The 1,153,433-nt window shown below is 36.4% G+C and overlaps 1 protein-coding gene and 1 long non-coding RNA gene across 45 annotated transcripts; one reads left to right on the top strand and one right to left on the bottom strand.

The window, feature by feature from the left end:
- The first annotated feature begins 194,920 nt into the window (after positions 1-194,920).
- On the top strand, positions 194,921-1,144,784 carry SOX5 (SRY-box transcription factor 5). 44 transcript variants are annotated; one of them, XM_070271072.1, is made up of 21 exons: positions 194,933-195,318; positions 332,367-332,448; positions 361,196-361,272; positions 368,910-369,014; positions 386,883-387,007; positions 444,350-444,446; positions 508,500-508,566; positions 806,092-806,218; positions 856,733-856,943; positions 933,844-933,930; positions 947,290-947,462; positions 952,141-952,209; positions 1,022,459-1,022,579; positions 1,042,263-1,042,348; positions 1,073,264-1,073,410; positions 1,100,586-1,100,763; positions 1,112,273-1,112,418; positions 1,128,863-1,128,971; positions 1,131,694-1,131,867; positions 1,137,736-1,137,952; positions 1,139,859-1,144,784. In XM_070271072.1, exons 8-21 carry the CDS (start codon positions 806,093-806,095, stop codon positions 1,140,160-1,140,162), a joined length of 2,148 nt encoding a protein of 715 aa, XP_070127173.1. In that variant the 5' UTR covers positions 194,933-195,318; positions 332,367-332,448; positions 361,196-361,272; positions 368,910-369,014; positions 386,883-387,007; positions 444,350-444,446; positions 508,500-508,566; position 806,092; the 3' UTR covers positions 1,140,163-1,144,784. The 44 variants fall into 44 exon arrangements, with proteins under 44 accessions (XP_070127172.1, XP_070127165.1, XP_070127156.1 ...); XM_070271056.1 differs by having other exon boundaries at positions 806,092-806,323; XM_014740657.3 differs by having other exon boundaries at positions 806,092-806,323; positions 1,022,456-1,022,579.
- LOC111774060 (uncharacterized) lies at positions 646,321-737,156 on the bottom strand. Its single transcript, XR_002808905.2, has 4 exons — positions 736,937-737,156; positions 684,334-684,456; positions 659,394-659,731; positions 646,321-647,002 (listed from the first exon to the last, which is right to left on the bottom strand). It is a non-coding gene; the product is annotated as an uncharacterized lncRNA (long non-coding RNA).
- Positions 1,144,785-1,153,433: the final 8,649 nt, after the last annotated feature.

Genomic DNA, 1,153,433 nt, shown 5'->3' with positions numbered 1-1,153,433 from the left:
TGAGGAACTGATTCCTTTTTAACTATCACCAGAACGGGGAAGCAGCTGACCCTTTGAGGAGATCATTCTATTGTTTAAAGTGTCAGGAATTTCTTTTTCTCTAAAGTCTAAATCCTTTTTGCTGCCAGTAGAGATATTTTCATATTCCATCTACAGACAGACATCTAAAAACAAGAATAATTTTCCCCATATCATATCCTTCCATATGATAGAATATTATTATTCCGTTATCAATAATTTTCACTTCTCTAGGTGAAGTTGCAATTCTCCTCTTTGTGTCTCATTTCTTCTCTTTAACTTTTGTGCTTGTTCTCTTGAGCCTTTCAAAGCTCTCAGCTTCTCTCGCCCTTCAGCCTCCAGACCTGGACAATGAGCTTTAGCGGCATTCTGGTCAAAGGAGTGGACACAGTCCTTTTAAGTGGGATTCCTTTTGTTCTCCCCGATGTGATGCTCATTGCACTACATTACTTTACTCCTCCTAGATAATCAATTGCAATTACTTCTTCTGTGTTTTTTTCTTTTCAGCCATAGTGATTGTCCCCACTGCCCCTCATCACCCTTAAGATATTTTCTCTAGTTCGCCCATAAATATAATTTTGAGCTCTACTTCTAACTCGCAGATGTTCCATTTGCCACTAAAATGAAATTTAGTGTTACCAGTGACTAAATAAAGAGAAAAATTAAGGAAGTTGTGTAATGCTGGGCAACAGACTGAAGTCAAGAGTTCTGGATTTGAGCTTCTGACCCCCTATCTCCTCCACCAGCTCTGCCAGCTGGCTGCATGACCTTGAACAGATTAACTCTTCTAAAAAGAAGGGCTTCAGTTAGTTGATCCCTACAGTCCCTTCTTGTTCTGAGCTTCCTCGACTCTGAGAAATCTGTCATTAGTGGACTCAGTCTTTTCCATGCCTCCCCCTCTCCTTTAATTTTCCTATTTTAAGAGATCTCTTGCTTAAAAATTGCTCTTAGAAGAGAATCTGAAGGGAATCATCTACTTTTTAAAAAAGAAACTATTAAGAAATACACAAAATTGGGGCCCATGATGTGGTGGTTAGGTTCAAGCACTCGCCTTCAGCAGCCTGGGTTCGTGGGTTCAGATCCCCGGTGCAGATTTGCTCTGCTTGTCAGGCATTCTGTGTCAGTGACCCACATATAAAAAAGTGGAGGAAGGGGCTTGCCTGGTGACAGAGCATTTAAGTTCATGCACTCTGCTTTGGTGGCCTAGGGTTTGCTGGTTCAGATCCTGGGTGCAAACCTACACACCACTTATCAAGCCATGTTGTGGTAGGTGTCCCACATATAAAGTAGAGGAAGATGGGCACGGATGTTAGCTCAGGGCCAATCTTCCTTGCACACATACAAAAAAAACCCACAAAATCCAAAGCATTATACAGATTAACACCTTTATCATCCAAGCAACCACCTCTCAACTTTAAAAAATAAAACTTTACCATTAAAGTCTAATCCTCTGGGATTGCAATTCCCTCTCTACCTCTGGGAGGTGACCTCTCTCCAGGACAGTCATTCAGTCTTTAATGTACATTTAAGTCATAGTGTTACCCCTATAAGGGATATTGTATTCAAGCATAATCTCTAATAAACTAAATAATTTACATATACCTTTAGCAGAATTTTTGGCAGACAGAAAAGACGTGAGGAGAAGAATATCCTTCCTAGGGGTAAGGGCTGGCTCTGAGAACCGTAACATACTTACATTTTGTCCTATGTTTATCAACAAATGGATTTTCCTTGTTGCTGGTGCTTTATTTACATATGTAGGGCTCTCTCAACAGTACTAATTCTGATTTTTCTTTCCCATTTTGTATTCACTTTACCTCCTTGTTCATTAGCTTTCTCTTTGGAAATTGAATATAGAAGAATACGGGAATAATAATGTTGTCTACAGCCGAGAGACAAAGAACAACTACTTTCAGTTCCATTAGTTCAACAATAAAGTTGTCCAATTTAGAAAAAATCTGTAATTCTGCCAATCCTAGCTGACAGTCACCTACAACAACACTTGGACTTACTAGGCTTTTGCTCTGCCCACAATGTTTCCAACATCATCTCTTGCCTATTCCTTGCTCACCGCCTGCCAGCCCTACTGGCCAACTTCCATGTTCTCAAATATATGCAGAGCCACCTCCATCCAAGGCCTTTTGACATGCTGTTCCCTCTGCGTAGAATGCCCCCATCCTGCTCTTCACAATGCTAGTTGCTTGTCTTCCTTCATCTCCTCAGATGACCACCTTGTCTAGAGTGGCATGTAGCACAATTGCAACTTTACTGTGTCCTCCATTAAAATATAAGCACTATGTGGGCAGACACATTTTCTGTCTTATTTACCAATTGCTCACTGTAGTCCTTAGCAATAGGAGGGATTTAATATTATCTTTTAAAAGAAAAAAGGAATAAAAAGAAAGAAAGAAAGAAAAGCAGGAAGGAAGAAAGAAAGGAAAGAAGAAAGGAGGAAGAAAGAAAGAAAGGAGGTAGGGAGGAAGGAAGGAAGGAAAGAAGGAAGGAAGGAAGAGGGAGGCAGTGGGTGGGATGTGGGGTGGGGAAGGAAGAAGGAAGGAAAAGAAAGAAAGAGAGAGCACACACTTTCTTTATGCATAAGTCTTTTGCCAATTTTAAAAATTAACTCATGGGGGGCTGGCCCTGTGGCTGAGTGGTTAAGTTCGCGTGCTCCCCTGCGGGCGGCCCAGTGTTTCGTCGGTTCAAGTCCTGGGCACGGACATGGCACTGCTCATCAAACCACGCTGAGGCGGCATCCCACATGCTACAACTAGAAGGACCCACAACGAAGAATATACAACTGTGTACCGGGGGGCTTTGGGGAGAAAAAAGGAAAAAAATAAAATCTTAAAAAAAAAAAATCAACGCATGGAAATATTCCTTGACTGCTGTTCTGAGTCTTTGCCACAATGGTTACTATTGCATGGTAGATTGGACATTTCTTCGTTAAATGATCAGTTTGAAAGAGAATCTTGGTGTTTTCAAGTCTTTTAAAAAGATGCAAAGCACTAGCACTAGCACTAGCAGCCAACCATCTTTGGGATCCAACTGTAGATTAAAAAACAAAACCAAAAATTTTAACTTCAAGATAATTATAGATTCACGTGCAGTCACAGGAAGTAAGTCACAGGAATCCTGTATATCCTTCCCTCAGTTTCCCCCAGTGGTAACATCTTGCATTACTATAGTACAACGTCATAACCAGAAAAACCATTGTTTTTAACAAAGTGACAGGTTTTTTTTCAATTCCAATTCTTTATTCATTCTCCATCTCTTTCGCTAAAGGGTTTGAGGTAGTTTATAAAAAGGACAAATATAATACCATTATTTTAAACTTGATTACAAAGGAGAAAACCAGGTTAATAGCAGATAAAATATGTTAACTCTTGGGGCTAATTCAAAGTTTATAACCTGGTTCTCTGCAAAGTCAACAGATTCTAATTAATTTACAACTGGAAACATACCAGCTCTTCAGAGGGAGACAAAGCCTTTCTGAGTTCCTAAAACAGTAAAAAGTTCTCATAAGGGACAACAAAGTATGCTTATAAGAGAGACAGTTTTTACCACCTTCCTTGAATTACAGTGAATGTGACAGGTAGAGAACCACAAAGTTAACTCACTAACTAAATAGCTCTCTCCCGCATGATATTACACCTTATCGTAGAGTTTCAGGGTCACTCACATACAGTTGAAATACTCAGTGCTAGATTCTCACACTTCAACAAACCACACTGCATTATTAAACTCTTACGGGTCAATCACAGGTGATAGGCAGTATGGTAATAATTAGAGCTATTCACAAATATTCTGGCTTTCCTCATTCTGGGCCCCTGTTAAGACTGCCATTTCCCGCCCCCTTGTAGTTAAGCTTGGCCAATGACTTGCTTCAGCCAACGAAATGTGAGTGGAAGTGACATGTTTCACTACCAAGTGGAAGCATTTAATTGGTGGTGCTCAACTGCAAACATTTTCCCTGCTTCAGTGATCATGGGATCATGAGTTAGCATGAAGCCTCTGTCATCCTGGGGCCCTCAGAGACTAAATTAACTGGAGACCCTTGCTGATCTATGTTGGACAGACATGTTGCCTGAATAAGAAATAAACCTGGATGGAGTCATTGAGATGTGGCAATTGTTCATTATCGTAGGTTAACATACCCCATCTTGGTTGTTAGAGAAAATGAAATCCTTTAAAATATATTTATTTGATTATTCTATCAAGTCAGGTTCTATTTCCTGAGGCTAGATATGTCCATTTCCTCCCACAGATGAGTGTGCAAAAGGCAGGTTACAGTATCTATAAATCCATCTCTCCACCAATTTAGCCGTAAGTGTGATTTACCTCTTGTTTGCTCTGAAAATAATACTCCCATGACACTCTACTAAAAATCTCTAGCAACACATTGAAACTTTGGGAACATCTCATGACTAGTCCCATAAGAACTAGATAACCAGTTAAAGGAGAATAGCAGGTCATTAAAACCCTAACCTAGAGGGTCAAGTGACACAATAGATGGAATGAAGTTGGCTGTGCTTGCTTTTGGTATTCCTCACATCTGCCATTGAGGTGGGCTGCTTCCTACCCTTCATCCTTACAGGCACTGCACACTCTTTGGAGATAAAAGGAAGAGGAGAAAGGTACTCACACGAAGCATTTTTAATTATCTGTTAATTGGATGAAATGGCAATTAAAGCGCCTAAAGGCCCAATGCATATTCATAGATTGTCTTCAAAGGGTACAATTACCAAAGCCGATGAAAAAGATTAAGAGTTAATATTGGATTGTGATTTGGGGCGGAGGAGGGTGAGGCACGTTCAGATATCTTCCTCCAAAAAGCTGCTAAGATTAATTTGTCTCTCTGCTTTTATAAGATAATGTGTGGTGGTACAATTTGCCTGGGAGCATAGCGTGTTTGTCAAAGGAGCAAGTTCCACAGTGGGTAGTCATTGGCAATTTTCCTGATTGCTCTAGGTGTACAATACTCTAGAGATGCAGGATGAATTTTTACCCAATGTAAAAGTTGAGTTAACATTTTCCATGATATTCATGTCTAATATTATTTCCATCAGAAATAAGTATTTCTGCTTGTGGTAGAGATTAAATATAATATTCCCTTTGTGAATTTCCACGGGAACATAAAAACAATATTTTTGAAAGCAGTAGCAAAATTTTCTTTCAGAGCTGCCAAAAAGGGTATGGAAAAGAGATTTTGGGATACCATGTTGAAGTCCTCCCTTTGCCTTGAAGAATATTTTGACATTTAAGATTTAATGATCAAGTGACAATGCAGTGAGCATAAGTTCAAATTCCACAGGGCCCAGCAATGGATGGGAATTACAGACACTTTATTCTGTCTGCCCTTGTTCTGCTCAGCTGCTGAGGTCAGTGCAGGGGAAGATGTGGAAGGGAAAAAAAGCCACACACATCCCCAGGGCACCCTCTAAGTGCCTGAGTTTTTGTCACTATTTTCCTGCCACTTCAGATAATTTAAGGCAGCTAGTGAAATAACAAATGCTCGGTGACCACAGTTTGGAGATTTCCAAAGATAAAAGTATTTTCAGTTGCTTTGTTCATTGGGTCTGTCTGAAAGAGCTATTGACGTTTTAGAAATTATTTTTAAATTAATAGACTTTCTTTTTTAGAGCTGTGTAGGTTTGCAGAAAAGTCAAGCCAAGGTATAGAGACTTCCCATACACTTTCTCCTCCCGTTCCCTTGTTATTGACATATTGCAATGGTGTGGTACTTTTTGTGTTATACAGTTTTATGGATTTTGATAAATGCATAATGTCATGTATCCACCATTATAGTTTCCTATAGAATAATTTCACTGCCCTGAAAATCCCCAGTAAGAGACATTGACTTTTATAGCTATTTTAGAAGTGTGTTGCCAGCCTCATTCCCCTCGGGACACAGTCTAGCTCTACCAGGCTGTATGTTGTGTACTGAAACGGTACTCTGAAATGATGAAAGACGTGTGGCATGACGGTTAAGTGACTTGGCCCTGCTTTGCTGCAGCCAGGTCCTTTAGTCTCTCTCATCTATGAAATGAGCATAAGAATAGTCCTTAATACATGAGTATTAAATGAGATTATACATGCAAAGAACTTAGAACAGAGTCAGGAAGATAGCAGGTACTCCATACATTGTAGCCAAAATTCTTATTCAAAAAGGAAGATAGGTACAGAACTAAACACACACCCGCAGACGCGCACGCACACACACACACACACACACACACACGAGTACAAGTTAAATTAGGAAAATCCGAATAAGATCAGTGAACTGGATCAATGTCAATATCTTGACTGTGATAGAATCCTACAGGGTCGCAAAATATTGCTTATCATTGGGGGAAACAGGGTAAGTGTACCCAGGATCTCTCTGTATTATGGCTTACACGTAGCATGTGAATCTACAATTATCTCAATAACAATTTCAATTTAAAATAATTAAAGCAAGCACGAGAGGAAGAGTCACCTAAGATTCACACGGCCGTTAGATGTGACATCGTTGATCACACCCTGGCTGGGAACCAAAATCGGCTGTCAAGGCCTTTGGGAATACTTGGAGAAATTTGAATATGGAATGAGAATTAAATGGTCTTAGGAAAATTTCTTCTGTATTTTTGTTAGGAGTGACCCAGGTATTGTGGTTATAGAAGGAAAAAAAATGAATTTAGTGCCTCAATTCTCAATGGCCTGAACTTATAAGTCTGTGACAAACCGATTATTAGAAAACCTCTTTATGTAATTCTTTGCTTTAGCGTTATTATAACCACCACCACATTCTCAATGTATGCTCGAAATTTCTAGAGCAGAGACTCAGTAAGCCACAGCAGGCTATTGTTTTGCCCAAGACCTAAGCCTTTAGATACAGCAGACAAAACGTCTTTCTCTAAGAGGGTCACCACCTCTACAGGACGCATCTCAACAAGGGATTATTAATCATACATTATGGTCAGGCTTTCTTCGCAAACGAACTACCCAGATAGAAAATGGAACAGCAGGCTCGACTGAGGTTCAGCTTCCTTGAATTTAAATGCCACAGACGGGTTTCCAGCAAGAAAAATGAATGAGTAATTAGTACTCAGCACAGTGATGGCCTGTATATTTCAGACAGCTTCCTTTCAACTGCACTTAGCAGAGGCGGTTAATGTCCCTGTTTGTAAAACACTGTTCACATAAACAGCTGTATCTTGGGAATTTCCTTATTGTCCAACTTTCTGGTTCTTGCAGTTGATGAGTACATTTCCCAGTCTGAAAGTTTGGGGTGTGCCTTTTCACCTATTGAAGATATTCCATTGCTTAGAAGTTTTAGATAAAGAACCGCTCTATCTTAGCTTCAAAGAATTGTAATAACATAGGCCTCTTTTTTTCCCTCTAAAGAGCTTTTTGTCGACCAGACTCCTTTCTCCTTGATCGTTTCTGACAGAAAGTTACCAGCATGAACATGCCTGTGGTATTCCTGGAACTGTTCTGTTACGCCAAACTTTTAAAGGTATTTTGAATTCAAATATGAGAATAAGCTCCTGTGGCAAATTTTTACTGTGTATAAATATATATATTTCTAGTCCTATTTTTAAAGACATAAAATGTGTTTTTAAGTGTATGCTTTATAGTTCAGATATTTATGAAAGTACCCTCCATACTCTACTCAATGTGGAAACTCCGAACGCTCGTGGAGTCATTTTTAATAGACTAAATAGAACAGTTAAATCACATACAAGTAACCCAGACCACTGAATTTAGTTTTTCTCTTGGTTAGCATTGTTTCTTTCAGCAGCTTTACCCATGTGCTATGGGTTATTTCTCATTTGTTCTCAGTGAAAATATTGTCTCCTGCATTAAGGTTTTTTTGGTTTTTGTCTTTTTTTTATCCTAAGGATGGGGAGGCGTTTGTTCAGGTGATGGTTTAGCCGTCACAATTTCTCCTCTTGCAAAAAAAAAGAGGGGGTGAGAAGTTATTAACAAGAAATCTCTAGGTCCTCTTCAGTTTCCACATTCTATGAATCAATTCACTGTTTGTGCAGACGAATGTCAAGAAAACTATGGTATCTATCTGATATCTGTTTAAAAATGATGGCTTCTATCTTCCCAACTACTCCTCTCAACTTGAAATGTCCCACTTGGTTTAGCTTTCCCCAGATTTCAGTTTTTCCTGGCACAAAGTTAAGGCTATTTTGGTAAATTTCAGCTTACTTTGCCTTGAAGTCCATTGAAGCTTGAAGGCAGTAATTTTCAGGTAAATAAAATTATCATTTTTTCCTAGGAGTAAATGGACATGAAACAATGAAACATTACTCTGAGAGATGGAAAAGGTGCAACCTACAACTGTATTATGTCAAAAAAGCTTTCAATAAATTGCCAAATGATGGTAGCAGCATTAATTATGCTAGAAAAAATACGGCTCTTTAGGGTAAATCTCCTACCTTTGGACGTTGAAGGTAAGGAGGTTAACTCTATAGTTTTATCTTAGATCTTCTCATTTAGAGCATTTAATTTGAGTTCCTTCCCTATACACACACACACACACACCCCTTCTGTAGTATCACTTAGAAACTAAATATCTTGATTAAAATGTATCAATAGATAGATAAAAGGTAGATGGATAAATAGACGGATAGATAGATAGATAAAAGATAGATGATATAACCTAGTAAAGTGTCATTTATAGTTTTAAAAATATGGACCATATCACCTATACCTTAATAAAAAATAAATACATAATAAAAATATATGGACCAGTTTGTCATTCTGTGTTTAATATTGACTCTTTTATGACTTTAGTTGAACTACTTGTTCTCATTTAACCTTTATTTATTATAGCTATATGACAGTCATACACAGGTATTATTAGGTGGATTTTTTTTTCCCATTGTGTCACTTTTACTAGGTTAGTTTGGTTTGGTTTTGGAGGTCAGCTCCTAAAAGCTTGTACTTTTAGCATGGTACTAAAAAGTACCATGTTTAGGGGCCAGCCTGGTGGCATAGTGATTAAGTTCACACATTCTGCTTTGGTCACCTGGGGCTCGCGGGTTTGGGGTGCAGACCTACACACTGCTCATCAAGCCACACTGTGGCGGCATCCCACATACAAAATAGAGGAAGATTGGCACAAATGTTAGCTCAGGAACAATCTTCCTCAAGCAAAAAGAGGAATATTGGCAAGGGATGTTAGCTCAGGGCTGACATTCTTCACCAAAAAAAAAAAACCTACCATGTTTAGTACTACTGTAGCTTATCTCACAGCTCAGTATTTCAGATTTTTTAAAGGTAAAAGAATAATTTTGTTCTCGTCAAAAAGCAAAATCTGTCCTCATACAAAATCAGTCCTTTAATGGAGAAATCTTCATTCTTTAAGGTGGGGAAAATGAATGTTTCTATGGGGTATAGTTTCTGTACCTTCTACCATAAGAATTTAAATTAATGTTTTGTCCTGCAGCCTGTCCAGGCAACCCCTGTTATTTTCACTTTCATCTTGTTCTTATTTTGGCTTTTCTAAAATCGAGTTTTCATTGCTTGAGTAGCTTGAGCATACATTTCCTGATAGAATGCACTTTCCAACTCTTACTCATTTCACTTAATGTTTAAAAGTTGTCTTGACTCAGTGATTAGAGAGGTCTTCATTGATTTTGGCTGCCAGAATCACTCCAGGTTGTTCTGTACATCAGATTTTGCATAGGTTTTGTTGTTGTTGTTGAGGTAGACACAATTACTTTTTTCGCTTTCGAAAACCCATGTAGGCCGTTTCTTCCTATCTTAAATTAGCTTTGAGGTCTGACTCATTTCTCCCCAGTACAAAGGAATATTGCTCCTGTGGTATGTTTTCATGCCTTCTAATCAGCCACTTCCCTCAAAATCCTTTTTCTATCTTTAAAATTGTAGTCCTTGACAGCAAGTCCCTAAGAATTCTTACAGTCTGTTAAACAGAAAATGATGTCTTTTCCTCAAGAAACTTATGATTTTGTGACAGGAAGAAGGGTAGGGGGAAGTCACTATTACCTTAGCTTGTTAAGAATGGGGAGGATTAATTTGAGAATGCTTCTTAGATTATGTGGATTTACAGCTGTAATTTAGGACTATAGCTGGATGGATAACTTCCCAGAGATTTCTGACCTCCTCATAATGTTAGAAGACTTATTGAGCCTATTTCTTATGTTTATCCATATTGACTTTACAGCTCTAGTATGGAACTGGAGAGAACCAAAATGACTATAGTCAGTGAGTTTGTTATGGGGACCTTCTAGTTTAACGTATATGCATACTTTTTTCCTCCTTTGGGAAATGCAGAGAAGTTCAGAAAAATCTAGGTTTATCATGTCATTTTCATGTTAATTGAGAATAACTCCCTTTGTTCTGGGTTTGAATGAGAGGTGATTAAGACAGAAAGGAACTGAACATCTGAGCAACAGATGTTCTATGTGAAATTCTCAGCAGTAAACGAGTGAACACAGGAAGGTGTCGCAAGCAACACCCATAGGTGGTATGAAAGAACAAATGGATGCAAGAGAGGGCAGAGGAGAAACGAACAACGGGCAATAAAGAGGTGGGGCCAAGTGTGTGAATAGAATGTTTCGAAAGGGTGGTTGATGGATTTTAAAGAGAAAGTACTTTTACTTTTTCTTAGTTTAGTTTATGTTTGGGTATTAACCTAATTATTGTTTACTTTCATGCAAAATAAGAGAGTAAGTCCTTGCACACAGTTTGGCCAATACCCGTAAGACTAAGTTTTGTAAAGTTTTCTGGGTAAGTATTTAAAAAGAAAGTATTTTCTCTAATGAGTTTTCGCTAAGAGAGTGTTTGAGATATATAGGGGTCTACTGATGGAGATTAAAATATTTAGCATTCTTCTCTCCTTGCGTCTTCTAAGTCCCATACTGTTTTCTTGACTCACTTTTGGGTACCTTCTGCACACCAGGTATTGAACAAGTCCAAAGCTCATACGTATATGATCTCTTTCCTCCAGCGGCCTTAATTTTGTGCTAGTTTTTTTTATGAGTAATTGAATCATGAGGGAGTTTTAGAAATATCTCAACTAAAAACCAGGAAAATTGACTAATTTCTGGAGGCAGAGAAACAGGACCCATTTGACTACTGTTAAGGAAACATTAGGGATTCCTCTTTGTTTACCAAGAAGTGTTAATTTTATTAATTGAAATATAATTGACATACAACATTATATTAGTTTCAGTTGCACAATATAATGATATATTTGTATACATTGCAAAATGATCACCACAAGAAATCTAGCTAACATCTATCATCTTGCATAGTTAAAAAATTTTTTTTCTTGTGGTGAGAACTTTTGAGATCTACTCTCTTAGCAAGTTTGAAACATGCAATACAGTATTAACTATAGTCACCATGTTGTACATTATATCCCCATGATTTATTTTGTAACTGGAAATTTGCACATTTTGACCCCCTTCACTTATTTCTCTCATCCCCCAGCCCTCAACTCTGGCAACCACCAATCTATTCTCTGTATCTATGAGCTTGTTCTTTGTGTTTTTGTTTTTAGATTCCAGTTTAAATGAGATCATATGGTATTTGTCTTTCTCTGTCTGATTTATTTCACTTAGTATAATGTCTTTGAGGTCCATACATGTTGTTGTAAATGGCAAGATTTCACTCTTTTTTTCATGGCTGAATAATATTCCATTGAATGTATAAGTGTATATGTATATATATGTATATGTACATGTATACCACATTTTCTTTATCCATTCATCCATCAGTGGACACTTAGGTTGTTTCTATGTCTTGTCTATTGTAAATAATGCTTCTGTGAACATAAGATTGCATATATCTTTTCGAGTTAATGTTTTCGTTTTCTTCAGATAAATACCCAGAAATGGAATTCTTGGAAAGAAGTGTTAATTTTATTCATTGCAATGTAATAGCCACTGTCCCAATTAATGTAGAAATAAACAGGAATTCATTTTAAAATTGAAATATTGTGTATATACATGATTTTACTTACAAGATTCAGTATTTGATTATTTTTGAACTAAATTTTGATGATGTAGATACCAACTTACATAATATCACTACACTTGTAGAAAGAGAAGGGAAAAAAAGCAAATTCTAAGAGAGTGATCATTCTTCTCAAGTGATTCGACAATGCTTAACCTTTGGGGTGAAAACAAGGACAACTTGACCAAAGAAAATGCCATCACCAATCTCCTCTGAAGCAAGCAATGATTAAATGCAAAGGAACACTGTTCTTTGAATTTAATTGAAGAATGCTGCAATTTTTCTTATTCCAAGACTTTAAACATTTAAAAATTAACATGCATTCTTTGTTGCTGACAAATAAGAATTAGATCCTTTGAATCTTCCTCTCACCAACTGGTTTTCAAGATATGTGTGTTCTCTTTTATTGTTTCATTATGCAGCATTTAAGTCATTTTAAGGTAATTATTCAATCTTTTAATTAGATGCAGCAATTTGAAACATCTCATATGAGGTTATAATTTTTTTTGTAGTTTTAGTGCTCAGGCTCCATGGGCATATGTCTCTAGAAGTACCTTCTATTTTTGAAATATTTAGTGAAAAAGTTAAGAAAAAATCTACCTTGGAAGTTTTATACAGGGACATTTTGGACATTTATGTTCATACGTATATTTGAAACTTGCTAATACTGACACGGTTTGGTTTATCTTCTCTCATGGTTTTATTTTTTATGTCTATAACCTGAACTATCCATGGGGAATTTGTCATTTCCCGAGAGGACTTAATTGCCAACTGATTACCTAAGTTTGCGAATTCCTAGCTATGTTTCTAAAATGTCCATAGTACTATGTTTCAGTAAGTACCGCAGTCCTTTTCCAAAAGGGATGCTGTGTCAATTTAATTCTAACTCCATTTTGTTTTAGAATATGCACCCAGCGACAAATAAAGATCTGGACTTACTTTTAAAATCTTATGGAGTGATAATGTCTCTCTCATTTTCAAACATGACTGCTTTGGTATGTATTTGTGTAATGATGGGGCAGGGCAGATAGAGTATAAGGGAGTGAGTTAAGTTAGTACCAATTACACACGGGTCAAGGAACCATCGGCTCCTATATTTCAAGTAGCCCAAGGCAATGTTGCTATAACATTTTCTCAAAATGGACTTCTCTTTACCTGAGAAGAGTAAAACAATATAAAGTAAGTTAGCTGAGGAAATTACTATGTGCCCATGAGCCCTGAGAGAAATCAAGTTTTCTTCACAGAAATCAGATAGTGAGTCCTTATGAAACCTATTGTGGTATTTCATGCTTTTCACTTACGTTCTTGCCAGACTTTCGTGGCATTCACATTTGTGATAGGTAATGTGCAAACACTTGGCTGTGGCAAATTCTGGACTCTTAATAGCCTGGTGAGAACCAGCAAGAGGAGAGAATATGGTGGGTGAGTGAGCAGAGTCAGAAGACATTGCAACATGGGGAACTGACTTGGGGACACTGGATTGTCTGTTAGCAGCTCAGCTTCACTCCTGTCCCATTCTATATGGTCCTCCTGCACGGGAGAACTCCGGAAATACAATTCTCAGAATCCCTTTCCACTGTGTTTCTAGATTAGATTCTGCTAAATGATAGACATTTACATGAAGTTTGGAAGGTGCAGAAAGGGAGAGCCATTGTTCTCCAGTGGCAGCTGAGATATCCATGGTGGTTTCCTTTGGCTTCTGGGGTCCTCCTGGCAGTTGCCCACTGAGGTGCTACGGGTGGCTGAAGATCCTGTGATCCCTGTACTTCCTTAGGTCCTGATTAAATAACTTGGCCAAGGTCAAACATGTAAGTGGGTGAGCATGAATTCAAGCTCAGGAATCAAACTCAGGAGCTCGTCCTTTAGCTACTCCCTGTAGTGACTGCTGGGCAGTGGAGATGGGATGCTACTCTGCTCTCTTCAAGTGCACTTGTCTTTTCTTTTCATTTTTGCCAAATCTTCAGGCCAAGCTTTGGTCATCCTTTAACTGTATAACTTTAACTTTTTCCATTGCCTCCGTTATTCCATTAAGGCTAAATAGAGCAACAAATATATCTTTTTTGTCAGCGACATCAACCTATAACATGGCCCTACTTTGTTAAATACCTGAAGAGGTACGTTATTGGTAGACTTTATGCAACAGCCTTAGCTTGAGAGCTTGCAGTGGGTAACTTTGTTAGCCTTCCCAAATCTCGCTGTGCATCACAAGCCCTAGGAGGGCATTTCAGTAGTAAACATTCCCGCATCCCACATCAGACATACTGAATTGGAATCTCTGAGGTTGGGACCTGGACATCTGCTTTTTTAACGAGCATCCCCAGGTGATTTTCCTGCATTCAGGTACATGCTGATCTCCAAACCGCAGTCTGAGGAGACTGAGGTTTCAACAGAGCAGAGGTTTATTAGATGATGGTCCACATACCCTGCTTCGAACAGAGCAACTCCATTTCTCGCTCTCTTCAACTTTCCGTATTTTCCTAATTCCTCAGCAGCAGCGCAGAGTTCCAAGTGCTTTTCTTTTCCGGCTCGCCAAGACATTGCTTTCCATTTTGCATCGTCTCTCTTCCTGATTCTCATAGGTAACTGGAATTAGCTGGAAATACCCTCAATTAGGCATATACTTCTTTATTTTCCTCTCAGCACTGAAATCATTGCATGCATATAATTATAAAATGGAAACACTAAAAAAAAACCCTCAGTTTTTCTTTGTACAAATTTCCATATATCCGTGTGGTCTTGTTTATGTTGTCATTTATATTAATATGTTCTGAAAACGAAAGATGTATTTAATTTTCTTGATATAATATTCAAAATCTGAGTCATGTGTACTTGGAAGCTGAGATCACTGTGATAAAGTTTGGTTTCTGCCATTTTATGAAACTATTAGTTTTTTTCCTCTGGTGTTTAATGATTATAGACTATATCCATAATCTATGTTTTTAGTTTAAGGAATTAACTAAGGAGTGTGTACGAAATAAGAGTGGACAATATCAAGTACAAATTTCTCGTGATGGCTAGAGATGTATTTCAAAGCACTCACCAATAATATCATGTTCACATACATAGCACAAGATATTTCAGAATTTCTGCCTGATGAAAATATGAACTTGAAATAAAATATATATCATCTTAAAACTATAGCATGTGTTTGTATCACTTTCATATCTATATACGTATTTGAGAAAACTTCAGAAACTCTGAAGTGTTTTAATTTCTCAACTGATAAACTATTGCCACCCTCCCCTTCCCTGTGCACCAAACTCTGCACCTTTTACCCACCATCTGTGAAGAATCGTGCAAAGCACTTCATGTGCATCATCTCAAACCATCCTCAATATAACGACAGGATGTAGCTATCAGATACTATCCCATTGTACAAATAAGAAGGCTGAGACCAAGAGATGTTAGGAAACTTTCCCAAGGCAACACTGCTAAGAAGCAGAGGAAGTTGGATGTAAACCCCAGCAACGTATCTCTAGAAGCCAAGCGCCTACCATGATACTCTTTTGCCCCATCCTCCAAGTGAAATGGAAGTCAAAAGTCAGCTCACTAATCATTAGCCAAATTTCTTATCCTCTACCTTTTCCTGTTTCCTCAAGATTCAGGAGACAGTGTGCTCTGATGGGGTAAGCACTGCCTCTGTTACTTTAGTAGATGTTTGAACTTGGCAGATATATTCAATTATTTCACCTCTGTGAGCTTCAGGTCCTCTGAAAAATGGGCACACCAACCCTACAGGGTTGTAGTGAAGATTGAATTAAATCATATGTATGGATGTGCTATACCCAGAGCCTAGTCAATGGGCATTCAATAAATGCTAGCTTGTCTTCTGGCCTACTTTCCTCTTTTTATCTTTGTTATTAGCCCTGCAAAACAAACAAACAGACGGACACTAAACCCCTAAGCTGCTTGTTATTCTATGTTCATTGAGTCCCCATAATTGGAGGTGATCAAGGGAAAAACGGATGACTCTTTGATTAAATGTTGTGGCTGGAATTCAAGCCATCTGGGTGATTGGCTTAACCAACCCTTAATTCATCTTAACTCTCTAATTCTATGATTCCACAGCAAATCACTGATCTGAATATGCCATTTTATTTTTAAAGGATTTAGTTACAGATGACTCTTTATTTTTTTTGGCTTATAGTGTCAAAAATAGAGGATGTGAAACAGAATGACCCCAACTCAGCCACACAAAGGTTGCGGTCAAATGAGTAGTAGTGCATTAATTTAATAGCCTGGTATTAAAATTGATGATAATAAAGTAGAATGGAAATACATGTTTTTATATATATTCTGGTTTGGCTACTGCCCAGATTGTGATCAATAAGCCATCCAAAGAAAGTCTATGTTGCAAGAATTTCACTTAAGTTTATTCGACTAATTTCTCTGTTATTGGGCATCTAAATTTTATATTAGGGTCAACTATGGCTGCCGTACCATAAAATCTGTGCCTTAATCCAGTAAAAGTTTATGTATTGCTTATATGAAGCATAATGTGTACGTTCCTGGTCAGGAATAGTCTTCCACATGGTTATTCCTGGGAAAGACTTAGATTTCTTCCTTTAGTACTTTATCATCATGTAGGGCTTGACGTTTCTTCACTAGATTCTTTGTATCTCACCAACATCAGGACAAGAGAGCATATGGAGGACAGCTCAGGAGGTATTTATGGACTAGAACTTGAAATTCTTTGTATCGCTTCTGCCCACATTCCATTACCCAGAACTCAGTGCTGTAATCATCTCTACAGCAGAAGAGGCTGGGAAATGTAACCAACCTATGTGTCCAGGAGGCAGGAAAACAGGTTGTGCTGATATCCAGCAGTTTTTGCCGTAGGTTACTTCCAATTTATTGCTATCATAAACAACACTGAGATGAACATTTTATTTCAATCTTTGTTCATATTCTTAAACTTTTCCTTAGAATACATTATTTAAAGCAGAAATTTTGGGTCAAAGACTTACTTTAAGGCATGCCTTAGCATTTTGATATAGTCAACTGCCTTTCTGAAAAGTTGGATCAATTTGCTGTACATTAGAATTACCTAGGGAGTTTTTAAAAATCCCAATGCCCAGGTTACACCATGGGCCAATCAAATAAGAATATCTTGGGGTGGGAGCTAGACATCAGTATTTTAAAAAATCTCCAAGTGATTCTAATGTGCAGCAGAGTTTGGAAAACACCGCCTTAGGGGTTCCAGAGCAGAACTCTGAAAAAGCCTATGTTGCTAACAGCACAGCAGTCCAGGACTACCTACAACAGGGCCATCACATGTCAGAGAAATAAACTTACAGATTCTAGAAACTTCTATAAACCTGTTATTTGGAGTCTCATTTATATCCACTGAATCTATAGACAAACTAATAAAGATAAGTCACTGTTATTAAAACTGACCGATTATATTTCACAGAGAAAAAAAAGTCCTCCCCTACCAGCATTACATAATAGTGATTGTTTCTTCATATCTTTGTCAACGAGTATGATCTTTTAGAATCCTAGGTGATTAAACATGAGCATTAGTTTCCTCAACTGTAAAATGATGTCTGTCCCATAGGGTTGGTGTCATTATCAAGTTAGATGGTTGTGAACATGATTTATAATTTATAATCTCTGTATATATTCTAATTATTTTTAGAATGATGGTGTAACGAGTGACTATATTAGTTTTCAAGTCATTTAAAAAACTCAATGGCTTTATTTTATTACCAAATTTGAGAAATTATAAAAAAGACTGCTATTTTCAAGAGTGGAAAGTGTCCACTCTTCCCATCCTGCGGTGAAGAACATCGAACACACCCCAGAGTGAATGTGGCCAGAGAAAACTATTTTCTAAGTATTCCCCTCCCCCAGAAATCTTAAAGCCCAGGTTATAGATCGGTAGGACTACAAACAATGTTCTCAGCCAAAAACTGCCTTCTATTGCCAACTGGCACCAGTGTCTCCTGGTCAGAAGAGGGAATGGGTTTAAGATGGAGCACATTCCTCTAGCACCTGTCCTTTGCCTCTTCTTCTAGATTCGTCATGAAATGCCAGCAGCATACTGAGAGTCCAGCAGCTCATGTGTCTGTGTTACCCTTATCAATACAATAAAACTGGATGCTGAGTATTGATCATCAAAGTTGTCTATCAATAACATATCAATAGGGTTACTATTGAAAATAAAGAAGAATAACTAATCACAAATGGCATTTCAGTGTTGTAAGGTAGGTAGGAATGTTATCTATATGTTCTAAAAGAGACATTCAAAGCAGATCCCCTCAGTAGAATAGACATTAAATGTTAGAAAATAATGACATTTAGTGAGTGTGTTAACATCTGTAGATGCTTGTGTGCTTCTAGGTGTACACACGTGCAAGGGGGTGACCAGGTGGGAGAGTGGGACAGGGTGAAGGGCAAAGGCTGGGTGTTGAAAGACAAGAAGAAATGACTGACCCTTCTCTAGGGAATATTAACCTTAGTTGGGAGGTTCTTAAGAGATGGCCATTTTAAGAATACTTACCTACCATGCATTAGTAAGAGATAATCAACATTGTAGACTGAGCTCGCAGAAACTAAAATGACAAAAATGACAAATGTTGCAAGGACTAGAGTGCAGCCTTCCTCTCCTCTGCCCCTGATGTAAACGCTAATGTACTACTGACTCCAGCAAAGGTCAAGGACTTAAATTTTGGATATTGGCACAAGGTTTTTAATTAATGCTCTAACTCTTAGACTCTCTGGTAGGGAGAATAACGACTCCCCAGAGATGTCTGGGTCCTAACCCCTGGAACCTGAGAATACGTTACTTTACATGGAAAAGGGAATATGCAGGTGTCATTACAGGTAAGGACCTTGAGATGGGGAGATTATCCTGGATAGATTGAGTGGGTAGGTCCAACCTCATCACATGAGTCCTTAAAAGTACAGAACTTTTCCCAGCTGAAGTCAGAATCAGAGGGGATGTGACTATCAAAGAATGGTCGGAGAGATGCAACATGACTGGCTTTGAGCATGAAGGAAGGGGGCTGTGAGCCAAGGAGTGTGGGTAGCCTCTAAAAGCTATGCCCTCTATAAGCTAAGAAGGCAACGAAATTCTCATCTAGGAAGGAATCCTGTCCTCTGATGCCTTGATTTCAGCTGAGTGAGACCTCTTGAAGACTTCTAACCCCACAGAACTCAAAGATAATAAATTTGTGTTGTTTTGAGCCAATAAGTTTGTGATAATCTGTTACAGCGGTGATTGGAAACCAAAACAAAACCTCTCTTTAAAAGTCCTGCCTCAAAAATTACTTGCCCTTTATTTACTGTACAGTTGTTTTGTTCTTGAACAATAGATGGTGCTAAGCATCCATGTTTCTAGTGTTGTCAGCCAGATCCTCCAATTTAAAATAATTAGGACCATATGACAACAGTTGAAACCGTTACTCATGAAAGTCTACAAATCACATCGTTTCAGATTCAGAAAACCTTCATCAGAGTAGTGATGAATGCCAGGATGTTGGAGATTTGGTTGCTATAATTCACAAGTAACTACTTATTAAAAATCCAGAGAACAATGAAACATCTTTTCTGTTTGCTATATCGAATTGCTTACATCCCTTTAAAAATATTAAAACACGAGCTCCCGCCCCTCTTTGCAAACACTGAACACCTTGGGGCCACACAGTATATGAAAGTGAATTGGAGATTAGAAACTACAGGGAAAAGATGTCTGTGAAAGAAATTATGCAGCTGTTGTTTGTTTTTTCATATGTCGTGTGGTGCGACACTTAAGATAGGCAGTGAAAGATGGCATTCACGTTATTTCTTGTAAATTATTCACCACGTATATGTGTTCTTATTAGAACGGACTTTGAATAAATGCAGCATGGTTTGTATTTAGCTCCTAGGGGGCAAGATTATATCTGTTTGACTATTTTTTAATAGTTTAAGTATGTGTATATGTAGATTTTTGATATTTGATTATTATAATTTTTAAAAGCATCATCTGTGCTGTGATAATATTTTTGACCACTGTTCTAGACTCAATTCTCTTCATTCTAATTTAATGAAATGGGTGGTTGACATCTTGGATTTGATGACTAGTGTCGTATAATGTAGCATTTGGGTACTCACGTAAACCCATTATAATGAGAGGGAAAGAGGGTGCTTTCAGGGAACCGTGTGTTTGGAAAGATTTAGGAGCACTTGATGATCTCAATATCAATACAATCACTTCTTCCATGCCTTTCCTTTTCTAAACAGTAAATTAAATATGCTCATTTTCTGAATAAAAGTAAACACAGCCCTGAAAGATGAGTATCTTTCCACTGAGACTGAAGGCAGGCAATACAGATCCACTGAGAAAAACCACAAAATCATGGGGACTGAACATTGAACGCTCTGAAATTCTGAGACCATGGACTAGAAATATAGAAAATAACAGAAATGTCAAGGGGGCAACGTATAATGTTAAGGCGACGTCTCATGTCTGTTTAGGTAAATAACTCCTTAATCTCCTCCAAGCACAATTCAAGACTTTATCTATTAGAAAGCCTCTTCCTTCACTCAAGGGCCAGTCTCAGGAAGACTTTACTCTTACGTAGGTGAAAATAAGGAGCCAAGGGAAAGACCGTACATTTGCACAGGGACTACCCCAAGCCACTCTTTATTCTGAGTACAATTATTTTCTGCTTGGGCTCTCAAATTAGTGAAATTTAAGAAATGTTTAAAGGGCCTAAATCAGGTCTGAACGGAAATACAAGTCATCAAGGGCCATGCAAATGAAGAAAAATATTCTTTACAAATTAAAATTAATTTCTAAAATCTATTTAAGGAAGGAAGAAGCCAGAGCTAGGATTTCCAGTTGAGGAAGCAGGGAACTGGCAATGGACTTAACTTTCAGTAGTGACCTAAAAGGTGAGAGCATTTATTTGTAAATCCAATGTCACGGGCAAAATGTTCTTGCAAACTAATACTAGGAGTTTATAGAAATTATTCACATTGTGTTTATATGCTTCATAGGAACGGGGTGAGGAATTGTGTGCGGCAAGGCGTAGGGGTGGCATAAGGTGGATGGGGATGGGAGTACAGAGATGAGAGGGTGAATGAGTGAGGTTGGCGGCTATGAGGGGTTATGAGAAATCTGTCTCATTTAAAACTGGCTTAAATGACCACCAGAGGGACTCCAAACTTCACTCATCAATACTGCACTTCAGCAAGAAACACTTTAGAAGATTTAGATTTGTGAACACACCATGTTCAATAGTTAAAATGTAGACAAAATACAGCAATAGGTATTAGCCATTAATTCAGAGGAAGAAATTCAGATCCTTAAAATTGAGAGCTTTCAAAAATCACCAGTGGAGATTTAAAAAAGTCCCTGATAATTGATATGAGAGATTTGTTAAATAGCTAAATTTAGTCTGCGTTCCTTGCTAGCAATTTAAGACACTGTTTGGCACTGTTTTATTTCACTAGATTTCCTGTGGCTCAGTTCTGCCAGAAGATGTTGCTATAATATAGCTGGGCTTGCAGGACAAAGTAATGTGGAATGAAATGTGGTCAGACTGGATAAAAATGTAAACCATATAAGTATATAGAATTCAGGCACAAAGATATCCATTATATGGGGAAAAGAGGGCTTTACTGTAGTATGTGCCCCCACTATAAATAGTTCTGCAAAATGTAAACACGAAATATTTCCCCAGTGATATTCGCAGCCATATAAACAGTAAGCCTACTTTTCATTAACTCTCATTTCTTAATAAAGGGACTTCTGTAGGGTGAAATTTGGGCAAAAATAGCAATGATCTGTAACTTTTTTATAACAGGGTATAGCATACATGGAATAAAAACTAGAATTTAAAACCAACAGATTTTTTTACAAACACGGCTTTGCTTTAATGTATAAAATCCCATATGTTATAGAAACAAGCACAGTGGGTACATGAAGGAAGACAAACTAACAAAGGATTGAATAAACTAGAATACAGTTCCCTTTTTAAAAAAGTTAGGATTTCTTCCAATATTGGTAAACAAAACTGAAATGGAATACTTTTAAAAATTTCACACAATCAATCAAAATTTTTAAACTGATTATTAAAGTGAATGTCTTTTTTTTGGTAAGGAAGATTGGCCCTGAGCTCACATCTGTTGCCAATCTTCCTCTTTCTTTGCTTGAGGAAGATTGTACCTGAGCTAACGTCTGTGCCAATCTTCCCCTATTTTGTATGTGGGTTGCCACCACAGCATGACTTGATGAGCAGTATGTAGATTGGTGCCCAGGATACAAACCTGTGAACCCCAGGCCACTGAAGTGGAGCACATGAACTTAACCACTATGCCATTAGGCTGGCCCCTAAAGTGAATGTCTTTTAACCAAGTTAAAATGTATTTTGGGGCCAGTCCAGTGGCATAGTGTTTAACTCCACGCTCTCTGCTTCAGTGGCCTGGGGTTTGCAGGTTTGGATCCTGGGCACAGACCTACGTACTGCTTATCAAGCCATGCTATGGCAGGCATCCCGCTTATAAAGTAGAGGAAGATGAGAACAGATGTTAGCTCAGGGCCAGTTTTCCTCAGCAAAAAGAGGAGGATTGGCGGTGGACGTTAGCTCAGGGATAATCTCCCTCAAAAAAAACCATGTATTTTTACTCAAACTTAATCCAGACTATTAATTTTACTCTCAAAATTCAGATGAGGGCAACTAATTTTTTTATACAGAAATTTATACCATGGGAGGCAAAATGAATTAAGCATTTTAAATATAGGACTATAGTATACCCCAAGTTAACTTAGCAAAGGTGGACAAACCAAAAATAAACTGAGACACACAGGTAACCCAGTCTCCTTTAAAATACTCGGTATCAACTTCCCTCCTCTCCAATTTTTCTTTTTTTACCAAACTGGTAAAAATGAATCAATAGAATTCGTGAATGCCCTTTCCACTTTCTTTTGCCTGGCTTACACTTCACTTGTACTGGAAATTTGGCCCAGGTATGATTTTGTCCAGAAAGTTTTCTCTGAATTCCCGGGCTTTGGAGCTCCAGTGGTGCAACTGGTTAGCACGAGTTACTTAGTACTCATTTGCATTACAGATCACCCTGTACCTATTTCCGCCATTACACTTACTGTGCTCAAAGCAGGGCCATGCCTTACTGGTCTCATGCTTAGCACTGGGCCTACAAGTTGGATAAATGTTTGTAGGACTGAGCTGAAATGAAATGAATTCAGACAAGATAATCTAAAAATAGTCCTTTGGCAATGGGTTTTGAGTTTCCTTCCATCCCCAGTTGTAACGAACTCTGTAGAGCTTTGTGGAAAATTGAGGATTCTGCTCCTTAAGACAAAGCAAAACAAACCCTGCAGGGATGGCCCTGATTAAGGAGGCCTGCACCCAGATGTGTCTGAATACTGTGCTGTGGCTCAAATGGCTGTAGAAGAAGTCAGCAGGATTGTGTCTAGGGTGTGCGATCTCCTTACTTATTTCTTCTTTAAGGGAGAATGAAAAGAGGGAAAGTATCAGGGGTAAGAAACATATTTCAAAGTGCTGAGAGTTCCATGGAAAAAAGCACTTTAGAAGAGTGTAAAATACATTCTAAGAACAAATTTACCTTCTTTTAAATCTTAGATTTGTGAGTAATGAGATATAGGGAAGTACTCATACTGTGAACTCAATTCAAGAATGTTAAGCAAAAATCCTGTAAAATTATCATAACAGTGTTTGCTTGTAGAGTTAAGAGAAGTAATTATGAGACTTCATACAATCATTTTTTTCAAATCAAAGTCAGAGATGTGATTTATTATTTTAAATGTTTTGCTTTCTCCATCTTTTTGTTTGTCTAAGGCACTTTATTTTTTCCCTCTGTCATGGCTATATTGCACACCCTTATTTTTATCATCACCTCTGATATGTATGGAAAGATTCCTGACTAATCCAGAGAAAGTGCAAGTCCAACTACTAAGTCAAAAAGCATTTTAAAAGGAAATATTTGTTTTGTTTCTATTTCATAAGTAACCATTTTCTATTTTATGTGAACAAGTTAAAAACTATTGTATATTCTCATGGCAGCTTTCATTGATCCAAAAATAAACTCAGTAGTGGATTTGATTCTGTTTGGAAAGGAATGAATTGCTTATTTTAAGGATATTTCCTAACTATTTCTAGGCCCGTAAGTAGTGGTGAACCAATGGTGTGAACAATAAGCAAGCAATACTTCCCTCACTGTGGAGACTAGGTCCTTAAACTAAGGAAGCAGCCAATGGAGCAACTTTCCCATATACGAGAGAGATTAATAAATGCTAAGTCTGTGCAATACATAGTGAGATGGAGTTTTACACCTTGTATCTTTATTTAAGAGAGAACTCTGTTTAGTAATTAAGATTGTGACCTGAGCTCGCTAAACTCTATACACGAACTAGATTAAGTGAAAAACAGGCAAATTTGCACCCAACTTCACATTAGGTCAGCACGGACTATTCACTCAACAATTATAAACTGAATGCCTACTTTGTACCAGGCACTGTTCCAGGCCTTTGGGATGCATGTGTGAACCAAACAAAGACTCGTTCCTTTGCGGAGCTCACATTCTAGCAAAGGAGTCAGGGGACAGAAGCCCTAGGGTGTGAACTGGGTGAGCCAGGAGGAGGGAAGTAGGAAATAAGGTCAAAGGTGTTTGGGGGTGCCAGTTTACGTGGGCCTCAGAGGCCATTGTAAGGACTTTCATTTAACTCTGAGCAAGATGAGAGTCACTGCAGTGACTCTTTGAGCAGAGGGGTGACACAATCTGGCTTACTTTTGCAAAGGATCCTTCTGGTTGCTGCCTTGGGCACAGACAGGGAGCAGGCAGGCCTGTTAGGAGGCTGTTAGCAACCCAGGTGAGAAATGATGATGCTTGGACCAGGCTGATAGCTGTGGAGATGGTAAAAAGCGTTTGGATTCTAGAAATATTCTGAAGGTAGAGCCAATAGGATTTCCTGCCAGGTTAGATAAGGATTGTGAGAGAGAGAGAGTTAAGGGGTTTTTTTCATCCTGATCAGCTGCAATATGGAGAATATGGCAAATAGGAAGAAAAGAGTTGATGACAATAAGTATAAACATCTCTTTTGGGCAGTATTAGTAAAGAGAGAAGCAAAGAAATGGCATGCTAATCACAGGAGACATGGGCCAGGCGGCCATTGTTTTCCGTGGGAGAAATAACCATGTGTTAGTAACTGGTGGGGATGATTCAGTACAGAGGGAACATTTAAGGATGCGGGAGAGAAGGGAGAATTTCTGCAGTGATGTCCTTCGTAGGCCAGAGGGACTGGAATCCAGGGTCCAAGTGGAGGGTTTGGCTTTAACAGGCAAGTGGACAATTCATCTATGGTAACCAGCAGGAAGGCAGCATATGGACTGAAACCCAAATAAAGATCTGTCGGACTCAGAGCTCGAGCTTCATCCACTATACCACATGAAAGGAAGAAAAGAAATGGAGCTAAACGTGGCATTAAACCACCCACTCGGATGATTTATATACCCTTCATAATCGGTGAAACACAGAGAAGCATCACAAGGTGTTGGAAAGCACAGGCATCATGAGACTTTGTTATGATCCTCCTTTGGGTGTGTGATTTACCATTTGTAAGATGAGAATAGTATTGCCAGTAGTACCCTTATTTCGGGGTTGTTGTGAGGATCAAATGAAACATCATCTGTGAAAGTGTTCCAAGCTCTAAAGAGCTATACAAAACATGCTCTAATACTCAAGAGTATCAACCTCCCCAAGTCCTTTACACTTCTTGTTCCCTATGCCCGGAACACTCTTTTCCTAGTTCTTTGCACATCTCCCTTCTCTTTATCATGGTTGTCTCAGCTCAGAGAGGTCTTCCTTGACCACACTAAAGTGGTCCCCACGCCCCACACTGACTCAGTCATTCTCTATCCCATTGCTATACTTTATTATCTTTTTAGCACTTAACCATCTTTGAAATCATCTTATATAATTATTTGTTTGATTGTGCATTGATTACCTGTCTTCCTTTGCTGAAATATAGACTCCGTATAGGAGGGCAGTCTTGTTTACCACTTTTTCCCGAGAGCCTAAATCAGTGACTTGCACATATTGCGTCTTCAATAAATATTTGTTGAATGAATGATTGAATATCATAATTATCCTAATTAGAGATGACTTTCCAAAATAAAATAGCAATTTAAAGAAAATGCTGAAAAGTTGTTACCATTTTAAGTTTCATTATTTAACTGCAGAGCAACGACGAATGACTCCAATTTAGTGTAAGCATTCAAAATAGTTTCCTCCTCTTCTGTGATTTCCCTCCAGGAGAAAAATCTTATTTCATGTGCTTAACAACAATATTAATTCATCACCATGACAAACAAGAGAGAGTTGCAGCAAATTGCACGTCTTAGGAAACATTCAATAAATATTAAGCAAAGAAAGGAGACCTGTCTCTTATTTTAATAGAGTTAGAATCTCTCTTCTTAGGGCATGTTAAAGCCCTTTTAATTTTTTTGCTTGACAATAGTAAAGAAATGCTATGATGCAAGAGAATGCTTAAGAAGGGAGATGTACGCAGGGTCTGGGCCCAAGACACAGTGGGCTGTTCTCTCTCCTGGAAGGACTTTCAGAGAGAGTCTTTGGAGCTCCTTAATCCTTCCCAAGAGTTCACGTGATTGTGCATGACTTCCACCATCCATGTGAACCATGCTCTCCAGAATGGGAGAATTATATGCTGTAGTCATTAGGCTTTTGCTTTCAAAGACTTGGTTATTTTCCAGTAGGGCTGGTGTGTTCCACACACCAGAACTGGTCACAGAAAAATAACACACAGCTTTCACTAATGTGTAGACAGACAGGCAAGGTGAGAATTGACCCAATATATTTAATAGTAGCTGACTGCCCACTGATAAAGTCAACTTATGGAAGGACTGTAGGCTAGCTTTTACTCTCCACATTTCTTTACTTCCTGTGTTAATTGATGTTGTGTGACCTGTGGTTATTTTTTGTAACAGAAAAAGAAATTTATCTTGTTCCGAATACTATAGCTGTCTTGCATGCCTTTATTTCTTCTTTACTCCTGCCCTCCCTCCTTCTCTTCTTTTCTTCCTTCCTGTTTTCCTTCTTCCCTCCCTTCTAGTCTTTCTCAAATGCTTTTTCTGCATAATGAGGCCTTTCAAGGAGCCTTTAGTCCATCCTTCTTAGAACTTGCCCAAAAAAGGGGGAATAAATCTAAAGTAATAGAAAGCTCATCACCTACATTCCTGTTAGAAAGAGATTTCCATCATCGTTTGCCTCCTGTGTGAGCATTCGGAGACCTGTGTGCAGCCGCAGAGACGAGAACTGTGAGTTATACTGCAGAGTTGAGTCTGACCACGATGATGGCCGGTGAAGCAGCCATGTGAGCAAAAATCGATCATTTTTCTTTTCTTCTGTACACTAGGGCATTGGAGTCTAAAAAGGTAAAAATTCTTATTGAATTCTCCTAATTTACCAAGAAGATATTTCCGAGGAAAGCCATGTGGATTTCAAGCAATGAAAATCAAGTTCATTTTCTCATGGAATTATAAAATACAACTGCCTGATCATCTATCATCCATATTTCTAGTCTTTTGTACATCCTATATGTGCCCTTATCTTTCTGATTATCACTGAGTACTCACCTTCCTCACAGACTATGAGTTCTTAAAGAGCAAGGTATCTTTGTTACTTGTGAATTCCCAGCATATACATAGTATGGATCACAAAATAGATGGTGAGTAAATGTTTGAGCAATGAATGAATCCATGAATCAATGAATGCATTACATTAGAATATGCTTCTTGTTGTATTCTGTGTTAAATCTTAGGCTTTTTAAAAAACCACATAATTTGTCACTATGCCCCAGGACTGCTTGACATGGAAAACTCTGTATTGCCTTTTAGGAGAGGGTGGTGTGCAAAGGATATGAACTGTAGACCAATTTACATCAAGTAGGTTTGCAAGAATGCAAAACTATCAACAGGCAGTGAAGAATTCCAGAAAGAAAATTGCAAGTACATTTACATGGAACATTTCAAACTGCTTTCACTTAAAAGAAAAGTGTTTATGCTCAGGTGTATATCAATATGAATGACATATTCTTGCATAAACACCAAGCTGCTGATGGCTTCTCCTTCATTTTAAATAAGGAAAAGTGAAGTCAAAATGATTTATATAATTCTTCCTGGACGAGTCAGTTGTGGTTGATGCCTAGGACACACAGTTTCTGGTGATGGAATTAGACTATTAGAACACAGGGTAGCTGTGATTCAGTAAAGTTTACTATTTCACCAGTTCTATTCCACCTTCTAGGTTTGAGAAAGGTCACTGCTTGGACACTGCATGAAATCAGAACAGAATGGAAGAAACTGCTGGATGAGTGTCAATAGTATGGCCATGCTTTTTCTTGTCATCAAATAGCAGTGTTTGGGTCCAGTCTTTGTATTTTAAAGAGGAGGGGACAAAAGAAATCTAGCACCAATTTACAGTGAGCTCATAGAATATCCTCAATATGTTCATAACTGGACCTTTCATTTGTTGCCTGATCTCGGCAACAGGGGCTCAATCTGACTCCACCTCTAAGTCTTCCACATTCAGAGGATGCAGGGGCGGACACATTGCTAACCATATAAGGAATAAAAGTAATGATGTTAAATTTTTAAAAGAGAATGTATTGTAAACTGTGACTTCCTCCTTCTTTTCACAGAGGGTTTGTTTATTTGTCACTCCTCTCCAAACAAAACAAAATCCAAGCCAATGAGGATGAGGATGGAAGTCTTGTACAAACAGTGCAGCTTTTCTTGAACTTCAGTAGGGCAAAAGCAACCTAAATCTCCACGCCAAAGTCGGAACTTACATCTCTCTCATAAAATTTAGAGAAGACCTTAATTTATGCAATGCAGATTATAAGACTAAATGAAGGATGATGAATCAGAGAATCTGTCACAAGGCATCCTGGGGAATAGCTTAATGGGGATAAATTGAAATTCTATCACATGACTATGAGTTAAAAATTAGTTTAATTTGCTTTCACTCATCTCTTTTCCTCAATTTCACCTTGAAATAGCAGCAACAATGTTTATACCCATCTTTCCTGAAGACAGATGATTAGTAAGGGAAAGAGTGTTCAAATATATATAATTATGCAATTCGAATGCAATGAGTATATTTCATGTTTAGGAAGAGCCTTAATTGTGGTGGTCATTTCTAAAGAAATGTCTCCCCAAATCCTCCAGGAGAGAGCGGCAATATACCCTGTGTCTATAACTTTTGGATCAGATTTGCAGGGAAGTTAATTTTATGTTAATGTGGCTCATATAGCCAAAGTTATCCAGCTTACTGAATCAGCTTTCTATTTTCTTTTGCCTGAGAAATAGGGCAGACTCTTGTAATATGGCTCCCCTTGAGCCTCATAGTGAGTGGGTTAACTAAGTGAACAAAACACTCACCCCCAAGTCCCAATGGCTAAAATGCAGTTTTGTAGACTTTGGCAGTGGCATTCAGTTATACTCAACTCCTGATTGGCCATGTGAGTAAGAAATACTGATTAAGGTTAAAATTATTTTATTTTTTTCCACTCAAGATCCTTAATCAGAGAGAAGAAGAGAGCACGGAGTTTAGAGCATGGTCCAAAGTAGCTACCATAAGAGAGACATTTTTGACATCTTCTTTTAATTTAGTGTGTAAGAATTAAGCTTTCCAGTCTATCAGATATCTGTTGGAACTTCAATGTTTTGAAACAGACAATTGGATTTCTTTAGTTTATTGCAAAGTGCTGTGCAAATGCAGCTCAGGTCCATTCTTCCAATCAAATGGCACCCCTTAAGCCCAAAAGCAGAGCCTGAGACAAGGATTTGGGTACAAGTGGTTTATTTGGAAGGTGAGAGAATAGGGACAGTGAGAAAGGAAGGAAGGAGAAAAACCAAGAAAGGATGCATCCCTGAGCTTCTTACTGTTGCAGGCAACTGGGGTTCAACCCTCTGCAGAACCATGTGTTATTGCTACTCAGAATGGCTCCTCTGAAGGACAGGGAGCTGGGGCACTTATCCCTCGTTAGTTGCAAATTCAGCCCAAAGGCATTAACTCCCTTCCACTTCTGGTTCTGACCTACACACAGTTTGAGCAATTTCCTGAGGCTTGGTGAAAGGGCTTGCAACAGAAACTTCAGAGATGTGGTAGGCACTCAGGCTGGGATGCTGTTAGCTTGCATGAGAACTGTCCTTCACTGTTGTGGTGAAACCTGAAGCAGGTTGAGAGGACACACTGCAGAATACCCAAAGCATCTACTTCATCATGCTATGGAGGATTTTTGAAACATAGCTGAATAAATTTTATTTTAACATATTTTTCTCAATGAACATTCTAGTAAAAATAATGCTCCAGGAAGCGTGTTTATCCCATGGTGTTGAGTAGTCCTGGCATACCCTTTTAGAAGTCCAAAAATAAATGCTAATTTGGAAATTGTATAGTGGGAGATATACAACGTGCCTAGGAGTTCTCTAGCATGTGGGGACAGGCAGCACTCAATGGTGCCTAAAGAAGAGAAGGTAGCTTCATCCGTTCCCTTAGCTTTTCCAGATTATATTAATCTCTCTGTTTTAGCTCCTACTGTAGAATGGAATCATTATATTTTCTTTATGTAGTTATCACTGAGAACTCCTAGGTGCTTGAGATATGACTGTAGATCACACAGCTCATAGGAGAGCAGAAGCTTGGCCCAGCCTGTCTAATTCCAAGCCCAGTGCATTTGCTGTTAACCAGTGCAACTCTGGAGAAACAAAAATTTGCCAAAAGTTGGAACTTATGTCTAGATGAGGGTCTATTTGATCAAATAGTGTGTTATGCCCATTACAATTTACTCACAGTCTGGAGAGCTATGTCGAGAATAAAGAATGCAGAAAATGAGTCTGAAGAAGAGGCTTTGGATCTGATCTCTATCTCTTAAGGGCAAAGAAAAAAACATTTGTTGAGTATTTGCTCCAAGCAAGGCATGAACTTAAGCCTTTCGTATACACTTGCTTCTTGTTATTTGCGGTAGTTATGTTTTATAAAGTTGCCATGAACACTGAATTAGTGAATACTGAACAATTGCTCCTGGGAGAAATACAAGGTTAGGTTCCTACAAGCCTCTGGTCACAACACTTTTGTCAACTGATAAATACATAACCTTGTTTTATGTGTGTTTCTGTTTAAAGACATCTTATTTAATATATATTGTTGATTCATGAGCATTGAACTCAGGGTCAACAGCACTATAACTCACGCCCCAGTGAAGCTCATCTAACACGTGTTTTCTCTGTAGGGTATATGTATTTTTTCTGTAAGCTGTCTTGTGCTTTGGAATGTTACCACTTCAGCATTATGCTGGGGGACATTACAAACAGTGAAATTATCAATAAAAATACAAAAAACATGACATTAAATAGACCATGAGAAGGACGCTTGTATACAGTATGAGAGCTGAGACAAGAAGGCAGAGTGTCACCTGGTTGGGCCTCAGCTGTGAATACACACGCGCGAGGTGAATTGATTTTTTGCTGCTCTGCACAAATAATAATCAATGCACAAATAATACAAATAATAATTACAAATCTGTAAATAATCACCAAAGCACCACAAGTGTTGATTTCAGGGTTACAAATACATTTTAGCAAGTAGAGAATTCACAAATAGTAAGGATTGATTGTACATATCTCATTTAATCTTCACAAAAACTTTGGACAATATTTTGCATTTCCCATAGTTTATAGGGAGAAGAAAGTGAGATAACCAGCCCAAGTCACAAAGCTAGTGTGTGGCCAACAGGAATCTTATATCTGTTGTGTTGGGGTTTTTTTCAGTTCAACTGTATCTTACAGATAATGTCTCTCTCTTTTGTTTTTTTAGTGAGGAAGTTTCACTCTGAGCTAACATCTGTTGCCAATCTTCCTCTTTTTTTGCTTGAGGAAGACTAGCCCTGAGCTAACATCTGCACCAATCTTCCTCTATTTTGTATATGGGTTGCCGCCACAGCATGGCTTGGTGAGTGTTGTAGGTCCTCACCTGGGAACTGAACCCGCGAACCTGGGCCACTGAAGCGGAGCGTGCAGGACTTAACCACTACGCCATGGGGCTGGCCCCAGCAATGTCTCTTTTAAAAACATAAACAAAATATCATTATCATACCTAAAGTAATTAGTGGTTCCTTGATATACAAAAAAAGTTACTTAAAATTTCTCCAATTGTTTCACAAATCGATTTTTACAGTTGCTTTATTTGAGTCAGGATCCAATAGGGTGTACATGCTGTGTTTGGATGATGTGTCTCTTAATTTTCTTTTAACCTATAAGTTCTACCACTTTCTCTTTTTTCCTCCCTTGCAATTCATTCATTAAAAAACCACCATTTTTTTTCTCTTTCCATTTTTTTCCCTAACAACCACAAAACTCATAAAAATTTGAGGCTTAACTTTAGTAATTATGAAAGATCTTGTCAACATAGTTAACACTTATACCTGTTTTCTAGTTTACTGTCTGTTCTCAACTTTCCATTCTACTCCAATTGTCCCTTCACTGAATTTCTTTCAATCTATTTATATTTTTTCACCATGTTGTACTGCAAGTATTATTATAAACCATCTCAAAAAAAATTTTTTTTAGCATGTGCAAGGACATTTCTGCAGATATGGATATATGGAAACATACCTGAGTCGGCTTGGCTCTAAAGCCTGTTTTTCTATTCTGCTTCTTGTCTACCTCTAGGCTTTATTTTCCCTCCAAGCTCATCTGGCAAACAGGTATGCTAATAATATTTGCTCTTCTTTCAGAGCTGTGTTTGGGAGAAACGACATGATATATGAGCCTGACATTCATAATTAAATAATAAATGCTTGCCGTATGAGTGACTAAATGCATGATTAAATGGGAATGTTTCCTAAACCGTAAAAACGCCATATAAACGCTGCTAAAAATTATAAATAACTGGATGAAACAGTCTGAATAGAGAAAAAAGAATTCTCTCTCAGGCTAAGATGTTTTATTGCTCAGTTGTAAAGCTAACTTTATTAATCAAGTGGATTATTTAAGGCTCTGGGTCCTTCCCTTTCTCCTTCTATCTCTCTGGCTGTTTCCCTTTCCCTGTTAATACCAACTGGAGAGGATGAGCAGGGAAAGGAGGTGAAAGGTCAGCTTGCTTTGAATTTTTGTTTGAGGATCTGGAAGGGAGTTTTGTCAGGGAAAATGTACAAATTTATTGAGATTATTTGTTATTTCTTTCTTTGATTTTCAATTATCTTTTTTTTTTTTTTTTGCCCTTCACACCAAAATGTAAACTCCATGAGGGTAGAAGTTTTTATTTTGTTTACTGCTCTATTCTCTTACATAAAATAGAGTCTAATTAATAGGTGTTCAATAAATATTTGTTGAATAAATTCCTACACATCACTGATACATTGACTAGAGTTAGATTTGGTTCAGAAATGCTGTCTTAGCTAGTTCATGCTAGATTGCGTGGCTTAAGCAAGAAACATTTATTTCTCAGCGTTCTGGAGGCTGGGGAGTCCACAATGAAGGTGGTGGCAGATCCTGTGTCTAGTGAGGACCCACTTCCTGTTTGCTGATGGCTGTCTTCTCATTGCATCCTCACATGGCAGAGAGCACAGAGAGGAGCAAGCTCTCTGTCTCTTCTTATGAGGGCACTAATCTCATTCATGAGGGCTCCACCCTCATGACCTAATTACCCTACAAAGTCCCCATCTTCTGATACCATCACCTTGGGGGTTAAGATTTCAATATATGAATTGTTGGGGGACACAAACAGTCAGTCCATAAAAAATGCAATGGACAGGCTAGTCACAGTGTCAGTCAAGTCTGTCTTCCCTTCTAAGAGAAATTATCACCCTCACGGCTCCCCTTACCAAGAAGGAAACTTTGAGCTTTTTGTTAAGCAGGGGAGGCCATGTTTTATAGCTTAGATCTCCTCCATCCTCATCCTAGATAGACCAAGACAGGCACTTCATCACACGTTAACCAAATCCACAATATTGCCAGTGATAAATGAGATGATGATCTGGCACAAAAACTGCCTAAAGAAGATTGATGGACAAACCATGAAGGACCAAGAGAAAAACCAAAGCTACGAGGAAACCAAAGTTACGTGCATGCAGAAGTTATCAAAAATGGAGCTATGAGATAGAGAAGAAACAGCCTTTGCTCAAGGGTCACAGTTTAGGTTGGTAATGACAAGAACAGAGAAAGCAAAGACAGGGAAAGATTGAGTGACTTACGGCAAGCCTTTGATAAACTTCTGTGCCTGAGGAGGGGTCTTAGGTCAGTTTCCCTGGAAACAGACCGAGATGGAAGTCTGTGTGCAGGAGGTTTAGTGGGAACAGTCCTGTGGGAAAGCAACTGTAAGGGAGAAAGAAAAGCAGGATTAGGCAGAGGGAGAGATTGAACTCAGATGCAGTGGCACCAGGGCCTCACTTCCAGTGAGAGCTCTGGAACTGGGATGGCCCATCAAAGTTGTGCCTGAGTGAGGCAAGAGACAGAGCTCCTTTACCCTCCCATAGATCAGTCCTTGCATGAGAATATGCAACTTTGAGCAAGGTGGCTTCCTTTCACCAAGGGCAGTTCTTGGAGAGGGACTCAACTATCAGTCGTCAGCAGGCAACACACAAGGGGGATGGGATGGAGTGGGAGTTGGAAGGGTGGGGAATGAGAATTTCTGTACTAAAAGGAGAGTCTGAGCAGCGAACCCTGGCATTCACAACATGAAGTGACAAAATAACTCAATTTCTACATCATCTTGGATTCTTCTTGTTCTTAAATTATGCTTTCATTTCTGAGAAGCCCAGATAGATGGCTTTTCTTGGATCCCCGAAAGATTTTTTGCATATATATCTATATATCTATATATATCTATATATCTCCATATAACAGCCTCTCCTGCCATTTCTTGAGGTGGCTTTATTCTTTACCTAACCTGAAGAGAGAACCCACTCCGTTGAGCACAAAGGGGAAGCCCGTGAACATTAAAAGACTAGTGCTGGAAGAATACAATTAGTCAGCTTTAATATTAATAGACCTACTAACATTAAATCAATATTGAACCTTGCTATTTATGAATGAATTCACTGAAAGCCACGAATTCTGTACCTACATAACGGATATTGATTCTTTCTTTATGAGAATTTCAGTGTGGAGTATCCATGGGGGCGAGGTTTGAATTAATTTCTGTGAGTAAAAGAGAGAATTCCAAGAAAGTTGCCAAGTCCCTGAAGATACACAGACTGAAGTGACAAAATAATTTTAGGAGAAGTCTGTCATTATGCCCTATTGACACAAGGGTGACATTCAGATCTAGGAAGGCCCAGGTGTGACTTCTTGTTCTGCCCACTGTGTTCCCTTGGGCAAGACCCTAAATCATTCTGAATTTCTCTTCTTCATTTCTAAAATTGGGATTGCAATACTTTGCTCGAAGAGTTGTTGTGAGAACTGAATGAAATCCATATGAAATCTACGTTAGTGCTCACTGTATGGTAGCCAGTCTGCACATGGTAGCCATCCTTTTATGTTTCTTATAGCCACTTCTTACTGACTGCCTGGAATCCTGATTCATCTTGCTGGCAATTGAATGTAATTAATCCTCATGGAATTGATTCTTCCTTATCCTGCAGCCAAATTCTAGGCTTTGGGAATATATGGGGGAAAAAACTACCACTGAACTAGAATCCTTACTTTAGCCATGCCTTCCAGTAAATCAATCCTGGTCCAGGAATTACCTTGCCTGGAGCAATCTCTTAAAATCAGGGGGACTGGCCCGGTGGCGCAGCAGTTAAGTTCATATGTTCTGCTTCGGCCACCCGGGGTTCGCAGGTTCAACCTATGCACCGCTTATCAAGCCATGCTGTGGCAGGAGTCCCACATATAAAGTAGAGGAAGACGGCCATGGATGTTAGCTCAGGGCCAATGTTCCTCAGCAAAAAAGAGGAGGATTGGCAGCAGAAGTTAGCTTAGGGCTAATCTTCCTCAAAAAAAAAAAAAGGGGGATCAGACTGAAGGCCACTGTCAATAGCTCAATTCTAGGAGGATTTGGTTAAATTAGCATCACTTGTGGCATATTATGGGTAATCAAAACATTGGATCTCCTTTCCCGTCTTTGGTCTAGGTGCATCTCTTGAACTCTTCAGAATCCCAGGAACATTCCTTGAAATTTTACTGAACTCACAGGGAGTTCCTCAAAGCAGTATACCAATGATTGATGGAAATTCCATAAATTGTCAGCTTCTACTTTCCCTGCTGGGCCCTTCAGGTGCTAAATTATTACAGTCCCGCAGTCAGAGTTGGATCTCAAGGAACGGGAACTTCTGTCACAAGTTCAGCTCCTAGGAATAATATTTCTGGTTTTAGGTCAGTCCTGTACCAAAAACTGTAAAACCCCCACAGAATGTGGTGGCAAACGCCGGCACTCTGGGGAGCCATTCCAACTGCCTGCGTTCAAGTCTGTGGTCTCCAAGCACAAAAAATAATCCTGAATTTGATGTGTTCTTATAATCTAGGGAAGGCCTTTAAAAAAGCTTGGAACAAATAGTGTCCCAAATTGGTTCCGTAATTAAGGTATGCAGAGCTCGGCTTCAAAGATCCCTTACGTCTGTTTTAAGGGATGCTGTTAGTGAGCAGATAATTGTATATAGTAGCAGTAGAGCCATTAGAGGAGCTTAATCTGTACAGAAAGCTTGGATATTAGGTGCTTCTGGGACATCGCTTCTACAGTAATGTCTCATCTGCAGATATTACCTCAAATGTGCACTTTTCTCCATTATATTTTATTTTTTTAAAGCCAGAGAGTTTGCATTTGGGTACAGTTTTGCAACAGGATGAATAGGTACCCAAAAGATACTTTGATTGCTGTGAAAGGTAAAAACATAATGAGAAAACTAATAAAGATCACAAAGATACAATTCTCATGACCTGTTAAACTTGTGTGTGGGATGAGACGCAGTCCCAGGATAGGCCCAGAGAGGGAATATTATATTTGGTTTAGAGTCAACTATGTCCGAGACACAGTTTTAGGCACTTGATCTTATCCTCAAGAAGTCGGGATAGTAGGAGGAACAAAATTCAAAATGAGTCTGGGAGTTTTGTTTTCCATAAGGGTTTTGGGGGGAGAAGATTAAACATGGGAATATGGCTAAGAGAAAAATATGGAGGACAAGTATTCCCTCTGGAAAGTCAGCTTCCAGCCTGTATCAACCAAAAATCTTTCTCTGTGATCTGTAGTAAATATACTCTTCTAAGTAATAATTCTCAAACAACTGAAGAGTAAAACCAAATCATCTCAAGCAGTGACAGGGTTAACGAGAAAAAGAATTCAAATTCCTTGCTCAGCCACTTTAAGTAGTGTAAGGATTATTATTATTATTAACTCTTTTTTTTAGTGTCTACTCCTGTTCAAGGTCCTCCCCCCCCCCCACCGCCGCACACACACACTTTTAACTTTTATTGTCTAATCTCTTGCATAACGGACCACATACAAAGACTTGGTTAAAAAACCTCCTCCCAGCCTGTTGCAATATTTATAAAACCCTTGCTTTTTAACACACTGTGAGAAGGGCTTAGTAAAACAAAGGGCATCATAATTTATTGTTTTAAGATTATTGATTCAATAAATTAACAATAATTTCCATGAAGGGTAGGAACCCTGGTGCCATAAAAGTTTATTTATTCCTACTTTAACTAGCATTGATTAGAGTATTCAAATTGTCCCAGTGCTCTATAATCACTCTTTATAGGTGAAATGCCCTCCGCTGTGCAGGAGACAGTAAAATAAACATTCAACCAGAAGTGACAATGGCTCCTTTAAAAACCAGAAACACTAGATTTTCTTTCAAGAGGGGAGGAATAGTTCAGATAGTGCTTTTAATATACGCTGTGTGCATGTTGGGCCCTGCTCCCTGACTTATTGCAAGGACGCAGTTTTAAGAGGCTATTGCAATTGTCAGCAAATGGGTAGGATCTAAACGGTGATATTTATACCCCGTACCTCAAACAAAGAGATCTTTCTGTTGTTGCTGTGGTTTGGTTTTAAAGTATCATTACATATTGAGCTTATGATCTAGGTAGATTTTGTGTGTGTGTGCAAGTATTGTTTCAGTGCTTTTGTTCCTCAAATGGTGACTAAACCTCAAGGTGACTTGGTGAGGGCATTGTAAAACCGTTAATAACTTAAACAAACAGGGATTGCTTTTTATTCCATAGCCACAGGGCAGATTAACTTGAAGTAAGTATGTGAAGAGATGAGAACAATGGACAAGCCAGCTCACTAGGCATGGTAGACCAGCACGTGGGTTTCTCCTGTCCTCAGGAACAGCTCCCCTTTATGGCGTACCAATCCCATAGGGTCACGTTTCACTTTCATATATTCTCCCCCACTGTTTCCCTCCTCTCTTTGGCATCTGGGTAACGTGTTTTATTTTCAAGCTTAATGCTCTGTTTTCCAATGTGATTCCTTTTCTTTTCCACCACCAAGAAATCTCCATGCTGAAATGTGCTTTAGAACCAGGCATTTGCACTAATTAATAAAATGAAATGAAATAAAATACAATAAACCTCTTAGTAACCAAAGGCTTATGATTTACATAGGCTTCAAATGATTGTTGGTGTTAAATAGTTTCTCAGAATGCGACTCAGGAATTTGAAGTTGTCAGATTAACTGCTGTATTTACTGGTCTGTTTGATTAGGTGAGCATAGTTTATATTCCCTCTTGGAGACCTAAATAGCAACCATTTCCTACCAAAACAGCGCTGAGAACAAAGGCCCCATTCACAGGGCAGTAGGCATTGCTCTATAGGCCTTTGTATCTGAAACAACACGGTTACTAAGCACCTCTAAAGGAAAAGGTGCAACTAATTTTTTAAATGTACACGTAACAGGCAGAAAAAGAATCACAGTGCATACCAAACAAATATATTCTATCCCAAATGAATGGAGAGTCTTTTTTGTACTGCTGGCTTTCTTTCCAAGGCTGTAATAAAAAATTACTGCGGCCATTTTTGAAGGACACTGGACAACAGAAAAGCAGTATCGGCAGGGATAAGCTGGTCTCATCATTTTAACTACTCACAAACACTCTTTTAATCAATAACCATCTTTTTGAGGAGCTTCCGTAGACCAGGCTCTGTGCTGGGTGGGCATGGGGGGCATAAAGGCCAATAAACTCCCTCTCTCCCCCACTCCTTAGTCCTATCGCTCACATTCTAGAGCGTGGACGGTATCATGACATTGATTATTTCAATGTCGAAGATGGAGTACAGAGGAAGGATGGCTTCTTGGAGAAGATGACCCTAAGCTGAGTCCTAAAGGCAGGAGCTGGGGGAGCAATTCCAGGTAGAGGCGATTACAGCAGCAACGGTTGGTAAATATCGGGATCTGCACAGGAGGCTACAACAGGTTCCTGAGGCTGAATCGTCAAGTGTAGGTTAGGACTGAAAGCAGATGGAGAGGAAGGAGAAATCAGGATCCACAGAGCACTTCCTGTGCCATGCTAAGCAGTTTGGACTTGATCCTCCAGGAGACTGCGAGCCTCTGAAGGATTTTGAAGGGTAGAGAGGCAGAGAAAGCTGGCCAGTCTGTGCAATTCCAACTCCAAAGTGATTAATTGGTTAGTTGTGCATTTAGGGTCCCAAAGCGAATCTCATCGCACTGGTAATATATATTTTCTTGACCTGCCTTTCCTCACTTCGTTGTCTACAGTGTTTGAATTCAGCAGATAGACACTGAATATTTCACTTTTCTTGGAAAGTTAATGCATCATTCGTTGAGAGAAGTCTTTTGTCGCCCACAAAGACACACATCAATCATTTGATTGAAGGACTTTCAAAAGGATAAATATGTGATAACTCCAGTTCCTGGGCTTCTGGAGAGTGGTAGCCTGGAGGAGTTTACAGGAAACTCAGAAACATCCCCCAGGGCCGTAGGCGTAATGCAAAATTTCACAACGAAATTTTGTTGTTTTGGTCAAAAACTAAATAAACACAGCCTGGTACCCACACCCCTCACCATCTCAGCTGCCATATTCTGGCAGTTATTTTTCCTTTACAATGAATTAAGATGAAAAAGATACTTGGGTAAAGCAAATGCTCTTCCAGTTACATATATTGAAAAAACACATTTTCTTTACGTATCTGGTATGTTATTCAGATGTAAAGTATTTAACTTTTGATCCCAAACTGATCACTTCAGCTAGTCTAGTGGCTTGGCAGGACTGCTGTGTGCATCTGCCAAGACTCTACGTTTTTAACCTCCGGGGTTGAGTGATCACTCTACAATGGGAGAACTACACATGGGGTGGAGTGGGCAATCAGCATATTAATTGAAGCTGGACTCAATTTACCTCTGTCTCATAGTTTTCGCCACTTCTTTGAGGGTACGAATCATCCCCTTGTTTGTTAGGTGTGCAGATTACAGACATGCCCTCTGTCAATTTTGCTTCAGTGGGGCTGGTTTGGGGTCCAGGAATCTGTTTTGTCAAGCTCTCCAGGTGTTGCTGATCTTCAGGGAACTTTGGGAAACCTTGCAAAAGTAATTAAGTAAATTGAGTAAAAGAACATTCCTCTAGTCACCATATATTATTAAGCTTTAAGAGGAACACTATAATATAGGACCTTACTGAGCATCAAAATAATGAGGAAATAGTTGGGGTTACACATTCTATAATTTTGCAAGCCACTTTAGTAGAAGGAATGATGGCAATATAAAAAGGAACTGTGCCAAATTTTTTATTGGGTCTCCAGATTACTAAAGTAAGTACTGCCAGTTAGGTTGGGGTAAGAAAATTGTGGGTCAGACTATATTTTCTTTTCATTACAAAGTGAAATAAATTTGTTATTAGTGCTTCGGTTAAGAAAAATAAATCCTTTGTTGCTTCTAAGTACACTTCGTTACATGCTATCACAATGGAGGCCTTCTTTTGGGTCTGAGGTACCTGCCATGTAATCTTCCTCATCCATACCATCTCTCCACACAAGCCATTACAAATGAAACTCACTTAAGACAGAAAAACATGCTTTCCAGCAATGGTTTTCAAACTGTTTTTCTATCAGCTGGACACTTTTTCTAAACCCCCAGTATATAAACAAGAAGGAGCGGCTATGTTTTCAGCAGGGAATAGGGAAGTGTGGGGGAGGGGCACACCTCCAGGGTCTTCTCAGCTCTAAATCAGCACCTGCCTAATTCACTAGCTTCCCTGTGGTAGGAGAGGAGAGTTCAAGGCATTAGGATAACAAAGAATTGATGTTATATGAAAAATGATGTTTTGGTAACTCCTGAAACACCTCCACAGACAGGGCAGAAGAGAGTTTGAAAACCTCTGCGAGAGTTTTTCCTCAAGGATGATAGCCTGGGTTCACTCAGTCAACACAGTGCCTACCACATGCCAGATACTAAGGAAATGTTTATTGTGAGGCGTTTTCATCGCATGCTTTCTCAGAGATTTTCAGAGTTTATACCCTTTTACAAAGAGTGGTTATGATTTTAATAAAGCACATCGGATCTGTGGATGGAAATGGAAGAGAGAATGTTTCTACTCAATTGATAAAGTGTGCATGCACTTTTAGATTAATGTCCCACCAGTAACGGTGATATCCTAACTTGGTGTGTGGACAGCCTCTGGTGTGCGGCAAGATGGACTGGAATTAGAAGGCATGACTGTTTCTGTTTAACTTGCTTTGCACAGTATTGTCTGCAGGTGGGCACGCAACGAACGCTGCCAGTCTTAGCATCCAGAGATGTGGTTGTGATCAGTCATCATATTATTAAATTATTCATCTCATATTAAGTGACCACAATTTCAACATTGGCTTCTCTTGATAGATATACAATTCATACAGACTATTGGAACTATATTCAGTGCGTGCTGTGATTTCATTTGCAATGCCACTCAGAGTGGAAAAAATATGCCACACTTTTTTAAGCAAACAGGCTTCTTTTCACAGTGGACAGAGAATACTGTTAAACAGAGGAAACACAATATCCCTTTTCATAGCAAGAGATCAAATGTCTGCAGAAGAGTTTAATTTATACTTCTCCATGTGCCAGAGCCCAGTCTGAGACATAGCAGCATTTCAGTACTTTCAATCAGGTCATAGTTTCCACCCTGGATGACTTCATCCCTCTTAAAATAGAATAAATGGAATTCCACATTATACTATGGGTAGGGATTATAGGAAATTAAAAGACGTATAGTGCTCAACACACTAAATAATTGTGACATTGAGCTGGGAAAATAACACTTATGCAGCAAGTTCTTCTTGGGTGTTATTTGTTAAAGAGGTTTTGCTCCAGCTTTCCAGGAGAGCGGACGAGAAGTACTGCAGTGTGGGCCAGAAAGTAAATTCTCTGCTGTTCTTGCTCAAAGTTTTCCCTTTTGAAAATATATGTAGGCATTAAGTTAGATCAGAGGTGTGACTTGATTTCATTGTCCACCAGCCCTGTGGTCTGACTCTCTCTGGGTTTAGTCCTCTGGTTTTACTGTGTTGGCGATGAAGTCCATACTGAATGCAGTCCAGCAGCCTGCAGCTTGGGTTGGGTACAACTAGAGAGGTGGGGAGGACTCCTATTCAGCCAAAAGAAGGCTCTGAAGTTAAAATACGAAACCACACTCTATGAAAGCCCTAAAACGTAATCATCCTACATGAGCTGAATTGTTACCATAAAAACCAGAGGTTTTTGTTGTTTTATATAGAAATTACCTGGAAGAGAAAGCTATGATGGTCAAAAGTAAGAGGGCGGCAGATTCTTCTCTGGAAGACGTTCCTTCACAATGTACTTTTTTGGTTGACTTTTGATCTTATTTAATATGGTTTTGTAAGTGAAGTAATTTGATGTGTTTCCTGAGCAAATGAATACACACACTAGACCAGCCTGCAACGGGTATATTGCACATAAGCCTTCTGTTGATGAGTGATGAAAATACAATATTTTCATTCTGTTGCGCTCTCTTTACAATCACGTTTGTGGCGTTAAATGGTTGCAGTGTTGAGATTTGCATGCCTTTAAAAAAGAGCCCAGTGTGCAGGTCTTCCCTTTGGGAAGATTACTGCTGGAAAAATGGGGGTTCTGAGAGAGAATGAATACAAATCCATTGCAGGTGAGCCAGCACAATTTAATCACATAATATATTTATAATATATCCCTAGGAATTCATGTTTGCTTTGAGTCTGCCTACGAGATAGGCCACAAGGAGATAGAAATGGCTTCCAGTGGTTTCTAGTGCCTAGCGCTGAGTGTGTGCTATGTTTCTGTTCACACATAATCAACAAACAAAGGAGAGGCGGCAGCTGCTCAGAAGACTTCAAGGGAGGGAGATGTACAGGTGGGAGTTTTTAAAACTTGACATGCTGATAAGATTTCAGCATGGCTTCAAAGCTTGTTCAAAAAAATGACCTACATTGCCAGTATTTCTTTGAAAATCCTAATCTGTTGCTAAAACAGAGCAAACCAAGTTCTCTTTTGTAAACTTGAGTAAACACATTCTTCATCACCATCAAAGATTGTGGCAAGAAGAGGGAAGGACCTGCCTTTGTGATTCAAGAGTCCTCGACGAGTATTCTGTGCATATTTGTGGGTACAGTCATATCTTTCAAAGAACAACCCAGACCAAATACTTCTGGTAATCTCCAGGCTTTTAATGTGTGACAAAGCAGGGCAATGGGTTCAGGCATGTTTTTCAGAGCCTTTCTTGTGCATGTAGTACCAGATCAATACCACACTTGCTCTTCGGGGGCACCTGCTTATGGAAAGAGTTCAGAATATTGGAGAAATGAGCATTACACAAACAGATGGGGAAATTAAAGCAATGAAAAGCTCTTGACCTGGCCAAAGTCAATATGACTTGTCAATAGAGGAGCGGAGAGCAGAGAACGTGCATTCCCAAGCTCTCTGTTACAATATCATTTACAGAATCTGATGCCTTTGGTTGGTGAAAAGGGTGATCATGGTGAGTCTCGAGGCCATAAAGACTAATGTGCTCCACCGCAGAGAATGGAGTCTCTCTATTTACCCAAATTACAGTTATTCCTACTCTTTGTGAAAGTTTAAAACAAGAAAAATGAGCCTCAGTCTTGTTAGTAGCTTCTATGGAACTCGTAAAAATGGGAAGTCAATTGAAAATGGGTTAGTGACGGAAACAGTGTTAGTCAGAGAAACAGAACCAATAAAATGTGTGTGTGTGTGTGTGTGTGTGTGTGTGTGTTTGTAGAGACAGAGAAAGAGAGAAAGATTTTAAGAAATTGGTTCATGCAATTGGGGAGGCTGGCAAGTTCAAAATCTGCAGTGTAGACCAGCATGCTGGAGACCTAGGGAAGAGATGATGCTTCAGATTGAGTCCAAAGGTAGTCTGCTGGCAGAATTCCCTCTTGTTTGGGGGACATCAGCCTTTTTCTATTAAGGCCTTTAACAGATTGGATGAGGGCTCTCTGCATCTTGGAGGGTAATCTGCTTCACTTAAAGTCTACTGACTTCAGTGTTACTCTCATCTTAAAAAGCCTTCATGGAAACATGTAGAATAATGTTTGACCACATATCTGGGTACCATGGCCCAACCAAGCTGGCACACAAAATTCACAATCACAGAAACCAAGCAGCGTAATTATTGAGATGGAGACTCCCTAGGGATGCTGGGTGCTAGAGACCTGGTGGCAGTTACAGACCCTGATCTGATTACACAGGCTATCGGCAAATACATTTTCTGATGGCAACAGATACGTTTCCTTTTAACTGACTAAGGTGGGAAGTTTTCTGAAAGTCATTTCGAGTAAATTTCATACCCAAAAGAAAGTAATATCATAGGAAGAAACAATGTTGAAAAATTATCATCAGAGAATGATTACACACTCTCAAATAGTGTGCAAACACAATTAGAAACTCACAAAGCATTGGCCCCAAATTTGAAATAAGCCATATCCAAATGAAACCAGACAAGTGAAAAAATAAAATTCAAATAAATATTCAAAACAGATAAAAATCCACTAACAAATATGTAATTGAGCTCCTACTATAATGTGACACATTATCACGTCCTGATCAATCATTCCGTTTGACAAGATTGGCAAAGTTTTAAAGATTTTCTTAGTGTTGTAGGTAGAAAGATGAACTTTGGAGATCATTATTTCAACACATTCCCGCAGGTAGATAAGCAAGAGCATCGCTGTGTAGATGTGATCTACATATTACCTTTACATCAAAAGCTGGGTAAGCCACAGCCACTATCTCGTTGGGTATGGATGTCTATGCTTACACAGAAATGTACTTTCTCTTTCTCTTACACACGCAAATCCATATCCATATACATACACGTGAGGATATAAACTTGGTTTCTATTGTGATAATACTAATCAATCAGTGACATTTTTTGAGTACCTAGTATGTGCTAGGCCCCGTTGCTAATCTTTAAGAATATAAGGAACACGATGGTCAAAGTTTATCTTATGTACAAACTGGAGCATATATTCTGGTGAAGGAGGCAGAAACAAAAAACAGATGAATAAGTAAAATAGTTACAGTTAGTGTTTAAGTGTTATGGAGATAAGGGAAAATAATTTGACATAGAAAATAAGGAGAACTACTTTAAATAGAGAGGTCGAGAAGGAAATCTCTGAGAAGGTGTTATTTAGCTTGAAGCCCAGAGGACGAGAGCATTCCAGGCAGAGAAAAGAGTCATTGGAAGCATTTTCAGGAAGAAACACGTGATACATTAAAAATCTGGGATACTAAAGGGCAGACACATACTGAGAAAGAGCAGGAGCAGAATAAGGTGAGACTAGGGATGTGAAGAGGACCTCACAGGTCGTGAGAAGGGCTTTGGATTTTATTTCAAGAGCTATGGGAAGACGCTGAAGCAGCAAAGTGACATCAGACAAAATTTATGTTTTAATAAGATGACTATTGCTGCTGTATTGAGCATGGCTTGGTGAGGGGTGGGAACGGAAGAGATGAGATCAATGTAACTTAAAATAGTCCGTGCAATAAGATGACGGTGAACTAGTCAAAGGTGGGGGCAGAAGAGATGTAGAAGAACAAACTGATTAAGATGTATTCTGGAGACAGACTTGACAAGACTTGCTGTTATGTGGGTATGGGGCATGAGGAAAGGCAAAAATCAAGATGACACCTATGTTTCTCACTTGAGCAACTGAGTGGTTGGTGGTGCCATTTCCTGAGAAGAAGACTGGAGCTTATGATGTGGGAACCAGTTTGAAGAGGAAATCAAGAATTCCATTTCAGATTTGTTAAGTTTGAAATATCTGCAAGGTATCCTATTTAAATAAGCAATGTTGTGTGTGAGTATGGAGCTCAGAAGTGAGGTAACATTTTGAAGTCATCAGAATTAAAGTGGTGTTTAAACCCATGCGAATGATGAGATAACCGAGTATACTATTTAGCAGAGATAAGACGCTTCCCATTTGAGCCTTGAGTTCTATTTAGAGATTAGTTATAGGAGAAGGATCCAGTAAAAGAGAATGAGAAGGAACACCCAGGAAATTAAAAGAAACGATCAAAATAATGCAGTATTTCCAAATCCAAGAAAAAAGATAATTTCAAGACAAAGGCAGTATTTACCTGTAAACAAATACTGCTGGAAAATTGCAGATATTGAAGATAGCAAAGAGTCCATCAAATTGGGAACCATAGAGGTCACTGCTGATGTTGACAAGTGGTCATTCCCTTCCTTTGAAAGTGCTTGGAGCAGAAATCAGATTGCAGAAAATTAAAGTATAGATGGGAGGTGAGGAAGTGAAGGGCATTGTACATAGCTCATTCTTTTGAGAGATCCAGATGCAAAGGAGAGCAGAAAAATGGCGTAATTGCAGGAAAGAGATGCATTTTCATTAATGGCAGATATCAAGCATGTATGTTTTCTGATAGCATTGACTTCTGATTCATAAGAAATTACAGCTGAAGGGACCAAGAAGTAATGCTTGAGACTGAAGAAGAGAAAGAATCAAGAGCACACGTGGATAAATTGAATGGCAGTTTGTAAAATGACTCATATGGAAAAACCCTGTAATCAACATTCTAATATACTTCTCCCTTTCTAACTCAAAGCCATTCTAAACAGATTGTTCAAAGTTTAATAGAATAACTCAAGCCACAAAATGAATTGATGTCATTGTAGTGTAACCTTTCAGGGAAGGAGAGATCATTATTGAGAAAATAATTCAACTACAGTATTTCTTAATACTATATATTATATATACATATATAGCATTTCTTAAAAAGAAAATATAAATGTATCTTTAATTTCCTGATTCTTTCCTTGTGAGTCTGGAATGCCCAGTTAATCTGCCTCAAGAGGCACCCATGGCAGAAAAATCTCTCTCCACCCTTGTAAAAACCAACCCCACTATAGCTTGTGGCATTCAGGATCTCAGGCTCTCATGATTTCATGTGTGATTTTAAAATAACTCTATATTAGACAAAATTTCAATCCCCGGACTCAGTGCTCAGTCAATGTGACTTTGTTTAAAACTGAAGTTGATCCTTCCTTTGAACAAAAGGCAAAAAACTTAGTCAATTCAAGGTCTCCTCCGTTAGCTTTGGGGTTGTTTTTAAGATCTAGAGGGATCGTATGGTGCCAAGATGTGGGGATAGAAGCAAATATGTTTTCCTTTTCTTTGCTATTTATCCATGTTGTCATCTGCTGAGGCCCCTTTGTTGTTTTCTGGGCTTTGGTCATTAGTCCACTCAGATTACTGCTATAAACTCCCTGTCCCTTCTAGTCCCTGGGCTTTTTGTGCAATGTCTGAGCTTCTCTTGGATGTTGGGAAACATTCCACTGATGTTATACAACTCTGGGTTAGTAGCAAACTCAGTGAGGCTGTCTCCCTGCCAAGGACTCGGACACTAGTCTAGGCCTTTCTGCTCTGGAGTTTCGGCTACAGGAAAGCAGAAAGCAGGTTTCTCTCTGTTCTCACATTCCTCAGATCTGTCTGGGAATTTGTACCCACTTCCTCCTAAGAGTTGGCCTGTGGTTAGGGAGGTGGACAAACCAGGAGGCCCCTTTCTCAAGTGCTCTACATCATAAACTCTGTACTTTGGACTCTTCTCTTTCCCGAGTCAGAAAAATATTTATTTAGTTTGATGCAGGGTAGCCTCTTCTTCCAAATCTGTGGTTTATGGCCAGATCTAAGCTTTGTAACTTATTTTTAAAAACAACTTTATTGAGATATAATTCTGAGACCATACAACGCATCCGTTTTCAGCATACAATTCGATCATTTTTAGTATATTGGGGAGTTATACAACCACTACCACAATTTCTAACTTAAACTTTTGAAACTTTGCAAAGCCAAAGGTTTGATTCTTTTTTCATTTCTTTGCATTACCTTTCCTGAGGCATGGAAATGTGCCTGAATGGGGAAAAGAATAAGCAGTAAAAGAAAATACTCATGGGGGAACTTAATATATCAAAATGTTAATTTGCCACAATGTATGGGTCTCAGTGGTCCACAGCTGGACATTTCAGTATTCTTCAGTGTGGTGTCACAACCACGTTACTACACAGTGTTACTACCTGTGTAACACGGATGTAGAATGCTGCATAAAGCATCGTTTGGCTTGTGTGCAAAAGATCTTCATCTTTCTCTACTTTTGCTCCCTCCAGTTTTAAGGTTATAGATGTTTCTCTTACATGAGTCATCTAAATTCAGAGAATGAAGCTGCACAGTGAAGCTATCACTAGGTTATTTATTACATCTGCAGATTTCTAGAATGTTAGCCCCAGTTTCATCTCACATGGAATTTGTTCCAAATTCAAATTTTAACTGTCTGTTCTTGTCCATCGAAGTATTGCCACCATATTAGAAAATCAGTTTGGCTTGGGGCAAGTTTCACCTCTGTGATAAGGATTTGTGGAGGTACTGCTGGTTCAAGGCACAGTAAGATTTCAGGAGCTCATGAGCCATGAACTCACCACATATGTTGAAAGACATGCCTGAAAATACAAAGTGATGTGTTTTAGCCAAGCAATTTCACGCTATGGTTTAATCATGAAGAGCCAAAGCAGGAAATCTTGATCCTACCTCTACAATTTGTTAATTTTCGTAGATACAGGCAAATTGCAGTACAGATCTAAATTATCTAGATTGCTTGATGATATAAAACCAAAGAACCAGAATCTTGTCACAAACTCTTGCTTACCTGGTCTCCCATCAATATGTGGCTGAGAAAAGAAAAAAACAGGAAAGGAAAAAACAACTACTTTTTATGAAACGCAGGCACTTATATTTCTTATCTTATTTGAGAAAGGGAAATGGAGAGAGAAGTGAAAAGAAATACTGGAAAAACTGCCAGCCTAACGGTTAGCATTTTCTTGGATTCTAAGGAAACTTCTGGCCACATTCAATTTTTTGTTTTGGTTTGTTTTTGTTTTTGTTTTGCTTTTGTCAAAGGTGACGGCCAGCATTGCAGGTAAAATATTTCACTCTTTGTTTTGCCAATATTTATTCCTTCTGCCTGTTGTGCCTCTCTGTCATATCTCAGGATAGAAATTCCCTTATGAGCAACATGATTAGAAATGCAATGAAGACTATTAAATCTATCTGAATACAGCCAGCAAAACTGCCACGCAACCCATCTCAGGAGACCGCCCAAAAGCATTATGTGTGTGCACGAATGAATCCTGCCGATACACACTCCCTTCATTTGGTCCCCTATTTTGTCCTTCTTTTCACAACTACCTCCTTCAGTCTAAGTTTAGCCTCTGAGGACCCCAGCAACCTGACTCCTAAACTTACGCCAACACCAGCAAGCAAACACAGATGGGGGAAGTGACAGGGTGAGAGGGAAGAATAGGACAGACCAAAAGAAATGAAATGAGAAACAAAGGGAAAACTGAGGTTTGAAAGGCTTCTTTCCTCCAGCCTTTTTGGAGACAAGCCTCCGACACACATAACTACTCTGTAACTGAGGGTTCAACTTTCACCAGTGAAAAGAATTGCCAGCGTACCTGTGGTTATTTGAAGATTATACGTGCTATTTGGCCACCTTCTAATATGGGTAACCAAGATTCCATTTTTTATAAACCCCACGCAATGGAAAAATCCACATTTTAAGTTGAAAATTTCTCAAGGGCAATAATCCAATTGTAACAATAGCTAATATTTATTGAGCGCTTACTGTGTGTTTGCCAGAATACAATGACCCGCTGACTCTCCTATTATCTCACTTAATCTTTACAGCAATCATGTGAGGAATATGCTCTATAATCCTCCTCATTTCACAGCTAAGGAGATGAAATCTTCTGCCTGAGGTGACAGTCACTTAGAGGTTCTGGAGCCTACGTTCGTTACCACTTCCTCTTCATAGCCAACTGCTTCTTGTTCTGAAGAATTAAACAAAAAAAAAAGAGGAGTATTCCTTTCAGTCAAAAGTATTACAGAATGAGCAGTATAAATTCCTGGAATGAAAGGTTTTTTTTTTGTTTTTTTTTTTTAAGATTTTATTTTATTTCCTTTTTCTCCCCAAAGCCCCCCTGTACATGGTTGTATATTCTTCGTTGTGGGTCCTTCTAGTTGTGGCATGTGGGACGCTGCCTCAGAGTGTTTTGACGAGCAGTGCCATGTCCGCGCCCAGGGTTCGAACCAACAAAACACTGGGCCGCCTGCAGCAGAGTGCGAGAACTTAACCACTCGGCCACGGGGCCAGCCCCTGGAATGAAAGGTTTTTAAAAGTTCTCAATTAATTTTTCATTTATTGGACCCTTCAGTGCCCCATCAAAACCCATAGCATGACAAACTGGAGTCTTCTTTTGGGAGAGTCAGCAGGGTCATCGTCCCACCTCTGTCTGCCCATCCCTCAGGGCACAGCATGGTCTGTCCCATTAGAGCCTGTGGACAGCCAGGGACGGCCCTTTTGAAATCAAAGTACTCTTCCCTGCCTGTACTCGGCCCTCTTGTGAGGTGTTAACATAACATAGCTTCATTATTTATTTAAAAAGTGTTTGTTTTTTTTCCCCAGCAGAGGCCCAGACTTCGCAGGCTTTGGGGCAGCTGAACAACTGAATCTGTGTCCTCAGAGATAACATAAAAATTTGGGTAACTGGGTTTGGAAGTGTGCGCACATGCTCCCAGATGCTTCGCCTTATGAAAGTAATCTCTTATGAGCGTCAGATGGTTGCTGGCCAAGAGAAACAGAAATGAAGAGGTAACTAGGACAGGTAAAACTGAGCTGCTTACGGTGGACACGTATATGTATATTTATTGAAAAATGTTCAGACCATCTCAAGGTTGTATTTTTTCGTTTTTATGAAAGTATGATATACGTGCAAAAAAGTACATAAATCATAAATGTACAGTTTGACAAATTTTCACAAAGTGAACAGACCAACATAACCAATACCCAAATTAAGAAAGCAAATATTACCAGGGCACCAGAAACCTCCATTTTTCCCCTCCTAGTCACTGCCTACTCCCAAGATAATCATGCTCTTGACTTCTAACCCGTAGATCAGTTCTGTTCATGTTTTGACTCTACATTCATGAAATCATAGAGTATACTTTTTTTGTGTGCCTGACTTCTTTGGCTCAACATTCTGTCTATGTACTTGCATATAGCAGTAGTTTATTCATTCTCGTTTCAGAGTATTTCATTTGTAAATATACCTCAACATATTTATCTGTTCTGTTGTTGGGAGACCCTTGGATAGCTTCCAGTTTGAGGCTATCATGAAAGGGGCTGCTATGAACATTCTCGTACATGTCTTTTGGTAAACATATGTTTCTACTTCTGTTGGGATAGCCAGAAATGTTAAAAACAGGTTTCTTACCTGTTTTATACTATTTCTGAGTGATATTTACCCCATGCATTTCTGACTCTATTATTAAAGCAATACAGTTGTATTCTTTTCCTTTTAATCTTGCCTCCTTTTGAACTTTGTTTTCCCTCTTCCTGAACTTTCTTTCTTCCTAAAACAAAACTGACCTCAGACACTGGGAAAATCTAAAATGCATCGCTCCAAGCTCATCATCTGAGGATGTAATAATGAGTGTGTTGTTTTAAATTACTTTTCATCATGGTCCATGCTGCCTTCAAAGGTCAGGCCTTCATCCCTTGTGTGTTCCGTGGGAGTACTTGGTACATGTGACCAAAAGTAGAGTGGTTTCCAACAAAATTAAGACAGGTTTCTACTCTTCTCACTAAAGATTTTTTTTTAAGGTAAAAGAATCTACGTTTGATTCTCTGAATCTAGCTCATTTTAATATGAGACATTTTTGTATGCAAAGGACTGCTGACACCAGCAAGTTTTATAGTACTGATTACTATGGAAACATTTATCTATAAATATAAAATCCTTTAAAGCTTAGCCTTTTATCTTTATAGAAAAAGGCCTGTTTATGTCACTTCTAAGATTCCAGCTTTAATGTAGACATGAGCTATTCTAATGCCAAACAAGATAACCTCAGTGTTGGAGCCATGTGAGCTTTGAAAAGTGGAATTTGTGCTAAAACTATTATTTTTTGATAAAATATTAATAATGAAATAAAAATATTTAAAGAAGCTCGCTTAAGCCTAAAGCTCTGGTATATTGAATTCTTTTATTGAATTTAATATTGTGAATATGTCTCACATTTTTCCTATTCTAATTCATTGTTCTCCTCCATTTTTTGTGCATGTGTATGTGGGTTTGTGTGTGTTTGTTGTAATGATGGCCAAGACGAAAGTGATTCATTCATTAACCTTTTCCTTTGCCAGATTTATAAATTGTTCTCCTCAAAGTTCATGTAAAATCGGATATGATGATATAGTATCTTTGTATTATAATCACTTCCTTTCTTTTTCCTCTTTTACTAAAACATGTCGCTTTAAATAATTAGAGATTTATAAGGGGAAAATATTGCAAAATGAGAAGAGAGAGATTGCCATATGGCTGAAAGAAGGGCACTTTATGCTTTCCTGTTTTTCCTCATGGGCATGGGTAAGTGAATCGAGATGGAAGTAGGAGAGGGTTGTGCTCTGTCTTCCTCCAGGTACATCTTCATTCAAACAAGGTAACTTTTGTCCTCACATTTTTTTCCATACAAATTAGAAAATCCAGGAGTTATGGGTCTTGCCTAAAGAGAACATCCTCTCTACCTCCACACAAACATCTGAATTTACCATTATTATTTCTAAAACGTCTTCATGCCTCAAATGTGTCTCTAATCTAACAGTTTCAAGCTATGTCCAAATAATTGCAGTCCGATTAGTTAAAATCCTCTGAGACACTTCCAAATCTCCAGTGACTAATAGAACCCCCTATTCTTACAAAATGATAAGACAACAAAATATATAATTGTCAATCTTGCAAACAGTGCTTTCTCAATGCGTTTTACAGAACCCTAGAAATGACAGAAATAAAGAGACGAGGAGCAGAGAGATGCTGAGGTGCAAGAGAAAGGCATGTTCTGCAATCTTGTGGGCCTACCAGTTGTCACTGAAGAGTTAAAGTGCTGTATGACAAACTCCAGAGGAGCCGCTTCTCATCGTGGCTTCAAGGATGGGAACGAGATGCTAAAAGAGTGTGGCTGTCACAGCTGACCCAATTAACTTGTTAATTGCCAAATTCCTACTTATTTATCTTAGTGGTATATAAATAGAGATTAAAAAAATATTTTTGAGACACCATCAGTTTAGGCATTTTAGATGTTGTCGGGATTGACTCCAGTTGCTAGATAAATTTTCAGTGTGAAGGAAGTAAGAACTCATTGACAGAATATAGGGGAAATTATTATGGCAACATAGAACTGTAGAATCACAGGGTTGGAAGAGGGCCAGAGATTATCTATTCTGACCACCCATGTCTTAGCCATACTTTTTAGACACAAAAAGAAAGAACGTATTTAATAGATACTAAACAATAAAGGCCACAGAGTCAAATCTCTTTTCTGCATCTTCCTTTGATCTGCTATTTTCTCATTTCTTTGAGCACCAGAAAAAGGAATTCAAATGTGGAATATTTGTTTAATGCTTCAGATAGCAGCAAGACATATAGACTATGTGTTATATTAAGTGGCATAGACAGGGCTGACTCTGGGGGGATTATGACAGAAGGAATGTTCGCTGGCACACTCCTACCTTCACTATATCTCTTTGACCTTTCCCTCCACACTCTTCACCAACCCCCTTTCTCTACTCCACACCACGATATGCCTTGCCCCTTGGCTTATTCCAGCCTTGGCTCCTTCACCTATGACATAAAAATAATGACTTTACACATTTCACAGTGTTGTGAAAATTACATGAAATAATGTCTATGATGTCTTTATTCCCATATCCAGCACCTATGAAGGCCTCAATAAGTGATAGCTTTTATTCTTTGTGCTAACTGCTAAAGATGTAACTCATCTAAGGATATTCAGAATGTAAAATAGGACTTGAAGATGGAAAAAGCAATTAATGGATGAGATTGACATTTGCAAGCAGAGTGTTGCCTACTCAACAATTATTTATTGGGCATCTACTATGTACCAAACCCTCTGCTTCAGGTTGGAAATAGAGGATGAAAAAACACTCATTTTTCTTAACTTCATGGAGCAAAGAGTCTAATGAAGGAGACCAACTGTGAGCAAGAACCACACAAGGGTTTGTATAATTACAATTATAATAAGGGCAATAAAGGAAAAATAAAGGGAGAAACGAGCATGCATAATATGGGGATATAATTTCAAAAGAGAAGATCAGGGAAGCCTGCCTGAGAAGTGCCATTTAAGTTGAGTTAGGCAAGGAAGAGGTGGTAGGATGGGGAAGACTTTTCCTGGCAGCAGAAATGGGTATGCCTCTTGGGAGACTGGCCTTGGGTAAAGTGGGAGGGATTGTAAAGAGAAGAAATTGGCCTGTGTGGGAACACTGCCCATCTTCCCTCTTCCTCTACCCGTCCCCCACCATCTACTGCTTCACCTTCCAGGAACTCAGGTTTCACAGTACAGTGACTTCTCAGGTTGAATCGCAGGGGACTGAGCCATCTTTTCCTTCTCACAAAGCAGACCACCACTCCCTTTTCATCTCTTGCCTAAGAGGTATGGGGTAAAACTCAGCTAGCTGTTTCTTAGCATGTGCCCACCCTTATGAATCTCCCAGGCCTCTGAGGCCAAGATTTGACCTGAACACACCTTTCGATCCCAAACTGTGAGAAACTGCAAGGTTTGCTAAATCTAATATGAACCTGAATTTACTGTTATTTTTTAACTGAACTGTGAACTGAACTTAAACCATTTCAAAGAAAACCTGGGGAGCTTCTTTGAGCCAGACCTAAGCTCATGTGTTTTTTCTCAAAAACTAATACACCAGAACTAAATCAGAACAATGAAATATTTTACAACCTGAATCTAAACAATTATTTCATTTAGTTTGAGCACCCATGCTGAAGAAAGAATATTAGTTATGGGGCGCCTGAAAGATTTTTATGTTTGGGTAAGTTGCCATTCGAATCATGCTACTCAATGTTTGGGAAATTTCAGAATTAGCTTTCATTTTTCTGAAGAAATTTTTGGCAAGGAGTATGTACTTCTTGTTGTCAGTCTAGGAATGCTACCTTTCCCCTGCAATTTTCAAGTACCTCTAATCCCTGTAAAAACCCCCAAATCGAGATTTATGTGAAAGTTAAAAAATAAAAATTAAAGGTTTGATTCCTTCTTGGTGCTCCCTCTTGCTTTCCATAATAATTTTGTTTCGTTTTAAATCTAGTAAAGGAAAAAAAGGATTTGGGAATGTTTTATTTCTAGTCAAAAGATTCTTTTATGTGAGAAGACATGGAAAAATCAGATGAGATGGCAGTGTGGCATCAGAGTGGCAGTGTAGTGATATAAAAAAATTTTGACTGAAAACATAAAGTCCATCTGAGAAGGTGGTGACTGACAGTCATGGCCCTTCTGGGTCTAGGTACCAGTGAGCAGTATCTTCTCCCTTCAGTGCCAATAAGAGTTAGTTCTCCAGGGTCAGTGATTTCCACTTAATGCTTCATCGCTGTGAGGCGTTTCATAACTTGACTTCTGGTTTTAAACCTTGAATCCTGGGTAAAAGCATGTAATTTCCCCTTTATTTGAGCTCCAGTTGAACTGAGCCATTGGCTTAATGACAACCTCTCAATTAGTAAAGCTAGCAAAGAAAATTTCAAGGTGAGTTACTTTGTGTTTCTAACAATCTGCACTAGTTTTTGACTTTTGACCTAAGCAGAGTTCTGCGTGGGATCTTTCACAGATAAATTTAGATTAAATCGCAAACAACAAAACCAGTTACACAAATATAACCCTTCTAAACCACCCCCATTCTCCCCACAGAAACATGCCTTCTTTTGGAAGAAAAAAGCATTTTTGAGATCCTTAAGTTCCAAAAATTTTTTACATTTTACTATTTAATCCTCATAATGATGCTGTGACATGAGTTTTATTATCCCAGTTTTTCAGATGAGGAAACTGATCTTGCTTTGGGTGCAGTAAGTCTTTTCCTATCACACGGCTAGTAGGAGGTAGAGCCAAGATTTGGCTTGTTTTTTCTGACTCTGCAGTTTATTTTCCGTGATGCCGTATGTACAGATAACGCTAGTATAAAACAGCATAGAAACCCTTTTTTTTTTTAAAGATTTGTCAATTTTTTTTTTAAAGATTTTATTTTTTTCCTTTTTCTCCCCAAAGCCCCCCAGTACATAGTTGTATGTTCTTTGTTGTGGGTCCTTCTAGTTGTGGCATGTGGGACGCTGCCTCAGCGTGGTTTGATGAGCAGTGCCATGTCCGCGCCCAGGATTCGAACCAACGAAACACTGGGCCGCCTGCAGCGGAGCGCGAGAACTTAACCACTCGGCCACGGGGCCAGCCCCTAGAAACCCTTTTATTAAAAGCACACCGCCATCACGATTGGGTTCTCCATCTGTAGAATGTGGCATCCCCACAGCACATTGTGTCGAGTTGGTTGGGAGTGATGGCAGGGTTGAACTTAGATTCCCTCAGTTATTATCTTCTGTGATAGGAATGACCAGATTAGGACTCATTCCTATAATTGTCGTCCTTACCCACTCACTCCAGTTTGAAACTGGGGCAATGACACAAGGAGGAGGTACTTGGATGGGGATATCAGTGTTCTGGGATAGGGAACTCTGAGGGCTTCTCTCCCTTTGGTCCCAAGCATCTCTGAACCGTGCCATCTGCTTATTTTTGGACCTGATGAATCATCACTTTCTCTTTTTCTCCATCTCTTAAATGAGGGCCATAGGGGCCAGCTCATGGCCGAGTGGGTTAAGTTCCAGCTCCGCTTCGGTGGCCCAGGGTTTTGCCGGTTAGGATCCTGGGCGTAGACGCAGCACTGCTCATCAAGCCATGCTGAGGCAGCATCCCGCACACCACAACTAGAAGGACCCACAACTAAAATATACAACTATGTACTGGGGGGATTTGGGGAGAAAAAAGAAAAAATAAAATCTTTAAAAAAAGAAATTAAAAGAAAAAAAACGAGGGCCGTACTTTTTAGGCCTTAAGGTCTTAGGTTTTAGGTCTTAGGATAAACTTTAATTAGCCAATATCTATAAAGTCTTTGACTGTCTTAGGGAGAACAAATTTAACATTTTATTAAAACTATTTCTTTATTAATTAATTTATTGATAATTTATTAATTCTTTATTAATTAATTTATAAGGCAAAACTTAATATAATAATCTCATGGCAATCTTTGCTCACCTACATTAATGAATCCAAAGTTTGTATAAACAGTTAACATCAATTTTGCAAACTCAGAACTAAAAGAAATTTAATGTATGCCATTCTGGTCTTTGTTGTTTATGTTTGTAAATCCAAAGTTATAGTGATTGGAATGTAAAGTTCCCAGCCTTAGTAATGTTTGGGTTAAATCTTTCTTCAGTGACTTTTAAGCTACCACCTCTTTGAGATGAGTGAAGTGGGAGGACAATTCCTGCTTTTACGAATTTAAGGTGGGGATATTTACATTAAACCATCTTGAAGGATTGTTCTGCATGCATTCATATGAAGTGATTACCATTTCTCTCGTTAAGTAATTTAGATGTAGCTTTTGAACTATAGCTCTGAGGCAACCAGGAGAATGGGCCACCGCACTACCATCGTTTACACACACATGCATACGTGTTAATCCCACTGGAATAATGAAGAGTCAGGGGCTCAACTCAGTAAAATGTAAGTAACGTAATATAAGTAATAGCATTGCCTTTCATTTGGTGTTGCTTGGTACTTTTCCAACATCACATCCCCGTTAGGAACTAGTCAGAAAGAAAGTATGAAGAATCTAGTTTTTAAGGACCAAATATAATCCTGAATTCTAATTTGCACATCCGGTCACCTCCCATTCAACTAACTTCTAAAGTTCGGAGAGACACAATAATGAGACAGGAAAATAAAACAGATAGTGCCTTACACATATCACATACTCAATAAAAATTGTTGAGTTAAATTAAATTGAATTACACGGTGACCAAACTAATCCAGATTAAGACATTCCATCCTTTAGCAGTTTCATTTTTGTTGTTGTTGATTTTGGACCCACTTCAGAGAAAAAGAACAAAGTGTCCTTTCAGGAACTTATTTTTTACAGTCTATTTTGGTTTATTTTAAATCAAATGTGGAGCCTAGAGGAGTTTGAAATTAGGCTTCTATTGCCTTCAGCTCAACAAATGACAAATCACCTGATGAGAAATCTATCAAAACCACCAAAAAAATCCCCTCTCTTTATCATACTTCCTCTTTCCACGTCTTCCTCCTTCACTGCAACGTATTACTTCTAGTCTTTATGGAAAAGACTTCTTCCTTTTGAAACAGGTTTAGTAGTTTGGGCTCCTATCTTAAGTAGAAAGAACATAAGGCATTTCATATTTCTAAGGAAATTATCTTAAAGAGAAGAAAATACAGTGGCCAACATCACTGGAATTGGCTCTGGTGCAGGGTAGGAAACGAGGCCTTGAGCCTCAGTTTCCTCATCTGTAAAATGAAGGCGTTACAACAAAGTCTGTTCAAGCCTTAGCATTCAATGAGGTTAACTCAAGATTGTGAAAACCCGAAAGGCTGAAGTTCAAAGGCCTCCCCAGGGAAAAGTATCCAGAGGAAATGCCACTTGGTATCCACGGTCACCGCACTCCTAGAAGGGAATTTGTTAGAGTATTGTTTGTTATTGGAAAGAAGATTGTGGGACATGGGAAATCTCAAAGAGATCTTAGGTCATATCGACACACATAGTTGGGTTTTTTTAAGTGCAGAACAGGGGTTTTTGTTAGTATGTTTTTTTTTTGTAGTGCAGCTCGTCTGCTATGTAACAGCAACTCCATGGTTTGGCTGAAATGTTCACTTTTCAACTGATTAGATGACATTGTGTGGACATAACCTTAGACCTGACTAATTAAGATTTGCTTTATACAAACAGCTGAACTTTTTAGTTGATCCTTTGCACTTTATCATGTAAGAATCTTAGACTGTAGGCGTTGGAATGTACCTTAGAGATTTAGTTCACTCCCATCATTTTCTAGTTGAGGAAACTGTCAAGAAAGAGAAATAGAACTTAGATTTTCTTTGACACCAGTTTTATACTTGATTTTGTAGATGACTTTGGCAACACGTCTTAGGTTTATGTAACTATAATAGTGGGAAATTCTCATCTCCACAAAACTGTCAAATTAAAAGAAAACAACCGTCCTTGCTTTAGAAAAATGAAATTCTCCATAGTGGGATGTTTTAGTTGAAACTTTCTGATATTTAATTCTAGTAATTAACTCCATCTGTCTGTCATCTATCTATAGTACTTTGATGATTAAATGGGATCACATTTTTAAGATGTCTAATAGTAGGCATCCACCATGTGTAAGTTTCCTCTTTCCTGCAGCCCCCACCCCCCATGCCCTATCATGTGCAAATGACTATGTTCCCTCCCTACCTTCAGTTGAAACCACAAAAAAGATCTTCTAGTTCTTAGTATCATCATAAAGACAGTACCGCATGTTTAGAAAAATGCTTCAATGGTAGCTGGCAGAGAAATGCATCTGTGAATTGATCACATTTCTCAGATACCTTGGGGCTTCATTTTGTCCTTTTTGTGTGTGCAGTGATTGTGGCTTGCACAAAATTTAGCGTATGCTTTTTGATTCGCATGAAAAAATGTGTAATGGTTAATTGAAGAGTCTCAAATTGTTGGGGTATACATACAGAGCAGTTTTATTTTGCCAAACCTTGTCTTTCACTACACTATAGTAATTCCCCTTTCCTATCCCTAATAGCATCTTGGGCATAGTGTACAATTAAAATTCGTCCAAAACTATTTAAAATTTCAATCTCCTATCCAATTCAAAGCTCTTTCTCTCCTCCCTGCAGCCTAGATTTCTGAAGTAAGGAGTTTCAAGTAGAGAGGAAGGCATGGTGTGGCTCTGGAGAGCCTCTCCCTCTCCATTTCCCAAGTTTAGCTCCTTTGATTTGTATGCAGTAAGGAGGGAGCAAGAAGGGGGAGAAGCAACTTTTCACTTCAGTGATCTCTCCGTGAGGTTGACTGTCCATGCTCTCCCTTCATTTTCAGGCATTTTCTTACGTTGACTGTGGGAGGAGGGGTTGTAGTGGTGATTGTTAGTAAGAGGGCCAGTTCTGTCTCTCCTAATACATCTGACCCCAGTTGTTGGGAGCTTAACAGCAGCTATCTGTGGACCGAAGGGTATTTTACAGCCTTACCTTGAGCTTGGAAACTTAGCTGCAATTCTAGACAGCAAAAATCCTGCCCACAACATCCTAATAGAGCAGCAAAGTAATTCCTGAGACAAATTGATATTTATATGTGTACCCTGTGGATGTCTGTGTGTGTGCTTGCAGTGGATTTTCTGTAGCATAAAAGCATCTACTGAAAACCCTTGCTGAGACTTTGTCACTGACGACCATATTGCATAAGAAGGACAGTACAAGATCTGGACATTCATTGGGTTTCCTGAACAGAGTATTTCCTATAGTTCTTAAGCTTTGATTCTCCATCTTTCTCTCTCTCTCTGTCTCTCTCTCACACACACACAAATACACACACTCCAAAACTGTTCCTTTCCTAGGTTTTCTCTTCTTGGAAAATAATGCCACCATTCATTGTGACTGGCCACAGCCACAGAGTTTCAGAGATGCAGCAGTAACATAAAGTTCATTGAACCTAAAGAGAATTCTGGGGCCATATTTGATACCTACCCACTCTTCCCCAAATTTTGGCTACTTACATGAAGTTGTTTTACCATAATGTATAAGAGAAGCCTAATATATGGAAATATATTTATATCACCTCTTATGTTTGAACAGATATTCACATTTTATATTTAAAAATATGGCAGAGAGACTTTCTGAAAATCAAGAGAATAGACATTTTTAGTTATTGACATGGCTGGCATCAAATCCACAGCAAAGCTAAAAGATATTGGGCCACAAAGTATTACACGTAGGCTCAAGGAAACCATTGGTTAAGGAAACTTTCCATTGTTTTGTTTTGGTAAAGCAAAGCATTAAAAGAAAGTGTGTGTTTAAGAGACAGTTTGAACATAGAACTCAGTCTGATGTGTCCTCTCTGCTATATTGAACTCAATTTGAATCAGCACATGTTTACTAAAGTCTACTATGTGGAGAGCTCTATTGTTTTAATCTCTGGGGGAAAAAAAGCTTACTAGGTTTAAAAGATTATTTTAGAGACTGTCTTTTCTGATTATCTGAAAGAAATGTATTTTTGATACAACTCAGTTACAGAAAAATGATAAGATTTCTATGACAGATCTATAAACTTATTCCTTCTCGCAGTATTTTTCAAAGTTTCTAAGCCATACTGTATTTTATTTCTACTCAGCTTGAAAAAAGTTAAGTGACTCAATTAGCAATTGTACTAATAGACTTAAGTTCATAAAGTTTCAGTTATCTTAACTTTGTCAATTCTTAAGATTAGTCTTTCAAATGAAAGCAAGAAATGTTTATTGAAATTTTTCTTAAAACTGGACCTCTAGATTATGTCATTACTTTAAAAGCGAAGTTGAAGGTGACAAAAATGTTTGGACTGTCTGCATTTACCACATAGCTCATCTTCAAAATCTGGTCAAGAGTGGTTCTTAGGAGCACAGTTGAGAATGTAGTAGGTTCATCTCGATGAATGTCCCAGCACCTTTATATCTACGGTCTCTGTATAATCTCTAGGGAGGTGGAAACAGTTTATCTTTAGTGACTATCCACTACTATTATTTTTGGTGCTTTTTCTCAGCATTTTTTTCTAAGTGTGTCTTACAGTTATACTGCGTGCTGGCTGCCAAAGCCAGGTGGTATCGTGCAGGCTAAATGTTACTCTAGTGTTACTCTAGTCTTTTCCTTTTGTTCTGCCTCCCTTCACTTATCCCTCCATAAACCCATTAAATTATCTTTATTTCTGGGTGATGGCTCTAATTAGACAGAAAGAAGAAACTGTTTTGATTACCCTGAAGTGTGACTGAGCCCTAGTTGGCGTAGTGCAGTCCACTCCCAGGAGCACTTGTGTTTACAAGTCAATTTTTTAAACCTAAAACAGGAAAGCTCAATGGTGGCTTCTCAGGCAACAGAACAAGAAAAGCTTTAATCTAACTCCAAGAGAAGAGCTGTAGCTCTGTCATTTTTCGTTCTGCCATTTTACTTACCGTCATGAAATCTTTCTACCTTAAATGTTTTTCTAGACAGTGGGAGAAAATACACACATAAAGCATGCATCTATTCAAATTCTTAAATCCTTACAGAAGGTCGTAAATTTGTCTCTTGTGTTGGAGAGGAAGGACAATTTAATACTCATAGCAACAACAGAAGCCAGAGCATGAGCATTTTTGCATCAGTTCTCTGGTCCCCAATTCCCACAGAGTGATGCAAAGAGGGCCAGATGACACCTTCAGGTCAGTGGGTTGTGTTACAGGAAAGGAGCCTGCACATAGAGAACATGGATCTTTTATAATGGGCAGTAAATATTTATGGTCTTTGTTCTGGAGGGAGACATTATCTTTATTATGCCAAGCTCATAGCTCCACCAAATGCGTTTCTCCTGTTTTTGCTATACCAAAAACCCTATGTCAAGTGGAAAGACCATCATTACTGGTACCTTCTATTTCAACTTTGGGGACCCTGCCTTTGTAGCCACCAACGTGTTGGTTTCCAGCTGGGGCTGCAGGATTTGCATTCTCTGGATGATTCAGGCTTGACTTGCACACTGTCAACCTTCTCTGAGGATCACTCTTACTCTGGGGAAATTGCTGGCTTTTACCAAGAAAGCATCTTATATTCTTGCCCAGGGTCATCCTAAGGGCTAGGGGAGTTTTCCAAGACAACAATACTGACAACAAGAATTTATGTAGATTTCTTTGAGTCAGCTTCTCCTATTCCAGTAGGTCATCGTCAGCAGCATTGTAAAGCCAACCAGGGCAAAAAGAACCCAATTCTCCTGAGATTCTGTCTCAGGGGGAAAAGGCCAAAGGTCCCTTTTATCAGACAGGACCTATCACAAAAGACTCTGAGACATTTACGGTCATCTCCAAATAGACTTAAGATTGGCATGATAGCAGAGCATGAGCCATCTGATGGGCGAACTGTTGTCATTCTTCCTTAGCAAGGATTATGCACCCTGCCCCCTACATCCTAAGCAGACTAGGCCAAGATTTAGTGATGTATCTGGTTTCTATCCATATAGTCAAAATTTTCTCTCCTTTCACGCTTGGTGTAGGTGTTATGTCTCTGCAGCTCTTGTCTGAAAGAGGGCACACCAGGATGAATCCTAGTGCTATTTGTTACAATTTGGAGGACCTGAGGCTGACTACCAGATTGGAAAGAAACCCTTCTCCCCTACCCCTCCCCTGACTCCCACCCCCACTCCTGACCTAGAGGAGAGTTAGCAACACGTGTTTGTCTTTGAACTACTTCCTATATTCAGCCTTCAACCACTTTCCAAATGCCTCCTCATTAACAGGCAATAAAGATGAGGAACATTTATTGCCCTTTACATTGTACAGTTTGGCCAACATGTTCACTACTGATTGTATGGACTCTCTCAAGTCCCTTTAATTGACTTGTGAGACCCCCATCCTTCCTCTTCCGTGAAGTCATGTCACAGTCACCTTCCCATCCTCATTTCTAAAACTGCCAAACACTATGAAGGGTCTGGGATTTTACCCCACTGGCAAGCGAATAAGTTATCCTGCTACAGGATCATGGATGCTGGCAGAAGATACGAGACTCCTGGATCAGAGACAAAGAACAATTTGTTACTCAAGCAATAGAAGTAGTCAGAGTATCAGGATTTTTGTGCCAGTTCCTCTAGCTTCAATTTGCACAGGTTGATGTGAAAAGGACCAGATGACACCTACACACACAGTGAGTTATGTTACAGGAGAGGAGCTTAGGGAACCAAAATCTTTTATAATAGTAAGCGTATCTTCTCTTTGTTCCAGTGGGGACCACTATTTCCATCTTCCAACGCTATTAACAAATCTGCTCTGTGCTCTGAAGAGAGGCACTGTGTCTATATTCAAAGCTTGTTTGTGATACAAACTTCCTTGAAAAGACAGTCTGGAACAAAAGTTAGTCAATGCTTCCCCTTCAAGATATGAAGAAATACAATAGACCCACAGAGAATTGTCTCCCTACACTTGGAAGGAAGGGGGAATAATGCAACTACAAGTAGTCCTTGTTTCATGATTATAAGGACCCAATTGAAAACAATAGCACGGGAAAACAAGCTTTGGAAATAGCAATGATTGAGCTTTTGTTTCTTTTTTGATAGTTGGAGAGTGTGTTTCAGTGAATAATGTGTTTAGCAGTTCATCAAATGTTATATTAAGATTACAAGATTATAAAAGATGTGCACTGAGATTTCTTCGGAAAGTTCTCACATGACGCATTCTCATGAACTCTCCCTAATCGGGGAGACAAGATCATATCATTTTAGTGAATGGGCCTGGACTCAACCCATTTCAGTATATACCTTAGCTTGCAAACAGCCATTGAACTTCACAACAAAAGTGAAATCAGTAGATGCTTTGCGTTAGAAGTATTAAATTGGGTTTGTAGGGCAGTGGTAGAAATGTTTTATTTTCCTCTTAAGAAACAACATAGGTTACAATTTTACTTGTCAATTACACCTTAATAACGCTGGGGGAAAAACATGATAGGATTTTGTCTTATTAATAAAAAGGAACAACTCCTTTTTCCTCACCCTGAGACCTCGAACATAATTCATGTTTCCACTCAGAAGGATCTTCCCAATAACTGGAAAAGTCTGTCAAGATTTGGATAACGGCTAAGTGTAAAGCAATTGTTTGTTTGCTGTATAGGTAGACATTATTCCCACTCTAGTTACATTGATTATAGGAAATTTTCCATTGCTGGTGTAAACTGAGTTAGTCTTACTAACTAACTTACTAACTGGCCTTGGGTCTTTCAAATTCTGACACTCCTAGTTACTATGTAAACTTGGGAAAGTTATGTAAGCCCTGAGACTTCATTTTTTCCTCTGCAAAAACAAAAGACAAAAAACTCACCTATGAGCAAAATTCTAAGGTCTTTTGGGATAAAATTAAATAAAATACCTTAAAAAAAATCCTTGTACAGTGCATAGTACATAATAAGTTCTCAATAATGTCTAGCCCCTTCTTTCCAATGTGGTTTGACTACATATGGATAGAAAGTCCTTATTCTTCATTGTCATGTTATTTATTGGTTCACAGGTTCCTCATTGATACAGAAATTAATCCTCCCTGGAGGACCTCGCCTTCTTCTACCAGAGAACAAACTTCTCTGCTCACTTGCTTGACATTCTATTGTTTATCGTGACCCCCCCCCCCAGAACGCATCCAAGTTTATAATGAAGACGCACTATATAGACACCAGACAAGTCCTGGGACTGGTTCCATGTGAGAGCTCCTAACAGAGGGGAGTGTGTTAAAAAGCTAAAGAACAGATTTGAAAAGCCTAAAATCCTTAGAATCTCAGCTTCAGATCCTGGCAGGATTGAATTAGCTTTTTCTCCTCTGGAGTAGTTAAACTTAGTTTCATGTGTTTTGTCTGCGTACTGCGTGTGGGAGTGGGAATCTATATCATTCAGATGGAAGCTTTCATCTGTTTCAAGCCTGTATGTATATTAAAACAGCCATGAAATTTTATATGTGCTCAAAGCCTAAAAATATCAGCACAGACCTTAAGAGAATCAGACAGGGGGCTGAAGAAAGATTTAATATTCAGTACTTCTCCTTTCTATTTCTTTTTGCATCATTTTTATGAAAAGTTGTGCTGACAGGAACTCAAAAAACGTACTTTGAAAACTGAGCAATTGTCCACTTAATGCATTCTATTCAGATGACAATTACTAACACTTTAGAATAAAACAAAACCACAACCTTTTCCTCAATAATAGGGTTTTAGGGCCCCGTTTGTCCAAATGAGAGCCTTAAATCTCCTTTTTATTTAACTTCTTTTTTTTTTTTTTTTTAAAAAAAAACACTGTTCCAGTAGTGTCGCCAATGTAATCTTGAGTTCTTTGGTCTAAACATACAGGGAACAACAGAAGGAAGTAAGGATGCCTTAGAGGGACAAATGGCATCTATGGATGGGCGTCTATCCTGAAAATGGGTGGTGTTGGGTCTTACATTGAGGGCATGTTTCTAGTTCACAGAGTTCTGTATCATTGGCACTTTAAGCGATTTATCAACTTCAGGGCACCTTGTTGGCTAAAGACTAATATAAGGATCTGTCAATCTTCTAAAGCAATAAAGCTTGCTTTAAGTAGAGCTGAATGCATGTTTTCCCAGAACAGGATTCCACTACTCTGGAGAGCCACTTTTTCCCATCCAAGGCATCCTGGAGATGAGTGTTGGGCTCCCAGGCTGATGCCTCAATGGCCAAGGAACTGTGGATATGTCCTTGAACTCATCCATTCCTTCACTCCATGATCTTGAGAAAAACATACCTTTGCTGCACTCAACACCACAACCCCCCACCTCTCCCCCTTCTATCCACTTCTCCACATGAAAGTAAGAGCTAGAGCATATGAATACCTATTTTTGGTAAATGTCATGGTTTTTCACATCACTGAGTAAGCATGAAAATTTCTCTCTAAATATTTGAATCACTTCATTTATAGTCAAGGACACTTTCTCAAAATGAACATTTTAAAGCCAACCAATTTGACTATACATCTGGTTTTGACCCAAGAGAAGCAGAAACACTATAGTTAATCAAACTAATTTGTATTGCTATTCTTATCTGGTGGTCTCACTTTGAGGAAACCACAAAGATGTCCTTTGGGAAGTCACAGTTTTAGGGGTGGGGCTGGGTTGGAGGTGCTGGATCTCTTGGTGGTTAATGATTGTATAAAACACAATTGTAAAATTATGAAAAAGATTTTTAGTGAACTTTTTTTCTTAACACATTTGATTTTTTCAGAGCTGTAATTTTGAACTATGACAATTTGGAAAGAATGCATGCAGCGTGACATCATGCAAAGAACAGATCACTGAATTTTAGGGATTAGAATAAACTGAGACCTAGTCTTGTCTATGCCATTTTTTAGTTTTGTTGTGTTGGGCAAATCACATATCAATATGGTGTCAATTCCTTCTATATTAAATAAGGAATTGGCTTAGATTAGAGATCTCAAAATTTGTACTTTAGACTTGTGAAATTGTCTGTAAGAGTAAAATTAAATTAAAATAAATTGGGAAATGCTGCATACTATGCCCTCCAAATTTACATTTCCACATTAAGGGCTGTAAAAGGTTTTACAGTTAAAGACCCCAGCTCAGCTTTAGTACAGTATTTTCCAAAATTGTTTTTCTAGTGATGCATCTTAATGTCTTTTGGAAATAGAGTACAACAAATGTCTTTTGGAAACTGTGGCTTCAATAATCCCTAAGACCCTTTCCAGCTAGCATTCAATATATCAGTTACTCTACTTTTGTTATTTTTTATATTTTGCCAAGAAGGGAGTTTTTCTTTGTTGATTTTTGGTAATTTCTCAGACAAAGAATAACAAGAGATGAAATAATTTAGTCACCTAAGGATTCATTAGAATGAGTCATTGGTCCCTCCGCCTCATTTAAGGTACTTTCCAGTATTAAAGTTTATGATTCTAATATTCTAATTTGAGATCAGGGACAATTCTTCCTATAAGAAAAATTATTTTCTACCTTCTAGAAAGCCTTATGTTACTTTGTACACCTATAACCTGCACAAATGTTTGTTTTTCCCCCAAATTAGCATCTCAACACAATGACAGCTTTATCTATCAGCAACAGAGACATTTTGTAGCCTCATGGCTAATACTGTTAATGTTTCTGAAAAATCATGTTTCTCATTACATAATATCTTTAATCTAATTAAATTTTAAGCTATATATTGGGACACATTTACACAAGTGTTAAAATTTCTGGTTACTCTCCAGGACGTTACATCAGAGTAAATGTGTTGTTGACTTTATTTATTGTTTGAACACTTCTTTTGTCTGAACAATCTACATCTTTTGTTCAGACAAATGAAAAGGAAAGAGTGCATGCCTGCATCTTTAGGTGGATGTTCAAGTTCATTTATAAAGAAGATAATCTTTGTTTTAAAACGTTACGTCCTCCTCACCTGCAGTTTATTTCTTTCATTAAAGTGGTTCAAGATATATTCTGGTAAAAAAAAAAAAAATGCTTCCAACAGTTCCAGCATCAAAAAAGAAATACCATGTGTTTTATTTATCATTAAAAAATTGTGAAAAATTTTTCCAATCACTCCCTCTCTGATTGGTCACATTTTCTCTAGATATACATCAAGGATGGTAAAATACTCCCAATACCCACAAGGTGGCATGGCCTTCTTGTATAATTCAGTTTCATTTGGTTTATCTCTGCTTTAGCTGCTGCTGTATTTTAGATTGTATTCTTTTGTTAAAGTTTTGACTTTCACTATATGGTTTTATTTTTCCTCACTTGCAGCCAATGTACAGGGCTTGCATTCCTAGAGTGAGACATATTTTTCACAAACAGAGCTATTCAAGCAAAATGCTCCAGCCTTTTCTGTTGTTTCAGTCCACTTTGGAGCTGATTTTAAATTATTTGACTCTGTGTGATGCCTAGTGCCTATCACAATGCCTGATGAGTAGGCACTCAATAAATATTTGCTGTGGAATGTCATGACTTGCCTTATTGAGAAAAAAGTATTCAAATAGTATTTTCAGAAAAATTTATGGATACTTTTTATCGTTCTACTTGCTGGTGAAAAAGATCTTCCTCTGCTGTCCAGGAAATACTATTATTTTATGATATTATGAAAGTATGTTATGGATTATGGTGAAATGGCCGTCCTATTTCAATTATAAAAAAGGCATGGCTAATTCGGTTTATCCATTTATTCTTCTCCTTGGTAAACATTTGTGGATGCTCTGTCTATGCCCAGTGCTGTGCTAAGTGCTAAAGAACATGCGAGAATGAGTAGAACGTAGATAAGCCAGTAGGTATACAATTGCAGTAGAGTAATAGACATTCATTTCATTCATTCGACAAAAATTTAATGAATGTTTACTGTGTGCCAGGTGTTCTGGATGGTGAATAGTGAATAAAATAGTTAGAAATCTTACATTAGAGTGGATAAGACAACCAATGAACTAGATAAATAAGTAAGATGAGTGAAATACATAGTATGTTGGACAATAATATGTGCTAAAGAGGAAAAATAAAGCAGAGCAAGGCCCAGGAGGGAGGATTGAGAGTGGGTTATACTTTTAATCTGAGTAGTGGGAGAAGGCCTCTCTAAGAAGGTAGACTTTGCAAAAAGAGCTTAAGAAGGGACAGAAGTGACCTATGTGGTTATCCAGAGGAAGAACATTTTGGTTTTGGAGACAGGAAGAGCAAGGCTCAAAGTGAGAGTGGGTCGCTACTTTCATGTCCTACCACAGGGTCTTGTGTGAGGTGAGACAGGAACAAAGAGGACTGAGGGGCTCCTTAGGGGAAGCGAAGGAGGATTTCATAGAGGAAGGGTAGTTCGCCAAGGATCAAGTGAGGAGAAAGACCCCTCTGGTGGAGGTAACCGCAGGAGCAAAGCCATGGAGGCATGAAAGCTAAAGATGTGTTTGTGTGGGAAGCGAGAAAATAAGACTGTAAATGGGGCCAACATGCCGTAGTCTTGTATGTACAACTCTATTTTCTATCCACTTGGGAGGACAAATAATGATCTTACCAGACTAAATTTGAGGAAAAAAAATTGCTCAGAATTTTAATTGAGGCAAATCATGGAAAAAAAAATGGACATTTTATGTGCAGAGTAATCTTAACCAATAACGTAGATCTGTTTTCTGTTCCCAAGAAATCTGTGTTCCTTGTCACTGGGATTAGGAAAGTTTGAGTTCAGAATGCGTAAGAGGACAGATAGTAAAAGTTTTGAGCCCGCTGTATTTTCTAGATGTCAGTTCTGCTTTTGAGATAAGGCCCCCAGTATGCAGTCCACCTTGGAATGCACTAAATTTTAGATATCTGAGATCCTTGCAATGGATAGCATAAGTTTCTTTTATGGGAGGTTTTACCAGAAGGAGAGCTCAAGTGATTATATCTGATGGATTTTTCTAGGTTTTAAACCTTTAGTAGGCGTCAGATAAGGGGATGGAAAAATCTCTCATGATTGTTTTGGAGAAACAGAATCTGACACATTCAACTGTAACAACTACAGTTCTCAATGAGCGTTTACATCTGCCATTACAGTCGTATTTCCTTTTTTTTTTTTTTCAGATAAAATGGTGGATTTAAATCTCAGGCTACAGCTTAAGGTGTGCACACCACCATTTATTTTTCTAAAATTCAACTTAGTTTCTCCTTTCAGACATCTTTGCACTGGCCTGGCAGAAAACTTAACTTCGGGACCCTTCCTTCCTGAAGTTGTGGGAAGTGTTTGAAGGTTGTGATGAAGTCCATGGCCCTGCGTGGGGTGAGATGTCTTCCACAAAGACTGCCACAGAGGAAGTGTCAACCATCTGTCCATATGGCACCTCAGGCCTGTGGCTCCCCTGTTGGGTCTGTGAGACCTTTGGGGGCAAGAACTTGCTGCTGCCTCCCTGGCATGCCAGGACCATGAGAATCTTTGCCCCATACACTTGAATGCTTATTCTCTGCCCAGGTTCGCATTATCCCTCCTGGGCTCTACCCTAGACATTGTTGGCCAATATCCCCTCAGGGTTAACTTGTCCTGTCTATCTCTCCTCCTCACAATCCAGAAGAAACTTTTTTGAAGTCTAGAAGGGAAATCTTTCTGCCTTTGTGCTTCTCCCACTAGCTGTCCTCTATCCCGCGTCACCAATATTCTCCTAAGAGTTGCATTCTGGGAAGCCAGGTACAGGAAGATCAGAGGATGTTTTCTCCCCTTCATGTGGCCCTTCTGAGCTAGTGGCCAGAGATTGATTCTCTGTTCTAACCAGTGAAGGGAAAGAGAGAAACACCTGAAGAGGAAAAAATTTATTTCATAAATATTCACATAATTTCATACACAGAAATGCTGTGTTCATAGTCAAAGTATTTATTGATGTGTGTATGTGTGTCCTTTGTGGGAAGGCACGGTTATTGGTCTCTACTGGGAAATCGTAGGCAAGTCCTTTAACATCTTAGAGCACTGGTTTCTTAGCATATAAACAGTGGGCACTAGCGTGCAGTTCCTAACTGGAGGATTGTCACAAGGATTAAATGAGGCAACTGTATGAATGTAGTTAACCATTATGAATCTATACACGTCCGTACAGCACCAGAGCACATTTCTGGTTTTAGTTCAAAATGCTGTGTTTTGAATTTCAAGTCATCTGTGTTCTCAAAAGTAGTAAACCTAGTGATGACATAAAATTAGTACTTATTAGATAAAATACTAGTTTCTGCTCTCTTTCCTAAGAAGAGTAGGAAATCTCACTATTGTTGTAAATCCTCCTCTTTGCCAAAACCATAAATCTCTTCTATTCTGCCTGTTTCCTTCTCAGCACAAGTAGCAGCTTCATGAGGACATTATTTTGTCCACATCTCTAAGAAGGTTGCAGCATACTCAGAGCCGAAGGACGGGATGACGTGTGGAGGTTTCTGTGCCAACCTTTGTCGAGTAGAGGAGATGGGGTCGGGGCCTTGCACCTGCCTTGAGACTTAGCACAGCACTGAGTACAAGGCAGCTTCCACATTACTGTTCCTCAAACGATAGGACCTGGAAGGTGGAGCCCAGGACATCTGAATGGATGCCCACCCAAAGGGGCAGCAGGAGTTGGGCAACGATAGAGGGCCAGCATCCCAGGCATGCCAACCGCTGCTCTGCTTCCTGGCCCTTCCTCTGTCTATGTTCCACCTGCCTCTCAACAGATACACAGACACATACAGGCTGGGTCCTGTAACCTGGATCAAACAGACGAGCATTTTCAGACACTATTAACTCCCATGTTTACGAACACGGTACATTTCAATTCTAGTCTTATGTCTTTTTCTTGTGATGCTACTTAATTACTTCTCCCTTATACCATTTCTCTGAGAAAGCTAGATGTGAGATTTAGCTGGGTTGTTTACGTAGAAAAATAATAACTGTCATTTATTGAGCACTTGCTATTTGCTCAGCATTGTGCTGAGCACTTTACATTCATTATGTCATTTGATCCCTACTACAAATCTCTGAGGTAAGAATTATTTCTTTTTCTTTTCTTTTCTTTTTGTGAGGAAAGATTGGCCCTGAGCTCACATCCACTGCCGATCTTCTATTTGCGTGAGGAAGATTGTCTCTGGGCTAACATCTGTGCCAGCCTTCCTCTATTTTATACAGGATGCCGCCACAGAAAGTCTTGATGAGTGGTGCTAGGTCCACCCCTGGATCCAAACCAGCGAACCCCAGGCCGCCAAAGCAGAGCTTGCAAACTTAACTACTATGTCACCAGCCAGCCCCCAAGAATTATTTCTTTGTCTTGCTTACAGATGAGGATAATGAAGCCTAGCAAAATTAAGTGGCTTGCCCTGAAATCACACAGCAAGTGGCAAAATTATTATTTTGAACCCAGTGGTGGACTTTAGAGTGTGTGTTCTTAAACACAACAGTATAGGGATAAGGAAACTGAGGCACAAAAAGATTCCAGGAACTCATGCAAAGTTCTCAAGTGAAATCTAATCATAAAAAGTATTTTCTCCTGACCTCCAAGCCAATATTGCACCCCACTGTCTTGGGTCAAGTCTAAATGCAAACTGAACTGGGAAGAACCAGCTCTCTGCTGGAGCACACTTTGTACAATCCCATCGGATCGCGGGGCCCTGGTTTCTCAGTGATGAATGAGGACATGCTGCAAACTGCCCCTGATCAAGTGCCTCTACTGTCTTTCCACTTACTGTCCTGAAGGGGCGGCTCCATGGGACCTGAAATAAACATTTTGGAGGGACCACTTTTAAAAATACGCAATTATGGACACAAAGTTAGAAAAATTTATTTAAATATTATTTATTTAAGTATTTACTTATAATGAGAAGTGAAATCATATCAAATAATGTCAGACAGCTAACAAGTACCACAAATATTCTAAAATCTATAGAAAGATCTAATATTTTTTGAATGAACTGCCTAAAATCTCCACAATGCTTTGTTTCCCTATATTTTCCCCTACATTATTTGGATTGTATTTTCATATAACAACCAAAAAACAAGCCAATCATTTCTTTAGGATGGTTGATAATTTTTTTTAAAATTAATACTTGAGATGCACAAAATATCAGTGACTTTACAAGCAGACATACTCGCTTTGGATAATGTCACGACAGGTTTGTGCTATGCAAACACAGGAATTCCGACAAATATATTTCATGAAATTCATATCAAAAAAGAAAAAATGTGTAGTGCATTTGTAATTGTATACAACATTATCAAGTATATTCTTGACAGGAAAGAATTTTTATTACGGCTAAGCATCAATGAGAACTCAATTTCCTACTTACAAATTTACATGTTACAGAATTATTCACAGCCTAACTTCTGATTCCACACATTTCCAACATTGGCTGTCCTTTGCTTTCCACACGCTTCCGGTGCTGGGTGTTGTGGGACATGTTTCTATATCATGATAGAATCTCTGACCCTATACCTTCATGACACAAAACCAGGAGCATCAGCAGAGTGGGAAGGAGGAATCCTGGAAGCCAATACCACACTAAGATGGCTGGCAGGATCCCAACCATACACAAATGTGCCTGCAAACCACATCCATGTATCCCACTGAACCAAAAAACATGCATGGCAGCCCAACCTCAACTTAGCAAATCAGAGAAACACCCATGGCCACGCCATCATCTGAATGGAGGAAAGTAGGACAGAAAATTGAAGGGGAAAGAGACAGCTGTCTTGATCAAACTGTCTTCGGTTAATATCTTATTTTTTCAAATTTTGAAAAAACTCATGGCCCTGTGAACACATGTCTATACCCTCCCGCAGAGCCTTACATGTAAGCTGTATAAGTGAAGAGCCCTAAAGCTGAAACTTCACGGGCCTTGTTGGCAAAGGAAGACTTTCCATTCATTCTAATGTCTCTTGTTTCCATGTGAAATAGACATGACTGTATTTCCCTTTTGGACCGTGTTTAATTATCAATGTTTCAAACTCCTTTGTAACGTAAGACTTGAATGCACAAAATTTATTGGTACTTAGTCTTCCATTAGCTACAGAGGTTTTTTTTTTACATACTTTGAGATTATGAACATAGATAGCTTCATGAGAATTAAGTAAAGAATCACAAGACCTTTAAGCTTCTCAATTTATTTCTCTGACCCTAGGTTTCAAAGAAAGCAGAGGAAGAGCCGGAACTTGGCAAGCAGAAAGCCACAGTTACAATTACAATACAATTTAATTATGCCATAAAAATGCAATGAGTCACAGTGGGACACCAACCTAACTTATTAAAAACTGAAAAAATTCTTGACCAGTTATTTTGTTTTCCCACACAAACGATCAGTTTAATTTTCGCATTGGATAAGTCTAGAACTTTTCTTATCTGTAAATGAACATAATCCTCCCTCCTTCCAGATTGTAAGCTTCATGGAACAGAAACCTTGTCTATTTGGCTTATTCTTAGATCCTCAATTTCCAGTCTTGGCAAATGGGTGGCAGCTATCATGGAAATATTTGGTAAATGAATAAAAATTAAAGGATATCAATTATTCAGCTTCTCTATGGCACATACTAATACAAATTTCTTATTGCTGCTGTCAGCAAATTACCACAGACTCAGTGGCTTAAAAAAACACAAATTTATTATCTTACAATTCTGGAAGTCAAGTCCGAAATGAGTCTTAGGGGGCAAAATCAAGGTGTCAGCATTCCTTCTAGAGGCTCCAGGGGAGATTCGATAGCCTTTTCCAGCTTCTAAAGGCTTCTTGCTTTCCTTGGCTCATGGCCCCTTACTCCATCTTCAAAGCACATTACTCCAACCTCTGATGCTCTTGTCCCATCTCCTTTTTCTGACTCTGATCTTATTGTCTCCATCTTATAAGATCTTATTGTCTCCTGGTGATTTCATTGGGTCCACTGAGATAATTCAGGATAGTCTCCCAATCTCAAGATCCTTAACTTAATCCCATCTACAAAGTTCCATTTGCCACGTAAGCTAAAATGTTCACAGCTTCTGGGAACTAGGACATAGACATCTCTAGGGGCCATTATTCTGTCTACCACACATAGCAAGAAAATCACTCCCAGGATATTTGCTTTTTTGGAACCATTACTGGAACCCACAGAATTTAGACCTTCTGACTTCCGGGCTAGTTTTTCTTCATTGAAACGATACTGTCACTAAAGCAGAAATTTTTAAAAAGCATTTTAGTGTCCAGAAAGATTTACTGGACACACAGAGCACAAAAAGGTCTGTATTCACACCAAGAAGTAGTGGAGATGTTGGGAAAATTAGCTCTGTGGGAAGGCCCTCTTTATTTTAGCAATTAATAATCTGAATGAGTGGATGCATCACAGATATTTGATTCTCACCACGTCTCAGTTCTTTCTTTATTGCTTATTCAATTCTGGGAGACACTCAATCTGCTCTATTAGTAAAGACTTATTCGCTTTTCTCCATTGCTTCTCCTCTTGTCTGTATGAGTTACACAGAAACTAACTTGACTCAAGTGACAAGATTAAGATATTTGTTTAATGATGCTTTCCAGAGAGCCCATAACAACTTAATTAATAAGGGTATATGATAATAACGGAAAACGTTTTCAGAAGAATATGGGTTGCAGATGGCCTCAATGTGAACTAATAAACAGCAGATTTCCTGACACATTCTAGGTGTTCAATAAACATTTTTTAGGTAATTATGCATTTATAGATAATGAGGACGGATAATGGGAGGATGATTTCAGTTCCATAGAGCAGCTAACTTCTTGTAGACATCCTAGCTGGGACAGTGACTCTGAAGGCACAAATTCCACAATTAAATGATGAAAAGAGAAAAATGGGAAGGAAGTAGTCCAGGGATCTGGTGAGCACCTTGTGGACAAAGGGTGTAAAAAACTTTCTTTTGAAATTTGGGGTCCACTATTGTACACTGAAACATCACAGTATCAGTTCTCAGGCCTGACTCAACAAAGTGCCACCACTGAGTCATCTGACCACTTCCTGGGTTTTCCCCCTCAAAGCCTTCACGCCCAGGGTCTGCTTGTACCCCACCCTGATGGGGAATGATCTCAACAGGATTCATCAACTAAAGTCTTGACAGACCCTGCTTATGTAATGGTCCCTGTGGAAACCAGGATATCATCTCTAGAGACTGACATTGGGGAGGGTTTAAACAACAGTAACTAGTTGGGAATTTTCTCCTACGTGTCATCTGTGAGAACCATCTGACCTCACAAGCAAGACTCTGTGGTGAGAAGGGTGGTATATGTCTTACAGGAAATGCAAAAATGACTTTAGGGCATTACATACATGATTAACCAAAGAGTAAATTGTAGCACTGGACTCTTGCTTTAGATTTTTAGAGTAGAAAGAAAATCAGGGGGAAAGAAGAGAGGTCACTGATGAAGGGTGGGGTTTGTGATACAGTCTATGGCCTTACTCATTCATTCAGTAGAAATTTATTGAGTATTCGTTATGGGGCAAGCCACTGTTCGGGTCCCTCCTCACTCCAATTTTCTCTTGCTGCCAGCTCTCTTTTTGTTGTTCCCAATTTGAATATTTTTCATACTCGGAGCTACATAAACTTCTCTTCATCACCGGATTCTTTGATCTATGAACAATAGCAGCCCTTTGAATAGGAGTATTTGTTTCATAATTCCACTTTTTCTGGAGAATTTGGAACATAACCGTGTCTGAAAAATTTAAAGTTGGAGGGTTCCCATGGTTTGACCACTCCCTGACCTCTTTTTGGTCCTCTTATTTTCTTTTCGTAGTGTTTTCATTTTTCACCCAATTTGGTCACACTCTTTTGAGGCTAATTATATACTGGCCTTGCAATCTTCACAAGATTTGCACATGACAAGTTCTGATTTGCTTGTTAGTCAGTGAAGGCAATCTTCAAAATGAAGCTTCATAAATAACCAAAAGGAAGATTTTATACTCAACAGTAAAGCTAATTTATACTTACAAGGATTTTTCCATGATGCATTATACAGTGTTAGGCATAATATTTTAATCTCCTACACTTTAACACACATTTCAGCCATCCTGACTTTGATTGACCTATGGCGTCTGGATGCTTCCTAATGTATCATGAGACATACTGCACTACATTATATTATGGGCTGTAATGTGTTATTATGCAATCCCTTAAGACTCTTCCTCTGTTTCTTACACACATGCATGCTCACACACACACAAACACAAACACACTTTGATGCTTATATTCAATGGTCCCCAAGCTTAAGTGATATTTCTCTTTCTTCTCTTATCTATTAGTTACTCTGTTAGCGGAATAAAAGCAACTCTGTTCATTCCTAAGAGATTCTAAAGAAGTGTTTGTATAGATAGCTACACATGCCAACAACCTAAATACAGGATAATTTTTCCTAGGGTTCTCTCAGCACTCATCATAAAGTACCACGAATAACCCAACCAATAAACAACCTATCAGGAGAAAATGTGTGCAATAAACAAGGTGCACAGAGATTCTAGAAATAGCTCAATTACTAATTAGTATTGTGACCTTCAGGAGATCACTTAACCTTTCTGAACATCATAAACAGACTATTTATTACCTATCCTACCTACTTCTCGGGTTATGAGGACAAACTAGGGTAATGGATGTGAAAGCAGTTTAACAGTTTAATTTTCTACGCAGACAACTTTTAAAGTCAACTGTATCTAAGTTTGTAGAGCTGCTTTAGAATGAAACTGCTTCTCCTGTGCTTAAGCATATCAGTTGAGAAACCATTTAAAAATGGGGATTGATTAACTTTTAAGACAATCAATCATGCTTATTACAAGAAACTGTATGAGCCACTACAAAATCCTTTTGGTTTACATTCCAAGATTCAAATCGAGGCTCCTTGTGTAACACTCAAAACTCTTCACCTCTGCATCTATTCAGACTTGGACATTTAACAAAATACTGACAACTTGCGATAGATGTAAGTATATCTATTCTTCGAAAATCCAGGTGGACAGAAACTTAGCTTTTCAACTGATTTCCTACATACACAACCAATTAAGAGATTAAAAGGACATACTAGTTTTAAAATTTGTTATTTACAGACACTGGCAGTGTGTTGGCATTGTGTTTTGACTGTGTTTGACAGGAGCATATTTATAGGCAAGAATTCTACCTAGACTCTTTTGTTCAGCTCATTACAATTGATTTGTTCCTGGTATAAACTCAGGGTTATTATAATAATTAGCACAGACATTAATGTAACAAAATGGTGTTTTCCAGTTAAAGTAACAACCAAATGCAAGCCTGGTTTCCCTCCACGGCTAGGTCCTTCCAACACTGATACCAAGAGGTTCTTAATGCTCCATATTAAGTGAGATTCCTTTACTTTGATTCGTTTGGTTCCCCTGTTGAATCTTTCCAGGTCACAATTACGCTTAGTTTGTATCATTCAATGCCAATGAGGTGGCAAACACTCTCACATAAGTCAAAGGCAAGATCTGGAGAGTGCAGGTGTTCGGGAGATTGCACACCACGCAACGTTAGACTGTGGGATTCATTACAGCTTATGGGAAGACAGCAGCTCTTGAAGGACTCAAATGGCAGAAACACATTTGCAGCTCGCTGCCAAGCCATACAGATGTGGAGGCAATGTTTAAATTCATCTAATAGAGACATGTTCAAGACCACCTGAGCCACCTCTGTGGCTTTTGTCCCTAGTTTGTTAGAGCCACAGGCTTACACACCTGCCAAGGAGTGTGAACACCCCTCTCAGTCTTTGTAAAACGCACCTGTGTGCAACTTTTGATAGCTTTTACAAAACACGCGATTACGGCTCAGATTAAGTTCCCTTCGGCCACTTTTCAGTCAAGGGCAGTAGGTGTAAACATTTCTCAGTGGTCTGGAATTCCAAATGCCACTTGGATCCTGGACTTTGGGCCTTTTTATATTGTCTGTGCACGTATTCCAGGCCTGTTCCAGCTGTGAAGTTTAGGATTCAAAAGACATTTCGTCTGCAAAACATCACAGGCTCATGTTTAAAATTCACCTTTGAAATAATTTTGGGAATGGTGATTTGAAGTAAGCAATAATAAATCCTTCAGTTGTGGTGGAGAAAATGTGGCAATACACTTTGATATTCCTATTTATCAATATCTGTTGCCTTTTTATGGAGAAATGTCATGAATAAGGAGATGTCTTGGGGAACTGGAATGATATGTTGAGTGGCAAACTCCTTAATGCTTGGCTTTTGAAAGGAAAGAAAATGGTATTAAGGTGGTGGCAGCAGTCTTTGGGGTGAAGAGAATGACAGTGCTTAACACAAGCTTTTTCTCCTGTTGCCTGAGGCCTGAGACCCTGTGACACCAATACCATTCTCCAGGACAGTCTCCTGCCAGGCTGGCCGCCTGAGCTGAGGGATTCTGGGGGTGTCATAGCGTCAGATGCTTTGGAATTGCAAATCAAATTCTTCACACTCGGTCATATAAGAAACAGTCATCAGCTTCAGAAAAGTCGAGCACGAAAAATGGCAACTATTTTATAGTAATCTATTTTGGTCTGTGGTTAATTAATTACCCGCTTCTCTTAGCACTGGAGTCATGGTACCATGAATCCTTTCTTCTGTTGCACAAACTCTCTTTCCTCTTTCAACCCCTGGCTTGGCTCTGCCTTTTCTCAGAAGTTCTCTTGTGGGCCCTCCTTTCCTGCAGGGGCTGCTCTGTGGTGGCACCGGGGTTATATTTGCACTCAGGTTGGAGATGTGAGGGTCTTTTTTTTTTTTTCCTGGCGAGGAAGACCAGCCCTGAGCTAACACCTGCTGGCAATCTTCCTCTTTTTGCTTGAGGAAGATTGTCGCTGAGCTAACATCTGTGCCAATCTTCCTCTATTTTGTATGTAGGTCACTGCCACAGCACGGCTTGATGAGCGGTGCATAGGTCCGTGCCCGAAATCCAAACCAGTGAACCCCAGACTGCTGAAGTAGAGCGTGCAAACTTAACCACGATGCCACTGGGCTGGCCCGGAAGTTCTTTCTTAAGGTTCCAGCCTTCCCTTTTCTCCTCTCCCCCTTCTTCTAGGAAGTCAGGGCTTGCAATGTCCTCTCAGTGCAGTTTTCACAAATCACACAGCTAGAGATGGGAAAGAATAATTAATGTACCAACCAGATGTAGTAAATGATCACAAATATAAAAAGTGCATAGAGAATCCAGCTCAGGAAATACCTTACTTAGAGATGTTGTTCTTTTCTCTGTTTCTTCCTCTTTCCTTCATTCCTTCCATCCGGCCTTCCTTCTTTCTTTCCTTCACTTCTTTCCTTCCTTGCTTTTTTCTTTTCTTCCTTTCTTCCAAAATTTCTACTAAGTTACTTCTACGCGCTGATATGTCAGAAGACAGATAGTACTTTTAAATGAGGTGATTTGCATTGAGTTTAATAGAGGGGAAATTTACAAAGGTATGGGCTGGGATAAGAACACTAGCAAGGTATAGTAGAAATTCTTGGTCTTAGTAACAATGGGGAGCCATTACCACCTCTACGCCTAACAGGTGACACTCAGGAGAGGTTACTACAAGCCAGAAAGGAAAACTGTATGGACAGGGTCACCTGAGAAGAGTCATGGCCTTAAAGAGAGGGACACAGGCAATTCACAGCAACTTGATTTATTTTCAGATCTTATGCTCTTCTTATCTTCCAGTCTCCAGCAAGGCCCTCCCATAAGCTCACACTACTGAGCCAAATACAAGAGAGCCCACAATCCAGCCTCCCAAGGCCCAAAGCTAGGAGGAGGTGAAAAGTGGGTGGTGGGGGACAGAGGATGTGCAGCCCAGCTGGTCACTGGAGTACCTCTGGTGATATAAACATGACAAGGGCAAAGCCCTGCTCCTCGGGAATCTCACCTCCTTGGTGAGGGCAATAGAAAACATAGTGGAGGATTACAATGTGAGCACAGGGAAAAGACGGAGACTTAAACCAGATTGAAAGTGGCTGGCAGGGGAAAGGGGGACAAGCTTGGGAGCACGGTCATCAAAGGCTTCTCGGAGGAAGCATAGCCTCACTGAGTCTTTAATAGGATGTAGGCAGAGATGGATGAGAGAGTATTAGAACAGATGGAGCAGCATGATGAAGGCCAAGAAGTGAGAGACTGAGTATATGTTGCAAACACTGGATCATATAATGGACAGGACATGTGGCTGGAGATAGAGTTGGCAAAGAGGACAAGGGCCAGGTTGTGGACAGATATGCTTAGAACTCAAACTTTATTCTACAGACAATAGATATCCACTGAGGTATCTTCAAGGCAGCAAAAGCCACAATCAAATGTCACTTAAGAAGATTACACTATGGGTGGTAAAGCAACATATTGCTGTCTGAAGTGAGGTAAATTTGGAGCCTGGATATGAGTTAGGAGTCTAACATAGTAAAAGAGGGCAGTGAGATGCAAAGAGAGGAAAATACAGAGCATTTTTGTCCAAAGGCCTAAGTCCCATTACATCCATTCTGGCCTGTCCTTTCTGAGTCCACAAAATGTACATATTCTCTTCCTAGTCTAAGCTGCTCCTGCTCCTGATCCATGCTGAGAAGGAGCTTGCCTTCCCATCAGTAGAATCTTCCAAACAAACGTCTTTCTTCCTTTCTTCCATTACGCCTCTGTCTCTGAGAAGCCTGGGCTGAATGTCCCCTTCTGGGCACCTGAAGGACTCAATCAATACCTGTCTTCTAACATTCATTTCACTATAATGAAATGACCTGTTTATGTCTCTATTTCACCCACTGAAAAGTGAGGTTCTTCAAGACTGACCTCATTCTACCCACTGTTGTGTCTGTGGTCCCTGACCCACAGTAGCTTTTCCATATGTATTTACTGAATTGAGTTGAACTGAACTTCGATCTCCTTCTTGTCTAAGCTCCCAGTTTTTGGAAGAATAGAGTTGGGATTGAGAAAGCGCAGTCTCCCGACAGTCCAGGTTCACTGAATCAGTACTGGAGCACAAAGTGGGGGCAGATGGTGCAACCAGATCACCATCCCATTTGAATTTCCACCCAGATATCTGGGTTCTCAAAAACTAACCCCAGAGATTTTTTTTGTTTGTTTGTTTGTTTTTAATAAAGACCCAAGAGCAGCATCAAGTAAAATGGTATTCTGGAGAAATTTGTAAACTCTAAGGAGACATACGGCAATAATTTCCCATATATCTAGCTATGTGTAATTAATAGTTAATTTCTTGCATACTTAGCTATAGTCGGTGTACATATGAAAACGGGAAACACTTAAAAAGCATGCTATTGAGATCAGGCAAAGTCCCCAGTGAAGCCTGAAGAGTGTGAATACAAATCTGCTACACGTGCTCTTCCACTCTTTTATCCTAAGTAATCCTTAAGAAGAGATGAAAGAGGGGCCGGCCCCATGGCCGAGCAGCTAAGTTCCCGCACTCCACTTTGGTGGCCCAGCAGTTTGCCACTTAGGACCCTGGGCGCGGACATGGCACCACTCACCAGGTCACGCTGAGGTGGGTCCCATATAGCACAACCAGAAGGACCTACAAATCGAATATACAACGATGTACTGAGGGGCTTTGGGGAGAAGAAGAAGAAGAAGAAGAAGAAAAGAAGATTGGCAAGAGGTGTTAGCTCAGGTGCCAATCTTTAAAAAACAAGAAAAGAAAAGGTGAAAGAGTGCAAATAGCAAGGCCTGGCAATCCTAAGGGACACAGTAGTAGAAGGATGCATCATAAGGAGACAATTGCTAGGAAGGTAAAAGAAAATTACAACAGTTACCGTGTACTGGGCATGTATTGGGGCTAGATAGCTTATGTACACTTCCTTTAATGCTCATGATAATCCTGTAGGGTTGATGTAATTCTTATCCCCATTTTATAGATGGGTCCACCGAAGTTCAAAAGTTCAAAGCAGTTCTTTCAATCAGCAGACATTTATTGCATCCCTACTAGGTGCCAGGCCCCGAGCTAGTTCAGCACATTTTCCAGAGCCACTCAGCACATCTGGATTCTGAACCCTCATCTGTCTTGAGTCAAAAGATTGATTTTTTCACTGTACAGTTTTCCTTTTCCAACCCACTTGGTTGTAACTTTGGAGCAATATTTTCTTGACTCTGTTGTATTAGTTTTGGAACAACCATTCCTCGAATCTATTGTATTAGCATAATGGTAACTTTTTGGAACACTGTGTTGCTGCCATATTTTCAGACTTATAGGATTCAGACAGCATCTAACCTAAACGTCCTAGCATTTTAACACCAAGCCTGCTGAAGCTGCACACAATCAAATCCAGTCTTGAATGCAGTTCTCTACGTGGGCAGAATGCATATGTGAAGGCTTCCAGTGGGAGAGATTTAATTCTTAACACTTTTAGTTATGTTGTTACTGGGACTTCAATATGTCTTGAGTTTTGATATAGCGATTCTAAAGTGCATGTTAGTTATTTCTGTGACGATGGGTGCCTGAATAAACTTTGCTCTTCTTCATACTGTACTAACCCCAACTCTCCCCTTCATGGCTCCCTGTAGCCTGCTTCAAGGCAATTAGTAAGAAAAACGTATTCCTTTCTCTCATCTCCCACATGTTTTTCTGTGAATGGGACTCCCACACCAGGTGGCCGCCAGCTTCAACACTGCTCCATGCTATTTTCAAAGATGGTTGAGGAAAGTTTGGAAAAAAGGTCACAATGCCTACCACTGCAAGCTTAGCGGCATATATGGCCAGGCCAGTAGAAAGAACATTTTTAAAGCAAGCTCCAAGAAAGTGAAATATTAGGTTTGATGGAATCAAAGATAGCTGCTTCTCCTTCCTGGAGTCTCCACCCTCCCCTACTCCTGTGCCACCACCAAAGATAGCTCTCTGTGAGCAAAGCAATGTGTTTTTTGAAGCCATAGTTGGAGAATTAGATTATTAATTAATTTGGGTTTGTTTTAAAAGTGATGGGAGATGAAGAACTGATTGTCAAGAAAATTAATACGCTGACAGAATTTGTCTTCAGTAACCCAGCTCCCTTAAGATGTCCCCAGGTACCTTGCTCCAGGCATCCTTCACCCTGGGATTAACCTCCTGGACCAGAGCTTCAGGAACTCCGTATCTTGTCATCACTATGTTGCTTCTTCTTCCCTCTCTTTCCAGCATGATCTTTTATCTTACCCATAAAGTTACTATTCTCAAACTTATACCTTTAAGCTTCCAGTTTTTCTATGGAGTTGCTTGACAAAATAAAATCTAATTATAAAAGCAAGAACTAACTTTTTTGCTTTATTATTGAGTATTTTTTAGTACTTACTATGTGGTAGATAGCATGCTAAGCAATTTATATGCATAATATTGTTTAGTCCTTATAACAACTCCTGTACTGTAACAAAATTCAGCTGTTCATTCATTCAGTAAATTAGTTATTCAAACAATATGCCCTGAGTGTCTACTATATGTGAGGTTGTGTTCTAGGCCCTGGGAATACAGTGTTTAATAAGACAGTGGTCTGTTTGAGCTTAACGTCTAGATGAGGAAATAGATAACGAACAAGGAGGAAAATAATAAATAAGATCATTTCAGTTAGTAATAAGTGGCAAAAGGAAAATAAAATACATAGTGCAATAAAAATGGACATTAAATAGGGTGATGAGGAAAGAATTCTTTGAGGTAGTGATTTCTAAGTTGAGATCTAAATGATAGAAAAGTTAGACATACAAATATCTGGGAGAAGAACAGTCTAGAAAAAGGGAACAATGAGCATAAATGTGTGTAAATAAACTGAGAGAAATAGGAAGAAGCCTAATATGGCTGGACCATAGTGAGCAAAGGAGAGAGTATTAGATTAGAGGATGAGGTCATGGCTAGGTGCCCTCATCTATAAAGACTTAGAGGCAATGGGAAGGAGTTTGGATGATATTCTGAGAGTCAGAATAGGAGAGTAGCATGGTCTTATTTATAAGTTTAAAAGATTATCATACAGAATGGGTTGTAGGAGTCCAAGACTATAATTAGGGAGACATTATAGGACTATTGAATACTCCAGAAGAAAATGACAGTGGCTTAGACACTAGTGGTGGAAGTGAAAATAATTCAATATCCAGGCCAGATTCAAGAGAAGTTTTGGAGATAGACTATTAGGTATTAGGATGAATGTGGGTGAGGATGATGAGAAGAGAAGTGAAGGACGATTCGTAGTTTTTAGCTTGAGAAGTTAGATTGTGTCATCATTGAGATGGGTATGAGTGGGGAAAAAGCAGGTTTGGAGGGGTTTTCTGACGGGGATTGAGTTGAGGGAAATCCAGAGCTTTGACATACCTTTCAGACATCCAATAAAGATGTCAAGTTGGCTATATGAGTCTAATGCTCAACAGAGAAGCCAGGGTCAGACGTACAAATTTGGGAGTTATTAGCACTTTAACTTACAGGTGGTATTTAAAGTTTTGGGACTGAATGAGATAGACTTCAATACAGAAAAACAAGAAGGGAGAGTTCAGGTCTGAGTTCTAAGTCATTCCAAGATTTAAAGGTTAGGTAGAGAGAGAGGATGTAGCAGAGGAAATTAAAAGGGAGTGGCCAATGAGGAAGTAGGACATTAGAGAGTGGAGTCACAGGAAGCCAAGTGGAGAAAGTGCTTCAAGAAGGAATAAGGAATTTCCTGTGCCAGTTGATGTGGAGAGACGGACTAAGATAACAACAGACAATGACCACAGAATGACATGGAAGCTGAGGAGACTAAAACTTGATTAGGGAGAACTGGGCGGTGAGGAAGTGGAAATAACCAAAAAATTAAGGCTAAGAGAGATAGGATAACTTGCTCAGAGTTTGAACCTAATTCGAGATTTCAACCCAAGGAGTCTGACTTCAAAGCTAGATTCACAACTTACCTCTGTGTCAGGGAAAAGGATAAAGGCGATACCTAGTCATACGCTTCCTTCTTTTCTGAGTAACCAATGCTCAGTGACCTCAGGAAGCCAGTGATGTGTGATCCAGATGTCCTGGATGTCTGGATGTCCTGATCCAGAGAAGGGCTGTGATACTAGAACAGGCAGGCAGTGTCAGGGGAAGAGAGTATGCAAGGAAAGGTAGTGTGAGGGGAAATACTTTCAGAGAATGTCTTTCAAATTACAGTTTAATGATTTACATATGCATAGTCCTTTACATTTCATAAAGCATTATATTATATATTCTTTCATTTGATTTCCAGACAAACCCCGTAAGTTAGAAACAGGTCTAATGTATCAAGAAGACACATACCTGTACGGCAATTCATGAGGAAGGCAAGGCAAGAATTATAGTTACAAATAAATCATTTGAGAGATTAAATTTTTTTATTTAGTTTTTAGTTAGCATAGCTATTTGACCTCTGTCTTCATATGAATGCTTGAAAATCCTATATTATACCATCTATCCATCCATCCATCCATCCATCCATTTATACATTCATTCATTCATTCATCAGAACTACAATGCACACCTGGTGTTAGGCTTGTCACAGGGCCTTCATCTCCAAATCATGAGATTTATCCTTAAGAAACGTACGTTTGTTGGGATGAAAAAGTCACAGAAGTACATACAGGCAACATTTTCATGATAAACATACGTAAGTGTGTTATATTTCATAGGACCAGAGTCAATACATATTGGAATTTTCTGGTCAGAAGAAGTGTTATAGGGCTCAAAGAAGGAATTGGTCAACTTGCTCTAATGACTTCATAGAATGAGTAAAACGCCTTCATAGAGGTGTTGCCAAATTGGGTTGGTGGATTCTAAAGTAAAAGAGTAGGAGCAAGGAAGGGAGAGGGATGCAAGATATTCAGGACAGATTCTTCAGGCAGAAGGAGTGATATGAGTAAGGGCGTGGGGGGGGGGGGACAATATTGGTATGCTTGTGAAATTGCAATTAGCTTAGTGTGACTGAGTACAATTTGGAAATAGAAGGTGGGTAAAGTGAGAAATAAGATTAGCTAGGTATTAGTAATAGCTAATTATTATAAGAAAGAATTATTTCTTTGAAACTTCAAACAAATCTAATGATATACGTACTATCTTTATACAGGTGAGGAAATTGAGACACTGAGATTTTAAGCAATTTGCCGTAGATCATAAAGCTCGTAGGTGGCCAAATTGGGACTTGAATCCAGGCAAATTGGCTCTGATTCCTATGCCTCCAATGCCACATTGAGGGCCTATTATGCAGTTCTAAAAAGTTTAGGCTTTAATCTATAGGAAATGGAGACCTGTTGAAACTTCATATGCCGTCACTTCTGTAGAATCTCGTGGTTTCTTGTATAGAATTCAGTCATTAGCTGGATAGAATTCAGGGGCTCTATGAGTTTGGATGCATCTTTACTTACCCAAATGCCTAACTGTACCGTAGGATTTCCTTAAATCATGAATTTAGGTAACAAACCTCAATAGTACCTGTGGCTGAGTATTTTCACATCACATCAAATTTGTTGCTGGCATCTCGAAATATCATTTACACTCATTGCTATTCAAAATTACAATAGCTATTAGACCTGCTGCTAGATCTTATTATCTAATGCGTTAATGAAGACACGCATTTATTATATCACAGATTTGTTTTTTAAATTTTGATGACTGTCTTTCAGTATCATTGGTTCCCTTTGTAATGCTCTGCATTTAAAATCATTAGTAAGAGAAGGGAATCCTAGGCTTCTCCAGACTGCCAAAGGAATCAAGGTACACACACAAACACAAGGTTAAAAACCCCTGATCTAGCTCAAATTCCCATGTATTATAGGAATCCTCTTGGTTTCATTACTCAGAGACAATTGTTTAGAAGTTGTTCAATATTTACAGTGATAGGGGAGTTCACCATCCAGTAAATGAATACTTTTGTTGCTTTAAAACTCAAAATGTTTTAAAGATTCTGTTTTATATTGGAAGTAGTAACTGCATAGTTAAGCATTCTCCCCCCTCCCTCTTTTCAGCACTACCCTTCCCTCTTGAGCTACGTTCCTTCAAAAAAATGTGAACTATTTCTGTCTGGTTTCTTTAAAATCTGTTTTCCTGAAAGCCAGGGTATATTGATGACTCTTCCCAGAATTCCCATCCCTCACTCTTACAAATTTCCAAAATATTGGGGTAATCGTCTCACGAGCTTCCTGTCACTGACACGCCACCATCTAGTTCTTCCCTGAAATTCATAATTGAGTCGCAGTTCTCCTTATCGTTTCCTCAAACATCTGAGGGATGAAACTATAAGTAAAGCAAGTCAAGAATTTATCAGATACATGCTTTTAGCAGAGTGGAACTTTCAGCAACTGCCTAGATAAAGGCCCAGCCCTACCCCTTCACTTCTGGATCCTGTTTCCTTGTCAGTGTTATTAGCTGCATTCAGAAAACATGATGCATCTCCTGTCTTTGGCCATTTAGTAAAGTTTGCTTTAGTGATGTTTATTTCCACAATAATATTGATTCTGTTTCTCTCTCTTTTTCTCATCAATGGCCAAATGGTCTCCACCATATTTCTCCACTTTGCTTCATGAATTTTCACACAGGTGTGTACCTTCCTGACAAGTTAGATCTATTTCTTTTGAAAAGTGTAGCTTTCCACTGCCATCTTCCAGTTGGCAATTGTCTCCTTCTTCCCATCAAGTCACAGTGATTTCTGTTTTCCTTGGCTGCCACTGCAAATTTGCAAAAAGGAAAGAATTTGCAGTTCCTGGGGACTATCTATGCTGCATTGGGTGTAACCACGGAGTTAGAAAGGACCGCGGCAGGCACCGCTCAAAGGAAACTTGGCAACAGAAATCCGCTTCCCATCCCCTTCCCACAGCTGTGAAGGCCATTGTCAAGCAATTTATATCGAACTTCAAAAAAGTGTTTAAAGACAGAAAACTGTAGTAGGAGTTGGGACAGTCAGTGCTGTTTTTACACTTCTCATTTGTTCTTTCGTGTCTGAGATATAAGTTCGCTCAAAAAAAAATGTTAAGAACCAGTTTCACTCCAAATGCCAAAAGAACAGCACTGTTAGTTATTTTCTGACTACAGAGGACTAGAATATTATATAAAAGGAAATTCATCAGTATTACTTCTTTCCCTTCCCCAAATGTTTTGTCTCCATTTTTAAGTCTAGGATCAAATCTTTCAGGAAAAAAGAATAAGAAAAATGAAGGGTGGAAATGCGAAGTATCCAGTTCTGGAGTCCCTGACCCTAAGAATATACACTTTTTTCATAGTATTAATAGTATTCCATAATATTTGTGAAGTTATATTTCCAGAGAACAAATCCATTCATGACATAATACCCTTGGCTTATGCATTTGTTTGTAGAGACTGGGATAAAACTAGTATAACTTTTAGAAGTTAGGAGCCCAAAGCAGTAAGAGATCCTATGGTTGAAAATGCCTACATGACTGGGATGTTTGAGCATGGAAAGTAAGTAAAGATTCTGCAATGCTTCTTGTCACTACTGCATAAAATTTTGCGATAACTTATTTGGAAGGCAGTAGGAAACACAAGCCCAGTAATCATCAAAGAATGAGTGTTGGATGACCCATTTGCTCTGATACTCACATTTAAATTTAAAGGTTTAGGGATCGTAGATATCTTCTTGTCTAACCTGCGCATTCAAAGGCTGAGAGCTGCCCGGCCATAGAACTAGATGGTTGTGAAGTGAGCCAAGGGTACAAGGCTCGCACCTGTCAGTCTCTTGCTCACACTACTGCCTTGAAGGAAATGCTGGATTTGACGCTGTTAATTACTCTCCTCCTCTCCTTTCGTTTCTACAACACCATTCCTTCTTGGGTTTCCTTTTGTCTTTTGACCATTTTCTCTAAATCTCAGTCATTATTTCTTCAAGCTTATACTCCTGCTCCTTAAATGTTCACATTCCCCAAGTTTCCACCTCTGGGCTTCTCCTCTTCTCAATGGACACGCTCTTCACGGGCACACCTGTCCATGGCCATTGCTTCAATTACCAAGGGAGATGGCGAAAGTGAGCAACAGTGTCTAATGCAGCAGATTCACTAAGGATGGGAAATACTCAAAAAGTTTGGCAGAAGGGGAGTTATTTATTACGAAATTTCAGTAAAGTGGTAGGTCAGAAGATTAAGGAGAATGGGGGCAAGTAAGTGTGGGCTCTTTTCAATTTAGAGAAATTTGGAAGAGAGAAATGTGGCAGTCAATTCAAAGAGGAGATTTTTTGTTTCATTTTTAGGATGAGAAGTATTTGAGCATATTTATAGGCTGAACGTAGGAGCTGATTATGGGGGAGACCAAAGATGTGAGAGTGAGAGAACTCATGGAGTGAAGTTGCAAAGAAGTTATGTCCACTGGCTCAAGGGGACAGATGGAAGGCTAGGCCTTGAAGAGTAAAGGCACTTCATCCTCTGAGAGTGAAGGAAGGAGATAACAATGTGTGAATGTGAATTTACGTATGTGGAGGGGCTGAAAGTGAGAAAAATCTCAACCCCTACATTTGAAATGAAGAGACCATAACTAAGAACACGTGAAGAATTAACACGTGGCACTGTAGAACCAGTTGAAGCTGGGAAGATTAAATTTGTAGTGCCTCAAATCTGCATGCTGAATTTTTTCCATCCAGTGGCGCTTATTTGACTAGTTATAGGAGAAAAAAATTCAAGTTATTGATCCAGCATTTTCCTGAGAAGATTTTGGTGCAAGAGAAGTGCGCTAAAACCGAAAGAAATTTAAATAACTCTCACACATCCAAGGAGCACAGATACCAGAAGACTTGAAAAGCATTTACATTCAATGAAATGTACCCACTCAAACACCTCTTTTATAGATTGATGAGTTTTACCAAACATTTACTCTCGTGTAACCTTCACTACACCAAGGTATAGAACAATATCAGTCCAAAAATGTTCTTTTTTTTTTTTTTTACCTTTACCATATATTTATTACTTACAGCACTCTTCATTTCTTTGTGTAGATGTTTCCACGTGGTGTCGTTTTCCTTCCACTTAAAGAACTACCTTTACTATTTCTTGTAGTACAAGTCTGTTGATGACAAATTCTCTCAGGTTTTGCTTTTCTGAAAACGTTTTATTTTGCCTTCACTTTTTGAAGAATATTTTCACTGGATGTAGAATACCGGGAAAGTCTTTTTTGTTGCTGTTTTCCTTTCAGTGCATTAAAGATATTGCTTCATTGTCTTCTGGCTTACAAAGTTCTGCCAAAGAATCCATGGTCAATCTTATCTTTATTTGTCTACTCTGACTTCCTTTATGTGAGAAGATACAAATAGTGTGTCTTGTTCTTTAGCTGCTTTTAAGATTTTCTGTTTATCTCCAGATTTCTGCAATTTAAGACGTGCTTTGTTCTGCTTTCTTGTGCGTTTATAATGGCTGTGGCCTCTATACTTCCCAAATCTGTGAGTTGATAGCTTCTACCAAACTTAAAAATCTTTCGACCATTCTTTAGTCAAATATTTTTCTGCCCTTCCACCCAACACAAACACTTCCTCTGAATTCCAGTTGCACATATGTTAGACCATTTGATATCATCCTATAGGTCACTAAGCCTCTGTTTTTTTCCAACCTTTTTTCTTTTTGTGTTTCATTTTGAATTGTTTCTGTTGATATATCTTCTGGTTCACTGACTTCTTATTCTGTAGTGACTAATCTGCTGTTAAGTTTTTGTTGGCAAAGTTTTCATTTTAGATACTGTGTTTTTCATCTCTAGAAGTTTTATTTCATTTTTTTGATATTATCCATTTCTATTTGTTTTTCTTCAAATGCTTTTAACATATTTATAATAGCTCTTTAAACATCCTTGTCTGTTCATTTCATCATGTTGGCCCATCCTGGGAATGCTTCTATTGACTAATTTTTCTTCTGATTATAGGTCACATTTTCCTGTTTCTTCATATGACTAGTACTTTTTTGGGGATACTGGATATTTTTAATTTTACATTGTTGAGTTTCTAGACTTTACTTCTTCCTTTAAATAGTGTTGGACTTTGTTCTGTTGGGCAGTTAAGTTTCTTGCTGGTCAGTTGATCCTTTTAAGATTTATTCTTTCTTTAGTTTTAGAGTTGCCTATTCTCTAAGGATAGAATATTCCTATGACTGAGGCATGAGCCTTCTTAGATCTCTAAAAGTCATGGGCTTCAACCCTGTTTGAGTTCTCAGAATTATTTAGCAATTTTTGTTCTCTCAGCCTCATGGAGTTCACCATAAATATCCATAGCTTATATGCAGCAACTGACTCAAGGAGAGCCCCACTCCTAAAGATTTCTGGAACTATTTCTCTGCGTACTCTCTTTTAACCTCTAATTCTCTGATTCACAAATACCAGTTGCCTTAGCCTCCTTGAACTCCAATGTCTGTCTTCTCAGCTCAGCAAGACCACTGTGCTTTGTCTGGATTTGCCCTTCCTGCCTCACTGTCCAGAAAGTATCTCTAGGCAGAAAGCCAAGGCAATCACTGGGCTCATCTCATTTGTTTCCCTCCTCTCAAAGATCACAGTCCTGACCCGCTTGCTGTCCAACACCTGAAAACTCTTGTTTTATAGGTTTATCCCTAGTTGCTCATCATGGGGGAGTAGACCTGGTTCCATGACTAGCAAAAAAAGTCTCAGTACATGACATTTTTGAAAAAGCAATTTTGACACAGCTCTCTGAACATGATAAAATATTAAATCATAAAAATTATAGATTGCTGTCATTAGTTGAAAATTACCAACAGGAAGAATTAAACAGCTTCTCCCCATCCTGGACATTCCTTCGATCATATCCCTTGTTACTCAACAGTAGGATGCCAATGGCTTGAAAAGTGGGGTGGGGATCAGAGATAGTGTGAACAATGGAGTAGGATGTAAGCAACATCTGGCTGATGAACCACATCTAATCAAAAGTTGTTTATGTGCCAGTTTTGCTCATTTAATAAAGTGTCATCAATCTCTCTAAACTTTTTATTAATTGAAATATAATTAACATACAATAAAATTAATATTTTTAAAGTCTACAATTTAGTGATTTTTAGAATTTCACAAAGTGGTGCAACTGTCACCACTGTCTAATAAAGAACATTGCATCACCCCAAAAGGAAACTCAATACCCATTAGTGGTCTTTCCTATTTCCCCTCCCCTCCCAGCCCCTGAAAATTACCAATTTACTTTCTGTCTCTATGGATTTGCCTATTCTGGGCTTTTCAGATAAATGGAATCATACAATATGTGACCTTTCGTCACTAGATTCTGTTGTTTACCACAATGTTTTCAAGTTTCATTCATATTGTAGCACGTATCTGCGCTTCATTCGTTTTTATGGCTGAAAAATATTCTATTATATGGATATGCCACATTTTGTTTATCCATTCATCATTGATGAACGTTTGGATTGTTTCCACCTTTTTGTTTATTATGACTAATGTTGCTATAAATATTCATGTACAAATTTCTCTGTGGACATGTTTTTATTTTCTCTTAGAAGTGAAATTGCCAAGTCATATGGTTTCTCTATGTCTAACTTTTTAAGGGAACTGCCAAATTGTTTTCTTAAGTTGCTACACCATTTTATATTCTCACCAGCAATGTATGACAGTTCCAGTTTCCCTAAGTCCTTTCCAACACTTGTTATTGTCTGTCTTACCAGCTATAGCCATCCTTGTGTGTGTGAAGTGGTATTTCATTGAAGTTTTTATTTACATTACACTAATGACTAATAAAGCTGGATGTCTTTTCAATGGCCATTTGTATATCTTCTTTGGAGAAACATCAATTTAAATTCCTTGTTCACTTTTCAGTTAGGTTATTTATCTTTTTATTGTTCAATTGTAAGAGTACTTTATATATTCCGTATAGTAGTTACTTATCAGATATAGGATTTTTAAACATTTTCTCGCACTCTGTGGGTTGTCTTTTCACTTTTTTGGTAGTGTCCTTTGGTGCACAGAAGCTTTACATTTTGATGAAGTTTGATTAATCTATTTTTTTCCCTTGTTCCTTGTGTTTTTGTGTCATATTTAATAAACCATTGCCTAACCCAAAGTAATGAAGATTTATACTTGTGGTTTTTCCCAAGAATTTTATTATTTTAGCTTTTACATTTTCATCTCTGTTCCCTTTTGAGCTACTTTTTGTATATGGTGTGAGGTATTCTCAAAGCGTTTTGAATGTTCTACATTGCTATAAGCCTTTTGGATGGTCTACATCTTAAATACTCTGATTTAGCTCATAAAGTTATGAAGATATCACTTTACTTTCAGTTAATACATAGATCTATCTGTTTAATAATCAATTTTATTCTCCTCTCTCTTTAAAAATATAGAGAACAGAGAACAGACAACTGCATTTTTTAAGCTTTCTTTTTTTGGTATTTTTCTTTTTTAGATATATACTAAATAGTAGATCTGGCCGTGATATGTTTCTTAGTCTCAATAACAGGAAATCCTCAATTAAATTTTAAATAGCTCTCTTAGAACTCTATTGGAAGACAGATGTGATAATATTTATAGAACCTAGCTCTAGAAGACTGTTGCACATATAATTTTTCTGGATATAAAGGTTATTTATACACCAATAGGAGTCAAATAATTGAAGTGGAAACTCCAAACCTCCTTTAATCAGGGTAGATATTAAAAATGAACAGGACCATTAGTGTCTACTTTAAACATTACTAGGAGATTTTTTTAAAATGAATTATTTTAAATTTGCTTTTACCATAGCTACATCAAAATGGCTTTGTGAAATATCCTTCATTAGCAATAAGACTTTCTCCAAATGTTTTTTATGAAGCTCATTTTAAATGGCTTTAGTATATTCAATCAAGTGGACATATCATCCTATACTTAATTATTTTCTCTTTGTTTTACAATTTTGTGCTTTAAGTGGATTCTAAACTGATTTATCTTATTCTGTACGAGTATGCCCAATATTTGGGCTCCCTCCAGCCCAGTTTATTGGCTAGAGCTGTAGTAGTGTGTTGTCTCTCTCTCGTGGTCAATTTGTAGTGCTCTTTGTAATAGGTAACTAATATATATCCAAAGGATCTTTATCTATATTAAAAGAGCCGTTTGTAAAAGTTATTTTTCTAAATGTGAATTTCTATACAGTTTCATTTAATCACTTGTATTCTTATTTTCCAAAGTGAGTGAACTAGATGGAGAAGTTCAATAAAAAGTAGAACTTCCAGCCTAAAAGAGCAAAAAATTATTTGTCTGCTGAGCAAAGGGACATAGAGATATTGTTTATCTGGATGAGGTAGCAACCGGTGAATGTAAAATAGTGATTTTTTTGAAAGTTTCCGCAAGATGCCATTCATTGTTCTCCCTTACTTTCTGTCGGGCTTTCCCGTCACATTGACCTTCACACTGGTCTTTGGTCCACAGTGCGAATTCTAAGTGCTGGGAGAGATTGCCCCATGAAACTATCTCAGTAGAAAGAAAGCAGTGTAAATGTCTAATACATGGACGGGAAAGAGGAAAAAAATACTTAAGCTCTCAACTTAAAATGTGCAGGACGTTTGCTTATTTGCTTTGTCAATATTAGAGGATTTCATGTTACAGGATATTAACTGAGGTTGAGAGGCCTTAACAGGCCCAAGTAACCTATTAAAATCAGTTAACATTTAAGAATCATTAAGAGTCCTTTTCCCTATTTTTCAAGGCATATGCTAATCATCAGTTGGAATCAAGTATTTCCTCTCATGGAGTACTATTCCTTAGTTAAGTAAAAGATAGGATTTCCTTTGAAGTATATGATCACTGCTTATTATAGGGAAACTGACAAGGAAGGGCATTCATTATTTTTTTTCCCCTAGGACTGTATTTTCATTCACTCTTGGTATATTATCTATTATTTTATTCAATCATTCAACTCTTTTATTTAACTCAAATTCTCTCATTCACTCAATAAGTTTCCTCAGTGAGCATTTATTGAGTAGTAATCAGCACCAGACACTGGGGGCCATGTTACTCTCTGAGAGAGAGACCCTTGGGTTATTTTGGGGCTTAACAAGCAATTCAATAGGGGTATAATCAGCCACTGTATTCAAAATATAGAATTGTGTGAGCTCCTTAAGGCAGGGCCTGTACTGCCTCATTGTATCTCCAGTTATATTATAGGCGCTCAATTATATTTTTGTCAAATTGAATTGAATGGAATCCTGGAGTGTTAGATGTGGAGATGTGATGTCTAGGGGGCTCAGAGAGGTGCCCCAGACATTGCCACAAGATAGCATGACAAGGCAGATTTCTAGGAGTTCCCTACTTAAATTTCAGCTAGAGTGGCCTCCCTTTCATCTATTGGGCTTCTGTATAAGGTTTCATTTTTTTTTTTTTTAAGATTTTTTATTTATTTTTGTTTGTTTTTTTTGTTTTGTTTTTCTCCCCAAAGCCCCCCGGTACATAGTTGTATATTCTTCGTCGTGGGTCCTCCTAGTTGTGGCATGTGGGACGCTGCCTCAGCGTGGTTTGATGAGCAGTGCCATGTCCGTGCCCAGGATTTGAACCAATGATACACTGGGCCGCCTGCAGCGGAGCGCGCGAACTTAACCACTCAGCCACGGGGTCAGCCCCAAGGTTTCATTTTTTTTAAAAATGTGTCTACTGCTAAAAAATATTGGAAAGCCATTGGTAATTCAATTGTCTTACTTACAAATGAAGTAAGTCTATTTTTCAGCAATCTACATTAGTTACAAGTTATTTCATCTTTCCAAACAACAGATACAGTTTAGATCATGTCCCTTGCCCTTCCTTTCTTTCTTTTCGTTTTTTTTGCTTGTTTAAAAAAGAAAGTAGGGGCAACGGCCTAAAAATAATTTTCTCAAGAAATGATGAAACAGTAAAGTACGAAAGCCTTTGAAGGTCTCTAGCAAGCTATGTCAGTGTCTGTAATGTGAAACTGCTTGAGGTCTCTTCAATGGTGTGTGCCTTCACACTGTGAATGAATTCATTAAAACAATGCAGAATTCATCTGGGGCAGGAAAATAAGGAAACTAATTTTTAAATGACTAAAGACTGAGGATAAGATTCTCATTTAATTTCCCTGGCCTAATGGAGAACACATACAGATGCTATCAGCTCATCTCTATCATTAAAAATAAGTTAGAATCGAGGGCATGCAAATTCACACCGAGCCTTGTCAATTAAAAGTCAAGCCAAGAAAGATGTTTTGGAGATTACTGAGTCTGTCAGCTCCCACCAAAAGTGAGAGGAGATCCAGAGAGCAAAGCATTGGTTAATGTTGAGATCTTTGTTATAAAACAGAGCAAAATTGCCTCTTTCAGGTAACTTGGCGTTGATATCATCTGCTTTATGAGAATACTTCCAGATGATCAATCTGATTATGTGTCATAGTTACCCTTAAACTTGGGTACTCTAGGCGTAAGTCAATAAGACTGACTCAGACACATGAGGGCTAAATGTCATGAGAGTTGTGTTTCTCCCTTTTGAAGCAAGAAATTATAGACAACGCTCAAGTTTTTTTCATACAACTGAGATTTTGGATTTTTTTTAACTTTGAAGAAGGGACTGCAATCTTTGATGGACTTTTTTTTTAATTTAGGTATACTTTTTTTTCTTTTTTGGGTGAGCAAGACTGGTCCTGAGCTAACATCTGTTGCCAATCTGCCTCTTTTGTTTTTTCCTCCCCAAAGCCCACTCATAGTTGTGTATCCTCATTGTAAGTCCTTCTAGCTCTTCTGTATGGGATGCTCTCACAGCATAGCTTGATGAGCAGTGTGTAGGTCCATGCCCAGGATCCAAACTGATGAACCCCAGGCCACCAAATCAGAGCATGCGAACCCAACAACTACACCACTGGGCCGGCCCCCTTTGACGGACTTTTGTCTTTAATTTTCAAAACTGTTTCATAAACTGATAATTTCAAAGACACGATTGAGAATAAGTGTTATTTAAAAATTCCAGGGGCCAGCCCAGTGGCGTAGTGGTTGGTTCACGTGCTCTGCTTTAGCAGCCCGGGGTTTGTGGGTTTGGATCCCAGGCGTGGACTTACACACTGCTCATCAAGCCATGCTGTGGCAGTGTCCCACATACAAAAGTGGAGGAAGATTGGCATGGATGTTAGCTCAGGGACAAGATTCCTCAAGCACAAAGAAGAAGATTGGCAACAGATATTAGCTCAGAGCCAATCTTCCTCACCAAAAAAAAAGAAAAAATTCAAGAAGCCAATGAACTTCCTTTTCTCTACAAAAGGATCATATTGAGCCCAACTGAATATTTTGAGCTCATGTGTCCATCAAAAATGTACATAAAATAAATTCTAAGAAGTCAGCTGAGGCCACATAATTGTTTAAAACACAATACAGAAGTAATGAAATGAAGGCAGTCCTCATGATACCTTGTGAAATGACAGGCCAACCACGCCATTCCAATATTAAAAAGTCAGGATGATGAAGTAAAAAGGTTAGGTAGACTAGCAAAACAGAAGAGGTCACAGGCAAAAGCAAATATTATGAGTCTTCCACAGACATAAAGAGAAGGCTGCCAAAGTGGCAAGGAAGGGTGAACAGCATGTTGCAGAAGCAGAGCTAGAGAGTTGTTGAGGCAGGAGGGGGAGAGATGGAGGGTGAAGAATGGATGCATGGCTGGGGACAGAGAAGTTGAATTGTGAAATAAGAGATCAGAATATATAAGCCATAAAGCATTCATCCAGATGGAATTGAGTAACACAAGTCATAAGTGGCAGGGGAAGAAGATGAGCTAGTGTAGACCCCCTCTCTTTATTGGGCTCTGTCCCAGTGGAGGGTAAAATGATATGAGTGAACTGTTTCCTGGGCTTTAGTGTGTGTGTGAGAGAGAAAGACTGGCCCTGAGCTAACATCTGTGGCAATCTTCCTCTATTTTATGTGGGACACCACCACAGCATGGCTTGATGAGCAGTGCTAGGGCCATGCCTAGGATCCGAATCTGTGAACCCTGGGTCGCTGAAGCAGAGCGTGCAAACTTGACCACTTTGCCATTGGGCCAGCCCCATGAATTGTTATTTATAATGAAAAAGAAATGACCGCCTTTGCAAGGTATTTGTTTGCTGTGAGTGTCTAAAATGTGCACTGCATGTGTCCTGGGAAGAAAGAATATCTTGTCCTTGTCTCTTAAGTACATTATAATTCTAATTATATTTATTGCAGAAATATTCCTTAAAAGAAAATGCCCTTTGGTTGCAGAGCCATATTCTTTGAATTTCTCGTTAAGATTTGTTTGAGTTTTATTTTGTGTCCTCCCCAACGGTGATCATTTTGTAAAAATAAATTTTTATACTTTAAAAAGTTACATAGGTTTATAACAAAGCTTAAAACAAAACAAAGCAAAACAATGTCTGCCATATTCTTTCAAACTCTGCTTTCTACAGTTGCTGGAATGGGAATCGATGGTTTTTTCCATATGAGCTATATACCTGCTCTTAGAGCTCTCTCGAGATGCCGTTCTGCTGAAGAACTAGAAAGAACACTTTCCTCATTTCTCCAAGTGTTCTCCTGATGTGTGGAACCAGCCCAAACAGATCCAAAAAGCACTGTGAGCAGAACATAATGCTCATAAACCTGAACCCTAGACACAGTCTCCAGCTTTTCGGGGAGAAATTTTAGATACTACTTGCTAATTTGGATGATGTTATTGTTATTCAGAGTTCATCCTTCTAATTTGAGTCACATCTGTGACTGCTTAGCTGAACTGGATCCTCAGCATTAAGCTCTATCTCCATTTGCTCAGGGGACACATGGTGTGTGTAGGAGCCATCATGCTTTGTTTTTACAAATCAAACTCTTAATTAATTACTGAACATACTGCAATTCACTAATCAAGCTGTATTTTTGAGACATTTCTGACTGATAAATATCTATTCATCTGGCTTTGCAATATATCCTCTTGTCCTTGCTTTAGACAAAAATGGTGGGAGTCATCGGAAATGTTTCTTTTTACATGCTGTTTGTTCATCATCGTGCACAAGCTTGGAAGAAAAGAATTTCCATAGAACTTTGTCTGTATTCTTCTGGCCCACATTAAGAGGCAGAGTTTTTGAGCCAGAGTGGGTGCTGGATGCAAAATCGTAAAAGACCTGGGTTCAAATTCTGGCTTTGCCATTTCCAGCTGGTTGATCTTTAAGTTTCAGGTTCTTATTTGTAAAATTTATTTGAAAAATTAAATGAGAAAAACCAGATAAGCACTATTTTACTGGACTTGGCATCTAGCTGGCAGTGAAGTTTCCAATCACTCATTCATTCACTCACACCCAAAAATATTTATGGAGTACCTACAATTTGCTAGGTCCTTCAGCATGCAGAAAAACACCGTGGGCAAGATAGACATAGCACCTCTTCACATGAAGCTTAGACTCTGGGGCAGAGGGATTCACAATAAACCAGAAACAAACAAATAAGCGAAATAACTGCACATATAATAACTCTCTCTTTTTTTGTTGTTGTTTTTTGGTGTCTGATATTGGAATATGGCTGTTGTCTTTTTTTTTAATTGAGGTTATGATAGTTTACAACATTGTGAAATTTCAATTGTACATTGTTATTTTTCAGTCATCTTAGAGGTACACCCCTTCACTCTTTGTGTCCACCTCCCACCCCCCTTCCCCTGGTAACCACCAATCTGTTCTCTTTGTCCATGTGTTTGTTTATCTTCTGCATATGAGTGGAATCATACTGAGTTTGTTGTTCTCTATTTGGCTTATTTTGCTTAACATAATACCCTCAAGCTCCATCCATGTTGTTGTGAATGGGATGATTTTGTCATTTTTTATGGCTGAGTAGTATTCCACCATATATATATACCACATCTTCTTTATCCAGTCATCAGTCGATGGGCACTTAGGTTGCTCCCATGTCTTGGCTATTGTGAATAATGCTGTAATGAACATAGTTGTGCCCGGGACTTTTGGAATTGCTGATTTCAAGTTCTTTGGATAGATACCCAGTAGTGGGATGGCTGGGTCATACGGTAGTTCTATTTTTAATTTTTTGAGAAATCTCCATACTGTTTTCCATAGTGGCTGTCTATTTTGTTTTATAGATAATTGTGTACACATCTCATTTTCCATTATGGCAAGTTTTGTGAGGACAGTATCTTGTACCCTCTTCGGTATCAAAATCATTATTGCACATATTAGGAAACATATATCTCTTGAGTGAATAAATGGACAAATGTAAGACAATTTCTAACCTGTCTATGCATCTAGAATGGCTTATTGTTTTACAGGAATATTTTAGTAAGCACATCAATTACAAAGAGATTTCCTGGGTTCAAATCACAGTGCAGCCAGTTAGTAACTGTGTGACTTAAACTCTCTCTGCCTCAGTTCCACCACAAGGAAAATGTGGATAACAAATAATATGGCTGTCATGCAGATTCAGAGTTATTTCTTGTAGAGCATTTAAGAACAATGACACAGGGCAAGCATCGAAGAAATGTTAGCTATTTTTCTTCAACAAGAGAGTTGTTTCTCAAACCGGACTCTATAAGCAAATGGGAGTTCTTAGAAATATACTCAAGAGTCTTCTATTTTGTATAAGAATTTTAGATTTTGTATTTTCTTTTTGATGAAAAATTTAAAAATATTAGTTAGCTTATTTTGGAATATCTGCCAATCAATTTCAGTGCCCATATTTACACTTACACTTAAAATTGCTTTGAGTGATCACCTGACACTACAGTGTTGAACTTTCAGTTTCTCACACTGGGATTCCTTATATTTTTGGGAGTTTAAAATTTCTCAAGATTGAAAAATACCATTTTAGAGTATCAAGAATACACGTGCTGTAGGCCATAACATAAATGTTCACAATGCAAAAATCATTGGTCATTCAACACACAATTATTGTGGCCATTGTTCATGCTCTCTCCCAATTCTTTTGGGTTCTCTGTCTGCAGGGCGCATAGCAGGATTTCACTTCTTTGCCTTGTTTGTGTTTGGATGATGAGGGGACCTGTGGCTACTTCTGGCCAATGAGTGTTGAGCAGAATTGACATGTGTTACTTCTGTATCAGAGTGTTTAACTGCTGATGCAAAACCTTCCAGAACCCACTTTTCAAGTTTTAGCTGTTGATTGGCTGCAACCCAGAGCTGCCTCACCTACTTACATTGGACACGTAGCGTGCATGGGAAATAACGTATTTGCTGATTCAAGCTATTGAAATTTGCATGCTGTTTTTCACCATTGCATCCTGACTAGTACATACTCTTATTGCACCTATGGTGTCCAGGACATGAGGATAGTTGACGTATAAATCAAAAGTCAGCCAATTTCCCAGCACACACTTTCCTCTCAGTTCATACCCTGCCAAATGATATCCTGAGAGCTGAGGTAATGTAAGCCTTCCAGTACCTTAAACTTTCACTCAACTTGTAATTCCTTCAGGTTCATATTATTCTCGCTCATCAATGAGACGATAATAAAATGCCTACTGTCTCCATCCTTCTCACCAGATGCTAAGTAAATGGTAAGGATTTACACTTTATTCCCCCAAGAGAAATGGAGAGCTGCCATAGAAAACTGAGTATTGCTTGGCAAGGTGGTCTCTCTCAGCTTGGTGTGCTCCTTCCAGACCGGATCTCAGTAGGGTTGCCAGTGGTGGTTCGCAGAAGCAGTTTGAGGCAGATCCAGAGGGCAGTGGTTTGTGTTCATAGTCCATTTCCTGGTCATGGTTCTCAGCAAAGACTCAGAGATCCTTCAGAAATCATATCTGCCTGTGTTACTCTCAGTCAGTCTCAAGACCCAGCTGAGTCCACTGGAGCCAATTTGATGTTCTTTAAAAGAACAGATCTTTTAAAGAATTGCCTATAGCATTGCTCTGGCAGCAAGTGTAGGTCCAGTGAGCTGGTGGGGAAAGCAAATGATCTTCTTACTTTTATTACCACGCAGTCTAATAAAATCTCTGCACTGTCCTAAAATGAATCGAAGGCACGGTGTCCCACAGGCTCTTCTTTATCTCCAAGCATATTGTCCAACTCCTTCAGAGATATTTTTCCAAGGGTTGGAGTTTATAGCCCAACATTTTCTTGTGGCAGGACCTGAATTCAAAGAAAGAGACTTAATCACAACCAGAATATCTACTTCATAAACCACCCCCTCCCATATGTTCAGTCCAGATTAGGTACTTTAAAAAATTTCCCCCAAGACATAAAAAGAAATCCTAGCTCATATTTAAAACACTAAAGCATGAACTTTGAAGTGAGATACTTTCTCTTTTAGCAATATTTAGACCTTATGCAACATTGATTAATACGTTCAAGAAATTTCTTCTGGAGCACTGGTATGTGTAAGTAAGCCACCATGTTGTACAAAAAGGGGAAAGTGGAAAGAGATAGGGCTGGAACGTTTTTATGGGAACACGATCATGAAGGATTTATAAGACATGTCAAAAAGCTTGGATTTATCCTAAGGGCAATAGAAAGTTATTAAAAAATTTGAGGATGGGTAACATGGTAAGATCTGCATTTTAAAATGATCACTCTAGCTACAGTAAAATGGTGAAATCAAGACTGGGAATGAAGATAAAAGTAAAGAATTTGTTTCAGACATTTGGACAAGAGAGAGCGGTGGCTTTGACTTAAAGATCACCAAGGAGATTTAGCATGAAGGTACTAATTTGGGGGTCAACATAGATATAGGCATTAAAGCCTCATGAGTGGTTGACAACACAGATCGTATGGAGAAAACAGGATCAAGGACAGAACCAAGAGGAACACCAATCTTTAAGGGCTGGGCAGGAAAAAGAACTCTTGAAGAAAACTACAAAGTATCAGAGAACAGAAATACTAGGGAAGTATGGTATTACAGAGCCAGGAATAGAGATTATTTCAAAAACTAGTGTTGTTAAAAGCTTACATATGTTAGGGACCAAAACCTTTCTATTAGATTTTATAACTAGAAGATTTCTGTTGGAGCAAACAGTGCCAAAGAACCATCGTAGGAAAAACCAGATTGTGGTAGGTTAATGAGTAAAGAAAATTAAAGAAATGAGGAGAATAAATATAGATAACTCTTCCAAGAAACTTGGCTTTGAAAGAAAGCAGAAAGAAGAGAATAGCTGGAAGAAGATATAGGCTCAAGGAAATTTTCTTTGGTTTTACTGCTAATTTTAAGGAGACTGGAGAAAGAGGGAGGTAGAAGACCTGGAGGAAGCAGATGGAAGGATTTTCTTAAAGAGATAAGTGGGAATGGGATCCAGGGTATGGGCAGAAAGATTAACTTTACACATTTGGGACATCTTTTCCGTTGTAATTGGAGGGAAGCACAACATACGGCTATGGAAACACTAAATTTCTAGGTTGGGAACCATGCGGTTAAAAGAGTTCTCATCTCTTGGCTATTTTCCTTTTGGAATTGGAGGTGAGATCATCTGTTGAGAATGGGCGGGGAGATTGAGGTTGGAAGTTTGGGGAGGGAGAGCGGAGATCCTTTGAAATGACTGCTATAAAAATTAAAGAGAGAACTGATGATGGAAATATAAAAGACTTCCTTTCCAATATGGGGATGATTATATCTTGCTCACAATTAGGGGGTTAAATGAGATGATATATGAAAAGTTGTACGTGGTTGGTACAAAATAATTCAATAAATAGTAGCTATTATTATTAATAACATCTTCATTTTCCTTCTCCTGTTTTGTACCACAGCACGAATTGTAGCTTTTATTTATAATTCCACCTCTTCTTTGAAGTTCCATCTATTTGCCTTCTCTTAGCTTCCTCCTCCACTCCCCTTCCAGGCTCTTGCTTTCGTCTCTTCACTTTCATCTCTTTCAACTCTTTCAGCCCGGTGGTTTGACAAGATGCCTTCTAGATACTGTCCCTTCTAAGATGGCCTGGCCCCCAGCATATCTCCTTCTGATTCTTTCCCTGTAATACAGCTCCTGACCCCTCTCCTGAGCCCATCATCAGAACTCAGTACCGAGGCCATGAAAATCCGTGAGCATTTTGTGGTTTACCAAAGGTCATTTTCAAGTGAAATCCTAATAATGGCCCTGAGTTTCAATAGTATGATTCTATAAAAAATAATCTACTAGATTAGAGGATCAGATTTACCTATTTATAATACTATAAGCCTTGGAGATGTTTATGATTCTAGTATGCAAAACAAGGTAGTTATTTTGTTTTATATATTTGCAGTTGCCAACGCCTATCTTGGGTCAATTTGTCTTCAAAATCCTTTTTTCTGTAACAAAACAAAACTGGTCTCTTTGACAATTCTGCCTCTTCTACTGTTTGAGCTGCTGTCAGAGACAATGCTGTCCATTTATCTAGTGCGTTTCTCCCCAACTGGAGCTAACAGCTCTAGCTTATGATCTTTACTCCATGCTCCATGCCTGAAATCCTGGTGTCTTGTCTCTGACTTTTTTTAGTGTGCAGTCTGAGAACATGGCACAACCATTCTGCCTTTCTCAACTCCTCCTCATTTATTAGAATGGTTAAGTTGTTCCCATCTCCCACCCCCAGAACCCAGCCATGTCCTCCTTATCTATTGCTACTACCAAGTGAATAATACGAAACTGAACACTTTATAAGTGAGTGACAGTAAAAAGACCCACGATAGATGATTAGGGAACACCATGGAGAGACTAATCTCCCTCTTCAAGAAATGATAAGCTTTTCTCATTGACTCCTGATCCAAAACTATATTTCACAAGGTTGACTGTGCACATATCAAACTCTAGAACTCTTACAATTCATACCTTGACTGCATTTTCAGGAGTATTCAGTATATATGTCAATCTGATTATTAATGCAGTGCAGCTTCCTTGCTGCTCACGGCACAGGAAATCACATGAAAGTCTGCTATAATTCTAAAAGTATACAAGGAACATGTTTTGCAGCCTGGCAGAGGGCACATGTAGACACACCGGAAACGTTATCAGCACCTCCGTCCCAGTGAAGTTTGTGTGAAAGAAACTGAGGATGCAGGTACAAAATGGCTGAGTGATTTTTTTTCTGACCAACAAAGCTGCTCGTTAGCAACTTGAAAGAACGCCTAGATCCAAAATAGTATTAAACAAGTGTTTCTTCAATATGAGATCATTATGTTTCTCTTCTAAATCCAAATACTAATTGCAACCTTGCTGTGAGCATACAATATTAAGGCCATCATAGCCATGGCAACAGAATGCAACATGAAGTGGAATCCTATCATCTGCACAGCGTTGCTAGTAGTTTGGGCGGCAGACGAGCACTTTCTTACAACATCCCTAATGTTCAACTCCAAAGAGGGGATTGCATTTCATACCTTTAGGCAATTTTGCCATACAGATTCTGTTATCTTTGAACATTTTGTGTATCTCTGTAATTAATTTCGATACAGGATGGCTTGTTAATCCATAGACAAAAATACAAGCACAAATTAAAATTTCAACAGGCACTTTACAATGGCCATTTACATTTCAAAATTAAACCCATAATAAAATCTTTTGTGTACTTATAATTGGACTGATTTTTAACACCCAATGATAAACATCTATGTAAATAGCCTCCCAAAGATTTTACACTTAAGAAAAAAAGCACTTTAAATGAGCTGCTTAAAGTCACCTTCTCTGCTTTGCATGATAATTATAATGCAAAATAATAAACAGCACAGGGCAGGAGTACAACACTTCTAGGATGATAGGGTGCCATTTATATGAAGATAATTAGGCATTTAAAACCTACCAATACCAATTTAAAAACCTACCAATTAAAAAAAACAGTGTGCTTACAGTAAACTCATTGAAATAAATTTCCATTCGCCTTTGCTGTGCTTTCATTGCAAATATGTCCACAGCTTGTGCAGCCCCAAGGACTCCTTTTTTGTGTGTAGGAAGTGAGGTGCAGATTAAGAGTTCATAACCCAGCCTATCTTTCTATAAAAACAAAAACGTATTTCGTAGAGATTTGCTGTAAACATATGGACCATATGCCATTGTTAAAAAGAAGGGAAACAGTTGTGTTGGCGGAAAGACTTGTTACTATTAAGAAGATTGAGGCGTGAACAGAACTCCATACTCATTTTCTCCTAGATTATGCAGGGAAGAGCAAAGGAGACAATGGGATATGCCATCAGTATTCAGAGGCAAATCCACTGCACTTTGCTTTCATATTTGCCTTCTCAAGAATTTACCTGAAAATAACCATGAAATCCATGTGAAAGCAATTAAGAGGTCATTTAGCTTTCCCAGATATGCAAAACATGACATGTCATTTAGACTGCAAGAAAATTTTAATACTTGTGCAATAAAGAAGCTCATGGCAGACAGATCAGTAGATATTTTCTTACTGTTATTAGTGCTACACCCATCCATCCATCCATTCATTCATTAATTCACTCCTTCATTTATCAAACATTTATTAGTCACCTACTTTGTGTCAGGCACTATACTAAATGCTGGCAATTCAAATACAAATTCAACTCTCAAAGAGATAAAGTATGTAAACAAGTAATTTCAATAAAGTAAGGAAAAATTATGAGCGAGTTCTATGCAAGATGCAATGGAAGCAGAAAGAGAAAATGATGGTCTGCTGCTAGAAAGAAAGAGTTCATTATAATAGACAATGTTTGAACTAAGTGTTGAAGAATGAGCAGGTTTTCTTGGAGGATGTAGAGGAAAACAGGCAGAGAAATCTGGAAGGGGCTTTAGAAGCTGGAGACATCAACGCGTTGGATTTTGGTGGCTGCAAGTAGTTATGTCTAGAACGTAGAGTGTTTGTTTGAAGGATATCCAGTGTTTCCCTATTTATCTTTCCATTAAATCTTATTTCTTCAAGTTGGTCTAGAAGCCTTTCATACTAGTTGAGGGTGAAAAATTGTTGACTTCAATAATTGCAAAACCCAAGAGAATTATTTCAGGCCTAGCTGAATTTAAGTGCTCTGAAGACTGTCTCTATCTCAAATTTGCTTTCCTCAATGTTGGTTCGATTTTCAAGGTTACACTATGAGTGAGCCTAGCAAATTCAGCAGAAATTTGGATTTGTATAAGAGATGATTTTTCCCTAAGGAAAAATTGGGATGTTCTCCCTGAATTGTTCACCAATTTCCCAGAACCATTTATTGAATGGCCAAAGTTTTTTATATATATCAAAAAATTGGAACAGCCGGTCTTCTGGACTATATATTTGGTTGAGTTCCTGATTAAATTTATTCAATAAGTATCTACTGGATGCTTACTATGTGCCAGACACTGTTCTAGTGATTTGTGTATATATCTTTGACACACATTCATTTTTTAAATCTTTGCAATTTGTTTTATCATCTGTTGAGTCAATGTTTCCCAAAATGTGGAACACATACTTCTGAGGACACTGAGGTTATTTTAGACCCAGAAATAAAGATGTTGAATCAAGCAATGCAAATGTTATTTTCCTTTTCAGTTCTCTTTTAATCCCTTTAATTATGTCAATAGAAAGTCTGTCTAGTACCTGGGTGTCTGGAACACCCTTCTTAACAAAGAGAGCTTCTGATAGGCTCATTAGTTAGCCAAAATTTAGTGGCAGTTTTTTATTTATTTTACAAAACTTTTTCCTATACTACTTTTATGTAATTTTAATATAATTAGTTTATCAAAGTTTTAGATTAAAATAATTTTTTATTTATATAATTTTATTCTATTAAAGGCAAAAAAGTTGCTGATTTTCTAGTTACACTACTGATATGAAGTTTCTTCTTAAGTAAAGTTGTTTAAGTAACACATGCAAACTGTTTAAAAGAAAGATTTGAAATAATTTTATCAGTGATGTGTGAGTAGGGTAAAAATTGTGGGGACAATATGTAAACAACTGAAATTTGGACTATTTTGTAATATGGCAGGATCTTCCTGCCATTCTAAAATTTCTCATATATTTGTATGTGTTTATTCATTCATATGATCTTCCTAATAACTTTGTCAAGTTCTAAGAAACCTCACTGATTTTTATTATAATTTAATTATACGTATAAATTAATATAAAAAGGGAAATGTCCTTTGTTACATTCAGTCTTCTTTTCCAGGAACATGGCATAGTTTTTCATTTAATCAAACTGCTTTTGTACCTTGTTAAGATTCTATCATTTTCTTCGTTAAATCCCATATATTTTCTTTTAAACATGTATTTAGGTATTTTATAATTTTGTGGCTATTGTTAAAGGAATTTTAAAAAATATGTTTTCTATCTAAGTATTGCTTGTATATAACTATTGCCTTTGCACACATTTGTATCAACCATCCTTCTAAATTACTGTGTTAGATAGGATAGACGCTTTCAGTCTAATTTTTTTTCTAGGCAGACAATTTTATAATGTACAAATGATGATCGCTTTCTCTTTTTCTCTCCAATAGTCACTACTCTTATTTCTGTTCTGTCATACTGTCTAGAACTTTGAAAATACGTTTATTTTGATGATAGCAATGATGATAGCAACTATACATCTTATCTGCTTTTAATTTTAATAGGAGGGCATCTTCTCTTTTTTTGCCATTAAGTACCACGTTGAATATTGGTTTAAGAGTTGTTTTTTTGTTTTCTGTCATTTAAGGAAATATCATTCTATTTCTCGGTAACTAAGAGTTGTAAAAACATACTTTTCTATTTTTAGAATACAACTATAATTTAAGTTTTTAATTTGTAAAAGTGTTGTGTTTGCAGATGATGCGGACCAGAACCAAGATTCTGGTTGAATTTAAGTTGGTGGTAGAAACTTTGTTTTCAAAATAGCCAGTTTGATTGCATTCAACTGTCTCCTTCTTTACTATCCCAAACTAGTCTTTATGTGTGCTAAAACCAAACTTAGTAGACAAATATTTAGTTTTTTCTCCTAATATTTTACTATGAAAGTGCTTACACTTTGACAAAAGACTTTTTAAAAAATTACAATATATACCCACCATCTAGATTTAACTATGGCTAACATTTTACCATACGTATGTTTGCATAAATATATTTTTTCTTTCTAATTGACAAATATTAGTGAAACATAATTTTTCCAGATGGCCACTCTGGGAAATTATATATCAAGAAGATAGAAGTTCTTCACTTCTGAAAAATCAGAATTTAAAAACTAGATTGGAATTTACAGATTACCTAGTTAAACCACTTATATTTTGCTAGTAACCAATAGAGTCCTGTGGAGATTAAATGACTTTGAGCAATATTGTGGACACTGATTTATTTTTAAGATTCGTTTGCATAAGTTGCCACTTATGTATGTATTTATTTATTTAGTATTAGATAAGGAAGAGCAAAATTCTTATTCTTCTTTTTTTTAAAAATTAATGTATGTAAAGTTCAGTCAGACTTTATGCTTCCTAATTTCTATTTTACTATGCCATTATTAATAGTTGGGAGAATAAAGTGAGGAGTTTTGTCTTTGTTATCCTGGCTTTGAGGTGTTTGTAGACTATTGGGTTTGAGATAATATGAGTTGTCAGAAGCTCATGCACATGAGTAAGGAGAGAATTTGGAGTTTGGAAGAATCTGTGTAGGAAATAGAAGAGATAAGAAAAGTTAACGGCTTCCCTCAAAATGAAGGGGCGATGGAAAACAGCCTCAAAGTGTCTATCACCATCAAATAAGTGGTTAAAATTAATTAAGAAATTTTTATAATTAAAAAATATGAAAAAATAGAAAGTCATAATAAAGAGGAAAATGGCCACTTATTTTCTTCAGGTATTTTTTTTTTAATATAAAACATGTAGGCCTTTAACTAATAGTGTAAAAAAAATCACTGTCAGGCATGAAGGTGAAAGAAATTGACTTTTTCTTCCCTGTGTGTCTTAATGCCACGTGCTTTACTTTGGCCTTTTTTGTTATGTTCAAAATTAATGCCTACTGAGTAATAAATAATATATCAGACAAATAGAGAAATAAATCTTGACATACCAAAAAAACTGAACTATTTCTGCTTGCCAAAATATTTGGATATTAACAAAGCTGTAAATATTAAATTAGCAGGCAATAATAAATTGATTCTACCACGATTTACTTAAATTATTTTTACATCTCTTCATAATTGTACTCCAAAGAGGAAAATAAAGGACACATTAGAACTGGAAGTTTTATTACAATGTTAATAATAGTTCATATTTAATTGAGATCACATCTTTAATCTTATCTTTCTCCCACCAATGGCTCATTTTTATTCTTATTATCTTGTTTTCAGCACAGAATTATCACCCACTGGTTTTCAATTACAGAGATGCCCATATTGATTCTAGTCTTGATTTTAACTCACAACTGAAAAATTACTCATTTAATCCTATAAAGCTGTATTCTGTGGCTAGTTTAAGATCTTTTGAAAAAAATTATGTGGACTCAAAATACAGAAAGACAAAACTCATAAACAGAATTGTTCAGTTCTCTGAAGCTATTGGAAAACAGACTTTGAATGATTTTAACTCAAGTCACTATTAAAATGTAAGAAGACAAATAGTAATCAAAAATGTCATCACCATATGGAGGAAAACTTGATGTCAGTCACAGCATTTATAAAGAACAGGTGGCGCTTAAGCAATCAGAAAGCCCTTATGGAATTATACAAATGTAACCTAAATTCCATAGATCTGTCGTGGAGTGATGTACATAAATTAGACAAAAGATCTTTCATTAACACACACATTTTAAATTGTTTGACTGTAATTTCCAAAGTTTCAGAAGGAATGAAAATATTCTCCTGCACATCACATTGTTTACTTCTGCATTTTCTAAGGAAATAATTGCGTCCTTTGTTTCTTGTTAAAGACCATGCATATTATTCATTTTAGGAGGAATCTATGTCTCTAAAACCACCATAGGTGTTCTAATCCCCTCTGTCCCAAGGATCTGACAATGGGAATGTGGGGAGGGAGAGGATACTGGGGTGGGTCTGGTCTTGAAGACCAGCAGCTGAGACGTTTAGAGCCTGCGAACCCCTAAGCATTCAGCTAGAGCATCTACTGTCCAGAGAAGCTGTTTGGAATCCCCTCAGTCTGAGAGCAGTGCTGAGCTTACAAATCCTAAACTAGAACCAATTTTTTGGAACTCAAATTTTACACGATTCCTAGGAAGCAATTCGGGGGATAAAGAAAGCTGTTTAAAGCAAGTGAAAATGTTGAAGTAAAACCATAACTTCAGAATGTTTTGAGGAAAAGCAGATTGATAATTGTGACCCATGCTTTTGTAGCACTCTCATAAGAAAATCTCTTTACACTTTGGGACTTCCAAATAATATTGATGGTGATGCCCACTGATAATGGGAATAAAACTCTCATTTTGGAAAAACATCCTGGGGTTGCATGACGTTTGAGGTTGCCTGTCTGGCTTGAGGAGAGCAATTAGTGGCTGCAGATTTTCCACTGTTAATAGGTGAGCCTTGTAATTACCCCCGAAAGGAAATTCCCCTTTCTGAGTTCTTCCCTATTAATCTAATTTCTGGAATTGACTGAGTACTGCAAAATCCCAGATGGCGAACTAGAGTGCTACTGACTCAGTTTGTGTTTCACATTTTTATTCAGGATTCACATAAATGTCAACTTTCCACTAATTTTTTCCTGTAATATGAAAAGAAAACTCAAGGTTAAATTTTTTTGAAGAAAAGAAATTGAGTTTCTTGCAACGGCACAGATATACTAAGCACAACTCAGGCATAAAGATCAGAACTAAGCTGCTTCCAGTTTTTATGCATTTTATTGCTTTTATGTCCACCTTCTTTTTAGAATGTGTTAAAAAATATGCTAGTTGCTTTGAACTATCTGATTTTTTTGATAGCTTCTCTCTGCTTAAATTATGTTATACCCAACCATCGATTTACAAGGTAGCTGGCATCAATACAAGTTGCAGATTCAAAGTTATTTCCCACATACAAAATCACTTTAATCATAAGGCGTAATTAATATTAACATTTCCACATACTGATTCTTATAGCGCTTATTCTGTACCTTTCTTGGGTCCATTGCCACTTTCTACATGGCTCAGTGTACATTTTCATACCTCCAACTGAACTTCTGTTAGTCCCTTGAGAAAAGGATCGAGACCTTCCTTATTTTTCTATCCCCCATATTGTGTCTCATGGCACCTGGCATGAAATGAACTCAATAAATATCTGCTGAATAAATAAAAGAAAGGGCCAAGGAAAATATGTTACATTAGCTTCCTGATATTTTCTCTAGGCTTCTATTTTAAACATTTATCAAATCAGATACAACTATTCCTTCAATAGTGCATGGGTTTGTTATTCAGCTTCTGATTTGGGGATAACATTAAATATCAGTATTTAGGGTAAAAAGTCTTACATCAGAAATATCTTCATTCATGTTTCTAGATTTATTTAGGTAGATTCAGCTTTAACATAACTTTTTAGTCAGTAAAATGAGTATACTACTTCTTACCTAACATAGTCATAGTAAGTGAGAGACAAGGGCTAATTTCTAAATTACATCAAGCATCTTTAAATACAATTTATGGTGAAGGAAAGAATTGTTTTTCCGTTTTTTCGGACTATTCTAGGATGCACTGAGTTGTTAAAATATAAGTAAGTGAATATAAAAATATAAATATAAATTATATAAAACAAAACAGGGAAAACTGGAGACAGGAATATGGATTCTCCTGGTGAAACATATGATAACGAAAAGACTAATAATTGTCGATGCTTATTTTAAAGTTTACAGTTGTTTAGAATACGCTGTGCTAAGTACTTTATATGCAATTTCCAACTTAATCCCAACAATCATCCTATGCATTAAGTACTCTCATTAGTCCTTTTTTCCAGATAAGAACACTGAGGTTCATGGAGATTAAATAACATGTCAAGGGCTATAGATGATAAGCAGCAGGTTAAGGATTCAAATCCAAGTGTGTCTCACCCAATTCCTTCATTCTTTACTTTATTGTCTAGTCCCTGTATTAGTGTGTGAGATTGTTGAAAACACAAGCATGACCAGTGGGGGTGTATATCTAATTAAAGACACCTATGCTTATTTCCTATGTTAAATCTTTTCCTGCTTCATTCACTCATAAACATAGGGCAATCCATGCCCTTCGACTGCCAGTGAAATTTCAAATAAAATCTCTCTCCAGAAGTGTGCATCAAGGTAAGAGATTTGAGTGTCACCCCCTCACCCAGAAGGTGTAGAGCTGGTGCCCTTCTATAAGAAGCAGGAAGAATTTGAATCCATCTGCAAAGTAATCTTTTTCTGGTAATCAAGGGATCTTCCCCCACTGGGTTCAAAGGGCTTCCCTCTTCTTTGTTGTGCAATTTCTAAAGCATTGTGCAATACGTAAAGAAAAGACCAAGAACATATCATTGCCTTGGAAACTGCTATGGAATTTGACAGACTGTAGGTTGTTGAGAGCAAATGTTCTGTTGCTGCACAGAGTCCGTGCAGCAGCAATGACTGGCAAAGTGGCTGAATGCTCATCTGCTAATCTTGATGTCAACTTAATTTGTCATCCCTGCCCTGAGGATAGGGCGGGAAGTTTGTCTTGTTTTGCTTTCTTTAAATAAGGACATTTGAATTATTTCATTCCCAACTGTCAGCGATGAAATGCAAAGATAAGGGCCAAAGACAAAACAGCAGCTTTCTGGGGTAGGTATCCACAGCTCCTGGAGATGAGAATTTGCAAACTAGGTTTTTAATAAATGAATTCTAACTGCATAATCCTGGGAAACTATTCTACTTCTTTTAAATATAATTGTGACTCTTACGCTGCATTTATATTAGCAAAAGGTAAAGGAAAAAACCTGGATTCAAAGAATGCCACTCACTGTACTTTCTAATGAACGTCTGGGAAAACAAATAAAACTCTGTATAAAAGAGGAGAGAAAAGATTAAGCAAGAAATGAAGGTAGGGAGTCAGTCCCTGGGAGCTGTTTCTCAAGAAGCAAATGTGACTCTGGCTAGTTGCAGTATTTTATTTATTTGTTTGTTGGTAGAAAGACTGAGAATAAAAATAAAAGTGATCCTTTTGTGATCCTGTTTGGCCGTGACAGATTCCTTCGGCATTGCCATAGTAACTGAAAGAAGTGCATTTATGAATAGACTTAGATTTCTAAGGCTTGAGTTTCCTGCCAAGAAGAGAACACAGGGTGGAGAAAACAGAGGAAAGTCAAGGCGAAGGGAAAGAAAACAGATTGAGGTGTTGATTTCCAAGCTCTCTCTTTGGAGCATGCAGACACACACCAGGTCAAGACAGTTTCACCTTCTTGGGCCTCCTAAGATTTTTAGATGTTGAAATTAGTCCTCTTTCAGTAGAATAAGTTTAGACAATTTCTTCAGCTCTTTCTGATGCCAGGAAGGGGAAAGCAATACTCTGGATTGTCAAAATGTGTACATAAGAAGAAGGAGAGTCCCCTCAGAGGTGGTTAGGTAAGGATGTGGAACAGAGACGGCAAGTATGAAGTTTACTGGGCTAGGCAAGTAACAGTCACACTTAGTAAGTGGAATGACCTCAATTAAAGAAAAATCACCCAGCTACCTTGTCCTACTTTTCATTTACAAAGCATCTTGAGAAATATTTCTCTAAACAATAATAATAAAACGAACAATGAAAGAGAGGGGATAAATGATAATCGACATTCAGTTCTGTCAGAGAGAACAGAGTGGTGGGGACAACACAATGAAGAGCACAGGCCTAACATGGGCAACTACTTCGCAGTTCCAGCGAGTTCCCGGCCAGAAGCAGTGTGAGCTCAGTGTCGCCAGATCTCCCTATGTTTCAAGAGAAGCTGGAAGTCGGGATTTTACATGCAATCTTCTGATATTTTAGTTATGCTCAAAGATTTTTAAATACCATTAGGCCAAACAAAATATGCCTAGAAATTACACTTAGTTCATAGATGACCAGTTCATGACTCCCAGAGTCTGGTCTAAACCCACAGTTGTGTCTCTAGAGCATGAGCCAGTGATAACAATGAAGTGGCCGGAGAGGCGAGATTTAGGAGATGGAGATGGGCCGAGGGGATGATGTCATATGAAGCCAGGAAGAGCTATGACCGAATTGAGAAGAGACATTACCAATCTCCAGGACTTGAGGTAGAAAGCAGATGCTCTGGGTTCACATTTTAGTATCCAATATTCTCAAGTGTCTGCTCTATTTTCTGAAGTGTCTTCAGAAAATGTGCTGAACAGGAAACTTCCCTAAACTGTTTGGTTTTCCAGCTTGACTGTTTCACTTGTGATAAAATTTTTATTAAGAAATAATAAAGATATATAGGATTAGACATATTCCCACATATAGGATTATATATAGCATAGACACAAAAATTAAAGAATAGTAATAAAATGAACGTCCATTTATCCACCTCCCAGTTTAAGAAACAGACCATTCTGAGAATTTTTGAGGCTCTTCCCCACTTACATCCCTCTCTTCTGCCCAGGTATAATTGCTATCCTGAATTTTGTGAAAATAACTCCTTCACTTTTTTTTTCTTTTAGTTTATACATTCTTGTGTGGTTGTCAATATCTATTTATATATGGTTATTTCTACTATAGTTGTTTATAGGAGAACATAATGTATATGCTATCTATACATACACTATATATCCTATGTACTTTAATATATATAATATACATTATACTAGTGTTAGTAGTATAGTATTATGCACATAGGATATATTTGTTTATAGTTGCTTTTATAAGAATTTCGTTTTCCCCGTATTTGAATTCTATGTAAATTGACTTATACTTTCTATATTTTTTTAGTTTGCTTTTTTTCAGTTAAACAATATTTTGAAATTCATCCACACTGACATTTATAGCTATAAGTACTATATTCTCATCACCATGTATTCATTTCATTCTATTATGGAATATGTATATCCGTTCCACTGTAAAGAGCCATTTAGAAAGTTTCTGGTTTATTCTGTCATGAACTTTGTGAGTACGGGCATTTTCATCCATGTTTCCTGTATTTCTGAGAGTTCTCCAGAGAAACAGAACCAATAAAAGACATACACACACATGCGCACACACACACACACACACAGATTATGAAGAATTGGCTTATGCAGTTGTGGAGGCTGACAAATCCCAAGATGTGCAGTCAGCAAGCTGGAGACTTGCTGTGTGCGGCTCCAGTCTGAAAGCTGGCAGGCATAAGACCCAAGAAACGCTGCCGATGTTTCAGTCCATGTCTGCAGGTGGGGAAAACCAATGTTTTAGCTGAAACAGTCAGGCAGAAGAAGTTCCCTTCTACTCATAGGAGGGCCAGACTTTTCATTCTATTCAGGTCTTCAACCGATTGAATGAGGGCCACTCACATTAGGGAGGGCACGGTGCTTTACTCAGTCTACCAATTCAGACGTTAATTTCATCCACAAACACCCTTAAGACACATCTAGAATAATGTTTGACCAGACATCTGGACACCTTGTGGTCCAGTCAAGTTGACACATAAAATTAACCACCATTTCCCTGATAGCTAATGATGTTGAGCATCTTTTCATATGCCTGTTGGCCATCTGTATATCTTCTTTGGATAAATCTCTGTTCAGATCTTTTGCCCATTTTCTAATTGGATTGTTGGTTTTTTCGTTGTTGAGCTGTATGAGTTCTTTGTATATTTTGGATATCAACCCCTTATCTGATATGTGGTTTGCAAATACCTTCTCCCAATTGTTAGGTTGTCTTTTCGTTTTGTTGATGGTTTCCTTTGCTGTGCAGAAGCTTTTTAGTTTGATGTAGTCCCATTTGTTCATTTTTTCTTTTGTTTCCCTTGCCTGGTCAGACATGGGACTTGAAAATATGCTGCTCAGTCCAATGTCATAGAGCGTACTGCCTATGTTTTCTTCTAGAAGTCTCATGGTTTCGGGTCTTACATTCAAGTCTTTAATCCATTTTGAGTTGATTTTTGTGCATGGTGTAAGGGAATGGTCTACCTTCATTCTTTTGCATGTGGCTGTCCAGTTTTCCCAGCACCATTTATTGAAGAGACTCTCCTTTCTCCATCGTATGCTCTTGGCTCCCTTGTCGAATATTAGCTGTCCATAAACGTGTGGGTTTGCTTCTGGGCTCTCAATTTTGTTCCATTGATCTTTGTGTCTGTTTTTGTGCCAGTACCATGCTGTTTTGGTTACTATGGCTTTGTAGTATAATTTGAAATCAGGGAGTGTGATACCTCCAGCTTTGTTCTTTTTTCTCAGGAATCCTTTGGCTATTCGGGGTCTTTTGTTGTTCCATATAAATTTTAGGATTCTTTGTTCTATTTCTGTAAAAAATGTTGTTGGAACTTTGATAGGGATCAGGGAAATGCCAATCAAAACTACAATGAGGTATCACCTCACTCCGGTCACAATGGCTATAATTAACAAGATAGGAAACAACAAATGTTGGAGAGGGTGTGGAGAGAAGGGAACACTTGTTCACTGCTGGTGGCAGTGCAAACTGGTGCAGCCACTGTGGAAAGCAGTTTGGAGTATCCTCAGAAAATTAAGGATAGATCTACCATATGATCCAGCTATTCCACTGCTGGGTATTTATCCAAAGAACTTGAAAACACAAAGGCATAAAGATACTTGCACCCCTATGTTCATTGAGGCATTATACACAATAGCCAAGACTTGGAAGCAACCTAGGTGCCCATCAAGGGACAAATGGATAAAGAAGATGTGGTATTTATACACGATGGACTACTACTCAGCCGTAAGAAATGACGAAATCCAGCCATTTGTGACAACATGGATGGACCTCGAGGGTATTATGCTGAGTGAAATAAGTCAGAGGGAGAAAGTCAAATACCATATGATCTCACTCATAAGCAGAAGATAAAAACGACAAAAAAAAAAAAAACTACATAGCATTGGAGATTGGACTGGTGGTTACCATTGGGGAAGGGGGGGAGGAGGGAGGGCAAAAGGGGTGATTAGGGTCACATGTGAGGGGATGCACTATAATTAGTATTCGGGTGGTGAACATGATGTAATGTATCCAGAATTTGAAATATGATGTACATCCGAAAAAAATAAAAATTAAAAAAAGAAAATTAACCACCACACTTCCTAATCCACTTATGCAAGAATTTCTCCAAGAAATATATACAGGAATACAATTGCAGAATCATTGAGCATGTGCATAGTAAACTTCAATTTGTTTTTCAAAGTGATTGTACCAATGTACCTCTCTACTAGAAATCTATAAGAGTTGCCCTTGTTCCACACGCTTGCCAACATTTTTATCAGTCTTTTTGACAATGTGGTGGATGTGAAATGAAATCTTACTGTGGTTTTCATATACATAAGGTAAGCATCATACTAAGAATGTAAAAAAAATGCAAAATAAGCCCAAAGAAAATTAAATGAAGGAAATGATAAACATAGAAGCAGAAATCAATACAATATATTTTTTTAAAAGATACAATACAGAAGAAACAAATTCAAAAGTTGATTCTTTGCAGAGATGTTCAAAAATATCTTCCAGCCAACATCATACCAGAGTCCCTGACCAACAGCGAAGGCAAGGAAAAAAAAAAAGACTCAAAATGTCAGGGAAAATAACTGCTGTTACTCATATATGATTTGATTATCTACATAGAAAACCTAAAAGACTCTGTGGACGATTTATCAAAATTAATAACAGAGTTGGCAAACTTTCTAGTTGTAAAACTAACTCATAAAAGTTAATTTTTGTTCTATAAATTACGTAAAAATACCTAGAAAATGGAATAAAATAAGAAACTACTTAAAATAGTAACAAAATTGTAAGCCATAAAGAAATAAACCTAACAAAAAAGTTCAAGAATTTTAAGTAGATAAAATTTAAACTTTATTTAAAGACATTAAGGAAGATCTAAGTAGCGGAGACACAGCATGTTTTTGGATAGGAAGACAATATTCAATATATGAATTCAATGTTGTTTCAATCAAAATTCTGACAGTTTTTCATAAAACTTGATAAACTAATTCCAATACACACACACACACGCATACATACATATATAAGAACAAAGGGTCAAGAATAGCCAAAACAGTTTTTTTTGTTGGAAAAGATTGGCTCTGAGCTAATATCTGTTGCTAATCTTCCTCTCTCTTTTTTCTTTTTTCTCCTCCCCCAAACCCCAGTATATGATTGTATATTCTAGTTGTATGTCCTTCTAGTTCTTCTGTGTGAGCTGCCACCACAGCATGGCTGCTGACATATGTGTTCATAGTTCTGCACCTGGGAACCAAATCCAGGCCACCAAGTGGAGAACGCCAAACTTTAACCACTAGGCCATCATGACTGACTCAGCCACAAGACTTTTAAAATGACTTTCTTCACCAGAAATCCAAAATTTTTATTACAGAATGGCTAGCATGTTCTCCACTCTGGCTGATCAAAACTTGAGTGTCTCCTAGATGTGTTCAAGCTCCAGTAATATTCACGTCACAACTTCCCAGTGTTCATTCTTTCCCTGGCCTCCCAGAATTTCACTCTATGCATATACAGTTTCATATTCAGTCAGAGACTCAAAGGCATCTCTAAGCACATTTCTGGAGTTCTTTGTCTGCTTAGCTTCTCTCTGGTACTCTGTCCATCAAATTCCAGTTTTTTCATCTGCCTAAACTCCAATCCCTGTCTTTTGAGCTGAGAGAGACTTCTAGGCTCTTCTTGGACTCCCTTTCTGCACTGTCTCTGGAAAGTGCCCCTAGACAGAAAGCTTGAGAAGCTCACCTTATTTGTATCCTTCCTCTGAGGACCCAATCCTGTGTTGCCTGCTGTCCAATGCCTGAAAACAGAGGCTCAAATATTTGTGTCCTGTTTTTCGGTTGTTTATAGCAGGAGTTTTAGTATGATTCCAGTTTGTACCTCATGACCAGAATTTCATGATTCCTTTTGACATGACCCTGGAAATCTGAAGACTTCCTTGCTAGCTGGTATGACAAGATGACCCAGGTTAATCTTGTACAAGTTTTTGGCAGCAGATCTGGCATGAGATTTCCCTCTAAGGAGCCCTGGTTCCTTTTATGGGAAATGGTATTTGAAGACCACCATCAGGATCCTAAAGGAATTCATTGCTACTGAGCTATTTTTTGTTTCTAGATTCTTTCAGTTGCCAGAACTAGGATTTATCTAGATCTGTATCTACATCTACAACTACATCTAGATACACAATGAATTCATACTATTCTCTCTCTATCTGCTCCATCAGGTTTTTGCCCTAACTCTCTACCAACACATATTATCAAGATCACCAACGTCCTTCCATTTTCTAAATCCCATAGTCAGTCTTCAGTCTTTTATCATTTTCAACATATCAGCAGTGTTTGATCCAGTTGATTCTTCTCCTTCCTCTTCGAAATACTTTATTCCCTTATCTTCCAGGACATATGGTTTTCTACTCAACGTCTCCACCTGGATACCCCAAAGGAGTCTCATATTTAACATGTCCAGACCCAGACTCCCGATTTTCCTTTTGAAATTTTCTCCTTATGTAGTCTTCTTCATCTCAGTAAATAGTAACTCCACCCTTCCAGTTTCTCAGGTCAAACCTTGGAATGAGTCTTGACTCCACTCATTCTTCCAGACTCCAAATTTTGGCTCCATCTTCAAAATCTATCTAGGATCTGACCACCTCTCACCACTTCCATCAATACATTCCTGGTGAAAGTCACCATTATTTCTCAACTGGATTATCACAATAATCTCCTAACTTGTCTCCCTGTTTCCACACTTACCCCCTAGAGCCCAAGCAAGAATAAGCCTATTAAAATGTAGGTCACTTCATTCCATAGCACCACTCAAAACTCTACAACATCTTCTTATCTTTGCAGAGTAAGAGACCAATGTTAATAAAATGGCTCACAAGACTCTTCATGTATCACCTCCTCTGACTTTGCCTTATGTTACACCAGCCACACTGTCTTCCTTGCTATTTCTTGAGTATGTCAAGGATGCTCCTGTATTAAGAGTTTGTACTTGCTGTTCCCTCCACCTTCAGTACTCTTTTCCCAAATATTTTCATGACTTACCTCCTCCTCTTTAGGTCACTTTCTCCAAAACATGTGTCACTATCTGTGATTGTATGTGTTTTACTTATTTACAGGTTTATTATATATCCTTGTCACTAGATTCTAAGTCCCATGAGGTCAAGAAGAATGCCTAGAATACTGCAGGAATTTAATAAATATTTTGTTTAAAGAATGAACAAACAAACATTTGCTGAGCACCTGTTATATGCCAGGGACTGTGCTTCTTGGTAGCACATGTATGTAACATACAACCCCTTCCCTCAACAGAAAAGTGAGAGGCAAATGGCCAATGTCCACATAAAGTCCATGACACTAGCCTTGCACTTCCATGCACCTAGTCTATTCCTATTCCCACACATTTCTTAAAGTTTTTTGTGTGAGCATCTTTGATATATTTTAACCCTTTGACCTTTGAGAAAGCCATGCTCTAAAAATAGTCTAGAAGGTCAGCTCTGAGAAAGCCAAATTAGGAATTGATGCCTCCTCTCTTTGTGGCTTTGGGCAAATCCAAGAATCTTTCTGCTTCTGTTTCCCCAGCTGTAAAATAGGATTAATAGTTCCTGCTTCACAGGAGTCTTTTGAGGATTCTTTCATTCATGTAGTAATATTTATTGAAAATGGTAAGTGCTAAGTGGTATTATGCCTAATTAATTAGGTCCTCATCTCCCTGGTGTGGGTTATGGTGTCTGGCTGGTCATTAATAAAATATGCTGGAAGCTTTGCAGATTTCCCTTTCAGAGCTCTCGTGATGGCTGCATAAGCAGTGCACGAATTGGGCATCCAACCTTGTAGTTAAATACATACAGCTGCTTGAGTTCTATCACACTCACATTTATTTAGTTCTCAGACAATACAAAATTGGAAGGTGCTGAAAACAGCAGTTGAGAAAGAGAAATACTACAAAGGATCGTAGGGTGGTTTGTAATAAAGCCAGGAAATAAAACTAAGACTCAGTTTGGATTTGCCAGATAATACCAATGGGAATCCTAACACCTTCTCTGAAAAATTCAAGTGGGAGTGAGATAATAGTGAAATAATAAGTAATATTATAACTAGGTGACGTGGATGACATTATAGAGGAAATTACACAAGATGTAGAATAAGATATCAACAATGGATGATATTTATATTATGTATATATATATATCACAAGAGAAGATTTTTTTCTGAGAATATACTTATAATAAAACTGCTATAATCTGAATTTCCCAGAAAGCAAAGTTTATGTGCTCTTAATTTACAATTAAGTACAATCCCAGAGAGCAGGAGTCAGAGACAAGTGGAGTAACGCACAGAAGGAAGGGAAAGCGATACTAGGATGTGTTACTGAGCTGCTCATTGCTACATGTGTTTGATTGTTCAATACATATGACCACGTCCCTCTGGTCCTTCTCTGGAAACATAGTAAGATTGTGAGCTCTCAGGACTTACACCACATAGTCATTCAAATATTCACACCTCCCTGAGCCTTCTAACTCTTTCTTCCATACTATGCCAAGGAAGGTCTGGTGTCTTGACTTCAGTTACTATTGGCCATCATCCATGTTTCAAGGGGCCATTCCAATAAACTATTAGGTCTGGTTCTAGGAATCCTTGACAGAATATTGAGTCCTGAGTGCCCCCATCAATAAAATCTCTGTCCAGCTGTACACTCCACCCCTTCCAACCCCCTTTCTCTCCCTCTGATTCAGAACATATTGTCTTGGAGTTGGAAGGAGGGAGTGAAAAGATTATTTAACCCGATCTCCTGCCTAGTGGAAAAGTTCTTCCTGAAAGACTGTTCAATGGCAGTCATTCAGTCACCGTTTGCTTGATTCAGTGACAGTATGTTCATCTCATAAGGAAGCCTGTTTCCTTTTTTCACTTTTCCTATTAAATAATTCTTTATATTGAGCAAAAAATTAATCCACCTATGATTTGCAACCATATTCTCACTGTTATCTTTACTGTTCTTTGTTTATTTGACTTCCCTCCAGCTTTGCACATTAGGTCAGGATTTTTTTCCTTAGAATTCTACCCACCTGCAGCTTCTGTGATATTTCTCCTATATCTGTGGCTAATTTTTATCAAATCTCCTTTGTCAGTTCCTCTTCCTCAACTTGTCTATTAAGTGACCATATTTCCCAGGTTCCTTCTGTGGTCATTTGATTTTTTCCTTCAATGCATAAGTCCTGTGTGTCCATATCTGAACTTCTGACTTCAACTACCACCTCCCAATACTTTCTTTCTAACCCAGGGCATTCAGAGAGCTCAGCTCTGTGATTTCGGTTCTCTACTGAACGTCTTTACTTGGATGTCCCATAAGCATCTGCAAGTGAATGTGTCCCAAGCAGAACTCATCTTCTTTTCTTTCCCAACCCCTTCTTCCAGCTGTTCCCCTGTCTTAATGAATGGGCATCAGGCAGTCATTTACACAAGCCAAAGATCTAAGAACAAAATCTGGATGCTTTTATTCCATCACCAGTCTGCCCTCTATGTAAACCTCCAAGGGATTTTTTTTTTTAAGGAAGATTAGCCTTGAGCTAAAATCTGCCACCAATCCTCCTCTTTTTGCTGAGGAAGACTAGCCCTGAGCTAACATCTGTGCCCATCTTCCTCTACTTTATATATTGGATGCCTGCCACAGCATGGTTTGCCAAGCAGTGTGTAGGTACACATGCAGGATCCGAACCAGCAAACCCCAGGCCACTGAAGTGGAACGTGCAAACCTAACTGCTACACCACCGGGCTGACCCCTCCAAGGGATTTTAATCCTTAAAAATCTTTCTATTCAACTAGGTCAGCGCTTACCCTTCACAAAGAGTTCTTTAGGAGTAAATTCATTATGCCTCAAAAACCTATTTTTCAAGTCAATGCCCAACGCATAGATATCTCTGATCCTCTGTCTAATCAGCACTCTCATATTGCTTTATACTTTCTTGAGCTAATCCAGATCTCCACTTATACCCTATCCTCTAAACCCTCCCTCAATGCCATCTGGACTGAGTGCCATAAAGAGCTAATTGCAAAATATCACCAAACGCTTCTGGAAGTGTTTTCTACACCTCCTTTGCCATATCTGATGTCTATCTCTTACTAAAGAATACAACTTGCCCTGTAATTCTCCATTTACCCTGCAATTCTCCCTTGTCAGCTGCATACCTCAGTGTTCAGAGGGTCTACCATATCCTTGGTTCTTAGCACTAAACTTTGCACACAGTTAAAACTTAACAAATATTTTGTATAAATGGACCCATCTCTTCCACCTATGCCCACTGCTGTGCCTTAATTCAGGCATTCATCAGTGTAGCAAATTACTGTAAGTACAGTTGGTCCTCATTATTTGTGGATTCTGCAGTATTTGAAAATTTTCCTACATGCTAAAATTTATTTCTAACCCTCAAAAGCAATATTCTCAGACTTTCACAGTCATCCCTGAACATGTTCAAAGTGGTGCAAAATTCAAGTCACCCAGGGAACATGTTCTCAGCTTAGATTGAACAAGATGACACTCTACTTTCTTGTTTCAACCCTCATATTGTAAACGAGCAACCTTTTGGCGGTCTGTTTAGTGCTACATTTTTTTCTTGCATTTTTGTGCTTGTTTTTTCTTTCTTGGTGATTCTGCTTTTAAAATGACCACCAACTGTAGTGCTGAATTGCTGTCTAGTGTTCCCAAGTGCGAAAAGGCTGTGATGTACCTTACGGAGAAAATGCAAGTGTTAGACGAGCATTGTTCAGGCATGAATTACAGTGCCATTGGTCATAATTTCACTGTTAATGAGTCAATAGCAGAGTACATTCAGAAAAAAGAAGATGAAATTTGTTGATCTACACATGAGGCACTCCAGAAAGTGGCAAAGTAACATCTATAGTACGTAATGAAGCTATGGAAAGGTGGCCAAATTTGTGGATTCATGAGATGATGACCAATAAAAAAAAACTGTAGTGGACAGCAATATTGTGAGGCTGAAAACCAAAGAAATTAATAGTCACATTACCCAGAGTCAAGGCAATGTTAAACCCTTCTCAGCTGGAAATACTGCATATAATTATTTGTAAGATATGTACATATATACATATATAAAAGATAAAGGTGTCTTTAAATACAGATTCACCTAAAGCAAGGTTATTTGATTGATGAAAATGGTGTGAACCTAACCCTGTGCTGCCCCCAGAGGCAAGGACTCAGTATTCACTAACTCAGGATTTGCAACGACTTTAGAGAGAATAACTACCGCAAATAATGAGAATCCACTGTGCCTCCGAACCGGTCCTAATGCCTCCAGCCTGGCCCCACACTTGCCTGAGGGAACTTTCTAAAACTAAAATCTAATCATGTCCTTGCCCAGTTTTGAATGCTTCGAGTTTTCACTTTTTTCTGGATAACGTTCAAATTCGTTAGTTTCGAATACAACTCAGGCCTCATTTCCTATCAATGCTCCCACACACGTGTCCTTTCTTCTAGTTATCAGAACTACTCGTGTTTTCAGCAATTCTTTTATGCCTCTTTGATTTTCCGATACATTCACACATGCTGTTCCCTCTGCTTGGAGTGTCCTTGCTTCCTCCCCCTGTTTCAGCTAGTTAATGCCTATTCATCTTTCTATTCTTATCTCAAGTGCACTTTCTCTGGGACCTTTGCTGACCCCACAGTGTGATCTGTGTGCCCTTTCTCTGTGCCCCAGGAATCTCTCTAATATAGCACATACTATGATGCTTGATTTTCCTTGTCTGTTTCTTCACTAGAATACAAAGTCTTTCAGAGCAGGAGTTACATCTTTTCTTATTTTTCTTCCTAGTACCAAGGACAGTGACTAACCTACTTAGCACAGAGCAAAAGCTAAATATACATTTATTCAATGAATTCAGCATGAATGAATGAATGAATGAATGGTTTAATGAAGTCTGCTTGAGGAATTTGCTTAAGGAATACTTGAGAAATTTGCAGGATAACACTCTAAGTTCATACAACTCTCTCTCAGTGGACAAGTTTTCCTGAACTTTTCCACATCTTGTCACCAAGATCCATCCTGGGTCACATTCCATTTTTTCAAAAGTTCATTTTAAACTGTGGTACATCTGGAACGCTGTGACCCATATATGAGATACTTATGAAGTGTATAGAGTAAAATGGTCTTCTGTTTCCTTTGATTAGCACACAGCAAGTAGAAACGAATGAATGAATGAATTAGTACTAATGCGGCCTTAAGATTTCTTCCTCCTTCCCTTCTTTTTGTCCACATATCACTCTGCTGATTCCCATTGAGGGTGCTATTAATTTAAATTCCTATGTCTTTTTCATATATATTGCTGGTAAACCAAATATCCCCAGTGTATATTTAGGAAGATGGTATTTTTTTATTCCAAATGCAGGATTTATCATTTAATCCCTATTTAAATTCACCCAGCTAGCTTTGGTCTATTGTTACAGATTGTTCATATTTTTAAATATGAATTCTTTTACATAAAGCATTAATGATCCTTCTTGACTTCCTGCCATATGTCTTTACCCAAGTCATTGATAATAACATTTAACAGGCCCAAGGCCCCTGACATTGGTTTTATACCTTAAATATATCAAAATTCTTTTAGTACAATTGTTTACCTGCTTAGAAATTGTCTTAACCATGCTATCAACTGGCACAAATGCACACATCTGGTTCCCAATGGAGGCTGTGCTGTGTCGTGAAGAGTTCAGATTTAGAGTAGACCTGCATTCAAATTCCACCTCCACCTCTTACCAGCTGACAACTCTGGCAAATTCCTTAGCCTCTTTGTTCCTCAGTTTTCTCATCTGTAATTTGGAGATAACACACCAAAACAGGGCTTTCATAACCATTAAAGATAATGAACATAAAATGCCTACCACAGTGTGTGGCACATAGAAGACTTTGAAAAATGGCAGTAGTTTATAAATTACTAAAATGAGAGACTTGTTAAATGCTTTCTTGAAATCTAGATGTCTACAGCATCATGTTGAACTTCAGTTGGTAAGCACATCAAAAAACACTAGATGAGGGGCCGGCCTGGTGGCACAGCAGTTAAGTGCACAAGGTTTGCTTTGGTGGCCCAGGGTTCACCAGTTCGGATCCTGGGTGCAGCCCTACACACCGCTTGTCAAACCCTGCTGTGGTAGGCATCCCACGTATAAAGTAGAGGAAGATGAGCATGGATGTTAGCTCAGGGCCAGTCTTCCTCAGCAAAAAAAAAGGAGGATTGATGGCAGATGTTAGTTCAGGGCTAATCTTCCTCAAAGAAAAAAAACTAGATGATTTTAGCATTCAACCTCTGTCATCTTAATAGAAACTTGCCTCCTGATTAGTTTTTGCTACTTCAAGTAGTGCAAAGATCCCTTTTAGCACACAAATTGTAGGTTGAGTGATTTACTGCTCTGGTCTAGTCAATTGTTGTTTATTATTCCCAAAAACTAGTCCAGAGAAAAATGTGCACTTTGCTCCACATTATTAACACGTGATAATGACAAGGGATGGTGTGCGTGTACTAATCGATTCTTCTGAATTACTGAGAAATATTTGCATCCACTGTTTCCAGTCTGGCATTAGCATACTTTTGCGTATTCTAACATTTCCTGCTAGAACTCCCCCAGAGCCTTTTATCTTTCTATCACTCAAGTTGCCTGCTTTCTTTGTAGTTCTTTTTTCTCAGCTCATCCCAATTTCACCATTAGCGAACAGATATATACAACCTAGGGGCAAGTACAAATTTGATCTTCCATTTTCGCCCCCTCCCTTTCTTTGCTTCTTTAGATCATTATTAATCCTACTCCTTCCCTCGTCTTGTTCCTAACAAGATGCAAGAGGCATCTTGGTGTGCTCTGGTCTTAGTAAATCCATACTGATTCCCGAAGATTGCCGTATTGTTCTCTATGTACTTTCAAAACAGCTTTTTAATGAAATACTGTGTCACTTTTCCAGGGGTTATTGACGAACACAGCATTCCATTTGGTTTGCAATATACCATCTTCCACTTCAGAAAATCAGGACATCTACCTCTCCCAGCCTTCTGCCATCACAGCTCTTCCCCATAAATACTCCAGCCGCTGCTGACAGTGTTTCTGAGATCACACCTGTAAATTCCCCTGGTTCCTGGGAATAATTGCCCTGAATCTGGGGATTTGAATTCATTCAAAACAACTAAGAGCACTCTCATCATCTCTTCACCTAATTTGGGCATCATTTTCCTCTTAACCATGTTTGTTCTACTCTTTTCAGTTTGGAGATCATTTTCCTTGATAGAAAAAATAGAAGCAAATTAGGAGATGAGTAGTTTTTTCTTGCTGTAATCTGTTACCAAAATAAGATGAAAATCAAACACTGAGCTCGTTTTTACTTTGTTCCTTTTTACTCTAAGAGTGCTTTAAAAGTTTTTTCCCTCTGGCTTCTGGCTATTTTACACACTCAAACTTATTCTGAGGTTCCATGTCCTTGATAAAATTCTCTAGCTTTATTTTTCTCTTTTGTTTTCATTTCCAGTTATGTATCCTTTTCTCCATCCTGTACATGTGTTCTTTTTAAACATGAACCCAACAAAACTCCCGAAGCAGCCTAAGTAGTTTTGTTCCGTCTTTATCTCCTTTTTGTCATATGTGGAGATGACTTAAAATTAAATTTGAGATTTTTATATTTCAGCGTGTCCCCAGCCCCACTAACTCGAGCCATAGAAGCAGATTGATCTGTGGTGGGGCTGCCGCTAGAAGAAGTCTTGTAAGTTAGCGTGGCGAGCCTGCTAGAACTCTCTTTAGTGAGAAGCTGAAGAGCTTTGTGGCAGAGAAAACCTATGAGGAGACAGAGACAGACATGTCAGCTTGGCCCAACAACAAAACCTCTGATGAGACAGACTCTGTTCAAGAAAGGCAGAGTGATTTTGAGTATGATGTGGGGTGGTGGCTGTCACTTGAATTCATCCTTGTCCTTGTCTAGTTCTCAGGGAGAGACAGAGCTCTTGGCTGGGGCTAACAGATATATAGATAAACTTGGCTCACATTGTCAATTCCATGACACGAGAAAATCCAAATCGCTCTTTTTGATTTCTGTAAATTCCCAGAATTGGGTCATTTTCTGAATCCTCCAAGAAGCGTGTGTGTGCGTGTTGGGGGAGAAGTTGCAGAGTCTGAAATCTTCTGCAAGCAGCTTAGAGGCCACAGCCAGGGAAATAGGAGTTATTATCGTTAATATGATACCTTTGAATTCACAACGTGGTGAATCTGGGGTTGGGGGAGTTCTTCCGTTTTTTTTCTTTGACCTTTCTGAAAGTCTTCAAGGATAAGGTGTCTCTACACACACACGTAGAGACACACACCTGGTGAATAAGCAAATACAGCATACAGTAGGTGCTGGATAAATATTCCCGATTTAATAAAACCATTCAAGTGGAGGACATAAATAGAAATATATCTAGCACTACTTTATTTGGTTGTTATGCATCTAAAATGACATAATTCTTTTCTCCCAAATTCCCTTTGATGCCCACCTAACCAAGTAGCTTTGCCTTGTACTCAGAATTAATTTCAGAACTGCAGCTCCCTCTGTCACTACCTCCTCTTTCTGTGAAGTGACACAGTTAGCAGGCAAGCCAAGAAATTATCAGACATTCCACTTTTAGCAGAATGATTTTCCTAGCAGCTCCCTTGGTAATTGAAGTCTCTCAATACCACTATATTTGATCTCCTTGCCAATTATGTCATGTGAGTTAGAATTACATTCAGAATCACATAAATGATTATAATATATTAGAATTAGAAAGATTTTTATTTGTCTCTATTTTTCTTTTTAATCCTATTATGTTGAAAACAACTTCCTAAGATCATTTTTGCACGTAATCCTATAAAATATTGACTGTTCCGAAGGAAATGTCCAGTTCTCTACTTTGCACATTTCTGCCATATTCTTAACCAGAGAGTAAACTTCATATTGGAAGAAGCGCGTTATCTTTAAGAGCTTTTATTGGTCTTCCTAATTTACCCAAGTCCAAAGATAGATATAAACGAAATTTTGTCCTTCACCACAATCCCTCCCCTCTTGCCTGACAGACTTAAGACCCACCGGAACGTAAGAGGCAAGATGTCCTTGGTGAAGTCCTCCTTGTACTTCCTCTGAACTAGTACTCATCCTTGTACATATTTCTATTACAAGACCTTTCACATACATCGTGATACCTTTTGTGTTAGGCAAAAAATAGCATGTAAATAACTTTAGCCTTTTCTCCACTCCTGGCTGCCAAATAGATCACTGGCCCAGCCAGATCTGTTTCTTCCCTTACTCGTAAGATTCTCTTGGGCAGGCTGAAAGCAGAATCAGGAAATAAGGATGTTTTGAAGCAAAACTTCATGGGGATTATGGAGTTATGGTTGGGGGAGAGAAAGAAACATTGGAGGAGTTTGGAAGAAAGGCAAGAGCAGCTGCAGTGAGTAAAATGGATGAGGAAGGGATTTTTAAAAGAAAGATTGTACTTCATTTCTTAGAGTTTGAGAACCACAAGTTGACTTACTCCAAACTTTTTTTTCAGTTGTCTGACTATGCTTCCTTAACAGCTCTGAGACTGGGCCACATGAGATCACGGTTTCCATAGGCTCACATTTTGTTTACTCATCTCTCTGATCTCTTCTGTAAGCTCCTTGAGAGCAGGGCTATGCCATTAACTTCTATATCCTCAGTTTTTAGCCCGTAATAGGCATTTAATAAATATTTGTTGAATGGAAAATGAAAAGTGTTTCATTTAACAGCTGAGGAAGTCAGGAGGTCCCCCAAATTTCTATAGCTGTGTCCTTTAGCTATCTTGAACTTTTAATGCCATCAACGCTTAATTAAAAATTTCTTCTTGACTAATGCCACTTTGTTGCTGCTGATTTTAGTAGAAAATAAATCAGACGATCTCCCAATATGATACAACACCATGTCACAATGGGCAATTGCAACAGGAGATTTAGGGAGAGATATACGAGACTTTCTGATCCTGGAGCTAGTTAGATATAATTGTTAAACATATCTGTCATATAACATACTGCTCCCTCCTTCCAGGAGTAGTTCTAGTATTTAAATGGCGTTTCCAGTCAGTTCAGGAGAGGGCCTATGCGCTAAAATGCTTAGAGTGACCCTCTCCCCAGAAATATAATTCAAAGATTTTTAAAAGAACTAAACTGAAAAATAAAAGGAATAATAATAAAGTTCTGATCTTTTCTGTGATGTATATTTGAAATTTTAAAAGCTATCAGGTATAAAAATCTTTCACAAACTTATTTTCTTATCCTTTTGATCCAGCTCTGCTAGCGCCCTCCCTGTGAACATGCAATTTTTCCGAACTAAAGATGGCAAATGTTCATCACAAAACTAACTTCCTACCATCTTCTTATTAATGAAGGAATGGCAAAGTTTTGTGGTGATGAGAAACATGTGCATTTGAGTTTTAGGGACTTAAATACTTTTTCCGGTGAAGAATTTGAAAACTAACGAGCCCAAGGCAGGTTTACGTCAAATGCCATCAAGTCTGTTTTCAGAAAAATAATCCAGACTTTTAGACTCCCATTCTAGTATTCTTTTAGCCATACTCAACATTTCAATAAAATCCTAATTTTTCCAAAGTAAAAATGTAATAAAAGGCTTCCTATACCTTCTTTGATGTTTTCCCTTATATATAGTGAGAGGAGAAAATATTAATCACTCAAGTGCTTATTGAGTCTCTACTATATATTGAGAATTATATGAGGTGTCATGAGAAATGCAAAAAAAAAGGAGGAAAGAAAATGTTGTTCCTGCCAACACTGAATTTATTGCATTGTTGCTATTGATTATAGAAAAACTGTAGCTGTTTAAAGGTTAGAAATAATAACTATGCTAATGATCATTAATTATAATAACCATAATGCAAACTCTCATTTGTATAACACTTTAGAGTTTACGAAAACATAATCTCATTTATCTTCATAGCCCTGTGTAAATTGCTATTTCTTTCCTTTAAGTCGTGAGGAAACAGGCTCAGATCATCTTGAGGTAGCAGAATCTTTGAGTGACAAAGGGAAACAGGCTAATCAATTCTTATTTGTACAATAGAGTCAACATAAGAAAATTGTTTGAAAATTAGAATTCTTGTAGTAAGTTCAACATGGAAAATCTTACAGTAACTTACTATTGAAAGGTTGTAATGTACAGAAGGTTGGATGCAAGCAAATACACAATATTAAAATGATAGAGTGGTCAACCAAAGGAGGAATCCTTCACTTCATTTTTTAACAGTTTTATTTTAGTGATGGCATACCATAAATTGTGCATATTTAAAATGACAATGAATGTTAACTAGACTTATCGTGGTGATCATTTGGCAATAATTCAAATATGAATCATTATATTGTACATCAGAAACTAATAAAATACATCCATTATGCCTCCATTTAAAAAGAAATATAGTGTAGGATTTGATGAGTTTTGACATATAAGTACACCCATGAAACCAGCACCACAATCAAGATAATGAACATATCTAACATCCCCAAAAGTTTCTTCCTGCCGCTTTGTAGTCTCTAGTTTCCGCCTCTTCCCACCTCTATCTCCTTTTTCCCAGATAACCACTGATCTGTGTTCTGTCACTATAGATTAGCTTGCTTTTTCTAAAATTTCATATAAACTCAACCACACACTATGCATTCTTTTTTTCCTCTGGCTCGTTTTACTCAGCATAACGATTTTGAGATGTATCCATGCTGTGTCACGATATGTCTACTGTGATATATCTATACATCAGCATACATCAGTAGTTCATTCCTTTTTATTGCTGACTAGTGTTTCTTAGGATAGATATAACACAGTTTGTTTATCCTTGCACCTGTTGATGAACTTTCGGGTTGTTCCTGTATTTCAAATACTATAAATAAAGCTGTTATGAACATTTGTGTACAAGTCTTTATATGGACATATGCTTTTATTTCTCTTGGATAAGTATCTAGGAATTGAATGGCTGAATTAACTTTTCAAGACACTGTCAAACTGTTTTCCAGAGGGATTGTACCGTTTTACTTTCCCACCAGCATTACCTGAGAGTAGCTGTTCCTTCACATCCTCGCCAACATTTGGTGTGATCAGTCTTTTTAATTTTAGCCAGTGTAATAGGCGTATAATAGCATCTCATTCTGATTTTAACTTGTCTTTCTCTAAGAACTTACGATAGGAGCATCTTTTCTTCTGCTTATTTGCTATCTCTCTGTCTTTTTTTTTGGTGAAGCGTGTGTTTAAATCTTTTGTCCATTTTTATTGGATTTTTTCGTTGGTGGGATTTTCTTCTTATTCACATATCAATTCTTTATATATTCTGGATACAAGTTCTGTATCAGATATACAATTTGAAAATATTTTCTCCCAGTCTCTGCCTTGTCTTTCCATTCTATTAACAATATCTTTCAAAGAGCAGAAGCTTTTCATTTTGATATAGTCCAATTTATCAATTTATTCTTTTATGGATAGTGCTTTTGGTGTCACTCCAAGAAATATTTGCCTAATCCAAGGTCACAAAAATTTTCCCTTATGTTTTCTTCTAGCTGTTTTATAGCTTTAAATTTTACGCTTGGGTGTATAATCCACTCTGAGTTAATTTTTGTATATTGTGCAGAAAATATCGCTTTAATATTATAAATTTTTCAATTTGACTGTGGGATAGTCTGCCAAGAAGAGTTGTGGAAACTGTTCTGTTGGAGTCATTTTCAATACAACTGAAAAAAGCATTAAGAAGTTGACTGAAGAAACAGCCCTGCATGTGCAGAAGTTGGTACCAACTGGGTGTGCTTTCCATTATGCCATTTGCCTATTTTCTGGTTCTTTGTCTGCTTTTCTGAAAGAATTTTGATCATATCAAGGAAAGTAAAATCCCTAAAATTTACAAACTGATGAATTTCACATAATTTAAGGCTACTGGGTAATATTTTCATGCATGTTCCAACTGCTACTCATTTTATCTTCTTGAATACAGGAAGCACAGGTTTCTCCCCAATCCACTAGAAAATTCCATATATCTCCTTGGAGTTGTGGCTCTCTTCTATTTTTGTGACATTCTCATTGATGTCTGGGGTGATATTTTAAAGTTTTCTTTAAATTAATTTACTCAGCTTTTCTAGGAGAAGATTTTTTTGAGTATTACCCTTTATATTGGGTTTTAGCTGGGAGATAGTATCTTTTCAAAAAATGATAACTTTACTTTCATATCCATTGTTCCACAAAGATTTTTTTCTTTGTAGTTTAATCTTTATAATTAAACTTTTAACTAGGTGAAAGATAGGCTACCAGAGTTCTATTTAGAATAATGACTAATGCTGTCTTTTCAAAATTGGGGTCATGACCGCTAGGAAGTCCTAGAGAGGTTTTTGGGAAATATGGAACTTTCCAAAAGTATCTCAGAAACCTGAGTTTTGTAGAGCATTTAGCTAGCTTTCATGTAACCATGAGGCTTATGTGCACTTGGGAAAAAGATATCCCCTCCCATCTCTAAGGTCTTTCTCTGCCCTTCATCATTCTCTGCCTCGAACACACGTTAAGATTCAGGTACAGATCTCGGAATCGAGACATTCAGTCTTATCCTGACTAATACTTATATCTACAAAATGAATTGTCTGATTTTTGTGTAAGTAAGATGACATGAAATGAAATGTGGATTAGAGGAGGAGGGAACTTTACGGGGAAAAACTTTAGAGTTAAATTTTTATGTACAAAAATTCTTTATGTACATTCAGGATTACCAAACTAGCATCAAGTAATTATTTCTTCAATTGAATTAATTTGCCCAATTAAATTTCATTTAATTTTGGTAGAAGTTTTATTGATAAGCACAGTGGTGCCCTGTCCACGATTCCCCTGCTCTTCCCTCACTCCAGGGCTAGCACAAAGGCACAAGGCACACCTCAGCTATTATTTCTTTATAACTTTTTCGGGGCTGCCAATAGATATTTCTGGCAGAGGCTACTAGATGCTACCCAGTATCTATTCTCCCTTTCTTTCTTAGTAAGAGAAGCTCAAGTTTTTCAGGAGAACAATGTATCCAGCCAAAAGACGACATTTTCCATCCTCTTTGTAGCTGAGTGCATCTATGTGGTCATCTTCTGTCTAATGAGATGTAAGCACCGTTGTTTTGTGGGATTTCTGAGTGAGCAGTATAGAAATTGTTTGCACCTCCTCTTCCTTTTTATGAGACAGCAGTAAACTAATTTGTTTAAATCACTGCTGTTTGGGGTTTTCTGTTATGGGACGCTGAACGCAATCCTAACTGATACAATGCGGCATGACGATAACACGCAAATTCTAAGAGGAGGTAGCAGAAGGGCAAGACCAGCATCTCAGCGTCTCCTGGGGCATCCCCGACAACCCTCTTCAACCTGAACGTTCGTTTAAACGAAATGTGAGCCTTTCAGGCCCTGTCTAGAGTCAATCAAGAGGAAGTATTTTTCTAAGGAGTGTCTGCACAACTCTTTATTGTAGAAACAAAGCTTATCACATATTTTTCTTTATAAAATTAGTGCAGGTTCATTATAGAAAATGTAAGAAACTCAGAAATATAGTGAGAAATGGAAATGGGGAAAATAACCCATATTTCAACTATCTAAAAATAACCATAATTAATATTTTGATATATTTACCTGTGGTCTTTTTCTCTGCTGAGTTTCTACAACATAGGAACACATTGCATATATAATTTTGTACTCTGCTTTTTTTCCTCTTAAAGGATGATAAGAACATTTTGATGGTTATATTATATTTTATTGAGTGGGTCTAGCATCATCTACCTAATTATCCTCACACTGTGGATATTTTGGTTTCTAACTGATGATGTGATCCAGCGATAGGAAGGGTTAGGTGTTTAACCCTATTGAAATCATGACTCACATAGTTTGGTCCCAGTTCTGTGGACATTTAGAGAGGTACAATCCTAATCCTAATGCAAAAAATAATTGGAAAGATATTCCATGCTTTACTCATGTCTCTTAAGGCAGTGCTTCTCAAATGTACACATGCACAAGCGTTAAAATGCTGATTGCTGGGCCCCACTCCCAGAGATTCTAATTCAGTAGATCTGGATGGGACCCAAGAATATGCATTTCTAACACACATCTAGTTGATGCTGATGCTTTAAGAATCACAGTCTTAAAAGACGTTAAAAAGGATTAATTCATGTCTTCTCTAATATTTTCATACTTCTCTCCTCTCCAATTCTCAATTCCTAAATTCTCCAGTCTTCCTTTTGCTAATATCCTCCCCAAGACTTTTAGGATCCTCAGACTCTCCTCTATCTGTAAGTCACATGGCTTTTACTCTCTGCCAGTCTCTCTCTTCATCTCCACTTTCCTGCCAATCTCCAGTTCTTGACTTCTCTTACTTCACTCAGATTCTGTATAACATTAGCAGTCTGGCCAAGATAGACTCATCTCAAAGGTTGGGAGCAGAGATTGAGCTGGTAATGACAGAATTCTCTTTACACTGGGGGAAACCTAAGAATTCTCCAATATTAAGAAAATTCAAGTACCAAAAATTATTTTATTAGAATAGAGTCCCTGAAGCAGAATTGCTGAGTCAAGAGGCATGAGCTGCTTAAATCTTAACCTAGATTGAGAGGTTCAGAGCGTAGATGCTAAAGTCTGACATACATGAATTCAAATCCCACTTCTGCCACCTGCTAGTTATGTGATTTTGGGAAAATCAATTAACCCTACCAAGTCTTAGTGTCCACATACCTAAAGTACAAGAGATTATAGCATCCAACTAACAGAGTGGTTTTGAGGATTATATGTGACAATGAAGCTAATGCTTAGCAAATATTCTGGCACTTGGTAATAACTCGATAGATTGATGTTATTATTGTTCTTGCTAAATTACTTATGGAGAGTTTTCCAGACTCACACTTCCATGAATAATGTAGCAGAGTGGTAATTGGGTAGTTATTAGAGTCTAACTACAACACACAGTCTTCATGTCTATGTGGAGGGTGAAAAGAAGGAGTTCTTCCTAATTAATTAAGAAACTCTGTCTACTAGAATTTGAAGGAAACAGTGGAACTAATGATTCACAACAGAAGAGACTTACTGACGTTAATTCACATTTCATGCATGAAATGAAGACAAATTGGATGGATAATTTCCTATCCACTACATTATATCTTTTTAATAATTTTTACCATACCTCTGGTCAGAAAGTTCTTCATAGTTTTTAACAACAGTTAAGACCTTAGCATAAATGGATCCTGTGTGGTTACCAACATGTGAAGCATAGCATGGCATGCTTCTGTTTTTCTCAGCCAAATGATGCCAATTTTATTGAATCTATTACTACTTCCTTATAGCTTTTGTTTTCCAACTATATACTCATTATTGTTGACTTAAGTCATCAAACTGGGAGTTTTATTTTCAAATTTTCTGTCACCTTTATGTGATGCTCAGAAAGTAAGTCAAATTCCTAGTGCCTCAGTTTACATTTAGCAAATATGCACATTTAGCAAATATGTACATAATAAGAACTACTTCGTGGTTGCAATACACCTGAGTCTTGTGATCCATGAAAATAAACTTTCAAACTCTTGGTGAAATGCATTATAAATTGCAAAACATATTTAATCTTCCACTTATTATTGATGAAATCCGAATAGGTTCAAAACCACAAACAGGAATTTGTTTCAGGAATGGCAAGTGTGGCTTCTATTGCATACATTAAAGTCTATTATTCAAGAGAAACATAAAGTAAATCTTGTGTGAGCCGAGTCGATTTTTGTCTTAGCACACAAAAAGGCAGCTGGATAAAGAAGATGACCTTTGTTAAAAGGAAAAAAACTTCAATACCTGGTGTTCACTGCCAGTGGGTGTTCTGGTGTTGGCTCTTAAAAGAAGCAGGAATCCTATTGTCATTTCTTCTAGCTTTAATGATGAAATTTACTTTCAAGTTCATGTTTAGTCTCAGGCTATAAAAGTTCAGTACCTCCCCAGCACTTGATTCTGGGTCATTTCTTGGGGACCCTCACCATACTCCGAGACAAAATAAGTGGCTACAGATAAAAAAGCTTCAAGCTTCTGCGCTGAGTGCTGAAACTGGTACAAGAGCAAGGCTGTTAATAGCAACCAAATTGATTTTGAACTTCAGGAGATTTGCCTTCCTCCTGACTCTCAAGGCTTGGCTCTGACTTAGATTAAAGCTCTTTCTATTTAAATAGACAGAGAGCGTACTGGAGGAGAGGAGGGTAGAGAGAAATAAATTATGAACTACAGAAGTAGAAATACACATGCAAAAGCAATCAGAGGCTGTGAGGGAAAAGTACAATTTATAAAACATCCCTAGATATTATGTCTATATTATTCTTGAGAATTTTAGCAAGTGACTACGGTTGCGTTGACCCAGCTTATTGGCAGTTGAAGGCAAATTAATACCCTTGGTCTAATGAAACATTCATGACTCTGGATGACTATATTTCAGGAAGGAGAAGGGATTGTTTAGTTTGCAAAATGTTGCCCAATAAAGACATTAATGTTCTAGGACCCTCATAATATATAACTAAAAAATAAAAGATCTTTCATAAGACTTTTAGGATATCACTTATGGCTTCTCATCAGGAAAACATTGGTGAACCCTGTTGGGTACACTTCATTCTCTCTTTCAGGATCTCTTTTTTCCGTTTTGCAAATTGCTGAATTAATACAGTAATAACTGATTCAACTATCTTGTGAGTTTCCAGTATGTATTGGTTCATTCATTTACGCATTCATTCATCTAAATGGATGATATTTCATTCACTTAATTAGAGTCATACTTTATTAAATACCTGATACAATACCAAGGGCTGGAGATACAAATATAAAGCAAAATCCTTGCCCCTCAAGGAGTTTCTAGTCTGTTGATTACAAGGCCAGGTTTTCCAGCTTATCTACCTCAGAGGTCCCCCAAAGGTCAGTGATGCTTCTAGTTCATGTTCCAACCATGCAGATTAGGAATTAACACTCAGGCTGGTTTCTGTAGCATAGGGACAGCTTTTGCTTAAGAGTTTACTCATCTCATTTTGAAGACAGCCTAGCTGAGAGGAAAGAGGCCCTCCCCTTTTCATCCATCTCCACTGCCACCTGTAATGCTCCTACGTTTGACAGATAGAGTTCAGATTCTCATACTAGTTGTCATAAGAATTTAGAAAATGAAACATGGCTTCTCTTTAGGAAATGACTGGGAATCTCTGCTCTAGATTCTACTTTGTCTTCCCCTCCTCATTCTTTTTGTATAAGAAGTGAAAAACACTTTTTGAGTCAAGTAAGGGAGTAATTCTCAATTGTACAGATAATGATAATTAGATATGAATGACATAACCCAACATCTTGTCTGAAACTAGAAAATACTATTGGGCATTGCTCCCATTGTAATTTCAAGATTTGATGATGGTAACAAAATAAAACTTTAAGTGCTCTAGGAGTTGTATGACTAAACCACAATTTGGAAAATCTTTTTGGTATTTAGTTAAATTTCAGTGTGAGCATAACTTTCCCAGTAGAGGATGGAACATAAGCAATTGGTAAAACATGACAGTGATAAGATTATTCATAAGATTTTGGATTTTGGCAACAAAATGTATTGTTTTAAATTTAAATAAGTAATGAAAAATACATGCATGTTACAAAAAATTAAAATTAAAATATACAGAAGTATTTGGAGTAAAAATAAAAGACTTCCATCACCCCTACTCCAAATTATCCCCCTTCTCCTCCCACTGCCATTTTTCACTTCCCTTCCTGAGAGGGAACTGCTATTAACAGTGTGGGCTACATCCTTTTCATGGCATTTATACATATAAATAAAGTATAAGTGAAGATTTTTTTCTCATAAACGAGATTATATCATTGTGCAATTTGATTTTTTCACTTACTTGTGTGTCTAGGAGATTGCTAAATGTCAAAACACATGTGTCTCTATTCTTTCTAACCTGTGCATTGTATTCCATACTATAGAATATATCATAATCTACTTCATCATTCTTCTTAATATAAACATTTGCGTAGTTTGTTGTTTTTCACTATTATCAGCTATGCTGAAAAGAACACCTTTGCACATTCATATCTGAGTGTGTGTATATATATATATATATATATATATATGTATATATGTATATATATACATATGTATTTTTGTGAGATAAATTATAAAGTAGAATACTTAAATTAAAAAATACCACCAAGGGGCCAGCTCAGGGGGTGTAGTGGTTAAATTTGGTGCACTCTGCTTCAGCGGCCAGGGGTTCATGGGTTCCCATCCCAGGCATGGACCTACACCACTCATCAAGCCATGTTGTGGCAGTGACCCACTTAAAAAAAAATAGAGGAAGTTAGCTCAGGGCCAGTCTTCCTCAAGCAAAAAAAAAAAAAAGCAACCCACCAAAAATCTACCCAAGATGCTCTCTCAATTTACCTACAATGTATGTATGTTGGTGTCCATTTCTATCTTTATCAATACTAGCTATTATAATTTTTTAAATTTCTGGCACCCTGGAGATTGCATATACATATAATTGCTTTACCTAAATTTTCACAATTACCAATTATGATTTATTTTTACATTATATCAATACATGTTTTTGTCAGTATACACAGATACACCCACGTTGTAATGTGCTTATGTGTGTTCTTTTCCCATTTTTCTACTGGACTGCCTTTTCATAATTGATTATGGCCTTTAATGCTTTGTGGGTTATATAGTTCTATCATGTTTTCCTACTCTGTCGTCTGTCTTTTTTCTTGAAGCATGGTGTCAGGGCATACGAAAGTTGAGTATTTCTATGTAATCGAATCTGAGACGGTTTTAATAGCCTCTGGATTTAGCTGTTGCTTTTATAATGCCTCCATCACACTAAGATTATAAAAATTTTCTTCTGCACGTTCTTTTAATATTTTCATTATTTTACTTTTTTTCGCTTAATCCATTTCTAATTTATTTTCATGTATTTTGATATGTAGGGATCTAACTTAATTTTTTATATAAATTTCCAATTTCCAAACATTGTATATTAATTATTGCATAATTTCCCCTGATTTCTAATGCAGCCATTTTTATAATTTTTTTTTTTTAGATTTTTTTTTCCTTTTTCTCCCCAAAGCCCCCCAGTACATAGTTGTATATTCTTCATTGTGGGTCCTTCTAGTTGTGGCATATGGGACGCTGCCTCAGCGTGGTCTGATGAGCAGTGCCATGTCTGCGCCCAGGATTCGAACTAATGAAACACTGGGCTGCCTGCAGCGGTGCGCGCGAACTTAACCACTTGGCCATGGGGCCAGCCCCTAATGCAGCCATTTTTAAATGTCTGTAGATGTCTCTCTCTTTCTGACTTCTCTATTCCATCTAATAGATAACTGTTTATCTATTTGCACAAGCTACATTACTTGTGTCCATATTTTTAAATTTTGCATTTGTACAAAATAGGTCAAATTCCCGGTACTGATTTTTCTTTCTTAAAAGTTCCTTGGTTATTCTTGTACATTGTCTCTTTTTTGTGAATTTTAGGATTAGTTTGTCAAGTATAACAAATTCTGTTATACTTTTTGTGTTCTTTATTAATCAGAAAGATTGGGACCTGAGTTAGCAACTGTTGCCAATCTTTTCTTTTTCTTTTTTTTTCTTTTTTCTCCCTAAATCCACCCAGTACATAGTTGTATATTTTAGTTGTTGGTCCTTCTAGTTGTAGCACATGGGACACCACCTCAGCGTGGCCTGACAGTGCCATGCCCGCACCCAGGGCCCAAACCTGCGAAACCCTGGGACTCCGAAGCAGAGTGCGAGAACTCAACTACTCCGCCACAGGGCCGGCCCCCACTTTATCCTTTCTTATTCAACATAAAAAAATCTTCTTTAAAAAATCATTTATAGGGGCCAGCCCGGTGGCGCAGCAGTTGGATTTGCACGTTCTGCTTTGGCTGCCCTGGTTTGCTGGTTCAGATCCCGGGTGAGGACCTACCCACCATTTGTCAAGCCATGCTGTGGTAGGTGTCCCACATATAAAGCAGAGGAAGATGGGCACAGATGTTAGCTTAGGGCCAGTCTTACTCAGCAAAAGGAGGAGGATTGGTGGCAGATGTTAGCTCAGGACTAATCTTTCTCAAAAAAAATAAATAAAATGAATAAAAAAATAAAAAATCACTTATAAGGGCCAGCCCCGTGGCTGAGTGGTTAAGTTCGTGTGCTCCACTTCAGTAGCCCAGAGTTTCGCCAGTTTGGATCCTGGGTACGGACATGGCACCGCTTATCAGGCCATGCTGAGGCGGTGACCCACATAGCACAACCAGAGGCACTCACAACTAGAATATAGAACTATGTACTCGGAGGCTTTAGGGAGAAGAAAAAGAAAAAAAAGATTGGCAACAGTTGTTAGCTCAGGTGCTAATCTTTAAAACAAAATGATTTATACCTTAAAGGAACTTAAAATGTAATTGGCGAAAGCAATGATTTCTACAAACTCTTTATAAGCAGTTTCCTAATAAGGTCAAGAGAAACATTTATCACTTGCTTCAAGATCACTTAAGATACAAGAAACATTTTCAGTGGTAAAGTAGAAGTGATTTTTGAAAGTATAGCAAAACCATCTCCAAATAGCACCTTCACTTGGGGAGTTTTAAATATCCTGAGGAATAACATGGTATAGGTTCTCGAATACTATGAAGTGCCAAGTCAGTGGGACCATGTTAATGGATTAATCATTTAATAATAAACAGGGGCCGGCCCCTTGGCTGAGTGGTTGGGTTCGTGCATTCTGCTTCAGTGGCCCAGGGTTTCACTGGTTGCAGATCCTGGGTGCAGACCTAGTACCACTTGTCAAGCCATGCTGAGGCAGAGTCCCACGTGCCACAACTAGAAGGACCCACAACTAAAATATACTACTATGTACTGGGGGGCTTTGGAGAGAAGAAGGAAAAATTTAGAAATCTAAAAAAGAAAAATTAATAACAAACAAGAAGTGTGTGTGATCGCTGATTTTTTTTTAAAGTTGCTGAGTAGGAGACTATATACTCCTACATGAAACAACTACGGGCTTAATGTTTCAACATTCTGCCAAAGATTGGCACATAAAAAGATTCCTTACGCTGTGCTTTAAAAGGCAAAAGAGGGAGAAAATTCCAAGATGACTTGTTCCATCATATCATACATTTTAAATCATGTAAATAGATTCAGATAATAATTACCATTTTTCCAGTCCCCAAGTGACCCTACATAGCCTAATATCTGCAAACTATATCCCCATAGCCACCCACACACATACATATATTTTTTTAAATAGACAAAGATTTACAGATGGACATATATATATACATATATCAACACACAAATATATGCTTCACCACATGTACTTGCATACATTGGAAAGAGTAGAGCAAACAAACAAACAAGCAAAAATAAAATCAAAAGATGAAGATACATGCAGAAAACGTTGAAGAGGGAACCATGGGTGCACAGTGAAAGAGACTAGATATATGTTCTCAATGGAAGAGAATGGATATACATGGAAAAGGTGGGGAGTGGTGGCGAGAAAACTGTACAGCAGTCGAATCATTTAACACAAAATGCAGCTACATCAGCAAGTATTGTATCTGACCTAGATTGTCTCGACCTTCTCATCTTCCAAGATTAAACGCAGACATAGGATTTCGAGAAGGGCCATGTATTTTTCTAAAATTGCGTCTGGAAGGAAACTATTAAGGTTATGAGATCTTCCTCATTTGGTAAAAATGGATTCACATGTTTGTTCCAAATAGGTGTAATATACATACCAAGTATGAAGCAGACTTGTTTTAGAACATTGTTCTATGTATATAAGCGAGTAGAAAAACAATATTTTTCTCGGGAAGGAAGCATAATGCACAACATTTAATGTCAGAGAATCGTATCTAAATTTTCTTACTTCCAAATGATTTTTCTTATTAAGAAAAGAAATACTTTTATCAAGGTTGCCTACAATGCAGAAAAAGGCACTTAGTTGGGAAATAGCGATATCACTTCAATAATGGGCTTTTACACATTTAGCTCACTATTTGTCTACATGATAGAACCTCATTTTGGATACCTGTGAGTACAGTGCTTTTCTGAGTTAATGCAACCTGATCTATACACAGTCATTCTGGAGGATACCTCACTCCTGGGATAACACGCTGTGGGAAATGTGCCTCCTGATATATTCTTCAAAGGTGAAGCCTCACACAAATAAGACATCCAAATTAAGGGGAAACCTTTGGCTAACCACCAAAATTTATCTTCTAAAAATACTTCTTATTGATATGGCAACTTGCATAAGAAGTTAATGAAGTGGTGGATGATCATCATGAGGCCCTCCATGATTCTTTTTGCTTTTTTCCCAATAAAAGGTAAGAGAATGAGGGTAACGTGATGCAGACAAGGTGGGTGAATTTCTCACAATGCTTCAAGAATTAATTACTATATAAACTCCTTATTGGCTTTCCTCCCACCCCCACCTCCTGTTCACTATTTCTGAGAAATATGGAGTAATCCAGGCATGTTATTTGCCAATGCATGAGGCATACAGATTTACTGTGGTCCTTCTCAGTCTTCATTTGGGGGCTGCTAACGAGGAGGCAGGTCCTTGTGCACAGCTCTTAGCTAGATTTTTTTTTCAATTTATAACAGAAATACACAAATGTGGCTCTATTGGACAAGAAGGAATCTCCTACTCCCATTACCTCATACTATGACATGAGGGGAGGGCTTATTTCTGGGTAACGTGAAGCATTTGTCATCATTTTTCTACCAGAAGAGTACAAAGTAAATCTAGAACCTACAAATTCATTGCTTCCAGGACACCGCCTATCTCTGACAGCTTTGTTTCCCAGAACGCAATGACACACTGTCCTCCCCTCCCCTCCCTACTGGGTTGAGCTGCAATACTGGTAATTGCAGACTTCTAGCAAATGTAGGAAGAGGACTAGAAAGGAAGGTAACAGGAAAAGGAGTAGCCTCTTCAGAAATCAGTTCCAGGACATAGCAGGGGCGTGGCTGCCTCATTTTCGAAGTCTATTTTAGGATGGGATTGGGTGAGTAAGGACTTCAGTGAAGCTTCTTTCCATCTTCTTTTTTGATTCAGTTGTTTCAGAGATCATTTGATTAGTGGTAATTTCATACACAACCTCACTAGTTATTAATCATTGGTTAATTCAACACATATTAATTGTTGGCCTACTATGTTAGCCACTAAAAAGCCAATAGTTTTGATGTTCAAGATATTGTGTATTTTGTGTACTTTCCTGAATACTTTTATGTGAAGTTAAAAGAGGGAGATTCTAGTCTCTTAGCAATTTGCCACTCAAATGTAAAAACTCACCATTTTATCTTAAAAGTCATTTCCCATATCATTTCATTAGATACCACAAATTGTCTGGTAAAAAATGGCTTGAGGTAATGCAATAAGACTAGAAAAAGAAACAAAAGATACATAGGCTGGGAAGGAAGAAATAAAACTGTATTTGTTTGCAAATGATATGATTGTCTACGCTAAAAATCTGAAAGTATTGACAAAAAAACTCCTGTGACCAATAAGCAATTATAGCGAGGTTGCAGGATACAAGGCTAATATACAAAAGTCAATTGCTTTTCTATATACCGACAATGAACAAGTAGAATTTGAAATTAAAAACATTGACATTTACATTAGCCCCAAGAAAAATGAAATACTTACATGTAAATCTAAAAAAATACAAGATGGATGTGAGGAAAACTACAAAACTCTGATGAAAGATATCAAAGAAGAAATAAATAAACGGGGTTTTTTCATGTTCATAGATAGGAAGACTCAATGTTGTCAAGATGGCAGTTCTTCTCAACTTGATCTATAGATTCAACACCATTTAAGTCAAAATCCCAGAAAGTTATTTTGTGGATATTGACAAACTGATTTTAAAGTTTAAAAGGAGAGGGAAGGGGCTGGCCCCGTGGCCGAGTGGTTAAGTTCACGCGCTCCGCTGCAGGCGGCCCAGTGTTTCGTTGGTTCGAATCCTGGGCGCGGACATGGCACTGCTCGTCAGACCACGCTGAGGCAGCGTCCCACATACCACAACTAGAAGAACCCACAACAAAGAATACACAACTATGTACCGGGGGGCTTTGGGGAGAAAAAGGAAAAAATAAAAAAATCTTTAAAAAAAAAAAAAAAAGGAGAGGGAAAAGACCCAGAATAGCCCACCTCAGTGTTGAAAGAGAAGAACCAAGTCAGAGGAATAACATTATCTGACTTCAAGATTGACTATATCGCTACAATAATCAGGACCATGTGATATTGGTGAAGGAATAGAAAAATAGATTGATGAGAGAAAAGAGAGCCCAGAAATAGACTCATATAAATATAGTCAAGTGATATTTGACAAAGGAGCACAGGCAATACAATGGAACAAAAATAGTCTTTTCAACAAATACTGCTGAAGCAACTGAACCTCGACAGACACTAAAAATGAATCTAGACAAAGGCTTTACATTCTTCACAAAATTAACTGAAAATGGATCATAGACCTCAATGTAAAATGCAGACCTACAAAACTCCTTCAAGATAATGTAGGGGAAAATCTAGACGACCGTTTGTATTTGGATATGGCAATGACTCTTTGCATATAACACCAAAGACACAATCCACGAAAGAAATAACTAATAAACTAGACTTCAGTAAAACCAAAAAATTTTGCTCTGTGAAAGGCACTATCAAGAGAATGAGAAGACAAGCATAGAATGAGAGAAAATATTTGCAAAAGACACAACTGATAAAGGACCACTATCTAGATATACAACAAACACTTAAAATTCAACAATAAGCAAACTAACAACCCAATTAAAAAGAGAGTCAAGACCTTAACAGGCATTTCACCAAAGAAGATACACAGATGGAAAATAAGCATATGGAAAGATACTCCACATTATAAGCCATCAGGGAAATGCAAATTAAAACGGCAGTGAGCTACCACTACACACCTATTAGAATGACCAAAATTCAGAACACTGACAACACAAAGGCTGGCAAGGAAATGAGCAAGAGCAACTCTCATTTGTTGCTGCTGGGAATGCAAAATGGTACAGCCACTTCGGAAGACAGTTTGACGGTTTCTTACAAAACTAAGCATACTCTTACCATATTGCGTTCCTTGGTATTTACCCATGGAGTTGAAAATTTATGTTCACACAAAAACCTGTACATGAATGTTTATAGCAGCTTTATTCATAATTGCCAAGATTTGGAAGCAATCAAGAAGCAACCTAGTCCTTCCGTAGGTGAGTGGATAAGTTAACTGTGGTACATAAGGACAATGGAATATTCAGGACTAAAAAGAAATGAGTTATAAAGCCATGAAAAGACAATAGCTTTTAAATGTATATTTAAATGCATATTATTAAGTGAAAGAAGCCAATCTGAAAAGGCTACATACTGTATGATTCCAACTATATGACATTCTGGAAAAGACAAAGTTATGGAGACAGTAAAAAGATCAGTGGTTGTCGTGGGTTGGGGGAGGCAGGGATGAATAGGGAAATCACAGAGGATTTTTAGGGCAGTGAAACTATTATGTATGGTACTATAATGGTGGATTCATGTCATACATTAGTCAAAATCCATACAATGTACAACACAAGAGTGAACCCTAATATAAACCCTTGACTTTGGGTAATAATGATGTGTCAGTGTTGTTTTATCAATTGTAGTAAATGTACCACTCTCGTGGGAGATGTTGATAATGGGGGAGATTGTGTATGTGTAGGGTAGGAGGTACATGGAAACTTTCTGTACATTCTGCTCAATTTTGCTGTGAACGTAGAACTGCCCTAAAAAATAAATCTCTTCTTTAGAAAAAAGAAAAAGCAAAATTAAGATAAAAATTTTCTCTATCTAACTAGCAAACATTTTTTAAAAAACAAAGAACAGCCCATTGATATCATCCACAATGGTGCAGCAAAATGGGCATATTCATGAATCATCCATTGCTGATATATTTTTCTTTATAATTTTCTGTTTTATCATTTTCAACCATCCATTGCTGAGATATTTTTCTTTATAATTTTCTGTTTTATAATTTTCAACAAGTAACATGAAAAACTGTTAAAAATATTTTTTTTAAATGGCTTGAGGCAGAGAAATAAATAATCTCCTGAAAGTCATGTGATTATTTACTATAGAACTGAGACTAGAAACATATTTCCAAAATGGTTTCCACAGTACCATTCAGGTCTCAAATAGTCCAACAATGGAACAAAAAGAATTCATAGCAAAGAGAAGCTCCTTTCTCTACTAACTAGTGTAAATGTGGTGAAAATATATATTTCTGGCAGATGTGATCAATAGAACCAAGACACAAACACCAATAACAGATTCTGGAAGATGGGAGAATGTCATGTTCTCACACACAGTTATCCAGTCCATGCCAAAACCTCAGGCTTTAGGTGACCGTTGGTGAACGTTGAAAGTCTTACAGTAAAATACACTCCAGTGTAGGTCATTCTGTTGAAAGCAAAAGTGATGTGGTCCAAATATGAGGCTATTGGTAATATTGAGCTCAGAAAGTTTTGGAATTCCTACCGGAGTGACTTGATAGATTGTTTCTCAAGCTAGGATCCTTAAAAACAACTTCTCCTGCCAAGGCTTTTGATGGGCACAGAGTATAAGACAGTGAAGTTATTCCCTCTAGCAAGAACCTAGAATAATGTTACCTTCATTGCTGATCTGGGGCAGAGCCTTTGGACATCAAACAAGCAAGTAGTAAAATTAATATTCTATCATGAAAACTAAAAAATCTAACAGAATTCATTCTTGCCTGAATAAAAGAAAACCGCACTTGCACATGTAACCAATATAAGGGTTTTCCCCAGAAAGTGTTCACCAGAGACCACAGCACTCTATCTGGAGCACACAGCAAGGATTGTTGGAGCCTGAAAAATGTTTAACAAATTTGATGAAGTGGTAGTAGGCATCCTTCTAGCCATAGGATAGCCTCAATAACCCTCATGGAAGAGTTCTGTGTGACATGGACCCTTGACATGCCACCAGACAATAATTGTAAATAGCAAGCCTACATCATTAAAATAAACTGCTACGTGGAGTTTTGTATATTTACCTCCAGTGTGTAGGAAACTATCCACCAACATTATGTTTGTTAGATAATACTTGTTATAATTCTTCTTCTTGATAATAATTATATATTAGAACTATTTATCTCTCTTTAGATAACATTCCTGATTAATTCTCTACCTAAAAATGAATAATCATGCTATGTACTATGGCAAGTATCCAGTTCAACTAAAATCCACTAATAGAGAGAAAAAAAATGAGAGTAAAGTATTTTTGAAGACTTCACATTTTTCTTTGTATTCTTCTCTAGCATCTTGTTTCCTGCTCGGCTTGGTATCTCCGATCACTCTGCTCTTCTGCTCTCCTCTGTGCCTACCTAGACCTGACTTCCAGTTCCTCCTCTAACATCAATCCTGTTTGAGTCCCTCACTTGCCCAGCAACATTCCATTTCCTTAACACTTATGATATCAGCTAATCCTGGCAGATTAGATCATAAATTAATTCATATTAAGGTATAAATGCCTGATAAAACTAATTCTCCAAGGGGACACTTGCATTTTAAAAGAAGCATTTATTAGTTTAAACTAGTTTCTAATTACTAAAATCCTTAGAGAATGTACTACTTTGAGCAGCAGCTTTTGTCAAACTATACTTCCTCACTCTCCAAAACCATGAAATCGGAAGAATATTATCTAGAAATCCTACTTTTTATTTTTTTAAAGATTTTTATTTTTTTCCTTTTTCTCCCCAAAGCCCCTGGTACATAGTTGTATATTCTTCGTTGTGGGTCCTTCTAGTTGTGGCATGTGGGATGCTGCCTCAGCGTGGTTTGATGAGCAGTGCCATGTCTGCGCCCAGGATTCGAACCAATGAAACACTGGGCCGCCTGCAGCGGAGCGCGCGAACTTAACCACTCGGCCACGGGGCCAGCCCCTAGAAATCCTACTTTTGAAAGGGTATAATCAAACATGTGAGAATTGTCCCAACTATGGTCTTCCTTGTGCCAGTGAGCCACAAGCAGATATTCCAACAACCCACGCTCCATTAAGATCTTGCGCCATAACTTGAGAAGGTATATCTGAGAGCGTTCCAAGCTAAAAGTTGAAAATAAGCTATTTAGTTATATACAGTCATGAGCTGCCTAAGATGTGTTGGTCAACAGACCACATATATGATAGTGGTCCCATCAGATTAGTACCATATACTGTAGGTGTGTAGTAGGCTATACCATCCAGGTTTGTGTAAGTGCACTCTACGACGTTCACACGATGATGTCGCCTAACGATGCATTTCTCAGAACGTATCCCTACAGTTAAGCCACACGTGACTGTATCCTACAATAATCAAGCTCACGATGACATGAAGGTAAAAAGAAAAATTACAATTTTATTTAGCGACAGTTTTGGTAAGGTTAGAAAGCCAAGCCCATAATTTTTTTTATTGAGATATAATTGACATATAACATTATATTGGTTTCAGGTGTGCAACATTATGATTACTTATATACATATATATACAGAAAGAGAGAAACGATCAACACCATGAATCTAGTTAACATCCATTACCTTGCATAGCTACAATTTTTTTGTTGTTGTGATGAGAACTTTTAAGATCTACTCTCTCAGCAACTTTCAAATATACAATACAGTATTATTAACTATAGTCACCATGCTGTAAATTACATCCCCAGGACTCATTTATTTCATGATTGGAAGTTTATACCTTTTTACCTCCTTCACCCATTTTGACCGACCTCCCACCCCCTGCCTCTGGCAACCAACAATATTTTTCAGATTGCACATATAAGTGAGATCATATTGTATTTGTCTTTCTCTGTCTGACTTATTTCACTTAGCATAACGTCCTCAAGGTCCATCCATGTTGTTGCAAATTGCAGGATTTCCTTCTTTTTTATGACTGAATAGTATTTCGTTGTATACAGATACACTACATTTTCTTTATTCATTCATCCATCAATGGACACTTAGCCAAACCTATAATGTTGATAAAGCTTTCATCCAGGAAGTTGGATCCATACTGCCAATATGTATAAGAATCACAAGTAGATTAATTTTGAAAAATAATTTGTGAGGCCGACTCGGTGGCATAATGGTTAAGTTCACACTCTCCACTACAGCGGCCTGGGATTTGCAGGTTTAGAATCTGTGCAGGGACCTAGCACTGCTCATCAAGCCATGCTGTGGCGGCATCCCACATAAAATAGAGGAAGATTTGCACAGGTGTTAGCTCAGTGACAATCTTCCTCAAGCAAAAAGAGGAAGATTGGCAACAGATGTTAGCTCACAGCCAGTATTCCTCACATGTGCACACACACACACACACGAAATCATTGAGGTTTCTTCCTAAGTGTTAAACAATAACCTCAGATGAATACCCAGATTAAAAGTAAGATTCATAAAGAAAGTATGTGGTGTATTTTGAGATAGGTTTTTATCATTAATCTTAACCTTTCTCCCAGGCTCCAGACTCAGTTTTACAACTGTATGCTAACCTCCCCTTTATTCTTGCCTCCCTCTTGACCATCGTGTCTACTAGTTGCAAACTTTTATAAATTCCACCTATGTTAGATCATTTAGATCCACCTGTTTTCATCATTGCCACCCCCCTATTCAGGCCAGTTTTATCTCATTCTGAGACTATTCTAACAGCTTTCCAAGTGGGTGCCTCCATGCCCAGTCTGGACTGTTGTACACACACAGTAGATAATCACTCTCCACATGATTGCCCAAAACACAGGATCCCAATGACCTCGGAAGTTAAGACAAACACCACGGAATAACATTTGAAGCCAGATTTGGTCCTAAACTACTTTTGCAAATTTTTGCCCACATTTTTATCTCTGCTTTTCATCCTTTTGGCAGCCAGATTAGACTCAACCCTGCTTCTGAACAGAATTTTTCCCGTTGATCATTTGCTTGTTCTCTTCCACCCATGCTCCTTTTGTTATTTTTCCATGTTGAAAATATATATCCTTTAAATTAACTCTCAGTTCTTAAAGCCCTTTCTGATACCCCTATTAAGTTGGAGATCTCTCTTTATATTCTTAAAAACTTGACACCTAGTCCTGTAGAATTAACATTTTGATTTATTCTTAGCTATTTGTATACTTCTAGTGATACGGTAAGCTCTATTAGAGTAGGAATTGTATTTTTCTTGCCTTTCCACTAACAATACTTTATACAAAGCAAAATCTCCATATATTAGAATTGAAATGAATTAAATTTGACATATTTCTCTGATTTGGCTTCCACTTGTATGGAACTTTTTTTGAGTTCCATGTGTTGTCTTGAGAAATTATATTCCTGTCATACAAACTCAAAAATAAATATAGAATTTGACATTTTGCCTCCTTTCTTTCTTCCAATGATGATGTGTATTCAAAGATGTTAATTCTTATGAAGGTAAAACTTTGATGGTGTCCTTGGAAGCCAAAATTTCTCGAAAGATGTTGCAAACATGCAATTGTCTTTCTTTACTATTGAAAGTAGATCTGAGGTTGAGGAGAGTGTCTGCATTTTAAAAAAAATGATATATTTAAAATAAAATATTGAAGTTAGAATAGTCTAGTGCAAAAACAATTTTTTTCTTTCTCTACAGCCATCCTTTATAACATTCTTCTTATTTCTGATAAATTACCACTTTTCTGCTTTTTAATTTAAAAAAATGTGTCCTACTACACATAATCTTTCCCTCTTGGAGTGATAGATTGAATTTGTCTAAATGTTCTAAGAAAGAGTTCTGTGTATTTGGCCTTATTGCAGCATAAGTAGAAACTACTACTTACAGACACTGCTATTGTTATCTTCAAAAAAGAAAGAGAGGAAAGAAAAAAACCTTTGTTTTAAAATTTGCTTGGACCGAGTGCATGGACTCCATTTCCTGAAGTGTAGAGTGATATAGAGTGCTACATAAATAATGAAAGTTACTGTAAAACCTGCGTCCCGCTAATACTCCCTTGATATTAAACAAGAGCAGTTCTGTCTTTAAAATACTAACCACTTATTCTTATAACATTCAATCTCTTCTAGGAATTTCCATTGCTTTTGAACTTATAGATTGTTTCGGATTATTCACAGTAAGTGGCCTGTTTCTCCCGGAGTTTCTTTGAATTGAGAAGCCCCCCAGGGATGCCACAAGAGAAGAGAAAGGAAACAAACCTAACTCACCATAGACCAGTTAGTCTACAGTTTAAAGTGAGTAATGGAGCTGTGTGACCAGCAGCGTGACCTTCAACTAGTAAGCGCTCCTCATGGACTTATAGGTAGGAGGCTTTTAATTCATGTTCCAGTCTTGTCCAGCATAAGGCTTAATTAATCCCTCTGTCTTTTTACAGCCTAAGTTGGAACAATAACACTAACAACTTCTGGAGACACTATATTGATTTAATCAACCATGGTCTGCTAAATTTCGGCATTCAAATATATTAATGTTAACACATTGATCCTATTTTGGGGGTGATTTTATATATATATATACACACACACGCGAATCTGGTATTATTTTCATTAAATCATGAAATTTTCACTCTGACGTGGTTTTACTCTTTATTTTAAAAGAAAAAGTAATGAAGAGTTTAAAATAATGTTATTTCCCCCTTGCGCACAATAAAACTAATGTGAAAGAAGGCATACAATCTTGCCTTAAATAACTATATTGGCTAAGGGCCAGTTAGGATAAGAATATTAAATCTCAATCACTCAAATGGCAAGAATTTCCTCGTCATTCAGCTGCAGAGGCTGGTGCTCAGTTCCACTGGAAAGGATGTGGTATTAGCATCATCTTTTGAGAGCATCCACTAATTTTACACAGAATTACCTGCGTATAAGGAATTCCACTGGAAAGACAGAAAAATAACACTGTATGAATACCGAAGCTTTAGGAATAGTTATTCTCCATTTCCTCCAGGTTAAATAACAATCTATGTTTACGATCTGAGTATCTCAAGATTAGTCTAGTAACATTTATCGAAATTTTTAAACTGCTTGGAAACGACCATCAGAGGAGAACATAAGAGAACATGATCCATGAGTTCAAGTGTCTCTATTGAAAAGAGACAAGATCTTTTGAGGCTGCTCCAGGTATGTTCACTTAATGCAACAGTGTTTCTAGAAAGGTATATGTAAATTTATAGTTCTACAAATTGAGTCAGATTTTCTTATTTTTTTTTTTTTTTAGATTTTCTTATTTTTTTAAATGTAATCTTCATGTCTGTTCTACAATAGGATTCTGTCTGTCTGTTCAAGCAGATTCCTTAACATTTCAGAATCCAGTGATGGAAAATCATTTCAAGGTACACAGAACAACTACTTCCATCACAGTTGTGATGAGGTGTGGTGAGCTTGAAAAAAATTATAGGATTTTCCTAGTTCGTTTCAGAAAACAATCTTGAAGAGAGTGAATCACTCGTCTCACATTTCTCAAAGTCAGTGTTTGTTTGGGTGACACTAGGCATGGAACCCCTCCTTGGGTGAGCTGTTTGATACACACCTCTGAGGTAGACAAGTTGCTTCCTGCCAGTTTTATTTTAAAGATTGGCAACTAAGCTAGCAATTGTTGCCAATCTTTTTTTTTTTTTTTTGCCTTTTTCTCCCCAAATCCCCCCAGAACATAGTTGTATATTTTAGTTGTGGGTCCCTCTAATTGTGGCATGTGGGATGCCGCCTCAACATGGCCTGATGATTGGTGCCATGTCCGCACCCGGGATCCGAACCAGCGAGACCCTGGGCTGCCAAAGCAAAGCATGTGAACTTAACCACTCAGCCATGGGGCCGGGCCCCTTCCCTGCCAGCTTTTATATGGTTGCTTCTTCTCTCACTACAATCCACTGTGGCTATGGTCATGGCTATCTCCACCTCTCCAAGAGAAACTGAGCTACAGCAACCAAAGTTGGGACAAGAACAAAGTTAGACCCACTTTCTCCAAAAGGTCCTCATCTATAGGCATCCACTATGATTTCATGAACTCCTCCTTAAGTCAGAAGGCATATCACAAAGCAAAATGTCTTGTGAGAGCACAAGGATGTGTGCTGGATATAGATTCCCTTCTCATCATCTGGGAGCGGGGGGGGGGGGGAGCATCTCTCTCTTCTTACGATGGTAAGAACGATACGGCTGGATATTGCAAAATTCCAGGTCTCTAAAGGGGTGCTCTCACTTCTTCCAGTCAGTCCCTCACTGAGGGAATACAGATGCCAAACAAGATTGAGGGGACAAGGCTTTCATGAGATCCCCAAATGTTTGGCTTTCATAAATAAGACCTAAATCAGAACACTTCTAAGAGTATCTTCTATTTGAGATAACAGTATTTTCCCTGAGTGGAGAAAGAACACATTTTAAAATACTTTTTGAGCTCTGGTCAACTTAACTAAAAAGACCTTTATACTACAAGACTTTTTAACACTGGGTCTTACTATATTTTTACTTAATGGGATTGACTATGGAGATTTCCCCAAGCTCTGTAACATGCAGGTAGTAGTCAGGGAACAAACACTTAAATGGAAAGAGAAGTTTTGCAAAAGGGATCCACTTTTTGAAGAGGGAATAATTTGATCACTTGCAGGAAGCATCTAGAGCAGGAATCTAAGTATGAAGTGTCTGGGCTCTGGAAGGGGCATCATCAGAGAAAGAGACTGATCCAAGAAATAGATGAAGTAGGTGATAGAACAGCAGAGGGAAGTGCTGTGATGAGAAGAGTGAAGATTCAAAATGGACTCAAAACCACATGCAAAAGCCAACTCAGGGTGGATTACTGAAGAGAATTGCCATAAAGGTAAAACCTAAAACTACAAAAATTCTAGAAGACATAGTAGAAAATTTTTGAGACCTTGAGCTAGGCAAAGATTTCTTAGACAGGACACAAAAATCACAAACCATAAAAGAAAACCTGATAAATTTGATTTCATCAAAATTAAAATCTTGGGGCCAGCCCCATGGCTGAGTGATTAAGTTCGCGCTGCGCTTCGGCGGCCCAGGGTTTCCCTGGTACAGATCCTGGGCGCGGATGTGGCACTGCCTGTCAGGCCATGCTGAGGTGGTGTCCCACACGCCACAACTAGAAAGACCCACAACTAAAATATACAACTATGTGCCAGGGGGGATTTGGGGAAAAGCAGGAAAAAAAAAGAAAAAGAAGATTGGCAACAGTTGTTAGCTCAGGTGCCAATCTTAAAAAGAAAAAAATTAAAGTCTTTTGTTCCTTTGAAAGATATTGTTAAGAAAATGAAAAGTTAAGCCACAGACTGGGAGAGAAGTTTTTAAAATCATACACAAAGAACTTAAATCCAGAATACACAAGGAAGTCTTAAATCTTAATAATAAGAAGGCAAACAACCCAATTTATTAAAACGGGCAAAAGATTTGAATAAATATTTCCCCAGAGAAAACATGCAGATGGAAAAGAAGTGCAAGAAAAGATGCTCAATATCGTTATTCATTAGGGAAATTAAAACCACAATAGGATACCACGACACCTTAATTAAAATGGCTAAATTGATAAAGATTGACCATACTAAGCTTTGGCAAGAATGCAGAGCAACTGGAACTGTCATACACAGTTGGTGGGAATGTAAAATGGTACAACCAATTTGAAAAACCATATAGCCGTTTCTTATAAAGGTAAGCATACACTTAATATACAACTCAGTAATCCCACGCCTAAGTTTTTGCTGAAGAGAATTGAAAGCCTATGACCACACAAAGAACTGTACATGAATGTTTATAGCAGCTTTACACATAATGACCAGAAACTGGAAACAACCAGGTTCATCAACTGGTGAATAGATAAACAAAGTTACGGTATATTTATACAATGGGATATTATTCAGTAACAAAAAGGAACAAACTACGGATGTGTACAATGTGGTTGGAAAAAGCCAGACATATAAATCTACATGCTGTAAGATACCATTTCTATGAAATTTCAGAAAAGACAATTCTATAGTGAAAGAAAGAAGAGTAACTTCTATGGGGCTAGACTATAAAGAAAGGGACATGAGGGGACTTTATTGCAGTGATGAAAACTTATGATGGTGGCCATACAATTGTACCCATTGGTCAAAACTTATCAAAGCATACACTTAAAATTCATTAACTTTAATGCATGAAAATTATACTTAACTAAATCTAATCATAAAACTAACTCAAAATTGCTAAATTTAAAAACAAGAACAGTGAAAGAAGAAATTAAAGAGACCAGTAAAGACATTGTTTTTCTTTAAGTTGAGGGAGATTGCATGCTGGAGAGAAAATATCATTGTCTCACTAATTCAACAGGTGATCTTGGACAAATCACATACCTCTCTGACTCTCAGTTTCCCCAAACGTAAAACAAGGAGGCTGAACAAGATGACCCTTCTTTACAGCTCTGAAATTGACAAAAGGTTTTGGTGTTTTTATATCAAGGATAGCCAGTTTTGAGGAATATCTAATCAAGAATTTTGGTTCCATTTTATCAGGCTAGATTAATAAAATTGAAAAAGGAAACTCTGATTTATGTAGTTTGACAGTATTTCAAAACAAGTTGAAATAGAAAGGTTGAGTAAGCAAATACAGGAAAGAAAGTGGCTCCCTAAATAAAGTTTTCGTATAAAAAATTCCTCTGATGTCCCTCTATTTGCACAGAATGTTTTAACAGTTCTGAGGATTAGTCACTATCAACACAGACGAGTGGAGTTTAGGGTATCAGAAACACATGAGGTTATTAAGTGGTAGACTTGAAAATATCCATTGGTGCTTGTCATTCAGAAAAAAAGAAACAATAGATGAAGTGTTAAAATGGTGGAAATGTAACAGGGAAACCTTGTGTTTTAAGAGCCACAATACTGAAATAACTTCAAGGCATTGGCTTACACTCAAACAGGAAATTGACCAAATCAACATTTGGCTTGAGATAATGAAGTGATAAAAGGAGCAGTGGAGGGAACACAACTGTGAGTGAGAAGCAGGCGATGGAAGTTGTGTGTTAAGCTACAGGGCTGTTTCTGAAAAGTGTTTTTAATTAAACCTCTCCATCCAGTGTTCATGAAACCCAAATACAATACTGAATTAGTGCCATTGGGAACAGGTATAATATTAAAAAACAAAACAAAACAACAACAACAACAACAGTAACAAATTGGACCAGCAAATCACTTCCACCTTTTTTCAGACTAAATTCGACACTGTTTTCCTTTATTGATGGTCCTATTTCAGGCAGTAACAAGGCAATTAAGAAAACAAACCTATTGTGAAAGCAGATGAAGAAGGGACCAAATTGCACAGAAACACCTAAAAATAAGGGTTACTGTTCCCCAATTCCTGCCTCCCCCAATCTCTCTGACTGGGATTGGAGCTGAGCTCAGCTCTAGGGGTTGGTAACGGGAACTTGACGTTAGGGGGAAAGGTCCGGTAGCAGGATCCAGGACCAAATCATGTGAAGCAGCTAGCCTGTGAAGCAACCCAACCAGAGTTGAAGAAGTAGATGAGGAGTTAAACCAAGCAGACTTAGAGTTCAAAACAGAGTTAGTCAGAAGCGCAAACAGCTTAGGAGAGACCTAATGCGGATTTCAGAAGTTGTACCAATACACCTAAAAATATTCTCAATCTTCCTCTTTCTCTCTCTCTCTGTCTCCCCTCTCTCTCCCCGCAATTATTTATTTCTTTATCCAAATCTGAAACTGAATTGACACAAATCAGAGTTGCCTCAGGACTTTAAATGGCATAGGGTATTTTAGTTTATACACTGGGAAGTCTTTGAGGTAATAAGCAATAACAATGGCTAACATTTATAGAATTTTTTCAATGTGCCTGGCCCTGTCTTAGCACTTTATGAAACAAAACAAAGCAAAAAACTTTATGAGATGAGTATTGTTATCATCCCCATTTTACAATGACACAGTTTAAGTGACTTTCCAAATGTCAGAGCTTGAGATAAAAGGGCAGAGCGAGAATTAAAACCCAAGAACTCTGGTTCTGACTATTATTAACAACCACAGGCCAATGAAGAAGCCTGGGAGGAACCTAGAACCAGAATGAAAATCACCTTTAGGATGGAGCTGATCCCTAAAAGAACAGACCCAAATGCAGGTGCAGGGAGGAAGTTCAGTCCTGTGGGCAGAGGATGGTGTCCAGAGGGTGTGGCAATACTTAACAGGCGGTGGTACAGTCCAGCAGTCAGACCTAAAGAGGTTCAGCGTGAGGTTAGGGTGTCTCAACAGGTCAAGCAAGAACACTGAGAGGAAATTCAGAGAAGCAATTGTCAGCAGAGTCCCTGGCAATGGTTTCAGGACAGTCCCTGTTCTGGAACTAGAAATACTAGAAATGGCATCAAGATAAAACTCAAGCAATGAAAACAAGAATGGAATCTAGTTACCCTTACTGAGGAGATTGAAGCCATCACTGTGTTTGCATCAAGACTCAACCTCACCTGGTCTGCTCCCAGTCGATGACTGTGTTCAGCGGGCATACGAAGGCAGACCATGTTCTAGGACATGTGGCACTCCTTTTATGAGCTGCTTTGGTTTGAAAATGCCGGACTTTCCTTAGATGACCCAGTAAGCTTCTATGCACCACTCCTTCCTTCTCTTATTCACTCAGCATCAGTTGCAGTCTGACAGCCCTCCCCGACCCCCCTTCCTCCTCATTTCTTTTCACAGATGTTTCCCCTAATAAAATCTTTGCACCTTTAGTCCCGTCTGGGCTTCTGCTTCTTGGAAGACCCAGACTAATAAAAGCGTCTTATATTTGTATAGCGCTTTGCAGTTTGCAAAGCATTGTTACCTATGTTTGCTCATTTGACCTTCCAAGAGCTCTGAGAGATAAGCAGAGTATGTACAATCACACCCATTTTACAGGTTTGGAAATGGAAGCTCAGAGACATCAAGTGCTGTATCTGTGGTATGCAGCCTCTAAGATGGCCCCTGATAATCTCTACCTCCTGGTATTCACATCCTTTACTCCCCTCCCCTTGAGGGTAGGCTGGACTTATTGCTTGACTTATAATGAATAGACTGTGACAGAACTAATGGAAGGTTGCTTTGGAGATTAGATTACAAAAGACGTCAGCTTCCACCTTGAGTGCTCTGTCTTGCTTTCTCTTGAATCATTTGCCCTGAGGGAAACAGCTGCCATGTTGCAAGGCAGCCCCATGGAGAAATTCATGTGGCAGGGGACCAAGGCCTGCCAACAACCATATGAGTGCATTTGGAAATGGATCCTCTCCCTTCACCCCCAGTCAAGCCTACAGAGGAGACCACAGCTCCAGCTGACAGCTTAACTGCAACCTCATGAGAGACCTTGAGACAGAGACACCCAGCTAAGCCAAACTGGGATTCCTGATCCACAGAAACAGTGACATAATAAATGTTTACTATTTTAAACTGCTAAGTTTGGCGATAATTTTTAATTAGCAATAGAAGACTAATATAGTATCCAGTGTTCAGAATGAGTATGTAGCAGAATACACCATTGAAACTTATCCTCAAGCTTTGTCTGGCTGCATTTTATTCTTATCTTTACCCCAATTTGCAGTGCAACTTTTCTACTTTCTTTTTGGAAACAATCTTGAATCACCAGTTCTTTTTTTTTTTTTTTTTTAATGTTATGATCTAGTAAACATTTGCCATGGTAACAAACATCCCCTAAATCTCAGTGGCCTTCAACATTGGACATTTATTTTTGGTTCACAGTTCTGTCTGTTGGCTGTGGCTCTCCTGGACCCTTCTCGGGTCTATTCAGCTCTGCTCTATATATTTTCACATCCCAGGCTAAAGGGCTGAGGGTAAAGGAGCCATCCTTATCTGGAAATGCTGTTCTCATGACAGAGGCAGGAACACAAGAGGCCAAACTGAATCATTCGAATACAATTATAGTTTCTGCTCAGAAGTGGCACACATCATGTCCATTCACATTCTTTTGGCCAAAGTAAATCATTTAGCCAACCCAACAACATGACAGGCTAGTATATACTGCCTAGAGAGGTGTGGGAAGTTACAAGGCAAAGGGCATGAATTTATAATACACAGGAACTATAGTTGGGAAGAATGATATAATCTGCTACATATGATAATGAATGGTTATGAATTTAGATCATCTCAATGGCTTATGGATTTAAAAAGTTAAAGCATTAAGTGTAACAAATTCTTCCCCTTAAAGTATGTTATGAAAACACCAACACTCACTGAAACCATTGAGCAGAAGGGTAGAAAATACTAGACTGTCATTTGAAAGAGGAATTTGCGGAGAAACTCTATCCACAATGGGTGGCAATAGTTTCGTCATGATATCTTTTCAGTTATAACTTTCGGAGTTGGGAAATTTGGTTTCTTTCCATACCACATTCATTTAAGAGATATTTTTCTACTCTGTTTTTAAAATACGCATGAAGTCTTGCAGGAAAACATGTGAGATCTCTTGCTTAATCCAAGAAAAGGTTACCTCACCCTATCAACCCTGAATTGGCCAGGAACATTATTAGAATTTCTGAAAAGTTGTTAACACTATCCCTTGAAGGAAAAAAAAAAGAGAGAAAGAAAAAAAGAAGATGCAAATCTCTTTTTTTTTTTAACAGCCAAACGTTCCGGTAATGATTTTCCACTCTTTGCCTATCTTGACGCTTTATATAGATTCTAGGTTAAAAATATCTGCTATAATAAAATAAGAAATAGGCAGCTAGCAAATTAGGAAGTAGGCAAAGCTAATTAAAATAATTCTGAAGACTATTGAAGGCACAGTCCTACTAGATTTTTTTCTTTTCTTTTTTTTTAGCAAAGTCAATGTTTCAACTTTTCTGGACAGTATTTTCACAGCTGACTTTGAGATTAACTTTGATGGCATCCTCACACTTTCAAACAAATATTTCACAGCAATGATATGTGTTGATGTCTGGCCATCGTGCTTGGGCTCTGGCTATATGCTAAGCACATCCCCTGTGCTTTCTGACAGCCCTATACAAAAAGTGCCCTAGCAAGCACAGTGGCCACAGAGGAGAAAACTAAGGGTTTTAGTGGTACACCTAAATATACAAGGCAAGATCATGCTCCTGCAAAGGGAGAGCACTAGGAGGGAAGAGGCATATGGCAAACTCTATTTCCTTTCACCATAGGCTACCTAAAGCTGAGAGAGACTAACATTTTCAGGTTTGTAGGTTTTAAGCTTAGTTTCCAACTTCCAAGTCAAAGGTTAGACCATCATTTATTTGGTCTATTTTGTGTGTGTGTGGTAAGAGGAATAAGGAACTTCAGTTTTCAGTTCTGTGAGCTACTTCTAGCCTCCAGTTCTTTCAGAGCTAATTCATCTGGGGGGAAAAACACTTAGGGGTAATCTACCTGTTTATGCCCAAAGTTATAAAATGGCATTGTTGTTTTTGAGTCAGTATAGCAACATCCTAAAACAATGCAGTGAGAATTATTTCCTGAAAGTTTCTTAAGGTGAGTTGGTCACTCTATCTCTTTTCTACATCCTTCTCCAAGTCACTAGATCTTTAGCTTTCCTTATGTTTTTATTTCCCCCACCTGGTCTTACTTTCCCTATATATATATATAATATATATATATAATGTTTCTTACACTTAACTAGCCATAAAATTGGAAAGCATTTTTATTTATTATACTTACTAGCATTTCAGGCTCTTTTTTATAGAATCGTAATGCAGATAACTAAATTTTCTCTTTAAATGTACTTGTTTTCCTTACTAATGTACCTCATTTTTTGTTGTTGTAGTACAAGGGCCCTGGTTAGTAGATTTCAACATAATAAAAAGACCCTCTACTGTTTGTATAACACAACGGGATTAAATGTCGAGATGTTGACACTATGGACCTCCAATAGACACCTTTATAAATACCACTTAAACATTGAATGTTTTAGTAGGTGAGTCCCATATTAAACGAGATTAAATATGTTCAACTGAGTATTTGATTCCATAAAGAGCCACACAGCTACCAAATGTTTTAATAGAATCAACACATAAATAAAAATTTTAAACTATTTTAAAATTGGTAAGTCCATATAGTGATTTTGGGGTCTCTCAATATATTTATCTGTGAGGTACACAAACTCTAGGACTTAGTTTCCTCATAAAACAAGATGACTGACTTAAACAAACTTCAAGTTCTATGAATTTATTTTACTTACATATTTTCCAAAATTCATTAAACCATCTTAAGCAAGTCATGTGAACTTCAGTCACTCCTTTTTTAGGATTTGTGATAGGGAGAATTATAATAAAGCCTCAGATATTAAAAAATATTCATAAATTAAGTAAAACTGTGTATACTTTTTTAAAAGTACCTAAAACGTATTGCCAAATTGTGTTCTAATATTTATGGTTGTGATTTCATTAATTAATATTTTGTTATATTTGAAAATACAAACATTGTAATTTATCCAGTTCTATTAAACACATTTAAAATACAAATAAATATAAATAAATGTGGTGTCATACATAACTTTTGAGTTATAAAACCCACATGTTAGTTTACTGTTCATACTTTTGTACTCATTCTTTTGGAGTAGAAAATCTAAACTTGCACATATTTGGATAGTAATATTGTATCTGTAGACTGTTCAAAATATGTGAACTGACTATCTTAACCAAGAATATGAGTAATAACAACTAGATAGTCACCCAGGGAATGCCATTAAAATCTGAGATAACTAACAGCAAAATTTCATTCAAATTCTTCAGTGATTCAGAACACTTGGTTAAAGTTCTTTCCGTCCTCTTGACAGTGCTTCCTGTTCTTGGCCAGATGCACAGCCACGAGCCAAGCACTGAAAACTCTGAGAAAAGCCATTGTTCAAAAGAGCTGGAAACTGAGTCATTCTCCCAAGTCTGATAGCCACACATTCAAAATCAGAGTGATTCACAGACGTGGAAATCCCTGGCTATCCATTAGAACTGTGTTTCCAAATATTTAATTATGCATCTATCCATCACTGATTATAAGAAATGTTACTGAAATGTTTATATGAAAGCACTAAAAGTCAGTGACCAGTGACCAAACATTATAATTTATTTCTATGTACAGTGCTACTAACAGCACTTGAAATTTGGTTCCATTTTTAGTCAAGCCTCTCTCTTTAATGACTAACTCAAGCAACCGAAGCCCTAATTAAATCATCATATTGGTGGTCTCTGGCTATGCAACTTGGCAACTCTGACAAGGGCAGCCTCCTGGCATACTGTGTAGACACAGGACAAAATTGACATTCACATTCAATCTGATGCTCAGGTTGCCTATTGTAAGATGAGCTATTAAGAGTAGAACCATGTTTTAGGCCCAGATAGTGATACTGAATTAATGCTACACATTATACAGAATTTTCTTTTCATGTCATATAATTTCATTTCAGCAGCAATTGTTAAATAGTGGGTGACAACCAAAATGAGGACCCCTGTCAAAAAGAGCCAATCCCATGTGTGGATGACTGTCTTTATTATATGATTCAAAGTCATAAGTGGAGGCCCTTGCTGTCAAAATTCAGTCTTCACTGTTGTCTGAAATCTGTCAGTAATAATTCCTTCCACTGGAGTACATAATACTTCTCTGGGTGGCTATTTTTCAATGGAGATAATTTGGGGGAGGGAGATGCCCAAATTAAATATCCAAAATCTTAGAGTGGATGAATTTGTCAGATTGTTGTGTCCATTCATTAGTTTTTTTATTCATTCACTCATCTCATTGATTCCTACAAATGAAATTTATAGAGCACCTTCGACATGTCAAGCACTCTTCCAGTTGATGGAAAATCTTGAGGAGAGCCCTTGAGGAGCTCACCTCCAGTTGGCAGCAGAGCACCGAGCTGGTGAGAATACCCAAAGTGGGGAAAGAAGCACAGAAAAGGATTCACCAAATCCAAGTCTGGTACTTCACGATTTTGCCTAAAGCTGGCACTGGTGGTGCCCACAGGTGTCCAACCTCAACCACAGCTGGTGAAGTGTGCAAAAGCTCTTAAAAAGGGGAAGCTGATTTCATAAATACAAGATTCCCTAGAGTCCATGATTTCATTGGTGGAGAACAAGTTTTCCTTAACATTTAAAAAATTTTATACAGTAAATACTTTAGTGGCTGAATCCAATTAGTCTCCCAAAGAAACTGCCCAATATGCTAAGATGTGTATGTTCAGCAAATCTAAAATTGAAAATTTCATCTTCCTGACCAAACTAACTCCCCGATTTTTGTAAATGGTACCAGACACAAGACTTGAAACCACAAAATCACCTTCGACTCTCCATTCCAGTCCTCTTTCCCGCCTTCCCCACTGCATTCTTGGGCATGTTCTTTTCACTCTTCTTTTATAATCCTTTCCTTTTTCCCTCTGTTCCACCTCAATCTGAGCTAATCTGTCAACAATTTAACTCATCTCCCTGCCTTCAGCATTTTCTTCCCTTCTATCCGTCCTGAAAGCTGCCTCTATAACATTGTTTTGACCATATTGTTCATGCCTTCGGTGCAATGTAAAGACACCTAAAATTTAACTTCAGGCCCTCAATTAAATTTGTGCTACAACAGACCTTTAACTCTGTGAGCTTCAGATAAAAATCTGAACTCCTTAGCTTGGTATTAAATTTGTCCTCAACCTACCTTTGCCATCTTAGGTATAATTACTCATTTTAAGGCTTCTATTTCAGTCCAAATGGTTTACTCATCACTTCTTAATTACTCTTCATTTTTCCACGTCCATATATTTACTCATAAGGGTTTTACACACAGACACACACTCAGAACTAAAATTTTAAGCTTTATCCTGCTTCTGATCATTCTTGGAACTTCGCTGAGAATGATTTTCAACTGTGAATGAAGTCTTATAATATCTAACCTCTCAACCTTAAAGGGTCTTCATGAAGATCAAGGTTATTGACTCCTTACGCATCTCTTTGCCTGTTTTAATAAAGTAACATATTGTCTTATTAAAATATTCCAATGATTCTATGATCTATGTGGGGCTTATTTTCTTTTCTCAGATAAGGAAACTGAGGCAATAATTTGTTTGCGAATACTTCGCAAACTGAGAAACAACTATAAAAATGTGTATTTTTGTCTGTTTGTGACCTCCTATCAAATCTTCTATTTTATGCAATCCTAATATTTTCTCCAAAAACATTTTAAGTTATTTTAAGGTACAAATGACTTTATGTATTTTTTATCATATATTCTCCCGTGATAGTTGCTAGAGTTAGTAATTTCTACGTAAATATTATCAGATTTATTTTGATATACAGCTTATGTGATAGTTAATTGATGACTTTACTTTTCCATCACAGGAGATTTTTCCTTCCTCTGTTTTGCCTATTAGGCTATTAGCTGGCAGCCACATACTTGATAAAGAGGCTATGGAAGGTTTATCAAGGAAAAGAGACAAGTGTCACTTACGTGGGCTGCCTCAGCGTCTGCATAGTATGTATAAATAATATTTGTCCTGCTTGCAAATATTTCAAAATATATTTAAGTGAGTCCATCAAACCTGACCTAATGAAGAGGAAAATAAGAGTAATTCAAAACCATTCACAGCATATTTTATAAAGACCTATTAGTGATGAGGCAACTGAGGATAACTTCACTTCGCTAGCGATAAATACAATAGGCAAGATAATGACAGACAGTCATAAGACACTGGCTTTGAAACTTGGCTTTGATGATTTAAGTAGAGAAAGTAAAACTAGTTTATACTCGAGCAGGAATTTGTTTATTCCATTTATCTGAAGTTAAAGCCAACCATCATAGTTGGTTGAATGACCTTGAGCCTCCATATTTGAGCAGAACTTAATAGTCCATTTGCTGATAGATGAATTCCAGAAACTAAACCAGCTTCCAAAATTATGTTTGCGCGCATATATGTACTATATATTATGCTACTCAACTTTAAAAACAAATGTGTTTCTTTTGTAGAAAATTTTAAATGATAGATTCTAAACAACTTCCTACATAAATAAAGATGCTAGAGTCAAAAGGCTGGCTCATTCAGCTTAATAAAAAAAAATGTACTTTAGGTATACCTAATGATAAAAACTTCTTGGTTAACAAAAACTCTGAGTTTGATTTCTGCTATTTTTTTCTTTTCTCTAATTAGGAAGAACATGTTTTTATGGTGCTTTGCTCATTAGAAGTAAACATTTTAGCATGGCGTCCTCTAAGTTTTTTTCAGTATGAAACAGGATGCTTGGCATGAACTGTATTTCCTGTATTGCACTGTGTTAAATTCCAAATACAGTTATACATCTTAATATAAGAAATATGTGTGACATAGCACCTTTTCCAAGATGATATGCTTGAAATGAAGTATGAACTAGGGAAATTAATCCATCAACCTATTAGATGATGACAGTTTAAGGAAACTCAGTCTATCTTTTCCACCCATCAAGGCCATGTGTTTTGCCTTTATCCACTAGAGGGGGTAATGTTCTTCCATCCTAAAAGGACTTGGAATTGTGCCAACGAGATTTAAATGCACATAGTGACCTTATTTCTTTTGAAACCAGGTTAATTAAATAATATAATACAATGGATGCCAACAATATCAATGAAAGTTGCTTCAAAAACATTCCATGACACAAAGATCAGAAATAGTTATTATTGTTTTTATCCATCCTAAAATTTTGCAAAATCCCTGGTTGTAAAGATGGGCAAATTTGTTTTAGTTGAGAGAGCAAATTTTCTCTTACATAAAGTAATTTTCTATGACCATTTCAAAAAATACCCTGTACTTTTTCATGTGATTAATTTCAACTTATTAGAGCTGATAATTGGATTGTTGTCTCCTTGGTTCAGCAAGGAGGCAAATCACCTCTTTATTTTTTAAGGATGTATTTAAGAAATAATGGGAGAATTAAATAGATTTATATAAGTTTATAATAAATATCATAAACACATGAATTAGACATGATATAACATGGTTGAATACTGATACAGGTTTTAGAATACTTGAAGATCAATAACATACACATAGAACTGGTTTTTTACATATAAATATATAATTGTCACTATTTATCATGGTAACGATTTTCCTTTAATAAATTCCAAGTCAATAAGACAAGAATGGCTTTTTTCTTTAAACCTACTGAAAAAATAGTTTGAATTGCAGAATAGCCAATCATATTTGGTTGTTAAAAGATAATCAAAATAATTGGTTAGAAATAACCAGTTGCCAAACTGATGAGATGTCATAATTATAATTAACTGTGCTATTAGGTCAGTTGTTTAGTTATTTCTATGAATAAGAAAAAGCCTAATCAAAATGCAGAATAATTAGTTCAGTTGAAAAGAAGAGGTATCATTTGCGAAAAGCAAGTATATTACACCAACCGTATTTTTCGTAATTCTAATCATTTTCTAAAATAAAATATATTTCTGGTTCCTGGAGATTATTCCCCTTGAATAATAGCTGCAGTAGTGGTTTCAAATGGTGAGTGAATGAATACCAGATTCCCCATACAACTTTTGCAAATATTCATGCCCAGACACCCCCCATCCTACCCGCCCCTCCCCACCCAAGAAATGCTGATTCAGCAGGTTTGGGGCAGGATCTCAGCAAGGGGACTTTTTACAAGTCTCCGTATTCTAATCTGCAGGCCTGGCTGAGTGTCACTCACTGCATGAGGAGTCAATTGTACTTGACTAGGTTTTTCTCCTTGCTTTTTGACCCCTAGAAGGTATAGTATGAAAAAGTCTTTGGAGGCAAAAGAAGAAAATCATAGTGAATTATTATGACTTTTGGGGAGGAAATCTCCTATTGTATGAGTGAGTGTAAAGGCCTCAAAATACCTATGTGTGATAGCGAATTCCACATTAGAGTGCAAATAAACGTGCTTTTGAAGTCCTGTATTGTTTCTTAGCAATTTGTGCTGCCTGGAGATCTTCCAAATACAGCTAACAAAGGCTTGCAGAAAGAACTTACAGCATCATGGAAAAATTTTTGCTATAGACAAGAACAAATATTTATAAACAATAATTCCAAATAGACCAAAAACCCTATAAATAACTATTGTGTCCTTGTAAGTATATTACCATAAAAATACAGTTATTTAAAAAGTGAACAACATATTTATCTACTATATACATTAAAACAAATTATAGTGAGGTCACATCTCAAATGGAGATTTTTGTAACTCAGAAGTTAAATTATATGCATCTAAAAAGAATCAGCCAGTTTCACAATGAAATGCATGCCATTTATAATTTATTTTACTATAAATAGAATATTCTCTATATATTATAGAGAGCTATTATTAACTTACAGTCCATGATTTACTTTAATCAATATAAGAACAAATTTACTGTAAAGCAGAAAAGATCCATTTTTGTCTTCTAGAGAGTTTTTTCTACCCCTTTTTTTTAACACTTACTGAAAAACACTGTGTCTACAAAGAGCAATAGGGCATAGCTCACAGGCCAGTGGAAGGAATTAGTATGTATCCAAATAATTGCAATGTAGTAACACATTCTGCATGTATTAAAGATGTTGAGAGTCCAGCCTGGTGGCGGAGTGGCCACATTTGCCCACTCAACTTCAGCAGCCCAGGGTTTCGCCAATTGGATCCCGGGCGCAGACACGGCACTGCTCATCAAGCCATGCTGAGGTGGTATCCCACATGGCACAACCAAGGAGCTACAACTAGAATATACAACTATATACGGTGGGGGCTTTGGGGAGAAGAAGAAAAAAAAAAGAAGATTGGCAAGAGATGTTAGCTCAGGTGCCAATCTTTAAAAAAAAGATGTTGGGAGCTATGGGTTCCCAGGAAAAAAAGTGTCCAGTTCTGCCTGTAAGAAGTCCAGAGGTGGTGAAGGTGGTAGTTGTGGACAATTGTTGACAAGTCAAAAATAGTTCCAGGATTCATTAATTCACTCATTTCATCAAAGTGCCCTGCGCAGACACAGCATTTTCCTTGAAATAATCCCCAAGAGATAGGTCCAAAATGAGCCAGAACAATAATGCAGAGGATGATGAACGACATGTGGAGGTGGAAAGTGCTGTAGAGGGTTGAAAGAAGGAAAGACCTCCAAGAGGTATGTGGCATGAAATGGACCTCGAAGTCCAGGTAGGATTGTTCTGGAGAAAGGAGTAATATCAGAAGGCAGAGGCAGGAACACACGGGCAGGGGCCCTTGTTTCTCCAGTTTGCTTGGAGAATGCATTTTGTCCACTAAGCCCAGATCACATTCTCCACTGCGGGAACAATTCCTGAGCTGTTCTACTCAGATCAATATCGGAACTTATATTAGCTTCATAATTAATTGGAACCAGTCAAACATTTAATTATATGCTCTTTTGCATTGTTTTCTAATTGTTTATTGTATTTTTTAACTTCTTAACCCTTTACATTGTAAATCTTTTGAGGGCAGGGATCGATTTTTTACACATGCGATGTCTTTCACACTGTCCACTACACTATTCAGCCACACAGTTCAGATTTAGTAAGTATTTGTTCATTAACTGATATTATGACTAAATGCAGTAATGGTAGGCTTGCCAGTTAAAATATGGGAAACCCAGTTAAATTTGAATTTCAGACAAACAAAAAAATTTTTAGTATAAAAATATTGATGGGATGGATTTATTCTAAAAAATCATTAATTGTTTATTTGAAACCGAAAATCAAATTTAACTGTTTATATACATACATATATTTCTTCTTCTTCTTCTCCTTCTTTCTTAAATCTAGCAGCTCTGGGTAGTGGTGTATTTTTTAAGGCTTTGTCAAAGTTTCCACAGTACTGAATATCAGTTCCTGACGTTTCATCCAAGAACAAACTCACTTACTTTGTTGTTTAAGGCTAATTCTTCCCTGAACAAGTGAACTTCACAAAATAAGAGGAATGAAAGAAAAAATCAGACATTTTTGAACCAAAGCGCATTGACGGAAGATGAATGAATGAATGAACAGAATCCAGTGATTGAATCAGAATGGACAAACATGAGACTACACAGAAGACAGGGGGATGATACAGACTGGAGGAGAAAGTTGTCTGAAGACATCAATAGGAAGACGAGTTGGGAAACAAGAAAGTTAAAAACAGGAAGAGACAGGAGAGGCTGGTTTAAAAAAAAGCAATAAAAGAATGAAAAGAGAAGAAAGGGTGAGAATGAAAAGTTGATGAAAGTAGAATAGAAAAAAGCAGGAGATGAAGAAATAGAATGTAGGCTGAGGAGATCTGAGGAGCAACAGCAGAGCCCTTCTCCTCCCCGCTTCCCACCTGTGCTCCCCAGTGACTGATCTATTGCTGCTGCCGCTGCTGTCACCAGTCATTCTGGGAGCACAGAAAGAAGGTTTCACATTGCTCTTCTCAAGGATGGACGAGGTAGAGAAGCTGACCAACAGTCATAGGGAAAGGCAAGTCAAGTGGAATGAAAGTAGACAGCACTACAGAGAAGGGGCAGCAAAGATGGATGTGTGTATACACACACACACACACACAGACACAGAAGAGGAAAAACACCTGATTATTGGGATGGTGGATCAAACCTAAGTTCTAGGGAAGAAACACAGGCTAAGAATAAAAGTCTTTTAAAAATAAACTAATATTACATACAATGGATTATTATTCACCCTTGAAAAAGAAGGAAATTCTGCAATAAGTGACAACATGGATGAACTTTGAGGACATTAGTGAAACAGGCCCATCGCAGAAAGACAAATTCTGCATGATTCCACTTACACGAGGTATCCAAAATAGTCAGATTCACAGAATCAAAGAATGGAATGGCGATTGCCAGAGGCTGGGGAGAGGGAAGAATGGGGAATTACGAATCAACAGGCATAGAGTTTCGGTTAAGCAAGATGAATAAGTTCTAGAAATCTGCCGAACAACATGGTACCTGCAGTCAACAATAGAGTATTGTGTACTTAAAAATTTGCTAAGAGAGTAGATCTCTTACCAAAATAAAATAAATTAACTATATCATAATATCATGAAAATTGCAGTCTGTGAGGAAAATTTTTCAAATTGATGACAACTGATTTGTATTTGTATGGTAGCTCTTTCTGAATTGTTCCGAATTGTTTCCAAACTACACAGGCAAGGATATAAAATACTGAACGTCATTTCACTGGCTTTTCATGGACTGGGAAACTTGTTTTTTCTTCCTCCACCAGTGTCAAGGCATTAGCCAACCATGAAACAGGCATAGATAAGTAAACCTTTAATTCCTCTAATTCAAAATCCTCTGACATTTCCCAGAATCCCAGATAGCTGCTTGATGAGCAGTTTTATAAGCCATGAATTTCCTTCCAACTAGTTCTCTGCCCAGTTCAGTGGCTTCTCGGTCATATCACACTGAGAAATGAGATGAAATTTTTAAAAATTAGAATATACTGAAAATAAATTTTACTTAGAACTCTTGATTCTTAACAAGCATTTTGTACATGCGTGGGAGGGACAGAGGGGAGTCCACTGAAAAATTTTATTGTTTTGTTTTCAAAACTGATGAAGAACAAAGAAACTCTGCCCTGATGGCCCGGGTTTGTTTTCAGTTCAACTTCAAAGAGGGAAAACCTGCTTTTCTCGGGAACTGTAGGGGGGCTGCTCAACTGTCCTGCCTTGAAACCCATCTCCCACATAAATCAAATGTGTTGACAGACAGCACTTCCCTGTGAGAAATCACCATTTCTTCCTCTGCCTCCTGCTTATCTTTCATGCATGGCACTTATCAAACCTAGACAGAATGAAGAATCATGGGCTACATATGTGTTTTTATACCTTATTAGTTGTAAGTCCAAAAAATAGGACTGAAGTTCTTATGTCAACTTAGAGGATGGCCTCTAGAGGCAAGCCAAAGGGCTCTATTTTGTCCAGTTCATCACTTTTTTTTTGTCAGAGACTTAGATGAAAATATAAAGTAATACTTACCAAATTTGCCTTTGAGCATAATTTTGGGAGTTGAGAGAATTCCACGTATGATAGAGTTAAGATCCACAAAGGCCAAAAGCAAAAACTCCAACATGTGCAAAGAAGGGTCAGATCTAACAACATGAAACTTAAAATGGGTAATTTGGTACTTAACACTTGGGTCTCTCTGTCTCTGTCTCTGTCTCTTTCTTTCTTTCTTTCTTTCTCTCTCTCTCTTACACACACACACACACACACACACTCTTGTAAGCTGAGGCTTATCGGCATTTGTATAACAAAGATTTGTAGATTTTATTTCAGTAAAAGCCAGCAGTATGATGTGGCTGCTGAGAAAGCTAAGGCAGCTTTCAAGTGTGGTAATAGACCAATAAGGTTTGAATGAGGGAAATGGTTGTCATGTCCTGAGAGCTGGCTGGAACAATCCTAATGTGTTCCATTCAGCTCTAAGGATTTGGGAAACATAGACAAATTAGACTATATTCAAAAATCCTTGGATGAGGAAACTCAAAACAATTTTCTGCGAGTTTCATCTAAAGGAACTGGAAATATTAGTCTAGAGAAGAGAAGATTCTTGGGCAATGATAGTTAACTTCCAATTATTCATCAACTATCTGAAAGGGTATTAAATGGCAAAGACATCAGACACATTCCTATGAATGCTAGAGCTACAGCTAATAAGTTGATGCTACAAGGAGATATTGGCTCGTTATAAAGAAATACTGGCTGTCTGAACTTACAGTAGGGTGTTTCAGAGGAGTTCTCCAATTGGGGAAACTCAAGAATAGGCTGGAAAACCACTGGATTGCATGTTAAAGAATTCAACATCAGAAGGATAAATGTATTAGACAATATTTAAGGCCTGGGAGACAGTATAAATAGCCAGTAAAGTTACCTTGCCTGAAGTTAAACAAATCAGATCCAACATTTAGAGTCTATGTGACACTGAGAAAAGATATAGCTTCTTTGTTCCCCAGTTTCTTCACCTATAAAATAAAAATATTAGAAATTAACTCAGGATTATTGGAAAAAATAAGTGAGAAATGCATGTACAATGATTAGTACAGAGTAATTGTTTAATAAATAATATTTTGTTTTACTTTAAGATTTAAGTCCATTCCAACTCTAGCAGTTGGAAATCATTTGTAACAGCAGTTTATGTTTGACTTGGGCAATCTTTGTTTTGGGTCCTCTTTCAATATTCTCTACTGCTACCATGCTTGGTTATCTGTCTTTCTATGATATTTATCTAACTATCTGTCTATCTATTATCTATCTATCTACCTATCTATCTATCAATCATCTATCTATACCACTTAGCATGGTACAGAAGCTATGAAGAAGTGTGAGGACTCATTCACACTCTGCCAGCTGAGACCAGAGTGTAGTTATAGACTATTCAGTGCCTAGAAAGTTTTTATTTCTTGTGAGTATTAATGTTACCTTGGGAAAATGCAGAAGAGAAAGAGTAAATTTATAGGTCTTGATTTCACGCTTATAACAAACTCCTCACATATAATTTGCATCCCATTAATTAACTTAGAGTGTGTTTTATCATTGCTTCTGATGTGGTTTGTTAGAACATACAGAGAACTACGTGGAGGAGGGAGAACCCTCAAAAGGCAATGTACAGGCAATAGGAAGGGGCATCCTGATAAGAAGATAGGAACAGATGATAAATCCAGGCTAGTGAGCAAGGAAGGAGTGCAAGGTGATTGGCACACAGGGCATCGTAGCATTCAAGGATGGAACCACATCTTTTTTAATTTTTTCACTTTTTGTAACGCTTTAACGTTATAAGAAGATTTTACCACAAGACAGTGCACAGGAAATCATAATTTAGTACAGGTACTATTATCTTAAAATACTACTTACAATAAATATATGAAGTTCTGTGATGAATTTGACCTTTCATGAAGAAAAAGCAGGACATCAGGAGTGCTTCCCCTTAGATCTTAACATATTGGCCTATTTTTACCAGATGTTTTATTTTAGTGATTTTTTTGTTGTTCCACATGAATGACAATATTTTTCTCCAACTGTAAAAAAATGAATATTTATGGAAAAAGTAGGTTGTGAAACATTACATTTGGCATTTCTTTTTTCTTCTTTTTAGCTGTTATTGGTGAGTTTTATTTTTTTATTGTGGTAACACTGGTTGAAAACATTATATAAATGTCAGGTGTACATCGTTATATTTTTATTTCTGTGTAGATTACATCATGTTCACCACCCAAAGACTAATTCTAATCCATCACTATATACATCCAATACACAGATTAGAACCATATCTTTGTAGTATGCATCATACTCTTCTCTAAAGATATAATCCTCTCATTAAAGAAAAAAATATGTATGTCTATGTACATATATATGTGTGTGTGTTGGTATAAAGGACCGGCTTCATGAATATGCTACCAGTACAGTTGATCAGCGCTCCATGCTTAGAATAATTCCGCACTTGGTTTAATGCTCTGCTATTGCAGTATTAAAGTTCTTAACTTTTGAACATAGAGCACACATTTTCATTTTGTGCTGGGTCCCGTCAATAAGGTATATATATATATATAGATATACGTATGTATGTGTCATCTTAGAAGTGGGAGAGACCTTACCATTGGTCTAATTGAACATTTCTTCCCACCTCCACTTCTTCCACTCCATGTTTTTCTGTAACATGAATGTCTCATTATTTATTGTTTTTCTTTTCATTTTTCATTTTAAAAATAACACCAGTAGTGACTGCTTGATGTACATCTTTTTGGTTATTTTTAAATGAATATAGATGAATACATATGTAGATATATATTGCTGCTTTTTTACATATATAAGATCTTGCAATATATATTCACTCCTATTTCACTTCATGACATACGTTAGAGAGCCTTATGTATATGCATATTTCAGTCGTCATGATTTCTGAAGATTACTAGTAATAGTTTAGCAAGCTATCCATCAGTTCTTGTGGTACCCTGGATTATAATTTATCTAGACTGGAAGATCTGGATTATTTTAATGAAATAATTACTCTCCAGTTATTTTTGCATATTTTCAACTTCAGCTACCTTTAGGCTGTGGTAACCCTATTCTTTCCACTTTTTAAAGATCATTCTTTTTAATAGAAAGATGGAAACAGTATAGAAATGATGCCCTTCTCCCCTCACTCTCTCATCTGTCAGAATTATATTAATTATCTTGAGCAAGAGATCTAATTCTTCCTTTTTATTTTCTGCTCAGTAGCTAAAAATATTTGGTTGACTTCAAGATTTTTTCCTTTCTCAATAATCTCAGCTTATTCTGGACTTTCAATTTTTCCCACACTATTTTTAAAAATTCATGTCTTTCTTTTGTATGCATTCTTATTTCACCTCCTTTGTGATTTATGCTTTTCTTCTTCAAATTTGAGCTCATCAGACAGTTCCCGGGGTGACATTTTATGCTTCCCCTGCTTTATCCTCACTGAAATAAGTAAGGTGAGACTAATTAAACTAAGACTTTTAGAGAATCCTCTCCCCAAGCCTACCCCTGAATATTTTATTAGAATCTCTGATAATTGATCACTTTATTTTCTTTGATATCTAAAATAATGTGTTTTAATTCTTGATTCACATACCCAAAATAAGCATAAATGAGATTTTGAGGATATATCTGTAGTCTAGGCATGTATAAAAGAATTACATGCGCCTAACTCAGAGCAGGTCCTAAGTAGTCTATTATTGGTAACGGTATTAATAGAATAAATGAATAAATGAATGAATGAATGCATATACACACAAATTTAAGGCCAGGGCCATATCATATTTTCTCCTTTATAATAAATATATAATTAGTTAAACTTTTCAGTTGTCATTGTAGAATTGTTTTCTTATATGGTTCCTTTCTTGCATTTCAACCTTGATCAACCTATGGAGTAAAATACTAAATTAAATGTGAAATTCATACATTTCTTTGAAAGGATATAATTCTTTTTGTACATTTTGGATTCAACTTCTTAATATTTTGTTGAGGGTTTTTGCATCCATGTTCATGAGAGATGTTGGTCTGGTTTCTTTTCTGGTCATGTCTTCATCTGGTTTTAGAATTAGGGTGATGCTGGCTTCATCGAAGGAGTTGGGAAGTCTCCCCTCTGTTTCTAGTCCCTGAAGATTGTAGAGAACTGGTCTTATTTCTTCCTTCAATGTTTGGTAGAAGTTGCCAATGAAACCATATGGGCCTGGTGCTGTCTTCTTCAGAAGGTCAATTATTGATCAATTTTTATAGTAGATATAAGGAGCTTCAGGTTATCTATGTTTCCCTGTGTGTGTTTTGGCAGTTTTCACTTTTCTTGGAATCGGTCCATTTCATCTATGTTATCTGATTTATAGGCATATAGTTGTGTATGGTATTCCTTTATTATCCTTTGGTCTATGAGATTGGTAGTGATGAGGCCTCTTTCATTTTTCATACTGATGATTTATATCTTTTTCCCTTTTACTCCCTTTTACTCTTGGTTAGCCAGGGCAGAGGTTTATCAATATTATCGATCTTTTCAAAGACTCAACTTTTGATTTCATATATTTTCTCTATTGTTTTCTGTTTGCATCAATGTGCTTGATTTTTGCACTAATCTTTATTATTCCTTTTTTTCAGCTTGGTTTAGCCTTCATTTTCTCTTTTATTTCTAATTTCCAAAGGTAAACTGAAGTATTGAATTTTATATATTTTTTCTTTTATAACATATGCATTAAATGCTACTAATTCCCCTCTAAGCACTGCTTTTGCTACACTCCACCAGTTTTAGTAAGATGTGATTTCAGTTTCATTTAGTTCAAAATGTTTTTTAATTTCTCTCGAAACTTCTCCTTTGACCTATGGGTTATTTAGATGTGTCTTCTTTAACATTTATATTTCCAAATATTGGGAGATTTTCCACCCATCTTTCCTATTATTGATTTCCACTTTAATTAAATTGTGGTCTGAGAATATATTTTGTATAATTTTTATGCTTTTAAATTTATTGAGATATATTTTATAGTCAAAATGTGGTCTATCTTGGTGAATGTTCTATATGAGCTTGAGATGAGTGTATATTCTGTTGGTACGTTGGATGGAGTATTTTATAAATGTCAGTTAGATCCAGTTGACTGATAGTCCTGTTCAGGTCATCTATATCCTTGCTCATTTTCCCCTTCTGGAATAATCAATTACTGAGATGGTGAAGTCTGCAACTGTAATAGGGGATTTGTCTAGTTTTCCTTTCAATTCTATCAGTTTTTGCCTTAGGTATTTTGACATTCTATTGTTAGGTGCTTACACATTTAGGATTGTTTGTATTTTTGGAGAATTGACCCCTTTATCATTATGTGGCACCCCTATTTATTTCTGATAATCTTGCTTGTTCTGGAGTTGGCTATGTCTGAAATTAATATAGCTACTCCAGTCTTCTTTTGATTAGTTTAGCATGATTTATCTTCCTTTACTCTTTTACTCTCAGCTTAAGTCTTTATATTGGAATTGGATACAATTGTATCTTCTTTTTATCCACGCTGACACTATATATCTTTTAATTGGTGTATTTAGACCATTCTACATGGAAGGGATTATTGATATAATTGGATTAACATCTATCATATCTGCAACTGTTTTTTAAATTTTGTTCTTTGTTTCTTTCCCCCTCCTTTTCCCTGAATTCTCTGAGTTAATTGAGCATTGTATTTGATTCCATTTTATATTCTCTCTTAGCATATCAACTATACTGTTTAAAAAAATTTTTTAATGGTCTTCTTTAGAATTTAAGATACGTATTTCAAACTAATCTGAGTCCACCCTCAAATAATACAATAGCCCTTCACATGAAATGCAGGTTTCTTAAAACAGAGTATTCCCTATTCTTCCCTCCTGTCCCTTATAACATTGCCCATTTCATTTATCCATTTGCTCTAATCTCCCAATACATTATTACTATTACTACTTTATACAAACAGTTATTTTTCAGATAAATTAAGAATAAGAAAAATAAAAGGCTTTATTTTACTTTCATTTATTCTTTCTCTAACTCTTCCTTTCTTTAGGTTGTCCAAGTTTCTGACCCATATCATTTTCCTTCTTTTTTTTTTTTTTTTTTTTTTTTTTGAGGAGGAGGATCAGCCCTGAGCTAACTACTGCCAATCCTCCTCTTTTTGCCAAGGAAGACTGGCCCTGAGCTAACATCCATGCCCATCTTTCTCTACTTTTATATGTGGGACACTTACCACAGCATGGCTTTTGCCAAGCTGTGCCATGTCTGCACCCAGGATCTGAACCAGCGAACCCCAGGCCGCCAAGAAGCGAAACATGTGAACTTAATCACTGCGCCACTGGGTCGGCTCATATCATCTTCCTTCTGCTTGAAGAATTTCTTTGAACATTTCTTGGAGGTCAAGTTTGCTGGCAATGAGTTCCTCAGTTTTTGTTTATCTCGGAAAGTCTTTATTTCTCCCTTTTTTCTTTCTTTCTTTCTTCTTTCTGATGAGGAAGATTAGCCCTGACTTTTCTCTTTGACTTTGATTTTCTGGAGTTTGCATATGGTATGCTTAGGTGTGGATCTGCTTTTTTTTTTTTTTTTTTGAGGAGGAGGATTAGCCCGAGCTAACTGCTGCCAATCCTCCTCTTTTTGCTGAGGAAGACTGGCCCTGAGCTAACATCCATGCCCGTCTTCCTCTACTTTATGGACACCTAACACAGCATGGCGTGCCAAGTGGTGCCACATCCGCACCCAGGATCCAAACCTGTGAACCCCACCTGGGCGGCCAAGAAGTAGAACATTTGCACTTAACCACTGCACCACTGGGCCGACCCCCAGATTTTTTTTTTAAATATTTATTCTGCTTGGTGTTATCTGTGCTTCCTGGACTTATGGTTTGATGTCTACTAAATTTCTGGAGTTTCTATACAAATCACCACAAACTGGGTTGCTATTAACAAGAGAAAATTATTCTCTCCGAAATCAAGGCGTCAGCAGGGCCATGCTCCCTCTGAAGGCTCTGGGAAGAATCCTTTCTTGCTTCTTCCAGCTTCTGGTGATTGCCAGCAATCTTTGGCATTCCTTGGCTTGTAGCTGCATCACTCCAATTTTTACCTCCATCTTCACATAGCCATTTTCCCTCTGTGTGTGTATGTGTCTTCACATGGACTTCTTATAGGGACAGCATTCACTGGATTTAGGGCTGACCCGATTCCAGTATGACCTCCACTTGATGAATTACATCCACCAAGACTCTAGTCCCAAATAAAGTCACATTCTGGGGTTCTGGGTGGAAATTAATTTAGGGTGGGACACTACTCAACCCAGTACAGTGTCTATAATTAGTTTTAGAAAGTCATTGGCTGATATTATTTCAACATTATTTACATGTATTAATTATAACATTATATTACTTCAATATTATATTACTTCAATATTATTTCTAACATTTCCTTTTGATTCTTTCTTATAAGTTTCCACATTTCTGCTTCCATTACCCATCTGTTCTTGCTTGTTGTCTACTTTTTCCATTACAGCCCTTAACATACTGATCATAGCTGTATAAATTCCTGTCTGATAATTCCAATATCCCTAATATCTGAGTCTGATTATGATGATTGCTTTTTCTCTTCAGACTGTTTCTTCTTGTCTTTTGGCATGCCTCGTAATTCTTTGTTGAAAGCTCGACATGTTGTGTAAGATATTAGAAACTGGTGTAAATAGGGTTTTACCATGAAGATTTCTATTAACATGGCTAGGAGTCAGGCTGGGTTTATGTTTGCTGTAGCTGTAGGTGCTAGAGGCCTGAAATTCCTCTAGTGCCCTTGTTGTTATCTCCCCTCCTGACTTTGGGCTTCCTTAAGTACTCCTCCTCAGAGAGAGTCTGCGTCTTGCACTTCCCTCAGCTGTGATCCACTGTTATTATACTGAAGCCCTGCTACAGTGTGGTGAAAAAGGAGGCGGGGTGGGGGGGGAACATTCTATAATCTGATTAAATCTCAGGTTTTTAGTGGGCCTGTGTCTTGGGGCTGGGCTATGACCTTCACAAGTGTTTCTCTTGTGGTATAGCTTTTCCTCCCAGGTCCCTACTCCCTTCCTTGGCTTCAGGGCTCCCCATCTGTTTCCTTGAAGACCTGTTGATTATGTTTTCCCCTCGTAGGTGAGACAAGAAGGCTAGAGGGCCTGTGTGGGAGCAATGCCCTTCCTCTAACTGGAATAATGCTCTGGTAAAGTCTTTTCCCCTGGATAGTAAACCTTTGTTATGGAGAAGGCTCCAAGTGTATTATTTCACAATGATTACTTATCTCCTTTCCCCACCAGAGCCATGAGGCAATGGATCTTCACCACGAGAACCTGGTGGGGTTCCTGTAGGCAAAGTCCCCCAGAGTGGGGTGGGGGTTATTTAAGATAGGAGTTTCTCACTCTCACACTCGTTCACATACAGCCTCCAGCAATTCATCAAAATTACCATTTAAGTGTTCGTACAAGTTTATGGCTCCAGCATCTTCCGATCCAGGTAAGCAGATCTTGGCTATGACTCCTGGGATGTGCCCCTCTATCCAGATTCAGGTGTGATGGGTTGCTATGTGACCTCAGTTCTCCAATGGTCCAAGAAAGTCACTGAATTTCAGTTTTCCCAGCATTTGCTTGCCTTAAGGATGTTTGGAATGATGACTTCCAAGCTCTTTACATGCCAGTGCTGAAACCAGAAATCCTTTTGGAATATATTTAATAATTTATTCCTACTCTCAATTTCTTTTTGTTTATTTATAATAGCAGATTTTAAAATCTTTATAAATATAAAATAACTCTTTAAAATTTTCTTCGCATATTTGGTCCTGTTCTTTTGGATATCAATGCATACCAAGGTTTGTTGTTGTTTTTGTACTTCCCAGTATTTTAACTTTTTTAAAGATTTTATTTTTCCTTTTTCTCCCCAAAGCCCCCAGGGACATAGTTGTGTATTTTTAGTTGTGAGTCCTTCTGGTTGTGGCATGTGGGACACCACCTCAGCATGGCTTGATGAGCAGTGCCATGTCCATGCCCAGGATCCAAACTGGCGAAACCCTGGGCGGCAGAAACGGAGCGCGCGAACTTAACCACTTGGCCACCGGGCCAGCCCCCTCCCAGCATCTCTATGAAGTAGATATTAGCTGTGTGACCTTAGGAAAGTTACATATCCTTTTCGTGCTCCAGTTTTCTCATTGGTGCTATAGAGTATGAATAGCGCTTGTCTTTTTGATTATTATGGAGATTAAATGAGATAATGTATCCATGACAGCTTAGCACAGTAAATAGTTGGCACAAAAAGTATTCTCAGTAAATGTCCACTTCTTATTAACACGTTTGTTGTCCATCTCATTCTCCAGATAGAAAAAATGAAGTAAAAATGTTTTTTAAAAACAGAATTCTCACTTCTGGGATTTTTGTTTTAGAATTTTCTGCACTTTGACCTGCAGCTGTGGTAGAGATGTAGGAGATACAGGCCCGACCACACTGGAGCTTAGCCAGGTGACGTGCCATCTTAAGGGTGTGCTAGGGCCAAAGTTCACTAAATTAGTTCCTCTGAGCTCTCACGTCCCTTCCCACTGGCCGGCAGCGTAACACAGCACAGACAACTGCTTCAGATCAATCCAACAAGAAAGAGGCCCCTGGAGAAAGGCAGTAAGTATTCTTCTTTGCTAGTCTCTTGCCAAATTCTGAAATTTAAAAAAAGAAGCAGGTTTTTAGTCTTAATGATAAAAACGTTATATTTTAAAAGATTTCAATGATTTACTTCATTTTCCTAGGAAGTCATTCTCTCTTTTTCAATTTTGCTAGTATTGTATGGTACTGAGGTATTGGTGGTGGACGGAAGACAGGGTGAGCAATTTCGAAATAGGTCTTGTGTGATTCAGAACTGCATAATTTGTAAGCTCATTTCGAAAACTCCATTTGCAGCAGGGGCCAAGGCTGGAAGTTCTGACAATGCCTTAGGGGAGCCTTCTCCCTGGCACCCTGTGGCATTGAATGATGACGAACACCACTGCAAACCAATGCACAGTTCAAGGAATTCAACTCTAAAGGATGCCTGAATCTTACAAAGTCTTTACATGAACTTTTAATAAGCAGGTTTTCTCCATTTACATGTAGAAGAGAGAAGAAACCTAGTCTCTATGTCATAATTTCTTAGCTTCTTTGTTACATTCAATTCTTTGAGTCTAGTTCACTTTTTATAATCATATCATTGCCTTTCTCTTGAAATTATGGTAAATTTTCATGCACACATAAATGTTTTCATGTTTAACACATTTATGCTATTAGTAGGACACTTGATAGGATAGTAAAGTTTTGTCTAGTCCAGCTGCTAGTATTTTCCAACCTACTAGTTTATCAGACTGATGGTTCTGTAGGTTATATTCTATAACCTCTTTATTGTTTCCATGAATGCATAGCATCTTTAATTTGGACAAATTGTTTTTATAATCCAACAGCATTTGTGATCATCTTCGAAGCTTGCAAAATACATTTGTAACCATCGTCTCATTTGATCCTTATAACAACATGTGAACGAGGGAGGGCAAGCAGCTGCTGCTAGAATTCTGATGTCACTGAATCTGCATGCTTGTCTAGAACAGTGGTGTAGCAAAGCAGTCTTCCGGGAGGAGTTTTTACACAAGGGTCTGATGTTTCCTAGTGACATGCACAGAGGGTTTTGCATTCTGTGTCCTTAGGAATTTCACTCTCAAAGAGGAAAAGACTAGTTTTGCCCCTAAGGATGGCTGGATGTAGGGTGCCCCAGAAAGCAGGAACTGACCTTGAACTAGGAGAGAAAAGTGACATTAGTCACCATTTTAGGAAGGTCTTTCCTAATTAAAAGCAGTTCCTAGTACAGAGCAATTCCCTCAGTCAGTGGTTAGCATTGTACATTCTTTTAATTTCTTTAAAGCACTCTCTGATATTTTTGGTTGTTGTTATTTACTTTCTGAGCATTTGTCTTGCTCCTGGAGAATTCATGATTTGTTAGAGCAGGACCTGATCTTGTTTGGTTAGCACTGAATCCACAGCACCTAGCATAATACCTGACAAACAGTAGGAGCTCCATAAATGTTTCTCCCTTGACATTAGTTCCAGGTCTGATATGAATAAACTATGCTGGTCATCTAAGAGTGTCTTAGTCCATTCAGGATGATATAACAAAAATATCATAGGCTGGGTGCCTTAAACAACAAACATTTATTTCACTCAGTTCTGGAGGTGGCGAAGACCAAGATCAAGGCGCCGGCTGATCTGATGAGAACCTGCTGCATGGTTCACAGATAGTGGTCTTGCTGTATTCTCACATAGCAGAAGGAGTGAGAGAGCTCTCTGGAGTCTTTTTAATGTCCTTGTAAGGTCATGAGGGTTCCATCCTCATGACCTAATCACCTCCCAGAGCCCCACATCCTAATCCTCTCACCATAGAGGTTCGGATTTTAACATAGGAATTTTGAGTGGACATGAACATTCAGTCTATTACAGGAAGCTTGTTCTAATTCCTATATAAGTTACTATACCTCTGCATATGACAGAAGGTGAACTTGAACCAACTGGAGCAAGATAAAATTCATAAACTTTATAGGAAAGATCCTAGCATGAATCAAAATTAGAAGAACGAAAGAAGTGAACAATAGAAACTAGGGTGGCTCAGCTGACCCCTCAGGCTGGAATAGCGGCCTCAGATGCCCTCAGAACCTTTCTTAGCCTCTTTCTGCATGTCTACCTCATTGTCTCGGGTTGGGTGGCACCACAAACTTGTATTCATCGCTGAAAGCAGTTCCTAGGCTTAAATTCTCACAAAGGAGTCCTGAGGAAAGAAAGGGCTATTCTTCCCAGCTATACCTGTCTCCAAAGAGGTGGACTGTGGAAGAAAAGGGCCATAAACCAACGTGGTAGGGAGACCTGTTCATATAGAGAATGGAGAGCAATTTCCAGAAGATGAGAAGAATGCTGGACCTAAAGAAAAATGTTTACTTAGCAACTGAACTCAGTTTCAAATAACAGAAAACAACAAAATTGTGGCATAAAAATAAAGGTTTCATTTGTCTCACACAATGAGAAACCCAGAGGTAGGCAATCAAGGGATCTTGGGGAACTTCCTAGTCACTTCTAGAACCAAAATCACTTCCTTATTTCTTCTGAGCTGTCCTTAGTATATATTTGTCACTCTTGGTCACAAAATGGCTGCTCCAACCTCTAACATCATGCCCACGTTCTAGGTCATTCCAGTCACAGATGTACTATGACATCTGATTTAGATCACCACTACATTGTTTTGTTTAGGCCACATAGGCAGTGTCACCAAGTAGTTGCAGCCTTGATGTTTGACAGTACATAACCCAAGGAAACTAGGGCATGGGGAGAAGTATATGAATTTGTATCAGTCAGAATGAAACAAGGTTGTGTCAATGCACCTGTCTGTACATATTTGAGAGTAGTCAAATTTGAAGCTGCTTTTGACGGCATCAGGCACAGCAGAATAGCTTGGGGCCAGCCAGGTCCACGTGAGTTTTCCTGTTTTCATAGCACATAGATGGGGATCATGAGCCAACAGTGGGTCAGATTTCTAGCTGCACTGCTTTCCCAGACTGTGGTGCTGGATCTAGAAGACAAGGAGAGCATGAATTGTTTCCCACTGCACCCTTAGCACCTCCACAGGTCGAAGTTGTTTCCTCTCTGAATGCTGGATTGTTGTTCTCCTTCCATAGCCATGAAATTGGTGTGTCCCCCCTGGTAGATATAACTTCACCTTTTTAAGCTCTGACTTGAAGCTAGATCTTCTGTCTAGAAGGGTGAAGTGAACGCGAGACAAGGCATTTTAACAAAACTTAAAGAGACCCACCATGTCCCCAATTTTGACACATGTGGGCTATGTAGGGGAGCTCAGTCAGCAATGTACTAAACCAAGTGGTCATCATCTTAATGATCTGGGACCTTGTCAATCCCAAGAGATATTCTGGGTGGCTGAACCAGAATTAAGTCTGAATTCCCTATACCCAGTTTTGTCTGGGCTGCCATTTAGAGTGACAACTAGAATGGCCCAGGGTTGTCGTAAGGGAAAGAAAGACTCAACATGCCTAGGATGGGTCAGGGTTGGATGCTATGCACGCACGGGGTTTGCATGGCAGTGAGGAACACTGAGCTTGGAGAATCTCCTGCTTTTATAACAAGCAGCAAGTAAACCTACTCTTCGTGTTGGAGGCAGACATTTCATCCCTCAAAATGTGCTTGTTGGAAATATAACCCTGAGAAATGGCCAGGGTAAAGAGTGGTCAGGCTATTTCATTCTTGGCCTACTCCGTATCATCTATAGGAGCACGAGAGATCATGGAAGAGAGTCTCTCCCAATAGAACTATAGGAAACAATCCTCTGAAATGCATTACTGTCTTGGCTAATAGGAAGCATGTCCTAACATTACTCCTTGAGAAGAAGACTCCCCAAGAAAAGTTTATATTTGGTCTTGATGTGCACAATAATTAGGCTTCTCCCTAACAACTGTAAATATGGAATTGGACCCTTTTTCTTTCTTCTTGGCTGCTAGAGAGGGAAGAAAAGATTGAAATCAAACAGGCGCAATCTCTGCCACAAGGAGGTCTTCAACAAATAATGTTAATGAAGGATACAGAACTGTGAAGTGGGATGAGCATTTGGGGAACTCACGACTGGTTCCATTTTATTCCCCTGCTCTTTTATCCCTTTATCTCATTTTTCTTACCTAAACTTAAAGTTGTATCAAAGATCCATGCCTTTTATTTTTATTTTTAATTTCTTTTTTGTGTGTGAGGCCTTGAGCTAACATCTGTGCCAATCTTTCTTCATTTTATATGGGACGCCACCACAGCATGGCTTGATGAGTAGTGCTAGGTCCGTGCCTGGGATCTGAACCTGTGACCCACCTGCCACTGAAGCAGAGCGTGCAGACTTAACCACTATGCCACCAGGCCAGCTCCTCACACCTTTTATTTTTAATAAACTGGAATTTAAATCCAGGTTTTCGAATTCCAGTGCTCTATATTGTGTCTAGTTCTATTGTCTTTGAAGTTGAAGAATAGCTGGTCAATAATTTTAACTTAAAAAATTCATGAGGAAAATTATTCAATCCCCCATCATCTGTCTCCTCTTCTATCACTACCCTGTTGGTTCTGTCTCCAGTGGTTGTTAGTTTTGTCATTTTTCTGTGTATTCCAGACTCTCTCATGTTTTGTACACAGAGACTCAGACCCTCTGATGATAATGTGAAGATTTCTTCTTACCTTTTTCAAGCCAGTTCAACATGCTCAGACCTTTCAGCGTGTATATTACTGGATAACCATCTTAAAGCTCTTCTTTTTTTTCTACAAACAATACCACACTCAGTTATGTTCACTGTCCTTCATCCGGCTTTGGATAGATCATCTCACTATTTCTTTCATTTCTTTTTGGAATGAAAAATTTGTGAGGCTTTAGATATTGTAATTTCCAGCTATAGGAAGGCAGAAAAGTACATCATGGGCTCTAGCTATGTCCAGGTAAACACTCAGCATGCAGAAGCTGCTTATAGAAATAAAACATTTTTTATTGTATAAATGCTTGATCATTTACTTGTTTATGCAACAATAAAAGTAGCTGAAAAATTAATGGACATATTGCACAAAGAGGCAGTTAAAATAACCGGAAGTAGTATGACCAAATTCGACCACTGGGATAGTAATCCAACTGATTACTCTGTCCTGGAGCAAAGTTACCTGGAGAGTAGCCATTTTGAGTATGCAAAATAGTTTAGTTTAGAGTGCAATAATTTAACATATTCTTTTTTTAAATCAACCTATAAATGAAATTCTAAACTTGTTTAAGTGCATCAGCATCAATGAGAAGGTGGGGGTGCAGGCATTGAAGCCCCGGACACCTAGAGATTGAAATTTTATTTACTCCTTCAAATAATTTACTGGAATTTAAATAAGAGGACATATTTTAGTGATTTTTTGAAGCTACTCTCTTTGCTTTATGTGCTTTTGTCAGTCTTTCATTTTGTTCGTTCTTTCACTTGCCCACCATATTTCACATATCATACAATGCAATTAGCAATATAGTACCAAAAATCTGAAAGAAGTAACAGAAACAGGAGTCATCATGAGTGCGTAGACCCAAATACCTAAGCCTCACTGGGACTCAAGCTTAAAACATTATTGCCTTGCTTGACAATTATTTTTGTTACCAATTCTAAGTCAGAAAAATATATCAGTCATTACCCTTTTCCTTACAAATAAAGACAATGTATCTCATTGTATGTAAACCTCTATATATTTATAACACAAATTTTGTGGCAGTAGAGAACACAGAGAACATTGTGAAAGCTAAGCCTGAAAGAAATCCACATACGAAAAAAACTATTACTACATAGTTAAATCCCCTCACCTTGTATACTCATTATTTAAAATTAAAGGACAGAAGTCAAATTGAAAAGTACTAAATTAAGAGACAAGATGTGGGGACCACAAGTTGCTTCACTTGAATAGAACCAATCTTGTTCTCTCTGGTTATTCTCCCAGGAAAGGAAAATTTACCAATCAGAGTAATAAACACAGTTCAGTAATATGAACAATGCAGTGTGGTTTTGGTTGTGTAAAGTACCTGGGTTGTACACGTTATTTCCCCTTTTCAAAACTATGGCTGAAATATTAAAAAAAAAAATCATCCTAAATACTTACCAAAATGAGAAAGTTTCAAAAAATTAGGATTCACTTTTAAATGTATACGCTGCCTCACATTTCAGTCAGCTTTGGCAACAAAACCAGTGTTGGCAGTTTTACCAACTGTTTTTAACCAGTTCAGCTCGATCTGGCTCTCAGCTGTTAATATAGTACTACCGAGCCTTAATTTGTAGAACCACAGGGGAAGGTTTAAATAAAAGAACACTCGATTTCATAGTAGTTTTTAAATGAAAACATATGTATCTGTAATAGGGCTTTAAAAGTTTTTTTCAATAAGAACTTAATGTGTGGCATCTGTTAGGTATAGGGTGTCTTTTTCAGTTTTTCTGAAGAGGTACATTAGACCCAGTAAAATTAATAGTTTGGATGTCAGTATCTCAGGAGTTATCAGGATTAAGAGCGTCCAAAGAAGAAAGATTGTTGTCAGTTATTTTTCCTTACACAGATAATCCCTTATATTGTATTTAGGGAGAGAAGCAGAGAAAAAGAAGACAAGCTCAAAATACTTTCTCAAAGCTGGTTGACTCGGAGAAGCTCACTTTTAAAATTTGAGATGCATATTATGTTTGGTGAGACAGGTAAAAATAGACATGGGATAAACCACTCATATACCTGGGATTCTTATCAAATATTTTAAGGTTCCTTTGAGTGGTCTCAGTGATGGAGTCCATAATTACTGAACTTAAATCATCCTTTTATAATACACTCTTGAGAATAGAGTGTGGGTTGACAAACTACCCTAATTTTTTTATAAAATGGAGAATTCATCGTCATTAAGATGACATGACATATTTGGTCTTTTGCATCACCTAAATTTCTCTCCACTTCTCAGGTCACAGCTTTTAATGTTTATTATTATTCCTCTCTACCTTCTTTAGGATTCCCGAGCACCCTGTCTCTGCTATTGTTAACATACATAACCAAATAAATCCAAAATAACCTTTGTGCAAATCAACTAAGGTGAAATATTATATACTCCTAATATTTGCTAGCATTCTCTCAATATCTCCAAATAGGTTAGGGTGATTGAGATCGTCTCAAAACCTTTTAGAGAATCTTGAATACCTTGGGCAGATGTAAAACCCTCTTCCATCAATAATATTTCTAGTTGTCTCAGGATGCAGCTAGAATATGGGGATGCAGATTGATACAAATCCCAGTTGATATGCCCATATTTTGAGAGCTATATATAGTATATATCTGTCCGTGAATATATGTCTGTATATACGTCTCATTATATATATTGAAAGGTAGCATAGCAAAGTGGTTAAGAGTCTTAAAGCTAGATTACTTTTGCTTGAGTCCAGGCTCCATCACCTGCTCACTGTATAACCTTGGACAAGTTCTATGACCTCTCTGTGCCTCAGTTTTCTTATCTGTAAAATAATATAATAAACTTATGTACTTCGTGGGGTGGTTGTGAGGAATAAAGGAGCTTATACACATAAAGCACTTAAGAACAATACCTGTAAAGTTGCAGGGACTCAAAAACTTGAGTAATTATTATTATTATATACATCATATGGATATATACATATGTCAATATGATATATAATTCTTAGCCTACAAAATAAGACAATTTCATATATATTGCTAAGTATCTTTTATATTTGATATATAGTATATATGCATGCTCCGTATATGGCACATTTAGATCTTCTCGGAAATTTCACATTTCTCTCATGACTGATGTGAATGAGAGTACCCACATAGCTCATACAGTCTGGACTGTACATAGTATAAATTTGGTGTTTTAAATCTAGCCATTTAATGAAATAATATTTCTTGTTGAAAACTGGCCCTAACACAAAGTGTAAGTGGCACGAAGGTGGAAGAGCACAGGCTCAAAGCTGGAGCAGGCTGGATTCACATCCCAGCACAACCACATAGAAGCTGTATGATTTTGGGCAAGTCATCTAACCTTTCTGAGCTTTACTTTTTTCATCTGCAAGACAGGGAGGTAAACATTTCTTGCAAGTTTGTGGTGAAAAGGAGAGATGAAATACATTTAAAAAAGTGCTTGGCCAAGAGCCTGGTACCTAGTAAATGCTCGACAAATAGAAACACTGATCTTTCATGTATCAGTCCCACTTCAAATGTGGGTATTTTTTTAAGCCCAACACAAACAAACATCCCACTGGAAGTTTTTGATCAGCTGTGCTGTTGCTATATAATGATCCTGCGTTAGTCTTGAGGACATGTGGTTTCAATAACCATAATGGTTGGAAGTTCTGCTGCCTGTAGGAGCAAAAAGGAGGAGGTTGGTGTAATTCAAGTTTCACCAACATCTCACCAGGTAGCTTGCAATTGTGCCTCTGCTCTCCCTCTGCCCAGCCTGGCCTCTGCTGCCAGTAGGAAGCCTGCTCACCCCAGACGCTGACACTGAAGAAGCAGTAGAAGCTGAAACCTTGAGGAGGTGGCACCGCTCTGCTTGGTGGGGTTAAGCCAATCAGGCACATTTATCACCCACTGGCCAGAGACCCAGGCGGAAAGGACTCACTCTGTCCCTTTATTATTACTGAGTATCATCTGAAAGAAACGGGTTAAAACCTCGGGGAAGGTCACTGTTAACAGCAATCTCTTTTCAAACGTTCTGTATTTTCAAATAACTGGTAGTGAGGAGCCCTTTTTTTGTAGTTGGGCCTGATTTGCCTCCTGCACATTATATAAGGACCTGGGCCTGACACAGTAATAACTAATTGTGAAAAGCAACTCCAGATGGATTATGAGAATAAATCAATGAAGGTATGCTAAGAACTCTTGAGAATCCAAATAACACTTAAATTCAAAGTACAGTACACTTATTGATGAATTCTTATGAATTCTTACATTCTTAGTACGCAAATGGCTCTGCTTTGAAGCTTGCATGACACAGGAACTGTAAGGAAAAGTAACATACAGGAAAGATGTTTCATGCACACATGCAGAGAATTTTTTCACACAGTGAGGCCACAAGGATCCAGCAATTTGAATATTATTATTATCCTGGTCTCTCTCATTAAATACTTAAGAAAACACAGTAAAATTGTTTAAAGATACACATTTAGAATGCCATATCCAGAGCTAGATCCAAGCCGGCAAATGATTACACTGCTTATAAATTCCAGGCAGATGATAATTTAAAATTCCCATGAAAGCCCTGAGTTTATTTGATTGTTCTCTTAATTACTGGGCTCTATGCTATCAAATATTTGTGGAAGAGGAAGCTTGTCTTTGTGGCAGTGGATAATAACTGTGCTTACACTTTGAAATTTTTGCTTTGAGTTATTAAGATTTGCATTTCTCACTTTTGTTCCAAGGAAAGGTGTTTAGCCATTTTTAGAAAGCAAATACCAAAGAATCAATCAGCAAACACCCCGGAAAGTTTCCACTCCAGACAAGTGCAAAATCTCACGTATTAGCAATACACCTCCAGAAACAAGTCTACAAAGAGTGGAGAGGGGGAGATAGGATGTATCACTTTTTCAGGTGAATATATTGTGATTGGTATGTGTTTCATGCCTTAAGAAACTATATTTGCTTACTAGCTAATGTTTAGAAACCGGTCAGAAAAAGTCTGAGACAGATCGCACAGACAGGCAAGCCCTGAGCCTACCTCCCATGCTGCTTCAGTGCCCTGCTCTTCCAGGCGCGTGAAGAATAAACAGACTGTGGTCATTGATCTCCTGGTGGTGATGTTGCACTCTGGGAAATGCTGGGGGTGCCCAGGGACGCGCCTCAGTCAATAGATGCGCGTCTGAAGAAAATCACCGAGATGAGGGAAGAGAACATGCAAATCGGCGTAAAGCTAGAGAAGAAAGAGGGAACGGCGAGAAAAAGAAACATGTTGCTCCGTGTTGTTTCTGTTAGTCCCCTTCTTCATCACTCTCCTCTATCCCCGCTGCCTCCCTCGTGACACCTCTCTCCTCGCCTCCTTTTGGACTCCACTTCTAGGAAGATCAGTTAAGATCCCCGCCGCTCCACCCTAGTTTGAGATTTAATAGGATTTTTTCTCCCCCTAGCAAACCGGCAGCTGTTTTAAGTCAATGAAAGTAAGATTGGAAAAGATAAGCGCTGGTGCAGCCCAGGAGCTGTCAGAGCACACACTTAAATCAGCCCCACAGCTTCTGCTCAGGGCATTACCTACGGAGTTTCTTCCGATGGTGATGCAACTCTGAGGGTCTCTGCCTTGCCTTCACGCGCCGATTCAAGGGACGCACAGAAGGAGTCGAAACCCAGCGCCGAGCCTTTTTCCCCCTAAACAGCATTGCTTGGTTTTTGGGCATTGGGTTTTTCGGCTTCACCCACACGAAACAAAACCAGTTCAACCACCCTGGAGGCAGAGATGAGAGCATCCCAAAACTTTTCTTCCCCCCTCCCCAGGAGTAGGTGGGTGCAAAGTGCCGGCGGCGGGGACCCGCAGGCGCGGAGCCGGTCTCGGGGAGGCAGTGGTCGCTTTAAAAAGCGAACCTCTTGCTGCTCCAGCCTTCGCGCTGGGCAGACGGCGGCTCGCCTCCCAGAAGGTTCCGCGGACACCCGCAGACCCCCGCGCGCGCCCTCTGTGCGAGCTTTACTCTGTGCAAACAGGGGTGGGGGGTAAGAAGGGGCCCAGGTAATGGTTTCAGGGCAGCGGGTGAGGTTCCAGCGCAGGGAAGAAGTTGACAAAGGGGACTTGACTAAACATGAATGCGTATTTATAGACGCGAGCTCCGTCGAGATCTAGAGATATCCCACTCTCCCTGCCTCCTTCCCTTCCTGCCATTTCATTTTATCGCTCCTTTAAGTGGAGGGCAGATTTCTTTCTTTTCTTTCTTTCTTTTCTTTTCTTTTCTTTTTTTTTTAACATTCCTGCACGGTGTGGGTAATCAACGCGTTATTTACAATCTAGTTACTCTGCAGCAGACGGGGAAGCAAACTCTGGGGCTCCTTCCCTTCGGATGGACACAGAGGGCAGCCGGGCGGCGAGCTGCAGGAAGGAGGTCAGGGTGGGTTTGCGGGAGCTCAGGGGCGACCTGGAGGGAGCCGGAGCCCCCGGCGCCGCCCCCGCGCCCGCCCCCGCCTCCGCCGCACCCCCCGGGGCGGGCGCCGGGCCGCGGTGACCGCCGGCTGGTGCGCTGCCCTCGCCTCCCCCATTGTTCCTACTGTCTTTTTGCCTTTTGTTATTTGCACTCGCATTGTGTTGTTTGTCTCTGAAGCCGCCTCATGACCAGCAAAGGGATTTCACCTCGTCCTTGAGAGCCACACGGGGAGCGCGAGCGAGCGGGAGACGGGGGGAGAGGGACACGCGCGCGCGCACAGACACACACACACACACACAGACACACACACACACACACACACACACAGAGTGAAAAAGGCGAGCCACCAAAACCCATCTCCAGTCTCCTCCCGGGGGCCCCCAGCCCGCCACTGTGCCACTTTGCATCCCACGCCAGAGGAGACATTAAGGAGACCCGGTAAGGTGCGTGAATCGCAGCGTTTTAACTTTGTTGTTCGTCCCGATGTTGTTGTGGGCAGACCTCCAAGGCGCAGAGCTCCCCTCTGCCGCTCGCCGGGCCCGCCACTCAGCACTCGTTCCCGGCTCCAGCTGGAGAGCCGGCTGAGGAGGGAGGGGGCCGCCACCGGAGTTTCCTCAAGTACAGAGGGAGGGGGACTGGGCTGGGGGTGAGGGAGAGGCGGGAGGCGGCTCGGGACTAGAAGTGGCCCTGTCATCCTCGGGGGGCGGCTGGCCGGGGCGAGTCGAGTGCGGGCTTGGACCCACTTCAGGCAGTGAGATAACTTTATATTTTTGTTGGGGAGCCTGCGTGCTGTTGCCGGTATTGTTTTGTAAGTGGTGGCGGTGGAGGTGGTGATGAGAGCTGAGGGCAGGAGTGCAGCGAAAATCCTAGGCTCGTCTGTGCATCTCGGCTAACGCCAAACGACAGACCCCAAAAGTTGGACAAAGCTCCTTGCCCTGCCTAGAATATAAACGCGACCCCCAGCCCACCCCACGAGAGTAATATTCCCCCTTTTCTTCTTTTTGTTTCGCTTTCTGCAATCCCTCTCCTACCACTCCCCCTCCCTCCCGCCCGGAATTTCGGAAACCAGTCTCATCCTTCAGGATTCTAGGGATTTCAGAGACCGGAAGCTTTAATTTTAATTGCAGCGACTTTTCCCCCACCCCACTCAGTGTACAAAGTGAAGACCACTCACGTGTTGTGTCACTTGAAGCGCGGGTTTGGGTATTCTTGCTTGCACTTTGGGGCTACAGTAATAAGCAAGGAAAAGAGGTTGTACGAGTTGGACTCAAATTGGATTTGGAAATGTTTGCGCTTGATAGCAGCAGTTTCTTGAGTATTGATCTGCTGGCATCGGATGCACACGAAACACTGTTGAAGTATTTTAATAGTAATTTTCCTTACACTTTGCAAAGCGAATATATTAATAAATAGATTGACCCTGGTGAATATCTAAAGACGCTGGCCTCTGACTAAATTCAGAGTGCGCGGAATGTGAATTCATTTTAATGTCTTCCCTTCTTAACTAAAGCAGGTCAAAATGAGGAATTCTGTGAACATGCAGAGCGATATTCTCAGTGTCAGCCAGCCCAGGCACTCTGGGTGGCAGTCAACTGTACCTCTTAGAAAAGTTTAGGGATTTGTTCTCTCCCAGTAGTGATCCTCACAATATCCAGATAGCCAAAGTATTTTGTCAAAAAAGGCATGAGCCGATTTCCCCGGAGACTGCCTTCAGGCTCAGCCCATTTCTGTCGTGAAGGGCAAGACCAAGGGAGATCTGTGGGATTTTGGGTAATAACTGTGGGAATCTGCAAACGGACTAGACAGAGTGATTTGTTTCCTTGCTGCTCATAAATAATGGCCCCTCGTATCCTTAAAAAAAAAAAAAAAACCACACAAACAAAACAGGCCAATGAAGTAGGCGCGTGGGAGATTTGTAGGCAATGGACATTTCAATCAGAAGAACCAGAGCAGAGTTTTTGATCAGGAATACAGGAGTGAGGCCCGATTGCCAAGACTGATTAGGTTAAGGACCAGATGGTTTTAAAGTATACAGAAATGTTTTTTAAGTTTGACTTTTATAGAATTTAAAAGGAGGACGATTTCTTAGAGTCTTTACAGAACTGCTGAATTTTGATCTGTCTAATTTTGAAGGAATTCAGCTGTATGTGAACTGCTGTTAGCTCTGATAGGGAAGGAATCTGGTTTCAAACGCAGATACATGGGACAAAGTTTCTGGGGGTGCTTCTTCCTGATTTAAATATAGCTCAAAGGCTAAAGCCTAGATAAATTCAGCCACGATGATTTAAAATCATAAGTACTTAGACTGAAAGTTCTCTTAGGCGTTGTGCAAAGTTTTCCTGCAAATTATGTCATCAGCTGTTTATTCCTCAGAACTATACGAGATAAAAATCATAGCATCACTTAAACTGATGCAATACAGCCTTAAATCCCTAAACTGGTAGGGATTGCTTTTGTTTGCCTAAAAGGTAGATCTTTCATCACATGAGTTGTTTAAAAACATTTAATTGTGGGGGTGGTAAGGGATGTGCATAATTATTTAGTTATTTGTGTTAATTATATAGTAGCATACTCGCTTGAAATTCTTTCTTTTTTTCCCTCTCTTTCCAGTGGTCTTCTAACAACCTAGTACATGAAGAATTAACAGAGTTTTTTGTTTGTTTGTGGGTTTTAAAAAATCTCTTTTTGTAGCCTTTTGGAATGGACAGTATTGAACCAATCTAACATAGACTTGAAAGAGTAAACTCTTAATACAGGAAAAAATAGCTACAACTCTTAAGACAGAAACCCTGTATTAGTTTTGTTGTTGAGCTTAAACAGTTCTGGTTGAATGGCGTGTTATATACAGGATTCAAAACTCTCAAACTTATTTGGTAAATAACCAGGCATTTGAGATCCAGTGGTTATTTCAAGTTAACTTAGTTCTATACATGTAAATGCACATCCTGTTTAGACTGACACATGGTTTTGTAAAAGAAGAAAATGAGTATACGCTTATAAAGATGTTATCTGTGGAGTGTGTGAAGTAAATAGTAAATAACAAGAGTGAAATTTATACTCAGGTATGACAGCTTTTTTTTTGTCCTTGTTCAGGGGAAGGCATGAGCTATAGGGACAGTTTAAAATTTCATTTTCCAGTTAAAAGAACGATTTTGAATGCTCGAATAACTTTTTTTCTTACAAAGCAAATGAAAAATATGATATAATGGTTAAAAGAATATACTGCCTTCTTGAAAAAACTCCATTCTTTTACTGAGTGATAGGCAATCATTGTTTTGAAAGCATGAACAGATGATATAAAGAAGGAATATACCAGGCAGGAGAAAACTTGTTTTTAGTAATCTAAAATACACTGGATTTCAAATAACTTAGAGCTTTAATGTTGAACATTATTTAGATTTCCATCAGGTAAAACTGTTGAATATGATTGATCGGCATAACCTGGGTGATTCATCCAATATCTAATCACTCCAGTGGTAGAAAATGCTATAATTAGAGTTTTGAGAGCAACCTGGAAAACTTATTCGTCTAGGCCTGAAGTCAATGCATTCCCTCACACACCCGTCACAATTTTTTAGCCTGAGAAATGTAGATTTATTTTAAAGGCGAAGAAAGTGCTTGGCTGTTTCAAATACTCTATATCCTGAACTTAGATTTGTAGATAGTTAATAAAATAAAAGTCCAATTTTGTTCCAAACATTGTTTTAAAACACCCATTTGTAAATTGTCTACATTTGGTTTTCATATGTTAATGATTTGGGATCTGAAACTTCTTTCAGAAAGGCATTTTGGTTTATCTTAAAAAACACCACACAAAACTGTCTAAACAACTCTGTAAATAAACTGTTCCAAATGCCTCAATTTGATGAATGAATTAAAGAATTATAGTTCTTAATCCAATTATGATCAGTCTTGTTCTTCCATTTCCCATTTGGGGGATCTTGGGGGAATGGTAAATGATTCTCAAATGTGAGTGGGGTCTTTCCTGTTTATTTTCCGTGTGTGATGTAAGATAAATAATTACTCATACCTAACATTTAGGAGAAGCATTTTAGATGTAGAGAAGTTGTTTAATGATCTTGAGTTAAACTAAGAGTTCATTTGCATGTGAAGTTGCTCTTAATGGAAGAGTAAAATGAAAATTTTAAGAATGGGAAGAAGGGACCTAACCTTTTGCTTAAAAATAGTGAATTTTTATATTTAAAAGGGGAGAATAGAGCCCTTACAGCTTAGTAGTAGGGTGGACCCTTAGGCAGTTTTAGTCACTTTCAGCTGGGCCATATTGGGACATTTCTGTGGTACTATTTAATAAACTTTACTGTATTCAATTTCCTTGTCTTTCACATTAAGGATAATATGCTTTTTGGGTTGTTTCTCCAAACTCCTACCCGTTTGGCTGTCTACATGGGTACTTGTGAATGCTGTCCTGATTGGGGCCTGCACTTTCGGATGGGCCTTTGATGACAGCCCAGTTTACTTTGAAGGACCCTTCCAAATTCCTGCCCCATTTGCCCAGTTTAACCTCTGGCTCATAAACTCATTAATTCAAAGATGTTAATAGCTCATTATAGTTTAATTCTCTAGATGTTGTTGTTGTTATTATTATTACTGTAGTTTATTATGACCATCTAATTCCTTAGAGAAAGACTTCTGGAGATGAAAGTGTCAGGTGGAGCTGCCAGGAAGAAATAGGGATTTTTTCAGTAACATTCAAATCGTACCATATAGAGAAGTAATCACTCTGCTTACAGGAAAGAATGACATTCAGTCGGGGCAGCATATTGATAAAATTATGGGGAAATGAGTATGTTTAAAGAATACGTTAAATAACCACCCTTACAAATTGAGCCTTGGGGCTGGCATGGTTGCGTAGTGGTTAAGTTCGCGTGCTCTGCTTCTGCGGCCTGGGGTTCACGGGTTCAGCTCCCAGGCGCAGGCCTACACTGCTCATCAAGCCATGCTGTGGCGGCATCCCACATACAAAATAGAGGAAGATGGGCAAAGATGTTAGCTCAGCGACAATCTTCCTAAAGCAAAAAGAGGAGGATTGGCAACAGATGTTGGCTCAGGGCCAATCCTCCTCACCCTCCCCCCCAAAAAGGAAAACATGGATAAAAATTTAGCCTTAAAAGAAAACACCCAGGAAAACAAAAATGTGTCTCCAGGACTGGTGGTGGTGGTGGTGGTGATGGTGGTATTGAATTCTACAGGTACAGGTCCATTCATTCTTTATTGCTTAAAGTTCATTATAAGTTAAAAACCAAAAAACTCCTGGTTATATCTTTGATGCTCGATCACTTGCCATTCGGTTACTCCAGGGTTATATGCCATCACATGTCCAAGGGGAACAAATAGTGCCGCAGTCAAGGGGATGGGAGGACTCTGGTTTGACCTCCAGTTGGCATTCCCTGGAGGTCAGGTATTGTGTCATCACGGTAGCACCGATTAAACTCTTGGAGGTCTGGAATTCAGGAAGGAACCAGGGTGTGAAAGAGGTGATCCCACCAGCTTTTGGAGCTTCTTAGTTTAGATCTTTATCATTCTTCCAAGACTTCCCTTGGTGTTCTGAACATTCAGTGCTCTGTACCTTTTCTCAACCTCTGAAGCTGGAGCTTATAATGCTTTTTCTTATAGGGATATTGCATGGATTACACTAGATATTGTATGTCAAATTCCTACCATAGGGTCTGTCATGAACTAGGTGCTCAATAAATGTGAGCTATGCTCTTCTCTCCCTCTAATTTTTGATCATTAATAATGTTTGGAGCTTTATTTTGTACTTGCTTTGAACTTATTTGAGTCCAAGAAGAAAAATATATCACTTTCTTGAGGCTGAGATCAACACTTTAAAATAGTGATTCAGTTAACGTCTATATATGATCTCTGACAATGTGGTTTTATTCAGATGCTGTATTTGGTGCAAGTGTGAATTCTATCTTTTATTCATATAAAGTTCCTTCAGTAATTAACATTTTATCCTACACAGTAGGTAAAGGCAAACAAAACGTTTAGGACCTAACTGTAGATCTCGCTTCCTGTTAACCTTTTTGATTTCCCGTTACAGATGGAAACTTTTGAAAATTTATTGTGATTTTATCCATTGGTAGACATCCACTTCTGGGTTATATTAAGTTATAGTACATGTGGACAGAGAGAAATTCCACTTGGAAAAAGAAATAAATCTGACTTTTCAGTGTTTTGCTTTATGGAGTCAACAGTTCCTTCAAAGAGAATCTCATAGGTTTGTTTGTTTAAATTGGGTGTAAAGAGAAAGGCGTAATAAATATACCATTGCCTGTTTGAAGAAGTGACGTAGAGTAACAAGGAGATATTAGTGGTTGATTTCTCTTCCTGATGATACAGAGAGTTTCTCTGTAAGTACAACTGGCCAAAGATAAAGGAAAGACTTTAGAAAAGCAAATAAATGACTGGGTTATTGCGTTAATTTGGGTCCCTCAAGAAGCAGATGCCAAGATGGGATTAGACTTGTAAGAAGCTTGTTGGCGGAGGGAGCAGGAGAAGGCTGGGAGAGCCTTTCAACCATGATCCAAGTTTGACGCTTATGCAAGGAGAGACGGAAGGGAGGAGAATTGAGTAGAACGAAGCGCCACTGTAGCACAGTCCAAGAAAGGTTTGGTTAGGCTGATGAGAATTAGCCATTGGAGGAGTCCTCTGTCTAGAAGGACTGGCCTGCATTTGCCGCCATCACCGTGCTTAGTGCTTGGCCAGGAGCAGCCCTGTGGAAGTGTGGCCCTCATGCACAAATGGTGCTGGAGACGAGGGGCAGCAGGTGGGGCACTGAGTCTTATATTCTCGCAACGGGAGCTCAGGGAGGTAGAGTTGTTGTTTGGCTGTATAACCCAGAGGTTAGTAGCAGTTGCCCTGGTCAGGTCCTTCCCACTGAGAAAAGACCTAGCAATTTCTTTGAGCTCTTTGATGCTTTATTTTCCTCCACTGTAAAAGGAGCACAATGATAATATCACCTCCCAGAGTCTTAGTCAAGATTAAATGAGGTTATATGAGATTATATATAAATCCATAGTGCTGTGCATGGCACACAGGACATGCTCAATATATATTGCACTCTTTTGTTTCCCCTACTTTTTTCTCCCCAAGTCCCCCCAGTACATAGTTGTATATATATATATGTATATATATATATTTTTTAGTTGTGGGTCCAATTGCACTCTTTTTACTGTACTCATAAAATGCGCTGAGAGGTATAGCTGAATTGTATCAGATTATAAATATATTGAAACAATAGATATCTCATGTAATTAGAAGGCATTGTTTATGCAAGCCAGCATCCTTAATGTCGCCTCTTAAAAATAGCTCAGTTTCTTTCTCATGCTTCAATCCCTATTTCTATCAGGTTATAAATCGTGCAACAGATAGACCAACTGACCTTGACCATCTTCAGGTAATTTGCCCTAAAGGATGAAGTAGACCGAACGCTCTCTTCATTTCCTTACCCCCTCAAGGCTCCCTATTCAGTTGAGAAGCAACTTGCACTGTAAGTCTGCATTTCATCTTGAGCCTCAAACACCTTGTGCGTCTTTGCTCCCCTATGTTACTGTTCCTAAACCAACTTGCCGCGCCACAAAGCGCTGAACTCAAGTGGCCCTCAGCGCGAGCTCCTGCTGTGATGAGTCACAGAGCCACCAGCACTTTGTTGCGTTCGATTTGATCACTACCATGAGCAGTCCTTCGATTGTCAGCTAAGAGACCCTTCAGGGAGTTGTCCCTTAATAGAAAGTCTCTTTTCTTCCCTCCTGTTGTAACTTTAAATTAAAAGAAACTGTAGAGGAGCTGGTGGCGTGGCAGCAGTTCATTCTTCTACCCACTGGGAGAACAACATCTGAGAAAAGACGTTATTGCACTGAGAATTGAGTTGTTGCTATTTTTTGGGCCAGCATTGGGGGGCAGGGGCAGTGCAGGATGAAGACCATGTCGTTTAGACTCAGACTGATGCTCAGTCGTGTAACAGAGAGCAGTCTCCTTCTGTGTGGACCAGGGAGCATTATTTTTGAGTGTAAGACCTCGACTCAGGATATTAGTTTCAAGCGGGATTCATGGGACCGCTGGTATTTTGCCCCCGATTTTTAGGTGCTTCTGTGTGTTGTACTGTGGGAAACTGGCACCGGGACAACTTCAGAATCCAAGGAAGATGGGAGGCAGGAAAAGAGAGCTAATTTTTGACACATTCCTCAGACGAGTGACCCCTCTAGGGAATCTGTGCCCAGGATAAGGACTGCTTACTGTGAGGCTTTTGGCATAGTTGTCTCCAAGTAGTGAACACTGGTTACTTCGATGTCTCTGGTTAAAAAGGCTGACGAACTTAGCATTTGTGAGAGGAAAAGAAAAAGATGTTAGTGCTTCTGACGGCGTGTTTCCTAGAGGCCGTTTCTCACTAAACTTCTCATTTAATTCTCTGCTGTGCCAGCCTTTCTACCCTCTATCGTTGCTGGTCCATTCCCATTCCTGGTTAGAGCCTGCTCCCAAATCTGGTGTCTGCTAAGATTTCCTGCTGTAATTCATGGCTACGGAAAGCCGAAGTTGTTTGATGTGTGACTGAGGTTTGCATGTAAGTTCTTGTGATGCTTGGTGTTACTATGCAGTATTGGCAGCCTTTCACGTGTATCTGGCACAAAGCATCTCATTAATTTACTCTTACACTGGGAACTGCTTTTCAACAAGTGCATACTATTTCTTATACTTCTGTCTTGACTCTTCTTCCTTTGCTCTCTCAGCCTCATCTCCACCACTTCTCCTTGACTAGCACAATAGTAGTGTCTTTTCTAGTTTAAATCAGGAAATCAAGTGGTAATTTTAATGCACACTAAACGAACAAACAAATCTATCAGTACGTAAAGAAACTTAATGGGCCCACTATTTATTTCTAGGAACATCGTTGGCCCCCCAAAATGCTCTTCCCTCCTTACTTGCCTTTCCCTATCACTGCTTACTGGGTTTTTCTTAATCTTTCTCCTACCACCAAGTCTTTATTCTCGTGGCACCCTTGACACCCTGCCTTGTGTTAATCTCACTGGATGAAGTGAGAAGGGGAAGGGGTGCTAAATACATTGCTGCCTGGTTTGAAAGGGGTACCTCTAGGATGACACAGCATTTCCCATTGGACGATAAACTCCGTGAGGGCACTGTGTTGATCCCTAGTGCAATCACAGTGTCTGGAACAGAGCAGCAACAGAATGAATGATTGCAGAGCCAACATATCTTGCAAACTGAGCCTCCTTTTAATTCAAGGCAACCCTGCAGGATGGGGAAGTGGGAAAACTAACAGCAGTTGAGCATTGACCATGTACCAGGCACGGTGCTCAGCACTTTATGTGGATAATCTTGTTTAATCTTCACCACCTTCCTTTTAGGTGGGTATTTTCCCCTTTGCATAGATGGGCGAACAAACTCCAGTAAGTCAGGTGCTCGCTCATTTTCCTCAGCTAGTGAACAGGAGAATCGTTAGCTGAATTTCAGTCTGTTTGACTCCACCACTTGTATTCCTTTCATCATGCTGTGGCCAAGATGCTGGTGTGGGCTTCCTATCCACAGAATGCATACCTGCCTGTCTACGACAGGAGATAGGAGGAGCAGGTGAGAAGTGGTCGCTGAAAGTGAGGCCTGAGCTGTAATTTCCAAATGTCAGTTATTGTTATCAAGTACCTACTGATCCATGTATTAACCAAAAAATATTTATTGAACACACAGAAGCATGTTGCTTAAACTTTACTTAATAGGACATATTTTATGGTTTGAAGCAGAGATTCTGAATACGTAAAAACTGACATCAAAGGAAATCGAGAACAGTGTTTCTCAAAGATGATCATCTAATCGCCTAGTTGAACACCCCCTGGGATTTTTTTTAAAAAATCTCCTTTCTGGCATCTACTCAGATGTGGGTAATCTGAATCTCTGTGGTCATAGCCCTGTAACCCTGCCTTTTTAACAAGCATGACTGACCATTCTTTTGCACGTAAAAGTTTGAGAACCAGTGATAAAGTACTGATTTGATTTGGTAGTAAGTTACATATATGGCTACAGAATTAAAGTAAGATGCTCAAAGAACCGTGGCAGTGCCAAGATAAAGCACAACTGATTGTTGGATTGCTGGGAAGGCTTTTTTTGGTGATGTGGTTTTAGGAGTTTTCAAATAAAATTTATCCTTTAGTAAATTTGAGTATATAGAACATTGGCATGCTTAAAGTCAAGAGTGGCGGGACCTGACACAAAGTGGGTTGGTGTCTGGGGAAGGGTGGCAGTTATGTGCATTCTAGACTTGGAAAGAACTTTCTAAGAGGACAAATCTAAGGTGGCTAAGTAAACTGAAGACCAGGGAATGATTTATTTGTCCAGCTCTGTATCCCAAATATTTAGAACAGTTTCTGGAACATACTAGGTGCTTAAAGACCTTTATTTAATGAATGAATAAAAACAGGGAGAGAGTAATATGTGGAGAATAGATTAGAACAGCTTGATTATGATTATTGTGGATAAAGAAGTTGAGAAAGAGTATGCTGAAGAGGTATCCTAGTGAGATAAGATAAGGACAAGGTTTTAATTAGACTAATATGGTCCTTACAGTAAGTGCCTTCATACAAACAAATAAGCAATGCAAAAACAAACCTGAGGTTTGTATGGGATCCAATCATCAGACTACTGTTGGTGTGTATTATCTTGGAAGCAGCAGTTACTACATGAGGGTAGGGAATGAGTGCGTTTTGTTCTCCATACGATCATAGTACTCGATAAATATTTATTGAACAAATGACAGAGTTTCCACATGGACTGGAAAAGAAAACTTTATATGGTACAAAAATATCTTGTAAAAAGAGAAAAAAAAATCTTTACAAATGCTAACCGATAGATTGGGGATCATGAATAGCAAATCTTCATGTTCTTAGACAGTTTGTTTAGAGTTTAGTCAAGTCTCCTTCTGATTGTCTGTCACCATGCAGTGCTTTGCTGCTAATGCCACTCTCATTTTACTGTTTCCAGAATCCTTCATGGTGCCTAGCACAGTGCATTGACTATATTAGCTATTTAATAAGTATCTGCTGAATAGTTCAATCAGTGAATGTAGAATATTGACTTGGGCTTGCGGGGGAGGTGGGAAATGGAAAGCAGATGAAGAAGAGAGTTGCCCTCATTCACTTAGAATTCCCAGAGTGACATGCGATCCAGCGACCTTGAAGGAGGCACATTTCCCATATAGCTCAAAGCCTGGTTACTGGAATCTTGAAGGGAAGGATGTTTAAGCTAAGGCAATGACTGCAAAGATGGGTTCAGCACTGTTAGAAGAGGCAAACCATTTGATGTGGAAAGTCAGGCTGGAAAATATACTGGGGGAGAAAAGGTAAAAAGTAATTCTAGACCTAACAGGAGTTTCAGGAGAAAAATGGCTCTAATTCAAGCAGTGTAATGTTAACATCAATGCATGTCTCGTGGCTCGAGCCCCGCATACTGCTTTGGAAATAAAAGGAGATTGTGTAAAGAATTAGCAATACAAGGCATTTTTAAGTGCTTTATTGCAGAGGCCTGTGATACTCTGTGAAATCTATGCAGCCTCTTTCTTCCTGCTGTGCTTAATTTCAGAATCTGATGCTATTACCTATCCTTGGAGAAAAAAAATCACTCTCTGTTAACTCTTAAAAACCGAGTTTAACATTGCACTTGCTTTCAACATAATCTTTCTGACATTTCTTGGGCAGAGAGAAGTGTATTTAGCCACTGAGGGTTTGCCTCCAAGTTTAGTATCTGGGAGTGCTTCTAGGGAGCAGCATTAGAGGAAGAGGGGAGGTTGGAAATAGATGTTGAAAGCATACGTTTAGAAATGGCTCAAGCAGCTTGAAGAATCAGGTCCCTTAAAGAATCAGCAGAGATTGTGTTTGGCATGAATCCAGAAGCCAGAAAGCTACATGCGTTATAAAGGAGATCAGGCAGAAGCCAGGACAGGAGTTAACTCTTTACAATATAGGTGGCTATCTTCTTGTGACGTGAAGACATGCCCACCAAAAATAAATTCCCTGGCATGCCATCGCCGTGCCCCTTCTCCTGCCTAGCTTGAAATGACAGTTGATGATTGATAGTTTACTGTTGCTAGGCATTGTGCTAAGCTGTTTACTTTTATTTGTATTGATTCTTGCCAGTAACTCTCTGATGTAGATACAAATGTTGCCCCATTATATAGATAAAGAAACTGAGCTTGCTTGAAGTAGCATAGCTGGTAAGTGGTGGAGCTGAGACTTGAACCCAGAGCGATCTGATTCTGAACCCTGGGCTCTTTACCCGTTGTAACATAGGAAGTATATTTTAAGTCCTGTTGAGTCATTCCTCAAAATGACATTTGTATTTTCCACTTTCTTTATGTACACACTTCTATCACTCTCAAAGGGCTCTTTTTAGCTTATTTCTAATCTATCGCAAAGTTCCTCAAACTAGGATCTCTCCTTACCATTTGCTTTATTTACCACTGTCAGGTCAATCTTTCTGACATGCTATTTAGATCATGTTACCCCTTTCTCAAAAATTCAAAGTGCCTGCTTACTACACACGGAGGGGACCCAGACTCTTAAGGCTGGTTTTTAAAGGCCTTACGGTCTAAGTCTTCGATCTTTTCAGTCTCATATTTGAAACCTTCTCTTTGAGAACAGTTTGTTTCTGATCTGGATTCAAGCTGAAAACAATTTCCCAGCTGACTCCCAAACTGTCTGCAACACGTCAGCCTTAGGAACTCTTTTCAGGATGCTCATGCCAGAGGCCATGGGCGTTGCATAAAAAGGCACTGCTCACACCTGAACCCTGTCTGACTCAGGGAACTCTTCCAGAGTTGTTTTTTCCATCTTCTTCAGACTTATTCCTCAATGGACTTTCCTTGGTTCCCAAACCACTTGACTCTGTGTTTTGGCTTTCTCTTTTTGTTTTGTCCCATCATTCATTTAATAATCAACAAATATTAGTGAGCACTTTCTATAAGCCAGACACCATGTTAACTGCTAGAGAGTGAGTGATGTGTGGAACAGGCACACACCTTACACACAAGGATTTAAAGACTATTAGGGAAGATGTACTTTAAGTAAATAATTACCTGCATTTATGATTGTAAATTGTGGAACTATCTTTCACAGAAGTATATACAACATATAGGAGAAATATTGGATATATTTGGGGGGGTAGTCAGGAGGCTGCCATGAGGAAGTCACATTTGAAGGAGGGTTAATAAAATAGAAAGGACAAGAGCAAAATCTTTTGAGACATAGGGAGTAGCGTGTACAAAGTTTCCAAAGAGAGAAAGGAAAAGGATGTATTCTTGGAATTAGTAGGCCAGCATGGCTGGAGTGGAGTGACTAGGAAATGGATATAGATGATGCTCTAGAGGTAGGTTGGGATCATATCATTATGGCCTTAGGCGCCATGTTAGAGAGTTGAGTCTTCATAATAAGGATGATAAGAAACCATTGAATGGTTTTAAGCAAGAGACTAATAAAATTGGTGGCTATAGAATGTAGACCAAATTTAAGAGAGGCAGGAATGGATCTGGGCAGGGTAGTAAGGAGGCTTCTGCAGTCATTCACACAAGAGAAAGATGGCGGCTTGGACTTCAGCCTATAGCAATAGTGTTAGAGATGGAAACAAGAGGAAGAGTTTCAGAATCAAACATGGAGGGGAAATCACCCAGTTTCAGGTGCTTTTTGTAACTGCTCCCCCTACCCCAAACCCCTCTCTACCAACCTAATGGGATATTTCCTCTGGTAATTACCCATTGTTTCCATGTTTCACAGGTTCAGAAAAGAGATGTGTAAGTCCATACCTCTCCCAGGGACTCCACTGGCTGGATCTGTATCTGCTTTAGCCCTTGAGTACACAGGCACAGAGCTTTGACCCAAAATGTATAGTGCCTCCTGGCTACATATATGTTTTTGTCGTCATATTTCCATGATTTCCTTTTGTATATATCATCCCTTCATATAGATTTCCTAAAGCCGTACCCATCTCTTAATTTCCAAATTACATTTAACTTTTTTTACAGCATCCTCACATAATCTACTGACCAAAGATCTCTCCTTTTGATCATATAATATTTACATCTAGAACTACTTTTATGGCTTTAGCTGTGTATTGTACCATATTGTAAGCAGGTTGTGAACATCTTATCCTTTGAGGGAGATTGTGAGCTGTGCCTGGGATGTGGATGCTGTAGTTCAATGTTATACTCCTGTTTCAGATCATTATTAACCTCTTTCTAGTTGGGCAATTTACTTCACCTATCTCAGTCTGTGATTCCTCATCTGCAGAATGGGGATAATTATATTTACCTCACAATGCAGTTGTGCAGAATCAATGAGAGAAAGAATGCAATCCTTGGCACATAATGGACTCCACCATGTGATGACATTTTATGACTATAAATGTTATTCTTTAAAATCACAAACCTGTATCTTATTACTACTTTTGTCTACTTGGAGCTTACTAAATATTTATTGAATTCAGATTTGAATTTAAATTTAAGTATCATTTCTGCCAGGGGATACAAGTATAAATAAATCTTGGTTCTTGTCTGCAGGAGCCTGGATTTGATAGGGGAACTCATAAAATAGACTGGTAATTATATATCAGTGTGATAGGTATGGTGATAGAGTATTTTGAAAGCACAGAAGAGTGGCTGGGGAAGGTTTTCTAAGTGAATTGATGTATGAACTGAGTATTAATCAGTTAAATACATATTAAAGTAATTTGTGTACATAGTATAAAACTCAAAGCTATGTAATAAAGTAGTACTCCTGTCTTACTGATGATCGTGCCCACCCCACTCCTAGTACTTTCAACTATGTATTTCTAAATAAAATATTTACTCATTATTTTTTCTTATTTTTCAAAAAATGTGAGTTATCAATTGACTTCCTACTATCTGACTTTGTTATGCTACTCTTTACTTCTCTTCCCCTAACCTGACTTCCTAAAACCACGTGCATTTCTTTTCCTGTTGTCCCAATATAATTTCATCCTTCTTTTGGGTGGAGGGGGAGGTTAAAGCAGTTCAGTAAATGCAGTTACTTTGACTATATAAATGTTGTTTATTGGTGAGAATATTATATTTTGATTACTTTTACTTTTCATACAACTTTTTTGGTTTTCCTCGAGTTAATAGTGGCCTATGTTTAAACCTACAAATTTTACCAGAAGTGCTCAATGTTTACTGGAATTCCTGAGTCAAGGCTTAAAACAGGTGAGTGGCCTATCCAGGGCAGGCCTTGGGGGCAGACTACTCTGGTGGGAAGGACCATTTTATAACTGACATAATGTAGAATTGTTGGAGTCAGATGATAATAAAAGGCCTACTGACTTTTAGTCAGTTATATTATGCTTCTTAAAATTTCTGCAGACATTGTACCCCCTTATTGCCTGCCCTTGGGAACCCTGCTCCCACCAACCTGCCCTTGGTGAGGGTCTGAGTTAAGCTAAGTAAGGCAGAGGGTGGTGTTCTGAGAAGGGAGGAAGGAATTCCGAGCAGACAGGACAACATGAGTAAGAAGGCAAGGAGGTGAGAAATAGCAGGGTGTGTTTGTGAAATTACAGAGAGTCTGGTGTCAGTGGAACATAAAGCACATGATAGGGACCAGCTGAGATGAGACTGTGATGGTTGGCAGTTGTCACATCGAGGTGATCTTTTTATCATAGACTCGTATGCACCAGATTCTGTCTTGTAGGCCATGGGGAACCTTACAGTGTTGAGTAACGTGGTCTGCTTTGCTTGTGAATGAACTAATGACACATTAGCCAAAAACTGGAAAACTGGCTCCTTAAGTCAGCAGTTAAAATGCTGTCTTTACATATTTGATGACATATTAATATTTTAGGGGTATCCCATTGGTAAAATTTTTAGAGCACACAATCCTCCAGAATGCGTGTACCTGCACACACACACGTACACACACATATTCATAATTTAAGTACATGTGTTGTACTTTAGCTAATATTCAGGGCACAGTAAACACTTAGAGCAGGGTTCAGTTTAAATGATAGTAGAAGTAACAATGGCTTTATATCAGTTCCCTGGAGACCAACTCTGACATGTAGATTTGCATGCAGTGGGTGAATTGGGAGGGCTCTTGGGGACAACACCTGCAAGGGGCTGAAAGAAGCAGGATGGCCTGAAGGAGAAGTTGACTGTGATGCAGCTGGGGTGTCAGCTAATCTGCGGGGAGCTCTGGAACTGCATGGTTCCTCGGAGAGGTCCTGCCTTTGTAACCTCACATTGGTGTTGGATGTGGGCCATCCCTAGGGATGGGGGGGAACCGTGGATGAAGACAGTTCTCAGGACGGGGCTTAGATATGAGCCTTCAGCAGCCAACACTCCTGGTAGCTGGGAAATGAGGAAATGAGTGCTGCTAGGTAGCACACGACAACATCCTCTAAACACAACCTTCCTGAGAATTTCTTGCTCTAGTCTTTTGAATTGTCATAGATTTTCCTTGAAATATGGCTGATGAAGAGCTAGCAATGGGTCTAAGAGATATAGTTCCTCCATTTCCCCATGTTCACTTATATTTGCATTATTTATATGACTTGAAAAATCCCTAGTTTTTTTTGTTTTGTAGGAAATCTTTTTTAAACCACTTGTCTACTTTATAAGGGTTAATTTAGCTAAAAATTAGACAATGTAATCCACTTCCTCAAGCATATGAAAACTGTAATGTGTGACAGATTGGTGAAACAGAGAGAGAAGGGCATTAACATGAACTTCTTCCTGTTGTGAAATGAGAGCCCCAGTGGCAATCTATTAGAAGTTAGATTAAAAAAGAAAACCATGTGGATCATCTTAAACTTCCAGCTTTGGAGAAAATTTCTTTATGGAATGAAACCAAGGGAACATTTTAATTGAGAAAGCACAGCTGATTGGATGTTGACATGTGGTGGTGGTGACGGTGTATGGCACGTTGATAAGGAAGGAGGAGTTCTTGCCCAGTATGTGGACAAGAGTGTAGGCCTAGGTTTCAGGTTCCCAGATGGTCATCTACGTCAGTGCTCTCCTAATTTTTTTGGTCATGTATATACACCGTCAATAGAAAAAGAAGCTATTACCTTACTAATAGTTAACACACAAAAATAGAAATTAAAAGGGACGAGATAAAAGGGAATAAAGAATATATAGAGAACAAGAACTGTAAATGAAGGTTGTAGTATTTTCTTCTAGCATGACAATAGATTATCATTATTATTATTTTTGCACCCACTTTGAAGACTTCTGAGCTAGATTTCTAGATCGTAAGTTGTGTACTAAATGGGGAGAATATGCACTGGAGACAAATTTTGGCAATTTTATGAGTTTGACCTATGCAACTATTTAAATGAGATAGTATGAACGCCAAGTATTAAAAAGTAAATAAGGTTTTAGGATATAGTTGTGATGCTTTAAATTTTTAAAAAAATTATGGAATAATTGTGTGTATGTGTGCACGTGTGTGTGTCTGTTTGCATGTATGCAAGCTAGCCAGGGTCATAATGACTTAGCATTTCCTCCTGTTTAGCAATTCCTCATAATTAACTAAAAGGTTGGGGCCACACTTGCACCATTGCCTCTCTGTTTATCTGGCTCTAATTTATGAGCCACTTCCTGCCTTATATTCCAGAATGCTTTTTGAATGTTCTCTCATTGCTTATTTTTCCTCTGATTCATAAATTTATAAATCAGTTAAACGCAGTAATTAAAAGATATCTTTATTTGTGTCGTCTCAGCATTAGAGAACCTGAAAAGACAAAACCTTTCATAAATGCAGTAAGTTCCTTCATGTCCTTTTGGAATTTTAAATGTTTGTATGCATTTTTCTGGCAAAACTCGGCTTGGCTTAAAAGAATATCCCAGATTCATCTTGTGCCTGTACTTAAGATGTCTTAGCTGCCTTATTAACATCTTTTATTTTGTTAATAAAAATTGGTCTCAGTTGTGTTCTCATTTTTATATTTAACAGTGCCAGCTCACAAGATGTTAGTTGCTTTGAATTTCTTGGAAGGAAGGGGGTAAATACATTTCAGGTATCATTATTATTACTTTTCATTACAGATAAAATTAAAAGGTAGCTGGATTTGGAACCAGTATGCAGAAGTTTTAATAAGGATATAGTAATCATGGTTGCATTCCTAAGGAAACCTAATCGCATAATCTTAAATATAGTTCATAAGTTAAAAGGCAGAAACCTGGTCATGTCAGAGGGTATTATTTTTTAAAATAATAAAAAATTAAGATTCTTTTTTTCTATACACACAAACGATCTTTCCATTACTGAGTAAAGGGTGTATATTGTCTCAAAAAATACTGTGCCTTGAAATCTTCAGATGATTCCACCCGTACTTGTTCTTAGCCTCTTTATGACTATTTCCATATTGATCTTAATAGTAATTTAAAATAAACAATGTTGTTGTGTTTGACAACCTTAACGATTATTCATTCATTTAAAATATTTTTATCGTGGGGCCAGCCTGTGGCGCAGCAGTTAAGTTCACATGTTTCGCTTTGGCAGCCTGGGGTTCGTGGGTTCGGATCCCGGGTGCGGACATGGCACCTCTTGTCAAGCCATGCTGTGGCAGGCGTCCCACATATAAAGTAGAGGAAGATGGGCATGGATGTTAGCTCAGGGCCTGTCTTCCTCAGCAAAAAGAGGATTGGTGGCAGATGTTAGCTCAGGGCTAATCTTCCTCAAAAAAAAATAAAATTATTGAGAGTCTTGTCTTTGTCACATATGACAAGTGTTGAGGAATGGAGTTACAATGGTAAGCAAAAGAAATTTGGTTCCTGCTCTTATGGAGCTTCCAATCTAGTGAGACAGCTGGGGGTTACTTAGCTGATTGTGCCAACAAAAAGAACAGAGACACCTTCTCCTCTCCAGTGTAATTGTGACTGGTGGCTGGGCTGTTAATTTAAAAAAAATGGCTAAAGCCTAGAATCTTAAAGAAATGATATCTACCTTAAAAAATTAGGATTTAAACATAACGTGTTTTATCAATTTGTTTATCATCGCTTCGTTGTTTATCAATGTTATCAATTTGCCAATTTAATTGATATATAGGTGAGTCTTTTAAATATGGGTCCCTGAAGTGATGATCCTTGTTATCTTCTTGGGTAAGTCACACCCATAATCTATATTCTGTGGTTTTTGATTTTGATTTGCTAAAAATGACGAGAGAGCTTAAAGGCATTTGACAAGCAATCTGGCTGCAAGATTTGTCTAGTTTTTAAAAGTTTTTTATTCCAATTTTATGAAGCTATTTGACACCTAATTTAGTGGTTTTAAAAAACAATTTACCTTTATTCTTTCCAAAGCATTCAATCTAGTGTCATTAACAACCTTCTTTTTTGCCCTTATAGTTCATTAATTATGTAAATTTAATGAAGTTACACAATTACAATAACAAACAGAAATGACATAAACGGACTTGGAATCCAGTAGACTAAGTGGTTAGAGTGGAGGGCGTGGGAGTGCTAGGGGAAGTCTTTGCCATTGCTGTGCCATGGCCAATAGTGTGTTTTAGAGCGAGAATGCAGCACGTCAGTTACTCTGGTGACTTGGTGAATGTAGGTTGGCTAAGAAAGTTGTATTCTACTCCCAGTAACAAGTACCATGGAGGAAGAGTATAGGGAGCTATAAGGAGATATTATAGGGTAGCCTGATTATTATGGAAGTCGCAGAAGGCTTTCCCAAGGAAGAGACACTTGGGCTGGGATACGAAGAGAAGTAAGGTGAAGAAGGCATGGGTGAGTATGGAGTAGAGAACAGTATATGCAAAGCTCTGAGGTGGGTTAAAGCTTGGAATATTGAGGAACGAAAGGAAGCCAGAGTGACTGGGGCACAGAAAAGAAGGGCAAAAGTAATGAAGAATGAGGCTCGCGAAGGAGGAGAGGGGGAGGCAGGAGTCGTCTCATGCACAGTCTTGGGGCTGCTAAGATTTTGGATTTTTGTCATAAAAGCAATGGCAAGTAAGCAAAGGATTCAGATTTGGGGTTTAAAATGATCACTCTGGCTATTCTTTGGAAAATGGAATGGAGGGGGCATCAGTTATGTAGTGCTTAGAGTAGTTTAAATAAAAATTGTTGTCCTTGTCCCAAAAAGTATTCATTCTACCATTTTGGGGGGCCTTATCCTGCTACATTACTAAATGGGTCCTTGAAATACTTGAGGAAAGGCAGAATCTAAATTGATCACAGGTGTAAATCCTTTCAATCCCCAGGAGGAGCTGGACCAGTATTTTCTATAGTGCAGTTTGCTTACCATTTTCTCCTTTTCTATTTGTGTTTATATTCACAAGTTCAGCACAACATGTTTTCAAGACAATAGAAAAAAAGCAAAAGTCGTTCTTTTAGGCTTGTACCATGTTATTGACTTTCTTTGAAAGGACAACAAATGTGTTTATTTTATCACTATGGGTCTAAAAATTAACCGTGAAACATCAGTCTCTACTTCTAAACTATGTGTAACAAAGAAATGCTTTATTGCAACTTCATCAATAATTCAAATGCAACTTAAAAGAAAGTAGGGCAGCATAAGGAAAAAAAGCACACTTGTTCCGTAATTGAGTCGATTAAATAGTATTGAGCACCGTTGTTGTATTCATATTGATGAAACAACTTTTATAACTACCAAGAGCCTAATAAGAAATAAGACCTCAGAATTATGAGGCAATGTCATAGACATTTCTGTGGTTTTCTTCTATTGTAAGATGCAAATAGTGAAAGCAACCTTTTACTAGTGTGCAATAATGAAGGAACAGCTTTTGAAAGGTGTTCTTATTGGGATTTTAGTAGTTTTCAAGGCTGTGCAGTAATAGCCCAAGCTATTTTGGAACTTTGCATACATTAGTGTTCTGGTGTGGCATGATACAATAATGTGTGAAAAAGTATACGATCGCACCTTGCTTAAATTTGCAGTTTTTGTGCATAATCCCACATTGAGCTCTTGTCAGGTTTTCACTGTATATAGGAGAAAAAAGGTTTATAGAAGCCTACAGATCGGGGTTGGATGTAAATATCTGACTGTGAAAATAAAGCTTTTTTTAAAATTGTACTTTTTTGAAAGATCAAAAGTGATAAGTTTATATTATATATAACATTTTGCAGATCAACCTATGTTTAGTTTACCCAGTTGAAGCTTCAGAATGTACATATATAACCATCTAAATGAAAATGTGTATCTCCTCTATTTCATATTAGCACAGGATGAGTGAAAAGTACAAAGTCTAATTTTTGAAAACCATGATCGCACTATAATTTATGCATTCATATTAATGTTGTTTTCCAAAATTGTCATCCAGAGAAGCAAAACCCTGATTCCAATGATGCCCTTGTTCAAAACATTTTGGAAAACTTCCTTTCAGCACTGTCTTTTGAATCATTTGCAAGCCTGACTAAAACATCCATCTCATTACCTTCTATTCGCATTTTATACCAAGATTCATCATCCTTTTTTTTATTCACCAGAGTTGGCTATAAATGTCTCTCTGAAATGATGAAGATGGCTAAAATTGACTTTCAAATTATGAAATTTGTCACCAATGAGGATATTTAGAAGTGTGTATGCGTGTGAGTGTGACTGACTTAGACAGCAGTTTCAAAAGGAGGTGGAAATCCTGTGAGTAATGGCTAATCTTTGGAGTAAGTGACTGGTGTTCTAAGGGGACCAGTATGAAGGGAAAGCACATTTGGATGGCATGGTGTGTTTGTTTGAAAACCAGTCACATTACTTTTTAATGACACTGTATATTAGTTTTTACAACGTATACAAAGAAAAATGCACATATGTCTTTTGGAATGCAAGGCCAAAATACCTTACACAATTAGTAGCACATTTTATTATTAAGACAATTAAAGGATTAAGCAACTACAATACTAATCCTGTGTTGGCAGATTCTTCAGATAATGGTCTTTACATGGCAATGTCTCTGTATAATTTTAATTTAAATACTGCCATTTACTATCTGATCTATAAGTATGTGCATTTCCATTAGCATCTGACATAATTCATCCTTATTTTCATGTCATTTGGAGGTACTATTTGGTAGCATTCGAAGTTTTCATTTTGGTTGACCTCTTCCTGTAAGTAATTGACCCAGTTTTTAAACTCTTAGTGCTTGTTTTCTTAACCATCAATATAGATCCCAAATAGGTACATGTGCTTGAAATGTAAAATAATTGCAATGAGTTCCAAATATTTTCTTAATTTAAGAACTCTTTGGCCTTTCAGTACAACTCACAGAATGTTTATGTGTTGAATGATTTATGAATAGAATGAAAATGAAGTGGTAATGTACATACGCAAAACATTCACTGTTTATCCCCACTTTGAACATCTTTATTGTGTTCTTTCTTAAATGGGTAGGAAATGAAAGAAATGATTGCCAGACTCAGCTGCCTAGTTTTTGTTTTCTGAGTATTAGAGTTGGAATTAGTGCTTTCTAATAGAAGGAGAGCAAACAGTTCAAGTATGATTTTGCTGTGATCCATTTTTGTGACCCTGTACTCTGTAATTTCTGACTTCCAGCTTTGGGCATTAATAGTAGGGGTCAGACGCCTGTATTTTGAGAATGTCATTGGTAGCTCTTTGAAAATTGATAGATTTAAGTGCAAACCAGCGTTTGAATATGAAGATCTGGGAAATACTTTTGTACCACTTTTCAGTGTGGCTAACTCACCGTTGGAGACAGTAAAGACTTCTTGTTTAACATGGTAAGTAATTTGTGTAGACTAATTTGTGTCACTTTTTATCCTAGTTAACTGCATTAACATTCCTTTTTTTTGATTTCGTACTACTAAATGGATTTTCTTTTCCTGAATGCCTTTCTCTTTGACTACTCTAAAAATTTTAAAGCACAGAGTATATGCAGGAATCGTTCCAAACTAATAGCGACGTCCTTCTTATTAAACACTTTGGTTTGTATTAGTAAAATTGGGTGCTGCTTCACTTTTGCAAAAAAGTTTCGTTTTCTAAAAGACGGAATAGTTTTGAGGGACTAAATCAAACTGAAATGTACTACACCTTTAGGTCTTCAGTAACTTTATTTTACCCATTAACTGTCATAGCTTTTTGACAATCATATTTGAAATTCCATTGAAGGAAAGTATAATGTTGTGATCATGTTCATTTGCAATATAATTGTTTGTTGACAATTTCTAAAATCTGTAATAGATTAGAAAATAAAGTCCCAGCAGCTTTTTTGTTCCTCATTAAGAAAAGGAGATTCAGACAGCTTGTATTATAAATGTATCGTAGGACTGCTTACCAAAAGTTAGGAGTTTTATTCTTGTAGGAGTTAGGCTAGTAAGTCATGTTTATATAATCCTGATAAACATTTCTCCATGACTGAATTTTGAGTGGAAAACTTTGTTTCCTAAAAGGCTCTAAGTGAAAAAAAAAATAGGGTCTGTCCTCTGATTGTGTGGAGTGTGTGTGTGTGTGTTTGTGTTTAGATCCAGCTTAATACCAACTAATGCCAACATCTGGCAAAGAGATGGAGATCTGGGAATTTGTTGCTGGAAACCCTGGGACAAAGTGTTCTGATCTGACCAGCAAACATAGCTGTGGACTTGAACTGGAATCTTCAGGGGCAGAAACGTCTTAAGTGTCTGGAAAATTGGCCTGTTGAGTCACCATGAAGGCACTAAAACAAAACTAATTTTAAGCAGGTCAAAGTTCAGTGATTCCCTCTGGAATTCAAACTTTTTTTAAGAGTCTCATGTTTAAGTGAAAAGGGTCAAAGTTGATGCACTGTTACAATGTTTTGAATGCTTTCCCTTAAGAACAGCCACCCAAGCTGGGATTAGCATGGGGAAATGCAAGGCTGGCACTTCAGCGTCTGGGTTAAAAATATTTTAAAGCAGTAAATGCAGTCAGTACAGAGAGATCCCTGGGAGCCTTTCTATTCAAAAATGTGTGAGCTCAGGGCAGCGGCTGCAATGTAATTTAGGGCAGTGTATGCTTCATAGCTTTGGAGAATATTGCTTCTCGCTAATGTTCCATTGGAGGATGGTAGGATAGTAGTAATTTCAGAAGGTGGTATTCCTGTTTGTCTTAGATTGAAAACTTGAGAATAAATAAAAGGACACATCAACTGAACAAGAAATGTAACTGTGGAAAAGTACCAATGAATCTAAATTTGAACTGAACAGATACAAAATCAGCATGGGTGTAGGAATATTTTTAAGGAGGAAGCTACTGCAAAAGGAACTTCCCAGGGAATGGACTGCACAGGTATGTTCGGTGTGTGACAAATAGCCTGCGGAAACTTTCTAGAAAGTTCCTTGTCAACAGGGAGGTGCTTTAACTGTGACCAGATGTAATACTGTTGAGTATTTGAATTGAGGAATGATTTTAGAAACTGAAACTTAGGAGATTTAATTTCAGTAGCTGACATTCAGATGATACCTGGATATCCTGAGGATGTCAAGTAATTAGCTAGTCAGAATTCTTGAATGAGATTGTACTGGGATCATATGGTGGCCTAACCCTAAAGTGGGTGATTCCAGGACTTTTGAGGTTAAAATGTTCTGCACTACAGCTTAATGCAATTAACTAGGCATTTCCTCAGTCTAAAGATCTTGTTGCTCACTAGAATGAGACCTAAACAACATTCTTAGACATTAAAAAGAGCCTATCATTTTATGGGTTGTGTCTAGGAAAAGGGGAGAGGAACATTTACTCTGCCTTCAAATTTAGAGAGACTCAGTTAAAAACTCTGTGCAGCTATGAAATTTGGCTGGTATCCATAGTCTGCTAAACTCCCTATAAAACTTTGGTTGTTCTTATTAGCTATTTTATTTTTCCACGATACCAGTTGCAGAATAATTCTGTTGTTCTTCATCATAAACCTATAATATTCACTTTGAAGAAGCTTTAATTATTTAGTTATTCATTCTATAAATATCAGTTATTCCAATTTGAGGAATTACATTTTGGATTGTGTTTACTGTGTCTCAAGAGATATGAACTCAGTCGTGTCTGTTTATTTTAATGAGATAAGCCAGGCTCACGTGATAATTTTTTACCAAAACACAGAATAAAAAGGCATGAAGAAGGAGAAGCTGAGTGATTATTGTATAACATGATGACTCTCTCTTAGACAGTTTTTAATTGGAAAGTGACCTGCGTTGAGCTGAGAGACGAGATGTCATGCATGTTCTGTGTGTTTCCATCACTAATATAGGTTAATAGAAAGCGGTCTTTGGTTTGGGTTGTCGAATTCAGTTTTGTTTATAATTAACAATATTACGAATGCTGATTATTTTAATGTAGTGGTGAAGAAAGAAGCATAAAAGAGAATCATCTAGTACAAAGGTTAAATTAGAAATAGTAAAAGGATAAATGTGTCTGAGAAGTGGTTCTAGGGTTTTAATGCAGGGGTATCTTTAAAGGAAATCTTAGATTTCTCGGAATCTCACTTGTGGACCAGAAATTTAAGTTTTTGAGCAGGGAATTTCAAAAACAAAACTTATGTACCATCTGAATGGAAGAAATAGAAGCATTAGTACAGTCAGTATCCTAACTTCTTTCAACGTGACTACTTAATAGTTTTATCACAAGAGACCTTTAAAAAAATACTTGTTGCTCTGAACTTTTGCCCCTCTACGTATCTTTGCACGGGGAGCTTTGGACAAGAGTCTTAAATCTGTCTGATAGTAAGATATCCTGATTCATTTTCATTTCCCTACATCTCTGGGCCTTCTCAGCTGTTAAACTTGTGCTGGCCGACTGCTGGCTCCGCACGCTGTGCTGATCCTTTTGTTTAACTGGCATTTCTCTTAGCTTCCCCACTTAAACTAGCTATCAGAATCCTATGGGTCAACCAGACAGTTTGCCTTATCACAAGCTCACCTGAAACATCTTTTGAGGTAGGGCCTGTGATTTCATGACAAATAGTCACCTCAGTGGGGAGCTACAGAGCTCACCTCTATCTTCCAAGGGTTAACGGTAACCTATAATAATAATTTGGTGACACAAAATGCTTCTTTTTATGCATTACCTATTTCCAGAGGCCTAATTTAGGTTTGTATCAAAATGGATGTCACAAACAGTACAGCTTCCTGCTGCGAAGCAAAGTGCTACTGAGAGACATTCTGTTATTCTTTCGGTGGCACCTGGGAGGGGCGAAGAAACACTGAGGGGAGTGAAGCAATTGTCAGTCACTTATAGTGTAGCTGGGACAAGCCCGTGGTGGAGAATGGTTTTCCAAGGTGGAATAGCTTTATGGAATTGTTATATGAGAAACTGAAGTTTCTTCTGCTGCAGTTGATATGAGGCAAATTTTAGAACAAGGAAAACAGCAGAAGTGGTTATCACAAGGTGCCTTATTTTTCTGTATGATTTTCATACTTCATGCTCTAGCAACAGTGACAGCGCTTACCCAGGTGTAAACACAAACATAATAATACATCCCGAGAAAGTTTTAAACTTTGTCTGTTGAAAGTCTTAATTCCTCATCACGAAATCCCTGGCCGTGCGAGAGCCAGTCCATTCGGAAAAGCAAGCAGAGCTGATCTGTCAACGTGTTCCATCTTTAACCTTTTACTCTATTTTTAAATCGCTAGTACCTACCCTAAACATTCTAGGCTTCTCTATTGTCCTAGTTCTTTCCACAAAAGAAAGCAAACACAAATTTCTCATAATTTTTCTTACTTAACTATTCCCAGGAGTATTTGTACTTTAAATAGAAACTTATGAAGGCTTGTTTTTCATAAGTGTTTAGAGTTAGAATTTCTGGCTATGCTGGTAGTGAGAGATGGGAAAATATGGCAATGTTATTTCACAGAAGGGGTCTTCCAGGGAGCCCCCAGTGCACACCCTATAGGCTAAATTGCCCTTACAGTTAAGCCGGCAGCTGATTTGAGCCCAAATATGGGGTGGTAAGTGACCTGCGTTTTAGAATTCAGTGATGGAGGCATTTATGTATTTCCATGCTTTAGGCTCTGTGGGAGCATCCAGCTTCGGGCTTTGCCTTGACTGTGCCTGATTCTCGTACCTGGAAAAGGGATGGGAAAACCTCAGGGAGCTGGGCAAATTGTCAAGAACTCCATCCCAGAGGTTGAACTCCAGCTCCCACTTCAGCGTTTTGCTCTTGCATGTTTTCTGAGAGTGCAGGGTTTTTCTTGGCCTGCCGCTTCCCCAGTGGCCAGCCCTCGCCTCCTTGCTGTACTCTGGGGAGGTGTTCTCAGAATGCCCGTTTCCCACCCGCCCCTGGGAGCACCACGAAGGAGCAGCTGTCCTTGCTTTCCCACTCCCACTCCGAGGAGAGGCTTGGGTGCACCAGCTTCTGCCACATACTTAATTTGTGCATCTCAAGCACAGCTTGTTGCACAGCCCTGCATTTTTGGCTCAGTGAATGTGTTGAACATGTTCATATAGGTGTTCAACTTGGGGTACACACATGTGGGGATAATGGATATGGTCTCTGTTTTCAAGGACTCAGTTTTTAAACGTATATAATGGCTATTGGAAAAAAACATTGATTTTTTTTTAATGTGCTGCAAGTAACATGCTCATGACATTCTTTTTGCTTCTTTAAAAAGCTGGGTAAAAACTAGAATTTTAAGGGGTTTTTACCATAAAAACTGCTTTCAGCCACATTATATCTGTTTCCTTATTTAATTGACTATAATTCATTTTGTAATGTTGCTCATTCAAAGCAGGAAGACTTTCTACTGCCATGGTCTAAGAGTTTGGTCACTTTTCTTAGGGATTGCTCAGATCTTCCTTAATAGCAGCTCCCCAAAGAAAACCAGAGAAAAGAAAGAACGTTAAGCCGTCAACTGCAGCTTTTGTCCTATTTAAATTGCAATGGGTAATTTTGAAAAACTGTAAGTGGGGTGATGATGTAAGATGGACTTTTAGCTTTCTTTTCAAAGTTTCTTCCAATTTTTGTGCTTATTTCAAAACCTTTACCTAGAATGAGAATTCTTTCATGTTGGTTAATGTCCTTTGTTTTCATGGTATTGTTTTTTGTAATGATTCGTGGGTAGAAATGTGCCAGGGCCATGCTTTGGGATCTGAGCCTCCTTTGGACCCCATAGGATGTCAATGGACTCATTAGGATTTAGCCAAGTTTTATGCATTATTCATAATATACATTCACAGCGTGCGCACTAACGACCGTCTCCTGTGTCTGCTTAGTCAGAACCATTTGCATGCTGTATTATGGAACCATAATACAGAATGCATTTAGCCACATTTTCTGTATTATCCTTAATACATATTGTCATCATGTTCTGTTATGGGATATGTGGTGAATGTGTTTAAACAATAGCATACACTTGTGCATTATGATACCATAAAAACAAATGTATAATAAAAGTCTTGATGGAAGTAATTATTGCATATGTGCAATAATAGTTTCTAAAAAAGCCTTCATATTATTTCTAGTTTGCTTTTATTGTTTGATTATCTAGTTATTTGTTTATGCCTTCTGGACTGATGTCCTGAAATTTTTTAATTTTGAAAACAACATACCTTCTTTTTCCCTCTCATATCTTACCTCATTAGTTTCCCTAAATGAGTATTTAAAAATATAATATTTAAAAGAGACTCGAAGATTAGGAAAAGCATGTTTCCTAACTACCAATTAAAGATCTGTAGGGTATTTGTTATAAAGAGCCTGTGTTCCATGTAGCAGCAAGAACTGTGTTGTACATGTGAGAAATTAACATCAAATTATTAACATCAAATTATCTTCCATATCGAGGATAGAGAGGTTCTGAGTTCTAAAGTCAGCAGTGACTCTAATTCATTTAAGGAATTGGCACTTTATCTTTTATCTCTGACATCTTGCTTGCAAAATGGAAATGGCCACTGTTTAATTGCAAAAGGATGCCAGATTCCTTATATCTTTTTCTAAAAGAATATTTATTTGAAATAGAAAGAAAAAATCTAGAAATATACCTGTGTCACAAGTGTGAAGAAAACAAAGAATTTATTTAAAACTGTAAATGATAATTTGTTGAAAAGTTATGTTATGATGGAAATCTTAAGTACAGAATACAGTAAAAAATTCATTGAAATTGTAAGTCTTTTGAGAGAGTTCCTGGTGGTTTTCAATAGTTTAAAGTCATCTGGTTTCTGGTTAGCTACTAGTAAACTCATTTTAGAATGTTGCCTTTGAAAACTCTACAGTGCATTTAGCATCCTCCAAATGTTGCGCTTTTATACCTGACCACTTCTTATTTCATTATGAAACTGTATAGGAATAGATTTAGAGGGAGTTTATAAAAGATAGTAGTCTTAGTTGGAAGGGTCATTAGTCTTTTTATTGATAATGACACTTTCATCGGTAATCTGTTTTACCTGCAATCAGTCTTATGAAATTTATGTTTTGCTAGATGTTATTGGTGAATTTGTTTCAAATAAATGATCTCACTGAAAATCTGAAGCGTGCCCATGGTAATGTTGTAAACTATCCTTCTCTTGTCTCTTCTTTTCAGCACGTTTGTTGTTATGCATCTAGATAAAATGGCTCTTTTCTTTGGGAATCTGCAAGAAATATAAACCTGATGCAAAATCAGAGTAATATCTTTTCTGCCTATCTCAGTATATTATTCTCTATTTCTCTACTGACATTCACGTAGTTGTTTGGGTTGTCTGCATGTTGAGAAGGAAATAGATTAAAATCTTGTGGTTCTAGATATAGTCCAAATGTGATAGATTAAATTACAAGTAGCCAGACCTCAAAATAGGACAGAGAAGGATATGGTACTCATCAAAACCTAGACATTTTGGTTGTCTGGAGTAATAGAGTTTGTCGGGGAAAGAGAGAGAAATTGAGTGTTAGAGAGGTAGACAGAGGGTGCACCCCCTTAAATGAATGCTTTTCTGCAATATAAGGAGGGAAAAAACCTCAGTGGCTCCTGTTTTAACAAGCTCTATTCTTTCCACTTTCATTTGATATTTCCTCCCAGTAGGCTTAGTTAACAGTTGATCACCCTGTCGGACTTTTATTGTCAATTTAAATAGTTCCTCTGCACAAAAAGTCCTCATGTTAATTTTGGCTATTTTTTCAAATTTTTGGAAAAGCTGTTGATCCTTAATGTATATGTCTGGATGAAATGGAATGCCTAAAAATGTTTTGTTTATATTTTAATTTATTAAGATATGTTTGTAAATCAGATGACCAGAAACTAATTCAATTTTTTTAAAATAAAAATTTTTAGGGGCTGGCCTGGTGATGTAGTGGTTAAGTTCACACACACCACTTTGGCAGCCTGGGGTTCACGGGTTTGCGTCCCAGGCATGGACCTACACACTACTCATCAAGCCATGCTGTGGTGGCATCCTGCATACAAAATATAGGAAGAGTGTCATAGATGGTAGTTCAGGGACAAATCTTTCTCAAGCAAAGGAAGGAAGATTGGTGACAGATGTTAGCTCAGGGCCAATCTTCCTCACCAAAATAAATAAGTAAATAAATAAAATTAAAATTTTTATATACAGGAGGATTGAGTCTAATTCAGCATAGTCACTTTCAAGACTATATACTTCTTTCAGTGATGCTGAAAGTGCTCAGACTATTTCAGAAACGTCTCCTTTGGAGCTGCTGGAACCTGAGGCGTACTCTTTTGGTAACTTCAGTGGGCAAATTTTCTAACTTTAAAGAAAGGATTTATATTTCAAAATAATCAAAAGATATGTTTGAGCCAAGTCTGGTGAATAAAATAGGCGGGTAGTCAGAAGGGGAGTGGGAGTGGAGGGGAGCACGGCTGTGGAACTAAAAGTCTGTTTTCTTGGGTCAGTTATAAATTAGAGGCTTACAAAACAGTGGCTTCAAAGTGTTTTAAGCAACAGTAGCAACAAGGAGATGAGTATATAGTTTCTTAAGTGTAATTCTTTGAAGGACCACATTTATTTGTCAGTAAAGGTTTAAAATAGATTTGAAACATGTTACATTAATTTATAGTTATACCTTGCATAATCTCAATATATTTTAAGTCTCTTTCGTGTTCATCTATTATAACTGACATGCAAAAATGTGTCCATTTTTAGACTGGGGTGCCTGCTGTTTCCAAGGTATGAAAAATGCACAGAGTCCTTCAAAACCATTAATTCTGAGCTAAGTTGTCCAAATGGAAAAATAAGTTCTATGTCTTTTTGGTTTTTTTAGATTAATTTTTCAGATAATAATTCAATATTTCCAGAGTCTAAGTATCTTAAATGTAGATTTAATTTTTTTCTACTTAATATTGGTCAGAGTTTGCTTCAATATTCATAGTAATAAAATTTATTTCAAGGAGTTTCTTCATTTGAATTTATTTGTTGGCTCTTCAAGACCAGTCTGGCCACTTGTAGACTGGCCCAGTTGCTTGCAAATAGATTATTTCCATAGATAAACAGGAAGAAACATACACAATTGTATATACGCATAGAGTTTCATGACTAACTTCCAAAGTAATAAATTTAAAAAGACTATAATTTTGGAGATTTATTTAATAATAAAGTGAATATTCACTGGACCATATGATTTTAATTTTGGAGTGGATCTTAGATATCACCATGTCCAAATCCCTCATTTTGATACCCCTGAATTCCTTGGAATGCTCCAATACGAGGAATAATATTAAAAGGGTTGCCATAAGCAAGGGCAGATTCAACAAAGAATGTTGGATTAATAGAAAATAGTTGAGTACTATTTTAGCTTATTGCAGATAATTTGAAATCTCAAATTACTGGGAATTGCTATTTCTTGAAGAGGGTTAAGAGATGGAACAATTTCCTAGTGAGGTGACTAACAGGGAAAATTCAAATAAATGTGTATACTAAAAGTAAGGTTTGGATTAGTCTGGATTAGGTATCAGTTTTTTTTCCCAAATTTGAATTAAATTGGATTTGGCTTCGTGAATAATTTTTGTTACCTGCATAATAATACAGTGAGTTTACCGTAGATAACTTTTTAAAAGTACCATGGGGGGGCCAGCCCGGTGGTGCAGCGGTTAAATTCACACGTTCTGCTTCAGCAGCCTGGGGTTCGTCGGCTTGGATCCCGGGTGGGGACACGGCACTGCTTGGCATGCCATGAAGTGGTAGGCGTCCCATGTATAAAGTAGAGGAAGATGGGCATGGATGTTAGTTCAGGGCCAGTCTTCCTCAGCAAAAAGAGGAGGATTGGCAGCAGATGTTAGCTCAGGGCTAACCTTCCTCAAAAAAAAAAGTACCATGGAATCCTGGCAGATGTAATAGATATTAACATTTTCGTCTTTATCTTAATATTTCTGTCTAAATTTCCATTACGTATTTTTTGTTTAACTTTTAAGCCCTCACTCTTTAACCTACTGTGTACAATTGCACATGGCAACCACAATCTCTGGTTCAGAGAAGAGAATACATTCATTTAGCTAAGTTGGGAAATTTATCTTTGTTTCTCTCTCTCTCCCTTATGTCCTTCCTTTCTCCCTTCTTTCTGTTTTTCTTGTACTTTAAATCCCAAAGTTAGCTCTTATTGCATATTGGATATAAGTGGAGAAGGGCAATAAAAATTGGCTTTGTAGGAAAGTTCTATGTTATTTTTGTAAGACTTCACCTAGTTCTTAATGGCTTACATATCTGCACCCCTAGTCCCATAATACACCCCACTCAGTGAACAAATCTTATAAACTATAACATTCCAATAGATGTTAGTTGTTCATTCTTTGATTTGGTGAGATGCAGAGCAGCCAGGACGGCAGCTAGAATTGCAGCTATTTTTGTTGATGGCTTTATGACTTTTTTATATGTTGTATACCTTTTGATGAAGTTCAAACTTTATCGCTTTTCAGCTGACATGGCACTAGTCCTACAAGTTATAACTCCCAGAAAAAAAATACGAAGTTTGCTTTTGGATTATGTTCATCTTGGTTGTTTTATAATTGGAATAAAGTTTCTGATGGTCCCACTGAGTGTTGACAGTACCTCCTATGATCTTTATATGTGAACTCTCCTAAGATTCTACTTCTTGTTTTCTTTTTCTTGAGTAACGTAAATGTGAATTTTAGTTCAGGCCTGGGGGATGATGTGTATATTTTCTTTTTGTTAGTAGGTATGTGGTATATAAATTGAGTATTTATATCTCATTATTTTGATAACATGCTACAAAGATCCCGGTAGCTGTGTTTAATATTTGTTTTAGGAAATTCGCCACTGCAGACAAATTTATTTTAGACTGACTTTTCTGAAGAACAGTGAATTAAATGGTGGGGAAAAAACCCAACGTGGTAAAGTAAATGTGATCTGTTTTCTGAGTTCATGGGAGACCTTCGTAATCTTTCTTTTCTCAGGATTTTTTCTTTTCTATTGTCTCCAATTCATTGCTTGTTTCTATTTTCTGTGTAGTAACTGGCCTCTAGATGCGGGCTTGTACTGATAAGTTATAATTCCAAGTGAAGTGATAGGGACAAATATTTCTAGGTGTTGGTTGTGGCACCTCCATTCTGACCTTAGACAAGTCACTTCATCTCTTTTCTCCGTCATTCTCTTTCTTTCCTAGCTTGTCGAGGAAACAGTTATAACAGTTCATGAGGCTGCTCAGAGGAGTAAATGAGATAATATAAATAAAAGCTCAGATATTCTAAAATTGAAAAGGGGCCCACTTATACCAGCCATCAAAATACTGAGTATTTGCTTACTGAAAGAGACAAACGATAATGCCCAGGCTTTCAGGAGTGTTTTGCCAAATTTCCCTCAAGATTTTAAATTGGCTGGTGGAAACAGAATTTTAGAACTGGGACACTGTTCCATACCCATAATCCCTCCTCCAAATCAGTGAAGGAAATTGAGGTCCAGGGATACTGGGTGAGATGTTTAAGGTCACATAGATAAGTAGGGGAATTGATCATAGAACCCAGGTCTCTTGGCTCCCACAATGAGCCATATTCTTCACTCTGCCATTTGGCCTCCTTTAGCATTAGATGTCTTTCAAGTGAGAGTGAAATAGGATCAGTAGCATCCACCCTTCTCTCAGAAATAAAGGACTCTAGAGAGGCATCTTCCTTTTGCTTTCTTTTTCCCCTTGTGGTTATTGACAAAGCTTGGGATCATGTTGAAACTTGTTGCAACCACCAGGAAACTCTTTCAACTTTTAATAGTTATCACCCTGCTCCTAATTAACAAGTAGCAAGCATGATTATGCTCCAGTAAGTTGGAAAGACTTGTCAGACTTTAATATTTAGATGAGGAATAGACCTCCAGCCATGAAAAAAAATCCCTGTTGATATTTTCCATAAAAGGGGACGTACAGTTCAAAACCAGCAGAGCCGACTCTGCCACTTTGTATAATGAGATCCTGAGAAATGGCTATGAAGAGAGCATGTTAGTCACGGCTTACATTAACACACAGTGTCTCCTCGAAATCGTTGGCTTCCTTTTCATGGAAATGCTGCATAATGAGCCATAAGGAGGTTATTATTTCTCTATATTTTGCCCAGAAATAAAACAAAAATAATAAAAATTATTAAACTTGAATTTATGGAAGTGTGTGATGAGGACAGCTTTTTTTTTCCCCCCGAGGAAGATTAGCCCTGAGCTAACATCTGCCAATCCTCCTCTTTGTGCTGAGGAAGACTTGCCCTGAGCTAACATCCGTGCCCATCTTCCTCTGCTTTATATGTGGGACGCCTACCACAGCATGGCTTGCCATGTGGTGCCATGTCCGCACCCAGGATCCGAACTGGCGAACCCCGGGCTACCGAAGTGGAACGTGCGCACTTAACTGCTGCGCCACCGGGCCAGCCCAGAGGACAGCTTTTTGTAAATGAATCTTTTGCTGGTGTCATCCATTTCAATCAAATAAGTAGTGTGCCCCATAGGAGAAGGAACTTTTAAAAATCATGTACACTTAATTCATTTCCTAAAAATTGACATTTACACTTACCTCGGGTACTGACTGACTCTCTCTCTCAAGGAAAAAAAAAAGTTTGTTTCTTAAGAAATCAGCAGGACGTTCAGCTCCCCTGAGAAGCTAGGTGGTTAAACGCTCATGTCTGTGTTTCCCCAGCTGCTCCAAGGTGAAGAGTCGGACCTCGGTCGTTGAATATGATGCTGGGTAATGTGACCTGAGCTTCTTGCAGAATGTCAGAAAATTCCCTTTATTTTCTTCTGATTATATTTTGCCACATTTAAAGAGACAAAAAACAATCTACAATAGAGAAAATAAAAAGAAATATAGAAGCAGAGTCCCCATTACCAGTAGTGTTTTCTGGTAGCCTTTGAAAACTGAATTGTTGTCTCAGTGTCATATCTAGAGGTCAGTTCAAGTCATGTCCCAAACCGGGTTATAACTAGTTTTAGTGTAGACAGTCTCAGCAAGGACATTGAGACAGCAAGGTTTAACTTTGCTATTCAAGTAATAATCAAAATAGAACTAGATTTACTATTTCATCTCTCTCTCCTCAGATGATTTATTTATGTGGGTTCTCTCCATCTAGAATCAGAGTATAGAGAGAAACCTCCTCTAAGCGGATGTCCCAAGTGAACAACATTTTTCTGGGGAGGTTAAAATCTCTCTAAATGTAGGCCATGGGTTGGTGAATGAGTGCCTATCACATGCCCAGTACCCCTTTTGGCATTGAGGATAAAACAGTAAACAGAATAGACAGCTCTTGCCCCAAAGGAGCTTAAAATCTAGACGGCATGATAGAAAATAAACTATAAATAAAGAGATATGACAATTCCATATGAAGAAGAATAAATAGCATAAGATGATAGACAGTAGTTCCCAGGATCTGCTTTGTTTGGGGTGCTCAGGGAAGAAGATGACATTTGAGTTGAGATCTAAATGATGAGAAGGATGAACCTGTGTGATGATCCAGAGAACAGATTTCTCATAGCATATGCTGTGGCCCAGTGACAGGGGAGAGCCTAGCTTGTTCTAGGGGGAGAGCCCACTTTTCTCCTCTCTTCTCACACTTGTTACGCTTCTCATGCCCTTCTCTCATCTGTACTCTCAGTTCATGATCTTGCTTCCTATTTCTCCTAGAAAATTAAAGGAACAAGAAGAGGGCTTCTCGAAACTTCTATCATAGCTGTGCACCTGCCTGCCTATACTCTGCCTTATCCTTGTTCCAATGTATAAACTGTCGGTGATCCTAGGAAAGGCTGACTCCTCCACTGGTGCACAAGATCCTGGAGTCTCTTCCCTCAGGCCTGCTCATACATACTCCACTCATGCTCCTTCCTCTGTCCTACATCATCACATTTTCCCTCTCTACCAGATCTTTCCCATCAATCTACCATCAACATTTTCCTTTTCAAATCTTATTTCTTCCATTTTAAGAGGACACACCCTTTTTCAATGCCACTCCTCTCCAACTACTTCACATTTGTCTCTAGCTGCTTAAAGAAGAATTCCTTGAAAAAGTTGTATAAATTTTTTTCTTCAAATTCTTCCCTCTCCTTTTCTCTTGAAACCACTCCAAGGAGGCATTTGCCTTCATCATGCTGCTGAAACTGCTCTTTATTCAAGTCAACAGTGGCCTACATGTTGCTATGCCAATGATCAATTGTCAGTCCTTGCCTTACTTGTCCCTCAGCAGCATTTGAAACTGTTATTTACTCTTGTCGCCTCATAAGACATTTTTCACTTGGCTTCTGTTTTCTTGATTTGCTTTCTACGTGCCAGCTGCTGCTTTTCGTTCTTTATTTGGTCCGTCTTCATCACTGTAATCTCTAAACATTGGCACACCCCAATGCTTAGTTCTTGAACCTCTTCTCTTTTCTCTCAAAACAAAAATCTTTGTTAGTCTTCATCCAGTCTAATGGCTCTAAATGCCGTACATACACTGATGACTTCTAAATGTAAATCTGGAGCCCAGAACTCCCTCTTGAACTTCAAGCTCATATATCCAACTACTTGATGTCTCTTCCTGAATGTCTAATAGGCAATTTAATATAATAGGTACAAAAATGAGCTCCTGCTCTCTCCCTGCCCCATACCCCGTGCTTCTCCTACAGTCTTTCCCATCTCAGTTATGGCAACTGTATTCTTTCAGTTGCTCAGGCAAAATCCTTGAAGTCATCTTTACGCAACTCTTTTCCCAACAGCCTAGTTTCTCGGGAATCCTGTCTTGTCTACCTTCAGAATATATCCAAATCCTTACTGTTTCTTACCACTTCCTAAGCTACCACCATAGTTCAAGCTGTTATCATCTCTCATCTGGATTAATTCAATAGCCTTCTAATTGGTGTCCCTGCTTCCACCATTGCCCATCTCTAGCCAATTTTTAACACAGCCAGAATGACCATGTTAAAGTGTAGACAGATATTACTCTTCCGTTCAAAGCCTCCAGTGGTTCCATTTCTCTCGTGGGTCAGTAGCCACATTAGTAAAATGGCCTACAAGGCTTAACGATATGGTATTCCCCCACCTCTCAGACCTCATGGCCTAATACCTTCCCTTTGCTTAGTCTGCTCCATGCACGCTTGATGGTGTTCAAATCCTCCTTGCATTTTCCCACCCCAGGGCTTTGGCACTGCTGCCCAGAGCTCTCTTCCTCCAGATAATTGTATGGCTTGCTCTTTCTCCTTCTTCAGTCTTTACTCAAATGTATTTTCTTAGTGAGTTTTTCCCTGGCCACCCTATCTAAAATATCCCCCTCCTTTCCACCTCTCTCCAAGAACACATACGCTCCCTGCTCCCTCTCGGGCCTTCCTACTTTATATTTCTCCTTAGCTCTTATTACCATTTTGAATTTACTACATGTTTTCTTAATTTCCTTGCTTCCCTCCACTAGAACGTGCGTTCACTGAGGAGAGAAATATTTGTATGTTCTGTTCATTGCTATATGCCCAGAATTTAGAAGAATGTTCAGTAAATATTTTAAAATGAATGAATGAATGATTGGATATAAGAGCATACTGAACCAGAGAAAGAGTAAGGTAGCAAAAGTTGTACAATGTTTTGGGGCTGGCCCCGTGGCCGAGGGGTTAAGTTTGCGCGCTCCGCTGCAGGCGGCCCAGTGTTTCGTTTCGTCGGTTCGAATCCTGGGCGCGGACGTGGCACTGCTCATCAAACCACGCTGAGGCAGCGTCCCACATGCCACAACTAGAAGGACCCACAACTAAGAATATACAACTATGTACTGGGGGGCTTTGGGGAGAAAAAGGAAAAAATTAAAATCTTAAAAAAAAAAAGTCGTGCAAAGTTTTAATGAGATAGAATTTTACTTCTAGGGTTCTAGGATGCAACGCCATATTCAATTTTCCAGCTCAGTGTTGTTTCCTGGGCATAAAACCAGTTTTACTTTAAAGAAGAAAAATTTTTTTTTACAAAGAATAAAGATTTTTAAATCTTCTCTTGGAAGTATAATGATCCTGAAGATCTGACATACTCATACTTGTTTTAAAGAAGTTAGAAAATACATAAAGAACCATGGAAGATTTCTGTATAGGCTGCAGAAGTTTTGTTTCCTAAATATTAATACAAATATCACGTTAAGGAAGTAAAACAATTTAAAGTAATGGTTTTTAAAAAAACTTACAGGTGTAAAAGAGAAGCATATGGCTGAACAGAGATTGCCAATGAAATTGACAGATGATTAACATTCATTAAAACTTTTAATTAACACCTTAGAAAATTCCATAAAATGATACTGTATGTAAATGACTATGTGTGATATCTTGGAGCATTCTCATACCTTTTTTACAGGGGGGAAAAATGGATCACAGAACTGCTTATGATAACGCTTTTCCCTGCCCCAGGTTTGTTTCGGGTGTTATCTACTTGTGTCAATCATGCCGGTTTGAGCTGCCGATATTCTGAGTATATTTGTCTAAGATGTAAGTGATTCTCTGTATTCATTGGAGGAAAGAAAACCTCCCTTTTAGTTTCTTATCATTTCTTTTTCAATATTTTCTGATGAAGTAACTAGGGGAGAATTTGAGCTTTAACATGGAGCTTCTCCAAGCTGATTTGAAATCCAATTCATTTAAAATCTGGTTAATAAAATTTGTGATCAATAAGCCATATATAAAATGACACGGAAAGTTGTGAGAAACTGACTTTGTGAGGATTCAAAACACTAAATTGCGCTTTGTTTTCTTTGTTGGGACTCATTTTCTATTCAGTGTTGGCGGTGAAATGGGAGTGGTTTTCTGCTTGAAAATAGTGGTAGTTGGTAGTAAAAAGATTTGAAAACTTTTGCAGAGGTACAGTTGCTATAGGATTTTGTTATTAATTTTTGAGTTCCGATAAAAGACAGCTTCTTAGTGTTTTGTTGAGAGAGTTGTGGTACGAAAATAAGCTTCCTTACCTCTTGCTGATTTCTAGACCTGGGGAGGAGGATGGTAAAAAACATAGAAATATCTTTTCTTTGACAGAAGTGTGTTTCAGTTGTTGTCAGATAACATGCTTGGTCAGGGTTAAACAGCCACTGGTGGTCCAGGGTAATCTTTAAGGACATGAATTATTCTCCCAAGCTGTCATCTCTGGAGATCCTCAAGGACTGTGAAGGATATGTGGCTCTCTTTTTTCCACTGTCTCCTTATAGTTAATTGCATTTAACTTCCTCTGCTCTCTTTTGCCTCTTTCTCCCCCTGGGACATCCCCTATTTTATTTCTCTCTGCCTTTCTCCAATGAGTTTTCCATGCTTCTCAGCTTGGTGCCTATTGACTTGACTGTTGGAGCCACACTCAGTGAGTGATGGCTCTCCTTGTATGAGCTGCATGGCTGTGTTGAGTTATGAATGACTTCAGGGCTTCTTGGAGACTTCATTTTAAAATGCTATTCAGAACTTATTAATTGGCTTCTCAAAGTGTTGGCTCTTTGGTCAAAAGGCAACAAAGCAAGGGAGGTAGAACTAGATATTGCAACTGTTTTAGGTGGCTGAGGTTTGCAGAACACTTGCTACATAAATGAGGCATTATTATAATTTAAATTACCAAGTGTGATTTTAAAAGATCAGTTATAATATGCCTGCTTTTGAAAGCTAATGTGTATTTTAGGTTCAGTATTTAAGTTCCTTAGAATAATTTTTTATTTTCTTGTTTATTGGTTGGTAAGTATTAAGATTTTAAATCATTCTACAGATTAATTTAAGCAGTGAAAGCATTGGAACTGAAATATAAAAGCTTTAAAGATACAAAGGAACAAATTTATATTATTATTTTTATCTCTTCTGGTGTTAGGAGCCTAAATGTTTTGAAGCTGAAACATAAAGAATGGAGGAAGAAACAAAAAATTGCACTGAAAATACCAATTAAGCATGAATGTTGCCTGATTTATAATTCTATGTAGAGATTATAAAGAAGAAATATAGCTCATGAAGGATGAGATGCTCTAAAATTGTAATTCTGACTATATAATTGAGAATAATCCTGCTGAGAAAGAAAAGGCGTTAAGTAACATGTAACTATATCAAGAGCTCTTTGATAAGCTCAGAATTTAAAGGGGTAGGTGTTAAAGATAGAAGGAGGGGTACAAAGCGAGGGCTTATTAAGAAAGTCAGGAACTTTAGGACAGTTAAGGATCATGGTCATTCTTTCATTCAACAAACATTTACTGGGAACCTTTTCTATGCCAGATTCTCGTGTTTGCACTGTGGGTATTAAAGTATAAATCTTTGCCCTCAAAAATTTACTGTGATAACATTGGACTGTAATATTAATAATTGTTATAGCAAAAGAAGAATTCCTTAACCCCTATTTTGTTTCCAAAATGGAGAGTGGAGATTCAGCATACTTAAGTGGAAATGCAAGCCCAGGCTGGGATAAAGAATAGGGTGAGAACTTCTTAATATGAGTTCAAGCTTCCAGTCCCAGACAAGCGTATGTTTGAGCTTGAAAAGAACTTGCTCATATAATTGTGAGAAAAAGTGTTGGGTAAATAATAGCATGAGATATTAGGTAGATTTTTGGCAGGTAGAACAACTAAACTCATAGATAATTGATTAATGGATCAGTGTTAATGGAATATGAACTCTGACCTTGCCCTTGTCTTGAGTATTTATCGACAACTTCAGTGAACGTGTGCTTACTAGATCTTTGTTTTTTCTTGAGGAAGATTAGCCCTGAGCTAACAGCCACCAACAATCCTCCTCTTTTTGCCAAGGAAGATTGGCCCTGAGCTAACATCCGTGCCCATCTTCCTCTATTTTATATGTGGGATGCCTGCCACAGCATGACTTATAAGTAGTACATAGTTCTGCACCCAGGATCCGAACCAGCGAACCCGGGCTGCCAAGCGGAGCACACTAACTTAACCACTACGCCACTGGGCTGGCCCCTAGATCTTTAAATGATAAATATCTTGGAGGGGTAGCTTATATGTTTGATAAAATAGTCAGGATTCAATATTTAGATGTGTGAAAAATAGTATGTAAGGCTAAAATGGTAGAGACTCGCTTGAGAGTGGTTCCTTGGAAAAAAAGAATGTGAAGTTTAAATGGTTAATAAGCCAGTGGTTTGTTGGTCCTATTAAAAAGGGAACAGTGGCTAATTGTTACAGAGCCTTATTGATAAATTGGAGTAGGTCCAGAGTAGGGACATCACAACTGTCTTCAAATATTTGAAGAGTATCCTGGCTTTATGTTGCTCTGAAAGAATTGCTAGAAATTTAATGATGATCATTTTAGCACTATGAAACGGAAACCTTCCAAAAAACTAGAGTGGTCCAGCAATGGAGAGGACTACCATGTAAGGTACTGAAAGTCTTGTTATAGCGAAAGAGGTGGGCCATTTATGTAGGACAAGAATTGTGTTAGGAAATCTCTAAAGTTTCCTGTCTTTAGAATTGTGTAGTTCTATAATTTCACAAACTTATGACAATTTGAGAAGGTAAGAGGAATTTGCTCCAGGGGAAATAATATGCATATGAGTAGGGCATTTTTTTTAAAAAAAACAGATCAAACTCAGTGGCAATCCTGAAGACTATAATTAAAGTCGGAATGGGGAGTGGTTATAGCATTTCTCCCTCAAACATACTCGTGCTGTTCCCAGAATAATACAAAAGTGTGTAAAGAAACACAATGGTCTGAATTTGACCCATGGTTTGTCGGAGAGGTAAAGCATAGACGTATAATGGAGATCGGTTTAATTATTCCCCAATGTTCTGCTTCTCCTTTGATTAGAAGAAATGCTTGCCAGGTTACAAACAAGAGGGTTCATTTGGGAAACCAACAATCCTTGCCTTTGTATTGAGTTAAATATGGAGGTTTCATCTGTAAGAAGAAACCATGTTGGATTGCTAAGTACCTAAAAACCACTTCTAATGTGGCTCAAATTAACCTCGTTAGGCTTACCTGATATTTTTTCTATGAAGTTAACACAAAATACTCTAAGTGGATTGTAGTCCTTGGTTGAACAGATTCTACTTGAGTTTAGAGATAGTTCTGTATGGGATCTTGGATTTGGGAAGGACCTGAAAGGTAACCTAATATGAAGTTCCTTATTTTACTGATGCAGAAATTGAGTTCTACAGCTTTTGACTGACTTGCCCAAGGCAATTCTGTTGAGTTAGAGACAAATTTAAGATTAGATCCCAGCTCTTGTAACTTCTAGTGAATTCACGTCTCTTTCTATTGTACCGTACTCTCTCTCTCTTCTTTTAAGCTATTCTGAAGCTATGTAGTACGTCAAGATATAGAAGGAAAAGAGGAGCTTATATTCACATTGTCTTCATTAAGTTAAAGGTATTATATTTAAGTCTTAAGTATTTTTCGGTTTTATTAAACTTTGATCTCTGGAAATAAAATAAGAGACAGTTGTTAAACTTCTGTTCTGGTGAAAATGGAAGGGATGGATATAGGATTCTGTGGTTAATTTCAAAAAGGATTTAGAGCTTATGACAGTCTTAGCAGCTTCCCTAAATTATGTAGATGACTATTCCAGTAGCAGATAGATCAAGTATCCAAGTTTTAGGACAGCTTTTAAGCTCGGCAAATCTAAGACATCTGAACAGAATATCACTTTACCTAGAGGTAATTCAGGCTTCTGGACTTCTGGCGGAGAAGAAAGTCAGCATGCTAGAGTACTTTGCTGCAAAGTCTTTAAGAGTGAAACATTTTTTTCTTGTGATTCTTTTGTTTAGTCTCCCTCGTGATTGGAATACAGATTTAAGTAGTGGTACTTCATTGTTTTCAGCAATAATTGACTCAATATTGGATTTAATCACGATAATGGATTATCCGTTAAAATGTATTGCAGTGATAATTTCAATGTGGTTTTTATTGAGCAAACTCCTAAATGAGTATCTGAGTCACTAAAATTTATGATAAAAAGCAGAGGTGCTCAATAAATGTTTATTGAGTTAATTCATTAAGATTTTGAAAAGTGAACTCATAAATATTAAAAAAGTGTATATATATCTTTAGAGATAGTCCACTTGATGCAATTTGAAGTGACTAAATGTTTTTGGACAGTTCCTGATCAGTAATTCCTATGTTCATGCCATGTAAGTTGACATAGAGATTTAACATAATCGTGGAACTTTGGCTATTGTGGGGAAAGAGGTGTGAGTAGGTTAAGTGGGAGGTGAACAGATTGCCAAATTAAAATGAATTTGGAAAACTGAAAATCATATGAATTTAAAGATAAATTAGGTATATTTGAAAGTAAAAATCAAAAGAGAAGTCATTTTTCTGGTCCATGTGACTTCAGGGAGGGGGGAGAGGGAGCAAAGGGAGGGGGAGTGGTTTAGAGATTTCCTTGCAACCAAGTAGTTATAGTAATTTACTGCATGTCTGCTGTATCCCCAGCCTGTTCCAATAAAGTAGAAGTCGCATTCCCTGGTGTTGAGGAATTTGCTTTCTTTCGTAGTGGAGACAGGGTAAGACAATCACATATGAGGCAATTTGTTATAACTGCCTAAGATTTGTGTGATTGTGAAAATAAGTGGAATGCACTCTAAAGATTGTCCTTGGCTTCCTTCATCCCCCCTTCCAGCCAGGAGTACTTACTGTTCACCCTGAGTTCTCATATCCTAGGACTAGCGCGTGTTGGAAATTCATGAGTGTTAAAAATTCTTGTTGGGACCAGGTCCTCACCTCAAAATCGTGCAAGTACCTGGCACGCGTTCTCTCTCTTCACCTCTCCTACCTTGTGCCTTAGACCCCTTGATTTCAGCCCTGACTGATCATCAGAATTACCTGTGGAGTTTTAAAATTCAGGCCCTAGGGGAATCTCCAGGGCTGTGGCTTAGGCAAGTGTATTTTTCAAAGACTTGTACATGTGTTTCTGATAACTTTTAACTATCCAACTTCTGGTGCCAGTGATCTGCATCTCATTTGCTTATCTACCTGGTCTTACTTCCTGCCTGGATATTCTCTTCCTGCCTATATAATGACTTCTCCTTTAGGTGTTTAATTTGATTTGTCTTAATCAACATTTGGGGGCATAACTCTTTTAAGATCATTAAAAATTTGAAAATTGGAACCAGTTAATTGAGTTATAGAGAACCAGACCTCAGTTAAAAATCTCTGCTATATGCATAGCATCTATTCTGGTCAGTGGATGTGTATTTATCCACTCCATCAACGTTGTGTGGAATATCCCATTTTTTGTGTCTTTAATCTGTGTTCTGTAATTCCCTCCAAAACACACTATGCTCACCTGTGTGTTGATTGTACATAGCAAGATGAGCAAATGTCTATTTTGAGCATGAAAATGTACTTGTTTCTGTAGCTACTTGTTTGTGATGTTAATTTGGGTAAAGTGATTCCATTCTATTTGAATAATTTCTCTGATGTAGTAAACATAAAACTTCTCATTCAGATGATAAGTTTCTTATATATTCTTAAAATGGTTTGTGAAGCCATTAGTACAGATTAAATGAAAAGCAATCACATCATTTTTAAACTAAAATTTGTGGTCGATAGTCTCAACATTTATCAATAAAAGTAAGATTGGGAATGTCAGATTCATTGCCTGGGCTTTATGATGGTAAATGGATTTCTGGTTCTAATATTAAACTACAATCTGTCTGACGTGATTTAAATATTTAGTGTAGATAAGACCAAAGTTAACGGATTTGCTGGAGTAACATGAACTAATTTTCTAGTTATTTGCTGGGCCAGGAGCATGACAACCATATAGAAGTGTGGATCAAATAAAAGTGAGGACCTTTTTATAGCTTGCTCATGAGAGGCCAGCGCATTCCACATCAGCACATCTGCCTTCCCAGAGGTTAGGAGGTTCAGAATTCACTGCTATGTGCTTTCATGATTACTTACTGGGTTGATGGCGTTTGGGCTATCAATATTAATTACTCTTTGTCCCCAAAGAAAATTTTAGGGACTTGTCTATTAGTATTTCTTATATTTGTGAATAAGTGGCATAAATAAATGCTGAGCCTGACACAGCTCTTCATCTGTCACCTTTTATTTGTTGCCATAAATGTCATGGTCATTTTTATGTTCATATAAGGTCCATCATTTTCACCCTGAAGCAATTTAGAGACCACTTATAGGAAAAAAAAAAAACAAAAGGTGGGAGAGAAAATGAGGATGGAGCAAAGGAAAGAGACCGAGAGAGCCATAGTCTAGCATAAAATGTAATGGATTTCAAAGTGGGTACTTGGCTCTTACTATCTTCGGAACACTTTAAATCAAAGGATCTGCTTTTGTAGAATGTTAGAATTGAATGTAACCTTAGAGATAATATAGTTCATAGGCTTCATTTTTAAAAATAAGGAAAGAAGAGAAAGGTTAAATGACACAGTCATGGTCACACAAATAGTGGCATTGTCTACTGACTGGCCATCATGCTGCTGCTTTTCTTTATTTTTAGGGTGAGCAAAGTAGGTCATTTGCCTCAGACATTCAGGAAGGCTAAGACCATCAGGTACCTCAATTTTGCCAGTGAATGGGCATTTTTCAAACCTTCTTTTCCTCATTCCTGTACTTGACGCTGTTGACTCATCTTTTCTCAGAATTTTCTGTTCTTTCAGTTTCTGTGGCTGTGTGGTCTCTGTCTTCCTTCTAGCCTGAGCTTTATTTATTTATTATGTTGATTCTATATTCTATGTTCTATTTGTGTTATCATATTATTTATTTATTTCCTTCCGAGGACCTCGTTCTGCCTCCACTCCCTAACATCAGGCCTCCAGAATTCTGCCCTGAGCGACTGTTCTTTGCACTCTTCGTGTTCTCCTTGGACAATCTCATTTACCATCTATTTAGTACTTATTTTTTTAAGGTGTACTTTTTGGTGAGGAAGATTGGCCCCGAGCTAGCATCTGTTGCCAGTCTTCCTCTTTTTTTCTTTTTTTCTCCCCAAAGCCCCAGCACATAGTTTGTATATTCTAGTTGTGGGTCATTCTCGTTCTTCCATGTGGGATGCTGCCACAGCATGGCTTGATGAGCAGGGTGTAGCTCAGGATCCAAACCTGGGAACCCCAGGCCACCAAAGCAGAGCATGCAAACTTAACCACTCGGCCATGAGGCCAGCCCTGGTTGACTGCTTATTAAGAGTCCCATACCATGCTAGATACCATGTTAGACACTGGATAAGGACAGACGCAACCTCTGGACCATCCATTCTTGGGGTTTCAGCTGCTGCCTATATTCTGAAGATTCCTGAATGCACAGCTCTGGTTGTGATCCATGCCCTGTGTTGTCCGTGTGTAATTAACTCGGATGTCCCATGGAAACCTCAAATTTGATGTGCTTCACATGGACTTTCTCATTTCCTTTTTTTCCCCACCCCTTTCTTCAAAATATGCTTTTCCTCCTGCATTCCGGATCTCAGTGTCAAAGTTGCTTAGCCACTCCTTCAGAAAGTTAAAAGTCAGCCTTGGTTCTTGTTCTTTCTTTCCCTTCCGATGACTAATTCCTGGCCCCTCTACCTTACGTCTACTCTCTTTTACTCCTTTATCATCCCTGATCTTCAGTTTTGCAGTAGGCTCCTAACTGGACTTCATTTCTCTAGGCTTGCTTCCCTTTCCACCACCTTCCTGAAATTCACTCTGCACAGAGTGTAATCCAACCATGGCAGTCTCTGCTTAGCACCTTTGCTTGGTTCCCCATATTCTTCAGGGTAAAGCATAAGCTCCTCAGTGTGGCACTCAGGGTTGTCTGTGACCTGACCCTACCTTGTGCTGCCTGCCCTTCCTACCCAGGTGCTTGCTGCTCTCTGATGATGTCACACTGTTTCTCGAGTCAGAATTCTGGCTTATGCCATTTCCTCTGCCTGGTCCATCATACCCTCATTCATGGCTCCCTGCTCTGTACCACTTGGCTGAACTTTAAAAAAATCAAGAAAAATTTCAAATAATCACAAAAGGACAGGGAAAAGTACTAAGAGTACTTGTATTCAACGTTAAGATTTTGACACGCTGGTTCATGTATTCTCCCCTGCCCTTTTTTCCTTTTGCAGAAGTATTTAAAAACAAATCCAAGCTACCATTCAGTTCCCCCCCTACTTCCATAGGCATCTTCAGAAGTATGGACATTTTCATACCTAACAACAATGCCATTATAAAGCCTAACAAAACTGACAGTAATTCCTCGGGATCATCCAAGTCCCTGTGCATAATGAAAAATTTCTAAATTGTTGCAAAAAAAAATCTTTTTACAGTTAGATTATTTGAATCATGATCGAAATAAGTACCACATATTAAATTTGGTTAAGTCTCTAATTCTCTTTTAATCGAAAACAGTTCCCACTCCCCTTTTATTAATGCTGTTTTCTTGTTGCAGAAACCAGGTCAGTTGTCATATAAAATGTTCCATAGTCTGTGTTTATTTGTCTTCCTGTGGTGTTACTTAATTTGTTTCTATATCCACTGTAAATAGAAGTTAGCTCTAGAGGCTTGATTAGATTCAGTTTCCATTATGAATTTGTTTATCTACCTATCTATTTATCTATCTATCTATCTATCATCTATCCATCTTTTTGTCTTTTGGGATGTTAAGATTGACCAGTGTGTTCAAGTGGTGACAGCTTCATTTTAAGCTTTTAAAACTCACCATCAATCATTGTGCAACTAATGGTTTAATCCATTAATGATCACTGCTCAAATCAATTACTTTATTAAGGATTGCAAAATGTTAATTGTATAATTCCATATTTTCTTCCACATTTACTGGCTGGAACTCTCTGTTTTTTGCCGAGGAAGATTCACTCTGAGCTAACATCTGTGCCAGTCTTCCTCTACTTTGTATGTGGGATGCCTCCACAGCATGGCTGATGAGTGGAGTAGGTCCGCACCCGGGATCCGAACCTGCGAACCCTGGGCTGCCAAAGCGGAATGTATGGAACTTTAACCACTCAGCCACAGGGCCGCCTCCTCAGGGGTTTATGGATTCTATGAAGTTCTGTGTAAAATTTTAAGTATATATCCTTTTTTTTTTTGTGGAAAGAAACCATAGCCTTTATTAGATTCTCAAAGGTGTCCGTTACTCAAAATAAGACCCTTAGTTTTTGTGCTCAGAACTGGAATAAAACAGATTTCTGCTCATATAGAATTTTGGAAACATCTTCCTGACCTGAGATTTGATTAGTGGGTCAGCCTGTACACATAGTGAGATATATTCTGATTTCTCATAACTTCCACTTATAGTGTGAGTCAGAGGTATTTACTGTAAGAATGCCATCCCAACAAACCCCACTTTTATATCCTTTCATTTGCACATGAAAATGATATACACATATAGAAAATGTATTTTATGTTTTTGCTGCTTGCAGTCATTAAACTGCTTCAATTAGCACCTCAACTTGTTTTGTTTTTGTTTTTAACCAGTTCTGCACTTTCCAATGAATAATAACTAGCTATTTTCTTATATATTACTTTAATATCCATTTATATTACTATATCGATATTAATATCCATATATATTACTTTAAATCCATAGAAACGTAAACAGATGGGGTAAGAAAAATACCACATTAACTCAGGGATCTAGCACACAGAAATGGGCTCCCTGCTCTGGAAGTGGAACCAAGGAGGGAGGGACGGGCCTGACCAGAAGTGGCGGTGAGTCAAAGGCTCAGAGTCCAGAGGTCTGAGGATTGCAATGGGGGTTTTGATGACAGAGAAAGAAGTGGGAAGGGCTGTTACTACTTTAAACTCACATAGAGTTGAATGAGTCATGTGTTGGTACCATTCATTTACTCCAAAAGATAACATTTAGAAATTCCCCAAACAACTAAAGGGACAGTAGAAACTTAGGAATGTCAGATGTGGAACCAAAACCCAGATTCAATCCCAGCTTGACCATTTACCTTGGACGACTTGCTTAACTCTTCTATGTCTCAGTTTCCTCATCTGAAATAATCGAACCAACCTCATAATGTTCTCTTGAGGGTTAAATGTATGAAATGCGTAGAACAAAGTGCAGAAAATGTGTCCTTCAGCTGTAGCAGACGGAGCTGTGAAAAAGGGAAGATGGGAAACGCCTATGAATATGGTGGTGTGTGTCTGGAGGAGAAGTTACCCACCCCGTCCTTGCTGCCCCACACCCCCATGTGCATACACGCACAGACACCCAACCCTTGGCCTTCCCCATATGGGAGTGGACAAATCTTAATGACATATGCTATTAGCACGATGTTTTACATAGAAATTGATGGATTCATGGTGCATGTTTGTTTGAGAAGTTGTATAATAATTGCCTGTAAAATAAAGAAAAAAGCTGCTTTTTGATCCACTTGGCTGGTCGGTTGCCTCCAATGTAGACCAACCTAGCTGTGTAGCAGTGGTGTGACGCTGAATAGTTTGTTGTTATCAGAGCACCTGTTTTCTCTGAGTATGTTTACAGAGTTTTTATGGTTAGTTTTATCTACCTTATGGCTAAATATGGACATATTCAAAAGAAGTTTCATGCTAAAAGCATGGCACATGCTGCCTCTTCTTATTTTCCAATTGTTACATAAATCAATAACATCTCAAGAAACCACCACCTGTTTCTTATTTTTAATTTCCATGACATCTCTCCTCTGATATTGATCGTATTCCTCTGAGGAGCTTCCACCTCACTGTCTCTTGTTTCTCTGGCTTCTTTCTTTGTTCCAGATCTAACTCAAGCTTTTCCACATTGCAGGCTTTCAGTTCGAGCCCGATACTGATATTATACAGGTATTGATCTCGTTTAGCAGTTTGAGCCATTGCTTCTGATGCTTCTAAAAGAAAAAAAGTCAACGACAACTACAACAAACAGAGCACAACGGGGCTGCCCCGTCTTTTCCAGATGTAGGCATCGGTTTTCAACATGGTCATGTCTCCAAACCATTTTACTAATGCTACAAGTAGATCCTAAAATCTCTCACGAAGTCTCATTTTTAGCCTCCCCTTATCTGTATTACCTCTTCTCTTTGCGCGATTTGCAAACCCCAGGATTGAGAGGTAATACTTTAAATAGTTTTGATTTTTTTTCTCACCTGCACCTCATCTTATCTTAGATGCAGCATGAAAAAAAAAAAAAAGAAGTGAGAGCAGCCAGGGTGGTTGGAAATATTGTAATTGCACCTTGTTTGGATTAGCTCGAGGCTCAGTTTGCTCTGCTTTTCAATCCACTCATCAAGGTAGATATGAACTCAAAGGAGATCAGGTTTTGCTTAAAAAAGAAGGAAAACTAGAGTGAGAGTTCTTATCGTTAGCCATCGTGAGCAAAAAGAAGGAAGAGTAGGTTCTGTTTGAATGTTTATGTATACAATTTATTTATGTAGTTCTGTACTATTTTTGCGTTTGTCATCAGTTTTGGAAATGCGGTAGATGTTTTGAAATAACGTACATATGCTTTAAATGTTAGATTTGTCATGAAAGAGATTGTGACATGCTTGTATTTTTGTGGAATATTGTTAATTCTTCTTAAAGTAGTTACATTTGCATATTTTGTTGATTACTTTTACTCTTAAAAATAAATCTGTGAATCAGGTATAGTTTTAAGTGAAAGGCCTTTTCGTGACCTGTAATTTTTATATTTTTATAAAAGTCCACATTTATATTTTGAATACATCATTTTCAAGACCCTAAAGTTTGTCCTGGGGCTCATATTTAGGAGACTAACCATATAGTCCTGTAAGAATAAGCGAATGGAACCGTTGACGTGGCCTAGAGTCTGATACATTCACAGTTTAGAGACATAAATATTGAAAGTATTATGTGCAATAATGATTACAATAGTTCTATAAGAAAATTAAATTATAAATAGCCAAATTAACTCAACTAGTTATTAATTGTATTTAAAAGACAGTTATGAAGCAAAGCCACAGGGAAATAGCCCTAGAGTTCAAGAAAGTAAAGCATGTACTGTATTTTCTCCTATGATTTGATTGGAAAAATCTTTGAATTTCTAATCTGAGAAACTAAAAATGCGATTGTTCCGTCTGGATGACTGTTCATTTAGATTGTGATGGTTCTACGATGAGTTTTATCAGCCTTATTGTAGAATCCTTCACCCTATCCTTTCTTGCTTTTGACCTGTGATTAAAAAAAAAAAAATTTCAAAATCATTTTAGACTTAGAGAAAAGTTAAAACATAATATAGAGTTTACTTAAATCCTTCATCCAGCTTCTGCTAATGTTAACAATTTATGTGACCATAGTACATTGACCAAAACCAGGAGATTAACATTGATACACTACTATTTCTAGATACAGACCTTGTTCTAATTTCGCTGGTTTTCCTAATAATGGTATTTTTCTGATCCCAGACCCTATCCAGAATGCCACAGTGCATTTAACTGTTCTATCTCCTTGGTCTCCTCCAACCGTTGACAATTCTTCAGCCTTCCTTTTCTTTCATGACCTTGACAACTTTGATGAGTACTGGTCAGTGATTCTGTCAAACGTCTCTCGATTTGGGTTTGATTTCCCATGATCAGGTTGAGGATATGCATTTTTGGCCTGAATACCACAGAAGTGATGTCTTTTTCTCAGGGCATCATATGAAGGAGTACACTATGTTTTATGATATAAACTATGTTTATGTTAGTCTTGATCACTTGGTTAAGGTGGTATCTGCTGTATTTCTCCACCGTACATTTCTTTCTTTCTTTCTTTCTTTTTTTTTTTTTTGAGGAAGATTAGCCCTGAGCTAACATCTGCTGCCAATCCTCCTCTTTTTGCTGAGGAAGACTGATCTTGAGCTAACATCCGTGCCCATCTTCCTCCACTTTATATGTGGGACACCTACCACTGCATGGTGTGCCATGTCTGCGCCCGGGATCTGAACCAGCGAACCGTGGGCCGCTGAAGCGGAACTTTCGAACTTAACCGCCGTGCCACCGGGCTGGCCCCTCTCCACTGTAAATTTCTGTTTTTCCCATTGAATTAATAAATATCTTGGTGGAAATGCCAAGAGACTATGCAAATTTCTTGTTTCTTCTTAAACTTTGCCCACTGATTGTGGCACCCATCAGTGGATCTTGCTTGCAACAAATATTACTGCAACGTTGTAATGGTGATTTTGTATTTATCTCTTTTCTCTTACATTTTTTGGAATTTTCCTGTAAGGAAGAGCTGTTCCTTCTCTCCCATTTATTTATTTACATATTCAGTGATTAATTTTCATCATCAATAAGTTTCATTAATTCATCATCTCTGTGGACTCGTGGGTATTCATTTTAATTTTATGGTTTATGGTCTAATAATAACTTTCTTTTTTTGCTCAATTTTTTTTCTCTTTTGGCCTTTGAGAACTCTTCAAGTTGATTCTGTGTCCTTTTGAGATGCCCTTGTCCTTTTCCCAACACTTTCTTATTTTCTAGCCCCACAAGGTGCTCCAGGCTGGTCTTGTATTTGCCCTGCCCCATCATTGGAATTAGGTACTTCAAAGATTCCCCTTATTTGTAGCTACATGCCACCGGAGATTGGTATTTAGAAACTAAGATTTTTGCCTCATATTGAATTTATGGAAAGACCTGTGTTTTTAAGAGATTATATAAAAGTAAATAAGTATTAAATAAATAAATCAGAGCATTTAGAGGTATGTAGCTGCAGCCAAGAAGGCTGTTCCAAATATTAGGTCTCAGGAGCTTCTAGAAGGTAAAGTACTCTTTTCTGGATGTAAAAACATTGGAGAGCGTTCCATCTGTGTCTTTTCCCAAGATGACCTAGAAGCATTTGTAATAATCTTTGCTTTTTACAAACAATCTACTTTCTTTTTTCTGTTTACCATATCGACTAAGAATTATACTGTGCCACTGAGGAAACGTTATTTGTTTTCCCTACTACTTGAAAGTATGAACACATAAAAAAAGCAAAAGCCAAATATCTATCTTTAAAATTAACATCGATGTTAAAAGTCTTGTGTATGCTGCTTTGGGTTGTGGGAACATAGACCTTGTTCCTGTCGTTCACCCCTGCGCTAGCTCGTCTCAGTTGAAGTGGTACACAAAGGCATCTGTCTTGCCCCTCTCCTGGCCCCGCATCCCTGACAACTAAGTGGGCATCTTTGTGGAAAATAATGCAGACTCAACAAGATCACAACCTTAGTGCTAAAACTGCTCTTAATGAGGTGCTGTGTATGAATGAATTAAATTAGTTGGCCCCTCCTGTGGCAGGCTCTGTTTACTGTTTGTCTGGTTGACTAATTTAAGGGGATAAAATTATGGTACAGTCTCTGCCTTGCTTGTTTTCATCAAAGAGATGGGCTAATTTGTAATGAAACTTTATCAATCAGATCGTGCAGTGGGTCCACCCTCCCAGCTCTGACTAATGAATTAAGGCTGTTTGAGTTCTTTCATACATGGCGCATCCTGTTGCCGCTGAGCGGGGAGGGCGCCTTGGCTGTAGACTGATTCTAAGACGGATTGCTTCTTTTCTCGCAAATAGATAACCAACTTTTCTGTTTTCTGTTTCTTGGCATGTTTATGGCTTTATGATTATCTTTCTTTTTTGACGTAGGGTATGAATTTAAAGTGGAAAGTGTGTAAAAATGCTGGTTTGTATTTGTTTGGGTGAAACCAAAGATTGTGCATTTCATATTGGACAGCAGTAGCTAAGAACTCTCAACAATGGGACAAGGAATAATAGTACAACCAGCAGAGAAATGGAGAGTTTGGAAAGGCAATATTCTTCAATGTTGGGAAAGTAATGAAAGGTCAAAACGAAGCTCAATAGAAAAGCCGTTATGAAAGGAAGGGGGAGAATTTGGCTTTTATGTTGCTGTCAGGATTTGGGATTTGTTTTCTTTTTATTCTGACAAAACTCTTTTGGGGTGTGTTTTTTTCTCTTCAATTCAAACAGTTTATACAAGTGTTATTTTAAACTTCCTTGTGTTTACATCACCATGTCTTTTAAAAAGAAACTTTTTTTTTCAATTTTGTTATCTGGGAATTTTTAAGGGCAGAGCCACTGTTTGTGAGACACACACACTCACACATCTATGCATTAATGTGAATATTTCTATTTTCCCTGCCTGACTGAGAAAGAAATAAGTACAGGATAATTCAAGAATACTTACATTTCAGTCTTGTTCATTTCAATGCATTAGTGTGATTATTTTGAAAATTTATGTTACTTCGTTGTCATTGATTAGTTAATTTGTAAAATACTCGCCACATAAAGATATTTTACATATGTAAAAATGACATAAAGCTCCATGTCAGACAGCAATCAGTGGCAGAAGTGGATTTAAGATTTCGAGTTCTGACTTCTGTCCTGTCATCAGGCCACTAATCTGCATGATTTTCTGAAAGAATTTGAGCACTGAGGAAAGAAGATGCCAGAGATACATTTCCAAAGAGATGAGTCACTTTGGGTGGTTTGATATAATAAAATCTGTGTTTATTTTGCAAAAGGCTTTTGAACAGATATTAGGGAAACAAATTTCATCATTGTGTTCAACTTTATACTTCATAACATTGTACTTTCCGTTCCAGTGGTTAACAGCACCAAGTTCGTAGTTATTCTCTTCTTGTTCTCTCTTGGGAGTTTTCTATTTAAAAAAAAGGCAGAGATTTTTAGTGTTTTATCAGAATGACTTAAAATGTTACCAGTATCCTTTGCCTGGACTGTTAAATTAGCCTTTAGCCTTTCTAATGCTATGCTGTGCTTTGCCTATGTCACTTCCTTGCTAAGAAACATTCTGTGGCTCCCCACTACCCACAGAATTCTTCCTCCTGACATTGAAGATCCTCCATGATATTGTCTCAATGTACTTTTCCTATGTCTGGGTGTGTACCATCCAAACTAGACTATTCCATCTTTCCTGACCGTGTTCCAGATTTCTGTCCTCTACATATTTGCTCTTGTAGTGCCCATAGGACCCATCTTTGCTGAGCTGCCACATCTCTTTTAAAGTCTGTATCTCATGGTTTTGACTTTGTGAAACATTTATTAACCAGGAGATGCAAGAACAAGGCTCGTGGTCTCATGGGCCTTGCCTTGTGGTGGAAGATGGGGTTGCAGACCATAAGCAAGTAAATAAAATTTAATAATACTTAATTTCTGGTGGTAATACATGCCGTGAGTACAGTTAGATAATTATGATAGAACTATACTTGGAGTGGGGGGAAGAGAATGTAGGCCAGATAGATTGAGTGGTTCAGGGTGGACCTCTTTGAGAAGGTGGTATTAGGCTGTGACTTAAATGCAAAGAAGGAGCCAGCCATGGGAAGATCCTGGAGAAGAGGGAAAAGGCACAAAGGTCCTGAGACAGGAGAAATCTTGGTGATTTCCAAGAATACGAGGAAGGTCGTGTCTGCCGCACACTGAGCCGAGGGGGTCGTAGTAAGAGATGTTCTGAGAGAGGTGGGGAGAGCCCAGTTCCTGCAGGGATTTGTGACCCATTATGTTCAATATGTGTGTTGATTTTAAGCTCTTGATTCTTTGCAATTCATTTCATTTATTTCAATTATCTGTGTAGTCCTTTTTAAGTAACGGATTGTAAACTCTTTTTGGGTAGGACTTATATATTATTTAATTTTGTTCATAGATAAGAGGCAGTCAGTAAATATTTGTCAGATAGTTGAATGAATGAAGCTGGGGGGAGTCTGAGAAATTAGTGTTGTAGGTATTTGAAATTAATATTTTACCGAAACAGAAAGAGTCAAGATCATACTTGGCTCTTTACTGGTGGCCATGTTCATGATCTTTTGAGGAAGGAAGAGATGGAAAGAGCAGAAGCTATTACATTAGGGGCAGTGCAGCAAAGGGGGCTAAGAGTGAGAATCTGGGAGTCTGATTGTCTGAGGGGGAACCCCAACTCTATCACTGACTTGCTAGATCTTTGGAAAGTTCCTTAATCTCTTTAAGACTTTGTTTTCGTACAAGGAAAATGGTGATAATATTATTTTCTGTATTAGTCTGTCATAATTCTTAACTGAAATCATCCATGTAAACACTGAGAATGATGTCTGGCAAATGACAAAGACCCAATACATGAATCCCTAAAATGTTAGGACAGAGGTTCATCACAGTGTCCCTGTTGGAAGGCTCTTGTTGAAATCCTTTTGGGTTCTCAAACCAGTCCTTGACCTCTTTGCCCACTTTATCTGAAATTTTTGGATAATTCTATTGGTAGTTAATAAGGTAAAACAGAGGAACTTAGTTTTTAAAAAATAAATAGACTCAAACAAAAATTTCTGCTTTTTTATTCTGTCGGCAGCTGAGAAATATATCTTCAACAAATTATATTTTCAAGAAAGGGATTACAGCCATTTGGTAAACAGCAACAATTTACATATCTTATGAAATTTCTTTCATAATTGATTCAACTATAAAATTATATGAGAAACTGTAGCCTGACTTTAGCCGTGATGATACGATGTTCTAGAACTTCTGTCATTCTATATGTTTATAGATGTACCCTGCTGTGCTATCTTAAGTGTCTTTGCTAAAGGACTGTGTTATAGGTGAGATCATTTTCTAACAGCTTCCTCTAGTAGCACGTCCAGGACAGCTCTGTGTCATAACAAATTCCATGCTTAGAGGCTCTTGTAAAAACCACAAATGGTGTAGAGATGAGCTTTTTTTTACCTTGGGAAGAAGCCAGTAGAACTTGCATAAGCATAAAGAGCAAGGTGTAAAGTAATAAATTCGGTCTATATTCTTAACCAAATTATGTTTCAGACGTTCGATTTCAGGCAAGGTCAGATTGCATCAGCACATTCTTTGGGTGCTCTTTTCCTTTATTCTCATTAATACACTGAAATTTTGGATTGGAAAACATGGTATAAACTGATGGTGGAATTCAGACTGGAGCCCTTTGAGGGTGTGGTTTATTGTGCCTTTTCCAGCTCTTAAATAATTCTGAACATTTTAACCAGCCAAATAGAAAAATCCCTGAAGGCTTTTTGTACAGTTGTTTTGTTTCTCTTCTGCTACTCCCAGTAACATTACATAAGTTACCTGGAAATTGTGAAGCTTGGCTACGCTGAGCCAGATGGTCAGAATTCCTGGAATTCTCACTTCCTCAAACATAAGAGTGAAGGTGGATAATTTTTGGATGATAAGGAAATATCTGGGAGAACTGTCAAAAATGAATGATACTTTCTGTAATTGTTGTTCTTTTCCATATAGTCAGAGCCAAAAAGGACAGAGGCAAATCATGTGTCCAGGGATTTGTAGCCCAATTTGACTTTTTCAAAAAGTTTGGGTAAACTTTAAGTAACCTCTCTCTTTAGGCATTACTCTTCTTTGTAGGTAATTTTGCGTGTGTAGGAGTTGCTTGAAAATGAGCAGAGTTGCCGTTATTAAGATTCTGGAATTCTACCGCCACCACCCTTCGCCTCAAACACGCTCTTTTTGGATCAAGGAGTATGGAGACTACTGTGCTTCAACTTCAACTCTGTTTGGTTATGAGATTAGACTGTTTTTGAGTTTGTTCTCCCTTGAACAGTTTAGATCGCTGTGGCATATTCAACTGAATTTATTGTTGTAGAATGAAGTTATGGGATTCGTTTCATGTTTATTCTTAAGTGTAGTTTAAAAACCTGGAGAGATTTATAAGACTTGGAATTATCCAGGGTCAAATCCCAACTTTGTCTTTGACTTTGCTGGGAAAGGACTCTCTTGGAACTTTGCTCTGGATGTAGGTCTGTGCTCCTTGCCTGCCTCCCCAACCTTTAGATTCTTTTGATTTTTACTCTCAAATCTACAGCTTTTCTTGTTACATTAGTTAATAAATAGTTGTTAATAAATGGTGCAATTTCGGATGTTAGCGTGTCATGAGACATACTGCACAGCTTAAAACACTTTCTTTAATCAGATCCTTGAACCTAAACTAGAAATGACGTATATTTTTGATGTTGTTCTAAAAGTTGACCTCAGAGTAACCGTTGTTCTCAAATGATCACTCAAACCGAAAAGAAACAGATTTGTTATTGGTTGATACTCTCTAATAAAATCAGGTTAAATCCTCTGGAATTAAGTTCCCGAGGACCATTTTTTTATTTTTTTAAAGATTTTATTTTTTTTCCTTTTTCTTCCCAAAGCCCCCCAGTACATAGTTGTATATTCTTCGTTGTGGGTCCTTCTAGTTGTGGTATGTGGGACGCTGCCTCAGCGTGGTTTGATGAGCAGTGCCATGTCCGCGCCCAGGATTCGAACTGATGAAACACTGGTCTGCCTGCAGCGGAGCGCGAGAACTTAACCACTCGGCCACGGGGCCAGCCCCTCCCGAGGACCATTTTGTGAATTATCTTGTCTGAATAACTTTCCTAGTATTTTGACTACCATTTGGGGTCATTTATAGTTCTAAGTGGAAGAAGGAAAAAGAGCAAGAACAGGAGGGTTTCTGATCTGTACTTAATTATACTGGCTTCCCCTGATTAGATTAAGTTCCCACTACGCTGGGCCATGCTTTATTCACATTGGGTCCATGTTCTGGTGTGGTGCCCACAGTAATCACCCAGTAGACCCAGTAGATAGTCATTGAATGACTGAATGACTCTGATACATTTTTAGTTGTAGCTAAATTGAACAAAACTAAATTTCACTGTTTCTTGAGTAAATGTCAGGTTGTAACTAGATCTTCTTAATTTGACAATGGTTCACTGAAAACCAGATGGACTTTAAGTCTTCTGTCAACACTTTATGACAAAAGTGGCTTCAATGGTAGATTGGCAGTGAATATTCCAAGTTTTCATGCTGTGGTAGTATCAGAGAATAAAATTATTTTTTTAAAGCAAAGATGATATAATGTGCAATAATCAGATCCAACATTAGTGGTACTCCAGTCATATATATTTGGAGATAAATTTGTTGAGTTCTGGAAATAATTAATTCTGTAATAAACACTATTTTTCGGTGTTTGTTTTCATTACACTGATATTGAGGGAAAGAACGATCAATTTCCCATCATGCTATCATAGCTCTTTCATTTTATTTAGCGTTTATGTTTTGCAAGAAATTGTGGTACATTGGAACTGCCTCACTCTAGACTTCTGTTATACTTAGAATGCTATGCATTGCATTATAAAACACGACATTAAGAAAACTCTTTTCTTGAAAGCACATTATTCCCAGGTATGAGTTAAGGTGGGAGGTTGAAGTTGGGAGAATTGGATCCTCATTTGCATTCCATCATTTATGGTGTGACTTCAGGTAAGTTTTATAACCTTTCCAGATCTTTGTTTTCTCACAAACTATAATAATAATAATAATAATCTATGCTGTCTGTTTTGAACAGTTGTTGTGAGGATAAAATGAAATAATAACTGTGAAGCACTTTGAAACTTTCAAAGGTGTTATTATCTGCTGTCGTTTTTATTGGCCGGCCTGGATTAGAAAACATATTCCAGTTTCTTGCGTGGCAACTGAACTACAGGGAAGAGTGAACCCATCAGGTCCCACCATTGTCTTGCCTTTTATATACTTCGTAAGTGCAAGAGGAGCTATGTATATATTTTTATTATCCTGCCTAGGTCTACCTGCTGCAGAGGGAAGAGAAGGGTCTGGACTTACTTCTCTACCCGGTTACTCCATGTACAGATACATTCTACACATCAGTATAATTTACCCACTTTTCTTCTTCTTAAAGCAAGAAAACCATGAAGTTATTTTCACTGTGGGCAGGGAATCTCAATAGATATCATTACTTCTGTGGAGCTTGTGTCAGTTTTTTCAATTCTTTCACATCACCCAATGCATTCTACAATTCGGGAAGTTATCAATTGATACAAGTACTTCTGCATTTAAAGAAGGTTCAGTTGCATCTTTACTGACACTGACATTTTTTAAACACTTTCTATTTTAGAAGAGTTTTAGATTTACAGAAAAGGTGCAGAACAAAAAGTTCCCATATGCCCCTGCCCCAATTTCCTCTCTTCTTGCCTTATGTTAATATGGCACATTAATTATATTATAATAAATGGACCAGTATTGATACATTATTATTAACTAAAGTACATACTTTATTCTGGTTTCCTTAGTTTTCCCCTAATATTCTATTTTTCCTGTTCCAAGACCCCATCCAGGATACATGTTACATTTAATATCATATCTTCTTAGGCTTCTCTTGACTTTGTTTCTTAGACTTTCCTTGTTTTTGATGATATTGACAAGTTTGAGTATTGCTGACACTAACTTTCAACCAGAGATTTCAAATTGCTCATTAGAAGAAAATGATGAGATCCACTCTCCCACCCACAAATAAAACCCCATAGCGTGAAGTTGTATTATCATGTGCTCATGGTAATTAAAATATTTTACTTAATGAAGCAGAAAGGGGGAAAGAAGTCATCAAAAGGCTTGAGTAGTATTCATATATATTTAAATTTTCTTACTACAATGTATTCTCTCTTTAAAAACTTTTTAATACACATTTAAAACTTCACATCTTAAACCTAACATCTGAGACCTTGTATCTAGCAATAAATCTAAGCTATTTTACAGCTCATTCTTTCATAAAAGGCCAATTTTCATCAGAAGTATCAAGAAAAAAATACATAAGTATCACTTGTGGACTCCAAGAAGCTTCAGTTAAGGTAACATTGTTTAGCATCACTTGCCAATGACAAGATGGCCTTAAGTGTTTATTATAACCCTGAGTCTCTGTTTCTATTAATACTTGAGGGGATTGAATCATTGACTTTTCAAAGCAACTTCACTGAAGGCTATGAAATGATTACTTTTCATCATGTCAGGATCATTACTGGTCTTGTACCTTATGGCCTAGAGCCTAACCTTCATTTTTTCGCAGTTGCCCAGTTTTGCTAAGCTTCCTGAGATAGATGTACCATAGTACGCAATTTATTTTAATTTAGGTAATCTATTTCCTATGGGGGAAAATGTTGTTATCTTTGCTTCACACCTGAGGGTGAGACTTTTCATGGACTTTTAAAGCAGGGGGAATGAGGCTAAGCACTCAATCAGAAGGCATTTATTTCCTTTATTACCTGACTTTTAGTTAGTTACCAAAATCAGCAGCTATTTCAGTTGTTGAGCTTTCATTGGTGCTACATTTGGACTTTGAGCTGTGGAACCCTTTTAAACTAGTCTGCAACGTATGAAGCTAACAGGCTAATGTGAAGGGGAGACACATGGTAATCTTCCTTCCTCTTTTGATTAGTTTGAGCTTAAGGATTTTATTAGGACCAAAAATTTGGTGAGTATGTGTGTCTGCTTGTAGCTCTTGCTTTAACCAAAGCTGTTTATACTTTATTGCCTCAAAGCAATTAAATGGAGTGAAGGTGTTGGGTTCCTAATTTGGCAAATGCATTCTGAACATGTAGTGACTTGCTGGCTCATAATTCACCTTAAAAAAAACACATTCTACTAGGAGTGTGAAAGAGCGAATCCTACAAGGGTGAAAGGAAAAGTATTTTCTTATGCCATGTGGGAAGACATGGCAAGGAAGGTAGACTGAGATCCAGTATGTACATACTTTGAGAGCGAGTGTTAATTATGTCGGACAGCTGTGGATCTGAAATGTGGTCCTGGTTTATCAGAACTTCATACGTCCATTGCTTTGTCCCGTCTTCATTCCTTTATCCCCTTCTTTTCCCTTATGTTTCCTGTATTGGTCAATTTCTTGTTTTGGTTACTACTGTACTTTCAAGGACTATTGTGCATCTTTACTTTGAAAGCTTTGATTCAAATATTATTTCTAACATTCAGAATGCAAAATTTATTATTTTGCCTTGCCTGAGAATTTTCTTTTTACCTAAATGCCAGCATGTGACTCTAGTGAACATTGTTTTGATGACGGGTGTGGGAGGGATGTTCAGGACGATCGTGATTGGTATAATAAAGGAGGTTAAAATACCCTGGCAAGAGCCACTGTAGGAGAGGAGGTTCTTGAACCCTTCCCAGAAAGCCTGTGTAGGTGCTGCCACAGGCTGGAAAAATTTCCATGTCAGGGCCCGATTCAAGTCAGAGTTACAGATCAGTTGCCTTGGGTTTTACCACAAATGTAAATCAGAGAACCCACCATACAGAGTCATCTGTAATTTCCCCATTAACTGGTCCCTCCACTCCAAGTGCACACAAGCCAGTGTGAAGGGCTACCACCCAGGCAGCAACCCCGGCCTAAAGAGAGAAAGAAAGAAAGAGATGTTAGGTTTTTGTTTATTGGTTTGTTTGTCTATCTTGTTGGCTTTAGGATGAAAAGAATAGGGGTGAGCTTGTCTTACCTCTTAATTTGAATGTGGTGGCTCTTTGGGTATTTTGTTATTTTTAAAATCTTTTTGGAGGGGGTGATAGCGTTTTCAGCCATGTGTTTTAGAAACCTGGTGCTAACGTTCGAGTTAAAATAGGCATAAAGGAATATTAGAGGATCATGCCGCAAGTAAGTTAGCAAATGAGCAATAGACAATAAAAAGGAAATGAGAGAGTTTCTCCATGCCCATTTTGGATATTTATATGGATTTTGGAGCTCTTCATGTGCCTCCAACCCACCCACACAACACCATTAAAAAAATATGGTGTGTGTATCAAATACAGCCTGAATTTCCATGAAGGCAGTCCAAAAGAAACTGTGAGTTGCCCATGTAACCAATTTTTCCCTGAATTTTCCTGTGTAAGTGGAAAAAAATAGCTGTTCGGGTTTCAGCCACATTCGGGCATACTGGCTTCATACCTGGTTCAAATGTGCTTGCATAGGACTAATGGTCATCTTTAAAGAAAATGCTTCATCAAAAAGGACAACAGGCTAATTTACTTCATAGAAGGAAAGTTATATTAAAAGTGCTGTAAAAGCGATCTCTTTCCTTTTATCCCCCCTGAATGCTCAGTGCCCATCTCCTGAACAATCTTGGAAAACCACAGGGCAGAATTCCAGGAAACAATTCTTTTCTTTAATTAAGAACTCCATACAAGTTTGAACTAAAATCTGACTCTGTTCTAGGTGTTCTGGATGCTTCTCTTGCCCTGCATATTGATAGAATATGTTACCTGAAGAAAACCGTGCTATTGAACAAATGGTCTCTCTTCTATTCATGGCCGCATCTGTTCTGTGGCATTGTTTTGCCACCCAGAGGTGACAAAGCAGCACAGTGAATGTGTGAGGTCTCCCATAAACTACAGGAGGTCTTGTGAACCCCGGAGAGGTTTGTTGTTGGGGCTTCAACATCAATTTTGCCTTCTAATTCTATGGGCAATGCAGAGCAAACTCAAACTCATGGTAAGGAATATGGTCAACTTGTCCCCTGGAAATGGGTAAATGTGAATTAGACAGATGTATCATTTTCACTGCTTGACAAGCCTATTTTCCTGAAAGATCTAGAGGCAAGAATTTCTAAAAGCTCCCAGCTATTTGGCAGCGTGAAGGTTTCTTGTCAGGTGAAGTAACCTCAACCCTAATCGCAGCCTTATCTTTTTTTCCCGTTATCCCTCCATCCCTCACACCCTTTCTCTTTTGAAGGAGGTGTGCTCTGGCTAAGCCTTGTTGGCTTTCTGCCAGGAACAGTGTGGGATGACCCAACAGCCCGCCAAAAGCCCACTGAGACCCAGGGGGGTGGAAGCAGCCTCCCTCACCCCCAAACAGATTTTACCATGGGCCTCTCTCCCCCACAGTCTCCCTCTCGCTTGACAATGTGGACTTGGGAACTTGGCCCTCTTCAGTCTGATGTTCAACTTTGGTACCTGGCTCTGACAGTTTGTCAAGTACCCTGAGATCTGCAAGCAGGAGATGATTCTAATTTCTCCATCAGAGGCATTTAGGAAAGGGGAGCTGGAGTAATTGGAAATCAGAGAGCAAACATCACTGCTCCCCTCTTTAAGAGATTTGGACATCTGTGTTGGCATAAAAAGGTCATTTTAGGCCTGAGGGGTTTCACATTGTTCCTTTAAGTTAGAGCTTCAATGTAAACTATTTTCAACACTTGCCACGAAGAACAAATGACCTTTAGTTACTTGCCCAGAAGACAAATGGTACATTAACACAATAAATACAGTTTGCTGGGCTCTCATCCCATCCTGGCTTTAACTTTCTATGAGGATATTTTAAAACTATAGGATCCTTGAAATCTCTAATGGATTAAAATTCATTTATGATACTTTACTTTTTGAATTCTGTGTAGATTTTATGATAATGCCAGGTAATGGAAATCATCTAATATCACCTATATGCCTCAGAGCACATCCTGGACTTGGTTGTTGAGAGTGGGAAGACCTGAAAGGGTCTGGGTGAGAATGGGTTTGTGGTTACAGGAGGATTTTTTTTTTTTTTTTTTTAAAGATTTTATTTTTTCCTTTTTCTCCCCAAAGCCCCCCCGGTACATAGTTGTGTATTCTTCGTTGTGGGTTCTTCTAGTTGTGGCATGTGGGACGCTGCCTCAGCGTGGTTTGATGAGCAGTGCCATGTCCGCGCCCAGGATTCGAACCAACGAAACACTGGGCCGCCTGCAGCGGAGCGCGCGAACTTAACCACTCGGCCACGGGGCCAGCCCCTACAGGAGGATTTTTAGGCACTGACAATTCTTTCTTATGGGAAAATAAAAGATTTAATATTGAACATCTTCAGTGTTCAATATTAATGTTTAATGTTTAATGTTCAATATCAATGTTTAAGTGCAAAATTTCCTAGTCAGATCTAACTGCAGATTTAGTAATGTTGTAGGTCTTTTCGTAACACACTGATCAGACATGCATTGTATCTGGGAACTTGGCAACTTGTAACAAATGTCAGGACGTGGCCTGTAGTATGAGGGGCTGAAGAATTTTTTTAACCTTAAGTAAAGCAAACATTTTAAGTCACACTTGAATAGATCCATGATGAATCATTCAATTATCTGCATTTTTTCCCTTTTTTAAAAGTCCACACCTTTGACAGTTTGACGAACTGAGAACTAAATATTTTAGTTTTGCTCCAGGGAAATAAGACTTATTTAGTTTTTCTCTGCTGTGTTTTAATTGGAGGAGATAAAGGTGTTCCTGATCCTGCTATGGAGAAGAATGAGAGTCAGACTCTTATTATCTTCTTTGCCCTGGGTATGGAATGTACTGTATCCGAATGTCGTCCTGACTCTACTCTATTGAAAGTTTTCACCTTCGATAAAAAGGAAGACACTGGCTAACTGTGAATCTGGTGAGCAGAGGCCGTCTCTTGTTCATCTCCTGGCAGCTGCTGCTTTAGGAAAGCAGACCTTAGGAGTTGTGAGGATGACAACCTCTTTGAATGGGATCCTGAACTAAATATTCACCCTCTTTCCTTGGGAGAAATTTCTCTAAAAGTAGAATGTCGGTAATTACATAGGTAATTTTTGTTGCTGTGGAGTGACTTGCTGTCTTAAATGGAGTATCAAGGAGGACCGCATATTTTTAAATGAAGAAATGGGCTATGTAAAATATTCAAAGAGATAATAGGGAAACATTTTGGCTTTTTCTTGCAAATCCAGTTTCCTCATACACCTGTTTTGTGTCCCTTTTAATGAATATTCGTAAAATATTCTGTGTTGTGCAGATGTCTCATGTATGTAGTCTACTATTATTTCCCTCCTGATTTCTGTAAAAGAAACATTGATTATATTTAGCGAATGCAGGCTGGGTTTTGAAAAGTCAAAATATAAACAAGCATTTATATAAAATATATAAAGGTATAACATTATAAATATATAAAATATTATAAAGAAAGATTTTCCACAGATTTTTTAAATTTAAATTTTGTTTTTAGATAAACGAAACAAGGCATAAATCTTCCTTTAGTTGTAATTTTAGACTATTTGGAAGTCTACAATGTTTTCAAGGAATAATTCATGGACTTACCTTACCCGTGGGCTGTTGGGAGCTAGGCTGGGCAATGATAAGCTTTGATCAGCTTTTTGATAAATTTCTGATTTTAGTAAATGCCTGTAGTACAGTTTGTTTAGCATTTTCTAAATTGCATACAGGCAGCTATACTCAGTTCTCATTTATTTTCTTTAGATGCCAAAGCATCATACAAGATGTTTTACCTTTCTTTTGTTAATTAAAAAAAAAAGCAAAACAAAACAGATGTGGTTGGTAAAGGAAATACATTAGATGTCATGTATGTAGATATCAGCAAGGCATTTGTTAGTCACATTAAAACTGTGGTATTAGAGCCAAAGAATGCTGATTATGTGAATCTATGTAATAATGAAAATTTCTGGTGTCTTGCCAGAGGGCTCTGTCTCTGATCATGGTATATAACTCACTTTCTCAATGAGCACCTTGCTGGTAAAATGATCAAATTTGAAGAGCCTTTGGGACTGGAATAAATTAAAAGTATGTTGGTTGCTGGTATCAGGGTTTGAATTGATCTCAGCAGGATGGAATAGGTCTTGCTATTGAGATTGATATAAAGTCTCTACACACAGGAGATAGTAAAGAAGTGATTTCCTCATATGGCAAGGGAAAAGGTTTAATGGCTTTAGGGGACTGAGTATGGGTTAACATTGTGGTATCGTTAACATTGTTTGGGCTTCCCCCTAGACTAGTGTGGTGTTGGATTGCATTAATTGAAGCTGAGCATCTGTTCAAGAGCAGTAATACTGATATGGAACTGAAACGACTCTAACATTCTAGGAGTCTTATTTTTAACTAATTTGAAGTCATAGCTTAAAAGAATTGCAGGAAATACTAACCAGAATGAGAGGACTTGAGGAAGAGACAGGAAAAGAAAGTCTCCAGGGGTCAATGTGGCTCCCAAATGCAAAACCTTTGGACACAAGTGAACTTAGATTTCTTTCTTGTTCATCCATTATAGGGAGATAGGTCTGGCCTCAGTCAAAGGAAGAGCCTTTTATTATAACTGCTTCAGATTAGAGTGGGCTTTCGTTAGAAATAGTGGACTTCCTGGACATATTCCACAGAGGTTTAGTTAATTATTTGTTAGGATGTTAGAGAAGAAACTCATACATCTGGTAGTGGTTGGACTAGTCACTTCTAAGTCTCCTTGAGGTTCTGAGAGTCTTGAGTTTCACATTATTTTTTGAAAGGGATATGGTTTGTCAGTTAATCTGTTATATATGTTGCATCCCCAAACATACTTACAAAGAGTGAAAAGGCCTTTAGGAAAAAAATAACAGGAGACATGTAGTGGATATGTATAAAATGTAGTGGATTGTGTATAAGAGTATTATAATATTAGCTGCTTGAAAGACATGTTTTTGACAGATGGAGGAGGGAAGACAAGCATTTTGGGTTGAGGGAGGGGTAATAAAAAACATTTAAACATATTATACTCAGAGGCCTTACTGTGAGAAAGCATACCATAGTAATAGTTACCAATTATCGATACCTAGACTATGTCAGACTTTTGTTTGTAGGTGCTTGTAGGTTCATTTTTCGATTTGTCACAAGAAATGGGAAGGGTACTTGTTATACACATTTTACAGATGAAAAAAACTGAGTGTGGCATCGTTGCCACGTGGAAAGCCAATGGCAGAGAATTCTTTCTGGTCCAGTCTGCTCTCTTTCCACTATACCACTAAAAAGGCTTGCGGACAATTTGTCTGGGTAATTCTGTGCTTCTAATGCCAATTCTGAACTACTCATATCTTAATCTGGACTACTGGTAAAGTTATTTTTTAAATAACCTCCAAGATCGGAGTTTTGATTATGAGGGCTAGAAAATTCTTGGAATCGTTCATACAATTTGAAGCCAAGAGACCCCCAAATGTTATTTTAATTATCTGGCCTATGTTCTCGTTATTATTTGTTGGGATTGGGGGTTCACGTCTTGCAGTCTTCATTCTGCTGTGATATATTAGTGTTCTGTTGAATAACTTGAGTTTACTTCCTTCTTCTGTTTTAGTTAAACCCATCTCAATTTTTCTGTACAGGCTATTTCCCCAGTACCCAAATTCTCTTATTCCCTTCTCCATCTGTCAGAATCTTGTGAATCTTCCTTTAAATTCCAACTCCTGAATCTGCTTTAACTCTTTCTAGCCCTCCGAGTTTCCCACCCCTCTGAATACAAAAGCATTTTTTTTCCCATTGGTTTTAAAAATGATCTTCAGTAAATGGCCTTATATTATTTTTTATCATTTGCTTATTTTTTTTCACCTCCAGATTTAAACTTTGAATTTAATCTTACACTAAGCAGTGAGTTGAAAAGAATCCAAGTTAATTACGGCTATAATCATTTGATGGGCAGAATGCTATCTATTTGGGGGAAAATTCCTGAATCTTCACTGGAAACTGATTTCAGAAATATTTTTGACACCAATGATTTTTTTAAAGGAAAACAAGAACTGCTTGTTATGATGTATGTACAATATTAGTTCCCACTGGGAAAATGTAATTCAGCTTCTTTAAGAGAATTATTTTACCACAAGGCATTTAGTAGTAGTAAGTAATCCCCCACCCTCATACACACACCCACTCACATATGGACACACACATACACTCTGCTCCTTTGTGGTCTAAAGGTCTGAAGGTACTCAGCTGTGGTTCCTTCTTCCCTAGAAGAAGGAAGCAACAAATACAGTGTTCCTAATTGATATGATTTAAAACATTGTCAGCTAGCAAAAGGCAAGATGATGCAGGATTATCTCCAATACGGTGTCTTATTTCTGTAATTCATTTTTTTTTCTTTTTTGAGGAAGATTGGCCCTGAGCTAACATCTGCCACCAATCCTCCTCTTTTTGCTGAGGAAGACTGGCCCTGAGCTAACATCCGTGCCCATATTCCTCTACTTTATGTGTGGGATGCCTGCCACAGCATGGCTTGATAAGCAGTGGATAGGTCCACACCCGGGATCCAAACCAGTGAATCCCAGGCTGCCAAAGTGGAGTGGGTGAACTTAACCGCTATGCCACCAGGCCTGCCCCTGTAACTCATTTTTTTTTTTTTTTTGGATTTTTTATTTTTTCCTTTTTCTCCCCAAAGCTTCCCGGTACATAGTTGTATATTCTTAGTTGTAGGTCCTTCTAGTTGTGGCATGTGGGACGCTGCCTCAGCGTGGTTTGTTGAGCAGTGCCATGTCCGTGCCCAGGATTCGAACCAACGAAACACTGGGCTGCCTGCAGCGGTGCGCGCGAACTTAACCACTAGGCCACAGGGCCAGCCTCCCCCTCCCCCCCGTAACTCATTTTTAATTCAAGAAAAAATGGTCCTTGCCCTCAAGAAGTTTACAATCGCTTGAATGAAAATTAAGGAAGTCTTTAGTAAAACGCTACCTTCCTAGTAAACCAACTGGAAGCCATCAGAGACAAGGAGCAAGAAAGATTAATGAGGTGAACGGATTGACTTATGAGAAAAGATTAGAAGAACTAAATATGTATAGCTTGGCTAAATGAGTACTATGGTAGGAGACATGATAAATAGCCAGATTTACTCCTTCGTAAGGCTTTTCAGACCAAAGATTCTCCATACGGGCAAGATGATGTTTGTCAGTTCTATCAACTTCATACATTTCTTGCAGCTCTTTGAAGTCAGCAGCGTATACAAACTTGAAATGTAACTGGTAATACAAATATAATTAATCTCTGCTTCTGTGACGTAATATATGTCTGATTCGGCACACTTTTCTTACATAGAGAATGAATTATTTTTTAAAAATTTACCAAAAACGCTTTGAAGACTTCATGTGTTGTTTGGAGACAGAACTAATGAAGAAAATGCCAAATATTGATTGAAAAATGAGTCTTACGTGTGGAGTTTCAAATGCGGAAAATGCTTAGAAAACCAGTTTATAGCCAATTTAGGCCCACCGTGGCCAAATCATTATCACTGGTAGCTAAATGAACCTGTAGATGATTTGGGTGTTGATCCCATAAGCCTACCACAGTGATAGTAAACTGACCTATGTGGGCAGATGTCTGTTGAAAGAGGCTGAGACACTGCAGGTGCTCATTCATGCATCCTTAAAACAAAGGACTTCTACCCTTGCAAACTGGAATGCTGGTAAAATACACGTACTCATTTGCTTTGCAGTTCTGATTAAGAAGACTTACCCCACGATTAGCATCTCATCTGAGAGGAAAACTTACGGTGTATTTAAATAACTGAAGTGAAGTGACAAAGAATGGGGATTCCCAAAACAGGGTTTAGTTTCTGTGGTGAGTGATTCACCGGTAAAAGCCAGTAAGAACTTTCACTGAAAGAGAAAATTGCTACAGAACTAAGTTAATTCACCTGGTGTTTTCACTTTCCAGAAAAATTCTACATGTTGTTATTCTCTTTTGTTTTGGGTAAAGGAAAAAGAAACATTATCTTCAACACATAGTTTTATTTTTGAAGATTAGAAGAACCTGATACTTTTTTAAAAAATTGAGGAAGCTATCTAAAATGTTCCTCTCATTAGTTCACAAACTGAGAAAATAAGTATCCTTGTAACTGAATTTGAGTTATCCTAAACATTATCTTAATTCTGCGTTGTCACTGTGGTTCTCTGTTGTTTTTGCTCTAGCTGCCACACTGGTGCAGTGATGGTGGCGAAATGTATTTATTTATATGTGTATTTACATATGTATGTGTATGTTTATGTTTAACACATATTAAGTAACAAAAGCATCCAAAATTGATTTTCCACTAAAGAACAAATATTGACATGAGGAACATATTCCAATGAGATAATTTAGAGCAACCTTTTATTTATGATGCTTTTACTGTAAATTTTCAAGTGTGCATACATAGTGTGTCAGTAATTCATATTTATGTGGTTTGCTTTGTGTGGTCCTTTAAAGATGCATTCGACATGAATTTAAAAGTAGTATCGTAAAATGAAATCACAAGAATGAAAAATTATTCTGAAATAGAAATTTTCTAGAATGAAGAACTTTGGGATGTCTACTTTTTTAGATACACTTGGTTCATAAATATACTATCTGTACAAGAGTTGGGCAGGCTGAAATTGAATTTCAATGAAAAAATGTGAAGATTTTTATTTCTTAGGAGATCTAACATTCCACACTGATCAAGGATTACTTACATCTTCACTCTGGTATACGTCGATATGTATAATAGTAATCGTAGTGGGGAAAATGTCATTTCTGGTAATATTGAATGTCAGCATTTCAAAGACTGAAAAATCTATGAGTAAAATTGTTCTTAATACGTTATCATTGCCAAATGAAAGCTGCCCTGATTTCCCCATTCTCTCCTCTGGGGAATTATACTTATCTTTCATTCTGTGTCAGGAGAAACTGTCATTTAAGGGCAATTTCTGTTCCTATGCTGGCATATTTCTTTTGTTTATGTTCTTTCTTCTCCCATATGGGAATCTTTCTCAGCGTGTGAGTGTACAGTTTATCCATGCATAAATGGCAGCACCAGCTACTTCTCCTGTTGTCTTAGGAGTTGTTGCTGTTGGGAGGTGCTGCGTAGGATGGCTACTGAGAGGAATGGCCATTTTCTTTTAATCTCTGAAGTTAAAGATAGTTCTTCTGTTCACACATTTTGTGTTTCTACTTACAATCTCTCAATATATAAGGCTTTTGATGACTATATTGACTACTATAATTATGAATAATCAAGAGTCCTCCAAGATCGGAATGGACAGAATTACCAGAGGATATTGTATGAATTAATTTAAAAATATTTCTGAATTTAGGTAAATGGTCCCATACGAGAGGTTAATCCAGATTGTACTGAGATCCTTGAGGATAGATGGAAGCCCAGTTGAGAAAGCAACATGGCACCATGGTTCAGTGTGCAGGCTCTGGGGCCAGACCTGCTCAGTCCAGATTCTTCCTCTGGTTCCCAGCAGTCTGTGGGAATTTGGGCAAGTTAGTTAGTTGTGTCTTTGTACCTCAGTTATCCTCTCCTAAAAATAGGAATTTTTTTAGCTCTCAGAATTAAATGAGTTAATACTGACCAAGTTCTTAGAATTCTGCCTGTGGTAGGTGTACAATAAGTATTAGTTATTATGATTTCCGTAGTGAATTCTCTAGCATCTAGGACAGACCTGTCTCATATTAGGTAATCGCATAATAAGTAAATACACAAAATTAAATAAATACCTGGATATCCCCTAGATATTTCCCAATGTAAAATTTTATAAAACTTCTTTTTCATTTAATCTGTCTGTAATTGGAATCATAATATGTGCAAGTATCATGTTAAGTGCTTCAGAGTTGGAGATGTATGACACATGTTATTTATGAAGTGTGTGGTTTTGGGTAAGTTCTTTAACCCCTCTTTACCTCATTTTCCTCAACTCTAAAAGGGTTATTGCCAAGAGTAAATGAGACCATATATATACGTATGTATGTATGTATGTAGAGTACTTAGCTAGTGCCTGCTCCTAGTAAACACTTAATAGATGTTAGCATACTTTCTAGAATAGAAGGTAAAACATGTACAAAACAAATTTGCAGGGTAGAAAATGACATGTACAATAAGAGAGATTAAAGTGTTAGTTGAGCCTGTTTCCAACAGGGCAGCAGTTGGGGGTGGAGAGGAGAGGTCAAGGAAAGTTAGGAGAAGTTGGCATTTGACTTGTAAGGTGAAGAATGCATGGAATTTAGACATCCTCTGTGCAGCGAAAAGGCACTTCAGGTAGAAGGAACAACATAAATGGAGACTCGGAGTTAAGAAATCAGGTGCTTAATGGGAACAGTAAGAAGTTCAGCCTGGTTAGATTAAAGGAGGCAACCATTCGTACTATCAATAGGGAAAATAGTGAGAAATAGAGTTGGAAAGATAGATTCGAACCAGGTAAAAATCCTTGAATAAATTCCATGTTATTTGTGAGGCATTTGGAAGATGTTTAAGATTTCTGAGCAGGAGAATTACATGATTGGAGCTTTCCTGAATTTATTCAGGCAAGTTTCACTTGGCATTTATAAGTAGGATGGAATGGAGATGGAGATGTTGGAAACAAGGGGATTTATAAGTAAGATGGAATGGAGAAGGAGTTGGTTAGTGGTTCAAGCATGCAAGAATGAGGTCCTGAGCTAGTATAAGTTAAAACGCAGTGGAAGGAACAGATGGAAAAAGAGATTTCAATGGAAGAATTGTCAAGACTTGGCCTAGGTGTGGAAGAAAAGCAAGAGCATGGACAAATAATGCTCCAGGATTTCCAGTTTCAGGGAACTAAGAGGATGGTGCTGCCATTAACAGAAACAGGGAGCACGGGACATGGAACAAGTTGAACAGCAATGGAAACAGTACTGAGCTCCATTTAGAATTTATTGAGTCTGAGATATTGGCCTTCATCCTGGTCATCTGAGGGGAGAGGTCTTTCTTTAAGTAGGTGTGAAAGAATACAGTTCTTTTTATAAACTGTGAAATCTGTGGATGGAAGGTAAATATTGCAGTGTTCTGATAAAGCTATTGAGTTACGACATTATGGGAGAGCACCTACGTTTCTTTTCTTTCTTTTAAAAAGATAATAAAATGAGAGAAGTACAAACAGAAAGATGTAGATGTGTTCTTCAGCGATCTTAATGGCGAAATGGAAATCTGATCCTTTATGAGCTTAAGATTTTAATATTAAATGCGATAAACTGTGTTAAAATAGTGGTAAGGTTTTGTGATAACTCAGGTGAAAGAAGAAAATTCAAGATTGGTTCGAACACCTCCGTAGTAATTTAGAAAGCTCTTTCAGAATACTACCAAAAACATTGTCTGGGGTGTGACAAAATAGTCTTTGATTCTGGATTCCCTACATGTTGGACAAATTCACTTTTTTATGCTTAATTATGTTTATTTTGACGGTTTTGTGAGGTATTTTTTGGGAAAGATTTGCTGGGCTTTCTTTTACTTCGTAACAAATCAATTTGATAAGTTAATAAAATATATGATTTTTAGGCTAATTGTTTTATTAACTGGTATCTTCCATTAAAGGTAACTTTAACTATTTTTCTTACTTTAATAGGCTTCAGGAGAAAAACAAACTATACTGTCAGCTAGAATATAGTATACTTATATCTAAATGATCAATACTTGTCTCTAAAAATAAATACGTAGAAATATAAAGAAGTATACTCACAAATAATAGTAAATGAATAATGGATAAATAGTTACAGCTAAAGTGTTTACCAAGCCCTTCAATTTTCAATAGTATTTGATGCAAGTGTGACAACAATATGCATCTCATTTTAAAGAGAACCTGAAACCCAGAGAACTTAGGGGATTTGTCTATTTCTTGAAAAATATTTTCTTACAGTTAAACTGTCATTCATGTACAGTGTGAAGAATTTATCTCTTCAATTTGTGTCACTCATATCCAGGGCATTTAGTGTTTCTAAAAACTGCCAAACAGTGGTCATTTTCAACATTCTGGTGTGAAGTTGTGATTGTATGGGAGTCATAAAATTCTTTCCTTAATCTAATGCGTAACAATGTATAAAAATATTTAAATCTCCTAGAACTTAAGTATGACTATACAAATAGAAATGATATTGGGAGGCTATAAACTCATTAATTTTGGAATGTTTAACCTTGTTTTGAAAATGTGTCAGGAAGTTTTCTTCAGATTGGAATTCTGCTTATCCATCACTGAACCACAGACTAGATCTTCAGTATCATTTTATTTGCTCTCTATGGCAGAGATTCATTTTTGCAGGAAGCTTTGTGAGCCTCACTGTGTTCAGGGACCAAACAAAGATGAATAGAACACTGTCCTTGCCCTCAAGGGACTCTCAGTCTGTTGGGGGGAGGCCAACACATGGAGACACATGCGGTGCAGGCTGATGATAGCTGGGAGAGTCCAGGTGGGGGGAGGCGTCTCAGCCCTTTCAGTCGCCCAGCTTCTTCTTGAGCAATTAGACCAGTGGTCCATTCACACATTTTAGGTCAGCCATTTCTACTGTTGGTCAGTTTTCATTGTTAAAAGACTCTTTTGCTTTATTTTGTTTTGCTTTAATGGTTGACCAAAAACTGACCACCTTAGAATATCTATTTATGGGTCCTAGTTGAATTCTCCAGAACGACACTACTCTACATCAGTGCTTTACACATGATTTGTGATGAGGACCACTTTTTTTTTTTCAAATTGCTAATTTGTCGTGGACGGATGCTGTGATGAAATCCAATAAGAATGGATTCGAAACATGGAAAGAAGAAAACCAAAGACATACAAAATCCAAGCCCTGATTTTTCATTGTTAGATTTAACAGACATAAAAGGATTCTGTTGGATGGTTATAAACATTTCTATGTCTTACTCTTAGATGCTTTACCTCTTTCTTGCAAACCAGTAACAAACAGTTCGTGGAGGGGTGATGGCCCTCAGAGCATACACAGGGTAGCACTGCTCAGTACATCTTAGGCAGTCTTTCCAGGAAATTGATTGTAAAATTTTCTCTTCTGCTTCTAATTAAGCTTTAGAATTAGCCTGTTGACTTTCCTCTAATAAAATTCATTCTTTATGTACTTTATGAAATGTAGTGTATCTCTTGCCAGGTACTTATTGTTCCAGTACACTGATAATACACAGGATGGCCAGAGCCAAGAAAACAAGGAAAGGTGACAGCACTGGTCCCCATAATCAGTTCAGAGTGTCTCTCACTCCTTCGCACATCACACTCATCACTACCACTTTCAACTGAGTTCACATACATTTTGGTGTCCTTACTTTTTGCAAGATATTGTGCTGGGTGCTGGGGATGTGAAGATGAAGAGTACATAATTCCTGTCCTCGAAGTGTTTATGCTCCTATGGGAAAGACTCTGACCAACTTTTCTGTTTTTATATATGTTTAATATACTAAATTTTGACATACTCATACAAATGATATTAACGTGATAGTTTCTTGAATTTTACTACTTCTCATTCCAAATGAGTTGTAAAATATATTTTTTAATGTACATATAAGGGTAAAACATTTGGCAATATAAATTAGTCCATACAGAATTCTCACTAATAATTTTCATAATGAAATACTTAAAATTATGATATAGTAGTCTTCTAAATTTTTCTTGTAGCCCAAATTTTCCCATGATAGATATCAAGACTTAAAATGACATTACATTGGGTGTGTCATCCAGACGGAGCTCTCTTCAAACTTGATTTTAAGGCATCAAATATAGGCAACCAATTTTCTTGATTTGTAAGCCAAGTTATTTTTGTTAGATAAGTTAGTCTAGAAAGGTTCTGCTAAACCTTGTTAAGCCAAGCATCTGTCTAAGCCAAAATTAAATGTAGTTATATAGTAGTATTACTTATGTAACACAATATGTATAAAACCTCATTGTTTTATTTCACATTAAAAAATGATCCTTCAAATCTGATAACTTTATTTTTCTTATATCTACTTGATGTCTTGCAGTCATTTAGTTCTAAGATGACAATAATTTACAGCATCCTTTATAAAGGTAAAATTTGCATAAATGTTTCTTTAAAAGTTTAGCATGCTATAAAGTGGTCACTTTTATTAGACAAATTCTTGGTTAAACAGGATTTTTATCACATATTAAATGATTTTCTAGTTTTCCTGAGCCTTGTTAGTTTTCCGTCTTTTATATATCCGCAGACAGCAGGCAGATACGCAGAACAGCTTGGTAAATTAACGTTAAAATCACTGCACCTCTTTAACCCACCCTGGTGGTCGACTGCTTAAGATTCCGCCCTCTTACCACCTCGGTGGGGTAGAGTAGGGGTGGGGGGTGGTGGGGGGGCGGGGTGATTCATTTCCCGTCTGGGAACCACACCACCCATCTGTCACTTGTCATACTGTGGTGGCTCTGTGTTGTTCTGATGCTGAAAGCTATGCCACCGGTATTTCAAATGCCAGCAGGGTCAGCCATGGTGGACAGGTTTCAGTGGAGCTTCCAGACTAAGACAGACTAGGAAGAAGGACCTGGCCACCCACTTCTGAAAAACTGGCCGTGAAAACCTTATGAACAGCAGCAGAGCATTGTCTACTATAGCACCAGAGGGTGAGAGGATGGTGCAAAAAGACCAGGCAGGGTTCCGCTCTGCTGTACACAGGGTCCCTGGGAGTCGGAATCCACTCGATGGCAGTAACAGCAACAAAAACTCCGTTTTAGGTTATAAATCTCCCTTTGAATCTCAGTTATTAGAACATTCATTAGGATATTCCATAAAGACTAAAGAGGCTAGACCTTTACGAAATCCTTTCTGACTGAGGGCCAACTCTAATCATCTGTGGGGAGCCCAGTCTCACACCTGTACTTACACTCATAAAGATGAGTATCATTTGGATTCCTTCAAGAGCAATTGGACTATATTTTTGGTTGTTTGATCTGGAGAAGAAAACCTAAAAAGACTCCCAAGGTTGTGTGAGATCCAAAGACAACAGATTTAGATATTTGAATTTAAATAATGGAGCTTCACAAGTGTAGATGGTTGAAAACACCATAGTCCACTTAAACACTGTTGCTGGGAATTTACTGTTGTGCTTTTAAAGGGTTTTGAGTTCAACCAGTGGTGTGACAGAGCTGGCTCTTACAGGCTTGCACCAGCGTGTATGAGCCAATTGTGCACATCTTTTCCAAATACTCTTGTGTGCAGTTACTTCATGGTGGGCTGGTAGCTTGAAATTGGCCATCAGTGGGTGTTTCACTATGAAATCTGCAAATGATACAAGTCAGGGCTTTTTTTTTTTTTCCTCCTGGAGAGTTGATTTTTGAACATATACCAGCACAGCACTGGTTTCAGCTTTAACCTTATTATGGATGCAGGTAATGGTCTAGGCTGATCATATTTGCTCAGTTTTAAAAGTGGTTCCCCCAGACACTTTAGAAAGGCCCCCCCCTCTGCATGGTACTATTCTGGGAACAGGGGATATAAAGATTAATAGAAAGATGAATGTTTTTGAGTAGTCAGTATTCTGTGAGTAAGCAAAGGGAGGAAATTCTTTACAGAGGTTAAAATCATATAATGACTTAAAAAAATTATTTCATATACTTGGTATTTTGTACTGCAGAACGAGTGACATGCATATTATATTGGTTATACATTAAAATAGCTCACCATAGGTGACACAGTAGGTATTGTTTTTAAATTATGTTTATTTTGTTCATGGCTTATGTTACATCATCTACAACATTTCATATATGTGTAGTAATACTTAATTAGAATATTCTTTCTTAATTAAAATAAGGCAATGTGTCTGATCATGTTCTTATTGATGTCTCTGGCAACCAAAGCTCTGAGTATCTCCAGGAATTGCTTTTACAGGCTAGGGAGATGAAAATTCAACATTTACACAAACGGAACTGTTGGTGTAAAAATCAAGAGAGATTCCAAGTATAGTCATCTTATATTAATGACCATTTGGGGAAAACACAGGCCACGGATCAGAGGGCTTGTTTATTGAGACACAAAATTCAAGTAAACCATCGGAAACTTAGTGAAGCAGTGCACACTTTATCTTTGAACTTTTAGTGGTACCATGTCCTCTTCTGGCAATATATGCTAGAGTAGGAGTGACTTGACCATAATCAGAGCTTCTCTCCTAATTAGGATTATCAGGCCACTATTGCTTACCACATTATGAGCTAAGGTAGAATCCTTTGGGAGGGGAGGCGATGAAAGGATAGGTGGTTACAGGCCATGCACCTCTCCATTCCCTTTAACCTCTCTGAGCACAGAGTCCCAGCGCTCCTCTGGGCTGTCAGTCCAAAGAACAACCCCGGCCCCTCTGGGTTCCTTTCACACACACTTTGCTTATCTGTCTGAGTGGTGGTTGTCTGGTTGTCTGATCTTTTCTTTTGCATGTTTTTACTTTTAAGATCTTCTCTTTCTTATGTAAAAAAGGCAATTAGACTCGTATCTGTTTATTTTATACAAAATGGCTGTTAATTAGTGTGATCAAAAACCCTGCCATTGTAGACTATGGGTTCCACTTTGTAGTTGCACTAAATTGAGTATGGTTTGGTGCCAGTTAACATGATAACAACTCAAAGTCTGGCTTTTTAAAAATTAATGAACAAACACATTTATGAGCCTTTGTTTTGTCTGGTTTAGATCTATAGGCTCTGAATGCATCAGAGTTCTTATTTTTTACTGACTAATGCTGTTGCTTATTAAAAGTGCATAAACTTACTGAAAAACTTTTTTGATAACTTCATATAACTGATGTGTGAAAGCTACACCATTTTCATTTAATTGGTTCATTTATGAGCTGGAGTACAAAGTATGCTTATTTATTCCATTAGTAACACACGCTAACATTTCTTTATATTAAGTTGTCAACTTACTAGAGCGCTAAAAACATCTTAAATTTGTCAGCCCTCTGGCCCCCCAACCCCATTTAACATTTAGAAAAAACAAGCAGATTCCAGGTATTTATTTAATATAAAACAACTTCAAGAACATGAGTCAATATGAGATGACCCAGTCTCCTACCTCTTTAATATCCTCAGTACTTTACCATGATAATTAATGTTCAGAATAATAAGGATAAGTATTGTAAGAGTCTCCTTTACAGAAAGATTAGATTATGTTCATGGTATACTGCTTCTAAGGCAGAAAGCCATAACAATATACGCTAAGATAATTTTTTATATTGACAAAATAAATAAATTTTAGAAAGTCAGAAAAAATAAATCAAAGTAAAATATAATTGACCAGAACATCCCAGCTCTTTAACAGTCTGGTTAACTGAAGTTTAAAAGTCATAATTTATTTTTCACATTAAAGAGAAAAGAAGAGAGTGACAAGAGTGTCAGGGAGCAAAAGACCCAACTCTCTGGATGTGTGCAAACTTTATGAATTATGTTAAAATAGGAGCACCTATCTTAACCTGACTTTGCTAGATCTCTGGGAAAACTTTGGATTTAAAACACATGCTTCAGATAGTCTGTAAAACAGCAATGAAACTTGAGTTTTCATTGACTACTTTGAAGAAAAAAATATGGTTATTAGTGAATGGTAATGGATCCTCCCTAAAGTTATTTAGATTGGAGTTAAAAGTCTAATAATAGCTACCATTTATTGAATGTTTACAGTATTCCAGGTAGTACTGTGTGCCCAATAATTAATTCATCCTTGGATTCATTGGTAGATTATCATGTTTGAACTTTACGGTCACCTTTTAAATATTAATTTTCAGTTGTAGAAACTGAGGCTTCAGAAGGTTAAATATCTTGCTCAAGGTCACTCACCAGGTAAATGACAGAGTTGAGATTTGAGCTCAGAGCTTTCTCATTCCAAGTGCTTTCCTCAACACTGTTTCCCAATGCTTGTCAATACTACATTAGTTTGAATAAAGCTTGTGTTTCTATTTTGCGATGAAATCACATTGTGACCCTCTTTCTTTATGCGGAACTTTTCCAAGCTAGAAAGAGAGAGTTCCCCTGTTGCTAGTTCTCTCACTGTTTGGAATCTTTGTCAAACACCCTTATGAATGAAAAGCTGTTGTTAATGGATTGAAGTGTTTCAGGGATCTTGATCACTTATCTTGGAAGTTTCCTGCCTTAATCTATCCTCACTGTTGAACATTCTTTCTTGATATTTAGCCTAAATTTACTTCTCTTGATTATACTCATTACTCCTAGTTACCTCCCTTATTGTGGATGTGTCAGTAATGATCTATCTTTAGCCAACTGGCCTTTGTTTACAGTCCTTCCCACAAGATTGAGGCTGATGTTGTAATGATGCTTAGAGATGATATAATATAGATGTGGGTAATTGGGCAATCAAATTCAAAGTACATTCTAAACCTAGAATTAGTAGGAAAGTAATAAATGGCACTCAGTGTTGATTTTCTACATCATCTGTACTTTGGTTTGCATTTAAAGACATCTGTACTTGATGCTTTAAGCTTATTTACATACAGTTACTTTGTGTGGCATATCATATTAGCATATACCAGCCTAATTAATAGTTTAAAAGTTTATTAAATATATATTATTTGATATGACACCAGTTTTAATTTTTTTTTATTATTTTGCACGAAATCAGCGTCTCGTATAATATAACCTTTGATCATATTTGCTTACTGCTTCCTGCCCTCAAGTCCTTGATTTCCATTTCCTTTTCAGTAGTAATGAGACAAATTATCAAACAAGCTCATTTGAGGAAATTCCAATTGTAATCAGTTAGCTTGATGGAGGAAAAGATTTTTGGTATGCAGCGTTCATCCTCCCCTGTGGATACCCAGTGTAGTAATTTAAAGCTTAGTATAGTGTACTGAGCACCCACAAAGTGAGCTTTACAAAGTCAAACCAGATTTCTTCATTCCACAGAGAATAGCTATCTATTCATAAGCTGCATGTGTCTGGGGATTTTTGTTTTGTTTTGTTTAACATTTTCATAATACGCTAACCTGGGGCATCACAGAGAGTGGCTCTTTCTGTGTTTTTGTACAGAATTGAAGCTCTAAAGGCATGAATTGAATAAAAAGCATCACAAAATTGTGAACCTAGAACATGAGTGTGCAAGAAAACCAACCCAGGAGTAAAGAGACATAAAAAAGGAGAAGCCTAGAGGAGAACCCTAAAATGTAAATCAGGAGGCAAAGCAGAAATAAGGGAAAGGAAGTTTAGATACGAAACTTAGGGCAGAAAACAGGCCAGGCATTGTGATGCTCATACAGAAATAACTCATCTTTTCTGAAAACATCATTAAAATCCTGGCAGACCAAGAATATGGAAGCACAGGAAGAGATATGTGAATATTTAAAAATAAAACGATTAAAGCTATAGATGATAGACAACATAAACATAATAAAATCCTTAAGCACTGAGAGAGTAGGCATATAAGAAGTAGTAATAAAACAGTAATGGTGGGAGTAGGAGAGGACACCTGGAGAACTATTTTGTAGGGCTGTGTTTGACTAAAACCTACTACCCTGAAGGCATATGGGAAATTTCTGGATTCTCCGAGGTCTAGGATCACTCTTACACATGTCTTATATTTGGAGCCATGCCTGGGAAAGCAACAAATCCCAGTAGATAATCACATCCATAAAAGGTAGCACTAACATAGTACTTACTATGTTCTAAGCACTGTTCTAAATACTTAGTATATTGTATGTCAACTAATTTAATCTTCATAATACCCTGATGAGGAAGGTGGACCGTACTTGTATCCCCATTTTAAAGATAAGAGGCAGACACCAGAGAGATTAAATAACTTGCCCAAGTTTACACAGCGGGAAAATGGTCGCACGATGCTCTTTGTAAACTACTTGGCCTGGAGCCCCTGCTCGAATCCACTGCACTGCCCAAGCCCCTTTCAGAGTCTGGGAAGCTCCATGCTGTTTTGTTCTCATCACCCACTCCACGGAGTCAGTCACCAAATCCTGACAACTCCAGCTCTTAGATATCTGCAAAATGCACTGCCTCATCAACCAGTTGTCATGATCTCAAAGACTCCTGTGCCCTTGGCCTCCACTGTTGCCCCATTCCAAACCTCCCACACAGTGCATTGGTCTGACTTTTCCAAAACGTAAACCTGACCATAAAACTCTATTAAAATCGTCCAGTGGCTCTCCATCACATCCAGGGTAAAATCCCAACTTCCCAACGTGGAGTAAGAGGTCATTTTCATCTGATCGTAGGCCCATCTTTCCCCTCACGTTCCCCACCGAAACTTCTGCTCCAGAAAGAGTGGGTTATTTGTGGTTCCCTGCACATACCAGTTTGTTCTCTACCTCTGTGCATGTGCACCTGTTGTTTTCTCTGTGCACAGTTTTCTTCCTCCGTTCTTGGCCTGGCTAACTCCTACTCATTCTTCATGATTTCGGTTTAGGCAACATGTCTTCCCGGAAGCCTTCCCTGATCCCGCAGGGTGAGTTAAGTCCTTGCTTCCATTTTCTAATTGGATTCTGTGCATATCTCCATTGTAACACACGCACTGAATTGTGTTCATTGTTTTCTGTCTCTCTTCCTCACTAAGTTATGAACTGCTCGAATATAGGGCTCGTGTGGTCATCGCCAAATACTCATGGCTCTCACAGGGACTGACACAGACGAGGTGCTCCTAAATGCTTGTTGAATAAATGAGCAAAGAAATGGATGAAGATATCTGACAGTATTAATACTTTTGCCTTTGAAGTTTCAGGTGAGGATATGATTTAGTTTATAGATCTTAATCAGTCCCTGTGTATTTTTCACTGAGGAGATGAATAAAGGGGATGGATTTCAATCACATATGAGGGAATTAAGTGGAGGAAGTAAGACTTTCCTGGCAGTTTCGTTAACCAGAATGCATTTTTAAATGGACTGAGTTCCTTTGGTGCACTTTAAAAATGGGATGCATTTACTTTTGGCTTCTGGAAAAGCCAACACTGTGGAATATCCTGGGGCAGAAGCTCCATCTGACTGTGCATCAATTGCCTGGGGAGGTTTAAAAATTATAGATTTCTTGGACTTCGTCCTCAAAGATTTAATGGGTTTTTGTGTTGGGGCCCACACACTGTGTTTTTTGAGAAGCATCATGGGTAATTCTGATGTCCAGCTAGGACTGGGAGCTTGTCCTTATGGGTGGAATATTTGCTATTTGGTGCAACAGGAAGGTGCCTAGTGTATACTGTTGGGTGTTGGAAACCTCTGGCCATATTGGACCATAGACACTACCTCTACTCTGTGCCCTTTAACCAGCAGGCTCCTTCACGCTGTCTGGACTTGTAGCCCAGGATCCTTGGAAGACAAAGATGACTTCCTAATTAATAAAAACTTCAAGTGGGAAGGATAGTTCTAAAATGCTTATTTAAAGACTTTTGAAGTAAGCAGTGCTGTCTGAGCTCTCTTAATTACTGACTGTATCCTCCCTACCTTGCTCTTTCCCTCTCTTCTTCCTCCTTCCCTCTCCCTAGGTATGTGAAAAAGATCGAAGACTTAAAAAAAAATATTTTTACCTGGAGTATGGTATAGTTAGAGTAGTGTTATTAGAGTAAATGCTGTTATAATATCATAGTATTATCAGCATAGGGAAGTGGTAGGACGTAGCATAAGGGGAGGTTTCCCGTTGATGGGGCAGTGCTGTAACACATTGCTTCTGTCCTCGATAGTGTTTTGTATTGGAGGCTCTCCTGAAAGCCTTCTAGAGCTTGTACGGGGTTGGGATGGTGGACCAGGAATGGTTTGCTGTCAACGCTTTTCACTAGAATTTTGGATGCTGTTTGCCAATGGGTCTGTATCTTAAATTCATTTAGCCCCTGACTGATGTAATTTCATTTTGCAGTTGAATTGTTAGCCTAACTTTTCCTTCAGTTCTGTGACTATGATAGAGCTGTGTAGAAAAGATACAAGATTAGCAGTGTGCCTAGGTGCAGTCTCAGTGCCAGATACCTGTTTTGTGACTTGTGCAAATTAACGCTCCTCCCTGGCCTCGGTTTCTCACTGGGCTGTGAGCATAATGAAGGCAGGAACCAGATCTGTTTTTTTTCTCACTATTGTATTTTCTGCAACCAAAACAGACCCTGGCCTATTTGATATGTTCAATAAAATGGTTGATTGAATGAATAAATATATCTCTAAAATTGGAATATAATACAACTTCTCTCGTGGGTTTGCATATAAAATAATGTGTAAAGGCACTTAGAACAGTGTCTAGCACAAAATAAGTGCTCAGTAAGTGTTATTATTCATCAGACGGCAGAACACTGCAACCATTAGGAGTGAGGGTGCTGGAGTTAGAAAGTTTGTGTTTAATTCTGATCTATCATTTATTAGTTGTGTGACTTTGGGTCAGCTGTTTAGCCTATCTTAGCTTCCGTTTGCCCATCCAGAAGAGAAGGATGAAGATAGTACCTACCTCACAGAGTTGTTGAGCATTAAATGAGGTATAAAGCCCTTAGCTCAATTACTGGCACACGGTCCTCATTCCATAGTAGGTATCATCATTGCTCATCATCATCATCCGCACCATTACCATTCACCTCTATCATTACACCACTCCTGCAGCTCCCCTGGATTTATCAGTGGCACTCCATAACCTAAATACTTGATCAACTAGAAAGTCAGAAAAGGAATATTTTCCATCGACTCATTTCAGGGTTCATGTCAACATGGTTCCCTTTGAAAGCATCTGCATCACCAGCCCTCTTTACCAGCCATGAGACTTGGACAAGTGATTAAACTCTGCACCTCAATTTCCTCATCTGTAAAGTGGGGCTAATCATAGTTCCTCTCCCATGGGAGTTTTATTAATACAGCTAAAGTAATTAGAAGAGTGACTGTATATAAGTTCACAAAAAACGTTAACTCTTACTAGAAGTAGCAACAGTAATAAAAGACAAAACAAATACAAGCTCCACATTTCCAAATGTTGAATACCGGTATACACATATCATATAAGCGTGTATAAACACACAGACAAATATTCATTTTTACAAATACTGAATTGCCATCGTTTCTCAGGGTACGGATTCCACATTCCATCAGAGGGAAGGCAGTAATCTAGACATCTTATCTGAAGCAGTCCTTACTTTGTACATGACCACTGAGGAGGTAACTCCTCTTTGTCAACACACTTTTAAACTTAAAATATTTGAGATTAGTTTTAAAATTTTTATTTCTTTTAAAAAGCCAATAACATGGCAGCAAATTTAAAGAGAAGTGTTCAAGTTCACTGGAGTGAATGAGAAGAAAAAGCTTTGTGTTTCTGGTCATGTAAGGAAAAAATAGCTGAAGAGTATAAATTTCAGTGTTCCCAAATAAAAAATGATGTCTGACCAGGATTGGAAGCTTCAGATCAAAAGGGCAATTTTAGAAAACTGTGGTGAGTGAATGAGAGCACTAGTTTATTGAAGAAATCAATTTGCTATCTTAACCAATGGCACTGGAGCCATCCCTGTAATCTCGGAAAATAGATAGACACTTTGCGGTTCACCAATCCGTAGATCGCATCTGCTTCCTTACACTTGGCAAGCTCACACCCTTTTCAAATAAGATAGCATCGCAGGAGCTTTGTGGGATTATGAAGCCACAAGTTTATTAGCGAGATAAAATCTATAAGCGTTTAGAAGTTTAAAACTGTGTTGTCAAACCGTATTTCAGTTGTATGGCAATTTCCAAAGTAAATATGACACAGTAACTTTTAAATCTTGTCATTCTGTTTCCCTGAGAGTGTGTGATTTGAGATAATCTATGGCAGGGTTTCCTGTCTTTGCTTTCACATTCAGCTGTACATAGAAAGTAGCAATTGAAATACTGAAACTTAGAATCTACAGTTAATAAAACACCTCCAGTTGCCCCAAGTGCTTCTTTGCATAATGATGGGGCAAAAAATTTAAAGGGAAAAAAATATGGCTTTACTTTTAAAAATTTAGGTATAATTGACATAGAACATTATATTAGCTTCAGGTGGACAACATAATGATTCTAGATTTGAATATATTGTGAAATGACCACCACAATAAGTCTCTTTAACACCCATCATCATACTTAGTTACAAAATTTTTTTTCCGGTCATGAAAACTTTTAGGATCTACTCTCTTAGCAATTTTCAAATATACAATACAGTATTATTAACTGTAGTCACCATACTGTACATTACATCTCGAGAACTTATTTATGTTATAGCTGGAAATTGGTACTTTCTAACCTCCTTCATGCATCTCCCCTCTGCCAGCCCCCAGCAACCACCAGTCTGTTTTCTGTATCCATGAGCTCTAGTTTTTTGTTGTTTGTTTATGTGGTTTTGCTTTTTGGGTTTTTTTTTAGATACCATATATAAGTGAGGTCATATGGTATTTGTCTTTCTCTGGTTGGCTTGTTTCACTTGGCATAAGGCCCTCAAGGTCCATCCATGTTGTTGCAAATGCCAAAATTTCATCTTTTGTAGGGCTGAGTAATATTCCTTTGAATATATATATACCACGTTTTCTTTATCCATTTATCCATCAGTGGACACTTAAGTTATTTCTACATCTTGGCTATTGTTAATAATGCTGCAGTGAATATGGGTGTGCATAGATCTTTTCAAGTTAGCGTTTTCATTTCCTTTGGATAAATACCCAGCAGTGGAATAGCTGGGTCATATGGTGGTTCTATTTTTAATTTTCTGAGGAATATCCATACTGTTTTCCATAGGGCCTGCACTAATTTACATTCCCACCAACAGTGCACAAGTGTTCCCTTTTCTCCATATCCTCATAAACATTTGTTATTTCTTGTCTTTTTGATGACAGCCATTCTAACAGGTGTGAGGTGATATCTCATTGTGGTTTTGATTTGCATTTCCCTGATGGTTAATGATGTTGAGCACCTTTTTGTGTACCTGTTGGCCATCTATATGTCTTTGGAGAGATGTAAATATGGCTTTAAATGTATAACACAGTAGTTAGAGGAGAAAACAACCTTCGTCAGGGTGGGTCTGCTTTAATACATTGTTCTGTCTCATTTAAATGATCAAAAAGGTCTAAGACAATAAAAACTTATCAGAACTCAGTATTTAAAGGCCTAAATAAGCCTTTTTTTTCTCTTTTAACGTTTGACTGTAGAATAGAATCAAGTCCTAAGGAAATAACCGGTTACCAAGTAGTGATTTTGGAAAAGCAAATTGCAGGGTGTTCATTTAGGTTATTATACTTTCTATCAAGTTTTATACACAGAATTCCTAAATGAGAATTAATTTTTATTAGAAACTATAGGTATAGAGTTAGGAAAACTGAAGTTTTCCAATGAATCCCAGGCTTACTATATTACCAAAATGTAAATATGGGTATTTAGCTACATTCTTAATGTTACAAAAATGGTCTCTGTGAAAGGGTAATAGTAAGTCTTTTCAATATAATAACATGATGATATGTATCTTGTGTATTGTTGGATACTCTGCAGAGCTCTCCCACATGTATTATCTCACTGCATCCTCCAGATGGTCCTAGGAGGTAAGAAGGGCCAGTAGAATAAGGTGCATTTTGCAGTTGAGGATATTGGCAAGAGAGAGGAAAATGATGCAACCCAAACTGCTGTCAATTAATAACTGAGTTGGGATTAGAATCTCAAAGAGCAGAGAATATTCCGTTATATTAAACTGGAATATAATTTTATCAGATGATAGTATGAAACAGAATTGGTTTGTGGTTATTATAAACCTTAAATTATTGGTGCTGCATGGGAGAAAGATGTCTCAAAGCACAACACGCTTTTATTTTGCTTGGCACATCATCATTTGCCAGCATAAGTGTTTAGTGAAGCTTAAGTCTTATTATTATTACATAGATTTTGAAAAATTGCTATAGACCACCCAAACCAAAGTAAATTAGTGCTGCTGATAAAAGATGATAATTTATGATATTTTTATGGTAGAGGACTATTGTTATCTTACGTTAATGTTGTTGCTGTTTTCACCACCATTCAAAAAGCAAGAATGTCTTCCTAGAAATTAATTTAGTGTGAATTGCTATTTTAATGGGGATAGAATATAATGACTCATGGTTTTATGCATTTGAGCAAAAACCGTCAGTCACTTCATATCAAATTGTCTTCCTCCCATTTCTCTTACCTAAGGTAAAATCTGTTGACATCTTTCATATGCACTGTGACAGCGTCACCAGCAAACTCCAGATTCAGTGTGCTCACGACAAGAATCATAGTGGCGACTTCTGTGAGTTAATTGACTAGTTTAGAGCATGTCAAACAGTGCAATGAATCCTCCTGCAAAATAATATTTCCTGGTGTACAGACTGTCCAACGAGTTCAGTGTGTATCACTGGGTCAGCCTGGTGTACTTAGAGGCTTATCCTTATTCTTCCTTCTGTAAATGTGTGGTCATTTAGTAGAGGGCACCCAAATCTCAAGCCAAATATACACAGATCCTGAGAATTCGTGCTCTCTCAGGAGAGCAAGATTCTAATGGTTATTCAGTTATAGGGAAGTGAGTTTGGTAATAGCAATTTACTTTCCCCAACAAAATATGGTCTATAACAGGAAACCAATTGCAAGTTACCCAGATCGCTTGGGACTGGCCATGAGGTACAGTAAAATACCTAGGGGCATGCCGGGATGAGTTAAAGTCTTCTGGAAGAGTCCATATGGAGGAAACTACCATAAAGAGCTATTACCACTGCTCCTCTCTTGCAGTTTACCAGTACAGCACTGCTGTCTCAAAACCCTAAAATCCATCTGCTCTTAATGCATCCTCAAAAAGAGGGAAAATGCATCTCTGAGGGAGTACTCGAGAAAAGAAAATGGAATGGTCAGATGTAACCCCCTACAAATTATTCCTCGTGACGTGAAGATGCTTTTACAGGGAGCAGGGAGATTCTGAACTGAATAACTCTGAGTAAAAACAATACTGGAAAACATTGTGGTTTGAACCTAATCCACTTAACTTGGTCTGTCTTTAAGTTGCCCTCTAATTTAGAGTTCATTCTTTCAGGAGTCGAGCGCCTCTGTCATTGAGTAGTGGTCAGATTAACTGCGCTGTCCTGCTTACTTGCTGGCTGAAGTCTTTTTTGTTACTCCTAATGTAAGCTTTTAGAAAGCTACAAAGTACAGTGACAGACACTATCATAGTCAATTGGACATGCTTTCTGCAGATTTGTTAAGGATTTACTCTACACATTTGTAGCATTTAGTTGCCATGGAGATGACCTCAGTGGTAAGAGGAACAGCCTTTAGGTTGGACCTCAGATTTTCCTTTCATTTCCATTTAATTTGATTTGACTGCAAAATGTCACTTCCATTGCATTGATTAAGCTTCATTGCTGCCACCAGCCCTGTTAGAAAGGTGAAAGGGCAGGCCAGCTGCCGTCATTTTGCACCCTGACCCTTTTCTGATATCAATACAGATAGGCTTTTGAGATGAGAAACTCCTTCACTACGTTGATGCAGATGCAATTTCTCTTGCTCACTTCATGAGATATAATAAAACTAAAAATTATGCCCAGAAATTTTTATTTACCCAAAAGCACACTCTGTATAACCTCATTTTTTCCCTGTTTCAGCTCCATGTTTCTATGATATATAATGTATGAAAACTAAAAATTACTGGGTCTTAGGCTTCCCTTTAAAAAATTGTTTTGAAGTCAACTCAACAGTTGGCTACTCTCTTGAAATAGATCTTCTTTTATAGTTCAAATGAATTAGAAATAAATTACAAAATGAAATTATAGAAATATGAAGCATTAATTCTTGCTCACATGGATTGGAAATGCCATCCTTAGGTATTAATCAAGGTAGATTGGAAGCAAAATAATGCAGTAGATTAAGTTTTTCTTTGGTACCCCCTCCTCCTCCCGCCCCCCGCCGCCCCCCAGTCGACGGCTGCTTCTGTCTGCTTCTTTCTCTGTTCCCTCCCCTGACTCCTAATGTCTTCAGCAACCTAGGACTCATCTCTCTCTCCTTTTAGGTGAAACAACAATTTGATAAATTAATTCAACACTAAGATTTGAGAAAATAAATGTGTTAACTTCTTAGGAGTATAGCGTTTATATTTAACCGGAGAAGCCCAGGACGTTATTTAACACAAAGAACTTACTGCTAATAGGAGAACTTCAGTTAGAAGTGGGGCAGACAGTTTGACAGGAAGCCTTCTGGACACTTTTGACGTCATGGCACCTAGATTTCAGCCTCAGTGTGAATATTTGGTGCTGCTGTGTTTAGGAGGTTACTTCATTAGGCCTCTTTAAATGTACCACCATTTGGAAAAAAGCACTTAGGCACCTGATGGAACATATATAAGAAACCTGTGAATTCATGGCTGGAAAACATACAAGTCAGTGATCACTAAAGATAGACCAGCACTTTGGGGCAAAGCACCTTGACTGGGGCATGTACTTTCATGTTTCTACAAGAAAAATGCCTTTATTGACTAGGGTTGGGATTGGGGGGAAAAGGAAGCAATAATTGCTATGTAGATACTGGTTTCTTGTCTGGTGGGGTTATGGCCATGATCAGGTATGCTCTCCTTTGAGATCTGATACCAGCATTCTCTCCAGTGTCCCTCTGGAATAGTTATATGATTTGTGTTGCAAGTCTAAAATGATGTGCATTGGGAAGGTACTGATGATTTCTTTTTGGCCCCTGCTATGGTAACTGCACTTAACTAGACAAGTTTTCCTATGTTGGAATATTCTAGAATTCCGGTTAGTAATATAGTGACAGCCATAAGCATGGCTCCATTTAGTTGTTATCTCCAAATGATTTAGAGTAGTGTTTATCAAACTAATGTGCATATGAATCACCTGGATACCTTGTTATCAGATAAGTTCTGATTCAGAAGGCCTGGGGTGGGGCCTGAGAGTCTGTGTTTCTAACAAAGTTGCCAACTGAGGCTGATGTTGCTGGTTCCCAGACCACACTTAGTACAGTAAGGACTCAGGGCAGGTTCTCAATCTTGGCTACACATTGGAATTACCTAGGAAGATTAGAAATCTCAATGCCTGGATCCCATCCTACTCCCAGAGATCGGTATTGAATCGAATAGAGTGGAGCTAGTTATCAGGATTTTTTTTTTTTGGCGGAAGATTAGCCCTGAGCTAACATCTGCTGCCAATGCTCCTCCTTTTGCTGAGGAAGGCCGGTTCTGAGCTAACATCCATGCCCTTCTTTACTTTATTTGTGGGACACCTACCACAGCATGGCTTGTCGAGCGGTGCCATGTCCGTACCCAGGATCTGAACCGGCGAACCCCGGGCCACCAAAGCAGAATGTGTGCACTTAAACGCTGTGCCACTGGGTCGGCCTTTATCAGGATTTTTTTTTTTTTTTTTTAAAGATTTTATTTTTTTCCTTTTTCTCCCCAAAGCCCCCAGTACATAGTTGTATATTCTTCGTTGTGGGTCCTTCTAGTTGTGGCATGTGGGGTGCCGCCTCAGCGTGGCCTGATGAGCAGCGCCGTGTCTGCGCCCAGGATTCAAACCAACGAAACACTGGGCCGCCTGCAGCGGAGCGCGCGAACTTAACCACTTGGCCACGGGGCCAGCCCCCCCTTTATCAGGATTTTTAAAAGCTGTCCAGGTGATTTTGGTGATCAGCCAAGGTTGAATTAGATAGTAGACCTGTAAAAATGGGGAAACAAATACCTATAGCTGATAATGTTATAAATAATATTTTTAAAACCTTCCTCAGGGTTTTTATTTTTGCTGTTAATCTGACATTTTTAGAGACAACAGTGAGCCAAATACGTTAATAAAAACCAATTCATCATTCCATTCATTAATTGTGAATATTAGTCCACAAATTAGCGCTTAACAATATTATCTTCAGCCATTTCTTCTTTTAAAAATAAATTTAGGATATGTTGCCACATTTAGCAAATAAAAATACAGACTCTGAGGTGCCATCCCAGGCCTGCTGAATCAGGCCTGCATTTTAACAAGAGATTCAAGTGATTCATAGACACAATACAAATATTGCATGGGACACACTTAAAAGACTGTTTATCTGAAATTCAGATTTACTTGAGCTTTCTGTATTTTATCTCGCAACGCTCTTTAGAAAGGAAGTAACATTTATTTCATTACAGAATAAAAGTGGAAAGTATTCTGAGTTTAGAGAACAATTTTAATATCTTACCTCTCATTTCATCTCATCTTCCTGTGTCTGTAATGCCCACTGATTTTTAAGCCTAACATAAAATAAAACCAGCTGATAGACCTCAAGATGTCATGCTGTGTATTGGAAACAAATGGGATGTATCCTTCTGTGTATTTATGCAAGAATGGGAAAAGCTCTGTGACTTTTAGGGCAATAATCAGTTTACATTAAAAATTGTTTTACATTTTTTTCTTTAAGTTTATTTATTTAAAAAATTATCACAGATTTAAGAATTCTTTTATTTATGGAATTCAGAAGCAGCCTTGTTATAACTAAAGTGTAACAATTGGTTGTGCTTGTAAAACTACAAATACTAGAATTCTCCAAAAAGAGAATTATCCAAAGGCTTATCTTACTATGAAAACATATTCCCACAAGGCTAGAATGTTGTGTCTATATACCCAAATAAGAAATGCTAATCTTTTAAAAAAATTACTTAGATTAACTAAAATGTCAAAGTCTAGCATTGTTCAAAGCAACATTCATTGTCGTAAACTCACATTTAACCTGGCTCCTGTTGATAGCAGTCTCCTGTGAGGCACAGATATCAAAAACACAGGTTATAAAAGTTTAGTCGCAAAAATTAATTTTCAGGTTAAGGTAACAAATACATCCTTGACATTATTAGATTTTCCTTGAACTGTCTCCCCTTTTGGAGTCTTTGTCACACATCTGGCACTCTATTAAGAAGAAGGCATTCATATGCTGGTATTGAATACAGTGATTTGCGCTTTAAAATGTAGCGTTGAGAACTATTTGGAATGTGTTGCTGTATGTAAAATTGAGCTTTAATAGTGTTATATTTCAACCTATAAATAACTTTTGCTTCCTATCTGACATTAAAACAATGTATGGCATTTGGCAAAAAGTTAACTGCCAAATGATTTCTTAAGTGCCTAGTTAAGGGATGTCACTGTAAATTTTTTATACTGGCGAAAACACTGTACGAATATGTCTGAGCTTTACTAATCCTTCAAAAGAAATGATTTATTTTGGCACTATGAAATCATAAATGCTAATCAACGTTCTGAAAAGGGAGGCATTGTCGGTTTTTATTTATAGTGAGTCAAGTTAACAGGTATATTCTGTAGTGAACTGTACTTAATTAGTGAGAATCAGGAAGATAAATAATAAAGAAGCCCTCAGATTTGCAAACATGGTGAAGCGGGGGAGGTCACAGCATGTTTCTTTGTAGTCCCAGTGAGGCATGGGGGTGAATGGACACATCAGTGGCTTCAAAGTCGGATCTCACTTGAACTGACTGGATCTCAGTTGCTTCATTTGTAAAATGAGAAAAGGAGTGTTTCCTCATTGAGTTGTTGTGAAGATTAAGTAAGACAACATGCAAAGCTCTTTGCATGGTGCCAGAAGATATTCGGAAGAAAGTTTTCACCTCAACCATCGGGGGGATCTCTTAAATCCTTCCATCCCATTGAGACCCGTTCTCCTTCCTTGGTAAAGTTTCTAGAAATATAATAGGGCACGTGGGATGCTGAAAAGAAATAAACTGTTAACTGTTATTTGGGCAGACTTAAGCTGAAATGTGATTTTGTTAGGTGAAGACCAGATAAAGTTCATAGAGGAAAACAATTTCTAATAAAGAAAAGCACACCCACCTGTAAGTCAATAGGTAGAGGATATGGTCCTGGGACTAACTATTCATTTGATTCAATGCAAATTATTTAAATGTTCTTGGCTGAAGTTTCTTTACTTTTACAAAAGAAATAAAGTTGAACTGTAATACTTTTTTTTTTTTTCGTGGTGAAAATTGGTCCTGAGCTAACATCCATTGCCGATCTTCCTCTTTTTGCTTGAGAAAGATTGTTGCTGAGCTAACATCTGTACCAGTCTTCCTCTATTTCGTATGTGGGATGCCGCCGCAGCATGGCTTGATGAGCATTGTGTATGTCTACGCCCAGGATTGAAGCCTGTGAACCCCAGGCTGCCAGAGCACAGCACGTGAACTTAGTACCATGCCACCAGGCCAGCCCTGAACTGTAATATTTCTTGGTTGCCCTCCAGCTCCCCTCATAGTAATGTTTCTTAGATTGGGTTCTCTGAGTTGCTGAGTCCGAGATTGGGAGTGCTGCTAGGTTCAAGACCTGCAAAGGGAGTAAAGGCCCCAGGAGAAGGCAGAGGGAGGAGTTGGGCTGAGATGCAGCTATGGCTCAGGCCTCAGCTGATCCCATTGGGAGCATGGGCTCTGCATGGCCCTTCAGAGTTGTTTGTGATTGAGACAAGAGTGCTAGGCCTCTGTCTGCCAAAACTCTTTATTAGGAGCATAACTTGGGCAAGTCAGCCTCTCTCCTTTCCCTGGCGGCAGGTGCTGAGGAGGAGTCGCCTGAGTGCTAGCAGCAACCAGGCCTCCTGGCAGCTACAATGAGTGCCTGGGTCCTGGAGGGAGTCTGACACAGTCTCTACTGCATGAAATTAGGTTAATTTCCCAGCGACTCATGGTCATGGACTCATTCTCAGCAGAATACCAGTCTTTATTGGACTGCTGTCTTTTTCAGAGATGTTTTGGGGCAATGCCAAGCTTTAGAATCTCTGGGTGTACTTGGGGGTGTTAATTTGACCATAGGCTCTGCTTATGTGTTTTCTGAAGTGAGAGGAATCAAAATACTCTGATATGAAATCTTTGCTGAGCTTTGCAGAAGGACAGACTTTTTGTACTATTCCTAAGGGATCTCGTTCATATAAATCTCTCCAAGGCACCAGGAAAAACAGCCTTGGCTTTGAGAGTTTCGTTTGCAGTTATGACCAAAACAAAAAGTGCTCAAGCACAGTATGAGACACTTAAAAAATGACAATAGATAGTCATACAAGTCACTGAGAAAGTCTACTTTGAGACTTTAAAAAAAGATTCTGGGTGGCTGGCCTGGCGGTCCAGTGGTTAAGTTTGCGCATTCTGCTTTGGCAGCCTGGAGTTTGCAGGTTCGGATCCCAGGCGTGGACCTACATACCACTCATCAAGCCATGGTGTGGTGGCATCCCACATACAAAATAGAAGGAGATGGCACAGATGTTAGCTCAGGGCAAAAAGAGGAAGATTGGCAACAGATGTTAACTCAGCACCAATCTTCCTCAAAAAAAAAAAAAAAGATTCTAGGGGCCGGCTCTGTGGCCTGGTGGTGGTTAAGTTCAGTGCACTCCACTTGGGCAGCCTGGGTTCTGTTGCCAGGTGCAGACCTACACCACTTGTTGGCAGCCATGCTGTGGCGGGGACCCAAATACAAAATAGAGGAAGATTGGCACAGATGTTAGCTCAGAGTGAATCTTCCTTAAGCCCCTCCTGCTAAAAAAATTCTATGCAGATTCTGTTCCAGTTTTGAATAAGGGAATTCTTCCACAGTAGTATTCATCCGTCTTTAATTAGCTCATCATTTTTCGAGTTTTAGGCTGGTATGTTTCACAGTTGATGTGCTGTGGATCAGGCCTCTGGACTGGCATCCTGCAGGGAAGGTATTTTTTTGTTAGTTGAAACAGAGGAGGCTGAGTGGATAAGACCATCAAGAAGATAAAGCAAACTTTATCTACTATGTAAAGAAGTTCAGTATATTCAAATACCAGTGCATTCTTGCAGTGGTCTTATTTGGTGGAATAGATAAAGTGTGAACCTTTATATCCCCCTAGTTGGCCTGGAAATGGAATGTCAAACAGCATATAGTCATCTCTCTTGTTTAAAAAAAAAAAGAGTGAGAGAAAGCCATTTTTATTTGTGTCAGATTTTAGATGTCTTAATATTCTTTCCTGTCTAATTTTGCAGAAAGTGATAATAGAGTTCCTATCAAATTAGGGGCTGCAGACTTTTAACCTATGTCGTGAAAAAAAAATTAGTTATTATTACTATAAACATAATTCAAATAAAAGTTTCATTGTAATACTGTTATATTGAAGGGTGCATTCCAAGCATATAATTTTGCTCGTTATAAATAAAAGGATTCAGAATGATAGTACATTGGAGAAGAATTTTTTTTTTAAATTGGCACCTGAGCTGACATCTATTGCCAGTCTTCTTTTTTTTTTTTCCTTCTTCTTCTTCTTCTTCTTCTCCCCAAAGCCCCCCAGTACATAGTTGTATATTCTAGTTGTAGGTCCTTCTGGTTGTGCTATTTGGGACGCTGCCTCAGCATGGCCTGATGAGCGGTGCCATGACCGCGCCCAGGATCCAAACCAGTGAAACCCTGGACCACTGAAGTGGAGCACGCGACCTTAACCTCTTGGCCATGGGGCCGGCCCCTGGAGAAGAAATTTTTTAAAAAATGGAGGTGAATTTGAATTTAGACCTTTACTTCCAAAGATGGAGGCTCAATATAAATTTGTAACTTGAAAAATCAGAATAAAAGTGATTCCTATAGAGAATTCTTCATCTCTGTTACTTATAGAACACAAAAGTATTTTCTAAAATGTCATAACCTGCCAAATGTTTGTGAGGCAGAGACCAAAGTGAATAGTGTCGAGAGTGAGGGATAAAAGTGAGAAAAGAAAGAAGCAAGTGGAAAACTCACACTGGGTGCAACTTCATGGGAAGAGCTACAAGCAAGTCATACTGCTGATCTTGGATGAACCAATAGTTGAACCTGTTTTATTAGTCACCTGAAAATTACTTGCTTGAGTGGGATTGCTAAATGTGAAAATGGCTCTGGACCAATCTTTAGAATTTTTCAGACCTTTATTGAAACTCATGATAATTTTGACCCCTTCCTCATTACTTTTTCCAAATGCCAGTAGACAGAGCACACTTTTTCGGTAGTTCAAGTATATACACAAAATACCTAAGCAGGTGCATTTTCAGTCTGAAAGGGTATTTTCTCAGCCAAATTAATAAAACGTGAATGAATGAGAAAAGAAAGAGCATAATTCTAGAGGAGTCCTCTATAACATTGCTTTTAGCAGTATTATCAAATTGGGTCACAGATAATTGGATTAATTTGAGTACCCTATGGTTTTATTCGGAGAAATGTAATGTGGCAACTCTCTTTGCTCTTGGATATCTGTAGGATACAAGAAAATGGAAACACTCAGCCTTAAAAAAATGAAAGAGCTGTTATGTCGTGCTCAATCAGAGAGATGTAGACATTGACAGAGTATCAACACCTGAAGCCACTCTATTAAAGTGTGCTTTGCTTCCCCAAGCAAGAGTCACAGAAAATTGGCTCATGTTTCAACTTCTAAGCTTCTACCAGTTGGTTTCCTTTAATTGGCTCTCATGTCCATTTACCAGAAATTGGCTGTTTCCTAGCTGCTGGATGTAGGAGTGACTTACTTGTATGAGTGTGCTTAGGATTACACCTGTTAGATAGTTTCAAGCATCATTTTCCTTAGAAAAATTACTAATGATGGATATCTGAATATGCGTACTACAAAGGAACTACAAAACCTAGAACCTGAGAGGCTCTTCAAAGAGTCTGACTTTTTCTAAAGACAGTATTAGAATAGAGGGGTCATGAAACCCTCTGGGTGGGCCCTGGTCGGTAAGGTGTTATTAAGGACAATTTAAGGATAGTATCAAAGGAATTGAAAAATAAATAGTATAGCACCATGCTTGGTATAGGTATTTTACCTAATATATGGATAGCTTGTAAAGCCACATCTTAATGCCACTCTAAGTAGATGGCTTTCATCTTTAGAGCATAACCACTTAAGGGTGCATTTTTGCTCAACTTCTTAAGAAATCAGTTAGGCTTTTTTTTTTTTTTTTTTTTGCTTATTTGAAATCATAGTGGCTTTTATTTTGTGAAAAAAAAAATCCCACATTTGACTTTGCTTTTCTAAACTTACAGGCATTTTTGGTTATCTAATTACTTTAACCACATATTTCCTGCAATGTGGTTGTCCACTTTAGTTTTAACCACAAATACAGATGTTCTAATTTCTACTCTTTTATACGTTTTTTGAGTGAGATCCACTCCTATCACTAGGGAGAAGGTGAATGTAAATGTAGAATAAATATTTTAAAAATATAAGAAATGGGTGCTTTAAACGTGAAGGAAAGTAAATGTAACAGTCTTCTGAAACAAGTCTAGTAAGGATTTTAAGTCTTTAAGACTTTCTATTTAATTACTTTGCATTGAAGCCAGCTGGTTTGGTAACTTTCATGACCTTATATTCCCTGAATGTTCTCATAAATCAAAGGAAGAATATGCTCAATTCTAACATTAGTCCTGGGGAAAATTCCATATTTGAAAACAAAAGAAAGAAAGGTAGAATCAAGGTTGCCTTGGGAATTTTGAGGTCCTTGGTAAGGTTAATTGGGAGGGCATAAATTCCTTTATCCTCAGATTTTTCTTTTCCTTTCTCTTCTCTCCCCCTAAGCTTTCCTGCCCTCTAACCCATCAATTTCTCTGGCAGCTTGAGCCTTCACACTTGAACATTGAACCTGGAGATATAAAAATATTCTAACAGGCAGAGGGATGGCCTTGATGATCTCTTAAAGTTCTTTTTAGTGCTCTACTTTAAATTCCAGTGATTTAATAGAAACTCAAGGGTAAAGTGGTCCTCTCGAGGTCATCACTGTAGCTCCCTCCACATAAGAATGCCTCCCATCTTCTGCAAGTTGACATTAACAGCCAGTCCCAAGGGACGTCTTCTTTCTCTGGACTTCTTCAGCCCTGTGGACTATCTCATTGACCAAGTCGGGGAAGAAGGTGCACATGGGATTAGAGAATTTTTAAAACCATGCATTTTACCTTCTTCCTAACTTACATTTTAAATATAGAAATCACTGCTTTAGTGACCTGCTCTTTTAAAAGAGATCTGTGTGAAATATCTAAGTATTTTTTGAGCTGGAATGGGTTTTCTGGTGGATGAGAATTGAAGGAAGTCAGAATTCATTGAGATCAAGCTATTCAACAAACATTAATTGAAGACTTCTGTCTGAGGGGTTACAAACTCTAATGTGTCAGGGGACAGGACTGACAATGTAAATCTATGAATTAAGCCCTTTATAAAGCAATAGGGATGGTGGGAGGCCTGAGGCATTGGCGACCTTGTGCTAGCATTCTAGTGCTAGTATTCTTGCCATAGCTCTTTTGCCCAAAGCATTCAGTTTGCAAACCCTTAAGTCTCTTTGCATGCTATCTGCTGCATCTTGTGGGAGATTCACAAGTGAACACGTAAGATTCCTGACCTCGCTGAGGTAAAACAGTAATAAAAATTATTATATTCTAATGGCAGCTACCATTTATAGAGTGGCTACTAGGTCCCAGGCACTGTGGCACTCGTAGTCAATCCTTGTAGTAATCCTGTGTGGTAGTCGCAGTCAACTCTATTTTAAAGATTGGGAAGTGGAGGTGAAGAGAGGATCAGTTACTTGCTCACGGCCACTCCTCCTGTAATTGTTGGAGCCCGGGTTAAAACTGAAGTTTGCCAACTCCTGTTTGCCAACTTCCAAAGCCCATGCTCTTAGGCACTATTCAGGTATATCTCAGGCTATGTTCCTTGAGATGTTAACAGAGATCTCTCTTTTTTTTTTTTTTAAAGAAAATTGATGATTCCATAGTGAAATAATGGAAAACAAAATTTGAGTTACAGAAAGTTAAACCCCATACATTACTTACCATAGGACTTTTTTCCAGAGCCTTTATTATTATTGTGTGTTGTGAATCCCCCCAAATGGGTTTATTTTGCAGTGTTTCCCAAGCTAATGTGAGTTTTACAAATTTTCTCAAATTCTAGTGTTCTAAGGAACCAACTTTGGGAAACTCTTTTCTATAACACCCAGCCCTCCCACTGAGATAAGTGTTGTCATTAGGAGCGAAGTATTTTGGGTGGACACAAGACAGCCATTAATTGTGCAATCAGAGAATGCATCAACAGGAAGGTAGCATTTGGGATTGGGTCTTAAAAATGGATAATATTTTCACAGATAATAATATTTACATAGATGATGTTAGGGGTTAGAGAACATTCCAGAAGAAATTATTTCAGTCAGAGGAACAGTGCAAACGTACACACGGAGACAGGGATGTGCAAGGGTGAATTTGGGGAATGTAGAAAAAATTGGTAGATAAGTATCATTTGGTGTTTATCCTATGTTAATCTTACTGTTAATTATATTTTAGAAGCTTGGTCTTATTTCTGCAAGTATTAGAAAGGCTCACTTTAAGAAGATTTCAAGTCAGATGACAGAGGATGTCATCTTCACTCGTATTATTAAAATTATTAATTCATTGAACAAATATTTACTGACTGCTTATTATATTCCAGGTTGGGTGCTGAGACTACAGCTGTAAATAAGATATACAAAGTTCTTGTTCTCAGACAACTCGCAGACAAAAGCAACACTAATGTAGGCAAGGCAACAAGAAAATGTCAACTTGTGATAAGTACTATGTAGAGAGATAAAATAGGCTGATGTGATGAAGAGTGCCTTAATGGCTATTTTAGAATAACAAGAAGGAGCCAGACATTTGAAGATCATGGGGAAAATGTATTAGGCAGGGAGAACAGCTGGTGCAATATCCCTAAGGGAGAAATGGACTCGAGGTTATTGAGGAATAGAGAAAAGGTTAATGTGGTTGGAGCACTGGCAAGGAGGAAAATGGTAAGAAGAATTCAGAGAGATTGATAAGAACCAGACCACAGAGTAAGGGTTTTTTTCCTAAGTGTGATGGTTAACTATGGGAGATTTCTAAGACAGGGCTTGACCAAAAGCGTGTGTGTGTATATGTGTGTACGCGCGTGTGTGTATAATCTCTCTGGCTGCTTTCTGAAGAATAAATTGCAAGAGAAAAGAGTTGAAGCAGGGGGCCAGTTAGGAAGCAATCACAAGAGTCCAGGAAGGACTAGTTTGGACCAGGGGTGGTAGTTTTGATGGAGAGAAGTGGACACTTGAACATAGAGGTTTTTAAGGAGGAGCTAATGAAGTGGGTGGAGAGGGTAGATGGAAAGAAAGTGGCTGCAGGTTGGTGGTATTTGCTGATGAAGAAGACTGAAGGAGGTGTTGGTTTGGATGGAAAATCAGAAGTTTTGTGTTGGACACATTAAGTTGGAAATGCCTATTACACATTCAAGTGGAGAGGTCAAATAAGCAATTGGATAGGTGAGTCTTGAATTCAAGGGGAGGTCTACACTGGAGATAAAGGGATATATTATTCCACATTATTCCATTAACAGAGTTGAGAAAGTCTACCCACAGTTAAAATACATTTTTTAAAGGTAAAATAAATGTTGTTTAATAATAAAAAGTTAAAAGTGAATACAGTATACAAATTACTATAGTGTAACATGGATTTGGGGTACAGCCACTTTTCTCCTGTCATTATTAAGTGCTGGTTGAGAAGCAGGAAAGCACTAAATTTTATTATTTCATACCTCGAAAGTCTCCTGGAGTTCAGATACCCATCTCCTCTACAACGTTCTGGACGTTTTTCCAGTGGAGTCCTGAATGCGTACTATTGGAAGGATGTGTTGTTCTTCCCAGAACAGGCGATTCCAGGCTTATAACAGGTTCTTCCTTTTCTTAAGTGGATATTTTCCCACTTCTCTCCATTTGTACCAAATGCTGCAACTTGAGTCTTCAAAGAAGGTTTGATCTTCACTCTTTATAATAACCTTTCATATATTTTGAAAGTTATTCTGTCTTCCATGTTTTCTAGCTTAAGCATACCCAGTACTTTTAGTTGCTTCTCATATAATGTGACTTCAAGCCTCTGCCCATTCTGGTTACTCTTGTTTCCAGACCCATTTCTCTGCATCCGCCTCCAAGTGTGGCACCTCACATTCCTACATTCCCCACAGTGTGATGGTTGTGTTCCCATGAGACTAAATGGACATGCCTTTAGCTTCTGTTTTCTGGATACCATACTTCTGTTAATGGGAACCAATCCAAAGCCCTTATTCTTATTTGTTTTTTAGTAAAATAAACCTTTAGTTTTACAATAGTTTTAGATTGTAAAGTTGAAAGATATTAGAGAGAGTTCCCGTATGTTCTCCATCCAGTTTACGCTATTGTTAACATTTTATACTACTGTAATATGTTTGGTGCAACTAATAAACCAACATTGGTACATTGCTGTTAACTAAAGTCCACATTTTTTTCGGATTTCCTTAGTTTTAGGGAAAATGTCTTTGTTCTCGGATCCTACCCAGGATACACATTACATTTAGTTGTCATGTCTCATTAGCTTTCTCTGAATTGCAACAATTTCTCAGGTTTTCCTTGTTTTCCATGACCTTGACAGTCAGGTATTTTGTAGAATGTCCCTCAGTTTGTGTTTGACATTTTTCTCATGGTTGGACTGGGGTTATGAGTTTGGGGGAGGAAGATGACAAAGGTGATGTGCCATTCTCATCACATCATGTTAGGGGCACATGCTTTCACCTTGACTCATCACTGATGACACTAACCTCGATCACCTGGCAGAGGTTTCCCATTGTAAATTTACTTTATTCTCCCTTTCCATACTGTACTCTTTGGAGGAGTGGCCCATACTCAAGAGGTGAGGAGTTAACTCCACCTCATTGAAGTGGGAGTATTGACATAAATTATTTGGAATTCTGTCCGGGAGATTTGTCTCATCTATTTATTTAACTTTTCAATCATTTATATCAGTATGGACTCATGGATATATATTTGATACTTTGGATTATAATATAGTAGTATATTATTTATTCTGTTGCTCAAATTTTTCCACCTTTGGCCATTGAGAGCTTTTTCAAGTTGGCTCCCATGTCCCTTTCGCAAACCCCCATCATTTTGTTTTTCCCCGTGATTTTAAAACCTGTGCTGCTGCTAACATCTTATGTGGTGCTATTACTTTTGGAGTGATTGTGGGTATAAAAACAGGTCTTATGATTATCCTTGTTAAATTTCATCTTAGAATCTCTCATGACCATCATCTCTTGCCTACTATGACAATAGCCTCTTACCTGGTCTCTGGACTTCCATTCTAAACACCCCCACCTGCACTGTATTTGGTTCCCTGAATAGCAGCCAGGGTCTAAACAAATCAATTATGTCATTCTTCCCCATATCAGTAGCTAAGGCTTTACATGGTCTGACTCTTGCTTGTCTCTCTGATCTCTACTCTTAACCTTTATATCCCTCATTCAGTGTATTTTAGCCACGTGACTTTCCTTTCTCTTCCTTAGAAATGCTAAGCCTGTCCATCTGGGTTCTAACACTGGGCCTGTCAGCCAGGAATGTTCTCCCCTTATACCTTCAAATGGCTGATATTTTCCTTTCTGTTCCAGTCTTAGCTCAAGTGACACCCTGTCAGAGAGGCCTTTTCTTGCCACTTAATCTAGGGTAGCCTCAGTCTCTCGCTATCATTTTGCCGTGTTTTATTTTCTTTATAGCAATCATTATAATGGGATATTTTCTTAATTTATGAGCTATTTATTACCTTTCTGCTGCTTCTCCCGTTAGAATGTAATAGGTTGTTGTATCTCTTGTTCATAGTTATATCTCTAGAGCCCAAAGCAGTTCCTGGCACATGGGAGATGCTCAATAAATGTTTGTTAAATGTTGATTGCTAAAGGCCAAGTTATTTCTTCTGAGTAATACTTATCTCTGGGGTCTCCACAATCTGTTAGCTCTTGTCTTGTGATACCTTTGTTACTTCACGTTATTGTCTTTTACTGGATCCTATGGTGCAATTCTGATCAAGATTGTACAATAATTCTTCAGATAGCATATTCTTCCTGCCATAGTGAATTTTCTCCTTAGAAAATAAAGCTAACCCTGTTCCCATCAACACTTGCCTCTAGCTGATAAGCCCAGGCCGTCTCCATGCACCCCGTTCCATTGCAGATCACCAAGCCAGACTCGGAGGAGTCCCAAGCTATGAGACCTACAGGCAGAACACGGAGCTGCCAAAATTTTTCCTTTTGGCTGATATCAACTAAGGTAGCAGTTCCCTCTGGATATGGTTGTCTAACATTTTATAACCTCAGCTATTTATATTATTATCCAGCCTATATCTCTGTCTTGATCTCAACAAAGTAAGCATGAGGTCAGTATATTAACTGAAGCCCAAATATGGTGTACCTAATAGTGTTCTTTGTGTTACCACTTTAACTGGTTCTGACACTTGTGATCCCTATTTCCTGAATGTTTAAAAGCCATCTCTTTAATAATCCATTTTAGAGTCTCTTTTTGGATCTACATGAAACACAATAGTCTGTTGCTATGAAATTTACTTTTCCCTTTTACCACTTTTGTTTTTACTCACCTTGGAATCACACACAATTGCATAATATAAAAAAAATTAATGTGCTTTTCAAGCAAGTATAATGTTTTCCCATGTTAGTATGTAATTAATTAGACACGTCTGATACCATGCAGATTTGACCACCATATAGCTTACATGAGCTATATAGCCCTTTACAGTCACTATAAAATCACTAATTGACGATTCCTTGCTTAATAACACTGTGAGTACTTATGACTTGCTTCCAGTTATAATGGGAATTGCGCTGGATGGAAACTAATATTAACCCATGGGGGTACTCAGTAGAAATCAGTTACTATCTTTCAATTTCAGTTCTTTCAGATGGTACGAACCATATCATCTAGTATTTATTCCTACTGTGGGGTTGTCCGGTCAGCTTCCTTTGGAAACACACTCTGAGCCTCTGCTATTTGCATCTCTGAGGTTTATTGTTGTGTGCTCTTGGGAACAATACCTATGAGGGGCTTGGAAGGCAAGATGGGCAGATGGAGAGGGTGAATTGAGATGCAGTTGCAGCAGAGGCCTCAGCCAATCCTATGGGGAGATCTAAGGCTGGGATGGCCCTTCAGAGCTGTCCTGAATTGAGGCAGGGGACTGTCTTTTGTACTTCCTGATTTAGCAGTCACTAGACATTTGCTGCCCCTGGAGAGGAGTATAGCCTCTGGCGAGACAGCTCCCTTCAGCTGAGGCAGTGCCCGGAGAGGGCTCAGCTGTGAGCTGTTAGCAGTCAGTACTGCTAGCAGCTGGGACAGTGAGCGTTTAGGTACTGAAGGGAAGAGCTTCTGTTGTCGTGTGGACAACACACAACAGCATCTTCTACAGGTGAATTCAAATAGATTTCGTGTCCCATTCTTAACTTTCTATTTCTGTGTATTTGCATTCACATTGCTTTATATTCCCGTTCCTGCCCAAGGTCCTATGTCTACCCTGAATATCTCGTTCTTCAGTTTCCTCAGCAGATAATAATACACACACCTGCAAATACAGTGGCCCAGCACATTGTTGAATGCTTAATAGATGTTAGTTTCTTCTATTCCGACTTTGAAATGTGTCTTTGACTAACTTGGCTAAGACCCTACCAATTAGGTTTCACAGACCTATTCCTCTCTTTGAAATAGAAGAGTTACCTCTTCTTGCCTCCTTTAGGCATTTCAAGAAGATGTAGCCTTGAAATATAAAGTGTGTTTAGAGAACCTTAAAAAGTCAGCAACCCCCTATGCAGAACTAACTGAGCCCCTCCCACCTCCCCCACATCAGCCTCCTTGTTAAACACTAGTTTAAAAAAACCTGCAGGTTTCTGGAAGCTTCTCAAACTTCTGAATATTAGCATTTAATACAGTAATAATCTAAAGATTTACTGACCCGGTCCTTTATTCATAGTCGACAAGAAGGCAGTACATTTTGGCAGCTATTACGTGTAGCACTGTGTTAGAATGGGTGTTGAAAAAGCTGCTTTTCCTTGTTCTTTCAACAGTTTTTCCTGCAAAGGAAACTCAAGTCCCAACCTGTTACATTGATAATGCACAATACCATCTGATTTGAGTCAGTATGGATTATTGTGCAGCTCGACCTGCCGGGAGATGTTGTGCTTCCTCCAGCTAACCAGTCTCAGTGCTGCTTTATCCAACAGCTCTAAAACTGTGACAACTCGTTCTTGTGCTAGCATCTTACATGTGCCGAACAAAACAGACAGACACTTGGCTGATGTCAACAAGGCATGTCCGTTTTTTTTTTGTAGGAGCCTGGTTTGTGTAAAGAAGTAAATCGTCTCTCTAAGTTATAACAGAATTACGTTGGTTTGCTGTGTAGAGCAGTTTACCTTTATTGGCTAGTGCCATGAATTCAATCAGTGATTTTCAACAGGGTATGATGGAAATCACTGAATTCATGTAGCCTCTTAGGTGTTCATTGAAAGAAAGTGAAGTAATAGTTGCCGTGTTATAATATTCTCATTTCAATCTTTACTTCCTTGGCCTATCTTATTATTTTGGGTTTTGAGGCCTAAAAGATGTTTATAAAACCATACCATGGGGGCTGGCCCCATGGCCGAGTGGTTAAGTTCGCGCGCTCCACTGCAGGCGGCCCAGTGTTTCGTTGGTTCGAATCCTGGACGCGGACATGGCACTGCTCATCAAACCACACTGAGGCAGCATCCCACATGCCACAACTAGAAGGACCCACAACGAAGAATGTACAACTATGTACTGGAGGGCTTTGGGGAGAAAAAGGAAAAAAATAAAATCTAGGAAAAAAAACCAAAACCACACCATGAAATTAAAAAGTTTAAAGAACTTACACATATCTTACTTCTGGAAAGAAATGGTTAGCATATGATATCTCAGATCATGTTGTTTTGTAGAATACTCCCATGGCTTCCCATCTCCCTCAGAATAAAAGCTAATGTCTTTACGATGTCTAGGATGCCCTGATCTTTCTGGTTCCCAGGTTACCTCTTTAACTCATTATGAACCATCCGCCTCTTGGTCCCTCCCCACCCGCCACACTGGCTTCCTTCATATTTGTCTAACCCACTGGGACAGCTCCCTTCTCAGGACCTTTCAAATTGCTCTTTCCTCACACACTCCTCAGATAAGTGAAAGATGTGCTCCGTTACCTCTTTCAAGTCTGATCAAATGTGACCTTCTCATTAATGTCTCCTCTTACGACATTTAAACTCTAAAACAGCAGACCTTCCCCCACCCCCAACCCTCTGACAGTCCATCTCTTTGCTTTGCCTTATTTTGCTCCTTGGTATGTACCACCTTCCAGTATACCATTTGTTTACTTATTGTGTTTATCGTCTTCTGTGCTCGCTAGAATAGACTGTTCATGAATGCAGGAAGTCTTGCGTGTTCTCTTCACTCTTGAATCCGTAGTGCCTAAACTAATGCTTGAAACGAAAGCAATTTTTGTTGAATGAATGAGTGCAAATAAGATAAAAGGACGTACTCTACGTTGAAACGGACCTAACGACATCAAATATAGACTGAAATATGATTGAGGTAAGATTGCATTCTAACAATCTAAAAAATTTGTCTCGTTTACAAATCTCAGCAGCTCAAATTGTTTTTCAGAGGAACCTTTAGAAAGTGTATCTATAAAGTATTTACCTTTCTCTGTTAGCTGCTTTTCTTCTTGCTTTGCCTGTTGCGGCATGTAGTCCAATTTTTCACACCTTGTTTAGACTTACGTGTTTATTGTAACTCTACTGTTTTAAGTTTCCTACCTCCTTAAATCACAAAGCACTTCAAGAAAGGATTTCCATGTATTATATTTTGTTCAGAAAGCCTTATCTCAGGCAGACATATTTGCACATTTTCTTTTTTATTAAAAAAAGTTTTATAATCATTATACATGCAGAGGGCTGTTCCGACAGACTGGGCTAGTATCTCTCCGTGAAACCACACACAATAAAACAGTTTCCTAAAAAAAGTTAACAATGCATAAAATGCTGATACAGTGCTTCAGAACACTTAATTATTTCTTTTTCCCCCCATTGTTTATCATTGTTTTGTCAACTTTCCATATCACTACCCACAATGCTTTGGGTTCGGTTTTCTTTGAACATTCCTTTCCTCTGAACTTACCATGAACTTGTGCCGGTAGCATGCCGCCACAAAATGCCACAGCCCCTTTATAGAGGGAAAAAAGCAACACTTTTGTTGTAAAAGGTGCTAAAAGCAAGCTCAGATCATATAAAATAGTAAACACACTTGTCCAATTGCTGTTTTAGGCTGAAGCATGATGCTTGCTTTAAAAGAAGGTTAGTGTGATAGTTTGCACATACTTCAGGAGAATCAGGAATTAAGTTTGTGTAGGGAGGAGGAAGAGAGAAAAGAATTATGTTTCATAAGATTAGGTGCACTGTAGGAGGAGAAGGATTGCATAAATACCAAATATGATACAGGAGAGGATGGAGCCCCTTATCGCGCTTGCACTGTAGGATGATGTGGAGGATTATTTGTTTTATACAGAAGGACAGGAGGAGGGTGTTTTTCTTTTTTTTTTTTTTTGCATTTCTGATTATTTCTCTACTTACAGGGTTATATTAGGAAATTATTGTTCCTTCTATCAAAGTGTCACGAGAGGAGCTCTGGATTGCTAAGTAAATCCTGGGTTCTCATCACAGCCCTACCAGTGGGTAGAAGTGAATGGGAGCATACGACAATAAGAATTCTTGCCTGACTTGCAACCTCAGGTGATTATTTGGTAAAAGGAAGATCCACGAACTTTGTGGGTGGCCTCAGTCATAGCAAAGTTGTGTTTCTTTAAAACCAGAATATTCAATAATTTCTCCTATATAACTGGCTGTTACATCTGAGTTACCATGTTGCATCAGAGGTGCAGCAGAGCTTAATGGTCCAAGAATGTGGGTTAAACCATTTATTCAGGATTTGCTAGGAAATTGAGAAATTTCACTCTTTTGTTTGTTTTACCATTTGCCTCTCACTCACCTGGAGAGGGTGTTGGAGGGGAGCAGGAAGGGAGATTATAATGAGATTGATGAAGAGTGTGGTCCTGAGGACTTCTGTGGAGAGAATTGACTGTGCTGAGGTGTTTCTCTTGTTCTCCCCTCCTGTGCCCCTCAGCTCTTCCCGCCAAAAAAAAAGTGTGTGGATGGGAAATCAGGAAAACACTCAGGGAGCTTGTGTGTGTGTAGCCTGGCATACGGGGATGTAGGTTCTGGTACCTGACGTAAGCATGCAAAAGTCAGAAAGCAAGAGGCCATGGCAAAGAGACAGGGATGCAATGGGAACAAGCCACATTTCCACAACTAGTAGGAAAAAGATGTGGTTTGCTGGAGGTCATATGTGGATCCTGTAGAAGTGAGCCAATTACGACCCCTTCTGCCACTACTTCCCTCCCCGCCCCACCGCCACACTGAAGAATTTCCTGTCAGGAGGAAGATGACAGCCTCAACAGAAAGACTAGAATTTGATGATCTGATGTAGAAGTTGAGGGAGTCAGCATTTATGGCATTGCCAGTGCCCGAGAACTGAGGACCTGAGGTGAATCTCTGAGGGATCCATAAAAACACACTACAAGAAGGAACCAGCGTTGGGACATTGGCCAGTGGCAGAATATAACTGTCCCAGCCAAGGAACACCTTTTCTATCTCTTATTTCTTCTCCTTCTCATCATCCTCTACTCAGCCAGCAGTCAAAATTTGACTCAGATTTTCACTGACTAAAATTTCAAATTGCCCCCAACTAAGATGTCTGCTTATTTAGTAAACATTTATTGAACAGGTCGTATGTGCAAGGCATCATGCCAGCATGTGTATTTCCTGACCTCAAGGAATATGTCTCACGATGAATTTTCCCTTATTCTTATTTTTAATGCAATTTTAGTCTTCCCCAAAACAAGATTGACAATTGCATAGATCGATAACTTCTAGGTCTATAAACACAGTTTGTATATAATATGAATGTTCCACTTCCACTTGATGAACAAGGTGAGAGATGGAGCTGAGAAGACTGGGATGGGAATAAGCCTGCTTAGGACAGTGTGTTTAGCTAGATGGAGAAGGATTAGAGCAGCAAACCGGGTAGCTAGATATTATTCATTGTGATCTTCTCATTCTCTTGCCATGTTGTTTAATTTTAGCTCGATGTTATGACGGAAAAGAACTTGTTTTGCTTATTTGCTTCTTTAGTGAATATTTATTCAACAGGTACTATGTGTGAGGCATTATGGTAGACATATGTCTTTTCTGCCCTCAAGAAATGTATAATCTAGTAGAGTAGAGAGCTTTCATTACTACGGCTGACTGCAATATTCAGAAGCATTTGATTAGTGAGATGCGAATGGTCTTGGGAATTTTTTAGTGCAAATGATAAAGACCTGATTCGAAATAACTTAACCATAGTGGAGATTTATTGGCTCATATAACTAGAAAGTGCAGGGAATGACACTTCAGACACAATTAATAGCATCAGAACAGGGTACACTTCCTTCTTCTCGTTACTCTGCTCTGCTCATCTCGGTATCAGCTTCATGCACAGGTGGCTTTCTTCTTATGAAGCAGCTCTAGGCTATGCCACTCATTTAACTAGTATCTCCAGAGAAAAGAGTGCAGACTTTTTTTCCTGATAGGCCCAGGAGGTTTCTTGTGACTGCCCACTTTGGATTCGTGTCCTTCCTGAATCCTTCGTGGTGGCCAGGGAAATGGAGTGCTCCCACTGAGTCACCCTAGGTTAAATGCCTCCCTCTTTGGGAGGTTACCTTACTGGTTCCAGTCAGATTACTTGGAATGCATTCTCCGAAAGAAAGAGGTGTTCTTTCACCAGGAGAGAGCAGGAGGGAGAGGGTGCGAGCAAAACCCACATCTCCCTTAGCTGGTTGAGGGGCAGTGCGGAGAAGGGAGGGGTCTTTCTGGTGGTTGCGGAAGACGTGCAGGAAGTGGTGGTAGTAAGACCTGGGCTTTTGAGATTTCAATTGAGAGTTTGGTGGGACATGGAGGAAGCCTTCCTTCTCAGGGAGAGGAGCCAAATCATGACATTTACAAAGCCCAAAACAATTTACACAATGCCCTGTGATTCTCTCTCGATGTATTTTAGCACCTTGAAGGTAATCTATTCGCTACAATATTTTCCTCAGTTTCTCCCTTTCCTTTCTCTCCCCGCTGTGATCACCATTCCACTCATACCATGTCATTTCTTCTGCCTGGCAAAAGTCACTGGTGACTTCTTAATCTGCAAATCCTGTGGCCTCTTTGCAGCACTATCTGACTTAATATCTTTGAATGTTTGACGCTGTGATTCATTTCTTTCTTCTGAAAATTTTCCCCTTTCTGGACTTCTGAGACATCACTCTCTCCTGGTTCTTTTTTGTCCACTTGAGCATTCTTTCTGAGTCACTGTTTGTTGGCCCCTTTATTTCTGACCTCTCCTTACTGTCTCTTTTCCCCAGAGCTCAAGCCTGGCTCTCTTGCCACTGTACATGTTCTTTTCTGGTCAGTCCCATTCATTCTCATGGCATCTACCATCACCTTTATGCTTATTCGTACCAATAGCCCTGTTAGATTTCTAAACATTCATTGTGTATCCCAAACTCCATGATCCATAAAGATCACAAATTGAACGTTTCCCTTATATTTTTGTGTCTCTTCTGTTCTTACCATTTTCACTGCTGTCACTCCAAAGTTTAATTTATAATTCATATCTAGCCAACAATCAAGAAAGACTTAATGTTACTCCAAGCCCTATTTAGGCCTCAATCCCGTATTCTAACTGATGTCCCTGAATAATCCCTTATTGTCAATAACATTGGACTTGGTAGACCACGTCTTTGTCCACATTTAAAAGACAAGAGGCTGGTATTTCAGTTTGAGTTTGAGTTTTAGATAGAAAGCAACACAGATTTGTAATGAGAGAAGTAGTCTTTGGGGCAAGTATATGTAGAGAAAGAGGCACACAGCCTGGTCTGCATAATTCATAGAGGAGGTCTAATGCAGGCAGAACTGGAGAGAGGTCACTAAGGTTCAGGAAAGTGATGAAAAGCGCTACAAAATGGACTTTAGTTCCCACTGTTGTTGATTTTCACCCCCTTGGTTTTCTCTGCATGATTATCCATAAGTTTAAAACTTCAAAGAATTCAACATTGATTGCCGCATTGCTACCTTTAAACAAATGTCTATTCTTAGCACTCTATAGTGCCCAAGTCAAAACAAGTGTAGTCCATCTTTAGTCAAGTGGGTGCTTTTATCAAGTTAACTTCCACTATTTTTGTCAAAAAGAGTATCACTTGTTGACAGCTTCAAAAAGCGTGTTTCAAAGGTCCATTTAACATTACTTTTTCTTCAGTCCCACTGACAACAGTTTTAGTAATTTTTCCAATTCAAATGTCACATTTCACTGTGGCCAACTTCTTTGACCAGATAATAAGCCATGCTATAAACCAAATAGTGTAATTTTTTGGTGCTCAATGATGAGTTTGTAATCCTTCATTCGTGTGAAGATCATTAGAAACTAGTGAATGTTGAATATTTAAAAGCATTATATATTTGTTCAGAATGTTCTAAATATTTAGTGTTAGTGTTGTTTTATCAGCTATTTTGCTTGACAAAGACCTAAGCATCATTTTCACCATCTGAGAACACTCGCCTTTTTTTTCAGCCCTCCTTTATTTACACGGGAAGTCATAAAATTATATCAGGGCATTAACTTCTGATATTTTACTATCTGACATCCTGTCTTTATGTAGATTGGTTTTTATTTATTTTAATTTTTGAAGCATGAGTGTAGTCCTTATTTTAAGAAAATTCAAAAAATATTTATTTTGTTATAAAATGCGTGATCATTGTAGATTTCGAAAGCATTGGTGAGCAGAAAAGAAGCAAATAAGATTTTATTCACAAACAACTACTGCTAAATTGATCTAGACCTTCCAAGCTTTTATTTAGGCATCTAAATCTTTTTGTTTAAAAAAATCGTAGTAATTGGATCAGACAGTGTGTGTGTATTTTCTCCATTTAAAAAAATATCTTGTATATCCTGGATTTTGTAGGCAACTTGTTAGAGTGGAACTTTTTTTGCCCTATCTCAGAAAATTACTCCTAGGAACAGTATCCTATCATCAGGATTGCTGTAAAAAAATACTAATTCTCATATCCTGTTGCATTTTGATAATAATAATAACAACTAACTTTTACTGGGGAATTCTCATGTGACAGGCACTGTACTCAGCGCTTTACTTATATTATTTGACTCCTCATAACAATTATTTGACCTTCCTGGCAGTATCCATCTTTCATGGACAAGAACCTGGAGCACAGAGAGATTTATTATTTTGACCAAACTCATAGTACTAGTAAGAGGCAGAACCCGGATTCAAAACCAGGTCTTTGGGCTCCAGGCTGTGCTGAAAACTACAACACGATACAGTGAGAACGTTTAGAATATATATAGTAAGATGTTACACCGAGTTTGCTTGCTCGCTTAGTGTCCTCAATCTGCCAATCTTTGAGATTCTGAAGTGGGGTAACATTGTCGCGAGGCTGCGAGGAAACCCTAAGCCAAGTGGAAAGAGTGGGATGATTTTCCCCTGGTATTTCAGAGCGAAGATCCTGAAATCCTGTTAGAAAAGCACTATATAGTACATTGCTGTTTCATGTGTCTGTTTGGGCACCATCACCAAAGCCCACATACCTCTTTGACTAATTTTCAAGAGGTACCATTATTTTCACGAAAGGCATTGTCAGCTACCAAGTCTCTTGTCTTAAGTCCTGTCTCTGTAGCCAGAGATCAGCAGCCTATGTGGAATACTTGAATTTTACTTCCCTGTTAAAGATATAAGCTCCCTTCTTGGGTACCAAGCAATGGATAGAACTTGCATATGAAATGTAGAGAGGGACGGAGACTATTTAATAGATATTAGCAATAGAATTGCCTCTCAATTATCATGGTTCTCAATGAACTTTTTGCTGAGATGGGAAACATACAAGCCACATAGTCAGAAGAGTTGGAATTTGAACCCCAGTTTCACCACTTACTGGCTCTATAGTCTTGGGTATATTGCTTAATCCCTTTGAGCCTCTGTTTTATCATCTGAGATGTAGATTTATAGATAGGGATAGAAAGATACACACAGTCTGGTCTATAGTAGACAACCAATGAATATGAAGTCTTTCTTAAAAAATACGGACAACCTTCTGCTTTGTATTTGCTCTTCTATGAGATGGAGAAGAACATCTCTTCTTCATTAAAACTGAATTTTGATTAAATTCTTATATGGAAAAGGATAACAATTATAAAATTTTCAAGCATTAAGAGACCTTAGATATAATCCAGTTTAACTTTCTGATTTTAAAGATAAGATTTGAAGCTCATAGCTGGAAAATAAACTGATTAATGGTGCAATCAAGACTCCATCATCTTGTCCAATATCTTGTTATAAATAATAAAGTTACTGCTGATGGCTGACAAAGGAGACAAAATTTACAAAGTTTTATTTTGTGAATGGTCCTTGAAAATAAGTTATATGCGAGATTGACCTCTATAATTCCCAAATGAAAGTTTGAGCCTTGGAAATGTAGTTGCTAATGCATCAACAAGGAGAATACAATAAAATCAGAAGATGATGTTTTAACTCCTAGATCTTTGTAATGAAACACAATTGTTGTCCTCAGCAAAAGATCATAACTATATATGTGGGCATGTGGTATTTTTTTTCCTGCTTTACCTCATAGAGTGGATACTCATTTTAATTTTGTTAATAGTCTTAGGTTTAATGAATTCTACATATTAAATATACACATACTCATAAATTTCATAAACATGCATTTAGAATTTCCTTAAATATAATTTTGTTGTGGTTAAATTTTTATACTAGTTTTTGAAAACATACCTTCTTGTCTTAGTGGTAATAAAAGTGTGGATTTACCACTTTTCATAACTGTGTTTTGAAAGCTTTATAGTCCTTTAGAGACAGACTCCCTGGAAGCCTTGCCAGTCAGCAAACACCCAAGATTAATAACATGAATGATTTGATGATTTTGGCATCTTGCAAAAATTATGCATTGGGTTTTCTTTAAAGAGGCATGACTTGTATTTTCCACTTTCAATTCTTTAACTTTTAGCTCATGTTTCAAATAGGCTATTGGTGTGTCCTTATATTTCTCCTCCAAGATTTCCAAGAATGATATGATAAATGATGATAATGTAAATTTTAGAGTAAAACACATGGTAAAAAACTCTGTTAATGGATTTGGCTTTTTGGAATAATGTTGATTTCTCTTTTAAAAATTCAAATTTCATATCAATGAAAATTTGATAACTAGTTATTTCAATTTCACTTTGCTAACTTGTGGAATAGGTGAAAATGCCAATGGCAGATATAGGGTATGAGTGTCTCATTGCAATACTTGTCTGCTTTATTGAGTTGCCATTTGTCAAACTGTGAACATATATATGTAACCTCTTGCGCTGGATGTTATTATTATGATCCTTTAGGTTTTTTTAGTTTAATCAAATAAAAATTATTTAGAGGTGTATTGACAGAAAAACATTTGTGTATTTACCTGCCTTAGACATTGTAAAGAACCCATTGAATGATCTACAAAACGTGCCTCTTTATAAAGACTCGAATTTTGAACTGGAGGGCTTTGTGCCCATGTAAAGTTCAGATATCTATATTTTTTCTTCTAAGAAAACAGCTAGATGAGGAAGCCAACACATAGTGAATACATCATTGTTTGTAATTTCCTTTATAGATGCTCTTCTTGCTCGCTTCTTCCTCACCCCTTTCCCCATTTGAGAAATCTTGTTGAAACTGATTAATTTATCTGTAAGTTTTGAGCATTTCCTAAATGTCAGGGACTATTCCATTAAGAAAAATAAGGAACAATTTTGATTTCTCACTCCATGGCAAGTACTGTTCCAACAAATTTACGGACACTAACACAATTATTCCTCGAAACTGCATGAATAAGGCACAGAAGGTTATTCCTCTTGCCCAAGGTCACACAGCTAGTAAATAGTATTTGAACCCAGGCAGTCTGGCTCCATTGCCCGCACTATTAACCAGTGCACTGCACTGCTTGCAAGTTGCAAAATACTTTTAGAATGATGGCTTCCATACTTGCTTATAAGACCAATGACATAACGAGCAAATTAGCTTCTGAAAGGAAGGATTTAAATAACTTTTAGCTTTTTCCAAGTCCAGCTGATCCTGACCATGAAAGAACTGCTCTCTTGTCCTGTCATGTCAGTTGCCACAGTGATTTTGAAAATGGACTTGAAGCTTGGTAAAGACGGAAGAGTTCAGAAGAGTTTGTGTCTTTCAAACTTTGAGTAGAAGAGCCATTCAAAGAGGGTTAGCTTTCCTGAGTTGTTCATATTGGTCAGGACAGTCAGTACTGTATATTCTGGGGTGACCTCAGGTTTCTGCCTCTTCTGATAATAGCTGTCGGTGAAGTTAACAGAGGATTTGTGTTAAGATGTATAATGTGGAGAGTTATAATAAATAATTAGCATAGTCACAGCTTTTTCCCCCTCTCACAATAGCTGAAAGATTAATTTTAACTTCCTTTCTCAAAAAAATCTGGAATGTAGTACAGCATTTGGAAGGTGTATCAACATACACCTCTGTTGTTTGTTTTCCAGGCTATGCTCAAAATCTCTACAGTCAGCAACAAAGCCCTGAAAAATCAATATTTCGGCTCTTAGACTCCTGATAGGGGTGTAAGGGCAGGGTTTTCTGCCTCTTTAATTTGCCCCCTGATGTTTTCTAGTTTCCTGGTCTGAGCTTTTCTCGAGATCGGAGAAGGAGGGAAGTTTTATGAACCCCTAGTGGATCCTTCCACCATTGTGGATTTCTGCCTGTTAGTCTTTTACTGTTACACACGTTCACACCTCATATATTTTGCTCTAAAAGCAGAACATCTGAGATGATTCTGTGGTTGAAAAAGATCTCAAAGAGATGGAAGATGGATTTAACGTTGCCATTTTTAGATAATGCTGTAAATAGAATGGCAGCTGTCCTCGGATGCATAGCAGATATACAGTACATATGCTGAATAGAAACAGATAAAAGATTGCACTCAATTAATCCTCACGAAAAGTAGTGTTTTAGCTGTGGCCTCAGTCATCGAGTTTTTAGCTACAGTGCACTTATTTTGTACTCCCACGTGAGAAAATGCCATGCTTTGAAGGTGACTCAAGAAGGGGAAAAATTGGTATTATCCCCAACTAGGTTTAAAGCAATCCATAAAATTTTAGTTATTCGCCTCCCCTCTGTTTTTTAAAAATCTTGTACACAATTCGAATCTATAAACATTTCAGGAACACCTGTTATAAATAAGGCACTCTTCTTGGTGCAGTGAGGGGAACAAGGCGCGAACTGTTTCTTGGATAGGAAAGGCATAAGCAGAAATTCATCATGCAAGATCGAATCTGACGATTGCTATAAGTGAATTTAGATAGATATCTTTAGCTCAATAACAGTTGAACATTTATGAAACAACACCTCTGTTTCAAGTATATTGTTAATTGGTACTATGGATCTCAAGATAAATTAAACCTAGTCCTCGAGATTTCCTCAAGGGAGATGACGTGTAAACTAATAGTTATAGTCAATAGTTCAATTTATAGTTTGTGTTCAGAAGTAGCAGAGGAAGGAAAGATGAACTCTGCTGGAAGGTGATGGGTGGTAGGACAAGGCTTCATAGAAGAGGTAATGAGTGACTAGGATTTTGGGGCATGAATAAGAGTTGAGTAGATAGATAATGAGAGATGAAGGCAATAGAAGTTGAAGGCATTACAGAAAAAGGGAATGTCATGCCCAAAGATAAGGTGGCATGAGACTGCATGATATGTTGGAGACTGAATTTTCTGAGGTTGCCCTCATCCTGTACAATCTCTCTGCCCTGGGGAGGACGTCTGGAGTGTTCAGCAAAGATAGGGTTATTAAAATCCAGGCCAAAAGCAAAGTGAATTGTATATGTAAACTTTGTTTTTATGACAACAATGCATATGCTTTCTCTTTAAGACAGACCTGGGGGCTGGCCCTGTGGCCAAGTGGTTAAGTTAGCACCCTGTGCTTTGGCGACCCAGTGTTTCACCCGTTTGAATCCTGGGCGCGGACATGGCACCACTCATCAGGCCATGCTGAGGCGGTGTCCCACGTGCCACAACTAGAAGGACTCACAACTAAAATATGCAGTTATGTACTGGGGGGATTTGGGGAGAAAAAGCAGAAAAAAAAAAAACAGAGAAGATAGGCAACAGTTGTTAGCTCAGGTGTCAATCTCTAAAAACAAAAAAAAAAAGGGCAGACTTGGTTTTGCATCCTGACTCAGGAACTTGTTATTCTGTGATCTTGTGAACAATCTTCTAATCCTCTCAGACCTCAGTTTTTCAACAGAAATGGGAGTTCTTGTATTTAATATAAAACAGTAAATTGTCTGATACTTAGTGTATAGTGATGACTTTAATTATCTCTCTTTGGGTTTTTTTGGTTGACTGTCTTTTGGTGGTGCTCCTTGCTGACGGATTAAAAACATAGCTGCACTCCATGGATGTAGTGGGACTGCCGTTCTTCCCATGAAGTCTGGAATTTTCATGACGTAGGAGAGGAAATTGAAAGAGCTCTGGAAAGGGGGAGCTTGGAGACCTGAATTCTAGTTCTACCTTAGCCGCAAACTGAGACCAATGATCTTGACTGAAAATGTGCCCTGTAGTTGATTCTTCTCTTAAGGGGGGTGGCGTTGGTACTGAATGTCTGTCTGACTCATGTCCTTGTTGCTATGAGTAGTTTCTGAGGAGCAGCCCAGCGACTTGAAAGAAATAAACCACACAACTTAATTCCAGTAAAGGCTTACTAAATCAGAAATTCACTTATACATTTTCTGCTTGGGGGGAAAATTGTCTGCAGCAACTAAATTCATTTTAAAGAATGGTGGTTTCCCCATTGTTGTAAAAAAAGGACGAAATACAGAGTTAGTATCCCCTACAATTCATTAAACATGCAGAAAGGTGTTTGGCTAGCGTTGCTATTTCATTCAAAGATCAAGAATGGGAAGAGTGGGAGCATGTGGTTGGAAGGTGTGGGTGTGCGATGGTGAGATTGCGGTTAGATGAGCGCCAAGGAGCCTCTAATGCCTGTTGAGATTCTGTGTGTCAGAACATGCAAAAAATACCAATGAATCATGTTAATGATTGATAAAGTTTACATCTTGAGAAACTTATTTGCTGTTGACTAAGGAACACAGTGTTTCTTTCTATAAATTAATTGTTATCTTCGTGAATAATGAGTGTTCATTCACAAAGTACAGAGAGATTAACATCCTGAAGAATATGTAGTCAGTCGGGCTGCAGTCAAGGAGTGTTACCTCCAGATTCCAAACCACAGCCCTTTGATATTACTTCCTCTCATGACAAAATCTAACTGCTATTTTCACTGTACATTAATTTTGATATCATTTTGAAGTAATAGCATGTACGGCTCTCTAGTCTCTTAATGTAGACAGTCCTGTCTCTCTCCTTTCTATTTTCCTTGCTTTCTTTCCACCGTTAATCTGGTAACCAGCCACTTATTGTACTGATTATCTTGTAATTGAAACTGTAAAAGCCTATGGCAGGTAAACCTATGGCAGGCAGATGGTCTCCCCAGTATGTCAGCTGTCTCGGATGTGGGTTTTTTTTTGTGCTACAGTGTGGTCTAAGGGGAAAAAAAAAAAACACAAAGAGCCCAGACCATACAATTTGAAATTTAACAGAATGTATTTGCTAACACTTTCAAAGTTGCCTTAAGACCGAAATTCATTATGGAAGCATCTTTTGTGGAGGATGAAGTGAAAGACACGAAGGGGAAACTATAGTGCTGGGATGACTGCAGAGGTTGTTAGAACAGATTTTCAGTAGCTTGTTTGTGCCTTTGGTCTTTTGGTGGACTTACTCTTGGCGGGGGAGGTGGAGATGCCCCCAAGCTATCGGTTGCTTCTGCTTGTTCTCATAGCAGCCTGAGGGGAAAAGTGCTTGTTTAAACACTAATATATTCCATAAAAACCAACAATTATGGCAAGGTTTTTAAAAAAGAAAATTACATTAAAGATGAATGAGGATATATTGAAATAATTACGTTTTAAGGTGTGTAACATTAAAAGATATTGAATAGAATATTGACTGTTTTGTGGAAATAGCAATAATGAGATTCCTGTCACCTAATCTTACAATAATTGGGTTATTACTATGCAAATGAAGGTATTACTTTAAAAAAGTAAGGAAGCAAGACAGATCCTTGAGGCAGTCCTTTATCTAGTCTTAAAGCTGTGCTGTCAATTCTCCTTAGACTGAAGATCCTTTTCTAAACAATTTGGAGATGCTCATTTCACTATTTGCTCCTGAAATTCCACTATAATATTTTTCAGCTGCCGCAGGTAGCCAGATCGGTGGCTGGTGATTTCATATGTTTTTAGCTCTTTGTGGAACTCAAAGGAATAATTAAACTGTATAATTATTGCCCACTGTCTTTTTTTTTTAATGAAATGTTGTGAATTTTCCTGCCAAAGATGCATGCTGGAGCCCTTATCTCCATTTTCCATACAGCTCTATCATTATTGTGTATTGTCAGGTGGTACCTACACATCTGAAAAGCCACCAGGTCATTTTGGGCTAGCAGACCTCCTAGGACACCTTTGTGGTTGAGGAAGTGATTCCATTTGTCCTCAGTCATACTCAGATCAATAGTCCATGCACTGTTGTCACCACCATGTCCATTTAAGCTCCTGTGGCACCCATTAAATGAATAGAAATATTTGGGACAGTGGCCATTTTAGTTCACGCCCCAGGTAAATATCTGTGTGTTTGGCAGAGAATGGTATTTCAAACTGTTGATTGCTGACGTTTTGAGTAAAAGGTGATTTTGTTTCCTGAGAATGTATGATTTTTACACACCGCTTGCTAAATGAAATGCTCTCTGTGTAAGGACACAAAGTTCCACTTTAAAAGTTTTCTAGGATTCTTACATAGAGAAAGAATCAAGTAGAAGTCTTGGATTGAGCCTTATTGAAATCTCACAATGGACTTTTTACAGTTTGAAGATCTTTGATACTGTATACTAGATTAATCAGAGCAAATAGATTTGAGGAAATCACAGGAAAGACAAATTTCATTTACCAAGTCCTTTTGGTTCCAAGGATTAGGAAGCCAAGAAAATATAAGCCTTATCAGTTTATTTCAGAATCTGTTGAGACTTGAAACTTATAAATGTCATCGACAACTGCTTTTTACCTTACGTTCTTCCATAGTTCTTAAGGTAGAACTTGGCTCGGAGTGGCTATTGTACATTACATTTATGCCACTTTCGGTTCAGTAGAGAAATCTTAGAATAAATTTCTATTTATACGAGGACAGATTTGTTGTTTTATTATTCTGAGGCATGATTTATCAGACATAGATAACATTTTCAAATGATTCACAATTCTGAAAATGTTAATTCAAATCCTTACCTTTGTATAGTCCAGCTCGTTTGGTTGGCCTCAATAAATCAATATATGTGGGTAGTTTTTATTAGATCTCAGTGGAAAGGATATTTGGGAAAAAATGCAGAATTCTAGCACATCATTTGGGTGAGAATAAGTTATGCTGCTGTTATAAACAACCCTTAAATCTCATTTACAAGCTCAGTTGTGAGTTTAGGTGATTCTGCAGGTCAGCTATCCTCCGTATGCTGACTTAGCTTTCCAGACTTCAATTTTATGGCTCCTCCATAGATACCTGCCTCTGTGAACTGCCAGGCCGGGGAAGACAGGGCTGGAAAGTTGAGCACAGGCAATTAAATACTTCATTCCAGAAGCAGCAAACATCGCTTCTCATATTTCTTTGCTAGAACTAATCATATGATCACTCCTAATTTCATTGTGATGGGAAGTGTAGAGGAGAACCAGATACTGATCAATATTGGTAATATATCCAGTATTGATTTATTCCAATTATTGAGAATACCTTTGAAATATGAAACACCACTCACAATGTGTGGATGAAAGTACAGCAAGGAGTGTTAATGAATGATTTTCATGAAAGATAATAAGCATTTTCCTCCTGTTCATTGATGCTGTCATTTTTCTAGACTTCTCAGACCTTGCTATTCTTGGGTTTTATGGAACAGGTTTTACCTTGACTAAGGTCGCTGTGCAGTCACCCTTTGCAGATGGGATTATTGTTAGCTTTTAAATTGTAGCTGTGACCAACCTGCAGCAATGATAAACATTGCAGAAGAATGCCCTTTTGTCCAGGTTTGATGAGGGTTGATGGCGTTAAATGCACCTAATAGTTTCTCAGCTTGGAAAGGGGGTTATAGCAGTTCCCCCTTATCCGTAATTTTGCTTTCGAAGGTTTCAGTTACCCACTGTCAACCTTTTTCCAAAAATATTACATGGAAAATTCCAGAAATAAACAATTCATAAGTTTTAAATTGTGTGCCGTTCTGAATAGCATGATGAAATCTTGCACCATTTCACCTGGAATGTGAATCATCCCTTTGTCCAGTGTATCCATGCTGGATAGGCTACCTGCCCATTAGTCTCTTAGTAGTCATCTTGGTTGTCAGATCAACTGTTGAGGTATTGCAGTGCTTGTGTTCAAGTAATCTTATTTAACTTACTAATGGCCCCAAAACGAAAGAGTAGTGATGCTGGCAATTCAGATATGCCAAAGAGAAGCCATAAAATGCTTCCTTTAAGTGAAAAAGTGAAAATTCTTGACTTAATAAGGAAAAAAAAATTGTACGCTGAGGTTGTTGAGATGTACAGTAACTTTTATTACAGTCTATTGTTATAATTTTCTATTTTATTATAAGTTATTGTTGTTAATCTCCTACTGTGCCTAATTTATAAATTAAACTTTATCATGGATATATGTACGTATCGGGACAAACATACTATATATAGGGTTCGATACTATCCACGGTTTCAGGCATCCACTGGGGATGTTGGAACAGATCCCCTCTGGGTCGGGGGGACGTACTGTATTTGATTTGCAAAAGAAGGAAACATGAGAGTCAGTTCTACTCATTCTGATAGTTTCTACAAAGAAAAGAGAGCACACTTTCGGTATAATGAATGCCCCATTATCTTTTTGAACAAAGCGGAGTATTTGGAGCAAATAGGTGCTTAGCAACAGTAACAAAACTTTGTATCATATTAACTTTTTTGGGTAGCAGACTACAAGAGAACGGGATGTATTTGACCTGGAGGGAGGAAGTATTTTACCACGTAGGTGAAACAGCTTCCTGTCATCGTCAGATGGTGACCAAGTAATTTCTTTTAAATATCTTCATGAACTCATGAATTTAAGCATATTTGATGAATTCAATCTCTTGCAATTCCTGTCCTTTTTGAAGCTCGAATTGTCTCAACTTTGACCAATGGAAACCTCTTAAAATTGGCTCCTGAGTACCTTTGACATAACTGTAGTCACCTTCGATAGCTTCCTTGGTATCTGGTATGTCAAGATGTTCTAGGTGCATTTTGTGCATATCCTGCCCCCATCCACTTCCTCAAGAAGCCTTGTTTTCAACACTATGTCTGTTCATTGCTACTGGTTGGGTCATTATTTATAGGCCTAAATAGACAGTGCTATTTTATGTGCTTAGAATTTTCACCTCCAGTACTCAAGTATTAATTTTGGGCTGTCAAATTTCATGTCAATACAAAGGTATTTAAACTTGTCCCAATGTATGTGAGGTCTTTCAGAAGTTTTACTAATATTTTTAGAGAACCACATTTCAGCCGTGGAAGAATATCATCTAGCTATCAACTGTAATGTATACATTTAATGTTTCTGCTCTTAGTATATTTCTTTGGTTTAATACTGTGGGCAAAGTCTTCTTTCACAGTTTATGTTCCTATTTGGCTTTTTTTGGCTAGAAGTGATCATATCTGCTACACGTTATTGTCGCTACAGCCTCTTATGCATAGAGTTCTACTTTTATTTTTTGCACGCTTGCTTCATCTTGATCAGCATTTAACAATGTTTATCTGCTGCAGTAATTTCCTCAGAAGTTGTCATATACATTATATTACTTACATATTTCTCTAGGTAAATATTTAAAAATTATTTTTCAAAAAATAAGGAAGTAAACACTAGCACAATTATCATCATTTTACTGAGCTGATATAGCCCATGTCATAGTTCGCTTAAATAGTTACATCGCACTCCTGGAGACTACACCATAAAGCATTGTTTGGCACTGAAACATGGAAAGTTAGAGTCTATAACATTTCCTGGTTCAGAAAACCCTTTTCAGGCTAGGTCTCATGTATAAAGAACTCTTTTCGCTAATATGTCCAGGAAATCAAATGCCCCGTCTCTTTGCAGCTGTGTAGGAGGAAAGAGGAAGGGTGAAGTGATGGGGTCTAAAGTTTTTGTGTTTATTAGAACCTTGGTTATGTATAATTTTTGAGTGCCCTCGTTTGACAGGAATGCTTGGACCAATCTGGGTGACTGACAAGTAATTACTCCATCTTTTCAGAGGATGGTGTAGCGCTCATCTGAAATGGGTCACTCGGACTAGTGCTTTCAGATACATATGATCCTCTGTTCCACCTGTTTCCTTGTCCTGATTTCCACTTTTTGGTGTCTTCTGGAGGTTCCAAGACTAACCAGAAGGCCATGAGATTAGATATGTTATGAGATCACAGCCATTTTCAAATGATACTCAAGTATACTGGGTCATTAGAGTATTTTTTAAAGAAATTAGGATAGTTTTTGAAAAAAAGGCCCAACTAGATTTAGTTGATGATATCTCACATAGCCAGACATTAGAGGTGGGGCAGATAATTGCGTTGATTTTGTCCAGTGCTTTCAGCGTCTTATCTTTGCAGTTCCCAGAGCTCTGCCCTCCACTGTACGTCAGCTTTATTCTTAAATTGAAAGCAGATTGTCATCTGAAATTCCAGGTCTGACAGCCATAGGGTTTGAGAAAGAGACCATCGCTTCTGGTGGCTCTCTTTTAACAGTGAGGAAATGTTTTCCAAGAGACAAATCTCACTCATGTTTCATTGCCCCCATCCTCTCGTGTCATATGCTCATTCATAGATCCAAACCATGTTTCCAGGAGTATGCCATTCATAGATTGGCACAGGCCTGGGTTCGCCAACCAATCACTGGCAAGGAGGATGGGATTACTATGGTTGCCTTAAATTTAGCAGGACCTACCCCCGAGATGGGGTTCATTCCTTCAAACTGCACAGCTCTTACTTGCTGAAGGAGGGATATTAAGGAGAAAGCCAGAGTATCTATTACCTTGTGCCTTAGGGCTTATTTGTGTATGTATATTCATTTGTTTGAGTGTAGAACATGAATAAAATAATGAGCAATTACAGTTGGAGCAAGAAAAAAGACAGTATGATATAATGTATCCAAAGATGTGTGTTTTGGTTGTAAAAATCTTTCGAACAATTCCTCTGATTTTTATTATTTTTAAAATTTTACTGACTATGAATTACTTGAGCAAGCTAATGTCATCCCTTTGTACCTCTAGATGAGCTCAGTGAAAACCAACTTCTGGGAAATATGAGTAAACTTGCCCTTAGGAGCTGTCATCTGGATTGAGCTTTCTATTCTAGCTGTCCTTCCGTGGCTTCTCCTTGCAAACCCTCGATTATAGGTCAAAGAGTATCCTGGGCTCTAGCACCACCACCTGTATTTTTCTAGACCTTTGCCTGGAATATTTTCTACTCTTTCCTCCAACTTTCCAGATCTTTCCTCTTCCTCAAAACTCAGCTCCAGTTCTATGTCTATGAAGCCTTTTGGTGACCAGCCCAGCCTGAAGGTCTTTGCTCTCTCTTTCCTCTGAAGACTTCAAGTATTATTTTCTGTGCAGTTCCTTTGTTGGTCAAATCATCTGCTGCCTTTTGAGACTCCTATTCTATGTCTTTGGGCTGTTATTAACATCTTCTGCTATTGATTATGACCTTCTTGAAAATAGAAACCCTTGATAACTTAATGAGTCTCATGAAAATTGTTTCTTTTTATGTAGTCATCGGAAAGAGAAGTTTAAAGAATCTCTCATTCTGGACATAAAAATAGCTCACATTTATTAATCATTTTCTAGATGCCCAACACAGTAACAAATGCTTTAGGGGCATTATCTTGCTTCTTCCTCATGTACACATACAAAAGCTCCATGTCATAGGTTAGACAAAAACCTATCTCAAAATAGTTGAAGCAAGAAAGGGAATATAGTGGTACCCTAACAGAAAGTAACATTTAAGCTCACAGGATATTTCTGGGTATCCATCTCTCACTCTCTTGTCCCACCTCTTAGCTTCACTTTCCTCTTAGTTGAGTTTTTTAGGTTTGATTGCTCCTCAATAACCTCAATCACAGAGAGAGGGAGGGAGGGAGGTGAGGGGGAAGGAAGAGAGGAAGAGAGAGACAGAGAAAGAGAAAGAGAGAGAGTTCCTGCAGTGGCTGGAGTGATAGAGATCCCCACACGGCTTCCCAGCCCTGGTCACTGATTCCTCAGGCCTGAGCAGTCATGCCTAAAGTGTAGCAAGAGGGCGTGTGGGCCAACCCTACTTGAACCATGAAGTCTGAAAATAGGGGCAGCATGGTTTTTCACTTAGATGCTGAATAGACAATTACTCTGGTAAGTATTATTTCTCATTTGCAGATAAGCCCTGGTCTTAGAGATTAAGCAACTTTCCCAGGATCACCCAGACAGGAACATTCAACCCAGCATAAACTCCAGTTTATGCTAGTAACCACTTTGCTATATTGTAGTATTTTGATTAAACTGTGTTTGAGTATCAGTGCTCAAGATAAAAATAGCCTCTACTGTATGGAGCTTATTTTGTGTATCTTTAGTAGTAGTCCTCTTCAGACAATCAGTGCCTCGACTTCCTCATAGAAACTCGTCTTTTTTCCAAATCAGGAAATGAATCATTATCTGAAACTGTTACAAGCTCGTCGAGTGACTGGATTTGCTTTTCGAAGACTGTGTTTCAGTTACCATGTTTCCTTACCCAGATCTTTGCACATGAATACCCTCATAGCTTTTTCTGTCTCCAAAGACACCACACCTGACAAAGAAATTTCAGATATTGTCAGTGGAGTGATATTTGCAGAGGAAAAGCAGATTGGCCACTAAAATCTCCCTCCACTGCCTGCAGAGGTGACTGGGTGTAAGGTGGAGATTCATGAGTGTGGTACATGGACCAGCCCAAGGTCTTTTAGCGGAAAGATTCTTGGCCACCCTGGGGAGAATAAAGCAGGACAGAGTGAGCTGTGGATGCTGAAGCTCAGATTCTCAGAGCTCCTGAGATGAAAGTGTACAGGTCCTGTTATCTCTGGCTCCTTCCAAAATCCAGGGCCTGCCCTGCTCTTGCTTGGGCCTGCAGCAGGCCCTGTTCTTCAGGTTCTTCCTGCCCTCTCGCTGCCTCAGAGAGACCACCCACTGTTTCACAGCAACTCTGAGTCTTCCCGGTCCTCTCCCTCTGACCCCAACATTTCAGATGTCTAAGATGAGTTTTCTATGATTTTTGACATTATTGTATTTTAGGTGCTATTTAATTTTTCACATATTGACACACAAACACATATTTTGTTGGTTACAACCCCTTTCTTGACATTCTGGAATGCATTCCTCGCTTTACTTCTTTCTCTGCTAATGACTTTTCTAACTTTGAAGTAGTTAGATCACAGCTTTTTTATTAATAAGTTTTAATGACTTTGTTTTCTCCACATCATCTAACAAAGTGCGTTGCAGATATTGCTCAACAATATATTTATTTAATTTGACTTAGTACTCAGAGATGGGTTGAACTGTCTATGACACTGATATGAGGACCAGGAATTTCATCGTATTCATAGAGGTGGCCTGAATACTGTTTTTATTCTGCACTTTCAGCTTGAGCTAAGAGCTGGGGGATGAAACAACATTTACCAGCCTAATGCACAAATTGGTATGTAGTTCTTACTGTCTTTATCCATTGTCTTTGATATATCAGCTGAGGGGTTAATTTGGGATTACTTTTTGTTTTTAGAATGTAAAATTTGGTGTATTCTCAGGATTTTTGCTTCTAATCAGGAATAATGGCTTCTTGTTATAAAAAGCATTAAAATATGATGTGCTATCTTATCCAAATTAGATGTCAGTTGTTTTATAGATTATATTTAATCCATGATGGTACTGTGGCTGGAAAGGAGAACAAGTCTTCTCATGTTGAAATGTGGCCTATTAACAATGAAAAATGGATGTATAGATTATCTTCCTATTAACAGTTCATGGTCTATATTGAAGGTATTTGGTCTGTTCACCTACTGATTTTTAACCAGTTGAGTGTAATTCCACCTTCAGTCCAAGAACATCAGCATGGGGGTGTATCCATTTTACTTTTTAATGTTAAAAACCACAAAGGCCTTTCTAAATTAGCAGAGGGCATTTACACAGCAAACAAGTGAGAAACGTTATAAGCTTTTATCAACTGTTTTGGTTTTAGCTGCCACTTTGGGGCTTTTACACTTCTTTCCCTTTGCCACCCCATCTCCAGGAGGCAAACAAAGAAATATAATTTGCATTAGCTATAGAAATGCCTCTAAGATCACTGCTTTAAGTGTCCTGGGGATTTGGAGTAGAAATCCTGAAAAAGAGGAAAAGGCAAGGGTAAAAGCTCTGTTGACAGGGGAGTTTCGTAGGCATGTGGTGAGAGCACAACATTGGACGTGTGAATACAAATTTTGTACGCTTCCTCTCCTTTTGTAAAAAAAAAAAGTCTTTGAGTGTAGAAGTTCTGCCTGGTTAAAGAGTTGGACACGGGCAGCTGTATAGCTTAGTTTTTCTTCCTCATTCATATACTTCCCTGTTGGGGTGTTTAGCGCCTTCTCTCCTTCTTGTCCTGCTCCTCATCACATGTGGCACCACTGGCTGAGAGGAAGGCAGATGGCTCTCTCTCTGTCTACGATGCTGTATGGTGCTCTATCATTTGGCCTGCCCACTGGGCTGGCGTGGAAGGGCATTTGAATTCTCACTTGGGTGCAGTGCCTTAGTACATTCGCCCTCTGCTGGCATTAGGTCAAGAACCCCAGTTAGCTCGTGAACCAAGTTCCTCCTAGGAGTAAACATAATACATGTACTTGGCTAGGAGATCAGTTGTTAAAGATGATTTTATTTTTCAGTAGAATCAGGTATTTGTTCAAATTTAGAAAGCATCTAAATAGAGGCGATTTAGACATTTAATCAAAGCAAAATTTATTCTAAAAAAATAGGATCTCATTATAGATTCGCAAATCTGTGTATTTGTGTGCTTAGGGATAATAATAATACTGGAATATGTTTCAGAGAGAAGAGATGAGTAAAAATAAGAAAAGAAATTAATGGATTTGAGCCCAAGTAAATGAAACTCTATTGTTTAATTATAGTGTCTGACTGTGAATATAAATGGGAGATGTAGACAAGAACTTTCCTACAGTTTGGATCATAGAAGATTTCATGACTAAAAGGGGAAGTCTGTCACTCTGAGCTACAGGCTAGACGTTTCATCCTTCATAAAATGAATCAGGGAGTATAAAAAATATTTTGGGAATTGAGGACAGTCTCTTTTGCACACACTCAAGTGTTTTTACATTTAAAGTGAGTAAAAACTGCATAATGTGGAAAATATGCCAGTGTCCTGCAAATTTGCCATTCTGTAGTAGCCTGGAGAGATGGGGAAAAACTCATTGATACACAATGCGAAAGGACGTGCCAGCTCTTGCGATTTCATGTTTGGAAGCTCAAAGGGCCCAGTGTCTGCAATAATATCGATGGTTGTGCCATTTATTTGTTATCAATTGATACTTTTGGCAAGTGGGTAAGTTTAAACCCCAGTGTCCTGGTTAAATTCCAATGTAGATGAGTGATGATATTCCATCTGCCATGTTCTTATTTTGCCTTTCTTAAGGAAATGAAGCATAACTTCATTCTCAAAACAGACTGTTGACACACTTTGGGTAAAAAGTTAATATTTTCATTCCTCATCGTGTAATTCAGTATCATCAGACCTTGGTTCTGGGTCAACTCTTTCACTGACTCGCCCATGATGTTGTGCAAGTTAACTTCATCTGTCTAAAATGTATTTTCTATAAAAGGTGAACAATAGCCCAGTATTTGTTAAGCCTACTTACAATATTAACAGAGTGTGAATTGTTGATGGTCCATATCCTTGAAGAAAATAAGTGGACAATTTTGTCCAGACTTCAAAGACTTTTCAGATTTTTATTCACCTTAATGCATTAGAAAACACATTCTCTTAGACATTACCTTTAAAGTTGTCTATCCAAAATAGTATCTTGTTGTTTCAAACCAGTCAGGCTTTTTTGTTTTTTCCTCCTAATTTGAATTCATTTTTCAGTTATCTTTTTAGTGGAGGTACGAATGCTTGCATAGTTCTGGATGGGGTTAAACAGGAGAGTTTGGGCAGGGGAACAGGCAGAGTATCTCACATAGCTACATTTATTCTGATGTTTGGATTTTTGAGTTACCAATTTCACCATTTTATAGAAATATTCAATAGGGCATGATTCATGACACACTTCTCTCAAACTGATAAAATGATGACTCCATTAGACTATAATAAATTACGTGTATATAATGTCATACCTAAAGCAACCACTAAAAAAGCTATGCAAAGAGATACACAGAAACACTATAGATAAGTCAAAATTGAATTATAAAATTAAAAAAGTGTTGAACGAAAGCAGGAAAAAGAAAACAGAGAAATGAAAAACAGAAAAAACAAGCAGGAAACAAAAAATAAAATTGCAGACCTTTGCCCTAACATATTAATCACATTAAATGTAAATGGTCTAAATACAACAATTTAAAGATATATTGTCAGAGTATGTAAAAAATTAGGACTCAACTATATGCTGTCTATAAGAAATTTTCTTCAATTATGATATAGGCAAGTTGAAAGTAAAAGGATGGGTAAAGATGTGACAGGGAAGGATATTATATAATGATAAAAGGGTTGCTGCATAAAAAAGGCATGGCAATCCTAAATGTATATGCACTAAATTACTGAGCTGCAGAATACATGAAGCAAAAAAATGACAGATTTGAAAGAGAAATGGACAAATTCACAAATATAGTTGAAGATTTTCGCCCCCCCCCATCTCATCAGTTGATAGAAAACTAGACAGAAAATCAGCAAGGATATATAGGAAACTCAATAAAATCAGTAACCAATAGGCTCTGATTGACATTCACAGAACGCTTCACCCAACAGTTGCAGAACGCGCAATCTTTTCATGTGACCATGGAACATATACCAAGATAGACCATATCCAGGGCCAGAAAAAAAACTCAACAAATTTAAAATAATTGAAACTATATGGATTGTATTCTTTGACCACCGTGGAATCAAATTAGAAATCAATAGAGGCTGGCCCCGTGGCCGAGTGGTTAAGTTTGTGTGCTCCGCTTTGGCTGCCCAGGGTTTCGCCGGTTCAGATCGCAGGCGTAGACATGGCACTCCTCATCAGGCCATGCTGAGGCGGTGTCCCACATAGCACAACCAGAGGCACTCACAACTGGAATATACAACTATGTACTGGGGGGCTTTGGGGAGAAGAAGAAGGAAAGAAAATTAAAAAAAGAAGATTGGTAACAGATGTTAGCTGAGGTGCCAATCTTTAAAAAAAAAATTAGAAATCAATAACAGAAAGATAACAGGAAAAATCTCTGAATTCTTGGAAACTAAGCAACATACATTGTAAATAATCCATAGGTTGCAAAGAAGTCTCAAGGGACATAAAAAATACATTGAACTGAATGAAAATAAAAATACAATGTCAAAATTTGTGGGTCATAAGTAAAGACGTGCTGAGAGGGAAGTTTATATCACTAAATGCATACGTTAGAAAAGTGAAAAGTCTCAAATCAATAATCTAAGCTCCCACTTCAAGAGCCTACAAAAGAAAAGAGCTGAATATACCCAAAACAAGCAGAAGGAAGGAAATGATAATGTTAAGAAGAAATATCAATAAAATTGAAGACAATTAATTTTAACAAGCTGGTTATTTGAAACAATCAATAAAATTGACTAACCTCTAGCAAGTCTGACACAGAAAGAACAGAGAAGACACAAATTATGTATAACGGGAATGAAAAAGGGTGTACCACTACAGACCCTGCAGACATCCAAAGGGTAATATGGGAATACTATAAAAACTCTACACATGGAAGTGTATTTTTAAATCCATTAATTTATTTATTTTATTGTTGTAACATTGGTTTATAACATTATGTAAATTTCAGGTGTACATCATTTATTTCAGTTTCTGTGTAGATTACATCATGTCCACCACACAAAGAGTAATTACAATCCATCACCATACCTATGTGCCTAATCATTCCTTTCTCCCTCCTCCCTCTTCCCTTCCCTTCTGGTAACATCAATCCAATCTCTGTCTCTATGTGATTGTTGTTGTTTTTATCTTCTATTTATGAGTGAGATCATACAGTATTTGACTTTCTCCCTCTGACTTATTTCACTTAGCATAATACCCTCAAGGTTCATCCATGTTGTTGCAAATGGCCAGATTTCTTCCTTTTTTATGGCTGAGTAGTATTCCATTATATATATATATATATATATACCACATCTTCTTTATCTGTTCATTCCTTGATGGGCTCCTAGGTTGCTTCCAAGTCTCGCCTGTTGTGAATAATGCTGCAATGAACATAGGGGTTCATGCATCTTCACGTGTTCGTGTTTTCATGGTCTTTGGATAAATACCCAGAAGTAGAATAGCTGGATTGTGTAGTAATTCTATTCTTAATTTTTTTGATGGGCATGAGGTAATATCTCATTGTGGTTTTTAATTTGCATTTCCCTGATAGTTAGTTATGTTGAACATCTCTTCATGTGCCTGTTGGCCATCTGTATATCTTCTTTGGAGAAATGTCTCTTCAGATCTTTTGCCATTTTTTAATTGGGTTGTTAGCTTTTTATTGTTGAGATGTATGAGTTCCTTATGTATTTTGGATATTAACTCCTTGTCAGATATATGGTTTGCAAATATATTCTCTCAATTGTTAGGTTACCTTTTCTTTTTGTTTATGGTTTCCTTTGCTGTGCAGAAGCTTTTTAGTTCAATGTAGTCCCATTTGTTTATTTTGTCCATTGTTTCCTTTGTGTGGTCATACATGGGACTTGAAAACATGCTGTTAAGACTGATGTCAGAGAGCTTACTGCCTATGTTTTCTTCTAGAAGTTTCACGTCTCAAGTCTTACATTCAAGTGTTTAACCCATTTTGAGTTAATTTTTGTGTATGATGTAAAATAATGGTCTACTTTCATTCTTTTGCATGTGGCTGTCCAGTTTTCCCAAGACCATTTATTGAAGAGACTTTCCTTCCTCCATTGTATTCTCTTGGCCCTCTTGTCAAAAATTAGCTGTCCATAGATGTGTGAGTTACACAAGTAAATTTCACAGATGAAATGGATCAATTCCACAAAAATCACAAACTACCCCAACTCATCCAATATTAAATAGATAATTTGAATAGCCCTATAACTATTTAGGAGATTGAATTTGTACTTTAAAAATTTCCAAAGAAGAAATACTCAGTCCCGGAAGTTTTCACTAGAGAATTCTAACAAACCTTTAAAGAAGTAACATCAATTCTACACATTCTCTTCTGGAAAACCATTTATATTATGAAAGTAATATTACCAAGATACCAAAACTAGACAAAGACTGTACAAAAAAAGAAAACTAGAGGCCAATATTCCTCATGAATACAGACACAAAAATCCTTAACAAAATATTAGCAAATAGAATTCAGCAATATATAAAAAGAATTATATACCGTGACCAAGCGGGGTTTATTTCAGGGGTACAAGGCTGGTTCAGGACTTGAAAAACTATCAGTGCAATGCACCATGTTAACAGGCTAATGATGAAACATCACATGATCCTATCAATCATGCAGAAAAAGAATTTGACAAAATTCAACACCTGTACACGTTAAAAACTCAGAAAATAGGAACAGAGAACTGCCTCAACATTATATAGAGCATCTATTAAAAACTACATAAAAATCTACAACAAATGTTACTCTTAATGATGAATGACTGAATTCTTTCCTCTCAGATTAGGAGCAAGCTCAAGAATGTTTCTATTCAACGCTCTTACTCATTTTAGTCATGTGCCAGTTAATGATGGGGTATGTTCTGAGAAATGTGTTGTTAGGTGATTTTATCATTGTGCAAACTTCATAGAGTGTACTTACACGTACCGTGATGGTATTTTCTACTACACGCTTAGGCTGTGTGGTACTAATCTTAGGGGACCACTGTCACTTATACAGTCTGTCGTTGACTGAAATGTCATTATGCAGCGCATGACCGTAGTGCTAGAATTTCTAGCCTGTGAACAAAAGACAAGAAAAAGAAATTAAAAGCATAGAGATAAGAACGGAAGAAACGAAACTGTCCCTATTTGCAGATGACATGATTGTCCCTATTTGCAGGTGACGGAAAATTCTGAAGAACTTCAAAAAAAAAAAAAAACACCTCCCTGAACTAATAAGTGAGTTCAGCAAAGTAGTAGGGTACAAATAAACATACAAAAATCAATTATATTCCCACATAACAGTGATGACCAACTGGACCACAAAATTTAAAATATAATATCACTTACCATCACTCAAAAAACTAAAAACTTATGTATAAATCTAACAAAACATGTGTATGACTTTTATGCTGAAAGCCACACAATCCTGATGGAAGATGTAAATAAATGAATACACCATGCTCAGGGACTGGAAGACACACTGTAGCAGAGATGTGAATTCTCCCCAAACTGATGCACAGGTTTAACACAATTCCTATCAAAATTCCAGCAAGAGTTTCTATAGCTATAGACAGGATTATTCCAAAATTTACGTAGAAGGACAAAAGAATCAGAAGAGTAAATCGGGAAAAATTAATCTACCCGATTTTAAGATTTGTTATATAGCTACATTAATCAAGACTGTGTGATATTGGGAGGGGGATAGACACATGTATCAGCAGAACAGAACAGAGAACCGTGAAATTGACCCACACAAATATGTCCAACTGGATTTTTGACAAAGGTGCAAAACCAATTCAATGGAGGAAACATAGCCTTTTCAACAAATGGTGATGGAGCAATTGGACATCCACAGGCAAAAAGATGAACCTTGACCTAAGTCTTACAGCTCATACAAAAATTAACTCCAAATATGTCGTGAACTTAAATGTAAAACTTAACTATGAAACTTTTATGAAAAAAGTAGAAACTCTTCAAGATCTAGGGCTAGGCAAAGCATTTTTATTTGAAACTTTTTTTTTTTTTTTTGAGGAAGATTAGCCCTGAGCTAACATCTGCCGCCAATCCTCCTCTTCTTGCTGAGGAAGACCGGCCTGAGCTCATATCCATGCGCATCTTCCTCCACTTTATGTGTGGGATGCCTGCCACAACATGGCTTTCCAAGTGGTGCCATGTCTGCACCTGGGATCCGAACCGGTAAATCCCGGGCCTCCAAAGCAGAATGTGTGAACGGAACCACTGTGCCACTAGGCCAGCCCCTAGGCCAAGCATTTTTAGACGTTATACCAAAAACGCAATCTATAAAAGGGAAAAAAATGGATAAATTGGACTCTAGCAAAATTAAAAACTTTTCCTCTGTGAGAGACCCTATTAGGAAAACGAAAAGACAAGTCACAGACTGGGAGAAAATATTTGCAAACTGTGTATCTGACAAAGGACTAGCATTAAGAATATAAACTTTCAAAACTCTGTAGTAAAAAAATAAACAATCCAATTAGAAAATGGACAGAAGACATGAAGAAACATTTCATGGAAGAAGATATACAGGAAACAAAAAAACATGAAAAGATATTTGACATCATTAATCATTAGAGAAAATCAGAATGGCAAAAATAAAAAATAGTGACAACACCAAATGCTGGCAAGGATGCACAGAAACTGGCTCACTCTTGCATTGCTGGCAGAGATGTAAAATGGTACAGCCATTCAGCCAAACAGTTTGGCAGGTTTTTAACAAAAACCTTACCATACAACTGCCATACAACCCAGCAATTGTGCTCCTGGGCGTTTATCCCAGAGAAAAGGAAACTTACGTTCACACAAAAACCTGTATACAAATGTTTATAGCAGCTTTATTCATAATAACCCCAAACTGGAAACAATGTATTGTCCTTCTATGGGTGAATGGTTAAATGATCCATACCATTGAACACTGCTCAGCAATAAAAACAAATGAACTATCGATACACACACCAACCTGGTTGAATGTCCAGAGACTAATGTTGAGTGTATGATTTCATTTTTTCAATATTCTTGAAATGACGGACTTATAGAAATTGTGGATAGTTTAGTGGATTCCAGGGTTTAACGAGGAGGTGGAGTGGAAGGGAAATGGCTGTATCTTGCCTTTATCAATGTCAATGTCTTGGTTGTGATATTGTGTTATAACCTTGCAAGACATTACCATTGGGAGGAAGTGGGTGAAGGGTACACAGGATCTCTCTGTATTATTTCTTACAGCTGCATGCGATTCTACAATTATCTCAAACTAAATGTTTAATTTAGAGAAAGACAACCCTCTAATGGATTCTAGATTAAAATCTAAAGCCCTTCCTTGGCCCTTTCCCACCTCATTCATTTCCTACTTCTCTCTCCCTCATATGTCATGCTGTAGCCACCGTGGTCCTTTTGCTGTTCCTGGGCATGCTTACCAAGCTCTCCCCACAGGGCCTTTGAACTGGCTATTCCCTTTCCCTGGAAACCTCCTGCCTTTGGCTTACTCATTTCATCCTGGTCTCTGCTCAAATGTCAGCTTATTGGAGAGGTTTTTCCTTCAACACTCTAGCTAAAGTAGAATCCTTTCACAATCTATTTCCTTACCTGGATTTATTTTTCTTCTCTCATTAGAAACAAGATTTGATGCTTTAAAAAATTCCAAGTTCTAGGATAAGAACCTTAAATTCCCTACTATGCCTCCTCTTTTCTGTGTCTTCTTCTGGGATTTGGAGCATTTGATTTCAAAAACAACCCAAACAAGCTGATTCACTCTGTTTTCTTTCCTTCTGCTGATGGCTCTGTATCTGTCTGGGTCGAATTTAAGGGTTCTGTGGTAATACACGTGTTCTGTATTCTGTGACACTCAGCCTCACTGATAATTCCCCAAACAGCTAAGTTTTGAAACAGTCGAGCTTGACTCCACACACCATGAATCTGCCTCTAAATAACTTAGCTTTTATTCTCTTCTAGGCTTTTTAATCAGTCCATGGTGTGAAGACACACTTCAAGAGGATCCTTAAAAGTCTTGGACAAGCCTCCCCGCATGTGGCAGGTATGTCTCTGTCTATGCACCGAGTGTGCAAGAAATATAACTTTCTTTATTCTTCGATGGCTAAATCTAAATTATATTTAGATCCTTCATTTAGTCATGTAGCCTCAATCTGATGTTGCCCCTAAATTCTGGATGAGTTTTTAAGGTACCAAGCTCTTGAGGGGTGATATACTTTCTCCTTGGCTGTCATCTCTTCATTAGCCACATCTGTCCTCTCATCTCTTGTCAGGACTTATGGGCCACTGCTGAAGCGTACCTTGATCTTCCTTCTGCTCTCCTTCTCTTAGCTTCTTCCAGGTACCTCCTGGGCACATGGGGGTATGCTCTTGCTCCTGCTAGGCCACTCTCTGGGGTGGTATAAAGCACTTTGCCTGTTGCATGCTACTGTGAAGCACATGGTACTCGTTCTGTTGCTCTATGTCTTTCTGTTGCATGGGGTCCTTTGCAAGGCTGGTCAGGGCCATCTGCCTGGACATATCACTCAGCCATTTCTAAGATCAAGACTCCCTCCAAGAAAGGAGATCTTTTCCCTCTGCCATTATCTTCTACCAACATATTTGGAGTTTCTCTCTGTAACTGTACTTTGAACAAGCACAGCTTAGGAAATCAATCAAAACACTATTTTTTTCTCCTGTTGTTTCTTTAAAATGAATTTGTGGGGGGTGGTGCTTCTGGATGAAATTTAGATCTCAGGCAGGTTCCATACCTAAGAGGATTACTCTTAGATTAAAATAAAAAAATCCTCTTGCCACTAAATCACAAACATTCTCCATTCAGAAATTAGAATGTCCAATCTCACCATAATCAGAACTTGGAAGTTAATTTAATATCACATCACTTCCCCTCCCCCATCTAGAGCCTATTTTTGGGTTGGGCTATTGCAGTGGGAGAGGGTGTGTCCTTTTCCTTCCCTCTTTATCTGTCACCTCCTCCCCCATTTGCTAGCTGCTATTGGGAAACCCTAAGGGGTTGGAACATGGGAAAGAAGAGGAAATAAGCCGTTTAGGGATATTTCTCACTTGAACTTGTGCTATGTTAAGCTGGTTCTGTGATTTCTGGGCCTGGCAGATGTTTAAAACTGACTCTCACTTGGCCACTTTTGGGGGACTTTGGTGGCTCCCCTGCTGGACTCATCTGGCTTCAACTCGTCTCACTTGGGCAGGGCTTTTCCTTCAGCTACCCACTCCCCACTCAGGTCCTGGTTTTCGATGGTCCATTCCATGTGGCCTCTCATTTGGTGTATCAAGGATGCTTCCAGTTGGTCTTCTTGGGCATCAAGCTGGCTCTTTCATAAATGCTCCACACCTCCTTCATGAAAACATGCATCTTATGAATTACCAGTGGCAGGAGGCAGTGCAGGTACTTCTCAGATTACAGAGCTACTCCTGGCTTGACCCTCCGGTACCCCAGCTTTCCAAGGTGGGAACCAGTCTGCAGTCCATTGGGTCTCCCAAACTCCAGGGGACACATCTGGGCTCTCTAAATTATTCCTTTGAAGCCTCCCTAAAGACTTGAGATAGAATGAGTAGCACTTTCCATCACTCTCCCTTGGAAGGAGGTGGGACTTGCCACAGGGCAACAGCTCAATCCAAGACCCTCTTCATAAAGCTTCTCCTCTTCTCTATTCTTTGAAGCCTTTACATTATGTTGTTGGGTTTTAGAGCCATCCAACCAGTTCTCCTGATTTTCTTTTAAAATCTGGATGTTGATCTGGCCCTATACTTCAGAATTTCATGTCTGTTTAATGAAGGTGCCTCCATTGAATCTATCAGTCTAACATCTGGTCATTCCATCCCCACTAGGACAAGTTAGGGTAGGGGGAAAAGGGTAAAGATGCAGCCACCGCACCCCTAACTTGCTCCTGGATCTGTTAAGGTCTATATACGCCTTGACTACTTCATTTTCCCAAGGGATCTAAATCTGCTCTTCATCCCATCCCCACTAAGGTGAGTTGGGGGCGAGGGGGAGGGGTGAAGATACAGCCACCACACCACCAACTTGCTCCTGGATCTGCTAATGTCTATATATGCCTTGACTACCTCATTTTCCACTCAGGATCTAAATCTTCTCTTAGCTTAGTTAATACATAGGAAGTCTCTTCTAAGTCTGTTTTCTATGCATGGGAATCATTCCAATTTCCCAGAAGGTCTTAGGCTTTTGAAACTCAAAAACCAGTAATTGACACTGGCCCACCCCCATGCTCACTGCTCTGCCAACACTTTTTCAGCACTGTGAGTGCGCAGTATAGCAACTTGGCTGACTGAATGGGGACAGAAGCAAGACTCAAGGAAATAAATAAAATACTTCAAATATTATACCCCATATGATACGAAATATTGCCTATCCTCTTCTAAAGACCTACCATGTGATTTTTAATCCTGAGAATGGCACTGCATCCTTTATATGAAGGATCTGACGTTTAAGGAAACCAGGTATATTCGTTTGCTACAGCTGCCGTAAAAAAATACCACAAATGGTGACTTAAACAACAGAAATGTATTGTCTCACAGTTCTGGAGGATGGAAGTCTGAAATCAAGCTGTTGGTGGGGTTTATTCTTTCTGAGGGTTGTGAGGGAAGGATCTGTTCCAGGCCCTTCTCCTTGGCATGTAGATGACGTCTTCTCTCTGTCTCTTCATGTCATCTTTCCTCTATAAGTGTCTGTCTCTATGTTCAAATTTCCCTTTTTGATAAGGACACTGGTCATATTGGATTACGGCCCACACTAATGACCTCATCTTAAATAATTATATCTGCAACGACCTACTATTTTCAAATGTCGTATTCTGAGATACTGGGTGTTAGCACTTCAACATATGAATTTTGGCAGGACACAATTCAACCCATAATACCAGGGTTCAAAGAGGCTCGCTAACTTCAGCGTCCCACAGCCTTTGAAGTGCCATTGCAGGGATTCTGTGCCCTGACTCTGGGGCTCTAAAGCTTGCATTCTTTCTGTGTAGTACCCTTCATCTCAGGCGACTCTTGCATGCAGGCTTGTGCAGTGAGCAGAATTCTGTCTTTCCTTTAAACAAACAAATGAGGCTGGGCGAGGCATGGATCCATCTAGGAAAGAAATTTGTACTTCGGCATAAGGTTGTATCCTTGCATGAACTTAGAACAACATGCCTTACACAAAGGAGAAACAGGAGCATATTTGTGGAGAGGTCCAATCTAATACCATCATATCCATAGTCTAGAAAATGAGTTTATACCTAAACCAGAGGTCTAGATTATCCTAGGGTTCAAATGGCTCTGAAGCTACTAAAATTGTGTCATCTTGAGTTTGGTGATGTTATTCCTATGGCCTGTGGTTTGCATTTTTCGTGCTCCTGGCCTGTATTCAAATCTAAATATGCCATGCATAGGGCATATTTAAACAATGTGTACTAAAACAACTTTTTAAAATCATGTAAGAGAAAAAGGGTAAAATCTTTGCTCTAAAGGTCCTGCAAATGCTAGATAATGATAATGAGAGCTTTACTAAAAAAGGGGTAAAATGTGTTCCATTTCAGTGAGGATTATATAAGGAGAATTATCAGATTGTTTTGGATGTTTTCCTTTTAAAAGCAATTTTTTAATTGCATCCTAGGTGAGAGCTAGAAATTATAACAGTGATTCAGAAAGATAGCTTTATGCGTGTGAACATAAGTTGAGTCTTATAGTATTCATCACTGCTTTATTCCAGATGGCAAAAAATTTTTATTATTCCTTTCAGTTGGTGCCTGAAATATATACCTATGGAAATAAGTCCATTATAAGCTTTTTCTTGCCAAAACTAATAGATGCTCACTTATGGAGAAATATGTGTACTGAGAAATATTTAAGAAAAATACACTTTAATGAAGCTGCACTAATGATATTTATTTAGCTAATTGTGTACAGAGATCTAAACATGATTTCAAATAAAGTAGACTGTTGGCCATCTAAATAAGCGTGGCACAGGTGTGCAGTTTTAAGAGAATTAGATAGCAGATCTGATGAAAATTAGAGTAAGCCTCAAAGAAATATTTCATTGTAAATTAGATTTCCCATTATAAAACAAATATAGCCCCATAACAAAAATATTTTCAAATAAGGGCAAAAAAATGCTAACAGTACCAATAACTGAAAGCAAAAAAGTAACCTTTTTTTATATTTCCTTCTCCTCTTTTTTCATTCATTTGTTCATCTTGAGGATTACTGAGCACTTACTTAATGCAGCCACTTGGGAAATAAAGATGGCTATGATGAGGTTCCTGCCCTGAAGGACCTTTTGATTTATCAGGGGAATCAGATAGTAAATGAGTTCTTCTAACAGGTAATAAGTGCAGTGCTGGAGGAGGGTGGCCCAAGGACTCTAGTGTCAGGTCTGGGAATGCTCCCACAGGTAAGTGGGGATAGAAACATGAGAAGACATCCATCAGCCAGAAAAGAGAAGAGAAAAACATTTCATTTAGAGGCAAGAACACCTGCTAAGGTATGGGAAGTTTGAAATAACATCATAAGGAACTGTAAATAATGCAGCATGTCTGGAACAACAGAGAACTAGGTTGGAGAAGTAGGTGGAGGTGATATCATGGAAGGATTTGTGCCAATTATTTTATTGGCAAGAAAGGTTTTCAAATAGGGAAGGAATATGTTTAGAGTTTCATTTTAGAAAAATTAATCTTCAGCAGTATGATTGGATGGATGGCTTAGAAATCACAGACCTTAGGAACTAAGGGTTTGGTGAGGAGCCAGATTACCAAGAAGCTGAAATAAATGATGCTCGGCCTGCATGGGCGTCTAGGAGTATTCTGATGGAGACTCTAAAATGTTTTCTCATGGTCGTATTTTTATAAAATTTGCAAAATGTATGAGTTTTTAACTTCAATTAGTCATGAGTCCTTTCTCTTTCTATGTTACTACCCCTCTGTTATGCTTCTCTTAAGGCTGGGTGGCACTGGGGATGCAAATTTTGTATTCACAATTTTACCTTCTTTTTCTTTAAAAGAGTTCCCAAATTGTATAAGCTTAGGCCTCACTTTGCAAATCCAGCCCCAAGATGATATTGCAGTAATTCAGAAGAGAAATAGCAGGTTCTTAAGCCAAGATAGTAGCTATAGAGATAAAAAGGAGAAGGACGTGGAAGACCGAGATGGAGGAATTATTGGCTCCGTCGGTGTGAGGGAGAGGCTACTGCCAAGATTTCTCGCTTCTATAGGTGAATTCTATAGGTGAATGGTAGGGCTGTTAACAGAAAAAAAAAATGGTAGGGACAGGTCACTATTGTAAATAACAATTTATTGAACATCTTTATGTGTGTGTGTGTGTGTTTATATTTTTTGCATTTTCAAAAGTAGATTTACTGTATCAAATTGTGTAAGTATTTTAGTGGATTTTGTTGTCTAGCACCAAATTGCTTTCCAGATAGATTGTGCCATTTAACACTGCTACAGTTAATGTAGCAATGAATTTTCATTTCTACACTCCCTCCATCATTGGGTATTATAATTTTTTCAAGCTAAATTATTCGGTAAAATCAGTGCCTCCTTTTCATTTTACTCTGAGGTGAGATAAATACGATCCATTATTGTGAGCTCTCCATAGGAGCCTATTTTCAGGGGGTAGTTATTGTGGTCTTTTTCTGGTACAGCTTTAGAAAGCATTAGGAGGTAATTGTAAATTTTTTATGTAGGTAGTTATATTATGCAGTCTAACTGCTCACATACATATGTATATTATAAAAGCTAGAAATAGATGGGGCTAGAACAATTTTGTAGATCGGATTGTTTTAGACCAGGTGTCAGCAAACTTTCTCTGATAAGGACCAGATAGTAAATATTTTAGGGTTTGTAGGCTAGGAGGTGAAATTTAGAATATTATATGAGTTATTATTTAAGAGAGAAAAAAAATTCCACAGGATTTTTATTGACATATTTCAAAATGTAATAATAATAATTGAGTAAATTTTTTATAATAGAAGTCTCAATGCGAAAAATTGAATTTTTGGGGGGCAGATATTTCACTTAATTGTTCAAAGTTAATGTTCTCTATCATCAGATTGATTGTAAACTAAACAAATTGATTGCCATTAAACAGTTCTTATTTTACAGGCAATGATCTGAATTTGGAGCATACTGTGCCAACCTCTGTTTTAGACAGTGAGATTTATAAGTCCTTTTTCCATTAGGCTTTGTTAAAATGTTTTGTTTGATGCTAAGTTTCTGTTCTGTTGCATACTTTGTTTGAAACTATGGTAATCTACAACTTGCAAAACCAAAACACTCACCAAAATGTGCATGTGTGTGTGTGTGTGTGTGTGTGATGCATGTGGGATGTGGGCGGTTGTGTTCTCCATTGCCAGTGGAATTTGGGATACATCTGGGGTAACAACACTATTACAATGAAACATTTTGTCTGTTTAGATTAAGAGGCCAGAGAAGGGAAACAGGAAACTAGACTTGGCAGGTCCAAATTTGGTCTGGTGGTGTATGTATTGGAATGACTTTGAATGTTCCCTGTTGTTGACTTTGAGTTGACTATAACTGGTTCTGTTGATTAACGTCTGCATCTACTAAGTTTTGGGGGTTTGTGCTTTGGTTTTAGCTTTGCTGTTGCTCAGCAACTTTCCAAAAGTTCTTAATTTTTTCCCCACTCTCCCTCACAAACTTTATGTCTTGAGATATTTTTTATAATTCACATTTCATTTGCTAATGGTTTTTGTGACAAGGCCACCCAGTTTCTATGGTTTTAAGAAAAAGAAGAAGGAGGAAGGAAAAAAATGAAACAAAATGGAAAGAGATGAAAATTTAAAAAACTAAGGCAAGCAGGTCATTTCACCCACTTCAGAGATTGGGCCATCTATCTCAAAAATTTCAACTGGAATTTGATTCCTAAATCTAAGACTAACTTTTCCTTTAAACTCTTGATGAATGATTTGGGAAGTCTATGAAAACTAACTTTAGCTACTTTCATGAGTATGCTGAATTGTGGATTAGATTTCTTAAGACCTGATGGTTGGACCGAAAGTTTATGTTTTATCTTCTTAGTCAACATGGACACAAAGAATTGGTATCTTTTTAATGTGTAATCAAATATAATTCAAATGAATAAACTCAATATGAAAACCTTATTTTAAAAAATATAGAAAACTTCTCTTTTGTTATTAGTACCTAGAATATTTTGATTTAATGTCTTGTTTAATGGATAAATATTCTATACCTATGCAACAAACATAAGCTATGTGGGTTTTTTTAGTGATAACGTGTTCTTAGATTATGATATGTGTGTTTCTGAAAGCCAGCGCAGGAGAAAATTCCATCAAAATTAAATTTTGGACTTATTGTCTCTTACTTATTTGCATAGGCTCTTTGGAAAGCAAACTTCCAAAAGCATATTTCCACAGTCTTCCTGCAGTGGCTAACTCAGCATGCTTTTCTCAACCATTATCTTGTTTTTTAGCTGTCGAAATATGTGGCAATTCTTAAAAATTTGTTTAATTCCACATTTTGTTTAGACTTTAGATGCAGAAGGTCTTTGTTTTTTTAGAAAATTGGTGCTAACAGCTTTATAATTCCAAGAAGAAAATTTGTTCCAAACACCATTCTTTTTTATTTTTCACGGAATTCTCCAATTATTGTTAATTACCAATTGGACTTGCTGTGTCTTAAAATAACATTCCTTTAATAAATAGTTATAATCACAATTATTGACAAATATCTGATATTTGCTATTTAAAAAACATTTGTTCAACCAGAAAAGGAGTAAATTATTTCACCAGAGGCAAACTAAGCTTCAGGGTCCTTCGCTCTGATGGGTTCTGTCTGAAGTTTGGGCAGAAGCTGTAGGCAATGTGTTCAGATGATCACATATTTTGTAAAAATTGCAAAGTAAGCTATTTTAACTGCAGTCATTAGGACCAGTGCCTCCACTTTAACCTCTCTCTATTCCTTTTCTGTTTTGTGGTGGCCTTGGAGAGGCCATGGCTTTATCTTGGTCGGGGGGCGGGTCCACCAATGGGGGAGTCAAATTTGGGATACAGAGATTTTAAATTAAGTGGGATATAGTCATATTGTTTGCAAACACTTCCATGTATGGTGAAGCCATTGATGATGTTCCACTTTGCCAATTCACTAGAGCATGGTGACACACAGGTGAGGAACGCAACAGGCCGTACTGTCCTATGGACACGTCCTACAGCACTGACGCCTGACGCTTGTAGGTGGAGGGGAGAAACTAGATTTGAAACATACCGAGCCAGGGCCTACTCTGGAGAACCTTCCTCATTATTAGGTGTGTAGTATTATAAACAGAGGAGATGGTTTGTATCAATGCCCAGTCACAATAGAAGTTCTCTCCTGTAAGGAATTGGATGACTAATGCAGTTTATACTGTTAATAATGCATCATATATTTTTTCTTTTTTGATAGATGTTACACACATAGAATTTCTCAAACATCTGTGTTTTCAGAGCGCAAACTTGTAGCAGTAATACAGGCAGCAAGTACCACTGTGTATGCGCAGTTACATGTTTTCTGAATGCCAATTATGAATAGTTAAAAACAAGTTTTGATTAAACATACTAGATAAAAGAATGGATTATCTTTCTATTTTCTGTAGAAAATGATATTTACAAAGAAGCAATCAAAGAGTATGCAGGAAACAGTTGTAGAGGAAAAAGCATTAGAGAGGTGTGGTCAGGGAGCTAATTGATATGAATATTATGTTTTCCAGATTGTGTGATGTTTGCGATATTTCTCAGCATTTTAAAGTAGTAATTTGTTGGGATTTCTTCACTGTAAATAAATATGCACTTTCATGTTAAATTAAAATTTTAATGTGTATTCTCTTTCTAAAATTACATGAGCTTTAGGACCCCATAAAACCTGGAACCACAGAATAAATACTTACTAAATATTTAGATACCACGAACGTAAGGATCGCTTTTAGCCTAGCATAGAGCCTAGTATCTATTTGTCACTCAGTTGTTTGGAGTTGAATGCATCTCCGTAATAAAAATTACTTTTGGGGGCTGGCGCCATGGCTCAGTGGTTAGGTTTGCACGCTCCACTTCAGCAGCCCAGGGTTTTGCTGGTTTGGATCCTGGGTGTGGACCTAGCACCGCTCATCTAACCATGCTGTGGCAGCGTCCCACATAGCAGAGCTAGAAGGACTTAGAACTAGAATATACAACTATGTACTGGGGGGCTTTGGGGAGAAGCAGAAAAAAAAATTAGTTACTTTTTTCAACGACTGGTACTTTTTATGGACAGTAAGTAATAGCTATAAGCTGTAGCTAAGTAGAATGTTTACCTTCTCAGCATCTTGAGGTGATGAAATCATTCATTCTACAACACATTTTCTCATGGGTGAAAAACTGGTAAGAGTCCTTAATTTAACCAGGTATTTGACGTTTGGAAATAATATTTACTTTATCATTTCCCTCAGCCACCTTTTCTGGTTTAACTTGTCAAAAAAAAAAAAAAGAAAAGAAAAAAAACAAGGAAAGAAGGAGAGAGAGAAAGAGAGAAAGCTTCAAGTCAGAATACTTTTGGTCAGGGTGGATTAGAATGTTATTACGGTAGTAGAGTCTTTGGACAGGTGCCTAAAATTCCGAAAAGTGACCAGGACACAATTAGTCAATGGCACTCCGAGGAAAGTAAAGTACTAGTGAGGGTCTCTCCCTATAAGTCCTTCCAAATAGTAAGTTTCAAACAAAAATTGATGTAACTGGTACGTTTGTTTAGAATGATGGTGTCTACCTGTGTTTTAAACAACTCCTTGTCACAGGGCAGTATGTACTTAACAATGTTTCAAGGAATTAAGCACAACATCTTCATTTAGTAAATACATTTTATTTATTTATTTTTTTTGGTGAGGAAGATTGGCTCTGAGCTAACGTCTATTGCCAATCTCCCTCTTTTCGCTTGAGGAAGATTGTTGCTAAGCTAACATCTATGCCAGTCTTCCTCTATTTTGTATATGGGATGCTGCCACAGCAGGGCTTGATGAGCAGTGTGTAGGTATGCCCCCAGGATCTGAACACACTAACCCCAGGTCACTAAAATGGAGTGCTCCAACTTAACCACTAGGCCAACGGGCTGGCCCACATTTTACATTTTAACATTTTAGCTCTCACCTCAAAAACACTCTGTCCTAAGCATCTCTGTGTTTGCCCATCTTCCAGGTGTACCTGAAGATTTAGCACACTCTATACATATGACTCCTTTTTAAAGCATCCATTTTGGGCACACAAATGGACAGGAGTTCAGAAAGATCCATCCAAGGATGACTGTTGCTACATTGTTCACCTGAATACTTCTCGGTGTGTTGATAGATGGCTTAAAAAGTGTTAGCTGGAGGAAGCCTGAGCGTGGATGCAGGAGTGAGTGGGGGCTGCTGCTGCGCCGGCACCAACAGGGTTAACCAGCCTTGCCAGCGTGAACAATGGAAACCGGGCAGCTCTAAATGAAATGAGCTGAATATTTCATTCGGCCACTCAGCTGCCTGCTCCAATTGCCTCCTTTACTAAAATAAGAGCTTAATCTAAAGTGACAACAACATCAGTTTCTGTGTGCTCCAGTCACACTGAACATGACTTCCTTAACATAAACACTATTTACATGGACCGTCTGGATATAGCGGGGAATCAGGAGCGTGCCCAGCTAAGACACAGGGTACAATGAAGGACGAGGAGCAGGCAGCTGAGAATTAACATCAGCAAATGAAAGCCTGACCCTCAGAGGGCATGTCCCTGTTACGTTTTAAAATGAGAGAGCATTGCACCAGTAACCTTAGCCTTTGTAAAGACTATGCCATTTAAAATAAAATAGCACCTTTTCAGTTTAGACACTTAACCAAATGCATTATGTCTGACCCATTTTCCAACTTACGTGACACAAGAGGATGGATCCCTAGCTGCAATTATTAGACTCTTTCAAACAATTGCAACCAATAACCTCCCTCCCCAGCCTCCTTCTCATAGCAGCCTGTACTTCTTTGAGATAAAGAGGGCATTTCCTTCAGTGAGGGCAGGCCAGACGGAGACGTCAGGGGAGTGGGAGAGAAGATGTCACCCTTGAACTGAAGGCTTTGATGTCGGTGTTAGTGGCACCCAGGAAATCCCTTTTTGAAAGTGATTTTCAGCTTGAGAGTTCGGGAAGATTAGAAGCAGGAGTGTGACAAGGCACCAGCCTGTCAGGGCCCACAAAGTAACACAAGTTACTTCCTTCCAGCACCCCAGAATAGATGATGAGAGAGACAGCAATCCCGAATGTGCATTATTGATGGTTTATTTCCACAAGGAGGATGCTATAGCGTTAATTACTTTCACCATGCTAGCCACCCTCTGGGAATTTTAAGAGTCACAAAATATAGAAATATTTAACTTCATCTTAGTAGAATTATTAACAGTTAGTGGAGTTCAGTGATTTTTCCACCAGCTTCGTAGATAAGGAAAGGAAGGCACAGAGAACTTGCTCATACATCTGAAGTCACACAGCAAATCAAAGAGCAATGGGGAAAGAATTCTTTATTTTTTTTCCCGGTAATTGTCTCTACTTCCTTCATGTCACCATTAACACTCTCATTTCTAAAATGGCTCTTCTCTTGAAATTTCCCTTGACTGAGTCTTACAGAAGGCTGACAGCTGACACTGGATTGTGGCTTCTGGGCTCCAAAGACCTGAGGCTGCTGACAAAATGGTAGCTCTGTTTTTTCCAGTACAGTTCTGTGTGACCTGTTCTCATCCTCCAGGCTCTGTGCCTGAGTGAATGTCCCTGTGGTCCCCGCCCCTGTGGCAGTAGGATTTAGATAAAGCTCTTATTCACTGAAGAAGAAAGAGACTGATCATTTAAAACAAGGTTCTTTTCTAAGGAAGGTATAGTGATTGACAGGAGGGAAAATGGGAGAATCGTCAATATCTGGCGAGCCTCTGTAGAATACTCATTAATCAACAGACATTTATTGAGGATCTATGAGATCATCAAGCATTATGTTTGAGGAGAGAAAATTGTCTCTGGCCTCTTGAAGCCCACCGTCTAGTGAAAAGGTTTATCATAATTTGCCAAAAAGAAGAATTTAGACTTCTGCAGAAAGCCAATAAGAATATCACGATTGTGAAAAAATACTATTGTTTTAGTTTGAAATAATGCTCTTCTACTGTGTTTTCATCTTCATTTTTAACTTAAGGGAGCTGTGACTAGAAGGACGCCCTTTGGCTCGCCACTCATTGAGCACTGATCAGCTCTTTCAGGTCCTATCCTAGATGTGCCCCCGAAAGAATTGCACACGTTTTCTCACAGTCAGATGGGGTTGCCAACACTTATACAAATATCGATTGTACAATTTGGTGATTGCCTTATTGAGACAGGTATCAAAGCTTGAGGGCGGAGGAGAGATGGGAATAACTTCACCTGCCCTGTGAGACCTCTTCAAACGGCAAGGACCTTGGCATCTCTGCCCAGCTCTTCAGCTTGGTCTAGAGTCAACAAATGTCAGCTGCGAATGGAAAAGCCAGTGGGAGTGAGGACCCTGCAAAAATTAAGCTTAGGAGACAGACTTTGCATGGATTTTTGAAATCATTAGGATTTGCGGAAGGCAATTGGGAAGCTGATTTGTGCCTGGCTTTTCTCTGTCTTAAGTCTTGGCTTCTCTGAGCTACATACAGTAAGGTTCTTTGACCTCCTCTTTTTCCTTCTCAAGTGAGGATGAGCTTGCCTTCTCTTGGGATGTCCCTACTGCTTCGTTGCCTCTTAGTATGATGGGGCATGATTAGCCAGAGAGAGAGATGCAGGATTTCTCTTGTTGAAGATGACAACACTCACTTTGAGGAATTTTGGGGCTCCATCAGAAGATGTCTGAGACAGACTCAGGCAGTCTAGTGTGTCTTCCATTTTCTTTCAGTCAACTTTCCCCTCATTAATTAATAGTGGTCAAGGTCTCAGCATTGACATACTATTGTGTATCGTTGACTAAAGCTGCTCATCATTTTATGTTTTCTAATGCAGGGTATTTTAAGAATATTTTGCCATTCTTACCTTCACATGCTGTGTGTAAACCATTCCCTGTGAAATTAATCATAAACCCCCTTCTTTCCTCCTTTGCTATACTCATTTTAAACTTTTAGGGAGAGGTGTATTTTTTTTGTGTTGTATATGTTGTATTTGGCCTTTTCTCTCTTCTTTGAAGATGAGGGACAAAATTTCTGTCGTCCTAAAATAGAAGATAGTATTGTGTCATAATTTTTTCAAGAATAGAAGAGTTTTGCCATGTTTTAATATAACTTCCACACTAAGTACTAGTTTTCATGAAAAGGAAAGTGTTTTAAAGCATAATCCAGACATAAGATTATATGTCTCTTAAGTTTCTGCCTAATCACTTAATGTTTTTATTGTAAGTTTCACAGGGTTAATTACCAGCACAGGAATGAACTTCTCACATATCATCACTGGAATGTCTAGTTATTGGGGGAGGGGTGGGGGTGAATGGTGGATTCCGTTCAGGTGTCCCTCAACCTGTTTATCCTCCAAGACCTTGTGAAACCCTCTTCTATAATATCAGGTTGTTATTCAGTTGCCCCCAACCCTGAGTGGTCTATAATTTCATCCCATCGGCAAGACCACAACCCAAAGAGTCAGCATCATGATTTTGCAGCAGCTGTTGCTGCAGAAGGTAAATGCCGTGCAGATATTGATGAGCTTGCTAATTTGTTTAGTAGACAGGATTTAGAATGGGGAACAGGATTTGTCTGCTAGCTGTCATCATCCATCAGCCCCAGGCTGCCCCAGGCAGTGGGTTTGCTTTTTGCCAGCTTCTAAATTTGCTTTATTTTTCCTTAGCTTCAATCTACTTTATTCATTTATTGTAATTGGGAGAGTGGTGGTTGAGATAGGAAAGAGAAATACTCATGCCCTACGCTTGAGATTGAAGGCTGTCATATGCAACAGTTCTCTGATATCAGTGGGTTCAGACGTGACCTATTGGTCTGTTGATTGATGTAGTTCGTGAATGAAGACCGTGCTCTCGAATGGGGGTCCTACAGCACAGGATGACTGCAAGACTTGCCAAAGTTGCCCTCAGTCCTACGTCTTTCTCCTTGGCTCCACCAAGATCAGAATTTGTAGTGTGGGATTTTCTTTGGGATTCTCATTCAATTCATTTAAAAATTGTGTTTTGAGTGCCCACTATATGTTAGTTATTATTATAGATGACAGAAATATATTGGTGAACAAGACAGAAAAAACCCCTGCTCTAAAAGTACTTAGATTCGAGAGGTGATGGAAATAAGCAAATAAATATGCAATACTTCAAATAGTGATAAATGAAATGAAGTAAATAACGTAGAGTGAGGGGTACAGCTGGACATGCTGTTTTAGATAAAGGCCAGCAAAAGTTCTCTGGGGAGATGACACCTGAGACCTGAGTGATGACGAGTCATGGAACATCTATGGGGAGACTTTAGGGAGAGGAAGTGGCAAAGGTGAAGACCCAGAAGAGACACTGAATGTGTTAAGTTCCAGGAATAGCAAGAAAACCAGTGCAGTTAAAGCAGGTGGTGGGGGGTGAGGGTGTGAGAAAATATTAGATAGGTGAAATTGGAGAGGAAAGCAGAGTCAGGTCACCTGAATTTTATTGTTAGTGTGATCGGAAGCTGGTTGTTGCTGGAGGAGTGACGTGGTCAGATGCACGTTTTTAAAAAGCTTACTCTGGCTGCTGTGTGGAGAGTAGGCTGTGGGGAGACAAAAGTGGAAGCAGAGCGATCACATGGGAGACCATTGTCACAGTCCAGTCAGAGGTGATTCTGGCTGCTACTACAGTGACAGTAGTGGAGTTGGTGAGAAGTAATCGAACGGTATATATTTCATATATTTTGAATGGCTGTAGCTGATGGTTTGGATGTGGAGGGTGTGGAGAAGAGAAAAATCAAGGCTGATGATATTTAGATGTTTTGATTTCAAGTATTGCCTGGTCAGAGTGCCCATAATTAACTCATACATATTGGGGAAGGATGTAGGCTAAGGTAAGGTGCTTACTAACGAGATGTTGTTTTTGAAGACTCAGTAAAGTTTGAAATAGCATGTAGAAGAAGAGAAGTATCAGAAGACTCAAGATGAATAAATGTTACCCTGAATTTAAGATAGGAGAACAGATTATCTTTCTAAAATGTTATGTTTTAAAATCCTAGATTGTGTTATTATAGAGATTGTTTCTGAATTCTTAGAGGGAAAGCAGTGTTGACCAGAAGCCAGTATGGCTTCTCTAGGATCCAATCATGCAGAAGTAACTTCCTTTTTTGTTTTTGAGGAAGATTAGCCCTGAGCTAACATCTGCCACCAATCCTCCTCTTTTTGCTGTGGAAGCTTGGCTCTCAGCTAACATCTGTACCTATCTTCCTCTATTTTATATGTGGGATGCCTGCCACAGTGTGGCTTGATGAATGGTGTGTAGGTCCCTGCTTGGGATCTGAACCAGTGAACCCTGGGCCACTGAAGTGGAAGGTGTGACCTTAACTGCTATGCCACTGGGCCAGCCCCTTACTCTTTTTTTAATGGGTCTAGCCTATTATCAGATATCATTTATAAAGTATAATTTTATGATATATCATAAAATTCAGGGAAATTAGAAAATTGGTTTGTTGACAGTATGCTAATATGGATTAACAGCTGAAGAACCATATTTAAAGGATATAGATTAGTATATGGTTATCAACCTAAAGAGAAGTCTGTAGTCAAGTGCCACCCATTCTATTCATTGGCTTATCCTCTTTATTACTTTTATTAAGAACTTTGATGAAGGAAGAAAGAAAGTGAGGAAACTAACATTTTGATTACTGCTTTTGGAAAGGACACCCTTGGCAGTTTAACCCATTCTATCTCATTTGGTGCTCAGGAAGTCAGTGATAGCCTCAATGTTGACCAAAACTTAAGGAGATGAAACTTAGTAGTGGTTAAGTAATTCAACATGTAATTTTAAAATCAGTCAATTACAGTAGGGGTTATCTGAATTGATAGTCCATTGTCAAGATATTCTGGTTAATTTTATGTTCAATATAAGCCAACAGTAAGACATAGCTGCTCAAACAAGAGGTAGTGTCACCCTTTAACAGCATTGATAGGAGATTACCATAACCATTGTCCATAACCAATGAGATAATCATCCAGTAAAATGTATACTGATCAGTTCATATTTGTCACTTATGTGTAAAATAATTTGAAGGACATTGGCAATTTAATTCTAAAGCTAGTGAATTAGAGGGATGAATAATCTAGAAAGGAATACTTCATATGAAGAGGAATTTTTTAGCTGGAAAAAGAGAGACTTGGGGAGAATTTCAAAACAGTCTTCAAAAATATGAAAAAGAATTGGCTTTTGAGTCATTTAGGATCTGGCAAGAAACAGATGATGGACTTAAGCAAAATAATGTGAAGAGAGTTTAATAAAGGGAGAAGTTATAAGGACATTTACAGGGTTTTAAAAAATGAAGACCACAGTAAAATGTCACTTCATACTCATTAGGATGGCTGAGAAACAAAGACAAGAAATAACAAGTGTTGGTGAGGATATGGAGAAATTGGAACCCTTGAACACAGCTCATAGGAATGTAAAATGGGCAGCTGTTGGGAAAAGAGTCTGGCAGTTCCTCAGAAGGTTAAACCTTATGAGCTACCATGTAACCAGCAACTCCGTTCCTGGGTTCATTCAAGAGAAATGAAAATACATGTTCACACAAAAAGTTGTACACAATGTTCATAGCAGAATTATTCATAATAGCCAAAAAGTGGAAACAACCCAAATATCTGCCAACCAGTGAATAAATAAAATATAGTACATCCAAACAATGGAATATTATTTGTCAATAAAAAGAAAGGAAGTGTTGATACATGCAACAACATAGATGAACCTTGAAAAGGTTATTCTATGTGAAAGAAGCCGGTCACGAGAGCACATGTTATATGATTCCATTTATATGTAACGTCCAGATTGCCAAATTTGTAAAGACAGAAAGTAGATTAGTGGCTGCCTAGGGCTGAGAGGTTGGGAAGGAATGGGGAGTAATTGTTAACGGATATGAGGTTTCTTTTTATAGTGAGGAAAATGTTCCAAAATTGATTGTGGTGATGGTTGTACATATGAATATATTAAAAACCATTTTATTGTACACTTTAAATGGGTGAATTGTATGGTGAATTATATCTCAATAAAGCTGTTATTAAAAAGGACCAATGAAGGTTGGTCCAGGACTCTGGGGATAATAATAGCAGGGAATTGTCACTATCTCTAGGCCTGAAGGGACAAGGATGGGAGCTGTGTGGAGAGACTCCACCAGACTCTGACCGTCACCTGCAAGGAGGGAGCTGCAGAAATATATACCCAGACCTGACTCTTCTCCTACTCTCTGACTCCTGCTGATGCCTCCTATTTTCGAAACCCAACCAGAAGCTTGGGAACAAAGGAGTCTGTTGATGTGATTCACAGAAATCAGCCTCCTGGGGCACAGAGCTGTGTGAAGGGTGGAGCCTGTATTTGGGTTTGAAAACAAGTGCTTCTGTGTATATCCAGAACTGGGACCAGTAGAAGAAAGTTAAAATTGGATGTGTTGCCTCAAAATGAAATGAATTTTGATCTCTGGAAATAGAGTTGGACTGAATTGGAGATGATGATAGTGAAATTACAGGGAGGATTGCAGTTTTAAGTGAAGGATTGAATTAATTACCTCTGAAAGTTCCCTTGCAATTCCAAGTTTCTGCCTCTAACCACTGGCATATTGGCACCAGTTGTATTATCTTTTGGCCAGCTGTGATCTTGGAAGTTCAAGATTTGGGCTTTGGCCAATAGAACATAGAGCAGGTAACTTTTGATGAAAGAGAGAAAGCAAAGGAAATATTCTAAGTATGGGGTGTTCACCTTGAGTTCACTGAACAAATAAATTAGATTCTAATGTGGTCAGAGACAGTTTGAGGAGAGCAGTGGCAGAAGAAAAAGAAAGAAGCTTGTCATCAAAGAAGATGTAGGATTTGGAGAAATAAAATTTTCCTACTTAACAATTTTGCTGATTGTGTATATTAGTCCACTTTCCTTTTTAGTTTAATATGACACTAAAAAGATGGCACTTGAATATTCTAAGAAAATTATAGTCGGCTTTCATGGTGCATGAAAGATGTCAAAGAACCATGTGTGTCTTCTCTCCTGCATGTTTCCCTAGATCCCCTTCTGGATTTATAGGGCAAGTGGTGGATCCCCCATGGGCATCTGATTCTGGGCTACGGATGGAGGGCGTTCTTTATGCGACTTCTCGCTCTTTTTGCAGAGACAGGATCTACAAGGGTGGCATGAGTGTGATCTGAGAAGAGAGTAGAAGGTTACTCAAGGGATTGCATTAATGGAAATGTTGTATTCAGCAACTCCGTGCTTTGCAGGCTACTTATGTTGATGACTTTAGAGAAGTTATTTGATGAGTTTTGTGGTTTTCTAAAATTAGTACTTTTCTTTTATGCCATGTTTTATATATACTGCATTAAATATATAGCAGTATAATCATTTATATGGTCCAGTGCCAAAATACAGAAATGAAGATGCTCATTTACAACTGTGGACAATATCCAAATAAACCACTGATATACCTTGTCAACTTACATGGATGTAGGATTTGGAAGAAGTAATCAAGACTGAGGAAGTATACTTTTCTATTTATTTTATTTCTGCACATCCACATATATCTCATAAATACTTGATAAAATACTTCTTGGATTTTTAGAAATTACCTTAATTTTTCCCCCTTCAATATTATGTACAGTAAATTTTACGATTTACTAAAGGCCAGTAGTTTTAGATTACTTGTTCTTTATGTTCACAAGTACTATTTTAATTTTTATTAACTTGCAACTCAAATTATTGTCACTTCATTGTAACAGATGGCATTTCATTGGTATAGGACGTTGGTTTTGCTATAGGACCTTTGGTACAGGATTATTGTTCAGATATGCATTTACCAGTTATATGACAAATATCCAGAAGTACGACTTTCTCAATTGCTTCCAATTCCATGTATTTATGTATGTTGTTTTAATCTTCACTGTTGTTTTTTGGTTTCACAATGAAAGAGAAGAAATTTCTCTGTTTACAAGTTTTTTTCATGAGTTATCTGGCTTTAGCATAAGAAATATTTATGAATAATATATGGTTAATATTAGAACTAAATGATTCAATACATATAAGATAATACACAGGGCCCGGTATGTAGATTATAAATGTCATACACAAACCCTAACGCATAGTAGGGCTTAATAAAAGATAGCTATGGTGATGGTGGTGATGGTGATGATGATGATAATGATTGTAGAGCATTATATAATCATCAGCGTCAATTTCACATAATGACTTTGGGGAAAATCAGGTAATTGAGTAAAATCTTTAAAACCTTTAATCTTTTAAATTTGTTTTTTAAATTCCTCATATTTTTTTTTTCTCCCTAAAATCCCAATACATAGTTGTATATCCTAGTTGTGGGTCATTCTAGTTCTTCTGTGTGGGATGCCTCCACAGCATGGCTTGATGAGTGGTGCCACGTCTGTGCCCAGGATGGAAACCCGCTAACCCTGGGCTGTCAAAGCAGAACATGCAAATGCAAACCTAATCATACAGCCATGGGACCAGCCTCTAAATTCCACATGAATCTTAAATATAAAGCATGAAACTTAACATGTACTCAGCATTAGGTCTCATCAGTAGACCCTCAAAAACATGATTGTAAGGGGTTTTTTGCCATTCCTGAAAAAATGTGAGACAAATGTATCCAGGATGATGCTACATATTTGTTCTTCTGGATTATCTAAAGCCTAGTCATATATCAAGTCAGACCACCACACCTCGGCTTTTATTTTAGCATTTATTGCATGTGTTGACAGTATGAATTTAGCTGCCCATGATTTATCAGTATATGATGAGCTTTAAGGAATTATCTTTCTTAAACCCAAGTGGCCGTATAAAGATTTTTGTACTTTTTAAAAGACTGTTATTGAAGACACTACAAATTCAGTCCTGTCTTTTAAATAAAGATTCATTTGAAAACAAGCACTTTTGGTTCCTAGTCAGAACTAGGAAAATTTTTGTTTGAGAATATAAATTTCTTTTACATTGTAACCTCTATCCCGGACTCTCTACATACACATCCAAATGGCTACTTGGCGGCTCCGCTTGGGGCATGTAAGTGAGCCCCAGATGTGCCCCACACACCTGCTTCCCTAGGAGTTGTCCCTGGCTCAGTTAAAGACAAATCCATTCTTCCCACTGCTCAGACCCCAAACCTTCCTTCATCCTTGACTCCTCTCTTTCACATATACTCCCCCTAATGCCTTAGCAAAACCCTGTCAGCACTACCTTCAAAATATTTACAGGATCTGACCACCTCTCCTCATCTCCGCTATTTCTAGTCTGGTCCAAGCCACCATCATTTCTGCTTGTGGCCCTTGCCTTCTAACTGGACTCCTACCTTTGTCTGTCTTCACTGTATTTTCATATGGCAGCCAGGGTGAGCCCTTGAAATGTAAATCAGATTAGTCAGATTATGCCCTTCTCTGTTTAGGACCTTCCAATGGCTTACTTCCTCTGGGGAGTCGTTACTATGACCCTCAAGGAGCGCAGTCAGCTCCCCCTGCCCGCCTGACTTTATCTTCTACTACTCTCCCACTCACTCACCCTCAGCCATACTGCCCATAGCTCTTTCTTGAACATGCCGTGCACTGCCTTTCTTAGGGCCTGTGCAATTCTGTAAGGTTCCCTCTGCCTGCAGTGCTCTTGCTCCAATACCGCATGACTCATTCCAGCACTTTCTTCAGGTCTTGACTCAGATGGTACCTTCTCAGTGAGGCCCTTCCTTCTACTCTATCTAAAATTGCATCTGGCCCTGCCATAAACACTTTCTATTGTGCCTTGCTTTAATTTTTCTCCTTAGCACTTACCTAACATAGTATATAGCTCTTCATTTATCTTGTTGACTTTTTCTCTCTCTGAGTAGAATATTAGCTGCATGAGGGCAAAGAACTTGGTCGTTTTGTTTACTGCTCTATCTCTAGAGCCCAAGATAGTTCCTGGCAAATGGAGACGTTCAATAAATATATGTTGAATAAATGAATAATTCAAAGTTGACTTTGGCTCGTATTCAGTATTTATGGCCAGATAAGTCATAAATAATTCACATTGCTTTCTTCTTGAAGTCCATGTAGGCATCTTTGAGGTTACAGTCAAATTCTTACCAAGTTATTTTTTTCATTCCTCCTCTTCCTGAAGTATCTGTCTGCTATGATAACATCTATCACGTCCCCATTAATTAACAACGAGTCTTTTGTATTTACTTATTCAACATTTTTTGAACACCAAACTGTGTGCTGGTCACTGTACAAGGTTCTTAAGAGACATGATCCACCTTTTTAAGGACACTTCCAACTTAGTAAGGCAAGACTAACAAATAACCCATATAGAAGGGACTTTTTTCATATATAAGAGAGGGCTGTTTCAAGAGGGATTTATAAAATACCCAACTGAGATTTTTCAGAAATATATGCTCTCATCCCATCCACTGGCTATAAGTTGGAGTACATGATGTGAGTATTTTAAAAAAGATTTTCTAAGTGACTTCATTAATCCACACATCTGCCATTAAGAACCACTGATTTAATAGTCACGCATGTATGTATTATGCTTCCAGACAGACAAACACAACTTACACCTTATTTATCAGGGCCAGCCTTGTACACTCGTGCTGTAATTGAAAGTTCCCTAACTTAAAGAAACATGTCCGAATCTATCAACTTTCGGGTAACAACAAAATGTATTAATACTAAAAATAAACATACGTATTTAATTATACTTGTTTCCTCCTTATGAAACAGGATGTTTCGGTTGCTTGTTTGTTTGGATTTTTTTAGTTTGTAAGAGTAAAGCTGCCGCTTGATCTGCAGTAGTGTCTGGCTTTTTGGGCATTTGTTGTGGCCGTGCTGCCCTTTTGCCATTTGTAGCTGAATGGGCATCTGTGTACTTCCCGAGATACGGTTCTCAACCCAGTAATGCATGCCTCCCACAGGCGAGACTGCTCTTGTGTGTTCTATTTGTGATTGCCACCTCACATAAAAATTACGCTAGTGCAAAGTCTGAAGACTAATTTTCTCAGTCCAGTGCATACTGCCCTATAGATGCCCCCACCTTGGGAGTTTTACTTGTTTTGAACTTCAGTGGAAATTTCAGGGCCTTTTCTTTCTGATTAGTTGCTTGTTACTGAACAAACTTAGAAATACAAAACTCTTACTGTATTATCCTTGTTCATCTTTGTATTTGGGTAAAGATGGACATGTGGTCTAAACAATTTGATATCATCATTTTGACCTTAGCCATCATATTCTTTGGTTTTCCTCAGTTTACTCTCTTGTGCATTCTATTTTCCTTTTTAAAAATATGTCAAGAGCATGGGACAATTAAAAATACTTGCCCTTGAAAAGAAAAGCTCCAGGAGTCTCAGTTTGGGAATGGGGTTTATCTCTGGATTCTGTGAGCTGGGTGCACGCTAATTTACCAGTGCTGGAACCAAATGGGTTGAAAATCGTTGTTTTCCCACCAGATGGGTTATTTTAAAATATCACAAAACTTCTGAGGTTATTTACATTACAAATGTGCTTCTTCGCACACATCAAGAATTGAGTACCATGTTTTGACAGTAACTCCTTTATGAAATTATATGTTGCGCAAGTGGAGTAAAATTCAAGTCATTCTCTAGGGAGCAGGCTTATGAATCTGGATGAGGTCACACCTCTTTAAAGATGCAGTTTGATAATCCGACATCAAAACAAAGGAATTCTGTTAATCCTCTCACAAAAGTGCAAATTGCTAATCAGATCCCTGGGCTGGGCTGGCAGCTTGGTAAACAATGAGCTTGGCAGAAGAGCAACTTTGGGCGGATAGATAGCTGAGAAGCTTGGGGTACCAACTTTGCCCCTGTGTTAGCCCAGTTGGGCCTGTTGTTTTGAAACAATTATATGTGTCAATGGAGGTGGTTCTTGGAGTGATTGTGTTCTTGTGCTTTTCTCCTTCAATGTTAATGATGATGCAAATCAATCTTCCTGTCTTTCATTTCACTTCACTCGTGTATAGGCTACTAGGCCCCTATATTCTTTTCACTTGGATGCGTGTGTCTTTTGAATTTCATTACACATTCCTCTACAAGCCCAGAGGGTTTTCCTTCCTTCCCATAAAGAGTGTGGTGGTATTTGAAAAAGGAAGAATAAATCCTAACCCAACTGAAAAAAGAATTTTCTTCTGGAAGGTGTAATAGTTAGGATTCTTTTTTTTGTACATGATCAAACCCAATTTAGGCAGCTTAAGAGGTAAAGCTGGAATTTGTTGGGTAAAGGAATACAAGGAAGGCAAATAACCAGATTGCAGGGAGGCAGGAATGTAGATGGACCTCAGGAACAGCTGGAACCAAGGAGTCATACTCGGCCATATACCATACTTGAACTCGGCCGGGGCTTCATACTTTCCCTTGTCTCCATGTCACTTTGGATGTCAACTTGATTCTTGCTGCAATAGAGATTTCTCCATATGGAAGGAAAGGTCACCATTGATGACAGCACTGGAATTTTACAGCTTGCTGCTTTTTCCATTCTGCTTAAACATCTCAGGGAAGCACTCTGATTTGGCTCCACTTAGATCAGATGCTTGCCCCAGACCAAATCCTATGTATATAACTTCATATTTGTCAGAGTGTAGAAAGTGCTTGCTATTTGTCTTACTCTGTCTTCTTTGGACTTCATGAAATATATAATCAGCCTGAAAAATTCTATGACCTGATGATCGTGTTAGCATGGAGAATTATTTTGCACATCTCATCACCACTCTTAACTCTCGCTGTAGTTGACCCTCTTGGCATTTCCAACTTTCACCCAAATGTGACTGAGTCAACTTGAAAGTGAAAAATACAACTTCTTCATTCTAAAAGGGGCTTTCATTGAGAGAGTGCATTATTTTGAATACTTCCAGCTAGTTGTGTGACTCCTGTAAAGAGAGCATTTGTAAATTATTTGGGTGCAATGTGTACGTTGAGAAGGGGTGAAAATTATAGTGTTGGTTCTGGAGCCGTCTTCCAATAGGGTCAGAGCTGTGTGCTTCTGCTGCAGTACAGTATGGGCCGCAGTCAGATGAATGATATAGTACACGACAAATCTACATGTGAAAGAGGAGAAACGTGTCAAAGGTAGAGGTTTGGGGTAGAGGCTGCCCCGGTGGGGCCGTGCTACTCACAGCCAAAGCTTTCTGAATAAGAGCACTGTCTTTTTAAAAGCAATAGGGGGTGAGGACTGAGGGAGCGCTCGCAGCGGTAAGTATAACACAGCTGTGCTCTGTTTATGCTTCGGCTACAATAAAAAAGCTATAAAATGTGAGATGTCATAGCTCCACTTTGCTTTATTTATACTATTTCCTCTGAGCTCTGTCACACTGCACATTCATCTGCTAAGTTGCAGCAAGAATGGAGATTAAAATATCACAGCTCAAAATAGGAGTCAAGCGGAAGGAGATTCATCATAGCCCTATTAAAAATATGTAAATATGGGAATGAAGTCATTTTAAAGCTATACAGCGCTCCTCCTTTATGAGTTAAGATCCCTTGAGCAAGTGGTGGGCTGGGCAAAGGATAGAGCAAGGGTGCTTGTTTGCCATTTCTTCCACCCATGGAAATTCTTTTAAGATTAAAGACTGTTAGAATTGCAAATTGCACATGTTTTCCTATAATCACGCCTTAGTTAATAATGGCAGGAAATCTAATGCAAAACAAGACAACAAAAGATTTGGTAATTAAAGTTTATATATTGTTCACTTGGTTAGGATTATTAAAAATAAGATATGAAATCTCCTTCTTGGCCTCAGCTATTAATGAATCCTTGAGAACTCTCCAGAAGTATCTCTAGGTAGGAAAGTTCCAAGAAGGAAACTGAGACTTGGAGGCATGTTCTGGCTTTCCAAAATCCAGTGGCTAATGGCAAAGCCGAGACTGGAAGCTAGGACACCTCCCTAAAACTGTGCTAGTAAATTACTTCTTTTAGCATTTCCTATATCTCTAGTCCTGACAGAGCTTGACTCTCTGCTGGCTGTATGGTGCGCTTAGGAGAGTAAGGAGTAGAATTTTTGGGTGGAAGTCTGGAATATCTCAAATGGTATTAGTAAAACTTTCATGCTCTCTTCTGCGTGCTGCTGATGTTTTGGCCTCCTTATTTTCCAAGTGTGCTATTGTAGCAATAATAAAGACCAACACTTATTAAGTACTTACTGGATACCAGGAATGGTTCTCTGTGTTTTATATGTATTAATTCTTTTAATTCTCATGACAACCCTATGTAGTAGGCATTATTACTCACATTTTACAGATGGGGAAACTGAGGCATAAGATCACACAGCTAGCGAGTGAGAACAGGAATTCAAACTGAGCAGTCTGGCTTCAGAGCCTGCACTCTCAACCACTATTGCCTTTCCAAAGGATTAGAAAAACACTAGAAAGAGTTCTTGACCGAAAAAGAGGAGAACTAGTTGCAGGCAGTCCTTCCATTACCATGGGAAACTAATTTTCCTCACTGTAGAATGAAATGAAGAAATGATTCTGTCCCTTCCAGTTTCAACTTTGCACGCATCTATCTACCTCATGAAAATAAATTTTTTGAGCAAGAACTTTTTTCTGCATTCTTTTTTAACTTTATTTTCAGAAATGGTTATGTTAAACATTTTGAATATACAGTGATTCTAGAATTTCTTTTGTCCTGCACTTTTCACTATGTTTTGGTTAAATTCTTTTTTTTCCCCCTGAGGAAGATTAGCCCTGAGCTAACTGCTGCCAATCCTCTTGTTTTTGCTGAGGAAGACTGGCCCTGAGCTAACATCCGTGCCCATCTTCCTCTACTTTATATGTGGGACGTCTACCACAGTGTGGCTTTTACCAAGCAGTGCCATGTCCGCACCCAGGATCCGAACCGGCCAGCCCTGGGCTGCCAAGAAGCTGAACGCACGAACATAACCGCTGTGCCACCGGGCTGGCCCTGGTTAAATTCTTTTGGTTGCAATTAATAGCAGTATCACAGCTGGCTAAAGATCTTCTCGCTGTGTGACCTTGAGCACATTTTTTAATCTCTTCCGCCAGTTTTTTCATCTGTAAAATGGGTGTTGTGAAAATACCTCTCCCATAGAGTTGTTGTGGGAGTTAAGCGAGATATGACACAAAAAGCACTAAGCGTGGCGCCTGCTGCTAGTAACTGCTGTAAAATATCAAAGTGTTTGATTATGATTACTATTGATCACCCGAGTCTCATGTAACATCTCTGTCTCTCACTCCTTATGCTACCAGTTCTCCTATTGTGATTGGAAATCATTTAATCTTTTTGTACCTGCATTCATGAAGGAGAAAGGTTAAAGTTCTATCAAAAGTACCATCTAATTGAGGTAGAAATATTAGCGTGGGGTGGAACTTTGGAAATTGCATAGGCCCCCCTTTAGTGTGATGAGTATAATACCCTGAAAGATTGAGTGACTTGTCTGACACTCAACCAGCTGGTAGAGCGTGGAGGGAAAGCCTACAGACCTTAACATGGTTTCCAGTGTCACACTGCTACCTATGGAGTTATTAAATAGCACACGTGAAGCTTCTTGAAATTTGTAAAAGGAACCACAACGCACGTCGTGAGGATTTAAGTTAGGCAAATTGCTAGAGCATCTCAGATTTATAGCAATTGAAGATTTAAATCATGTATCTTTTTGGCGGACTTCACAAGAGGACTTTAGGAAATATGCTTTCGGCTGGCAGGGAGTACTAGTGGTCATCTTTCTTTTTGACTCTTAAGAAATTGATGTTCTGGTTCCTTTTGTCTGTTGAGTGGCGTAACGTGATTTTCAATAGTATGAGAAGAAGTGTACCTGCTTAGGGAAGGTATAAAGGGATAAAGAAAAAAGATTTTTTTATAGCGATTTGAGTAATTTAAATAGGGAAATAATCTGATAAAACATTGTAATAATTTTTGACACATCTAGTTGGTTCAAAATTTATCCACTTCTACTCTAATATACAAAGAAAAATGAGCTGTTTCCCTAATGTATTCTTGCTCCTGAGTCCATACTCTACTGGGCAGATTGAAAGGTAGTAAAAAGTGAACCCAAAATAGCACAAAATAACTCAGTGTCTTCACTATCAAATCATTTCTTTCTGGTTGTTAGTTTCTCAGTTTCCGCATCCAGGCTGGGGACTAGGGTGGGTGGGGTGAGAGGTACCGTGGGTGTAAAATGTCAGGAGGCTCCCCTCTCAGGTGGCACCCCTGCACTTAGACAACCCTGAGAGGGCTGCCTCCTTTCATTTTGTGCCCTCCCAGGTGCCTCACAAGCCTCACCTTCGTGCTGGCTCTGCCCCTCTCCCCACTAAAGAAGCTATCTTTGAGGAGTCTGTGTATCATTGTGGCTGGGGTGGAGGGGAATGTGGAGTATCACATTTGTGCATGCTGGCCTCGGGGTTGTCCTCTGTATCCTTCCTGCTTCTGCCTTCTGATAGTGTCTCTACTGGTGGGGGCCTCTGTTCTTGCTGATGTAATTGGCCCCCCTGGATTTTGAGCCAGGACAGCTGCTACTGACCTACCATGCCCTTGAAGTTGAGGTCCCTCTTCGTTTCACTATCCCAGGGCTTTCCCAGTCTTTCTCTGTGTTGTGCTTGCCTGTGTGTGTGTGTGTGTTTGTGTGTGTGTGTGTCTGTGTGTTGGGGAGGGAGAGGATGGAACAGAGCACAGAAATTTTCAGGTTCCTTGCACATGCATACAACCTGTGAGGAATAACCAATTTTGGCTCAATCAAATCAAGTTCAGCTTCTCCCAAAAGGACCTACCCATTCATAATCTCTTAGTGTCTCTAAGAATTTGAGGTGCGCGTACTTCCTGAGTTATGGAGGATGCAGACGCGCAATCCCATCCACTGTGGTAACTTTTATTATATGATTGGGTATGGTATTTTATGGAAGCACAGAGAAGGAGTGCCTCATTTTGCCAGGGAGGATCAAAGGTGATTCCCAGAGGAGTGAAGCCCAAGTTAGGAGTTAAAGATAAATCATAGTCCTGTAGTTGGACAAGATGGGAAGTATGTTTTTGAAAGAGCAAATCTCATTGAAGAGCAGGCCCTTGTCTATCATAGTTACCTTTGTCTCCCTAGCGTAGATCTTAGCATATTGTATACACTTAAATATTTATTGCATCACCGAATGACTGACTTTTTCTTGAAGGCTGTTAAAGTTGGTCATTTTGAGCAGGAGTACAACTTGATAAGATTTATGTTTTATAAATAATAGTATAGCAACATTGTAGTAAGTGAGTCAAAAGGTAGTGAGGCAGGGAGCCTTTGTAGTCGCATGCTCCACGAAGACTCCTGGGAGAGACGCCTGTCAAGTGACCCCCAATCTCACTGCAGATGCTTCGAGATTATGTTAGAGAACACGTCACTCCACGGCCTCCACCAAAACCTAAAGACAATAAGAATATATAATGTCATAAGCATTTAGAGGCCATTATTCTTGAGAATTGAGTTTTTAGAATAAAGTTGTCATTGAAAGGTATAAAAAAGTGCACTGCTACTTTAATAATGTAGGGCACAGAGGAAGCAGATTGATGGTTGATATGTACAATGGTTGTTTCATTGAATTCGTACCTTCCAAATAGATTCTGGTTGGTGCTGTATCATCTAATTAATTTAAACACATTTATGGGGTGTGCATTATATCTCAGGTGCTGTGCTGGCCACTGGTGACCCAAAGATGATGATAAATATGTTCCTGCCCACGAGGAGCTAGCGATCCATTGGGGTATGTAAAGTGTTTATTATTTTTAAGATTGTTTGTTTTAAGCAAAATAGAGAAAGCTAAATACATAAGAAATATTTTGTATATTAATGTTGCAAGCATTTGGAACAATTTTTTTTTGACTAGATTAGCTAATGCTAAAGAAAATTGCTGATTTGGAGATTGTTGTTCATATGCCCAAATCAAATAATTAAACTCAGGTTCAACCTATTATAGATTCTGTATTAGGAGAGTTTTTGTGTGTGTGTTTGAGGAAGATTGGCCCTGAGCTAACAGCTGTTGCCAATCTTCCTCTTTTTGCTTGAGGAAGATTCACCCTGAGCTAACATCCATGCCAATCTTCCTCTATTTTTGTTGTGTGGGATGCTGCTAAAGCATGGCTTGATGAGCAGTGTGTAGGTCTGCACCTGGGACCTGAACCTGTGCACCCCAGGCCACTGAAGCGGAGTGCATGAACTTAACCACTGTGCCACTAGGCTGGCCCCTAGGATAGATGTTTTTAAAAAGTTAAACAACTCCAGAAAAAAACCAAAGCACTGAGATTTGTGTATATTTCCTACTTACAATAGTAAATGATGACAAATGAAGGGAGAATAGGATTGCTAACACGTCACACATAGCAACAATGTATGTTTCTTCTTCACACTTACAACATTGACTACTCTACTTTTTATTGGTTACTTTAGTGATCATTGTTACCTTTCATCCTCTCCTACTTCATTGATTTCTCCAACTGAGCAAAGTCTATATTGAGATAAAATAGGACTCCTTGTTTAGTTAATGTTAATTTTTGGCAAATATGTATTTTATTTAAGTAATTTTATTTAGGTTATTGTTTATAATAGTCTGTGCTTACAATAAACCATGTTGGGAGTATCCCTGAAGAATTAAATATAAATGCAGTAAATATAAATACGAAGTATTACATTCTAATGATACTTTATATATTTTATAGCATGATATAGAATAGAATTAGAGAATAAAATAATAAATTTAAGTGAACTTGATGTCCAGTAGTTTATACTGATGGTAAATAGCCCTAATAGCAATATATTTGGACCTATTTAATAAGTGTATTAACATGCTATCTAGATTAAACATTATAACTGCTGAGGGTATAGTTGTGATCATTTTAAAATGTGAGCAAACCAAGAAAGAGGATGTCCTTTGCCTTGGCAATATGATTTTAATTTTTAAAAGCATTTAATTTCATAAACCATATCCATCATCTTTGCATAGATAAATGTTGTGGCAATTTTTTGAATGAACCTCTTGGTTCCCTAAAGAAATTATGGATATGCCATAAATTTACAAATGAAAGGCCATTCATCAGAGTTATAAATATGAGTGGTTCTAGTGCTGATGCCCGTGTAAACTTAAAGTGGTTTTGTATCTATCGGCTTTTGTGTATAGTTAGTATGGCAAAAGGATATAGGTATCGTCATACTTACATGGTGTCATAACATTGGCAAAGTGGTGAGAACGACATGCAATATTTTTTGAATAGCATGGCATTTTCTTGAATTACTGCCGACAATAGAACATAAATCAACCTTGATGATGGATATTCCAAAGATGTTTATTAATCTATTCATTTAATCTAAAATACTCAGTCTTGGCATTTATAGAGCCAGTTCAAAGGAAATGACAAGTGATTCTAAGCCCCAGCAGTTACTTGTAGGGGCCCCATAATTATGTCAGCTAACTTTGGTTGGAAAGGAGATTAAAATGCATAAAAATCCTTTCTTCCTATCTATGCTAAAGATATTTGCTTAACTAAAACATGTTTTCTTGTATGTGTCTAATCAAAATCTCAATTGGTTCCACCGTTGATGAAGTTTACTACATAGCTCTCTATTTGAATCTTCATTTTTTTGTTTTTTTGTTGAGGAAGATTCACCCTGAGCTAACATCTGTTGCCAGTCTTCCTCTTTTTTTTTCTTGGTTGAGAAAGATCAGCCTTGAGCTAACGTCTGTGCCAATCTTCCTCTTCTTTGTATGTGGGATGCCTCCACAGCAGGGCTGATGAGTGGAGTAGGTCCATACCCAGATCTTAACCCGTGAACCTGGGCTGCGGAAGTGGAGCGCACACAACTCTTAACCACTCGGCCATGGGCCGGCCCCTGGATCTTCAGTTTTTAAAGTCTGTCGTCTTCCCTCTGTCTCTCCTTTCATCCTTCCCTCACTTTCTCCTCCTCCCCCTCAACTGTAAAAATAATCCTGCACTGTGTAAACTTTGCCTGAAAAGGACTGAATCTGACCAAATTTCTGTGTACCAAATTAAGAAATAGCATATGGCATATGATTTTGACCATACATGATGAGATTAAAGACAGGTAGGATGGACAGAAATAAAGAAAGCGAGATTTATATTAGATAGGAAAGGTCAGAGAAAGTCAGTAGCAGTAAAGCTGAGGAAGTAGGAGGCAGCTATGCAAATGTTGTGGAGTGTGGTATGAATGTGCAATGTGTGTGCCTGTATATGTGTGTTACTTATTTATTGAAATATGGAAAGTCTGGGCACAGAACTAACTTCTGGATTAAAATAATGGAAGCGGGACTCAATTTCTGTCCATCTCTCAGCTTCCACTAATACAGCTTCAGTGTTTGGCTTCATTTGGAAGCAAGATGGTGGCAGTAGCATTGTTTCAACTATAACATCCTCTCAGGCTTCAGATCAAACAGGAAAAAGACAGTCTGTTTCCCAGAAGCCTATAAAAAGTATCTTTGTGCTAATTCGTTTTGATTAGATCATACACTAATCCTGTGTATGACCTCTCTTGGAGCAGGAGATAGAGCCAACTTCGTCATTTTTCATAGACTAGGCATTAGGATTGTATCCCAGAGGCAAACGGGGCACTGTTAACATAAGGAGGGTGCATGGATGCTATGTAGCAAAAAAGAATGGTTTGCTGCCAGAAAAATCAAAATAGGTACATACACATGAAATTTGGCATATAATTCCAGAAACCTGTAGATTTCCCAGCAATCCATGGATTCTGGGTTAAGAAACTCTAAAAGTGAAATCGAATCAATGCCTTCTAGAACAAACGAAAAGCAACATTGATTTCCATGTCATCTAGGGAAATGAGTTGCTACTGGGGTTATTTCCTGAATAAAAAACAAAATGAGTTATCATCCTTAACTAGTTGTTTAAATGATAATATCAAAATAAGAATGAAAAAGAAGTTATATTTTCTTGTTAGCTAAAGTGGAAATGAGTGGTTCATCCTGAAGATGTTTCTTTAACTATTATTTTGTGTAAGGAAAAGAGGCAGAATCTTTTATTCAGGATGAGAAGTTTATACTGACAACATTAGAAAACTTCCATTAGGAAAAAAAGAAGTCATTTTTCATTGTTGGTGTTCTACGACTTTTATTGCTATGGGAGCCCGTGTTTATATATATTCTAAATCCCTTCAATGTAGTCAGTTCAGTTAAAGAAGTATTAATTGGGACCAGCCAGTACTGAGGTGGTTGAAATTGCATGCTCTGCTTCGGCGGTCTCAGGTTTGCAGGTTTGGATCCTGGGCACAGATCTACACACCGCTCATCAAGCCATGCTGTGGCAGCATCCCACATACAAAATAGAGGAAGATTGGCATGGATGTTAGCTCAGGGTGAATCTTCCTCAAGCAAAAAGAGGAAGATTGGCAACAGATGTTAGCTCAGGGCTGATCTTCCTCACCAAAAGAAAAAAAATAAGGTACTAATCATGTCTTGGAAAAGGAAATCTTTTTTGAGAATTGGCCTAAACTGCCTGTTGATTTGCTGAGTTTCTTTTTCTTTTTAACCATATTTTATTTTGGAACATGTTGGTGAAGTCAGTTATTTTCTTAAAAATTATTTTTAATTGAGAAATCTAGAGAGAGTTGGTGGAAAACATAGGTCAATCATAAGAAAATATGGATACTTTATAAATTTCTGCATAGCAATTGTGTATTTTTCATTAATTTTGGGAGGAAAACCTTTTAACAATGTGAAGACTTAAGTAGCAATCGCCGAGATAGCAGTCATAATTACACTTTATTTTTACATAGATGTCTCAGTTTATTGACAAGATGAAGGAGTTAGCCTGGAATTTTAAGTTCCTTCACTGAGTACAAGAGTTTTTCTTCTTAAGTGAATCAAAATGCCACTCAAAAATGGGAAAGAATTTCGTGGTTACCAGATATTTTTAGAGAATAAACATGTTAAATTGAGAGATTCACTGTGTCACCTTGTCTTTCTTCACACAAACAAAAGCCTTCTGAAATTCACACTGTTCCTCATGAATGGGTAAGCTTTTTAACCAAAGTCTTCTATTTATGACTAAAGTAAGTTGTCACTGCTTCTTAAGTTTAATACTCTCTGTTGTAAAGAAGTCCATCATATTTTTTCCCTACCAATTAATACCACTGAAATACAGCTATTTTGGAGGATGCCCAGCTTTCAGAATATTTCTACAAAAGCCATTGTATAAATGACTTTCTAGATTAACACGTTATTTTTTAAAAAAACTTCTCCCCAGGAGTCGGCCCACTGGTGTAGTGCTGAAGTTCGCAGCCTCTGCTTCAGTGGCCAAGGGTTCACAGGTCTGGATACCAGGTGTGGACCTACACACTGCTCATCAAGCCATGCTGTAGCAGCATCCCACATACGAAAAACAGAGGAAGATTGGCATGGATGTTAGCTCAGGGTGAACCTTCCTCAAGCAAAAAGAGGAAGATTGGCAACAGATGTTAGCTCAGGGCCAATCTTCCTCATCAAGAAAAAAAAAGCTTCTCCTCCAAACCTCCATTTACCACAAGTTCTCGCTTCAATTGAGAAATTCATGGATCTGTTATCACTGTGTGTGTGTATGGCTTTTGTTTTGATTTCTAGATTCCAACCTGTCTTTACACAGTGTCAATTATCTGTGACTAGGAAGCAGCGTATAGTTCTTCAGTGAATACTGGTTTACAGATTTTCTTGCTATACATTTCTTTCCGTTTTTCAGATTCAATTTTAGTTTTTACCAAGATAGGGAATTGCTACTCTACATAATAATAGTAGTCATAGAATTTGAAGGCGATGTGAGTTTTTTAAAGAACAAACCTGTTTTTATATATAAGAAAAATGTGATTCTTACATTTTGGCTAAAAGAAATCAATGAATATTTTTAAGGCTGTGAGTTAAGGCAGGAAGAGCATATCACTTCTGTAATCCTTTCTAAAGACAGAAGATAGAGGACCAAAATATTGGAAGAAAAATCCAAGCTGTATTTTTCTCATATGATCTGCAATTCAGCTGTGTAGGTGTGAGCTTCAGATAAGATTAAGTGCTTTTACAGATGTGAACTGTCGAAACCTTCCCTATTATTATTAGGGGCTTTTTAGGGAGTAGAAATGAGTTTAGTCCAAGACCTCAAAGCGTAGACTTTTAAAGACAGCTGCCTTTCTGAATAGGGGACGGACTGCAAAGTAAACAGGAGAGAAAATCCACAGACACACTTGAGTTCCACTTTAGGGCTCTTGGTAACGGTGGTCACTGAGTGCGATTCTTCTCCAACTAGGAGTCAAAGAGACAAAGCAGGTAATCTACATAATCTTGCCCAGGTTTTCTAAAAGTGCTTGTAGATGAAAACATGTCAGACAACTAGTCAAATAGGGCTGCAAGTTTTCTCTGTTTATTTGTTGTAAATCCACTCTTTACTGAGAAGAAAATAAAAGGAAGCCTGAGGTTGGTGACAGACTTGGTTTTTTGCCACATTCCCAGCTCCTTTTGTGGACAGTTGTCTACTTCAGAGAAAGTTAATATTTTCCAGAGATGTTCCATAGGTATTCTAAATCATGCTACAGACACCTGCTCCTTTATATGGATATGTTATCCACCTAGGATGAATCAGAGTTGATTTTTTTTTTAGTGTGCTTCCTTTCAAAAACCTCATTAATCTCACTGTGCAGAATTTAGGGAGAAAGTTGTGTTTTGCTACTTGACACTGTTTAATGTAAATGATTTATGATTATTCCTTATGTATACACAATAGGCACTTTATAAATTGGATAGTTCTAGGAGTAACACGATACATAAATGTTATTGCTATAAATTCTGAAGTTGGCTATATATTTTTGTATCGTGTAACCAGTTGACTTATAAATGCTGACTATTCCAACCTGCTCCTTCTACTCAATATTGTAAATGGTGACTTCGGTAAGCCTAGTGAAGATATACACAGAGGCACTCAAATTGCACAAGAACAGGACACCCTGGCAACTCGCCAGCGCGGCTGCTGGCTTTCTTCCAGGGGTGATGGCAGAAAGAAGGAAGAGCGAGAGGCGAAACTGAAACTGTATGCAGCAAGAAGATGAATCTAAATTATTATTATTTTTTGCCCAATAAGGTCAAGAGTCAAGTGAGAGAAAAGGGGAAAAAGCAGAGTGAACAAGAGAAAAGCACTGGTAAAACCAATTTGGCAAAATTTAGTTAGATACCTCTTCACAGGTACATTTTCATTATTTAAATAATATTAAATAAAGAGAAAGGTAAAAATAGACTAACAGCTCTGTAATTATGTGTGTATATATATATTCCATATCAATAAATATATATTATTTTCAGAGTGTCATAGAAATAATAATATGTAATTCTTCTTTTTTTTTTTGCATTTCTGTGAATGAAGTGTTAGAAGAACAGAAGTTTTGCAAATCACTTGATTCTATTGGTAGATCAGGACATTTTATTATATAATGCTGTTATCCTAAGAGCCCTCATTTTTTTACCATGATAACCTCCTGTGATTTTCTTTCTGAGATCCTAACAAGTATGAAAAAAAATCTCTGAATAATTGGTCATTTTAGATCCAAGTAATTGTTAAATACCAAACTCATCTAAAATATTGAGTTAAAGGGGAAGGAGTAAAACCCATGTAACTGACCAGCCAGATTAATAGCAATCTTTTGCTACACCTGTTGTTGACTCCTTACCTGCTCACACAGTCCTAGCATCAGGGCTGATTTGAATTGTTCTCTGCAATTTGTGTAAAGAAGAACTGAGCTGTGAAGAATTCTATTGTGTTTATCGTGTCTATTCTGATAGTGATTTTATAGTCCATTTCATAGGCTGTTTCAGTTGATTTCCTTCCCCCATGGCCTCTTAAGTATTAATGTCTACACAATTGATCTGGTTACCCATGAAGTCGGTCCAAACCAGCTGTTATCGGTGACTGAAAATACAAGATCAGTCATTTTAAAACCTAGAGGTTCCTGACCTGCATAAAAGGACTCGATCTCATCAGGCAATCCCCAAGTGAAAAATTATGAGACTGAAACCACTGTGTGTGTGTGTGAGACCTGTAATAGCAAACATTGTTTATTTGGCTGTTCCGTTGAAGGAAGCGTCCTAATGTGCTCCTTTATGCTTCTGTCATATACTTTCTGGAGCTTTCCTGGTGCATGCTTGGGAAAGAATATACATATGCACATATCTCTATATTTGTAGGTACTATAGTCAAAACAACTTATTTGCCTAGCTGCCTTAGCTGTAAAGCTGACTTACCCACCCACTAGCAAGCTCCCTGGAGGAAATAGGGCAAAAAGGTCAACGAGAAGCAAGAAAGCCAATCATCTTTTACAAAAAAGTTATTTAAGAAGTTCTCAGTGGTACTGTTCGTCTTCTGGCAGGGAGATCACTCCATTCCCTGCCCATCCCTGTCTCATCAGCAGTGGCTTTGGATTCTTTGTAGAAGGAGCAAGCCTGTTTCTCCGTTGCTGCTGCTATACGCTCAGGTAAGCCTGGATTGAAATTCCAGAGAGACTGCTGTACCAGACTAGACTGTGGGAGGATTCTAGCGTTGATAGCGGGCTTCACAAACCTCAGTTCACTTAGCCTGGAGAATTTGAACCACCGTTTAAAATTCTGCTTTTTCTTACAGGAGGTTAAATTTAAATGCATGACCTCCTGATTTAAATATACACACACACACACACACGTAAAATCAGAAAAAGCCCCATCGCTTTTCATTCACTACAGAATACTTATAGTAACTATCGTTTACTGAAGACTTTCTTTGGACCAGGTATTATTCTTGTCTAATTTAAGCTTCCTAAGTACCTCATGAAGCAGCTACTATTATTATACCCATTTTTCAGCTGAGGGAATTGAGAGAGAGAGAGAAACTGAGTAAGTCACTCTGACTCAACAGCTAGTAAGAAGTGGAGCTAGGACTCAAACCCAGGCAGAGTGACCCCAGGGCTGAAGCACACACACTACTTGGCTGATTTGTAAGTAATAGGCAGTGCTTCATATGTGAAAAGAAAGCAGTAGGGCCATCATTTAGTAGGAAATAGAATTCGAGTTCTTGTTCTTGTACTGGTGGTCACCGTGTCTCTCTCTCAGACTCTACTGTGACCAATGGCAAACCTTGTTTGAGACAGCCAGTTAAAACTGGTAAAATAGTCTTTGGCCATGGAAGAGAAAGGAAGGCATTGGTTACTATGAGGATCTGACCCCAAGGCCTCGCTTTCACTGTTACCACAGTAAATAAGCGAGCTAATGAACCGTAGACGTTAGTGTGTCATCAGTGTCTTGCAGTTTTGTCATCCTGGCTAGCCCCATCAAGAAGGACAGAGTGCCCTCTATGAATATGTATTTAGGAGCAGATACAGCAATTTATTCTTTTGAGGAGCACTTTATCTTTTGGTTTTGATAAATATACAAGCAATAATCAGTAGTTAGGAGTTTCAGGCTAAAATGGATGCCATTATTAGTGATTTATCAACTTTTCCTGCGACTACCGTGTGAATCACCAAGACTGGATCGTGCTGTCCAGAGCTACAGCTGCAAATATCCAATTCTTAGAAAAAAGCTCGCTCTAAAAACCTCTTGTGCGATGAACCCTTTGTTTCTCAGAACTACAGGAGTCACTAATTTCCCAACTCTGAATATGTAAAATAAAGTAGTGGCACATAAAACCTAGGAGGCTGCGTAGGTCAGAACATTTGTTTAAACTAAGATAGAATTAACTGTTTCAGTTCCAGCTACCTTTTCCCCATCTATTTGCCTTGCTAATAAGGCCTTACTTATTCCTGGGTACTTACCCTGTGCCTCCATCCCTCTTCTTTCTGGATTTTTTATTCTGATTTGAGCAGACCATCCTACTTCACATAGAGAACTTCCATAATAATAATAAATAAAAAATAAAGACTATTCAGTGAATAAGGATGATGAAAACAATGAAATTTAGCCCAAACTGGGCAAAATAGCATCTCACAGCACAGAATTCTAAGGCATTTTGATACTTGGTTAATAGAGATATTTCTCTCTGCCTGAAACATACATACTATTTCTGTTTATATAAGGGAATAGTGACATCCTGTGTGTAGCTAGACTAATTGCCTCTGTAATTAACTTATTTGAGAGGGAAGTTATATAGAAATAAAACATCACTGAGTACTGAGAGAGGCAATTCTGTCTTAAAGCAAGCCTCTAACTTTACCCAAGGGCATGGACAAAACAAAAAGATCCTGTCTGCTTCCCTTATTTTTTTCAACATCTTCCATTCTTCCTCCTTCTCTCCTATTCTTTTCTTCCTTCTTTCCTTTTCTTGACTCTATACAATTCTACTAGCTCTTTCCATTTTTCTCCCTATTACTTTCATTTTTCCATATTCTAAGGTAAAGATCTAGTGTTATTATGAGTGAAAATTCTATTTTAAAAATAGAATTGGGGAAAGATGTAAGTGTGGTGAAAAGAGATACTTTTTGTTTCAGTGCTATTCAGATGTCTTTTTTGGTCAAGGGTAGGATATGCAGAGAATCATTTTGGTGTCTTAGAGGCTGAGGAAAAAAATGGTAGCTTTCTTCCTATCGCTTGATAAAATATATATTAATTAAATTTAGAGAAGGATCTGGGAGCATGGCAAAAGGAGGATTTCTCTTGGCTTCTTAAATCCAGAAGAAACTATCAGAAGGCAATATGTTGTAGTAGAAAGAGTGCAGTTTTAGGTGTCAGAATTATTCATATCTGACCCCAAATGTATGACGAAGGGGAAACAAGACAAGTTTTCTCCAAAAGTGCCCTTTTCAACTTTTAAAAGGTAATGTGTTGCCAAGATATTTAAGAAAACAACGGCAGAAAGTGAGAATGAGAGGCATGTAGGAGAAATTAGTCAAAACTCTCCTGCTCCTTGCATCTTAACTTACCCACCAAACCCCAGCAAGACCCAAATCTCAGGGCTTCATCCAGCCCTAGCCTCATGCATAATCCTCCATCCCAGAATCAAAGCGGTATTTTGAATCAGATAGCTTGTTTAAGACTTTTTTCATGAGATAGCAAATGTTATGTTATAATAGATATATTTTTCAAGTCAGGTAACGAAGTTTCTATCTTGCATGTTACATGACTTGAAAGAGCTTCGTTTAAATTTATGACCACTACTAAAAAGAATTTCCTTGTGAAATGTTTGAGAATTTTAGGTCAAAGTAAACATAAGCACTGCATTCTATAATGGTTGCTGAGTGCAGAATAGTTGGAATGGAAATGGTTTGGGGTTTCAGACCGCGGTGGACGTGGGCTCCTCAACTTGCAGGACAATCTTTCTTTGCCTCTGTTTCTTTAACTGTGACAGAGGACTACAGATTTCTCTTTTATTAGGTAATCATGAAACTTTAGTGAAGAAACATTCATGTAGACACCATGCCAAGAGCCTGTAAATAAATGCTTAATAAATAGTAGCTAAAATTATTTCAGATGACATTTAACAAAGCAAACTGATTTGGATACTAGTTTATTGTAAAGAAATTTAATCTCATCTGGTTGAACCATTAAAATCTTTCCTGTAGTAACCTTTCACTTCTATCGATAATTTGTATTAGCGATAGCTACATTACCATTCTTGGAGGATGGTGCGAGGACATTTTTTTTTTGGCAGCTTAGAAAGTATTATTCATTGGGAAAGATGGGAAGCAAAAGAGGAGAAACTCTGCAGAGAGTTTTCCTGTGTGTCACCTTTGTGATTAATCATGTAATCTCTAGTGATTATCAGATTGCCAAAGAGGTTCCTTATGGGTAAAAAGGGGACCCTCAATACTAAATGGTCATTTGGTCATGGCTGTGTTTTGGCAATTGGGTTAATTAACTATAGTATCTCTGGTCATTGGAGTGTCCAGCAGTTTTACACAAATCTCCCGTTGGTTTCATTGGTGATCTTCAATGAGATAGGGAATTACATGAATAGGAAACTCAGAAAACCATCCTCTGGCGATTCAGGTTCAGTTACTATTTATTATCATGAGATAACTCACTCATCCATTCAACAAATATGTACTGGGTGCATATTACATGCCACCCACTGTTTCTTGAAAAGATAGTCATCAACAAAGTAGATAAGGCACAGGGCCTCACAGATTTTACCACCCGGTAGAGAAAGTACATAACATAAAACAGGTAATTACAAGGAAATGTGTAAGTCTTATAAATGGAGAAAATTTTTGGTCTTTTACCCAAACTGAGTTGTGAATTTTCAGTGGTGGATGGTGGGGTAAGGATATTCCTTCCTTCTTTGAATTTCCATAGCATTTTAACTGTATTTCCATTTGGGAATAATTTCCACTTTGTGCTCCTGTTCCTTATGATTGTGGCATCTCTTCTAGACTGCAGCTTCCTTAGGAGCCAGGCAGGATACAGGTGGGATTCTCCTTAGCATCTTTCAGAGAGCATACACTTATGCACTGCATATAGTAGGCACTAAGTAAATGCTGTTCAGGGAATGAAGCAAAGAAAAAGTCCTAAGAGGTTTAGTTCCATTAGCTTTTTGTTTTAAATTCTTAAATATTTCACTTTGAAATTTCTCCTTCATATTAGTGGTGATTAAAGGAAGATAACCAACTATAAATCATTATCCCTCCTTTCCCCTCTCCCTGCCACCTACTATTCTCTCAAAATTTAATCCGCAGCAATCTCCTCTGGAAGAAATTAATTATTTGTAAGACTTCCAAAGTTTGCTATACAGAACTCAGACTATAGTTGCCACATGCAAATAATGAAGGAAGAAGCATCTATTATTTGTGTTCTGGTACATTTTGAGGTGTCATGACCAACCTTTTTTCTGTCTATCACTGGATACGTCAAGAGACTCGAGGTTTAGGCTGGTTAATGTCTACCTTTAAAAAGTCAAAACTCTTCACTGGTTATGAGAAAGACGGTGGTTTAACCAGTGCTTTAGTTAGCATGCATTTGCCATTGCTTAATTCAGAGCACTCAGAAACTCTAAAAAAATAAAACTGAATTCTGACAGCTTTTAAAAAGTAGGGAAATAATCAGCTCTCATACAGAAATCCAACCCACAGCTTAAGAAGATTCAGTATTAAAAATGATAAAGAAGGGATTTTGGCAAAATGAGTGAAGCCCTTGCAGATTCTTCTGGAAGGATCTGAGCTGCACTGAGATTGAGAGACCTGAGCTCGGTGTTGCCTGTGAGCTGGGGTGTAATTTAGTGAGCTGACAGGAGGAGTGAAGTATCTCCTCAATATCTGTGTTTGGCAGAAGAGATGAATGCATACATCAGGAAACAATGTTTAAGTGTTTTATTTCCTTATTTCAGCCTGTCAAACTGTCAGTATAGTTAATGGCCACCAAGAGAGAAAGAGAGAGAGAGGGAGGGGGAGGAACAGAGAGAAACAAAGGTGCTATGGAATCCGTAAAGAAAGAAACCAGGAAGGCATTTGCATGTTTCTGTGGCATAATGGTCAGTCAGACAAAAATAACTCCCTTTATTCATCTCTCTACTAAAGCCAGATGTGCTGGTTTTCTACCTACAGGCCCCCTTTCGTGCCTTCGTTCATGTCCTTCATAATTGCTTCACTTAACTTTGATCTCTGCGATTCCTTTCATTGCAGTCTAGACTGATTATCAATACTTCAGGGATTATTTTCTGTTATATTGGTAGTATCCAGTTTTGCTTAGTTTTCCAAGTTCACTCTCGTTTGTATTGTTTGCAAAATGTGGTATTAATGCTGTTTATACAAAAATGTTCAATCTAATGTGCAAAATATTCCCTTTTTATCCTTTGGAGTGTTTTAGAGTCTGCAAAGAATTGGGCTGGATTTTGACCTATTGCATGTTTCATTTAAAAAAATGCTTAAAGTGAAATGCCTAAATTAGACATTATTCTGAGGAGTACGACACTATCTTAAATTTCTAGAAAAATCTTAGCACAGCCAGGGGATTTTATTTCATGAAATGGGAGCATTTATAATGGATCATTTTTGTACTGGAAATAAGTTATTTTTCCACCGAAATGGAAAAGCCTCTAATCAGTCACATCTATGTCAAACTGAATTTTACATCTTTGAATTCACTCCAGTGAGGAACACTTTTCATAATGAACGATTAGAGTTGCCTTGTAAACCGAAAGCATTTAATTAGGAAAAAAATTGTTTTTTAAATGCCAATTAAAAATCATAAAATGGTCTAAGGAAGGGTAGGATGAGATCTTAAATACAGTGGGTTCTGAATCTGGGCAATCATCAAATCACCTGGAAGCCATTTTAAAAATATAGGCCCTCAGAACCCGCTCCAGATTGCTTGAAAGAGAATTTCAGGATTGGGGGCACAGCATGTGTGTGTGTGAGATCCGTGCCCTCTCCCCCAGCCCCCAGGTGATGTGGGCTATCAGCCAGGCTAGGAACCACGCCGTCCTTGTCATGGAAGGAGTACTGCTCTGGTTATCAGTAGGATTCGGACTGATTTCTAACATTATCGTTCACTCACTGAGTAACCTTGGCACAAACCACAAGCTTTGGGGGAGCACATATTTTCAACGCTATATGATTTGTATGATCTTTTCCAGCTCTAAAATCTTGTGACTTCATTATATTAATGAGATTTTTAAAAGTTTCAAACTTAATAACTGAGTTAAAATACACATGTGGTTTCTGATTAGTTTTTATTCTTAATTTGAGTTAATAGAAGGAAGGACACAATAACAAAAAAGTCAAAGAATCTCTTCTCTCGCTTTCAGTTTGATTTAAGAGTTCTTGATTAGACCTCTGTTTTCATGATATCAATCATGGAAATTTTATCATGAAAATTAAAATTTACCAGTCTGTCCTTTAGATCTTCAGATGCAAAATTGAGCTCTTCTCCACCCACCCAAACTTGATTCTTCATCAATACTCATATCTTAACAAATGGCACCACCATGCATCTTTTTGTGTAAGCCAGAAACCAAGAGTCACCCTCCCACTCATTTATCTTTGGTATCCTAGGTTGATTTTACTCCCTAAAATATTGTTCATCTGTCAACTTCTTTTTTATCTCCACCGCTGTCCGTCCTGGGCCAGCATGCCCTCTTCCCTGGATTCTGCAATAACCTCCTAATTGAGAGTCTTTCTATACTATTCTTGCCACCCTGTGTTCTAGTACATGCTCAGTACTGCAAAGAGATTAAAAAATGTAAATCTGATCATAGGTCTTCCCCTGTGCAAACCTATCAATGGCTTTCCATTGTGCTTAGGATAAAGACCAAATTTGTATGGTGGCCTGTGAGGCCCTGCACGATCTATTCTATTCTTCTCCCCTTGACTTTCTGCACTTTCAGCACACTGGCCATCCTTTAGTTTCTCACATATGGTGTACTCCCTTCCCATCTTAGGGCCATTGGGTTTTCTTTTCCTTCTGTCTAGAAAGCTCTTCACCTCCAACTCATTCTTTTCAGATAAGCTGAAATGACATTTCCTCAGGAGAGCCTTATGCCCCAGATGTGATTGAGTCTACCTGTTATGCGCTCATATAGAATACCATACATTTTCCTCCAGAGTATTTTTCACAGTTCATCATTTTATATTAGCACAATGATTTGGTTAATTTTAATCTAATCTATAAAACTATAAGCTTGGGAAGAGTAGGGGCCTTGACTATTTCTTTCACCACTGATTCCCTAATTCCCTAAACAGTGTGTGATATCTGGTAGTTTCTTAAGAATTATTTGTTGAGTAAAAAATAAATGAATCAATGGAAGAAAAGTGCTCGCTTACTCAGGAACACCTCCCTCATTCCCGTGTATATTCTTTTCCAGCCCTATTGATATATGCAAAGCATTATCATTTTTCTTGTAATGCTCCTTTCCACAGCAAGGAGTGGTAATCTCTGAACCTGCCCTCATTTCTCGTTCTCTGTTCCAGCAACATCTGAATATCTGACTTCAGCCCTTTTCTGTGCTCCTCTGAGGTTAAAGAGGAATGTAAAAGCTCTAGGCTTGTTGATGCAGTCTTGAGATGAAGTCTAAAATTTTGCATAGCTCAATGCAAGAAATATGGATAGAGAAGAGACCCCTCCAAAATTTCTTTAGAGGAAATGAAGACTCCGTTTTCTGAACTACCCCATTTGTTTGAGTAAAGAGGTTGCTCCATAGAGGGTACACAAATCCCAGGTCTGACCTGGTGAATCAGAGTGCCAGATTCCTGTCTTGATATAGCACATTGACACAGGTTATTGGTAAGGACGGCTTTTGGAGATGGAGAAGATTTGAGATACGGAGTTTAGTTAAGGCAGGGTATTTATTGTTGTCTGCTTTTCAAGGATATCATATTCCCCATAAACTGTTAGGATCTGGGAAATGGGAGCCCCTGCCATGCACCTTGTGCATTAGAGGGCCCTCTCCCTTCACCCTCCTGTGCTGTACCCCTCACCACTGGGTGGGTGACAGATCCCTAGGCCCTGTTCTAGACATGCTCCAGGAATCTCATACCTGTCCAATTCTCTGTCCAAGGACCTCACACCTGTCAACGAGGCCTGTGCAGGCTGTTTCTTCCATGGTCTGTCCTTCAGAGGTCATAATCCACCACAGGGGTGTGCGATCCTAGGCCCGAAGGTGGCCAAGGGGCAGCTGTTTGAGAAGAGCTGGCCACAGACAAAGGGTGCCCCCATTTTTCCTCTTGTCCTGGGTCCACAAATGTTAGAGAGACACTGGAGAGTAGATGAATGCTTTAGGAAGAAGGTATGTAGTAAGAAGAGAAGAAGACAGAGGATAAAGCCTTGAGGAACATAACATCAAGGCCCAGACAAGTTAACACCTGAGTAGATGGATAAATAAACCAATAAGTGTCTGAGTAAAATAACTTTTGAAAAGAGAAGTTAACTAGAAAAACCAGAATTAGGAAGGCAGAGCCTTAATTTTTATAGCCTTACTCTCACATCTAGTCAGCACTGAGCCGTGAATAAGTGTGACATTTGTTCTAGAGAGAAAGCTCATGGCAGTGATTCATGTCATGAACTTGTTGGACCCAGTTGTCATGGCCCCACAGGAGCTCAGTTTGTTATTCAAGTTTTTTTAAAGAATTGAGGGTTGATTTTGTTTCAATATTTGTTTCTCGTTATATAATTAATATATATTATTTTTCCAGAATTTTCAATAATGAGGTAAAGAGAACTTGTTATTCTCATTATGGAGAAGAAGCATGAACAACGTAAGTAGGAAGTTAATAGCATAGTTAGAATTTACTGTCACAAAAACACCTGCCCATTCATTGTGGGCCTCAGTGAACAAAATCTGGGTGATGCTACTGGAGGAAATCAGGAAGGAACAAAGTGTGGGACCCCTTAGCTTTAAGGTAATTAAACTGTTTCATTCAACAGGCACCCCTTTTCCCTTAAGCCAACAGCTTTCTCTTTCACAGTACCTTCAGAATCTTTTTTGCAAAGTTGAAAGAGCTGTAATTTTAATGTAACTGTAATATTCTAGACATTAATGACCTGGATCACCGAAAATAACCATGGTAACAGGTGAGAAATCAAAGATAGTTAATTTAATTGCCACAGAAAGAAAATAAGTGCAAATAATCTATAATTCTTCATTCCCAATATGTACATGTTATTTTCTTACTGCATTAATTACCCAATAGTTAGACAGAAATTATCTAGTTGTTGCTCTGTGACTCCCCGTTGCATTCATGTAATGGTTTTCACTCTAATAACTAATCATTATAATTTCTTACCTTAGCAGTTTAGGCTGCTAGGAACTGGGTAACATGTTCATTCAGTTGACATTAGCAATTTTTAATAACAATAAAAATGATACTTTAAGTATAGTGGAAAGGAATTAAGCAGTTCTTTCAACCTAGTTACCTAAAGGCCACTCTAATTCAGTGCCTCTCTACACACTGCTAATGATCTGGGACTGCTTCTTACACATAAAGATTTCAAAATTCGTCTCAGTTTCTTAACTCTGTTTCTAGGACTGGCTGGAATATACCCACAGAACACTGCTCGGAAGGAGTAAGTTGTAGAATCCTAACTAGGCACATATTTAGAGTTACTGCCAGGGCTATTAAATATTTTTGTTGTGTGTCTATTATGTGTCAAATCTTTTGTTAGGCCTGGGGTATGATACAATGGTGAAGAAGACAGGGATAAAGGTGCAGGTGATAAAGCAGGAAATCATGACTAATGAGCAAGTTTCTATAGTTTTTAATTTTCATGTAGTCCATACACTGTTAAAGACGGTAGGTAGATGATATTTAAATTTCATAATTGTGTGCAAGAATCTTATAACATAACAATGTAGGGGATAATCAGTTGTATAATTAAAAATAATATCAACCGTTTATTGAATGCTTTGTGTATCTTTCTATGGTCATTTAATACTCACACAAACATACACTCTCCTCCCATAAGTGAATTCTTTTATCTCCATTTTCACATGAGGAAACTAAGGTTAAATAGTTGACCAAAGGTCATCTGAGCAAGTGAGTGAAAGAGAGCAGATCCCAGTCTTGGCTGTGCTCTAGTAAGTTCTAAAGTTTCTGCAGAAAGAATAATCAAGAGCCTTTTGAGCTTTGGCATTCTTAGGCAGTACTCATTGAATAGGATATTTGATTTTAATTGATTCTGTTCTCTATTTTCATTCCAGACTGTACCAAAACCATTTCAGAAAGATTCTATCCTATCTTTTAGATTGGTCTCTGAATCTCCTTTGGCAATTCTATCTCAAAAACTGTCTCAGTAAGAAAAAAAAGATGAATAAATGAACAAGGGTAGACACATGCTGCAAAGGAAATATGGGGCCACCTCACATCCATTAGGACACCTACTATCAAAAAACCCCCAAACAAGCAGAAAATAACAAGTGTCCACGAGGATGTGGAGAAATCAGAACCCTTGTGCGTCGTTGGTAGAAATGTGAAATGGTTTAGCCACTTTGGAAAACGGTGTGGCAGTTTCTCAAAAAATTAAACATATGATTTACCGTGTGATCCAGAAATTCCACTTTTGTGTATAAATCTAAAAGAATTGAAGGTAGAGTCTCATAGAGATATTTATATACCCATGTTCATAACAGCATTATTCACGATAGCCAAAGGTGGAAGCAACCCAAGTGTCCATCAGTGAATGAATGGATTAACAAATGAGTCATTATATATTATTACTCATCTTTTAAAAGGAAGGAATTTTGACATATACTACAATGTGGATGAACCCTGAGGCCAATATGTTAATGAAAGAAGCCAATCACAAAAAGACCAATCCTGTATGAGTCCACTTATATAAGGTACCTAGAGTAGCCAAAATTATAGAGACAGAAAGTGAAATGGTGGTTGCCAGGGGCAGAGGTGAGGGGGGAAGGGACTTGTTGTTTAACGAGTATAGAGTTTCAGTTTTGCAAGATGAAAAGAGTTCTGGAGGTTGGTTGCACAACAGTGTGAATGTTTTGACACTACTGTACACTTAAAAATGGTTAAGATAGTAAATTTTATGTTATATGTATTTTAACACATTAAACATTTAAAAGAAAGGAAATTTGGAAAATTATATGACACAGAGCACCTGAGGAGAGGGGAGAACTTCATTGGGTAAATTATTCAGCGAAGGCGTGCACAACGCTATGGAGCCAGCTCTGCCCAAAGCCAGGGAGAGAGCTTTCCGAGCAGAAGGATCCACAAATGGAAATCCCTGGGTTGAGAAAGAGCTAGATACGTTTGAATGAAAAGGAAGTCAGTGTAACAGCAACATAGTGGCAGGTGATAAGTTTGGAGAGAGGCACAAGGGGCTGATCATAGAAGGACCAGTAGACATGGAGGCTTTGGGGACTGTGTTATCATTATTACATTTCAGCTTTATTTCCAAGGGCTGTTTGTACCTTAGGAGATCACAAACTCTAGAATGTATCCATTTTGTTTCAAAAGTAGTAATTGGCACGCTTATTAATGTCGTGATTCAAGTGACTCTTACCGCACAATTTAAAAAAATGTTGAGAAATGGTGTGTTAACTGGTAGGTTTCATTTTTATTCATTAACTATATATTTTGGAAGCAAATGCAATCTGAAAGGATTTCCCTTTGTCTCTGTCTACCTTGGTCAAATAGCAGTGAACCACTACTTAAAACACGGCATTCATTTGATACTTGAAAGTGCTTCATAGCATCTCTAGAACTTTTCTGGGGCCACGTCAGTTCATCAATCCTCACGACAGTGATTTCAGAGATTCTGGAGGCCCTAGGTTAAGGAATTAGTATTGCTAACTTTGCAGAAAACTGTCTAGCGCTGAACTTAGCAGTGTCAATTCATGACGAAGAGTTTAATATTGTAGTCACATCCTGGAGTTGGTAAAATACAGAATTTAAAGGTTTATCAAAATGGCAGCTGTCATAATTTAAATACATTTTCTTAAGTATATTCCGAAAAGCAAAAGTTGCTAAAATTCAAATGTGAGTTTTATTGTTAAATATCCCCACATACGTTGATTTTCTTTGATGGAGAAGCCATTATTTAAAGTATTAATAATCTTGAAAAAGATCTATATCCCCTTTATTAGAATAATACATTTATTCTATATTCTGTACCATATATGTTTTTTCTGTTTCAAATACGTCTGGAAATTTTATCCTGCTTTGGATAATTGTTCTCTACTATTCAAGGCTCAAAATGGCACAGTAATTTGGAAAGTTCTCATGTGACTTTTCTTACTCATTTCTCATCTGACATTTGTCTCAGATTATCAGTAATGTGGAAAGATTCTGGGAAAACTTCCCTAAATGCATCAATGATGTTCATTCTCCCACATTTCGATAGAGGGGCCTGAATCTGGAAGATTGGGAGTTTGACTTTGAAGGAAAGCAGAAATATATTCATAATGGGATGACATGTCAGTTGAAACCTAAAGTTGATGAAGTGTAAGTGTGTTTGGACCAGACCATCACACACCGAGACAGGGCAGTGTGAGTGATTTATGGAACAAATGAAAAGAACACCTTCCTGGGCTGCCTTGTTTACACTAAGGGTGCAATAGTAGAGCGGAAGGAGCAGCTGTACTTAAAGAGCGACAGAACAAGTGTGCAGTTAATGTGAACAAGCCCCGAGGAAACCAGTAGTGCCCAAGGGTTATACGTCCTCCTTCAAGACAATTGTATTAATGCCTTCAGTGAAGTAGGGATAAACTGCATGGTTTATCCATGTGCAGTGTCAGAATTTAAATATTTCAAGAGAAATAATGGGGATGAAAATATTTAATATTTTAAGGTACTTTTAGATCCTAGGGACGAATGGTTAAGTGGAATAATCGTATCATCGGTCTTTTAGAATCATCAGTATTAATTTTGTACTTTTTCATTTGGGGTATCAATATTCATAGTCTTATTGTTAAAACTACTTCCAGTAATAATTCATATAATCAATAACAAGTAAAGGGTTGTAAAGACCATGACTCTGTTCTCAATGAGATTTTTAATAGTTTGGAGGATCCGACTGAAACATGAAACTGTAGAGCAAGAAAGTGCTTTTGGGGTGGCTGTGGGGCAGAAAACCAGCCAAGAAAAAGCTCTGGGTGGGCTGGAGTCCCTGGAGAGGGTTCGGGTACTTCGAACTTGAGCTGAGTCTTAGGAGTTTGTGTAATCAGAGGTAGGCCCTGAAGATTTGGTCACCTGAAGCCTTGGAAAATGAAAGTTCTGTGAACTTTTAGGATTTATGGTAAAATATCTGTGAATTTTGCATTCTGCCCCACAATATAGCTGTGTTCATGCTAGAATAAGAGAACGTTTGCATTATAATCAAATTATTTAATTTCGTTTTCTAAGTCTGATATACCTGCAAGTTATAGCCTTTTTTACCCATGATCTTCTTTTACTCCATCACACCCCCGAACATCCTCAGGAGTATGACTGACACTCCAGTTTGAGAAGCATGGCTGTACAGAATCACAATGCATTTAAACAGAAAAGCCTTTTCTTGGCCATTAGCACGTAATCGGCTGAGTAAATAACAGTTTCTTTAATCATTAAAAGACTCTCATACCATAGGGTATGTGTACACATTCTTTTGTAAGAGTTTGATGGGCTTTATAAGCAGCCCAGGTTTCCTTTTTATAAGTATAACTGGGGCCCAGATGGTTTCATGTGCTGATAAGAGTACATTTTCAATAATACGCTGTATGATTGGGTGCAAAATCAACATCCTCCAAGTTTTACTTTTAAAGTACAAGCCTTTGTTTTGTATTTCCGCCTGAAGCCTTTTTGACCTTTGTCAAAAATATTTTTCAGTTATTCAGAGCACATTGCTGTGCTCTAAAAAAAGACCACCCAGGCACATCCCTTTCAGTTGGCAAATTCCACTTAGAATGTGAAGGACAGAAGCATTCTATAACTGATGAGAACTATAGAGTCATTTGAATGTTTGAAAAAGGTCAAGACTCTTTTGTCAGCTCACGGAGGCTGGTCTCTCTGGCTTTGTGTTGCCTTGTTCAACAGCGTGACACAGTGGTCATCTGCACGCATCTCCAGTTTGGAAACTTGGCCCCGTGCTATTCGGGGGCAGCAGGAGTTTTTGGTGGTGCCAGAATTGCTCCCCACATTGTCCCTATTTGTTTCAAATATCAAATCACAAGCTGGCCAAGTAGCAATGAGCACACATTGGAAAGGATAAAGAACATAAAAGAGATTTTGAAGGCACTATTTGTGTTTTATGTGATTTTAATTTCTTTGATGAGGATGACGACTATTCTCAAGTGCCTGAATTCTTAAATCCTCCGAAGTTCTAAAGTAGCTCTAAAACCTTTTTGCCAGTAATCCTCAAGTTAACAATTTGCATCACGTCCAGTGGGCCTCCTGGCCACAATGTTGCTGCCCCTGCCCCCAGCAAATATTTCCCTTTCGCCGTTGCTTATTTCTATCTTGGATCCTTCTTCTCACAGCACCCTCCAATTTCTCACTTCTGACTCAACCAGAGCAGCTTGTTTTGTGGCGGGAACATTCATTCAGTTATTCATCTGGTAAATATTTATTAAGTATCTACTGTGTGCCTATACTGTCTTTGGGATTGGGGATATAACTGTGAATAAGACAAAAACTACCAAATATGAAACTGAGAGCAGATTAAAGACATAGACTAAATGTTATGACACCCTAGCTTGGTTCTCCAGATAGATATATTTTCTTTTTATCTATCAATTTATTAATCATATATATATAATTTCTTTTGTGTTCTCATTTTGTCTTTCCCTAATGGACTATAGTTCAAATAGAAAGGGGCATGGGTTGGGGCTGGGGGAAAGTGGAGAGCCGAGGAGCAGTCTGGTTTATCCTACATCTCTCTCCTTATGTTACCATGACCTTGATTCAAAGACTGTAATAAAGGAGACAAATTGTAAAGAGAAGACAATAGAGAAGTGATGCAGGCAGACTTATCACAGGGAGTAGAAAAAGACAAAGATGGTGAGTAGGAAGCCCATCTGGACCTGCAAGTCTCCTCAAGCCACTGGCCTGGCACTCATTCCACATGATACTTTTGATCCATGTTAACCCCTTACTTCTCTACATTTTCTTTGTGACATGAGAGGAGATGATCATTAAATTTGCTTTTTAGAACAAGTACGAGTTACTAGTTTAAAAACGTACGTGTAGGCGTTCTAAGCCACAGGCTTAAGTGATGTTAAGTAGAAATTAGATGACACGTGGTGAACTGAATTTGATATGGCTAGAGAGAAGTGTACGTATGGGGAATTGATGAGCCTAGAAAATTAGGTAGGAGTCAGATAAGGAAGCTTTTTTATTTACCACTTAGTACTTTGTTCTGAACACCATATGGATCCTTTAAATAAATGCCAATCATGTGAACGACATAGTCAGATTTCTGATTTAGAGAGATCATTCTGGTTTCATTGTGGGGTTGAATGGAAGGGTGGGAAGACTAAGGTCAGGAGATCAGGTAGGAAGCTGTTGAAGCAGCCCAAATAAGAAGAGATGAGTTTCTAAATTAAGGCAGCAGCAGCAGGGGGAATAGTCAATAGGGGAGATATGTAAGAGATATTAAGGATCTATAGACTTACTGACCAACTGGATATGAAGGACAAGGGGAGGTCCTAGGATTTTGTCATGGGTTCCAACTTTGGTAACTAGGAGGATTTTAATAGCAAAAAATCAAAGGAACAAGTTTGACAGGATGATATGATCAGTTCATTTGGGGAGAGAGGAAATTTTTGGTGCATGTAGGACATCCGATTGGAGATATCTAGTGCGAAAGTGGAGATATGTTGGTCTGGATCTCAGCAGAGAAGGCTAGGATGGACGTGTAGATTTGGTTAGAAATTGATGATTAAAGAGTTGGGATTAAGTCACTCAGAATGAGTGCAAGGACTGAGAAAAGAAGAGAATCAAGACTAGAGCCCCGAGAAACATTACATGTCAGGTATGTTAAGAATATAAGATGAAAGGTCTGAGGACCTAATGTGAAACATGGTGATCATAGTTGATAACATTGTATTGTATAATTGAAATTTGCCAAGAGAGTAGAACTTAAATCATCTCACCAAAAAGAAAAAAAGCAAATATGTGAGGTGATGGAAGTTTAATTAACTCAATGTGGGGACCTTTTCACAACATATACATATATTACATCAGAGCACTGTACATTTTAAATATCTTACAATTTTATTTGTCAATTATACCTCAGTAAAGCTGAAAAAAAATAAAAATAGTGAGAGAAAATTTTTTTAAAAAAGAAAAATGAAGTTTATAGGCTGATCTGAGGAACTAATCACAATGTTTGATATTATTTATAATTTGAGATTTCCTACAAGTTCTGGGCAGAAAGGATTAAAAATGAACCTTACAGCACTATGTGGCAGTAAATTAAGACCTGGTTTTAAAGTAATTTTAGATAGTCTATGTATCAGTTGAGGACACTCAGGAAAACAGCCCATGTCTGATGGTTCTGTAGAGGGAATCTAACACAGGGAATTAATTAAAATGGAGATTAACAATAGCAGGAAGCAGCCACTACTAGAAGAGCTGGAGGAACCAAGGGAGGAGGTGGTGTTACCAGAACTCAGGAGCCAAGGCTGCCCAGTGGGACTGGACCCAAGGTGGCAGCTGCCTTCAGAGGGAGGGGCTGTCTTGTGGGAACTTGTGCCCCCGAGGGAATGTGGCCGTTGGTAGAGATGCTTCCTGAAACAGAAAGAGAAGGCTTCTCTCTCTTCCCCCTTGCTTTATTCTGCCAGTTCCTCTCATTGGAAGAATCTGATTTCAAGCTGGTTAGCCATGGAGCTGGAGGGACATTACCTGCAAGATGTAACCCCCTGTGATATAAGGAGTACAGGTGAGGGTTAGTCTGGTCTGCGAGCAAACAGACAATTGACAGGCAGTCAATCAGTAAGACGTGATTTACTATTATTATTATTAATCAGGTGCTTTTACTCTTACTTATCTGACTAAAACTCTATTGCAAGTAGGTTACAAATCACTTCTTAAATTCTCTCACAACATAAGAACATTTATACTGTGATGTTTCCATAAGTCTGTGCCTTTTTTCCTAGGTTAGTAGGATCTAAGAACCAAAATATGCAAAAACTGATATTTGGTTGCCCAAATGGGATTAGAGCTAGAACCACTGAGTACACTAAATTTATACATTAGATCGGTGTTCTCGCTGAGTCTTCTCCCCAGATTCAGCTGCCTCGGTGGGGATGTGCACTTCATAAAAATGAACTAATAAAAAATCCCTCTGACAATTAGGCTTCCCTTGCTGGGCTTAAAATAAGGGAGTCTGTAGCTCTGCATTAAAAGGTGTGCTCTTGATATAGTCTTTTTTGAGGTTCTCAATCAAAGGGCTCTGCTTTTTAGTGAGACCTTTAAACAGCATCAGCCTTTCCCTCAAAAGAGAAAGGCTAAAAAGAGTGCGAGACTCAATTGAACTTAACAGAAAATCCATTGGTGACCAATGAAGCAGAAAGGATGTGCTCAAATTGCTGGGTTGAACGCTCTGTTGTATAGATCAGACAAGCCCATTTAGTGTCTACTGGCTCACACCAGAGTCAGATACTTGTTCACCAGCTTTAGCTCTCGGATATTTTAATGGCGGTGTTTACCAGTTTTACTGGGAAACCAATGAATGAAAAATCTGTAGTTGGATTAACTGGGTCAAACTACTCTCTTCCTTGGATTTTAATTCCCGTGGTAGTGAATTGGGTGCCAAAGCTTTGCTATAATATTGTCATGTTGAGTAGTATTTAATTTATTTGGTTCAATCTAATACTAGGTCTAAGAGGGTCTTAAAATATCCATTCTATAAATAAGCTACCTTTCAAAGCAGTTTATTAAATGATGAGCGTGAAATAACTTACACGATGATTTGAAAACAAACACACAGAAACCCCTTCTATGCTGTCTTAGGCTGGGTTCCCTGGAAGAAGACTGAGAGAGAGACTGTGTGCAGGCGGTTTATTGAAGAGGCTCTCGGGAACATCCGCAAGGGCTGGGACAAGCAGCCTGAGACAGAGACTGTGGTGATGTGCAAGGTAGGCTGGCTCTCGGTATCCCTCATGTAGGCAAGTGGGCTGAGCCACTGGACCACCCTGCCCCACCGCTGCATGTCCAGACATCGCTAGGCAGGGTTTTTACCTTGGGGAAGGCAGCTCTTTTAGCTGAGGGAAATTTCCGTCTTCCAGAAGTGACTCAATCGTGAGTTCTCTGCAGCTAACTTTCCCCACAGCTGGGGAAATGACTGCCTGGATCCTGAAAGCGGACCTTTGTGGCACACCACAGCATCTCTACATCTCAGCTTGTCCCAAATGTCCACTTGTCATAGCCACCACTGTAACTGCAGCATGAGTTACCAGCATTTTTTGGCTGTACTGTCGCAGTTGCCACATAGTGTTATCCTTTTGTGTAATTATTTCTTTGTTCTTTTTTCCTCATTTTATCCAATGATCTTTGGAAAATGCGAACATGATTCTGTCACTTCTCTAAAGAACCCTTCAGTGGCTCTCACTGCACTCAGAACAAACACCCAACTCCCTAACAAGGCTGGAAGTTTCCTGCCCTGGCTACTTCTGTGGCTTCTTATCTTATCATTTACATTTTTTGCTTTTTATACTATAACCATCATGTCCTTCTTACCTCAGGGCCTTTGCACACATTGTACCCTCTGCCTAGAATGCTCCAGCTCTCTCTGCCGCTCCCATCATTCTCATGCCCCGTAAGCTCCTACTTCAATATTAGCCCAAAGGGCTCTGCCATGAATCCTTTCCTGATTCTCCAGAGGGGGTCACATTCTTGTCACATATCCTCAGTACTTCACTGCAGTGCATCCTGTACTTTTTCTCAGTAACTGTGTGTTTGTGTGTGTGTGACATACAGACAGACAGACTGATTTCTTGTCTAATGTCTATTTCTGCCGTCAGACTGTAAGCTCCGGGAGAGCAGGGAAGCTGACCACTTTGTTCAGTTCTGTACCCTGCCCCTGACATCCTGCCTGGTACATAGCACATGATCAATCGGTATTTGTGGAATAAATAAGAATGAGTAATCCACCTGAAAACAAAATTTGGAGATGACTCTGGTCAACTTAAAAAGTACAGTGTGAAGTATCACCACCATTTCAAGCATTAAACATCAACTTTTATTTCCTAATTATAGGTTCAAAGTATGATGTATGTATTTCACTTTTCTACATTTCACTATATTCCTGGTCTCTCTCATTCTCTTTAGAATATATACATGTCCATATATACACACACAAATACATCCATATATACACACACAGACACACACACATACATGTATATGCATATGTATACATGTATTCTATATACATAATATGGGATGAGTTTTACGTGAAGAATGGAACATACGCTTATCTGGTCTGGTCTTGTTTTATAGATATCTTGGCCTTTTAGCATTTTAACACATAGCATTTATACTCACTAAGGATTTCAAATACTTTATAAAAGTGTAGAAAATAATTGAAATATTCAAGAAATTACCAATAAAGTAAAATATTTATAATAGCTATGAAACAAAATGTATTATGAATGTGAATGCTTATATAAAGTCAGGCCTTGATATTAAAGAATACTGGGAATGAGTCAGTACTGGGCTTTACAGGATTTATATTCAATCAGGTAAATTTCCATTACTTATATCTGTGTTTCAGAAACCAGGGGAAAGAAACATTTTGACGTCCCTTAGATAAATAATTTAAAATATTTTACTCTTTTAATTCTACATTTAAAAATAACATGGAGTGCATCTCAGTTTAGGTGAAACAACTCATATTATGCAAAAAATTTTTGTTGTGTCACTCTCTGAATACATGCGATTCTAGAAAGTTCTTGCATCATTTCTTAATACCAAATAAGTCTACATTCAGTTTATATTATGTGACCCACTTACAGTTTGTCTGATAAAAATCATATTGACTAAAGTTTCAGTGCCTTAAAGTTTAACCTATTTGCAAAAATTTCCTTTCTTGCTCTAGTGACGGTGTCATTTTTAAGACTATTTTGTGGAGGTGTCGTCTTTAAGAACTCAAGTAATACAGATCTACCAAACCAAAAAGAGACAATGTGAGAACCCCATCTTTTGAATCAGATTCAGAGATATAAAGCCAATAAACTAGATAGTGGTGTTAATACATCTGAGAATTATGAACTGGAAATAGTGTCTGATTAAAGAATTTATAGGAAGTAAAGTGAATGCTGTTCCTATGCTTAGGTGTTGAAAGCTGTGTAGACAAAGGAAACTCTTGTTAATATTCTCTCTGGAGACGTTACTCTTTTCGGTTTTTCCAAAAACACTAAGTGGGTGATTATTGCTTGGTCTCTAGTTATGTGATGATCCCTTCGCCATCTGAATCATTAACTGCAACAGAGAATTCTGAAATCTCAGACTCTTAGAGTTTCCTTCTAGTAAGTATCCAAGTGTGGCTTAACTTAAACTTATATTGCATGCATGTGGTGGGTAACTCCACAAAAAATTTATTTTGGCTAATATAGTTCCATTTACAAAACTTATTTGCTTGGAAAATGCCCAGAGATTTGCAATTGACTGTGAAATATCTGGGCTCCATCCTCATTCCCTGTTCAACCTGGTTTCTCGTTAATAAAAGAGGATTGTATTCACCGCTCTGTAGTGACAGCTATGCCTACAGATTGTTCTCTTTTCTCCTCTCTCATACCCCTCCCCAGATATTTTAATTTTATTCTTATTTCTTATGTTTCATAAAGGGAGGGGGGATTTTTTTTTTGAAAACTATATTTAGGTAATAAAGCAAGATGGTTTATACAATACGTGCTTATAGAATCAAAAATTATTACCCTATGAGAATTTCTGAAGTGTTTGAATACTGTATTCAGTTGCACCTGAGTGATGTGTTTGAGTCTTCATGCAAAAATTCCTTATTTGATTTTCTTGCTTCTCAATGGATGCTATAAATGAGAGTTCTTCAATGTCTAGGATCATGTGTTATTGATCTTGTCATCCTGATTTCAGAACGTCTCTTGGTACAGCTTTGAGTGATTGTCTGAATGTTATGCTGAACTTTGAGGTAAAAAATCGTACCCTCGTATTTTATTTCCAAGTCTAAATTTGGGAAATAGTAGTCAATTGCATGTTAGTGTCAAGAAGAATGTGATTTTATAGATACATCAAAGGTAATATTCCTAGCATGGAATCAGCAGCTATTAAAAATATACTTGATAAAATATTCCAATTCTTAAGCCTTGAAATTATATTGAAAATTTGACTAATGAAAACAGACAGTTGTAAGTAGAGTCTACTGAGAGTGTGCCTAGACTGAACCCTTTTTATATGTGGAGTTAAGGACAGTGATAAAATAATAAGGTTTATATTTAAGATCACAATTTAAGTTTTCTATACATTTCCTGGTGTCACTTGCCTGTCCCTCAAAATACCAGTGCTCTCTTCCCAATCAGAACCTCCTGGCCCTGGATAAATCTTTTAAGATACGTTAAATTTAGTTTGGCTGCATTTTATTAGACTTTTCCCTATATTCATGAATGAGCTTAGTTGACATGCTGTCCATTTCACTAAAACATTTCTATTTTAATCTGTTTTACATATTGAGCTTCCATAAAAATTTTATTCTAATTTTCTAAGAAAGTGTTCTAGTTATAAATTTATTTAAAATTTTCAAATCACCAATTTATTATATACTTTTTTTTACTGACAACTTTGTCCAGCTTGGCATCATTATTAAGCTAGCATAATAATATGAATACAGTAGATTCCTATATTTCTCTGTGTTTTATAACTTCGTTCTTAGAAAATTTGGAAGAATTCTTTGGTGGAAAAAAATATGACTCCAATAACTCTTTCGATATCTTTAATAGTTTTTCATGTTTTTGAGTTTTGTTTATGTTGGTTGAATTTTGATAAATGTTTATTTCCAAACAACTGCAAACAAATTGAGACCTCCATTTCTTGTTAAATCAAGGAGAGACAACTTATCTGATTACTCACTTCCCAGGATGAGCACATTCTTGTTCCCTTCTTTTTATCCACTCCTGTTAACTCTCTTCCACCTCCCAACCTCTGTTAGCTCTGTCAGTGCTTTTATATTATCACAATTGACAGCATTTAGTTTCTGTACAGTTACCATACTTAAATCTTCTGAGATTTGTTTATAGTTTGAGTGTAAAAGATCAAACCAATACACAGTTGAGAATATTTGAGGTTTCCTGCTCTCTGGGTTCCAGTATCAACGGAGAATATTTGTAGTGTATATTTCAAATGGTCACTACATTCTTATCTCTACCACTTGCCTCTGTGACATCTCACTTTTACAAACTTTCAGTCAGATTATCTATTCTAACCATTTCCCTTTTGCTGTGAAGAGTTTCTGCCCGCCTATTCAAGTCCAGACTGTCTTCCTAGTACTGCTTACCGCTTAGCTTTCTCCTGGGTCAGATCTCTTATTTCCTGAACTTCCTATCATCTTCTTTCTTAGTTTCTCTCAATTATTCCCAAACTTTTATTGGGAGACCACCTTAAATAATATGCTAAGTTACATGCCATTTAAGGCTTCATGGATCGCATATATGTGAAAGTATTACTATTCTCTCTGACATTTGATTAATAGCGTAACTGGGCTTAAAATTCAAAATGCAAAATCATTTTCTTTCAGAGTTCTGAAGCCATGTTCTTATGTCTTCTGCAAAACAGTGTTGCTAAAAATCAGATGCCAGGCTATTCTGTTCCTTTGAGAACGTGGTTTTTCCCACTCTTTTAAGTGTTTAAGATCTCTTTCTTTATCTTCAGTGTTCTGAAATTTGACTTTGATGTTGTAGGTATGGATCTTTTCTTATTCGTAAGATTTATTTTCTTGTTGTATTCTGGAAAATTCTCTCCTACATTTTCGTCAGTAATATTTTGCCTTTTTAGGCTTTTTTTCTTGTTGTTTGTTGTTGTTGTTGTTTGTGAGGAAAATTCGCCCTGAGCTGACATCGTTGCCAATCCTTCTCTTTATTTTGCTTAAGGAAGATTAGCCCTGAGCTAACATCCGTGCCAATCCTCCTCCATTTGCATGTGGGATGCCTTCACAGCATGGCTGATGAGTGGAGTAGATCCAAACCCATGAACCCAGGCTGCTGAAGCAGAGAGCGTGGAACTTCAACCACTTGGCCACGGGGCCGGCCCCCAAGCTTTTAGGTTTTCTGGAGATGATATTGGCCAGCTCTCAGACTTTCTGTTGTGATTATCTATTCTACTCTTATCTTTTCTCTCAAATATTTTGGTCCTTTCTGTTTATTCTATATTCTGGGAACATTCATGTGGTTTACTTCAGACACTTCTATTAATTTTGTGTTTTTCAGCAATTGTATTTTAATTTCCTAGAATTCTTTTGGTTTTTCCAGTTATTCATTTTTCATCAACTTGCGTTATGAATACCATGTATTCTTGAATCTAATGAGTGGATTCTAAATCAAGTATTTTAAAGATCTCGTTCTTTTTGTTGATAATCTTCAGAGGGTTTTTGTTATTTGTTTCTTTATCTTTTGTGCTCTAGTCTTTTCTCAGAAATTAGGTGATCTGTTGCTACCCATTATATATAAAAATGAGGCAATAGCAAAGCCATTTCAAAGGTAAGTTACAAATGTGGGGCTCCATTTAGTGCTAAAAGGAGCAGGTAACTGCATTACCTTAGAAGACAGCTAACGTGAGGGGGGAAGACTTTGCCCTGGGATGCTGACTTCCATGCCAGTTGGCCTAGTTCTTTCTTTTGACAGTTTGGACAATTTCTTTAGTAAAGAACTTGATTTGTTTTTGTTTTTTTTTTCCATGGGGATCGTATGTGACTTGGCAGGGGCGGGGGTCAACTGTTCCATACTGGCGATTCTGTGAGCACTCCTGGTTTCTGTTCTGCTTCTATTTCTCCATCGTACCTAATATCTCCTGCACGGGGGCTCTGATGGCGAAGTTGGCTCCCTTTTCTGCTGCAGCCTTGTATATTTATATTCTAGCTTATGGCTGTTTTCTCCTTCATTGCTCCTCCGTCTGCTTTCCATCTTCTGGAAACCTGATGAAATCCCTTGACAACTGATAGTCTTCCTCTCTTATTCTACAGTGTTTGGGTTTGTAACTTTCAAAAAGTACTTTTACTCATTTCATTGGAAGTTTGAGAGAGGAAATAAATCAAACCAAATGATTGTGTGTCGGACTCTCACATGCTATCCAGACACATTCATTTATTTTCTCATTCATTCATTCAAAACATATGCTTGTCGTGTCTGCCACGTGCAAAACTGTTTCCAAAGATAGAGCCTTGAACTGAACTTACAAAAATCCATGGCTTTATGGATCTTTTGTTTGAGTGGCCCCTTGTAGACAGAGAATTAGGAAGCTTGCTCTTAGTGAAGCCGAGGCAAAATATCACAGTCACATTATTATTGAGAGAAATAACGGAGGCCCAGGCAGGATGGAACTCAGGAAAATGAAGGTCCTGAGCGTGCTCCAAATATGCAGCCTGAACAGACTCTCTTCTCCCTCTATCACCGTCTTGGAAAGCAGCATTCATCCTGCCCTGAGGGCCCAGATCGTACCCCTACATAAGCGTCTAACACTTCTTCTTCCTTTCATCTTGAGCATTTCTTTTCGTATATTTCTTATGGAGGCAGTGTTGAATTTGTTTCTCAAGCCAACCTGACTTTTTCCCCCCAAGGGGGAATTTAACTTTTCACTGATTGTCATAATTGATCTGTTAATCTTACTGTCACAACTTCTTTTGGATCTACATTTTCTATTTTTAATACCCTTTTTTGCTTTCATTTTTGTCTTTTGTGACACAGGGTATGTTTATTTTATGTTTTCTTCAGCGACTTGGGAGGTATATATCTTATATATAATTCTATTATTGGTTACCGTTAGTTTTTTAAATATATATTTGAAAGAGCATTTTTTCTTGTGTTAAAAGTTAAAAACACACCACCAATGTTCGAATTCTACTTTTGTAGAATGAGTTATTTACCATGCTTTTCTACTCCCCTGACCTACTTCTAAACCTTTGTCAATATGGAACCAGATGCCATAACCATTTTTAATTTCCTAATTTGACTCATGCTAAACAACTAGATTGGAGCAGTGAGTGGGGAGAAATTCCTATTTTATTATAGTAAACTAATGTGATTCTCTTTGCAATATGATTCTTGGTAGCATGTTAGTATATAATATATAAGATCATGGCAATATCTAGATTTATCACTTTCTTTTAAAGATGAGAGAAACCTTAAGCATTAAACATATTTTGTTAGTCTTAACTCTTTGGAAATAAAATTTAATATCAAAAGAAACATTTTTGTATGCTTTTAAGCATGCTTCTGTAGCACTGCAGAATCAAGTATTATTAGGGTTTGTAAAAACATTCTAAAAAGAAAATCAACTTGCAATGTTGGTTTTACTTTTTGAACTAAGTGAAGGGGGCTTTAAAGACCAATCGTCGTAGTAAAGCAACAGATAAAACATAGTTAAATAGTTTTTTAGGCAAAATGTAGTGATAATAATGGAGGTAGTTTGCAGCTCTCACACCTCTGAAGTTTGTTCTACTCGTCGCTAGTGTTCCTTTAAAATTAATTTTAATTAAGCTTTTGCTATATCTTGACAAGGGTGAAAGAGTTAAAGAATTCTGTTTGCTACCCACTTTTTGTGTTTATATGAGAAGCAGCTCCTCTACCGGGAGATGTGTGGAGGTAGAGAAATATCAAACTAAGCTTTTGCTCTCTGTGGATAATAAAAATTACCCACTTTCTCACAGATGTCAAATCTGGCAGATTTCCATAGAAAATTTGGATTGAATGTCAACTACCCAAATTATTTTAGTGTCTGCTGAAGTGTGTGCTTGGCAGGGATTTCAGCAGGAAAATAGGAAGTGGGTTTGAAAACATTAATAATATCTGAATACAACTCCTTAAGCTGATTGTTCCATAGATGAACCAAAGTATATATTGTCCCTGCAAACCAGAGCCTCCAAGAAGTCCAGGTGGACACATTGTTAATGTTTCAAATATAGAAGTTGAGAGGAGGGCTTATTTATGAACCGGGATTTGCTATCATGGAGAGATCTGTTCCTTCTCCTTGAATAGTTTAGATGGGCTAATTAACAACTAATCGTAGTCAAAATGGCACATATACCATGTAGGCAGTGAAGATAACTTAGGTTTTATTAGTTACAAGTCATTTGTAGATAGATTGTTCAAAAGTATAGTGAGATTTTGTTAAAGATTTGCGTTCCAGTATTGTCACTGACATTCGGCAGTCTCCATTTCTCTAGCCTGTAGTTTCCTCGTCTGTAAATCAAAGGGGATGTTCTGCATCGTCTGAATGGATAACTTTCTGCGTATCTTTGATCTGTGCTGATAAGGAAAAATCGAGATCATTCAATGCTAGATAAATCTAGTTTGTTTCCCATGAGAAGCAGCAAAGCTCCTTTGTTTGAGGAAGAAATTAAGAACTGCGGTATATCAAGTAACATAAAATGAGTTCTGAGAAGTTAGGCAATAGCAAGGGATTAGCTTAACCATCACAGAAATTTTAAATTTCTGTAAATGTGTCTATTGTTATTCCTCAGACATAGCCTATTTTTATTTCCTCTTGCAAATGCTATGTCCTTGTGAAATTTATTCATCCATGCCACAAATATTTATTGAGCATCTACTATGTCCCACAAATTGTGTTAAATGCTAGGTAGTGAACAAAAAGGACAAACAATCCTGCCTTCTTGATGTTTACATTCTAATGGGGGAAGACAGGTGATGACAAAACCAATGCAAACGATTTATAATATGTCAGACAGTGATAGAGGGAGGAAAGGGAGACTGGATGTGCATTGTGTGTTTTATATGGGAAGTCAGGAAAGTATTCATGCCAGGTCTGTTCCTACTCCAAGTTGCATCATAGATTTCTCTTAATAATTTTTATCTTTGCAGGTGCTCAGGTTAACGAGAACTATTGTATGGCTTTAAATATATAAGGAATGGCATGAATAGGATGAAGAATTTTTCTTCAGTTTTTTGGGGAGAAAGGAAAAGAAAGCAGCTGTTTACTAGGTACCCACCCACTCAGTGCCAGGTGCTGTACTAGGCACTTTATACATGTGGTCTTATTTTTTTCTTACCAGAGTGCCACATTGGTCTTCTGGTCCTTGTTTTTAGAAATGATGAAACGTGGGCTGTGAGAGGTAAAGAGGTTGTCCTCAATTACTGAGTGAATAAATGGTGGAACCAAGATTCAAATTCAGGTCTTCTTCCTAACTCCCAATGTGTACACCCCTATCTTTACTTGTCCATGGTTACATCATCAATTGGGGACTTTGAGATTTTATCAGATAAAGGTAAAGATGGAGATAACATGTAGGATTATAGACTTTTGGGACTAGAATTGCCTAAAATAAAGTTTCAGCCTAAACTTGGGAAGCTTGACTTAAAGGTTTTCTGACAAGTCTAAATAAATAACAAACAGCACATGCCAAGTACTGAGCACCTTACATAACACACACATATACACACACACCCCTACATCCCTACTTCCGGGGAAGAGACTATGACTTCCCTTATATAAAGTGCTCTCTATTTCATCTTCACAACAAGGCTGTGAGGAAGATTTTATTGCCTTTGGTTGGAAGATGTTTTATCCATCTTATACTGGAACCCTCATTCTTAGTAATCATGGGATTTGTTACAGTATCTAACAACCCACATGGTTGAGAATGTCCTTTTTTATATCATATCTTAAATATAACTTCTCCACCATCATGAAAATGCATGCTTTCCTTCTTCCTCTACAAACATGGGATAAAGTTATTCTTTAATGTTCTTTATATATTCCTATATCTTATAGATGGCTAGACTTTTCATTGAGGGGATTCTTCACTGAGATTTTCTTGGCATGTCCTCTGTTTTTCTAAATCAGGGCTCATTGTGTATCCTGCCATCTTGGTCTCCGTGTTGCTTCTTTTAGTGGCTCTTCCCTCTCTGATTTCTTTATGTGACTATCTGAGATGTCTATAAAATATCATATTTGAGATGGGATAAATATTGATTTGTTTAAAAATGTAGTAAACATTTAAATGTAAATAAATTATGAAAGATTGCACTCATATTTTATATCTATGAATAGAAAACTTTAAAAATTTTCATACTATAAACCTAACTGAAAGCCTACATTTTTATCCTCACAGTCAACAGTTTTAGTGTGTACAACATTCTATTATGTTCAATTCATACTCTTTATTTTAAGGGTTTATTTTTCAACTTCCTCTTTACAAATAATTTTAAAAACCTGATATGTGATAAGATTAATTAACTTTTCCAAGAATACACAATTATATGACTGCTAGAACTGGGATTCTCTTGCCTTTTATTCAGGAAAACAATGTATCCCGCTCGTGGTACCTCAAATGTTTATTAATTTGTCGTTTGTATTTTAAGGAGAAAGGAAGAAATATTTGCATTGTGACATGTGAGAAATATGAAGTTTAAAAAGATTAAATAACTTTGCTGGGTATAAAAAGTACTAGCTAAAGTAATAACTAACCTTTATTGAATAATTTCCAGGAGCTGGGCGTTGTCTTAAGTCTTCTGTGTGTATTAATTCACTGAAAGTTCACGATAGTCCTGTAAGATAAGTATTGTTGTTCTTTCCATTTTACATGCAAAGAAACTGAGGCACCGAGAAGTTCGATAACTTGCCTAAGGACACATAACTAGTAGGAAAGATTATCTAGGTAATTTGGCTCACCATCTGGGCTTTTAACTACTGTGCCTTGTATTTGTCACAAATAAGAGAGGATATAGTGTTTCAAAATAATGATTTAAAAACAGGTGGAATTTCAGGACAGCTAATATATGTAATACAGTATTGCAGAAACTTTTCTTTGCTAAAAAATGAATAAATGTCACAACTACCTATAGAATTAACCATGCTAAATGGTCCTTCCTTGCACTTAGTTATGAATAGGAAAACTAACATACGTAGTTGTTAAAGAAGTATTTCAAGATCAAATAAGAGATAGAGATAGTTTGACAGAAGCGTAATAAGAGACGGAAGATAGCTTATCTTGGAATAAATTTAATGTATTTACCCATCTCTTCTACCAAAGGCAATTTACGGTAATGTTTGAACCTTGGTTTTTTACCCGGAGAAGCAGAACAACTAGGAATATAAATGGGATTTTTCCAAACAAAAAATTTAATGAATTAATATCATGAATAATGCTTAATTACCAATTACTACATTTCAAAACCAACTTCAAGCAAAATGACATTTGAAGTAAAATTTGAAGAAATATAAGACCCAAGTCCAAAATTATTTCTCCCCTTCTACTTCTTAAAGCATGCAATCTGAGCAACTGACGGCAAAGAGCTATCCTAAGTCCACTTCTGTTTTAACTAATTGTTCTCCCAGACTTAAGGTCATCATCTTTTCTTTAAAGGTAAAAATCCTTAATACACTTAATTCATGGCAGCCATTATTTATACATAATTTATTACACTTGTTTAATAACTGGAGGCCTTCTTCTCTGTTAATTGAACATTTTCCCTTAGTCATTTTGCGATCTTCATCAAAAACTTAAGCTGTTCTCCAGGAACTTGGCTAACGGAAGTGAAGTTACCTCTCCTTTATAAACTTTTGACTTTTCCTCCTAGCTGAGGGATAAATAAACTTTATTTCCCCCCCCCTTCCCGAACAAAATTAAAAACAACATGGCAGGCCCAGTCCCCTTACTACTACTTCCCTGTAGTATCAGGAGCCAGCTGTATTTGGGCACATGACCTTTCACCCACTCTTCAATATTTCAAGAGACCATTTACATTTTTCCAATATTTGAAACCATAATAAAGCACCCCAAACTTGGTAGCAATTAGGAGGGGAATTTTTCTTTTTCTCGTGAACATTTAAAAGCTAGCAGTGATTTTTCATTATTTGGAAACTTCAGTTTAATATATTAACATTTGAAACATTATAATATAAAGTACTTAATATTAATATGTTATGTAAAATCTACTGCATTATATTATTTATGTTTGACCTTAAAGAAGGGGTATGTTTAAGTTACTGATAAACTTTGAGAGCGTGTGCTAGAAAATTCATGTGATTTGTGTCTGGAGTTTTGAAACTTACTCCTATCCCTACTCCGTCACTAACTAATTTAATAATGTATGTCATCTCCACCCTACAATTATATATCCTCACCTGTTTTACTCTATGACCTCACTAAACTCTTTAGAAAATGAATGAAATAATTCATATTGCAAAAATTAATGCATTTATTACAATGGTACATAAACTTGGAGTGCTTATTAAACAGATTAGTGGACTGACCCCCGTTGTTTCCGAATTGTAGGTTTGTGTGAGGTCTGGGAATATGTGTAGCCTACAAGTTCCCGGATGATACTGATGCTACTGGCGCAGAGATCACGCTTTGAGAAGCACTGCCTTATAAAACTGAATGTGGCTTAAAAAAACAACTTAGTAACACGTGATTTGTCTGTGAATGGGGGAAAGGGCTTTATCCTGAGTTTGTTCGAATGTCTGGCGGTAGTAATGACTAGAAATTATGACAGAAACCGTTGTTCTACTGCCCCAATCCACACTCCCACTCTGTCCTTTTGTGAATATGGGTTTGATTTCTTCCTGGAGCAAAAAGTTGACAGTGTGCTGCAGAATTTCATTAACAGGGGTTTCTTGTTTGCAGGTAGGTTTTTTTCCTTCTTCCACTTTTAACTTGTTATCAAAGGTATACAACACAAAGTAAATGTGAGACAATTCAGTATAATCTCTGTGAGAAACGTCAGCTCACTGAGACGCCAACATAACGGTTTTAGACTTTTTACAGGAAGGAAAATTTAGGTCAGTTTTAAAGAAGAATCTATACTGGAATGGATAATCAAACACACACCCACAAATGCACGCATGCACATACACAGTTTTTCTTTCAAAGACGCCATTATTTCCATCACTTCTGTTCATAATACCTCTCCTTACAATAAACATTTTTCATTGGCAATAGTGGTTAGCACAGACCTGTTATTTTGTTTAGTTCTTATGCTTTTTAAATGCCTGTCCCTTTCTAGGGGGAGGTGATCTTTTTAGCTTGTCATAAGTAACATCAAATAGCACCTTAAGTAAGTACTTAAGTACACTTTGCTGATAGTGACAATGCATGACGGCTAATGAGAAGCAAGTATGTGTAAATCTAATTTAAATTTACCATCAGTGTGGCATAGGTTACTACCTTGATGTTTTCGTATTATGAACGGGATTCCTAAAAGGCCGTGATCAAGCATACAACTAATAAGCAGCCTTAGAAATGGAATGATGGCTTTGATCTCGCTGCTGTTTAGTTGACAGATGGGAATCAAACAGACATAAACTCTGTACTTCCAATTTATTGCTGGGAAGGGAAATTGTGTGCCCAAAATGCCATAAGACAGGTTGTTCTTCCAGCATTTATAGTCTGGTGGGAAGAAGAAAATAAAGGTCCTGTAGTCTTTCAAAAAAGACAGTTTTAAGCCATTTTCAACATAATATTTCAGACTTCCAGTTTGGATGAGAAATGTTGAGTATAACCGGGCCAACTTCTGAACCTTTTGAAGTTCATTCACATAGTACAACTTTTCATTTCCAATTTCTCTTTTAATTCAAGGTTGATTTAAATGAAAGATTCTTTACCCAACACTGTAGGTGCTTAGTAAGTATTCTGCTTACAGTAACTCTAAAAATGCTTCCTTTAAATGTTAAAAATGTTTATATAAGTGTATGTTTTGATTCTTCTCATATTCTAGCTAAATGGCCCAAATAATTGTTTGTTCAAATATGTTGAATTCACACTATAAAACTAAGATATCTCTAATATGGTATGAGTAACAAATGAGCATGTGATACTCATAGACCCAAAATTAAAAAATATATATATGTACAGGTGTATTAACCAGATTTACTGTATTATATTCTTTAGCTTTTATGTGGTAAGCCTTTAAACACTTAAATGTGAAAAAAATTGTAATGTTCCTTTTTGGGGGGGATACCAATATTATGTTTTATGTGCTTCCTAAATGCAATTATTTAATGTTTAATCTTCAAATTTCATGCAAATATAATTAGTAAGAATTCTATCAGTATGATCACCCACTTGAGATTTTTCTGTTCAAACATAAATTGGAGTAGCACTATCTCAAGTACATAGAATTTTATTAATTAATGAAGAAATTTCCTAATTGACAAACATAGTTACTCGTCTATCTCATGTGAATTTCAGAACTGAATTTTTAAACACTTTTAATTCAGAGATTAACCAGTTAACTTGCAAAGAGTAAATGTGTCTGACAGTTCTGGCTATAGCATTAACTCTGGTTAACATTCTCACACAAATAGGCCTGGTAATAAGCGGACAGGAAAAGGGAATGTGAATGATTTAGTTGAACACAGAAAAAAGGGCAAAGCTCACATCCTATAGATGGTACACTGAGTAGAAAATTTGGAATATGAAGAATGTTGTATCAGATTGGTCACAGAAAAAAGTTTCATGACTTAGTAATGAATTGATTTAGTTGTACAGTCAAAATATACCCCTATTTGTACAAGAGGAAATTAAATCTGCTGATATTGTCTAGGGAAAAATTAAAGCTAAGAGTGAGGACACTAGATAAGACTTTGCTCTAAAGAACAGAAATAGAAATTGGAGAAATCTGTTGAAAGAGAACAACCATTTAGTGTGAAATCATTGAAAGCATAAATCATGAGATGGGGTTAACAAGGGCTCAAGATTAAAGAGTTGAAAATAAGACCTATAAAGGACAAATGAATAAATAGAGAAAACTCATATTAAAGTTAGTTGTTTGGAACAATTAGGAGGAAACATTTTATAAAATAACTTTTAACTTGATTGTATGAAAACCGAAAGAGCCAAAAAGGGGGGGTGGGAATCCTTGTCTATTAATGATTTTTTCACCTTTGGGGCTTTTGTGCAACTAGTGTAATTTTTTCCAAATATTTCTGTATATTTATGTACTCATCCCAGAGTTTTATCACTGTGATATCCCTGAGAATGCAAAGTGAAGGGAGGCCTGTACCTGCCTACAAGAAGTTTTGCAGTCCAATAGAAATGTAAACAAATGACCATAGGAATGGTGTCAGCAACATGGCTGAATAAGACATTCCTCTTCATGCTCCCCCACCCCCAACAACAACAATTTGGCATCCATCCATGGACAAAAGTGGCTTCATGGGAGCTGTGGGATCCAGCATCATATGCCAAGGGATGTGGAAAGAGTCTCACCTCCCCAAGTGTTTGGTAATTGGCATATAGACCTTGGACCCATCTGTGGACCCTGTGGTGACCCATGAACCGGCTCTAGCCCCTCTTGGCCATCATTCAGGAGCCCCTGAAGAACACTGTCGTATTCAGCCTCCCATGGACAAGAGAAGCATTATGGAAGTCCAGATTTCCAGAGGAGGAAAATACAAGTTTGAACACGTTGGAGAGGAGCACTGAATCATGAGCTGCATGATTGAGAAGGTGGGACGTAGCTGGGAAAGCAGTAGATAGGACTCTTGGAGGGCATTAAAGGAATGCGCCTCCTACTAACTGCTACATGGACTCCATAAGAAGCCCACCCATGAACTCCTGGGGATGCCTTGCCTACAATTTCTCCAGCTGGCCCATGGGCACCCCCAGCACTCCGTTTGCCTCAACCATGCTCTCTTCCACCCCTTGGATGGCTCCCTGTGTGTACTCCCAATCTCTTAGTGGCAGCAGTGAGAGCAATCTTTGGCAGACAGCTAATGAGCACACACAGAAAGTTGGCCTAAACTGTGGGCCAGGAAGAGACCACAAACTTGAGCTTTAGCACCACCCTTGTGAAAGCAGAAGGGAAGTTGTCAGCACCTGGCCTGGTATGTTGCAGGATTGGAAGAGGGCATAAAGTTTAAGAATTCTGAAGCAAGAGGGAGCAAGAAGCATGGAGCAGATGTATCCCATAGAGGGTCTGAGAAAGCCTCAGAATCCCTAGTAGGGCTGATAGAAGATATCTCTCTCCCAAAGGCAGTCAGTAAAAACTGGAGGAGGTGACTGCTACTTCATATGCAAACACAGCAATGCCAAACTTCAATGAACATCAAAAATGGAAGAAACATGATACCATTAAAGAATCACAATAATCTTCCAGTAACTGATCCAAAAGACATGGAGATCTGCAATTTACGAGATAAAGAATTCAAAATAACTGTTTTCAGGAAGCTCAATGAGCTACAAGAAAACACAGAAAGACAGTTCAATGAAATCAAGAAAACAGCAAATGAACAAAATGAAGTTTAGCAAAGAGACAGAAATCATTAAAAAAGAACTGAACAAATTCTGGAGGTAAGAATATGATAAATGAAATGAAAACTACAATATCATCAACAGCAGAATGGATCAAGGAAAAGAAAGAATCTGTGAGTTAGAGCACAGGAACTTTGAAATTATCCAGTCAGAGGAGAACAAAGAAAAAAGAATGAAGAAGACTGAAGAAACCCTGCATACTCTACAGGGTACCATCAAAGCAAACAACCAGAATTATTAGAGTTCCAGAAGGAGAAGGGGGCAAAAAGCTTATTTAAAGAATAATGGCTAAGAACTTCCCAAATCTGGGGAGAGATTTAGGTGTCTAAGTTCATGAAGCAACTAGGTCACCAAATAAACTCAATTTAGAGAGATCTTCTCCAAGACCTAATAAAACTGTCAAAAATCAAAGATGAAGAGATAATCTTAAAAGCAGCAAGAGAAAAGATGTTTTTAACTTAAAAGAGAACTCTCATGAGGCTATCAGCAGATTTCTCAACAGAAACCTCACAGGCCAGGGCAGAGTGGGAAGACATATTCAAAGTTATTAAAGAAAAATACTGCCAACGAAGAATACTCTATCCAGCAAAATTTTCCTACAGAAATAAAGGAGACAAAGATCTTTGCAGAGAAACTAGAGCTGAGGGAGTTCATCACCACTACACCTGCCTTAAAAGAATTGCTGAAATGAAAGAACACTATTTAGTAACATGGAAACATAAGAAAATATACAGCACACTGGTAAGGGTAAGTAGATAGTCAAATTCAGATTAATACTGTTATATGATGATGTCTTAACAACTTAACTGTAGTATAAAGTTAAAGGACAAAAGTATTAAAAACAACTATACCTACAGTAACATTAATAAATACACAATATAAAAAGGGTAAATTGTGACATCAAAAACATAAAAGGAGGGGGAGTAAAAAGGTACAGTTTTTGTATGTGATCAAAGTTAAGTTTTTATCAACATAAACTAGACTGTTACATCTATAAGATGTTTTTGTAAGCTTCATGGTAACTACAAATCAAAAACATACAATAGATTGACAAAAGATACAGAAAAGGGAATCAAAGCATACTATTATGGGAAATCATTAGTTCATGTAGGAAGGCAGCAAGAGAGGGAGAAAGGAACAAAGGAACTACAAAACAGCCAGAAAACAATTTGATGGCATTAGTAAGTCCTTATCTATCAATATTTACTCTAAATGTAAATGAATTAAATTTTCCAGTCAAAAGATATAGAGTGGCTGGAAGCATAAAAAGTGGCTGTATGCTGCCTACAAGAAAGACACACATAGGGTCAAAGTGAAGGGAAGGAAAAGCTATTTCATGAGAGTGGAAACCAAAAGAGAGCAGGAGAAGCTATACTTATGTCAGATGAAGTAAGACTTTTAAAACCTTTAACAAGAGACAAGTTTGTTTTATAATGATAAGGATCAGTTCATCAAGAGAAGGTAACAATTGTGAACATGTATGCACCTAACAATGGAGGCACCTAAATAGATTACTAGCAAATTTTAAGGGAGACATAGACAAAAATATAATAACAGTAGGAAACTTTAATACTCAACTTTCAACAGTTGATAGATCATCTAGACAGAAAATTGATAAGGAAACATTGCCCTTGGATTATACCTCAGACCTAACAAACATATACAGAACATTCCGTCCAACCACTGCAGAATATGCATTCCTCCCAGAGTACATTCTTCTCAAGTGTACACAGAACATTCTCCAGAAGATGTAATGTGATAGGTCACAAAAAATCTTAGCAAATTTAAGAAGATTGAAATTATACCAAGTATCATCTCCAACCACAATGGTATGAAACTAGAAATCAATAACAGGAGGAAAACTGGAAAATTCACATATATGTAGAAATTAAACAACACACTCCAATGGGTCAATGAAGAAATCAAAAGAGAAATCAAAAAATATATTGAAATAAATGAAAATGGAAACACAGCATACCAAATCTTACGGGATGCAGCTAAAGCAGTTCTAAGTGGAAAGTTTGTAGCTATAAATACCTACATTAAGAAAAAAGAAGGGCTGGCCCAGTGGTGTAGTGGTTAAGTTTGTGCGCTCCACTTCAGCGGCCCGGGATTCACCATTTCAGATCCTGCGTGTGGACCTACACACCGCCTCAAGCCATGCTGTGGTGGCATCCCACATAGAAGAACTAGAAGGAGCTACAGCTAGGATGTACTGGGGCTTTGGAGAGAAAAAAAAAAAGAGGAAGATTGCAACAGATGTTAGCCCAGGGCCAATCTTCCAGGCAAAAAAAGAAAAGGAAAAAGCCCCAAATTTAAAAAAAAAGAAAGAAAGAAAAGAAAAGAGAAAGATCTCAAACAATGTGACTTTATACCCTAAGGAACTAGAAAAAGAAGAACATACTAAGCCCAAAGTTAGCAGAAGGAAGGAAATTACAAAGATCAGAGTAGAAATGAATGAAATAGAGACTACAAAAGCAATAGAAAAGATTAGTGAAATTGTCAGCTGATTTTTTTAAAAAAGATAAACAAAATTTACAAACCTTTAGCTAAACTAAGAAAAAAAGAGAAGACTCAAATAAATGAAATCAGAAATTAAAAAGGAGACATTATGACTGATACCACAGAAATGCATGGATTATAAGAGACTACTATGAACAAATACATGCCAGCAAATTGGATAACCTGAAAGAATCGGATAAAGCCCTAGAAACATAAACCTACCAATACTGAATCATAAAGATGTAGAAAATCTCGACAAACCAATAAAGAATAAGGAGATTGAGTCCGTCAATGGATGAATGGATGAAGAAGGTATGAGATATATATCCATTCACCCATTGATAGACATTAGGTTGTTCCCATATCTTGGCTATTGTGAATAATGTTGCAGTGAACATTGGGCTGCAAATATCTTTTCAAGATCCTGATTTTATTTCTTTGGATGTATAGCCTGAAGTGGGATTGCTGGTAGTTCTATTTTTAATTTTTTGTGTATACACACAGACACACACACACACGCACATACATACACACACACACAGAGGAGTATTATTCAGCCATGAGTAAGAAGGAAATTCTTCTTACTCATTTGAGACAGCATGGATGGACCTTCAGGGCATAATGCTAATTAAAATAAGTCAGATAGAGAAAGACAAATACTGTGTTGTATCACTGATATGGGGAATTTTTTAAAAAGCTGAACTCATAGAAACAGAGAGTAGAATGGTGGATGCCAGAGGCTGAGAGGTGGGGGAAATAGGGAAACGTTGATCAAAGGGTACAAACATTCAGCTATAAGATGAATAAGTTCCGGGGATCTGATGAATAGCATGGTGATTATAGTTAACAAACTGTATTATATACTTGAAAGTTGCTAAGAGAGTAGATCTTAAATGTTCTCACTGTAAAGAAGAAATGGTAATTATATGAAGTGATGGAGGAGTTAACTAACATTACTATGGTAATCATTTTGCAATATATAAGCATATCAAATCATCACATTTTATGACTAAAATTTACGTAATGTTATATGTCAATTATATCTCAAGAAAGCTGGAAAAAAAACAAATGACCACACTAAACCGTGACATGAGTGATGACATAAGCATGTACAACCTACCAAGTTATTACACAGAAGAAGGGATTATTAATTTTGTCAGGAAAGGTTGCCAATCATGGAATGCGTCAGAGCGGGGATGATGTTTGGGTGGGGTTTGATGGATGAGCTTTTGTTCAGAGAAGGATGAAAATGCATATCACAGCATTTATTTGATCTTGCAAGATGGTGGCTTTAGGAGATAAAATAATGAATCTAATCAGATTCATAACGAAAAGCCTTCTATACCATACTATAGAGTTTGTATTTTATTCTGAAGAAAAATCATAGAATTTGATTTGCAGTTTAAAGCTATCACTCTGGTAACCATGTGTAGGATGATTTCAAGGGGGAGAAAATAGTTATTTCACAAATTCAGGTAGGATATGAAGAAGGCTTAAACAAAGAAAATAGCATCAGGGACAGAGAAAGAAGGATGACATTTAAACATATTTAAAGGGGTAAAATCATTATTTAACGATTAATTGATTATGGAACATAGAAGAGAAGTATTGTCTAAGTTGATGCCAAGCTTTTTTGGCTTGGGAAAATAGGTGACTGGTTGTTATGAAGTAACATAAGAACCAGATTTGGAAACAAAGAAAATAATTCAATAACTTTATTGATGGGAGTTTCAAGTGCAGTGGTGATTTGCCAGATGTGGATGAACAGGGAAAGGGAGAGAATATGTCAGCTCGAAGGTGATGCGTGAATATTCATTCTTAATATTGGTAGACACTGGAGCATATTTACTGACAAGAGGGAGATGAGTCAATGGAAAAGCAAAAGTTGAATATATAAGGGAAGAGAGAAATAAGAACAGGAGAGCGTGGCATGCAGAGGTAGGCAGAAGGATGATTCTTGAACAAAAGAGCACCTGCACCTCAGGAATGGCAGAAGACAAAGAGGCAGCCCAAGTGAGAAGACAGAGAGTGATAGAGGTGGGTCACTCTTTATGGACGGACTGGATGCCTGGTGGCCTCAGTTTTGGAGTACGAGGCATCATCTGGTGAGATAGAGCCTGGTAATAGCGGGGGAAAGGTGGAGGAGGGTGTTAGTGTACAGAGTAATCATGGAAGGAAATGAGTATTGTCCTGGAGTGAAATAAAAGACTCTCAGTTCTTTCTCCATCTCTTCCTTTATAGGAGTTTCTCCATGACACACTGAAGTTCTATGATTTTAGAGAACTGGCTTTATGTTGATCATTTTAACAGTTTGGTTGCTTTCTGCTTCCCCAGGACTAGAGATTGTGAGATGCCGCCCCCTGGGTAAAAGGTCACTATAATTTAAAAAACTAAACCTTATAAAGAGCTTTTCCTTTTTTTCATCTTGTCTTAGGACCAAATTATTTCATGCCACCACCAGTTTCTTGCTTACAGACTAGAAGGGGTTTGTACACATGGGAACCCTATTTTGCTTTCAGAAAAAAAAAATTTTAAATCAAGACTCTCCTACCTAATAAGGAATGCTTTGGATAGCAAGACTTTATTTTTAACTTAAAAAATTTTAATTTCTCTCCAAATATGTTTTGAAATGACATGTGGAACTTGAATATAATTGGCACGGCTCTGTTTCATTATTCCCATCTACATGCTAAGAGATATTGAAGCTTGTGGATTTCTGTGTGCTTATTTGTATTTCTGCAGATTTTCTGCTTCCTTCCTCCATCCACACCCAAAAGTTAGAGGGCCAGAATAGGGAATTCCAGTCACTTCTGATGAGAGAATTGAAAGAGTGCGGAAAATTTTGCCAATTTTATGGGAAACTGGCAATCTTGGAAAAAGCGCACTCCTGGCAGATCCTTCACATAAAATGTGCCAATGTCAAGTCTGTTGTTAAATGTCAGAAAGAGTAAAATGAATATGTGTATTTCATTAGTTAAAGCGTCATATGGGTGCCAGAGGTGGTGATTCCTCTGGACCTTTGGTTGGTAAGTATGAGTGGGTGCCAAGATAGCCCCCCCACCTCTCCCCCCTCCCCTTCACTCCCAACCCCACCCTCGCTTATTCCAAAGACGTGGCAAAAGATTAAACTAGTCATTTTTAAGTCCTCTTGAGAGAAATCGGCTTCCTGGCACTTCCTTCACGTTTTAGGACTCCAGTGACTTTTATTCTATAATTACCAACCAAGAGAATCCCACAGTGACACAGGTGACTGTCCCCAGCATGGCTGTGCCTGCAGAGGCTACAAAGCTTTCGAGGTAACGCGGGCAGCTTCACAGTTGTCTGATCACCAGTGGGCCCCAAGTGATGTGAAAGAGAAGCCCATGGCTGAAGATCTTTAGCTTTGAAGGCAGGTTCAAAAAGAGTCCCATGCCTCTGTTTTCTGAAGGCTGAGTTAGATGAACAGATATTTGGCGCTTTCAAGATTTCTTTGTGGGACTTAAAGTTGTAACTTTCATTTGCGCCCAAGGCCTTCAGAATAAAGCGGACCACATGCTGGAAAGGTGCAGCAAGGATGGTTTTTATCTGAACTAGTTTCCCCTTTATATTTGAAACTAGATGAAATTAGTAAAGCTTTCTAAATGATTTGCTGAATAAGTATTAGAAAGAAAACTTTATATTTTACTTTGCTTTTTCTTCTCTTGAGTCTGGTAATGAAAATCATAAAAAAAACCAGTAAGAGATGGGGAGGAATCAAGTTGGTTGTAACCTCTGTATGCATTAATTTGAAATTTTGCTGAAGGGTTGTCTTTACATCTGTATTTTACATAATAATGTAAATTATTATGATGTGCAAACAACCTTCTAAATATGCTAAACTTGTATTTTCTTAAAATACTAACACTCAAAGAATTAAATGAAGTTTCTATGTTTTCTTCCTGTTTTTGCTTTTTAATGTCTTAATCTTTTTAACTTTCACTTTTTCTTTTAACTAACAAGTAATATATGTGAATTGCAAAAAGTTTTAACATTTAATAGATGGGTGTAAATAAGAAAAGAACATAGAAAAACATTCTGACTTCAATTCAGCTATTTTGTAGCTGTTTTTCTTTAGGCAGCTAGAAATGCAGTGTAACTTAACTAGACCACAGAAGATGAGTTAAAATAAAGGAAGACTGGAGAAATCCTCATAGAAATAGAGAGAGAAGACAAATGCTAAATAGGGAGTAAATAGGTAATTCATGTTATTTTATTTCGAGGAGATTCCTATATATTAAATCTTTGTTTCTTGCTAAAGTGTTTTATTTGTTCATTAATTAATCCATTGACTCATTAGTCAGCATTCATCGAATATTTTATTATGGACCCAGAACTGTGCTTGATGCAACGATAAAGAAGACAAAGCACTTAGAGCTAGTAGAGGGATGCAACCACGTTAGCATCCAACAACGAATAAGTACTGAAGACCTACTGTGTTCTGGGCACTTTACTAAGAACTGAGGATGTAATAAGGGACAAATCAGACAAAAATCTCTGCCTTCATGGCGGATGGCAGATAGTGGACATCATAAAACAAGGACCAGCAAATGGCAGCATGTCTGTGGTGTTTAGGAAGAGCAAGTAGACCCATATGACTGGAGCAGAGTGCACGAAGGAGTGACTAGTAGGACATGAGTTTAGAAAACAGTTGGGGCCAGATCATTTTGGCCTTGTAGGACATTGTAAGGACTTTGGCTTTGACTCTGAATGAGATGAGAAGCCTTGATAGGGTTTTAAGCAGAGAGAACTGGCTTATGTTTTAAAAGGATCATTCTGGCCATAGTTTGGAGAAGACACGTGTTTTAGTCAAGGAATGGAAGCTGGGAGGCCATTGGGAGGCCATTGCAATAAGCCAGACCAGAGATTCATGGTGGATTGAATCAGAGTGGTAGTGGTGGGGGTGGTTAGAAATGGTCAAAACCTTGATGTAGAGTGTTTTATAGATTCGTTCCACAAGATTTGTTGACCCAGGTGAATATGAGGTATGTGAGAAAGAGAGAAATCCCAGATGACTTGAAGATTTTGGCCTGAGTAACTGGGACGCAGCCATTTCCATTGGCTGAGATTTGGGAAAGAGCAGGTTTGAGGATAAATAATAGATCAATTTTGAACCTAAGTTTGTAATTCTTATCAAGTATCCAAGTAGAAATATTGAACAGAAGTGTAGGCTGGAAATATAAATGTGAAAGTCATCAGTAAGAAAGTGAGGGTGGACAAAAATGCAAAGGGAGAGGGAGTGTGAATATGGATGTAAGGAGTAAACCCTGCAATACAAGTAAATGCAATAAATTGTCACAGAATGGAAAGATGTGCAGAGTCGAGGGCCTCTAGGACCTATCAACCCAGGGAAAGGACTTTAGGTATTATCGCAAATATTATGGGAAACTCTTGGAACATTTTGAAGAGGGGAGCTACATGATCATAAAGCCTAATAATGGAAAAATTGAGATTAAAAACTTAGCAGAAACCTCAGAAAGTTTTTGCATGTTTTACTTGTATCCTTTACATTAGGATTTAAATCTAATTCCCGTCTATCTACTATCAGTGGAAAGAATTAGCTATGATCTCAGTGAAGTTAAAAATAAGTTATTTTTGTTCTCTTTATTAAATAAACCAAAGTTCTTAACTTTTTTCCTCAATTTCTTTGAACTTAATCTATATAGAATTTTTTGAATCTCTCGTTTTAAAGAGAATTTCATAAAACTCTTTTGGTTGTATATACTTTTTTTTGTATATTTTATGACCTTCATATGCTGCTAAATATTTTCCTGGGACAAAGCATGTATTTTTATTGTTGTTTTATAGATTTTAAAAGGACCCCTCAGACATCATACTCCTAAACACAGCTTTATTCATTCTGAAAGGGAGGCAGATAGACATTTCATGACCGAAGGAAGGCGCTAATTCTGGGATTCATGAGGCCAGAAGTCTGGTGGAAACCTCCTTGGCCTTTAGTCAGAATTAAATGATTTCAAGAATTAAAGAAATGTGGCCATCCATCTTCAAAATTTCAACTAACAGCCTGACCTGAAAATAATTCTAATCAATTTACATAAGATGGTTAAAATTATTTTCTGGTGATTGTTGACTAAATTATGTTTATTTTGCCAAGGGACATCAGGTTTGAGCTAAAACTGGAAATTCCTTTGTGTAATATGTTTAATTCTACTCCTAAAATATCTCACATGCAAAACTCTGAATTTTTTTTTTCCAAAATTAGTTCAACAAACTTGGCATATAGTAAATGTTTGGTAAAAAGTTCAGGAAATACAATAGCCGATGTGTGCAGTCCCAGAACCATTTTAAAATTTGGGAGTATATCTTTTAAAAGTAAAAAATGATAAAAGGAGGGAAAAAAGAAAAAATGCTGAAAATCCTTTATAGCTCAGATATTTAAGCCACTTAAGCTGTTAATGGGTGTTGTCTGTTTCCCTAACATGATGTTAACAGGACTTAGTTATTTGCACACAATAATGATGGAATCATTGCATTATTAAAACTCAACTCCATTGCTTCACCAATTCTCTGTACCCACTGACTTTTCCTTCCAGTTGCTCTATCATTTTTCCTGGCTTTTTTTCCTCAAAATAGATTTGGTTTGACCAATACCATAGAATTCATTAAAAGGAATGTGGAACAGTATTAAGAGGCATTGTACAATGGGTTCATGTATAAAATGTATATGTATATTTGAGTGTATGATGCAAATATCCTGAGACAAGGGATAGGCTGAATTGAGAAGTTGATTTAAATGTTAAAGAAATTTTCTTTTCAAAGTGTTAATACTTTCAAGAAAGCTTAAAATATGTATAATGTAAGGGTGTATTATTAAGTGGATGCTTCCTTTTGGAGTGATGACATGGTTTAGGAGCAAGCCCATACATGGTAATAAATAACACGTGTAACATTCATATTTTACAAAGCACTTTACAGACCTGTTAAATATATGCTCTTTGTTGTTGATCGATAGATATTGTTTACCCATGATTTTGCACTTGAGAAACCAAAGTAACACAAAGAGAGATTACCCCTCTCAAATCCTTTTAAGAAAAATGTAGAATATAAATAAATTTAGTAAATTAAAACTGCTTATGATGGGTGAAGCCATTTTTTTAGCAATATGAATGGCTTTTAAACATCCTCGCTTGGGTCTAATGGGAAGTGATCACTTGATCTTTTTAAACACCACCTACCTAAGCTCAAAAGCTTGAGAGTTACCAGATAGTGTTTGACTTAGTATTTTATGTCTAGCAATCCGTTGGGGAAAATGTTGCAGTGGATTAAAAATACCTGCTTTGACAAGCATATCAAAAAGATCATATCATTCTGAATCCAGTACTGGAATTAGTACTGATAGGGCATGTTAAGAACTTTCATTTCTCCAAGTTACTACATGTAAACATAAGTGTAAGGAATAATCTTTATCTTATTTGAATCCCTTTTCGTGATATGTTCTTTACAACTTATATTTCCATCTTTTCTGTTACTCTGTAAAATGGATCTTTGTTTTTACTTGTTATATTTTTTATACTATATATGTACTAGAAGAAAGGAAAGGAAAGAATATTTTCTAATCCTCTATTCAAGGAAAAAGTCAAAGATCTCCTTGTGAAATTTTACCTTAATGAGTGTGTAACTTTTTCGTGGCTGTCAATAACAGGTACTTTAAAAAGCATTTTGTCTAAATGTTTATTTGAAAAGCAAAATTGTTTTTCTGAAGAAAAACCGGTTTAAGTAAGAGCTTAACTAGCTTTCATAAAATCAACTTTAAGATCTTAGGTGTAATTAAGTAGAGGAAAATAGGGAATAACAGTAATAACATACTTTTTAGCAAACTGCATTTCTGTGGAAAGTGTTTATAATATTTATTAACATACAGAATTAGTCTTAACGTGTTAGAAAGAAGAGAAAATGCAACACCTTTCAAAGATGCAAATTGACAATTAACAAAACAATAGAATTCTAGGCCTTCCTTTGCCAGAGGTGTAAATTGATAATCAGGCTCTGCTGCAAAGCTGGTTGTTTCTATTTAAAAGTTACCTTGACGTGAAGGCTCCCCAAGGAAGAAGAAAATAAGAATATGACCATTTTCGTTAAATAGAACATCCAGTCTATAGTGATATCATCATTCTCCTGCTCTCAGCAGTTTATATTTGAAAAATCACAGCCGGAAGGGAAGAGAATGTGTGAATTTGGATTCTCTATGTATTTAACAGCTCTGCTTTTCACATTGATTCCTGATTCTATGCACTGTTCTGACCTTTCCTTTTAAGGTATTAAACAGTATGGAACCTGGACACCTGAGGAATCTAGTAATACTTAACTGTGTCTCTGTAGGGCTGTGTTGTGCTATGTTTGTGTTTTTGAGTTTCTGCCATGACGTTGTCTCTGTAAACTCAACACTCCATTTTCCGTTAGTAGACATTTCAGTTTCTCTGATTTTCTGTATCATTTGATTTTTATTTGCTTCTTTGTAGTTATTGACCTGATCTTATGTTTACTTTGCCACTGGAAGTCTCTGGCTGTATTGAAAAATTGTTTTGTTTTCTTTTTAATTTGTTGTGTCAGTAGTTATCCTACTGTCAGTCTGCATTTATTGAGTGCCACTGAGCGCCAGGTCCTGTGCTAGATGTTGTGCATACAAAGATGATGGAGAATTAGTCTAGTGGGGCTCGAAGCTCAAAAGAGAGTGAGGTTTGAAGTAAGAACTCCTCGATCTCTACCTCCCTCTCTTTCTTCCTGCCTTCAGTGAGTATTCATTGAGTATCTAGCTACACAGTGGTAAACAAGAAAGACATGGTCCCTGCCAGATCCTGCTTTCTCCTCTTGGTCCATTTATTACTCAGCATTTATTGAGGCAGGCTCTGTGTTCACAGGCATAAAAATGCATGCACTTATATAAATGAAAAAAGTATGATCTGTGTTCTCAAGGAGTGTGATGTTTTGGCTAAATCCTTGAATCTTTCTCAGCTTCAGTTTCCTCACTAGTAAATAGGAAAAATAATAACTCATTCAGAGCACCCTGATGGGGATGATGGTAGAGATGATGTGTGTGAAAGTTCTTATTTAATTTGTACTGAAGAAGCTAATTCAATTTTCCTGTTCCAGGAAACTTGTGTACCAGGAATCCTACAATTTTAGAAAAGAGGGCAGCTAAGTCAAAGAAGAGGTTAGTTATATCATACAATAGATACTTTATTTTATTAACATTCATGATTTTGACTTTTCCCCTTAGGCTCTGGAGTTCTATGATGTAGTTATATGTAATTTTATTGAGGCAAACATTTGAAATGTGCATCGAGGGTCTTAGAGGCAATAACTAGTGGGGAAGTGCCGTAACATAGTGGTCACAGATCTGGGCTTTGGAGTCAGAAAGACCTGGGTTGAGTCCTTCCCTACACACTTGGACAGTCTCTTCAGACTATAGCATCTTCATCTGAAATGGGGATGATAAGCTTGTCTCAAAGAATTGGTTGTGAGGGTTGCTATAATGTAAATAGAGAAGATGTAAAGGTAATTTATACAGTGTCTGGTACATGGTCAGCCTTCAGTAAATGGAATCTACCCTTAGTATTATCAACTTAATTACTAGCTAGAGAGGAATCCTAACTGACTACCCAACATTTATATCCCAACAAGGAGGGCTTTATTATTCTGCCCTTGCTTTCCTGAAGTGTGGCCATCAAGTGAGAAATTAAACATTAGTGAAATCTGAAAAGGCCATTAACTTGTGATATGGACTTAAGCTCAGGAAAGACCAGATTCTCAATAGAATTGTGATCCATGAACAATAAGTTCTTATATAAATATATCTATATTTGGTAATTGTAGAAATACTCAGGACATCATCCCATAGGCTTATCAAAGGTCCACTATACATTTGCAAAATGAAGCTGGGAGCAAAGAAGAAAGGAAATTCAGATTGGTGATTGAGGGGGAAGTAATGCAAAAGTTGCTGCCTAGCTCTTTGTTATTTATTTGTTTATTCATTCATTCATTGATTTTAGTTACTGCGGAATTGCCGAAAATCACGTGCTTATGTGAGTATATAAATATATCTTCATACTTTCAAATAAGTTGTCCATCTTCTCATGGACAAATACAGTGGTCCCCCTTTATCTGTGGTTTTGCTTTCCACAGTTTCAGTTACCCGCTGTCAATCTGGGTCTGCAAATATTAAATGGACAATTCAAGAAATAAGCAATTCATAAGTTTTAAATTGCCAACCTTCTTGTGTAATATGATGAAATCTCGCATCATCCTGCTCCCTCTCGCTGGGGATATGAATCATCCTTTTTCCAGCACATCCAGGCTGTGTATGCTAACCTCCTGTTAGTCACATGGCAGCCATTTTAGTTATCAGATTGACTATTGCTCTATCGCAGTGCTTCTGTTCAAGTAACCCTTATTTTGCTTAGTAATGGCCCCAAAGCCCAAGAGTAGTGACACTGACAGTTCCAATATGCCAAAGAGAGTCTCTAAAGTGCTTCCTTTAAGTGAAAAGGTGAAAGTTCTCAACCTAATGAGGAAAGAAAAAAATCGTGTGCTGAGGTTACTGAGATCTGTGGTAGGAAAGAAACTACTATCTGTGAAATTATATATCTCCAGCTTTGTTTTCTTTTTTCTCAGAGTCCTTGTCTTGCCCTGAGTCTGGGAATTGGGCTGAGAACTGGGCACTTTTCTGGCATTTGTACACATAAAGGGGTAGGAGTGGAAGGATAGATACCATCCTAGCCCACCTTCCTGCCTGGGGTCTGTCTCCAAAAGGATGGTTTTCCCCTTTTCCCTCTCTCCCTGGATTTCAGCTATCCTTAATGTGAGGGAAAATGTTCCACTCTCTGAGCCTCTCAAGTTTCCAGAGTATTGTCCCTCCAGGCCTTCTTTAGCTTTCTCCTCACTGATTGTGGGTTCTCTTCATGGATGCCATCTGAGTGAAATAAACATTCATCTTCTGCACAAATGAAGACAGAAGAAGAGTGACTGTCTTCCTTATGGTTACAGGGCAGTCTAGTAAATTTTCTTTCTGTGGGGCTGGCCAGGACTCTCTCTGTCTCTTTATGGTGTACAATCTTGTTCTCCAAATCACAGTGTTTGCATGATCCTAGGCTGCAACTTCAATGGGAGAATCATAGGTTAAGGGTCAATGCCCCGTTGTCCTTTTGGGGTCACTTTAATACAGGCATTCTAAAAACATCACAACAAGCTTTGAAGTGCTGTGCCAAGCCCCACTTCTTATCTCCAGTATCTGAGCTGGTGGTGCAGGTATCACCCAATCTGTGCCTGGCTGCCCTGGCACCTCAGAGGGGAGCAGAAAATGCTGACTCTCCCCACCCTCCCTGTCTCCTGCCAGCTCTGAATTCCAGCTTCAGGAGAAGTTTTGATGGGTGTGGGACTCAGCCTTAAGCAGAACATGGCACTCACTTTACACCTGCCAAAACCTGTTCTAAACAGGTCAGATCTATACTTTCTGATTCTGAAGTTCCTTGGGCAGAACCCACCCTTTCCAGGAAGAGTTCTGGGTGTTTTTTGTTTTTTTTTTTGTGTGGGTTTTTTGTATTGTTTCGTTTTTTTTAAGACATTTGGAGTCTGAGGTGGAGATCTTAAAAATATCTTTCCTCACCTCTCCCTCTCCTAGGTATTCTGCTAAGAATCTCAGAAAGAGTCATTGCTTCAGCCAAATCTAACAAGGCTGCCTCACCCTCCCTCCCTTCTACCAGTCACCCTTTATCTGCTTATGGAAGTTAAAGCAGAATTTATTTATTCGGAAACCACTGATGTTTCAGAAATGATACATCTCTGTACACCAAGTGTCCAACAGAATCACAATCACTGTCACAAAGCATATTGGACTCAGTTCTAAGGATTGACGTCTTTCTTTGTTACACTTATGCATGTTCAAGGATTTTTAGCAATCCCTGAAGACATCCCTGTGCATACTGTGGATAAACATCAGAACACAATCTTGTGTTTGAACAATATCATTTCCTTTATTTCTTACTATTAAACATGGCTATTGACATCATTATCTTGTAATAACATAATTAGTCATAATAACATAATTATTGACTCACAGGCCACCATTCTACCAGACTGGTGGCAAATCTAACATCAGCCATTCTTGGGTCTTCTGAACTTATTCTTTTGATTTGATTATCAAAGTTCTTTCAGGATCATCTTCAGGACCAAGGTATTGATTGGGGTGGAAGTTGCCCCCAGGTTATTCCATTATCTTTACATTTTGGTAGCAATACTTCCTGAGGATTTGACATAAACCAGGGGATATTGGGAATGGAAGGTAGGAGGTAGATTAACAATGATAGTGGCTGGGCTGATTGAAAGGTTGGGGTGAGGGACACTGAGGGTCTAGGCTGTCTATCCTCTGTCTTGGGGCACTGTATCAACGATACCGCTGATAACAAAGAAAAAGAATGTGAGAGGAGAGCGGGTTTGAGAGGAGAGATCATCAGTAAACTGGGAGACATTTGAGTGGACATATTGGAAATGTGGGTCAGGAGAGAGTTCTCAGATAAAAATAGAGAGCAAGTAGGGAACATGACCAAAGAGAGAAGCCTGCAAAACACCAGTGCTGTGGAACGTGCTCTCCTTTCTATCCCAGCACCTACCATCCTGTCAGACCATGTGGCTGCCAAACGGCTCACCCTTCCTCTAGTAGTCTCGCACTGAGTTCGTCTTACAGCTGCCAAAGGTTTATTTCTCAATCGTAGCTCTACAGGCATTCTTCCTTTGCTCAGAAATCTTCTGTGGCTCCTCACTGTTTCATTTAGTTCAGTCTCTTTGGCTTGGAATTCATGATCCTCTCTGCTCTAACCCAATCTTCTACTTCAGCTTCACTTTCCAGTCTTCCTCAACCAGACATGTCCTTAGTCTAAAAAAGCCAAGACGATTTTCAGTGTTTTTAACAGGACTTTATACTTCCCTACCTCCATGCTTTTCCTCTTTGTTCCTGTTGTCCATGTTTCACATGGAATTCTCTTTACTCCACAACCTACCTGTCAAAGCCTTTTTTCTTTACTATTCCCTATATGATATGTTATTTTTCTCCTTTGCACTCCTGCACTTAATCATGCCTTTTATAAGGCATGTATTAAATTCTGACATATTTTTGACTGGCCATAGATTCATAGATTTTCTGTATATCAGGATTGGAAAGAACTTTTGAGCTCCATTAGTTCAATAATATCAACATTATATTTTAGTAGAACATACAGTTGAATGATTGCTAACTTTCCTAATTTAAAAAAAAGTTAATCCATAGAATTTTCTGAGTTTTAAGTTTGCCTATTGGGGAAGGCAGCCTTTAAGATGCCTCCTCCCGTGATCCCCACTTCCTGGCTTTCACACCTCTGTGTAATCCCCTCCCCTTGACTGTAGGCTGGACTTATTGACTTGCTTATAACAAAGAGAGTACACCAGAAGGGATGGGATGTCCTTCGTTTACTTACATGGAATGCTGCTGAGCAGTGCTGGAAGCACCATCATTTAATACAAATATTAAGAGAAATGTTTCCAACTTTCTTAGCCGATGGGAATTATATCTGGAATATCTATGTTATAGTACTTATAACTCAGTTAAGCTTCTTCATACAAAGTTTGCTATGTTTAAAGGAAAGCTAGCCTTAATATGACCTTCTTTTTTTCAGACACTGTACTGTATAAGATGGAGTCCCTCTTCTCAGTGATTAAGAAGACTTTTGCTCAAATCAGGGGCAGAATATGTTTTACTTGACATTCCTCAGTGGGCAAATAGATGAATTCTTTTTGACTTTCCATGAGCGTCATGTCTAACTTCTTATTTTTTCCCCTATACTCTATACTATTAATATACTATACTATAATATTATTATTAACTTTTGGGTAAGACAAATCAGTCATTTCAAAGAATATCTGAATGATATTGGCTGTGTATTGATTTCACATATATTTGGTGATATTAAAAAAATTGTATGTAGCTACAAAATTTGCCTGGGAATTATAATTTATAACCTTCTTTCTCATATATATTTCTGTTGTGCTCAATGTTTTTTGGGTGGCCTTTCTCTAGTAACACTAGGTATAAAAACAGCCTCTTTTGTAAGCCTTGTCTTATGTTATATGTGCTCTTTCCTTTGGCCTCTCTGGTTCATAATGAATCTTGGTGTACTTTTAGATTTGGTGCAATTTTTTGAGTGTGTGTTATTTTTTGAATTAGTCTTTTGTTGTTGTTAGTGTTGTTGTTTTCCCCCTATAACTAATGTGAAGTCAGCAATTTCATTTTCCCCACTCTGAGCGCTGTTGTCATCAGCTGTCCCTATATAATGGCTTTTGATATGTCCCATTGTGACACGTTGGACCCTGTCCCTAGTTAATCACTCATTTTAGGAGACTGATTCTGGGCAACAATGATTATATTCTCTCTTCACTTTCAGTGTTAAAATCCTTGGCAGTTCATTTTTCTCTACCATTTTCTGTGGGCTGCAACTGAAACACCCAGCCACATTAAAACTCTTAGCAGAGTTAGCAATGCCTCTTTTCTGATACCCTGAGGGAATTCTCTTAACTACATCAATGGCCTGGGACCCTGTAGTGCTTAGAAAAAATTTTCAAGCTCCATATGACCTATCCCTATTTATACTGTTTTGGAACCTGCTTTTCTCATGTTTTGTAAGAAAAGAAGCAACACTTTGAAGCTCTTTGAAAACATTTTCCAAGTCCTTACTTACAAAGTGTCTCTAGTACAAATTGTAGGGAAAAGTACTTGTGTAAAACTATTTTCATGGGCCTTTGAAGATATATTCAGCAGTCCAGGAAATTAAGATATTCACAGATAAATCTAAAGTGATGCTAAATTCACATCAATATTCACGTTATTATTCTGCCATATCTTCTTTTAATCAAACAAACCTTATGGTGATACATATGTAGGAATATGTACGTGAGTGTATGTGTGAGAGAGACAGAGAGAGAGGGAGGCGAGAAAGAATGGGAATGCATATATATAATATAGAAATATCTTAGAGGATATGACGTCTCTGAATCCTTTTGCATCTGGATGGAACTATGACAAAAGATGATAACTTTCTACCAGTTGGATTTTAATATTTTATTTTTTGACTGAAGTAAGAAAGGGAAACAGAGAAAAAACTCAATAATGCTAAAGTTGTTGAGATTTTTATGAAGACTTTATGCATGTATATTCATGTGTGCGAATATGACTAAATTGTATGTATGTAATTTAAAGCAAAATTACTCTAGCTTCTTGTTTTACCAAAATGGATCCAGTTGATATATATTGCCCAAAGAACAGCAGTGAGGAAAAACATTTTCGATGTGTTAAAATCAGCTTCCATCACAGTCATTTTATCCCTGATATCTGCATGGCTTATCAATTTCTTGTAGCCAGAGACAGAAAAATGAGCGTTCCTCCATCTTCCACCCAGGACTGCACAAGTATACGTGTGCTTACTCGTGCTGGTTTAAAAAATAACAGGAAAAGAGTAACTTCAGCAGTAAATGTGTTTCGGTCAGAACCATACATTGTTAGAAACTGTAATAAGGCGCTGAAGAATTTGGAATATTTTTCTTGCTGTGCTTTATAGCAATATTTTATTAACCAGCTAATTGTTCTAGCATTGCTGGAAACTTTCTACAAAATTACATTTTGGCCCCTGCTCTTTTACTTAATTGTGGAGATGTGAAATGTGCATAATTCATGATTATCATAATAGATCATAAGATATCATAAGATAGATTCATGGTTATATATAATATATACTAAGATACATTCATCATTATCATAAGATATATTCATGGTTATTTTAAGCGATATTCACTGAGATTGATGCTTTCCGTGAATAATCCAGACACTTAAGGCATTTTGGGCAACTTTTTAAGACAGCTGTCATGGCATTACAGTACAAAGTGGAATAGGTCTGGGAGAATTAAATTGCCTCTTGAAGTGGAATACTTTTTTCAATAGCTGATATTTGCATTAGAGTGTCAAGATCAATGGGGACTTGATGCATTCAGTTGGGGGCAAATTAGGAAGCAGAGATGGCAGGTTTCTTGTCTCTGGGTCTTTCAAGTGGGAGAGGGTGATGGCAGCTGCTGGCTCATGGCTTGGAGCATGGAGGCAACCTGAGGGTAGAGCTAAGAGTCTGGAGACCCTGGAGTTTGGTTACTCCTGGCATTTTGCAGTGACAGTGGTGGAGGAGGAGCATTTTCTTTATAAGGCAATCCAAGGATCGTTGGAAAGATGGACATCAGCGTTCTAGATAAATGCAGATTAAATTTTAGTTAATGTACGTATATATAAAATATGCACAGAGACAGGATGGTATATAACAGAAAGAAATTTACAAAAATGAGTGCTTGATTCCCACCAGCATTAAAATTCCAACACTGGGTTCTCACAACTCGTGATAACATGTAGACGATCAGTTACCCAGGGATTTGGGGCTATGTGAATAGGTAATGTACTGTTTTTAAGATACAAAGTATGAAAGTGGAAGAAAGATTATAGTTTTGGAAGAACTGTTACTGGATGGCTTCCTGGAAGAAAGAAGTTGTGAGGAGAAATTAACAGAAGGAATACTAAGTCTCTTGGTTCACAGACTGAAATCCATTATGCTTAGAGGCTCTGTACCGCCATTTCAGTGGCCTGTTTTACTGCTCAGTGGATATGTTGCTTAGTGAATATTGGTCTTGTTGCAAGGATAATGTCCTATTTGGGTCCAAAATAGCTCACACGTCTCTCTTGTGTTTAGTAATAAATTGCCACTAACCATCAGGTAAAAGTTCATTTAACAAGATTCCAGATGGTGCATTTAACACCATTTTTAAGGCTTCCTGAAGCTAACTAACGTGTATAGTTAATGCAGATATATCTGAATTCCAGTATACTTTAATTATTTTCTGTAGGGTCTCCCCTCCATCTTTCCTGAGGTTTTTCCCTTTCTGTCATGTTTTTCTATTTTTCTGAACCGAGAAGTTACCACTGGCAGGATTTCAGTCTCAGAATTCTGTCCACCTTTAAAGATATAGCATTGCGGCTTTTGAAAAAGTTATTTTAAAGTAAGTTTGAAATTGCTGACAACAGCAGTGTTTTACTTGGTTTTCACGTATTCTCTAAATTCTAGCATTGGTTCCTTTTCGCTGAAGTTCATGAGGAAAAGTTCATCCTTCTGTTTGTTCCTTTAGGAAAATGCCTCTGGAATTGTATTTACCTTTGAGATTGTCTTGGGAAAATGGTGAGTTGTTATGCCCTCTTTAGTCTTAGCAAATTACATACCTCAGAGAAAGCAGGATAAGGGTCATCAAATCAAGTGTAGGCGAAGATGATAAGCGAGGAGATAAATTTTTGCCATTAAAAGTAAACCTTTGTTTGAGGCAGAACTTTGGTGCACTTTGTTGGCAGAGTAGGAAACAGTGACATTCACTAGGGATAAATTAGTTTTGTTTGTCTGAAATTAATTTATTAAATGAATTCATGTCCATGAGCCAATAGGGAAGACATATCAGAAAAATCAAAAGTGCTAGTACATAAACTGTCTAGTATTTGTTTATTTTGAATTTATATAGCCTCTTTTCTCTGGAGATTTGGAGACACGGTGCAGAAAATTTAAATCTTTTAAATAATAGACAATAAGTTGTAAAACGTGAACTCCTGCATAAATAGGTTATAATCTCTAAGGCTTTATATGTACCCAGATATAAGCACTTGCAGCTACAAAGGGAAAATACTTAAAATAAGAGATTCTCACCTGGCTGAATACGAAGAATGAGAGATACCTGGTATACACCTTCATTCTTTCAGACTTCGTTCTGTTTTTTTCTACTTATTCTGACATGTGAAGTTAGAGGTTTAACCTCAAGTGTAAAGCATGTTTTAAACTACTAAATATTCTTTCATATTATAGAGGAATTGAGAGTCCAAGCTATTCAGGCCTTTCATCAAAATGTGATTTCCTCCAGGACCAGGGGTGGGAGGACACTGGAAATAACACAAGAGGATAAAGACGCACCAGAAACACTAAGGTTAACATTGTTCCTCTTTGTGTGGGGTAATAAAAAATGGGTGAATCAAAGCATTTCCCTCAGTATTTTTCTGAGATTTAAATGAAGAAACTACACGTGAACTACTAGAAATAATGTGTAACACATCGCAACTGCTCCACAGGTGCCGTTAACACTGTTGTTACCAGTACAACTACAGAATATTGGAATGTAACATGTCTACATAGCTAATTTTATACTTTATTACTTCCATGGAATAAAATATCTTGATGCTATTTTTTAAATAGTAAGAATACATATACATTTTAATAGACTTGTAATTGGAACGGAACTTTGATAATGTTTTATAAGATCTTTTCAAATCCACTTTCTTTTAACTTAAAATTGCCGCTATTGAAGCAATTGTCATTTTGAAAACAGGAGTTATGTTTATTGGGGGATGGTTCATGGCTTGTCATTGGCAATTAACATGCATATACATTCAAGTTTGTCATCCAAAATCCACATGGAAGTGAGAACTTGAAGGACATAGGAGATAGTGGAAAAGGGCGAGGACAGTGGAAGCTGGCTGAGCAGTACCTCTGTGGTACTCTGAGAAGGAGTACCGTTACCCCTGCCAAGCAGACACTGCCAGTTACTAGCTAGCCGCTGGGACACTATGCCCTCGTGCAATGTGTTTCCTTAGGAAAATGTTCCGAGCAGTCACACCCGTTCCAGCCCCGCAGACGCTGCGTTTCCACAGTGCTGTGCTTCCAGAAGTTCCTTGCCCTGACCTGAAGGCCTGGGAATGCAGTGAGAATACAAAAGACGATCTTAAAAGGAGTCGTACCTTCTTGGCTTGTTGAGTCATTTGCTTGCTATGAAGGATCTGTTCATTATTTTAAGCAAGACTGTAGCTTTAGCAATGTTTAAGAGAGCATGTTGAGATTTTACCTATTTTGGTTAATTGAGCTTGTGGGTCACCTGGAGTAGTTAATGAAACCCCATTTCCATATACTCGTGCTTCAGCCTTGGGCTGCTTTTTAGCTCGCGATAGGTGGAGAAAGGAAAGAACAGCTTGTTTTATTGGAAAGGAAGAAAAACGCCCTTTGAGAATGGGAAAACTCCAGAAGATGAAGCTCAGCCCTGATTATTTCGAATGGAAAGGCCCAGTGATTTAAAAACCATAAGTGCTGTCCTCTGAAATAGGCCTCTTGTTAGGTAAGCCTCCTTGGTAATAAGCATCAGTCACTGTTCAAAATTTTGACCGAATTATAGGTTGGCTCCACAATTTAATTACAAGGAAGAAACTTAAGCAGATGAATAGCAAGAATCGAAACTATATTTTAGTCTCGTCTAAGTTAAAACTGTAAACCACTTTGCATAACTACCTTTATGTCTGTGACTGTTAAATATAAAAAATCATTAATTCAGTGCAGCGTCTGGCAGTTAGGGTGATGACTGGATTGGAAATTAACAGCAGGGCCTGTTGGTGTCTATTTGTTTGTTTGTCTGTCTGTGTGTCAAGGCCCATGTGGGGTGTATGGGGTGTCCAGGTGGCAGAAATTATACTATCTAAGAAATAAAAAGGTTTAGCATTTTTCAGACTCTTCCTTCTTAAGATCACAATATCTGATGAGTACAGATTTGCCTTCTAAAACTGTGAAGTGATAATGCCTTAGTTAGGAAAAGAAATCTAAAGAACATGTTGGTTGCATAGGAGAGTGATTTCATGTTGCTTTTACTGCCCTGTCATTTTACATGGTTTCTACTGTCAGAAAGTTGGATCATCAAAAATCACTATGAGAATGCCACAACTGTTGCTTCTCGAATCTTCAAAAGATATTTTTCTTACTTATTCATGAGTTTGACATTATATTTAAATATCCAGGTCGTGGTTAGAACTGATACCTGTGTCAAAGGTGAAAGGAGAAACTAGCATGAAAAGCACTGGTCTGGGACCCCATTATTGTAAACCATGGCTGGGTCTGTCCACAATTCACATGTCCTGACCAAGGACACAAAGCTTTGGAGAAGGACGCTAGAAGGGGCTGTGTCTTCAGTGTAATATAGCCTCACATGTTTATGAGTTTCTTAATTTATCAGCGAGGAGGTCTCACGATCATGTGGAAACTGTTGCTTTCCCCATTAAGTTATTGTGCATCATTGCCACTGAAAAATTCATGAAAAGAGATGAGGCAGGTGAATTTTGATGATCATATCTTAAAGAAATAATATCAGCTTATAAGGAGATATTTCTGCTAATTTGGAAGCTAAATGTCCTGTGATGGAGTCTCAGATAAGTTTTTATTTGGTGTTCTAGTGGCAGATATTATGCAGTTTTTCCAGCACTATCTTAGTGTATGTTATTTCTCAGATTTAATTTTTCTTATTCTTTTCAGGAGTGGCTCAGATTTCAAAGAGGAGACATATTCCAAAATAATTCACTTAGTAAAAGGAAGTTTATATTTAATGTTCTTTAACAAAATCATTCTTCTTGATATCATACACAGGTCTTGATTCACATTCTAAAGGCAGCATACTAGATGCACCAAATGAGAAATACCACGTAAAAAACGGTGTTAGTTTCACGGAGCAAAATATGCTTTAGGGACCACAAATGATGCCGAGCAAGGAGTTTCGTGTTCACACATTTTCCCTTCAAGTTTCTTCAGACTAAATACACCATGCGTGCAGTTTTAAAATTCAGGGTTTACGTGTTTGGAGGTGTCTGAAATAGCCAGTCCATGCGTCATTCCCCCACTTCATTTTCTATGTTGCAACAAAGACTTTGAATAGATAAGTGTACTTAAATGAGAGGGAATTGGAGGAAAAGTTAGTCTGTTCTAGAGGAGAGTACTAAGGTCTAAGGTCCTCCAGCAATAAAGAGAGTAATTAATAAGAAAAAAAATTGCTGCCAATAAAAGAAACTAAATATAAATGTGTTTGTCTCTCTTATATATGTATAATTTATTTTATTTATAAATTCACCTAAATATGTATATATAATTTTACAACTATAATTTATAGTGTAATTTTTTATAATTTATAGTATAAATTCACATATATATGTATAAAGTCACATATATATGTATATACACATGTATGTACATATATGTATATATGTGAATATGTATATATCTATATGTGTACACACATATATATGTGTGTGTATATATATGATTAAATATATCTGTGCTAAACCTTGGAGGAGATTTATCATTACTAAATGTAAAAATTCCTGCAAACTTGGGGATACTTGGCTGTTCCCCATGCTACATTGTATCATTGGAAATCCATATTTTACCTTTTGTAGATATTAAGACTTGGCATGTTTTCTTGAAGAGGAAAGAGCACAGAAAATGCAGTGATAGGCCAGTTGAAGACCAACAGCAATGCCTTCTTCAGGTTCCATAGATTAAATTTCCCTAACTTGCCCGCCGCCTGCTTCATCCGTCTGTCAGCTCTGCTCTGAGCTTCTTTGTGTGCAGGAAGTACACTTCGTTTTTAGGGGAACACGGTTGCCTTCAGTAACATGCAGCCACTGAAACAATCTAATCCATCCGCAGATAAAGGTTAAAGTGTACTGTTGTTTCCCCCTTAGAGATTTTGTCAGAGGCGTCAATAGTGTAGACTGTTTAAGATGGTTGGATCCTGTGCATTTTGATGACTCCATTTCATGTGCCATGTGTGAGAGGCAGAAAGTGTGAAAGGAACTCTGCTTCCCAGAGTGTGAGCACTTGCTTGGAGGTGTTCACACTTGCTTATGAAATAGTGCCCTCGGGGTTCAAGAAGCAGGAATGGGAAACCAAAGGGCTTTCTTGAAGTGTTTCCATGCTTCCATGAAGAGTGTGTTACGTTGGATATTAATATTAGTTACTGAGGCAGAAATCAGGTAGAGAGGGGAGAAATATAGAAATAGCTTTTTCCCGGTGCTCTTTCCTGAGGATGCTGTTTGAGTGTTTAGGAAGAAAACCCGATGAGTGACGATGAGGCAGCTGTAAACAGGGGAAGTGACAGATGTAATGAAAGTCTCAGGGCCTGTCCTAGAAGAGGTCCCAGCACTGGTTGTGTGAGCATTATTTACATGAAGGCGAACAGACGGATACATTTGATCAAATTCTGAGGGGTCCCTACATCCGAATTTTGTTTAGGTTTTGAATGTACGGTTACAAATGCATGTATTTCTGATGCTTTTACAGGAGCAACTTACGTGTCTTCTTTTTTTTGCAGGACTTAAGGTTGTCAGAATAATGTTTAAAATGGCACGTTACTATTTAATGTAGTTGTTTGTGTTCTGTTACTGTTTATTCTTGTGTCATGGTGATTTATTTCACTAGACACCTGCAAGACAATCAAAAGAAAGAAAGCAGATTTGATAATTTATACCAGTTTGGGAAGAGGCACATTAAAGAACTCATCTAAACAACCCAGTTCTAATGGTAAAGTGGAAAGATATAATTCAGTTTTCAGGAACTGGCATCAATATGCTGTGTGAGCAGGGTGGTGATAGTACTCCCCTTGGCTTGAAAAAATTAGAATGAAAGTGGGAAATCAGTAAATCTTCATAGTCCTGCCAGTGCTGATTTTGGTATACAAATGCCCACCTTCTGGAATATTAATGTTATGTCTCTAAATTACATAATCCATGAAGTTTCTTTTTCCTTAGTTTTTTTTGGCTCATAATTGTTTTAATCTTCTTGCCACTCAGCAGTCTTTGATGCGTTCATACCCTTCTTCCGTCTCTGATAGTGTATCCAGAGGTATTTGTCCATTGTGCTGAAGATTCATTTTGTAGATACAGCCATAGCCATGTAAGTTTTAAAAGAATTGTTATAATAGATTTACAGAACATAATAGTTTATGTTAACTGATGTCCAGTGCAATGGTCGAAGTTTAAGGTCACAATAAATAAAAAGCTTTGATGAGGACCAGGTTTACCTTGAAATGAGTGAAGCTTAAGTCCACCTTGGCCCTGGTTGAGTCTTCGTAAAGGGATTACCTGGACGTATGTTTTTGTTAAATTTGCAAAATGATTAGTGTCACTATCTATTTGTATTTCAACTTCCCCTCCATCACATTTCACTTTTACCTATAGTAGTGGAGTGATGTGGGCATTTGGGGGGTCATGTAAAGGAACACTGATTTGAAGAGACGCTTAGTTTAGGTTGAGAGGGATATATTTACATCATCCACGGTCACTTTCATCTTTGGGCATCTTATTAGTAGCTGTCCCAGGAAGGGCATGGCTCCTAAGAATGATCCTACTGCTGGCTCACCTGACAGTGCGCCTGCAAGTTTCAGGACAGGAGTCACACTATGTTATGAACACCTCCTTTGTCACCAGGCGCTGGAAGTATGTAGGTAGTAGAAGAGTAACTGGGTTTGAATGTATGGAGCCAAAAGCTAGTCTGTGGAAAATTCTTCCAAATCCTATATCTCAAAAGAAATTTAATAAAGGCTTTCCCAGATTTAATACAGTCTGAAAATTTTGCATGACCTTACCAAAAACAAGTTGTAAAGATGTAAGAAGCTTTCCTCAACTATCTATAACAACAAGGAGAACAACAAAATTCTATCAACCATGCTATTGGAAAGATTCAATTATCTTTCTCTTGTATCTATAAGTCTCTCTATGAAATTCCCTGTGTAAAATTTATGTACTCCGTACATAAAATTCTTTCCATGAAATTATAGTTGATATGAAGAGGTCATACTTTTTTATTTCTTTAAAGAGGGCATCCCAAGTCATATAAGTTTCAGGCATCACAAAGCTTGTATCTTCTTCTAATGAGGACACATTTTGAGACAGTTGGATAAAAGCTACATATCTAATGATCCTTATATTGGTTTAAAACTGTGATGAATAAACCATATCCTCAGGTATTCTTTATATATTAAAAAGCATTTGCCACATGACTAGGGATTTTAAAAAAATTAATACAGTATCCTAAGTATGATTCTGAGTATTTAAAAAAAAATCCGAGGCCAAATTTTATTGATGTAACTTTAGGTGGTTTTTGAAGTAATTAACCCTCAAGTATTAGTTTCCTTTTTAGTCAAATTCTGTTGAACAATATCCAGTTATTTTCACCACTAAAATAATCCTTCATTTTGATAAGATTGAATACTATTGATAATATTGATGTCAGTGATCCTGATCCTGGGCTGCCTGGATCTCGGTACTCTGTCCCCATTGCTCACTCCTGGCTCAGGTAAGAACTGGAGATAACTGTCTTTGAAATGCAAGAAGCTATTAACACCTTTTCTTCTCCTTAGTTCCAATCCTCACTTGCACCTCTTACTTGGATTTCTTTAGTTGTCAGCCTGTCTTAGGGCCTTGCTCGGAGCAGGCACTCCCTAATGTTTGTTGCATGAACTACAGTACATATTTTATTTAGCTGTGTGTTATTGCTACCTCCACCTCCACTAGACCCCTGGCAATTACAGGGCATATTCACAGCATATTCATTTCCATTTTTTACCAGCAACCATCATAGTGTCTTTGGTATTATGACTCTAAATGTAAATGATGGTGGTGGTGGGGTTACTGTCCTAAAAAATTCAGAGTCTGGCCAACCAGGAATATTGTGGTAATATTTTGCTCTTTTGATTAGTATACTGCTTGTTAGCTCACTTCCCAATTCTGAGTATTGTCTACCAAACCATACCGAATCACGATTAAAATTTATATGAACATACTATACTCATAACTTAGAAAGGGTTGCAACCGGACTCAAATCTTTTTATTGGGCATGATTTCCTTAAATTTCTTGCTTCTGTTTTCTGTTCCTATATGCACACTTTATGTGAATAAGATGAACATTAGCAGATTTATCTACATCTCTTCATTTCTATTCTACAGCAATAGCTCCTTAGAGTAATATCTGAAGTTATAGTAATTTTCTTCATATCAGAGTTTCTAACTATGTTAATGGGAGTTAGACTGGTTGCAGAGACATTCGTGAGAACTACCTATGCTGTAACATTTAAACAATTTATTTGATCTCTCTTTAGCTTACCTGCTCATGCCTTTGGAACATTGATGTTGACCTTGTTGGAACTTTGTCTATAATCATGATAAGTCCTTCAATAAAGTCTAACAGAAAATGACATTTAAATTTCCCAGTGATTTATTAACCCTCTGAATACTTTGTGATGTCCTATGCCCATCTTAGCACAGAGATACTCTTATGACACTTTATTCATATATTATTTCCTTGAATGCCCAATGCCTAATGACTTCATATTTAAAAAAAAAAAAGTCAAAGATGAATAATAACAATATAAACACTAGATAATACTGAGCATTACCTATTTCCTGATAAAAAGTGAGGAATAATCTTTGAGGGTAGCAAAGGATAGCCATCAAGCTGCAACCCTGTTTTTCAAAGCAGCTATGTGACTTTGGCCTTGTGGCTGGCCTTGCGTTTCCTCACGTATAAAATTGGGAGATGCATTAGCCCTACTTCTTCGCCTGACCTACTCCTAATCATCCTTCAAGATTCATCTCAGTCATCCTTTTGTTTGAGAAGCTATTGCTGACTCCCAGAGGAGGCTGGGTTCCCTCCCTCTGCATACTCCATCAAAGTCCTTTTGGCATTCTGTTGAAGCTATCTGTTTATTAATTTCTTTCTCTCTTTAGAGCTTGAGCCCCTTAGGGGCAAGGACCATGCCTTTGTACCACAGAGTGTGGCTCAAAGTAGGAGGCAGGAAACCAAGGTGGTTAAGGACACTAGCCGAGTTCACATCCCACCTCTGAACCTAAATCTTGGCTCCAACTTTGATTGGTTATGTAGCCTTGGCCAATTTCCTTAATTTACATAGGCTATTGTTTCCTCCTGTGGAATAAGGATAATAATGGCTGCTTCATCAGTGTCATTGTCAGAATAAACTTGTTGTATTTAAGCTCCTAACAAAGTGCCTGTCATATAGAAATCACTCAATTAATTCTATTACTACTATTATTATTAGCCAAATACATTCTTGTTGAAATAAACTTAGCATTATATTGTGTGATTTTTAAGGTACTTTCAGATATTAGAATCTATGATCATTCCATTTTTTACTAAGAAATAAAAACAGATGCTTTTAACCTTCTGAATTTGGAAATGGGGACAAAATGGTCATCAGTTAAAATGCGATGCATAATGTTATTTGTGTGCATTGTTAAGCACTGTGAAGGGTCTGAGATTCTTACCCTGTTTGCAAGCTAATACATCAGCCTGCTACAATTCATGGATGCTGGCAGAAGACACTGGAATCCTGGATCAGAGAAAAGGACAGTTTATCTCTCATAGTAATAGTAGTAACCAGAGTAATAGCCTTTGTATCAGTTCCATGAGCCCTAGTTCCCACATGGTGATTCAGAGAGCCTGATGATGCCTGCACTTCATGGGGAGAAAATCTAAGATTGGGGAACCCAACTCTTTTATATCAGGCAGTAAGCATGCTTAACATTTGTCACTAAGTGAGACATTATCCTGTTAAACTTGACAGTAAACAAGCCTGCTCTTTCCTCTTGGGGAAGACACTATCTCTAGCTTCTAAGGCTTTGTCTGTACAAATAGTCTTAAACGGATGCTTCCTGAAGAAACACGTCAGGTGCCTTCACTTGTAAGAAGTGTGAACACTCAGAGTTCTTTGGCAAGAAACACAAGAGACTCATCGAGAATGGTCTCTCAACATGGAAATTTCAATTTCTATAGAGTGGGTTTATAGCTTTCATCAGATTCATAAAGGGATATGTGAACTAAAAAAATTTAAGTCTCTAAGTCCCTAATTCATTATTTAGGTGCTAGCATGTCTGAGGACACCAAAGGGTAAAGACTAAGGAAGCAAGACACCACATGGGAGATACTGTGAGGCATCTTGATGACTGAGGCAACTTGCTGCCCAAGATTCAGGGCTTTTATTTGGCTCATATTAAGCCTAGAACTAAGTCCAGAGGTGGTACCCTGGACTCTGTCCATAGGAAACAGAGTTGAGAGCCCAGGCTTCAGTGAGGAAAGTGAAGAGGGTAAGGGTAAAGAGTGACGGCATTCTCTGTGAAGAGGGTATTATTAATTGTTACAACGCTTATTGAAATAATTTAGCATATAAAAAGATAACCAAATTCATTTTTAAGATTGGATGTGCATTGTTGTGGATTTTTTTGATGTATGCTATACCTAACAGAAAAGTCAAAGATTACTCCTTGACTCAAATTTCCATTTTCATTTCATGTTATCAAAATGTGTGCTTCTGACTTTCCCCATCTGCATCGCTTTATTTTCAACATTCTTATAAGCAAAGTGTTATAAATACCATGACAAATTATTTTATGATCCATTTATCTCGGTAATGGTGACCTCTGTCACTTGAACTACTGTTCAATGTATTGTCAAACAGCAAAGATTAAGGCGTAGGGCATTTTGTGGAATTAGTGACGAACCAAGAGCTGATAGTCTTATGCCAAACCTGTCATTAGTACTCAGCAAATGTTACATTCTGAAAGCATTATTATGATTATGTAACAAAAATAGGAGACAAAAACAGATGGGTTAAATAAAAATACTGCTAATCCAGGGTTTCTCAACCTCAGCACTATTTACATTTTGGACTGGATAATTCTTTGTTGTGGGGAGCTATCCTGCATGCTGTAGAATGTTTAGAAGCATCCCTGGCCACTACCCACTAGATGCCAGTAGTATCCTCCCCAGAGTCACAATCAAAAATGTCTGCAGACATTGCCAAATGTCCCGCAGGGGTCAAAATGCCTCTCGGTTGAGAACCACTGTGCTATTCCCATTTTTAGAAGGAAGAGCATTCTATCAATGAATGAGAAGGTGAATAGAGAGCATAGCATAATCCTGATGAATGTTCATAGCTCCAGAAGTAAATTAGCGTTTCTATAGTTTGACAGATTTCAAAGTGATTTTTCTGCCAGTTCCTAAAGTGCTGCGTGTGATCCGTTACAGAGCATGGTGGCTGGGAAAGAAGAGTGGATTTGGGTTCTTACCTTTTTTCTGCTGCTTTGTGGTTTTGTGATTTGGGGTCAAATCATAGTTTTTCTGAGTTATTTTTTAGTCTGTAAGAGAGGGATCATCCTGTCACACCTACCTTCGAGAATAGCTGTGAGAATCAAATGAGAGAGTGTAAGTGAAAATACCGTGAAAAGTCTACAAAGCTCTATAATGGTGAGGATGAGAAAAAGTGAAATGATTTTAAGAATTTCTTGAAAATTTTAGAGCATTCCTTAAAACAAGTAGAGGAACCCTGGGGCATCACAAAGGACGATTTGCGAATCACTTCTTTTGAAGATGCCCTCTAGCCCTGCTTAGCTCACTTTTCTGTGTGCTTGGTTGCCATGTGCTGAGTGGCTGTGACAGAAGGCACAGTTGAAGGAATAGTGGAAAGGCTTGGCTGACAGCAGCAAGGATGCAGCACTCAGTGTTCAAAAAGCCTAAATACTTTGTTCATGATGCCTCAATGTTCAAGAGTATCTATAAGTTGAGTAACTAGAAATTTAAGAAGGGGGAAATAAAGTTAATATAGTAAATTTATTAAAAATGGATATTATTGAGGGGCCGGCCCAGTGGCATAGTGGTTAAGTTGGTGTGCTCCACTTTCAGTGGCCTGGATTCACAGATTCGGATCCCAGGCATGGACTTACACCACTTTTCAGCCATGCTGTGGTGGCATCCTACATAAAATAGAGGAAGATTGGCACAGACGTTAGCTTGGCAACAATCTTCCTCAAGCAAAAAAGAGGAAGATTGGCAACAGATGTTAGCTCAGGGCCAATCTTCCTCACACACACACAAAATAAATAGAATAAAAATAAATGGGTATTATTGATTTAAGTAATAATATATCTGACTTATGATGTTATGGGTCTTTTATTAACTAAAAATGCTTTCTGAGTTTTATTTAACAGCTTTATCTTTGGTCAGAAATGAATATCCTTTCTCTATTTGATGCTAAAACCTTTTTAATAATGCAGAATTGCTGCAAACTTTTCCCCTTTTAAATATTTAATGCTAGCCTTTCTTGCCTGAAATTGTATGAAAATATATGCCTGAACTTTGAGAAATAGAGTAGTTTAGTCTCAGATTAGAGTGGATCTGATGATCCAGTGTACCATTCACTTCGGAAATCCTGTTCTTGGAACTCTGACAGATGGTCCTTCCTTTATCTTCTACCTGTCCTTGGTATGGAATATATTTAGGAGATTTTGCATATGAGAAAACTGAGGCCTAGATAGATGAAGCTCACTTGGAGAGTAGGTAGCAAGGCCAGAAAGTGAGCCATTCTGTCTGAATCCAGAGCCATTGTTAAACCCTAAATCATTTTGCTTTGCTCCAATCATTCCTATTGCTGGACAACTCATTTGAAAAAAGTTATTTTTCACAATTCACTGAAATTTACCTCCCCATAATCGTGCCTTCAAAACAAGAACAATACTTGTTCTTTCATGTGCAGCATGAGACAATCTATCTGTGTATACTTTTCCAAATGGCAACCCTTCAAATATCTGATTGTTCTTAATGACTGGTGCCCTCCCCTACTCTTAAGTTTGATGTTTTTCAGACTGAATGTATCTTCTCCTCCTAATTGTACCTGATTTAGGACAATTGTCATACATGTTATGTTACTAGTTGACTTTTTCTGGTGTTGAATACTTAGCTAGTTCTCTACCTTCGGATGGAAACCAGTTCTGGAACCAGTATTTGAAATATTGTCCTACCATTGGGCACTGATTTTACCTAATTTTGATTTGGACAGTCTGTAATTATTAACTGTATTCTCTTTTATCCACTCGCACATCTCATTCTTTGCTTGCATTGTGATTGCTTCCATTAAAAATTACAAAATCTTAAATACTGCATGATTTCATCCATATGTGGAAGATAACAAATGCATGAATAAAGAGAACAGATTAGTGGTTTCCAGAGGGGTAGGGGGTTGGGGGGTGGGCAAAAGGGACAAAGGGGCACTCATGTATGGTGATGGATAAAAATCCGACTACCAGGCGTAAGCACGATGAAGTGTATTCAGGAATTGATAAACAATAATGTACACCCAAAATTATACAATGTTATAAACCATTATAATCCCAATAAAATTACTTGAAAAAATACAAAGTCTTCTTGAACTATCCTTAAAACACATCTTTTCAACTTGATATTTTTATAACAATACTATATTAAAGTAAGTTAAAGTCTCGGCTTGTGGATTTAAGTCCATCATTTCAATTTTAAGATCTTTTTACGTTTTAGAATTTCCTCACAGATTAGAGTTCAAATTTGATAAGTATGTCTTCATCTGGCTATATGATCACGGCATAATTATTCAAGTGTTTGGGGTAAGATAAAATCATAAATATTATTTGTATCCTTTCCCATTAATTATTAAGCACATGTCTGTTTCGAGGAAATTTAATCTATATGTTTGATTCATAGTCCCATAATTTTTCAAAATGTAATTTTGTAAGAGCCGTCTAACATCAGTCATTTTTATGGGGGGTGTGTGTGTGTTCGCTCCTAACATCAGAAGGTCATGTTTTGTTATGAATAAACAAATGCCTATATGTTAAACACGTCTAAGACATAAACTTGCTTAACTAGTCTCTACCATCTACCATTGGAAAAATATATTTTCGTGACGGATTGAGCTACCTCCTTAAAATAGACTGAGCAGATTCCCATGATGTCAGGCACTGGGATAGAATTTCCAAGAGCAGTAGTAGGTCTCTGTTGCTCCTTGATTGGCCCGTAGATTAAGACAAGTCAGTAAAAAAAAGGATATCAACAAGCAATTGACAAAAGATAAGAATAGATTGTCTGGTATATGAATACATTATTAATATTATATAGAGAAAACCTTACTTCAGGAAGGGCAAATATTGGACCAGCATACCGGGCTCTGTGCCGTTGAAAGGGTCCTATACTTCAGGTGGCCCTGACCTGCTTCATGGGAGCTGTGAATAAAGGATAAATAATGATTCTGCCAGTAGGTGATGAAAAGTAAAATAAAATAAGCACTCTATATGGCCAGGGTTCAACCAGAAAGACAGAAGCCACTGTGATTATTTTAAAAAGAGGGATGTAATGTTGGAAAATTGTTACACACTGACAATAATAAATCGTAAAAGAGTAACCTAGAGGTCAAGAACAGCAAGAAGTTACTACCACCCTTATGCTGGGAGACGCAGAGAGGAGGCAGGGTTACCAGGGTCGCCGGATGGAAGCTGTGACCATGGGGGCCTGTCTGGCCATAGATGGAGTCAGTAGAGATGGAGCTGATGCCTGAGATGCCTGGCAAATCAGAGAAGGAGGGTGAGAAATGCAAATAGCAGAAGGTTGATAGATGTTGATCCTTGGAGATGGTTGGTGGGGCTTTGTTTTACTGGTGTCTCTGTTTTGAGTATGTAATTGTCTATAAGAAAATGTTGAAAAAAATAGTAAATGAAAGAGAGAAAGAGAGAACCTGAGGCGTGTAAGCACACACACGCACACGTGCACCCATGCACACACACATGCGCACCATGGCACTCGCCCGCCCTTACACTGTACTCCAATCTCCTCCTGGTAGCTGAACTCAGCTGGCAGGGTACCCTGGGAAACTTGATCCACAGGGCTCAGCCCATATCAGGGGTCAGCAGAGCAGGAGAAGGGCAAAGAAAGGATCGAAGGCAAAGGGGCTGGCAGACCCTCACAGGACAGATGAGGCAGTGGCTCTCTTCCCTCTGTCCATACAAAGTCCTAGCTAGAACTTCCTGTTGCTCTCTGTGGCTTTCTGAACCATAGAAACCCCCTATCTAAACCTAATTTTGTTATTATAAAAGTGGGATTGGGGATACACAATGTGATTATTTGACCCAGCCTCTGGCTGTGAAACCCACATTAAGACTTTGGACACTGCAGTGTCAATATAATACACCAAGTGTTTTACACTCTTCCTGTGCACTTCCATTTACATGAATTCTACTTAGTAGTCTTTACAAGTACTTATGAATATCAGACAAGCTCCAGATCAACTGGAATACTCATGGATTCAGTTTGAAATCCTTACCTTGAAGAGAGAGTAACGAATTGGCAAGGAATGATCATAATTAAAACTTTGGTCTGTTATATAGTAATGGTCTTCAGCACACATTTGTCACATTTGGTTGACAATAAGAAAAACTGTACTCAAGTTTTTGTATGTTCAGCCACAAAGACTGAAAATTAAAATGAAACATAGCAAAATGGAAGTATGCTAACTATGTAATTATTTGAATTAACATATAAAACATTACTATCATATTGGAATCCATCTCTACTGATTTTGTATTAATAAGTGGGGACTTGGTTCTCAAAAATCTTTTAACTCTGAAGAAGATTGGGTTTAATACTAGAAATAACACTTTCCTAGCTGCGACAACTATAAAGTCTCTTCTGCGGCCATCCTGTATGGTTGTTAACCATATGTTGAAATTTTGACCATTTTCTGAATGGTCCACCTAAGGAGACATCTTTCTCTTATTCACACAGAGGCGCTCTATCTGCTAGCAACTGCCCTGACCTTCTAGGACTGATATTATTAGGGGGAAAATATTGCCAGGAGAAGTTTCATTGCCTTCTCTAAAGAAGTTTTACTTTTAGTATCCAAATCAGGATTCTAGGAAGCTCCCATGAAGAATATCTTGGCTCTGAGCAGGACAGAGCCACATGCTGGTTTTAGATTTTCAGGTTTGCCTGTTTGTGTTTAGGCCAAGAACACTTTATTTATCTTTACTACTTTGTTTTATTGGTTTTTTTGTGAGGAAGACTGGCCCTGAGCTAGTATCTGTTGCCAGTCTTCCTCTTTTTGCTTGAGGAAGATTGTCGCTGAGCTAAAATCTGTGCCAATCTCCCTCTATTTTATGTGGGATGCCACCACAGCATGGCTTGATGAGTGGTGCTAGGTCTGTGCCCAAGCTGTGAAAACATGAACCTCAGGCCACTGAAGTGGAGCATGTGAACCTAATCACTATACCACTGGGCCGGCCCCTACTTTGTTGTTAATCCTTCTTAATCATTCATGTAAGAGTAAACCTTTAATTATATTAAGATCAAGATGGGGATCACAAAGTGTTTTTCTGTTTTCAAATGGTCATTAAGGCTATGCTATGTTCTCAGTGTACATGTACTAATGTACCTTTGTACTAATATATGAATTAGTATTGCATATTTTACAGAAGCTAAAGTATTTCAATAACTTGGTTAAAGAAACTTGCATAAGCCCTGAATTTATTTATTTATTTTTTTTGCTGGGAAAGATTCTCCCTGAGCTAACATCTGTTGCCAATCTTCCTCTTTTTTTTTTTCCCCTCCTCAAAGCCCCAGTACTTAGTTAAATGTTCTAATTGTAGGTCCTTCTAGTTCTTCTATGTGAGACGCCAGCACAGCATGGCTACTGACAGATGAATGATGTGGTTCTGCACCGGGGAACCAAACCCAGGCCGCGAAAGTGGAGTGAACTGAATTTTAACTGATAAACCATCAAGGCTGGCTCATGAATTTAAAATTTTTAAATACAGTTTGACTTATTTATACAAAAGCAAAGCCATATATGCATTTAGGAAGAGATTTTTCATTTGGGTCAAAAGGGATGGGTTTTAAGGAGTGGTTGGCTGACGTCAGACTGGGACAAATCCCAGATCTAGCACTGCCTTAGATAACTATCAAGATTCCTAACTTCCCTGTGCCTCTGTACTATAAAATGTACCACCTGTGGAGGTTTTTATGAAGATCCAGTGTGGTGGATCCAAGTGTAAAGCACTTAAAACAGTGCATTGTAGGTAGATAGCACTAAAAATATCTCCTATTAAATTCTTTATTTAATATTTAAGAAAATTTTTAATCAAAATTCATTTTGATTAAAAAATATGAACTTTTTCTTGAGTTATCATTTGTTTTCCTGTTAAAATTAGGTAACACTTCTTTTCTCCAGGCTTTCTTGCGCCTGTTGCCTCTTTCTCTATTAGCCCCTTATCTGTCTATCCTTGTGCCCTGATACTCTAATTGAATTGTTCTGAGATAAGGGCTTTTGATCCTAAACATCTGGGTGTGTAGATATTTTGTGAGATGCTTTTTATCTCTTATTTGTGTATTCCTCATTTACTCTTTTTCCTCATGTTCCTGAAAATATCCTACTTATGGATCATGTATATTCCCTTTGTCTGACGTTGGAAAACAACAACATAGCAAAGAGCAGTGGAATTGAGATTTGGCTGTATATCTCCATAGCTCCTCCCCATTTTTAAATTCTTTAAATCTCTGAAATAGAAAATCAGAAATTTGTGATGCTTTGAAATCACATAGGAACATAGTCTTTCTCTTACCCCTCTTTTGGGGGGGGTGATGGTGTGGGGGTGTGTGTTTACTCAACATGTGTATATTTTCTACTTTCCCCATCTGGCATCTGCCTTAGCACCAGCCTTGCTAGCTGTTCTGTGTCAAGAGTACTTTAGCCTTTTCATTATGAAAGAGAAAGAAATGAAATAATATAAAAAAGAAAATCTTTCCACCGTCCCCCTCCCCACCTCACTTTTTGTTTGGTTGTTTCTAAGCAAGTTTCTTGCCATTTACCTTTGCATTTGCATTGCTTATTGATTGGCAATTTGAAAATTGTTTATTGTGCTCTTTTGTTTCACTGTTCAAGAGCTAAAACAAAAGCTACCAGGCCCTGCGAGGTACACATTTGCATGCGGTGAGCGTTGCCCGAGGAAAAAGTAATTGCTAATGCATATTTATGTGGCACAAATTTGCCATTTGTTTATGCATAAAATTATCAATAGTGCAGGGCGGCCCAGCCGTAGAAAATGGTGACCTTTTTAGCTTAATAAATAGAAATCAGCTGTTATTGTGAAGAGATCAGCCATTTATTCTGTGTTGAGGGACATTGCCGGGAAAATGCAGATTGGGGCTGGCAATATCATTAAATGGAAGGCCAATGACCCTTTCGGTAGAGTCTATTATACTTTATCTAATAGGGGATAAATGACTCTGGTTGGCAAATGGAATAAAGAACAACAGTTTTTTTTTTTCTTTTGTAATTTTATAACTATATGGATTTTAAGCCAGTAACACTGAACAGGAAATCTCATGCTGACCTGTTGCTAGAATTTGCTCGTAAAGTATCTGTTTTAAAGATGCTTTTCCTATTCATTATTCTCTGACTATTTTGATTTGTTCCCATTGAAACAAAAAATAATAAGTCAAATGATATTTTTTCAGGAAAATAGGTCTCCCTTTAGTTTTTAGCTTTCTTTTTCTTTTTCGTCTCTTTTTTTTTGGCCATACTTGTATCTTTGTATTGCAGATGTCTTTACATTTTACATGGTTGTTCTATATTTGATGTCTTAAAAATATTACAGGTAGAAGAAGATATTCTGAAAATAAAATTACCAATAGATTGTAAACTGAGGTGTTTTGTTTTTTTTTTAACTAAGTATACTACTTTCTAAGAGATAAGAATGTCTTTTGAATAAGTCTGTGTGTCCTTTGGATTAAAGAATATTCTGTAAATATAAAACTTCTCATCAGCATATTTTCTTACTATGTAAAAAACCAACAGCGAGTCTTTGTATCTTTTTTGGTTCTTTCTCTGCTGTATCTGATGGATGAAGTGCCCTCAGTCTCCCCAGAGCTCTCCTGTGACTCTGATTTAATGTGGTGTGACCCCACACGACATTTATTTGCCTAATATCTTTTTGGTGTGTTAGTGAGCATTTCTGCCTTTTAGGATTTTTTATCCAACTTTTTTAATCATTATAGAATTCACTGTTAAATGGAAGTTATGATTGTTTTTTCAATATTGTTTTGTAATATTTGATGCACTCAAAATTTTATGTAAATACTGATGCCAGATAATGAAAGAGAGACCTGTAAACCCACCTCAGAACATGGCGAAGCTCTTTGAAACTACCTGCCTGCTCCTCTCTGATTGTGTTTCTTACACAAGTACACCACACCAGGTTTAAAGTTTCTACAACAGTGAGTTTGCAGCCCCCAGTCTTTCCCTTGTGGTGCACTTTCGTACGACAGTGCGTTCTGCAGCTGGTCACCAGAGTGACTGAGGAATCTTTTACTGGCAGAAATGGGTCTGTTGTTCCTTTTCAAGGTAGAGGATGTAAATAGGATTCAGACACCAGGCTACATTAGTTCATAAAATGAATATATTTGTTATGTCATTTATAAGGTATTGACTTTAGGTCCATTAGATTCATAGTCCCTAGTGGGAAAAAAAACAGTGATTTAATGGGTAGGTTGGAATTCCGGAAGGAAGAGCAGTAGTGATTAACCCCTTCTTCCTCAACTCCCTGTCCTGTTACAGAATAGTGTTAAGTAGCTGAGAAGAGGGCTCTAGGGGAAAGGAATGGTTTATCCTCAGTCTTCCCTGTACTTTCGAAGGGATCACAAAACAGATTTCAGCTGGGTTATTACTGTGTCTCTGAATGTGATAGAACAGATCACTCGGGGTTGGTAAGAGTTGCCAAAATTATGTTTTATAAGATAATTTTTAAGTTAATGAATGCATTTTATTTTTACAAAACCCAAAGTATATTTATTTAGAGGGTCTTAGTAATTTAAAGTATTATTTAGGGAGATTATAGGATATGAAGGAATCAAACTTAGATTTTTGTTTTTTAAAGAGAAATGATCTTTTTCTCAACTCCATGGAAGGGAAGTTCATTATGGTGTCATGCTAGTTACACCCTTTCTCAGCCAAGTTTTAAGTGATATTAGTGAGAATGGCCATCACAGTAATTTTTAAAATAGGGTGTTTCCTGTTCCATAAATACCTAGAAAAATATTGGTTTATACAAACCTCTTTTCTGATAAGAGGATGACTGAAATATCATTTCACCTCTATGTAATTAAATTCGGGCGCAGAGCGCTCATAATAATTCTAGTCAATTTCACCCAACTAATGTTTCTGCCACCTAAAAGGAATTTTCTCTCAGGCTGTTTTGGCAGTTGCATATTCATTCTTATATCTGAAAATAACTAATTATAATATAGGTAGGACATTTTTTAAAATTCCAATTGTATTTCCAATCTTCTGACATACTAATATGTTATGGCTGGAGAAAAATATGTCAGCTGAAATCTGGCATCTCAAAACTTGACCTGACATAAAGATTATAGTATCAACAAACATTTTTAGAATTTCATATTTTAATTCAAGTTTTTCAAGTTCTGTGACAAAAATATAAAAATACAGGCTCCCTCTTGTGGGTAAAATTACCAGCTGTGCGTTTCTGTGTTGCCCACATATAGGATATGGCAAAAGTTCTCTGTTTCATTTTTAAGTAAATTCTACTGTAGTAGTGTTTATATTTGGTCAGATGTGACATCTGATTTAGCTGAAGAAAAAGTAGAGTTTGAGGTACATTTTTTGGGTACCATTTTTAATGAAAATAAATGAATTTTTTAAATTGGAAGACTATGTATACACAACTTTTATTTTACTGCAGTGACATAATTTCTGATGTTCAACATTTTTAATAACTTTTCTCATTTTGAGATAATCTTCAATGGATTTCATTAGTGAACTAGTGAAATAATGTGGAGTCTTCCACTTGTCAGCGTGGTGACTTTGGATTTCTGTGCTAATTAACAAAAGTTCTGATACTGGAATGAAGTAAAATGTCTCCCTCCCAATTATGCCACAGATCGATACAGTATCATAATAACACTACTCAGATACCATAAACTTTGTGATGAAAACTGAATAATCAATGGCATGATAAGCATGAACACTGAAGCGTTACTCACTTCTCAGTGAATTGGACTGATAGTGAAGACACTGAGCTGGAACCGAGGCTGTTCCCTAGGGGGTCCTGCTTTCAGAAGTGGAGTCTTGGGAATTTCAACTGGATTGCCAGAGGCCATTTCTGTCCAGCCTGGGGAAACTGGTAACAAAGCCAGAGTTTTATTCACTCCTGAAAGTGGCAAGAGCAGTATTTCTGATGATGAGCTGGGCAGTACAATCATAGAGATATACAGCAAGGAATGTGAATGTAGAGATAGCTGAATGACTCCTACTAAACAATAATTGTGTTGACTCTTGCTGTCGTACATTTGAATGGAATCAAGGAAAGGATCTATGAGGGCACCCGAAGATCTCTCATAAATCATTCCAAGAAATAAGAATTTACCTTAATGTTGTCTGTCCTAAAGCATCTGCAGGATGTTTACATGAAAATTAGACAAATGAACAACTTGCAAGGGGATTGACATATATGTATATATACATATAACAATTATATGCATATAAGTTTTCAGATTAATTCTGGTGGCATTATAATGTCAAATTAATGCCCCTTTTTCCATAAACAATAACTTTATTATATTTATATATTTTTAATATATATGTATATAATTTATGTATAGATACATTTGTTTTGGAAACCTTAGACATCTGTTACTTCCAAAGTCATATATTGATATACTTACTAGGAAGGAGCAATGCACTGTTAATGGTCTACTTGTATTTTTTCTAGCATTCCTCTTGCTGATGACAGAATTCCTGTCTGAATCTATTTACAAGATTCTGAAGGCTGAACAGAGAATTTTGGCACTGCACTGGGTAAGAAAAAGGTATGTTCATAAAACACGTAATGCACACCTTTGAAAAGTCAATTACTACATTTGCTACTTCACAAAAATGGAAGTGTATCTGCCTTCTCTTATTTTAATTTATAAATAAAATATATGACATAGACATATAAAATTATAGTACCTAGTCCTTCATATTCAGGTGACAACTGGATTTGTGTTTATTATTTTGAAACTCATTATGAAAGTAACGTGTCTAAACTGGCAGATGATAGCAACGTTTCTTTTCATTTTCTTAATGAGATACACTTTTCTTGAAGTTGTGAAAGTTTTTCTTCTTCATTGAAAAATGTTTTTTAAAACATTAGGTGCTGCTTTTTTGTTGTTGGCACAAAAGAAATCCTTTGGGTCACAACGGGCAAGTCACACATTTTTACAAAAATTTCCGTAGACTATTAAGTATTCCAGGGTATGTTTTTGTAAACAAATACAAAACTGCAATTTTGCTGAGGCCAAACAGAGATTTTCCAATTTGCTTGGCAGAAAAATTTGGTGGGCATCTATCTGTGTGTGCATTTATGAAACGCTTGTTTGTCTTTTCAAAAAAGTTAAACCCTTGGGAACAAGAACTGAAAGTTCAACCACAGACCTAGAGTTGAGAATCCTTTCATAGTCCTGTGCCTGACTAACTGTCACATGAGTGACAGCAGTAAAGGTTGGGGGTAAGGGATCCTGTTGTTCAGAAGTCTGTCCTTAGTAAGATGGAAAAGGAATTCTCTTTCTTTTTCTCCTAAAAAGAATAATGAAAAAGTGGTCTTCTCGCACAGTGAACTAAAACTTACTTATTCAATAACCCACTCTTAAAGTCTTATGCTTTGTGTTTCTAGAACTTCAAGATACAAGTTTTTTTGTGAAAACCCTTAGAATCAAAGGCAGTTGTTACCTTCTTTAAAAACTAAATGGTTAAAATCCTAAATAGTATTTTTAAAATATTTATAAATAAGACTGCATATATTCACAGACTAATGAAACAATATGGTATAGTGGAAGGCATAGTGAGTAATGGATTGTTATGCTAACAAAAGTGGAATAAGTCACAAATGAATGTGAAAATATGAAACTTCTATAGTTTTACAAGTAAACACACCAGAATAAATAAAATTAAAAGGCAAATGAAAAACTGAGACTATTTCTAATATATATGGCAAACATCACATGTAAAGAGCTGTTATTGTGTTATAAGAAAGGCACTAACATCTTAATTTAAAAGATAATGAGATATAAGAACCAATAATTAATGAAGAATGCAATTCTAATACAAAAAGCTAATAAAGGAAATGCAAAGTTATGCCACACTTACTATCTAACAAGTAAAAGTAGTGTGGAATGATAATGTTATAACAAGAATGTGGGATGATGGATGTTTTCAATAATGTTGGAAAAAGGTTCTGTTTGTTCAACTTTCCAGGAAGTGGTTTGACCATCTCTGTTAAAAGCCTTAAATGTTTCCAAAGCATTTGATGCAACATTTCCATTCTATTCGTTTGGAAAAGATTGGGTTGCAAGTAATCCAAAATCGTTTTAAAAAGATAGCACTTGATATTTTTCTATAGGAAGTCTGTGTAGGCAATTCAGAGCTGGTTGGGTGGTTCCACAGTCATCAGTGACCCAGATCCTTTATCTTTTTCTCTGTTACTCTGAACACATGATGTATTTATTTATTTTATTTTTTATTTGTTTATTTTTATTTTATTGCAGTAACATTGCATTATAACATTATATAGCTTTCAGATGTACATCGTAATATATTTCGAATTCTGTGTAGATTACATCATGTTCACCAGCCAAAAACTAATTATAGTCCATCACCACACATGTGAGCCTTTTGACGCCCCCCCCCCCCCCCCCACTTTCCCTATGGTAACCACCAATCCAGTCTCCGTTGCTATGTGTTTGTTTGTCATTGTTTTAATCCTCTACTTATGAGTGAGATCATAGGGTATTTGACTTTCTCCCTCTGACTTACTTCCATGTAATACCCTCAACGTCCATCCATGTTGTCACAAATGGCCAGATTTCATCATTTCTTATGGTTGAGTAGTATTCCATTGTGTATATATACCATATCTTCTTTATCCATTTATCCCTTGATGTGCACCTAGGTTACTTGCAAGTCTTGGCTATGGTGAATAATGCTGCAATGAACATAGTGGTGCATGTATCTTTATGCATTTGTGTTTTCAAGTTCATTGGATAAATACCCAGCAGTGGGATAACTGGATCATATGGTGGATCTATTCTTAATTTTCTGAGGATACTCCATACTGCTTTCCATAGTGGCAGCACCAGTTTGCACTCCCACCAGCAGTGTACGAGGGTTCCCTTCTCTCCACATCCTCTCTAAGGCGTGTTGTTTCCTGTCTTGTTAATTATAGCCATTCTGACCGGAGTGAGGTGATACCCCATTGTAGTTTCTATTTGCGTTTCCCTGATAGCTAATGATGTTGAGCATCTTTTCATATGCCTGTTGGCCATCTGTATATCTTCTTTGGAGAAATCTCTGTTCAGGTCTTTTGCCCATTTTTTAATTGAACACATGATTTAACCTAGGGTTTTGGAATATCCACTATTGGTATTCCAACAATAATGTCCATACTCTATCAACAGGAAGGAAACATTCCTAGGAGAAGTTAGTGCTCCTTCCCTTCAAGGACATCTTCTGAAACATGGCCACCACCACTTTCACTTACATTCCACTGTCTAGAACCTAGTCACATGACTATGCCACACTTAAAAAGAGGCTGTAAAGTGTATTTTATATTCTGAAGGTAAATTTGGGGGCAGTATTACTGTGGAAGAATAAGAGACTGGATATTAGGGCCCAACTAACGGTATCTGACAATTTCACTTCAAAGAATCTAACTTAATGAAATAATTAAAGAAGGAGATGCGATTTATGTAAATATGTTTATTTTCATATATTTATAATGGGAAGAATTTGAGATTGACTAAATTGTCTGGCAATAGAGCAGTAGGTTGATAAATTTGAGTGCGTTCATATTACACAGTCAATAATACATTTTTAAAGAATTTTTAGACACATGAAATTATGCATGATGCAATGTTAAATGAAACAAGTCAGAATCCACACTAAAGATACAGTGTATCTCCAAATTTGTGTGTGTACACACACACAAATGCACACACATATATACATTCACACATACATATAGTAGTTCCCCCTTATCTGTAGGGGTTGGTTTCAAGACCCCAGTGGATGCCTGAAACTGCAAATGGTACCAAACCCTATGTATACAATGTTTTTTCCTATAGTTAACACTTATGCACTGTGGCCATAACTTTTTCAGTTTGAGATACAACAGCAAAACTAGCACAAATTTCTTTTTCCTTCTTCATAATTTTGTGGGTAGAAGATTAGTTCTTACTGTAGATTTTAGCAGCCTCAGCATATGATTTTTTTCTTTATTGAGTCAAGAACTTTTACCTTTTCACTTAAGGGAAGCACTTTACACCTTCTCTTTGGCGTATCTGAGTTGCCAGCATCACTACTCTTGCGCTTTGGGGCCAATTGTTAAGTAAAATAAGGGTTACTTGAACACAAGCACTGCCATACCACAATAGTCCATCTGATAACTGAGATGGCTACTAAGTGACTAACAGGCAGGTAGCGTATACAGTGTGGATACGCTGGACAAAGGGATGGTTCAGGTCCCAGGCAGGATGGAGCAGCATAGTGCAAGATTTCATCATGCTATGCAGAATGGTGTGCAATTTAAAACTTCTGAGTAGTTTACTTCTGGAATTTTTCATTTAATATTTTTGGACCACAGTTGACCACAGGTAACTGAAACTAAGGAAAGTAAAACCATGGATAAGGGGAGACTACTGTATATATTATAAATACATAAAAAATTAACAGAAAAAATAGCTGAAAGTAAATACATCAAATATTATTAGCTCTGGATCATGGAATCATGAGCAATTTCAATTTTCTTTATAGTTTACATGGTTTTATTTTCAAGTATGATTTAATATTAAAATTTGAGAACTATAAAAAGTATGGTATTCCAAAAGGTTTACATATGTTCCTTAGTGCCCTGTTTAAAATACTACATATGTGTGCCTTCAAGGAGAGATGAAACAGCTTAGCACCCATCCTTTTTGACAATTTTTCTTGAAGTCAGTTTGCAACAAGCATTCCTTCTCGGTAGAGCCATACAGCCTCTTAGAAATCTTGATCATAGTGCAGCCTTTTAGTTTAGGACAGGTGAGATGCTATGCTGTAGTTCAGGGGCTTTGCACAAGCACGTGGAGGTTGCTGTAATCATACCTATTTCAAAGGCAAAGAGCAAAACTTTAAAGACATTTCTTTCTTGTGTGTAAGTGAAAGAGGTTGAATACTACAGTTCTGGGTTCTGGAATGTGTTTTTTTCTTTAAGGATTTTTAAAAGTATTATGATACCCTAAAATATTAAAGGAGTGAAAACTTGATTCAAAGCTAAGTGAAAAGTCACAATTAGATAGCAACCTATGAGAAATCCTCTGCAGAAATTAGAGTGAGACCATTTTATTTTCCCCTGAGTCTAAGCTGACTTCCCTCTTTGGAACTTGTAAGAGAAGCACAATGTTGAGAGGCTTAGACTCTGGAGACACACTGGATTCAGTTCCTGACTGTACCACTTATACCTGTCTACTGTTGGGTATGTTCTTTCACTATTGATGCCTTATGTGTAAAATGTAAATAATAATGGAAAGCACTATACCTTGCACATATTTAACATGTGGACACTGGTGTAACTAAACAGATGAAACAAAATAGACTTTAAAGCCCAAACCATTATTGGAGATGGTCACTTTATAAATGTTTGAAGTTTCAAGTCAATAGGAAGATAGTAGATAATTTTAAATCTAACTTCCTCTAATAACATAACTTTAAAATATATTGAGGAAAAATTGACAGAACAGCAAGAAGAAATAAACAAATCCATAAAACCCGTGAATATTAACTGACTTCTGTTAGTAACTGAAGGACTAAAATAGACAGAAAAAATAAGTAAGAATGGAGAGTTGAAAGAAAAGATTAAGAAACTTGACCTCATAGACATATGTAGAACCTTGCATGCAACTGCAAAATTCATATTATTTTGAAGAACACAGGGAACAGTACAAAAATTGACCATGTGCTGAGTCATAAATTAGATTTCAACCATTTTCAAATAATTGGAGTCATACCATAGTGAAATCAAGCTGCAAATGAGTAACAAAAATATAGCTAGAGAAAAAGTTTCATGATTAACAGAAATCACAATAGTAATTATTAATATTTTAGACTAAACAAAAATGAAAATCTTACATATAGCAATTGTAGAATGCTCCTAAGTAGTATTTACTGGGAAATTTATTCCTTAAATAAATAAATTAGAAAAAAAAGAAAGGGTAAAATTTAATAGGCCAAGAATTCATCTCAAAAAGAACAATAAAATAAACTCAAAGTGGTAAAAGGAAGAAATGAATAAAAGTCAGAGTGAAATTACTGATGTTGGAAACAATCATGTGAAGGAGAGGACCAAGAAAGACAAAAATTGATTGTTAGAAAGATGAATAAATTTTCCAATCCTCTGATGAGACCGAGCAAGAGAGCAAGTGACAAGGAGCAAATAACCAGTATCAGGAATGACAATGGTGACATCACATGAGATATGCAGATATTAAACAGTCAATAATGAATATTATGAACTTTATGTTGCCAACTTTATGTTGTTAAATATGAAGAATTGGATGAATGGTCAAATTTCTAGAAAAATATAACTTAGCAAAATTTACTCAAAAAGAGAATCTGAATAGTTCCATAACTATTGAGAAAATTTAATTTAGTGGGCCAGCCCTGTGGCCCAGTGGTTAAGTTTGGCACGCACTGCTTAGGCAGCCTGTGTTTGGTTCCCGAGCATGGGCCTACCCCACTCATCAGCAGCCATGCTGTGGTGGCGACCCACATACAAAACAGAGGAAGATTGGCACAGATGTTGGTTCAGGGCAAATTTTCCTCAGCAAAAAAAAAAGAAGAAGAAGAAGAAGAAAGAAAGAAAGAAAATTTAGTAATCAAAAATCTTCCTGCAGAGGGCCAGCCCTGTGGCTGAGTGGTTAAGTTTGTGTGCTCTGCTTCAGCATCCCAGGGTTTCACCAGTTTGGATCCTGGGTGCGGACATGGCACCGCTCGTCAAGCCATGCTGAGGCAGCGTCCCGCATGCCACAGCTAGAAGGACTCACAACTAAAAATATACAACTATGTACTGGGGGTTTTAGGGGAGAAAAAGGAAAAATAAACTCTTTAAAAAAAAAAATCTTCCTTCAAAGAAAATGTCACACCAAATGGCTTCACAGGTAAATTCAAGGAGGAAATAAGTCTAATCTTAGTTAAGTTTTTTCAAAAAATAGAAGAAGAGTTAATACTCCCCAACTGATTTTATAAGGATCATATAACCTTAATACCAAACCTGGCAAGAATACTATGAAACAGGATATGTAAGGGCAAATTTCTCTCATGAATATAAATGAAAAAACCTCCACCAAATATTAGCAAACCAAATTCAGCAATATATAAAAAGGATCATTAAACGTGACCAAGTTGGTTTATGCCAGAAATTCAAAGTTTGCTAACATGTAAAATAATCAATCAATGTAATACAGATTAAAGGAAAGTATCATATGATCACTTAAATTAATGCAGAAAAAGCATTTAATAAAATTCAACATTTATTCCTGATTTTTAAAAGTTCTTAGAAAACTACAAACAGGGAAGAACTTCCTTAAAGTGATATAAAATACCCATAGCAAACAAATTATAATAATAAAATGTTGAAAGCTTTCCTTCTGTGATCAAGAACAAGACAAGGATATTTGCTATCTCCCCTACTATTTACCATTTTTTCTCGAGATGCTAGACAATGCAGTAAAGCAAGATAAAGAAATAAAGTAATTAGGATTGACAAAGAAACAACCAGCTATCATTATTGGCAGATGATATGTGTAAATAAGAGCATTTAGAAAGATTGGTGCATACAATACACTATATAAAAATCAACTATTTCTATATATCATCATCAATTCTTACCTAGTATTAGGTATGAGAGATATGCAGTACCTTTGTGGGGGAAAATTGTGAAACTAAGAAATATTGTAAAGGCTGAAGAAAATGGTGAGATATATACCATGTTCATGGACTGAAACATCCAATATTGTAGAGATGTCTCTTACTCCTAAGTTGATTTATAAGTACAATGTAATCGGAGTCAAAACGCCAATTACTTGTTCTGTCTTTGCTTCTTTGTTATTTGTTTGGCTAGTCTTTTTTTAATGTGTGTGTGTGTGTGTGTAATGTGACAAGTTGATTCTAAAATGCAAAAGATAAAGAATAGTCAAGACGCTCTCAAAAAAGGAGGAATGGAACAGAGTACTTGCCCTAACAATATTATAAAGCTTTATTAATTCAGAAATGTGGCATTACTGCAGGGGCAGACAAATAGACAAACGGGAGAGACTAGAGATCTTGGAAACAGACTCTTGCATATATGGACATTTTATTTGTAGTAAGGGTAGTACTTCCAAACAGTAGAGACATAAGAGATTTTTTATTACATGGTACTGAGAAAATTGACTATTTATGGAAAAAAATGAAATTGGATCCCTACCTTATAACACACACAAAAATCAATTTCAGTTGGTCAAAAACTAAGTGTGAGAGGCAAAGTAATAAGAGAATTTCCTGTAAGAGAATCTCCTATATTCTGTAAGAGAATCTAAGAAAATAACTGTACGACCTGGGAGTGGAGAAGGATTCCTTAGGTTAAAAAAAAAGCAGACATCCTACATTAATTTTTTAAATAGACTTTTTTTTCAGGATAGTTTTAGGTTTATAGCAGTGTGAGCAGAAGGTACAAAGATTTCCCATATAATGCCTGAGCCACTTGTCACAAACATGCATAACCTCCCCCATTATCAGCATCCTCACCAGTGTGGTACATTTGTTACAATTTATAACCGACACATCATTATCACCCAGAATTTATCGTTTACATTAGTGGTTACATTATTTTATTGTTTATTGGAAAGCATCATAAAAAGAGTGAAAAGGCAGGACATGGAGTGGTAGAATAAATTTGCAATACATCATTGACCAAGGTTGTATCTAGAATAGATTTTTAAAAATTGCTAATCAATGTAAAAATTCGCATGACCCGATAGAAAAATGGGCAAAAGAAGAAATTCGAATGGCTAATAATGTGTCCAAATGTCCAAACATATGAAAAAGTGCTTAATCTCAGTAGCAGTCAAGGAAATACAAATTAAACTCACAGTGAGCTCCCACTACACATGCTCCAAAGTGGGGAAGACGAAAATGGCCAGCGGATCAAAGCATTGGCAAGAATGCAGAGCAACAGCAAGACTCATCCAGTGCTGGTCGGGATATAAATGGAAACAACCACCTTTGGATGGAGCACCTCGCAAAGTCGAAATTTATAGTCCCTCCCTGCTCAAGCATAGCAATCCTGTATATATATATATATATATATATATATTCTAGAGAGAGAGGTGAATATGTATATCAGGAGACATGTACAAGAATGTTTGCAGGAGAAATATTTGTATTTGCCAAAAATTGGAAGCAACTCAATTGTCATCAACAAGATGGAAAATTGTAGAATAGTTATACAGTGAAATATGAAACGATGAAAATGCAATAATTTTAGTGATCTATTTAATATTAAATGGGAAAGAGCAAAGACAGAAGAATACATACAGGATGATTCCAGGAAACAATTATATTGTTCAGAGATGCATTGTAGACGATCAAACTATAAAGAAAAGCAAGGAAATTGTACTACAAGAGCGAGGGAGGGCTCTCTCTAGGATGAGAAAAGAGACTAAGCTGAAGGAGGGAAAGTTTGGGTCGGGGAGCACTTCTGACCCAAGGGAGAGTGCCAGTAACGTCCTGTGTGGTGGTGACATGCATATGTGCTTTCTTACCATTTGCTAAACTGTACATATTGTGTAGATATATTCATAATAAATGTTAAAATAATACAGCAAACAGTTATGATACATTCTATTTATTTCTTTAGTGGTGTATTATGTTTCAGGAGGGAAAAATGTGCTTGCAAATAGTGTAAATTAAACTGATACATCTTTCAAAATTAGGTAAAATAATTTAAGATGCTTATAAAGAATTTCCCACATTGGAAATGAAGAATAATAGGATAGTAAAATAAGCATTTATTCTTTCCAGTATTCCTTCTCTAAGAAATGTAATAAAGGATAGCGGGCATTGCCATTAGATTGAAAAAAAGTAAACTGCTTTGAGAACTATAAAATTATAAATATATTATTTATATAAATATTGAAATACATCGCCATGTTAAAGCATACTTTGCACGTATTAAGACTACCCACAGAAAGGCTTAGTTGAATATCAGACTTTATATTGCATTGACCAAAAATAATAAAAATCAGTACGTCATGTAGGTATTATAAATCCAAGGTTTTGCGGAGGTAAATTGAGGATAGTGGTTAGTTATACAATAGGTGGCGGTTGTTTTTGTTTTGCTTGTCTCTCTTTCTGTTAACATTCTTTTAAAATGTCACTGCATTTATAGTTATTTACTTTAACCATTTAGCCAGTTAATAATTTGTGATCCTAAGTGGTGGTTGCTTGTTCACGCCTTCTAGTCACCTTTCTCTTTTACTTGCAAATAAGCAAGCTCTTTGCTTAACTATTTATCGAATCCAATTACTTTTTTTCCTCAGTCACCCAAATCTAGAAAGTAAAACTCTTTATTGCTTGAAAAAGGAGAATAATCCCAATATATTGTAAATTGTCAAGTGAGTTCTTTATAATTAAAGATTACTCTGCAATATACAATTTTTAAGGCATTTATCCCGACAGGGTTCACTGGCCTTTGAGAATGAGCCACTTTGTTGACAAATCTATCATCTAAATTGTGCAACATTAATGAGAACTCTGAGCAGCACACTTTTACATTTTAATGTGGGTGGCAGTTTAAGGGAAAAAAAAAACCACCACCAGAACAAAATACTGAATATGATTGAAGTTGATTTAAAAAAGGTCTGCTACCTGTAGATAAAAATATGCATTACTCTGAACACATTATAATTAACAAGACTGTAAGGCTATGGTAAAATCTGATGACCCTCGGAAATCAAAACCCTGATTATTATTTAAAAAAAAAAAAGAGAAAAGAAGGCACTCATTTTCACAGTTAGACAAATACAGGGCATGTGACGCTGCTTACCTGGGCAACTAATTGTCATGCTACAACTTCATCCACAGTTCTTTAGTGACATATTGTGAAACTGATTCATGAAAGTACTGTCTTTGATTTGAATTCCTCATTTGTTAATAACTGATTATGTGATCGTGTATTTCCTGAACAGTATAAAATTTCTATATCTCATTCTTTTTTATAACCGTTTATAAATCATTATAGGTCATCTTTTGTTGTTATACCTCAATCTCTTGAATTAGACTCCTTTTCTGATATACTTTCAGCTTAGTTTTCTCAAGTTAATGAAACATTGTAAGTAAAAACGTCATGAAGAGCATGCCAAAGGCATGTTTAAATCTAATGGCACTATACTCATAATTTTTTCCTCAACTCAAAATTATTTGTTTAAATGCCCGATTATACTTAATTGTCTTCATACTCTACCTACAAATATCTAATATTCATCTGAATAGTTTAGCATAAAGTTATTAAGCTTATTTTCTGGGTGTTTCAAGTGTATGTACATATGCGGGTATTTTATTAGTGAAATTTGAATTGCAGAGTTTATTTCAAAATGTGCATCAACTTAAATGACATAATGTGGTCACTGTAGAGATGCTCCATGGTGCTAGTCTCCGAACAAGACATTGCTACTTGAGCAGCCATTGCTGATCCACTTGAAGCAGCCCTAAAACACTAGTCCGGCAGAAAATAATGGTCCATGTAGAATGCCTTTGGCTCTAGCTTTCAGCTTCTTGATTGATAAGGCACAATGAGTGACACTCATTCAAAAGTTATAGAAAAATTAGAGTTTTATTACTTTTTCAAAGTCAGATGATGTATGAATCAATAATTTAATAACACTGCTTAAGGATTGTTCTCTTATTCAGCAATTGTATGTAACTAAGAGGATTTTTCCTTTCAAATAAAATAATGCATGAACTCTTGACCAGAAGTCTTTAAAATAATGTATTTGAGTAAGCAATTGCTTATTTTTGTCTTTTTTTAGACTTCTAAGCAACAAAGGAACAGTTCTAACGATAATAATGTAATTTTTAAAAAACCTTGAACCCAAACTGTCTCCACAGAACTTTTTGCATAATTAGGTTATATATCTTCTAGATGGAAGAAGTCTTGCCCACGGTCACATTCTGTAAATGAAAATACATTTTGCATAAATTAGTGAAATTGACTGCTGAAATTTGTTATAAAATGTAATAAGTAGTTCCTAATTTTTTAAGTAGTTAGGAACTATAATGTTTTTCATTTTCTTAGATGATGCATACATCTATTCATCTTTTACAGAATTTTAAAAAACATTTTATAGTAAATAATTGGTGTTTTAAAATATAGTATATATGACATGAATAACATATAACGTAAACGATGTTTTACCTGTAATTAGGGAATTTCATTCCCTCTTAACATGGTAAAGCTTTTTGATACTGTGTCATGTTAGGCATTTCAAATCTGGATAAAAGAATGATTTTAGGACAATTTTCTAAGTATTAAGAAAAAAGTTAAATTAAATTTCTATGCCATTGCCAATATAAATTCTAGAAGGATTAAAGATTTAAATTCTTAATAAAAGAAACCATAAGTGTATTAAGAGATAGTGTTGGTGAATATTTCTCTAAGTGGGGGAAGGGTTGGAATTTATTTTTGTTTTTTTAAGTAATTTTATTTGGATTATAATGGTTTATAACATTGTGTAATTTCGAGTGTCCATTATTGTTAATCAATTCCTGAATATACTGGATTTTATTTTCAAGCATTACACCAAAGACAGAAATCGCAAAAGAAAAATCTTGCTAGATTTGATCACAAAAATGTCAAAGCTTCTTTGCATCTTAAATGATAAGACTGAGCCAAATGAGGAACTGAGAAATATGTTTGCAATATATTAGGTTTAAGGATATAAATTGCCATTTTTATTAAAGCTGTTTGACTACTGGCAATTTCATGTTTCACATATGTAATAAAAATATAAACAGTAGAGAAATAATTTGAATATTTAATAGAAAATCAAGTGGAGAAGGAATATATAAAATGTTTAATTTTTATAATAATTCAAGTAATGCAAATTAATTGTGAGATCCTAATTCATTCAGCAAATTGACAAAAATTAAAAATGTCACAATAACCAATGCTGAAGAGGTTACAGTGAGTCTCATTTGCTGAGGCGAGAAGTGTCAGTTGTGTTACTGCGCCAGAGTACAGTTGATTTCATAGTGCACATTGAAGTCTGATAATGTTGATTCCTGTGCTCTTGGGAAGTTACCTAACATTATCCATACATATGTTATTATATATATATATAACATTTATATATATATTAAAAAATTAAAAACAAAATTAAAAACAACCAATATATAAAATATAGGCTTTGCATTAAAAAAATTGTGGTGTTTGTGTATGATAGAATATTAATTTTATTTAAAAATAATGTTGTTGTAACATGGGAAACTAGAACTGGGTCATTGTCAACATTCAGGAAATATTTGTTGAATGGGTATGTGGGTGTGTGCATGTACAGACACACAGAGGTGTGTACGATGCATAGAAGAAAAATACTGGAAGAATATAGACAAGATGCTAAAAGGCATTACCTAGACTACAGGATTATGGTTGATTTTTAAAACTTTTCACCTTTTTGGTTGCATATATTAACTACCTTTCTTTAATAAATGTATATTACTTTCATTTTACAAAAAATGTATTATTTTTTAATATACTATATTAAATTATGAACATAGAGTATGTAAGTATATACTATAAACATCAATGTAGTGACCCATACATCAAAGAGCTTTTCTTTATGTTTTCTTCAAGCAGTTTTATGGTTTCAGGGCTTATGTTCAAGTCTTTAATCTATTTTGAGTTAATTCTTGTGAGTGGTGTAAGATAGGGGTCCAATTTTATTCTTCTGCTTGTGGTTATCCAGTTTTCCCAAGATCATTAATTGAAGAGCCTATTCTTTCCCCATTGAGTACTCTTGGCCATCTTGTCAAATATTAGTTGACTGCATTTGCAAGGGTTTATTTCCGGGCTCTCAATTCTGTTCCATTGGTCTATGGGTCTATTTTTATGCCAGTACCATACTGTTTTGGTTACTGTAGCTTGTAGTATAGTTTGAAATCAGGAAGTGTGATGCCTCCAGCTTTGTTCTTCTTTCTCAGGATTGCTTTGGCTATTTGGGCTTTTTCTGTGGTCCCATACAAATTTTAGAATTGTTTTTCTATTTCTGTGAAAAATGCCATTGAGATTTCATAGGCTGACTTTTTCCTGTATTTGAATTCCATTTGGTCCCACTGTCACTGAGAATAATACACCAGATATAAGATTTTTTGAATACTTTGAAAATACATTCTGGATCCCGTATAATGGGCAATAGATAATGCTTCCTTATTAAGATGTGCACATTTTGAAAACCATCATTAAATCTTCTACCACTCTCCTAGCATTTCTTTAGTCACTTTTTTTTCTTAATAAAGCAGTTATCTTGTTGTGAAGATATTTCATGTCCAGGAATGCATAGATGTATCTACTTTGGATTTTTTAAAATTTCTCCTGCATTCCTCTTTTTTTTCTCTCACTATCATAACCAAACACCTCAATAAAAAAGTGATTATTGCAATAAAGTGATGCAGAAGATGTAGCAATTTATTAAAATAAACAGATATATTTGAAAGATTGTTCAAATGACCTCATTCTTTTGGATTTAAAGACACTGTTTCACAAAATAACTTCTATGCTCTTCCATTGCCCAACACACCTCAGATGGATGCTTAAATAAGTGAATTTTGATGCAGGACCATTTGTTCGATTTTTAAACTTTATCTGCACTGATACTAAAAAGCATAGAAAAATATTTTAGTTTTAGGCATAGAAATAACTTTTCAACAGTAAGTGATTTGTTTTTCAAATGAAAATTTATGCATTAAGACTAGCAATTTTAGAAAGGAGTAACACCTATAATAGAGACCTAATAGAACTCAAGATGTTGGTAGACCGTTACATACCAAATATCGAAGTGTCAAGCTAATGCTGTTGGAATATGAAGAGGAGGGTAAACTAAACAGAAAAGGAAAGTCAAAGCTAATTTTAACCTTTGTATTTATTAACAAACCTTTGTATTTATTATCTTTTTTCCCTCGTCTCTCCCTTTTGTTTTAAGAGTATTGTTGTTCGAAAGCAAGAAACTCTCGGGTTAGAATACCTCAATTACGTTAAAAATCAGACCTCAAGACTATCTGTGAGGCAGAAATAATCCAACTATTATTTCTGGTATAAAAAGTTTTTTGAATGACATCATTTGCCCAGAAGCTGTTTTCCAACCTAATAACTCTTGGAATTATGATCTAAAATTTCAAAAGGATTAAGGCTGCATGACTACTAGAAAGTACAAGTGTGCAGGAATGTGACCAGAGGTGAAATCTGATTTAAAATTTCTTTGAGGAAGCTCTAGTTTGAAACAGTAGTCCTGAGAGAGTAGAAATGCTACTTATAGAAATATTGCTCAGCAAGCTTGTCTTAGCTCGTATATACTAAGTACTTGCACAGAACTCTCCAAGACATTCATTCACTGGGGTTTTAATCTATTTTCTTGATTTTAACCATCTGCTTCAATGCTCCTTGAACAAAATTAGTCAAAATGGACAGAAACAAGGTCAATATATTCTATATTGGTTCATCTTCTTTTTTAGTAATTGCTTTACATTTTGGAGGCAATGGGTGATGCACACACTCAGTCTGTTTATGGCAACCCCATTTTGAGTGTGCCTACCACTTATTCACTCCAGTATTTTTTCAGAGTTGTGTGTAGAGTTGGATGCAAACGAAGGAAGCAGGAGGCATCTCTATGTAGTAGACTTATACTATGAACATGCCAAGCCTGATGCTGGTAGTTGCAGAAGATGCAGCAATAAGTAAAATGGGATCCTTGGCCTCAAAAATGGTTAAAAACTCCTAGGTTGTAAGTGATGTTGAGAGTGGCAAAAGTGCATCGATCCTTCTGGTGAAGGGAGGATGTAAAGGTGGATAGCTCACTTCTGAGTGCTGTACATCCAGCTGCTGACTTGGCTAGGCGTGCCAGCTTTCTTAAGATGGGTCAGCTTGCTGCCAGTTTAATCTTAGGCATTTGATTTAGTCTTTGGCCATGTGGAGTACATGAGCTCCACTTCTTTCAGACAGCCATCTCAAATTTGTTACCGCACAATGTCTAAGACAAACCCAATGGTCACAAACAATACTTGGGGGACATGGTGTGAGGGATATACAATTCTGAGACACTCTGAAGTCTACCTCTGAACTAAGCCAGTGATGCAGAAGTGTCTCGCTGAATGCCTTCTAATGACCCCAAGTAAGTGGCTTTTCTGACCTATGTTTTAAGTGTGGTGTCGTTGGCCCTGACTGAGAGCTGCTGTAAGAAAGAGCCCCATAAAACTCATTGTGCCCACCAAAAATTGTGTTGCCGAAACATTTCACTGCACCCTGCAGTATTTACTCTATGAGACTACATAGGAGAAATCTCTGACTCCTCCTTTTACTAGCTACACTGTCCCTGAGTAGCTGTGCTGTTTTTATCTAATGATGCCTGTGTATTGCATAATAGACCATTGCTCCTTTTGTCATTGACTACTAAAATGCTTGGTGCCAAATTTAGAGTCTCCATAGCCAAAGGTATGGACATTTATGGAATATATTTACCATAATTATACTCTTCCCTTTGTTTTTATTTCCACTATCCCCCTTTTTTTTTTTGATGAATATTAGTCCAGAGTTAACATTTCCACCAATCCCCCTGTTTTTGCTGAGGAAGATTGGCCCTGAGCTAACATCCATGCCCATCTTCCTCTGTTTTGTATGTGGGACACCTGCCACAGCATGGCTTGATAAGCAGTGCATAGGTCTGCACCTGGGATCTGAACTGGTGAACCCACAGCTGCTGAAGTGGAACATGCAAACTTAACCACTGAGCTACTGGGCTGGCCCTATCACATGTATTTTTAATTGGTGTTCTCTATTGTATTTCATGTGTCAGAGGAGGAAGAAGTTTCATGGGCTAGGGATGGAGGAGAGGAAGGCTGTGGAGTAGAAGTGGGATTCCAAAAAGGCATAACCAGGACAGTGGTATTTGTGTTGGGCCTTGAATGGTAGAAATGAGGAGAGAACTGAGACAGCATAAGCAAAGGTACAAAGACTGAAAAACTGTGTAGTTCAATTTGGCTTGGAAATATTAAGGCAGTAGTCACACATCAGTCAGTAAATTTTAGGTCATTAAATTCAACCTGAGAAGCTTACATATAATCCTGTCCAATTTGATTATTAGTAAGGTGCCATTGATTTTTTTCCCCATAAGGAAAAATGTCACTATTTGGCATGCCTTGCCCATTGCCACTAAGAGTTATCTGGTGTGTGGTGTGGTACGGGTTGTTCTTTTTTTTGGGGGGTGGGGGGTGGGTAGAGGAACTTGGAATTCAAGAGGCCAAAAATAAAATGCAGTAAAAGTTCCCCAATAGAAACTGTATAAATGCATCTAATGAGAGCGGGTGTTACTAGCCATGGTAAGTCCAAGTCATTCGAATTCCACTGAATGATACTTCACTATAGACTCCTTTATGGCTTGTGTACTCCAGAAGTGTTCAGGCTGAGTCCTTCAGTTAACTTTTCTACTAGAAATTTTAATCACATTGACTTAAGCCTTACAAAGTGTGAATAGTAAAAGTATAAAAAGAGAGTTAAAAATTGTTCTCTTGCTTTAGATATACAACAATTAATTTTCTTCTCTAAAATTTAATATTTCCTATTCTTTCACGTTCTGCATTTTAAATCTCAATGACAAGGATTTAGTTAACATAGATTGAACATTCACAGGCACTTTATAAGCACTTGACATTTTTGAACCCAATCGGCCCTCAGAACAATCCTATAAGTTCTATTATTATCTCAATTTTACATTTGGGGTAACTGAAGCATGGGAAAATTAAAAAGCTTTGCCCAAGCTTCCACAAGAGAATGGCATGACACTGCCTGGATTTGCATCTAGATAGTCTTGTTCTAGAGCTTACACTCAATAATATACTACTTCATCAACCCAAAGTTGAGAGAAATTATTCTCTAAATCTTATTTCTCTCCGAAGACAGAGAATATGGACTCTTTGTTCACCTGCTAGATTTGCTGTTCATCAGTTAGAACTCCAGCCCTTTAGAATGAGACAGGAGCTGAGACATGTGATCCAGCTCCCCCTTCGTTGCAGAAAACCTCTTTAAATCATTATGATAGATAATTTCCCCTCCTCATCATAAATAGTTTAAATTATAAAAAAATCACTACATCCCGAGGAAGTCCATTCCACTTTGGAGCAGCTCTCTTAAAAACATACACCACCCTAATCATCTCTCCTCCCTTTGCTATAATTTTTATACCCGTTAGACATGAATTAAAATGTATTGGTTAGCAATAAGTGTATTGTAATAATAATCCTAGTTAACATTTATTGAGTACTCACTGTGAGCTGGGCACTTTTCTAAATGCTTTCCATGAATTCACTATTTGAACCTTTATAACAGTCCTGTGATATGGATGCTGAGCTAGAGGAAGGTCAAGTAATTTGCCAAAGTTAGTAGTGAAAACCGGATTTCTGTCTCCATACACCTCATTACCAAACTCTGTCTCCTGATGCACCTTTCATCCACCATGCTCTTTGTCCTTAATCAACTCCATCTCTTACCATTGAATCAATGACAACAATTCTTGGTCATTTCTTTCGGGAGTTTGCCTCCTTTCTTCTGAGACAGCTTTTCTTCTATTACTTCCTATTCACACCCCCTCACAGCGTCCCCATCACCCCTACTCCCTCAAGTTACTCTTTGTGGCTGTCAGGTAGGTCTTGTAAAGTATCTTTGCCATAACTGTTTATTATTTCTATTTCTCTACCTTTGCATTTGTACTTTTATTTAAAATGTATTTTTTTTTAAAGATTGCCAATCTTTTTTTTTTGCTTTTTCTCCCCAAAACTCCCCAGTACCAAGTTGGATACTTTAGTTATGGGTCCTTCTAGTTGTGGCTTGTGGGATGCTGCCTCAGCATGGCTTGATGAGCAGTGCCATGTCCTCACCCAGGATCCGAACCGGCAAAATCCTGGGCCACCGAAGTGGAGTGCGCAAACTTAACCACTCTGAAATTTATTTTTTTCATTCCCATCATCAGTTTTTACTCTCCAGTTCATCTTGCAAAGTCAAATTCAATACCAAACTTCTTCAAGATGACGTCTTTGTAAAGAACAAGCAAAATAAATTTTCCCTCCCTTGCTAAAAAGTTATTTTATGGAATTATGAAATCTAAGACATGAAGAGGACCCCAGACAGTATTTGGGCTGGTTCAACCTCAAAACCAGTGCAGACATTCTTTTAATTCCTTATAGATCATCACCTAACTTGGATGTTTTTAGTGATGGGTATTCATTACTTATCAAATTAGCCTGATTCATTGTTGGACGCCTCTGATACTTATCAAGTTTTTTCTTTTAGTAAGTCACATTTTTCCTCTCTGTAACAGCTTGTCATTGATCTTAGCTCCTTCATTTAATCTGTTTCATTGATTGTAGTCCATTTAGCACTTTGTAGTATGTTAATTGTATGGTTATCAAAATCTGTCTTTTCAGTAAGTCTGAAAACCCCTTTTTAGTTAGGAGTCATAATTTATACTTTTCTATTTCCCTCACTGCCTTACATACTTCTTAGCACAGACTAAGTATGCAGTAAATACTCAATAAACACTGAAATGAACTATGTTAGTTGTTGAATACATACGTGTATATATATGTGTGTTTATATACGTGTAAATGTGTATATTATATATAATATATATACATCAAAATGGATTTTTCTTATATTAACCTAGCATTTACACACAATAGTAATAGTGTCTAATGATAGCTGGAGTAATCTCCAACATTTGTGAAACTCCTTTTCTCTCTCTTTCTCCACACACACACACACAGTTCCACTTTGGGTATATTGAATGTCAGGTTCCTAAGATGTCTAGTACATTTTTATATCATACTTTCATGAAGTATTTCAGATATATTGATCTATTTTTCTCTTTAGGAAACACTATCAGAAATCTAGGTCTATTATCTATTGAATGGAAACCTAAATAGGTTAATGTCTTAGCTCCTGGGGAGGTGGTCTGGAAGAGTGGTTAAGAGTGATGCTTTGGGGCTCTCCAGTCCTTGACTGCCATTGACTAGCTGTGTGATCCTGGACAACTTCCTTCACCACTCATTGCTTAGTTTTCCCATCTCCAAAATTGAAAAATAGTACCTATTTCAGAGAGGTTTGAGCATTAAATGAATTGATGTATGTAAAGCACATAGGGCATATATCTAGATTTCAATGTTATTATTGCTATAAAGCACTCACCTAGCATCTGAAAGAAATCTTATAGCTAAGATAATGTAGGAAGTAGCTCTAATGAGCCCTAGTGACCAAATTTACTTTCTTTTCCAAAACTCCGTAGATCTTAATTTTTTTAAATTAAGTTCGTAATAGTTTGCAACATTGTGAAATTTCAGTTGTACATTATTACTTGTCCGTCAGCATGTAAGTGCTCGCTTTCACCCCCTGTGCCAACCCCCCAGCTCCCTTCCCCCTGTAACGACTGAACTGTTCCCTTTGTCCATGTGTTTGTTTATCTTTCACATATGAGTGAAATCGTATGGTGTCTGTCTTTCTCCATCTGGCTTATTTCACTTAACATAATACCTTCCAGGTCCATCTGTATTGTTGTGAATGGGATGATTTTGTCTTTTTTTATGGTTGAGTAGTATTCCATTATATATGTCTATACTGCATCTTCTTTATCCAATCATTGGTCAATGGGCACTTGGGTTGCTTCCACATCTTGGCTATTGTGAATAATGTTGCAATGAACCTAGGGGTGCATAAGTCGCTTTGAATTGTTGATTTCAAGTTCTTTGGATAGATACCCAGTAGTAGGATAGCTGGGTCATATGATATTTCTCAGTTTTTTGAGAAATGCCCGTACTGTTTTCCATAGTGGCTGCACCAGTTTATATTCCCACTGGCAGTGTATGAGGGTTCCGTTTTCTCTCCAACCTCTCCAACATTTGTTATTTTTTGTTGTTAAGCTGAGATTTGTTTCCTGGAAGCATCATATTCTTGGGTCCTGTTCTTTAATCCACCTTGCCACTCTGTCTTTTTATTGGAGAGTTCAACCCATTTACATTTAGAGTGATTATTGATATATGAGGGCTTAGTGCTGCTATTTTATCACTCATTTTCTGGTTCTCCTGTGTTTCCTTTGTTTCTTGTCCTGTGTATTTCAGACTACGAGTTAAGTTAGGTAGCTTTTATTCTGGATTTCTTAGTTTTCCCCTTATTTCTTATTTGCATCTCAGTTCTACTTTTTTGTTTAGTGGTTGCCATGAGGTTTGTATGTAAAATCTCGTAGATGAGGTAGTCCATTTTCTGATGACCTCTTATTCCCTTAGACTAAGCCAATTCAGTGCCTTACCTCTTCCTTTCCTAAGATGTTTTTGTCACATCTTAGTCTATCTTGTGTTGTGAGTTTGTGCTTAAAATGAAAAGATTAGCATTGTTTTTGGTGTTTTCCTTCCCTTTATCTTTAATGTTATACTTGAGTATTTGCCAACCTGTTCTGATGTATAGCTACAATTTTCTGATTTTGTCTACCTATTTATCTCCTTACTCAGGGCTTTGTAACCCTTTCTTCCTTTTTTTTTTTTTTTTCAGATATGAGGGGCTTCTTGAGGATTACTTTTAGGGGGCGTCTTGTGGCAATGAACTCCCTTAGCTTCTATTTATCTGGGAAAGTTTTATATCTCCATCAGATATGAAGGATATTTTCACTGGATAGAGTATTCTTGGCTGAAAGTTTTGTCTTTCAAAGATTTGAATATATGATTCTACTGTCTCCTAGCCTGTGAGGCTTCTGCTGAGAAATCTGCTGAAAGCTTGATAGGGGTTTCTTTGTAAGTTATTTTCTTCTGCCTTGCTGCCATTAGTATATTTTCTTTGTCATTGACTTTTTCCAGCTTCACTACTATATTCCTTGCAATATGTCTTTTTACATAAACGTAGTTAGGAGATCTGGTGGCCTCTTTCATGTGGACTTCCATCTCTTTTTCCCAGATTTGAGAAGTTCTCCACTATTGTTTCTTTGAACACACTTTCTACCCCATTCTCCTTCTCTTCTCTCTCTTGAATACCCTATAATCCTTTTGTTGCATTTCCTAATCGAGTTGGATATTTCTCAGAGACTTTCTTCATTTCTTTTTGTTCCCAGTTCTCCCCCATCTGAAACATTTCTATATTTCTGTCCTCAATGTTACTGATTCATTCCTCCATGCAATCAGCTCTAATGTTCAGGGAATCCATATTCTGCTTTATCCCATCTGTTGTGTTTTTCATCTTCAATATTTCTGATTGGTTTTTCTTTATAGTTTCAGTCTCTTTTGTAAAGTAGCTTCTGAACTCATTGAATTGTCTTTCTGCATTTTCTTTTAACTCGTTGAGTTTTTAAATGATAGTTCTTTTGAGTTCTCTGTCATTTAGGTTATAGATTTCTGTGTTGTCAGGATTGATTTCTTTGTACTTGTCATTTTCCTTCTGGTCTGGAGATTTAATATATTTTTTATTACTGCTAGACAGTGTGTATTTGTGCTTCTGCACTGTGGTTGTATTTGATCACCGCTTCCACCTGTCAGCACTCAGTAGGGATCAAGAGCTGTGTATTCTGAGCCTGCTGCATTCTACAGGACAGCTCCCAGGTCCTGGGCTGGGGTGCCAGGGAGGGGAGAGGGATGCATTCTCTCCCCTCCATGATCTTGGGAGCTTTCCTCTCTGCTCTTGCAATCTGCTCTCTTGTGGTGTTGGCTTGATGAAGACACCCTCATGATATCTAGTCACCTCTCTGGGGGGCTTTTCCCCGGGTTGTGAGGGACCTCAGAGACCTATGGTGTTCTCACGTAGGGCCACCGCTCCCTCCCCACTTTCCTCCCAGTGGCCACATTCAATCCCTGGGTCACTGTCCTTCAATGAGGAAAAGAGGCATTCTCTTACCTTCTTCCACTTCCTGGGGGGGCTACAGCACGTCCTTCTGACATATGGCTGCATGAGTCTCTCAGACATCTTTTGTGTTGTATGGGTGTCCTCTGTTGGAATATGAATGTCCTTTTTGCTGTATCTTTGAGGGGAGAGTCTATGGGGTGAGCTCACTCCACCATGATGCTGATGTCACCAGACCTTAATATTTTCAAAAGAAATTCTTATCATTTTTATTTTCAGTACAGCAGATAGTTCAAGAAGCTTTACGGTATCACTGGTTTAAAGAAATAATAGGCAACTATTTTGATCTTATTATTAACAGTGTTACCATTAGAAAATGGCTGAGTAGTCCTAATTCTCAACTTAGTTGTAATTACTGAAGAATTTAAAAATACAAGTAAGTTAACAGTGTCAAAGGAGTTTAGCTTTATAAGCCAATAATGACAAAATACTAATATGGCATTTTATAGCACTTTACAGTTTTTAAAGTACTTTCTTATCCATTATGTCATTTAAAATGATAACATAGTAATTCTCATTTAGAGTTACTATTCAAAAATAAACTATATAGCCCATTTTTCCTGAGATTGGCTAAATTCAGGGAACTTTTAAAGACCCTGGGCCAAATGCAAAATATGGCTTAGTTTTCAGTGTTGAGATTTCAAAATAAAATTTAAAAATGTATCTAGAGTCACCAGTTGTACACTACAAGCACTGTCAATTGACTCTTTACATAGGAGGCTGGAGAACGTACTAAATAAAAGCTGTAGTTTCAATCTTCTCAGTCTAAAATTTAGAATCTAAATTTTAACTTAGAGAAATCAAAAGTCACCTGGAAAAAATTTGTGCATAATTCTTCTGTACATATGTATGCATAGCATTTGTAAATGTATATCATAAACATAGGAAAGTATTATTTCTGAAAAATGTGGCTTGTCCGAAGTACAAAGCATAAGCTCAAATAAGAAAACCATTAAAAATTCAGTGATGCTAATTTGGAAGTTTTGTTTTTCCCAATGACTTTCTCTGACTTTTCAATTAACTTAAATACCCATTTTCTGCAGGAAAGAAATATTTAAAATATGGTTCCACGTATAAGGTAGCTGAGCATGACTTAATGTACCCACAGAGCAAAGCAGGCCACCCAAACCTGTGAAAGCACTTTCCCTTCTATTCACACTTCCAAAGGGTTAACTTAGAAGTGCTCTATTGTATTCCTGATGGTTTTCTCCACTGAAAGCCCAGTGGGCTCTTTCAAGGGACTCTAAACAATGAGCTCAGTGAGGCTGTTCTGTCTAATTACTCAAAGACAGGGATGCTAAAGAGGAATTAATGACAGTTGACAAGTGCAATTAATAATTATAGCAAAGCCGGGAGTCATGCAGCAGGCAGATGACAATAACGGGGTAACTGTACATGGCAGCTTTCATCAGTTTGTACTCTGTGTGTGTGTTTAAAGTGAGAGGCTTTATGCAGGACGGGCCACACTTCATGCTGACAGGGTAGAAACTAGAATTCAGCAACTCTAATGGGTAGAGTCAGTCATATTCGCATTCTCTCTCTCTCTCTCTCTCACTCTCCCCTTTCTCTCTCTCCCCTTGCTTTCTCCCCCTCCCTCAGTGCTTTCAGCTCTTCCAGTTTGGTGAAAGAAACATAGTGTAACTTAAAACAAAACTTAACAGGAAAGAGCTACAGTTAGCTTTGCTATCAGCTGGTAACAAAGCTACTTAAAATTCCTGTTGGGCAACTGGAAGGAGAAGGGGCCAGGAAAAGGCGGTCGCAGAAGTGGGATTTCCATATCAAAGGGCAAGCCTTTGGCTCTGAATGGTAATTAACGTACCCCGATTTCATCTTCGTGGTCAAGTCATGAAAGGGGAAAAAAATTAGAGAGAAGAATTTTCACTCCCTTCAGACTACAGAAAGGAAAGCTGTAAATTAAATGAAAGTTGAGCTAAAAGGTGTCTAACACTTCAATCTTTGCATCTAATAGGAGCTATGATTTTTCTCAAGCATTTATTCCGTTCACATCTTCATTCTGCCCTGATTATGAAGGATATAATGTCTGCTTATATTTATTGGGCACACATCTCAGGCTTCTCGAGTCTGCAAAGGATATCAGTTTTCATTACACGGCCTTGGCGGCCCAGTCACTGGGGAAGGGTTTGTACACTTTGAGCAAAACTAAGCTGTTTTAAGAATTAGTTTTTCAGGTAACCAGAAAAAACCATAAACTTAATTGTTCAATTTTAGATATATGTTGGTATGACTTAACTAAAACTTGTATTTCAAAGTGCTGCAGAGTTGACTTTTATTTAATGTAAATTGTGCCTCTTCTTTCATTGATTGCTGGAGCTGTTTTACTGTTTCTTCTCCAACAGTCCCATTTCCAAGGTCATTGCTTTATTATATAATTATTTCAAACTGAAGTATGGGACGTATAAGCAGTTTCACATTCGTAAAGCAGAATGCCACTTATGTTCCGGGAAAGAAGTACTTAGAAATCTTATTCCTTTCTTTTTGGATGAGATGTTAAACTTGGACCTACCTCTCTATTCATTAAAGATCACAGAGCACTTTTTTTTTTCAAAAGAGCCCAGAAAGCTGGCCAAACTCCAATGTAGATAATTACATTCCACCTACCTAATTCCCTAGCTGCTTTAATTGGAAACAATTCCACTTTACTCTCCATCCCCCTTACTTCTTGTCCTTAAACTGCTTTGTAGCTTCTTAGGCATCTTTCGTAAACTACCATATATTTTCCACCCTCAAAGTACTGTTTTGGATTGTGGGAAGAATAAATTATACAGCCATGCATTAGTACTTAAAGATTTGCTAAAAACAAAACAAAACCCGAACACACAACTATAGCTGAATTTCAACTCATCTTCTTGAGTTATGTTGGATCCAGTGTGCTAAGTGGAAAGCTGTTTGTTTCCCTAACAAGAAGTATTTTATGCATTCTCAAAAGACAATATTGCTACCACAGGGGCGAAAATTGGTTCTTAGGAGGCAAAAAAGTCTTGTTCTTTTTACACAAAAAGCACAGATACATATACAGTGCACATACGGTATATCAAATGTATTAAAATTTTATGGGGGTCTATTAGGGAAATAGTTATAAAAACGTTCACTGGGGAAGAAGATAGTGAAAAAACATATTGAGAGACACCTGATTTAGACTGATATCCATCCTATTTTATTGATGATACAAGAGAGAAAGAGTGGCAGAGACCAGGAAGGACCCACCACTGCTCTTTTTGCCTTACTTTCTTTTCTTGTTTCTCTTCATTTATTATTGAAGTCTGTGATAAGGTGAAGAACTGGTATGATTTACTTCTCTGTTTCTTACCTCTTTTTAAAGAGCAAAATGAATGGATCAATAGAGTACAGTTATGAATGACTGAAGAATTGTAAACGTACACTAATCCAATCACTTAGAAGACAGAACAAGGAGTAATCAAATTAAAACCTAAAGGAGCAAGATCATAAATAACATTAAGAATATAATATATTAAACACTGACTTAGAGTTGTCATTTGAAAGGCAGTGAGAAATATTAGTTTTATTTTTTATAGAGAAAAAGTTGCAAATTATCTTCTAGATCTTACTAGTGAATGAAAAAATTTAAAAAATACTAGTGGATTGGATATAGTGGCACATTTACTAACTTGCTTTTCCTGTGACTACCAGGAGAGTATTGACTCTGGGATATTACAAAATAGTTAGAATATTTAAAAACTGTGGACAAATGAAACCTCTAGCCCATTGAGTTCAGTATTGTGTGTTGGGTTAAGAATGTGTTATATGAGTACATTTTTACACTACAGGCCAAACAGAAAATGTTGACAAAACCCATACAACTGTAGCTTAAGAAGCAATGGATGATGATGGTGATCACATTTTTGTGGCACTAATTCTGAGTCAGGAACTTTTCTAAGAACTTTACTTATACTAACTGATCTAATTCTCTCAAAAACCCTTAACTAGTTACTACTAACATCATTCCTTTTTTTTTTTTTTTTTTTTTGCTGAGGAAGATTCACCCTGAGCTAACATCTGTTGTCAATCTTCCTCTTTTCACTTGAGGAAGATTCTCCCTGAGCTAACATACATGCCAGTCTTCCTCTATTTTGTTTGTGGGTCACCACCACAGCTTGGCTGCTGACGAGTGGTGTAGGTCTGCGCCCAGGAACCAAACCTGGGCCCCCGAAGCAGAGCACGCTGAACTTAACACTAGGCTGGGGGGCCAGCCCCATCCTCCCTATTTTTATACGTGAGGAAATTAAGGCCAGATAGTTGAGTAACTTACCCAAGAATTAATTTGGTGCTTAAGAATTACAATAGCATATCACCCATAGAGACTTATTAAGACTTATGATTTTATCAAATTAACTTCCATTAACTTAAGACAAGTTAAATTCTGTGGTAGATAACAAAAAATGTAAAGTTATCCCTTCACAGGAAATGTGGAGTTTTCAAGGTTTTCTGAACTAATCCTTTTCTGTTTTTCCTTCCAAAGACAAAATGTCTTAAAATTTTTACTTTAAAATGTGTCACATCCCTTTTATATGAAAACCCATTCAATTAATTTGGGACTTATAAAATCAATCTTAAAATATATCTGTATGGGAATCTCCCATTTCTCTCCTGAATAGTCACCATGTTCTTGCTTCTCTTTGGTTTGGCCCTTTCCATCTTCGCCTTAAAGGCAACAAAAACTAAAATGACTTGCAGGGACTTCCAGAGATGAATAAGGGTCGATTGTGTCTTTTCCACCATTTTTCATTCTGGGTTTTCTAGATAAGTTTTCATGGGTGGATCCTATGTTGATGTCAACAATGGATCAAACAAAAGTAAGATCTTAGATCCTTTTCAAATTATCCGCAACATTACAGAATAAAGAAGTAAAAAAAGATGTACGTGTATTTCTCCGGTCATGTCTATGAGGAGCTGGACAGGAATTCAAATAATAATCTTACTCTCAAACAAAAGTTTGTGTCCGAACTGCTTGGTGTGGACTCGCTTGCCTCCTGTCTTGCCCTTCTCTTTGTTCATGTTTCTTTCCTTTTTTCTTTTTTGTCTTTCTTTTCTTATCTCAGTGTCTCTATGTATCTCTCTTGTTTCCTAGCTCAAGTGCATCATTTTCTGCTATTGTGCTTAAAAAACTTGGCTGCAGGGTCTCTGAAATGAATAAAAATGTAATCCTCACTGTGCCCATTGTGCTCTCTCATTTGTTTTTGCTGTATCGATTTATCAGCAGAGGGAAATTACTTGCTGGAAGAGAGGATGCCAGTCAGAATGACATTTATTTCATAGTACAAGGAGGCTCTCCAGCGTGTTTCCATGTAACCCAGATATTGGAGCTGTAAAAGGGCTTGTAACAAGGTTTAGTGCTATGATTAGATCGTGTGGAGCACCTTGCTTTCATAACAACAGGCACTCTGCAGGAGCTGGGGCCTCGGGTTATGGTCAACCCTTTTTTTTTTTTTTAACATAGATACAGAATTCAACAATTCCCCCACCTAAACTGTTTCTTTTCCAAAAGCCAAATCTTGCAGACTTACAAGAATAAAAGAGGTATATTTTTAGATGCCTAAAGCTTTCATAACATCAAATTAAATGCAAAAATAGATGAAACACTTGCCGATTAATCCCCTGAACTTTTTCTTTTTGCCTTTTTCCCTTATTTTGGAGAAATTGTTCCATTTTAATTCACCAAAGCAAATCTTTTCATTCAGTGATTGTAAGTTACATGTGCTCAAGGCTACCAATTACCTGTGAAACCAAACACACTCCCTATGAAAAACTAAGGCAAGTGTGGCAAATTGTAACAGCAACTGTCTCTGGCTTAGATACTAAAGGTAGTATTTCATAGGTCTTTGCTATTATTCTTATAAGCCTAGCATTTAGGAAATTAACTTGTTTCATTCTCTTCCTAATTTTCTGTAGAGCTGATACAATTGGAATGTTTGTCATAGCCATTTTTTCCTCTATGGAATGAGAGAAATGAGTCTATTTTCTAGAGAATGTATTCATTTTTATAAGAATATGGAGATGTTTTCTTTTCTTTCTCCCCTTTCCTCACTGTTGAGATTTGTTCATTTTATAATGGTGGCAAAGGCAAAAATGATTGAGATTTGTAGAATGAAAAACAAATACTAAACTTAAGTTGGCAAATTAAACAAAAATCTGCACTTTTCTTTTTTTAGCAGTACTTGTTTTAGTAACTGGGTTTGCGATGCTGAGGTCTATTGGGCTACGCCTTGTCAAGTCCATTTTTGAATAGCTGGCCATCCCAGTTCAGTAAGGACTGAGATGTGTCCTTAAAGAAGCCTGGCACGTTCACTCAAATTTAGAGTTAGGGGATATATCACATAGATTGCCAGACCAGAAGAGACAAGGCAATAAGTAGTGGCTAGTTTATTATATTTATTAAATGTAGAAAGTATTTATCTTTTGGAATTCCAGGAGGTCATCTAAATATTGAGTGACTGAAGAGAAAGTACTTCCTGCCATTCTAAGTCATATCTCTGACATATATTTTAAGACTGCTGTTTTCAACATAGGTGTGCTTTTGGTAGTTATTTAGGCAAACATTAAAATTTTATCAGCTCCATAAAAAATGAGGCTAAGAATGAACCAAGTTAATTTTCTAAATACCAGGTTTATAAGAATAATAGCTAAGAGCTGTTATTTATCTTGAAGAATTAGGTACGTTTAATTATATAAATCTTAGTAGAAGTAAGTTTTTGTGTTAGTCTCAGCTGATTCACTCAGCCCGTTGCTGCTGCCCAAACACAGTGCAGTTGTCCTTTGAGTATTCGAATACAAAATAATCTAGCTGCCAACTCCAGGAAATTTAGTCCTGGATGTTGGTTTTTACTGTAATACTCAGATGTTAAGTTTAACTAGAAAAGATTACAGGAATTATAAAGGACAAGTGATCTGGAATCTGATTTTTCACATTCTGAATGAAAAAGACCTTTGGTATGAAAGCCAGTATACAATACTCAGAATTGTGGGCCTGCCTCTGTTAAGTGCCTTTCAATTAGAATTGTTGGGAATGCCCAGGGGAAAGCTAGGGCGTTTAAATTAAACTTATTAGACCTTGGCATCCATCCTCTGAGTTGGAAATCTATTTGGGTACCTTCAGTGATAATTCTTAATGAACTTACGTTGTACCTTTGAATGAGTTGACACCCTAAATGACTAGGCATAATATTTTAAAAGCTAAATTAAAATGGAGTTTTGAAAACCCCAATTGTCCATGTTATTCTTTGTTGAGCTTTTTGAATTCCAAGATGTTTCAGAACTTCAAAGAGAAATGCTGCTGCCTTTAGATTTTTAACAAAATCCTACAATGGCTGAACCTTTCAGCAAATCTGTCAGCTTCTCTGTTCCAAGGACAACTGCAGTGTCATTTTCTACTCCTGCTGGTATTAATGGAAAACCAACCTTTTGACATGTTTAGACTGTGTCTCAAAAGTTCTCTATCTCTTGCTGGGGTAATAAAGGGTAGAAATCACTAGCTGCAAGTGATTTGTGTCTTGGCTAAAATCCCTTCCAAAGACCTGCTTGGAACAGAGGGGCTTATATACTGCAATGATGATGTGAAATGAGCTAGGTGAATAAACCGTATTGGGGAAGATGCTGCCTCGTAAATTTTAATATTTATATATTAATATCTATACAGAACACATATATGTAACATATAATAATATATATACAGAACAACACTTTACCCTCACAGACTTTCAGCTTTCCATTCGTGGTACTGGCAGCAGTTGCCAGTTTTACATAAAGTTTTATTCTACTGTACTTCAAACTAGAGGTGGTTTTGAAAATAGACAGTTTAGATAGATTTCTGAAGTCTTATATCTTTGTGATTTAACTGTTGTTTCCTAACTCTTATGATCTCTCATTCATTGAATTTAAAGACAGTGCTTGGTCAAGTTCAAAGTGGAGATATGCCCACTTCTCTGTCTTAAGGTGCAGGGTTTCCTTGTGGTCTAAATATGGCAATACCATTTCCTTTTTTTTCTGTAGGAAACCAACTTGAATAGAAAGGGAAGAAAAGCACTAGTAAGTCAGTCAGAAGTAAGTACCAGAACAAAAGTGCTCTAAGAGTATTGAGGGAAATAAAAAGACCATTTAATTTGAATGTGGTGGTAGTTTTCTAATGGCGAGATACGGAGGTTAAATGTCTAAGTGTGGGATCTGTTTTATTTCTCTGAGGTGGTTTCCAGCTGCAGTGGTTCATTCAGGCTGATCAATGGCACGTTGGCCTGGGATCTCACCCCACTCCTTGCGATGCCATGTGATTGTGAAGCAACGTATGTGAACTTGCCTGGTTGACAGCTGTCAACTGTAAATGGCCATATGTAATGATGAGTAAAGTTGTTGTCAACTGTCAATAGGCCATATGTAATGATGAGTAAAGTTACAGGCTGCTGTCTGATTAGATGGAAGATTAGAAAAAAGAAACAACACTGAAACCTATCCCTGAATGGTCTAAAACAGGTATGATTTCTTTGAAAAGGGGCTTGTGTTATCTATCACTTATGTACCCATATTTCTGTTTTGAGCTCAGTTCTCTATAGCTATATAAGATAAATCCTGCTCACCAATAGTGACTCAGTTAAAGGGGAAAATTCTTATCAACCTTACAAATGAAAGGCTAGAACCAGCGATGCACAGGGGAACATTCAAATGGGAGGGCATTTGGTTTGTAGGGCAAGTACAAGCCTATGAAAGGCCTCTTTGTATTCACTCTCCCCTCCCCAGGACAGAGAAAACATTTCATTCAAGACTAAGCATTTACTGAGCACTATTCTGTGCAGCGTAAAGTGATGGGCAAGTGTGAAATTATTGCTTTGGGATAAATATTATTGTCAGTCCAGAGAGCTGATCAATGGCATAGGCATGATGGACTGATAAAGACATGCAGGCCATTTTTTGGCATCTTCTCTACTGAAGAGACATGTTTCTAGCCACTAGCTCCATGCATGATCGCTATTGTGGGATTTCTCAGCCTTTCTCTGGGCACCACCTTCCTTCGATCATTTTAACGAAAAGCTCCTGTTCATCATTTTTTTAATGACTATCGTAATTCACCTAGAACAAAATATTCTGAAAAACATAAACAAGCAGCTTTAACTAAGTTAAAAAGAAAGGCGTCCTACAGAGAGAGAGAGAGAGAGAGAGAGAGAGTGTGTAACCAAGAAGCCACAGTCAAAAGATGGCCATGAATCAGAGAAGATGAGAATGTGGGCCTAGCAAGGCTAAACAAAACAAAGGAAAACAGAAGAAAAGAAAGGAGAGTCCTATTTCTTCCTTCTAATACAACAAAGTGGTGGGTTCCAACTTTTTGTGACCCAACTCCCTGAGGCTACAATCTATTTACCTCAAAATGTTGGCTCTCTGAAGGTGGTGTATGGGGAGCCACTCTAAGAATTTACTCTCCAAAGGCAAATCACCACATGCCAAACCCGGGCTCTCCTCTGCAAACGTCCTGTTCAAATCTCCCGAAAAGTGCTTCCAGAAAATTCTGTTCTTGCTATTTCTCCTCCTCTGAAAAGGGAGGCTCAACACACTTTCTTCTCAACCATTTATTTTCTGAAAAGTTTAGTAAAACTTCATCTTGAACAATAAGCCCCAAAAGATTTCTCCCAGACTCTATAAGTATGAGAAATGGTTTTATAGAAAATGTCTCTGGCTTTTCTCTTTGTTTGTTTTTTGAACTGCCATCAAGAGCTCCTTACTGCATTAAGGTGAAGACTTAATATGCCCACGAGGCTCTGCGTCTGTGGCCCCTTAGAACTTCCTCAGCCTTAGCTTACAGTGCTCTGTGCTTCAACTGCTCTGATCTTTCCGTCTAGTCCTCAAAGGCCCCAGCTCTGTACTGCCCCCGGGCCTTAGCACAATCCCTTCTCTCTCTACAATGTTTTCTAACCAACTTCACCCTTTTCTGAGTGAACTCTTAGTCATAGGACAGACTTCATTTCCAGCCTGACTTCTTCAAGGAGACTTCCCTCAATCTGAGTCTAGATTATCCACTCTCACATTGCATTCCTTCTCTCCAGAACTATCTCAGTCTGGAATTACATACTCATCTTTTCGTGGCTGCTTATGTTCCTCTCCGTTCCTAAACTGTGAGTTCCAAGCAGAGACCAGGCCTTCTTTTCTGGTGTCCCTATCTCCCAGCACAGTATCTGGCCCAGAGGAGAGAGTAAATATTTTTTTATACGAATGACTGCCCCTGATGTGACATCTCCAGAAATAATTCATTCTTGTACTTGAAGGCTGGGACATTTCTCTTTTCTTGAGGGACAGCCATGCTTTTGTTTCTTCTTTTTTTTTTAATGTGATCTTTATATGCCATCATATTTCTCCTTTGAAAATGATTGGTAGAAACCTTGTATTTTTTTGTTCCCAATTGCTAGAACTTCTTTCAGATTTTATTGTATGACTGTTTCATAAATCCTCTCTCCCCTTTTCATTTACCTAGGGCTGTTTAACTTTGTATTTCATTACAAGCTGTCTCAAAGCTTTTTGGAAGTATTTGGGGTATACAATAATAAATAAGTGAGATGAATCAACCCCAGGAAAGCCCATTTCCCTACAATTATAGTCGTGTTAGAATATTTTATCCTTGTGTAAACATGGCCCAAGAAGAATTTGGTGACATTTTTTCTCAATTTGTGGGAAACATTTAAAAAATTTCTTTTACTTTGCACCTGTACACTACTTCTCTTCCAAGAATATTTAAGCTTTAAGCACTTTCCAATCATTACTTGATTAGCTGCCAACATGTCAGTGTTTATAATATGGAGGAACTGAGGCAGAAAGAGCCAAAATTTCAGAATTAAAAAAAGAAAGTTGATAACATGAGAATGTATTCCTGGCTCCTAGTCTCTTTCAGTTTCACTCAGGTGGTGTGATGCTAAGTTGATAATTATTGGTGTGGGATTATTATTTTAATTTCCTTGAGCTTTCTTTGCAGTTTGAAACATTGAGTTTTATATGACTGATATGACCGTCATAAACTATTTTTCTTCTAACACCCTTTAAAAAAAAATCAGTGTCTGTAAAAAATTCAAGAAAATCAACAGGAAAATAATATCCAAAAAAATTGAAATAAGAAATTTGTAATAGTTGATGTGATGTGACACCTAAGTAGACATTTTATTAGAAAATATTGTTAAAATATAAGCTTCAACAAGACTAAAACCCAAATTTTAAAAGTATGCACACCAATTGTGCAATGTTGTAGGCATAGATTTCATGGCCAAAGTCTAAACCTGGCCCAAATCTGAAATGATCACTTGATGTTAGCCAATAATATTAGTGTTTAGTGGATGAGCTAATAAACACAAAATGCTTGATACGTATCTAATCCTACATTATTGTACTTTTTGGACAAGTAGAATGTAGAATTTTTCACAAGTTAAGCAAAAATGTCTAAAATGTCTGTTTCCTCCTCTCTATCACTAAAGAATGTTTTTCTTTACTGTTTATTTACCTCCTTATTGACTAAATTTGAGTTCTGCATTCGCATAGATCTTTTCTTTAGCTGTTCTGTGTCCTGCCCGGGTTACAGCTCTTTCACTCATGTTATTACTTAGCCAAATTTTGTTGTTGTTATTGTTGTTACTGTTTGGGTTTTAAATCTTGTTACAAATTAGCTAAGTTTCACATCAACCAATTCTAGATGTGGACCATATAATATACACATATGTGCATGTACCTACATGCACTCACAGTCCTTCCTCCACAACCCCAAGCTGGTGAAGGCCCCGACTCAAATTTTAATGGACCAGTTGTGTTACCCTGTCTGCCTATTTGTGTTACGGTGGCCAGGATGTAGAGCAAAATCTCAGATCAAGTTGTAGGGAGATCGAATTAGCTTCTCCAGCTCAACATCAGGCAAGTCAAGTTGCCTTGTTTGTAAATTGCTTAAGCAGTTTGTCTTTCTTTCTTTCTTTTTAAACATGGTTTCCTGTTTCCTAGTTTACGTATTCATTAAATAATTCCTTAACTCATTCACTAACATTTACTAGAGTCCTCTTATTTGCTAGGCACAATCCTGGATTTCTGGGTTACAGTGGTAAGGAGAAAAGAAAAAGAAAATAACTCTCAAAACACAAATCATGTTCTTAGCATGGTGGCACTCACAGTCTAGTGATAAGGAAGACCAGTGTTAATTAAACACTTAAAGCAATGTAAAAATGTGACTGTGATCAATGCTACAAAAGATGGGTGAACATCGACGAGCCCTCTAATAGGAAGATTTGACTTAAGTGGGATGTTTAGAGAAGGCTTCCCTGAAACATGAGTTAAACATAACTAGGTCAAATAGTAATGGTAATAGCTGACCCTATTGATCACTGACTCTGCCCGAGGCCTTGTGACAGCTGTTTTACCTGTGTCAACTTGTCTAATCCTCCCGAGTATCCTGGGAGTATGGCACTATTATTTAGCTCAATTTGCAGAGGGAAAGAAGATTCCAACCTAGGGATCTACTCCAGGACCCAAAAGTTTAACCTTTCTCTTCTATCCTGCCTAATCATAGAGTGGAGAAGAATGTTCTAGGTACTAAATCTTGTGCAGCTTGTGCATAGGCCCTGGGGTGACGCGAGGGAGCACAGTAATGAAGAGGGGCTGAGAGAAGGCCAGCAGGAGATAAAGATAAGGGCGGAGGAAGTCAGTGGAGTACAGAGCTGGCTCCATTTGCTTTATATGCATCTCCAGACTCCGTTACTCCCCAAATGTCTCAGACCAACCCATGGAAAGCCATCTTTGTTCGGGATGTGGCAGACTACTCCTGGACTTTGTCTAAGCTCTTCCAACCAGATCTACTCTAAATTAATGGACAAGCACATAGACTCAGGGTTAGAGAAGTTCAATACAACAAGCAAAATGGGAACGCTTTCTTCTTCCCTTCCCCTTCCAACTATGGAAAATAATTCTTGGTATAAAACCACCAACCTTTACACCAAGTTGCCTACATTTGGAATTTAAATCTTCCTAACATGATAGGTAGACATCTTGTCAGTTTGCAAATCGATAAGCTAAATGGCTTGAGCTCAGATTAACTTCAGAAACATTATATAAGAAATACTTAGATCTTGTCTGGGAAGAATCATGGTTGTTATTTTTGGCTATTTCAAAATTAAGACTATTTCTTATCGGGTTGAAGCTCCAAGTATAGTTAGATGGAGAAACTATTATTAAATTAATACAGAGGCCTTACTCTCTGGGGCTGTTTTAAGAGACTTTCAGTATGTAGTTATAATAATAATTACAGATATAATTTAAAAGTACATAGTAACCATATGTGTAGTTAATGAAAAATACTATTGCTCTTTTGATAAGTGGTTAGTCAGTTAAATCATTCTATAATAATGCTATTCTGTGAGGCAATTTAGGGTTTTTAGAATGGCTCTATTTAAATATTAGATCCCAACAATACATAGAGAATAATACTTACATAGATTGAGTGTATGAAAGGAAGGACCGTTCACAGAAAATAAAAAATTAAATTTAACAAATATAGGACAAGATAAAATAATATACTTCATATTTGGTATAACAGCTTTAGTGTTACTTCTTTTTCTCTTTGAATTACTAAAAAGCATGTTATTGAGCATTTCCTACCTTTAATGCCTTGGTTATAGTTGAAACAAATATAAGATAGAAATTACTGTTATTACCTTAAATTGGAATATTATTTATGTATTCATAATATTCAAAAAATACTTTTTATATAAAAACATTATAAACTCTATGAAACAAAAGAAATATTAGAGATTATTTGTAAGCTGGAAATAGAGAAATATAGCTTTGGTTGTTAAAACCTTTATATCATGTGTCTAGTAAATTATGTATTTATCTAGATAATGTACGTTTTATGATACGAAAGTGAGTGAGTTAGAGTTCCAAGTTCACGGGGCTATATATATTTTTTTCTTTGTTTTTGTTGTTCTTTTCTGATTATAAAGTAATAACTTGTAAAAAAAAAATATTCAAAGTAACTGAATTACAAGGGAGAAAGCAGAAGTCTCCACAATCACATTTTCCCCAGGGATAACCATTTTAAGTTTGTTTTTATATCCTCTTGCTATATATAAGGACATCTTTTTCCCCCTAAAATGGTGTCATATTCTTAATTCCCTATTGATTGACAATAAGGTTGTTTTCCATTATTTCCTTTGGCAAATGATGGTACAAATGACTTTTTTATGCATGTATGTTAGCACATTTAAGTGACTATGTAGGCAGTCTAAATTTCTAGAAGCGGAATTGCTGGACTAAAAATCATGGGCATTTAGAATTTTCACACATATTGCCAAATTGCCCTCAGAAAGTGTCCAGATTTACAGTCCTGCTAACTATATTTTAGGATTTGTTTTCCCCCCAGCCTTTAGCACTGGGTATGCTCTTCTTTTAAAATTTTATCTGTTGGATAGAAAAGTGATATCTCATTGCGGTTTTAATTTGCATGACTTTAATTATTACTGTATATACATGTTTAGAATGGATTAAGATGGTATAAGAAGAGGAAACAAACTATATTTGTATAGCTCAGTGGGAATAAAGATCAGGTTGATATACTAAGTTGAAAATGGATCTTTCATATTAGTCTATTGCGTGTCTCCCAGTGTTTTCAAAATGCCCTCATTTTTTGGTATAACAGTTTGCATGTCATGACGTATGCATTGAACCATTTGCTTCAGTGGAGGAATGTGCAGAACTGTAGCAAACCTTCTTTATAATGAAATTATTTTAATACCTTTCAGGCAAGAAATTAGTTTCATCAAGAAAATTGATTTAATTTAGAAGAGATGCAATATTTATAGCCATAACCAGGTTAAACATTTTTCTCCACTCCTATATCAGAAAATAGCTTCTAACCAGCATATAGCTCCAAATCAATTAGTTCAGTTTAAGGTCTTCAAATTTTATTAATACTCCTTCCATCTTTATGACATTTATTTTTCTGTGCAAATGTTTGAGGTTCTTCACATAACTTTCAAAATAGACAAAATAACTTTTGATGGCCAGCTGACTGGCCCTAAGGAAAATTTGCTGTCTTGACAATAATGAATTATTTTGGTTCATAAAGCTGGATAGTGATAAATGATTTTAATGAACCCTTCTGGTCATCTTAATGTTATTTTTTTATGTTTCCAAGTGCCTACAAATCACTAAAAATTAAAACTACATACCGTACGAAAACTTACTTTATTTTCAGTGGCTTTAATAGCAGTCAGAAATTTTAGTAGTTAATTAATTTTCATGAATCATCCAATACTTACTGTATTTTAAAAACATAAATTGAAGGGAAATCCAGAATCCTGATATCCTACAAATGGTAACTTTGCTGTTTGCCAGACCTGCGTGCTGCGGATCTTAACTGCACAGTTTTTGAATGGCAGCCTAATGAGCTTGAATATTCTGTTGAGAGTGAAAGCGAAGTGAATTTTTCCCCATGTCTTCTCCAGAGGTACCTGTGGTCATCTGAATGCTGCGAACTAGAAATGAAGCTTTGATGTGCAGAGCACATCGTGTGCAGCAATAGTAAAAATAAAGGATGGCTTTTATTTGTCATTGAGTTTCATTTTAACTCATTTCTGGATATGAACCTAGGTTCTGATTTAAGAGACCCTCCTACCATAATCATGGCCAGTAACAGAGCAAGAGGTTGTTTTTAATTGTCCTGAATTTTATTCTTATTTGGAAAAAATACTCTGTGTTTTAAATTTTCATTAAAAGAAATTTTAGATCATAAAATAGGAACAAAGAGCCTTTTGTAAGCAAATCAGGCGAAACCACTCATGTATTTAAAATCTACTGATCTATATTGAAGGTATTTTAAGTTGTACCCCAATCTACAATCATTTCACTGGTAGGAAAATATCTCATTGTTTTAAGTGTATTGATATATCCTGGTATTACACTTTATTTTTAATTGCAAAATAATATGGTTTGGTTATAAATAAGGGAAATCTTGACTACGAACCTTAAGTTCTTTCCAATAATGTCCAGGCGTGCTTAGGCATTCTCTATTGTTGTAGATTTGTAAGAACCGAGGGAGGGAGTTCAGAGTACATCTAATCAATCTTTCTATTTCGTGGTACTACACATAAACCATTACTCTTACATGAGACTCTAGCCATAGAAAAGAGACTTAGTAACCTATTCTGAGTGAATACTTGAGTTACACATTGTTTTAAAATTATGTCATTAAGAAAAATCTATACTGTAATAAGTATCTCAAATTGAAAATTTACATTGCATGTTGATTTTCATGGAAAAATGGAATGACTATTTGAAAAGCAATAGAGTCGCTATAGATGCTGTCCAGTAATTAACAACCACGTGGTGGAATCACATCATTTTGCATGTGAATTTCCTCTACTTGCCACCAAGGGTAAGTTTTCCGAAGTGAAATTCAGCTGCCAGTTTTGCGATACATAATTAGACATTAACTTGGAATGGAAAGTGATCATTGTTTTTACTGATTTTATTAGAGGGGGGGAAGAGGTAACTAATTTATTACCAAATTAGGAATTTGGCCAATAATACAGTAATGTGTAAGATAAAGAATTTGAATACTTACACATGTTTAAGAATTTGATTTTATCGTCTGGAAATTTGGCATTTGACATGGAGATACAGCATAGCCAAATCACCATACATTGCATTTTTGTGCAGAAAATTGGTTGTTCTTTTGGGAAATGTGATTTCATAGAATATGTTGCAACCTGACACAATGCGTTTTCAGCATCAATATTGACCAGTGAAGAATGGGAAGCAAACAGTGACAAGTGAGGCTTTACAGCAGATACAACAGTGGGACCCCCAATGTGGAGCCTAATATCAGTTTCTTTGATCTGCCATTAAATAAGTATGACCTTGTACTAATATCAGAATTTTATTTTCAGGATTATAGTTTAGCTATATCTCACAAATTAAAGGAAAAGAAAACACTTTCGATAAACTAAAATGAATTTTTGAGGCAGTTTAATATTAATCCAAACACTACTTGGAGTTTTTATTTTTTAAAATGGATAGTCAGGCAGTAAATAGGATTTCAGTGTATGTCACATTTAAGGATCTCTTTATATAGTGCCATAACTTTATGTATATAAAAAGATACGTACATTTCGCTGAAATTAGCATAAGGCCTCATATCTGGAGCTGCATATTCCCTCTGAGGCGATGAGTTTTATTCCTTATGTCTTCTGTACCCTGATCAAATATATATACTTGGGATATTGGCTTGAAAGGGAATGGGCAGGTTAACTCTCCTTTTTCAATAAAAGTTAGACAAAAGTAGCATAAAAATAAATTGCAGAAATATCTTTGGACATTTAGAACCATATATTGGCTCTAAGATGAGACTTTTTTCTAGTAGAAAACTTTGTTTTCTTGTCTTTAACCACTGCATTCCACTTTCTCTTCTGAGTGTAAACTGGCAGATTAGACATTTCCAAGGGCTTGTTCAGTGTGAAATTTTTCAGGTGATTTCAGTTTAATGCAACCAGATAATTGTAGCTCCAGGGTTTAGTTAGGTTGTAAAGCTGCTAATCCAGACAATATTACCCGGTCACATGTTGTGCTTCTAGAAGACACCTCAGCCCTTAATGGTCTTTCCCCATGCTGGTGATTTCTAGTTTCAGAAGTCCTATAAAAAGAGGCACACTAGGCTAAGAGTAAGTCTGGAAAAAAATCAGAATATGCAGTTTGGGACAACAATGTGAAACCTTAAATATTTTGCCAAAGATAAAATTTGAGATTTTTGTGGCATTAAGTTCTACTTTATCCCTTTTCATCTCTAAGAAAATTTAGCCCCAAACTTGAAACCTGTCAAAAAAAAAAGGTCTTTTTTTTTTTTTGTTTAAATGAGCTACTGCCAAAGCAGCCATAGTCTAAGCATTTATAAATAGTTTAATCAATTACTGTCATCATTATTCGGTAGGATTCTCCCTTTCAGTGGAGTGCAGTAATTCACTTTCCATATTTGTTCCACTCAGAGCCTCTTCTGAGCTGCAATTGTAATGCAATATTGAATAATGATAATGTTGGGATTCTGAAGGCTGTTACCTTTTTCTCTCACCGTGACCAAAATTGGGTATTTCTATTGTAGTTAATATGTAAACACATGCTTATAAATAAAAGGCAAATTATTCATTTGTCAAACCTTTGTTAGCTCCTGTGGCCCACATGCTAATGAACAATTGGGAAATAAAACAATATCTGGGAGCGGCCGTTGATGTGTGATTAAGCCTTTCTATTCTGATGCTGAGTGCTAGAGACGGGCAGAAGTCCTGCTTTAGAGGACACTTTAATATGGCACGTACAGACTGGAATTAGGATTCTATTGTGTCTAAGGCTAGGTTCAGGATTTAGATGTTGTAAAATATGTAGGGTCTAAGAGGACAGAAAAGAGGTGGAAATTGAGAGCTCAGGCACTGCCATTTAGGCAGTATATGCAGTGTAACAAGTCACCTCGTGGCAGTGACCGTGTACTCTGTAAAGTGCCTAGCCCGGCCCTTAGCTCCCTGTAGATGCATCATTTATTTTATTCAGTCCTCTTCAGCTGAGTTTCCTAGCACCAGGACCCTCGTGTTGCTTCTTACCTGTTATGGCCCAACAGGGTCCCCTGTGGGCTGTGCAGAGGAAGGACCAGCAATGCCTAGAGGCTGTGCTGGATGTTGCATTCTTGCCCTACCCCGGTCATTTTCCTTCACAATCTCAAAAGCTGCCACTGTCCTCAGAGGTGCAAAATGGGTGCATATGTGGCAGCACTGTCCCAGTAAAGGTGGGCATAGTGGTGGGAGAAGGGAGGTAAAGAGGGAAGAGGAAGTAAGACAGAAGAGGCAAACTTTCTTCTGTCATTTTAAACATGTGGAAATATTCCATTTGTTTCACTTAAAAATATACAACTGCTTTGACTTTGTTATCCTAAGTGCAAGTTAGAGTGGACTTATTTTTTGATACTTTCTGGTCACCACTAGAATCTGAAGTGGTTCTTTTAATGAAATATGAAAAATTTTTAATTTACTTGAAATATATAATTTCACTTTATATTTATAACTTACTAGATGATCATCATTTGTGCTTGATGCTATGGAGAATATTGGAAATCTCAGGCAAAGGTAGCCCAAAATGACTTTTGTAGGCTAGCTGTGTAAACAAGATTTTTTGGGGAAAGATTAGCCCTGAGCTAACATCCACTACCAATCCTCCTCTTTTTGCTGAGGAAGATGGGCCTTGAGCTAACATCTGTGCCCATCTTCCTCTATTTTGTATATGGGACGCCTGCCACAGCATGGCTTGATAAGTGGTGCATAGGTCTGCACCCGGGATCTGAACCAGGGAACCCCAGGCCACCGAAGCAGAGTGCGTGAACTTAACCACTATGCCACCGGGCTGGCCCTGGTGTAAACAAGATTTTTATATACGAAATAGGTAATTAAATGAGATAATAAATGAGTTTTAAGTATAGTATTCATATTTTGAAAAGTACAACTAGATTATCTTAAAAATATTTAATGTTACCTTTTTTCTTAGTTGTTAATTTGCTTGTTCAAAAACAAAGTTTAAGGAAGATCTCCAGGTTTGGAGTGTAAATTATTCAAATTTTAAATTAGTTTGCAAGAAATTAGAAAATAAACTTTAACCTCTGATGGTTAGAATGTTTATTATTAGTATCCAATATTGTACATACATGAATTAAATTTGCTTTATTGATTACTTGGTATTGACCAATTAAAGTTCAATTAATCAATTAAGGTTCGTTTGGTTCCACATCATGGTAACCTAGCTAGCTTTCTTTTTTAGTTTAGAATATTGGAATACCGTAGTGCCCCAAATCTCGGATAGGTGAGACTCAGGAGGGGTTCATGGACACCTCCACAAGCAGTGCGACCATTGAAGTAATTCAGCTGCCCTGACTTCGGTGGAAGTTTGAAATTAAAACGTTTCTTCAGACCCAATAAAGTGCTAAATTCACATCATACATAAGCCACCAGGGGTTATGCTCTGGGGTTATTGCACCAGTTTCTGCAGAAAATAAACAATTTCTTGGCAGCCATCTCATTTTCCAACAGACATTTGCACCATTAATGGTCAGGAGACTTTGGCAAAGTTCCTTGGTCCTTTTCTCAAGTGAGGCTGTTTTAAGCTTCTAGAGGATTCACTGAGCATTCCAGATCTGCATCATTTTTTTTGAGTTGTAGATACTGACCTATTTTTTTGGTGGAGGTTGACCTTTCCCTGAACTCTCCAATGTGTTTACTACTTTCACCTGCTTTAATGCCCTCATGGCACTCTACCTGAGTAATGACAAAATTGCAGGCTAGAGTCCTTATGGTTAAAGGCTGAAAACTTCCAAACAAGAAATGATGTCTGGTAAATGTTTCTTATTGCCAATCAACTGCTTTGCAAACTTATTCAACTCTACCTCTTGCTTATGTTCCTCCCCTGGTTTCCACTACTGCCTTTCAGATCCTTCCAATTAGAAGATAAGGCAACTATAACCAAATAGCCATGTGTACATGCATCAGGCAAAGATGCACTGAGTGGTGGCAGCTACAGTGAATCAGAATTGAGTTCTTTGTGCTCCTGGCCCAATTTCTTCCTTTCTAGCCTGCAACAATCTGGACTTTTAAGTTTTTTCCTATGGAAATTCTAAATTTTGTCTTCACAATTTCTCAAATTTACAGATAGTAACTCTTCTATGATGAAGTCAATTTTACGTGTAGTCTGATCGATCAATGTATTGGGTTAGAACACCAAGCAATGCTCCGTATGCAGATTAATAGACTATGAGAAGAATGGCACAAGTCCCATCATCTCATTACAGTTACTTCCTTATTACTCCCAGAATGGATCATGCAAACTCATCTATAAGTTAAAGTTTCATAATTTTTGACTAATTAAATGAAAGCTTTCTATATAAGTAACCTTATTTAAAAAATTCAATTATGTTACTCTTGAATACCTTAAATAGCTAAATTTGACTATAGAAACTAAGATATAGATGACAATTGTGTCATTAGCATATAAAATTACTAGCCTAAATCTTGTTATAATTAAATACATAAAAAACTGAACACATATAATAAAAGGTACTCTCTAAAAAGATAAACATTCTGCCCTTCCTCTGCCAGGTCTTATTTATGAAATTCTATAGCTACAATAATTCTACTACTCAGGGTAGAAAGCACATTTGAGCTCAGCTTTTTCCAAGATACTATCAGTTTGTACTTATGGAGTACAAATTAATACAGAGTTTCTGTTGTCGTTATTTTGTTTTGTTTGTTTTTTGTTTATTGCTTCTTTAGCTTTGAGTAAACCTCAGCGAAGCTTCACATATTTGAAGTCTGGTGTTCTCTAGTAATTAGAATAGATATGAACCCAAAATGAACTTAGAAAAATTAAAATTATTTAATTAATCTACGCCTCTGAGCTACGAAACTTTACTCATAAGATAGCTCTAAAGCCTTCCTTCATAAACTATATGGTTGTCATATGCTTGGGAAGAAATATTTTCTAAGCCACAGCAGAATAATGGAGTGAATCAGAAAGATGAAGGGCCATTCTGAAGGCGTCATAGAGTGAGGCAGTGCAGGAGGACAGAGAAAAAAAGCAAAACCAAACCAAACAGAAAAGTTAGGTGCAATGACTGGAGTCGTAATGAATTGATCCCATTGAGTATGGTGCAGAGTTTCTTATCGTCAGGACTGCTGACACTTTGGGCTGGATACTTCTTTTTGGGGAGAGGATGTGGGTCGCAAGGAGGAGTTCTGTCATTTTAGGATGTTTAGCAGCAATCTTGGCTTCTATCCACTAGATGCCAGTAACATCTCCCCCTTTCCCCCAACACTTGTGACAAACAAAGTTGTCTCCAGACTTTGCCAAAGGTCCTTGGGGGGCATATCCAGCCCTGCTGAGCCCCACTGATGGAGCATTTGACAACTGTGTAACCTTTGCTAATCTTTGAAAGTATAATTGTTATATTCCTTATTATAACTCTAAGCCAGGAAAAAGTTCATTGTTAGCTCTCTGTCTTTAAGATGACAGGTAAATATGTGATATATTCTAGAAAGCTTTACAGTCTTGTGATAGGAATTTTTAAAAAATTATTATTGCTTAGGTAGTAAATGTAGCGATTTCAGAAATTCAAATACGAGGAATCCTGTAGAGTCCCGTGACACTAAAAAAGTGAATTATTGAATATCATCATTTTGTGAAATATTTTCCCACGTAATTATGCAGTCAAATATTATAGGTCCTCTGGCATGGCCTCTTAAACTGATACTAAAATTATCTTCAGTTTCCTGAGCACACGTTATAGGACAGTAGACGGAAACAGCCCTAGCACAATAGGAAGTATGAGGAAGTCAGCCTCAGATTCCATGTTTAGATTTGGACGGCCAAAACTGGATATGAATCAAGAACCCATGAAACAAAGAGAGTTCCCTAAAGATTGTTATGGATGGTTTAGAAAGCAAGTTGTACCTTTCGTTTGTCATTTTGAGTATATTTTCCTAAAGAAAAATCACGACCCAAGCTCTAATCTTTGATCTGTTCATAATTGAACATATTGGAGAAGATTGCTTATATTCTCCAGCTTGTTCTTTCTAGAGATCTATTTTAAAATCTCTATCTGATTATATAATGCCAAATGTGCATATGCATATGGACCTTCCTTGTGCTGGCTATACCTGTATCTCAATGGGATCAAATAGCTTGGTTAACAGTTCCACCTACTACATTCTTATTTTGAATGTCTCAAATGTAGAGAACTCTCAAACCTTACCAACTAGGTAATCCCTTCAAGAAAACCTGGGTGTGGAAGGACAGCTTTGTGGGAGATTGGCTGCCTGTTCACAGATATCTCAGATTAAACTTTACTTATACAATGGAATGTTAAAGTTTGGATTTGGCATTGCCAAATTAAACAACTTTTCCCTGTACCACATTTTCACTATGATTATTATTATTATTATTATTATTGTTTTTGGTGAGGAAGATTGGCCCTGAGCTAACATCTGTTGCCAATCCTCCTCTGTTTTGCTTGAGGAAGATTGTTGCTGAGCTAACCTCTGTGCCAATCTTCTTCTGTTTTATGTGGGATGTTGCCACAGCATGCCTGTTGAGTGGTGCTAGGTCTGTGCCCAGGATCCGGACTTGGGAACCCCATGCCTCCAAATTGGAGTGCACAAACTTAACCACTCTGCCACTGGGCCAGCCTCTTCACTATTATTTTTGATCTCCTAGTTCTGTAATTTGTACCTGTGTTCTCTTAATATAATTTTAGTTTATGATATTTGTCTTTTTTGTGGTATACTTTCTTATATTAATTTTTCTTCATATTTGTCTTGTCTTTGTATACATTTTTTTCTATTTTATTATTTTTATTTTTTATTACATTTTCTTGGTGTATTTTATGTATCTTCATTGAAGTTCACATGTAGGTTAGAATATCCTATAAATTTTTTTTATCTTTATCTCATTTTCTTTGCATTTATTTTAAACATTATTCATTTGCTCATTTCTTTTGTGTGACTATAATCTTCTCTTTTTCTGTTGGTTTTCACATTTTTGTCTATTGTAATAAGATTGGGTATAAGCGGAACAACTATAAAATCTGTGTTCTGAGAAAAAGTTCCTAAATATTTTACTCCTCCAATCCCCCAAAGCCTACTCTAAAATATCAAGTGTCGAAAACGCAACTGGCTACAGGAGCCAGACAACTGATGAGGACTGGGATGAAAGCAAGAGTATGTGTCTCTATCACATGGGCAGCTTCCATTTAGTACCAGTAGATTGCTGCCATGGGGAAGGGTGGGCATAGCATTGCCAGCTCTTCCAAGTTTTTGAAAGGTGTCAGAAATATGGATTCTCTCAATTTCTAAATACTGGAAAATGTTTTTTTAAAAATGTTGATACTATATAGGTCAAACAGAACACTAGACAGTAGTATCCAGCTACTTATCAAAGCTATTGCAGGGTCATTAAAGCTAGGTGATATCACTAGCCAAAGAACAGTTAACTAAATCAATAGGTTCACTCTTTTCAAGTCATTGTTAGAGTCAGAAATTTGTAATATTTGGTCTGCTTTTCTGTCCTAGGGCACTTCTATAGCAATTATAATCTTAATAAGTAGGATTCTTTCCTCTTTTAGGAATAGATTTATTCTCTAATTTTGGTTGCTTGAATTCTGAAGATATTAAGTATTAGTAGATTTCTCCTTGGGTTAAGATATTACCCTTATACCTTTACAGCCAGCATGTGTGGTCCTGCCTGATTGTTCTTTATTATTTTGACTTTAATACTATCTGTAGAACTTTTGTTAAATATAAAGGAAATTTCTAGAATTATCCTCTAATTATAATTAGGACAAAAAGATTAGCAAAAGATATTAAGAATTTTAGAGGATATTGCATAAATAGAATGTTGCATGAACAGAAAGATAAGAATTGTTGAATGAACTGGAAGTTAGGTAAGCCATTGCTGTCTCTGGAGAAATAATGTAATCTTGCTTATAAGATATCATGGCAAATAGAAAAAGAAAAACATACAAGGTGAATGAAAGGCAGGATGAAGTTAACTGGGATGGATTATGGAAAGTGTTCCTAGATTGATTTCCAAACTTGTTCAGAAAATTTGAAGAGAAGTATGAAATCCTAAAGGAATTGGTAATCCTATTGTGAAGTTCTAGGTCCTAAATATCTTGCATTTTGGACCCAGCACTGTTCTAAGAACAGTGGAGGACAGTGAAATTGAAAGTAAATTGGTGGTTTCTTAATAGTTTTACATATGTTATATTATTTGACACTTAAAATAACCCTATGGAGTAATCAGGAGAATTATTATCTCCATGGAAGCTGAGACTAAAGAGAATAAATAATATTCACAGAGTTAGTTTTTAGGTATCAGAAATAAACTTTAGGCCCTTTCATTCCTAGTCTATCAAGCCATTCTGCTATTCTGCCGTATTATCGTTGCTAAATGGCATAGTCATATCAATCATAAAATGCACTGGAGAATCCTTGCTCCATGTGGGTTTATGTGTAGAGATGCTAGATAAGATCCTCAATAATTGACAATGTGTCTTTCGCTTCAAGGTGGAGTTTTTTTTTTAATATTGGTTAGAATGTACAAGCAGTTAATGGTAAACCTCTCACCTATACTCTCTTTTGATTATATATCATTTTCAGTTGGTCGGACTATATGTTTAAGAATTTTTTCCCAAGAGTTGAGTTTGTGGTTGAACTTATTAAATCTAAACCCTTCATATTAAATAAGTGAGAAGTAGGGGAAGCAGTCGCAGAACATAATCCTGGGGGATTTTCTTGTTTCATCCATTTGCAGAGTTTCCGCTGATTGTTCTAAACATGTGACTTGAAAACAGAAAAGTAAGCCTTGTCACTGAGCTTTAAAAAGAAACTAATTCTAGTGTGGCCATTTTCAACTGAAATTCGAGGAGAAGGAGCAGAGCCATCAGCCCCTTAAAATAATGGCTCCCTTCATCCTACTGGTCCATCTCAAAGCAAGAGCTTCAACGTGAGGCAGAGAGAGCCAGGGCTCGCTCTCTGCACATCTTATTGGCGTTCTTATTTGTTCTCTTAATCCTCTTGAAGCCTTGCACTTTAGGTCTATGGAAAAGCTCCTGATTTGAATTCTGCAAAAATACAGAATGCAAAATGAGGATGGGGTCCTTCAGTAGTCAGGTTTTGTTACTCAGTAGTTTGCTCCATTTTCAGTATAATTTTTTCTATCTAAATCTTGTCAAGAAACAGGAAAGAACAACAGGTCAAAATCATGACTGTGTGCTTTTGCTATTGATATAACACTTATGTTTATTTGTATGGAAGTTACCAGGAGACCTCTGAAAATTGCAAAATTTGAGCTCTGTGTCAAGGCACAGTTCCTGTCTTTTACGGCGATGGAGAACTGATCTAAGCGGATTTATGCCTCCTGGGACAGATATTGCTTTGTTTTCTTTTGTTTTTATCATCTTCCAGTTTGAACCCTGATCCTAAGAGTGAAAGTTCAGTCCAACAATTTGTCCTTTTTCGTTCATTCCATCCTGTTCTCTCTTTCCTTCCTCAGCATTTCTCTCTCCCCAGCTGGGTGCACTTTTCTTGGGAATAAACAGTAGATGCTACTTACATTAACTCTGTGCTCTGGTACAATGTGTTTGGCTGTGCTCTCTGTGCAATGCTTCTGCAGTCATAAATTAATTAAAAGTAGACAGGAACCACAGAAAAAGCAAGTTCTCCCTTTTTCTCCCCTTCCCCCCTTTCTTTCTTTTTCTACGGGTAAATAGCTAGTTTCTTTGTTCCTGGCTGCACTATTTCATTTCTGCCATCATTGTCCTCATTGTTCTGTGAAACAGGAGGGGTCTGGGCCAGGAGCAGCAAGGTCTCAGCTAATGACGGGAAGTCTTTAAAGTTTGCGCTGCATTTCATCTTCTCTGTGGGAGTTTTAGGACGTATCCCGTGTTTGATCCCCACCGCGCAACTTTGCTTCTAGTTAATTAACAGATCCCCCATTACACACTCTCATCTAGAAACACACGGGAGGCCTATTGGGAGGTAATTCAAGGCCAATCTGAGTGATGGCAGGAATTAGAGAAATCAGTCGTTTTAGGGCTAATGTTCAGGAAATAAAGATGTCCCATTTTAGAGATCTCATTTGAAATTTTTGATTATTTTTCTTTTCTATTAAAAACAAAACAAAGCAAGGGAATTATTTTGTCCATATAACTTTACCGTGACTATTCAGGACAGTTTGAACTTAGAGCTCTTTATAACTGCCTGGAAGAAAAAAAAAAGGAATAAAAGAAAGACAGACAATATTATGAGATGTAGCAATGCTAACAAGAATTTTGTCTCCCTGTTATTGTGAGCAGTCTCTTTCCTGCCCAGCCTATTAGCCAGGTCACGACTGTCCACAGCCATTTTTTCAGGGCACATGAGGCAGAATAGCTGGCAGGGACATCTCGGTGGTGGCTCATTTTACAGTCAAGCCTCCATCATCCTTTGTTCTTACATTGTTGCTTCTGTTCCAAGCGTATTGAAGTGGTTTACAAATAATAAATAATAACCTCAGTATTAGGATCCCAGCCCCTTCTAGCCTCTTTCCAGATGAACGTTGCAAAATGAAGCAAAGTTGCCCAAAGTTAGAAGTTGACAAGTGAGTGTAAGAACAGAGCCCTCGTGTTTCAGTGACTGCTGTCCCAGGTCACAGGGAGCCCAGGTTTTGATGGCATTTGATAAGGGAATGCCTTGTTCAATTTCTTACCCTTCTACAGTTCCCCCAGCCCTATGAGCAATGACCCCTTTTATCTAATGAATCAGGAGCTACTCCTGCCTTGCAATTCTCAGTTCGACACTTGGCAATGAGAATCAAACCGGGGCTATTTAGTGCAGCAGTAAATGGCCCGCCACATTAGCCCCCTGGCATGCTAAGCTATTAGGTTGTTTTACTGTTGTTAAAGTACATTTGTTAGGTGGAGTTGCTGCCCTTCTACACAAACTCAGCAGTGCCTGAGACTGGTGGAGGCAGCACGTGTACAAAACGTGTGCCATCCAGGACCCAAACGGTCAGACAGTGTGGCTGCGCTGCAGACAGGAGCATTCTTCTGTCTGAAAAAGCAGGGGCATGGATTATTATGATTAAAAAAAAAAAGGAGACCACTGAACAATCATGGTTTTTGCACTTTGCTGTGACTAAACTAATTACATGGGCTCGATTAACCATTAATTTATAGCAGTTCTTAAGTGAACCACTAATTGTCATAGTGCCATAGAGAAGGAAGGCCAGGGGTGAGAGGCACTAAATAAGTTGGTGTGGCACGCCACAGACCCGCAGCCAGTGCTGCAACACCCACTGGAGCTGAGCAGAATCCTGAGGAATGGGGAGATTAACATGGAAATGAAGCAGAAATATTCAGAGTGCTTCAATGGTGGATGTGTGTGTGTGTGTGTGTGTGTGAGAAAGAGAGAGAGAGAGAGAGAGAGAGAGAGAGAATATTTCTGCAAAGAAAGGAAAATGCCAGTACTATATAGCTCCATGCAGGCAGCTTGCAGAGTTGAGTTGGCATTTGGTAACTTGGTAGCGGCTGCCAGTGTGTGTGTGGTGGGAGAAGAGGGAATAGACAACAAGAAAAACACATAGAGTTTAAAAAAAGATGTAAAATGATTCACTTCATGCCATATGGACAAAAATGTTGTCACAAAAATAAGGCCAAAAAATAGTGCCAGGTTAGACTTTTAGTTCAAAAACATATGTATAATCATCCCCATGAACATGAATTTTAATTAGTATTTTGATAGAGAGAAACCAGATATTTTTTTAACCTGCTCTGTTCTTGTTTTCTGTTCCTCTCCCAGTTTTAGCCTCCATTAAACATTCATATACTGTATGTTTTGTGTCTGTATGAGGAAAATGCCTTATCCCTGGATTGGTGGGAATGCAAACATCTTGGTTTTCTGTGGCATGCAAAATATCTTCCCAGTGGAGCTCACAAGCAGAAGCTTATCACTGGGAAATCTAGAGCTCTCTCTGAGCTCTGGGCACACCAGGAAGGAAGGAGGCCATATGCCTTTTCCCTTTGTCAATGGAGGCATCTGCATCCATTTGCTTACCCAGATCTACTCTTCACACCCATCCACATCTCATCTCTCTGGGATGCCTTTTAAAAGTGAAATAAATTTAGTATATATGCATATTACTATGTGACAGGGCAGTTTTAGAGAAAAATTGATACGATTGTGACTACAGAAACTTTTAAAAATGGAACATGTCACTTAGTGCTAAATAAACTTAAATGCTCTCATTTTACTTATTAGTTACACTCCACCTACTTCTCAAAAGGATTTGAGACGACTATACTCGTCAGAAGATGCTGTGCTGAATCATCTTCCCTTAGCAAAGCTCTTTCCCACCTTAAATGAGGTGCTTCGATTAATGCCCTGCATGTGATAATAAGCTGATGATATAACAAAATGCTTATATTAGCAATGATTTGGCTGCTTAGGGGGCTATCCACACTCTAGGGGTTTTTCTTCTCCCTAAAGGAATAGAGAGGAATCAGATATTTGAATTGAAAATGATACAAGTGAATAAAAACCCAGGTATTAAAAATCAACCAAATCTTGGTACAAAAGCATTAACCTATTTTCGTATTCTTTATTAGAATCCCTCAGTTTTCCTCTGAGCTTTAGCTGTATTTCAGCCTACTCCGAGGGCAAAGATAAAATCAACATTAGTCTTAGGAAAGGTAAATTTTATCGCCCTCTTGGGGTCTCTCAGTGATTTATCAGACTTTCTGTGTGTGTGTGTGTGTGTGAGGAAGGTTGGCCCTGAGCTAACATCTGTTGCCAATCTTCCTCCTTTTGCTTGAGGAAGATGGTCCCTAAGCTAACTTCTGTGCTAATCTTCCTCTATTTTGTATATGGGATGCCACCACAGCATGGCTTGATGAGCCATGTGTAGGTCTGTACCCGGGATCCGAACCTACAAACCCTGGGCCGCCAAAGCAGAGCATGCAAACTTAACCACTACACCACCAGGCCAGCCCCTAAGACTTGTTTATTTTTTGGCAAACACTAACATAACCATTCCTTTTTTCTCTCCTCCTTCTTTCTTCCCTGAGGAGCCTCTGGTCCCTTCAGTGAAGGTGGGATGCCACGTAGCCACTTGTTGAGTACACCCTCCAGATGCTGGCAGTTTTCTCTGGGCTTGTTGTGTGACCTCTACTCTTTCCTCAAGGCCATTAGCCATCATTCCTGTAATGGTTACAACAACAGAAGAGAATATGTTATTGAACACACAGTGACCTCAAGCCACAAACAGAGATCCATGTCCATCCATTACATTAGGACTGCAGCAAAGATGGTCTTGGCATTATCTGTAGACTGCCTTATTTTTGGAAGAGTGGAAAAAGCTACTACTAAACACACTTGCCTGTCTTCAGAACTCCAACGCAGTCTTGTATTTTCTGGAAACTGTTCCCAAGCCTTTGTTGCAGACTTCTATTTGATCCAGTAGATTCATTCATTCATTCATTGAATCACTATTTTCAAGCCCCTAATATGAGTTCCAAATTTAAGGAAAGTTAAGGTTTGTTTCTTGCTACAAAGATGTTTGCACATAGAGAACATTTTTCTGGCTCTTAGGGTTTTAGAACTTTTAGTGGGTTTAGATTAGTTTAGGGTCTCCAAAAAAAGTTGTGAAATGAAGAAAAATTTAGAAAGTTCTAAAATGCATTTTCTCTCCCTTAATTTCAACCAAGACTATTTTGTAATTGCCTTACTCACAGAGCCCTATATTTAAGACTAGGAATAAATCTGAGCTCTAGGGAAAGCATCAAAGGTAATTCAGACTTCCCGGTTCTACTTCTCTCCCGTATCAGAAATGTGGGGGGCCGGCCCCGTGGCCCAGTGGTTAGGTTCGCAGGCTCCACTTCAGCAGCCCAGGAATTCACCGATTCAGATCCTGGGCACGAACATGGCACTGCTCATCAAGCCATGCTGAGGTGGCGTCCCACATAGCACAACCAGAAGGACCTACGACTAGAATATACAACTGTGTACTGGGAGGCTTTGGGGAGAAGAAGAAGAAGAGAAAAAAAAGAAGACTGGCAACAGATGTTAGCTCAGGTGCCAGTCTATTAAAAAAAAAAAAAAGAACCACCACTTTAAAGAAAAAAAAAGAAATGTGGAGGCAGCTGATACAGCTCAAATAGATTAAGGCAACCTCCTTACCTACCAGTGGTTTTCTGAGAATCATAGGAGGATTTTTAACCATACTCATGCAGGTTGTTACTCGTAACATTATTTGCAATTGCAAACTATTGGAAATAAACTAAATCCCCGTCCATAAAAGACTTGTTGAATAAATTAAAGTATACCTGTACAGTGAAGTATCATGTAGTTATAAAAAATAATGAGGAAGATCTCTATGCACTAATATGGAGACATTTCCAGGATACATTGTTGGGTGAAAATTTTTAAAAACTTCAGAGAATATAGACAGTATGCTATCTTTTGCATTAAATGAAAGAAGGGCAAATAAGAATAAGTACATATATTTGCTTATTTATACAAAAAGATATACGTGAAGGATAAGCCAGAATTAATGAAAATAATTACATGTGATGTGTGGGTGGGAATGAATAGAAGAGATAGGGCTGGAAATAAGTCTCCTCAGGGATACCTTTATATGTAGTTTGGCTTTTGGACCATGCAAATATCGTATGTATTAAAAATAAAATTTAATCAAGGGGGGAAAATATTTGTGATGTTAGATACTAACGTTAGCATTGATGGAAAGCTAAATGGTCATCATTGCTGATGGTTCTTCAAAATACTCTAGTAAGAACAAAGAGGAAGTGAGGGGGAAGCATTAAGAGATTGATACCTACTGAATTGTATATATTACTAGTACTTTCCCATTAAATTTAATTCTTAAATTTTGTTTTTTTAAATTTCTACAGCTAATCAGAGTCCCCTCTCCCTTTTGCCTTTTGACAAGAGAGTAGAATAAATGAAACTATTAATAGTTTTCTCTACTTTTGTAATAATTTGAGTCAATAATGTGATTTCATATCGTGTATTCTGGGGAGGGGCGGGGTACAGATTCAGTGCATATTCTTTGTCAGTTTCTAAGTCATTATAATTATTAAAAGCATACCGTATTATAGGAACTATTGCTTGCTTCCTGAACCATATTGTTTTTCTCTGTAATTTTTATTTACTGCACAACAATGCCAATAATGCACCATTTTCTAGTAATACATAACCTGCTCTCTGAAAGTGTGACATGCTTTTGAAGTTAACCCTTTTGGAGGGAAGAAAGTAGAAGCTATTAAAATTGTTGTAAGAAAATGAAATATGGCTATGAGAAGAAAGAAAGAAAAAAAGGTCTGATGGTTGTTGATTTATTCAACTATGGGTTTTGCAATGGCCCAAAGTACTAAAGAAAGTTTTAAACTTATCCCTAGCTTCTGCCCTGGATGATTGCGATTCAGTGTGTTCCTATAGCTCTTTGAAAAAACAAAGATATGAAGATGTGTATCATTAAAAAATTGATTTGTATTGGCCTTACTTTAGGTAATGGGAATTTTGTTTTTTAATTTTTGGCAAACAAAAACCACAAAATGATTTAGGTGATGGGTAAGATATAGCTACACATCCATCCTCTTGATTTTTGATCCTGATGTTGCCATTTACCTGAAGGAAGTAAAGGCAGAAGGATCATGTGTGTGTACTCATGAGGTTCACTTTCTTTATCTGTGTAGAATTTGCATGCAATTTAACAAAAATTTAATGGCACCTACTGTGTGTCTAACATTTGAGTAGTTCCTTTTAACCAATGACATTCTAATTAAATAGGCAAAATATCATAGAATTTCACACTGTGCAAGCAGTCTGAGAATTAAATGCACTGAGTAGATACTCAGCTAGAAGGGGATGAGAGTGATGTATAGAGTTAGTGCCCTGTGTATTTCTAAGGAGAATGAAAGGAATTTACTCAGCCTAAATAGCCTCTGTTAGGACAAAGTTTTAGCTATGAGATAAGTCAATGATCACAATATTAAAGAAAATTGTGCCATTCCACATCCCAGTGCTTTTCATCATGCAGTGACATAGTGGAAAAAATAATGAAGTGGAAACGTCAGTTCCTCATATCAAAAGCTATGAAATATAAGTGCTCCCAGCCAAAGAAGGCAAGATCTGGATTTTTTTTTTAAAAATGTGGATATATAGAATAAATATGCAACCCTCCTGATAATGTTGGCTGATGAAATGAAATTCACCAACTGTAATTCTGGCACTGAGAGACACACATAGTGCCTGCATACGCGCACACACACACACACACGCACACACATGCACACACACACACAGACCCTCAGCATATCCTTAATCATTTGCTATCTTATTTACATTTCATTTGCTAGAGTAAATTCTATCATTTGAACTTTTAAAAAATATATTTCAATATTACTTAGGGGAAAATAGGAAATAATGTGATTGGCTTTCAAATAGCTTATAACTGTTCAAATACTCTCAAGATAAATTATATTAAAAAAAAAAAAAGAAACCCTGTTTCAGCTTCCAAAACATTCTAAATGGAGACTTAGCTCTAAGTAATGAAAATTGCTTTAGTTGTGCAGAGTGGCATTAAAAGCCTTGTCCACTAATTGAGTGAAGCGGTGCTGCTCAAGCAGCCTTGTCCCCTCATTAGATGATTTTGCGGGCACTGTTTGGCATCCTGCGTTGCGGGGCTCAATCTAACAGTACTGCTGGTTCAAATTAATGGTAATTCATTATGACACACTATGTCCTTCCAGGGAAACAACAATGTGAAGCCTGTGGGACATCTGTCTGCCACGGGTACTTCTTGATCACATTCCTTCCCACTTTAGTTCAAGCAACCACTTTTGCGTGAACCTTCTAACTTTTTTAGCTTACTGGTCATTGGAGATGCAACTTGACTGAAGAATTGCATCCATTTCTTTTCCACTCATGTTATTGAGAGAAAGAGGGTGTCTAGCAATCCCAAGTCAGTCTGGAAAATGATGCCATGTTCTAAAGGAAGCAAACTGCATTCATGTGTATGTATGTGTGCCAGGACTTCTTTTGGAATGCAAATACCTCACCTGATCTACTCTTAGGGAATAATAATAGAAAATATTGAAAAAGAATGTTCAGATGTGTGATATACATCCAAAGAGAATGAAAGTTTTCTGACTATATGAGTTTGACTATTCGACACATTAGGGGGTAAACTTCATGTTTCTATGATGAGCGTTGCTGTTCAGAATTGTGCTTTTCTACTCCTATGAGCAGGCAGACTGTTATCACTGGGGAAAAGGTTTCAGCAGTGATGCAATTGGATACTTCCTCCTCCTAGCAACTCTAAATTGTGTGTTTGTATCAATCAGTTCATTGTGTCGACTTGGATAATTTGTTCTGTCCATGGAAGAATGACTCAACTTTACTCATAAAGGGTGTCTAAATAATGTCTGGATGCAGATTTTCCACTGAAATCCTTAAATCATGCCGGCATGCCCATGAGTATAGAAAAGGTTGCGTATATTGACCAGTTGACTCCACAGTGTTGGAAGTGGTTGTGCTTAGTCAGTACGAGCTACAGGACAGTGGTAGCACCCACTGTGTTCCCAAGGCTGAGCCTAATCTCACTGTAGGACATCTACTCTGAGCAATCTGGGCCTGGTGGGATTTTAACAGCATTAAAAGCCTGCCTACCCACACCCAATTTATTGTCTGAAATTCCACAGTTAGATTCATTCCTTTGGGTTCTATTAAAAAAACTTTTTGTGACATAATCCAATTGCTTAGAATAGCTAATAGATTACGTTTAGTTATCAGTAATCATTTATTCATTTATCTAATGTTGATTTCTGTTAACCGTATCCCTTCATGAAATGTACTTTAACAAATTCTATCACTTCTGACTAGTGCCAATTGCCTCATTTCTCAAAATTATTGGATAAAATATGGATGTATCAGTTTTTACATAGTAGTTCTGAACATGTCTCAATTGAATGCCTTTTTTCTTCACCAAATCTGTCCCATTCACATTTAGTCTTCACAATGTCAGGGACTAGCAACTCCGTCCTTCTATTTTTCTCACTTCAAACACCTGGGAGTCCTCCTTGACTCCTAGCTTTCACTCACACCTACATCCAATCCACTGGCAAATCCTATCTGCTAAAAATACATATTCTGAATTCATCACTGCCATTCCGGCTCAAGATAGCGTAAACTATTGCCTGGAATATTGGAATGGACTCTACTTTCATACTTTTCAGTCTATTCTTAACATACCTCTGGAAATAAATGGGGGCATTTTTGGTTATCAAAAGGCTTGGGGATTTCTCCTGGCATTTGGTGGGCATAGTTTATGGATGCTAGATAGCCTGCCATGTGCTTGTTGGTCGGGACAAAAAGGAGTTGCCCAATAGCAACTCCATTAAGAAATACTGAGCCCACTAAAAACCTAAGTCACAGCATATCCCACTTCTGCTCAAACTCCTCCAATGGCTCCTGATTTTTCTGAGAACAAAAGCCAGTATTCTTATAGTATCCTACAAGGCCTTACGTAATTGTCCTTGTTCCTCCCTCACTTATCTGATCCCACTTCCTATTACTCTCTCCACTCACTGCCTACAGGCACTCTGAAAATAGTCATGCCACCATGCTATTCCCTCTGCCTGAGAAATTTTTTCCCCAATATATACATGTCTCACTCCCTCACCTCACTTGAATGTCCTCTTTCTCAGTTACCCTTCTTAAAATTGCAGGTTCTTCTCTCAGACTCTTATCTACATGCTGTTTGTCTCCAAAATATTTATCACCATCTAACACATGATGTTATATTCTTGTCTTTCTTCACTCACCAGACTGTAAGCTGCGTGAGAGATTTTTATCTGTTTTGTTCCCTGTTATTGGTGAGAACAATCTCTGGCATATAATAGATCCTGAATGAGCAGTTTTTGAATGAATGAATTTAAACACATAACAACCTTAGGCTTTATGTTGCATTAAAGAAATGGAGATTTAAAAGCTGAGTGGCTAGTAGATTTGTCACACATAGCTAGTAAAGAGAAGAATTTGTGCATGTTCTCATGAATACATTTTTTCATTCATCCACCAGGTATTTATTAAACTCCAGTTTCAATCGGGTACTGTTACCGTTCTAGATGCTAGAGGTAGAGCAATGAACAAAATAGGCAAGGTCATAAACTAGTCTTAGAGATGGTAACACTACGCAGGAAATAAAAAGAAGAAGGGGTAGTGACAGGTGGCAGGGGAGGCCTCCAATTCTTGTCTTTTTCCCACTGTAATCTGACTATCTCATTTCCATATTAGTAACAATTACTTTATTTGATATGTTAGGAAACAGTTGAAGAGAAAACAGGAAATTGATACATAGGTATATTTGGAAGAGGTCTGTGTGGTATATTGGAGAGAAAATGGATTTTGAAGTCAGGCAATCTTGGGTTCAAGTCCCAGCCCTGCCACTTGCTGACCATGTGACCGTGGGCAGCTAAGTTCAAATTGGTATCCTCCTTTGTTGAGTAAGAATGCACACTTCACAGGGTGGTTTTGAAGTAAAGAGCTGCTGTAGATAAGTTGTCTAACACTTAATAAAATAAGTCAATAAATGTTTTTTTGAAAAAGGACTTTTGGCTCCTACACAGGAAATGGACCTGGATGGGGTGCCCCAGTGGGTGTCTGTGTGCTGGGGAGGAAGACCTGGTTATTATGAGGGCACTAGGTGCCAACTCAGAACCTTTGCAAAACCCTTTTTTCCACTCACTTAAATAGCAATATGCAATTTGTATGACAGTTTTGTTATTCTACTTAATAACCTTTTTATTATTATGAAAGCTGTATAATTTATTGGAAAAATACTTAGAAAATAGAGATTAGCAAAAGAAGAAAGTAAGAAATATTATGAAAGCTATATAATTTATTGGAAAAATACTTAGAAAATAGAGATTAGCAAAAGAAGAAAGTAAGAAATTCTTAATTCTAAACATCGTAATATTTTGGCATTTATCCTTCGAGTCATTTTTGTATCAAGTGTATGTGTATTTCTTGGTTATATAAACTAAAATCCTTTCGTTATTAACCAAAATTAGTATTTTAGACCACTTGGACTCCTTCCTTTTTTATATTATCAAGAATGTTTAGATGAATATATTTGTGCCTAAACTTTGTTTTCAGAATTATTTCCTCAGGATATATTCTCAGAAATGAAACTACACATGATCACATGTAAGGTTGCTGGTATACATGATTGAAATATTTTTTCAAAAGATTTGAAGTACTTTCAACTTTGACTAGCCAGATATGAAAAGCCTCATTTTATCATACCTTTCCAGTATATGGTATTATAATAAAAACTTGTGCTAATATGACATAACCCATAATTGGATACTTCCACGTGTATACTAACCTACCACATGTAGGTCTCATGGAATGAGAGGTTGCCCAATATCCCTTGGAGAGTTAGGAAAGACTTCACTGAGAAGGTGTAATAATTGTGTTGACTCTTAAGGGAAGAGTAGGCAGACAAGAATGGCAGAACATGCTCAACTTGTCTCATGTGGAGGTTTTGAGACTGGAGCAATGAGAACAGCTAAAGAAGTATCACTATAGTCAAGGTAAGAGCAGAAAAAGAGAATAGAGGAGGGCAATAGCTATGGCAATGGAGAGAAAGGGACAGATTTAAGAGATGGGATGGGCACTATTCAATGACCAATTAGATATGGAGGAAGAGGGAAAGGAGTTTCCCTCCAGGCTTAGCCTAAGGACTTTTTATTTGAAGAGTTCTGTATTTCTATAAATCACCCATTTTTTTTTAACATCATCTGAGTTCAGTTAAATTAGAAAACCTGAATTACAGCAAACAAAGGTTGTCCTTATTTACATAGTAGATATAGGTAGGCAACTATTGTTTTGTCTTCCAGCATTCTTTACCACTCCTCTTCTTCTAGAGAGAGCTTCCCCCTTCACCCCCTACACACATACACATCCTTTCCTTTGGGAGAACTGCTTCTTCATTCTCTGCCCACTACAAAGGCACATGATATAGTCCTGGCGAGTCATAGAACTTCACTCTGCTGGCCATTGTGAGTGATATAAAGAAAGAGCCCTAGTTTTCTCAATATGCATACAAAAATCTTCCCTTATGACATTTCACCTTCCCGTTGAATGGCAATTTACATTTAATTAAAATGCCTGTACATATTCTTGCTATGGTATGAAATTGTAATGAAAGTGATAAGGTGATCTAATATTGATTAACTACAGTTTGCCAGGCACTCTTGCACTTGACATGCATTAACTCATTTAATTCTGCTAAGGCAGAATTAAGGCATGCATTATTATAATTCCCATTTAACAGATGAGGAAAAGGAAGAACCAACACATTAAGTAACTTTTCAGTGGTCACACATAAATGCTAGAGCTGGGATAGACAAAAATTAACAAATTCTCAATAGAGGAAATCTGGCATTTTTACTCCTCCTCGTAAGGAACAGTACCAGCAAGTAAACATCTCTTCCATAAGGTTACACTTTACTTACAGTTACTCACAATTTCCTGGGAGCAAACTAAGATTATCGATCTTCTATTTTTTAATTTGATAATTATTTAATTAGCTTAGTAATCAACTGTGTTAATGCCTTATCTGTTTGGTGCTGATGATACTATGTTATGTATATCTGTTATGGATCATCTCACTTCATATTTTATCACTGGAAAGTTCTACTGTGCATGTATATAGGGGTGGAATTTCTGGTTTGCCAGATATTTAGGAATTGCCAAACTATTTTCCAAAGCACCTACAGCATTTCACATCTCACCAGCAATGTATGAGCTGAGCGTTCTAATTTCTCTACACCCTCACCAATACTTGTTATTATCTATCCTTTTTTAGAATAGCCATCTTAGTAGATGTGAAGGGGTATATCATTATGGTTTTGATTTGCATTTCCCAAATGTTGTTGAGCATCTTTCATGTGCTAATTGGCCATTTATATATCTTCTCTGGTGAAAGAATTCAGATTCTTTGCCTGTTTTTTAATTACTTTGTTCGGGTTTTTATTGTAGAGTTATAAGAGTTCTTTATATATTCTGGATACAAATCCCTTATCAGATGTATGATTTGTAAATATTTTCTTCCATTTTATAGGTTTTCTTTTCATTTTCTTCATGGTATACTTTGAAGCACAAGGTTTTGTATTTTGGTGTAGTCCAATTTATTTTTTTCTTTTGTCACTTGTCTTATCTAGTGGTGTTTTATCTGAGAAAATATTGCCAAACTCAAGGTTATGAATATTTATACTTTCTTCTAAGAGTTTTATAGTTCTAGCTCTTACACTTAGGTATGTGATCCATTCTGAGTTAATATTTTGTATGATATTGAGGTAGGGATCTAATTCCATCCTTTTGCATGTGGATATTTGATTGTACCAGAACCATTTTTTGAAAAGACTATTGTGTTCCAATTCTAATTCTCTGACATTGATTGTGTGTCCTACCATTCAAGTCAATCTGACAACTATCTGGAGTTGGCATCAGATCTCACAAGTTAAATGATAAGGTCCCCAACAATACTGCCCTTCCTTCAAAATCCAGCTTCAAGTGTGGTCTCCAGGCTATGGACACTTCTGCCTGGCTTAATTGGCTATAAGTTTGTGAGTTCTCACAACACTCCTTCAGGTTCAGTAGTTCACTAGGACAACTCACAGGACTCATGAAAGTGCTATATTTATGATTCAAGGATTCAAATGAACAGCTGGATGAAGGAGTACATAGGACAAGTCTGGAAGGGTCTTAAGTGCAGGAATTTCCGTCTTTGTGGATCAGGGTGTGCCACCCTTCTGGTACATCAATATGTTCACCAACCAGGAAGCTCTCTGAGCCTTGTTGTTTAGAGTTTTTATTGAGGTTTTGTTACATAGGCATGATTGAGTAAATCATTGACCACGTGATTGAACATAGTCTCTAGCTCCTTCTCTCTCCCCAAAGGTCAGGGACCAGTGGGAGGGGGAGGCTTCTGAAAGTTCCAGCCCTCGAATCACCTAGTTGCTTTTTTCTGACAACCTTTCCCAACCTGATGCTCTCTAGGAGGCTCTGTCATGAGTCACCTCATATCATAACAAAGGCACACTTATCACTCAGGTAATTCCAAGGGTTTTTTGAAGCTCTGTGCCAGGAACCAGGGACAAAGACTAGATCTATTTATTTATTTATTTACTTTTGGTGAGGAAGATTGGCCCTGAGCTAACCTCTATGCCAGTCTTCCTCTGTTTTGTATATGGGACGCCACCACAGCATGGCTTGTTGAGCAGTATGTAGGTCCTCACCTGGGATCTGAACCTCTGAACCCCATGCCGCCAAAGTGGAGCTCACAAATAACCACCACTCCTTGGGGCCGGCCCCTATTTATTTTTTGTCATACCACAACTTTTCTTTCCCCTATTGAATTGTCTTGTCAAGTGTGTGTAGGTTTTTTGTAGACACTCTTTATTAGGTTGAGGAAGTTCTTTTGTATTGCTAGTTTGTTGAGTGTTTTTGTCGTGAAAGGGTGTTGGATTTTGTCACCTGTTTTTCAGCATTTGTTGAGATGACTGTATGCTTTTGTCTTTTATTTTATTAGTATGATATATTATGTTCTTTGATATTTAGATGTTAAACCATCTTTGCATTCCTAGGATAAATCCCACTTGATCTTGTTGTATAATTTCTTTTACTATTTTGTATAGTTTAAAAAAATTTAGGTACTCCAGAAATCACCCAAAATTATTGAGGCTTTTAAAAATTAAAAGTGTAATATAAACTACTAATCAAAAGTTATAAAAGTACCCTGGTCCTCGATCACTTCTAAATCTCTGGCCCTAGTATGTTAGACCAATATCCCAAAAGTGGAATTCTATTATCCAGAAAGTATCATTTTGAAGTCTTATTTAAAATACTGACCACATAATCTGGCTGATAATACAGATAATTCTATCACTCGAGAGCAGAAAATCTATACAGTTTATATTTACACAATTTTAATAAGCATGTTGCGAGATCACAAAAATCATTAATAAGTGTTTAAACATCTTGAAACCGTAGAACTTAATCATTTTGGGAACAAAAGCTTAAAAAGTTGAGAATAGCTGATGCACTTCCCCTTATAAAAATTATTCTACATCCATAAATAAATAATGCAATCATGATAAAATATTTGTATATATTGAAAATTTTTTGGGTGTTTGGATTCATGACTAGCCTGTAAAACCATTTTACAGATCAGGAAAAGAAGCCTTCAAGAGTGCAGATAAATTTCCAAAGACGTATAGTTCTTCTATGAGGGGACCAATGGTTAAACCCTGGTCTTTATATCACTGGAGTCTGGCTCTGATAAAGTGACTGAGTATAAATACAGTGTTTCAGTTTTTATTTTGCTGGTTTTGTTGTTTTTAACCTAGAAATTATCCAGTGAATTTATAAACCTTCTATTCTTATACAACTTATTATCCTACTACAACCTAGTACTTTGCTTTGATACTTGCTAGTCTGTACTTAATACATTGTTGTGCCCAATAGCATGTTTTCCATAGAGTACTGTAGCTGTAAGTAATGTTGCATTATAAGTATAGTTTAAGTTAACCATTATGGACTATAAAGATGGTTAAAATTGTTTCTCTCAATAAAACTAGGCCCAGGTGACCATAGGCTACATACATACACATGCTTACATGACTGAATTAATAATATAAAGATCGTTTAAAATGATTCAATTGATGCAGCTCCAAAATAACTGACTCACATTTTTACATCTCAACTGTCATTATTATATCTTGACTATCATTTATAAAAGTTTGTCTTTCAATTGTTCATTCATTATTCATTCATCAACCATTAGCTGGCACAGTCCTATGAGTCTGACATTGTTGTGTGGCTATGAATCTTGTCTAGAAAATATTTATTACAATGAAATTACTTAATATTCCCTCCATAGTTTCATAGTAGGAATTTTGGAACTTTAACTCTCTTTATCAAGTTTAATTTTTTTCACCTGAGTATTTTGGAAATACTTTGACTTCTTATTAATACTCTTCTTTCCTTTTTTTTTTTTTCAGCATTGCAGGAAATAGATAATATCAAGGACTTCAGGAGTGGGAGAGAGTGGACTGGGAGACTCAGCAGGTCAGGACACTTACATTATCTTTGCTGATCATTCTTTTGCCATCAATTCTAGAGTTCTCAAAATCTCTTGCCATGTGTTTATTTCTTGTATGTGCTTACTTGGTATGTTCTCAGTTTTGCAAATCATGACTAACATCTTTATATAAAAAGTTTGGGTATTCTCTTTTTAGGATCTTAATGTGTCAAATCCTAACCACTAGCTCACCAGAGAGCATCTCTTTTTAGGATTTGAAGGTGAAAAAACAATTTGAAGAAATTTTCAGGAATAGAAGGAAATTTCTTACCTAATAAGATATATAGGTACCCTGATTTCTATTCGTCTTTATGTTGTATAAACTGTTTTGAAATGAAGATTTCTTATAACTTTTCCAGAATCAAAACCTTAAAACATATAAAATGTTATTAATTATGTCATTGTAGTGGGGAACACTTGGGTCATGAAAGTCAAGTTTTCTTTCATCTCTGTTATAGTCTCTGGGCTCAGGTACGCCTCTAAATGCTCTTGACAATCTTCAGAGTCAATCTGTTTGCTAACGCTAATTTTAACTACTGAATGTTGACTACCACGTGTAAGACAATTTCTGTGTAAATAGGAAGATTTCAACAGTCAAAGGGTCTACTATGAGCATTTGTAAGCCATTGTGGAAGGTGTAGTGTTAGTCACACTCCTTGGTAAACTGGAGCCATGCTGGCCTTTGGAGGCCCCATTGCCCTGAGTGTCACCATGAGTGACTGATGGCTTTGTATTCATCTCCTGCCTAAGAGAATTCTCCCAGTTGTCATAAATAGTGATGACAACTTTCACTACTATTGCTTGGTTATTTATGGAAGCTTGAGGATCCTCTCCCTCTCTGTTACTCCTCCAGTGTTACCATTTCTGTAACTCTCCTGGAGTTTGAGTTAGCTACTCCAGGTCTCCTACGGAGCAACTACCAGTGGGTTTTTCAGTTTTCATCGCACAGAGAGATAAGTGCCTTTGTCCTTCAGTCTGATGACATCTCTTGAAGTCAAATAGCTTATTCAGAAAGGAGCTAAGCTTAAAGGTCTTCTGCCAGGATGCTTCAGGGGTTTAGTTATTTCTTAGCATTAGCATTAGGGCCTAGACAGATTATTATTGTTATGTGTCTTGAGAGAACACTACCCTCCGGCTTAAAGGAAAGATAATTTCAAGTGTGTCTTGATGCAATGCATATACTCAAATCTCTGCTCTTGGCTAAATTAGGTGAGTGTCCTATAAAAAGCTGTATTTATAATGATATGCCCAAGTAATTGAGTTTGTAAGTATGTCTGCACTGATTCTTGCAGGGTTGAGAAGCACTTTGGCGTGAATCTTTCATGAAGAGTTTTCTTGTAGTAAGCATCCCCAAATTTTCAGTTTACAAATATCATTGAACTAAGCATTAAAAAGAAATAAATTGAAGCCAAAAGTGGTGGGTTTTCTTGGCAACCAGCCATTATGTAAATATTGACCTTAAACTGAATACAGTTGTTGTTTGAGTTTTGCATGTTTGGAAGCAAAAACCAAGAAGAAAGAGACAAACATCTCATAGATCCCTATCGTCTTGAGAGATAGAAAAAGCCCTCAATCCAGTCCACCAATTTTACAAACCGAAATGGCCTCCCAGTATTACATGAAATACTAGTAACAGAGGTAAATCTTGACATGATGCAGGCCTACTGCATTATGCTGCCTTGAAAGTTATGGAATACAAACAATTCTGTGCATAGCATTGTGTACAGATGTAAAAAATGGCATCATCATTTGCCATCTTCACCAATTTATAATTTGATAAAGATTATAATTGATACTATTTCACTTTACATTGTACTGATATTTGAAGAAATTAAGAACTTTAAGATTTTTCTTTTTGCTGTTGTTTCTCTGGAGAAGTTCCCTATTCAGCTGGATGAAATGAAAAGAGGGTCATTCGTTCATTCATTTGTTCATTCATGCAACAGAAGTTCCTACCCTCCTGGAGCTTTCATTCTAGTGATGGAAGACATCAAGTGAAGATTTTAATATATATGTTAATGGGATAAGTACTAAGAATAAAATAAAGCAGAGTAAGTGAAGAATGATGGAAAACTTTCTGATACTGTGTCTAGGGAAGGACTTTCTGATAAGGAGAGAATGGAGCATAGACCTGAATGGAGTGAGAGAAGGAACCCTTTAGATATATAGATGAAGAGAGTTCTAGTCAGTGGGAAGGACAAGTATAAGGAGTGTGCTTGCTGTGTTGAAGGAGTGTCACGAAGGGCAGTGTGGCAGGAAGAGATTAAGGAGTGGAGAGGAAGAGAAGAAGATGGGGAGGGTGATGTGGTGTCTATCATATAAAGCCTGGTAGACCGAAGCAGGACCTTGACTGTTGTCCTGAGTGAGATGGGAATCATTAAAGAGATTTTAGCCAATAAGGGCATCATATGGTTCACATATTTTAAGGATCGCCTGAACTTATAGGTTGTGCAAAGCATTTTTAAAATTTCTCTTTATCCGCAGAATATAAGTTATGAATGAAAATAGACTTAAATTAACAATGATCAGGGCAACATTATCTACTCAGTGTATTGACTAATGATTGTGTTCAAGAAGCTGATGTTAAATAGCACAGCTATTTTCTTTTCCATGTCCTTAATTTGCAGAATTCTTTTGAATTTGAATCGTGTTCTTTGGCTTTGTATAACAACTTATTGTTTTATAATAGGGACATTAATGACAATGACATATATAATTTTCAAAAATTGTGTGTGTCCGTTTAGTTGCTTTGCATAGCTGAATTTCCCTTTTGTTTGTCATTTATAGTTTCACCCGAAACTACATAGCCTTGTAGAAGTCCACAAACAAATTGTGAATTTTATCTTCTATTTGCGAGGGAAGTTGTTTGAAAATTGTTATGGTTTTATTATAATTATCACATGATCCATATGACTATTTGTTAGGAGGAAATGTGGAGTAGTTAAAAAAACCAATTTAATAGGAATTAGAGGGCGTGAATTCTGGAATGAGTTGGATGACTTGGGGTCTTTAAGCTGTATTTACCTGTCAAATGACCAACACTGCTTCTCCCATAAGGAGAAGCACACTGGTGGTGTTATCTCTGCAATTTTTTTACATGTGTTAAGCCAGTGTGCATATAGTAGGTGGTATGTAGTATGTAGTATAGTAGGTGGTAAATAATTATTGGTTGAATAAGAGCCACCTACATTAGAAGTGACCATTTTTAATATAAATGAGAAAATGAGGGATATTATTTCATGTAAATAACAGAGGAAAATGTCCCTATTTATTTTCAGAAAAGTTACCAGGTTAGAGAAGCTATTATTGATACCTGAAAGGAAAGGTTCTTTCTAAAATTATCATGTGAAAGAATCAAAGGGACTGTTGACAAAGGAATTTTGGAAGTCGAGATGCCTTCTATTAGCAGTCATGTGGCAACAGTTTCCAATTGCCTAATAACTGTTTACTAAAAATTTTTAAGACTTTTAAATCAAGACATTAAAAAACTATTTTAAAACTCTAACTAGGTATCTAAGCCAGATTTCCACTTTTTGGCTATTGGAATATTCATGCAACAAATATATGTTTATTCTTTTGTAAGCAAATATATAAAAAATATGTGTTTATGAATATTTAATATGATTTTCCTGAAAATGCTTCTTTATTCTAAATTCTTTTCTTTTTAGTCTTAAGAATAAGAATCAGTTTTATGACTAAATGGAAAAATAAGGAAGTTATTCTTTGACATTATTTTTGAAGGATAGAGCACGCCTACCTCAACTTCTCATACACATTTAAAATTGTTCTTGAATCTGGGGTGACTCACATCCTTTTCCGCCACAGATGGTGGAGGAGAATTCTCCTTCACCTGGAGAGGCCAGTCCTTCCACCCATGCTTAAACCTCACTGCCTCTGGAAGTTCTAGAAACTTTGATTCTTCACTCCAGCATCTTCAGTTTCTTTCCTGGAACCTTTAATGTTTAAACATGCTCGAGTTTCCCCATCTTAAAATAAATAAATAAATAAAAACTTTCCTTTGATCCTGCCTCCAGCTACCACTCCCTATATATACATATTTCCCGAAGGTCTTAACTTACTGTCTCCACCATCTTTCTTCCTTCTCACTCCTCAATTCTCTCCCACTTCTATCATGCCAAGTCTTGCTAAGGTCGTCAGTTACCTCCATCACACTAAACCTTAATGGTATTTTTTAGACATTATCTTATTTGGCCCTTGAGTTCATTCAACTGCATGGTTGACTCCCCATCCACCACCCCACTCTTTCTTTTTGAAAGGCTTTCCTCCCTTTTCTTTTTTGCTGGCAGTGAATCTGTCTTATTCTCTACTATAGCCCTGAGATACCTTTCTAAGTGCTTTGCTCTTAGAATAAATTTGATTTTTAGATCCAAACCCAAATATTAGAATGTGAGATACAATGTCGTAAAGGCTACATTAGAGCTACAAGGTGGCGTTCTATAAGGGTTCATAGAAAACAGAAAGAAAGTTTCTCTTTTTAAACAAGACATGCATGTGATTTTCCTAGCAGAGCTGTTGGAGGCTGGGAGGACTGATGAGTATGTATATAAGGTCCTGGTGTCTTAAGTGTCTCTTTGGACTTGGGTAAGTTTTGATGCAGCACAAGGTAGACAAAAGGGAAATAATGAGTGTAAAGTCTTGTTGGGCTCTTTACAACATCAAAAGACTTTACAATTCGAAGTCTGTAAAGAGGACTTTGAATCTTATGCTAGTGATTTGACTTAATTTTTTTTTTTCCTTTTTCTCCCCAAAGCCCCCCAGTACATAGTTGTATATTCTTCGTTGTGGGTCCTTCTAGTTGTGGCATGTGGGACTCTGCCTCAGCGTGGTTTGATGAGCAGTGTCATGTCCGCGCCCAGGATTCGAACCAACGAAACACTGGGCCGCCTGCAGCGGAGCGCGAGAACTTAACCACTGGGCCACGAGGCCAGCCCCCAACTTAATCTTTTTGTTTGTTTAAGGAACATGGGTGGTGATTGGGTCTGTGCCTTGGATTAATTAATTAATATGGTGGTAGTATGAGGGTGATTGAAAGGGGAGAGGCTACAAGGGAAAGATAGAACACCAATGCAATCATCAAGCAGGAGATCAAGAAAATCGGACCAATGTGGTAACACCTGGGGACAGATGGGGTAGAAGCAGGAATTCAAAGAAGGAATCAATAGGGCTTGACTTCCTAGAGCCATAGGGATGAATTTCAACCTTGAGTAACTGAAATAAAGGCCACAAAACTCATGGATATAGGAAATCAGAAAAAAAAATAGTTGTTTGTTTTGATTTATTTACTTATGATTTTTATTGGTGGGGAACATGAATTGTTTTCAGAGTCTTTGCATCTGAGATGCCAGTGTTGATGTGTTGAAGAAGTATTCCATGCAGAGATTGTGCAACCTAGCAGGAGAGTTGAGGATGAAGCTGTCTGAACTTAAACTTGATAGCAAAAGTTGCCTCTTTGGTGCAAGCAGAGCAATCCAGGCTGAGGGAATACCCTGAAAGACCAAGAGTCTAAATGCCACGTGGGATTTTGAAGGAGACCAAATAGAATAGTCAAAATAAAAGAAATTCTGAAGTCTGAATTATGGTTCTGCTGCTTGAAAAGCTGTGTGGTCTTGAAGCAGACTTTGGTTTATTTATTCACTTGTTTATTTTTAATCTCTGTGCAGGTCCTGCCTGAGTGGTCTGCAAATAGTAAACACTAAATGCAGGCTTTCTTGGCTTGCTAGAATATAATCGTTTTTGGATTTTGGAATTTTTTTTCAAGTATTGAAAATCATTTAGGTGTTCGTTCATTTGTTCTTTCATTTCATACATTTATTCATTTATTCATATATTCTTACTAAGTCTTAACCTGTGTCAGGCACTCTTTCAGTTATGCTGCCTGACTTGGTCTCCATCCCATTTTGGGCTAGAATTTTCATTGGTTCAACTTGGCATATTATTCTCAGTTAGTTGTAGGAAGAAGACTGATTGATTTAGATCTTGTCCATCTATGGGATCATGCCTTCCACATCTCAGACTAAGTGTCCTCTTCCTCACGTTGGTTGGAGTAGCTATAAAAGGAAATGGTGGAGAGTGTTGCTTTTACTTTTACAGTAACAGTAAATATCTTCATTATGCTGATTCCCTTTAGATGCTTGTAGTAAGATATTTAACTCACGAATGATTTAAATCATCCTCTTTAACAGTCATTAAACACGCTGATGTTATAGAGATCTGACAAATACAACTATTACCATGTGACTACTGAGAAGTTTTTGGACGGAAGTGCCAGTTAGAAGAGGGGAGCCCTACCCCCGAATGCTGAATGAGTGCTTGCCTGGGGTGTTCCCAGGAACAGGAGCTGACACAGGTGTTCAGCACAGTTGCTTCCTGCTTCCCATCAAGAAGGATGGGGGGTTCTTAGCGCTGCTGGTTTGTGGCACTCAGCGTATTTGGCAAGCAGTCAGTCCTGGCTGTGGATTTCCCTGGGGAAAATAAAAGCCACAGGGAAGTCATCAGTGTGACCTTCTGCTGGGTAGTTGGCACACAGTTGCACCACAGGAAGGCTTTCAGTTGTCATTTGCTGAACGGGTAGATATCAGGTGCTGATGGAGGCTCCCCATTCAAGGTGGGAAGCGGAGAAGAAAAAAAAAATCCTGAGCAGAAGCTTACCAAATAATTCCCAGTCATGAAGCTTAACACCAGCTGATCTGCTGATAAAAGGGACCTTTTGGGGGGGTGAGGGGGTGGGGAGGAAGTTTCTTGGGTTCTGTAAGCACAATTATAAGCTTTCCTATTTAAGTCTGACCCATCATATTGAAATGCTGTCACTAGTATCATTAGCAAGTAAAGTGTTGATAACATAGTCAAATGCACAGCAGAGTTCTGGCTCTTAAGTGTCTGGACAAACTCCCAATATTAGGAATAGAAGTCAAACTGCCATCACTTTTCCTGTGCTAACAGACGCCCTGCCATTAGCAGTCTGAAGGCAATTTTAATAAAATACATAACCCTGCTGTGTTGGTCTCAAAAGATAAATAAGCAACGCAGAAAAGAAGCTTTTGTTTAAAAGTAATTATTTAAACTATGCATTACAGGTAATTTTCTTTTACCAGTAAGGCAAATGCTATCAGAATTTCAATCATGATATGGTGGCACTTATCTGAATAATGTGATATTGTCATTTCCAAGAGTTAAAGCATCACTTTTTTTTCACTTATATCCGGAATGAGGGCAAATTGGATCCAGGTATCATGTGCATGTGTTTTACAGTTTATATTATATTTTTTTGGGTGAACAGTGTTGTATTCTTAGACAGATTTATGGAAATGTAACAAGCTGGTGATAGAGTTCTGGGAACTGCAGGTTGACTTCCAAACACAGATTAGAACAGGAGGGCAAAGAGCATCTTTTTCTTTTTCTTTTGCTGTCAGAAGGGAAATCACATTTCAGTCTTTTAAAAACTCTTTTAATAGGATGCTTGTACATAAACCACAGTCACAAGGGTGTAATAAATGTGTGCAAGTATCAGAGGAGCCAAAGCTTTGTTTGCCAAAAGTAAAAATCTCAGAAAGCTTTTTAAGAGTTTATTTGGAAACCATTAAAACCAGCACCTTTCCTTTCCTTCTTAGTAGTGACACACTGGCCTGAAATCATTCATACAGTATTAGCTCTGGCCTTGCAGTCGGCAGAGTAAGAAATTGCCTGCGTCAATATGATATCGGGGCATCAGGAAGGCTTCTACTTCTAATTGCCATCCAGGGGGAGGTAAAGCAGCTTGTGCTTTGGAATGAGGCAGACCTCAGTTCAAATCCTGCTCAAATCCTGACTCCTTTTTTCATGATGTATCACTTTAAGCAAGTTTTGTGTCTTCTCCAAGTCTTTGTTTTATCATATGTAACATAGGGATAATAATAAAGCCAATCTTGTATGATTGTATGAGGATGAAATGAGACAATGTATGTAAAACATTTAAGACGGTGTCTGGCACAGAGGAAGCACTCACGAAGTGTTTTCTTTTTTTTTTTTTGAGGAAGATTAGCCCTGAGCTAACATCTGCTGCCAATCCTCCTCTTTTTTTTTTGCTGAGGAAGGCTGGCCCTGAGCTCACATCCATCCCCATCTTCCTCTGCTTTATATGTGGGATGCCTACCACAGCATGGCTTGTCAAGCAGTGCCATGTCCGCACCCGGGATCCGAACTGGTGTTGTGAAATGTTCTTTTTTATTTTAATGAGATTTTAATACAATTTTATAGGTTGATAAAACGTTACATGTTGACCATGGCACTAGGAGTTGGGAGGAATATGTTAATCAATATATATGGTCTCCACTTCAAAGCTAAAAAGTCTAATGCAAGACAGATATTTAAGCAGATAACTCAAGTACCGTGTGCCGCTTGTTGTAACATTGGTATGGGTCTTGGGGACACAAAGGAGGCAGGGTTTAATCTAGGCCATGGGAAAAATTACTGTAAAATCTTGGTTTGTTAAGCTTTCAAAGGGAAGATGCTAAGCTATATATTTCCACCCTGAGCTGTCTTGATCAAAGCGAACTATATTTTTCCAGGAGTGATTTTTTTTCCAGCAACTTGTTCTCTCTATTCTTCTTCCTTTTTTATATAAACCTTTTCTTTGATTGTTAGCATCATGTTTAGATGATATGTATAATCAGAGAGAATAAGTAAACATACATTAACCACTCAAATGCTGCTCAGCATCTCTGCTGAAATGATTTGGGGAAAGAGCTGAAAACACAGGCTTTATTCTCATATGTTGCTGAAGGGAATGAAAATTGATACAAGTGTTTTGGACCGGAATTTGATGATATCTAACAAATGTACATATACACACCATTTGACCCCACAAGCCCATTTTTAGGAATTTATCCTGAAGACATACCTTCAACAATATGAAAATCATATGCCCAAGGTTATTCATTGTGGCATTGTTTATAATCGTAAAATATTCAAAATCATCTAAATGCTCACGCATAGGACGGTAGTTGAATACAGTCATGCATTGCTTAATCACAGGGATACGTTCTGAGAAATGCGTTGTTAGGCGATGTTGTCATTGTGGAAACATCATAGGGTGTACTCACACAAATCTAGATGGTACAGCCTACTACGCACTTAGGTCATATGGTACTAATCTTCTGGGACCACCATCATATATATGGTCTGTCGTTAACTGAAACGTCTTTATGAGGCTCATGACTGTACCCTAACACACTACGGCATCTCTGCATAATAAGGTAACATGCAGCTATCAAAAGAACAAATGGATATAGAGTAATTTCCAGGCTATACTGCTAAGTGAAAAAAGTGCAGAAGAATAAAATCTAGAATGAAAGGGAAATAAGAAAATACACATCTATCTACTAATTGGAGCAAAAAATAGGAAAGATAACCAGAAACTCATGAAATTGGTTACTTACAGGGTTGGGCTCAGTGAATGGAAATAGGATAGAAGGGGTGATGGGAGAGTGACACTTAATCTGAATGTTCTTTTTTTGATATAGTTCTGATTTTTGGAACTGTGTTAATGTTTCACATCCTCAGAAGTAAATATTTCATTAAAATGAATTAGGGTGTTCAGGGAGCCCCGCAATTAGAAACAAGAAATTACAGGTAAACTTAACTGTATTCATGTGACTTGCAAATGAAGGGGGTGGGGAAAAAAGAGCTAATTTAAGTAACATTGCCAAACAGTTTTTGAATTTATACTCTAAGATTTAGAAAAAGAAACTATTGTTCTGTAATCAGAAAATTTGTTTTTCACATAATATGGATTAATGATTTTGTTTTTCATAGGGGTGAGAGTTAACATTTCTGAAACTGCTTTAAATGTATCCTAGGATTGTGGATCACGAGAACCATTTTCCTCACTATAAAAGAAATAAGGAGGGCTAGAATGAACCATGTGGTATTGAATTGGAATCTGAGGTATCAATATGAACTCACGGTGTGTGTGGATATACATATGAAGCATATATATCATAGATATACAGTTATGCAGATATACAAATAAAGAAATAAACAGTTGTCAGTGTGTGTGTGTGTCCATTTATATATTCTCTGGTTGTATCTGCTGAGAGCACCTAGAAGCGATAATACCTAAATAGGGATGAGCACACCTAGTTCCTAGATCTTGTTTTCTAAATACCATTCTCCAATTAAAAAAACCAAGAAGCCCTGTAGAAATGAATGATTCTAGGGCTAGAACAGGGAAAGTATATGATGAGAAACTGGGGTATCTTGTGGTGAAAGAAAGTAAGAAAGAATTAAAAATATATAGGGAAAATGTTGAAAGGACACAAGAGCCAATTTGAAGTGGCTCCCAATGGCCACATCTGGGACATTTGAGCAAGAAAATAATGATAGTAATGGAGTATACTCAATATAGACTATGGTGTTAAAAGGAAAGTTCCTTTATAGCAGTAGAATACAACTAATAACTATAGAAGGAATAATGGAAATAGAAAATCACTATTTGGTAAACAGGACAGTAATCATTTTTTCAAGCAGAATATTCATCACTGGATGCAAAATTATTGCTAAAAATATCATGATAAATAGGATGCTTGTATAGTGTTAAAATATCCCCTCTGAAAATGCTTATTTATTGCAAAAGGGAAACTAGTAACTTGAAGGTGGGAAAACGTGGCAGACACCACCTAAAACAATGAGATATATCAGCATCATGTGCCACACCTATGATTCACTGAGGAAGGCACAAAAAAACATTTCTGTCATGTTCTGGCCAAAAATGCATTATGTGAATGTTATCATGCGGAAATATCAGACAACTCAAATTGAGGGACATGGTACAAAATAACTGGGCAGTACTCTTAAAAAGTATCAAAGTCATGAAAAACAAGGACACAGGAATTGTCCCAAAGGGAAAGAGGCTAAGAAGACATGACAACTAAATATTGGCTCATGGTCCAAGAAAAGGACATTAGTGGGATAATTGTTGAAATTTGAATAAGGTCTGTAGATCAGCCAATTGTATTGTATTAATCTTAATTTCTTGGTTTTGACCATTGTACTGTGGTTTTGTAAGATGCTAATATGCGAAGAAGCTGGAAAGTCTACTATTTTTGCAACTTTTTTGTAAGCCTGAAATTAGGTCAAAATGAAAGTTAAATCAAAAAATAAAAAAGTGTGCCTTAAATGAACTATATATATGTATTATCCACCCTTCTTTATTACTGTAAAGAAAAGAGTTTGCTTTATAAGAAAGTGGTGTCACTAGGCTCTAGGGAAAAAGGAAAAATTATAATAGAGTGCTAAGTGTGTAGCATTGTGAATTGGATCTGATACTGTTAATTGAGTCTATCACACACTGTAAGCCTTGAAGGTACCTACTATACCTTTGTATATGCTAGTTTATTTGCCAATAAAATAGGAATAATGATCTTAGCAATATGGTTTCTAATTATTCACACCGATGGAGGAGAGCAGAGATACTGAGTATGGAGCCCAACAACACTAACTTTAGGAAGCACTCAAGATCAAGATTTAATGGCAATGAAGGACCAAGTGTATCTTGTAGATGTAAAACTCTAGATTATAAAATTATTCCCCGAGAGGGAAGACAGAGCTAGTCCATTCAGTTCAATGGGTGTATGTACAGAGATCAGGAATCAGACAGAAACTAGAAAGGAAGTACAGGCTCAGTACACAGTGCAGTCAGTCAGTGTGTCTCTGAGAGTCCAGAATCTTCGTTAGAAACAGGATATGGTGACTCACACCTCCTCAAGCTCGATGGTGTCAGTGTGGTGGGGGTAGTACTCATTAATGCTTTGTGATGGCATTAAAGGACTCTTGGGTAAAGAACAATAGCAATGTAGAGTTGCACAGGGTTCTATGTGCCATCGGCTTGTTTTCACATACATGCGTGTTCAAAAATTTTTTGTTCAACATAGTTATGAGATGTAGGCAGAGAGGTTGATGTCATTACCTATATTTTATAGATGAGGAAACTCAGATCCAGCATTTCCAAAAATCATACAGCTAATAAGTTGTAGAGAAAGGGTTTGTACTCTAGACTAGGAGGTTCACTTGAGTTAATGACCCTTCTACTAGCATCAGGGAACTTCTCAAAATTACATGAATTTTTCATGTGTAATATTATACAGGTGCAGTTTTCCCCCTGAGGAAAGGATACAGATCAAGTGATTCTATCTGATTTTCAAAGGGGTTTGTTACTTAAAAGAGGAACAAATATGGATTTTCTTTCTACCCTAGTGTACAATGTGGAGTGGAAATATTTTTGCCAGACTTGAGAATCCATAACTCCTATAGTGCACATATCCAAGAAGTACCAGTATCAATAGCATTTAACAGATAGGCAGTAGGACTTGCCCAGAAATGAAACCAGGATTCCAGTTACTGATGGTTAAGGAAGTGACTATTCTGTTGACCACATTATGAATTGTCTTCAGTGCAGACAGTTCTTTAATAGTTCAGCACCAACCAGGGAGACTGGTGGTCTGGTTCCCAAGCTGGGTACCACTCACTGCAGGAGGTTGGGTCCTCTGGAGCCTTGAGGAGCAGCATCCCAGTTCCAATGCTCTGTTGAGATGTCAACTATCATTTTGAGCATTAGGGTGATCTGAATCAAATTCTGTAGATTGCTTGAGAAACCTGGGAGTGGTGTTAGGGGCAGTAGTACAATTATCTTCCCTATGTAGAATGAAAAGCAGTTTAAATCTGGCAGAGGGCTTGGGGTGAATATTCTGCATGTCTTCTCCAGCACCTGAAACTCCCCCCAGAGTTTTAGCTCCCTGAATTACTCTGGGCATTGGAGAATTTCCTTCTGTCCAGTGGCAGTGTACTCTTTCCTTTGAGGAATACTTTGAACGATGTCAGAGTCTGTATATAGCTTTGACATTTCCAAAAAAGGTCACAGTTATCTGCTAAGACACACAAATATTGTTCCTATCTATGAGTGTGTATATTACCATGACAGAGCAGATAAAAGCAAACAAACAAACAAAAACCCACTATACTATTTAATGCTTTACCATTAGAATTAAAGTCCCTTGTCTATTACATATACTTGACTTCCAAACCCAGGATTTATGCAAGACTTAATAGTGAGATGTGTTATAAAGACGATATAAAATTTAAAATTTAATCTAACCACTAACGATTTAGAGAATAATACAAAATCTAAGAGCTGGATTGTGCTTATCTAAGTCACTGATTTTATAGGCAAGGAACTGAGACTCAGAGAGGTTAAATTTTGCATCATTTTACACAGTTAATAAGCAACAGAGCCAGAAAAAGAACCCAGATTTCCTGATTCCTGGCCCAGTTTTCTTTCCACTATGGCATGGTGCCTCATGACACGTATGAGATTAGAGCAAAATTATATTTGCTGAAATGCATGAAAAATGTTGTGGGTCTTTTGATGATGTTTTCTGGATCTTTGCTTTTCTTTTTAGTTTTACACTCTAAAATTAATAGTGAATAATGTCCTTTATCTACTTCAAATTAATCGAGTTCTACTGATATTTTTTCTCTTCAAAAATCTGCCTCTAGTTTTGGGAAATACTTTCTTCTTTCAGAATAAATGCATGCAAACCTTTGAGTTGCTAGCGCTTGAGTTGCTAATTCATTAAGTGAGTAGTCTGAGAAATCACCTCTGTCGTGAGGTGTACTGGATTGCAAATGTCTTTTGATAGTACTGCAGTGGTAGTGTGGGGATTTGCAACTGGCAGGCAGAAATTGAATTGCCATCATTTGGCTTTAGCGGGAGTTAGAGTCTTGTCTCCAACATAAGCATGAGCCAAGGTACTGTCTCCTTTTTTCTAATTTTAGTTGGAACCATTGGCACTGATCGTACCTAGACAGACTAGTGTTATTTCTACCCAGCACAATCTGCTGGCATGGGCTCTCTTCCAAGCCATGCAGTTGAACTTCTCCCCCGGTTTACCAAACAGAGATGTGATTGGATGTAGAGGACAGGAGCTTTCACCTTTTTCATTAGAAGGCATCCTTTTAAGCATAGAGATTCTAAGTTTAATTGGTTCAATGTGTGACTCAGAAAGAATTGGCTGTTATGACTGAAAATTGCAGCATGCTTTGATTGTGGTCATGAAATAATTACCCTGATGTTTTGGTGCTGAGACATGGATATTGATATGTTTAACTGCTCAAGGGTGAGGGGAAAGGTGAAAATTGATGTCTGCTTTTCGGCCCTCACCTGTTCTCTACTGGAGCAGTTGAGTTATACAGTTGTCCTGTCATGATCTCCAGTCATAGGCAGCTATCCCTGCTGGCATATCTCAAGACCTCAGTCACAACAGCCATGCTGTGGCTCCAATCTGCATCCCTTTATCACAACCCTCAGTGAGACCCCTTCAGAGCATCCTCCCACAGCTGAGTGCCATACCATGGAGAGTCAAGAGGGGCATCACAGCCTCTCGAACCATGACCCTCTATGCAGCCATACCTATAAGGTATACGTTAGGGTATACCTGCAAGGTCCCCTATTCTCCTTACTTCAGTTTGTCATGAGATGTCTGCAAGGCTGCTGCCACAAGGCTGCTTGTGGGAGCAGGCCACAAGTCCTCTTTTCACTCAGAACCTAACCAGAAAGGGGTTTCCAGTATTTTCCATCTGACCCCAACCTCTCCTCTCTGGGCTTGCGCTGTAGGAGTAGGAGCAGGGCCCTCACATTAGCATTTGAGGTCTCTTTTTCCTGGTGAGTCTTCCTTCTCCCTACACCAAAAGTGCCATCCACACTCAACATCGTTTGCTATTACACATAAACAGTGATTTTTCCATATGGAAAAGCAGAGGAGTTTTTTTCTCTGTATTTTTGTGACCCAAATGAGAAAGACTATACATGAAATGGAGAGGGTTAAAGCATCAGGTTCTTATTTCATATATCATCTTGCAGGGGACTCAATGGCAAACAGAAAAGACAGACTCTTCTTCCCTCATGGGCTCACGGTGGGCTCACATGGTGTTTATTAGTTTTTGTTGTTCTTCAAAACAATAGATGTAAACACATCCTAAAGTAGACAGATTCTGATAAACAACTAGAGAACATGTTTAAATTTTATGAAAAGAAGAGCTTTGAAGTGTGTATCACATCCTGAAGATCTGGTTGAAAAAGAGAAAATTATTATCCAAATGGATAAGAATGCTGTAAATAAACCACTACTCTCCCCTGTCTCTCTTTCGCTCTCTCTCTTTCTCTCCCTCTCCTCTCTCTCCTCTAAGATTTTTCTGTCCCCGTTTTGGATAGTGACTGTGGCACAGGGTCTCTGTTCCCTGCCTGCCACATTCTGTTGCTAACTTTTGCCTAGTTTTGAAATCTGAACCATGGGTGAGCTGCTCTCTTATGGCATGAGTAGCACAATAAGATGAATATTAATGAATAATCAGATGGATTATGTCATTCAATGATCAGAGCAGCCCTTTGGGAAAGGTATCACTGTTATCCTCATTTTACAGATGAGCAAGTTGGTGCAAAGAGAGAGCAGGCAGCCTAAGAGCACATGATAAGTGGGCAGACCGAGATTTTTTCTGACACCAAATTCTGAGTCCCTATCACTTATGAATTTTATTCACTTTAAAATAACAGAAAGCTGAGTGGCAGTGGTTTGAACTCAATAGGAGGTTGTTTTTCTTCTATAATAATGCAAGAGGTTCAGATGCAGTCCAAGCCAGCTGTTCCACCATGCTATGAAGGACGCAGACTCCTTCCAGCCTTCTCTTCCACCACACTTAGGGCACATCCTTGTTCCAGTGCTCACAAGACAGGTGGTAGGGCTCCAGCAGGCTAGCGCCAGCTCACGTCACAGCAAGGAGTAGGAGAAGCATGAAGAGCAAAGAGCAGAAAAGCCAAAGCAGTCACTGCTATCCCCTTCTAAAGAGTTTTCACTTAATCCTCCCACCCCTCCAACTTCCATTTATATCTCAGCATTATTAACAAGGTGTTCTGTTTATACGTTTAACTGCTTTATTAGAGTGCAGGAATATTGAGTAGCCAGTTATCATTCTCTGCCACAGCTCTTAATGCCCCTGTCATTCTGCCTTTTCCAGTCTTAGTACAAGGATAGGAACAGGGAATTCTTTGATTATAATTTAAAATAGTCCATAAATTTTCCTTTGTATAAGGTCTCCTCCACAGTTACGCTTATTAAAATACACACACACAGAAACATATGTCTCTTGAATGGAAAGATATCCATCTTATGATGGAATATTTTATGTAGAATCTTTAGCAAATATTTAGCACAGACCCTTATAATGGAATATCAAATTAATCTGGAAATGAGGAACTGAGACAACATTATCCAAGTTTAGAGAAACTGTCAACTGACCAGACCCTGTTTCTACCTTCCAAAATGCTAATTGACAAGTGGTTAATTATTGGGATGAAATGTTTTCCTACAGGCTAGACAATTCTGAGTTGTATATTTTTCCTCTTCAAGCTTGGTGAAACAGAAATTGCCAATCAGAATATTATCTGCAGGAAGCAGTATGTTTTCAGCTTTAACAGACCAAAATTCCATGAACTTATTTATCTCTTTTTTATCCTAATGTTTGAATAAAACAAGAGGGGTACGTTTAAGCAGTGAGAGAGTTACTAGTTGAAGACTTCAGTAAAATATAGTATATGGGTTTAACCTTTCTTGACAAAAAGTTACCTTTGTCTTCTCTCCTACCTCAGTTTCTCCCTTTAGAAAGTTCTGTCATATATACAGGACTTGTCTGTGAGTTTACTCCAGTAAAATACATTACAATAGAATGACAGTTCACAGGAATTCTGAGTAACCCGATGCTGTCCTCTTTTTACACGTCGATGGTACACAGTTATTGTTTTATCATGTTATTGTGAATGTGGTTAATATGTAATATTGTTTTGATAACAAATTGATCTTCAACGGTTTTATGTATAAGAACCATGTGCTTCAAAGCAGATAGTACAAAGCTGGACACAAAACAGATAAATGCTTATCAATGGCTTTATATCTGGAAAATATGTAAACGATTAAGTATACTCTACTCACTCCAGGATGTTTCTTGGGAGTTCTAGCTTCTTAATAAATCCCTAACATCAGCATGTTTTCTAATAGATTGAGGAAGTTAGTTAGTAGATTTCTTTTTATGCAAGGATTTATAGACTTTTAATATTGAAATCAATTCTATATATTCTTGTCAAATTTGGCTTAGCTCCATAAGAGGAAATTTGGGCAGTCAGTCAATATAGACTAGAGAAAAGCAGCTCGGATCATGGGGGTTCATAACTCCCTCTCTTACTCAGTAACTGTTTCTAATTTTGATTAGGCAAGTATATTGAGTTCTTCTCTTTCTCTTTTTAATGTTAAATTTGCCAAAGATTGTGACATGCACAAAGTAAATATGTATGATAAAATAATTAATATAAAAATCTTTTGCTCTAATTGAGTATTTCATGTGAAAGTATTAAATGAGCCTAAACTAGCTGAATAATTGTCTCAATCCTCTCTTCATTTGTATGTTGAAATCATGGCCTTAGACCATTACTAAGAGTTTTTCAGCAATAGGAATTGAACTGAATGTTTTTAAATTGGTGATTATGAACAATTTGGTGACTTCCAGAAATGTGAATTTACTTGTTTTAAAAAGATGACTAATTTAATATAGGATTTCATATGATAATACTTCTTGTCAGTATTCGTGGGCTGATCACATAAATATTTTCCTAGTTGTTTTCCATAAAACAAGTTATTTTAGACTGCAACTAGTAGATAATTGCCTTATGTTTTAGAGGTAAGGATCACTTAATTTTTGTAATCCCCCAAATACAGTCTTGAGCCTATACCATGCCCATTTCTAATGCCAGCCCTTCAATATAGCTGAATCTTGCCCTCAAACCTACTATCTAAGGAACCTCAATCTTCCTTTCTATTCTATGAACTTCTGTAGTTGACAAAAGAGATTTCTAAAAAGATAATTGTATTGATTAATTCAATTTCTAGGTCGAGCATGAAGTTGTAAATTGGAGATCACTCATAGAAATTGAATACAAAGGGAAAATCTTTTTAAGTCTTTTTTTTTTTTGGTGTATTGAATGATTTATGCTGAACTCCTAAAAGCTTTCCAACCTCACAGAGCTTCAATAAACTTCTAATGGAGTCCTGAATGCCAGCTCTATTTTTGTTGCTTGTACAGTAGGTGGGAAACGTTTAACTAGTAGGATGAATCTTTGTTTTCATTTCTGTTGAAAAACTCATAGATTAACACCGAGGGACTTCTAATATCTTAGTAAAAAGTTTTCTAATGTAACATAATATACATATATTTATAGAAGTTTAAATATATATTGATACGTTGTTTCTTAAGTATATATTTTTACATCATATATTTAACCAAATCCAATTTTTATGCATATGTATATACAAGTAGATATCTCCACATTTGTATGTATAGTGTCCAGATTTATTGTATGTTAGCTGATTGAGTGTTTCATCAGATAATAGGTTCTCTAATGCAGAAACTGTTTTATCCACATTCCATTCACCCCCAACAGAGTATAATACAATGTGTTTTACACAATGGATGCTAAATTAATGGTTGGAGTGAATGGTGACCAAAAGAATACACGTTTAATCAGAGAAAAATGTACCATTTGATTTTGATACAGGTGCAGATGGGAAAGATGTCACTTAAAGAAAGTCACCTTTATTGTCGATTAGAACTGCTTTATTCTTATCTACTTAGATGGAAGCTAAGCTCTGGCACTTTTATATAGTTTTATTTATAATTGTGAACGTGTAGAACTCCATGAGGCCATCAATCAGTAGAGAGATGAGGGCCCAACAGAATTATTTCTGTAGGTGGCCAATTTTTTTTCAATCAAGGACAGCTGAAAGGTCATGATTAAAACCGTGATTTTCCTGAAATTCTAAGTAACTGCTAGTGACTGTTTTGCACAAAGATGTCAAAACTACTTTTTCCTCTGAAGAAGAAAATTATAAGTTCTTGAAAACGTTGGCAGTTTTCCAAATTTCACTTGCACTACTGTAATATATTTTAATTACTGCACTTGAGTCAGTTTCTTTAAAAATATGAGGCAAAAATAAGTTAGTGCGATAGTAAGCATACATAGATTAAACAATAGACATCTAATGCCTCACTGACAGGTGCATGCGCATTACTCAGTATTAGCCAAAGAGTAGGATTTAAAGTTTTTACCCAGGGAGTGTGTGTAGCATTAATTCATAATTCTATGTAGAGATGAGGAATGATATCACTATGTATTTTTATTAAAATGTGGCAGTGGTACTTGAGATATTTAAGTAATTTGCTTAACAAAGACCAGTTGGCAGAGGCAGCCAAGGATAGCAAATGTTGCTGGTGATTTCTGTAGGTGGCCCTTTATTCCCTGAGTCAGAATTGACTCCAATCCCTGGGTAGTAGCAGGGAGGACTAACTGCTGTCATCATCTTTCAGACGAAGTGTGGACATGAAGTCCTGACCATTTGTAGTCGTTAAAGATTCCTCAGAACCTTTGTAGCAAGAACGGTTTTAACCACAGTGTCCTGGTCAGTTTCCAAATCGGGTAATTGCATTCTGCCTCCTAATGTCTTCCCGCAGGTTCTGTTTTTGTTTATTGGTTTGTTTGGGATTTTTATTGACAACGCTCGGATATATGGAGCTGTATTTTTTGAGGGGTGCATCTCTCCTTGGTTTTAAGCTGTTGTGTGCTTTTAATCTTCTTTAGGCTACACAAGAATAGAACCAAAGAGTTTTGTTAGATGCATATTGTTTTAGCCTGAATTGATAATTTGTGTTCCATACTTTTACGCCCTGTTTTAGTTTAATTTTTTAAAGAGATATATATAAAGGAACAAATGAAGAGAAATAATGGCATGAAAAGCAACGATATGGTGGCAGACCTGGGCTGCTGTTTGGGATATGGTCCAAGTGCACCTGCTCTCCTTTACCTTGGAGGAAGACGCTGGAAAGCAGAGAAGATGAATGATACTTTCTGGGTTTGGGGAGGGATGACTAGAGAATATTCAGAGTGTGAGTTCATTTAGAATTAAAAACTGGTAAAGTTCCATTTGAGCCCAAGAATGACATGGTTCGTTTCCATGTTAAATGTCAGTCTTTTTTTTCCCATTGATAAGCATGTTAAATTTGGATTTGTAAAGCAGAAGGATATGTATCTGAATTTAAGAGCAATATTTTGATATGTCATAATTTTGATGGCCATGTTTTGAATTAGATATTTCACTCATGATCATTTTTTGTAATCTACAGGAAGATAAAATTCTATCAAATCAACATTTATTGGATGACAACCATATTAAAAGAACTGCATTTGATGTTTTACTCTTGAAGATACTTTATTTGGTCCAAAAGACACTGTACCAAGTATTTATCCTATTATATTCCTTGTGGGTTGAAAGTGATTTTCTTTTTTAGTTTTGTTGTTATTTTATTTATTCAACAAGAAAATGATAAAACAAAATTCTAAGTAATTTAGACCTAACACAAGCATAGATTTCATCCATTAATCTTAAAACCTACCCTGCCAACAGCATTATATGGTAGGAAAAGCCAAGGAGCTGTTTTTTTAATGCTGGCTCTTACAAACTCTATCATTTCCAAATGGCTAAGTTGCATAGCTTCCCTGTTTCAGTTTTTTCATTGTGAATAGGGATGATTCTAATATTTTTGACCTACTCACCTAAACAGTTTTAACCAAATGCTAGAAAATACATTTCCTTTTAAAGTAAATGTTAAACTATAATATAGTACTTTTCTCACTAATAATTTATCTTTCATCGGATTGTTTTACGTATATCCTCAATTAGGGATTATTCTTTGTAGCTTTTCTGGAATCTTAGCTTGAGATTAAACCTGTTCTGGGTTCTGCGTGATGGAGCTTTTCTCCAATGTCATAGCCTCTGAAATCTTACCTTTCCTATATGGTATAGTTTTGCTTTTTTCTAGTTCATAGAAATTTTAGCATATCTAGGACACAAAAAATAAACAAATGAAAGACTTTAATTCTTCCTTGACATGCTTAATTAATCTGAAGATGTCTATACCTGGCAGAATCAGGACCCAGTTGTCGTTGGGACTATAGAAGGCAGAAAACTGAGTATTGGAGAAAATCACCAACAAGGAGTAGGCTGTTGGAGCAGATCTTATCAAGATGGGGAAGCTCATACATACAAAGCATCCGATGATCTCATAGTAGGAAAATATCTTGTCAGACAGGTGCTGATTGTCTAGCTGTGGGCAGTGAGGGGATGTTCCAGGGAATAAGGATGGAGTACTGTGCCTGGAAACTCCATCAACAGTTAGTAAGAAGCAGTCAAACTGATAAACGGGCTGTGAGCATCAGAGACACTTAGCAGAAGTAGAAGACTATCCTAGGAGACTAAATTTTCAACAAAGATTAAAAACCTGATGACAGAAGATGTGAGGTAAAAATCATGGAAACTAAGTGTGGACTCAGTAAGGAAGCAAAACACAGAAATTAAGTTACAGAAGCTGTGTTGAAAAGCCAGATCCTGGTGGCTAGAACTATGAGGTCTGCTTGGCTTTGGGGCCAGACAGTGAACTAATCATATCAATGTAACCCTCTTTGGCTTTGTTGCTGTAACATCTTCTAATGGCCACCCTGTATCTCTCTCCTAAATTTACACAAGGCAAGAGAAGATAGAATTCATATAAATTCTGAGAACATGATCCTCATTGTCTTCTCTCTTTTTTTCACTTTCATGTCAGTCAAAGGAAGGTTATTTCCTACCTTACTTGGTTTTGTTTTCTCTCAACCATTACCTTTCTCTGCTCAGAGATTTTGTAATCTGTATACAAAAGTTACACCAAATTTCAGTGGTTTAAGACGCATTTTAGTACATTTTTACATATGAGATTGGGATGTATCTAAAATCAAAGGTTAGTCATAATTTAATTGTCAGAATATTTTTTCTTGCTGATATAAAAACATATTGAGTTGTCCTCAAATCAATGGCATCTTTGGTGAAATACAAAGCTTATCAAACTAAGAGTCTATTGCTGCCAAGAATGACTTCAAATACAATCTGAATCATAAAGACATATGATGTCACTGATATCACATGATGTCATTGACATTAACTGTCACTGGGGCTTGATCCCTAGTAGTTTGTAAAACCCTCCCAGTGTTTAAACCATCTTTTCCGTATCCTGTCACATTCTCATTATAGAGAAAAAGAGCAATCAGAGCGGGCTCTCCAAAAGAGAAGACTCCCATACAGATTTTTAAGAACTGTTTTGTCTTCATAGTAGGAATGCATTTATTGCATCTGATGTCTTGAATCGAAGTTTAAGTAATACCTGCCTTCTCCATCCATATACACATAAACATGTGTCCAGAAGGGGCTTCCTAATGTTTGGAAATGAAAATGGGATCCCTTTTCTTTGGTGGATCCTATCTTAGTAAAGGAATCTCTGGTGTAATATTCATGTTTTCACAATTCTCCTTGGTTTCCTGAAATTGAGGCTTAATTTTGCCGTTTCAATATTGACTTCTTTGGTCACAGTATCCTCCAAAAATTCTCATCTTTGTCTAAAAGAAGCACACATTTGTGGCTGGGAGAGTAGAATAACACATGGAGCTTTTTTATTTTTCTCATTGTCTACCTGAAAGGACACACATATTTTCAAGGTAATTACATCGTTGCTTAAATTTCCACTTTTGAATTTACATGCTTTTATTCTGTCATAAATAGAATCCCTTCTCCTCCTGTTATAAGAGCTATAGTATATCTGCCATTGGTAAGCTTAGTATTTGGATGTGTCCCAATATTGGAACTTGTCTCATTATGTCTTAATATTTGGGCAATTCTTGATATCCTGATTTTACAAAGCATATACACATAAAATTCTTCACATACAATTTTCATAGGAAGAAAATAGTGTATAGAGCCAATGAGAAAGAAAGTATAATATGCCTTTACTTGAAAAATGGAATGAAAGGACTGTAGGTAAGAACTAAAACTATAAATTGGAAAAGAACAGTTATTTATAATAAGGAATTGTGAACTTCGATAGACTGCTTTTCCCAGAGACACAGACCTCATTGGAAGGTGATACCAAGCTTCCATTGAGGGAGAATTGGGTGTTAGGATGAGACCTCCTATGTGAGACTTGAGAACACTTTTGTTAACTTGGGGTTCCTGCTTGGGAACTATCCACTCGTTTATCACTACATTTATAGCTGGTGCTGTGTTAGAGATGATATTTGAAATCCCCTATCAACATCACCCCAAGGAGGAGTATATATCCTGAATATTGCTGATTACATCAATGTGAGAAAGAGCTCACTTACAAAAAAAGAATTCCACAGAGTTTCAAACTTATGAATTTAAAAGACAAAAGTTCATTTAATATGGATGGATCTCTGGCTTTTCGGCTTTTGTAGTATTAGAGGACCGGCAGGTTCTTGTTTGTTATGCTCTCATCGTATATTTCAGCAATTAGATCAGAGAGAGACTTTGGATGCTGAATATGTGTACCATCATTGGACTTCAAGTTCTAACAGCCATCTCAAAGGACTAGCAGACATTTGGTCCTGTCCAAAATATCCATAAGACATTTGGTCCACGCCAAATGGTCCTTGATATTTGGTCATATCCAAAACCATTTGCCATGGACCAAATATGCTCGTGGGCATTTTGGATAGGACCAAATATCTTATGGACACTTTGGACGGGACCAAATGTCCTCCAAGGTCTCAATGCCCTGACTATTGAGGAAGTTTCCAATAATTGCTGATGAGTGAGAGGAAGCTTTGAGACACATACGGGGAAAAGTTATTGTAGCGAAAATGAGATGGAATATAGTGCTTGACTTAAGGTAGGCATTCAGTTTAGGATTTCTATCCTCACAGATAATGTTTTTTGGTGGAATATATCTTGTACAATATCACTGAAGCTAATGAAATATAGTTTTCAACAAATCATTTTTGGAAATCACTTTCCTGTACAACACATCTTCATTAGAAGAGAACGTGTGGGTCATTGTCACTTCTTACCCCTGGCATTTTATTAACCTCTTAGCTGGTTTCTCTACCTCCAGGCTCTTCCTGTGACAACCTGTTGTACACACTGCACTCTCACTCCCCTCTCACTCCCCTACTCAGAAATAGTAATGGCTCTCTGAGTGACCTCCTGAATGAAATCTAACATATTAGCCTGATATTCAAGACCCTACATGGTCTGGCCCTGTCCTGATGCTGTAGCCAATTGTTAGCCACCCTTGAAAGGCCAGGACAAGGCCTTCCTCTTTATGAAAACTTCTGTCATTGTTTTGGAAATAGTATCTTCTTTTTTCACTTTTAAATATTAAATAAACGTTTGTTAGTTGACTGAATTTGTTCCTCCATGCAGTCTATGCATAATAGATGCGTTTGCTATTACAAGGAATAAAAATAAACGATGAATTGTTAACAATGCTTGGGTATAAGTATCTCAAAGTATTGATTATTCAGGGAGCTGTTTGTCACTTGTGAATTTTCCAAAACTTGGCTTTTCTTGCTTCATCCCCATGCTGCCTAACTCAGGCTTTTTGCCTTATTCATTTAAATTCTAACTTAGGAAGCACATAGGAAGAAATGAAGCATTCAAATCACCTGAAAAGAGAAGAGAGGTATTTAGCCTTTGTTCACTCCTGGCTTTTGATCGTAACAATAAATTCTCTGTAAGCAATCCAATAAAACTTCCCATTGAGTTGCACTTGTGTTTCCTTTGAGCTTGAATTTACAGCCTACCGTCGGTAGATTAAAAATCCATTAAAATCTATAAGAACAGCAGAGGTTACATATTCCTTTTGCTGTAGTAAAGATTTTTCTAAAAGATTTTACATTAAAACTCTGTTGCTAAGTAGTGATATTAATAGGCCATTTTAAAGTCAAACTTGCCTTGTCCTTATGGCATGGAAGACTGCACAAGGAGTAGCTTCCCATATTCCATGAGATTGCGTTTTGGACAGATGACTGAGACACAGTTGACTTTTTTCATCATGTCAGAAAGACAATGCTAGACTCCATTAACAAACAGCAGACAACCTCAAGGATAAGTGGTAATGAGGAGAGTTGGAAAGAACATGCTAGGAAGGGGTGATAATAGATTCGGAGAAAGAGCGCCCAAGTAATTGTCCTGTGGACAGTGAGAAAAATGAAACAGGAGAAAGGGTGAGAGGTGAAGGATTGAGATGTAAATTTAAACTAATGTATAGATTAATAGGAACCAAAAATCGCAATGCCCAATTTTATTAAAACACTCAGATAAAGTGCAGATATGAAGAAAGTGTATTTCTATCTGTGCCTTTTCAAATTGATGCTTTTCTTTGAACGTGATACTTTATACTCTTTGCTATAAATTAACATGCTTTCAGCCTCTTACTATCTTTGCAGATGTTTAAGAATGAAATTTAATGTTGAGATGTCATATTTGTAGCTTGGAAGGCAGAAAGACTTCAGTGGGTTAGATGCTATGTTCCGCCGTTTTCTCAGGTGATTTGCCGTCACCAAGTCTTAGATAAGTTACAATAATAAAATACGATACTATTAAATATCTCCTCTAGAGTTGTCTTTCTACTGGATGTGACACCCAGACTGTTCTGAGCTATCCATAGTAGAAGTCCTGGGTACAATATCCTTGAATGGATTTGATTTATTTTTAAGCGACAGTGTATTTCCATTTAATACTACTCAAGAGTCTTAAAAATGTCCAAAGTCCCAAGGATATCTGAGTTTCATATGATATTACAATCAGGTCGTGACTGTTGGTTCCTCCATTGCTAAAGCCTCTGAAGGACCCTGGGCAATTTTGCACCTTGAAAATTTTTCTTGTATGAAAGCTTATGTCTGATTTGCTTCATATGAGTACATCAATACAGTGACAAAGAAAAAAAAATGTCAGTTATATTTTTGCAAGGGAAAAAGGGGTATGATCAGAGAACAAACCCGTCCAAGCGTTGCTGAGTAGCATTATTATTATCGATCATACTCCCATGTTTTTCCTGTCTCAAAGGTGTGCCTCCTCCTCGTCATGCTGAGATTCATTTGGAATCCTCTCTCTTCCTCTTCTTCCTATGGGTCTTGTTTCCAAGGGTCTTGTTTCACAGTTTTGATGATTCTACTTCCCAGAATTTCTGTTGGCATTTTCCCCCCCTTTTACTTTTTTTCAATATGTTTTATCATGTTTTCTTTTATACAAAAGCGTTCAGTGTTCATTGGAGAAATGCTAGGGGGAAAACAGAGCAAGGAGACGAAAATAATATTAAAAATACAACTCTAATTTTGCCACCCAAAGAAGATGACCATTAAGATTTTGGCATATAATCTTCCTTTTTAAAAAGTAAAGTTGTATAATAGCCAAGATGTAATATATAACAATATATATTTTTTATAAAACTGCTTCATACTGTAATGTTTTTAGAGGCTACTTTTTAATCTAATGATATGAACATGTTTTCTTGTAGTTAAATATTCTTTATGTCTCATTTTAATGACTGCACAGTATTCTATATTCTACTATGTGAATGTACTAGAGTTAGTACATCAAACCCCTTGTTTTTAGGCAGTTAGTTTTGCTTTCTGTTTCTTACTTTCTTTTCCCATTGCCACTCGTGAAGTCAAAGCTTTCATCATATCTTTCTTGGACTGTTTTAATATTAGTTCAAATGATTGCTTATATCCAGTGAACTATCTTATCCTTCCAGAATAAGTTAAAAAAACAGGAACCAAAAATAAACAACTCAAAAGATTGTGGCTTGAACGAAAGTTCTGATGACTTTCAATTTTCTTCAGAATAAAGTTCACGTTTCTTTGCAATTATGTAGATTCTTCTCTAATTTAGTCATGACCTGCCTGTATGATTTATCTGCGTTCACTCATCGCATACTATCCATGATTCCCTAAATACTTTGTTACTTCAATGACTTTGCCAGTGTAGTTTCTTTTGCCAAGAATGCCTTTTACTTTTGTTTCTACCTTGTAATGTCTGGTGTATTCTTTAAAGGTAAGCTCAAATTCACCTCCCTCATTCTCTCAGTCAGATGATTGCACCCTCCTCTATGCCCCTATGGCGTTTTGTTGTTGCCCCTGTTATGGAATCTAGTGGGAGGACGTGATACGAAGCACATAGTCTTTAGACTTGGACAGTCCTGGGATGGAAGGCAAGACCCAGCTCTTATAATTTCTCCATCTCGGTTTCATGGTTCATTTACTTGTTCAACAAATAGTACTAAGTATGTACTGTGTTCCAGGTCCTATGTGGAACTCTGGGTATACCAACAAACAAGTAATATTAATAATGGGTAATATTTACTATGGAATGGCTGTGTGCTGGGCACTGTTCCATGTGCTTTACATTGTGAACTCATTTAATCCTCGCAACAGGTTCTATTACTAACCCCCTTTTACAAATGCAGAAATTGTGGTACCAAGAAGTTAGACCCTTATGAAGGTCAGACAGCTAGTAAGTAGCAAAATAGGGATTCAAACCCAGGTGGTCTGGTTCCAGAATCTGTTCTCATGGTCAATATGCTTCACTGCCTCATAAAATAGACAAACTTGGACACAGACTCTGCCTTTCTGGAACTTTCAAGTTAGTGAGGGAGACCTACATCAAATAAATAGCAACACCAACAAATATAAAATTACAGTATGGTAAGTGCTATGAAGACGATATGTTCAGTACTATGAGAACAATAATGGGTTTACATGCTTACGAGAGGTTATATTTCCTTTCTTCTTAACATGTGCTATTTAAGATTAGATCTGAAGGAAAAGTAGGAATGAAACAGATAAGGAAGGGAAAGAAAAATGCCCCGACGTGCAGGAAACAGTATGTGCAAAAGCTCTGTGGTCAGAGGAAATATGGCACGTGGAAGGGCCTGAGAACCAGCAGCATGACTGGAGTGAAACTGAGGTTGTAGAGAGATGGGACGCAAAAATCCTTTAGGCCATGCTAAGTTTTATCTATTCTAGGCGCAATGGGAAGTGGTTAAATGTTTTTAAGGAAGGGGTTTCATGAGCATCTTTTTATTTTGTAAACATCCCTCTGGCTGCGGAGTAGAGGAGGGGAGTTTGCAGTAAAGATGGTGATATCATACTTGTGTAGGGAAAAGTGAGATAATGTAATTGAAAGTGTCTAGCACAGTGTCAGGCTCTCAGTGAGCACTTAATAAATGCTGGTGAGCTTCTTTGTGCATTATTTTACTCACCAGATCTAATACACTGCCCCATAAAACGTAGCAAAACAATTAATGCTTGTTGATTGACTGGGTGAATTAATAAATCGTTATAGAGACCTTTCTTGAAGATTTCCAGAAACAAGGAACTCTGTGCCTCAGAAACCAGTCCATTAAGCAATTTTATGTGTGAGAGTATATTTTCTCATTTTGAACCAAATATCTGACTTCCTATAATTCTACTTAATTTTGCCTTTTGGGTCTATACAGAATAAGTATAAATCCTCTTCTGTGATAATTCTGCAAACAATCGAAGGCAGTTATTTGAAATATTTGTTCCAGATCCTTCAGCCACATAATATATCATCCAGACTCTGCCTCATTCTGGTTGCCATCCTGAAGACTCTTTCTTTCTTTAGCTGTAGCACTCAGAATCAAAAGGGTCCATGTACTCCACCCTATACAGAAATCATGAGGCCATTAGCATCTTTCTTTGAGGCGACCATTCTAATTCATGCAACTCAAAATTACATTAACTATTTTAAAAATAATGTAATATGTGTTGGCTCATGTTGAATTCACAGGCTACCAAAACTCCGATCTGAACAGCCTGAAGCCATTTCTCTTTTGTTCCATGCATATCATGGATTTTTTGAACTTATTTTTGCAGCTTCACATTTATCAATATGAAATTTAAATTTAATCATTTTAGTTAAAATCTTTTGGAATACTGATCCTGTCATCTAGTGTAATAGTTATTTCTCCAAGATTTTTGTTTTGTACATATTTACGTAAACTTTTCTACAACTTTAGTTTTGTTGTTGATAATAATGTCAAATAAGATAAAGTGAGAGCTCTTATTTTACTGACGATTTCTTTTTACTTAATAATCCTTTCCAGTTTTCACTGACTTTGCTAGATGTCATTTGACTAGCTATAAATCTACCTAGTTGTATATTTATCTATCCCATAATTTTTCTTAAATTTCTTTAAAGGTCCTGCTGAAAATCAAAATCAAATCATTTTGCTGATTCCTTGGTTTAATTAAACCTTTTGAACAAAGGCAGTGCAGATAGTATGAAATTATGCATTGTGAGTGAATAATAACCACCACCATCCAAAGAGCGCTCGCTCTGTGCCAGGCTGTCTTCTGACTGCTTTGATACGTTAACTCAATTAATTTCTACACAAAAAACAATGAGAGAAGTACTATCGATATCCACATTTTACAGATGAGAGAACTGAGGCACAGAAGGTAAATCACTTGCCAAGTTTACGGAACTAGAAAGGGGTGGAGTCAGAATTCGAACCCTTGCATTTTGGCTCCAGAGCCTGTGCTCAAACTGTGTTGACTCAGGAATCATTACTTCTTGTGTGCTATAGAAAAATGAAATCAAAACAGTGAAATAATCTGGCACCTTCGGTAAGAACGATAAGAATTATTTGGAAATTTTTGAAAATTTGGAATTCTTTTCTAATATTCCATGTATTTGGGACTTTTCCCATATGTTGCTTTAAACCTAAAATAATTCATACACTATACATTTAAATTGACTTAGTGGGTATCTACTGTCTAGTGAGAACATAGGTGAGGAAGCTCTGACTCAGGCAGATTACATGGGGGTGGGCAGCTTAGTTCTCTTCCTTTGTGGTACACCGGCAACACTAGAGCAAATGCAAAATAAACTTAGCTGCAGGGAAAGAGAGGGAGACATTTCAGGCATTCACTGAATGCAAGAAAACACATGCAAACTGTTTTCAATATGTTTTTTAAATTGTGGCAATTTCAGCTGTTTGTAAAATGGAAAGAAAATTAGAATTCAAAATATTTTCCCAATAGTAGTGTTATACAGTTTTATTGAAACATTTTTTAATAAGAGCCTAAGTACAGCCCGAAAGGAATACAGAATCTCCTAGAAAATGAATACCAATGCAAATACTTATGTGATTGTCTTGGATTTGGGTGCTGGAATATTGTTCTTCGCTTCATTGTAGGAGAAATCTCATAATTGATGCAAATTATAATCCTAGTAAATGTGGCACTATCTCTGTAAGAAGTAACCATTTGGAAATTTACATTTTTTTCCTAATCATATATTTAGGACTTTTCCAATGAATTATACCTACGTCAATAATCTATCATTAAGATATGTTGTAGAAAATTTTACTTTCACTGAAAGTATTCTGTAGGTGAGAAGACAAAAATCTCAATAGCATATATTTTTCTTTTTGGCTCCATCAACAACAACAAAAACCTAATTTGGACAACTAATATGCTTAAGTATTCTCTGAAAAGAGCTATAATATATTCAAACTGTTTAGTTGCTCTCACAAATCATTTTGCTTTACAGCTTTGATCTTGAAATATGTGGACTGATGTCTGATTTATGCTCTTGGTCCTTCTTGTAGATAGTTAAGTGTTCTTGCTTAATGTTATTAAATAAGCCCAAAGTTGCAAATAGGCCTCCTTGACTCAGGGCACTTGAAAAAGACCTTTCCTTTTAAATTATATACCTTGTCCTTTTGGTCAATTTTGCTGTCGTCTGCTAATGCCCTTTTGTCCTTTAGGAAAGTATTTGTTCACTGTCATTTTCACCTGTCATCTGCTGAAATATCTTTATCTTGATTTATAACTATTATCTTTAAAAATTTAGGGGGACAATATTCAAAGAAGGTTATTTGGCTGCAAAATCCACTGTGCTTTATAACCTGTGAGTTGGGAAGGTATTTCATGGAAAACAAATCTGGTACCACGAAAGAATCAGTTGGATTTGTTTTGCATCATACAAACGTGGAGCTGAAAACTAAGGAAGCTGTAAACATACCCATTAGAAAACTCTAGACCGAATTTTAAGAAGGTACATAGAGAAGGCTGTTTTTGAATTATGATTATTCATTTTATTTTTCTTTCCCACTGAAATTCCAGCTGTTTGAGGGTAAGATCTTATCTTATCTTTGCCTCCCAGAACTTAGGACAATATTCATTTCATTTTAAAAGTAGAACAAGAGTAGCAATAGTAATAATAACAATGTCTAATATTTTTACATGGCTTACTAGGTACCAGGCACTAGTCTAGGTTCTTCCCATGTGTTATGTCATCCAATTGTCACAACTCTGTGAAGCAGGCCATATTATATCCTCACTTACATGAGAGGAAATTGAGACACAGAGTTTAAATACCTTACTTATGATCACATAGTGAGTAGAGATGTATACACTAAAGCAATATAAATAGGCAAAAAAAAGAATCTGTGTGTTATTTCTGTATGTTATTAATGAGCTATATTTTACTACTCAGTCATTAATTTAAATGTATTCATTTTTCCCTAGTTATCCTTGGTGAATGAAATTGAGGTGGAATTGCTTGACAGAATATTGAGCAGCAGGATAAGATAATCAAACTTACAAGAGTAGAGAAGAGAGTGGAACCATAATTAACAAGGCACCATTTAATTTGTTTTTCAGTGGAATCAAATCCAACTGGAGGAGTCAAGTCATAGAGTCAATGTTTAAGATGAATAGCTGTTGTCATGAGTTATTGAAAAGTCCCAGTAAGTCCTATAACTGAGACCAATACACCATTCCTCAGTAAGGGGCAGTACAGCCAATATTTCCTTCAGCATCAGAACATTCTACTGCCTCTTCAAGTGAGAACCAGGAGAGGTAAACAGCTTGTGCTGAGAGCCATGCAATATGAAAATTTTTTTTCTTTAAGCTCTAGAATCACCCTAATGGTGAGATATTCACACCATGAGAGACACACGACATCTGAGACCTAGAAAATGCCATATTCACATCTCCCATTTCATGCTTACTCTGGGCCATGAGCGAGCTGAGTAGAATGGTGGTGGAATTATACTACTTACATTAACTACTTAAACTTTTACCTATTTCTGCTAGACGGAAATAGTTGAAATTCTTATAGGAAAATGCATATATATCTTATGTATATGCACATATACATAAATGAATGAAATTTTGTAATTTGTAACATAAGAAATGTTTGAACTTCTATGCAGTTTGAATTTATGCTCCATAAGATTTTGGATGGAGGCAAAGGATGCAGAAGAAACCCAAAGGAATGTTGATTGAGAGAATGAATTAAAATGGCATAGTAATGGCAGTTATAAAAGGGCCTCAGTGCATGCCCCGTTATTGTTAAGGGATTGCAAACTTCCAGTCTGGGCTAAATGGGATGTTGAAATGTCTGCACTTCTCTATAGGTCCTTAGACTTAAGATTTAGAAACTTATTTGCAGTAGTTCTTCTAGGAGTGATTGGATCCCGGGGACTAATTTGTCTTAACCAAGTTTATATGAAATTGATACATACAGTTAAACTGAGACATTTAATTACCAAGATAACTAGAAATCTCTTCAGTAGAAAGGTTTCCTTGGGCCACTTGTTAATCTATTTCTGAAGATTGTTCTGTGAACGTGGAGGGAGGGCGGAGACAGTAAGATGGTTTTAACTGAAGTCACTGGGGTCTGAGCTCTAATCTGCCCTCTTCTCTCCTAGAAGAGTTAACTCATTAACTCACCAAATAGACTAGAACTCTCAGCCAACTGTCAAGGTGACCTAACAGGGCACCTTTTCTATGGAAAGTGTTAAAAAATAAACAGTTCTTTCCCTTTGGCTCTTTGGTTTTTTGGTTTTTTGGTTTTCTAGATGCCATTCAGCTATCTAAAGAGTGCTCTATCAAGTTAAATGTTGATTTAGCTCACAGTTTAAATAACTTGTGTTATTTATATTTTAGGTTCCTTGATAACATTTGAGATATTTAATTAGATTCAAGAAGCACTCTGATGTCAATGGTTGACAAACCATTTCTCCAACTCATTTTTTTCTACAGATGGTAAAGCCTGTCCGTTTTACACTGATTTTTATTAAATTTCATTTCAGAAGATTATTTGCTCTCATATTGTCCTCAGATTCTGTTCCTATTTGGAGCCTGTCAAAGGATGGGTACAGTTGGCAAAACATGGATTTTGAAGTTAGGCAGACCCAGATGAAAACACTAGCTGGGTGATCTTGGGAATATTGCTTGATCTTTCTCATAGATTCCCCATCTGTAAAATAGGAATAATTAAACCTATCTTATAGGATTGCATATAGTACAGTAACTGGTACATAGTAGATGCTAAATAACTTAGCTTTCTTTTCCATATAAAAAGTTCTTAGAAGGAAAACAAAATGAAAATAACAATCCCTTAGTTAGTTTTAACAAAGGTTTTTATCAAAGGGCCAAATCTGTCCCTCCACAGTTGTTGTGTTTTTTAAATCATTTTTGAAGTAAAGGCCAATTTGAAACATCAGTAACTATCATATAAAAATCTGTGAGTCTCACTTTCTTCTGGGACACAGTGTCCCCATTTCTGTGCTGAACCATAGGCAGAAGCTGAGTATCAGCTAGACCTTCAGATGGGGCGTTTGCTGAATAGTTTACTGTAGACTCACCAGCCTACTCAGTCCTTCAAATTACCTCTCGAGGCCCTTGCATTTGGGACTCCTTCGTTACAGTATCCTTCTCCTAATAACTCTTCATTTCATGATATTTTGACCAAAGAAGAACAAATGAAGGTGAGTAGAAATGAAATTTGCAGTGCTTAAATAATTAAAAAAAAAAAAATCGGGCCAGCCTGGTGGTGTAATGGTTCAATTCGTGTACTCTGCTTCAGTAGCCCAGGGTTTGCAGGTTTGGGGACCTGGTGCAGACCTCCATACTGCTCATCAAGCCGTGCTGCGATGGCATCCCACATACAAAATAGAGGAAAATTGGCACAGATGTTAGCTCAGGGAAATCTTCCTCAAGCAAAAAGAAGAAGATTGGCAATGGATGTTGGCTCAGGGCCAGTCTTCCTCACCTACACACACACACACACACACACACACACACACACACACACACAAATCAAGCTCTTGTTTTGTTACTGTGTCTAAGGTGATCATTCTCTCCAAATTGAGAGCTGACGTGGCCTCGTGGTCTGAAGATGACACTGAATATTTGAAACTGAGACTTTCATAAAGAAACTTTGTTACTATGGCTCTGAACCACATGGCTGCACAATTAATGCTGTTGACTGATTACTGTGGATTTTCAAGGGAGTGTTCACAGTTTTATTGCCCTTGTCTGGATTGCACTGGAGTCTGGTGGCAACTACACACCATTTGTAAAATTAAAGTGCTATGTTCATCCTTGAAACAAATGGCAAAGCTATTTAGGATTGTTTTTAATCTCATGTGCTGGCTGGGATCCCATTGGGCCACACAAATTAAAACATAGTCCTGGGTCAATTATAGCAGTGTATCTTTTGAATGGGAAAGACTCGATGACTGGTTTGACAAGAGTCTAGTGACCCTGCTGAGTGTTATTAATTGTATTGTCCTAAGAGAATAATGAAAATAGGACCTGTTTTTTAGCCCTCAGGCTAAAATTGCACACCATTATCTATATGAACAATATCTGAAGCATCGCCCACAGAATAGACTTGAGAAGGAAGTAAGCACAATCACACCTTTAATATAGAAACCATTAAATATCAAAATAGCGGCATGCCTATAAATCCAAAATGTAGACTATATGGAAGAGAAAATTCTGGAGACAGAAACGTTGAGTTCTATTTGTAGATTATTCTGATACTCATTGCCCCATGATCTTCTGTTTAGACAAACAGTACAATTTATTACAGTGAGTTTGACAAAATTTCAGGTTTGCATTTTTCTAGGGTCTTTATCTTGATTTTCCAGAGTGCACTATCTAGATGAGACACCACAATGCAATGGTTAAAAGGGGTGTTTGGAGTCAGGTTGCCTGTATTTGAAGTCAGGCTCTAACATTTATTAGCCAGCTGTGAGAGCTTAAACAAGTTACTTAACCTCTAGATTACCTCACTTTCCTCAGCAAAAAAATGAAGTAATAATATCACCTTCCTTATGATGTTAGCGAGAAGAACAAATGGTAATAAGCTCTTAGCCCACAGAAAGGCACGATAGATGCTAGTTGTTATTGCTACTCCTGTTGGTCTAAGATGCACTTCAAACCCAACCCAGGTTTGGGTAAAGAATTGTTCTGTGATGTGATTATTCCATTCAGTCACCAAGTCTAACCCATGCTGATGAAAACAAAGCTCAGCTGGGCTGCTCTGAATGTAGTGTGAAGTACTGGAAATGCTCGCCTCCAAAAGCAACAGTTTGGTCTGTTCGTTGACAAGTAATCATCAGAAATTAGCTGTTTGTCCATAGCGTGAAGCTGCAAATCTGGTTATCAGGGAAAAGCCATCTTTCAGAGGGCTAGAAGGCTTGGGGGAGTGGCAAAGATGAGAAACCTAAGACATTTAAGTCCAAGACTACCGTGGACTTCCACTTCTCTATCCCATCCCTGCCCCAATGCGGTATATATAATAACACCAGGGGATAGGGAGAGACCTCTCCCTGCAGTGATGATCTTGGATTTAACAGTGGTTCTTCTTTATTTCAACTCAAGCCCTCTGTAGACTACGGGCTGTACACCATGTACTCATTTGCACTGGCCATCCAATCACTTGATAAGAAATTTGCTCATTTTAGTGGGCTCCTTAAACGACAGCAGGCTGTGGATGGCACTGATACCTGGCCAGTGATTTAGCTGAAGACAAACCACTATAAGTTTAAATAATATTTAACACATACTATTAGTAAGTTTCTCTCTATTCATCTTTAAAGATTTAACCACGTATGCGTGCTTTCCACAGTAAGTTTATTCCCTGTCCTATTATGGTAATCTCAATTTCTGCCTGTCTGAGGAGTCTCATTGGGATTATTTTTAATGGGACATAGCAGGCCTTGCCTTTGGAAGAGAAACCAGCCAGCTTTATGATAGAGGGTTCATACCCAGGGCAGGGAGTCCAAGACGAGAAACCAGAGATCCCTAGTAACAAAGTCTGTGACATCAGGGAAGCCCTCTCTAGTGAAAATCATTTTTTTAGTATAGTCAGCAGATAATGTGAATGCTCACACTCATTGCTAATTTACTTGATAGTTCTTACAGTTCATATTATGATCTAAGGTAATCAGCCGCTCTTATGTTGGCCCTGGGGATCTTGTGCCATCTCCAGTGCCTACGAGGGATGAATGGAGAGTAAATGTGAGGAATATATATGTAGGAATATATACAGGTGCGAAAGGCTATAAGACTAGGGGTGCAAAAGACCATGCACCTTTGCTTCCAATGAGTGTGCGCTGTGCTTGCTGCGAGAAACTGAAGGTTTATCCACTGTTGTGAAAACAGAACTTTCGAGAACAGAGCACTGCTTCCAAAGAAACGCTGTCAACCCAAATCACCATTGTACTTTTTGGTGTGTCCTAGTTTTATTTTGGTTTGGGGTTGTTTTTCCCCTTGGTTAGACATCACCCAGTCACTCAAGTTTAACTGCAAATACTACGCGGAAAACTGCTAGTAAAGTGTTCCTACTCTATGAAAGATGCTAGAAAACTGAACAAAAAGGACACTGAGAAGACAAAATGTGAGATGAAGAGGAGAGACATTTAATTGCTATGTAAAGCATTTCAAGTATAATTCTAAATATAATTAGCAAAAGTTGAGGATATTTGCATCCTGCCTTTAACTTTACAAGAACAACTGTGGACTACGCTTTTGGATTTTAGTAGGGTCTGCCAAGGAATGCTTCTTAATCAAGAAGTAGCTCTTAGTCGCTGCACAAGTGCTTCCAAAATATAACTTGTTTAAAAAGACTGGCTGCAATGCCTCCCCTCGGCACTTCTGCACTTTTCTTTCTGTGGATCTGTAATCATTCATAGGTTGCTTGGTGATTATTTTCTCCACCACGTAGTGTCTCTTCTGTTAAGGCAGGAAACACTTACTTCCTCCCGGTTTTTTGTTTTGTGTGTTTTTTTTTCCCACTCTCCTTCCTCACTAATATCTGGAATAGTGATTTGGCGTGGTCCCCATGAGTATCCCCAGGCTCCTTCCACCTCCCCAAGGGATGGTAGTATCTGCTAGAGTGGACATAGGCAGAAAACAAAGCAGCTGTTTGTAATCCTTGCAGAGTGGTTCTCAAAAGTGTGGTGCATCTAAAATTCATCTAGGATGCCTGTCAAACCTCGGATTTCCGGGTCCAACTTCCCAAGAGATTCTGATTCGATAGGCCTTGGTCATTCTTGAGAATCTGCATTTTTGTCTGCTTTCCTGGTGAAACATTGCTTATGGATCAATCATTTCCACAACTGGTAGAAATTGGGTGTATGTCGCTGATACCTTCTTATTCTTAACTATGACTGACCATCAGGATCTCAGTGGATGTTTATACAAGTGCCTGGGCCTCATACCCAGAAATTCTGATTTACTAGGTTTGGTTTAGGGCCTAAGCATCTATACTAAAATATTAAAATACCCCTCCCCCCTACAGAACAAAACTCCACAGGTGATTTTTTCTGTGCAGCCAAGATTGATAACCACTGCCTTAGCCCTTAACCTCCCCGTGTTGTTATTTGCATACTCCACAATGATTACCAGGTAGAAAGCTGGAAAAGGTTGCATTTCTTGTGAATAACTAATACGGGGCAGAAAAGGCCAGATGATCAGCTGCCCCTCGTTTATACATTGATTAGGTCTCAAAATATGACAAGCTGGACTTAATTGTTAGGGAAAGAGTAAATGAGACTGGTAGATAGCTGGAAAATAGAGACCTCTTAGTTTATTTCTTAAGTGTCACATCAATCTGCCCAGTTAAGTGATTAAAGGAGAGCTCTAAACGGCAAAGGGAACCAGGCCCTGATTTGTTCAGGGTCATGAGCAATGGCTCAAAACCATCTTGTTCGCAGATACTCCTTTCATGTTATTAGGCTGTCAGTTGACAGACTTTGCAAGATTTATGGCTCAAAACTCAAGTGTCCACATGTGTGTGAGAGGGTGGGATGGTGCGACGGGTTAGACGAGGTGAAAGGAGAGGAAAGGCAGCCCGCGAGTGAGCCCACAGTGAGCCAGCCTTTGAGATTCAGCCTCACGATCCCTCTCTTTCTCTTGTTTTTTGCTCCCGCTCATCCCAGTAAACCTTATTTTTAGTTTTGGAATTTCTGCTATAGGAAATTAAAATAGAAAGTGAGACTTCAAAGAGAAGCACCTAATTTTTATGAAAAGATTCCTAGGGTGCTTTTAATAAAGTCCTATTGAAGATGTAATAATAAAGATTTAGGATGCCTGTCCCCAGCAATGGCTGATATTTCTTGTTCTCTTGAGAAAACTATGCTTTCATAGTGGAATGAACTAAACTTTATTAGACTCGTTTGCTTCTTTCTAACTTATTTGAATTGAAATTTCTGATATTTAAAACCTCACATTCTCTTCACAGTAGAGAGAGTAACCTGCATCTTTCTTCTTTTTTCTAGATATTTGTCTCTTTCCTGCCAAGAGGGAACCCACTGTCTTATTTCTGTGAACTACCCTCCTTACCGGCTTCTCTCCCTCAGTTCCTCCATTTCAAACCGGAACTTTCTAAAAGGAAATGTTATCGTGTTAGTCATCTGCCTGAAATCCTTCTGTGACTCTCCAGGGCGTATTAAGTCCAAACTTAGAGCAGTGTACAAGGCACGTTTGGGGCCTAGAATTTGTTCTTACTTCTGACCCCTAAGTCTGTTTACACACACACACACACACACACTCACACATCCACAGAGTTCTCCAGCCATGCTTTCATATTATCTTGTTTACCCACATTCTCTTCCTTTTGCTTGGATTTCTCTTTCTCTTGAGAAGACCTCATAAACTCCAGCCCTGACTTCAAGACTCAACTTGAATACTGCTTTCTCGTAAAAATGGAAACTTTCCCCCTCAAATTAGAGTCTGTCAGGGGTCTCTTCTTTATATGCTTCTACAGTCCCGTGGTACATACTCTACTACTAGACATACAACTTATCATTGTGTTGCATAGTTGTGTCCCCTAGAGGTGGTATTTGAAAGCAGGTTCTGTGTCTTACTTGTTTTTCTCCATTGCCTCATTAAATGCCGGGCAAATAATAATCAAAGCTTTAAAAACAAATGTCTATTGACTGACAAAATAAAAGAAAAAATAACTAAAATCACTGTGAGGATTGTCCAAAAATATGTGTTGGGGACAGAGGAAAAGGCTTACAGATAATATCGGTGAGGAACAAGCTATCAAGTTTCAATTTTGTCCTGTTTCAAGGCCACCCTAATTTAGCAACAAAACTTACGAAGGATCACTGTGCTCTGGAACCCCACTGGACCAAGCGGAGCTGGAAATGGCGCTTCAGTGGGATAGCTATTTGTCAAGCCACATTTCTTCATTTTGGTGGTTTGGGGGAAGGGGAGATTATCCCAAAATTCTGCATGAATTCATAACGATGTTGTAGATGAAGCAGTGTAGGTGCAGTGACTTGGCAAAGGCTTCTCATTAGTGGCATCCCAATATGCTGTGTCCTCTGAATCCAGAGCATCACTTTGGCTAATAGACTAACTACATGATTGAAAGCCAAATTCCATTATTTTTGATAATTGGGAAGAGTATTTTGTGCCATATGTATTCATAATGTGCTTGATAATTTATGTATAAAAAAAACCCATGGAGATATTTTAAATGCAAACCAAGTAGTATCAATCTTCATTGATTTCAAGTTTTATCACTTACACTCGAATATGCGTTTGTGGGGAAGTGGGGTTTGCAGTGGGCTGAGAAATGACAGCAGACAAACTACATTTGACAGAGGTCCTGAGAGTAAGTTTTAGTCTACATCTCCCCTTGCTCTGTATGTCTGAAGGTAAAAGAAGATTTTCCTTATCTGGAAAAGCAGAGTGACTCCTGCCCTTTCTCCAGGGCTCTTCCTACCTGAGAATGTGTCTCACATGGGATTGCAAACATGGCGCCTGGCCCATCATGTGGGTGTTCTGTTTCTCCTCCTTTGCTCCGACTAATACAGAAATGTCACCTGCCACCCTGTGATCTCCTTGCAGGACAGCACAAGTTCCCTCCCCTTGCATGGTGCTTTCTGCTGTTTCTTGGGCTGCAAAGGAGAGCGGCCTTGTGCTTTTAGTGTTTCCCATGAATTTTGTGAAACAGCTCTTTTATTTCATCTTTGTCTTTTTCTTTCCTCAGGACTCTGAGACAAGCCCCTAAGAGAAATTGTGGGGTCAGGAAACAATCTTAAGCCTTATAACCTGCTGTACTTAAAAGTACCACTCTCCTCTGAAACTAACTCATTGTCTTTAGACTTAGTTTATGAGCCTTTGTTATCGTTTTCTCCCAGGATACCCTTTGTGGTTCAGGCAAATGTACACCTTATGGGTACATTCTATCAACCCCTCAGACAGCTGGATATGTATGAAATTGGGCACCCTTGGGACTGTGGGGGTGAGGGTAGTATAACATAGCTTTGGTCAGTCAGATCTATGGCTTACTCTATACCTATAGTGAGAATTACATAGAGAAAGGGCTAGAAGACTTCTGAAGTCCTTGAGGGTAATAATTCGCCCAAGGCTCCAGTTACCCAGTACCATGGTTGGCACTCTAATCTAGGTCATTCTAACTCCAGAGTCCTACACTTTTAATACCTCTCATTTCTTGTCTAACGTTCTGCTAGCCTAGCACCAGACATACAGTAGGTATAAAATAAATGTTGAAAGAACCAATGAATGCTATATATCAGTTTCAAATGTGGTATGCGGCAAGATGCTAATGCTGTGGAAACAGCGTGAAGACAATACACAAGCAAAATTATTGTGTATAAAGCTTTTTTTTTGAAATATCACAATTCAAAACTACTTCTGAGGCACTGATTTGAAGTAAGAATTTACTATAAGAGCTTGAACTTTTAGCGTCTTTGTGGTCTGCCTTAGAGTTGATAATGAATTCTGACAATACTTATTTGAAGTGAATTTTTTCCTGGAGATTTAAAAAAATATCTCATGAAGTTTTCTATAAGATATCTCTTTTAGGCGCACAGAATTTTAAATAATACATTTTATGTCAGAACCTTCTTTTTTTAAGTGAGAATATAGCAAAATTTGGTAACCTTTATGTTTATTGTAATCAAAATGACTTTTCTTTATTTGAGAAGGACTTTTTAATCCTGAGGGATCCGTAATTTTTATGTGGTTGTTATTATTCATTCTAAGAATCACTTCACTCTCCTCTAAAATTCAGTTTCATTTTATGAAGGTTGATTTGTCTACTTGGGAAATGTTACATTACATTCAAGAGCTGCACATTCTCTCTCTCTCTCTCTTTTTTTTTTTCATGGAAATTCAGGTTGTAGTAATAATGTGTATTTGCTATTATTCACAATAGTGATAGCATACTAGGCTCTGCATAGAGTAATATATATGGACACATTTGCATCCATGTACATAAATACGTACGCAAGAATGAGTCCCTAGTTTCTATAGGCACATGCCTGCCTGCCTTTCTTTTCTAGGTATATAAGACCTTTCTCCCACCCTGGTAGTTTGATTTACACAGTGATGGGAATTCTTTTATACCTGTTAATTCTATTCTCTATTATATTGCAAAAGGCATCATATTATCTGCCTTGTCCGATTTGCTTCTGTGTCTCATTAAAGTGGCCTGCTGTGAAGCTAATTTTTCTTGTTCATTGTATTGATATTTTGGGAGAGTGAGAATTTTTCCCAGCAGTTCCTGCTTTAGTATAGGGTTGTAGTAGCTGTCAGAAGAAGGCTTTAAAAACCATCCTCTAAAATGAATCAAAAATAAAAGCTGCTTATTTCAGTATCTCTATTGAAATATAAATTACAGGTCATTGATCTTTTCTCTCACTTCTTTGCAATTATTTTTATTGAAGATTTTTTTTTAAAGTAAGACAATGCAGTGTATTTAAAAGAGCAAATAAGCAAACCTCAATGATAAGAATAGTACCAAATGGGTTTGTAAATAGCAATAACATACATTTAGTAGGAGAAAAGCATAAGGAAACCTAGTTTTGTTGTTATTTACTACAATAGAAAATAAAGTATAGCAGCAATTAGTTTAGTCCAATTCTGAATCAATCTAAAATCTCACTATGTAGGGAAAGTTTAGTTCTAAAAGTTTAGAGGCAATTATTCTAATCAGGTCAACTACTTTATCTATATCTATGTTGATATAGCCATCGATGTAAAGTATGCTTGTAATATGTAATAATATTATTATACTATATATACTATACTATATACTATATATACTATATTATAATAATGTTATGTTATATATTAAACATAGATCTAGAGATATAAACTATACACATGTACATTGGAATATATATTTTAAATTATATATATATTAAAAAATATAACATTTTAAGTAATCATAATGATAGCAGAAAACAAAAATGAGGTGAAGCCAATGCAATTAACATCCTGTTTTTCTAAGAGGTGGCAGTCATGTGCTTTGCCTGTGGGAGGCAGATGACAGGTGAGAACGTGGAGGAGCCAGGAACTGGCTGATGTTAAACCCTGCCTCTGCTGCTTCCCTTCATCTCTCTGAACCTCAGTTTGCCCTTCTGCAAACTGAGGTTAGAGTGCTTACCCTGTAGAGCCTTTTGAGGGCTTGAATGAATTTATATTTATAAATCACTTAGAAAATAGAGCCTGACACATAGTAAGCACTATATCCTGTCTGTTAAATAAATAAAGATCTCGGGAGCTGAAGCTGATCAGAAATAAAATAAATATTGTTTAGAATAAGAAGTTGCTGTTTTTAGTAAAACAGAGAAAATATGCAACTTCTACAGATCCTCCTAGGATTTAGCATTTTGAGTCAAAGGAAACTGTTTTCCTTTGCAATGTATTCTTGACTAGAAGTCGCAGAGTGTGGTGGAGGGTCGGGGAAAGAGTAGCAGGAGAAAGTCAACATCATATTACCAGGGGCAAGTCCAGGGGGCCGGCAGAACTCACAGTGCTGCTGCTGAAGGTTTTATCAGCCGAACAGCCCAACAGTGAACACAGAGTTAAGCTTCTCTCTTCCAACATGCTCCACAGGCCACTAGTTAAATAAACTGTTAATAGGTATGTTTGGAAGAGGTTGCTAAGTAAAATGTTTGCCAAACACTGGGTTAAACAAACTTAAATAACAATGCTTACAGTTTTTAAAAGATTTAATATGCACTTCAATACTGCAAGAAACACACTTGTTATGCATCAGATCCCAAATTTATTTCACCATTATTATTTTTTTTTAATCAAATGACTGTTATCTTCCAAAGGTAGAAGATAGAACATCTATAAGGAAATAATAGTTATTTTTTTCGTCCTTCTTATATTCCACAGAGAAGAACTAAATAAAAGAAATAAAGTTAGCTTAGAAAGAATAAAATGTTAATAATAGCTAGCTAATACCATTTTACAACTTAAGCATATTTTCATATATGTTATTTTCTTCAGTAGCATATTTTCCTCATTTGTACTCACTCTCTAACCCTCTTCCTCATTTCCCAGCTTCTGAAATCATAAGGATGGGCGTACCTAAGAACCCAGTCATTCCATACATAAAACACTTTGCTTATCTAAGTTAAAGAGCATTTATTACGATGCTGTTTCTAGGAACAAACAAGTAGAAATCATGTACTGTTTACCAAAGGGGGAGGTGAGTAAACAAAGTTCATGCAGATAATGCATGTTAGTTAAAATGAATGAACTAGCTCTATGTATAAGTCTTAAAAGCATAATTTCAAGTGAAAATAAACAGAACAAAATTAACAGAAGCAAAAATATGATTGAATTTTTTAAATCATTTTCAAAGGGTAATGAGAAAGAAGAGTTTGTGTAGGTAATGGCAACATCAGTAAAGTGAGTTAATTGCTCATCAAAATTTTGGTAACGTGATCAATTGGCATAAGGCTTAAGAAATGAAAAGAACTGCAGTTGTGTTAATGTTCTCGCCTCACTGTTTCACATGTTGTTCTCTAGTCCTAAGAATCTCATTCACATTCAAGATTTCATTTAGCAAACTGTGTGCTAAAGACACACACATTTATATTTCCACCTAACGCTTCTCTCTCGAACAGTAGGCCTGTCTATCCATTGGTCTCTGGACATCTTCACTTGGATATCTTACTGACAACTCAAATGTGACATGTCCCAAACAATTCATTATTACACACTACCCTTTATCTCTTCTGCAAGGAAACAAATAAAAGCGTTATTCCTCTCCTTGAATTTTCAGTGTGTTATTTACTAATGACACTCAAGCCCAAACCTGGTTGTCATTCCCAACTCGCCTACACTGCCCTCTCCCCACCAATATCATCAAATCCTATCAGTTCCGCCTCCTAAATTTCTGGTCAGCCCCGCCCCTCCTCTTCCTCTTCTCCCATGGCCCCAGTTCATTTACTCTCATAAATTTTTCCTGGTTTATTGTAATATCTCCTTAAATGTCCCCCTGCCTTTAGTCTTCCTGTTCTCTAAAAACATCCTCTACGTATTTGTCAGATCTTTCCAAACTCCAAGTATCATATATCTGCTTTCCATGAAATCCTTTGATGGCTTCTCTTAATTTTTACATTAACTCTAAACTCCTTCACATGCTTTCAAAAGTCTTCATTGGATAAACACTGATTACTCCTTAGTATTCTCTCTAATGACCTCTTCTTTCTCTTTTTCTTTTCCTCTCTTCTTCTCCATGCTTGGCTCTTCCCAAGTCCAGTCACATCAACCTACACATCTTTTCCTGTGTTTCTGTCTGCCTAAAATGCCCTTCACAACCCTGGTCCCCCGATGTACTCCTTCATTTCCTTTATTACTTTAGGAAATACATTTATCATATATTTCTTTGTAAGTCAAAAACTATGCAAAAGTGTCACACGTACCTCTCCTTACAGCCATCTTGACCCATCAGAACAGAAGCAGTGAAAGTGAGTGCACTGAATTTCTAAAAGCACTGTTAGAATCTATTGGACTAGTAAATCTAAATAATCTAGAGTAGTCTATGGTATGGAATGTAACCTCAGAAAAAAATAGGAATTTTTATAATTTATGAGATATTTGCAGGATTTGTAGATACAAATAAGTTATCTTTTCTGTTGTAAGCTTTTTGGAGGTAGGAACTGTCTGTGCTCATTTTCTAAGCCCTGTAGCCCATAATTCCACATTTTATACATACCAGGCACTCAACAAATGTTTGCTATGTTGAGAAAGATTGTGTTAATTCATGGGAACATGTGATACCATAACATTTTATAATACAAATTATTTTACCTTACAAAAATAATGCAGATGTTAACTGAGTGTACTCAAAATGTCTTTGAAATAGCACTTTGAAAGTGAGAATGTTATTTTGTTTATGTATTAATTATAAGGAAATGATGAAAGGAAAGGATATTTAAAAGATATCTGGAAATATATTTGGTTTCATCTATACTTAAAGATGGTCTGCTTAAAAAAAAACCACTTTATTTTGTACTGCTTAGTTAGACTCTGGATTTTTAAAAATGTGCCTTTCAAAAATATCATCTTTCTTGTAATTAGAACAAATTGCCATCAGTGCCTTTGAATATTAACACTAAAATTACATGATAGAAAAGAATTCTTTTTTGAAGGCAATTGAACAAAATGATATATTAACTATATTTACTAACAATTTCTACTAATTAAAGCAGAAAAGTAGGGGAACGGAGCAGTAATATTTTGAGTTAGGAAGCATTCGGGTAACAGTGTGAAAAGTAACCTTTAAATATTCTCGCATCTATTTTCCCAGGTTTCCCTTTCCTGTCATAGAAACCTATAGACACACAGGAGAAATAGTGGCCTGCCAGTTACCATATTAATAATGATTTGGTATTGATTAACTACTTTTTCCATTCATGGGCACTTGGAATAATCAGGAACTGGGACAGATGATAGTAATTTACAATTTACCCTTTAACAAAGCTCCATAGGGCATGCAGTTAAATAGCATTACTATTTTCCCTCTTGGTAAATAAGTTATACAATCATCTAAGTTTCAAAAGTGAATATTATATGCCTAGGAGTGAGAAATTAGATCAAACATATATGTAAATGGGAGCTTTTTTAATTAAAAAGGAAAGCATATATTATTGTAATGTTTAGATTTGACAGTAATTTAAGGAAGAAAGTTTTAAGTTGATACACTCTGAAGTGGGTATGTTTGAACAATAAAGCATCATCTACAATTGCAAGTGATGGGGATTACTTCTATCTCATAAGAGCTAGTGTGTTCTTTGTCATAGAATACGGTATTATTGTGTGCCAGGGGACTCATCGAAGAAGTTAGAGCGAAAGACACAAACTTAGGGAAAATTTCCTTACTAGAGATCCTTCTCTGAGACCATACGTAGAGAAGGATTAGTTGCCCCATGGGCAAAGATACATGTTTATTTTTGTAATAAACCACTCAAATAATCTATAACATACACTATACGATTTAATTTCTACTATATTATTTCTCTTCTATTGAAATAGTTTTATCTCGATGAATGATTTGAATCATGTCTGCCATTTTTGTCATCTTACAAATTGCAGAACGAGGGCTACTGCTACTTTTCTCTGCCTTGGGGATATAGATAGATGGATAGATTAGATAGATAGATAGATAGATAGATGTCCATACATATATTTTTTAAATGAGGGGGAATTTTAGAAGAGAGCATTTTGCTGAACAAGAAATTAAAGAAAATATACTTACTTCCATCTTTTCATTGACTGTTGCTAACTTTTCAGGAGAGGCTTACCATTACTATCAGAAAAACATTTTGAAGACTCATGCTGCATTCACACTCTTTAGAGCTGTTTAGACTGACAGAATCCTTATGTTCTAGGTGCTTATAACCCAATCCAGATAATGCTGGCATGAAGCTACAAGGCAGAGATTGTATAATAAAACACAGAATAAATACACAAAAAGGGACTTCATTTAGGAGAAGGCCCAGATGCAGAAGTGTGATGAGTAGACAGAAAGAGCATTGCTAAAGTTTGATCTCTTCTTCTCTAATGCAGTGTCTGTAAATAGCTCTGGAACCAAGATCATTGTCATATGGCTACCTCTCAGAACCCGGGTCAGAGAGCATACTATTTTTTAAGATAAATGCAGTTGTATCTGCAAAGTAGCACTTCAGAATAACAGACCTCCTTAATGCCCTGTGACTAGTTTGGGATTTTTTGTAATCATTTGCTTTATCATTTGCTGTAGGTCATTTCTGAAAGCCCTATTGTATCACTAACTAGATTATACTATGACTTGAGCTTATTTTTTCATATTTAAAAAGATTTCCAGGGCTACCTTTCTCTGGTTGGCACTTAAGTGACATTAAAAGTCTGACTGTCAGGTATTGCCTTTAGACCAGCTGAACTAGCTCCTCCAGCTTACATCCTTAGGGCCTCATTAAGAAGAGGCTCACAGCATGCCTGACTCTGGTTAATATTTGCAGAGCTCATTTACCTACATTGGAAACAAACCAAAAAAAGGCCAGACAAATCCTACTGGGGTGAAGAAGGCTGAGGGCATCAGTGCCCATCATCTGGGTCACCCTTCTCTGTCGGAAGTGGATGACCCACCAGGCTGTGACTCCTTTTCTTTTCTGAGCTGAAAGAGACCTGTTGAAAATGTGTCTTCAACTACCTTGGTTGTTAAAGAGTCCACAGGAGAAATCAGGTAACCCATAACCTTGAGAGACACAGGGAGTAAAGAGAGGATTCCTTTCTAAAACAAGATATGTTCTTTACATAAACCTAGTTCTCAAGACAGTTTGTTTTCCAGGAGGATAAAGGATATTTTTCCGGCTGTCGTGTCTGTGCCCTGATGGGATTCTAAGCCAACAGTTTATCCCTTCAGAAATACGGAATATGGTGATTTGCAGTTTCTCTGAGAAAACTGGTCAACACTTTCTTCATTCCTATTTCTCTTTACTCTTTTAAAACTCCACTTTGTGGCAGTGTCTGATATAAGGCGTTTAGATTAACGTAGCCATATGGGGGAAATCTGGTGTGAATAATTATAGGCAAAAAGTTCTCAACAATTCAACACTGTCTTCTCCTTATATCAAACTTATTTAGGAGCTATTGTGTTTGTTCAATTATGAAGTTGATTTTGGCTAAATCTAAATAAATGTGCTTAAATCATAGGCACTAGCTCATTGATCTAGAAACATCCTTGACCTTTGTATATCGTTGGGCTAGATATAAAGTATCTTTAAGCATTGCACAACAGTTTTCTCACCAATTTCTATTAAATTTTCATGTAAACCATAAACCTTTCTTCAAAACCATATTTTTATATCCTCAGGTTGTTTGTAGAATTCTGATTTTTTTTAATGGGAGAAGTTCTTGAATTTGGAGTTGTTGGGGAAGAGTGTATAGACATTTGGGGGCTCTTGTTACTTAATCCTGCACTGTTCCAATCGACATTCTGAGGAGCAAGGTATAACTTTCCTTTTTCCTGGGACCCTGACTGACAGTGACATTTTATAGTACTGCTCTTAATTGTTTTTTATCCTACTATTCTTATTTGGTCTCCTTAGCTAATGTTCATTAATAGTAAACATACAGGCCTTGGCTCTGACCCTCTAATATTTATACTCTCTGCTCTAGTAAACAATCCTATGGCTGTATTCAGAGTTTACCTCTGTATACGTCAAACCTGGCCTGTGAAACATGGGCCATGTGACATTACTGCCTGATATAGTAGCTGTCTTCAAATATTTGATGGAGAGTGCTGGGCAATGCTGAAGGCACTGTAAATCTGTTAGTCTATTTTATTGTCACCACAGCTGAGGCTCAGTGATAAGTAACTTGCTTGATCAAGGTTATATGGTTAATAAGTGGAAGATTCAAGACTTCTTAGAAAAGGTCCTTTGTAGGTTGTCTAGAAGTCCACCACTTTCTTTCAGGCAGGAATAACACTTGGTGTTAGGATCACAAAATCTCAGAGGAGGAAGGTGTGGAGTTAAGCCCGCTGTGTCACAACCGGATGACCCCATACAGTAGCATCAGCTCTGTGTTTCAGTTTACTCAACTGCAAAGTGGGGCTAATGGTACCTATTTCAGCAAGGGTGTGAGATCATTAAGAAATGTGTATGAAACTCCTTTGTGAATTTTAAAGCTCTGTGAGGGGTGTGTGTGTTTATGAACGTGTGTGTTGTTATTGTTTGTGTCTGGAGGGGTATGTAAGAGGTCATCTCCTGAAAAATAATTTTTACAGCTTCCCTTTAAAACACATCATGTCTTCACTGTCTGAAATTTTTTATACTAAGCTACTCTTCTCATTAATGTTGACATTCAGTCAATTCAATATGGCCATAAAAATATAGCGAAGAACACGCTTCAGTGGGGTTGAACCTAAGTACCTTACTCAGAAGTGTCTCTTGTGTCCATCCTTCCTCCCTCTCTCTGGATGTCACCATGATTTTAGTTCAGGCCTTCTTCATTCTTTCACTTGTGGTCTTCAGCTGGTCTCCCTTCATCTAGTCTTCTCTCTTGTGTTAATTTTCCTGCCAATGGAGTGATCTTTCTGATAAAATAACGCTGATCTATCGCTTCATTGATTATAAATATTTAATGGTTCAACATTGCTTACAGGATGCAATGCAAATGCCAAAACAGCTTATGAAGCTCGCCTAACCTCCCCTTTCCTCTGGTCACTTGCTCTTCTTTTCCTTTTACCACATGCATCATGATGAGAGTTCAAGAAATGTGGTGACTTATGGTGACATTCTTTTATAATTTATTGTTACTATAGATATTCTGATCATTAAAACTTCAGGAATATTATAAAATTTAGCGTCTTAACTACATTAAAATAATTTCTTGTGTACTAACTTTTCATCGCTAAAACTTAGCAATTTTTTTCTAGACAAAATTGCCTTTGACATTTTTATATTTCACCATCTTCATATTAGAGAAAATAGTGGCAAGTAAAGCTGAATGTGAGAGGTTTAATTTTTGACTCTTGATTGAGAGAGCAATGTGTATGGCAGTAAATCATGGATTTTGCTTCTACTTCTCTAGATGTAATAGTTATCTGTATTAAAACTTTGATTATTTAAAAAAATCTTTGATTATTGAATACCCAGAGATAAGAAGCTTTGCTTAAAGGCATATCCTAGTTAAAAATACTTTACTATAAAATAAAAATATAAAAATTCAGAAAAATTATTAAAATTTTATAGAAATAATTTTATTTATAATGAGCTGCTACTGAAAATATTGGAGAGAATATACTTTTCTTTCCAAGCACAGTATCCTGAATAATGTTACATCCATAAGGATTGCAGATCTTTGCAGTCTGTCAGCATAATGTTTCTGCATAATTATTCACCTTGTCAATTACTCAGATATGAGTGTTGAACGAGTAGAGTGTTAGTTCGAATATTTTGATCCCAGAATATTCCCTGGAACCTGTTCCTTAAAATAAGCCTGTAATATGAATTTGTTTTATTATCATATGCTATCTTCTAAAATTAGGGTTAGGGAATGGGAATAATGTATGGTTAGGTGTTCAGTTAATGAGATGCTGGGTGATTAAGTCATTTCTATGCCTACATGATGGATAGTGAGTTCATTGGGGGAAATTTACTGAGTTTCAAAACCAAGTGACAGGTTCCTCTAGTTGTTGGCAGTAATAGGGAAAACACAAGAATCTCAAAGTCAGTAAATTCATTGCGTATTTTCTCTTAGAATAGACTTTGTTACAAAATAAATGTTTTCCTTAAGATTCAAATTATTTTAAGCAATTTTCTATTTAGGAACCGAAAATGAATTTGTAGTAATTGTAGAGAAATCTAAGGACACAAAAGAGAAACAGGGTCTATGTCTTACTCATCTTGTGCTGTTGGATTTAGCCTGGCACATTGTAATAGTTCACTAAATGTTTGATTAATACATGAATGAATGGTTAAATGGGTGGATGGATGGGTGGATGAACAGATGCATGGATGGATGGATGGATGGTTGCATGGATGGATGGACGAGTGAATGAAATAAAGACTTGTCAGGAAGTCAGGGAATCAAATATAATAAATGTAAATAAATGGTTTACCAAATCCCTATGTATATGGTGTACCTAAGAATCATTTCATACCACAACACATTATATCCCTTCAAATAAATGTCATTCTTTCAAAATTATTACTTTAGCCTATGAAGGCTACTGTTCAAAGTAATTTTGAAAATATTATTGTGTATTTAATTTCAGAATAATTTTGAAGTTATATAATAAAGCAGCCTCAATGCTTTATTATTTTATAGGAACATCTCAAAAATTTAACCAAATGTATTACCAAGTGTTCTCACTCAATTCAGCAGACAAAAACTAGCTTAAAATGACTTTTTAGGGCACTGGCCCAGTTGTCTAGTGGTTAGGTTCGGTGCACTCCACTTTGGCAGCCATGTTTGGTTCCTAGGCATGGACATACACCACTCATCATCAGCCATGCTGTGGTGGTGATCCACATAGAAAATAGAGGAAGACTGCAACAGATGTTGGCTCAGGGTCAATCTTCCTCAAACAAAAAGAGGAAGATTGGTGACAGATGTTAGCTCAGGGTGAATCTTCCTCAGCAAAAAACTAAAAATAAAAAATAAAAATATATATTTTTTTAAATTGACCTTTTAGTCTTTAAAATTACATATGCCATCAGAGGAATTTTGCTTATTGAGAAGTATCCCAAAGGATATATTGCAGTTTCTGAATGACAAGTCCAAAAACAGTCAGAGAAATGAAATTACTGGAATAAGTTTGTTGTTTTGAAGGAGACCACTTTGAAGGGGCAAAACTATTTTAAAATATGTTTAAGAAGCAGTCATTAAATTATTATCCATACCTCAAAGCTACATTTAATGGTATAAATATTAATGTGATTTGACCCACTAAGGAAGTTACGAATATGTATCAATGAATTCCTATAAAATCAATACTTTTTCCAAATACATACTGAGTAAATGTGAATTATTCCTGTGGCTTCTTGGGCAATAATAATTCAGTTTGACTTATTCTACAAATATTTCCCTGGATAGAATGAAATCTTCAAAGTTTAAATTGTAGTATTAATGGTTTGTCGATTCCAAGAGGATCAAGGATTTTTGTTTCATTAAATAAACACATTTATTGTGTTAGCTATTGTGGTGTAAAGCAATGAAATGATATGCTGCCTTTTCTACCATTTTGCCCCCTTTTATGGGAGTATTAGTGTGACCTTTATGCTAACTAATTTAGTAAAATCATTTGAAAGGTTTTCGTTTTCTGAGTGTATTGGATTTTTCTTTTGAGAAAACTGACCTTGGTAAGACTGCTTTTACTTTAATAACTAGTTCACCTTTAACTTGAGTCTTAAATCTCTTCTTTTAAAGGAACAAAAGTAGAATAAGGTTTTCTGAATTAGTAAGCACTAAAAAAAAATTACATATGTCATCTTATTTGGGGACATACAGGATTATTATATAGAACACAGACAAATGAAGTATAAAAGAAGAATAAGGGACACAAACTACTTGATGAATGTTAGAGTCCATGTACGTTGCTCTATCATTACTCTCTCTGTTGCTCTTGAATTACATATGTTTTTTAGTGCAATAAATATTGGTACTTCACTTAATGTGATAGATGGGTTCAAGGAGAATGGCTTAGCTGACTAATTTATTCATCTACATGATGTGAAAGCAGTGTTTGTTGGGTTTCTATCAGGACAGGTCATCTAACAAGAATTCATTTGCAAATCAATTGTTGAAATTCAGAATACATTCCCCAAGGATTACTGTTATGAACTGGGTCTGTAATCTACCCAACCAAATCCCATGTAGATATCTGGTAATAACAGTTATGTTGCCCTAGACTTCTTAAATGAATCAGCGAGTGAACAAGTAAGCATTTAGAGATTCAATGAAAAATTATGCCTGGTAAGTTATACCTGTTGACATTGAAAGGCAAGAAGAAAGTTGTGTCTATAAGAATTGCATCTGTTTCTGTGCATTTGTTTAATTATTGTTTTAATTAAACTTATAATTTCTACATAGTGTAATATTAAATATATTTCACCTATTTTGAACTTAGGGCAGTATTTAAATGTGTTATAATTGTATGCAATTCTAAGCATTAATTTAGTTCAATGAGGAATTCTAATGTTTTAGATTTATATTTACTTAATCAAATATTTATACATTTTATGAAATTTAAAAATGCTTAACTATGTATAAGCATGCCAAAGTACCATAGAAATGCTAATGAGACAAAAATGGAGATCAAATAGATTATGAAGCTGAAATGAAGTTCCACTGCAACGAAAATGGAAAGAGGACACTGAAGATGGAAAATTAGAAATGAGAAGGAAAACAAAATTTCATTAGACCAATCAAAGAGAAGTACTGAATGTTAGAGAAAGATAAATTGTAATCATCATAGACAAGCATAAGCTGGAACATGTCTTATAACTTGGAACACTGCAGAGAACTTGGGTACTGTCTTCATGCCATGCATACCTCTCATTTCTTGTAAGCAAACACTATTATTTACAAAAACGCATTTTCCCACCAATTTCACCTTCTTAGTGAACTGTTCTACAGATAGATTTTTAAGTCCATGCACAGAATATGATAATACATTCTGAATCCTATATTTCCTTTGTTATGGACAACTTATGCTCTGCTTTCAAGAAGTCAGTTACTGAACTCATTGTTTCTAAGAAAAATAAGTTTTAAAATTGCTTTTGCAATGAAATATGTGAATACTTAAATAATTGCATAACATTTTATTAAGTGCTAATTTCTGCTAGACTTGCGCTCAGTACAGCTGGTTTAATATGTACAACAGATAAACATTAGGAATAACGATCTGGTATAAGCTCTGGGAATGGTGACAGCAAGGAATGAATACAGGAGGGTGGAAGAGGCAGAAGATGAGAGCAGGAGGAAGGAAGAGTGGCAATGTGTCCTGCTTTCTGAGGTGTATAGTGTTATACTTCCCCAGAAACAGACCTTGAGACATGGATTCACATACCAGTTATTTATTAAGGAAGTGAAGACTAGAGGCTAAGGAGGGGATGATTTCAGGAGAAATCCTGTCTTAGTCTTGGGGAGGGCTTGAAATATAAATTATACCTTAGAGTTTTTATCGTCTGAAGGCAAAAGAGTTGGACTTTCACACTGCCCTACCAGGCAGCCATTGTTTCTAAGCCTATCGAACAGGGCATAAGGAGATAAGCCGCACACTCTCAGGCACTTCCAGCTCCCAGCTCCTACAGTGTGAGAGGCCCCGGTTGCCTAAGGGGAGTCCTCAGAAGAAAACTTGCAGGTGCTAAGTAGGAGAAACAAAGCCAAGCTGTGAGTTGGGTACTCAGAACCACTAAAGAGGGGGTCTGGTCTGAGAGCCAACAGAGTCTATAAATAGAATTTCAAAAAAGAAGCATCTGTCTTTGTTATGCTTTTTCCCTCTCTTTCTACATCTTCTCTCACTTCCTGCTGCTGCTCTTTAGAGCTTTCAAGTACCTGATACCCAAGAGCTGCCATCCAGGTGCAGACATTCAGGCCCACCATCCTTTCTCAGCCAGCTCTGTACTTAGCAACCTGTTTCTTTCCATATCCAAATGAGACTTTCAGTTTTGTTTTTTGTTCTTTTGCTGAGGAAGATTTGCCCTGAGCTAGCATCGTGCCAGTCTTCCCCTATTTTTTAGTATGTGGGCTGACAGCACAACATGGCTGCTAATGGAGTGGTGTAGGTCTGCCCCCTACTGAACCCAGGCCACTGAAGCAGAGCATGGCGGGCTCAAGCATTAAGCCACTGGGGCTGGCCTGAGAGTTTTGTTTTTTTAGCATGACTCAGCTAAGCACTGAGAAGAGACAGGTTTGAATTCTTTCACATTACTTTGTCTTTTGTTTTTAACAGCTATTTGTTGACCTAAGTGAGCATCCTATTCATAGTATTTTATGTAGTTTAAGTGAAGAGAACTTGACACAGTACAGGGAAGACATTTTTCAGCATGGAGGCCACCATGGGAGCAGAAGTTGGCCCTAGATTGTTAGTCTTGCTTCCCTTTCTGCACTTATGAAGCCAAAGTTTTTTCATAGCTGCAACTGGTTTTTTGGTTTGTTTTCAGAGTAACTGCCTATCATGATAATGACATCAGGAAGGCAATGTCCAAAAAATAGAGAGTTTGATAATAAAGAGGTTTGGGAGCTCTTTCAGAATACTCAAAATAATTTCATAAACAAATGACAAGTCAGGAAAAAAATCAAATGGAAACATTTTTTATCTATCGAAGAAATTATAAATATATTTTTTCTATTCTCACCACTTCCAGTAGAGCATGGCTGACTAAATTCTCCTATCTTACATAGGGTTGACATACATGTAATTTATTTGTAAGAGTAGTCTGGAAATAATATGTATCATGAGTGCTCATTATATTCATTCTTCAGATATTTATAGAGGGCCTTCAATGTGAGGAGACCCCTCAAGACAGTCCTTAGAGCACAATAATTCCTCTTCTCAAGGAGGGTATACTCATTTATATTCAATTTCAAGTTCTTAGTGGAGATGAGAAGGTGAAATAAAAATAAGAAAATATTTCTCAAGGTGTTTATCCAGTAGTATAAATTTGTCCCTTATCATAAGGCATCATTTACTTGTACAACTAACCCCTGATAACTTTTTTAATTTTTCCTATTTTTAAAAATTTTTTTTTCTTTTTTGCTGACAAGATTAGCCCTGAGCTAACATTTATTGCCAATCCCCCTCTTTTTTTGCTTGAGGAAGATTAGCCCTGAGCTAACATCTGTGCCAGTCTTCCTCCACGTTATATGTGGGTCCCCACCACAGCATGGCTGATGAGTGGTGTATGTCTGTACATGGGATTTGAACCCTTGAACCCCGGCCACCAAAGTGGAGTGCACTGAACTTAACCACTATGCCATGGGGCCAGCCTCTAATTTTTCCTATTTTTAAAACAAAGTTTATACTCATTTTCAATATAAAACAGCACATTGTTATTATTTATTATAATCGTGTAATATACTCATTATAATTTTATTATATTATGAAAAATCAGAGCAGAAGAAAGAAAAGAAACAAAAATGCATTTTATTCGTAAGATATGGTGCATTTTACCACCATAAGATAACCACATTCCATGTGTTTTTCCTGTCTAAATATTTTATTCTTCATACGTACATTTTTGTGTCCTAGTTTTCTTTCACTTAACTTTAAAGCATGAACATTTTTCTGTTGTTATCAACTCTTCATAAATCTTTTCTAATGCCTCTCAAGCATTCCATTGCATGAGTTATTAGCCAACAATTCCCTGATTGTTGGGCACCTACCTTGTTCATAAATTCTTCTCTTTTACCCTTGTGGAAGATAATCAGCCTGGCTTTTAGTGACGAGACCTCTCCATATAGCTGTGCGGAGGTGCGTTAACACTTTAAAGCCCTTTGTTGTTTAATGAGCCTCTGCAGCCCTCTCAAATGTCCTCCTCCTCCTGTCAACTGAAGCCATCTATTTGGAGTAAAACTTTCTATGTCAGAATAGCCCTAGACAGGGCTCACTAGGCCTGAAGCCACTGACCACCATCCTGTCAAGCCACCCCGATCCAAATAGCCATAAAGGGCTTGCACTTTACAGATGTTTCCACAGGCTGACATTATCTAGAAGCAAAAGGACACTTGTATGTTTTGAGATTAAAAGGAAATTGGAGTTGTGCTTGCGTGGGGTGAAAGCTACTGCCGTTCTCCTAGTTTATCAGAGGAATCTCCTGGAGGAAGAGGAGTCTCCTGAGCTGCTCGCAGAGAGGAAAGAATGTTAAATTGGAGGTGGGCATTCTGGGCACGGATTAGTGATAGGCTAAATGATACTTCCCATCTCCCACTTTCCTTCTAGGGACTGAGGGTCTCAGGAACGAGGGAGACAAAAGCCCTTTGGAGATAAACACACACTGAGGGGTAGGTGTGTGCATGTGTGTGCGTGCTTTGAAATGAGGTCATTTTATTTCTCAAAGGCCCGACTGATGCATTGCATTGATTTCCACACCAGAACTTTTAGGTGTGTTCAATATCTTAGAATCACCTTAGTTTCACTAATCAACTTAGTTTGCAAAGTTACTTCTTGCCATCATTTCAGCGATGTGTGCTGGAACAAAGGTAAGGTCACAAGGATCCAGGGAAGAAGATGTTTTTCACCTGTGTGTGTGTGTGTGAGAACAAGATCATAGATAGCAGAAGTTGCAGCCAGAATGAGTTTACTTATTCCAACAGTCTGAGCTTTTCTAGAAAACTATTTTAGAAAGCACGTATTACTTTGAAACAGCAGTAAGCAAAGTAAGACCAAATTGTGATGTAATCATCAAGAAAACCATATTTGTAATAAGGTTAATTAAATTTGCTGCAATCTTGAGACAAGCATCCTGTAAGTGTGCCAGTAAATCTGGTCTTGCTTTATCAAACTGAAGGGCACCGCCTCCTTCTCCCAGAACGAGTAGCTCATTGCCAGGGGACACACACAGGCTGGCAACAGTAACTAATATGTTATGAGAGGTTAGACAAGTTTAAATAGAATTCCTCTCTGAACTGAAGGGCAAATTGTAAGAAATTTCTTTGTCTGCTTGTGATGCTGTTAAATTGAAAGCACAATGGGAGGTTTGGTAGAGGCAACAAAGGTTGAAATGACGGCCTGCTGTTTGGAGCAAGCATCCTGGTTCCACCGATGGTCCAGACATCTGCTAACAACAGCCACTCCTCGTCAGGTTCTGCCCCACACAGGGTGCGAGAACACTGCACTGTTTAACTCATCAGAGTCTTGGGGTGCTACAGTGTGCTCTGCATCAAGAATGTTTATGTAATAAAACAGAGCTAATTAAACATTTCAAAGGGAAACATTATTTTAACACTAATTAGATATGATTACAGTTTTTTTCTCTCTGCTCGGGCTGAGCTGCGCTAAGCACCTTCATTTTGCTTTCTTTGCTCAATGTTGTCACCAAGTCTTACCAACTAATGCAATGCTGTCCTGTCTTATGGTATGTATTCCAGTCTGATAACATCTTTGAAAACCTTTACCAAAGTTAAGACGATTTAAACAAAGAACAACAGTAACAACAAGAAATTGAATGCGTTTGTCTTGGTAGAAAAGCATGTGAACTTATATCTACTTATGATCTTTTTTTGAGACACTTGAAAGGTGGTTTTCTGTTCCTTTTTATTTCAAACCCGTCAGGTTGGTACAAGCAAAAATATCTCCATTTCTCAGGTGGAGAATCCAGGGTGCAGACAGAATAAGCAGCTCTCCATCTCTATCTGGCTAAGATAGACATCCCAGAGCTTGCTTTCCTGAAGCATCCTTCTCTGAGAGCTCGCAAAGTCCTTTTGCTCAAGGTAGTTAAAATCTGCCAGATAAAAACTTATGAAATGTGCATGAAAGTCATGCTGGAATGATAATAAACAGACAAAAGACGTCTATAATCAATGACAGATGAAATGCTGTAATATACTTTTAACTAATGAATGACCAAAAAAATCTTTGAACTCACCAAAAAACTAATTTTAACCAAGACATATGACAACTTACGTTTTTATTTATGTACGTCTTATATTAGTGAAAGCCTAAAGAAATTCACAAAGATTCAAGATTTGTGCAGAATAGAAAATGCCTGTATGTTAGAAAACAAATCAGTTGAAAGCCTTCCAGTGAGAGAGGGAAACTAAGGGTTTTTAAATGTTTGAATATTTCTTAATGAATTCAATGAGATGAGACATTTTCCTAGCTTCTTCAAAGCTATTTATGATTAAGAATAAAGCGTAGTAGAATATGTATCAAACAGTGTTATGATAGAATGAATATATTTTATTTTATGTGGTCTTGAGAAACAGTAAGCTTGTTTTTTACCTCTTAAATTCTATGAAATCATACGTTTTTAAGAAAGAGAGAAATTGGTTCTCTGCAGTCCTAATTAAAAAGAACTTCAATGAGAAGTTTTTCTTTTTGACTTCCAACCCAAGCTTGAGGGCATAGCAGTAGCTCGTGAGTATATTGTGTTCATTTTGCTGTTTGAGTAGTTCAGGAAAAAGGAGTTGCCTTTCAAACACCAGGCAGCTAATATGATGCCCTCAGGATACTGCTGTCACATCAAAGTTTCTTTAAAACACGCACACATCATCATCATCATCATCATCATCATCATCGTCATCGTCATCATCATTAGCAGCAGCAGCAGCATCACCAAGTAGCTTATGTTTTAATAAATATATAAGAGAGAACTTTTTCTCAATTATAATTTTGCTGTTGAAATTATGGCTATGATTTTACCAATAAATAAATGATACACTATTTCATTAAGTTGGCATATCGAAGTTTTATAAAAATTCCTGTGACTGTGTAGGATTTCTTTTTCATGAATTATAGATTCGTTATGTACACCTTTGCAGATATCTCTAAAACTTGGAATGGGAAACTAAAGAAGGATAAAAATACTCAGTAAATTGGATTGTTCCTCTCTCCTCCAATCGGGTCTCATATCCAACTTTTTCGTTGCTATTAATATCCCTGTTTTTCCAGTCTGCCATGACTTTAAACATGGGTTCTCCTTTTACTTCTCAATCTCCTTTGACATTTACATCTCATATTAATAAATTCTGTGATTGTTTTCTCTGTGACGTTGTGTGGTTTTTTTCTCGCTGTTCCACTGATGCCATTTGTATACAGACCCTCTTCACGTCACTTCAACACATTGCTTTACAAATGGTCTTCCTTCCTAATTCTTTTTTTTTTTTAAAGGAACTGCTCTAAAGAGCCCTTTATTTTTTTTATTTAAAAATTGGCCCCTGAGCTAACATCTGTTGCCAATCTTCATGTTTTCTTTCTTTCTTTTTTCTTCTCCTCCCCAAAGCTCCCCCAGAACACAGTTGTGTATCCTAATTGTAGGTCTTTCTGGTTGTGCTATGTGGGATACTGCCTCAACATGGCCTGATGAGTGGTGCCCGGATCCAAACCAGGAAAACTGTGGGCCGCCGAAGTGGAGTGTGAGAACTAAACCACCCGGCCACGGGGCTAGCACCTTTCCTAATTCTCTTTAAATTAATCTCTCATGCAACTGCGATGCTATCTTCCCAAAACAAGGCCTTTGCCTTGTTGATTCTTTGTTTGGAAACTTTCTTCCTTCCCTCTGAGGTCTTGGCTTTACCACCAACCTCACCATGACTCTGTTCTGGCCATGACCCCAGATCCTCTCAGTTGCCATACCCAGCAGCTATGATCCAGCCCTTAATTTACTTAATATTTGTGCTTCATGTGAGTTGTTAACTATTTCTCCTTTTCAAAATTTTCGTCTCTAGTGGCTTTTGAGATAATGTAAACTAGCTTTTCCTCCATCTTTCTTGCTATCCTATCTTAATCTCCTTTATAGCATCTTTTTCCCTGCCCATCCCTTAAGTGGATGCTTTTCTTGTAAGTTCTGCTTGACCTTTTCCCTCTTACTTTGTCGACTTTCTTTGATAAATTTTATAGAGATCAATGGCTTTGACTACCACCTAAATGCTGGTGGTCATCCAATTTTTATCTTAACCCATAAACTTACTACTTACTAAGCATCTGTACTTGCAGGTACCACGAATACCTCAATTGCATCTTTCCAGATTGACATTATTTCCCCAGAGCAACCAAATTTTTTCTTCTGTAATCTACTTCTTTGTAATGAACACACTATTTCTGCAGTGCGGTGAGTCAGAGCCCGACAATCTTCCTTGATGGCTCATCACACAAATATTTAGCACCTACTGTCAGCCAGGCATTTCTTCAGGCATTGAGAATACAGCTGTGGAGTAAATAGACAAAAATCCACCCTAACCATGAAGCATACATTCTAGTGGAAGGAAAAAAAAGCAAATAATGAACATGTAGTATAATAATGAGTCTCTAACTTTAATGAAGTATAATTGATATATAGTAGACTGCACATATTTGAAGTGTATAATTTGATAAGTATTGACATATGTATAGACCCCAGAAAACAGTCACTGCAATCAAGATAGTGAACACATCCATCACCCCCAAAAGTTTTCTCATGTTCCTGTCTTCTTTCTGTCAGTGTAGATTAGTTTGTATTTTCTAGATTTTCAAATGAGATGATATGTTATGCATATTTTTTCCCTTTGTCTCGTTTCTTTCACTCATCTTAATTATTTAGGTTTTTCCATGTTATTGTGTGTACCAACAATTCATTCCTTATTATTGCTGAGTAGTATTCCATTGTATGTATAAACACCATTTATTTATCCATTCATCTGTTTATAGATGTCGGAGTTGTGTCTAGTTTGACTATTACAAATAAAGCTGCTATTAGCATTCATGTCCACATTTTTTATGGCCATATTTTTTAATGTCTCTGGAGTAAATACCTAGGAGTAGAATGACTGGATCTTAGGGTAGGCCTGTATCTAACTTTTTAAGAAACTGCCACTGTTTTCCCACCAGCAGTATGTGGGAGTTCCAGGACCTCCACATCCTCATCACCACTTGATGTGGTTGGTCTTTTTAATTTTAGTCATTCTAAAAGATGTATAGTTATATCTCACCATGATTTTAATTTTCATTTGCCTAATGACTAATGATGTTGAGAATATTTTTATGTGCTTATTTGCTATTTCCATATCTTCTTAGTGAAGTGTCTGTTCATATCTCTTGCCTATTTTTAAATTGGGTAATTTTCTTATTGTTGAGTTCATATATTCTGATACAAATCTTTTATCAATATATGATTTGCAAATACTTTCCTGTGGCCTGTGACTTGACTATTCATTCTTTAAAAAATGTCTTTTGAAGAATGGAATTTTTTATTTTTGATGAAGTCAGATTATTTTTTTTCTTGTATGGCTTATGCTTTTGGTGTTGTATCTAAGAAATATTTTCCCTATCCATAGTCACAAAGACTTTCTTTTATGTGTCCTTCTAAAAGTTCTATAGATTTAGGGTTTATATTTATGTCTAGAATCCATTTTGAGTTAATGTTAGTATGTGGTTCAATGTGTGGATTGAAGTTTTTATTTTTCTATATGGATGTCCAATTGTTCTAGCACCATTTTTTGAAAAAGCTGTTCATTCTCCACTCAATTTCCTCTTTGCAGTTCTGTCAAAAATCAGTTTTCTATTTATCTGTGAGTCAATTTCTAAACTCTTTATGATGTTTCATTGATCTATTTGTCCCTTTTTTTGCCAATATCACACTTTATTATTGTAGCTTCATAATCAGATTTGAAATCAGGTCAGGTTAGTACATCAATTTTGTATTTGTTTCCTCAAAGTTGTTGTAGCTATTCCAAGGCCTTTACTTTACATTTCATATGAATCTTAGAATTAATTTATCAATTTCTATTAAAAAGCCTTCTGGGATTTTGATTTGGATTCTATTGGAATTGTTGTGTGTAATCTATAGAATGATTTGGGGAGAATTGACATCTTAACAATGTTGAGTCTTCTGACCAATGAACAAAATATGTCTCTCCATTTATGTAGGTCTTCTTTAATTTATCTCAGCAATGATTTATAATATTCAGTGTATAGGTCATGCACGTTTTTGTCAGTTTAATCCCTAAGTCATTCATAATTTTGATGCTACTATAAATGACATTGTACTTTAAATTTTAATTTCTGAATATTCCTTCTTTCTGTATGGAATACAGTTGATTTTTGTGTATTGATTTTATATCCTGCAACTTCTTAACTCATTGGTTCTAGTAGCTTTATTGTAAATTCAATCAGATTTTCTACTTAGACAATTACATTGTCTGTGAATAAAGGCTGTTTTACTAGATATGAAAGGCAGCTTTCATATCTAGCTGCCTTTTATTGCTTTTTCTTGCCTTATTGTTCTCCAGTACAACCTCCAATACAAGGCTGAATAGAAATCATGATAGTGGACACTTTGTCTTGTTCCTGATCGTGGGAGGTAGCATCCATTCTTTCACATTTAAGTATAATGCTACCTATAAGTTTGGTGGTAGACGTTCTTTATCATGTTGAGAATATTCCCTGCTGTTCCTAGTACAGTGGGCATTTTTAGGAAGAATAGATGTTGGGCTTTGTAAATGCGTTTTCTACGTTTATAGATATGATCACATAATCTTTCTTTTTAGTTTATTAACGTGATAAATTACATTGACAATTTTCAGATTTTAAAACAACCTTACATTACTGGTATAAACTTTATTTAGATTCAACTGATTAACATTTTGTTAAGAATATATTTGCCTCTATGTTTATGAGAAAGATATTCGTCTTTATTCTTTTTATAATATCTGTGATTTGGGATCAGGGTATGTTGGCCTCATAAAATGACTTGAGAAGTATTCCTTCCTTTTCAACTTTGTGGAAGAGTTAGTGTAGAAATTTTTATTATTTGTTTCTTAAATGTTTGGCAGAATAGACCAGTGAAGAAATCTGAGCCTTGATTTTTCTTTATGGGAAGATTTTTTTTTTTAACTACAACCTCATTTTTTATATAGACATAAAGCTGTTTATGTTCTCTATTTATTCCTTGGTGAGCATTGGGAATTTGTACCTTTTAATGAATATATCCATTTTGTATAAGTTGTCAAGTTTCTTGGGATAAAGTTGATCATCATATTATCTTATTATCATTTTAACATCCGAAGAATATCTGGTGATGCCACTTCCCTCATTCCTCATATTGGTAATTTGTGTCTCCAGTCTCTCACTCTCTCCTTCTCTCTCTGTTTCTTTTCTTTTCTTTTTCTGATCAGTCTGGCTAGAGATTTTTAAATTTTATTGATCTTCTCAAAGAACCAGATTTTTCTCTCAATTTTTTCTATTGATTTTTTGTTTTCTGTTACACTGAGTTCACTCTGATCTTCATTACTTCCCATCTTCTGCTTACTTTGGGTTTTATTTGCTCTTTTTGTTTAGGTTTTTACAGTAGAAACTGAGGCCACTGGTTAGAGAGTTTTCCTTTTTCCTAATATAGGCATTTAAATCTATAAATTTCTCCTAAGTATTGTTTTAGCAGGATCTCCCAAATTTTGATATGCTATGTTTTCATTTTCACTCATTTCAAAATACTTTCTAATTTGCTTTTGAGTTTATCTTTGATCTGTGGGTTATTCAAAAGTGTGATATTTAGTTTCCAAATATTTGGGAATATTCCAGATATCATAAAGTCCTTGATTTCTAATTTAATTCCATTGTGATCAGAGAACATTCTGTGTAGGGCCTGAATCATTTAAAATTCATGTAGACTTGTTTTATTGACTGAATATGTGCTTGCTTTGTAAATGTTCCAGGTGGATTTGGAGGGAATGTATACTCTGCTATTGTTGGGTACAGTGTTCTATAGATGTCAACTAGGTCAAATTGGTTGCTAATGTTCTTCAAATATTTTATCCTTAGTTATTTTCTGTCTACATTTCTATCAATTCTTAAAAGGATTGCTATGTCCTCTTGATAAATTGACCCCTTTATTATTATGAAACAATCTTCACTCCTGGGTATATTCTTTCTTCTGAAATCTGCTTTACTGATGTTAATACAGCTTCTCTAGCTTTTTAAAAATTAGAGTTATTGTGGTATATCTTTTTATATCCATTTCCATTTCATCTTTTTATGTCTTTATATTTAAAGTGGGTTTCTTGTAGGCAGCATTTAGTTAAGTACTATTTTTTAATTCATTCTAACAATCTCTGTCTTTTAATTGGGTAAGTCCAGATCATTTACATTTAATGTTATTATTGACAGTTTTAGGTATAAATCTACCTTTTTTGTTCTTGTTTTCTATTTATCCAATTTGCTTTTTGCCCCTTTTCATATTTTGACTTTAAAGAATCAATTTAATATTTTATTTTTTTAATTGAGGTATAATAAATTTAATCTTTCTTATAATTTCATTGTATTTCTTCTTTCACACATAAGCTACAATTATTTGTTTTGTTGTTATAAGATTGCTTTAGGATTTATTGTCTATATATCTTCAACTCATCATAGTCTGCCTTTAAGTGCTGTTATACCATTTCTCACATATTATGAGAACCTTAAAATATTACATTTCCATTCTTTCCCCTCCTGGCATTTGTGCTATTTTTGTCATATACTTTGTGTCTACATATGTTGTAAACCCAACACTATATAATTATTATTTTTGTTTAGTTAATTATCTTTTAAAGTGATTTACATAAATTAGAAAAAATTATAATTTATCCATGTAGGTACCATTTCCATTGTTCTTTGTTCCATTTTGGATCCATATTTTCATCTGGTATCATTCATTACCTTCTACTTGAAAGACTTCCTGTAAAATGTCTGTGTGGTAGATCTACTGGTGATGAATACTTTCTACTTTTGTATTTGTATATTTTATTTTATATTTCACTTTTACTTTTGAAAGATATTTTTGCTGGGTATAGAATTCAAAGTTGTCAATTGTTTCCATTCTTTTATCTGTTGGTTTATACTTTTCATCAAATTTGGAAATTTTTCTACTATTATTTCTTCAAATATTGTTTTTCCATTCTCAGCTTCTGTTACTCCATCTGCAGATACATCAGAATATATAGTTCCTGGAGTTGTCCCAGAAGTACCTGCTTCTCTGTTTTTTTTTTTTTTTGTTTCTTTTTGAGTCTTTCTTCTCTATATATTTCATTTAGGATAGTGTCTATTTCTGTTTTTCAAGTTCACTAATCTTTTTTCTTCAGTCTCTATCTGTCATTAATCCCATCCAGTGTATTTTTAATATTAAGCATTATTCTTCTCTCACCCCTGGAAACATTTTAATTTTCATATCTAAAAGTTAGATTTGCATCTTTTTAATATTTTCCATCTTTCCCTTGTTTCTAAACATGTGGAATATGGTTAAAAAACTGTTGGAACTTTTATTTAACATCTCTGCTAATTCTTACATCTGTGTGAGTTTGGGGTCAGTTTTGAGTGATGAATTTTTCTTCTAATTGTTAGTTGTATTTTCCTGCTCCTTTGTGTACCTGGTATTTTTTATTAGATGCTACATTTTGTGAAGTTTACTTATTTGAATGCTGGATACTTTTATATTCCTATAAATACTCTTGAGCTTTCTTCTGGGACTCAATGGAAATAGATTACTCTTTTTGGGTCTTGCTTTTATGATTTGTTAGGTGGGACCAAACGAGTATTTTCTCTAGAGCCAATTTTTCCCTGCAACTAAGGCAAGACACTTTTGCGTACTCTAGAGTAGCTCCATGAATTGTGAGTCTTTCCAGTGTGGCTGATGGAAATAGGCCCTATCCCTAGCTTATGTAAACCCTGCTTCTGTTTCCTCTAATTTAGTGGGAGGGGTTCTTTCCCCAGCCGTGGGCAGTTTCCTCACATATGTACTGGTCAGTATTCTGCTAAATGCTTGAGGGCCACCCTCCACACATCTCCTGAACACTCTCTGCAGCTCTCTTCTCTCTAATAGTGGGTCCTATGAAAACTAGCTGCATTTGTCTTCCTGGATTTGGCTCTGTTTCCTCTACTCAGGGAGTCTACCAGCTCCACTTGAGGTCCCTTTTCCTGAACCACAGCCTACTCACTCTCTCAAGAGAGTAACCTGGGGCAACCATAGAGCTCATCTCTTTTCTGGTTCTCAGGGATCAATATCCTGTTGACTGGTGTCGAGTATTTTAAAAAGCATTGCTTCACATATTTTCTCCATTTTTGCTGTTGTTTTTGGTGGAATAGTAAATCCAGTCTCTGCTACTCCATCTTGTCTCAATAGTATGCTTTAAAGAAAAAGTAAAATAGGTAAGTGGAAAAAACAAGTAAATGTAGATGAGAAACAGAAGTTGTTCATTTTGTCAAAGCTTACAGAGATTATCCTCATCAAACACTCACTCCACCAATTTCCCATTATAGAGAGGAAAAGGGAAATAGAAAAGATGATATTTCTATACACCAGTATTAATACCACTAGCGACAAACCTTCTTTGGACATAGTCTAGAAAAGATCTACCGCAATCCAAATTTTATACCTCATTAGAGGCATGACACTTTAATTCATGTGTATAGAAACCAATAGCCTAAGTCTCCCTTCTATATTTTGGGGGCTCAGTGTTAACAGGTATATCTTCAATATAAACTGAATCCTAAGAGATAGAATAGAGAAAGAAGTTAGAGAGAAGAGAGTCAGTGCTGTGTACACCCCTCCCATAGGTTTGGGGGAGAAGATTATGCAGCACTGTGTATCCCCCTCCAATACTAGTTGGCACCTAGTTATATATTTAATGTCTTTCTGTTCCTGGGAAAAACCTCCTGTGTTGATGGTGGTAGTTCTTTTTCAAAGTGGGAAAAAGTAGCACAAGGAGATATTTTCTGTATTTCTCAAAATTTGATTCAAAGGGAAGCACATGAAAGGAAAAATATAAAGTAGACTGGTTAATTTGATCCCAGATATTTTATTATAAAGAAACCTCTGGCAGACTTTAAATGCTTACCTTATTCTATAATTAAGAATTCTTTTCCATTCACAAAGTCTACCACACCTACATGTAAACATGAGTCAACCAGTGATTAATTCAACAGTTTGGATAATTAGATTCCCCAGCCTCCCAAAAACTATACCAACTTGCCTTTTATCAGATTTCAGACCAATAATAACCCACATTTTTATTACCATCTATTTACATTGTTACCAGAATTTTGGGCATATGGCATGTTGATGTAGTCATATAAATAATAAATAATCAAACAGACCAGTTTATAGTATTTGAGAAGGAAATACTCTGTTATTCAAATGGGTTTATGAAATCTGTTTCATTTGTTTGTTTGAGAATTAACTAGTGTAGGAGAAGGTCCTTTCCTTTAGGACAATGTGTCCTTTCTGAAATGGGCAGAGGGGCATTTGGCTCCTAAAAGATTATTCCAACCAATTTCAATGCAAGAGACACTTTTGGGCGAAAGAGATGGTTTAATCTAGTATCGTTTCTTGGTCAAAATCTTTCTCCATACTACAGGTAATATTATTAATGAACTTGTGTTCTTTTTATCAGCCTCTACACGGTTAGCTATGACAACCGTCTAACTTCCTTTCCATCTATCCACCTTCTTCCATTACCCAAGTATAGTCCACAACCGTTTTTTTCTTAAAACTTCTTGCTGACAGATTTTCCTTCATTTAATAATACTTTGCAACACTTTGGATATAAATATGTTTCACCTGGTAAACCATTTTAATAGCAACCTGAATTAAATCATGTAGGAGAAGAAAGATTTAAAAGGAGGTTTGAAATACTCAGTATATACCTTGTTTTTTAGCAGTGAAGAGAGAGGTTTACAGAAAGGTTTCAGAGTCATTTAATAAACTTTTGGGAAGGTGTGTCTTTTTTCCCCAGAATGTTCTAATGGTTTTATATTTGTTCTTCTATTTCTGATCCAGAAATACCTAATGCATATGCTCTATCCTTTCCTCTGAAGCTTTTGAGGTTTCGTGATTTTTTTAAAAAGCTATTCTTTTTAATGTGTGATTTGATAGAAATATAATTGTGTGCTACTTGGAGTTTTAGAATATTTAGTTCAGTTTTTCTAAATTTAATTGAAAATCTGAAGCTGATTTCAGCTGGTATTAAGCAACCTCAGTGCTTTAAAAGATTTTAGTTGCATCTATGCATGCTTTGGAAAAGTGGAACAGTTATTCTCACTTTCTATTGAATGACAACAATGAATTATGGACTATTTAGGAGTAAGTACCTACATTGTTGAAAAGATTCTAAGATCTCTTTTTGTTAAGGGGGAGAGTTTGTTATGCATCTTTGTGGTGCAAGTTACTGGGTTTAATCTTTTGTCTCAAACAGAGAACTCTCAAACCATTGATTTTTTAATAATCTGAGTATGTATAAAACATCTCATGATTCAAAACTGAGCTATAAAATATGTATATACATATATATTTAAATGGCATTAACTTCTCAATTAAGACAGATCGTAGGGACAAGCATTACCTATGTGACTATAGTCTTTATCTATAAGGGTCAAATATGGTCAAATCCACTTGCCATTTTTCCAAAAATGATTACTTTTGCCATTTACATTTTTAATTCATATCACTCCTCTAGGCATGGACTCATCATGCTTTTGTGGAAAAAACCTTGACCCATTCACATATCCTTCCTAACAAAACCCTCTTTTTCTGAACATCACTCCCTCCTTAGTTCTGTAACATGCCCACCCCCTGCCCCCACCTTCCCATCAGTGACAGCATCTGTATGATTGGGATCAGAAATGCCAACCGGCCAGCATTGACCTACACTATAAGACCATCCATTACTTTGGACTCTTTATCCTTGAAAAACACTTAAGTCATGTGAAATATGGCATAGGTTTTTCTATATTTTGTTTCACAACCAGAGTGAATTTGCTCATAGAAGTGAAGAAGTAAGCTGTTTATTCAGAAAGCCAACCCTAATAAATGGAACGTACATCACTTCAATAATGATCTAACGGCTGTAGTGTTTTCTTTTCAGTTTGAATTCTAATTATGGAACATGTATTCCTTTGTATCTCCAAAGGAAAGCATTCTCTGATCCAGGCGGAGGGCAGGCAGGTGATGCTCTCACATGTCCCACAAGCCTTGCCTTAGACCTTACTTCTCAGCACCCCCAGCAGTTTCCCTAAGGCGAGATTCCATTGGCTAAAAAGCATCCCCCTTTGAGTGGAATTTGAAATGCTCTCACTTCAAATATGGACGCACAGAGAGCAAATGTCCTCTAAGAGATTAAAAATTACAGTGTGTGTCTTTAAAACTAAAATTGTTCCAAACAGCAAGATGGAAATGGTTGGGTTTTTGAAAAACCAACAAACAAAAACTATTTTGTGGGCTAACCACAGAAACAGGTTCTAAATACATTAAAATATTTTATCCCATTATTTGTTTTGACCAATTGACCACAATATTAAAAATTCAATCATGGAGCAGCTGACAAGTGCAGTTGCCTAATTTTATTTGAGTTTTTTTTCCTTTTTCCATTTTTCCATCCTGTTAACGCTGCTGCCTGTGCCCAGACAGTAATGGGCTTCTTGTATGCCCACGACTGTTATGATCATGTAAATTTATTGGTGCTTAGAAGAAGCGAGCTATTAAAACATTACAACAACCATTACAGCCGGGCTCGTGTTGGCTTTCGCTCCCAATGAACATATGCTTCCGAGTGAATGCCTAAACTCTTATTTATGGATTTAATTTAATATGCGGAAAGAATTCAAAATTAAATTTTGTGTCTGCCTCCAGAGAGTGTCAGTGTATAATAACATGGTAATTTTTACACATCTTTATGAGAAATGGGAAAATTAATTCTTTCTGACAAGTTGTAATTATTCGTCTTGGAACAGTTGCAGCTGAGCAGTTTGCATGCCTGTTGTCTGGTGTTTCACAGTGTAAGGGGAAAACTCAGGGATGGAGATATATTGTGCATCTGAGAGTTTCTAATAGCTTCTGACATTTTAGCCTTGCATATTATCAGGGTGCTCTTTAAGGAGTCGAGGTATAATCTATTATGTTGCCCGGGACACACACAGTTGCAATAGCTGGAACCTCCTACAGCGATTTTTTAAATGGGGGGAGCAAGTCCAGGATCATCCTGTACATGTACATAGTTGAAACTGATGTGACAAATTTTTATGTCTCTGAAGTGTGCTGTTATTATCTGCCCTTTCACCTGAATATACTCAGAACAGCTGGTCATTTTGTACGAGGAGGATCTTAGACCTGTATTTTTAATACTAAATATGTTTAAAATGAAAATATGTGTTTTTTACCTGTCTTTCAAACACATTTCCCCACCCCCACCCCACACGAATACAAATGCTTTTAAAATAAATGCCCACTATCCCCCTAATCTTTAGATTTGGTGTTTAAGTGTTCATGAAAACTTAGGATTAACTTAACACACAACTAAACCAAAACACCACTGGCTATGTTAGCAAAGAAAATATGGAACATGTTGTATGTGAAGAGATGGAACGCTGATTGACAGGCCAGCCTGGAGGGGAGTGGTGTCATTTCTGTGTGTAGGATCAATATAGTCCTTGCAAAATAAATGCAAAACAATGTAAGAAAGTGTTAGCAGATGAACATGAGAAAAATTCAATTGTCAAAAACAAGCTCATTTCCTTTTTTGCTTTGGTGCTTCTGCTACAGAACACAGGGATAAACAAGTGGGTATGCCTCTGTTCTCTCAGTTGCTGTACTCAAACTTACTCTGACATTGTCTTAAGTGGCAAAGTTTTGCTAAAAGTTTATATTTGAGAATGAGATGTCAAGCAGAGTTCTATCCACTAGTGGCCTCCAAAATAGCATGATGCCTTTTGCTTGGTAAGGCTAGCTAGAGTCCTGCCAATTGCGTTGCACCATGCACACGTTTCCTGCAGGTGCTGTTAGCTACCAGGTTCTTTACTTTCCATCTCAGACTGCCCAACAGTGGCCACTCGAATCCAAGAGATGCTGTATCTCATCCTTTGGTGGTGGATTTGATCTTATCTAGTTAAAAAGGCACAAACAGCATCATGGTCCTGGATGAAGACAACTTTGGACTTTACACAGTTTCTTGTCACTGATCTTGCAGGAAAGCTCTCAAGCATTCTCACTCACTGTGATGTAAGATCAAGAAGTATGATGTTTGTAAGTTGGAAACTGATGCATGATAGTTTGTCAATGCTAATGTTGGAAAGCTCTAGAACAGAGTTTCACAATTCAGTGGAAGGGAGACTGGTATCAGACTCCGCCCTTCCCCCTCCACTCTTACTGCCCCTCCTTGCCACAAGGTAGAGCAGAATCTCAGGAGAAAAGGCGCCAGCATAGATAAGTTATTTTACTTTATGAGACCACACATGCCTCCTATAATTGCCAATAATGACTGCACTTATTTTAGTGTTTATTTAATCAATTCAGCTTTTTTCTATGCACTACAAACTCATAAAAACATAAAAAGCTGGGTTTTGGAGACTGGAAGATCGCTTTGAAATGTAAATAATACATTTCATTCTTATCTGTCCTTATAAGACCCAGATCGTTTAAATTTCCAGAACTTTATTAGCCCTGTCCAGGAGTGAACAATATTTTTGTAGTACAACATGCGATTTTGAGTGAGAACAGATCTAAAAGGATTTTTATAGCATGAGAGACTTATTAAAACTCTAATGTATTTGAGGTAGAGTAACACATTAAAGGCCCTAATCCAGTCTGAACCATCAGATGACATCCATGTTTAAAAACAACCCCAAACCAACAGAAACCAAAATTAGAAGTAGAAGCAAAGGTCCTTCCAAAATGGGAATGTGATGTTAAAGCAGCTTTGTTTTTAATAGGTATGAAAAGTCATCCCTTTTAGGTATGTTTGAGAGGGCCAGGAAGAGCCCCTGATCACTCAAAACCACGCTTCTGACCCCACCCCCACTGCCCCAGGGCCTGAATCCCACTTAAACACTAGCAGCACTGGGCCACGCACCCCACATCCCTCACTGGTTCACTTGAGTCCTCACACATCTCTAATACAGATGCTACAGTATTGTAGTCCCCTTTGCACAGAGGAGGATGTTTAGGGTTAGAGAGGTTAAACCATGCCAAGTTCACTTAGCTAGTAATGACTGAAAAGTAGTTCTTAAACCCACATTTCATCATAAGATATTCACTTCCTTTGGTTGAAAATGTTGCTCACTTTCTCTCCAGTATAGCCATTAAAATAGAACAGACAAAGAATAGGAATTTGGACGGCTGTGGACTGGATTGTGATGGAATGTAAACCCAGGACTCTACTCCGCTGCTTTATTGCCCCCCAGACTTCCCCACTTCCTTTAAGGGTTCCATAGGTCTCATGGTGAGCTGGGCTCCACACCTCAGTCCTCCCAACTCCTCTCTCCTGCTTCGTGCGTCCTGTCACCCTTGTCTGATGCTTTGCCTTTAGTGGCTCTCTCAGATGCTTCTTTCCATTCCTGTTTTCACCATCCTACTTGGAACCCTGGTTAACTCCCATTAGGACCGTTTAAAATAGCATTCTGTCTTCTGATGGAGTCTCTCCTTGACCAAACTTTAGTGAGGCTCCTCGGAACTCTCTTCTCAGCTAGGCTCTGACTTTTGGGCTTCCGTCTTTGCCTCTGCATTGTCCAGTTTTAGCAAGAATCTTGCTGAGTCAGTTTGGCCAGAATCTCCCTTCCTCAGAATCTGATTGCCCTTGATATCTGATCAGGTTCTTTATCTTCCCTCATCCGTCAGTTTAAGTCTGATCACCCTGCCTGCCCTCAGCAAGAATCCTGTTAGGTTGGTTTAGCCAGAAATTCCTCTTTACCCTGATGTTTCTTCTTAGTACTTTTCCATCCGCTGACCTCCACCCTGTTCCTTAGCTATAAATTCCCACTTCTCCTTTTTGTATTCAGTGTTGAGCCCAATCTCCTCTACTGCAAAACCTCATTGTAGCATTGTAGTCCCTATTCCTATTACCACAGCCCCCCTGAAGAGTCTGCCTTAGTGTTTTTACGTGTCAAGAATGAATTTTTTCTTTTCTTTAGTACTTTCTAGTCTCTCATAACATTATAGGGTAAATTGTCCTAATGTACATTTCTGATGGAGCCATTGCCTTGTTCAGAAACCTTTAGTGTTTCCATATCATCTACCAGATAAAATACATTCATTTTAATCTCAGATTTCAGGCTGATTTCCCAGTAATTTCAGGTGTGTACTTTGTATTCCAACTAAAGTAGGTTGCCATTCCCTGAACACATTCTGGCTTCCCAGTCTCTCTATCTTGGTTCCTACTTTCCGCTCCCCTTGGACTCCCTGCACCCAGGCCTCAGGAAATCTCTTTTAAGGTCCAGGCTATATGCTACATTCCCTCCAAGCACCCCCAGATCCCATCCTAATAGCCATCCTTCTGTCCTCTGAACATCCAGCACTGTTTGTTTATGCCTAAACTATTGTAATTATTATATGTGGCATTTACGTACATTATTTATACATCCATCTTATCTCTCCAAGATAGTAGGACCTCAGGAAAGCAAGGAATGCTACTTATTTTCACTTATCATTCCCAGAACACCAGTGCCTTCCATATGGTAGATAACTCAATAATTACTTACTGAATGTATAAAAGCCTAATTAGCCAGAGACCACCAAGAACAAGCCTGTAGTCTGACAAAATCAGATTTATTGACTTGTCGTGAGGGAGGGAATTCCAAAGAACCATGGAATTCCCTTGAAAAGAGTTGGGAAGGAGCAACTGTTGAGGTCGGGTTCCTACTGAAGGATTGAGGGATCAGTTTGGGACTGGCTGCTGTTTCTGAGGTGGAGTTAAAGTGGGAATTAACTAGGGATTGGATGCTGTCATCATTTAGACGAAGGTAGTTTAGGAAAGTGGGTATTGCTGATGAGAAATGAGAATAGCAAAGTGGGTCTGGGGCATCCTAGGTCAAAATGGGGCATTTGGCAGCTGCTGCACAGCCTTGGAAGAAACTGTTTTCTGTTTTTATTATTTGGCTTTTTCTGTGTCTACCCTCCTATTGGGACCCATGGCAAGGCTGTTTTTTTCTTCTTTTTAGTCTGATCAGATTCTCATTCTTCCTGTCCAAGACAGATTTTGACTCTTACAAATAAATGAGTAAATTAAAACAAAAAATACAGAGGAAATATACTTTTGTTTTTTCTGGATTATTACTTAAATAGTTGGAACCTGAAATTAGTCATTTTGAATAGTTGGGAGAATATTATTATCTGTATGCTCAGTAGTTTAAAAGTGAATTTTTAAGCACATATAAGGCTTAAGTCAACTGTCTACACTTATTTTTACTTTTCCTTTTAGCAACTTTCTTTTCCTTGTGCCACCAGAGAATTCTGTTTTTATTCAGCTCTCCTGTCTCTGGCTCATTGTTCATTCTTAATATAGATACAGAGCTGTAGAGATGTGCTAAGAACATTTTCACAATTTCTTTACTTTGTTGTCCACTTCCCTTGTCTCTCAAATGCCTTTGGTTTAATGGATCAGAAGCCTGATTTTGTTATGTTTAAGTGTTTGTGTGTGTGTGCTGTAAATAAACACACATTTATCCCCCTTCACACACTTATATTTACGAAAAAGAGGGTGAGAGACTGTTTTTGTTAAAGTTTCCCCTAGAGCAGAAACAAGTATAATCAATGCTAGAAATTGTTAAGCCATTTTCTTCTGAACCTGCTCTCTTTAAAATTAGGTTAAAACTTTTTATGGCAGGCGTTTCCACGCTATCTTCAGACACTGTGTTCTCTGTTGTAGAATTTCTCATGGTGGCGGTTTTTCAAAAGGTACCAGATTCCATCCATTCCAGGATACTTTCCCTCATTCCTTCTGAATGAACCCACTAATAAAACCCCTAAAATTTATTATTTTTTCCTTAAATGGATACCACAGCTGAAATCATACATTATTTGACTCAATTTAAACATTAGTGTTTCTTCACCTGCATTTATCAACCTGTCTACAACCAGAATGTTTAGAAGCAACAACTTAAAAAAAAAAATGACCTCACCATTTTAGAATTCACAAGGAGAGGTGTTCCATTAGCAAACTGCTCAATTTCTGATTCAATAGAACAAGGTAATTTGTCCTAAAGTAGAAGCCTCTTTTCCTAATTTGGTGGAATGTTACCTGGGCAGCCCTGATCACACAACAGACAGAGAGCATGTCAATATTTTTGGTGTGCGCTATATGTTACAATGTGATTATAATCATTATATCCCCATTTGCATTTCTCTGGCTCTTTGTTTTCTTTTTAATTGGGTTATAAAACAATTAGTTAACACCATGTCTTTTTAGAACTCCCTGAGTGGGCCAGGAGCTGTTTGTTCTCCCTGGACCAATGGGGCCAGGGACCCTCAGGAATCTCATTTTATTTACCGCAGGGTGAAGGTCAGAGAGAAACAGTTTTTGTTTTGGTGCTGTTGCTTTCTGTTGTGACCTCTCTCGCATTGTTTGGCTCCCCTGCCCGGCCTCGTGCTTTGAAGAGGCGCACACCAGGTGTTCCTGTTCTGAATTACACATGAAAGAACCTCATCCCTGGACTAATTAACTAGTAAACTGTACCCACCTCCCCTGGGTTTAATTGATGCTGCTCTTAAAAGGGGAAGGCAGTTGCTCAGCCTACTCCATCCCCTGATTTCACACCACGGTCATCTCTTCTCTTTCTTTCTTAAATGTAGAGGATGTTCCAGATGATTTTGACACCTAGGTAAGGCACCCGGGCTGGTAGCATAGTTCAGAAAGTAATTATCCTGGATGAAGGGAAACTGCTCTGGACTTTCCTTCATGCCTTTTTAAAGCTTTGCACGTGACTTTCTCCAGGGAGTGACACGTCCTGAGTGATCTACTTACTCACAGTAGCAAGACCCAGAATCTCATCAGTAACTTTCTGCATTTCTGCATTTGACTTTCCTTCTTATTAAAGTGGAGGAGGAAGCCAGTATCCCAACCAGTGTTTTCTGCTTTTATTTTTCATTGTGGTCTTTGAAATATTAGAGAAATATTACAATTTGTAGAATTGGATAGTATATCATCTTGTCTCCCAGGACCACAATGCAAGGTTGATTTTGTTTTTCACCTTCAGGGATCTTGGTCTTCTGATGGAGTGGACTTACCATACTGTGGGCAGTCTCTTCTAGGCTCTGACCCGTGTTCCAGGGAAATGCAGGTCGAGGCGCATGTGTAACGCAACAACCTATCCTTTCCTTTCTTCCTGTCCTCTCCCTTCAAGTGTCTTATCCTATTTTTTAAAATGTCAGGATTCAAAATTTAGCTTATGAATTCTGCCATTTCTTCCATGATCATTCAGCTGTGTTATATTGCAGTGGTTGTTTTAAGTTGTTTGATTTTAAAACTAGAATTAAAATATTTAAAGTTGTAAGTCTAAGGGCATTTAAAATGCTCTAAGAATAATTTCTTATATAACTTCTTATATAATTTCTTATGAGTATAGTTGACCATACTGTCTTGTATATTTGAAAGTGGCCAAGAGAGTAAATCTTAAAAGTTCTCATAACTAGAAAAAAAAAATTGTAACTATGTGTGGTGATGGATGTTAACTAGACTTATTGTGGTGATCATTTTGCAATATATAACAAAAAAAGAGAGAATAGTTTATGTATAAATTTGGCTTCCTAGGGCTGCTTCCTAAAATTCCAGTGCAAGTATATACATATTCCTGATGCAATTTCCTCTTGAGTGACAACTTTAAGGGCCTTCCTTGTCTTTTCCATGTTTTCCATTTCACATGAACACTGATGGACGTTTATGCTAATACTAACGTCCAGAACAGGTTATGAAAGACAAGATTTTATTTTTAATTCATATGTATAATTAATTCTCTGAAATGTTAGTAAGAAAATCTTAGTTTTAATTTTTATAAAAGGCACTAAACCTTAAAAAAAAATCAGTCATCCTGTTGGAAAATTTGTTCTGTGGCTGAAAGATTTACTTATTGGATTGCACCCTAGGTACACATGATAAGATTACGAAGTTTTAAAATTTTTATTTTGAGCTTTTTAATTTGCTTAATTGAAAGCCCCTTGAGAATGGGAGATGTCTGGATCTATCATTTCTGTATCTCAGCCGAAAGCAGACTGCTGTGGTATAAGTGTGATCAATAGTTGTTTGTTGAATGTAGCTGAATTGAACTTTTTCTTTTACTTTATACTTAGCGCTGTATGTTTAAGAGAGCCAGGAATGCGAACTTGACAGAATGGCAGAGCAAACAATCTCTCTTAAATTATTAACAAAATGATAACAAAGATGTGGTCATGCTCCCTGAGTCCTTTAGGACTTGAGTGAGTTTGACTTAGCCTCTGACGTGAAAGGGGGAAAAAATTAAGAAAAAATGCTGAGAATCTAGTTCAGTGTAGACAAAATGTGGAGGTAGCGAATTTGTACCCAACGATCCTGTGAAGTCTGAAAATACTTGGTTTAAACATAGACACAGTTTTAATAACACAGATGTGTACCACTCTCTCTCCTTCTCTTTTTCTCACATATCCTACACATGGCAATCACATGAATTTATACTATATGGCATTACTCACATAGTTCATAATTCTTAAAGTATAAATAATAGCAGCTGCAGATCTAAAATCATCCACCTGATATTCACTTCTGTTTTACATTTTCATCTTCTGCATATTCTTAACAGTAAGATTATAAATATATGTAAAGTTAATACTGCACATTTAAAATGTTAGTTTAGTAATGCATTTCAATATAAAGTGGATTCTTCTCTGTGAAATGAAATCAAGTGGTATAAATAAATAAATGCAATGAGTAAAAATCGAGCTTTTAATTATAATAGATACAGTACTAGACTCTGGGTTTTGAAAAATGCATTAGATATGTCTCTTTCCCTCTGGACATGCTGACAAAGAAAGTCACACGAATAAAACCACACAATACAGTGTTATAAATATGATAATAAAGACATTTAAAAAGTACTAGAGATGTATACAGGAAGCTAAAAAACGGAGGAGACTGATAAAAGTTTTTAGAGGTATCCTTGGAGTTGAATTTGGAAGATGAATTTTTGAAGGCAATTTGAATATTTTTGTTTGGATAATTAGATGAATGATGATACTTTAACTGGGAATCAGAAGAAGCTATAGGTTTTAGGAATGGAGAATAACATTGTGGATATGTTAGATGTTAGTGGTTTGGGTCAGTGAGAGAGAGTGCTCTAGATAAAAATATGGAGCTGGCATTTGAGACACAAATTATGAATACACACACGCAGACTCACTTGGTCGTCTTTGCGGTATGGGTGCTAGTTGAAGAAGCCAGGGGTTGAGCAGGTTTGCCCGTGCAGAGTATGTAGAGGAAGAAGAGGACTGTCCACATGGAAGGGACCAGCAAAAGGTGAGGAGGAAAGGGCACGGGTCAGTGTTGTGAATTCCTAAGATAACTCAGAGTCCTTCCTCCTTTCTGTTCTCCTTAAGGATTTGGGAAGTGTGCCCAGCTCACTGTCTCTTTTTCTCTGCTCTGTTTCCCCCATTTCTATAGTCATCAGTCTAGGAAAATATACCCTTCTCTTTCCTTTGCTTCCCTTTCCAACAGACTATCTTTAACTCAACTTCATTAATTGAAATGAAATATCTACATGTGAATAACTTAAAAATTTTGAATTACAGAGTCCAGCAGATTGGAGCAGGTTCAGACTGATACGAGGTCCTTATAGAACATGATTTTTTACCATCTGCCCTCTCTCATATTTGGATAAGCAGATTGTTCTTAGCCTTTCCTGTTTTCTCCCATTATGTATCTTGCTCATTGGCGCTAAGTAGACTTTCAGAAGATGTAGTGGCTCCACACATCATTCACCCTAGACTTGTAGTTTTCTTCAATAATAACTTAGTGAAATCATTTTGTTGAAGCACCTGAGAGTATCAGCTATATATCTTTTTACACTACTGCTTTCAAATACACTACTTCAGGTGTGTCTTCCCTGCTCCTTGTTATATTTCTAACATATCCCATAGTTCTCTCTCCCACTTCTATCCCTATGTTTTCTTGCCTCTCCCAGAGGCAATCACTATTAACAATTTCCTCAGTATCCTTCCAGATATATGCTATACATATGCAATCTTAAATACACACACACACGTGCATGAACACATAGAAGCACATATACATTGTGTTTGAATTTGTAGCATGAGCATATTAGAATTATGTAAAAATTTAGAGAATTCTACTCTAAAACAAAATAAAGCAAATGAATAAAACCCCAGAACTATAATGTTGGCTTTTCAGTCTTTTTAGCTTCAACTTTAAGCTTTAAAACTTTTTACCCAATATCTTTTGGGTTCTCTTTCTTAAATTTATCTCCCTTTACATAAGTGAGGACTTTCAGTTGTAGGGACATAAACTCAACTCAGACTAACTTAAACTAGTTTTACTTTAGAAACTCTCTTTTACATTATCTTCTGGTTGATTCTGCTGTGATTTATTACTAGGATTCAGGCTGAACTCAGGCTTCTTCCACACTGACAGTTCCAGTTCCCCATCAGGAAGGGAGAGCCACCCTTTATGTGCAATTCAGAAAAATCCAGAGGAGGTCTGATTTGGATACATGGCCATCCCGGTACAATTCTTTTTTGGCCACAAAGATTGGGTGGAGAGCCAGGCATGGGCCAAATGCACACCCAAAGCACAACTATGGGAGAGGAATAGGCCCAAAGAAAAAGGGGTGTTTTTATCAGATGAGGAATGGGATAGAATGCTGGGCTGATGAAATGTGTAGCTAACATAGCCCATAGCATCCCTTTAAAAATAATTAGTAATAGGCACATTAGTCTTGACAAAATGATATTCCTTTTGTACTGAACTAGTTTTTAACGTGGACTAAAGCTCTTAATATGTTGCTGATGACTATAAAGGGCTTGTTCAACTGAAAAGGTGTTTAACATTCCTTCAAAAGAAGCTTCATTGTTGATGTATTTTCAATATTTTCTCTAAATTATTCTTTATTTTAAATTAGTTTCATCCATCCAATGATTATACCCATTATAATCCCAGTGTGAAGTTAAGTCATGACTGAATGTTTGTATAGGTTGATAGTAGTCAGATGTTTTTGTAAATATGCATAATTGTGTTTAAATCTATCAACAGATCCCGATGTTTCTATTTGCAACTTATATCTTGAAGAAGGTATAGAAACTCTCCCACTTCTATTCTTTCTCCATTGCCACCTTTCTATTCCACCATTTTTCTTCTGGACTCCAGCAATGTTTTCCCAACCGGTCACTCAGCTTACCCTCTCACCCTTCTCCCAACAAATCTGTTCTCCACACAGCAGCCTGAGTGACCCCTTTAAATACAAATCTGATCATATTATAATTATATCATGTAATTTCCCTGTTTAAAGACCTCCAATGGCTTCTCATTATAATTAGAATGAAATCCAAATTCTTTGCCTTGGCCAAGAAGGCTCTGCAGGATATGGTGTCTGCTTACCTCTGTAACTTCAGTGAGCCCTTCAGTTATGAAGTTGAAATCATACTACCATTCAGTCTGACGAACATGTCAAAAGCTGTCCTCAAATCAGGGCCTTCAGACTCTGTTCCAGACATATGGAACCGGCCTCTCCCTGACACCCACCTACCGTGTCTGTCTTCTCTCATCCTTCAAGCTTCTGCTAAAATGTGAAGTTTGGAGAGTTCTTTCTTGCTACCCTATCTAAAGAGGATCCTGCCCTTTCTTCTCTAGGTTTTCACCAGGTTTGTTTCTTTCACATGCTTATAACAATTAGAGAATTTTATGTCATTGTATTTCCTTGTCTACTGCCTGTCTCCCTCACTAGAGTGCCAGCTTCATGAGAGGAGAGTAAAGATCGATGCCTGCTTCTTCGTGGTCTATTGTTAATAGCACAGTGGTTGGCGCAGAATTTTTGCTCAGAAAATGCTTATCAAATGACTAACAGAATGAATTTAGTAATCTCGTTAAAAAATCATCCAGCTGATAATTAATTAAAAATATTCTTCTATATAATAATGATAATAATAGCAAAAAAATCCTAACAACAGCAGCAGCAAACACTGCTAAGAAGAGAAAGGAATTCATTAAGAGGAGGGACAAAAAAAAAAAACCCAAAAAAAGCTCCTCAAAAAACCTCCAGAGAGGTTAACGAGGCTGGTTGGATGTTCACAGAAGAAAAAAAAATCATGATTCAAAGGAAAGAATTATCCATTATAAAAGCATTTTTCACCAAATCCCAGGAGATTGTGCTAGGTGTCTGCCAGGATGGATCTTATTTGCCTAAGGAAAATGGTGGGCTGCGGTGCGGACCGTGCACTAATCTGAAGACTCCAGGGAACAACTAAAGTAAAAATTAGACCAAACTGGGCAGTGTTACCCGTCTTGTGCTCACTTCTCTGTGTGTTTGGTTTGGGCTCAAGCTCCCCAATCTGGTGGTGTGGGAGGCGGGGTGAGGGGTGTTATCATAATCATCCAAAAGAAAGTAGGGGTTTGTTGTCTCATTGGAGAAGAACACTGAGGAGACTCAAGAATTTATATGTGTCGCCAAAGCTGCCACATAAAGATAGGGTCTTCCATTTCATTTCTACACTGTAACAGCGAGAACGATAGCAAAAGGATGGAGGAGAAGCTTAGGAACTTTCTAAACCTCTGCCTCCAAGTTGCTTATAAATGAATCTAAGAATACGGAAATTTAGAAGTGCCCTGGCAGATGACATTAATAAGGTAATGAACTAAACTAGGTAACCAAATTATTTCATTATATTTGGTATTCATTTGAAAATATTATGATATTTATTTATAATGTACAATCTCATGTTAAATCCCTTTGTAATGTATACAAATCATCTAATATTTAATATAAGCATGTAGGTGAAAAACTGGTTTGTAGACCTTCAAGGAAGATACCTCCGAGAAGCCTTTTAAGATTAGACTGGAAGCAGGGTGTAGTTAAGTGAAGAGTGTGAGGAAAGGAAGGAATTCCATATAGGGAGCGGTTGGTATGAAGGTGAGTAAGGAGATGAGTCAACTCATCGTGGGCCAAGACCCCAGACAAAGCCATCTGCTGAGTCCAGGGAGTCAGAGGGACAGTGGGGTGCTGAATGACAAGGTGGAGGGCTCCGTATAGCTAGACTGTGAAGGATCCTGTATACAGTATAGGGTTTGGGCAGAGGGAAGTCAAGGAACATATTTTAGCTAGAGAATGACTGGATCAGGTTTGCATTATAAAACGATGCTTCTGTGGCCTATTTCACCAGTCCAAACAAAAGATGCAAATGGGCTGAATGGGATGGTGGTTGGGGAAATGCAGAGAAGTGTCAGATTCAAAATGTATGAAGTCATGCAGACTTTGCAGCACACACTTATTTATGTTAGGTGGAGGATAAGGTGGGGTGAGAGGAAGAGGAAGGATGATTTCCTGGCTTTTCCCTTGAGCAGCAGGGTGTTTTGTGGTACCCTTACTGAAGTGAGGAATGCCAGAAGAGATGCCCAAATGAATGAGTCCCATTTTGAGCACAGTGACTTTGTCTTTTCTGAAAGGTCTCCAATGGTGATGTTGAGTAGACATTTGAGTAAGTAGGTAGGTTTTGGAGCATGTTATAAGGGTCCAGGAAGGAGATACAGATTTTGAAGACATTGGCTTGTAAGTGGGGATTTAAAATATGGGCATGGATGTGATTACATAGTGAATCAAAAGAGGGCTTGGAACACAGCTCTGAGGAACTCCCACGTTGAAGGTTTGGGCTAAGGAGAAGAAAGGATTTAGAGAGAAGGCTGAGAGACAAGAAGAGCACCTGGAATCCCAGGGAAGAGATGGCATAAGGGAGGAAGCGGCCATGGTGGTTGAAATGCTGCTCAGACATCAAGGAAAGTGTGGATCTGAAAATGCCCCTCGGATTCGGTGGGGTGTTGATCATAAGAGGCCTAGGCCCAATAGCCTTGGAAGAATGATGTTGCAGAAACCGAAATGATGTGAGTGGAGAAGAGAGTAAAAAGTGAGGGAAAGTCAAGAAAAGAAACTTCCAGACTTATCTCTCTTGGAAGGTAAAGTGATATCTAGGGAAAGTTTGTTTATTTATTTGATTTTTATGTTTTTAAGTGAAAGAGACTAGAGTTTGTTTAAATGCTGAAGGAAGGAAAGAGAGAGATTAAAGTATATGCACTGGAAATATGTATTATTTTAACCTTGACACGTTTATTAGACCAAAACAGAGACAATTTTTAAATATCCCCTGAGTTTTCTTCTTATTACTCCTCAGAGATCATGGCTGAAGAGAGTTAGGAAAACAGAAGGGGTAGAAATGTGCTCGCAATGATTGGGAAACCTGATGTTAGATCATGCTTGACCTGGTGATGTTGCCAGATTTTGTAGGTGCTTTTGGATTTGCTGAATGACTGAATAAATGTTTTGTACCTCACGCTATTCCTAAGGAGAAGGAAAAAAGGGGAAAGGAAAAGGTGTTTGAAAATGGGAGTGATTGGGATTCAGGGAAAGAGAAATGGAGACGAGGAGAAGAAGGGTAGTGAGGAGTAAGCCTGTAACTGGTGTCTCCTAATGGGGTCCATGCTTATGCCTTCAGTCTTTATATCTCGTGTGCAATTGCTCTGAGATTTCTCCTTTAGGAAGCTTTGACCTATATAATAAATCTATAAAAAGAAATTTTACAATGGGGAATTGTGTTTGCATTACAAATAAGGGTTCTTATATATTTTTGACCCAGGGTTAAAAGTCAGTCTAATTTTAATGTAATTCATTATTCTCTCTTTTAAAAAAATTAGCTATATTTATAATCATCAGAAAATGTCTCTCATGTTACTTTCACAGATTCTCTTTGTGTTTAGAGTTTGAGGAAATCTATGATATCACTACATTATTCAGAATGGAATCTGGAGGAAAACAAAACCCTTTTACACGTACAAGTGTATCTGAATATGTCACAAATACTACCATCATGTATTTATGGTTTTTCTTCGTTTCTTCTACGCTGAATGACTAAATTATAATAAAGGCTGAATAACGCCTTTTAGAATTAGAAAGGATAGTGGCTATCTTTGAGAAATATTTTATTCCAATTAGTCCATTAGTCTCCAGTGGAGACCAGTGGTGAATGTAGCTCACTGGACCCTATTTCTTCTTTTCTAAGTTCAAGACTTTCAGCTAAATTTGCATCATGCTGCAGTCCTGGGGATCCATTCAATATCCATTTCTTTTCTTACTTTTTTTTTTTTTTGGTCCTATTCCACAATATTCCACAAGTGATTTATTCAAGAACATTTGCATAACGGAAGGTGATTTTAATGTATGCTGTTTTCAATGAGGCCTGCACTTTGCGATTGTTCTTTTTGCTGAAGGAATTGCTGAAGTGTCCCAGGCATTTGACTTTCACCCTCTTCTGTGAACTAATCAGTAAATGGTTTTGTCAGGAAGAGCCATACCCCCTTGTTAGAACAGACCTGTTGCATGCATTGTATGATTCTGGTTTCCAAGTAATTGATGTGCATAGAGGTAAAAAAGCAAAATTTTTCTAGTTTCCTTTAAAATCTGCATTAGCCAATAAGAAAGGTTTGCTGCTGAGCAGACACATTCTGAGAGATTATTATGTGGCAGGAGAAGTACAAGGGCAAAATGGGTCAGGACAGCACAGGGGATCAATTTTTAAAAAAAGAAAAATAGTGTAGAGTATTTAACATGAGTCATTACTATTCTAGATTTCTTTGCAAAATGATGCTCTACACAGGTCTTTTACCAGCCATTTGATTGCATTTTTAAAATCAGCATAACTGCCAATCACCTTTTTATCTCAAGAAGGATGGTACTGTTCTTTCAGGGCAAGGTGAGACTCTTGAACTTGGCATGCAACTTCTGGAAGGACATAGTGAGGATGGGAGGGGATGGGGACACTTCCCCAGTTGGGAGTACCAGCTGCTCAACTCTGGGCCTCAGTGGGGTGAGGATGTTTTGGAAAGAACATCTTCATATTCTACATGTCAGTCATGATATGCCGTTTGTTTTGGTAAATACAATTGTAACTCTTTTTCTGTTTGGGAATATGCCTGATGTTTATGCCAAAATGATTGACAGTGAACTCCTGATTGAATCTGAAGGTTGGCACAAGGAATAAGAAGAAAGGTGTATATCTTATTGTAATTTATATTGCTTTTGAGATATGTGCTATGACTTACTGCAGCATACACAACTTCCTTATAATGTTCTTATATAAATTATCCAATTATTTACATTTCAACCACATGATGGTTGGGGGATGAAAAATGGCCTGCAAGTAAGCTTTGATGAAGGAAAAGGGTTTGGGGAAGACACAAGTTGAAGTTGCTTTTCTATGAAAACTTGCCTGTGAATGACTTAGAGAAAGACTTTTTATGTTTCTAGTTGATACATATATTCAGTGTAATTCAGGGAATTTTAAGAGAAAAGAAAATGTTTTTCTAACTACAACTATTTCTGAGATATGAGGACACATTTGTGTGATTATCCACTATTTTGAATTAGTTATCTCTCTACTTTTTCAATTAGCGTTGGTGAACAGAGTCTTTTCTATGCGAGTACTTATTTTCAACAAAGAAACATGCATCAGGATTCTAGTAGATTGGAAGAAATGGGCACTAAAGAAGTTGTTCTGGAGATGATGCATACAGCGAAGAAGTCTTCCATATACCTGGGTGAGGCAAGATAAGATGCATAGTCAGTGCAGGACCTGGCCGTGACTGCTGTGCTCTCTTTCAGTAATGACTTTAACTAAAATTTGATGGCCAAATCTTGGCTTTAGTTGGTGAGCTTTGTGCTTAACCTCTCACCTTGGTTGACATTGAACTCGTCTCTAATGGCTTCACAGCAGCCCAAGAGCAGCTTCTCAGCTCCTTAAGTAAACATCACATTACTTCAAGTTAACATCACATTGTGTCCTTCAAACGCTTTTTCTGTAGAGTTATGTTCTGCTGACCTCTAATTCACTTTTAGAAATTGCCTTTAACAAACTTCCTTTTTCATATTTTTCAGAAAAGAAATGGAAAAAGAAAAACCCAGCAACAAAACAAAGATATAATAGTTTACCTCACTGAGCTATTCTAGGTGTTACTGCGCCTTATAATGTAAACTAAATATCCAGTAGCTACAGTCATTTTATTAAAGAGCCTAATATCTTATTTGCCTACACTGATATATTTTTAGGATATAGATTACCTTTAAATATTCTGATCTTGTTCACTTTTGTCTCATTGACAAACTATCAAAAGGACATGTAACGTTCTATGAAGGGACTGCTATGCTTGGGGTGATTACATGCTCTAATTGGTGATGGCAGTTTGTCTCAAATCATAACCTTCCCCTTCTTAATGAACCAGACTTTGATCTTGTAAGGATATTTCTGATGCCACTGCAGAGCAATTTAGAATTTTATAACTCTTAAAACTGAGGGAGGAACTTCCATCTGAGGAGAGATGCCCGGCGTGCCAGCTGTAGTGTCCCACCTGGCCAGTAGGTCGGGTCCTTAGCTGTGTTATGATATATTCATGGATCTGTAGTCATTGCCAGTAGTAGTAAAGATTTATGTAACCAGGAGCCATTCTCTAAAATTCCCTAAGTCCTTGATAGCTTGTTATAAAATGTTGATACCACAAAATTGTCTGTTTTGTAAGCATTTAAACCCCAGAGTGAGGAAAGTAATGCATTGAGTGAATTGAGCCCAGGGTAAGAATTCAGCTGTCCCCAAATTTGCCTAGTTGGTGCTCAGTTCTGCTCTGGGCCCAAACCTCATATTCAGTATAATTGGGGGGGTGGGGACCCTGGGAAACTGGAGAGAACCTGCCTTGACCGAAAGGGCTGTTACTTTTTTTCGTGTGTTGGGTTTATTGTTACCCAGTCTTATTTTTTTCAAGAAAACGTCAGGAGTCTAGATGTTTATGTAAAAAGTCCTGATTTTTAAATGTTTCTCAGAAAAGGGGGACAAAACCACACTGAAGACTAAACAAAACAACTCTTGAGTCAGATCAGGTCCTTGGATGACCCATTTGAGTCCTCTGCCGTAAGGAAAAGTTACAAGTATATTGTATTTCCATTGCTCTCAATTAAATATATTATCAGTTTATTTAGTCTTCAGATAACTAATAGGTTGGTAGTCATTATAATATCACCTAGGATAAGGGATGTTGACCCCTCTATTTTTGAAGACCATATCAAGTTCGGTTTGTCATGTTAGGTCTGAAGGCCACGTCATATTTCTAATGATATCTTCTTTTTCTTGTTCTGAATATATTCATTTTACTTTTTGCTGGTTAGGTGATGGAGAGTTGGATAGTTCTGAAATAGTAGTTTGAAAATGTATTTTGGATAATAAAAGCATTTTTGCTCTCTGGATCTTTATCACTTATGGTGTTTAGAAAAGTAACCAATTTAGAGTGGTTAGCAGTTAGTAAGCACTCAATGAATATTTCCTGAATTAAAAGTAATGGGTCTTTTAAACAGAAAATATTTAGCATTGGTGAGGGTATGGAGAAACCGGAGCTCTGCTACGTTCTTGGTGAAAATGTAAATTGGAATAACCGCTTACACCTTTCAGCAGTTGGAGTTTCGGATGGCCTTCTTTTCTTCTTCTTTACTTGTTTATTTGCAGTATGAGCCTTTATCACATCCTCAATTTTTTCAAACTGTCTGGCATATCACTTGTTCTAGTAAGTACCTTCCTCCTGCCTAGGGTTTAGTTTTTTCCTTCCTGGAGACTCATTTCTGAACTCTCCTTCGGACGCTTCGGTTTACACTGTTTTTTAGACTTGCTGCAGAGCTTATCAGGTGACAGCCTCAAGGAACTTACAAAGAAGCTTTGCACAAGGACAAAAATCTCTGAGACTTTACATGTCTAAAAATGATTTTATTCTGCTCCAACACTTGACTTCTGTAACTGGGTGGGATATAGAATTCCAAGTTGATAGCTATTTCAGTTTGTCAAAATTTCATAAAGATATATCAAGACTAGTAGTTTATTTAATGGATATTTTGCTTTTTTAAAAAGAATAATTTATTTTTTGAGTAATAAGACTAGGTCATCTGTGTGTTCTTTTATTAAGAATAGTGATGTCTTCTGCATTGGATTAATCTCTTCATTTCTGTCACCTTCTTTTCCATTTTCTCCCTTTTTGTATATTAGACTTTTTGTATTGAGCCTTCATAGTTTTTCTCTTGTCCATTCTGTTTGTATTTTTGTTCAATTCTATCTCTAACCCTATCTTGGAACTTTTAAAAAATTTCAGCCATCCATTTTTAATTTTTAAGTACACTTTTTTCTTTTCTGATAGTTCAATATTCATAGAATCTTATTTTATACATTCAATATCTTTTCAAGTCTCTCTGAAGAGCTCAATTTGAGATTTATTTTCAAAAATGTCTCTTTGTTGAATTATCTATTTCTCAGATAATTTTTTCTTTTAATTTGCTTATTCCTCTTTATGCTGCAAACTTTCCGCAAATGTTTGCTGATTCTTGATTGCCTATATAAAGTTGTAAAAAGGAAAAGTTTGCTCAAGTCTACAGCGGGACAGAGCTTGTCAACAGGCAAGCTTCACTTCTGCGGAGGGTCAGATAACCAGCACAGTTCCAGTCCTCTCAGTCCTTCAAACCAGAGAGGTCTTTTCTTGGAGGATCGTCAATCTCAGCAAAATCCTTTCCATCTTTTATGTGGGAGTTAGTACATTGCTGAATTCCAGGCAATAAGCACACAAGGATGAGGCTGGTGAGTGGGCATTTGATTGCCTTCCTCGTCAAGTTTTCCATTCCGCATTTCCTTCCTGCCCTCCGTGTTGGCTAGAATCTCCAAGTCCTGAACTTTTCCGAAGTATAACAGGGCACACAGTTACATTCTTGTTTGTAGCCCTTCCATAGCTCTTCCAGCTTGCTGTTTTCTCTGTTCCATTTTATCAGTCATTCTTTCTCCCTCGCCTTTTCAGTGTCCAGAAATCTGTTGAAAAATCTTATCCACTGGTTATTCCATCTCATATTCTTCCTTCTTTAAAATCTTTTCCTAATTCATTATTATACCTTGATGGTATCTCTGAGAGATTGGAGAAGAATGTCCACAATCTTAAACCAGAAGCCCTGAGTTATCACACTGTAATAATAAAAATTTTATATTGTTTATAATTATTTGAGCCAAAGTCTTAACTTTATATTATATATCAAAATAAAGTATTTTTGTACAGTTTAATATGCATTAATATTTTCAGAAATGCAACCAAAAAATGGTAAAACAATGACGATATTTCATTTTGCTCTGAATTCTACTAAAAATGTTCATCATTTCAAAATATCATTGCACCTTATGATATGTGAGCTACCAAATAACCCAATTGTATCAATCTGTACTTTTACCTCTAGATTTTTAGGGATTCTACATATAGTTTCAAATATCTAACTTGATCATTTTTTCCTGCAGTTCAGACATATTGAGCATTTACATATTTGAATACATATAATTTTATCATAAATTACTCCCTTTTTGTTTTCTCCTTTATATTACAAGTAGTACATTATATTGACTTTGTTGAAATCAGTGTCTGAGTAATTTACACTGTTTATGATTTTCATTTCAGAATAGTAAGGGGACAATAAAAATCTTGATTTGAAAATATGTCTTAGGTCTGATAAGGTTGAGAAACAGTAATCGGAATCATAAGACTAGATTTCTTTGCCTTTCAGTCTTTATAAGGGAATTGTGAATAAACTTCCAAATAGTGAAAATAAAGAATTCTAAACAAAGTTCTTTCCATTGATGCTTTTTAAAAGCATTGATGCAGAAACAAGTTCCAGAAGTGTTCTTTCTCCCCACACTGAAGTGTAAATCAACCTCCTTCCATCTGCCTCTTCTCTACTTGGTGAAGTCTTACTTGGGTGTTCTCCAGCAGAGGCCAACACACCTTTTCTGGAAAGGGCCTCAGAGTAGACATTTTAGGCTTCAAGGGTTGGATGGTCTCTGTTGCAACTGCTTACCTCTGCCATTCTAGCATGAAAGCGGCCATAGACAATTCACAAACAAATGAATGTGGCTGTGTTGTAATAAAACTTTATTTACAAAATAAACAACAGGCTGAATTTGGCTTACAGGCCATAGTTTGCCAACTCTTGATTTTCATGATTATCAATTTTGCAGTTTCAGTGGATGGCCATTTGTAATGATGCTATTGTCCATTGCCGTGGCACAACCATTTAAACATCTTGAACTATTTGCCCACATTGTGGTAGTTGAGCCATGGTAAACAGGGCTTTAGAGGGTTTTTATTTTGCTAAAGGTTCCTTGTTCCGTATTTGGCTGTTTGCTGTGATGATTGATAAGCTTAGCTACTTTATACACAGAAAGAAAAACACTACTGTTAATCTCTCACCATTCTTGGTGATGGCAAGACTCTTTACAAAAGCTGAACCACATAGAGATTGTTCCATTAAGAGGGAATGTAGAGAGAGTGGAAAATATCTACAGTGGATTAACCTAAAATAATTAAAGGTCAAGAAAAAATAATTTATGAGTAATGATTGAAGTTGTGATTAGTAAAGAAAAGGGAGAGCTTTTGAGGGCCTCCTATGAGTCATCACATATTTGAAGAATTACCATGAATAAGAATTCTAAGTTTTAATGGTTGGGTTTTTTTCAGCTTTGAGATTTTAACAACAAAATCTTAAAAAAAAAACAAAAAACACTTGATTAGAGCTTTACGTATAAGGAATATCATGGCTATAAGAATCAGTAGCTATCACGTCAGCCTATAATCTGAATTATTGGAATTTTCAGCCCTAAAATATGTGGATTCAATAAATATTGATTTTGACCTCAACCAGGCAGATAACAGATTTGTTTCTCAGTGATATGCACAGATTCGTTAGGTATTAAAACTGATGCTGGTATTAATGATACTAACGTATGACTTTTATTTCTGGTAATTGTTTTAGTTAGACTTGGTGAGACCCAAGATCGAAAAGGATTGACTAGTCTGATTCATCATTCACAGGCCCATTGTACACACTTTTCATTCCCTGCCGCACAAACGTAGACGGTTACTGTCAACTTTGCCCTTTGATAGATGTTATCTAATGTTTAAAATATTCCATGAAGCCTTTTCCAGATTTCCACTGGTGATTTCAAGTTTAGAAATGTGATTTGCTTAGTGCAATGTTCTCAAGTGGGGCTCATTTTAACCCCCAGGGGACATCTGGAAATGCCTGGAGACATTTTTTTTTTTTTAAAGATTTTATTTTTTCTTTTTTCTCCCCAAAGCCCTCCGGTACCTAGTTGTATATTCTTCATTGTGGTCCTTCTAGTTGTGGCATGTGGGATGTTGCCTCAGCGTGGCTTGATGAGCAGTGCCATGTCCGCGCCCAGGATTCGAACCAACGAAACACTGGGCCGCCTGCAGCGCAGCACGCGCACTTAACGACTAGGCCATGGGGCCAACCCCTCCTGGAGACATTTTCGCTTGTCACAACTGGAGGATGCTATTGGCATAGTGAGTAGAAGCCTAGGATGCTGCTAAACGTCCCACAATGCAGAGCACCATCTCCCACAAGAAAGGCTTATCTGACCCAAAGTGTCAATAATACTGAGGCTGAGAAACTCTGACTTCGTGTAAAATTTGGGATATAGGCCTTCAGGATTCTTTAAGTTCGTACCGTCTTACTGCTCATCAATGAGGCACTTTATGTCTTTTTTATGGAGAGATTTGAAAATGCATTTCCCTATATATCTGAATCATGGGGAAATCAGTGGTTGTCAATGTTTCTTCCAAGATCAGTCATCCATTTATTCATCAAATATTTAATGGGGGCTTGATGTGGGACCAAGGCTGAGTATATACAATTGAATAAGAGAAGGTCTTAATCTAGATCACTGCTAGGCCGTAAAGGTACATGCGCTGTTGTTATTCTTTATTAATTTTGTAATGTTTTGTTACATGATAACAACTCCTTGCGCTTGATGAAAAGCAAGGATAGGCTTGTCAGGAATTTTTGGAAGCTTTATTTCCATTGGCAAGAAGATGGGGCAAGATAGTACATTTACAGAATCTTGAGTTCTTTGTTTTTGCTTAAGTAATCCATAGACCAAAACTGTTGAAGGATCACTGATGAATGATGCCTTTTATGAGCAGAGGGATGCGGTTGATGACTTTTATAAGTTTCTTTCAAAAATATGAACATCATTATTCCAGTAGTATATCATCAGACAAAATTTCAATGAGATTAGCATTAAAGCAAGTTTATGCTATAGCATATGTGAACTTGTGAATATGTTTTCCAAGGACTCTGCTTCTGCCTTTATTGTTTTGGAAACTATAACAGGGACTGTGGGTTTAATTTCCAAATGTGGATTTTAAAATAATAGCTTTTTAAAATAAGCAGGAATATTTTTCAACATCTGATATGATTAAAATATTTTACCATTTATTCTGTTGAAGTGATTTTTTGCTGCTGTTGTTTAAAACGAATTTTCTTCTTTGTGCTATTAAGGGAGAAAGTAAGAAAACACCCGTAAAGAGAGACCAATCTATTTTTACTGTGTAATGATCCCCCTAGTGGATAAGAGAAGCAGCTAGCTTCAGGATTTGCATAAAGAAGCAGGTGATTGTGGGTGAGACTTCGCTACTTGTTTCTCACTTTCGGAAGTGTGTTACAACATCCGGACTGACTTTACTATTTTTAATAAAGGAACTCCCAGTGATTAAGTTGCCTTTTTAGAAACTCTTAATGAGGCAGAGTGGCAGAAGTGCATAATTCTTTAAAATGAGAAAAAGATAAATATCTTAAACAAAAGTTGGAGTGATGCTTTGGTAGTTTTTCAAAACACTATTTAAAGAAAAGACTTTTCCCAATTATTTTGTGTTCTTTCATTGAAATTGGCTAACAATTTTAAAGTCGTCATAATGCGACATGGTGCTGCTCTGTATCTGACCTGGAGTTAGAAGATTTTTTAAAGCGAGGACAAATGTGAAGGAAAATTGATGATATGAAAATTGATGACTCATAATGAAAGTGCTGTTTAAAGCCATACTGTAAAAATAAGATATTTAAAGCAACCGTTTGTAATAGCTAATAATAAAGCTTTCAAAATAAAGATTCATTTTGATTGAGTAAAAATGTTCTTATAATATGAAGCCCACGGGTTTTAAATATGCTGCTCTTCATGACCTTAGAAAGAGGACCAGGAGAATAAAGATAAATGCCCTGTGAGGTGGAGAAAAAAAATAATGCTCACTCAAAGAGCTTTACCATGTTCTAGTAAAGATAATGTTAATGATGACCATGTAATGAATTATCAATAGAACATTACATTGCCTGAACAAACAGTATTACTACTTTCATCCTTTGTACAATGCCTTGCTGGCTCATGGAACTGCTTCTGTTCTGAGAAAGGTACCATTTAAGTAGGAAAATAACGTGTTTCTTTGTAAAGGTCTTAAATACTGACAAAGGAGAGTGCTTTGTTAAAGAAGATGCTTTTTGCTTATGCAGTATTTCAAAAAGTCGTGCTTGATAAGCATTTTCTGGTATTATTAAAAGCTGTGTAAAATATAAAACAAATGCATGAGCTATTTGTGTAAATATGATTCCCTTATTTTTTAGTAGCCATAATTAATGTGATTTTAAACTTTTTCCTATTTTGTTTTACTTTGGAAAGATACCCATAGAACAAATAACTAAATAGCTAATTTGTTGACAGAAGTCAACAATATAATGTGTGTGATACAGTACAATAAATGACATATAACATCATTCAGGTACTGAGAAGTTCTGCAAATTTTACTTGATTTATTGAAAAGAAAACCACATTTTTCAGCAATTAACATTCTTTGATGACAGTAATGATGATGCATGAATTGGATGAGGAGATGGGAAACGAGAAGATAAAAGGATGGAAAATCTATAATTAACAAAAAACATACACAAACAATAATTAGGGTAAGTGAAATATATTTCTGCAGAATAAAAATGGAACAAAGTGAACAATGAAAATCATAGACAATTAGGGTGGATGTAGCTTGGATCATAGAAATGGTGAAAGGCAAAGATAATGTAATACAACTTGTACAGAGAAACAATGGAAATCTGTTCAGAAGCTCTTTTAAAAGGCCTCCCCCTCATGTGTATTGTCTCCTATTCTGCCTTTTCATTAGCATGTTTTCTTCAATATTTCTAACTTACAAGATGCCTGAGGAAAATAAACCCTTGATTTTAAAACTTTGTTTGTAGCTCTGCCACGTCATATTTTGAGTGAGCCTCTATAGTATATGGATTTACTGAAGCATTCCCCTGCCTTTGCTTTTGAGTGGACTGCTGGTCCAAATTGCCTGATATTTAAATGTTACCATAGTGATGAGTAGTGGACACTGTCATCTTTCTCTTTTTAATTAAGGAACAGATTCAGGTAAAGCTGCTCTCTCAGTGACCCTCTTTAAGCTGGCATCCACACATTGATTGTTTTCAATTCTTTTCTCTCCCCTGCAATCCTAGCTTTGTCCTTTCTTCATATCAAGGTCTTCAGCCTCTTAGGTTAAAGATGCAGGAACTCCTTTTAAACCCTTCCTCTGGGAGCTTTATCTTAGAAGGAATAAAACACACTTCCACTAAACACCAATGCACTAATGCATTTTTTTTTTTTCAGCAAGAAGCCCTGGCTTTCTCCACTTTAAAACTCAGTAATGTGTGAGTGGTAGTTTGTTAAAATTCTGTATGGTCTATAAAGACCCTAAATATTTCTACTCCCACAACTTTTTTGAAGACAACAAAATGCCTTTTCACATTAGGATATTTACCAACAAGATATATTTGGAAGGTTTCAATGGTGTTATTGATATAATCATTCTTCCTTGGGCCGTAATCTCCTAAACTACTCTAATACCATAAGAAGTATTTATAGAGTAACTTACATGCCTGGCACTGTTTTAGATGTCTTTTCAAATAAGAAGAGTTGGCGCCCCCCAAATGCTCACAGTTTGATTGTATATGAGGCTGAGAATAATCAGTATTTTAACCCAGGGATAACGGTCTGAGTGGAAGAAACAAAATTTGCTTGGAAGAATTAAGGTAGCTAGTAGTCAGAGACACAGGCATGGTGCCAGAGGAATAGCATATACAATAAAATGCTTGTCTTAACTATTTTCATTCATTCCATTTAGGATTGTTAATATTAACTCAAATAATTTTAGGGTTCTTCTTTTTCTCACCTCAATTTTGTGGCAATTTTGTCTCATTTGATTTTTGTATCAGATTTCATTGATGTTGAAGATGAACTAATCGAATTTATCATTACTTTTAGGGTATTTCTAATTTCTTTTATGTATGTTAAATACAGATTCCCATACATTTTTCTTGTTATTCTCAACCATTTTGACTTTACTCGTATTTATAGTCTTTAGCAGATATATTTTGTGTGAATTATTTCACATTTTACATTGCCTTATTCATCTAAAGGCCATATGTACTTCTGAATATTTTCCCAATAGAATAGATGGTTTGTAAGTATGCACAATCACATTTATTTACACACTTTCAAACAATGACATGAAGAGATGATTCTTTTTTTTTAAATCAACTTTATTGATGTTTAATTTACATACAATTAACTGCGTTCACGTGAGGTATAATAATTCAATGAGTTTTGACAGATGCATATACTCATGAAATCACTATCACAGTCAAGTTACAGAGCATTTCCATCCCCCCAAATTTGCTCATGCGCATTTGAGTCAGTCACTTCCTTTCCCTCTGGTCCCAGACAACCATTGATCTGTTTTTTCCAGTTTGCCTTTCCTAGAATTTCAAATAAATGGAATCATACAACTTGTACTCTTTTGTGTCTGGCTTCTTTCACTGAACATAATGTTTTTGAGATTCATCACATTATTATGTGTATCAATAGTTCTTTCCTTTTCTTTGTGGATTTTGTTGTATGTATATATCACGTTTTGTTTATCCATTCTCCTGATGATGGACATTGCATTATTTTCATTTTGGGGCTATTCTGAATAATGATGCTATGAATATTTGTGTGCACATCTTTGTCTGGACTTACATTTCGTTTTTCTTCGGAAATTACCTAGGAATGGAATGCTGAGTCATATGGTTAGTGTATGTATAACATTTTAATAAAAAACTGGCAAACTGGCAAATGCTGTTCCAAAATGGAGGTGACATTTTTGTACTTTATTTTATTTTTATATTCCCACCAGCAGTGTGTGAGTGTTACGGTTTCTCCATATACTCACCAACCCTCAGCATTGTCAGTCTTTTAAATTTTAGTCTAACTTAAATAGGTATAAAGTAGTGTCTCATTGTGCTTTTAATTTGTGTTCTCCTAATTATTAATGAAGCTGGTTCTCTTTTTGTGTGCTAGGTGGCCATTCATATATCTTTTTTGATGAAAAATTTGGGTCAAGTATTTTGCCCATTTTTTATTGGATTGTTTAGTTATTGAGTTGTAAGAATTCTTTTTCTGGATTCAAATTGTTTGTCAGATACATGTATTACAACTGTTCTCTCCCTTTCTTTGGCTTGCCTTTCATTTTTTAATATTGCTTTTGAAATGCAAATATTTGGGATTTTTTAAAAATCCAACATTATTTTTATAGGTTGTGCTTATTTGAGAAATCTTCGCCTATCCTAAGGTCAAAGGTTTCCTTCTGTGTTTTCTTCAACATTTTTAAGATTAAGAAATAGATAATAGTATGATGGACTAATCTCTTTTCTTGGTAAGGAAAGATATTCTGGAGTATTAGGGAAAAGAACGAAATGTGATTTCCTAAATTGTGAAAAAAGGGAGATAATTATTGAATTGTTTGTGATTAAACAAAACTTCTTTCTGTCCTTCTTGTCTCTGAGAAAAACTTATTCTGAATGCCTTCCCTCTCAGAAGATTCACTTTAATTCAAATACTCTGAATACAGTAACATTAAATGATCAAGTCATTGGCAAGAAAAACTTATTGTCTTAGAGTTGAGGAAATATTTTATATTCTTTATGTGCAAATTGAAATATATCAAATATATACTTTATGAAATTCTATTATATTTAATCAAATCTTTATTTTACTGGTTACAGATTTGTCATGGTTCCATCTAAACATTTTAAAAAGAAAAATGCGTTTAAGTCATGTACTTATTTTTTTCCAACAAGAGGACTTGGATGAAAGACTGATAGTATAAACTCTAAATAAGTGTGTTTAGGAGTGAGTTCATCTTTGACATGATAAATAAGGTAAGATAGAGACTTAAAATGAATTTTTTAGCTACCAGCAATGTAACTGACATTATCAGAAGGACCAGACTAATGGCTACCTTCATTCTGCAGTGAATAATAGACTGTGTCTCTTTTTCTTAGTAATATTCTTTCCATGCAGAAACTTATAGACCATTCTAAAGTGGTGATCTGAATAACTCAGAATAATAAGTCAAATCTGACAGGACTATATGTGGCTTCAGTGAAACAATAGAAATCTGAGGTTTTATTTACTGATGATCACGGCCCCCGGTTGTTTGGCTGTCCTGGAGTGAAACAATGGAACATAAAAGCCAACTGTTGTGTTGTGATATAATATTGCATTTAAGGTAGGCTAGTGCTCTCACTTAATCTGAGCTCATCTGCAAAGTGCTCCTTTGGTGGAGACATTTCTGACAAGGTACTGTTCTTGGCACTTCTCACAGGCTTATGTTGATGGGATATCTGAATGGGAGATACTGCATCATAATGAGCTGTGTGTTAATAATTGTTTGCAGTGACACTATCTCGGGAGTAGAGATGATAATATCAATAAGCATTCCCTATATGTTTTAGATACTATAAGTATTTAAACTTTTCTTTACATATCACTGTTTTAAGGGAAAATTTTCAGAGTTTGCTTAAATTCAAGCTAGTCTCCAGGTTGCATGATCTCCTGAAGATGTGCATTGGGTTCCCCAGAAGTTATCTCTAGATTATAAAAGTATCCTTTACAGTGAGCAAATAACTTTTTGGCCTCTGGATCATTAATATTTGTAGGTGATGTTTCTTACTGCTTAAAATAAATCAGCAATTGAAGCTAGCAGTAGTCATTTCAGTATAGAATTTGTGAACTCATTTTACTATGATAATCTTTTCTAATTTCTGTATTTCTTAACACATTAATTTTTCAATTCCCATATTAACATACATTCAATAAACCTTCCATTGTGTATCTTAACAATGAACCAACCAATAACATAGGTAAAATTTTATCCATTATTTATATGAGGATGCATGTGAAATTATAACACTTAAAAAATGAAGGCATTCAAAACTTTGTTGCAAAATAGAGACTCAAAGCTGTCTTGTACCCTCCTGGCTTGTTCTGGAAAAACAATGCTTGAACAATTTCATCCCTTCCAGCTTTAAACCTCCAAGACCTTTCTTAATGATTTTCTCTCCTCAGAAGGCACGTATGCTGGCTAGGAATAAAACCATTGGCACTGTTTTTTAGGAAGAAGATTGTGTTAATGAGCTACAATAAACTCAAATCTCCACTACATTTTGCACAGAGTCTTTTATCCCATACTCGAGAAATACTACTCAAATCATCAGTCAGAGCATAACTTTGTTACAGAAGATTGTCTTGTTCATATGATGTTATACAAAGTTCCATACACAACCCTTCCATAGGTTAGACTGTTTTATAATGCTTTCATACTCTGTTCTTTTCAGTTCAGGTGAGAATTAAGATAATGATATTGAGGGAAAAATAAATTGAAGATGTTTGAGTTCCAGAAAACCAAGAAGACTAAATAATTTGTAAAATGTAAAGCAAGGATTTTAACATTTTTTCAAACAAACAAAAAATGACTGCTTAGATAACATCAACAATTTACTCTTAATGCTTCTTAATTTATTCCTTGTATATGAACTTCTGTACAGTTTAAAACAATTAAAGGCATCCTTAATTTGCTTTTCATTTTTAACTTTGCAGTAACAGTGTGTATCTATTATGGATTCTCGGAGAAGCCTCTCAGGTTCAACCCGAGTTTGTCCTCTCTTCTTCACATTCTCACCCTTCCTATGTTAGCCAGGCCTATTAGTCAGGGATTTCATTTTACCACCTCAAAACTGCTAAGGCAACCTTGTCATTGTAATTTTCACGCCCTTTCTTTTTCTTTGTTCTATATGTCAGTGAAATCTTATCTCCACAGTCCTCTGTCATAGGTTAATAGCTTGGAACAAAGTTCAATTAGAGTCTCTAACATAATAAAACAAAATGCACAGATGAAAAATTAGTAGCCACTGCCCTCTTTTCTAGTTTATTCAAGTAGTGTTTGTTGAATTTTGCCCATCAGTGAAACTGAAGTAGTGGATATGATGGGGAATTCTCAAATGTGTGCAAACACATTGATTTGGGAATCTTTAATGCAACTGTGTTGTTTTAGAAGATGTTCCAATGACATTGTAGTGCCCTGGAAAAGTTCTTAGCATAGATTTTATTCTCTCTTGTATTTAACCATATTGCTGAATCCAGAAACTCTAAGTAATGTAGGGGAATTTCACATCTGAACACTACCTTAACATTTTAAAGCTTTTTGAAAAGAAGTATTGGTTCATTTCCATATACTGCATTTATTCAATTAAAATCACCTTTGCTAAAAGGTTAAAGTGTGGGTCACTGTCTGCACTCTTTCTACTCAAGCTGCTGTCTGCTCAAGGTCATTTGGAAATTATGTGGCAGAGAAATTTTCCAAAGAAATAAGAGGTATTAGTGCAAATCTACCAGCTGAATTATTTAAGAATATATTGACACTATTGAACATTATCAACAATCCCACTGCCGTCACTTCCTCCTCCTCTAGTCAATGAGCTGTTAAAAGACACAATTTGTTGTACTATGTAGCTAACAAGAAATAAATAACATGCAGCAGGTGCTACACAGGAAGGCACTGAGTGTTATTGTACTAACTGTGCCTGACTAATTCTAGCCAAAACAACAATTCTGTATTCAGTAAAGGAGAAGAACAGATAATTTAATGGAGATTTGGAGCCTAGTTGTTTGTGATGTCAGGGTTATACTCAGAAAATAGAACCAAGTGAGAGACATGGCTAGAGGAAATCCTCTGCTACAGAGATTTAGACTCAGCTCGTGAGCATCCAATTCAATGAAAGATAACAGTATGCAGATGATTTAAAATATTGGATAATCCAAAATTTTTCTATGTGTTTTTTAAAACAAGTATGTGATGATTTTGGCCTGGATTCACCCTCTACACCGTATTTCTTTTAATGTTAAAAGTAACTTGCATTCCCTGAGCATATCATAGAAACTTATGCTAAAGGAAGGTGAGAAGCAGAGTATAACAAAGGGGAAGAAAGCTGGAAATGACATTTTGACATTTATAATGTGTAGAGGAAACAGAGTCAACATGGATTTTGAATGATACAGGTATCTGTTTTGTCTCTTCTACCAATGAGTTGATTTATATTATTCTGATCATTTATTTATTCAATAACTACTAATTATTTTGTAATATATGGCACCTACTATATGTCAAGAACTGTGGACAGAGCAAAACTCGAGTCAAATGCAGTACTGCTCTTGTGACGACTGTGTTCGGCAGAAGTAAGTAGACAATTATTAAGTTAAAAAGGTAATTATCGGTTGATGTGAATGTTAGTTATGAAGGAAATAAAAAGGGTACAGACACTTAGAGAGAGCTTCTATGGTAAGGTTTCCTTTGAGCTGAAGGATGAGAATGGATCAGTCACAGGAATTGCAGAGGGAGATTTTCCTGGGCAAGGAACAGCAAATGAGATGTCTTGGAGATGACCAAAGTGTTGCCAGGTTCAAAGAGCAGGAAGGAAGCTGATGCGGTTGGAGCATCGTAACTAACGTTGAGCATAATTTTAGAAGACAAAAGTGGACAAGTGGGCAAGACCCAGATCAACAGAGGGCCTCTTAAGCAGTGGTTGGAAGCTTAGTTTTCATCCTGAAAGCAATGGACACTATTGAAGGATTTTAAGAAGGTGAGCAACTTGAGCTGATTGATTTCTCTACAAAGAGATGACTGTTCTCTCCGTGGAGAAGGAGTTGTTAGGAGGTTATTGCAAAAGAATTGATAAATTGTGGACCAGGATGGAGATTGCAGAGGTGAAGAGAAATGTGGGGATTGATGCATATTGTGGAGGTTAAACTGACATGACTTGCTCAGGAACAGGGTAAAGGGCAAGGAAAAGAAAGAGATCAATCATGACTCCATATTTTTGGGCAGGGAAATACAAGAACATGGTTGGTATTCTATTACCCATGATCCACTGAAAAGGAAGAGATTGAAGATGCAGGAAATCGGAGCAAGTGAAGTGGAGAAGTTTTTCTTCTTGGGTGGGGAAAATTTGCCCTGAGCTAACACCTATTGCCAATCTTCCTCGTTTTACTTGAGGAAGATTCGCCCTGAGCTAACATCTGTGCCAGTCTTCCTCTGTTTTGTATGTGGGTTGCCACCACAGCATGGCTGCTGACGAGTGGTGTAGGTCCATGCCCGGGAACCAAACCCAGGCTCTGAAACAGAGCACGCTGAACTTAACCACTAAGCCACAAGGCTAGCCCCATAGAGAAGTATTTTAAAGAGAAGTACTAATCAGTATAAGATTCTAAACTCCATGAACAGTATTTGTGCATCTGCATTACACTTAATCTGACATAATATGATTATTATCATAGAATAGTAGGGTTGGATGCATCTTTAGAGCTCATCAGATGCAAATTTCTCATTTTACAACTGACCAAATGAAGGTGCAGATAAGAGGTGAGACTAACACCTTGTCTCACAGCTAATTAGTGAATTGGGGAATGTCCAGTTAGCTCCATTTGTTGACAAAGGGGGAGTGTAGGGAGGAGAAAGCCTTTTCTTACTTGATGTCATAACTGGTCCATTTGCTTCTGTGAGCCAACCTAGTACCTCTTCAGCAAGCCAATAGGTAGAATAATGGCTGAGATTGAGATGTAGTTAACTTTAGTACATGCCATGCTGTGTCACCCAGATTCTCTTCAGGACTGAAGCACTCATTCCCCCCAGCTGCTAGAACTGTTGGCAGCCATTTTCAGCTGAGTCACTTTCTGAGACTTGCCTCATCTGAAGAGAGTTACTTTGCCTCATGTCCCATCCTCGTCCTGTGGGCACCCTGCATCCAGTGATTGGTTGATGAAGAAGTATAAAGGTTTCTGTCTTTCATCCCAATTCAGGACAACTCTGAAGGGTCAGCAAAGACTCCTGTAGGACCTGCAGAGGGTTTTGTTTGGATTACCTTACAATTTAACTTCTCTCTCTGCCCAGTCCTATTTCCTTCCAGGTTGTTGATCCCAAGAAGACAAGTAATCTTCCTGCTTGGAAATTTTCATCTCAGGATCTGCTTCCTCAGGGATCCTGACCTACAAAACCCACAAAAGATATGACCAATAATTAAAACTGTAACACACCAATCCTGGGGTTAATCAGAGGCAGCTTGGATATTTTAAAAAGTCACAACTGGGGGGCTGGCCCCGTGGCTGAGTGGTTAAGTTTGCATGCTCCACTGCAGGTGGCCCAGTGTTTCATTGGTTCGAATCCTGGGCGCGGACATGGCACTGCTCATCAAACCACACTGAGGCAGCGTCCCACATGCCACAACTAGAAGGACCCACAACAAAGAATAAACAACTATGTGCTGGGGGGCTTTGGGGAGAAAAAGGAAAAAAATAAAATCTTAAAAAAAAAAAGTCACAACTGATAGGTGGGTTATTTTAGCAAGGGGAATGATTGAAGTCAGACTCTATGTCAGGCTTATGATGGTGTAAAACTGACTCCATTTGGAAGGAAACCTTAGCTAGTGATTGAGAGTTTGTGGGTATCAGGTTTTGGCCTAGTAGAGAAGTAGCAGACAAAAATCTTAGAAATGATCAGAGCCTCGCCTAAGGCTTAGAAGTGGTTCCAGGACTAACAGATAGCTTTTGGTTAAGCATAAAACATTGAAACTCAGTGAACAAGAAAACTGTACTTAGGGGAGGGCACATCGATACCCATGGCTAACATGAGTCTGAGCGTATGAACATGTAGCCAATTGCAGACCTTTCCTTCTGGTGGATATATGGCTTCTGGTTACTCCCCTCCATGGTCAGTGTGAGCTCTAAAGCTGGACGAGCCTGCCTCTTCAGAGAGAGATGTAACAGAGAGAGGTTGGAGAAGGTGAGAGCTGGGAGTTCAAGACAAAGAAACTGTATACATTTCTGGGAAGAAAAATTGCCTTACTAAAGGAAACTTACTAAAAATTTCCGTACTAAAGGAAATTTTTATTCCATTCTCACATTTCTAGATTCCTTCTGCTATCCAAGAAGAACATTTAGTTTATCAAGGCAGTGGTAGCATTCGAATCCATTTTTATAAGCACTGTAGCCATTTCTCAAAACCTTGCCCTGTTAATAAGTCCTGTAATCTACAAATAGAGCCCATCCAGAGGTAAATGAACTCAGTAAAAGGGTCAAATTGATACCAATGTCCCAAGCAATTGAAAACTTGTGTGTATGTGTATGTGTTTTTGTATGATTTTGCTAACTAGTGTCCTAAATTAAATATTTTCAAAGCAGTCTTACTTCTGCAAAATTATGTAAGACTAAAGAGAAAACTATCATTGGAACCCCCAAGAATAGGAAATTTGTAATAGAGGACTCATGCTGAAAAGTACTAAAGGGGCTGTTAATCAAGCTAAGTGGTTAATAAGGAAGTGAACACTAACATCTTTTTAGTTAAGTCCTACCTGTAACCACTTCTGTTAGTTGCAAAGGGCTCATGATGACTTACAAATTTTACTAGCCGATACCTACCTCCAATAATTATCACACCACTCTAGTGACTAAAATTGATGGAAAGAAAGGAAAATAGTGAAATAAATTGGTAAAACTGGCAACTGTGAAAGTTAATAGGTGTGACAAAAAATTGTAGATTCCCAGAACTCAGTTCTCTCTAAATGCTAAGAACTTCTCTGAAAAAGAAAATACCTGAGAATAGTTGAGTGACATACAAATAAAAGTTTAAATAACAAAGTATGGGAGATGGATTACAAAGTGGACTTTAAATTTTTAAAGAAGGTGATGCATTATGGGGTGAGGTTTCCAAAGGTTATGCAACAATGAAACTTGACAGCTTATTCCAAGATATATATCAAATGAAAGTATGACAGATAGTAGTATATATCATGAAGATAAAATATTTGGTTACCAATCATAGAAATGAGAGAGGACTGTTCACTTTGAACCAAATTCATTCCTGACTTGTTTTACTGCTGATTTAACTTCATAAAAGCTAACAGTAGTGCTGAGATAACTGGATATTCAGATGCAAAAGAATGAAATTGACCCTTAACTGATATCATATACAAAAATTAACTCCAAATGGATCAAAGAACTGAATATAAGAAGTAAAAAGCTGTAAAACTACTAGAAGCAAACATGGAGTAAATCTTCATGACAATGAATTGGGTAGTGCTTTCTTAGATATGACACCAAAAGCCCATGCAACAAAAGAAAAAATAAATAAATTGGACTTCATCAAAATTAAAAACATTTGTGCATTAAAGGACACTATAAAGAGATTGGGACACAATCCACAGAATGGGAGAAAATATTTGCAAATCATATATGATAAGAGTCTAGTATCCAGAATATAGAAAGAACTTTTGCAACTCAACAACAAAAAGACAAACAACTTAATTAAAAACTGGGCAAAGGACTTGAATAAATATTTCTCCAAAGAATGCATACAAATGGCCAATAAGCGCGTGAAAAGATGCTCAACATCATGAGTCACCAGGGAAATGCAAATCAAACCAAATGAGATATTGCTTCACATTCACTAACGTGGTTATAATAACAATAAAAAAATAAAATAAAACCATGAAAATAGCAAGTTTGGGTAAAGATGTGGAGAAGTTGGAACTCTCATACATTCCTGGTTGGAATGTGAAATGGTACAGCCACTGTGGAAAACAGTTTGGCAGTTCCTCAAAAAGTTAGACATAAAATTGCGATATGGCCTAGCAGTTCCTTTCCTAGGAATATCCGCAAGAGAAATGAAAACATATTTCCACACAGAAACTTGTACACAGATGTGTATAGCAGAATTATTCATAATATCTCAAAGGTGCAAACAACCCATTCACTGGGTGAATGGAAAAGTAAAATGTGCTATAAATACACAATGGAATATTATTTAGCCATAAAAAGGAAGGGAATTTTGACACCTGCTACAACATCGATGAACCTTGAAGACGTTATGTTAAGTGAAATAAGCAAGTCACAAAAGGACAAATATTATATAATTCTACTTGTATGAGATACCTAGAGTAGTTAAATTCGTAGAGACAGAAAGTAGAATGGTGGTTACTACGGGTGAGGGGAAGGGCGAGTGGGGAGTGACTACTTAATGGGTGAAAGGTTTTCTTTTAGGGTGATGAAAATATTTTGGAATGAATAGAGGTTATGGTGCACAACATTGTGAATGTGTTAAATGCTACTGAACTGTACACTTCGAAATGGTTAAAATGGTAAATTTTATGTTATGTGTATTTTACTACAATTAAAAAATAAAAGGTAGCAGTTACAATGAGCAGAATTAATCCTTGAGCTTAATTATAATCATCAAGAAGGAACTGTTGGGCTAAGAGGTTGGTTAGTGATAATCTGGGAATATAATGTCAGATTCTAAGACAGAAGATGAGTCTAAAGCAATGAGTTACTATTTAAGAAGTTATTTTTGACAATGCAATCAAAGCGATCCCAATGCAGAAGAAAAGAAAAAGGCATAAGGGATCCCCTGTCAAGATGGCTAAAATCTAGACTTTGTTCAAGTTGGAGAAAACAAAAACAAAAACTAAAAGCTAAAGGACAGGGCAAGGCAAAGAAACTTCTCTGAAATTGTATGAGGTGAGAAAGGAAGAGATCAACTACTTGAGGAAAATGTTATATTAACAGAGTTAAGGAAGAAAACAATCTATTCAAATTTTATTTCGTTTTGTTGTAAAATCCAGTAATTTGTAGGTTTTTTTTCCTTTTCTCCTGCTTTTTGGAAGCCTGTTTTTTCTGGAATAATCAAGAAAATCTCCCTTTCATTCTGTGATGTATGTGTGTATATGTGTATGTGTTCTTGGGGCTGGAAATGATGAGGAATTAAAAGAGGATTTGGAATGCACAGCCTTTCCATTCAAGACTAGCACCCGTCATTCTCAGAAGGGAGGCTGTACTTGTAGGTGATTTACTTGGGGAAACAAAAGAAAGGAAGAAGTAAGCTAGACAATTTTGAAGAAGTACAGATTTGGGGATGACTTTCTGTAAAATCTCTTACTTATAATAAAGCCAAAAAACTTGACATTAAATCCATCATATGGACCAGAGAGGGGAAGAAATGAGAGTCTAGAAACAGTTACGTTCATGTATGAAAGCATGAGGGGAAGAAATGAGAGACCAGAAACAGTTAAATTCATATGTGAAAGCATGACACTTGACAGTTGTGGCATTAAAAATCGGTAGGGAAAGTATGGGCTCTTCAGTACATGGTGCTAGGACAATTGGTTATCCATATGGAAAAAAGTAAAATTAGATCCTGGTGACAGAATAAATTCCAGGTGGCTTAAAACTCTGAAAGTGAAAAGCAAAACTTTAAAAATTCTACAGTCAAAAATAGGAATATTTTTATGACCTCAGGTTAAGGAAGGATTTCATCAAGGAAAAGATTAGTAAATTTGGCCTCATTAAAGTTGCATTTTCTATACATCAAAAGGGACCATTGCAAAAAACCCAGACAGAAAAATAAGCTGCTGACAGAGGGGAGATATTGGAAAACCTATAGCCACCAAAGGATAAGCATTAAGAACGTTAGCAGTAGGAAAAAGACAAACTACCTAATAGTAAAATGAGCAAAAGGAATAAACAGGCATTTTATAGAAGAAGAAACATAAATGTCCAATAAAGTGATCTGCAACTTCACTAGTTATGATGGAAATTCAAATTCAACTAATATACCATTTGAAACCCAGCAGATTGCCAAAAGTGAATGAAGATGCTAGTGTTGATGAGGGTAAAGAGCAATGGGAGCTCTCCTACAGTTTTGTGGCGCTGGAAATTGGTACAGTCACTTTGAAGAGCAATTTGGCAATGTTCAATCGGAAAACAATGAAAGACCAAAATATTTTCAGCAGACAAAAAATAAATTGTAGGGTTTATTCATACAACAGTTAAAATGAATGAACTAGAATAAGTATCAATATAGAAAAATATAAAATATTATATTCTTTTGATATAATGAATCTTTTTTTGGACAAAATGGAGAAAAGTTACTTTGAAGGTGTTACTCATGGAGCACACAGTTCACTGACATTTTAACTGGTTGGATAGCCCTAACCACAAAGTATTGATTAATGGATTGGGTAAGGTGTTGTATCCATTAGCATTTTTGATAATTAACAAACCATCCCAAAACTTAGTGGCTTAAAACAGCTACCATTTTATTTAGCTCATGATTTTATGGGTTGGCCAGGATGACTGACACTGCTTAGGTGGTTGGGGCTCTTACCATGTGGTGTTACATCTTCTAGTAGATTAGCCCAGGCTTCATGTGGCAATCTCTGGGTTCTAAAGACCAGCAAGTGAGGACACGTGACAAAGCACAAGTACTTTCTCGGACCATTGCTAGTGTTGAGTGGTCCAAAGCAATTCACATGGCCAAGCCCAGATTTAGGGCTGGAGAAATAGACTCCACCTCTTAATGTGAGGAGCTATAACGTTACATCACTAAAGGGTATTCATACAGGTATGGGAAGAATTCGTGGACAGTTTTGCAATCTATTACAGGGTCTTTATAGGATTATCTGTACTTGGTCTATGAAACTTTTATATCAGTTACTTGGGTGATATTCCTCAACTTAGGGCCAGCTTAAGATGCAGATTTTAGTAGAATGGCTTTACCCCCATTTTAGTACCCAGGACCATTAAGTCTAACCAGTTTCTTCCAGTGGAAGAATCTATGGGCTTCTTCTGGGCCTGACCACGTCTAGTGAAGTGGCGTTTCCTGGTGCAGCCTGCTTCAGGGGCTGCCATGTGGTTCAGCCTCCAAAGGTTAGGACAGACATCACTTCCCAAGACTGGCTAAGAAGTATAAGATTCTGCTTCCCCAATAATGTAGAGGTTCTGTTTGTGGGGAGAGAGTTCTCCTTGGTGAGGTCTTTAAAGTGGTTCCAATAAAACAACTGAAAACAAATCAGCAGCATTTGGCTCAACCTGGAAAGCAAATAAATCCTTCTGTAGAGATTTATTCTTCCCCAGATTAGCGGAGAGGAAAGACAATGAATCAGGGAAATTCAGCCACGTCCACTTTCCTGTAACCTGAGAACTCTCCTCAGGAGTAGAGGTGCGATGAAAACCCAGCCCTTGAGGTCAAATGGGTTTCCCTTCTTTGTCTCCAACTTTCTAGTTGGACTCTGGTTGAACGTAGGTAACGGTAATCAGTTAAGCAGTAACCAACTTGGCTTCAAACTGTGATAAAAAATATTAGGGGGGAGGGGAGAGGGGGAGAGGGAACAGGGTGGAGGGAGCAGACCAGAGTTATGCCAAAACCTTAATGGTTACCATCCATTTGGTAGCTGAGGTGTGAGTCATCAGTGTTTTCTTCTTTATGTTTTCTGCATTTTTCAATAGCTATAATGAGCACATATTATGTTAAAAATCGGGGAGGAAAAGAGACTTTCCCAGAGCCAGGATTTAAATCCAGGCCAGAGACTATACGTTATTCACATTTATGCTTCATACCTATTTTAATCCTACATAGGTGTCACTCTCTAAATGTTTATTGAATGCATGTAAAATTATAGGGAGTTCAATTTGGCTCAGCGTGAGAAAGAATTTTCTGGGATGTAAAGTAGCTCAAAAACGCAGTGCTCTGTCAAGCAGTAAACGCCATCTCTATAAGCAGCCAGACAGAGGCTGGATTAAACAAGCAATATCTTGGAAAGAGTTAATAGTCTGATTGCAGATTTCAGGTAAGGCATCCTGGGGGAACTTGCGTTCAATGGATGAGTAGAATTTCAGATAAAAAAGGAGAGGATAGGTGGCAATGAAAGAATAGTTAGGAAAAAGAAATGACTAGATGACACTAAAAGCCCCCACCTAACTAGCATTTTCGTATATCACAGCTTGAATGATTGGATTCTTTTAAAGAAAAATACTATGTTTTCAATCTTAACGTGGATTTCCTGTATCCTGGTAAGTCATTTCTGCCATTTCCCTCTGTCTCATCCCAGTATCGGACTGTTTTACTAAAATTTATGATAAAATAGTATTCCCTATTCACTTTACATCTCTCCTTTTTTGGTGAAAATTTAACTTTTATTTTCTACTTTTGGAAACTTCTCAAATTTTGCGACTAGCTTTAACCAGTAAAACACCACTGATGCATCATATGATGATAATATATCATCATTTTATGATGTAGAATTATATTTCATCTTCTATTCTCTTTATTGTGTGTCAGCTTAAATACAAGACCTGTGATATTTAAAAACATCAATACCTACTGTGTATTCCTCGGAGAAGTCTAGCGTCTCTGAAATATTGTGATTTCTTGTCAGGCGTTGTCACCAAGCGAGTTTATGTTTTGAATTGGTGAACAAAGAGCCAAACTTAAGAATGCACTTGGGCTTTGTTCTTCAAAAGTTGCTCTGAATGACAATTAAAAGGAAGAAAGTACAGAAAATATAGCAGCAGAACTCACTGGAATGTTTCTCAGGCTTTCCCATAAGGTGTCGACAGTTCTCTGTCAACTTGTAGGCTTGAAAAACCAAAAGCAATCTTGTCAGGTGTTCTGCCGCATCCCTCCCAAATCCTCCCTGGTGCTGGGAGCTTGGTTCAGATGTTCCCGTGTTATGTAATTTATTCTGTCTCTAAATGTCATTCCCCCACTCTCTCATGATTTGCTTTCAGATTGGATGCCTACAGCATACCGCCAATTACCCTGAACGTGCTTATGGCACAGAGCTGGCTCTATCTTACAATGATAGTATATTGGGAAAATTAAGTTGTTAACAAAAATAGTGAAAGTTTCACAGTAAAATATGCATGTATTTTAGATATATTTTAATCCAAATATTTCGATTTATCCAAATATTTGTTCAATAGTTTGCTATTTTTTTAATTGAGGGAACTTCCTGACCATTACATTGTTTGCTTATTTTTGTATTTCTTTACAGATAATCACACTAATATACAATTTTATTGACTCACTTACTGGCATGATATATGTCTCTTTGAGTTCTTGGGGTGATTCCATCAGTGGTCTTTGACCAAACAGTAAGAATGAGCACTCTGTCATTGCAGAAGCGTTTTTCCTGGTCACATAGAAATATAAGTGAATGTGAGTTTATGCTTCCCTTTCGTTTTGCCAACTATCATTCCAAAGGGAGGTAAATAATTACTTTTACTAAGTTTGAAGTTAAGGATTTGAAAAGGGCACTTGTAAACCATAAATTTGCTATTTCCTTTAAAATCAAGATCTAAGTAAATGAAAAGTAGTGAAAAATATTTTAAAAAGGCTTTTAATAAAAATACACTTTTAAAAAATGAGGTAGTTTCCATTTGCTGGGGATTTCAAGGTATTTTAAAATCACCGATTATGATTCTGTTAATCGTCTAAAATATTTAGTCATTAAATGTCTATTGGGGTAAACTGGTTTGTTATCTTAAATTGTTCTACCTGATCTTAAGTATCAATTTTTTCGTTGAAGGAAAAAATGCCTACATGCTTTCCATTTCCTGTACAATGGAGGTGGTGTAATAATCGCAAAAAGCCATTAGAACTACCTTGTAAGTCTTTTATTATACCAAACACTTGTGGAGAGCCAACTCATTTTCCAGAAATGAAGAAGGAAATATAGTAGCTGAGAATCTCCATGTTCAGAATACATCTTTCATTTACTTTAACTATTCAGGTCTCATCCTAAAGAATTCCTTATAGGAATCTCTATGGCAATCTGGTGTTTAGACCAGAGAGGAAAGCACATAAGGCATGGGCATTTTACCAGTCTTTCTGCTCTTTGTCAGATGCTGTTTGGTTATCACCTAGAGGGTACTTCTGTGCCTCAATTTCCCACATTTATCAAAGATGACAATATAGCTCTGTAGTATATACATTAAAAAAATAACAGATTAAATTTTCAATTTGGTTAACTTTTCTCTATGCATGAATATATAGACATTTGTACATGTAGTCATATATAAATTCCTAATATTCAAATGTAAATACAAAACCTAAAGCTTATTCTTTAGAATGGCAGGACATTAAAATATTCATGCCAGTTTTTCCAATATATCAATTTATAGGACTAGATCTGGCAAAGCTATCATTTGTAATGACGACTGGAATGCAGATGGATTTTAGTGACTGTATATAGAAACTGGGGGGAAGGGAGTAGCAATCATTCTTTGTTTTTTAGGATGAAGCAGAAAAATCTGCTCTCTCCTGTACATGGAGGAATTTGTTAGAAGCAAGGGCGAAAATAAGGAATTACCAATCAGCTAGTAATTACATTTCTTTTATCTTCCCAATTCACTAATATTTTTACACTCTGAAAATATATGGCTATTTTTACACAGATATATTACTGACTTTTGGATGAATACCAGTATTTTTGATTTGTACCCAGGAGCATATTACTGGATCTAAATACTTGTTAACGAGTCATCAGCAATTTTATTATAGGCATCTCAGGCATAAAAACTGATAAACATTTTGTTCCATTCTTAAGTAAATCAGTAATGATTCTCCACCATAGGATACAAGCTTTCTATGGGGTGCGATTCAGAAGGCCAGATGAAGAAGGCACTTTTCAAAATACTTCTCCTCATTTAAATATATATCCCTAATTAAGATGTGCTGCCATAATGGGTCATTGTTGCCAATAGGATTGTACATATAACGTTTCTCAAGAGTTGGGATGGAAAAGTTTGCGAATTACTGATTTAGGGGATAAGATGATGTTTTATCAATGTAAGAATTTATGGCCATATTCAAGTGAAAATGCCAAATAATCTGAAATAGTAGTGATTAGAAGGTAGGTAGATAGAAGGAAGACTAAAATTAGCCCTTAGTGTTTAATGAGACCCTCAAAATATTTTAATTAATATTAGATTGCCAGATTATTCACTTACATTCAAGTAATCAAATCCATATGTATGTTTCCTCTTGCTGCTCCCCCTGTTCACCAACTAGTATTTTATTATCTTCCCCTGTTTCAGCAGGAATACGTGGAAAGGTTTGGTAGTTCCATGTCTACACAAACCTCACTAAGGCAGCTTTTAGTAGCAGAAATTGTGATATTATACTGTTCTTATATAAATGAAAAAAATTTACTACATTTTATAAATGCCAATAGACAATTTCTAAGACAGCATATTCAGAGCTCATAATTACAGGGAATGGGGAAGAAGTCTATCTTCAAAATGAACCCTTTTCCCCTAAAATTTACATTCACCATTAGATTGCTGCTGAAAGTATGTAAAATCTGTATGTTTTTGATTCAGTAGCCCTATATTGATAAATTCTTGATTTAAAAAAAAAGGGAGATTTATGGAAAGGGCTCTCTATGCTTTCTTTTAGTATTTCTAAAATATAAGGGCAAAGATTCTTACCCATTGCTCACAGCTTTCTTGGGGGATGTAAGTGCCTCCTCCTACTTTTTGGCCCATTTCTGAGTTATCAGTAGAGACTCACTAGTTGGAAGAATGGTGAGGACTAAAGAGCCCTGTCTCTCTTCTTCATTACACTGAGACCCTGTTAGCTCTATTAGTAGGGAGCAAAACAAGAGATGCTTTTATTTTTGCCTGTTGTTCGAATAAATGGAGGCTGTGAATATTTAGAGCAGTCTATTTTTAAATACTAACTCCCTTCAATATTTTAAAAGGAAGATTTCCAATGGAAAAAAAAATATTTAAGAATCAGCCCCTAGAAAAGAGGAATGTGATTTTTCCCACGTATTCTAAACATGTTATCTACAGGAGTAAATTAAATGATCTCAGAATTTACAGTCGGGGGTTACACCTTAATTTGAAGTTCATTGCTTCCCAAAATATCACCTTCACAATTCCCTTTCAGAATATTTGCTTTCAGCTGAAATAAAAAGCATATAATCTACCATTTTAATCATTTTATCAAAGATAAAATAAATTCATCCTCCCCACATAGACCTTTACACCCTGGTAACCAAGTAAATCTGCCTGATACTTGTAGGTAAAGCGCCCGATTGGTTTTACCCTGTACGTGTTAATAAATACACAAGGTAAAAATAGAAACAAGAGTAGATGAATAATAAAGATAAGGGGTATTTATTGCTTTATGTTACTCTTTTAAATATATATGCAGGGTGGATGTTGCAATTAAAGCATGTAAGATCTCTGTTTGAAAATTTGTCAATATATCAATATAGCCTTTTTCTTAACACATTTCACTCATAAATTATGATTAGAATTTTAGTAATTTATGGAACAATAATCGATTAATTATTAATATTGATTGTATAATTAAAACAAATTCTAAAATTATCTGTATATATATTGAGAGAGAGAGAGAGAGAACAAATAGACACTTGATAGTTCTTTAAACATTTGGTTGCAGTGTATGCCTGGGCAGTGTCCAACATGTAGAAACATATGCACAAGCCCTTGGCACTAAGTTAATTAAATGTATATTTAAATAATTAAGAAAACAGGTCACTCTAAATTTTGTGAAAACATGATATGTGTATGTCATTTTTGTTTAATGATCTTGGAGCTCTGTCTTTGATTGGTACTTGCAGACATATTCTTGAAATATCACCATGGCAAAAATAAAGATTCATTGAATGAATGAATGTAACATTCTAAACTTTGAATATTTGATTGTGTTTTGTATTTTACAGTTATGTGTTCATTGCATTTGGAAATTCTCACCAACTTTAGTGGATTTGTATCTAGTGAGTAATTTAAAGAAAGAACAGAAAAAGCATAACTGTTCTCCTGAATGTTTTGACTCTCCTGGGCCTGTCAAGCCACTCAGATTCTGTAGAGAGCACTGTAGTTACTAGAAATGAAATAATAACATTAATTTTAAAGTTTGGTTTCGTGGGTGAAACATCATTACCTTGGAAATCATTTCAGAAGTTTTCTCCTTCCAATTAGCTCCCTTAATGTAATTTGAAACTAACTTTTTCCTAAGGCTTGTTGATTTGCTCTTCCTCCTCCTTCGCCTCTTTCTCTGCTTCTTGTTTGCTAAATTCTACAATCCAAAGTGTGTAAGTTTAAGGTTACCTTAGAAACAAGCAAAGAGATTTTGTATTCTTGTGGCATTTCCGCAAGTACTATAGGAATTGAGCACGGCACCCTTAGTTGTTTCTCTTCTCGAATCATTTAAGGGAAAAACATTCTAACAGTCTATGGCCTCCAATATATACTAATTTTACCCAATACCCAATACCCAGAAGTTTCTTAACTAAGGGTTTATTTTGACAATGAAAAAGATATTGTACAGTGTTTTCTCTCCCTTAACAGCCAAATTGTGTTTGCCAATGCTTCCTTTGGAAACATAGACAGTAATAGGTAGAATGGTTTTAAAATCATTTTGAATGTTCTTGGCTTTCTTAACCACTCGAAAGAAAACTTTTGATTTAGCAAAACTAGTTTGAGTTCAGAAATACTTTAAGAAGTATTTTACTACCAAGTAAAATATTTTTAGTGTACTTTAAATACTTTTTTTTTTTTTGAGCATATGCTTGCTTGTCTGTTAGACAAGTTATACTGTTTATCTTACCTTAGAGAATTTTTTTACTAATTTAAGTGTGCTGACTAACTTTTATTTTGAAGGGGATATCAGAGGAGGGATATTTTCAGAGTTAATTTCTTTGCCCATCTTAAAATTAACAGTAGTTTTTCTTTTCTGTTAATGACAAAGTGTTTATTTTTTCAAAATGAGGAATCTGTTCTTCTTTCAAATATGAAAAATTTGAAGCCATTTGTGAAATATCTTTCTAAATATACCTCCCACCCACTTATTAGGAAGTAGTTGCATAAGGAAACAGTAGATTGTAGTGTGTATGTGGGACTTATTCAGCCCACAACCATTGACACATATGTATTATAGCCAAGTAATTTACAAAATACAAATAAAATGTAAAAGTATGAAATAAAATCCTAGTTTAACATAATGATACCCGCAGTAATTCACTGTGGCTATGAATGAGGGCTCTGAGGTCAGAATGCCTATCCAACAACTTTGATGCTTCCACTGACAAGCTGTGACCTTAGGCAAGTTAGTTTACCTTTGTGAAATGGGCACAATATTGCACCTAACTCCTAGAGCTGTTGTGAGATTTAATGGAGATGGTATGTATGGAATGCATACAACAGAGTTTCCGGCATGTAGCAAGCCAGAGCCCCACACTCGATTGTGTAGTTTTTACATGGCCCAAAGCTGGCCAGTTGAGGAGATGAATAGCAGGTGAACAGGCTGAAAGTCACCCCCTGCCTCTCTTGCTGTCCATGCCCTTGCTTGCTGGGCAGGGTCAGTCAGAAGGAAGTGTCCTTTTATTTTGAACAAAGTACCAGGTAGTATAGTGGTGGTTCTGTATGTCAGCTGTCTTTATTATTATCATCCTAAACAAGAACACATACCCTCCTTTTCCAGATGGTCTTTGGTGATTTTGAAGTCAGCCAGTCATCCACATAATCATTATGAAAGTATGGCGGTAACAACACTTCCTCCACAAGGTAGTTAGAAAGAGAATAAGGAAAATATCCAAGTGACTGTATTTAAGCTCCATTTAGCATCATTGTTATTATATAAAGCTTATCAATCAGGAGAAAGATAGCCATAGTTAAGATTCAGCATTTGTAATAATTAAGGTAAAATGCATGGTGGTGAGATAGGGTTATTCGCAATGAGACAGCCATTAAAGGACAAGATGTGCCTTTTGAACTTCCACTGGAGTTATAGAATAAAATAGGAGGTAGAATATGATTAGAAACAGCATGAAGAGGACCATTTTTGAAATTAATAGTGATAATTGACAATAACCACAAAGTTACTGTAACTGCTGGGATGGAGGGGTGTTTGAGTTGGTGAAGTATACCATGTTCCTATTTCACTGAAGTAAAATGTATAGAGGAATATTTTTAAACTGAAATCTTATTTTTAAAATGTCATACATAGGGCTTTAATTAAAGGACAATGAAGGAGGAAATAATAAATCAGGAACCTTAGGTCTTGGAGAGATACAGAGCATATGAAATCTGTTATATTTTGAAACTAACACTGGAGTAGAAAACCGGGAGCTTTCTCATGTTTTCAGTGATACTAAGGAAATTAAGTCTGAGTTCTATCTCTACGAGGAGACTGTTTCATGTAACCATTTCACTGACTCCACCTTACCTTTCTGCTTCCTGAAGCTAGAGACAAACCATGTTTTTATCCTTGAACCTCTCTTCTCTCTCTTCTACTGCCTCTATTTGGATATCCTTTGGATGTATTAGGTTGGCAATTTCACATAGTTCTACATTGTAGATATGGCCACAAACCTTTGAGATCTCAAACCTTTGAGATCACATTGACTCCCTTCCCCTTCTCAGCTACCATATCTGGCTTCCCAAGCACACATCTTTTTCTGTCTTTAATTCATCTTCTCCTTTCCTTTCCTTTCCTTTGGCACAGCAGAAACACCATACCTCATCTCTTGTGAGTTGAAATCCTTAAGTAGTCTTGGGATTCCTTTCTGGCTCCCTATTTCTTCCTACACCAATCAGCTGTCCTTAAGAGTAGAATTCAAGCACCACTGACTACACTGTGGCTCCAGTCTAGATTTCCAGACCTATCTTGCCCTAATCCCATGTAAATAGCCTCATTAGAGACATCATGGACCACTACATGTTCCTTGTTATGATGTACCTGTTGCTGTTTTGTGTTCCTGTTTTGTTCCTTCTTGGTCCTTCTCTACCCCTTCCTTAAGCTAAACTCTGTGTTTCTCATTCTCAACCTGAGTCCACTTATAACAATGCTTTTCAGATGGGCTCTCACTAACCACCGTAAATTACACTCAGCCTGTCTGCCATAGTTCTGGGGAATCTGCACTTTCAACTTGTAAAAGGAAAGAAACCTTATACTTATTTGTGTATCTACAGCCCTTCACACAGTGAGTGATTACAGTGGTTTCGTTGTTTGTCTTCCCAGCGGATCATAAACTGCATAAAGATACCTTCAGTGTGCATTGTACTGTACCATTGCTTGAGACAATGCCTGGCAGGTAGCATATGCTTCATAAATACCATAGAATAAATCTTGCAGAATTTTGATACTCAATACATGTTTTAAAACATGTACACGTGAATATTTATAATTCTTCCTGCTGCTGTAGGAAGGAGGTCCCCTAACTTACTTTGTAATGTTTAATCTTATAGAGAATAGAAAGGAAAAATGGAAATTTTGTTATAAAATTAATTGAAGAGACTTGAGAAATTATCAACCGTTTGATTAAGAAATGCATTTTTCGTTTTCCTAACACATGAAAATGTATATACTATAAAAGAAATGGTCATTCCAACATTTAAGCAGTTACACAAATTCTGTTCTATATTGTGAGAAAAGGCCCTCTTTTTAATGTTAGGGCAGCTGAGCGTATCCAAAATAACTGAGAAGTTTATTGGCATTATTATCATTAAATATATTATTACATCTTTGTAAAATCATCAAATAAGATGAAGTACACTCCTAATAATGTGTGGTTTAGAATAACTGTGAAGAAAATAACTTATAAAGTGTGTTAATGATAAGAGGATTACCTGATTGAAATCTCAACAGCACAGATATCCATGACTTAAATTAAAAAGAAAAATTAAGGGGGAAAAAAAAAGACAAGCAGTATTTGTATTCCTGCGTTTCAGGTGAGATATCTACATTTTCCTCGTATTTTTCCTACTCATTATCTGTAGAAACCCATGGAAATAAGTCTCTGTGCAGCTCCAAATGCCCCCATTCCATTGTAGATGGTATTTCCAATAAGGGCACTGTTTCTTGCAAAGAATATTACATCTCACTAATTGTCCTACAAATCCCATTCTTAATTAAAATCAAAATCTTCATCGTAACAACTTTACTCTATAGCTTGCAAATGTGTGTTCTTGTTTGTTTGGAGGACGATGCTCTGGATACATCGGGTTTTTTTTTTTTTTTTTTTTTCCTTTCAGAAAGGAGCAGCCCTGGTGAGAAAAATTTACAGCAATTGATTTTGTTTGTTTGTGGCTGCAGCCATAAAAACTCTCAAGCAAAACTAAATAGTGCTTGTGGGGCACAGGCCTGGCGGTTCATGGGCACACAGTAAATTTTATAATACCGTTAATGCTAGACAATAAGACAAGGTATAATAATTCCAATTTCATCATTTGTCTCTGTTTTGTACGAAGTTGTACACTCCATCATGCATATGCTGGCTCTAATGTGACATATTTAATTCTGCATTTAGTCTCTGCTTTGTTACACATGCACGAAAATAGCAAGTCAGCTTCTCAAATGCCACGTACCAGCCCTCTAACAACAACAACAAAAAAATTAAATACAAGATAAGTTTGAATAACAGTAATGGTGGGAAAATCTATCCCAGGGTTCATTCTTTTTACAGGGAGTTGGCAAACCGGGAAGAATAGACTTTGTCATGTGCAAATATGGTGACCATAAATGGTGCTGGAGGCTTTTCCATTGTCCTCTGGGTTTGCCATGAGAGAAAGCGGGTGAGAGAAAGAAAGACACGTTTGATAGAGTTGTGAAGAATGTTTGAATGGCTATTGGGTGTTGAGCATTGTCTCGCAGTGACCTCAATTCGGTACAGTAGAGACCCTTGAAAGCACTGTCTGAAGTCACAATACCACTATTCTCCTCCATTTACTAAAAGGGATTAGTTAAAAGGGTGACGTTCCGTGCAGAGAGTTCCAAGTATTCCATGAAACAAAAGGCTCTGAAATGTTTTTGAAGTTATTTTTAATTGAGTTGAACTAATTTAATAAAGGTCCTAAGGAGGAAAAAAAAATAAAGGAATGTGATTGTTTTATGATTCCTCACAGATGGAATGGACATTTATAGCATACTTTTCCTTTAGTGTTCCAGAGAACAGTAGCTCCATTTACAGCTACTGTTAGCAATTTAAAACTGCTCCAAAATGAAGTCTTTCAAGAAGTTGACAGCTTATAAATAAATCTGTCTGATAAAATTGAACATAAACTGCATCTGTGGTTAGTTTGCCAAAATTAATTCTACATTTAATTAGAGATAGCAGTCAAACATATTTAATAAAAAACAGTCTTGGAGAGTAAATCAAATGAAGTCAGATTTTAGCAGACGTTTTGCATTTTTTTGCAAGGAGTGATGAAATGACCTCACCTCTCTGATTCCCAGTTATATGGCAGCGGAAGCTCTGTAGAGTTATGGGGAAGCCAATGAGTTCACACTGTCTGGAAAGGTTCCTTGCTCAGCTTAGGGTAAAGAGAGAAAACGATCATTTTGTGATTTTGCTTAATTCCATCATTGGGTTTTACTTTGATGCCATATGTATTAAACTAACACGTTAATAAGCATATTACTGCTAATGATTGCACAGACCAAGCTAAGGTAATCCTAATTTATTATGCACAAGTACATAGAATTGTCCTTAAAATTTTTTTTTTGTCTTCCCTGGCAATCTTGTTTTTTATTTTTTCAGTTTAACCATTGCAATGAGACATACTAAAATCATACACTAGATACAATGCCATTTCTTCCCCCACAAAGACTTTAAAAGTCAGCTTTGCTTATCAAATATTTGTGCTCTCTCTGCATGGTTTAGGCAATGCGGCATAGCTCTGGAATCCGGGGGAAGATGCAAAAGCACACGGATCAATCAGAATGCAGCAAACAATATTTTGGAACAAAAGTGACTTACAGTTCAAAGGGCAAAGAATCAGATCTTCAAACATTAGAAGTTTCAACACACAGTCCATAGTCCTGGGGGAGTATACAGACAGACAATAGAAACTAGTGTTAGCAATAACGCTTTCAAATACATATAAAAATCATATATGCCTGCACAAGTGCATGCAAAAACTAAAGTCACTTAAGCCAAATTTTATTTTGATCGATTTAACCCGTGTGATGTTACTTTCTGCAATATGAAAGAACTTAGGAAATATTGTGGGAGATAACATTGCTGTACTTAATTAATATCAAATTTGGATTAGACATTAAACATTTATTTATTTAGCTCCTCTATATTCTTAGCATTGCCATAGTGAAGATAGTTAATCTATAGTAAAGATTTTTCCAAAGTGTCTACATGTTTTTGGTGTCATGTAGTTATTTATACAATTTCTGACTGAAATATGCAAAGGCATTTTTTTCAGTTCTTCCAAGTTTCATTTAGTTATATTGTCCTTGCAGAAGAGTGTTTTTATTTTACATGCATAATTTGTCTCCCATGTAACTCTATCAAAATTTTGCTAAAATGTTGTAGAATAATGGAAAGCAAAAGTAGTGCACCCTTAGTCCTGAATGTTAAACAATATATCATTGTTTGAAGTTTGCTTATAGTCCAAGTAAATAAAGTAGTAGTAAATGTATACAGCACAAAAATTCTATCTACCGGTCACTTTTAGTCTACCGTGGAATAATTCTGGTGTTTTAAAACTCATAGGTAGACTTAAATATGAATGCGTTACAGTTGTTTCATCATCTATCAAAATACAAACCACCTATAGATTATAACTAGATAAAAAAAGATATTAAAAAATCAAGTATCTTGGGGCTGGCCCAGTGGCGTAGTGGTTAAGTTTGCATGCTCTGCTTCAGCGGCCTGGGCTTTACAAGTTTGGATCCCTGGCGCAGACCTAGACACTGCTCATCAAATCATGCTGTGGTGGTGTCCCACATACAACAAATAAAGGAAGATTGGTACAGATGCTAGCTCAGGGCCAATCTTTTTCACCAAAAAAAAAAAGAAAATCAAGTATCTCTAAAAAAGGAGTTGACCAGTTCCAGCATGCTATGAAATCTAAATCACCGATGACACATCCCAAAGGACTGGCTGATCTGCTGAGCAATTTATATATCGTACCCAAGGAAATGGTCATTTTAATCAACGGTTTCAAATTGAGTATGTGTTCACTACCATTGCAGGATTAGGATATTATTACTGCAACTTTGTGGATAAATACTAAGTGATTTGCCTTCTCATTTAATAAAAGGTATAAGTAAAACAAACATCTTCCTTAATTTAGGAAACATAAAATATAATATCTCTTATTTTCATGTCATGCTTTTGCAGGTGTTTGAAAAAAAACTTCTTTAAAATTTCATTAGCAACTTTATCATTTATAAAATAAAGTGCTTCAGAAATAAGGGTTAACGGTTCCGTGGTTCCTTGCGGTCTAGTTAGAAAAGCCCGTCCAGCAGTGGATTGTATTTTGGGAAATCACTTAATCTCCCTGGGTCAAGGTTTCTCCATCTTTAAAGTGAAAGTATTGATTCAATAAATTCTAAAACAGCTTCTCGGTCTTTAATTCCATGGCTAGAGCATTTCTACCCATTCTACTTATCTCTAATTTCAAACAAATGCCATGTATTTTCATTGTTTTGTCCACTTTCACGAGGTGACACTGAGCAGAACACAATTAATGGGGAAGAGAGACATAATATGCAACTGGACACCGTTGTATTTTTTCCTGTATCATCAGGTATAAAACATTAATGACTAATAGAGATGTAGAAGTTGATGCTCTCAAGAAATTGATGCAGAGGTGATGTCATAGTAACTTTTTTTTAATTCTACACAAGGAGTAAAACTTGTCATCCTTCCGTTGCTAAGGAGTTTGAGAGATTTGGTTAAGAAATGCCTAAAAAGGTGCGCTGGATTCATTATGCTGTACACCTGAAACTGATGTGATGTTATATGTCAATCATACCTCAACGAAAAAGAAAGCAAAAACTACATTTATTTGGAAACTATCAAAATTGAAAGAAAAATGGTGATCTACCTTTTCAGAAAGATAAATATTCTAGAAATGCTGAAGAAAGTTCTAAAAAGCACTGTAGTTCCTTGAAATCAATACATTGGATATGTAGGATTGGACTTTATGGAGAGCATAGAGAAAATTGCTCTCAAGCATCAATGCTCCCACTTTACTTGAGGTTCTTGCACAGTGTCACGGAACTCTCCCGAGTAGACTCCTCACCTCCTGTCTCTTATTATAGATCCATTTATCTCATTAATGATGCTAGTTATCTTATAAAAATGTGAATCAGGTTATGTCATCGTCCTGATTGAAAACCTCTAATGATTTCCAGTCACCTACTGGATAAAGTCTAAGCACCTAATCCAGGTAAATAAGACCTGTCTCTATCTTACCCCCAGCACGATTTCCAGCCTCCTCCTTATGTAGTTGCATACCCTTGTCCAAGATGTGCATGCTTCCATTTTCAGCCTTCGAAAACCATGGCTCATCTTCAAAAGCCAAAACAAACATCATCTCTTCTGTTAAGCTTTTCTTTCCTCAGGCACCTCCCTGATTTGTGATTCTCTCTCTTATGTGTCTCTCTCTCTGTGTGTCTCTCTCTGTCTCTCTCCTCATCCATACCTAGTGTGCTTTTTAGTCACCTTTTTTAAACCTGTTTTTAAAATACCCACCACCAAGCACAGCATATATATTTAAGAACAAATAAATAAAAGTTAACTCTGTAAGACAGTAAAATGTGACTAATAGATGAGATTTATTTTGTTGTCATGTGTTTTATGGAGGTCATTTCACCTACGTACATATTGTAAACATAAAATTTATGCCTTTTCCCAAATTCTAATGAAATGCCTATTCATTATCTTTCAATGAAAATACAGGTTGCAGTTCTCTATAGTTTTTGAAATTATCTAATTATTTGCAAATTATTCTTAAGGGTTTTCAAAGCTTATGTATTTAACATAACATTCATAATTGCTATGGGTATGTTGTTAAGATTTTAAATTGCTATTTTGAAGCCAAAACTGAGATTTCAGTTTCATATATATATATATATATATATACACACACACACACACGTATATATGAAAATACCTTTCAAAGACAAGTACCACCTTATATAAATAAGTAATTTCTTTTAATTGCCTCAAATATTTCAGCCTCATGTGGGTTTTTGAAGTTGTATGCAGCTTTGATGTTTTATTAATTATTTTCAAGGTGGCTTTCTTTCCAGAGCGAAGCATACATATTGATTTTGTGTATGATGAAGACTGAAATTTCTCTCTTGGCACTGATACTTCTTGCAATCAGATCTAGAAAGGGTTTGATCGTTTTTAAGCAACTCTCCAACAGTTAACTGTTGGCTGCCAAAGTTCAATTTAGATAAGTGAAGGGGAAGAGTTTAGAAATTTCACACATTAAATGTGTGATGGGAAAAACCCAATATAATGTATTAAAGATGCAGCCTTTGGAAGGAAAACATGGAGCGTCGTAAGAATTGTGTGCCAGTCTCCAAAGGTTTTCAGTCAGGTTTGGTTCAGAAAAGCCCTTGAATGTGTTGGGAGCAGATCTTGGAAGGGCTGTGTGGGGTGTCGGGGAAAGCACCAGAGTAAGTCTTGGTTACACGGAGTCTGTAAGATCGACTGTGGTAGCATGACAAAATTTGGTCTGTGTAGTGTGCCACTGCCAATCTTCATGATTGATACAGATTGTTGGAGCCATATCTATCATATGGTGCTCCATATTGATTGTTAAAGTCTGCAAAAGTGAATTATTTGGAGTGTGTTTTTCCATATCATTGGCTAATTTTTCCTGTGTCGAAGAGTTTATAAGCATTTGACCTTTGCTCTGAATTCACAGTTGTTACCATGACTTGAAGAAAACTATATCGCCATTTCTTTCTTTATCATACTTGAATCAGGATATTGTAATCTAATTCTTAAGGAATATAGTAAAGGATAGCTGCATATTTGAAAAGTCGCTGTATAAAGGTTCTCAGTAAGTCAGTTGTTTCTATTTTTAGGGATGGTTTAAATATTTTATTTTTAAAATTGCCATCTAGACTTTAAGAGAGTTACAAGTCTCATGCCAACGAAACTCTTTTAGAAGAAATTTCGGTCATACCAACCATTACAAAAAAGCAAGAAATAGCTTTGGATCACTTTTAGTATTGCGATTGTTTATCTATAGAATTCAAATGTAATCAACTTGAATGTGAAAACACTCCAGACTTTTTCGAATTGAAAAAATTCTGCATGTTTGCAAGAAGCAAGTGACATAGGAGAGTTTCCTTTAAATCACCTATAATGTCAGGATCATTATAAAGTAAGCAACCAGAATGCTGGATTGTACGGCTGGAAAGAACCCACAGAAGAATGAAAACAGATGGTATTATCATTCTATCCCAAGCACTGTGTGGATTTTTTTGGTCAGAGTCTGATTAAGGTTTCTGAAATTATTAAGTGGCTAGATAATAGAGAATAAGAAAATGAGAGCACAGAGGGCTGGCCAAGTCTTTCATGCTCCCTTAAACAAAACTGCCTGCAGGTTCAACAAAGCCATGTCTGGGTTTTGTGGGTATACAAGGTCCCTCCCCAGAAAAGTTGTTTTGGGTGATGGTCACCATTTTAATTAAAGGAATATCAAACTATATGTTTAGAAAGATAATAATAAGTCACTCAAATCCAGATGCTAGATGCCACACATGTTGGAGAATGACTGTAAGAAGAAAAAAAGAAAAAAGAAAAACCCCAAACACTCCCTCATTCTACCAGCTGGATTTAAATGAAACCAATGGGCTAAAAGTTATGACCATTTTCGTTTTCCATCTCCAACAATCTTCCTCCCCACTTTCCTTACTCCGCATCTAATTATCAGCTATCTCCATTTCTTCCTCTCCAATTGCTAACTGCCTTTCTTTTGATTTGCTAATATATATGTGATATACGTGGAAGGGAAGCGACATCTTGCCTTCGTGTGGAGGCATTTGTGCATTCTGTGTGTTTCCTTTGTATCACATTGCATATTAGTGTAATTTTCCTTCAGCCTCCTTGGCTCCTTTGAAAAATATTCATGAATTAAACAGTTTAGCAAAAGTCAAACAAACAAACAAAACTCAAGCCATGAGATTCTGTGATTACTTTCAGTTTGATTCCAGCTGAGGAACATTCAAATTTCAAGTTTGCTTATTTCAACCATGGTTTTTTGGGGTTTTTTTCCTTTTTAAATTGTGGTTCAGCCATGTCTTTTAAAGTATAATTTTCTTAATTGAAATAATAAAAAGTTTCTCAAACGCAGGTGGGCAGTTTGCGATTATGGCTCCGTATACTATATATCAGTCTGCAGTCTTACAGTGACCACTTTTAAAACTAATTATTATTTTTTTCATTCCTTCTACAGTACAGTTGACTCAGATCATAGCCCTCTGATGTGAAAGCATAGGATTTTTAACTGACACTCTTGTCTCTTGAAAGAAGAGTTTGACAAATGTATTCTTGATTTTTCACTTAAGTCTTACATGGTATAGCATTAGGAAAATCACAGTCCCTATTTCTGAATGCCAGTGACTGTTAATGATGTAAATGATGTATCAGCAGGGAGATAGCAAATTTATGTTTGGAGGGTGAAAAAGCAAAGCAATTCGAAGAGTAGAACCCAAACTTCCCAGGTCATGCAGTAGTCATAGTTAAGATTTCTGAGTCGGGCGCTGACCGTTTGAGACAGGTGTGATAAATGCTACAGATAAAGGCCAAAAGTGAATTCAAAAATATTTGGAAAGGCTTTGAAATTTTCTTTCACACATACTAGTTTTGTTCATGTGAAAAAAGTAAGACTTCTTACATTGAAGATTGAGCTCTTTTTTTTTTTTTTTTTGTAATTTACAGAAATAAACATTGAGCCTGACACCAGGTTTGTGTGGGAGTAAGGTAAATTTGGGCTAAATGACTGATGTACTGTTTGGGTATAAACATTAGATTCCATATTGCAACTGTCTGTCACTACTCTTGTCATTAATCAAATAGGTACTAAAATGTACAGCAATGTTTAACTGTATTTAATGTAGTTAGTTTTTATAATCGTTGCTGGTTGCTATCGAGGTACAGGTGGTAGCTTTTTTTTTTCTTCCTGATTTAAGATTGTGAGATCATTCACTGTCTTTCTATAGAATTAGAGTCTCAGTATACACATTTGATTTGATCTGTCGAATCTGGTATCATTTGTGGTCTAGCGGCAATGCAGAATTTAAAAATCCTGGACATTGCTGAGGTGTTGGGAGAAAAGGAAATAAATTCATTTGATTCTTGTGTGTGGCCTGATGCGAGGTTGAGCACATCTATATTCCCATTTATCTATGAATTTAGAAGTAAAAAGTGAGTTTGAAAAAAAAAAAAAAGAAGCAATGTAGTTCCATTGAACTTACTCTATAGTTTGTCTACACTGAACTTTGATAGAAAAAAGATAAACATATTTTGAGTATGAGTTAACAGACATGCAGTATCTTTTTGCTAAATAGTAGAGTTTGACTTCCAGTGAACTACCTTTACTTTAAATCTCACAGATTTAAGACTTAAGGTAGCTTTTAAAGAGAAGATATCTCAATTTTCCATGCTAGCATTATTTTAATTGTCTCACTCTTTAAAAGTCATGCTAAAAGGGACAAATTAATTTTACAAAAACAGTGAATTTATACATTATCCAAAAAAGATAATTTGTTAGTCCGCTAAGAGTTTATTAGAAATTTATCAAGAAGTCATGTGATAAAAGTTTCACTTTTTATCTAAGCTCAAGTTTATTCTTTTTTATATTACCTATCAAATACCCAAAAGCTGGGAGCAAGAGTAGAGAAGCAATAAATAAATAAAAATTATCTATTCTTTCTACATGGTTTTGTGCAATTGCTTGAATTCGTTGTATATTATTTGTTCTTTTTTTTCCTTTTAGAAGATATCAAAAATGTGTAATTGGAGCACTTGCTAGGTGCAAGGTCTAAATTTGAATCACTATTGAAAAATTCTGGTTTCTAATACAGATGTTCATTTGAAAATGCTAGATGGTCCTTCAGGGACCCTGAAGTGTTTTCACGGATTCTCATGCCTGGTTGGCAGTTTTATTGAAAATGGCTGTAAATCAGGAAAGAGAGCTGAAAATACATTTCGTGTCATCTTTAAAGCAACTGTAAGTTGTCCCAGAAAATGAAGAGGCCTTTTTACAGAAGGTAGCACGATAAGGTGTTGAAATGCATAGAAAAAACATGTTCCCAGAGAAGTACGCCCAACAGTTACTTGTTAATTACAGTACATATGGGAGGGGCATGGAAGATAAGATTAAAATCAAGATTGTCTATGCAGTCTAAAATTTAAATTTGCAGAACCTGGTCTTTTTTTGGTTTTTTGCTTTTTTTCGGTTTGGGTGGTGGTTCTTCTTTTACAAGATGTGTATTGACTAGCAAATTAAATTTGAGCTCATATGCTATAGGAACCAGGTGAACTCACATTCTCCAAATGCGTCTGTTGTTTGCTTCTCCCAGAATAAATATTACAATTCTTGATGAACAACAGCTGGAAGGCTTGCATGTGGTTGCATTCCTCATGGGTTCACAGGATGAAATCGCTTGTGTACTACTGACAATTTTAAATGGAGAAGAAAAGTATATTCCATCATAAGATGTCAGAAAAAAGTCTTCTTTAAAAACTATATTTTTCATATTTACTCTCCTTGAGCTTTACATTTTGTATAGTGAATCATTTGAAGGAGTTATATTGTATCTCAACATTCTCTGTGACTTATCTATGCTTGTTTTTGTAATAATATTTAAGAGGAAGCCTGCCCCGTGGCTGAGTGGTTAAGTTCGCACACTCCACTTCAGAGGCCCAGGGTTTCACCGGTTCGGATCCTGGGCATGGACATGGCACCACTCATCAAGCCATGCTGAAGTGGTGTCCCACAGGCCACAACTAGAAGGACCCACAACTAAAAATATACAACTATGTACCAGGGGGCTTTGGGGATGAAAAAGAAAAGTAAAATCTAAAAAAAATAATAATAATATTTAAGAAATTAATGTATAGTAAGTGCAAAAGTTTAGTTTGGCAATGCATTCAGAATAGAAGCAATTTGATGACTGTATTGCTAAGTAAAGTCTTTATGGGTATCTTTTAAGTCATGTGAGCTACCTTACTAATGTTTTAACTTATTTTACTGTTTCGGGTAAGGAATAGGTTTTCTCCATTAATGTCTCGTGGAGAAGTTGGTAAAATGATGCTAATGGACAGACTCCTGGACTGGATGGAAGTGAGTGGCTGTGGCCACATTGGTGCTGTCAAGGAAGCCTTATGGCCCTGGGTAGACAGTCATCATCCTGTGAGCACTTCCTCCCATGTGAAACAAGGGGTTAGGAGTGGATGATTTCTCTTCTCAAATTTGTGAGCCTACGAGGACTTTTAAACGGGTCTCAAGTTTCTTGATGTTTGCTGCCAACACTGATTTCATCCCTTTCCATTTCACTGTAGGTATTATCTGTTCTATAAATTGTGGTGGTTGATGATATTTAGCAATATACCTCATCATACAGTCTTTCATATGGCAATCCGGTGTTTTCTTTCAGGAGAACACATTTTAATAATATTCACTGTCTCATAAGGTTAATTCTTATCTTGACAATGAAATGTCTACACATCTCAAGGAAAATAACCTTGCTCTATATTTCTCCTTTTCTCTCATTCTCCTCTAAACACAATACAGACTAGCTGTCACAGCTGTTTGAAGTGTTGATAAGCGTATCAAATTCAATTGCAAACTTATTGAGAACCCATGTAGTATGCTCCATTCAGAACCGTAGAAATAGAACATAGCTAACACTTGAATGGGAATCAGGAAACCTGAATTCCAGTGCAAGTTTCAACATTATCAGACTATGTGCCCTTGAACAGGTCACTTCGTGTTTTAGTTTACTTATCTCTAAAATGAGGGAAAGGGACCAAGTGATGTTTACGGTTCTGTCTAACTTCCAATTTCTTTTTTCTTTTTTTTCTTTTTTTTTACTGTAAATGCTCTCATGGAAGGGATGAACAACTTTGCATAGCATTTTCAAAACATAGTCTCCTCTTCCTCAAACATTTTATTCATCCTTTAATTCAGTGATTCAACACATATTTACTGAGCACTTATTACAATCCAAGCACTATGAGTCAGAAAGTACAAGATTTGAATCCACTTATTATTTAAATGCGGACAAATATGTTCACCTTGAGCCATCTGCAAGATGGAGATAGCAGTAGTTGACTTACAGGGTTGGTATGAGGATTAAACGAGGCAGTTCAGTCAAGCATTTAGCTCAATACCTACCAGATAGAATGGGATTCATATTGTTATTAGCACTGTTATTATGTGATGCATTTAAATTTTAAGCTATTAATTGGGGGTCATATTTAATAGTCTATACAGTATAAATATAGATTAACTGATGGAGTTTTACAGATTCAGAATTTCAGATGCTGTTTTATGTTGAGCACATTACTTATCTTCTCTCTTGGAGATTTGGACAGAAATACCTGTCTCCTCTTGTACTCAGGATTAAATGAGTTTAAAATGAGGTAATATACAGAAAATTCGCAGAATAGTGTTTGGCATCTAAGGCTCAAGCATATTTGTTTCAGGCAAAACTAACCTAGTTTGGTGCTAGGCAGAGTTAATCTATGGAGGTTACCTCTGGTGGAGAATTCACCGGAAGAGGCATGAATAACCCATGTAGGGTGATGGAAATATGCTATATATTAATCTGAGTGTGATTAAGTAGATGAATACGTAGGTAAAAACTCTCTGAGCTGTATAGTTAAGAGTTTTCATTTTAGTGAATATAAATTTTGCCTAAAAAATGTTGGTTTTCTTCGCTAAACATAAATACTATATTACATTTTATAACCAGAAGAAACTCAATAATAATAATATTTTTCTAATCCCATAGCTAAAATATTACCCCAATACAATATTTTTTTTCAACAGTACATAAAAATGAAAAGGGCACCGTGATTCCATGAAGCCATGATGTCGGAAAGCAGTTGGAGGAACTCTCAGTGGTTCTATGTATTTCATCACCCAATTGTTTCAATTTGGCACACCATATTTTAGGATATTTATTGCCTGCCTAGTTCTTGAGTATACTCTTTTCCCTGGTGCAGACAAAACCGTACATCATGGAGTATTATTTTTACGAGGACCCGGTCAAAAGGACCTGATCAGTGCCATTGCCTCTTTCTTCATGTATTTTTCTGAGATGAGGAATAGCTTATGATTTATTCCAGTCAAGCTTTATTTAGGATTGGGTCTGTAGGAAGGGGCGGAAATGGCGGGGGAAGGAACGGAAGGGACAGCATAAACATATACATACAGTGTGTGAAGATAAAGAAAGGCATCTTTTGTTACAGCTGGTTGCAGAAGAAGTTTCTGCTTGCACTGCTGAAGATAGTCTGAGATTAGTGGAGTTGTAGCAAAGTCCGGACAAAGACGGGCTGTGTGAGAGAGATCAGTGTATTTGCTCAGCAGGGCTTTCTCTCCAGTTGTTGACAGATTTAACTGGTGTAATGTTAGCCCTGGCTAGCTCCTCCCCGTGATTGTCAAGAGGCAATCATTGCAGTAGTAAATGGCCATGTGGAGTATACCATGATTTCCCTGTTTGTGTAGTAGCTGTAGCTTAGGGTGGGGATTTAATATTGAATGGACTCCAGATTGTCTAAATTGCAATCACAGTGTTTATTTAAATAGCCTATGGGGACCATTAAAGCATTTTAACTTTTGCTCCTATGTTTCTCGTGTTATGAAATCTTGAAGCACATTGGGGAGAAAAGAAAAATCCAGCCTTGCAAAAGCATTAGGATGCTAAAAGTTCTCTCTGCTGCCAAAAACGCTTCAAGAGGTTTAGTTCTCTGAACTAATGTGTAATATGATGGATGGGATCCTGCCGTGGTCCCTAACTAGGGGATTTTCCTTGTGCAGATACGCTAATCTGTCACAAGATAATCACTGCTATCTCAGCTCAGGAGATTCTTTCCAATATTGAATCTCCCCTTGTAATGCTAGAGTCTGTTCTGCTTACAATAATTTTTATAATGCTGTAGCTTTAAAATGACATAAAACTCTGTTTTAATCACACAGTTGCTATGAAATTATTAAACTTTTTAACTTTACATACAGAAAAGCTATTTCTTTTACCCTACTGGCAGAGCCAGGATGATGGACGAGTTCAGTCTGGTGTGTGGGGCCAAGAACTTGAGGTACGGAGGAAACAGGTGCATCTATTTCTAAGGCAGGGCTTCGGAACAGAAAGCATGACTTTGGTTTCCATGCTCTGATTTACAACAATTAAATTAAAAGCACATCACAAATCATTGTTACTTAAAGTGCTCACAGAAATTTCTATGGTTGGTTCCATTCTTCAGGAAGACTTGCCTGTGTTTTTGAAGACCGTGAGTCTGGAGTACCATTTGACAACGCTAAATGTTATTTTCTGACTATGGAAGCAGCCTGGTCCCTGAGATCTTTCTGAATGCTGAGCTCAATTTCAACTTTTCTTTTTGTTTTAATTCCTCCTTAGTTTCTAGAGCTGTGCTCAGTGCTTGCAGCTATGTCAAAATGAGTTCCTGTTCTTGAGGCTCCAACTCTGAGTGGGAGGATGACGTTTGCCTCATTAGATTAGTTCCGGGCACTCCCAGGGCGCACTAAGCCAGCCCTTCTGCATCCTTTTGCCCTGTGCTTATAGTGGTGTTAACAATACCTATCTAGCTCAGAAATAACTGGGGGCTAATGTATATAAAAGGCTTTGGCCTTTCTCGAAATAAAGATACTCTAAGAGTTAGCTTGCTGAGGGCATGAGAAAGTCAACAATAGCAGATCTTAAAAATAAATAACCTCTATTCTGCAGCTGGGCAGTGACCATTTAACTTGACTCAGATCATATGCAAGTGAAGGTTCTTTTCTATCACAAGTTTTCTCAATTATCTTTTTATTTATCTTTATGATATATACTATAGGGCCAATTACTTCCAAATACATCATGATCTAGGAGTAGGTTTTCTTCCTAAAATTCTTTACATTGTTCTTTATTCCATAACAGAATCAAAAGTTTCAGATTTCTTTGGACTCAGTATTTCAAATTTTTGGAACGATATCATCAGTATTTCCCACTATCCTTTGTATACTTGCCTTTCATCTCTAATTCTTTTTCTAGGACATATTGGTGACTAAAATCCATAAATTTTACACAAGCCCCATTTAACCTGCTAAATTCCCTTTTCTTATCACCATTACCGTTTTTTTCAAGAATATTTTGCTTATTAATTTTCACTCTTAGTTTCACCTTCTTCTTTTCAACTCCCTCCTCTCCTCTCCTCCCTCCTTCTTCTTTCTCATTTACCCCCTCTCTCACAATCTCTCTCTCTTTCTTTCATGATTTAATAAGTATTGTGAACTATCCAAAGAAAACTCAAGCTGTAGAGAGGGAAGTAAAGAATATGCATAATCTATAAAATTCATAATCAATCTCAGAATAACAAGGAGTTGAGTATATGTTTTGTACTATTTAATAGGGAGCGATCAAGTACATATGGCTCATTAGAAGAGTGTGTGCTTGTTTTGAGAGTTATACTGAATAATAATATCTATCTTTCTTTTATCTGATATCCTTCTAACTTCTAGGAATACTCTTTCTAGGACTACCACCCTCCAAAAAGGATATTTTAATATAATGTTGAAAGGCACTGGAATTTGGGACCAAAAGGGAGTCTGTATAGCAATTTTTTTCTTTTTCTGGGGCAAACCCTTGGTACAAATGCTGTTTATTTTGACTATATTACATTTTGCTGAGCCTTGGGACTGCTTTGGAAGGTTTAGAAGTATCCAGGGAGGCGCCTGCCACTTTGATTATTCATACCCAACTCTTTATTTTTATTTGAGACATAAAATAAAAACACACCCTGGCCTCTGCTCAGCTTCAACTGGCGTTCATTTTAAAAACAAACCCCAAACTGACCAAATGGCAGCAATACAAGTTTTTCTGTGAGTGAGTCATCTTTCATGTCAATCAGAGTTCATTTATGGAAGCATTAAGTTCTGGTGCTGGCCAGGCCACCTTTAGACAAATTAAAGTGGGTTGGGATTTGGTAAGCCTGGAATGGAGAACCAAAAGAAAACCAGGGTGATGTTATGACTCAGAAAGTGACTCTTTTCCTTCTGAATCAGAATTGAGCCACTGGTAGAATTCGTTCTCTCAGGAAGATGGCAAGTTTTAGGTGAAAGGTTAAATGGAATCTCTGACTACCTGTGTTCATCTTGTTTTTGGTTCAACTCTGTGCCAGTTTTGGATAATTACTTTCTCTTCACCTTTTTCCCCATTACTTAGTTGCAAATAGGAGTAATATTTTCCTTCTTGTGTCTCTTAAAACATTTTTAAGAGTGACTGTGAACTTTTAACCACTGGTACATTTTATACTAGAGGTGGCTTTGTTTTAGTAATGTGTTAACTAATTTCTGCAGAAATATACCACGCTTTTTCTTCTCTGCTCTTCTGAAAAACATTGGGAAGTGTCTCTAGATATTTACCCTCTGGAATTTGCTTCTTATTCTCTTTATGTACAAGCAACATCAATTCTAGTTCTCGCAGTTTTGGTTCATACTTTTTCTTCTTATTTCTATCTATATTCTTCTAAAAAGGATTTTTCCAAGGATTCAGTTTTGCAACAAACACTTATTGAACACCTATTATGTGTGGCTATTTCATCTTTTTCACTATGTCTTCATCAGAAGCTATTTTAGAATGTTTTCATTTACATAGTTGATTGATTTCTACTTCATACCATGTGAAAGTTCAGGATTTTATTAAGTTGTACAAATAATCTACATGGGTCAGATTATAGTTTTTGGTATTGACGCTTGTTAATTTAGCATCGAGAACAAATTTTGAACCTTTGTGCATTTATCAGCCCTCCATATCAACTGATAATCAAGAGAAAGTTTTATTATATCTTTATGGCAAGTTCTTATGGTGGCTTCATTGCAGAATTATAACCATTTTAATCCCAAGAGTATTTGTTCATTCTGTATTTATTCATTTAATGCACAATTATTGCGATCCTACTATTTATCATTCGACTGTATGTTCCTTGAGGCATTATAATATTTTTTGAATGACAGAATAAAAGAATATGTGAATCGATGAGGCATTATAATATCTTTTGAATGACAGAATAAAGGAATAAGAGAATCGATGAGCGTGGTCCCTTCTCAAGAACAAAGCTCTTTTATGGCGAAGTTGACTGTCTCCACACCCTATCTGAATTAGTTCAGGATTTGGGTGGTTTTGTGATTATGGGTGCTGAGCCTTTGTGTCATTTGCAAAGCAGAGCTGGCTAAGGTAAGGATTAATGGTTCATGGGGGCCAAGATCCTGGATATGAAGTGAGGGGGTGGGAAGGTTGACAGTGGTCACTGTAAGGAATTGGTAATTAAAAATCGTGGCTTTAGCATTGAACTCATTTAGTGATTATTCATTTTAGAGGTATCTATGGCCAACCTTTACCTTATGTATTCTCCATGTCCCCCTCAGGGTGATTAGAGCCAAATGGCATCCTTGAGGAAACTGGGCTTCAGCTCTTTGTTTAGCAAGAGCATCACTGTCAAGCAACATCTGTATGATTCTCTTACCGTCTTCTTATCACTGTTCCTGATGTCTGCAACCAGTTAGTTACCCTTTTCTCATCTTTGAGGGATTGGAGGGCACAAAGTGACCAGGCAAGACTTGAGTCCAGGGGACAGCAGCTAGTCAACATCAGGATCTCGAACTTAATATCCCTGCCAGCCCATAGTCATTCTCCTAACTGCAGGAGAATCTGACCATTACCCACCCTCCAGTCCCAAAACTATCTTACCCTTTTGCCCCTCAATGCAGCGCAAAGTGTCATTCTTCATCAAGAAGGCTTTCCTATGCAACTGGGTTTAATTTGGAAATGAAAGCTCTGGAATTTGAGGATCTTGCCTTCCAGTTTGCATTTTCAACCTCAGTTTAAACATGAGTATCTCAAAGGAATATATATGAAAATCTTTACCTGATAGCCTGTATTTGTGCCTTGTGTCCTTGCTTTCTTCTGATAAAGATAACCTGGGCTCTAAACTCTGTCATTGGAACCCATCCTTATGTATTAATGGGCAGATTTTAAGCTGACAAGTCTTCTGAGATGTACATGTTCGTTTATATATATCCATTGTTCTGTTCAACACATTTATTGAGCATCTGTTATGTGCCAGGTTCTAGGGCCGGGATACAACAGGGAGCAAAGCAAGGTTCCAGCACCGTAGACAGCACAGTCTCATAGGGAGACACAGACAATAATCACAGAAATGTTCATTTTTTTTAAAAAAAATTTATTATGGGCGCCAACCTTATTTTTTAATATTGTCTTAGATTTACGTATTACTATAAAGTTTCAAAACCATTTCTCATTGTTTTTAATATGATATTTCATTTACTTGAAAGCAGTTGGTAAACTGTGAAAAGCTAGATATATAAAATAGATGAGTTAACAGCACGTCGCCTCTCTGATGGAACTGATCTTGTACCATAGCTACTGGATGTCCAAAAGGAAACTTAAAATCTACTGTACCAGTGTATATAAAAGTTATCTTGGGTGCTTGATATATTGTATTACAATCTCCTTGGATGAGTTTTTGGAGCCTGAATTTTTAACAAGCAAACCAACCAAATCTAATGCTGGCTGTGAAAGGACCACACTTTGAAGAATACCATATTAGAGAGTTTATAAGAATACAGCTTGGAGGAGCCACTCTGAGAATTGAATGCACATATTTTGTTGGTGCTTCTAATTCAACAACTGACATTGGTGGTTCATTTGATATATTTTTTAGGCCATGTGCTAGGTACAAGAAGTACAGAGATGAATAAGTTATGAACCCTGAGCTTAAGGATTTTACAGTTTTACACCATAGACTTCTCTGCCATTTTATACCTAGCTGTCATGTTATAGTGTGGCATTTTCCATATATACTACTTTCGTGTACATTATTTGACTTACTAAATTGCCCCATTGACCCTGGATATATAATTTTTTTGTTGTTGTTACATATAATTTTCATTACAGCTGAAAACAGAGGCTCAGAGAAAATTGGTAAATAGGCCCAATTCATAGAGCAAGTATGTGGCAGAGCCAAATCCTCTGATTCCTGGTCCAGAGTTTTCTCCATTTCATTGCATTTGTGTGCCTTATGAATATTAGTTCAAAACTTAAAGTATTTCTTCACCTACTATAGGTATATTATAATATTCAGAGATTCTTAAGTCTGTGTAAATGTGGTAATGTACCATGTTCCCAGCCATTGAAAAATGAAATCATTCAGCATCCTTAAATAAAGCCAGATGCCTCCATTGAGAATGGCAAGGATCTCTTGTAATAGGATTACTTGTACATTCCAGAAAGTTATGACAAATGAACTAATACTAGGAAATAACATATAGACTTGCTGGGAAGGAGCCAATCTTTGACCACCTCTATTCTAAATGTTTCTTGCGTTAGAGACTCTTCTTGGTCTAGGTAGGGCCATTAGTAAGGTTTATCCTTTTATTTACCATGTCTGACTGTTATATGTTCATTCATTCATTCGTTCGTTCAACAAACATTTACTGAGCACACATTATGTCCCAGTCCGGGGCAAGTCATAGTTTTAAAATTATGAATAAGCCATGTTTCCTTTTCAAATATGAAGCAAACTATATGTAATTACCACAGAGACATGAATAAGGGTCTATTCTATGATTTCTCAATTCTGACAGTTACCAGTGGAAATATGGGTTGGAGAAGTGAGTGTGTGGGTGAATTCTTCTGAAAGAGTTGAAATTTGTTATAGCTACGCATCTGGCAGTACTTAAGAATTATGAATGATTTCATGTTTCCATGGGCACATGGTACATTATAACACATTATGTAATATGCTGGTTGATAAAGCATTTTGTAATAGTACATAACATTGTGCCTTTCTTCCCTCATTCTTAAATCACTGTACACACATTAACTCTCATGATATTGTTCCTAGGAGTTATTGTTAAGATGTTTTTATTATCAATAATAGCAGTGGTAGCAACAGTCTATCGTTGAAGATACAAGACACAAAATAACTTGCCCAGGGCCACTCCACAAAGGATTGGCAGCATCCCGTCTCCTAGTTCTCTGTTCAGGTTCTAAGCCTCAGAGCGTCTTTGAAGGAATTGCTAGCCTGGGTATTTTGTTCATTTATTTTCTTATAACTTAGTGTGATGCTTCATATAAGCAGTAGGATTTTCCATGGGTGGCCCACTGGCAAGCTCTAATTCTTCAGGGCCATGTCTTTAGAAAGATGTCAGAAGGCCCCACCCTTTTACTGCCTACCACTTTTTCCTACCGAGAAACCATAGTTGAAGAGCTCTGGTATATGATAATGGTATGAGTCTTTGTTGGCATGAACTTAAGACCCTAGAAAATATTTCTTCATCAGTCTCTGTCACACAGTAACATTTAGAGCTACTGATATTTAACCGGCAATCCAGTTAGTTTCTTTTTCGCAAATAGCTGCATTATTCTTTCATCGCGTAGCCATCGCGTAGCATTCTCTAACACAAATCACAAACTAACATTGTTAAGGATAAACTTTGCTGAAACCAGAAAGAGAAGTCAGAACTAAAGGTGAAAATCTTTTCAGACTTGAGTCCACTCAATGCTTATTAGCTCTGCAACAGAAAGGCCTGGAAGAAAGAATAGAGTTTCAAAGTCAGAGGAGAATTTTCTTTGCTTAGGCAGGTCAAGTCAGATTCTTGTCCCTTTCTTCCTATTGTTGTACATCAATTTTCCAACTATACTGTCGGGACGTGAGCCTGCCTCTTGGGGCTAGGAGCCTACAAGGTGTGACTCCTCTGCAAATACGATGATACCACTTGGTGACAATTGGTTGATGCAACTATTTTAATATTGGTTTGTTTCTTGAATATATCTTCTTTTCTATTTTTTTCTCTCTCAAATTGCTATATTAAACGAGAACAAAACTCTCGTTCGAACAGAACAATTATTTGAAACCATTTTCCACAGAGCAAGAGAATACTTTATATAGTAATGACTAGCAAGCCGTGTTTTAATGCTCATATGACTGACGCAGTGGTTCACAGCCGTTCCTCTGGAACCGTTCTTGCTTCACACATTATAAGGCATGTTCAAAGAAGGGAGCAGAAGAGAGAGTTCCTTTTCTGTCAAATTGATGCTATGGGTATATGGTACCTTGTGAAGCTTAAGTGACTCAGTTATTCCTAGGGACCTAAGTACTGACCTTAGGTTTTTGAGTGACATGGAAGAAAGTTCTCAGAACCAGACTGATTAGCTTTTTGCAAGATCCTGCCTTTAGAGCTTTATACAAAAGTCATCACTGACATTGTAATGGTAGCAAAAGAAAGTGGAGCTTTGGTTTTTATAAAATGTTATTTCTATCTGGATAATCATTTGGATATATGACTGAACATTATGACTACAAAGTGGGCACATGGTAATAATTGTTTATGGCTCCTCTGGAGACACAGTGAGGCCAATTGGGAATGCTATCATTGTCTGGGAAGCTAACTTGGTTTTCCTTAATTCTTACGACTCCTTAATCCCCCTGTTCTTTGGTTATACCTGGTATAGGGAAACTGAACCACCGTAATTTCTTCTTTCTCCAAACCCTGGTTTTCATCTAAGATCCCCAATTTTGTTGTGGAAACCTAACAACAGTGATAACTAAAATAACAAGGAAAACAGCCAACATTCACTGAGTACGTACTAATAACAGTTATCTTGAGTTCTTCACATGCATTACCCCTGTGAGGTGATTTATTCTCTTGGGCTCTTTTGGTCATAAGTGACAGAAACCTAATTCAAATATGCTTGAACATAAAAAGAGAAGGAGTGTTCTTAGTTCAAATAAATGAAAATTTCAAGAGCTACCTAGCTTCAGGCATGACTATCCCAGGGCTCATTTCCTCTTTCCGAATCTCTCATCTTTCTTTACCTTTCTCTATGTTGGCTTCGTTTTTAGGCAGGCTTTGTCATTATGGTCTCTGCCTAGGCAACTCCAATCCTTTGTCCTAAAATTAAAAAGTTAGGGCTTCTTTTTTCATAGCTCTATATGCCCCATATAGGTCACCTGTTGGTTTGGCTTGTATATTGAGTCTATACTTGATCCCATCCTTGTGACTGAGAAGATAAAGTGCTTCTTGGCCAGGGCATATGCTTATCTCTTGTTTGAGAATAGAGGACCAATTGTTTCCCACAGGAAAAAAAAAAATGTGTTTTTTTAAGAGAAGAGAAGATGCCAGACAGTCCAAAATGACTGATCTCCATGACAATGGAGCAGTATTATTTTTCCTAGTTTACAAATGTAAGAACTTTGCCTAAGCTCACATAGCAAATATATGGGAATGTGGACTATGACCCCATCTGTCTAATTCCAAAGCCCATGTGCTCCCAGGAGAGGTATCAGAGTTGAGAGTGTAAGACCAGAGTCAGAATGTCTACACGCAGTTCCTGGCTTCACCACTTAGTAGCTCTGTGGCCTGGAGGAAATATGTAATCTTTTCAAGCTTCAGTTTCATTACTCATAAAATGGGGGTAGTAATTGTATCTACATCATATGGTAATTGTGAAGATTAAGTGACATAAATGTATAGACTGCTTTGTATGGTTACTAGCACACAATAAGTGCTCAATAAATGCTAACTATCATTACAGTGTTTTCTTTTTTAATTAACGATAAAACTATGACTCAAATCACCAGTCATTCTGACTTCACTTTTATTTGCTGATTTACCCTAGGTCCCAAACTGGATTTATAAACCCAAACCATCAGCTGATTAAAATCTCTAATTTCTTCTTCTTCTTCTTCTTTTTTTTTTTTTTCTGCTTTATCTCTCAAAACCCCCCCTGTACATAGTTGTGTATCCTAGTTGCAGGTCCTTCTAGTTGTGGGATGTGGGACGCCGCCTCAACGTGGCCTGAGGAGCGGTGCCATGTCCATGCCCAGGATCCGAACCCTGGGCCGCCACAGCGGAGCACGTGAACTTAACCACTCCGCCACGGAGCCGGCCCCGTTCTTCTTTTTTTTTGTTTTAGAAGAGTGGCACCTGAGCTAACAACTGTTGCCATTCTTCTTTTTTTTTCTGCTTTTTCTCCCCAAATCCCCCCGTACATAGTTGTATATTTTAGTTGTGGGTCCTTCCAGTTGTGGCATGTGGGATGCCGCCTCAGCGTGGCCTGATGAGCGATGCCATGTCCCCGGCCAGGATCTGAACCAGCGAAACCCTGCGCCACTGAAGCGGAGCAAACGAACTTAACCACTCAGCCACAGGGTCGGCCCTGTTAATTTCTTCTTTTGCTCAGCTCAGCCAAATCCATTTGTTTAATTTATTATTTTCTACGTTTTTGATATTATTTTCATAGCCTGATATTATTGTTCAACTCTTTTAGTATTATTTCACAGAGCAGTAAGTTTGTACCGGAAGGGAACCACATCTTTTTCCCACTCTATCCTTTGCAGTACTTAGAACTTTGTATAAACTATGTACTCTGTAGATATTTCTTGATTTCATTTGTGTTTTATGCTTTTGATGGTGCGTTGTGTCATGAGGGACCATCTATAGAGAATTAACAGGGGAAATGTGATTCCCTTTTCCTGAGTTTGTAGGTGAATCCAGGTTTGAGGTTGGGGCTGGGAATCAGATATGGGCAATCTGTGGGAGAGGAGAACGTGGTTCTCCCCACCACAGACTCACATGCCAGCAGAGAAGACTCCTTCCTGGGCTCATAGGGACTCATTCATCTTCCTTCCTCGTCTACTCATTTTCAGAAAACATGAAGGCAACATGGTGAGACTAGGATTTTCTTTAGGAAATTCGTTTTAAAAAAAAATTTGGTCTAGGCAAGGAGTGTTTTCTAAATTGTTTCAATGGTTTGCAGTGCCCTCCTGCCAAATGTGGACTTTATTTATCTGCAATGAAGAAAATGAACTATTTAACCAGTATGACTCTTCCAACCACCAGTCTAGCCTATTTCCTTTCTAGATAATTAAAGATTTTAGTGTCATGGGAGTGTTTTGAATATGGATTTACTATCAGTAAAACACAAGAGAGCTGTTTTCAGAGTCAGGTGAAATTTAATGCCAGAATTTCAATATTTAAATGTCTTAGAGATTAGACTATAATGATAAAGATGAAATCTGATATGCATATAGTGTATGTGTATATATATGTATGAAACACTGTATATAATTACCGAGAGAGTACTTCTCTAGCAAGTGATAATTTTATACTTCTTAAATGTTGTAATCAAGTGAAGCAGCATAGTTAGATTAATGCAATGTTCCTTGAGTCTTGGCTATAGACTATTCAGAAAGGAAGCACACATTTGAGATATCTCCTCATGAGAATCGTGGAAGGCCCCTTGACATTTGTCTTCACCGTATTTGATCCTCCCCCCAGAAGAAGTGGCTTGAACAGAGCCTTGCAAGTAACATTTTAAACTGCCTTTATTTATTTATTTTTGTAAAGGGCCTATTACAGCAACCTGGTCAAGGTTCAAGATCACTTACTCTTTTCATGTGCTGAAAGAGTTTGGCCACTTCTAAACCGCAGCATTTGGACTGGCAGCCTAAAGGCTAAAAAGCCCATATCTTTTAACCAACCTGAAACAATAACTTTTCCCTCTATATTTATAGATTGTTTTTTCCTCACAAAAGTAATAACACTCAGTAAACGAGAAAGTGCTGCTAGCATTTTGGAGTTTTCAACTAATTCCTCAGCAAAGAAAATGTACTCTGTCCTGGTTGTATTTAGTATAAAAATAAAAGGAACATCCTAGAGACAGAGTGATCTTCCTAGTTGGTTACCTACAAGGAGATGTATTGATTTCTATTGGTAGTACTCGTTTCTGTCTACAGATGTACATTGTGTCCAGGGGTTCAGAAAACAGAGCTTTTAATTCTTTGTAAATAGTAGCATTGTATGAAAGGGGATTTTTTTTTTAACTGCAACTGCAAAAAATATTGTGCACAACGGTTTAAAATGAATTGACCTTTTGTTTCAATGAGGGCGGTGTGTTACTTGTTATGGAGTGACTCCATTTGCCCATGCAAATAAGCACAAAGCCAGGATATTATCAGGCAATGGCAAAATTAAGAGGTAGGTCAGATTTAATGGAAACATCTGTCATTAACCCTTTTACTGAAACTGCCTCGGGGAATCCTTGCAGATAAAAGCTATGCTAGGCTATCTTACCTTGCTTTGCTGAGCTGCAAAGGGATGGCAATCATAATGTACAAATTCTGTTCAGAGGATTTACTTGAAAGAATGGTACACTTTAGTATATAGAAGAAAAAAGCAAGGTTTATTCTGTGTATTTTTCTCTTTACAAAACATTTAAAGACTGTGGAACAATTAAGGCTGCTATTAAGTTTTAGATTTTACATCAGCAGACTTATTCTCTGCTGTTGGCTACCTTATGCCATGGCAATGAGGGTCATCTTCTTATGAATACCTTAAATCACAAATGGAATATTTACATGCTGTTTTCTGAAAAGAAGGAAAACATAAAATTAAAAAAAAAGAGTGTTATATCTATAGTTGCACATGGTACCATGTTTTCACCTGTGTTGTGCAGTGGTAATAAAAAAAGTTAATTTTGTTAACTTAACATTTATTGAAGATAATTCAATTTATGAAAGTTTAAGTCATTTGGATGTCATTTATTTTTGTTGCTTTAAATGATCAGTTACTAATAACAAAAACATATTTGAGTCGCTTTGCATTTGCAATGAAATTTAAACACAACTTAAATGATTACAGGTCATGTAATAAACTGCATTTGAAAATTTTTTTAATTTACATAAGTGAACATAAGAACATAAGTGTTAATAATATTAATTTGCTGATAGGTAAAGAGGGCAGGGGGAAACCTTTGATTACCTCCATAGAAAGGAAATAAACACAAAGCAGTGTTTCTGGTGTTTTGGTTGTGTTGATTCACAGTATAATTGCCCTAATGTTATTTTGCCCCTCCTTTTTCTTAATATTTTTATTTTCACGTCTGCCTTCTTATAATGTTTATTAAATCCTTCTTTATATGATCATTTCTGTCTTTTTCCCTCAACTTTCTCTGTCTTCACACTATCCTGATATCAATGTAGCTGGGCCTTTTCTTTCTTTTACCTTTTTGAAAGTAGTATGCACACATTAAAATCCACCTCTCTTTTGACTACTTCTTCTAAATAAGACTTTAAGCTTATGTAATTAAGAAAGCATTGTAAAATGAGCAGAGTGGTCATTTGCTTTTTTAGGGGGCTTTTGATAGAATGTCTGACTCCCTTCTTTTGAGTGGTAGGGGCCCACAAACATTTGTGCAAGCAGCTGAATGATGGACCATTTTAATCCACAGGTAACCTCCCCAAAGCCACGGGATTGAACTGAATTGAATTATTCAGAATATTGCTTTGGCTAGATTAAGGAAGTGTGGCATGAAAGAGAATTAGGGTAACTATGGATGTTTCTTTGCTTTTAAAAAAATACACTATTCATTTTTTAATTTTAAGCATTAATATGTTTGAAAACTGTTGTTGGAGTTTAAAAAGAGCCAAGTAACCTCAAGCTCCAACTATAGAATTAAATGGACTTGAAATTATTTTATACTGAGTTTCAGAATTCACCTATTAGTTTTATATTGATCAGGCTTTAGCATTTTATTTCAAAGTGTAAATCATCTCTGTTGCTTTTGGTGTGTATGTGAGTGTGGATCCCTATCGACAGGTCTGTTCCTCTTGGACTGTGAGCTCCTCAAAGGTGGCAACACGTCTGTCTGCACTGACCATTGTAAAGCACTTATTTCAACAATATGCACAATTAGGCACCCAATTAGTGTGGTTTTGTAATGACAAATGGTTTCAGTGATGGCTTATACGCTAATACTTGAATTCAGTGTGTAACTCTCCTCTGTACAGGAGGCATGGCATGACAATGTTGAAAACTGTTGCAGCACATATGACCCTAGACTTGATTAAAGATCAAGAACATCTAATGCCATCCCCTCCTCCCAAATCATAATGCTGTAGACTCTTGGTCCCAGAGGCAAGTCTGACCTGCCTAGTTAATTAGTGAGTAATGCAGACTTTGGGGAGTGCCAGCCACCTTCAAACAGCTCACAGGAACATGGAATTTACCAACAAGATTTTGCCTTTTTACCCAGTTAAATTAACCATGGTGTCTCCTAGATGTCATTGTATTTCATTCTTGTTTCCTCACTTATAATATTGAATCTAATGGTTGGAGAAGATGTTTTGAGGATATTGAAATTTGGCTGAAATATCTATTTTGGAAGAAGTCTTACTTTTTTCATTTTTACCAGATTTTAACATTTCTCTTCTAAGAACCGTTTTGGTGATTAAATGCTCAGAGCAAGACCTGCCAAACAACACACATCTTGTTCCTGGTTCTCAGGGGGAAAACTCTATGCACTGAAAAGAGGGTATGTGCCGCTCAGGATGGTAAAAATTTATCTTTGATCCATGCAACGTTTTTGTTACAAAGAGAGAGCTGTGAAATTCCCTTTCTGATTTTTCATTTGAGGCAAGACATTGACTTTCTTTTCCAAATCCCATGGATTGTTGATCTTAAAGTCCCCCTTCAGTCAGTTGGGCTGTTGGGACCACCTCCCATATTGTCTCTCTCTTTGACAATCAGGGCATGAATCCCTGGCTTCAGTGAATGGCAGCCTCTTTCTTGAAGGAGTTATCTGAAGTAGAAGAAGCGGTATTCCTGACTGATGGGCCTGCCTGGCCTAAATCTAGATTCTTAGCATAAAACGTTCTCCTGTTGCTGATTTTTTCCCCCAAACCAGAACAGTTTATTGTCTTGCTAATAAGATATTCAGAATGGTCTATTGGAATTATCATTTTATCCTTATTTTTTTTTAAGTCTCAGTTTATTTAATTGCTTTTTTGAATATAGTCACTTGATTCAGAATTCAAAAAGTATAAAAATGTTTAGAACAAAAAATATTTCTCCCATTCCTGTTCGCCATTGCCTCAGTTTCCACTCCCCTTACTTCCGGAAAGTAGCAATTGTAACTGCTGACTTGTATGTTCTTCTAGACTTTCTTTACTGGCTTATCCTTTTTAATAGGTCATACCTATTCTCAGTCTCCCAGTTTATACATGTCCACGTTCACTTGATGTTCATAAAGTGTCTTACTATGTGACATTTAACAATGTGTGTGTTGAATCTGGGTACTTTTTGCTTGGCTTTGCATTCATCTTTCCACTTATGTTTTGAAGAGAAATTTCGTATTTTCTTTGCTCTAATTCTGGTTGCCAGGATGGCTGAATGCCATTCCTGGAAGGGGTGTGTGTTAGAGTTGGCACAGACAGAACTGGCACAGGAAAAGGAAACCATTCCTGTGTCAAGGAGTTATATCTATTCGTTATTTTAAAAATTATTATTGCTACCTTCATTGACCATTTGTTGTGTGTGACCCAGGTTCTGGGTACCATTTTAAACAAAGAATGAGGCATGTTCCTGGGTAATGCCTCAGGAACTCCCAACTGGGCATATTGGGACTCTCTCTATGTTGAGATTATGATTTTGGTGGCCAAATCTTTAGCAATAAGTAGAAGATCGTCTGGTGCAATTGTTTTCAAACTGTGCTCTGAGGAAGGCTGTAGATTTTTGTAGGTGACCCTGAGGGCAGTTGGTGAAGGGAAGGGAAAAGGACATAACCATGCTACTTTTCTCTCTTTTATCTCTTTAAATCTTGTAAGATTTCTATTGAAGAAATATTTGAATGGCTTTAAAAAAGTTTGAAATCTACTGCTCTAGAAGAGAAATGCCTTAGCTGGAGTCAAGGAATCGTGTTCTTTAGTCTAGCTCTGCCTCATTTTCAATTCCATGTTGCCTGCAGTGGAAGAATCTGATGAGAACAAGTTGCCACCCACTTTGCAAAACTGATATGATTGTGGAAAAGTTGAGTGTGAATGTATGTTATTTCATTGACTTACACTTTTCATGCACTAGGTAAAAATCACTATTTAGAGGGATTCTGTAGGCAACTTTTTATAAAGTTAAAGATCTCTTTGTGAAGTGAAGAATGCCCTATTTTATGTTGTCTAAGTTTGGGTTTTTTATTTACATTTTCTTTGAGAGGAATGTGTATCTAATAAGAGGGAGAATAGTGGCATTGGCTTCTGGAGTTACCTGAAAGGTGTAACATTAAGGGATACAAATATCAGAGGGAGGAAAAGAAGCAAAGCATTGAAACTAGTTCCTTTATAATCACGTGCAAAAGAGGTTTCTAAGTTTTACAGGGGTGGTGGAGGAGAACATAGAAGCAGAAAATGATCTGGCAATAATTTGGAGACGAGAGAATGGAGAAAGATGATCGGGTTTACTGAAGAGCTTTTATTGAGAGATTGATGACTGTGTGGTGAGGAATTTGAAGGCACCTGTGTATTTCTTTTTCTGATATTTTTGTTTGCCTTTACTGTTAGCTTAAATTAGAGAAAGGTGTTTCAGAGCGAACATGACTAAACATCAGCGCTTTCTTAAAGTTGTTACTTTACATTTGGAAGTGAGTCAATTTCATTTCTTTAAAATCCTGTTGAAGTTTGCATATTACAGGATGACTATAAAAACAATGTTTCACATGTCACTGGCATTTAAGAAATGATTGCTGAATTCTACTAATTTACATTCAGATACATCCCAATAATTCCAACAGCACCAGCTTCAAATTAAATAGGTTGTGAAAGGGTTAAAAATCAAGTTAATGCCAAATATTTTGAGTTTAAATCAGTAGGTTAATTATAGATGTCAATAACATAGGTAGGACACGAATCGTAGCAGAAAAGACATTCATTAAGTTAAATATTAGAAACTATTTTTTAAATTGGCGTAGTAGTATTAAACATATTAAAGATAATATAGGCGGAGATTGTCCATGTAGCAATATTTTTTTTAGAAATCTATTTCACTTAAACTGTAACTGGAAGAGTTGAAAGTCATGTGTAAATTTTTGTTTAACGCAATGTTTTATTTACTTTGTTTTAGTAATAGTTTCCTGGTACTCTCATTCCTTTTTAACTGTGCTCTGCGTTCTCTGGATAGCGCACGAATTAAAGGGGCTGATGGTAGATTTCTGGGGATCCCCCATGTTGAGGAGCAGGTAGAGGAAGAAGGGGCAAGTGAGAAGCTCAGAAAGGACAAGCGAGGAGGCGGGAGAATCAAGCAAGGGGCGTTCCCAAAGCTGAAGGAGGCGAAGAGCTGAGAGGTTGGTGGGTGGCAGTCTTTAATGCTACAGAGAGGTTAAAAAGATGAGGCTAGAGAACAGGCCAGTGGACTTGGAGATTACATGGATATTGGTAACACCTGAGAAAAAAGCTTTTGTAAACAGGTAGGAGCAGAAGCATTTGCAATGAATTGGAAAGCGTACAGGAGATGAGTAAGAGGAGGCAGTAAACACAGCCTACCATGCAGGTTAAGGTGGTCACTGGAGAAATGGAAAAGGAAGTGAGAAATGAGGGAGGCTGGGTCAACCAAAGATAACTTGACTATTTTACCACTAACTATGTGTTTTACCGCTATTTGTGACAATCTCCCTTGAAAGGTCATTTTCTTCTCTTCCTAACTTACATTAAATAAATCTGGAATGGTTGACACTTTTCCCCAAAGTCTTTTTAACAATTTGCTTGTGGATTTTCACTTCTAGTTTACTATTTTAAGTGTAAAAATTACTTAAATAGATATCTTTGTATTGAAGCAGCCTTCCCTCCTTGCAATGAATGCCATATGAGTATGGTGAATTATTCTTTAATTCACTCTTGCTATCTACTTGCTAGAACTTTACTTCTTTAAGTGAGTGTGGTCCATAATTGTGTGTGTGTGTGTGTTCACTATATTGTCATAGCCATGACTTGATATTAGGGTTGTGCTAAACTTGTTAAAGAATTGTGAGTCTTTTAATCATTTTAACGTTTTGAGACTGTTTAAGCAGAAAAAACATTGTGTTAAACTCAGTTTTATTAGAACCAATGTAAAACTACCTGGGTCAGAAAAAAAATCTACCTGTGTCTGGCATTTTTAGACCTGGATCTTTAACAATCTTTACAATTCTTTCTATGATCATTGGCCTATTTAGGCTTTCTATCTCTTCTGTCATTTGTTAATTTATCTTTAAGAAAAGTATTGTTAGGATGGGGGAAATGAGTATATTTTAGGCTGAGGAGATGGAACTAGTAGATGACAGGGAATTTATGATAAAAATAGAAGAATCATGTAATTAAGGAGAGAAATTATCCTGGTGGAAGGAGTGATGAAATTAAGAAAGAAGCAGAGACATCTGTCCTTCAGCTTGAGCGAAGGAGGTAAGGATGGGCAAAAATAGGCTAAATTTAGAGGGGGAGGAAAATTGATAATTAAAGGGAAAGAGGATGGAAGCAAACATTTATTCATTTATTCTCTGTCAGGCATTGTGCAATGGATTATGTAGAAATTATCGCACTTAATGTTCATACAACCCTATGAAGCGGGTTTTAAATTCTCTTCATTCTAAGGACACAGATAGGTTCAGTAATTGTCCAAGAGTATCATGTTAGGAAACTGTGAAACTTTTATTAGTATTTACTCAATACAATTACAGAGCTTTAAGTCAAAATATTTATTTTTGTTTCCTGTGCTTGGGGAGAATATATCTCCTATTATGCACATCTACTTGTATTTGTCCATATTTGCATATAAGTGCACAACTGCATGTAGACCTTATGTGCATCTAAATATAAAAATATATGAGACTAGGTGTATATTTATATATATAACTCATTTATATATTTTATATATATTTTTATATTTATATATCATTTATATGTTTTTATATATTTTTATAAAATGTATATATATAATTCATGTGAGCAAATTATACATCTAGGGATTTAACCTAGAAGGGGCCCTCTCCAGGTAACAAAAATAGCAATAATAATGAGAATAGCTTCATTTATTGAGCAACTATGTAGTTTTTGACAATTTGCCTTTTTTATATTTTTAATCTCACCACAATCATAAAAGGCAGAGCAGTTATCACCATTTTTTTAGAGTAAATTCAGTATGTTACTTTTAATTAATTAATTTATTTTTTACTTTTCCTTCTTCTCCCCAAAGCTCCCCAGTACATAGTTGTATATTTTGGTTGTGGGTCCTTCTAGTTGTGGCATGTGGGATGCCCCGCCTCACCATGGCTTGGTGAGCGGTGCCATGTCCACGCCCAGGATCCAAACTGGCGAAACCCTGGGCCAGTGAAGCAGAGCGTGTGAACTTAACCACACAGCCACTGGCCCGGTCCCATCACCATTTTTATAGATGAGCTGACTGAAGCTTGGAGACTTTCAGAAACTTGCCTTGGGTCACGTTGCTGATATATTGCTGAGCAGTCCTTCAAACCTAGCTTTAAGGAACTGGACCTCTCTATATAAGAGACACTACCTCTTTTGTGATCTTCACTTATTATCGGTCCAAACTGTTTCGGGTGCCCTTTTCTTTTCACAGAAGCCACTCTAATGATTACCACTTACTCTCCAGATTCAGCATTGTGAATCTTCAATTGTTAGAGGGTTTTTTATGACTCTACTAGGTAGGTATTCTTTGCCCATCATAGTCTATTTGAATAGTCGAAATAAAATAAAACACACCTTCACTTTTATTTCTCTGAAATGGCTAGCCTCGTACCATGCATAGGGTATACGCTCACCGAATGTTTGTTAATGAGGCTTATGATGCCCTGAGTGATACGTGGCTACTCAAGAGGACTGAAGAAACTATACACCTGGTTATTTGTGCAAAAATGAAAAACATAGCATTTTTAAAAATCGTATGACCATATGACTGGTGATTTTTCTACTTGGTAGAAAATAATTCAGTGTAGGCTTTAGAAAATTCACGTTTCAAGAAACTTCAAAGACATTTGTAATGATCATACACAGTCACTTATCCGCTCCCTCGTTCTTTTTCCCTTTCACTTTTCTGCCTCTGCGCCCACAGCATGTGAAAGCATTGAAAGAAAATAAGAATCTTAAACTCATAAACATACCTGCTTACCATCTGGCAGGCATCCCAGCAGTCTGGTGATCTCCTTAGTTATCCAGCAGATAGTAGAAAAACAAGAGTCCTGTGAAGATTTCACATGTTGCCATCTCCCTGCCAGATGGTGATTTGTAAAACATGGACAAATTGCACTGGCTCCACTTCCCTCCGACAATCACAACAGAAACACTGTAGCAATGGTGTTTAATTTGAAAGCAACTTCAACGGAGTAACTTTTAAGGTATCAACAACTAAAGAAGATCAGGATAAAATGTGTCATTATCTCCAGAGAGCTGGTCCTTCCCAAACCTGCTCTTCTGTGCACTGATACTTCCAGGATACTCCCTAAAAAAAAAAAAAAAAAATCTACAGAGGGTTGGGAAATTCAACATCATGGGACGTTTGATTACTACCTACTGATTCTTTGCCACAACATGATGTTTTCCTGTCATCTAATGATGGGTTGCAGGACAAAAAATTATATTGACAAATTTGCCAATTGGGCAACTGACTTCACATTGGAACATGAATAACTGAATCTCGGTAGAATCAGGGAATTCTACTCTCTAAGTGTTACTAAAACAGAAAGTACTTTTAAAATAATAGTTTCCCACTGTTTCAGTTGTTTTTTGTGGTTGTCTACACAATAGTCAAATCATTGGTCAGTTTAGACGGAAAATGTCAAACAAGTGGTTTAGCATTGCATAAAGAAACTACCAGTTTGTGGTTCTAACTTTTTCAACAAGCTTTGGTCTCAAAGCATACTTGGCCAGAGAGGGGTATCTTTTGAACTCTCTCAGTGATTCAGAGGTCCATCTGGACCTAGTGGACTAAAGCTTTGCTGGTATGGAGGGGAAATGCTAGAAGATAATCAGCTCTTCTTCACTGTTGCAGTAGCTAGATTTACTTAATAGTTTCTCTTTTCCATCAGGAATGTGCTGCCTACTTCTTCCTTATGATACGGAAAGGTTTTACATAACTAAAATTTTTCTTAATGAGAGCTTTATTAATATGTACTGGACATAATCTACAATTCACCCATTTAAAGTGTATAATTTCAATTATTTTTCATATATCACAGTATTGTGCAAATATCACAATTAATTTGAGGACATCTTCATTTCCCCAAGAGGAAATTCAATACTCATTAACAGTCACTTCTCATTTTTACCCCAACTCCATAACCATAGGCAACCACTAATCTACTTTCTGTCTCTATAAATTTGCCTATTCTGGACATTTAAATTAAGTGGAATAAAATAAGATGTAGTCTTTTGTGCCTGGCTTCTTTCACTTAGCATAATGTTTTCAAAGTTCATCCATGTTGTGTGTCAGCACTTCATGTCTTTTTATTGCTGAATAAATTCCATTGTATGGATATGCCACATGTTATTTATCCATTTATCAGTTGATTGACATCAGAGTTGTTTTATTTTTCGTGGAATTGTGGCTATGAACATTTGGGTATACGTTTTTGTGTGGATATATACTTTTATTTCTCTTGGATATACACCTACGAGTGGAATTACTGGGTCAGTTGGTAACTCTGTGTTTAATCTTTTGAAGAATGCAAGGATTGTTTTTGTTTGTAATTCCTTATTTTGTACAGGTGAAGGACACAGTTGGACTCTAAAAACACGGCATTTCTGTAACTGAGCATTTTAATTCCTATTTTAAAATAGTGAATGGACGTGAGTTTTAGAATTAGACATAGAATTATACACACCTAAATCTGGATCCCAATTTCACCGCTTCTGAACTCTATGATCTTGGGCATATTACTTAACAGATATTAAATTTCATTCTGTCATCTGTAAAATGAAGATAATAAGACTAATTTTGCCTGGAGTTTGTGTGCCTGAAATGTGGTGATGTATCAGAAAGTAGCTAGCACAGTGCTGATCACATAGTAACTTTCCAATAAATGCTATCTTCTTTTGATTCTTTGCTTTTTACTTCTGAGTACCTGAGGTGAAAGGATGGAACTGAGGAAAAGCTTTTGGGAGGATCCAGGTATTCACATGAGGGCCTTCTTGGCTGATTTACAGGGTCCTTAGAGAAAGGAATCACATTTTTATATTTACTCTTTAGGACTGTATTTAGAATTTAATAATCATAAAACATTAAGACAATGCATACAAAACATTGCTGGAACTTTTAAGAACTTAGTGTTAAAAATGAGACTTTACTAGAATTCTGATGCAGTTGGGTCTACCACATTTTGGAATTTGGGGCTCCTTCCACATGTAGAGGTGCTTATAAGGAATTGACATGAGAAGGGCATATGATTCTTAGGAATAATTGTTTTGTTTTAATTGAGATATAATTGACATTTAACATTGTGTAAGTTTAAGGGGTACTGAGGAATAATTTCTAGTTAGAGTTTCAAGGGGAGGACTTTGGATAAAGAAACAAATCATTTGTGTTTTGCAGACATTAGGCCCTTGGCCGATCCAGAATGGTGGTGTCCATGTAGTTCCAGAGAGATGAGCAGGGCTTGCTCAAGGAAGTGTTGTCAGGCATAAACTTCTAAATTATTTAAAATGTCATTGGGGACGTCCTCCTGATTTCAGCATAAACCACGCTTGCAGCCCATAGAATGATAGGAGCCTTGAAAGATCCTTAGCAAAGGGAAGTTCATCATCTTCCCCAAGAATGGAATACCCATGTGAAATCATTTTCTGCCTGCAAAATCTGGCCTTCGTGTAACCTAAATCCTTTGTGCTTCATTTAAAGTCCATTTCCATTAAATCCATTTTCCTGAGGCAAAAGTATTATTAAATAACATGACAATCTGTCAAAAGAAGAGGAAAATATATATCTAGATTAGCCAGCTTTCTCTCTTTTAAACTGTCCCAGAGAGGTTCAGTCCAGCATAAATGGTGTGACCAGTGAAACCGAGATGCTTTCTTTTACTGTGTCTTTGGGTGGTCAGCCTGCTGACCCTTTGAAACTCTGAGAGGTATTTGAAGAAACCAAAAAAGTTTTATTCACGCCTCCAAAGGGAAGAAAAGAGAAGGAAAGGAAAAATGTGAATAGGTTAGGAGATGTTGTTCGGATATATTCTTGTTTATACTTAAATTCAGACAAAATTTTAAACCTTTTTCATGGCTTCAAGTTCCAAACTTAGGTATTGTTTATTAAGTTGAACTTTTTTTAATGATGAGTTTGACTTAATTAATTGTATGCACTATCACAATTCTACATTTTTGTGTCGAACCAAACAGGGATGTTTGAATTCCAATAATTATTCCAACTTAAGTGATTGAAAACACACTATAATTATGATATCACAGATATTAATAAGCTTTGTAAACTCTTCTCCCAGAGAACTCATGCTTTCTTTTAAAACTAAATTTGAATTTCAAACCTAGATTACTTCATAGTGTCATTTTAAATAGATAACATCTGGAAGGAGGGGGAAAGTTCGCCTTTCAGCTCTTCAGAACAGATTCCATTTCAAGCCCACCAGAAAATTCAGACCTGCTGCATGTTTAATTTTTGCGTCACTCCTGTTTTTTTTTTAATTCTCTCCTGGTCCACTCCTCCCCTCTGGTTATATTCTCCTCCCCTGCTCTTAAATGTGTCTATTACCCTCAGGCTTTGACCTTGGGCAGACTGTGAGCACGAAGTCATGTTATTTAGAGTGAAGTAACACCAGTAGCCAGGAAGGAACAATGTAGTTCAAGCCAGATAAAATAAATCTCTCATTTCCTGTCAAGAGACCGAGCCAAAAGCAATGATGAGAGACAGGGGCAAACTGCGCAACCCGAAACACAGACGCTTGGGATAGACACAACCACAGGCCTCCTTTGAATACAGACAACAAACCAAAAACAGCCAGAGTGACAGAAGACATGTAATCACTATGGAATAAACCAAAATGTATAAAACAGAGGGGGATCTATGCGACTTCTTGGCCACAGAACAGACATATTTGAATTGCTTGAGTTGGGAGGCCTAAGGACTAGACTGAAACCTGTGAGGGATTCCCCTGTGCTGACTGGAAGTTTCATGAACTCTGAAACACACCTGTGTAGCTGCCGCTTTTGACCAAGTCAGCTTTAGAATGAAAACCAGACACATTGATTCTGAATGATGATGGGCTGAAATTTCCAAAAAGCCATGGGGAGGAACTCCCATATTCAATTCAACTGAGGTACAGAGCGGTTATCACTGGCCCCCAACTTTGAGAAAACTGCCTTCTAAGTGACCGCTGATGTATTAAATGCCAATAGAGTGCCTGCTATCCACAGGTGCTATTTAAAGGTATTTCAAATATTTAATCCCTTTAATCCTTAAAACAACCCTAAGAGGAGGCATTGTTGTATTCTTATTTTATAATCAAAAAGCTTGAGGCACCAAGAGGTGAACTAACTTACTTAAAGTCACATGTCTGGTAACGGGTAGAGCCTTGATCTGAGCCCAAGCCGTTGGGGTCCAGAGTCCACTCCCTTAATTACTATGCTTTGCTGCATACATGGCCGTACTCTACTAGCACGACATTTCACTAATCTTAGTTGTTTGCAAGCCCTGCTCGGATTTTTTTGAAATCCGTTATTTGTTTCAGAAACACAATGAGACTTGTAAATGCTCACGTCAGATCCAGAAGAAATATAAAAAAACAGTGAGAACAAGCTACATTCATTAACGATGCCGATTATTTTGCTTTTGTCCAAAGCTCTTCCAAGATGGTAAGGGACTGAGAGTTCATGCATTCATTCATTTGTTCCTTCAATAAATGCTCATTATTGAGTGTTTACTACATGTTGGGCTCTGTATGGGTGATGGAATAGTCTCCTGGTTGACACATAGTCAATCAAGGATGCATTTTAGGTCCACTTTGGTACAGGATATACTGTGTAGAAGTCTCCAGAAGACGGCAAAATTCTCAAAGGCAAAGAGTAGTTTGTATTTGGAGATAGAAATTTTTTTAACTAAATAAGATGAAATATCATTTTAACTTTTGAATCAAACATTTAGAAGTTATCATGTGGAGATGGAAACATTCTTTAAGACTCTGCCCACTTAGTGCCATAATGACCATGGACAAACATACTTTAGGAAAAGAGCATGCCTCATTGTGAGAATGTTTCTAAAAAGCATTAAAGTCTTAATTTGTGGTCTTCTGTGATCCTCCTTGCCCCTCCTAGAATGGAAAAGGAACAGTACTTTGGCTCTTAATATGGACTGTGCAGAATTCCATTGTGGCACATAGCATATTATGTTATACTTCTCTAGTAGATGTAACAATATTATACTATACTTACTGCTAAATTAAGCTTCCTGAGTAGGGTATTATGTTCTTCATCTTTGTGTTCCAGTACAGGACATAGTACCTAATATAGAGAAGTTACTCAGCACAGGCATACCTTATTTTATTGTGCTTCATTTTATTGCACTCCGCATATACTGTGTTTTTTATAAATTGAAGGTTTGTGGCAACACTAGATCAAGCAAGTCTATCGGCGGCATTTTTCCAGCAGCATTTGCTCACTTCATGTCTCTGTGTCCCATTTTGGTAATTCTCGCGCTATTTCAAACTTTTTCATTATTATTAGATTTTTTTATGGTGATCTGTGATTAGTGATTTTTGATGTTACCATTGTGATTGTTTCGGGGCACCAGGAGCTGTGCCCATATAAGACAGTCAACTGAATTGATAAATGTTTTGTGTGTTCTGACTGCTCCACCAACAAGTTGTTCCCCCATCTCTCTCCCTCTCCTTGGGCTTCCTTATTCCCTGAGACACAACAATATTGAAATTAGGCCAATAATAACCCTACAATGTCCTCTAAGTGTTCAAGTGAAAGGAAGAGTTGCATGTCTCTCACTTTAAATCAAAAGCTAGAAAGGATTAAGCTTAGTGAGGAAGGCATGTCTAAGCTAAGATAGGCTGAAACCTAGGGCTCCTAACAGTTAGCCAAGTTATAAATGAAAAGGAAAAGTTTCTAGAGGAAATTAAAAGTGCTACTCCCATGAATACACAAATGATAGGAAAGTGTAGCAGCCTTATTGCTGATATGTGGAAAGTTTTAGTAGTCTAGAGGGAAGATCAAACCAGCCACGATATTCCCTTAAGCCAAAGCCTAATCCAGAGCAAGGCCCTAACTCTCTTCAATTCTGTGAAGGCTGAGAGGGCTGAGGAAGCTGCAGAAGAAAAGTTTGAAGCTAGCAGAGTTTGGTTCAGGAGGTTTAAAGAAAGAAGCCATCTCTACAACATAAAAGCTCAAGGTGAAGCAGCAAGTGCTGATTTAGAGGCTGCAGCGAGTTATGCAGAAGACCTAGCTGAGATAATTAATGAAGGGGCCACACTAAACAACAGACTTTCAATGTAGATGAAAGAGCCATATATGGGAAGAAGAGGCCAGCTAGGACTTTCATAAATAGAGAGGAGAAGTCACGTCTGGCTTCAAAACTTCAAAGCATAAGGTGACTCTCTCTTAGGGGCTAGGTAGCTGGTGACTTTAAGTTGAAGCTGATGCTCATCTACCATTTCCAAAATCTTAAGGCCCTGAAGAATTATTCTAAATCTACTCTGCCTGTACTTTGTAAATGGAAGGACAAAGCCTGGATGATGGCACATCTGTTTACAATATGAATATTTTAAGCCTACTGTTGAGACCTACTGCTCAGAAAAAAAGATTCCTTTCAAAATATTACTGCTCATTGACAATAAGACTGGTCACCTAAGAGCACTGATGGAGATGTACATTGAGATTAATGTTTTCATGCCTGTTAACACAACATGCATTCAGCAGCCCATGGATCAAGGAGTAATTTTGATTTTCAAGTCTTATTATTTAAGAAATACATATTGTGAAGCTATAGCTGCCATTGATAGTGATTTCTCTCATGACTCTGGGAAAAGTAAATTGAAAATCTTCTAGAAACTATTCACCATTCTGGATACCATCAAGAACATTCATGATTCATGGCAAGAGGTCAAAATATCAACATTAACAGGAGTTTGGAAGAAGTTGATTCCAGCCCTCATGGATGACTTCGATGGCTTCAAGACTTCAGTGGAGGAAGTAACTGCAGGTGTGGTAGAAATAGCAAGAGAGCTAGAATTAGAAGTGGAGCATGAAGGTGTGACTGAATTGCTGTAATCTCAGGATGAAACTTTAACAGATGAAGAGTTGCTTCTTATGGATGAGGAAAGAATGTGGTTTCTTGAGATGGAATCTACTTTTGATGAAGATGCTGTGAAAATGTTGAAATGACAACCAAAGATTAGAATATTACATAAAACTTAGTGGATAAAGCAACAGCAGGGTTTGAGAAGATTGACTCCATTTTTGAAAGAAGTTCTGTCGTGGGTAAAATGCTATCAAACGGCATCACATGCTACAGAGAAATCATTCGTGAAAGGAAGGGTCAATCGACGCAACAAACTTTGCTGTTGTCTTATTTTAGGGAATTGCCACAGCCATCCCAGCCTTCAGCAAACTACCACCTTCATCAGTCAGCAGCCATCAACATCGAGTCAAGACTCTCCACCAGCAAAAAGTTTATGACTTGCTAAAGGTTCAAATGATGGTTAGCATTTTTTAGCAATAAAGTATTATTAAATTAAGGTACGTGCACTGATTTTTTAGACATAATGCTATTGCATACTTAATAGACTACAGTATAGTATAAACACAACTTTTATATGCACTGGGAAACCAAAAAACTTGTGACTCGCTTTATTGCGACATTTACTTTATTGCGGTGGTCTGGAATGGAACCCACAATATTTCCAAGGTATGCCTGTATGTGATTGTTAAATGAATTGATGAATATAGTTTGCACATACGTATAAATCAGAGGCATGCAATATACTTTTATATGTGCACTATTATGCAAATTTCGGATGGTCCAAGGCAAATTTGCTATTAAAACAATGATTATACCTTTTATAAATAACAATCATTATATAATACATAATTTTTTTATTATTCTCTCTTTTTTTTTTTTTTTTGAGGAAGATTAGCCCTGAGCTAACTATTGCCAATCCTCCTCTTTTTTGCTGAGGAAGCCTGGCCCCGAGCTAACATCCATGCCCATCTTCTTCTACTTTATACATGGGATGCCTGCCATAGCATGGCTATTGCTAAGCGGTGCCATGTCCACACCCGGGATCCAAATCGGTGAACCCCGGGCCTCTGAGAAGCGGAACATGCGAACTTAACCACTGCGCCACCAGGCACCCCTGATATAATAGATAATTTATGTGAATGTTTATTATATAAGGCCTGGTAACACCTTCTTCTAATGTGTCTAGCATGAGTTTTTTAATTAAATCCTTACCCTAACTCTATGAAGCATGTATATGCTTTGTTATAAGGTTGAATTGAAAATGACCGTAAGTGATGGACCTTTTTGCTTTAAATATTATATAATTAAGTTTATTCTGACACAATTACCAATAGAAAAGATCCAGGAAAATAAAAAGTATTCTACCCCCTTTTCTAAGAAATAATAAAGTAGTCCAAGTTCAAGAGGTAACTATAGCTCACATTTATATTTTTGTGGCCAATTCTGTAAAATTTTCCATATCCACAAAGAAAACTCACATAGATCAGGAAAGGTTTTGTTTGGGCAATGTATGATTGTATGAAGAAACTGGTGCATTTTTAGGATAGGAAAAACAAAGGAATACCCCACAATGGACTTGGGGAACCCTTGCCTTAACCCCTGGAGAAATTCCATAGGAAAATTTTATGGGACCAATTGGACTTATGTGGATGGAGCAGAAGAGTGCTCCAGCTCTGTCATGCTTTATTTTGAATTAGAAAGATACCTTTTATAGACTTTGAACTTTATTTTAAAAGGCAGGCATTTATACTTATTACATGCTTAGTAATCTGTTCGCATATCGTGCCTACACAGAATACAAAATATTTAAACGAAATGAGAAAATTAACTGAGACACTCAGATGTTTTGTTTCTTGATGCCCACAATACTTGCACATACAGGTTCCCAATAAATACTGGCTAGTCTTTTGCTTTCTGATATTTATTGACCTTTTTACCTCTCTGCTTTGTCTTCTGTTGACAGAAAATGGGACTTTTGCTTAATCTAACTCAGGATGTTTCCTTTAAACAGAAACAATTACTTCCTTTCTACAGGAAATTTATGAACCAGAAAGCCTGTGGAGACTCTTCATCTCTTCTTTAGGTAGCTTGCAACACAATGTGAAGCTAAACTCGCCTCTGGCTCTGGTGGGGAACAGTATCAGTGATTTTTATATGCCCCAACATCGGGGTTATCTGTTCCAATCTCACCTCTACTAATATTCATATTTAGGATATGATAATTAAAGCTTGATGAATGTTAGATAATACATTCTTTGAGAAACATGTTTGCTGAAGGTTCTGTGTGCTTCATAAAAGCAGAAAATGAAATCATTAAGAAGTAGGAATTACAAATGCCAGCACTGTACTGTAACCATGAGTAAAAGATGAAACTCAAATAAAAAAATATTCTCTCTGTGGACTAAAGATGGATAATGAAAAAACATATCTTTTGGTGGCGTTTTTTTTTTTTTACCTTTCTTCATGAGGAAAAACCCAATGAAATCAACTATCATGATAAAACAGTTAAAAGGAAGTAATTTTTGTGCAACATACAAATAAACTGTAGAATTCATTGCTGCTGGCTGTCACTGAAGCAAACGGCACAGTACATATACTTTTTAAAAAAAGGTAAATCACTTTTATGGATATGGGAAACATTGTAATTACATTATCTATAGAAACTTTAAGAGATTCCAGGCAGTCACACTTCAGAACAGACAAACGGCTTGGTCAGGAAGAAATATTTCCAAATTTTGTTGGCATAGCACTCTTGATGTATGATCGTACTCTAGATTCTACTGTGAATATTAGGAAATATTCAAGACAGATTCCAGATTAGGAAAATGTGCAATCTGTTTTATCATTTTAACTACTTTATTACTACCTTGTGCATATGATACTATAAAGGCATATTCTGGTATTATTATGCTAAAATTAGTGCATATTTATTAGAGCCAAGAATAATACCAAGACTTCCTAAAACTTGCATTCTCTTCTTATATGCCTTATGTGTGTTGTTAGTCTTTTATTTTTGTGATAAAAATGTTATGTATCCAGTTTTACACTAACTTTTCCCATGATATTTGAAGACATATTAAAAGGGTTAAATGCAGTGTTGGTTAACCACTTTCAAATACAGTTAAAGTGCTCAGCATTGTATCTTGTGCATGGTAGATGTTAAACAAATCAACAACTTTAGTGATTGATTTGGGGCTTTTACTAGAGGACTTAGTGTTATTTAATATGCACTTAATGTTCATTTTTAAATGCAGTTTAAAACAACAGTTATAACTTGTTAACCACTATATTAACAAAGCAAGTCTTACCTAAATTTATTAGTTAGTCTTTTATCGCAAGGACATCCTGAAATTTAGGGGTGGTATTTTTAAGAATTACTGACTATTTCTTTATAGCCAGGTACAGAAATTATTATCTAATAGTGTCATCTAATTTTCACTTAGGCATCTTCATGTTTCCTGAGTGTGAGCAGTCATTACTTTGTGTCACCTGTGCTTTAATTTTTATAGGGATCTTTCAATATATCATTCACCATTAGGCTCCTATCATGTGCACCGTTTGGAGAGTGATTTTTTTTTTGTAGTTATAGATTCACAAGAGAAGCTCAATTTTGATAAAGAGATAAAATGAATGGTTTAAGGAATTTAACGTATGTGGTCATGGTATTATATTATACATGTTCAGTCTTTAATCAAAGGAACTCCAAATACTTTAATGTCCTCATAAAGTTCTTCTTATAACTGACAGTATTTCTTAAGCCCCAAATGATTCCTCTGTCTGCCTTCTGAAACCAAGAATTTGTCATTTTTCTAGCACATGATATCAGTAGTAAGCAGTTCTCGGGAGCTCGTAATGTCAGTATCCTCATCTTGGCAAATGTTTTTAATGTTTAGGATAGAGGGAATGAAAGTGTACACATACCTAAGACGGGTTCCACTCAGTTAACAAATATTCAGTGCATCTTATGATATGCAAAACTCTTTTATAGGGTTCAGAAGCTAGAGGAAGCCCACTTATGTATCCCCCAGGACCATCCAAACTGATCTTCGGCATTGTTCAGTTCTGGTGTTTGTGGTCCCTTTGTAGATATGTGAGTTTTCCTCAGTGTCCAGACTTTTTAGTTTAAGAAATAGTAGTGTATTTTGATGCCTGATAGGAGGAAATACTCTTAATTTAGAGTTATACCTAATTTATTAAATGCTTGGGGTTCTTTATAAACTTTTTTCCCCTAAAAACATGATATTCCAAACAATTCAAGTACTTTTTACAAAGCATTGCAGATATATAGCTCAAGTAAATATTTAATATGTGTAGCGAAACATTGAAAACATTTATGTTTTTCTATTTTCGTAGGAAATTCATGTAGAAGATGAGCAACCGAGGGGCGTAATATCTTGTGACGATATAATAACAATATTGCTACAATTGCTTTTCTACCATGTGGAAGTATTTACTAGGAATTTATTTACTAGGAATTTAGGTAAATTTGTCATCTTTTGTACTTGAAGTTTCATCACAAACCAGTTTTTTTAGTTTAGAAAGTAAAGACTCAGGCATGTGAAGTAAATTTTCTAAGGTCACACAGCGAGAAAGTTAGGACCCTGGTTATTTTCAACTCTAATTTCTGTTCATTTTTCTAGGTCTAACTGCTAATCAAGCAATATTTAGGAGTAATTGTTTTCTACATGCCGGTCCTTTGAACTTATCTTAAAATATATCTATAATTTTATATGAAACACCCACCATATATTCATCACAGTGCTGGGTTTCATGCAGTCATGATACAGAAATCATGTCCCGTCTTCCTGGGAAAATAATGCTAACGTACTTGAACCAGGACAATGCAATAGACTGGCCTGGCTGATCACATAGGCATGAATTAAAATTTTAATTTTAAAAAAATTGATCTATGTACATAGTTTCCATAATAAGATTAAGATCAGCAAGGTTAGGAAGCAAGTGTTGGCTGCTATTGTATCTGCGTAGTTTAGCTTCCTACAGGACTGAGCCACTTCCGATTGGACACAATAGGCAATTGATAAAAGTTTCTTGATTCAATGAATGGCTTTTCCTTGGTTAAGTTTTTCATTTAATATGTTTAATGCATTATCCTCCTGTATGTATGTCATCAGAAAAAATATGAAAGATTTAAAAGGAGTAGGGGAAATTAATATGTAGGTATTGTAGGATTTGGAGAAACTTTTTATTGATTTGAAAATGCTGAGATTAGTCTACCTGGAAAAATATTTTACCATTTTTGCAACCATTTGAGCTTGAACTACCTTAAAGGGATATGTTTTCCCTTTTATTATTAAATGTGAACCATATCAGATTTTTTTAAGTGGGAATATTTTGTTTTTAATTGACTTTTCTGTTTGCAACAATGTTGCAGAGTTCTTTGCTTCCATAATGAATGGATTCAAGAATAGCCCTCTGCATCAGACTCTTCTAAGTATTATCTATCCAATGTTGACTTTAGTGAGACCTTGAACAGTCCCCACTACACAATATACTTTAGAGTTTGAAAAGCTATTTGTTTTGGCTTGTTTTACTCTAGCAATTGAGAAATTATTTAGTCATAACCGATCTTACTTAGACACAGGAAAAACCATCAAATCATCATCTCTTTTTGAATCTCTGTTTTTCGGGAGGTTTCATTACTTCTGGGGATATAAGTGACTCATATGTGTTGAGAAAACTCACAGTTTCCATGATTGCTCACATTTTTTGACTTTAGTATTTACCATTAGAAATGATATTTTCTCCTGCTAGGGATATGGGAAGAGAGAAGAGCGCCTCAAGTCTCTTTCCTAATAAATCTGTGGTTGAATAGCTGATATGCAATAAGTACAGGTAATTTTTCTCATTTTGGAGTTGGGAATCAAAAGAAAATAGAGTAAATAAACCAGTTTTAAAAAGCAGTGATAATTGTGAGAATAACAGTTTATAATTTTTAATTAGGATGTCCACATAAAAATTACATGGAGCTCTGCAACTTAGTTGAGTCTGATATGACATATCTGTGAACAGGACTGAAGTATTGTAAGTAATGATGAAAGTATTAGGGCTTAGAAAACTCTGAAATAGTAGGCAAACTTCCATGCATTCTCTGTCACATACCACTCAAGTGAATAGTACAAAGTTGAATTATTTTCAGTTGGACTTTAAATCTAAAATATGTAATTTCCTGCCATAGGTAGTGAATAAAAAACATCTTTTTAAAATTTTCCTTTACTTCACTTATATTGGGCTCCACCTGGGTCACTTTTTTCCTCTTGAAAAAGTACAAAGCAGAGTGGGGGTTGAAGTTCCCATTATGTCAATAGGTGCAAGAATGTGGCAATATTTGGTTGTGTAATTAATTTGTTTCACAAAGGGGAGAGCCCCCTTAGGATTTTTGGAACTGACACTGGAACTCCCCAAGCCCAGTCACATGTCATAGGGCTGTGGTGAAATCCTGCTCTATGGGTCATGGGAGTGACCACAGAGCAATTCCTTCTTGATCCCTGGCTTTAGATTGGTATTGGTATTGTCACTGCTCCAGAGGTGACAGGAAAGCCCGGGTGGGATGCATGTCCAGGACCACTGAATTTCACATCCGTGCCACTGACAGAGCTTCCTGGGAATTCAAGGCACATGTTTTGCTCTGAAGAAACCTCCACATCCACATGGTTTCCGGCTGAGAGAAAGGTTTATTTGGTGACTCATTTATCTCTATCTTCTTCCTCTGTTAATTTTGGTAGGGTTTTGGTTTTGCTTCTAGAAACTGAATGCTTAAGGCTCTCTAAACATTAAGAAAATGTACAGGCTGGTTTTGTCATATTTTAAATCTCCATTTCTACTCTTTTCTCTTTTTTATTTCTTTTTGGGGAAGGGGGAATGAGTGGCCTCAGAAAGCATCTTAAAAATATTTACAGCATCATGCGTGATTCTTTAGGCATTTAACTGTCAAGTTTGGGTTACTACTTTTATCAGTGTTCTGTGTAAAAACATTGCGGTAGACCCAGTAATACTATCTTTAAATGTATATTTAAAACTATAGCACATAGTGCCACTAACATGGAGAAACAGTATTGGAAATTGCTAGACAGACACCAATTAGTCTCTATTTTGAGGAAATATTTTAGTAGAAATATTTAGTAAAAATGAATCAATAATTCTTGTATCTATAGATGTGTACAAGTGCACATTTATGAGATGTAACATCTTTTCATAAAATTTTATATTTAACTTTTGGAATAGAAATAAGTTTAAGACTGGAATATTTTGAACTTTGTAAGCTAAATATCACTTAAATGATATATTTCATCATATACTTCTCACTGCATTTTATATTTGCCAGCCTCCTTGACGCTCCCCCAGTATAACTATGATCATATATTGAAAAATTTTAAGTCAAGATGGGGACAGGGTGGCTTTCTCTTCTTTCTTAACTCATTTAGCTCTTTTAGCTTTAGTTGATTCCGGCAAGTTTATACCCCCATTCACAGAATTATTGATTAAAGTATGAAATGTTGTTACCATCTATAAATGGGAATTCCTTTTGTGCTGTCAATGACAATGCCAAGAAACTGGCTTCAAGATAGTTGATTTCCAGGTATCAGCCTATCCACTTTATTAGAAGTCACTCTTTTGCTATCTATATATCTGCTCTCTATGTGTGTATATATGTTATTTATTTGAATTGTCTTAAGTGCATACTTGAATAGCTTGCAAGGGTCAAAGAGAGTTCAAATGATAGAAAAATGGTTTGTTATTTTCTCTCTTCCCCTCCCCCCTATTGCTAATGCTAACTGATGAGGAGAGCAGGCAGTGTCCTTCAATTTAAAGAGACAACCTTGTTCGTTTGGAGGGTGTGAATGCCATTCTTGTGAAATACTGTAAATAGTAATTCACAAGAGGGTGACTTTTTTATTACTTTTACATTGATAACATGCCCTGTGAAGACTTAGAGTTATTCTGCTGAATTTAAGAGAGATAAGAATGGAATGTGTGTGTTAATTTAAACATCTGTACATACAATAAAAACATCCTTTGTTATCAGGAAATCGGATCTTTTTATGTGTTTACCAGTATTAAATAACTTTTAAAGTTGTTATCATGTGATAGTGAATCTTTATTACCTTACTCAGTTTTTCCTCCCAATGCCTTCCTGAAATATTGAGAAGGGCTGTGATCATAATGTAAAACACTGAAGCTACAGTGTACAGAAATGAACTTGAATCACATCTAGAAGCAGTCTGACAACAGCATCAGGTTGCAGAGCACAGGTAGCAGCACAAGAACTGAGAGCTGCTGTCAACCAAGATAGGGGCGCAGCTTCCTGTGTACTGAATTTGTATGCAGCTTTTTATTCGCCTTGATAAAAACATAAGGCCCACATGTAAAGGTGAGTGGTGAACATAAAAATTACAGACTGATTGAGTTCTCAAGAGACATAGCGGAGCAATCCCAGTCAGTCGCTTTGCTGATTAACCCTGGGTACCTTCGCAGTATTTAATTATTTGGTAAGGTACAGTAGAAGCATTTGAGAGTTTGAATGCCAATAGCTGTTAAGTCAGTGTAGTGTTTGAATGTTTAATGGCTTTAATTATCATTTATACATGGACCTACCCCTCCTTAAGGCCCAGGAGGCAGTGACTCACTGGGTTGTCATTAACTGTCATTATTGCTAGTAAAGTCAACTTATTCATAAAAATAAAGAAAAAATTAGTGGTAAAAATCACGTCATTCTATATTACAGTATTTATGGTGCTAACTTATTCTGTATTTTAGAATTCTATTGGCATTTTGAAATGTAGATGAATCATAATATTTTCATCACCACAGTTAAAGCCTTTAAAAAATTTTCTATATGTGTGTGTGTGTCTAATTTGTCCGTTCACTAGGGTTCTCCTGGTATGAAAAATAAACACCTTACAAAAGATCTGCAGAGAGTTTTTCTTTTTGCTTGAGTTTGATCATTTCTGAGAGGGAAGAGATTGATTTGGAAGGATGACCACCTAGAGCTGGAAGCAAACAGCTGGCCAGGTCGGGGCGAAACTTTCTCCAGTCTGAGGATTTGGCACTGCACAGTTAAACCATTCCCATTTTATAATGAGCCAGAGGAAGGTAGTAGGGTAAATAGCTGTAGAAATTTTAGTTGCATAAAGTTAAAATATTTTCAATTATATATAGTGAGGGAGATGTTTTCCTTTGTTTTATTAAGAAATTATTTACATGTAAGGGGCAGATGAGTTGAAGGACTGTGATTTATTTTTTTAACCTAATATGCTTATTGCATTTTATTTATGGTCATTTTTCCTGGATGTGATATCATTTAGCATTGATTTCTGTTAAAAGAAGGAAAAATATTCCTATAGCTTCTTTCTGTGCTGTTTCTTTATTGCCATATTTCTTTGTTTTAGGGATGTGGATTGGTTTGACTTATACATTGTAAAAGCTTCAAATGACCCATCAGGACAGCCAGTTTTTATTTTGAATTTTTATTTGTCTATGTTTATTTGTAACTGTTAATGGTTATAGGGGTTCATGGGCCAACTGTGTGTATATAAGAGTGTATGTTAAACTGAAATGTAAACCGTGGTTATCATTGGTTATCATTTACTGAGTAAATGCATATACTAAAACCTGAGTTGGTGAAATTTAAAAGTAGATGGCACTAGGATAAGATACAGGTACAAGTTGCCAAAACAATTATATTAAGTTCCCTATCCTCGGAGTCACTTAAGAGTCTTCTCACAAAGGCTATTACTGACCATTAAATGGTATTTATTGAGAACTATAATTTGCTAGGTACAGAAAAAAGCATTGCAAAGAAATAACCGTGATTTCAGGCAGAAATGTAAACCAGGATTGGGAGACTTTGAGCCCACATTGTCAGGAGACGCTGGTTTAGCGTTCTGTTTCATGTGGAGCCCCGCAGTTAATATGGTCCTTGTTGAAACTTAAAACAGCTCTATTAGTAGCTTGATTGAGAAGGGGGAAGAGGCCTGGAGTAAACAAAAGTGTGCGTTTTCAAGACAGCCTAATTGTGTATGGTACATTTGCTTCCGCAGTTCCTTCTAATCCATCAAATAGTAAAACACACAAATTTATTCTATTAAAGTAGATAAAATTGTTAGGTAAGTATCATACTGGGACCAAAAGGGGAAATGGCATCTCTTGAACAATTCTCTATTGTTCAAAGGATCATAGAAGTACTGCTGCCTGCCTGTCGCGTTCAATCAAGTTGGGTAAAATGCTGCTTTGGAGAAAAGGAAGGAGGAAACTGAAAGTATTTGCTTACACCCTTTTTCAAAAATTCCTCTGGAGTGATGGTGATGAGAGTCCCACGGGCAGGCAGGGGAGACTTCGGTGTCGTGAAGTGAAAGAGTTATTGGTTTTCCCTCACCCCCACTGCTGTCTTTTACTTTGGTACTGCCCAGGAAAGCTGCACGGCAGTCGGAACTAATTGCAACTCACTCAGGAAAGTCTTCATTAGCACTACCACACATGGTTACCAGATGTGCTGGAAGGCAGGGAGAGGAGGCTGAGGCATCCAGAGAGGGGAGAGAAGCAAGTAGCTTCATTTGAAAACTTAATAATCTGCCTTTTGTTTCCAAGCGTATTGTATTGGAGAGGTGAGACAGAAGGGCGTTTTGGAAGATGAAATGCATTCTCCTTCACTCATTCTCTGGAAGCTGAATGGAATTCTTTGTTTCCTTCAAAGTATCAGAACTTTTTGAGACTATCAATGTGTTGTAAATGTTTCACTTTCTCCATCAAATTAAATGAAAGCTACCTGCATTGTCAACACAATGGTGTTTTTCTACTGGCTGAGATTGGTAGTCCTAAATTTGGAGGTTTTGAATAGAGACTAGACTTACAAAATACGTAAATACCTGTAAAAATTGTTGTCTTCAGATTACAAATCCGAACTAAGCATCATTGAAAATAAGAGGACAAGACTCTCATCTATTCCTAATCCTGATCCCGAGTCAGGAGTGGAGTGGGTGGCATTATATCTTCTCTTATACAATGTGCTACTTTTAGCAGTAAACAGTACTGATGGCAGACCCTTGAGATTAAATATTTTATTTGTACTACTTATGGGTAAATTCCCCAGAAATTTGGACTTATTCCTACCCACTGTGCTCCACAAGAGATTAAATGAAGTCACAGAATTTCTACTGTTTCTGAAAATGTTATTCACCATCTTCTCACTTAATAGTATACCTATATCTATAGACATAGATTATTCTGGAAGGCCAATGAGAACTCTTCTGTCTCCATGAAACCTCTGGTTCTCCAAATGGAACTTTTGACACTGCAGAAAATTGTGACATTAAAAAAATGACGTCATGATTTGAATTCTCATAAAAATCATGGAAACTTTATTATTTATTTGTTTAGTGCCTAGATTGATAATTTTTTAAAAATTTCACTTTGCAGTGATACTAGAGTTCAAAGTACTTTTTCTTAAGTTAAACATCAAAAATAGTGATTAATTTGGAAAAATCTTGAATTCTACAGTTAAAAATTTCAAGACTGGCTGGGTGTTTTACTAGCAATTTTAGGACAGTGTCTTTTGGGGTGATCATTTATCGCTTCCATTCCTAATCTTTCAGTAGAATCGTGAAGACACTTGGGAAAAAAATGACAAATTAGAAGAGAAAAATTAGTTCGTCTAGTTTTGGAAAAACATAGTTTAGATTCATTTCCTGTTTAGATATAAGACCCAGCAGTTTTTGACCTGTTGGGGGTCATGCAGCCTTTTGAAATTTTGATCCAATCTCTGGATCTTCTCACAATTGTGCTTGTACACAAATTTTTAATGTAATCTAGGGCCTCCCAAAATCCAGTTTGAGCATTCCAATTTAGAGCCTTCCAATATTCCCCCCACCCCCACTAAAGAAAAAACCCACAAAGTACAAGTGTTACAAAGTGTGAAATATATGATCTGCTATAGTTAGTCCTAATAAGTGGTAGAAGAGAATATAGTCTGAAGGAAATTTCATTGAAAATGAAATATTCTTCACTAATGTGTTTAGTTGCTACTGTTAGAAAGAGCTGTACTTATGATTATTTCCATAGTTGTCTCAAGTTTCTTTCAGGCAGTAATCATGCCTTCTCTTTCACCTAGACTTCCCAAAGAGCTTAGAACAGCTTTACCCACCCTGTACTCACCTAGGATGGTCTGACTGAATGAATGAATGAATGAGCTAATTTTAAATGGCATTTGTTGGTAACTGCTACAGTTAACAGCAGGAAATGCTACCACACTGAACTAATTCTTCCTACAAAATTTACTATGAAAATGTTGCCTCTGATTGCAGTTTTTATAAATTGAACAAGAAAAATATATTCAATCTTAAATTTTTACTGTATTATATCAAAGCCGTACTATAACAATATATTACCGGTCAATACTGGCTGATTTGATTATAGGTATAATTACAAAAAGTATTAGTATTTTCAGAAATTAAATTCTTTTAGCTGGTATTTAAAAATGCATATTTTAGTGGATTTTCAATGTTAGAATGGTGTATGTCAAAAACTAATATTTAAAATATCTCTTTTTTTTCTTCTGCTGGGGCTTATATTATCATTCTTGAGCTGACTATGATTATTTTTGGAAAATCAAAACAAGGTCGAGACATTGATGTTTATGTAATATTAACTATTACTGTAATTTTCCCCATAATTTATTACCTCACCAATAGTCCCAGTGTTGTCAGTTTCCAAATCAAATCTATTTAGTTTCTATATGTTGGTTTTTGTCCAGTGCTCCTCTTCCCCGCTCTGAACAGTTTAATTTAGACCTCATCATTGCTTACTAACAGTAACAGTATTTTAAATAACTTTCTTGCCTCTGGTTTATAGCCAATATTTGTCCTATTGCGATCCTTCTAAAACATGGATTTGACTCTATCATGCCTATGCTTAAAGTCATCGTTGGTTTCCTCATCACCTTATGGTTAAAACTGTGAAGTCATAGCTGGCACCATAGTTCTTTGTACCGTGGCCCCTGCCTCAGCTCTTGCTGCTCCCCCTGCATTGTAATTTCCAGCCATACTGAGTTACTCTGAGTCTTTTTCTTTTAATGTTGTGTGGTAGTGATTCTCATTCTTCAAGATGTGTAAAAATGGAGCATAATACAATATTTTATGGGTTAATAGAGTCAGAGTGCTAAGCTAATAATTTATAAATGACATTTAAGAAGACTAGTAATTTATAGGTTAGAAACTAGCTTACATAAGAACATCATAATCTGAGAAGAATATTTTTGTTAGTGAACTGTGTGAAAAGTACCACTATTGGTATTTTACAGAGTTGACATAACACAACCATATGGAGCATGGACGCTAGGGCCAGACTGACTCAGTTCAAACCCAAGGCCTTCCTTTACTCACCCTGTGACTGAGCATGTGACTTCACCCCTCTGGGCTTCAGTTTTCCATCAGTAAAACAAGGGTGAAAACATAGCATAACCTCATAGGGTTGTTATGAGAATTAAATGTATTAAAACATGTAAAGCTGTTAGAACTGACCTTGGCGCATAGGAAAGCTGTGTAGCTGTGATAAATTTGAGCTATCGATATTTCTCGACTCTTTAATTAAATAGAGCTAACCAAAAATACCATATGAAGCACAATGTAAAAAGTTGATTGTCCTCTTATTAAAAAAAATTCATCTTCAAATTACTGTATTATGAATTTTTTTAGGGCTTCTTTCCAAATTTCTTTTAATTCAGGAACTTAAAAAAGCATACGAACTTAAAAGAAAAATAATATTAGAAGACAATGGTCAACATTTTAACAAAATATAAGTACAATTAGGAGCTCAACCCAATTAAAGAAGTATTCCCTGGTCAGGCAAAACTGGAGGAAAATTGAGTTCTATCTAAAAATAAAAATGTTGGAAAAGTTTTGACTCCTGGCAAATATTCCATTAAGGTACATTTAAATGTGGAATAGAACTGATGAGGAGATATCTCAACTTTAAAGTAATTATGAACAGTTGCTAAGCAATAGAGAAAATAGAAAACAGCATAAATTTATTGTTAAGAATGTCATCATTGTGTGGGAAAAACTATGTTTTAAAATTTCTTGTCTCTCCTATATATGAGTATATTTAGTTATTATTTCTCATACAAATAAAATATGGCTATATAGTTTTGATATATGATTGGTTTGCTTCTAGATAGCACCAACTTATTTGTTGACTTAGGTCCTTAACATTCTTATGTTTGGGTAAATTGTGCTTTTTCTTGTTTGTTTTCAGAACAGATAAAAAATATATTTTAAACCTGCTAAATAATATCAAATAGATGTTTGCTGCTAATTAGTGTATGGTTGGAATTGTAATTATGTCATCCAAAGGGACTTATAAATATAGTCTAGTTAAAATGTGATTCAATCTTCAATCATTCACAGAGGCATACATTCATTATTATTCATTTAGTGCTCTCTGATTTGAGCTCTAAATGTAATCCAAGAAAAGATGGAGGGATTTTACTTTTATTGTCATGATTTAATATAGCAGATCCCTTAGTTATCATCCTGTACTAATCCAGGGATTGTTACAACTTCTTAGAGTCTGTTATTTGATTTTTAAATCAGTCTGTTTATCGTACCAGCATAGCAGCATGTAAATTGAAGAGGTTAGAGGAAGATGCCACGTCTCATTACAAGGCAATCAGCGTATATTTTTCTACTGTCCAAATTTTAGTTTAACTTTAGATGAACCTTTGTTTCAGCCATTTGATATATTATTACTATAAAACCCTTAGCTATGGCTTCCATTAATCTAAATTATAAAGAAACTACCAACTTCATTCATCCCACAATCTTTAGCAGGTCCCTGCTGTGTGACAGGCATTGTGCTAAGTGCTAAGAGTTTTGCACTGAATAGGACAGTTATGATCTCCTGCTCCCAGCGACCTTACAGACTAGAAGAGAATATGGTCATTTAAAAAGTACTATTATTATGAAAGTGCTGACTGCTACAAATGTTTTGACTGCACAGGGTGCGTAAGAGGAAGGTGTCATAATGTAGGCAGCCCAAGAAACCCATCCTACCCCAAAATCCCGAGAAAGTCATAGACTAGCATCTTCTAAGGCCCAGAAGTGAGAGAAAGCATGATGAACTCTAGGAACTGCAAGATGAGAAATATGGGATAGCAGAGAGAGCAGTGATCATGTAGGTGACAGGAACCAGATCGAGGAGGGCCCTGGAAGCTTGTAAAAAGGTTGGTTTTTTTCTTAGAATTGTGGTGATGATGGAAGAAGTTTGACGTGATTAGATTTGCATTTTCAAAAGGTGAGTTTAGATGTAGGGTGGAGGAGGCATTGGGAACAAGACTGAAGGCAGGGAGATATATGAGTCGCTTGCATTAGTGGTCCAGGGAGAGATCACGGTAAGTTAAAGTTAGAAGAAGAGCCGAGTTCTAATATTTGGGGACTTGAAGGAAGGAAGGTGGCTGTGACTGGTGGAAGAGTGGGTGCATGAAGCAGGTCTTCCATGTGACAGCCTCTGTATATGTTCCAGGCGTGCTTTCACATTGCCCTCCTTATGACTTTTCTTCCTCATCTTAAAAAATACCATGTTACATTACCTTCAGATAACAACTTGAATAACCTTTCAACAGAAAGGACGCTGATTTTGGAAATCCTTTTGAGGGGGAGTTACCATCCACTGATTGACATCTTATCTTACTATGCTTCTGCCCAAAGTAGAGTGATATGACAATGGTGTCAAAGTTGAGAGATATTTAGGAGGATGGATTAATAGGACCTAATCATTTACTGGATGTGGGGGATTATTCAGAAATTTCTAGCTGTGGCCTTTCAGCGTATGGTGGTGTCGTTCAGAAAACACTGAGGAGGAGCAGGGGGGGATAATGAATTTAGTTTTAAACATGCCGAATTTTAGGTGTCTGCAAGACATCCAAATGAAGATTTGGAAAGCAGTAGAATATGGTGGTCTGGAGTCGAGAGAGCAGATTTGGGTGTTCTTTTTACATAGGTGGTGCTTGAAGTCATGGGCGTAAACAACACATGACGCGAATAAAGAAGATCTAGTGTAGATCATGAGGAATTTCAAAAGTTTAAAGGTCTAGTCGAGTAGGCTAGAACCTCGGAAGCCAAGAGAGAAGGTATTTTGAGGAAATAGGAGTATTTAGTAGTGACAGGCGTGCCGTGGAATTGAGTAGGAGAAAAGAAATGAGTCAGTGTCTGCTAGTTTTATCAATATGAGTGAAAAGGTATAGTGTATTAGGATGGGCTGAGTAGTGAATCGGAGGCAATTATGAGATGTTTCGCTTTTAAGAATCCATCTTAAGCGATGAGACTATAACTATACGAGTATGATATGAAGCTTGTGGGTTCACTTGACTTTCAAGTGAACTTTTAAAAGTTTACCTATGTATAAATCTTTCTTAAATGCTTCATTGGTGCTGTGGTCCAGGGTTTTATAGTCACGATCACTGCAAAGTCTTTGGAGCCTGGTGTGAGTTTCTAATGGCAGTACACTATTCCCTCAGTGGCTGCCTCTTCTCCTGAGTGGCTGAGATTACATTCACTCTGTTGCAGATGTACAGTGGAGAACTTTAAAGAAATCTTTGCACACAATTTAACATCCACAGCCAGAGATAACAGCTCCTCTGTAGTCAAGGCCTCATCAGTTCTATCCACTGTGCTAATAGGATTTTCCCAGCTACTATTTAATTACAATCAATGTGTTTTTTTTAAAGATTTTTCTCAGATTTCTTTCTTTCGAGATAAGAAATCTTTTATACTCAGAACATCCAAAGGAGAGTTGGAGAAACTCTTTGAATGTTAAGACCATGTCGTCTTCTGTAGTCCAGGAAGTAAGTATCACTGAAACCTTCACTCCCAAGGTTATCCTGTCAGAATCATTTCCTTTGGGAGGCAAAAGAGCTGAATGGCCAAGGCCAAATTTAGTTTCCTTTGCTTCCTTTTTTACTATGTTTACCTTAACCATAGTGAGATATTCTGCTTGCCGTTTACTACTTTTTAAGAGTGTAGCTATGTTGAATCTGGCCATTCAAAAAGAAGTTAAGCTATGCTGGGTATGTTCAGATTCTAAGATTTTATTTAAATACAGTAATCCAATCTATTATAGGGATGTGGAATAGAAAGTAAATCTGGTCTCCAGGAGCTAATTGTTAAGTATAAAGAGTTCCTATGTTTTTCATTCTGTTCCTGCTAATCTTAATATTCACATTAGTGAGAGCTAGCTCGCTCTTCTGATTCATTTGAGAAGAAGAGAATAGGGTGGCCACAAATGAGTATTGTTACTTATTCCATGGAATGTTTTTTTTCTGGTAATTGCAGGCAGTGATATTTTTTTGTGTGCTATATTATTTTGTGAATAACTTTGAAAATTTTATTGGTATTTTATCATTGTCCACGTGTTTATCAGCTGTCAACTAATTTGGGAATTTGAGAGAAATATGTTACTCTTCCCTGTAATAAGCTTTAGATACCATTAGGAACGGATAGAGTGTCTCTACAGCTTAAGAAGGACTCATCCTTCTGTGAATATTGAAAGGCCAGAGAGTCACTGTTCTCTGTATTTAAAATAATTTTTTCTTTGGGAATACTGCTATCAAATTTAGTATGTTAAAACGTAGAAGTGGAGATGTTTATCAAGAGAACTAGAGTAGAGCTAGTAACCTTCAATTCTTTCTCTCTAGACTGGATTCTTTTCATTGTTTATGTGACCTTCAGACTTTTGTATGAGTTCAGAAAAATACGTTTCTTTCCTTTGGACACACTGAGTTTACCATGGGCTCAGATTCCTGACTGCCACATTCTGGATTACAATCTGTATGGTATCCTTATCTTTCCATTTCTTACCAATGTTGTTCTTTGAGTCCAAAGGCCCATCCTCTCCAACTTTGCCCAGATCCCTTCCATTTGGAAGCTTTCAGATGTGTTTCTTTTTTGTCTTTCCTTTCTTTCTTTTTTATATTTTGTACCCTGAAAAGAGCATAGTTAACATTTAAAAAATATTTTCCACAGGTTTCTTTACATTATTAAAGAATTTTTTAAAAGTAATTGCTAATTTAAAATTTAGTAGTTGGAAGGATTTTAATAAGTGTTTATAGAATGCAGGTTATAGTTCTTCTTATTTTTTTAGTAATCACAGTTTTTATATACATAGATTATCATGTTCAGAGAAACTGTTTCTGGAATTCCCTATAGGGTAGAGAAATTTGATGTGGACTACCTATCCTACTGTACATTGCTCAATGAAAATCTAAGTGCTTAAACTTAGGCTTTATAATCTTTTCATAATTAGACCAAGTAAAATTCTGGATACTCAGAGTTCAGGTTGAGTATGTTAAGAGATGAAGGGTTGTGGTCCCTTTTAATGTATTCTTTCCAACCCTAACACGTAATGGACTCCTTTCACTTGTTACTTTGGCAGCATCTGCGAGTACAATAATTTCAAAATAATGTTTAAAAATTATTACACATTTACAAATATCTGAAACGTAATCAAATTTAGTCAACTCAACTTATTTTGAAGCAAAATATTCATCTTGAGCAAATGCCTATGAATTCTCATATTTTCTGAATTTTGGTGGTTATTTTTAAGCAATACTATTTATTTTCATGACTGCCATATAGCAGTTATTTAGGAAACTAAATCTAAATTGATTTGTATTGCTATAAAATTTGGTTTGGTTTCAGTTAATGTGATACAGTGCAATGTAGATAGAAATAGACTCCGTGGTTTCATTGTCTTGATATAAATTAACTTGATATTTTGATTGGATGAGTGAGATACAGTTTATAACATATCAAAAGAAATTGTTTTGTAGTTAAAACAAAGTAGACCTTTACAGTGTAGAAAATAGAAATCTGCCATCTTGGAATGCATAATTACCTCCTTCAAACCTTTATACTCCTTTTCCATTATATTCCAAAATATCGAAGCAATAATGTCCTTCTTTGTATTCTAATAACTTATTAAAATTAAAGAATATTCTCAATGTACTTATCTCAGTCCAAATTAACTTCTGACATGAGAGAGTCTGGCTAAATGCTTATTGTAAGGTCACAATATTTTAAGAAAAGCATAGCAGAATGGTTACAACCTAACACTCTTGGTTTCAGAAACATGGGTTTGCCACTCACTAGTATGTAACTCAGGGCAATTTACGTATTGCACTAAGTCACATTTTCCTCACCTGTCAAAAAGATAATGGAAGCACCTTGAGGGTAGGGAGTCTGTCTGTTTTATTCAGTACTATAGTCACAGTGCCTGGCACATGGCACTCCATAAATATTGAATGAATTAACAAATAAAGAAATAGATAAATAGACACATGTATATATAGCTGAGTATGTGACACATTTAATTGCTCAACTAATGGGAGTTATTTTTGTGATTCTTCCATGTGAATTCTAAGGATGAATATTTAAAATGTCCCTAAATTTAGGACTGTGTATGCCAATGTCAAAACTCAGTAAAAGGAACTATCAGGTTTAGCAAAATTTGGCTGTTATTTTGTTGAGTATGATTTGAAGTAATGTTTACAAACTATCCAAAACAGTCAACAAGCTCTATACTGAGATAAATTTTCCTTCTCCAAATCAGACACCATAAGACTTAAAATCTCTACAAGATAATTGTACATTTTATATCTGGGATTTGGACAGCTTTTCTGGATTTCAGACTAATATGAAAAATTTAGCATTCATCCAATTTCTGAGGTTTGTCTTAACTATGCAGATCAAGTAATAGTGCTTTTCAGAAAGGAAATGAAGTGGCTTTAAGAGAAACTTGGAGAATAATCCTCAAAAAGCTCTTGATGCAGCTGCTCCATCATGTATAACAAACAGCTGACTATGCTTCCTGAATGTGCTCATTATTTGATAGTTGCATGTCACATAGGAAACATAGCTTTCATGAATGCTCCCTGGGAATTATGACTCACACATACATTTATAACTTTTTTGATATTCGTTAAATTGAAATATAAAACCTTAGGTTTCAGATATTGGGGTTAATTTTCAAAAAAGCAATGCCATTACATCTTTGGATATCTCAGTAGGCAGAAATCGTCATTTTCCTTGAGAAATCATGCAACCCAACAATAGCAATAAATTTCAAGGAGGAAAGCATGCCAGTCCTTCACTCATGGTCAGAAGTTTCGCTGAGGGCACTGACTGCCATCTTCCAGTGGTGCCGCTGAATTAAAAGCCATTCATTCATTCAATGGTATTGAACAAACAACATATTAAAATGCTTTTGAATTTAGTTTAGTTGAAATTATCTTTCATCAAGGAATGGTTCTCCTCTTTCTGAGAAGACGATCATCTTCAACCAGGCTCATAGCTTAGACATGGGGGTACCTGTGGAGCAGTGATATTACAGAATCAGCCCTGCCAATCCTTGAGAGGGAGATGCCACTCTACTGTGCTAAGCATCGTGCTAGGCACTGTGAAAGGACAACGGTGAATTGCTTTTAACCACCAGAGATATGATAGAACGGTTGGCAAATAACAATAGCTACACAATTCTAATTGCATCTTGACCACTTCCTCTTAAAGAATTTCAGAGGTTTCCTACTGTTTTCAGAATGACACCAGAATCTTTAACATGGCCTACAAGGCCATTTTTTATGTTCTCGGGTGCCTCTCCAGAATTAGCTCACATTGCCCTCTGCCTTGCCACCTGAGACTAGGCACATGCCCCTCTCAGACCAATCCATTTGTCATGCTGTCTCAGACAGTAGAGACTCTGTCTCTGTCTTCTATCTTTCCACCAAGTTCAACTTATATTCTTACTTCACATCTGAGAAAAAAGTGTCAATTCCTCAGGGAAACCTTACACAGCCTCCCTTTATAGATTAAATCTTCATGTTACCATGTACCTCCCCTTTGATCCATATTACATTTTAATTTTACATTTGCTTATGCATTTGTTTGACTTTTATCTTTCTCACTGACTGAACTGTAAAGACCATGAGAGCAAGGATATTATCTGCTTTTAGTTATCCTTTTATCTCCAGTGCCTAGCACAGTGCCTGACACATAGTAGGCACTCAGTAAATACTTGCTCAATAAATAAAGGAGTAAATGAATGAATGAATAATATACATGAGACAATAAAAAATTTAAAAAGTCCTAAAAAAACACTATGGGAGTTCAGAGGAATAAATGAATTCCCCAATTGCTAAATCTGGACTACATGAAGGTGACAACTATTATTGCATTCTATGAAGAAGGCAGAGGCTGAAAATCTTGCCATATCAGATTGGATGATAAAAATCCTGACAGTCCATAATTACTGAACATCTGTCATATATAGGGCACTTTATTAAGCACTCCCATGAATCACCCAGATAAGGTTATAGTCACATCATTGAAATAAGATACTGGTGTGAATTCCTTTGGGCCAAAGCACTACCTTGGAATGCTGATTAAAATCCTCAAAGATTATACTTATGTCTTTTGGAAGAACTACCTAATTTGCCAAAATTTCATTTGAGGAGCACTGGGCCTTGATTGTATAGGACAATGTTGTAATAGTCCTGGGAGGTTACCATTAGTAGCACTTTGGTGTTGACAGGGTGAAAAGTGTTAATGCCACAGTGAAAGTCATCACATCTTCAAACCACTTAAACCTGTCTTGCTAATGAGAGTCTGCAATTCTCAGCCTACATCAGTCCTTAGTGCAGCCTCTAGGAGAGGAAACCCCCAAATGTGGATGAACTCTAGAACTGCTGAGGTAGGGGTTAGGGTGGCTGGCTGTGCCCTTCAGGTCTCCTAAGGCACTTACGCCTCTTTCCCCATCTCATGCAGAACTTCTAATCTTGCTGTAGGAGAGAGCTCTGTCTTCTGATACCTTCTTCTGACATCCCATGAACTGTACCTTTCATTTACTTTCCTTTTATTCAATGAGCAGAAGTTATCTCCTTTCCTCTTCCTCTCTTGATAAACGTATTGTAGTATCACAACCCTCCCAATTGCTCTGCCAATGACATCACCCCCGTGGTGGTTATGATTCTATTGCTGCTGCTGAAGACCTTTCCTGGGAAAGGGAGCAAGCTCTGTAGGCTCGGTGCCAACAGTGTCCAGCGTCCTCCATAAACCAGCAGTTGTTGGGATGTTTTCTGCAGGGCAGATCTCTTCTTTAATCACTGGTAATAATGAAGTTTTTGTCATATTAAAGGGGAAAGAAGAGAAGCAATTGAGAATAGTTTGAGAGGATGACTGTGCCGTCCCTCAGGTCCAGCGACAAGAGGACTACAATGGGTAGCTTTCAGAACTACATATGGTCTTCCTTCCGAGGGAGTTGATTAAGCGACTCCGGATGAAATTGAAATCCTGTGATTTGACCTTTGTCTGGCCTGGGAGGGCTGCAATTCGCATAACAATTTCCTTTTGTTCTTTGTTTGGAGTTATTAATCCAACATGAGCCTCGAATTAATCAGGGGTAGTGCGTAGCTACATTTCTAATTCACAGCTCCACTGCTTGTGTCTTTTTTAATTAAGGCCGAATGATAGCAGGCCTTAGCCCTGATTGCCACACTTGCTAACCACACATTGAGGGATGAAGAGGCTAAACAGGCAGAATGAGATTACTTCAAGGTTTCACTTAATTGTTTTCTTCCTTTAAGTAAAGAGCACTGACTGAACATTGTTCATTCTGGGCTGAGAGAGCAACTTTTATGTGTGTTACTTGTCTTGATGTTGGGATAAGGTGGAAACCCAGGTTCTTGTTCGTACCCTTAGGTGTAACGATCAAGGAGGTTACCCAAGTCACAGGTCAGTTATTGATCTAAACCACATCCATGTATCTTCATTGGAAGTGGGAGGTTAGTTAATGGTGGGCCCCATGTCAAAGAACTTGGACCCTTAGTTACCTGTATATTGTGTAGGCACTGGGGCCTTTGAGGCCTTAGAGCTGCTCAACATTGCTTAGTCAAAACTTTGTACGAGTAAATAAATTGGAAATTTACTCTGATTGACTTATTGTGGAATTCACTATCCCATGGTTCTGTCTTCTACTTTGTTCAAAGGGATTTAAATACTGGAGGGACCTAATTATAGTTCAGCTTCACTGTATAGTTAGCGATACAGTGTGGAACCCAGGATTAACGATGTGGAATTTTAGTAATAACTTTTTTCCCTTTGGTAAATTTGTTAATTTTCCTTCAACTGCTGCTCATATTTTAGAAGGGAAATATACAGATATAGATCAAGTGATGTTAAGTAAAATTGAACTCCAGTTTATCGAGTTACTATACTTCTCCTTGGAAGAAAATGGTTCCTTAGAGTGGTAAATCAGCTCTGAGACACTGGGAACGTTTAGTTAACCACTGTCACGGTGAACTTGTTAGGATCTTTATACAACTCCACAGGTAACTTATTCCTCGCTCCAAGTGCCTGACTAACCTAGAAGAAGTTGACACTTCATTACGATAAAGTTCAGGCTTGAACAAAGATATAAAGTGGAATAAACACAGTCACTCATTTGGTACATGTTCTTTCCTGTTCTGAGACTCAGGGTTGAGAATAAACAAACAAACAAATAACAGGAGATTGGGCTCCACAATCTATATGATTCATTTCATCTTTAAAACTTTGATTCTATATTTACATATTCCATTTAAATTTTCAGATTTGGTCATTTACTTCTCAAACCTCCGTTTTGTCCCTTTCTATGAAAATTAGTAGGCTTCCACTGGGTAGAGATGTCTATATATTTTCCATAGAATTAAAGGTTGGAAAGCATTTTAATTTAAATGCATTATTTTATTTCGAATTAGCCTCCTCTTGTGGCTGTGCTCAATGTTAAATTGTGTTTGCTAATGTTTGAATAAAAATTATATGTGAAGAGGAATATTTTAGAGAATAGAATGCAATTTGTAGAGGAAAGAACACTGAACTGGGAGTCAGAGAACCTTAAGTCAGGTTATAGCTCTGTTCTTAACTTGCTGTATGACCTTAAGTGTTTAGGTCTTATTTTCAACTTAGGCAAAATTAGGAAGAATAAACCAAAGCTTCCTTCTAGGATTTTCTATGGTTCTGATAGTTCCATCATGATTAGGGCTTTGAGATTGATGCATCAGATGTTTTGAATATTGTGATTTTCATTCTAGAATATTTTCAGCTCTTTATTGATAGATACACCAAAAATATAGGTAACATTTCTAGGCAAGTGATAAAAACAACAACAAACTTTAAGGGAAACTGTATTTTCATCTGCACTTGGAAATCTACTTTTTACTTTTAGGATAAAAGGCTGTGAATGTGACCAGTGAGGTTGGGCTGAAAAGAAGAATCTATAAGAAAGGTGATAGGATAGTAGTTAAAAGGGGACGGGGATGTGAAGGAAGGATTTAATGGGATGAGAATGATTTCAGCATGTTTATACGTTAAGGGGAATGAATCAACAGAACAGAAGATATACTAAGGATTAGGAGAAAATGATGAAGCAAGGTCTTGAGGTGATGTGAGCAGAGTTGATCCCAACACTAGTGGGGGGTTAACCTCAACGAGAGGGAAAGATGCTTCATTCTCTGACCCTGCAGAGATGTTGATTAGTGGGTTGCAGAAAGTGATGTGTGTGTGGATGGGGCAGGTAGTGCATACTTATGAGAAGTGAGGTCATCTGAAAGTGATGGGGTGGTGTATTAAGGAAAGTGGTGAAGGTTTGAGACAGCTATTAAAGGAAGTGAAAGGAAGTAAGAAAGGACAGCTAAAATTCTTGAATGGGCTTAGAGTGCAGGTGTGCGTGGGGTAGTGGCAAGGATCTGTGCTGTTTCGTAATTTTCTCCAGCTGTGTTCAGCTGGCCCAGGGTGGATGAGCTTCAGAAAAGGCAGATTGTGGAGTTGATTAAGAATGGGCATTTCTGGGGGAAGGGTGTTCAGGGATAAAGACGAGTTGATATGCCTTGTTGCATTGATCTTATTAATTCCTCAAACAATCTTAAAAGATAAACACAATTATTGACAGTTTAAAGAGATGGAAACAGGCTACAGGAAGTAAGATAATGCCTTGAAGTCAAACATTCTTGACCCTACAGCTTATACTGTCATTTAATAGTTTAACACATTCCTCTTCATTATTTCCTTGAAAATTATTTTGAGTCATTCAGTGAATTTTATGGATGAGAACATTTCTTGTAAGGATTACATAAAACTCAGAAGTAAACCGTGTTTGGTGAGTAGATCTCATTTTATGGTCAATGTCAAATCCATGGAAAATCTAGAAACAGAAACTCAGATATTTATGACCACCAATCCTTGGCTTTCAGCACTATGTCACAGCCTTTTGCTCTCTTTCTCTCTTGGCTGAGATTCAAAAAACATTTTTTTAATCTTTGGAAAAGGTTGATAGCCCTATGCAAGTCAAGATATTATTGCCACATTTCCAAAATACGGGTGCCAAACTCTTTGGGGTTGTGATACACCCAGATGGTCTTCCTTCTTTGCATTTCTGCAAATGTTACTACCAAATACAACAAATTTTCCTCCAAAGTCATTAGAGCCCATTTGGCACATTCTCTAATCCGTCCTACTTGTTACCTTTTAATTACTTTGTGAGGGGATCTAGTTGTCTTGTTGTTGCTGAGGGCCAAATGACCAAGGGGTTAATGTTTTTTCTGTCCCTGGCCAATTGGTTTTTAGTCAGTAGTTATTTATGGGGAAGTCCAGGGGCCATTAGTTTTCAAGTATGTGCAGCTGTACTCTTCACAATTACTAGTCCATAAGCAAATGTGGACTTACTTTTTGTGTACGGTTGTTTTTTCCCTGATTGGTTAGACAATCTGTTGCCATTTATGAATGATTCTTGTTGATGCAAAACATGACATTGAATTCTATTTTATTATTTGGATTCCATGTTTCATAGGATGCTGTAATCTTGATTCAGACAAGGCACAAGGGTATGCACCTCCTGTCATTGGTGACAAATTGCTCCTGCCTAGCAAAATGTCAAATCTCACCCACCGCATGTTAGCTGTACCGTTCTCCATAAATCGGCATAGGTACTGATGATCCTCATTGTGAAATCAGGGACTGGTTGGCCTTGGCCTTTTTTGCTCATGCTCTGTTCTTTTGGACATAAGGTAGAGATTACTATTAATGGTTCTTTCAGTTCCTAGGAGCTCCTCCCTCTGTGCTGTCTTACTGTGATTTTTTTTCTGCCCTCATTGAATGGTAGTCTTTGATGTCACACAAGAGAATACTGTTGGCTAACAGTCTGGAGGCTGCTTCATTTGAGCTAACCACCACATGAAAACAAATGTGATCCATCATATTTCATTAACTAGCTGTCCTCCTTTTGGGTGCCCTTTTTTGATGTCAGAGTGCATCCTGACAGGAATCAGAAAGATATGTGTGATTAAGAACAGTAATAATGCTTATTGCATTGTATTGTAAATTACCTTCCTGGGCCCCGCTACTTTATCAGCCCCACTGGCATTGGCTCCCGTACATTTTTGACTACTCAGTATATACAGTGTATTAGCGCAATGGAGATCATTATGTGGCCTGTATTTGAGTCATTTTTATTTAAGATGCCAAACAATAAGCTGTTGATTGGGGGAACAAGAGGCGAACAATAATGTTCTGTGTCACATAATACACCACCATTTTCCAGCTTTGCTTTAGAAGGGCCCTCTTTATTGTTTTTGTATAAAAATGGTTCTTAGGAGGAGGAATATTTTGCTGAGGTATGTCATTATTTTGCAAATTTCTATTATCTCATCATGTTGTCTTCATTGTAAATTGCAGCTAATTAGGAACCTAGTTAGAGCCCCAGCTTTGAGGCTGGCTTTTTTGTGAAAAGAGCCCACCGATTACCGCACTACAAGAGAGGAAGGGAGAGAAAAAGGAGATTAATCTGGTTACCTAGGCGACACTCGCTTCCATCTGCGAGGAACAATACATTTTTGTTTCCTTGGCTCAGTTCAGATCTGTTTTGTTTAGAGGGGGGAAAAAAAAGAGAGAGAGAGAGAGAAAGAGAGAGAGAGAAAGAGAGAGAAAGAGGGAGAGAGAGAACCTAGTTCCACAACAATGCTGGATTCTGTCTAGCCCAGGCTTACAGGCTTGATTCCCCTGCAAGTTAGGGGTCTCAGGGGAGTGAGAAGATGAAAGAGATAAGCTGCAAAGTTGTCAAAGGTCATGACCTTGCCACACAAAGCCAGCAGTTTTACCTCTAAATCCCCTTCTCCCAAAAAGCACTTAATGAAATAATATACCGTGCTTCTCAACACCCTGTAGTCTATATTAAGGAACAAGGCCCTAAAGTTGTGGATTTAAGGAGTCATTTTTAATTTCACACTAAATAATCAGTGACTCTAAGAAGCTACTTATGGGTCCAGTTTTTTTCTAGGCAAGTTAACTTTGACTTTTCTACTTTTTCTCCAAGTGGTTTTCCCAAAACCTACCATTTTTATTGTGGTGACACATAATATTTAAGGTATGAGTTTACTTTCCAGTGAATAAAACCAACTTACTGAATCAACTCAAGACTGAGGTTTATTAACTGCTCACTTCCAGTTGCTTTTGTTGTACATCAAACTTTTAACTTTTTAGGATAGGGTGGCCATTTGCTTTGCTCAGGCGAAACATGTGGATGTTGCCAGGCTGTTTGCATCCTCTTATATAGTCACCAGAGAAAGGGCTGAGTATGGCACAGAAGCTGAAAGAGAAGCTAAAAGGCTCAGAAATCTCAGGGCTTCTTCAGGGGAATTGGCTAACCCCACAGCCTCTGATGAGCATAATGCTTTCGGCATCATGTTCTCACTGGTTGGTATGCCATCATGCATAATGAGTAGTTATCCAGGAAGGTTATGTGTGATGACATACAGTTAAAGAGGCTCCAAGAGAGGAATGTTGGCTTATCTGAGCTTTCCAGTCATAAAATGCATTGATTAAATCAGAGCAACTAGCTTATTTTAAAATGCCCTGTGGAATCCATGCTTCACACCCGTGATATCTCCTCATCAGATGAATTTCCAAAATACATTCCTAATAGAAGGAAAATAAATATTTTCACAACAACTACAAGTTACTAATGGTTCTCAGTATGCTACATACACTAATGGACACTTCTCTTCAAAGCATATTACCCGTCTCTCTTGTCTTATTTGCGATGGGAGAAAGATACCTACCCAAACATTCTGTGCTCATCACTCATCCAGCCCTCTAGAGCATCTGTACACTTTCTCATCCCCATTATAGCATTTGGGCAACTCCAAATGATGTATCTCATAGGATTTATAAGCAGTCTTAGAAAACTATGAAAAAATTTTAAACTCATGCAATTCTAATTTGTTCTAATATTTATTAGATTTTATGGATAAAAAGCAAAATGCCACTTCTTATGCCAAAATTAAGTCCTCACAATGGTACTCGATTTTTTGAGCTTTTGCAGGAAATCAGATAAGCTTTCAGTTTACCCATGAGTACCTCAAACAAGACAAGCTACAAATTAGTTTACTATGGCAAACCCTCAACAAGAGTCTTCTCTCAGTAACCTTTTACTATATAAGGACAAGTACCAAATACCACATTGTTATTAAAAGCTGGAACATCTTTCTGAAGTTTGTGAAACCAAGGTTACTCTTGGCAATGGCAGGGACTAAATGTGCAGATGTGTTTTAGAAATCCACTTGAAAACAGACAAATGAAATGGTCTCTTCTTATCTGAAAATAAACTTTTTTCATTAAAGTTATTAAGCTATTTTAAGCTTTGAGGGGACATGATCTTAATACCTTTGTGTTTCATGAACTTCAGTTAAGTTACATAGTTATACAGAGAATTAGTTGTAGCAAATAAGTCAACACTGCTCAGAGTAGCTATTTTGCAGAATGTATTTGTGTTCTAAGGAGCGCTCACTGGAAGGACTCCTGTGTCTCTTTCCTCATCTGTCTGCAGTCAGTCCAAACAATTCCTATTCTCAGTTTACTAGAATTGCATATTGAACCTCATCTCTTTAGAGAGGCTGTGATTGATTATATGCTGAGAAGGTAGAGAAATGAAAATGAGAAAACTGTTTAGTATGTGCAGAAACATATTTTTGTTCCCATTGGAGAAGATAGGATTCTTTAACCACAAAATATTTTAAACTAGCATGGGAATGCAGTTATCACCAGATAAAATGGCAATAGCTACTTACCAATATGACTGGAGTTAAGAGACAGTGAGCAAGGGCGCATCTACCTGATAGATTTAGGAAGGGTTTGTTAGTTCTCTAATGCATGAGTGCCTCGTCTTCAATATTGACTCATTATTGCTCACTCAAGACCTTGGGTTTCCCCCTTTTAGGAAGTAACTTCTAATATTCTGCCCTGAAAAAGTGGTTCAAAATGGATGCAGAGGAAAGAGTGCCACCTGCTGATTTCTCATCCTAAAGCAATTCTGATTTCCTTGGAGGTTTCTCAGACAAGATCTTGCAATGTCTAGTACTATTTATTAAGTCATAAATGACAAACACAAAGCCTAGAGTTGTGGGGCCATGGTTCTGTGATTATGGAGTTATTAGTTTGATTCTGAGGGATTCAAGGATTGATTACAAATTGTTTTCATTCAGTTCAAAATTCTCTACTTCATATCGTGGGTTTCAAAAAATTCAAATCCATCATTTCATCAGTTTTCACACTTTTTCTTCTTATTAGTTACAGGGGAAATTGTGGACAATAGGAAAGTGACTTCGTTGTCACCTGAAATTTCCTTGTCTTGAATTTCTTTTGGACTCTTCTCAGTGTAGAAAAACATGTCTAATGAAAGCTACTTTGTGATGTCGACTTGGAAGTTGCTCTCACGAACGTGACTTTTCTTCATTCTCTCTTGCAAGGGATCATTCTTCTTTCTAGTTGCTGTGTCACTAAGGAAGGAAATTGCTTAGAGCAAAATAGAAATAAACATTAACTTATTCCCTAAATGGTCCACTTGCAAATTAAGTTTGTAGAAATTTATCATTTCTGTTTTCCCTGCTGAAGTTGACAATTTGGGGAATTTTGTAAGTTTTTAAACAATTATCAGTATGTAATTTCTCACAAAATATTGCAGTTAAGAGAGGTGATGGATGTCTAAGAAAGACATGAACCTTTAGCTGATGAATAAAAACTGAAGTAAAGCCTGGTAAGAATTTTCAACTGAACGTGATTCTGACATCAGATATATCAGTGTGACTTCCTTTTGTCACACTTTTATCAGCAATTAATAGGAGAAAACACTATTTCTCTTAGTCAAATGGCAGAGGGAATGGTCCATGCTAAAATCCCTTCCTTTAAAAAGACTCCCGATTTAAGTATAATTTTAAAAGTTGACCAGGACAGTGGGTGGGCTGCTCCGGGCTTATCCAAAGTGAAACTCATCACCTGTTGCAGTTTATTTAGCCTTAATTGTTACTTCGGAACAGTTGCCATTAACCTGTGCCTCCAGCGTTAAGGTGATTTTATCTCCAGTCAGCTCAGGCATGAATCAGGTTGCAGGCACAGCGAGAAGAATGAGCAACAAAGGAGTTGTTCCCACAAAGGAACAACTCCAGAAATGGGCCAGAGCTGTCACTCTCTCTTCCTACTCTACAAAATAAAAGTTGTTAAAAAAAGATGGAATCCTCTTCTTTTGGAGAAATAAAAAAGAAGGAATAGAAGGAAAGAAAAAAAGTAAAGAAATTTAGTCACAAAGGGTTCATTTTTAATGTTGGTAAAATAAAACATTTTCCAATCCTTAGAAAATAGGAAACCATTATCATGCCATTGATATGAGTCACTATGGTGGCTGTTTGTATTTAGGTGAGATGAATCTGAGTGTGTGTGTGTGTGTGTGTGTACGCGTGTGTCTGCGTGCACACATGTACATTATAAGGAATGTTGTTTTCTATATTTACATTTTGATTAATTTGTGTAGACATTCTGCAAATGAGCAGCCCTGCTATGTATAAGTAACCATACCATATTATAAACAATTTTCTAAATAGAACACTTCACTTTATTGCTATATCATTGCTATGATTTCCCCTCTGATATATCTGACATTTACTTCTTAAAACAAGAAAAAAAAGTGATTAGCAATTATATGTCATTTGTAATTTAGTCTTTGGCATCAAAATGCTATTAATATTTTAGAACATTATTCTAATTTCTATAGAAAGATTTTCCAAGAAATGCAGAGCAATTGGTAGCAAGGGCATTTTTTATATAAGACAGAAAATCTCTTCTTCCCTTGTCCTGAGTACTGATTGTTAGTCCTTTGGTTTAACTTCCGAATGTCCTCTTTAGGCAAAGGGATTGCTGCGTCCTATTTCTGCCCCTACCTACAACACTTTTTCTTATACAGATCACACCTCTCAGGATGCAATGCAGTGTGTCACTGCTAGTCACTTCCTTTCCGTATTTCTACCCACACCCACATAGTCATTAATTTGTTTTGCACATATTTATTGAGTACCTGTGTGTGCCAGGCATTGTTCTAGGGATCCATCTTGGGATACATCAATAAAGAAAACCCAACAAAGATCACCGCCCCTGTGGAACCATATTCTAGTAGGGAGAGGGGTCACAGTAGTTATTCAATAAATTTTGTTGTTTTGATTGAGGAGTGGTTTTATTTTGAGGAAATGCATGGAAACTAGTTCTGTTTATGCAGTAGTAAACTGAATCCAAAGCTTAGACTAGATTTGGATGACTGAATGAAGGTCAGAAAATATTGCGTAATGAGGACTATGGTGTGGATTGGAAGATATCTTCTTTGGAAGAATGCAAGATCCACAAAATAATTCCAGAAAGAAATCACTACTTTGCTCACTGTTTCTTCTTTAACTCTTCAAAACTTCTATCTTAATTTATTTCTAGTGAAATATTTGGGGGAATGTATTAGGGATGGGTTGGAACACAATACCATTTTGAATAAACAAATATTTTAAAACCTTCTTAAATAGAATGTGACCTGATATCTATGGCTTATAAAAATTTAAACTTGATTAACTACTATCGGCTATCGTTAAGGTTCCATTTTCTTTTTGGCTTTCATAAAATAATGGAAGTTTCAAGCTGAAGCCTAGAGATACTTTGATCATATTAATTTCTTGTTGGGGTTTAGTATCTCTTTGAAAATCTGCTGAAAATATATACCCTATCATTTCAAAATTTAATATATGGACATAAAATGCTGCTCTAAATTTTAGGTAATTTGTAGATAACATGAATCCATTTGTTGGCCCTCAGATTTGACCTAGATCTAGTCTAGTCTGTTCATTTTACAGATAAGAATATAGATATGTAGGTAAATTATAATTTATTGAAGACCACACAAATAGTGAATGTCAGCATAAGAATAAAGAAATGTCCTGATTCCTAGTTAGTCTGAATTCTTTCCACTCTACGTCCCATTCTGGTTGTCTGTAGCTACATTACAACTCACCCCAAAGCGTAGAGACTTAAACCTACAATTTAATATTATGTCTCATGGTTCTGAGATTTGATTGGGTTTAGCTGGATGGTTCTCACTTGGGGTCTCTCAGATAGTTGCAGTCAGATCACAGCTGGAGCTGGAGTCATCTGATGGCCTAACTAGCTGGATATCCTACATGATTTCTTCACTTATATGTCCAGTATCACAGCTGGGAAGGCTGCAACAGCAGGTGGCATGGCATCATTCTTCCTCCATGCAGCCTTTCCATGTGACTAACTCTTACAAAGCATAGCAGTCTCTTAGATGGCAACTGGCTTCCTCCAGAGTAAGCATTTCAGGAGACCCAGGAGGAGACTGCAAGATTTATTATGACCTAGACTTGGAAGTCATGCAGCATCACTTCTGCTGCATTCTATTGGTAAAAGAGTAAATCACAGGGCTAGTGCAGATTAAGGGCAAGTGAGTTCACATGGTGTGAATACCAGAAATCATGGTTCTTTGAGGGGCCGTTTTTGGAGACTAGCTCCCATTCTCCCTGTTAAGTGTTAGCCATAACTGACTTTTTGGGAGGAACTTCTTTAATAACAGAAATTTACCTGCAAGTTATTCAAAATTTGATTATTTAAATTTTCCTCTTGAAAATGATATATTTTCTAATAGAGTATTTATTTTTCTAGTTAATATTGAAGAGGAGGGTCATATTACCTTAAAAATAGAATCTTAGGAAATTGAGAGCTTGGATTTCTTTACTGTTTGGAACTAGATCTTAAAAATATGTGTGCAGATTTAATCCAAGCTCTGCATCTAGGATGTCCATCCATTCCTCCTGGTAATTGAATTCCACTGACTGACATAATTAGGCCCTATCTTTTAAACCTGTTTTGTCAAAATCTTCTTGAAGTGTCTTCATTTACATATTTCAAACGTTGCAGAAACAATCATAATAGTTGGTTCTGTCAAGACCCATTGTAGAATGCTTTCATTCTCTGATTGACAGTGATAATAATTGATACCATGGATCCTTTATATTAGAGTAGTTGTTTGTTTGGCATAATTTCTAGAAAATGTGCACCGAAAATCCTTAAAAAGTGTTTTGGTAAAAGTAGCTTCAAATTTTTTCATCCATTTTTCACTCCTGTCATCTCAAATGGTTTGGATCAAACTGTCCCTAAATTAGTAGACTGGAAAAAGAGCAATCTTAGTCTCTAATTTCAGATATTTTCTGGTCTCCAGAGTCATTCCTCTTTGCAATCATTTATAGTTGACTGAATGGCAGCTATACTTAAAAATGTCTAAGGGGTTTACACCAAAGAAGATATCCTTTTCCTCTTAGCTCATTTCTTAAATTAAATTAGGAAGACTTTGCAAGACCATTTAATAACTAAGGAAACTGACACATTATAAAATAATTCAAAAATATAGAACATTAGGGACTTAAGTACTCTCTGATTCTTACTGCCCACTCCCTGATTCTCACTGGCTCTGTTTTCAGTTAAGATGTTAACCCCAGTCAGTTAAGACCCCTTTGGAGTTGTTTGAGGGGGGCTAATAAGAAGATCTTCCCTGCCTGATTTTTTTGTAAACCCGCCATTATACAAAGGAATAAGATAGACTAAGGCTAAAAGGTTACCTTTCTTAGGGTTAAAAGTGATATCAGAGAATGTGGCTAGGGACTCTTGCTAATACTGAGTGCCAGGATATGGCAGGTTTGCCCACCCAACTGTAGAAGGAGTGGACAGGGGAGGCCTCCTCCCACAGGGACAGAAGCCAGCAGAACTGGGACCCCTGCAAGCCTCCAGCTCCTAAGGAAAGAAGAGAAGGAGCTGAGCAACTTAGGTTCAGTTTCTCCTACCATCCCCTTCCCCCTCAACACACACACAAAAGTTGGTGTTCCTCTCTTAAAAAGCAGCAATCAAGGGGACAGTGAGAAACCAGGAACACCCAATAATGGGATCGCCTCCACAAAAAAGGACAACAATAGGAAAAGCATTTTGCCGCTAATTTTCCCCCAGTTTTTTGTTCTCTTAACATCTTGGGCTTAATCATTAAACCATTAACGAGATAATATGTGAAAAGAGTTCTCTTACCTTCCTTTTCAAGACAATCTCCTATTTTAATATTCTTTCTGTTCTATTAACCTGATGAAAAGATGAGGATTCTCTTTATGTGCATAAGAGTGACCATGGGATGCTCTGACAAAAGCTTGCCTATTCACTGACTGGGTCAGGATAATAATTCTTTTCCATTGATGATTACTACAAAGGCCTTTGGCATCAATAGCCCATTTAAATCAGCCAGTGATAAACCTAGCCAAAGGAATGAATCCAGAATGGTTATCAATGCAAAACTATTCCAGATGCAAATAGAGAGTTCAAGCACCATTTAGGGGATCTTTTCCAACTATATTTTGTTCCCTTGGAAAATTTTCTGAAATGAATATATAGTAAATCTTTCCAAGCTTTGATAATTTATATTATAGCTAGTGAAACAAATGTACATTTTTGCTTATGTTTAACCTCTCTGTATTTTATAAAAGTTTTCAAAAAGATAGTTTCAGGTTCTGTCATTCATGGTGATAGTTGTATCTGTGACATGATTCATTCATTCATTCAACAAATATTTGTTGAGATACTGTTATGTGCCAGATACTATTCCAAGGCACTTTTATTTAATAATGGATTTTAAAAAAAATGTAATGAGGAAAAAATGTAAAGTAAAGGAGATGAGGGAGGGTGGAAGGTGTGGTTTAGACAGACAAGTCCTCTAAAGAGGTGGCAACTCATCACAGTGCTTGATGAAGAGAAGAAATGAGCCACAAAGATCCTACTCATTCTGGAATGGCATGCCAGGCAGGGAATTGCAGATACAAAGGCTCTGAGGCAGAAAGACACTTAATATGCCACTTGCATTAGAACGTGACCAGATGTGACAAAAAGGATTGCATTTTCACCATGAATTTGATATTTAATAGTGAGGAAACGAATCCGAATATTTTACTGAAAAAATGTGTTCTATATTACAAATGCCTCTTTTCCAATAATCAGCTGATTAAAATCATTCAAGTTGCTCTTCTTCAATAATTTGTAGTTCTTTTTTTTCAAAGATTTTATTTTTCCTTTTTTTCCCCAAAGCCTCCCAGCACATAGTTGCATATTTTTTCTTAGTTGTGGGTCCTTCTAGCTGTGGCATGTGGGACGCTGCCCCAGCATGGCTTGATGAGTGGTGCCAGTCTGCACCCAGGATGCAAATTGGCAAAACCCTGGACCACTGAATTGGAGCTCGAGATCCCAACCACTCAGCCACGTGCCCGGCCGCCAATAATTTGTAATTCTTGACAATTATTGTACTGCTACTATAATTTGTAATAGCTTCATTGAGATATCATTTACATACTTTAAATTCATCTATTTTAAGTATATAATTCCGTGATTTTTAAGTAAATTTACACAGCTGTGCAACCATCACCTCAACCCAATTTTAGAACATTTCTATCATCCTCAAAACATCCCTTAGCCCATTTGCAGTCGATCTCTTTTCTGACCCCCAGGTAATCTACTTTCCAGCTCTATAGATTTGCTCTTTTGAACATTTCGTATAATTGGAATTATATAACATGTGATTTTCTAGATTTGGCTTCTTTCACTTAACGTAGAGTTTTGAGGTTACTCCCTGTGTTAGAATGTGTCAGCTGTTTGTTGAATGGGTAAACATTTTGTTTATGCTTTCACCTGTTGATGGAAATCTTGATTTTTTTTTCACGTTTTGCTTATCATGAATAATGCTGCTGTAACATTCACATTCATGTCTTCCTATGGACATATTTTCATCTCCTTGGTCAGATACTTAAGATTGGAATTACTGGATTTTATGGTAAATTTATGTTTGCTAACATAATTGCCAGACTGTTTTCCCGAGTGACTACTATTTTATATCTCTACTAGCAATATGTACGTCTTCTAGTTTTTCCACATCCTAGACATTTATTGCCTGTTTGAATACAGCCATCACTGTGGATATAAAGTGGCATGTCATTGTGGTTTTAATTTGCATTTCACAAGTGATTAATGTTTTTGAGCACCTTTTCATTTGTATTTAGTGATTCCTCATGTATCTTCTTTGGTGAAATGTCTATTCAGATCTCTCGTGAATTTTTAATTGGGCTGTTTATTTTATTGGGTTTGATGAGTTCTTTATATATTCCAGATACAAATCCTTTATCTTAAATGTCCTAAAAAAATTCGCAAATATTTCTTCCGCACTCTGAGACATACATTTTCATATTTCTGATGGTGTCTTGAGGAACAAACATTTTTAATTTTGATAAAGTTAAAATTTATCAATTTTTTTCTTTTGTGTATCATGCTTTAAGATCAGGATGATTTTATCCTATTCTGAACATTGTATGGCTTTGGTTTTTGCATTTAGGTCTATGATTAATTGTGAGTATTTTTATTTTTCATGTGAGATAAAGATCTAAATTTATCTTTTAGCACATGGAAATCTAATTGTTCCAGCACTATTTGTTGAAAAGACTATGCTTTCTAAATGGAATTGCCTTAGCACATTTGCCAAAAATTAATTGACTGTAGATAAGAGTTGATTGCTGGATTCTCAGTTTTGTTTTGATGAGCTGTATGTCTAACTTTATGCCAGTACCACCCTGTCTTAATCTCTGTAGCTTTATATTGTGCTTTGAAATAAAAAAGTGTATGTCCTCTAACTTTGTTCTTCTTTTTCAAAGTTATTTTTGCTATTCTGTGTCCTTTGCATTACTATATGGTAAAGTCAGCTTATAAATTTCTGCAAAAAAAGGCTGGCGGTATTTTCATAGGGATTGTGTTTAATGTGTAGATTAATATAAGAAGAATTTCTATTGTAATATATTGAATCTCCCAATATGTGAACATGGAATTTCTCCATTTATTTAGTTCTCTAATTTCTCTTAATGAGTACAAGTCTTGTACTTCCTCTGTTAAAGTTATTCCTTAATGTTGTATTCTTTTTGATGCTGTTGTGAATGAAATGTTCTTAATTTCATTTTCAGATTATTCACTGCTAGAATATAGAAATAAAATTTGTTTTTGTATATTGGTCTTTTATTCAGCAATCTTGCTGAATTTGTTCATTAGTTTTGCAGGTTATGTCAACTTCTTCAAAATTTCTATACATAGGATCAAATAATCTGTGGATAAAGATTCTTCTACATCTTACTTTCCACTACGGATGAGCTTTCTTTATTTATCTTAACTGATTGCACTGGCTAGAATCTCCAGTACCATGTTAACTGGAAATCATGAGAGCAGACATCCTTATTTTGTTCTTGATCTTAGAGAGAAAGCATTCTGTCTGTCTCTAATAAGGATAATATTAGCTGCAGGGTTTCTCGTAGGTGCTCTTTTTAGTGTTGAGAAAGTTTCCTTCTATTTCTTGTTGGTTGAGAATTTTTATCATGAACAGTTGCTGGATTAAGTCAATGTTTTTTCTTCATCCATTTTGACGGTCATGTATTTTTTTGTCATTTATTCTACTAATATGGTGTATTATGTAATTGATGTTCAGTCATCAAACCAATCTTGCATTCCTGGGATAAATAAATTCCACTTAGTCAAGGTGTGTTAATTCTTTCTGAATGTTGGTGGTCAGTTTGCTAATATATTGTTGACCATTTTTGTATCTATATATATGATTCATATGGTCTGTCGTTTTCTTTTCTTGTATTTGTCTCACTTTGGTACTAGAGTGATATTGGCTTCATATAATAGGTTGTTAATTGATACTTCCTCCTCCTCTATTTTTCCGTAGAGTTTGGAAGGATTGGCATCGTTTCCTCTTTAAATAATAGAATTCACCAGTGAAGCCATGCAGGGCTGAGTTTTTCTTTGTGGGAAGAATTTTAATTACTAATTCACATTTGTAATAATTATAGGTATATTCAGATTTTCTGTTTCTTCTTGAGTCATTTTTGATATTTTGTGCCTTTTTAGGAATTTGTGCATTTTGTCTAAGTGTCTGATTTGTTGGCATTAAGTTTTTGGTTGAATGCCTTTATAACACTTTGCATTTCTATAAGATAGTAGTGATATTTTCACTTTAATTCCTGATTTTGGTGATATGTGTTTTCCTGCTTTTTCTCTTGGTCAGTCTGGCTAACTTAAGTTTCATTGATTTTCTCTCTTGTTTTCTATTTTGCTGACTTCTACTCTTTATTATTTCTTACCTTCTCTTTGCTTTCAGTAAGTTTGTTCTTCTTTTTTTACTTTCTAAAAATGGAAACTAAAGCTATAAAATTTCCCTAAGTACTATTTCAGTGGTATCCCATGAATTTTATTTTACTTTTGGTTTTCTTTAGTTCACACTATTTTCTAATTTCCTCTATGATTTCTTCTTTGATCTATGAGTTATTTATAAATGTATTTCTAATTTCAAAATATTTGTTGACTTCCTAAATTTCTTTCTGTTGTTGATTTCTAATTTAAATCTATTTTAGTCAGAGCAGATACTTTGTATCATTTCATATCTTTTAAAATCATCTACATATTTTTAATGGCTTACCTTATGGTTTGTTTTGTTTTGTTTTGTTTTTTACCTAGACTTTGAAGGTCTTAGAAAGCTGTCTGAAGAAGTTAGATTGTAGTTTTTCTCTACTTAATTTTTGTATTGAGGTAATGTTGGTTTATAACATTACATACATTTCAGGGGTACATCATATTTTGACTTCTGTGTAGACCACACTGTGTTCACCACCAAAAGTCTATTTGCCATCTATCACTGTACAAATGTGCCCTTTGCCCTCCCCCTTCCATTCTTCCACTGTGCTAACCACAAATCTATTCTGTGTCTATTTGTTTGTTTGTTGTTGTTTTATCTTCCAGATATGAGTGAAATCACACGGTATTTGGCTTTCTCTCTCTGACTTATGATTAGCATAATACCTTCAAGGCCCATCCAAGTTGTTGCAAATGGCAAGATTTCATCCTTTTATTTTTTTAAATTGGCACCTGAGCTAACATCTGTTGCTAATCTTTTTTTTTTCTCTTGTTCTTCTCCCCAAAGCCCCCCAGGAAGTAGTTGTATATTCTAGTTGTAGGTCCTTTTGGTTGTGTTATGTGGGATACCATGTCAGCATGACCCGATGAGTGGTGCCATGTCTGCGCCCAGGATCTGAACTGGTGAAACCCCGGGCCGCTGAAGTGGAGTGCATGAACTTAACTACTCGGCCATGGGGCTGGGCACAGATTTCATCTTTTTCAGGGCTGAGTAGTATTCTGTGGTGTGTGTGTGTGTGTGTGTGTGTGTGTGTGTGTATACACACCTTCTTCACATCTTCTTTATCCATTCATTCATTGATGGGCACTTAGGTTGTTGCCAAGTCTTGGCTATTGTAAATAATACTGCAATGAACTTAGGAGTACATATATCTTTCTGAATTAGTGTTTTCATATTCTTTGGATAAACACCCAGAAGTGGAATAGCCAGATCAAATGGCAGTTCTATTTTTAACTTTTTGAGCAATCTCCATACTGTTTTCCATCGTGGCTGCTCCAGTTTACATTTCCACTAGCAGTGGCTAAGGATTCCCTTTTCTCCACATCCTCTCCAACACTTGTTATTCCTTGTCTTTCTGATAATAGCTGTTCTGACAGATGTGAGGTGATATCTCATTGTATTTTTGATTTGCATTTCCCTAATAATTAGTGATGTTGAATATCTTTTCCTGTGCCTGTTGGCCATCTGTATATCTTCTTTGGAAAAATGTTCAGATCCTCTGTCTTTTTTTTTTTTTTTTTTTTTTTTTGAGGGAGATTAGCCTTGAGCTAACATCTGCTGCCAATGCTCCTCTTTTTGCTGAGGAAGACTGGCCCTGAGCTAACCTCCATGCCCATCTTCCTCTACTTTATATGTAGGACTCCTGCCACAGTATGCTTGATAAGTGGTGCGTAGGTCTGCACCTGGGAGCAAAACCAGCAAATCCCAGGCCACCGAAGCAGTGTATGTGAACTCAACCAGTATGCCACTGGGCCAGCCCCTCTGCCCACTTTTTAATTGGGTTATTTTGGTTTTTTATTGTTGCTTTTGAGTTGTATGAATTCTTTATAGAGTTTGGACTTTAACCTTTTATTGGATATATTATTTGTAAATATCTTCTCCCAATTGGTAGGTTTTACCATATAGTGTATTAAGGAGAGTGTTCCATATGCACTTGAAAAGAACGTGTATTCTGGTGACAGAAGTTATCTATACATGTCAGTTAAGTCAATTGCTTCATGATATTGTTCAAATCTATATCTTTGATAATTTCTGTCTAGCTCTCTTATGACTTCTGTTTTCATGGTATATCTTTTCCATCATTTTACTTTCAACCTAGTTGTGTCTTTGAATCTAAAGTGTGTCTCTTGTAGACAGCATATAATTTAATCAATTTTAGAAAGCTCATCTTAACAATCCCTTTCTTTTTTTGAGGAAGATTAGCCTTGAGCTAACATCTGCCACCAATCCTCTTTTTGCTGAGGAAGACTGGCCCAGAGCTAACATCTATGCTCATCTTTCTCCACTTTATATGTGGGACACCTGCCACAGCACGACTTGATAAAACCGTGTGTAGCTCTGCACCTGGGATCTGAACTGGTGAATCCCAGGCCAGCAAAGTGGAGCACATGAACTTAACTGCTATGCCACTGGGCAGGCCCTAACAATCCCTATCTTTTGATTGTAGTGTTTAAAGCATTTACATTTGGGGCCAGCCCCGTGGCCGAGTGGTTAAGTTCGCCAGCTCTGCTGCAGGCAGCCCAGTGTTTCATCAGTTCAAATCCTGGATGCGGACATGGCACCACTCATCGAGCCACGCTGAGGCAGCATCCCACAACTAGAAGGACCCACAACTAAGAATATGCAACTATGTACCGGGAGGCTTTGGGGAGGAAAAGGAAAAAAAATAAAAATTTAAAGCATTTATATTTAACACAGTTATTATATGGTTTGATTTACACTTGCCATTTTGCCATTTGTTTTCTTTAGCTCATATATTTTTAATTCCTCTATCCCTCGTTTGTTTCCTTCTATGTGATAAATCTATATTTTCTAGTGTACTTTTTAATTCTTTTATATGTATGGTGTGTCTATATATACACACACACACATTTATTTACCAGTGATTTTGCAGAGATTACATTATTCATTTTAAATGATCACAATCTAGTTCAGATTAATACTAACCTAATTTCTTATAAAATATAGATATTTTTATATCTATATTTAATAATATAGATTAAATAATTAATTTAATAGTATAAATTAAATAATAATATAGATATAAATAATTATAATAATATCTGCTCCATTATAGTTCCATTCCTTTCTCCTCCTTGTGCTATTATGGCAACATGCATTATGTACGTATATTATTTACTCAATAATACAATATTGTAATTTTTGATTCATACAATCTTCTTTTTTTTTTTTTTTTTTTTTGGTGAGGAAGATTGGCCCTGAGCTAACATCCATTGCCAATCTTCCTCTTTTTGCCTGAGGAAGATTGTCCCTGAGCTAAGGGCTGTGCCAATCTTCCTCTATTTTTTTGTATGTGGGATGCCACCACAGCATGGCTCGATGAGCAGTGTATGGGTCTGCGCCTGGGATCCAAACCTGCAAACCCTGGGCTGCTGAAGTGGAGCAGGTGAATGTGACCACTACTGCACTGGTCCAGACCCAGATTCAGACAATCTTAATAAATTGTATGAATTGCCTCATAAATAAGTTTGGAGAGAAAAAGGACAAAAATGTATTCTAAATTCCTCATATCAACTCACATATTTACCTTTTCTGGTACTCTTCATTTCTTTCTGTGGTTTGAAGTTACCATCTGCTTATCTGCTTTAATTTTCTTGCTCCATTATAGAGCAGTTCTCTCCACCTTCTTTTTGCTAATATATGCATATAAATAATTTTCATATGCTATGAGCCCAACAAGCAGTGTTACAATTATTTTATAATTATTGTTTTGTGAAATTGTCTTTTATAAAAATTTGTTAAAGGATAACAAGAAAAATACATATGTTTATATTATCTTTGCAGTATAAAGTCTTTATTTTTTATGTGGACTCAAGTTACCACTTGCTCCCAACCAAAAGGACTTTCTTTAGTATTTCTCCTAATAATTCTCTCATTCTTTGCTCATCTGGAAATATCTTTTTTTCTCCTTCAGTTTTTGAAGGATAGTTTTCCTAGATATAAAATTTTTAGTTGGCAGGGTCTTTTCCCCCTAGCATTTGATTATAGTATAGTATTTACAATTATTGCTTTATGCAGTTGTCTTTTAAATCACTTTAGAGGAGCAAAGGCACACACACACATACATATATTCTTCTATATTTACCTCTATAAATATCCTAACCCACTGTGTTCTGGCCTCTATTGTTTCTTAGGAGAATTCTGTTAAAGTTACTGTGGTTCCCTTCTATGTGATGAGTCATTTTTCCCTGGCTATTTTCAAAATTTTCTCTTGTTCTTTAGTTTCTAATAGCTTGACTATGAGGTTTCTAGATGTGGATCTGTTTTGTTTATTTTACTTGAGGTGTAGAACTTGTTGAATATGTAATTTATGTTTTTCAGCAAACTCTGGAAGTTTGTGGACGTTATTTATTTAAACATTTTTTCAGCCTCTTTCTTTTTCTTCTTTCCTTCTGGAACTCCCATTTTGCATATGTTGATGTACATGAAGTTTTCCCATAGGTCTCTGAGGCTTTAGTCCTATTTCTTCAATCTTTTTTTCTCCTTCTTCTTAAGGTTAGATATTCTTTATTGATCTATCTTCAAATTAGTTGATTCTTTCTTCTGACTACTCAAATCTACTGTTGAGTCCCTCCAAAAACTTTTTCACTCTTCCTACTATATTTTTCCAACTCCACAATTTCCGTTTAAAAAAATAATTAAATGTTTTGATTGATATTCCATATTAGGTTAGTCATTGTTGCCATATTTTCCTTCCTTCTAAAACATGCTTTCTTTTAATGTTTTGAACACAACTGTCACAGTTATTTTGAAGTCTTCAATATCTGGGACCCCTGAGAGACAGTTTCTATTAACTGCTTTTTTCCCAGTGTATGGGTTACAGTTTCCTGTTTCTTTGCACGTCTCGCCATTTTCTTGTTGAAAACTGGACAATATATTACAGTAACTCTGGGTTCTGATCCCCTCCCTACCGTTGGGAATTGTTGTTACTGTTATTATTTGTTTAGTTATTTGCCTTGACTAATTTCATGAATTTTATCTCACTCTCAGTGTGTTTCATTGATGTCTCTTCCTTGTGTTTTTAATTTGTTTATTTATTTATTTATTTTTAAGTCTGGCTTCTTATATTTTGCCTGGATCAGTTTAATGACCAGACAATGATTGGTCAGAGGTTGGGCTTAAATATCTTGAGTCAGTAAGACTTCTACTCTTTGCTGATGGATCTGTATGTGAATTGAGAAGCACAAAGTTTAGGAAGCTTATGAATCTGTCTCAGCTTTTACTTTCTGCATGTGTAAGGCCTCACATTTAGGCAAGTATGAGTAGATAGACAGAGCTCTCTCCATGATCTTCCAATCATGTTCAGAGTCTTCCAGACCCCCACTAATATGTAGGAGTTCATCAAGGCCCACAGTAGCTGTCTCTTTCACGGGATCTCCCTATAAAATTTCTAACTGTCTGCAAGTCTGTGGCTTACTTCAACCTGTATTGTAACCACATGTAAGCTATGATGTTGGCTCCCCTCATTGTTTGCCACAGAGATTGCTATTGTTTTTGACAACACTTCAGGGCATGGGCCTTTTCATGCTCTGCTCCAAATCACTTCTTCCCTGTCTGGCAGGAAAGCTGAAGTTCCTTACAGCTTGTCATGCCCTGATAGAAATACAGCAGTAAGGAGCTGGGAACTGGGGAAGAGGGTGGAAGCAGCCCGGGATAAAATGCTACACAGACTCCCATTGTTTTTCTGAGGTTTAGTAGTGTTTCTTGAATAAACATTTCACTACATTTTTGTATACCTTTGGTTAATTCTCAGAGCTCTGAAATGATTGTTCTTGGCAATTTTATCCAGTTTTATTATTGCTTTCTATAGAGAATTGCTGAGCTCTTCACTTGGTCATTTAAGCAAGCTCTTCTTCAGTTTTTTTAGCTGAAATTCACATAACATAAAATTAGCCATCCTAACTAAAGTATGCAAGTCAGAGGCGTAGTCATTCACAGTGTTGTGCAACCACTTCTATACAGTTCCAAACATTTTTATCACCCCAAAACAAAACCCCGCACCCATTAAGCAGTCACTCCCTATTCCCCCATTCCACCAGCCCCGGGTAGCTACAAATCTGCTTTCTGATCTATGGAATTACCTATTCTGGATATTTCATATAAATAGAATCATACAATATGCAACCTTCTATGTCTGACTTCTCTCACTTAGCACCTTGTTTTCAAGGCCCATCAGTGTGGTAGTATGTGTTAGTACTTCATTTATTTTTATGGCTACGTAATAGTGCACTGTGTGTGTGTGTGTAGGTATATATATACAGCACATTTTGTTTATGTACTCACATGTTGATGGACATCTGGGTTATTTCCATATATTGCTTATTGTGAGTAGTGCTGCTATGAGCATTTGTGCACAAATATTTGTTTGAGTGCTTATTTTCAATTATTTTCTGTATATACCTAGGAGTAATGTTGTTGGATAGTCTATGGTTAACTATTTTGAGGAACCACCAAACTGTTTTCCACGGCAGCTCTATCATTTTATATTCCCACCAGCAATGTAAGAGTGTCTCAATTTCTCCACACTCTCCCAACACTTATTTTCTAATTTTTTTTATTATTATAGTCACCCTAGTGGACGTGAAACTATCTCAGTGTGGTTTTGATTTACATTTCCCTAATGACTAGTAATGTTGAGCATCTTTTCATTCTTCATCAAATTTTAAATTAAAGTCATAGAACAATCCATGATTAGATTTCCAGTCTCTGGAATTTAAGTTCAGTGGTCTCTTCCCAGTATAACGATGTCTTTTACTACATGTCACATGATATCATTTAATGTCCTGAATTTGCCTTGCCCTTATTCAGTTTACCCAAAGAGCTAATAAGGCTGGTCTATCTTTATTGAGTTAAATAGAGTCATTCTAATCAGCAAAATGAATTAAATAAACTTTTCTATATATTTATAGTCTTATGCTTCATAGATGTGAGGTGGCATATATCCTGAGCTAAGACATACTAAAAGAGTTTTTCATGTTGAAAACTTCACATTGTACTTTGTTCCATCTCAAGGTTTAACCTCCTGCTGAAATGTCCGCTCTGTTTCTATTACACAAGGTAAACAAGTCCTAGAGATCTACTGTACAGCACAATACCCATAGTTAACAATACTCTACTATACACTTAAAACTTTGCTGAAAGGATAGATCTTATGTTGTGGTCTTATTACAAAAATGATAATAGTAATAATAAATAAGAGGGAGGGAGGATAGATAGATAGGTTTATGGCATAGATCGTGGTAATGGTTTCACAGGCGTATACTTATCTCCAGACACACCAAGTTGTATACATTAATGACAGTCAACTTTTTGTATGTCCAAAAAACACTCAATAATAAGAATATAAATAACCCAATTAAAAGTATGGGCAAAATATTTTGAACAGACACTTTATCAAATAAGATAGACTGATGGCAATTAGGGACATGGAGATTAAAACTACATTAGGATACCACTACATATGTATTAAAATGTCTAAAATTAATTAAATATAATTAATTATATTATTAATTATATCTGTTCTGTGCTCTTTGGGATGTGTTGTTAAGTAAAAAAAAAAAGCAAATGGAGAAATTTTTGAATAGTATGCCACCATTTAATCAAGAGAAGAGAGAGAAGATATCTGGATATCTAAAGATAGATATAGATATCTAAATCTGGATATCTCCCTCATGTAAAAATCAAAAGAAAACCATATTTTGTGATTTTTCGGAAAGGCAGAGATAGGGTAGAAGTTAGACTTTTCTACTACACCTTGTTTTGTAGGTTTGCCTTTAACACAGTGTAAACATGTATTTTTTTTAAACAAAATTACATAAAAACTTATAAAGGAATTGTTAATTATTAAAAGCAAAATTGAGAAATAAAAATAAAGAAAATGCCCACATCAGCATCTGTACATGGAAAATATTATTAGGTGAATAATGTGTAACTACTACAGGCAGAATATTAGCTTTTGATATCACCACTGTCCTTGTACCTGGGAATTCTAAAATAAGATCTGATCACCTTTAGAACTCAAGTAGTCAGCACTGCTGGGTTTTTTTTTTTTTCCATCTTTGAAGATGCAATTATCTTTTTTCCTTCCTACCATTATATTTGTAGTAATTTGACAAAACACATATTAATAGCTTTAAATTATTACTTAATATAAATGTTCCTTTGTTTAAAATGTTTTTTGTTTGTTTGTCTGTTTGAGGAGCATGGGTTTAGATGGTCTCTGGTTGACTTCAAATACTTTTTCACTGAGAGCCACAAGAAAAGATGATTTTCTAAAGGGTTGATAATGGGTCTTGAATGGGATTACTCTTTGGTTATTTATGCTTGAAAAGCATAAGTTATCAAACAGCAAAGATGAGGAAGATAGTGAGTGCACCATCTCATTTATTTCATTCATTTTTTCATTCATTGTCTGTCATTCAAGTAATATTTCTTGTGTACCCAATATGTGCTAAGTGCTCTACTGGCCCTAGAAACACAACGGTGAGGAAGAATAGGGATCTTTCCTTCATCCGTGGAATTTTCAGACTAATGGGGAATATATACGTTAATCATGCAATAATACAAAATAATAAAATGCACCTATGACAATGTGCTATGAAGCAGAGTTTCATGGAGCTGTGGCTCTGTGGGGAAGAGACACAGGAAGCCTTCTCTAGGGAATAATATTTGAAACCTTCAAGGAGTTAATTAGGCAATGAGAGGGCAGGAAGATCTTTTCAGATAGAGGGGAAATATTTGAAAAATCCCATGGCAGGAGGAGTATGGTGAATTCAAAGGCCTAAAAAAACACTCATGTAACTACTGCAGACAGTAAGAGAGAACATGGTACAAGATCAGACAGGACAGGTAGAGGGGGGAAGACCATGCTTCACCTTATAGACTCTCACCCAACAATACGGTGTATGTGCTCTGGGATGACATGTTCAGATTCACTTTTAAAAAAAATAATTCTGGTTGCTCTGTAGATAATCAAAGAAGGTGGAGCACCAATGGATAAGAATAGACAAAATGACAGACTATTATAGTGTTCCAAACAAGTTGTCATGGTGCCTGGAGCTAGGTGGAGAAGATGGAGAGACGTGTTTGGAATAGAGATTTTTAAGAGGTAACGCGTCCCCCCTTGGATTCCTTAGAATATACATTTATATCCCAGATTCAATCTGAGTTGGTTCAGGTGGGCAAATAAGGAGTAATGACAAGTTAATTTCAATCTCAATCTCGCTCTGCTAAGCATTTATTTTCCCATCAGTATTTATATTCATAATCTTTCTTGCTAAATGTCAAATGTATATATTTAAATATCATGTCCTCTGTTTCATTTACTTTGTGGCTAATAAAAACTTAATAGACAATAATTGTTGTCAAATTTGCCAAGAAAAGACTCTCACAAATCTTGTTAGTTTTCCACATTCTGTTCATTTTGGAGCCTATAATGTATCCCCAGCAGGGACTGTGCTTGGAAGCACCAGGGACTTCTTGGAAGAAAATATCCTTGACAGATCTCGGGTCAAACCATAATCATCCTTCACAAAGATTGATTCTGGACATACTGTAGGTAATAGATATATTTTTATACTGTTGGGATTTATGTCACTTTGTTGTCCAATTGTTTTAGACATTTTGTCCATCCAATCATGAGCATCTACAGAGATGTATACCGACAGCTTGTTTTCTTATACTAGACCACTGGCACAAAAATGCTCATTTCAACTTTTCCATATCTATCTATGAAGTCTTGGAAAATTTGCTACTGAACCTCATTTGGTGATCACAAGTGTGAATGTATTAGCCTATGAGGAATAAATCTCATTATTTCTTTAATTTAGAGTTCTCCTCTCTCCTTCCTCCAACAACCCCACCCCCACCCCCCACTTCACCCCACCATGCTCACAAGTGAGTTTTCTCTCCTGGAAGAATGAGTAGAGATAATAAGGAGTTACAGCAAAATTGCAGAGAAAAAGAGAATTGATAGCATAATCCTTGAATATGGGAGTAACTTGGAGAAAATAAATTCATATATTTAGATATAGTTACAGACACAGCCATAGTTGTAGGTATCTATATCTATCAATCGATCTCTCTGTCTCTCTATCCATAACACACATTCATATACCTTCTCGGGGGGTGGAATTCAGATTATTCCATCCAATTTATATAGCAGAAGGGCTAATTTATTACTTTTCTCTATAATTTGAGTTACTTGAAAAATTTTTTCATATAAGGAAAATTCAAATAATTCCTTTTACTTCATTATTGCTATTCTCCCTTCATTTTGCTCTAAAATTTCCTCGCTTTACTGTGTCATTTATTGCGTTATTCCCATGTGTCTTTACTCATTCATTTCAGATTCCCTCCTTTGTTTTATCTTTGTAGAAACACTCTTTTATTTTTATTGCTTCTTAAATTTTCTCTCACTATTCTTTGCTTCACGTAATAACTTAAAAGAATGTTTTTAACCAAAAACTTCCTGAAAAAGTCTGTGTCATTGTGGATCCCTTGTGGCTTTGGGACAATGAAGGAGTAGGTGGGGGATAGTAAGGGAAGAGGTGACTGAGTTTGGACCACAGAGGTATCTGTGAGAAATATGTGGCATGTTGACAGTCTTGGATGAAGTTGTCATGATGACAATTTGGAGTCTTGTCTGATTTGAGAGCATTTACTTGCTTTGCTGCTCCAACTGCAAAAATAAACATTGTGTGTGGAGACTAACTCTACTTGTGTATTCTTGAACTAGATTAAAGGTAGATACTAAAATGTCTAAATGGGTGTTTTTGCTTTGTTATTTGGTTTTTTTTTTTTTGGATTAATACTCTGATTTACCAAAGTTCTGTTCTTTAATATAGCTTATTTGTTGTATTTAAAAGGAAGTGATTTGAAATATGCATTAGCGTCACTGTGAAGTCAGCTTGTTAAAACTAAAATGCTGTATTCCATTGATCATATATTTATTGCTTTGAATAGTGTCAATAAATGTGAAGTGCCTTATGGTGTTGTAATTCCAAATTGGCTGAGATATCTAACCTATGGACCAGAGTGTAGATTATCACAAATTCTGAGTAATAAATGTCCAGCACAAGAATAGAGTAACTCTTTGTGGAATTGTCCTGATCATCTGAGTGGGTTTAATTTTCAGTACGCCCATTGATAAGGAAGAGACAAAGAAGAGCAGAACAAGGAGTGAGAGGTTACGATGATTTTGTTCCCCTGTCTTTCTTCCACATCCTCCTGTGCAAAGCAGTTCAGTAGAAGTGTTACCAGCACAGAGTTGTCCTTCTTGTCATGCATGCTTTTATTGTTGTGACATGGAGCTATCTAACAAAATTTTCAGTGGAATTAAAGAAAGTTTACTTTGGCTTTGAGAAAATTGTTATATAATGAAACGAGAGTTTCCTTTATTTTTAGGGTCTAAATGTTACTGTTATATAATATGGACTCAAAGAAGAAATTATGAAAAAAAGGTACATATTCAAATGGCAGTCTACAGCTGCATTCTTAAGAGTCCTAGAGACAATTGTCTCTTGATAATCTACAGAATGATTATTGAACAGTGACAGAGAACTCATGCAAAATTTTTTTTTCTGAAAATTAGATGTATTTATGGAATAAAGAAAAGATATACTTCTTGGTGACAATTATTTTAATAATTCATATCATATTGTAAAAGAATTATTATTAATGGCTGCCTTACAAATGGTATATTAAATCTTGTCTTTTTAATAGTTTGCTTATTTACATAACTTGGCTTTAAAACAATGTCAATAAATATGTTCAACTTAATAAACTGACTAGGGAAGGAATTTTTTTTCTGGCACATCAGTTTCTGTGTGAATTTTCTGAAATAATATTCTACCTGAGGACAATAAGGAGAAAAACCTAGTTTTTTAAAATGGTTCATTGTTAACTAAAGATGTTGTTATAGGTGTTGCCAGATCAAGCATCAGATCTCCTCAGAAAATATTTAGAAGCTATGGAGATACAGATTTTAGGAATAAAGTTACTAAGGAAGACATTTTCTTCCTTTACTAAGCCCAAACCTATACTGCTCAGGGTTTCTTAGGACTACAAATTTATTATTTTTGTTTTTGCTGTTGATGATGATGGTATGGATCAGTCTAGGAAGTCTTCTCTTAGATTGTGATGATTAAGTATATATTATCTGTGTTTTATTCTTTTAAGTACTCAATCAGCATAATTATACAAAAAAGTTTAAAAAAACTACTTTCTATATTCATCTAGCTGGTTACTATATTTGATCTGTTGTGTTAATAAATTATAGTATTAATCTGAAGAAAATTGATATGGACTATGAATTTCCAAGTATCTAAAAAATTGCCTTTTAATATAGATTTAGAATTCCTTATTTGTAGTTTTGAAATTTTTTTGTAAGTCATTTTATAGTTGGAAATATTAAATTTTTGGTAATTCATTTGGTGGAAAACTTAAACAGACCTAACAGAAGACTAGTGTGGGTAGCATATATTTCCTGGCAGGAATAACAACCTATGAGATGTTATCCCAGACCTCACTGGTAGTTTCTATGTCCTATATGGTGTACACACCATATTATATTTCTGCTATTCATTTTTTCAGTATTCTGAGGCTCATTTGGCCCCTGAGGTTTTGGATAAGGATCGTTCACTTATATTAACAGTTAAAATTAACTCTACCAGTATCATAGATAAATGTCAAAAATGTTATCATCTGCTCTGATTACTATTCAAACCTTCTGCCTTGTTATGTGGCATCTCTCATTAATTCTTTATCAAGCCCTCCACCTTATACTAGATAACATCCATTCAGCAAACACTATTGAGCACCTGCTACGTTCTAGGCATTTTGCTAGGTCCTAAAGAAACAGACAAGGTCTATGTCCTCAAGAAGCTTAGAGACCTTGCTAACAAATAATGCAAATGAATATATGGAATAATAGAAGCATGTAGAAGATACAGAAGTGTAGTATAGAATAGGAAGTAATAGGTGATGGTTCTTTCTTGGCATAGAGATGTCAGGAAATGGATGAATGGGACAGGTGGAGAATTAGAGAAGGCTTCACAGAGACTGTCATGCAGTTTTCAAAGAACATCACAGTTAAAGAGAATAGACTGAGCATAACACAAATGACATGATGTTTCCATGGAAGGACAAGTCTTTCCTTGTCTCTTAACCCATCAGTTCCTCCAACTTCACTTAATTCCCTGTTCATTCCAGACCCATTTGAGTATCACTTCTTCCACTCTTATGAAAGCTTTCAAAGTCCTGCTTTTCTTTTTTACTACATCCACTTTGGTTTAAAACAGTCCTCTTTGCTTCCATACCTGACTGTTAAGCACTTCTGAAGGAAATCATGTAATCACATTATTAGTGCTTGTTAGTTTATGGTCTTTCTTCCTTAATCGGGCCCTTCCTAGACCTCTCTCCACATGACTCTCAAATCTTTTTGCTTGACCTTAGACACGTGTATCTCCCATGATTCAAAGAAGCTAATCCGTAATATTGAATGCAAGAGACATTAATTTCCTCCAATCTCCACACTGTAATGTTCAAAACTATTGCTAGCACCAGTGGACTCTTCAAGTCTTTGCTGACTCTTCGATTCCTTAAATTCTAAATGTTTCGGTTTCCTTATCTATATCCCAATCTCTCGTCTCTACCTATTTACTCTTCCTAGGTGACCCCATACTGTCTTGTATACCAAAAACCATCAATAGTCTGATGACTGCAAAATTTTTATTGCCAGGCCAGGTATCTCCCTGGAATTCCCAGACTTATACATTCAATTGATTACTTGACATCTGTACCCAGATGTATGGTAAGGATCTCAAATATAGCATGGTGAAAATAGAACTTTCATTTTCCCCACAAACCTGCTCCTCTGTTTGTCTTCTCCATCACTGTAGATAGCATGCTCTTCCATCTACTTTTTTCAACTCAAAAACCTGTGACTTTTTATTGATTCTTATCTTCATCTCTTCCACATCAAGTCACCAAATCTTTGTACTACCCCCAAAAGATAACACAAGGTCAGCCAGTTTTCTTCATTTCTTTTACATTATTTTAGCCAAGTCACCATCATCTCTTACTTGGATTGCTGTAATAAAATCTTAGGTTTGTTTTTCTATTTCCAGTTTTTTCCCCCTTAAAATTGATTATCCTTTCACATAGCAGCCAGGATGATCTTTTCATAATGCATATTAAATAATATCCTCTTCTTCCATTTTGTACTACTGCCTCTCTAGCCTGCTAGCCTACTATGCTCCAGCTCCACTGGTCTTCTCTACCTCAAACACACCAAGCTTGCATTCATGCTTACTTCCATTAGTGGTCCCACTGGACCACTGGCCACTTGAGAGAGGCCATCTCTGACCACACAATCTGGACACCCAGTCACTCTCAATCACTTTATCATTTTAACTCTCTGCATAGCAATTATCACCATTTGATCTTTTTTCGGACTTATTTATGGATTTGTTGGTCTCTCCTTGCCTTATTTTCTACTATATCCACACCTTCTAAAATAGTACTAACACTTAGTAGGCACTCAATAACATGTTACACCAATCATTGAAGTTAGCTTTATTAACTGTAATAGCAAGTAAAATCTGTTGATTAACTGAACTCTGCTACATTTTGAAGAAACATTCTGTTTTTTAACAAAGAGCTAAGAGAGATTTTTTTTCAAATGAGTCTTTGGCACAAAAAAAGGAGAAACTCAAAGTAGAACTTTAAGCTTCTGTTTTTTTCTAGAAGAGAGTGGAGTATAAAGAAAAAGGTTCACTAACTTGATAAAGTCGGTAACGTTAATCTCTAAAGGATCATAAATGGAGATTATGATCCCCAAACTATTTTTTTTCCTTCCTAGAACATTGAAAGGAGGCATTCATAGATACTTTGAGAATCTGGTACTGTCCCTACTTGATACTACAGTGGTCTGTCACTTCAATGGAAAAAAAAATCATTCATGTTGATGAAATAAAAGATCATTCAAATCACTTGTTTAGCATCATGTAGCTCAGTCAGTTGACTGACTAAAGTTTTTACTTTCTCTATGGACTGATGAATCACCCAATTGATGAAAAACATATTTTCTTCTTCTACTAATAGTATATTATGATACATGTAATGAAATGTAATTGTTATTGGTGAAATATCACATTAATTTGATTGATGTTGATAATAGTAGTGATTATTTTTGTACTTAATGAGTACTTAAAGTGGTGAAAGGTCCTTGTCCCAGAAGATTGCTACTTTGTATGTGTATATTTATATTTTATCTCTGTAGACTTCACGAGGACAGGGATTTTGTCTTATGTCATCTTTGAGATTGCAGGAAAGCCTAGCATTATGTTCCAGTCAAATCTTACAGGGCAAAAATAAAATACAGTTAATATACAGTGTAGGTTAAAAATGGATTCATTTTCTTTCTTTGATAATTTCTTTGGCAGGCAGAATAATGGCCCTCAAAGTAACCATATCCTAATTCCTGCAGCCTATAAATATGTTATACTACATAGCAAGGGGGAATTAAAGGAATAGACTAAATTGAGATTGCCAATCAGTTAAAGAGATCATTCTGGATTACACAGATGGGCTCAGTGTAATCACAAGGCTCCTTAAATGAGGAAAAAGGAGTCAGAAAGATGGCACTCTGAGAAAGACTCAACATTGCTGACTTTGAACATGGAAGGGGGTCATGAGATAAGTAATGCAGGCAGCCTCAAGATGCTAGAAAAGGCAAGAAAATGAATTCTCCCCAAGATCCTCTAAAAGAAATGTAGCCCTGCCAACACCTTGATTTTAGCCCAGTGAGACCCATTTTGGACTCTGACCTCCAAAACTGTACAATAATAAATTTGTGTTGTTTTAAGCCACTAAGCTTGTGATAATTTGTTAAAGCAGCAACAGGAAACTAATACAGTTTCCCTTCTGCTTTTCTTCTCAGAAACGAAAAATAAAAGAGCATTTCAAGGAAGGGGGATGGATTGTTTATCTATGAGGACTTTTCACTTAGCAATGGTATTTCCATTTTTTTCACGTTCTTTTTGGTCATTGTGCAAACTCCTTAGGTCACATATTGCAAGAAAGCATAGACAAACTTGGCCAATGTAATTTAATTACAAACTTTAAGTTACCTGCTTTTAGTATGCCTGTCAAATTATTATTGGTTAGAGAAGGAGATGTCTAAAAGCAAAAAATGTAGTAAAAACCTAGTCATCTTGATTTTCCAATTTATAATAAATAGCCATTTTACAAACGCTGGGTAGCAGTTTCTCTCCTTAACAAAATAAAAATGATGCAAATGAAGTTTGTATTTGAGCTTGCAGAGCAGTGCTTAAAATACTTAAGAGAAAGAATGATTTTAAAGCATTTTCAAACAATTTAAAAACACATATTTACAAAGAAACAATTGATGTGCTAATTACAATTATTCTTATCTGCCCATTATATCAAATACCTACTCAATATTTACTAAGCAACATTGTCAGACTTTGATTTGCTAGATCTATAGCAAAGTCTAATGTAAGCATGTAGTTAGTGCCAATTTAATGGAAACAATAGGTGTACAGCATGAAAATGTGTCAGTTTGAAATTTACTCTCATTTTGGCATTATCAACTGTTCACTTATTCACATACTATTGATTACCTCATGTATCAAACTTTGATAAGAACCCAAATTATGCAGCTCCATCCTGTCTCTCTTCACTACTTCACTACAGTTGATGATCCCATCATACTGGACATCTGCCATTCCCCAAAATGAACCACATTCTCTCTCAGTTCTGGAATTGTGAGCACACTGTTCCTTTGCAGAAAACATGCCGACCTCCTTCAGCCAGCCTCTGCTTCCACCCCTTGGTGGTTTCTGAGTTATCCAGGGCTCCGCTTCAGTTTATAAGTCTCTTCCCTAGAAAGCTTTCCCCGCCTGATCCAAGACTGAGCTAAATGTTTCTCCCACGCTACTTCGTGCACCTCGTAGGCTCTTGCAATCCAAACCTACTCCTGTTGTAGCACTCACCACAGCAGGTTGAAATGGCCTTTTCACTTGTCTGTGCCTCTTAATTTCTGCAAGCTTTTTCAAGGCCAGGATTGTGCCTTGCACATTCTTATCTCTTTGACGCTTAGCACAGTACTGGCATATAACAGGTTTTTAATAAATAGTTACTAAATAAATGAACCAATGACTATGTAAAAGACATACAGAGGAAAGCAGTATTGAGAGAAATCAAAGAGGGAGGGGTGGTCCTTTTAGAAAAAAAGTCTCTGAGCCTATAGTCTCAGAGTTGGACAATAATTTAGAAATTACGCTGTTTCTGGCATTGCCTCAGGTCATTCCTGAGATTCTGATTTCCCAAGCTACATACTGAGCTTTATTCCATCTTTTAATTTTGTTTTAATTTATTTTGTCTTAAAATATGTTTAAAGGACAATACGGTAAACTTTTATCTTTAAATATAACTTCTCTTGCCTCACATGAAATAATTTGACAACAGACTAGGACAAAATTTAAGGGAAATCTGGTTTGTAAGGTCTCCTTGGTCACCATCTATCTCATAGAAATCTCATTTTCTGTGAAAAAAATAAAAATCTCTTTTCTGCAATAACATTTCATAAATTCAGCTTTTCATAGATTTAGTTTGCACTTATTAGAATTCTGAATTAATAAAATTTGAAGGCATTTAGTAAATGATTTTAGATTTATGCTTTTATGATATTTACTTAATTTATATAGCAGTCACACAATTTCAGCATAGAAAGGAACTTCCCAGCTCTTCTAGCCCAACTCCTAATTCTACAGTTGAGGAAGACCGATTCCCTATTCTGCAATAACTGCTTCCACAACCTCAGACCAGGGACCTAAACTACAAACACCAATCTTCTGATCCCAAGATTATTCACATGTTACTGGAATGGCACAGTGCTACCATTTCATGATGCTTTGGTGACACTAAACTTCTAATCAGAAAACTTGATGAGCTTTGGAGCTACCGAACAGAGAGGCTGAAGAGTGAGGGAAGCAGGGGATGCTTAAGAATCCCTGAAGCACCACACAGTCTGCTCCAGTGCCCCATCACTGATAGAAAAACAGTGAGGGGGATGCTCCTGCCTGTTTCTGAACATGGATGCTTAAGATTTCCCTTAGCACCGTGGGTAGCAGGGCTTGGTTCAGCACAATGGACTCCAGATCCCAGTGACCAGCAAACCTGAGTATTTTCTGCTGCTTGTTCTCCAAGATTAACTCAGGCTCTTGATGGTGCTGGGCTGGTTTGCAAGAACCTGAAAAGGTCTGATCAAGTCATAAAATGACACATCTGCTGCACTGTCCCACAGGGTAACCAGTGGCTGTAGCTATTGAGTACTTGAAATGTGGCTAGCCCAAGATGATATTTATGCACTGGATCCAAAAACTTAGTAAGAAAATATGAATTTAAAATATATTATTTATTCATATAAACTTTATGTTGAATTGATTATATTTTGGATATACTGGGTTAAATAAATGATTAAAATTATTTTCACCTTTTACTTTTTTAATGTGACTACTTAGAAAACTTAAAAGTATATATGTGATTCATACATATATTTCCATTGGGCAGTGTTCCTTTAAGGAGTCGAGTAGGTAACATAAAAATTCTGGTGTCAGTGACTGGTACCAATACTCTCAGTCACCAAACCATGATTACCATGAACTATATACCCTGCAGCATTCCTGGTTTATTCAGAATGGATGACCACTGTGGGGTTCTCAATACATACATGCACATCTCTGAATGGAGATTTGGGAGAATTATAGGCTTATAAAAGAAAAACAGCCATGATTCTCCACCCTGGCTGCCCAGTTCTCTGTACCGTACATATAAAGGAAGTGGAAAAGTTACACCCACTTGAATGTTACAAGCATTCCAGTTCTTTCCTACTTCAAAGGTAGATGTGGCATTTCTCCTGGCTTGAGGGTGAAAATTGTGAGGCAGGGAGAGGCATTGTTCTGTAGGTCATAAAAGTGGGCTTTTAGCAAAATCGGGCAGTTTATGGTTTTATTCATTCAAAAGACTTTTTCCGAATACATTTCCCAAGGCTTAGAATTAGAATTCAAGTTCAAAATGTTCTTTACTGCTCACTTCCTTCTCAAGGAGATCATACTATGTACATATTTCCATCAATCATACTTCATTGAATATTCTGGATGCTGATCACATATAGAAAACGATATGGTCTGTGCCCTCTAGGTAGTACACCATAGGACTTCTTAAATTATTAAATCAATATTATATATTACAATAGACTGTTGCCATAAATATTACAGTGACATAGGCAATTATTTTCACATACCAGTGTATAAGGAACTCTAGTCGCTTCCCAGTAATCACTGAGGACACCAGTAGAAAACAAGAAATTATATTTATGAATTGTGAAGAACAACTATTAGATATGAAGTGAGAATTTAGAAAAATTAATATCAGTTCAATAACATTTCTGAGCCTTGTGAAGAAATATACCTAAGAACTTCCATCTTAGAAAAGAAACAAAACAAGAACAGGCAAAACAAACTTCATCCTTTATTTTCAGGATTCTTCACTCAGAAATAATTTTTTTAAAGCCCATATTCGAGGATTTTTAAAAAATAAAAAGTGAGCTAAATCAATCAGAAACTAAAACCAAGCTGCTCACAAGTGTGTGTGTGTGTGTGTGTGTGTGTGTGTGTAAAATGTACATAGAGGGGCCAGCCTTTTGGCCTAGTGGTTAAGTTTGGTGTGCTCCGCTTTGGCGACCCGGGTTCAGTTTCCAGGCATGGACCTACACCACTCATCCCACAATCAAAATAGAGGAATATTGACAACAGTTGTTAGCTCGGGGCGAATCTTCCTCAGCAAAAAAACAAAAAAGTACATAGAAAAATAATTCTTTGTTGATGTTATGTCCCAATATTGATGGTAGTCATTTCATAAACAGGGTATATTAAGGGTATTTCCACATTTTAACACATTCTGTTCAGATTCCAGAACTCATCTCCCTCCAAAAATCTTCAATAGACATAGGTAGATACGATAGACAGACAGACAGATAGATATTATATTTAAAGGAATGAGAATATTATTGACATTAAAATTTCATCAGTAGCAGTGAATACTCAAAGAAAATGAAGCAATATCTTCAAAGTTAGGGGAAAAAAGATATTTCACTGTATTTTATATTATGCAAAAGATACTTTCAATCATGCAATAACTTAGATTACTATTCACTTGTCCTATATGAAAAGATTATTCAAGGGGATCCACCAGAAAAACAAAAAAAGGAATCTTAGAAAAAGGAATATATGAAACAAAGTTAACAGTTGCAGCTAAGTACGACTATAAGAAGGGAAGGAAGCAAGAAAGTAAATGAAAGAGAATTTGTTAGCTATTGATGCTTGGAAGACTCCCCTTCAAAAATAAAAAATTAAGATATATGATTACATATTTTTATGAGGCCATAATACTTCTCAGTCTACAGTTAAAAACAATATAAGTGTTAATTAATATTTTTTAATTTTTCAAATCAATCTATAGTGGTCCAAAATAAAGTGACAACAAATATGAATAATAAACCTTCATAATAATATAATCTTTCATAAAAATAAAACTACAGCTAAATTTTTTTTGAGGTGAGAGAAGTGGAGAGGTAGAGAAAAGGTTTACTAATTACCTCATCTTTTATAACAAGAAGTAAATATTGCCTTAATTGATAAATTTTTATAATTGTCATTTAAGTATATCATTTAAATTCATAAGGGCAATGACTAAAAGAACTAAGGAAAAAATAAATCTAAAAACTTAGGGGAGGAGAGAAGAGATGTGATGGAGTAAATTTCCTAAATATTTAATTTTTTTATATGTAGTGTCTAAGGTGATAAGTTATTTAGTAGAGTACATGGGAGATTTTATTGAATTCTCTTATAGGGATGCAAAAATCAAACAGCTGTTAAGTAACTTTCTGTTAATGTTGACAAGTCTTAAATTTCAAATAAATGAGCGACATAATTTAGAACCATGTATGCAACCCAGAGTGAGAAAAATGTAAATGTTCTCATTGGCTTGGCTTTAGATTACTTCATGATAAAGGCAATAAATTCCTTGTAGTAGAGATTGAAAGCAATTATTTCATATTATTCCTAACACATATTGTGAAGAAGAATTTGATAATGATTGCAAAGGACATTGAACAGCTCATAGAAATGATGTACAGCAATAATAGGTGATGGTGCTTTGGGAAGCTTAATGTCACATCTACAGTCTCATGTTTTAGTTTTTGTGTATAATTAATACTGTGCATGCTATTATTAACTCCAAAGTTTTGTTTTCTATATTAAAAATAAATCAAAGGAAACAGTTTTAAACTTTGATATTCTTGATGGGTTCATGTTTGATATTGGCTACGTTTAGACTTCATTTTTATTTAAGATTGAAGACATAAGTGTTGAAATTTGCAACATGGTATTCTTTACTTTATGACTGAAAGACAAATTTTTGGACATTGAAAATATCGTGAGTCAATCTGTTCTTGGAAATTTACCAACCAAATTTTGTAGAGGTTTAAATTAAGCACACCTTGGGTACTTACTCCAGCAGAATTTATTGAAGATTAATAATAGATACGTGAATCACATGTCATAATACATTTTTATCCAGTAAGGTGTCATTTAACTTCTTAATTCCAAAACACACAACGTGCAAGCTGTCCCAAACTTGGGAACAGGTTGTTTCAAATAGTTTGTTTGGAATTTGGAATTCACAACACATTTTCCTACAGAAATATAGTTATGAAGTGTGTTTGGATAATTGGCACAGCCCACAAGAGAGTATTTAATCCACAAATTAGTATCTGGGCTACAGTTTTAACAGGTTTAGAACTGGTAGTCAGGTGGCATTTGTGGTTCAAGAAAGACAAGAGAAGCATTGGTTTCTTTTTCTTTTCTTAGGTACAGGGTTGGCCTAAGTAAAATAATGAGACAAATTTTGGCTTCAACACTTTCAGCCTCTCTTTATTCATCTTCTCCTTTTTCTATTCTACCACTTACTGTTTACTTGAAACTTCAGTCTCACCAACTCTACTTTTTCAGGAGTTGGGAGCTGGGAGAGGGACAGAGTAGCACAGCATCATTTTATAGCATGTTCCAAATTCCAAAATTATCCTTTACTACCTCCCCTCTGATCCTCCTCCATATTGTGTTGATGACCTCAATGAAATGCTGGAAGAAATTAATCTTGACTAAATTAATTCACATTAAGTTATAGATGATAGTCTCTTTCTACAAATCTTCTCTCCTTGCTATTGTTCTTATTTCTCATCCCCAAATAGTTTTTATCCAAGTATGAACATCATGATATTTTCAGAGAAGGTAATGAGGTTAAATACGAAGTTCAGTAACAATACAGTAGTGTATTTTACTATACAAGTCCTCACTCAGTAATCATGGAGGATTGGTTCCAGGATCCCCACAAATACCAAAATCCAAGGATGCTTAAGTCCCTTATATAAAATAGTGTAGTATTTGCATATAAGCTACGCACGTCCTCACATTTATTTTAAATCATCTCTAGATTACTTATAACCTAATACAATGTATATGCTATGCAAATAGTTGTTATACTGTGTTGTTTAGGGAATTTTCACAAGAAAAAGTCCAGGGGCCAGCCCCATCGCCAAATGGTTAAGTTTGCCTGCTCTGCTTCGCGGCCCAGGGTTTGCTGGTTCAGATCCTGGGCACAGACCTATCAGTGCTCATCAAGCCATGCTGAGGCGTCATCCCACATAGCAGAACTAGAGGGACCTAAAACTAGAATATACAACTATGTACTGGGGGGCTTTGGGGAGAAGAAGAAGAAGAAAAGAAGACTGGCAAAAGGTGTTAGCTCAGGTGCCAATCTTTAAAAAAAACAAAAAAAAGTCTGTACATGTTCATTGCAAGAGGCAACCATTGCAGATCTTTGGTTGGCTGAATCCCAGGATGTGGAACCTGTGGATATGGAGGGCTGATTGTATTTGGGAAAAGGGCTCATTTTATGGAATCTGAGTCCTCCTTCTTCTAACTCCTTTCCTCCTTTCCCATCTTTGCCTCCTATATTTGCTTTTCAAAGCTTATTTTATTTTTGTACTTCTAAATTAACAGATTTTTATAAAAGTTAGTCTTTTATTTTGTTTTGTGTTTTGAACAAGTAGTGGGTTGACAGTAAATACAGAGTCTTGGGAAAGGGAGTTATCAGTGGGTTTGCTATTCTTCTTCCAGACACATAAAAGGGACTCACTGTATTATTATAATGACAGACATAGTTTACTGACTTTTGTGACAGCTATAAATTCACCTTCAAATGAATGTCTAATGGACTTGCAGGTCACCTCCTAAGTAATATTACTTTTATATCCAGATCTACTCACAATCATGTGATTCCTGGTTTTAACAAATCTTATGTTCATCTGCTTTTCAATAAAATAACTAAAATCAGGCTGATCCCTGGATTTGTTTCTTGGGCTCTACTAACTTTTACTTCTCTCTCTTTTTTCTCCTCCTGTTAACCCTCCTCTTGTTCTTTTTTTTTTTTTTTTTAAATAGTATGGACCTCATAGAAAGGATTAAAGACATAGTCTGTAAGAGACTGAAAGTCTTTGGAAAGACTGTTCAGCCATTTCCTCAAGATTTAGTCAAATTGATGACAATTTCTTAGCGATTTTGACAAAATAGGTTTTATCTAGGTTTATTTAATTCCAGACAGAACTTTTTTATTTAATCAGTTTAGAGAATAGTATTTTATGACTATCCAAGGATTTCATTAAGTTTGATACTTTGAAGAAATTTAAATTACTCCACTTTTATTTTAAAATTAGCTGTTTCAAAAGAGTCAAATAAAAAATTGGTTTGTTCTTTAAATTTATATTATACATAAAAATATGTATTTTTTACTCATTGCTGTGCTTAATAGTTAAAATGAGTTGTGTTAATTATATCTGAGGCTGATGTCTACTGCTGAAAAGAATATGTTAATTCTAATTTACCCATCATAATTTTGCCCACAAGTAAGGTGAGAAGGATAACCTTTTAATAGGTTAAGTAACATGGTGGATTCAATACAAGTGTCAGAGTATAAAACTTCTGACTTCTGGTCATAATAGCAAAATTTGACTAATGCATATTATGCACAAGGCACTTAGGTTATGCATATGCATTGATTTCATCCTTACCATAACTCTCTCAAGTAGGTATTGTTATTATCAGCCTCACTTAACAGATAGGAAATCTGAGGAACTGAAAGTAGTTAATGAGTAGCAGAGACAGGATGTGAACCTAGACAGTTAGGCTCTAAAACCCATGGTCTTTATCATGACATCACACTGCCCCACTAGAAGGAAACACATCACATTCCAAAGCTTCTGTATCACAAAGGATTCATAGCAGGGCACTAATGACAATAATAAAAACAAAACAAACCACACTTCGGAAAAACCAACTAACCAACCAAGCAACACAAACAACAAAAAAAAAGTTAGATCTGGATACATGAAGAATAAATACAACCCTAATCAATAAACTTGGTATTTGGCCTTTCATGTTTTATACTTAATCCTGCTTTAGTTTTTATCTTTTTGGATAAGTACATCAAATTCATCTTAAGAATTGGGATCTGTTTTGGCTCTATTTTTTCTTGTACTGAGTTAATAAGAAAAAAAACAATGAAGGAAGATTTAGATGGTGCTCTTTCACTGGCTATCTCTGTAACATTTTAAGATTTTTGCAAATCTAGTTTCATTTAAATAAAATATTTGAACATTTTCCATTGCTATATGCCTATTTCTAGTGATTAGAGGTCTAGAATGCCTACATACAAGTAAAAAAGACTAATGGAAATTAATTTATTTTATTCTTGTAACTGACAAATTTAATACAAGGCATACATGCAGTGAAATAGAAGTGATTTACTTTACCGTATCTTCAAATAGAAGTAATTTACTTTTAGATTGATATTTTAGCTTCTTTTTGTCAACCTACTTTTACAGATGTTTTCCAGACATATCTACAACATTTTCTTCCTTAATATTTGATCTTTTCTCATAACACATTTCAAAATATTCTTTTATTAATTTCTTCTAGGCCTCCTCATTTTTTCCTTACCATTTTTCCTTTATTTTCATATCACCAAAACTCCTTAATCATTTGTTTTTCCTTTTCTGCATTAATCCATTCATTTTAAAGTTATGATGTCACAAGTTACTTTTCTCTTTCATTTACTTGCAAAATGATTCATTCTTTGTACTATCTTCCTGTCATTTCCTGCCAGAAACCTAGTGGTTTTAGATAACTAAAACATGGACCTAACTGTTTATGGGAAGATAATAATCTAGATTTTGAAAAGTAAGAAGATAGGCTGGTTATTAGTTTATACAGGATGATTCTTCTCCCCATAATCCCTTCATCTTTTAATACTAGATCATGTCTAGGTGAATTTTTTTCTTTTAACTTGAAAATAAGAATGTAGAACTTTGTTTGAGTCACTAAGACAATGTTAGTGTCAATAACTACACAAAAACATAAAAACTGAAAAAGAAAAAAAAAAACCTTAGGACTCTTTCCAAGATACATTTAGTGTCTTAGCTTTTTAGTTTTGTAATCTGTATTACCCTGAGGTGTTTATGCTCAGTTTTTGATTCGTAAATAGAAATACGTAACTGACTTTGCAGCTTGAAGAACACTGGTATCATCTAGTCTTTTTTTATGTTAAACTGCAGAATTATGGGCAGCCTTGGGGTCAAGGTCATATGATGCATCTCCTTGCCTTTCCCCATCCTTTCACCCAAAGCACTATAATTTTTATCTCTTTTACATTTGGAGATGCTGTGTAAGATTTCATTAAATGCTTAATACATATTTATTGAATGCAGAGATGAATAACTGTAGTAAAATTTTGAGAATCATTAAACTATTCTAATTCTGCTCCTTTTGTAAATATGGTTCTTTTAGACCCTCAGTTTTTCATGTCTAAAATGGGAAAACAATAACTACCTATTATTATCTATTTCAAGGAATATATAATACAGTGGGTATAAAAGTGCTTGCATTGTGTTTAGCACTTAATAGCTCTCAATCTGTGTTGATTTTTCCCCTCCTCAAATCTGTGAATTGGCAAAATAATTAACAGACTTGGGAAGTGTAAAGGATTTAAGAGAGATTCTAGTTCTCTCTCCAAAATATGAGGATTATTGAAAAGGCATTCAGTTGGTTATTCTACATTTTTCATTTTCTAGACTTGGGGAAATGTGAATAAAAAATCTACACAGCTTTGCCATCTGAGAATCAATTATGTAGCTTATGTGTTTAATATATTTATTTAAAGCTACGTTTCTTGGCTGCAGAAGGTGTAGTGGTAATTTTGTTGGTAATCTCCCTGGATAAATTTTTATTAGCTGCACAAAAATGAGTCAGCTGACACACTTAATAGGATGGCTATAATACAAAACGAAACAGACAAACAACCTAAAAACATGGAAAATAACAAGTGTTGGTAAGGTTGTGGAGAAATTGGAAACCTCTTTGCTGGTGGGAATGCTGTGGAAAACAGTTTAGGGATTCCTCAAAAAGCTAAACCAAATTACCACATGATTCAGCAATTCTACCCAGTGTTGTTTACACAAAGGAATTGAAAACAGAGACTCCAACAACATACTCGGATGTCACTGTTCATTGTAGCACTATTCACAATAGGCGAAATGTGGAAACAACTTGTGTCCACCAAAAGATGAATGGATAAGCAAATGTGCTATATTCATACAAAAGAATATTGTTCAGCCATAAAAAAGAATGATACATACTACAATACAGATGAACCTTCAAAACATTATGCTAAGTGAACTAGCCAGACGCAAAGGGGCAAATATTGTATGATTCCACTTATATTAAATATCTATAATAGGAAAATTCATAAAGACAGAAAATAGATTAGAGGTTACCAGAGGCTGGAGGGGCAGGGAAGATGAGGAGTTATTGCTTAATGGTTACTGAGTTTCTGTTTAGGGTGATAAAAAAATTTTGGAGGGGCCGGCCTGGTGGTGTAGTTAGCAGATTCAGATCCCAGGCATAGACCTACACACCGCTCATCAAGCCTTGCTGTGGCAGTGTCCACATACAAAAACATAGAGGAAGATTGGCACAGATGTTAGCTCAGCGACAATCTTCCTCAAGCAAAAAGAGGAAGATTGGCAACAGATGTTAGCTCAGGGCCAATCTGCCTCACTACCCCCACCAAAAAAGAAAAACTCTTTGGAAATAACAGTAATGGTTACACAACATTGTGAATGTAATTAATGCCACTGAATTGTACACTTAAAATAGTAAATGTTATTATATATATATATGTATGCATCCACAATTTAAAAACATAATAACATAATATACCATAAACCATTGAATTGTACACTTTAAATAGGTGAATTGCATGGTATGTAAATTATATCTCGATGAAGTTGCTAAAAAGCTGAAAGCCTGTGAGGTGCTCCTTTGTTAGGAGGAAAGGTGTCATTACTTTTCTCTTCCTGTGATAGGCCACGGGATAGGCCATACTAATTAGTGTAACAGTGTAAAATAGAATGGTACTGTGATTAACTGTTGCACAGCAAGAATGTGTTATATGTTAATAGGGTGATCTTATGCATGCTGACATGCTATTATGCTATAAAAGGCTTCTGGGCTTCTCCAACTTGGGGAATTGCTCACTTAGCTGGGGGAGGCAACAGCTGACCACAGAACTTCAGATTCCTTCTTGTTAGAAAGTCATTGTGGAGCTTTGTCCTCGCGCGAGTATCCTTGAGCTCATGTAAAATATTTATACTATTTGTTTGCTGGTTTGGCAGTAAACCAAAAGAATGCAACCCAGAACCATACCCAGCCATCTTTGAAATGGTGCCTGACTCTAGCACGAGTATTGTTGAGTACATTTTGAACATTTTACCCTGAGAAGCTATCACTTTTTGCCCTGAACATAAGTAGAATAAGCAACAGAACTGATGCTCCAACAATGAAAACTAGGTTGAGCTAGTTTCGTTTGGAGCCAGAGGAAAGTTACGATGAAGAAGAAGAATTTAAATTGAAATGAAGTGTACACAGACATTAGTCAAATACAAATTTTGATTAATTTATGTTATTACAAACAAAGAAAATAGCAGAGGATGGAAGCCTTAGTTCAGAAATGATTTAGTATATTCTGGTAACAGAGATAAAACTGCTGTGACTGGAGCTTAGTAGCATGAAAGAGGTGTTGTGTAGACCATAGTAAGGATTATGGATTTTATTCTAAGGGAAAATGTGAAGACTGAAGGATTTTATGCATAGGAAATAACATGATCAGATTTTTGTTTGAAGAACCTCAATCTGGGTATTGTGTGGGAAAATATGGATTGGAAAGAACAAGAATGAGTGGAACGACTAAGAGGAAATTGTAATACTTTAGCAGGAGATGTTAATGCTTTGGACAACTGTAGTGATAAGGATATTAGAGACAATTAAGTAAGTCAAGATATACTCAGGAAATAGAACTAGAAAGATTTGTAGACAAAATAGATTTGGGTGGCTGAAGGAGAGGAAAGTGTCAAGAATAACTGTATCCTAGGTTTAGGGCCCAAGAAATTGGGTGGATGTTGGCCCCACTTATAACAGAAAAAGTGAGGTAGAGAATAGAGAGGTGATGTGGTTACTTTTGGGTCATTTTGATTTTGAGATGCCTATAAGACATTCAAGTGGAAATATAAAATTGGAAGAGGGGTCTGAGAAATATTACTTTGGAGTCAACATATAGATGTTATTAAAACCGAGAGACTGAACAAAATTGTCCAGTGGAAGAGAGAATAGTGAGACCTGATGCTCAGACCAAGCAGCTCCAACATTCAAAGGCTAAGCATAGAAGGGACAACATTCAAAGAAGTCCGGGAAGGGGCAGACAGAAGTATGATGAAAAACAGGGGCCCTGCTGTAATGGAAGTAAAGAGAAGAGAATGTTGAATAAAGGAAGGCTTGGCAAAGTAAAATAGTGTAAGAATTGAAGTTTCCACCAGATTTAGTAATATGGTCATTGTTAATCTTAGAAATAGTTTTGGTAGCACTGTGTGTGGGTGAAAGCCATACTGTATTTCTCTGAGAAGTGATGTAAGGTGGTTAAATGTTAATAGCAAGTGTGGACACCCTTTTGAGGAGGTTTGGCTGAAAAGGGTCCAAGAACTAGTACTAGAGATGCAGGTAGAATCCGTGTTCTGCCATCTACTATTTGTTCAACCATTGGCAAATTACTTACTATCTCTGATTATGTACCCTAATGGGGATGATGCCAACAAGAGTGCCTACCTCAAAGGGTTGGTTGAAGCGTGTTTATAACAACAATACTTTGCTCCTTAGTAAGCACTTAATAAATGTAAGCTATGATTATCCTTGATCTGGATATTATAATATCCTTAATATTAGTGGGATCTTCTAAGCCACAAACTAGACCTCATATTCTTCAAAAAATTTCTAGCTAGGAACACCAAAGCCAAGACAATCAGAAGATAAAGACAGATAGGAAAAATTAAGGTCTGTTTATCCTAAGTAACCATTTTAATTTCTTATTACTATTACTTGGTTTAAAAGCCTTTCCAATTTCCCATTCTCTTACATCCAAATATGTTATTTTTACATGTATCCTGCTATCCTACAATGTTTTATTGCAGAGATAAAATGCAGTGTTTTTGTTACATCCATTGGCTTAAAATTATTGTGAAATTATAAGGATATTTTAAAAATTCTTTTTAATCAGAAAAGACATTTATCTGGGGAACTTATTCTGTATAATTTATAGACTATATATTATCTTCCTATTTCTACTGTATGTTGCATATTGTCCGTATAAATTTATGAAGAGAAACTTTTGGCAGATACTAAATCACTAAATTAAAAAAACAGTTTAGAATATTTTGCATATTTACTTTTTATATTTCTTATTTATGTATATTTCATATGCCTTTTAAAAATACAAATTGAGCTTTTCATTTTGCTCTGTTTCAATTGGCTTTTTTTGAGCTGTAATGCATCTATTTTAAACAGAGATATTTCTCACATTTTAATTTAAAACATTCAGTTCATTACTATGGACCCACCTAGTGTCGACTTTTCAAATTCATTTCCTTACTGTGTGTATGCTTATGCTATACATCATATAAATCGTATAATAAACGAAATGCTTAAATAATCTTAACATTTACAAGCTCATTTCAAAATCTTAATGTTTCTGTTTCCTTTCTTATGGTATGCATTGTATGCAACATAAACAATCTGAAAATAATTACTATGGGTTAAATGCAGAGCTGCTACAAAGCATCTTATTGCTCTTTTCAGCATCACTCACTCAAGGGGAAAATATAATCACTGGTATGAAGAGTAGTATTATTGAGAGAGGTCATTTTACATATGAATTTGTGTGATTTATTTTATGCACTGGAGTTACTTTTCTAAGTTTATAGACAATACCTTATTGGCTGTAATAGCTGCTACCACATATACTGCATTTCACAGTTTACAAAGCATTTTTCATGTATAATATTAACTATTTATATAATTTCTGCAAGATAGGTATTGTTATCACCCCCAATTTACAAATGAGGCAACTGAGGATCAGAGAGGTATTAGGGCAGAATTACAACTTGAACCTAGGTTCTCTGACTTAATATAATAAATGTTTGTGTTTATTCACTAAATTATATTGCTTCTGAGATTTTGGTATATAAATCAATCAATACATAGCTATTATAGGTAACTCTGTACTCAGTATGCACATTACATAAAATTTGGCCTGGCTATCACATACATAATGTGTCAATGTTCAGAAACTGGCCTACTTGCTAATTAAATTAATAAGATTTAATTAACTTGACTGAGCAGGTTCAATATATTTTTCTTCATTGCTTTTCTGTAATCTCACTGCTGGTCAAATAAAATATTTCATTTAAATCAACTTAATTTTAATGTGTTTATTTTCAATATAGATAATACATTGAAATATAAAACTTAATACTTAAATGTTTTTGACAATCACTGCACAAAATTTCCTGCCTTTCAGTTTCTGCCTAAATAGAAACAGACTTGTTCCTTTCCCTTGTCCGGGAGGGAAAAAAGTCCAGTACAGGCCATTTACCCAAGCAAACCTCTGAAGGCATTCACTTGCTCGTTTTTGAATACTGGGTTTCCCTCTAAAATGGAGAGAAAGAAATGGAGGGGAGAGGGAGAGGAGAAAAAGTGTTGGATTCCCATCCCTTCTTGCCACTACTACTGCTCGGCTCGGACAACTGAGTATGCAGAAGGACATTTCTGCTGCTGCTTTGAAATCTTGACTAAATAATGAAATTTGCATCCAGTAATAGACAACACAAAATTTGTAAGGTTGAATATCACTATGGTCTGGCCGTGGGTCTCAAGGTGCCACAAAGCCACTTCTAAGAATGCAAACTTGTTGCTTAGGTTTGCATATCTGCCGAGTGGTTGTGGTTGTTACTCTGAGAGTATCACAAGGGGATCCTAAGCCCCTATGCGGAAGGTCAGTCCACAATTTGTCCATGAAGTTGTCACTCCTGGGGGGCTCTACCTGTGGTCTTGGTGCCTGAGGTCCCCATCACCCCCCCAGCTATAGGGGCTGTTGTTTTCCAGGCAGGATCTGACAACGGTCCAACATGCTGTGGCCACCATTATTAAACCTTAAGTCGTCAGCAAAACCAAAGGACAAGTTGATAGGCAGGGTGTCTCTCACCTCCAACAGGGCGGCGCAGGGCACCAGAGGGTGATTGGGCCTGCCCACTCTCACGGTTCAGGCCGCCGTGCATGCCACCAAGCCCCTGTTCTCGACACTGGACGTGGACAGGTTGCAAAGCCTCCACGACAACGGCAGTCAGCCAACAGCGCCTTCTTGGTGACACCTCTGCCCTGCGGTAGATAGTGTCGTGCGCAGGGCACGTCGCGGACGTCGATGCGCACGTCAGGCACGTTCCCTTCGTGCCTTGCCCGCGCTGGGGCTGCCGGGAACCGCTCTCGAGCCGCCCTTGGCCTGGTCCTGGCCATCGCCTTTGGGGAGGTGTGCGCCACCAGTGGCTTGTATTGCAAGTGTAGGTCTTTGCAAGCGCACCTTGCCAGCTTTCTGATATTATGGGTCACTGTCAAAGGTTCATTTCTCGAGGTGGGCCAAAACTTAGTGGAAGCGTGTAAATGTGCTTTTAATTTTATAGACATATAGATGCCCATATATGTGTATTTATATGAATGAGCATGCGTTTATATTGAAAATAATCAAATAAGGCCTTTTTTGCTCTATGTGAGGTGCTTGAAGTGTTTGAAAAACACTGAGGTGAATCGTTGTCCTGGGTTACCTAGTGTTTTTCATATATATTGTATATGTATATATTTTACATATGTATATGCATACGTACATCTCACTAATAAAGTATATGGCCAACAGTTAGGGAGATGCCCATTGTAATGCTGGACTTTACACATCTAGACTATTAACAGTTTTCTTTCAGAGTATATTATGTTAGCTTCATTTTCAAGGTTGGCCTAAAAGGAGATGTGAACATGTTATATCCTTCCAGACAATCTATATTGGGACCTCTATGCTAACAGGACAACTATGTATATTTCAAGGAAGCGTAAAATGCTTAATAACATAGGTATGTCTTTTCTGCCCCAGAAGTGGTGGCAAGGTAAATAAAGGGGATATTAAACGAATGTTTCTGAGGAATGCATGTGAATGGTGGGAAATAGGATGACAATTACAGTCATAGAGAATATTGAGAAAGTGGAAAAAAGGTTATAGGGAAAAAAGGACAAACATGATAAAATAAGACATTTGCAGTATACATTATAAAATATTTATAAGTATCTAGTTTAAATCTTTTAGGATTCCAATACTTATCTCCCATAATATATCTCCATGTACTTCTGCAGACATTTAGAATTAGTTTGGTGTGATGCTTTTCTAACTATGCTTTGAAGAGAGAGGTTTAGCAGAATACTCTTCGAGCTAAACTCTACTCCAGCTCCTGCCATATAAACTTATTGCTCTTCTTCAGTTTAATATTTCTATTCTCCCTAAGTTTTGTTTGTTTGGTTTTTGAGATAGTGTTGCAAGTTTAAAAAGTTTGAAGCCTACTGCTTTAGATTTTTATTAACCAGTTATAACTAGCTTATTACCAGCCTGGTTTTATTTACAGTATGCTTGTTTAAATAGTGTGCACTTTGGATGCAAAAACTACCCATTGAATAAAATTTATAGTCTTCTAACTTGTTGAACTTCATTCATGCATGCATGCGTGCATGCCAGACTTAGCATATATATAGTCAGTTGTAATCCTGTTGAACATATCTCTGAAAGCTCTCTGAGGTCAGGTCATGAAATTAACCAGTCTAGTTCTCCTTGGTACAGAGTTTTGCACTTACATGGGTATGTTACATTCAGAGATCAAGGACAATTCCTTGAATTCTGCATCTGCTTTTATAATTACTTAAATGTAGGTATGCAGACAGAACTGCATATGTGTGACAGAAAAGTGTGATTATAGTGTTTGACAGGAATTGTAGGAAAATAGAAATGAGATGAATTTATTGGTTTTGAAGTAATAGAACATAAGTAATGTCTCATTTGCAATTTTCATGACCAGTCGTATGCTCAGGCAGCATTTCCTGTTTTCTCCTGTGCTTCCTCAGCATGTTAATGGAGTAGCTTCCTATTTGTTTAATTGGCTTAAGAATTTATTTAAACATGTTTTAATTTAGAGGAGGTTATTTGCCCTTTTTTTTAAACTTAGATGCATCCATTAAAATGTCCTATATGTAATAGTACAGTTCCCTTTTAAAAGAATGTGCTTGCTTTCCTTAAACTGAAGAAGTGTGGGCATCTTTAACACGTGTCTTGGTATTTGTAGTTCCCCTGCCATGCTTCCAGAATATCAGAATGATAAGGGGAAATCGTTAGATTCTCTCCATTTAATTTAACAGTTTTAATTGGACAGGATCATTATTATATTTTCTTTTAGTGAATTGCGGGTTGCTTTCTCAGTGAATCAAACTGTTCAGGTTGCTTATGAGGTTCAGCCCTTGGCATAATGTCACTAATGATTTCTACAGGACCTTGAAATAAAGCAACAGGAAAATCTATCAACAAAGAGATGTAAATGGAATATTTTTAGATCAAAAATAAGATTCAGATCTTTGTACTGGAAGAAAAGGACAACAGTGGGCAATTGCATACTTGATCACTTTAAATGCAATCAAAATGGCAGTGACTGCCTAATTGCCAAAATAGCATCTGGTCACATGGAAAAATGGAATGGCACTTGTATTTGACCGGGATTATTGCCATTATGAAATTAATAAAGAAGTCCATTATGTTATAAAAGCAGTAGCTAGTCTATTATTTTTTCCTCAAAAACTTTAGACATTTTTAAAATTCAGCATTTTTTTCTCTCACTGGTGTATCTTTCCTAGAGTAGGCCTGCAGTTGATATTTTTCTCTTGCAGTTCCTAATGTGGAGATCCTATGTTGTTTCTAGTCTTTCTTATGGAAGGGAATAAAATATTTGTGTGGATATGTTCCTGGATGTGTGGTGTGTTTGTGCCCGAATTGTGTGTGTGTGTGTGTGTGTGTGTGTGTGTTTGCAAAGGGGTGGGAAAAGGGTGTAGAATTTACGGTTTCATTTTACCAGAGATGAACTCTGTTTTCCTAGTATTTTAAAACCATCTCTCACCAGTGATTGCCTAATTGTCAAAATCAATGACTTTTTAAATGGACCTCTTTTAAAAAAAATTGTCATTATGTTGTTAGTCCTTTCTTGAAATTATCCTTTCTAGTTTAGTGCTTTATTCACCTTATACAACAGCCTTTCGTACTTATGAAATAAAATGTACTTTTTCTAGGATATTTTTATACACTTCAGTGTAGTATTTCCATCTCTAAGTTGGAAACTTCTACTTAGGTGTTCTGCCATTATGTCAATTCAGTGTAACATCACTTTGCCCACAAAGAAAATCTCAACTTCCAAACTTCTGTTAATACCACCACTGTTGTCCATGGACTTTGACACACCACCGCATATTATTTCTTACACTTCAATCCTAGTCTACGTAAGTGTTCTTTGAGGAAATACTATTTAAACCTAGATGTGAAGATAATGATGGGGGAGCATGCCCCAGCCTTGGGAAACAGATTATGCAATGGCCTCGTGATACCAGTACACACAAACTTATGGGTCCTGAAGTCTCCTGATTTTTTCCTTCAGATAGAGAATGCCATGAGTGTCACAGAACTTTGAAATAGTCTGGAGGGTACGATAATGAACAAGATGAAGCATCTGTCTTTATACAGCTTAGAGTCCAGTGGTGGGAACTTACATTCTCCTAGGTGTTATTGGAGTCCCAAGAAAGATAACAGGTGAAGGATCAAGATAGGATTGTAATAGTGTCTGATTCTTCAACAAATTTTAAAGGATAAGTAGAAATTAGCCTGATACATTGGGGTAAGGGAGTGTGGGAGGTATTGCAGAAGGAATGTCCATTTCACACAAATGCATTGAAGGAAGAAAGAACAGGCTGTTTGCCAGCAGCTCTACCAGTCTGGTGTAGCTGGAGCATGAAGTTCATGGCATGTAGGGAGAGATGAGCCTGGATAAGGAGACCATGACAGAGCACAAAGACATGTTAAGGACATGTTAAGGACTTTTGATTTATAATAAGGTGATCATATCTTAAACTGGAGTTACATGCAAGCCTGTTTTATTTTTATTTATTATTAATTTGTTTTTTATTTTTATGAGGAAGATTGGCCCTGAGCTAGCATCTGTTGCCAGCCTTCCTCTTTTTGCTTGAGGAAGATTGTTGCTGAGTTAACATCTGTGTCAATCTCCCTCTATTTTATATGGGGTGCTGCCACAGTGTGGCTTGAGGAGCAGCACTGGGTCTGTACCTGGGATCTAAACCTGCAAACTCTGGCTGCCAAAGTGGGGTGCATGAACTTAACCACTACGCCACCAGGCCGGCCCCAAGCCTCTTTTAAAGAAAAAAATTAGATACTTTCAAGAATATTGTCACTGTGGTCTTTGAATTCCAGTTAAGGAAGCATTTATTTCAGAAACTAGCATCATAGTTTATGAAAATATCTTTAAGTTGAGAAGTATCATTAAAAATGAAAATTTTGGTCTTTCTAACAAGTAAAATACTTTTTAATAACAAAAAAATTACATATTAATTACAGGCCTATAAAGCTACATCTGTGTGGGGTCTCCTGATCTGAAATTTGAGAAATATTGTGTATAGTTGGTGGACAACCATTGGAACGGTTTTAGTTTAATTAGATGTGTATTTAAATAATTTAATTTATGTATATTTAAATTTTTTTAAAAAAGTAATGGATTCACATTCCAAATAAAGAAAAAATATAAAAAGCTAAAAGAGCATACAGCAAAAAGTTTTAATCTCATACCTATCTTTCATCTGTCCATTTTCCACCTCTCTCTGTCCCCACCATTATACCCATTTTTGTTTCATTTTCTTGGATGTCTTTCCAAAGTTTTCTTATGCACATGTAAGCAAAAAGAAGTATCTCTAATAAATTCCCAGAAGTGGAATTGCATTTGTAATTTTGGTAGATATTTGCAAATAGCTGTCCATAAGGGTTATATTGATACACATTTCTACTAGTAATGTGTAAGAGTGCCTGTTTCTATAAGTCGCAAACAGACTGCGTTAGTAAGCTTTTGCTATGTTAACAAACTCCACTTTTTCCATGGACTGCAATTTTTAAAAAAATTTTTTCTTGCTTGTGTTACTTGAGGGCTCTGGGTTTGCTGTGGGTTAGCAGCATGTTGGCTTGTTTGAACTGGGCTGGAGTCCATTTGGCTCCATGTCTCTTCTCATTCTAGAACCCAGATCGTGGACTAGCACTTATCTGGGATATGCTATTTTCATGGTGGAAGGCAGAAATAGGATAAGTTGGTTGAGTCCAATCAAATGTTCACACAGAAAACTCCATATTCCATTGGCCAAAGCAAGTAACATGTTTAAGACAAAGTCAGTGGGGTAGGAGGTAAAATAGCAAGGGAGAGAACAGACTATTTTTGAATGAATAATACAATCTGACATAAAATGTTAATCAAAGTTTTGATTTTTTTGCCAAGCTGATAGGTTAAAAAAAAGATTATCACATTGTATGTAGCTGTAAATTTCATTTTCATTAGAAGATGTTGGGCATCTTTCTTTTGTTTAAGAACCATTTCTATTTTTGAAGAAGTTATATTATTTTCCTGTTTTACTATTGGATTGTTGATGTTTTTCTCATAGATTTCAAGGAGGTCTTTACATATCATGAAGGCTAGCTCTTTTCTTTGATATGGGTTACATATATTTTTTTCCCAACTGGTTTCATGTCTTTTGATTTGTTTATGGTGCTTCTTGTCATTAAGAAGTTTTTGGTGTTTATATGGTTGGATTTATTAATCTTTTATGGCTTCTGAATTTTGATCCTTTGTTAGTAAGACTTCTCTACTTCAAGATTATATTAGAGTTTGCTCATGTTCCCTTCTGATAGATTTCTGGCTTTATTCTTTACATTTAAATCTTTATCCATTTGAAGTTTATATTCTTGTTTGCATTGGTCATGAGGTAATCATAGAGCATTTGTTGAATATCACCTATATCATTTACTAAGTAGCATATACTAAATCCCCCCTATGTGTTTAGTTTTTTCCCCCTATACTTTCTTTTCTATTCCTTTGGTCTTTCAGTCATTCAGTATACATTGTTGTAATCATTGAGATTCTATATTATGTTTTAATTTCTGGTAAGCTGAGCTCTGTTTTTTTTTCCCAGAGAGTCTTTCTGATTATTCTTGTTTGTTTATTTTTTCACATAAACTTTTGAATTAGCTTGTCTAATTCAAATTTGTCTAATTCCAGTTCTAATTTGAACTCATTAAATTTATACATTAATTTGGAAAGAAATGTTATTTTTATCATATTGATTTTACCTATCCAGGAACATGGTATGTCTTTCCATATCATGTTAAATGTTTCTTCAGGTAGGTCTTGTATGTGAATGAGTTTATTCTTCGATGTTTTATCTTTTGTGTTAGTAATGCTAATAGGATCTTTTCCCCCCATTATCTCTTGATAACTGGGTGTTATCCTATATGTGAAAGCTATTGATTTCTACGTATGAGTTTTGTTCCCCACCGTAATTGTGAATTCTCATAATGCTTCTGGGGTTTTCAGTTGATTCTCTAATCTATGCTTTATTAACACCAACAAACAATTCTAAATTCTTGAAGTTCAGAAAATGGTCATCTTATTTTAAAATCACTTGTTACTTAAACTCCCCGCAGAATTTTATTTGTTTTACTAAATAGTACTTTTATGATTTTATCTTGTACTGCAGAAAACTTTTGGAAGTAGCTTTCTTGTGTACTGGAATAGGCACTAGGTTTATGATTGGAAGCCTTGGGTTCAAATTATAGTTCTGCCTCTTACTAGCTGTGTAGTTGGAATTTAGTTAATTTTTGTCCCTATACTTTATTTACCTTTTCTGTGTCATGGAACTAATACCAGTAACTGAGACATTCCAGATTTGTTTTGAAAATTAAATGAATTAATCTGTGTAAAAATTGTAAATTTCTAGTTAGTAAGAACTTGATAAATTTTTTATTGGAACAGGCAAGAATGTCAGTATCTTGTACTAGATCACAATTCCTTGGGGAAAAAAAAGTTTATCTTTGCATTGTCAACTTTTATCAGAGTGCTCTGGCCAGAAAGCATGCTCATAAAAAAACATTACATGTATTGATTTTTTTTTTTTTAACTCAATACGTCAAGCAAAATTCAGAGTACACACTCAATACTAGAATAATGTTTTTTAAGTTAACTTGTTAATTAGGATTAAGACTAGTAGTCCACTTACAAAGACCGAATAAGTCTGAAGTTTGGTCCCTAAACCAGGAAGGACATGCATTGCCTTAGGTATATTTTTATTTTGTTAAAGATGTGCTTAGGATGCTGGCATATCTTAGAGATGCTTATAGTCTTGTAGTTCATGCTTTGACTTTAAGCAAGATTTAAAATTAAAAAGCTTTCGGATTACAGACCCATGATTTGTTTAGAGTTAGTTAACATTTAGGTCTTTTTAAATACTGTTGTACCATCTGATACCTAAATAGTTGTTCAACTTCAGGGAAATTTACAAATATCAATTTATGGGTTTTTTTAATTTATGAAAATATTTAGTATAAACAATAAAATATTCATATATATATGGCTTACAAGTGTAAATTAAAGATTCTATACACACTTATTGAGTGATTGTATGAATATATTCTTTTGGTAATGGCTATTTTCTTGCATTTTCATCCTGTGCATAGTCTGACAGAATTATTTTCTAAATTATGGCAGTAAGTCATTTTTGTTAACAATAACAAGAAAAAAAGAAGCTGTTTATTTGGCAGGAGTTCTACAGAGTGTCCACAAAATTCATTTTAAAAACTTGGTTTTCTTGAACACAGTTCGCCTGTCAGGATTTCTAACATTTCAACATTTTAGTTTGTCTTTGAGTTTCTCATTTGATGTTTTGAAAATTTGGATGAAGGCTGAATCCCTTGTATTTATTTCCCCCTACATGCCAGTCACTGCCATCACACGCTTATGATGTGTTCAATATACTAACAAACCACTTTTAATTCTCTCATTGAATTAGGTAATGGTAATAAACATAATTGTATTTAACAGAGAAAATGAAATTTGTGTCTTGAAAATTCAAGAACCCCAAATTTTCAGAATCTCAAATAGATGTATTTAGTAATAAAATTAGTTCTTTCAAAAACATGGTCATTTTTTTGTGACCAGTTAAGTTCTCCTTGTTGTTTTAACTTAATTGAGTTTAGCTGAATTAACTGTAATTAATAGAAGATTTATTTTCCTCATTACCTTATATTGATGTGCGAATGTACACTTATGACATACTTTAATGGATTAAAATAAACTACAAGGACTAGTCTTAAAACTTTTTTAAAAGGATATATAACTAGGATGCAACTGAGAAGGATAAGAAATTTTGTTTTGCAAATTACAAAGTAATTTATCAAAGAAGAGATTTTATGGCCAGAATTTGAGAGTCAAGAAATCTTAAAATTTGTTTTCCCTGAGGTGTTAAACACTTAGACAAGACTACATCACTAGTAAGGGAGGAATGGAGCCTCACTTAGAGCACAGGCCTCCTAACTTTCAGCTTTAGCCCCAATTCTTTCCCCTGTGCCGTTCTAGATGTAAGGAGACTGAACATTGTTAATAGGTAATATTTTCATTTACTATGAATAACAATTATTTGTCATCTGCTTAGTATTCATTTAAAGGAAAATACAGAGTATAGATAACTGTAATCAACTTAGAAATGAAGCTAAGTATTCAAATATTTTCATACTTTACTCAATTCTGGCTCTTATTCCTTCTTTGATTAGTTAATATCAAGAAATACATACAACATCTACAGGGGAAAATCTTCCCTGAAAAGATGTGTACTAAATATTTTACAGAAATTTTCTAATAAGTAAGAATCCAAGCCATGTGTAGCAATATTATGGTGTTACTTCTCACTTTGCTGCTGTCTCTAGGTAAGATGTGGGTGCAGCATGTTCTCTGTATTTCTTTCTAGGTTGAGAAATTACAATACAGAAAATCTGGTGGTGAAGAGCACGTTTTTAGGGTGTGGTCCCATTTGAATGTCTTCTCTTCTCGTGGGTTATATAGATCTTTTTCAATAGGAGTCTTCTGATTTTTTACCACGAGAGTGATTGGTTCATGTCTTCCCCATCCTCATGTACTGACAACATTAGACATCACCAGGAGAGATGATTGGGTAGTGAATAAAAAAATAAAAGTATAAATTCAGTTGGTCTTATCTCCCTAATAGACACCCTTTGCTCAAAATTATTCTTTCTGAAAGACAGAAATTCCATTGCAAAGTATTTACATGGGGACCAGAAAATAGACACTTGTATTTTCCCTGGCATTCCAAAAATTATAACCATATTAAGAGAATATTTATAAATTATTTTTAAAAAGAGAGCCAAATTATATGATGCGTAGTACTAATTCTGAGGTTTATTATCGACATAAATGGGATAAGGGTACTATTCTTTAACTGTTTTTAATTGTATAAAGAACCATCTTTTATATCAAGTTATTTGTGAGGATGGGGCAATCATCATTCAACCTAATGTTGTCCAAAGTTTGGACATTCACTTAGCATTGAGATGCTTATTAAGCACTTTCCTATACATTCGTTATTTATTGCTATTACGCTATCTTTGAGATAAATTAGCATTTCTTGCCTTTTGAGAACTTTAGAGGAAAGATGTCATTACTTTGTTGTTCCCCATCTTGGCACTTATTAGTTTTGGGACCTCTGACAGATTAATTCACTTCTTTTTGTAAGCCATGGTTCCCTCATTTGTAGTTGGGATAGTACCACTACATGTCATTTAGTTGTGTTGAATGTTAAATGAGATAGTTTATTTTATATGTATCACAGTGACTGTTAGAACGTCCCCTCAAAATGAAATGTATCATTTAAAAATTACCTCAAATTATTCTGAAGGAGATAAATAGTTAAGATATCAAACAGCGGGAGCTGTTACTGGGAATGGCATCATCTTTTTCAGAAAAATATGAGACTAGAGCTTCTAAGGTGAAGACATTCTTTTTTTTTTTTTTTTTTTTGAGGAAGATTAGCCATGAGCTAACTACTGCCAATCCTCCTCTTTTTGCTGAGGAAGACTGGCCCTGAGCTAACATCCATGCCCATCTTCCTCTACTTTATACATGGGACACCTACCACAGCATGGCTTTTGCCAAGTCATGCCATGTCTACATCCAGGATCCGAACCTGTGAACCTCGGACCGCTGAGAAGTGGAACGTGTGAACTTAACCACTGCCCCACTGGGCTGGCCCTGACTAAGGTGAACACATTCTTGAAGAATGTGTCCTTGAAGAACACTGGTTGGTCAAAAATGTGATGTGAGGACAATTCATACATATAGTCTAACTAACCAACTGACAGTACAGATAGTATGAGGGTAAAAAAGCCTTGAACTCATAGGCTATCATATACCAGTTCCCTGGCATGAATGTGTTATGAGGAATTGAATTTTAGGTCTTTAAAAAAGAAGACAGACTATTGAATTTCTTAGGTGTTTTTCTGAAGAGGTTCAATTACAAGACTCTAGTCTACTCTAAGTCAGAGTTTTAAGCTACACCTGGTAGGTCAGTGGTGAGCTCACTAGGCATTTGGTGAATGGCTCACAGATGTACATTGGTAGGACGTTCTTTTTTTTTGAAAGAGGGTGGGTTCACTTTTAATGTTTTTGTGACAAAGTAAATAATACAGGGAAAAAAAACAATAGGTGAACATTTTTTTAATGCCTATTGTGACAGGTTAAGTCAATATTAAGTTGGTATTGTCTGACACCGATTTGCTTTAAATTCATTGTGGTTATAATACTAAAAGTTTTATTTCTCAAAACTAAACATTCCAAATTCCATAAAATGTGCAAACTATAGCTTGATGGTAGGAATGTATATCAAATATTGAAGCATAATCTGTACCTATGAGTACACACTTTAATTTCAGTTATTAAAATAGAATATATTTAGCAATTCTGTCTTAAAACAGGAGAATGAAAATACTTCTTTTTAAAATTAAGAGAGAAGTATTAGAAATGCTTGCTTGAAACAAGGCCCGAAAGGGGTTAAATTTGGCAATAACTTGTTTATGATCTTAAAAGTTCCTGATATTCTCTTTGAGAATTTTCTAGCAGTGTTCACCAGCATATCTTATATTTCCTTAGCCTGTGTGAGTCTCCTTTTTATATTTGCAATGGAAACAACATGAGCTCAAAAGCGCACTTTTTCGATTCATTCCATTTTCCGTAATACTGCTGCAGGAGTGTCAAAGAGACTCATTAAATGAAAAATTGTTTTATGGAGTTTCTGTTGTAGTTTGTGCTCTCGTCTTCTCTGAAAATGTGTTTATATTTGTTTTTCTGTCTTTGTAGACCATTTATATATTTCTCACCAACTTAATTATTGTTCAATTAAGTTCTCAGCATCGCTTTTTGTTCATTTGCTTATTTATTATGGTTTTAAATTTTCTTACCATATTTACCTTACAGGTCTTAGATATGAAACAGTTGATTTGAATTTTGGTTATATATGTATTGTTTAATTAGATTTGTTACAAATTATTCTTGAATTCTTCTTTTAAGTTCCTGGTACTTAACATATTGGTAAGCATTTAATAGATGTTCAGTGAATGCTAAAGTGTGTCTTAATCTACATATATTATGAAACCTTCTGGAGATCTTCTTATAATAGTATAGCAAAATCACATTGGGATGTGAGTTATGATGTAGAGAATACCAGATATATAACCATTTGAATATCTTAAACTTTTCAGGTAATTGATAAAGAATATAGATTTACTTAACACATATTATGTGCTATAGTCGTTAACACATCTTTAATATTTAAACATTTTAACATTTAATATAGAATAAAAAGATTTATAATAGTAATTTACTATTAAATGTTGCAGTGATTGGATCAATTCAATTATTTAATAAAATTACCAATGACAGGATCTGAGGAGAAAATTTTGGAACTGCCTTCTCTTTTGCTGACATTCTAAAATCTTGCAGAAATGCTAATTTGCAATATAGAATCAAACGAAAGAAAACTTTTACGGCCAGAGAAGTACATTTAAAAGTATTTATTCCATTCAACCATCAAATACGGACTAACTTAGTGCCAATGAGGTTAGATCAAATTTAATTTCATTAACAATTATTTGAAAGCCTTTTAGATCACTTAAAAAGTGAGTACCATCTTGGGATTTTCATTCAGCTGTAAATTCTGGAGTGTTATTTTATTCTGTATTATGGTGTCACAAGTGAAATAATTTCTGGCTTCAACTAACAAATGGACCAAAAAGCAGTTGTATGACTTTAAATTCCTTTGCTCAAGTTTAGACACTGGGAAACTTAGGGATATACATACTCACTCTTTTCTGTGCTTCATAGGACCCAGGAGCTAATCTATGTGAACAAAATTCCTTATGGCCTTGGAGTTCCATTAGTTCAAATTATCATTATTAGAATGATCATTATTATATTTGTCAAATTTTCTGTCTAGTTCCTAGTCTATTTCAGTTCACTTAGCAAGGATGATTGTGCAAGAAATAATGTGGTTTTGAATGGCTACAGGAATGTTTATAGAAATATGTTGAGATCGTAAACTAACTTCCAAACCATTTAACATTTTCCTATATGTTCTTTGTGTTTATTTGGTATATATATACTTATACATACATATATTAAGTGTCTATGAAAACAAAACCGAAGACAAGGAAGATTCTGATATGAGCTGCTTTCCTTTATACTACAGTTGGCCTCAAACAATCATACTCTCTTTCTTACCTGCTCTGGTGACCTTCTGGATTAGAGTTTCAGAAGAGACACAACCAGAGGTAGGAGCTGTAGCAAGACAGCAGCTGGGACCATACGGATCTCAGCATCCTGCCTTATGGCCATTATCTTTGTTTCTATCTTTATGCTGCCACTCTGTCTCCTTCTTGTGCTCTCCCTGAATCCTCTGCTCACTGCCTCCTCCTCTTCCTGACTCCAGCTCCCATTGCCCCCCCATAACTTACCCTCCCTTCTTCATTTTTCTCTATTGATACAAGATGAAACAAGATTCCCTAATTAGGAAATTTTTTTAAAACTATTTTTTAAACTGTGTGTAGCCATGCAGCTACCATTCCCTGATGCCCATAGCCACTGTTAACAATAGAAAAAAATTATTTGTTGTGTACTTTATCAATTAGAGTGCATTAGATTGTACATCCCGTAAGGGTTGAAAAAATAGATATTTAAAATAAATGCAACAATTTTCTCATTTTTCTATGTAGGAATGGGTTGTTGTTGTCATAAAAAATAATTCGAGGCTAATGGTAAGAAAGAATAGTGAGTAATATCCTGTCCCCTTCCCCAACCGCCGAAAATGAAAACCATGTCGGCATCAAGTCATTTTTGCCACGTCCCTTGTTAACAGCTTTTTCAGGGTGGGTCATAATTCTGTATTTTGTTAGTGTCTTAACTCCATAGTGACATGCTTAAATCTTATTCCACGTTGATTCTGTAGTATATATCTGTTTATTTTTAGGATACCCTGTGAATGATGGGTCTCAGTATTAAGTTATCAACTTTGTAGAAAAATTTATAAGCTTTGAGTGAAGAATCAATTTATTAATGAGAAGGTTAATAACTGATTTTTCTATTTGGAATATGTGTATGGTGTCTCATTGTGTATGTCTAAAAAAGTAAACTTACTGTCTGCCTGTCGCCAGGAAAAAAAAAGTGGGACCTAATCAAACTGCCGTGGGGTCAACCCTTGTGGTTTTAAAGGCCCTTAATGTTGTCCAGCTGCAAAATAAAAGGAATTGGGAGGGGAAGTTGGAAGGAGTGGAGGGGGTTGGGGGGGAATGTGTGGAAAAGAACAGGGAGTCTGGCTTTTATTTTTTTTTTTTTCAAGTGAGTTCAGTGCCAGCCTGGACATTGGCTGTGCAGACTGTTGAGCCATTGTCTGCTCCATTTCCAGAATAGCCCCCAGTTAATCACTTCGGCTTTGAAGGGAATTTCCTCGTGGAATTCTCCACAGAAAATCTAATCAACTGACCTGCCCTCTCAACAATGGAAGGCTTTTTTTTCTCTCTTTCCCTTATTGGGGCGGGCTCTGTAATGTAGCCTTTTGTGCAGAATGAACCCTCCCAGTAGGAGTGGAGAGCGTGTGTGAGTGACTGTGTGTGTGTATGTGTGTGTGTGTGTGTGTGAAGAATGCACACTATCTCGTGTTGGTGAGTGTGTGCTTACTCCCTGACCAGATGCTGCAGTGCGCGGGGCAGCCACCAGCTCTGCATGCGTGTCTGTGTAAGTGTCTCTCTCTCTGTGTGTATGTGCCTCTGTCATTTCATGTCAAAGGTACATTACCTGATTACCTTCCTCGCCTGCCAGATTTTTATCTAGATAATTGGAACTGCTATGGAGGCTGAGCCTTGCCAGCCAGCTTAGGATCTGTAAAGCCATAGTTTGTCCACCTTGTTATCTGTGGCTGCCTGGGCAGAGGAAATTAAAGAGATCCACAGCCAGGGGAGCGCTTCCCACCTCTGACCTCCCCAGCAATCCTGACCAGGACAGTTTGTTAGTACCATCTTTTTGTTTTCAGTTTTTGGTTTGCTTTGGGTTTTTGTTCCCTCGTGTGTGTTATTTTGGCATGTGGATACCTATTCCCCTCCACATCGCACATCGTGTTTTATGGAGTTTGGAGCTGAGGAAACTTTGGTTGGGTTGCCAGGACGTTCGCACCACTTTGTGGAAAGCACGAGCTAACAGTGAGACCGACAGAGTGAGTGACAAGTTGTTTACAGGTTTCCTTGAAGGGGCCTCTGCTATATTTCAATCTGTCAAAGTTGCTTTTCTTCCCTCAGAACAATGCCTGATTGTTGTGTGTGTGTTTGTGTGTGTGTGTGACTGTGTGTGTGTATGTTTCCGTGTGCGCACGGAGAGAGCCTAGAAAGGGGTGAGAAGGAATAACAATTCTTTGTGTAAAAACGCTATTACTAACATTTAATTTTTTTGCTTTATTAGTTAGTAAATGCAGTTTAATTGAGCTTCTGTTAGTATACAGATTTCTCTTTTAATCAGCAGCAAATGCATTTAAAAAAATCATACTGTTTTTTGTGTGTGTGTGTGACTTTTATTATTTAGAGGAGAGAGAGTATAGGAGACGTGTTAAATGAGTTGACTTCTCACATTCGGTGATGTCTAGAAGAGAGAATTAAAAGGAAAGGACAGGCACCCTGAGGTTGTCTAGTGCCTTGCAGCCGGAGCGTGCGGCTCCGCGGAGGGGGGAGCGGCCAGACCCCGCTGCTGGAAGTGCGCTACCCCTTTAAGAGACTGGTCAAGGAGTCCTAGGAGAGGGAGGGGGGAGAGGGGGAGAGAGAGAGAGAGAGAGAGAGAGAGAGAGAGAGAGAGATTGAGAGAGAGAGAGAGATTGAGAGAGAGAGAGAGAGAGAGAGATTGAGAGAGAGAGAGAGAAGAGAAGAGAGAGAGAAAATCAATTGGTTTAGAAGGTTTGGACTCACTTGACAGGTTCAGTTGGAGACGATCATAGGTGGCTGCTGTGACAAAGGGAAATTGTGCTTTTCCAGCATGCTTACTGACCCTGATTTACCTCAGGAGTTTGAAAGGTGAGTACAGTTTTCCCCCCTAATATATTGAAGTACAACTCTCCCATTTTACAGTAGTCTCTGAATCAGTTGGAAGATGCTGCCCTAGAACGTGATTGTTAGAAAAGCTTTTAGCTAGTGCTTCTGCAAGCTTGTTAGCTGATTTTTGTCGTGATTGCCCAGACCAAATTGCACTGATTTGCAAAGTCTCCGAGATTTTTGCTAATGTTTTTAGGTTGCGTCCTCTAACAGGAAATTAAATGAACATTAAGCATCTCTCTCTCCTCCACTCGCTGCTTTTCTCTATGTCATTCACTCTTTTACTTTCTTCCTTCATTGATATTTTTCTCCCCTTCTACACCTTTTTAAATGCTTTTGTGCAGTGTTACCATTTTCAACATCTCTGTCTCGTAATTTCTGGGGTGACAGAAGGTTTTAGTGGTGGTTAAAACGGCGGCTATAAGCTCCTATTTGATCTTTCTGTGAAACTTTGGAAGCTGCTCAGGAAAGCACATGACCTTTTGTTGATATAAGAGAGCAGGTTTTTTTTTAAAAAAGAAAATTTAACATTACAGCAATCTATTAGCAGATTACGCTTGAAATGTCAAAAAAAAAAGGGAAATGAGGATGATCCCTTTCTAAGTTTTAGTGGCGACTTTTTGCGCTAGCTGTTTTAAGCTAAATTTTGATTTACTATATTTCTCCCTTTTGCTATGATGGGGATAAGTGTATTTGTAATTAAGTAGTTTCTTCTTAGAGAAATATGTGCAATATCCTTCCATTTGATGTTGTTGCAAGTAAAGCAGGGCTTTGAAAGAATTTTAGCCCTCTCCCTGTTCCTATAAGTACACACTGCAATTTTTAAATTTGAGTTCTTATCCCAGCATAAGTTCATTTTTTGGAACTATAAATAGAATTTTGTTTGCCATTAAAAAGAATTCAAACTTTGTATTCTGGATGGCGAATTTAAAAAAAAAAAAAAAAGCTAAAAAAAGCCAGGATGCATGATACCCAGGCTTTTTTTCATTTTCATGAAAGCTACCTTCTGTATAAACATTTGTTGTATCTGACTATGCAATGCAAGCTAGGTGCTAGACCAGCTGGTTAAAAATATGCTAAGTCAAGCTGTTCATCGCTCAAACGACTGAATTTGATATGAAAAGACGAAAAAAGAAAGGACAAAGATTAAAACATTCTAGAAATGAAGCAATGGAAGGGAAGAAGGGTACTGAGAATAAAATAATGCTTGAATGTGGTCACATATTAGAGAAGCCAATATCAGATCAGAGAAGAAAGTAAAATAGCCGCTATATATACTTTAATAGTTTTCTTTCTTTCATTTCCTCTTTTTTTTTTAATTAAGGTGCATCCTCACTAAATAATTCCAGTGAATGGTTGAGCTTTCTTAACAGTTTTGAATTAATTTTTTCAAAGTTCTGTATATTAACTCTTTAAAATAGTTAGCTTTTGTTTGCAAATATAGCCTGTTTCCTACCTAGATATTGAAATTATTTATATTGGAACATACTATTGCTTAATGTAGCAGTTTGTTAATATGCTACAGTAAGTTTTGTAGCATGCGCAGAGTAGCACTTAAATGATAATATTCTTCAACTCTGTATTTTTTGAAAATAAAACTCTGAGTCTGATTTGTAAGCCTGTTAACAGATTGTTCTTATAAAAGGTAGTTACACATTAACAGGTTGTAGCCTATTTCTCTATACAGGCAAGCTTTCCTGCTGTGAACTTTATTTGTATTTTTTCAATTATCTTTTTTTAAACTAAACTTTTCCCTTTCCTATTCTGATGCTCAAATCTCTTAACTATTTTTTTTCCTCCTCGTGAGAATTTCATTATTTTGTCACCCAGAGGCATGCTTTTCTAACTGGCTAATTAAATAAGCAAGTGATAATCAATCAATAGAGTTGTTAGTATAGACAGCATACTTGGAAATATTAGTAACTAAAATAATTTTGAAAAATGTCATACCATATAAAATTTCTTAATAATTTCCCCTGTGGTTGTAATTGGTAATACATACAAAAATCTCAGTATAAATCATTACTATTTGTTTACATTGAGTTCGTACGGATGAGTGTATCGATAGTCACTCACAGGGAGTAAATCACACAGACTCAATATTGAATATTTATAGTCTCCAAAGGAGGTATATATGCTATAATTATACTATCATATATAGTCAGCTTTTTTTGCCTTTTAAACTATTTGCAACTTTCATTGAATAAGTAGGTCGTATCTATTGAGTGTTAATTTTTATTCTATTTGCTCATCTGATATAGATAAGTTATTCACTCAAACTTAGAAATCTGAAAAGAAGATTTCTAAATGTCTTTATGAAATAGAGAATTTTGCTGTAGAGAATATAAATAAATTGCTTGGGATTCATGTATTTTGGAAGTTTTATGTGATCTTTTTTCTAATTTTATTGGTAGAGTCTTCCTTATCTTCTGTTATTCTTTCCAACCTGTAGACTATTTGGAACTTTAAGGAATATTCAAAACTTAAATACCAGGATCAAAATTTGGATTTAGATTTGTTATGTCTGTATTATCAGCCCCAGAAATGAACATGGTCAGTACTGTCAGGCTAACAAGCAGTTGTTAAATAATTCAGAAGTAGTAACATTTTCATCGTCTGTTAAAAAACGTTCAGGAGGTAAAGCAAATGGAACAGTGATTCTGAAAAGTAAAGAAGTTAAAATATTTTATTTTTATTTTCAGGAGTCCCTGTCATAACTGATTATGATTAATGAAAAACACAATTTTCAGGTGGGAGGTGAAAGGCAAAGTATGTTCTAAGGAATTATTTGTACTCAAAGTCTTTTACATCCTACTATTTAGAGGAAACTTAAATGGCAACTTGTTCTAAATGTTGGGAGCAGCATCATTAGAATGAATGCTTGAATTCTCCTAAAAATTTTTAAAAGAAGACAGTGAATTTATATATTTGAAAATAAATGGTAAGAAATTGTGTCTTAAGGTTTTTCCTTTCAGAATACCATCTATTTTTTATATTCCTAGAATAAAAATATGTAAAATATTTACCTTAAATATCAGTATTAGTTTGTTTCTAATGAATGAAAAAAAGCAATTTTTGATGCTATCAATTATATTGTGGTCTATTTCCTTTTTATTTATATTTATCCTATTTGATTGTAATGTAATAGTTTTATGACTAAGCTACTTGTTACACTTTCTAATTGCTTTATGTTAGAGACTTAATTAAAAAGGAAGTGTAAGGTGATTGATTAAGAAGACAGTCTGATAATGTCTAGAAAGAAAAAAAAAGTTGGGACTGAAGGTAGTGGGATGAAGCAAATTAAGCTTTTAGTATCACCTATATGATTCTTCTCTCAAAACGGGTGCAGACAACAGACTGCCTATTTTCTGCATTTTGAAGGGAGCACTACAAGAGTAAAACCTTCTGCAATAAAAATTTAACTTATTATTTACTTTATATTCCCATCAAATTTATTTGTGGTAACATTGATTAAAGAAATAATTTTTTCACATTAGTGAACTTTTCAGTGTTTTTCTGAAGAAAGAAATATACATCAGGTACTTTGGAAAACTAATTTGTAAAATTACCATGAAAAATTACCATTAGCAGACTGCAAGAATGTCTCTGACATTAGCGGTACTTTAATTACCTAAAGTTTGGCCATAGTAATAAAATATTTATTACCTGGACAGATTTATTCAGCTTAATTAGAAACTTATTTTTTTAACCATTGTGAGCATGAGTGATGAGTACATGCAAGTTAGCAGGTAACCCCTAGGTGTGAATCAAAGGAAAGTTATGTGTTCACGTTCTGTCACCTGATGGCAACTTTAAACCTGCAAGTTTGATATTACCTTTTCAGGATGTTCTGATATCTTTGTTCCTTTTTTAAGTTTCTCATTTACTACTACTTTGTAGAGGAAAAGGTGCCTACAACTGATTACAGATTTTAATCACCATGTCAATAATTTGCAAGCTGAGCTAAGATACTGGGTTGGAATGTAGCTTGCATGAAGCAGTGGAGAAACTACACTTCTATCACACTCACACTGGAGTGCTGTTCTGAAGACTTAGCAGGAGACCTGACTGATTACCAAGAACAATTAATGGTTAAATGTCAGGTGGCATTGTGTACTGCTCAGTGTTCAGCAAGTTGATAGATATAGAAATGTGTAAATGTTGTGATTACTTCAGATGTTGGTGTGTTCCTTTCTTATCTTATGTTTCTCAAATACAATTAGCATTCAATAAAGCATTTACCTGTTCTTAGGGAGCTTTTAACTAAAATCTGTGTATGTATCACACCTGAGAGGCACATAATAAGACCTGTTTTAATCCTTTAGCACATTACTCCTCCATAGAGTTGGAAGCTATTTCAAATGGGTTACAGTCATGATGCATTTAAAAAGCAAAATTACATTCATGGAGAAAGTCTGATTTTTATTGTCTCTTCTTTCCCCTATCAGTTCTTCAGTCACCTAGTGAGTATGTGTATAATGCAGATGTGTATTATGTAGGTTCAGCACCTCCCTTTTTATAGATTAGTTAAATAAGTTTAACTGATGGATTTTTGTTTTCTTCTGTAATTTGTTATTCATTTGTGCTTTCAGTGAGGTTAACCAGCAGCATGAGAAATAAACCAATCTAGATATTTCTCTTGTGTTAACACACATATAGTTTAATATGTCAAGTTTCTGACTCAGATGATGACAGTCAGAGAAGATGTTCAAAGATTTAACCAAAACGTGAAATATGTTCCTTTTAATGGAAAAATTTTGTTGAACAAGAAGTGGACTAAAACATAGCAAATTCCTCCTTGCTTCATTCATTCTGTCCTTTCGTTTTCATTGATTGATAGCATCATCATTTATATTAAATATACAGTTTGAGTGCTTTATACATGAACATGATCCAAGTGATATTACTAGAGAAGAAAAAATTCTAAAGACTGATACCATTGCCCTTAAGTGAACAGTGTTTATTCGGGCACTCTTTAGAAGAAAGCCTCATATTCCTTCATTTTCATCAGGAACTGATAATGGTTCAGGAGAAGACCTTTTATCCTTTCCGACTTCTGTGTTTTCTCCTGCAGTTTGGAAGCTGCTCTCTCTTCCCGTTAGCATGATCTATTCTTCTCTTCACTTACTAGTTGAGAGTTCCTACATCTCCTCTGGAGATACTGTGGCGTATGGTTCTGCTTGTCCAATAGGGAGGTGTTGCATTTCTACACATTCAGTCTCCTTTTCCCTTGGAGCCTGAGAGTAAAACCTCAGCAGTACTCCCTGCCTTTGCCAGCCTGAGGAGTCAGAGACTCAAAGTTGTTCCCAGCTCTCGCGCCTTCATTGTAGAGCTGCATTCTGCTCAGTGGGCTGCCGAGAAGGACCAGACCGAAACAAGATTTAGAAGAATTCTGGTGAGATCTGTTTTTAGGGATATGGTATTTTAAAAGAATGCAGTAAACAAACAGAATTGTGGCATAAACAAAGATAATTAGCATAAACAATGTCGTTTTAGGACAGGTGGTTTAAAAAAACAAACAAAACAAAAAACCCAAATATGAACCCAACTTGAATGCTGCCAGTTTGGAACCACTGAACCTTAATCTGTACTTCATGAGAATTACCCAGGTTTGTTGATAAACTTGTTAACATGCTTTTTCTGTTTCCTTTGTATCATTTTCCGGTCATTATGCCCTTTTGTCACCCAGCTTGAAAGTAATTAATCTATTACAAGGTAGTTTAAGGACTTTTTACCCATAAAACAAGACAGAAGGAAAATTGGAAACAAAAGCTTGTGGATGCTCATAGACATTTGAAATCAGTGTCGAACCTTAAATCAATTCAAACCCGAACTCGGCTCATTGTATTTCAGATCTCTCTTTTATCTAAGTAACATTTCAGTCACTTGGCTCTTTAGTGTTAATACATTTACTTTTGTCTTGCCTTAGAATTCAGAGATTTTTTTGCTATGACTGAATCATCACTTGTGCTATATGTTTATTTCTAAGTGTTGCTTATTTCTTCTTATTTTTCTCTATGACTTAGTGAAGGTGTTGCAGCAGCAGCGTATAAATGTAGCTGGTGATCATGCAATTTGAGGATGCTAGTTATGGTGAACCACATTATCTAAAACTCCTATGCCGTCGTGATGCATTTTTATCTGGAGACATTTAGGTTTATTACTAAATGACGTTTCTTCTTAATGCCTTGTATTGAAATATTTTGACTTACATGAAACGTGGAGTGTAGTGAACAGAAAGCTGTTTATTTTTCTTGCATTAAGGACCAAAGTTCTTTTCTGAAGTTAAAATGATGTTTTTTTCTGCATTTTCTCATGGAGAATGGGGACCAGGAATTCAAAGTAGGTATCTCTGGTATTCTGTAGCCCTTTTCTTTGCTGAAATGAAAGCATTTGTGAATGAGTTTTGGTTTCTTGGAGTTATAAAGATGTGTGTAAACTAGTAAACCATGTCTCATTCATGTGCTATGGAGATTTCTCGTACTTCAGGGACAAAAATAATTTGGCTACTAACGAATTAGGGCTACCTGCCAGTGCCAACACATACTGTAGGTAAGAGGAACACTATAAAGAAAAGCTGCTGGCAGCAGATCCGTTGAAACTTTCATATGTAACAGCGTTTCTATTTCTGCTCTTCACATCTTTGGAAGAATGTGTTTTTTAGAAAAGAAAATGTTAAAAAAACAGAAGATAGGATCTTTCTTAAAAATGTATTAGTAGCTTCATTTTTAATATTTCTCATTATGGGGATGCATAGGGTTTCATTATGTTCTATGTTCCCCTACCCATCCCAGTCATTTCTGTCACATTGAAACCTAAGAATCAGATGCAGTGAGGATAGATGTAATATGAAGAAATGAAATTCACTGTATAGGGCCACAAAAAAAAAGGTACTCTCAAAACCTTCTAAGATTTTTATATTGGCAGTTTGAGAGAGTTAGATCAGTTGGGACCCTGAGCAGCAGTTTCGTGAAGAATGTGTCCCCTCTTTTAGGGCTTCAGGAACATTATTGAGAAAAGAAGAGAAAGGGTTAACCTGCTTTGCTTGTTGATAATTTTTTAACCTAGCAGTAAAAGAGGACACAGGCCCAAATAGTGTTTTCTTGAGCTTTTTAAATCAAAATTTATTTTAAAGTGTAGTAAATGATTTACTTTAGTGCTGATTTTGGTTTTGTTTTCTGTTTTTATATTAATTAGGGTGAGGATACCAAGGGGTTAGGTTGTTTGAGAACTAGTTGTGGAACTTTCACATATGATCTGTTCACTTGTCATTTTTAAACAATTTTATATTTATCTAATAAAAAAGCATCCTGAAGAAAGAGAAACACAAATGTTGAAAATGAGAAATACACCTTCACATAAGAGAACACACAATGAAAAAAGCAATGGCTTATTTATGCTATTAATTTTCATTCACAGTTATATAGGTTATTTGACAAAGTTCTAAAATATTTTTGTTCCAATTCTGAAGGTAAGGTATTATTTGCATACAATTCTTCCTTTGGGTTATTTACCTGGGCCAGAGTTTGTTGGGCAATAATTTACAAAGTCCAAAGACTTTTTTTACTCCTTTCCTGATGTTCCTTTGTTTTACTCCCCCCTCCCCCTTTTTATTTGCTATTGGGTTTCATCATATGTTTGCAAAGAGTTTGCAGGAAAATGTCACATAAAATTAATGTTAACATTTCTTTTTTTTTATATACACTAAAAAAGATCTATGTTGAAGCTTCATTAGGATAAGGTATAGTGTTCCTATTCTTTAGAAGAGAAAGGAAAGAACTTGTGATCAAACTATTCAATTTTTCATTCATTCACTAATTCCACTTTGACCTTGAATGAGTGGTAACTGAATATACAATATCAGATTCAGATTGTCATCTCTCCCATAGTATTATCAGGATGTGAAGAAAACTTTTATGTAATATTCAAAGTACCATTAATCAAACAGAACACCTAGGAATGGAAAAACAAAGATAACAATGAATGCTATTTCTGAGGCAAGAACTTCTGTTTCCCTCCTGTCCTAAACATAGCTACAATTTGGGAAATAGAGGAAAAGGTATTGTTTTTAGAGCCCTAAGGATTATGGGATTTAAATATGGTAGTATAATTGTTTATAAAAATCTGAGCATTACTGGAAAAATAAAATGGATCTAATTTGACCTATAAACAGTTTAGGAATATTTAATGCTTTAAAAGCATTCTTCTAGAGAAATAAAAGAATATTCAAAAGATCCTGATAGCAATTTAAAGCATCAAAGTGAAGGAGCAGAATATATAGACTTTTATAAGTAAATTAAGAGATAATTGGGAGTCACTAGCAGTTATGTGAAGAATTTATTTTCGGGAATGTAGTAGTTATACACATATACACATAGAAAAGTTTGGAATACAGGAGAAACTTTTTCACTTACAGGGTAATTGAATTTTGAATAAGTTGATTTTGAATAAATCCTACCAAGGCTTGATGAAGCTGCAGTTTAGAGGAGAAAATCTTGAAATGAAGAAATATTTTATAGAAATACAAACACGATTCATTCCCACTTTGTCATTTACAACACAGAATCCTATGGCATGAGCTATAGGGACATAAAATAGTATTCCAGTTTTAAAAAATCTGAAAGTGTTGTTGTGGTGCATATTTAATGGAAAGTTTGAATTCAAGAAGTTGGATAAATCAAGGTATGCTTGAGGAAAATTTGGGGATATTTGAGATTTTGGATTGAGATGAGAAAATTGAGTGTTAGAGGCGTAAGGCATACATATCAAATAGACTTTTTTTTTTGGTGGATTTTGAGTATTACTCCTGAAGCATTGAGCCTTTTCTCTTTGTTGATAAAAATTTACCTTTGTCAATATCTTCACTGATTTTCTCTTTGGAAGTGTAATAGCAGAAGTGTTATTAGCTGGGTGTAAGACCTCAAGTTCTAGTTCTTCCCCGCAGCCTGAGAAGAGGTTTTAGGTCTTAGTGTGTGTATTTGTAAAATGTGAAGGTAGGCTGGATAATTTCTAACATCTCTCAAGTCTAAATTTCATCACTTTGAGCTACATTTCCTCACGTCAGTTTCATCACTTTGAGCTACCTTTGAAAGATCCCTAGCTCCTTATTCTGATGGTCAGAACTATTACATTGATGCAGCTATCTGGAGACAGAGTATCTCCTATAACCAGCCTTTACATGTGCAATCACGTCTCAGTTCCAATGAGTGGTGTCGTGCAGGAACAAGTAACCATAGTATATTTTAGGAGTTTTTAATCTAAAGTACTATGTATAATTCTAATTTAGGATTAAGTGCTTAAATTTGCGACGAACTATTTTGAAGCTAAGTGTTTCAAAAGATAAAATTTATATTCTATGTGTCAACTATTACAAATATTGTGAAAAATAAATTACATATGGATTACTATAGAAGGCACTGTGGGGGAATATGAAAAGCATGAGAGTGGCGTTTTAGGTCAAAGAGCTGAAAGTCTATTTATAAGGATAAGATAAAAGAAAAAAAATTAGACAGTAGAACATTAGAACAACATAGGGGCTCTGAACCGTATATGTCTCTATATGAGTAAGTAAACCACTGGGCTGGATAGTGGCAAGATCAACCAAAATTACAAACAGGTAGTCCAAAGAAAGATTTTAAATGATTCTGAAAATAAATTAGAAAACTATTATCATTAGCATCAGGCCAGCAAACCTAATATGCATTAGTTGGTGGTTGGCAATTTTAAGAAAAGAAAAGTTAAATTCTATGAAGCGAGGAGTAGAGGAACAACCAATGAAAGATGCATTAAAAATCTTTGCTATCTGAGAGGACGAGCTTCACATATTGTTAATATCTTACATTCGGCAGATTGCATGCTTTTTTTTTTTAACACAATATTTGGAAAAAAAAGTGTTGTTATACTATCGGCAACATAATCTTTGACTACATATCCAAGGACCTTCCATGCTATCTATACTTTGAAAATATGACTGTGGGCTCATGAAGTCCTTGTACAAATTAGTTATAAGTTTAAAAAATAGATTCATATATTTGGGATGACATAGGAATTGGCTATATGTTAAAATTAATTCTTTACTTAATAATTACGATGGAGAAGTTTTTATTCTATTCTTGCCACTTTTAATTTAGGAATAAAGAATGGGTGTTATTCTCTTATTCTGGTATGGATATAAAGGTTGTTAAAAAAAAAAACAAACAAACAGAAGAGGACCTTATTGATCCAGAACTACTTTTAGAACTAGGACCAAGGGAAATGTGCAAACATCCTACTGTTAAACAAGAAAGAAAATCTGGAAATCATCCCAGTTGGGCAACTTACTGCTAATATATTTTACAATCCAGCATTTAGTTATATACAAAGTTGGCATAGGTTCCTACAGTTTCTAAATCAAGAATTAAAACTTTGTGATGTATAAGTCACTTTAATTCCTTGGGTTTCAGCCATGCATCTATAAAATGGGCTTTAAAATGAGTATAAAATTATTTATCTCCCGATGCTAATGAGTCATCTCAAACTTATGAAAATTTATAAAAATATTTGGATATCTCTGAATTCAAGCCACTGAATTCAAACTTTAAAAACTAGGTTTAATTTTTGGCAAGTGTAAAATGATCAGCACTTCATAAAAATTATATATTTCTATTTGATAACATACGAGTTTGATATTTAAAAATTATTTTAACATATAAAATAATAGCTATCAGAAATTTATTGACTTATTTTTTTAAATTATGTAGTTAATGAAACTCTAATTGTTTTAAATGCACTTATGATTACTGATCCCAGATAACTTGCACCTCAATAGCAGCAACATAGCTATAGTTTCCTCTGAATGGTTACTGCTAATAATGAAATAGCCTAAAAACACCTCTCTTCACCTTTTATATGTAGGAAATCTGATGCACTAAAAGTTGTTTTTGCAAGTATCCATATATCAAGTCTTTAAGTAATGAATTTGGTGATTTAACATATTCCTGTGCTTTAACCTATGCAAATTAAAATTCATTTATTGTGTATAATCATAAAAGTGAATCATTTTATAGAACAAATTATCGGACAACAAAAAAGAGTGATTTTTCTGTTATGGTAAAAAAAGTCACAAACACTATTTATTGCTTTTTGAAGTGTTATGTGTACAGATATTTTAAAAATTAGAAAATATTAAGTAACTTGAAGCAACTTATCTGTACAAATACAGTACATCATAGATTTTCATAGTAAAAGTAACATGAGAGGTTTTTGCATTAGCTACCTATTTCTTAGACTGTAGATGAAGCTTGGAGAAATTTATAGATTTCTTTTTATGGGTAGCTTTATAACAAGCAAACAAAAACACCCAAGAATCAGAACCTTTATTTTTGATACGAAATTGTTTTCCACTGATATAATCTGTTGAAAGCCAGAAGCCATCCAAAGTGCTGATACCAATTTAAGAAGATGATCTTTTGCCTTAATTATACATCTGGGAAATATTAGCTGAACATTTTGTGGAGAACAGTGAATACCTTATTTGCCAGTTGTCTAAAATGCTGCTAATGATCGACATAGTGCCAGTGTTTTGATGGCTAAAACCTAGGCTGAATATGAATACAAAGAACACAGTTGGGGGAAAAAAAGCGCACATTTTATACAAAACAGATTTCAACCATCTGCTTGGCACTTAAGTTTGCGACTATAGGCGATATATGAAAGAGACCACTGTCCACGTTATGAATGGTATCACTTTTATTGGTACCTTAGAAAAACCGTAGGGTTTTGAAAGCATATATAACCGCTGATTTTCTTCAGCTAAATAATGAAAACAAGGGCTTCAGCCAAAATTTTGTTCCCCCTATAATCTCTTCTATGTCAGTCTTCTTTTCCTAGCAAAATGGGTTTTGCTAATAAAGTAGGTCTTAGTGCTAGACCTCAGAATATTAAAATATACCAGACAACACTACACAAGTGGCCCTTAGGACGAGAACCCCAGATGGTTATGAGATAAAATACTGTTTGCTTTAGGAATAGGTTATGTTCCTGAGTCTGTTGCCTGAATACTATGGTGCATGTCAAATCAGCATGGAAGTTAATGGTCCAGAAGCACTTTTGAATTTAATGCTTTCCCATTTGTTCTGAATTTATAGTATTAAATCAGACCAGTGCTGTTTCATCACTAGCTCAGTAAGGGAAAATCCTGCTATAGATAGTAAATTATAGGCAAAATCTAATTATTTGACCCATTTCATTTACCTTAAAGTTATAGGAGAAATCCTCAATAAAAGAATATTGGCAAATATTATATACTAGAAGCTTTTGACTTTATAATAGTAGTTGGTAAGAGCAATTATAGACTGTTACTTAGCACATAGTAAGCAAAAAAGCAATTTTTTGACCAAGTTATTTGACCTATTTTATTTTCCTTAGCTGAAGTATATTTTGTATTTTTAAATATTAGGAAAATTGAACTATTAGAATGTGTTAGCTTATTGATTTGTTTATGTTGTATGAATTTCCAAAGATATATTGAGACCTTTTTAGCTCTTGAGGAAGAAGGATGTGATTTAGTAAAAAGTATAAAGAAATGCTCTCAGAATTCCTCTATATTTGTGTTTTCCAATATGGTAGCTAGTAGCCACATGCACCTATTGAGCTCTTGAATTGAGATTTGCTGTAAGTATAAAACACACACTGGAATTTGAAGACTTAGTTTGAAAGAAAGGATGTAAAATATCTTACTAAGATTTTTTAATATTGATTCTGTATTGAAATGACAATATTTGGATATATTGGCTTAAACAAAATATTTTATTAAAGTTATTTTCACCTGTTTCTTTTTGCTTTTTTAATGTGGCTGTTAGAAAATTTGAAATTACATGCTCGGATTTGTGGCTCACATTATATTTCTATTGGATGGCGCCGTTTTACCCCCTTCTGTGGAGGGAGGAAAATTAAAACTTCTATCTATATCTAAATTCTAGTTGTTCACGTCTCAGTTGGGTAGCAGTGAAGCAGAAAGACTTAAATTTTTATTAGCTGTCTTTCTTATTAGCTTTCTTCTACAAGAAGGCAAAATTTTAGCACTTTTAAAAAGACCTAGTGGTAACTCTGACTGACTTGCACAGATGTTTATATCATTTACCCAATGAATGCTGTTAGTTTCTGCAAACTGCCATGGAGTTACAGTGGAAAGGAAGATGTTTGCTTAAAGTTTGTATAGATGATTTTAAAGAACATGTTTAAAAAGGACAATTAATTTACTTTTTGAAACACCACTAGATGTATCTGTAATTTATCCACTGGGTTTTAAAGAAGTTTGTGGTGGGGTGAGACTACCTTCAGCTTTTGCATCCAGCTGATACTACACAGTTTCTAAAATTGACCCACAAGATGTGATTCAAGCTCTTTCTATACATATAGAGATATAGTTATAGAGAGAGATATAAAGATAGCACTAACATTCAGTATGTACTTATTATGTGCCAGACTTAGCCTCACAATAATCTTATTTGTTATCCACATTTCGCAAATGAAGAAAATGAAACAGAGAGAGTTGCCTAATTTCTCACAGGTAATAAGTGGCAGAGCTGGGATACACCCAAACAGTCCACATGCAAAGACCTTACTCTTAATCATCAAATTGTAGTTTCATCTATGTAAGAAAGTGCTTTCAGAATTTTATAATCTGTTATTTATTTTAGTGGCAGAAATGTCTTTATTCATTTTAACAAATATATTTTACATGCATCCTATACCAGGCATTATTTTAGTTGCTGAATAAATGACACTATAAATAAATAACAACCAATGGTTGTGATATAAACTTCTTATTTCTTCTCTCTGAATGAATTCATTCATTCAGGGCACAATGGCACAAAGTGCTGTGCCAGGCAGTGGGTATCTAGACATTTGGACAGTTATATTAAGGGTTTCTTGGTAAAGGCTACTTGGAACTGTTTTCAAGAGATTCCAATTTCCAGTGCACATTATAGATGAAAACTCCTTACTGTGAGAAGTGTAACTGTAAAATTTCTCAAGTATCTCTTCCTTAAGTCCTTTGCTATGGACTAGCTATTGAAATAATATCTATGGACAGGCAGTGTCTTTGCTCAAAAAGTTTATCTGATTAGTTTTTGCCATCTTAGTTGGGAGGAAGCCTCTTTACAGTATAGTACATTTTTTACAGAATGGTAATTTTATAGTAATTATGTCAATATTCACATCTTACATGGAAAATTGTGTGAATTGGTAAACAGTGATATGCTTAATATGATATTAATCTTTTCATCTAACTTGTAGCCATGACATACTAATTTTATTTGGGTAACACGCAGGGGTGTTGGTAATTTTGAGTAGAAAACTCAATCAGGCATGATAAAATAATGTGGCTAGTAAAAAGACTGCAGGTTCCTGGGAACAAGAACGCATGTGGGAATGGAGATGAAACTTATGGTCTTATTCCATGGAATTTTTCACTTTTACTATGAAAGTAATATATATTAATATGGATTTGAATTGATCCGTGGATCTATGTTTTAAGTCTTGACCTTTTAAGTGTTCGTCCATATATAGATAGGCTGAGGCTTCTGGTTCTTTCTTTGATTTCTTGATAGTTTACTATGGAGAAACCATCTAAGAAGGTAACTTTAATACATTAATATTATTTGATAGAGTCCATATCCACATTTTCTAATTGTCCCAGCAATGCCTTTTACAGCATTTTTTTCTCTTTAAATCCAGGATTAAGGCAAGCATCAGGTATTGCATTTGCTTGTCATTTGGAGTCAGACTGCTTAAATTTATTTTACAACTCCACTGCTTATTAGCTATGTGATTTTTGAAAGTTACATGAACTCTGCATACCTTAGTTTCTTCATCTCTGAAATGGGGGTTATAAGAATTTTCATCTTTTAGGTCATTTTACTGCTTAAATAAGAAAGCATGTGTACCTTAGTATGCTCAAGAAATGTGTATTATTATTTCCTTGAACAGGTTTTAATCGTGTAGAAAGAATTCCAAGAATATTTCAGATAATACGGCAAGTAACATTGGATTGCATACTGATGTATAGATATCAAGTACTTTACTTAGTAAGTAATGTTGTAGCCAGTGGTTTGTACAGGATTTATTAGAACTTTAAGTACTTCCTAAAAGGATTAAAAGACTTAAAATAAAATGTTTATGTCACAGAATCACTTATATTTTACATATTATACATATATAATACATGTATTTGTGCTATATAAAATATAATATGTACATATATTATGAAAATATATATGATGCTCATGTTTAAGTTTATATATATATGTGTATGGATAGATAAAATAAGGGGAGAGAATTATTTCTAAAACCTTGGCCAAGACTAACTCTTTGTTACCTGACAATCATAATGAGGTTAATGGTTATCATTTTCTGAAAAAAATAAGAAGTTTACCATTATATCAGTAATCACAAGGGTTTTGGGGGGCCCAGATATCTGAGGGAGTAATTTATTTTGTGAATCCTTAAATTATTTTCAATAGCAGTATTGTAGGAGATTCATAAGGCATTCTTCACATTGCCATATTTAGTAGAGACCAGATAAGAGAAAGAATATTGAATGATAACTAACTTAGTGAAGGAAAGCATTTCTATAAGTAGCTGAACTAATGTTTGCCAGGTATGTAGATTTCCTGGTGAAAGGATACTGGCAGAGATCTAAGAAAAGGCTAACATGTCCCTTAAACTATCTTCTTTAAATAACAGTTGTTACATCCAAGCTGTTGCTAAGAGATGAGGAACAATCAGTTCTTGACTGAGTTGTATTCTTGCCTAGATTGAGGGCACTCCCACCTCTGTCCTTAAATTGACTCTGGGTTTAGCAGACAATAGAGACAAAGCAAGAATTTTCCTCAGGAAACACTTTTGGATCTGCTTGAGTACCTGAAGAGCATCCCATTGCGACCCTGGGCAATAGTATGGTACAACATAGCAGGGGTTATCTTCATTTGAAGCATGTTAAGGCTGTCTATTATTAATTAATTGTCCACTCTGATAAATGTGTTGTTTCTGCAGATTTTGAGCAATACAGCATCTCACTGGGCCCTCTGGATTGACTTAAAAGTCGTCCCAAATTAACTAAATGAATTAAATTAGCAGATCATTTTACATGCTTTCATATGATTTACTAGCACATCTACGTTTAGAGTGATGTAGACACAGAAGCATTCCCATCTTGATTGATTCATTTAAAAATATTTAGTAAATACTTACTATGTGAATGATTTGTTTGGCAAGGTGAAAGTACATATCAATATGAATAGAGGAGTGAGAGGTGAATGCAGGAAAGCGTGTAGGATAAAAATGACATTTACAATTTATCACTTTGTTAATATGAGAATATCATTTAAACGTACCACTATTTTCCATTTGCAAACTAAAGTATCACCAAAACTGATGGTTTTGGTTGAGGCATAATTATCTCAACCTGCTCTTTATGACAACATTTAGGCATTTACAGATCACAATGGCAAATCTAACTCAGAAGTGCTGAAGATTTTTGACTTTAAAAATTTGCTACAATTGAAAACATCCTAGTCATCTAAAAAAAGGTCAGCTATTCAGATATGGAGCTGTTCTTAATGTTTCCCTTTCTTTTTTTATTTCAAAAAATTCTAAGTCTACAGAAAAGTTGAAAGAGCAGTCATTGAGCATCCATATACTTTCCCCTAAGTTTCACTATTTATTAGCTTTCGGCTCCTTACTTTCCCTTTCTCTCTTTCTTTCTTTTTTCTTTTCTGATTCATTTGTGAGTAGGGTATTCTCCTGCATAACCACAATAACATTAGCATATCCAAGAAAGTAACTGTAATACATTAATATTATTTAATATAGTCCATATCCACGTTTTCTAATTATCCAAGTAGCCCTTTTATAGCTTTTTTTCTCTTTAAATCCAGGATTAAGGCAAGCAACAGGTATTGCATTTACTTGTCATATCTCTCTAGATGTCTTTTAATTGTAAATATTACCCTGCTATCTTTTTGTCTTGACATTTACGTCAACATTTTTAAGAGTCCAGGCTATTTGTTTCATATGGGTGCCTTTTAACATATGGTATCTCACAATCTGGATGTGCCTGATTATATCCTCATGATTAGATTCAGTTAGATATAGACTTTTAAGACAGGTGGTAGACCATTGTCCTTTTTTAGATCACTTAAGATTATAATTAGATCTGTCAGAAGTGGATACCTACCAAGTTCAAATTTTGGTGTAGCAAATTCATGGAAAATGTGTTTGTGTTTTTTTTAATTGGCTTAGATTTTAAGAGCTCTAATCTGTGATCAGAAAGCTATGTGAGCCGTGGTGATTTGTCTGTCAGAGAGCTCTTTGTTACTAGTTGGTACTAGTTGAGAAAATAGGGCTTCCTTAATCCAAGAAACCATCATGACTTATAAAGTCTGCTCTGAAGATGGCCATAAATACCAAAACTTTTGCAGGTAATAATCTAAAAATATTTATTATTAAGTCTGTGTTAATAGCATAGCACTGTAAAAGTATATTTTGTTACATTGGAATTCATACTTAGAACTGCAGTGTTCACTCTTTATGAAAAACATGCTAGAAGTCAATTACCTCAGTCAAAAAAAATCCAACTCTTTTCCTCATTCTTCATGCACCATTCTCACATTTTGAAAATTGGAAATAATCCTTTCAAAGTTTCTAAGATATTTTGTAAATTTTGAAAAGAATTTAGAGGCAAGTACAAGCTATCCTTTTCTGTTTTAAGTCTACCACTCTATTTAATAAATATATGTTAATATATATATATATATTTAAAGATTGACACCTGAGCTAACATCTGTTGCCAATCTTCTTTTTTTGTTTTCTTCTTCTTCTTCTCCCCAAAGTCCCCCAGTACATAGTTGTATATTCTAGTTGTAGGTCGTTCTGGTTGTGGTATGTGGGATGCTGCCTCAGCATGCCCTGATGAGCGGTGCCATGTCCATGCCCAGGATCCAAACCAGGGAAACCCTGGGCCACCGAAGTGGAGTGGGCGAAATTAACCACTTGGCCACAGGGCTGGCCCCTATATAAGATATATTTTTTTAAAAGATTATGGAATGGAGATCTTTTTTGTTACCAAGATTTTCCAATTCTCTTCAAACAGAGAATTTAACAGTTTGAAAATTGCCCCTATTTAAAGCGTACAGCACAGGCTCTAGAATCAGGTGTCTGTGTTCAGATCTTGGCTGTATATTTCACTACCTGTGTGATAATGGCTAGTTTCTTCACCTCTCTGAATTTCATTTTCCATTTATGTAAAAAAAAAAATTGTAGCTGTTAAGTAATTGAATATAAATAGAGTGCTTATAACTGAACCTAGGTTAGTAAGCAGTAAATACGTATTAGCTAATTATTACTGATGGTGAATTGTCAATATTTTCAGTCACTAATAGAAATTTTTGAATGGCACTTGAAAGAACAGATTTTTAAAGCAACAGTAAAATGTTTGTGCATCCTTCATGAAATATTTATTGAATACTTTGTATATATTAGACAGTGCAAGCTTGTGGAGATTTAATAATGATCAAGACACATATGGATCTTGTCCTCATCGAGCTTATAGTCTGATAGGGAGACAGACATTAAACAAATTGCAATAAATAGAGGCAAATGTTTTGAGTGAAGAAGTGAGTACAAGGCCTTATGGGAGCACACAAGGAGACCTAATCATGGTCTATGTGTTAGAGGCTTTTTGAGGAGGGGTGAGAATTGAAGATGAAGAGTGATAGAATTTTCCAGACCTAAGCAGTCATGTGAGTCAGAAGTGTGGGCTCTAGAGTAAGAGTATCTAGTTTACAAGCCTGGTTCAACCACATGCAAGATGAGTTCCCTTGGGTAAGTTGTTTAAATTGTCTGTGCCTGCCTCAGTTTCTTCATTTGTGAAGTGGTGTTAATAATAGTGCCTACCTCATAGGCTGGTTCTGAGGATTAAAAAAGATGATTCATGGACAACTCAGAACTGTCCTTTTAAGTACCAAATAATGTTGGCTCTATTATCAGAGGATTCAGCTTATACAAAGTCGTGATAACACTGGTATAATCAACTGAAGGGCCTAAAGTGCCTCAACTTATTTCTTGATGCAACTGTGTCATTATCATGTTCCCTTCAGCTTTCATCCTCTTTCTGCTGTAAATGGTTACAGAACTTTCTTTTGTAGGTTTACGTGAGTCTGATCTTCAAAATATGTCAGAATATCAAGCTGAACATATTTAGACTTTTCCTTGGTGTGTCAATAATGGCATTTTGTGAGAGCAAAAAATAACCTAGTCAAATTGCTGCAGTCAGGTAAATTTTAAATGGCTTTGAATGAACTAAAAATGAAGCATTCTACCAGTGTTCTTGGAAAGTTTATGGAACAAAGTCTGCTTTACCAATGTGAACAACTTAGCCATTTTCTCTGCGTGTTGCCCTCCTCCCCACATGACTCAGTAACATAGTTACATTTATTGGTTGTTTACTTACTTTTAATGCCCTTCATTCCACTAAGGTTTGTAAGGGGTGAGAAAGGGAGCTCTAGAATGCATGGTTTGAATTGAAAAGAGACATTGTGTGGTCAGAATGAGGATGAGTGGAGAAATTGTAGGGAAGTTTTGGTTTTGAACAGCCTGTTGATTGTCCCTTTTTATTAAATGAAAATGCTTCAGAATCATTTAATTTGATGAAACTGTTAAGTTGTTATTATCCTGCTCATTGATGGAGTCTGATAAACTTCAGTGCTTTTTTTTAACTGCAGAATGTCTAAATATAACATTTTCTGTTGATTCAATACAAGCGGTCTTGTTATGTTAGGGCTCAAAACAGAGTAGTTCTGAAAATTGTTTTCACAAGGTATTAGATATCCTCAGGTGAAAATGTGTATGTTTGTAAAAATTAAAGATTGTTATGCAAGTAAGTATAGATTATACTTATCCTGACATGTGCTATTTAATTATATTCTCTGTTGTGACATTGCTTATGACCAGTTGGATTTTGTGTTTTTAGAAAGGTGGTTGGTTTTCTAAATCTTTCGCATTGGCCTTAATTATGCTTTTTCTATATTGGATATTTACTGTCAAATGCTCAAGTAAAGGCCAGCTCGATGACATGTGAACTTTGACTCATACTTTGAAGACCTCTGAATTTAATTGGCTATCCAGTATTATTCAGATCACAATACTGAATTTAAACTTTTTTTTTATTAATGAAAAAAAAGGATAGGAGAGAAAGGAGCAACATTACCTTTTTAACAGTTTCTCAACTGATAGTTTTGCTTTTGCTTTTTTTCCATTTATATCATGGTCTAATATATAATTTTGTTTCCACAATGTAACATACTTTTATAGGATTTTTTATAGGATTTTATATTACTTTAGGAGTCTTAGAAATTTTAATGTGAGTTATCCCTATTAGGGGAAATGGGCCATTGTTCACTAAAGAGCTGCTCTCTGTAGGATAATATCAAATTCTCTGCTGGTTGTTATTCTTTGAATTGCTGTATCTATTTGAAATGTTATCTTATTTTTAATGTTGAGCTTTTCTGTTTTTATTTTGTTTCTTAGAAGGAAGTTTTTAAAATATTACTAGAAAAACCAATTAATTTATTATAATTTCTATTTGGATATTTTTTAAATACTTATTTGTGTAAATTAGTAACAGCTAATTGATTATGAATAGACAATTTTAACATAGTAGTGGGTAATAGAAATTAAGACATTTATAAGATAGACAATTTTCTTTTGGTTCCTGATTTTTCAGGGTCCAAATTTTTACTTACTGGCATTTACTTGCTATCTTATGTTAGCTATAAGAGCTGGGATGCTTAAAGATCATTGTTAGAAGGACAAGTACAGTTTTTTTTTTTTTTTATTGAAAGTCAGGCAAATGATAATGCTGTCTGTTCTACTGTACTCAAGAGCAGTCAACGTTAATTTCCTTGTAAATTGCTATTTTGCACATGGAATGAATATTGAAAAATCAAGGAAAGTGTTTATATTGCTTTATACTAAATAAATTTATGTTTTTTATACTTTACCTATTTTGATCTAGAGATGAATAAAAATGCATAAAAGTTTTTTTTAAAGGTTTAGAAATTCAGATGTCTAACAAAGATATTAAAGGTGAAGGGTTTACATGTCTTCCCAATGTCAGTTTGTTGGGCTTTAATATTAAAGAGTTCCATTTCAGTTATTGTGTGACTTGTTGATTCCCATAAAATTCCTTGGCCACGCACGAGTGCTGAGCTCCCTTAAGGTCAGAAAGGAAAATCCACCTTTCTGCTTCACAAAGGCCTTCTGCTAATAGATGTTGAATCTCAGATCTTAATTTTCTGGGCTGAGATCTCAGTTACTTGACTTACTGCACATCTCCTGTTTTTCCTGGTCCCTGACCCTACTCAGACTCTGTATTTTTGGGGGCTGATCTAACTTCCCTTTAGGTTTTGTTACCTGTTACTCCTGGGAGTCATGCTACAACCCAGTGTCCTTCCTCATTTGCCCAACGGATTTTCACTGGGGAGCTCCTTGACTGTTAGATGCCCTGGTTCTGTCCTCTCCAGCTGCTCCTGGATGCTCCTCTGACTTTGGAGTACATTTCACAGCCATTTAGTGGATGCTGAATCTTTTGGGTTCTGGAAAATGTAACACCTTTGGAAACAAAGTCATTTCAAGGTGAGCTTCTTTGTGAGTTTGTGAAGATCTCTACATTTTGTAGAACACATGATATGAACACAGTAAAAGATATAAATAGAGTTTGGTCTTACTCACGACTTTTAAAGTAGAAGCCACTTTTAGCAGACTACCAATAGATCTTCAAGACTAAGTGAAATCAAAGAGAAGTGCTATTTTGCATATTTGTCAGAGATGGATTTTTACATCATAGTCTTTTTCTTTGGGACAAAATATAGATGATATAACTTTCATTGAACAATGATGGAGAGTGATTTGTAGCTATTATATAGCCTGTGAGGTAAAACAGAAAAACTAAAGTAACTATTTGTAATGATCATCATCATTTTAATAAGATTAAGTATTTTCCACTAATTATGGAAAGAATACCGTCTCAGATCTTGGGTCTTGTACCCCTCCCTATATGTATTTATGTGTGTATGTAAGTAAAATGAGAATGACACAGCAAGAGCAAGAGAGAGAGAAAGCAGGAGAAAAAGAGGAGAAAGAGAGAGAAAGAGGCACCAACTTGGAGACAAATAGAGAAAGCGATGAAAAATGAGAGGGAGTGCCTTTAGTAAAATACCATGAATTCTTCACAGAAATGATATTCTTCCAGTGGAAAGGCTAACTCTACTTTCTCTCACACGTAGAAGTTATCATAGAACCAAGAGCCTCCCCCAAAGAGGTTATGCAGCTTGTTTTAGGTGCATTTGAATAGTTGCTCTAACAGTTAGGAGCAGTGAAAAGGAACTTTGATAACTTTTAAAAATTTTTGATAAAGTTGATACATATAATCCATACTACAGTCCTTTTGGGACAGCATAGCAAGGAATGTTCAGTTTTAAAAATTAGGTTCTTGGGCCAGCCCCAGTGGCCTAGTAGTTAAGTTTGGTGTGCTCCACTTCAGTGGCCCAGGTTCAGTTCCCAGGCGTGGACCTACACCTCTCTGTTAGCAGCAGTGCTGTGCTGGTGACCCACATACCAAAAAATAGAGGAAGATTTGGGCTGGGCCCGGGGACTAGTGATTAGGTTTGGTATGCTCTGCTTTGGCAGCCCGGGTTTGTGGATTTGGATCTCGGGTGCAGACCTACACCTCTTGTCAGCCCTGCTGTGTTTGTGATCCATGCATAGAAATAGAGGAAGACAGGCACAGATGTTAGTTCAGGGCAAATCTTCCTCAGCCAAAAAAATAAAAAATAAAAAAAATTAGGTTCTCAAATTAATTGATTGTTCTCGTTTTGTTTTTATTTGTGTTACCTAGATCCTTCAGGTTTTTTTTTTTCATTTTTTTGTACTAAAGGTAATAGGTAATAATCATGAAGTCCTTTCAAGCATGCAACAAGAAGTTCTTTATCCTATGAACTAATACAGATCTATTTCAAGGCCTCTTGAAATAGGTTTCTTGGCATCTCACTCTTTCCTGAAGTTGCTGAACCTTCCAATCTCGGTTTTTGAAAATTGTGCTCCTGACAAACAGAACTCATGGGCAACCTTACCCATACACTCTTTGATACCAATAAAAAGAAATCTCTCAAATCTGTCATCAAAATGTTGCTTTTATTGATAGGACAAAAGTGGATGTGGTGATGCTTTAAAACAAAGAAACAAAGTGCTATAGAAAAAAGCATATCATTTTGAATATAGTAAACATAATTCACAAGTGCACTTGTCCTCACTGGAACATTGATCAAAAATAGGTTAAACCTATGAATTAAGAAGATTTTATGTCTTTATAATATTTGCTTTCCCCTGTAGAACATTCATTGCCTGAAAAACACAGCTTGTTTTTCTCTCCTCCCCATGTGCATATTGTAGGTTCTGACAAATCCTACAGTAAAGAAAAAGGAAGAAAACTCTTTTGTAGCTTTCTCCTAATTTATTCGATGAGAGAAATTTTCATCTTATAATACCCGTTGACTTCTTGGAAGATGTATCACTGAATACAATGCTGAAAATGCCTGTGTAAAGAGAATGTGTGGGTGAAGAATACCACTCTTGATTCAACCAAATCCAATAGTATAAAAATACCATAGTAAATAAATGAGTTAGTGATTAATTAAAATATCAAGTCTTCCTTGTGTCATGGAAATATCACATTGATTATGGAGATAGAAAACTCTGGTGTATTACTTATCCTTACTGAGCCTGTATCCTCATGCATAGCCCACAGGGCCGATAAGCAGCTATTATAACCAATGGCTGTCTTGGTTGTTGACAGCTGGCATCCATTCTGATTGGGTGGTACCAGGCTATACTCCCTAGTGAGATATTTTATCATCTTTAACCACAGATTGTTGTGAGGATTAAATGAAATAAAATATTATATTATATATAATACTGTCAGAGCAACATACACAAGTATAACATTTGCCAGTTTGTTTCAAGATAGGAAAATTGAGATAAACAAGTTTTCCATCACTTCCTAAAAAATGTTATAAATGTCAAACAGATTTATTTTGGTAAGGTTGTTTATGGCATTGAATATTCACCTTGAAACAATGTAATGTGGTTATAAACCTCTCAAAATTTAAAGACAGCATTGTAATAAATTTCCCACGTACAGATTACTCTTCACCATTTGCATTTACTATTCATCTTCATATTTAACTGGACCTTGAGATGGAGTTTTCAAAGGAAAATACTTTTTCTTACACCTATCACTGAATTACCAATTTTATTCTGAAATTGCATGTGAAGTTCTTCTTGTTATGTAGGAAAGGAGAATTACAGAAGATGATGTCAGGGACCAACTATGAACCTTTACTATAATGTGAATATTAAGGGGATGCTAAAAATCACACTGATGTATCACTTGCTCGCCACTGTTACTGTCTATTGAATAAATTAATTCAAATATAGCACACACAGAATTATCAAGGTATCGTATGTGTTTTTGGTATGTGAAAGACAATCCATTGAATTTTATCTGTAATAGAGAGCCAAAATATTGTGCTGATGTGTGAAGTCATAGTTGTGGTTTGTGGGTATATTATGAAAACAGTATAGGCTATGATAATTGCAAAAATTCATGGTAACATATTTGTGATAATTTATTGGCGTGATACATGGAAAATACACCATGGTTTGGGTTTTCTATTAAATTATTCCATGATACAAGAATGAAAGAAATTTAAAATTGCAACTATATGGATTTAACTATATGAGCTTAAGCAAGCTTTTGTTAGGTTGAAAATGTTGACCTGTTGAGGTATCAATTATTAGATGTCCTTAAGTCAATAGTAATAATTTAAATATCTAAAAATATTTAAATATCTTTATTTAATATAGTTATATATTTATGTATATCTATATTTATATCTATATATAAAAATAAAATAAATATCTAAAAATAATTTAAATATCTAAAAATAATCTCCTTGCTATTCATTCTTGGAATTCATTGATTCATTTTTTTTTCAAAATTCGTTTCCCTTATATTTAACATTTTGCATATATTCATTTAGCCTCTAAGGATTATAACAAATGGAAGGGTAGGATACTAATAGCCTGCAAGTTTTTTTTTTTTTTTTTTTAAGATTTTATTTTTTCCTTTTTCTCCTCAAAGACCCCCAGTACATAGTTGTATGTTCTTCGTTGTGGGTCCTCCTAGTTGTGAGCCTGCAAGTTTTAGACTGTAGAAATGTTGTGGTCTTTCTCCATTGTACCTGATTTAAACGTGTATGATTTTTACTCATGACTGGGGAACATCAGGTAGAAAGAGAAGAAAACATTACCTCAGCATTTTTGGTCTTTTCACTAAAATTTCACTTTAATTTGTCAGATTGTATATGATTTGTAAGTTTAGCTTCAAATATTTATTCTACATGTTGCCGTGTATAACTTTTTGATGGTAAAATCTTATTCTGGGTAAAAGGTCGCAGGGAGGCTCACCACAACAGTGGCATGGGTTGAGGAAGCAGTGGCTGCATAGTCTAAGATGACAGAAGCAATGATGTGACATGCCTCATGGGGCTTCATCTTTGATGTTAAATTCATATCAGATTTTTGATATTTCTGTTACCTTCATAAACTTTTAAGATCCCTTTTTTCTAAAAATACAAACATACCCATTTATTTTTTTTTTGGTACAATTCAATAAAGATTCGTTGAACATTTACTAAATTCAAAATTTTTTAGACCACATTTGGGAACAAAAGATCTTCCTTCAACAGCCTTCATTTAGACAGTAGCAATTTCATGTAAGCATCACAAGACTACATAACATGACATCTGCAGTACATAACTCACAAAACACCATAAGAACTCAAAGAAGGGAAAAATAAATTTAAACCATGGAGATGGAGGAAGGTTATAGAAAGGTGCTCGCTTTTGGACTGAATACTGGAGGTTGTATAGGCTTTTGGAGCACCCGACATAGGGTTGAAAGATGGAGCACTGGCATGAACCAAACCATACATCAATGCTTAGCTTTGGATGTGGCAAGAATCATGTGTGATTAAAATACAGGGTATGAAACACTTAAGTTAGGGACCAGCTATGGCTGGCCCCAAACTCCAGGATTGGCTGTTATTCTGTAGGCAATGGAAAAATATTGATGTTTGTGCTTGGGGCAGGGATCTTATGATGGGCTTTATGTTATTGTAGCTTTTGGTCATGACACTTCTAAATTTAATAACTTTGCATAACTCTGCAGCATCCTCATGCTGCTCATGTTAGTTACATTCTTGGTGTTGAAGGGATATTTATTTGTTAAATAATTAAACCTCAATCTGATCTTCTAGCTATTTATCCTACCATTTATCTAGCTATTAATCTATCAATTCCCATCTTGTACCCTAGTCTCTAGCCACTCTATATCACTCTATACTTCTTTTAATTTTGTGCTTTATTTTTCTCTTTTGGTGTAGTCTTGTCCTTTAAGTTTCCTTTGGGTCTTGTCTGCTTTCTGAATCCTGCTTTGACTGACTGAGGAAGTCATGTACTCCCTCTGCGACTTCCATAGGATCTTCTTTTCATCTGTTTATAATGTTTCTCATGTCTTCACACTAGATTGTGATGTCAATGGATTGTGAGTGCATCAGCTAAGATTTGTTCATCTTTATTTCCTTGCACCAAGCACGATACCAACACTCAAGAAATGCTTGTTGAATTGGATTGAATTTTCAAACAATATAGACTTAATGGCAATTGAATTTGTATGTTTTTAACATAGGATATATATAACACATGTTACATATGAATGTTGTGGAAACAGTTTATCTATAGGATCTCATTTTCTCTGTAGTATTATCATCTAAAGACAGGTTTGAACTTCAACTATGCCTATGAAGCTAAATGTAGTAAATCAAAGAGAGAAATATTTGTAAGGTACAAGTGACCCATGAATGCAGGCAGATTTCCTGTTCTCTTTGTACTCACACAAATAGAGATATTTTTCTTGACACAAAACCCTGGGTTTATTTTGTGAGTTAATTCTAAATTTAAAGGGGGAATATATAAGCACTATTTGAGGGTAGAGTTTAAAAACTGGTATCTTTTGAAGAATCTTCTTCATATTTTTGTATTCTAAATGATGTATCAATAATCAATGGCAGCATGGCATTGGACATTTTGTTCTTTCCTATTTTCTTTCTTTCCTTTTTTTTAATCAAGACCGAACAGGAAGCTATGTTGGCAACTGCCACATTGGGTGGGATTCAGGAGGAAGGTACACTGGAAAGGAGTTAAAACAAAGATTGCTTTGGTCTTTTTTAAAGGAGGAACATACTAGCTGGGTTATAGTATTATTTCTCTCTGAAAAAAGTTGGAGCCCAAGGGGAAATTGTTCAGTGTGTCGACTAGTCCATTTTTTAATCCTGCAGACTCTAATCATTTCTGTATTCTTTGCCTTTAATGAAATAATTGTTATATGCTGGAAGTGAGTGATTGCCGTTTGGATAGAATGAAGGAGTTTTACTTTGGAAAAAATAAATTAGTAATGGAGTGGCAAGGAAGAAAAGACAGAACAGCTTTTCTGTTTTCCGGTTTGGATTCTGCTAGTGGCTTTGCTGCCTTGCCTGCAGTGATGGGTATTGCCAGAACTTAGGGAAAAACAAAGCTAAAATGGCAACATCTCTTAGGAAAATCTGTAAGATTGTAAGGAGGCTGGGTGGTTGTGGGGAGTGTGAGTTGGAGAGCAGATGCCTTTGGTCTGAGTTTCAGTCCTCACAGTCTGTTTGCTTTCTTGCTTTGAAATATTTTTTGTTTCTACCTCCTTGGTTTACAGGGAGCTGAGGAGGCTCGTTTTTGTTGTTGTTTTGAAATGTAAGTTTGCCAACAAGTGAAACAGAAAATAAATGCTGTGACAGACATGTCCCCTAAGACCTTTGCTTCTAAGGGAAACACCTCTGCTTCATGTTTCAAAACAGAGGCCCCAGCATTAGAATACCAGATTCTTTTTGTCCGCAGTGCAATAGGAAAATGTAAAATTGTCGCTTTGGATCTTTAACTTTTTTTTAAAGGTCATCTCAACTTTGAGGTCTTAGAGCAATAGTTTCGCTGCTGCCATGATTTGCTTTTTTTTTGTTCAATTCGTAGGGCAGACATTGTGCTAGTACTGAACAGCTGCTTTAAATTCTACTTATGAACGGAAATTTGAGGTTTTTTAAATGCTCTTATTTAATCACGATCAGACCTCCTCTGATTGATGCACTGCTCCTGTTGATTATTTTTCTACTCCTTTATTAGGCTTCCTTGGCAGTACAGAGCCTATTCTGACTTAGATTCCCTTTGAAAGGGTGTATTAGGTGGATTATGTACCAGTAATTGTTTAAACAATATAGATGGAAGGATTATTCTATGTATTTGGACAATCATTCAACAAATATTTTATGTCAGACACCATATTAGCCCAAGGTACATAGAAGTGAAGAAAATATACATTGCCTCTGTCCTCAGAAAGTTACCAATCTAAATAGTAGGCCTAACTAGTTATCTATTAAAAAATGTTTATGGGTCCAGCCTGGTGGTGTAGTGGTTAAGTTCACATGCTCGACTTCGGCAGCCTGGGGTTCACAGGTTCACATCCTAGGCACAGACCTGCATGCCACTCATCAAGCCATACTGTGACAGTGTCCCACATACAAAATAAAGGAAGATTGGCACAGATGTTAGCTCAGTGATGGTCTTCCTCAAGCAAAAAGAGGAGGACTGGCAACAGTGTTACCTCAGGACCAATCTTTTTCAACAACAACAAAATTTTTACATATCTTTTCACAATACCTGCTATTAGACCTTTTCAGCATTGTCTATACACTTTATCTTAATGAACAAGAGACCTTTGTTTTGTCTTGAGTCATGCTATTATTATACATATATTTTACAGACTGCTTATTTTGAGGCCCTCAAAGTTACTATGGAAATTTAGGTCTAGGTAAGATTTTTCCGATTTTGTCCACTACTATACTTCTTTTCTGCCACTTATAGACAGTTTTTGGCAGACATATGAGGGATAGGTCTGTGGATCAAACCAGTGACATTCTTGTTTTCTTTTTGCTCTTCATGAGAAGATTCATGAAAATAAAGTCAAGAAGCTTCTGCTTCCAATTCATGTGTAATCTGTGCAAAAGTTGTGATTCCTATACTCAACCGAGGGTTAGATCAAAATGAGAAGTAAGATAGCAGAAGCAAATGTCATTGATCCTTGATGGGAATTTTGTCTTAGAGCTAGTATGTTACTAATCTAGAGATTACCTTGATAGCCTACCAGATTCCCTTAGAGACTAGACTAGGCAGTCTCTTACTGACTATGTTTGTCTCTTAACTTGAAATATACTGAGGGTCATCTCCAAGTGAAATACAAACAACATCGGGGAATTAAGAAATTGTATTTCAAGTAAATTAAAATGAAACAAATAACAAATCATTAAAAATATGGCTTCTTTTCTATTGCTTTTGGCAGAATAATTTTTATTATATTAGGAAATTTCTATTTAGAAGCTTATTTCAACTAATATTTTTAAAGGCCTTTTTCGTTTTTTTGCAGCAGCAGAGATGAGAAAAATGATTTCAGACAAAAGAATATGCCATAAGTGAATAGACTTTTAGGCAAAAAGAGAGCTGATTAAATAAATGCTATTTGGCAACAGGCCTACAGACAATAGATTAGATTTACAATAGAGTCCACTAGTCAAATGTACAGGATTTTCTAGGATGATGTTAGTGTCAAATATTATAATAAATTATCCAAAAGTTTCAGCACTTTGGAGTCTAAGTTATATTTTCCAGACTGTCTTATTCATAACTGGTAACAAATATATTTGTCAGAAGATATGTCATTTTTTGGTAGGTTTGTTTTTTGTAAAAGAGCGCTCCTATATTTAATACACATCATAGAAATCTGCAAAAGAAAGAGTGTAGTGGACTCTGGGGCCAAAGGCTCAAAATGGAATCCTGCCCTGCTACCTGCCAGCTGTACAACTTTGGGCAAGTCACTTCCCCTCCATATCTTGGCTTCCACAGCCATAAATAGGGACAGGAATAGTGACTACTTACAGGGTGGTGATGGTTAGATAGGTAGGTCGGTCGGTCAGTAGGTAGATAGATATAGAGACATATGTCACTTATTCTGATGTGTTAGGTGCTGTATAGGTATCAACTACATTTTATTATTACCATATTTAAGTGAAAGAACTCTAGCCAAAGTGACAACAAATACTGAGACAGTTCTAATGTCAAATATTCTGCTCACTGTTAGATTTGCATTGAACCAAAGGTCACAAACTGATGGATTGGCTGTGCATATTTGTGGTTTTTCCTTTGATTTTACTAACTTTAAAATTTTGGAGACCTCTCCTAAAAATAAAGATTTGGGATTTTTCCTCACAATTGGATGTTTTGATCACATTGAGCCAGCAATCCCACCTGAATAGGGTGAGCCTGAGTGAAGTCACAGCAGCCACTCTAGTCTGGGCATATGCTCTGCCAGTTTCTACAGTCTGCCTGTCCCCAGCACCCCTACACATTGCAGGCATTTGCACAGTCACATTCTTTACTCACTTATATTACCTGTCTAGTGCCTTTCAGTCTCTGGATTTTTGTGACTTCCTTCACAACATCCTAATTTTTAGTTGAATTTTTTAAAATAATGTTGTCTGTTTTAGACAAAATGTTAAAATGGATGCTTTAAGGAGCATTGTTCTCTTTATACGTAAGTCCCCAAAATATAAACAGGTAAAACATTTTAAAGGTGTGACCAAATACAGCAGAACCTTAGTATATACTAAATCCTTACACCTGGAAATATAGTCAGCAAGCAAAGAATCAGACTCATTACCTGAAGTGTTATAGGGTAAAATTTTTAGTTTTGTTTGGGTCTATCCTAAGATTTTGTTGATTACTGGCTTCAGCTATTTTACCTGATAATTTAAGACTTAGTATTAGTTTTTTTCTTTGTAGTAGAAGATTACATGACACTTAGAGGGAGGAAAGGATGCTAACATTGCATGCCCGTGTTACCCCAAATTAGAAATCTCTGGGAACCATATGCTTTGAAATACTTTGAGTAAAAAAAAATTCCTTAAGAAATGGAAAAACAGAAAGTCATGGAAAATACTAAAGTTGTATTGTTAGTAGCCATAAAATATGCATATGATATACTCATAGATTTGCCTATATTTCTATTAAACATAAATGCATGCTAATAGCTTGGAAGAAGAATGAGGAAAGATTACTCATTTCAAACCTACCACCAATCTTAGAATATAATTCAAATAACCTATAACCAGTTTTTATAGTACTGTCTTTAAAAATGAAGGAAAGCATACTGTATAATTTATAAAATATTCACATTATCAGTACCGTATCATGAGGAATTATCCATAATTACATAGTAGATGTCCAATTGATCAGTTCTCATAAGAAGTTTTATATATACTATTATAATTTCCATTTTCCAACATTTTGTACTTTCACCTTAGACCAGTTACATTCTGGAGCTCATGATAATAAATACCATAATAGAAATATTAGCAAATCACACTGATTCTTTTTAAGAAGAATAAAATCTCAGCATTGGAAGGAACCATAACGGTCAACTAGTTCAAACTTTTAGAGGTACTCCTGAATCCTCTCCATACATTTGTGATATATGATCTGTCTTCTGTTTGGATATGTAAAGTGTTGTGAAGCTTATTATCCCATGAGAAAAACAATTCCATTTTTGGTTGGCTCTGACAGTTGGAGGGTTCTTTTTATCACTGAGCCTAAATGCACCTTCTCTTAACTTATGCTTTTAACTCTTCTTTTATTCTCTCTATTTGTAAATCTCTTGTATATTACATAACATTGTAAGTATCTGTTTATATGCTAGCTCCCACAAGATAGGACACCCTGGCACATAGTAGACACTCAATAAGTATTAAATGAATGAATGAATAGTTCTGGTTCTGTCCTCTAAAACCACACAAAATAAATGCAAATTATAGTTCTACCATAGCAGAAGGTTACCTTTCAACAATTTTATTTTATTTATATGGTGACCTGTGTGTGCTGTATATAACACAAAAAAATCCATGTATAAAATTTTAGAAGTTAACACTTTTTTAGTTATTCAAGAATCTCTGATAGAAACTCCATGGGCAGAAATTGCTACACTAGTTGGTAAAATGTTTAAGACCTGAACTTTAGTGGTGGCTCCTGGATTGATGCCCGTGTTCACAGTGAAGCGGGAATTGTAATAATACAGTCCTTGATAATGCTCTGTGGGTTTCCAAGCATCAGGAAGGCTACACTGGTTATTTATTATAAAACATATTTTACCCAATGTTCGCAATTAAAACAGTATTGCTAACATTGTAGTTCAACAGACTATATAGTCTAAATGCATTAATTTCTCTTAGATTACAGTTCTTTACTGCTTCTTATATTTGCCCACAGTACCTCCAAAATATGAATGAGGGTTTACATTTCTTGACAGTACTGTGACAGGAGTGCTTATTAATTCTGAATAGTTTCTAAATACTCCATGAGCTGAAGGGATATAGTCCATATGGCAAGTAATTGGTGGTGTTTAAACTATCTTGACATCACTTCATTTTGAAGTGCCTGTTATTTCAGTCTGCTTTTTGGTACTAGCCAGCAGAAATCTACCTGGAACTTCACATTTTCAATTGATTTTCTTTTGCCAAATGATTGATGGAGCATTCTAACTCAATTGTTTTCTCTTGGCGTGTTTGTGGTTATATTCCTTTGCTTTAAAACATTTTATTAAAACTTCAAAATGTTTTTAGGTGAACTATATGGTCATTTTGGCAATGGGTATGGCTAAAATTATTGATGATAGTTGATAGGGAAAGAACAGTGTTAATCGACTGTTTCAATAGCTAAATAGTTACATAGATTGAAAAAGAAGTTCTTACTAGGTTTTTTCTTTTCATTCTTTTGTGATAACTTGATTTTTCTGGTCAAAAGTCATCCTTTTTGACTTTAGCCTCATAGTTCTCACTCAAATGGCTGTACAAATGCCAAGGATCAATCTAAGCCATACTGTGAGTTTCTCACAGTTCTAACGCAGCAAGTTCGGCGATACGGGACACCTGTGTTCCACATTTATTCCGTACAATAGAAACCCATTTCTTTGTCTGGAAGTCTTAAGTCCTACACACAGAAGGGGGAAATTGTTTATGTGAAAAGCAATTTCTAATGAAACTTTTACAATGACTGAATCTTATAGTAACAAGCCCTGCCCTCCTTCATTCTGAGGGATTCACCTTACCCTCAAGAAGCGGGTGGAAGGAACCTATTTTATGTAAGTTGTTTGGAAATAAATGTCATGCAGCAAAAATCATATTCTGAATTCCTAGTGGTGGGATGAGGTTTTGGTACATTGGTAGTAAGAAGACTGCTAGCATAGCTCCCGATGTCACTCAAGAGTGATTTCTTTTAACTTAGTTTGAAAATAAAAATTATTTGAAGATCCAAAATGCTGCAGTGCCAAATAGTACAACTTGATTACTCACTTTTCCATCGAGATTCAGAAGTCTTAGCCTTGCGCAGTGAATTCTAAAATCTTATTTTTTGTAATTCAAAAATAAAAATTTTGGCTATATAGAAATATTAAAATAACTCTTGGCTCTTTTTCATAGGTCCAAATATATTAAACACAGATGGCTTCTCATAGCTAATTAGATTGTGTCAGACCCTAACCTTAACTGTACTTTACAACTGAGCAGTTTACATTAGATTCAATTCAATTCCAAATAACACCACCAAGAATAATAGATAACATTTATTAAGTACGTATGATGTATTTGGTACAGTTCTACATGCTTTTATATGTACTCATTTACTTCCCTGAAAATGCGTAAATAATGTACTATTTATATTTCCTATAGTGAGAAAACAGAGATTAAGAGAGTTTAAGTAACATGATGAAGGTCACAGAGTTAGGACATAGCATAACTGAGACTCAGCCCAGGTTTGTCTAATCAAAGCTCAGGCTCCTAAATATTGCCCTCCTGCCTCCACTTTGGTTTATTTTGCCCTATGCTAGATTCTGCAGTAGACTGGAAAATGAGTAATATTGTTTGTGGCTCAGAGAGTTTACAATCCAAAATGAGTAACACACACAGTAACTCACCAAGTTCAGAATCCAAAGTGAGTAGGCTCACTTTGATTTTGGTTAAAAAGTTTCTTCTGGATTAAAAAGTCTATTAAATGAGTTTCAGTAATGAAAATGAAGATCAGAATTTGAGGTTTTTTAATTTAAATCTAGAATTTTCAAGTAAATTACTTACCGTAGTAGGAAAGTTGTGCTAAATTTGAATGAAGGTGAAAATGAATAAATATGAACTACCAGCATAGATTTTTAAAACAATTCTAAAATTAGTAATGATAAGTCATTGATTTTTTAAAATATCTGAGTCCTTAGGAATCAGTAACCTCCTGTGTTTTACTGCTCACATTTACATATTTTTAGTTATTATTGTCATCCAAATGTCTGTGCCTCTTCCCTCTAACTCATTTCTTTGTTCTCCACTATGATGGATTCTAAATTATTTTTAAAAATTGAAACGCTTTAGGTATACCTCAAGGAAATCCTGAGTTCTAAATTGGTTTAAAGCTACTTGTCCAGGCAAATCAACGTCTGTTTAGCTAAGTCTACGTTGAATGGACCTAAATCAGTTCAGACTACTAGCATAAGTGGAAAGCATCTCGGAATATATCATGGAATATTCATAACTGGGGTTCAGGTTCTACTTTTATAGTAATAGCAAGGTATTTGTAAATAAGTTACTATGAAAAAATGTTAAACTTAGCTTATCCATTCTGCTTCCCCTCTGTAATTTTTTCTAAGACTTGATTATATAGCTTGCACCAACAATAGTTCATTGCATAGAAAATGAATTAGTCTTGAGCTTGTAAGATGGAAAACACACGTATTAGTATCTACTGATAATTATTTGGAGAATATGCCACAAATTATTTACAAAGCTTGTGATTACTTCAGAAGTTTCTTCAGATCAACTGCAGGTTAAGTTACCTTTACCTGTCTTAACAAGGTTGAGCTACTGGATCAAACTGCTCCAGACTGAACTATCTTGGCAGTATGTTAACACGTATTATGTTTTCTAAGCATTTAAATGAAGAAATTAGTAAGAATCAGTGTAAAAATTAATAATCCACCACTGAGAACTTATCAGGGAGTACGTCTGCCCTCTGGGTGCATTAGGAATGAACTGTGATTCTGTACAGTGTTTTCTTTTAGAACAACCATTAAATATTCGCTTATCATGATTCCAAAAAGATAATGTTGCAAAGAGGGTGCTTAAAAAAGAAAGAACCTAATAAAGAAAGTTAGGAGAAGAAAAAAGGATGTTTACTTGGTGTAGGTCTACCAACAATATTTAATAAAAGCTTGCATCCAAATAAAAGCGACAGAAATGATATATATTTCTGACTCTTTGGAGAAAAAAAAATCAGTTTTAAAGCATATAGTTAAGTTCCTTCATAAAAAGATGTCCTATAATGAAAAATGTAGTAATATTTGGATGAGGTGTAGCGCTATGTTCTAGTTCAGCTATTTTCTAACTGCGAGACTTTTATTAACTTATATAGCAGCTCTGAGCCAGTTTTTGTAGGTAAAATGGAAGCAATGATGTCCACTTTGTACAGTTTTTAAAAATTGCGTTATTGAGATTTATTATTATACCAAAAAATGATTCATTTTGTGTACGAGTCAGTGATTTTTAGTATATTCACAGAGTTGTGCAACTATCACCACAATTTAATTTTAGAATATTTTCATCACTCTAAAAGCCATCTTGTACCCATTAGCAGTCACTCCCCATTTTCCTCCACCACACCCTCTCTCCTAGGCAACCTCTAATCTACTTTCTCTATATATAGATTTGCCTATTCTTGACATTCAATATAAATGTAATCATAAAATGTGTCATTTGTGACTGGCTTCTTTCACTTAAGTTCATTCCTGTTGTAGCATGTGTCAGTACTCTTTCCTTTTATTACCAAATAACATTTCATTGTATGGATATGCCACATTTTGTTTTTCCATTCATCATTTGCTACATATTTGGGTGGTTTCCACTTTTTTAGCTATTATGATTAATACTGCCGTGCACATTCGTATACAAGTTTTTATGTGGGCATATGTTTTCATTTCTCTTGGATATGTACCTAGGAGGGGAATTTCTGGGTCATATGATAACTCTGTGTTTAACTTCATGGAAACTGCCAAAGTTTTTCAAAGCAGCCACACTATTTTGCACTCCTACCAGCAATATATCATGATTCTAGTGTCTCCATATCCTTTCCAATGCTTGTTATTGTCTTTTTTTTTCTTATTTTAGCCATCTTAGTGGATGAGAAGTGGTATCGTATTTTGATTTTGTTTTGCATTCCCCTAATGAGTTTTGATCTCGAGCGTCTTCTTATGTGCTTTTTGACCATTTGTATATCTTTGATATGCATATCTATGCAGATCTTTTTCCCATTTTTAAGGTGGATTATTTCTCTTTTTATTGTAAGAGTGGTACGGTAGTTCTTCATATATTTATATATATATACGTATGAGTTATTAGACATTTTTATATAGTCTGGATGCAAATCCCTTATCAGGTATATGATTTGCAATTATTTTCTCCCTTTTTGGGGTTGTCTTTTTCACTTTCTTCATAGTATCATATCCAGCACAAAAGCTTTTAATTTTGAGAAAGTCCAATTTATCTATTTTTTCTTTTGCCGCTTTGTGCTTTTGATGTCAAATCTGAGAAATCATTGCCTAACCCAAGGTCAGGAAGATTTACTCCTACGTTTCCTTCTCAGAAGTTTATGATTTTAGCTCTGATGTTTGTCTTTGTCCAATAGAGAGGTGTTATGACGACCAGAGATAATACTTGTAAATCATTTAGTACAGTGACTGGCACATATCAGTGCAAATGAGTGAGAGTCATTCATACCTCTCTGAAACCAAAGTGAATAAATTTGCCCTAGAAAATATCTTTAGGTCCGTCTCACAATACTATTGTTCTTACTGCTCTTTGCAAGGAGATATAAATAATGTGGTCCAGTTATCTTAAAAAACATTTCCATGGATATTTGAATCATTATAATTTTTATTAATAAGTCATTTAGAATAACTAGAATGTAAACAGATGGAAGAAAAACAAAACAGAACAAATTAGAGCAGATTTAAGATTCTACTACTCATTTATGTAAAAGAATTTGTAAACGTGAAGATGTTACAGTATAATCAAAGCATTCTCTTTGGAAAGTGTATTGAAATTGAGCAAATTTGTATTATATATAATAATAATTTTAATTAATATTAATTTTCTTAAGATGTCACAGAATGGTGCTATTTTTAGTGGTTTGGTTTTCTTTCTTTCTCTTTTATTTTGTTATTGCTTTCTTTTCTGGAAGATTAGCCCTGAGCTAACATCTGTGCCCATCTTCCTGTATTGTATATGTGAGACACTGCCACAGCATGGCTTGATAAATGGTGCCCAGGTCTCTGCCCAGGATCCGAACCAGTGATTCCCAGTCCACCGAAGTGGAGCACATGAACTTAACCATTATGCCACTGGGCTAGATCTGGTTTTCTTTTTTAAAATAATATTTTGCTGGGTTTTGTAAAAGTTGAACAGATCATCTACAAATATTTCTGTAGAGTTTAGTAAGTATTTTAAGGAAAGGCAAGGTGAGAAGTTCATGATGGTAAAGAAGTGAGTTTTAAACGTTGCTCTTTTTTGCAATGGAGTATATTTTTTCTCTATATTCCACTTTCTTCTGTATGATGATTTGAATAGACATTAGCACGTGTTGTTTTTGATATGATTTGATATATTCAGCTTGTTTCATAAGAACCAAATATTTATTAGAAGAGAATGACTCAATTATTTCTGAAACTAGGCTACCACATGCAGCAAGTTGGAATAGGAAAGACTGTTGCTCTAGTACCTTACTGGCTATGGATATGGGAAGAGGTAGGCTCTGAAAGCAGCTATAGTTCATAGTCTACCCTAAAGAAACTAAATTTTGTGTTATAAAGATACATTTCATATTGAATAGAAAAGGATACAGATTGGTGAAGGAATCACACTTTATCTCATCTAAAAAAGGATAAACCTCTAGGTCATTGCCAGGGCAGCATGAGGAAGCCTTGTACTGCAGCTGCAGCAATCTCTGGATAAATAGAGGATTTAATAACATTCAAATATTTGTCCCAACCTCAGAGGACACCCTGAAATAGAACTAAGTTTACAGATGCTACGCTTTCTCTCCATATAGGTCTGGTAGCTCCTGCCCAGGGATTTCCTTGGGCATTTAATGTGTTTCGCCGACTCTTTAACCAGTGCAGTTACGGTAGCTGTCTTTGAGTGGGATTTGGCTTCAGTCCTTCATAAATAATGTCAGCATGGCATGTAACAGTGACAAACTTGAAAATAGGAAATGCATATTTAAATCTCTGGAAAATCTTCTCCATGGTTTGATGTTCTTGGCTACGTGAGACCTAGGTTTTGAAAGGATTAATTAGCTCAGTCTAAACTTTCCTTCAGACTTGAGAACCATATCTCACAGTTGCTACACACTCTGAGTGTGCACATAGCCAACTCCCTTTGAAATACATATTCTATGGGAAACACATTCTTTAAAATGTAGGATACATACCTTTGATTTCAGCTTTCATCCTACCTCCCTTATATACACTTTACTATCTTCTACAGGAATGTATCACTTTCTAGAGTCCTTAGCAGAAATAATTATCTTGCAATCAAAAACTGTTGATAAGATTTTGGTAAAAAGGAATCCAAAGCAAGTACGTTTATATAGCCATTCGAAATGTTTTCAGGGAACTGTGTGTGAATGGCTTAATGGAGAGGAAACCAGTATTTTAACAAGTTTTTAAATGATCACGCCTCCATAAACTTGCGGTCGGCAAAAAAACAAAAAACAAAACAAAAAAAAAAGAAGAGAGAAAGGGACGTTGGGAGGATTCTGTCACCTTTCGAACACAAAGGTCTTTCAGTTGCAGGGGGTTGGAATGGGGGTGTTTGGGTAGTGGAAAAAAAAATGTTCTAGCATGTGGTAATGAGGTTAAAAAAAAAAACCAGCAATGGATGATTACTTTTCTCCATCAAGGCTCCTTTATCCTCATAAGCTCAGACAGTGGTCAGCATGTTAGACACCCCTCCCTGTTTTATCCATCCCTTAACTACGTTCTTTGACAGGACTGGTTTATACAGCTGGGCCTTTGTTAAGCTTTGGGGAAATACTACAGAACAGCAGAAAATATGGCAGAGTACCTATAAAACAGTAAATGGTAAACATTCTACTGAAGTGCAAGATTCCAGCTTTAAAGTTTTGCTTTTGTTTGATTAGTTTTTCTCTGATGGATTTGTAAAGTGAACACCTTTAAAATTTTTCTCTGTACTGACAGATTTTAAAGTTATATGGGTAAATTGTATTAATCAGTAAAATTCCTCACCAACTGTATTTTAATAAACAATAGGAAAGAATTCAGCTATATTACTGACTAAAATTACAATCTAAAATTAAACATTATTATAATGACAGAGTATTTTAAAGGACATCACATTGTGTGTGTTTAGCCATAGAACTAATTGAAAAGAGAAAGCAAATAGGAAAAGCTATTTATTTCAAAAAGTTTATCTATATGACATACTTCAAAATTTTCTTGAAAATGGAAGCTTGATAGTGACATTAATGTTAGCCCCGTTTGAAATCTAGTGTAAACTTTGTACTGCGATCTTTTTGTGCCTTTATACTTGTCATACCTTTATAGGAGTCTGATGATTTTCTTCTCTACTTTGAATTTTTATTTCAGGACCGGGAAACTGGTATCCTTTAAGTTACTGCTGAACAGTTCATACCCATTTATAGAAAAGAGCTAACATTCCTAACTCGTCCACAGTGGCAGTATGAACTGTGCATTTAAAGTTTTTTTTCCTGAAAACAACAGGGAATGTGCTAAAACCAGAAAGATTAATGAGGGAAGAAGATAAACAGTTAAGACGTAAAATGAGTTTAGAGGTCAAGCTAGAAAAATAAGAAAGCTTATGGATTTAATTCATATTCATCCAAGCAAAGAAGCTTTGGCATGAAAGGAACCAATGCAGAGGCTCAGCATTCTTATAACATCAACCATAGCTGCATCCCGCTGTTTTGGAGTTTGGGTTGATAGATGCTCATCGTCTTTGGCTCTGCACCCTTACTTTTGGACTTTTCATGATTATAGTGGCAAATTCTTCATTTTTCCGGGATGTTCAGAAAATCTGTCTTTCCTAGCATGCCTATCTCTCACATCAGAAGCTGTTGTGCTGGGAAAGATTTGTGCACTGTATATATGTTCTTTGCTGTCTATTTTGGATATAACATAAATATTTTCTATTTTTGTTCATCTTTCAACAGCTGTTGTAGAAACAGGCTGCAACCAAGTCTATATGGGGCATGGAAAGAAAGAGTGAGTCCCCTAAATTGGCCAGAATTTAGCAATGTATAAACTTTTCCTTGTCAGGGTTATTTGGATTCCAAAGAAGGTAGGGGTCGTAATATTTTTCTTCATTGGACTACTTAGACAGTCATTCTCAACAAATCTGACACTGATGTTTAGTACTCCTTTTAGTTGTGAGCCTCCTTTCTCATTTCTGCTAGGGAAAAAACCCACACTGTTCTCTAGAGGTTTGCTTTTGAAGGCTTAACTTGCTTGATTTCACAATGGCCTTTGAAAACAAAAGAAATTAAAACTAGACTGGTTACTTAATTATTTTTGTCATCATTATTAGATCCTAAATAAATTAAACATGCCACAGATTTTATTTCAACACATACACCATGCTAAGAATAAGTCACTTTTGATTATGGAACAATTTGCTATTTATTTAGACTTAGCCAGTAATGTGAGAGGGGAGAGAGAGAGCAGGAGTCGGGATAGGACTTCAAGAGGAAGTTCAGATGAGACAGAGAGGGAGGCTCAAAATGAGTACTTAAGGATATTATTTTGGAAAATAAAATTTTATATCCTATTTGCAGTTCTGCCATAAGGAGAGTCTCCTGGGAGAGTCAAAATGACCAAGTCATTAAAATAAGTGATATGGTATTTTTACAGAGGGGTCACTATCATTAAGCCTAAGTAGATGTTCTTTCCTACTTAAAACTGTTGGGGTTTTTTTGCATATGCACCTCACCTGACCAGTGATGTTCATGAATGAAAATCTGTCTTCTTCCAATGTGAATATGGTGAATACATTGAACTCTTTTTGTAGGTTATTACAAACATGCCCACATGTATGTGTATGCGTGAACATATGTAGACACTCATATATCCTCATGAGGATAACATGAAACAGACTGGCATTATTTTGGAAATCAATAATTAAGAGGTTAGTACCACTCACTGTAGTAGTAATACTTAGGAATTACGTTTCCTTTGGCTTTTTCCCCTTTATTTTTTATGTGTTAACAAATTGGAAGGAGTTTGTTTCTCTTATTTATTTTTCCCTTCAAGATACGCAAAACTTTCAACCAGGAAGTTTTGAATTATATAGTAAATGAAAGTTGTTAGCATGTGATTATGATTAAGTTAAGATGGTGCTGTCTAATCCTTCATAGAGGTTCCATGAGAAAAAGAAAGAATATTAATGTCCATTAATATACCATTAGACAGTAAAACTCCCTCTCTTTCTCTTCCCCCCTCCTCCTTTTCTTCTCTCTCTCTCTCTGTCTCACACACTCACATGCACACGTGCATGCACACACACACACACACACACACACACACACACACAGGGTTATACATATATACAAGACACAGACACTTCTCAAACTTCCCTGAAAGGTTCATTCGAGGATAGGACAATAGAAATTAAATGAATCCCTGTTTCACTAGCAATTGTCTGACAGAGAGCAGAAAAGATAGTCCCTTTTCAGGAATTCTACAGGCAGTTTTTAAAGATACCTTTTTAGAGAATAGATATGCATTTCATACAATATTCTTTCACTGTTCTATCTAGCTGTCTATAACCTGAAATTTATGCGTATGGCAACCACGTGTCTCAGAAAAATCCAGAAGGCTTCTGATTTTTTAGACTTCCTTTATTTCTTTAACTCAGAAGCACACAGTTACTTGTTAAACAATTCACCCCAACTTTTGGTTCAGAAAAATGGTACTCATATTAAACACAGGGTGATTTTTTTTGTTGTTCCTTCTTCTTATTATTAAAAGATTTTTACAGCATGTACTGGAAGAGATAGTTTTTGGTAATCCCTAGATTTTTTTCCTCCGATCCTCTGTTTGTCCGAGGAATGGAGTATGTGGCTACTCAGTGCTCAGCTTTCAGACTCACAAGGAGCCGAGCATCTGGGGAAACTCAGGAGGTGAGCACTTTCACGCTGACTCAGAGACCAGCCGTATGACTCCAGTCTGGCGCTGTCACGCCTGGTTATGGAAAGGCAAGAACAATGCCTCCCTTGAGAAGGAGGAAAAAAAGTCTAGTGCAGTCACAATTTTGATGTAAAATTTAAATCATCCCTCCACATCCTGTGGACTTAGAGCTGTCAGAAAGGCAAAACCCATGCTCAAATGGAAAAAGCTTTTTATTTCCTTAAAAAATGTACCCTTTCTAACTATAATAACAAGTTTTAGAACCACAAATCTTAATTCTAGATAATTTGAAGTATTTTACAAATAATCAGAACAAAAGGACTTTGACATTTTTAACCTGTAGATGGCTGGAAGGTTAAACATTCTTTTTCTGTTTGTTTCTGATTAATGGCAAATGTATAATAATACATGAATTAAATAATTCACAATTAATTGCTATTTATGGTTTTGTATTGTTTTCCTCCAAATTCTTGCATTTGATCATTTTAGCTACAACTTAAAAAAATTTCTTTCCCACATTTAAAGGTCTTAATCATTTCTATTGCTTTTTCTTCAAGTAGATTTGGTTGAAATTTAGTGTATTTGACAATTAAAAAGATTCTGTGATCAAATGTTTAATAACTCATATAGCTGTTTTTATTTTTGAGATAAAGAAATAAAATTATAACAATTATTAAGTCAAATACAGTTAGGTTATGTTTTTAAGCAGAAAGTGCTTATTGCCATATTCTTGTGTTGTAAACCATGAGAAAAGTTTTGATAATTTTTTCAAAAAGTTCTGGAATTCTGCAAAAACGTTTGCTCGTTCTTCTTTTTATGAAAGTAACTTTGTATTTAGGAATCATATAAGTTCCCCTAACCAGTTTTTCTTTGGTCTTGTCAGACTTATAATGAACTCTAACTTTTGTAAGTATTAGACCCTTATAGAATGATTAGAGTTTAATTAAATTTAATACTCTTTCTACTTTTTTATTTATCAGGAATGCTGTTGTCTTAGACACTTAGTAAATGTGAATTAATTTTAAAGTTAACACAATAATACGTAAAGATGAGAAGTTTTAGCTGGCAGATATATTTGTTTAGATAAATTTTGGCTCTAGAGCCCAGGTATTAGGTTACTCATAATAAAGTAATCTTATTTAGAAAATTTTCTGGGCATCTTCATCCAATAACATGCCATCTAATTTTGGAGTAAGTTTTTAGTGATTTACAATTATTAGACGGTAAGAAAAGAAAGTAGAAAAAGAATCAAATTTTGAGTTCTGAATCATTTTAGGATGAAATTTTGCTACCATAAACTGTTTCTAAGGCTTACCTTTGGTATCTGTCTCCCTCGTTTAGAAAACAAAAAGAAATGGACATTTTAAAAGTTAACTTTAGTTGCTTGCTTTAGGCACATTCATTCAAACACTTCTGAAATATCCTGTATCCATCTAATTAAAAGGCACTCATTTCTTTCAGGTACTGACAAGAATTCAGTTCTATTTCTGAGTCTTTTCTTATCTCTCTTTAACTTCTGATTTTTTTTCTTTTCGTTTTCCACCCCGTCCTGGAAGAACCATGTACCTCCTCATTTTTTGTTGTTCTTATCCTTCCCACCATCTCTGACTCTTGATGGGCTGGATGAGGCCGGGGTGAGCTATTTAGTAAGAGCAGAGATGCTAGTAAAGAGAAGGGCAGAAAAGTGATGAAGAACTTAAAACGTGTTATTCTTATGAGAAAGAAGGAATGGTATAATGAACTACTTGATCTCAATGCAGAGAACATCTCAGAAACTAAACATATGATAAGGTAAACACAGAGAACAGCCCTGGTAAAGGTCACTTTGAAAGTTCTTCATAACTACAACATTTTTAATTAACACAGTTTTTAAATGTTTCAACTTTTCTAATATTATTGAAATTTTTCTGTAAATTCAAATTATATTTCATAATAGAATAATAAATTTATTTTTAAGCAGCTGTAGCTGAAATATTATTTTTGTTTTTAGTTTTCAACGTTATGGTAAGTTTTGCTTATAAAGACTAGTAGAAATAAGTTTCTACTCTGGTGAAATGTAGCATAAGGATTAGAAGAGAGTCTAGTCTTATTTATTACTCTATGTTGTCTGTTTTTATATTTCTTGAAATCTGTGTTTATACTTCCATTTATAGTTTATGCCAGGACCTGATAAACTTGTTCGTGCCTCTAAATAACAATATAATGAATGAGGTCTTTGTATGTGGGAAGCAATGTGTGGAGAACTATAGAGATTGGCATGTTCTATATCAGAAACTGATGGCAAAGAAGATTTATAGAAAAGAGAAGAAAAATATTTTAAAAATTTGAAAGACTATATGTTTAGCACAAATAAATTTTCTATTTAAAAGACTTCTAAATATTATATATGACAGACTTGGTTATAAAATTTACATGAAATGTTCACAGGGTAAACACAAAGCTGACTCTTAGTAGTCAAAGGAAGATGCTCACAACATGTAAGAGAGAATAAGAAAGAATACACCATATGATGTGAATAATAACTGAAATTCATAGATAAGAATAATGAAAATGATACTTTTTTCTTTAATAAAATGACATGCCAAGCGTGTGTAATTCTATATTTATAGATTACACAGAAGTGTTGGTTGGTTCATTCATTTGAATCAAAACTTGACCATTCATGCTGTCTATGTTGATTCCCCATATTGGACAGGTAACATTCTATTGCGAAAAAAATCTTTGACAGACAGTAGAATTTACTTCCTAATTTTGATTACCCTTCTCATAACAACCTTAATTACAAAAGAAACCAAACAAGTACATGTAAATGTCCTGAACAAATAGTCTTCTTAGAAAAATTGAAGCATGTCACTTCTAGAAAATTAGTATAATCCTTGGACATGAAGGATTGCCAATTTGTATTTTATTTTGTAATACCTCATATTCATTGTTCCCTTATGAAGATGCATCCTCTTAAATATTTTCAATCATTTTAAAAATGTATTCCGCTATGCTTAAAATTTAACATCAGGGAGTGAATATTAGAAACAAGTACTTAGGAAAACAATTAATGCAAGTTATAAGTTAAATGCATGTCATGCTCCAGAATTTTAAAAGTCCATATTCAGAATTGTTAGCTTTGTAGAATTTTTTAGAGAATAATTACACAGCTTCCCTTATCACTTTACTTTGCTCTATCTGTCTTCTTTGCTTAATCTGTTTTATATGCTGGTCTTCCAAAATTGGATGGAATGCAAGATTCAGGTCTGTCCTCCTCCTCCGCCACTCTCACGGCCCCCGCGCACACACACTCTATATTTTCTTCATATTTTTTCTTGGAAAGACAATTCTATTCTTGAGCTGCTGTATATTATAGTGCAAAGACAAAGTAGTGTAACCAAAGATATTTAACTACTTTATGACTCAGTTTCCTCTTTTATAAAACAAGGATAATAGAAATACTGACTTGGAGCATTGTGGAAGAAGTCAATGAAAAATAATCACAATTATTGTTTAACTCTCTACTTGTATTTAAAAGATTACACTGCCTTAGTTATTTTCACAGAAGTCTTGCATTTTCTGATCATCTACTATTTCTTTTTTAAAATCCTGCAATCAACCCAACTTATTTCTTAAATTGAATTTCATATTTTCCACCAAATTGGCCTATCTTTCTAATTTTTATATTTCTCTTATTAGCAGTATTATTCTCTAAATTGTACAGTAAGTAATCTCTTTATCTTTGAATTATCTCACCCATTTGTTCCCCTTTTCTGGTTCCCACCCTCAACCTTCTATCAGTTACTAATTTCTGAGTATTTTTCTTCCTAAAATAGGATTTTGATTATATTACTGTGTGGCTCACAAGCCATCACCAATTCTTTTCTGCCTTCATTATCAATTTCAAGTTTTGGTTTAACCATTTAAAATTGGTAAGATTTAACCAGAATCACTGTCATCTCATCCTTTTTATCTTTATCTGCATTCACTTCTCCTAGAATCTACTGCTTTAATCAAACCATTCTACTCACTATCCAGTAGCATTCTATACATTTCTTTAATTAGCTAATGTAATTTCCCCTGTTTGGAATCTTCTGTTCTTTGTGTCTATTGACATGTGATCCATCCTTCATTACTCTGTTGAATTCTTGTAATTTATGGGAAGCATTCTCTGATTATTTTAGCAAGACATCATCTCTCTATTGTCTGTTTCCCACAGCACTCATATTTATAAAAAGTCATTTACCTTAATATATTCTTTCTTGATTTCTTTTTTTTTTTTTTTTTGAGGAAGATTAGCCCTGAGCTAACTGCTGCCAATCCTCCTCTTTTTGCTGAGGAAGACTGGCCCTGAGCTAACATCTGTGCTCATCTTCCTCTGCACTATATGTGGGATGCCTACCACAGCATGGCTTGTCAAGTGGTGCCATGTCTGCACCTGGGATCTGAACTGGTGAACCCTGGGCCGCTGAAGCAGAACATGCGCACTTAACTGCTGTGCCACGGGGCCAGCCCCTCTTGATTTCTTAATTATGTTGCTATCTACAGGCACATGGTAGTCTTTCAATAAATGTTTTTCCATAAATAAGTGAATGGATGAGTGGGTATATGTCTTCTATGTCCATCTAAACTGTGCTTCCTTAAAGGTAAACTAGAAAAGTCTTCATATTTAAGTTGGCTGTTTCCTCAATAACACAAAGATAAATTTCCTAGCACAAAATATACACTCATTCAATTCATTCTTTTATTCATAGAAAAATACATTGAGTGCCAAGTATGTGCTAGGAATTGTGTTGTCATCCGATTAATTGTATCTCATTCAACATAGAGGATTAGACTATTTGGAGAAAAAATATAGGGTAATTTGGAAAGACCTTTATCACGTTGTTTTGTCTTTAGCATTAATCTTGGAAAAATCAGGTGAAATGGTCAAAAATAGACCTGTACTTACTAACCTCTTATTAAGTTCGAGACATGCTACATGTCAGGAAGAATTCAAGAAGTTAAAAAAAATGTTCTTGCTTACAAGTGCTGGTGTTCTAATTTTAGACACTATACACTAATAAGAAAAAGAAGACGATTAAACCGTTTACTAAATGTCACAGGTTATACTGATGTTCAGTTCAATTTTTTCATGTGGGCCATTAACAAGAGTTGATGATGTAGTTGGAGGTGGGGCAAAGTCCCTTCAACTATGATGGTAAGGGAAGGCTTTGAAGAACTGGGATTTGAGTTTTTTCTTCACAGATATTTATTTCTTGCAGTTTTTTTTATATGTAACTGCAAACCTTATAAAAAAGATGTTATCATTTCAAAAGATTAACCAGTAGAAGGCACTGCTTCCTAGGACTTTATCTCTGAATTAGCCAAAGGTTAAAATATTTAGAGAAAGAAAGAAACTTTAGAGAGAAACTGTTGTATAAGGAAAGCAATTCCTATTCTGAGTCTTCCATTTTATGTTTGTTCCGTATAGTAATTCCTTTGACTTTGTACATGTTGTCATTTTCCAGAGTAATTACAGCAAAGAACATATCCTAAGCAGACAGAGTTAAGTTTAAAGCAGTAAGTAGGTGATTCCTCAGTAATAGGTCTGTTGGTAATTAATTATGTAACATTTTTATATAAAGTTACTTCACTTTTATGTTCCTTTACTTACACATTTTAAAAAGTAAGAGTTTTTCACAAGTACTTTAAAAAACCTTATTAAACAGGGTTTACCAATTCCTTGACATTGGAATTAATAAAAAAGAAGGGAGCTGTTACCACTGAGCTGGATTTCCTTTTTTCTGACAATATTAAGACATTTTCTAAGCATGCTTGTCCTGTATGACTAGATATTACAACTACCCATACTTAGAGAATAGTCAGAGAGTTGCTGGTTGTAGTTAGCAGCTTTCATTTAACAGATATTTATTGAAAGACTACTATTTTCAGAAAGGATTGTAAGTACTGGGTAAGTAGCTATGAACAAACATAATGTCTGCCCTCTTGGATCTTATAGTAGGAGAGACGGATAATAAAGAAGTAAATATAAAACACGTCAGGTGATGATAAGTGCTGTGAACAAAGCAGAGAGGAGTAAGAGAGGGAGGAGGTGCTGGTTTAGGGGGATTCACCAACAAGGCTTCACTGAGCAATGATGTTGGAGCAGAAAACTAAATGAAGTGAGGGAACAGGCAAGTGTATATCTGGGGTGGGAGGCTTTCAGACTGAGAAAATACCAACTGTGAATTATGTTTAAGTAAGTGGCAAATTAGTTTCCTGTTGCTCGTATAACAAATTACCACCAGTGGAGTGGCGTAAACAATACAGATGTATTCACTTAGAGTTCTGGAGGTCAGAAGTCTTACAAACAAGATATTGGAAAGATTCATTCCTTCTAGAGACTCTAGGGGAAAACATGTTTCATTCCCTTTTCTAGCTTCTAGAGGAGCACCTACATTCCTTGGCTCACGGCCCCTCATTCATTTTCAAAGCCAAACATATACTATCTTTCAGTCTCTCTGTCTGATTCTGATGCTCCTGCTTCTCCTTCTTACAAAGATATTTGTGATTACTTTGGGCCCATCCAGAATATCCGGAATAATCCTCTCATCTCAAGATCCTTAATCGTATCTGCAAAGTCCCTTTTTCCTTGTAAGGTAATATATTCACAGATTTGGGGAATTAGGATTTAGACATGTTGGATGAGAAACATTATTCTGACTACCAAGAATGGTTTGCAACCTTGACTGTGCATTAGAATCACCTGGGAGCTTTAAAATTTCTGACACCCCATCTGCACTTGAGAACCAATAACAATTGAATGTCTGGCAGTGGGACCCAGGCAGCAGTATTTGTTAAACCTCTTCATGTAATTCCAATGTGCAACCAAGTTTGAAAACCACTGGTTTAGTTTTGTGTTGCAGTCTCACATCCCTTACCCAACTCCTACGTGTGCTCTACATGTCTGAATACAGCTGGGTGCATCCTACTTGCAGAATGATTATAAGGCACACAGAAAGCCCTTCACCAATAACAAAGGACTCCAGTAGTGTTAAAATTATTTCACATATGGACTAGAGTAGTGTGATTGTTTAGATTGCTACAGGGTTAGGTAAAGGAAAAGTGTAAAAAGCAAGCTGTCTCTTACAAGGGAGGCCATTCCTTATTCACTCCATGCATGTAACTCAGCAACACTAAGAGTGTTATAGACTAGAGATGGGATTTGGTCCATATCGGTCGATCTTCCCTTTTCCTAAGTAAATTTGAAACTTAAATTTATATTGCACTTTTAAAATACCTTTGCTTCTGTCATTACTTCCTATGTGAAATTCCCTCTCCATTTATCCTGAGGTTTCCATTTGTCCTTCTTTTCCCTCGAAATCCAACTGGTTAACCATTCTCTGAATCATTCCAGTATCTGCTGACCCTCATGAATCCCTTAGGTGCCTAGCTTTAATGTCATTTGGCCCTTAACCTGAACTGCCTTTAAGTATTATTTCTCCTTCTATTTAAAATTTTCTCAACCAGTTCATAAGCTTTTTAAAGCAGAGACTGTTACATTTTTTTTATTCCCATTAGATAACTGTCTTACACATAGTAAGTGATCAGTAAATGGTGGTTGATGGTTTGAAGACTCTTTTTTCGCCCTGGAATTAAACATTAGTTCTTTCAAGAAGATTTTCTGGTCCACAAACAAAACTGAGTTAAAGACTGCTATTACGTCATCATAGCTCCACAAGGTAGTTTGCACTAGATTGTATTTGTCTGTTTCATGTCAGTTTCTTTGAAGTCTGAATTTTGTGCATTGATAAGTCTAACACCTACCACAGGAGTGACAAATCATCCCTGAATAAATACATAAGTGCATACCCCAGGCTAGATCCTCAAATTGTTCCAAGGTATCCTTGCACTGCAACACAACCCTGCAGTATAAGCTGCAGGAATTGGAACCCTGGATAGACAATATACGGAAATTTGCAGTGCCTTCTTAATGCTTTTTTTGAAATTAATGAGACTTTCCTCTGTCCAAAATGAAACCCTTTGGTAGATGAACAAAAATTCAAGAATCTAATGTTATTGGTGATTTTATCAATATTTTTAGAAGTACTATGAGTTAGACTAAACATGAATAATGCAACCAACAGATTGAAAGCTCTCTGTATAATTTAAGTATTTCACTTTTTTCTGACTTAGTAGCCTATTACTGAACTATAACCATAGTCATTTTTATTATAATAACTTTAAAAATCTTTAAAAAATCTTAAACCTCAATTGTATAAAAATACTCTCATATCCAACACGTTAAGACCATTCCGTAAGTCTCTGACAATGGAATTGAAATAAACATGAAATATGTGAGATTTTAGGATCAATTGCCTTCTGGTATCAAGGCGACTCATGTTCAGTGCTTTAGACCTTATACTTTTTGCTCTATAGAATGATATACATAAAGAATGTTTATCCAGTTGTATATAAAGATATTTTAGATATTGAAATGACTAGATTTTGAGAAGAATAGTGATATCTTAACTATCTACCTTATGTCTACTTTTGGACTTTCAATTCTTATAATCATTATTAATAATGATGTTAATAAAATAGAAATCAGCAAAAAGGTCTTTCCTTCTGAAAGTCAGGGGAATTGTACTAACTTAGCAAAGGCCAGCTGATCTAACCTTCTGCTTTGATAACCCAGAGACTGTCTCTTGCCGATAGCCTGGAATTTTCAGACAGTGAGAGACTGTTTGTACATGAGACTGGGGTAGACACCAGAGTACCAATTTATTAATTCCAGCAAGAATTATAATGCTGTCAGAGACCATAAATACTATGGCTTATATAATAAATGCATAATCTCCTTGTAGTCAAGCTACATGTGAAACCAAGAAATAATAAAAGTCCCTTTATTGATTTACTCTGATAGATCACTTCACAAAGACCTTAAATATTTTTTCTGTTCGGTCATCCAATTCTCTATATAGGAATCAGAAGTTTGCTTGGAAAGCATAGAGGCAGAACAGTAGGAGTTAAACATCTGTAGTGTATAGAGTTATTATATATAGTTTAATATATCAATTTGGTGATAGATATGGTGTTGCCAGTGAGACTGAGTATTCTAACTCTGTTAACTCTAGCCCCTTACTCCCTTTCTCCATACTTAGAGTAGACTTGGAGTAGACTTTGGCAATGAGATCAGAAATAGTTAAAGATGCCTTAAATGTGATGGCCCAGTCCACTGTCCTTTAGACAGGGCTTACATGGTAGCCACCACCATCTCCTCCTTTCTCTCTCTTTTTCAGCTATCAACACCCCTACGATTAACATTTCTTCTTTAACACTTGCTAATACATTTGATCAGTTTATTATCAAGTATGGCTGGCCAGGGAGCAATTCTCTACCAGGGGACTTAGTAGTTCATGTTGATTTTACAGTTTAACTCTTAGAAGGCAATCTGCTTTTCTCATTTTGGAGTTTTTGGTTTTTGTTTTTTGAGGGGGAGTGAGTCACACTGTAAAATTTGTAAAACAAACAACAGCTACTGTGTATTGAGTGTCTACTCTGTGCTAAATGCTCAAGTCATTTTTCACATGGTACGCAGTTCATCTCAAAAAGCATACAAGTAGATACTACATCTCACTTTAAAGGTGAATAAATTGATAGAGACATTAAGGGAAGTCTCACAGCTAGTAAGTAGTAGAATCAGTATTTCAATCCATGTGTGTCTGATTTCACAGCCTTATTTTTTTCTACTGTGCTATTATTTCTTAATAGAATATCTTCAGTCCTCGAATACACTTTTATTTTGAAACTTCTAACACTAAGAATAGGATTATACAACAATGATTAGAGGCCTCTCTTTTGGTAGTGCGTTTTAAATGTAAAATTCAGTGATATATATATGAAGCAAGTGGCGTGGCAGTTCTTTAATACTTTCCTGCCACCTAGTCCCACTAGTCTAGGATAAGTATGAATGATTCTGTAAACACTGCTTGTTTGTTGAACAAAAATCATAACTTTTTCAAGGTCAGATCAAGTTGTAATTACAAGAGTCTTTTCATTAAAAATTTTAACTCTATATTGCTTCTGTGTAAAACTTTTAATGAGAAGGAACTCTCTAACTAAAAATATTTACCACATATTTTTAAACTCTGATAATATTCTCAGACTTGAGTACAAAAAAATGTTTAAGTTTTGTTCAGTGCTAAGTGTATTGTTACCTAGACATTAGCTCATCAAAACAAAACATCCTTATTTGATTTTTTTCTTTTGCTTAGGTATTCTAAGGACTAAGTAAGTCTGAGAATCCACATCCAAATCTTTCATAGAATTATGGAAATAAAATTGAAATATTTTTATATTCTTACCTTTTTTTACTACTTTGAAAATTTGATAATTAGAACTAAATGCCAAAATTGAGTTATTTGGGGAGGTGAGGGAAGAAAAATTGTCAAATGTTTCAAGATTAACCATGATTGCAAAATTTATTCAGTTCTTAAGAAGCTTTAAGCAAATATCAAACTTTTTGTCATGTGGTCTGATGTTTGCTTATAACTGATATTTTACATTCACAATAATTTTAGTTTTAATAAAATGCAAATTTGTTGTAATGGCAATCATTCATTTATTTTTATTTTTGGATGAAAGAAATTTTAGTTATTTCCTTCCTTTAACTGCCAACAGTATTTGCTATTCATAGATGTTCTGTCTTCAATAAGGTCTATCAAAGTGTAAAACTAGATGGGTATTTTTCTTTCCTTCAAAATGGAATGGTTTTTCATTATGCACTGTTCTTAGGGGAATTCTCCTGTTTAAGAAGCCAGAATACAAGAGAGCGCTATATTAGTGTATTATTCTCACAACAAACAAGCACTGTTCTGTTGCTACCTGCTTGGCCATTGTTTCTGATTGTGTGTGCTTTGCAGTGGTATTTGGATGGTTTCCTGCTCTCTGCCAGCACAAAAAGGCATTTCTGTTACAATGGCCCCTAACCACACAATGACGGCATTAAGGATTTATGTGGAGGTTTCATTATTTTCTCCTCTTTTGTTCCTTCCAGGATGTCTTCCAAGCGACCAGCCTCTCCGTATGGGGAAGCAGATGGAGAGGTAGCCATGGTGACAAGCAGACAGAAAGTGGAAGAAGAGGAGAGTGACGGGCTCCCAGCCTTTCACCTTCCCTTGCATGTGAGTTTTCCCAACAAGCCTCACTCTGAGGAATTTCAGCCAGTTTCTCTGCTGACGCAAGAGACTTGTGGCCATAGGACTCCCACTTCTCAGCACAATACAATGGTAGGTTTCTCATGGTCTATTGTGTCTACACTCACTTTTTGACCAGTCTCCTCCTCTAATAGTTTGGCTTCAGTCCTTTGCTTTATAACTATCATCTACTTAATAGCCATACACAAGATTCACTCCTGACATCTTAGAATTCTTTATAAGTAAATTGATTCCAGTAGGGAGTATAAGATATGCTATTTTCCTTTTTTTTTGGTTTCTGTTTTGTTTTCAAGAATTCTGCTTTTGAGATACTTACAATTTAATTACAGGAAAAATATGTAAATAGAAGAATAATGTTAAAGTAACACATTTTAAGTTAGCGTGAAAGTTAGATGTCATAATATGTCTAATAAAAGTTTTTTTCAGATAGAGTTACAACATTGTTTGAACATTTCTACGTTTTTCAATTTTTTGCTTTACCCACTGGGAATATTGTAGAAGAGTATATTTCATAAAGACTATAGTTTTCTAATGTGACTACATTAATTTCTAACTCAGTCCCATTCACACTGTTGTTTTGATAATTCAGTAATTCCCTGTTGCATCCTATTCTAGAATTTGCAACTCAGGATAATTTATCTGGCCCCTCATCCTGGGGGCTGGATCACTGCAGAAGATTAGGAAACTGTGGTTTCACGGATGAGAAGGGAGAAGGCAGCATAGAATCTTTGGCTGAAGCTTAAACAGCAGACACACACAGACACAAGGCTTTTAGGTCCTTCCTAGGAATTTGAATATGTAGAGTGGGCATGCTGGCAAGGTAGCAGGGCACTTAGCTGCCAGTAAAGCCACACTCGTCTTCTCAACGTGGCTGCCTGGGTAGATGTCATGTTTTTGTGACCTCGCCTCCTCGTCTACTTCAAGGATGCCAGTGCCACTAATTTGAACCAGATTACACCAACAAAAATGTTTCATCACACATTCTCTTACTTTTAAAGACAGCTCTGATTCTATTAAATCTTTTCTTTTTTTTTTTTTTTTGCTTTCTCTGGAAAATTATTACATATCATAAATGTACTTGGTACTGAGATATGCCCACCTATTCATGGTATTGTATCACCATACGTGGAATTAAATCAACAAGAAGAATCAACTGTCTTCTGATAGCTGTGAAATGGATACTATTCTTTGATATTCACGTTAGATTTAAATAATCTCATTCAACATTTTAAGCCTTATAGGTCAAAATTTCTGTGGCTATTTTACTGTGTGCCAAGATTTTCCCACCAAGAATAATGTTATAGCTAACACTTATCTAGCACTTATACAGAAATGGTGTTTTAAGCACTTAATATATTTACTCATTTACACCTTCACAATAATTCAGTGAGACATTATTATTAATCCCATTTTATGGATGAGGAAACTGAGGCACAGAGCAGTTAAATAACTTGCTTCAGATAACGGTTAATAAATGGGAGAACCAAGGTTTACCCAGGCAGTCCGACTTTGAAGTCCATGCTTATAAATGTTATAAGCTCTTCACAAGAGCACACGCATATTTTATTTTCTGATTATTTCTTATTTGGCAAGTTAAATCATGGTTCCGTAATTCCTCCCTTCTCCCTCTTCTATGAGTTCATGTTAGTTGTGTGCAATGAGACAGCTTTTTGGTCTCCTCTCAAAAAAGGTTAAACTAGGAAAAGAAAGAGGAAAAAATGGTAGTGCACAGTTCAACAGGGTAAGGAAGTCAGACTCCCCATTTGACACTGCATCGCTGCCAATGCCTTTTCCCTCTCAGTATTTTGACCGTGGCCTCCTCTCGGGGAGTACTCTATTGAGAGTACTTCTTGGTTTGCTTTTCCTGTGATAATACTATAAACGTAAACACACAGATTTGAAGGAGTGAATATAAATAGTTATGACTAGAAGAATACCACAAAGATAAAGAGGAGGTTATTTTAAGTATACTCAAGGATGGGTATAAGAAAATAAATTACATACCGTAGCTGGCATGAAGGGATGCTGTGATGCAGCATGTTGGTGAAAATGAAACTGTTCAGTTTGTAATGGAGAATTCAGTTCAACTAAATGAAAACTATGAACTGCCTACTTTGTACCAAGATTTTTGGGGGGGCACCATGGAAATAGATTTGAATAAGACACAACTTCTTTCCTCAAGCACCTTCTTCTAGAGAGGAAGTTCTTAACCAGAGTCTGTGGATCTCCTGAAAAGCAATGGAGGATTTTCTATATGCACACATGGGAGTAGGACTGTGGTTTTCATCAGATTCTCGAATAGATCTGTAACCCAAAAAGGTTAAGCTACGCTGTTCTAGAAGTTAGTACAGTTTGGATACAAATGATTTAATTTAGTTTTAGTGATATCAGCACTAATTCTTTCTCTTACCATGTGGCTAATTGGTTTCTAAATTTGTTTCTGCCTCAGTTGTTTCTTGATTCCACCAGCTTTTAATCTCTTGAGTAAACAGTTGGAAGAATCTATTATATGATCTGAAATTTCCAGTGTCTCCTCTTTTCAGTCTTTCTTTCAACTTCCACTAGACTTGTTTCCCTGAGAAATGAGTTGAATTATTTACTCCACTTTGGAAACTAATGTGTGCTCTTGTTGCTTACGGGATTTAGTCTGAAACTCTTTATCTTAGCATAAAACTCTGTATAGTCTAGCAGCAAACTATGGCTTTAGTCTCCTCTCCTGCCACATCCTGCTGTGAACCCCATGCTACAGTCATGCCAAGCTTTTCAAACATGTTCATGAACATACCAGGTGACCTCAAATGATACAGCTTTATTCTTTCTATCTGGAAAACTCTCTTTTCATATTTACCTTTCTGATGAATTCTGTTTCTCCCACAAGACTGAGTTCAAAACTTGCTGCTTCTTACATGCGTTCACTCACTTCCTCAGGCAGAGTGGTTACTGCATTATTCTTTTATCCATGAAACTTGTTCGTATCTTTTCTCATGACCTATATTATAAGTGATGTGTTTACATGTCTGCCTTTCTATGCACTGTATTTCTTCTTGAAGGTACAGTCATATGTATTTTTGTATTTCTGATACCTAGCATATAATAGATATGCAGTTTATGATTATTGATTAAATGGCAGAGTTTATATGGATGATTAATGTACGTTTTGCACAAAGTTGTTAATATGCTATTCATGGTGAATATGCTGATTTTCTAGAAATTTTAGAACTAATGTAGAATCTACTAATGTAGTATATTCATAAAGCAGAAAGTATGTCATAATGGCCATGATATATTCAGCTGTTAAGGTGATTAAGATATATTTTATCCATTTACCAAAATAATGGAATGTATCTATAGAATTATTATTCAACACAAAGACATATTTTTTTCTTGATTCTAGGCCATTGTCATATTCACATAACAGGTCCTTTTATTTCAGTAGGAAAATATGTTGCCTTTTTTTTCCCTATTCAATATCTTTGAAAACAGAATGTTTCACCGTCTTTATATCCTAGAGTTCAATTTTAAGAAAAAACAGATTTCCAGATTTAATTGCCAATTTATGTGTGACATTCATAGTCCGTTCTTAAATCAAGAAAGAGATGCTGAAGAGGTCCACATTTTGTATTGCCGACATAGTTTAGAGACAGAGTAAAACTGATGAGTAATCCCTGTAATGCTGGCTTGGAGGGATAGAGAGATGCTTTCAGTATAAAATCTAAGTTGCAAAATATTTCCTAAGATAAAAGTTCTGTATACTTCATGGCTATTGCCATATAAAGATTTTGAGGAATTAGGGCCTTTTCTTCATATTCAGGGCATGCAAGTGTTAAGGTTTGGAATTGGGTCAGACAAAGATGTAATTCTTCCTTTCTGAAGTTGTCTTCATTACCTTAATATTTTGAAGAAATAAGCTAAGTGTCTAAGAGCAACTCCCAAGTAGCTGTAACTGGCATGAATACTACAAGTCCATCTGTTCTTGGAAGGTTTTACTCTATTCAGAGTGCATAGAGATGAACTGTCTTAAGAAGATTATATACATATATTTATAAAATGCTATCAGATTTCTAATCAATGTAAGATTGAGACATAGAGAATTATAAGTATGAAAAAGATTGATTCTGTTGGATCCTTCTCTGAGGTTCTCATAATCTTGCCAAGAAATTAATAGCAAAATTTGATTCCCATATAATCTCCAGAAAGGTAAAAGGCACGGCTAGCAAGTCTGATTCTGACATGAGTGGAAAGGCAGTCCTGGGCTTTGTTTTTTTTGAAGGTCAGATCTACTCTTCTTGCCTCCTCTACCCCTTTTTAACATGGGTTTGGAGGCTGGAGGCTGTCACTTCAGAGTTTCAGAGATAAGCAGGAAGCACTATAATTTCTGGCTCATTTTTAAAAATAGTTCTGATATAGATGGATTTATTTCATGATGCAAAGAATGATCCAGAACATGTCCTCCTGTCGATCAATGTGATTATTTTTGAGGACCAGAAGTGAATAGAGTAAGTCTGAAGAGAAATCAAGTAGCAGCATCAGAGGCAGCTGGGGGCCTCTGTGGTGGCCATTTTGGCACTCATTTCCTCTCTGGTTGCATACTACTTCTGTTGGTTAGATTGTTGTTCTAGTGTCAAATGTGATGTGAAATGAAAGTCTTGACCACCTGTGGTTGTTGAATAATCAGTTGTCTTTTTTTTCCCCCACAAAAGGTATACTCTTATCTCAGCCAAACTCTCTTTTGACTGCTTAAGCTCCTCTTGAGTTGTGTGAACAATTTTGTGTAGCTATAGAATGGCTGCCTCCCAAGACTGATTTTAAAAATATATAATTATTCCTTTTAGCAGGACAATATTTTTATTAAAAAAATAATTTGAGTTGCTCACTCTACAGATAGCTGAATTTCATATGAAAGAAATATTTTGTCTGTCTGTAATTTTTTAACATTTAAAGGTGCATTGGATTTGTAAATATGATGTTATAATACATTTTAGTGTCTCATTTATTGTTATATTGATAACATTTTCCTGGAACTGTTAAAGAACTCTAGGTATGTAGTGTATTGTGTTTAATAATTGGATGTATCTTAATATAAATGTGTTTCAACATTGCAGAAGCACCAGTTCTTATAAGGCAACATTGGTGTGTGTCACTTTCTTCCTGAAGTCCATCAAAATTAGACAAAGCTGTCTTTTTAAGTAGATCTTCTATAGGAGTTGGGCATAAAGCTGAGACCCAAGTATAATATTATAGCAAGGTTCCAACATATGAAATCTAACCTTAAACACTAAAAGAATTCATTCAATGCACACAGCAGAGAGAGGCTTTTACTTGCTCAGGCTCACTGTCAACTCCTGAAATTCTTTATTTATCTAAAATAATTTTAATATAGCAATTTAATAATTGCTATATTATAGCTGTGTCTTGAAATACCCTTTATATAAATTTTGCTTGCAATATAACAGTCGTTAATAATGTATTTTTGATGTGTGACTAGGATAACGTTATGTGTGAAGTACTGTTCTGAAAATTTAAGAAGGAAAAGAGAAAAGTGTGTGTTATTTAAAAATAAGTCACAGAATAGGACCTTAAATTATGGTATGGTAAAGATTTCTATTTTTATATGGTAGTTTTTATAAGCTTTTAAATTTCTGGTGACCTCTGTACATCAAACTTAGCATAAGTTATTGTGATGGCATAATACATACTGTTGTTAACACTAGTGTGGTTATTGTGCCAGGTCTAATAATGAGAATTTCATTGTTTGGGGAGAGCAGTCTCCTACACTCTAGACAAAAGTGTAATTACTTCTGAACGATGTGGAATGTGCTCAGTTTAATAGCATGGAGAATAGATTCAGAAAGATTCAGATAAAGTAAGCTTGGAAGCCATATGTGCAGTGTGGCAGTATACAATTATGATAGTAGGCAGTATAATTCTACACACACATACCCGATTTCACACAGTTTATCTATAAACTGTTGTTTCTGTAAGAGATAGGCTTGCTTATCTTAACAAGGCCAATTCAATTGAAACAAGGTGAAAATGGTGACAAGTTTGTATTTGTTTTTTACGGTAAATTGATGTTTATCATACAATGAAATTGCATTGTTACAAACATTATTCTGTAAATGTTCTCAGAAAATACCACATGAAGCTGTTTATCTAGATATAATCCCAGGCTTCTGTTTGAATGTAAGTGGTTCAATTTTTATACTTGCATTGTTTCTGAAAACTACTCCCAGGACTAGCAAGAATGAGGACATGTGAAAAACAATCAGTTGGGGTCCATCAAAGCAACTGGATGAGTTGTGCAGGAGATCATTTTATCCTGTCACCATACACTTCCATTCCATGTGATTGGGGGAGGGTCTAATATCAAGTGAAGATCCTTGATTCATATAATGTCCGCAGTATTTAAAGTGCTACTGTTGAGTTTAAAGGTAACTGAGCCTTGAGAAGTTAATGAATGTGCTCTCATATGAAAAAAAAAAAAACCACGTGGGAGTTGCAAGATAGTTCAGGACACTTAATGAGTGTCTACTGTTAGCATCCCCACACAGTGCTGTGCAGTGAGAGAGTAAGAACTTCTAATGCTGTAGTAATGGGGGCAAATGTGTTTGCTTAAGAAGATTGGCCTAAGCAACAGTTGAACACCACAAGCTAGCCACACTGGCAGCCCGCCTTGCCCATCAGGGAGCCAGCAGCAGTCACATGCTGCTGGGCCACACAGCCGGCCACACCTAGGGCCTGCCATGCCTACTAGCGAGCCCACAGCAGTTGCAGGCTGCCAGGCCTCACACCAGCCACACCAGGGGCCTAATCCACCCACCAGTGTGCCCAAGACAGTTGTGCACCACTGGGCTACATAGCCAGCCTGTGCTGGGGGCCTGCCCTGTCCACCAGCAAGCCAGCAGTGGTTGCACACTGCCAGGCTTCACAACCAGCCACGTTGGGGGCCTGTCCTGCCCACCAGTGAGCCTGCAGCAGTTGTGAGCCTCTGGGCCTTGCAGCTAGCCACACCAGGGGCCTACCCTGCCCAATAGTGCACCTGCAGCAATTGTAGCCCCATCATAACAGAATGGCACATGCAGCCCACATGGGGGACACCCTTGGAACATCTGTATCTGATGCTCAGAGGGGAGAACATGGTGGGCCACGCAAAACATCTCCTGCATAAGGCCGCTATCCAAGATTGGGAGAGGTAGCTGATCTACCTTATACATCCAAACAAACACAGAGAATTAGGCTAACTGAGGAGACAGAGGAATATGTTTCAAATGAAAGGACAAGACAAATCCACAAAAAAGATCCACAGAGATAAGCAATCTATGTGATAAAGAGTACAAAGTATTAGTCATAAGGATGCTCACTGAACTCAGGAGAAGAATAGATGAACTCAGTGAGAACTTCACCAAAGAGTTATAAAGTATAAAAAAGAACCAATCAGAGCTGAGGAATACAAGAACTGAAATGCGAAATTTACTAGAGGAAATCAGTAGCAGATTAGAAGACGCAGAAGAATGGATAAGAGATCTGGATGACAGAGTAGAGGAAATCACCCAAGCTTAAGAGAAAAAAGAATTTCAAAAAATTAGGACAGTTTAAGAGACCTCAGGGACAACACTAAGTGTACTGAAATTTGCGTTACAGGTGTGCCACAAGGAGAAGAGAGAGAGAAAGGGGCAGAGAATTTATCTGGAGAAATAATAGCTAAAAGCCTCACTAACCTGAGGCAGGAAACAGACACCCAGGTCCTATAAGGACAGAGAGTCCCAAACAAGATAAACCTAAAGAAACCCACACCAAGACATGTTACAATTAAAAGGTCAAGATTTAAAGATAAAGAGAGTATCTTAAAAGCAGTAAGAGAAAAGCAACAAGTTATGTACAAAGGAACTCCCATAAGACTATCATCTGACTTTTCAGCAAAAACCTTACAGGCTAGAAGGGAGTGGCATGATGTATTTAAAATGCTTAAAGGAAAAAACCTAGCACCAAGATTATACTATTTGTCAAGGTTATCATTCAGAATCAAGGAGAGACAAAGAGTTTCCCAGACAAGCAAAGCTAAGGAGTTTATCACCATTAAACCAGCCTTGCAAGAAATGTTAAAGGGACTTCTTTTAGCAAAAAAGAAAACCTAGAAATACAAATAAGAAAATCATCAAAGAAAACTATACCACTGGTAAAGGCAAATATGTAGTAAATGGAGTGGATCAACCACGTATAAAGACAGTATGAAGGTTTAAAGACAAAAATACTAAAATCCTATATATCTACAATAACAGGTTAAGGGATACAGAAATTAAAAGAGGTAAAATATGATAACAAAAAAATAAAATGGGGGAGGGAATAAAAACGTAGGCCTTTTAAAATGCATTCAAACTTAAGAGACCATCAACTTAATGTAGACTGCTGTATATATATGTTGTTATATATGAACCTCATGTAACCACAAACCAAAAACCTATAATAAATACACAAAAAAAATAAAGAGAAGTGAATTCAAACATAACACTAAAGAAAGTCATCAAATCACAAGGAAAGGCAGCAAGAGAAGAAGATAACAGAAAAGAACTACGAAAACATCCAGAAAGCATGTAATCAAATGGCAGTAAGTACATTACCATCAATAATTACTTTAAATGTAAATGGACTAAATGTTCCAATCAAAAGACATAGGGTGGCTGAATGGATGAAAAAAAAGACCCATATATTCGCTGCCTACAAGAGACACACTTCACATGTAAATATATTCATATACTGAAAGTGAAGGGATGGAAAAAGATACTTCATGCAAATGGAAATGAAAAGAAAGCTGGGGTAGCAATACTTATATCAGACAAAATAGACTTTAAAAGAAAAACTCTAACAAGAGAGAAAGAAAGGTATTACATAATGATTAAGGGGACAAACCAACCAAAGGATATGACACTAGAAAATATCTGTGCATACAACATAGGACCACCAAATACATAAAGCAAATATTAACAGAAAAAGGAGAAATTGACGGTAACACAGTAATTTAAGTAGGGGACTTTAACATCCCACTTATATCAATGGATAGATCATTCAGAAAGAAAATCAATAAGGAAACATTGGCTTTAAATGACACATTAGACCAGATGGACTTAATGGATAAATACAGAACATTCCATCCAAAAATAGCAGAATACACATTCTTTTCGAATGCACCTGGAACATTCTCCAGAATAGATCATATATTAGGCCATAAAACAAGTCTCAATAAATTTAAGAAGATTGAAATCTATTAAGCATCTTTCCCAACCACAGCAGTATGGAACTAGAAATCAGAGAAGAAAACTGGAAAAAACACAAATACATGGAGGCTAAACAAGCAATGGGTCAACAAAGAAATGAAAGAGGAAATCAAAAAATAGCTTGAGACAACTGAAAAAAAGAAACGCAATTGTCCAAAATCTATGGGATGTAGCAAAAACAGCTCTGAGAGAGAGGTTTATAGAGATGCAAGCCTATCTCAGGAAACAAGAAAAATCTCGAATTTATAACCTAACTTTACACCTAAAGGAACTAGAAGAAGAAGCACAAAACAAGCCCAAAAGTTCATAGAAGAAAGGAAATAATAAAGATCAGAGTGGAAATAAATGAAATAGAGTCTGAAAAACAATAGAAAAGGTCAATAGAGCTAAGAGCTGGTTCTTTGAAAAGATAAACAAAATTGATAAACCGTTAGCTAGACTCTTCAAGAAAAAGAGAGAAGGCTCAAATAAAGAAAGAAAGAGAAGTTATAAACAATACCACAGAAATACAAAGGAACATAAGAGATTATTGTGAACAATTGTACATCAACAAATTGGGCAACCTAGAAGAAATGGATAAATTCCTAGAATTATACAATCTTACAAGACTGAATTGGGAAGAAACAGAAAATCTGAACAGACATTACTAGTAATGGAATTGAATAGTAATCAAAAAACTTCCACAAACAAAAAATGTCCAAGACCAGATGGCTTCACGGGTGAATTCTATCAAACATTTTAAAAAGAGTTAATACCTATCCTTCTCAAACTATTCAAAACAGTTGAAGAGAAAGAATGACTTCCAAATTCATCTGTGTCATCAGCATTACCCTGATACCAAAACCAGACAAACAAAATCACACAAAAAAGAAAATTACAGGCCAATAACCCTGATGAACATAGATACAAAAATCCTCAACAACATCTTAGCAAATAGAATTCAGTGACACATTTAAAGGATCATACACCATGATCAAGTGGTGTTTATTCCAGTGATCCAAGGATGGTTTAATATCTGCAAATCAATGTGATATGCCACATTAACATAACAGAGGATAAAAATTATATGATCATCTTAAGGCCGGGCCAGTGGCGCAGCGGTTAAATTCGCGTGTTCCGCTTTGGCTGCCCAGGATTCACCAGTTTGGATGCTGGATGCCGACATGGCACCGCTCAGCAAGCCATGCTATGGTAGGCATTCCACATATAAAGTCGAGGAAGATGGGCACAGATGTTAGCTCAGGGCTAATCTTCCTCAAAAAAAAAAAAAAATTATATGATCATCTCAATAGATGCAGAAAAAAACATTTGACAAAATTCAACATCCATTTATGATTTACAAAACCCCTCAAGAAAGTAGTTATAAAGGAAACATACCTCAACATAATAAAGGCTGTATATGACAAAGCCACAACTAACATGCTTAATGGTGAAAAACTAAAAGCTTCTCCTCTAAGATCAGGAACAAGATAAGGATATCCACTCCTTCCACTTGTATTCCACATAGGGTTAGAAGTTCTAACTACAGCAGTTAGGTAAGAAAAAGAAATAAATACATCCAAATTGGAAAGGAAGAAGTTAAAACTGTCACTATTTTCAGATTACTTGATATTATATGTGGAAAACAGTAAAGACTCTGCCAAAAAACTACTAGAACTAATAAATGAGTTTAGTAAAGTTGTAGGATACAAAATAAATATATTGAAATCAAATGTGTTTCTATACAGTAACAATGAACTATCAGAAAAGAAATTAAGAAAGCAATCCCATTTATCATTACAGCAAAAAGAATAAAATACTTAGGAATAAATTTAACCAAGGAGGTGAAAGATCTATATACAGGAAACTATAAGACGTTGATGAAAGAAATTGAAGATGACACAAATAAATGGAAAGATATACCATGTTCACGGATTGGAAGAATTAATATTGCTAAAATATCTGCACTACCCAAAGCAATCTACAGATTCAGTGCAATCCCTATTAAAATGCCAATGGCAATTTTCACAGAACTAAAACAAATAATCCTAAAATTTGTATGGAACCACAAAGGACTGCAAATAGCCAAAGCAGTCTTGAGAGAGAAGAACAAAACTGGGGGCATCATGCTCCCTGATTTCAAACTATACTACAAAACTATGGTAATCAAAACAGTTTGGTACTGGCACAAAAACAGACACATTGATGAATGGAACAGAATAGAGAACCTAGAAATAAAGCCATGTCTATATGATCAATTAATCTATGACAAAGGAGGCAAGAATATACATTAGGGAAAAGACATTCTTTTCAGTAAATGGTGTTGAGAAAACTGGACAGATACATGCAAAAGAAGGAAACTGGACCATTTTCTTATACCATGTGCAAAAATAAACTTAAACAGATTAAAGACAAATATAAGACCTGAAACCATAAAATTCCTAGAAGAAAACATAGGTAGTAAATTCTTTGATGTTGATCTTAACTGTATTTTTTGGCTATGTCTCCTTAGGCAAGGGCAACAAAAGCAATAATAAACAGTAATGGGACTACATCACACTAAAAAACTTTTATACAGCAAAGGAAACCATCAACAAAACAAAAAGACAACCTACTGACTGGGAGAATATATTTCTTTTCAAATGGTATATCCAATAAGGTGTTAATCCAAAATATATAAGGAACTCATACAATTCAATATCAGAAAAACAAATAATTCGATTAAAAATGAGCAGAGGACTTGAATAGACATTTTTTCCAAAGAAGGCATATAGATATCCAACAGGTACATGAAAAGGTGCTCAAAATATCACTATCCATCAGGGAAATGCAAATCAAAACTACAATAAGTTATTGTCTCACGTCTGTCAGAATGGCTGTTACCAAAAAGATAACAAATAACAAGTGTTGGCAAGGAGGTGGAGAGAAAGAAATCCTTGTGCACTGTTGGTGGGAATGTAAGTTAGCACAACCACTATGGAGAACACTACAGAGGTTCCTCACAAAATTAAAATAGAACTACCATACGATCTAGCAATACCACTTCTGAGTATTTATCTGAAGAAAATGAAGACACTAATTTGAAAAGATATATGCACCCTGTGTTCATTGCAGCATGATTTACAATAGCCAAATATGGAAGCAGCCTAAGTATTGATAGATGAATGGATAAAGAAGATATGGTATGTATGTACAATGGAATATTACTCAGCCATAAAAAGAATGAAATCCTCCCATTTGCAACGACAGAGATGGATCTAGAGGGTATTATGCTAAGTGAAACTAGCCAGACAGAGAAAGAAGAATACCCTACGATTTCATTTATATGTGGAATCTAAAAAAAAAAAAAAAAATGAACAAAACAAAACAGAAACAGACTCATAGATTTAGAGAACAAATTGGTGGTTGCCAGAGGGGCCGGGGGGGGGGACAAGTGTGAAATAGGTGAAGATTAAGAGGCACAAACTTCCAGTTATAAAATAAATAAGTCATGGGGATGTAAGATACAGCATAGGGAGTATAGTCAACAATATTGTTGTAACTTTGTATGATGATGGATGATTACTAGTCTTATCAAGATGATCATTTCATAATGTTAATAAATGTCAAATCACTATATTGTACACCTGAAGCTAAAAACAACAAAAAAAAGAATCACATACCAAAAATAAATAAAATATGTATAAGGAGCGTGATCTTAAAAAAAGGAGAAGAAGAAGATTTGTCCTAGTGGAATTTAATGGCTTTCTTTTAACGGAGAGTATTGTGGAAAGATTGAACTCAAATATATACAATGCATGCCAAACATACCTATCAGCACAGGTATAGAAATGAATAAGAACTAGTCTCTTCCCTCTTGTAGATTTTTGTATAGTAGGGAGGTAAGACACACACAAAAAAATCACCACAATGTAATATAAAATATTGGAATCTTGATAAAGGCTAACAGATGCTAAGGAGATTCACAGTTGAAGGATAGATATCTCATTTGTGGGGATCAAAAATATATTAATTTGAAATTTTTTCCACAAAATAACTACTAGATGCCGAGATATTAAAAAACATATATACATGTTAGATCAATTAACATTAATGTAAGGTCTTTATACTTGAGTGTATTTTTGTTTTTGTCATAGATATTTTTTTTTCCCAAAAGAAGTAACTAAGTATGAAAAAAAGAGCAAGTTAAAAAAATACTGAAGATAAAGTATGCCAAAAAGGAATTAATATAAATGGTGGGGGTGTTAGTAAACTATGTGCCTCATATTAATAGGTATGAAAATGACTATGTTAGTTATTGAAGTTTTAAATGTTTCTCTTTTTTATCTGGATTTTTACCTTGAGTGAAGTGGAAAGAAGCATGAAATACTTGTCTAGGATACTGTAAACAGCAAGGACACTAAGACGCAATGCTGGAAACTTACTTGAACTGTGTTCCTAATTTTGTGGAATGGATTGGTGTTCATCTTCATCTCACTTGGATCTACATAATAGAATCATTTGAATTTGGAAGTTAAAAATAATGAAAAGTTTGAGAACCAACCTTCGTTCTGTATCTTAGATGTTTTGTTTTCAATTCTTCCTCATTTTCTTCCTTTGATTCTTTTTCTCATTTGCTCTTCTTCCTCTCTCTTTCAATTTGCCTCTATTAGAAAACATTCTTAATGGGTCCTCTTGTGGATCTCAATGGAGCCATTATCAGGAAGGGAGAAAGAGTGAGAGAATCAGCACCATTGTGCTCTGAGATATACTTCCTTCTGATTTACATATATTGCCTCCTGGGGGTTTGCCAGCCCTTCCTGCGGTTAGCCTAGGTTTCTCTTAGTGTATGTGATTAATAAGGATCAGTTGGTTCTGTGATAAAGTTTTCACTGATTTCTAGTAAACAGTGACAGTGTAGTTAGTTCCTGACAAAACTATATGGTATATTTCTTCCATTTATTCAGAGATGATATTCTTTTACTTTTCCTTCATGATCCAATGCTGATAGTAAATGATAATTTTATTTTTAATGTCCTTATTTGGGGATGGGAAGACTTTGAACTCTATGTTGGTTCCCAAATTATTTTTTGAAGTTGTGCTGATCAGTGAATCCAGATGTCTGGGACCTAGTGCTCTAGCATACCTATTATGCATTTTGTGGGCCTGTTACTAGCTTCCATATTAAATTATTTGACAGCCTCTGTCACTATTTTCAATCAGTTCTTGATTGTTTCTGTAACCCAATTAATTGTTCTTTGTCTTTATATTTCTTTCCTAAATTTGAGATTTTACAGAGACTGCCAAAAATGAGAAATAGGTAATGGAGATCATTTTCATAACTAGAAAGTAATTTTGATGTGAGTGTCACTGTGTTAACTTAATGTGAGTGATAATAGCAATGAGTTTATCATTTCTTATTTTATACTTGCGAGGGACAGTCACCTAAGGGAATCCAAAAGAAATAGGAATTTTGCAGAGTTGGTGCCTGAATTCTAGGAATCGGAATGAAATCTATAAGACTCTATAACTCAATTGCCAATGAGACCTCAAAATATTTGAAATAATACTTATGCCGTATTTCTTCTTGGCTACATCAGTTAGATACAAATATCCACTTTACCTAAAAAGGGGAAAATGATCTTTGTATAGCAGCCTCTTTAAAAAGTGCAACTGTTAGCACTTAATTTGAATCTTAAGAAAGTGAAATCATGAAAATAACGTAAGGAATGGATTTTCATTATAATTTCTCTTTCTGATGTATTTTGGCAATTAGACACATATGGCTTTCTCTTTTAAAAAAGTATAGACAAAGACAAATACTTGGATTTTAGGGTGATAAGTTTAAAAAATAGAAAGGAATTCTATTGTGTAGAAAATCTGAAAGGAAGATTGGGAGAAAAAAAGCACTTTTTAAGGGAAATGATTGCTTCAGAAATGACAATCTCGGGGCCAGCCCGGTGGTGCAGCGGTTAAGTTCACACGTTCCACTGCTCAGCAGCCCGGGGTTTGCTGGTTCGGATCCTGGGTGCAGACATGGCACCGCTTGGCAAAAGCCATGCTGTGGTGGGTGTCCCGCGTATAAAGTGGAGGAAGATGGGCATGGATGTTAGCTCAGGGCCAGTCTTCGTCGGCAAAAAGAGGCGGATTGGCAGTAGCTAGCTCAGGGCTAATCTTCTCCCCCCCAAAAAAATGGAATGACGTTCAAAATGCTTAGAACACTGTTGGTGCTACATTAGGTGCATTTAAAAGCATGTAAATTCTTTACTTCCTCCACAAAGTCTGAGATTCCCATAATTTGTACTGGCATTAAAGCTGGCATTAAAACAGAATTCATGACAGTATTTCAGAATGCTACCAGTTTTGATCATCTTGTGCCGTTTTTTCCCCCCCATTTCTTACTTTAGAAAGTAAATTTTATGTTTTTCTCTATTCTACTGGATAGGAAGAGCAAGTTCTTTGTTATTTGAAATTGGAAATAAATGTAAAGCTAACTTAAGTTGACAAATGTAATCGGTCCCTTTGGTTACATATCTTTTTTTGTACAACGGCAAAATGCTTTTTAAAAATTTTCCCATAGACCATTTTTAGGAAAGATCCCTGTGAGCAGAAGAGGTGTGAATGTAAGGAGAGCAGCCTTGGCCAGCTCTGTGACACTGACATCAAATGATAAAGTGAATGAACACAAGTGACTGGATTTTGTGTCTTATTTAGTCAAGGCTGCTTCTGTGGCAGCAGAGCAAACAATGTTATCATTATATAGAGAAGCAGTGTTTACTTCACTGTCTCTTCTTAGCGCTTAAAAATCCAGCCTGTCTCAAGATAAAACAGTTAATTTTTTTGGTCGATATCCTTAAACAAGAAAATAATATTCTAAGGGTCAATAAAAAATGTAAAATGGAGATAGGATATAAACAAGGGATATAATTACAAAGGTTCCATTAAGTAGCTTTGTATTTATGTACAAATGTAAAATATATACTGTGTAAAAAGTCAAAACCTTTATTAATGAGTAATAGAAACTTAGTTACAATAACTTACAGCATTGCACTAAATAATGTACTAAGCCTGATAACCACCTCTTCTGCCACTTACTGGACCCTTCCCTCTGTGTAAACATATATCCTGGAGAAGGGGAGGCTGCTGGGCTGTTACCAGTAGCCATCTTTTAGGCTTTGTGGCAGTGGCTGGCATGCTCTGCACAGTAGGGACACAGGAGTCAGAGAACATGCTTCTGTGTATCTGAGATTCTCATTTCCCCAGGATCATCAGTAGAACACAAGAAGCGACTTTGAAAGTCTTGTGTGAATGTGTCTTACAGCCTATCTAGAGTCTCATAGCTGCAACTCAAATATGGAGATTTCAAACAGCCAGTGCTCTTCAGAAGATGAATCTAATAATTAATAATTGTAGAAATATATATCACCGTTTTCTGTGTGCCACCACCCTGTATTTATGATCTCAGCTTCTCAGTTGAGTTCAGCAACTGTGATTATCCTCAATTTATACATGGAAAACAGTCTTGGATAAAGTGATTTACCTAATAAGTGAGTGGTAGAGAGTTTGGATTCATGACTTCAGAACCTAAGCACTTAATGACTGGGCTCATTGCCTCTCCACTCATACAAACATTGCAATCCTTTTTATAGTTTATCAGAGTAAATAATTTTAACAGCCTTTAAAAATACTTGTAGGGATGCAGTTAGAACAATCATTGCTTGACTATTCTACCTTAACTCGGAGGTAACTTGATTTTAAAATTTTTTTGGCTGGCTTTAAATGGACCAAGAGATTTAACTATTTCAGAATGTGTACTAAAAGTTCTACATGGGCTGTTGGGTAATTTATGGAATTTCAAAGGATCCTTTCCTAAACTTTTCACATAAAGATTAGTGTTAATTTGTCCTCTGACTGTAAGACTGTTGGTGTAGCATTGCGGTTTAGCACATGGCCACTCGTGACAAAATTACTGACTAAATTCCAAGTTCCCTTGTTTGAGATCTGTATGGCATTTGGTGAGTTATGGAAATTTTGTGTACCTTATTTTTGCCGTCTGTGAAATGAGGATGATAACAATAGCATCTAACTTAGAGGATTCTTGTAATGTTTAAACAAGTCAATATACATAAAGCACTCTGCTGCCTGGAACATAGCAGGAACTTAGTAAATGTTAGTTACTCATTAAACAAGTTCCTAAAGAAATGTTCAAGTCCCATGATCTAGGAGAAAAATGGTACATTGTATTAAATGTCAGATGTTTTCAATTCTTATGAATTTAAGTAACTTACAAGAAAATATTAAACTAAGGAAAAACACTTTTGAAATGAGAAATCTAATAGAAATTTTAAGCTCTTGTCAACAAAAGGGGTTTTGTTTTGTTTTTTTTTTTGTATTTTTAACTGTTCAAAAGGAGATCATTCATTCAATCTCAGATACTGTCTCTCGGTCAAATATTTATGACAGATTCAGTTATCATACATATTATTCACTGGCAGCCAAATTTTTGCTTCATCTTGGTAAGGCTGTTCGTCAACAGCAACCACTGCCATCACCACCACTAATACAGCAACAAAAATCTGTCTAAGCCAAGTCGGGACTGTGTTTTGATAAGATTATGATATGTAGAATTCAGCAGGAAAGAGCCGAAACTCTCCCTTCAACTACTTAGGTTCCAATCGTAATTCCATATTTTATGAGGTGTGTGATCTTCTCTAAGTTTTGTGCATCGCACTGTGCCTCCATTTTCTCATTTCAGATTGGGGACAATAACAGAATCTCTCAATATACTAAGGGGTTGTGAGGATTAAATAATAGAATTCTCATAAGTTGCTTTCAACTGTGCCTGACACATGGTTAGCACTTAATAGATGATATAGTTCTTGAATAGTTCGTATTCTGTTGACCGATCACTATTAACTACCAGAAAAAAACACTATATTTTCTTATGGGTTCCCAGTAGTCATGTTTTCCTCAGTAACCTGGAGGAATATTACCCAGATTCCCTTCCCATTTTCAATGGTTCACTAGTCTTACCAGTTAAGCTCTGTCAGTATCTTTGGATGTAATTCACCTTGAACATGAGATGCAAATTCATTTAAAGAAGAAAGCTCTATGGTTCCCTTGGGATAACATGTCTGTCTTGTTTGGCACTGTACCCTTAGAGTCTGGCACAGTGGCTGACACACAGCAGGTATCTTAAAGTAGTTAAATGGATGAATGAATTGCCTCCAAAGCCTGTACTCATGGAAGACCTTCTGGGTGCAGCTTTCCTTATCTACATGTTGAAATAATGATACTTACCTCATAGAGAGAAGATATTATGATTAAATGAAATAACTGCTTAGCACAGTGCTTGTCACACAGTGAGTATTCCGTTAATGTGAACTCCCTTTCTGTCACCCGAATTCTCTCAGCCCAACTGCTCTCCTGATAGAAATCACAGCCTTCTTCTGCAGCTTCATATACTACAATTCTCCAAATAGTTACCAGAGGAAAGCAACATCAACACAAAACAAAACAGCAAAAATATTTTGGAACAGAATATGTTTAAAAATTGCTTCAGTTTTCTTGCACGAATATGCTAAAGGCTACATAATGATTTTCTTTTACGACGTGGTTAATGAAGTCCATGGTTATAACTGTGGTTTTATTAGCATATCCACGTTTTGTTTTGTGTTGTTTTGTAAGTTTCAACACGTTTTAAAATTCCTATTTGATTTCAGGTATTTTAGAGGTACTGTAGGGGATTCAGGCCTTTGTTTATTAGTATTGTGTTTATTGCTTTTTAGTCCTTTGATCTCTCATTTCTGTTTACCCATAAGAGCAGCTTGAGATGATGTAAAAAGGATGTGATATGGATAAGAGGCACAATACAAATGGATTTTTATAATGTAACAGCTCGACCTGTCAGAAATCTGACGTGTTGCATCTGTTAAAAAACAAAATTCGACTGAGTAAATTTTAAAGATCTTATTGGCTTTATTCAACAATTCAATGAATTCAGTGAATTGGGCAGCATCCCATCCAGCAGATAGAGAGGAGCTCCAAGGAGCTGTACAAAATGAAAGACTTTTATAGGCAGAAGAGAGCAGGAACAAGGAAGTTATACTAGCAAAAAGTGGATTGTTTGTGGCAAGATCATCTTCCTTTAGGGGATGGCAGGGGTCTGTCAGGCGGGGTACCTCACTCCTGCTGACCAAGTGATTTCTGATTCACTGCTTTAAGATTTCATTTTCCAGGAGAGGCCCACATTGTAGTTGTCAAGTCTGAGTTTGGTGACGTGGGGCTTGGCGTAAGTGACTCCATTTTGGCCCTGTTTTCTTGTTTTCAACACATCTAAAATGACACAAACTACAACATGTATATCTCTACCTGTTAATTCTTGATAATTAAGCATGTATCTCTGCCTTTGTTTTATTGGATAAAACTTTCACTTTTCACTTTTTTAATGTGCTTCATATGATCTTTTTATTTCCTATCATATACTCTCTTCCCCATTTGCTTATGTCCTCTTCAGTGATTCTATAATTATTTTTGTTTTACATAGATGGAAACATATTTTTCCCCTTTTTTACATATGGTGTTTTTGCTTCATGCAGAGAAAACTACAGAGATGACATTTTTTAAAAATCCAAATTTTAGTCGGTTTTACATTCTTATGTTTGTTATAACCCTGAATATCTCCAAAATATCCTTACCTAAAACACTTTATAGTTTCATTACTAGATTTATACCAGTAAAGATACATCAGCTTTCTTAGGGATAATCTTTAAGCAGAACTTAGTAAGACAAGCTTTGAAAACTATCATTCCTAGGCAAGTAAATCTCGAATCATGAAACATCAGTTTAATCGCTCCCCTTGACAACTTAACACGACAGATTGAAATATAAAAGCCTGTGGAAGTGGGATCAATGGATTATCTAAGTCCCTGAACATCTTCTCTTAAATTGGGGGACTTGACAGAGTGGTTGTGAGAGGGGTGTGTACTGTGTGTCCCTTGTCATGTGCAGAGCATTAAGTTTTCAGAGATTAGTGCCAAGTGGCTGTAGTCTACCTGAACATGAAGCAGAGAGAAAGAAATTGGGAGGGAATGAAAGAGAAAAAGAGGGGGCTACAGGAAGAGAGGGATAGAGAGATTTACATGTGAAAACTCAGGGGGCTTTGTCATGGCAATTGTATAAAGTGATATACAGTGCAAATCGACTTGAGCATGTCCCCAGATAGCAGGCGGTTTACAGCCTCCACGAGCCGAGATTACTGCTTTATCTTGTCATACTAAATTAACATGGCAGCACACTGTTAAACAGTGGTGACCTCTTCATCTGGGGAAATTGCTGCCTAGAAGAGAGGGGGTTTTTAAGTCTCTCTCTCTCACCTCTCTCTCTCTCTACCCCCGCTTATTCCCTTAAAGCATTTTGGGGTTACACTGTAGCTGTTTTAAAATTATTACAGAAAAAATATTCTGTATATTAAGATGATAACAGAGAGAGTGCAATGAGACCAAATGGTCACTTGTGTAGAATAATAAGATTTTATTTATCCAGTGTTCGAAAAATGACATGTCATCTATATACAATGGAATTAAGAATATATTTGCTGTCTTTTCATTTTAATCCCTTGTTGTTCTATGAACAGCCTATTTGTGTAAGAGTTAACTTGTATACTTTCCATAAGAATTTATTGGTGGTGAAGAGATAGTGTGAAGTGAGGCTCAGACACTAGTCCTCCCACTAGTCAGGTAGAAGAATAGCTCAAGAGAACTAGCAAGGGGATTATGCCTTAAATAGAAGTACTCAAGTTATCTCTTCTTCCAGAGCTTACCAGGTACTGCTGCATGCCTCCAATTCTTTTTTATTTCTTTATTTCTTTATTATTTATCTTTTTTCCTTATTTCTTTAAAAAGTTCATAAGATTAATTTGCTTCATCCTCTGCCGGCCTGAAGCTGAAACTTCATGTGTTTTCTAAGTTCTACATATAGGAAATAGACTCTTTTGCTCCTTTCTTAAAATACTGATAAGTTAATCAAAATCCATTATATATTTTTCTGAGCTTAGTGCATGCTATTGGAATTTGAATCAAAGGAGTGGGTGAAGTAAAGCTCCGAAATATCATATGAATGTCTATTGCTCTGTGTCCCCAGGTAAAGACTCTCCACTCCTGAAGTATAGCCCTGAGAACTGCGTCCTCACTGTCCTCTAGAGCAAGTGTTTTTAACCTGGGTGTTAAATCACTTTAAAGTTTGTAGGGTGAGATTTATGGAATCTGTGAATCCCTTGAAACTGTGTGATATACTCAGATTTTTCTAAAGAGAGTGTCCATAGTTTTCCCCAAGGGATGTGAGCCACCAAAATAGATTATTACTTTTCTAGAGCTTAATCCTGTCTTAGGGCATTACTGGGGTACAGCCTCACACTGGGGCTATATATATAGCAAGTAAGATACTGACATATAGACACAGTTGTGACCCTGCTTATTTTGTAATCAGAAAGTGTATTTATTTTACTAAGCGTGCCTTGGAGAGTTTTCAAAGAGCTGCCATGCTGGAATGAGTCCTGTAGTACACCTACTGCTCCTGACCACTTAAAACTGTTCCTCTTAGCATCCTTTTCCTGGGTCCACTTTTGGAGCCATAGACTGGCTGTAATTCTAGTATTAGGATGAGGTCCAGTTCTCCAGTACCCTGGATTCGGAGTCCAGACCCTAGAAACCCAAAAAGACTGTTTAGCTTGCAAGGGATGTAGAAGAGGGGTGACGTGTTTTCTGTGTCTGTCTTTGTTTCTTTCTTTCTTTCTTTTTCTTTCTTTCTTTCTTTCTTTCTTTCTCTCTCTCTCTCTTTCTGTCTCTCTCTCTCTCTCTCTCTCTCTCTCTCTCTCTCTCCCTCCCTCCCTCCCTCCCTTTTCTTTTCTTTTCTTTTCTTTCTTTCTTCTTTTTTTTATAAGTTGCTTCCTTCTGCCTGCTCACCACTCCTCCCTTTTCCCAAGTCATTATTTTGCCATAACTCTGAAAACAAAACAAACCTTGATTTAAGACTGACCTGACTAGTTAAATTCTCGCTGCGATATCCTGGTACCATACTGTTTGACTAATACAAGACTTTTAATGCCAAGGCAGTTTTCTTATGTTCAGTATTGTCATAAATGTGGTATATTTTCAAAGAAATAACCAAAATTTGAAAAGTTTCTGTGATATGCTATGTATTATTTGGGAGTTAATACTAAAGAGTGGCTTTTTTGTTGTTGTTTTGTTTTGTTTTACTGAGGAAGATTAACCCTGAGCTAACATCTATTGCCAATCTTCCTCTTTTTGCTTGAGGAAGATTCACCATGAGCTAACATCTGTGCCAGTCTTCCTCTATTTTGCATGTGGGTCGCCAGCACAATGTGCCGCTGATGACTGGTGTAGATCTGTACCTGGGAACCAAACCCGGGCTGCTGAAGTGGAGCACACAAACTTAACTACTAGGCCACAGGGCCTGCCCCAGAAAGAGTGACTTTTGAACTCAGTCTATTCCTCCTGCTCCCTGTTGATAATTTCTTCTTTCCTAGTATTTTTTGTCAAACTAGTGGCATTAATAACTCTTTTAGTTAAAATAGGAAGTCACTAAGTAACCACTCTCTCCCATGTTTAATTATTTCTAACATTGAGAACTATTCTTTTGGTTAAGTTTAGGACTTAGAGGTAAGTTGATATTGTGTTATCAAAAATATTAAGCTTTCCCCTATTACTAACTTCCCATTCCCTTTATTTACTTAATAAATATACTTAATGAGGACTCTGCACAGTCATATATTAAAACTTTGAAAAACTTCTTTCAGATAAATTGTGAATTTGGTATAGAAACCTATGGAAGACAGATGCTATTTTATATCTTATGAAACAGCAATATGTCAAAAAATAACAGGAAAGAACCCTGGCAAACTTCACTATCACCTCTTAATCAGAGCAGTGGGGGCGAAGAGGAGAGCAGCTCAAGGGGCAGGCAGCCATAACCACCCAAAATATGGAATGATAGAGAGCCTTATTCTGGGCCAGGATGCCTGCAATATGTAGAATACTTGAATACTAGAGAATATTTTTGAGGAGATCTTTGATATACAGAAAGTCAATGTAATATGGAATTTTCCACAAAAAGCAGAAAAACTAAGAGAAAGAGGGAAGAAAAAGAGGTAAAAAGAGAAACCTTATAAAACAAGAAGTAAAAAGTTATTACACTAAATTTAAATGGGTAAACTTTCCTTTTGAAAGATTAATATGTACTGGATTTGTTTAAATGTAGTTTTATACCCCTTTAAAAAGTCAGACATATAGCAAAATAACATGGAAATCTTAAAAATAAAAGGAAGGGTAAAAATAGCATCCATAGACAGAAGTCAGAAGTAGCATTATTATTGTCAGACCAAGTTGAATAAAATGCCTGGTAAAGAGTCCTTTTACGTTGTTATATAGAAATAAAATGTCATGAATATTTGTACATTAAATGAACTTTATAAAGGAAAAAGTTACTTTAATATATTAAATTATAGAAAGGGAAAATGTTAGAAAGGTGAGATATTAATAGAAAAACAATTATACTGAAACGTTTTTAAAGTATCTTTTTCTCTTTCACAGATGAATTTGACAAAACACAAATACATAGAGGATTTGATAAATATAGTTAATAAGGTTGACATCAATCTACATAGATCACTTAAAAATTTTAAGAAAGTACACTACTAGATAATTCTTGTGTTCAAATAGAAATCAAAACTATAAGCTACTTTAAAAACAGCAGCACAAATAAGGCATTACATATCAAAACGTGTGGAATGATGAAAGTTCTAGTATTAGACAAATTTATAACTTTAAGTGCCTTCATTAGTAGATGGAATGCACGGAGAAAAAAGAAGTAAGCATTTAACTTTAGAGGCAGAAAAACATGGTAATAAAATAACTCCCATGAGGGCATAGGACAGAACCTGAAGAATATAAGAAAAGAAATAAGTGAACTGGGAGAAAATTGGGCAGACTTTTCCCTAGATTGATAAATGAAAAAGAGCAAACACAAAGACACAAAAGTAGAACTGACTAAGGGTAATGTTATTACAATTATGGAGATATTATAAATGGGTATAATATATGCTAGCATTTTCAAAGTTGTTTTCTAAAGATCACATGTACCATACAATGTCCAAGACAAAGGTTCTATAGTCAAATCAATTGGGGATGCATCTTATAATATAATTCATGATCCCACTTTTTGATATTAACATTCCCCATGGTATATTAAATGTTCTGAGAAGTCAGTCCTGCTGTTCGGAGAGCTAGTGAACTTTTTCTTGCACACTGTTTCTCACACTTAATCAATCATAGAACTTTTCTTTAATATATAACTCCTTGAATCAGTCTCTGAGGAGTAATATCCCATTGAACACACACTGGCAAATATGGCTGTATAAAATTATTTGTTAACAAATTTGAGAATCTTGTTGAAATATATGATTTTATAGGATTACAAAGAAAGTAGGAAACCTAAAAAGACTCTAACCATAAAAGATTTTTTTTTTTTCAAGTCAAAGAATAATCTCCAAAAATGGTGCCTATAACCACCTAGGTATTTTCAACTTCTAAGAAACAGAGTTCTCATGCTGTGTAAAACTTCTTTTCAGAGCAAAAATATTAAACTATTCCAATTAGCATAACTACAGTACCAAACCACTCCCCTAAAAGAAAATAAGTCCAATCTCATTTTAAATATAGATGCAGAAATTCTAAGTAAAATATTAGATGAAGTTATCAATACCTTTTACTAGAATTTTAATAGACCGTGCCTAAAAAGCGTTATTTTAGGGAATGTAAGGAGAATTTGATAAGCAGAAATACATATTAGCATAGTCTATATTAGAGGTCAACAAACTACTGCTCACTGGCTTGCTGGCTAAGTCTGGCCCAGTGCCTATATTTGTAAATTAAAAACAAATGTTATTGAACAGAGCCATGCCCACTTATTTACTAGTGTCTGTGGTTGCTTTCGTGCAACAATGGCGGAGTTGAGTAGTTGCAACAGAGGCCCTGTGGCCCTAAAGCTGAAAATATTTACTCTCAGGCTTTTTACAGAAAAGCTTTGCCAACCCCTGGTCTATATCCTCACTGGGTCAAGGAGAAATCTTATATGGTAATGCTCAGAAATGTGTTTGATCCAAAACATCCACTGCTTTGTCTTTGTAAATGATTAATAGAGTGATACTAGTACAATCTCAAACTAGCAGCTGCTTCGCACTTAATGGTAAAATTCTCTAGTTCCTTTTAAAGTCAGGACAAGTCAGGCTTGCTCACTATCACTACTTGCATTTAATATTATTTTATCAGGTTTCTCCCTGCCTCGTGCCTTCCCTCCTGCCTTTTTCCCTCCCCACTTTCTTTCTTCCCTTCCTGTTTCTCTCCCTCTTTCTTCCCTCCTTTATTTCTATCAAGAAAAAATAGTGGAACTTTTCATTCAAGAAAAAACAAAGGGGAATTTTTCCAGAATTATGAGAAATTTTAATCAAGAAGAAAACAGTAGGAGAATTTTTCTAAAATTACAGAACTTAAAACGATCTTCTGAAGTCCTTAGGTATCCTAATGAAAACTTTTCAGCAGACAGCTTTCTCGGTGATACAGAACAAATGGTTTTCTCTATGCTCTTTGATTCCTTTTTTTTAGAAAAATTAACTTACCATTTCTCTTGATAGTGTCTCTTTATGTGTTCTTGTTTTTAAGTCAGAAGATTCTACTTCCTGATTATTGAACAGAAACTTCCCGCTTTGTTTTAAGGTTACTCAGTTCCATGGACAAAGAAAAACTCCCTCTTCACCATGTGTTACAGGTCTAACATTAGGTAGGCTGCACAGTCTCAATTTAAACATGCCAAGAAAATCGACTATCCTGTGGTCATAGCCTTGACCAAGACCATGAGATAGACTGGAGGTTGATGGCTTGTTCTTAAACTCCTCACTGTTCCTAGAAAATGTCTTCTCAAAGCATGGAAAGCCTGAGTTTTTTTGAACTATAAATGAGTATACATGCAACAAATCTATTGCCTTTGCCCTCTTTCTTTTGGTACTCAGTGTTTTAAGTTGTAAAACGGTATGGATTCGGGAGTTTGTTTTAGGCACCATCTGTCTTTCAGAGCATTTTCTCGTGATTTATAGAACTAATCCTTTCCCTTAGGACTTTCTGACTTTGGTTCAGTTTTAAATACCTTCCTGGAGAGAATGTTTTTACTCAGTGGAGCCCCTGGACTCACCTTGCGTCTTTTCAAGTTCTTCTTGTGATCTAGATTGTCTTGAATCATCTTTGCACTCTCTCTCTTCTTATGATTCTAACTTTTGGTGAAATTCTCTTCTAAGTTTCTACTTGTGATTTTCAAATTTCTCTTCTACATCATAGGCCTTCAACTACTGGATGAAAGCTATCCTGTCTTTACCAAATGTTCTCTTCTTGTGCCCTTTCATTTTAGGGGAATTTATAACAGACAGTAGTTTTACTGGGTCTCTCTCAAGTGTCATAGAGCTTTCTAAGAGCAAGTAGTTGATCGTGTTCTCTATTATAGAGCTTCACTGAAGTTGATTGCCTCACTGCTGCCAGGAGTCCACAACCAGCAGCGACCACTCAAGGACGAAATGCGGCACTGGGATTGAAATTTCCCCTTTGAAGAGCTATGGTGTCCATTTATTAAACATAAATAAATGAATATTAAAATGCCATTTTCATGAGATTGTTCACTTAAGAATTTCTATGAGGAAATGTCGTTTTGAATCTTACTGGAAATGAATTGCCTTTGGGTTTCTAGGCCAGAGAAAAATTATCCTCATTTTGCCCTTTTATTTCTGATATGATTTTACTTTATACATTTTTTATGCCTATTTCTCATTCTGTGCTTTATTACTCCACAAAATGTAGTTTTGTGAATCAACTATCTTTCAAGCACCTAATATTGAATGTTTTTTTAATTCAGAAAATCCACTTAGCAGAGGTTCACTGTTAACTGTGCTTTAGAGGTTCTTTAACCTTTAGCTCAGTAGTAAAGTCCATCTGCGAAAGTCTTTTATAATCAAATTATTGGAAAGTTCTTTATTTAATAACAAGTTAAATATTGGTAGCACAATGACCAGTTAACCACATGTGGCTTTTCGAACTTGCTTTGTGAATCCCTTAAACAAAATTCGTCCTCATGTGCTTTATTTCCACAGTGGTAGTAATCCTTCACCAGTGGGCTCCTATATGTCCTTTGTGGCAAAGAAAAGAAAATCTATATATATAATATAAAATCTATATATATCTATATATAATATATAGATATCTATATCTATATGTATAATTTATCTATATCTATATATATAATATAATATAATCTAAAGCAGAAATAATAGTCTGTTTTATTTAGGAACAAATATGGTATGGAAATTTGAGTATATGCAAAGACTTTGCAATTGAAGTGTTGAGGAGAATGATTTCCTTGGTTGGCAGACATACAAGCTGGTACTTTATAGTAAAGGTTCATTAACATGTGAACAAGTGGTTTAATTTTTGGTGTCAGCAATGACACTGCAGTTAATTCTCGGTCCTGAAATCAAATGCTCAGAGACATGGATTTAAAGAAAAATGCAAATATCAAGCTTGAGTTACAGTGAAAAAAAGCATTTTTGCTTATTAGCTAAAAATAATGTAACTTTTAAAATTCTTTTTCATTTGCTCAAGCTGTCTCATGTGAGGAAAGAAAGATATTAAATTAAACTTTGCTAATATTTTAAAGGTATAGAGAGTTTGAGAGCAAAGGTCATTTTGACTGTCTATGCATTTGGTGAAAACGCTGTATACCACTGGTTTAGCTTTAATTGGTCACTGAATATAAGGGCAATCTACCAAGAATATTTATCACCCCTTTGATTTCCAGGGTGCATCTAGCTAACATGGCTGGCTACATTTGTGCCTCCTTTTCTTGCTCAGTTCCATAGGCAGCCTTTAGAATTCTTTTGAAGGCAGCCATCTTCCCAACTGTTCAAAATCAAGGATATATTAATAACTTTGTGATAGAAGTCCCAAGATGTGTAGCAAACTAGTTACCAAATAGTCTAACTAAATAGTAATGTGATTATACAAGTTGATACTAAGTATCTGTGATTTCATTGTCCAAGAAAATCATGGGGGAAAAACACGTCAAATGTAAACTAATTGACCAGATTTTTATATTTCTACTGCCAGTGTGTACCCAAAACAGATATACAGTTTTCAACTTTATCTTGTTTATTTTTTAATTGAGATATAATTGACATATAACATTGTGTAACAACAAGGTGTCGTTACACAGTGTTCAATGTGTTTATTTGATAAATTTATATATTACAGTATGATTTCCACTGTAGCGTTAGCCAACACCTCTATCACATCACATAATTATCATTTCTTTTCTGTGGTGGGAGCAATTAAGATCTAGTCTGTTAGCCACTTTGAAGTTTATAATACAGTATTGTCTATACAGTTTCAATTTTTTTTGCTTTGTCTCATATCAAACCATAAGAGAGACTATTTTTTGCTATCTTTTAATGACTGATAGTATAACTTCTGGAAGAAGAGAAGCAGTCTGCTTATATGTAACTGTTTGTGCTCATATTTTTGAATATTTATGATGAAAGCTCATAAAATCATCAGTCAGCAAGTTGAAAGTATACAAGTAGATAAATGTAACATAAAAGAGATTCAGTGAGAATAAATGTAATATAATGCTTGTGTTAAATCGAGCTTTGCAGATATTTATACTGCCAACTATTCTTAGAGTAATCAGAAGAAAGAAAAGAGAGTTGGGGAAAAAACCTGTTGTCAGAAATATTGTCATCTTATCCATTAGGCACTATAGGCACTGTGCGTAGAGCCCACAGTACATTCAGGGGCCCATCAGAACGTTCTGACTTCTTTTAAAATCAAAAGAAACAAGTGAACTTTTTGGTTGAAGAAAATGTTTTAATATATAATACTAATACATTTGTTTTGATACCAGTGGAGTCATAAATGTAATTTAAAATATTCTTTTTATTTATTCATTATTATTATTCTTGCTGTTATTATTATTTTATGGAAGGAAGAGGTTTATGAAGGCAAAAATTCTTAGGGCCCAGGAAAGGTATGATGTGGCCCTGGTAAAGCACAGAAGATAATTTTAAAAAATATTACAGAGATGCCTTTATATAGACCGCCTCCAACCCCCTTTTCTGTCTTCCCCATTCTGCTTACCCACCCTTTTACATTCCGTGTCTAATCATTCTGTGTCTGAAATTGGAATGTCGGAATTATTTACAGGTTTCTTTGTTATCATCATCCTTTAGTGGCTTGAATTGTGATATTGACCAATGGATCCCAGTGTTCATCTACTGTCTAGTCCAAAACAAAGATCAAGTTATTAACTCTAAATCTATGTTAATTTGGAGTATTCGTACATACAGGTGCAGATTTTCAGTACTCAGGGTAATGCAGTTAACAATAAGACAAATTAATAAAAAAGTGAAACAAACAGGATGTTAATTTAGTAATATTTTTCTTTCCATTTTTTAAAATTTCTGCTTTACTTGCTGGATAGTTCATTCAGACAGAATGAAACAATCAAAAGCTGACATCAAAAGAAAACCTTTGATTATTTTTGTAATTGAGATGCTTTTAGTTTAATATATGAGCTATACATAGGCATTTAGTTTCTTTAAATATTTCTCTCAAAGGCACTGTTTATTTTTTGAGGAAAATAAATACCTTCAAGTTTTTATTTTATAATTTGAAAAAAGACACAGTAGTCCCTTCATCTGATTTTGAATAGGTTAAGTATTTTTGTTACATTCAAATAACTATGGGAATTCCATGGTGGATAAGGGGATTTTATATGATCCCTGTAATTATAAAGAGATTTTCTTAGGGAGTGAAATGCCTCATTTATGCACCTCTACTGAAAAACAAAACAAAACAAACTTTATCGTAGTAAATCTTACATAAGCAGCAATAGTGAAATAATTGGAAGATCAGTACAACCAGAAACCTTAGCTAAGAAATGTGAACACATCAAAAGCACTGGGAATGCCACAAATCCAATTCAGAAGAAAATTTAGCACCAAGTCCTGTTTTTCACATCTAAATACCTGGTCTACGTAGCGAAAGGGAAAAAGTAGGTTGAACAGTTATTGTGGGATTGTGATAAGAACCTTAAACCTTGTAGCTTAGCTACAAATAGGCTCAGCTGCCGTCCTGGACTGTGCAGTGGAGCTACATCGGTCTTCTATTGTAACCTAAGTAGTTTGAAATATTTCTTTTCTTAATTTTAAAAGCTATATGTAAAGTTTTAAATATACATATATATGTAAATTCAAGATTGTCTTTTTATTTTCATTACTCCTTACAATCTGTGTGGTGACATGCTTTCTTGTCTGGAAGAAGTCTGGGTAGAGTTAGAGTTTGTGTTTGTTGGGGAAATGTGTTAAGCATTTGAAAAGCCTCTAGGTTTATAATGGAGAGCAAAAAAAATTTAGAACCTTTGGGATAGGGACGAAGTTTTGAAATCAGATATAATCCCCACTGTACTTATGCTTCTGCCCTATTCCCCCAGCTCCATAATATTCTAGTTGAGTTACCGATGGTTTTACAATACGTGTTAAATCTATGACAAGATGGTTCAACTTTCCTTTTACTTTTGGCATGGTCTTCTGTATACTCTTTTCTTCTTCATTTTCTTTTCAACTGCTTCCTTTAACCAGTCTTTGTCTCATTCTAAGCACCTTCTCTATTTAGCCCTTAAACACTTCTGCACTCTCTTTCTAATACTTTCTGCACCATAGGTGCGTTGTGAGTATCAGTGTGATAGGAAAAAATTGTCACAAAGGAGGAGGCCATGTTTTACCTAGATCTTAAACGCCCCATCTTTCAGTGTAATGACAGAGGAGAGAAGTCATTTCAACTAAACTAACATTTATGGAATATCTCCTATGTATAAAATATACTGGAGGCAAACATAAGAAGGGAACATTCTTATCCTCTGGGAGCTCACAATCCGGCTGGGAAAGTGGATACGTAAATAAATCCTAATTAAGGCTTTGATAACATTATGATGAGTGTTACAGATCCAGGGGTTTATGATATGTTATGGGAGTTTACAGGAGAAGAACAACATTTTCTGACTGAAGGAGAAAAGGAAATTGCTGAGCAAATGGTTCTAAAGCAGTGCCGCTCAACATGTGGTCTGTGCTGCTTCCTTCATCAAGAAAGTCTTATTATGAAAAGAACATCATCCGAACTAAACATCTGAGTGCTTAGTGATAGAATTGATATGTGTTCTGGGGCAGCTCCTTATCTTATTGTGAACTGGGGCTTTGAGGATCACTCCTCTAACAGATCCAGTATATGTGTGCAAATCACAAGTCAGAAGTGAGTGTGGTCACTTTCGAAAGTGGGGCTGTAGGGTGGTTCTTGGAGGGTTTTCATTGAGAGAGTGGAAGTGAATAAAGGCTTCCCAAAAACTAAGATAATTAAGCTGAGTCTTGCATGATAGGTATGATTTGAAAGTACAAGATGAGAGAAATTGAAGGGAAAGAGATATTCCAAGTAGCCTAAAGGAAAAGAGCTTGCAATAAAGAACAGACCTGGGTGTGGTTGTGAAAGTTATGTAGTACTACTGTACTACACAAACCTGTACTACTGTCTGTGTCTTTTCAGGAAATTTATATACATGTCTCTGGAACACTAGGCAATTTAGTTTATTTGATTAGTGTGTGCTTTCAAGGAGTCTAGTAAAAAGGAAATAATGTTTATCGGAAAGTAAATATGGGCTAGAAATTATTATAAGCATTTATATTCATCATGTCAAGTAATCTTTACAACCTTCTGCAAAGGAAGTGTCATTATTCCCATTTTACTGATACTGATGGTGAAGTGAAGAGAATAGAGTCATGCACCTGGTAAGAATGGGAGTGACTCAAAAGATCAAATATTAATGGAATAAAGTTGGAAAGGTAGATTACAACCAGATTATAAGGGACCTGGAGTGCTCTCGGAAGTTTGGAGTTTATAGTCTGTAATTGTTGGAAAGCCATGAAAGGCTGTAGATGCACGATGGCTTTATAAAAGTCCTATCTCATGAACTAAATGTTAATTTATTATTTAGTTTAGACTCTAAAGACGTATCTTAGGCAAAAAGGTGAAATAAACTCTAATTCTCATTTGGTCCCAGACCAGATCTTTGGAAGCAAAATTGAACCAGGATTCAGTCCAGGTTGAAGTGGGAATGAGAGGAGATGGGTGTCCTGTTTAAGAAAAAGCCTTGAAATATTTTGGCTGGTAATGGGCTTATTTCTAGTTTAGAGAAACACGTAAAGTGTCAAGTAAGTTCTGTGAAATAAGACCAAACATTTTTTGTCTGTTCTGCATAAGAAGAAAAACCTGATACATGTAACCCAGGAGTGGATTATACAGAGAGCGCAGTAGGCTTTGTGAAGTGTAAGAAACGACCAGGAGTATGTATATTTACTTTCCTTGCTCAAATATGAAAAAAATAATTTCACTTGGTGCAAAGGACTTCTAATATATTTTCTTCTCACCCTTACTATATTCTGCCAGGCCAGTCAGAATGTAGCAAAATCAGATGAATAGTTAAGCATTTTGGAGAGATGGACAAAGAGAAATCTTGTCATTCCTAGAAATAGTGAGTAGAGGCATGAAACAGAACAGTTCACGGCAAGCAGAAAAGGCAAAATATGAAATCTGGATTAAACCAGCTAATATTAAAAGCAGTTGAAGTTTTAACACATTTGTTGAAAAAAGCAAGGAAAAAGAAAGGAAGGAAGAGAAGGAAGGAAATTAAAGCTCTGTACCTCGAGTTTTGTCATTTCTTCACATTTTCTTCAAAGTGTTATTTTCTTTTCAGTTGAAGATAGCACTACCTGATTGGTGTTTAGTTAAAAAAATGTACATTATATACATATATGTGAAATATATATGTATATATACATATTGTTAGCCATAAAAGTCATGATTTTTATATTAATTGTATGTTTGTAGGTAGAATTTTTTTACTGTCTCCTTTGTTATTTACACCCAGCTAGAGCTTAATTTACAGACCTGCTTTTCACACCAAGAGGTATCACTGTCCATTTGGTGGTGGTACAGTGCCTAGGAAAAACCTATTCCTTTCCATAGGGACAGACTTAGGCCACTTAATCCATTTCAATGGTGGCAAATAATACAAATTCCTAATTTATCTTACTGAAATCCAGATATTCTTTTGTGTGGACTATTTAAAGAAAAATAGAATGATAAGAGTTTTAGAATGGTGAAAGACTGAAGGTAAGAGAATTACTTGCTGTATTTTTTTTATATTTACCACTCACAGACCTATACAGTTTTAAACCTGACATTAGATCTTAGAGGTCTTTTAGTCCACAACTCTCATTTTGAGATAGGAAAATTAAAGTTCGTAGAGGTTAAGAGACTTGCTTAAGATCTAAAGTAGTGGTCTTTGCTTCACTCCTGTGTTACTGGGAGAATGTTGGTGCCACTATAAGGAGAGAAGACAAAAGTGAGGCAAGAGCAATAGCTGGTTTGGATGACAGAATTCTGAGTTCACATTGATATATGCTGGGTTTGCAGTACTGAGATATTTAAGTGGAAAACAGACTACTGGAAATATGTGATTGAAACTTTCCCTGCCAAGAGATATAAATGTGAAAATTACCTGCATAGACACAAAATCTGAAATTGTGAATTGAAAAACAGTCATTTATTCCACAAATATCTATTGAGAATTTACAGTTCTGTGTGGAGTAAATCTAAGCCGAATTTTAAAGCTTGATGTTATCTTGAAAGAGGCAGGGAAGTGAGAAAATAAGTGCATAGCCTGGGGAAAGCGAGGAGTTAAATTATGGTAGTATCACTACATGGAGGGGAGAGGGATGATGGGTAAGTTTGTCTATCATCCAAAGGAGTGTTAAGTATTTCCTGAAAACTGGGTGGAAGCCACTGAGAAATCTTCAATACACAGTGCCACGATCATATCCCTATGAGAGAGAGTTTAGAAAGACACGTAGGAAATTATTATGGCTGTTGAATACATTTTAGAGGATTTAAGGTCAAAACAGTCAGTGCCTGGGATAAGATTGAAAAGCAGAGGGTAGGCCATCAGAAATCTAGGAAAAGAGCTATTCAGTAGTCTCACATATTTTGAAGAAGTCCTGAAAGATGTTGAATTTGACTCTTAGAGAATTATTTATAACTCCCTCCCGGACGTGGGATAATGCTTTACAAAAAGTAGACACATGGTTAAAAAAATTTTGTGTGCGTGCCTTAATGATGTGTGCGTGTTGGTGTGAGGGGAGTGTTTAAAACGTTATTTAGAAGTTTGACCACACTGCATAATTTTCATTTGGAAGTACAAGTCAAGGAAACTGAAATGTAAGATGTAGCCTATTAAAAACAGCATAGACAACTGAATATGTTAATGAAGTTCATTATGAAACCAAAATGGCATATTAGAAACACTATATGGGATTGAGGTTCATAATATTAGAACAATTAGGTGTTTTTAATCTGAAGCTATACAGTATAATGTTTAAAAGCACAATTGAGGGAATTAGATACGGATTCAAATTACTTGTTATTTAACTTAAAGTGGGGCTTAAACGCAGTTTCTGTATGTGTGAAAGCAGTGATAGGAGTACCTACTTCATAGGTCTGTTAGGAGTAATCAAAGTAATAGCTTACTAAAAATCCCAATACAGTGATTGGCACATTAATAAGTCTAATAGGTGGTGCTTTTAGTATTTTGCTAAGAATATGCCCTCAGATTCTGAATGAGATTAATTATGGTAAAAAATATTGTAATACAAATATATTGAAGGAAAGAATTATCCTCATGCATATTGCAATCAGAGGGTATATAAGATGGTCATATACAAAAACTCACAGTTATTCAAATTGTCAGGTTTTGGAACTGACACCCAAGCGAAAATGTTGAAAGCTTCATCATTTAGGTCATTTCAAACTAGATTCTACCACACTCAAGAAATCCTGTGGTCAAATTCTTATCCTTTCCACTAGTCGCATGGTTCTTCCATGCACAGACCTGCTATTGACTTTCCTGTTTCCATAGACAAAGCTGCTATTCACTTCCAGGAAAATCGGTGGCTCTGTGGAATTGGATAAGAATTTGGCCTACAATGAGTGATTTGAATGAATGAATTTGGAATTGGCAAGAAAATACAAACATATGCCACATTTACTTGGTACATTCACGCTTCAAGTGAACTCAGGTAGCACATAAATTCTGTGTAAAAAGCCAGAGATTTTCGGCAAGAACCTATTACAAAGTCCAGCCTCAACCTTCTCCATGTATTTTTGTCATATTCAAAGAACAAGGCAAAAATATTATATTTAATTACTGCTTATTGGAATATGAAAGGCGAAAGAGTCTCTTCTAATGAAGTCATATATAGTGTCTGCTATTTACAATGCTGTTATGAGAAGACAGGACTAACGGTCATGTTTTAGGCTAATTTAACATGTGGATTTATTAACTTTTTTTGGATACACTGTTTTTTTAAGCTAGTCTTCACTGAGTGGATTGATACTGGACTACTTGCAAATTAAATGTTATCCTTTGCTTTTTGTAAGCAAAATACAGCCAAGGTGTATGGGGGCCCACTTGTGTGCTGGCATTAAGTTGGAGGGAGTCTGAACCTTCTCCCATTTTCAGTGGTCGACAGATTTTGTCTCTTGATGTTATTGCTCATGCAATTTTCAGTACCAGAGACATTGGGCCTGTAAAGAGGAAGAGATGTTACATTTTTGACAGCTTCTCCCTTCCACTGACTGAAACAATAAAAATAAACATGAAGCTGTCGGAATGGCCTCTGCATATAATATCATTTGCATGCGATTTCCTTTGCTTCTCTAGCTAATTGAATTTATTCAGGCAATTTATTTTTTAAATGTGTAGTCTCTGTGAATGGAAACATCTTAACTAAAGACAACCATTTTATTTTCTCTTAATGAAATATATCCCTGTATGTGTATACTTCTATTAGAACCAAGAGAGTAGAAGAAAAATAATGGAAACACCAAAAATGTGCGGTAAAAAAATTAATTAGGGCCAGCCTGGTGGCGCAGTGGTTAAGTGCGGCCCGGGGTTCACTGGTTCAGATCCCAGGTGCAAACATGGTGCCGCTTGGCAAGCCATGCTGTGGTAGGCGTCCCACATATAAAATAGAGGAAGATGGGCATGGATGTTAGCTCAGGGCCAATCTTCCTCAGCAAAAAGAGGAGGATTGGCAGTAGTTAGCTCAGGGCTAATCTTCCTCAAAAAACAAAAGAGAAGAAAAAGAAAAAGTTAATTAAAGAGATGAAGTGTGACTCTTGTAACCAAATATTCTGTCTTTGTGTTCACCCCCTGTTTATGTTCAAGGTCTCTAGGTGCTCAATAGGAGCTTTTTCATGTTTTTCCCTGTTTGATGTTGCTAAGTATAATGAATGGATAGCAAAAGACTTTCGTAAGAAGCCTGTGCGTGTCATCTTGAAGTGGTAAGCATAGCAATACCTGGTTGGTTCCCCGTCCTAAGGCTCAGTCTTAATAAATTTCAGGCTTAGAGAGAATGATTATTTAAATTGAGCTCCGTTAGTCAAACAGTGTAGCTTTATAACACAAATAAAGCTTATATTCTCTTGCAGTGGAGTATATAAAGAATACATGTCTTTATTTTGGATTAGCCTTTTTCTGGGTTATTGAGCACCAAGCCAGAATCACTTTGGGATATCAGAAATATCCAGAGATATTCAGAAGTCAGGAATTCAAGTAGAATTGTAGAAGAGAATGCGTCTTTCAAAAATCCAAAATTATCTCCTATCTATACTCCATAGGATTTAATATAGCTTAAATGCAATATCGCTTTCTTATACGTAGACACCAACAAGTTCCCTTGACAGAGTATTGTATTAATGGAGGAAAAACACCGTCATCTCTTGTTTACACCTGTGATCCTAGTTCAGTAAAGCACTCACACCAGGACTTTTTTGTTGTTGATAAATTTTAGAGGTTGAACAGACGGCACCAAGAACTCAGCATTCTGAGAGCCAAGTCATCATAAATAACATAAAGATGTGCCAGTTTCTAATTTTCTCCTTTGTCTTTACAGCGCTATCTTTTTGTCATACTTTGGTCTTACTTCCTAGAATAACAAAAATTCTTTATTCTGACATTCTTATTCTAGAACCTTCTCATTTTCCAATTTCTCTCTGTTTTGTATATTCTGTAGATGCTCATTATTTCCATGTATGCATTTTTCTCTACAAAGCATTTTTACTTCCAAGTCTAATTGTAAATTATGATAACATTTCAACAGTTTGCATGGTAAGCCTAAGTAACTGAAGGAGAAGGTGATACCCATTTATAACTGCCATGTTTAGACATATGTGAAGAGGGCTTGGCCATTTGCTCTTCTCCCTGAGCGGACACTTTTTGAGAGCTCATGAACTAAAATGGACTTAACTATTCACTGGAAATTAGTGGTTCATAAGTCATCATTTTACCACCTTTATTTTTCATTTTATTACTTTTATTATTTTTTTGTGAGGAAGATTGGCCCTGAGTTAACATCTGCGCCAATTTTCCCCTTTTTTTTATGTGGGACACTGCCACAACATGGCTTGATGAGCAGTGTGTAGGTCTGCACCTGGGATCCAAACCCACAAACCCCAGGCTGCCTGAAGTGGAACACACAAACTTAACCACTATGCAACCAGGACAGCCCCCCACCTATTTCTTTACCTGCATCTTGTGGTCTGAGGTGCATCTACATTTGGATGTTCCACATTCAAATTTAAAGATCTCAAACAATAAACTTATCATTTGAATCCTCAGGGAGATTATATGGCACCCATCATTTACAGTGCTAGAGTCAGAAGTTAGGGCTAACGTAAAAGTTATGGACTAATTTAGCTATGTGGATTTATTAGTTTTCTTGGATGTACTGATTGTATTTTATTCATCATCTCTGTTTGCTAACCATTCTATTTTTGTCAATACCGTAATCATTATTTCAACCTCCCGAGCAAGAACTGTGTTTATCTTTCATTCCTTCCTTCTTATTTTCAAGTTATCCAATCCTATCATTACTTGCTTCAAATTTTCTCTAGGAACTGATGGTTCTTTTCAACTGTCACAACTACAATCTAGTGGAAAGCTTTTTATCATCACATATGCGGCTTGGTAACCGTTTCCTATTTGGTGGAGACCTTCTCTTCTATCCAGTTCATTCTCCATACCGCTGCTAGACTACTTTTCATAATAACCTGCTTTAAAGAATCCCCTAGTATAGAATCTAGAATAGTTCTTTATTGCCTGTCAGATCAAATGTAAACAATTCTATTTGACTTTTATGATCCTTCATAAAATGATCCTCCTATGATAGTCATTGTTATAATTTATTATTCTCCATTTCTTTGGGTTAAGCAACTACCTTCTCTTTTGTGTGTATATACGTGTGTACAGTATAAAATTTTCTGGGTGATGCCTCTGGGGAGAAATGCTCTATATCTTTTCCTCCCTACCTATTTTTTATAGGCTTAAACCAAAAGACTATCTACACATGAAGATTTAATATATTAATTAATTAACTCAATATGTATTTATTAAACATGAATAGTAGGGTCTGAGGTACATGGTGAATAATCAGACATGCTCTCTGCTTTCATGGTGTGGGAAGAAAATTCAATAAGCAATCCCCAAACAGTGTGCTAAGGTTATGGTAAAAAAGTTTCCACCTTTTTTTGATTTCCAATATTCTCTCTTCTTTGAACTTCTTCTGCATGTATAATTTCCTACTATACACTTTAGTATTTATTATGGTTGTAATTACTAATTGTCTTGTGTGTTAAAATGCCTCTCAAATTTAATTTTATACACTTTGGGAAGAGAGAACCAGCTTTAATTTTTTATGCCCTTGGCATCTCCTGCAGCAGCTGAATCAGTTGAGGAAGGTAGTCTAACTTTATGATGACCAGCATGAATTTTAAAGTTACATAATCTTGGCTTTAATTCCCCAATTTACCATTTCCTACTATTACTTTGGGTAAACTACTCTTAGGAGCTTAATTTTCCTCATTTGTTAAATAGGAATAAGAGTCTTCATGGAATTTCTCTGAGAATTATAAAAGATAATGTCCATAAAACTTTTAGAACAGTGCCTTTAAGAACTCTAGGAGTGGTAGCTATATTTTTATTGAAACATTAGTAAATTTAAACAGATTTTGTATATTTAGTCAGGAAAACGCCTAATTGTTTAGAAATATTTTTAAAAGTCTTCAAAACTATGAGGTTAACATAAAATTTATATATAGCATTACTCATATAAACTGCGTGAAAATAATCTTTGCAGAAAACCCAATGTTTTATGTAAAGAATGACAGCGTCTCAATCATTGTGTGTGCTATAAGATGGTCCTTATATGCCCACTAAAGCAGGCTCAGGGAATTCTGCTTTATACTAGGAATAAATAATTTGGTTAGTTGGGAAATTTCCTGTGTGTGTGTGGACTGTTTAATGCCTTATCTATCATTACTTTTGGAATGAATACTGAAGCTTGTGCTTCTTATATGTCAAATCAATGCTTAATGTCAGTTCTTAATAAAGGTCCCTTTCAAAGAAAAAGTTATATTTTTGCCATAAATGTAGTGCTTTATTGAAAATCTTAATTATTATAGAATAATAGGCCCTTAGCTTCTTTTTTTAATAGGAAGATGGAATTAGTTTCATGACATAAGAAAATTGACTGACATTGGTCTGTGAAATCAGCTTGATCTAGTGAGGAGATATATTGCCAATAAGGACTCTATTCAAGGTGTTACTGGAGCATAAAAGAGGGAAGCTAGCAAAAATGAGAGTTAGCACTTAATCTATCCTTCCTCATATTACCTTTGTTGTTGTTTTGTATTTATAGTGTAAAGGAACCTAAGGATTTGTTTGCATAAGAATCTAGTGGTGCTAATGTTCTCGTGAAGAAAGTAAAATATTGATATGTCTATTTCACAGGAAGAAAGAGAAATATGAAAGAAAAGTAGAAATATGGCATAATAAGTAATTGGTGTCATGGATTTATGAAAAATAATTCATTATTCTAATTTTTTTCAGACTTTGACTTTAAAAAGTTTTATTTCATAATGAGAAGTAATTGAACATTCTTTCTTTGATCATTTCCCTGAGTTATCACTTTGTAGACAACCATGAAACTGTGAAATTTGAAAATTGAGTATGCAACACAGATAAAAGCACACTGTCACATGACATTTTGTGGACTACTTTTTTTTTAAGTGTGTATTAGGTTATCTTTAAAAATGGGCCACCTTAAAAAAGTTAAATTATTCTTTAAAAAATTGATTCCATGGATGCAGTTTGATTTTAGCAGAAAGGACTATGAAACTACTTGTATACGTGTTTTCTTTTTTTTGGTGGGGTGGGTGGTTGAAGGGGCTTGTCTCTTGCTAGTATCTTCTCCACTTTCCTGGTAAAAGGCTGACTTTTTAAAAATTTGTTTGCATGTATTGTGTTTTGTTCATCGTTATATCCTAATATGGTGCCTGAAGCATTCTTATTTTAACAAATACTCATGTAGCCCTTACCACTTCCCAGTTACCATTTTATGAGTTTTATTGTTTGTCATATATATATTAACTCATGTAATCCCCTAGCTCATATAACTCATTATTTCATAACTTATAATCCACTAACAGCCCAATGAGGTAGATAATAGTGTTATCCCCATTTTACGGATGAGGAAACTGAGGCATAGAAAGATTAAATAACTTCCCCAGGTTGCACAACTAGTTAATGGCAGAACCAGAATTTTAACCAGAGCTATTTGGCTTCAGATTCTCTGTGTTTAGCTGCCAGCATCCTTACACTGCCTCACAAGTTAGCATTGAAAACATTTTTATTACATGAACGAAAGAGAAAATTGAGTGAATGCAGTAATATTTCTTATTTTTAATAATTATTTTCATTACTGTTAAATTCTGGAGATTAACGATACTATATAACAGCACATACGAACTACTTATTTTCCTATTTTATAGATGAGGAAGCTGAGGTTTAGAGAGTTTAGCTAACTTGCCCAAGTTTATATAGTTAATAGATAACAGAGCTTGGATTTGAACCCAAACATTGTGACTCCACTTTGCCTAACACTGCTTTACACTGCTTTTTTGACATCATATTTTACTTCACAAGAGATCACAATTTATTTTACCTATCACTGAATATATAGTCAGTTCTCAATTATAAGTAATGCTGGTAAACAGCATATTAACTTTACCAAGTGTCTACTCTGTGTAAGAAACTGCTCATTATTCTGTGGGATAGAAAGAAGTCATTTCCCAAACAAATCACAATTTGAAGAATTCCTCAAATTTCATTTCTTCCTTCAGACTCAGGGTGAATAGATGTTTAGGCAAGTTTATTAACAACTACAGTAAGAATGTCCTGGAGTCTTCCTAGGAAAATGGTAGATGAGTTATATATGATTAGTGGCTAGCTACAATAAATGTTGTTTTTTTTTTATTAAAATGTTATTCTACAATCCACAAGGCTAGTGTTAAATGGAAGTGTTTTGATATGTAGCTAATTTTTGTTTAGAAGCATCTTATGGTTGACCTTTGAGGCCTCAGGGAAGAGATCATCAGCCGTCTTAAAGTGTATTTGCTAGATGTTTAAACATAAGTAAGACACAGCACACAAACCATCAGCAGGATGATAATGAGGCTGTCACAGCACAAAATGTTCTTTGTTTTTACAGGTTCTATTAGTTAATGTATTAGAATCCTCTAAATGCCACTTTTGCTTATTAAGTGGCTTTGAGAGCACATGAAAACATACATTTCATTCTTGAATGTGGCATTTCTGAGATTCTTAGTAAATGTGATTCTCAAGGAGTGTTTAAAAACAGCCATTAGACACTTCTGCTCATGTAGCATCTACATGCAAATGAAGATATTTTCCAAAACTATTTTTCCTATTTGTGCGATCTCTTATTGAATCAGAAAATTTGCCTGTAAATTTCTGTTTCACTCACTGGAATTAAATGAGATGGCGAATATGATACTGGTTTAAAGAAATGAAAGATGCATACTATCATTGCTTTATTTTCATATTATAAATAAGATTAAACTATTAACGAATTCAAACCAAATTTTTAGTACATTTCTAAAAACAATCTATTTCCACAGTGCAATTTTGGGGTAAATTGCAAATTCGCTAATCTATGCAGTTACTAAGAAATCAGCAAACATAAGCCGCTTTCAACATGTGCCAAAATGACTGTTAAAAAATTAAATCAATGTCATTTTCCTCCAACATATGTTGGTCCTTTTTACCCCTTCATGTTTGCTATCTTTTCTCCCACTTCCCCATCCCCCCACCTTCTTTTCACCCTGGAGTATGCTACTGTTCAGCTCTCCTCTAAAATCCATTAGCCCCATCACTTTTATGACGCCTTTCTTCACCACTGCAGCTTTTAATCATCTCTCTTTTTTCTTCTCTCCCTTTTTCTCTCTTTAATTCAAGTTTTTCCTATACCCGTAGTTCTCAAACTTTAGAGTGTGTCAGTCTCCTCTGGAAGGCTTGTTAAATCACACCGTTGGGCTCCACCCTCTGAGTTTCTGATTCAGGAAGTCTAGGGTGAGGCATAAGAAAAATGTATAAAGTATTCCCAGGTGATGCAGTGATGCTGGTTCTTGGACCACCGTTTGAGAATCATATTTTTACAAATTACCTGTCCTTTATTGTTGTTTAGTACCATGTGAATGCATTTTTAGAAGGAATGCACTTTTAAATCTTAATGTAGTTTTCTGATTAATAATTAAATATGAGCCTAAGCTAACATTTCGCCGCAGTGCTTGGCAAAAATAAAAAAGCAAACCAAGTTAGACTTTTGCTGAATTTCCATCCCATTGCACAGCAAAGGATCTTTAAAAGATTTTATATTGTTAGGCTTTGAAGAAACATCAAACAGCCTCCACTTCTTCTGTTTGCACTGTCCAAAATACATAAAATCTTTGAAATATGGACTAGATCCTAGATTTGACATATAATGGAGCTATTTTTATAAAATTATAATCTTTTACCTAAACTTGATGAGGCCTGCCACTATTTAGAGTATTAGATCTGCCCCAAGAGTGGGTTGTATCTTTATTACAGAGGCAGATGAACCTGTAATGTTTCTACAATAGTCTTTAAAAATCAGAACTGAGCAGGATTTGGTCTATAGAACTTTCCATCGATCATAGAACAAAAAAGATGCAACTACATATTTGAGTATTTTAGAATTTCTGCCTATTGTTTATATTGTGATGGTTGAAGGATTTTAAGAATTTGGAGTACTAATTTTCAGGGAATTTCAATAATCTCATAAAATGTTGAAATATTTAAAATATAAGCATTCCTTAAAAACTGACTTTGGATTTTTGGTTTTTTAAAGATTGGCGCCTAAGCTAACATCTTTTGCCAACCTTCGTTTCTTTTTTGCTTTTCTTCTTCTTCTTCTTCTTCCCAGTGCTCTCCAGTACATAGTTGTGTATTCTAGTTACATGTTCTTCTAGTTGTGCTAGGTGGGACGCTGCCTCAGCATGGCTTGATGAGTGGTGCCATGTCCATGCCCAGAATCTGAACAAGTGAAACCCCGCATGACTGAAGCAGAGCACATGAACTTAACCACTTGGCCAGGGGGCTGGCCCCCGACTTTGGATTTTTATGACTAGCTTGCTAGCAATGTAGACTAGGCCAGTTATCCAAACCTAGGATCTGATTGTTGCAAGCTCTCAGGAAACTTAAAAAAAAAGAAAAATGCATGTCCATAGCTTTCGGATCCCATCCCTAGACAGATTTATGAACCACTCATATGATATCCGGAATCTCAATTAGTTTACCTTGTAGTTGTTTAGGGGCTAAGAATTGTTGATCTTATAAAACTCAGTAAGTTCTACAAAGGTGTTGTCGTTGACTTTGTCCAATAAAGAGAGGTGACCAGTTGTGATAAGCTCTGTCTTTGTAGATGAGTATGGAAATAGCCCCAACAAAACTGCCTCTGTCAATTGTTATTTTTTTGAACCACTGGACCAAAGTACCCATTAGGCAGCTATTTCTTAGAAAGAAGTTTAGAAAATATTTTAAACTAGATGGCTTTAACATTAACAGTAATCACAAATATAACAGACACCCTTCAGAGATCTGTCTATAAGTGCTGACTTTTGTTTTATAGGTATTGGGAAGTGAACATATCCTGTTCCCAGAATACTGAATCTGATCGTATTAACCAAAGAAAGACTTTTTTCCCAAAGTGTTGTTTTTACCTCAATGTATGCTTCATGTGTTTGCATCGTATTTTCAGGAAAATTCCTATTTGAAATTTGAACTAGTATGAGTTGTCAAAATGGTAACATTCATTTATAAAAGCAATTTGTTCCGCCTTCCATTTCAAATTTATATGTGTATTATCACAAGGTGATTGCTGAATAAGAAGAAAATGATTGCCATTAGTGACGTACTCTTCTTTTCAATGTTTGTTACTCTCTAAAGTATAATTAAAATATTGATCTCTTTCTAAATGCTTATCTTAGGAATAGTAAAATTGTAAGTTACTGACATATATACTTTTAAGTTTATCTGAATAAAGTGTGAATAAAACCTATAGTTTGAGGCTCTTTTTGAAAATAATAACAGGTCATTTAAAAATCATTTAATTGTATATATTGATGAGTTTATAATACTTCTCTGGAAAGATATTCATTTAGTTCAGAGCTTCTTAGCCTAAAATTCATGGTTTATAAGCATTCCTAGGAGATTTCATGGAGGAAGTTCACAGTTGGAACTGAGAGTAGAAAATTAGCTCTCTGAAACTCTATGTGCAATTGTGTGTGCAGTTGCATGAGTGTGGGTCTGCCTGTCTGCATGTGCATGTGTGTTTAGGAGAGCATCTAAGGCTATCATCAAAGAATCTATAATCCAAAAGAAGTAAGCATTATGGCTTTACGGTATCATGCAGAACTTTTATGAAAAATTATCTGAATCAAGAAAACTTTAAAAATAATTGAGTTTCTTGCACAATAGTCATGAATTTTTTTCCTATTACTAAGTTAAATTTGACATATCCTAATTTGACAGAGTAGGTTGCAAGTACAGTCATGCATTCCTTAATGACAGGGATACATTCTAAGAAATGCATTGTTAGGCGATTTCGTCATTGTGTGAACATCATAGAGTGTATTTACACAAACCAAGATGGTATAGCCTACTACACACCTAGGCTATGTGGTACTAATCTTATATGCTTATAGGCTATGTGTATACCATTGTATATGCGATCCATCATTGACTGAAATGTTGTTATGACCTGCATTACTGTAGTACAATTTAGTTTCAAAATAAACATTTGTGATAATTCAACTTTTTAAAGAATTTAAGAAATAACCAGATAATGTAACTTTTTTACGGAGATATAATTGACATATAACTGTTATTTTCCGATGTACAATATAGTGATTTGTTATTTGTATATATTGCAAAATGATCACCACAATGTCTAGTTAACATCCATTGCCACACACAGTTACAAACTTTTTTTCTTGTGATGAGAATTTTTAGCATCTACTCTCTTAGCAACTTTCAAATATACAATACAGTATTATTAACTTTAGTCACCGGGCTGTATGTTACATCCTCAGGACTTATTTATTTTGTAACTGGAACTTTGTACCTTTTGACCGTCTTCACCCATTTCCACCAAATAGTATAGATTTTAAGATATTTTTCAAAGTTTTGTTTTGCCTTGTCCTACGGATATTTACAGGAACAGCCCGTTACTGGAAGAAGAATGTGACCTTGTCAAAGCTTGTTCAGCACCAAAGCACTTTCTCTGTGTATCTGCAGTTCGTTTTATGCTGTCTCTGTGCAATACCAAAATTAATGAACTTGCGTTAAACAGAATCTAGTTAAAGATAGTGCAAATCTTCTGTACTGTTTTTATTGTACTAGAAGGGATGCTAGACATGTCCATGCATTTTGTAAAGATAGATTAAAAAACTCATAAACTATTGAGTACCATTACTTTGATTAACCACTTAGAGGTCAAATCTGTGTGTTTGGTTTAAATAATTATTTAAACCTTAAGGTTTATCTTTTTGAATATGACATAAACCATATTCATATGGTATGATATTTTGATGGAGACAGCTTTATGAGTCTAGAATATGGTTGGATTAATTAATTTCAGTGCATATATATCATTTCTTTTCTTTAGGAGTTGAACATATTGGGGTGAAAACCTCTCGTTTTCATAGTTAATTATTAAGAAGAAGGCAGTATATCTGTTCACCCATAACATTCATAGATATAGACATAGGGTTTTGTTATTCTTTTAAGAGAGAGATAGTATTACCACTGTGGTTGAGCACCAGGGCTCTGGAGCCCAGCAGGTTGGGGTTGATTATCTACTTTACCTTTTATTAGTCATACAATCTCATGCGTTTACTTCAGTCCATGTGCCTTAGTTTCTTCAGCTATGAAGTAAAAATCATAATTAGGCTTATGAAAATTAACTGAGTTAATGCAATAAGGCACTTTAAACAGTGCCTGACACAAAATAAATATTCAATAAATATTGGCTATTATTCTTAGCAATTATTGTCTGATAGGCTGACTATTAAATGTGATGTTTTTACTATAGTTATGAATTCAATTCCAGTCTATAGCACCAAAACTAAGCATGATACTGTGTTTCTTGAGGCCAGAAGTCAAGGGTGAAATGTCATTTGGACAATAAAAGGAACATATGTTTGGTTGAGTTGCATATAGTCTCTTTTTTCAAATGAGGTAATTCTTCTTAATCACTGCATTATGAAACTAAAATTTGAATGTTATGGTTGAAATAATATTTCTCTCAAAGTGTTCATAGCAAAATTCTGTCCTTAGAATTAATTAGTAAGAGTGTATTTAAAGAAAGTGCTTCAATGAGGATAGATACATACATAGATTAGGCAGATCCCTTCCGTTGTCTCATGGTTGAAAAGGGGGCAAGATTAAATAAAGCTTGTTCAAAAATCAACCTCATTCTAAAAGTTTAGGACTCTCTTTTGTCATTAGACTTTTGAAGTCATACATCACAACTTTGAGAGCTCTTCTGCAAAATACTGAAGCTTGTCCTTAGAGTTCACAAAACGATTAAATATTTATTGCTGGTCTGGACCACTAATGCCTCTGGATGTTCACCTGCCAGCAAGTGAAGAGAAGCATGCAGTTATTATTTCAGTTATGGTAAATGCAATTCCAGGGAAGAAACTAAAAACGATAGGAGTACCTTGACTCAAGACTATGCCTGCGCTCCCCAACAAGCTATTCACCATGCAAATGAGCAGTCGAGTCCCACACTGAAACATCTGTTAACTCCATAAAACTGTTAAAGGGATTAACAGTGCCAGAGGCTGAAATGTAATCAGACAGGTGAAATAGCGATAAGATAAATATTCCTGTGTGAAATAGCAGTAATGCATAATTAATTAATTTATTTTTATACTATTGTGGTAACTGAGTTTAGAATACTTGGGAAATATGTTAAACTCTTAAAAAAATGTCCTTGCCCTTGGCAAGGTGTAGAAAATTAGAGACTTGCAAAATGGTATATTATTTTATTTTGCTTTAAATTGAAATATTTTCTGATATATTTTTTATTGAGTTTATGACAGTTTACAATCTTGTGAAATTTCAGTTGTACATTATTGTTTGTCAGTCGTGTTGTAGGTGCACCCCTTCACCCTTTGTGCCCGCCCCCCCCTCCCCCCTTTCCCCTGGTAGCCACTAATCTGTTCTCTTTGTCCACATGTTTAAATTCCTCATATGAGTGGAGTCATACAGAGATTGTCCTCTGTCTGACTTATTTCACTTTACATAATTCCCTCAAGGTCCATCCATGTTGTTGTGAATGGGATGATTTTATTCTTTTTTATGGCTGAGTAGTCTTCCATTGTATATATATACCATATCTTCTTTATCCAATCATCAGTTGATGGGCACTTAGGTTGCTTCCACATCTTAGTTATTGTAAATAATGCTGCAATGAACATAGGGGTGCATGGGACTTTTGGAATTGCTGACTTCAAGTTCTGATATTTTTAATAGACTTGATTGCAGATAATTTGGGTGCCATTCTCTCTACTGATGGTGTTGTATAAAGATGTGTGTAATTTTCAATTATGGCAAGTGAATTTGAGGTGCCAAATTCTTGTTTGTAAAGTTTGTCATCATATAATATGAAAATAGAGTATAAAATAGATCTATGTTCAATGTGAAGCTAAAATTGGGGTGCTTCTGCTTTGACCCTGGAAATAAATAAAAAGAAAGATTTGTAGAAAATGAATACAGAGATTTTGCTGGATTCTGGTTTGCACATTAAACTGAGGTAATGTGTATTATGGGCCATTCATAAAAACCTTCCTTAGTTTACTGAAGGAATTTGTCATTGCTCTTTTCAGGCATGTGTGTGTTTATGTGTTTGCTTGTATTCATGTGTGGGTTTTAAATAAATAATTCCAGAAGTGTACCTTCACTCAGCTTGCAGCCGCTTGTAATTATTACATTATGCATGCTGATTCCTAAATCCAAGTTCATTATAAGCTAAGATTCATCTATGAAAGTATTGTCTATAGAATATTCAGTCAAGACATAGTAACCGTTAGAGGCATATTCTGTAATGTTTCTAAGAAATGGAAATAATTTTGGATTTAGAATTATAATTTCAAAATTCTGTTAGCACACATTTTTTCTTTTGCTTTCCCCACATTGCCGCGACCCACACTACAAACTGATGTTTGTATCATAGCTAATGTCCTTGTCCTCACTAATATCCATTAATAAATATCATATGAACAGATTATGATATTTGTGTTAATATCTCTATTTTTAAAAATTAGAATGACAATTTTATCAAGTAGTTTTTGTTTAAGTTAGAAATAGTAGCATTAACCTTAAACCATAAGGTATCAAATAAATGTGATTTGTCACTTCTGGGGTCAACTGATCCTATTAACATGTCTTAGATAGAGAAGAAATATGTAAATATGGATATAATCTATTATCCTGAATATTAAATATGTGCACACTCAAATATATTTTAATAGAAACTTTTAATGCTGTAGAATTAAGAAATATACTTAAAGGGAAAGTAACTTCCTCAGAGATCTTAGGATACAGATTTATTTTTGAGCTCTGCTTTGTGGGAAGTCGAAGGATTGTGGAAGTAAGAGGCTATACAGGGAAAACCTTTAAGTAAGAAAATTAATTTTTCTTTATCATCTTAATAACACCCATCTTGAAAATGTCTGAAAAATCAATTTAGTGCTGTTTACACAAAATATATCCCAAATATTATACAGAATGCCAGAGTTGTGCTGACAATTGTGGGGAAAATACAGACAAAAAGAATACCAAAAATACAGTTAAATTTTAGAAGTAGAGAATAAATTCTTTTCATACACGTACACAATTATGAAGAGGCAAAGACTGTGAGAAACTTTATTTTCTAGGGCAGATGTGGCTTAAAGTGCAAAATAGCAAAGAATATTGACAGAAACAATGCTTCAGGTAACAAAATGGAATCGGAAATATCTTGAGCATAAGCAGAAGTGAACTTGGCAATATTCCTATCTGATGTCAAAATAACCTGTGTGGCTGGTGCTTTCTCAGAAGCTGAGAGGGAGGTGGAGAGCTAAAAGAGGACCTCTCTTTAATTAGGAGCACCATCAAGAAGAGGCAGCTCGTTAAAAGGAAAGTTAAAGTATATATAATGTTATTTACTTAAATATTACAGTGTCGTAAGGAGGTTTCATACAGAGTACTGCTACATATAATGTCCTAGCAAAACCTTAGACTTTCAAACAAAAGCAGAAAAATAAATAAATCTAATCAATATAGGCTTTGCACAAGGCTACATTGCCCTTTGTACTCAGTCTAAGGAAGAGAATCTCCATATTTTTCTTTCTCATATGAATTAATCTTTGACTCACTCTAGTGCTAGCCTGTAAAGTTAATGCATTCTTCTTTGAAATTTCTTTATTCCTTTGCTCTTGCAGAGTAGACATTGCACTTTTTAATGTTTCAGCTGAATAAGCCACATAACCAATTTTAGAAAAAGCTTAGTGAATTTTAAAGAAATATTTTTTCCGTTTGCTTTCTCTTTCAGGAAGTTGATGGCAATAAAGTTATGTCTTCATTTGCCCCACACAACTCATCTACCTCACCTCAGAAGGCAGAAGAAGGTGGGCGACAGAGTGGCGAGTCCTTGTCTAGTACAGCCCTGGGAACTCCCGAACGGCGTAAAGGCAGCTTAGCTGATGTTGTTGACACCTTGAAGCAGAGGAAAATGGAAGAGCTCATCAAAAATGAGCCAGAAGGTAATGGCTGGAAAAGAAAACAAAGTTGTTACCACCTCCTGATTTTAATAGTTTGATTTTAACCTCTAGTTTTTTTTTTTTTCTGACTTATACTCTCAAAGTTAAATTCAACAAAATGGAACCCTAATGCTAGGAAGATGGATAGTATTTTTTTGCAGAAACATTTAAATATGTCTATCCCAATTTTTTTAGTCGTTAATTTCTGTTGTGATGTCTTCCTTATTTTCACACATGAGTAAGTTGTGGTTGAGTAAAACTTAAAGATTCAAGAATAGAACGTTGCAGAGAGCCCAGAATAGTCACCACCCACATGCCGAATATCTGCAGTCTAGTTTGTTCATCTCCAATTTTTCCCCCAAGGCCATTTTACAACTTTGTTACATTTTATTGGCTTTATACATTAAAGCATCTTATGCTACCTTGATAGTTAGGTCTTTTTCTTGTATAGTCCAAAATTAATATCGTTAGGCCTATTGTATATTTAAAAAGTGGTGATTCTCTACCTCTGTTAGCTATGCTGAAGTGCCCATTTGTTCAATTTCCAGGATGCCTTTCTTTTAGGATCTCATCTTCTAAATCTCTTTAAGAGTTACTGATAGTGGCCTATGGGTGATATGCATGAGGATTAATCTTAAAGCAAACAAACAACTGATGCAAATTGTATAATTTATGTATAAGTGACAGTCATCCTTTATGTTACAGATATTTACTAACTCCTGTTTCAACCTATGTCCATCCTAGGCATGGATGCCACATTGCACACAAGAACTTGCATCCTATTTCAGAGTCAGATGGAAATTTAAAACAAACAAATGAAAAACAGTGACATAAAAAGACATACTTTACACCAAAAATATACTGCATTTATACTATGTAACACAGAGTTGGGCTCATTTCTAGTGTGTTGTTAGGACACTGGTAGATTATGAGTATATCTGGCACAAAATGTATGTTAACCAGTATATTTGGGAGTCATGTGGTAATTAAATATTTCTGGGTCCCTACCAGATGCATAGCTGGGACATGGATTTTAGTTAAAATTTATGTAATTCACATGATCTTACAGTTGGAAGGAATTTTAGAGATAATATAGTCAGCCAAAGACTTTTTGGCTCCCATTCTCATGGAGATAAAAATGGAGTTTTGAGGAGGACCCAGACAACCATCTTTTTTGTAATATGCTGGATTTTTTTTCTGATATTAAAAATACTATCATCTTATCATAAGAATTGTTTTTTAAAGAACAGAAAAATTGAAAGGAGGAAAATAAAAATCACCCCAAATTGTAGCTTTCTGCTAGAACATCTCTTAACTTTAAGATGTATTTCTTTATCTTTATTTTTGCATACTCTGCTCATTTTATATTAACTTTATACTTTTAAAATTATTTTGCATCTTTTATGTTTCGATAAATTATTATTAACTAAAGTCCATAGTTTATTCAGGTTTCTTTAGTTGTCACCAAATGTCCTTTTTCTGTTCTTGGGTGCTGTCAAAGATAACACATTACATTTAGTTGTCATGTCTCCTTGGGCTACATTTGGCTGTGACAGTTTCTCAGACTGTCCTTGTTTTTGATAACCTTGAAAGTTTTGAGGAATACTGTTCAGGTATATTGTAGATTGCCCCTCTATTGGGATTCGTCTAGTGGTATTCTCTTAATTAAACTGAGATTATGAGTTTTGAGAAGAAGATCACAAAGGTAAAATAGCATTTTTATCACATCATATCAAGGGTACATACTTTCTACATGATTTATGAATGTGAATATTGACCTGGATCACCTAGCTGATGAGTTTGTCAGGTTTCTCCACTGTAAAATCTCCCTGGCCCCTGTCCATACCATACTCTTTGGACGGAAGATCCTTTGCACAACCCACATTTTGAGAATAAGGAGGCTTTACTCCCCATCCTGTAGAGTGGAGTATCTACATAATTTATTTGGAATTCTCCATTAGGAGATTTATCTCCTCTCCACTGTTTATTAATTTATTCAGTCATTTATTTATATCAGTATTGACTCGTTGACATTTATTTTATACTTTGAGTTATAATCCAATTCTACTTTATTTTGTTGCTCAGATTTTTCTAATTTTGCCCATTGGAAGCTTTTTCCATTGACTTCTGTGTCACCTTGACGTATCGCTATGATTATGGGTATTTTTTGGAGCACTTCTTTAATTTCTGGCACTAGAAGATGCCACAGAGTCATCTTGTATATTTCCTGCTCTACTCCTAGAATTAGCCATTTCTCTAAGAAGCCCTGGTTCCTTTTATTTGAGAATAGTATTAGAAGGCAAGATCTGGCTACTAGGTATGCTCTTTGCTTCTGAGGTGTCATTTCTTTTCGTGCCTTTCCACTACTAAAACAAAGAAGTTTATGTGTGTATACTAATCTGTATATATACATATTCATAAATATTTCTATGTTTAACTATCTGTATTAAACTAAACATAAGTTCTTACCAGTCTCTCCAACTCTAATCCATTTCCACGTGAATCATTCTAGCCTCGTCCCATTTAGTTATTCTTCAGTTCCAGTACACATGTTATAGTAGTATCAGAATTATTAACTGGTACCTCTATGGAAAACATCTTTATCCGTGGAGTACAGTGCTGTTTTGCAGTTCCTTTTGCTTTTAATTTTACAGATCTCTTTCGTTTTTAAAGTTACCTAGGTAAATTACTTTTCCCCTATCCCATTCAGTGAAGTTGTTTCATACATTTGTAATACGGTTAAATTCTTTATTTTTCTCTCTCTCTCAAATTCATGAATGATTTTTTAAAAAATGTATAAACATTGAGGCTGGCCCGGTGGCACAACTGTTAAGTTCACACGTTCTGCTTTGGCAGCCCGGGTGTGGGCTGGTTCGGATCCCCGGGGAGGACCTACGCACTGCTTGTCAAGCCATGCTGTGGCAGGCATCCCACATATAAAGTAGAGGAAGATGGGCATGGATGTTAGTTCAGGACCCATCTTCCTCAGCAAAAAGAGCAAAAAAATTAATAAACATTAAGACTCAATCTCTGTAGTTGTACATTCCAACATGTTTTGACAAATCTATATTGTCACTTATACACCATTATAGTGTTATTCAGAATAGTTTCATCACCTTAAAAATCCCCTCTGCTTCACCTGTTTATCCCTCCCTTCTTCCCCAGAATCCAAGTCATCACTGATTTTCCTCCTATCTCTTAGATTTGCCTTTCCTAGAATGTCCTATAACTGTACTTATAGAGTATGTACCTTTTTAAACTGGCTTCTTTCACTTAGCTGTGTGCATTTAAGCTTCTTTCTTGTCTGTTCAAGGCTTGATAGCACATTTCTTTTTAGCACTGAATTATATGCGATTGTATGAATGTATCATAGTTTGTTTATCCATTCACCTATCAAAGGACATCTTAGTCACTTTCAGTTTGGGGTTCTTATGAATAAAGCCTCTATAAATACTCATGTGCAGATTTGTGTATGGACGTAAGTTTTTAACTCAATTGGGTAAATACTTAGGAATGTGATTGCCAAAATGCATGGTAAAATTATACTGACGTTGGTAAGAAACTGCCAAACTATCTTCCAAGGTGTCTGTAAGATTTTGCATTCCCACCATAAATGAATATAATTTCCTGTTGCTCCATGTCTTCACCAGCATTTGATACTGTCAGTTTTTTGGATTTTATTCATTGAAATTGGTGTGTAGTAGTATCTCGTTGCTTTAATTTGTAATTCGCTAATAGCAAGTGCTGTTCAGCATCTTTTCATATGCTTATTTGCCATCTGTACATCTTCTCTGTGTCTGTTTAGATCTTTTGCCCATTTATTGAGATGTTTGTTTTCTTATTGTTGAATTTTAAGAGTTCTTTGTATATTTTATATGTAAGTCCTTTATCAGATAATGTGTTTTGCACATATTTCCTCCCAGGATGTGGCTTTCTTTTCATTCTCTTAACATTGTCTTTTGTAGAACAAAAATTTTTAATTTTAATAAAGTTCGGTTTATCAGTTTTTTCTTGCATGGATCATACTTCTGTTGTTGTATCTAATAAGCATCACCTAACCCAACATCATTTAGATTTTCTCTTATGCTGTCTTTTAGAAGTTTTCTCATTTTGAATTTTGCAGTTTAGGTCTATTATCTGTTTTGAGATAATTTTTGTAAAAGGTGTAAGTTCTATAACTAGGTCATTTTTTTGCATGTAGATGTCCAGTTATTCCAGGCCCATTTGTTGAAAATACTGTCTTTTCTCCACTGAATTGATTTTGTTTCTTAGCCAAAGATAAGCTGATTATATTTTTATGGGTCTATTTCTGCCCTCTATATTCTGTTTATTGATCAGTCTTTCTATTCTTTTGTCAATGCCTTGCTGCCTTGACTACTATAACTTGTTAGTCAGTCTTGATGTTGATACTGTCAGTACTCCAACTTTGTTCTTTTTCTTCATTATTGTGTTGGTTATTCTGGGTCTTTTACCTTTCTTTATAAACTTTAGCATTGGTCTTTTGAGATCTGCAAAATAACTTGTGGGGATTTTGATTGAGATTGCATTGAATCCACAGAGCAAGTTGGAAAGAATTGACATCTTTACAATATTGAGTCTTTCTATCCATGAACACAATTCTCTCCATTTAAGATCCCCTTTGAATTCTTTTGAGTTTTTTAGTTTTCTGCATATGGATCTTGTATGTATTTTGTTACATGTATGCCAAGTATTTTTTCTTTTTGGAGTTTTAATATAAATTCTATTGCGTTTTTAATTTCAAGTTGCAATTGTTCATTGCTGGTATATGGGAAAATGATTCACTTTTGTATATTAACTTTGTGTCCTGTGACCTTGCTATACTCCCTTATTAGCTCCAGGAGTTTTTGTCTATTCTTTAAGATTTTCTACAAGATAATCATGTCATCTGTGCATAAAGACAGTTTTACTTCTTCCTTCCCAAGCTGAATGACTTTTGTTTCCTTTTCTTGTCTTATTACATTAGCTAACTTCCAGTACAATATTGAATGTTGTAAGAAGGAACATCCTTGTCTTGATCTTGATTATAAGGAGAAAGCATCTAGTTCTAACCATTGTGTATGATATTAGCTGTAGGTTTTTTGTAGATATTCTTTATCAAGTTGAGGAAGTTCCCTTCTATGGGTATTTTGCTGAGAGTTTTTGCCATGAATCATTGTTAGAATTTGTCAGATATTTTTTCTGCATCTATTCATACGTTGTATGATTTTTCTCCTTTAGCCTTTTCATGTGATGTGATTTTCAAATGTTGAACCAGTCTTGCAAGCTTGGAATAAATCCCACTTGTTTATGGCTTATAGTTCTTTTTATAAATTGTTGGATTCAGTTTACTAATATTTCTTTGAAGATTTTTGCTTCTGTGTTCATGAGAGATATTGGCCTATAGTTTTTCTTTCATGTAAATGTGTTTATCTGGTTTTGGTAATTGCATAATGCTGGCTTCATAGAATGAGTTGGGAAGTGTTTCTCTCACATTTTAATTTTTAATTTTTGTTTGAGATGTGTTCATGGCCCAGAACTAAGGTCTAGGAAGAACCAGCACAGAGGTGGTATGTGTTGTATTACAAAGTAGTTTTGGGGGATTTATCTTTCGATGATGTCTCTCCTCCATGGAAATTTGGTATGTGACCTTGGTATTCTCCCAAGATATCATGTTGGCTTCCTTCCAAGTGGATGCACAGACTTTTAATTCGGAAATATACGACAGACCACAGACAAACAAATAATTCCTAAGAAGAAAGACAGCAGGAGACAGTGCTCCCCAATTTGCTTAGCAGGAGACATTCAGAGGTATTGGGAATTAGGAGAAAGTATAATATCTAGTAACAGCTATACAGGCAAAAGAGCAGAGAGAGAGAATCCATAGCAGGAAGAGTTAAAAAGAGGACACATCACTTTTGCGTGTGGACTTTCGACTATTTTCATTATTGTATTTCCCACAACTTTCTTTGTATTTTTATCCCTATAAATATATTAAAAGCTCAGGGTGACTTGTTAATGAATAATATAAGGACATTGAGAAAATGCGGAGATAGTCTTTATGGAAGACTGGAATGTAAATTGAACATGGCAAGCATCTGAAAGCCTGGGTTCTAGAAAGATAACTTCTGTGTGAATACAAAACCATTAAGATTCATTTACATTTATCTACACAAGATTCCTAGACATGTCCTTTGAGTACACAGAAATGTAAATAGACTCACTTTTATTGATAAAGAAATTTGCCATGGCAAGAAGGTTTATGATTGAGAGATATATCAAGGAGTAATTTGTGTATTCAAGTAAAATGGTGAACTTAATCACCAAGAAAAAATAATAGTAAAGCAGAAAATTGTATCATAGAAAAGGAAAAGAATGTTGGAGGAAATTTCTGGTTTTTTTTAAACTGCAAAGAGAGAAAAATGGGTAAATATATCTAGGGAGATGTGTAAAAATCTCAACAGTAAGTAGAAAGTTACATTGGCTTTAAAGATTCTGTTAGTTAAAAGGTATGATTGGACCTGAGAATGAACACCAAAAGCTGACACATTCAAGCATCAGGACAGTGACATGGAGTACAGTACAAACAAGTGATCAGTAGCTCTCTGATGTATTATAGCATCCAAAGAATAACATACTTAGGAATAAATTTAACAAAAGAACTGCAAAATTTATACTTGAAAAACTACAAAATGTGGTTAAAGCCCTGTGATGAGAGCAGTAATATGAGGATGAAGGAAGCAGAGATAGAGTGAATGGAATAAATGTTAAGCTCACAAATATATGCCACAGAAAATTCTTTTCTTCCCTCAAGCTATTTTTTCCATTGTTTTTCAAAGGCCATTAAAATGCACAGCAGGTTGTGATGAAAATTTCATTAAGCCCCAGCTAAATCATTATGAGGGTGCCATATTCATGCCTTTGCTTCCTCTCATTGAGGGGGGAAAGCAGATTTCAGTAGAAAGTCCGTATTATTTCCGACCTTATCCCTGCCAACAGCAAACTAACAGATCTTCAGAAGTTAGAAGAGAATGGTGTGTTACACAAAAGGAGGCCACCGAGGTGAATGGAAATGGGTTGAAGGAAAAAATGGCTCTCTTTTATTTCAGCTAGCTTATTTTTATAAGCAATTAATTAAAATATTTTAAAGGTTATAAAAAAGAGAAAAATATATTGATGTACTTTTGTTTGTATCTTTTACCTGCATCAGAATTTTTGCCTGTCATTGCTCAGAAAGGTCTGGGGCTAAAGATTCTTATTTGTCCCTTGTCACTTTGACATGGGATGCCAAACTTCATAGTAAATTCAGAGTTCAAAATATTTGGGCTATGTGGTATAGTTGCATTAAATTTGGTGGTCACTGTGCTCTATCAGTTGATCTTTAACTATTAGATTTAGTAGTTAAGAATGACAGTGAGGTTTAATATCATGTGTGACATAATTCCTATATCCAGACATTGAATAAGTAATTATGCATTGGGAGAAAAAAGGTGGCGTGGCATCTATTAAGTGCATATCATGTGTTAACTATAGTGTTAAGTAATTTATATGAAATACTTCATTTAATCTTTACATAAATCTTATAACGAGGGCTACTGTATATAACTATTCCAATTTCAGGAAGTGCATGAACTAAATATTCTGATTTTTATTATCTCCATTTTCAGATGAGGAAACTGATGATTAAATATGTCACAGAGTGACTAAGTGTCAGGGTCATTATTCAAACTGAAGTCAACCTCAAACCAGAATCCATGCCCTTAACCACATTATACTGTTTCTTCCAATGAGGAATTTTGGCAGTGATAGTTTAATGTTACTCTTTAGCACGTGTGCCTGAACTTCTTTGAAATATTGAATAATAAAGTAGTATTCAGTAATTTTCTACTAAATTAAATTTCTCATGCCTCAATGGTGATCACATTTCCCAAAAGTTTTTAATTGAAAATCAGTTCAGTTCAAACTATTTAAGTTTAATGTGCTCAAAAAAAAAATGCTTTAGAAGGTATCTTAATAAAAGCTTATTTCAGAAAAATATTTGGAAGCAAATTAATTGTGGAATAATAGAAATTCAGAATTAGAGTGAAATGTAGATGTATTTTAGGCCTCTGTCTTCATTTTTGAGAGGGAAAGACTGAGGCAGAGACTAGCTTGAGATGACACAGCAAGGTGATGTTAGGGCCACAACAAGAATCCAGTCCACATTCTTCAAGTCCGGCTTCTTTCTTTTCTTGTTCAGTTACATCATACCTTCCAATGTTCTTTACTCTCTTTTTCTTGATCTTTTAGAAATAATGTTACCACCTGAGTTTTCTTAAAAATTATTTTATTGAGGTCATATTGGCTTATACATTGTGTAAATTTCAGAAGTACATTATTGTGTTTCAGTTTCTGTGTAGACTACATCATGTTCACCACCGCCTTAGCTTTAAAGAGCCATTTCACCGTTCATTAAATTTTGAACAAATCTAAGGCAATCACATGTCTTAATTTAGTTATTAAAACCAAGATGGATAGGTATCCACAAATGTCCTGTGTTCTCAAGTTTCCAGTAGCTAGGGATGGTCCATAAATACAAATTAGCATTTCAGTTTAGGGCTCAGAGTCAGACCTTAACTTGATTTTCATTCAAACCGTAGCCTCATTAACAGAGCAGGTGAAAATACTTTTTACCTTGATGAGAACTTTAGAAAGCTCATTTAAAGTAAAATCCTTTTAGATACAAAGATTATACATAACAGGCTTCTTATTTTAACTTTTCTATTTTAATGTCTGTGTTACCTTCAATATCTCTTTGGAATGGTCATTTCAGCTTATAGACACATTTATGTCTTTTATTTCTAGAAACACAACAAACAACACTCACCTTTTTTTGATTCTCATCCCCCACCAGTAATTCTATTCCTCCTCTCTCCAAGTCTCAGTTGCTAGAGTTATTTACACTTATTGCATTAACCTCTTCAACTTTTTAAGAACTGTTACTTGCGTCGGTTGTTTCCCTTCCTCCACTGTAATATAATTGTCCATTTATTTGTCAATTTCTTCCCCTATATTAAACTCCTTAAGGGTGAGGGTAGTACACATACTAAATATTCAAACTGTTTATTGAAAGGATGTTTAAATTGCTTCAGTGTTGCTCCTTTGTTGTCTTGGGGAAAGGAAATGAGAGACCTTAATAAATAAATGGCTGTTCTGCGAAATGTTACGTGAACTACCTCATTTATTCCTCAAAAACGCTGAAGTTGGCATTATTTCTTATCTTAAAAATTAAAAACTGAGGCTTAGTAGCTTGTTCATGTTCTTATTATATGGAAGAATAGAAATTAGAATGAAATTGCTATCCTCCACAAAACTACTTGGCCTTGAAGACAAGACCATGTATAATCTGACCTGACTCTTATTTTTTCCTTAACCTTACTTTCCACCCTCTCTAAGGTGCCTGTTCTTGTGCTTTCTTATGAAACCACATGCAGTTCTCTCAAGACTCTGTGTATTTAATACTACTCTGTGTTTTCATAAACTGTTTCCTCTGCCTTAAATATCATTCCCTGTCTAATCTACCCAGTGAAGTCCATTCATCTATTAAGACTGAACACCTGCTCTGAACACCTTTGTCAGAATTTGGCTTAGTCTACACTGCTAACACTAACTGATCTGTTAGTTCTTGCCACATTATCATCGTTTGTTTACCTTCTGTTGGCCACAATAATAAGTATGTGAATGTTTAAGTGACCAGTCCTTGGCTTAATTATCTGTACCTCTCCACTTCTTAATAATGGGTTTGGCACATAGTGGGTGATTGTTTGTCTTAACTGTGGATGACAGTCAACCCACTAATTGACATTTTGTAGCCTTTGCTAATGCTCCCCTAAAAATTGACTAGGATTTGTTTGTCTTTTTCTTCTCTTTTTACCATCCTTTTTTCTTCATGTCCTACTCAGACTCTCCTTTAACCTCCCTGCCTGTTTATTTCATCCATCCTGTCTTCTCCAACCTTCTTCTCATATGCATACCCCTATCATTATTGAATCTTTGAGATCATTACTTTCGATTCTTTCTGTGACTTAAAGGTTAAAGTGTTGTCCTAGGTTACAAAACTAGGTATTATAAGATCCAGGGTACAAAAACTAAAATACATGCATAATGAAAACTTTATAATCATGTTAGTCTTTTTTCGTTTTCCTAAAAATTGGCCCTGAGATAACATCTGTTGCCAATCTTTTTTCTTCTTCTTCTCCTCAAAGCCCGCTAATACATACTTGTATATTCTAGTTGTAGGTCCTTCTAGTTCTGCTATGTGGGATGCCGCCTCAGCATGGCTTGATGAGTGGTGCTAGGTCCGCGCCCAGAATCTGAACTGGTGAACTCTGGGCCGCCAAAGCGGAGCATGGGAACTTAACCACTGGGCCACGGGGCAGCCCCCATTAATCTTTTAAATGGCTCTATATTGCACTTTTCTCTAAGGAAATATGTTGGCATTATCTCTGCACTGGTGGCCATAGATAATAGTTCTCCCCCACTACTGTAGGCAAAGTGGGAAGTGAATTGAATTGATCTATGAATAATTTTCCAGAATTCAGAGCTATAATCTGTTTTTTTAATAGTGTTTTGACGTAATGGAGACGAGCATCCGTTTCTAGGTATGTAGAGCTAGTGTGGGAGAGAGTTCTTATTTCTTATGATGGGCTGAAGATGGTGGCAGCTTGTTATTGTATCTTCTGCTCCACAACCCCTACCCCCAGCCACACACATACAGTTCATCTTAGGAGGGCTATGGTGAAAGAAAAGTAACTGATTCTTTTCAACACCTTCCCTGTTCCCTCCAGTCTTCCGAGGACTCTAATATATTTCCTCAAGGGTTCTTTCCAAACTCAGGATTCATGAGCTCCTTCAGAGGGCTTATAAATCCTGAAACTTGTAGGCAAAATGGTGAAATATGTGTACTTGTGATTTTTTTTGAGACATAGTCCATAGTTCTCATCCGACTTTCAAATCAATCCGTGATGAAAAAGAGTAACTAGACTGTGAGTCAGTGTGTTTGGGTTTTAGTCCTGTTTCTGCCACTGATTACTATGTGATTGTGATGTAACATCTATATAGTTTAGTCTCTGATCAATTTTGAGGCAGTAACTTCTAAGTGTTTAGCAATATTTGGGATTGTCATTTTATCTGTTTTGCAACATTTTGGGGAAATGCAAATTTTTAATTTTAGATAAGGATTTCTTTGCATAAAACTGAGCATCTAATGTATTACTTTCATTGTAAAATAACATTGTATTTACTGGTGTTTAAGTTGCTATAATAATTGTGTTGATTTGATGAATATCTGCCTTCAATTGACAGTGCTAACAGCCCTACGTTCATCAGGGGGTTGTTGAAGGAAACAAATGAGGTAATGTACAGAAAGTACTTTGTAAATTATAACCAACTTGGAATTGTACCAGTTATTGTCATTATCACATCTCTGCTGGTTAGAAACATTGTTACTTTCGGCATAACAGAAACATTATATATTTTCCAGTGTTGCTTTCCCAGGATGCTTTTATGTACTGAAAAAAATCTGATTCAGAGCCCCAAAATTCTGAAATTTTAGGGTATGTGGTTAATAACAGAAACAACAATAAATCCAACATTCATAAAAATCTTGGATTAAGTAGTTGCCTCGATGTTTATTTATGTAAATTTCCCAAAGTAAAATGTGGTTAGTCAATTTTCTACCTGAAGAATTTAGTTTTGAAAAAGAAGGAAAATTTTTCTAAATTGGTATGGATGAAATCACAAATTGTGACCAGTGAAATTAGGAGAGGCAATATAACGTTGGATTTGTGGATTTATTTTCTTATTTCTGCAATAAATGTGAATGCGTGCTGAAGACAAATATAGTTGAGCACTCCGTTGGCTAAAAGTTTCATAAATTTCTAAGGTTTTAGCTTTCTCTTATGTGGTTGGTTTGTTCTTCCTTTCCTCCCCTCTTTTGCTTTATTCTTTTCATTCCTTTTGTGTGTACGTGCGTGTGGTATGGTCCTCCTTTCAGATCCCACATATGCTTGGTTTAATTTAGCATCTGTATCTGTCAGTGTTCTTCCTTCTTAGAGTGTGACGCCCACACCTCCAAAATTACTGTGCCACAATGAGTGTACTCCTTGTGAGAAGCTGCATTTATCTGTGAAATTTTGTTTTTACAAGAATTAGACTTTATCATTATTTACACAACTGGAACTTTTTTTCCCTGAACTTCTTCAGAAAGTCTTTGCTCACAATTTTATGTTACAAGACCCTAAAGGCACAACGTATTACCAAAATCACCCACTGTTACTTTACATGAAACAGTTCATTGCTTTTAGTACTGACTTCACAAAAAGTGTTAGTTCTCTTGTTGTGAGAACTAATAAAAATAGTGGAATGATTTGGAAAAGTATATGTTGTGACAAAACTCAAGCTTTCACATCTATAGAACACAGACCATCACTGGGTGAAGGAGATACTGAGATTTTTATTCTCATTCTCTCTTTCTGTCTCTGTCTTTCTCTCTCTGTCAGACACAATGGGAAAGATTGTTCTCTTAGGTGGAAAAACTTAAGTGGATATCGCTTTGATGCTGTGCAGTGCAATACAAATTCTCAGGAGCAAATGCGAAAAAAACTTTCACTTAATTCCATTTGTACCTTTTGTAGGATTGGATTGGACAATTTCTAATTTTATTACTAGATGTTTATGAAACAAAAGGTACAAATTGTTGGTCATGAATTATCTTCTCTTAAAACTTTAAAGTGTGTATGGATATTATTGTGTAATGTATCTTTTTGATATTTGCATCTGTCACATCTATTGAAAATAATTTTCTGTAGTCTATTGCAGCTTCTATGATACTTTACTTGTTCCCTTTTCCCCCAGAAATAATCATGTGTTAATACCTTTTTAACTTTTGTTACAAATGTGTTGACATATAGAACCGTTAGATCCTCTAAATGGATATAAAGGTTTCCCCTCCTGTTTTAAGACATGATTTTAGGGATCCTAAAGTAGATATTATAAGCAATATATTTTCATCTGTGGTGTGCTACAGCATTGTATGTAATTATTCTTTGGAAAAGACAGGCCCTTGGTGCCTGATATTTGGCCTTGTGAACATCCCCACAGGCATTGCATGTTTGATGTTTGAGTTTACATTATAAATCACAATGCCTGTTCTTATAATTTACGTGTCTGTTGTTGAGCAGCCCTTTATAAATTAAATTGAACCATATTACGTTGACAGACAAGTTGAAATAGAAAGTCAGAATTACCCCCTAATTTTACCAACTTTTTAATTACTATTTTTATAGGGAAATTATGGAGATTGGCTTTCCTAAATTCAAAATCCCAAAGCATTCCATTAATTGGGCAAAGAAGAAGGCACTTTGAAATTCACTCTTGTTTTAAAACCTCATTTGATGAGGTGGGAAAAATAAAAAGTGACGGATCAGGGGAAAAGCCTAAAGATACTTTAATTGGCAGAGGTTTGAGTTGCTTTTGTTTAGTTACTCACTGTCCTTTTGACAAAGTACATGTTGAAGAGGCTTTGTAAGTGCTGTTCCACTGAAGGACAAACAAGGGTACTTTTCAATTGAGCCCTTTTAAGTTTTGTTCCTCACACTCCGCTGCTGTTGGAGGCTCCTCCGAGTGTATTGTGGCTATGTGTTCATCTGTGCAGTCTGTCACTGGAAAATGTCTCTCTTCTTGTTGAGTAAGTTTAGAGTCCAACCTCCAGGCACCCTTTTCAAAGGCACCACTGTATGGAAATCGACACTCATAAAATGATGATAAAGAAAAGAGTTTATTTTTTAAAAGTCAGGACAAGAAGATGCTCTCAAATGCTGTAGAGCCTGTTTCTTCAGGAATAAGTGTTTTGACTTTAGCACAGAGTTAGCTGAGTTTGAAGCTGTTTAATTTTTCAGCACTAAAGTGAAACTTGTTCACTGTCATCTCCTTTTCAAGTGGTATCCATCATAGCAGTTTATCTTGATGTTGTTGATTTCATTACTTGTTATAGAAAATTAATTTATATTTTCTTGAAAGATCTTCTGACTTGGATTGGAAAGGCTCAGGGATTGCCTGTGGGGATCGTCTTTACATAACGTAGTGGGTCCCTGAGCTGAGATCCAGGGTTGTCTGTACAAGAAACCCATTTGGGCAAGAAAGCTTCTAATTTTTTTAACTAGAACTTGTACTTTTGTTAATAAAAATGTAACGATATTTAAGTGTATGTCCTCAATGTTCATCCTTCTGTGAACTATCAAGCCAGCATTCTGTTTTTTGGTGGCTGTTTGTCTGTTAATATAAGAGTTCTATTTGAATCCTGCTCACACGTGAGTTTGTCTACTAACAAGGCTGTATAAATCATTCCAAATATCTCTTTACTCAGATGTTTTTAATATTTTTTAATCCTTTCAGATAAACAAGGTACCCCTGTTTTTCTTGTCCTTGACTAAAACTGTCAGTACCAGACTTTCATTTTTAATGCATGGCTCCCTTAAAAAAGACCCATTGACCCAGACTGTACGTTTACAAATAAACATTCGGAGATTGTGCCAACCCCTCTTGTTGCTTCTGTGCCACAAGCTTTGGGAGATATCATTTATTCAAGAGTGAAGAGCCAGCCACCTGTTTCTGAGGCCTCTTTTCCCTCACATTGAAGGTTCAGGACCTTGCTGAATAGTAACACTCTAATCTGGGGAACACACACAGCATCCTTCTGAAACTGATTTGTCAGGCTAGCCTAGCTGGAGGATTCTGTGTGTTTGCGCGCGTGTGTGTTTTTCAACCAGTTACCCTGGAGGCACTTGTCACGACCGTGCATATTAAAATTAATCAGACTCCTAGGCCTGCATGACTGTGTGTTTAACATGAAGAAGTGGGTATCAAGCAAATGCCCTAATTAAATAGGCCTGCTTGGTTTTGTTCTAGTGGATGCTTGGTCTTTTTTTTTAATAGGAGTTGCTTATCGGGGAGGCACGGACAGCACTAGAGTCAGTGGAGAGCTCACTCAGAGTTTCCTTTGCCACCTGCTCCCAGAGTTCTGAGACCTCAAGGACTCCCAATGTGCCTTTCTTAACTATCCTTAATGTGGAAGAGAAATATGGCCAAGATCGTGAGGGAGCAGTGAGTCTAGGGCAAAACAGAATGAGCATATGACCCGGCCATTTGGATTGATTAAGATAGTCTGTCTTACATGGTGATAAACTTTGGGTACCAGATTGTGCTCTCTGCTCCCATTTTTGGATGATGAACTTTGATGGCTGAGGGGAAGATCTTGTGTGAAATTCAGAATGAATGCCCTTTCTTTTATGTCCTGAATTTGAAAGCCAACTTCTAGTCATCTGTCTTTTCAGTTAATTATTTCCTAAGTCATCGACACATAATATAGAAACCATTAATGAGGAAATAACTGTCTATCTATCTATATATAAGTCACTTATACTCTGATAGCTTTTGGATGTAGCCTATTTTCATTTATGTTAGATTTTTCCAATAGCTTTTAAGGAAGACTGTCACAGGACATTTGGAAACAAACTTTTATGAAGAGTAAGCTCAGAATGCTGAAAATGTCTCAGGCTGACATAACACAGTAGCTTTCTTGTTTGTGTATAGAATGTCATAAATGAGGTAAACTCTAACACTCTGATCTGTGTGTTTGTGGGTTTTAGTCCCAATTCATGTGTGTTATTTGGACTTCCTTTGTATTTTAGAAAATAGAATAGAGGACCCGCCCCATGGCGGAGTGGTTAAGTTCACGTGCTCCACTTGGGCGGCCTGGGCATTCACTGGTTTGGATCCTGTGCACGGACCTAGCACCACTCATCAAGCCATGCTGAGGTGGCGTCCCACATAGCAGAACCAGAAGGACCTACAACTATGTACTGGGGGGCTTTGGGGAGGGGAAAAAAAAAGAGGAAGATTGGCAACAGATGTTATCACAGGGCCAATCTTCCTAAAAAAAGAAAAGAAAATAGAATAGAAAAATTATTTAGAATATTTCAATTAGATCTGAATTTATGAATAAAGAATGGAGCCAACATTGGAAAAAAATTTGAAAAATAAAGTACTGAAGAACTCTTAAATGTTAAAGTTTGGAGTTCTAGTTTAGTAAATTTCCAAATAACCACAGCAGGTTATCTGGTAAAAGATTACTCTGGCAGGACATGATCCATAAAATTGATTTGTTCCTTCCCAAGTTGACAAGGTTGGAGAATTCCAAAAAACTATTGTTTTCCAACTTTTCTTCCTTTCCTCCCATTGTATCTAATGGGTAAAAGGAATCCATCCATTAACCTATATGCTGTCTTTTTTATGTGGGCGTGCAACTCACATGGAGAGAACTGTATCAGCCGTGCCAAGCAACTGTCTGGTACCTGACAGCATCATAGAAACCCCTCCTCTGTTCATTTACGTTGCTACTGGTTATTTATTAACACAATGCAGACTGTTCACTGTGGGTGTATATGAAATAGAAAGAAAAATAAAGGCCCTGTACAAGTAAATACATCTTTCATCATTTCTTTTGTTTGCTGTGTTTACTGTGTGCTATTCTTGGTCAATAGAAGTTGTTTGACAGTTCTGCAAAAGGGTGAAGAAACTTTTCTTGAACTTTCTCCTTTTGTTTTGTCTGTAGAGAAAGTTTTCTATTTGCCATTCTCTTTTTATTGCAACCTGTCTATATAAAATGGTTTTTCTGAAGATTATTATTGCTTTTAATACAAATGCAGATGATTATGAAACATGATAGACAGTTTTATCTACTTTGTTTGAAATGGACAGTTAAGAGACTAGAATTCCAAGATAGCTTTCATTTCTAAACTTTTTAATTAGAAGCAGAAAATGAGATATTATACAAATCACCTTTTTTACCTCCTGCTAAGAAACATACTGTTTGTTCTCAGGCCTTATGTAAGCTTCACTGAAATATTGAGCCTTGCTTTAATTCACATTTAAGTTCTCTCCTCTCCACATATTAATATAATATCAATGGAGAGCTCATTGCATGGTATAATTACTGAGGAGATCAGTAGCTGGGAAAGCACACAGTAATTGAGCATGCCTGTTTATTATAACAGGACAGTGCTCCTCTGCTGATATTTAGTGTGCTCACAGATAAGAATTGATTTGCTGTTTCAAGATGAATTAAATCTCTGTTGCATTTCTGAGAAGTTATGCTTTGTTTGTAGAAATTTGCCTGAAAGGTTTATACACCACCGTGTGACATTAGTCATGTGGAGGACTTGGGAGCAGAAAGCCATATAAATGAACAAAATGCACCCTCCTCCCTTTGGAGTTTTGTTTTCTTTCTTTTTTTTTTTTTAACCCTAATGTTTTTGCTTCAGTCCTTGCTGTGGCTCTCTAATATTTTTCATCAGTGTCAAGATACCATGTGTAAGTGAAGAAAAGCATGTTAACGGGGAGGTTGCAATTTTGAGAGCAGTACAGTGTAAATAAGAGAGGTCAATTCTCAGCCTTCATGCGGTATAGCGCTCCAAATTCTAGGGAGAAAAAACATCCAAGAGCAAAGTAAAAGGGATTCGAATTAGACATGTTTGCTCGTCTTTTACCTCCTCCCAGCTTAAGTTTACGTGTTCTTGTTCTGTGCGATGGCAGGACAGCCACCTTGCCTTACTTAGTCTCTTCTCCATTCAATTCATGGGAATCGTTAGGAATGAACCCAACAGAAGTGAAGATAAGTTGAAGTTGTACATTTTCTTAGCACATCTTTTTTACTTAGAGAATATTATAATTAGAGGTTAATAAAGAATATAAATTGTCAAAAAGCATAGTAAACTTTGGGGTCCTTATTTTTTATTGCCAGGACTTTTTCCTTTCTTTTCTAACTTTAAAATATTCAAATTAAAAATATCTGCAAGTTTCAAAGTATATTAAATAGGGAAGTATACAATATTGCCTTTTGAAATGGTTTATTTAAATACCAAACAATGTGAAACCTTCTGAAATGTTGTCTAATAATTGTTTTTCAAGACTTAGAATTAAAGAAGTATTAAATTTCTTTCTCTATCGGTTTTTTTTTTTTTTTTTTTAGTTTATATCTGTGCTCACATACACAGGACAAAATCTCGCCAACTCTGTTAGATCTCCAAAATTTTCCTAGAATGAGTGAATACATACACACACACACGTAAGATAAGTATAATAAATTAGAGTCAGATTTTAAGAGCATTTATGTCACTGTTTGTCTCTAAACTAAAAATTTTGGCTTAGGACACTTTTTGACAAAAAGAAGGTAGACAGGTCAGGATCAGAATAGAACTCCCCATTCTGTTCTGTATTCTATTTTTTCATTACCTTTGGGGTCCTACTAACACCCTATGTAAAGTCTCTCTTGATGCCCAGGGTACAATTATTACCTCCTGTCACTGTAACACCTTTGCTTTTTGTTTTTCAGCTACTCACTCATTCTGACAGAAAATATCTGTTGAGGGCTTTTTATATGCTAGTTGTTTTATAGGTTAATGAGAAGACAGAAATCAAAGATACAGTTCCTGTCCTTAAATGGCTCACAATCTTTTGGGGGAGACAAACCATGTGGCTTCATGCTGACAGGAAGTGTGAGTGAGGGGGGAAAAGAGGCTCTGTAAGTAGAGGGGAAGGGCCTTATACCAAAAGTGAATATATAATCCATGCATATAATTATTTATCCTCTAACATGAATTACTATTTACATATTGATAGACGTGTTTTTTGTTATTTATGTCACCTATGGAGGTCATGTGGCTATTATGACCACTCTAGCCAATTCTCTTTAAGTGCTTATGCAAAATAAGTTGTTACAACCCATGGATCTATCTCTTCAGGACATAGCTTCTTTTAATGTAGTTTCACTCATCATCTCATCTTGTCTGGGTATTTTCAGGTTATTGATTTCTCCTTATCCACAGCTTTCTAAAAAAAATTTATGCCTCTAAAGAAAATGTTCTAATTGCTTTTTTCCAGGTTCTCCAGCTAATAAAGCTGGATATATAGTGTAATATTTTCCCTTTATCCATCTTTAGCTTTTATTCACTAAAATAGTAGTGGATATTATCTTTGAACTGTTGTTTTAGTACCAGTGGAATGATGTTTGGAAAACTGAGCCAAAATCATGATAATAATAATATAACTGGTACCTAACCTAAATCTTACTCAGAGAGCTAAAATACACTTAGCTTTGTAAGTTCTTGACTCATGTGCTGCTCCATTATCAAAAACTTTAATGCTTAGCCAAAACTCATAAAAACTCATTAAAAGATTATTTACTCTGTAATTGTAACCTAAATTTTAAACAAAACTGCTTGAATTCTAACACTTAAGTATATAACAGGTTCATATAGAACAAAGTATTAATATATTTATTCTGGCACACGCACATATCATGATGGCAGTTAATAAAATACAATCCCTGTATATTTTTAAAATTCTTTGCCCAAGGAGAAGAGACAATGGTGGAGCAGCCTTGAGGATAAGAAAGTAGACTGACTTAATTTCTTCTCAAAAGTGGAAAAAAAGCTTCATTTGACATGTGATGTGGCAGTTGTGCCATCCTATATATTTTATTGGGTCTCCCAGAGACCTTTATTAAAGTGGGTGGGTAGTCAGCCTGCAGCTGCAGTGAGCTCACTTCCTGCCTCACTCTCCAGCCTCATTTCCTACCATTCCTTGCTTTGCTTTTTATGACTTTTGCTCCAGCAATGCTGAATCGCCCGTGGCTCTTCACAGCCACCATGCTTTTCTTTGCTGTGATGTCTGGTTGCAGTGCCTCTTACCCTACTTTGCACCTGGATGATGGCCATTCACCCTTAATATTTACTTTAGAGTTCACCGCTACCAAGAATTTTCTGCCAACTCTAACTGCTGCCATCCTCCCTCCCTTAAGAAATTTTGTCTGTCTCTCTCTCCTCCATTAGATTTTGACCTTTTAGAGCAGTGGTCAGCAAACTATGGCATGTAGGCCAAATCAAATCTGCTGCCTGATTTCGTATGACCTATGAGCTAAGAATTATTTTTTCCATTTTTGAATCATTAAAAAAAGAATCAAAGGAAGAATAATATTTTATCTCACATGAACATTATATGAATTTCAAATTTCTGTCTATAAATAAAGTTTGATTAGAACACAGCCATGCTCATTCATTTACATATTGAGGTGGTATCTTAAAATGTAATGTACTTTAGTGTTACAGTGTTAGAGTTGATTAGTGTAGCCCATAAAGCCTAAAATATTTGCTGTCTGGCTCTTTATAGATCAAGTCTGCCGACCCCTGTCCTAAAGGGCAGGAACAGAATCTGTTACCCCATCATCCAGAGTTGCTAGCACAGTGACTCATAATTGAGTGAGTTAATTAAATGGTTGAATAAGCTATCTCTGACCTGAACCAAGACATCCACCCTAGGCTTTCTAGCTCTCTTCCTAAAGGACATTTAATAGAGGACATACTGAAAGATGAAGACCTGCCAGGGTGCTAGTTTTTCCTCTATCATTGTCAGTGTTATCTTGGATGATTGCTTCATTTTCCATTCTTTGAAAATAAAATTATTACATTAAATGGGGTTTATAGTTTCTTCCAGATATAAAATTCTAGAGATATTATATGAATGTTTTTATTAAGTCAGTATGCAAAAAGAAGGGAAAAAAAAGGCAGAATTGGAGAGCTATTTATTAAGCAATGTGGACAAAAGGAATAAAAGAACAATGAACTCTTAGAGATCCATTACACATCAGGTTCATTATTGGTGTTGATAGGTGTTCCGCAGTAATCCAAATAAAAATAAAGTTAGTTGTTGGTCTATACTATGAATCTCTAATAATAATAATTGGGGTGAAAGATAGGATCTTTTGTTGCAAGGTTTGTGGCCTATAATTTGTCTACATTGCTTTGAGTGATAATTTTGTTCAAATAGTGAAAAGCAGGCACTTTTAATGTTACGTTTTGCTAGAATCCTAATTTATCCTGTGTTTACTTCTCTCTCTTTTTTTTTTTTTATCATGTTCTCCTCTCTTATATGAACCCACCTCCCCAGAGATATTGCAAGCTAGGTGAATGGCAATGTTGATAATAAACCTGCATATCTTATTTTATAGATTATGAGAATTACAGAACGCTTCATCTCTACAGTGACCTCTTTGATTCTAATAGGAGTGCTAGTTCTAATCTGGGGCACTCGTAAAGGTATCTTGGATGAAAATATCAGAACATAATTCAAAGAATCTTTGGATGAAAACCCTTTTGCAATTTATACCTGTTTCTAATGTATTTAAAAAGGCAATCAAAAGGGCAAACAAAATTAGATTTTTGGTTTAAAATATTCCTACTTCAGCAAAAATATTCCTGAGTAAAATTGATCATCACAAAAACCTATAAAACGACTACAGGTAGAAGAACTAAAATGGAAAGATAATTTCAAAAATATTTCTTAAAAATGGATAATTATATATTTTTTCTACCTTTTGCTATATACAGCATTAAAATGCAGCATTGAAATTTAGAAGAATATGTTCTGCAGTGTATGATAAAAAGCCTACGACGTTATGTGGAACATCCATAATAGGAACAACCTCCAAATTAATCTTTTCCAGTTTTCACACATTTAGTACTTATATCTTAGGAGAAGTTGATGGATAGTAGGCAAAATGTTTCCAATAATTTAAAAGCTGATAAAGGAAGTGAAAGAATTATGTACATCCAGGAAGAATTTCAGAAAAAAATATTTTCTGGAAGGGCTGTGTCAACTCCTATGAAATAACCTCAGGAAATAATAAATAGATAATTTTGCATAGTCTCCTAACTTCTAGTATTAGGGTCCTGTGGCTTTGTTGTACAATCTTTTCTGTTTCCTCTACAGCAATCTCTTATGTTGAAGGCCTGTAACCCTTCACTATGAGATAGCTCATTGTGGAAGAGAATAAATTTGCTCTAAGTCCACTTGTTTCAGGGTTTGCTGTGCGGTCTATCACTGAATCAGGTCAGCCATCAGCAAGTATGTGAAGGGAAACTCAAGAGAACCAATTTCACTGAGATTGAAACATGCTACGTGTAAAACGTTTTTAATTCCACAAGGGATATATGTTAGGGAAAATTAGTATTATTGCTGCTACTTCTAGTTTTCTTATCCTGTTTTTCACTCAACAAATATTTACCAAGCACCTAGTTCTCTATTTGGAATTCTGAATGCCATTGAAAATATAACTGAAACACTTTTATGAATGAATATTCTTTTAATTTATAAAAATAAAGAACATTTTAATACTCTTAAATTCCTATTTAAATTTTTTTCATCTGAAAACTCATTATTGCTTAAATCTCAAGATTTAGCTTGTTGTTTTAAAGGAAAACTATTGCCCTTACTTTACTGCATTTGATATAATTCTAGCCTAATTAAATTTCCAAACATAGATACCATTATTTTATTTGTTAAAATGTATGAACTTATTTTAATAAGAATAATTTAGCAAATATCTCTCAAGTTACAATCATAATATATAAGGAGAGTCTTTTACTAATTGTTAAAAATACAGAGACACACTTTCCAAAACTCAGAAATTATTAACTTCCTTAAGAAAATTCAAGTATGCATACGCTTTCTTCTGTAGCAAAATGGTAGAGGGATGAAGAATGACGGTTAAAAAATATATAGTTTGTGTCTAAAACAAAATAAGCATTTACTTGCTGAAGATAGGTTTCTACCTGCGATGGTGGTTACAGAACAACATGTGCTTTTATTAAAACACATTTGGAACACCTTCTTTCTATATATGTACTTTTTGCTTTTCCTGAAAACATTGAAATGCTCAGAAATGTGGCGATCAAATCCCGTGATTTGTATGTAGGTGAATGAGCCGCTTCCTTGCCTTATCTTCTCTGGGTGTCCCTGAGCTCTCCCCGAGCTGAGACAGATGGCTGCTGGTTTAGTTATGTGTGTGGGAGAGAGGGACTTCCACATGTGATTTTTACCATTTGGTAGTAATTAGTTTGTTGTATAAATTAACATTAACTTCACCATTCTTCAGGCATTGTTTGTAATTATCTTCTTTGAGTCTCTGAGTTGTGTAGAGAGATAAAAAGCAGGGAAGAAACTGCTTCTTATTTTATAAAAGATAAAGAATCTATCATTAGACAGAATAGATCAACAATTGTTGCTTTATGCCCAAATAGACTGAAAACTTTGAAATAGCTACAAAACAGAAAAGCCAAAATTTTCCTGAAACTTAATGGTTTAGAAATACAACTATATTTTCTGAAAGTGTGATTTTTTTTAAGGCAGAAGTGAACGTAAAAGGAAAATGAAATATAGTTTGGAGAGTTTTTCTGCACGTCATTTAGCAAATAATTTGTTTTTGTTCTCACAATAACTGCCACTTGAAAGCCACTGTCTTATCTTTTTTCTTCCTTATATGTTACATACTTTATTGAGATGCCTTCAAATAGAAGTATTTTAGTGTACATTTTATGAGAAGCATGTATTTTTTGAGATCTAGCATGTCCATATTCATCTTTTCAGGCAAAGCTGTTCATCTGTAGGTGGGATTTTGATAATTCAGGTTTTAAACTCGGTGGAATCACCATTTCCTCTCCCCCTCGAAAATGAAGACATTGGATATGAAGGAAACAAACAATAAACAATCTGTGCTTCTTAGAATCCCCCTTCAGTTTGATTTTGGCCCTGCTCATATTATTTCTGGGTTCAAAATTTCCTTCTTGTGTCTTTCTATAAAGAGATCTGATAACTAATACCATATAACAGATTGTCCTTTAGAGCATAAATGTTTCTTTCTGAAAAAAATTCCCATCTGTGTTTTTTCTTTGGAAATTGCTCTAAGAAACTACCAAGAAGAACAAATTATTGCTAGACATATTTTGACCCAAAGTATTTAAAGTGTGTCATCACACTTTTACTGTCCATAACACAGTCATAACTTTGATGTTGACAAGAAAATATGATGGTCATTATTCTACCAAGAGTTTCTTTATTGCAGCCCATTAGGTGATAAAACCTCAGTCACACCAGAATTAATATTTGTGTGAACCTGTTATTAGATTATTAATAAAAATAGAAATGTATATCATAAGTAGCTATTTTCTATCATATACTTCAGTTACTGATCAGTTGATAGTTGTAGAAACTATAACTAACAGAAGTTATTCATTTCTTGGCTTTTTTTTTAATATTGTTGCAGTTCATTTCATGGAATACAATTACTTAATGGTCTTCAAGATTTAAAAATATCCCAGTACCGTTGCAAATTACTTAGAAAAACAAGAACATTTTGCCCTTATTTAGAATAGCTACACTTACTGAACTTTTTATTTTTTTGAATAAACAAAATTAAGGCACTATAAAAGCTGATTTTTGTTTTGAGTTGTTGAATAAGCCATTCATATATTTATATTATTTTGAGGTTAACAGAGATATACCTGTTTAAGAAGAGTTTCTGTATTACTACAAATGAGGTCTGTTTTTTTTTCATCTTCTAATGCAGAGCTTATTTTTATGAAATAGCAAAACTGGAAGTACTATGTGCTTAGAAGTTGGCCTACCCATAAAGTGTACATCTTGCATTTCCCGCAATTAACCAAGATTCTGCATCATGCTTCTCTTTTAAATGTGCATCATTTTTGACCATTTGAAAATCTCCAAAGTTTCTGAGTTTTAAAAAATTTTGCCTCCTCAAAATAGCTTATGCACTATATTTTTCCCCAAATGAGAAAAAGGAAATTATTATTGTCTTGTCTCTTTCTTTTGGCTGTAAATCAAATAAACATAAAAGCCTTATGCTCTGTGCTTTTCAACATCTAGAGCTGGCTAAGAAGGAAGCAGCCTTAATCCTGAAAAGGTTTCCTTTCCCTGCTTCACAGATTGAAGTATATTTTCTTTTAAATGGGGCAGGTATAGACTTCGGTAAAATTTTGAGGAGCAAACTTCATGTCTACTCAAAATTCGTTCCATATACTGTGCGTTACTTGCAAACTATATCAGTATAATTTTGGCAAAATACTTTAATAGAATGGTTTTTGATCTATGCACATTAGAATTTGTAATTCTAAAGTATTCCTTTGTGTGAGGGAAAATAGTCTTTATGTTCCTCAAGTACATTTAGACCCTGATTCCTGAAGTGAAGCACAATAAACACTTCAGCTTCTGGACTGCTTGATTTTGCCTCATTTAGGTACTTGTGTTGAGAAGAATACGTAAATGTAGGCTTACATGCACCTTTTGAGGACATCACAATATCCTACCATCCCCACCTATACAAACCTAAACCATCTTTTTCATTATTCCCCAATTCAAAAGAATTCATTTTAACATTTCTTCTTTTGGAGAAATAGTTTTTAGATTAAAACAATTAACTATTGGCAAATATCCTACACAGAAAACAACTCTGAATAATTTTTTTGGCAACTATTTGAAATGCAAACTCTAGTATGACATGATATATTTTGGACCCAGAGATAAGAAGGGAGGGGGGAAAAAACAGCAGCTATTCTATGGCTGTGACTGTGGCTGTGAAGCTCAAAGAGAATACATTAATTAACCCAAGAGAATTTCTAGGAAGCTGCAGTGAGAAACTGTGGCTTTGAAATCTAGTGATCTTTATCCACTGTTGGGTTTGGGTCAAAGACCTTGGACAGAGAGGGAAAAAAGGGAAGGAGGTACATTATAGGAACCAGATGTTAAAAACTGATAAAGGCTGACCAGCCCCCTGCTGCTGAAATCTAACCCCACCTCCATCAAAAAGGTGACATTCTCCTCTGAAGCCTCTATGTCCTTCGAGGAGAGAAAGAGACACAATTCTGGCTCTGCATTTTTCCTTTGGCCTACCTTGTCGAATGGCCCTAGAAGACTAAACAGGTGTTATCTACTTTTGATTTCAGTGCATTTAAATTAATCCTGTCAGCTCAGCTGTTAAAACAACTGTCATCTCCAGCTGTTAGTAATTTTCGACTGGGCACTTTCACAGGTTGCCAAGATCTGAGCCTGCATTGTGTGTCTCTCTGAATGCAGTAGAAGAACAATTTGTGGGTTTTTTAAAGGGGCTTGTATTGTGATGCTGCACACATGAAATGATCATAATAATAATAATTTCAAAAGAGTCTCTGGTGCCATGTTTTGTAATATATAAATAAACCATGTGCTGAATGCCACTCTTGTCTGTATTCTGTAGTGTGTTACATAACTTTTTGGCATATGTAAGTCAATGACCAATAAGTCAACTTGGAAAGCACAAAAGATGATAAAGATGTCAGGAGATAGAAGATAATACTACACCTGCTTACAACGGTTTCTATGTTTTCAGAAATAATAGTTGCCTCTAGTAGATTTGTGATTTTTCTTTCACTGAAATATTCAGTAAAATGTTTTGCTTCTTTTAAGTGAGTAACTGCACTTTCAAGCCAAATATAAGGTTTCTGGCTAGATCTCCTGTTGAACATTTTAAATCATAAGTATGCATTTCTTGTATAATGTCAATATTTGAAATCTATTTCAGTTAGTAGCATTCAAAGAAAATATTGTGGAGGGGAGGAAAGGCTATTAGAAATTCAGTCTATTATCAACAATTGGAACCCACTAAAAATGTGCAGTAACCTCAATTCTATCAAAAAATGACTTTCATTTGCCACTGATGTAACCATCTAAAACCAGTGAATTTTTTTCCTATCCTAACCTTACACATTGTAAAACAGAAAAATTATAAGTTTTCTGTTTCATCTACAAAGTCTGAATTTGGGTGTTAGTTTTTTACTGTTAAAAATTATGTTTCAAAAGGAAAATAAATATATAAATTACTTAAATTGATTTTAAGTTATGTTTAGAAATAATATAATCAGATCAATAATGAAAACAATTTTCAGTGAAATATACCAGTGTTGAAATTTCTGGCTAACTTAGAATATTTTATTTGAATTTATATAGTATAGATGTTGAATACATTTACACGGATTTAGTTTCACGGTGCTCTACATTTGTTAATTTCTAAGGAATATCTGAATCCATATTTATTAATGTTTACAAAAACGTAGGTAGCTAATTTTTTGAGAGGACATTGCATACACAAAGTAAACAGTGAAAAATGTGACAAAAAGTGTATAATGGAAAGTATATCTCCATCCTGCTCCGGTTCTTCACTCACCTAATTCGTTTTCTAGAAGGATTCATGTAACATGTTTTATCCTGTCTATCTCTGGAGATATTCTGAGAATATACATTTAGAAACATGAGTGTGTGTGAGGGGCGGTGTATATCAGAAGGATATTGTACACACACACATTCACCCTCAGATTTGGATGTCATTACTCCTAGATTTACATATCAATTAAATAATATTTATTCCCTAAAAAACTGCATATATATATGAGCATGAAGCATAATGATATATATGTGCAAATTACATAATTTATTATAGCTGATGATTATAATTCACATTGAATAAAGAATATTAGAAGCTAATCTGCAATACTTATCAAAATTAAAATATATATGCACCTTCAACCCATTAATCCCACTATTAGATGCTGAATATTCTCACACATATATGCCAGATTTTGTAAGAGTATTGTATGTGACATTACTCTTATAGAGAAACTAGAAACTTTCTAAATGTCAGGGAACTTGCTAAGTATATTATTGTGCATTCACAGATGGATTTCTACAAGCTTGTTAAACATCAAGGAAGTTTATCCATAGAAATATGGAAAGATGTCCATGATTTAGATTTTAAGTTTGAAAAGTTGTGTAATAGTAGATATAAGATGATCTTATTTTCTGAAAGTATATATGTGTGTATACACATCTAAGTGTTAAATATTTATCTAAAGTTATATATAATAAGTTAATATGTTTTATTATGGATATTTACTTTGGCTATTTTCTGTTAACATTTGACTACTAAAAATTAGATCTTAATAAAATGAGCAATCTTTATTAATGCTAATAAGAATTAATTACTGATGGATTTTACTTTTAGTTTGTAAAACATTAATTTACATAGGAAGAAAGAGTCATTACAAACTAATGTAATATAGAAAATATATATGGCAGGGCACTAAGTTAGGGATGATGGGGTGGAGATGGGGGAAATACAGAGGAACATAGGAAAGGCATAGAAAAGGGTGGTAGATAGAGCTAGCTTTGCTTGCTTTATTTCCAAAGCCATATTTGCATAAATATCTCCTTTTAAAAAATTGGTGGAAAAAGAGGATCAGGCTCACCTGGATAGGCTTGCTTCACAGACATACACACATCAGGAGTATGAATGAGAAACAGATATGCCTTGCTCAAAAATATGTTCTGCACACATTCTTGTAAAGATTAATATATTTGAATTAAGAAGATACTCTTTATATTAGTTTCCTAGGGCTGCCGTAAACAAAGTAACACAAACTGAGTGGCTTAAAACAATGGAAATTGGTTCATTCACAGTTCTGGAGGTAGAAGTCTGAAGTCAAGATGTGAGCAAAGCCACGTTCCCTCTGAGGCCTTGGTGGAATCCTTGCCTCCTCTTAGCTTCTGGCGGTGGGCATCAAGCCTTGGCATTCCGTAACTTGCAGCTGCATCACTGTGATGTCTGCCTCCATTGTCACATGGTGTCTCTGTTTTTACATGGCGGTCTTCTCCCAAAGACCCTAGTCATATTGAATTAGGGCTCACCCTAGTAACCTCATCTTAACTTGGTTAAATCTGCAAAACCCTATTTCCAAATAAGGTTATATTCACAGGCACTAGGGTGTTAGGATTTCAACTTTTTTGTGGACAAAATTCAACCTATAACATACTTAGAAATATAAACACAAATGGGTAATAAGCCAATTGGTCATTCATAGACTGCTGTGAATTCATTTAATCACCATGCGAGTTTAAATTGGTATGTAAAATAAATATTGGAGTATAAAACAGGAATAAAAATTTTGGAGTTCATAGAAATATTGATATAGGCACTCCACCTAAATGGATTCTTCAGTGGGAAGTCTGCACATCTAAAAGTTCACCTAAAGGCCCTGGGTGGATATCTAGAAGTGGAGAAAAGATAGGAAATTATGCTGAAAGGAAGATGAGAAGATTGCAAAGTAAAAATGAACAAACACACTCCTCTTCTGTGTAGCAGAAAATGCTCATGTGCCCGTGAAAGCCATCTCGTTCCCAAAGATGCAGATCCTGGCCAGCGGTAGGCATGAAGAAAGTCTCAATACCTTGTGACTGGGAAAGCTGTATATAGAGTTCATGGATGTTTTATTTTAACTTGTATTCTATTGTTATTAGAATTGTGACTCTATTTTGCCAAACACCCTTATTGTTTAAAAAACAAAGCCAGAAATTACTGCAATTTGCTAAATAAAACCCTGTCTTTTTCCTTCCCTGCCACTATTCTTACTATAGGAAAAGTTTTTTTTTTTTTTTTCCCCAATGGAACAAGGATAATTTTCGCCTTGTAATAGAACCTCAGTTTTTGGTTTACGTTTTAGATTGATTCTGATGCTATAAACCAAAGATCAAAAGAAGCGTTTGAGGAAAGCTGACTCAGGCTAAGCTCTTCGTATTTATGTCAGAGTTAAACATGTCTCCACCACCTCTCAGGAGCCAAGTGTTGAAGTTCTCCGATCTGAGCGCTCAGGACTGGGGAGGAGAAGGCGTTGGTGCCTGCTGCTTGACCTTGCCTCTGTGAACACGGGTGTCTTCTGTGTTCCTGCCCTATGCTTTCTCATGGCGTTCTTGGAGCAGCATTGAGAAATGTTAGGTCTAAGTGTAGAAGACTCATTTTTCATTTAAGTATAGAAGGTTAATGGAAGAACAAAAAACCTGAGAGGTGAAATGGTAAGATTGTTACTTTTCACTGTCTCTATAAGGATATTATTGTAAGTCAAAGCAGAGAAAGAATTGAGACTATTGCCACGTGCCTCTCTTTCATATTCATTTTGCCAGAAAAGATGCAATTACTTATAAAATTGATTATCTAGGAATATTCCCAATTTCATAAATTCAAAGAATGTATTACAGGGATGCAGTCTGTCTGCATCTACAATACCCTTAGAAGAATGAGGAGCAAATGTTTTCACAGCATACATTGTCAGATCAGGCAAATATCAAAATTTAAATCCACATATGGTAAATTATTCAGTAAATTATTAAATTTCAGAGTTATTAAGAGGAGGTGATAGCAGTATATAGAAAATTTGGAGACTGCTAAAACTTTCACTTAGATGGTAATCTTGACTTTGTTCTAAATTATCATGTTTGGCTGTGTAAATTTATATAGGCCAGTCTGATTTTTGTCTATCAGATTCCTAACACATTGGGTTCAGGTTGTATAAAATGCATAAACAATTGTCCCTTTATCTTTTTTTTTTTTTTTTTTTTTTACTGAGGAATACCTGTTGCCAATCCTCCTCTTTTTCTGCTTGAGGAAGATTAGCCCTGAGCTAACATCTATGCCAGACTTTCTCCACTTTGTATGTGGATCACCACCACAGCATGGCTCACAAGTGGTGTAGGTCTGCACCTAAGATCCGAACCCACAAACCTGGGCCACCAAAGCACAAAGCACATCGTACAGAACTTAACCACTATGCCATGGGGCTGCCCCCACCCTTTATCTTTTGATAGTAGGAAATAGAAACAAAAAAAAAATAATGAACTAATTTTTTCTTCTTTTTTTTTTTTGCTGAAGAAGATTAGCCCTGAGCTAACATCTGTGCCAGTCTTACTCTATTTTATATGTGGGTTGCCACCACAGCATGGCTGACGAGTGGCATAGGTCTGTGCCCAGGATCCGAACTCGCAAACCCCAGGTTGCCAAAGTGGAGCATGCCAAACTTAACCACTAGGCTATTTGGCCAGCCCCCATAACAAACTAATTTTGATTAGCTTGAAAGATTGTTCTAAACTTAGTGATGTACTTTTTAATAATAGTAAATAACATTTATTGACCATATAGTTTTTTCTCAGGCATCAGGCACTTTATGTTCCTCTCTCTCTCTCTCTCTATATATATATGCCACTATAGATGAGGAAACTGATATCAAGATGGGCTAAATAAATTGAGTGAAAAATAGTAAGACTTGACCTCAGAGATGCCTGGTGCAAAACTAGTTTTTAACTGTTACACTATATTATTTCTCACAACTTCAAATAATATGATGAGCACAGATAATATGAGTGAATTTGTGAAGTAATGAATGAGTCCATTCATTCCCTCATTCATTCCACAGATTTTTTTTTTAACCACCTGGGCTTGCAAAATACTCAGACATACAATGAAACAAGTAACATGCCAGCCATGTCACGGAAGATTACATTCTTCTGGTGAAGACTTTTTTCAACTATATGGATAGCTATATGCAATGATAGGTACATAGAGAAAAAGTTAGATAACAGGAAATGATAGATTCTATTAAAAAGACAGTTATTTTCATGGAGAAAAAAGTGAATTATTTCGTGATGGAGTGGTGTCACTAAAGGTGACTTCTATTTGAATAGGCAGAGTTGAGGGAAGGACACTCTAGGGCTTCTTCAAGGGGAGCTGAGTAGGGAGTTGAGTGGGGGTGAATAGTTTAATAGTTTAATTAAAGGCACAGAGGTTAAAACGTATCAGGTATCATCATGGATAATAGATAAATAATTTAGTTTATTGGGAACATTGGGCAAATAAATTGAGAAAAGGAAAACAAATTAGATTCCAATGTAGTTTAGGGTCAGCTTTGAGAAGCCCTAAATACTGTGCTAAGGAGTTGAAACTTTATACGTTAAGCACTGAAAAGCTATTGACAATTTTCCATCGGAGGGGTGATTTGATCAGAATTCTGTTGTCAGCAACCATTTTCATCATTGATGATTACTCCTACCACGCACTTGCTTGAGTCGTTTGGGTAACAACAACAATAACCAAACAAATCATGGTGTCGTGGCTGTCCTGATATAGATCTTTATCTAAGGATTTTTATTTTGTAATTTTAATGGGATTTCAGGTAAGAGGTATGATCATTTAGCCCCATGTTTATATGCTGACTCCACCCTAGATTTTATCAATTTCTTTTTAGAACTTGTATTTTACTATAATCCTTGTAATACTTCTTTCCACCGTTAGATTTTAAATATCTTGAAGCCATAAGGCTTGTTTATTTACTGAATAGTATAACTTCAGTACATGATAGTTGCATAATTATTGTTTATTGAATGAGGGGATTGATTAGGAAATGTTGGATGCCTAGTAAAATAATTATTTGCTAAATGCGTAAAATATAAACAAAACCCTGCAACTCTTTGTCTTCCTCTATCTGCAGCTCTGTCTTTACAGATGTTCACATCTGAGGTTTGGTGACCATATTACAGTTTTTCCTACTGATGAGATTCTATTCCTGCTGTATCATCTTTATAAAGCGTTCAGCCCTTCACTTTGTAGGATAATGTTTATATGTTCTTTTCAACTCAGCTAAACATTACCTCTTCTAGGAAGTGTTCTCTCACCTCTCATCAGGCTGGTTAGAAATGTGATCATGTTCTCTTTTCCTCCTTCTCCTCCTCCTCTTCTTTTTTCACTCTTTCCCCTTCTCTTTCTTCTTATTGACTACTGTTTCATAATTAGAACAAGTCCCCAGTTCTGTCATGGCCTGCAGTTCTTATCTACTGGGTTTTGCTCATAAGCTGTCACTAGGTTTGGGTGCTGTAAAACTATCCCAGGAGCCACGGGAAAATCGGTAACGAGACTTCCTGTTCCTGGTGAGACTTCTTATCTGCTTTTTTTTTTTGGAAAATAGACCAAAGAAGAATGGAATGCAACAAGTATAGCGATTTCCTAGAGGAGTATTTCTCAACTCGTGGCCCAGTGCCCTACTAACTGCCTCATAATAACAGAGTGCTTTTCAGTATGTCTCCATTTTAACAAGTTCTTCAAATAATTGAGTGCTTTTGCATTATTATCTAATTTAATTTTACAATCCTGTAAGGTAGGATTATCCCAATTTTACAGAGAAGGAAACAGTCATAAAGGCTATATATGATACTCTTAAAGAAATTTCTAATGAGAATACTTGTTTATTTTATGATATACCTTCCTCTTTCACGGCTGTTGCTATTGTAAACCTAGCGTGCCCTGTGAGCAGCTGCAGTGTTCTTTTTCTCCGAATGCAGTGCTTTAGAGGAGCATTTGATAAGACAGGTATAAAAGGAAACAGTAAGAGTAAAATTTTCTGCTCTCCATCTGTATTAGTGGATTACTAAATACTTAACCCTTTGAACATTTTTATTCAAAAGTTTTTTAATAAAGAAAAGTGATAGCTAAACATTATATCATTTATGTCTCAATTTTGAAGACTTACCGTCTTATCATCAATGTGTATATTTTAAGTACTCGTTTCTCACTATGTTCATTTCTTTAGTACATCCATTTGACAATGTTTTATTCATATATTCACAAACATTTATGGAGTTCTTAGTATGTTTGGGCACAGGGTTGACACAATTTCATGAAAGCCTTATTGTTTGACATCAGAATTAAGAAAGTATCATGACATCCTTCATTATTCTCACTGACATTTTAGATCTCACTCTAAGAATGTTTCAGTTCTTTCAAGAACACTATGATTTATGCCAGTGACATATTTAAAAAAGTTTTACATTTACGTTTAATACCTTTAGAAGATTGGCATTGAAATTACATTATTAAAAATTAATCTAGGTTATTATCTATGATGAGGTGCTTTACATCCAACTTTAAATATCCATAGATAAAATAAATAGGTCATTAAACTTTATATAGTTGTTTCAAGTAGGAACACACAGAGGAAATATGATCTGCTTAGTATTGGCTCTAGAACACTGTCTGCAATTTTCCGTTATTTGATAAACGTTGTTCTAATTAATAATACTGAAAAGACTTCCTTATTGTGTGCTTTATAAAGACAATGAAAGTATTAGTTGAGAAAGACTGAACTTAACCTTGTAGAATAAAAAATTTAGTAGCTGGTTAATGTCCATACATGAGCACTTCTTGTATAAGGCTCTTTTGGAGAAATCTTGCCTGTGTAGAAGATTTTAACTCTCTATCATTCCTTTGGTTGCTTTCTCAGACTTTACCCCTAGCTGAAATTGCTATGGGTTTTGCTGTTTACCTGTTTTGTATCCTCTGTTGGTGGGGAAATCCTACAATATCTTGGTTCAAAAATGCATCGAACATCTTAGAAAGGATTTAGCTAAATTGAAGAGAAATGATATAGTGTTTATTTTGGAAGTTCATCGTCATTTTTAGGTCATTCATTTCTCATTGTTAGTGATTAATGGGCATTAGAAGGAAGTTTGATTTTAACTTTCAAAAAGATCCTATTATTACCCTATTATATCACCATCTTTAGCATCACCGCTGCAAATTAATGAGCAGGAATAAGTTAGAATGCTTAAAAATTCTTAACCTTTACTCCTTACACTTTTATCCACTGAAAGAAAACATAGAATGGGTGATATTACTAAGATACTCTCACACTGTCTGGGAGTAAGGGGAGGGGAGAGGGCAGTGGGACCCTCAGAAAGCTAAAGAGATGAGACCTTTTCACAAGTATTTCCTATGCTTTAAGAGGAGAAAAGAAGTCTTCTAATGATAATACAAGGACTATTTTCACCAGCCAGTCTTGGTTTTTGAATTAGTTGAAGTTTCTATTTTGGCTAAGCAGTACAGGTATATCTCATTTTATATAATGTTTGTTATGAAAATTTTTGTGTATATTTGCTTTTTATGATTCAAATATACATATATTATTTTGTGAGGAAGATTGTTGCTGATGTAACATCTGTGCCATCTTCCTCTATTTTATGTGGGATGCCACTACAGTGTGGCTTGGCAAGCCATGCTAGGTCTGCACCCGGGATCCAAACCTGCGAACCCCAGGCCACTGAAATGGAGCATGCGAACTTAACCACTGTGCCACTCAGCTGGCCCCTGGGTCAAATATTTTTTACAAATGATTTTATTGCAAATAACTTCAGTGCCTAATAAAGGAATCCTAATAATTATTTCTTTGATTTAATAAATATCCTATATTACTATAGTAATCATCCTCAATTATCAAGGTTTTAAAAAATACAGCTTTGTATGTTATGATATCCTGAGGGCGGAAACAATTGTATCATCATAGAATCAGAAGAACTGATCACAGCTTTAAATTTTATGCTTAATGTGTGTGTGTGTGTGTGTGTGTTTTAAAGAGGCTGCTGCTTTTTATTGTTGATTATTCTCTTTTGAAATTTTTGGTGTGAAAAATGGGATACTGCTATTTTAGATATATGTGTAGAATATAAATCTATGTGTGTATGACTATCTATGTATACCTATATATATACAGGTATAAAATTTGTATGCCCTAAGTGAGAGTAACCAAATGAAAAAGGACACCCAAACTTCAGGCTGCCATCTAAATTTCTGCCTTTGATGCTAAACTCTGAATTCACAGTGGTTCAAAATGACAGCCATGGGAGATGGAAAGACAAGAATCCTGTATTTTTTGCAGCTACCACGGATTATTAGATCCTTGGATTTTATTCACTTCAATGAATATTTGTTGAATGCTTTCTCTATCCAAGTCGACGTTCTAGGTACAGGAAATATCACAGGACAAGACAGAAAGCCCTAATGAGAAGAGTCAGTGAGAGTAGTCAGATAATAAATGTAATGAATAAGTAAAATCTGTGATATGGAGAAAAAGCAGGGGATGAGGATTAAGAAATTTAGGGGAGGATGAATTTATAAATCCTCCCTGAGAAAATGACATTTGGACAAGGACTTGAAGGAATTGAGGGAGGGAGCTGTGTATATTTGGTGGGTAGAGAATAAAGAGAACAAAGACCCTGGCAGGTTTGAAGGTCAGCAAGGAGGCCAGTCTGGCTGGAATGAAATGAGCTAAGAGGAGGCTGGAAGGAAGTGAGTTTAGAGAGGTAAAGAGGCCCTCGACGGGAGAGTGTTCAACACTGCTGCACGGACTTCGGCTTTTACTGAGAGAAGTGATAGCTATTGAAGGGGTTCGAACAGAGCAGTGCCAGGAAATGTCTTTATAGCCAAGCATAAAATGTTTCTCATACTTCCAGACTTCTCTAGAATAGTGCCAGAATTTTAGAGATTTAAGGAGTTATCCCAGAACATTTTTTTCTTTTTTAAAGGTATGCTTTTTGGTGAGGAAGATTGGCCCTGAGCTAACATCTGTTGCCAGTCTTCCTCTTTTTTTTTTCCTCTCCCCAAAACCCCACTACATAGTTGTACATCATAGTTGTAAGTCCTTCTAGTTCTTCTGTGTGGGATGCTGCCACAGCATGGCTTGATGAGCAGTGTGTAGGTCCGCACCCAGGACCCGAACCCGTGAACCCCAGGCTGCTGAAGTGGAGTGCGTGAACTTAACCACTACACCACCAGGCAGGCCCCTGTATCCCAGAATTTTTAATCCAAAATCACATAGGTACATGGAACCTTCTCTCACTTCCCTGTAGTTTTTTTCCAAGGATCTGTTGGGACCTGCTCTAAGATTTGGATTTCTTGTTTTGTTTTTTGTTCTGGGATCAAAATAAGTAGAATTTCCAGTTTATAGTCTTTTTTTTGCAAGATTATTAATAGCCAAAAACTCAAGTAGAGGATGACTCAGTGGTCCCACCATTGCTTCATAATTTATGAATTTGGCCAGGTGACCCACACAGCCTGATGAGTTCCGTAAGAGTGTGTTCTATGGTCAAGATACACCTGTCTGTATCCTCAACACTTTAAAAGCAGATTTCTGAAGCACTTCCCAAAAAATGTTAAAAAGAAAACTTACAGGTTTAAATATCTCTATTAAACTGATTGTACCAATAACTAGTCTGAAAAAAAAAAAATGATGTTTTTACTTTAGAAGAGTTCAAACAATGAAGGTACCAAAAGAACAGGAGGGCATCAGAAATCCATTCTAGTAATATGATTTAAACTGATTAAGCATATGGGGGTGATTAAAACCACTTTGAAGCTGTATTAATTTTCAGATTTTATATTCAAGTTAGACTCATGTTTTACTTTTTGAAGATGTATAAAATATAATTACTAATTTGTCTTTAAATAAAAATATCTATTGTGATATAGTGTGGAGCTAAGCATATAAGCTTAACTAAGCTTGTATTTATAAATATGTTTTACCTTCAAACTTTGCAATGTGGAAAATGTTTAAATACACACACACATAATACTGTATGGGAATGAATAAGCACACTAAATTACAATGGAAATGACTATATTGCTGATCTCTTTAGCTAGTTTTCAGCTAGTTCTTTCATGCATTGGAATTGTAAAACCCTATCCTTTTTCAATTAGGCACAATTGGTCGTCATTTAGGAGATCCAGTTTAGGAGCTAAACACAGTTTGCGAGTTTAATCCAGACTTAATCCCTCCTACGTAGTTGCTAGTGAGGCCCAGTGGAATATGAAAATTCCACCACCAGCAATAACTCATGTTTTTTTGCCTTCCTGTTCTCCAACTTTCGCTGTCATTAAAGTCCTTGATATGATTTTTAAGAGTTAGCTATGCAACTCAGCTATGAATATGTGCCTTTTGACTGCCGGTAACTTATGAAATTCTGACTGCTCATTCAGATATACCTTTCTGTTATCCTTTCTCTGCAATTTATCCTCGAGGGATACTTAAAAGTCTTTAGAATAATGATACATTTACTTTTCCTGCTTTTCTCCACTGACCGTCACTATCTTACTGGGTTCTGTGGGGCTTCGTTCAATGTTGCGTTACACTTTATACTACTGAGAAAGAAAGAATTCAGCTGCCAGGCAAGACTTTAGGCAATAGGACTTTGAATGAACTAGCAATGTATAATTTGAGTTGTAAACACCATGGATTCATTGTAGTTTGAAAGTATTCATCATAACTGAGTCGTAGTTAAAAGGATTTGGTTGACGATTGGGTATCGATAGGTAACAGTTAGGGGTTTTCCAGACTCCCTTTAATGTGGCTGAGCTGCATTATCAGGCAGGTTCAGACTCTTAAATTACACCCTCTTTCTTGACCTTGTTGTCCAGACTCCAGAGCATTTTTTAGTTTATTAGTTAAATACTACCCAGTAACTTAAATACCAGAAAGAGCTCCATTTTTTGAAGATTGTTTCCAGGAAGAGAGCATGGTAATCAATAGAGATGGGACAAATAATTTTATATTTTACACACATACACACGTGCACACAAACACACACATTCCTGAGGGTGGCCTTCTATAAACTGTAGCTTCATTGTATAGTAGCAACCTTTCAAAATTCACTAACTAATAATGCACAGCAAAGGCTCTGTTCTGTGGCTAGTCCTACCCACAAAACTCCCATTCAGCATTTTTTCTGTTTTCCTGGATTATTTGAACAGTTAATAGGCACATACACATGAGCACACACTCACACATACATGCTTATCCCACATCACAAAAACCACCCTTACGTTCGGCTCTCATCTGATCCTCAATTGAGCCCCAAGGCAAGACTTAACAAGCTTGTGTTAACTCTATTAAAAAGGTATCCAAAAGTAGTCTCAAAAGGTAAAATTTGAGGAACGTAGTTGAGGTAAGGAAAGGGGGAAATTATATTTAAAGTAATAATGTAACATTTCTGTATTAAACAGAATAAGTCTCTAGAGCATCTCTTGCTAGCATTTTTCATGAACTCTCTGTTCTTTGAAAAATCTTATACAAGTCCACCCATCCAAAGAAAAAAAATCAATGGTAAAAGATACCCTTGTGAATATATATATATATTTTTTAACACTTTTCAGTGGCATTTGAACTGATTCCTCCCATTTTTCAGAAAATTCAAAGTATTGCTCTCTGATAGGAAGAGGTCAAATAAAAAGCTGCTCAGCTATAAGTATCCTTCAACATATCACATTTAGGGCACTGCATCATGAACACTCGCGGTTAAATCTGCCAATACAACTTAAAGCGTAAGAGATAGTGGCACTAGATGCTCAATGGCATTACAGTTTACTCTTGAGGTTCTCTTACTGTGTATTTGTTAGAAACAAGTTATTTTATTTTCAAATACGTCAGCTAGATTGTTAGAAATCATCTTTCTAATCTAAGTCATATAGTACATTACATTTTAAAAACTATTATTAGCAAACGATTGACATTTATAGGAGAGTCTATTTTATTTTATTTTTTATTTTGGTGAGGAAGATTCACCCTGAGCTAACATGTATTGCCAATCTTCCTCTTTTTTCGCTTGAGGAAGATTAGCCCTGAACTAACATCTGTGCTCATCCTCCTCTATTTTTCATGTGGGTTGCCACCTCAGCATGCCCAACAAGTGGTGTAGGGCTGTGCCTGGGATCTGAACCCATAAACCTGGGCTGCTGAAGTGGAGCATACTGAACTTAACCACTATGCCATGACGTGGGCCCCAAGAGTCTGAATTTTATTTGACTAAGAAGTGACACTATTTTAATGCCGATACCACGCAAATGAGATATTCTTTTGGAGACCTAAATAAACTAGTCCGAAGTTAATCAGCTTTATTATCAGTTGAATATATGAACTGACATATGAATATATGTATTTGACAGCCACATTTTTATGAAAAAGACTAAATACAAAATTGTGTATTTTTGCAGAAGTGTTTTTAGATATTATCCTATCCATTTCAGGGAATGCTGAAGTAAATGAGACTCAACCTCTAAGCCTACCAGGGGACAAATGAAGAATAACAGTAGCATTTCATGGCAGTTTTCCTATGGTATCTCATTTAACCCGGTAGTTTATAATCTGCTGGGAGACAGTGATACACACATCTGTAACTGTTAGGCAACAGGGTTTGTGAAAAGTATTCTGACATCAACTATATGATTGTATTCTTGAAAACTCTCCTAGTAAGAGAATTTGGTTAAAGAAGTTAAGACCTTTTAGGGAACCAGAATTATAAGTCAACTTATATAAATATGTATTTGGGTAAATAATAACTAGGTAAATATGTGTATACTACTTCCTTTTACATTCGCTAAAATAAAACAGTGGGAACAGCACACCAATTTAAGAGAAAGTCAATAAAGTCTTTCATATCATATATGAAGATATTAAAATAGAGAGTTATTCTTTTCTAGATAAAACTTCTCCAATATTCTTCCCTTGTGGTTTCAATGAAATGCTTGTTAATTCATTTTACGTTAATCATTTCAATGAAGGATTATACAGAAATCACATACATCTTTTAGGTTTATCATTAACAAAACAAGCGGCCATAGTGACCATATGCTATGAAAGTAAGAAACCTGGAGAACCATTCTGTCTCTCTTGGGAAAGGTGATATCACGTGTTAGTACCTAGGTCACACATTCAAGAAGGCACTCACTCTGCTCTGTGTCTTGCAAATGCAGAGTCAGCAAGTGCATGATCCCAAGAGTGAGAGTCTCCTTAACTTTTGCACTCGAGACACCCCAGCAGCCTCATCTTTATCAGGTCCAGCTCTGAAGGCAGAGGCTATGTTTTTCTTGCTTCTTGCCCTACCATGTAGTTGTAACATATACACATTTAATTAATGTACTAAGTTCAGAACCTTTCCCAACAGCTTCATCATTATTTGGCTTAGTTCTCACACAACATTGTCTTGCCTACCAACAGGCATCAAGCAATTGAGTAAATTCTGCAGAAAGGTAGGAACCTTTTAGACTTCTCCACCCCTTCCTGTTCTTAGGTTAGGGATTTGATGGCTTTCCTAAATACATAATAGCTTTAATGTTGATGTAGGCATTCTGTTTATTTTTTCTTTAATTTAATTGGTTCTTAAATATTCGTGTGTTTAAAAGTTACTGTTTAGGGTTAGGTATCCAAGATGCATATTATCTGTACCTCCTAGGCAAATAAAGAGATTTTCAAGAGTTATTTTCTTTAGAAGCTACTTTTGGCTAATGTGCTGATTTTACACACTGTCTCTTACCCCGACGGCCTAGCAGAGTACATGACACAGAGTAGGCACTTAATAGATGCCTGTCGAATAAATGGTTTATACAGTAACTACCAATTTTTTACTTTAAAACTTGGAGTCACTCCTGACTCACATGTATTTTATCAAGAATTCTTGCAGTGATGAAAAAAGTATATAAATATATATCTACTTATTTTCACATGAGGGGAATTTACAGTTAGGAGAAGATTACTGTAATTTCAGTAGAAGTTCTAAAATCCCTAGATGAAAGTCTTACAAGAGGAATGTTTCAGGTTTTTCCCATATTTGCCTGGTTTTGTCTTTGAAATTGTTTGTCTTGATAATTGGGTTTGAATTTCAAAAACCTAGATTAAGGTCTCAGTGGTTTTTATTTTTTTATAACGGCCCATTTTACATATTATAATTTTCACACATAAAAATCCAAACTCATAAATACAGTTTTAAAATCTTTTCTGATTAGGGGATAAAGTCAAGAGGAGCTGTAGGATGATTTTACCCCATATCCTTTACTAATTTTTGCTAAAGTCTCTCTTGTCTAGAAACATATTTCAAACAAGTATAGCCTTTTAGTTTTGCTATTTGTCAAACTGTGGGAGCATTAGTATTTCGGTTTAATCTATGCTACTTGCAAAGGCCACATCAGCCACCCTTTACAAGTTAGTTACCGAGTCCTTGTAACTCATATAAACAAACTACTTTAAGTGGATGGCCAGTCTGCACAATACCAATCATCTCGCAGATTTTTTAAGTTGGTGGAATTTGTGGTCTAGTTGATCCCAATTTTAGTATTTGATGTACGTTCACAAGGACACAGACTGTGGATGCGAAACTTTCAATAAAGTTTTTAGAAACTTTAGAACAAATAGTCTTTATGTGCTCAAAATGGCTGTCAATGTCCAGCTCATTAAACCGTGCAGATGAAATGGTCTGAAACATGATGTCCCTCTCCAATAAAAACAACTGGAAACTCAAACACACTTGCATAAGTAGGCAGACCATGTCTTAGAGAATAGAACTGGAACAGAAAATGGTTTGTTAATACATATTTGTGAGTTGGACCCCAGAACAGTTTTTTATTATCGTGTAGCATGAGTCCTATGGCCTTGCATACCCATGGTAATAGCCACTTTGTCTTAAGAAGAGCTGCCTCTGTGTAATTAACAAGTTGATTTCTAGTAGATGGTTGGGAAAAAGTAGGAGTTCACTCTGAAATTTTGATCCCCTGCACTTGATGTAGACTGGTAACATCGTTTATTGAGATAAGGAACACTGGAAGAATTGAAGAAATAGAACCTTTGCCAAGTCCACATGGCAATTTTTCTAATTACTTACTGTAAGAATATATACAGCTTTTCCTCAGCTTTTTTCTTTTTCCCTGAGGAAGATTAGCCCTGAGCCAACTACTGCCAATCCTCCTCTTTTTGCAGAGGAAGACTGGCCCTGAGCTAACATCCATGCCCATCTTAATCGGCTTTATACATGGGACACCATCACAGCATGGCTTTTGCCAAGTGGTGCCATGTCTGCACCCGGGATCCGAACCGGTGAACCCCGGGCCGCCTAGAATGTGTGAACTTAACTGCTGCACCACTGGGCCGGCCCCAACTTTTCCTCAGTTTTAAAGGAATACTTGTTATCCACCTCATAGAGTATGTAAGGATTAAATGAGATTACATACATAAAAGCCTATTACTGTTCTTGGCCCTTAGTATGTACTCTATAACTAGACACTAATTTTTATCATCAAGATGCAGTCTGATTTGGATATGTTGACTTATGACTGAAAGATAATAAGAGATACATAGGAGACAGTTGAAATCATATGTCTGTATGTCATAAATAGAAAGATTCAGAATTAATTTACATAGGTGATAATGGAGGTAGATGATGTCTCCACTAGAAAATATGTATATTGTAAAGAGAAGAGTATGGTTCACACAATTTTCCTGTGTGTGTGTGTGTGTGTGTGTGTGTTTGTGTGAGAAAGAGAGAGAGAGATTGAGATTGAGAAATAGAGAGATGAGTACAGGGACTGAAAGAAGGGCCAGTGAAGTTAAGAGAAATATGAGCACTGAACGTAATATCATAAAATCACTAAGTTATTAATTGTATGCATCATATTCAATTCTTGATATAATTTTTAGTTTTCCAAAACACTTTTCTTAAAAACTCACTCAGATTTAAGAGATGCTTATGTATATTTTGCAAATGACACTTAAGATGTGATTATGAAATAGTAAAACTTACCTAACAGAGAAAATTATTTAAATGAAGAGAAATAATATCTTCTGGCAATTAAGTAGAACACATAAACTGGGGAAATTAAAGCAAATGTTTTTCTATAACGTTCATTTGTTTTCCAATTTCGTGGTTATAGTGGTTATCATATTTAGCCAAAACTATATGAACATATTTTCTACATGTGATGCTCTTACACACCAATTAGAGATTTATTCCTAGTTTACTTTACATAGTTAGTAAGAATACGTATAGAAAAAATCCTGTGATAGATATCGTATAATTCAGTCTAACAATGAATCATGGGCTTGAGCTTGATAAAGCTGTCGTGTGATATTCTATTGAGGCTCAGATTTGTTATTTTTGAAAAGTATGGAATGTATCAGTGTTTCTATGTATATGATTTTTTGATTATTTTCCTCCTCACATATATCTGGTAATATCAAGATCAAGATTTGATTTTGTTTGTTTCATTCAAACAACAGTAAAAGTGATTTTGTATTCTATTACCTTTTTCTCTGATCTCCTTGTAGACCTTGAAATTGAAGTTGGCATATTTGTAAGTATGATTTTCTTTGCCAGGCCTTTTGAAAGTTTGTTTACTTGGCAGATAAATTATCCTGAGAATTCAATGGTAACTTTAGCTATATTAACACAATAGGAAATTAGCCTTCAGAGATGTAGGTTAGCATTTCTCTATGTACAGCTATGAAGGTAATTGTTTCTAACACGATAATTTAAAAATTGAGACTCTCCTAGCACATAACTCAGTTCTTGAAGTAGGTTAGGCAAGAAAGCCAAACTATATACCACAAATATAAATCTTGTAGTTTTAATTTTCAAACAGCTAGTCAGGAAAAATCTATTTTGAAGCTAACACTGAAAAAGTTTGTTTGAAGGGACAGACCCACACTGCTACCCCCTTGTAGATAAACAATAGGGAAAGCTAGCTTGCTTTGAAAGCTTTCCAAGTAGTAGTGATATGTTCATACTGATTCATTCACATGTTCTGGGTTTCTTGTAATCAATAGCATGTGGGCAAAGAACACTTCAGATCTCTCTGGCTCTCATAGGTATTTAACCCATGACTTTTCCTGTATACACGTGATGCTTTAATGCAGAGAATAATCTGAAAAGAAATTTTGTATTCTCCTTTAAGAAGAGGCCAAAGGCAGACTGAGTGACAATCACAATAGTTCACCCTCTCCGTCGTATCACATTTACTTTCTAGTGGGTGGCTGTCATGCTCCCACTTTAAAGGTTAATACCAGTAAAAACAGGAAAAATCACCTGTTCATTGAATATTGTTGGAAATAGGTATTATTACTGTTGGATTTAAAATACATGTTAAAGACAGGCTTTGAAAGTAGTAAAGTAATTTCATTTTTTTTCAAAGAAATAATCAGAGTTACATTAGAAATATGGATAATCTTTGATTTCATCATGATTCAGTCATTTATTGGATTCTTTCTCTCTCTCTCTCCTTCCTCTCTCCCTTACTCACTTGCTTCCTTCCTTCCTTCCCTTGCTAGATGCTCTATGCCATACATCATATCAGATGTCAAGAATAGGAAATATAAGAATGACTGATATAATTCCTATCTGGGTGATGGGAGACCCAAGAATTCACATTTGGTATTCTTTGTGCTATGATGGACGAACGTATAGAATGTTTTGGGAGCCAAGGAGGGACATCGGAGAAAGAGGCAAGGAGAATAGTCAGAAAAGGCTATGTTTTTGTTCATATACCATCTCATGCCTCCTTTTTACATATTGTAGCTTATCTGTCTTCTTATAAAACTAGACTTCTTGGACATAATTTCTTCTATCAGCCACAGAGATTTATGATTTATACTTAGTATTTTGAAAACATTTTTATTTAAATGTGACAGTACTGCTATCTGAAGAAAAGATTCATTGACAGACCATAGGAATAGTTGACAAATATTATCTATGGCCCTTAATACATTTATTTTTATTTTAATATAGGACTTAGCTACAATAAACACAGAAACAGTGTGATTTATTGGTACTTAATATTTTTCTTTGTTTAAATTCAGTAGTATTCTCCCTTTCCAATGAATGTTGCCTGGCACACATATGTGCTCTATAACTATTTGTTGAATCAATCTAATAAGCAATATGTAATTTCACCATTTCATGTTCTTGTCAAATTGTGTAAAATCTGAGCTCTGCTGTTCAATTGTTATCAAAAGCTCAGTGGCAAAATAGAATATTAGTATCTGATTATTCTAAATCCAAGCATACCTAACGGTTTCAAAATTTTATCCCTGGGTGAAGCAGAATTTCATCATGTTCCATTCTTAGGCCATTGTCCATTGCTTTTACTAAACTCTTCTTTGGCATTATATCATTAGTCTGCATTGAAGAATTTAAAAAGAAATGTTCATAAAAAACATGCTATTACAAGGATATAGTTCAGTAAATCAAATCGGCTGTTCTGTTAATGAGGACCCATGGGAAGATTTTCACTCAGGTTTGTGCATCAGGAAGAGCTTTTTTGTACCTGTGTGACTGATTTCTTTTTACCTGCTGGACATCATAAAACTGTAAACTGCTTCTCTTGTGGCTCTGACCAGTAGGAACTGCTAGCCATTGTACCACACCTTAGGTTTATATATGCTACTCTGTGATCTGACCTCCTCAATTCATTTTGTTTCAAATCTTTTTCTTCTTCTGCATTTTCTTATTTTTACTGTTGTATTTTATGTCTCTCTGTAACTCCAATTCTTTCTTTTGCTTTTTTTAATAAGTGGAGGGCATAAAAACAAGAATATTTCAACTTTTTCAAAACACTTTCACACCTATTTCAGCTATCATTCAGTCTTACATTTTATTATACCTAGTATAATCGCAATAGGAATACCAATATTAAATAAACATATGAGCAGTTACCCTTCTCACTGTAGTCACGTAAGACAACTTTCTGTCTTTTCACATTGTTACTTCTGCATCTCAAGTCCAAACAAGAGCACTTTCTCTTTTCTCACATATTTCCCCTGCTAATGTTGATGATAGACATGATCAGGGCGCCTTGAAGTATAACGTCCTGAATTTATAACTCTATTTCACTTAACAAATAATATCAGTAATGTTTCTAGATTTTGTAGTACTAAGCTGAAGTATCTTCGACTGAACAGAAGACAGCAAGCACTATGCTTTATTTCTCAAATAATGCAGTATAACACAGAATACTGTGTTCTCTTAATAATGACTTTAAATTCCCATGTTAGCAATGGGTGTTCCTTGCAAGGAATATAATTATGATTATAATTAAGTTGGTATTGATGTATTTCAGATGACACTGTTCATCCTATGTTGAAAGCTTGAATCAAAGCAAATGTGTAATTCTCATTAACCAATAATCTGGAAAAGAGAAATTTTTGATTGCCGTTCAGCATGATATAGCTTAGAACACTTGAGGCTATGATTTACGAGACAGGGCCCAGTACGTGCACTTCTGCTGACTCAACATAAAGTCTCTATATCAAATAACTTTGTCATTTCAGTTTCACCTTTGCGTCATGTGTAAAAAAACTCTGAACAATACCTTAACACTGACATTTTTAGGATGAATAAGATTTTGGAGTCTCATTGCTCTCTATTCAAAACTTATTAATAATAAAATGCTTTGTTTTCTTAAGAACTCAAAAATATTTTAACTCTAATACCTTGTAAAATTACATGACCACTTTATTGCACCCTCGATATTTTCAAGAAGGTAGATGTACTGTAGAGAAGAATTATATCATCTTAAATTGTCAAAGCCGTTTAGTTCAGCCTCTCAATTGATACATGAAATTTCATGTTAACGTAACCAATATTTCCGGGGTGCCTACTTTGGGGTAGGCGCTGTTCTGACTCTTCAGGATACAGAGAAAATAGGAAAATAGATAGATTCTCTTCTCTCAAGCACTTTACTGTTCAGGTGGGAGACAAATAAAAAGTCTATAAATTGCAGCACACCCGACAAAAGTTTTGGTAAGGCAAAGCTGATATTCAGCAGGTACACATTAATAAACATTAAAATTATTCTTCATCATTGGTCACTAGCCAGTCTTTCAAGCCCCTGGGTGCTCCTTTACTGCTCTGGCTGGCTGTCTCAGCCCTTCCCCTAGGACCATTGTGGCCTCTCCAAGATCCAAGAATTTAACGTTTGGCAGTGAATATAGGGCTTCCGTGACCAGGCTTTAGTTTTGGGTCTGCAATACCGGTTGTTCATGTGTTAGTATTTTGTCATTCTTGTTGTTGAAACATATTTTGAATATAACCCCAGGATACAGATATGCACAGTGATCCAAGTCCAACTGGACCCTGGAAGAGGGCTTTCTGGAGGATGCTGTGCTTAAGCTGACTCCTGAAAACAGTGGGTGGAGCCGGCTGAGTGGTTAAGTTCACACGCTCGGCTTTAGAGGCCCGGAGCCGGGGTTTTGCCAGTTTGGATCCTGGGCGCAGACCTAACAGGGCTCATCAAGCCATGCTGAAGTGGCGTCCCACATAGAACAACCAGAGGCACTCACAACTAGAATATACAACTATGTGCTGGGGGGCTTTGGAGAGAAGAAGAAGAAGAAAAGTAAAGATTGGCAACAGATGTTAGCTCAGGTACCAATCTTTAAAACAAAACAAAAAAACTGAGTAGGCATTAGTTAGTGACCCTTTATAGCATCTCCAATACTTTGTTCATCATTCAGTCCTGGTTTAAACAAGTCTTGAATCAAGGAGAAGGTCCTTCATGAGGCTGCTCAGTCCGTCATGGGACGCTTTCAGTTCTTAAAAGCTTTTTCCTCTTTTAGGGCTGGAAATAGTTAAAAGTAGACTTCCACAGTTTCATTCATGTTTCATCTTAAGCTTAAAACAATTGCCAAATTTGGATCCTATTTTGTAATCGTGAGTTTGAATTGCTTTTTAAAAATAATCACCAAGGAATTGATAATGGAAAACAGTGAGTTAAAAGTTCTTCAGTATTTCTTAAAATAGCATGTTCCTACTACAGACAACTTGGTACTTCAGAATTTCAGATCGCTTCCTGATTATATATTCAAAATCTTAAGTACTTTTACCATATCATTTACTTTCATAGATCATAAATACTTGCTTTCTCTGTTCTTTGTACTGAGATAAACCTAAAGAGAGTTAATTTTTAATGATTATTTGATTTTTTTAAATGACTACATGAAGATGTCTAGAAATTACGTGGTTCTGGTACATCCTATCCCTCCACCTTTAGTACTTGAGACCAAAAGAAGTTCCGTGACTTACCTAAAGCTGTATAACTTTGGCAGAGTACCCATGGGAGAAATGGTGTCCTCTGACCTTTTTTGTTTTGTCTTATTGGGGCAATATCTAGGGCAATACTCTTGGTTCTCAAACTATGATCATAGTGAACCCTATATTTTACTACTAAAATCAAAAGAGCAGTCTTACTAATTCTAAAAAAAAAAAGAAGATAAAAACATGTTAATAGAAATTATTTGCTTAAATTTTTATTTTATAATTTTTCTATTAACTTTTGTATCTAGTCATTGCTTATCTGATGGCAAGTCAAATGAAGCGTGGTACAGACAAATATTAATGAAAATTTGAAAACAGTATAAGTTACTTAGCTTAAAATGTATTTTATTCATTGATTGTCATATTTTGAGGTTATAGTTGCATACCTACCCTATAGTTAATACTTCTTCTAGGAAATAGTTCCTGATTGATATAATAGAAGCATTGGTCTCCTATAAGAGCACTATGATTTCTAGGTTTCTGCCACATGACAAATAGGTGTTTATTAAATTAGTTATTTCCAAAATAGTATCTTATTCCATTCACGTGATTATTTTCCCAGAATTTTCTTGAAATTCCTTAGTTACCAATCAAGAGCTAAGCAATATGTGTGTTTAAAATAAAGACTTTTTATAGTTTAAATAACTGTATACAGTAGTTTGAACTTATTGCCTAAAACCTGTTGCCAGGAGTGTAGAGTTGCTTTTCAGTATTCTAAGTGGAAGGATGTCTTTCTGATATGATTTAAACACCAGCTGTTGTGGGATAAACCAATGATTTCTTAAGATCCATATCCTATTATATGAAGATTTCATTAACCTTGGGAAAAGAATTGAGTGAGCAACAGAAAAAAGAATAGTCTAATGGTTCTTTTTAAAATAAAAAATACTGAATTGGTAACTAGAAAAATTGTTCCTATTTTAAATTCAAAGAATGTTAGATAACTTGTTTTCCCCACTATTTAAAACTTTTTCAGAGTCTGCTCTCCTGTTTGTAATTCTGGCCCAAACGGGAAATGCCAACCAAAATGGGAGGAAAAAATTTAACAACACCATCAAAAAAAATCTAGAGTTCTTCTATTCTTCTTTAATTTTAGAGAGACTAAGTAAATTTAGATCGTCCTAACAAAGTTAAGGAATTATATGTTTTCTTTACATCAAAAAGCACCCCCAGTGCAGTCTAGTAGTGTTTTTGTGTGTATATGTGGACAAAATCACTGTAAACGACTTCAGGGTTTTATGAACACTTTAAAAAATGCATAGCGTTAATTGATATTATTCATATAAATAATTTATTCACGGGTTTCTAATGCGTGATTTTGGAATTGATAAAAATCAAAGTGAAAAAATTTGCTCAGCTATGTATTTTCTTCATGTAATTCTTTCTTAGGAAAGTAAGTTGTTAGATAAAAAATAACCTTTAGAAATAAACATCAAAATTTACTAAATATTTGTAATGATTTAGACTTTTCATTGAAATGTTTTTATTTAATTTTCAGCATCCATCCACTTGTTACTTTTTCCACAAATAATTCAATGTTTAGTTTAAACACAAATGACACCAGCTCAGCATTTATACTAATCCTATAACAACAAGCTGATGGAAATGGAAAAATCAGGTATTTGAGAAAGTAGATTTTGATTTACAGCTTCTAAAGACTAATTTTAAACAGTGAAACATAAATTCTATGGCTGTCCAAGTGTCTAAATTCTCAATAAAAGCTCCTGTGTTGCGAAACAATCACCTCATAAAATTTACTTTATGTAACTCATGTTATAAATGTTTTTTTAAAAAATGTGTATCAAAAACACTTGTCAGTTGTTGTGATCTTTTCCAAAGAAGCAGTGCAAAGCGTTGATGAAATAGATGAAAATTTGTTTTAGTGCCATGAAGAAAGCATTGCAATACTTCTTCAAAATTGAATAATCAGTATACCTTCAGAGACGTCTGTGTACTCACACAAGACCATTTTTTGTTGCCTGTCCCCATTTTATTTTTTATGTATATATAAATGTAATGTGTTAAGCAAATAAATCAGAGAGCCATCCATAGGTTTAGGGGGAATTTAGAGGTTGTGTCGTCCAGTCCCTCATCTCACTAAGAAGAGCCCATGAGGATATGTGTTTTGCCCAAAGTGATTGATAAAGTAAGCAGGGCAGGAATCAGTTCTTCCCACCCTCAAGCCTGGGCTCTTTCCCTTGCCCTCTGTGTCCTTGTTTTAAGTTATTTTAAAGATTTGTTTGAAAATTTCACATGTTCATTGTTCAGCCTTAAATTCTAATTGAATTATGTTGTATAAACTAAAATAACTGAGTCACAGGAGTTTAGTTTATTTCTTATAGCCAACCTCTAGGTTACGAACTCCATGAAAGCAGGTGAGAGTGCCCAATTTGTACACTGCGGAATTTTCAGATGCTGATGCAGTGTCCTGGTACGTGGTGGATTCCCTGTATTAATTGAATGTTGAAAGAATGAACTTTAAAGGCCTATTTGGAGCCTATCAGTTCCATGTCAACTAAACATTAACAAAATATCTGAGCTATTTTTTATAAAATTTGGATAAATTTACTGTGAAGTTAAGACAAAAATAAAATGAAAATTCTAAGTACAACTTGTGCTAAATGCTTTTCATATGTTAGTTATTTAATCCGTGGGTTGATATCTTCCTTTCTGCTTCTCTACTTACAGTATTATTGTTATTATTTTCTGTTTGCTAGAATAAGGACAAAAGCAAACTCTTCTAGACAGAAGAATAGTCTTCAAATTAAATTCATGTTTGGCTAAATAAAGTGAACCTCTGTTTCAACTCATTCAGTGTTTGGTCCAGTTTGCTATAATTCCAAATAGTAATAAGCTAAAACTGTTTTTTAGTTTTTGCTTAATTCTGTCTAGTCAAACAAAATCATTTGATTATCACCTCCTTTCCCCAAATTGGTACATCTTCCAGGATTATACAATGACTAAGGTCCTGTTCTTATCAAATTGCTACTTCTTATACTTACAGACACTCGTCATACTTCCTCTATCTTTCATTTAAACATTTAAAAGTTGTTTTCTATGATCTACCCATTATTTTAGACATTGATTAGCAAGATAGATTCTCATAAAACTTATATTCTAGTAGATGGCGACAGATAAGATGATTTTAGATAATAGGTACTATGAAGAAAAAAAATCAGGATAATAGACAGTGAGTATGATGAGCTAATTTAGACACAATGGTCAGAAAAAGTTTGCTAAGGAGGTGGCACTTGAACTGACAGCAATGCACTGTGCTTTCTTTGTAACAAAGGTTTTCAAGGTGCCTTACAGGAGAGCATTCATTAACTTCGTGATCAGAGAGCTTGCAGATTGTTCATCTGATTTAACCAGCACAGGGAGAGGAGACCCATCTCTCTGCGGTAGACTCACTTCATCTCAGCTCAGGAGAGGCTCAGGAGATTAATTTGTTTAACCAAAATGCAGAAGTATAGTTTAAAATAAAGACTAGCTGCTATAAAGTTCAGAATACTGAAAATTCTTATGGCAAAACAAACTTGTTCTCTCCTGTAGCTAGAGTCATGTAGAAAGCCAAATAATTGTCTTAAAAGATGCTGGTAAGCATGTTATTGCAATAAGGGAGTTATGTGAATTTGATTATTTATAGCTAATGTATCTACAAAAATAAAGATGGTTTTGCTAAAGGAACTGGCTGTAATTTTAGGCATCCATCTCCACCTTAGGGATGGCGTGGCCAATGTGTCCAGACTCTTGGTCGTTTTGGCTGAACCTACTTTTATGCTCCGTTCCTCTATTTATCCAACCTCAATCCTTCTCCCCCCATTTTTGGACTCCAAGAACTTTCTCTCTGACTGACATTCTTTTTTAGGTGTTATTGTTAATACCTTTAAACAAGTTGCATTAAATTCTTAAGGACCTGAGAAGCCGTTCTGCTTTTACATATCTTTGATTTTTTCCATTGTGGTTTGATTCTGAGGTTTTAAAAAATTTATTAGAGAATTATATTTTCTACTACCAAATTCTTTGACAAAGCGTGAAACCATATACTCACAGTCCTTATGTCTACCTAGTTGAAGATGATACAAGATAAAAGCTTATATAGGAGAGTGTGATTCTAAACTATTGTTGAAAAAATGTATATAATACAATATAAAAAATATTTAAAAATATATATAAATGTTTTTAGCTCTATACATCTATTGTCCATTTTAAACCATTCCCTAGGGTTGGAAACTGAAGGCATACCAGGATACCTCACAATATGCTAACAGAGGTTAGAATGAAGTTGACATTTCATGTTTGTTGCATGCCTCGCATGTGTTAGGTGTGATGCTCTGGAAATGTCTAGTCCATAAAAACCCATATATATTCAGTCTCACCATTAAATCCCAGTCTTCTTAACGTAGGTTCCCTTTAGTTTCTTTTATCCTTAAAAAGTTATTATTTTCTGTCAGTTTAACAATCATCATGACTCATTGTTTCAGTTTAACGTAGCCTAAATAAAAGTAGTGTCTGGGTTTGGCCTTTAATTTAGCTTCAATTTTCCAAATTCTCCCAACTGTGTTGATTTAGGAATAAGGAAAAAACATACTGTCCAAAGAAAGACCAATTGTGTTCTAAAGAACGGACAGGGAAAAAAATACATACACAAGGGACAGAGACACACAGAGAGAGAATGAAACATGTTTGAGTATGTTTTAAGTTTGACTTTGTGTTCAATTTTCTTTGGCTGATACCTTTCTTCATTTTTAATAGTCTACCTGAAACCATTTCCCTTCTTTTACTTTTCATCACTTTAAAGTAATTTTTGAATTACTTTAAATGTAGGAGGATCTTGGGTAATAAAACTTAACTATGTTTTGTTTTCCCTTTTATTTTCTTTTAGTAAAAGGCAGTCACAGCTGTTTTTAACAATCAGACCTTGTGCGCGTGCCTGTTTTCTTTACTCCCACGGTTCTTGCAGTTATCTATTAGTAACAGTCATCTGTTAGCAGTATCGTAACACAGAGATTAGGAGGCAGGCAGCTTTTAGCCTCGTGGTTAGTTGGCCAGAGCAGAGATGAGAGATTAAAAAAAAAGAACCGTCTACGGAAACAGCAGAGATTTCCATTAAAAGCATGAAAGAAAGGAAGCACAGAAAAGTTGAGCTACTTCTGCTTCCTTAGGTAAGAAAACTTACCTTTGGTGCCTTGCCTTCTATCCAAAATATGGGTACTGTTATCTCAGTCTTCAGAGAACCTTTAAGGCTCTGGGATGCGGCAGGGGAATCACCAGGGGAAAGTGACTGCCAGCATCAGTAAATGGAATAAAAATGGTCAATAATCATCTCCACAAATGAGTAGCAGGGCCACCATTCTTCCTTGATTCTTCCCCCCATATCAGAAGCTTCCCCTTCGTTTTCTGCACACCCACCACTAGATCTGCAGGCTTCATCAACCCAGGTCTACAATGGAACTTGTAACTTATTTCTCTGCCACTGTTTCTACTCTGTGCATGCTATCTTATCATACTGGACTCTGGTTTAACAATACCAGTTTTATTATTTTACAGTCCTCTTGAAAACACTTCTCTGGCTGTTTATTGTCTATTTCATCAAATGCAGACTCTTACTGTCTTCCCAAGGCCTCCAAAATCTGATCAAATTAATTGCTCAATATTCATCAAATACCTATCAATATTGCCAAGTAGAACTTTCCTACTTAGTGTATTAAGCCTGCTCCTTCTATCCCAGAAATATCTTATTACATCATATGGACTATAAATAGTTTTAGCAGAGAGAGTGACTATATAGTAGGTATTCATTTTAAAATTACAGGTACCTTCATACTAGTCCATGAATTTAATAAAAAACTGTCAAACTAAGCATGATTGGTTATTTTTGAATTTACATAGTAATTTTTATTAAATTTGTTTGCTACTCATTCATTTATTTTTGTCATTTGAATGCATTTGTTGGCATACACTAGGTAGCAAGTCTCAAAAGTTTTAGAAGCGTCAGAGTTAGACCATTCAGAGGAAGTTAGGCCGAGTCATTTTATTGGATTCAGATGAATTTGTAGTAAGTGTAATCCCTCTTTTTTGAAATGATTGCTCTTCAACTTGCTCTTGTGGTTAGAAATGTCATGAGGAAAAATGCATCATTTCTCAAAATAGTGTTTGTTAAGCCGTCTATGAACTGAGAGTATTGTTAAATGATAATTTATGAAAATTGCCCTTTTATATTTGGGGGCAGAATAGTTAAACATTAGAATTCACTAGAGAAAGTTTTATCGTGAAGCTGTCTTATGCTGGGAGCGGTAAAGCCACACATTGGTCATAAACTCAGAATAATTTCTCTAGTACAGTTATTTTCCTACCTGGCAAAATGACTTAATGTTATGTATCTTGCATTCACTTATATTGTGCTCTCATCTGACCATTTTGATCTGAGATCACTTATTTTCACTTTTCTTTCTGGTTTCTACCCTTACTGCCCCAGTTTCAGACACCCACTTTAGGCCCTTCTTGCTTTTATAAACCACTTAGACACTTTTTTTGGCTTTCAGCCTCACCACTCTGTGATGGAGACGACATGATACTTCTCTTCTTGCTCTCTGTATCTCTCTGTCCAAACATCTACAGCTCTGGGTAAATGGACTTCCAACACAGGATCACTGCATGGGACTATGCCATGCAGTTTAGCTTTCCCAGCCCTTTCTGCTAAAGGAGGGGAATTTCCAATCTGATTATGTCAATTCCCTGCTTAAATTCATTCAAAGCTTTGTCATCTCCTTATTACGGTATTCAAGATCCTTTATGGTATGACCTTTCTCTACTTCTCTAGTTTTAGCTCTCTCCACTTCTGATATCTATCTTATGCTCTGGACATACCAAACTTCTTTTGGTTTCTAGACCATGCTAGGCTTTCTCTTGTCACCATGCTCTTTTCCATATTGCTTCTCCTGCTTAGGTGATATTGTCCTCTTCATTCACATGGAAAACTCCTCTTAGCTTTCAAAACTTGGCTCACTTAACCTAGCTTTTCTTTATAGACCTTCTTGCATTATTGTCCTTCCTTCCCTAAGCTAGACAGTCTCATTCTGTGTTCCACAGCATCCTGTGCATACTTCTTTCATAGCTCCTAGTACAGTGGTAATTTATGTGTCTAACTTGTAACCATATTTAGGTCAGGGAATATATCTTTCATCTGTGTAACTACAGTGGATAGCACAGTGACTGGCACACAGTGGGCATAGAAGAAATATTTGTTTTTAAGTTATTTAATAAACATTAGGGATTTCTATTCTCAATTGTTAACTCATGGATTTTTGAACAGATTATAAAGATTTGGGATATGATGTGAAAATTGTTTTAGAAAATGAAAGCAAGTGGAAAAAATAATTTATTCTTGTCTATGTGTGCATAAAGTAAAGATTCAATATTTAATTGATCTTTTATTTGCAATCAATACAGTAGAGTCACATTTAACCTGGGTTTAGATTGTAAAGTCAGTGGGAAGGACAGAATTACACTTGAAAATACCTCAGGAACTTGCCACTGTGGAGACCACCACGCTGTCGTCATTTGGTCAGTCCACCAAAGCATGGCAACACATTGACTGGTTGAGCCTTAAATGAAGTTGTTAGCTTGAATTTCATATTGAATGAAAAGTGTGTGTCTTTAAACATGAAACCCACCTTTGGCAGAGTGAGATGCTCAAACTGGGAGAGATAAACAGGAACTGAGACCAACTGAGGGAACAGCAGTCTCAAGTCATATTTGTCATGTGTCAATTCACTCAGTACAGTGTTGAGGGCAGTGACAGAGACAATCATTTGTCCTACCTTAACTGTTAGTTTTTAACTTACTTTTCTTTTAATTTCTTTTCCAAATGAGTGTAGTTGAATTTTGTTGAGTTAAATATTTGTATAATGTGACTCCACAGGAAAGGTATGAAAGGGCTTTTTAGCTTGATTGACCCAAATAATTGTCACAGTTTTATAGATCTTTCAGAAAATATACACACATAGAAATAAATTAAATGTATGAGCAATAAGAAGTTATGTGTGTATTTTTGTGTGTATGTGTGTATAGAAATTTGGGAACAGAGGCAGGTGTTATAGTCACTGGTTATGTCTCTCTGACGTAGTCGATGCACCCAGAAAGTACCTAAACTCATTCAAAATTAGGAAAAGTGTGAGCCCAGAATCATTGAGAGGACAAGACAATTATATGGCTATTAGTTCCCTGTAACCTATGCTTTCTGATTACTTTCCTTCTTAATATATTTAAATAGAGATGACAAGAATAGCCCTGTCTGTGTCCACAGTATAACTCCTTTGATGTATAGCATCTATGGGAGATAATTAAGAAACATGGATAATGCAAATTTATCATTTTATACTCTAATTATGGGTAACTCAAAGAATGATCTTCCCACACATCAGGAGTGACTTCCAGATCATACATAACCATGAGTCATCTTAAAGCAAAGAGGATCTCTAAGACTGGCAGAATATTTGCATACTCATTATTCACTCAACAAGTATTTGTTGAGTGTCTGGTATATACCAGACATCGATTTAGGAAATGGAAGTACGTAGTGAACGAGACGAATAAGTTCGCAGTTCTCCTAGAGCTTATATTTTAGTGGGAAGGAAGAGAAAAATAAATAAGATGATTTCTATTAGTGATAAGTGCTATAAAAAATAAAAGAAGTTGGATAGAAATTGACTCGAAGTGATAGTACGGCTATATTGCTTTAGATGGTGTGTCAAAGAAGGCCTTTCTGAAAAGATGAAATATAAGTTAGGATGTGAATAAGGGAAGGAGTCAGCTATGTGAAGTTTTTGAAGCGTGTCTGAAATAAAGTGAATAGAATTCACAGTGGAAAGACATAGAAGTGAGGGTGAACTTAGCTAGATGGGGAAGTATAAAGATGGCCATAGTGGCTAGAGTATGATAGGAAAAGTAGTAGAAACTGACTCTAGAGAAATAAGTGGAGGCCAAAGCTTATAGAACTCTGCTGGCCTTGGTAAGAGGTTTGGATTTCATTCTAAGCCCAAATAATCAGACACCCTTGAGAACTCAGAAATCATCGCCAGTATGAGCTCAAAATAGTGTTGTATTATATATATGCAATTCTATTTGCATGCAGTTCTATTTGCAATATGTCACCAATCCTTATTGTTAGTAGGCTTGCTTAGTCAGTCTGGTTACTGATTAAGAGAGCAAACTTTGAAATCCAGCAGATACAAGTTTGAATCCTGGCTTATTTCCTCACTAGGTCTGTATCCTTGAGAAATGATTTAACCTTCTTAAGCCTCGATTTGCTCTGTAATATAGATGATAATAAGAGATAATATAGATAATAGTAGTACTACCTGTTAAAGTTGTTTCAAGAATTAAATGAGATTATTACATAAACCACAGCACTATGCATGGTACATAGTAAACAGTCAGTAAATATTAATAATTTCATTATTATTATAAACAAAGTAGGCAAGAGGGAAGCATGCCTAATAGGACTCCAACATTTGCAATATTCATGATATTTCGAGCATTTTTTAATTGATTTGGGGTTGCAAAGTTGTCTCTTTGGCCTTGTAATTTTTTATCATTTGTTAAGCTATCTTGGTTTTTCATAGCCATTACAAATGCAGGATCTGTTCTAAAGTGAATTCTATTTTGTATACACACAAAAAGAGATAGGTAGCTGAATTTTGCATATTTTAAAAGAGTGTCACTGGGGCAAATCTTTCTGTAAGGTCATGGATTCAGATTAAAGATACATCCTAGAAAAGTTTCCTTTTAATAGTTAAGTATTTACCTTGTAGGTTATATAGTATTACTTTCTTCATATTTCTCCAGTTAGCTGGTATAATATTCCAGCATTGTTATTTTTTTTCTCCAGAGAAAATGACCTAAAGAACAAGACTCAGTATAAGAATAGAGGACTTTTCAATGCAGAATTTGCTCTTTTTCTTAGGGTGATAGAACGTGAAAAATTTCTCATCTGCCTTTCCTGCCTCTCTTTGCTATGCTGATACGATCAGAGTATAATTATAATAGTAGTCAAAACATTAAAATTTCCATGATCTTAAAATTTTTGGAGAAAATAAAGAAAAAATAGAAATACTGTTTTTCAATGCCAGTCTTTCACATTATTCCAAAATTTAAATGAAACTCATTAGATAAATATTCTGGCTAACTCCATTTGTAATTATAGCCAAAATATGTAAGAGTGGAGTTTCTTTGTCTGCCCTTTTCCCTACCATTGTCTAGTTGTAGGGCCTGTATCAAAGCATCAGTTTGCTTTAGAAAACATATATTTAACCACACAAATAACTACTTGGAATCACTAATTCTAGATACTGCTTAATGAGAAAATTGCTCTGCTTCCAGGTATAATAACAATGGCAGTCAAAGGGTAACGTGATGATGCTGATGAAGATGCTGATAGCAGCTATCTTCCATTAAGCACTTAATGTGTGTTGGACACCATTATAGTCTCTCCTCTGTCTCTCTGTCTCTGTCGCTCAGTCTTTCTCCCTGGAAGGCAAGGAGGCATCATAATTTCACTTATAAAAATGAGCAAACTGAAGCTGGTTAAATACCTTACCTAAGGGCACTTAGTAAAGAACAGAACCAACCTGGTTCTGACTCCCAAGTTTTCTGCTCCCTGTGCTACTACACTACTTTAATAAAGTAATGGAGGTGATTTTTTCAGCTACCTGCAAATGTCAGTCTTTTCCACTTGATTCTTATTAATATTTTAATGTTTCATATTGAAATTTAGGTTTTATGTGGCTTTCATGGCTGGCAACTTTGTATCTCCAAAACCTGCCAAAATATAAAAACTCAGCTGTTTTTCTTTTTTTTTTTCCTTTTTAAAAGATCCTCAGCAGGTCTTAACTTAGTGAATGTCCAGTAACAAGGAAAGGGCTGCACAGAGTCTTTATATTTACAGTTTACACTTTTGTTTTTCAGAATAATGCTGCTCCTCCTAACCACATAGCCATTGGATTTGGTGAACAAATTATTCCTACTTGCAGATGAGGGTCAAGGAGTTGGAAGTGCTTGTACTTTTAGGTATAAAATAACCAAAATAGTCATGCTTAAAACTTTTAGCTAGAATTAATAATAATTTAAAGGAAGCCCATGGTAGAATTCAGATTGTTGGATGTTTATATCACACTCATGAGTTGCAGAAGTAAAATTAGACTTCCTTATTGGAATAGTCTCCGCTACTTTTGTTTTTCAAATACCTAAACAGGGTAGATGCTCAATAAATGAAGACTGGTGTTGTTATTAATAAACCATCCAAACATGGAAACTTCTGGCAGATACCGATTGGCTTGAAGAAGTAAAAGGTTGTTATGAGCTCTGTCGTTCACTGAGCTGCTTGAGATTTCATTATTTGAGCAATAAATTACGTATAAAATGGAGATGTTGATGAGTGACGAGGAGGAGGAGGAAGAGAGCAACAATGACAAACACCTAAAAACACTGTTTTGAGACACTTTACTTACAGCAAGTCATGTAATGCCTTCAATAGCCCTTCAGTAGGTAGGTATATAGGTATATACTTATTTTACAGATAGGGATACTGAGGCTCAGGAGGCTAAGTTCTTTTACAAGATGTTTAAGCTTATAAATGAAGGAAGAAGACTCTGACTACAAAGTCCCTGCTCTTAATAGGATTTTGTAAGAATTAAAAAGAATTACGTGTAAAGCACTTAAAAGTTAATACCACTTAAGCTCTCAATTGGTAATTGTTACTATTACTATTGCTTAGCTATTATTGTCATTATAATATGCAGTTACATAAAGAGTTTTCATTGTGGGTTTAGAGGGAACTTTTTCTTTTAATTACAGATTTTAAAAAACTTCCAAATATTTAAAGATGTGATTTTGCATAAAATTGGTCATTCTTATTTTTAGCTAACTTTATTATTAAGTGTTGATGTGGTTTTTTATATAATCCAGAGGATTTTACTTAGATTTCTAGAAAGAATATATATTGTTGATTTTAAAGATAAAAAGCCTCAGTGTAGAAGATAAGATTACACTGCGTAAAACACCAGTTAACAGGAAGCATAGAGTAAAAATAAAAGGTCAAAGATCAAGGCATCAAAAAAAGCCAACTCCTTTATAATACTTGGTATTTCTACCATTTCTTTTATTCTGTTTATTGAATTGGAAGGCACTCATTCAGGAATTTCAAGTTTGTAGAGATTTAGGAAAAGTACTTGAAATTCTATTTCTATTTTTTATTTCCATCACAACCACTTTGTAGAAAGGCAGGCATGTAAATATGCTGGAAAAATTGTAGGTCCTCTTGAACTTTGAGAGAAACGTCCATTTTGGCAAAGGAGGAGGCACACATTTGGATAAATTTATACGTGCACCTCAAATGTGGGTGCTAGTTTGAACTGCCAAACTCCAGAATTTTCACATTTTTAGTATACCATGGTGGGTTAAAACAGCCCATTAGTATAAGGAGTATTTTCGAAACTGTTGACATTTGGCTACTGTGCTTTCATCCACTGTTCTCTCGTCTTGACAGAAACTTGGTTTAACTTGCAGAGAGAAAGTGAAAGACAGAGAAAGGTGTCTATATGAAATGCCCCGGAGAGAAGGCGAACTCCTATAAGGCAACATTTAGGCATTGAGGGTGACACTGTATTAACCTTTTTAATGGATGTATGTAATAAAGTGACATGTAAATGGAGCACAAGGGGAGATATGACACTATATCTGGAAAAGGATAAAACAGTTGGTTGAATACTGGGCTATTATAGCAGTTTGCAAACCTTGGATAAACTCAGTCAGCGGTTGTATAATTGGTTATTCAATCCCGACCCTTGTTCACAGCTCAGAGCCAGGAACACTGAGACCTGTTGCCAATTTGAGTGAATATAGTGACTGTACTCGGCCGGGGCCTAACATTGGAGCCAGGCCTTTTCCTGTGGGCTGGTTTCCACCATGTCTGGGACTGGCTCAGTGACAGTGGGTCTTTTGTTGTGAAAGGCTGGCTGGTACTCCCCTCCTTTGCAAAATGTCTAACAGCTACACAAATATAAGAAAATAGGAAAAGGGACTTACTGTAGCTTTTCTCTTAGTAAGTTAATGTGGAGTTATTACTTTTCCTCTCTTTTTCTTTTTTTTTCTCCTTTTTGAGGAAAGTCTGAGTTAAGTAAATAAACTTAAAGAATGATATAAAAGCTTGCTTCTAGATAAGAACTGAACCTTGTAGTCCCTGATTGGAATATGATATGTATGGCGAAATTTATAGTAATTCGATTCACAAAAACGGGTTTCTGAATAAGATATTTTTACTTTCCTCCTTTCTCCTATGAATGTTCATGTACTGAGAAGATTGCTTTTACTGAGTATCTCCTCCATAACTGAAAGATAGAGCATGTTTATAAACCTGTTATGTATTTAACTTTAGGAAACAAGCGCCCCACCTCCTCTGCCCCAACACACTGGAGCGAGGCCAACAGACTAACCACTTACTGTTTCTAGTCTAGCAAAATTTGAGAAATAAATCAGTGAAGATTTTGATTTGAGTGTGTGGTATAAAGAATGCCCAGTCTTCTTACAGTGCCCAATTCATAAAGGAATCTGTAACAAGCTTGTAGTATTTGCCAGTTAGGTGCAGCTTACTGATAGGGTGACAGTTCGCAGCTGCAATCAATTATGCTTCCATTATTTCTGTTGTTTAAACATGCCTCAGAATACCAGTTCAGAGGATTTCACCAAATGCATCTAAGTTTCAAAACAAAGTAAAGAGCATATTAAAAAAGAAAAAACCAAATACATTTTGAATCGAGAATTTTTTCCTGGGAGTATGTATAATCTCTTTACCACCACCATCCCGCCCCCGAATTTCGCCTCACGCACCCCAGCATTTAAAAAATCACACACACAACACACAGCGTTTGATTTAATGCAGGGTTGCAATTCAATCAAGAGACTGCTGAGGTCATATAATATAAATGGCTACAGTACTTCTTGGCTCAGTTATAGCCTTGATCATTCAGGGCTTTGTTTTTGTTAATTGAGTAGCCTCCTGCTGGGGAGAGCTCCTAAATATTTTGCACTATATGTCACGAAAAAGAATTTGGAGACTAGAAGGCAGTTGAGGGGGGGGGCGGGGAGGGCGGGGGGGCAAGGGAGGGGTGAGTTTCTGCAAGGGAGGAGGGAAAAGGAAAGAGGTGGTTCCGAAACCATGACAGGACAAAGGGAAAAAAAGCAAATTGTTTTTGAATAGAAAATTAATCATTGAAAAGGGACTGGCTATTGTGGGGCAAACATAAAAATAGAGGGAGCATTTAACTTGAAATATATGAGAAAAAGCACTATAGAAACTCCAACAGAGGCCTTTAATGGAAAATACACCCGGCCATCTCATTATAAGTACATCCCTGGGAGCCAAGTGTTATGAGCATTAGTAAGAAGGTGGTGTTATAAAAAAAATTGATTATAATCAAGCTTAATGTATTTGAGGCTTAATAAAAGTATTGTATGGAGGTAGTGAGTATCATGGCATAATAGAGACCTCTTAGTATTGGATTGTTCATAAGTGTTGTATTTCATAATGTGGACCTGTGGAGGCCTTTACTTCCTGATGGGAAAATAGGAACTTGTATTGGTAAAGAGAAGATCACAAATTGTAGACCGGCCCCTATTAACCTCAGAAACTACAATTCAATGTATATCTTATCATCTTAATCTCCCAAATATTTTGCTAGTTTGTATTATAATACAATATTGTATATAACAAACAGATGTCTCCCTAGGTCACTGTTTGTAATTTAGTAAATTGTAGGTGTCCAACTGGAGAGCCTAGAGCTGCTGTTGAAGAATGAATGCTTGAGATGCCTCATTAATTTAATGTACGTAAGAGGCTGGTGGGCTTAAAGGATTTGGTAGTAGCCCCATAGAGAACCCCCTAAATGTAATTCAAATAGTGTGGAATAAACTTTTTTTTCCTATTATTTTTTTCCCCCTCCATGCTGTGAACCCTCCCTGATCATTATTTTTTAGGCACTTTACGTGTCACAACAAAAACAGAAAGGCTGAAATATGTATGAAAACAAGAGTTTCAATTAAACTCAAATCAAGTATTTTTTAAAGGTGTTAGTTTTTAGTTTTTATACAGCCTTGTTTGGCACAGAGCTCTGCACATGTTTTGAGATTTGGCTGTGCTGCTTTATAATTTCGAAGGTGCTACCCTGTAAGCTGAATAATTTGCTGAGAAGAAAAGAGAGAGATAAATAACCTGGGTTTCACATCTAGAATTATGGAATAAAATAATAAATTGATACCTACTGTATAATACGAAAACCTGTTAGATCATGTATCTGCTTTAATGTAATTTATAAATTTTGGAAATACTCTTGTAAAGAATTTAATCCCCTTATTAAACAAAGTAATTTCTCTCTTGTTCTTTGGTAGCTGCCATGGAAGAATGATTTTTTTTCTTTTCTCTCTTTAGAAATGGAACACTTTCTTTCTTTTATTTTTAATTTCATTAATATATATTTTAAGTATATAATGCACATTTTAATATTCACCTTTGTCAAGTACTAAAGATCAACTTTGGTGATTACAAATTTATTGCAATGATTTACAAGTTGAGTTTACCAAATTTCTTGCAATGAATTATTTGCCTTCGGCAAATAAGATTATAGGCAGCTACCACACTTGGAATGATTTGGAATGCTTATAATTTAACTGAAGATCTCAACTCCTGTTATTAGAACATTCTAATTTGCAACAATGATTAAATATATGTTTCTAATTTACCATAATTATTTACAATGTTTCACCTGAATCTTCTTTCTAGAAGAATTTCGAGATTTTTCCAAATAGTTGAGGGCAGTGAAGCCTCTCTGAAGTATTCATCCCAGTGTTCACTTTGGGTGGGAGATCCGATGGCCTGTGACAGAGACCCTGTGGGGCTTAAACACACTCTGCCCCTTTTTGTGAGAACTGAGATAGTAAGTTTTTGGAGGTTTTCATATCCCTCAGGGAAATTTCTCTGAGGAGGATTCCCAGAGGTATAAACACTTTCGAATTTCTGACATGTGGAGCACAGACCTTTGTGGCTTTTGAAAAACCATTCCCAAGTTTATAAAAGCTTGCTCTCTGACCCGCAGGTCAGAAAATTGGGTGGTCTGTCATTTTACTGGATTCATCCATCCTTTGGGGATGAAATACTGACCTATATCTTAATTTTTTAACTGCTAATATTTCACTGTATTTCATCAAAATCCCTAGGCTGCTTTAAATAAGCTTTTTTCCTATCTTTTTTTAATTTCATTCTTTTAAATCGGCGAATCATTAAGGAAGCATGGGGTACACGTCATAATCTGATGAACATCCCTTGAGCCTTTCCCACCCCTGCCACTTTTTCTCCTCGGATACATTTCTAATAAGACAAATGGGTTCAAATTATACGTAACATTATGTATTCCATTATACTAAATGTTTGTATATGTGAAAGAGAAAGCTATAGGTGGTAAGTATCTCTGTTTATGTGTCATTTATTACATATGTGGGAGTGAAGTGTTTCAGTGATTACTTCTGGAAAGCTACGCACAGGAGAAAGAGGGACCAGTCAGCAGACCTCTCTGTCTTGCCTACTATCCCTCTCTCCCTGGATATTTCATTATCCTTTCCAATGTTTATGTATCATGTTTTCCTCTCAGTTATTAGATCTGAGACATGATTCTATAGATGTTACTGACTGATGTTTTTAAGAATAAAGAAAGAATAAGCAGTCAAAATGCTGCTGTGCTGTAGAAATCCGTGTTAATTATATTCAAGGTATAGATTATTTTATTTCCTATTATTAACACTCTCTCTAGGATTAGTAATTTGTTGTCCTGCCATTTCTTTAAATGAATAATGAGGGTATTGTCCCATTCATCCTTCTCTGATTTACTAAATTACTTGTAACATTATTCCACCGTTTTGCTCTGAATCTAGCCCCCCAAGATCTCCACCGTTCAGAGAGCATGTCCTTGTCATTTGGCTGACATGTCAGGAGTTTCTCGTTTCTTCTTGCCACTTATATAAACATGTATACCTCTCATTTTGTATGTGTAATACATTACATTGAAGAATATGTATGTATTTCTAACGTGGTCACATGATTGATAATCACTTAAGATTTTTAACAAAATTTTTGTTCACAGTACTCCCATAATAATAACTTTTCATTCCCCTCTCCTTTTTTTTTGATGAATAAGATCATCCCTGAGCTGACATCTGTAGCCAGTCTTCCTCTTTTTTCGCTTGAGGAAGGTTGTCCTTGAGTTAACGTCTGTGCCTATCTTCCTCTACTTTGTATGTAGGATACCGTCACAGCGTTGCTTGATGAGTGGTGAGTAGATCCGCATCCGGGATCCAAACCCCTTATCCTGGGCTGCCCGAAGCGGAGCGCACAAACCCAACCACTACGCCACCGGGCTGGCCCCCATTTTTCCTTTTTTTAATAATAAAATTTATGTTAACTCCTGGTAGTTCATTATTGCATTTTTTCTTTAAGGAATTTTTTTATTTGAAATGCTACATTTCATTGAGTTGTAAAATAGAGAAGTGTTGGAATATACTTGGATTTTTTCAGTTGATAGTGTTTAAATTATCACTCAAATGACACTGTGGTGTGAGTAAAATGCTTTTACCTTTCTAAGAAGAATTCAGTAAATTCTACTTCGTCTTATTCACTTGAAAAAAGTTTTCAATTCAGATTTTTGAAGATTTAATAGAATATTTGTATCCATATTTTTATATCCTGAATCAGTGTTTACTCATCAAAACATTACCTGAGGTCTTGGAAAAAGTGCAGATTCCTGGGACTCAACCAAGACATGAAGAGCAGATTCTCCAGTGGTCCCAGAATTTTACATTTTAAGGGAGCTTCCCTGTGGCTGTGAACTCTGGATAGATAGGGTCCACTTCTGTTTTGCTCTTGTTAATATCCCCCATGCCTGAAAAAACATGTACTATATACATTTGTTGAATTAATCCACTCTGCTATTCTTATCCGTATATTTATCTTTTTTTTTTTTTTTTGAGGAAGATCAGTCCTGAGCTAACATCTGCTGCTAATCCTCCTCTTTTTGCTGAGGAAGACTGGCCCTGAGCTAACATCTATGCCCATCTTCCTCTACTTTATATGTGGGATGCCACCACAGCATGGTGTGCCAAACTGTGCCATGTCTGCCTGGGATCCGAACTGGCGAAACTCGGGCGACCGAAGCAGAAAGTGCACACTTAACCGCTGTGCCACTGGGCCGGCCCCCTGTATATTTATCTTTTAATTTAATTTTATATTGCTAGAGTGATTTAATTCATATTATTTTCTTAATTATGGACAAGATGATAAATTGGCCCCATTTTTAGAAGTTCTTGTCTAGTAGAATTTTTTATAGCAGTTTCAGTTGATGAACAGAAGACTATTTTACGCCTCTTTATGGCCATACTATACTAGTAACATTTAGAAAAAAATCTATCAGCACATTTATTTACTATTCATTAATATATTGTTTCCAGGAAGGCATTGTTCTCTTTACTTTTACTTCAAAAAATGAAACAATAGCAGAGCAACTCAGTGACACTTTAGCAATTTGAGCCAAAGATTTAGTGTCTGGTCACTGTTAGTCTATACATCTTCCCCAGGAGACGTTGAATTTCTTGAGATCCCATGTCTTAGTGCCTATCGCAGAGCCACAGTAGATGATTGTTAGATAAATGAATGAATACATGAATAGGGTATGACACCTCCCGCTATTGTGTCTGCGTGCACACACACGTGTCTGAATTGTGCAAAATAAAATGGCGGTATCCAGATGTGACATATTTTGTTTTCTTTAAAGTAGTCTGATAGCTTTAATAGTAATTATGCCACTAAAAGCAAAAATAACAGTTTTGTACATTCATTCAATTCAGAAATTAAATGAATATACCAATAGATTGTATAAGCCCACCTTTATACCCACTGCCTTTAACATTAAGATTGGTAAGTCTGCTTATATAAGAAAAGTGAGGGGCTGGCCCCATATTTGAGTGGTTAAGCTCGCAAGCTCCGCTTCTGCGGCCCAGGGTTTCCCTGGTTTGAATCCTGGGCACAGACACGGCACCGCTGATCAAGCCATGCTGAGGCGGCATCCCACATGCCACAACTAAAAGGATCCACAACTAAAATATATAACTATGTACTGGGGGGCTTTGGGAGAAAAAGAAAAAGTAAAAAAAAAAATCTAAAAAAAAAAGAAAAATGAAAACCCAGCTATGCTTTTCTCTTTTTTCCAGTTATGCAGACATTTTTGTTTCCTTCCCTTTTATCTTCTTTCACTTGTTCCTTCTTAAATGAAAATGCTTCTTAAAGAGAACTCTTACAGGTTGATTATTTTACTGTTCTGCATTTTTGAGAGTCACAGCACATCATAGCTAACACGTAACTGTAGCTTACATCGTTGGTTAGATCGTGTGTGAGCCTGTGAACATTAAATGCCATTTTGCGAATAAAACTATTGTCTTTTCTCATCTAAAATTACTCTAAAAATGACATGATCCAAACTCCACGAAAGGTTATGAGAGACCAAATATAACAAGTTGTTAAGGCAGATGGACTACTTTGGTTGAGAAGCTATGTGCAAATTTAGATATATGATTTTAAGCAAATCAGAAGATATTATTTCTTCATTTTAAGATCTGATACTAAGTATTAGAACAGAAAAATATAATTTGAATTGTAAGTAGCTTCTCAGCTCAACACTTCAACTACCTGTGTATCACAATCTCTGATTTCTCATATGAATCATGTCAGTTTTATTGTTCATATCTTTTCAGGCATCTGGCAAGCTGAGATTGCGATTTGTTGTCACATATGTTGTGATAGAGAAGATTCAGGATGTGTAGTGCTTTAGCATCAGGCTGTATGCGCTTTAGTTCTCACTTCCAGTGGTAAAACATTCTGTCATGTTTTTAAAGTATTGGAATTCTTATTCTAATGTCTGTTAAGTGGTTTTCTATTTCTATGCTCTTTGTATTTCCTTTATTATCTCTGCCACCCACTTTCACAATTTTAAACAACAACAACAAAATCATTCCACGAATATGATCATTAATTTTTGTTTTCAGAATGGTCTAGATATGTAATTAAATGGATGGTTATGTGAATACACTCTTTTATAGTAGGATAATTGCTTCATTTATAATTCAAACACATATTTAGGTAATTCTTTTCTTAGCTATATCAATAGGCATATGTAATTTGCTTGGAACTATGCATTCTCATCTTACTAAGCTGTGATATGTTTAAGCTATCTTAAACTTTTCCTGTTTGTTTATAAATTTGTCTTGTGCAATTAAGACTTTGTTTGTTTTAAATATGCCTGATTCTCATATACCTTTTGCTAGAACTGAGTTCTTAGAATTTGTCTTCTATTTTTCTTTCTTGCCCTGTCGCTCATATACACAGTTGAGAAAATACTATTTCAAATAACGTATGTGAAAAATAACAGATTTATTACAATTGGTCTCTGAGAAAGTTGGGTTTTTGATGGATGAAATAGTAAAAATAGGAAAATCTTTTATGAGAAATATTGTGACTTTTGTAAATTGACTACTGTTGACACATGAGGAACATCTTCCTCCGAATTTTCTTTCTGTCAAATTGCTTTGGCTTTTCTCTTCTGCACCTCTTGCCTTTGGAAACCCTTTGCTTCCTCCTACTCTCCACTTTCACCCCTCTCATTGTAACCCATGACTGGAACTTAATTCACATTTCCCCACACACACTTTGCTGACATCATAAATTATTTGGATACAAATGGACAATATTCATTAGCTGTGCACTTTACTGAAAGAGCCTTACACAGGAGTGCTGCACTCTCCCATTTTTATTAAAAGTTAAAATGCTTCTGCTGTCACGGGGGTTGGGGTGAGTTAGCTATGATAGAGGACAGGGCTACCGTGCTAATAAATAAAAATAATAACTATTACCACTGGTTGAGTGACCCTGGAAAAAGAGCACTACAAAGCTATTTGTTGTTCCTTTCACTTGTCAACAGCACTGGCTTAAAAGCTTTAACCATTGTTGAGGACCTAAGAGAACCTTTGGAAAGTTAGACAACTATCAGAAAAAAGCAAAAAATCAGGCAAAGATTAGTTGAGTATTTTTGTATGTCTCTGTTGTTTGGGGACAATTCATTCATTAACCTAATGGAAGTGTCAACTGTCCTTGTCCCTCATACTACTACACTTCTCTCTATGTCTTTATTGACATGAACCAACTGGAAAATTCATGGGAATGAGAGATAACCAATGAAAGTAAGCATTGTGGGTCATTATCATAAAAATGTGTAGAAAGAGAACTATTACCCTGTGATGATTTTGATTTCTGGGTAGTTGAAGTGATGGGCAAAGTGAAGCATGTGTATATGTATTTCATTAGATTTTTGAAATCGTCCTCTTGGATTGTTGTATACTATGTTATAGTTGTATTGTTAGTCAATTTTTAAGTGTTATTGTGTGCCCAGCACTGTTTTAAGCACTTTCCATAAATTATCTCAATTAATTCTTGTGACAATCTTTTGAGATAAGTGCAGTTAATAACCTTTTACAGATGAGTAAATTGAGGCATTGAGAGGTTAAATTACTTGCCAAAGGTCAGAAAACTAGTAAGTGATAGAGTCAGCTTGTATGACATGAAATTATTATATTTTTATAGTTAGTAGTAAAACGTAAGAGAGATTTGTACGTAAGGGATAACTCTGGAATTACTTTTCGAAATGCTGCCCTCAAGTTACTTATGTTATTTTTACTGCGATCTAGTATTTGAAACAAGAACAAAACAAAGTGTTGTAGTCAATGCAAGAAAGTGCACTTACTTTCCAAGTGATGGAGTGGAGAAGACTATGAGAATTTCACAAGTCTATCTTTTAATGGAAGTTTTTGTGTAGGAAATATAAAACCATCTTGTGAGAAGTAAACCTAAGGTTATTCATATATAGCAATTATATCATATTGATTCTAGCATATTTAATCATGTGATGAAAAAATATTCATCTAAAATGTGCTGTAAGATAGGGTACAATTGAACAGGTGTGTTAATAGGTTCAGCTTGTGCAATGAGAAATTTAAGCCTGTGAGTTATGATTTAGATATTGCAATATTCTAAAAACTGAATGTGCATTAAAAATTTCCACACACGAGTCAGTAGGCCAAAGATTTTTTTTTAGTTTAAACAAGAGCTTATTAACTTTCAATTGGAAACAAATGAGTATTTTGGCACTACTAAAAGTAAAGTATTTCTAGAGCTTAATTCACTTCAGGATAATTACATATAAAAATGAGGATTTTTGAAATCCTGATGCTTTGGAATTTCAGATGTGTTTCTATTGTGTGTTGTGCTATGTGTTGTTTTTTTTAGCATTTCCTAGAAGAACTTGACATTTCCTATGGCAGACTAGCTGTAGTGCTTGCCTAATGGGACTGTTACAAGGCCTTCTGGTCTTCAGTGCACAAATAGCTTTCCAGATATGTAAAAGTTTTTACATTTCTTCCATTGCGTTGTTTAATGTTTGCCCTAAAATGTTGTTTAGACATGCAGCTGTTGTCAACATGAATTGAACTCTTACTGATACGTGATTTCCAGATTTAGCCCAATCTTCTCTTCAGAAATAATCTTCTTAGTAGTAATTGAACAATTAAATAGCAACCTACTGAATTGTAGTTAGCTTTTTGAAGAAAAATATATTTAGCCAAGTGCACTAACTTGCATTTTTTCTTCAGTTGTGTGGGGGCCATCAAGTGAAAGCTTCCAAGAGAAGAATATTGAGTTAACAGTACCTAATTCTAACATATTAGCCACCCAGATCACCTGTCATATAATCATCTTCTAAAACTGGATGAGGTGAATAAAACTGGACTAACATTTCATTTTTGAAAAGTGTGACCCTCTGTTAAAGGAACTTGTTGTCGTGTGTGGTATATTGAAAAGAATACCGAACTAGGAGTTAGGCTTCATGTCCTGCCTTTATTTTTACTTAGATTTGTGACCTTAGGCAAGTGGTAACCTTAATTTATAATTTTCAGTCTGTAAAATGAAGAGTTTGGTCTAGACCAGTAATTACCCAAGTTGTATTAAGCAAAACATTCACCTCCCAACACTAATTTCCTTGGTCAGATATTTAAATAATACTATATAATCCATAACTCACTTAAGATTGACAGTCTGTTAGCACATAAAAAGCTCTAAATCTTGTAGAAAAGAAATGTAAATTTGTTTAATGTTAATTAGATTTACATGACAATTGAAAGCTATTTTGTTTATTGTAGTTTTAAGTAACCAAACAACTTATATTCCATTTATGTTTTAGTAAATTACTTTTAGGAAATGCTTATCTAAATGATGTCTAAAGATCCTTCCAGGTTAAAAAATCTGATTCTGTGACATGAATAACGGACATATGCTTTTACTTCTTCATTTGAAGGAGTATTGGTATGTTTTGAGGTTTAGCCATATTGTTGTTCCTTCCAAAAGACATCTCCCATCCCTGAAGGTGCACCCTATCACCTATCAGGAATAACACAGCGTAGTTTGAGCTACAAAATTAAAGTATAAACAGTGGTAGATTTGGTATGACCTAACTCCTGGGACTTTGTTTAAAAAGTGAAATATTATACATACATATTTTTTTGCTTGTTCGATTTTTCAATGAGCTCTGCCTCTGCAGCTCAAGGGAGATTAAGGGAAAAAAACCTACATAAACACAAAGCAAAAACCTGAGCTTGTGTGTAAAGCTACTGCACTGGAGCGAATGTGGTTTAATTCTTGGCACTGGCAGCTTGTTGGAGAATTACAATATGTTGGCATGAGTCTCCAGGTCTCATTGTTCCAGATGAGGGAGTCAGTCTTAAGAGTGTTTGGCACTGAAGGGAAAAAGGAGTGAGAGTTATAGGGAATGAACAGGCCCTAAAGAGGCAGGATGCTGTTGTGACAATGGCTGGCACAGTTGGGGGGGCCATTCACTGGTGGGGATTGCCACAGGCATTGATGTGAAGAAGCATATGTGAGCAAAAGAGGCAAGGGTGAGAAGGGAAAAGCAAGCAAACACATCAAAAGGCTCCTGATGGTAGAAAGAGACAAAAGTAATCCAGTTAGAGTCATCTTAATATTAATGGGTTGACTGATAAGGATATCTTTCATTTTTAATTTATCTTACGATTTATTTCTTAATATTTGTTTTATTTTCTCTTTTAAAATATGTACATATTTTCCTTTCCTTTAAAGAGATAGATCCTTGAATTAAGAGGACCTGGTTTTGTAGTCCATCTGTTCTACTTTCTGGCTAGATGACTCTGGGCAAACCATCTTTCTGAGCCTTAGTTTTTGTATCTGCAAAATGGATATAATAAAAATATATACCATTGACAAAACTGTTTTCTCTGACAGCATTCTGTAAACTGAAATGCTCTGCAAAGAGTGATAACTACTGTTGTCTCTCACACTTATTTTTGTATAGGGAGCCCTAGCTTTTATTATGATGGTAATCGTGATACTCCAATGCTTGCCAGAAGTAAATCTCAGGAGAATCTTTAAAAGTGTTTAATATAAATCTATGACACATCTTAACATGAAAATAACAGATAATCCAGAATGTTAACATTTGGAAATAACTATGTTCACAAACATACCATACTCACAGTATAAAATATAATTTTACATGTGTTGTTTTTTTTAAATCACATTTTAGAAAATGGAATATTTAATAGATAATTACTATCTCTTTTACTTCATAGGCACTGAAGCAGCACTTACATAGTTGTGTCAAATTTCACTTGAATCATATTCACACATTAATGAACAGGTGTGCTATAAATATTGGGATTTTTCCATTTGGTCTTTTTCAGTTCTAATCATTTATGTTCTATAGGATCTGTGCCATTTTCAGAGAAATTCAATCATTGATCCATGTCCATCCATTGTGCTCATTATCATGAGATCATTTCTTGCCACTTCTTCATGAAGTCAAACAAATTAAAAGAGTGGCACTTGTTAGAATACTGGATGTAGATTTGCTTGAACTCTCTGTTTTACGGTCATTCAGATAGAGAGGTGAAGTGGGTGAAATGATCTGCTTTTGGTCCCAGTGAACTAGCCAGTGTCAAAGTCACGGTAAGAGTCCAGATTGTTTGATTTATGGCCCAATAGTCCTTCCTCTATAGGAATACATTTTCATTTCTTGGTATATATCTGTTATATGGTCATAGATTTTCCTTAAATTGTGCAGCATTCTAAACTGCAAAGTCATATAGTGGGGCTACATCTTGAACATAATGAGAACGTAAGTAAGAAATCTTGGCTTTTAATCCCATCATGCTGCTCATAGGAACGTGTCACCCTGGGAAATGCAATTTATCTTTTCAAGTTTTTACTTCATCCATCCAATGGAATTAATAACAGTAGTTTTTCCTGCTATCCAGGACTGTTTTGTAGATAAAATGAAGTAATCTGTGTGTACTAGAAAGAGCAAAGACTTTAGGATCCAGTGGGTTGAACTTAGCTTCATATTGGGCAAGTCATGATATTTCCCTAAGCTTTGGTTTCTTAAATGGTAAAACAGATGTACCAATATCTAATTCAAAAGATTATTATGTGAAGCTTGAGATAATACATGGAAAGGACCTGGTAAACTGCTTAGCGCTCAGCCCTCAAAATAGTAGCTGTCATTATCATGTCGTTGTCGACAGGAGATAGGAATTTGTAGGAAAAAAATAAACTTAGTTCAAGACTCCCCTCTGCCCAGTATGTTATGTGAGTCCTTTTGTTCTTTTTGCTTTTCTTTTTTTTTAACTTCTAAGATGGATGTAATAACAATTTGAGTCTTCAGGTATTTGCTATGATTAAATGAGAAAATGCAAGTAAAAGCGTCTACTGTAGTTCCTGGCACATAGGCTGCTCAAGACATGTTTACTGAATCTGAATTTAAAGTATATACCTCATCCAAATTGCAAATATAAGTGTCTTTCTTCATTCACGGATGTGACAACCCCAAGTTAGATATGTTTCTGATTTTACATCTTCCAAATTACTTGGTCCTGAACAAGTTATTCATTTTTCTGTGGTATATGTTAAAAGTCAGGTACTTGAAAAAAGTGGCTTTGTATACGAGCCTCATGTCTTTATGCAAGTTAATAAAGAGGCCAGGAATGTTCTGCAGGTTTCAGAAATCTAGCGGCTGTTTCTTTAACTCTGCAACTTAGACAGAAGACTTCTGTTTCTTTATGAGCACACTACAGTGAATATTTTGTCTAGCTGCAGGGGAAAAGCTTTGTCATGGACTTTGCAGACAATAGCCTTAAAAGTAAAATGGTCTGCTTTTGGTGCCGGGAGGTTCAGGGGCCCATTGTTAGCGCACAATGGATTTCTCTTGCTGCATTCCTGCTTTGCAAAGGTTTGTTAGCTTTTACTGACTGACAGTACTCTATTGCAAACACCATATTGGCTGTGCCTGTTTACATGCTACTCAAGAATTTTTGTAGAGTGCTGGAAAAAAGAAACAGTGGTGTTTGTTTGACCTACTCTGATAAGGTTTAAAAAATGATTTCGCTCACGAAGTGTTTACTGGGAGTGTAGAATCGTTGGAAATTCTTGTAGAAGTATTTTAAAGTCACTTTTAAAGCCTCAATGAACAGAAATATTGATTACTTTAAGAAGAAATTTGATCCATTTTATTACTCATAGAATTATGATTGCCATTTTCAAAACAATATTAGATAAGAAATAGGGAGAATAAGAAATTTCACTTTCTTTTACTTTAAGAGAAAGTAAAAGCAAATTCTTTAGGATCTTTTTTCCTTTTTCCTTAAATGTGAAAAATGGAGAGAGATATTTTGTTACAAAGCAAACAAAGTATATCTCACACATTCCATAGTGAATGTGTACACGGTAGTTAAGGTATGTATGTGTATATCTACACACACACGCATACGTTATATATATATACATATATATGTATGCATATACTTTGCACCGTATGTATGGACTATGTATAACAGTAATCATTCACAGCTTTTCACCATTTTATTTTCCACAAGATTTTGACATCTGAGAAAGAAGCGTTTCATGTTGTCACAGTTTTTCCAAAGAAAATTTCACCTCCAGTTAGTTAAAACCTCACACAGGCTTTGTGACTCAGATAGCTGATAGCCGTAATGTGGGGGCCTGAGAGAAGTAGATAGCATTAGCCAAAGATGACGATGAAGACGCCTTAAAATGCATTTTACTGTGGGGAAAATTAACCAGTTTCTAATAATCTTATGGTCTCTAGGCCAGACGGTCCCTTTGATAACTTAACGTGTAGTCCCTTTATGCTCCTAGTAGGGGGTAAACAAATGTCTGAACAAACACAAATACACATAAACACCAGTGTGGAGAATGGCGGTGTGCGTGTCTTCGATCTAGATAATAAGTGTGGGTATTGTTATTTAGATGGAGCATACTGGGACACTTATCTTTTAGTACACTCCATTTTCTAACTGAATGCAGTGCTAATCGTGGGATTGAAAGCCATTGTAATTGTGTACCCATCTAAATGCTGACAAGAATATACAATTACATTGTTTGGAACTGAGTTTAATGTTTGGGAGTTTTATTAGCATTTATATTTACTTATACATTAAAATTCAGCACAAAAGAAGAGGTCAAAAACCATGCGATGTATCGAAACAAATATCAGACTAAAGCATAACCTTGCTCTCTAAAATATGTGCGTCCTGTTCCAGTACAGGGCATTTTAAAAGAGTGTGATACAAATCTGAAATAAACAAATAATAGGTTTCCATTATAGGCATTACTCACTTCTCTAGATTTTGCAATCTTTATAAAGCTTCTTTTATACCAACTTTTCTTTTTTTTAACGTTCGCGGTACTGGCAAATCTTTCCACAGTGTGCTTACCACCACACGATGTTAAACACATATTATAAAGTGGATGTAATTGTAAACACACAGAGGGATATAATTACATGTAGCAGATTTAAGAGCTAATTCTTTGCCTTTTTTTTACTCTACATTTTATCAACATAATTATTTTTTGACTGCAGACTAACACCCTGAAATTGACAAGCATCCATTATAGCAAGAATTTGTTCACCAAATTGAAAAACAATGAACTGCAGGTTTATATGTACCCATTGTCATAAAGAATTAGTACAGCTTTGTTCCGCAAGAGGAAAAACCTAATGATTTTGAAACAGCAGGTGACAAAACACATTCTTTTTTTCCTCCCCTGTTATCAGTTTGTTGATGAAGTCATTATGAACTGGGGCGGGATCGAGATGGCCTTATTTTTAGCAGATAGACTTTTAATGAGCTCCATTGTAAAGATAGTCATGTTGATTTGCTTACATTTTTTTTCTTTACTTAGAAACCCCCAGTATTGAAAAGCTACTCTCAAAGGACTGGAAAGACAAGCTTCTTGCAATGGGATCAGGGAACTTTGGTGAAATAAAAGGTAATACGTTTGCAATTATTTTGATCCAATATATACCAAAATGAAGTTGCTATTTAGGAATATTAACAGTGATAAAATACATCTGCCCTCCCCCCTTCTGCCTCATGCATTCTCTATCTTTGGTGTTTCTTCTTTCTAGCTTGAAAGTGGATGTATCAGGGTTCTTATTTCTCTCTTTGTGCCTTATATGGTAAATGGTATGTTGTTTTAACAGAATAACCCCACTATATCTTTAACAGGCTTTGCTTTTTATCATTTTTTAAAATTGAAATGATTTTCTCTGTAAGTAGGTATTTTATCTACAGCAGGGTTATAAACTGCATATTATGACAGGCACAGCCCTGTGGCCAAGTGGTTAAAGTTCTGCACAATCCACTTTTGTGGCCCAGGTTTGCTGGTTCGGCTCCCAGGCGAGGACCTACACCACTCATCAGCCATGCTGTGGAGGTGTCCCACATAAAAAAAAATAGAGGAGGATTGGTGCACATGTTAGCTCAGGGCTAATCTTCCTCAAGCCAAAAAAAGAGGAGGATTGGCAAGAGAAGTTAGCTCAAGGTAAAGCTTCCTCAGGGGAAAAAAAAACCAAACTTGCATGTTATGAGATGATTTTATGCATTTTGCATATTAGGAATGTGAATGTACATAATCTACATTTAAAACCAGAAATGGTGAATGAGGAAAACTTAGTAAAAGGTTGTTTTGTACTAATGAGGGCAACATTTTTGGTTTGGTTTTATTCGAGTAAGAAATTTCACATAAATAAGAGAAAAATTCTATTATGGACTTCAGATGATACTGAGTATTTATATCTTAATAAACTTTTAGTAATAACAAGAGGAAAAGATTTAATTTATCATATAAAAATAGAATCAAATGATCCTTTCAATTAATTTGAGTGTGTTTTCTCAGAGCATAGTGGGCAATCTGGTTTTCTATTTGTTGCCAATAGGACACTTTTGATTCTGAGTTCCAAAGGATTAATTTTGAGAAAAAATACTTATTCATCCACATTAAAATGTTTAGTTATATATTGCTTTGTATATTTTTGATAGAGGCTGAATATATATTTAAAATATCACCAGATTTATATTAATATACCTGTATTAATATATGTGTAAATAACTTTTTTGCATATGTGTGTATGCACATGTGTTCTCCCAATGAGAGAGGCAATTTCTCTTAAGGCCCTACTACATCAGAGTATCCTGGAGAAAGGCAAAGCATAGATCAGTCTTCTCAAATGTTTGGCCTACATGACACTAACATCTCAGTGTTTGGAAACTTCTAGAAAATGTTTAACTGAATATTTTACTTTCCATCCATGTATTTGGAGTTTACATATATTCAGTCTATGATTAGGTGTGGGTAGGTGGTGAGAGAATGAATGGGATCTAATCAACAAAGTCAGTAACCAAAATCTATAATGGAATCAAATTCAAATAAATAATAATTAATATGCTTTAAAGAGCTTGAAGACAGAGTTTAAAGAGAACAGAGAAGTTTCTTTTTCTGAGGCAGGAGATCCTTTGTATTATTTTGTTGGATTTTAACCCATTTGCACCTGAGGTATGGGATATATTCTCCAAGGTCCTTTATTCTCTTCTGACCTAGGTAATCACTGAGAGAGTAGAGCAGAGCAGACTGCCTGTTCCAAGCCTTGTGATCTCATTCCATTGGAGGACAAACATTTTTCCCTCCCTCATTTTCCTCACAAGTCAGACTTAAAAGCAGCGACAGCAGTGATGATAAGCTCAGAGAAAAGAAGCTCAGCTGTCCTTTCAGGCTTGCCTGTGGGGTTAGTTCAGGAAGCTGCAGTACAGTCACAAAAGAAGTTTCTGTCTTTAATTTTGAGTTTTTTAAGCTTCACATTCAGAGCATAAGTTTGGTTATTGTCCTCTGGTTCTGTTTAAAAGCTGTTTTCTGAAGTATTTTAAAAGCAACTGCAGATCTTTCTTCTGTTGGGGGCATGGTTATTAGGTGCTCGGATCAGGTTTGGCAGAAAACTGGGAAAATAGCGCCGGATTACTTTTTCTGCTGACTGCCCGTGACAGTTACAATTACTAGCCATTGTTCATAGGTGGCCAGAAAGTGGAGAGGAGACAATAGCGTGTTGCCCTCTGGGGGTAAATGAATTTGACTTAATGGTTCTTGGGGGGTCAGACACTATGATTACATAGTGACCAGGAATGTGGTTTGCATGCCACCTCAGGAGTTAGACAAGAACAATGGCTTTGCTGTTTGGCAGCTATTTTTTTATGCGGCAAATAAAGGTGTTAGTCTCATGTATGTATACATTGTTTTTGGTCATAGGGAAGGATAAGTGGGAGTGTTTTTTTTAAATCTGAAAATATGAACTTATTCAATTATTAGATGATTTATTAATGATAATTTAGAATAATCTATTTGAATAGAACCTGTGCATATGTTAGGATGTGTACAGTCTTTACAGTATTTACTGAATCTTGTGGATTAAAACTTTTTGCCTCCATTACGCTGGTCAGTTTCCATTTAACTTTTAATTAGTTCCAGGAAACATGTGAGTGAAGAATGAATGCGTGTGTGTGTGTGTGCGTGCACACACTTATTGAATATCTAAGACAATAGCTAAGTGAGGACAGGGCTCAGTTCCTAATTGCTGGCTTCAAGTTGCTATGAGTGAATTACTTTCAAGGCATTTGGACAAAGATTAAACTTACAGTTTGGCAGAGTTCAAAAAGTGTTTCTTACTATTACTATTTAAAAAGTAAAAATGGTAAACTTTTAAAAATAGGAGAAATAAATAGCATTTGGTCTGGGTAGTTTAGCTATCAATAAATAGTTGTCATACTCACTTAAAGTCAATCTCATTTTTCAAGAAACAATGTGAGTTAGTAAAGGTCACCCACTTCTAGGAGCATAAAATTATTTTCCATGTTAGATTATTTTGCCTGTTAGAATTTATACCATTTTATGGTCTGGTGCTTTGGAAATGTGAGGTAATTAGGTTTTAAAGTTACATTAGGAATAATCCTCTAAAAGAAATGCACAAAAAGGACACTAGATCCTCTTTTGCAGAATGAAACAGTTAGACTAAAAAGCTGTGCCAATAGCAAACAGTCAAGATATGTTATAAACTGATTACCTGCCCGAGAAATTATTTATCTCTTCTTCTCTAATCAGCCATATAGTGTAATTAGCTAGTTTGCAGAGTTTTTTTGTCTTTATCTATAGCAGAAGCACTGAGTAACGGTTGTGTGAAAGGTGAAGAAATACCTTTTATAGCCTCATAGTTATTGAAAAGGGGAAAAATCAGGGCCTGCCCTCCAGTTGGCAGCCAACAGTGTCACACATTGTTTCAGCTAGCGTGAAATTCCATTACACTGAAGGTCATTGCCTTGGCACTTCACCTGAGGACAGTATCTGGGGATCCATGGAGGCTTTGAGTAATCTAAACAAATCATTTGGTTTTCAATAAAGTCATTGCAAAATTTGTATTTTACTGACTTAAATTTATTTGTAGAATTATAACAAAAATATCCTCATGTAGAATTCTCTCAAATATTTCCATCTTGGTGAGGTTCTAAAAGCAGGGCATTGTTTAATAAGAGATTTTTCTGGTTAGGTCACTCAGAACAGCCTAGATCAGTTTCTGCACCTGCCTTGCTTGAAGAATTCTTTGGAGCCTGGTTCCTTTCCTGTTAGTATCCCTGACCCTTCTCACTCTGCTCAGAATGCATTCATTTAGGCCAGCAAAGTATTGTATCTGGTATTAAGAAAAATGCCAGCTGCAGTTGGTATAATAAAAAACTGGCTCTTTTTGAAAGCTGTAATTTTGTTCTTTCTAGAAGATGGGACATAAAGGCAAATACCAAACAGCTCTAGAATGCCAATCATGGATTCAAGGAAATAATCCATTCAGCAATACTATGGCCTTTCAGAACTCGTGAATTAAAGACATGCTACGTAGATTCAACGTGTGGGTGAAAGTAGACCCTCTCCTAGGTGACACGAAATTTTGAGATAAGAGAGACATGTAGATTCAGTATGTGGCCTGAAAGAGAGAATTCTGTTTAAATAACAGACGATTTGAAAACAAGCAGACTTGGAATAAGAGTCAGGTCCCAGGTAATAAATCTAGTAAGGGATCCTCGGAATTTTGTTAAGTTTAAAACATGGAAACTAAAATCTCAGCATTTAGATATGTAAAGATTTGTATCACTTTGAAAGCTGTTTTAAACTCTTTCTTTTAAAATCTAGTAACTGTCTAAGAATCGCGTGGTTTGCTAATAGTAATCTTGTGACTACTTCATTTGTACATTAACCTAAAAAATATACATCTGCACGTTTTTACAAAGGGGTTGGAAATGTTGATTGTTTTCTGAGAGAACTCTTGGATCTGGAATTTGTTCGGTACGAGAGTTAGCCATAAGAAAGGTACATAACATATAATCATTTACTTATAAATAAATATTTAATGTTTTTAATCTACTAAACTTGTTTTATAGTTCCTCGCAGTCACTTATGGGTAATGTTTTCAGTTTTTTGTAAAAGCTACCTTGTAAGAACGATTATTGGTGCACAGAATTTACATTTAAAAAATAAGTTTGGCAATGTCTTTAAAAGTAAAAAGTGGCCTTACCTTTTCTGCAAATCAGTGACTTGCTCTGTCTCAGAATGCCAGTCTTTATGCCAGTGTATAAACACGGCAAGTGATGGGAAGAGAAAATCAAACACTGGATCTCATTAATTTGTATGTTGATCATCCACTTCACCAAGTAAGAAGTTTTACATACCTTTTAAAGCAGGTTCTTGATAATGCAGCTTTTAAACAGATAGTTACATATTTAATCAGGGTTTTTTATTTGAAAACAAAAATATGCGCTCTTCAACATTTTTCTCATTTAAAAATACATTCCTTCACTTAACAAGTATTCATTTGTGCAAGGGATGTGAAGATTCCAGAACTAAAATAATTATAAAAACATTTTTTTTCTTATAGATATGGACTCCAAAGCTTACACTGTCTGGATCATTGGATAATAGAATTAACCTGAAACCTTTTCTCTTTTAAATTAAAATTCTTTTACTAGGGAAGCATAGTATAGTCAAAAAGATTTGGGGTCATGTTGCCCTGATTTTTCCAAGCTCTTGTGGAAATCAGGTTACCTCTTTTGGTTTATTTCCTCATCTGCTCATTTAAAAGCAGTTGCAGTTTACTATTTATTACATGACCATTTGTGTCAAGAACTTTGTAAACATTCTTACAAAACATTGTTACTAGGTGATTTTATTCCTATTTTACGTAGGAAGAAATTGAGACTCAGAGAGAGACAGATAATTATCCAAAACCACATACTTTAGTTGTGGTAGAGTTAAGACGTGAACCTAATTCTGCCTGTCTTCAAAGCGTGTGCTCTTTATATGATGCTTGGTAGTCTGTCTTCGGTAAAGTTGGAATGGATGATCTCTAAAATCCTTTAAAACTTCCAAACATTTCCAAACCCTCCACAGCTGGATGAAGAGCCCCTCTGAGATGCACCCTTTACATTCTCTGCTTAGATCTTTCCCTAGCACACACACAGTATTTTGTATTGTTAGCCTACCACATATTTACCTTTCCCTTGCAGACCACCTCGCTCACTGTTGGCCCCAAGTTTGTAACCCAGTACATATTTGATGAATGAATGACAAATAAAAAATGCCATGTTTTGAGATAACTGTTATTGACTACATTTCAGTCTGTAAATGCAGCAAATTTAATGATATTTTTTTAAAAAACTGCTTTTTGCCTTTTAAATACAATATCCAAGTAAGTAGATGGAATAATCTTGGAAAAAGGTTTTAAAATTATAATCTCCATTAAATGGTAAACATTTGTAATAAGAATTGTATTAAGAATTGTATAGAACCATACTTTTTAAAGGTAACAGGAACAATCCTTCCTTTCACTACAGTAATGATAATGCACATATCTTGTTCATAACGTCCCAGAGACAAGGCATCCAGCCTTGAGATAACAATGGTAAAGACCATAGCTACTTGTCAAATGTTCAGTTTCACGCTAGTGGTAGTCGCCCTTAAGAATGAAAGCTTTCTATAGTAGATATATTTAAGTCCAAGGTAAAGATCACCTTTTAATATATTGAAGCGAAAAGAAAAACACGGTTCTTTCAAAATAAATTATGGAAATCAAGAAGAAGAATATTTATAGTATTAGCAATGTACAATAGAATATCAATTAATTTATACTGTCATGTAATAAATGATAGTATGCCATATATAATTTCAACTGATTCCAACTTATAAAGGTATCTGTATTGCAGTAAAGGATATGTAGCTAAATTTTATCAAAGTTTGATTAAATCTGTTCTTAATGAAAGAAAAAACAGTTCACAGATGTTTGTAAGTTGGATGACTTAACAAACGCTTCTTTGAGGAACTGGAACAATATCATTCATACCTCTTTATGAGGGGCTCTGCCTTTTCTCTCTTGTTAAGACAGCTGTTGAAAGAAGCTTTAGTTGTAAATTTAGAAAGACTTGTTAGTTTTTATTCATTATGTTTTCAGTTGTTGAACAAGTACTGCTATCTGTCTTGCCATGTGCTATGTTCTGCAGATAGAATGGTAGTGAATATAAAATTTCTGCCCCTCTGGAGCTTACAGTCTAGTAAAGGCTCTTTCATTAGGCAGAATTTTTAAAGACAACGCTACAACGTTAGGTCCTTCAAGTGGAATACCAGTTGAAAGCCACATTTCCATTAAAAAAAAGTAAAACAAAGTCCTATCCAAATTAGAACACGAATAATAGTCTAAAAACACCAACAATAAAAGAAAAAAAATCCTGGCAAAGATTGACTGTTGCTTTGAAACAAAGAAGTAAATGTATAGTAATTTTTCTGAGGGAAGAAATATAATCTCTAGTTTGCTTTTAGCCTCAAAATTCTAGGACTTTTCCTTTCTTGAGTGATTCTTCCTTCCTTATACCTTTCCTTATTTGGATAATAACTCCCAATAATTTACTTTGATTTTGATTATTTAATTTCAAGCCATGTATCTATTTCTTTTGAGTGGAATAAAACATTATTGGGAAATGGCAGTTTCTATAGATTTTTTTCTTGTTATTTCAAATGTATTTGAGACCACCCTTAATTTAATTAATCGTGATGAGGGTTATCCTTGTGCATAGAATTGTATGTTATCAGTCAATCAAGGACTTTTCTCTATTCTTACAAAGTTTGTTTATTTTATTCATTTAACGAGTGGTTATTGGGTGTCTACTATGTGCTGGGCATTACTCTATAGATGCTGGTGATCCAGTATTGAACAAAACAAGCTAGTATTGTGCTGTCATGAAGCTTATTCTCTACTGGGATTTTCAATAAATAAATTACTATGTCAATAACAATACAGCATATGGTGCTAATTACTATGAACAGGGTAAAAATTGAGTGATGTTGTAGAAAGTGAGATGATGGCTTCTATGAATTTGCTGTTCAGAGAAAGCACTCTGAGGAGTTGGCATTTAAGTTACTACAGTCTGAATGTATCTGAGTTGGTTGGTTATTTATTTATTATCTCTTCCATTTAAATGTAAGCTCTGAAGCAGACAGTCTTGTCTAGCTTGTAGACTGTAGTATCCCCAACACCTAGACTAATGTGAAGCACATAGGAGGAACTCTGTGGGTATATGCTGAATGAATGAAAGAAGAAAGCTGGTCATTTGAAGTGGTTCTCTACCATAGGAAATCTGGCAATGTCTGGAGACATTTTTGAGTGATATAACTTGGCAAGGAGTGCTACCAGCATCTACATGGCACAGCTCCTCAGAAAAAGAATTGTCTGCCCCCAAATGTCAACAGTGCCAAGATTGAGAAACACTGATGTAGGGTAAAAGTTTTCCAGAGGTGAATATTTGGATTGCCAAGACTTTAAGCTAGGAGAAAGTTTGCATATTGGTATTAGAGGAACTCAAAGAAGGCCACGTGACTGAAGCATTTTGGCAAAAGAGAAAGTAGGAGGAGAAGCAGCAGCAGCAAGGGCCTGGTCATTCAGGGCTTTGTAAGGGTAGGGGGTTTGGATTTTACTCTATGTGCAATATAAAGCTATGGAATGGTTTTATACAGGCATGTGACATGATCTGATAGACCTTTCTAAATGGATCACCCTGAACTTCTGTTTGGAGAATGGGTATTTGTAGGAAAAGAGGTGGAAACAGGTAGAATGGTTGGAAACTATTGTAGCAGTCAAATCAAGAGATGGTAGTAGCCTGGATTAAGAGGTATTAGTGGAAACAAAAATACATGGACTAATTTATAATGTGTCCTAGAGTTGATAGGATTCCCAAAGAATTGGATATGGAAGATCAGGTAGACAAAAGAATCTAAGCAATGTGTGCATGGTGATATCTCTTACTGAGATGGGGATCACTGAAGCTGGTTCCCTTCCTTCATGACTTCTGTCACATTACATTAAGGAATGTTCTGACCTACACATCTTCTGTGGAACCTACAAAACTATAAGAATCACTCAAATGATAACCATGCCTGTAGTTATTAGACAGTAGGAAGAACTGAAAGATAGACTATTTCTGTCTTTTACTTAAGTAATCCTTCAGTCTAAGGGGATCGAAGCAGGACTAGCATAGAGTAAAACATACAAGAGTGAAAATAACTGAAACATGAAAATTAATTCCTATCAATGACACACACACACACACATGGACTCTACCATTAGCTATCTGAATCTGATGGAGCTAGACCATACATACACGACCATGTCCGCGTGGTGTTATATACTTGTATGAATCTTAAGAATCTGAATCTAAGTGAAGAAACAGTAGCTGCTCCTTTTATTTGGTGGGGCTCTGATTTTCCAATGATCGAATTAATTTCCTTTTTTTTTTAAGTCTTGGATGTTTTGTGACTATTACCAGTTTCTTCAATGTTTGTAGACCCTCCTCAACCACTGGGAGATAATTATGAAGAACATGATAATTTAGAGATGGCCCCTAGGGCTTGGTCCTTCAACTTAGTTTAGGACTTTTATAAAAATGAGGAAAATTTCTTTTGCAAAAGCTTAGGTTCCTTGGCTCAACTCTCCTAAGCTAAACCCAGGACTGCTATGCAAGTCATATAAGATAAAACATCTCATTTCTCTTGGCTATATCGCATGCCTAAACTTCAGCGTCGTTTAAAGGGAAGGGGCTTTATTCTTTAAATCATTCATTAAACAGTTTTAGATGATTTGCTATATGCCAGGTCCTATAGTAGGTGATGTGAATATCAAAGTTGGTAATTTACAAGTGTTGCTGTCACAGCTATCTCTGCTGACTTAGGAGACAAATGTGAAAATAAGAATAATTCAATATAATGATTAAGTACTATAATAAAGATGTATATTGTATGGATTCCCAAAGAAAACATCAACTGTTATCAGTGGGAATTAGGAAAAGAGTCATCAAGAACAAGACACTTTAGCTGGAACATGAGGAATGGGTGTTTGGGGAGGAAATGACCTGGGCCAGGCACTTGTGAAGGGTGGCATTTGAGGGGGATGGTAAAAAATTCAGTGTGGCTAGAATTTAGGATGCACAATGGAAGTGGGAAAAATGGGTCATGTTTGAAAAGACCTCATTCATTCTTAAGAATGTGTTGACATTTTATTCTGAAGACAATGGGGAAGAAGTAGAAGTGTTTAAACAGAGGAAGTTATATGACTAGATTTGTTTTCTAGGAGGATAATTTTGGTACCAGCTTAGAGGATAGATGTGTAGAGGGAAGAGTTAATGTCAGCAAATTCTATTGAAGTTTGCTACAACAAGTTTTGCAAAAGATGATAAGAATGGCAGTGAAGGTGGGGAAGGGAAGCTGGAACAAGAGCTCTCCCTAGGTACTGTACAGCAGTATCTATGTTATGTTGTCATTTATGCAAAAGAAATTGTTATGGGTTGAATTGTGTCCACCCAAAACTCGTATGTTGAATTTCTAATCCCTCGTACCTCAGAATGTGACTGTGCTTGAAGATAGGATCTCTACAGAGTTAATTAAGTTAAAATGAGGTCTTTAGGGTGGACCCTAACCTAATATGACCAGTGTCCTTATAAGAAAAGAAAATGTAGACACAAACGTGTATAGAGAGATGATATGAAGACACAGAGAAAAGATGGCCATTTACAAGCCAAGGAGAAAGGTCTAGAATAGATCCTTCCCTCACAGCCCTCAGAAGAAACCAACCCTGCTGACACCTTGATCTTGGACTTCTAGCCAATAAATTTAAATTTCTGTTGTTAAAGCCACCCAATCTCTGGTATTTTGTTGCAGCAGCTCTGGTAAACTAATACAGAAATATTCTGGTATATGCTTAAATCTTTATTAACAAAAGTAGGATATACAGGAAAATAATAATGGTGAGTTCCTTTGAAGGACAGTGTTGAGAGGAGATATTTCACTCTATACCATTTTATAATTACTGATTACTTATTCATGTGACCATAATATTGAAAAAAATTTAATTACATTAGAAAAAACAAAACAAAGCTGTTTTGAGGAAATATTATCATTGTTTGTTGATATAATAGATACAGGAATGGGTATTTGAGAAGAGAATTGAGAATGATTAATATTTCTAGCTTAGAAAGTTGATTGAGTGATTATGCTTTAAAATTGGAGGAAAATGGAGAGTTCCGCCTTATACGTGTTAAATTTTTATACTGAGATCTACACTCAGGGATGTCTATCCTACATCTAGAAATAAGTTATGAGGGCTGGAGGACAAGCTTAGGGTTGGCATGTACCTTAATATTTCATTGACTCTGAGACAGCATCTATTGTAAAACTCAGAGAGTTTATAATATGTAAAGTATATGTCTTAGAAAAAATACAGAATTTAGGAATTGAATCATGTTAGTTAGCTCAAGGCCAGAAAAAGGCAAAGGATGGGACTGGGGAAAATATGAGCATTTGTGAGTGGGCAGAAGAGGAAGAACCAGTGGAAAAGATTGAGAAGAAAGGTTAGCTAAGTAGGAGTTGAAACAGAGTTGTGTCTGAGAAGTCATGTGAGAAGGTCAAGATGAGGGGAAGTGGGCTAAAGGTTCAGAAAGTTTGAATTGAATATGGACTGTAAAATTAGATTTGTGTTAAATTTCATGTAAATCTGTTTATGTCTATGTGACTAAGTGAAGACAAAAGGATTCTGTTAATCTTTCATATACTAAATGCCAAAATGATATTTGTTTATACTCATCATCAAATAAGTATATTTCTTTATACATTGGTGTTATATCAGTTATTAAAATGGGAAATGCCACCTTAAGCTTTTAGAAATTATACTTCCACATATTTACATGAAATATATTTTTATGAGTATGTAAGTAATAATAGTAATAATTCATTGTAGAAAATTTTCTAAATATAAAAATATGAAGAAAACATTAAAATGACCTATAATCTTACTACCTAGATATAGCTACTATTAATATATAGACAAATTTTATTCCAGTCTTTTTTTCTAGAAATATAGATATGTGCATGCATTGTGGTGTTTATACAAGTGTTTTATTTCTATCCAACTTTTTACCTAGCTTTATACCATAAATAAGCTCACATTATCAATAAATAGTCTTAAAAAATACTTTTTCATGGATGCAAACTACTGTACCATATGACTCTCCCATAATTATTTGATTATTCTCATTTGACATTTAGGTTATTGCTAGTATTTTATTTAATTATTTATTAATGCTCATCTTCATTTCCTGCAATTTTCTTGGGCTAGATTTTTAGAATTGAAATTACTCCCTTGGAGGTTATGAGGATTACAAGACATGACATGTGTTACTTTTCCGAGTGTGTATTCCTAGAAATGCGATAACAGTTTACTCCTCTACTGATGATGTATGAAGATGCACAGTTTACCATCATTTGAATATTTTCATAAAACATCTTCCCAGTATAGATTATTTAATATTAGAATTCTAATCATAATAGACAGTTATTATTCTTACAGTAAATGTTCTTCTGTTTGACGGAATCCAAATATCTGAGGCATAATAAATTATTGGCAACAATTTATTGAGCCCCTGCCCTGAATAAGGCTAGCTGTTGATAATAAGAAGGAATATAAGGCATGATTCCTGCCTTGTATTCACTCATAATTTCGTTTCTGGGTGTTTGTTCTCTAGCCTATGTAAATTACATTAGAAACTTTATTTCTATTCCAAATGGGCACCTGAAAATTATAAGCCACTAACTATAGCTACTACTTCCTAAAAAAGCATATGCTTTTTCAGCATAAATTGGTAGGGAGGAATGCAGTGGGATGGGGAAAGGTGACTGAGTTATAACATATCATTCTATCAAACTACATATGCAGGTGGCAAATGCATTATGAAAATAGTGCTTAACATCTTATGGTTTGAAGTGAAAATTGTAATTACAAAGTATGTTCTCTCCTACTGCTAGTACTTTACCATAGGGGTCTTATCTATCTGGTGAATTTTAAAAGAACAATTAAAAGTGATATTGTTTCTGTTTCAATGAACTGCTCACATTTCTGATGTATCAAATAAATATTTTAACTTGGCTAAGAAGACTCACTGGCATGTTTTAAATATCTTGTTCATGCTATTTATTTTAAATGACTGCCATGACTCCTCCAACTCTTGAATTTTTATAATGTTGGGTGGTCACAATATGCCCTGTTAGTTTTCTAACCACATTTCATTATTTCATGATAGCCTAAACTTGTATTCTCAAACTTGCGTGTTTTCTGTGCCAGCTACATTCTATTTTTGAAGACAGCCTCTGGGTGGCATATAAACAAACAGTCTAAAACTTGATTGACTAATAGTTATTTTCCCCTTTTTAATGCAGAATTAGTTCTGATTCTTCAAGACTCTTTCTTAAGAAAAGGAGAATTATATCACTGATAATACTATCTTGATCTCTTAATAATTATGGTTATTAAATTTTAATGTTTTTGTTTTGTCTCTTAACTTTGATAAAAAACTACTTAGCCCCAGGAACTATGCTGTAGACTTCTTTTTATTTCCATCAGGCCCAAGCATAGAACAATAGAAATAGTGGATGCTCAGCAAACAATTTTTTATTTACTCATAAAATAAAAGGGAAAAAAGCTATAGATTATTATTTGTCATGAATAAAAAGCAATCAAAATGTTTGTTCATTCCGATACTTTGTAATGGGTAAATAGGCATCACTTTTTACTGTTGAGTTAAAATCTAAAAGAATGGAGGTATATGTTTGTTTGTGTGTTGAACCTTATATGTGGAATACTTCTGTATACAACGGAGTCATTGCCATTGAAAAATCACTCTTCTCCTTTCTCTTTTCTTGTATGTTTTCTTGCCGTATTATTTTCAGGGACTCCTGAAAGCCTAGCTGAGAAGGAGAGGCAGCTCATGGGTATGATCAATCAGCTGACCAGTCTACGAGAGCAGCTGTTGGCTGCCCATGATGAGCAGAAGAAACTGGCTGCATCTCAGATTGAGAAACAGCGTCAGCAGATGGAGCTGGCCAAGCAGCAGCAAGAACAGGTGAGTAAGAACTAGAAACACAGTCAAATTCCTCAGGCATTGTTTTGCCTGCTATTTTATAGGTCACTCTCCAAGGGGCACAAAGATCAATAGAAGCCTTTCCCCACCTGCAGCACATAGGTAAATAAAAAGGCAAAACACCAAAACAGACAAAAAAGTCTGATCTAAAAAAGTTTATCAACTGCTTTAGTGGTATGTACCATGGAAGTAATTATAATCAAGGTGAAATTTTGATAGGTCATGAGAGAAATACCAAAAAAGAAGCACAGAGAGTCAAGAGAACATTTCCAGTCAAGGACATTATGAAAGCTTTCATTAAATGAGCGCTTGGTATGAGCTTTGAAGACTGGGTAGGATTCAACAGTGAAGTAAATTTCCAATTATGGGGCAGGAAGTTTGGTTAGGAGGCTATTATAATAATTTAAATATGAAGGAGTGAGAATCTAAACTACATAGTGTGATGACCATGGAAAAAGAGAAGAAAGGAATACAAAGATGGAAGAGTTATGGTTAGTTGAATTTTTTGAGTGGGCAAAAGGTGTTGAGCCTGGGTAACAGGGCGAGTGAGGAGGAGGGCAAATTTGGAAAAGCAGGTGGTTTTATTATGTTGAATTAGAGCTGTTGCCAGGTGGTCCATCTGGAGGTATGTGAAAGACAGGTAGAATTCCAATCAATATTTGGAAAAGAGAGCTGAGCTAAATTGCTTAGATTATCTACATGGAGACGGTCATTTGAACCACTGGAATAGATGAGTTCCATTCATTTATTCAACAAACAGTAATCAAGAGCTTCTTGTGTGTCACGCACTGTGCTAACTACTGAGGCTACCTCAATTAACCAGAAAGACAAATTCTAGTGGAAAGAGAGAGACAATTAACAAAGGAAAAGAGAAATTTACAAAATAATTTCAGATAGTGATAAATAATTCAAAGAAGTATAAGAAGAGTAACTTGATAAATATTGATTGGTATGGCAGGCAGTGTTTCTTAGATTAGGTAGTTGAATCTGGCAATTAAACTCAGATCTGAATGACATACAAGAGGCTACCACATTAACATTTGGGGCCACAGAGTTTCATGCAGAGGAATGGTAGGTTTACAGGCCTTAAGTTAGAGTTGTGCTGATATCATGAGGAAATGGAAAGGAACTAAGGGTAGATCCTTGGGAGATGCTGACATACAACTGGTGGAGAAAGGAAAATGAACTTGTCCAGAAGCAAAAAACTACTAGATCTGTCACTTAGATTCTCATTGTTGGCTTTTAAGCATGTGGCTTCTATGGAACTTTTCCTAGCATAGATCAGACAATAGCAATTGACATGTAGAAGAATTGATATGTAGTGGAAAAATGGAGGCAACGCGTAAGAACTATTACTTAAAAAAAAATTGGTAGTAATGGGAAGATAGAAGGTGTCATAGGGTGAGCTTACATATAAAGATGGCATATCTTTTCCAGGCCTAACTCCCTTTACCATCCCATGTTCTGGGCTCAGTCCACTCACCATCCTAAGTGGAAGAGGGCCATTATTTAGTCAAGAATATTTGTGTGTCCACACAAATACTGCAAACCTTCTAAACAGCTCTCAAAGTGTAAACTAGCAGAGTTGAAAGAGGTGAAGAAAATACTCAGATTACATTTGAGGAGACCTCCTTTCTTTCATTTTACTCTTCTCTACTTGGTGGTTCTTCTCTGCTTGAAAGATGGTAGTTTTATTTTTAATGAAATGCCTCATCAGTTTCCTTAGCGATATATTTGGCTTGTTATTGGATATGGCCTATATTTCTCTGGCTTTACCCATATGATAAAACAGTTCAAAATGCTTACTTATAGAAGCAAAAAAACTTGCTTATAAAAGTCTAGGGGGTGAGGGCAGAAGCACTCTTTTCTTGTTCATAACTCTGAGTACCTTCAGAATTTCTGAATTCTAGAAAATCCTAGAAGCCTCTGAAACTGTAGCACAGATGGAGATATTTCTTTGTAGAGAATCCTTACTTTGGTAGGTGTGAGAGTACACTTGTCCTAAAAAATCTGAGCATCTCTAATGGAGAGCAAGGTTCCTTTCTTCCTCTTTCATGTTCTGACCCATCCCCATATATTATCATAGGATTCTAGAATTTTTTACTTTCTCTAACATTCTCCTTGGAACTTTAGGAATCCTTAGCTTCCTCCAGAATTTCTCCCCTGTACTGGAGAGATGCCATGCAAAAATGTCTACATGGCCTGAGAGAAGATCCTTCCTGATAGCTACAGGTCAGGTTTCTAGAGCCCCCAAATCCCGCATATCTTGAATTCTAGTTGGGAAGAGATAGAAAATATATAGACAAGTAAAATATATTATATGTTCATAAAGATTATGGGGAAAAATAAAGCAAAGAATGCCAGGTAGAGAGATAGGCCCTTTCAAAATGGGTGCTCAGGGAAGACCTCATTGACAGGGTAACATTTGAGCAGCGACTTGTAGGAGATGAGGGAGTGAGCAGTGCTGTTATCTAGGAAAAGAGTGTTCCAGGCGGAGGGGAAAGTATGTGCAGAGGCCCAGAGGCAGGAGTATCCTTGGGAGGTAGGAGCATCCTCCGTGAGTTCAAGAGGCAATTAGGAGAAGAGTGTGGGAAGAGTGGAGTGACAAAGGGAAGAGGAGATGAAATCACAGAGGTAGCAGGAGGCCAAATCATATAGAGGCTTGCAGGCATTATAGGACACTGGCTTTTACTCTGAGCGAGACAGAGGGTTTTGAAAAGATGAATAACATGACACAACTCATGTTTAAAAGGATCTCTCCAGATGCTGGTTTATAATAGGCTGTAGGGAGGGAGTGAGGGCAGAAGCAGAAAGAGCAAATAGGAGGCTATTAACAACAATCCAGGGAAGAGGTAACAGAGGCCCGGAGCAGGAGGAAGTGTGGAGGGGTAGGAAGTGGTCACTTTCTTGATAAATTCTTAAGGTGCTGATAAAAGGATTTAAATATCAGCTGAAATATTGATATGTGGGAGGAAAGAACAAGACTTAAGGAAAAGAGTGATATTCCTTTTTCTGTTATCTCCTTTCCTACCTTTCTTCAGGAAAAGAAGGAAATTTTTAAAAACATATTCCTAAGATAAATGACAGCATTAAAATAACCATAATTGTACCAATGTCCATAAGGGAAATAAAAAATTCATTGTGCAGCCTTGTATACTCATCCTCATCACATAGTTTCTTTACTTTCCTTCATAGTAATGGACTCTGCATGTGTCAATTTTTTCCTGAATTTTTAGCTTTCTGATACAAAGGTTAAGGGATATACTTTTGTAATGGAAATAATAGTGATTAGAGCATGACGAGAATAAGAATTAGAGCTTGTTTATAAAAGAGTGATAAGTTTCTTGAGGTTATAAGTTACATTCTCATGAGAAGCCTTCCTACCCTATATCATGTAAATGAAGTGTTTAAAATTTTCTTCTCATCTGTTAATTCATGCATTCTTCATCAAATATTCATTCTGTGCTCCTTTTGTACCAGGCTTTGTGCAAGTGGTGAGCAAAATATACGTCATCACTAACATCACTGTATTTACGGATTTCTATCTAGAAGACAAAGATATTAATTTAAAAAAACCCCAGAAATATAGAATCATAACATATGATACAGTATTAAGTATGTAGAAAATGCTATGAGAGCAAATAACGGGGTGATTGTGTTAGTCTGGCTTAGAAAACACTTAAGATGACCACATTGAGGGCTAAGTCCTGAGTTTAGTTTTGAACCGGTTAAATTTGAAGAACCTTTGAGAATGTCATTGGATAAATGAGTCTGAAGCTTAAAGCAAAAGTCTAGGCTAGAGAAACAAATGTATAAACACTTGACATACATATGAAAGTAGGTATAGAGGGAAAAGAATCGAGTCTAAAATTGATCTTTACAGAACTACAACATTGAATGGCTGGACAGAGCCATTGAAAGTGGCTGAGAAGGAATAGACTCAGAGGGAGGAGCAAAAGCAAGAAATTGTGATGTCATAGAAGCCAAGGAAGACAGTTCAGGATCAAGGGCAAGCACTTGAGTGTTGAATTCTGATGAAAGGTCAAATGGTGAGAACTAAATACCGTGTCAGAATTTAAAAAATGGAAGTGACTGATAACTTCATTAAGAATTACTTAGTAGAGTGCGGGCAGAAACCAGAATTGAGTGTGTTGAGGAGTTGGCAGTTTAGGGGTTTATGGAAGCAGAAATGAGGACAGTATTTACCAAACAAACAAGCAAAAACCCCAAAACTTCACTAAGGAATACAGCATCTTAGAATACTTGGTGCTTCTCTGAGCACCTTAGTCACAACAACCCCCTGTTTATGCAATACTCTCTTTCATAGAAAAGGGCTGAAAATGTCAGAAGCAGTACCTTCTTAGTATATTTCCAGGAAGAGGGATTTTTGAAATTCTAACATTTCGTACTGGATTGGATCACTGGTGTAGTGTCTTAGGCTTCATTTGTTTTAGGCCAAAAGAAACATAACTCTTCCTGAAAACTAAATGTCTTGTTTGATGCTACTTAAGGATGAATTGCTGGTCGCGTAGGGGCACAGGCACATCTATTTTCGTCATCTTAATCAGCGCCAAATCAAACTTTGAGAAACAGAACATTGGTAATTTCCCCCTGGGACTACAATATACTTTTAAATTTTTCATGTGCAATTTCTCCACAGATTGCAAGACAACAGCAGCAGCTTCTGCAGCAACAACACAAAATCAATTTGCTTCAGCAACAGATCCAGGTCAGAGATCATAATTTCATACCTACTTCCAATTAAAAACTATATTTTATTTCTCATTCTTAGATGACCTAACTGAAATAAGCTCCAAAGTAAAAATTACTTTCAGCCTAATTCGTGACGTGTGGCCTCCTGTACCATGAGAATCTTGCAAATGGTGGCTCTGTCACAGGCCTTACTGTGTCGGGGAACTTCAGTCTATGCAAGCTGACAGTAATTTTCGTCCTATAACTGAATGGAAATTATTGTAGAGAAATGTTAGAAATGTTTCATTTTCTCCAATCTTTCTTGTTTAAAATGTGCCTGTGAATGTTCTTAATGGAAAAGTGCAGGAAAATCACAGCAGAAAGGTACAGCGGATTTCAGTTAGAGAGCAGTGGTGAGAGAAATGTTTTACTGTATGCTCAAGAGGCACGTGTGATAAAGGCAGAAGTTAGAATAGGTGATGATTTGGTGTTCAGGTCAAATTTCACCATGATATTGCCTGGTGAAACCAAAACTGAGGGCTCTATAGTCTCCGTATTTTTTTATGTGGAAATTTGCAATGATGAGAAGCATCGATAAAGGCGGAAGAAAGCAGCTGTATTGATAACAAAAGGAAAAAGTAACTTGCCAGGGATATCCTGTCTCCACCACTTGCTAGCAGCATGAACTTTGACAAAATTTGTTTATCTTTCTGGAAATGCTTATTTCAAAGAGTATTTATGAGGCTTTAATGAAATCATGCATGGAGAACTTCAGCATGGTGTCAAGACACATAGAAAGTGCTCAATGCACAGTTGCTATGACTAGCAAAAAAAGGAATCAAATTTGTGGAGCTATGACTCCAACCCTACCTAACATCATCCATCTGAAAGCAACTCTTAGATTAGAAGTCAGTTTTTCTGGGGAGAAATTCATCATTCTCTTGAAAGCTGTATCTTGAGGATCCAACATATTTTATAAGGTGTAAATATAAGTGACAGAAGCAAACATGTCAAAATTATTTCATTCACGTATCAATCATGTTTAGACGTCTTTGACAATAAAGTTTATCCCATTTTATCTAATTGGGTCAAGTACACTTAATTTCTTTACCCTGCATTGGATAACCCAATCAGGGTTTAGGTATCTTGTTCTACATGAGATTTGAGTAAGCTGGTCTCAGCTTCAGTGAAGACACAGAAACATCAGTGAGATGTTCCAAAGAGGAGTCTTTGCCTTCGTTAACTGTAATTATGAGCAGCGCATTTCTAATGTGATCTTCTCTATCTATGCCTATCTGGAGTGTGATTATTCAATTCAGTGATTTAAAACTGTTCATTGTATTTTACGTTCAGTCTAAGTATGCCAGCTTTGAATACAGTTTTAGGTGATGATACCAGGTTATCTGCATTTTAGATGGTTTTAATTATTGCAAACCTGAGATAATAAAATTGTTACAGTAACTTCTCATTGTAAATAAGATGCCATTCCGTAATCCCCAGTATGGCCCTTTGCAAGTCACTTGGTTTCTTTGTAATTTGATGAGGGTACCAATAGTTTTTAAAGTTTATAATTTTTGTAAGACTGACACAGTCCTGTGTTAAACAGAATTGTAAAAATATATCTAAATCCATATCATAAATATGCGCAAGGCTTAATAAGCTGTGTGTTCTGACCATTTAAATTTAGCCACCTTCGGTACTGTTTTTGGAATTTTATTTCACAATTATGACCAGAACATTCATAATGTGGATTTTTAAGCTCTGTTGTAATAACAGAATGTTGAAATAGATGAATTTCTTACTCCAGAGCATGGAGTACTATAATTTATAAGTCAGAGCATTTTTAGAATAAAGTGTTTTAAAAATTTTCTCTCCTAGAAATGGTATGACTCAGAAACCGTATTCCAGAGATGTAAGGCTGGGTTTAGTGACTTGCCCAAAATCACACCACTAGTTACTAATAGAACTAGAATCAGAAGAAAGTTTTATCACTGTTAATAGCAATTTTGCTGATTATGAGCATTTTAAAGGCTTAGAATTTCTATTTGATCAAAAATGTTAAGCTGCTGGCCTCCACTGGTTCACAGAGTGAAAAAAATGCAATAGTCCCTTCAGGAAGTAATGCCACACTGATAGTAATTTGGGGGCAATATTAAGAGATGTTGAGATATTACATTTGTGTGTCCTCTTTCTAGTGTTAGTACAGATAAATGATACTGATGGAGTCAAAACCTATCAGGCTATTATTTAAAGAAAAGTCTGGTAATTAGGGAATGTTGTAGGCCAAGTAAGTACTGACCAAGACTGACAATCTGATAGGAATCCATTTTCACAGCTACTAGCATAACCAGAAGCATAGTTCTAAAGTATATTTTATAAATTGTTAATTTGGGGCAGTCTGACAATGACTTACTAAAATTACAATATATTTATATTAGTCTATTGAGAGATCGTTCCAACAATTATGGGAAGCACTGATGTAGTGGTGTGTGTAGAAATAGAAGATTAAAAACGGAGAGCAGATCATTTTTTTCACCACATAAATCCTTACCATATATATATATTTAATGTTTTCTCTCCCTTTTCTTCTCCCTTCCACTTCCTCCTTTTCCTTGGCAGCATAGGACAAGGAGGAAGAAGAGTAAAAATCGAACTTGCTATAGTGGAAGGCAAATCAAATTTATAACAAATATCATTATAAAATTTATTTTAGTATACATACTAAATGAGGCTTACAGAATCAAATGCTCACATAAGAATTTACCATAGATTAAATTTTCTTTGATATCTGAAAATACTTATGGAGTAAATTTTGAATTTGATCTACTCTTTTTTTTTCTTTCTTAAATGTGGAGCTTGAAGACTTTGTAGAAATAAACATACCGATTTAACATTATTCATCCTGACTGCGTTTTCTCAAATGTTTTGCACTATTGTTGCTTTGCACCTTAGAAAACAATGCATTCCAGTTCCTTTATTGATGGAATAACAGACTACAATGTTATTAGTCTACAATTAAGGCTGCCTTTAAAATTGTTGTTTCAATTATAACTACACGAGACATTAACTTGATGCAAATCTTGGGAAAGGCATGCAATAATACATCAGCTGGGTTGGAGAAATATGCTAGGTGGATTAGATTGATAGGATAAGAGAGCAGGACAAATTTTCACACTTGATGGATATGTTAAATGACCGGATGATGTTCCCCAACATTTTCCTCATTCTTTTACTAAGATCTCTTTAAAGGAGAGATTAATTTAGACATCTTTATTCCATTTGAAGCACCTGTTATTCAGTTTAAAAAATGTACGAACGAGTTTGTACGTGTGTGTACACGAACATTCAGACGACTAACGACCCAGGTTATTTAAAATTTCTCTTGGCCTGTTAATTCTGTCTTCTTTTAACTTCAGATTAAAAGAGTGAGGGTAGGTTTTACTCTATAGGTATTTATTCAAAGAGAAAATGCCATAAGAATTAGCAAATTAACCAGTTTTATTTAATCACTTGGGATCAATTCTTTATGAACTCTCTCTTTAAAAGGCAACCTTAGCCCTAAAATTGTGTGATTCTAGTTGGATTGAAAACTCAATCTAAATTACTTCCTTATAAAGACTTTACAGAGTTACAATTTTCTTCCAGGTTTATCCACATAACTCTTTAGGATTAAAAGAAGAATTGAGAAAGTTTCTGTTATTCGCAACAGCCTAAATTAGTTCATCCCGCAAATAAAATCATGTCATCATACCAGAAACATCTCATCTTCCCTCAAGAACATGTCTACTCTTAATTTTAGGAATACTAAGAAGTTTCAGTCTTCTTTTTCTACAATTTGGCAGTGTTTTCCTTTAATATTTTTATTGTCCTTAAAAATAGAACATTTTTTCATTCCTACTTACTGTATCTATTTAACTTTTAATGGACATTAATACATGAGATGAAATTTATAAATGTTTCAGACAAAAATGTCTTTCTAGATTTTTTTTGAGGGTAACCATTTTTTCCTTTTATTCTGTTGCTTGTGCTACAGTGCCCATCTTTTCGCAATTTTGTTTCCTGACAAATCTTTCTTACATTAAATCAACCTGCTTCTAATACTGATAGTTAGGTGGTTTATGTTTCCATTAATGATCCTAAACCAGTGGTTCATCTTGACCTGATTCACTGTTACCAAAACTTTTTAAAGTAAATGAATGAGTGACCTCTACTTAACTTCCTTAATAGCAACAAACTGAGTGTTCCTGGAAACTCAAGTTCCCTTTTATCTTGAAGTTTTGTATGAGACAGGGTTTCTGTAACTTTGGGCGTGTGTGGGGCAAGCATGTCCTAGTTTTAAATTTCTACCCTTGTTCTATAATACTCAGAGGAATTTAGGATGCCTATTAGCATCTAATAGAGTCAATCCAACAACATGCTCTAGTATGAAATCCACTAAAGATATTTTTAAGGACAAATTTAAAGATGTTGTACTTCTTTTTAAATGTATATCCGTCATGATTCCCATACTGAAAGTTCAATGGACTTTCGTAAGAGAGTCCACAAATTTGTTGGATTTCCCCTTCTGGTAAACTTTTCCAACTGTTGTTCATTGTGTTCTCTTGAGGGCAAAGAATTGGTATTTAATAACCCCTGTCATTGTTTCTGAGTCATCAGATAAGCGTGTGCAGGACTAGCAGTAGCTTTGGGACACTGATTCTGTCTGGAGCTAAGAGTAGAGCAAAGGACAAGTGTTGTTCCTTTTATTCTTGAACAGTGTATATTCTGTAGTATGCAGGAGAGAGCTCGGTTCTTTAGGTTAAATATAATCCTTTAGATTATATTTATTTATTTATAATATAATCTATTATATATCTATATCTATATATATAAATAATCTAATTATATTTAACTGTGTGAAATACAAATTATATTAAATGATTAAAAGAGAGAGAGCAGGTTCTCTAGAATTAGACTTACCCAAATTTCAGTCTCTGCATCTTCATACCTCATCTGCTGTGTGATCTTGGGAAAATTGCCTGAGCTCTCTGAGTTTTATTATTCCCATCTATTACATGGGAATTAAAATACATAAATCATACCTGGTTAGTCTGAAGATTAAATGGGATCATGCCTAGCATGTAGTGAGCACACAGTGCTAAGATTTTTTGCCTAAGTCATTAGACAGAAAAACTTGTTCTTTCTATATTTCTGATGATGAACAATTTAATTAATATTTCCAGCAAAAGGAGAATTTCTAGGAAAAAAAGCATATAATCTACATGGCAGTAGCCACTGAAAACTGTAAGTTCAGTGTTCCAAATTCTTATGATTTTAAAACTACAAGGGATTTTTAGAAAACCTTTATCTCTTGTTTTGACATCTGTAAACTGAAACCAAGTAAGGTTAGAAGATTTTTCCCCATGTCTCATAAGTTGCTATTTTGTGGAACGATGGCTGGATTCCAAGTTTCCTGAATTGGCCCACTTCATTTTTATTTCACCGATATTCTACCATTTAAGGTTTAATGACTCAAAGTTTTAAAATGAGTTTTCTTTCTCTGGGAACTTATTCCTACAAAGTAAAAATACAACTTGACTTATGTACAATTGAATGATTAAGTTACAGTCATGGGCTCAACCAATTTATGATAAAGGTTTCATTTTATTGGAGCCAAAATTCTCTGAGCTCATTAAGAGTTTTGGTAATTCTTGATAAATTATTATGCAGAACAAAATCCATTGAATTATTGTATTGAAAACATAATAATGTTAAAGGTGAAATAATAGTACCTGACTGACCTGCTGATTTATGATTTCTTTCTCTGAGTGTGGTAAGTTGGAAACATTTTACTCCTCTCAACAAGACCCCACACACACACATGAACACAAAGAGATTGCAAAGTAACCTTGTCTCTTTAGGAGACTGGAAATGCCAAGAATAAACACCGTGCAATTAAGGTAGCATTTCAGCCTGAGAGGGAAATGCATTAACTCCTTGAACTCCGACTAATGTTTTGGGACAAATATTTTGCCATGTGAAATAAAATATACCACAACTGGACAGGATACAGTTTTGCCATTCAGAGAAATTATTAGAGGAGAGAATATGGAGATACGAAGAAGTAGTTTCAAGGATGACTTTACTCTCTTGTACTTTCTGGAAGCAGAACTTGCATTTGAGAAGGTAGGTGGCCTCACCTAAAAGAACAGTGATGGTAACTGCATCTGTCCCTTTACTCAGAGGGAGCCACTTTAAAATCCTTTAAGCATTCTCGTGTGTTTCTGTTTTTAATCCATCTCCTGGCGATTACCCAATAATGGAATTTCAGCCATTCGTGCTGTCTTTCTATCTAGAGAAGGCTGTGTCTATAGATAGATTGATATGCATATTTGTTTTCATTTTTGTTAATATAACATATGCCACATGGCCAAAGAGTACAGGAGAGTCGTGAGAGCCGTCATCTAGACCCAGTCCTCTGTCCTGTGCCCAGTCCTTTTACTCAGAAGGAGCCACTTTATAATCTTTTAAGTTTTTATTTTCAATAGCCTCTCAGTATTTACTTCTCTATCAGAAATATAATTATAGTGCTATTTCTGACCTATCAACTGTAAATATCATTAACTTGACAACATGAAGATTTACTTTATTTCTGTTATTCGCAACCCAGCATCCTCCCCTGTTCCACCCCCTCTGTCGCCTCACAGTATAGCTATGTAAATCATTTAAGTTCTTCCAATAGATACTTTTAAACTTTAATTAGTTTATTTACACCTCTTTTCTTATTCAATCAGCTATAACTAGTGTCTCTTGACATTTGCTTTGTCAGATGAGGATGACATCTTTCTTCTCTCACTCTCAGCTGCCAATTTCTATCTGCATGTTTACTCTAAGTATATATAATACGTGTGTGTATATGTATAAATGTGTGTATACACACATACCTACTGTGCTTTGCGTATTGGTTAATCCTAAAAGTTGAAAATCAATAATTGGTGTTTACATTAAGATATGTCTATATATTGTTTTCCGGATAGGCTTATAGCATACTGCTTATTTCCTCTCTGTGTAGCTTTGTGTTTTCCAATTGCCTTTACTTTCTTTCTTTTTGTTAGCTCGTATTATTTGCCTTATTATCTCTATAAATTCTCACGAATAAATCAGATCTCCAGAATCCCCTTTCCCTTGTTGCCTGCTTGCTAGTCCTCTGTCTTCCTGCTTTCCTTTAGATTGGTTGGTCCAGCCGACATTCTTGGATGTCCCTTTATGATTCTCCAGAGTTGGAATCACTGTTTCCTATATTGTCCTCCTTCTTGGTTTATCTCCCTGTTTTGCTCCAGAACCACATCAAGGAACTTCTTGAAAGAAAAGAAGGGGCAGGCGAATGCGTAGGATATAAAGTTTATGGGATAAAAGTGTTCTAAATGTATGCATATCTAATAATGTCCCATTTTTACCCCTCTACTTGGTTGATAGTTTGGCCACAAGTAAAATTCTAAGTTGGACATCATTTTCCTTACATTTCAGATCCATCGATTCATCATCTTCTAGCATCTATGAGAAATATGATGTTGATCTGAATTTTTTTGTTATTGGTGACCAATATTTTTCCTTTCTGAAAGCTTTTAGTATCTTCTCTTTACTATGATGTTTTGCTAGGATGTATAAAGATATTTTTCATTTATTATTTTGTAAACACCATGAATCTTTTAGTATAAAGAGTTGTGTTCTTTCACTCTAAAAAATTCTCATCTTTTTTCTTTGACCATTTTATCCCATTTATTTTCCAGTTTTTTCTGGATCGCCTATCAGGCAGATGTATTTTCTGGGTTAATAACTATGCTTCTTATTGTTCATATTTTTTGTCTTTCTTTCTTGATTTTTCTTACTGGAGGATTGCCTAAACTTTATCTTCTAAACTTTTTAATTGGATCTTTATTTGAGAAATTATTTTTTTAATTTCCATGAGCTGCCTATCATTCCCTGATAATTCTTTTTTCAGGTTATCCTATTCTTGTTTAATAGATCTTTTCTCTTTGAATATCTCAGGGTATACAAATGTGAGGATGTTTTAAAAAAATTAAATTTCTCATTTCCTTATCCTATCCTCCATTTTTCACCTGCTTGTTTATCTTGATGTTTCTTTTTCAGCTTGAAGTTTTGCTTGAATTAAAAACTGATTGGTTACCCATTCAGATTTAAGAATGAGATATAAGTCAAAGTAGATTGAGAGCTCTGACTACGAATGAGGCTTATCAGTAGGTAGGCACTGCTTTAGTGAGAACATGAACCCTATGTGAGGGTACAGAGAAACCTTTGCTCTTGAATTCCAATGATCAGGCTAGCTATCCTAAGTTTCTCCAGACTGTTCAAGTTACGTAGAGGGAGTGTGATGTAGCTGGGGGAGAGGTGGGCTGATGAGAGACATTTTCAAATAATACTACTCTTTTCAACCCAGGTCTCACTCCTGCTCTTTCTCTCTCATACCTGGGCTTTCAAGTCCCAAGACTTTTTGGTGGTTCTGAGGCCAATTGAAGCTCTATTTTTCCTTCCCACCCGCTGCCCTGCCCCCGCCTTATACACTAATCTATTTCATCCACTTCCATCAGTTGACACTCTACAATTGCTTTTCATCTACCAAAAATTTGGTCAAATTTCTTGCCTGTGCCTGCCTCTTATTCTTAATTATCTTGTGTGATACAGGTTTATACATTTATTCACTTTTATCATTTTAATGGTGTCTTGGGAAAGAATGGAGGTAAATGCACATGGCCAGTCTCTCACCTTGGATTGTAAATCAGGACATCCTATAAAAAATGATCCTTTTTAAATAGGAGAAAATATTCAAGACAGTAAATAGTATCTGGGAACAAAGGTGTCCTTGTAAAGAGCATGAGTTATTGCAGAAAGGTGAAGCTTGAGGCTTCAAAACCAACTTTACAGTTCTAAGATTTGTATAGTTTATAATATATTTTTTTAGTTTCATTAGTAGGAAGATAGTGGGGACAAGGGACAATTGACATGGAGAGTTTAACCATCCTTTTTCTCTTTTTTATAAATTTAGCAAACAAGATAAGTTTATATTTATATAGAATTTTAAACTATGACTTTGATATTTTAAACCTTTTACTATCATTATTGAGAGCCTAGTTGAAATAACAACTATATTTGATGACTATACTGAAGTGATATTGACAACAGTTTTTGGAAGTTACAATCCTGGTTCTGTAATTCATTCATCCTGACTTGGTCTCTTCATTAAAAATGTAAACAATGCATTTTATGGAAGGAGATTCTTTTTTTTCTCTCATTTTTTATGTGGAATCTCAATCTTCCGTGTTGTTTTCCTTTTTGTGTTATCCCATTTCTCTGCCATTCTGTGTTTCGTCTTTCTCCAGGCTTTGCAGTATGATTTCTGAAGTGAATCCTGGGTTCATTTAATCCAATATGGCCATTCTGGAATTTCAGAGACTGGCCCAGAAAGCAGACAGACAACAGTATTTCCCAGGACTTTGCAGCCTTTTCCCAAACAACATTACCTGTGGAAAAAAGTTGAACACTGTTCCTCACTGAGGCTCTGCCATCCATATCTTATCAGTCAACAAAACAGGGTCCATCAGTGCTTAGATAAAACCCTGGGAACATAATTATCAAATAGTGGGAAACAAAACAAAACAAAGCAAGTTAACAACAAGAGATTTGGGGACTATAAGCCAGAAATCATTATGCTGGACTAAAATGAACCTCTTTATTTCAACTTTACTACAATTAGTGTAGTAAAATAAACGCTGTAGCAGGGAGTGCTCACAAAGTCTTTAGAAAGAATTCTATCTCCTGTCTTTGAAAAGAGTTGGTAAATGGAAAATTAGATACCAGTGAAATTAACAGAGTGTTAACATAAAATGAATTATTCTATAAAGAGTAGTAACTTTATGAGTTAAGCCATACATTCCAGGCATCTCTAGCACATGGGAAATTTGCTTCAGGTCTCTAGCCAGAGTACTAATTTCTAGTGAAAACCTGGTAAATTTTTATGTAATTTATAAGCAATGAGAAACTAATTTACTTTTTACTTTATGTGTAAAAAGTTGTGTGTGTGTGTGTATTTGGCTCTGTTTTTCTTCAGAAAAGAAAGACTAAAAGTCAAATAAAATGGGAAAGGAAAGAGAAATAGAACGTTGAGGATACCTTTCTGATACTAAGGTGGTCCCTAGTTTTCCCTTTAAGGAGAAGCAGAAGGAAAAACTGGAATTGCTTCTTCTGAAATGAATATTCCAGAAGTGGTAAATTCTCAGTCTTCATCATACTTGAGCTCACAGCAATATTTGATAAAGTTGACCACTCCCACTTTCTTGTAACACTCTTCAGTTGGGCTCCAAAGACCACAATCTGCTTTTCTTCCCCATTCTCAGCCTCATTTGGTGGATTCCTTCCTATCCTTAAAAGGCTAACTTGCTGTAATTCTTCATCATGTGACTTCTTTATCTCTACTACTTTCTAAATGATTTCCTCTAATGGCTTTATATACCATCCTAAGAGTATTAACTCTAAAATTTGTCTCTCCGGCCTCTATTGCCCTCCTGGACCTCAAGAGTCAAATATCCGGTTGTCTGCTCTGCCTATTTAAATGGGTAACTCATAGGCACCTCAAATTTCAAAGACAGAGTCTTTATCTCCCCCAAACTCAGTCTTTCCCGGTTTATCTGACTATGAACATACCATTTGCATAGTTGCTGTTGCCAAAGGCACAGGAGCTATCTTTGCATCCTCTCGTTCTCTTATGCCTCACAAAATCCATTGGACTTGCTTTTTATTCTCAAAATCTATCAGTCAATCACCTTCTCCCACAATCACTCTAGTCTACATCACCATCATTTTTCACCTAGACTACTGCAGTAGGCTCCTAACCAAGTAGGTCATCCTACTTCTTCTATTGAACCTCTGCAAGTAGATTTTTCACATGGCTGCTAGAGTTATTTTAAATTTAATTGTACCGTAACCATGCTCAAAATTATGTTATTTAAAATAAATTCACTCTCCTTCATCTATTGGCTGTAGTTGATTGGACTACTGCCAACTTCTGTGACTCTCTCCCTCATTCCTTCCACTCCAGAAACCTCTTCTTCCTGGTTTCAAGGATTATGCCAAGAATGTTCTAGCATCAGAACATTTGTATTTGTCATTCTCATGGCCTGGAATGCTTTCTTCAGTTCCTCAAATAATTCAGACTCTCACTTCATTCAGATCTCTCTTCAAATACTATCCTCCTGACAAGGAGGCCATCTCTAACAACCCAGTCCTAAGTAGTCCCAGCATCTGCCAGTCATCTTTGATCTCTTATCCCGCTTATTTTGCTTTACAGCACTTAGCACCCCCTTGTATTTACTTGGGTTTTTTTGCTGTACACCTACCACCACCACAGTACACACCTGGCAATGAATTTTGTGTAATGAAGGAGTTTATCTGTCTTGATCACTTCTGTACCTAAAGAACCTATACTAGTTTCTGGCATATAATAAGAACTTAAAAAGATTTATTGAATGGATGAATGAATAAAGTGGGGGCACATTATCCATTCTGTAGTATACATAATAGTAAGCAAGACAATAATTTTCTTGAGGGATTGAAATAGACTTTTGGGGAGCCATCAAAAATAGATAACCAACATTCCTTAGTGCTGTATATGATTCGTAAAATCATTTTGTGCTTTGTACTATACTGATGAGAAGGAGCAGCCCGTTGCTTTTTAAGTGTTTGGCACTTTGCAGAAGTAATTTCATCTAATTATCACAAGAATTCAGATAGGTTATGGCATTATCTCCATTTTATAGACAGTGGAACTGAGGAGTGTGTGTGTGTGTCATTTTGAGATCCTGATAGTTGACTACTATGTAAACTAAAAAGGTGCCTTCTTTCTCTCTCTCCTTATTAGAGCAGCAATGAGTGATTTAATTCAGATAATCCCTAGAAAATAAGAGTAATTGATCTTATCAAACTGAGTTAAACCTATTAAACTAGAAAATGTTGCAGGATTCTTTTTTTGAAGTAATTTACTTTTGCTTTCTACAGTAAACCAGCTAAGAGAGTGCTCTTTTATAAATGGGGGAAATAAACATTTATAAATGGAGGAAAGATGTGTTTCACACAAGCAAATATTGCATCTAACTAAAGCTTCACCTATAAATACCAAAAAAGGTAGGATGTCATGTTTATGAAAGATATATATTTTTAAAAAGAATTATTTTATGTTCACAATCTTGTTATACCTAAATAGGAAATTAGAAAAGATGAGCAAAACACACATGAGTAACTAAAAGAGGTAAACAGAGCTAATTTTGATATCATACATGTATTTAGAGAATTACATTAATTATATTAATATATAATTATTTTATATATATATATGTACTCTGTGTACACTCAGGTTTCTATATGTCTTTTTTAATCATTCACTTTCCCTTCATTTTCTCTGTTTATGGCCAAAATACGTATTTTAAAGTTGTTTCTTCTATCATAACCACCATGTAATTCTGAATACATTTTTGACTCCCTTTCTACCTCTGTATTCCTTTTCCCAACTTTGCCAGTACCTGGATCCATACCTGCTGCTTGGCCATCTGACCCAGCTACTAGTGATTTCCTTGGTAAAAGGGTACTTTTAATTTCGTCCTCTTCTCTCCCATAATTCCTTTCTCTGGCTAACTTTTCTCCTCTTTCTTCTCATTATTCAATTGGATTTTATATTTCCTTTGAATAAAAAATTGCTCACTAATAAGTGAAGTGAGTCTAAAACATTGTTTTAATTTTAAAAGGAAACTCTGAGTTTCTGAGGGGTCGTTCGAGAGGGAGAGAGCAAAAGAAAATACAAACAAGCTCGAGCAGAGTTTCTCAGGGTGTTAGCATAATATAGCATTGCAATCTTTTCATGATAGAGGGTGTGTTGTCATGAGCACCCGTGTCATGCAGCCAGAAAAAGAGGAGGGACAGCACTGCGTAAGGTAAATCAAGAGATAACAATAAAATTTTTCTCTTGCCTGGTGGAGGTGTTTAGGATGTGTTTTCTTTATATCTTCATCCGTCCCTAATTGAGGATGCTTTAAAATTGAATGACTAGCAGTCAAAACGTGTTTGCTTCAAGCTGAGAAGAAAAATGCTGGTGTCTCGGCTTCCAAACTGATTGCGCTTTGTACACAACTGACAGCTACAGTCACTTTGAGTGACTGATAAGTGGGAAGCTTCGCCACTTATCAAGGAATGCAGGCTGAAAAGAAAAGACTGGAGCCGTTTAGATGCTTTGGCATGTTCAAAATAACATCTTACATCAGTCAGACTCAGGAGCACTAAAAGACATTTAAAATGAAGTATGTAAAGAGAAATGTGGTATATGTGTATATGGAGAGAGAAAAAAATTATTCGACAGGCAAATAGCTGCAAAGGGCTGAAAGTGAAAGCATCGTTGTTAGGGGTCAGTATTTGTGAAATGAATCAATGGTTAAGTAATTTACACACATTTTAATGAAATTTACCTTTAGTTTGAAACATCCAGACTTAAAAATATATAACTATAGAGGTCCACCATTATTTATATAAGCAGCTAGTTTTGACCACATGGATACCTTGAAGCACCTGAATAATAAAAATGTCATCATCTTATATAAATGGTAATTTCACCCTGATAAGGAATCTCTGTTCTCATTCCTCCTCTTCTCTACCTGTGTATTTAATATTTAAAATATATGTTTAAAATATTCTGTTGTCTCTAACTTAACCAGCATGACTATGTAATAGAATAGGGTAGAAGTCTGTTTCTTCTTTTAATTTTTTTTTATTTTTTAATTTTTTTAAAAAATATTTTATTTTTTCTCCCCAAAGCCCCCCAGTACATAGTTGTATATTCTTAGTTGTGGGTCCTTCTAGTTGTGGCATGTGGGACGCTGCCTCAGCGTGGTTTGATGAGCAGTGCCATGTCCGCGCCCAGGATTCAAACCAACGAAACACTGGGCTGCCTGCAGTGGAGCGCGCGAACTTAACCACTGGGCCACGGGGCCAGCCTCTCTTCTTTTAATTTTAAACATAATTTCGAGACTATGCTAATGAAAGAATATACAGATTCGCTGGACTGTAAGTTCTACAATAGGAACTTCTGAAAATGATGATTTTTATACTCAGTTATTAGACTTATATATACAGCACTTGTATCCTGCTCTCAATTTTCTAAGACATTCATATTTCACATATTTTGTCTGTGTTTACCTGACTTATTTGTTCTTCTGTACTCTTTGGATCTCTAATAAGGAAGATGAAATATACGTTAATGATTTTAACTTTCCTGCAAACACCATAGTTGTCTGTTTAAATGACTTGTTTCAGTTTGAAAAACCATAAACATGCTTGTTTTTGTCAGGCCATGTGTCCAATTTTAGGTTTGGAGATCAAGCCACAATAACCATAGCCATGGTTAATTCTTCAAGCTTCCTTGGCTTGAACCTGTGTTCTGGGAGGCTAAATGTAATGTATAGTCTCTTAATTATTTAAGGAACAGCCAAATGCATGCTTGAGGGATATAATTATGAAACCTGCAAATTATTTCACTCTTCTCAATTGCTGTCCTACTGAAGACTACTAATGTTACACCATTGTGAAAACTTTCGGTATGCTTGAAGATAATCATTTGAGCGAGCAAAGAAGAGTGTGTTGGGACAGTATGCCCCTCAGACCAGTCTGAACTGCTACAAGTCCTCAGCGAGATATGGAGCTTGCTAAACCCCTTTTAATTCAGCTGACATTCTTTTTCACTGCAAGACTTTCTTGATGGAGGAATGATTTGGTGGTTTATATCCTATTACCAGCTCATGACCACAGACCAACACTTTGAGTAATACTGAATCAGAACTCTTTGATCAATAGAATAATTAATGAGAAATATAGACTTGAGAGAGAACTTAGTCCAACTTTTTTCTTCTTTTGTAAATGGGGAAGATGTGGTTCAGAAATGATAAGGGCTATAGCCAAGTCCCAGAAGTAATTAGATGTAGACCCTGATCTCTATGCTAGCAGTGATGTTCTAGTGGTTGAGATTCGGCGGTCTCACAGCTGTGGTCTGGGTTTGCTTCCCTGTCAGGTACCCACTCCACCATCTGTTGGTTGTCATACTGTGGTGGCTGCGTGTTGCTGTGATGGCGAAAGGTATGCCATCAGTATTTCAAATGCCAGCAGGGTCACCATGGTAGACAGGTTTCACTGGCTTCCAGATTCAGACAGACTAGGAAGAAGGACCTGGCCGCTCACCTCCAAAAAAACTGACCACGAAAACACTATGAATAGCAGAGGAGCATTGTCTGATACAGTGCCAGAAAGTGAGAGGATGGCGCAAAAAGATCCGGCAAGGTTCTGCTCTGCTGGACACAGGGTCACTAGGAGTTCGCATTGACTCGACGGTAGTAACAACAACTCAGTACTAACAATAACTGGTCTCTTAGTCCTGTTTAACCGTGTTAAATAAATCAAAATCATAAACACTTCTGAACACAAAATGAGTAGCAATTCTGCAGAGCCCATCAATTAAGTTTATTATTTTGTCCAGAATTTGAAACAGATATGAAATCTTTTGCTAAAGAAATTTGGAACAATATTTAAATGTTACCATAAAAATTGTAAATGACACATCACTTAGGCGATAACAATTAGGAACTGTTAATCAAATTATGATTCACTAAAATTATCAGTGTATCATTTTGGAATGCACACATACAAAACTTTCTTAACATACTCCATTGGTTCATGACAGTTCCCGTATTTTTTAAAAACAATCATTTTTACAGTGAGTTAGTGTCTCTGCTTAATCTATTTTGGATCAGAATTTATAACATCATATCATTAGAGTCTATAAACTAAAGAAAGAAAGGAAAAAATGATGTTCTAGTCTGAAAATAATGTCTGATGTGCTTCTCCAAGCATAGAGTTCTTTTGATAAACAGTAGTGGAGCCTCTTTCAAAGTAAAACTGAAATATTTTAAAGGACCTCTCTGATTTCCAGATGTATTTTAAAAACCTAAATTAGGAAATGAATATTTCGGCAAAGGAAAATATTTTCCCGTTATGTAATTGATTTTTCTTTTTCTCCCACTGTAAAATGGTGCCCATTCCTCAGTCTCCCCATTTAGGGTATTTGATATACTTCTATTCTATCATTTATTGAAAGCTTTATCTTTCAGTATCTTCTTGTTTTAAAACATCCTCTTTCTGTTTTATTCTGTAACAAGTGCTTCATTCATGTAAGGGAACAGGAAAGCAGATCTTTCTCCGAAATCTTTATCCCTTGAGACATTGAGTGAAATCTCTTTTGTGATTAAAAAAAGGCTACTGCTCTCAAGTGCATTACAAGCACAATCTTGAGGTGTACAAATACTTCCATCAACACATCATTGCTTTAAACTGTCTCTCTTTAACCTGTCTTCTGCCACCTCCTATGTTTTTTTTCTTTTTTGTGCTCACTCTTACCCAATCGCTTTCTCCCCAGTTATTCCCATGCTTGTGACACCAACTCATTCCTAGACAACAGATCATCTCAGTGAGAATTTAGGAGAAAGAACACAATGCAGAAAGAACTATCTATCAGATGTTATTTTGTAAATATCTGCTTTAAAAAAATTAGTACCCTGGTAGCATGAAACTGCTAGTAATTATTATAGTCATGGGAGAGTTTAGATATCTTGTGAATCTCACTTCTCACAGTACTATCATTGTTACATTTTATTTCTCTTACGTGGCCGCTGTAAGATACAATGTTAGTGCATGTAAACAGAACCCCACTTTGAGTGATGTAACAGTTTGGTTTTAATTCATCTAGTAAGTCTGGGCTCATCCCTGTCATGACACAGTTCAGATATCTGATGGTTTTCTTCTTGCATACAGTCATAATCCTGGAAGTAACATAACAAGGGCCTGTCCCAGGAAAAAAAGTAAATGATGAAGCCAATCAGTGGACATTCTTTGGTTACTTCTAAATTAAAGAAAATCAGGATCACAGTATTTATGAAATGTACTGAGGTTCTCAAATGCTTTTGTGCTATCACTTTGCAAAGATTATTAATGGCTTCTGATGCTAAGGTAAGACACAATTGTCATTGTTTCTTTTTTATCTGATTAAACCCTCACAATTCTGTGTTTATCTAAAATAGGAGAGAGGTACTCTTCTTTAAGCTTTTACTACCATATGCAGAGCCACATAGTTAATATTCCCCTTTAGCCTATCTCCATATGTTTTTATTTAACAGCCATTTTTTGCACTCTTTCTTTTCCTTATTCTTCCTTTTTTAAAGCATTTGCTTTTATGCATTTTAGACCTGATCAGAGAAAATAGAAAAGAAATATGAGAAAAAACCTCTCAAATTAACACTAAGTTTGATGTTTTACAAGTTTTCTGGTATAGACTAATATGCAATGACATAATACCTGGAAAAGGGAGACAGAGAGACCTAGAAAATACAAAATTACCTGAGTTTTCGCAGGAAAAGATGAAAGAATTAAATGTGGTTTGTGAAAATATTGTATTTTACAGCCATTCCAGTTCAATTTAGATTAACCTTCTGTGATGTAATTCTGCCAAGTCTCTGAAATTATGGACCTTAAGATGTTGAACCTATTTGCCCAATCTCTTCTTCTAGATGTAAAGATTAGGATAGGAAGTTTCGTCCTTATCTTTAAGGGTTTTACAGCCTCAAAATGAAACTGAAATGCCTACATGAAGAAATAATTCTTGAATTTTTTATTTATTTTCTCTGAGAGTGTTATAGGAAGCTCGAGGAATGTGTATATCCCAGAATAATTACTGTATTTCATGTTTTTACTTGCTCTTATTAGTGCTTCTGGTATCAAGAAGTGATAATATCCTAAAATTTGTTTTATTTTCTATTTGAAATCTCTATCCCATAAACCCACATTTATTGCTTGGTTCCTTTTATTGACTCCTTTGCAGAAAGATTAAAAAAAATTAAGTTTCTTGAACTTGGAGTGTGTCTTTTATTTCAAAATGTTTTAAGGATTCCAATCATATGTTTAAGAAATTGTAATCTTCTTCTTCAATAACAGCTATCCAGACAATAGAGCCCACATTATAATTTACCTATTGACATCGTAAAGGAAAACCTCATCAAGTAAAGATGTGCAACATTAGGTAGACATCTTCCCCCGATGCCATTGACTGTTCACATGACTGGAATATAGATACGAGACTTTTCTCCTTATGGTACAGCCTTAACCTACAGAAGAAACAGAAAATAACCTCAGGATGTGCTGCATTTATTTCATTACTACTTCTCCCTTCTCTCCACCTTGACCGCTATCAAGTTTTATTCCCTTCTGGCTGTGTTAAGCTGTACTAAATGTCAGTGGGATGTCTGCCCACATCATCTGTTATAATGATCTGTTCCTACTCATAGGGACTCATTCATTGAGGCTCTCTTTTTACAATCCTACATACCCACCTGCTTGCATAGGAAATATAATTCTCCCTTTATGCAATTCTGAGCTGGTTTTAATAAACATGCTGGTGAGAAATGCTACACGCCTCTTTCTGTTCACTATTTAATAGCTTGCTGAAAGTGAAAGAGCAGTATTTAAGTAAGAATACAAATGTTTGTCGTTGGTGAGTAGTTACTGAGGCAAAAGAAAAAAGTCAAGGTTGAGGAGTGATGAAAAATTGTGAAATATAGACCATATTTTCTAAATATTTTTGATGCATAAGTTATAACATTATAATGTATATAACTAACAGAACTGGAAATTTTTTTTGGCCTTTTAAAGTTCAGATAGAGTGTTTATCTATCTTTATCGAAATATAAGGGACCTCAAAGTACTATCAATTGGCTACGGATCAAATATCCTGTATATTCTGCTCAATTATAATGAGGACATTCTTATCACCTTTTAAACAATGCTCACACATTGCTAAGATTTTCAGAATCCTGTGGGAAAAAGCCAATAATATAGCTTCACTTATTACAAGAGTAAACAGGCGTGATTGTAGCTATTTCAAATCTTGAAGGACCAAAGTAACCTAGGGATGAGAAACATGCGCAAAAAGGCTACAGAAAATTCAAAGGACTTGGAAGAGCTAAGCACAGAAGCGCAAAGGCATTTGTTTGTGTGTGGATGGTGGCCTTATCTCTAAGGAAGGGTGCCTTGAGAGGGTGCGTGGGGACAGGACTGGAGAAAGAATGATGGTCTTTTCCTTGAAAGGCTCTATGGGCTGTACATAGATCATAGGACTTAGAAACTGGAGACTACCATTTTTTAGTTGCATAACTTTGGACAAGTCATTTAATGTCATTGATTCTCAGCTTTTTCATCTGTAGCTTGGAAATTCTAGTATCTCTTACATGATTGTTGAGATAAAAAATCAAATACCATACTGTGAGCGTGCCTTAAAATTTGTAGAGCACTAGAGCGAATGTTTGTTGGTGGTGGTTATCTTTTTTCCCCTCTTCTGCTTCATATCATTACTCTGAACTTCAAATTTGAGTGATCAGCATTGGAGAAAGGTTTTTAGTTTTTTTCCCCCTGCAGGAAAAAAGCAGGAGAGAAAAAGCAGAAAAATTATGAATTTACTTTACCGTTGATATAATTGGCTTTAATTTGTGGCATACGTACTAGTATGGTGTCTAAAGGAGTTTGCTTGATCACAACCCCATCTCTCAATGTTATGCCTTACACCACATTTCATTGTCATGCTTATGAAATAACAAACATGTTTGCCTGTTGTCCAAACATTGGATAAGAGAGTTGTCTGACGAAACTATTAATTATTCCAAAGTTCTTTTTTTTCTTTTCCTTTATTAATAATAGTGTATGCTAGCTTTCAGTGTCGTTGTTGGTTTACATCTCTGAATTAACTTTGTCCTTAGTCAAATTGAATTCAGATATTAGCCTACTTTCTAAATCTTTAAAGTAGTTAATTTGTATGTATGAACACTAAATCATATGATTTACCAAAATTTAATTTTATTTTCACAATGGGTCATAATATTTTCTGTGTGTTGCATAAGATAAGCTTTCTCCATCTCTTTGTATGCAAAATTTTGGCGAACGTGAAAATACTAGCATCATCTGTATGAAGAATTTAAATCCATTTTTACCTATGGAAATTTTATCAGGTCTCTGGAGACCAGGAAATATTAAGCTCAGTTCAAATTTCATGAGATGTATTACTAATGATAATCATGTTTGGATGATAAATAGTGAGATTAAAGTTCTTTAATTGTTAACTGAATTGTTCACTATTCTTTGAGGCCAAGATTTCTTTGGAGAAATGACTACTCTTTCCTTTTAACATCACTCATTGGACTCTGTGCTAAGTTGCTGCATGCTTTACCGCTGATATTTCTGTATAGAATTCATTCTTTAGAAGGACCATATGGGAGTAGTTGATTGCTTCATCACAACTGGCTTCTTGCCTCCAGCTGTGTCCAATAACCTGGCATAGCCGTAGTTAGTGCATAACTACTAATGTTGTTATTGGTCATAAAAATTGTTAAGGTACTTAGAGTAATAATGGGATCTCTGCAGAGTAGAAGTAAGAATATAATTTTCTATCTGACCTTTTAAATGTTACTGACCTATCATATAAAATAAAATTAATATATGTAAGTTATAACCATTTTATTTCATTTTAAATATTAAGTTTCTGAATTTGTTAAAGTTTACTGCATCCTATGTTACTAATCAGATGATATGAAATGAAGAGTCTCATACTTAGCTATAAGTTACAGAAAACATAACTCTACCAATGCCATCATGGGATGCATTTTTAAAAAATAGGAAACCCTGGGGCTGGCCCCGTGGCTGAGTGGTTAAGTTCGCGTGCTCTGCTGCAGGCGGCCCAGTGTTTCATTGGTTCGAATCCTGGGCGTGGACATGACACTGCTCATCAAGCTACGCTGAGGCAGTGTCCCACATGCCACAACTAGAAGGACCCACAACTAAGAATATACAACTACGTACCAGGGGGCTTTGGGGAGAAAAAGGAAAAAAATAAAATCTTTAAAGAAAAATTAGGAAACCCTATGCTTCTCAAAGAGACAGTTATAAGTTTAAAACAATCCCATGAAATTCCACTATATATTAATTTTTGACATAAAATTAATATACTTTTCTCCCTACTGGTATACCTTACTATATGCATAGAAATTTAATCAAAACTTTATAAACAAATATTTTTCATGAAAAAAAACACCTTAAAAAGTAAATATTTCTTTTTAAATATAGATAATTTCTCACCTTTTTTTTACATTTGGATTTTTATTTGTATTTAATCAAATTACCTCAAAGACAGACATATAGAAAATGATATCCAACTGTGGGCAATACTATTAAAAATTACTTTTAAATATTTCTAGCTTGAATGGTACTTATGGTATAAAAATTAGCCCAATAGAATTATTGTGGTGATCATTTTGTAGTGTGTACAAATATGGAATCATTATGTTGTACGCCTAAAGGTAATATAACATTATATGTCAATTATACCTCAATTTTAACAAATTAATGCATTCAAATTTAATATTAAGGTTTTTAAACTTCTTTTATTTTCTATTTTCATTTCTCTTATGGTGAATTCTTGATTCCTAAAAAGAAAAAAAAATTGTTGTTATTGCCTTTACATTATACTTTAGAGAATTATTTAGAAAATAAATTCATATGGTACATTCATACTGTGGAATATTGCATTGATACTAAAAAGAATTAAGACTGAGCAAATATATCAACAAGGAAACATGACCAAAATATATTGTTAAGTGAACAGTTCTAGTCATAGCATCCCAAATAACTTAAATCCAAAGAGAGAGATAGAGAGAGAACATATCTGTCCCTAATACTATTAGGGGAAATGAAACCTAAAGAAGGACTACATAAAGCCACAGCATTGAAGATTCAGATAATACTGCTAGAGCCAACATCCCAGAAATCCTCTAAGACTCAATTAAATGATGTTGGACTCTCTAGATCATCCAGGACTGCAAGAAGTTCTACATACTTCAGTACCATATATTGGGGAAATAAAATTTTCATTCACTGTTTTTAAAACTGCTGTTATGTTAGTGTCACAGGCCTGCCATAACGAATTCCCACAAACTTGGTGGTTTACAACAGCAGAAATTTATTCTCTCACAATCTGGAGGCCAGAGTCTGATATCAAGGGGTTGGCAGGGTTGGTTCCTTCTGCGGGCTCTGCGGCAGAATCCGGATCATGCCTCTCCCCTTGTTTCTGATGGCTGCCCAGCGTCCTTTGGGTTTCTTGGCTCATAGGTGCGTCACTCTAGTCTCTGCCTCCATCTTCATGTCGTCTTCTCCCCTATATCTCTGTGTGTCTCAAATATCCCTCTCCATTCTCTTATAAGAACACCAGTCCTTGGATTTAGGGCCCAACCTACACCCAGGATGATCTCATATCCAGATCCTTAAGCTAATTACATCTACGAAGACCCTAATTCCAAATAAAGCCATATGCACAGGTACCAGGGGTTAGGACTTGGACATATATTTTTTGGGAACACAATTCAACTTACTCCTGCTACTAAGATTATTGATACATTGTACTAAAATTGTTTTGACTATTGGATATCTTATTTCTTTGAGAAAGTATTGAGTAGAGAGAAGAATGAGTACCTGGCTGCGAAGAACACTGTCAATACACAAAACTGCCTTACTGTTCCAGATATATTTACATTTTGACTTTTGTTCAGACTGCACAGTTGGTTTTCATTGTGGCTGTGACTTGCAAAGACAGTATTATTATTGAGTGTTATAGTTGATAGCACTCTGAACTTAGCTTCAGAGGACTTTGTTTAAATCTCGGTTCCATCACTTAGTAGTTGTGTAAACTTAGCTGTTTAATCTTTTCGTGTTCCAATTTATTCATCTCTAAATTCTAGGTAATACTAGCATGTGTAAAGTTATAATTAATGATGATTATTGTCATCATATGTTTCCTCCAGGTGGACTCTGGCTGCTTGCTTTGTCCTGAGGTTACAATCAATAGACGTCTCTTAGAGCTGGGTACTGAGCATGTGGACATAGCCTAAGGGTCATTTGTACCTAATCCATATTTGTTCAGCTGATGAAATCTGTACAAAATGCCTTCATCCTTGAGAAATTTTAAAATACCAGTTTTACATATTTTTCATTATTCTTATCAACATACACTAGACTCCTGACCATCTGGATGGAGAATTATATATCACTTTTGGGCTGTGTCTAATATGATGCCAAAATATTTGATGAATTCAGTCAGATTTTTAAACAAGTGATCTTGATTGACTAAGCTGTTATTGAGTTAACAGTGGTGGCCGGTGTATTGACGTTGTTCTGACATGGTTATATCATATGAGAGGTGTTGTGAAAATAGCAAGGATTCTTCAGTCAGAAAGAACAAAGTTTAAATGGCTGTTAGGCTAGTCGCTAGTAGTATGACCTAAGCAATTTACTCACTCCCCTCGTTTCTAAAATACATATGATAGATCTTTGTTTCAGGTTTCTTACAGTCATTAGAAATAAATTAAAGCACCAGATAAGTTCCCAGCTAACAGAAGGTGCTTAGTAAATGTTAGTTAAAAAGAAAATATTAATAACACCTATGTGGCAAAGATGATGATTAAGAAATAGAATTTCCAATGAAGTGATTTGTTTTATTTTTTTTTGAAATAAGAATCGGGATTTGTCATATTGTGTTAGGAAAGTTACTTTACTAATATACTATTTTAAAGCCTTCCAGTTCTGTTTTGCGGTTGCAGTTACTTCAGATAGCTGTTAACATTTTTCTGTTTAGTTTTGTTGACGTATAGCTAACATTCCATCTTTTGTTTTATAAGCGATATCAAGTTTATCAGCATATATTTTCATAAAATAAGTTTATATCCAGAAATATATCTAATACATCAGAAAATACAGAAATATGCTTTAATCTCTAATTTATTAATAAAATAATACATTTTTTGCCCTAAAGATCTATAGCAGATATGTGCCAACATTGTTGATTTGTCATAAATACATATTCAAAAGCATAACTGCTTTCTTTGTATATAGACACACACATATATACTTTGTTGCCTATATTTTAAAGTTTGACAAATATTATACCAAAAACAAGATACAAGGTATGTTTGGTAAATATTAATTGATGGTGCTAAGTTCAAAATTGTGTGAAAACTGTCTAAACGCATTATGTAAAGTGCATTCTCTTATTACTTTATTCTCTATGTGGGAGGTAATGTGTAAGTCTTTATCAAGTAACAGAATTTTCTGAAAGTAATACATGATGGTATGTCACATTTTTTAAGTAAACATGTCAAAAAGGCAAAATAGAAATAGACTCTCTCTGAAAATAAAGTACTTCTGTTTGTTTATGAGAATACATTTATAATTAAGAGAAGATAGAACTGCATACTTTGTTCATTTCTAATTTCAAGGACTCCATGAACTGGTGGATCTGTATTGAAAATAATTTTTGTTTGTTTTATTTTTTAATTTATTTTTAATTATTTATTCTTTTTTGGGGGGGGGGGAGATTAGCCCTGAGCTAACATCTGCTGCCAGTCCTCCTCTTTTTGTTGATAAAGACTGGCCCTGAGCTAACATCCATGCCCATCTTCCTCTATTTTTTGTGGGACGCCTGCCACAGTATGGCTTGACAAGTGGTGCGTAGGTCTGCACCTGGGATCTGAACTGGCAAACCCTGGGCTGCTGAAGCAGAATGTGTGAAGTTAACCGCTGTGCCACCAGGCCAGCCCCCAAAATAATGTTTTTAATATCATGTGAGGCACTGAAAATATACCAGGCAAAATTCTGTACCACATATAACAAACTGTTTGTCTAATCCAATAGGGACTCTTTCTTTTTCTCCATGTATGATTGTGTAAGAGTGTATGTGTAACCTCTTATCCTGCAAACCAGGTATTTTTTCAGTAAGTGACTTTGTCCATCAAAGTACCATAGAAATAATACTTTTGAGAAAAATAGATCTTCCTATTACCAAAATTATAAGACAAAAAGCTAAAATACTCCATACTTTCTTAGCATCAAACCATTGAAATATTGGACTAGGTAAAAGTTCAAATTAAAATTCTTTAGTACTAATAACAATACAGTTGATATTATGCTGTAATAAAATTTCCCAAACTCAATTTCCCATGTCAATCTTACATCCAAAATATTACTACATAACTATATTGACACTAGAGTGATTTGTTATTTCCCGTACTGATTTAGTTATTTCCCCATGTAGGTCACAGAAATACATAAGCACTTATTATCCTCAACTTCGAAAACAGTGGAAGTATCATTACCTTAGAAATCCTGTTTAAATTAGTGATGTAAGAATAATGTCCTCATTTCCTAACCTCTATACTGTCTGTATTTACTCCTACTGGAGTAAAATTAAAGTTTCTTCCTTAGGATTTTGGTCTCTGTTTAAGTACTTGTTAGTACATCTCAGCTATGAGGATATTGCCATTTGAGTACATTTTTCATTTTCTTTTTTGTAAAACTCCAAGGGTCTGGGTGCACTAGATGGTGCTTCTGTAATTAGGCTTCCTGAAGGAGTCCTGCACCTGTTTTCTTTACTCCTAACTTCACACTCTGTGGGAAACAGTTCTGGACTTAGCAAGGAAATGATTCTTAGTCTTAGTTAATGCAACAGGCTTCCAGCTCTATGTAATGATTTCCATGATGATGGTATACGTTGAAATGGAAATGTGATGTGTATGATAGACAAAGTGTGTATTAACATTCTGTCACTGAAATATCAATCATGGGTTATGGGAAGAAGTTCTAGTCTTAGAAATTTGTGGCCTAGAAATAGCTAATGATAATATCTCCCGTCTCCCAATTACTTAACCTTAAAACTTTGAATTTATTTTTGATGTCTTCCTCCTCACACTTTGTACAACATTGTGAGTGCTTTGATTTGCCTTCATATACCTTACATCTTTTATTGTTTCCCCTTTCCTGCCCCAAAATTGAAGTTTTCATTCCACCTGTCTCTGCAATGGCTACATAACTGTTCTGTCTGACTTCAGTAACTGTACTCTCCAGTCAGCTTTGTGCACTGCTGGTGGATCACTCTTCTTAAGGGAAAACTCTCCTAATGTCCATCACTTGCTCAAAAATCTTTGACAGCTTCCAAATATCTACAAGATTAAATGGTTCATTATTAGCCTATCATTTGAGACCCTCTACCATTTGGTGCAGCTTACCTTTCTAACTTTATATTCTTTTATTTCCTTTTATGAACTTGATGATCCAGCTAACTTAACTATTCTTCTGTTCTTCACACTTTCACACTCGCTGGCCTCTGTGTCTTTACTCATGTGGATTTCTTTTCCTGCAATAGCATTCTCTATTCCTTCCTCCCATGTCAAGTACAGTCATATACTCTAAGACCAAATTCACATACCCACTTATCCATAAATTAGAGTTCCCTAATCTTCCTGGAACAAAATATTCTGCTGAACTATAGCATTTACCATTCTATAGCTCTTTTATGGTCCTACTACTTCCTACTTTGTGTTATACTTATTTAAGCAATTTTTTATCTTCTCTCATTGAAAGGAGACTTACAAGAGAATTTATCTTTATATGTTCACAGCACATATTTTATTCGCTTATGAGGAACACATTAATTACTCAATAAAGACATCAATTAAAAAGAATTAAAAGACCCCAGCTTCTTCATCTATAAAAGGCTGGTATAGATAACAAACTTCTATCTCTGAAACTCAATGATGCTTTAAACAAATCAAGAATGTTTACAATCAGCAACAATTTCAAATTAGTCTTTGAAAATTTGTATATATACAAATTAATTTTTTAGTCAATTCCTTAAGAACAATGAAATAGGTGTCTATTTTGAAACACTAGTGTCACGTAAAAAAAAAAAAAATTCCCCGAAAAGATAAATGTAATCTTAAAATGAATGAGTGAATGTTTAATTATTTTAATTTTAGGGTTAAAAAAGAAATCCAAAACTAAAATTCAGGTTAAAAAAGTGAAGTGATCCTACAGATTATGAAACTTTAAAAAAATAGTTAAATTATAGCACATAATCATTGCTCCTGGTATATTTCACTCATTCTTATTGTAGAAGGCCCTGGCCTATTCAGGATGCAAAGTGTCGTGGCACTGTATCCTCCCTGAAGCCAGGCTGAAGCCTTGCAAATTCAGTCTGACTAACACCCCAGAAACCTAAACAAATTCACTCAGTGGCCAGGGCTAAGGGGCTGAGCAGACAGGAATTTCTGCAGTTTGCTTTGGTGTTTAGAAGTTATCTTAAAAGTCTAGTCCTGTGCCACGCCTCTCTTCACATCTTGTGCCTGTGGAAGATGGGGTACGCTAGAAGCAAAGTACCCTCTCAATGAGCTATAGATGCCCAGGCAGTGAATTGGCTTTTTCGTCAGGACTGAAGAGGTTCATGCTGGTGCCTAAGGCAATACTTTCAACAGAATGAAACTTAAATCTGGTCTTATAATCCTACACAGGTTAAGTATTCAATTCTTTATTTCATAACTGCACGTATAGGAAATCTAGTTTCTGTTACTGGCCATTTGGACATCATAGAGAATTTTTTAAAGTCATGAGCTAAGTTAAAATGTCTTAAAATACATGTATTTTAAGCATGGATATACAGTCTGAAGTGTGATTTCCAACCATATTAGTTGTGAATTGTGGAGATATCGTTATAAGTATATCCCCTATCCGTTCTGCAACAATTTCAAATATATTTATAATAATATTGAATTAGGGCTAATGTATTATAACCTCCATAGATAAGTAGATTATATTAACATAGAAATGCTAGTATAACACTTTATTAAATATAAAAATTCACAATTGTTAATGTTTGTAGGTTTTAAAACAGAATTTTTAACAAATAGAAAGACTTTAAATACTATTTATTTGAACTTCTTTATATTGACTTAGTGTGGTTTAACTTTAAAGTTTAGCCGTTTTGAATAAATGTATTTTTCTTTAGTACTAAAACTATTCAGAGTAATTTGTCACTACGCAATTTAATTTTCTTCACTTAGCCAGAGATATCATAAAGTACAATATATTCCTTTCCTCTTTAGTGGAGACTTTCTGATTTTTTTATTAATACTAGGAGTTTTGTTGTAAACTTCATGGGACCAGGAGTTAGACATACTTTCATTTTGTTAGTCCATGTTACCCAGTCCCATAAGAATTTCTCTATGTAACTAGACAGAATTTATCCAACAATTGACTAAATATCTTATTTGTGAGATTTATGTGCATCTCGGTAGCATTTGGTCTTTAGTTTCAATCGTGTGTGTATAAGTACTAAACATAATATTTCGTACCATGGCCGGTAATTGAGAAAAATCATCAGATGACTGTATTTTCTACTCTTTCATCTATTTTCATGCCTGACTCATATCATTTTTTCTCCCTCTTTGCCTTTTGTTTACTATATTCCAAATTGTTTTTAAACTGTTACACAAGGGATTATGTCCCTTGGGAATGGTCCATTACATTTTGAATATCAGTGCCATTCCAAGTTATTTCAACCATGGCATTAATCTCACTTAAAGCAATAAAAAGCAAATAGTGGTAAGAGGCAAGATGCATAAAGCATTACTTTAAACAGTTAAAAAAAAAAAAGATGTTAAATGTTCCCTCTCTAGGAGCTCCTGCAGCTCTTGATACATTTGTGTGCAACTGAGCAAGAGAAAAGTAGCAGTGGGATTATTAGTGGAGAGAGAAGCTTACAAGGAACATGAAAAGGGGACCGCTTCGCATTCTGGCTCCTTTCTTCCTGCATGCAGTTAAAAAGAGAGAATCATTTAAACGAGCTCCTGTAGAACTCCCTTTCATTGGTTTCTTTTCTTACGTAAAGTTACCAACAGGTTCATTCATAAGGTTATCTTGAAGGTTGTTTCACTGTCACTGAGCCACAGTTAAGGTGGTTTGTAAAGGGTACCACCCAAGTATAAAGATGCCTGGTAGGAAAATAAGGCCTTTATACAAAAAGAGCAGCAGCCCATCAGATCTTTGCTTTTCAAACCAGGCAGGTTCCCCCTTAGAAAGATTAATTACAGTCAGGTTGAGAAGACAGCCTTGCTCTGTGTGTATGTCTGTGAGTGTGTGTGTGTGTGTGTGTGTGTGTGTGTTTCCCCCTCTAACATTAGAAAGATAAAGGGTGTGATTAGTGTGCACAAAGCCTCTGATCAAACCAGCTTAGAGGTTTGTGACAGGAGGTTCAAACACTTTATGGATCACTGGTGCTGACAGGTAGATCACACGGGCCTTAAACAGATGTTTAGTGAGAAGATGAATGTGTGAGATCTCAAACATACAGCGCTCTTGTACTTGGCCACTGTAGTCTGTGAAGTATTAAACATTGCTAAAGAAACCTACTCCTCTGAAAAGGGTGAAAAAGTTACTAACAAGCTTCCGTTAAATCTCAACTTTTCTTTTATTGTCAAAATTTAATACGGCTTAGATTTGAAAGTTATCGAACTTGACGAATATGACCACCCTTTATCTTATAGTTTCCGAAATACTTATTAATGAGTTTATGAGTGTTCCAACTCGTGAGCTGTATTTGAAAAGTTCAGTTGGAATAGGTAGAATATTCAAGGTAAATTAAATTTATCCAAAACCCAGAAATATTCAAGTAACATGTCTTTATATTTTTGATATGCAATTTTGAGATAATATGGGATGAAAAAACTCATAATCATGACATTGTATCAAACATATATATTTAACTGAGTTTCCATAGTGAATTGTGTATCTTTAATAATTCTTTACAAGTATCTATAACTAGGAAATGTTATGAATGCCTTCTATTTTCTTCTTTAGCAAAACGTAAAACGTATATAGTGTGTGTGTGCATGGATGTGTGTATATATATATGTATATACTCCAAAGCTAAATAGATAGTATCAATTATTTTATTCTGTCATTACTATCACGGGGGAATGTGGACCTGAGATTTATGTCAGTTGTAATACATCTTGCTGGTGGTAGCAACTTTGCTAGCTATCATTATAAATTGCCCTCGCCTTGTTATTGTAGAATCATACAAACTGGTAGAAAGAAATATTCATCTAGTCTCACACTCTTACTACCTTAAGGCCATGGTTCTATGAGAATGTCCTTGTAAACTCTTAGGAAAATATTTCTACATGATTGACAAAATAAGGGAGAAGAATGATTCTGCACTAGATTTTGTACTAGAAAATACAGTTGTCATTAGGAAATGACAGTTTTTCAACTCTTTCAATACTAAATTTAGGTTAAACAAAATATGGCTGTCAATCTTATCCTGCTAATAGAAATATTAGTGAACTAATAGAACTAATAGAAAGATTAGTGAACTTTTGGGCACAGAAAATTATTATGAAATAGTATATGTGAAAGCACTTTAACATACAAATACAAAATATCAAAGAGGAGAAGGGTGAAGGTAGTATTCTCTATCCTTCAGCTTTCTCACTCACTGATTTTTTTCCTTTTCTTAAAAAAATAAAGATGTAAGAGTTGTTTGTAAGCAAGTTTCACAATTATTTCTTACCCAGAGTGTGGGACTGCCTGTTTGAATGTTTCCAAGAAAGTATTGTTCTTATGTGACAACAGGTCAGAAAGACTCTGCATTAATTACACTAACATATGGTTATTAACAGATTCTAGCTCAGGGAGCAATACTTTACAATGTTATCTTCCACATAGTCAGATGTTAGCCATATTGTCAGTGCTGGCAGCTATTGTTTCACTCATTTACTTCACAGAGCTAATTACTCCCTAATAATAACTTTACCTTGGAGTTTTTCACTTGCTTGTGCCAGCAAACCTGTTCACACTACATATGCTAATTATTGGCACTTATTCATTATGTTAAGATAGCTTTAAGTTCAAGCTGTGCAGCCTGGCTTTCGGTATGGAGCCAGCTGGCTGCAAAGTTCCACCTTTTTTTACTAAAGTCATTAAAAGTTTTAATATGGGCCCATCTTGTTCTCTTTACAAGATTCAGTCTTTCAGGAATTCAAATGAATGTGCAGTTACCCATGGACAATTACAAATTATAATAAGGTCTTTGGTTTCTGTAAGATATTCTCGAAGCTTGCACTCATTGTGGCCTTTTCTGTTAGATTAGAAAAGATGAGTGAATTCTTTTACATTTAAACTATATGGTCACTTTATTTGATTCCTCCATACGCAAACATACACGTATGTACATACATACACATGCTTTCTCTTTTTGGTTCCTATTCCTTCAGAATAAGTTTAACTCTCTGGTGGTATTTAATTTATGCATGGCAAAATGATAGAGAATCTGGAATTTTACTGTTTGTATAGCATCCTTTCTCAAGTCTTTTTTTATCATTTCAAGAGACTTAGGATTACTGCCAGGGCAAAGACTGTCCTTGAACTCTATTCAGGATTCCCATTGATAACAGCAGGAGTTAATATTTAAGTGTTGTTTCAGTCAAAGTAAAATATGGTTCCTCTAGTTTTAATGAACAAATAGCTTCATTTGGTTCACATCCAAATATAATTAGTAACTACTACTCAATTAAATAACCCAACTTTAATGCCTATGAATCAAAATGAATTTGACCTTTTTAAGTAGTAAATTTTGGGAGGAAACTTTTGAGACCTAGAAATGAATGTATACTCAAGTGTAAACTCTGTCTAAAAGTAGTTTTTATCTTAAAAAGGTAACTTTTAAAAGATTCAACCTTCTGATCTTCACCTTAGATACAATAAGTCTCCTTAATCTTTTATAATAATCAATATTGCAACATAGGCACTAAACACAGGAATCCTGAATATGCAGATACTTAGTAAAATCTGGTTGAGACATGTATTATTATACGTAAAAGAGAAAATTAGAAGATATGAATCTATTTCAACCATAGGCAAAGGCAAGAGGCTTGGGTTATGCTTTCAGTTTTGTATTCCATGAGGTAAATCTTTCTTCATTTCTTTTTGCCTAACATATCCTATATTTTGTTACTCAGTATATCGCTACTAGAATACTCATGGGTAGTGTTCACTTTAGTCTATGAAATGACAACTACCTAGTTACAGTATTTTTGAAGATTAGTGTGATTTAATTGGGATGGGGAGGGCATATTTGACATAGAATTAGAAGAGAAATAGAAAAGAATGTAAAAAGCTTTTGGTTTCTACCTACCAGGAGCTCTCCACCAGTGATGAGAATGCATGGAGAGTACCAATTACCAGGATATTGAGAAGGGGGTTGCGTGTCCATACAAATTAACCCTTGCTGGAGGGCCTAAAAGTGTTTCTACTGGCATATAACCTCTATTAAAGGTCTTGTTTATGTTTTATATAATTACATGATAACATGATTGGCTGATGAGAAACAGGTAGTCAGTGTTGAGGGAATTAAGAATTCATTGCTCGTTCTAAATATGACCCAAGTTGGGAAATAATGACTGTATTTAAATTTAATATTATGTTTATGAAGATTAACAATTCTTTTGTAGGTTTAATTTTTCAGTATATGAGTTATCCATTGCTATGGTCATGATGGAGAAAGTAAAAGAATTTGGAGAAAGGGGTAAACAATGTTAATAAAAATAGCAAAATTTAGCTACAACTTAAGCAAAGATGCTTTTTATTCAAAAGAGTTTTCAAGAGACTCTAAAATTCCGGTTTGTATTTGTCATTGCTAATAAAGGTTGTTTGTGAGTTTTGGTTATACAAGATCTCTGGGAGATAAGAAGACATGTGGTTGCCATGCCACATGTATTGGCACACAGGGAGCATTACCACAGTTTCTTTTCAGACTGGTTGGAAAGTTTGATCAAAATAAAATAAGATTGTAATTGCAGTGATTAAGAACTGTAACTGAGAGATCTAAATAGGCCTCCTCAAATTCCTTGAGCTAATTTAAAACTCTTTGTATAGAATGAAATTACTATAAATAAATAAGTGAAAGTAGTTCAATGAAAATAGTAAATTTTAATTTTTAAACCATTAATTTCTCCATAAGAAGTTATAAGACTGAGATATATGTGATATGTTTCTGTTTGAGGCTTTTGAAGCTGTTGTTGACTGTCAACCTCATAAGAATCTTTAATGATACATAAGTAGCCACAGTGGACTAAGAAAGACCTCATTTGGGTTCTTCTCTATCTTCTGGGTAATCTAGTTTCATGCTTTTTTATTTGAATAATTTTTGTCACCTTGATTCTTCTTTACATGTTTGTAGAAACCGTTAACCCATTCTCTGCTTCAGAAAGGGAAGAGATTTGATTATTTTTTACCCTCTCTCCTGTGTTTTAACATTTAAAATTGCAGTGGCTCCCACCAAAGGGAAAGAATTTTTTGGAGTCCTTCAGACCAGGAGAATATGCTCAACTTTTGCTCCCTCTGGCCCTTTGCCATAAATTGTGGGGCTTTTGCCTGTGGCTGTTTGAAGGAAAAAGTGCTCAAAGCCTCTTCATGCTACAAAACAACTCATTTCTGTATAAAAAGGCTTTTTAATGCATTTCTGTTCTTACGAGAATTAAAGGAAAAAAATCTCAAGAAATAAATATAAGAAAGAAAAATCTTTAAGATGAGTCCAGAACACAGAGGACTGCACCATAAGCTATCGCAAAAGCTGGGCTTCCACTGGGGCCACATACCAACACCAACATTAGGATCAGAGAATAAGGCTTAGCCCAACTTACGCTACAGTAACCAAAACAAACCAACCCAGCCTAAATCTTAGAAATATAAATTTCACTCATATTTATGTCCAGTATGTGCCACAGCAGCTTTGGTCCCCATTCTCTTCAATCCAAGATCAAGGCTTAAGGAGCAGCATGTCTGGGACATGATACTCTAATGACAGAGGGAAAAGGGTTATAGCGGAAAGATGCAAGGGCTCTTAAAGGTTCACTCAAAGTTGCAGCCATCATTTCCTCTCATGTTTTATAGGCCAAAGCAAGTCACATGGCCAAGCCTGACATCAGTGGTATGAAGTAGTAAATCCTCTTGTAGGAACCCAATAAAATGAGGCACTGACTATTTTTAAAATAAACTCCAGCATGGGGTCTTAGGTGTTCTAGTTCAGTAGTGCCCCTGAAAACCTAATAGAATCAAACAAACTTTCTGGAGGAAAGATCTCTAATTTAGTTCCCCAAGAGTCCCACACAGTAAGATTAAAGAAACATAAACTCAAATTAAACATCACAGAACTCACAAAGAAGCAATCCATAAAGAATAAGAGTCAGTAGAAATACCATATTTACTATTTAACCTTACCACTCCAAGAAGTTCAGATATTGGAAATTCCACATAGACACTATAAAATAAATATGCATGAAAGGGTTAGGGAAATAAATAATGAAATCACACAAAAAAGAGTAAGCATCAAAAACTCTCAAGAAGGGCCAGTCCGGTGGTGTAATTGTTAAGTTCATGTGCTCTGCTTCAGCGGTCTGGGGTTCGCAGGTTCAGGTCCTGGGCGCAGATGCACATACTGCTCAGCAAGCTGTGCTGTGGTGGCATGCTGCCTACAACATAGAGGAAGATTGGCACAGATGTTAGCTCAGGGCCAATCTTCCTCACCAAACAAACAAACAAACAAACAAACATAAAAAACCCTCTCAACAATAGGAATATTTGAAAAAAAAAAAAACAAAACAAACAATAAAAGTGAAAACTATGATAATTGGAATTAAAAATTCAGTAGACAGCTCCTGGCTTCTTCCAAAGACCAGATTAACCAGCCCACCTTAAACAACTAGAAAACCAGACAAAATATGTGAAATAAAAGTATTCAGACATTGGGCAGTAGGCAGTTCAGTCTTCCCTGAGAGAAAGGCAACAAATGAGGAGAGCTCCGTGAGGCTCCCCAGCTCCCTGCCTGGAGAGAGGGGAGCCCAGGCAGAGCCTGACAGGCTTTCTGAGTTGAAGAGACAGACAGCAGGTTTCAGGAATACCAGGGCCCATGATTAGATATATTTGCAGGACAGACCACTGGGGAGGATAGCTTTGCATAGGAGAGAAAAAGCGAGAGACTGACTGACTCTTCCTCTGAAAATCTGCAGAGGGTTTTGCTGTCAGGTCTTTGCTACGTAGTGATCAGTGTATATGTCTGTAAACTACAGAAGTCAAGTAAAGAACCTTTGGAAAGGAGCCGATAGAAATAACAATCCCTAGTTCTCACATGGGGCCAGGAGTGTTTTGTGCTTTTACCTGCCAGAATGGAGAGACACCTAACACATGGGGCACTGGGGCAAGCCTTCAAGAAGGATATTACCTTAGTAGTGGAACCAAATTAATTTTAGGCTGACAGAAATTCTAAACCTGACCTAAAAAAAAGGATTTAAAGTAAAATTTGAAAGGATCAAATTGTTTCAAAGTAAGTAAAGTGGATCCCAGAATAAGCCCAAAATATATTTAATGAGAATACAAAAAACAAAGGCAAATTTCAAAATGTTTGTCATCCAATCAAAAACTAGCATGCATGTAAAGAAGCAATAAAATATAACACATAATCAGGAGAAAAATCAATCAATAGAAACCAAACCCAAGTGGCACAGATGTTAGAATTAGTAGACAAAGATGTTGAAACAGCTATTACAAACATACTCCATATGTTCAATAGGAAATGAATGGAAGATATAAAAAAAGTCCAAGACTGAACTTTTAGAGATGAAAAGTACAATATCTGAGATGAAAAATAGACTGAGTGGGATTAGAAACTGCAGAATAAGATTAGTGCACTTAAAGGCATAGCAATAGAAACTGTTCAGAAATAAAAACAGAGAGAAACCAGACTGATAAAAAATAGAGTATCAGTGAGCTGGGGTAGGGGGTAGAGGGAAGTAGAAAAAATATTTCAAGAAATAATGTCCCCAAATTTTTGAAATCTTTTATAAACTGTAAACCTATATATCTAAGAACCTCAGTGAACCCCAAGTGGAAGAAACATGATCAGATCGCTGAAAAGCAGTGATGAAGAGGAAACCTTAAAGCAGCCACAGATAAAAGATATATTCCATACAGAGGAAGTAAATTGTTGAAAGGTTCTTCTTTTTTTGTATTGAGGTAAAATTGGTATATAACATTGTATAAGTTTCAGGTGTACAAAATTATAATTAGATACTTGTGTACACTACAAAGTGATCACCGTCATAAGTCTAGTTACCATCCATCCGTCACCATACAATTAACTCCCTTCATCCATTTTGCCCACCCCTCAACCCCCTTCCCCTCTGGTAACCACCAATCTCTGTAGCTATGAGGTGGTTTTTGTTTTGTTTTCTTTGTTCATTTGTTTTGTTCTTTTAGATTTCACTTTCTTTCTTTGTCTTTCTCTGTCTGACTTATTTTACTTAGCAGAATACCTTCAAGATCCATCCATGTGTCTCAAATGGCAAGATTTTCTTCTTTTTTATGGCTAAGAAGTATTCCATTGTGTGTGTGTGTGTGTGTGTGTGTGTATACACACCTTTTCTTTATACATTCATCCATCAATGGACACTTAGATTGTTTCGTATCTTGGCTATTGTAAATAATGCAGGAATGAACATCAGGGTGCATATACCTTTTTGAATTAGTGTTGTTGTATTCTTCAGATCAATACCCAGATGTGGAATTTCTGGATCATATGGTAGTTCTATTTTTAATTTTTTGGAGGAATCTCCATACTGTTTTCCATTCTGGCTGCACAAACTTACATTCCCACCAACACAGTATGAGGGTTCTCTTTTCTCCACATCTTCTCTAACACTGGATGTTTCTTGTTTTTTTGAAAATAGCCGTTCTAACAGGTGTGACACGGATTTTGTGATTTTGATTTGCGTCTCCCTGGTGGTGATGTTGAAATTCTTTTCATGTGCCTGTTAACCATCTATATGGCTTCTTTGGAAAAATGTCTATTCAGATCCTCTGCTCATTTTTTAATCAGGCTGTTTGGTTGTTGTTGAGTTGTATGAGTTCTTTATATATTTTGGATATTAATATCTTATCAGATATATGATTTGCAAATATCTTCTCCCATTCAGTAGGTGCCTTTTCATTTTGTTGGTGGTTTCCTTTGCTGTGCAGAAGCCCTTTAGTTTGATACAGTCCCTCTTGTTTATTTTTGCTTTTGTTTCCCTTGCCTTTAGAGTCAAATCCAAGAGAATCTCCAAGACTGATGTGAAGGAGCTTACTGCCTATGTTTTTTCTAGGAATGTTATGGTTTCAGGTCTTACATTCAAGTCTTTAATCCATTTTGAGTTCATTTTTGTGTATGTTGTAAGACAGTGGTCTAGTTTCATTCTTTTGCATGCAGCTGTCCAGCTTTCCCAACACCGTTTATTGAAGGGACTGTCCTTTCCCCATTGTATATTCTTGGCTCTTTTGTCATAAATTAATTAACAACATATGTGTGGGCTTATTTCTGGGCTCTCTATTCTGTTCTATTGATCTGTGTGTCTGTTTTTATGTCAACACCATGCTGTTTTAATTACTATAGCTTCATGGTATAGTTGGAAATCAGGGAGCATAATACCTCCAGCTTTGGTGTGTTTTCTTAAGATTGCTTTGTTTATTAGTGATCTTTTGTGGTTCCATACAAATTTTAGAATTATTTGTTCTAGTTCTGTGAAAAATGCCATTGGAATTTTGATAAGGATTACATTCACTCTGTAGATTGCTTTGGGTAGTATGGACATTTTAACAATGTTAATTCTTCCAGTCCCATAAGCACAGAATATCTTTCCAATTATTTTTGTCTTAGGTTTTTTGTCAGTATATTATGGTTTTCAGTGCAGAGCTCTTTTACTGCCTTGGTTAAATTTTTTCCTAGGTATTTTATTCTTTTTGATGCAGTTGTAAATGGGATCATTTTCTTAATTTCTTTTTTGATGGTTCATTATTAGTATATAGAAAGGTTCTTCTTATATTATATATGAAGTGGTATCATTATTTGAAGTACAGTATGATAAATTAAGTAGGTATACTGTAAATCAGGGAGCATCCACTAAACAAACCAAAACAAAAAGGAATACCTAATAAGCCAATAATTTAGATAAAATGGAATCATAAAAAATAGTTTATCCAAAAGAAAGGAAGAAGAGATAAAAATGGACAAAGAACAAATGAGGTAAACAGAAAACAGCAAGATTATACATTTATTCCCAATCATGTCATTAATTGCATTAAATGTAAATGATCTAAAGAAACTAATTAAAAGTCAGAGATTGTCATATTAGGTTTTTTAAAAATAAAAGCAAGATGCACCTATGTGATATCTGCAGGAAACCACTTTAAATACATAAAGATACAGACAAGTTAAAGCAAAGGATTAGGAAAAGATATACAAAGTTAACACTAATCAAAAAAACAAACAAATACCCTAGAATGGCTATATTAATGTAAAGTAGATTTCAAAGCAAAGAATATCAGGGATATTGAGATTCATCTCCTAAGGATATTGTGGTCAGTTCATCAAGAGGATATAAAAATTCAAGATATTTGTGTGATAACAGAGCTTCAAATTCTATGAAATAAAAAATTTTAGAATTAAAAGAGAAAATACAGCTACACAATTATAGTTGGATATTGTAATAACTCTTTCTCAGAATAACTGATTGAACAAAAAATTGGAAAATTGAGTCAAACAACACTCTTCACCAAACTGACCTGACTGACATTTATAGAACCCTCCACCCAACAAGAGCAGAATAATTATTCTTTTCAAGTGCACGTGGAAAATATAGCAAGCAGATCATATTCCGCACCATGAGAAGTCTCAATAAATTTAAAAGGATTGAAATAATGTAAAATATGTTCTCTAATCACAATGGAATTAAATTAGAAATCAGTAAGCAAATAATATCTATAAAATTTCAAGTTATTTGGAGACTAAATAATGCACTTCTAAATAACCCATGGGTCAAAGAAGAAGCCACAGAAAAATGGGAAAATATTTTGAAATGAGTGAAAAGGAAATCATCACACATTCCAAATTTCTGACACATACTAAATCAGTGCTTTCAGGGAAATATATAGCATTAAATGTTTATATTAGAAAAGTAGAAAGATTTAAAATGACTTATCTAAGTTTCCCCTTAAGAAACTAGAAATAGAAGAGCAAGAGAAAATTAAGCCCAAATTATGCAGAAGAAAGGAAAAAATAAGTAGTAATCATTGAAATGTAAAGTAGAAAAACAAGAGTGAAAAAAGTAAATGTAAAGGTTGTTTCTTTGAAATTAACAAAATTGATAAACCTCTAGCTAAACTGCTGAGGAGAAAAAGTAGACACAAATTAGAAATAGCAGGAAGAGAAAAGACATCACTGCAGATTTTATAGACTGTAAAATGACAACAAGGAACTATTATGAAAAACTCTATGCCCATAAATTTGACAACTTAGAGACAAAAGACACATTCCTTGAAAGACAAACCACCAAAGCTCACTCAAGAAGAAATACATACCCTGAATACCTCTGCACTATTAAAGAATTTGAATTTTCAGTTAAAAATCTTCCCACAAAGGAAATTCCAGTCCCAGATGGCTTCACTGGTGAAATGTACCAAATATTTAAGGAATAAAAACATAATGCCAATTCTACACAAACTCTTTCAGAAAATACAAGAGGGATGAATATTTTCCAAAACCAAATGAAGATATGTCAAAGAAAGAAATCTACATACCAATATCCCTCACAAATATAGATGTAAAATTCCTTACAATTTTAGCAAACTGAATCTAGCAATATGTAAAAAAGGATAATACATTATGATTAAGTGATGTTTTTACTGGGAATGCAAGATTGTTTTATTATTCAAAAATAAATTAATGTAATTCACCAGACTAATAAAATAATTATCTATTATAAGTTGATTGTCAGTAGAATAATCATCTTAATAGATCCAGAAAAGGCATTTGACTAACTTCAACACCTATTCATGATAAAATCATTTCAGGAAATTAGGAATAGAGGAAATTTTCTCAATTGGATAAAGAATTTCTACAAAGAACATGACTACCCTCATATTTAATGTTGAAAAATTGAACTTTTTCCCCCAAGATTGACCACTCTGAAAATTTTTATTCATCATTTTACTGGATATCCAATCCATTAATAAAGGAAGAAATTGGAAAGGAAAAAATTCATCTGTATTTATCCACAAATAACGTGATCATCTATGTGGAAAACCGTAAAGAATCTATTAAGAAGATACATAGTGAGTTTAGCAAAGGACACAGGGTATAATGTCAACATGCAAAATACTAGAAACAATCAGAAATTGAAATGTGTAAAAAGCATTTAAAATTCATCAGAAATATGAAGTACTTGGAAATAAACTTGACACAAGATATGCACGACCTGTATGACATACATTAGAAAACTTTTGCTAAGTGAATTTAAAGAAGACCTTAAAGAAATGAAGAGATATGCCATGTTCATGGATTGAAAGACTAAATATTTTTAAGATGTTACTTCTCTCTAAATTTATCAGTAGATTGAATGTCATCTGAATCAAAATCTTATCTTTTTTGTCATAATCGATAAGCAGATTCTAAAATTTTTATTGACATTCAAAGCATTTTTGAAAAAGATGAACAAAGCTGGAGGATTTATACTTCCTGACTTTGGCTTACTTTCAAGCTATGCTAATCAGTACAATGTGGTACTGGCATAATGGCAGATGTACAGATCAGTGGAACAGAATAGCTAGTCCAGAAATATACACACGAATGTATCTTCAGTTGATTTTTGATAAAGGTGCTAGGCAATTCAATGGGAAAAAATAATCTTTCTAACAAATGGTGCAGGCATAGTTGGATATTCATATACAAACAAATGGATATCAACTATTCATATATAAATTTATACCACATATTAAAATTAACTCAAAATGGATCTATAAATATAAGAGATAAAACCATACACTACCTAGAAAACATAGGACAATTATTTTAGTCACCTTGTGTTAGGCCAGGATTATTAAATAGCAACCCAAAAAAACACTAACTATAAAAGAAAGAAAATGATAATAAATTTGGCTTCATCAATGCTAAAACCTTTTGTTGATTTTCTAACACTGTAAAGAAAATGAAAAAGAAAGCCATAGACTGACAGAAAATATTTGCAAAACATATATCTGAGAGAGGACTTGTATTCAGAATATAACAAATCTCTTTAGACACAACAATAAGAAGAGAAGTAACTCAATAAAAATGGCCACAGAATTGAACAGTCTTAACCAAAGAAGATATAAAGATGGCAAACAAACGTATGAAAATATGTGCATCATTAATCATTAGAGAGATGTAATTTGCAAATTAAAAGCACAGTCAGACACCTGTACACACACAAGAATGGCTAAACTTAAAATGACTGACTGTACCACAGGTAGAAAGATTGTGGAACAACCAAAGCTCTCAGAAGTTGCTGGTGGGAATTCAACATGGCACAGTCAATAGAATGTTTGAAGTCAAAGAGTGGAAAAAAAAAAAAGTTGTATCAGGCAAATGCCAATCTAAAGAAAGCTAAGGAGCTTTATCATATCTGAAAAAGTAGACTTTGTGCCAAAAAACATTACTAGGAATAAAGAGCACTGCTGCATAATGATAAAAGGTTTAACTCACCAGGAAGATATTACCATTCTAAACTTGAATGCATCTAATAAACTATTCTCAGAGTATGCGAAGCAAAACTACAGGGAGAATTGTGAAACAAACCGTCATTGTGGATGGCTTTATTTAAGGTGCCTCTCTCAATTATTGGGAGGTTAAGTAGATACAATATTATAAAAGATATAGAATATTTGGAAAAAATGAAAAGCATGATCTAACAGGAACTTTTGGAACCCTGTACCCAATATTTAGAGGATAAATCTTCTTCTCAAACACACACATACAGTATAATTTTTTAAAAAAACTGGTTATATCCTAGGTCTTAAATCGTGTCTCAACAATTATAGAATGGGGTAGTAGACAGTGTTTACTGACAATAATATAATTAACTTAGAAATCAATAATAGAAATATAATAAATATAAATAAAACCCCAAATATTTAGAAAACCTAAAAAGTGTTTTAAATAATCTGTAGGCAGAGAAAGAATTTTGCCATATGGGGGATTTGTAAAATGAAACTTAAGAGTTCTTAAGACTTAATGGTAATAACTCTAATTTCTAAAATTTTAGCATACAGCTGAAATAGTACCTTCTGTTTAATATAAAGTTCTTACAGTAAAGAAGGAAAAATTATAAGTTACTGGCTACTTAAGATGTTAGGAAAACAATAATAGACTAAATGCAAAAAAACCAGAAAGAATGGATAGTAAGTGCTAGAGGAATTAATAAACTGAAAAACAAATATATAATATAGAGGCTCAGCAGAATCAAAAGGGTTTTTTACTTGAACCGACTTGTGAAATATACAAATCTTTAGTGAGATTTATCACGAGTAAAGAAAAGACAAATAAGGTCTGAAGACCTACTAAATAACACAGTGACTAGTTTGAACACTGTGTTATATAACTGAAATTTGCTAAGAAAGCAGAACTTACATGTTCTCACCCAAAATTGGGGGGGGAGGTGTAAACATGTGAGGTGAGGGGTGTGTTCATTAACTTCATGGGAGGAATCCTTTGACAATATATACATATATCAAATCATCACGTTGTACACTTTAAATAATGCACAATTTTATTTGTCAATTATACCTCAATAAAGCTGAAAAAAGACAAAAATAAATAATACAAATATTAAAGAAGATATCAATTGAGCTATAGTAAAGGTTAAAAACATAATAATTAAACACTATGAATACCTTTTGCTAATAATCTTATTAAAAATATAAAAGAAGTGGGCAAAATTCTTAGGAAAAAAATAGAATTTATAGAAACTTCAATTAGAAGTAGAAAACCTGAATGGTCTTATAACCATTAAGTAAACTGACTTAATAGTTTAGATCTTTCCACAAAGAAATACTAGGCCTGGATAGTTTTACAAATCTATTCTGCCAAATGTTTAAAGAAAAAATCATTCTAATTTTATACTATTTCAGACAATAAAGAGGGACTGCTCTTTAACTTGTTCTATGAATTAGTATAAATTCATGACTAAAACCAGTTGAGGTTTCAAGAAAAGAAAATTATATTCTGTATATCACTTTTGAAGGCTAGAATTGTGACAATCTAAACAAGACAGGAAATAATAGTGTTTGATAGTGTGATGTAGAGTTTAGGAATTTTGTTGCTCCCATCGCCACTGCCTTGTTTCATGCCCATTTCCTCTCTCACACAGCCATTTCAATACCCTCTTTGCCTCCTTGCCTTTGGCCTAGCTGCCTCTCCACATTCCTTCTCATTGCTCTCAATTTGGTCTTCCTAGAAGAAAGAGTCTCTGCTGTGCTTAAAACCCTTAGCAGCTCTCCATTGGTTCTTCTGTGCTCTGAGCACTATTCTCAAGATACTCAGACCAGTTGATAAAAAGAGAAGAAAATGAGTAATTGTAATTCCGTGTGATGAGTGTACCAGTGTAAAAGTGTGCTCCTTTCTTCCAGTCTGGGAAGGGCTGGAGTGGGCTATGGGGGAGACAAGAATCAGGATTTAGGAGCTAAGGAAGGCTTACTGGAGAAAGTCAACGTGAGCTGGTCTAGCTGAGCTAGAAGTTGAGTGTGAGTGAGTCCCTTAAGTGGAGAGAGGGACATTTCGGGCAAAGAGACTAAAATGAGAAGGCCGTTGAGATATTGGCAACCTGGTATATGCAGGGAACTGTGAGTCCTGGGATGGTAGTAAAGCACAAAATGAGGCATGCAGGAGCTAAGCGGGGAGGGAGCTAGGTCAAGGCCACTCTGCAGGTTGGGAAATTAGTGCTTTATACTTTAGGATAGAGAATCATTGGATGTATTTAAGACAGAGACATTTGCATTTTAGGTACACTTGGTGGCTAAGTGGAAACCAGTTTTAAAGCCTATGAAGAGTGGGAGAAAGAGATTAAGAGGCTCCAAAGTACAATTGGAAATAGGTAGGAATAAAGAGTAGGGGATTTATTCAATAAATATTTATCAATTTGGCAATTGGTTAGACCTTTTCTTTATAATATCATTGTCTAACAACGTCTAGCATATAAGAGGCAACAAAAGAAATCATTGCACGTACAATTCAGTGAATGGATGAATGACTGTTTTTCATATGTGTTACGTGGAAAATTGAAGGGATAGAATTAGACTGTCACTTAAGTCCGGTTGTGGCATATATGTTAGCCAAAGATGAACCTATTTCATATTCTGCACTGTACCATTGTAGTTGAATTTGATGAATGAAATAGGGTAGATATGCTTCCTCCCCCAAACTGGGAAGAGACAGGAGCATGACTAAGATTCAGGGGCCTGGGAAGTCTCCCTAGAGGATGTGAAGACTGAGCTGAATGTTCAGTGATGAGGAGGAGTTGATCAGTGAAATTAATCGATGAAGCAACCCAATTTGAGACAAGGATTACATGAGTTACAGGCAGATTCTGTAAGGAAAGTGTCTCAGTTTTACCTATGTTGAATTTGAGGTCCTTGTGAAATAAATAATATTCAACACAAAATTGGATGCATATGTATGAATTTCAAAAAGCATTTCCTCCAGGTAGCTTCAGTGCTAACATTGTGCCTTAAGCTTAACCTTTTTTAATTGAACATATCTCTCAGTATGAGAGATTATTTATTTACCTGTCTCTAGGATATACTTCCAAATCCTTTATTCCTCAGTGTCATCTCATGTTTTTCTCTCCTCTGTGTCTCCTTAACAATACCTTTTTCCTTTTCCATACTTTCCTCATCTTCTTATCATAACAAAACTCCAACAGTGTCTCAGATTAGGTATATGGCATCTATTATTGGGCTTTGGGTTAAAGAATTACAACCTGAATGACATGATGGAGAAGACACTAATTAAGTTTTATCTGACAAAAGCATGGAAATAGATGAGAAGAGGTGATTAGAACTCCAAAGATTGAAACAGAATGCAAAATCACGTAGGTAAATTGGAGAGGTATGCTTAGTAAAAATGAAAGTAGTATGGCAGTGCATGGATGGGGGAAAAGTGAACCAGAAAGGTTTGACAGCTAGCCTGTGAAGGGGGACAGCAGAAGCAGCCCTGAACCAGTGGAGATAATAGGCTGGGCAGCACGTAACCATCAAGCCTGCCAAGTTCTTTAAAACTTGTTTTTGATACTGTACAATCTCACTCATAAGTAGAAGATAAAAAGAACAACAAATACACACGCAGAAACAGAGATTGGATTGGTGGTTACCAGGGGGGAAGGAGGAAGGATGAGGGCAAAAAGGAGATTAGGCACATGTGTATGGTGATGGGTTGTAATTAGTCTTCAGGTGGTGAATGTGATATAATCTATACAGAAATTGGTGTATAATGATGTGCACCTGAAATTTATATAATGTTATAAACCAATAAAATAAATAAATAAAATTTGTTTTTGAAAGCATGTGCAACAATACAACCCAATTAATAATAGACAACTTGGATATTGGAAACAGCAGCTCCTCTGTATGAGTTTAGCTATACCTGTAGGAAAATGCTATAGCCAGTCTGGTTGCAGAGAGAAAACAAAGAATACTTATGCATTAGGAAGGGTTAAAGAAATTAGATCTGAATGGCCTGAAAAAAGAAAAGAATATTGATATTGACTTAACAAACGTTAAATATATGAAAGAGCTGTTTTGGTTTACATGGAAAGGAAAAAAAAGAAAAGCTTTTAGCACAGCTTAGGGATTTCTGTCAGATAATTTTCTAAAAGACATGCTTATGAAATATTGGAAAGATGGAGAAAGTTGTACAAGATTTCCTTATCTTTAAAAAAAAAAGGGTATACTCTCATCTGTTTAATTATTCATTCAACAAACATTTATTGAACACCTACTGTTTCAGGTAGTCCTTCTTCCTGAATGGTAAAGTTAAAATCATAAACAAGAGATATGCAATCCCTGCCACCATAGATGTTAGAGTCTAGTGAATATACATGATATTATTTGCATGATTGTGGGTATATTGAGATGTGTTTTTCTAGCTAACGGTGGATTTACACAAAAATGGAAAATGCGAGACCCAGCTGATGGTAATTACTTAGGCAATATTTAGAAGAGGATATCTGATACTTGCTAAACTAGTGGAAAATAAATAAGGGAAGAAAGAGGTATAGAATGTGAGGCATGAGAACTGCTAGTTACATAGACTAGGCAGACCGTTCATGTAACTTTGTAGCCACTCCCATTTTGTCACTTTAAAACGTTTATTATTATTATTTACTCATATGAATCTCATGAAATTGTTTTACAGTGGAAGAACGAGTTACCATGGTGCTCATAAAAATTACTTAAGTGAAATGTAAGATTTGCAGTGTTTCCAATACTGAGAGTATATCAAAACCATTTGATTAACTGGAGATGTTACTGCCTGATTATTTAATGACACAGTATAGTTGGAAGCTTGTCATTAATGTTGTCATATGTCTAAAAAATAATTTTCTAAGTGCAGCTCAGTATTAGAGGTGACTAAATATCACATTATAATTGAGATGAGAACTATATCATTCTATTGTTGAATTGTGATGTCAGGCCATTCTACTTCACAGCCCCAAAGGACCATATAAAAAGCATTTGCAAGCAAGATGTAAGTACAGCGTCAGCATAATTGTAGCCAAACAGATCTACAGAAAGAGTTTGTCTGTGTGGGACCTGAAGGTCCAGCTGTTCTTGAAGGATTATCAGGATTTAATGGAAAGCACAGATGGAACCAATACTATTGTCTAGCGTGTTCTAGGGCAGAGGCTAATATGTGAAAGGTGATCAGTGGCAGGCTGATTGTAACATAAAACAAAACTTTTTTGTTAAGATGAAAAAATGTGAACCAATGCAACCCAATAACACTGATTCAGAGGAAATAGTCTCCACTGCTTCATTTTAGTGATTGTGGAGATGGTCATATGTGGTGTGCAGCTGTAAGTGGTTCTTTCTGAATTATTAGAGACTGAGCCCATTATTCTGGGTGTTTAGGCAGTTTTACTGGATATGGACCATTGCAATCGTATAAGCTCTCTATTGTGTGACCACTAATTTAGAGTGCTGCCATAGCCAGCCGCAGGACCCATGGCTTCTGTGAATGAATGAGTCATGTTGAAAAACACACCCTGAATATGCAGTCTCAAATTTATTATTTAAGAGTTTATGTATATTTAAAATTCTATGAATTCCTTGTCAAATTTTAGTTGGGTTAAGTCAATGAAAACATTGTTTTCGTTTAGAATCAGTTCATCCTAAAAAATGCTTTTTAAAAGTAATACTGCCGTTCCTCTTGTACGCAAAGTGTAATACTGGAGATCCATATATTCCAAATGTTGTTGAACATAAGCGTGCATTTCAGAAGCCCCAGTAATTCTGATCATAAATTATTTTGCCTTAGATTCACAAGATTCTGCCTTGGAAAAAACACTGTTGTTCGTTAATGACCACACATATAGCACTAGACACTTTTTTGAGGTTAAGTGGCATTACTCTGACTAGTGCCCATTTATAATAGATCTGAAAACATTTAAATGTCATAGTGCTGTCTCATCGAACCTCAGTACAGGCATCTTTGCACATACCCAATACCAAACAGTAAAGTAAATCTTCAGTAACAAATTGAGTTTATAACCGTTAATGTGTAACTTGACACTAAACTCATACCAGAGACCCTTTTTTATAAAGGCTTCCTGTCGATAGAAATGATTTTTCAAATGTCCCTGGAATTTGTTCTAATGGAAAAGCACCTGGACCTAATGAGTGACTATATTTTATTTAGTGTTATTGTCTCCTCCAGTTTTCAATAGTAAAAATATCTCTTTTCATATTTTTTCTAATCTATATCAATAAAAAATAACTTTTGAAAGGCATAGGGTAATCTTGAGGACTCCAGAAGGGAAGTCCCCTTTTTGCTACTGCCCTACTTGAAGAAACAACTGAGCAGGTAATTACTGCAGTGTTAGAGGATAAAGAAAAGATATGTCATATGCTTCTCTTAAAAGAGAATCGTATTTCTGTGAAAGCAATTGATATTTGAACCATTTCCTAGTTTTCTTTTGAATAATTAAAATCAGTCTGAGAGCCCAGTATTTGCGAAGTTTGAATGGCATTAGAGAGTCGCCAATTGGCATTGCTTGGTAGTTCTACTATTTGTTTCAGTTTTGAGTTGGGGAATATTTTTGTATTCTGGGAGAAGCTGTTCTAAAATATGTCATCCATTTCACATTTTCCCTTCTTAAGCTGATATTTTTATGCAATACAAAAATAAATAAATAAAACACTTACTGGGGCTACAGGATGGTCATAATATCGGAAAATTGGCCCTCAGCCAAATTAACCAGGAAGTCGCAAGGATATAGCCAATTTTTTTTTTCATTCTGAATGTAATATCTGGCTCATTTTTAAGCATAAATTTTGCACTAAGTTGAGTTATTTTCATTCAGAAGAACCTGGTACTATTTTGGCATTCTCTTTTTATAGACTATACTCAGTTCTACAAATGTTTGCTCTCTAATTATAGCTTACTTCAACACCTGGATTAGAGAATTAGAAGTTATACCAGGGGCTTATACTATATTGTCAATGGATTTCATACCTTAAGAAAATTAATTCTGTGACTAGTGTGCAGAAGATGTTATGCTTGATTATTATTTAGAAGTTATAACGACGCCTAAGTTGAAATAGGCCTGTGTATTATTACAAGTTACAGTCTATATGACACCATAATAATTGAGCACATGATTCCGTTAATTAGACATAACATTGTGTACTATATCATCTGTATCATTAGGTTTTGGTATTGAATAATAATAATACAGGAGAGTGTTCAATCAGTGGCTTTCAAATTGTGTTGACAGAATCTCATGGGGTCCATGGAGTTCCTCCAGGGGGTCCCCAGGGTGAGATCATGGTATTAAGAGGGAGAGAGGACCTCGTGGGTGTGGGTGAGCTGAGTCTCTGTCAAACTTTCATCCTTAGGGTTCTATGTTAGATTTGTCTGGAAAAAAGATTTTTGTAGCTTGAAAAAATGTTTGAAACCAATGCACTTAAGGTTCTTCTTGTAGACTAGCATAATTCGGGGAGTGAGTGATCTAGGCATAAAGAATCCCTCTTCAATATATTTCACTATATTATTCTTATTTGTTCATCCAAATGTATAGACAGGCACAATTAAAATTTTAAGTTGCCAGAATTCTCAAGCCCTCTTTTGTCTTCCCTTCTTGATAAAGGAGTTATCTTTATGTTTGAGCTCTTTTCTGGTTTTCAGGGTATCTTTACCATAAGTTAGGATGTTTCTAACTGTCAAGTTATAATTTCTCTACCCTCTTCCCTGTCCACTTTTAAAGTTAAAGGGGGAGAATAAAAAGAACCAGAGAGAAGAGAAAAAGAGACCAGGAAAAGGAAGACTGGGAGAGAAAAGAAGACCTCTCTCTGTTAGGATCACCTATTTTCATCAACTACTCCCTTTGACTACACACTGGCCAGGTTCACTGTCAACTGCTTTGTTTCTCAGTAGCTTCCAAGACCTATGAAGTGTGATGCGGGGCTAGTCTAATACTTGTCTATGTTATGAGAAATAGTTGAGGGAGATGATAATTTCAGTATACATATATTTTTACACAGGTACATAAATCATTTGCTTCTGTATCTCTGAATATTTTTGTAGTGATATGCTTAGGCCCTACTTTTTTAAGGGCCTGATAAATTAAAATTAAAATAACAATACAAAGAGAACTTTTAACAGCCTTGATTATGTGAATTGTCTCCATTTCTATTTTAAAAGTTAAAAATATAGAATGAAGGTTGACATTAAGCTAGTTGCACTGTTAGGAAGTCATGTAATTTAAATGATAGATGAGATCACCCGCAGTTCAGAAGCCTTTACCATCACTTTAAGCACTACAGGATAGCTGTAAGGAAGAGTTTTGAACTTATGCTTTTGAATTTTCAGTTCTTTGTATTAACTTTATTATATTAAATGTTTTTTTAAGTACATTTATCTATAGGCCTGTATTTCCAGATACACAAAAATCTCATGTTCATTCAAAAAATATGCAAATATGTAATTAAAAAACTGAACAAATAGCTTCATAAAGGAAAACCTGCAGTTTGTCGTTTTCATTAGGACAGATATATGAAAGATCCTGAAAAGAAGCACTGAGCAGAGCAATACTAGAAAGTTCCAGCTGATCTAGTAGCTGCCTTTATGTAAGACAATAGATCTTGTGAATATTCCTCTTTCTCTCCAGGCAGCTAGCTAGTCTGGTTAACCGAAATTGTTGAGTAATTGTTCTGTGGTTGAGAACAAAATGCTGAATTAAACTGTTCCCAGCACAATAATTGTGTGATTATAGCATTTATGTTGCTGGCCAAAGGAACAGTCATTAGGTTTGGAAGACTTACCAAAACCACAAGTACAAAAAAAATGCAAATCACATGTAAATTGCTGTTTAATACCTATAGCGGCTTAGAAATGGAACTAAGAGTGGAGCACATTTCTAGTTAAAAGAGATGAACCTGGAAATCTTGATTATACATTTAGTATAATACTGAAACTAGGAAGATGATGAAAATGCATTTTCTTTATGCTTTTCCCTTCTCTGCCCTGCTTATATTCTCAGTCGTGCTTTGATTTCTCTCACATCTCCCCCTACCCTTTCTTTCACTCCCAGTCCCATCTTAACCCCCTCTGTTAGCTTCAATATTTTTAACTCTGTATGTCTGTCTGAAAAGTTTTTTGCTTGATTTTTCCCCTCCTCAAAATTATGTGGTGAAAAGAACTTACGAACTAGTGGGGTGTTAGGGCTAGTGCAGAAAAAGATTTAATAGGAAAACTGTCAGCAAATACATACAAAGTGTCAAGTAAAGCCAGTTGCTAATAAAATTGAAATACTGTTATTTCTTTTCATTCTAAACTATTATGCTTTCTATTGCTGATAAATGCGTGCACTGGAACACTGGCCTTTTTTCCTCCCGTTATAGCAGTCTTCCAGGTGAGCCATTTGCAGACTAAAGTCTCCATATGATGAGGATCAGGTCTTGCTAAACACATGTGTGGTGTTGAGAACCACATGTGAACTTTAGGAGTAGTAGCTATGTCAGCAATATTAATCGTGTTAAAACCAAGAAATGAAAAACAGTGGTTTTGAAAGATGAATGACCCAATAAGAATGAGTGATAGATAAGTGACATTATTCTAGATCAGTTATGAACTTAATTCAAGGAGGTGAACAGACGTTTTTACAAAAGTTTTCAGGCTTCCGATACATTTCATTTCATTGTTAAAAATATACGATGAAATGCATTGAAGAATAATCCTGCTGGCGGTGAGGACAGTCACACACAAGACAGAATAACTGAAAGATTGAAAATTCTTTGCTGTGCATCTCCATCTTTTGTAATTAGAAATGTTTAACAGAGATTCACAACAAAATTAGGGTTTAGTTTTCCTATCTACTTGCATGTCACATTGGAGAATTTACTTCCTTTATAAATTTGTGTAAAAGCTCCCACAACAATTATTTAAAATTAGTTCTTATGAACTATTTCATATTAATATAAATATGCTTTTAATAGGCATCAAAATATGCAATTATAATTTTTGCCTGTATAATGCATGTTTTTATTCTTTTGAAACTTGTGTTGAGCTGAAGAAGTCAGTTAAGACATGAAGATATAGTGAAAATTTTAGATTTCGATGTTATCAAGCTGTACTCAGCTCGTTAAATGGCATTTTGTTTTACAAGGTTAGATCAACTTTCACTTTCTTTACCACTAACATCAATCTCATTTCTAAGGTTGAATTCAAATTTTTGAAAAACATTTTCATACATACCGTTTTTTGTATGTTTTTGTATATAAAAACATCTACAATGTTTTTAGTCCTTTTTGTTATTTCAATGAACAAAATATTGTGCAAAGAACTTAAAATACATGTTCAGAGTTTAAAAGCTTTGTGTGTGATGTTGACTTCTTTTTAAAAACATAGTGGCTTTAAATTTATTCTTCTTGATTGTTTTCCCCAATAGTGCAATCTTCAAACTGTACAGGTTTTAAATTGCTAACCGCTACATGATATTAAGTAACCTCTAATTCCTGCCAACCACCCACATGTTAATTAGAACAAACACAGCAATTTCAGTGATTCCATTTGTCAATGGTAAAGCACATTTAGAAAATAAGAATCATGTTTCAATAATCAAATTGTGTTTTTCATAGAAACATGTTCTCAACTCCCAGGTAAATATTGCAGTCTGTTCTAAAATATACCTCATAAACTTGAAGTTAGACAAAACCTCTCATTCGAAAAGAGAAGTTGTTATTTTTGGAGTCCGTTTGTTAAAAACTAATATTTTTCCCTCCATCTAAAACCAAACGCTTTCATCATCGTTTTGCACAGTACTAAATCTCTGAAATCTGTTGAGTCTTGCTTTAGGGCTTAGTGTGTGGACAACTTTTATAAATTTCTGTTTGTCTTGAAAGTGTTTGTATTCTGTAATCATCAGGTGCAGAATTCTAAATATGTCCATTAGATTGAGCTTTCTAATTGTGTTGTCCAAATTACCTATATCTTTGCTAGTTTTTCTGTCTGCTTGAGCTGTTAGTAATTAAGAAAGTTGTGCTAAAATGGCCCAGGATAATGAGAGTTTATTAATTTCTCCTTGCAGCTCTGTCAATTTTTGCTTCATAGATTATGAGGTTCTTTCATTAGATGCCTGTAACTTTAGAATTATTATATCTTCCTGATGAATTGAAACTTTTATTGTTATTTTTGGAACCTCTTTATCCATGATAATCCTCTTTGTGTTAAACTGTATTTTGTCTGATACTAAAATAGGCACTTTAGACTTTCTTGTTTACCTTTTAAACTTTTTGGTTAATATTTGTCTGATATATCTTTTTCCATCCTTTTTCAATCTTTTTTTGTCATGATTTAAGTATTTCTCTTGTAAACTATATATGGCTGGGTTTTCTTAAAAATTCAGTCTGTTGGTCTTTGTTTTTTTAACTTACGAGCTTAGTCCACTTACATTTATTGTGATTAACCTTGTCTGTCATTTTATTCATGCTTTCTCTTTGTACCACATTTTGTATATATTTTTTCCTTTTTTTTTTATGTATTAATTTTGAGTTCTCTCATATCATTGTTTCTCTTTATCAGTTTGGACATTATCTACTCTATTTCCATTTCCTATCAGTTGCCTTTGATAATTTAACCTGTCTCCTTATGGTGAGAGAGTCTGAAATTGACAAGTATTCCTCCTCTTGAATTATAAAATAATCTTAGAATTCTTAACTATGAATATTTATCTCTTGTTTTACATGGTATTGTTATTGGATTTAGCTCTTTTTAATCCAAATATTGGACATTATTTTTCATTGAACAAAGGTTTTTTAATTTACTCACATATTCACCAATTTCTTCACTTACTATTCTTTCCAGGGTTTGTTTCTTTCTTTCTGAAAAACATCCTTTGGAAATTCCTTTAGTGTGAAGGAATTTTTGGTAGACTCTTTCTGAAGAGGGAAAAAAAAAAGTGGCTTTATTTTGCATTTATTCATCATAGTGTTTACTGGGAAAACACTTTGAAGTTGACAGTTATTTTCTTTTGTCTCTCCCGTGACTTCTAGTAATACCATTTAGAAATTTGTTGTCAAACTAATTGCCATTCCTTGGTTGGTGGCTTTTATCTGGCTGCTTTTAAGATTTCTCTGTGCCTTTGTTTTTGTGCAGTTTTTATTACAGAGTATTAAGTAATATTTTCTTTTCATTTATTCTGATCGTATATATTTTTTCCTGTTTCATCAATGGGCCTATATCTTTCAAATTCAGAAAAATTCTCAAACACTTATTTTTAGAACATTGCCTGGTTATTTTTTTCTGTTCTCTTCTAAAATTTTGAGTAGGCATTTGTTGGACAATCTCATTCTAGCCTCCATGACGCTCAACCACTCTTTCATATTTTCTGTCTCCTTCTTTCTATGCACTGAAATCTAGCTAATTATTTAGATCTCTTTTCTACTTAATGAGTTTTCTCATTACTTGTGTCTAATTTGCTGTCTATTCATCCAATGAGTTTTAAATTTCAGTTATTTTTATTTCTCCATGTTCTATTCAATTATTTTTATATCTTCCTGAATATCTTACATAGTTTTATATTTACCATTAGTTTTTAAGCCATCAAAAGATGGAATTTAAGTAAAAACTTAAACATTTTAAGCATATTATTTTATTCTTCATCGGATAATCCAATACTGGGATACCTTTGAGTGTGTAAGTCTGTCACTTCTTGATTCTGCTTTTACACATGCTGGATTATTCTTTTTTGTTGTGAGTTTATGTTTGGCTGAACTCACTCTGTGGGAAATCAGAGTATCAAATTAGTGATGCTTGTCAACTGGACTGGATTATTCTGCCAGGTTCCAGGAGGCAATACAAACATGAGACCACTTATTTTTAATTTTGTAGCCTGGGGTTTCACTGACCATATAGGAAGTTTGATTTGAATTCCAGACCCCAGTTATGTAAGGTTTGTGGTTGAATAATGGAAGTATATTACTATCATTAGTATTTTATAGGAGTAGAATGTAAACTCCATGAAATCAGAGATTTTAATCTGTTTTTTTCACTGTAGTTTTCCCAGTACCTGGGAAAATATCTGGTGCATTGTAGGCACTCCATAAATATTTGTCGGAGAATCATCATTATCAGTGGTTTTCCACCAAAGCTGCTGTGGAAACATCTCAGTCTGCTTGCCTCAGTCGCGATATTTTCTTTTTAAACTCATCTTTTACTAGTGGTATATCTTCCCTTTGACTGTTCTAAGTTAGCACAGGAGTCTGAAGTTTAGCTTTTTAGGGGTCATCTTGGTTTCCAGGTGCTGTTACCTACATTTGCCACCAAGGTGTAACCCTCATTCTCCTTACCTACTTTCAACTTATTAGTCCTTTCTTTCTCCTGTGTCCAACTTCCTTGGAGACTCTATATCAGAAAGTATATTGGGGCTGGCCTGGTGGTGCTGAAATGGCTAAGTTCACACAGTCTGCTTTGGCTTCATGGGGTTCGCTGGTTCGGATCCCAGACCTATGCACCACTTGTCAAGCCATGCTGTGGTAGGAGTCCCACATATAAAGTAGAGGAAGATGGGCACAGATGTTAGCTCAAGGCCAGTCTTCCTCAGCAAAAAGAGGAGGATTGGCAGCAGATGTTACCTCAGGGCTAATCTTCCTCAAAAAAAAAAGAAAGAAAAAAGTATGTTGGTTATTATGTAACCAGGATCTACTTGTATCATAGCAGCAGGGGTTTCAAGGATATCTAATATCTAATGCTGTTTCATTATACTTTTAAAAAATTATGTGTTGAAGTAATTATTTTCAAGCTGTGTCACTCAAAATTTTTGTCATCTTAAAATTTTTCATGCAACTTATAATTTATTTTGATATGGTAAGATTTATTTATAAGTATTATATCCTTTATTTGAGTGACTATATAGTGGTTAAAAGCCTAGATTGTCACTAGGCTGCCTGGATTTGAATTCCAGCTCTTTTACTTGTGGACTTTAGGCATGCCTTACTTTTCTCATCTGTAAGATGGAGATGATGGAAGGATCTAGCTCATAGGGTTTTTGTGAGTTTGGTTGAGTGATAGCAGAATTGTGCAAAAGTCAAAGTGAAAAAATTGGCATCATGAGAGAAGCTTAGAGAAACAGAATAGGTATTAACATTCACAATCATCTATCAGATACTTTTGATAAAGGGCAGAGAGATGGAAAGAATTCATGTAGTCAGTTCATGTTCTCTTTTTATCTAATAAAACATCTATTTAAAACTAGACTTATCACAATTTTGGATGACTTAAAGAAAAATTCTTTCTAATTGAGAAAGCAGTCTATAGATTTAGCAAAATACCCATGATATTGCATAATTCATCTTTATTTAAATAATGTCATATGTGTAGGAAACTTATAGTGTTTTTTGCTGGAAAGCATCAAGTAAATTTGCCAAATAGTAAAATTAGCCATACTTACATAGATTGTTGCAAGTAATGTACAATTCCCTATTATTGAATGTATTTACAATTGTGTATAGTACAGTAATCCTTCTTGACTAGAAGATTAAAAAACTTTTGATTATATAAATGACACTGTGCTCAATGGATTGTCCAATTTTAAAAATATTTCACATTTTCAGCTTAAGGAACATCTATGATGCCCTTTCTGGTAATTTCACATGTTTTATTTTCAGTGACAAATGTTCTAGTGAGTGACTTGCTGCTAGAATGTCCTCAGCAATAGTGGAGCCAGACAAGCATCTGAGAACCAAGTTCCAACAGAGCCTGTGAGGCAGCATCCATTATTACTCAAACAGCTTGGATTTTCCACATCTTGAGGAATGGAACTAGACATTAAGTTGCCCCTACTATGGTAGCATTTGGAGATGTTTGAAATGTTATTTTTGTTTTTGTCTGCAGGAATATTGCCATAAGGGCTTCTTCCCATGTATATAACAATTTTCATTACTGCCTCAGTTTACTTTCTGCATGCTACACACAAACAAATCCCCATACAGTAGGCATTCACACCAATCTAGCACCTGCTTGCTAAAAAATTTAAATTACTCACTGGGAAAAGTTTGAACAAAAGAAATGTAAGCAGTATAATCACGTTTATTTTCTTAAACAAAATAAGAATAATGTACAGAGTTTAAGCATGCAGCTATTTACTTGAATTTTTAGTCGAGGGTTTTTTTTTTTGATGAGCATATACAAGGTTATGTCTACAAATTAAACTCTGTATTCTTTATGTGTTTCCATACCTGTAAGTCACATTGCTTTATATATTACTGATAAATGAGATAGAAAAAAGTTCAAGTGTATTTAATGGCACACAACGTCTCACATTTGAACTTATTTTTTGATCTTTCTTATGTGTGCGTTTGCAGTTTTATCATAAATAAGATAACTGCAGTTCTTGGGTTATTTCAGTAAGGACACATCAGAGTTCTTCTCTCTCTCTCATCTCTTGAAGAACAACAAAATCCCCGAAACCTAACTGTTAGCATCATTGACACTAAAACAAGGATCTGAGGAAGGTAATGGATTGCGTGGTAAAAAGATGGCATCAGTTATTTGCCTGTTTCAGGGTATTACTTTGAGGAGAAATCTTGAATTCTGAATGAAAGTGAAATGAAGCCTAAGATCCATGGTATGAAAGGAATGTTTTAATAAACCAGTTACTATTATAAGAAGAAACTAAAGCTAAAGCATGAGTAGACTTTTCTAATAGTGAATAGCTTTTTAAATAATCAGTTAAATTGACACAGAGTATCTACTACATGCTAGGGATCAAGCTGGATATTGTGGACACCAGTATGAGTTAGCTATGTCCTGCCCTTGAGACACCCTAGCCGTGGAGGCTGACACAAATAATTTCAACCTAATGGGAGAGTTATGTGGAGTACAGACAGGAGAAGGGAACGTTGTTTGCTGAACACAGCATGTATACTCTTACCTTAGGTTTTTAGCATCTCCTCTTCCATTTGCCTGGAACACTTTTCCCGAGGTAACTGAGAAGTTTATTGTCTTACATCTTCCAGGTCTTTATTTTTGTCACCCTATCACTGATTCCACTTTTAAGCTTGTAGCCTCCATCCCATCCTTTTCCTCTGCTCTGGCTCACATTTTTCCATAATATGTATCTGTCTTATTCATTGCAATATTCCTAGAGACTATAACAGTACCTAGCACATAGTAGATTAGCACATAGTAGGCACTCAGTAAATGAATAAATATATTTTGCTTGGAGAGTCTGGGTAGTCTTCATAAAGGCAGTGATGCTTTAAGCTGGGTTTTGAGGAAAAAGTAGTTTTTGAGTCTAAATCAGGTGAAGTTTTCAGCTCCACTTCCTAGTCTCTGACTGAAAACAGGTCCAAGAATAAAAAGTCTGTTTTCCAGAAAGAATCATAAATCTAGTAAGGAAGTGTAAACTAACATAGGTGAGAAATAGACAGCGTTAGAAGATTTCACAATCCAAGGCTCATTGCATAGAATAAATACTAGTGTGTAGGATATTTCAGCAAGAAATAAACTAATAAAGGTCAAAGTAATTGGTAATAATTTCAGGAAACCCTGAAGTAAATGTTGGTATTATGTACTTTTTATGAAAATCAGAGTGAAAATTTTCAATCTTTCTTTAGTCAAATATCAAAGAATTTTTTCCTATTTTCTACCAAAATAGGCAACAAAGAGTTACAATTTAAGATCTTTAGGATAGGATCTGTCAAACAGTTAACACAGGATAGCAATTCCTATGCTAAATATCCTTCTGTTACGTGCCAAGCATTGTGAGGTTCTAGTGCATCTCTATTTTTCTGATCCACTTTCAGATTATTAAAGCAATATGTACATGCATTGAAGATTTGAAAAGCGTTTTATACAGAAAACATAAAGGAAAATAAAATGTATTAGAAAGATAAAAATCAAAGGCAGAATGCCACTGCTGTAAAACCTTGCTACAAAAATCTCTTAAAACATAATAGAATTTTATCTTTTAAATATAATTTAGATGGGATCCTTTTTACACTGAGAAAATATATGGGAATTAATTTTGTCACAAAGTTTCTATACTCTTTACCTTAATCAGTATTTTTATTTCAGAAAATTATTGTATTTTCGTTTTCTAATTTATTGAGAAGAACCAAAGAATTTAAGCCTTAGACTTATTGTTTTGGCTCGTGTATAAGTCTGCAAATTACTTGTTTTCCTATCAGTTTTCCTCGTTAATAAACTTGGAAATGAGTACACCTGGCCTGCTGATCTCAAAGAGGCTGGATAAAGTATAATGTACGTGCAAGTGCTTCACAAAAAGACAAACATTATTCTGATGTAAGACATGACTATTTCCCTGCTTCAGGCAGTGGTGAAGTTATATATTTTTTAAGGTGGTCTTTTATTTATTTAGTTAGTTAGTTTTGGTTATGTTTTTATTGAGATATAGTTCACATACCATAAAATTCACCCTTTTAAAGTGTATGATTCAATGTTTTTTAGTATATTTGCAATGTTTTTTAACCATCACCGTTATCTAATTCCAGAACATTTTCATCGCTCCAAAAAGAAACCCTGTACGCGTTAGCAGTTACTCCCAATTCAACTCTCCTCACAAAGTGATAATTTTTTGAGTTATAACTTTTAAAGAACTTACGTTGAACTGAAATTTATATTGATTATATTATATTGAGGGGAAAAACACACTAATAATTACAAGCCATTGAGCAAAACATCAGAAATCAGAAATCAATAAATAGCGAATTTTATTATATTTTCTAATCATGGGCTCCTGAGAAATATAATTGAAAAATATATTTCACTTTGACCATTGGGTTTTATTTTGTCTTTCATTTGTGTGTAAATGACCGCTGACATAATAATGCATAGTATAAAATAAGATTGTATTAATATTTGCAAAGCCTGTTTTTTCATGTGAACAGAGAACCATGCATACTCATATGAACCAGGCTGTTTTGTTGTCAGGAACCATGATAAGTAGTACAAATAGTCACACACATTTGAGGAAACAGAGTTGCATTATAAAGACAGACTGATTTTATCATGTTACAGCTATCAAGCTATGTAAAAATATTGCCTTTAAGAAATAGATGATAGCCTAATCCTAAATAATTCATCATTTGAGATATTTTAATCATTGCCTTTTTAAATTCTTTCATTCAGCTGAAAATTGTCCTTGGCAAATAAAATAGCTGTGTTTTTCCTGTACACTTTCATAATTACTTTCCTGTTTAACAGCATATTTTTACCACCCTTAAGTTTTTATGATGATCAACTTTCAAAATAGAAATTTTTCCTGAAGTCAGCAAATATGCTTTCTTAAGTATGTATTATATTTATAATAAATGTCATCATTTTGCTTGACATGAGTTTAACATACATTAAAATGGTGCTTTATAAGAATGTAATGCTTAAGTTTTGAAAGTAAAGAAAGCGTGCTATTAGACAAGAAGAATATTTGTCACACCTGTATATTATTAAGAATGAAATTTCATTGCCTTCAAGTGACGGAGGTCTTAATTCTCCATCATTTGAAAGTGATTGTATCCTAGTAACAATGCCAACGATATACACATCACGCAAGAGTAAAAATGCAATAGTGAAATGAGCCATTGAAAGGAAAAGTCAGTGACCATATAATATTTCAGTTTCTATTCTATCTAGTAGCAATCTGGTTAAAAAGAAATGACAGTTGCCCTGAAGGAAATAAAGTGGAGGTATTATTGTAGTAGTAGTTTGGAAAGAAAATTGCACTGTGTCTTGACTGGATTATTTCTCTATCCTTGCAAACTATCTCCACCTCTCTGTGGTGCTGCTTCTTGCCTTCTTTATACAAATTGAGTTTGTATCATCTAACCTCGTAGGGCCCAGGGGCCCTTTGGTGACAGGGAGGAGGAGGAAAGGGGAATTAGAAAAAGGAAATGTGACAGGCAGTTTTGAAAAGAAAAGCAATTTTCCTTGTGGGTCTGTTCCTAAATAGGAGTTCTTCAATGCAATATTTTGCTTCTGCAGAGCAGTCAGTCAGAATCGAGTGCATGCTTGTGCTGTTTTCGTGGGGCTTGGCAGTGACAGGTTTTATTTAGGAGGGGAGGGAATACAGGGGGATCGGATGTGGGGAAGTTAGTATTTTGGCTATATCAGCCCTGCAGGCAGAGTTAGCACTTGCAACAACGGGACAAAAGTATTTGTAGTCATCAGATAACTTTGCAGTCAGCTTCAATAGCATCACTCTTTTTTTTTTTTCCTACTTTTTTTTTTTTTATTTTGGCAGCCAAGCTCTTAGTAGAACCATCTGTCTTTCTATTAGTATTTTTGAGGCCTGTTTTGAAGCCACTTTCCTTGGCAAAGTCACTTTCATCCTTGGAAACGATTTTTAAAAAAAGTTCTGTGGCTTTTTGCCGAAGAAGAGTACTATGTAAAAAATCCACATGGCTGTTCATTTTTGTTCTAAAAGAATATGGCTACTTTGTCTTTGTCTTGAATCAAATGAAATTAGAGGTGATACAACTCCAGTGTGACTGTGGGGAAGTGAGGGGCAGGGGTTGCAATGTTAGCAGTGTTTTTCTGTTCCTGTATCTCTCAATGAGATTTTCTCTATTCTTCCTAGTAGATTAATTGCAAGATAAATTGACTCCTTTATTCTTAATTTTACTGCACTTTTTGTTTTCTAAAGACCATTGCATTGGGTAGGATAAAGTGACAAATTGACTTTCTGTTATATGAAATGAAAAATCACGGACTATTAGTGGTCATTGAAGATCCCATGCCTCTTCTTGCTAATGGTGGAAAGTCAGCTTTGTTATTCTGGTTACTCCAGTTTGGGTAATTATATCCTGCCTACCTAAACCCCTCTTGCAATCTCATTTGGATATTATATTCTTCATTTTCTCAAAAACTGCTCTGTACTATCGCTGTGTGCTTCTAAATAGCTGCTATGCTCCCCATTGAAGGTGGATGAATTTCAGTTGTAGGTGAACTGATCCCTAAAGATAGCGTGTGCTTGAACGCGATGGTACTCATCAGATAAACTCTTGAGAAGCGTTTGAAAAGTTTTAGATTTTACATTTTATTCCTAATGGTGCTGACTTAAATCATATGGCTGCCTTTCATTTTAGCATTTGTGTATTTAGTTTACACAAGTCTCCTACCATAATTTCCTCTTGTTTGAGCTCTCACACAAACTGCTCCTTGATATCATGAGGTCCCTCCAGTTCTTTGATTCCTATATTTTTCCCAGGCTAGTAATGCCTTCCAGGCCTCTCTTCCTGGGGTAAAGCCTAAAGACTGTTGTCGTTCAAAAGCAACTTTGGTTTTCTCGTTACCTGTTCCTGCTGAAGTCCCTCAGTCCCTTTCTCTTCCCCACCTTGAATTTACCTTCTGTGTTCCTCAACCACAGTGACCAGGCACTCTGAGAAGAAACACAGAAAAGGAAAGATTTACAGTATCACAATTTGTGTGGTCTCTCTGAAGGTCTTAGCATTTTCTCTCACTCTTTTTAATTATCCATGGTTTACTCACATGTTCATTTCTCACAATGACCATCCAAAACTTCCTTACCTTTGCTAAACTCTCTTCCTCCATCCCAATCTTTCTCATTTTCAGGGTATGACCTTGCCTTCATCCTTGAGAGAATTTCTTCTGTCAGGCCTGATTTTCCTTACCTTCTCATTTCACTACCTATAAAACATACCTGCTTATATCCACTTCTACAGCTCCGTTCCATAGGGCCCAGAGGACGAGATGTCATTCCCATTCAAAAATCATCCCTACATTTCTGCCTTGCCTTTCAGGCTCCTCTGGAATTATGATCCACCAATTAGTTTCTCTCTTTCCTACATTTAAAATTCTCAATTTCTATTTGCTCCTTTCAGCCAATATATGTGCTCAAAACTCTGCTACCTAAATAAAGTCTATGTGTCCCTATGCAGCTGCTATCAAATGTGTCTCCTAACTTCTCACCCAGCCTTCTCTGAAGGAGTCTACATGCTGTCTCCTTTTTCTTACCTGTCATTCAGTCCTCACCCTTTTTCAATATGGTTTCTACTCTCCATTCTATGAATTTGAGATTGTTAGATTCCTCACTATCTTCTAATTAACAATTCCAGAAAGTAAATTATTTTTTGTCTCTGAAATACTCTTTCTGGTACATTTTCCACTACTGTTTACCATCTCAATCTTGAAATTCCATTGGTTTTTGTGATACTATATTCATGATTTTCTTTCCTCTTGTCTCACTTCTCCGCTCAGACTCCTCTTCCTCTGCTCTTCGTTGAATTCTTGTTGTAACCGAGAGGATTTTGAGCTGTCTCTTCTCTTAATCCTTCAGACCATCTCTACATTATCTAGTTCACTCTCATCAATGAATGACTCCCCAAACCATAGCCGCTAAAGATCTCTTCTCTAGCTTCAGACTAGAGTATCTGTCCGCTAATGAGATATCTCCAATGGAACATTATTTAGGCACCTCAAACATATCATACCCAAAACCATATTCATTATCTTTCTGTGAAAACTATCCCTACCCTTCTATGCTTTTTTTGTTTTTTTACGAGTATAAATAGTTACATAAACTAGACACCTGATAGTTATCTTTGACTCTGTCCTTTTCTTCACCTCCAAAATGCATATATATATATATATATATATATATATATACACACATTTTTTTTTTAAAGACCGAGATTGCTCATATATCCACACATAGAACATCCCCCATTTTTTCCCTAAATACTTCTTGGCTTTTTCTCCTCGTTCATTACTGTCCTATAATTGATCAGGCTCTCATAATCTACTGCCTAGTTGACTGTATTAGCATCCTACCTGGTCTCTGTGCTTGGCCTCTCAGATCTCTTCTTCACGTACTCATCAGAGCATTCCAACTGACCTACTTAAAATCCCTCAGTAGTTCCCCAGAGGCCAAAGGAGGAATCTCAAGTTTCTTAGCCTGATACACAGATGATTTAGGCAGACCTTCTCACCACTGTTTCCCTCTTACATTTTTTGCTATTCTAGACTGCTGGTGGTGTCACCCTCACATGATGTTTCCCCTTGTCCCCATTCCTTTGCTCTGTCCCCGCGTCTGCTTCGAATTCCTTCTCACACTCGCATGCCTTTGCCTGGCTAACTCCTACTTATTCATTCAGACCCTATACCCGCTGTCTTTGTCTCCATGAGGCCTGCCTTGACTTCTCCTGGCTATTTTAGGAGTCTCTCATCTGTGCTTCCATAGTATCCTATACAAGTTTCTGTTGTTGAATTAATAGCAGTGTATTATTGTTATCTATCCATTTGCCCCACTGGACTCAGAGCTCCTAGAAAGCATATTGTATATGAATTCATCTTTGTATCCCTACTTACCAAAAAAGTGCACATTCTGCTTAGTAAAAATGTTGACTGAATGAATAAACCAATAAACAGGCTCATGCAACTAGAAGCTAGATTAACAATCTTAAATATCTACTTGGTATATTCGTTTCAGGGAGCCACTGAAGGGTTTTGCAATAGAATATTTACATAAAATATTTAACTATGAGTAATTGATAATCATTTACTTGTCCTTTTACAAGTGTGATAATGTGTTTGGTTTATATTGGATTCATAAGATTTTGGAGGGCAACACTACATGCGGTATCCATGTGGTATATTTATAAAAAGTGTTAAAACGTAATATTTCATCTTACAACTTAAAAAATATAGGAAGTAGCCTCTCAAGTTTATTATGAGTTATTCTAACTTGTGAATACCATGCTCCTCATTAAAAAAAAGACTATAAAGTTTTGTGACAAAAGTATTTTATTGAAACTTAATTATAAATGTCACACATTTTAAACCTTAATTAGGAGCTTAAAGAGAATTTCATCCATTAAGTGAAAGAAAATAAATGAAGTTAAGAGTGAATAGCGTTTGGAAATATTCAAAACAAGCAAATAGGTAAGAATGAATTACCAACCCCATAACAAATTAATTTTAGGATTTAGCCAGAAAACAGTATACTGTTTTGATGTGATCTATCCTTTTCTCCCAAAGGGTGTCTAAATTTCAGCCACAGTGAACTGAAAATTGGTTAGTATATAAGAATAATACAGTTGATGCTCATTATTTGTGCTAGTTATATTCTATAAAGTTGTCGTGAACACTGAATTAACGAGTACTGAGCAGCTGCTTCTGGGCAAAGTATGGAGTTAGGCTCCTGAGAGCCTTTGGTCATCCATTTTCATCAACTGATCAATGCAAAGCCTTATTTTATGTGTGTTTCTGTTTAAAGACACCTTATTAATATGTGTTATTGTTCTATATGCTCTTAGTGAAATCACCAACAAAATTTCTCACTACTTTGCACAGGTCTGTGAGTGACTGCAAAGCACTAATATAAGTAAGTTTGGAAGGGGTACAAGTAAATTTTAGTGAGTAGGCAAATTTGCAAATACACAGTCTGCAAATAATGAGGATCAACTGTATTTTGAAATGTGTTTTTAGTTGCATATATGGATTAGCCATGCATTTTGGATTTTATTTTACTGTTTACTTCAGTCTGAATATTAGTACAGTGTTCTATAATCTGTTCTGTGATATTCTAAGGAAAACCCATCTTTGGGACCATGAAATTAGCCTTATTTTCTGTTATGGTTCCTTCCTTTCCCCTGCAGTCTCCGTCTCCAACTTTCCCCATTGTGTAGGGAAGGAGTGCTAGATTAAGAGTTAGGAGATGTAGTTCTCCTGTTAACTTTTTTCTTACCTAACTGTGGGATCTTGAACAATTTATGTGGCCAAGCTAAGTCTTATTTCTTTATCAGCACAATGATTGTGTTGTGACAGAGAATCTCTAGGATCTTTCTCAGCCTTAAAAGTCTGTTATTCCATATATGTAGATCTTGGAAAATTTAGACACTAAAACAATTTATAATACTAAAGAAAAATGCATTTCATAATCATAAGACAAAAATTTAGAATACACAGATTTCAAAAAGCCGTATAATTCATTGTAGTTTATTCTTTAAAATACTAATATTTTTACCTGAAAAATTATGGTGTTATTAGAATATAAATAAATTACCTGAATAAAAACTGTCACACACAAGTAGATAGCCTTATGTACACACAACCACTTAAACAATATAACAAGAAAACATACCCTTTACAATAAAAATAAAAATATTTTTTAAAAAACCTTAAAAATAAAATTACCAAGAAAACTACAAGAATTATATAAAACAAAAGAATATTTGAATAAATTGAAAGATGTAACTTGCTATTAGCCATTAAGCCATCATGTTAATGAATCCAAATAGAAATTCCATATCCTAAAAGTAATGTGGAAAAATAAATGTAAAAATAAGCCAGGAAATATTTGAAAAAGAAATGATAGAGTACTAACTTTACCTATTATTGAAACATATTGCAAAGCTATAATAATTAAAACATCATGATACTAGAACATGGTAAGTAGGTATATCTGTCCATTGCAGAAGTATGTAATAAATTTCTAATTTTCTGGATTACTTTTCTATCTCTTTATGCATGCGTAATTCCAAGAGTCATGGTTATATACCATAACGTATAAGATCATTTAGCTATAGCTGAAGAATAAGAACATAAAGCAATTAGTACTTCATGCTGCCATTCTTCTCTGGGGAAATTGAATTTCTTTCTGGTCATTAACTTTGTCGTCCAAAGGCTTTTTGTGGACATTTGAAGTTGGTGCGCAAAGATGTAATTAGCAAGATGAAACTATGTAATTCATTCTTCTTCCTTACTTATGAACTATCAATACCTATCATAGGTTTCAGTTGCTGTTCTAAGCTCTAAAGCTACAATAATAAATAAGTTACAACCTCTTTCCTAAATAAGCTCATAGGTCATAAGGGAAACTCAAGTTATACAAGCAACTATTATTCAATACAGTAAGTATTGTATTAGCTTTATGAGGTTAAAAGAAGCAACAGTTCTTTCTGCCTGAAAATTGGCACCATAAGAAAGAAGTGCTTCACAAGCAAAAACACTTTGTGGGTCTCAAAAGCCTTTGAAAAATAAGCAGAATTTTGCCAAGAAGAAAAGGGAAAGAGAAATCACTCAGAGCAGAGGAGAAAATAGTTTTGAATGCATTCAAGCGTGGAAAAACACCGAGTCCAGAAGGAAGGCTTCATGATCCATTGAGGCAAGAGTACAGGATATCTGAAGAAGGACAGCAGAAATGCCTGGAAAGATAGGCTGGGGACAGTTGTGAGGAATCCTGAATACCATGCTGAGGGAATTGTTTGTTATTCTCTGGGTAAAAGCAAACCGTCAAGAGTCTTTCACAAGAGGGGCATGTAAAATACAGATACAAGACTCATTTAGAAGAAATTCTGTGAGAACTATAGTTTCATAGCTGATTTTATCCTGTGGGCACCAGAGCCTATAAAAGTCAGGCAGTCTGCCTTTCAACTATTTATATATCTGAAGGTGCTTTGTAACTCAAGGCAAAACATGAAGAAGACAAAAAGATTGTTGACAGTGACTGAAAGCGTTCCTTAAGACAGTACTTCTCAAACCTGCATGCACGTTGGAGTCAGCAGGGAAAATAAAAAATGCTGATGGCTGGATGTCACCCCTGTTGATTTGGATTTAATGGGTCTGGGAAGCAGTCTGGACATTGAGAGTTTTTCAGAACTTGCCAGGTGATTCTAATAGACATTCAAGTTCGGGAACTACTGTACTAAAACAAGAACCTATTGTTTCTGCAATTCTAGAAATTATTTTTCCCAGATTTTAAGGTATCTGAAATTTGTATGCCTCTTCTAACACTAGTATCTGTTTCACTTGAAGTTTCTTTCTTCTGCTCTCTAAAATGCCCTTATTAAATCTATGATCCATCTTATAATCAATGGTGTCTTACAAAGAAGGAGATGTACTATATAAAATATAACTTACAAACAATAAAGTATAAAGGATATACAGTAGCTGGTGATAAACCAGTGTGACTGGTTTGTTGTCTGGTTCTTTGTTTGCTTGTTATTCTGGTCAGCATCCTCTGCTTACGCTGAGCTAGCCCCCATGCTGTTTTGCCTTTGGATGTCTACCTCTTGTTTCAGGCCACTTATTCCTACATACTTGCTCAACGTGCAGTCTCTATTTTTTGAGTCTTTAGTTAATTGTTTTCCATTGGTTTCTCCATAAGGTTTATCTTTTTTCTAGTATGCTCAAAAAACGCTGGCTGTATTGGTGAAACCTTCAACTCTAACCTTAAAACAATGTCTGTTTGTTTCCCTAGTTGTTGTCATTCCCTTTTAGTTTCACCCTAGTGGCAGTGATAGATTTAAAATCTTTTTAGCTAAAAGAAGTGCTTTCCAATTTGAAGTCATTGCTGAAAACAGATTCCCTCATTCCTTTTTTTTAGCGGTAACTTTGGTTTATAACATTATATAAATTTCGGGTGTACATCATTATATTTCGATTTCTGTGTAGATTACATCATGTTCACCACCCAAAGACTAATTACAGCCCAATCCTCTTTCCGCCCTCCACCCTACCCCCTTTCCTCCCAGTAACCACCAATCCAATCTCTGTCTCCATGCAATTGTTTGTCGTTGTTTTTATCTTCTATTTATGAGTAAGATCATATGGTATTTGACTTTCTCCCTCTGACTTATTTCGCTTAGCATAATACCCTCAAGATCCATCCATGTTGTCACAAATGGCTGGATTTCATCGTTTCTTATGGCTGAGTAGTATTCCATTGTGTATATATACCACATCTTTATCCATTTGTCCCTTGATGGGCACCTAGATTGCTTCCAAGTCTTGGCTATTGTGAATAATGCTGCAGTGAACATAGGGGTGCATGTATCTTTACGCATTGGTGTTTTCATGTTCTTTGGATAAATACCCAGCAGTGAGATCTCTCATTCTTATGATGCTCATTTCTCCCTCTCTCTCTCTCTCTCTCTCTCCCCGTCTCCCCCTCCCTTCCCTCCTCCTACCCTCTCTCCCTCTCTCCCTCTCTCTGTCTCAAACCACTCCCCCAACATGCACACTTACCAACCAAAATCTCAGAAATAGTTCAGAGGGCTACTTTGAAAGATGAAATGAAGGAGAAACTGAAAGTGGACTTTTAAAGTGAGAAATGATGACAACTGTAAGAATCCTAAGTGCCCTAAGAATGTGCAGTGCCACTGGGAGAAAGGGAAAGTCTGAGAGATATTTCAGAGTTGCCGTTAGAATTAACGACTGAATGAATTTGTAAAATTTTTTGTATATTTGTTTGTTGTACTTTTTACCATTATGCCCACCGTAATATAAGATCTGTGGGCATGAGATCTTGGTTTTCTTGTTCACTGTTATATCCCTACTGCCTAGCTCATTTTCTTATACATAGCAGATGTTTATTAAATATTTTCCAAATAGCTGAATTAATGTGTGGAAGGAGTAGTAAGAGAGAATAAAGTCTCAGATATGTGATTGTTAGCATGACCCTAAATTCTCATTCATACATTCATTGATAAACACTAACCAATAATCATGTTCACCAGGCAGATCTTACTTACATATTTTGGGGCAAAAAATCCTAGTTATTTTTGTTAATGATAACCTCTGCATTAGTCAGTAGTGTGAAATAGCTGCAGAAAGGACTGCATTAGGTTATATTTCTAGAAATTCTTGCTCAGTTCAAAGAAGACAGTGATTCCATTGTGCTGGATTATTTCTTTACTGTTGTGAACTCCATATTCAGAAAATGATGCCAGCAAATTAAAGTGTATTCCAAAGATGGCAACCAAAACAGAGGCCATGCTATGGCTTTGAGGAATGGTTCAATTGCTTGGAAAAGGATAGATGAAGACAAAAGTACAGTCATGCACTGCATAATGACATTTTGGTCAGCAACGGACTGCATATCTGTTGGTGGTGCCATAAGATTAGTACCATATAGCCTAGGTATGTAGTTGGCTATACTATCTAGGTTTGTATAATTATACTCTATGATGTTCCCACAACGACGAAATCACCTAACGATGCATTTCTCAGAAGGTATCCCTGTCATTAAGTGATGCATGACCGTATAGTACAGAGTAGGACTCAAGGGGCTGGATTCTAGACTTCATTCTGACTATGCCATCCCATGGCTATGAGCAAGTCAGTTCTCTTTTGGCCCCAGTTACCTCTTCTCTAAAGAGAGGGGAAAGTCTTAGTTACTCTCTAAGCTTTCAACTAGCTCTTTTCTTCAAGAATTTAAAAAATTTCGGTATTGTGTGTGATCACGAGAATTATCTTCAAATAATGAAGAGCTATTCATGTATAAAATGATACCAGTTTAGTTATTTTTCCTTTAGAAGGTAGAATTAGTCCTAATAGGTGAGATTTACAGGAGATTTTAGTTCAACCTAAGGGATAGTTTTTTACCGTTACCTTAATGCAATAAGAAAAAGGCTTATTGTGTGAAGTAGTGACACTTATCACTGTCAAGGATATCATGTAGGGAAATTCTTCATCAGCTGAGAGAGTGAACTTAATAATAACCTTCCAACTATGATATATTCTGATTCTCTTGCCTAAGGTAGTCCCAAGGCAAGGCCTCAAGCCCAGTGTTCTAGCAAGCTTGTATGCCAGTATGTTGAATTCAGTAAATGACTTTCTTTTATCATGAAGTAAGGAGGGTGGGAAGCATGGAACACCAAAACTTCTTCTCTTTGATTCGCTCTATCACGTTCAGCAGGTTCAAGGTCAACTGCCACCATTAATGATTCCCGTATTCCCTCCTGATCAACGGACACTGGCTGCAGCTGCCCAGCAAGGATTCCTCCTTCCTCCAGGCTTCAGCTATAAGGCTGGATGTAGTAAGTACCATTGATTTTCCACTTGGGAGTGGGTGGAGGGCATGGCTTTAAATTAGGCAATCTAATGTTCTTGCCACACCAAGAAATGAGGTCACCCATATAGCATTTTTATTTTAAAAAGGAAACACACAGAAGATGTAGAAAGGATTTATGTTGTTATTAAAAGCACTTAGATTATTTCTATGCTTCTGAAGCAAATATTTGCTATTTGTAATTCAGTTTCCTAACATCTGTTTCCAGTGTATTCTTAATATGAATATAATTTTCGGGTTCAATTTATTTTTGCATAGATAAGAAAAGAATATGCTTTTCAACACCTTTCCATTGCCTTTAAAAATAAACCCAAGTTTCCTAATGTGAATTAGTTGGCCTTCCGTTATCCATCTCTTCCCTATGGTTACAGCCTAATCCTCACTAGTTTTCTTTTCTACACCAGACCATACTCTTTCTTGACTCTGGACTTGCATTGCCAGTTCATTCTTCTTACTATTCTGAACCTTTTCCACCTAAGATCAGGGAGAGCTTGCCTGACCTGGTTAAGTACCTTTCTCTTGGTTCCTTTGGATGCTGTATATTTTCTCTTTCACTTTAATTGTAAGTTCTATGAGGGCAGGTGCCGATTCTGTCTTATTCATTGTTATGTCTAAACTTGTAGTAGAACATTCAGCTTTTTGTTGAATGTATGAATGAGCACTCATGACAAACAGTACAAGGGCATTTTGCACTGAATAATGTTATACCAAGATAACTTTTTATATTGCTTATTAACTTCAGATGCCTGTGATTTTATGATTTTTTTCTTTCTTACCAAAATCAAAACTTTACATTGTTAGTTTTAGAAACAATCTAATATTTCGTTTTCTAAAATTTAAATAGCCAAAATGCCAACTATAATCTGTTAGATAAAAATAGTAACAAATTCCAAAGAGGAGCTACACTGCTAAGCTATATATCTTCTAGAACATCATTACCATGGCCAGAAAGAACACAGAGAAAGCAAGTTGAGTGAAATATTTTCATTGATAAAAGTAGAGCACTGTTGAAAACAACTAGTGAAATATTATCATTTTTGATATTTATATAGAACATTATTTCATAAATTCCAGTAGATTTTGGTTCATTTAAATGTGAATAAATTGTTCCATTAGCATCTTGCCTTGCTTCAGTAGGTATTTCATTTGAGAAACTCTATCCAACATTACTAGAAATCTGATCTAAGTTTTCTGCTAAGTGATGTTTTAGATTTTAACGTTGTAACATTTATTCCTACTCTTTAAACCTTTCTCTAATATTGAAAAAATGAGACGTAATTCTTTAAATATATAAAGCCATTTGAGATGAATAGATTGTAACTATAGAGTTTAGGTAAAAGTGAACTGAAGTCAGGACTGAAAATTCACACTTGCATGGGACTTTGCCCTTCGTAATTTTTACACTGCTTTTGCACATCTTTCTCTTGACTTTTATTCCCTATGTTCTAAGATGGTGTTCTCACTCTGGATGCTTAATTGATTCATTTAATATTTTTTGCCATATCATTCTATCTTTGTAGATCTATTCATCCAGAAACACCAACTTTTTTATGATTAACTTTATAAACTATATATTCTAAGTATTTAAATTCTGAGAATAGAATTTTAACTTCTATTGCTAAACTAAATTCTTGAGTTTTTAATCATAAAAGCTTTTTTTGTTTTACTTCTGTTTTCCCAAGGAATTACTATTTACGTTAAACAGGTCTTGCCAGTGTGTTTTTGGTAACCTTGGTTACTAAAATGAAAAAAACCCATCACTTTTAAAAATCATCAGTTGCCTCAGACTGCACCTGCAATATATACATATAGATTACTTCTGTTTTCCAAAAAGAAATTTTTTAAGCAACTGTAGAAATAAGTCCCATTAGCAAATATTGTGCTGAAGAGAAAACCACATTGAGTATGAACAATAGCACAACTGTAGGTCTGGAAAAGGTCACAAACACCTCTGCCTCACTCCCATTTGACAGAGTTGGCATACTACATTTGTTCAGTGTTAATGTAATGTGGCGTGGAGAAATTTTCCCCTTTCTAAAATTGTTAGTATATTAACCATTTGATATTTATACCTTCCGTGCTTAAAGTTATAAATGATACCACTTCTTTTGTAACCTTGGAAATAAAATAGAATAAAGCCTCTACAGCTGCTGGCAAGCTTGAAACTAGCATCATGCCAAACTCTAAAACTAAGAAGAAGCCGGTAGCAAAAGAAAGTGCCACCCTTGTTGACGCTCTGGCACTTTGAGTCAGTTTAAATGAGGAACTGGGTGGAAGCGATAAATAGTCCAGACAATTTCCTCCCTAACCAAGTTGCAAGAAAGGAACAGAGGTAGAGAAAGAAACAAATCTTGCCATCTCCTCTCCTCAATGGGCCTTCCTATGTCATTCCCCCCATAATTGTCAACCATAGGTGACATCTCTGGTTGTCAGTTGTTTCGAGTAATATTACATAGTTCTCAGTGAAAGAGACTGACCAACCTACCTTGATTTGAGTTTCAAGTAAATATGAAAGATATACTGTTTGTTAGTATCAAAAACTCAAATGCTTTTCATCAATTGATTCATAGAAAGTATTGATGACAAATTTTCTTATTTAGACAATGTGTCTTGATAAAATAAATAAAATAAAAATCTCTGAAACTACACAAGAAAGTTAAAATGTTCTCAACAGGGAAAAAACAAAATAAAAACACAAGTTGGGAACCTAACCATCATAGATTGTGTTAACATCTCCTGTTTTCCAAAAAGGAAGCTTTAAGTGGACATAAAGGTATTTTTCCCTTTAAGAAATGTAATGGTAGAAATATGGTGTGGAATGGAGACCTGTGGAATGTAGTTGCTGGACTCTCTCTTAACTGCTAGAATGCACATCATTAAACAATGTAAGAATAAATTAATAGCAGCACAGCCAGAGACTTCAGAGCAAACTGGTTAGATAGAAAAAAAGTTTTAAAGAATGTTGTAGTCCACTCTTATCCGTGAATATGTAGATCAACTTACAAGTATTGATATATTATTATCAGAATCTCAGATTCTGTTTTGGCATTTGCTATTAATGAAAGCAAGCATGAAACCACACTTCTTCATGGATCCATATCTAGTTATTGCTTTTCCTACTTATTTCTTAAAATCTAAAAATAATTCCAAACTTTTGAGGAGGTAAAAATAATGGCATCTATTATTAAATTGAGTGCTTTTAATATATATAATAACTTGAAAACAATTATGTAAAAACAGTGGTTTAGTCAATCAATTCAGAGACTTTCATTCAAGGAAAAAAATTAGTCAAATAATCTGTATTTTTAACTTGTCAGTTTTGTTAAAACTGTCAACTAAGTTGCTATATGTAAACACACACCAGATTTTATATTGCGTAATAAAAAAATCCCAATTTTAAATTATGTTTGTGGGTATTAGCTCATTTTATTAAGTAAACAACCACTACAGTTCTTGAAATAAATTTGTAAAACTAAACAACTGAGTTTCCAGTTCTGAATTGTAAAATAAATGGGCACAGAAATTAATTGGTTCAGGTACACTTTGGATGGTTGAAGCATCCAAGGACAGCGTCCATTTGCCTCTGCTGGAAAGTCTGAGTGGAATCCTAACCTCTTAAGCAAAAACCTCAACCTGCGGACCACACAGCTTGTATCACGTAGCTATTTTTGGAATAAAATGTACACACACCTTTGACCTGCAGAACAGTTTTATGTTGTCAGAAAGACACCACTTTCATGTTTGTTCATCATAGAAAAAAAAATCTACCAAAATTGAAAATAATTTTGAATATGTGTGTTGGTTTTAATCCAACATTTTAGACTTCAGAGAGACGTTTGAGATAAGGTGGTTGAAGGTCTTAAGTTTGGTCAACACCAATTCCTCTGACTCCTGCTTCTGGTTCTCGTTCCGCAACACACAGCTTCCTTGCACCCACCCTCAGGTTAAGTGCTATTCCTTCAGAGCACATATTTTACAGGCAGAAATGAAGGAATAGGTGCTTCTCTTTCTACTAATGTCTACAGTCCTCCATCCCTCTCCTTTCTATTTGGGTGTAAAGTTTCTAGTCATATATTTCTAATAGATGCTTTGGAAATTTTTTGCAGGAAGACATTTTATATGGAAATAAACAAAATCTACAGGAAGGCAAAATCCAATAAAATAACTCATTTTGTATGTACAGGATAAAACAAACAGGTGTAAAAGAGTTGGCTTAATAGTTTTGCCAAGTGTCAAACTGAATGTGCCACATAGCTACAGAAATAGAATCTTTCCCCGTTGATGGGCATGCGCCTAGCGCTCCAGTTCCCAAACCATGTGCTAATGGACCAGGGTGCTGTAGCTAAGTCACAGGAGCACACAGGTTGTTTTAAAATTTCAAGGAAAATACGGAGAATCTGTCAGACTACATAAACTACCTTAGTTGTTTGGACCTTACTACTTAATAAAATGGAGTGGTTGAATATTTCTTTTGTCCTAAGGGTGCCCTGAAAAAAAATTAGTCAGCCACTGATGGTGTCTGAATCCAAGAAAGTTTAGGAACGTTCGGCGTAGTCTAGTATACATTTTAAAAATTATGATGATCTTTTTTACTGGAAAGTTATTGTTGACCTATCATATTACAACCACAGAACAGAATAAGAAACTTGTCTTGCACTCTTACAGGGCTATGTACAATATTATATACATAAGCAGTTGGTTTGTTTGTCTATAGCAATTCATTCCTTTGTCTATATGATTTCAGAATTCAGTTGTTTATTTTGTTTGTTTTGATTTAATTAACCCAGTCTCAAATAGGCAACTACTAATGGAGAAGTGCTTGGAATGAAAAAGAATGGGCTTGGGATCAGGTTTTGCCTCATTCTGTTATTTTGATCATCCTTGTGCAAGGTGCTGAGCTTCAGTTTCCTCATCTACAGAATGGATTGATAATACCCATTTTACTGAATTGTTAGAGAGATTAAATAGAATTATATATGCAACAGTGCCTAGCATTGTGTCTGTCTTATTACGTTATTTATAAATGGTAAATACTGAGTATATAATGCCAACAAAACACAAATCATGTTTCCAAAAAAAAAGATTCTAAAACCACACCCAGCAATTAATTGTATTCCATATCCTAGCTAGGATCAAATTCGTTCTGCCACACCTGACATGAGGCTTCCTCTGGCTAGGAAAATATAATTGTTTAGAGAAAAATATTACAGTGCTGATGGAAACATTTGTTTCATGTAGATATAACCTTAACCTTAACTATTTTCATTATAATCACCAAGTTTTAAACTTTTTCTATTGTCATTTTCCACTTGTCTATTTATCAGAGCTCCTGTTGGAAAAGATCATGTGATTTTTTTGAAGATGTATTTAGTCATTGTTTTGGCTGTATGAAACAAGAAATATATTCACATACTCATTCTGCATTTTAACACATTGATTAATTTTTCAGAAATGTGCTAAATAAAATAGCCATATAAAGTTACTGATTGAAATATTTAATTGCCTTATGAGATTAGCTTAAATAAATAGAAGTCGATGAGCCAAGCTTAATAAACTTAAAATATGCCGTATTTACTCTTCATCAGTTTTCTGAACAGCATTTCCGCTTCCAATAAAAAAGGAAACTCTTAGTTAATTAGTTCCTCATACACCACAATAAAATTAATGTTTAGAAGTTAAATACCATAAACTTCCTCAGGCATATTTGCTGATGTATTCCTGTTTTTAGTTAATGTCACATGTTTCATTGTTTAATGGGGGATCATGTGGGTTCTGTTATATCTTTCTTGTGCAACGGGTCCATGTGTCTGGCATTTTAGGAGACTGCATGCTAATTTCTGACTTAACTGTGTCAGCTGTGTCAGCTGACATACAGGTCATTGACAATCAGTGCTGAAACAATCACCAAATCACAAGCTAAAAACCATTGACATGGTACAGAACGCTTTTATCAAACTGACAAAATAGGAAACATGTGTTGTCAGGATCACATACTGTAGAGTCTTTGCAAATAAGCAGAGAGAAGAGGACGTAATCATGTCTTCAGGCTTCTGTGTTTCTGTGTGTTAGAATTCTTGTGACCAGCTCTTGCCCTTCCTTCCCTTCCTCTCCCCAAATCTTAGAAACCAATGACTTTGGGTGAACCTGACTGAGTTGTAGAGCTTTGTGAATATTTGTTTTTGTAAAGAATAGCTTTGGTAACTGAACAGCCAATCATTTAAATTCTCATCTGGGGGAAGTTAAATTAGTCACATAAAAATATGAAATGATTAAAAAATAAAGAGAACTGAGTACAAAAAAGTATGACGTTTCATGATTAAATGGTGACAACCACCCTCCAGTTCTCATGGGAGAAATGTTTCTAGGTCAATAAAATATTTTTTTTCTAAAAAATAGAGTTTATAATATTTTTTACAAGATTTATCACTTGAGAAAAGAGAGATGTATATGTCTTTATTGTGACCAAGTGTCATAACTTGCTATAAAAATAACAGCTTATATTGTGCCTTATTGTTTATAAAACATAGAGACATAATTAATTTTAAGCATCATAACTTCATGAGGTGATAACTGCACTATATTAGTAACCAGTGTTTGATCCATTCTTATCCCTTGCCCCCCCCCACACACACTACCAAAACACACACATGCAAGCAAACAAAAAAGGCAAAGCCCTTTCTTTGATAAATTCCTCAGATTTTATTACACTATGTCTAATCTTTTAATCCATCTTGTTTACTTTTTAACAGTTAAGAAGTTGAGAATGTCGTTCAATTTAAATATAAACCCCTTCAGCTCAGTGTTTTCTTTTTGACGTGATTCTCATTCTTGGTAACGTAGATGTGTCCAGTGGAAGGAGTGCTTGGCTCGCGACACTCTGCTCTCAGCCAAGGGGTCTCAAAATGTAGTTTTGCCATCGTCCAGCCTAACCCTCCAAATTCTAGGTTCATATTTTTATTGCCACAGCTCACGTGGAATCTCATCTCAGTATTAAATTCACACTAACTGAAGTATAAGCCTAGAAGAGCAGTATATTATTTTATTCAAATAAATGTAACTGTTAACAATATTTTACAACTCTCTTCTCCAGTAAGCGTGCTCTTTCACCATAGAAAGCTCTAATAGAAGGCAAACGTTAGTCATAATGTTGATAGGAAAGCATGGAAGCAGGAAAAATATTTATTAAAACAGGCTACGATAGCCTTTTGCTTCTAACTCTACAATAGATGTGTATCTTCCAGGAAGACTGAACAAGTCATGTTCTTGGAATACCATGTGGAATCAGACACTGTGTTAGGTTTAGTTACCGTAAAAGGCCAAAATAATATTTTTCACTCATATAATAGTCCAAGCGTTGCTCATATGATAGCTCCGAGCTATCAGGTCCCAGGCGTGTTCTCTTATTTATTATACTGCCTTCCACATATTGTGGCTCCCACCTCATGGTCTTAGGTGTCTTCTCCAGCTACAATATCCCCATTCCAGCCAGTGGAAAGGACAAGGAGAACTACAGCTGCTTTCTAAACAGTATTGTTTCCCTAATAGTTTACTTTAGGTCTATTTTCAAATAATATATTTAAACTTTTCTTATACCTATATATATATAGTTAGCTCATAACAACCTTTCACATTTTTTCTAATATATTAAAGATAGCACTTGCTGACTGCACAAACCTCAAACAATTTAGAATTATAGAAAACACAAACTAAAAGTTATTTGCCTACACGCATACACTCCTGTAATCCCTCTCCCCAGAGATAGGGAAGTGGTTATATGAAGAACTCCTTGGGGCAGGTGTGTGCACACAACAATGTTTATTGTAGCATTGTTTAAGACTGTAAATATTGTAGACAAACTTCAGGAGTTTGTCTGTTCTAGGTCACTATACTTCGGACCATTCGAGACATTTGCATTACGTGTTTTTCATATTTTAGAGAGAGGGGAAATTCCATAGCATTTCTTAGTTTCCACAGGGCTAAAATTTGCCATTGTAGTAGAAAACTCTAGGCTGGGAGTCAGCCCAAATGTATATTCCACAGGCTTATTGTCACTGTGGTTTAGGAAGCTTCCTGTTCTCAACCTGCAGATCACAGACTCCGGATATATTCCAGGAGGAAGGATGTCTATCAAAAATCCTAATAGAAAAGTGGAAAGGCTGTAAAGGATATCAGAAATGAAATGCGTGCTAACCTTTCATATTAAAAGTGGAACATAAAAGAGAAATAGCATTTGATTTGGTCTGAAATGGCTTGTACGAATGCCCCTCTTCCAGATCCCTACTTTGTAATATCTTAATCATTTTAGATGTTTTTCTCTGTGCTATTCCTTTCTTCATAAGACACAGAGGCACAATTTAGACATAGTAGTCTAATATAGATCTGGATATAGAAGCAGTTCTTTAATTAATGATTCTCTTTGAGCAGCTTAAAATGAGTTATTGTGCAGTAGCTTAAATGTTGCCTCAGTGGTAATGCTGGAATACTGAAGGAAAAGGAGACTTCTTTGATTCATTGTCACCTTTTCAGGGATACTCAGGTTTCTTAGATAATTAACACAGGAATTTTCGTTGGTACTAGAATTTATTAAATTCATGGGCAAGAGGTGAAGAAAGAAAGCTAAATCTTTAATATGCAGAAATGTCTTCCCTTTTTGAGAGGTGTTTCTTAAAAAGTTTATAAATTAATCTCTCACTAAACTAGCCGACTAGGTAACTATTAAATTAAGTAGGATAAAGTTTTCATTTGCTATGCTACATTAAAAAGACATAAAAATATTTTTTATTAAAAAAAATCTCTCTAACTGAAAAAAGTTAGCCTGTGACAGAGCAGTTAAGAGCTAACAATTACCTCAAAATATCTTATTTTAAAATAGCTAGAGTGAAACAAGAGATAATTTATTAATTTTACTTTTTCAAATAAAATTCCTATGAAATATTTATATTCATTACTTACCATTTTATGGGTTACTACAAAATATTAGTATTTCTCATAAAAAGTTTCAAATATTAGAGTCATATTATTCTATTCTTGCAAATCTAGAAAGACTTTACAGATTTTCTGCATTTAAAAGCCCCTCTGGGGCCAGCCTGGTGGCGCAGTAGTTAAGTTTGCACCTTATGCTTCAGTGGCCCAGGGTTCTTGTGTTCAGATCCTGGGTGCAGACCTGTGCATTGCTTATCAAGCCATGCTGTGGCAGGCATCCCACATATAGAGGAGGATGGGCATGGATGTTAGCTCAGGGCCAATCTTCCTCAGCAAAAAGAGGAGGATTGGCAGCAGATGTTAGCTCAGGGCTAATCTTCCTCAAAAGAATTTTTTTAAAAAAGCCCCTTCACCTTTACTTATGTATACCATATCAGTTGTTCTGAACTTCTTGAGCTCTACAAGATGATTTAGGAAAATGACTATAAATTTAACTACCTAAAATGAAGGAAGAAGTATAGTTGAGCTTATTGCTATAAGAAAGCAAAGTTCAACTTACTTGGATTTCAGAGTCTTCGGGGATTTGAAATAATCACCATGATGGAGGGTTTTGTTTTTACCATTTGTTTATATATAACTTCTTTTCTGGTAGACACCTTGACCATGCTCAGGTGCTGTAATGACATCACAATAGTGGGTTCTTGTGAATGAACAGAAATCATTTTAAGATTGAGGAAATTCATATTACTTACTTTTAATACCCAAGGGGGTATGAATTGCTTTTAAAGTCAAAATTTATAAAAGAGATCAATTATGAATTATAAAAGAATTGTTTGATGGGTGAAAATATGTTACAGAAGATTTTTAACCACCTCCTTCAGCTCCTTATTTTCTCATATCTTCAAAATCTAAGCTTCTCTTTCCCTCTCCATTTACTATCCTTCCTTTGTATCATTGGCAGTTGATCTAAAACATCATTATTGTTTGAATTAAACCCTGTACAGAAAACTAATTTGTTCCTTATTTGTATAATGATTTGCTTACAATCTGTTTCTTCTGCTAAACCTTAATCTTTTGATATGGGAATAATGGTCTCCTGTGCTTGATATTTGTTAATTTCTTGGATAAATAAATTATTCCTTCATTTATTCAGTCAATAAACACTTAGCCTTAAATGGCAAGGCAGGAACTGGGGATTTAAAGATGAGTAAGACATAATCCCTGCCTTTAGGATGCTCATAGTCTAGTTGGGGAGAATGGTATAAAAACAGATGTAATATGATAGAGAGACACATAGAATTTTAACAGAAGTCAGAGGAAAGGTGATGAATTCAAATCTAAGAATGGTGAAAGGTGTCAGGGAAGGCTTCTTGGAGTAAGGACCCCTAAGTCAAATCCTAAGCATGCAGGGCAGCTAAACAACTGGAGAAGTTTGGAGCTAGAGGGATACAGAAACAACATTCCAGACAGAAGAAACAGCCTGGACAAGGGCCAGAAATCAAGAGATGGAATAGGATGTACAAGGACCTATAAGCAGGTCAGTGGTGAGAGTAAACTATAAGGGGAGAAATGAAGGACAGTTTGAGGACATAAGAAAAGACCAAATCAGGGATATATTTATAGATCTTATCTGCTGGAGGAACTGAAAAACCGTTGAAGGGCTAAAATCCAGAATTGAGATCTTACTGGCATTTACTCATCCATCAATCCGTCCATACATCCATATCAAGGCATACCTTTCTTGTTCACTTTTGAACTTTTCAGTCCTTAACACATAGTATATAATCAGTAAATATTTATTACACTTTAAATACAACCAATTAATATTTACTGTGCGCCTGTAACGAGTGCCACTGGAAGCTGAGTAGAGAATTAATTTCTTTAGCAGAGGACTGGAGCCTGGGAGACTGACTTGGAGGCTCTTCCAGTAGTAAGAAATGAAAGGCTGGGAGTTAAAAAAACAAAGCTTATAATTGGTTGGCCATGGAGGGTGAAAGGAGGGAGAAATCAAGGATGCTTTCATATTTATAGCCTAGGTGGCCAGGTGTCACAAATGAGAGAGAAATAACAGGAGTAGAAGTTGATTTTGCAAGAAAAATGATGAATTAAGTTTTGTACATGTGAAGATTGAACTTCCTATGGGACAACTAAGGGGTATTGTCCAAACAGCAATGGGAAAGGTCTAGGCTGGAGTCACTGATTTGGAATATATTAGACTGTGTATGGTAGTTGGACCACGAGATTGGATGAGATCATTCAGATTATTTAGTAGAATGAGAAAAGCCAAGTGCCAAGGATTAGACTTGAAGGAATACCAATATTTAAGGGGTGAGTGGAGGAAGGTAGAACAGCCTATTGCAGACATCATAAAGTCAGCGTGAACAAGTGTGAGGAGAACCAGAAGAGCATGTTGTCACAAAAGTCAAGAGAGTATTGATGTACTTAGAGAAGGAGAGAGTCATTAATAGTATCAGCCATTGCACAACAGTGTTCATATAATTTGGCAATTATAAGTCTTAAGTGTCATAAGTCATAAGTCATAAGTGTAATAAGTGTCATGAAGGCAAGGACTATACCTTTTATTTCTTTGTGTCCTCCATTTGGTGTTTGATACATGTGATATCATTACATATATCAAGTAGATATACATTAAATTAATATATCTGTGTTGAAAATTGAAGTGTTTATTTGCATAATGTTCTAAAAATAGTCCATGATGTTTTCTAAAACTTAGTATTTTTTATCAAAATAGTAAGGACTATCGTACTTCCTAACTGTGAGATCTTTAACATTTTTTTAATTTGTAGAATGAGAATAATATCTACCATATTGAGTTGTTATGAAGACTAAATGAGATTTCATAAACACACAAGTAAACATATTCATATCTATTTGGATGTATGTATGTACATTCATATGTACACGTACGTAAAATATTTTAACAGAGTGTTAAAAGTCAACAAATATTAGGTGCACGCATTTTAAATCAGTGGGAGAATATTGAGTTATTAAAAAATGATGTTGGAACAATTGAATAACTATCTGATTAAAAAATAACTTTTTTTCTAAAGCATGTATGAAAATAAAATATAAACCCAAACTATGATTTTTTTTCCCTCTGTATCTCTTTTCTGTCATCCAATTGGTCATTAAGTCTGTCTCCCAAATCTGTTCCCTCCTCCCTTTCCCTTATGATTAGTTTAGGCCATTATCATTTCCCACTTGATTTACTGCAATAGTTTTGTTTTTTTTTTTTTTTTTTTTTTTTTTTTTAAAGATTTTATTTTTTCCTTTTTCTCCCCAAAGCCCCCCGGTACATAGTTGTGTATTCTTCGTTGTGGGTTCTTCTAGTTGTGGCATGTGGGACGCTGCCTCAGCGTGGTCTGATGAGCAGTGCCATGTCCGCGCCCAGGATTCGAACCAACGAAACACTGGGCCGCCTGCAGCGGAGCGCGCGAACTTAACCACTCGGCCACGGGGCCAGCCCCAACTGCAATAGTTTTTAACATGTCTATTTGTCTCCAGTCTCTCCCTCTTCCAATCGATTCCATCCCTTGCTACAAAATTGATCTATCTACAACACAAATCAGACTATGTCACCTTCCTGCTCAAAATCTTTCAGTGACTTAACATCACCTTCAAAGTAAAATACAAGACTCTGCCAAAATGTGTTCTACCTGCTTCTTTAGCTGCATAGTTTAACATTCTCTTCTGCATCAGATACACTGGGAGGATTAAAATATCCCTGCAAGTAGGGGCCATATAGGTTAGTGGTTATTGTTAGCACTGCCCTGTGAATGTCCAGGGGCTCCTTCCAAGCAGAAGTAACCCACCAATTTGTCTATTGGCCCATGAGATGAAAGAAAGCAACTTCCTTCAAAAGTTCCATTCATAGTGTCCTTTTTCACTTCCTTCTTTCTTAGACTCCTACAGAACTCCCTCCGCCTGGAAGTTAGGATGGTGAGAGCAGGATGTTTTAAGCACCACTCTGAGAAGACAATTAGTAAGAGCAATCCTGGTTGCAGTAAGTGGTGGGGGCCTACTGGTGGGCCGCTCTAGCAGTTAGAAGACTTGGAAAGGAGGTGGTAAAATGGTCCTGAAAGATAATCTGTTAGTGAAAGTAGCCAATTTTTAAGAGACACTTTAACAAATAACCTTCCCTGACACTCTTTTCAGGTTAACTTCTTCTTTCCTGGAGGTTTCCAGAATATCTCCTACACTCTTCTACTTCGCTCGTTGTATCGTTGGATCGGTTTATGTGTTTATCCCCCTCACTTGGCTAGGAACTCTTGTAGGGCAGGGATTGTGTGTGTATGCATGTGGGTAGGTTTTAATTTTTACATTTCCCGGCACCTAGAGAAGGTGATCTGTCAGGTAATCTGGTATTTGTCGAGGAATAAAAACACAAACAAAAAACTATGGAAGGCTAATAAAGGAACGAGTCTTCTTATTTCAGTGAAGATGGTGCCATGAAACTTTCCAGCACTTTTATATTAGTTCAGTGGATGAAGGGTGTATGTCATTGACCCTGGGTAAGAACATACTTGCTTTTGACAATCTTTCTCAGTCTGAATAACATTGTTGGAAAATATTGCTTTTCTTACTCTGTGTTTTGTAGCATAAAAATGTGTGTCACTAGAGATAATTATTATTTATATATTCATTACTTTAATAATAATGCAATTAACATGCTTTCTGAATGGTTATTGGGTTATTAGCTATATCACTTGTATAAGTAGATACTATAAGCTGGGTTGTATTCTGAAAACAACTGACTAACATACCTCGGTATATTTTTCAACTTTTTGAAAAATTTTAGTTTTGAGCTAGAATTTTCCATACTTGGCTTTGAAATAAAAAGCAAATTAACTTTGGAAAGGCTTAGGGAAAAACTTTTCAAATGGTTAAAACCTAGGAAAGAGTAAAAGAAATTACTTTAACTAGTTGAAAGTCAATTAGAATAACTTAGACATGGTTGAACTTTAAAAGTCAGAATTTTCCATTATCTAATTTTTACTGGGTACCTCATGAGGTATTTACAAATTAAACCTGTTGTAATATTTTTTTAGTACAGTAAATTGAGGGATAGCACAAATAGATGACAGTAATTACTTCAGTGAAATATCTTTTTTTCCCCAGCAGTTTCTGAATTTCTCTTTTGCCATTAAGAACTACCCTTAACCTTGTTTGTGAAGTCTTATAGATTCCTCTTTAAAACTCTGACACATGCATGTAATATATTTTGAATTTCCTTGATTAAGTGTTATATTGCTATATTAACAATTTTCACAGTTATTATATTTGTATTTACTTAGTAACTTGGGGCAAATTTCAATCAAACCAGTTCTGGATATTCTGGGCCTGAAAAATTGGGAATGATGTAGACATGCTTCAAGTTATGTGTGTTTGTGTGTTGGATGGAGATAGTTGTAATAATGTGGTTTCTCAGACACAAACCATTTGAAATTAATTGATATCGTATTTATGATTATATATTTATATCTTGGAAACTATGTATGATTAAAAATATATAATAGCTGTAGTAGTCTTTTCGATTCCTGCTGTGCCAGTCTTTCATTTTCTCCAGTTCACTTAAACATCAAATACATTGACAAAAGGCAGTATATGACAAACATATTGTATTAGTTTGCTAGGGCTGCCATAACAAAATACCACAAACTGAGTGGCTTAAACAACCGAAATTTATTCTGTCACAATTCTGGAAGCCAGAATTCCGAGATCAAAGGTGTCAACAGGCTGGATTTCATTCTGAGGCCTCTTTCTTTGTCTTGTAGATAGCTGTCTTCTCCGTCTGTCCTCACATAGTTGTCCCTCCGTCTGTGTTGTTTGTGTCCTAATCTCTTTTTATAAGGACACCAGTCATATTGAATTAGAACCCACTCATGTGACTTCATTTTACTTTAATTACCTCTTAAAGGCCCTAAATCCAAAAACATACATTCTGAGATACTGCAGGGTTAGTACTTTAACATATAAATTCTGGGGGGACACAATTCAGCCCATAACACATATATAAACTTATTTAGCTTGTATATACATTTCATATGTGTATATATATATATATATATATACATTTACATATACATGTACAGTATGGCATGTGTATAACAGTAGTTATGCAAGGGAAAGATAATTATATTCATTTCACTAGTATAGATTTATGAATTTAGGAAATGAAGAAAGATAAGATTCTAATATATGCATTTTGTAAAACATTGTGGAATAGTCCAGATTTTAACTAGTGAGCTCTAAATGTTCATATAATACTCAATTTGTTATTAACAATTAGATGCTAGTAATTGGGAAGCCCAGAGCTCCTATGAGGGTGTTTGCCATCCATCCAAATTCAGTTTAAGTGTGTGTCCCTAGTTAAAGAGTGGGTCATCTTTAAGACCTTCTTCTTCTTAACCTCTTTAATGAAACGTGTAAACTTCATTTCATATCCGCTGCCTTTTGATATGCAAATATCAAGTCTGGAGTATGAAAAGTTTTTCAACTCCCTGCTTTCAATCTCTTTTCCCTTTATCACCTATCACTTAAACTGGTTTTCTCTCCATTCCTTCAGCCTCTCATACTCATATTTTGATGCATTTCATCCTACCTAAAACATGTCTTCCCCTCCACCTGCAAATCTTCCCGGCCAAGCTCACTCTTATTTTCACCTTTATTCTCTAAGGATTGAAACCTGGAATTAGTTCTCCCTTAACTCCTATGGCACTCACTGACGGTCAGTACTGCTCAGATAAGTACTTAGTTAGAAAAGATAGGCATATAGTAGATGGAGACTAAGTTTTCTTTTGTTTTGTTGTTTTTATCTCCCATAGCACCAGGCAGAGCTCTGGTCACATGGTAGATGTTATAAGCACTTATTAATTGATTAATTTTGAACAGAGAAAGTAAAGTATATAAAAAGAATTATCACCATGCAGAGCACCACGGCCTCTGTACTTTTGCTGTAGTTAGTTTTCATACTGCATTCATTAAATGAGGAATATAAATGAATTACAGTTTTAAGTATTTAAATTGTTAATTCTAATAATCATAATATTTGCTATTTTAGCTAGTTTGCCTAAATACAAATCTGGCTTTTAAACATCTAAAATTCCCTTCACTTTATAAAATCGGATACAGCATTTTCTAGATTAAATATTAAAAATACTGAGTAATAAGTAAAGCCTTATCAGATATTATCAATTGTCATCTCTCTTGTATCATCAGTTTTTTCCCTATTTATTGTGCCTTTCTCATTAGCGCACAAGCATACTATAATTTTTACAAGTATATACCTTTTTAATAAAGTTTTCTTGGTCACACATCCTCCACTAGCTACTACAAAACACCTTACTGAAATTGGCTGCTCCAGCACTTCTCAAATGCATACAAATCATTGGGAATCTTGTTAAAATTTAAATTCTAATTTAGAAGGTAGATGCTTTCTGCTTTAACAAATTACCCAAAGCTTAGTGGCCTAAAATAACAAACGTTTCTTTGGACATAGCCATGCTAGGTACCTCTGGCTCAGAATCTTTCACTTCTGCAATCAAGGTGTTGGCCTGGACTATGGTTTTCTCTAGGCTTGCCTTGGGGAGGAGTTGGCTTCCAAGCTCCCTCCTTTGGCGCTTGGCAGGCCTCATGTCTGCTTGCCGTTGGCCTGAATGCATCAGTCCTTCCCTATGTGATCCTCTCTGCAGGGCAGCTCACAACATAGCTGCTTGCTCCAAGAGAGACAGAGAGGCTGGGGGTGAGAGAGGGCAAGTAAGACAAAGCCAGAGTCTTTTTGCAACCCAGTCTCACAAGTAACATCTTAGCAATTTTGCCTTATTCTGTTCATTAGAAAGCAGTTACTAGGTTCAGCCTATACTCAAGGGGAGGGAAGTACACAAGGACACAAATACCAGGAAGTGGGAGTCATTGGGGGTTCCATCTTAGAGGCTGCCTGCCGCAGTAGATTTGGGGTGGGTCTGAAATCCTACATTTCTGAGAAACTCCTAGGCAATGCCAGTGCTGTTCATTGAGAACTTCACTCTGAAAAGCAAGGGTCTGTCTACACTTACTGCCTCCAGTGCCTTTCTTTCAATCATCCTCTATCGATCACTCTCACTCCAGTTAGGCTTTCTCACCCTCCACTCCCCTGCACTGCCCTTGTTGAAGTTATCAATGACTCCTAACCACTAAATCAAGCATTTGAAAAAATTCATCACTCTTTCTGAAAATCTTTCTTTACTTGGTGTCTGGAACACCAAATTTACATTTCTCCTCAGTTTTTCTACTAGTTACCTTTCTCCCTGACTGTAAATGTTAGTGTATCCCACACTCCAATCCTTGGACCTCTTTTTTTATCTACAGTTAACTCCTGAATAGTTTATAGCTTTAAATTTCAGATATATGCTGAGCACTTTAAAATTTATGTCTCCTATGTGGATTTGTCCCCTAAAATCCTAATCGGTTTATCAGGTGCCTCAATGAACACCTCTACTTCGATATTTGATCGTAATTTCAAACTTAAAATGTCCAGAACAGAGCTCTTTATTCCTTTTCCCTAACCTCCCGCCACAGCAAGCCCAACCTGGCAATCTTGCTTCTCATCTATGTTTGCAAACCCAACAAATAGTTCCATTCTCTAATCAGCTGTTCAGGTGAAAAACCTGGGAGTCATCCTTGAGTCTTCTCTTGCTCTCATATGTAAACAATCATTAAGTTTTGTCGGTTCTGCTTCTTAAATATCACTTGACTCTCCCCTTCATTCTCCATCCAAACATCACCAGACAAGTCCAGACCATTATTAGATATTATGCAGAGTTCTGCATCTTTTTATTACTGATTACAGCTTCCAGCCTCTAGCCCAAGTGGTTGTACTCAACCTATCTTCTTTTCATGTCCATGGTTTCCTTTATCCTAGAGGATAAAGTTTAGATTCTTTAATATGTTTTATAGAGCCATAACAGTCTGGCCTGATTCTCTCTCCAACCCCATTTATGTCTACTTCCCTGCCTACACTCTATACTTGAGCAACACAAGGACTGGCTCTGATGTAGCACTCCCATTTCACTTTGAGTCTTCATGAAATTGTTTCTTTTCCTGGAACATTCTTCCTTCCCTTCTTTGCCTGGCTAGCTTTCACTTAATTCAAGTTTGAGCTTAAACATGACTTCTTCATAGAGGCTGTCTTTGACCTTTTAGACTAGACTTGGGCACCACAATGTAGTCCATAGCCTTATACACTTCCCTATCTTAACAGTCATTGTGTCTTATACTAATCATTGAATTATCTTTATCTTTTCCCCCCATTAAGCTTTAGTCCTGGGAAGGCCAAATCAGCAGAGGTGCATTCAGGCATTTTGAAGCCTGAAACATATAATTTGCAGGGGTCTTCTTTAAGAATAAAAATAGAAAATTATATCTATATGGCTTTCCTATTTATATATATATATATACATTACAAAAGAGAATATTCATTTATAAAAAGAAATCGCAACAAAGGAAAAAATTAAGGAAGCTGACAAATATAAAAACATCTGACCCTGTGAACACTGCTAGGGGCCCTTCCCAGAACACCAAAGCTTAGGCTGCCTTAGATCCCCACTTAATACACCTCTGCTCATTCGTCTTCTTTAAAGCTCTGTTTCTAGTGTCAACAGCACTGCTTAACATATAGCAGATACTCAATAAATATTTTTGAATGAATATATTAACAGTTATTTTCAGTCAAATTTCCATGCATTTGAGATTCAACAAGTTTTTCACAGATTTCCAAAAGGTTGTTTTATATATTGTAAAATGGTTCTTATAGTTATTATTTTGAATTATTTGCTGTGGTCATATATCAAATGGCTAATATTGTACTTATCTGTTAACATATCATTGGCCTCTATGTAAAACATCTGTTGCAACTCTTTACTAAGCAGAAAAAAATTTTTTATTTGCGTCAAAAATATACATTATAATCTTCTGTATGTGTGTATATGTATATATGTTTTTGTGTGTCTCTATATCTTTATAGATCATATGTATTAAAACTTTAAGATCAATTTCAAATTACTAAACTTTTATCTTTTTAGATATTCCCACGAACAGAAATCCTTTGGGGAGAAACAAGCTATTTTCTGTTTTCTTTATAATTATTTTTATAAACATTTGTCTCTGGAATAATAAAGATACAAATAAATAACTTAAAAATTGAATAAAATGTTTTCTTTACTATGAATTTGTCCACGAGACATTGTTTAAGAGGCTATTTGAATCAAGACAATAGCATAGCAGTTGAAAGATAAGGTACTTGACTTAAATCTTTAGAGTTTAGTTTGTTAAAATAGAATAAAGTTCTTTTTATAATAACGTTTTAAATTTGCTGAGGAGTTGGTGTGCTCATATCAAGATTATCAGGTGTGTGTGTGTGTGTGTGTGTGTGTGTGTGTGTGTTATAACGTGCAGCTCTCTGATCAATGTGCACTTTTTCCTCCTATTTTCCTAAATACATCATGAAAAAAGGATGAGGTTTCCGCCTTAATTGCTTGTGCCTTTTATTCACATTCCTCTCTCAGCCAGAATTGTGAAAAGAGTGTTAGTAAAAGGCTGCACAATAGAGCTTTTCATTAGGCCTCAGCAAGGCACACAAAAGAAGGCTTTTGGAAAGAGTGAATGCATGAGTTTAATTTGCAGGTGGAGAGGAGATAAAAGGTGCTGACGCCTCTATTATTCTCTTACTTAGGTGACCCTTACCCTGTTCAGCTGATCCCAACTACCATGGCAGCTGCTGCCGCAGCAACACCAGGCTTAGGCCCACTCCAACTGCAGGTAAGTCAGGAAACAATGCAGAAGAGACAAAGGTTAAGTAAATATCCAGAGCAGCTATTTAGCGTGTTAAAGCAAAAGAAAACTGACTAGTGATATTTGTCTCACACTTTTTTGTTTTTAAATTTATTTGTACTGATCCTCAATCAAAAGTTGAGATGTTAATTCTTTTAATTTTTAGCTCTGTTTTTGTACTAAAGATAGCTTATTGTAGTGTTTTATTGTGTGGTATGATTTAACAAAATGAGCTGTAGTTTTTCTTTGATTACTATGTGCCATAATTTCGTCACAGAATGGTCCTCATCAAGATCAAAACTACAAAAGATACTCGAATAGATATTTATGGATCAAGGCAACTTAACAAAAATTACATTTAGAATTATTTAAGATGCCCAGTATTATTGAAGCACTCAGCAGATCTCTTTATGGGAGCTGCTCCTGCTAATGCCTGCTCAGTTGGGCAAGCGAGGATAAGTAGACCAGAAGAGCAGGTGCCTAAGTGAGCCCAACTTTATCCAGACATCCCAATTTTGACCTTTTTAGCCCTGCAGAATATACATGATCCCACATATCCAAGAATGTCAGTGATATCTTTACCAGATGTCCAAGTGATTTTAGAAATTTTGTCTCTGGGGTTGAAAAGAATGTCAATAAAATTACATTAAAGGTATCTTCCATTAGCTGTTTAAATCTTTGAATCAGCATCCTACAAAATCTTCCCTAGTTTCTGTTTCAATGAACTTTATAGTTGTGCAATTAATGAGAATAACAGATCATCTAATAATAGGATTAATCTCTCCTTGTGAGAAGTTTTATATCTGCCTTTGCCTGGAAGACACAGTATGCCTATGAAGCCAGCTATAAAGCAGTTGTGCTTAATAAAATTAAATTGTGTTCCCGAAAGTGCATTGTCATGATAGATGATCCTAGTCTATAAGGAAAAATATAGTTTTATATTGTAGCATCAAGAGACAGATACATCTGGTCTGCAAAGGGGATTGTCAGAAGACCTAGTGGGTTTCTGAGAAACCAGTTGAGTCTCACAGGAGGAGCTCAGGAGGAGTTGAGAGGAGTGTTCTACAGAGGTTAATAACAGTCATTCCTATTCTGTCTTTCCTATGAAATGCTACAGTGTGAGCGTCTGTTTCTTTGAGCTGGAAATACCTTGGGAAGTGTTGGAGCCATGGGGACAATAAAAGTAACATAACATTTGTTATCCTTTGAAATGGCATCTGGGAAATAGCTACAATACGGAAAGTGGTTGTAATAGGTAAAACTAAAAAGAGTAGTAGAATTAGAAGAGGAAAGAATATCCAGCCATAGATTTGAATGTGGAAAATAAGAGTTTTAGAGATTTAGGATGTCAGTTTTCAAAGCAAGTTAGACATTCTCATTTCCTTTCACCATTGGTTAGTGGTGAGAGGGAGAGAGGCTGAGTTGGAGCTATTCCCTGTGTTTCATTGCAGGTTCCAGTAGAGAGTATCTTTGTTAGGGAACAATCCAAACTTCTTTTCTACAAACTATAGAGAGAGTATTAGAATATTTGACACAAATTAAGTTTTATTTCTTTTCTTACAATATGAAATCAGAGTCCCTTAAAATTTAAAGATATAAAAACATTTTGTTTATCAGAAAACAAGAAAAAAAGATGCCAAACATATTTGCTCTTGCTTTAACTATAATTTGTTCTATAAGTGGGATAAAGATCCTTTTATGCAAGTGGCATTGGACCCATTAAAATATGACTTTTAGTTAGGATCTCAGTAAATCAACACTGTGGCATAACAAGAAAATTAATAATTCAAAACTGTTTCATGTAAACCATTAGCTACTGTTAAAACACATACAAATAAACACACACGTTATTTATTTATGATTGAAAAATGGTACTCAAATGCAAATACATTCCAGATCTAAGAAGGGACACTATAAATATGTTCCTACTCATGGTCAACCTTGTTTACCTACCATTTGTGTTTTCTTTTGAAATAATCTTTTGCATATTATACTTGGATAATATTATGTTGAGTAAAACCAATAATCAGGATGCTTTTTGAAGAAAGAATAAAGATGAGTACAATTATTTTAAAAGACAAGCAAAATGTCATGTTTTAAATTTAACCATTATTTATTACTTAAACATTATTTCATGGGCCCAGCCCTGGTAGCTTAGTGGTGAAGTTTGGCGTGTTCGCTTTGGCAGCCTAGGTTCAGTTCACGGGTGTGGACCTACACCACTTGTCAGTGGCCATGCTGTGGCAGTGACCCACATAAAAAGAATTAAAGGAAGATTGGCAACAGATGTTATCTCAGGGCGAATCTTCCCCAGCAAAAAGATGAAAATTGGCAACAGATGTTAACTAAGGGTGAATCTTCCTCAGGAAAAAAACAAAAATTATTTCATGTTCTTGGATAAAATAATGAAATACTTACTATGTAATAAAATAATACTTTACATTAAAAAATCCCCTTACTGTGTACTTTTAGGAGCAGTTAAAATAGTCTAAGCATTGTCATATATTTATTTTTACTTTTTATAGAGAAAAAATGGCTTAATCTGCATTTTGTATATAAAGCATACAAATTAACATGTTGTGCCAGGATACCATATTATTTTTTTTATAATGAAATGTCTGTCTTTGTCTCTTTTGCCTTTTAAGCCTTTCCTGAGCTTCAGATCCACATAGCCAAGTATTTGTCAGTAATGAAGAGGAAATATGTATAGATGTTTATAGAAACTTTAAACTGAGTACAAAATGGAATTTCTCAGTTCTCTTCCTTACCCCCAGATCTGTTCATTCCCTGGTCTTAGCAAACAGCTCCATTCTATCTATTGCTCAACCTAGAAACATGAGAGCTGTCTGTGACTTCTCTTCCTCCCTCTTCCTCTATACCTATTCATTCATTATCTATTCATTCCACCCGTTAAATACATCAAGAATCCATCCATTTCGTTCCATCATAACTGTCACCCTGCTGGGTCAGGTACTCTCATTACTTGCCTAATTTACTGAATAGCAGCTGAACTGGTCTTTGTGTCTTCATCTTGCCCCTTTTAACTCACTCTCTACTATACGTTAGTCAGAATGATCTTTCTGATTTTAAAAAATTAGGTCATGTCCGTCCCCTGCTTAATGATCTTAAATGACTCCCTGGTGTTTTCAAGTTCTCTGTCCTCTCTGGACCTTTACATGTGGTGTTTCCTCTTCCTGGAACCCCATCACCCACCATCTTTACCAAGCCTACTCTTCCTTATCCCTGACGTTGCAAGTTGAAACGTCTTTTTCAGGGAACACTTCATTGTCCCCACATCTAGATTAATGTAGCTCTTGTGTGTTCCAAGAGCACACTGTATTTCCCCTCTCCAAGAACTTGTAGAATATGTTTTAAATCCTACTTTCTGGCTTCTACCAGATGGCAAAATCTATGAAATCAATGACTCACCATCATTTGCACTTAACTAAGTGCTTGAAATATTTTATGGACTCAATAAATATCTATTAAATGAAAGGGTGAAGAATGAATCTTGATCTTACACTTATAATAGATTATGTATCTATTTTGTTCAAATAGCTATTCTGCTTTATAATATTAGAATTCAGCAGAATATTAATGATTCATTTCATATAAAAATTAATTTTCATGCTTCAAAAAAGTATCAGAAATACAAATATCAAAGGCATCATTGGCTCATGGAAGAAAAAATTAGTAGTTTGAATTCAATTCAAGAAGATTTACACTGAAATTCTATAACAAAAAAACCTATTTTTATTTAATGAAATAAAAGCAACTTGTGAAAACACCACGTGCCTAGTACGGTGTTTGGCAGAACAGTATTTAAAAAGTTGTTTTGTGACAGTTTTGCTCCACACCACCTTGCTCAGTCTACTCCAACTGTGCTACACTCTCTGTGCCTTGACTGGCCAAGACACGCTCCCACCATAGAGTTCTGCGTTAGCTGTCCCTCTCCCTGAGAGACTCCTTCCTCCCTCTGCTTGGAAGCCTAATTCTGTCACCTCATTCAAGAATTTGCCCTGATGTCGTCTCTCGGAGGCCTACCCTAACCAACCTGTTGAAATCATAAAATAACCCTCCCAGAGACACTACACTTCCTATTTCTCTTATTCTGCTGTTTATTTTCTATAACACTAGTCATCTTCAAACATGCTATTATGTTTGAACTTATTATTATGTTCTTTATTTATTGTCTGTCTGTTCCAAATATTCTCGGGGACTGTCATTTTTGTTGTTGTTGTTCAATATTGTATCTCGTGCTCAGAAGAATGCTTAGCAAATAGCTAGTGCTCAATACATATGAATAAAGTGAAAGAAACTATAATGGTCATTATCACTTTTAATAAAGCAACAAAGCAGTATATGATTACTTTCTGGAACAAGTGTTGTTAAAGACAAGGAAACTTTATATTTTTTCAGCTCCTATTGGAAGACTTTTGGTGTATGAGAACTCCCTGGCTCTATTTCTCCTGCTCTTCCTTCCCTTTATCTTATCATAACCATGGGCTGCTGCATAAAGAATGTGTTTTAGCATTTATTACAGTTTATATAATTCCTCTAAAGTCATTATAATTTACCAAAAAAAGGCCAAACATTGCAACATTCGCTTATTCCTATGTTGTTAATGTGTGTACAGACATGCATAAGAAGAAGAACTGCTGAAGATACTTTTGACTCAGTATGACTCACCTTGCTGATGCAACACTAAAGTAAATTATTTCTGAATAATGGAAGGATGGATTATCGAAATAGTAACTAGCCAATTAGCAATCTCGTATCCCGCGTTTACTCTCTTCTCTTTATTCCTCCCCTTTCTTTTTTTACCTTTCCTCCTCTTCTTCAAACTAGTATTTTCTTCTAAGAGCCAATGATGCTTTTGATATTTGTTTTCCTGGTATTGTCTCTTTTGAAAGGAAGGGGATTAATTTATATGGAAAACTAATCTAGCTTCATTTAAATATTAAAAAATGAGTATAATTATTTAAGCAAAATAAAGTACACTTTGAATCTTTTGGACATTTGTGACTACATAAAATCAACTAAGCGAATCGTCTATTTCTAATTAATAAAACCAAATGATGGCAACAGTCCATCTAACATTTATTTCTCATATTCGTTGTCGTTAATTTGCATTTTACTTAATGGGCATCATGATTTTTTAATAGTAATAGTTGCAGTGTGGTATACTATTTCTATTTTTTAACAAGGCTAATAAGATTTGAAATTAGAGGAAATATTTATCCACTTATTTCTCACTTTATAAATACTACATTTGTGTTGTCCAAAAGATGGTTGCCACCTGTTCTACCTATAGGAAGCCAAAAGTGTCGACTCCAACCAATGATTAATAGTGATAAGCAAAGGAAAAAGGACTGAAATTCTTCTTGGATGGTCATATTTAACTCAAGTAAGCAAAGTAGCATTCAGTTTATTGAATTAAGCTTTTTAATGATTTTAGTAGGATTATTTTAAAAATCCATAATGCTTTTGGAATAAAAACTCAAAATTACAAGTTGTCATAAATGAAATCACAGGGGACTCCAGTTCCAGCCTCCAGTAGCATCAGTAACATGCATTCTCTGGGACAGAGAAAATGATAGATAACATGTGATCATGTGTTACAGAATGAATCCTACAAAATATCAACTGAAATCAATCTTTTTTCATAGCTAGCAAAGGTACATGGAAGTCATAGTGGAAATGGCTTAAGCTTCTATCTGATAGAGAGTAACATCAAAGTAGATGTGGATGAAAAACCAAGTTCATCTTTTTATCAATCTCCCTCCCATCTCTGAAGGAGGTCAATAATTATGACAGAACACAGATAAATGCTTCATATTTCCCAGAGCACTGTAAGTGACAGCATGGCTTTACGTGTCTGACCAAGAGAAACCTCCAGAAAATCAATAAGGAAGAAATAACCATATGGAGAGGTCTAGATATAAAGATTTTTACCTTGTTATTGAGGGAATACTTTACAAGTATTCATCTTTACCTACCTAGATTCTCTACTATTCAGCCTAACTTTTAGGTCATAGTCTTTTCCATACAGGGTGAAAAATGATCATTGCTCCTCATTTCAGTTGCAACCCTGGTGTGCTGTTTGCTGGAGGACTTCTGTCTGCATGAGTGAGTTTTCTTGCAGGTTAAAAGAATGAATTCCCTCCTTTCCTCTCCCTTCGACCCTGAGCCTGCAGGGCAGACAGACAGAAGCACACATATGATTAATACAGCACAGCTGCAAGTGTGAGTCATTTGCATATGTATTAATAGAGGCAAAAAAAACGCAACAACAATTAAATTATATACAAGTCATTCTGCATACTAAAGAACATATGCAAATAGGCCTGAAAAAGTGCAGCCAACATTTTCTCTGACTTTTCCAAACCCATATGGGCTAGAGTTGGAACCCAGCAGTGTTCAAGAATCTCCTTTAAGGAAGAACCTGGTAGGAACTGCTTCCATGGTTATTACCACCCCTAGGGTTCCCGGGAGCTGTTTGACATTTGGACAATGTAGACAGTACAAGCCGTGTCTTTTTCATGCTATTTCTGTATTTCCTTGTTTCCAGCAGCTTCATGGTGTCTCATTACATGCTAACAGAAACATCAGTACACGTGTGCTTTTCTACAGTACCCATTTTTATTTTAATGACCGATCACATAAATGGTAAACTTTAAAATTATATTTGAAGGTCTATCGTTGCCTACACTAAAGTAATATAATAGTTTGTCGCTGCCAGGTTTTCTGGTCACAAGTCCATGCCCATTCCTCAATGGCATTCTTGTGTTCTTTTAATCAAAACATGGTTAGGTTACTTTAAAATGTTTCTGGGCTAATTACCATACGTAAAGGGATTGCTAGGCTCAAGGCCAACAGTAGATGCAATGCTAGGAACAATACCAATTTATTGAAATTTTAAAAGTATACGGTTTTTCATTTTATCAAGAAAAGCAGAACTATGCAATTTTCTAGTCTTGGCTGTATATAAGAAGAGAGAGCAACTAATATTCTTCAGATTCACAGATTGTATTTATAATAGAAATTTGTTCTTCAACATAATTGTCAATTTAGTTTATGTGACTCCTATACTTTAATTTATTCAAGGAATGTTTTATGAAGACAAATTCAACCTTAGGAGTAAAATTTTACATAAGTAAAAGTTATCACCTTGACCAATAAGAATCTTGAGCCTAAAGAACCCAAATGAAGACAGACGTCCCTTAAGAGGAACAAATGCTGGGGGTTTTGGTACCAGAAAACTTTTGAATATTACCAGTTATATATATGGCTAAGTCTCAAAGCATCCTACTGGAACATGTAAATTGCATTACATACAACTGGTAAACATAGGGCAGAAGTCTTCATAGTTAATTAATTATATACAGAAAAATTTAGTCTCTCAGCAGGGGATAATTAGAGGGAAGATAACATAAAGACTAAAGCAAAAATTTTTATTATATTAAGGCATTATCTTTAGATTAATATTTTAAGAGCCACTGTTGCTTAATGAGAGACATTATGAAATAATAGTTAAAAGTGTAGTACCTGCAGCCATCTTTGCCTTAAATCGTGATTATGCTAGTTATAGCTCTGTGACTTGGGCAAGTTACCTAACCTCTCTATGCCTTAATTTTCTTGTCTGCAAAAAGTGGTTATAGCACAGTGAAACTGATATCTTAGTGTGAGGATTAAATGAGATAATATACATAAAGTGCTTAGAGCAATAAAAGTATTAATTGTCATTTATCAAATACTATGTGCTAGGGAATATAAACGCTTGGTATTATTTGTTGATTGATAAGTGTTACTAACTGGTATTAAAACTATTTTTTTATTGCTCAAAGGCGGTCTCACAAATTAGGGCTTGGCAGACTTTTCTGATGTGGACTGACTTTTTGCAGGGCTGCAACTAAAGCAAGTTAGTCAAATTGAGGCATACAGTCTTATTTATGAGAAAATAATTTTATTCCCTTGTGTGTGGAATTAGACCCATCGCAAGATTCTATGGGAAGCAATGAGTTTACTTACCCAGAAAGAAAAATCTGAGTAGTTGGAGTATAGTGTTCTATATTTTCCTATTGCTCACTCTTTATTTCAATATTTATATCTATAAAATGAAAATAATGCCTGCTGTCGAGTCCTGTTTTCCCATGGGTATAATGCAAATGAGTAGTCTCTATGAGCTGCCTGCAACCATTCTAAATAAATACCTTATAAAATTTAAGATAACTTATTTACATAGAAGCTTTTAATGTAATATGCATTTTTTAATAAATAATGTAAAAAACTTTTCTAGTATAACCCTTCAAAACTTACTCTATTTCTAGATATATTAGTAGAATATACACTGAGACACATATCTCTTATTCTACTACTTTATTGTCTGTAGCTAAACCATTTATCGTATAAATCTGAGAAAATTTATGAACTTTTCAGTACTTCCTTTAAGGAAATATTCCTGTGGTTTCAGACTTGAATGTGGAAGCAAATTATTTTTATAAACCCCATAGTGTACTGGAAATTTTATTTACTCAGCAAATATTTGTTCTTTGTAAGCTGTTAAGCTAAGCATCATAAGGAATGCAAAGAGAAATCAGTGAAGAATCCTTCGTGGATCCTAGAGGAGCTTGAAATTTAAGAGAATGAATGGAGTGTACAAGTGGAATAGAATTTGAAGAAAGTCATACAACCTCTTGTCCTAATCAGTATAATTTGAAATGGAAAGGACCTCAGAGACTGTTGGAAACAGTTGTTTCCAACTATTCATAGGAGTCTGAGAGGCTCCAAGCACCCCCAAACAGATGATGATGGTTAGAATGAAAGATTCTGCTGCTAAAACAAAATTTAAAAACCATTCTTCTATTCCAGCTCCTTAATTTTATTGATGAGGCCATCTAGACTCTAAGTAGTGACCTGGCTAAATCAGATATTAACAGACGTGTGCCTGGAATCCTAGCAATTGAAAGCTAAATCTAACTTCTTCTCATTTTACTAGGGTGTCCTGAAAAATAAATGCATATATTCATATATATTATTTTTAAGTTGTTTTGTATAAAACGAGGGGAGAAAAATTGCTGTTTTTGCATTTAGACTATTAAATTAAGGATAAATAAAACAATGGGTAGGATTTGCATATTAGTAACAATGGCAACCTTCTGAATTGCTTTCATTTTGCTGAGTTCAGTGATTGTGCTCTGTGAATTAATTCATTTGTGAAAAGCTATTGAAAGATCAAGGAATTCAGAAAACAAAACAACAGAGAAGCGTGCTGTTTCATATCTATTTGTTCATAGAAGGTTCAAAGTGAGATTGTTTACATCACAAGTCTTGTTGATATTTTATTTGCTTCTCAGAAGAAAGATAGTATTCAAAGATGATTGTATAATCATGCAGATAAGATTTTGCAGTCATGAATGAAGTGTTCTGAGAGAAAGGCCAAGGAGAAAAATCGAATTACAATTTTGAGCTGTGTTTGGTTGGCAAGTATCTTCCTGAGACTTGAGAATAGAGCCCTATTCCATTCCTTCAGATAAAAAGCTTATGCCAGCCCAGCGTATTTCAAATCTGCTGTTTCTGGTGGAAGTTTCTCAGTAATTGTCCTGCCACACTGAGGGCATGAAAAGAAAGCGGGGAGGGGAAGAAACTTTCATTATTCCATCTTTCTTAATCCTGACCTTTCCTTTAATGCCATACTCCTTTCTCTTACCCAGTCTCTTCTTAGATAAAGGAAGTAGACAGGAAGAAATGGAGGAACAGACTCAAAGTATGCTGCCAAAGGATTTGCTGCAATGAGCCTTGGGCCAGCATAATTAATGCCTCCAATGTGAAAACTGCAACAGTGTTCTCTCTTGCTTTCCCCATTACTAGAACTTCTTCAACATAGAATGAAAAAAGTAATAGTGATGGTGAAAACTACAATTACTTCCTTTCTGGGATGAGGGAGATCTATAGAAAATATTGTCCTTCCATCTATAGTAGTTGCTTTAAGGTAGCAAATTTCCGTCTGAAGTTTGACTATGCTGTGCTGTACAACTCCTACTGCTTCAAATATGTGCCCTAAATATTTTTCATATGATTAGTTTCCCCTTGAATTTTGTTCTTTGGTTTTAAAGGAATTTTAAATTATTAGAAATAGTACAGTAAAATATTTGGTTAATGTACAGAAGATAAGCCAAGACATTTAACTGTTAAATAAGTAAATAAAAGCAAAGGCCCTTAAGCGTTCTTCATTTTTATCTTTCTTTAATGCATGTTCCTCAAATTTTATTTAGACATTTTAAAATATTGAAACAAATTTTAGGATTAAATAATATTAAAATGGCATATATGGTATAATGGGTTATGAGCTTGAGCTCTATAATAAGAGACCTTTTTTGTGTGCGTCTTTGGTCAAGTTACTGAGTACCTCTTAGTGTCAGCTTCTTCACCTGTGAAATGTGATAATCTTGTTCCTATCTGATAAAGGTGTTGTGAGGATTAGATGAGATAGTACATAAAAGTGCTTAGCATAGTATAAGCATTCAGCCATCACTAGCTGCTATCATCCTCATCATCTCCTGGCTTCAAGGATTTTCCACTGTCAGAAAGGAGCCTAACAAATTCTTTCCCATTTCAAATTAGCAAGTGATTTTCTAGGATATAGTAATTATGTTTTATAGTAAAGTAGCAGAGAAATCCATCTTAATTCAAGTTTGGGTTGAACACCTTCTTCGGGAGCCGCACTTCCATATTTAATGCGAGCAGAAATTCTTTCTGAAAATAAAATATCCTTTCAATGTAAAAACCTTTCTTCTACATGTAAGCCACAAAAATCCTGTCCTAATTCTTCCTAAAAATAAGAAAAATCATCTCTTTGTTTCTTTCCATTCCATAAGAGTTTCTAGAGTATTTTTGCTTTTATGACATTGATAATTATTTGTGAAAAGAACAAACTTTTCCCTTTGAAAGGAAAACTATTATGTTATTGGAAAGTTGTACTGTTGTTATAATGGGGAGAGTTTTACAGCAAGAATGGATAGTTAGGGCGTAATAAAGGCAGCCAAAGTAGTTGGTCTAACTATCATGATCCGTCTAACTTCCCAAATTGCTCAACAAGTACAGCTCAACAAATAAGGATTCTAGTCTCAACCTGCCTCTAGAGTAATGTGGGAGTCTGGTCTCAAGTCATTTAACCTTCCTAGGGCTCAAGTTTTTTAATTTGTAAAATGCATGTAAGTATAGCTGTCCTACCTGTATGTCATGGAGGAAGGGATAAAATGAAATAAAAGAAGCGTTAATGAAAGTAGCCAGGAGCCCCAGAAATCCCCAGAAAGATCCTTTGCACCTTACAAGTGGCCTTCCCTGATTCATGGATACGTTTATCCATGTGCAGTCAAGGAAAACATGGGAGAAGGGTGATGAGACAATTATTGATCTGAGGCATTCAGATGAAATGCTTTAGAATCCTGAAGCTAGTTAAGCTAACTCTGAAGATCCAATTAGACTAGAAAGTTTTAATTATTCCTATTACATCTCCATAAAATGAGAAGGAAGATGAGCAGGTCAGACCAATGCTAGGTTACCCATTACACAACTTAAGAACGTGCTTACACACAAGAAGCACTATCTAGATATAAATAATTTGACTTAAAATAGCTTCATAGCAATAATCAGAGTGTTATTTCGTTTTGAGTTACACAGCCAACTGATTGGGCACTATCAACTTTTTGGTCCTTAGGACTGCTAAAGATTTTAAAATAGGAATCTACTTCTAAAAATCTATCTTTCTCTTCCTATTTCTTGAAAATCTTTCTCCTTTTTACTTTTATGTTTTCCTTTTTTCTCTTTCTTCATTTAACTTCCCCCCCCTGCGTTTTTTAGCTACCCTCCTCTGTCGATCCTTCTCTACCTCTTTTTTCCCTTCTCTTTTCTTCAGTTCTTTCCTCCTCTCTCTTGTTCATCAAGTTCTGGGCCTCTAGCTACTTTTTTATTCTTCCACAATTGTGAAAAAAAAATAGAGGAACTATCTCCTTTAGAAATATTTGCTAGCTGGCTAAACAATTGTAAAAGTAATCCAGATATAGGCAGATGAGTCAAAAATTGGAATTGAAAATACCAAATGGCACGAATAGAGGCTATCAGAGGAAATATGTCTGGGCCTTTTTGTTTTTGGTCCAAATAGAATTGATAACATTCTAAATGATCTCAGAAGATACTAGCCTAGAGATGTTTTCATCCATAATTTGTCTTCTCTATTAATAAAGCCAAATAACACCATGAAAACATCAACAGTAGAGGCTTCCAGTAAGACCATAACACTAATGACAGTCCTATTTTCACCCACTCTCCCATTAGAATTGGATATTTTCAAACTCTGCTTCAGAGATTGGGAAAGAAGGGAAATGCAGGGGTGGAAGCACAGCTCATTATCTTTATACTAAGAAAGTACTGCACAATTGGTTTCTTAGCATCAGCTGGAATGGAAAGAATTGCTTTTCACCTTGTTTATTTGATAGTCTACTATCAGTACTTTATATTCCTATTATCTCACATGGTGGGTGGTGACCCCTGGCTACCTGCCCTCCTACGCACTCAAACCATTTGTTATTCATTCTTTATACCCATATGGACACATTAGAGACAGAGAGAGATCAAGTCTAAATTTTGTAGGGTTCTAAAAAGTCTTTACAGTCTACAGTGTTAGCAACCCACTTTTCCTGGTTCTTTCTTGGGAAGAAGGCCAAAACATTTAAGAATTATAAGTCAAAGTTGTTGAGTAAGATCCTTTTTATTTTTGCATTCTATCTTTCATTTTTTAATTTCTGGTATTAACATACAGTACAATTGGCTGTATTTTGAGTATATAGTTCTATGAGTTTTCACCATACCACAATCAGGATACAAGACAGTTGCATCACATTCCAAAATTCCCTTGCTCTCTTTGACCACATCAGAAAGGGATTCTCATCTACTACCCAGGAAGTCTAAGCCTGGCTGACAGGACAGCCGAAGCTAAGAGAAGGAGCTATCTTAAGTTCAATAGTGTTCTTTCAGTCCCTCCATTTTACTATGGCTTTCAGCTCTATCTACTGTCCTTAAATCTAACATTTTTTTGCCCATACACTACAGAGTAAATATTTGGTTTTCTCTTTATATTAATTTCTCATCATATTTTTTTGGAATAGAGATATATGTACTTAATTTCTGCTTTCAATTTTATTTTTTCAATTTCTATTGTGACCCAAAACTGTACTAATTTTTATTAATCTTCCATAGGTTTGTTTTTGTGTGTGTGAGGAAGCTTGGCCCTGAGCTAACATCTGTTGCCAATCTTCCCTTTTTTTGTTTTTTTGCTTGAGGAAGATTGGCACTGAGCTAACATCTGTGCCAATCCTCCTCTACTTTGTATGTGGGATGCCACCACACCCAGGATCTGAACCTGTGAACCCCAGGCCATGGGAGAGGAGTGTGGGAGCTTAACCACTATGCCACCAGGCCAGTCTTCCTTTCATAGGTTTATTTTTTTATCATAGTAAAATATACATAACATAAAATTTGCCATTTTAACCATTTTTAAGCATCCACTTCAGTAGCATTAAGTACATTCACGTTGTTGTATAACTGTCACTACCCGTCTCCAAAACTTTTTCATCATCTCACACTGGAAGTCTATGCCGATTAAAAAATAACACCTGACTTTCCCATCCTCCCAGCCCCTGGTAACTGCTATTCAACTTTCTGTCTCTATGAATTGTCTATTCAAGGTACCTCACGTAAGTCGAATTGTACAATATTGGGCCCTTTGTGTTTGGATTATTCATTTAGCATAATGTCTTCAAAGTTCATCAGTATAGCATATGTCAGAATTTTCTTCCTTTTGAAGACTGAATAATGTTCTACTGTTTGTATAAACCACCTTTTGTTTATCCATTCATCCATTGATATTTAGGTTTTTTTCACCTTTTGGCAGTTGTGAATAATGCTTTGAACATGGGTGTACAAATATCTCTTCCAGTACCTGCTTTCAAGTATTTTGGGTATATACCCAGAAGTGAGATTGCTGGATCATGTGCTAATTCTCTGTTTAATTTTTTGAGAAACTGCCACACTGTTTTCCACAGAGACTGCACTGTTTTACATTTCTACCAGTAATGCACAACGGTTCCAATTTCTCCACATCCTTACCAACATGTGTTATTTTCTGTAGTTTTTATTTTTGTTTTTGATTTTTTTGATAATAGCCACCCTACTGAGTGTGAGGTGGTGTCTCATTGAGGTTTCGGTTTGCATATCCCTAATGATTAGTGATGGTGAGCTTCTTTTCGTGTGCTTGTTGGCCATTTCTGTATCTTCCTTAGAGAAATGGGAGTAAGATCCTTTTTAACAGAACTTCTAGAAATTGATTCCTGGATAATGTTTGCTTTTTCATTGCTCTCACTTTAGGTGGGCCTTTAATTAATATTTGTTGACTGAAAGAAGGATAAAAATAAATGAGTAAAAGAATAAGTACTGTCTCCCATTACCATCCAGAGTATTTGAACCTCGGTAACCAAGAGATTCGCTAGCTGAGGCAGGTTCCTTAACTTTCCTGGGCTACGTTCTCATGGTCTATAAATGGGGACAGTAATAGCTGCCCCTAGTATTGTTGCACAGATTACATACTATGCAAAATATTTTTAAAACAGTGACATATCAACATGAAACTAATGTTTTCTAATAAAAATGTTAGTATTTATAATTATCTAATATGTTTAAGTTTTATAATGGTATTTAAATGTTGATTCTTTGTGTTTCTTTGCTCTTCATATGTTAGGCGTATCCTCTTAAAATAATCTAAAATATTTTTTTAAGTCTAAACATCACAGGAACTAGTTCAATATCTTTCAAGAAATATTTGTTGACTAAATTAAAGAATGAGGAATGAATGCGTATGTGTGTACCCACACGCACACACACACAAACACAACTTTAAGTTGCATTTGACTTATATGGATTAAAAGTTTTACCATGTAGCTTTTCTCATTACTAGCAATGAATCCAAAATATTATGTTGCCTCAAACTCTATTGGATTGATATTTAAAGAGCTGTTAAGTTTCTGGTAAAGTATTGAGTTAAAGGGAAAGAGCATAAGTTGGTTTTTGTTCTTTTTGTTTCATTTGGATGGCTAAAATAATAAACTGTAGACGGTTTTATCTGAATTTTCTGTCTGATTTTTTTCTGGTTAATTCTTTTGCATTAGTAACACTGTATCTCTTACTCTCTGTTAATAAAATAGTAGAAATAATATTTAGTAATTAAGTTGATGAGGCTATGGTGTGGCATTTATAGAGGAATTTGTGAGCCTTTTATTAAAGTTTGTGGAAGTGTGAGATACTAGAAAAGTATAGGATCAATGGTAAGTTGATTTGATGTTGATATACTTTAATGGGTAGATTTTCTCAGTTATATGAGAGGAGACACTACTAAAAAATATGTATTCCCTCTACTAAAGTATTTCACTTTAAATCAAATTGACTTTATCTTCATTTTTTTATGATCCTTTTTCTTTTCAAACTGGCTGAGGTTTGAGGTTGATGTTCACATACTGATTTCAACCAAACGTCAAAGTGTAGGATCAGAAGAGGAATAAGAGATGATCCAAATAAAAAAAAAAAGAGAAATGTTAGATTTTTTTTTTAAGAAGCTAATTTGTCACTTCACTCATTGAGTATGAACTGAATAGACTTCTAACCCTTAAAATACTTTTTTTTCTCTTTTTATTGCCTGGAATCTTAAGAGTTTTATCATTTGCAGTCATAAAATGAAAATATACACCAAACCCTCAAAGGGCAAGTATGAAATTAAATTATATTTGGGCAGCTGTAACCTTTTAAAACGATCAGATTCCAGTTAATGTATTTCTTCCTGTTCCAAGTGCTGCCATGGTGTTTGATGGTGGGAAGCAGTCCAAAGGGCATTGGGAGATAATAAATTCCCTGTAAATTTCACCCCAAGGCATGTCTCGATACACCAAGGCCTCCATTTAGCAAGGCTGACCTAAAACTCTTGTCACATCCAAAGGTCATTTAGGTTGGAGTTGGTGTGTCCCATCTATCTTTCCTTGATGTAAAGAGTGACAGTTGAAACAGGATTGAGCTCATAAACAGTCATCTGAATATGAAAAAGAAGCTAGCTTTGGAGTAGGAGGGGAAAGTGAAGAGAGAGCTACCTTTTACAGTAGGACTGCCGGATGCTGTGCTTTCTGCAAAGTCCAGTGAAGGGCCCACGTGATCATGTAGCTTCTGTTTCAGAGCAACCATTAACTTGAAAGGGGCGTTACTGGATTTGGTTGATTTAGAATCAGATACTCTTTCCCCTCACTTTTATTTATATTTGTTTCCAAAGACTGGGGTAATTTTTAGTAAATATTTTTTAAAAGAATCTCGTATTTCCAACCTCCTTTTACTTTAAAATAGCAATTCTCCTTTCCTCCTTTAAATCTATTCTCTTGAGTTAATGTATCAAATGAACCAACACATGGGAAATGATTAGGAGAAGAGTGGTTTAAAGAAATAAAGCTGAATGTGCTTCTGGAAAACAGTGATTTTTTTTTCTTTTGCCCTCTTCATCGTGTACCTTTTTATTGTGGTAAAATATGGATAACAATAAAATTTATCATTTTAACCATTTTTAAGTGTACTATTCAGTAGCATTAAATCCCTTCCTAATGTTGTATAACTACCACGACTATTTATTTCCAGAACTTTTTAATCATCTCATTTGGAAACTCTGTACCCATTAAATAAAATCTCCCCATTCCCACTTCCCTCAACCCCTGGTAGCTTCCATTCTACTTTCTGTCTCTGAATTTGCCTGTTTTAGCTACCTCATGTAAGTGGAATCATACAATATTTGTCCTTTTGTGTCTGGCTTGTTTCACGTAGTATAATGCTTTCAGGGTTCTTCCATGTTATAGCATGTATCTCTCAGTCATGCACTTTTAAGAGTGACATCAGTTCTTTCAAAAACAATATTCATTTACAAATATTCAGAATCATAGGGCCAGCCTGGTGGCATAGCGGTTAAGTTCATGTGCTCTGCTTCAGCAGCCTGGGGTTTACAGGTTTAGATCCGGGGCACAGACCTACACAGCACTCATCAAGCCATGCTGTGATGGCATCCCACATACAAAATAAAGATTGGCACAGATGTTAGTGCAGTGACAGTCTTCCTCAAACAAAAAGAGGAGGATTGGTAATGGATGTTAGCTCAGGGCCAATCTTCCTCACAAAATAGAAGAAGAAGAATCATAGATGTATAAATTCCCAATCATAATAATCATGAGTAATATATAGTGTCATATGGAGAAATATTAGACAACTACTGGGTAGATGTAGTGAAAGATTAAAATTTTGCAAGTCTTCTTAGGGAAAAACATTAAAATTTCTTTCATTAAGGCAGAGTTCTCTGTTCACTGCTATGTTCTAAGTGACTAGAACAGTGCTTGGCATATAATAGGTGCCCAATAAATAAATATGGAATGAATAGATCAATTTAAGGCAGGGAAGGAGAAGTTACAATTGTTGATTATTTCTCTGGACTACTTCGATGATCTATAAGAACTGTGTCCTGTGCAGTTGAAAAGGAAGCCTGTTGTGATCAGAGGAGCTAATTAAAGTCAAGATGCATTGTAAATGCAAGGTGCTATGCAAGTGTGCTTTTGTAATTTCAATTGATTTAAGAGCGATGTGTGATTTGGGTAGTGCAAATAGCTCATTTTTAATATATCTTACTTATTCTTTTTTAAATGGTCTGGAAAAATCAAGTTTAGTAACTATAAATTAAAGCAAAATATAAAGTTGTTAAAATATGATTAAATTCCTAGTATAAATTATACAGGAAAGAGCAAATATTTAAATAAGGATGAGATTCAGAAGGTTGAAAATTATATATCCAGATTTATTCTAGAATTGATTTTGAATCAGTGTTAAATCATGTACAAAAAAGTGATTAGGTAAATATTATTCCAGCTAAAAGTGGGTTGTAGGTGAACTAAACCCTTCCAATCAATTCTTCCTATTATATCTAGGCTAATCTTGTGGAAATGCAAATCTAATTATGTCATTCGTCGCCTTAAACTGGTATAGTCCCATCTAATTTTCCAAATATCTCTCCCAGCACACTGGAGCCTCACTCGCCTCCTTCCATTGCCCTGTACTTGTCGTGTTCTCCCCCCCACAAGGTTGTCCTGACAATACTTCTTCCTGCTCCGTGTACGCAGTTACATCATCTCATCCTCCTGACCTCCAAGTAATCATATTAATAGGGTCACCTTTCCTGATCTGTCTGACTATATTAGAGCTCTCTCTTACATCCTCCTACTACACCATGAATTGAGAAGAAAACCGACCTGAAATATTTTTTCCTGGCAGTGGCCAAGCGGAAGAAGGAGGATGAAAATGCTGGGAAAATGTCCTCTTGGATATTTCTCACTTCCTTCCTGCCTTACATCGGCAGTAATATAGTGCTTATCAGAAGACCCCAGCCTCTATCAGAAGGACTGTTAGAATTTCCCTCCCTGGGCTTGTCCAACTCTTTGCCCCAAAGCCCCAGACCCTACTACTGTATGAAAATGTCCAGAAAAGAGGCTTATAAGGCATAGTGGTTAAGAGTTATAAGCTCTGTAAAAAGACTTGGTTTTCACCTCAGCTTTGTCTATGTGACTTTGGACAGATGACTTTTACTTTCTCTGTGCTTCAGTGTTCTCCTCCACAAAATAGGAATAATATCGATTTCCTAAGGTTGTTGAGAAAGTTCAGAAACATACAGCATGGACCTGACACACAGTAAAAATCCTATAAACTTTAGCTATTATGATTATTTTTGCCGCTATCATTCTGTGTCCAGATTTTTTCTGAAATTTAGATTAGTTTATCTTGATTTGTGTACTCAAATAACCAACACTAATATTAGTGTGCAATATTTTCTTAATCTTAAAGGGTTACAGGGAAAAAAATAAGGAGGAAATCCATAGGAAGAAGTCTTTTTAATTTTAACCCATCATAGGTGTTGTCTATTATAGTACTAGCAATAAAACAAAACAACAACTAAAGAGAAAGATCTTGAATGGCTGCGTGCTTTCTTCAGGGAGAGTAGAGTTCTGTCACCAATGATTCAAGTCTTTTACTCTTGAAGCCTTAACTCTTGGCCTTGGAAACTGTCATTGACTCACAGCTTAGGGAAAATCCCTGTTTCCACTGGCCAGCAGGTGGGGGAATCCCAAGCAATGGGGGGAGATGAATTCATCCCATAAAGTTTAAGTTTGGAAAGCATTTTCACATAGTAACATCACTACCCATATGGCAAGTTTATGGGGCGCATAATAGAAAGGAGAATTTAAAGGATGCTCAGACTTCTGAAACTACTAGTTGTTTCACCTTTGGCAAGTTATTGAACCACTGTGAGCCTTCATTTTCCCCACTGAACACACATAATTCTTATGGTAATCCCTGCAATAGCATGCAGACTTCTAGCAAAGTGAGTGGCACATCATAGTCACTGACAAATCGTGACTCTTGCACGTCCTCTCCCTATCTGTACCAAGTGTTTTCAAGCATCCAGCAAGTATGCATCCTGGGAGTGAATATGTTTTTATAGTATACAAAATAATATATAGTCTGATTTAATATGAACTAACGCTCAATTTCTTTTTGTACTGAGTTAGAATGCTCACTATTTTTAATGCTTTGAGTACTATTACACCCCTCCCCTATCTATTGGGATAGAGTGAGCAATGATTTCACAATTATGAACTTGGCCAAAAATAAGTGTTTGCTTTAAACGTTTCTGAGAATACTCAGCTTTCCTATATCAAATGATGAATATGTGGTAACAACAGAAATTTTTTCCCCTGGTAAACAAGGATTTCTCTTCTTATTGTTATTTTGAAAGGAATTTCAGCAGTGTTTTTTTTCCCCCCATAAATTAAACGAATTAAAAATATGAGTATAGTCACTGATATATAAAAGATTTGAAGAGCTTTCCAGCCAGCGTCCTCCTTACCTTGCCAAATGGAGATGTATTTACTGGTTGGTGACCTCAGGAATAGATGCGGAGTGTTCATCCTCCCACAGTAATAAACAGCAAGTCTGGAGCGGCATAAAAAGGGTCAATCGAGTAGGTCATACATCATATGGGGAGGCAGATGTTGGAACATATTGTAATGGATTACTGTGCAGTACATGAAGATGGCTTGTGGAGTAGAAAAAACGAGGAGGGAGTGAGAGAAGGAGAGAGCAGCTATCAGTTGGTTTTTTCTTGCATGACTCTTGCAAATATATCTGGTTCTTTAAGGCACTGCTTCAAGTATAAAAGTCAAAATGATTTTTCTGGCTCTGCAGGATTTATTGGTGGGTAATAAAATGAAGAAGGCCTTTTAAAATCCAGTAATTTGAAGTGTTTCTTATTTATATGCTTCAGTATCTGCAATTTGACAGAAACAGCATGAGAGCATCATACCTGTGAAAAAGGTCTTAAGATTTAAGTAATTTCAGATGCATTCTTTAATTTTTAGCAGGATGCCGTCTTCACACCCTCTCCACGCTCCACCTCTCATTGATAGCTCCGTATTCTGTCCAAGTATCACACTGAGTGGAGCTGAATTTGGAATAAAATTATAAAGATTGTCCATGTATTATTAATATTTGGTGAAAATAGCTTTACACAGATCATGGTATAACTGTTGTACATGTATTCACTATAGCTTTTTTAAAACTGCACTATTGACAGACACAATATTGTACTTCTGTATTCCAGCTTTTCCAAGACATATCACCCAGGAGTGAGATAGCTAAGGAGGTCTGGGTCATCACAGCGGTAGTTTCAGCCTTGGATCCCCTGCTAGCCAGCCCCTTATTTCCTCAGGCATATTTTCCAAGGGCTCGCCTGCTTTCTCTGAAGGCGTACATTCCTTTTCTCAAGTAGATAGCATTTATTTTCCCCTGTGGCTTGACCTCCTGCCATCTTGAACTCACCTCTAGATGTCTGCTGACCATCCAGCCTTTTGGAGGCTTTATCCACTCAAGTCATTTCCTTGCATAACCTGTTATTTAAACTCTAATATTCCAAGAGCTCCAAGTTGTTCGTTTTTTAAATTAAGCACCATTGATATACTGGCTACTAGTTATTCTCCATTTGGACAAATCAGTAGTAAGTCTGAGTTTACTTATTCTTTCAGTTTGATACATTTCTTTCTTGCCCTCAAGTTTCCTTAGGAATTGTGTACAAATACAAAAGATCCTGGATCTCCCATGTTGTATGTACTTACCTGAACTTGATCCTCCAAGTGACTCTAGTCCCTCGTTTACCCAGACTGTCACTGCCTCCACTCCTTTGGGAAAAACTCCCAAATTGAAACTCTAGCCTGGAGATTAAGTGAAAACTCTTCCCAAATTCCCCCGGGCACCTTCCCCTAATCATCTTCTCCTATGGTCTGTGGTAGAGCTGGTGAAGCAGCCAGACCCCCAGCCCCCATAACCCCCACCCCACTTCTATGGGTTAACCACCAAGGAAGTTGAGAGAGAACTCTAACCATCTACTCCCTACCCCAAGCCTTTCACCCTTACACAGACTAGACCAAGGGTCTCATTCTTGAGAGTGTACTCTCAGCCCTAACTGTCTGTTCTTCCTTTTTTCCAGCAGTCACCTTAGTGATTAATGAAAGACATCAACTTTCAGAGCTCAGTTTGGCATGCTAGTATTCTTTTATGGGTACAAAGAGCACATAGTCATCATTTATAACTTTCGTTGCACTTCTCTATCAGGATTTTTGAAAATGAAAGAATAAGACACGTATTATTGTGTAAGTATATTAAAAATGTATATGAAATGAAAATGTTTATTTGTATTACTTTTATTGCCATTATATTGCTTATCATTATGAACCTTTTGATAGTAGCTATACACTGCTATTAAACTGGACCCTCACATAGTTTCTCTTATAGATTTTACTCCTTAAGATCAAATTCAGATATTAAGAACTCTTACAACTCAATAATAAGACAGTACAATTATTTAAAAGAACGGAAGATCTAATAGACATTTTACCAAAGAAGACGTATAAATGGTTAAGAAGTACATGAAAAGATGGTTAATGTCATTAGTCATTAGGGAAATAGAAATTAAAACTACAATGAGATACCACTTCACTCCTACCAAAATAGTTACAATAAAAAAGACAGATAATACCAGGTACTGATGATATATAGAAACTGGGACCTTCATACATTGCTAGTGGGAATGTAAATGGTTCAGCCTCATTGGAAAAGTTTAACAGTTTCTTAAAAAAGTAGACATCAACTTAGTATATGACTCAGCAAATCTGATCCTAGGATTTGGATAGCCAAGAGAAATGAAACTACACAAAGATTTGTGCTGGAATGTTCCTAGCAGTATTATTCATAGTAGCCTAAAACTGGAAACAATCCAAGCATCCATCAACTACATAAATGGATAAACAAATGTGATATATCCACGCAAAGGACAACTGTTCAGCAATACAATGGAGTGGACCACTGATACATACTATGACATGGAGGAACTTCAAAAACATGATGCTATGTAACAGAAGCCAGATCTCTTTTCTTCAGTCTCTTCCAACCTTGCCCTAGTAGTGGTGACTACAAAATGGAATAACCTCACATCTGGGTTAGGAGAAGTAGAAGGAACGTGTTCTTTTATTTCAAAAAAATTCCCTCTGTGGCATACAAAAAAATCTTAAATTCTCATAAACATATTTTGTTGGCTGATTTAAAGGGTAACTTTCAGACTTTGCATGTTACGTTCACTCTGCCTTGAATATCCTTCAATTCTAACTTTATCTTACACTTCCTCGAAGACTCCTGTCTAGCCTGGCTGTAGCCCTATCACATAATGGGTCCCACCTTAGCAGCCATTTGCAAGTCTATCACAGCCAAGAAAGCAAGCCCATCTAGGACAAAAGCCATTCATCCTCTCTTGAATGGAGCTAGGGATGGGGAGAGAGAGAGCGCGCAAGCTGTGGGCCCAAACACGGAGCACCAAGGAGATCAAGAATGCAAATTCAAACCTGCCCTCCAGATCATTTGTGTGTGTGTGTGGTAAAATATCTATCATATAAAATTTACCTTTTTAACCATTTTTAAATGTATGGTTCAGTGACATTACGTACATTCACATTGTTGTACAACCATCACCACCATCCATTTCCAGAACTTTTTGTCTTCCCAAATTGAAACTCTGTACCCTTTAAAAAATTACATCAGATTCCCCAGCCCCTCTGTCCCCTGGCAACCACCATTTCTCTGTCTCTATGGATTTCACTACTCTAGGTACCTCACATAAGCAGAATCATACAATATTTGGGCTTTTTTGACTGGCTTATTTCACTTAGCATAATGTCTTCAAGGTTCATGCATGTCAGAGCATGTGTCAGAATTTCTTCCCTTTTTAACACTGAATTAATATTCCACTGTATGTATATGATACTTTATCCATTCCTCTATTGGTGGGCACTTGAGTTGCTTCCACCTTTTGTCTATTATGACTAATGCTGCTATGAAAGTGGGTGTACAAATATCTGTTTCAGACCCCGCTTTCAGTTATTTTGGGTGTAGACCCAGAAATGGAATTGCTGAATCACGTGATAATTCTGTTTCATTTTTTGAGTAATTGCCATACACTATTGCATAGTGGCTGCACCATTTTACATTCCCACCAGCAATGCACAAGGATTCCAGTTTCTCCACATCCTCACTAATATTTGTAATTTTATGGAGTTTTTTGATAATAGTTATCTTAATGAGTGTGAAGTGGTATCTCATTGTGGTTTTCATTTGCATCCAGGTATTTTGAAGTTTCGTTTGTTAAGATGGAAGGATGAAACTTTTTTCTTTTTTTTTAAGGAAGATTATCCCTGAGCTAACATCTGCTGTCAATCCTCCTCTTTTTTTTGCTGAGGAAGACTGGCCCTGAGCTAACATCCATGCCCATCTTCCTCTACTTTGTATGTGGGACGCCTACCACAGCATGGCTTGACAAGTAGTATGTAGGTCCACACCCGGGATTCGAACTGGCGAACCCTGGGCCACTGAAGCAGACTGTGTGAACTTCACTGCTGTGCCCCTGGGCAAGCCCTGAAACATGTTTTATTAAACAGTTCATTAGCTTGATTTCTAAATTATAAATTTTTGTAAATTTGACATGTGAGTTTCTATTTGCCCTTTTGGGATCTAACAAATTTAAGGCCTATCCTATTTTTCTTGCAATATATTTGAATAACATCAAAAATAAAAGCTGACAATGTTAGGAATCGTCCATGTTTAAACTCAAGTTGCTCTGATAATTTTCTGTGAAGAAACATTATGAAAAATAATATGCAAAGCAAATTTATTCACATTGAAACATGCTGATATGTTTTGAGAGATTTTCTCCAGTACATTAGTTGCTCTTTAAACTCCACATTTAAGTTACATTAAGAAGCTGAAATTAAGCTATAAAGATAACACTTATAGAGCCTTGAAATTGCTTTCTGAATTTTTTCCTTACAAATATTATTCCTTGTCCCTTCCCTTCAAAAAACTAACAAATGGTTTTCTTCCACATCATGTCCAACATATACCTTTCAGCTTGGATGTAAACTTTACAAGTACCCATCTACTTATTTTTAAAATCATAATAAATGGCAACGCACACATTTTAAAATCTCTAACCCAAGTAGTTAACATAGTCTATATGTGTTAACTTTCACTGTCAGATTTCATTCCCTGCACTAAAAAAAAAAAAAAATTCATCTGTTATTTCTGTACGTGTATTTGAACTTGAAACTGTTATTAATCAGGGAATTTTTCAGCTCTATAGTGTTCTTTGTGAAAATTTGGGTCTATATGTGTTTGCTTATGTGAGACTTTAGGACTACCTACTACTTATTTCTGGAGAGGGCTTTCTTAATCACCGAAGGTGATAAAGGACTTCAACTTTCCTCCCTATACCCGTCTAGATTTTTGGGGTAAATTAAAACTTCATTTGTCTTATTTGATTAAATATTAAAAATATGTAAAATTCCTTTACAGTTATATCTCTTTTTCCTCTCTTTTAAGTATTGATATTTGATATGAGATTTCATGTGGAGAAAATGGTTCTACTTATAAAGATAATTTTAAACAATTAATTTAGCAAAAATGGTATTAAATGTTTTTCCAGTATGTTAGCAGTCTCCATTCAGATAATGGCAATGTACGGGTTCAAATTTTGTACAGGTACAAAAACAAATCACTGTACAAATTTTCTAGAAAAGTTAGTGTGTTTTACCGTATTGCATTGAGGAAAGACAAATTTTTCAGTTATAAATTTAATTGTTTTTCTTTTTCTTTAAATGCTTTTTGCTCCCAGCTCTCCTAGCTAGTGTGATGAAGTTGGTGACTTGGGGAAGAGAGATGTGGGGAATAAGAAAAAGGGAGGGTAAGCATAGAGAGAGAATGGTGGGCGTGACTTATTTGCTCTGTTTTCGCAGTAAGATATGCCTGTGCCCGTCTCCTAGTCCACGCCTGCAGTAGACGAAGTTAGTTGGGTCAAACCATACGTTGTCTTACGCTACTGGCTCCTGAGTGGTTGCCAGTATGTGGCATCTTCCCTGTCTCAGGCTTTTCTTTTATTCAGATTGTGTGGCACAAAAAAAGGAGATCTGATAATAGCTCCCAGTTCAAATAGACAATTCAGTTTCGAACTAACCAAGAGAAAAGGATCCCAAAGAACAGCTTATATCTTCTAATAGCCATAGCTTCTACTAAATACCTTTTACTCTTAAATACCAAATATTTCAGGTTTAGTAAGGAAATATAGTATAGATACATTTATTAGAAAGAAGGCATTTCTCATTTGTCTTTTCCAAAATATTTAAGAATATCTATACTCTTAAACTCTTGGTTCTATTGTCTTTTTAAAAGATATTAACTTTTTCCTAAGAATTTCCACCCATTTTTTTCTGTTCATAATTTCAAATTCACTTACTTACATTATAATTATGAATACAATGAATACATTATACTATCTTTGGTTCCTGTGCTGATAAGATTGTTAAATTCATTGTTTCTTTGTCCCTTTAAGTAAATGAAATGAATGAATGAATGTGAAGTTTTACCAATATCACTGATAAGCCTTTTTTTCCTAATTCTTCTAATAGTAGAAGCATGCCAATTTCCAGATTAAAAAATTTTTTTTCATGAGTAGTCACTGTCATTATCAGATATATGTTAAATATATATGGGGGATCTGTATTTGTTATAAACAAATGATATTATCTTATGCAGTTCATTTCTGCCTTTATCCAATTCTACTTTTCCTTGGTTCTAGGATTTTCTAATAAAAGCATTGAATAATGGACAGAATCCCTGCCTTCAAGGAGTTTAGTAGTCAGTTAATGGTTTGAGGGAACAAATGGGGATAGATATTTTTGTCAGTGCCTAATGCTTTGAATCCATGTACTCCAGATGGCAGGTACACACTACGCTAGTAGCCAATGGGAGAAGTTGTGTTTTAAGCAGTTTGGGAAAATAACCTATTAGGCAGAAGAGACAGGAATTTATGTCTCAAGGAATTCATGAAATAGTCTACCTTAGAATTTAAATAGGCTGTTGTGTGGAATTTCTCCACCCCTAGCACTGAAAAATACCAATTTAGGATATCCGAGCAAAATGGCCATCTTCATAAGAAGATACAGTTCTATCTGACTGTGGTGTAAAAGCCATGTTGCCCAAGTATGATTGTACTGTTTTTCCCAAAATTAGCAACAATTAATTAGCACAAGTTAAAATATCTTCTTTATCATCCCATCAGGCTTTTTTCGACCCCACGCTGGACCATTCCAGCGCAACAGGAATAATGCCTACTAGTGAACTGTCAGCCCACTGCCTGGTAGTGCTTTGGTACATGTGGTAAATTACAAGAAAAAAATACTGATTAGGCTTGGCTAAGATAAATGCAATTCAAGCTCATGTTGTAGATACAGTACATCATACTCTTAATACTGAAAAAAGTATTTAATGAGCTATCCTTTAGGGGAAGTCCACAATTGAATGGTGAATGATTCTAGAATTTTCCCTATCACAATGCAAAATTATAGGAAAATCTCTTTGACTTAGTTCTTCTTTTTTCAAGAAAGGAAAAAAAATATGTGTCTTGGCTGTGTTATAAAGATAGTGTAATGGGGGCTGGCCCCGTGACCGAGTGGTTAAGTTCACGTGCTCCGCTGCAGGCAGCCCTGTGTTTCATTGGTTCGAATCCTGGGCACGGACATGGCACTGCTCATCAAACCACGCTGAGTCAGCATCCCACATACCACAACTAGAAGGACCCACAACGAAGAATATACAACTATGTACCGGGGGAGCTTTGGAGAGAAAAAGGAAAAAATAAAATCTTAAAAAAAATAAAATAAAATAAAGATAATGTAATGAGTGTATACACAAATGAGAATATGTGATAGATAAATACTTACATATTACATCTGAAATGAAGACTTTGTATAAATTATACTATTCATCCGTTCTGTTTCTTTTCTCTTTTCCCCAGTTAATTGGCAGACGTTTATGTGCCCCTGTGCTATGAACTTGGAATCATTTTTTCCCTTCTTCATCTTCACAACTGTTAGTTCAACTAAAGTCATCATTAAAATTATCACTACTAAATTTCTTTTCCTGAGAAATACTCGCTCTGAGCTAACATCTATTGCCAATACCCCTCTATTTTTTTTTCTTTTTTGCTTGAGGAAGATTAGCCCTGAGCTAACATCTGTACCAATCTTCTTCTATTTTATATATGGGTTGCTGCCACAGCATGGCTGATGAGTGGTAGAGGTCCCCACCCAGGATCTCAACCCGCGAACCTCAGCTGCCAAAGCAGAACACACCAAACTTAACCACTATGCCATGACGCCAGCCCCCTTACTACTAAATTTTTATAACCTCCTAACTGATACTCTTGTCTTATCTTTATTCTAGTTAAAACTATTAATATATGTATTGCTTTCAAACATTCAATGGCTTTCTCTTGCTTGCATATTAAATTTAAACTCCTTTGCCTATATTTCAAGATCTTCTATAGAGTGAACTTAGCCTGCAAACCCAGTACTGTTTTATTCTTCCCAAGGTATGCACTCAGTTAAGTCATTGTCCTTTCTACTTTCTCTTCTCTACCACTCACTGTTCCATACCATCTTCTATAATTCCCTTTGCAACAGCTGGCTCATTCCTGCTCCTGTGCCTTTCTTTAAATTGTTCTCTCTTCCTAGAATGCCACCTACTTTCTTATGCTCAACTTAGCTGCATCTCTCCTGTGAAGATATATCAGAATATACTGACTCATTTCCTTTTTCTCCACAACTTCAGCAGTGGCATACAGTTATAGTATGCTTTATAGTCTCAATGTTTTATGTTTATCAATCTTAACTTCAGGATGAAACTATGTTGATGCATTTTCTGAATCTCCCGCCGTACCTAGCACAATCCACAGCATATAGCAGGAGATCAGGACATATATATTACCTAGTTAGTTTCTTACTTGGTATAATTAATCCATTAGTAAATGTAACTATTACTTTTTTTTTTTCTGCTTTTTCTCCCCAAATCCCCCCAGTACATAGTTGCATATTTTGGTTGTGGATCCTTCTAGGTGTGGCATGTGGGACGCTGTCTCGGCATGGTCTGATGAGCAGTGCCATGTCTGTGCCCAAGATTCGAACTGGTGATACCCTGGGCTGCTGAAGTGGAGTACACAGACTTAACCACTCGACCATGGGGCCAGCCCCTAACTATTCCTTATTGATCAAGCATTCTTTACCATGTGTTTTTTTGAGTGTTTATACACATTATGTGATTTATTTCTCTCAGCAACCCTATAAGGTCAGTTTTATTTATCCCTGAATTTGCAGATTAAAGAATTGTGGTTCAGATTAGTTGCCCAAGGTCACTAGCTCAGAGCTGGGGTTAGAATTGTGGTTTGCCTTACTTTTAACTGTTCCACTAAAAGTAGAAACTATGGTCCTTGAAGGAGCATAAAATGCTGAAAAGACAAAAATGTAGATTTATGGAACAATTTGAGAGAAAAGTGAGAGTTACTTATATATATGTATGTGTATATATATATATATATATATAAACATACTTGTGAACACAGAAGCACCAAGACCCAAGTAATCACTGGATAGATTCCAACCTAATCATATGTGATTGTTTCCTTAAAAAAAAATCATGGTATGAGGTGGGTGTAGGGATCAGGGAAGAGAAAGGGAGTAAGAATGTAATATTTTAAGTAATATAAAGAAAAGAATCCTAATGCTCTGTGGAGTTGTGGGAAATGGATCAATTATGATACTAAAAAAAATTATAAACTCCCAGTCATCTTATTGACATATCCTTTTACTCTTTATGTAATCTAAGACATCAATGAAATCTTATTTTTCTTTCTGATTGAGTCGGATAAGAAACAATATAATTGGTCCAACACACAAAAGTTGGGAGGAGGGACAGTCATTATTGATAGTATAAATATATTTCTCTGGTCGTTCTTTCTTTGTCTGAAATGTATTTTGCATTAGTTGACATAAAAAAAAAGCCATAATTTTTATCAATAATTTTAATGTCCTATTTTCATTTAGACCAAAGTATCTGGAAACTGTGAAAAATATATATGTATTTTTATGTAAATATATGCCTGGCTTCAGTTCTCATGATTTCATTTATAGAGAGACCCTGCTTGTCAGAGTCTCTGACTTATCCTGAGCAGTTTTATCCTGTGAAATTTCTCTTTCAGTGAAAAATCAAGATAATTCAGAAAACTATTTTATAGTACTTTTGCTTGAGAGCTTTTTTCTTTAGTATCATTCTTTTTATTTCAGAAGTTCTAGCTTGCATAGTAAAAGCTATCCATGGAATCTTAAGACAAATGAGAAACAGTTTGTATAATATAAATATATATATGTATATATTTAATAATTGCTTCAGCATCTAGATTTTAAATTTTTTACAAACTGCTAAATGGACATGAAAGAGTATTCATCTAAACGTTTGATGTGGCTATTTGAATGTAAAGCAACCTCCCTGTTTTAGATGCTGTATCTTTGACTATCATTATCAAAGTAAAATTTCCCTTTATTATTAAATTTATTTGTTGAAGAATTTTTTATTGGTTATTTAATAATAATTACTATGTGATGTCTCATTGGAAGAGTGTGTGTTTAGACAGTATTCCTTTAAACCCTAATCCTCAAGATAATTTCAGCTTTGCCTTTATTTCTATATCATGAAGTAAAGTGGACTTCTGGCAGGCATCCAGTTAATTTTTATCAACGTAGGTAGACTGACCAGATAATGTTCTTCAAATACTCTCCTTCAAATACTCTCCATATTCCTTCTCAATAGGCTTTTTGTATTTCTACATAACTAAAGATCAGAAAAAATTTTTACAGGTGCCCATTTCAATAAGTCAAAGAAAGGAGATACACAGGGTTTGAACAAATATAAATAGTAAGAAAATTATTTTGTGTATGAACCTGCATTCTTTTGTAACACAGTCACTAAAATTTAAAATAGAGCAAAAAGAGTTCTTGACCAAATAATGTGAAATACTTTACTTCCATAGACATTGAGAAAGAGTAAATATGGATGACTGTTATTTGCTTTGGGTCCCTGGACATACTGAAGCTGAAATCCCTTATATGTGGTATGTGTCATTTCCCCCCTGAGGAGTCATCAAATTTAAGACGGCAGCTTCCTTTTTAAAATATTCCAGGGCAGTAAGCAAAAATACCCATAGGAAGAATACCACATCTGAAGATAGGTACTTTCTGGGAGGTGTGTTTATTTTATGACTGATAGTCTTTTTTTATCTCTGTCTCTCTTTTTCTTCTGTAGCAGTTATATGCTGCCCAGCTAGCTGCAATGCAGGTGTCTCCAGGAGGAAAGCTCCCAGGCATACCCCAAGGCAACCTTGGTGCTGCTGTATCTCCTACCAGCATTCACACAGACAAGAGCACAAACAGCCCGCCACCCAAAAGCAAGGTACCCTTTTGAAGAAGCTACATGTCTTGCCATTTAGAGTTTTACTTTGCATTCAGTGATATTTATTGAATATCTATTATGTGGCAGTAACTGGGCTAAATTCTGGGTCTTCAAGGAGATAAGAGTCTAGTAGGATCAGTAAAGTGTGCGTGTGTAAATTTACATACATACATTTACTCATTCATTTATTCCACAAATATGCATTGATAGCTGTAGTAGGAAATGTGGTTGATACAAAGGTTTACAAGATAGGTATGCTGTACCCAAGCAACTTACAGTCTTATAAAATAGATACCCATACTCTATGATACAAAGTCCCATAGTTATGGAAAAAGTGTATTGGAAGTTATGAGGACAAAGAAATTACCTTCAGTGAGAGATCCTGTGATGGGTTTCCAAAAGAAGGGGCAACAAATAGAGTTTAAGATATGGGTACAATTAGAGCATACGCAAAATGTTTTATTTAAATATCAACAGCTGTTATAATGTGGTACAGTATAGATATGGTTTAGAGATATCTTACATGAGATTATCGTGTAAAGATATGAAGATAATAATGGTTCCTGAGAGAACATGGAGAAGGGTGGTGGAGTTTCAAATAATTTGTTTCTTGTCTTAGAAGAAGTTAAAAGTAGAAAAATTAATGCGAATTTTTTTGTGTGTTAAGATCTTACTTAAATGGTGATAAATGAATATATTAAACTTCCTGTGGAAGAAGGAAGAAGGATAACCATAAAGTAGTTTTCCCTGAGATTACTCAGGGAAATAGCCATACATGTTTTCTGACTATTAGAAAATTTTAAGTAGAAAACTGACACGGTTAATTTACCCCCAAATAATGTTTTGTCTTTTGCTGAATTACCTAGAAAACTGCTTCTGTTCTCCATTTCATGAATGCCATGTTGAAATGCTGAAAGAGTTACAGGATAAGAATAGTCACAACAGCTGAGAAAAAATACATAGAGAAAAAATTAGGAAGTGTTGAAAGAAAACAAATCCAAGAATTCTTTTTAATCCTTCTCCATTGCCCAGGCAGATGCTTTTCGCAGTTAATATATTAATCCAGAGGGTAAATTGGGAAAGAGAAGGGATCGGTTGGGAAAGTGCCCTCCAACCTCCATCTTCTCAAAACTCCCAAGTCTTTTCCACATTATTAAGAGATAAATACATTTGGATTTATAACTCAACCTAGACAAGGACCTTAGGTGGTGATTCACCAGCAATGTGTGCAAATACGTAGTGCAAAATCTTGTACACACTCCTGTGATGTCAGGAAATATACGTATGCCACTTTATCTCTTTCAGCTTTGTAATAGACCTTGCATGTTCTTTGCTTAATGTATACCCAAGGCCTGGTCTGCTTTTCTTTATAATCACAGCAGAACATACGTATTTAAAACTTGGTAATAATCATAATATTTATTAAATAAGATTTAATTTTAAAGTAGTGATCTTTTGGCATCTCCGTGGACTAGCAGTTTTACTGTTTTATAAGTCCAGGCTAACTTTGAGTAAAATAAAGAGCTTTAGCAGCATAGTCATTGTCACACACAGATAACTGTGTGAGATATTATTGGTTTTTTTTCTTGATTTATTAAGGTGATCTCACCTCATGTTTCATAATGATGCTTTACATTAGGACATTTTGTTTTATGTTTTAGAGTACCTAGTTCATGTGTAAATGACTAATGGGTTTTTTTCTTGCCCCTAGAATAACTTTTTGTCATTAATATCTTCTCCCCAAATCACTTACTCAAATAATCATGAAGCTTTTGATGTTAGCCTCATCCATTTATGCATCTATTTATTTGTTCATTCATTCACTCATGCATTCAAATGTTTATTGAGCAGTTGCTACAATGATGCTTTCTTCAGGAACGATGAACCATGACAAGTTTAGAAGTGACTGAAGGTTTGCTTTGCCAAAATTAGAACAGTACTTTATGAGCTATACGATTGTAGACATTCATAGAACCCCATAGGCTAGGCGCAAAGACTGATTATTTTTGGAATGTTAAAATTCTGTCACATTCTATGGCTTCATATATCTCCATTTATTTAGTAGTAGTGAAAAAGTGGATTGTGTTTCTATAGCTATGATTATACATAATTGAAAAAATATATTTATAGTTTATTTTTAAAGTTCAGTTACTTTTTGAAAAGTAACTCTTGTGATTTCTCTATCATGTAAGGTTTGAGAAAATTGTAGATGTATTTCTTCTCATCTGCAATTATTGTAAAATACATAAACAGTTTATCCAAGAATTAAGTGCCTTTTTTTAAGCAACAATGATTTAATAAAAATATGTCCTTTCTTTGCTCAGTGTCTTCTAGTGTCCTGTCGACAACCACCCTTAGTGTCAGAAAAGATGTCTTAAATGTTGTGTTTTAGCTCAGCAGTAAACTTTAGTGGGTTAAAAATAGCCAGACCAATAAATATCACCACTGTCATTTTAACGAAGAACATGGCCAAAACAATACAACCAGCAGTAAATAGAGAGGACCCATTTCACTACGTGAATTTAGTTTCCTGTAACCTGGAATTGACATTTATACGTAGCATAATAAGCATTTTGGCTTCACAAAGCTATTTTACTTATATATAATAACTATCATTTATTATTATATTTATATTTTTAAGCAATCAATTCTTAGTGTCCTGTAGATATTTTCTATGTGATTTATTGGTGGATTTTCATGTCTCTCTGTAAAATAGACTTATTTTATTAAAGGGCTTTGTGTTGTTTGCATACTTACCTGGCATAAACCAAATGATGGTTTACGTTGAAAGTGCATTTAGTGTTTGGAACAATGGAATCGTAAGTCACATCCAGGTAATGATGTAAGGAAAATGATCTTATTGGCAGCTGTCAAAAATCAACTACGTTCTCTGGATTTAATTGCCTGCCCTCTTCCTGGGTGTGCCTTTGCCTTTGACTCACAACTCTACAGAAGGACACAAACAAAACTTATTTGCAATTTGCAAAAAATGGAAGGGGGGAATCAAAAGGAGGGGCTCCAAAAGACTGTAAAATTGTACAGCATGAGTCCTCTGATGCATGCTGTTTTCAATCTGCTGTGTGCCAGTTGGAGGCTTGGGGAGTGTGTGCGCTCGCAAGAAAGGATAATGCTGAGAAATGATAGAGTGGCTGTGACCTCCAAGCTCAGCCTGGAAATCCAAGACATTGATTTCACTTAGCATTCCTGCTGAGAAATCTGGCGGAGTTCAGTTGTAATAAAAGAACAAGATTCTGTTCTAATGGTAATGGCGTATGACAGACATATCACTTTGTCTGTCCTCAGCACCAGAGAGAGGAGAATTGGAGAAAGGTCACCTGACCTGCCTGTGGTGTTGTACGAGTGCTGTACTGAGCTCTGAACTGCCACCCAGGAACACAATTATTTATAATATTAAATGATAAAGAAACCTTTAGAGGACTCACAGAGAACCTCTAAAGACTGCACACAGGAATTTTGTTCTGTAAATGTGAAAACACAGAAAGGAGTCTGGTCTCTTCAAAATCTGCATTGGAGAACATGAATAGTGTTGCTTGTTGAGTTATATGTCCTTGAACTTATTGTTTATGAACTGTTTTCATTAATTCCTGACATATTGTCATTTCATTGGTTAATTCTCCTTTTTTTTTTTTAATGCCTTGATTTTATTAGGCACAAGCCAAGAAAAGCTTTTTTTCATGGTCTGTTTTGCTGAAGATTGGAAAATTAAGACCGTCAGCAGGTTTTTAAAATTTCTCCGGTGTTACACAAAATCTTTCTTAATACATGTACACTTGTCTCTTTAGCAATTATTTAACTTTTTCTCCCATGGATCCTACTCCAAGACTATTTTTTTCATTGACCAACAAAAGAAAATATATTTAGTTCTTCAGAGATATTCTCATAGCTCATGTGTGTCCTTGCAGCTGCATTTATGACTAAGGACTAGTAAATAATTTTGAATGAAAGTATGAAATCTAGAGCTTTTGTGCACAAGAGATCCTGTTTAAGGGAAATTTTAGAAATAATTCTACTTCTCATATTAAGGAAAATTATTTAGTTAAGATATTGATTAGCAGTATTGGTCCTTGAATCTCATATACAATATTGCTGCTTTGAATATGCTTATTTTCCTTAACAAATGTTTAAATTAATTTGTTTACAGTTTAGTGTATTCAGTGACTTTCATTTTTGTACCACATATTTCTTTCTTTAAATGATTTTCTGCATTATTCATCGTAGTCTTTTAAGAACCCAGGCAGCCTTTGCTTTGTGATAGTAATTAATCTCTTGATAACATTTGTTTTGTAAGAATAAGTTATTTCTTTAAAAGATAATAGAATTAATATTAACCTTAAAATAGTTATCTTGAGAGGAAGACTATTTTTACTCAGTTTCACACACAACTCACACATTTGTTGGTGATGAGGAGGCTTATAACTCCATGTTCTCAAGAAATCCCCATATTTCAAAGATGTGCTAACCATCTGAGCTCCACATTCTAAGTGTTTTGCCTTGGCCAAAGTAGCCACCTCTTGGGAAAATTCTAAGGGCAACTTGTAAATACTATTAAATTTCTCTTGGTATTTGATGAAAACTTATATATTGCCTACAGCAGCCAAGAGTAGTTAGTTTGAAAACCTGATGACAAGAGAGAATTCCTGGGTGCTTTTCTTTTAACCTTGCCACGACCCTAGTCATACTCCTGGTCACAGTTGTGTCTCTATCAATGACAGGCACACAGAGATTGTTCGAATCAATTTTTTTTGTTGTTCTTTTCAAATACTTCTGGCAGTGATGTTCCCATTTGCTCAGCAGTGGCACCTGGGAGTTATGACAAGGAAAAGAACTTTTTTTTTCCAGAAGCCAGAAACAGCCCTAGCTAGCTGACCAGACACAATCCAATTTTTTCAGCTGCAATATCCTTATAAATATTGCTTCAAGTTCAGAAGCAAGAAGTGGAACTGTATTGTTCTCTGATCTTCTTTCACAGGCACAGTAATGGAGATCTTTTCTGATTTGGTAGCCATATACTTCTGTTAGTAATGTTAGAAGGGCCAATGACTTCTATTAGGGTGCCTATTTTTTGCTATAATGGTACCAATCACATAGTTTCATGCTATCAAGTAAGCATCACATCAATACACACTGATCTGCAGGGTAGAATTTTGTAGTTTAATACTCTGAGTCACAGACTGTGCTACACATACTCACAAGATGGCTTAGCAGTATGCTGTGAGTATGAGAAATCAGAGGATAATCATGATTCATCGTAATTGAAAAATTATTTCTAACAGGAGATTTGGGAAACAGAGCCTTTTTGCTAACTTTAAGATAGTGATCTACAATGCCAATTGAGGGGAAAGGCTGAATTAAAAAAATGCACATACAGTGTAACCACAACCAAGTCGAACCACTGCCAATGCTAACTAAAAAGCACCATTTTTAATATTTGACAAAAACATCCTTTCAAGATAAAGCACAAGACATCGAAGTGATTTCTTAAGTTTTAGATGGACTAGTAAGTGCTAAGGCCTCCCCAGGAATGTGGCCATGATGGAAAGGTCGAAAAGCACTGCTCAATATAACTATAACTTCATGTAGTATTTTTCACATTTTATCTGACTATGAAAAGTTTTGAATAGTGCTAATTGCTAGGGATGTAATTTCCAATATGTAAAAAGTTCCTCGCAAACTACTATTTGACTTGTTCTTGGAGATTTTCAGGTCAAGATCTCAAATAAACGTTACTCACCACACAGCGCTAGAACTGGTCTCTAAATAATCCACATGCTTGAATACTATCAATAAAGGAGGAGCTGCCCTCTGTCTATATGTGTAAGATCGGATAAAGTCACTGATCTATCTTGAAACTGTGGGACCTGGTGCTTTTGTAGATTTCATTTCTCCTGAAACTTCAAAATAGAAAGGGATGTTAGCCTCAGCTAATTATAACCACATTCGAATTGGCCACATTCTATTATTCTGCTTTAAACACTGTCTGGCATATCAATTAAATGCTAGGATCTCCCTAATACCTTGCTCTGTACAGCTGCTTTGTGCTTTGTTGAATAGCTGTTGAACACCCCTCTCTCCCCCGTGTTTCAATGTCTGTGAAATAACTGTCTGTGAGCCTTTGAGACGTGATATGGATGTGTCATACTCAAGAGGTGAATTCATTTGAGAAAAATCACCCCATAGGGTTAAACTGTAAATGTGGCCCATTATCATTATCATCACTTCCTGGGTGGGACATATTTACAGTGCATGTAACATAGCCGCCCTGTCATTTTAAATAAAATAGTTTTCTTTTTGTGGTCCCATGTTGCTAAACTGAAATATGTTAAATGAAGTGTTATCAACAGAACCCCTCTGATGAGCCTCCTCCTTTCCTTTTCATCTGTATTCAGTTGACAGGAATCTCAAACAGCTAGGTACTTAAACAGAGGCTTTTCTGAGCACAGTGGTATTAAATATCCAAGTAGGTCATTTGGTGATATATTCTTATGACTCAGGAAGAGGGAGGTTGGCCACATTTGTAACATAAAAGCAATAAATAAATAAATAAATTATAAAACAAAGAGATAGACTAGTTATAATCTTGGCATTAAAAAAAAAAAAGGCAAAATATACCAAGGGATTTAGGTAATGTCCTTTGAATTCAACTGGCCTGGCCTCTGTTCCCCAGTATAGTGGTTTTGTTTTGACAGGAACTTGTCTTGAACACAGCAGCCAGCTCTGATGAGCCATGTCAAAGCTTTTTAATAATGCAAACCATGGGGAAAGCAAGAAGATGCTGGGCACCTGCAGACACAGGAAGATCCACAGAATCACATTTTTAAAGTGAAACTTGCCCTCTACAATAGGTCCAACCCAAAGGAGAGTCACTGTCGGAAAAGCTGTGTGTTTAAGGCATTTTGATTTTAAAACTAGGCAGTTAAAACCTAAATGGAACAGGGAAGAAAAACAGGAACAGTATGAAAGGATGTTCCTGTGTAGGAGAAGTATCTAGTACAACCTCAATGAACGTTGTGTCCAAACGTGATAAGTCATTACTGCGTCAGAGACTGAGAAAGCAAAAGTATACTTCTGTAGTTATCTTTCCTTTTAAGAAATCATTTATAATTTCAGCTTCCTAAAACATTCTTCAAATCAATTAAAATCCTTTTGTTTTCTGTCCTAAATTATTTGAGCTATTGGTTATTGACACCTTTCACCCCTTTAGCCCTCACCTGGAGTGGAACTGGAACTCTTTAGAGAATTGAGAGCTGAAATCATGGAGGACTACCCTAAACCTCAGATTTGATACTCTCGCTTTATTTAATTAAATATATTCTGCTTACACATTCTTTCGTATTCATAAAATAGGAATAATTTTAATGGTCTCTTTCAGATATGCCCCAGCATATAAATTTGTTTTTAAAATTACAACAAATACTAATGTCTTATGCAGGTTGATGGAAAATAGTATGTATGCACATTTATTTGTTATATTTTATCAACACATTTTCTCTAGTGAGAACAAAGCATTCTACTAATATTTTTAAATATTGCACAATGGGGAATAGATGGAAAACAATTCAGTGATTTAAGACATGTAGATACGAGTCAAAAAAATAAAGAAATGTAACATTCTAAGCTGAAGACAGACAAGTTCAAAACCTAAAGTATCCAAAAGTTTCATTTATTTAAGAAAATGTGCCAGACATTTTGTTAGTAGAAATATGGAAGCTTAAGTAGGAAGGAAACCCAGAAAGTATTCGGTCCAGCACGCAATAACCCAGTCACGAGGTCACTTTGCCTCTGCGGAGTCTCCTCCGGGGACAGGGAGCCCACCCCTCCATGAGATGGCATTATTGTATTCAGAGTAACTCATAATATCATGATATTTTTATTTAGATAGAACTGTAATCAACTTTCCAGGATTTCAACTTGTGATTCCACTGACTGACAATTGTATTTGTTAGTACTCTTTCAGTTGCAAGTGATAGAAAACCCAACCCAAACTAGAGTAAACAAAAAGGAAATGTATTCACTCACATTTTTTTTTTAAAGTTATTCTGAATTGTAAGGTGTGGCTTAATCAGTAACTCAAACAATGTCACATGGACTTGATTCTATCTCTTAACTCTGTTCTTTTCTCATTCTTCGAAGGACTGTCCCTTTTTAGTGTTCTACAGCACCCTATGCTTACAGCTACCATTCATTGATTCAATAAATCTTAATTTATGCCTAGCATGTGCCAAGTTCAGTTCAAGGCAGTAGGACTACTGCTACTCCAGCTAAGAACAAAATAGTTTGTTCTCTTGAGATTTTGCAGTCTACAGGGAAGAGAGAAAATATGAGCAATTAAACAAATAGATAATTTCATATATTGGTGAGTGCTATGAAGAAAATAAAGCATGGTAAAAGACAGAGTTCCTGGGGACAAAAGAGGGGGTCTTCTTGAGATAGAGCTATAAGGGAAGTCTTCTCTGAGACCTAAATCATGAAAAGGAAAGGACTGTAGGGTAGGAAGAAGTTCTCCTCCAGCCTTGTAGGTTCTTCTGGTTGGTCTAAGAATTAAATTGACGTGAGACAGAATAACCAAATGAAGTTTAATAACGTGTATACATGGGAGAAACCCAGGAAAACTGAGTAACTTGCCATAATGTTCAAAGCCACCTCCTTAACTACTGTCTTTAGCTAAAGACAAAAGAGGATGTTGAGGGTAGTGGTTTGGGACTTCAGAGAGGAACAAGGCATTTCACATGGTGATGGAAAGCAAATGTTTGGTAAACAAATGTTTGCCATGCCATGCAGAAACATTGGGAAATGGAGAGGACTTTGATCAAATGAGCCTTGCTAGGTTCCTCCCTGTCTACCGCACCTAGTTCCTATCATACTATAGTTGTCTATGGTGATAGCTCCTTCCTGGGACAGGCCTTCTATCTTAAATTCTTTTATGCAGTTAGGGGGAAGGTTAAAGTTTCTTCCTGAGTCTTTTATTCTTAAAAATAATCAGGCTAGGGGGCCGACCCTGTGGCCAAATGGTTAAGTCCACGCGTTCCACTTCGGTGGCCCAGGGTTCGAATCCTGGGCGCGGACATGGCACCACTGATTAGGCCATGTTGAGGCAGCGTCCCACATGCCACAACTAGAAGGACCCACAACTGAAATATATACAACTACGTATTGGGGGGATTTGGGCAGAAAAAAGCAGGAGGAAAAGAAAAATAAAAGAACATTGGCAACAGTTGTTAGCTCAGGTGCCAATCTTTAAAAATAAATAAATAAATAAAATAATCATGCCAAAATAATCTTCAAGTTAAGAGACACATTTTGGGGTGGCAAATTCTGCTCCCTTACAGTGCCAGAAAGTTCTGAGGAAATGATATCCCAAACAGGGGGAGCAGCAATGCAAAGACTCTAATATGTGAGTGAAATTAACAAATTCAAGGTTTATGAAGTATGCTGGGGTAGCTGAAACGTAGTGAACATGAAGGAGAATGATAAGAAATGAGGTTGGGAATGAGAAAGACTAGATCATGTAGGACTTTTTCACATTAAGGAGTTTATATTCTAAGTACATTCATTTTTAGAGAGAAATGAATTATTTTCCATTTGTCATAACCACTTATTAAATGTTGTAATTACCTACTCATTGTCTTCCTTTCTTAGGATATTATGCCTGTGAAGAAAAATAATTTTTTTACTTTTATCCCTTGGACCAATTAATTAATATTTTAAGTATCTCTATAATACTTTCCTAGAAATACTCTGGAATTTGAGCACTAATAAAATACCCTGGACATTGCCATTGGAGAGACAAGACAATTTAATTCAACAAATGTCTATTAATTGCCTACGATGTGTCAGTCAGAGTGCTAGGACCTGAGGACACTGGTGGCTAGTGTAGACAGGTCTGTGCCCTCATGGAGCATGGAGTATGTAGTAAGGGATATCGTGAGGGGTAGGGACAGAAAGAGACATCATATACAGCCTACTAAGGGCAGTAAGTGTGTGATGGAGTGTGGAGTTAACCTAGAATATTTCCTGGGTTTTCTTCAGATTCATTTGCTTTATCAGAGTTTTTTCGTTAGTAGTATAAGAAAACAACACACCATTGATAGTACTTGTCACCACCTGTATGAAGCAAATTACAAGGTTGAGTTTTTGGAGTGATATTTTGGTACTAACACTAAACACATGAGTATTGACTTAAATGTAATCGCCTTGAAAAATTATAATTGCTATTCACTAGTGCTCATAACAGGTTTGGAACTCTGTTTTACTTAATGTCTTTTGAGCAGGTTAACAAGCCACATAAGAAAGAGATCCTAATTTCAAATCAATCTGATTTTTACTTTTGATATTTGATTTTTTAAATTTTTGATTTTTACCCAAAACTTTATAACCCAGTGTGATTTCAGCAGGTCTGCCAAGTGCAGCAGACTTTTGGCTATCTTAAAAAAAAAAAAAAGTCAGTAAAAGATGTGCTTACAATCTTAAAACAACTACAACAGAGTAGTTTCTAAATTATGACTAGCATCATTTTCACCATGGGGCTAAACCTGCAATCTCCTGAACTGAGTTTTTTGAGAGGAAAACTTTCTTTCAAAATCTCTGTCTCCCTCCCTCTCTGTCTCTTTCCTCCATCTCTCCCTTGTCCTCCTCCCCTCCTGCCTTTCCTCCCTTGCTTCAGTTATAAGCTTTATTATAGTCGCACTTCTTGTCATATGAATATGCAATACCACCCACTTAAAAAAAAACTTCCATAAAATTTCTGCTAAACTTCTGTAAGTAAAGTGATTATTTTCTTGGTAAAACAAAAAAAACTCGTATGATTTATTTAAACATGTGCATTCATAATTCATTTCAAATTCTATTTATTTTACTGATATTGAGATCATATACAAAGTTCTACCTATATATATATATATATATATATATATTTTTGTATTATAGTCTATAAAGTGAAATTCTTTTTTAGTTATACCTATTTTCATATTTTCTCGCACACATACAGTATGGAAGTGGTATTAATGGCACAGTTAACCTAAGGAGAAGTAGAAACTATTTTAATCCAGAACCTGTTCAAAAAGTTATAAGATAATGAAGTTCTCCATCATCATTTGTATAGTTTCTCATTACTTCTAATCAAGTTAAAAACATAGTCATTGTTAATTACGGTTTTTTAAACAAAGACCAGAAATTATATGACTCAATTAGTATTAAATGTGAAAAAAATGTCTTCACCAGATGCACAGTGAGTGTGCAATTCACATTGACTGTGAATTATTGTTTAGGGTCTACTTAACATGATCAGAGGAATTTGCAAGTGCATATTCCTTATCTCATGTATCCTAAAGTTTGAGACCTTAGGATACACAGAATACCATTCAAAGTATAGAATAGCGCTTTTATTTTTTGTTTTTTGAAAAAATAGGGAACAATTTTATAACTCTTACTTGAAAATATATTTGAAATTTTCTCTATACTGAAATAAGAATTTTGCTCATTATAATTTTAATCATATAAATATTAAATTTGAAAAGTGCATTCTTAACGGCTCAGAATATCGAATATTGCTAAGAACTCATTTCACAGAGTGCTGCTTGGAAGTCAGCAAGCCTACAAGTGCAAGTGTCTAAATATCATTAACAGCCAGGATGTCCCTTAACTGAATCCCACAGCGTCCTAAGATTCTCATAGGAAGCTTGTGCCCCTTTCCTAGCCCTAGGCCTCCTTTGTAGATAATATAGTTAGATGCTTCTTAGAATTACACATTCCCCCTTGTGAGCTGGAAGGCTTTCTATTGCAATGGCCCACATCTTTTAACACTGTACTTCCAACTAAGGACTAGCTTACTCCATTGGGTGACTCTTTCAGAACCCAACAGTTTAAAAAAATAGCCTCTATGATTTTGGTTTTTCAAAAGGATAAAGATGAGATCTCTAAATTTAGAGAAAATAAAGACCAGAATTTTCAATTTACAAGGTTTACATTACCAAAGTAATATGAAGGAAATAATGTATACTCAAATAGATAAAAATTCATTTTCCCCAAATTGTTTGCCAATACCAGAAAAGACGAAGAACCTTACGTTTTCATAAAACCACAAAATATTTTGTATTAAAGCTCTGTTGTAGTTCTTTGCAAGACCAGTTATCAGTATTGAGATTCTCTATGAGACTTTCATTTAAATTAGGCCTTTCAATAACCAAGGAATCTTATTTTTTCTAGTTTATTATATAATTTGAGCTGTTATGGTTTGTTGTGCAATTTTGATAACTTTTGGCAGTGTAGATATTTCATAAATAGGAGAGAAAGAAATTGAGACCAAAAATGGAAAGGATGAAATACTGCAAAAATTTTTCTCTTGTGGTATTTCCAGTAGCACTTAAAATAACATAAAAAAATACTGTTGTGAAGTATGTATAAAAGCATTATGACAGCAATAAAATGTCCTTAAATAAGTACAGATTTGTGTTTTCTATACTTCTCTATGCAACTCTTTTGAGGATCAAAGTTTCATTTTAAGTCGGCAGGAGCCCAATATTCAGGTCAACCTTGTATAAATACAGGGCAAGACAAGAATCTTGGGTCACATGATGGAATTTTTAGTGCTAATTTTCATGTAAATAGGGCTGTCATTTATCTAAAAAATGATGGTTCTGATCCAATTTTAAGGGAACCCCAGGGTAATTTTTGTTTGGTTTGGTTTTGCTTGCTTTTTTCTATTAGCATCCATAGAGCTGCAGTGAACTAGAATTCTGATCTGTTATATCTTGACTATAATTTATGTACTTGCAACAAAGTAAGTGAAGGAAAGATCAATTCCATAAGATTGATCATATTAGATATACTTCCTTTATCCATTGAATTTTAAGTGGCTGGCCCATAATATGCGCTCAATAAATGTTTACTAGATTAAACGTTTATGTTATACAACTCATTCTTAATAATATGAATTTAAAGCTTATTTATCACTGTTTGTGGATATAGTTTTTACTATATGTCTATTTTTGCAGTTATGTTTATTAATACATGATCTAAGAGAATAAGTCTGTATAAGGATTTTTTTAAATTGAGTAGTATGTCTTTTAGCTATTGTCAGGTGAACTTTTGGGCCTTTGATGTAACCGTGTTATTTTCTAGAATTCTGGGCATATAAAATAAGACATTGAGAATTTAATAAGATGAGTCAATGTTGAAAGGAATGTTGCAAAATATTCTTTCAAAATATACTTGAATCCTGTTTTAAAAAACAACTTAAATTTAAACTTAAAATGCACAGTTAAGAAAATATAATTTATCCTAAATGAGATGTCTTCTGTCTTCTACTAGAAGAAGAGGCATGAGAATGTCTTTCTTTGGAGAGAGACATGTTCCAAGCAAGAGACTTTACATTTTGCTTGAAACGAAGCTGTATGTTTCCTCACTGGTTTATAAAATTTTTAAAAAAGCACGTAATGACTGTTCCTAATAGATGAGGCTTCTAGAGACCCTTTTAGAAGATGTCAAACAACATTTATTGAGGTCTAGTCGATAAACCTGTTGGGCATCTATAATATGCCGGACACTGTGGTAGACTGAAAAAGAACATTATCACCCTGTACAGTGCAATGCGAAAGATAGACAAATAAACTAACAATTAAAATACTATGGACTAAGTACTGGTCCAATAATAATATGGACGTAAGGAAAAATGTTCTCAGCACAACCTGTGGAGAAATAGGATAAGGAAGGACTTCCAAACAATGTGTCATTTAGGTTTTTGAAGGAAAAAAAAGCCTGTGCAAAGACATGTGGCAATGAAAGAGTAGAGTGCTGGATTTCATCTGAATTTTAAAGAAAGAAATAAGGTGACTGTAATGCATCTCCAGAACTTTGGGAGTGAAGTTAAGAAGAATGAAATGTAAAGATAAAAGTCTCTAAGGAACGAAGTCTAACCTCCTTACCACGGCACTCTGTGATCTAGCCCCACCTACCTCACCAGCCTAATTTATTACTTCTGCTTTTCTCCCAGTCCCGGCAATTTGTGCTCCAAATAGAATCACTTCCTCATGTATCATGTTATTTCACCTCTTTTTGCCTATGTTTGTGCCACTATCTCTCTCTGGATTGCTTTTGCCCTCTTCATTCAACTTTCCCTCTTGCCTTGCACCTGCTCATAAGATCTATCTCAACTGTCACCTCTAAGCAGAATTGGCTATTCCATCATACGTGACCCCACTGCATGGATACATACTCGTGGTCTAGTATCATAGCACCTTTATAACACTTGAGTGCATTTGTCTTCCCTTGTATGACTTTGTGTCCCTTGAGGGTAGGGATTATATCTTATTCATCCTTAGCACCAAGCATAATATTTAACATGTAATCATTGCTCTAGTTCTGTTAAAAGATTAAACAAACAAATAAGCAAACCGTCTGTGGAAGTAAGCCAAGATGTTATGTTCAAACATGACTGGATTTGGGACCCCTTAGGTGGAAGCATCAAAGATCTTGGGCTTGTATCGTTAGAGGATAATTTCAACGCAGCATGAGCCAAATACCATTGTACCAAAGTGAAACACTGAAAGCTATTGTACCATATAGAAAGACCATGTGCTCAGAAAGATTATGCAACCTAAAAGTCAGATTTTCCATTGTTATCCTGCAGTCTAGGTGAGATATACTGGATTTAGAAATTATGAGCTTTCCGATCATTGGAGACATATTGTCTGTAGTGAAGCATGCATAACTTACCAGTTCTTACTGTGGTTTGAATGAAGTACTCACTATTTACTTCTTTTCGCCCTGACTCTGTGAAATTTGCTTCTTCAGGTATCTGGAAATTAGCAAAAGGGTACCTTAAAAAACAGCAATATTCTGGTCAGATATAAATTAATTAATTGGCATTCTGGCTCATACATTAGCCTCGTGAATTTGTTTACTATAAATACCTCTTCAGTTGAATGGCCTTCTGTACAAATGCTGAATAATTAAGTGGATGCTGAAATGAAAGGCAAAGGCTTATACTAGTATTGGCTAGTTTTGTTATGTTGTTTGAAAGTTCACATAGAGTTTTAGGAGGAAAAATTTTGTTTTCCTCTCTTATTTTTGTAAGATTATCTTTCTCTGCTTCTCTTTTATGCCTAACAATGTAGCTCAGATATGGCAGAGAAATATCCCAACCATACATAGTCACATGTATATTTTTATTACATATAAACATATGTATATTCCATCCCTTACTATAAGAATAAGAATGCAGATTCATTTTATTTGGCAATCTAATGATCCAAGCAACATTCAAAATAAGGTCACATCTAAGGTAAATGCACTCATTCTTTCTCCTTAGGTCAATTTAAAAAATATCATCAAAATTCTTATGTAATAATATCATTACAGTTGCTAAATAAAATATTTTATGCTATCCAGACTGTGAAATGTATTATTCTTGTAATGTTATGGGTTGGGAAAAATTAAACATGAGGCATTACAGCTGAGTTTGACTATACGTTAATTATTTTTAATTGACTATTTCTTAAATGAATATCTGATAAATCAATCTTGCAATTTTTCATGTTTCATGGCATACTTAACTTGATACAGACACCTAAGAAGCATTATGCTGTGAGAACTTTAATACAAATTTGGGATTATAATTAAAATCAAACTCTTACCTGATGCTCGATTCTAAGCCTTTTCATCTTTATTGAATTTTCTTTGGCCTATACCTTGAATTTAATATTATAACAACGATAGGCAGAATGTATAATCAAGCTAAGCATCTTCAGTATGTTGAGAAAAAAATATTTTGTCCCCAGGGCGCAACATAAAAACTGGCCTTAACTGACATTTTATATAAATAGTCATCACCCCTTAGAATTCTTTAAAGACATCAGTTCCCTCTTGATCACTGCCGTGAAGAAAAAGAATGCCTTAATGACTCTATTGAGGTTATCATTAAAATAAAAGGAGATTTGCAGACATCAGCTATAAATCACTGTAAAATGGCCTATGGGTAACCTTTGACACAACTCATTTGAAATAAACCTCGGATGGATTCACAGCCTTTGGTCAAGCCGGTAGGTGGGCTAAGGGTCTTTTCCATCCACTCCTTCATTTCTTGCAATATTATTTCCTCTCTAAATCACTGGACAACATTTGGATAAATGTAAATTGACGTGTTTTATGTTGAAACAAAATAAGTCCATTCAAATAATAGTGTTGAGGATGTTTATGGCATTTGCTTGAAATATTTACTCTTTTGGTATATACTTTAGATATATGAATACATTTGGAATTTACTTGTAGCTACTTTGTTAAAATATTTCATAGTTTGGTATTAGAAACATTTTGCAAGGGGCCAGAATAATATTACCCAAATTGAGCTCTACATAGCTACTATCATAATGCAGTATAAAAATTTCTTCAGAATTAAGAAGAAATTACAAGATTTCAATTGTTAGTCTGATTTTTCAAAGGAATCGTTTCTTAACAATCCTCTTCGCTGTTGGCATTTAGACGACAGGGGCAGCTCTGAAAAGTTGCCTAGGCCTACACCCCAATGACTTGGGTTCAAGTCCCATATTTACTAAAGTTATGACTATTGGCAAATCCTTGAATAGCTCTAACCTCATTTTCTTTTTCTGTGAAGTTGGATTGGTGATACCTCACTCTCTTGCTGTGAGACTAAAATAAGACAAAATATAGGAGGCTGTTTTGTAACTTGTAGAGTAAAATTTAGATGTCAGGAAGTAAAGTGAATAATATTAGCAAATCAGCATTAAAAATGAACAGATATAAAAGTATTGAAGTTATTTAAAAAGTATTAGTTTTTAGGTTACTAAACTTATTAAATATGTTTCTTTATGTTTTGTAATATTTAACTGACTCTCCAAAATATTTATATAACAAATAGTGTATAGGGCTATAAGCATTTCTCTCTTCTTTGAAAATTAGGTCTCTTCATGGTAAAGTTGCATTACAAAATCAGCATTTCTTTTGGAGTAGGGAGAAGTTCCCGGGTAAAAATTGCAGTATTTCTGTATTCAATTGGACATATACTATGCCTTTTCTTTTATTCACTCTCTAATAGATTAATGAGAGGAGAAGGGGGAAACACTTTAAGACAATCATAATTGAAAAATAGTTGCTTTTGATGAATATCTTGGGGAAAGGAAAATAATCTTTATTTCTAATAAAAATCATCTAATCCCAAATAGCAAATTTTATAGGACTGAATGTTCCGGGAGCTCATGCTCTTGATACCTTTTTATGTTTTCAACTTTTCAGAAAAAGTGGTGTGAGGATCCACAGAATAAGGAAGTTATAACTTTATGAAGAGTTCTGAAAATTGCATTTAAATTAAACATCTAAAATCTAAATCTCAGTCCTAGACCAGTGAATCAACCACATTGGTGACAAAGAACTCAGTCTAAATAATCCAGACTAAATGAAATACAATTCTTTTCTAAATAACTTCCTTCATGACACTCTTTTAGATTAATCACAATGATATTTCTTATGTATTAAAATTTCCTAGCAATAACATAGCCTTACGCTGTTCAATCATTTAGTGTCTATATTGCTTCACCAACTGGAATATAAATTCCTTCTCTCCTGTGAGCACTGTTGGTAATAATGCCTAAAAGATGCTTGTGGAACAAAATAAAGAATAAACCTACCATGTGAGCAAAAAAAAGTGAGACCAGGGCAGACGGGACAGCTCTTCTAATTCTACATCCAGAAAGGAAAATCGCTATTACTGCTCTTAATCTGAAGGGTGAGAATCAGTCTGAGTTAAAGCAGGTGGGAGTGAGAGAAGTGAGTTTTGCATTTAAATTTTATTTTTACTTATCTTTGGACTTTTTACCCTTTGTCTTCAGTGACTGCCCCTCTTTCTCCGTCTGCAGTGAATGGAGTGAAAAGAGTTGTAGTTTGGATGTACTGACCTAGTAAAGTTTCAAGTTAAATTAATAGAAAGCCTGTCGCTAAGGAGTTCCTGACAATGGCTCTGTTAGCTGACATCTCTAAGTAGAAAGCAGAGTCCCAGAGATGTCAAACCTTCAACTCTAAGGGGAAAGCAAGAAGAAAAGGGAGCAAAGCTCTGAAGACTGGGAAGAACTACGAAATTCAAGTGATGAGAATCCATTTGAAGAGATTTAAATGTGGAGGGATACACGATGGTAGTGCATATATGCCTGCTTTGTTATTCACTAGTCAAAGTGACATTTGCATTGTATGTAGATGTAAAGAAGTTTTAAAACACTTTATGGGAAAGCAATAGAAAAAGACAGAATTTATCAAGAATGAGTCATTGACTAATCTTAACTATCTATGTAATTAACATTTAGTAGTTAATATTTAGTATTCTTTCTATTCAAGACATATGTGGGTAATAAAAACAATTAATATACTGGTGCCTACCCTTTAGAAAGTTGTACTGTAAAGAGTAAGAGTATTCAGATCATGTGTAAAAATCCCTTTGAAGAGTAAAATTTTCTTAAACTATTTAAAATCTGATTATTTTGCCATCAACAAGTCAGGAAAACAACTATGAAATCAAATGAAACACAGTGGTCTGATTGATATGGTCAGTAATAATAGGGTGCCGCCTTAGTCTTCCCTAACCTTCTTGCTGTGTGTCTCGTTCACCTTCAAATCCATTACACGTGCATGTGCCTGCACACACACATGCACGTCCATCCTTCTCCGAAGTTCCATCCTCAGACAATTTGGGCCTTACTCAAATCTCCCAAATATACACCAGCACACCAGTTAACTATCATTAATCATTAAATAGTTAGTGATTGTGGGTTCACCAGACTTCTTGGGATTTGTGCCCATTAGAACATATGTGTGTGCATATATGTGGGCATTAGAAATGAGGTCTTTGATTTAGAGTTAGTGTTAAATGACGTGTCTATGATTATGCCTTCTATTTCTTCTCCCTCTTTCTCCCAGATTGACTATCTAAAGATGGTCTGTCTGCTGATAACCAGACCAAAGTTTTCCTAGGTTCTAGAAAAACTTCAATCCCTAAAAGAACCATAGATGGTTTCTGAAAAAGAATTTTTTTAGCCCTCTGAGAGTCTTCCAAAGTTTTTGATTTTGTTCGTTTTCTTTTATGATCAACTCATTCTTTTAATATTTTCACGAGTGCTTCCCCCCCTTGAATAATAAGCCTCTGTGTGATATATTTAACTCTCCCTTAAAGTCCACACTCATTTGGATTGGTGTGTTTATATTGTTCTGCTGTCTTTTTAATATTCATTCCTTTTGTAGATTCAGGTAGAGAAGTTGTGTGCTCATTCTGTACATTCAGGTACAGCTGCAAGTGCCATCCCCAACACAGAGCTGGTAATAGAATTTGATCAGTGTCGCTTCTATTTGCTTACAGTTTATTTTGTAAAGCTGAACTGCTCTGAGAGCTCCTGCTTTATTCTTTTGTGAATCCATTCAATCATTTGATAATTTTGTCATTCTTTATTAATTTTTTTTCACATACCTTCAAGTGGAACTAACGGGAACTTAACTGTGACAAATGCTTTTAATTATGAAATTTAGGACTGGTGAGGTGGTGCCAAGAAAATACTATATTCTTCTTTTACATAGAGTGACCAACTCTTTAATTTCTCCAAAGCATTTTTTAAAAGCTTTTGGAGATTTACATTTAGAGGTTAATAAGAACTGGTATGATTATTAACATCAATTTTTACTGCTATATGCTTTCTCTTGGCCTCTTGGCAGAAGAACTGTTAATCATTTTAAAAGATAATAGCAATCATCCAGATGTAATGAACACGATAGGACAAAATAACCATTATTATTAGGAATTTGAAGTTGACTAGGGGCCAGAGGTTAAGCAAAGTTGAATCTGAAACACCATGCATTTTGTATTGGCTCGTGTTATAACTATTCTCATCAAATATTATTGTTGAGACTTGCGTTCCTCCCATTCTTCCTCTTTTCAAATATGCTTTGAGAAATTTAGTCTGCAGAATTTCTGCGAGTGGGTTTTCATCAGGTATTGTGAGCTAAAGGTCTTCTCATAGATGAGATTCTTCTGAGTAAATATATAGAAACTGTATTTATACAGTATATTTTTAGAACATTTTGAAAATAAGTAGAGGTTAGATAGAGAGTTCATGGAAACTTAAAATCTCAAAAGCTGTTAGTAATGTTAAAAGGAAGAAGAGGAAATATTAGAAGGAAAGAAAAAGTAAAAAGGAATGACATCTTGCTCTGCAAAGTAAATAAATAAAATGAAGGGAGCTTCATGAAGTGTATTCACGTATTATGATTGAAGAATGAAAAACAGGTACTTTTCCAGAAGTCAAAATGAGGTCATGGTAAAAAATGCTTTGGAGCTGTGTAAAAACAGTGTATATTGGCTACACTTCTTTTATACAGGATGGATGAGTTATCACCACCTAACAAAATACCCAAAATTTAGTGGCTTTAGACAATAAACACTTGTCTCACTCAGTTTCTTGAGTCAGGAATCTGGGAGTAGCTTACCTGGGTGGATCTGGCTAAGAGTCTCTCTTGTGGTTGCAATCAAGTTGTCAACTAAGATCGCAGTCATTTGAAAGCTTGACCGGTGCTGGTATATCTACTTCCAAACTGGCTCACTCTCAAGCCCAACAAGTAAGTGCTGGTTCTTGGCAGGAGACCTCAGTTTCTTGCCAGGTGGACCTCTCCATAGGCTGTTTGAGCGTCCTCACAACACAGCAGCTGGCTACCCTCTGGGGGTGATTTTGGCCCTCAAGAAATGTTTGCTCACGTCTGGAGACATTTTTGCTTGCTGCAACTTGGGCAGCAGTGCTACAAGCACCTAGTGGTCAGATACCAGGAATATTTCCAAACATCCTACAGTGCCCAGGACAGTCACTCACAACAAAGAATTATTCAGCCCAAAAGGTCGGTAGTGTCAACGTTGAGGAACCCTGCCCCAGAGCAAGTGGTCCAAGACAGAGGAAGGTAGAAGCTGCAATATCTTTTATGACCTGGTAACAGGAGTCAAACTGTCATTTCTACAATATCCTATTGGTTATGTAGATCAGTCCTATTCATTGTGGGAGGGGATCTGGGTTATGGAAGGCCATCTTGGAGGCTGGCTACCACAGAAGGGCTTTGTGTGTAGAAAGAAGGGCACTTTTGGTTTAGATATTTGAAAGCAATTTTTTAAATTAAAAAATGAATGTGAAATATTATTGATATTCCAGAAACCACACTTTATTCTTTCCTCTGTGTTCAAATATATGTGTGTGTGTGTGTACCATGTACACTATTGAGTCGTTAAACCAACAAAGTCAGAAATCAAGGAAAACACTCTATTTTAAGGATGAGCAAGTAGGCATTTTAAACAACAAATTAAATGATGGATACTATTTGAATAGCTTTAAATTAATCAAGGGCCAACAATTTAAATGTAAAAGCAATGTGTAATTACCACATTGAAGCAAATGTCCTTTACACCACTAGCATCCACTTTTAAAAGGAGCAGGTATACATTAAGCAAAAGCGTAAAATGGCAAAATAAGGAAGTCAAATGAGGAGTTAGAACATATTTCCCCTAGCTAAATAACTTAAGACTTGCATTTAAATGGCAATCAAGTCTGATGTTAGCATTAACAGAGCAAAAGCATACCTACCAAAAAATTCCTGGAGCTCTATCTGCTTGGTTAATAAGGCATCTTGCAATTTATAAGTCCAAAAGCAAACGTGTTCATGAAAGGGGCTTCAGGACCATGTGCTCTGATTTTTAGGTAACAGTTACCTACTAATTAAGTGTGGAGTTTGGACGGCCACATGAGTAGGACTCCTGATTCTTCAGGGACTAAGAAAACAAATTTAAGGTTGTTAAAGTTAGTTTTATCTTATATTACTTTGATTGAGTCTTGCACGTAAATGAAAACCTTTTCTCATCTAAGTTCTTCCTTAAGGAAGATCAAGGACATTCCAATCTTTTTGGAGACCCTCATGATATTTGTTTTGTTTTCTTTTTCTCTCTAGTAAACCTCTACTCCATCCTAGAAAGAAATGTCTTATTTGGGTGGGAAAGGTGAAAGCGGTCTCCCACAGTGAACAATAGGAATAGAAGAAGAGAGAAGATGACTGTGAGCATAAGCCAGAGGAGAGAGGGGCAGCGGCAGTGCACATTACGCAATTCAGCCTGTCGTGGAACTTCCCTACTTAATTTAATACGCTTAATTCATCAGAGAGGATAATAGCAGCAGCGTGATTAATTTTGCAACATGTTTCATGAATGCCTTTACTCTTCCCCATATGTTATTATTGCTGCTACTTCACATGAGTATTTACGATAAATATGGGGACAATCATAGTTTTCAAATTTTGCAGAGGAAGTAGCCTGAAATTATGTGTATATTTTTATCCAATTACTTTATGGCTATTAAAGAATTAAAGTGTATTTATAAATGAAACAATATAATAAATGCATAGACAAACTGTCCTCAAAAAACTCAGTTTAAATAAAACACAATTCCATATACATCTATACCTAGGCCTTAAATAAAAAGTAAGTAAACTTCTTTGTTCTCTTATTGCTGACCACACAAAATCAAAGCCTCAAAGCTACATGCCTAGATGTCAGTTGATTTTCGTATTTCTACTGCCTGCCATATAACAGCCATTAATAAATAGATGAAGTTCTATTCAATAAGTGATGAATGAATGGATGAATAAATGTTTATATTCTTGTCTGTTGCTATTAAAGTGCTATAAATTTAACTACCAAATAAATATTTGATTTTCAATAACTACTTTAGGTAAATATTTAACAAAATAGAATTTTGAGAGAACGTTTTATGGCGTGAACTAGATCATCAATTAAATAATGAGACTGAGTAAAGATGTAAACAAAGGTGAAATTTTTATTCCAGAGGGTATAATCATTTGCACATCTTTCGTGATGCATCTTGTAGTCCAAGGACCTGCATGTAGGTATATTTCCATACATGTGAAGAACAAGGATGCAAATAGGAAGAAAAGAGTAGACTTCTTTAGGGTATTGGTGTCCCTGTTTTCTACTTCTCTATTAAAATTCCTTAGCAAAGAAATGAACGAAGTGTTAAGGAATGAGGAGAGAGAAATAACCCTCAAGATTCCGGAGGATGATTTTTCTTTGATAAATTATGTTTGATTTCTGTGAGTAATTTAGTCTTTGCACATTATAAAATTATGACTATCATACAATTATATTAGAGTAACATGTTTTTCCTGGAATAAACTTATTATTTGAAAATGATCTAAATGAATTATATTTTAATTTTATCTGTTTATTTTACAGTGTTTGTTAAGTTTACTTGGAATAATTTTCGCATTCATGGTGACAATTGATATTTCTTCAGTGCATCAAAGGCTGTTTGTGTCAAATTCTTTTCATTATCCAATTTATTTTTTTATCTGTGTGGAGGATTTTCATTGGCTGATATACAAATTCATTAGGACCTCTGCAATAGTTCTACTTCTGTGACCACCAGCTGATGTTAAGTGAAATATTTGCTCTCAGACAGGTCATGGTAGCTATAAGGAAATGGGACTTGCTTAAAGGATATGTTTGTTTGGCTTGTACTTGTTTTGTATTCTATTTCAGACAACTAAAATTAGACTACACTTTATTAGGAAGTTATAATCATGAATAGGTTCTTAAAACTTGTATTTGGATATACAAAATCTTATTCTCTTGAATATTATTGCATGAATTATTGTATTTTCTAGCATATTGTACACAAACCCTTTGTGTATCTATCACTATCAAACTATCACTTTGTGTATAAATGAAATAATTATGAAATATGCTATTTTCGAAAGCTTCAAAGGGCAAAATCTTTTAACAATTAGACAAGTAATTAAAGGAAAATTGCTTTCCTCATTGCTTGGTGGTGTACTTGATAGAAATGCTATCTTTTCCAATGCTTTCTTGACCTTGAAAATTACTTACATTCTTTCATATGTAAATTATTTATTTACAATTTTGAAATGTGTGTTTAATCTGTAAGAATAGGTGTTGGTCATGGTAAGCCTTCAAATTCCTCCTAAATAAGATATTGCAAATAAAAAAAGGTAGAAAATGCCTTACCTTTGGCATTTATTGTACATGTTCATAATTATGAGCATGCATGTCATAAATAAATAGTCCATTCCATTTTATAGTTAAGGTTTTTAAATTTTCATCTAGTCAAATGAAAAATAATTAATAGAAAATGGCAAACTATTGTAATTTTTGTATTTTTCATGAATAATAGGCATTTGTTATAGTAGCTCAGTAATAAATTATTAAAAGAACCAAATTGTGTAATAATATCATATAATGGGTCAAAATTACTTATATAGTCACCAGTAGAAGGATCAAGTGTGTGGGTTCTTATTAATATACCATTAGCCTGGTCACACAATGAAAGAGAATGAAAAGGCAATTTTGAATGACATTTCGATCAACTTTGCAACTGTCAACCTCTATTATGTCCTTGGGGCTTTGTACTTTTTGGCTTGCAGACATCTGTGCTGCCTTGCGTGGAGGAGAATATTAAGAGTTCTAGTGGGTCTCCTGCTCTGATAAATGCTTTGGGTAGTCATTTTTCAGTATGAGCATGTAATAGTGCTTAAAGCTAAGCATATGACATTTCACTCCATCAGCACCCACTTGTGCATCATCTTCATCGACACCACCATTCCCCTGTACACACGTTCACACTCTATTTCCTCTTTGCTCATAAATCTTCTCTGTTGCAACTCTGAGAATATATTCCTTCTTCTTTTTTTTTCTGCACAGTCAAGTGAAACAGCTACCTTTAATTTCTCCAAGAACCCCCTCAAAACTTTGGCAAGAGTTGTAATGATGTCAAAAGAAATTTTCAGGCCATGATGACAAGAGCCAGTAGTTTCACACAGAAAGTAGTAAGCAGGTACAGCATTTGATGGGGGAAAAAGTGCCTAGAATATTTACAACTGCATAGTAAACAGTCAATAAACCTCCTATCTGACAGGATATTTAGGCTGAATTAACAACAAGAAAATCCGGACTCTAATCATTATTGGCCTGCTTATTCTCAGTGGTATTTAGTTTATTATGCACTTGCATGTTTTCATTTATTACTACCATATAGTATGTTCTGATAAAATTTTAAAGATTGAGATAAATTATATATTATATTATTATATTACATATTATATTATATATAATGTTATCTCCTGGTATTGAGGAAGCTTTTTAAGGGGTTTTGAAATCTAATAAATAAAAATTTTAAAAATAACCTCCTTTTATATTATATATGGCCATGGCTCTCAAATGTTACTGTGCATCAGAATCACCTGGGAATGCTTGTTAAAACACAGGTTACGGGAAGCCACCTCCTAAGTTCTGAGGATAGAGAATTTGACTTTCTAACAAGTTCCCAGGTGGTGCTTATGGTACTAGTCTAAGGACCACATTTTGAGAACTACTCATCCACACTGGTATATAGAAAAAAAGGGACACGAGACTCTCCCGGGTTTCTGCCAATCATAGCATCATATATAAGGATTAGGGGTGACCAGCTCAACTAAATGTTTCGAATTGAAAGATCTAGGAATAATTTTGCCCCTGTAGTTTTTAAAATGCTGAAGTAAACTTTTCATGATTATGTATTGAGCCAGTCATAGAATTATCTTACTTCACTTCCTTCCAAGATTCTATGAATCCATATGAATTTGGTATAATGGTCATAAATTTATTATGCATCTAACATGATCCCAGATTGCTGTTTGAATTCTCGTAGGTTTTCAAATGACTGTTCTTTTCTCTGAAACAGAAAATAATGTTAGAGTAATTTTTCCTAGTCTGTTTCTGGCTTTCCTAAGTGTAGCTAACCATGGACTCTAATAACAATAAATCACTTTAAAAAATATAAACTTGAAATAGATGTCATATTATACCATTTTACCACTTTTGTAAAGTGAGTTATTTCAATGTTTTTTTGATAAATATATGCATAAAATTTTGGGAAAATTAATTAATATATGTTTCTTTGTCATCAAATCACTTGATTCTAAATTATTCAACTTTCAACAAGTTATCCTCCTACTGGTAGATATTTTATGTTCTCAACTCATGAAGATGAAACAGTAGCTAAATGGAAATTAAATTTTTATTCTACAATGATATCTCTGTAAAATGAGATATAATGTAAACAATAAAGGACAAGCAAATGACATCATATTTCAATTTTAGAACACAGAAAAGGCATAACTTCTCAGTTTGCAATGAAAGTGATGTAATGTTAATATTATCTGGCTCTTATGAATGATGTGATAGAAATTTTAATGATAATTGTATCCATTGTATCCATAAATTTTAGAATGAAATTACATAACAGCTATTATAGAAAGGTATAAAATAGAATGTAAACTATGTAAACTTGACCTATTTAAACATAGAACAATTGGAAATCACCATACGTACTGACCAACCACATACAAATCTTCATACCACTATGTAATACATTGTAAGGAAGAGCTGGAAAACAAGTCTAGATTTAAAAAACATAATGTTAAGTGTTTAGAACAGTGTTGCATATAAATAAATAGTACATATTGGTATAACGGTAATTATGTTTATTTTCATTTTTAGATCAAATCCAAAAGTATTTTTGTGAGACCTGGGAGAAAAGATTATTTTCTAAGAAAGTTAGAAAGTTCTCCTCTTTTTTGTATTTAATTTGCAGAGCAGTTTTGATCAGAGATATACATCATTGAACTCCTCCGTCGTGGATGTTCTAGGCACTCTGCCTAAGCACCAGAGTACAAAGATGCATGTGACTCAACCCCTGTTCTTTGGAGATTGAAAAAAACCTATCTACATCATAATTTTATATGAACTATATATTCTCTCTCAATGAAAATGAATAGTACAATGAATAGCTTTTTAAGAATCTTTCTTACAGGTTACATCAGTTACATGCTTTCTGGATAGTTGAGTGCATGTGTACTTTCTCTCATACAAAAGGTTTTTCATAATATGTAGTTGAAAGTGACATTGTTGATAGCTAACCAAACACTGTAACGTTCAGACTGAATGTTAAGATCACTGACTGGTAGAGTAATAAGATGGGAAATGACAGGCTGTATACCTGTGTTTTTCTGGGTGTTTTTGATCAGCCTTTCCTTATCACAGCTCATGTTCTAATGATCATTGCAGGATGAAGTGGCACAGCCACTGAACCTATCAGCTAAACCCAAGACCTCTGATGGCAAATCACCCACATCACCCACCTCTCCCCATATGCCAGCTCTGAGAATAAACAGTGGGGCAGGCCCCCTCAAAGCCTCTGTCCCAGCAGCATTAGCTAGTCCTTCAGCCAGAGTTAGCACAATAGGTAAGTTCTGTTTCTTTTGTTCTTGCTGATTTTCTGTTTATGGCAATTGAATGAAATAATATTTTCATGGCAAATTTTGTATACCTTGTGCATGGCGTTAGTTCTATAGGAGAGTTTCAATTTGATGAATCTCATAGGTCTGTTTTAAATATGCAAATGAAGTTTATAACAGAAGTCCCAGTTATAATATCCCCCTGAAAATCTAATTTGAACTGGTTATGTTTATTGATGTAGCTAATGTTGTTAAGTTTACGAAATAAAGACACCTAAATGACTAATCACAGAGAGCAATTTTTCCAGAATGTCGTTGTTAGGTGACTTGCCTTTTTCATCACTGAAATTTATTTCCATTTTTTGTGATGTGTACAAAATGTACATAATGATGAAATACATTCTGCCTGGATCAGCAGTCAACCATCAGGATGTGAAGTTTGTTCAGTTCCATACTATTTGAGATTTACTTGAACACACCGATGTAGGATAAAGAGTGGGTAGCTTCAGTTCTCCATAACTGCCATTTCACTGCAGTAAACAAACACTAGAAAATGCTTCTATAAGCTAACTTTTAAAAGAAAAGTCCAATGGTTTTCATTTTAGTAACACATAAGTTAGATTGTAACTACTTACTTTAACCCATATTTATTGGTGTTTATTATTTGCATACAGTTAAGAGGAGGCCAGCACAGACTAGCCCTCAAGGAGCTCAGGGCTTAGTTGGGGAAAAGTCATCTATCCTATAGTACAAGTCACCTATTGTAAGTGCTCTTCCAGAGTACCACAGATACAATCCTACAATCAAACAGAGGAGAATGTTGGATTCTATTTGGGAAGATAAGTTGGAGGTAGGCTAATTCAAATGGAACCTCTAAGAAGAGATACATTCCTAGGCATTTTAGGTTGTGAGAAAAACCCAGAGTGAAGGAGCATATTTTTGAGAAATGTGCTGGTTTGGCTAGACTATGAGTGTGTAGTGTAAAGTGATCAGAGCTAAAGCTGAAAGGGGCAGATGGAGTCCGATTGAATGCTATCTTAAGATATTTTGACTTTTTCTCCTGACAGCAATGTGATCAGAACTTTAAGAAGAGTATTGGCAGTGGAAAGAGATTGGAATCAGAGAAGTCATTGTTCTAGTGCAGGACAAGAGTAAGTTACATGAAATAGAAATAGGCAATGAAAAAGAAAAGGAAAGAATAGATCGAAGGGAGATTATTAAAGAATTGATGTAACTTATCTACAATAGCATGTACCTGATGAAGTTCAAGTTGGAGACAGAGGAGTCTAGGATTTTGAGTTTATAAGGTGAGAAGGGTAGTGCCTCCCTTAAGAGTGAAAGACAAGCCCAGAGTGGAAGCACGTTTGGGGAAAGACATATACATAAAGATTTAATAAGTGTTGAATTTGAAATGCGAGGAGCCAGTTAGGTAGAGATGCTCACGAGGAAACTGTAAATGTAAGTCTGATATATAAAAAGGGTGCTAGAATTTTAGATATGGAAATTATTTATTAAGGAGGCTGTTGAAGCCATGAGAGCATTTCTTCACTAAAAAAGTGTGCAGTAAGAAGAGAAGTGAGGTAAAGAATCATAGGTATTACCTACTGTATTCGTTATCTGTTACTGCTTAACAGATTAACTTAAAACTCAGCAGCTTTACACAACGAACATTTATTATATCACAGTTTCTAAGGGTCAGGAATCTGCAAGCAGCTTAGCTGGGTGATTCTAGCTTAGGGTCTCTCTTATGGTTACAGTCAAGATGTTCACCGGGCTGCAGTCGTCTATAGACTTCACTGAGGATGGATGAGCTTTTCCCAAGAGACTCACTCACATCCCTGTTGGCCTGAGAGCTCAGTTCTTTGCCATGTGGGTCTTTCCATGGAGCTACTCATAGCATGGCAGCTAGCTTTCCCCAGAGTGAGTCATCGAAGAGGGAGAGCAAAGAGAAAGCCACGGTGCCTTTTGTGACCTGGTCTCCAAAGTCACATACAGTCCGATCTGCTTTATTCTTTCCATTATAAGAGAATCACTAAGTCAGCCTAACTCAGAGGAAGGGGAATTATGCTCCAACTCTGGAGAGAGGAATATCAAAGTATCTTTGGACGTATTTTAAAACCACTACACTTTTTTAGGGGAAAAACTGATGAAGAGCAAGTGAGTGTTTTAGAATAAAAATGAATATAAGACAGTGTCCCGCAGGCTTAGCAAAAGTGAAAGTTTCAGAAAGAAGGCGTTATTTAATGATGTCACATTCTGCAGAAAAGTTAAAAATCATGAAGAAGAAAAGCCTTAGGATTTTTCTGGAGATCATGGTTGGGTAGACGCTGACATAGAGGTTTTAGTAGAATGGTTGAGCAGAATTCCAGTGACAAAGATTTGAAGACTATGAGGGAAGAAAGGGCGGTTGATATAGAGACCAGTCTTTTTGTAAGCTCAGTGTCGAGAAGTGATTATATTTTGAGAAGGCTGAATAGAGATAAGTTTTAGAATAGGAAAATCATATATATAAAAAACATATACATATATAGTAAGGGGAAAGAAGAGTTGGAAAGATATAGAGATATGAAAGAGTGCCTGCATGATGATGGAGCAAGGAAAGGAGATAATGAGAGAATATTAGCCTTGGAAAGGAGAAAAGCTCCTTCGTCTTTCTGAGACTGAAGGAAATGAAGAAGAAAAGGGTGAAGTTACAGAAAAATTCTAAGATGGACAGAAAGGAAACTAAAGGAGTGTATTTCAAATGCTTCAATCTCCACAGAGTGGAATTTCAGATTGTTTACCAAGAGGAGGTCAGTCTGGGGCACAGTGAGAAGAGAAATAGTGAAAACTTAAGTTTGGAGAAGGTTTAGGGTACACATATGCTCTTTACCATCATGCACCATTCTGTTATGATCTCTCAGTTAACTTTGCTCAGCATCCGAAATGGATGTCAAGTAAGATTTGCTTTCATGCCCTAAATATGTAAGAGAAAAAATATTTTATTTGGCAAGAATGATTCACTTCCGTAATAGACCTGAAGGATCATAAATATCACAGTGTTGGTATATGAGCTTCCTTTATAATGTCACTAGACCTAGAGTATTTAACTAACAGAATAACTAATATATTTGCATTTTTATCACATGAGGATTTTTTACTCCAGCTTTCCAAGGATTAAGTATGACAAAATATTTTATAAAGGCAAGGCTGTATTTAATGACATTTATCATCTGACTTTCTCCACTACTAAAACTTCTTTTATATTTTTCCCTGAAAAGTTCCTTCACCACATACACATCCCTCATATTTTCCAAGGATTTTGAGGCCATTACAATTTACTTTTTTCTTTTCGACAAATGCAGATGTTGAAAGCTGAAACTGTAATGAGTAATAATGTAGTTGGATAAAAGCTATGAGCATTAATGGTGTTGTAAAGGTCACCCCTGAAAGAAGAATTAATGTGTTATGCCATTAATAAACCACAGAAAACTGAACCAAAAGATACGTTATCGTTAATGACATGGGGCTCTTTGCTATATATCTATTAGCTACAAATATATAAAGTGAGTTTTTGAGGTTGGTGACCAATATTACAGTGTATTCTATAAGAATTCTTTTGATATAGTACACAATGATAGGCAGCTCCAAAGAAAGGGGATCCTTAAAAGGCGTGAATAGTTCAGAAGAATGCTGGATAATTTTAGAATCTTTTGACCAGATGTTATCTTTCCCTTGTTGGCCTTTTCTGCCTATGTTGTGCATATGTTTAACACTTTTAACTTTTTTAAAAGCATTTTTGATCTATTTTCTCACCGCAGCTAATTTTAGAATTACAGACCCTTAACTAGATCGAACAAATATCGATATCATCTAGTCAAAACTTGTTATTTTACAGATAGGGAACCAAGGCCTGTAGAGGCTAAGTGCTTATCCAGGGATTCCAAGTTCTTGTCACAGTGTTGACAGTTCTGTGGTCCCATGTTTATTACCTCTGTTTTAATTTCAAGAAAGCAAATGTCCATGAAGACCTAGTAACTTGCCCAAACTCACAGCCAGTGCAGTTTGAGTCCTTTCTAGCGTGGTCTCTGGGTTGACATGTTTTCTTTTTAGTAGTTGCCTTTTGGTAGCCTCCCTGCATTAGGTGCTCTACTCAATCATTTATTGATCCTTTCACTCATCCATCTAATAAATGAGTATTCAATATCTTTTCTTTGCCATACACTTTGCTAAGTCTGGAGGATAAGCAGATGAAAGTCTTGGACTGAGGCTTTAGATGCCTACAGTCTTTGTTCTCTCCTGTCTTTGGAAGACATTGAAACATACCATTCTTACCCTTCATTCCTCAGAGGCATTAGCACATGAAAAGCAAAACTTTATCTGAGCATATGCGGTAGATGCACATTGATTAAATAAAATGAAGGGGATGCCGGCCCAGTGATGTAGCAATTAAGTTCACTCACTCTGCTTCGGCATCACAGGGTTCACAGGTTCAGATCCTGGGCACGGACCTAGCACTGCTGGTCAAGCCATGCTGTGGTGGCATCCCATATAAAGTGGAGGAGGATTGGCACAGATGTTAGCTCAGCAGCAATCTTCCTCAAGCAAAAAGAGGAAGATTGGCAACAGATGTTAGCTCAGGACAAGTCTTCCTCACCAAAAGTAAATAAATAATAAAACAGTGCTGTAGACTGAAAAAAAAATGAAATGGAAGGAAATATTTTCAAGTCCATTAATTTGGTACTTCCTTCTACAACTTGCTAATTTAAAATATAACATGAAGAAGGATATTACCTTGAAATTTTGTTAGTTTACATTTTTCATGAGAGAAACTTCTTTGAGGGTAGATTGTTGAACAAGAATATTGTAATAGTTTCATATAAAGCCATTGGATTACCTGGAAGTTAGGGGTATTATTCAGTATCTGACACTTAATATTTGCATAGCGCTTTATAGTTTATAAATTGCTTTCACATTTATTATCTAATTAATTCTTGTTAGCTTTCACAGATGAAGAAATGACTACATATCAGGGTGCCAAAAATTTCATGATAAGTGACCTCAAAAACAGAAAAAAATTGGGGCCAGCATGGTGGCATAGTGGTTAAGTTTGCACACTCCACTTCGGCAGCCCAGGGTTCACAGGTTTGGATCCTAGGCACAGACCTACCCATCACTCATCAAGCCATGCTGTGGTGGTGTCCCACATACAAAGTAGAGGAAGATTGGCACAGATGTTAGCTCAGGGCCAATCTTCCTCAAGCAAAAAGAGGAAGATTGGCAACATATGTTAACTCAGGGCCAATCTTCCTCACCAAAATACATATATTTATTAATATTTGTTGAAAATAACTTGAAATACATGTGCCCTCACTTTTACTTATAGCTGGAAAGTCCTATGTAAAATAAACGTGTAGTAAATAAGAATTTGTATTGCCTTGATAATGTGTTAAATCCATGAATTTTAGTAAACCTGTGTCATATGGTACAGGCATCCATTGATGTGATGACATAATCAATGAACTTGGAATTATAAAAGTAGATATTTTCAAGTTAGAAATATGCATTTATACCTTCAACAGACTCTGCCATGGGCCAAAGGAATAAAAGACAGAAAGAAAAAGGAATATCCTCAAGTAGTTCATAGACTGGTGTGAAAGGCAAACTTAGAAAAATGAAAGACAGTGTAACAGTGAAGGCATCTACAAGGTTTTGAAGGAGTGTATAAAAAGGAGGTGCTAATGTGGCCAAAGAACATGTCTGGGGTGTATCAGGGAAATCCTTACAGAAGGGATGACATTTGAATATATTCCCAAACACACCAGAAAGAGAGAGTATTTCAGTAGAAGAGAAAAGCTTGGGAGACAGAGGTGGGGTTGGGAGGAAGAAGACCAGTCCTGGAAAAGGAAATATTCCTGTGCAGCCTACGTACAGAACTTATGAGATACCAGCAGGAAGGATAAGCAGAGCTGATATCATGAAGAGACTTTTAGGCCATTTTAAAGTGTTTGGAATTTATCCCAGAATGACGTTTTTGGGGGAGTGTTAAAGAGTTTCTTGTTCCAGTATATTTGGAAAAAGCTGCATGCTGTTGTTATCTCTTGAAGATTCACAATGCACGTTAACATATTCAATATTTTGAGAATTTGTGCAATGAGGAAACCTTTCTAACTTTAGCTTGGTATTTCCCACACTTATTTGAACATGGAATTATTTTTTCACAGAATATTACAGATCATCATCTTATGAAATGCTCCGTTAAGCACTAGGGTACCAAGAGCTGGTTTTTTAATCATGTTAAGTGACATGATCCAAATCCCTTTTTTTGGAATATTTTGGAATGCTTTATCTGGAAACAGAGTAGGAGATGGATTCAAGGAGGATAAGCCTAAAGACAAGGAAGCCAGTTCGGAGGTTAAGGCATTAGCCCAAGAGAAATACGAGGTGGCTTTAGCAAAAGCAGGGACCATGGGGATGGAGAAGAAGCACATTTGAGAGCTGAGGAGGAGGTGTAACTGTCAGAGTTTGGTTGCCTTTTATGAGTGTGGGGTAAAGGCGATACCTTAGATGACTCCCCAGTGACTGGATGGGCACCTGCAAGGGCATGTGGAATGTAGAAAGAACAGATTGAGGCAATGGGAAGATGATGAGCTCTGTGCTAGACATGCTGCATGTCAGTTACTCCTGGGATGCTCAAGTAGAGAAGCTTGGGAGACAGATATGTCTATCTGGAAATCAGGAAGGATTTGAGGCAGGCAGTAGATATTTTACAGTGCTTAAGATCACCCCTTGAGTCTTAAGAGCACACCTAGGATCAATTTTGATGTATCAGTTTCTAAGGCTACTGCAACAAAATACCATAAACTGAGTCACTTAAAGCAGAAACTTATTCTCTCACTATTTGGAGGGTAGAAATCCAAAGTCAAGGTGTCAGCAGGGTTAGTCCCTGCTGGAGGCTCTGAGGAAGAATCTCTTCCTTTCTTCTCACCTCGCTCCTAGTAGCTGCCAGCAGTCCTTGGTGTTCCTTGGTTTATAGGTGCGTAACTCCAATCTCTGCCTCCATATTCTCAGGGCCTTGTCTCCTGTGTCCCTGTGTGTCAAATCTTCCTCTCTCCTTTCTCTTATAAGAACACTGGTCATTGAATTTAAGGCCCACCCGAAATCTAGGGTGATCTCGTTTCAAGATCCTTCATTTAATTACATCTGCAAAGACTCTATTTCCAAATAAGGTCACATCCACAGATACCAGGGGTTAGGACATGGACCTATCTTTTTGAGGGATAAAGTTCAACCCATTACAAGTAGTTTCCTGTTTTTCCTTCTACCTCTCAACAGCTTCTTTCCTTGTGGAGCAGCCATTACTCACTCTTTCTGTTTAGATTTTATCCCCTCTCAGATTGGACTTTCCAGTTCGTCCCTTTTTTTGCCCCTGAAAATATATAAAAGGGACCTTTTTTAATTTTCAGAATTTTGTTGGTGATGGTTAAGAAGAAACAAGAAAACATAAAAAGTCAAATAGTGGTAAATTTAATAAGGTTACAGAATCTCACAAATTTCTTACATTAGTGATTCCTAACCTGCATTTCCCAAGTCTCATTTGAGGTGCTAACTGGAAGCCATATTGACCTTTGCCCTCTCATTTCCATCCAAGATTGAGGCTCACCAAACCTCTCCTAAACACATACCCTCCCTTCGGATCCTGTCTTTAGGTGCAAATGCTGCCTGAACAGATAACGAAGGCAGAATAAAATGTATCGAGTGATCATTTGGAGTCTTTTGGACTCTGATGGAATGACTCCCATTTCCTTGAACCTCTGTACCAGCAAGAAATGATATGCCCTCACAGATTTTATCATAACTGTCAAATCCTTGCAACAAGATTGCTGAGGGTGAGCATATAGGGAAAAATAAAGAGGAAAAAAAAGAAAGGAATTAACATTTTTACTGCCTCCTCAGGTACCAAGTGTTATCTACTCCTTCACATGTGTTATTTCATTTAATTCTTCCATCAACCATACATTCATTTTACAGTTGAGGGAAATGAAAGCTCAGTGAGATTAAGTATTACAATTTGTCAAATATCACACTTTCCAAGAAATAGAAACCCAGATCCTTCTGAACCCAATGCCCAAATTCCACCTATTTCACTATGCTATTTTGCAAGTAAAATGACAGTTACTGAATAACTTGGACCACTTGTCGTACTAAAGACTGTATTAACTCATTTCATTTTCGCAACATTTGTATATCTAATGAGTGTTATCCCCCATTTAACCATGAGATCCTTGAGACTTAGAAAAGTAAAATATGTATGATTTATATAGCTAGTAAGTGGTAAAGCTAGGATTTTAATTCAGACTTGTCCAACTCTAAAATACATACTTTTTATGAGTATTGAAACTTTGGACCAAAATCTAAAGAGCAGGTGAAGAAAAGATCCCAGGCCAGGGTATGAAGATGGCCGAGTCAGAGAGGAAAGGGATTCAGTACTATGATGAGAAACAAGGATGAAAAGAGTTTCAGTAATGAGGGGGTGGTCAGTGCTGTCATTCTGCAAGGAATGGAAAGTGTCCCTTGAATTCGGCAATTAAAAAAGCAAGAGAAGCAGACACAAAGTTGCAGTAGGAATGGGAGAGTGAGGAGGAATGGGAGAGTATGATAGGAATCTTTGAAAAGCTTGGCTTAGAAGCTAAAGAGAGAGACAGGATTGGAAAGAGAGGGCAGCACAATGTTGAGAGAGACTTTATTTGCTTGTTTTAGGAAGAGAACTTTGAGTACTTAGAGGTTGGGGTGGTAGAGATGGTAGAAAAAATCAGATAGATGATATAAATGTCGAAGAGAATAACCAATGGTCAGGTATAGAAATCTAGAACACAAGTTTAGGGGATTTGCCTTACAAGAAAGTAAGGTCACCATTTTCACTGAAACAGTAGGAGGCAATGGGCATAAATGGAAATATATTTGATGCTAGCGTCGGGTAGGAAGCAGGGGATGGAAGAGCAGGAAGGTGAGAATTCAGCTTTACTGGCCTTTCCAAAATCAGAAGCGAGCCCATTTGCCAAGAGAGAGGAAGCCAGCAAGGTTGGGAATTTGGTGACTGTGATGAGAAGAAAATGTAAAGAACCAGCAAAGGATCCTATTAAGATCCAACTTAGTCATATATAAACGCCATTCATGATTTAAGACAGAAGATACAAAAGTTAGAATTTCATACAGCATTTTAACTAAAGATCAAGTCTCTAAAAGCAGGAATGTTTATTTTAAAGTGAACACCTATTTCTACCTGCACATGAACACACACCTTAAGTTGGAAATAGCCATTACAGAACATATGTCTGTCAGTTATTCACCCCCATAATAATTTGCATCCCTTTTGCAGCTATATTAATCATTTTTCCTACACAATGTTATCTTGGCAGCACCTAAAAAGCATAAAGAATTCGTATTTTTATTTAACACCATGCGCCAAATGATTTCAAATATATTTGTGCTCTGAAGAGTCTAAATAGACTACAAAAACACATGATGTGCCAGGTTGTACGTAAACGGGTTAGAGGGTAGGAAAAGCAGGCTGCTTCTCATAAGATCTAAATAAACATACGCTGAGACCATCCCTGTCATGTAAGAGCTGCATTTCTTTCTAGAGTAGTAGTGTTCATGAACAGAGGAGTTCAAGAATAACGTATTAAGAAGGTTGTTTGGGAGAACCAAATCAGGATGTTCAGGATAATATAAGGTTAAAAACAACCATCTTCTATAGTAAATATTAACCCTGAAGGTTTGACCTAGGTCTAATTAGTTGTTTCCAATTCATATTTTATTTATAATGAGCAGAGATGTTTTCTTCTTTGAATAAGTTCCAATGAATTTAGCTCTGAAAAGCAAAATATACAGTAGTTCTCAAGGCTTCCCTTTCACCTACACTGAAACTTCTCTTTCTGCCTCAAGGAGATCAGAGGACGAGGTCTAGTGTGTGCATAGTAAGGGGGGGAAAGGCACGGATCATTTAGAAACCTTCCAGCACTGAAGCACTGCACTAATCTGACATCAGCTTCTTCAATAGAAATGTTAAGCAGCAAGAAAGTATTCTATGTTTTTTGGCAATCAGCAGATCAGATAGAAGAGTCTAGCAATACAACGAGGATGTGTAATCTGACATGATTAGACAAGGCTCTTTAGTACCAGAACATTCATAATTGAGACAAAGAAAGAGTATTAATAACACTTTCCTAACACGGCAGTTAGCCATTTTATATTTCCTTTCTTTAATCTTAGTGTTTTTCAACAAATCATGGGATTTAATAGCGTGTTTTGGCAGATTAGAGGATTTGTGGCCCAGATGTTTTTTGTTCTAAAAATGGATTAGGGTGTAAAGTTTGCTGGAATCCATGAAACATGTTGAGGCAAGCCGGTCATTTTATGTGTGATTAGTGCCTGCCTTCTGTCTCACAGTCCCTCCATCTGTCACAATTCACCAATGGATCTGGTTAGATTTAGCCTCATGTCACAAACAAGTCCCTTTTCTGGGCAATTTCATATTATAGATTCAGTTTATGCCATTTTATGCCCTAGTTAAAAGATAGGGAGAGTGAAAGAAGAGATATTAGCTTTCCTTTCAGTATATGCCAAACAATCTTTTCCCGTTAGTTTTCTCTCCTAAGATCATGCAGATTATCATCGTAACGTGAGTCAAATAAATGACCAGTGTTCAAATTAAGTTAAAAGATAATTTTCTTACTTACACCTGTTATTCTTTAAAAGAAATATCTTGGCAATGCTTTTTTTCCTGACTCTGGATTGTGGAGCTGCAGACACAAGCTGGTCACTTGACCATCTTATTAAGAGTGTGAATTAAGTGTGACTACAGTTACCAGTAGCCACAATTTCTTATCAGACAATTACAGGTGCTTGGTTCCATTCTGTGCTTGAGGTTTAGCCCCTTAACTCTTGGCAAGTTTGTATCATTAGCAAACCACTGCCACCTGTGGTTTATTTCCCCATAAATGGATTCAGGAGGAAAATCATCTTCTTACAGTCAGTTAATAATGATTTATCCCTTCTGTTTATAACAAACGTAATAGTAGTTTTATACACAAACTCTAAATTGACCTTCCTAATGCTATGAGAGTGTCAATAATTATAGTGATAATTATCAATACCCTGTATCCTTTGGTAATATTCAAATGATCCTTACATTAAAAAAATCAAAGATAGGTTTTATGTTTTCACTACAAAATATTCAGATAACTAAAAAGAGTTTATTTAAAAATTATATTTTAAACTTCTTTCCAAACACGTGGAAACAACTACATTTCACTTACATATGATGTTTTTATTGTTTGGCGACATGCCCATGTATCACTATGTGATTCAGTCGTCAATTATTCATTCATTCATTCATTTTAGACAAATTCCATTGAGAAATTATTATACGCCACACACCAGTCATTACCTCAAAAAGAAATGATTTTTCTAGTTAAAGGTTAACCTATCCATGCATTTGTATAAAACGTATCCTTTGTTCTGGCACATCTTCAGGTTATTTAAATGACCATGATGCTGTCACCAAGGCAATCCAAGAAGCTCGGCAGATGAAGGAGCAGCTTCGGCGGGAACAGCAGGTGCTCGATGGGAAGGTGGCTGTTGTGAATAGTCTAGGTCTCAATAACTGCCGGACGGAAAAGGTGAGTTCATAAGCGAACTGACTTTCCCAAAACACTTAAACTGCAAGAATGCTTTTCTTCTTTATCTTTTCATCTTCTCATCCTCAGAATGATGGTTCTCTCTCCCTTTTTCTCTCTGTCAATACAGAAATCTCCATGCCCATCTTGATCAAAACCATCAGGAAATGGGCACAGTTAGAATTCTGTGTCCATCTCCAGACCTTATTGACAATAAATATCCCTTTTCTGCCATCAGTTTGCATTCAGATGAAATGGAGTTTGAAATATCTGAGTCTGGGTGAAAGTTTTGATTTGCAGAGATGCTTAACGTGTATTTGCGGATGAGCTGGATTTGAAAATGCTGAATCTTCCTTAATCAGCATAAGCTTGGATGATACCCATGCTCTAGTCTAAGTATCCACGATCCTGAGCTTGTCATAATATGTTTCTAATGCAAAGCAGTGTCAAGTTCGAGGTGACTGCACAGTTGGAAAATTTGACTTTATTATAAAATGAAATGTGCTTTTTAAAACTTGGGCATTGTTATTATACTTAAGCCCAGTGAAACTTCTGAATTTATCCAACGTATAATAATTTCAAACTCTTTTGTCTAAGCTAGATTGCATTTTATTCAGAAAAATATTATCAGTTATTATAGAATGCTCAGAGTGATATACTTCTTGTGGTAATATTTGATATGTTTTGAATTGAAAATTAGAAGTGTTACTGAATCCCCTTTCAACAATCCTATAGCTAAATAGATAGAATGAATAAAGAAAAAATCATCAGCTACTTAGCAATAACTTGAAAGTTAATCATCATGGGGAACTTATGAGTCAAACTGTATTGTCCAGAATGAGCAGATTGCTAATTTGGATAGCTTTCTGGTTTCCCAGGTTTTATATGGAAGTTGGTGTATAATCTCTAGGAAGCTAGCAATCTGCAGAGGGAAGGTGAAATATACGTGTGATCCTGTCACAACTGTACTTTTCTCTGGTCCAAACATGGGTCAAAAGGATGGAAAAACAATTTCGATTCTGTTCTGTTTCTGGAGGGGAGAGCAAAACATGGATCCGTATACATCCCTTGCAGTCATTCTCACAACGTAAGAAGACCAACATTGGTGTAGCAAGAAGGGCACACAATTTTTCTAGCTAAGCTCTAGAAGGGAAGGGGAAAAGCAAAGTGACAGCTCTAAGAAGGAATGATAACAAGCATAAAGAAATTTATATTCAGATATTTAAACATTCTTGAAAGGATGCTTGAACAGAAATTCCTTTTCTCTGCTCCCCATGTAGAAATGAGTTTAACACTCAGCCAGATGCTAATGCAAAGTGACTCAAGCTATTCCTCGCAAGCATAGCTAAATTGCCGTTATTTGTTAAGCGCATTGAATTCAGCTGTGGATACAGCAGTTGGTTGCATTCAGCAAGCATCTGTACCCTTTTTTTTCCTAATCCTCCAAAGCAGAGACAACTCTACCTATCTCCCCCCCTCTCCTCCCCTGTGCTGGCTGGGAATTGTCAAGTGACAACCGACCAAATCCTTTTGGACAGGAAGCCTTCATCGTGAGTTCTATATACTTGCAAAACAGGCCTTGTGGTTGGATCAGGGAGCCCATTAAAAGCACTTTGATGGTATGGAAATTCATCTTCATGAAGCTCCTAGGCCCCTAAGCAGCATGCCGTTTAGCTGTGGTTACAGATCAGTCATTCACATCGGAGGGCAATAATTGTGCTGACGGCTTGTAAGGCAGTGGAAGTACATAAAATAATCCTGGGCCCTCCACCATGGCACTGCAAGTTAATCTTCTCTAATACAGATCAGCTGTTGTTCTAACACATGACTTTATGCTGGCTCCAGTGACTCTGCTCAGCCTTTTGATTAAGTAACAGGAGTGAAACCATCTGCATTCACTTTATTCCATAGTTGTCCATTGTTAGGGGACTGTATTTCCACTTCTTGTTCCACCTCCACAATCATACTTTCTCTGATTAGCACCTTCTATTCGAGGGGCAGGAGGGAGAGTTGCTTCTGTGTAAAGCTACTGCTTTCATTTTGCTTTCTCTTTTGCAGAATTATAATAACTTAAAAAAATATATTTTTGAAGTAATACCTGCCAAAATCTGCTGTCCAGTTCAGTTCTGTCCATGCTCAAGAAGGTTATCATTGCCAAATCTCTTCATCCGGTACTTTCAATGTAGTTGAGTTACATCTTCACGTATATGCTTATTTTTATGGGTTTTAAGTGAAAATTTTAAAATAGGAAAGTGAAGCAGTTCCATTATTGTAATGGTAGGGCAACTTCTTGTCACGTGTAAGTAAACCTTTTCAGCAGAACGACCCGATTAGTTCATCCCTTGTGTTACCCTTGACACTGGGAATGAAGCTGAGATTATTGAAGCTCTCTTTGAAGCCGGTACTACTGTGGACACCTTTTCCTGTTGAACTACCTTGGGTGTCATTTCTACAATATTAATCATTGATCTATGTCTCTGTAACTCATGAGAATGACATAATGTCAAATTTATATCTTTTCATTTGTAATTATTCAACATTAGCACCTGTATGTATTAGGGATGGTGCTGTGTACTCAAGGTACTGTATTGAACAAGAAAATATGTCCTCTGCCTTTATAGAGTTTACAGTTTAGACCAAGTTATTATTTTGACTGTTAATCATGGCATATTTATACATTTGAGCCTACCAATAGGAGTTGAATAAAGACTCCATATTGCTCAGTATATCAGATCTGTTATACACCTGAGTTGACAAAAGCGGATGCTTGTTCTTCCACATAAAGTGGCATCACTATGTGTATTGTGCTGTTATTTTCCTAATACCTCCCTTTTTAATAGATTTTTTATAATCACCCAACTTTGTCCATGGCCAAAGCATAGGTAGATCAGTAGTTGGTTTGACATTTTGCTTCATAATTCTTAATAAAAGATATAAACAGAATATATGATAAAATTCCTCTTATAGTTTGCACTGTCATTTTCTCATATTATTTGAATCCCAAAAGAAGGACTTTTTTTCTCTCTAAAACAATACTTCCAACTTCCTAAACCCAGAAAGTAAGTGAAATGTAAGGAGTAGGGGAGATAAACGAGAGGGAAACATGGAAAGGAGCTGGGGGAAAGGAAAGAGGGAAAGAAAAGAAATTCACCCTGGTGCTTTGCATCCATCTCCAAGGTGATAGCATGACCTGAGACTCAGGACAATTGGAGTCCTGTGACGGAGATCTGTTTCCTTGAGTACACAAACCTTATACATGTTAACTTTTCTTCACATTTTGAATGACCAACATAGTTGTCCCAACTAGAAGGTCTTAATTCTGAAAAGCTGTAATTGGACAGTGAAAACAATTAGAAGTGTGAAGACAGGGACAAATGTTTTCCAGTAATATATACAAAAACACATAATGAAAGTCATTTTTACTGAAACACATTTTAATTGAAGACTTCTAAAAGATTTTTCATTTCTTTACTTTTCTTGGAAGTGTTTCAACATACCCAAGAATTGTGTATGTCAGGTTTCTTGGAAACTCTGGGACACAGTGTTATTTATAATTGTCATCTCTGGTTAATTATAGTCTGATTGTATATTCAAATAATGTTATCTTTTGCCACACAGCTCTGTTACAGATTAGTGTTATGGGCGAATAAGTAAGCTTCTCAGGTAGGAAGAATCAGAACGAAGACCTTCAGACAATTGTTTAGTAAAAAACACTGGCTTTGCTTCATTAACACCCAAATGGCACAGTTTGACCGTTCAATCAACTGCATACTCAAGTTCTGACCTTGTATTTGGAGGTATCCATACCCACCAGGAGACCATAAAAACCTCAGTTTTTGTCCTCACCCCACCAGGCAATACTAATGTCATAGGGACTCAATGCTTTTGACCGAAATGAGGAATAGACCAGAAGTTTCTCTGCTTATTTCCTTCCCTCCCAATGTAGTTATCCTAAGAAGATGATGTCTATGCTGTACTATCTGTTAGAGATGTATTTCCTTATGGATATCAGGAAATCTGAATACAGTAGTTTCAACAAATAATGAATAATTTTTAGCACATAATGAAGTTCAGGAGTAGGAGGTTGGTGGCATTAGTCCATCATCTGGTGATGTCAGTGGCTGAAATCTCTGTGATTCTCTTGGATTTTCCCCTAGGGTCACAAAGTGTTGCTGTATCTACCACTCTCCCCTGAAGGCAGGCAGACTCAGGAGGAAGAAGTTGTTCTCTCTTTGCTAAGTTCAGTCTCATTTGCATAGGGATGCTTTTCATTCCTCCTTCATTCACATAGGCATGTTTTACTGCACCCCTCAAACTGACTTCCACAAACAGCTCATTTGGGTGGAGCTGGGTCATATGGACACCTTTCAAACCAGGGAAGAGAAACTGATTTAAATCGATCATGAATTATTTTCTGGGACTAAATTAGAGACCTTATCCCATCCTCCCTGAGATCAAAGGATATCTTTTTGTTTTTTTAAGAGAGGCAGACTGCCACATGCAGCGCCTCATTTGGATGTGTCTGGAGTCTTGGACGCTTGACTACCCTATGTTCTCCTACAAATGGACCTTGAGAGCTTATTTGGAGGTCCTGGAAGGGTAGCACGGCTACTCATATACCCTTGACCAAAGAATGATCCTCCTCTATCAGGGAAGGGTGTCCTCTTGACAGAGCACAGCTTCAGGAGGGTTGCACGTGGAGCAGTGAGGGAAGAAGGGGAGACCCGCCTAGCCAGCCAGATCAGCCAAATCGACCCTGGCGATCAATGGGGTGACATGTCGTAGCCAGATCACCCTCACATCCAAGGGATATCTTAAAATCAAAGATTACATCGACAGAGAAGAAAAGACAGACCAGAATGGCTATTGGATAGGAAAAGGCCCTTGTCATCCACAGCTACATTATAAAAATGATATCAAAACTCAAATACTTCCTTCATAAAACTGGTTTGTTTTGATTATTTTTATATTTGTTGTCATCTGTCTAAGTACTTTTGCTCTTCCACTGTTACAAGTGCAGGCCTTCCACCTTGTCTGTGGTCCATAAAGAATTAAACTCCAGTCCAGCATATGTCCAAGAAAACATTGCTGGACAGCAGGTTAAATCATTGAATGTGTGTTCGCACAGATGCTGTCTACATGTTAAGGCTGACTTTGTATTGCTTTTCATATAGAAAACAGAGGTCACTCACAAAACTAAACATGCAGATGTGTGCAAGTACTTCTTAAGGTAGAGAATTTATTCACCAACCATTAATTGCCTACAGTGTACCTGAAATCTAAACACCTACACGTGCTGCAAATTCATCTATAACTGCAAAGAAATGCCTGGGAAACTGTCTTGCTTTTTCTTCCGCGGTTCAGTGAAAATTCTTTGCAAATTTCCATTGAATAAGATGAAAATCTGGTGAATAATATTTATGTTTTAAATAATAATTTACTCATTAATGTCACCAGTTTCTGGTTTTGGTTGTCAGTCATATTCATAAGAAGCCTTATCACCGACTATATAGACTAATTTGTAAGCAAAGGTTAATTTTATTACTCTAGCACTTGGAAACTCTTCCATCACAACCTCCTCTGTTCTGCCATTGTCAACCCTTTTCTTTCCCTTTAACAGAGTGCCAAACATGAAATGACAGTGACCAATGTTGACTTAATGTGGATGTTTAATAATGAAAAAAAGTGTGTCAGTTGCAGCATTAGTTACAAATGGCAGTAAGTGTATCAGATGGCAGCCCTGTAATAATTTTACATCCATCATTCTTTCCTGATGCTTCGCTGGCCGTCTGATGGATGGGGCCAGCAGTGTTAACTCTTCAGAAACTGACACAGTGTATCTAGTTCAGCATTATCTAACACATGCTCCTTCCCTTAGATAAGGAGAAGGCATGTGAGGAATTGTGAATTACAGGTTTTGCTTTGAAAAAGTGAATATGAAGGAACTCAAGCCTTTGCATTCAGTATAAGATACTACCATTACTTGATGATTTGTGGATGGCTTTTGTAGATGTTGCCTTTAGGTAAAATGAATTAGAGAAGTCAAATTAGAACTAGATATTTCAGTGGTTCAAGGAAAAACTTCATGAAGGAGGAAGGCATGTTAGGTAAATCCTTCAGGAAGAAATAAGATAGATCATTGCAAAGTTTGGCAAAGCAGGAGTTTTTTTAGGAGGGAGGAATGTGTTTTTAAAAAAGTCCCCAAACTTTTAAATCTTCTGGTTAGAATTTGTCTAGGAAAAATTAAAATAACATAAACGATTTATATTTTCTCTTTATAAAACTGAGTGTATGTTATTTTTTATGTTTTTTAATCTCTGTATTTACATATAATTGTTTATTTGGTGACTTTAAAAGAAACACCAAATCTGAAGTTGAATATTTGCCTTTTTATTATTGGCATCTCTCTACTCTGAGAATTTGTATAAAATGAAAGGGGAACTGCTTTCTAGGCAACTGATTATTAGAAAATCTAGACCAGCTTTTTATGTGCGAGTTGGCATTTGATCCTTAGGTTTTCTTTTCTTTTGTTTTTCATTCATAAAACCTTCTTAATTCTGAGTGTCTTAGCTAGGGAAGACTTCTTATGGGACAGGAGGGGAGAGGAAAACCCCTTAGTGAATATTATCAGCACAGAGCAGCCCGTTTTCAAAGACCATGACAAAAAGGCAAATAGGTATTATGTCATCACTCATCCATCACTCTATATGTCAGCCTTTCAATAATTCCAATCGACATTCTCGACAGGCTGGTGCAAGTTAAAGGGGCTGTTTGTTTCTAGAAATCGAGTATAGGCTGTCTATAGCCTTTTGTTCCAGATGGTTTTCTTCTGTGTCTTTTCATTTCTTTCTTGTTCTTTCTTTTCTTTTTGGGGGTATTTAATTGAAATACATGCCGAGTTTGCAGACTGCAAAGATCAGAGCTGTTTTCGTCCAGCAGTGGTAACTATGCATTAAACATTTTGATTTGTTTGAGCTTAAAGTTTAGTCCTTTTTTGCCATTTGCTTCATGGAGTTTGTGTATATTTACAGCCTCTGCATTTAATGGCCACATGCCTTATTTTCACAGATGGCCAGTGGAAGACTTTTTCTTTCTCTTAGTATAGCCCGCTTTCAGTTTTGCTACATTTGTCACAGTGCCACTACTTGCAGCTAGCAAGTGCCCACGCTTGGTGGGGAGCAATTATGGTGTGAGTTTTTAAGGAGCTTTTTAAAGGTTTTTTTTTTTTTTTCCAGTAAACTTTTTATGGTTTAATTTTCAAGCCTAGAAAAGCTGTGCATGTTTTCAAACAGAGAGTCTTGTGTTCTTTACATCATTCTGGTAGAGGGGTTAGTGCAGGATGGTCCAATAAAATGAGACACAGGGCATGCCAAATTGAGCTTTCAGATAGACACCCACAGGCCTCTCTGATGATTGAAACTGGCTATTCATTTAAAGATATGAGGCTATGCTCCCATAGTATTCCTGAAAAAAGCAAACACTCTGTAGAGAACGATCTAGATATTTTTTAAAGTAAGTTTCCATGGTGAATAGATAAAAGACTAGAAGAAGAATAAACAATAGTTAAGCCAAGGTGCTGAGGTTGTAAATTTACATATATGTCCTCACATTTCTGATTTTTCTAAATTTTCTCTAAGTAAAATAAGAATGACTTTTGTTGTTTGACCAGAAGTGTTATTTTTAAAAGCCTGGTCTATTAAGAATGGGCTTCCCTTCCCTTCTCCCTTGCTCCCTTTCTCATCTCCAAGAGCAAATAGCTGTCTTCAAGACAGTTCAGCCTTAAGGCACTGAAATGGCTAAAGAGACCTTGTCTTTCAGTTACCCTCTTTTATTTAGTAGGTGTATTCTCTATTGTCATTTTTTGCAAGCTACTTTAACAATATGGATTACAAATTATGAGGAAAATATTCTGAATTTAGCATTTATTTCAAAGGGTTTCATTGAATCTTTCCAATAATATATTCTCTCCTTCTTTACAACGGAGAAGGACTTGCTTCTGAGGCATAGGAGTAATAACGACTATTGATATGTATTTTGTGCTTTACCTTTTTCAAAGTGCTTTCACATCTCATACTGTAATATAAGCAGAACAGTATTCTTATCTTTGTTTTAGAAATAAAAAACTTGAGATTTGAGAAGGTTACAGGAATTCAAGTGGTAGATCAGTTTTTAAACCAAAGTCTTCTGACTCAGATTTCAGTCTCTTTTCCAGTGGAGCATGCTGAAGAGGTTCAAGAAAGACACCCAGCTGTGGCCGGCCCAGTGGCCTAGTGGTTAAGTTGGCATGCTCCCCTTTGGCAGTCCCAGCTCGCAGTTTTGGATCCCGGGCATGGACCTAGCACTGCTTGTCAAGCCATGCTGTGGCAGTGTCCCACATAAAAGAGGGGAAGATTGGCACAGGTGTTAGCTCAGCAACAGTCTTCCTCAAGCAAAAAGAGGAAGATTGGCAACAGATGTTAGCTCAGGGCCAATCTTCCTCACCAAAAAAAAGAAAGAAAGAAAGAGAGTCACTCAGGGCCTGTTTGATGAGCTTGTCCTCCAATGTTGGTCAGGTATATAATTTAGTACATTTTTGAGGCCTTATCACAAAAAAAATCTCATTTAAGCAATCACCATCTCCACAATTTATCATTTTTCAATTCTTTGTTTTTCCTGTTTCTGCTCCCTTCTTAGGTCTTCCTTTCTTTACCACACACCACCAACTCCCCCACTAGAGAATGAGTAGGAAAATGAAAAGAATATGGTCAATCTTATTTATTTTCTTTCTTGTAGTAACACTGATAAAACATGTGAAATTGTAGTCATTCATTAAAAGGAGATTTTAAACATCTATTCTAATCTATATTTTTCTCTCTCTTCCCCTAAAACTACCATGGATAATTGAAAAGTGAACTATAACCCTGATATGCCTGTTTCTGTTTGTCAGACCCAGCATTTCTGAGCCAAGCCTTGACTCCTTAAAACAATCCAATTGTATTTATTTAACTGAGGTAACTACTGACTACTGAGGCTGCATTTGTACGACTGTTGACAGTTTTATAGCTTTTATACCATGAAAAGGAAAAACATTAAAGAGAAAAATTCTATACGTTTCTGTAGCTGAGCAACAGAGTTACCCATTGTTTATAGAACAATTATCATCAGACAACATTCCAGTTTTGTGTTTACATCTGTGCAGCCCTCCCACCTACCGGACATCCTGTGTAGGTTGTGAATTCCATTATTTTTCTCTGTTGGCCTCTTGTTTTTCTCACATTAACCCTTCTGATTTGACTCAGTGTGCACAGTATGTATAGCTGCCCTGGTCTGAAATAGCAACAATATCTTTTTTTAGCCGCTGGCTGAATGCTGATCACACGTACCGACATTTGAAAGCTCAGATTGCAGTTCGCTGTCTTCTCCTCCCTTCCCTCTTCCACATGTGCACGCCATAACTTTACCATGACAGTATCCCGTGTACCTTCGTGTGAGTGATGTGTTTTCTGCAGATTCCTGTGAGTGGCTCTTCTATGCATTATATCCACAGACCTCAGTGACTTCTTCCTTACTGTGGCAATGGTTTTCTGTTTTAAGGATTAAATTAATAATGTTGAATTTAGGCCCATGACTGTGTTTTTCACAAAGTACTTAAATCTGTAAATAAATACTTAAATCTATAAATATGATTACTATTGGACAATCTCTTCACAAATTATACCTCAATAACCTTTTTTGGGTTTTCTTTTCATAATTTGAATTTAAGAAGATGATTATAGAATTCTCAATTAGAAGCGGAGTGCCTTTACGTTTTCAAACTTAACTTTTGAGGAAATTATCATTTATGGATAAAGAAAACATGTATAGTTTTAAACGTTTGTCAAAATATTTTAGCTTTTTTTAGGGAGCCCAGTCAAGTAGGACATAGAATTGCAGGTTGGAAAGAAAATGAAAAGGGCCTTTAATTCAACCTGTCATCTGATGTTGAATTGCCTCTTTGATATCTTTAATATGCCATGCAGGTAGTCCCACGGCCAGCATTTGAAAACCTTCAGGGAGATGAAATTTTTGGCATCCTGAGGCAGCCTATAACTCTTCCTTCCATGGTTCATTTTCTTTCACCTGATAACTTACAAACGTTGGATAGTGTTCTCTTTTGACTACATATGGCCAAATTCTCTCTCTTTCACAAATAACAGGTCTTGATTCTTTTTAAACATGGAGGTTCTTAAGATATTTAAAGATAGCTATTGTTGATCTCCTCTTCCTGCACCATTCAACTCTCTTTTTCAGGGTCCTGTGCCATTTCTCCATCGTGACCACAAAGATATTGATAGGAGCACAATCTAAAGCTAAGTCCAAAACATTATGGCCATTGAGCTTCCCTGGTCTGCATTCCAGTTCCTGTAGAAAAAGAAATTGAGGTCATTATAACATTGCTTTTCTTAATCCATACTAGCTTCATGTTGTCACCACATCCTCTGCCAAGTGCTCTTAACTAATTCGTGTGACAATCAGCTCTATCTTTTGTGGAACATACATTAAGCGCTCACGTCATTTTTCCTCAGATTGCTCTCTTCATTCACGAAAATTAGCATTAGTTATTTGTCATCGACTGTATAACATTTCTCCCACTTTAAAATCAGTTCTTTAAAAATGATAAATGAGGTTCATCAATTTTATCCACAAGTCATTTTACTATCTTGGAAGGTTATTCATCTGGATTAAGACTTGAATTCATAGAAACTGTGTGTTTCTTCTGAAACCATTTCATCTATCTTCAACTTCATAATACTTCTTAAGAAAACTTGATCTGCCAATAGATTTCATTTTGATCAGATTGCCTGATGAAACTAAGTTTCTAAGAAATTTAGCCAGAGTTACACTTGAGGAAACATTTCATGCAGCTGGCTACCAAATTTCATAAAAGGAAATTATATTGTGGAACAAAATTGTGGGTTTTAATTCATGACTTTCTCCTCTAAGGGAATCTCTGAATTTAGAAGGGGAAAAAAATCAGGATTAGATAGGGCTAGTTTTGTAGATGACTTGACCAGAGGACATTTATGGACTTTTTTCTACCTCTTAGCTCATATAGCCCTATGATTCCCTGATGGAGAAAATGAATGGAAAAATATTCCTAAGGGCTGCAGATTTCAGAGTACCAAAGTATCTGGGACTATCCTAATGGATAAATTCACATTTGACCAGAGGGAAATTAGTGAAAGATTTCTTCAACTTGCATTTTTGTTGGTGTAGGAGGGAAGCGCACGCGCGTGTGTGTGTTTGTGTGTAATTTATACACAGTTTACAAGAAAGCTTTTTTTTCCCATTCTTGCTGTTAGGTTATGTGGGTGGATGGTTACTTTTTAGAAAATGACGATCTCAATAAGGAAGGGTGAAACGGAGAGGTGGAGGGGTAGACACATGCATCATTTCTTTATATTCTACTTAAGCTGATGAAGAAAATCTCCAACTGATAAATCGTTATGACGTTATAAATAATCTTTCATCTTCTTTGGTGGTCTGTGAGTTTCACATAATTAGAGGGTTAAAAACCTTTTTTGTTTCTTTCTTCTTCCCGTGTCATTAGTATAGAAGGAGACCATAAAAAAGTGCAGCCAGAAGGGGTTTAACTGTTACTGAGTCAACATTTGACAATCACACTCTATTCTGTCATTTCATGCATGTGCTTTTTATGAGTTTTATAGCTTTGTGAGCTTTATTTCAGGGATGTCCATTATGATAGCTGATCCACAGCCCATCTCTCTCTTTGTGTATGTGTGTCTGGTAGGAAGCAAATCTTAGCACTTACACAAATCCCAATTTCAAGGGCTAAGACAGGATCATGCACTGTTTAATTTAGGCTGAGGTAGCTGAAGAAATATCTCCTCCCCCTAAAGTCCAGTTTGTGTGGTTTTTTGTTTTGATTGGCTTATGAAATGTCAACAGAAGATGTACATTGGAGCCTTTACAAACAGTGAATTTTTAGTTATTTTATGTATAAACTGAAGTAATGGAATAGGAGAAACTTTTAGTTTAAATATGTACTAGAATTACATTAAGGAGCTGTAAACCATCTTGCCTGAGCCTCAGATGGAAAATTAAAAAGGTCAAATACACTGTTGTAAATGATGCACAACAGGAAAGAAAAAAAATCACAACAATTTTTGCAGTTGTTACCAACATTCTCCTTTTTAATGCATATTTGTCCATTACTATGGCCGTAGAGAATAGAGAATCGTAACCATGGCAGGGTATTTAGTACTCATATTGAACTCTTTCTGTAAATCTTATATGTTAGGAAGAATTGCTAGCTTTTCTATTTCCCCCATTGACTTTTTCCCCTAATATTAAAAGCATATCTTTCTTAATTTTTTTAAACTAACGAGAATCTATCATCTGTTTAAACCCCATTTTACAAATTAAGATTCTGGGACCCAGAGAGGTTAATTGACTTGTCTAAAGTAATATGGCTAACATATATGGCAGAGTCGGTTAAGAGACGATGTTCCTAATCCCAAGACCTATTATTTCCTAACTTCAAATATGACCTCCTCCCGTTAACTCCTGTGGTGTTTTGCCATCCAGAATGTTGTTGGCTTAGAAAGTACAGATCTTTACTGACCACTTCTAATCAACTCTTTGCCCACATTTCTTTAGATATTTTTTGGCTCGCCTTGATTCCCACCATTGCCTGGTGTCATGTGCAAGCAATATACGTGCTGTTTTCCATTATGCAAGTCATTGGATAAGCCACAGAGTCCAAGACCAGCTGCCAAATTCCCTGAGTGAATATTAACACATTAATAATAGTTCTTTGAATGTTCAGTTTTAGAGTTATTCGTTTGACCCCAAGAAACTGTATGGTCTGAAACAGTTTTCTCTTCTGTAGATACGATTCACTTGGATCTTTGTCCAAGTCAACATTGGGTCAGAACATTTTTTCAAGTAAAAAATAGACTTTACTTAATGTTTCCCCTTGATCTTAGTAAACCTACAGAGTTGTATACTATTTGATTAGCCAGATAAGAACCATCTTTCCAAAAGAAATCTAGTTGTTACTCAATTATTAGTTTTTATTCAGGAGAGAGAGCATACAGGTCATCTTGTTTGGTCCTTATTTATAAATCCTCAAGACTATTTCATTTTGACTACTTTGTATTAAGTAATCTGTTTGCACCCTCTGCTCTGAGATTACTCAGAGCACTTCAGAATTTTTGCAAGTATTTCTTTAAAAATGTGTTTATTTTTCTTTGATTTTTGTTTCATTTCTAATAGAAAAATGTATAAGAGAGAAGACCAATGAATCTTGTCAGTTTTAGATCAGCATTTGGACAGTATTGAGAGGGCAGTAAAGTATTAGTGTTATACTTTCGATTTCTGTTCAAGAACACTAATCTTAAAGTGGGGGTATGGGGTACGCTTTTTCTGTACAAATTCTTGACTACTGTGATTTTTACTGGAGCCAGTTCGAACTAAGAGTAGAAGTTTGGTAAAAATTGTCACCTGTGCCCATCAACATTTTTTTCTGTTTCCTTGTACTCGGTTTCTTCAGTGTCTCCTATGTTCAGCATCTTCCCAATTACCTCCTTCCTACCTGATATCTACTGCCCTCATTTTGTTCCAGCTGACTCTATTTAGAAAGGATTAATTCAATTAAAAGAACTTTGACAATCAAAATATTACCTTTTCCAGTAATTTTTGCACATTTGCAAAAGGGCTTTTGGAAAGGGAAATATTTAACCCAAGAAACAGAATCTCAAATGGTTGAATTCTTGACATGATAATACATGGGTGAACTCTTTGGGAAGGGAATGGCCAGGATGGGTAGGATTGGAAAGAGTAGGATGAGAGGAATCTTCCCAGTGTACCAGCCTTTGTGCTTTATAGCATTTAGCTGATTCTTTCTCCTCCTATATGCCTGAGAAGATTTAATTTAACCTTTTGAAAACTATTCTTAAATCAACTCATTCTTTTTGTGGTTCAGTATATTATCTAGATTCCTATCCACATATGGATTTATATCTACCTCTATACATAAGAACTAAATATAAACATTTACTACAGGATCAATTTTCATATGGAATTATATGGTAATTATTTGCCATACAACTGCTATATTTTTATATACCATATATTTACCATATAACCACTTGGTTTTATTATATCCTCCTTACCTCAGTTCCTTTATGTCTTCTGAACTTATTGTCAGTGAGGGTTTCTAAATTATGGCAATGTTACCATTTTGATATACATACTATTGTAAAGTGTTTTAATTAAAGGCACTCCACATGTTCTCCAATTCCTCCAATCACTTTTTCTCATTTTCTCTCTTCTCTCACTTTGCCTGTTCACATGTCTGAGAATTAGCTTAAGTAACTATGCAAAGGGTCACAAAGAAAATCCAGCTTACCATGTTGACTTCTGCTTTCTACCACTGACGTCCTCTTGAGAAATATTGTAAATTCCACTTTTGGGCAACTACTTGAGTCCTTTTATTATACTATGTGCTTTAGAGACAGATGATTAGAGGTTACTTACTGTAAAAACAGATTGTGACTTTCCTGCTCATCATTTGCTAATTTTAGCCTCTTGGTAAGATGGCACAAGATCTGTACAGCTGAATTCAGAGCCTTAGAAGTCACTTTGCATTTCACTCTTTTTCTACTCTGATTGCCTTCATTTTGCTTTTTCTTCTTGAAAGACTTTACTTCAGAATGGAAAATTCTGTAGAAAATATGTAGCATTATTGCCTTATACACTGTTAAATCAAAACCTGAGAGGCGATCCATGCCCAGTATACTCCCCAAAGATAGTACAGGAAAGTCTTCATTGACTCCGGGACTATCAGATCATGTTGATGGAATGTGGTCTTTTAATATAACTGTCTTCTATTTTAACAGCTACATTTACTCTAAAGAGTCTGTTAAGCTGGTGTCTTTGGTGCTCCTGAGCTTAGCTGAATATATACTGCATACTCTCTCAGCAAAAGAAACCCAGAACATAAAAAGCAGCTGAAAATACCAATTTCACTCACAAAACAAATTGGGTCAGTTTCTACATTTTTAAAAATATAGTTCGTCAACTTTAGTATTATATAATCCTGTAAAAACTAAAGTTGATATAACTGTCTTATTTCCAGTTTTCCTACTGTATTTTACACAGATTGACAATTAAAAACATTTTTATCTCTATTAAATTATGTGCAGAATTTGATGACTAGAGAACAGGAATTCCAAGGCCACTAAATGAAGAGAATTTTTTATCTAGTATGTACAATTGCAATAGCGTTGGAGACTTTGCAGAGATAAAGCATGTAGTGTATTAAGAATTTCAATTACTCTGTTGGCTCTTGGTGGGAACATTAGTTGGGCCCTTTACCTGTAATACAATTATCTTAAATAGTTGATTATTTTCCGTGAACATTTTACTGTGTCAATAGCTGTTCCGCAGTGTATGTGGTTCACTTGTGCAACTCATGGCTATGTTCCTCAGAAAATGAGGTGAATAACTATAAAGAAACATGAGCAAATTTTATGAAATCCAATAGAGGCTTTTCTTAAAACTGTTTTGGAACCACATCATCCTCAGAGCAATGATGGAGAGTGCTAGAAAAAGTTGTAAACCTTTCATTGTACGCTGTTACTGTTCTTAAAATCACCCAATTACTTAATTTGGGAGCAGTTTAATGTCGCATGTAGTTTATATTAAGCATTATATTTTCCTTGAAAATAATTTGGTTTGTGGTGCCATGTTCTCCACGAATTCAAATCAATGCACTGCATGCTTTTAAATGACTTGATGTCTTTGCAGATCTAATTTCGGTATATTTGTATCTCAAATAATTCGCCAACTCAATATTTTGGCTTAGCAATCCAAATCAAATTGTGGTCCAAGTAGCAGGCACTCACATTGAATGTACAGAGACTTGACAAGCAATTAGCAATGAATATTTAAACATCTTCATTACCCTTGCATGAGGAATGCAGATGGCATTTAGGGAGATGGCAACCAGAGGGCACTACTGTGAATTATGTTTCTATCATTTGGTCACCTGACTATTGGAAGACTTTCTCTGGGCCCCATGCCACTTCTATACTTCCACTGTCTGGCTAAAAATAAAACAGGCATTCCAAATGTTGTAAAACAGGTTGTTTCCATGAAATTTCTGTGCACATTTTGTTATTTGGGGAGGTTGTCTCCAAGGATCCCAGTGTATATCCTTTAGGCATACCAAACCCAAACGCCAAGACTGTGCAGGAAATGCTAGGAATCGGAATTCCTTCAAAAATCCTGCTGATCGTTTGCTTCAATTATCTCTGCCTAATGTGCCGAAAGTGCAAAAGTGTATATGTCAACATCCCATCCCTTCCAGAAGCTAATGTATTATATATGGCCCAAGAAAAAATGTCTTTGAATAATTATAATTTCCAGATTGAACTCTCATTATAAATTTCTTTTTTCTAAGGAAAAAACAACACTGGAGAGTCTGACTCAGCAACTGGCGGTTAAACAGAATGAAGAAGGAAAATTTAGCCATGCCATGATGGATTTCAATATGAGTGGAGATTCTGATGGTTTGTGACAATTGTTCATCTATATTTCAATAGTGTGCCAAAGTGTCTATTTAGTGCCAATTAAAACTACTGAAAAATATACAAGACTGCCACCTTGTACCTGATGGTTAGAATAGGAGCTTACATGTACTGAGCAGTTCCCAGTTGCCAAACTCTCTGCTGAGTACTTTGCGGAAATCATCTCATTAATCCCCACCACAACTGTGAGATAAGTACTATTACAGATAAAGAGATTGGCCCTTAGGAATTTTGAATCCTTTTTTCCAAGGCTTATAGGGCTGTAAGTGCTAGAGACAGGTCTAGGGTTCAAGATGGCGTGATTCTAAGCAGATGCTCTCAATCGCCATCTACATTCTCTCTTACTTCCCTGTTTCTTACGCCCGAAACAAACTTTGCAGAAACTTGTCCTTAGATAAACTCATTTTTAAGTTTTCATTTGTCAAACCCTGACCAGAATACATTGTGCAGAGCACATTTTCAGGATTGTTTCTTGCATTTTGAAACCCTTCCCTTTTATACTATCTACTATACAGCCAAGTGCCCTACCTACCCTCTGTAACACAGCTAGAACCCCAGCTGCACACCCCCTTGCTTTCCTCAAGTGCCTGGAGACTTCTGTTGTCTGCATCATTTCTCAATATTCTGAACAGCCACAGTGACAACTAATTAAATTGGTGCTCTTAATAGCACAGCAAAGAGGGAAAAGGAAGAAAGTGGTATTCCTCTTACACTGAGCCCCAGCTGGGAACCCCTCTCCAGTGTCAGGTGACATAAATGCATTTTAAGAGTACTGTCCTCCAATTTGTCACTATTGCAGAGGAAGTTCCCTGCCTATAGAAAAGACTGCACCAGGGCAAGCCAGTGAGAAGCATATTTTAGGAAAGAAAGGGTTCCCAGGAATCCCCCAAAATACACAGTTATCTACTCTGCCTTGGGCCATTGATTCGACGTTTAAGTCTAGTTCTATAATAGCCAATAGACTAGCCAAATGTGCATTTAACCAGATAATTTTGTCAAAACTGAATTTGATTCAATTGGGTATCCAAGAAAAGCCTGCGTTTTTCTGGCCTGTTCTATCCAAACGTTTCCTTCTATTTTCTGCTTTGCTTGGCTAAAATAAACCTGGCCTTAGTACATAAAAAGAGCTTGTTTAGCTTTGATGAAGTCATGTAATGTTCATTTTATTGCTTATGTTGCTGTAAGGTGTAAGAACGAGAAAAGGCAGATGTGCAAATGATCATTTGCTAGTTACAAACCCGTTTTACAAAGATGTCGCCACATATTAGCACTCATTTTTGTCAATAAAAAGACAGTTACTGGTAATAACACATTTCATAAATTTTAAGTTGTATTCGCATGATAAAATATACCCATGGTAATCAGCATTAAAACATCAAAATTTTGTTGCTGTTATTTGTTAAATTCAGTCAGGCTTGTATGCAAAATATTTCCCAGTATTCATCAGACCAAAGAACATATTATGAATGAAAAATAATGAGAAACTCTACCAACATATATCCGATGTTTTTTGTTTGCTGCTGGAGAGGTCTTCGAGTTTGAGCAATTTTGATTGATTCCTGTTCCTTCAAATTAAGAAAAGAAAGGAAGAGTATGAAGGAAGGGGGAAAAACGTAGTGCTTTTAGTAATAATACAAGCTCTAGAAATCTCCAAATTATTCTAAAATTGTATATGCTACCGAAATACATCTTTTCCATTTTTTGTAACAGTAACCCTCTAAAACTTACTACCAGAGTTCTGTGTTTTCTTCTATTTCTCCTTATTTTCTTTGCCTAAACTCAAGTATCTCTGGAAGCTGTTTAATCTGCTGAAGCTGTTCTATAAAGCCACATAAAGCCTAGAGGAGTGACTGCAGCTCCCAAAAGTTCCACTGTGGCTCTTGGTTGTGTTTTATTATCATGAGTCTCGCTAACTGGAATGTAACTTTCAATGGGTCTCTGGGTAGCATAGATGTTAGGGGGAAAGTTCAGGGGAGCGAATATATTATTTTTTCCACCTTAAATACATGGCTGTAGACTTCTTAACAAACATAGTAATGTTACTATTCTTTTGTTCTTTTCCCGACCATTTTCAAATATCTTTGGGGAGCAGACTATCGTTGCTGCATCGGCATATTTCATTCGTTTCTTAGCACATAAGTTCAAAGAAAAGCCAAACACATTACAGGAGAAGAAGTATATTGTATTTTAACTTCAAAATTTTATCTAGCAGCATTTTTATTTATATAGCCTCAGAGAGAGGAAAAGGGCATTAGGTAGCAGAGACACATCCTTACCTGTAGTCATCCATGCTGCTGAATGTATTAGTGTTTCACAATTTTGTGAGCTTCTTACCTGTCTAATATTTCTACAGTACCAGCAGGCCGATTGATCTAAGCCCACTATTCTCTTTCCAATTTGCATCAAAGATCACATGTTCAAGTTTCTTGTGTGCTCTTGAAAGTAAGTGGTGAAACAGTCCACAGTCCATTCAAAGAAAGGGAAAATATGTTAGAAATGGATTAAAAACAAAAATGCAACATTTGCCACCACAAGGCTTATCACAAGAACTTCATAAACAAGCATCTGTCTCAAGAACTGGAAGTACCATTATCAAATGTACTTTTTATTTTCAGTTACTTTAGTAGACTGAAAAACAGTAGTGCAAGGAAGAGAATTGCCAGAAGTTTTAACACTAACGTGAAGCAATGTTCCCTATTTTTAGGAAGTGCTGGAGTCTCCGAATCAAGAATTTATAGAGAATCCAGGGGACGTGGGAGCAATGAGCCCCACATAAAGCGTCCCATGAATGCCTTCATGGTGTGGGCTAAAGATGAACGAAGGAAAATCCTTCAAGCCTTCCCTGACATGCACAACTCCAACATCAGCAAGATATTGGGTAAGAAAAGCCTTAAGGGTTAAGTGATGTATGGAATAAATCTATAGTTCTGTTTTCTGCAGTTGTTGGGAGCAACTAGGTTTGGAGGCCAGGCAGCTCATGTTATCTGCTTAACATAACGTGATATGTGTCATCATGGAGCCTTTTCTTCTGATGATGAAGCGTTCCATGCTCGTCAAGAAATGTGTCCAATTTCTGTAGCGAATTTAATTGTGTGTCTCTGTACTAATTGTTGTAATATTTTCTCTTCTTTAAAAATCTAGAAATATTTGTACTAAGTCTAGGAAAAAAGTTGCTTTCAGATGAGCCACTTGATAGTGGCATTAACTGTGTTTATTCTTTTCCTTTGCAAACTATAGAAGTCATGCCATCGTGGAGTTAGGGTGGGACTGGAGATAATGTTTGCTCTAAATGCTGTAACCTAAGGTCACTTTAGATCATCAGGACACAAAAAGATGTAGAGTGTGCATTTTTTAATTTATACTTTTAGTAACCTTAGGCATATTTTCAGTATCATTTAAAAAGGGATTTTTCCTGTCATGGCAGCTTTCAGCTTAACAGATAAAGTACATATTTACCCTACATATGTAGACACTGAAGCACACAGAAAAGATGAGTGAGAGGGAAGCTGCTGATTATGAAGAGACCTGTTATAGACAAATTTAAGTCCCAGAAAAAAGGAACAGAAGATTCCATTTCTTTTGTGCTATCCTCTTGACATCATCATCATCATCTTCATCTTCACTTAGAATGGTGGCCAGGTACTGGACAACTTAAGCAGATTCTGATTTTTTATTCTCTGACTTCTAAGAACTAAACGATAAAGATAGAATATGAACACATAACTCTGTCAGCAAATTGTAGCCTTAATGAATAAGTACCAAAATTTGAGTTATTAAAGCTTTATTAAAATCCATAATGCACTTGGAATAACATGTAGTTAATGTAGATAGTGTCCCTTTTGATTCTTTCCGTTAAGGAACCGATCGTCTAAAAGTAGTTACTAAACGTATACGTGCGTTTTTACGATGCCCCATTCTCAACAATGGTAAGAGATGCCACCCAGTTGATAGCATGCATTGTAATGAGAACAAACCAAACAAACAAAAACCATTAACCACTTAAACTTGTGTCTCAATTTTCATCTAAATGATTTTGAGATCTTTAGATGAATGTTATGTCAAAACATATGAGCATGTGAAGCTTTAGGTATACATAGAAAATGTGAATACTTATGTATAAAAGTATATATCCATGCAAACCAAAATTGGAACTGATCAAAAAAATGCATATTTTTTGCATCTCTACCATCTCTGATCTATTTTTCCCTTTTTATGACTATATTCTACCTTCCATGTGAAATTTCCCGTTCTTTAAAAAAATCATACCTGTTTCATTTAGAAAAACTCTAGAAAAGAATAAAATACTTAATATAAGCATATTTCATATTTTAATATGTCAGTTATTCCCAAATTAGAAATCCCAAAATGTCAAAATAAACTAAATACTAAGATTGTTTGAATTGTCTTTATATCATTCAATTCCTGTGTCTGAATACTAAAAAGTGATAATCACTGGTTAAAACTTTATCCTAAGTATAAGAGAAAATCAGTTTTGGTGATGTGAAGTATCTTAGGAAATGTAGCAAAAGTCTTTATGGGAAAGAGATAGCTAGCTAAAAGAATTTCTTTCTGGTTTGGAGGCGAGAATATTAGAATGACCATATGATTATACCCTAATAGGCTACATTAAAGAGAGTGCTGTCTAATTTCAGACCTTTGTATTAATTAAAGATATAGCAGGAACATAAACCCACTGAGGTGTGTTTGGGACTTCAGTATTTAGTCATAGCTTCAAATAGATGAGTGATCTTCAAATATCCACAAGATCGTTCTAAATGGCCCATTTCATATAAAAGTACAAAGAAAGCTTGATGTTTTCCTCTTTACTGATTGTTTTGGATAACAGCCTTCGACAGCATGCCGCTAATTCATTCTGCTTAAAACAGGCGCTTGAGCTGGGTTGACATTTTATGTAGTCTCTGGGGATCCTAGTTGACATTTTAAAGGGCTTCTAAGCATTTTATAATACCCTAAAATCTGGTTTTAATAAGCCATTCTGCTGAAATTGTTAACATAAGGAATCACCTTTTACCGTTTGGCGCTAGATCAGGGGGTGGGGGACATCTTTTTCTGATTAGATATACAGTAGTTGGAGTAAAATGTGCAAATTCATTACAGACCCCATGGAGATGACAATGTTGCTCAGCTCAAACTCTTCATTTTTATTATATTGCCAAATTTAGAAAGGAAAAGTGCACTTTCAAGGCCGATTTTTTTTCTGATTTTGAACATCAAATTTTTTTTTCCAGGGCGTTACCTGCTTTTATTTTATTATTATTTTTTTATTGAGGTCACATTGGTTTATAACATTATATAAATTTCAGGTGTACAACGTTATATTTTGCCTTCTGTATAGACTACCTCGTGTTTACCACCCAAAGTCTAGCAACATCAAATATTTTTAATTGAAGCTTCCTCTTTGTCATCAGGAGGAATACGCAAATGTACTTTATTTTTCATTATAAAAGACTCATCTTTTGAAAACAACAGGCAAGTTACTCATGAAGATGGTCCAGGGTAAGCAACCAGCCAGACTCAAATCAAGTAGATGTTTTCATCTCTTATGGGGATAATCCAAATGCTTTCCTACTAATGTGTTTCAGGCGTGTACATCACAGCTACATATAGTGGTTGTTGTACCTGCAAAGCCTTTGAAACCAAAACCAAACTTGTCCTTTGCTTAACCCCATTCAAAAGTTGTTATTTAAAAATGAAAACTGCACGTGCCACCAAACTGAAACATTGGTCCACGCTGTCATAAAATGGAGCAGTTAGCCATTTTGCCCCCAGTTAGTGCTTAGGCTATCTTAATTCTTAGTTTTGAAAAGACTTGAAACTATGATATGGCCATATTTTAAAATGTAGCTTAGAATTCAGTGATACTTCCAGAGAAATTATATTATCAAGTGTCAAAATATTTTGTGATTCCAGTTCATGCCAGATTTAGAAGCCAACTTTTCTGAGAATTTACGCATATTTTATTATCCTTTTTTCTTCTGCATTTTAGCCAAACCAACTTTATTTAAGTTCCTCTAATCCCCCTTCCCACTGCAAGGCCTTGACCGTTCTATTCTTCCTCCATAGAATGCTCTTCTCTTTCCATCCCTGTAGGAGTCATTTCTGCAGCAAAACCTTCCTGACCTGCACAGGACTGATCCCACCTCCTTATATGTTCTCATAGCTTCCTGTACTTTCCACAGTTATAATTAAAGTAATAAATTTTATAATTAGCTGTTTATTTTATTTCTTCTCCACTGGAACATAAGCTCCAAGAAGATAGGAACATAGTGATTCAGCACTGCACATCCAGGCATTAATACAGCATCATGCACATAGTAGGAAATCTAAAAACAGTTCTCACATTCCAAGGCAGGTTACTATGAGGCATAAACATTCTCTTTCCTTAGAGAAACATGTTCTTTTTTACGAAGAAGAAGATGATTAGCCCTGAGCTAACATCCACCACCAATCCTCCTCTTTTTGCTGAGGAAAATTGGCCCTGAGCTATCATTTGTGTCCATCTTCCTCTGTTTTATATGTGGGACGCAACCACAGCATGGCTTGATGAGCGATGCATAGGTCTGCACCTGGGATCCAAACCAGTGAACCCCAGGCTGCCGAAGTGAAGCATGCAAACTTAGCCACTATACTACCGGCCAGCCCCAGAGGAACATGCTGTTTTTCAGCTTATAGAACATTTAAACTTAGGGAAGAATCTTTAGCAATTCCTACTCTAATTGACAATGTTAGTTTCTTTGCTCTATTTTTTGATAAAGATAGCTAGTGAATTTTAAGTCAACCATCTTTGATCCGTTTTTTTAAATGTATTCCTATAATTATTCAGTAAATTATTTCTGGTATGCTGACTTTTCGACTCCATGATCTGGGGTTCAAAATTCTGTTGTACATACTTGTAAGAAACTCCAAGAAAAGAATTGATTCAGTTCAATAGTATTATAGCTTTACCTGTGTTTATATTTGCCCTGAGAACACCATAATGATTTTCAAGTACCTCTTCAGAATAATGTTGGGCAATAAGGAGTTTGAGATAGTACCTTCAAGTGACATGGCCTGACCAACTGACTTAATGTTGGACGCTGCTATTTAAACATAAGTTTGAGAAAGGAATAAAAAAATAAACTCTATTATTTGAACTGTAACCTGGGTTTCTGTTGTAAATAGAATAAAGTCATAGTTGCCGTCTAGATTGGAAAAAGCTGTTTATAAATCTTTGTAACACCTACGTGGCTGTACCCACCCAGGCAACATCTGCTCCAATAGGAAGCAATTATAAGGGAAGAGAGATTATCCCTTTCACTGCAATTCTTTAATAAATAGAACAGCTCATACTGAGCTTTCGTAGGGAAGAACTGTTCATCAGTGCGCGATTTGCACTTGAGATAGCAGTTATAGTTGAGTTACGACCCCATTCAAAAGCTCTTAAGATCTTGCTCAGATGACTTTGGAAGGCAGGTAAAGGCAGCAAGTGCAGGAGATATTTGGTAGGAATCTCCGAATTCCAGTTCTCTTGGTCTGTGTGCGTTTGGGTAGAGCTGAGTTGATTCCTTGCGGATAAACACATTTCATCTGCAAATAGATGGATTTTTCTCACATTGTTAATAAAAAATAAACATTGTTACTATTGCCTTTGTTACTACTACACATAGCCGTACTGATAGAATCAAAACTTTAAATCACGTCTGTATTGAGAGTTAGCATAAACTATTTTTAATTACATTTCAAACAGTTTTTTTTCACAATCCTGGTTGAATCCAAACCAAAATTAAAAGTGAAAAGAAGGGGAAAACCAAGTTGGATTAACATTATTATTGCATACTATATCACAGGAGAAGACATCTTTATATATTATTGAAAGTGATTTATTAAGAGAAAAATCTCAGTACATACTTATTATTGTAATTGTGACCTCTGCTAGATCATATTAAGTAGATGGGAATAGGTGTGTAAATACATACCGTGTACCACACTTTCAGTTCCATCAAACCTGAGTCTGAGTCACAGCTCTGCAATTTAGTAGTTGTGTGACCTTGGGTAAGTTACTTCATCTCTTTGAACTTCAATTTTCTCATCGATCTCCTCTGTCTTACAGGATTGTGGTGAAAGGTAAAAATGAGACAACTTATGTAAAATTTTTAGCATAGTATCTAGCACACAGTAGTTACCCAGTGCATGTTCATTAATATAATATTTTATAATTAAAATTTTATGAAATGAATTTTTAATTGCAATCATTCATGTAAGCATACTTAAACATTTAGGGGAGAATGAGAATTACATGTAATATATGTTAGAAAACTTTGTAGTCAGTAATGTACCCCACATAAAAATACCCAATAGCTAATTAGCCTCAGATTCAAAATATGTAGAGTTTTTGCATAATATTTTGTTCACAGTTGAATTAGATTATGATCTAATGTAGAAATTAAATTCTCTATGAGCTTTTAAGTACATAATATACAAATTGTTAATTCAAGCCAAAAAGCATATATATATTACTCAGTGTTTGTATCTTTGGGTACACAGTTCCTTTGAGGACACAGCCATCAACGCCTCTGTTCTTGTGGGCTCTCACCTCTTGAGTCACAGCTCACCAATCAAAAGCATTTTTATGTGTTTATGAGTTTTGACCAACATTTTTACTTTAGACTTACTTGTTCTCAGTTATATCTTTTTAGGATCCTTCGCAGCTGTGCAAATTAGAATCCTAACCTTCTTTTCCTCATAGGATCTCGCTGGAAAGCTATGACAAACCTAGAGAAACAGCCATATTATGAGGAACAAGCCCGGCTCAGCAAGCAGCACCTGGAGAAGTACCCTGACTACAAATACAAGCCCAGGCCGAAGCGCACCTGCCTCGTGGACGGCAAAAAGCTGCGCATCGGGGAATACAAGGCAATCATGCGGAACCGGCGGCAGGAAATGCGGCAGTACTTCAACGTTGGGTACGGCCCTTTTGGTCATTTTTTCAAAAGGAAAACTTCCTGTTATACTTAATGGGATGTGAAACATATTTGTTCAGTTGCAAAGCAGCATTTTGAAAAAGAACCTGAACACAGTGTATTTTCAGAGACTAAACTGTCCCCTACATGATCCTGGAAAAGAGTACTTCCATGTGAATTCACTCCCAGCTCCTAGAAGGATGGCTCCAACATGAGCTTTGTTAACAGCTGGTGCGAAAATAAAGTATCTAAAAGTAAATAATTTTGAAGTTCACTATTAAAAACGTAGAAGCATAGGGGCTGGCCCGGTGGCATAGCAGTTAAGTTCACTCGTTCTGTTTTGACAGCCAGGGCTTCGCCGGTTCAGATCCCAGGCGCGGACCTGGGCACAGCTTATCAAGCCATGCCGTGGCAGCATTCCACATATAAAATAGAGGAAGATGGGCACAGATGTTAGCTCAGGGCCAATCTTTCTCACCAAAAGGAGGAAGATGGTGGTGGATGTTACCTCGGGGCTAATCTTCCTCAAAAAAAACCGAAAGAAAAAAACAAAACAACAGAAGCATTACTGGTTCTTTTCCCACTTGGTTTTCATTACTTCCAAGGCTTCACAGAGATAAATTCCACAACAACCAAAAACTTAGTTGAGATGATACAACATAGAAATGATTTCAAAGGAAAGAAACACTTGTTTCTGAATATAGAAAGACTTCTGGGCTGTCAGGGCACAGGTGTGGCCTTTGTGGATCACAAAGTAAGGATTCTATTTAGGGCACCGTGAGGTGTGAAGGGGAAAGTTCCCTTCGGAATGAAGAATGCAGCTCTCAGGATGTTTCACCCTGCTTCCTGTGGCGAGGCTGTTGACAGTGTCATAATATGCTGCCTGCAGCCACATCGCTTCTGTAGAATTTTCTCAAAAAACGTAGAAACAAAGTTGCTCGTATGTGGAAAAGAAGTAAGTAAGATCCCGAGAGCTTCTTAGAATAATAAATACTATTCTGAAAATGGCCAGAGGATGCCTTAGAATAAACCTTTGCACATCTGCCCTGTCCCCTCCAGTCCCGTGAAGGAGTCTGCCTGCTCTGTCCAAGGGTCTGTGATTTATATCCCAGTGCCTGACTCCTCTCAAAGCTGAGCATGAAACCCAACACTTCTTGGGGAATAGTAAGCATTTGAGTGAATGAAAGAAGGCGTGAATGAACATCATCTGTTAATCCCTTCCCACTAGGACCAGCTACGTAATTTGTGGAGCCCAGTGCAAAGTGAAAATGTGGGGTCCCTGCTGAAAAGTTCTTAAGAATTTCAAGGCTGTCACAACAGAACTTAAAACCAAGTATAGGATCTTTCTAAGCCCCAGGGCCGGTGCAACTGCAGAGGTTGTCCACCCATGAGGCAGGCCCTGCGTCCTACCCTGACCTAAAACTATTTCAGGGACCAAGTGGACAATGTGATATTGTTCAGTTCTGGTGAGTTCTTGGCAGTAATATTTCATTTTGAGAGCTGTAATGCTCTAGAATTTTTCCATTAAAATTGAATTGTCTTTAGGTTTAATTTTTTTAAAAAACTGTTTCTGCATGTTATAGTGAAGGGAAAATGAACTTGGGGTCAAGGACTTGGGTTCTTCTGCTTAATCTTTCTGCACCTCAGTCTTTTCATAAAATAGAATAGTAAGAAAACAGAATCATTTTCAGAATCAAAGGAGTGACACACGTAAATGTCTTATCATCTATAAAGCACGCTACAGAAGTAAGGTATTGAATCAAAGTAGAAAACAATTTTTAAAATGCTGGGCATTAGGGTGAAAATCTCTCCCTTAGAGTTGGACGAGCTGAGCAAATTATTTGTCTAGTAAGGCTTGCATCTGACTGTTCACCCACCCACAGTGTTTTTTGGGAATTCTCTCTGATAGGCAACAAGCACAGATCCCTATCGCCACTGCTGGTGTTGTGTACCCTGGAGCCATTGCCATGGCCGGAATGCCCTCCCCTCACCTGCCCTCGGAGCACTCGAGCGTGTCGAGCAGCCCAGAGCCCGGGATGCCTGTTATCCAGAGCACTTACGGTGTGAAAGGAGAGGAGCCACATATCAAAGAAGAGATACAGCCTGAGGACATCAACGGAGAAATTTATGATGAGTACGATGAGGAAGAGGATGATCCAGATGTAGATTATGGGAGTGACAGTGAAAACCATATTGCAGGACAAGCCAACTGATAAGGGTCAAAAGGTTGTTGTGACCTTAGGACTTAAAGAAGCCCTAGCTGGTTCATCCTTACCAGTGGCCAAGCACATTAACTTTCTCATACACTGACTGTTACTTTAACTGTTAGTCTTAACTAGTTGGGACATCAGCTGACTAATAGACCTCAGCCTCAAAAGGCTTGGAAAGGAAAAACAAAAATACAACAAGCAAACAACAATATCAACAACAAGAGATTGAAATAAGCTATGGGTAACATAATGCCAGTAATTCAGCTGCTACATCCAAGCACTGAAGTCTTACCCGTCAACTTTTTTTTTTTTAATAAACTTTATGGCTGTTTGTTCTACAATGTTCTAGAAATTCTCACTCAGGTACACAGTGCCAACAAGTGGCTTGTGAATGTGTTTTGTTGTTTTGTGCTACAATTTTTAAAAAGAAATAAGTTTTGTTTTTTGGGGTTTCTGGGTTTTTTCCTTTTCTTTTTCTTTCCTTTCCTTTTTTTTTTTTTTTTGTAATGCACCTGACAGAAAAAGAAAGATGAATTTCTCTTTACTTCTCTCCACCTTTTCCATCTCTATACTTTAAAGATGGAAGTCTGTGCATGGGGGGGAAGAGGGAAAAAGAGCCTGTTTTTAACTTCCTTGCTATCCACCACAAAATAAGCAATTATTTTCTTCAGAGGACTTTCTTTGTCTATTGCACACCACACTACATCTTTGAGCAAGTGCCAAATTTGTACTGAAGTGTTGACCCTGTTCATTTTTTCCCTTTCCTTTTTCCTGTTCCTTCTTAAGTTAGAACAGTGTTATATCTTAGACAATCCCTTGAAAAACCTGAAATACCAGCAGCTGGTGAGATTTGACTTTTTTTTTAATGGAAACTGTAGGTGCTGTTCTCAGGTGAAAAGAGAGAGAGACATAAGAAATTTAGAGAAAAAATATTTTCTGATCTCGGATTTTTGTGTGTATGTATGTGTGTGATTATGGTACTAATAGGAATAATGTTGGACCATTGTGAGTTAAACCCACATCTGGGGATGAAATCCCACATCCTCCTAAGTGACTGGTCTGGAAGCAAACTTGACCTTGACTTTGCACTTCAAATGACAACTTAACTAATATAGGGCTCAGAAATTATATTTTTAAATTTCTAATATGATTATTATTGGATGAGTCAGGTGGCCCTGTGTAATAAAGGTGTGCATGTATAAAATGGAAGCTACTAGCAAACTGCTCCCAGATGTCCCTTCTCCCTGGTCAGTTCGTTCCACTAACGTTTGCTACTTAATGATTTCTGTTTGTTTTCCTTGAATGTATTTGGCCATTTTCCAGAAATATAGAATTAGCTTATTTCTTCAACATTCCGTTCTTTCCTGATCAGGAAATGGAACTGATGATTTTATATGGTCTTTTTCATCTCTCCATGAAATAAGGTGGAGGCCATTTGCATTTCAGAATTGTGGGCCATGTGCATCTCATGCCATAAAAAGCAGGATTTGATTAAATGTTGTTGCAGCCCTGCAAAATGCAGCCTGGCTGAACCCAGCAATCTTGCCATTACTCTTACTTTGCTGTAAGATGAACCCACTGAAGTCCAATTTTTGGTTCCAGCACAGTATGTGCATAGAGCAACAATGAGTGGTAACGGGACTGCTTATTTAGATTTTGCCAGCCAAATGCCAAGGCACTTGTAGGGCGTATACAAATAAATACAGAATCATTTAAAGTCAGTTGCCATTATTTGTGCTGAAGCATCAGACAGTAAATACTCCAACCAGTAGCTTGGATGTGCCATGGTTTCACTCCAGTCATCACTTTCCTATCCCACTCCCTAATCGCAACCCTAAAGTTTGATTTTTACATTTAAGTAAGAAAAAAGTCCTTTTTATTTTTCTCTCTCTCAAAAGACTTGCTCTGGGGTTTTGCTTGGAGGAGCTGATCATATCCTGCATGTCAGAGATTTTGTTTTGTTTGTTTTCCTGTTTGTTTTTGATGACTGTATTTTCATTTGAACTGCCTCTTTTTGCTAGTGTTGTAATAATGATGATGATGATGATAAAATAATAATAATAATAGTAATAATAATAATAATGGTCAGCTGTTCCCAGATTAGTAAGTTATGTATAATTTATTTCTCCCTTTCTATTTTATTCTGCTCTGATTTGGAAGTGCAGCCAATAAGCTGTTAGATATTTAAAACAAATTTCCATCTCCAACATATATATATATACATATATATGTATATATATTCTCACACACACACACACACACACACACACATTCACCCACACAATTTTACTTCTCCTTCCATAAGTTTTCTCCTTTTTAAAAATTTGGCCCCAACAATGTCAAGTTCCAGTGTTTAACACAAAGGAGTGAATTAATAGGAGGGTCGTGTTCAATCTTAATTAACTTATGCTCTCATCACTCATTTTAGTTATTTAATTGCCACAGTCATCTAGAGCCAATTTTTTTGTTTTTGTTTGTTTTGTTTTGTTTTTAAGCACTCTGGATAAGAAAAAAATAGACACTTGTTTTTATATCGTTATTATGTACAATGTGAAAACAGAATTTAAAAAATTTGTTCTCTGTCTTTGTTAACAAATTCTTCCTGACTTATGTGGGTTCACCTCTCACGTTTGCTGGATACTTATCTTACACCGTGTTATAAAGATGCTTTGTTTTCATTTCATGACTTTGGGCTACAAGAATACTTTGTTTTAGCTCCAGGTAGATGCCACAGAGGGCATTCACGGCTGAAACCAGTTCTAACACACTTACCAGTGAATTGACAAAATACGTCTGTTTTGGTCTTTTTTTGTTTATTCTTTATTTTGTTTTATTTGAAGGGGAAAACAAAATTGTTAATGGTGACCTTTAGCTGCTGAAATTCTGAAGTTAATTTTATTTAATTAGGTTTATGTCAGAGAGACTGAACTGTGTGTGGACTGACGCACAAAGCAAGTTCATAGCCCTGCATTATGCTCTCGGTTCTGACATCTAATTCACTGCGTGTCACAATTTTTTTTCCTTAGTTTTCCCCAAAAGAAAATTATATTAATGTTTAAAGTGCTTTGAAGTCATTTGATAAAAGGTGCTACGAATAGCAACTTACTGTGTTAACACATTGCCTTTTTGGCATTTGATTGGTTCATAATTTTTGCAGAGGATCCTAAAACCTTGTATTCTTTTTCTGTGCCCCATGATGACCAAAAAAGATAAGGTAAAGGAAATGAGAGTAAGATCAAACTAAAACAAACGTGAAGTTTCCCTCCTCTCTCCTTTCCTATGTACGTGTTCACATCTCTCTCTCTCTCTGTCTCACACACACACACACGCACACGCACACGCTCACCCCAGTACTGAGGAATAATCTTGCCAGAATTCTGTATTTTTATGGCTGTTGTAATAAGTTCCTCTAAAAATAGTCATGTTTTAATACGAATCTAAGAGAACACCACTGGAGAAAATAGGTTAAAGTTGCTCATTTATAAGTTACTAATAATTTGGCTAGTTACTACACTTGGCTAAAACACAAAACTATTCTTCAGTACATTTATACCTAAATTAGTTAAGTCAATTTTTACCATTTATTTGGCGTCTGCAGTTAAAAGTTAACCATGTATAAAATCCCTCCAAAGAACATAATCATTCTTGAAACCAAATCCTCTTATAAGGAACAAATATAAAAGAGTTTTCTTTGATGAAATTATTTCATAGATTTGATTTCTGGAGTAGACTTTTACCTTAATTCACTTAAAGAAAATTATCTTTAACTATTTTATGATCCAATTTCAGATATTTTCTTAATCCAGAAGTTGTTACTTTTCCCAGAAGAAACCTCTTATATCACATGGAAAACATCAAAAATAATTACATTTTCATTCATTCTAATGAGTAAATTATTGAATTGTAATAAACAACTGTATATTTACAAACAGGTTTATAAAATATTTGTTTATCAAGTTAATAGTAAAATAAATATTATGGGATCTGCAAGGAAAAATATGAAGCCCACTTAAAGTGGTTCAGATATTTCTTTGTCTTGTAGGGCATAGGTTTTCCTTTAGACAGGCTTTTACAGTATTTAATTTTAAAGTTTCCTATAACTATCAGTTTTCCAGGTTGAAGATAATGTTGTGTTGAGTTTTCTACTGATCGATTCCTGTCCTCCCCAGTGTTTCTGTCACTGGTTCACTAAAACAGTATTTATATGGCTCCGCTGGCTCTAAAGCTCTTAGTCCTTCTAACATTTTGGATTTTATGAGTAAAAATGGGAAAAAATAGAAAAGAGACAATCAAATGCCTGGAGCTTAAAACAAAGTATGTGCAACCTACCATCTCACTTGAAATTTAATAAAATAAATAATTATGTAAATATAACATAGAGTTATAGATTTATATTTTGTTCATAACACATAGTGTAATATAAGTTGTATATTTTCATGTTTTTGGTTTTATGTTATCATTCATGCCACAATAAAAATAAAACAGGAGTTTATGTACTCTTAAAAAAAAGGATGTGGGTTGCCACCAACCTGTTTTTTTTGTTTTTTGTTTTTTGTTTTTGCATTCTCTTTTTTCAGTATTACTGCCATGCAAGGCACCAATAAAAACAGCAAATGTGTTCTTTACCTATTATACTGTGTTTCTTTTCACAATTCTTGTTTTAAAGGTGTAATCATTAGTTTATTATGAAAAGAGTAAAAGTATGGAAAATACTTTAATTTTGTTTTCAGTATAATAACCCCACTTCCTAAAGTCAACTAAAGTTGACTTTAAATGAGAACTAATGGTTTAATTCTTAGAGATGGACATTGCAAGAACGACATCCAGGCCTTTTTATAATCATCCCATCAGACAGGGATCTAACTTCGCTGTAATGTCAAAAGATGTCCCTCTTATGTGAAATTGAGTCTAATACACTTAAAAATCCTACAGCCCAAATTGAAGCACCCTTCATGTTGTTTTCCCAAGCTTGACTCTGTCAATGGGATGGGGTTTCTGCACTTTAGAATTGTATTTCAGACTACTGTTTGTATAGAAAAATATTCTAAATTTCAGATTATGCAATTACTAATAACTAAAATAATTTTCACCTTGCTGGTATCTAATTTGGAATCCTGCATATTTCTAAATTGTTTAAACTCTGACATTACCCTCTGGATTCTTCCTTCAACTTTTTAAGCAAATATTAAAAACAAGAAGTCTCCTTTCTTTCCAATGGCCATTTTTGCTTGTAGAGACAAGTATTTCACCATAGTGTGTTTTTCTATCTTGATAGTTCTATGTGTAATAGTTTCCTGTAAGGGTTTTTGTTTGGTTGGTTGGTTGGTTTTTCAGTAAGTATCAAGACACTGGGGTCAGATAACATCTGGTTCAAATGAATATAAAGTAAGTATATAAAGAGGACATACTCTGCTAACACTTTGCCCATTGTATCCCTTAACAGAAGTAATTTACAAAGTCTGCTCCATGGAACACCTGCTTCAGAATTAACTGTTAGAAATGTACATTCCTGGGCCCAACTCCAGATGTAGTGAATGAGAATCTCTAGGGATAAAGATAAAGCTGTTGCTATTTAGCATTTCCAAATAATTATTCTGCACGCGCTGATGTTTCAGAACAACCAGGAGATGGGGCTATTTTCCTCTTCTATCTACCTTCTACCCGTGTCAAATTCTGCAGATCCTATTGCCCACCATAGTTTAACCTTAGGCATCTGTGAAAACCTTGAATCTGAGGGTCAGTGCGTAGGCAAGAGTTTGAGAGTGGAAAGAGCTCTCAAGCTGTCTCTTCATAGATTGTTTTCAAGAGCATTTGATGCCCCAGTACCCTGTCACATGTGGTCCTTGTTTGTGCTTCTCACGTTGTTCATCATGGCAAAGCAGTAGGCTTCACAGACTCCAGGCAAGTGGAACACAGAAAATATAACTGAAACACACAAAACTACACCCACTTAATATGTGCAAAACAAATCAAGGTTATTTTGAAAGGAAAATACCTATTGTAGAAAGTAAGAAATAAACATTCCAAGTAGTGTTTATTAATAGACCACCTATCATCCTATTTTTTCAGGAAACAGCATCATCAGGATCTGCCACGTGTATGTGGATGGGGAAAATCTTATCTGGTTATGAAACTTGGCTCATCCAAGGGGCCAAGTCCCAAACACTGCTCTTTGTCTCCTAGCAAATTAAATTCACTTTGTTTTGTCCTGCAATAGTCCAATTTAAAAAGATTCTTTTTTGGCCTTTATGTTTTTTACTTTCTTAGGGAATACTTAGGACTAGCGTGCAATAATAGATTGTTTTCTTACTGCCAATGCCTTGAAGAACCAAAAAAATACTGGCAATAGTGAAAAGAAACCCATTCTCTTTTTTTCATTTATCTCAATTTTGCCAATTTAAGTTGTTGGCGTTTAAGGAAGTTCACATATATGTTTTTAAAAAAATCAGGATACTGTCATTCTTACCAAATTTTAAAGTTCAGAAGTCATCCCTCTTTAAACTCGCCATCATCATTGAAACCTCAGTGATGGCAATGGAGGTGCAGGTAAGCATGATCAGTTCAATGTCTGAGTTAAACAATATTTATGACAAAATTCCGATTTATTTTTCTTGAGTTTCTAAAGCAACCTAATAGCTAGCTGCAAAGACCTGTTTTATAAGCAAGCATTGTAATTTGTATGTAAAGTGTATGCAATAGTATTGCTAAAAGTTCTTAAAAATAGTTATGTTTTCTTAAACAGGCTAAACATCTGTCTTACAATTTTGTTTGTTCTTCCAATTTGCTTAGCAAACTATTTTACCACCAAGAATGAACCACTTCAGCTGTGATCACAATATATCATCATCTTTTAATTAGGTCCAGATACATAAGATTTTACTCCCCCCACTACTACCATTTTCTAAACATGCACGTGAATATGAAATGGAATGGTACATTGTTGCTATTCAAAATATAACCAAGAGGATGAAAGTTGTTTTATCATTGATGTCTCTATTAATTCAATTTAAAAAGGAAAAAGAAAATTCCCACAGCAATTGTAGGAATTCAGTAGGCCTAAGTGAACACCACCATTTTGTATATGGCCTGTTGAATTTAGTGTTAAGTTTCAGAGTCTGGAAAGCAATCCTAAATACACACAAACTGTAAAATATATTTGAAATAAAGTCTTTTGTTTACAAAAATCACCTTTGTGATAACTTTTTGAATAAATTCATGTGGTCCTGGTTGAAAGAGAAATCATAGAACATAGATAATTACACAGAAGACTGACTTTATTCAACTTGACCCCACATTGGCCCTCAGTAAGCATTCATTTTCCCTTATATTCCAAACCAACAATTGACTGGAGTCAAGTTTACAAATTGTGATTGCATGGACTTGTTTGATTCAAGACTACAATCGATACTCGTAGGCCCCAAATAATTACACAAATTGTTCTATTTATTTGGAAACGTTCCTTCAAGCAACATTGTCTTCTACTGGGTTAACATGCATGAGTGGAATTAACAATCTGCTTTCTTATGGGCAGAGCTTATTTGACATCTGGAAAACAAAGTAAAATTGCCAATGGTATAACATTTGGGTACAAGTGCCAACTACAGATATCACAGAGAAAATTTTAGATTGTCCTCATTAAAGCATTATCAATTTCTCCCTAATTTGCTGATTCCTCAGATCTATAAGTTTTGGTATTATAGTCTATTATGTCATTTATATCTTAGACTCTTGCTTATAAAAACCTCTGGTGGAGATTTATCTCCTATTGTTATAGTAAAAACTTTAAAAGGTCACAATTTTTCAGATACTTAAGATTCCCAAAGTGTATGTTGGAAAACTTTACGAAGTTTTGTAAATTTTACACTTTTCATAAAAATTTTAAACACACAAATCCTGAGCTTGTATCATGGAAAGATATTTAAATATTTTTATAAATGAAAAATTACGTCAAGAAAAATGATTGATAAAAAGAATAATAGGAGGTTGTGTGGTTAGTCTTTCCTTGTCTTAATGATTCAATATTTGGCAAATATTAAGTGAATGATGCTAATCTGGTCCTCTTGGCCATAAAAAGCCTAACTCTTGTCAAAGTTGATGTGTCTCTGGTGCCCTAGTTCATCACATTGGCTTTATATAAAGTCATAGGCTCTTTCACCCATTTTCAAAATTTGATGTGGCTTACAATAACTATGTAAGTACAAAAATGCCAGCACAGTTAGCGCACAGTAAATAAAGAGACGAAAGGTAAAGAGTAAGAAATAAAAAGGAATCACACCTATACACACACTATACAAGTGCACTCTCACACTATACAAGCATACACATACATTTGTGTGTGTGTGATTCCTTTTTATTTCTTATTCTTTACCTTTCGTCTCTTTACAAAAGAGATTTGTGTGTGTGTGATGTGTACACTGACTGAGAAGGATAACTCTAATCACTAACAAAACAGAGATCTTATTTTCCAAGCAGTCAGGGCAAAGAAGAAACTACATGGATTAGAGAATTCTCATTGCTTAATTGAAGGAAGCATGCGAGTTTATCATGAGAAATAAACCTTCATTGCCCTATATTCTCAGATGAATTTCACACTTAAGGGATAAGAAACAATGCAAAGAGCCACTTTTTTTGTAAGCAGATTTACAAAAGCTGTAGATTTGTTTCATATGTGCTTACTCTATCAGCACTTGAACAGAGTTTTATAAAGACAATTTGTAGGGGGTCAGAGAGAGAAATAGTACACATATGAATAGATAACGATATGTGGATTAGACAAGGATTTACAAGGATAAGGATAGAAGAATTGCGATTGTGATGAATATTTATCATGTCCCATAGACTAGCTTTTTCAACTATCAGATGTTTCAAATTAGCTTTTAATTATGATATGTTCAGTATTATAATAGGTCTATACAAGAAATAAAACAACATTTCTTCCCTCAACATTTGTAATTTCCAAGGAAATAAAACTGGCACACATTAAGCAATAAAACAATATAAGAATATGATTAATGAACCAGAAACTGTAAGTGATAGGATTTCAAATGAGGACAAGAACCACTTTTATATTTACTGAGAGTTCAACTTCTAAATAAATGCGGTAGGTGGGGAATGGCTAACCTCCCACTGGAAAAACTAGAAAAAGCTGGAAATTACAAAATTGTATTTTAAAGGCATTAGAAAACTGTGGGAGAAAGGAGGACTAGACGAATTACAATTCCAGAAAAGCAAGGTGAAGCTGATGATTGCTAGCCATTTCTATTTAATGAAGGCATTAACTAATTCTGGGTGTTGCAGTAAAAGACTTGGCAACTTCTGGGTGAAAGAAAAATTAACAAAGCAGTTGTGTGAATCTGAAGTGATAAATTAGATACTTGAGGGACCTCAACTGCAAGACTGGTTTGACTAATGGCATATTTGCTGAATTCTAGGGCTGTGTGAGTTGCTGGAGACTGATCTATCATTTACTGCTTAGGAAGCAAAGACCAGCCAGAGATATGGGACCTACTTCAAGTGTAGAGCTAGTCTCCCTTTTAAGACATTTGTCAGATTTTATCTTCAAGGGCTAGGATACTGAAGAGTTGGGCTGGATAGTTTAGAAGGGCAGACCTGAATCCTCTGTAGTCTTTCATGGCTGCAGAGACAAATATCTACCATGTTCACAAGCAAACCTTGGGAAAATCATTCTCTGAGGCAAAATAGAGGTCACCTGAACATTACCAAAACTGCCAAGCAGCCTTGACAGAGCTAAATCCCTGATAAAAGTAAGAGGATCTGCCCCTCTCCCTATCTGTCTAACACAAGAATAGGAAATTCCACCCTGGCAGAAGATTAAGTCATATGAGTTCTTCACAGCTTTTGAGATAAAATATTTAGGAATAAAAAAGTTCTAAATACATGAAAAGGCAAAAAAATGACTGATGACTGATAATCAAGGGAAAAACAAACAATACATGTAGGCCTTCAAGTGATACTGATATTGAAGTTAGCAAATAAAGACTTTACCATAACTATAGGTAATATATACAAGGAAAATAGATGAAAAATAGACAACACAGATAAAGAGTAAAATCTATAAATAATAATCAAGTGGACACAGAGGAGCACAGGGTTAGTGAAAAGGAAAATAGTTTAATAAAAAATAGAGGTTTATCAAAAGAAATATTTAAAGAGGGGATAGCTGAGAACTTGTTAAAACTAAAAAAGATGTTACACAGATTCAAGGAGCTCAGGTAATCCAAGCAGGATAAATAAGAAGAAAACCGTGTATAGAAACATTATAGTGAAACCATTGAAAACTGAAGACAAATTCTTAGAAGCAGCCGTAGAAAAAAACACACTATCATCGAAAAAGTGACAAAAGACTAAACAGCTGACTTCTCAATAGAAACAATGGAATCTAGAAACAATGAAATCACATTTTTACAGTGCTTCAAGAAAAACTTGCCAAGCTACAATTTCATATACCACAAAAACTATTCTATCACAATGTAATTGCAATAAAGATATTTTCAGACAAACAAAAGCTTGGAGGACTCATCATCAGACCTGACAATAAGGAATATTAAAAGGATATTTTCAAGCTGAAAGAAAATGATTCCACATGGAAAAATAGACCCACAGATATAAATGAAGAGCATTTATGTGGTAAATTTATATGGAAATGGTAAAATATGTGTTAATATAAATGAGTTAAATCTGAACACAACGCCTTGTCTAGTTTTAAATAAAGTAAATTCAATTTAAGTAAATTCATGACAATAATAATGAAATGAGGAAAGGGGATAAACGAATTTTAAAAATTCTAATTGTCTAGCAGTATCAAGAAGTCAATGATGCAAGCTGTGGTCTCTAGGTAACCAAAAATAGAATGGTGATAGAATGTATAATCAACTTTTTGATAGAAGAAAAAAATGGAATAATCAAACTAATCTAAAGAAAGTTTGGATTGTCAGACTGAATAAAATAAAATACATGCTACCACAAGAAATATAACTCAAAATGGTTGAAGGTAAGAGGGTGGAAGAAGATATATCATGCAAACACTAATGAAAAGAAAGCTGCTGTAGCTATACTAATTTCAGACAAGAAGCACTACAAAAGATAAACATATTTCAAATGATAAAAGAGTCAATCCAATTGGAAGATAAGAGAATTTTTAAAATCTATATACTAAAAATCATAACTTCGAATGGTATAAAACAAACAAAACATGACAGAACTAAACAGAGAAATACACAAATTCACCAGTATAACAGATGGCTTTAATACATTTCATTCAATGACTGTAAAGATATAGAATGTCTGAACCAATTAACAAACATGATCCAGTTGACATCTATAGATCACTTCCCCAAAATGATGATAGAATTAACATTCTTTTCAAGTATCTGTGGAACATTGACCAAAATGACAGGGTACTGCACCATAAAGAAATCATTCATAGTATATTTTCTGACCCAATAAAATTGAACTACAAATAAACAACATATAACTGGAAAAATTTCAACTGCATGGAAATAAAATACAATAGTTCTTCCCTTATCTGTGACTTCACTTTCCATGGTTTCAGTTACTCATAGTCAACCGTGGTCGGAAAAAATTCCAGAAATAAACAATTCACCCTGTTCTGAGTAGCATGATAAAATCTCCCACCATCTTGCTCCTTCCCATCCCTGATGTGACTCATCCCTTTGTCCAGCATATCCACGCTGCATATGCTACCCACCCAGCAATCACTTAGTAGCTTTCTTGCTTATCAGATGGACTGTCACAGTATTGCAGTAACCCTTGATTAAGTAAAATCAAGTAACCCTTATTTTACTTTATAATGGCCCCAAAGTGCAAGAGTAGTGATGCTGGCAATTAGGAAATGACAAAGAGAAGCCCTAAACTGCTTCCTTTAAGTGGAGAGGTGAAAGTTCTCGACTTAATAAGGAAAGAAAAAGAAAATCATATGCTGAGGTTGCTAAGATCTACAATAACTTTCATTATAGTATATCGTTATAACTGTTCTATTTTATTATTATAGTTTTTAATCTCTTACTGTGCCGAATTTATAAATTAAACTTTATCATAGATATGTATATATAGGAAAAAACCTAGTATATATAGGATTAAGTACTGTCCACAGTTTCAGGCATCCACTGGGGGTGTTGGAACATATCCCCCACTGATAAGGTAGTACTGTGATATCATAGATCATTAAGAATGTGAATTCCTCCCTTGCACTTATTTATTTCCTTGTACGTCAGATAGCTTTTACTGCTTTACCACATTTCCTTTGTGGGGCTTTCCTCTCAATTAGAATATCCCTTTAAGCTTCTCTCCTCCTTTATACCTCTCCACTCCCAAATAGTAGGGGGTGTGAAAGAGAGGACAGGACTTTGGGCACCTCCAGCTGTTCCTTGACTAAGATCATGGCAACAGGAGGTCTGAGTGCCACTAGTGTAATCTGCTAAAAACCTGACTAACGCTTTGAACTCTACAAAGAATACCCCAGTTCAGACTATCATCCAGTTGGGAGGACACACTCACTTTCATTTCTGGGCAATAATGCTATGAAGTTTTCTTTTTCATCTCTTCCCAATGAATATCCACCGAGTGTGTAAATGTGTATTTAGGACCAGGTGGCCAGGCTATATCCCAAGTGTGAGCATTCTCTGTGTAACTGTGGCCTGGTTGACTCAGTCACAGCTGGAGGCTCCTCAAGTACCCCATGTTGACTGGGTAGGTTGTTGTTCCTTAATGATTGGTACCATTTCGGAAGAAATTCTTTTACTCTGTACTTTGGAAGCAAAGACTTTAATTGACAAGAATCTCAGCAACAATATCAGTGAGTCATTGGCAGTCCTAGTAGACAATATGCTTAGAAAACACAAACCATGCCTAGCCATAGTTAATGTGTTCTGTCCTACAATTTTGTCTTTCAGTTTTTTAATCTCATCCAATTTTTTGATCTCAGTCTTTTCACGGTTTATTTCCATTGGGAACTAGGGAAATTCCTCTCCTTTTCTCCACCACTGATGACTGTCGCTGAGTTCCCTGTAGCCCTCCCCACTGCAGTTGAGGCAGCCCAGCATCAGCCCATCCTCCAGTCACAGTCTCACACTGGGCTTGGTGGGTGTCCTGAGTGCTCCTTCCCATTGCTGCATTATGCATCCGCAGACTAAATTCATCTTTGCCTTGATTAAGAAAAATCCTTGTGCTTTCTCTATGAAAATGATGTGGATTGAGGGAATGAGCACCAAAAACACAAGTTTATTTTGGCACTT

This window comes from Equus caballus, chromosome 6 (genome assembly GCF_041296265.1).
Source record: "Equus caballus isolate H_3958 breed thoroughbred chromosome 6, TB-T2T, whole genome shotgun sequence".
In the NCBI taxonomy this organism is placed as follows: Eukaryota; Metazoa; Chordata; class Mammalia; order Perissodactyla; family Equidae; genus Equus; species Equus caballus.
The sequence above is the reverse complement of the archived record's forward strand: the minus strand, read 5'-3'. Positions and strand labels throughout refer to the sequence as shown.

Bases quoted from the DNA above. Each gene is read 5' to 3' on its own strand.
- SOX5 (XM_070271045.1), top strand. From the start codon at position 752,478: ATGCTTACTGACCCTGATTTACCTCAGGAGTTTGAAAG. The intron at 952,210-1,022,455 runs GTCAGAGATCAT...TATCACGTTCAG, and splicing joins TGCTTCAGCAACAGATCCAG to CAGGTTCAAGGTCAACTGCC. The intron at 1,128,972-1,131,693 runs GTTTGTGACAAT...CCCTATTTTTAG, and splicing joins TATGAGTGGAGATTCTGATG to GAAGTGCTGGAGTCTCCGAA.